This window comes from Myodes glareolus, chromosome 7 (genome assembly GCF_982192425.1).
Source record: "Myodes glareolus chromosome 7, mMyoGla1.1, whole genome shotgun sequence".
In the NCBI taxonomy this organism is placed as follows: Eukaryota; Metazoa; Chordata; class Mammalia; order Rodentia; family Cricetidae; genus Myodes; species Myodes glareolus.
The window spans coordinates 69,890,230-71,043,662 of NC_142032.1; the positions used below are offsets into that span (position 1 = coordinate 69,890,230).

Sequence of the window (1,153,433 nt, forward strand, 5' to 3'; positions counted from 1 at the left end):
TTAAGCTGAGTGCTGACTCAGTGGCGAGAGCCCTTACTGAGCCTGTGAAAACTGGAGAGCAGATCCCAGTACCCATTGTCACAAGCTGGGCATTGTCCCTACAGACCTGCAGCCCCGACACTGAGCGGGTTCGAGACAGGAGGATCTCTGGGGCTTGCTGGCTCCAGTCTAGCTGGAAAATGACAAGATCCAGGTTCAACTAGAGACCCTCCCTTAAAAGAGTAAGGTAGGTGGGCAGGGGAAGTGGTGGCACACACCTTCAATCCCAGTATTCAGGAAGTAGAAGCAGGTGGATCTCTGTGAGCTTGAGGCCAGCCTGGTTTCCAGAAGGAGTTCAAGGAGAGCCAGGGCAGTTACACAAAGAAACCCTCTATCAAAAAACCAAAAAGAAAAAAAAAATAAGGTAGAAAGTTATAGAGAGCCCTCCTTTGACTTCCAGCAACATATATAGGCATGTGTACCAATACACACATGGGCATATGCAAAACACACACACACACACACACACACACAGAGAGAGAGAGAGAGAGAGAGAGAGAGAGAGTTTTACTATAGCATTTTATCGTGATCGTTCATGCTTTATCACTGGTTACTGCTGCCAATCTCATATTCTGACTGATTTTTAAATTGCACTTTGTCCTAGGTCTCCCAGTATAGGGAAGGCATAGTATGTAGATAGCAGATACCATCTGCAATTCTAATATTCCAGCTGTGTCATGGACTACTTCCCTTCCCAGATAACGGGGAATAACTGTGGAAGCCACTTCAAATTGAGTCACCTATAAATCACAAGAAAATATTCTCCGTATCTTAGGGTCAAAGATAGTTTACTTGATTGTATAAAAGCCAACCATAATAGCTATTGCAGTAGATGGAATGTCTGTCATATAGATGAGCTTGAGCTAGAGTAGGGTATAAAAGCTGGAACTAGGGAGATTAAATTGTTTAACATTATGATGTTACCTGACGGTATTTAGTCCTAAGAAACTTTTAAATGGATTTATTTTTACTTTTTAAAATTATGTGTATCTGTGTAAGTCTGTGCACAGTGAACACAAGCCTCCAGAGTCCAGAAGAGGGCGTTAGACACCCTGGAGCTAGAGTTACCAGTGGTTGTGATCCCCCTGCTGTCGGTGCTAAGAACCCCCTCAGGTCATTTGCAAGAGTGGTCCATGCTCTTAACCTCTGAGACATCTCTGTAGCCCTCTTGAGGAACTTTCATAGGGACTTACTGCTTAGTAGTAAGTGACCAACATCATCACAGCAAGTGAAACACAAGAAAGTAGGGACAGCTTGGGAAGAAATCTTCCAACTCCAGGAAGTACTTAGAGTCCCCCCCAACACACACACACTCAGGTCTAACTGTTCCCAGCAGGAAGCTTTTAAACAATTCTCATGAAACTCATTGTACTTGTCAAATGAGTCTCAGATGTTAACCCCAAATTAATACTGGCAAGAAGCGATCTTGAGGTGGCTATTCACCGCCTGGTTGCTAGGTAAACATTCCAATGATTTCATCAGCCAGACCAGGGTGGAAGGTTGGAAACCGGACTCATTCTGAGAGTGGCAACAGGTACACACTGTGGCCATGTTCCTCAATTTGGCAAAGCACGTTTTCATCATTAGATGATCTTTGAAATGAAGTAAGATGGCTTTGAAGCATCAGTGGGACATGATCAAACTGTCTGGGCAAGGTATGTTCTGGTTTCTCCTTCACAGATATCAGAGTATAAGTACTATACTTGTGTGGTGTCTACTTGGTATCTTCACCTGACCAGACATCATTGGTACCAAGTTCCAGGAAGAGAGATGGATGTTAGGAGTCAGGCTGATTGACAGGCACAACAGTATACGCCATCACACTTGTCTGGGACAGGACTGTGAGTTGCCTTGCTCCCATCTACTAAAAGATGCTCCAGGCCTAACCCTTGATGGTTTGAGTATGACCTCATTGGAAAGCAGGGTCTTTGAAGATATGGCTGTGTTAAGGGGAGATCACACGGGAGGAGGGTAGTCCCTAGCCCTAGTATCTTTATGAGGGCTAAAGGATTTGGAGGCATAAGCCCATGAGAAAGACAGCTGTGGGAAGATGGAGGCAAAGTCTGAGCCAGGTGGCCACGAAGTCAAGAAAACGAAGGATTTCCAGCACACCCAACATCTGAGAGTCAGAGGAAAGGACCCTTCCCTGGAGCCTTCAGGGGAAGCACAGTTTGTCCCTATGGACCCAGTTTTCAGCCTTCAGGGCTATAAGAGAATGACCTATTGTTGCTGTGAGCCTCATGGTTTATGGCAATCTATTAACGGCATCTATAGACAACCTGTACAGACTCTAACACAACCTTGGATGTGCAGGTAGGAGCATGTCAGAGAGTTCCTTTGAGAGGAGGTAACTTTGCACTGTGTAGGGCTGAGGGACTAGCAGTTAACCCAAGGAAGGGCTGGGAGGCAATGCACATGATCAAGTTGTGAGACAGTTCAAGGCTGTGAAGAAGTTCAAGGTACCCACAGCCAGGATGTGAAGCAGTCTTGTCTCAAGGATTCCTATCCTGGTTCTCTTAAGCCTCTGGGTGCCCATTCATGGTGTGCCAATGTTAAATTTTCTAAGCCAAGGCGTCTCTACTCAAGGTCACTGCCGGTGGTGCTGAGGGGATTTAGCCAAGCTTGCCAGGAAGAATGGCTAGTAGTCATTGGTCCAGGCGTGACCTTGCCAAGACCGGGAGCACAGGGAAAGTATACTGATGCGATGGAGAGGAACCTTCCCATGAGACCAGCTTTGCCTTCTGGGAGGATGCTGGCGGTGAGAGGAGGCAGGGATGCAAAGGGTAAGGCTTGTATGACTGCTCACCAAGCACGTAGGCAAGAGGGATGGAGTGTTGACCTCTAGGGAAGTTAAATGATCTCCTTTTGGGGAAGGCTGAGTCAGGGATGACCTGGAGCAGTTGGGCTTAAAGGTGGTACTCATCAAGGGGACCCGGACCCTGGGGAGATTGTTCCGTATGGGTGTGTTAAGAGAAAGCAGCGGTGAACAGAAGGCATCAAGGAGAGAACTCAGAAAAATTCACAAAAGACCACATTGTTCTATAAGTCCCGAATGGGAAGAAATCTGTAGAGGCTTAACTGAGGTTAAATCCCACAGGGACAGTGAAATCTAAATCTTAAGCGATTTTTCTCTACGAAATGTGTTTGAAAACGGTGAAAGAAATTATTGTTAAGGAGACAGAGGCAATCAAGAGTACCCTCTGACTCCTGTCAGATTAGAAATGCCTTTCTACAAAAACCCCCAGTAGAAGGAGAGGAGACTGAGTGTACCTTGCCTCTGACACAGTGACTTAGATGCAGAAGGAAGTGCACTCAGGCACACACCCAGAATCCATACACTTCCTGTTTGCATGTGGCATTGATGGATTGATTCATTAGGCAATACACGGTGGCTCTTGTTGCTGTTCTTCGGGACAGCTGAAGCTGTGTTGGCCAATGCGTGGGAATTTATCACTCTGTATGTACATCCTACGAGTCATCAGAGTGTGACTAGCTCTTGTCTCTTTTCATTCTTTACCTTGCTCCATGTGCCCCCTGCTTTGTCATCTGCTTGCTTGTTCAACTTTCTCCCCACCCCTTTCCATTTTTCTGTTTAAAATTCTCCTATGATGATCTTCATAGTCATCTTGACTTGATACATACACCAGCAAGGGTGACTGTGGATCATTGGATCATTTGAATGATTTTAACCAGTTGCATCATATATATCAGTTGGCTAGCATTGCATTAGGTTTATATTAATTAAAGCCTCCTCTGATTCCTTTGCTTAGAGGTGGGACCCAGATCCTTGCAAGTCGCAAGGTATTTTTAAATCAAAACATCATGGCTCCCTTCTTAGTCATCAATTTAACATCTATAAGGGAGGTTATTAGTCTTAGACTATGTGGGACTTGAGCTGCTTCAAGTGTGCTGAAACACTGGTTGAAGCATGGGTGGATATCTAAGCTTCCCAATGGGATCCTCATTAGGTAGATCTGGGGGGTGGTACCACCAGAACAGATGTCTATTATCAATTCATCTAATATTGGCCTTGTTGCTGAAGGAGCGCACTTGGAGAGATTCTGCTATGGGGTAGAAAAGAGGAATGGTTAGCCACCATAGCTTTTCCCTCCAAGAACCAAAGACCTGAGGCAGAGGTTGAGGGCATCAAGAATAGATAGAGTGTTCTTTAAGAGATGATCCATGGGTCAGTGAAGGGTACTCAGTAGAGGGGGACCTGAGTGAAGATGTTGTCCAAAGTTAACTTTGGCCTTTTGTCAATGTTCTGTCATGGCTTTTTATATCATAATCACAGTAGTTATGATCCAATGTGAAGAATTATGCTCAAGAAAGAAAGGGGCTCTGCATTATTGACAGCAAGTTACTAACAGCAAAGGGATGGAGTAGCAATCTAGCAAAGGGATAGTGTAGCAATCCAGCAAAGGGATGGGGTAGCAATCCAGCAAAGGGATAGTGTAGCAATCCAGCAAAGGGATGGGGTAGAAATCCAGCAAAGGGATGGGGTAGCAATCCAGCAAAGGGATGGGATAGCAATCCAGCAAAGGGATGGGGTAGCAATCCAGCAAAGGGTCAATGAGGGCTCAAAAGCATTAGTTTCATGTTCTTACTTTGTAGATGGAGAAAACAGAAATAGTGAGGCAAAAAAAGGTATGTATAGCCACGTGACTATAATTGCTACCTCAACTGTAAATGAGTCTTCAGATACAAATTGTAACTGACCTGAATCCTTCAGTTGGTCAGGCCCTACAACCTAGGGCAGTTCTTTTCACCTAAGGCCATTTTCCCATGAGTCATTTTACAGTTTTTGTAGATTGCCTCATACATGGTATTAATGTCACAGCCACATGCTCCATAGGTTTTTGGTTCCTTTCCATAGTGTGTCATTATGTTTTTCCTATGTTGTTACATAGACTTAATGTTCATATTTGAAGGTTCTTCAGTCTCTCTACCTGAATCTTCTCAATTATTATAGTACAAGAAATATGATGCCCCAAATAAGCCCATGTTCTGATCCATTCTTGAGATGAAGACATTACCTTGGATTGTCCAGGGGGCCTCCCTCTAGTTCAGGAATCCTTGTTCAAGCAAAACAGTAGGGAAGAGTCAAGGAGAAGGGAGAGCAGGAAGAGCAGAGGCTGGAGAGAGGCAGGCACGGGTTAAGAAACATGGACAGTGTCTAACAACAAGAAAAGTCCAGGAAAGCAATTCCCCCCTAGCACCTTCAGAAGGAAGTGCTGGGCTGCTCATTTGACGTTAGCCCAGTGTTGAACTTGACCTCCACAGCTGTAGAGGATGCATTTGTCTTGTGGCCAGTTGTTACAGCAGGCATAGGAAACTCAAATGTACTCAATCACTCATGCTTCCCAATCCCAGCAGCCTTCCCTTTCCCCCACTAGAAGTGAGGCTCTTCCCAATAGCGAGTGCTTATTAGGACATACTATTATTTTCTGCACATTGCACTGAGATCAACTTAGTTGTACCACTCAAATTATCCCAGTAACCCTGTGAAGTAGCCACCTCTGTATTCTCTATAACACAGGGAGGAACCAGCGTATGCCAAGCAGTGTGCTCAAAGTTATCCATGGACCCAGACCTGGAACTCAAGCCCTGGGTCTCTGTGGTTCAATGTTAGTGTCTGTGTGACCACTGGTACTACCACGTTAGCGATACTGGACTTTGGCAGGAGCCACCTGGGCCTGTGCTCTAACAGTAGCACCCCCAACCACTTATGGCATATTTACCTGATACCCCACCCTTACCAAAGTGCTTTGATGAAGATCTCCCAGGGCAGTGAGGGCAAGGCCTGTGGTTCTGTAGGCGGTACCATTGTCTGCATTTATGGATGAAGGCAGAGTCCACAGCTGATACACTGAGGGCCAGCTAGGGCCAAAGCAGAGCAGATGAAAACCCATCGAGTCCCCAAGACTGCTTATTCTAAAGTCCTCACTCCCATGCCATGCTACACAAGCAGGCCAGGGGACTTCTGTCTCCATCAGTCTCACTGTCAGATCATCACGAAGCATCAGCATTGCACAGGAGCCGGCCAAGCCCCTCAGGTCTGATATTAGTGCTTCACAGAAAGTAATCAGTGCACATCACCTTGAATGACCCGTTGTCATTCAGCGAGTCATAGATGGAGCCAGAGCCCAAGTCAGGACATGACAGAAGTTTATTGTCACTCAAAGACAGGATATGAAGGAGGTAGGCTTTGGGTGGGTTAGAGGTGACCCTTGGAAACCCCCAGAGTCAAATCCTGGCCCCTTCACAAATCTGCCAAACTTGACAGTGCTGTAGTATATGATGTTTTTCTCTGAATAATGTTTTAGCCTCTATCTAAAGACGAAGGGAATCTTTTTATGGTGCTGGAGATGGAGTCTTCACCCCCACCCTGATGTCACCATATTCTAGGACTCTGACATAGCATGTTAAATTTAGAGCCTGTTTTTGACAGTTTTAATCTCTAGGATCAGTATCATCCATCGTAGTGTTTTGAAAAATCACATTCTACAGAACGTGGTCTTGGGGAGAGCATGTCTTGCCCCTGGTCTGAAGAGACTAGATCTCTGGCTATTTTTGCACAGACTCCTCCCAGCCAGGTCTTCCTATGTCTAACTCACATTTCTGTAGGAACATCCTGGCAAATATTACTGTGAGAAATCTCAGGGTCACTGTCACTGTGGACACACGGGTAAGCATGTCTCAGGACCCAGGTTGGCTTAAAGATGCTCCTTGCTTTTATCCAAAGATGCTTTTCCTAAAAGCACCTTTGCTTGGAGTTCTAAGAGTCAGACAGGGCAGGTTCCGTCCATCAGGAAGCTTAAGCCAAGAGAGGTCTTGTCCATGTGTCTATCTTTCTCTATATTCAGGCCTGACCAAAGCCATAGTTGTCTTTATAGCAAAATCCCCTTACGTCATCCCCCAAATATCTTCACACTCTCTAAAGCGGCTTGGCCATCAGTACCCGGTCACCCACTGTCCATTCAATAACGGTTGCATCGAGAAGCTGGCCAAAGTCAGTCTTGTATTTATGCCTTGATGCTAGAGATGCCAGGAAATGTAGAAATGTGGTTTTCTCTCTCTGAGTGTGAACTTGGGACAATGGAAACATGATTAGAGCCACATCTGGTCAAGCACTTACTGAATCTAAAGAACAGGAACAACTGTATGGGGAAGGATACTTGTAGCCGAATCAATAATAATGAACTCTGAGAGCAGAAGTGGCTGGAACAGACAAGGGAAAAAAACATGGGTCTTGTCATGGCTCATAATGTACTTGAGCTACAATTGGTTGGTACATTATGTGAGTGGGGGCCATTAAATTTTATAGTAAAATGGAAGTTACACGTTCTTTTTTATCTTTCTGTGCACTAAAAGTAGCCGTGTCGTCTCCTTTTGTCTAGGATTACTGGACACGCGCTATAGTACAAATGATCAAATCGCCTTTAAAATTCTCCAGGCTGATGTTACAGAGAGGAAGCTGGACTTCGCCAAGGTAACATATGCTTGTGGCTTCTAGACTGGTCAGCAAAAGGTGTTGAACTATAAAACACAATTGCTGGCCTGCTCAGGATAGATTTGTGGTTTGTTTTCTTTAGTTGAATGTTGAATTAATGAATCAGGAGAAATCCAGCCACAAGTGATTAAGAATTTTATAGGAAAAGAATAACGCATATATATATATATATGTGTGTGTGTGTGTGTGTGTGTGTGTGTGTGTGTGTGTGTATTAAATAACTCTTCTATAATCTCCATAAGTTTGCAGGGTCAGAGGAGAGTATGATGGTTTAACTCAATTTTAAAGTAGGAGGGGGAGCCAGAATCTCCTGCCATGTAGTGTTCGGAAGGTCAGGAGGAAGTGCTTTGAAACATAACAAGCTGGTACAGGTTGTTTCAGCTGAAAAGGCATCAGTAGTGTGAAACCGAGACAAAAATTAGAAGTCATGTTTATATAAGGAAGGGCTTCAAACCAGAGGGTGGAGAGCTCTGCCCACAGTGGTTAGCATTGCCAGTTTATATGCCAGGTCCTCTGTAATTGACTGACTCATTTGATGCTTCCGATGGCCCCGAGTGGGAGTCCTGATGCTGAACTCTTTGTGCAGAAGCCAAAACAAAGCTTCGATGTAGAGTCACGCATCGCACACACGCAACTCTTGAGGCAGCTAAGCTGCTGGGCCCCAGATCTCTCCTTTCCTCCTTTGCTCTGGAGGTCTGACCAGATTATAACACACCTGCTGGGTCTTATCAATATTTCCTTGTATAAGAGTTAAATAGTAAACATGTCTGCTCTTGGGTTCTTTCTCAGAATTATGTGCCTTTCATATAACTCTGCATTTAGTAAAGATCTACTGCTCATCCGGGGATCTCTGGCCCACATCTCCCAAGAATAAAAGATGCTATTCGAGTTTGGTTTCTGTTGCTATGACGAAACCAGCTTGGGAAGGAAAGTGTTTGTTTGACTTACAGGTTGCCGTCCATTAGCGAGAAGTCCAGGGCAGGAGCTCAAGGCAGGAACCTAGAGACAGAAACTGGCTCAGAGATGGAGGAATGCTGTTTACTGACTTGTTCCTCTGCTTTGCCCACCTGCCCTGGGATGCACTGTTCATAGTGGGCTGGGCTCTCCCACATCAATCAAGAAAATGCCTCACAGCTACACCCATAGACCAATATGATGGGGGTATTTTCTCAATTGAAATTCCCACTTCTCACGTGACTCCAGCTTGTATCATTAGCAAAAACTAAGCAGTGTCGATGCTGTTCTGGCCCTTAAGATGAAAAGAGATGCAGTTGCCAGCATTCAAAGCCTGTTCTAGAGGGGCACATCACGGTCATTGTGACAAGACTCCAACATGCCTTGGTGTACTTGATTTGTTCCCTGGGAGCAGAGCAAGCACCCAGGGTAGAAGGTGGTGGGGTGTAAACAGGAGGAGGTGTGGTCATTGGAAATGGAGGTTAGAGGAGAGGCTGGGGAAAAGAAGAGTTGAGTCCGGGAAGGATGGGAACACTGCTGAGAGGGATTACTACTTTTAGAAGAAAAGATTTAGGGCCAGAGATACAACACAATTCTAGAACTTTTGCATAGCACACACAAGGCCCCAGATTCTATTCTCAGCACAGTGGAAAGGAAGAAAATGTTGTTGTTCGAGCTGACCATATTTCCCTTCTGTTCTCTACATTGACCTGGAACATTCCAGTACTTTCCTATTAATGTCAACACTAATCAGTGTTTGATCACTAATCATGATAAAGATCTTGGGGCCATGTGGCCAAATCCCTGTATTCATGTTCTCTCTCTCTCTCTCTCTCTCTCTCTCTCTCTCTCTCTCTCTCTCCCTCTCTCCCACACCCATACCCCCCCCCACACACAAACATACACATACATGAGGAGAGGGAGGACAGGACGGGGAGAAGAAGAGAGGGAGGACAGGAGAGGAAGGACAGGAGGGGGAGGACAGGAGAGGGAGGAGAGGAGGGGGAGGAGAGGAGGGGGAGGAGAGGAGAAGAAGGAGAGGAGAGGAGAAGAAGGAGAGGAGAGGAGAGGAGAGGAGAGGAGAGGAGAGGAGAGGAGAGGAGAGGAGAGGAGAGCAGAGGAGGGAGGCAGTTGTTCTCTGTAACTGAGTCATCTCCTGGAAATCACACCTTCTCAACCCCTGCTTTGGAATTGCCTGGATCATCTAATAGTGTGACTTTCTAATTTTCCTCCTAACCAAGAGCTTTGAAAGGTTGTCCTGTGTGTGTCATAATGCCACCGCCAAATGATGAAACCCTCTAGCAGATTCCCTGCCTGGGTTAGTGCCCTAGCTCTCAGCCTCTCTCCAGAGCCTGCACAAGACTGATCACTTCCCTTCCAAAACACTCAAGGCTGGAGCAATGATAAGAAGCCATGCTTCTTCTGCCTAGTGGTTGTTTAAGAGTAAAACATGGACCACAATCATCACTTCTTCATATATATATATATATATATATATATATATATATATATATATATATGCAATTGCATATCCTGTGGTTTATTAACTGCCTTCCTCCCACTTAAAAGCAAGTAAAACATGGACCACAATCACTTCTAATATATACATACCTACATACATATATGAATCCAAGTTGTCCTTATACTAAAGTTAATGACAATATCATAAAGAAACTTAGGGAAATAGGGGCTGGGAGATGCCTCAGTCATTAAAGTATATGCCTCACAAACATGGGCTTGAGCTTGGATCTCCAACACCCACACAAAAGTCAGGCATAGTGGTGTGCACCTATAACCCCAGCACAGTAGAGTGGAGCAGGAGGTGCTAGAATTTACTGTGCAGCCAGTTTAGCCAGATTGCTGACCTCCAGGATCAGTAGGAGACCCTGTCCTAGAGAGCACAGAGAAAGACAACCTGGTTCATTCTCGGCACACACACATAAACACACACACACACACACACACACACACACATGTGCTGGTGCATCTTCACACATGCAAATGCACAAACACAAGTAAGAAACTTACAAAAATACAGAAACATATACAAAAGAAAATATCAGTTACATATCCTTTCCTTATTTACCCCGTGTTTGAAAAGGCTGCCTTAAAAGTACGTATCAACCTCCATGGCTTTCTTCAGTCAAGCACTATCCCAACATTCCTGTGTCGTTTAAGGGGTTTCTAATTTTTATTTTTAATTTCTTCAGATTATGAGAAGCAATAGCACATCCTGTGGTGTACTGACTGCCTTCCCCCTACTTAAAAGCATTGATTCTTGTTGGTTTCCAGCGGCCGCAAGGAGGAGGGAGTGGGGACTTTTTATTTAATGGGAACAGAATTTTAGCTTTATGAGATGAGTTCTGGAGATGGATGGTGAGGGCTGCACAGCATTATAGGATGCATTTGACAGCAGGGAAACATGCACTTAGAATGCTTAAGATGGCAACTCTCATATCTACTAACCGTAATGAAAACATGAGAGAGAGGTTGATTCTAGCCAGCTTCTTACTGCTGTGTAACCCACCTGAGTCCTCTGGTTTTTACCGACTGCACAGAAAGACAAAGGCTTCACCATAACGAGAGAGCAGAGCTCCCATTTCCCGTTTGTTTTTGCAGCCCCGAGTCCCCGTTGCTTCTCAGCAGAGTCAATGCAAGACTGAATTGCCCTTGTATCCAGGACACGGTAGCACTGGGTTGATAGATTACTCAGCAAGGATGTTTCCAGGTCTGCTCTATGAGGGTCAGCAGGTTTGCAGCGGGTGAAGGTAACAGTGGCAGCGGGTATCTGTGAGGAGATAGATTCGAAGATCTGGGAAATATAGTCATGGGTTGCAGAGCGATACTGGCAAAGCAAAGAACTGTCTCATCCAGGGGGGAAAATACATATTTCAAAGGTCCAGCGCAGACTGAATGCTTCTCCTTTGGAGATATAAATTGCTGCAGGAAGAAAGTCATTTTCACCTCAGTGACTTGGGGTAGGATTGCTCTGAGTACCTGCCACTTATCTCCCTCTTATTTCAATTTAGCAAACGATGCCCTTCTTAGTCAGATGCCTTAAGGCATAAATAAAAAGCAAACAGAGTCGATAAGAAGCATGCAAAGAGTTACCAGCTCTACAAAATCCGGCTGGAAATGTTTAAAATAAATCATTATCTTAAAACATTGAAAAGAAATCAATCGTAGTATCTATGAGCAAGAGATGGCAGGAATTATCTTGGAAGACACTGGTCAGGAGACGATCTGTCACCAAAGCCAGACTCAAACCCAGCCCGGCTGTCACTCACCTTGAACATGCATCCCTTTCAGTACCAGATGGTTTTCTTCATCCTTTTAAATCTAGTCTTACATCTTTCAACTTTATTTTACATGAAAGCTGTCTCTCTTCAAAGCCACCTTTAGTGGCTTTTTTTAAAAGACAGAGGGAATGTCCTTCCAAAATAGCTTGATTTGAGACAATCTGTGCTTTTATAACTTGTCCCTTGTTCTCAGTGTGTGTGTGTGTGTGTGTGTGTGTGCGTGTGTGTGTGCGTGTGTGTGTGCGTGTGTGTGTGTGTTTGTTTGCTGCATTCACCTGTCCATGCAGAGGTCAGAGGTTGATTTCATATCTTCCTTGATTGGTTCCTACGTCATTTTCTGAGATGGAGTCTTCATCCTCTTTCCTAGACTAGTTGGCCAAGAAGCCCCAGGGATCCTCTTGGTTTTAATTCTAATTTCCTAGCACTGTGGTTACAGGTACATGCAGCCATGTCTTGCTTTTTATGTGAGTGCTTGTTGATAGAGATTTCTGTCCCACCCTGTCCTGCAGCAGTTCAGTCCCAAAGAAACACACAGAGGTCTACATTAATTATAAACGGTATTAGCTCAGGTTCCTTATTAACTAATTCTTACATTTTAAATTAATTCTTGTCTGTGTTAGCCACGTGGCTTGGTACTTTTATCAGTGAGGCATTCTCATCTTGATTCCTGTGTCTGGGTGATGACTGCAGACTCAGCCTTTCCTCTTCCCATAATTCTCCTGTTCTGGTTGCCCCACCTGTACTTCCTGCCTGGCTACTGGCCAATCAGCATTTTGTTAAAGCAATGCAAGCAAAAAATCTTTACAGGATAGAAGACCATTGTTCCACAGCCCTTCCCACATCCCCCATCTTTTTCCAAAACAAAAACTCTGAATCTAATTTCCTTTGCTTAGCTTTTTTCCTGACAATTATCCATAGCAATTTGTAATCAATACTTTAAAGAAAGACAAACATTTATAATTCATTATTTTGGGAATGTGGGTGTTGTTTCCCAGGATACTTCCTGCTGATGGGGGGGTGCTGATAATCTTATAGGGACCTAAAGAAAATTTAGAATTATGATCAAGTCCTCACTGGAATATTCTGTGAGGCTTGATCATCTCAGCCAGCAGTCTTGAAAGTGTTCTGCATGTAGAACTCAGACATCTGGGTCATCTGCTCCTATTGCAGATTTCTCAGGGCGGGGGAGTCTTCCTTGATCAAATGTGATTTTCTTAACCCAGAATGAATCCACAGCCTCTCATTTCCTGTGGAAACAAAAGCAAAACCTCTTCTCCAAAGTAACATAACTTTTGACTTAAATTTGAAGTCAAGGCATTTTCAAAATATGTATGTTGGATTAATCCAGTAACATTTATAATTAAATGTCTTTTAGCAGCTGTTGCTCCTTCCTCAGCATTCAAACAATTCAAAGACAACACAATAACATACAGTGTCCAGACTCTTTGTGTCTTTTCCATCTTTAACATGACTTTACTTTAAACTCTATTTTTTCTTTTCCTTTTTAATTTTTAAGTTTTTGAGACAGGGTTTTTCTGTTTATCTTTGGCTGCCCTGGAAATCACTCTGTAGACCAGGCTGTCTTTGAACTCACAGAGATCCACCTGCCTCTGCCTCCCAAGTGCTGGGATTAATGGTGTGTGCCACCACACCCAACTTCTCTCTCTCTCTCTCTCTCTCTCTCTCTCTCTCTTCTCTTCTCTTTCTCTCACCCCCTTTTTTAAGGACTTCATCCTTTTTCTTTTCTCTCCCAAGCCTTCATATATTTTTAAACAAGTTGTAAACCATTTAGAGGTTTTCTTCATCTTTTAATCTATCTTTACTGTATATCTCTTTTTCTGATCACATGAGTCTTTAATTTGCTAAGCAATATGGCTAGGATTAAAGCCATGGCTTTGATGGCTGATCTACCCCATTCCTTAGCTTTCTGAGAGTCTAGCCTCATGGTGGAGGTACTAGACAGAGCCATGTTTACTGTCAACAGATGCTGGAGATCCAAACTCAAACTCCATGCCTGTGCGGAAACACTTCATTAACCAAGCTGTCTCCCTAGCCCTAGGTTGCATATTCTATTTGATTATCTACTGGTCTCAATGAAAAAATGAGATTTGATAAATAAAACTTGCCTTACAGAAGTATTGTATATGCTAAAGGGTGAATAGCCCCTCATCTCCTTTTTAACCTCTCTACTTGTGTTTTGGGGATCTTTGGTTAATATTCAATCTAATGATGGTCCTGATCATTTGGATATTGCCTCCAGCCTATTAATTCCAGGAGACCACTAAGGTTTTTGTTACTCAACATGCACCTGGCATGTAGTATTAATAGGTGTTCAATAAATATTTGTCATCTGGATCATTAAACAGATGGTTTGCCTATAACTGTAATGTTACAAACAACACCAAAAAGTAGTTATTGGAAAGTGTAAGTTGGATGAGATGCCTCTGTTATTTTGATCATATCAGTTATCTACTAATTTCTGCTGAGTCAAGGAAAAAGTAATTTATACAAATGCCTGTAATAATTAGTGTTAATTGTCAGTTTGACAAAGCCTAGAATCACTCGGGAATGGGACTCTGAGCAAACCTTTAGGGGATTCTCTTAAGTCTATTGATGCGGGAAGGCTCATCTTAATTGTGGATGGCACCATTTCATGGATTGGATTCTGGGCCTTTATACTGCAGCCTTGGTGTGACAAGCTACTTCAAGATGCTACTACTAGTGATGGACTGTACATTGAACTTGGAGCTAAATGTACCCTCCTACCCTTCCTTCCCTTTCTCTCCCTCCTTCCCTCCTTCTTTTCCTCTTTTCCTCCCTTCCTTCCCTCTCTCCCTCTCTCCTGCCCTCCCTTCCTTCCATTACTTTCATCCTGGTATTTTATTACGGTAGCAGAGAAGAAACCAAAGCAAGGCTTACGACTTGAGAGACACTGCCACCCTGTCATATCTTTCTGTTCTTCACACCTTCCCTGTGAAGAAGAGAAGGCAGACAATTGTTCCCGGGCCTGGTGCTGGCCAGCGTGTCTTAGCCCAGGAATGGTGTCACCCTGAATTACACAGGAGCTTGAGGAACAAGTTCAGATTCACACTTCTCATTATCACCCTTTCCTCATTCTTCTGATGGAGTCAAAAAAATCACAGCCATACTTTCCAGGCCTCCGCTGGTGAACCCGGCAGCTGGCTCTTTAGCCAGGCTCTCCAGGGACCCTGGGTCCTTTTGCAATGATACCCAAGGCCTGTGGCCCTAGGGAAGCCCTCAGCAAGTATGTCCTTGAGCTCTGCCGGGGGAACCAGACTGTCATTGCCAATATCAGGGTCTTTTCTGTGGAGCTCCAAGCTGAACTGGCAACTCTTTATTACTAGCAATCCAGCCCTGCTAATTCTAAGGCCCAGACTCTCACAGGAGCCTGAACCCAAGATGGGGGCCCTTTGACATTGGTGATTCCAGTACCAGGAAGGGTACATCTTAACAGACTTCTTTTTGATCTTCTTGATTACAGCTATGCAAATCAAGGCTTCTCTGAGGTCAGGATAGGTCCTGGGTCACCTAAGTCAGCTCAACATCCTTCCTCCATATCCACACACCCCTAAGGGTCACCCAAGAGCTGGTTACAAATACAGATTCTAGACCTCGTACCCACAGGTCCTGATTCAACTTATGCCTGGAGACCAATGTCTTCAGGGATCTCTACCCCAAGCCCATGAGATTTTTGAGGGCAATTTGTCAGTGGTTCAAACTCTGCCCTGCAGAGTAAAAGCAACACCGCAGGTTCCAAGCTGGGTTTTGTTTTGGTTTTTGTTTTCTACAAAAATCAATGTCAAAGGAATTCCCACTGGGTGTGATTACACCCATCGTGGGGTGCACAGGAATAATTATTCTCAGAGCTAAATTTAGCTAGAATGGGGGGGGGGGACTGTGACCTGTCAAATGGGCTCCAGGTGCACTGTCATGTTCTTGCATGCAAATCACAGGCCTGGGAAGGCTGCCAGGAGAGGGGTAGAGTAGGGGGAGTCCCACAGCAGACAGGAAGCCTGCTGGAGACACAGAAGCCCTAAAGGCAGTGACTCCTGCCTCCAGCCCCGCTCTAGCCCGCTAGAGTCTACTGATTTGTCTAAGATGAAGGCATGGGCCTCTGGGGTTTGCAGGCTACGGGTAATTGTTTTGTACCATATTATCAGAGGTGCCAGGGAGGCAGCTCTGCTCACAACTGGAGAGTCCACTAGGTGACCTTGAACTGTTGACCTTGAATTGGAAGGTGATAGTAAGACTGGAAGGGAAGCTTCGAGTGCTATCCTTGTCCAGGAGGCAAAAAGATTTTAATTGTTTATAAACTCCAGAGGAGGTTTAAAATGGACTCCCTATTTATTCCCCCATCTCTGATTAGCTTTTGAAATTTGCAACTTCTTAAATACCTTTAAAAAGTAAAAAGGGACAGTGAAACCGAAGGAGCCAGGTTTGGTAGCATACGCCTTTCATCCCAGGGCCCGGATGGCAAAGGCAGGCTGAGCTCTGAGTTCAAAGCCAGCCTGGTCTATTTAGAGTGCTGCTTACTGACTTGTTCCCCATGGCTTGCTCAGTCTGTTTCCTTACTGCACCCAGGAACACCAGTGCAGGGGTTGCACCTCCCACAGTTGGCTAGGTTCTCCTCCATCAATCATCAATTAAGAAAATGGGCACTACAGACTTGCCTATAGGCCCATCTTTTTTTATTTAAATAGCATTATTTTTTTCATTTATTTACACACTAACCTCAGTTTCCCCTCCCCCTCTCCTTTTCCCTTCCCCCTCTTCCCATCTACACCCCTCCCCATCAACCCCTCCTCCTCCATCTCCATTCAGAAAGGGGCAGACCTTCCACAGGCTTGAAACAAAGCATCGCACATCAAGTTGAGGCAAGACCTAGCTCCTCCCTTACTTCACGGCTGGGTGAGGTAATACAGCATAGGGAACGGGTCCACCCTATGTGCCCACCTTAGGGAGGCATTTTTCCAATGGAGAATCCTTTTCCCAATTGACTCCAGCTTGTATTATCAACATGTTATGTGCAGAGTCCCAGGTCCTGAGGGAGGAGAATGCTCAGTGATTTAAATAAATAAATATTAAACATGCAATAAAGGGGACGCAAATCCTTGTTTTCTAACATCTTGGGAAAGGCAAAGCCCAGGCTTCCATGGACCTAGGCCCGCCCCTTGTGAATGCATCCTTGAGATAACAGCAGGCCAGATGTGACTCTGGTCATGCTCCCTACATGGCCTCCATCAGAACCACTGCAGTGTACAGACTACTGTGGATTTCATCATCAGGATGTTAGACCTGGGGAACCTGTGTTCACAATGTTCTAGGTGGTCCTTAGATATGCTGGGTTTTGAGATCTGATGCCTTGAATGCTGAGCACTCTCGTGAGGCCTTCTGGCTTCCAAGGCTATAGTTTTTACCATTATCTCAGCATCTCTGCGGTTCTGTATACAAGTTCATTTTGGACACATTAAAAAATGAGACATGGCTCTGTGCACACTAATTGCTGGGCTGCCCTCAGTCTTCCGCAGTATTCAACATGTCCATGAAAACAGCAAGAGCAGAGGGGTTCTCCTCCTTGCTCTTAATCTGGTTAGAGCCAGTGCCAAAAAGCACAGTGCCTTATTCTGCACATGGCAGTGATTCCCATAGGAACTGGGGAACTGCTAATTAGGAGGCATGCAGTTCCTTGGTCATTTAAAACGTGGACGAAAGCTCCTCAAAGAGTGGTCTTGAGCTACAGCTATACTCTGTGTGCTGGGATACATCCATTTTGGTGCACCCCATTCTGGGGAGAAAAGCCAACTGGTTGGCTAGTCTGGGAAACTGAACTTGAACATCTGATTCCCCTTGTCATGTTCTCTGAGCTTGGATTTCTGTGAGGCCAAGCAAGCAGAAAGTAACTGAATTAGCCTTAACAGGCCAAGATGGAAGATTGTGAGAGAAGAAACTAGGGAGGCAGCCCCTTGTTACGTTTACTGAGACCATCACCAAAGTGCTGAGCCACGGACTATCACTTCCCCAACTCTAGTTCCTAGCCACCTGGATCATTTTGCCTCCCTTCCCTATCGAGGCTGTGAGATTTTGTTTTGGGGTTCCAGGGTCAGGCAGAAGCAACTCTCACAGTCAGAGGGTCCCCACTGATCGAGCACAAACTAAGACCAACACCCAGCTGAGTGAGTCTGCCCTTCCCCTAAGAACATTACTTCCCCACAAACATACCCAGGTTTCCATCTCTTCAGAATGCTCAGATTTGGTATCAAGGGAGCCTTGAAGGCTTTACTGAGAAATCTCAGTGCTTCTTCCCCAGAATCCCCATGACCCATGAGAGTTTACTAACTGTATTCCTGTGAATTCCTGGAATAATTAAAAATGTCTCTGTCTATTTTCTAGGAGATGTTGGCGTCACAAAACACAAAAATGATATCACCTATCATTTCCCAGCTGATTGATGAGAGGAAATCAATGGAAAACGGAGCCCTGCTGCCTCTGCCACAAGCAATCGCTCAGCCTCAACTGTGTCCCCCCAAGCCAGCTTCGGACAGGCACAGTGGAGTGACCATGTACAGGTCATTTGCTCCAGACAGTTTGGGAATTCTGACTCCATCAGATGAGCAAGGACTAGAGACAGAACCACTGTCCATGGGGGACAACCTGGGCAGAGGCCCCCACAGAGGGTTCTCATCTATCACCATCACTGCACGACGTGTAGGCCCTCCGGCCAACTCCTTAGTATGGGACACTGTTAGGGACTCACTATGTCCCAATTGCAGGGCCAAGGATGCTTTGCTCCAAGAGCCCCCAGCTCTGGCCAGTGGTACCCATCTATGTCAGCACAGCGGATCCTTGACCTGTACAGAGTTCCCCAGCAGTGGCTCCATAGAGGGGATGAAGGTACCCCAGGCTCATACGAGGCTGTGTGCAAGGCAGGAGTACTGGATCACCCACATGGGTGACAAAGAGGACAGTTTTTCTTCAGACAGTTCACCATCAAGAAGAGTGCCACTGGTGTTCAGTTCATGTGTCCACCTCCGGGTGTCTCAGCAGTGTCCCAATGCCATTTACTATTTGGACAAATCGCTCTCTGTCCCCCTTGAGCAACCTCAGATTGCTAGCCCCAAAGTCCACAGGTCTGTCCTGTCTCTCAGCCTCCGCTGTAGTTCCCACAGGTTAACAGCAGATGGCGTAGACAGCACAGCTAATGGCGAGCCAATCAGCAGAGCCCTGCCGCGGGAGCTTCTGGAGGGAAAGCAGGACCTCCTAGGTCCACAGTTGGGCCAGCGGCAGGAAGGTCACTGGAAGGAGAGCCCAGCATTGGTGCCAGTACATTTGGGGAGTGGCACGTGCCCTCGGACTAGCTCCCCTCCCCTGGAAAAAGTCAAATTTGCAGATGTGAGAAGGAACCAGGTCCCAGTGAGAAAGGAGAAAGAGGAGCTTGCCACATGTACCACTAGCAGCCATGCCGACCAACTCTCCATCCATATTCCCGGCTGGAGTTACCGGGCAGGTGAGTAGTTGTCCCTTGCTGGAGGGGGCCCAGTGTCAGTGTTGGGCTAAGAGAGTGCTGTTGATTTTCTTCTGTTCACCCATCCCAGTAGCGTGTTCACAGTGAGCATTTGGTTGTCTCTGCCTCAAGTCAACAACTCACAAGTTGGTGCTGAAGTCTGATTGGAAACCTGTTCTCAGATAAGACGTGTAGAGATAGTGAGAGACCTTCACTCAAGTTCCCTGTCCCAGCAAGATAAGTGTCAGGCCACACAGGCAACCCATAGCAAACAGTGGCTCCCATAGCATAGAGTCGTGCTCACAGCACATGCCAGAGCAGGGTAAGTCAAATAAAATGCCACACCACCCAGATTTTTTTTTTAAAAAAACTCTTCAGGGGTCCAACACCTGAACGTTGAGAGATTGTCTAGAATTCTAAGTTTTTTCACTTTTCAATCACGCCATTGATAAATGTGTTAGCCTCAACATTTCAAAACTGCACCTGGGTTCTATAATGGAATGAAGGGTGCGTGTGTTTGTGTATGTGCATTTGTGTGTGTGCGCGCGCGCGCGCGCGCGCGAGTGCACATGCGCATATGTAATAATTACAGCATGTTTTCTAATGGGAAAGTTGGAATGCTCCTTCCCAAACAGCAGCAAAAGGAATCGTGTCCTGAACTGTGTCTGGAGGATCCTGGCTGGGATTTGTTTCTATTTCTGTGATTTCAGGGCCAGACAGACTCTCCCAGGTGGGCTTCCCTGAGACCCCTTGGCTTTCAGGAGAGGAAGTGAGTCTGTCAGAGGGAGGGAAGAGGCACAGATTTCTCTGTCTCTGAGTAAACTTCTGTTTCTAGTCCTGTACTTTCTGTGAGAGTGACTGCGTTATGAGTCATAGACTTTCCACTTGGGGAAAATATTTCAAAGAAATAATAGTAAAACTGAAAACGCAGCATATGCATAATAATTTTATAGTATGAATTTTTGTCCATTAAGGGTTTATTAATTAATAAAAAATGACCGTGAAACACTTAAAGCTATAATGCGTGTGGAAATGTTAAGTGATGCAATTAATTTTAACAAGGGTAGATATATTGGCTGCTGAGAGATCTGTAAAGTAAGTTCAATATAGCTTTTGAATTGATTAAGTGATTGAGATGCCAGAATCAACAGGCTCATTGCAAGCAGAAAGACACAAACAGCCATTCCGCATTACAAAGATAAACTCCGCTTTAGTATTTAAGGCAAGCACTCAAGCTGGGCACTTCATCTTCCTTATTGATGACGATTCCAGAAATAGAGAAACTGCATTCTGTGGTGAGCACGACTTGACGCTTTGTCTCACGGTATAGAATAATCACTTGGATTTTTAGAAAATTTCACCCAAGGCTCTTTGAAAATAAGCAGAACCGGATCGCAAGACACCCATCTTGGAGCAGAGTGGCGTCCCTCTGACTTCGTAAAGAGGCTGGCTGTTGCCGTAAAGGGCTTGCTTAGGTGGGTTAGGGGAGGTTAGTTCTGCCTCCTGTGGGGCTGACATCCATCAGAACAGTAATGTATTGTAGAGGCTCCCGTTTAGAGCCTGATTCTAAATCACAGGGCCTCGTCCTATCATTTGAAGAAAGCTACAAAGACTCGGGGAGCCCTGAGCACATTCTCTTCTGTTCTGGCTCCATGAATGTGGACAGCGACACCACCGCTCTGAGCTTGTGTAGTTCTCTCAGTAATTAGCGTCCGTGAATGTCTTCAAGCTTAATGCTAATTCCCATTCTCTATCAGCCCCAGATGGGCCTTCCAAAGGGAAGAAGTACCGTGTGAGTGTCAGCAGTTTTTACCTGAATAGCCAACAACCACAGAAAACATCAAGGATTGAGGAGATGTGCAAAGCAATACTTCCTAGCCCTCGGGCCCAAAGGAAAGCAGAGACCCATGTGTCTTTTAGAAAAGTGGTGCTGCAGGAAAAGAGAGGCTGGTTCAGTGTTTGGGCCATGTGTCTCTGTTGAGGATGTGTGCATGCACACATGCATTTACCTACCTGGTTTGCATACACTCTCATTTGTATCTTTCTACACTGATTTTCAGTGAGCGACTTTTCTTGTTGAATAATGAGAAAGCCTGCTGCAGAATTCCTGCCCGCCATTTGCGAGCATGAGTGACAGCCCACTAGTTCTAATGATCCCATTCTGTCCTGGTACAGGGCACACCATCATCCCAGGGTGTACTTGCGAGCTCAGCTGCTACCCTCACAGAGCCTTTTAGCCTAATGCAAGTACTCTCAGACCGTGGCGATGCTCATTAAGACTCAGAGGACCCGTGCATCTTCCTGTCTGTAACTGGAACTGTATCTGAGGCATTCTTGATGGCTTCCTGTGGCTACCCACACTATTAATGGGCATCATCCTTCATAGTGTCCGAAGTCAACTCCTTTCATCCAAACCCCTTTCATGCAGGAGCCCCTCTGAGCTGGCTTTGCTGACATCCAGCTGCCTTTGTAGATGCTGCGTGGGAGAGTCCGTAGACAAAGTCAAGACAGTTTTGGCTGTAGTCATTAGGTCACTGGATAGAAAGTTCTACAGATGTTATTCTTGGGTAAGCCTTGAAGAGATGCATGCACTCCGGAAGACTCCTGAAATGAGGAGAGATGAGTTACATGCAGCCACGTCATGTAAAACAGAAGATAGTCCTGTCTGCTTAGGACAAAACATCCCTGCAGACACATGGGCGCCTGCTTCTCCTCGGGAGTGAGGTGAAGGATCGGTTTTCTTTTTGCATACATCGTTGGTCCTTGGTGCTTTGCCTTCACTGTTAGTGAGCATCCTGCTGGCACCATCGAGGCAAAAACCATACAAATCTCTGCCCCTGTAGCGAGGTAAACTTTCACCACTGCTACCACCCTTGTACTCATTATCAGCATCATGAATAATCATGGTGTGTGCTATAAAAATCCACAGTACTAGACCTTGGTTTATAGCCACTCTTTTAAATCATCTAGACAGTTCTGTAGGGCACGTATCAGTTAAGCTTCTTTTACAGACAAGACAAATAAGGCTTGAAAATTAAACGACTTACCCAAGTCCGTGTGTCCGTTCAGTGCCAAAGCTGTGTCCATGGCTCCTATTGTGTCCTTGCCAGCAACAATCCTCAGCACAGTAGTCCAGCATTGGTGGGGTCCAGTAGTGGGCCCGTCTCTACTGTCACCGTAGAAGGTGGCATTTGAAGACTGCTTAAGAACATATCTTGGGGTGGTGGCCAGTGGGCTACAAATGGGTTTCTGTGTTATTGATTTGGCTAAAGCTCATCAGCTCCGAGATCACTCTCTAACTGAAATTTGGGTCTTGGTACCGCTCTGTAGGGTTTCATATTGATCCAAATGGTTCTGACATCACCGTGTGTATGACTGCTCCTCTATTGATTATGATACACTAAGTATTGCCTAGTTTGTTTGGCCCTGTGGTTCAGCTCTAAAGCCCTCTTCCATCCTGAGACATCCGAGTAGACAGAGAGCAAGATACAATGTTCGATGATATTGAAGAAAAGACTAAGGAATGCTCCGCCCACACCTGCTCGCCTGACTTCCTGCTTTGTGGTGGGCCTTCCGTGTCAGTAGGCCCGTGGTGATTGTAAATGCCCTTAAACAGTGGTTCTCAACCTGTGGGTCGCAACCCCTTAGGGTTACATATTGGACATTTACATTACAATTCATAACTGTGGCAAAGCTACAGTTACAAAGTAGCAATGGAATAATTTTATGGTTGGGGTCATTGCAACGTGAACTGTATCAAAGGGTCACAGCACTAGGAAGGTTAAGAGCCACTGCTCTAAAGGCACCAGTCTGCATAGCTGGAAGGGAGATGCTCCTGCCAGGCCACCACGTGGATATCAAGTCTGCTTGTGTTCTGAAGCGTGAGGTGCCTGTAGTGAGCGAGCTTCATTTTGTTTACACATCAGGCTTACCTGAGAAGAAGATGGCCTCCTGGATCCAGCTCTCTCATCCCAGGGGACTTATTTCTAGAGGGCTCAGAAGGCTTGGGAAGAAACTTTATTTTGAAAATGTTTTTCCTTCCTCTGATGATCTAGACTTACATGAAGCAACCTGTAGATCTTTTTTTTCTCTTGTCCCCCTCCTCTTCTTTCCCCTTCATTCCCCCTCCCTTCTTTTTTCTCCTTTCTTCCCCTGTCTCTTCCCCTCTCCTCCTCTTACCTCCTCTCCCCTCTCTTGTCTGATGTGGGATTCCCCTCTGCATGCTGTGAATACCATTGGTTAATAAAGAAACTGTCTTGGGCCTGCACAGGGCAGAATAGAGGTAGGCAGGGAAAACTAAACTGAATGCTGGGAGAAAGAGGGCAGAGTAAGGAGATGCCATGGAGCCGCCACCATGGACAGACGCGCCAGAACCTTGCCCATAAGCCACAGCCACATGGTGATACACAGATGAATAGAAATGTGTTAAAGATGTAAGAGTTATGCAGAAATATGCACAAGCTAATAGGCCAAGCAGTGATTTTATTACTACAGTTTCTGAGTGATTATTTCAGGAGTCTGGGCTGCTGAGAAATAAACAAGCGGCTTTCTACTACCCTTCTCTTTCTCTCCTTCTCACTATTCCTCTTGCCCTTCTCCTCCTCTTATAAAGGAAAGTGTATCCATCTTCACAAACCCTCTGATTTGAATGGCATTTACTCAGCTTTGCTGTTCTGGTGGGAAAGCACTGTGATGCATTGACTGATTTGGCTGTTGCCAATAAAACTTTATTTATAAAGGCAAATGGTATGCCAGACATAGTCTGCCTGTAATTTACTGATTTCTGATCTAGAACTTCTTGCTAGTATTGTATCCTATGTTTTTAGAACTCAGACTCTGATGGGAAGATCAATGGAAAGTCTATATCCTAGGGAGTGCTTGTGAGAATGACCTGAATTGAAGGAGGAGGGAGAAGACATGAACGGATAAGGAAGGCACTCTCTGGACAGACAAAACAAGTTCATAGCAACCTCAGGGGTGGGAATGGTCCTTCAGTGTTGTTCTGAGCTGGAGCAAGAGGGCTGGGACTTTGGATCCCAGGGAATAGATGTGACCTTGAATGAGGGGCTTCACTTACTGGCTAGTTCTCTAAGGTGGACTGATGAGGGGTGTCTACCCAGAGTGTGCTGTGCAGTGCACGTCAGAGCTGGCCTCTCTGCCATTTTCCACTGAAAGAAGTCAGGAGTCTTCCTAGGTTACATCCAGCACAGGACTGTAGTGGGCTATTGTCATCCTCTCACCATAGAAAGATAGCAGTGAAATATTCCCAGTTGACCTCTGTTCGCTCGGCTGTGAGAATGGACCCACAGCCTTGCTTGTTTGTTTTTTTTAATTTTGTATACATTTTAAGCTAAAACATAATCACTTCACATTTCTCCCTTCCTTTTCCTGTAGCCCCTCCAAAGTCCCCTTCCTCCAGCTACTTCCATTCTCAAACTGATAACCTCTTCTTCCCTGAGTATTCTTGTTACACACAAACACACTAACCCCCCCCCCCTAAAAAAAACAGCACTATTACTAGACATGCTAGCTAGGAAGGGCCAAAGTCTGAAGTCTCATAGGATAGCACCTGTGAGTTACAGGCAAGTACTGATTGCTGATAGAGGAAGAGCTAGCCTCTGCAAGGGAAGCAGAGCTATCCCTTTTTGTTTTGGACTCAGCATGTTTTGTAGGTGAGCCAGCAGGGCTTGCCAATGGACCAGATGGATTGTCAGCTGTAGGGATTGGGCTATCCAGCATCATGTACGTCCCTCTGGATGTCCTGAGGCTGCTCCTGTCTGCAGCACTTCCCAGTGAGATTGCCACTAACACTACAGCCACAGCCTGTCCATCTGATAAGGTGTGTGCATGGTCATGACCAAGTAAACAGTCTTAGGTTGGTATTTTCTTATCTTTTCTGAAGCAAGAATGGGGGGAAATGAGTTTTTGTTTGATTTGTTAGCCACAGCATGAGACAGGGGCCGTTTGAGTGTGTATGTGAAAGCACATAGAAACTGGAACCTCCTGTCACTCAACAGTCTGAAGACAGCAGGTGTCGGCAGTGACGCGGCCCAATCCCACAACCATTGATGTTTGTTTGTACAATGTCCCCCAGCTACTTCTGTACATAGTGACAGAGCTGAGAGTTGGAAAAGAAACTGTGCAACCCACAAAGCCCAAATATCTATCACCTGGGTCTTTTGATAGAATATGCCTCTCCTGTTCAAGCATAATCTTCTTAGAAACTTAGATCATTAGCCTGCAAGGTCCTCCTCATTTCATTGGGAGAGGTCAACCAGATGGTCGCTCAAATTCTTCTTTCCTAGTGAATTAATTCACTGTGGAGGGAACAAGGCTGGGGTTTTCTATCATAGTAGCAGTCAGAGAAATGGCATTTCCAGGGTAATTCTGAGAAGCTGATTAGAGTGATGCCAAGCAAAGGGAGACATGCTTTTGTCTCTGACCCCTACCCACCGTTGACTCTAGAGCTACCTCATAGCTTCTAGCCAAAGCCTGTCTAATTCTCTCTTGCTCTTTTCCTGTTTCCTAAACTGTTCATCACAGCAGCCATCCCAGATGCCCCTTTTATTGACAGCCACAAAGTCTGCCACCATGTGCCGGTCACCATTGTCACTAAGGATTTGGGCATCTGCTCAGTTCTAGCACCTTCTGGTGCCTCCATACCAGAGTTCTGCACACTGCACACCCATTCTCATCCCCCCCCCGACTTACTGTGTCAGCACTGGTTCTAGGCACTGGGCTGCTCCCTGATTCTATGGTGTTGAAACAAAACTCAGGTGTGTAGGTGAGTGTTTTAGTGTGACCCCTTTACCCACCAGAGACCCTTTTCCTTCTAGGCTGCACACTCTGAAAAGGCAGGAACTGTGTGAGCCATTGTTCCCACCTTACAGACCACCATGGGTCTCAGAGTAGATATTTGGGTGCTAAGTGGAGATCAAGCTATTCTGATGAGCCAACAAAGCAGCTCATGTGACATCAGGGCCACTTAAATGCCCTGTGCTGCTTCCCTTGTACCACCTCTCCTCACACCTGAACCTAACAACTGGGGAAGGAAGGAAGCCATGTAAGATTCACCACCAACAGGTAGGTTGTGAAAACTCCAGAATCCCCAGTTGGTTTGCAAACTGGGAAGTGAGGATCTCCTAACTGTTTCCCCTGAGAAGTCAGCCAGAACAGTCAAATATTACCATGGAGCAAGTTTGTCATCTTTCAGATGGTTAAATGAATGTGGAGAAAGAGGAAACACTGAGATGTGTTACATAAAGATGTGGAAGGTTTTAAGTCATGTTTTATTTCATTATTGATAGGTCTTCATAAGGTGGGATCATCAAATACACTTCAGAGGTTACTCCATCTCCAAGGAGCCAAATTTTCCCATTTTCATCACCCTACTCTAGAAGACAAGACCCATTTCTCTCCCACCCCCCGCATGCTTTGTTTTCTAACACCTTCCATTGTGTGAATAGGCTGTCTCTACAATGTCAGGGAGAAAGTCGTTACTTTGCTCCATTTGTTCAAGTTTGCCAGGGGTTCATAAAGAGAAACAGATTCAAGAACAGAAGACTGACCAGATAATGGTTTGGATTTTTCTATTAGGAAACAGTAGAAGCAGCTGTCTAGACAGGGATGAGTCACAACAGGGGTGAGGGCCACCAGCAGAGGTACCATGGGTTCTGGATGCAGGACCCACTGCATTTTAATCCACTCAGTTCCTTATCCACCACCTCCTCTGGACGATTCACATGTATCAAGCTCCCCACCTGAGTGACTTCACAGTGGGATTCAACACTGTGCTGTAGTTGTCATTCATCTTCAGTGTGATCTGAGCTGTTTGCCGGAAGTGAACTTGCACACAGTACTGGGAGGGCAAAGTGTAATAGCGATGAGTTACGTAAGGAAAAGTGTTTTAGGTACAGACACCCTAGAAACTGAAAAATCAAAAAGGTGAGAAATTAATGATACATTTTTGTCCTCTGTCTTGGTGAAGTTGTTCTTTGGCCCCAATAACCTTAGAGCAAATCTGAGACCTTTGGGTGTGATTTGATCTTGTCTGGTGTTGATAGCCAACTTTGAAAAGCAAGAGACAGGTAAAGATGTTGGAACAGAATCAAATTCTTTTTAAACTCTGCTTTCAGAAGAGTTTGCTGTTCAATGTGGAAATGCTTTTCATATTGCTATCAGTACTCCATTTATTGCCCATTAGAACACAGAACATGGAAGCATCCATGTTGGTAAAGGCCCTAGTCCACAAGTAGGGCATGTTCAGTGCACTGTTTGGGGCTGTCTTTAGAGAGTAAGAAAATTGGTCTTACCCAGGAAGGACATCACATATACAACATTGATTGTTGTAGGAGGCCGCTTGTTGGTTGCCGGCTGCCCAGCCACAAAATAATCACACAGAAACTGTATTAAGTCACTGCTTGGACCATTAGCTCTAGCTCCTTAATAGCTAATTCTTACATCTTAATTTAACTCATTTCTATTCATCTATGTATTGCTGTGGCTTACCTGGTAAAGTTCTGGCATCTGTCTCTGGCAGGGCTACATAGCTCTCTGACTCTGCCTCCTTTCTCCCAGCATTCAGTTTAGTTTTCCCTGCCTACCTCTGTTTTGCCCTGCTTTGCTATAGACTCAAAGTAGTTTCTTTATTAACCAATGGTATTCACAGTATACAGAGGGGAATCTCACATCAGCTGATCCTGTGTAAGAACCATTGCCTCCAAACCAGTGTTGTCTTGTTTGAGCCATTTGGGGAGATGAGTTTATCTCTTTTATGTGCCTTGTTTAGGGCTATTACAGACTCTTCAAGGTTGAGTTGTCCTGAAGGGCAGACATGTGTAATAGTGGTATTCTTTCTGAAATTGATATAACTTTTGTCACTACAATTGGGTTTAGACTTTGCCCCCTGAAGTGTCTATCTGCTCTTGCCCACTCTGATTGTTGTGACACATGATCTGTGGGAATGTCCTTGGTCATAACCACTGGAGGAACTTATATATTATCTCCTAGGAGGTTGTCCATCGAATCAGAAATTGAACACAAAAGCTACCAAAATTAGTTTTCCTGTAACCATTTTCTCTATGCATTGTAATATTTGTATGTATGGACTACATCCTTGGATCTCCTGTCAACTTGGATTCAACATTTGGTTGGTTGGTTGGTTGACTGGCTGCTTGGTTTTGGTTTTTCTGAGAGAGAATATCATTGTGTAGCCCTGGTTATCCTGCAACAAATTTCCTGTGACCCTTCTGCCTCTGCCTCTCCAAGTGCTAGGATCATGGATATGTGCCACCAAACCCAGCTTCCCTGTGCTCCCGTGGGTTCTCAGAAGCCTTTGTTAAGTGTGTGGCTATCATTTATTATATGACATTATTCATATGGGCACCACAAGAAAAAGGAGACACTCAGCATTCTCTATTTCTCAGAGCTGTGCATTTTCTGAACAACTTGGGTTTTCTCAGACAGAGCCTTAGACAGTGCAACAACAAAGGTTTCCAAAATTTTAAAGTTGCTTAAAAAAAAAAATCCAGCGCCAACTTTGAGATTCAGCTCTTGCAAAATGTAAAAACTCATGATGATGGCTTTTGTACGAAACATGCTCCCCTGGCTCTGCCCTATCTTTTGCATGTATGAACACATGGGTTGAATAGATAGAGATTGTATCGTTTTATTTAAAATACATTCACTTCTTACTCCAAGGATCAAACTGGCAGTTTAAATAAAGTGGAGTGGTGTTTTCATTGACTCTGGAATGTTGTGGAGTTGAGGAAGATAGAGGCGTATGTATTTTTGCCTGGACAGACTATGCTTGGATGTTTTTGTTCAAATGGCCCATGAAAATGTGAGCATGTGATTTTCTCTGGCACTAGTGGATCGGTATGAATGCTCTTGGGCTTACAGGAGCATGAGAAACACTTGGAATTGTCGAGCAGCAGACCCCACCCATGGAATTTGGAGAGATGTTCCACCAAACACATGAAATGTCACAGGGCAGTGCATTTGGAGGTCACTGAATGTGACCTATTCTTCTGTGTCCAAGCCCACTTTGAGCATCATTAAGACGTGTGTGGCTTGTGGCTCTATTGGTGGCTCTGGTTTCTTCCAGGTTTAGCATTCTGTGAAAATGATGCTTAGAAAAATGTTTAGATATATTAGCTCCTCTGCTTTTTCTCTTTTACCGTTTAATTTCTTATTGAAAAAAGTCAATCATGCATTGTAAAAAATAAAGTTGAAGTAAAAATAGAAAGATGAAAGTTAACTTTGACTCTGCTACTCAGTAAGTCTTCCCACAGGTTATGTGAATTCTCTTGTTATTGCACCAAAATTTTGTTTTCCCTAAATATAATTCTTTTCTTTTCTTCCCTTTTTTTAATCAAAAATGAAACCATATACATAAATTTTCCACTTATGTTGTATGTGATTCCCTGTTAAATACCTAATTATTACAAAGCCTTCTCTTGTATAATTTACTTAACCTTGAAAATCAAAAAAGTTATTATTAAATAGATTATTTTTATTTAAAATATTCTAGAACAATGTGTTGATGAACGTCCTTAGGAAGAAATATGAACATTTCCTGTGGTTTTCTTAGCAAGATTTCTAGGACTTTGGTGAGCAGAGAGGCATCATCATAAGGTTCATGAGTGTGGATTCCCAAAGGACAGCGCTGCTGTCTCCACATGAACTCCAGCTTCACTAAGCATCCTCGAGCACCACACACTGCTGTTACAGCACTCTCCACACATTTTAATGAGTGAAAATGGTATTTATGATGAAAGTTTGTAGCTGTTAAGACGTCTAATTTTTAAATAATTTCAGATGAGCAAAGAGCCACAAGAGAGCAAGGAAAGTTTCCAAGTAGCCTTGACAAGCTTCTAACTCCTCCTGGGCCCATCTTCATCCCTCACCCACAATACACTTGGCAAGCAGCATCTCAACTGTCATGTAGCAGTGTTAGGAGCTTTCCTGGTCTCCATCCATAGTTGCTAGCCGTGTTTCTCCCCGACCCGCTAAGATGTGCGGGCCCCAGATGTCTACAGACATTGTCCGGGGAGTAAAACTGCCTCCTGTGGAGAATCCCAGATCTAAAGTAAGACCTCAAGACTGGTTCCATCAATAGGATTAGCAACGTGCCAAGTGATGCTCGGATTCCAGGAGTCCTCACCAACATCCCTTTTCTGTTTCAGGATTTCTCCCAGGATGCCATCTTGCCATTAGTCATCATGCCTGCTCCTGGTAATTTTCCGCACTCAGATTCTTTGCTGCGTTAACCACCTACCTTTTGTCTTTTCCCCAATAGGCTTAAAGAGGTTTCCCTGGCCCCACTCTTCTCTGTATTTAAATCTATGCTCCTTCCACTCGAATTTCCTGTGTGGTATAAGACAGGAACCTATTTTTCCTAGAGGCCGTATGCCACTTATCCTGTGGGGACCATTGATAAGAAATCTGTTATTTCAGAACTGGCTGGCAGTACCACCCCAGTGTGGGATTCTTGTTTATGCAAGGATTTCCCTGGCTTTACACAGCTGTTTCCTTGCAGGAATTTCATGCAACGTGAATAATGTGTGAGTCACAAAGCTCCCATCCATGTATGGAAAAGATGGGGTAATCCTTTAGCTATTCTTAGTGTGCCCCAGTGGCATGGACAGATCTAGCCATTGTGGGAGTCAGCTAAAGTGTTATCAGAGTTTGTCAAACATTAATTTTATACTTTAAGGAAGCCCGCCCAACCTAATTCTGTACTTTTATACACTGTCCTGAGACATTATTTACTTACAGATATTTTATGTATATGTCTATGTAGGTAGACTGATAAAGAAGAAAGATAAAAGATTACATGATAAACAGTATGTTTAAAGGCATATGGGATGAATAAATAGAAATATGAGTAAGCAACAAGAGAATATAAAAATATCCAGACTGATTTCAGAAGCTAAAAAAAATTTCTAGAAATGAAAAACACATTAATTGAAACATTTTTTTAAAGTCATGGAACTTTGGATACAGTTAAAAGCAGTGACCCAGAGATATTAAATATTTCTGTCATCTCCGAAACATGCAATCTTTGATAGTCAGTGTTCTACCACCCCTCAGTCCTATGAGTCAGGAGTCACTATTCATATTCATATTAATGAAACCAAATCTTTGGTCTTCCATTATGTAGGGTCTGATTTGCAGGCATTTTTTTCTTAATGTCCCTTATCAGTGTTTTATAATTTTTCAATGTAGATGAAATAGATCCTTACTTTATTTATATTCTGAATGCTACTACTAATTAATTGTATTAATTTTTAAACAGTCCATGTCTCAATACATACATAACTGACTTCTATAGAGGGATCTTTAATGCTAAGTTTCTCTTCAAAGCTCTTACAGTGGCGTTATATAATGCCTTAGAATTTTCCACATTCTATTAAATCTACTTGTTCTTTGACAGTTTCTTACATGGGGGCCCTAGCTCTAAACAAGACACCTATTTGTTCTACTGCGCTAAAACTCAGGCAATGCTGCAAAACAGGGAGTGAAAAGAATATAAGTCATGGGGAAGAGGCTACAAAATGCCATTTTCTATGCATGCTTTTGTTTTTCTTGCCTTATTGCACTAGGCACCATTGCCAGTAGCATGTAAAGGAAGATACTGAGAGACAGCATCTTTGTCTTATTCCTTGTTAGGTGTAAGGATTTTTAAAATGTAGATCCCATCTATCTAAAAGACCGTTTATATTTCCCCCTTTACTGTGAGAACTTTTACTAGTTTTTAATTGGATAGTTCCATGGCATTATGCAAATTAATGATGTTTGGCAACTGTTACCACACCCACCTCAAGAATTGTGCCCACATTATAAATAAAGACTCTTGTCTCCATTAAAACTGACACTCCATCCCCTGGTAACCGGAGTCTACCTTCTGTCTCTGAATTAACTACTCTGGGGATCTCCAGTGAGTGGAATCATGCATTATCTGTCCTTTGCAAATGGTTCATTTTACCTTCGCCCAATACCTTTGAGTTTTATCCATAGTGTAACATCTACCAGTCTCCTTCTTTGTTGAGACAGAATAACATCCTCTTATATGAATATGCTCTATCGTGTTCATTCATATTATGATGGATGCTTGGATTATGTTTACCGTTAGTTGATTTCAATTAAAGCTCTCATGAGCGTTAAATGTACAAGTATTACTTGGAGGCCCTGCTTTCACTGCTTGGAGGTATGTACCAAGAAGTGAAATTGCTGAATTATTTGTCAATTCTATTTGTAAGTTTTAAAGAACTGTCATACTGTTTCCATGGCAACCGCACTGCTTGACATTACTGCTGGCAAGCTACAAAGGTCCTTATTTCTGTACACCTTCACCCACTTGTTCTGTGTTTACTCTAAATATTCATTCTAATTAGCCTGAAGTGCTATCTCATTGTGGTTTTGATTTACAATTCCCTAATGGTTCTCTAGTGGTTGGATATTTTGTGTGTGCATGCCTGTTGACCATTTGTAGACCTTTGGAGAAAAGCCTATTCAAGTCCCCTGTCCAATTTTAGTCAGTCTATTTTTTCCATCCCCGTTACTAATTTGATGAGAACTCTTGTTTTGCCTAGACATTTGAGTATTGACAAGTTCTGTTATGCCCTTATTTGTATAACAATAGGACTTTTTTATTTTATGAACCTAGGGAACTGCATTGATTTTCCTGCTAATTTGGGATTACTATTTGGTCATGATATATTAGGTCATAAAAATAATATTGCTAAATTCCATTTGCTAATATTTGGGGATATATTTTGTGAGACACTAGTGTGTTTGCGTATGAGGTACTTCTGGCTTAGGTGTCGTGGAAACACCAGCTTTTAGAAAATGAATTGGATGCTATTCTCTCCTCTGGCTCTGAGTGTTGAATTGGACTCACCAGAGAAGCTTTCTTGGCCTGAACTTCAGTTAGAGGGAAGGTTTTCATTACAAATTCAGGATTTTTTTTCCACTTGCATTGTATCTTAGGTTTCTATGGATGTGATAAAACACCATGACCCAAAGCAACTCGGAGAGGAAAAGGTTTATTTCATCTTACAACTTAAGCCCTTCATCTAAGGAAGTCAGGGCAAAAACTCAAGGCAGGAACTGGAGCAGAATCCATGGAGGAACACTGTGTATTGGCTTGCTCCTTGTGGCTTGCTCCACCTGTCTTCTTATAGCATCCAAGCCCGTCAGCCCAGGGATGGAAGCACCACAGTGAGCTGGGGCCTCCCATATCAAGAAAGTGCACTACAGTCTTGCCTTGCAAATCAGGTGGGGGCGTTTTCTCAATAGCGTTCTTCTCTTCACAAATGATTGTGGCCTCTGTTGGATTGACAGAAAACCTCACCAGTATGCATTGTCATTAGCGAGGGGTTCCACTTCTTAATTCTGTTTTTGGAATTTGTGTCTTGAGAGAATCTGCCCTTCTAGCCAAGTCATTTGTGTAAGTCACATAAAGCTGACAATAGTATTTTCCAGTGTGCTTGATCTCCAGTAATATCTTTGGTTCATCTCATATAATAGTGGTTTACCCTTCCTTTCTGTCAGTCTCTTGAGACAATTTTCACTCTATTATTTTTATTTCCCCAAGATCCATGCTCTTATTCTATTGATATTTTCTATTTGCCAGTTTTCTACTTGGTTGAGCGTCTCTAATCTGAAATCTGAAATGTGCCACAGCCTAAATATATTGAAACATTGATACCACATGAAGAAAATCCTTCACTCTGGAATCTTTGTGTGAAAAAAAAATATTAAAATGTTGTTTAAAATTCCTTTGGATTATGTGTATAACATATATGTGAAACATACATGAATCTCCTGTTTAGACTTGGGTCTTATCTCCCCCAAATGTCTGAATATGCATTTACAAATATTTCAGAATTCCAGCTTCCCAAAATGATATCTCTATGGTGATAGATGTCCTTGAATGTCACTTTATTTTAATTGTGTCTTTATGATAAGATGCAGAGAGAGCAAGATTGTGCCCAGTACTTTTTTTCTCAAAGCGTTATAAGCCATTCTTAGATATTTCAACAAAAAGATGAGAAGATTCAGTTTTCTTATTGATTTGTCCCATTTCTATGTCACATTATTTAAGTTCTCTAGGTTTTTCACCTCTGTCTTTTTTTTAAAAAGTCTCTTTCATGGTTATACATTAAATAATTTTGTTTTTCCTCCTGCTTTTTATCTCTGCTTGTTGAAGACTGTTCTCTTTATCTTTAACCATCTTAGTGACCACAAGGAAATGCTATATGAATGTAACAAAGTCAAAGATTAATGAGCATTTTCACTATCTTCCCAACGATAGGGCTTTGTGGGATAATCTTCCATCTGGAAGATGCAGCACAGCTCCTGCCTGTTAGGTCTATCTCCTTCTGTTTTGATGCTAACAGACTGACCATTCCTTTTATGCAGCATCTGCCTGTGCCCTGTTTGCCATAATCTCTGCTTTCTTTCCAGTGTGTGTGTCAGATCCATTTCCACTTTCCTAAAGCATGCATGGAGGAACTTTGATGCCAAACTATTTCAGACTGGCATGAGACTGAGGGAAGATAAGGGTTCTAAGATGTGTATAATCCATAATATTGAAAGATTTGATGAGGGCTACCACCCTCTGCCGACAGTGATTTCTTCTCAGTCCTTGGAGACTTTATTCTTTGTGTTTTAGGCTTCACCTGTTGCCATGGAAAACGTAACTGTAATGTAAATATCGCCACTTTTGTGCTTTTCCTTTGGGCTACATTGAGGAAGTCTCTGTGTTATATTATACTTCATGGTGGATTTAAATGTCAGTGACTTATTTTTAAATTATGTAATTTTTTACTTAAAAGTAGATTCATTAGAGAGGATTCCTGAACTGGCCTTCCCCTGTAATCAGAATAATGACTACCTTAATTGCCATCATAGAACCTTCATCCAGTAACTGATGGAAGCAGATGCAGAGATCCACAGCTAAGCATTGTGCTGAGTTTCCGGAGTCCAGTTGAAGAGAGGACTGGGCAATAATATGAGAAAAGATAATATGATAAAATATCAAGACCATGATGGGGGAAAACCCACAGAAACAGTTGACTCTAGATAATGGGAGCTCACTGACTTTGAATTGACAGTAGGGAACCTGCATAGGATCAAACTAGGCCCTCTGAATGTGGGTGACAGTTGTGTGGCTTAGGCAGTCTGTGGGGCCACATCCCTAGGTCATGTACTGGCTCTTTGGAACCCATTCCCTGTGGAGAGATAACTGGCTCAGTCTAGATACAGGTGGGAGGGCCTTGGTCCTGCCTTAAGTGATGTGACAGACTTTGTTGACTTCCCATGGGAGGCCTTATCCTCTCTAAGGAGTGGATGGAAGGTGAGGTGGACAGAAAATGGGGGTGGCTGGAGGAGGGGAAGGAAGGAGGAACTTGGATTGGTATATAAAATTAAAAAAGATTGCTTTTAAAAAAGAAGAAACAAAGAAAATAGATTTTTCTCTCAAACAATACACCCCAACCACAGTTTCCCCTCCTTCCACTCCTGCTAGCTCCTCCCCCTTCTCCCTTTTCCCTCAGATTCACTCCCCCTCCACTTCTTCAGAAAAAAACAGGCCTCCAAGAGATGACATCCAAACAGGACAAAACAAGATACAATAAGACAAGACAAAAGTTTTCATATCAAGGCTAAACAGGCAACCCAATAGGAGGAAAAGTCTCAAGAGCTGGCAATGGAGTCAGAAACACATCTCTTCCCACTGTTAGGAGTCCTCCAAAAACACCAAGCTAACAGCCATGAAATATACACAGAGGACCTGGTGCAGAGCCATGCAGACCCCATGCTTGCCATGTCTGTCTCTGTGAGCCCATGTGAGCCCTGCTGCGTTAATTCAGTGGACCATGTTCTGCTGGTATGCTCCAACCCCTCTGACACCTATGGTCTCTCCTCCACATTTTGGTTGATGCCCCTGATTCATTTCATGGACTGATGATTGTTGTAATTGTGAAATCTCAAAAGTCTGTTTCCTTCTTCATTTCCTCTGTTGCCTCTTTTCAGGTCCTAATTAGATGCGTTTCTGTGGACTCCTTCTATGCTATCTTCTCCTAACCTGTCTTTTGCATTGTCTACTTCTGATTCTCTGTGTTCAATAAAATTACAGTTTCATATTTTACTTGACTACGTCACTCTTAGCTGTTTCCAAAGTTGCCTGAGTTTTAAAATTCCACTTACAGATTCTTTGTGTCTAGGACTTTAGGCTCTTTTGAAATCAGCCTGGCTGCTTTTTTAGACTCTTGTTTCTCAGTCTTAACTTTAAAGAGTTCTTTTATGTGCCTTTAAACATATTGTTTATTTTTTATCCTGTATGTTATTAGTGAATCTAAGTCAGCAGTTCATATTATACATACCACATGCACACAAACACATGTACACACACACATAAACATGCATGCACACAGACAACATTATGATTATAACTTTATGTTCATTGGAAATTCCTGGGATGGGGATAATTTCATGACCCCCATTTTCCCTCCATGGTGTTCATCTTCTGTGAACTCTTTAGCTTGTTTATACCAAGCAGGTTGTGTGGTCTCTGCCAGTGCCAACTTTACTCAGTTGTCTACAGTTCTTTGTGTATGGTTGAGGCCTTGTGGGCTTTTCCCCGTCCGGTTTGCCATGCTTGCTGGTATACTCTTCGTTCAGCTCGTGTTTGGGTGAACTCTACCTTTTAATATCGCTGGGTTACAATTAGAATTTCAATGTGTGGATTTGGGAGAACAGACTACTACCCAGGACTGTCCTCTGTCTACACCTAGGACTGTCCTCTGTCTATACCCAGGGCTGTCCTCTGTCTACACCCAGGGCTGTCCTCTGTCTATACCCAGGGCTGTCCTCTGTCTACACCCAGGACTGTCCTCTGTCTCAGAACTCTTCTGCTAAGGTTATAAGGCTTTGATAATTCTGAAGTTTTTGCAAAGCCAGAAATCAGGGTAACATATTTTCTTTCATTGCTTTGGAAAGTTCTCCATAACCATGTAAAATAACTGATGTATTAGTTAGTTTTCTGTTACTCTGATAAAATACCATGACCTAAGCAGCTTATGAAATAAAAAGTTAATTTTGGTTCACAGTCCCAGAGGTATAGACTCCGTCATGGCTGGGGAAGCAGGGCAATAGGCAGCTGTGGCATCTGCCACAGGATCTGAGAGCTGAACATCCTCCACAGCAAGCAAGCATCACAGAGTGAGCAGGAAGTAAGAAGTAGAATGAGATGAAGTCCTCAAAGGCTACCCCCAATCACTTACTTTCTCCAGTGAGGCTTCCATCCCCAAAGATTTCACAACCTCCCAAAGAGCACCACCAAGTGTGGACCAAGGGTTAAACACAAGAGCCTGTAGGGGGCGTTTCTCATTCCAGCTTCCACAGCTATCTAATTTTCACCCTTTATGGCCATATAAACTCCATACCTATATCCCTACTGTTGGCAATTCAGCTTGATTCCTGTTTTCTCAACATTTAAAATAATATTCACATTATATCTGTGGGTGAAACTTTAGCCACATGTCCGCTCATGTTCTTAAGCCACATTCCTGGTTGGAGAATTTTAGGGTAAATTGTTGGAACATTGCTAAGACTTTTGATTTTATCAGTTGCTTTTGTTGAAGTTTAGAAACATACTTCAAAGTATGGTGACTGGACAAATTCAATCAAGGAGCAACCTCAAGGTTAATTTGGTTTAGTTACAAACCCTCAGAGGGCAAGTTTGAACTTCCCCATGCTTGGTAAAACACTGCAGCTATGTACTGACCTTGAACTGGTCTCTCTATAATTTCTCGGAAATTGAATATATATATATATATATATACATACATACAAATATATACATATATTTGTTTTGCTAATTTGATTGAAAAAATAGCCTCTCTTATATAATTTCAATTCATAAATAAGTTTAGTTTTCTGTTTATTGACTATATAAATTTTCTACTTTGGAAATTGTCTCATCTCCCACATCCCTTGCATCTACCTGCTGATACAATTTCCCCCCTTAGAAAATGAGACTTTAGAGTGTCAACTCTGTCATGGCCCCAGAGACCATAGTGGTTAGCCTTTATCAATGGAGCCCTTGCACAGTGACCCCTGAACACCCTTGAACTTCTATTTTACACTTCTCTTAATTTAGTCTAGTTCCTTTGACTTTAAGAGTCAGGGTGGTTTTGATCTTTCAAAATAACGGTGTATTCAGAGGAAACTGACCCAAGCATGTGCGAACCTGGGACACAAGACTAACACATTTTACAGTTCTCTCGAATACAGACTACAAATGAGTACCATACCAGGCGATGCTGTTGAAAATGGGGTGGCTTTCTCCGTTCCACCCTGTGCCCAGAGAGAGGAAGAACACCCCCAACTACCAGCAACCAGTTGCAACAAGAGTCACAGACAACTCAGGGGGTCGAAGCTCCACACATAGTTGAGGAAAACATAGCAAACAGAACAAGTCCTCGGGTCCTGTGGGGCTTGATGACTTTAAAACAGGAGCAAATAGTTTAGGATGGAGCCAGGACAGGGGGTGGGGATGTATTATACAGAGTGGTGACTTCAGGCCTCACTCTGAGGGTCCTGCAGGACAGAGGACAGGTTAAGGTAAATGCATCCACTTGGCATGAAGCCTGTGTTTACAGGATGAATGTTAATGTCTGATCCCCTTGTATTTCTTCCTTTTTAGTCTTCCCGTACCAAAACACATCCCGATGTCAATTCACAACCCCAAATCACCCATGCATTTTTCCAACTGATGCTGGCCAGTGAGCTTTCTGTTTCCCTCCTGAGCATTGATCCTGTCCCCCCCACAGAAGGCCCTGGGTCCTGGATTAGCAGAGAAAGGCTTGAGAAAGGATTTTTTTTTAACATGATGTAATTGGATGCGAATTGTTAATTACATAATGAAATGGCAAAGCTCACAGAGTCTCTGCGGCTGACTTGAGTCAGTCCTTCCACCAAAGAAATGAGGGCGCATGCAAGAGGACTCTCAAGGACTGGAATGACAAGCGCACAGCAGTCTGTAGCCCCTAGCCCCACCTGCCCAGCAGGAAATGCCTTCAGTTTGTAGCTGCATGGATCCCAGCTGTGTGCCCTGGTCAGCACCTGCTAAACATATGCCTAGCTGTGTGGCTTTTTCAAAGGTTTCTTTAGCTTTAGGAGAGCGCTCAGCCAGTCACCTGCTTGCCTCACAGTCAGGAGAGACTACATTTGCTCTCTAGTGCCCACAAGAAAAATAAATCAAGCATGGCGGTGTGTGTTGGTCATCCCAAGCCTAGGGAGGTGGAGCCGGGGAGATTTTCCAGTTTGCCTGCTAGCCAGCCTGGCTGCATCTGCAAGCCCCAGTTCCGGGTCCCAGTGAGGGACAGTGTCAAAAACAAAAATAAAACAAACAAAATCCACCAAAATCCAAAAACAGACAAGAAACCAAAGTGGGGACTAGAGAGGTGACTCAGCAGTTAGAAGTACTTGCTGCTCTTGCCGAAGGCTAGAGTTCAGTTCCCAGCACCCACGTTGGATAGTTCAAAACTTCCTGGAACTCCAGCTCTCGAGGAACTCGATACCCTCTTTGGACCTACGTAAGAACCCGATCACACTTGTGCACATTTAAAAAATAAGATGATCTCTGGCCTCTACTCACATTCACACATGGGTCCATGCGCACTACACGAAGAATGAATGAAGTTTTTTTATTGTTTTTGGTTTTGTTTTTTGAGATAGGGTTTCACTGTGTAACAGCCCTGGCTGGGAAGATATGGGGAGGAGGGGAGGAAGGGGAAATTTTTATAAACAAATAAATAAATAAATTTAAAAAAAAGAAAAAAAGAAAATGGAAAGATCTCCCGTGTTCTTGGATAGGTAGGATCAACATAATAAAAATGACAATCTTACCAAAAACAATTCCTATCAAAATCCCAACACAATTCTTCACAGACTTTGAAAAAACATTACTCAACTTCATGTAGAAAAACAAAAAGCCCAGAATAGCTAAAACAATCCTGTACAATAAAGGAACTCTGGAGCCATCACCAACCCTGACTTCAAGCTCTACTATAGAGCTATAGTAATAAGAACAGCTTGATATTGGCATAAAAACAGATACATGGATCAATGGAATTGAATTGAAGACCCTGATATTAATCTGTGCACATATGAACACATGACTTTTGACAAACCAAAAAGTACATAACAAAAAGGTGGCATAACTGGATGTCAACATGTAGAAGATTGCAAATAGACCCATATCTATTGCCTTGCACAAAACTCAAGTCCAAGTGGATCAAGGACCTCAACATAAAGCCAGTTACACCGAATCTGATAGAAGAAAAAGTGGGAAGTAGCCTTGAACGCATTGGCACAGGAGACCCCTTCTTAAATAGAACACCGATAGCACAGACACTGAGAGTAACAATCAATAAATGGGACCTCCTGAAACTGACTGGCTTCTGTCAGGCAAAGGACATGGTCAACAAGACAAAACTAATGCCTGCAATTAACTTTTTTCTAAAGGGAGTAATGTGGAGGCTGAAAAGCAGATCATCAATACTGTAGGTGTCATAGAGGAAAAAGAGATCCCAAAATCTTTATACCAAGGACAATGTTTTAGACAGAGTCTCTCCCTGTAGCCTGCACTCTTCCTCTTGGTCTCCTGAGTGTTGGGATTGCAGGTGTGAACACAAAATCCATCTTAAGGAGACACACTTCTGAAATCCGTTCTCTGAGAGAAAGAGAAAGCTCAGTGGTGAAGGATGAAAGGATTAGCACATATTAGTCTAAAATCAATCAATACAAGTAAGTCTATGCCTGGGTAGACTTATACATATGTTTTTATTATACATAACATTATATGTTATGTTAAATTAAAAACATATACATATAATGTTTTTCGAGGCAGGATTTCTCTGTAGCTTTGGAGCCAGTCCTGGAACTCTAAAGACCAGGCTGACCTCAAACTCAAAGAGGTCCACCTGCCTCTGCCTCCCGAGGGCTGGGATTAAAGACGTGCACCACTACCATCCAGCACAAAAAGATATTTTACTTTCAACATTAAATTGTTAAATCTTACACAAAGTTAGGTCACATGCAAAGAAGTAAAAAAAAAAAATCAGGTTGGTCTCTGGCTGTGCAACACTGGAAGCCAGAATACAAAATTTCTCTGTGAAAGTCAGAGGAGGGCACAGTGATAACTCACAAATAGTGTTTTCAGACCAGCACCCTTGTGTCAAACAGCATCCTTGTGTGGAATAGCAGCTTGGAGACATTCCTGTTGCAGAGTACCCCAGCGTCTTTTCTGAGCACAATGACATGCCCTAGCAAAGAACAAACTAGTTAACTCCAAGTGCTCTCTTCCTTTCCTCAGTTTGGTACCAGGACTAGACGTGTGTAGTGTGTGTCACATTGCAGGCTCTACAAAGCCCTCACTTGGCTTTGCTGAAGTTCCTGGCCCCTTTTTTCCCCTTTTTATTGAAAATAGAATTTTTCCTCACATATTATATCCTGATTACAGTTTCCCCTCTCCGCCTATTCCCAGTTCCTCCCTGCTCCCCTCCCATCTGGATCCACTCTCTTTCTGTCTCTCACTAGAAAACAAACACACTTCTAAGGGATAATAATAAAAATATAACAATATAAAATAATGATAAAGCAACAACAATCACACCAGAGTTGGATGAGACACACAGAGAGAAAAGAACCCAAGAGAAGACACGAGAATCAGACACCCATCTGTTTGCACACTCATGACTGAAAGCTATTATATATACACAGAGGACCTGGTGCAGGCCCACGCAGGCCTTATACATGCTGTCTCGGTCTCTATGAGTTCATATGAACTCATAGAGGGCTTTGTTCTCCTGGAGTCCTCCATCCCCTCTGGCTCTTATACTCTTTCTGCCTCCTCTTCTGTGGGATTCTGGACGTCCTGGGGGATGGATTTGATAGAGACATTCCATTTAGAGCTGAGTGTTCCAAGATGTCTTACTCTCTACGTAACATCTGAGTGGGTCTCTGTATGTGTTTCCATCTGCTGCTAGAGGAAGCGACTCTGATGACGGCTGAGAAGGACACTGATCTACGAGTAAAGCAGAATGTCATTAGGAGTCTTTTTCCATTTTGCTTCTTTTTCTTTTTAGAACAATAGTATTTGGTTTTACTGTGGGTTCCTGGACCATCTAGCCTCTGGTTCTTGGTCATCCAAACAGTGTTGGATAAGAGTTTCATCTTGTGCAGTAGGACTTAAGTCAAATCAGATATTGCTTGGTTACTCCAAGTTTTTTTGCCACCCTTGTCCTAGCATATCTTGCAAGTAGGACATCATTGTAGATCAAAGCATTTGTGGCTGACTTGATCCTTACCTTTGTCTTTTAGTAGGACATAGAGTACCTTCTTATACCAAAGACACTAGAAGGTAGGGTTGAAGTTTCTATGTAGGCACTTTCTCGCCATCTCCAGGTTCAATGAGTTGTGTAGGTGTTGTCTTCAGCAATGGGGCCTGTCGTCAGATAGCAACCTATAGCCTTGGCAACAGCCTGGGTTGTTTGGGTATTTCCATTGGATCCCTTTGACCAACAACTCAATCAGATGTAACCCAACCCTGGAGCTGAAAGCTTCATTTAGTCACAAGAGATTACTAGTTGGGGCTCTTTCTCTCCTATTATTTGGTGATTTCATTTAGATTGTTTTCATGCATGTATATATGATCGGAAGCTTCTACTGTGTTAGGTTTCCATACTACCCTTCAAATAGCCCTTAATTTTAGCTGTCTCTCTCCATATTTCCTCTTGTCCTCTTCTCCTCTCCCATTTTATCCCTGCTTTCATCCATCGCCATAGATTCTACTTCCATTTCTTGATAAGATCTATTTGTACCCTCAGTCCCTTCCTCCATACCTAACCTCTGTGGTTCTACAGACTGTAGCTTATCATTGACTTAACAGCTAATATCTATGTATAAGTGAATGCATGCTATATTTGTCTTTCTGGGTTATGGTTACCTCACTTGGGATTATTTTTTTTTCTAGTTCCATCCATTGACTAGCAAATTTTGTGATGTCATTTTTAAATGGCTGAGTAATAGTCCAGTATGTAAATGTACCACATTTTCTTTACCCATTTATCTCTTCAGGGACATCTAGGTTATCTCCAGTTTCCAATTTCTATGAATAGAGCAGCGAGGAACATAGATGAGCGAGTGTCTATGTGATAGGATGAAGCATCATTTGGGTATATACCCAAGAGTGGTAGAGCTGGATCTTGAGGTAAATCAATTCCCATCTTCCTGAGGAACTGCCACACTGATTTCCATAGTGGCTGTACAAGTTTGCACTCTGACTAGCAATGAATGAGTGTTCCCCTTACTCCACATTCTAACTAGCATGAGTTGTCATTTGTTTTATTGATCTGAGTCATTCTGATGGGTACAAGATAAAATTGCTCGCTAAGTAGTTTTGATTTGCATTTCCCTGGTGGCTAAATATATTATTGAACATGTCTTTAAGTGTTTGTCAGCCATCTGAGTTTCTTCTTTGAGAATTCTCTGTTTAGATCTGTACCCCACTTTTAAATTGGGCACAGAATTTGTTTTCTTGATAATTAGTTTTTTTTTAGTTCTTTATATATTTTGACATTAGCCCTCTATCAGATGAATAGTTGATAAAAAGAATCTCCCATTCTGTAGGCTGCCATTTTGTCCTATTAATGCTGTCCTTTGTCATGGAGAAGCTTTTCAGTTTCATGAGGTCCCATATGTTAATTGTTGATGCTTAGTTCCTGTGCTTTCGGAGTTCTATTCAGAAAATCTTCTGTACCGGTAGTGGCATTTCAACTGTATTTTAATAAATAAAGACTACCTGAAGATCTGAGAGTAAAACAGTCCCACTGGTCAGCCTTACAGACCAGGTGATGATAACATACACCTTTAATCCCAGTAATTGCAGTGAAATACACCTTAAATCCCAGTAGCCACACCAGTTGCCATAAAAATCAAGAGGTATATGCTTTTAATCATGGTGATACCTGTCCTTAATCCCAGCCCTAGAGAGGATTATAAAACGGGAGGACAAAGCTCTCAAAACACAGTCTCATTCTGAGATTCCAGGAAGCAGGATTGCCATTTCAGACTGAGGTCAAGGTAAGAGCCAGTGGCTGGCTGTTTTGCTTTTCAGTTCTTCGGGTTGAACCCCAATTTCTCTCTCTGAGTTTTTATTAACAGTGCTTCATGTGCCAATGAGTTAAAGGCTTATTCCCCACTTCCTTTTCTTTAAGGTTCGATGTATCTGGTTTTGTGTTGAGGTCTTTGACTTGCTGAGACTTGAGTTTTGTGCAGGCTGATAAGTATGGATCTCTTTAGATTCTTCTACATGTAGACGTCCAGTTTGACCAACACCATTTTTTCCAGTGTTGCTTTGAATTCTTTTTCATATAAAAAGTCAGTTGTTCATAGGTGTGTGGATTTATGTCTGACTCTTCAATTCTACTGATCAAAATGTCTGTTTTTGTTCCAAACCCATGTTGTTCCAAACCCTGTAGCTTTATACAATAACTTCAAATCAGTGGTGGTGGTCTTCAGCAGTTCTTTGATTGATCAGGATGGCTTTAGCTATCCTGGGTTTTTGTGTTTCCATAGGAAGCTGAACATTGTCCTTTTAAGATCTGTGAAGAATTGTGCTGGAATTTCGGATGGGTATCTTATATTATTTGAAGCTATTGTAATAGGTATTGTTTCCTTGACTTCTGTCTACTCAGTTTGCCATTTGTATATAGCAGGACTAGTGATTTTTATGAGTTGATTTTGTCGGATTTTTAGTGTCAATTATGGATACTGTTACAACATCTGGAAATATAGATGTTTGATTTCTTCCTTTCCAATGTTAGCCTCTTGATCTCCTTCAGTAGCCTTAGTGCTCTAGCTAGAGCTTCAAGTCCTGTATTGAGTAGGTATGGAGAGAGCAGAAAACCTTGCCACCTTCCTTATTTTAATGGAATTGCCTTGAGTTTCTATCCACTTAAGTTGATGTTGGCTATGGGCTTACTGTAAACTTCCTTTATTATGTTGAGGAGTGTCCCTTGAATCCCTAGTCTCTCCAGGACTTTATCATGAAGGCGTGTTGGATTTAACCAAAGGGCTTCCCTATAGCTAACGAGATGATCATTCAGTTTCTGTCTGTGAGTTTATTTATATTTATGGATTTTCAAATGGTGAACCATCCATGCATCTCTGGCATGAAGCCTACTTGATAATGGTGGATGATCTTTTTGATGCCTTCATCATTTTCAAACAGATGAGATGCTAAACACACAACTCTGTTTTCCCTAGTCCCTGGGGATAACGTCCATAGGCAAGCAGAGGCAAGGCATGCCTGAGGTTTCCCAAATTGTGCTTGGAAAATTTAAACTGTTTGTAAATTCTGACAACAGGGAAAAGACCCCAAAGAGTGACAGGGAAGGTTAGAGAGTCAGAAACAATAGAATACAGACAAGCTTGCCACAAACAAAGCCTATCATCCTGGAGAAAACTGAGTTGAATAGGAGGTTTTTTATTTTATTTCATGTTATTTTTATTGAACCAGTAACATTTGGGAAAATTAGTCTACCTAGTTGGCATTAAAATTATGGGATAATGTAATTTTTTAGGACCAGATATTTCAACACATGCAACTATATTTCAGAACAAGAGGTTTTCACAAAGTAAATCTCACGAAGAGAAGAAATTCTTAGACCAAGGGATTAGACCAAGTTCACATACTTCTTTACATAGAACATTCTAATTTCTAAGCAGGAAAATGGAAGTGTCATTTTGGAATGAGTCTAGGAAAAATGTAATTTTTTCACATAAATTTGAAAATGTTATAATTCCTATGAATATTCTTAAAATAATAGTTTTTAACCCCTCTCATACATAAGTATTTTTCTTTTTATTATATCTTTATTATTTAAAAATATAAGTTGAAATGTATTTTGGTCATATTTTCCCCTTCTCCAAGTCCTTCCAGATCCTTCCCCTCTCCTTACTCACCCAACTTTAAGTTCTTTCTCAAAAATAACACAACAAAATCCAATATAGCAAAACCTCCGCAAACCAAGAAAACAAAATAAGACACCCAAATAGAAAAAGCAAACAAAACAATTAGACTGTAACCAAATAAAAGCACATGTAATATTTTTTGGTCAAATAAGATCTGTCACAAAGGAGTTGATAGTCCTAGTGTCACTCCACTGGAGAAGCTGACTTCCCTCCCGCAGGACGTATAACTGACAGCTCCACTGTTAGCTTTACCCTAGTAGGCTAGGTTTTCATTCATTCGTTCGTTCATTCATTCATTCATTCATTTTTAAACATATAACAAAATAAAATATAGTAAGATAAAACAAAAGCTATCACATCACAATTGGACAGGACAAATGAACAGAAGAAATGGAGCCCAAGAAAAGGCACAAAGGTCAGAGATGAGGTGGTTCAAGCACGAGGATCCCTAAAAACACTAGCCAAATTATAAACATAGAGGACCTGGTGAAAAACAAATTTAGGTTCTGTGCATGCTATTTCAGTTTCCGGGAGTTCATATGAGCTTGGTTCAGGTTGATTTAGAGGGTTTTGTTTTCTTGGTGTCCTCCATCTCCTTCAGTTCTTACACGCTTTCCATCTGAACTCTGAAGGGAGGGATTTGGTGGAGACATCCTGGTTAGGGCTGAGTGCAGAGGCTCATTTTAAACCTTGCTTTTCAGTGACATTGGGTATGGTGACCAGTGGCATTAGTATTTGATCAGCCCTTAATTAGCTTTTGATGAGCACTTTGTTACAGCTTTTTCCTTAACTGTGTGTCTTGAGAAGCATCTTTGTATTTCAAGTGTGTTTTCCTCAAATCTGACTAACATTTCCCTTTCGTTCTTGCTGTCGCAAGTGAGTAGCCGAGTCATTAAGAAAATACAGTTTGCATTTTTAGACATTTTCTCTGCAGTATACTTTTCTGGAACATAGTTCATCATCTGAGCCAACATGCAGGAATCATTCCTTGCCAACATACTGGGCAGAGCATGCCAGTATCCTAGTCATCCAAGAAAAATGGGGCGTGTTTGTCAGGTGTTGTTGAGTGTGTGAGGACACTTGGTCCCCAGATGGTGGTACTGTGTGGGGAGAGTCTGTAAGGGTTAGAAGGTAAGGATGAACTGAAGGATTGGGGGTGGACTTTGAGGCTCAAAGCCCTGCTTCCCTACTCTGTCCCCGCTTTTTGATGTGCTCAGAATGAGCAAGCAGCCACACCCACTGCTATGCCTTCCAATCCTGATGGTCTCTACCCTCAAACCGAGAGCCAAGTCCTTCCTCCTTTAGGCTGCATCTGAGCAGAAATTCAGGCACAACAATGAGAAAAGCAACTTACAGTATACTGGCACCTGAGCACACCGGACACATTGTCCCGCCTATAAACCTGCACAGACCTGCAATCACGCTGGTGTCACTGCCAAGAGGGGACTAGATCTCCCGAGTTCCTTTCTGTTTGTGATTTTACAACCCCAAATAAAAACAGTGCATATGTTTTCCTTCTCTGCAGTGTATTTTTAGAATATCTGGGAGATGAAGTGGCTTTGGTTCAGCCATATGACTGCCATTAGGGCTAATGGGAGAAAGGCATCTTCATGGACAAAAAGACTAATCTCCAAGTGTATAAATAGCAGCAGGCTGTGACCAGAGGGCAGCCTTGACATGGTGACCATCACATGCTGTGTTCTTGGGGGGGGTGGCCCTGTTCAAGCCAACCTTCCACGTGAGGTGGGTTGGACCAAAGCTTGGCATTTCAGAGGTTCTTTCTCTGGCTGGCACAGCTTTCGGCCCCCACATCTGGACAGGAAGACCCAACCGTGCCTGTTAGGAGTCTGTGCCTTTGATTGAACTTTGCCTCTCTCTTTGTATGTTCTCCCCCAATTCTAAATAAAACTGGGGGATCCTGCACTTACTCTAGTGTCTGAACTTTGCTGAGAAATTCGTGCAATTGATATTCAATCCTGAGAGCGTGTGTCTGAGCCCCAGCTCTGTAGATACCACATCTGGAGGGCCATTCACAAGCACGAGGGTGACACTTCCCCCAGTATTTGCATCCCTATGATCCAAAGGTCCAAATGTCTTCTGCAACCAGACTTTGAATTGCTAAATTCCTCTATCACTCCTGGCTAGGTGTAGAAGGAAGTCGGGCCCCAATCTCACCATACATCCTATAGCCCCTTTTCCCAGCCTAGTGCAACTCTCTGACTAAAGTGTTCAGGGCATCTTAGAGGTGAGGGAGGTTAAAGTGTGTTCACAGGAAAGGAAACTGTTTCCACGGAAGGGAAGAACCAGAGGCTCTTGTTGGTTTCACTTTAGATCTGATTTGCATTTCAAGTTCACTTAAAGGTCTCAGGTCTCCTTTGGTTCCTGCAGGGAGCTCCACCCCTCCCTCACCTGTTTCTGGTGATACAGATGATGTGGTACATCTGTCATGTCCAGAGGACAAGACTGAAGCCAAGGGGCTGTCCAGCTGGACCGCTCCCATGGAGTTGCTTGCAGGCTCTGGAAGACGGTTGGGTTTGCCCTGCTGCCATGCAGGCCCGATTTTAGAAACAAAGACAGACATATTTATGTCCTTGAGCAATGTCAGAATTCATTGAATAGTGAAACTAGTATTAATTAAGGATTTTCCTTGGTAGCTGGCCATTGGCAACTAAAGATTCTTATATTTCAGTCCTAATTATGAATATTAATCTTAACTAATAGTATCTCTCAGGTTACAAATCACACTTCACACAGTAAGGTGTGTGTGTGTGTGTTCATAGGTTATAGAATTATTGCAAAATATTGAAGAACTTGAAACTGGATGGGCAGGTGGTTTGTTCATAGACACACAGTTGATGGGTGGCAGAACCAGGATGGGAGCGGCTAGTAGCTCTCTGGTGCTATATTCTAAGTTCTTCACTGTCCATGTTTGTATATGTTGCAAACTCATCTATCCTCAGAGATTTTGGGTCACAGTATTTGAGATGCGTGAGCAGGCAGAAGTGGTTGGATCCTGGGTAGCTGATGGCTTCTCTCTGCTCACCAGCATATTGACTGAAATACTGAGCTCCATGGAGGCATCCTGGGTGTTTCAGGAACTGCTACTTTACCTGTGTGTTTATGCCATATCTGGTAGCTCACCAAGTACAGAGATAGTCATTTTGTAGTTTCTGGGAAGTGACTTTATGTGAAAAACTGCTCTGTTCAGAACTTTTCTGAATCTTTTACCAATGAGCATTAAAAAACAAAGTGAAACAAAAAAACCCCACTAAATTTTAACCAGAAGAAATGAGATAAAAAGTCCAAAGACATCCTTGTGTCTCAGTTGTTTCCCATATAATAACATGTATATTAGTAATGATCATTTCAGCATGTTTTTCATAAATCAGTGAGTACCAGTATTCCCTGAGGGCCTACTACTTAAAAACTCACTTTTTAACCATCCTTAGCCAGCATCAAGGAGGAAAGGTTTGGTCAATTTTCCCTTCTTCAGGTTTGTATATTAAGCATTGGCTGGGGGTGGGCACTTTTTGGTGATTTTCCTCATTATTTTACACACACACACACACACACACACACACTCACTCACAATTTTCACAAAGAAATTCCTCCCTTTCTGAGGTATATGGGAAATATTTTCACAAGGCAGTGGCTTTTAGGAACCGGTTAAAGACATTTCTAGTTTTCCCCGCCTAAGTGGTCTCCTGAGTGAAGTCATAGACTATTCTGTTTCCTGCAGAACCTCCTTAGTGGAGAGAAATAAATAATAACCCAGGAATTCTCCACAATATGAAAGGGATCAGAAGGCAGAGCTTTGGTGAGCCGCCACCTGCTCATGTCATTGGACGTGATGCTCCTTTGGGGGAAGAGAAGGAAACGTCAGGATGTTAAGTGCCCGAGTCTGAAAGTCTCAGGAGAAGAAGGCCGAGGGATCCAGCCAGCCTTGCTGATTCCGCTTCCTTCTGGGGGCTTGACTTTTCCTGGTTTCTCTTTTCACATGCCATGTGCTTCTCCATGGTGGCTCTTGGGATCTTCTTCAATTCCGACTGTCAAAAATAGCCTTCAAATGGCAGGGTATTCTTCGGAGAGGCTACATGTGGAGAACGTGCTTCCAGCTGGGCTGGGTTGACATGATTGAGGCACGTGAACCACGTGATAGAACTAGAAAGCTGCAGGGACCCTGGGGAAAGTCTCTGACCGCTCCAGAAGCAAGTCTGTTTGCCCCAAGCAGAACCAAGAAGCCCACAGCCTTTCCCGTGGGAATCCTCTAACCTTTGAATCTGCTGCTTCTTCTGACATGGGCTCCTCAGAAGTATTTTTACTCTCAATAGGGGAGATGGGTCTTACTGGTTAGAAGGAAGAATGGGGGAAGGAGTGGGAGGGGAGTAGAAGGTTAGCATGATATGCAAGGTTCTCCTCCTTGTGTCTTTCCTAGTCCCAGCTCTACAGAGTGCCACAAGTAATAAGATCTTAGTGGAGAACTGTCCTAGATGGTGGGGTCTGTCCTTAGAGCCATCAAAGCATGATGAAATCCTTTGTTTTCTATGTCACAGGTTTAGGCCCCATCTTGGCCATGTGTATTTAGCGTTTCTCATCATGTGTTTAGCCATTTCTATTCTCCTCATCGCTCAGCACAAAACTGGGCAGTTTCTGACTAAGCCCCATGATCTTGAGGCAAGACTGAAGGTTCTCTTACTTCAGTTCCTCGAGAGCCGAGTTCTTTTTCCCTCCATACTATCGTTAAGTCCTAGCCATATGCATTCGTTTGCCCATTGGCTTTTTAATTCCATAAAAGTAGGACATGGAGGAAGTGTTCAAATTCTTGACAGAAAACAACTTCCAGACCAGAGCCTTGGTGTTTTTTAATATTTATTTATTTATTATGTATACAATATTCTTTCTGCATGTATGCCTGCAGGCCAGAAGAGGGCACCAGACCTCATTACAGATGGTTGTGAGCCACCATGTGGTTGCCAGGAATTGAACTCAGGACCTTTGGAAGAGCAGGCAATGCTCTTAACCACTGAGCCATCTCTCCAGCTCCCAGAGCCTTGGTTTTGCTAATATAGGTGGCGTCATGATGTGACAGGGGCTTGTATTCATCAGTGACGTGTAGGCTTTGAGAAGTAACATGCTGATAGTGCCATAATGTTGTTCTAAACACAAAGAGATTGACAGTAGCAGTACCCAGACCTTAACCCTAAGCATGACTGTAACTCCATAGTACATCTAGCTTGACAGGGAAAGAAATGAATGGCAGGGTCACATTCAACGCCCAGGAGAAAGGCCCTCCCTTCCTACACAGCCACTAGAGACATTTCATCAGAGAGGCTCTGAAAGTCAGGTTTTACAGCTTTGGAAAGATAGAGGTAGAATCCAGGGCTTCGGGTATGCTAGGCAATAGCTCTGCTTCTGAGCCACACCCGTGGCCCGGTATTTTAATTTTTAAATACTTTTCTAAATTTCAGATTTTGGCAGTCAGCATTTGTGGCATTTTTTTTTTAAGCTGAGGAAAAGCTAGTTTAATGGGAAGAGATTTTAGTGAGACGTAAAGATACCTCTTCAGATGTGACCAAGTTCTGGGAGATGCTGAAAATGTTTGTTTTACATGCTTCTGGATCGGAGGAGTCGTGCTTTGGGATGAGGCCTGCAGAAAGACAGATGCTCTGGAGATGGCAGCTGAGGGGAATCACAGAACCTGATCTGATGAACCTATGTTCCTTGATGGCGCTTGCAATGCAGTACGATGTTCTTGTTGTCGAGAGGGGTGTGCACACACAGGCATAAGTCTGAATTACAGCTTCTGCCTCCTGTATACATTTTGCTTAGACTTTTTATCATTAATCTCACAAACCTCTAGGACTGCGATATGCTGGGAGATGCAGTACTTTTTCTGGTTGCTCTCTGGGGGAAATATGCATTACTGTTTTGCCGCGATTACTAAGTGTAGGTGTCTTATGGTAAGTGAGAATTGCATACACAGTTCTCCACATAGTGTGAAACTTAACCTTCGAATAGTACCAGTGAGCACATCAGGTTTCTTTCTCCCTCTTTATTTCAATGCAGAGGACTTCCTATTCCTGGACTTTCATGTTTGTGTCCAAACACCACAGTGACGTCTCCACAGCATCTCTCACTTCCCTGCCACCCACCCTGACTTCCACAGGAAGCAGGCTCTTTCTGCAATCACCAGTGAACACAAATCCTTTTACAAGTCTGCCTTTTCTGGTCATTGGTCCCTCCTCCCTTCACCTAGTCCTTTAGAAAGAAAAGCTGTGGATATCTGCACGAATAGAAGAAAGCCGTTTTGTGTCTAGGGCAGAGCTGGCATCTCCATAAAGCCTAGTTCCTGCAGGGGAAGTACTCTTTAATGTGCATCACCTCTGCATGCCCCCCAATCCCAGCACCCCTTCTTTCTCATGTGTGTGGCATGTGTATACACATGTGTATGCATGTTTATATATGCAGTGCATTTGTATGTATGTGTGTAGGAGCTAGTAGTTGATGAGGGTGCCTTCGTCAGTTGCTCCCCGTTTTGCTTACGGGGAGGGTGTCTCTTATTGAACCCAGACCTTCTCAATTCAGTGTACCTAGCTATCCAGCTTGCTTCGGGGATCCCCCATCTTTGCCTCCCAAATGTTAGAATCTCAGGCTGGCTGCAGCACCCCACCAGCATTTACGTGGGTTCTGGTGATGCCACTTAACACTCCCCTGCCTCTCAGGCAGGAGGAAGCTGTTACTCCACTTCCTCTCTGCCTCCTTGCTCTTCTCCTTCCCTCCCTCTTCATTGGGATGTTGTACAAGTTCTGTAGAGACTGAGCAGAAATACATGGAAGTGATTATTGTCTGTTTGTAAACAGAAGCCTGCAGCACTGCCACAGGGAGACCCTTCAACCTACAGCCAAAGGCTGGAGCCTGGGGCGGAAGAAAGAAGAGGGAATCCCCACCAGCCATCCTCATGGAAAGAGCTCATTCCATGTTTTATTTCGCCCTTGTTTCTTGGCAGCCACAGACTAGTTCTACTTTCTTTTGCTTCAACCTCCTTGCATTGTAATGGACAGCATAAAGGGAAAGAATAAAGCAAATCTACCTGCTGGGGAAGTTGGACATTTAGTAAACCACCATCCATCTTTCCTTCCTTCCTCCTTGGAGGTGTTAGCATGCCTTGTGCAAAAGCCTGCCCCTCCTGTTACTCTGCATCAGTCTCTTCTCATATCCCAGTGCCAAGAGAGGAGACTGCAAAGTCCCATGAGCAAGCTTGAGTCCTCCCTGCAGGACCTGCGTCTGTATTTCTAATGGCCGTCTATCTGGCTGAGCACCCACTCTTCCCAGGTTCACTTACCTGGTTCCCAGTTAGATGCTGTGGTTATGGGGTTCACTGATTCAGACCACTCCAGCTAATACACACACAGAGGTGTAATGGCAACAGGGAATAGGAGGTCAAGGGTAGTCAGGGACCACTTAGAGTAACAGCAGAGTGTTAGGACCTTCAGGATGCCCTGAGATGACACATCCCTTGCAGTTGAATTTTGAAACTGATGTTTACGCTGATGGTCCAGAGACATCATCGCAAGCTTCAGCTGCTGTATGTCTAAGATGGAGGCAGTTGGACAATGACCTGGATTTTGGGGGAGTTCATGACCACTGGATGCAAATAAGAAGAAAACTCATGGGTTAGACTTAAAAGGGCCTGCTTCCCTCCCTGGAGTCCCTCTGGTAGGTTAAGAACCTATATAGTCTGTTTTAAGGAGGTGGGAAGATGTGCTCTGAGTCCCAAATATGATGTCTCCCAGGATGAGTGTTCTAGAGAGCTGAAAGTTCATCTCCAGTCTCTCAACCTCCTAACAAGATTTAATCTAGTGCATGTATCAAAGACCAAAACACATGAGTTCTGCATGTGAGACCTGACTTGCACTGTGGGCTATTCCTGCAACTGTCCCTTGTGGGCTCTTGAGTCCACTTCTCCTGGATATCACTTTCTGCCTTGGACACCTGGTTGGCAGAGACCTAGTGTTGTGTGGGTCTTTGTAAGTGGTTGCGGTTAGGCACTTTGTCCCTGTCTGCTGTGATCCAGAGCACCTCAGTCATTACAGCTCCAAGATCTATGATCTCCTGAATACTGGAAAGCATGTAAGAGTGGCTTTCTTTATCAAGTCAATGTGCATGGTGGTATGTTATGGCCCCTGGATGTAAAATATCCAGAGAAATGCCCTCCCTGTTCTCCTGCTGTACTGAGAACCTGTGTAAGTCAGTAGTGCCCAAGCCTGGCCACATAAGTCCCTTCTCAGCAGATCTGGATGCTCTATTGCTGAGGTCCTTCCTATCCTATTTCCACTAGGCTCCTCCTATTGAGGGCCCTGGTTTGCTTCAGAGTTCCCTGTTATATCTTAAGGTCTGCTGCTAAACATGGGTGGGTCAGGAGCCAGAATTATGGAGCAGCATACACTACCAACTGCATAGCCACTAGCTGGCAGGCCTGGCCGGCCACACAGCAACCCTGCCTGGTTAGCCCTGTGTGCTTAGGACATGAGTTGCTGCTAACTTGCCTAGAGCTTCTGGCCAAGCCACTCCGCTGAACTCCCTCCTGGAAGCTTTTGCATAACAGACACAGTGAAATGACAGTGGCTTTGTGTGTGGTGTGCAGAATTTGGGTACAGTGAGATTGATAAAGGTATAAGTGGATCCTGCATGACAGTCCAGTACCCTTCCCAGACAAGGATATAACATCAATAGAAGCAGATTTGTTACTGCTGGGCAAAATCTTCTGTTTGTGTCTGTGTGCTTTCCCGTACCCAGCTCAACAGAATTGAGGGCAGGCAGGTTGCCTGGAGAATGGAGCCCCAGCGTACCAAGCAAGACCGTGAAAGGATTCTGGTGGTGCTCTGTTTGAAGGAAATGTGTACTTCCAAAGCCTTTCCATATATAGACTCAGGAAGAATACAAAAATCACAAGACCTGGCATAGATGCTGCCTTCTCAGGTTCCCTTACAACAGTAGAGCTTGCAGTAGTGAGGTACCAACTCGAGAGAGTCATGGCCAAAATGTCCCTGACAGGCTTCTCGGTTAGAGCAGCTGGTCCCCAGGTGGGGGCGCTATTGGGGGAAGACTGCAAAAGCTTTAGGACATAAGGATTCGCTGACATATACAGGGTCATAGAGGTTGGGCACAAGATCTAAATGTTGCTTGGTTTTGGGCTGAAGTTCTCGCTACTCCTAGTCAGGGGAAGTAGGAAGAAGTTGCTTCCCAAACTCCTATGGTCTAACACCAACTGAGCCCCAGCATGATGCTTCCCCACTGTGATGCCCCTCAAACCATAAAACAAACAGAATAAACCCTTGTTTCCATAGGTCTTTAGTCAAAACTACAAGAAAATGAATATCGGGTGTGATTGAAGAACCTGAAACTCCAACCTCCCCAGAGTATGGTACAAAAGACTATATGTACTGCCTGCCTGTGTAGGCCTGTGCTGTGGCTTCAGTCTTTCTTGCACAGTAGATATTTGAGGAAACAGAATGTGAATCACCTAACTTTCTTTGTTCCAGTGGTACCCAGTCTTTTTTTTTTTCCCTGCCCCAACACATAAATACTTCGGGGCCCTTCTCCCTACTTTCAAGGTCATGTTTCAGAATTCACAAAATAGACACTATCAGCAGGGTACCCACAGAAATCACAAAAGATACATGGTTAAGAAGTTACCCAAAATAGAAGTTGTATTCTGCTCTCTGGAGTTGTTTTAACCCTTTCAAGTCACAAATGAAACATTTAACTCACACTAATTACATTAGACCATCTAGACAGACAGACAGACAGACAAAATGGAAAAGAGAGGGACTGGGAAAGGCAGATGCTAGATGGATGGGAATATTGACCCATTACACTCCATAAGTCTGTAAGTAAATGCATTGATTCAGATGTGGATGGTCTTTGTCAGCAGGCAGGCAGAGACTGTATCCCTGATAATTAGTTTGTTTTTGTGTATTTTTCTCAGAGTCTCTAATGAAAGGAAGCCATGTAGGAAGGCTGACTGTTATAGGCTATTTTCTGCCTACGGTATTTTATAATTAAACATAATTGGTGCTTTTTGGAGGAAAGGTTTATAAACATGTTTCCATACCATTTAGCAAAATGCAGCTTTGTTGTATGCGGGGATGTCTGCACTCCAGAAACAAGGTCTAGCAGCTGCCACACATTCAACACTTCGCCCTGAGATCAGTAGGAACAATTTCTGTGTTTTGCACAGAACACAGGTTCACCCTCATAGTGAACAGGAATCGAAAACAGCCAACTCGACTTCTCTGGGCTGGACCCCAAATTCATAAAGGTGATTTTGAGGGACCCTATGCCCTAATGTTGCTGCTTTTCACAATGAGCTCTATGACCCAGCTTTACCTACTATCAGCAGTTCTCAGATACACAGGGGAAAGCATGCTGTAGAAACCGGGACGTTGTTGGCAGGTCACCAGTGACATCCTCAGAGCACTGCCATGGGCCCATTCTTTCTTATATAGGACACACTTGAGAAAGCAGAGTTGTGACTCTCCTAACTTTCATTACTCAGGGGACAGCCACTATTGTCCCCTGCCCTACCACATAATCATCTAAGGACCTGTTTCATTTACCGCAGTTACTCCCACCTCCAGTGGAGCTGTTCCCTGTTGGTACATCCGTGTGGGGTGATGGTAACTCAAGAAGAGTCACGGTTCTATTTAAAGCAGGCATCTTTTTAAAAAAACTTACTGAACATTTAGAAAGTTTATATTTTATATCTAAGCCTATTAAATAGACATCAGAGAGAGAGTGTTTTCTCCATTCCCACTCTTGGCCTTCATTGTGGTTTTTCCTGGTCATTGTATCTCTCCAGAGGTATCCCATGCAAAGAAGCATTTGCTATGAGGAAGCCTCATTTTTCTTTATCTGCTTAACAACGTAGTTTCAAGGCGAGTGCCCATTTACTCAGCAACACCTGTCTCTTTAAGCTGCTGCAAATCACAGATGCATAAAACTTCTTTCCCTGGTCCCTGGTTGGTGGACAAGGGTGTTTGGAGAATTGGATGTCACACTGTAGGAACAGCATGGGCAACAGATCTATAGATCCATCTCTTCCTCAGAGCTTGACAAAGGCATGGTGCCCTGCTTGCCGCATCTGCACTCTCTGTAACACATAGATTGACATCAGTATCTGTAATAAGAGGAATAAAGCTATGCCTAGTGTGTATCAGGTGCTCTATGCATGACTATTTTCTTGTTACCTGTTTTAATATTTGATATTTACATAAATAATGTTATGGGTATAGTAGATATAATTAAATACTTGGATTCTATAGTATATATTCTAATTCTATATCTGATATGTAAGACCCAATGATAGAGTAAATGTATATTATCTAGTAGTCACTCATTCTATTATCATCTCACCCAGATTTTATAGAAGAGGCGGTGAGTTTAAGTGGTAGAGCTGGGATTTGAACTCAGGTACCATGGGTCAAGCCCAAATTTAAGATGCCCCATCCCTTGCTCTGCTGAGAATGATAGGAAGGATAATAGGACTTCCCAAGGGCAGCACTAGGCACAGTCCCTTTGTCACTAATACATAGTAACAGTATATGCAAATGAAGTCAAATTCATGGTAACACTGTATACAAATAGAGCTCCTAAACTACAGTTCAGAGTTAAGGATGCTGACCACACGTTGAAAGTTTGCTAATACCAACCACGTAGCTATACTAACTATTCACTGTTCCCTGAAGCCCTGCTGTAGCCCACTAGCCAGAAGAGCAATGGGGTAGCCATTAGGCACCTGAGAGGCAGCATCATCAGATGTTTTGGGTCAACTCTCATTTTATTTTGAATAGAAACAAAAGAATTTTCTGGAAACAGCAAGGAGCAACAAGAAGAAGCACAAGGAACTCTTCCTCCTTCCCCAGTGGGACAGAAGCCCATTAAACACTTCCCTTTTGATGGAGACAGTTCACCAAGCAATGATGGGCAGTCTAGCATCTTTTCTGAGTCCCAAGAGAGACAACACCCGTACTTCCTGACAACCAGAGTCCCTTTGTCTGTGTTTCTTTGCCCTTTACAAGTCACATGTGCCTCTCCTCAGGAAGATGATACTGCTCAGATAGAGAAAGAGTTCCCCAAAGGTAAGAAGTAATGGTACCCTGGCTTTCTTGGTGCACATAAAGAAAATAGCTCAGTGCCTTTCTGGGATGGTTCACACAGCTGGCATTATAGTAGTGTTGGTGGGCACAGGGAGAAGGAGCAGGACTAACAGTAGACATAGTGCATAAGACCCAGTGCCAGTGCCAGTGCCAGCTTAGGCTCAGAAGACTGCCAGGAACACAGCAGACTCTGTGACTGAGCTTTGGAAGATCTGGGGAGCTGGAGCAGCTGCCATGAATGTAGCATGCCCCCCCCCAGCCGCCCAGACCCCCAGTAACTGTCTGACATGGATAATAACTAAGGGGTACAGTCCCCGACACATAACTACCACTTAACATGACCTCCTTGGGTCCCACAGTGTACACAGGCAAGCAGCCCATCTCCATTTCCCACAGAGGAAATAATCAAGTTGGACACAGGAATTCTATCCCTGTAGGTTAAACTACTGACCACTCCTAAGTGCTGTAGTGAACAGTTCTATGTGAAAAGACAGAAGGACATGACAGAGAATGGACTCTGGTCCCTAGTACCATCAGGAGAGAATCTGGACTTCCGATTGCTCTGAAGATTCTTTTTAAAGAACTTGGAACAAGACAGAAGGACACATATGAAATCATATGGTTTGGAGTGATAAAAGTTAAAGTGATTATGGTTATTGGCCAAAGTAATGTTACTGGGAGTTGATTCTTATGTTTGGAACCATCAATCGGTTGCAGAAGCAATTATTAAACACCTGTCATGTGCTGGGTGCTGAGATCAATGCTCTCCGCAGTGCAGAAGGCACCGTGTATGTTGCATACTGTGGAACCTGAGAATGCCCACACTCAGAGATCGTCAGGGCAGAGGTGCCCTCTAATGTCATTAGAGTCTTAAGATGAGACTGCAGGAAAAGACACACAGAGGGGTGGAGGGGAAAGTGCACATAACCAGAGCTCCAGGGAGGCCTGGGCTGCTTTGGAGAATCGCGAGTGGCCCAGGAGGCCAACACCAGAACCAGGGACGTCTGATTCTTCAAGGACCCTGAGGTTTAAGTTGGAAGAGGCAGCCTCTATACCCACTGCAAGATTCTGGACTGCAGGCAAGGCCAAGACTTTGAAAGAAAAGAATCTCAGTGGGATTTATATTCCAGGTGACTGTCCCATGAGCTGCATGTGGACAGATAAGAGAGGGGCCAGGCTGGGACTGAGAAGCAAGCAGGAAAGAGAAAGGAAGTTTTCTAAGGTAGGAGAGGCCACAGGAGTGGAGACGTTCTGGATCTGGGAACAGATGTCATGAGCTTTGAGGAGACAGCATGCCCAGACCAGCCCCAGAGTCACCATTTTTCACATGAGGATGAAGAAGGAAAACGATGCAAAGACCCTGGCTTCTCTTTGAGCTGGGGAAGAGGTGTTCACAGGGAGACACAGGAACAGTGCGCTAGAGAAGGGGACTCATTTTGGGAGAGAGAGTGCTGGCTAGTCACTAGACTTGAGGTCATCTGGGCTACTGATTAGGCTTAAGGAAAAAGTGGGACAGTGAGGGAATCCTCTAGAAGGAACAAGAGAAAGTGCTTGAAGGCTGGGAGGACAACCTGAACTAAGCAATGTGATATTGGCAGAGAATCACGTGACATGGGTGGAGTGAGAGTCAAGGGAGCCTGGGTCATCTGGGGGCAGGAAGGGGTAGGGAAGCTGAGTAGAGAAGGATCCAGCCAGAGAGAATACATCTATAAGCAATGATAGGAGGGGTGTGGATGAAATGTCTCTGGTGTCCAGGAAAGCCTCCTCCTAGCCGCCTTGCCTCTCCCAGAAGAACCACCCCTTTCCTGGCCCTATCCCTGGTGCTGTGAATACATGTAAATTAAGTATTAGATGGTACAGTGCGGTTAAGACATGATCCCAAACCCCACCTTATGATTAGGCAGCAGAATGTAGGCAGCAGGATTGCATCCTGTCTTAAGAAGGGAAGAAAGGGCCCTGATAGTCAGCACTCAGCCTGGAGATGGGGATTCATGAGGCAGCAGAACCAAAGGCACTTAGTGGAGATCAGAGGCCATTTGGGGCAAGAAGATGCTGGGTTGGGACAAAGAAGGAGTTAGGTGAGGCTGGGACAGAGAAGGTGCGGTGGAGAGGGAGTTAGGTGAGGCTGGGGCGGAGAAGGTGCGGTGGAGAGGGAGTTAGGTGAGGCTGGGGCGGAGAAGGTGCGGTGGAGAGTTCAGGAGTTCAGAGGGGGAGGGCGGACTAAGGTGATAGAAGGACCTATCTTTGCATTTGCCATCAAGGCTTAGTTAGGAAGTAACCTGGGGCAGCTATTAATTCTATTCTACTCACCCTAGAAATGGCCTCGCCTGGGCTGCTAAGGGGTCAACTCATATTCTGACTCTTTCCACAAGAAGAAACTAAAATGGCCCCAGGAAAGGGCCCCACCAACTTTGAGAGAGAAACCCCTGATTACTTATGTGAAGCCAGTGGTCGACTCTAGCAAATTAAGGGGAGGGCTGCATAATTGAGCACCATCCCCTGGTCATTATATCATTAGCGTGGCAAATACAAGACAGATTAATATGCTGTCTTGAAACAAGTGAACTGTAATAATTACACGCTTAACATGAAATCCAGACTAAAATAGTCTCCTCTCATCCTGAGCAAAGGCATTCTGAACACTGCAATCTAAGAAACACCTCCCTGGCCTAACTAGCCAGTCGTGGACTAGGGCTGACTGCCACGGTGACAAGGGCAGCCGTGAAGGTCTGAGATGAGACGGATCCCATGAGCTTAACAAGGTCCATTAATAACTCACTGGCATCTCTGTTTTCCAAACTGTCTTGTGTGTCTTCTTCTTGTGTCTGGGAGCTGGGCGGGAGAGCCGCTGGGTGCCCTCTAAATGGGCTGTAAATCTGCCTTCCTAGATTACACCTGCTGCGACTTGGTTGTAAAACTAAAGAAATGCAAGAAGCAGGAGGACCTCCTTGCCACTCCTGGGCCCTCACCAGCAATGCCCTCTCCAACAGCCGCAGAGGAACCAGGGAGCTCTGACCCGCTGGAAGGTAGTTCTGAGCCTCGGCACCTGCTGGCAAGCTCCATGACCTTGCAGGTAAAAAAGCCATCAGCTCCTCCCCATCCTGCTGGACTCCATCCCAGCGGAGACTTCTCCTGGGAGTGTGGCCTGCGTCTGGCCTCATTTCTGCCTGTGACTGCAAGTCTCTCTGTCTGTGTCACTGGCTCCTCCCTAACCCTTTGTCACCTCTCTTCTGCTGATTGCCTCCTGGTGACAGCAACACAGGTGACCCTGCCAGGTAAGAATGAGGAATTATGGGTACCAGCGATCATGACCATAGCAAGAAAAGACTGCCTGGAGGTCACATGGCTCACTTCATATTTGATTTTCAAAAGATCCCTATCAGATGAGAGTCCCTATATACCCCATAGTCAGGTGAGGGTGCACAGTCTTTAAAAGATTCCCAAATCATGCAGCCATGAGTTGAAAGACATAAAAATTTTTTCTTTTAGTTCCTCCTCTGAGTATAGAAGTAACATATATATATATATATATATATATATATATATATATATATTGATTAAAGGTATGTCATTTAAGAGGGCAGATGGCCTCAGAGAAAATTGCAACCACTAGCATTCTGCATAGCCAGATGTACTTTTGGGGGAAGCCCTGGCTGTGGGGTGCACCTCTCCCTGGATGAGAAGAAAACTCCACTGGCTCACTGCTGCAGCCCTGAACCTCGATGAGCCTGCGATAAACATCTAGGGTAGTCCGCAAATCCTGAACCACTAAGATGTCTGCAGAGGCACGGACAGTGAAGCAGCACTTGGGCCAGCAAACCCTTCTCAGGGTCTTTATCTCCAGCCTTGACCCTTCCCCAAAGCTTCTGCACATTTAGTGACTGGTGAGTCAGACGCTCAGTAGCCGATGGCTCGCATTGCCAAAGAGACTCCTTGATCACTGCAGCTGCCAGGGGCCCATGCATGATGCGGATGGAGCTCAGAGTGTGTTCTTCTCTGAGCCCCCAGTGAGAAGGAAGGGGACTAGGACCAAGGAGCACTTCTACCCTGGCAGCGTACCCAGTGAGCCTGTGCTGAGCCCCTGCTGTAGGCAGACCCAGGACAGTGTCGTCTTCTACAGCCTTGCGTAGAGATAGCCAAGTGGGACTCACTCCTGCACAAGGCAGACTTTGAGGGTACCACGATGCTCTGGTTGGCCTTGAAGACCCAGTAGGACCTACTGGGAGTGGCTGCCATTGGCACGCTTTCTAATAGAACAATTTGAGCAGAGACATTCAAGGGCACGGAAGTTGGTACAACGAACGGCAGCAGGGGATAAGTGTGAGGTGTATACTACTGAGCACCAGCACAGTGTCCACTAAGCTACCCTGAGCCTCATTGCTTATGTCTGTCCAATAGGAACAAAGATGACTGGCTTCCAGAATCCATGTGGGGACTCACAAAGAGAACGGGTACAAGTGACTTCCCCAGCACCTGCCATGGCAGCTTTGTGCAAAGAGCACAGAGGGAGAGACCGCTGTGGAGATGGAGGGGATTCTGATCTCTCCTGGGATGCTCACAGAATCCCTCTGTCTAGCAAAGACTTCTACCTTTTTCTACCCAGGAGAAGCAGTTCCCGCAAGCCACAGATAGGACTTCTGAAAAGCCATTTTCCATGCCAGGAGGACCATGCATGTGCTCCTTACCTTAAGACTCCCCCCTGCTCCCAGCAGAAATGAGTATGCAACTTACTTTCTAGTACCTACATTCCAATCCCACCCATCTCTCTTAGAATGCCAAATTGCAGAACCCTCAGATTTGGGTTCCTCGGCAGTGAGTGGTTTGGCAGCGTGACTTCACAAGTGGGTAGATGTTGGCTATTGGTAGTCAATGACTTCAATGCTAGTCATTGCTTGGTCCTGCTGCAGTGGGGTCTGTGCTGCTGGCTGGAACTGACCTCCAGCAGCTTGTCATCAATGTGCCCATACCATCTTTACACATGGTCATGGTGGAGGGGGGAGGATGACATGGATTTACACTGTGGCTTTTGCCCGTGGAGGGTTGTGTTCTTGATTGGCTTCTGCTGAGTAAATGGGATGGATGTGTCGTTTCCTGGTTTCCCTTCTCTGAAAAAACAAAATCTGTCCTTTGTCCCAATTAGGAAGCGCTGGAAGTCCGTAGACCTCAGTTCATTTCTCGCTCGCAAGAACGGCTGCAAAAACTTAAGCACATGGTACAGCAAAGGAAAGCCCAACAAAAGGAAAACCTGGGGCAGAAGCAGAGCCTACTTCCTGTCCGTGCCCACAAGAAGCAGTTCACCGTTCCCCATCCTCTTAGCGGTAAGCTGCAGGTGGCTCAGGAGGCCTGAATAGAGGGGGGACAAGTATTCTCAGGCCTAGAGCCTGCCCCGAAGGTTCAAACAATGATCTCAATGTTCTCGAATGATGCCACTGGCCTGCGCAGACCTCAGCTTCCTGAAGCCTTCTCGGGGAGCCAGCTCGTTGTGAGAGGTTACATATGGGCATGCAACTCAGCAGAAATAACTTGGGCCGCAGATTTGCCATTTAGCTGGGAAAGGAGCCACATCACTGTAGGAGCCAGGATAGCAAGTTCAAATTCTTGACTCCAAACGGATGTTTGCGAGCGATCTCCTCTGCCCTTTATAGATTGCAAAACAGACCTTGGGGCGAGAAGTTGACTCCAGCTTGTCTGCATCAACATTTGTCATCTTGAGACCTCTTCCTGCTATGAGCTCAGAGGAAGGATGGCCAGCTTGCCCAGCACTGCGAAGGCCAGGGTCGAGTTGACCCTGAGAGGCTGGGCACTCTCCTTAGAGCAGGAGTTAGCAGGGACCTTTACTGGGGCCAGCACTATGTGTGTGTGGGGGGGCGGCTGGGGACATGACTATGAGCAAGGCTGACCTCAGTCTTCTTCATGGACCTCATAAACAGGCCCTTGAGCTAGCAAGAATAACAAGAGATGAAGGCAAAGACTGAAACATCAGAGCACTTACGAAGGGCCTGCCAACCCAAATCTTAAAATCTGGAGGCTTGGAGAAGCCTTTGGTTTATGGCTGTGAATGCAGGAATGAGGTCTCTAGGAAAATGTTTTGGGCCCCGGGAGGTGAAATCATGAGTGTGGTTCTGAGTAAAAGTCCTCTGGGGGAAATAACCATCTTCAATAAAGTGCAGCTTAGCAACTTTACCAAGCTCTCAGGAGGAGGGAGATGCAGGAGACAGAGGAGAGGCCCTCTGTAATAGGTTCCTATTAGACTCGTCTGTGGGTAGACTGGCTTCTTCCCGCCCTCCAGAGCACTTCAGGAGAACTGTCTAGAGGCCCCTTGAATGCATTGTCGTTAGGCAAGGGATTTAGCAGGTTACCTGATGCTTCCATCCCGTGACACATTCCAGGATGATGAGAAACAAAGACAGCCAGAGAGATGTGCAAAGGGCTGGCCCACCGCACCCTGGGTGTCTAGCTAGTGTTCCAAGCTAGGTGCAGGCACAGACTTAGTCTAGATGTGTTCTCTAGGGGACTGTTAAGTCTCAAGCTCAACAAAGAGCAACTGTTTCAGGCACAGCTGTCTCAAGGCGCTGTGAAGACCAAATGGCAGCCACAGTGGGAGTAACTCCTTGGCACATTCACACACACAAAGCACGAAAGATTTTACTCGGTCAAAGTGTTAGGCTACCAACAGCAAGCACCTGATAATCACAGCAAGCACACATACACACACGCACACACACACACACACACAGGATGGCACTGGAGGATCTCCATTTTCAGCCTTCAGTGTGTGCAGGAAGCGGCAGAGACCTGTGGTTGTCGGGAGCTTATTCATTCACTTTACATCACTATAACAAATACCTGAGACAAATCAGCTTACAAGGAGAAAAGGGTTGATTCGGGCTCAGTTTTTGAAGTTTCAGTATCATCAATAGGCACCGTTGCCTTTTGGCTTATGATAAGGCAGGAGCGCATTATGTTGAAGATGTACAAAGTGGAGTAAAGGTGCTCATCTCACAGCAGCCAGGAAGCAAAGGAGAGAAGAGACCAAGATCCCACAGTGTCTTTCAAGGGCTCATCACCAATGACCTGAAAATGCCCACTTTACCCCATCCCTTAAAGTCTGTGCTGCCTTCCTGCAGCTCCAAGCTGGGGGCTGGGCCTTTCACACACAGGAAGATATACTACAGATTCAAACCATAGCAGGTGTGGCTTTGGGTTCCTTCCCTTCCCATATGGGAGGGGACATGGCTTTTATATACCTACCTTACTTTCTTGCCATTCTGTAAGAAATTGTTATATACATCCCTAAAGCCATGAACATATATTCTTTGAGAGTTCTGGGGACCAGAGGTCAAAATAAAGGCACCTGCAGGGCCAGTCCTGTCTGAAGGCTCAGAGCAAAGCACGCCACATCCTCTGTCCTAGCTTTGGTGGCTTCTGGCCATCCCTGGTGCTCCTTGGCTCATGCCTGGTCCCCTGCTGCCTGCCTTTGTCTTCACACGGCCTTCTTCCTATGTCTGTGTGCCTTTGAACCCAATTTCCTCTTCTCATACTGAGCTGAAGTCCACCCATCCAGTGTGACCACATATTAACTTGATTATATCTGCAAGGACCAGATTTCCAGTGACAAGGTCAAAAGAAGGTCACAGTCACAGTTTTAGGAATTTGGACTTGAATGTATCTTTTTGTGTATATGTGTGGGGGGAGGGTACAACTCGGATTGCAACATTAGTCAGTTTTGATGTTTTTCCCAAACAAATCTAAGTTCATGTGACTCTAAATGAACATTTTTAAACTGTATATAATAAAAGGGGCCCAGTCTGGATGCATAGTATTAAATAACCAGTCACCTTTTTATTCCCCAAATTCCAAGACAGTTCTGGCCACTGGAATGCTCTTGGGGGGACTTGACCGGCATGGATTTTACGGCCATTCCAACTGTCCCTGTGGTACGGACGTGTTGAGGAGAGCTTTATTTCTGTGTTTGTTTGTGTTAGGTCAGATCAGACAAGTCCTGAAACCAGAGCCTTGTGTAAGCTCAGGCTAGTGAGAGGGAAGGTTTAAGGCCCCATTAAACAAGTCTACAGTATGCATCTTGTCTTCAGCCTGTCTGCTGGCAAGATGATAAAAGCAAAATGCAGATGTTTCCTTACATGCTAAATTAGTTCATAAATCATGTGTGCGAATGAGCCCTGGCTGCAGCGTTGAGACGTCTGGTGGAAGGAAGGCTCAGGTTTGCTTTTCCATGCCGGGGTAGCTGCCTCTGATCAGAAGCAGTCTTGGCTCAGGGACAGACCCGAGAGCTTCAGGTGGGAGCTCTGGCACTTGACAAGACGGAGAGAGGCAAGACCCTGGGTTTACAGGAGCAATGACAGAAGGGACCAGGAGCCAGCTGTTTCATGTTGCCTGATAAGTTCTAAGCAGTCTCAGAGGCTTGCGGACAGATTGCGGCAAGTGTGTGCGTGCACATGTGCACACATATGTGGGTGTAAGTGCTAATTAGGGCTAAGGGTCTCTGTTGGAAGGGCAGGGGAAGTTTTATGAGCAGTTGGGGGTGACAGAGGGCTCATGAAGTAGCTTTAGAAACTCCTGGCTCCAGTCCCCAGCTCTTGGTGGGGAGCTTCCCATTGCCTGGAGGTGAATGGACACTAAGCAGGTGGGTTCTGGTGCAGGGTGGGTGGGAGGAAAGCACGAGAATGAGAGATAATGGGAGATGCTCATTGTAGCTATGGAGACAGGATTAAGGGAGACGGGAGGGCCAGGAATCAGTTCAAGGAAAAGTGACTGCAAAGAGGCTAAATGGTACAGCCACTAAATTCGGTCTTGTGCAGGGGTCAGAAGATGGAGTAGCTTGCTGTGCGGAGGGGCTGAGGGCCAGAAGCAGTAAAGGCAGGGGTTAGGGAAGGTCCTGGGGTGTAAGGAGGTAGGAAAGGTTCTTAGGTGGAAACGTAACAGGTGGCCATTACTGAGCCGTGTAAGAAAAACTGAGATGATAAATACTCTAGCCTGTGGGCTTCTGTCTTCCTTCCAGGCCAGTGCTGTATCCATTCCCTGGGGTCACCTGGAACTATAAGCAAGGCTTCCCCATCAGCTCTTTGCCATGTGTAGAATTGAGCCATGCGTAGAATCTTAGGTAGACTGAGCCTTGTGCAAAAGCTAGCCGTGACCTGAAGGTTGAGTGTTTTTGGAATTAGCTTTTGCTTTTTCCTTTCAAACAGAACCCCAAGCAGAGTAGCCTGACTGTATATATATGGGAAACATCAAGTATAGACACGCGGACAGCTGTGATTAGCAGGGTTTGTACCTGGAACAGGTGGGTGGTGGTCCTCACCATTTTCTATTGACACATTCGCAGCTTCATCCTGCTCTCACCAAAGCTCCCAATGCTTGGCCTTGACCATCTTCCACTGGAGTCTCGGATTCTCCCTGGGTAGCACCCCATCCTGTTCAGATCCCTCCCACCACATCTCTGCCACCTTCTCCCTAGTTAGTCTCATTGTCTATTCTTCTGCCCTCCTGGAAGATGACAAAACAGTCGCTGGAAGCAGGTCTGCCCCTTCTCTTGGTAGCACAGCACTCCGCCTGAGCTCATATCCAGCTTCTTTATACTCTTACCCCTAAAATCTCCCCCTTGATCCCTAAGCTGGTGTATGAACGGTTTTGCTTCTCTACTAAGCTCTTTTGCAAAGATGAGCTACTATTGCTACCTCAATGCTACAGACTCAGCCTGGCAGAGCACCATACAGCCTGCCTGCATGGCCTGGCTACTACTTTAGCCCCCTTTCCAACCTCTTATCATGGCCTTCTTCCATGACGCTTCCTAATTTGGTTATGTATCTGACCTTTAGGCATGCAGAAAACCCACCAGAAGCATCTGCTTCCGTAAGCCCCTCTTTCCTCTATGCCCCCATTGCTGTTCAGTTCTTAAACACCTCCAAATCTCCTCCCTCCATGCCTTCTCACTTTGGATTATCCTCTGTGGGTGTCCTGTAGGAATGTCCCCAACCAGAAAGAAACATGGGTGGCCCCATGGCACACCAAGACTCCCTGCTGGATCTCATGAATCAGACGGACTTAATCTGAATTTCATTATCCACACTTTCCAAGGTGAGCCAAGCCTTTCAAATCACGGGCCAGCAGAAGGATGGAATTCTCTAGAAGGCACTTGTAAATTTCCTTTCCCAGAAGATTGTTGACAGTTCTTGGCTGCTTTGCATTCTCGGAGCATCCAGGGGGAGATGTGACTCAGTAGATAAGCCATAGAAGCAGATGGGATTGCCACAGCCCTTGCAGCCAGCCTAGCAGGACCACAGCATCCTTTACTTCTGCCCCCATCTGATCCCAGGAATGGTTTCCCATAAAACATTGAAAGAAATATTTGTGGTCAGCTCTCCCAGTGTTAACCTCAGAGGAATTTTAAAATGTGCTTATCAGAGAAAAGTAAATTTCCCTTTATCAGCTCACAGAGGAAAAAAAAAAAAAACAGGAAGCATGAGCTACTTGAAGACTCCTGATTCAGAGCCCTTCATGGGCAGACTTCAGACCCTGTGAAGGGATGCCCTACTGCATTGCTTTGTGCTTTTAAGAAGGGTGGGAATTAGATTTACAGGATGAGGTCATTTCCAATCACAATAATAAAAAGTCAGAGCTTTGGTTTGCCAATGGTAGGAAAAATGGCTTACTAAGTGATTTGCCCAATGGCCTAGGTTTTGTTTTCCAAATGACTTCCTTTGGGCTCCACAAGACCGCTAAGTAATAAACTGTGTGGAAACTCTAAGGAAATAGTGTATGAAGTTTATCAATAGTCTGTAAGTCTCCGTTTCTTATGATTCGCAGAGGAGGGAAAACAAATAGAGAGCCCTAGAATCTGAGCAAATATAAAGTTGATAAAGTTGCTATTTGACTAGCAATGGCTGCAGTGGCTTAAGGGCAAGGGGTGTGACTTGTGTTTGAACTTGTCATTTAAGAGCACAGGTATTGTGTTTTAATTTTACTTTGCTTTGTTGGCAAAAATTATACAAACTTGTGCTGTGCACTATCCCTTCATTAAGAAGTGTACTACAAAATAGAAGATGGCTGTCATGTACACAGCCAGCACTCGCCTACTTATTCTTTTGTGGTGAGAACCATTAAGATGTTTCAATAAAACTTGAGGTTGAATGCTTGCTGATAATCTCTGGTCACCTCGGTGTAAAGCAGGTCTTCAGAACATTCTTCCTTTTAATAACCCAACCTTTATCCCCTTGGCCAGCCTCTCCCAGACCCTCTTCTCCAGCCCCTGCCACCTCCACTCTAGTCTGTGCTTCTGCAAGTGCCTTTGTGAAGCCCCGCTGTGTTTGTCTTTCTCCAGCCTATTTATTTCATTTATCGGAAGGGTTGTCCATTTTGTAATGACTTTTTCTCTTTTTAAAAAACAAAAAAAATAAAAATAAAAATAAAAAAGCTGAAACAATAAATCCTTCCAAAAATAAAAATAAAACTTAGGCCATATCCCCTTCTACCCTGGACTCATTTTCATCAGAGTCCTCTGCTCATTATATATTGCTGTTATAAACAACATTTTATATATATATATATGTGTGTGTGTGTGTAAAATATACATTATACATGATTATATATACATACATTATATATTACGTATCATATGTATTATAGATTATACATTGTGTATAATTGTATATTATGCATGTAACATATGATGTATTATATATATATATATCACTACAAGCAACGCAGCAAGAACACAGGAGTGCAGATGTCTTTTCTATATACCCTTTGGTCTCCTTTGAAATGCAAGGAAATAGACACCCCACAGTGTGAGGGCCACATCTTTAGACAGTTCATTTAGTTTCTAAGGGGTCAGTTCCTACCAGCAGTGTGTAAGGGCCCCTCTTCTTCACCCCTCTCCTGCAGTTCGAGTAGTTCTTCCTTTCTTCCCCACTGCAGCTATCCCAATAGAGATCAGTGGTGTCTTGGTGTGGGCTCAGTTTGTATTGCCATGTACTTGTATATTGTGAGCATTTTTTCCATACATCTAATGACCACTTGAGAAATGGCTTTTGAGATCTTTTATACATTTGAATAGTCAAGTTCTTTTCTTGAATTTGTTTGGAATATTTTCCTCATATATTTTAGAAATTAACTTTTTATCAGATGTATGGTTTACAAATATTTCTTCCTGTCTTACAGGTTATCTCTTCATGTGGTTAATTTTTCTCTAGGATGCACAGAATGTTTTAATTAGAATCTTCTAGCCAAACTTTTGGTTCTTGTGCTTTGGGAGTCATAATTCAAAAACACATTGTCCGGAACAGTGTCATGGAGCCCTTTCCAAATGTTTTCTTAAAGTGGTTTTACTCTTCAAGGTCCTACCCTTAAGTCTTCAGTCCATTTTGAATTGATGGTGGGAGATAAGGGTTCATTTTTTATACTGTGTATCGCAACACCATTGGTTGAAGGGACTGTCCTTTGTTCACTGTGTGTTTTCAGTGATTTTTGTCAGAGATCGGTTGAACATATGCGGAGTCATTTCTGTGTTCTCTGTTCTGTTCTGCAGTCTGTATCCTGGTTCTAGGCTGTAGTCCTGCTGTTTGATTACTATTGCTTTATGGTAGATAGTAAAGTCAGGTAGCATGGTGCCTCTAGTGGGGTCTTTACTTGAGGTGCCTTTGCCTAGTTAGGGATTTTTGTGGATTCATGTGAATTTTTTTTTGTTTTGTGAAAAATGTCATCTTGGGAATCATATAGGCATTGCATTGGATGTGTAGATCATTTTGAGTTGTAAGGATATTTCAACAATATTCTTTAAATTCTTGAGAGAGGGGTTATATTTCCTCTTATTAGCATCATTTCCAATTCCTCAGCATTTTATACTATAAACCTTTGCTAACCTACTTAAATTTATTCTTATTTTCATTTTTGGTGAAGCTATTAATATGGGTTGATTACTTTTCCATCTATTTCATTGATAGCATATGGAAACAATGATTATGTATGTGCTGAATCCGGTTCTTATTCCAGCAGTTTTAGCGACTATCTTTAGGAATTCCTCCATGATAAGGTCATGTCTTCTTCATACAAAGATAATCTCCCTTCTGAATGCCCCTCGTCTAGTTCTACAGACAAATGAAAGTGGCGACAGTGGCCATCCTTGCTTTGTTCTTGATCTTAGTGGGAAAACTACCACGTTTGTGTGGTGTTCATTGTGGTGTTCACTTTGTCATCTGTGCCCCGAAGTATGCTGAAGTATATTCTCTCTTTACTTAATATCTTTTTTTTAAAGATTTATTTAATTATTATGTATACAACATTCTGCCTCCATGTATGCCCGCACGCCAGGAGGGCACCAGATCTTATTGTAGATGGTTGTGAGCCACCATGTGGTTGCTGGGAATTGAACTCAGGACCTCTGGAAGAGCAGCCAGTGCTCTTAACCACTGAGCCATCTCCTCAGCCCCTACTTAATATCTTAATACGTTTAGTTTGGTTTTGTTTTTTATTATTATGGAATGTTGAGAGTTGTCAAGTAATGGTTTTTCTCTTTGGTTCTATTAATAGTGTGCAACACATACAAACACACACACACACACACACACACACACACACACACACACGAGGGAACAATCATCCTTGACAGGTGAACAAGCCTTTAAATCACTGAGTGATACTGAGTTCATCTTACTCATTGTTTATCAAAGATTTTTGCCACCAAGTCCATCACTCAAGTACGTTTGTCTAGATTGGATGCTAAGGTAACACAACCACTTAAAATTAATTTGAAAGAATTCTCTTTTCGGTTGTCTGCAAGTACCCAGGAACCTTTATTGGATTCCACTGAGCTCTTAGGTTGAAGCCAACAATGAAGCCTTCAGGTTTCTCCTTGGTGGGGTTTTTTTTTTTATTTAAGTTTCTATTTGAATGTCTTCACTTGCGATTAGCCTGCCCTGATTGATTTTCTCTTTTTTCTAGACTTATTCTTGGTAGATTTTGTCTTCTCAGGAATTTATACCCTTCTTCAAGGTTATCTGAGTTGCAGATATAATTGTACACAGCTGTCTTTCAGGGTCCTTTTGTATTTCTGTGGTATCAGTTGCAACGTCTCCCCTAATTTCTAATTTTGTTCCTTTGAGTGTTTTCCTTCTTAATGTAAAGGTTTGTCAATTTTCTTTATCTTTTCAAACCCAACTCACATTTTGAAATTAATATTCTGTGTGTGTGTTTGTGTGTGTGCACGCTAGCCTCTGCATGCATGTGGGGGTAAGATGAGAACTCTGGAAATCCATTCACCTTCCTACCTCTGCATGGTTCTAGCAATGGAAATCGGGCTTTCTGGCGAGCACCCTTGCCTGCTGAGCAATCTCATCAGCTCTCAAACCCAGCCCTTCACTATTTCAATCATTTGTGTTTTTCCAATCTTTATTTCACGTGTTTCTGCTTTCATTGCTGTCAATTCCTCCTCCTTCTAACTGTGGCCTTAGTCTGTTCTTAATTTCATTCTTTGGGTAGTATGTTACATCTTGTGAAATTTTCATGAGTGTAGGCATCTGAACTTCCCTCTCAGGGTTGCTTTTGCCAAATCCTGTTGTATTGTCAGCTCTTCCACTCCTTTGCATTCCTCTTCGGCCCATTGGTTTTGCTAACGCATCTTATTTAATCTCCGCATATTTGTGAACTTTTCTACAACTGATTTCACTTTATACTACTATGACTATAGAATTTTAGCCTATCTGTGACTGAACACCTGATATGTCCCAAAGCACGTATTTCATTCTCTTAGAAAAGAATGCATTTTTTTAACCTTTGAGGGTAGAATGTTCTATGTATGTCTGTTAGGTGCATTTGATTTAAAGGGTAGCTAAAGTTGAATGGTTGAATGTTTCTGCATTGATTTTCTGACCTTTGACAGAATCCATTATTGAAAGTGAGATAGTATATAGTCCCCCAGTATTGCGTAACTCTCTTCAGGCCTGTTACTTGGTATATTTAGGTATTCCTATGTTGAGTGCACATGCATGCGTGCGTGTGTGTGTGTGTGTGTGTGTGTGTGTACACGCGTGCGCGCACGCACACTCACATGCATATATATCTGTTTTATACTCTTCATTAATTGCCTCCCATTTTTCGTAGTATTTCCCTTTATTGCATCATTAACTCATCTTTACATAAACCTTTTTGTCTCTCTCCCCATGTTTAGCTTGGCCTATTTGTCCTGATCTAAGAATAGCCTCTCTTGGTTGCTTTGGGTTCCCCTTTACATAGAGCATCTTTCCTATTGCTATCCTTCTAGTCTATGTACCACTAAAACTAGAGCAAGTACTCACAAGCAATATACAGGTCTGTTTTGCTTTGTGTTTATTTATTTATATTTATGTCTATTTTAATGTTTATTCACCTGGGAGAAGGCCTTGCTATACCCCAGGCTGACATTGAACTAGAAATGCTCCAGATTCTGTTCCCCAAGTAGGATCACAGACCTGTGCACTACACCTGACTATTTCATCTGTGCTTTTTACTCTGTGACTCCCCCCCACACACTTATTTTATGCATATGGATGTTTTGCCTGGATGTATGCATGTTATCACATACACATAGTGCCTGCAGAGGTCAGAAGAGGGAGTTGGATCCCCTGGGGCTAGAGTTAGAGATCATCATGAACTTCCGTGTATGTGGGTGTTAAAAGTTGAACCCTGGTCCTCCGGAAACACATTCAGAGCTCTTAAATACTGAGCCATCTCTCCAAACCAGACTCTGACATTTGGTAGAGAATTTAATTCATTTACACTCCAGATAATTGTTGAAAAGTAAGAACTTTGTACTTCCTACTGCCATTTTTTATTTTCTTCTTTAATTTTTTTTTTTTACCTTCTTGGTGGTTTTCCTTTCCTTGATGATATTTTGTAGTGATGGAATAATGTGCTGGGATTAAAGGCCTGCGCCACCACCGCCCGGCTGCCTTTTTTGTTTTTTAAGTAGCGTTTCCATCTATTCTTTGAAAATTTCATAATGATCATTTTCATCACCCTTCCAACTCCTACCCACCTTCCTACCCATCCAAGTTGTGTGCATGTGAGTGTGTGTGTGTGTGTGTGTGTGTTTTAAACCAACCAAGTCTCAGTTTGTATTGGCTGACTCCTACTTGGGGTGAGGCCTGTGTTGGAGTGTAGTTGAAATATCAAATGTCACTCCATTGGAGAAACTGACTTTCCCTCTCCAAGCAGCAAACACCAATAGCTTATTAGCTAGTGGTCGGACCTCATGTCCGCCTCCCCAAGTTTGTGCCTGTACAGTTGCATGCTGTCACAATAACTATGAATTCATGTGTGCATTGCCCTGTTGAGTCTGACAACCACTATTTCCTTAAAGCAGTCCAACGTCTCTGGCTCTGAGCATCTTCCTGTCCCCTTTTGCACAGATGCTGGACTCTGAAGGGGGAGGTGTGCAGTAGTTGTCCCATTTAGAGGTGAGCATGTTTATCCTCTGCCTGTTGTCCAGCTGCGGCTCTCCCTGCTAATTTCCGTCTACTGCAGAAGCAGCTCGTCTGGGGACAGTTGAGTGACACACTGATCAATGGGTACAGCAATAACTGGCTCCTTTCAATGATTTATCGTATCTACCAATTGGCTTACAATATAGTTACCGAGACTTGCATAAAACTGTGTATACTTATAACAAGCTGCTTAAACTAGTAGTAATTCAACCTTACTTGAATATAAAAAATCATTTATTTATAAAGTTTGAGGGTTCATGTACTTGGAATACTGGGATAGGAAAATTTTTATATCTCAAAACTACCCCTCCCCACAAAACACCTCCAACTATATTTTTCTTCCACACTACCAATATTTCACTTTTTGGTGTAATCACTTACACGGTTCAGATTGCATCTCCCTTACCTTACCTATTTTTAAGCATCCCTATCTTTTCACCTGTTAGAGGTATGAATCACTTTTGCGGCAGCATCACAGCATTAGGATCCTCTGATTTGGGCTGCCTATGCACTTTCTCAGTGGTGTTCACACCACAGGTTTTCCTGTTACGAGTTTGCAGCCTTTTGTTTCTGCTTGAAGAATGTTCTTCTCCTTTTGCTGCAAAGCAGGTTGAATAGACTTCTTCAAGAAAAGCCTTTATGCGTTTATTTCTGGAGTGCTTTGTCAACTAAAGTGTATTGGGTCAGCATTTCTGCTGTGGCTTCTCCTTAAGCCTTTAAGGTATGTCTACCCATCACCTCTTGGAAATTGATTTTTCAGCCGAGAGATCCAAATGCTCCGGGTGGTGTAAGGGTCTTTTTTTCTCTGTCTACTTCCAGGACTCCGTGTGTTTGATTTTTGAAAGGTCCATTGTGTGCTGGTGTAGTCTTCTCTGAGAGAAATCTGATTGGAAGCAGTTGAGACCCCTGCACTTAGGCGCTCATAACTTTCCCCAGACTTTCAGCTTTGTTTTCTTTAAATAAACTCTCTGCCCCTTCTCTTTCTCTTCTTGGGATCCTGTAATACAATATTTTAGGTTTCTTAATGATGTCTCCTAAAGCATGGAGACTTTCTCTATTCTTTTACTTTTTTTCTATGACTAGATATTTTCAAATAACCCGTTTTTGAGTTCAGAGTCTTCCTTCTGCTTGATCAATCTGACTATTGATGAACTATTACGTTTCTCATTTCATTTACTGTAGTTTTTAGCTTCAGAATTGCGGAGCCCCCCCTTCCCCAAAAAACTCATATTAATCTGGCAAACTTTTTATTTTGTTCATTTGTCATTTCCCTAATTTCATCGAACTGTTTTGTGTGTGTGTGTGTGTGTGTGTGTGTGTGTGTGTGTGTCCTTTTATAGTATGGTGAGCTTCCGTCAATCATTTTGAATTCTTTTTCAGGGAATTCATGGATCTCGGTCTCTTTGGTGCCAGCTGCTGTACAATGGTTGTATTCTTTGGAAGTGTGTGTTTCCTTGGATTTTCATGTTTTTGCCTCATATTGATATCTAGACATGTAATGGAGAGGTAACTTCTCCCAAGCCTCACAAGCTGGCTCTCCAGGGTTAAGGGTAGTCGTCTCTGTGGATGGGTATAAGTGAACTAGCTGGGTGGCGGTGCCACCTCTGGACCCAGTGACAGCACAGTGAAGTGAGTCTGTGTAGCTGTTATCTGTGGTTGGTTAGTCCTGAGATTACTGGTGTCCATAATGGCAGCAAGGGCTGTTGGGGTCCTCCTGGTCGGTGTTCCTCCTACTGGGAAAACCATAGGCAAGGAGCCTCTCTTGACACTTGGTCTGGCTTACAGTAGTGATGGCAACATTGTTATTCATGGTGCTGTGCAGCTGCCATGGGTTCAGGGTCTGAAACACAAGCACTTTTGAAGGGATCAAGGACTAGAATCTACATATTTTCCAGAACATGTGAAGTATACCAAGCTGGATAATAATAATTATGATTATCATTATATAACAATTAATAATAAATAATAATAACTATTTTTATTACTATCCACAACAGCAGCAAAGCTGGGTTTTGTTATGTAGTTCTGACTGACCTGGTACTCAGTGTGTAGCTTAGGCAATTCTCAAACTCATGGCACTCCTCCTGCTCCAACTTCTTCAGTGCTGGAATCATAGATGTGTGTTACTATGACTAACCAGGTTTTCTTTGATTGATGAAGATGAAATCCCATCCAATGAGCACTGATACTTTTGGAAAATATAAATTAGTTAAATTTAATGTTTAGTGTCCTGGAGTTGGTTTTTCTCTTTTCTCAGTGTCCTCTGGTCCAATACTACCTACAGCTCCAGAGGAGGATCTATGTCTCTTAGAGTTATTTCAAAAAATGTTGGTGCTTTTTATAGTGTTTTCTCTTAGAAGTTCATAATGCCTGGGGTTGTTAAAGACACTTCAAAATCTTGCGCTGAAGTTAAGTTGATTGATAATCACATCAATCTTGAACTGTTTCAAAAGTCCACTTTGGAAACATTGTTCTGAGATTTTTGTTTTCTCTTTGTGTGTTTATATCCATCACACTTACTAAAGAAGCCCCAACTAGAGCTGCAGTTTCCCCCTTTCCTTGGGGATGTAGAACTGTGAGGAAAGGTTCTCACTGTCACCCGTGGTGCTTTGATCCAACAGTGCCTAGAAGAGATGACTGGAGCCCTGGGGCCTGTCTGGCCAGCAGACAATACCGGGCCTATTTCTATCTGTGACTAATTCTTCCTCACTGGAAGGTTGCCTAGCTCTGGTCCTTGCCCAGAACTGTGTCCATGTTGGCTCCCATGTTATCCATGATGGTGCCCAGCGTGAAGTTTCTGGAAAAAGAAGAGTCTGTCACAGACCCTTGGGAAATGCTTTGAAGATGCTAGCAAATAAAATAAGTACAGAAAAGAGCGCCTGCCAGACAGAGCAGAGCCTGCGCTGACAAAATGACCAGAAGATGGAGTGGGTGGTGGAGAACTGACCTGGGCTGCTTCCCTATTCACATGTGGTCCTGGGAATGGGGCCTGACGCTGTGTTGCCATGGCATGCGGAGGTTCTGTGAATACACACAGCCCATCTAGAGTCAGCAAATGGAAACGTCTAATGCTGGTAGGTCAGTTACTTTTCTCATTCTGATGTTCAAATAACTGAGAAAAGAAGCTTCAGGATGGCAGGCTCCTCGGTTTAAGGGTGCAGCCATTATGGTAGGAAATGTATACTGGCAGAGCAGAAGGTAGCTGGTCACACCGCATCTGTAGCCAGGGTCAATATTAACTCCTACCCCAAATCAGAGTGGCATTTCAGATCAACCACGGTTAATTTCTTGTGTAACTAGGTTCCATGTAGCATCTAAGATGTTATCTGTAATTTAAGGGCTTTGTTATTAATCGTAAGTGCAGATTTGGCTGGGTATCCTATGTCTGGCATTCCTATCTCAAGGCTACAAAGTCCATGGGGGCTTGGCTAGCTTCTTACCCTTCACACTACCTTCTGTCATAGTAACATGAGTCCTCACATACAGGTGTCTTGGCTCTTTGTCAACTTGACACAGTTAGACTTAGCTATGATTTGGGTAAGACCAAAGAATCACCCTGTGTACATCATAAAAGCATACTACTTAACTTACGGATGCTTATATTAGCTTTAGGTAGGATCTCCTGTTTTGTTGAATTAGATCACTAAGGATTGGGGGGGGTCACTAAGTTTCAAGGTCAAATGAAGCTGCCCATCTTCCAAGTGGAGTTTCTTCTATTTCCTAGACATTATGGAAGCTCCTGGGCATATGCCTTCCTTTGGAAGTTGCTGGGGCCCCTTTGGTGTTCACTTTGGGGTTTCTGGTCTCAAGGAAGGTAGGGATCTGGTTTAGTTTGGCAGCCTCTGTTGCCGCCAACACTAATGAATGGAATTTCTGTAAGTGTGACTTATGGGCTCATGTGTCCTTTGAAATCTTTAGGAAGTGTTACAGGCTAACCTACAGGCTAACCCTCTTTGGCAATCCCCCTGGCTTTCATAGGGAATGACTGAAGTTGCTTGATCCATTGCTGGGCCAGGCACTAAGTATCAGTGTGGGGCATCTCATGTCTGCTAATTGGAGGGATAGAGTGTGGACAGGGAGAAGAAGGTACTGAACTGGGCAGCGGGAATGGATGGAAAAAGGACTCTCCTTGCCTCTGGGGGTTTATGTGGCACTTTGGGGAAAGGAGGCAGGTAAACAGCTTAATTCAAATCTAGACTCCTATAGGAGAGGGCCTATAGATGGGGTCAGGGGAAAGATGACAGGGTTGGTGATGTAGGTGGGTCTTCTGTATTTCTGTTGCTTTCATTGGTTAGTTAATAAAGAAACTGCTTGGCCTGATAGGTCAGAACATAGGTAGGCAGGGAAGACAAAACAGAATTGTGGGAGAAAGAAAGCAGAGGCAGGCAGACGCCATAGCTCTCCTCTCTGAGATGGACCCCGGTTAGACTCATCCCGGTAAGCCACAGTCAAGTGGCAATACGCATTAATAGAAATGGGTTAATCAAGATGTGAGAGTTAGCCAATGAGAGGTTATAACTCATGGGCCAGGCAGTGTTTAAATGAATACAATTTGTGTCTTGTTATTTCGGGGCATAAGCTAGCCAGGCGGCCCGGAGCCAGGCGGCGGGAACGCAGCCCTCTGTTCTTTCTACATGTTGGTGCTCACGGGTCCCAGAAGAGCAGGATGGCTATGGAGTGCATCAAGAGCCTATTTCCCTGCAAAACTGGTCCCCATTCTTGTTCTCCACGTGTGGCTCGCAGCCCTGTTACTGCCCGCCACAGCAGGGAGGTCCTGGCTGCCACAGTCACTCACCCTTCCCACAGGACACTCTGCAGCTCAGTCCTTCACTCCCTACCACTTTGCCTTCTCACAGGAGCCCTCAGATGGTGGCCCAATCTCAGCTTGAGGGTGACTCTCTGCAGAGAGAACGCTTTCCCCAGTCCGCCTGGAACCCCTACCCCATCTTATGTCTCAATGCCATTTGTTTTCTAGAGACTTTCTTGGGATCTTTCCTTTCTTCCTTTAGTCCAGAAGGGCCATAGAGTTATTCTGATTTTTGAAACTCTCATGTGTGTTTGCGTGATAGTGGGCACACAGCTTCATTTTCATAGCGACACCAGCCTCTCTGGGGCATCCGCTTCTGTCCCGTGCTCCTGGATCAAGTTGTTCACCAAGTGCCGCTGTCAGCAGGGACAGGATTCCACATAAGCAGGACAGGACTTTAGAAAGGTATGGTTAATTTCTGAAGTTCTCTTTAGATCGCCCCACTGTTGTCAACTTCAGATGAATTAGTGGTTCCACGGTGATGAGGTAGACAGACAAGACACATGCAATCGAATGGAACTGAATCTCAGAAACCATGGTGTGATGGCTCCAGCCAGCTGCTTAGTGGAGATCACTCAATGAGCAGCCCTGTGGTCTTAGAATATATGCCCTAGAACATACCGCATACCCACTCTCCCCAGAAGGCCAGTCTTTAAATGCTCTTATAGAAGACTTCAGGAGGTGCAGACCAGACACCTTCTCCCCAAGGCAGCTTATTGGCTCTGCTGTGTTCTAATAGGCAGGACTTGGTTTGAGTGTTTCTCAGGGGAAGTAATCATGTCTATAGCATTCTTTCAAGAGCTCAGGGTGACCAAGGAAAGGCTCCTGGGGATTCCTTGTTGGAACAGATCTTGTAGGGTTGATTGTCACATAAATGACTGAAGAGGGAAGGAGCCGCTTTGCCATCCAGTGGGAGCTGTAAATGTTTGCGGGAGGCAAGAGTCTCAGCCCCCGAGCAAACAGCTGTGCTGGCATCAGGGTGGTCCTGGCTGCTTACTGGTGACTTTGCACTGTCAAGAGACTGCCTGCTGAGGCTGGCTGCCTGTCCCCATATGTGCTCTCACACGTACCTAGTGTAGAGATTGTAATAAATACCTGCCCATGTTTATACAAGTCAATGAGCTTTGGTGACTTGGGTTTTACAGAAACAGCATCCAAAAGGGGACTTGGTACCTAGTTGCCTGTTGACTTTGAAACGAACAGGGGCTTAGGAATACCTGGCCTTGCCAAATGATGTCAGAAAGAGGGCCTGGTAGTGATGATGGTGGTGGTGGTGTGTGTGTGTGTGTGTGGTTGTGTGTATGTGTGTGTGTGTATGTGGTATGTGTGGTATGTGTGTTATGTGTGTGTATATGGTATTATGGTGTGTGCATGTGTGGTGTGTGTATATTAGGGGTGGTGCGTGTGTGTGGTGTGTGTATATGTGCTACATGTATGCATGTGTACATGTGTGGTGTATGTGTGGTGCATGTGTGGTGTGTGTGTTTTCCATAATGTAGCTTACCTTGAAAATTTTAATGGAGAGAAGTCCCCTCTATTTGAGTGATACTAGAGTAAATATAATTGCGGTCTCTTCCCTCCGAAGCAGTCAGAATATACACAGCTCTAAGAAAATCCATAAAAGATCCAGAAGGAAGTTGAAAATGGTTCTCACCAGTGCCTTAGTTTTATAAGAGGAGAATTTCTGTAAGCAGGAATGAGCAGATGGGATTTCACCCGTATCTTTGAGCAAAGCACACATCTCACAAATCAGCGTGAGGGAGGAAGACTTTATGCTGGCTCTCAGTTGGAGGATGCCGGCCTCCGTGGCCAGGGAAGACACATCAGCAGAAGCATCTCACAGCTGTGGCAGTAAGAATATGCAATGATTTGCCTTTACCTGGGTGGATCAGGAAGTAGAGTCCAAGCGGGAAGCCAAGGCAGCCTATAGAAACTTCAAGACCAGCCCCTTAGCATCCCATTTCCTTCTGCAAGGCCTTACCTTCAGACGTGCTACCAAGTATTGCAACTCATGAGTTCCTGGGGAACGTGTACCATAATCTGTCCCATGAAATGAATCCCACATGAGTCATACTGTCTGTGTCCTTGAAGAGCTATAAAAGGAAGAGTGTGTGGGAAAACGAATGTGGGATTGATCTCATGAGAAATGGAAGAACGCTTGTTCATAGTTCTCGAAAACAGATTCTGTAGCCACAAGTGGGTAGCAGTGGGTTGCAGTCAAGAGTGCCCGTGTAAAGCACTAGGCTAATAGAGACTGAAACCCAGACTTAACTCTCACTGATGCACAGTGAACCTGGCAGGTAAAACTTTAGAAACAAATGGACCCTGGTCCTAAAAACACAGAACGTGGCCAACATCACAGGATTGGGAGGAAGAGTGTGATCGTGGGAGGACGCTTCTGCAAGTTCAGGCAGGATCATTGTGATCAATCAGATGCCCAGTGTCCCCACCTCTGCCTGCCCATGTGCCCCCACAAACTACCAGAGACCATTTGAGATACTTTGTCAATTTACTGCAACCAAGAATCACCAACAAAGAGAGTCTCAGTAAGGGATTGATCTAGATTAGTTTGGTGTGTGTGTGTGTGTGTGTGTGTGTGTGTGTGTGTGTCTGTGCACACACACAAGCATATGTGTATGGTGTATGTGTGTATATGTGTGGTGTGTGCATGGTGTGTGTGTAGAGTGTATGTGTGTGTGTGTGTCTGTACACACACACAAGCATATGTGTATAGTATATGTGTGTGTATGTGTGGTGTGTGCATGGTGTGTGTGTATAGTGTATGTATGTGTGGTGTGTGTGTGTGTGTGTGGTGTTTGTGTGATATGTGGTGTATATGTGTGGTGTGTATGTGTGTGCATGTGTGTATGTGTGTGGTGTGCATGTGTATGTGTATGTACATGTGTGTGTGCATGTAGGATTGTCTTGGTCATCTTAATTGGTATGAAAAGACCTAGATTAAAAGTGGGCAATGCCATCCCTGGGTCCAGGGCCCTGGCGTATGTAAGAGTAGAGAAATCTAGTTGAGCGGTAAGCGACCATGCCTTTCCCTTTATTCTTTTTCTGCTTCTAACTATGGACATGACTAGCTGCCTTGTGTTCTTCCCTTGACTTCCCTGAAATGGTGGACTATAACCTGGACCTGGAAGGCAAATAAACCCCTTCTCCTTTAAGTTGTCTGGTTCTGTTCTATCAGGCTATTTTATGACAGCAACAGACACGAAACTCAAGCGCTGTACAAGGCAGATGGAGTCTTCTTCTCAGGTGAAGTTAGAGCCACTCAGAACACATTTGCTGCATGTATTCACTCCCTCCAGGGAGATGCATACTCTGCCTTCAGCCCCTCCCTTCTCTCATGGCTAGGAGGCCCCCATCACTTATCCCACTTACCAGAAGAGCTTGGTGATTTTAAGCAAACTCAAAATCCATAGCAACCACCTCCCCCAGGGTGGGCGTGAGACCACCGGCCTGAGACTTCTTGGATACAGACTTGTTTGTTTTGTACCTATCAAAGACCGCTGGGTCCAGGATTCAACCTCCTGCCCTCACACGGCTGAAAACCGTTCAGAAAACAGCCATGCAAGTGTCTGGTGGCTTGTCTCTCCTTTGGTTTCCTCCTGGAAACAGAACCAGAGCTTACTTGTGGTATTCAAGTGCCCTGAAGAAAAAGATCAGGGGGAAATGAACATCTGATTTACAGAATAGACCCCATACCGTTGATTGGAGATTATAAAACATCTTACAAGTAGAACCCCCCAGGATACAGTGCATCAGTCTACACTGGCTCCACCCTAGCCTCCAGTAGCTCCGAAAGAATGCTTATCCAAAATTGGGTCTGAGACTTTGTGTAATGCTTCCTCTCCCTCTCTGAGGGAAGTCTTCAAATCTGCACACATTTGCTTGCCCACAACCCAGACAGACTTAACTGGTACTTCATACTGCTACTCTATTTACGTTGGGAAATTCCAGAAGCCCCATCTGGGGTGGAGGCCTGGGTGGGGCACCAGGAGGAGCTGTGGCTCATCACATCGGCATCATGTGGCGATGTCTTCTCTCTGCTCACAGTCTCCACCTTTCTGAACAGTGGGGACTTTACCCCTTACTTGGAAATGTTGGTGTCTCTTTCTCTTCTGTTTCTCCCTTGACTCTTTTCCTCGAAGTTCTTAAGGATTCCATCTTCTTTTCTTTAGTAATTGATAGGACAGGATGCAAGCTTGTCTGCAGAGGTGGTTTCCACGCTGTGAACCAGAGGCTGTTTTATTGTCCAGAGGGAGAGACATTGCTTAATAGCCCTGTCTCCCTGTACCTTCATGGAAACCTGTCTGCTTATGCTGAGTGAAGGCAGTCAATTGGCTGCCCAGGCTTTCCAGAAAGCATGACAGCTGCCCAGATAGACTCCCTTGTGACAAGCTCTGTAGGAGAACTAAACAAGACCAGACCCTTGGCTAAACTAAGGCTGAGAGTCTCATGGTTTCCAAAGTCACTGCGAAGGAGCCTTATCAGGTATCATAAACAGTAGAAACTATGTTTTAATATCCCATTTTAAAGAGATTATGCATGAATGTGTGTGTGTGTGTGTGATATAAATGCGTTGTTTTGCTTGCATTCCTGTTGCCACGATAAAATATACTGACAAAAAGCAACATCAGGGAAAAGGGGGTTTATTTTACCTCACAGTTCATCACCATGGGGAAATCAAAGCTCGAACTTCCAACAGCAGTTCATCTCACAGCCACAGCCCCAAGCCCAGAGAAATGACTGCATGTCTGTTGACTTGCGTGCTTGTCTACGCTCAGCGTGATTTATCTACTCCCATACAACCCAGAACCCCCTGCTTAGGAATGGTGTCACCCACAGTGGGCTGGGTATTCCCACATCAGTTAACATAGCTAATACAGCCCACCACAGACCAGCCCAAAGGGCAGCCCAATCAACAGTCCCTCACTGGGGCTCTCTTCCCAGGTGATGCTAGGTTTTGTCAAGTTGCCAATTGAAGCTCACCATTACATGCTGTTAAATTAGAAAAGAAATCCAATCCTCTGATTGTTCCCTACCCTAGTGTACTTTCTTAATCAAAGGGCACTAGTATGTGTGACTTTGATCGTGTCCCATGGCCTTTCCAGGATTAAGTGGGATTAAGAGGGCCTTCATATTGCAGAGGCAGTCTCCTTGCTGAAGGACTGCAGACAGGAGCCAGACCGTCCACTCTCAGAATGCTGTGATGGCTGGGAGGTTCCTTAGAGCCTGCAGAAACCTAGTGTAGGGATTTTCCTTTGAGCAGACAGCCTGACACTTACTGTTTCTCCCACTAAGACATGACATCTTATTTGTTTTTTCTCTAAAAGAAGCATTTGGTGGCACAGTTGTCTATACAATAGTTCAGGTGCTATGACTAAAAAAAAAAATCCTGTCGAAAAGCAAAGTAAGGAAAGCAAGGGCTTATTAGGCTTATAATTCTAAGTTTCAGTCTATTATAGAGTAACTGGTAAAGTCAAGAGCAGACAGAGTCCAGGGACCCTTGCCTGCTTGTATATGTGGTTCTTAGCTAGCTTTTTTCTATTTTTTTTTTAGGATTTACTTTTATTTTATACATAGAGTATTTGTCTGCATGTGTACACTACATGCATGCCTGGTGCCCATGGAGACAGAAGAAAGGGTCAGATCCCTTGAAAACAGGACTTCCAAACTGTTGTGAGCCACCCTGGGGGTTCTGGGAGCTGAATCTGAGACCTCTGCAAGAACAGCCAGTGCTCTTAACATGTTCAGGGCCCAGCCATGAAACGGTACCAGCCACCTTCGGTGTGCGCCTTCCTACTTCAGTCAACAATCAAGACAGCCCCTCACAGACATGTCCACAGGACAGCCTCATCTAGAAACTTCCTCATGAAGACTTTCTTCCCCAGTGATTCTAGGCTGTGTCATGTTGACAACTGTAACAGATGCTGAGGTTTTGCTGCTGCCCGGGTTAGCTTTTGCTAAGATCAGCGGTTGGCTGGCTGGTCAATTGGAAACCCAGAGTCTTTGTCACCGGCCACGGCTCGGAGGAGGGCACAGTCAGGACCCTGTTCTGGATCTACCTCTGGGTCGTTCCTTACATTGTGCTGTTCTGTATCTCCTGAAATTAACGCTCTTTCTGTTTCTTTCAGATAACTTGTTCAAACCCAAAGAAAGGTGCATTTCAGAGAAGGAGATGCATATGAGGTCTAAAAGGTACTTGGCTCTTGCGGGAGGTGTGGAAAGAGCTGGGCGGGGAGGCTTGAAGGGCCCTGATGCTGCCCTTCGGGCCAAGGCTTCCGGGCCCACATCTAAGGGCTGAGGTCTTCTTGCCGGGCTGTGCATCAGAATGTTTATGCTGCTCTTGGCCCAACCTTAGGAAAGCGGTGGGTCTTGAATTCGGGAGCGGGCCCATAATTGGTCCCCAAGAGATCAGCAGGTTCTGCGCTGGAACTCTACCGATGCATTTGCCTCGTGGCGCTGGGCAGAAGCCATGAGCGGCGGCACCTTTGAAAGTCATTTTACGAGGAGCAGAGAACCCGTTTCCATGGAGGGCCTTGACTGGGGCGGTCCTGAGGAAAAGCTTCCAAACTGGAAGCCAGCAGAGCATGGGAGCCAGAGGGGCCTCGGAGGGGCCACAAACCGGCTTTTCTGGCATGTCTGTCTCCGGCAGTCTTGGCAGGGGCCAACAAGGTTCTCCCTGCTCTGCCTGGCTAGTCACTATCTAAGACTTTCACTAACTCTTACCACTCTGGGGCACACAAAGGCTACTGTTCTCTTTAGGACCTGGCCTCTTAACCAGGACACAAAAGCTCAGCAGGGTTGGCCATGTTCACACACATAAAATGTCATTAAGCTGTAAAAAAGTGCCTAGCCCTGGGAGAGATTATAGTAATTAAATCAAATTGATAGTGCGCTCAGAGACACCACCGAAATAGGAAGAATAATTTTCCCCCCATTCCAGACCCTAAATCTCTGCTTTTATCGTGATTATGTTGTTCCATGATAATTAAATAACTTTGGTTACCTACAGGGAACCTCTCTGAAAGTAAGAAAACAAGAATTGGGGGGCATACCATTAATGATATGACTCCCAGCATTCTAGCCGAGGCTTATAAAGGACCCTTCAATTTGAAGACTCGCTGTTTCATAAATGAAAAGTTGTATACACCTTGCAACAAAAGCGTTCTCTTCGATTTAATGGGGGAAAAATAGAAAAGAAAAAAGAAAGAAAAGAAACAATTTCCCTTATTGGTCCCCAAACCTAAAACTGCTATTACAAGCCCTTACCCACCAAACAATTTAATTAATGGGTTTCAAAGCAGCATTGGTAGACAGAGATCTGTCCTGGCATGTCTCTGAAAAAGAAACTGATGTTGAAGGAGGACCAGTAAGTTAGGTGATGCTGGATCTACAGTCTTCCATGGCCCTTAACTGGTGTCCTGGGATGGACTAAGCAATTGGATCTCTTTGCTAGTAGAATGTTCTGGCTGGGCTCTGACCCTGGCTCTCCACAGTCACCTGAAACTGCTTTTTCTTCGTATTTCTTGTCTTGGATTATGTTGCTTATATTTTCATTGAAATCAAGCAGTAGATTAAAGCTGAAGTTCCCTCCAGATCACTGCACCCACTGCCTTTGGCTCAGTCCCAGACCTATCTGCTAGGGTGCTCACAGTCTGTCTCCTCTCTCTTTCCCTTCAGAGCCTCCCATTTGTACCTTTAAGCAGACACGTGGTTTTTAACCACGTGTGGTGTCATACTGTCCTTGCCTTTCCTTCTATAGCTTGCTATTTTCTGGTGTCATCCATGAGCTTTTCCAAGATGCAGATTTCTGTCCTCCTAGGTTTTGTCTGTCTGCACAGTGTATTTTTGGTGGGCATAATATTATATATCGGGCTCTCACTGGAGGAAACAGAGCAGGGCCAGAGCTGGGACATGGAAGCTTTTGTTTCCTCTTCCCAGTTGAGTTGGATGGACAGCTCAAGGAGAGAAGTTTCTGGAGCTGAGAAACTGCCCTCTTGAGGGATTTGGAACCGGCCCCTCCGTGGTCTTCTTTTTTTTCAGGACAACTGGATTTAATATGGTTTATAAATATACTTAAATCTTTTTATTTTTTAATCTTTTATCATTTTTTAACAAAATAAAATACAATAAGGAAAAACAAAAGCCATCACGTTGAAGTTGGACAAGGGAAACCAACAGTAAAAGAGCCCCAAGAGAAGGCACTAGAATCAGAGACCCACTCTTTTGCATAGTCAGGAGTCCCAAAAAATACTGAACTGAAAGCTGTAATATTTATTCAGAGGACCTGGTACAGACCCAAGCAAGCCCTGTGCTTGCTGCTCCAATCTCTGAGTTCATATGAGCTTTGCTTTGTTGGTTTAGAGGGCTTTGTTCTCCTGGGGTCCTCCAACCCCTCTGGTTCTTTCTGCCTCCTCTTCCATGGGGTTCCTATGTGCTCTGAGGGGAAAGGAGTTGTTCTTTGAGATTCTACCTTACCATGTGAAGACCTTACCTGTGTGCTCCTTCCTGCTGACGAGCCAGGTTGCCCACACCCCCACCCCAACACCTGCTGTCTTGTTCCTCATCCTGCCCTCTGTCTGTTTCAGAATCTATAATAACTTGCCGGAAGTTAAAAAGAAAAGAGAAGAGCAAAAGAAGAGAGTGATCTTACAGAGTAACAGACTCCGAGCAGAAGTCTTCAAAAAGGTAGCTCGCCTGGCACATGCAGGCATGGGGGTGGTGGTGCACAGGATAGGGGAACTTGACATCTTTGTTTCCGTTGTTCCTCCAGCAATTACTGGACCAGCTCCTTCAGAGAAATGCCGTCTGATCCCAAGTGGCCCTGCTAGCCACAGCCTAGATCTGGGAAGACGGCCGACGTTGGATGAGCCATTAAACTTAACACTATCTTCACATGTGAAAGATACTTTTATTTTACTTTTTTTTTCTTTCTGAAAGACCCAAACAAACAAAAGCAACAGTCCTGGAGTCAATAGATCAGCAGTCCATTGCTGGGACTTCTGTTACTCAGAACCTGCTAGACACCCCACCCCACCCCCTTTTTAATTATTATTATTGTTATTATTTTGACTTGTGGATTTTACCCATTGCTTCTGAAGTTTCCAGGATACCATTTCCACCCAAGCAGGAAAGCTTTGTATATTCAAGTATGCTTAGATGTTGGTTTTTTTTTGGGGGGGGGGTGCAGTGCTTTTTTTTTAATCAAATTTTTGAGAAGCAAAAATCTATCATATTTTAATTCCTAATCCCAATGGCCTCCAATTCTGAAATCCAAAGTCTGCTTATCATACACACCTTGGAGCACCAGAGACTGACTTTGAAATGGACAGGCGAAGGGGCAGAGCACAGGCAAGCCCCAGAGCCCTCTGCCTCTCTTTCACCCTACCCCACAGAGCCTGCTTTTGTCAGCCAAAGCCCTTGTTTCAGTGGGAGCCCGAGAATGACTGGGTGAGGACATCAGTGGTTTCAGCACACACACACACACACACACGTATGCACGCACACACATGCAAACGCACGCTGGAAGTTATCTGGATCAAATGGCCTAGCAATACCCACCCTCATATTTTCTTTCAAGTATTCTTCATAAATATGCATTTGTGGATTTAAGAACAAATTAGTTTTGCAACAAAAAATGGAAATAAATACAGCTATTTGAAATCCATGCATTTCTCTGCCATGTATTCTGCTCAGTGTGATAATACCTGCTACAACTCTCGGGTGACACCGAGTCTCTTTCTATTCCACCTCTGGTCACCATAAAAGTCCCTGTGTTTCTGAATGCAGGGCAGAAAAGGTTGCCTCTCCGGCTGGTGCAAGAGATGCAGGATTGACTGCCCAGGCAGCTTATAGGAGCCTGGAAACAGCAGGGGCTTGGAGCATGGCACAGGCGCTCTGGTGACACCTCTGTCCCTACTGTAAGGTGGCTCCCTTCCTCCCTCTCCCACTGCTGCACACAGCCTCTCTTTCTAGACCACTGTCTTTTTTTGTATTTGTTGCCAAACTTACAAACTCTACCTGAGGGACCGTCTTGTCACTGTTCTCTCTCTGCTATGCCCTCCGGCAGCCGGCGCCTTCCCTTTCTCCTTCCTTCTGCTTGCTTTTTTCTTCCTTCCTTCCTTTCTTCCTTCCTTCCTTCCTTCCTTCCTTCCTTCCTTCCTTCCTTCCTTCCTTCCTTTTGTTCCCTTCCTTTCTCAACTCTTTGTTTCTTTGTGTGTATCTGTTTCTGTGTGTATTCAAATATGTGTGCTCACATATTCAGGTGCAGGTGTGTGTAGGTTCATATGTGTTTACTTGAGGAGGCCAGAGGACAATCTTAGGTATCAAAGTTCAGGCACTAACCATCAAAACAAAATGAAACAAACAAACAAACAAAAAAAAAAAACCAAAACGCAAGCAAACAAAAAACTCATTTTACATGTAAAAGGAGAAAAAATAAGTTTTTTTAAAAAAAATAAATTAAAAAGAACCCTCACTGACCTGGAGCCTGCCAAATAGACTGGGCTGATGTCCCCTGACCCCCAAGTATCTACCTATCTCAGCCTCTCCAGCACCGGATTATAGAATGGCATTTAAAAACACTAAACAAACAAATAAAAAACAAGCAAATAAGCCAAGCGATGATAATACACTTCTTCAATCCCAGCACTGAAGAGGCAGAGGCAGGCAGATCTCTTGGTTCGAGCCCAGCCTGGTCTACAGCGCAAGTTCCAAGACAGCCAGGTCTATACAAAGAAAGCCTGTCTTAAATAAACCAACCAACCAATCAATCAAAGAACACCAAAGCCATAGGCTATGGGGATCCAGCCCGGTTTGGTGTGTTTTCCCTGCTATGAGCAAGTCATCTCCTCTGCCTAGACTCTTCACCTGTGTTTCATGGTGCCTGCCCCTCTCAGAGGGAGCAACATGACATGATCGTTAGGACCAGAGGCTCTACCGTGGCACTATTGTTCCTGGTCTGTGGCTTTGGGTGGAGGTGCCAGCCAGTCAGGTTCTAACCAGGAGAGAAACCACAGTTATCTGGGAATTTTCAGTGGACTGAATTATTTACTGAGTGGAGAATAGTAAGAACTGCAGCAGATCTGAAGAGTCCAAGTAGCCACAGAAATAAAGGAGCCGCTCTGACAAGGTTCAGGTGTGACTCCATAGATGACGAATTTTTTTCTTTTTTTTCTGAAAATCCGTCCTCTGAGGTTTGCCAGAATGCTGCCCTGGGATGTACAAAGTTGAGCCCCTCTGCTACAGCAGCAGTCAGGCGCTGGGAGGGGAGGTATGTGGGCTTTGCCTGGCCTGGCCCAGGAGCCTGCAGAGCTGTATCTCTCCAGCGCCCCCTACTGACAACGTTTAGCATTTTCCAGCAGCCTAAAAGGAGCCTCTACAAAGGGCTGGAATCCATTTTAACTGAGCAAATAAAAAAGGATTGATTTGGAGGTGAAAAGGAGAATACAATGAAGACCTGGCACAGTTGATTCTTTAGCATTGCCTCAGTTTCCTTAATTGCCAGATGCAAAGTAAGTTTAGTGCCTTCTGCATGCCGTTGCTATGGAAATAAAGAGGATGTGAGTGGAGTGTGTGAAAGGATGCCTGGCCCAAAGCAAATACACCATGAGTGTTTCCTGGCATGCACAGAGGTGGGAGGAGGCACACATGGGCCATGAGATGGTTGAGAGGGCTTGGCAGTGAGATGCTCCAAAAGGCCGTTGAAGGCTCAGCTTTGCGGCGGCTGGTCAGTGCTGTAAGCAGAAAGTCTTGTCAAAAAGTTTGGGTGGGGGCTGAGGAGGTGACTTCCTAGGTAGAGGCTTTCCCTAGGCCTAACAACTCACAGAATAGAAAGGAGAGCCAATTCACACAAGCTGTCCTCTGAACCTCCTCATGGGCACCAGGGCATGTGCTTGGCATACCCAGACGCACATAAAAACAGTGAATTAGTAAGTAAATAAATGCAAAATGTTTGGAAAAAGTAAATCTTGGTTAGTTGGTTTTAGCTTTTTTTGAGATACAGTTTCATGTAGCCCGGGCTAATTCTGAACTCTCTGTGTAGTAGAGTCTGGCCTTGAACTCCCGATTGATCTGTATCCACTTCCCAAGCTTCCGGCTTCTTGTAAGCTTACACAGACTTTCCATGTTCCTGTCACCTTGGGAACCATTTCAAAGCAACTCGGCAAAGAGGTGTTTTTTTTGTTTGTTTGTTTGTTTGTTTTTTTAACAGTTAGGGCCTCTTCCGGTGCTCCAGTGAATTCCTATGTTCAGCTTAATCACTTTTTGAAAAATACACATTTTAAGTCAAATTTCTGATAGTTAAGGACAGTCTTTCTTGGATGAAGATCTCGAGACATCTGTCCTTACTTTTCTTTAGTATCTTCCGAGTATTTCCAAAGCTTTTCCCATGCATTCAAATTCAGGGCCCAGCTATTTCCAGACTTGTTCAGTGATCCTTAAGGAGGTGAATTTGGGTCAGCTAACATTTTAAAGAAAGAATGCTAGATGGAACCGAATTTTGCAAGAGTTCATAAAACACTCACCTTCAAGGCAGATTTGCTGCAGAGACTTCAAATACAAAGAAGGAAACGTCAACTGTAAATTAAATGGTACTGAAGAGTGTTTCCAAGGATGGTTCTTCACTAAGGTCCCAGGGAGGGAAAGTGGGTAGGAATATGGGGTCTGGTGTAGGGAACAGACCATTTCCTCTGGACCAGCTGGCTCAGCGCAAGGCAAACATCAAAACATCAAAATCTGGTTTCCTGTTGTGCTTGCTTTCTTGTTGTAGAATGTCTTCTAATACTGATGAATGAATTTGACACGGTCTGAGTTTCTCTTCTGTCTCAAAGTAGTAACAGAAACATATGATGTTATGATCAATATGGAAATCAAGGCCTGCAGAATTAAAACAACCATCCTTTCCCTTCTCTCGGGCACTGGCCACCATTTGCTGAGTAATTTTATTAAACTAGGGCCTCAAGAAAGACTCTAGAGGAATTGAAACATCTAACTAGACTCTGCAATAGTAACTTCAGTAATCAAATTCTTCTCTGACTGTGGTTTATTTGTATCTGAGGATGGTTTGGGCCCAGGACAGACAAATTTTCGGTGATGCAGCAGGCAGGGGGCTGAGGGGCTTCTAAGGAAAGAGTCCTGAGTCCGGACCAGGTAACATTTGAAATCCTTGGAGATGTCCAGGTGGTAAGAGAACCGGGCTGTCTCCTGGTGGTCCCCAGGCCTTCCTGTGGAAGGAGCAATTCCGATTGGGGTTATGCATCCTGCCTGCCAGCTGGTAATGGAATAATGGGAAAACAATTGTCTTGGCTCTTCAGCCAGCGTCTGTTGCCAACCCAACTTCCTGGAAGTCGTGAGCTCCCCGGGTGAGTCAGCAAATGCTTGCTCAGAAGAATGAGACTCTTTGAAAGAAGTACTTGGGAGGCAGTCAGTCATGGGAGAGTGGGGGAGATTTCTCTGTCTCACAAAGTCCCAACTTTTCAACCCTTACTGGCTCAAAAAAAAAAAAAAACAAACAAAACAGTCAGGCAATGGATCTGGCCTCTGAGTGTATCCGATGACCCACAGTCTGAGTATGAGGCACAGTGGATGCAGGGTGACGAGAGAGGAGGAGGCAGGATGTGTCTGCCCAGGAGGGTGAGCTAATCATTGGTACACGAGAGTTCTGGGTCAAGCAACTGAGAATGCGGTGGAAAAATGACTGCTGCAGGTTGATGGGAACTCGCTTGTGTGCACTCTCGCCGCCGAGGATGTGATCTGCGAAGCGATTGAAATGTGTCCGTCAGCAGATCCTGCCACATGATAGGGGGTTACTTGAATTCCTGCTTTCATCACAGTTGCCCACAAATGTGGAGCTCTGCAGAAACCTTTGAAATCTGCCATGACGGGCAGAAGCCGCTCATTCCTGGAATTGACTTGCTTTGGAAGTTCCTCTAGCTAGCTTTCTTCTCTTGCCCCATACTGCTGGGACAGGGCTGGCTCATGCTGCCAGAGCAGGCTATGCAACAGCTCCTTGTGATTCTGTGGCCTACCCTCTCCCCCCCACACACACACACTCTGTGACTTATTTTAGAGAGACAAGGCCCTCCATCAAGGCAGACGCTTAGTCACATGGACCGCAGCAATGACAACCTTGCAAGTCTCTTCAAAAGTCCAGGACTTTACTTCAAGTTACAGCTGTTGTCTCGGTTGAAGATTTGAGCTTAGGTCCTCATCTGGAGTGTGCACAGAGGAGGGGAGGAGACATGGAAATTGTCCCTGGACACATCCTGAATGGCACCTGCCTGGCCGTGGTGCAGCCAGAAAGGTGACTTCAGCTAGTAGCCTTCCTCCCAGATCTAAGAACCTCAGGACCTGGGAGGGGACCTGGGAAGGGATCTGGGAGGAGGAGACTTGGCTTTCTCAGAGCATCTCCAAAGAATGAAGCATTATTGAAAAAAAAACAAACAAACAAAAACCTTCTAAACTTCTTTAAAAGGGGGGATAAGAAAGTGACTCAGCAAACTGTTTGACATGCAAGTATAGGAACCTGAGTGCTATCCCTAGAACCCATATTTAAAAAAGCTAAGCCCCAGCAGCACACACCTGCAATCCCAGTGCTGGGGAGGAGGAGACAGCCAGCCTAGCCAAGACAGTGAGCTCCAGGCTTAGTGAGAGACCCTGTGGGCCTGCCTCTAAAACTAAGGTGGGGAACAGTTGAAGGGGACATTCATTGTCACCCGTCCTAGCTTCACACATATCACACACATGTACACAGAGACATATACACCTCTCTCTCTCTCTCTCTCTCTCTCTCTCTCACACACACACACACACAGAGAGAGAGAGAGAGAGAGAGAGAGAGAGAGAGAGAGCTGAAAAAAAGAGGGAAAATAGGATGGTTATTCATGGTTGTGAACTTGACTATGTCTGGAATTAACTAAATCCCAAATGACCAGGCACAGCTGTGAGGGATTTTTTTTTAAATTAAATCTTTTACATCTGAAGTGGGAAGACTCACTTCTAATCCAGATTTTTAAAGTGGGAAAATCCACCTTTAACCTAGTCCACATCTTCTCTTGGCAGTCTATATAAAGGACATGGAAGAAAGAAGCTTACGCCCTCTTTATCTGCTTGCTCTCACTATTGCTAGTAAGTCTATTCCTTCGCTGACATCAGGGCCTACTTCTTTGGGATTCTGCTGGGTGCTGAAGAACAGCTGAGACATCCAACCTCATGGACCGAACAGCTACTAGGTTCTAGGCTCTTCCATCGGCAGACATCCATTGTTGGACTCACTGGACCACAACCTGTAAGGCATGCCAATAAATCCCATATATATTATATATAATATATAAAATAGTACTATATAAGGTACTATATATGTTATATATAATATATCATATGTGTTGTATATAATATATATTCTGTAAGTTCTGTTGCTCTCAATAACCGTGACTAATACAGAAAAGATCTGTCTCAATAGACAGGGATGAATTCCTAAGAATCATTTTATTAAGCCTCCCCAAGAGTGAATTACACAGAGATAAGTATACTTCAAAGATTCCCAGAGCATTCCCCTTCCATCTGGCATGCCTGAAGTGATGGGTCAACTGCAAATGACACCAAGGAAACCCTACAGCTGTTACCTGTCCTGAGCATGCAGGACAGGTGATGCCCACTGCTCAGAGGTGGCAGGCTGCAGGCTGACCTGCCCAGTGGGGCAGAATGAACACTTCCGCTGCTGTGGATCCATTCAGAAATCAACCTCCACCTTTGTGCCATAGCCGTGATATGATTATGCGGACACCGACGGGATTAGTGGTGACAGGGTCCACGTGGTCTAGCCTGTGCTTCACACTGTAAACCTCTCAGTAGACATGAGAGTCTTGTTTCTGCTTAAAACTATACCTGACGGCTACTCGGGCCCGATTTAATTATTGTCTGCTGACATAATTACAGCGGTAATACCAGCCTTGCTCTCAGCTAACATGTTTGTTAAAATGACAAAGTAACTTAGAATGCTTTTGAAGAGTTTTTTTTTTTTTTTTTGGATGGGGAAGGGAGAACGGGGGTAAAGGCTGTGACATTTCATTAATAAGGCTGAACCTAACTATGATGTGTAAATATTTTTACATGGATTAAACTAGGGTGTGTAGTTGTCAGGATGTCTAAGATGGTGGGGCGGAGAGAGTAGGGGTGACAAGATTTGGGTAAAGCATTTACCCTGGGCACTCCAAATCTGCCCCTCAATTAGCCCTTGAGAGGATTGTCCTCTCCCGCCACCACCGCTAGCTATGACGTGGCTTTCCACTGGTTGATAGTGAGACTTGCTAAACCAAGCACAGAACCTGTACAGAAACCCACTGTCCCTGCCGTGTGTCCCCGGGGGACCTGCCACACGGCTTTTCAACAAGAGCAGCCTGAGAAAGCATTTTTTTGAAGGCTAACCACACACCACTCTGCTTTCCAGGTTTCTGTTTGGTCACAGCTACCATCCATACTGCAAATAAGAGGCAGCTCTTCTCTTGACTGTTTCAGAAGCTTCCAGACCACCACAGAGTGAAGAGGCCCACAAGTGAGTGCAGCATCTTGTTCCTTTGGAATCCAGGAGCGCTGTTTTGTTTGAGCACTCTGACTGTTTGAGGCGAGCAGCCTGCTGAGGCTCACTATGTTTTGTTTTTTTTAAAAATGCTCTACTTCTGCCCCTTTTCCTTGCCAGGACGGTACCCACTTACAGGATGGGTCCACCGGAGAGGGATGAACAAGTCAGAACTCCAGGTCTGCTTACAGGATTCCTAGAGAGCTGAGGACCTACTGTGGACTGAAAGTTCACGTTCATGTTTGCACTGTGAGGCCGAGTGCCCAGTGTGGCCCTGTGCTGTGATTGGCTTCCTAGGAAGCAAGGTTGGGGGGGGGGGGGAGGCTAGTGGGAGCTCTTTTCCAATAGGAGTAGTGACCTAGAGCGATGAGAGAGAGCGCATGCTACCTTTGAGAGCGAGCAGAGGCTGCATTAGCACACACACACATATGATGGCAGCCCGCAAGCTGGGAGAGAAGACCTCATATTAGAACCTAACGGATTCCAATAGGAGTAGTGACCTAGAGCGATGAGAGAGAGCGCATGCTACCTTTGAGAGCGAGCAGAGGCTGCATAGCACACACACACATGATGGCAGCCCACAAGCTGGGAGAGAAGACCTCATATTAGAACCTAACGGATTGATACCTTGATTTTGGATTTGGCCTTCAGCACTGTGAGACATCTTTGTTGTTTTAGGTGCCCGGGGGATGATATTTTATTATGGCCGCCTGAGAAGACCAGTTAGGAGCCTCACTCGTCCTCTGCAGCCACAGTGCACCTCACCCGTTCTGAGGACATATGCTACCCAGGTCTAGAGCAGGCAAAGTCCCAAAGCTGGAGGCTGCTGGTTCTTCAACATTCACAGGGACCCTGTTCATATCCCCTTGACGGATGGGCTGTCTCCCACAGACACACCCAGCCTTGGAGGTCTACGCCATAGCCCCTGGACTATAGAAAGCCCTTTGTTCCCACTGACAACTGCTAGAGAACCCGATCAAAGCCCCTTCCTGTCTAACCCATTAGAGATGGATTTTACCATAGCTTACAGACTGGATCCCACTCTGCTGGCCATAAAGCCCCATAGCCAAGATCTTTAAACTAAGCTCTTCTCTTGCTTAGGGTTACTTTTGCTGTGCTGAAACATCAGGACCAAAACATGGGCGGAAAGGGTTTATTCCGCATCACGGTTCATCGTCATAGGGAATCAGGAGAAAAACTCAAGCAGGGCAGGAATCTGGAGGCAGGAAATGATGCAGAGGCCATGGAGGTGGCAGGGGGAGGGGCAGGGGTACTGCTTACTGACTTGCCCCTCATGGCTTGTTCAGCCTTGCTTTCTTATAGAACCCAGGACCACCGGCCCAGAGATGGTCCCGCCCACAGTGGGCGGAGCTCCCCTGTAAGTCACTAATTAAGAAAACACTTTATGGGCTTTGTTCAGTTGGATCTCATGGACGCATTTTCTCAAGTGAGGCTCCCTCCTCTCTGATAACTCTAGTTTGTGTCAAGTTGACATAAAACTATCCAGTACAGGTCCTGAAGAGCCGTAGCTTCGAGAGACTTCCTTGCCCCTCTTCTAGAAAGTTCAGCTTTCCAGGCAGTTATCGCAAAGCTATCAAGGGAATGATCTTCGGGCCTGAGCTGCTCAGCGGCCCCTTCTTTGTTTTCTAGGGTTTTCCTAGTCTTTTGATTTTGGTGGCAAAACAAGTCATTGTGGATAGGGGACCCATATTCCCTGCACATTTAAAGACTGCCATTTTCTCATTACCTCAGAAGGCAAGGGGAGGCAGGCTATGGAGAGGCTGCCCGATAGAACAGGGGCTGTAGGAGACGGTGGTAATGGTGATGGTTTCTAAAGTCAGATATGGATAGAATGTTAGAATACATAAAAAAAATCGCTCATAAAGTGCCCCTTGGCATCAGATTGCCATCCCTCAGGACAGGCTGGCATACCCAGCAGCGTTTTCACCAACTCTGAGACCGGAAGTCAAATGAAGAAGTTGGGATGTTTAAGAGGCAGGATGCACACAAAACCTTTTCCTTTGAAATACCAGAATCGCAGCTGGGTCTGGTAGGATTGTCCTGTAATTTCAGCTACCAGGGAGACTGAGACAGGAGGACTGAGTGCAAAGCTAGTCTGAGGCAATGGGTGAGACCCTGCTGCAAGAACTCTTGCCTGGCATGTGCAAGACTCCTGGATCTGATTACCAGTACTGAGAAAATATATATGTTAGCATCTTTTAGTGTGATGGTCCTACTTTGAACACCAAGGGATTGTAGGGTATCTTCTCTCATCCAGACATCCTGCAGGACAGAAGCTGGCGGGAACTGTGGATGTCACCAGATACCCGGTAGATGCTTCTCCATCTTTCTCCCATGAGCTCTGATTTATGCAGTGTGTGTGTGTGTGTGTGTGTGTGCATGTATGTGTATGTGCTCCATCTTTCTCCCATGAGCTCATCTCTGGATTGTGCAGTGTGTGTGTGTGTGTATGTGTGTATGTGTGTGTGTGTGTGTGTGTGTGTGTGTGTGTGGTGTTCACTGAGCTCTTACCATCATACCTGAGTAGATAGAGTTGTACAGAGGACAGGAATGACTGGGACAGTGATTGACTCCATGACTCCCATTGAAGGGCTGTGAGCGCTCTGCAGTACCTTCCCCACTCTGGCCGATGGATGTGTGAGTAGAAACAGAAGATACTGGTGTAGTTGGGACTTTCTCTAAAATCTTAAATAATTTCACTGATACCTCCCAAAAGACTTAAATTATGGAGTAATATATCTCATACCCTCAAGGAAATAAACAGAGAACGTCTTCCATCATGACTTTCCTTCTTACAGTAATGTGTAAGGTTCCCAGAATACGGAAGAATGAAGTAGTCACATCACGACATGGAAAATATGCAATAATACAATGGTTCAACCCAACTAAAGAAGCCAGATGAAGGGTTACACCTTGCTTCTCTCCAGACACTAGCACCTATAGATGCCAGAAGCACACCACTTTGATGTCACCGTCCATCAAGGCTTTCTTCCTTGTGTCTCATTCTATCTAAGAAGGCCAACATTGCTCAAGTTCTCTTGAGCTTTTGACTCAAGAGACTTCTTGACTTTTTGACTCTCAAAGTCAGAGGCAGAGGAACAAACAACACACTTTTCAAATTCTTTGCCTAGTTTGAATCCCATTGCAGGTGGAGGCTTCTTAGGTGTATGCATCAATCAATGTCATCCAAATACCCCAGGTTCACTCTTCACAGAAGATGCACTGGCGTTGGCTATGTGAACAGTCATGAATGGAGTGGACACTGGGAGAAAAAGAGGAGAGGAACTATGATCAATAACTGAGTCCAGAGAGCAGAAAGAAATTTCCAAACCCTGAGCCATCCAGGCTACGTCAGGGAAAGACTTTTCAACACAAGGTTTCATCAGCCATGGGCCACAAGGGCACACTATATTGTGAAGACTCAATGTTCACAGCTTTCTCTTTCTTCCATAGAATACATGCTTTCCTCTAAATACATACATTATTAATAGACCATCAAATATTCACTTCACCTTAAATGAATTATTCATGCCATAATCTATGCAATGCACACATTGGTTTTTCTCCAGGCACTTCATTGAAAAAATCTCATGCTGCCTTTTTCTTGTTGTCCATGGGAAGAGACAATTCTACAGACATTGATCTGTAGTGATAAGGAAAGTTCACAACCACACAGTCAAGAGTCGATGATTCTGTTCAGAAAGCCAGGTTCTAATCAAAGATTGTGCCTGAGAGCTGAGAAAGCATGGAGGCATGGTGCATATTTTAACATACATGAGCGGCTTTGTCTCTCTCCAATGTGATTTCAAGTCTGAAGGCTGCAGTGAGGTATGTTCTTGTGATCAACATTCAAGCACACAAGATGGTCTGTTTGATACCAGTTTCCTGCTGGACCAACTCTTTGCACACAAGCATTGTGTTATCAGTTGCAGGGATTTCAGAAGCTGTCAGCATTTGAAGGGTGCAAACATAGTTTAAATATCGGACTTGGTTCAAGGAAGATGCTGATGCAGTCTTGATCCAGTCTTGTCATAAAATCCCCAAGCTCTGGAAAAAAAGACATCTCTACTGACAGAAGGGACAGCTCCCACATGGGGTTGAACTCAATTAGCTAGCTCCTCCAAGAGACACTAAGGTACTATTTAAAATATCATTTCTGCCTGGTGGTGGTGGCGGTACATGCCTTTAATCCCAGGACTCAGGAGGCAGAGACAGGCAGATCTCTGTGAGTTCTAGGCCAGCCTGGTCTGCAGAGAGAGTTCTGGGAAGGCTTCAAAGTTACAGAGAAACCCTGTCTCGAAAAACGAAACAACATAAAACCAAAAACAACAACAACAAAAAGATATAATTTCTGAAATTCTCACTGTCAGCTTTGCAAATGATTTTCAAGGCATTGAGCCATAAAGCATTCCCATTATCCTTCATATGAATTAATAGCAAGCCTGTGGTTGAATGCTTTCTTGATGCCCTGTGCTAGATATTCTTGGGCACACCTGAGCAGGAAATACAGGGTAAACTAGGAAGTGGTTCACATTACAGCACCTAACTCATAAGAATACAGAAGGAACTGTCCCCACCTCCACCCCAGGTTCAGGGAATACTGAAGACAGAAGGTGGAAAGAATGGGAGATCCAGAAGACAGGGAGGAGAGCTGGGAAATGCTGTCTTCTGGACATGGTACAGCCATTATATTCATGAGCTCACTGGACAAGACCTGTACAAGATCAAGTCGGTGAGGTTGGTCAACACTTCAGCAGGTATTAGAAATTGGACTCAGTGGGCTACAAAAAATGGGGGAAGAGGTAGGACTTGAACACAGGAAGAAAATATTTTGGGGAGCTTAGGGAAGAAGGGGAGGGTTGGGGTTGCATGCATGATGAAACTGTCAAAGACCAAACAAAAGACATCTAGCAGCAAAGAAAATGGAAGACAAAAACCATTCTTACAAAAGCAGTGCTTTTGACCAACAAATCTATACTAGAATGGAGGGAGGGACACTTAGAGGGAGGGAAGAAAGAAAAAAGGGAGGAAGAAAAGGAGGGAGGAAAAGAAGAGGGATATAGGAAGGGAGAGAGGTAGGGAGGGAAGAAATGAGGACAAGTGGATGAACTCTAAGCTGATAACATAAAATGAGCAACAGCTTGCTTTGGTCTGGAGGTGTCCAGCACCCCAAATTCCTAGGATGAATTTTATTGCCAGTGTGATAGTGAACAATTGCTGCAGACTCCTAACCACTGAGATAGCTCTCTAGCCCCCAGGTCCATCTCCCAGCGTGCCAGGTGACTCACAGTCTACAACACTAGCTCCTGAGGATCTGACACCCTCCTCTGCCTTCCGGGAGCACCACACATATGTGGTGTACATAAACTATTTCAGGTACACACATATACATAAATAAAAATAGTAAGGACCTTTAAAAGAGCTGGAGTCTTTAAGAGACAATTAAATCTTGAGGCAGGGGTCTCATGAATAGGATTAATGGCCTGATGAAAGAGGGCAGAGGAATCTGTTAGTTTGTCCTGCCAAGGGATGACAGCAAAGGTGACATCTGTGTACCTCGCCGGACACCCAGTCTTCTGGAGCCTCGAAGAACTTCCCAGCCTCGTGAACTTAAAAAATAAATTAATTTCTTTTTATAAATTACCTCATCTAAATTCATTTTAAGGAGAAGAATGGACTAACAAAGACACTGCTGGATATCAAAGGACATCATGAAGAGAGCTAAATAGTCAAATGGAAGAATGGAACAGATATTTGAAACTATATGACACAAGGTATATTTATTAGTCAGAGTTCTCTAGAGGAATTCAGAACTGATTGAATACAAACACATATGTATATACATACATATATGTATATACACATATGACTTACTAAAGTAGCTTACAGGCTGTGGTCCAGCTAATCTAACAATGCCTCTACCAACAATAAGTCTAATAATCCAGTAGTTGTTCACTCTACAAGGTTTATGTCTCAGCTGGTCTTCAGGATACTGGAATCCAGAAGACGTGGGCTCTAAGACTTGTGAAGAAATGGATTTGCCAGTGAGACCAAGTAGGCAAAAAGCAAAAACTTTTCTCTTCCACGTCCTTGATATGGGTTGCTGGAACATTGTGGCCCAGATCCTCCCACTTCAAAAGATCTAGAGTTATGATTTAATTAAGAATAAAAAGCCTCACAGGTGTACCCAGTGTCCTGAGTTTTAGTTAACTCCAGATATAGCCAAGTTGATACCAAGGATAACCATCATACAGGGATAACTCTTTTTTTAAAAGGTTTGATCCAGCTCTAGTTTTCAAAAAAAAAAATCCCAGTAGAAAAATGGTCAAAGGGACCTGAACAGATCCTTCACAGAAGAAGAAAAAAATGACCTACACACACAAATACTAGATACCACCAATAATGGAAATTAGAACAAGAAAATAAATAAAACTACCAAGACATGCCCTTTTCACTTTGTGCATTGTGAGAGTATATGTGTTGGATGTGTGTGTGCCTCTGGAGACCAGAGGCCAAACTCAGATGTCATTCCTCAGGTGCCATCTGCCTTTTTTTTATTTTTATTTTTTGAGCCAATCTCTGATCATCCCAGAGTTCACTGATTCAGCCAGGCTGGTTGTCCAGTGGGCCCCCAGGACCTGTCTTTCTCTGCCTTCTTGGACTGGTATTATACACACATAACTCATGCACCACCATGCTCAGCTTTTTCCTATGGGTTCTGGGGCTCAAACCCAGGTCCTCAGACTGCAAAGCATGCTGTTTTATAGCATCCACCTTCCTCTTAGTTCTCTATCCTTCACTTCTCTGGCCCACATCAGCCTGGAGGGAAGCTGACCTGAAGTGTTGGACAGGGGTTACACTGCAGTGAATCCCAGGCTGCTGTAAGCTGGCGTTCAGAACTCAGAGTGGCACAGAGAAGCCAATGGCAAAGGGAAGTAGATAGAGGGGATGGTTGCAGAGAGGAGGCATGCAGATGGCAATCCAGAGGCCCTCCGAAACCAGCGGTGTGTCCTGTAGCTGTAAGTCCTGAGGTTGCTCAAGCCTGCAGACGACCCACGGCCTCACCAGGGCTGCTATGAGCTGGGCTCTGTTTCTGACAACTGTGAAGAGCACCATAGGACGCCGGAGGGATGAAGATGAAGCAGGGTGCTCTGTGCCTTTGACACGGGACCGAATGGTAACTCACAGCTCCCAGGAAGGGAATCCATCAAGATGTGGCCGAAGATGTGCGTTCAGGGACATGTAAGGAAATGTTATTTTTATCTGTGAAAAATTAGAAACAACTTAAAAGTTCCTCCGGAAGGGAATTGTTTATATTCATGGGATTGTGGGCAAAGGTCACAGCAATGTATTTATGTTAGGCTGATGTTGCAAAGCCATCTGCTGAGAATGCTAAACAGACTCTGGGTTGGTAGGAAATGATGAATTTTATGCAAAATCATGGAAATCAAGGTTATAGAAATGGCTCAGTGGTTAAGAGCATGGACTTGCTTTTCCAGAGGACCCATGTTTGATTCCCAGCACTCATGTGGTAGCTTGCAATCATCTTGTAACTCCAGTCCCAGACAATCCAATGCCCTTTTTGGTTTTTGTGTGCAGCAGGCACATATGTGGTACAGACAAAATACTCATACATGTAGAATTTTAAAAAGATTTTAAATATGGATGCATTTTTTAAATTCTCATCAAATGTCCCATGTGTGGGCTTATAAGAATAACTTCAGTTGATATTGTCTGTTAGGTCCAGCATCTCTCTATTCAGTGTTTGTCTGGATGGCCTGTCCATTGGTGAGAGTGGGATACTGAAGTCTCCCACTATCAGTGTGTGGGGGTCAATATGTGATTTAAGCTACAGTAGTGCTTCTTTTACAAAGTTAGGAGCTCTTGAATTTGGGGCATAGAAGTTAAGAATTGAAATGTCATCTTGGTGATTTTTTTTTTCCTTTGATGAGCATGTAATGTCGTTCCTTATCTCTTTTGATTTGTTTTTGTTTGAAGTCTATTTAGTTAAATGTTAAAATGACTACATGATCTTGCTTTTTAGGTCCATTTGCTTGCAATATCTTTTTCTTCCAATCCTTTACCCTGATGTTGAGGTGTATTTCTTGGATGCGGCAGAAGAATGAATCCTATTTTCATATCCATTCTGTTAGTCTGTGACTTTTTATAGGGGAGTTGAGACCATGCCATTAGGATTGAGAGATAGCAATGACAAGTGATGGCTGATTCCTCTTATTTTGGTGGTGGTGATGGTGCTACTGGCAGTAGTTGTGTGGTGTGTGTGTGTGTGTGTGTGTGTGTGTGTGTGTGCGCGCGCGCGCATGCACGTACTTCCATTCTTTTGATTCTTGCTGGTTTGATATTTATTCTCTATGTTTTCATGGGTATAGTTAACCTCTTTGGTTTGGAGTTTTCCTTCTAGTACCTTCTGTAAGACTGAATTTGTAGATAGTTATTGTTTAAATTTGGCTTTATCATGAAACATCTTATTTTCTCCGCTATGGTGATTGAACATTTTCCTGGGTATGGTAGTCTGTCCTGGCATCTGTGGTCCTTGTCTCTCCAAGTCTTCAGAACATCTCTCCAGGCCCTTCTGGCCTTTAGAGTCTCCATTGCGATGTCATATGTAATTCTAATAGGTCTGCCTTCATTTGTATTTGGCCTTTTTCTCTTGCATGTTTTAATATTCTTTCTCATTCTGTATGCTTAGTGTTTTATTATGTGGCAAGGGGATTTTCTTTTCTGGTATAATCTATTTGGTGTTCTATAAGCTTCTTGTGCCTTTATAGGTCTCTCTCTCTCTCTCTCTCTCTCTCTCTCTCTCTCTCTCTCTCTCTCTCCCCTCTCTCTTTTTTTTTAGTTTAGGAAAATTTCCTTCTATGATTTTGCTGAAAATATTTTTCTGAACCTTTGAGCTCAGATTCTTCTCCTTCCTTTATTCTTAGATAGGTCTTAGATCTGGTCTTTTTATAATGTCCCAAATTTCCTAGATGCTTTGTCTCAGGAATTTTGTTAAATTTAACATTTTGTTTTGATAGGTGTATCTATTTCTTCTATTGTATCTTCTATGCCTGAATGCTCTCGTCTATCTCTTGTATTATAGTGGTGAAGCTTTGCCTCTTTGATTCCTGTTCAAATTCCTAAATTTTTCATTTCCAGAATTCCCTCAGTTTGTATTTTCTATATTGAATCTATTTCTATTTTCACATTACAAACAGTTTTATTCATTCCCTTCTATTGTTTGTGTTTTCTTGGATTTCTTTAAGAGATTTATTTATTTCCTCCAGTTGTTTATTTGTGTTTTCCTGGATTTCTTTAAAGTGTTCATTCTTTTCCTCTTTAAAGACCTCACTTCTCTTCATATAGTTGATTTTAAGGTCTTTTCCTTGTGGCAGGACAGCTGGGAATGGAGGACACCAGGAGAACAAAGCCCTCAGAGACTAAACAGCAAGCACAGGGCCTCCAAGGGTCAACACCAGGTCATTAAAGCTATTGGTTTAATATTTTAGTTATTTATTTCTTTTGGTTCTCAGGACAGGGTTTCTCTGTAGCTTTGGAGCCTGTCCTAGCTCTTGTAAACCAGGCTGGCCTTAAACTCACAGAGCTCTGCCTGCCTCTGCCTCCCAAGTGTAGCTTAATATTTTTATGGGACTCCTGTCTATGCAAATGAGTGGGCCTCTGACTCTTGTGTCTACTCTTGGGACTCTTTTCTTCCTGTTTGGTTGCCATGTCCTGTTTGAGTATGATAATTTTTGCTTCATCTTATTTTATTTCACTTAGCCGTGTTTGTTTGTTATCTCTTAGAAACCTGTTTTTTTTTTCTAATGAGACAGAAAGAGAGTGGATCCAGATGAGAGGGAAGGCAGGGAGGGACTGGGAGGAGTAGAGGGAGAGGAAACTATAGTCAGGATAAATTGTATGAAAATAGAATCTACTTTCAAGAAAAGAAAAAAAGAATAGAATAATTTCAGCAACTATTAATATTTTGCTACATGTATTTTATCATTCATTGTCTACATACACATAGTTCATCTTATATGACCATGAAAAACAATTATTTACATAATATATGCATAATTATATGAATGCATGAAATAATCAAAGCATATTTAATCATATGTAACATATAGTGCATATTTACATATATTTGAGTTTTATATTATTATATTTAATTCTGCGTTTGCAAGGGACCTTGTAAATGGAAGTGCTCAGGAAGGCCAGAAGAGAGCCTCAAATCACCTGGACCTGGCATCATAGACACTTTTGAGCCCAGGAAGGCCAGAAGAGGGCCTCAAATCACTTGGACCTGGAGTTGTAGACACTTGTGAGCCACCAGAGATGGGTGCTGCAAATGGAACTCAGTCTTCTAGAAGAGTGGTCCATGATCTGAACAGACAGCCATCTCCCAAGCCCCTACATTTACATATGAGAAGCATGATATTTATGCAATATCCTGTGTATTGTGTAAATTATATACATTATCTTCCTTAACTATTTGGGAGTAGTTTACAGAAATCACATCCTCCAGCCCTCAAGACCTTCACAAGGTATTTTTATTTTCTCCACCCCTCCCTTGTATTTTTCCAAGCTGTCTACCATCGTAATTAGGTACAAATAGCGACTTATGTAAGTTGAAGAAGTAATTCCCACTGCTAAGTCTCTCAACGTTTTACAGTAACATTGAAATTGCTAGCTAGATAATAAGATGATACAACCCCTTCGAAACCAATTTAAGAGTACATATGTAACATTTAAATTTCTACACCTGCTTTGTACTCATAACTATATTTCCAGACCTGTAGTCTGAAAAACTATTCTAAAATTTTAAAAGGGCATTATGAGCAAAATGTGCTCACAGGGTTGTTTTAGACAGAAAAGCGTGACTAAGCCAAATGTCTTAAGGAATAGCTGAAAGGTTGTGACAACTGCCACCCTCCTTTAGAGAAACCTTGTCTGTCTGTACTCCTCAAGAGCTCCCCAGAGTCAGATCAGGGGTGAGCTGCAGGGGTGTGCGGAGGGAGCCATCCTAACATGGTTTAGTGGAGCCCTTGAGTTGGACTCCAAGCATGGGACAACCTTTTATTATTATTATTATTAAATGAGGTTCACCTTTCCTGTTGGTAAGCTCTGGGGCCCCCCCAAAACCCTTGGGGCCCAGGGACCTCACTAACAGGGACAGTGAGCACAGAATAAGGTGACCTCAGGAAGGAAGCTAGGAGCTGAGTAAAGACATGGCTTCTCTCTACCCACTGTGGCCAGTAACTGACTTTTCCTCTTAGCAAGCCCTTGTGAAGTCCTGAAGGAACCCTGGATTCTTATTCCTGGAAGCTGTCGCAAAGATCAATTTGCACTGTGACAAACCTATCTGCCACCGAGGTAAGTCTGGGGTTGAGAGCTCCAGGGTAGACTCATGGGCCATCATGCCTAGAGCATGAAGGTCCCTGGGGAGGCCAGTTGACAGCGGAGTGGAGCCACGAGCACTCTGATCATGAGAACCACCCAGGGAGAGCACTTTCCAGCATTTGTGGTGTGGCCACTGACCTTAAAAATCAGGTTCATTTTCACCCATGGAACACTCATGGCTTCACGATCCATCTGCTTGAAACCCACGTCATCTTCAATGTTTGCTTTCAAGCTTCTTTTCAAGGTTGTCTGAATGACGTGCAAGATTAGGCCTCTTTGGGAGTAGAGGTGTAGGGAACAATGGTCACCCTGAGTCACAAGCAGAGGGGCACAGGTGGGTGTTAGGTGGGTTCAGAAGTTCTGTATACAAGAATGTTTCCTGGTACAGCAATGAATGACCTCAAAAGGGTGACAAGCCAGTCAGCTTTCTTCGTGGGGTGCACATGGGGGCCAGGCTGTTGTTCCTGAACAGATGGAACCTATGGCCACAAGGTACAGAATTAACCCGGCCACATCGTTCTGGGGTGGGGGAGCAGTCTAAGATGTGAAGCTGGTTGCCTTTATTCTTCGGGGTGAGGGGGAGGTTCATATAACCATAGCTACTGCATGAAAACATTAAAAATAGAGATATTCTCAAGACCGAGTAGAGAATCACAGCAGTAGAAAGGCCCAGGGATGTCTCCCTCCCTAAAGTCAGATGGGAAAGATTGAGCAAAAGGCAAACCCTGCCAGGATTTGCCAGTCTTCCCTCTGTATTGAGTCATGGTGTCTGCAGAGGTGAGCCCACAGAAGGCAGAGAGACCAGCTCCCCGGGAACAAACCTCCAAATGCACTTATTAACTTTCAAATCCGTTTCACTTGTACCAAATGAGATCTGCCAGGAAGTGACATTTCAGAGAGTCCAGTCGTGCGGGAATAACAAAGACGACCATTATGTTGGAGGGAGCAACTGTGCTTTGATGTCTTAAAGGGCAGCAGACAGAGCGTCCAGGTGGAATTAGGCTTGGATTAGAAGGTGCAGACCAGGCTAGAGGCTGAGACAAAGAAGTCTCCAGTTTCAGGCTAGGGTCTGGAGACGCTGTGGCCCCAGAGAAAGCCAGGCACACAGTCGGCCTCCCAGTTGCTCAACATGGCTCATCCCCCAGACTGGAGTCAAAAGTAGGAATTATCTAATTATTTCTGGATGTGCTGTCCTGGAATAAATGTGATCAGAGAGAGCTCATAGTGTCCCCCCTATCTGCTGCGTGGGAAAGAGCTAACAAGAATGGACTCCAGGGACGGACTGTGGTCATCCTGGACAAGATGGGCTCAGGGGGGACTGCCCAGAGAGCTGGCAGGGGGCATTTATGTTAGCTGGGTCCCAGGGGATGAAAACAAAACCCCCGTCCAACTGTCTGCTGCCCATTGAAGCAGCTGCTGAGAATTTGAGTTTTTAAAGAAAACCCAGAGCACAAAGCCCCCGGTGGCTTGGAGTCCATTGTGTGCAGCTGGCACGTGGACTTCTTTGGCCCGCCTTAGAAGGCTCGCTTACGAGTTGGTGACGAGGAAACGAGCGTCTTCTGTGTCAGACAATTTCCGTACGTGGCAGGTGGTTGTAGATGGTTAGAGGGGTCTCCATATTTCCACGGAGACAGCAAGATACTGACTACAGGAACCATTGTCCTTACCCTGAGCTTTTCTGTTGTTGGAAGCTGCTCACTCTTGCCTGGTGGGATGGTTGGCCACATCCTTCAGAGAAAAGTTCTTAGTCATTTGTCACAATGGAATCCACTGAAGGAAACTATCAGAACTGTGGTGTGGGAGAACTGTGTTCTGTCAATCATGTTTTAAATAAACACTGATTGGCCAGGCAGGAAGTATAGGTGGGTCAACCAGACAGGAAGTAGAGGAGGGGCGATGAGAACAGGAGTATTCTGGGAAAGCAGGAAGCTCCCTCTGCAGTTCTGCCCAGACCACTGGAGAGACAAGATGTAAGCTGCCCCGCTGAGAAAGGTACTGAGCTGTGTGGCTAACATAGATAAAAATAATGGACTAACATAAATTATAAGAACTAGTAAGTAGCCTGAGCTAATGGGCCAATCAGTTTATAACTTATGAAAATCTCTGTGTGATTTTCTTTGGGGCTTGCCGGCTGTGAGGTAAGGGGCGGGACAGAAACTCCCAACAAGCTGGGCCCCTCATGTTACACAGAACAAGACAAGAGGATGTTTTGAAAGCTACTATCCCATTCTGTCTAGAAGGGTGACCCTATCCTGCCTGGGGGGCAGCCATTGAGGGTGGAGGTGCTATAGCTAGTATTGCTCAGCTCCTGTCTCCTCCTGCCAGAACAGCCATGACAGCATCCACAAGGCTAAATAAACACCCACTCGTCTCTTCTAGCTCTCACCTCCTGGCCCTTGCTATTAAGTTCATAGACCCCATGTGACCTTCATGTAAGTATTTCTACCACCTGATTACAATTCTCTCCTTTCAGGGACAGGGGAAAAAATCTATTGGCCTGGGAAGCTGTCCAGGTCTGTTCTATAAAAACAAGAAGAAACCAGTGATTAAAATAAATAAATAAACAAAATCCAAGGCTGGGCATGACAGCTCATGTCTATAATCCGAGCACTTGGGAAGCAGAGGAAGATTATCTCAAACTCAAGGCCAGCCTGGTTCAAGTGAGAGGCAGCCCTCCCTGTCTCTAGACAACAAAATAGAAAACAAATCATTTTAAAATCCCAGTTCCTCTAAGGTATTTGACTAGTGTTTGTTTTCAAATATGAACTCCAGTGTGACTACAGGTGTATAGATGGGAGTTTCTTTATGTCTTCAGGCCATTTTGAAAAGTTTATTCTGAGCTTTGATCTCACTGACTAATGCTGCAGCTGTAGACAGTCACAGTGTGAGAACACACAGACTGACAGTGGTGTAGGGTTGTGACTCAGAAGCCTGGCCTGGCCTCGCTGGGTGAAAATTCTGGTGTCAGGAGAAGCAAGGATGCCTTTCTTTCTGCAGTGTAGGAGCGGCCCCACACTGGCCACGCTTGAGCTGTGGTCCCCTTGATCTCTATCTCCTCATCAATGTCCACGGAAGGATGTTTTTAACCTTTTATTAGTCACTTTCAGCTGTTGGCCCAAGGTCTGTCTCTCTATGGAAGACACATTGTTGGCACCAGGTCCTTCTGATACTGACATTCTACCATGCCTCAGTTTCCCAAATGTACCTGACTCCTCTGCCTTCCTTTTCTATTTTAATGTTAATCTTGTCTGTCAATCTGACAGGATGACAGGACGTAGGGTCACTGTGGAAACAACCCTCTGGGCTGTCCATGGCATGTCATGGAGAGTTTCTAGACGAGGTGAAAGGTGCAGGGGAGACCTACCCTCACTGTGAGTGGCACCATCCACTGTCCTGGGATGATATAAAGAGAAAAAGGAAACTAAATACTAGCGCTCATCTTTCTCTCTGCTTCCTGACTGTGGATGCAGTGTGCCCAAGTGTGTCACACGTGTGCTGCCCATCTTTGTCACACGTGTGCTGCCTATCTGTGTCTCACGCATGCTAGCCTGCTGTGTCACCTGTGTACTGCCCATCTGTGTCACCTGTGTGCTGCCCAGCTGTGTCACACGTGTGTTGCCCATCTTTGTCACATGTGTGCTGCCTATCTGTGTCTCACGTGTGCTAGCCTGCTGTGTCACCTGTGTACTGCCCATCTGTGTCACCTGTGTGCTACCCATCTATCTCACATGTGTGCTGCCCAGCTGTGTCACACACATGCTGCCCAGCTATATCACCCATGTGCTGTCCATCTGTGTCACCCATGTGCTGTCCATCTGTGTCACCCATGTGCTGCCCAGCTGTGTCACCCATGTGCTGCCCAGCTGTGTCACACACATGCTGCCATGCCTTTCCTCATCACGATGGAATACACCCTCAAACTATAAGAAAATAAACCCTCCTGTGGTAGAATCTCATAGGGAGAGGCACTATTAGGAGGTGTGGCTTTGTTGGAATGGGTGTGGCCTTGTTGGAGTGGGTGTGGCCTTGTTGGAGGAAGTGTGTCACTGTGGGGGCAGGCATTGAGGTTTTCTATGTTCATGATACCGCCCAGTGTGATAGTTGGTTTCCTGCCTCCTGTAAGATGTAGTACTCTCAGCTACTATTCCAGCACCATGTCTGCCGGCATGCTGCCACGCTCTCAGTCGTGATGATAATGAACTAAACATCTTAAACTGTATGAGAGCCACCCCAACTAAGTATCTTCCTTTATAAGAATTGCCAAGGTCATGGTGTCTCTTCACAGCACTAGAAACCCTAAGACACCTCCCTTCCACCCTTCCTTAAGACGACTTTGTCATGTATTTGGTTGCAACAACAAAACAAGATTCTAACACAGACCCAGCTCCTAGCTGTGGCAAGCAGTCAAATCTTAATACATTTTAAAATGTCATCAAAAAAATCAGCCAGTTTTAGTAGGGGCAAAAAGTCTCGAAGTGTTAACTACATAGCCAGTCTTGGCATGTCGCATCTCATTTTGGTAGAAACTCTGGCCTCTTGTAGCTCTTTACCACAATTCCAAATCTGCTGGCAAAAATATGTTCTAGTTTTGTTCTTCAAAATGAACCTCCTTTTTCTCATTTCAGAGGCCTTGCATGCTATTTTGTGTAACTACATCTCCCCACCTTTGCCAGCGCTCTGTGGGCAAGTGGTGGCAGCTCCCGCCACGCAGAGGCAGTGTTTCCCTCTCTACCCACCATCCTGGTTTGCCATAGAAGTATCTCTGGGAGGTGAGAAAATGTGATGCACTCACCTCATGGTTCACTCTCTTTTTCTGCCTATTTGGATTCCAGGGGCCACCAAGGGCTGAGACCCGGGCTGGCTCAGAAAGAATATGAGAAATAGAGATACTCATCCCAGATCAAGTCCTTAGACCAATCCACCTGCCACTTAACATAAAGGTGAGTGTGGCCTCTCTCCTGACCCAGCCTGGCTGTCAACTAACCACATGACCCACCAAGTCACCATAGACTCAAAGTGCAACCCCAATGACCCCCTCAATCCTAAAAATGTCTCTCATTGTTTTGTTTTGGTTGGTTGGGTTTTTTGTTTTTGTTTCTGTTTTTTGTTTTGTTTTGTTTTCATTTATTTGTTTTTTGTTTTTAGAGATAGGTTTTCTCCGTGTTACAACCCTGGCTTTCCTGGAATTTGCCTTGTAAATCAGGCTGGCCTGGAACTTTCAGAGATCCACCTGCTTCTTCCTCCCTGGTGCTGGGATCAAAAGCAAGCGCCACCACAACTGGCTGATGTTTTTCATCTTAAGTCACACAGTTTCTGGGTTGCTTAGTACACAGTGAAAGCTAACGAAAATATATTTTTAAAAATACTTTGTCACTGTAGGAAATTTTAATATGAAACAAAAGTTGCCCAAAATTCTGTCAACCCAAAATAACCAGTGTGACTGTTTTGAAGTGTTTTCTATGATTTTTATAGTCAGTTATTTATACAGCTGGAGGGAGAAAAGGAAGAAGGGAGGGAATGAGAGAGAGACAGACAGAGAACGGCAATCCACACAATCTATTGTCCTTGTTGGTTTAAATGTTGCTTCCTTCCTTCTCTGATTAGCGTGGCTTTATGCCACTATTTCAGGAAAGCGTGGCTTTCCTTGACTTGGTTACATCTTTCAAACATTTCCCTAATTTCCCTAATAGTTACTTTATTAAATAATGTCACCTGCACAAACTTCTCCATCCACGTCTGTACTTATGAATTCAGGCACTGTCCATCGCCTTAGGAGAACTTCAAATAAACAAGTGAGCCTTTATTAGCGATCTTGTGTTGCCGCTGCTGAGTAATTGACACGGGCTTCAGCTTTGGATGGTCCGGTTTGGTCTTAGAAACAGGAAGCTGCTTTTGCTAGCCCAGGCTTCCTGAGAATGCAAGCTTTCCTTTGCTTCAGGACAGGAAGTGGCTGCGCAGACAGGAAGGACTGCTCGGCAACACTGCTCCTGAATGGAGAGCAGCCTAGGTCCATGTTTCCTCCTGGTGTGTCTGACCTGCTCCTTTCTCGCCGCCATGCTCATGGTAGGTCGTGGGGGTGGCTGGGCAGGCATGAGGCAGCCTCCTGCACCGATCTTCTCCTATTAGAGAAACAGAGAAATTGATAGGAAGTTTGCTGTTTCCTCACAGTTCTTCAAACTATAGCACTCAGGAACTGTATACCCAGCTCCTCCAAGCACTCCATTTTCAATCCCCTGCACTCCAACTGTCCTTGAGCCCCAAATCAGACACCTGTTACTCCACTCCCCTCCCAGCTGTCTCTCCACTCTGTTTTATATAGACACTGCCTGGTGTCAAGGACTCACTGGAGTTATGGGTGAAACCTCCTTGCTCCCTTGCTGGCCCTCCTCCTGCCCCTCCTCCTGCCCTTCCCAGCCTGTCTCTCCTCTGCAGAAGATGCCCAGGAATCTGCCCAAATGGCACGCACCCTCTCCAGCAGCTGGAAGATACAAAGGCCTGTCCACACAGGAGTTTCTGTCGCTGGTGGTTCCAGGGTATAGGGTATAAACATGAATGTTCAGATTCCCACAGTAATCAGCAGTTCCAGCTGCAGCCCCATAAGGACTATCTTCGCTGAAATTCCAGAGGGCCATCTGGAAACAAGACAGGCTGCCTGGGGTCATGAATCAGTGCACAGCTCGCTATCAGGGTCCTTCCTAGTTGTGTGTGTGTGTGTGTGTGTGTGTGTGTGTGTGTGTGTGTGTGTGTGTGTGCATCTTGGAGGAGATGGAGCAGTTTGGAGGAGATGGAGCAGAGAGCCAATCTGCTTGTCAGGGATATGTTTAGTAGCCTACATATGGTTAACATAGGGACAACTGAAAGGTTGAGGGTCTAGGAGCCTGTATAGGAAAATGCATCAAAAAGCCAGACCAGAGCAGCAAAATGCACCAGTAATGTAACTGTACTCCCCCAGGCTGATATGACTTGGAGATGCCCCAGTGAGTGAATGGGGAGATGGTTCAGTAGATAAAACACTTAACCACGCAAGCACGAGGACCCAAGTTAAGATCCCTAACACCCACACAAAGCTAGATGTATCCATTTGTATCTGTAACCCCAGGATTCCTGTGGGAAAGATGGGAAGCGAAGAAAGAAATCCCTGGAAGTGGGTGGGTGAGCTAGCCTGGTGGCTGCAATAGTGAATAAGATTGTCTCAGACGGAGCAGAAATTGAGGACTGGCACTTAGATTTGTTCTCTAACATCCACACATGTGCTATGACTCATGTGCACACACACACACACACACACAGAGAGAGAGAGAGAGAGAGAGAGAGAGACAGACAGACAGACAGACAGACAGACAGAGACAGACAGAGAGACAGAAAGAGAATTTTTAAATCCTGGTAATATTGAAACTATATTGGTCTTATTTCCCTAGGTATGTTCCTCCAGCATCACTCTTTCAACACTAGATGTCTTTTCAATATTTATTTATTATTTACTCTTTATTTATTTTTGCATTCTGTAACAGCCTCTGCATCAAGAAACACTCATAAATTGCTCACAGCCCAGGCTGCGGATGTTTGTCCACCAGTGTAATCATTTTATAGAAGTTCCATGAAAGCCAAATATTTGCCTGAAAGATGGGCTTTTCAGCTTAATAACTGGCGGTTACAATTATCCATATAGATGCCCTGGTTATTTTAACCTAGCAGTGGATTCTTAATCCCCCATTACTCAGATGTCCATCCTTCTGTACACATCTCTCTTAGAGAAATCCCAAATCGCTTCTCCAGGATGATTCTCTTCTTGGCATGTGCACTTGGACTAGGAGGTCACTGCTAGGAAATCCAGAGGCAGAGGCAAAGCTGGGCAGGCACAGTATGTGCATCCACCAAGTCTTCAGTTGGGGATGCTGTTGGTCTTGGCAAATGTTAAAAAACAAAGTACTATTTGCTGTGATCATGGCAAAATGGTGGCCAGAGGGGAAGAGATGGGTGCTTCAAAGCAGACCAACCTTGGCTCTGTCTGAGCTCTGGTGCCACACAGGGTGCTCCTGGTAGCCAACTTGCTTTTTTGTATGTTTCCTAGTCTCTGGGAGGGTCTCAGAATTTCAGGCAATTCTGCTATGTATAACAGTTATGGAGGTGGGTTTACATCACCAGAGAATTTTGGTACTGGTAAAATGTGTACCAAGTTCTACCAGGTGAGTTGGTGTTAGCTCTTAAAAACATGGATTGTTGACTGACCATCCATCTTATTAAACACTGCTTGAGCCAGGCCCTGTAGCAAACACAGAGATAGAAGGATAGATGGTACTGCCCCTGTCCTGGAGAGATTTAGACTGTCAAAGAACCAACAGGAAGCACATGCTTCTGCTAGGGGCGATAAGAACTGTAGCTTAGCTAGGGAGAAAAGGCCGGGGAAGCTGGAGAATTCAGTAGACCTCAGAGCATCTGCAAGTTTCTGTGACAGAAATATGTTTTGGCTAAAGCAATGCCTAACTGCCCCAGTAGAAAGTTCCTGGGACTTTGCACTGGTGGGGTGACAGCTAGTACAACCAAGCTGGAGATGCTTTGGTGGAGAAGTAATAAAAGCAAAGACCCATCTTCACAACCAATAAGCCTTCTCCCAGGCTTGTGCTCAAGCTGAATGTGGATGCCAATGCTTCGGAGACAATGCTAACTAGCGGATTGTTTAATGTAGTTATCTTTAAGTGAGTCAAGAATAGAAGCAACCCTAGTGTTCATACAACATTGGATGGACCGGTGGACCAATACATTGAGGGTAGACTCATACGATGGAACATTATACGTTAGTGAAAAAAAGGAATAAGCTCAGATTATGCATAACAGCATGTCACTCTTACACAGACTCACAAGAGGTCACCCTGTATGATACCATTTGGTTCTGTGTGACAGAGGTTAGCACAGTGGCTACTGATAGGTAACTTTTCTGTTGTAATAAATGCTGTGGCCAAGGTCACTTCATTGAAGGAAAAGTTCACTCTGGCTTATGGTTCCAGTGGGTTGAGCCTATCATGGCAGGAAGGCATGGCAGCCGGTGGGAGGAATGGTAGCAGGGGCAGGAAACTGAGAGCTCCTACCCCCAGCTTCCAGCTTGAGGCAGAAATGAAAGCTAGAAGTGGCACAAGGATTTTAATCTCAAAAGCCACCCCAGTGTTGTACTCCTCCGTCAAGACTGTACCAGCTAAGCCTCCGCAAACTGCATCACCAACTAGTAACCACATGCTCAGAAGCCTGAGACGATGAAGGATAGCTCTCATTCAAACCACTGCAGAAGGTTTGCGTTCGAAGAGGGATGGAGGCTCAGGAAGGGTTTTTGTCTTGGCATCTTGGTAATTATTTAGGTGGCTATACCTGGATCATATGTCATCCCTGTGGAGCTGTATAGTTACCATGAATATACCTACTGTTTGGATATTATAGATCACTAAAAATGTCTTTTAAAAGCCCACTAGCAACTTAACAGAATGTTATCACTCATTCTTTAAAATGCTTGAAAGAGCTTCAAGCTTGCAGAAATTATAAACAATATGCTAGATTAAAGAGTGTGGGTTTTATTTTCTGTGCAGGGCCTGGAACCTAAGGCCTCACATATGCTAAGCTAGTTTTCTGCCACTGATCAATGCCCTTAAACTACTTTTAAAAATGTTTTATACTTTTTTCAAGAAGATTTATTTTGACTTGTGTGTATGTGTGTAGGTGTGTGTACACATATGTGTACAGGTTCCCTCAGAGGCCAGAAGAGGGTGCCAGACCCGCTGGATATGGAGTTTTAGGTGTTAGGTGTTCCATTTGAGTTCTGGGAGCCCAACTGCATGTGGACTTCTGAAAGAAAACTATGAGTTCTTAATCACTGAGCCATCCTTCCAGTCCCTAAAGTTTTATTTTTAATCCCTAGGAAGACTACAGTAAGGAGAACACAGAACTAGACAGAGACTAAGGTGACAATGGCCCTCTTAGCACTGACCCTGAGACCTGCCTCCCTAGACCTCACTGCCTGCATCTTCATATCAGTAATCATAGCACTAATAACAACCGAAGTCATCCTGTTTGCCCTCCTCGTAGAGAAATGTCACAGCAGCCAAAGCCAACACTCGGTGTTTTCCACAGGAACGCAATCTAAACCCAAGCATCCATTTCACTTTTTATGGAAATTATTTCTTTGTCATCTGTAATTATAGCATAAGTTTCAAGCCTACAGGAAAGTAAAGGAAACATAATATCTGCTCCAATCAGTCCAATCTAGCACTTGTTAACTGTTCGCTATATTACCCTCAATTAGGGCTTTCTTCGCCATGTTATGAAAACACTGAAATGTTAAGAAAAGAGAGAGAGGTGTAATGGACTCCCCTCACACCCACCACCTGCCTCTGTAACGATGAGGTCACACCCACTCTTATTTCAGCTCGAACCTGCCTCTTACCCCTGCACTCCTTAGGAAAAAGTTTTGACTTTGATATCATTTTCGCACAGAAGTGTTTATGCTGCTAAAAGGTCTCTTAAAACCTAACAGGGGTCCAGGAACATGTCTTTAAAAATTAACAATTTCTTAATATCAAATAGCACGTCGGCATTCAGCCTTCTCCATTTCCCTCATGAAAGAATTTTACAAGTCACACACGCCAGGAGCCCAGCAAAGCTTGCATGCTGCAAATTGTTAGTTTAGAAAATTCTTTCTGCTTCTTTAGGTCCCTCTTCTTGTGCATATCACATCTCTCTCGTTTTGGATATTTCAAGAGTCTCATAATAAATAAGATGGTAAGATAGTTCAGAAAAATAATATAGCAACTATAACAAAAAATTAGCAACTCTCACATTGGATAAAGATAAGTACCCAATTTTCACTCTTCTTTTTGGCATGCTTAAAGATGATGCTATAATTAAAAGTCGAAAAAATTGTTTGGAAAAAGTGAAATACTATTAGATTTTTATGCTTTAGAGTATAAGAATCCTTTGTAACTCATTCATTTAGACGGAGCAAGTTTCTTACTGTGCTGGTTGGTACTGTACTCAATTTTCTGTGCAAGGGTATTAAATAGGACTAGGACTGTAGCTTTGAGGCAGAGCCCTGGTCTAGCACACCAAAGACCCAGAGACAACCCTCAGTACTAGGGGTGGGAGGGGAAATGGACTGGAATGTCCTGAAGTGTAGCATGAGGGGGCCTGCTTGTTGGTGTATCTGTCCCGCCCGGTACCCCACAACCGGCATACCCCAAAGAAAATCATACAGAGGACTCCATAAGATTATAAAACTGATTGGGCCATTAGCTCAGGCTTCTTGTTAACTCTTGTAGTTTATATTAACCCATTTTTCTGATCTATGTTAGCCATATGGTTTGGTACATTTTTCAGCTGTCGGCTCACATGTTGCTTCTTCGGTGATCTGGGCAGGAATGCTGGAGGGAGCTTCCTGCTTTCCAGAATTCTCCTGTTCTCATTGCATCACCTCTACTTCCTGTCTGGTTTTCCCACCTATACTTCCTGCCTGGCCAATCAGCATTTATTTAAAATATGATTGACAGATTACAGACAATTCTCCCGCACCACTGGAGCTGCTATATTAGCTCAGATCCTTTAAAAACACCTGCCATGCTCACGTAAACAGCACCCTGGGGCCTGGTTCCAGACTCTGAGTCAATGGGACTGAGATGGCCCAGGAACTTGCATTTCTAATAAGGTTCCATGTTAGATTGGCCTGTAGCCCCACTGTGGGAAACACTGTCCTTCTTTCCCACTGTCCACACTTAAGCAGCATGTCCCTCAAGTTGTCTTTGAACATGGTTCATGTGCAGTACTGTGCGCTGTCATCAAGAGGCATGGCTTCCGGTCAGCTGTGTGTGAGGTCACATCATCCTCACTGTGCTACATGCAGGGAAACTAAGGCAGAGAGTTGATGACCTCTTCTGAGTCACACTGGTCAAGCCAGCTTTGAACCTGGGTAACTTTCCTTGGATGTGTGGCTTCATGAGGGTGGCCCCTCCTTCTGCAGTCCCCTGCTATCTGGCCTACTTCCAGGACAAAGAGTCTACATTAGCGCCAACTATTTGCATACCCCGAGGTAGGGCTCACACAGGAGAGCAAGGATAAGTATTCCCTCTATTGCTTCAACCCCATTTCTTAACCCCATGTTTCCTCTGTCACTTAACCCATTTGAAACTAATGACTTGACTCCCTGGTGTCCTTGTTCAGGCTCTCACTGTCCTTACGGATTCATGAATGTGTATCATTCCCTCGGTGTGTTTCCAAGCCTAAGTCGTCATTGCTCTAATTGTTCCACTCTTGCCTAATGGGAGCTTAGTTATGTTAGCTCCTGGATCTTTTCTGCCCCAACTCTCATGACCTTTGATGGCTTTTTTGCCCCCTGCCTGGCATGACAGAATATTGTAGGGTTTCATAAAGGTTGGTATTTGCTAGTGGAACAGAAATGATAGAATGTGCACACACGTGCACACGCACACACAAAGGGAATCTATTAAGACCGATTTACATGTTGCAGTTTGAGCAGTCCAGCAATAGCTGTCTCGCACTGCAGAGGCCCAGAATCCTATAGTCGTTCATTCCATGAGGCTGAATATCTCTGCAGTCCCAGCCTGGCACTGGTGTCCTGGAGGGTTTTTTTTTTATTATTTTTATTTTTTTTGAGAGTCGTGGATCTTCAGTCTATGTTGAAATCTGGAAGAAGTGAAATCTGCTATCCCCAAGGGAGTGCCACGGCAACAGGAAGGATGAACTTGCCTGCAAGAGTGAAGGCAAGCAGGCTAAAAGCAATGCTTTCCTTCCTCTGCTCCCCTTTATCTGTGTTGTCACCTGAAGATGCACCCCCATTTAGAATAGAGTTGAAAAAGCCCCCACAGGAGTGGCCTCAGTGGCTTGGGTTTTAGCTGATTCCAGACATTGTCAATTTGACAACCAAGATCAGTCATTTCTCTGTATGCTTCTTGGGCCAGCTCTGGAATGGGCAGACTCTTCAAGAACTGTGACTCCTTTCAAGGGGAAATGATGTACTGAGACCACAATGCAGGCTAGAAGCCTTTACTATTGAGTGGTTGTCTGGTGCCTCTAGAACCTTCAGTGCATAGGGCTGAAAACTTGTTTAATTTTTCTAGACTAAGATGTGTTGAGTCGATCTATATGAACGCTCTCAGCAGAAATGGTTTTTTTTCTAGATATATTCCATCTTAAATCTCAGAACTCCCAACTAAACCTATAGACAGCAACATGCCAGAGAAAATGTGCTCGCATATTTTTCTTCCTTCATAGTTCTCTTTTGTTTTTTTGGATACTTTCCTAAAGAGGCATGATCAGATTCATGTTTCAGTGTCTTAGGTATGAGATGGAATAGTCATTCTCTCTTTAAACTTATACAGCAAATCAATCAATAACCAGGTCTATTTATTTTGACTCTCTGGTGCTGATCTTTTCATGGTTTTATTTACTTTGCAATTATATAAAAATACTTTTGTATTGAGGCTGGAGTGATAGATCAGCTGTTAAGAACCCTGACTGTTCCTTTAGGAGAACCTCAGTTTGATTCCCAGCACCCACCTGGTGGCTTGCTGCTGTCTGTAACTCTAATTCCAAGGGCTCGAGGCTCCCTTCTTGTTTCTGTGGCATTCCACACACGTGCTGCACATACATGCATGCAGACACACACTCATACACATAAAATAAAAATAAGTAAGTCTTAAAAGAAAAGAATGGTTTTGTGGTTCAAACACTAGACCTACACATCAAGTGTATTTAGAGAAGCCTGGCCCCTATCCCTTCTTCTCAGTCCCCATATAAAAAATAAGTCTAGCTTATACTTCGTTTGAAAATCAATACGATAATAGTGCAATTCTATGCCCATGCCCATGTACTCAAATCGTGATTTATTAGATAAACAGTAGCATATACCATATACCAAATACTTTTCTCTTTTTGGCTTCTGAGACTGTTTAATAATAAGATTTTATTCTGGGTTGCAATTCCATTCTAGACTTTTCTTGATTAAGAAAATACAAAGGGAGGAAACCCTACCACATATTTAGTGTGTGTGTGTGTGTGTGTGTGTGTGTACATGTGTGTTTGTGGGGGGGGTATGCGTGTTTGTATGCACATGTGTGTGGAAGCCAGAGAGCAACCTCAAGTGTCATTGCTCAGGAACCATCTACCATATTGCTATTTTGTTATTTTGAGACAGAGTGTCTCACTAGCCTAGAATTTGTCAAGTAGTTTAGGCTGGGTAGTCAGTGAACCTCGGGGATCTTTTGTCTCTACTTCCCCAGTGTTGAGATTATAAGCAGATTTCACAGGATGATTAGAATTCAAGTACAAGTTTTAGCAGAACCTGTGGGTGCTAGGGATGGAGTTCAGGTCCTCATTCTTACAAGACCAGCACTTTACAGACTGGGCCAAGTCCTCAGACCCTAACTCTTTGAAATAAGCACGTTCACCCTAAAGTACTGATGGGTAACTGGGAACTGTTGGTCCACTGTCTGCCAGCCTGCAACAGGTCACAGACTATGTGGCTCTTGATGTCAGGTGTCTGGACACTCAGGACTCACAGGGGAACCACGACTTTTTCTTCTCTTCTCCCGTCTGTCCCTTAGAATAACTTCAGAATTAGGAAAAGTCACATGAAGGAACTGACTACGGTGGCTCATGTCTGTAATCCTGGCATTCAGGAAGCTGAGACAGGAGAATTGCTATACATTCACAGCCAGTCTGGAGCATAGAGAAAGAGAGAGCCCATATCAAAAGCAGAAAACCAAGCAAAGCCACCAAGAAGCATGGGAAGCCCCAAATCTCCTTCACCCAGGTCTTTCTGTTGTCCACACCTAAAATAGCATGGCACCGTTGTTAAAAAAGCAAGAAGCCACCACTAATATATTATTATTAACTGAACTTTGGATTTTACTTGTTTCATATTTCCCACCAATGTCTTGTTTTGGGATCTCATCAAGAATATGACATTGCCATCTGTGTTTTTTCATTTTAAGTTGATCGGTGTTAAAAAAAAAAAAAGCACCACTTTTTTTTAAGAAGTAAGAGAACAACAACAAAAAAAAACCAGTGAACTCTCATGGGATGAGCCAGGGTTCGAGTATAATTCTCAGCAGACCATCCTTCTACTGGAGGCCGTACGGCTGGAGGAAAAGAACTTCTGAAGGAAAGTGACTAGAGAAATACTCTGCCAGTAAAGTACCTGCCACGTAAGTGCAAGGACCCAAGTCATGGCTGTGTAATGAGCACCTACATCAAAACCTGGAATCTCAGCACTGGGGAGGCAGAGACAAGAGAATCTTTAGGACTCACAGAGCCCCAGGTCCCAAGGGGAGACCCTATTTCAACAAACCAAACAAGGTAGATAGAGCCCAGGGAAAAACAAGATTTAAGATTGTCCCAAGGTCTCCACAAGCATGTACACATTCATAAATACATACAAATACACACACACACACAGACACACACACACGCACACACAGTCAGGTTGTCAATCACATGTATACACACACACACACACACACACACACACACACACACACACGATACCAGAGTGAGGCCCATCTGGGTTTAAGACCCACTTTCTGTTTTATTTACTGGTTGTAAGTCTGGAATACCTTGGTACTACCGGGTCTTAGTTTTTCATCGTAACATTGGAACAACCTCTCTGCCTCACAGGGCAATAGAGATGTTTATAAATAACATATGTGAAGTGCTTGGGCCATGATAAATACTCATTAAACGGGAAATGCCATTATCATGGCATTATTGTTAGGTGGGTCTTTAGCACTCGGGAACTTGATGTCTGGCCATTTGCTGTCCAGAACATAAATCTCTCTTGTAAAACTGATATGTAATTTTCAGTCCACCGGCTGAGTGTGGGATAACACTTCAGACAGGCAGCCTTTGGATAAGTGTCCCTAAGCAGAGAGCCATTTGCAAATGAATCTAGGAAACACACAGGCGCTGTCTGGCTTCTGTTTGTAAAGGAGGCTCTCTACCAACAGGCATTGACATTGTCCTGCAGGAACATTTTAGAAAATAAACATCTAAGAAGTCTTTCTCTCTGTGTCTCTTTCCCCAACCCCCTCTCCTTCTCCTATGTGTGTGTGTGTGTGTGCTCACATGTATATGTACATAATTTTGAAAGAACCATTAGTATTTTTTAAGTATTCCTGACAAAGTTTTGGTTCTATTTTCTGTGACAAAAACCAAATGACCATTGTGTAACATTAATGCAGCCTTTTTTTCTGGTGTTTGTCCAGGTATGCTGTATGGAGTGTCCTCCTCCTCTTCATCCATTTCTCCCACCCTCCCTCCCTCCCTCCCTCCCTCCCTCCCTCCCTCTCTGTCTCTCTCTCTCTCCCTCCTTTCCTTTCCTTTCTTCCTTCCTTTCTTTCATTTTTTTGCTAAGATACAAGAGAGTTTTGTGTGTGTCATTCTCAAAAATGGTACTTAAAAGTAGGTCAGGAAAAAGGTCATAAAAATAGGTCAACCGCCATAAAATGGAACAGATGGAAGCAGGGTTCAACTACATAGACTTCCTGCTTAGACTCCAGAGGCTCCAGAGGTCTGTCCTGAGAAGGACCCAGGGGCCAACTGGTGGGGCTGGTGACACCAGGTGCTCTGTTGTACCAATCACAGCCACAGGAAAAGAGAGTCTCCAGGTAGGACCACGTAATTGATGCAAACCCAACAGTGAAGATGAAGCCTGACATGCAGCTTCTGCAGGGATGAGTAAGCATCCCCTTCCCCACTCCAGACAGGTGAGTAAGCGAGTGGTTTCAAATAGCAAAACCACACTATTGGATCATGCTGTCGGCATTTCGGTGCAGAGGAACTGATGTGGACTCCGACTTGCACCCAGGCCCCCACCTGGAGTGCCACCACAGCCTCATTCCAGATGATGAAAAAGCACCCAACTGGCTTAGACGTCGGGGATGGCTGTCACCGGACTTTAACAGTCTCTAACTTAATGACACCGCAGCGTCCTGCCCACCGTCGATCCTTTTTCCATAAGGTACACAAGACTGTCTGCATCACATCCCCTAAGAGACATGGGGTTTGCCTGATGCTGAAGGATTCTGATTTCTCAACACTAGATTTTGTAAGGTTTCTTGGCATCCTACCAGGTGGAATGGGCTCTCTAATACATGAGGCTATGACAAAAAAAAAATCAAATTTGATTTTGTCTCTGAGGCTCTGTCATGTGACTTTCTGAGTTATTACCAACACACATTTCTGGTTTCAAATTATTCTGACTCAGGCTCTCATCTAATTTTTCCATTGTTGGCAATATCCTCAAGTAACCACAAGCTTATCCATTGTCTGATTACTAGAACAAAACACGGTTTGAGGTTGTTTGGAGCCTTAGGAGAGTTTCATTTTGTTAAAAAAAAAATAGTACCAGAAGTAATAGAGTTAGTTAAAAATCAGGGGGTTTCGAATATAAAACACGCACAGATTGCAGCTCTGTGGAAATCAGGTCTGACTTGATTTGCGATGGTAATGGGCCTTAACTAGAATAATTAGGAAGGCTATTGGGACAGTGGCTTGGGAGAAATGAAATATTGTCCACTTATCTTTTTGGACCTCATCAGTAGATACACTTCCAGAGAACCACCCCTGTTGAATTTGGATCAGAAAATGATGATTAAAAAAAAAGGAACATTTGTAAAGATCCACAGAGAAACATGGAAGCACAGTGGCTCACATATATGCTCAACCAGCAATTTCTGCCCTTAAAAAAAAGGAACATTTGTAAAGATCCACAGAGAAACATGGAAGCACAGTGGCTCACATATATGCTCAACCAGCAATTTCGGCCCTTCGCTGTGTCAGCTCTGGTCACGGTGTGGTCCTAACAGAGCGTGGTCCAGACAGGGGCTGACACACGCATCCTCGTCCTGTATGGCAGACAGGTGTGCACAGTCATAATGACCATGGTTAGTGGTCAGCCTCAGAGGAGCAGTGCCTCGACAGGAAATGGAAGTCTTCACTCACCCAAGTGTAGGAAGACGTTCCAGAACTGGTGCTGCCTGGGCTGGGGCCTGTGAGGCTGGCCTTGGAAGGTTACACGGGAAACCATCGCACGGTCGGTGTTTTGACGATGTGACTGGGATTAAAGGCTTTGGTGGGATGGGGACACCAGCTTGGGTGTCGGCTAATCCCAGGAAACCTGTGTGCTGCATGAAGGAGAACGGAGCTGATTCTGAAGTCCGCAAGGACCCTGAAAACCTATCAGCTCCTCACTGGCGTTGGAAACGGCGGGACCACAGTAAAGGATCCTGCTGCATCTGGAGTTGGTAGAGATGATCAGTTCAAGATCCTATGCTGCGGGAATACCTTCCGCTGCTTCAGCCAATAGTCGCTGAAGCACGAGCCCACAGTGCGGGAGCGTCTTCCGCTCCGTCAGTCAATAGCCGCTGAAATACCAGCCCCCTGGGGCTTGGTATATTTCTCTTTAAAAGAAGAGCGGCAAGCCTCGGCTCGGCCTCTTGGTTCTGGCGCTTGGTTCCTGCTCCAGCGACCAGGCTCCTTTCCTGACGGTTTGTGTATATGTAAGTTTTACCCCCCCAAAATAAATATCCCCTTTGAAACCTAACTGGTGTGGGATTGATTCACCATTAATCCTAGACTGGAGCGTTAGAGGAAGAACAGCTGGCACAACCCTAAAACCTCTGGATGTCTTGTTCGTCTGAGACAAGGTCTCCCAGTGAGACCCAGGCTGACCTCAAACCCATAGCAATCTCTTATTTCAGCCTCCTGAATTCCAGTATTATGGACAAAAACCCGCATCATGGGGTGTCTGGGTGTCTTTTCTGCCTGTGTCTATGGGAGGGTTAATGGGAGGAAGGGGCCCCAGATAAGCAAGTCCAGCAGGATGCAGAACGGAGGGAAATGTTGCCCATTGCTGAGATCCAGGAAATGGACTGAAATACCTTTTGTGAAGTCCAGTCTCTCTCTGTCTCTCTCTCTCTCTCTCTCTCTCTCTCTCTCTCTCTCTCTCTCTGTGTGTGTGTGTGTGTGTGTGTACCACTAGCAAGCCAGTCAGCAGTCAGGGTACGATTTGAGGCCCACCCAGAGAAGCAGTGTCCCCAGAACTGCCTGTATTTGCCTCCCCCTTCCAAAGTGGCAACTAAGCCAGAATTGCACAGAGGAGTTAGTGGTCTTTGCTGCAGAGATCATAGCACACAAGGCAGCCCTAGGTCTCCATTGGCCTAGTGTAGACCCTTCCGGGAGCTCTGGGACCACATTTGGCTTTCTAACTTGAGAGAAATCAGGATTCTGGAACAGGCCCAGAGGACAGCAAAAATCCTGCCTGTGGAGTATGAGAAGGTCGGTCTAGAGGCGTGTTTGAGAAAATGCCTAAAACAGCAAGGGTGGGGTAGGAACTGAATTCGTATTTCAAGGGCAGGGATTAAGAAGTAATCATTCTAATTTGCCACCAGATAGATCAGGTAAGGAAGGAATTTCCTCACAGGTCTGAGACTTGGCCTTCCCAGCAGTTTCTGTAAAAGAGATCCTGCCTCTTCCCCTAGGAGACAAAACCTGCTGGAGACCAGACATGGAGACCCTGACTTAGTCCCAAAATTCTTTCAAGTTTTCCTTAGCTCCAACAAACTCCAGCTTGCCTGACCTTTGGGAGCCCATGTGACCTTTTGAGGAACACAGGAACTCATATTCAGTGCTCAAGAACGAGGGGATGCCCCTGGAGGAGACAGAAATCCTGGGGCTAGAGGCAAACACAGGCATGGATGTTTGCTTTGGTAAATGTGTGCTCTTTATTGTGGTATAACAGGTTACTTACCTACCCTTCAAAGAATCTGATAATTCAAAACACCAAGTGCATCATCTCATGGGCAATTCTGGGCACCAGGAATCTGAAGATAGCTAAGCTGAGGCATGACTTTGGATCCTTCCTCAGGCTATAGTCCTGAGCCACTGTCACCCAAACACTCGAGACTGGAAGAGTCCCGTACAGAATAGCTCATTCACGCCACACTCAGATCCTGCTTCCTGACTTAAGTAAGGAAAGACTTAGGATTCACACATTCCAACAGTGTCACCAAGACCCAAAGGGGCTGCTCTGCTCATGCTGGTTTAAGGAACGAATATCATTGAACATCTGGATCATTCTTGCAATCCCATCTCTTTTTGTGGATATCCTGTTTGCCTTTCTACTCATTTTTGGGAGAGTGGGAGTCTCAAGGCCGAGAAAGTCCAAGTGGCAGGAGACACCTAAATACAGACGGGGTGCCCTTTCCTTCTGTCGACTTTCCCTCAGCATCTGTGAGTACCCATCCACCATCATCCTACTTACGTACTGAATCTGTGTGGTAATGGACTCTGGGGGTGGAAGGTCAGGGGTTGCATCTGCCTGGAAAAGACTCCCTGGGGGCAGTCTGTTGAGGTGAAGACCTGGGTTCTAAGAAGGAGAAAATGTTCTAAGACAACATGCGTAGAAAAATGGATGGTGTTTGCTACAGGCTGAGAGGAGCAGGGATTTCAGTTTAAGAGATGGAATTAACAAGATTTCCAAGAATCTCAATTGCGGGGCCTTTGTGTTTGTTTACTTTTGCAGCACGCCTTGGGAACTGGGCTGGGAGAGAGAAGCTGTGTTGTGAGCTATCTCAAGTTCCATCAATAGGTCAAGCTGCCCATACTGGAGAGGCTGCCTGTAAAATCTCAGCTCGGGAGAATTTGCCTCCGTGTTTCCTCTCCTTGTACTCAATGGGAATTGAGCTAAATGCAAGCTTGGGTAAGAAATAAGTGCCCCTGCCCCCTGTTCATTGTGAATGCCCAGGCTGTTAGACAAAAATAGCACACAGGAAACAGTATTGCAAAGGTCAATTCTTCTAGAAAGGAAGGGACAACACGCCATCTATCTGAAATTTTAATGAGTGGATTCTGGCCTCTGACCCCACACCATTACCTAACAATCCAGTATTGAATGCCATGTCGGCTTCCATTTCCTGTGAATGAGGAGGCAGAATTCCCATCTGAAGGCAGACCATCTGCCGGAGGCCAGCATAGCTCTCTGCCTAGCTGGCTGCAGTTGATGTACGTGAAGTTTTTATGGATGGAGTGGCAGCCAGGCCCATGCTTCACAGCCACGGTGAATAAGAAGGCTGGGAAGGCAGGACTTGGGGCTAGCGTTTTCTATTTCTCTTTCTGCAATGAGTGTTTGGTTCCGTTCAAACACCAAGGACAGTCTTGGGGCACATTTGGCCTTTTGGAGACGGCTCTGCCAACTTCTGCTTTAAAAGAAGAGAAGTTTATTATTATTATTTCTTACAGTAAAGAGCAACAGCCGAGTACTAAACAGCAAAAAGAAACCAATATTAAGTGAGTGTATAAAGCCCCCCAGCACACATGAACAAACCATTTCTGTGATCAGTGGTTTGGGCTAACCGCTGAGTCCGTCCTAAAGCCATTATGTCCTGGTGACCTCAAAGGAAATAACTTCCAAGCCCTTTGCTTGGTGTTTCTGCTCTACAGAACAGCAGGATTACATAAATCTGCCCTTCTAGATCTTTCTCAGCAGAGCCCAAATGTAAAAGGCCCAAAGGAGGGATGTCTTTCCTGAGTACCCTGGGGAGCAGGTGGGTGGGAAGTCTTTTGTATTAGGTCCTCAGGGCTAATACCTCCCGAGAGGTATGGCTCAGCCTACACTAAGAGGGAAGGTTGGAACCCAGGGCCAAAGGCATAGGCTGCACCAAAGACTGGGTCTTCACTGTGTGGCTGCAGGAAAGCCACCTGGCATGTCTGTACATTGAAGTGATATGTAGGTGACATCTCTTTCACAGATTATAAAGATCATACGTCATGCATAATAGTGTAGTAATCTAATGTGGTTATCATGTACACACTGCCCAGTCACGGTGGTTTGCTGGATTGTACTCGAAGACTGAAAAGCCTGCCAGACATGGCTGTGTACACCTTTAACCCCAGCACTTGCAAGGCAGAGGTAAGCAGATCCTGGTGAGTTCAGTGCCAGTGTGGTCTATATAGTGAGTTCCAGGACAGCCGTGGGGCTGTATAGCGAAACACCATTACAACAGAACGAAGAGCTAGAACAGCCTTTGAAGGTGAGAGCTGTTTCTCTACAGCTTGATTTCCCAAGTCCCTAACGTAACATTGTCAATTCTGAATGAACACAAGGGCGTACATACAAGGCTGATTTTTCAAATGGTGCCTGTTCCCGGGCCTTGTTTCCAACTTGAGCATGAAGTCACTCACTTTGTAAGGTCCTGTGTCACAAGTGAAGTGAGAGACTGCCACGGACCACTGTTGGTGGAAGGCAGCCTTCCAGGAGAGAGGAAGGAACCCAGCCTTCACCAACCCCATTCCGCTCGTGCTGGGTAACTGTTCCAGCACAGGGGAGCTTGTAGGATCAGAACACAATCTCTAGGGTTGGCCTGAACCTCAGCTGTTGTATAGTCTTGTTGGAGCTTGGCAAACTGCCAGGTTCTGAGTTCGCTGGCCTGGATTGGGATGACATCCCTCTAAGTCCTTTATAATTCTAAAAAGTACCCAGGTTAGGAACCATGGTGGCTACCATTCTCCAGACGCCTTTTCCCTCTGCCCTGCTCCTGCTGCTTCTCACATAGCTCTCAGGAGGAAAACTGTCAGGCAGAAGATGGGGGTATGGCTAAGGCTCTGAGGTGAAGTGAGACCCTCCATCCCTTTATTGACACTTGCCTAGCGGTGCTCTCGGGGGAGCAGCTCATTCTGAAGACATAAGGGGATGTCCCTGACCAGCCTTGCCCACCACCTTTTTTTTTTTTTTTTTTTTTTTTTGAAGGGAGCAGAATCCCACTTTATAGCCCAGGGTGACCCAGAACTCACGGTGTAACCCCTTGTGTTAGCCTCAAACTTGCAGTAATCCTCCTGTGTCAGGCCCCCAAATGTTAGGATTCAGGGAACAAATCACTAAACGTGGTTGGAGTCTGGATCTCAAACCAGCTTCTTAAGATCACTGAAGTTGGAAGGTATCTGAACCTTTTCCTGGGTCTAGACCACCAAAAGGAAATTCTGGCCAATCTATCACTGTCAAAAACAGAGCATTACACCAAAAGCACTGTGCCTAAGTGCCTGGTGCTGTAAATTCAAACTTATTCCTCAGGTGTGAGGTGCGGGTTTGGGGCCTTGGAACCCGGCAGCCAGAGTCTGCCTGGCTGTGCACCACATCCCAGACCTGTTCCTCGCGTCCCGCCGTTTCCCTGCTAGCCAGCAGCTAACAGCCCAGTCATCCTTTCCAGCCTCAGTCTGGAAAGCTGGACCCCGCCGCCGCGTGTGCTCTTGGCTGCCCGCGCCCAGGCCCCGCGGCCACATCATCCTGAGGCTGGGAAGTGTGCGTTCCCGCGCCGTCACCGCCACGGAGCCGGGTCTACGCGGGCGGCCCGCGCTCGGTGTCCGGGGACATCCTACATCCAGCCGCCCCCGGGAGTGGGCGGGACTGGGGCGGGCAGGGACCCCGGAGCGGTCTCTAGGACCCGCGGGACGCCGCTGGCGGGCGGGGTGCGGGGGAGACGCTAATTTGTTCCGTGGTAATGAGAACGGCGACTGCTGGCCGCGGATCCATTGCACAGGCCCGCCCTCAGATCGCTGGTCCCCGGCGCCAACTCGGACAGGCTGCTCATTTATTGCAACGGTCAAGGGCGGCTCGTGCCAGAGTAGCGCGCGCGCGCACGCACACACACGGGGAGGGGAGAAAGTTTTTTTTTGAAAAATGAAAGGCTAGACTCTCTGCTCCGCGGCCGGGGCGCTGCGTGAGGGGGTCGCGGCAGACTCAGGGCAGTAGGACGTCCCTAGGCTCTGCGCCCGCGTGGGATGCTGCAGCGCTGGCTGCTGGACCCCCGAAGCAGCTGCACGCCAGCCCGGCGACAATGGCAGAGCGCCCGCCGAGGCGCGCGCCCCCCGCCCGCGCCCTCCTGCTGGCCCTGGCCGGGGCCCTGCTGGCGCCCCATGCAGCCCGAGGTAAGTCACCCGTGCAGGCGGCTGCCCGCGCGTCCTCTTTCCGCCACCTGGACCCCGTCTGGGGTCTCCGCGTGCCACCGCCGTGGGGAGAGGAGACGCACCGGGCGCATCTGCGGAACCCCCGGCTCGCGCTTTCAGCGCCTGGACACCCGGTCCCCTGCCAGGTGCCTACTACGGGGGTTGGGGATGTGTGTGTGGAAAAGACACTTGACTTAGGGGCTTGAAGCTGCTAGTGTCTGGATGAAATGCCACAACCTTCCGTCTTGGAGTGACATTGGTTCCTAAGGCTCTCTCACTGTCTTGACAGTTACACGTGTCGCCTGAGAGGGTGTGCGTGGGGTAGTTTTACTGATCCGGTGGGTTGGCGAGTTCCTCCACCCAGCGTCAGAGTCAACCCCCCACAAGGTTTCCTTTCCCCCCACCGCCTTGACACAGTTGAGGGACGCACGGTGGCCACGCAGATGACCCCCACTCCCTCCCCGCAAACAAACACACACAGGTGTGTACCTGCAGCGGTCTTTACTTTTCTTGTTTTAACTGACTTCCTCCCCCATGCCATCCCTAACGGATCTCCTGCTTCACGCCCTAATTGTCAGTAACGATCAAACTTTAGCAGAACTCTTCCGTCCCTCTTACTCATCCTTGGTGATAAATAATCGCGTACATCAAGACCTCGTGTAGAGCGAGAACCCACTTCCGAGTTAAACGAAAGTGCATACATTAAAGGCGTTTTTACAGACTTGTATTTTCCTGAGTTGGATCTTCTTAAAGCCCGGGCACCTGTGGAGCCTGTTTGCATAATGAGAACTCACAGCAGGTGCCTTTTTAAAATTCGGGAGCTTCCCTGGTCACCATCGCTGCTGGCTCCCTTCTGCCGCTAGGGGCGCTGTTCACCAATGAATAATTTTGCGTTGGCCTCAGACTCAGATTTCTGTGATTCTATGTAACAGGCATTTAGGTTTCAGCAGCTAACCCTCCATCGGCCACTGTTTCCAACACGAAACGTTTGATTTCTCAGTTGTCACTGTTACCCTCCACCCCAGCGGGTCTGCCATAAATGTCACCAAATCCCAGCTCCCACAAATATAAATATAAATAATATAAATATACAGTTATAGAGACCAACATGGCAAACTGGTGATTAAATTAAACGATTGCACAATCAAGGTAGTACCAGTGAGAAAGGCAACAACACTGAAGACTAGAGAACTCTGGGACCTGCAGATGAAAACCGAAGTCAAAGGTGTTTTTGAGAGAGTTTTGTACAAATTCCTTTGAAGGTTTGAAGGTGTTACAGCAACTGTACTTTAAAACATGTAAACTAAGTTTCAAAGTATGCCTGAGGTGGTCCTGAACTTGGCACATGCTTCACACACGTAAACAAAAGTCCGAGCACAGCTGATATTTTTTAGAGGCAAATGTTTATTAAATAAAGCTAATAGTGTGGAATTATTGAGGGGGGGTGTTATTACTTCATGGCTGCAGCTTTGGTAGACAGAGCCCTGCCTTGGGATAGAGACAGCTTCAGCAAGGTTTTAAGGCCAACACACTTTTAGTGGCTTTAAGTATTGTGGTTTAATATTCCAAGTTCACGGCATGTTTATACTTGGAGTCTCAGGATCAAATCTCAATCCATGCCCCAAATCGTGTCACTGAAGATGTTTAAAATGTAAACACATGAAGCATTTATTCATGTTGGCAGAAGAGAGGAATCATTACTTGTTGAGGGCTGAGCATATCCTGAATTTGACTATAGCCTCGTTCATTACCATGAGCTCCAGCACAGCTCAGCCCAAACAAGTCCAAAACAGAGTCCTGGATCCCAAGACCTCTTCTCATAGCAATCTTTCCCACTGCAGTGATATCTGCTGCCTTCTCCCATGCCTCATGCTGACATCGCCCCTGAGCCTCCCTTTCACAACATAAGCCACCAACTACAAGGGCGTATTTCCCTCTCCCCTGCTTCTTCTATTTTATGCACCTTCCCATCCAGGCTGCCACCATCATCCTGTCCATCTGTAGCTTACTTACTTGCATTACAGCAGCCATGGAGTCATAGGCTTGCTGTTCCTCTTTTCCTCACGTGGGGTGTTCTCACTGTCACCAACGTCAGTACAGTCTGTTGTGGAATAACCTTTTTTGTACACTGTGATGATGTGTTTTTGCCAAAGTGCCTCTGATTGGTTTAATAAAGAGCTGAATAGCCAATAACTAGGCAGGAAGAGATTAGGCGGGACTTCCGGGCAGAATAAAAAGGAAAGGAGGAATGGAGGCAAGAAGGGAGAGGCCAGGAGACAAAGAGAAGAAACAGAAGGTGCTTGGTGGAAGAGAGGCAATGCCACATGATAGAATATAGATTAAAATAAATGGGCTACTTTAAGGTGTAAGAGTTAGTTAAAAATAAGCCTAAGCTATAGGCCGAGCTTTCATAATTACTGAGAAGTTCCTATGTCAGTATTTGGGCGCTAGCTGGTGGGACTGAGAAAGACTCATTACGGCAGTCCACCCTGAATCAGATCATGTGAGTTTCCTTTCCTGGGTGATACCTTTCCTTGAACCCTTATGTTACTTTTGTGTTCATCTATGTGTATGAGAGTTGTGAGGGGGAGGGGTACATGTAGGGGACAGAAGGCACGTCTCCAGTGTCAGTCCTCAAGTACCACTCACAGTGTCTCTCACTGGCTGGAATGCATCAAGTAGTCGAACTGGTTGACCAGTAAGCCCTAGGGATCTACCCAAAGCTGCTCTTAGCCATGGCATTACAAGCACACACAATTAAGCTGAACTTTTTGTGTGGATTTTGGGAATTGAACTCAGGGCCTCATGGTTGCACAGCAAGCAATTTTCCGGTTGAGCCTATCTCCCTGGTCCCATGAACTGATTATCCTTTAGAGACATGATTCAGCAATTGCTCCAGGGCTATCCTTACCCAAGAGCCTGGAAAGTTCTGTCATATCCTTCCCATATTACCTCATTTCTTTTCTGAGCACATAGCTTTTTCTTCCTTCCTTTAAAAAAAAATATGTGATGTACATGTTCTAGAAATTTCTGAGAAAGAGTATTTGGATGGTACCCATTTTTAGAAATATTTTATGTATACGGATATTTTGCTTATGAGTATGTTCGCACTATGCGCATGCTTTGTGTCATGTTCTGTAGAGGCAAGAAGAGGGCGCCAGATGCCTTGGAACTGGATTCAACAGCCCTTTGTAAGCTGTGGTGTAGGTGCTGGGAATAGAACCTGACTCCACTGGAAGAGCAGCCAGTGCTCTTAACTGCTGAGCCATCTCTCTAGGCCAAGATGGTTCTTTGATAACTTGTGAATGTATGAAGGCTGCTTTTAGTTGCAAATAGCAGAAACTATTCTTGGAGCGTTTTTTTTTTTCTTGCATGAAAAGTCACTATGAAATGAACAGTGTAAGAGTGGTTTCACAGGTTCTACACGCCAGTGCTATAATCAGGGCTACTGCGCATTCTTTGTACCTGCCATTCTGCATTTACATTTACTGCCTTTTGGTCTCGTGCTGGCTGCTGCAATGCTTATTCTTATATCTGCATTCTAAGCAGCAATTGGGCAAAAGAGGCGAAAGGTACAGACCTACAATTGCCCTCTTCTTTCAAGAAAATAGTATTTTTATAAGTCTTTTAGCAGATTCACAGCTCTCATTGGTGGTTTATGATCCAGGATGTTGTCGTGTGCACAGGACTCTGGAAGAGACAATGTGTGCAGCTGTGCACACAGGCGTGTCTAAAAAAACCAGAGATCTACTAGAACACTTGTGTCTCCTGTACCCTTCACAAACACATGCACACACACGAGTATGTGTTTACATGTATAAAACTATTGCCATACTTGATATACAAATATTTTCTTCCTTCCACTGATATTTGGCTTCTATACCTTCCTTGTGGAAAATTCTATTTTTCGAAAAAGCAATGAGGCTAAATAATCTAAAGAAGCCGAACATCTCTCTTCCCCATAAAGATGATCTTTCTCTCTCCCTCTCTCTCTTTTTCTCTCTCTGTCGCTCTCTCTCTCACACACACACATACATACACACATACATATTCATTTGTGTGTATAAATATGATACAGTATATACTATGTATATGTGTATATACATACATCTATATATACATGCAAGGGTAATGTCAACATTTCAGTCTTTTTTCTTTGTGTCTTTCCATTCCATCCTCGATTACTAGTTTTATAGAGGTCACATGTCCTCGGTATTCAATAAGGAATTTCTTTTTTGTTTCTGTACCCACTACCACTTGAGAACATGAGAAATTACTAGCCATACTCATTGTTCATCTTTTAAATATATTTCTTTTTGCTATCCTCTCTTCTACCTGTGATTTTCACATTTTGTGTGGCATGCTTTAGCGGCGTTCTTTCTGACAGTCATGCTGGGAACTCAGCGTGACTGTCAAATTGGGATGTCAGGTTATGAAGTTCTACTTTGCTTTCTCACGTTATTTCTTCAGTGTTTTGTCTTCTTCCTTATCTACTTCCATTCTACTCTTTATTCTATTGGGGGGTGGTTCTGTAACTACCCCCATTCCGTTGAAAGATGTTTACTACCATCTCATTTCCAAGAGTTCTTCCTGCTACTTAAATTGCCTTCGTTTTATGATAATGGCCATGTCTTCTTGTCATGCATACATGGTTTCTGTTAGCTCTCCGAATACATTATTGGATGTCAGGCACTCTCTGTTCACCTCAGGGTCACTGTGAATTTTGAGATGCTTCTTTCCTGCCTTTGGAAGAATCTCTTACTTTCTTCAAACATCTGACTTTCAGTTCACTGTTGCCATTTAATAATGGGATTCTGAGCTGATTGGAAGTTCTGTGTGCTTTCGCGGATGGATTTATTGATGAGGGAAGGAGGCTACATTTTATTGGGAGACCTCCATACAGCATTTGTGCTGGCATAAGTTGTTTTCCTTCGGGCTGATCAGTGTTTTGTTTTAAACAAACAAATAAATCCCCGTATCTCATGCTGGAGGTTTTAGCCTGGCTACAAGGCCTTGTAGAGCGACAGAACAGTGTTAAAGAGAATATTATATTCTCACTTTTGTTTTTACTTAATGTTTCTGTTTTTATTTCAGTCCCTCATGAACCTTTCTCTCTAGGATCAGGCTGCGATGGGAATGGGAACACTTGTGAGCTTAAAAGTTCTGTGCTGCTCTGTCTCCGGGATGCATTCTTGTGTCCTGGGACTATGGAGGCAGGCAGCCACCATTCCAGCTTTGCAAGAAATTTGAAGTTTCGAATTCTCATTTTCCAGGCCCATGCTTGCCCTGAGACTGCACAGGGCCCCTTCCAGGGCTTTGCATGTCCTTCTTGCCTTTAATGGCTTTCATATTCTCCAGGGAGGCCAGGCTCACCTCCTTTCCCCCTCCCTTACTCCCTTCTTCTCTTCCTTTCCCATTGGAAAGGCGCTAGTGACATGCAATAGTTACTTTTCTCTTGCTATGGTAAAACACCATGACCAAAGCAACTTATAGAAAAAATAATCTATTGGGGCTTACAGTCCCATAGGGTTAGAGTCTATGATGGCAGAGCAAAGGCACAAGGCATGGTGGCTCAATCAGGAAGCTGGGGGCTCACATCTTGAACGGCAAAAGTGAAGCCGAGACAGCAAACTAGAAATGGTGGGAGTCTTTAAACTCGCAAATCCCATCCCCAGGAACATACACCCACCATCAAGGCCACACCTCCCAAGCCTACAGAACAGTTCCACAAACTGGGGGCCAAATGCTTTTCATTCAAACCGCCCCAGGACAGGACCGAGACAATGCGTCTTATTCGGAGCTCAGCCCAGAGCCGCTCATCTCCCAAAATATGGGTGCCTCTTCTGACTTTCAATATTCTTCATTTCTTACGGTTATTGTTGTTGCTAGGATAACCATAGCTTTATGGTGGTTTCCAGAGAGACATGGGGTAGCACCGTGCCTCTGCCTTGCCCAGCTAGAAGCCAGCCACGCCTCTGTTACCACAGTTGCCATTCCCTTCCTCCCACCATCGTTTGGCTCCTTCTCTCCCTTCCTTGTGGAAACAAACATTCAATCCATTTTAAAATGTTTTAAAACTTTCTTTTCAAAAAATCTACGGAAACTCAAAGTCAACGTATACCTAATTAGACAAATGCCGCAGCTGTGGAAATTGCACACAAAAATATTTTCAAGGACGGAAGCGCCGTCATTTAAAGAAGTTAAGTAGATTTCTTCCTGCCCTAGATGGGGCTGTAATGAGCTCATAACAGTTGCAAAAAAAAAAAATTTTTTTTTGTATCAGAGTGTCTTCTAGGAGCCTTTTAAAGCTGTGTTGTTCCCACCATGTTGCTTATTTCCAAAGATAGTTTGAGAAGTGTTTCTGAGTGAGTTTGGAGGCACATGGGTAGCCCCCACAACCCTCAGCCTGCACTGCACATGGCCCGCAACCTTCAGCCTACACTGCACATGGCCCCACAACCCTCAGCCTGCTCTACACACGGCCCCACAACCCTCAGCCTGCACTGCATACAGCAGGGCTAAACAGCTCTGGATATCAGGACTGAGAAGTGAGGTGAACACAGTCTTGGTGGAAGGTTTGCATTTCACATAGTTGTTTCATTCTATATGTTCAGTTAGTACTTATGAAACCCAGAGTTTTTATGGCAGCATGGAGATATCAAAAACCACAGAGGGCACCGGAGCCAGGTACCATGCCAAAATCTCATGCAGCTTGTCCTGTCCCTGCCCTCTTCCCATAGCAGTGGACACTGGGGCTTCAGATGGCGTCCGAAGGCCACAGATGTAAGCCCATCTCTCTGCTATCTCATGAGGAAAAGTAGGCCATACCCCATCCATGGTGAACATCCTGTAATCTGTGTACTCTATCTTTGGCATAATACAATGCTCATGGCAGGGAGATTGGCAATCCATCTGATTTTCAGTAGACTTGGTAATGCAGATCAGAGATGCTGCTTTCCAATTCAAATGTGTGCTCGAGCCCTGTGCTTTCAGACAGACCGCTGTTTCAACCTTCCTACTTCCTGCAAGTCATTTTTCATCCTGTTTCCTTGGACTTTATTTAATGCCCAATATACCTTGCCTTCAATTGACAGATGAGGAGGAGAAGCTAAATAATTCAGCTTCATATTGATATTTTTTATCCTTTAAGCTTTTATGTCATCCCAAGGTTATACATTAAGAGCCCAGCTTCCTGGCAACTGTTTTAAAAATTGGGCAGCCTCCTTGGATACGCTGGCCTTCGGCCTGCTTCCTGCCGATGCTTTGCTTTGACCTCTGTTGCTCTTTAGATGGCCCTCTACAGAGGCTGGTGTCCCTGAGCAGAGTATGCTAAGCATCATTCAACATTTGAACCCAAAACATTCTTATGTCATTTGGCACTCAAGGCCAGAGAGGATTTAAACATATTCATTCTCCCCCCCCCCCCCCCCGTGTGTGTGTGTGTGTGTGTGTGTGTGTGTGTGTGGTAGTGGTGGGGTGACTGTCTAAGCTCACTTGAGCTTGGATGTGATCTGAGAACCTGATTTTACTTGTTTGGTTTGTTTTGAATCCTCAGTATCCAGGTAATATCGGAGCTTGCATTGAGATTTTGAATTGTCTCACGATATATTCTTTTATAAGTAAATGAGTTATAACTTGAATCTGTGTGTTCGTGTAGAGCGTGCAGGGAACATACAGAGGAATGCAGATGCCTTGGGAGGCCAGAAGACGGTGTCAGATCCCATGGAGCTGTAGTTATAGGCCATGTGAGCTGCCCAATGTGTGTGCTGGGAAACAAACTCTGGTCCTCTGCTTTGAACCACTGAACCATCTCTGCAGCCAGTCTGTGGTTTAAAGGGTAATTGAGCAGTCCTACTTCTGAGATATACAGTGCTGGTTCCTTTCCTTGACATTGTGACAAAATGCTCGACAGAAGCAACTTGAAAGGGAGGAACTCGTTCAGCTCATGGCTCAAAGGGACTTGGGGTATAGAAACACCAGATCATAAGCAAAGCGGTGGTGGCACACGCCTTTAATCCATGTCTTGGGAGGCAGAGACAAGTAAATCTCTACGTTTGAGGTTAGCCTGGTCTACAGAGTAAGTTCCATGACAACCAGGGCTATGCAGAGAAACCCTGTCTCTTCTATGTATATAAAAGAAAATCAGAGCTTAGTGAATCGGAAACAAAGAACTAGGTTGATCTTTGACCCTTGAGGCTTGCCCCCCAACCCTGTGTCTGCCGGTTAGGACCCATCTCAGAGGCTCTACATCTCTCCAGACTCCTGGAGCCTAAGTCTTCAAACACATGAACTCTGTCCCTGCCTATAGGTGCAGGAGAGTTTCATATTCAAAAGTAGCACATTTCAAAAGAAAACAATTTTTCGGTCAATTGCAATATAATTTAGTATAGTGAGAAAAAGATGATTGAGAAAGAACTTAACGTGGAGCAGAGGACCCATTGTAAGTAACACATCTGATCCTTACTCAATGGATTTTATCAAAACCTTAGCGGTCTAAAATGTTAAAGACGTATGTGTGCCCCACGCCCGCTTCCCACCCAGCCACCCTTCTTCCTTGCTGAGTAGTTGGTGGGTCTTGAATATGCATTTCTCCACTCAGTCCCTCATGTGGATTTTGTATCTGAATGTTAGACTAATGGTTCCTTACTGCACATGACATTCGCAGCCTTTTGTTTCACTTTTAAGCATCAGTGTATTTTCAAACTTCATCCGTGTTGGCCTTTGTACTTGGCTCACTCTTTCTAATTGAACTGTAAATCCAGGCTGTGAATTCTGCTCTCCTCTGTTGACAAGTACCTGTTTTCTCCAGCTTTTGACATCACAGTGGTGGATCCTCCTCCTGTCTTCTTTCTGTATGAGCCTGAGCTCTAGGGGACTTATTATGAATGAATTGCTGAGTTGTACAGTGCGTTCATTTTCCACTTTAATATACTTTGTTAAATTGCTTTTCAAATTGGCTTCACAAAGGGAAAAAAAATTCCTGCTTGGAGAGTTTTGATTACACAAAATTAGGCATATTTGCGATTTTCTAGCTTTTACATTTTGACAAGCTAGATGTGATATATTTTCATCTTTGAAGTGACATTTTCATGACTATAAGATAGTCTCAGACTAGTTTTGTTTAGACGTTTTCTCGGACTAGTTTATTGTTATTTATCTCTTATTCAGTTTTCCATATTCTTTATTTTTCTTCATTCATGTTACATAGCAAGTAAGGTTACAGAAAATTTAAGAAATGGACTGAAAACAGAATAAAACGAAAAATTATGCACAATTCTTGTACCCCCCAAAAGACAATCACTGTTCCAGCATTTTATGTGTTTTTATTATAGAACTGAGAATTGGAGTCATATTGTAGATATTATTTTGTTGCTTCCTTGCTTCTTTGCTTTCTTGCTTCCTTGCTTCCTTCCTTCCTTCCTTTTTTGCTTCCTTCCTTCCTTCATTCTTCCCTCCCTCCATCCCTCCCTCCTTCCCTCCCTCCCTTCATTTTGGGTGAGGGGGAGGGACGATTAACGAGTGGTTACTCACAGGAGTATGGGTCACTTACAAGAGCAGGAATAACTCAGAACAGCAGCCACATCACTGAAAAAGCCCACCCACCCCACCAGCGGAGAGCCACAGCCCCAGACCTGCAACTTAACAGACCCCCAATCTCTCTTCTCGGAGCTACATTTCCTTACCGGGGTCCAGCTCTCTTGGCCACAGGCACCTCTCCTACTTGTCTACTCCTGCTCCAAAGCTGGGGAGGGGCCTCTGAGAACCTTCTAGTTTCTATTTTCTCAAACCTGTGACCTTTTGTTTACTTCTTGAGTCTCAGGAGCCCAGTCCCTCTTAGCGGGAACGTTTCAATTGGGAGGATGCAACACTCTGCCCCTTCTCCAGCATTTAGCATCCTTTGCTTCCTTTTGCTTTTTGAAATAGTATTGTTATTAATTCTTTGAGAATCTCATATGATGTTTTGATCATAGTCGCTTCCCTCTCCCAGTTCCTCACAGATCCTCCTCTACCTACCCAACTTTGAGCATTCTTCTGCCTCCTCTTCAACTTAGAAAGTCCAATTTGTGTTTCCTATCTACGTAGAGTTGTAGGGCATGCCCTGGTCAACCTACCAGGAATCTTAACATTTTTTTTTTGATGCCCTCTGCATATGTTCCCTGAGCCTTGGAGGGGGCGATATAGATGTCTATCTATGGCTAAGTATTGGACAACCATGCCACAACAACAATCACTTGACCTCAAGAACTTCGCCAGTGGTTCTGAGTATGCTAGACATTGCTAAAAGGAAGTTTCTTTTTAAGACTGGTTGAGGTTGATAATGACAATAACCTGTCTTTTATGGGATCTGGGAAAATCAGTCATTATCTGTGCATGTATATGTGTGCACACACACTTGTGCTTGTAGCATGATTAATAAAAACCCAAAGATAGATATTGGGGTTCAACCTGAAGGCCAGAAAAGCAAAACAGCCAGCCACTGACTCTACCTCTATCTCAATCTGAGTTGGCATTCCTGCCTCTAGGAATCTCAGACTGAGACCGTCTGAGAGCTGTCTCCTCTCATTTTATATTCCTCCCTAGGGCTGGGATTTAAAGGTGTGCACCACTACTGCCTGGTTTCTGTGACAAAGTGGTGTGGCTACTGGGATTAAAGGTGTGTGTCACCACTGCCTGGTCTGTGGGGCTGTTTTACTCTCTGATCTTCAGGCAAGCTTGATTTATTAGAATACAAATGAAATATCACCACACATGCTCATATGCATAGATGTGCATGTGATAGCCTGAGGTCGATGTCAGGTATCTTTCTCAATTGTTCTCTACCAAGTTAAAAGTGTGTGTGTGTGTGTGTGTGTGTGTGTGTGAATGCCTTGCCTACATATGTCTGCACCATTTGCATGCTCGGAGATCAGAAGAAAGCATCAGCTGCCCTGGGTCTGGAGCTACAGATGGTTGTGAACCACACTGTAAGAGCTGGGAATCTAACTGGGTCCTCTAGACTAACAGACATTACTCTGTTCGTGTATGTGTATGTGATGTGTTGAAGGTTCATGTATGCTGTGATACACATATGGAGGTCAAAGGGCAATTTTCCAGAGTCAGTTCTCTCCTTCCACGGTGGGGTCAGAGGGTCAAACTCAGGTTGTCAGGCTTACAGGGCCAAGGTTTACCTGTTGAGCCATCACCCTGGCCCTCTTAGTGATTTTTTTTAAGTTTGATTTTTGAATGTTTCCTTCTTTTCTGAACTCAAAAGGAGATTTTTAAAGATAATTTCTCCTAAATGTTAACTTTTGCTATTGACTTATAACTGAAATATATTTTCTGTTTGCTGTATGAGATCAGCATCTATTTTCGTGCACATCTAAATAAGCCACAATCATAGTAACAGTTAGTGAATCTGCTTCCTATTCTGGTCGACACAGGAGGTCTGAGGTCTTCCTTCCAGTCTCCAGGGAGGTCTTAAGTGCTCAGGTTGGCCATATGGCTTGTTGCTTGGATAAAGTTCCTGAAAGAGGGACTTAAGGAGGAGATGTTCAGAAGTACAGAGATCCCATGTTGAGGTCTGCTAGCTAAGGCTCACCCTGAAAATACCACATCACAGGAAACCCCTCAGGGCAGGGAGAACAGAAATGACTGGAACCCCAAACCGCAAACAAAATAAATTTTTTTCTATGTACTTGAGAATTTCATACATTATACAATAAAATACCACCATAGCCCCCCCCCATTTTCTCCTCCAACTCCCCTCCAGCACATCCTCCACCCAACTTGATGTCTCTTTTTTCTCTTGCTAACCCACTAAGTCCTGTTGGTACTGCCCAGTTTTGCATGGGTGTGGGACCATCCACTGGAGCATGGGAAGCCTACCAGTGGCCACATCCTTGAAAAAGATTGACCCTCAATCTTCCAGAAGCTACCAAGTGCCCGTAGCTCCTCAGTCAGAGGTGGGGCCTGGGGATCTTCTACCCATCTGCTCCGGAACTTTGCCTGACTTTGTTCTTGTACAGGTGACCACGGCTACTGGGAGCCAATGAGTATAATAGCTATGTTGGGTTCAGAGGGCAGCTTTTCCCCCGCCTCCTCCCCATCATCCGGCTCTTCCATTCTTTCTGCTTCCTCTTCCATTCAGACAAATTTAATAATCTCTCTCTTCTTTGGTCACTGCCATAGTGTCGTCTACAAGGATGTCATGAGATGATGTATCCCTGCCCACACTAAACTCTTAGAAGGCTTCATCTCTCCCATTCTTCCTTTCCTTCCAAAGCGTCGTGGTTGTTTATGAAGTTCCAGGGTTTTGTATGACTATGAGGATCTTCCTAGAGGGCTTGCATAATGTCCCATGCAGAGAGCTCAGCTAATTTGGCAGAGAACGAGCATTCTCATGACCCCAAGGCTGCTGTCATAGACACAGGCATTTCTAGTTACTCGTCCTGTATAATGATACTCAGGATGCTTTGGATATCTTTCTCCCCAGAGTGCCTTGCATAGCTCTGCAAGAGCTCTGTCTAGATGCCCCAAGCACTTCAGTTGCTGTGGTTTTAGATCTTTAACTTTTGTTTGGGTTTCTTTAGAGATTTATTTTTAAGGGTTTTTTTTTCTTTTCGTCTGTTTATTTATGTGTCTGTGAAAGTGTCTGCCACACGAGTGCAGGGTGCCCACAGAGGGCAGAAGAGGCCCTTGCATCTGTGGAGCAGGAGTTGTGGTCTGCCTGATGCAGGTGCTGGGAACTGAACTTCCGTCTTCTAGAACCACTCTTACAGTCTGAGCCATCTCTCTAACTTCTAGATCTTTAGGGTGGGGGAAAAAACTACACAGAAGTAAACTTCTAGTAATACCCTTGTGTCTGTTACTCAGCGTCTACAGGTGCCTGCTCAGTCAGGCTATTCTTGTTTTACGTATGGGTACGCTTCTTTTAACTTATTGTTGGGGTATTGATTTTGAACTCAGTGGTCTTGCATGTTTATTAACACTAACAGAATGTGTATTCATTCAGTAGAAATCCCATGAGAATTATCACAATTTGTCATGTCACGCTCCTCCTCAGCACCACCACTGCCGGCTAAGACACTGGCAGCACACATGCGCTGTGTTCTCTCTCTCTCTCTCTCTCTCTCTCTGTCTCTCTCTCTCTGTCTCTGTCTGTCTGTCTGTCTCTCTCTCTCTCTCTCTCTCTCTCTCTCTCTCTGTGTATGTGTGTGTGTGTGTGTGTGTGTGTGTGTGTGTGTGTGTCAGTGAGAATAACTCCAGTTCTTGCCCTTTGATATGTCTTTTTTTCCTTCTTTCTAAAAGACTATTTACAGCTCCTGGATCTGTGAATTTAGAGACTCTGCACTCCATTCCGTTTACACACTTGGACGAGTGCTGTTTGGATTTTCACATTTTGCACTTCACTAACGAAGTCTGGAGAGAAGCTTTGCCTCCTCTCAGCCACACGGGCTAAGCGTGGCTTGATGCTTCCCACTATACTTCTGAGTATTCATTAACATTGGTGTTTGGTAGTTCAGTTCTACATTTTTGAAACGTATTGTTTGTTGCAGTTGATCATCATTGTTAACACAGGATTTGGAATCTTTTAGGACAGAGGTTCTCAGCCTGTGAGTTGCCACCAGGGAGTCACGTATCAGACATCCTGCATATCAGATATTTACATTACGATTCATAACAGTAGCAAAATTGCAGTTACGGGGTAGCAACAAAAATAGTTTTCTGGTTGGGGGTCACCGCAACACGAGGAGCTGTAGTAAAGGGTCACAGCATTAGGAAGGGTGACAACTACTGCCCTAGGAAAACCACCTATGAGAGAGGGTGTTTCCAGAGGGGGTTAACTGGGGAGAAAGGATCCACTGAAGTGAATGAATGGTACCGTTCCACAGGCTGGAGACCATGGTTGAATAGAAGGGAGGAAAGCAGAAAGCCAACTGAGTGCCAGGATTCACCCCTCTGCTTCCTGAGACGTGAGTGGCATTGACTGCATGCCCTCATAGCCTCGGGCTGTCCCCACCAACGTGCCTTCTCTGACATGACAAACTGGGCCCTCAAACTGTGAGGCAAAATAGCCACCCCTCTCCTAAGTCGCCTTTGTCAGGTGTTTGTCATAGTAACAAGAGTAACCAATGCATTCATCAAACATTGTTAGGGGTGGGGGAGCCTTAGAGGTGCCGCAGTCCTTAAGGGCACCTACCCATAACCTATGTCAGGCAACTCACAACCACTGAGGACTCCAATTCTAGGGCATCTAATGTCCTCTCCTGGCCTTCAAAGGTACTTGCATATAGTGTGTGCATATAGTACTTGCATGTGTCCACACACACACACACACACACACACACACACACACACACTAAATAAGTCTTTAACAACAATGCGATGGGACCATACAGGCCTCTGGTCTGGCCTCGTCAGTCCAGCTGTAGCCCGGCTTATCCACTACATTTAAGTCTCCATCCATATCCTACCTGCAGACCTCCCTGCTGCTGGGCTCAGCTCACTCCTTGTTAAAGGTGGCTTCCACTGAAGGATTCTGATTTGCTGTCCACAAAGATGCCTATTTTAGCTCTTTCATGGGTTTGGCTCTGTGTAGAATTCTAGATGGGCAGCCATTTCCCTGGACCAGACAGAGATCCCCTGGTGTAGCCCAGCCTTCCGTGAGATGGCTAAGCTCTCTTTTGGATAATAATTATCTGTCTTTTTCTCTAGATAAAGTGGTTCTTTATTGTTGTCCATGTGTTTATATGTGTGTGTGCACATTTCTATGGTTTTATTGCCATTTAATATGAATTTATTTTTGTGTATGTCTGAAATGGATTAACTTTATTTATCATGTCTGGCCTTATGTCAGTAGTACCCCACCCCACCCCTCTTTTCCTCTTCTTCCTTTTCCTGTTCTCTTCCTCTCTTTCCCTCTGCCTATGTCCCCTCCCACTTTATCTTTCTGTGCTAGTGGGGATTGAACCTAGGGCCTTGAACATACTCACAAATGCCACGCTTAATCACACCCTAAGCCATCTTTGTTTTACTGCAAATTCTGAGACCAAGTCGTATTAAGTGGTTCAACCTGGCCTTGAACTCACTCCATAGCCCTGGCAGGTATTGAACCTGTGACTGTGCCCACCCACCACCCCCACTTCAACTGCCAAGATAAATGGGATTAAGATCTATGCCACCAGGCCTGGCTTTCCTGCAGTTCTGGAATCCAGTCAGTAAAGAAGATGATTAACCTTTGCCCCTTTATGACCTCCTATGAGACTCTTCCTTGCCATTGGGCCTTGTTAGTCAGTGATCTGTTCATAGCTTCTGCTTATGCCTTAATCTTTCCTTGCCTCCTTTTCCAAGACTAAATACCATCTTACCAATTCTCCTTTCAGCTGTGCCTAAGTTGCCATTTAAACGATCCATTGACTCACCTTACATTTCCCGCTTGTCTTTAAATGCTCACTTGTGAAAGCTTAATTTAGTTCTTCAGACTTGCTAGGTACATTTTAAAGCAATCTCCTTTGGTTACCATTCATTGTAGTTGCCTTTTATTTTTTCTTGTCTTTGGGTATACTATATTGTCATCCCTTGTAGATTGTTCCACCATCTCAAGAGCTTAGAGTGAAAAAAATTTATTTTTCTTTATTATAATGGATCATCTCTTCCAGAACCTTCTGCTTCCCCTTTCTCAGCTGCCTCCTCCATGGGAGCTCTGTGCACTTGGGGCCATGGAATCAATTCAAAAACATTCCTATAGAGCATAATTTGTTCATGTTGACAGGTGCTCAGGAGTCCATTTGTCTGTGCCCATCCTTGTAGATCATTCTCCAACTCAGAACATTTACACTGCACATTTATTGTAAGCTTACTCTCTGCATCCGTACGGCAAAGACTTGAAGTTCTGAGTCCCTAGTGTAAGCAAGGGACATGGTGACACCCAGAACCAGACCACTCTGTGGGTAGAGAAAAGGTTTATTGTGGGGATCAAACTGCTATTGCTGTCTCTCCAGGGGCAGAAGGGAGAGTACAAAATGGGGAAATCTTGCCAGTTTTAAGGCAGAGCACGTGAGGCAGAACAGCTTGGGGATCAGAGTAGCGAGAGGCGGGGTGCAGGCCAGAACAGCCCGGGAATTAGCGTGGGGACTTTGAGCTATCACAGGCTTGTTTGTGTTGATCAGAATCTAGACGCTCATGGCTGGAGGTAGCTGGCTACAGGGTGTGGATAAGAGTAGTAACCCTGATCAAACAGACGCCTGCTTTGGAAGGTCTCCAAAGCAATGCTGACTTTAGGTAGCAATCTATCTAGTTACCTGCTCAGAGTGCAGCCTGAGCTGATCCCAGACCGTCACTCAGGACATTGTCAGGAGCAGTGGTATTTTTGGAGCCTGCTTTGGACCTAACATCTAATAACAATCAGATTTGGGGGTGAAAATAAGTGACTTGAGAGATGGAAGGTTCCTTGAGAACCCCACAGTGTTTTTATAGCCCTGATAACTTGGGAAGGGTGGTCCTGAAAGGATCTGTTCAAATGTTTTTTAAATGGGGGAGATTGTGGTGCCTGGGATGGGAACCAGGGCCTCATATGCTAGGCAAACGTGTACCCTGTGATAGACCCCTAGCCCAGGCCCTGATTTTATTCAAGAGACTTAGCTCTCATTCTGCATGTTCAAGTCATACTTCCTGTCAGTAAGACCCTGGAGTTAGGCCAGTGTCCACTGTTCCTCCTGGCTTCTGAGGTGTCGGAGTGTCAGAATGTTTTTGCTGGGAATTCCTTTAATTTCCCCCTAATTGCCTTCCCTTTCTCTTAAGTTCAGTTATACGGGTCCTCCAATGTGGGCGTCACACTTAGCACTTGTATGCGTTGCAGTGGCAAGTTCTCTATGGAGTCATCATGTGTTCAGAGCCAGAAGGTCCCGTGTGCGTCCACACATTTCCTTGCTGCATACTGTGATCCAAGAGTTGGGCTAGAAGCTAGGGGATACGGTGGTGTGCAAACCAGACACAGGCTCTCACCTCGTGGCATGCCGCGTGCACGGATCCTAGGGATGTGCTGAAAAGAAACTGAACCCACTCCAGGGGCACTGGGGCTCAGCTTCCAGGCCTCAGGATCCTCATCCGAGAATCAGGCAGCTGCTCTGCTGCTGGCAGGTCAGGCTTTGCCTTGGCAGCTGCAGGGGTGGATGTGCTAATGAGGGGGCCAAGCGAAGCTTCGGGTGAGGCCATCAGCTGTTCCCATCTTCCTCTGGCAGAGGCAAAATGAGAACAGCTGGGGAACCAGGCAGACACGCACTCCGGAAGTTGCCTCCCAGCCAGCGGAGGTGTCAACAGAATTCCTCTTGCCTGCACCTTCTGGGAGTACACACTAGAATTTTCCATGCTTACTCGTTTTGATAAGGGGGCCGGGGTTGTATGACGGAGCAAGTTGACGGCAGACACTCACCTGAATATCTTTGCAACTTTTGGAATGGATTCTGTGATCCCATAAAAAATGTATTTCTCTACTCGTTTATCTACGGGGGCGGGAGACAGTTGCCCAGATGACACCAAAATCTCATGGCGCATTAACTTGATTCCATAGCCTTTGCCATTTCTTCACAGGCAGTTCCCATTCCTTGAGCACCGCTAACTCACGGGAACTTCACGTCTCTCACACCTCCCTCTGCCGGTTTGAACTCACAAATTCCACAGTCCCCTTGCCTGTTTCTCAGCTCTGCTCGCCTTCAGAATAAACTTTTCATTTTACTTTCTCCTCAGCATAACTGGGGGTAAACCATTGGTTACAGAGGGTCAAATATGACAGCTGTTTGCTAGGAGGGTGGGCGGAGGCCTAGGATAAGAAATAGTTGGCACACCAAGCTAAGACTATTGAATTCAGACATAGACAACCTTTCCCAAAGATACCTGCATCTCCCAGGGATATCAATGGCGTAAAATAAAGACCTGTCTTTCTTTCACCTGTCTCCTCTGGGGTCACACCTGGCTAGATGTAGCAAGTCAAGGGTGCTGGGAATTCTCCCATCATAGTTATGAAAATGACAGGTGGCCCGGATCACAAGCCAAAATCTGAACTTCGAGAAGAGACCTCTTTAGAACTGTGTGACCCCGAGGAACCTAGTAAATCTTTTACCTTAGATTCTTTGCCACTAAGGAATGAAAGTGTGGTCACCTGCCTGGGCTGTGGCAAGCACTGAGTTAGGAAATATAGGCATTTGGTATAGATTGTACTGGGAGGAACAGGTACCACTGGTCACTCAGTAGCATCAGTTACCCTCCAGACTTTAGAAGGTACAAGTTCTAGGTTCTGTGAGCTACCCATTCCTTCCTGATCCTGATGGATGGTTGTCAGAGTTGTTCCCAAAATGCAACATGGAGGTATTAAAGTTTAGGGGTGTTTTCCTTTCCTTCCATTTGTAATTCATGTTCCAGTCTTTGGGTGTAGAATTAGGGGCATCTCTCTGTAACCCAGGAATATAGTGTCAGTTCATCATGGCCTCTCCACATAGCCCTGACTGTCATAGAACTCACGATGTAGACCAGGCTGGCCCCAAACACACAGACATTTGCCTGCCTCTGCTTCCTGAGCGCCAGGATTAAAGGTGCATGCCACCAAGCCCTGCTTTTTTTCATCTTGTTGGCCTACAGCAGGAAATCTAAAGATTCATTTCCTCCTTTGCCACCATGGGAATATAAGGGCTGCACAAAAGGAATACCGAGAAAGGGAGAATCATGGATTTTCCAAGCTTCGAGCTCCCCGTGGACCCTTGGGAAAGCACTCCGAGGGGAGGACTAGGAGAAGAATGGGGAGGTAAACAGAGTTTTAAGGCTCATCAAGGTTTTGCGTAGGTGTTGATGTGTTACTGTTGAGAGAAGAATCTTTCACACTTTTGTGAATGAAGCTTACTTAGCACACAGCCTCCTGGCTCTCCTGCCAACTACCAATCAGAACACATGACACCGCTACTGTAGCCCATTTGAAGCTCTGCAGCTTTGCTGTTCAGAAGGCTACAGATTAAATTTAAAAAAAAATTCTAGAATTGAAAGAAAATATTCATCTCCAATATCAAGCGTTGGTGTTTCTTTCCCAGCCAGAGGAGCAGTAAGTAGAGTATAGTCCCCTGTTGCTGAAGTGCTTTTGGTCTGGACCACCTTCCATCATTAGTTCCAGCCTCCTTTGTCACAAGTGGCTCTTCAAAAGCATCTACACAGTCTTAGTCCAGCACATGTGATCCCACCCCAGGGCTCCTTTTTAGAAACTAAAGATTCTGTACCTATCGGGCAACATTTTCTAGAGCCGATTGCCTTTACTTGTCAGAAGAGAATTAAAGTTTTGCTTGTGTGAGATTTCAATGAGGCAGTCCTGCTCGGAGAGCTTGACGCACGCCATTCTCAGTTCACCACCATTCCACCCCGGGGAGGCAGGAGCTATGATCAACTCTCTTCCCACTGGAAAGCCAAGGCTGCAAGTTTAAGACCCACAGGGTAGGACCTGGTAGGAAATACAGCTACCACTGTGCCCATGAATCCCTGTCCTAAGACCGAAGGACTGACCACAGCAATTGTGGGGCCACTGGCAGTGTCCCTAACATTCAGCAGGCACTGGGCTAGACCCTTGGAAGGACGTGGCTCTTTAAAATGTGACCACAGACCAAGGAAATGTGTGACGATTATCAATGCATCCATCTTACAGATGGAGGAGCTAAGGCACAGAGGACATGGGGTCTGACTCAGCTACTGCAGCTGCGAACTGGCAGCGTCAAGTGCAGTGTGAGGGTTGATTTCAGAGCTCACTGGGACAGGGTGGAGTCATGATCTTCATGCATCCCTTCAGACTCCAGCTTTTTTTCAGTTCTCATGTCTCACGATCCCAGGGTGCCCACGGAGGAGACAGCTGCCCTGCTTTCCAGGAGGACGCCGAGCTACTACAACACTTAAGTTTTTACACTGAGGGTCCTAGGACTTGTCCTGTGGGTCCTGACCTCAAGGATCCATTTTTAGGACCCAGTGCACTTTACCCTTTGTTTCTGTACCAAGGAATCATACAAGCTTATCGGCTCAACTGCGCCTTCTCCACAGGGAAATTTATTGTGTGACAGGTTCAATTGCTGACTCTCCTGTTCTTTCTCACAAATAAAATGCAAGATTCAGTCTGACATCTTCCAGCCACGACAGATAAAATTATAATGTACATAGGTGGAAATACTACTTATTTTACATCAGCACCTGCTTAGAATCTCATGGTGTTCAGGGGACAGAGATCTAGCCATGACTTGTTGGTGCTCTGATGTGTCGTCTCTTGCAGGTATCAGTTAATGTATCGCCAGGACTGGGTCTCATGAGGAGCCTTAACTGGAAAGGACCTATTTCCAAATTTTAAACCACATAAGCAATTCAGCTTTTTAAAGTGCTTGTCTGGGAGGTGACACTTCCCAGAAGGCCCTCTCATTTCCCGAACAGAGGTTATCTATAGCTGTTGGGAAATAGGAGGATAGGGGGTGGAGGGATGCTGCTCACAAGAAACCAGAAGTGATGTAATCTAATCATGATGTGATGACCAGAATCTGTGAGCTAGAAGAGACTGATAAGGTCAGTCTAATCCATCCCTAAGGCAATGGGGGAGCTGTACCCGCAAGCCAGATCTTTTAGGTCTTAGGCTGTCTAGCACAATGAATCAGCTAGATAACGAGAGTTACTATGGAACCTTCTGCCCTAGAGGTAACAGGATGGGAAATAGCATCCTGTCTCTAGAGTAATTTCCTTCCTGCATTTCAGTTCCCCACCTGCCCCCAAGTCCTGTGTTACTGCTGTGTCTCCCTTGCCTCTGTCCCCAATCCATTCTCCCTCACTCCAGCACTATCTTAACCCGAACTCCGTCTCAAATGTATTATATGGGGTCCTCTAGAGCAACAGAACTGATAGAACAGATATATATATATATATATATAGTTATATATAGTTATATATACACATATAAATATAAATATATAAATATATATAATTATATATATAAATATATATAATTATATATATTTATGTATATATAATTTATATATATATAAAGGTGTTTACTAGTCTGGCTTACAAATGATTGAGGCAGGATAGTTCAGCAGTGGCCATCTGTACACCAGAGAGGACGGGAGTCTGATAGCTTCCCAGTCCACAAAGCAATCCCAATCTGGTGCTGGAAGATTCCTGCAGGATTGCTGGCCTTCAGTCTATGTTAGAACCTGAAGAGACAGGAGTCTAGTGTCAGCAAAGGTTAGCAGCAGTAGCCGAGATCGATGTTCTCACCAGCAAGAAGGGAGGGCAGGCACTCAAGTTGACGTTTCCTGGGAACCTTGTTCCCCCTGGGTCTCTGGTGCCTGACACCGAGCGGCTGCCAGATAAACAGCAGCGGGGCAGTGACCGAGCGACCCCGCTCACTGTGCTTTTTTCGTTCCTTTTCAACAAATGTGGGTCAGCTAAAGAGCTACTCTTTCCTAACTTTTCCCCTTTATCTGACCATTCGTGTAAACAGACAAGCACACTTGACAGCTCTTTTGCTTAAAAAACAATCCATGTGTCCTCATGCTTGGTGTGGGAAATATGGCCTTTTTTTTTTTTTACACCAGTGATCCAAAAGAAACAGCTCTAGGAAATATTGTGACGTTCCAACTCTTGGGTAAACAGCAGAACGACAGTAAGTGAGACCATGTCTCTGCTAGCCCAGCCTGTGACTCTCTTTGCCCAGGAAGGAAACAAACTAAAGAAGCAGTGTGAGACATTCTATTCTCTTTCTAACTTGGGTTTGGGTTCCTGTTACTGGAACAGTGAGGACATGAGACAAAGAATCCCAAGTTATATTCTAGTTATATTTCTTTATTACAAGGGGCAAACTCATGGAACAGGATTGAGAAGTCCAGCCTCAAGTGTGTAATGCAGGAGCCAGGGAGAGAGAGAGCAAGCCTTGGGTGGACCGGCAGTTTTTCTCTGGGTACCCAAAAGGTCACACCTTCACCTGGTCCAGCCTCTTTAAGATCATTGGCTGAAGGAGGTTCCCCATCAGGTTCCCTGTAGTTGTTACTTAGCGACCCAGTGATGATAAACTTAACTGTGTGCTCCCCCTTTTTCGTTTTATCCCCTCTCCAGGCAGCTGAGCTTTTGAAGTAAGTAACTTTGGTTCAGATGAGTAAAAATTCAGTCGAGAGGCAAAATACTCTTTCTAAACAAAATGCAGCTTCAGCAACCACAAAATTCAATGGAGAACTCCACTAGGGTAATTTGCAAATCTTGAGTTTTACCTTGCCCCCTCGCATGTCCCGCAGCATCCTTCTCTTTACAGCTACGTTGGACGACTTCGGTGGCTTCGGGGAGCTGTTTTGTATACAAGTTTGGGAACTTAGCATGAAACGTGGTTATTGTTAAACTCTCGGTGATTTTAAAAGAGCATGTCCTAAGGTGGTACGCCATTTATTTGTATAATTCTCGCAGTGTTTACCATCTATCCTTTGTAGAAATAGGAAAATAAGCAGAGATTATGGACTATGGAAGCGGGTTATCAAAGGAAGACTGAACTTCATGTCTTTGCAGAGTTTTAATGTACACAACAATTGGGTGACCTAATTAGTTTTAGGCCTGGGAATGTGATCTTCAAGATCTATTTAGTTTCTGCAAATTAGCACATTCATTTGTTTCCTGTTATTTATATATATGTACATTGGGACACACACATGCACACACACACACACACATATCCACATTTATGCACGTCCAGGGAGATCTACATTAGAATTCCTCATTTTTATTAAGGATTTTATATCTACGTTCATAAGACTTTCATTGCTATATTCTTGCCTGGTTTGGGTAGTAGGGTTATACTGGCCTCTTAACAAGAGTTGTGAAGGTTTTACCTCCTCTTGGATTTTATGAAAGAGTTACAGTAAGATATTATTATTTCTCTCTTAAACATCTGCTGGGATTCATCACTGTAATAATCTAGGGCGTGTGTGTGTGTGTGTGTATGTGAGTGTGTGAAAGAGTGTGTATGTATGAGTGAATGAATGTGTGAGTGTATAAATGAGTGTGTATAAGTGTGTGTATGTGTGTGCATGTGAGGGTATGAAGAGTTGTGTAAATGAGTGTATGTAAGTGTGTATATGTCTGTGAGTGAGTGTGGGGGTGTGAAGAGTGTGTGAGCATGTGTGAGTGCGTGTGTGTGTGTGTGTGAGTGTGTGTGTGTGTCTTCATGTTCAGATCTTAAGGCATCTTTCAGGAGTCTGTTCCCGTCTTCCACCTCGCTGAGCCAGGCTCCATTTTGTGGTTTGTGCCTTGGAGTATACTTCAGGGTAGCTGACTCCCAAACTTCCAGGAGATTGCCCTGTCTCTGCTTTCTACCTCCCAGCAAGAGTCCTGATTTACAGATGTGTGCCGCTGTGTCTAGCTTTTTGTGTGGGTTATGGAGATTGAATTTAGGCCATCGAGATCATTTGACTCCTGTTTTTACCCTCTGAGACATCTCCATGGCTCTTAAAAGGATGTTTAAATTAATCCATGTGTTCGGATTTTGAAAGATGTCTTCTGCTGTTTATTTCTAATGTCATGTGCTTACAGGGGATGCATTTCTATTGTGATCTTTATATCCGTTGGAACTGCTCTTACACTGGAGTTGATAGCACATGTGAGTGAACACTCTTCAGGCATTTGAAAGCATGTGTGTTCTACAGCCGCTGGAAGGACAGTGTCCTGTAACTGGCATGGTCTTGGAAGAGTTTATCTGTCTTTATTTCACGTTCTATCAATTATTAAAAGAAAAATAAAACCCTAGATTGAAGTTGTGGATTTGCTTGTCTTTGAAAAATCTTTATGGTTACACACATCGGTATGAAATTTCTTCTGTGTCTGAAAATGATTCCATCATCATCACCACCATCATCATTGTATTGTATGTGTCTGTGTGGCTATATGCCTGTGAGTACAGTGCCCATGAAGGTCAGAAGAGGGCATTAGATTCCCCATGAAATTATGTGTGTGTGTGGGGGGGTGGTATGTGGACGTGTGCCTGTGTAGGAATATGCACATGTGAGTACAGTAACCATGGAAACTAGTAGAGAGTTTTGGAGCCTCTTGAGTTGGAGTTGCCCAGGCAGTTGTGAGCAATACAGTTGGGGAGAACTGAGCTCAGGTACCGCAGAGGAGCAACGAGTACTCTTAACTACTAAGCCATCTCTCCAGACCTGGAAACGATTCTTGTCTGAGGTCTGCTCTGATACATATGCAGCCACCTGGACTTTGCCATGCCAGCTCTGTGTCTGGGAAGCATGGAAGACTATTGTTCTTTTTACATTTTAAGGATTACTCCCTCCCATCCGGAAAGGCTTACATATATTGTGTGTATCTGTTTATGTGTACATATGTGTGTAGGGAGTAAATTTTTAGAAAACAACATATAACTGGCTTTGTCTTTTAATCCATTTTGAGTGTCTTTGACTTTTAAATGGAAGGTTAATTCAATTATATTTAATCTGATTATTCATAGTGGGGTAGTTTTTTTTTTTTTAGTTGTTTTTCTTTTTCAAGGTCTCATATCCAAGGCTTGCCTCAAACTTGCTATGTAGCTAAGGATGACCTTGAACTTCTGATCTTTCTTTCCTCTACCTCCTTACTGCAGAGTTTCGAGGTGTGTACACCATAACAACACCCAGTTTGTTGTGCTATGGATTGAACCTAGGGCTTGTGTGTGTGCCTAGCAAGCACCCAACCAATTGAGCTATGCCCCAACCCCCTGGGGGACGTTAAGTTCATTACTCTGTTGGTTCTCTTTTACTTGCTGGTTTGTTATTCTTCCTTTTGCTTTTATTCCTGATTTATTTTAGGTTGCGTAGCCTTAGGGTTGGCCCACTATATTCTCTGGTTTCATTGTTGTGTTTTAGTGGCTTCCACTGGGAACAGGCACCTTTGACATCCAGGGCATGGGAAGGAGAATGCCTGCCTCTGCCATGATTTCCAGAAAGGCCCCATGGAGTTGTTTGTGCCTTAGTGATTTCATAAATTTTATTTCTCTTATATTTGAATCTTGTATCCATCCAGCATTTGTTTTGATATTAAAAAATGAAGCTATATATCTAATTTCTACCCAGATGTGCCTATTACTTCTTCTTAGTGATTGAAAATAGTATCTTGGCCATGTACTAGAATTTTCATGCATACTTGGGTGAATGTTCAGGCTTTCATTTGCTGCTATTGATCTGTCCACGTTGCTGCTCAACAATTCTAGTGTCTGGAAGATTTCAATCTCTTGATCTGTTCTTCCAGAACCGTTCTAAACTTCCTTGAGTATGCTCCATAAAAATTTTAGAGTCAAAAATAAATCATGGTGGATGTGAACAGGACTGGGTTAGAATTCCACCTGCGTGTAGAGAGGACTAAGAAACTTGGTGAAATGTGGCCTTGTGCTGCACTCTGCCCCACAAGGCTGTGTCTCCCAGCCTATCCTGCTCAACGCTCTCCATTGCTCATTTTATTGCTTGCAATTATCATATTTTCTTTGCCACTTCCCTAGATCGCATTATTTTCATTTCAAATTGTAAAAAGGCTAGAGCAATGGTTCTTAGCCTTTGTGATACTGTGACCCTTTGATGCAGTTTCTCATGTTGTGAGGACCCCAGCCATAAGATTATTTCTTTGCTACTTTGTAATTTTGTTACTGTTATAAATTGCAATGAAAATATCTGATATGCAGGATATCTGATATGTGACACCCACCCCCTAGAGGGGTTTAACCCACAGATTGAGAACTGCTGGACTGTTTTCAAGAGTGATGGCTCATTGGCTGAAGTCCTTGCTCCATAGGCACCTGCGTTCAGATCCCAGCACCTACGTAAACAGCAGACTTGCTGGCACCTAGCACCCATTTAAGTGTTGGGCTTGTGTCTATAATCTCAGTACTGGGAAAGCCAAGACGGGACCATCTCAAGGTCTTGCTAATCAGTCAGTCTGACTAGGTGGTGAGCTCCAGATACAGTGAGAGTCCCCGTCACAAAAAGATAAGATGGAGGGCCAGAGAGATGGCTTAGTGATGGAGGTGCTTGTATACGGGCCTGATGACTCAAGTCATGTTTGGATCCCACAAAATGGCAGGAGTGGACAGGCTCCTGAGTGTTGCCGCTGACCTACACACCTGGTATAAAAGTGCAGTAGACAGACCCATCAGGGATTCCCTACCTTACCCAGAGCTTTCTTCCACGCTTGTCCTTGATATGCACACCATTGTTTCTTCTTAGGAAGGCTGAGGGGTGGGGGATAAAGGAGTATTTGCCTAATGGGTGTTTGTGCACATAAAATCATGAGGTCAGCAGCTGGAGAAGTTGAGGAGATTTTTCTTTCTGTGCTAGCATAGTTGAACTGTTCTATTTTTAAAAAAATCAATTTGGGATTCTTGAGTTTTGAATTGCCACTTCTTGTTTCTTGGTCACTTTGTTACTGAGAGATTTGCCTTTCTGCAATTGATTTATTACGGGCTATTTACATATTGTGGCACTACCCTTCTATAAGCCATAATTTTATATGAATAGCATGATCATCCATCTCCCACTATGCATTTTAGGTGGCTTTTCACCCTTGGTTGTTTTTCTTTCCTTGTCATTGTAAATGGGATCCAATTTTCAATTTTATTTTAGTAATGGCATTTTCTTGTATTGATTTACACACACACATTTGGGGACTGGTATGTCTATTAAAATCTCATGTTTCTTTTTAGAAGATATTCAGCCGACTTGCCTGGGTTTCCTAGGTAACTAATCGTACCACCTATAAATAATTCCTCTTTTCTAACATTTATTTCTCAGAGTTCTTTTTTTATTGCTTTATTACAGTGATTCAAAGATAAACCAGAGGTTTACAAATGTATGCAAATGGCAGGCATCCTTCTGCTTCAGTCTGAAGTGAAGGCTCCCAACGCCCCACTACAGATCAGAAAACAGACTGCTGACTTGAGGGTCACGTTCATTATTTAAGGAGGCATCTATTTCTAGTTCTCAGGTTGGACTTTTAGAAATAGTCATTATTGAGTTATATGAACTGAGTTTTGGACACCAAGGCTAAATCTCTCTCTCCCCTTCTCCTTCTGGCTTATTGATACAGATATTAATTGATATCCTGATATAATTGTCGTTGATAGATAAATGAGTATGATTCTATCAGAGAGTTCTTACATTTGGGGAGGGGGACATATCAAACTCCTGTCAAGATATAATTTATTTGAGTTTGTCACACACTTGAGTTAAAGGTAAAGGGGTTTTACATTAGAGTGTGTGTTTGTCTCTCTGTCTGCCTGTCTGTCTCCCTCCAAGTCCTTTCACATAACCTTCCTTCTCAAATGCATGGCCTCTTTTTTCTTTAATTACCATTGAGGCGCGCGCGCGTGCGCGCGCACACACACACACACACAAATAAACAAATGAATATGTAAAGACAGCCTACTAAACCATATGCCTATGTGTTTAGGGCTGACCACTTGTGACTGTGGATTCTAGCAGGGCTCTTATTCTTGGAGAAGACCAATAAATTCTCCCTCTTTCAATGGCCACTGGTCGTCTGTAGCTCTTTATTTAGGGGTGAGCCTTTGTGAGATTCCTCCCACCTATGTTGGCCTGTCAACAAGTTTTGTCAATTCTTAAGTTTAGTCAGAAGATCGTATTTTTGAAATTTCATGGCTGCAACTTCTCCCTCGTATATAAAAGACTTGCAGCAGACTGCCTGGGCCTCTGTCCTCTCTCTTTGGTGATGTTGCATGAGCCTTATGTGTATGGGTTGTGGCTGAGGACACATCAACTGAGACTGAGAACCCCACAATCAGTTGGTCCCTACGTTTTAACCTTTTGAGGCTTTTGTCATCATATCTGTCTGCTGCAAACGGAAAACTGATGAGAAGTGAGAGCTACACTTAGCTGTGTGTGGAAGGATAAGTATTTAGAATGCAGCTAGCAATTACCCACTTTTACTTAACGCATTTTGGGAATATTTTTAAATATATTTTAATGTGAAAATTATTTTTTTTCACTTTCTACAAAACTTTTTGATTTATATAGTCTATGTATAAGAGTTCTCTCTGCATGTATGCCTGCATTCCAGAAGAGAGCCCTGGATCCCATGACAGATGTTTGTGAGCCACCCTGTGGTTGCTGGGCATTGAACTCAGAACCTCTGGAAGAGCAGCCAGTTCTCTACTGCTGAGCCATCTCTACAGTCCTTTTTCATTTTTAAGACAAGGTTTCACTACCTAGTCCCGATGGGCCTCACACCCACAGAGGTCTGTCTGCCTCTGCCCCCCAAATGCTAAGATAAAGTTGCATGCCACCACTGCCACCGTGGTAAATAAATTCCGGAGACATACCTCTAAAAGGGTCTCTTACCTAAAGTGCTTTTCTTTTTGCTGTGAGGAATTGTATTTAAAGTTGACACAGGAGCTCCGCGACACAGATTGGGAGCTGCTCTAAACTCTATGACCGCGTGTAATAAATACGTGAAAAACTTGCAGCTGCCTTTTGTGACACTCCTCAAAGATGATGTGAGCATTGATGTAGAACTTCATTGATCGAAACCTGAGTGTTTGTTAAAATATTAACCATGTTTTCACAATGTCTTGTCCTGGACAAGCCTGTGCCGTTCTCTAGAAGATTTCCATTTTCGTCTATATTTTTCCCTTCGGAAGCCTGCTCCTACCGAACTTCAGTTTTGAATAGCCAATATGTAACAAGGCTGACATGGGCTGAAAAGAGGGAGGTGAAGGGGATATGCTCATAGACAATATGTGGTTTATGAAGTGTCCTTATGCAACACAGTATCATGTGCAAAGAGTATTCTTTAAATTAATTCAATCTCAGTTACCGTTCCAAAGTCATTTGCCTTATACCGACCTGTTATGTGTATGGAGTACAAGGAGTGACAAGATTTGAGAAATGTAGCAGGGCTGGAAACCCACCTGTAGCACGAATAATAAAAACCACGAGGCAGAAATTGGGGTTCAACCCAGAAACTAGAAAAGCAAAGCAGCCAAGCCACTAGAGAAGCCTTACCTCTACTAAGGCTGGGCGACCACAAACTAAGCAGACTAAGCCTCTCTTGCCTCCCATTTTATATTCCCTCTAGGACTGGGATTTAAAGGTGTGTGACTCCCTAGGGCTGGGATTAAATTTGTGAGCTACAACCATCTGGATTTCTTTCTGCACTGAGCTTGTGGAGCCCAGAGTGGCCTTGAACTCACAGAGATCTATCTGACTCTGTCTCCCAAATCCTGGGATTAAAGGGGCGTGTCATATTATTACATTACCTGACCTCTAGTGGCTTTAGCTTTGCCTCTGATCTTCAGGCAAGACTTATTTATGAAAATACAAATACTATACCACTACACCCACCCAATCCTGTGATCACCAATGCTCACTCTGTATTTACTAAGTGCCAGATGCCATGTGTCTTCCTGCTGAACCCTGCCTTAATCTTTCTCTACACATAGCAACATTAGTTCTTAGGACGCTGGTGCTTGTGAAGGGCAAAGGCCAATTATCTTAAACTGGCATTATCAAAGGATAAAATCTTGAGCTTTTTTATAATAAAAATTGCTTACCCATGGATCCCCAAGAATCCCAGCGACAATCCACAAACCTATGTCACTTTTAATGTGAGGAAGGATAGGCTACGAAGGTATAATGGCCAGTGTAACTGTCAACTTGGCATACTATGGAATCCCCCAGGAGACATGTCTCCAGGGACTAGTAAGGGATTGTCCAGATGAGGTCCGTAGAGGTGGAAAGATTCCCCATGAAGAAAACTAGCGCTTTCCCTGGGGTCGGGGACTGTATTGAGTAAAAGCAGGTATTAGCTGAGCCAAGAGCATTGCTCAGTAGCTCTTTGCTTCCCGGCTGCTGATGACATGTGCCCAACTGCTTCAAGCTCCTGCTGCCTTAACTTCCCGGTCACGATGGGAGTCAGGGCAGAGGCTCAAGTAGGAACTTGAAACAAGAAAGCATGATGGAACCCTGCATGTTGACTTGCCCCTAGCCCCCTGCTTAGCTAGCTTCCTCATACAGTCGAGGCTCTCCTACCCAGGGGATGATGCAGCCCATAGTGGGCAGACACCTCCCGCATTGACTAACCATCAAGATAATCCCCACAGAGAGCCCGCAGACCAATATGATGTAGGCAACTCTTCAATAGAGACTCTCTTTCCAGGAGACTCTAGATTGTGCCAAGTTAACGGTGGAAGATAACCAGGGCACAGACTTAAACACGGGCTTGCAGGTTTGTGGTCTAGGCCTCACTCTCGGAACAGGAAATCTGCACTTGTTTAGGGCAGAGCACACGATTGGTTACAGAAAAGAGTATTTTTTTTTTTTTAGGGACTCCGGAAGGTTCATTATGAAGCCTCCCAAAATGCACACAGGTGCCAGAAGAGGCTGGGCCTGTATCCCGTTAGCTTGGCTTGTTTGTGGAGAATGATTAGTATCGCTGGAGTTGTGAGTCTCTGTTTCCTTGGGCTTGCACTCCCTGTCCCTGAGGAAGCCGCCCTGATCTCTGCCCTCTCAACCTCTTCCCCGGGTTCCTTTCTCTGGGCTCTAGGGCTGTGATAGCCAGCGTCTCTACGTTTCTTGCCTTCTTTGACGCTGTTGTCTTTCCACTTGGATTCTGAAGTCTTTCGTCACTGACCTTGTGACCTTTGTCTGTCCGTGAGTAGTGAAGACCAAGTTAGTGACCTGCTCATCATCACACACAGGTGGTCACCGTTCTTGACTCTCTGGGCTATTTGATAGGCAGAAGATACGTCAGTCCTACACGTGGTGAGGGAGATGTACTCCGGCATGGTGGACAGAAGCTGCTCCAAACCCACTGGGAAACTCCCACCGCAAGAGCATCCTCTGTACTTCAAGTTTAGGGGAGTGGCCAAAGGCCATTGCTCAAGGGCCAGGTTGTCTGGGCTACAATATGACTTGCACCCAAACCATTTATTAGGAGCACATTGTGAACACAGTGGCTGGATGTCTGTCATGGTGGCGAGAGCTTCTTTTCTAGCTCCTTAAGTAATTAAACATACATCAGCAGGGCTAGCTGTGGACTGAGCAGTCCATGTAGTACCAGAATCCCAGTGGGGCCTGAGAACCACTTTGATGCAGTTCTTGGTGGGCATGCATCACTCGTGCTAGTGTTAGATACTTTTCCTTCTACTGATCTCGCATTTTCCCTTTTGCATAAATTTATTTAAGAAGGAAATGGTTCCTGTGTGTTAGAAACAGAAGGCCAGGATCTTTTGACGTATATGCTAGAAAAATAAATCAGAGGAAAGCTAAACAGTGTTAGTGAATGCTGGCCAGATTATCATGTCTACTGGGATCCTGATCCAGGGCCCTTTGTGAGAGTGGGTGGCCCGTGTCTGGGGAGGTCTTCAGCACTGCATGCCAAATGGTCTCTCTCCTAATTAGAAGGCTGTTGGGGAACTGAAAAGGAAGTAACTTGTTCCCCTCCTTGACCTTAGGGTTTTGGCTCCGTACTGCTGAAGAGCATCTCACAGCCAGCTAGCCAGGTAGGTCTGTCGCTCTCAGGCGAGCTGACAAGGCTGAGTCCCAGGCTTCTTCAGATACGTTCCAAGGCTGACTCACTGAGATCGGAAGTATAGGACAGGAGTCTGCCATTGACTGAGAGCACCATCGTGGTCCCCTGCTTGGGTTGAGTCTAAAAGCTGGAGGGACCGCAGCACTAGACTCCGAAATACGTGGGCATACAGGAAGCTGGCCTAAGCGGGTGGAGGCTTGGTACCCTTGTCAGAGCTGATGATGCTGGGAAAACAGTGCTGATACAAAGACATCATCCTGCTAAGGAACATTTTGTTCCTGGATGCTGGACTGCATGCCCATGTAGAGGTAATTTTCAGACAAGTCACCTAACAGGCTGAGAACACCGCCCTTTGTTTTCACACCCATTTGGACACATTTATTCAGTATGGTGTAGGTCCAAGATGCTGTGTCCAAGAGCTCAGAGGGCAGAACATCATAGTTTCCCTTAGCACCCTATGGCCAGGTCACACTAGTGTGTCAATGCCTTGACCACGTGGTGGGAAAGAGAACTTTAGTGCCTAAAGAACCGGAACAAGGCCATTGTGAGAGCCTCCTATGGGGATCGGTCATGCTATGAGGATGCTTGACAACATCTGCTGAGACAGCACTTGCCTGTCTGGGAAAATGGGGTCAGGGGAGAGTAATTGATTAGCTCCATTGAGGCGGGGAGAAGGCAAAGCTAGCATTTTCCCATCTTGACCAGACTCTATCTGGTGAGACAGAGAAGGAGGAAAGCCAGCACTGTAGTTGAGTCAGACAGGACACAAAGCACAGGGCCAGCGTCCCAGGTTACTGGCCTCCCTTGGGCTGAGCAGGAAGGTTCCGAACCTCTGGCTGACTGTTCTTAGAGCTCTCCGTCAGACCCTGGCTCCTGTGAAATTCTTACCACTGCCCTTCCTCAAAAACCACTAATCTACCCCAGCAGCTGCTATAGAAACAGGAGGGGGTAGGGAGGATGCAGACAGATGGGAAACCTGAGACCTGCTTAGCAGAGGTGTCATTGCAGATGAGGGGGAAAAACTCAAAGGGTGGGACTTGGTGACCACAGAAGCGCTCATCCGAACAGGAGCAAGGAAGATGGAAGCTTAGATTCTTGCCCCCACCCTGTGTGTGTGTGTGTGTGTGTGTGTGTGTGTGCGCGCGCGCGCGTGCACGTGTGTGTGTGCGTGTGTACATATATGCGTGTGTGCCTGCCTGCCTATGTGCCTTTGCACAAGAGCTCACAGCACACATGGAAGCCAGAACTCTGCCTCAGGTGCTATGTCTCAGGAGCCATGAACCTTGTCTTTTGAGACAGGATCTCTCCATGGCCTGGAATTTGTCTAGTAGACTGAAGGGCCAGTGAAGCCCCAGAGATCTGCCTGCTTCCACTCCCCAGCACTAGGATTACAAGTATATGCCTTTATGCCCAACTGTCTTTTCCCCATGTGGGTTCTGGGATTTGAACTCAGGTCCTCATGCTTGTAGGACAAGCACTTTAATGATGGAGTCATCTCCCCAGCCCTGATGGCCTGGGTTTGAGCTGACTGCCAGTGGTATGAGCCCCAGTAAGGGCTGACTGTCTGCGGCTTATTGCTCTGCTCTAATAGAGCAGACAAACAGATCCCACCTATACGGTACCTTTGCCCACCTGTGTGAGGTGACATATGTGGGCATGTCAATACAACAGAGCTTTTTACAACTCCGACAACACACCCAGGCCACCAGAGAAAGTTCCGAGGAGAGGAGTTGAGCCGGACACTGCAGCAAGAACTTCTCCAATCAGCGATGACGATGTCAGATAAACTAAGCCTTCCTGTGAGGAACGTCAGGTGGTGTCCTTTGGGCTAAACTCCCCTCTGCTCACTTTAGAGAGGGCCTTCTAGGCTTGGCCGACTGTAGGAAATGTGTGGGATTCAAGATGAGCATTCTCTCCATGTGGCTCTGATTTATGCTGATACCATCAAGTTGAAGAGTATCGATTGCATGATTTCCACAGAGAATCACTCTGACAGTTTCTTTGCTCCCCGCCCCACGGTCCTCATGAACAGCAATCTCGAGGATGTGGAATTACAGTTTGTGCCAGTGCACGGACCCTGCTTGCTTTTAGCCGGTTCAGTTTTTCCATTTTCTTCTTGGGAACAGGGAGGGGACCAAAATATTTACAAGCGCATCGCTGGCCAGCCAGTGGCAAATATCGCCTGCTGTCTAATGAACTGGGCCTGTGTCTACACGCTATCCCGTAGTAGAAGGAAAAACGAGAAAGCAACAAAGTCTGCAAAGACGTGGCTTTTTGATGCTGAAGAAGAAAAACCTACATTTGGGTAGTTTAGATTTTCATCTAGAAATGCCCTATAGGAAGAATTTCGAGCGGTCAGTCTTACAGGGTATGTTCACCCACAGAGAAACTCACTTGGTACAGCCTATAGATTTGACATATAGTTTGGTGGAGATGGTGGGACACTTAGAGATGTGGGGAATGGAAGGCACTCCTGACGTTTGCTAGCCTGTGAGTGCCACCCTTGATAATAGTGATCTAAATTCATGTTCTTCCAGGAGCGCTTCCCCTTTGAATAAGAAGTTATGCAAATATTTGGCTTATGGTAGATGCGTTTGGATTCATGTCCCGAACTTTATAACAATTGCATACTGAAGCAGGCGACTCTGGCAGGAGCCCCCCTCATAAACCGAGCCTTCTTTAACATATTTTAAAAGCAAATAATTTCGGGATTGCGGTCGGCTGGAGACATCATTTGTGCTTTAGCCAGGATATTATTTGAGAACTGCAAAGCTTGCTAGGTATGACATCCGTATGTAAACCATGTGTTAGAAAGATATAAATTCAGTTTTGAAATATTTGTCAGACGGCTGTTGGCTTTCAGTCTGTGCCAAACACGTGTTCTGGTGACAGATGGAGCCGTGTGAAGCCTGAATGAAACACTCGGGTATGTGTAGACTGTGTCTCCCAGCAGTGGGGTAGGAAAGCCTCTGACTACAGAGTAGTGTTCTTTACTGAGCATAATGCCACCGCCCCACCCCCCTGCTCCATTTGTCACCACGTTATTTGCTCCTAGAGCCCATGTTGTAGAAAAGACGTCTATCTGCACTGTGAATTGATGGAAACCGACTCTGTTTAAGGGCGTCTCATGGAAGCTTTGCATTTTAAAATGAGAACATTTTCCCGAGTGACGTTGTCTGCCCTGGGGGCCTGTGAACTGTTCAAGGAAGCCTGGATCACGGATTGTCGCACAATATGGACGACACTATGGCAACATAAAATGTGTGCACATAGATATCCATACACATGGGGAAATGGGTACATGAAGTATAAGTTACACAGGCTGTGGTAATGCTAACAATTAGTCATTGTTTCTCCGAAGTTCAGGTTTAACTGCCCCCCCCCGTGTTTTTATTCTCTAAATCTGGTGTCTTGACTTGGATCCCATGTCTCCGTTCACTCCCAAGCAGAATGATTGTCATGGCATCCTCCTCGGAGAGGAGGGCTTAGAGAGGTTGCAAACGTTTGTGAGACAGAGGCAAAAGCTATCAGCCCAGCTGTCTGTGGACCGACAAGGAACATTCTATTAGAATAGAGCTCGAAAGCAGATGAAGTACTACTGTTACCCTCTGACTGGTCTCTGCTCTTTGGGTAAGCCCATCTCTGCACTGTCTCTCTTACAGGCAGAGTGGAGACATGAGGAAGCCGAGTAGAGAGGGACCATTTAGGAGGCCTTGCTCCTCCTCCCCAGCCCCCTGATGTCAGCATGCTCCCTGTGGAAGCTTTGGTGCTGTCTCCGCTGTGGTTAGGATGTCCCTCAGCTCAGAGCATGCTTACCCCTCTAGTCTCCTCTAACAGTTGCTCTGCTCCCCACTGGCAGGAGTGGGTGGGATTTGAGGAAGGAACACACAGGAAGAGGGAGGCTCAGAAGAGCTCTCTCCTTCCTTCTTTCTGCGATGTTAACTTGAAAACTTTAAAAATTATTATTATTATTATTATTATTATTATTACTATTATTGTGTTTGGGAGAGAGAAAGGGAGAACGAACAAACACAAAATATGTGTGTGGGCGTTGTGTCATGATGTGCATGTGGGGGTGAGGGGAGTCTGGCAGTCAGTTCTCTTTTTCCATCTTTACTTGGGCCCTGGATCAAACCGAGGTTACTGGGCTTTTCTGGCACATTCCTTTACCTGCTGATCCATCTTTCAGTCCTAGTGCTAACCTTCTAAACATTGATTTTTATTTGATTTGTGTGTGCATGCAGGTATGTTTCTGTGGTCATGTGTGTGCAGGTGCAAGTACACATATTTGGGGTGCTCAGTGAGGATGTGTACACATACATGTGGAGGCCAGAGGCCTTGGACATTCATTCTTCAGAACCCATCCACCTTTTTGAGACAAGGTTCTCACTGCTGTCTGGGGCACAGTGATTAGGCCAGACCCAGCCGAGGAAGCACCTCTAGCCACACACAATGCTTTCAGCTCTGTTCCCGGCGCTACTGAAGGACAGCCATGGAAGATTTTACCTCCGTTGTGGTTCCAATGCTGTACCCTAGTAATAATCAATAAGCACTCTTTGTTTCTATTATCTTTGCTAGTAGAAATAAATGATGTGGTCGAGGCTAAGAGAAGCAAAGAGTGAGTGAGCTTGAAGCACCGACAGCTTGTCCTGAAGCACTGACAGCTTGTCCCAGGCTGGCATATCAGTGCCCATGGATGGAGGATGGAGTATGCATTTGGAGCAGCTAGTGTGTTATTACTGTGGACTTTAAACACAGGCATTAATTCCCAGTTCTTTGCTCTTTGTGCCTTTGTGTTCTGACCAGACTCCTGTAGCTAGCCTAGCATGGGGCTCGCACTGTCTTCTTTGGCAACAGATCATAATAAGACTGGGTATTAAGACGGGGGGGGGGGAACCTTCAAAAGCTTAAAAATTTGAGTGCTTCTAAACTGGGCAATTTGAATTTGAAAAACTAAAGCAAAGCAAGGATTTGGAGACACCAAAGCATGCTGTTTAGTGTTAAATCAGAGAACATGACAATGCCAGTCAACGCTATTAAAGATGCCCCTAGATCAATCCCTATGCCTAACAGATAACTTTGCAATCTGAAGGCACTGGAGGTTTTCTGAACTCAGGACTTGAATCCAATGCTGTGATAGTTTGAGGTGTTCTGTTTGACTATCTAAAATAGGATTTCGAAGTTAACAGTCAGAACCAATGGCTAGAAAGCCAAAATCATTTACACCCATGTCCAGACTGCCTAACCTTTGTCCTTAGCCATCAGGACATAGGCGTGTGTGCCTTAACCCAGTCAGCCTTACTGTTTCAGACTCCACCCCCACCCCACGCGCACCCCACATGGGTTTCCACACCCATTCCCAGGCCTTCCCAAGCAAACCACAGGAGTCTTTAGAAGTAACTGTTCGCAGGTGGGAAGGAAGGGAGGGAGGGAAATGTCTCTTCCACTGCCTTTTCCAATTCAAAAGCTCTTCCTCCGCAGGAACGCATGGGACGCGGCTCTAAAACTGTTAGTTAGGTTGTAACTCAAAGCCCATTTTTCTCCTGAAGAAAAAGAAGTATTCTCAACCGTGTCAAAGGATTCAACCATATCATAAGTTAATAAGCGTTTGAAGGCTGGCCTTCAGGAACCCAAGGAGTCTATAGAGAATGGACTTAAAATGCCTGTAATGAACCCACGCTCTCTGACCCTGGTGTACTCGCTGGGGCTTAGCGCTCCCTTGGTCAGCACAGCAGGTGGACCTTCTTGAACAGAGAAAGCAAGACCTGGCTCCTGCCATGATGGTTTCTATTATGGCCCCTTACTTGCCTGCTCTGATCTTAATTTGGCTCCTCAAGGAAGCCTTCCTGCTGGGTAGATAATGAGCCAAATGTCTCAGATGAGGCCTGGGGTTGACACAGCACTTTTTTCTCATTAAAAATAAGTAAATTGGAATCTTGGCTCATAAATAAGACTCATGCGGATTGTGTGCTGTGCATCATCCTGCAAGGGAGCGAACCCTGCCATCGCTTGTCAGAGTAGTGAAGTCAAGCTCTGGACTCCCACCCCTATCCCCACACCTACGTCAACACCGCCAATCCAGCTGCGAACAGTTTCAATTTGTTCCACATTGCTTTTCTACACAAATACTTGTCTATCCCTGGGAGTATAGCAGGGGACTTGACAGTCAAAGCCTCTCCCCTGGGTATGCCCAATTTTGATTAAATGTGAGGCAATGGAGACCAACTAAAGCTAAAGAGGTAAAATGAATTTGTATTATGATAAGTGAGTGAAGGAATCAACCAAGATGAAGGGCTAAAGAGAGACAGATTGAGAGGAAGGGGGCCTAAGTTGGCTCCCCGACCTGAGGCGTAACGTTTGAGGGGAGACTTGACAAAAAGGTTTGGGGGGGGTCACAGGAAGGTTTGAGAACAGAGACTTCTCTGCAAAGGGAAGGAGAAATGCAAAGTTCCCCCCTGCCAAGGGAAGACATGGCGGACAGCGAAAGGATCTGAGATGGTGGTCCAGGTGGTGACAGCAGAATATCAAGGTGGCACTTGCTGAGGTGACCTCTCCAACTCGCTGCGCACGGGGCAGGGGGGAGTTTCATTTTTATCCAGTGTTTTCCAGCCAGCGTGGTCAGCATAGCCCTTGCTCTATTAGTGCCATCAGGACACTTTTACTGTTTTTATAATCTGGGCTCAGCACTGCATTTGTATCCCAGGAGGAGTTGGCATCTATTTTCCTCCAAGTTTCAGACACTTTGCTGCTAGGTGGAAAATGTTTCTAGTATGAGTCAGCTTTACACTTAGGTCTCCACACTCAAAATTCAAACTCTGCCTTGGAAGGCCTGCCGTGACCTGGACTTTATCTCCTTCCTATGACCACAGCTTACCCCATTTTAACCACACTGGTTGTCTTTCTGTTCCAAGAACACAATTAGCTCCTACTGTCTATTTGCCTGCAAAAAGACCCCGCCAGGCATTTTTTTTTTCTCTTATCCAATGTCTTCCTCTTTTAAGATCAGAGGGAGAACCTGTATGTGCCTAGAGCAAGTTGTAGGCATTGCCAGCCACTCTGTCGCAGTCCTTGGTGCTGGACTCTCATATATCAGGGCTCACATCACAGAGAATGAAAGTCCACTAAGACCAATGAATGTATCTGTCAGTGAATTTTAAACCAGCCAATGGCAGGATTCAGTTAAAAAAATAGTAGAGGTTTTAGAAATCAAAAAGAACAAGAATCAAATACTCAAGTGATGTTGCTGATGCAGTAAAAACAAAGACTATATCAAAGAGGTCAGCCATCATCTAGCTAAGGGAGAAGTGGCGGATGGTGGTGGCATTTCAGTGACTAACAGAGATAAAACCTTTTATTTTTAAGTATGTCTGACAGGGGGCAGGGATAGTGAGAAGACTGAAGTCAGCCTGGTGAAGAGATAGTTCGGGTGAGATGGACAGATGGGAAGAGAACTGATTTGGGATTCGTCAGCTTCAGAAATACAAGCTCTCCGTGGAGCAGTAGGGTGGTCAGGAGAAGGCAGGCTAGGGGAGGTGGCCCGGTTAGTAGTGTGGTTGCCATGTGTGGTGGTTTGAATGAGAATGTCCCTCACGGGCTCATTGTTTGAGGACTTGGTCCCCAGTTGGTGGTGCTGTCTGTGGACCCTTTAGGAGATAGATCCTTGTTGGAAGAAATACATCAGTTGGGGGCATTTACAGCCTCTCCTCGCCTTCTGTTCCCTTTCTATGCTTCCTGTGTGTAGATGGTTGTGCTTAGCCAGCTTACCATTCTTGTTATCATGAACTCTTTTTTTTTTTCTACAGTTAGCCTTGGTCATAGTGTTTGATAACAGTAACTACTACCACACACAAGTATTAAGGACCTGGTTTCAATCCCTAGCACCTCCATCAAAAGGCCAGGGTGACAGGCAGCCTACTTGTAATCCCAGCACTGGAGAGGCTTAGACCTCCAGTCAGATCCCTGTGGCTCTTGAACAGTCAGGCTCACTGATTCACTGAGCCTGGCCTGTAGTAAGGAGCTGCCGGCAGGCCTGCATTTCCTCCTGCCTGGCTCCCGTATGGCTAGCTTAGCCCCGGAAATAACAACACACAAATTGTATTCATTTAAACATTGCCTGGCCCATTATCTCTAGAGAGTTAGTGACTGGCTAACTCTCACATCTTGATTAACCCATTTCTACTAATCTGTGTAGCACCACGAGGTGGTGGCTTACCGGAAAAGATTCAGCATGTCTGACCTGGTGGCTGGCTTCATGGCGTCTGCCTCATAGCCCTCTTTCCAGCATTTTGTTCTGTTTACTCCGCCTACCTAACTTTCTGTCTTATCAGAGGGTCAAGGCAGTCTCTTTATTAACCAATGAAAATAACAATAGATAGAAGACCCTTCCACATCACTGGCCAATAAGAGATCCTGTCTCAAAAAGCAAGATGACACCCTAGGAACAACATCCGCAGTTACTCTAATATCTCCATAAACATATGCATATATGTGTATGCTCATCTTCCTGCACAAGCGTGCACAATTGCACGCACATATACACACATATTTTTAAAGAATAGAAGGAAGAGTTGGTCAGAGAAGAAAGAAAATCTTGGTCACCAAGTTTTCCTGAATCAGTTATGGGTTTGACAAAGGAGCTGTAAGATGCCAGATGATGGAGCAAGGATGTTAAGGTACACCCCTAGATGGCTTGGAATTGTTGGGGAGCACTCTTAGAGGGATGGTGTTCTAGACCACTCTTAGATGGAACAAGAATGCGAGGATGCACTCTTAGTTGAAAGGAGGAGGTTATGGAGCGCTCTTAGGTGAAGCAAGGATGTTCGGGGCACTCTCAGTCGGAGGAAGCATGTTAGAGCACTTTAAGATGAGGCAAGGACATAAGGGAGTAGTCTCTTCGAGAAAGGAATGGAATCCTTGAATGGAATGAGGATGTTAACGAGCACTGTTAGGTGGAGATGGAGCTTCTTGTAGCTTCACAGCTTCTTTCTCATTGCTGCTTAATCTGTTTAATGCAGTAGTCCTCATCCTGTGGCTCTCAACCCTTTTGGCGGAGTGGGGGGGCAAACAACACTTTCACAGGAATCTCCTAAGACCATTGGAAAACACAGAGATTTGCATGATGATTTGTAACATTAGCAAAATTACTCTTGTGAAGTAGCAAATAAAATAATTTTATAGTTGGTGGTCACCACAACATGAGAAACTATCTCAAAGGGTCACAGCACTAGGAAGGTTGAGAAAGTCTAGTTTAAAGCCTTACACCAGAGTACACTAGATCCCATACAAGCCTGCCCATTGCTTTTTGCTCTTATTGCCTAAAAATCATTTCTGAGCTATAAATATTGATGTTTAGTTCCATTTTTCTCTGTGTGTTATTTTTGCAAACTAAGTTTGGAAGAGTTTTGACATCCTCCCTCCCACCCCCCACAAAACTGTTACAAACAAATAGCTTCTCTCAAGGGACAAAGTGATAATGGCATTTGAAATGCAAACAGCTCTGATTTTGCAGTTAACTCTGATATTCATTATTGGGCAACTATGAGGAAAAACCTGTACCACCATCTAGTCCCACAGTTCTTTACGTGGGGCTTGCATAAGTCTCCAGTGTCCAGCCAAAGCCGGACAGTTTGAAGTTGATGTATACTGTCTTCCTTCTCAAGTGTGGGGACCTATGAGGCATGGCAAGTTACATACATGGTTAGTGGAGGCAGTGTGTGTTTGGGGCATGAATCTATTTAATCCTTTATGGGAAGCCATAGCTAGCTTTCTCTGACTTTCATCTTGACATCCAAAGCATCTCCACAGAACTGTAATTGTTGTTCCACAGAGCTTGATTGCTCTTGTATCTAAATGGACTCTGTCTTCTTCAGGCCTGAGGCTGTGCCTGCTGCTGCCAGGAGAGCTGTGGGGCTTGTCATCAGAAGCTCAAATGATAGATGCTTTTCCATTTATTTTTTTCTCCTTAATAAAAATAATATGTGCTGATTATAGAAAAATCAGGACTGTACAAACATTAAAAAAAATGATGCATTTGTAGTTCTCGTGGCTCAGAGAAAGCCAGCATGAGCCCTTGGGTTGGCTTCCATCCAAACACTGATCTGAGAAAGTGATCTGCCGAGCTGAAGGCCATCCAGGCCCCTTCTGTCATGACCTCACTCTACCTTCTTGCCAGTCCTCAGTGGTGGATGATGGTCTTCAGCCTCAAGTGACTCATAACGGGTTTGAGCCTCAAGAATTTCAGATGACTTCCCTGAGATCATATACATGTGGCTGGAATCTCTTCCGGTTTGATCTGTACTAGGGTTTGAACAGAGGGCCTTTCGCATGCTAGACAAGCACTCAATCCTTGAGTTGCATCCCCAGGCCAAAGATCTTTTGACTCCAAATCATACAGATGTTTCGCACTCACCTGTGTCTGGGTTCTGTTTCAGCACCATTTTGTCAGTATACGATATGACAGTCACACCCAGCAGGTCTTAAAACCAAGCGACGATTCTCCCTTTCCTTCTGTGCTCTCTTGAAGGTTTAATAAAAGCCAATGAAAATTTGCCTTCTGTTCAACCTCTTGCTTTTCTGTTCTCTAGAGTGCCATGGAGGACCTGGAAGGGGCTTCTGGTTGCCTTGTCTGGCCTTAATTGCAGTCCCAGCATCTTTTCTTCCATTTGAATACCTATCAGTATTATAGGAGAAATGACCAGTTAACATTACGACTGGTTGGGATCTAGAACCCCAGTGATGTCTACCTGTGTCTAGTACTTCTTATACTGAGCGCCTCCAGAGTGATATAATTATTCTGGCAAGATTCAGATTAAGTTCTAAAAAGTTTTATGAGTGGAGTATATTTTATAACAGTTTTGAGATTCATAGACACATCAAGAAGCTATTACAAATGCCTCCCAGTTAGCCCACATCCCATCCCCCCACCGACATCTTACATTAGCGTAGTATGCATGTTGGCTATAATTCATATACAGGGATAATAATGCCATGATAATGTTAAATTAGGTTCAACCTTATTCGTGTTTCCTTGGTTTTTACTCAGTGTGCCTTTCTTGTCCCTCAGTCCCGTATCAGGAACTCACATTTGCATTTAACTAGCATTTATTTACTTGGGGCTTTTTTTCTGACTGAGGCAGTATCTCGGATTGTCCTGGTGTTTTATGACACTTGACAACTTCAAAGAGTTATGGTCAGAACATTGTAGGATGCATCTTTTGGGAGATGTATCTTATGAGAAGACAGAGTTATGGCGGTTCTGCGTATGTTTGTATGTGTTTGTGGATGTGGGTGGAGGCCAGAAGTCAAACTCAAGTCATTTCTCAAGATTCATCCACCTTGCTTTTCTCTTTTACATATATATATATATACATATATATGTGTGTATATATATATATATTCATTGCTTGTATATGAGTGTTTTACCTGCATGTATGTGTGTCATGTGTTTCTTGTGCCTGTGGCGATCAGAAGTGGGGGGGTCATAGCCCCTGGAACTGGAGTTACAGATGACTAAGCTGGGGTGTAGGTGCTGAGAATAGAACATGTACAAGAGAAGTAAGTGCTCCTAATGGCTGTACCGTCTCTCCAGCTTCCACCTTGACTTTTTGAGGTAGGACCTTTCAGTAGCCTGGTTAAGTTAGACTGCCTGGCCAGTGCACCCCGGGGATTCTCACCCCACTGCTGAGACAAAAACAGGCGACACCACCTTCAGCCTTTTTACACAAGTTCTGGGGACAGAACACACATTCTTGTGCTTGCGTGGCAGGTGGCAGGTACTTTACCTACTAAGCTACCTTCCCAACCCCAAAGTACAGGTTTTAAGGAGGAAGATGGCTCTCCACCCTGCTGCTCCTATCAGGTCATATCAAGGGCATCTTCCGCCTGTGTGGCGCACCCTGCTGATGGCGCACCCTGCTGATGGCACACCCTGCTGATGGCGCACCCTGCTGATGGCGCACCCTGCTGATGGCGACCTTGATCACTGGGTAGAGGCAAAACCGGTCAGTTTTCTCCAGTTAAGCTACTCTTCTTGGCTTCATCTGCCTTTGACTCTTTTTGAGGATCTTTGAGCTGTGTTATTTTTACATTGAGCTGCTAATTTTCAGGTAGAGAAGGTCCAGATGGGATGAAAGGGGGATGCTGGTTTCGGGTTGAGTTTGAAGATGTAAGCCTGAACAAAGAGCATCTTTGCATTAATGGGCACGTCAGCACCCCATGACCCCGAAACTGGGAACCCCTAGATGGCTTCTGCCTTATTTGATGCAGGCCTTTAGTATTCAGGGTTAATCAAATGCTAAATGAGTTTCCAAGCCTTGACCTTGGCTTTGCAACTCAAGGTGGCTTCTTCAACTTTCTCCTCATTAGACTTTGCCGAAGCTCCTTGCAGTTCTCTTACGGCACCTCCACCCGTGTCTTCTTTCTTAAGTCCCTGTGGGTATTGGTGGGAATTCTCCTTGAAGAACTCTGGGGGGTGATGCTTAGCTTTCCCTTGTCTTAGCATTCCCGCCAGTTTGTCATCTCACCGTCCCACCAGGCGGCCTGGTCAGACAGACACCCACTGGCAACTGAACTTTGACATTTTCAAGTTATTGATGTCAGTTTCTGTCGTTTACAGCAGTAGCTACACAAACACGCCACAAAAGCAGAGACGCACAGATTCTTATATCCTAGACTGAGTCCACACATCAGGGTTTGTGAAGACCCTCCCCTGCATGACCTCATTGGTGCTTGCTTAATCCTGGGAGGTCCTGAAAGAAAAGAGAATGATACCATGAGAATCCCATCCATTTGAGGGTGGCAGCAAGGGGAGGTGGCGCATGAAAGAAGATTTGGGATCAGGGCCTGCTCAGTAGCCCCATGATAGTGTGTCCTGCAGCTGTGGTATCAGCCCCTATCTCTGGGGAACTGCAATCTTAGACAGTCACCAGGATGCCTTGGTCTCTGTCTGGCATGCCACAATGTTCCCCTTTGTAATGTAGGCAAAGGAGGGGTGGGGCCAAGCCAGAACAGGCAGGGCTCAAGCAGAAGCCAAGTTCTGAGTTACTTTGGTTGGTGTCAGCTGAGTCATTTTAGGGGATGTCTTCTTTGTCATCTTTTCTGTAACATCTAAAGCCATCATTAAATGGGTTCTTTTCTGAGGAAACGGGCGAGGCTATAATGTCTTTCTTGACTACTCTAATTCAGCTCTGAAAATGGCAGACAATGACTGAGGGAAAAGCAGAGTGTATACACACACACACACACACATATACACACACATGATGAAAGTTCATTCTCAAAGAAGATAATTAGTAATAAAAATCAAAGTATCTACTGTGCCTTGTTTCCACGATGAGACAGGTACAGACTCTTTATCCACAGAGCAAATGGCATGTCAGGTTTACCCAGGAGCAAAGAAGTTGGAAGCTTCTCCCCAGTATGAGTTGCCCACATTTCTTCTTTAGATAACAGTGAGTTTTGTCGATGCCCAAATACAGATTACGAAAAACAAACTGTGTACAAACTGTGCATTTTATAAGGTCATATTTTCTGAACGTATGCATCATTCAAGACCTCCTTTTACGGTTTGTCAACAAGATAGCTGCATAAAATACATCCTGATATCTCACAGCTGTGTGTAATTCATCCTGTCTCCCCATGCTGCACAAATAAAAATTTTATTTGTATCATCTAAAAGAAATACTAGTGCATAAATACATAAGCAAAGCTCATAGAAACAGCCTCCTGACCACAGATCCCGTGGAGGGGATATTGTGCAACCAATTAAAAAACGCAGAGATGGCTCCATGATTCCTGTACACAGATAATAAACACTGTGCTCAGCAAATAGTGCAGTTATGCAACTTCTCCAGAGCCTTGCAAAATGTCTCACAAGCATTGGTCCAGCCTGCCTTCAGATTCTCCTAGGAGTAACTAGAAATAAAGTCTCTTTGTGGAGAACTTTAGAGCCAATAGAGAGTCTTACTTTGGATTCGGAGTCTGGAAAAATGTAGGGGAAAGTTCAGGGGATTGTTTAATGTGTGGCATATTTGACCCACAGGAAATCGAATAGCTGTCATTTTCTGTCACCTAGAATGTGGAGGAACTGGCCCTGAAGACTGGGAAGGTTCTTCATATTGGGTTTCTTGAGCCTCAGTATGATCAAATGCAAGTTCCTCACACTCAGGCCTCCCTTAGGCTCCCAAAGTCAGGGTGTCTCTACAGGGCAAGCAGATGGTAATGGCTTGATTAGTGCACCATCTCCATCCACCTAAGACAGCAACTCCAGTGGGCTGTAGAACATGCAGAGACCTCGCCTCAAGGCTATGCAGAAGTCTAGTAGGCATTTCTCTACTGTAGCTGGAATGTATGCAGAAACATTGTCTTCCTCTCGCTGGCGTTGGGTGGTAAGGAATAAATGATACTGGTGTCAGCCCTCTTCTGCCAAGTGTCAGGTCCTAGCACAACTGGCCTTACTCTCCACCAGTTTAACAAGTTGACTTGTATTGCTAGTTTAACTCAAAGCTGGCAGGGGTAGCCTATAAGTCCATTGGTACATCTATGTGGGAGGAAGGCTAAGATGCCCGTGCCCACCTTCATGACACTAGTACCTGACTGCAAAGAACACCATGGTGGCCAACTCATTCTTTTCACCTGGCATGGTTTTCAGTGGTGCTGGTAATTCACAAGTACTGGTATGTTTAAATGGCCTCTACCCAATTCAAGTACCCTACCAGCTCTCTCATAAGCCCTTTACAGACTGTGGTGTGAATTGGCAGGAGCTGCCTCACTGGATCAGAACCCACTATGATGTGTGAGTCTCCTAAGTCCCAGGTAAAGCACCCAGTGTCTATGAAGTCCCATGAGTAATGCTTTGGGGACGAGCTATGGTTAAGCTGCACTAGGTGTGATCAGCTGGCCACACTCCGCCTGTCACAGATGGAAGATAACTCTCACTCTTCTTGGCCAATGTGATCTGCCTTCCCGGGGCTCCACTGGGACTAAAGAGTTCTAACCTGCAGGTCTCAGCTCAAGTATTCCACAAGGCCAGCAGTATTCTAAAAGTTCTCTCCTGGCTTCTCCCTCAAGGGTCTCATCTCCAGCCATTCCCCATTCACTGATTTCCTTGTTGTTGTACTTTTCTTGCGGCCATGTTGAATTTGCAGAAGAGGTCCAAGAATGATGCAGAGGATGGAGGATGCAGAGCCTCCTCCTCCGGTCTCCTTTCATAGCACATGTGATGCCCTCTGAATCAGTCTTACAGGCTGAGTGCCTCTTCGGGTTGCTTCCTTGGGACTGGAAATTATTTCATAAACTGTCTAGATTTTGGAATATTATATGCATATGTATTACTAGATACTTTGGAGATGTGCCTCATGCATAAACTCAAAAATTCACTTGTATTTCTATAAAAACAATTTTCTACTGTTTATGTGTTTCTATATGCATGGGTGAATGGAGGCCAGAGGTCAATATTGGGTTCTTTTCTGTTTCTTTATACACTATTAATATTATTGTTATTGTTGATGATGATGCTATTGAGACATTATTATTCCCTTGCTGAACCCAAAACTCACGAATTGGCTAGACTGGCTGGCTAGTGAACTCCAGGGGTTCACCTGTGTCTGCCTGCCTCACACAGTCAATGCAGGGGTTATGGATGTGCACCGCCGTATCTTGCTTTCCTATGGATACTGGCAATCTGAATTTCCATCCCCACTCTCACACAGCAGGCAGTTTATGGACTGAACCATCTCCCAGTGCCCCTTTGTCTTCCACATACTATTTAAACACACTTCTGTATATGCTTTATCACACTCAGCATTCAAGTACCTGCATTGTGACCATCACAAGGAGCCAGGAGTAGCATTTCTAGGTCAAGAATGTTTGTATCCGGGGTGGTTTCAGAGTTTGGTTTTCAGACTAAGGATGTGCAGCTCACGTTCATTCTTTGGTCTCTCTGCCAAGTACGACCATCAGAGGGCAGTTCCCTTTGTGTTTGTACGCTAGACCCAGGATTGACACAGCTACATCTCCTGGGATGGAGTAGATTTAAGAGAGCAGGGTTTCCATAATGCAGATAGAAAACACTAACATCAGGGAACAATAGGAGGTGCTGGCCTGAGTGGACAGAATGGGCTTTCTGAATGGAAGCATCACGTCTAGAGCACCCACAAGCAAGCCCAAAGTGGATATTACTCGGCGAGTGAGTAAACAGAGGTAGAGCAACAGTGGACCAGGAAGCCATGGTGACAAGCCCTGGATGCACAACCTGTGCAACAATCGACCAGAAAGCCATGGTGACAAGCCCTGGATGCACAACCTATGAGCCTCTGAAGGCCATCAGACAAAAACACAGGGCTCCAGGCTGTCAGCATGAGCTACTGCAGCGAGGTGACTTCTGACATCTTCCATCCAGACAGTCTGTTCCTTTCTCTCTGGCAAGTACTCCCCTGATGTGGACAGATGTCATCTCTCACAGGCAGATTCATCTCTCAGGATTTGTGTCATCTGACTATGATATTCATTACCTTCCTTGCCGTGACCAAACACTTAAGTCAAGGTGACTTAAGGAAGGAAGTGCTCGTTTGAGTTCACGTTCAAGGGAACCATCCATCCTGGCAAGGCAGGCATTAGTGGCAGGGGTCTGAGGCTGCTGGTCACATGGCATCCACTGTGAGGAAGCAGAAGTGGAGGGTTATTGCTCAGTTCACTGCCTCCTTTTTGCTGACTCTGGAACTCCAGAAATAAGAAGGTGTCACCAACTTTAGGGTCGTCCCACGCCAATGAACCCAATTATAAGCTCTCTCTCAGACATGCCCAGAAGTTTCTCTCATGAGCAATTATACTATCTCTGGCTAGGAGTGAACATTACTCATTGCAAATGCCTTTGCCCTCCTTCCCCGACCTGTGCCCAATATCCTTTTCTCTCTTTCCCAACATGGCTGAGGGACCCAGTTCATTTCTCTGCCTCTCGCCATGCTCATGACTTTTCACCCCCAGTTGTTCAACAACCAGGGGTTTAGAATGCTTGAGACCAGCTTTGAGAATGTTCTGGAAAGGCTACATGAGACGGTTGATGTTCCAGTAGTAATCCCTTTGTAACCTGACTATAACTGCAGACTTCCACATCGAGAATGATAAAACGGTGTGGATTTAGAAGTCTTAAGGGAATTGTAAAATGTCTAGGATTAAAATTTCAATACCGTTTGTGCCCCATAAATATGAAGTCTTTAGTAACTTGAAACTGTGCTATTATGACTCAGGTCTGAAAATCCTGGATTCTGGCTGAAGGAATGGGAATAACACGTGGGGGAATCTGGTCCCATCCTTCACCTCCAGGCCCATGCTGTGGGCCCACCGAATAGCAAGGGTGTGACCTCATAGGCGAACAAGTCCAGAGAAATCACCATGCTGGTTATGAAAACGATACACGCTCCAGAAGAGAAAAATGTTATTCTTTCCATCGGGTGTGCTTATGGAAATGGGGTCGAATTGAACCTGTGGGCTGTCGAGCTCCACAGAGAAGACCCTAAGAAACAAGTGTGTAGGATAGCTTTTTGAATGACTTTAGTTAAAAAAAAATAATAAACCAGTCTAGTTGGTTTGAACTGGCAAATTAATTTTATCTATAGAATCACTTACCAAAGTATATAAAATTAGACTTCCTAAGTGCCCAGAGGAGACTTGGCGTTGTGTCTAACAGATTCACTGAGACTTAAGTAAATGGATTTAGTCTTAATACAGCTAAGGCCTTGGGACTTTTAATACCGAGTTGATCTTAAGCATAGTCCTAATTTATCATTTTTAAAAGTCACCGCATGTGTGCTTCGGTGCTAATTGAAGCACTGAATTATATACTTCGCCTGAACTAATAATCTAACATGGATTATAGGCCTGGTAGGAAAATAATTCAGTTTGTTGTCTTTAAGGTACAGTATTTTCATGTTGAGATTGACAGAATTCATTCGTTTCTAATGCTTACTGTGATTTAATGGATGCTAGCATTTCCCTGGACTCGCTCAACTTCCAAGTATTTTCACTGTGTCATTTTTGTAATAAGCTTCTGATGCCAAATTCTTCCACCAGAATGAAAACCCAGCTGCTTTTCTTTTGATTCAGGGGTGAATTTATGGGACCAGAGAGGAGCTTATGAAGTGGCCAGAGCCTCCCTTCTGAGCAAGGACCCTGGGATCCCAGGACAGAGCTTCCCAGCAAAGGTCAGCTGTTTGTATTCATTTGTTCTTCCTCCTTCTTTTCTCCCTCTCTCCTTTCTTCCTTCCCTCCCTCCTTCTTTTCCTCCCTCCCTCCCTCTCTTGTTTTCTCTTTACCCATTTCCAGTGCAAACTTTGTTCCTTTGAAATGAGAGCCCTGTTCTTGCAGGAGAGAGAACGAGTCCAGTTCTGGTCGTGCAGCCCTAATGAGAGACTCAGCAACGTTAGCCTCTACAAGCATTAATCTGAAGATGGGGTAGGGAGATGGCTCATTAGTTAGGACCCTCTGCTGCTCTTGTAGAGGACTTGGGTTCAGTTCCTAGCACTCGTTTTAGGTGGCGAACAACCATCTGTGACAGCAGTTGTGTGGCTCTGGCATTTTCTTCTGGCCTCTGTGGACACCAGTCATGCAAATGTTATACATACATACGTGCATATCCATATGCATGCAACAGTACATTCATACAATAGTAATAAAGCTTTAAAAATTATCTGGGGGTACTGAGAATGTAGCTTAGTGGTGGAGCATTTATCTAGGTTGCGTGAAGCCCTGGGTTAGATTCCAAACCCTGAAAAATAATTTTCCAATCAAACACCAAAGATTACATTATCAGACACATAAGTTCTGCCTTCAGTTTACTTGAATGGCAACTATTTTTTTGTATTTTTATTGATTTAATAAACACTTTTCTCCAATTGATTATTAGTAGAAATGTTTTCACAAAGCTTTAAAAATCCCACCATGAGTCTTAGTACACTCTAAACCTTGTTTACTTCTGACTTGTTTGATTTTCTCCTTCTGTGATATACCATAGATAATTGGAATTTTGCCAATTAATACTTTGGGGCATTTCATCTGCCAAGCAGACATGACTTTCTTCAAATTTCAGAATGCGTAGTGACAGAAGATGATGAAATCCATAGAAACCTGAGTCCTTTGGAGAGATCGCTGTGATGGCTTTGTCCTGGTGTTCTGTGCAAGTATTTTTAGATCATTTTTTTCATGATAGAAAACAGATTTTTTAAAAGAGCAGTCAAGACTGTAGCAATCCCATGTAGCTTTCCAGAGCGGTCACTGGGCCCCTCTGTGTGGGGACAGATGGGATGATTTATATCCTCCATTTATCTGCTGGAAAGGCTGCACTTGAAACAGTTGTAGGAGAGGTTAGTGTTTTGGCTAGAGGAGCCAAATGCCCAATCTAAGACAGGGGGATATGTATTTTAAAGAGGTGCTCCCAAATTATGTGTATTGGAGGGAATGGAAGCATGGAGGTACTAATGCTGCTTCCTAGGAGAAAAACTTGATAGTGAAGAAACTCCCATCATGCTATTGGTCAGTCATACTAGGGTATGATGGATGCAGAAGAAGGGGAGTATACTAAACAAAGAATATATGTCTACTAAAATAGTTATAGGCTTGGGATTGGCAAAGTGGCTCTGTGGGTAAAGGCACTTGCTGCCAAGCTTGCTGGTCTGAGCTTAATCTGCAGGACCCACATGGTGGAAAGAGAGGACCAATTCCTTCAAGTTGTCTTTTTACCTCTACACACATGCACACACACACACGCATATACACACATACACATGCACACACAGAGGCATATACACACATACACATGCACACACACATGTGCACACATCCAGCAGGTTTCTGGGTGGTGGAAAACAGGAGAATAGGGAGTTTTCCTGGGGGTAGATTTGCCAGAATCAGTCCATAAAGTATAGAATGTCTGTTTAGATTTGAACTTTAGATCAACAGTGAGGGTTGTTTTATTTTTTAAAAAACAGATAAATTCTATGTAATATTTGGGACATACTTGTATTTAAAAGGTCTTCACGTCCCAATATGGCTCAATGGAAGTGCGGGTCTGGCTGGGCGTTTTAAGTGTCATCAGTCCATGGGAAGCTAGTGCAATAAGCTGTCACGTTGATGGCTCACCACTAGTGTCAGCCAATTCTGTTTTGCTCTGGCTTCTGGCCTTGGCTTTAGTTTTCATGTCCACTGGCCATCTGGCAGGTGCCATGAGACACATATGAGGAGAAAGTGGAACATCACTGCCGACCAAGCCTCTGTATTACGAGACGGTCTGTATCCCCGGAACAGTAGTATGCACCATTGCTGTTTGGCACAGTTCCTAACTCCCGTGGGATTCCACTCCACAAGTGGAACCATAAGGGAGATGGGCTAAAGTAGATGGCATTCAAGTGACTCCACAGTGTTGGCAGTCTTTAAGATAACGGGGACAAAGGTGACTTGGTGACTGCCAGCTTTCTTAGTGTTTTATGCCATAGGACTCGTCTCAGCACACAACGGTGACATTAGCCTTATGTGACCATAATTGCAACATATGTTCATGTGGGCAACTGACAAAACCCTCCATGAACATGAATGATGTACATGTAGACGGCCTATTAATGTGGTCTACATGGAATTCTCCATGCAGTGGACACATCTATTAGACCTGGTTAGTGTCTGTAATTGTGTGTCTGCCCCCTTTATCAGGAGCCGTCAAGATCTCACTTCGAAACTACATCAGCACAGTGACTCTCCACACAAAGTCTTCTCCCAGTAAAGTATTTGTAAAGCCTAGATGTGCCCACTGTATTTCAGAAACATGTTTCCACTTTCTATCCCCTGGTTTCTTTGACTTGGCTGGTTTTGAAAAGTCCACCTTATGCCCTGGACATTGGGTATATGGCCAATAAAGGAGGCAGGTAAGCCTTTGCCCCTGCACCTTACATTCCAGTGAGGGCCGCGTAAGTGAAATAAATTCAGATTGTCTTTCATAGATCCATGGGGTAGGTACATTGTGGCAGAAACGCCTGGAAAGACCTTTCTGAGATAAAGAAGATTTCTACCTTTTCCATTGAGTTCCACAGAGCCAGGTTGTGAAGAGTTGATATTCAAGGGAAAGGAAGAAGCTGTGTTTATAACCAGCAACTGTGGCTGATGGGCGTACACGATCTCACTCTTGGCTCACCAGCGGTGAGAAAGCTGGAGCATCATCAAGAAAGAGAGGGTGAGCAGAAGCAGTGAGAACTGTTCAGCCTAGAGAGTATTGTCAGCGTGTCAGGGGTGCCGCCCAGTAAGTTAGCAATGTTAAAAGTATTCCCTGTGTCTGGGCTCTGGCTATATAGGAGGAGGACCTGCCACTATGAACATCCTCAAAGAGGAAGGATCCCTTTCTGATATGGTTTCCCTACATCATTAATGTCCCAACTTCACTGGCTTTCATATGTGCATATTAGAACTACCTGGAAGTGTATTATCAGCCACAGGTCCGAGGCATCTTCCTTTTGACAATTGCCCTTGTATTTCTCAGTGGCGTGGCCACTGGTACATTGCCCCCACTTAAACAAATACCTCCTCCATCCATGCTCATGCAGGCACCTTTTACTAAATGTGGATTACACATAAACGTGGACAGGAAAGTACGAAGACTTGAAAGGAAGAAGAGATTCGGTGTGAGCGAGAAGGAAACAGAATAATGGTTCTCAACTTGTGGGGTGTGACCCCTTTGGGGGGTCAAACAACCATTTCACAGGGTCACATATCAAATATATCACCTATCAGATATTTACATTATGATTTATAATGGTATTGAAATTAGGTGAAGTATTACATATCAGATATTTACATTATGATTTATAATAGTATCAGAATTAGATGAAGTAGCCATGGAATAATTTTGTGATTTGGGGATCACCACAACATGAGGAACTGTATTAAAGAATCACAGCATTAGGAAGGCTGAGAACTACTACAAGAGAAGATAACGAGGTATCTTTGACCAAAGAACCAAACATGTATAAAAAATATAAAGGAATACATTTTAAATGCCTTTGTAGGATTTTAATGAGAATACAAGGTTTCGAAGTTTGGAGAGGGCATTGAGACTATCTGTAGTGCCGGAGTGCCAATTGGAACCAGTGACTTAGACAGGGGTGCAGCTGAAGACTCCCTCCTTGGCCCCCATCTTTCTCTCGTGGCACAAGCCGTCACTGATGCTGATAATTTGAAAAAGTAAAGGGGGAGGAAAATGATAGATGGAGAAGAAAGGGCATGGCCTCACTGGAGCAAAGGAACTTCCAGCCTTCTGTTGGTGAGCCGGTTGGCACTGCCTGTGACACGGCATTTTCTCATCACGTTCGCTCCTCTTGGGGGCATTGTAAGAATGAGATAGAACAAAGGCTTTCAAAACGCTCGGGGGCTGGGCCGTTACTGTACAAATGTAAGGTGATACTTGGGGTTTAAAGTGTCTTTGGGGAGCCATCTCCAGTTTCATGTTTTGGAAGAGTCAAGCTGAGAACCAGGGAAGACATGTCACATTGATTGAGCATGAGATGGCCTCGGTGGAACTCAGCCTTTGAATGCTCCAGGAAATGTCCAATTTCCAGCTCTCTCACATCACAGGGAAATTATGGAAATTGTACGTGAAATGAAAAATAAGAGGCCAAAGGATTAGAAGGGGAGCCCAGAGCTTCCTTAGCAGATGGTAGGTCTCAAATATCAAGCAGCAACTCCTTACAATGGTAGAGGCAGATTCCGCTCCAACAGATGCACTTACCACTTTCCAAGCCCAGAAAACTGAGCCTCAGCTGTAGTGTCAAGTGGCTGCTCCCAACTGTTCCTTCACAACCAGTCTCCTGAGAAGGGTGGCTCACGTTCTCTGGCCCCTCCCTTTCCCATGCCCCCCCCCACCTTGTGGGTAACAGTTCCTATCGGAACCACCTCTCTGAAGTCTTAGGTGGCCTCTGCAAAGCCAGGGCTTGCGTCCCTTCTCCCTGCTTATCTCAACCCTGACTTACTTTCCTGTAAAAGCTTTCTTTTAGACCTCAAAAACCCGTTCTTTGTTGGTTGTTTTCCTGTTTGAAATGTTTTATCACTGCCATTGTTAATATTATCAGTGGAGAGGGTGTGAGTGTAAAGGTCAGAGGACGACCTTGCAAAGTTGGTTCTTTCATTTCACCTAGGAGTCTGAGATACAAGGACAGGTGTGGCCTCTTCTACTCCAGGGCCGCAGAACTTATCAGGGACTGTGATAAGTTGGGACCAGTGTTTGAGTGGGATGTGGGGGATGGGGAGATGAGGAGGTGGGGGTGTTTCAAGGCTAGCTTATTTTAGACCTGTCTGAGACTTACTGAGAAGTTGCAGAGGCAGCACAAAGCGCTCCTGGAAAGCCTTTGCTCAGTTTCCCCTGCCGTTCACATTTATTCCCCCGTCATTCATGTTTACGTTGCTATGGTATGTTTGTAACAATCAGTGAGAATGTGTGTGTGTTCACGTCCTTTTTCAACCTGGAAGCTTGTATCAGGAGAGAGACTGAGGTCATCTAAAAGAACAGACAAATTCTGAAAAGGACTAGGGGTCTAAAATTCTGCTTTCAGTTGAAAAGCTTATTTCCCTGGAAGTGATTCGAGGCACATGAGTGTCGCTTTGGTAATTTCACCTCACATGAAGACGAAGGGTCTGTCACCTTTGTTCTCCAAAGTTACAGCACACAACCAGGGAGGGTGGTTTTTCCACAGTTACGAGGTCAACAGTTGTGAGGGCAACATGGGTGTTTTGTGTAACTAAAATTTTAAGTTCACTTTTTCGAAAGTGCTCTTATTCTTCCTTTTGAAAATGAGACACATTTTCAATTCTACTCAAGAGTATCCACAGGAAAATCTGTCAAATCTTGTTCAAAATAATAGCTAGGTTGGGGCGAGAGCTGATCTAAAATGTCTGAGGCCCTGGGATTTAGTCTCCGGCTCACAGTATATAAGACCATTGAGTGAATGCAACCCGAGTCAGGGTAGAAGACTCATAGATTTGTCACTTTCTGTCACTATGATAAAACAATATCACCAAAAGTGACTGATGGAAGCAAGGATTTATTTTGGATTTGATTCCAGTGGGAGAGTTCATAATGGTGGAAGAGGCAGAACAGTGGGAACAGGATGCTGAGGGATCACATCTTCAACTGCACAGTGAAAAACAATGAAAACTGAACCATCGGTGAGGCTATGCATCCTTAAAACATGCCCCTAAGGATGGTCCTTTTCCAGCAAAACCGCACCCCCTACAGGATCCCTAGCATTCTCCAATACTGCCACCATCTGGAGATGCTTGTAATGGACTAAGTAAAAATTGCTGAGGGAATCCCTGCAGTGGCAGGCAGTGGGCAGGGGGTCCCGAGAACAGCCAGTCCTGGGCAGGGACTGCGCATGAGACCATGCTGCAGGTCTCCGAAGGTGGCTGGTCTCCGGCAGTGAGCCATGTGGAAGTGGCAGGTGAGAGACAGACGGATAGGCACACCATGCAGAGTGAGGTTGGATATTTTTTAGGTCGGTTATGGAGGGGAAGGGAAAAGGGGAGAAGAGCAGAGAGAGAGAAAGAGAAGAGAAGAGAAGAGAAGAGAAGAGAAGAGAAGAGAAGAGAAGAGAAGAGAAGAGAAGAGAAGAGAAGAGAAGGGAGAGACAGAAGCGGGGGGAGGGGAGAAGTGAGGAGAGGCAAAAGTTGTCTCTTCGAGATGGAGATAGAAAAGGAGAGACTAAGGCTGCAAGTTGGAAGGAAGACCTGCCTGCCTCAGCGGATGGGGGAGGGAGTGGGCGTGGCTTGTCTCTTAAAGAGACAGATCATTACAGTGCTCAAGTACTGCACTTGTCGGGGACAGTATTCACTTGCCAAGATTTGCTTTTACCTTGGTTTCATGTGCTGCTGATGCCCTGACTTTTTGTTATGCCCCCATGAACATCTGTCATGAGTTCTTGATCGTATAGCGCCATGTTTTTCTACTGGGGTGTCACGAGAGTCTGAGTAAGAAGAAAATCAAATTATTTAAAATTAAAATGTATTTCTCTCTAACAAAGGAAAATGAACACAAGAAAATTAGAATTTTCTGAGTTATACTGAGGGGTTTTTTTTTAGGCTCACATGTATTGAAATGTCTAAGAGTTTCCATCACTACCTTAAGTTTTACCATTTTGGAGGCAGTCTTCAGGCCCTTTGAGCATGCCCTTTAAACACCACATGTAAAGAGAAATGGATCTTTCCCAAGATGGTATGGATGTGCAGAAACCTGCTCAGTGGAGATTTGGGGAAGGAAGAAGAAAAGTTGATTATGGCACAGTACACCCAAAGATTCCTTTTGATAGATTTTCAAATGTAAGTGTTCCTGTCAGAACAGTTTTAGATTTACCAAAGATGCAGATAAGTCACATAATTTCTGCATGTCTCATGCCTGGTCCCCTATTGTCAGCATCTAGTATTGCGTCATGTAGAACAGCTATTAAACCGCACCAATAGATCTCTGTTGACTGAATCCAACCTTACTCAGACTTCCTTACTTCTTCCCTAACATTCTTACTTCTTCCCAGCAGCCCATTCTGGAGTCCTTTCCATTAGCCTCATTTTCCCCAAGACTTCCCTTGCCTGTGGTCATTTCTGAGGCATTGCTTGTTTGGGATGACCTTGACAGTCTCTAGGATAGGTCAGAGGACTGTGCCTCAGCTGGGATTGTCTGATGCTTTTCTCGGACTGAGCTTGGCAGGGAAGACCATGAAGGGAAAGTCTCACTCTTCCTACATCATATCTGGTCCACACTTAGGAATGACATAATGCTACTGGTACTGACCATTGTCTATTCAGCCTTCCCCATTGCCAACTCCTTTCTTTTTTCTCTTACCCAGTACTGATAAGTCTATACACACCTGCTTCTAAGGAGGGGAAGGGATGCCTGTTCTTGAGGGACAAGTAGGTACTTCGGTGGCCTTAAAGTCTAATGCTTGTTAGATATTTGATTTCCCCTGTTTTCCTGTGTATTTAACTACTTGTTTATGACAATATGGATGTCATAGATATTTATCTTATATTTCAGCTTGTAACATAGTGCTCTGGCTTATTTTGTTGTTCAAATTGATCCTGACTTGACTATTAATCAATTTCTTTTCAGTGGTTCCTGTGTCCTAATGACAGATAGCTCTGTGTGTGTGTGTGTGTGTGTGTTACATGCATGTGTCTGTACACATACATGTTCTTTGTAGATTTTAAAATAGCAAATTCCAAATGCTAGTTTGAGGTTGAGGCATACCACTTGGAGACATGGTGTGGGGGCATCTGGTTTTGTCTTGTTGTACCTGTAGAGGTCTGCTTCTAGCCTTCAAACCAAACATTGTCTTTTCTCCTGAACAAGCTGTTTGTCAAAGTTAACTTCCGGTTCTCAACATCTGACCCGGTTCTGGCACTTGGCATTCCTCGTGCTGACCTGGGCCTCAGCACTGCCCCTCCCACTAATTACTTGAAATTAATTTGACATTTTTCGAAAAGAGGCACACAGGAAGACTTTATTGAGCTGGCATAATCAATTTCTCATCTTTTCCCCTCAGCAGAGCCTCTCAGGGTCTTCCTTTTGCTTGACCCACTAATTTCCCCCAGCACATAACTTAAAGGCTTGGTCATGAACTCAAAACAGAGCCAGTGAGAACATGAGCTAAGGAGGTCAGGGTTGTGGGTCATGGCGGTGAGGATTGCTTGTTTCTATGGGAACAATTCCTGGCTCAGCTCCTTGACCTTGCCTAATAGGTTTTCTCCCCTGAGAACCACTCAGCACCTACTCCCCACCCCCACCCCGACTGCTCCCACTGCTGCCCATAAAGTCCCAAAGATAAACCAAACCAATGATACACCATTTGAGTCTATCAAAGCTCCCGGGAGCCAGTGAGTTTACCGGACTGACTTATACAGCAGGTACTGGCAGGAGCATGGGTGAGGCTAGAGCACCACACTGGTAAGTCTAGCATGCATGATGACTTCCATAAAACCACGTAGATGGAGACCCTCTCTTTAGCCTTCCCCAAACCTCAGCTCCCCACAACCTACCTTCATGGCCTTAACCACAGAATCAGCTGCAGGTCAGAGTCTATGCAGACTTAGCATTCTGACTGATTTCCCGTACGCACACGAATGATAATAGTGAACGGCACTGCGTATCTCCTAACAATGCCTTTGTCTCTCATCAGGCAAATACGTTTGGAGGGTGAGATCTGAAAGAGCGTCTTTATATCTTCTACCTCCTAGATGTCAACGACACCTCCTTAGGCATGTCCATGGACAACCGTGCAAATTGAATGCTGTACGATTCGGGGTGTGGCAGAGGGTGGGAGGCATTTGAGCTCCAGGGTCAAATGGTACAAAACCAGCTCAGCTTCTGGGGCAGTCGGCCCTGCCTAGCAACCAGGTTCCAGTCAGCGGAGTTCTGTTACAAAAACTTTTCAAGGAAAAACCTGCCAATTGAAGATGATCCAGTGGTGGTTTTTTTTTTTCCGAGCTCTTGCAGTGTGTTCATTTAATTGGCATTTCAGAACTTCTGTGCTGCTTGCTCAGGAACCAGGACCTTTGAGACTGCCAGCTCCTCCCACAGTGCACAAAAATATTCAAGAACAAACGGCCACTCTGGGAAGATAATTCTGTCATAACTGCATTTAAGTCCAGCACCTTCCTTTTTGTTCAAAACATGACTGCCGGGGCACATCATTTGTGGTCCTGCAGATTCAACTGATAGGTTGTGTCCGCTTGCCAGCTCCATGGCTGGCTTGAGTGTTCTTTGATACCATCAGAACTGTAAGCAGACTATGTGTGTGAATACGTCAGCTCTCAGGGAACTGCAGTCCCCCAGGCTCCGCCTACCGGTATGTACGTCATCACGCATAGGGGCACCCATAGTGCCTGTCCGTCCTGTTATCTTCACGTCTTAGTTGCATGAGAAGTGATGAACCTTGGTTCTCTACACCCCGAGCCTTACTCATAGTCTTAAAGGGGGAGAGAGAGGCAGCGTTATGAGATCTACCTCCATGGAGTCCTAGAGGCTGCATTTTCAGCCTGCCGTTGGCAGGTGCTGAGCCTAGTCTGGTTCAGTCTGGAAGCTTCGATGGGAAACACCCGGATTGGGAACACACTCTGGATAGCCTGGAGTTTCCAGGACCAAATGCGTAGCATATTCTGATTTTCATGGCACGTTGGTCAGTTGCCCAGATAAGGTTAAGAACAGCTGACGGTTGGGATGGACAGAAAGGAATCTTGCAGACCCAGAGGAAACATCAAATGCTAGCGATAGACGGGAAGCAGAGGCAAGCCTTTGGCCCCAGCAGGCATGATGAGGAAAGGGTTGGCAGACAAAGCTGGCAGGACAGGAAATGAGCTGGAGAAACTTTAAAGATGTCTTTCTATAAAACAAACGTTCAGAAGTGGTTAAAAAAAAAAGTATGCCTTTAGTTAAGTCCACACGCCTTAAGACAACATGTATACATTTTTTTCAGTGAAATCTTACCCATTACAAAGGCCCATATTTTCCAGTTCCCTGCATGTCAGCTCACATGAACTTGGCCTATTATACTCATTAACCTCAGAGGCAGCTCCTATAAGAAATCCCTAGCACTAAGACAACAAATTAATTTAGCTGTTTTATTTGAAGCAGCTAAGACTGGAGCAGGGCCCCGTCATTCCCCTGCTCTCTGTTTCTGGTTTGAATGAGAAGGGCATTCAATTATCCATCCCCATTTCTGTGCAGTCAGAGGCAACCAAAGAGCCCTGCTCTCCCCTCCCCAGCCACTGAGGGTAATAGCAGGCTGGGTGAACTGTGCTCTGAGTGACAAGCTGGAGCCCTCTGCTTGTTTAGTATTTTAATTTTTGTGTTGTCTCTCTGTGTGTTCATGTGTATAAGGGTGTGTGTGTGTGTGTGTGTGTGTGTACAGGTGAGTGTTCAAATGTGTATGTATGCATGTGTGTGTTCATATGGAGATCGGAGAATAAGCACAGGGGTCCTTTCTTAGCCACGAGCAACTTTTTTGTTGTTATTGTAGAGATGGGGTCTCTCACGGGCTTGGAGTTTGCCAGCAGGGGTAGGCTGACTAGCCAGTGAGCCCCAGAGAGTGTCCTGTCTCTGTCTCCCCAGCACTGGGACTGTAAATGTGTGCCACCATACTTGACATTTTTGGCCTGGGTTCTGGGGATCAAACTCAGTCCCCAAAGCTTCCAAGGTAGCGCTCTACACACGGAGCATCTCTCTAGGTCTCTATTTTTATAAGCAATTGTCACTCCTACTATAGATAAGATATTCTCGGCACTTGAGTTCCAAGTGAGTGAGGCATTTCCCAATGAAGCATGGTCTTGGTACCATGCTGTGAAGTTTGAATTCTGTTTAGAAGGCAATTGAAGGTCACTGAAGTGTAAGAGGAGGCACGTGACATTCAGAAACTATATTTTTGAGGCGGTTTGAAAAGAGCATCATGGGAAGCAGAATAAATAGATACATCTTTTTTTCTTGAAAAGGCCCATTATACCTGTCTTGGTTAATTCAGTCACGTCTCATTTATGAGTGGATGATGGTGCCCAAAATTTGTTCCCGATGAGAAATGGTTCTTAAATGCAGGGCCTCGTGAGGTGGCTTTTCAACCAGCAGCTGGGTTTGTTCTGTAGCCTTAAGGCTTAGCCTACTCTACACTTTCTGTTTTAAACCCCTCTTTGGATCCAGCATAAGCTATGTCCTGTCCCCCAAACTCTAGTGCCTGCTGCTTGCCCTCTCCTGAGCAACAGGTCTCTTTTGCAGAAATTGCACTGACTTTTCTCCTCACATTCTTTATATTCTGTCTCCTCACTGTCTCTGGCTCTCCCTCTGCCTTTCCAGCCACAATCCTAAGACACTTCCACATGAAGCCACTCAGGACGAAGTTGGTGGCCTCCTCTTCCAGACCTGATTCGCACTTTGCCTTTGACATAGAAGAGGCCTGGAATCTATCCCCTGAATAAATCCCTTTCTGACCTTGCCTATGAGTCTGTCTATCATTACCTCATCTATCATGTATTGGAAGAGACCCTTCAAATATTGGCCCAAACCCCTCCTTCCATTCCCCACTGTCCCACTGAAGCAAATGTCTAGCCAGTTCCCAGTCCGTGGCTTTGATTGCTCTTTCTCTGATCTCCCACACCATGCCTCACCTTTCTTTATTCTGTCTGTATCCTGGTTAGATGTCTGCTTTCTCAAATGAACTTTCCATCTCAAGAGGAGGGAGACACGTCTCCTTCATTCCCTAGTGGTTCCCAGAGCCTACCTTAAAAGCTGGTGTGATGGATACCCATGATAGTGGATCATGGGAGACCCCTGTTGGTTTTATATCTTGATGCAGGTGTTGCTGGTGTGACATCTGTGTTCTCTGCACCCCTTTTGCATGATTTCCTCATTCCTCTATCTGTATTCCATCCAGCACTACTGAACCAGTGGGTTCCAGGTCAGTGAGAAACACTGTTTCAAAAAAGGGTGATCAACACTTGAGGAACAACATGCACACACACACACGCACACACACACACACACACACACACACACAAACACACATACATGGATGCATGCCTGCTTAATGAACTTAATGAACATTTGTCTCTGTTCAAGTATGTTTTTTTTTCCATCTCAGCCTCAGTTATACTTCTGAACATATTCAGAAAATATAGACAGATTTCATGGAAAATATAAGATGTCTAGAGAAATTTGAATTTCAGACAAACGACATTTTTTTTTCTACAAATGTAGTATGTGTGATGAGGGCTCAGGACCCTTAGAGAGAGTCTTCAAGTGGGCTTGGTATTTAGAGATCACTAAGTACCAAGCTCAGAGGAAGCTTCCTGGGGCTTGTTTCGTCTGATCATTAATGATGACTATTATCCCTAAGGGCACCCTTCAGGGTGCACATTTTCATGTTTTGTCCCAGTCACGTCAGATGTGAGATGATGCTAATAGTTTCCCTAGTGCGTGCTACTCCGCAGTATAGCCTTCCTCCTTTTCTTTCTGAGGAAGACACTTACATCTTCCCACTGGCAATGACAGTGCCACCCTAAGTGGTGGCTTCCAGTGAAAGATGGTGTAAAGGTGGTTGTGCCTTTCGGCATCGATGCCCTGGGCTCTGTACTGTTGCTCCCTTACCTGTCTTTTTCTCTCCCCAACACGAGCATGCACACATAACATAAGAAAAAGGAACAAATCTTTTAATGTAAAGAGGAGAAATAAAAGTATTTAGTGATCAAATAAGGGGACTAAGTTTCCTCTCCAATAGATATTTACTATGAAAAGAATGTTTTCAGGTTGAACAAAAGCAATTCCGGATGGATGCCCAGGACTACAGGAAAAGCATGAGGAAGCAGGTATGCTGGCAAATGCAATCCTATTGGTGCTTTAAAACAACAATAACAAGATGCTTAGGGATCTGCTTTTAAACAATAACAAGATGCTTAGAGGTTTGCACCATATGGAAATGAAATAGATGAACCCTGGGAAGGCAGGAAAAGGGCGGTTAAACTGTTGTAATTGTGTTGCTTGTTGAAGGCAGTGAAGATGCTAGCAGAAGATACACTGTAATGTCTCCCACGCTTATTTTAAGTTCTCATATAAGCACCGAGTGGATAATGTAACCCTATATATGAAACTATTGCAAAAGTATGGTGAATAATATTTTTTTAAAGAAAAGAAAATATCTTGGCTTTAATCCCAGCACTCAAGGAGGAAGCAGGCAGATCTCTGAGCTTTTGGCCAGCCTGCCTATTTAGTGAGATCCTGTCTTTAAAGAAACAAACAAAGAAAGAAAGAATAAAGTCCTAAAATACAGGAAAATAAGCAAAATGTAGACTGAGTCCTAAATCTATCAATAATTTCAGTGAAATTTCATGACCTACTTTAAAACAAGAAATTTGGGGACGAATTTAAGACACCAATTTTCTATGTGTGTTTTATAAGACATATTTTTTATAGTAAAATATAGTTGAAATACATGTGAAATATATCACTAGCTAAATAAATTCCTGTAGAAAACAGTGAAAGGATGAATAGATATGCATATACATATATATGCATGTATATGGGTGTGTATCCATATAGATAAGTGAAAAGATAGATAGATGCTGACTTTGATTAAGATCTGACCACTTCTGTCTTAGTCGGTGTTCTGTTGCTGTGAAGAGACACTAGGAACACAGCAGCTCTTATAAAGGAAAACATTTTGGGAGCTCAGCCCAGTGCTCTATTGTGGGTCTCTTTCCCTGTCTCCATCCATTGCAGGATGAAGGTTGACATTTAAGTTAGTCATCAATCTAACAGGGCAACCCCAATTCAGGCACCCTCTCCACTATTGCTTAGGGTCTGTCTTAGCTGGAATCATCCATCCTTGTGGATTCCTGGGAATTTCTCTAGTGCCAGGTTTCTTGCTTACTACATAATGGCTCCCTCAATCAAGGTATCTCTTTCCTTGCTCTCCACCTCTGTCCTTCTCCCATCTCGACTATCCCGTTCCCTCAAGTTCTCTTCTCCCCTCTCCTTCTTCCCTTCCCCTCCCCTTCTACTCCAACCCCCATGCTCCCAATTTTGTCCGGAGATCTTTTCTATTTCCCCTTCCCAGGGGGAATCTATGTATGTTTCTTTTAGGGTTCTCCTTGTTACTTAGCTTCTCTTGGACAAGAACTATAGGCTCATTATCCTTTGCTTTACAACTAGTATCCACTTATAAGTAGGTCCATACCAAAGTCCAGTTGAAGAGTGGGAGGAATAAGAATATGAGCAAAGAGGTCAAGACCATGATGGAGACACCCACTGAAACAGCTTACCTGAACTAATTGGAGCTCACCAGCTACAGCCAGACAGAGAAGGAACCAGCATAAGACCAAGCTAGACCCTCTGAATTGGGGTGACAGTGGTATGGCTGGGACAGATTGCAGGGCCACTGGCAGTGGCACTAGGATTTGTCTTTGTTGTTTGTACTGGCTTTTTGGAACCCATTCTGTTTGGATGGACACCTTCCTTAGCCTGGATATAGTAGGGAGGAGCTTGGTCCTTCTCGGAGCAATGTGCCTTGTCCTTTCTAGAGAGTGGATGGGGCGTGGAGTGGTGGGAAAGGTGGAGGGGATGGGAGAAGGGGAGAGAGTGGGAACTGGAATTGATAAGTAAAATGAAAAAAGATAGTTTGTTTTCTTTTTAAAAAATACTGAGAATAAATAAATAAAACCATTTAACTAGGGCTGGCTTACAGTTTAGAAGGTTTAGTCCATAGTCTTCATGGCAGGAAGCATGGCAGCATGCAGGCAGACATGACAGCTGAGAGTTTTACATATGAATGTGAATGCAGCAGCGGGAAGAGATAGCCTCTGGCCTGGCTTGAGCTTCTGGAACCTCAAAGCCCAACTCTAGTGACACATTTCTTCCAAGAAGGTCACACCTACACCAACAAAGCTATCCCTCCTAATCCCTCTCAAGTATTGCCACTTCCTAATTACCAGAATTCAAATACATGAATTCCATTCAAATAGGAATGGAAGCCATTCCTATTCAAACCACCACAAGATGTCTAACATTATTAGTTGTAATAGATTTGATATAACAACTTTGATTGGAAAAGAAAATAAGGGTAATCCAGAATGAAAACAGGCCAGTTAACCCGGCCCTAATTCTAATCACAGCAACCTTCAATCTTAAATGTTTCCTTTATAAAAATTTTCATGAAATTTGTAGAAACAAAAGGAGGATAAACTAGACAGGCTTTCAGCGGAGATTTCTGTTAGATAATAGCTCAACATATAATAACAACACTAACAATACTAATACTTTAGATTTGGTGTACTATGTTCATGAGGGTAAATGTAGCTATCATTAGTATATATTCTGAGTGAGAACACCACTTTGGGAAACAATTTGGAAATTTCTTAGAAAGCCCAACATATATTTGCTAGGGGCAGCAGGAGTTCACTCCCGAGTATTTTCCTAGGCAAAATAAACATGTCTAATACATCATGAAAAATGGATGAATGCATCATGGGAGGAGGTTTGACTGAGGAAGGCATCTGAACTCCCCAGAGCCCTTTCACTTACAGATTACTGTCAGTTGTAGTCAGTGGGAGAATTTTAGAGTACTTTCTACCTGGAATCCTTGCCCAGGTCACCATGACAATGGTCTCACAGTCAGGAAATGTAAGCTGTTTGTTATAAATCAAGAAATCAAGTCACCATGGTTGTTCTTAAAGCTGGCTTGACACCAGCCTTCAAACACATCTTTTCTTCTTTACCCTCTGACCTTGCAAAGCAAGCTTGTCCTCAAAGCAGAGGCCCTTCTAATGTAAAGCTTTTTTGATGGCCCAGAACAGCCTTCCTTGAGAAATGGCCCCTTGGACACTGTTAGATCTCTCTGCCCTGTCTTCTTTCTCACTGGATCTCAGCAACTATTCAGCGAGTCCCACTGATCACACAAGACTAACTCCGCAGGAGGGAAAAACAGCTAAGGCTGAAGAGCCGTGCAGGTCTGTCTGTGCTTTTCCTATGAGAGGACAGCAGCAAGGACACCGCTGCTGTTACCTTAGTGACACACACAGCTCAGCAGAGGCAACGATAACACCAAAAGTCTGGTGACCTCTGATGGCAATTGGGGATGTCCTAACCTTCTCACGAAAAGAAATTTCTGCTTGCTGAAGTACATGGGTCACGCTGCATGCAGAGAAACACTACCTTCAGGGACGGGGGATATAGCTGACTTGGGAAGAATATTTACCTATTATCCCTAATATCTGGAAGCCCTGGGTTCAATTCCTAGCACCACATAAACCAGACGTTGAGCTGTGTGCCTGAAATCCCAGCACTCCAGTAGCGGAGTCAAGAGGACTAAAAATTCAAGACCATCCTCAGCTATATGATAAGTTCAAGACCAGCTGGGGATACGTAAGACTCAGTCTCAAAACCAGCAGCACAAATACGAATTCATTTGTTAAAATGATTGACACATCAGGCATTAAAAAGATTGCATTAGTCCTCTGTGTCTTATTTCCCAGGATGGGTGTGCTCATAGGCATCCAGACTCCTGCTTTGTCTCCTTCATGACCAGACCGATCCATACCCTTGCTCCTTTGTCCCCATCTGGGAGTCACCTCTTTGCTGACATCGTTATCTCCGTGCCCACGTTGTAGAAATTAGATGTAAGAAGGAATATTTGCTGTGTTAAGAGCGCAAGTGCACATGGTTGGGCCTCCCTGTGTGAGACGCGATCTGTGACACTCTCGGAGCCTTCTCGGCGTCCTTTCCCAGCAGAGAGCTATAACTCAGGGTGATGAAGTGTCGTCGCTGAGAACAACCAGGTATAAATCATCTTGTCTGATGTTTACGGAGATCACTTCAGGCTCTCAGCTCCCTCCTTCCCTTCCACCCTTCTGTGCCTCAGCCCCCCTCCTTCTCATTATCTAAGCATCCTCACCCTAAGCAAGGGGTGCATTCTTTCCATCTCTCCATGGTCTTACTTCTTATGATCCTTTGTTTTGCTGAAGCCCATTTATCATATTCAAAATAGCATAAAAGACCAATTATTTTATTTCTTTTATGAAATGGCTGATTCTCTACTTTTGGCCCAAACTCCTTGGGCTCACTCACAAAAGGGACAAAGACAGAGAATGCGCCTGTGACTGCAGCAGGGATGAGCTGATGAGAGAGGGAAGGTCTAAAAGCTGAAGGGTTCGCTTGCAGAGTTTGGCACCAAAACATAGTCTCTCCGAATGGACAGCATGGAGTGGTCAAAGCATGGTGGGGGTGAGAGCGTAGTCTAAGCAACAATAAGAAGATGAAGCCAAATGATTATTTGACTTAAGCCTCAGAGTTGGACAGCCCCAGGAATCCCTGTGGAGAACACACTACAGTGTGTTGCTTCTCCAGAAAATGTTGAAACTTTAGATAAAATCAGGATGTTTTCATACACGATTTGGAACTGAGAATTTCTCTTAAGCGCCTCAAGCTGTCCCATGGTCATGATACATGCTACCCATACATGTCCCTTTCATTTGAGAAGGATTAAGTGATTTAGACCCCCGTGATCGAGGACAAACTCTAATTCCAGCATGCAGAGTGTTCATTGTGTCAAGTAAGGGGGAGCACGGGGGAACTTGCAAGCCACGATGTCTGCATCTTGGTGGGAGGAGAGTGAGCAATATGGTGTTCGTCTTCTGTGTATTTCTCAGAGGACTCATAAGGCTCCACGTCTTTCCTTGGCTCAGAACTAAGTACAACCTTGATGACTGCCCTCGAGGCTCTTGCCAACTAGTCACACCCTATGAGCTGTGACCTCATGCAAACATACCCCTTTCTCTAAGAAACCCACCAGCCAACTACAGCACCCATCATTCTGCCATTCACGTTCCTTATTCTACCTCCTGGTTTTTTCATATTTAACTCAAAACCATGCAGATTTTCATTCTGCCCTGCTGACATACCCCACCGTCCTTTTCCATGAGACCTAAAGACGAGCCTCTTTCAGATCAAGGGCATACATGTAATTACTTTAAGGACATTCACCCTGACATGTGTTGAATGTCTTTACGGTTTGGCATGTTCTTCCCCCACTCAAAGGTGGTCTTCAGAAGTACACAACACATCTGTTTGTAGACGTGTAAATAAAATAACAAGAATGGAAGCCGCGAAAGCTGGAGCGCTCTTCTCACTCACAGAGTTATAGACCATCTGGTTGAACACAGCGATTTAGAAAGGAAACTGGAGCTGGGGTTCGCCCAGTATGGAGCTGTTAGCACTTGGGCTGGATCATTCTTTGTGGATGGCAGGTAGGGGCTGTACTGGCGCTGTAGGCTATCCAGCAGTGTGATGGTTAGCTTTAATTATAGACTTGATACAACCTAAAGTCACTGGGGAAGAGAGTCTTAGTGAAGGATTGTTTACATTGGTGATGGCTGCGGGGAGATTGTCTTCATTCAATTAATTGATACAGGAAGATCCAGTCCACCGTGGGCAACACCATTCCATAGGCAGGGAGTCCAGAACTGTGTGAAAGTGGAGAAAGCACCAGGTTTTAAGAACCCTGCCCAGCCTGAGGCAGGTGTGGGGTGTGGGTGGAATGGGCATCATCAGTACCATTTCTTAGCTGCTCACCTATCCAGTTTCTGGTACCTCCTCTAAGCTATACAGATGCCTTCAGCAGAACGCTACTCTCCAAATTCCGGGCTTCACATTAGCTTTTCTTCCCAAGCTGGATCATAGTCCTATAGGGCTTTATTGCTGTGTAAAGTCTCTGTTGCTTTCAAACATCATTTCAAAAGGCCCCTGCCATCTTCTTTAGCTGTTTTCAAGGTAAAAGGAGATGTTCAAATAGCTAATGTTCACCGTTATCCTTCCAACTGTCCGTTTAAAGCTATGAGCATCATACCGAAGTTTCTTGTTTGTTTTTGTCACCAACCCTGGGTGGGAAGATGCTTACAGGTGTGTTCCAACTGTTCACTGTGAAGTAGGCCAGGCATCTTGCAGCTTCTTTCTCTGCGTGCTCCGGGTTATTTCCCCTAGATGAATTCTGAAGAGTGGAATTGTTGACTCAAAGCCGTGTGCATTGCTACGGAATATGATAACAATTTCCAGATTGCCTCGTGGAAGGCTGGGCCAGTTCACACTTCTACCAGCTGTGCATGGAAATTCCTGTTTCTTGGCCCCCCCACCAACACTGGCGTTTCATACTTTAATAAATCTGGCATGGCCCTGGGCAGCTACCAGGTTGGCTAGAGGAGCTACAGCGTTAAAAGCTCTTGATAGTTTGAACCCTCAGGTCACAACTCACAGGATAACTCTGTAGGCAAAGTGACAAGGTCTGTGGTTCAATAAAAAAAAAAAAAGCCCGTGCACAGGTTTAGTGTGGGGAGATCGGAAACAATAGCCATGCTTATGAAACAGTGGATCACAGCAGCTGAGCCCGAGCTCTCTGGGACTGAATTTATAGACCCAGAGGGCACCAGTCAAAGGGGAAAGGGGGCTTCCTGGACTCTAAATGAGGTGGCTGCTATCATAACTAGTCTAAGTGTTGCTACATTGTGAAGAGAACCTTGCATACCTGACCGGCTTCCTGAGCCAGGCTAGACTGACAGTCAGTCACAGACCCCAGTGATAGTTGAAGGAATGAGAGTGAGGCCCCACTGATGGGTTTGGGGAAGGAGGCAATGGCTTTGCATTGCTTTCTTGTTAACTACATGTTAAAAGAGTTTCAGTAAGAAACAGGGCATTGTACACCAAACAGAAAACTATTTTCAAACTTAATTTGGTTCCCAGGGAGAGGGGCGTGTCTGTTCTTCTCCAGGTCCAGTTCTTCAAGACCTCAGCTTCTGGGAATTTTGATGGGTTGCGGAGAGAAAGTGTGTCGGTGCAGAATTTATCTTTGTGGTGTGTGTGTGTGTGTGCACGCATGTGCAGATGTTTGCAAGTATATGTGTGCCTTCATTTATGTGTGTTTACCTGTACACATGAGTGTATATGTGAATATATGTGTGCATACATATGCATGTAAGCAAATGCACATACATGTATGTGCATATGTACATACACCTATGCTCATGCAGGTGTTGCATGAATGCCTATTTGTGTGTATGTATGTATTATATATGTGTGCATATGTGTGTATTGTATAAATCTGTTCATGTGTATAGATGCATATAGATATATGCATATGTGTGTATATACTTGTATATGTGTGTATGCATAGGAATGTGTGCATACACATGTATGTGCACGTATGTGTGCGCATATATGTATATATGTGCACATATACTTATGGATGTGTGTATACACATGTACGCATGTGCATGCATATGTATGTGTCTGCATATATATTTATGTGTATATGCATGCATGTGTATCATATGCTTGCACAAGTGTACATGTGTTTTGTATGTTTAGATATATGTGTGCATGCCTGAGTATGTGTGTACTTGCATGAATCTATGTGTGACTCTGCTGTTCAACACTATCACCACACATCTTTTTCAATCTCCTGTCCACCCTGTGTCCATTGTTTGTTTTCTTTGTTTGGTTCTGGTTTTCTTTATTAACGGCATCTTTCTGGGGTAGGTGAAGAATTTAAAACCTGTGCAGGTGGGATGGTGGCAGGGAGGTGTGGGTTCTTGCTGGGAAGGCCGTGCAGGTCCTGTACACCTTCCACAGTGTTCCCAGTTCCCTTTTCTTTCAGGTAATTTCAGGCGATAGTTCAGGTGTTGTTCTTAGGAGTGACTCCTCTCAATCGTGCCATGAGGAGAGCAATAAGTGCATGGTTTTATGCGTTTTGTGATCAGGTACAATGTCTTGCTGCAAACTGGAAACTGAATTCTATGTGAGAGTAGGAGTGTTATGAGACGAGAGCAACAGAGGCAGGACCAGAACAAACATTCACCGCAAGTCCCAGAGAGTGCTGCTGTGTGCCAGTCTTGACCTAGTAGTGACGCGAATGGTGTCCTTTAATCGCCCGCTGGTGAGCCATGCTCACGATGAGGAAGTGGAGCTGAGATCCCCTGACAATGACCAGGTCTGGCAGAAAGTGGTGGAGCTTGAGTTTGGCCCTGGTTCAGCATGACCCTAATTAATTTGGGGAGAGGAGGAGTTTCTTGTGAAAAGATGAGCTCTGGTTTCCTGCGAAGCTGTTTGTGTGTTTTCTGCACCACTTTACCCTCAAGGAACCGGCAGGAGAATGTTTGGTTTGAACTAGATGGTCAAGTATCAGATTCTACGCACCCTGTTCCATCACAGACCGTAGGTGAGGCCCTTCCCCAGACACCAGGGATGGATGCACATGCACTTTTGCTTATACAGAATGTGTTTGAGTAAGCAATCTGGAAACTTTGATGCTTACAAATAAAGATTTTTTTTTTCAATAGACATTCTAACTCTAGGAAATAATGGAATTTTGGTTTTCATTTGTTACAAACCTTTTTGGGTCGTTATAAATTATGCAGTCACACACTCAGTCCATCTGTCAGCTGAGTCTTGTCCTCTCTTTTTCCTGCCGTCAACTCAACATTGTTTTATTTTATCATCCAGTTAAATTGACTATCATCTAAAATTATGGGGTTTTGTAAGGCCATTCATAGGAATGGAGTCACCCTTCCCTTCTCTGCAGAGGATGCGATGTAAACCTTGAATGTCCTGGCCTTCCTCCCAAAGCAAAGACATGTGATGTCATGGCTGTGACCTGTCTCCCACCCACCTCCACCCAGCTTGTATTTTGGTTCATGTCTGAGAGTCCTCACAGTGACCTCCTCACTGCCTGCTGCCTTACCTCCACTCCCATGATCCAATTTCAAATTGGTCCCTCTAGGAAGGCTCCAAACAGACAAGGTGTCAGTAAGCACCAAGTGTCATCAAGCCTCATCCTCTTCCAGGCTTTGTCTTTCTACTTTGTTCTGAAGATTATTTATGCTAATGGTGAATTTAAATATCTAATTTGTCGATGCAATTTCAGCTACCATGTAGCTAAGAGCCATGTTTCCAGTCTAAAATATTTTAATGATTCTGATCAAGATTGGTATTGGGGTAGACCATGCACTTAGCACGGTGTGTAGATCTATCCTGGGAACGTTTGCTGGTGAATCCATTTCATAATGAATTGATGGCATAAATCCCCCAAGCATTGGTTTTGGACTGTTTTATTTTTCATTGCTGGAGGTGGGACTTTCTCACCTCGATGACTTTCCTCCAGTTTCCTTCCCTCCTTTTCTTCTTTTTTTCCCCTCTCTTTTCCTTCTCCCCTCTTCCCTGCCTACTGTTTTCTGGTATCAAAGACAAAGCCACAGACCTCTGTGAACTGGTCACTGAGTTCCAGCCTTAACTCTGCTTTCACACTTTCTATGCAAGAGAACATGGCCTGAGTCTTGTGGGTGTCTTTTTAAAGTTGGCTGAAATGTCAAAGGGCCTCTTGGCAAGTGAAGAAGGTCCAGCCATAAACTCGAGTGAACTTATGCCAGGCGGAACATGGCAGCACAGTTAAGAGGCAGAGTGAGTGAGAAGCAATGAACCTGATAGGCCCTATCCATGAAGGGTACAATGGGTCAGAAGACATACTTTTTAAAAATGATTTTATTTATATGTCATGTGTATATGTGATATATGTGCATATGCTGTATGTATATGAGCATATATGTTACAGAGTATATATATATGATGTCAGAATAAGTCAATTCTCTCCTCCCACATTTATGTGGGTTCTGGGACTGAACTCAGGTTGTCAAGCTGATGATGCGGCAAGGGCCTTTACTCACGGAACCACCTCTCCGGCACCTAAAGTTTACTTTTAGTTGTCTAATCTTTGTACATTTTTGCTGGCCATGATATAATATTTCAGTAGAGTAAATATAGCCAGTATTTTTTCAGTCTATTTCCATAATATAGCCCACTATGTGATGATCAACCCAAGATATTAGCGCAAGTGCTTCATCATCCCAAGCTTTTGTCATTTCTTTGCTATAGGAACATTCAAAACCTTCTCTTGCTGTCGTTTTGATTACGTGGTACAATATTGTTTGGTTTGGGGCCTAGAACTGCAAAAACAAACACAAATACAGACCCAGCAGTGCTATAAAAATGGTGGAAGGGCCTGGCCTGGGGCATAGACAGCACCAGGATCTGGAACCATATGAAAGCAGCAAGTGAGTTAAGCACAGGCATTGATTGCTCTCTGTTTCTTGTCTGTGTGTGGTGCCTTCAGTTCCTGCTGCTGTGGCGTTCTCTCCCTTATCGAACCCCCCAAATCCGTGAGCCAAATAAGTGAACCAAAATCAGTCCTTGATTCTTGCTGTCGCCTTTCTCTGGGTATTTCATCACAGTAACAAGGAAAGAGTGCAGGTCAGGTGGACTGAGTGGATCTTGACTTACAGTATTCCCAACTGCAAGTTTATAACCGGATATAACCCAGTCACAGGTTGAAGGACAACCATATAGGGCTGACTGGGAGAGGGTAGGATCAGGTGAGAGCAGAGAATTTCAGACAGACCGCAAAAGGAATCACAGGACCCAAGTCAATATAGATCTAAGATGGAGGATGGTGTGGCCCCAAAGGAGGGCGGATGCAAGGGCGAGAAGGGAGCACAAGATGAGGTGTTTGGAGGAGGTGAGAGTTTTAAACTCTGAAACCTTGTGGTTGCTACTGATAGTGCTATGAGACAGGGCTTTCTTGACATGTGTGTGATCCAGGAGAGGAGGGGGACCTAAAACCCTAAGGTAGAGGGCCTTCTGCATAAAAGACTAAGTCCCTGTTTGTGGCAGTGGCTTTGAGGGTCCGTTGATGTTTTAAAAGGAAGGGCTGAATCCCACTTCTCTTTTAGTGACAGATGTTATAGGTTGGGCTTCCTCCAGGACTTCTCTGGGTCAGAGTGGGAACTCTTTGCTGATAAAGAAGACTGGAACATTTCCTAGCCTAGGGAAATGAGAGGCCACAGGGAGATCGCACACCTAGAGGGGCTGAACCCTGGACTCTTCCCGAGTCTGTAGTCCTCATGGCTGAGCCTGGGATTGCATCCATTCCCTACACCTATCCTCTTCTCCCAATTCCAGAGGTTCTACTCTGCCAGCATCAGCCTGCACCCTCTTTTCTTCACCTTCTGCTTCCTTCTACCCCCCAACCCACAAGTTCAAATACTCAACAAATAGCACAACAGCAAGCAAAGGGCAAATCTGGTGACAGTTGTGCTGTGTGTCTGATTATCATGACATGTGAATTCTCTTCACAAGGGCTGCGTGCAGCTTGGGGGGAGTTTTCATGGCGCAGTTAGAATGGGTTTACAAAAGCTTAGCAATTAGCCGTAATCCTGTTTGTAATAGGAGTTGCTTGCACCGAGCTTTGCTGAGTCCACAGCAACGTGGCAGTGCCGCTGTGATCGATGGCGGTTCTCTTTAAAGGGCTTCCTATATTCTGCTAATGTTTATTTGAAGGCAATTGCCGTGATGCTTGGTAAATGGCTCTCGGTCAACACGCGAGAGGTGCATTCTCTCTAGAAGACAGCTCGCGTGCAAACAAACTAGCAACTTAAGCTATTAACTTCCTCTGAGTGACAGGCTTGAAATGGTGTTGCTGAGGGGGAAAACAAAGCAGACTGTAAATGTTTCCAGACATCAAATTAGTTAGATAAATGAACTTTGAATAGGAAACCAAGATTTCTGGTTAATTCACAGAGTGCATGCTGTGTTGTTGGAAGGCCATTCCGGAAGGCAATTCTGTGCTAGACGATAATATTTTTAATGCCATGATTGCATCTGCACACCATAGGAAGTATTACCTTTAAGCTATGTCAAGCCAAGGTGAAGTTTAGAGATGTGTGTTGCACTGTATCCACGCAAGCTTTTATTCATGCCTGTCTGCTACTGTGATGGTGTTCACATACAGATTACTTAAAATCGTCTTCCCATGTGGGAGAAAGGAGAAAGCTAATTTGTTTCCAGCCCGTCCACCCAGGATTGGCCTGAAGCCTGACTCATAAATAGAGCCTCAATTAATAAACATATAACATCGCTTTATGAAAATTTTAAAGAAAAACAATTTACGATGGCCATTTAGATCTAAATACAAAAAGCTTGTAAAAAGAGCTTCATCTGGATAAACTGCAATAAATAATAAGTAAAATGGTGTCTCCCTGCCATCAGGCTAGGAAATCATGGTTCCGTTTGCTGTTGGGTTTCTATAAGGAAGACACATTCCCATTTCATCAAGTAGGAAGGTTTACAAACAGGCATTTTACCGCTCAGAATCCTACCACAATCTTCTTAATGATGTCAGCTTCGAATGCTTCTGTAAAAAATGGCCTTGACTTAGATGGCTTAAACCAGCGTCTGTTTCTCATCTCCCAGGTCACTGGCCTGAAGTCCAGTGAGTGGGGTGTGGCTTGACTCCAAATCCCAACAAGATAAAGAAGACAACTCAGCCAGCCTGCGTCTCAGGAGACACCAAGGCAGGATCCATTTCAGTTCCTTAGAGGTGTGGCAGAATCTGCTCTTTGTGGCTTAGGGCCAAAGTCTGTAATTTTTTTTTCCTTCATCTTCAAAGTGAGCAAGGCAAGGCTGGGAAGACAGCTCAGGCTATAAATTTGCTTATTCTGCAAGCATGCGTTTGTTTCTCAGGTCCTCTGGGAAGTCACAGCAGTGGAGCTGGAGGCAGCTGGAGCTGTTGTAACTGCAGTCAAGAAGCAGAAAGCAATGAATGCTCACTCACTCCCTTGCTACAGTCCTTGATCCTAGCCCAGGGAATAGTGCTACCCGTAATGGGTACTTCCTGTCCCAATTAACCTCATTGGTAACTCCACACAGGCATGTGTAATACTACATATCATTTCAGTGCTGGAGAGGCAAAAACAAGTGGGTCCTTGGGCTCGCTGGCCAGCTAGCCTAGCCTAAACAGTGAGCCCCCGGCCAACAAAGAGACCCTGTCTCTAAAACCAAGGTGGACGGCACCATGGAAATTACACAGTCTTACGTATTGGCGGCCACGTCACTGTAGCACCCCCAGGACATCCTGTCACCACCCAGCCCTGTTCCTATCGTGTCTCTGTGAGGTCCAGAAGACAAAATCATTAGGAGACGGGCCTCTAAGGAGAGGGATTTCATGAAATCCCCCTGCTAGGCTCTCTCCAGCAGCGCCCCATGCGGGTGGACCCAGGGTTTCTCTGTTCTCTGGTGCATTCTCTATTCTTCACCTCGAATTTTACGGGAATATCCACAAGTCGTAAGTCTTTCAGCTTCTTTCCTGTGGCCCTAGGTAGAGCCTCACCCATTTGCTTTGGTGTCTTAATTCTGAAGTGCACAGGAGTGGAGGAGGAGAAATGAATCTCTGGCTGAGAGACTAGAAAGGAACACCATTGTTGATTATCCCGGGCCATAGATAGATTAACCCTTCAGCTCCCTTGGGGCTGTGGGTGTGGCTATGTAGCACAGTTCTGGCCTGTCATTCTGGGGTCTTTCCCAGCATCACAAGGGGTAGGGAGTGGAAAACAGGAAGTACCTTTCTCAACCATAGCAAGCCCTGCTGGCCTCCCACTCTCAGAAGAGCAAACAAGACACACATCCATTCTCAGGCCTCACTGACTGTGTAGGGGTCCTGTGTCATAGCTTCCTGGGACACTCAGGGGTGTCAGACTCTTGGCTGAGGTGGGCAGCCTGTGAGGCTCTAGAGAGGTTCAGTGTGTTTCTCAGCAACAGTGTGTGGCGGGGAGAGTCTGGAGTCCCTCTTATGCCTCCAGAGAGGAAGTTTACAGTCTTGGCATCTCTCTTCTCCCCAAGTAAAGTGTTCCTTCGGGATCTCCCATTGCATCTCCATGCCATCCTTCACCTACGTGTGTCTCTACGTAGCCATGCTTGGTACAGAAAGCATGCACAGATAAGCCTTTACATGCTTGCCTTCACAATGATTCTGCTCACCTGGAAGAAGTAAACCATTAAAATATAAATGAAAAGACGAATGAATCTCCACTGGTAAAATCTGCTAGAAGAGGCAGAACCATGGAGAGAGCATGTGGCTTGCTAGGGTGGTCATGACCAGGCCAATGGTCAACGGTTAGGGCTCACAGAGAAACCAGGGAGGACATGTCAACATTAGACTCTAGAATGCAACCTAAATCTTTAAAAATCTAAATCATTTGCTACAAATGTGAGGGTTGATTAATTCCATAATCAGAAATAGATTAAGAACTGGGCCAGGGTGGTGGCATTGAGGGGAACTAAAGCCCTGCCTGGGCCAGAAGAGGGAAGGAATATACTTTTTCAGATGTGCTTTATACTCTCCAGAGGGAAAAGCAATTGTGTGTCTTAGGCCACAAAATGAAGTTGGAGAGATCACCTGATATAACTAGTGAATCCAGTATTGGAAAGTAAAAATAAAACCTCATTTCATATGTTCATGTGTGTGTGTATGTGTATGCACATGCATATTGGCAGTGCTAGGTATCCAACTCAGGGCCTTATACATGCTAGACAAGTGCTCTACCCCTGAGCAACAGTTCAAGCAGCTTTTAATGTGGAGGGTTTGTGCTCGGCTCACAGCTGGACACATGGTCATGCTAATACCAATTTTCCACTGCAAAAATAAAGATCACCAACTCACCGATAAAAATCACTATCACTTATGTAATAACTAATAGGCCCCAAGCCAAGGACCTCCCGGGATGGCGCTGCCTTAATTCCTCACGGTCCTATCCTGCATTTAGTTCAATCTTGTCTTCTCTGCATTCCATGGTGTGCAGATCTTGCAGGCTGTAGAGCTAACGTGCTAATATTAAAGTGGTAATCAAGATGCCTCTAAATATTCATAGCAATAAATGCCTCCCTTGTGCCCCATGAATGCCAGGGCTGCAGTCTGAAACATTTATTTAGTGCTAGAGAGGGATTTAGTTATTCCCGAGTTCCCTTGAACGCAGTATTTTAATATTGTTGTTATGCCTGAAAAATGAGATCCCCCTGACCTTCCAGCATGGATGGTTCAGATGGATGGCTTTGGCTCTCTATGGGTCCCTTGGAAAGGATGACCTCAGGCTATGATGGGAATAGACATGGCTATTGAGGGTGATTCTCTGCTGCTGCTAAGTCTGGTACCAAGTCACTGCCACATGGCCCCAGCTTCAAGGTCAGGGTCAAATTTTTCTAAGTCGTTGAAAATTGTATATGTGTCTGTATCTGTGTGTATGTCTCTGTGTGTTTGTGTGCCTCTGCGTGTGTATGTGTGTGGTTGTATGGTGTATGCATACTGTGGACGTGGGGAAAGAATGGTAATTTTTATCTGTGAATGACTGACCTTTTGTTTTCCAGTAGAAAATTGATACTAGCAAGCAAGTAGTCTGTCTGAGCATCAGAGCACACACTACATGGTAAAATCTGCCACTGACAGGTATGTCATCAGAGCACCCACGGCAAGGTAAAATTTGCCATTGACAGATTTATGAAGGGCTGGGGATGTGACTCAGGAGTAGGAAACATGAACTGGAATTTCGTGGAAGAGCAGATCACACGTTCCAAAAGCCAAAAATTCTATGCCTAACAATAATGGAGATACAAACTAAAGCCTCAGGCTGAGAATGGTTCATCAGATAATGGTGCTTGCTTCTAAGCCAGAGGACCTGAGTTCAAGGCCTAGAATCCTAGAATCAACGTGAGAACCAATTCTAACAAGCTGATCTCTGACCTCCACATGTGTGTCATGGCACAGACGTCCAACAAGCAAATAAACATACAAATTTTAAAACAAATAAAGCCGAACAAGATGTGCTTCTATATTTAACAAATTTTCTTGCCTGGCTTCTAAAAAATATTTTGGTCAGATATCTATAAAGGCATGGAGTATCAGACACATGTATCCAGTAACTGAGGTAATATGATCCATTAGTAGATTAGAAACAGTGTATAAATCCCCAGTGAAGGCAGATGGACAAATCCTACACCCATAGAACCTATTCAGTTTCAAACGTGACACATATGTGTCTAGTCATGTATAGAGAGGTGACTGAAAAAAAATAACCAATGAGCATTTATTTACATGACTGTGGATATAGAAATTGTTCATACAATAGAATATTGTAAACTCATGAGAATGAACAACACACAGAACAGACAACCCCTACACATATGGATCTACAGGTATAAGATTAAACTAGCTGAGTCATAGAAGAATGGGCTGGGTATGAGGCTAATGCTCAATCAAAACTGGGCAAAGGCAGAGTTTTATTTAGAAATAATATAGTGGGAATAAACTATAAAGGTAACCAAGATGTTAACTAAAATTAATTAATGATGAACTGGTTCAGGATAATGGTTGCCTCTGGGAGGGAGTGAGTGGGATGCAAGAACGAAGAAAGGATGTTGTAGACTGAACCACATCTCTGGCCCTGTCAGATCTTTCTTCTGAAGCCCCAACCCCTAACCATGGCATGTGGAACATCTGGAGGCCTTTAGGAGGCTGCCTGGATAAACTGAGGTTGTAGGGTATGATAATGACCTTCCCATCACCTTGGCCAAAATACCTTACAGGATATATTGAGAAAGAATAGATCAATTTTGGCTCATCATCAATTTCAGTCATTGTGGCAGGGAATGAATGCTGTGGCAGCCCAACTTATGGAGGTGGAAATACATTGGCAGAAGCTACTCATCCCAGCACAGACCAGGAAGCAGAAAGTGAAACCATATCCAAGGACTAGGAGCCTTCAAGAGCCTGTAATTAGTGCCCCCACCTCCACCAGTAGGCCCCATTTCAGAAATATGCCACAACATTATAATAGCATCTCACACTGGGAATCATGCATTCAAAACATGAGCCTGCAAGGGATGTTTCAAATTCAATCTGTAATATATGGGTAGGTCCTAACCTAACAAGGCAGATGCCCTCATAAGAAAAGATTGGGGCACACACTTGCGAAAGACAGCATGGGCCTACTTTAAACAGTACTATCCTTATGCAGTTAGACCTGGGCTTGATATAATAAATGTAACTGAGCAAGCCGGGAGAAATAATCTAGTAAGTAGCATTCCTCCAGGGCCATTGCTTTAGTTCCTGCCTTGGCTTCTCTCAACGATGGACTATAATCTGTAAGAAACATAAGCCCTCTCCTCCCCAGGTTTCTTTTGGTGACAGTGTTTACCACAGAATCAGAAAAGCGAACTAGAAAATAGGCTTTCTACAATTCAGTGAATAGTCCATATTTTCATTTGCATGGTAGGTACCATATTATTTTATTGTTTTTGAAAAGTGCATTGATGTACTTTACATATTTGTTTAGAGGTACTTTCCTCAGTTTAAAAGATAAAATCATAGTTACTGCCTAAATGTCTTTGGCATATTGATTAGAATTTGATTGATTGGTTCAGTGAATAGTGTTCTTTGCACATCCAACAAAGGATGTAGCTCTGTTAGGTGATCAATCAATATATCATCTTCAGAAAAGGAATGTTGGGCTTGATGGTCTTCAATCAATAACAATTAGGAAAATGGATGTAAGCATGCTTTTAAACTAAAATATCCAGTCAGTGAGGCGATCAGAAGGAGTCTCCCTCCCTTCTCTTCCTCTACTGGATTTTTTTTCTATCAACCAGACCGCTCCTAGTATACTATGGTGGTTTGAACTGGTCATCAACTTGGTAAGATCTCGTATCAGCTTGAAGACAAGTATCTGGGCGTATCTGCGAGAGATTGTCTAGACTGTGTTCACTGAGGTAGGAAGCCACACCCTAAACGTGGGCAGCATCATCCCCAGGACTGGGCTGCATCCCCAGATGTGTGGGTAAATGGGTTAGCAGAGAGACGCGGGGAGGGGGGGAGAGGATGAATGAATTCCTTCCTTCACTCCCACCTATTTTTGCCCAGCACTCCCTTAGCCTTTATAAAGAAGCACAAGCCAGCACACTGATCACAAGTCGGTATGAGGCCCCTTCCTTTTAAGGGGAAAAGGACAGAGCAGCAGGACATTGGTCATGCCTCTCCTCTTAGCTGACTTTTAAGCTGATTCCAATAGACAGGAAAAGCATCCCAGGTAGAGAAGCCAGCATGCGCAAATTCTCAGAGCAGCAAGTCAACTCTTGCGTTCCAAGGGTGGGCACCATCAGAAACTAGAGCCAGGTAAGGAGGGAGGAGGACAGCGTAGGCATGTGTTGAAGGAACTGAAGGCCTGTCAAGGAGAGGACATGGGGAACCGTGGGCTGGGTTCAAATGCCAGTATCTTATTAGTTTTGTGGGAAATGAGCTCGTGCAAGACTGAAGTTTTAAGTGTCCTTCCACCGTTGGAGAAGGTGGATGGGAAGAAAAGAAAGGCGGACCCAGGAGGATCTGGGTTAGAAGGGTTGACAGGAGGAAGGTACATGTTGAGTGTTGCCTGTGAGTTGAACAGGAAAGGGGTGAAGGGAAGGATGGGAGGGGGCCTTGGCAGCAGGAGAGGTGCTTTAGTGAACAGCTCTGCAGGACCGGCAGAGGGGTGGATGTGGCCAGAGAGGCTAGGGAAGGACTTCAGGTTTCCCACCATGAGCAGGTAAGGAATAGAGGTGCTCTTTGTGCAGTTGGGGAAGATCAAGGAAAGGAGAGATGGGATGGATGGGGTTGGTGTTCAGAGGAAAGGGTCCAAAGGAGGACTAGACAAAGGGAAAGGTACAAAGGCTGCATCAGGGCCAGGAGTCCCATTTTCCAGTTCTGCCACTCTAATCCGTGGTACTTGGAATCAAAGAAAGTCCCCAAGAAGAAAATCAGTGTCTCCCCCTCCTTTTCCCCTTCCCCTCCCCTCCCTCAAAATCAGTCTTGACAACCCCCCTCCTTCCTCTCTGCTGACTATACTGATGTAGAACATCGGGCTATTGGCAAGGTGAAGCCAAGTGCTTTCCAGCTAACTTCCTGCTTATCTATCTTGCAGGATCATCCAGATGTGCTGACTGTGCAGCTGCAGCTGGAGAGCCGAGAACTGATCCTAAGCCTGGAAAGGAACGAGTAAGTCAACTTCATTCTCGTTCAGAAAGCAACAGGAGAAAGTTAGGACACGTCGCTGAAAACTGTTCTATGATTAGGTCACCGTCAGGATGTATTTGATCTCACAAGCTTGCTCCAGTATTACACACTCATCTTATGTTTTTCTTTAAAAATCTGTCCCTTGAAGGGAGAAATTATAAATTTCCAGAAAACAGGGCACTGATTTTTGTTTTGTTTGCTTTTCTGAGAGCATGGGCATCGTTACGTTTTGTGTATGACTTCTCAGGTGAAGCAGTGTTTACTGAGAACTCTCTTCACCTCTATTTTACGCCCCCTCACACACCGGCCCTCCCACAAGTACCACAGTTACAAAGGGCTTTTCTTATCTGTTTAATTCTTCCTTTAGCTAATGAGGTCTTCCAGCAAGCAGTCTGTGTTTAAAGGGATGACTCTATTTGCCAGGTCCCTGGATTAGAGCAGGGGAGCTTGAAGCTTTCCCCTTGCAGGAGAGCTAGCCTCTCTTCCTCACTCTTCAGTACGATGGGGTGGGGAGTTTGGGAGCTGACACAGAGAAGAGGGAAGACATCCACCGGGGACACACAGTCCCAGAAACCAGAGTGAATCTTCGTGGGGACAAATTAGGATGCTCATCAGATCAGAGCTTGAGTTTGTGGCTAAGAAAGCCAGATGGAAGAGATGTCCTGCCATGCGGCAGCTAAGGCCACACAGTCCTTTCAGTTGGTATATATGAAATGACAAAGCCTGCTCCCTGGGATCTGCAAGCTGCCACTTTGCGTTTCTTGTTACATGTCTACCCTTCACCACCGAGTGGATCAAAGGCTTGCAAAACAGTGAATATATGATATGTATTAGCTTTTCTAATATCCTGATGACTTGAAAATAAGATTCGAGCACATGGATTGAATACTTGGGGCTCTGAACTGAAAATTATATTGCTTTTATGTATTTACCTTCAGAAAGTAAATATTTTAAAGATCTTTCTAGACATTGTAATTGATTAGAGGATGTGTGTTTTGTGTGTGTGTGTGTGTGTGTGTGTGTGTGTGTGTGTGTATGCATGCATGTAGATGTGTATTTATATGTGTAAGCCAGCAGCTGACTTCCTCAATTGCTCTGTGCTTTTTGATACAGGGCCTCTCATTGAGCCTGTAGCTAAATAGCTAAGTTTTCGCTGGGAAAGGCCCCAGGATCCTTTTGTCTTTGTTTTTTAGTGCTAGGATTGTAGATATTGGCTTTTATGTGGGTGCTGGAGATCCAAATTTAAGTCATCATATTTATATAGCAAGAACTATAGCCTCTGAGCAATCTCCTCAGTGCCTCTGTTTTTGTTCATTTAAGAATATTGTGAGAAATTCACTTTTTTTTTCATTGCTGCAAGTATATGGCTTTAAAAATATCTCCATTGAGGTAACTAGGGAATGTAGCTAGAATGTGAACTGTCCTCATGTGTTTGAACACTTGGTTCTCAAATGGTAGCACTGCTTTGGAAGGTTGTGAAAGCTTCAGAAGGTGGGGCTTCTCTGGGGAAGGTAGATCGGCTTTATAGCCTGTCTCACTGCTGTGCTCTCTGCTCCTGACAGTGGGTACAGTATGACCAGCTGCCTCACACCCCTGCCACCGTGCATTCTCTGTCATGATGGACTGGGCTGTCCAACTGTCCATCAGAATAAACCTTCCCTGAAGATGCTTCTTGTCAAATATTTGGTCACAGCTATGAGAAAAAAAAAAGCTTATACTCTAGATGCTACCTGAAAGACACAGGAAAACAAACAAAAATCTCACAAGAACGCCCGTGGTGTCACGTGTTCTCTATGGGTTGTTATGATTGGCAGCAGGGCTTAGAAATGTCTGTGTGGTATGTGCTCCGGGTATCTGACTGTTGAAGGCACATGTTGCCCAGCACAGGGAAGGCTGTGAGCCTGATTTACACATGATCTTAGGGATGCAGGTAGGAGAGTGGAAAAATCTCATGAAATCCTTTCTGTTTTTACTGCAAAAAGTCTGCTCTAGAGCAGGACGAGAGCACTGCCAGGGAGTGACACTGACAGTGACAGCAAAATAAACCAGCATGCGACCCCTGGGTGGCAGGGTGAGCGCAAAGGTGGATCCCTGGCCTAGAAGCGTGGCTTTGCTTTGGTCTCTCTAGCTGACACCACAGTCTTTGTACAATCCTGCATACTCTCATTTCTCGTTATTGACGTGTCCCTCCATGTAAAACGCTGTCTTGGCCCCATCTGGTTCTCTGGGTTGGAAAGTGGCTGAATCGTTCTGCTCGTGGCTCCCTCTGGAAGTGATTCACCCCATTACTGGAGATAGCGCGATGCAGGCTGACAACAAGACAGGATAATTTGTGTGGAAAATCATTCGCAAGGTGCCCCGATTTATTCCTGTCCAACCCTTTAGGCCTTTCCCGAGATAACCTCAGAATTAGAAAACGTCGAAACCCTCTATTCTCAATGTCTTTTTTTCCCCCTAATCTTTTCGTCAGCCCCTATTTTTGAAGTGTGCGGATTATGGGACTGAAGAGATGACTCTGAGGTTACGAGCTCTTGAGGTAGGACCTGGGTTCTGTTCCCAGCACCCACCTGGCAGCTCCCTACTGTCTGTAACTGCAATTTCAGGGGACTCAGTGCTCTCTTCTAGCCTCCCTGGGTGCTACAGTCCACAGTCCACAGACATGCGTGTAGGCAAAGCACCCATACAGATAAACTAAAAGTAAATCTATCTTTTAAAAAAGTATATAGATTACTTGGGCATGGTGGCGTATATAGTAATCTCAGCACGTAGGAGACTGAGGTAGGAAATTCTCCATAAGTTTAAGGCCAGTATGGACTATATAGGGAATTTCCAGGCCAGTCCTGGCTAAAAAGAAAAAAAAGTTAATAAAAAACTATTGTAATAAATTTAAAATGTATGGCAAGGACATAACCTATCCCTCGGGACGCTAGCTTTGATATACTGATTGCTAGATGTACCAGTTTTGTTCTTCACACTGCTGGTAATCAAGCCCAGGGCCTTGTGTGTGCCCCATCCTCAGTCCCCACCTGTGCCAACTTTAACAACCACATTCTGTTCAAAGTAATGCTTTCATAATTAGAACATTCTGCTATTACTCTTTTAATGATGCTTTGCCCAAATATTCAGTGTGACCTTTCTAGAAGAAGGTTACATGTCTATTAAAAACGAAGCAATGAATACCCCAAAATGTGCCATTTTGTGAGCAGGGTAAAAATGTTACGTTTCTCCTCATGCTGTCAGACACAAAAGGTAGTTAATCAAACATCATATAATTAAATTTTAATTTCCATAGCCTTTGGCCCAGGAAATTCAATTTAGAAAGTTTGGTCAAATAAAGCTGTAAGAAATAAGAACAGGTTGCTTAAATATTTAGCACCCAGGACAGTTGAGGGTCTGACCAATCAGATGGCCAGCCTGTTACAGCCTAGGAGTTAGCCCCAGGTTCAAAGTCATTCACTGTCGAGTCTCTTCCTCAAAACTATATTGGTGGGAGATATTAAAACAGTGAAGAACTTTACTATCAAAAGGAAATTCTGTGATGTACCCAATGTAAATATCATGTCAGGAAATGGCACACATGCTGTCCGTTTTTATTTTTAAATGACATGTTGCCACATCGCTGTGGACACAGGAATTATAAAAGCCTTTATCATTTTGCAATAAGAAAATACCACATTATAAGTTAGGAAAGAATTTCGTTTTAAAATGTCAAGACTTCAGAATGTTTAAAAAGAGGAAGGGTGGCATGTGTGCCAGTCATGAAAGGACATACAGTGCGGGGCCATTTTTAAAGACCTTTGAACATCCTCTGGCAACTCCCAGAGAGCGAAGACGCTCTACCTATTGCGCACCAAACCCCTGGATACCCTGAAATCTGTTATAATTAAAAACCTGCTCAGCAATTAAAACTGAACTAAGAGTGGCCTTGGCCCCTTCAGTCATAAGAGCTATCATCTAAAGCTGATTCTGGCAGAGTTCCCTCATTATCCTTTGCAAATTCCTCCACGGTAAGATGGTTCTTCACAGGGCAGAGCTGGATTCTTATTAAATACTCATTTCAGGGAATCTGTTTGATTTGCCTTCTAGCATCCCTAATTTGTCCAGAGATCTGCTGGTGGCTTAAAATATGTGTTTGTGTAGCCATAATTGAGTGTTTAAAGAAACATTGTTTCCCTAAGCAGCATCTATCAGGACATTGCTGTCTGCCGATGGGACAGCTGGGACCAGGTTTTAGCCGCTCTGACTCTCCTACATCCCCATGGGTCCCCTAGTCATTCCTCAGTGTTTCAGAAACCTCATCTTTGATCGACATGCTTTATGGGACATGCTGGCCAGCTTAGACAGCCATTTTATTTTCCAATTTTGTATTTTTCAAATTGAGAGCACTAGACCCATTCAACCCATCTCTCAGCCCCAAGGAGCCTTCTGTTTGCAAACCCTGTTCCCAGACCGATCAAAGGTGGTTGCTTGTGGGAAATCCATGAAAACTAAATTTATACTTGGGAATTCTCTGAGCGCAAAGAATGTCACTATTGATTTTTATTCTGTCTGGAACAGTTCCAGCCATCTCTAAGGAACGAGTTTAATTAGCACTTTGCTCCAGAACTGTAGTAGAGAGGGTGTTTAAACATTGTTCCATGGTGGGCATAAATATGTCTAGGCGGGTGTTTGTTTTAATTTTTGAGATTATAATACAATAACATCGCCCCCTTCCTCTCCCTCCCTCCAGACCTTCCCAAATACTCCTCTCTACTCTCCTTCAAATCATGGCCCCCTTTTCACTGATTGTTATTGTGCACACACTCATGGCCCTAAGTATAACTTGCTCAGTCCATGTAATGTGCTTATGTGTATGTTTTTAGGGCTGACTGTTTGGCACTGGGCAATTATTTGGTGTGCTCTTCCCTAGGGAAGTCCCCCCCCCTCTTCCCGCTCCCTGCTCTCCTCAGTTGTCTGTAGTTTTTTGTATGTAGGATTAAAGCCTTGCAGATCTCATTCATTTTAGCATGTCCATTGGTGGTGCCCTTGTTCAGCTCACTTTTGTCAGTTGTGTTGGTGAGATGTTATGTGTGTAGGATGTTACTCAGAGACTCACTCTCACACCAAGTTCCCTGGTCATTTGACTCTCACAATCTTCCCCCTCCTTTTCCCTCTGAGCCTTGGGTATGGGAGTTGTTTTGAGGATGAATCCATTGGGATTGGACTCCACGACTGCATTTTGGTTGGTTGCGGTTTTCTATAGTGGTCTCCTTCTATCGCAAAGAGATGCTTCCTTGTTGAGCGATGAAGAATTCAGTTGTCTGTGAGCATAAGGACAAATGTTTATAGATTGTCATTAGGTGTTATGCTGGTTTAGCAAAGTAGTAGTTCTAGATTCTTCTCCAATATCCATAACTTCACCAGGACTAAATAGTTGTCTAGGTTTCTATTGCCAGGCATGGTTTCCCTCTTGTTCAGTGGATCGTAAGTCTAATCAGAGAGCTATTGGTTACTACCAACATATGTGTGCCACTATTGCACAGTGGGGCTATCACTACATGCTGGTAGTTTATAGGTGTTGTAGGTTGCTTCATAGGTGCCATAGATGAGTAGGATTGTTAGTTGCCTACCTGCTTTAGGGGATTGTATGGTGCCTTCAATTTTCATGAAAATTAATCCCCAGGGTCGGGACATTCAGGTCAGTTCCAGTGCAGGGATCTCTGGGCCCTGTTTCTGAAGCACATGGTGTCTTTAGCAAAAACTTAGCTTCCACCTCTGAGGGACCACCAAAGGCAAAAATGGGAGACTATCTGCTTTGGGAGTCTCTTGAACAACCATGACCAATAACTCAAGAGGGCTTCTGATGTCTGTTATTGAAGTTTTTGTTAGGTTTTCTTAGGCTCTTGAAAGAAGTGCCACAAGTTCAGATCGAAAGGTTCATTAAAACAATGTATGTGTATTCATATACAAGATTATGCATATTTTTAGGTAAATAGTTAATAGTACAATTCCTTGTGACTTTTTGAGACATTTTTATAAGGGTATTTATACTAGATCATTCCTCAGACAATGCCATACAAAGGAAAGAAATATGGCTAATATGGAGATAGCATCTGATGGATTAAGACTTGGCAACATGCCCCTGTAAGAGGATGTTAGACCATCATTCATACTGACCTGGATCACACTAGATATCTGGAGAAGCTGCTGTTGGTTGCCTTAGGGCAGTGTGCGTTCTGCCTCCCCCTGGCCCAGGGTTTTGACAGCAGCTGCTATAAAGACATAATGGGGTGCCCAAATCACCTCTCCTGGCAGCACAAAGCTGAGTGTTCCTGAACCAGAAGGATCTGGATTACAGAGATTTCTACACTTTGGGTCAATGGGCCAAGACTAACAAGATGAGATTAAGTGGGGATAAATGTGCTTGAGTTAACAGTAAAACAAAAATAAACAAACAAAAAAACAACCCTGCAAGTTCAGGAAAATTGGCCAGTGCACTTGCAAATAAAACTGCTGAGCCAACAGGTGCCTTCAAGGCAACACAAGCAAGAATGGCCTAAGGTTTGAGGGGAGGTCTTGATGCACCACCACCATCTTCCACAGTCTGTTGATCGCAGGCACCAGTGAACCCTTATAAAATTAGTGAATGGATAATGGACCCTGAACAGCCTGCAGTAATAAGACATGAGTCACTAGGAAGTTGACGGCATGTCCTGCAGGGTATAGGGTGTAACATGAGGGGAGCCTGCTTGTTTGGGGGTTTCTTTACTGCCCTGCCCCCCTGCTGTTTAGTCCCAGAGAAAAATCACACAAAGGACTCTATAAGTTATAATGCTGATTGGCCCATTAGGTCAGGCTTCTTACTGGCTGACTCTCACATCTTGATTAACCCATTTTTTCCAATCTATTTTAGCCATGTGGCTCAGTACCTTTTTCAGTGCAGCTTACATCCTGCTGCTTCGATGATATGGGCAGGAGTGGGAGGAATCAACTTCCTCCTCCCCAGAATTCTCCTGCTCTCCTTGCATCATTTCCACTTCCTGTCTGGTTTTCCCACCTACACCTCCTGCCTGGCCAATTAGCGATTATTTAAAACATGATTGACAGAATACAGACAATTCTCCCACACCAACAGGGGACAATTCTAAGAGAGGAGCTTTGAAACCCAACGTTGTTTCTACAGGAAGCTGTTTAATGTCTCCCCCATTTCTTGGTCTTCAGAATGGGGTCACTGTGAACAGTCAGTGTTGAAACATTAGTGCTTGTGTTATCTCTGACGGTCATTTGTAAGTGGCTTCAGTATGGTTTCTCTGCTGTGCCCGTGGTACTTGTTACTTTATAACACTACACTGCTGGATTTATTTTGTGCCCTACTTTACCCATTATGGATGAATGGAAAATGGGTCCTACCCGTTCTCTTCCTTAAGGCTGGGTAATGGCCACACATCTCAGTTCTGACCAGACCTGGATTAGCAGGAGTCATCCTTTAGGTTCTTGTTACAGGCAGGATTTTAATTTCATTGTTGATATTCCCAACAACTTCAGTTGTAAAATCTTTGTGTGTGGATTTTTCTTCCCTTCTCGGAGAAACCCAACCTACCTGTAGAGTCATGAGTTCTGATTTCCTTGTTGAGTCTAAGTACTAGTCAAGTGTAGGAGAACAAAACTCTCAGAATCTCAGCTGCCTAGCTAGATGCACCTCTCTGCACCCCTTTTCCTGTTCACAAGTCCTCGTCAGCATTTTGCTAACGCGTTGTTGACAGATGCTCATTCACTTACACCCCTCATCATTTGCTCACGAATATCTGGTTTACATATGACATGACAGTGAATGCTGGCGATGTCTGAATGCTCTGACCTGGTGGTGGGCACTGGAGAGACAACAATGAATAAGGTGAAAGTCTGACCTCTTACAGACAAGCCAGCATGAGACAGATTGCGGCAAAAGCAGCAGACAAAAATTAATGGCGCTTGTAGCCAAGGAAAAAAGGAAGGTATGGGACACCGCCAGCCTGACCTTGAGAGGAAAGAAGATGTGTAAATCAATGTCATTCAAGGTGGATCTGAGGAGGCATCCTCCAAGTTGCATGTGCATAGTTGTGAAGCAGGGAATGTGGACAGAGGGTAGAGGATTCAGGAGAGAAGGAATGTTGATGGAGGCTGTTTGTTCATCCCTGGCTGCCCCGACTCAAAATAATCACACAGAAACTATATTATTTGCAAAACTGTTTGGCTAATAATTTAAGCATATTTCTGGCTAACTCTTATACCTTAAATTAACCCATTTCTATTCATCTGTGTATCACCATGTGGCTGTGGCATACCAGGTAAGGTTTTACCCAGCATCTGTCTCCGGCAGGGCTACGTGGCTTCTCCCTGACTCTGCCGACTCTTTCTATAATCTTTTCCAGCCTGGCTATGTTCTATTAAGCCATTGGCCGAAAGCAGCTTCTTTGTTCATTAACCAATAAAAGCAACATGTAAATAGGACTTCCCAAGGCTAAGCAAAACTCCAGAGTAAAGAGGAAGGGAAACTGCAGAAAGTGGTATTTTATTGTGCTATTAAGCAAGGTGGGGCAGGAAGAGGTAGCATAGCCAAGCCACGGAGGGTCTTCTGCCCATGTGAGGACCTAGAATTTTTCTCATGATGGTGGGACAGAATGACAGACAAGCCTGTGAGCAAGGCAGTCAGACAATATGGCTCAGGTAATTCTGGCTGTGTGGGAAGATGATACTGGAGGGTATAAATAGTGGGCATGACTGCAGTTGTTAGCTAGGGGAAGGGGATGGATCAAATGAGTGTCCACAGGCAGAAGAAGGTACTTGGAACATTTTTGATGCAGAATGGACTGAGCTTGAGGAACATTTGAACAATTGGGGTGATGGAACTAAAGATTCCAGGGTTGGATGACTCTAACCCAAGAAATGCCAGGAGGGCTGCTTTGGTCAGGGTAAAGAGCCCTGAAAACATACCGAGGAATTACCCTTGCAGCAACGAGCAGAGGCATAAAGATGTGGATTATGGCTGACACAGTCTTGTAACAACATGGAACCTGGTACTGAGGTGACCCATGGAGGGCGATGGTGAGCTGAACCAGGCTTTTCCTTTGGAATTTGTGCATTTATGCAACTGACCTCAGTGCAGAGCGGCATAAACCTAAAGTGGGTAGATTCCAAGTGGGGACAGGGCGGTCAGCCTTCCTAATCAAAGACAATGCCTACTCTATTCAGTTTCTAAGCCAGCGCCTACAACAGGTGGAGCTTCTTGCTCCCTCCAACATCTCTTCATGTTCCTCCTAGTTTGCATCCATGCATGCAGTGGGTACCCCTCTTCTAGAAGCTTAGGCAGTTCCTCCAATGGTGCAGGAAAATTGTCTGTATTCTGTCAATCATGTATTTTAATAAAAGGCTGATTGGCCAAGCAGAAAGTATAGGCGGGAAAACCAGACAGAAAGTAGAGGTGATGCAATGAGAACAGGAGAATTCTGGGAAGCAGGAAGCTTCCTCTGCCATTTTTCTGCCCAGATCACTGAAGAGGCAACATGTGAGCTGTCACACTGAGAAAGGTACTGAGCCATGTGGCTAACATAGATAATGATAATGGATTAATATAAGTTACAAGGGTTAACAAGATGCCTGACCTAATGGGCCGATCAGTTTATAACTTATAGAGATCTCTGTGTGATTGATTTTCCTTGGGACTTGCCGGCTGTGGGGTACCAGGCGGGAACAGATACCCCAACAAGCCGGCCCTTCATGTTACACTCCTCCCCAAATGAAACCCGGAAAATTGCTTCTATGCCAGCAGTGTTGGCACCACTGGGGAGCTTTCTACAAAGGCAGATACCTGCCTCCAGCTCTCTGTAGTGTATGGACATCTATAATTTCAATGCATTTCCTAAAGTCATATATTCATACTTCAGTCAGAGACCAGTAGCCATAGGTGGCTATTTAATGAAGATTAACCTAAATAAAGTTAAAATATCAGCTTTTTTTGTCATTTTAGCCCTAGGACAGGTGCTTGGTGACCAGGAGGATCATGGCCATCCTCATAGATAGTTCTGTTGTTCAGAGCTGGGCCCAGCAGGGAAAAATCCACCTGGAAGTCTGAGGCTCCTGATATCGCAGCTGGTACATTTCCCTGTTGCCTAAGTGCGTGCTTTCTCCTATAAGGTGTGACCACATATGTTTAGCTCACCATAGCTTGTACCTCAGAGAATCAGGAAGCTGTAGAGGGCCACTGGAGTGCATTGGTGGAGATCTAGGGGACAGTTCTGTGAGCCTAAGAATCAGCTGTGAGTTGTCAGCCATCTTCTAACTAGACAAAACTCCCAAGATTTGGTAACAGTCTCTCAGCATTAACATTTAAGAGCATTTTAATTGGGCTAAATTTTATTTCCTAATACGAAACTGAATTCCTTCGAGTATCTCTTCTCATTTGAAGTGGTACAGACACTGGAAAAGGTCAGAACACCATTTTGGAATGTTTTATTCACCCATCTGACTTGACATGTAAGTGTCGACGTGAGTTAAGATCAACGGTGTCTCTTCCTGTGGCAACCTGGGAGTGTAGCATCCTTAATCAGGTTGCAGAAGAGATGAGGGCCTGCAAAGGATGCTTGAAGATGAAGCAGCGAAGCAGATTTCCATATTCGCTTTCCTCACTTCAGCTGCTCAGTCCGTAGACCCCATACAGGATGATGGTTTGCCAATGAGAATCCTGCAGTGCAGAGCTCCCTCTCTCGGAAGCTGCATCCCAAACACATGTCTTTTGTAGGTGATCTCTGGCCACTGAGAGTACCGAGTGCTATCTGTGAATGTCATTGTACTATCCCTATTCCCTGAGCATGGCTGGGGTGTTGGACAGGTGCTGCATGAGCTGGCTTGTGTAGGACAAACATCTTCTTGACTTTTTCCTGGTTTTTGTTTCCTCTGCAGAAAAACCAAAAACTGTGGCACTTGTGTTCATATAGGCCACTAAGATTCATCAGTCACTTAAGTTAGCAAAATTAGTGTGCAGGAGAGCTTGAAGCTTTTGTGCCGCGTTCCTAAGTTTGTGGACCCAGATTCAGCTGGTTCTCAGGCTGCTACAAAAGAGTACAAGAGTAGGGGATTTTGTTCAGATGTATTGACTTCAAAGTCATTGTCCTGAATGGACAGCCCAGAGTGTAATTCACTTATGTGACTGCCCTGGTTTCTTCTCTGTTGACGTGATAAACACCCTGGCCAAAAGAAACTTAGGGAAGAAAGGATTTGCTTTAGTTATGGTTCCATATCATAGTGAATGACTGCCAGGAGGCCAAGGCAGGAATTTCAGGCAGGTCTCATGACGTCCATAACTTATCAGCGTCAGCCACCCCCTCCTTCAACCTTCTTCCTTTTCTTCCTTTCTTCCTGCCTCCCTTCCTCACTCCTTCTCTCCTTTTTTCCCTTCTTTCCTTCCTTCTTTCATTTTTCCTTCCTCCCTCCCTCTCTCCCTCCCTTCCTTCCTTCCTTCCTCCCTCTCTTCCTCCCTCCCTTCCTCTCTTCCTTCCTTTCTTTTTATCAAGACATGGTTTCTCTGTGCAACCCTGGTTGTTCTGTAACTAGCTCTGTAGACCCAGGCTGGCCTCAAACCCAGAGATCTCTCGTCTTCTGCCTCCTGAGTTCTGGGATTAAAGTCTTGTGCCACCACACCCAGCTCCAACCATCCTCTTGCTAGACTACTTCCTTCAGAGTTTGATGGCATTCTCTCAGCTTTGGTGTTTAAGGTCATTTTAATTAGGTTAGATTTTGTTTGAGAGAGAAAGGAATGTACACATTCTGCTTGATTGCTATTCCACACAACATTGTCTCTGACCAAGGAACTCACTTCACAGCCAAAGAAGTGCAGCAGGAACCGTGGAAGGTACCTCTTGCTAGCTAATGTCTCTTGTCTTGTTGGCTAATGTTCTTATACAATTCAGGATCACCAGCATAGGGAATGGTGCTACCCACATCAACTATTAAGACAACCCCCTCATAGACAAACTCACAACCCAATTTTATCTGGACAGTTCCTCAACTGAGATTCTCTTCCCAGCAAACCCTAGTTCAAATCTCGTTTCCAGTTAAAATTAACCAAAACAACAAAGTATGTAAGATATGCAAATTCACGGGGTTGAAATTGGACTAGGACTGATGGGCTATGAGGAAATAAAGCAGGAGTTTAATGGGAACTGAGCTTGGGGTGGGGGCAATTGAGAATGTCCTGGAAATAAGTGGTAGTGATGGTTCCAACACTGTGGATATGTCTCTTGCTACCAGATTACACATTCCCAAATGGTTAAAACAGAATATATGCATACAATATAATAAAATTATAAAATATAAATTGATAAAATATATTATATTATATTTCACCACTATTTAAACACCAAGAATCTGAGCTCCTGATGTGTTTTTTTTATCATCAAACAGGAGGTCTGCTTCCAATGCTCCTTCATGAACATATGTAGTAAAGAATTTATGGAGTCTTTCTCTATTTGATTCTAGGAAGATCATTCATCTTGGTGAAGCCACTTTCCCAACTGGCAAATAAAGATGTAGTTATGCTGTAACTCACAAGAGCTGCTCTGATATCCAGATCAATTTCTTTGGTTTCTGAGAGAAGTCAGTCTTTCTGTATCAGGCAAGCTGGCCTCCAACCTAACTTGTGCTTCTCAGTACAAGTGTGGACACCCAGTTCTTGCTCCCTCTGGAGTGCTTCTAACTCACAGTGCCGGAGAGAACTGCCCTGATGGTGTTTGGATTCGGCTTCACAAGCGTCTTGAGGGAGAAAGGGTTTATTTTTGCTCACAGTTCGAGATCCAGCCCCTCGTGGTGCGGAAGTCAAGGCAGCAGGAGCCGGAAGCAGCTGCTCATGTGCCCTTCACCATCAGAAGCGGAGAGCCAGAATGCATGCACTAGCTCAGCTCACTCGCCCCACTTTAGACAGACAGGGCTCCCCACATCCGTCTAGTGTCATCAAGACCATCTCTCACAGGAATGCCCGCATTTCTAGATTCCGTTAAGTTGAAAAATACCACCAACTATCACACCAGGGTTTAGGGTCAAGCCACAGTTTCCAGGCTGTGGGAAGTCTCATCTGAAGCCTCTGGCTTCCCGAAAGTCCCAGTTTGGGGCTGTGGCCTGTTTCCCTGCCTTCTTGGTTCCGTCCTTTCTTCTCATTACCCCAGTCTGTAGTGAGGGGCTGCGGGCAGGCCTGCTTTTTGCCTCACCCGGCTCCTGCACGGCTAGCTTAGTCCCAGAAATAACAACACACAAATTGTATTCATTTAAGCACTGCCTGGCCCATTATCTCTAGAGAGTTAGTTACTGACTAACTCTCATATCTTGATATTAACCCATTTCTAATAATCTATGTAGCACCACAAGGTGGTGGCTTACCGGAAAAGATTCAGCATGTCTGACCTGGTGGCTGGCTCCATGGCGTGTGCCTCATTGCCCTCTTCCCAGCATTCTATTCTGTTTACTCTGCCTACCTAATTTTCTGTCCTATCAAAGGGCCAAGGCAGTCTCTTTATTGACCAATGAAAGTAACACAATAGAGAGATAACCCTCCTCCATCACCAGTCCACATCAGACAGCTCTGTCCAGGGTTCTGTCTCATTCACCCTACCTTGCTCAACCTCATCTGACCCCAGTTTTCACTTCAAACTTGCATCAGGGAGAGTTACAAATTTCCTTGGGCTGTGGGTGGGAGTGAGTCAGCAGGGTCCAGGCTGCCTATTGGCTGACTTGGGAGCTAATTATGTAAATGAGATTTAAAAGTTAGTGCCCACCAACTGATAATCCTTGTACAATAATGAATGCTTTTCTGTCAGACTCTCCATCCCCACACATCCCATCATCTCATCCAAAGAATCTTATATGTGGAACATTAAAAATAATGGGGTTTTGTTTGTTTATTTCTCTGTGTGTAATGGTTTCAGAACTCAGTCTGTAGACCTGGCTAGCCTTGGACTCACAGAGATCTGCCTGCCTCTGCCTCCCCTGCGCTGGGATTAAAGGCGTGTGCCACCATGCCCTGCAAAATAATGGTTTTTATCAGATTTAAAATCAATAGTGATTCTGTACTATCAACTCTCCAGGCAGAATTAACATTTGCAGATATTACATTCCCTTTCTTCCTCCTTCCCCTGAACATGGATTCAGAACCACCGTGAAATCACGCCTCTGGGCATGCGCATGAAGATAAATGAGTTCAGAAAAGTTGAACTGAGACGGGTAGACCCATCCTGAGTATGAGTACCATCACCCCTAGGCTAGGGTCCTAGAACGAAAGCAGTTTTCTTTCCCTGCTTTCCAAAGCCAAATGCAAGGTGACCAATCGCCCTCCACTCCAACCACCCTGCCGTCACTGCCATGATGGAAGGGCCCCTTTAAACTGTGAGCCAAATTAAACTTCCCCCGCTTACGTTGCTTTTGTTGAGTATTTTGTCACTGCAAACAACAGAAGCAACTAATGTCAGATTATGTATTTGCATCAGTAGGATAGGGAGCATGTTAAGAGCTTGGTTAAAAATATATTTTAAAAATATTAAAATTTCACTATAGGGGCTATTAAAGTGTATTTAAACTTTCTTTACATTTGGATCCAGTTTATTGTCTTACCAAAGAAGGTAATGATCTTGACTTGATCCCATCACCCCTTCTGTACTTTACTTTTCTATTACTGTAAAGAGACACTATGCCCAAGGCAGCTTCTAAGAGAAAACATTTAATTGGGAGCTTGCTTAGTTTCGGAGAGTGAGTCTATGACCAGAAATCAGCAAGCAGTGTAGTCGCACGCAGGCAGGCAGGCAGGCAGGCAGGCAGGCAGGCAGGCAGGCAGGCAGGCAGGCAGTGTTCTGGGGCTAAGTGCTTTCACCCTGGTCTATAAGCAGGAGGCAGAGAGAGAAACCAGGCCTGGCATGGACTTTTTAACTTCAAAGCCCACCCCCAGTGACACACCTCCTTCCACAAGGCCACATCTCTGAATCCTTTCTAAACAGCTTCACCAACTGGAAACTGAACATTCAAATACACGAGCCCATGGGGACCATTCTCATTCAAACCACCACACCTTCCATTCTACGAGCACTTCATTCCAAACCTCTGCGCTTTAACACCAGGCCATAAAGTACATCTTTATATTTGAAAGGTTAGTCATTTCTCCAGAGAGCTGCTTCTCCACAGTCATTTTGCATCGGAGATCTGTAGCCCTAGGATCTTTGAGCGTCAGAATCCATCCTCATCTCTCTGGGAGGAATATGTGGCTTGGCCGCAGAAGCAGACACACGGGTACTGATGACCCAGAGAGAATCAAGGAGAATATACCATGTTTAAGTGTGGAAACTAGTTAACTGATTCCTGTGTGAGTCCATCTTCTCCTTCGGTTGTATTTTTGTAAACCAGGCAGCCCTGGGCTTCAAACTTGTTCCCTGGAGACAGGAGAAGTATGGGATGCATCCTTAGAGTCAGACTAGTCTATTTCCTTGGGTGAGTTAAACACATGAAAATGTTCAGTCTAGGAAAGAACACGTCCTAGGAATGATTCTGACCAGCAGCTATCCAAGTGCAATGCCCATGCTGTATGCTGTGGGGAGGATGCAGGCTAGGAAGTACCCCAAACAAGACAAAACCCTTTAACCTGAGGCATGGGTGCCACTGGGCAAAAACAGGAGGGCCAGCATGGTCTACTCAGTGATGAAGTATTGGCCTCTTCAGAGGCTGTTGACTAAAACAAGGTGATGATGGGCATAGGGCTCGGGTACCTCCAGGTTCTTTTCTTAAAGCAGGTGACTGAGGTGCGGTGTGGACTCCAGGATTGTTTTCTCACACCCTCCCATGTGGAGCCTATGAGTCACAAGAATAAAGCTCCAGTTTGGGGTAGCAAATCCTAAAACAGATTCTGTTCACAAAGGCCAGTTCTATCATCTTTGAGCATGTCCATCTTTCTCTCCCCACTGACCTTCACAAATAGGAATCCAGATGGACACGCAGAGAACATTTCTGTTGGATGGAGTTGAAGTACAATGGATGCTTTCTGCTGCCAAAGACAAGAGTCAGCTGGATATTTTTGATGGGTTGACATCTTTTCTCCTATAATCTTTGGCAAGGAAAGCTTATAAAAGGAAATTATGAAAATAAACACAAATACTATATAAAGAGTGGGAATTCATAGAATATATTTGAAACTTCAATACTTATATGGATATACACAAAACATACTCAGAAATCTCTATGTACCATGTATTATATAATATGGTATTCTATTGTATAATATATATGTTGTTTTACTGTGCATATAAAGTAATGGTTCATTTTAAGGTGATCCAGCAACCAATAATTTATATATAGAAAGATCAAAGTCATTCTATATCTCCAATGACTTTGATGGGGATTGAGATAAGGTCTTACTGTGTGGTCTAGGCTGACTTTGAACTAATGGAGATCTTGTTTCAACCTTCTGGGTGCTGTTTTGGTTGGCACATGAACCTAGGAGAGCAGAACCTGAAAATGAAGTGGACTGAAGTCTCATGCCAACTTTATTCAGCGCATCAGACAATTTATACTCTGAGGGTTAAGAGGAATCGCATGAGTAAGGTGTTCAATCACAAGGACAAGCCACACATGGCGAAAGTATGGTTTTCTCTAGAGGCAAATGACTAACAACAGCTGAAGTCAACTCTCTCCTATCCAGTGCACCTAGGAGGAGCACAAGAGCATATGCCAAGAGCAAGTCTGTGTTTTGAAGAAACTGAGGTCACAAGACCCATGCCTTGTTTTCTTGGAGGAGTCTCATGAGCTCTCAAAATCCCCCTCACATGATTTGATTCTTGGACTGTGTTCTGACACATGACTTTTTCAAAAAGCTTTATATGTGTCAGAGAAATAGCTAAGTCAGCAAAGTGCTTACTGCACAAACATGAGGCTCTGAATTTGAGCCCCAGAGCCCAGCGGGGAAAGGGGGGTACAGTAAGAAGTGCATGCATGCAGTCCCATTGCTCGGGAGATAAAAACAGGCCAGTCTCTGAGGCTCATGGGCTGGCCAGCCTTCCACTTGAGCTCCAGGCAAGTAAGAAAGCTTGTCTCAAAGACAAAAACATGGATAGTGCCTGGGAAATGATACTGGTGGTTCTCCAGTGACCCCCCCCCCCGTATATACTTAGCATGCATGCAAGCACGCACGCGTGCGCGCACACACACACACACACACACACACACACACACACACTTGCAAACATATATACATGCACCAAAATAATAAGTGATGCACACTTTACTTACACTCTAAAAACATGGCAAGGTTTTCCTTAGAAGCAGTTCCTAGAACTTCTAAGAGACTGAGACAACCTGAACATCGATTCCTTCCGACATTTAGATACTGAGTAGTAAAACATTATCAGTCCTTGTTTCTTACTGAAAAAAAAAAACGTTCTTCAATCCCTGGCATCTCCAAACAGCCACTGGCTTGGAACTGGAGACATGACTCAGAAGTGAAGAGCAATTGTGTCTCTTGCACCCACAGGGCAGTTCACAACCGTGTGTAACTCCAGTTCCAGCGCTGATGTCCTGACTTCTCTCCATGAAGGACTGTAACTGTAAGCTGAAATAAATCCTTTCCTCCCGAAATTGCTTTTGGCCATGGTGTTAATCACAGCAATAGAAACCTAACTAAGACATACATGGAACCCAGAATATTAATAAGTGATGCAATGGAATTTCCATCACATGGGTGTACCTATAAATTTAAGTATAGAGACATAAATAGGAGAGAGATTTTTGGCATCTTCTGACCATGACTTCAGAAGATTACCATGGGGCCGTGCCTTGGGTTTGGAGGATACTGCAGACACTGTTCTCCTACTTTGGGGAGGAAGGGGAGTGGGACCATGGAGTTTTCAGGGTGCAGCTGTGGACAAGGGCTCCTGGGTACAAGTGCAGTGGCAGCTGTAAAAGCGGAACCTTGGCACACCACAGAGATCTCTCTTCATGGCCATTATTAGTGCAGAGTTTCCCACCCCAGTGACTCTGTCAGAAGGCCTTCGCCCTGTCAACGTTATCTATCTATTATATTAGCTATCTTTCTTCCCCCACCTCATCTCTCTCTTTTTGAAACTCTCCAGGGTCATTGAGGGAGCCTCCCTCTCTCCCCTGCCACCGCCAAGTTCCTCTGTTTTTTCTCCGGCATAGTCTGCTCTCTGAACTGAGCCATTGCAGATCAAAGAGACGGATCCCCAGAATGGTAGAGGCTGTTCTGGCTCCTTATGTGCCCAGTGTTCAGGACAGATCTGAGCACACTGTGGAGCTGTGTTAGATGTATAAATACAGGAACCTCAACCATCATTGTATCTTGGTGTCCATTGTAGAGATGGGGACTTGAAGGGCAGAGGAAAACCTGCCCAAGTTCACACAATTAGGCCAAGGTGAAAATGAAGCCCGGGGCTCCTGACTTGAAAGCCGGAGTTGCTGCTTGCTAGCCCTCTGAAGCTGAAATTCTGCTGCACAGGCTGAGGTCTCTGCAATGGTCTATCTCCTTTCTTTCACAAGTGATGTCATAAGTGATGGTAGCTCTCTGTTAGCCTGCTCGACCGTGCACTTTCAGCTAGCGAGAGGAGTCAGTTCATCTACTTTTTCTTGGACTTCAGTTTTTTTGTTTTTGTCTGTCTGTTTGTTTGTTTGTTTGTTTTTTTGGAGTGCCCAGATGATCTGAGGGCACAACAGGGTGAGAACCACTGTGAAGGATCCAGGCTGCTGATGAGAAATATGGCCTCCCGCTGGAGGAGGTAGGGGAACGAACTCCTCAGGGCAGGGTAGTCAATGCTCGGACAGAACCTGCCTGCACCGACGCTCACTTCCACGTTCACCCCACCACACTGTCCAGCCAGGGTTCCAGGTAAAGGGATGTCAGCCACCTTGGTTCAGAGGCCCCATAGACCAGTGTCAGCCTGGTTATCTTGGTTTGACATCTTGTTACCAGACCGTGCTATGAGGAGACAGCCACGTGGGACAGGGTGCTTTGTGGGGGAACCCTTCTGCTGAGGGGTTTCCCATGCATTGGAGGCAGAGGTGGTTGGATATTTATAAATGCAAAGTCAGGTACTACAGGCACCCCACTTTCTATTCTGGTTTACTTATAAGTGTTCCTGGGAACCTGTTCCCTTTGCTTTTGAAAACTGAATCCTGTGACCACTGATGTCTGTCAGTGCAGAAAGAACCTCTGTGGGCATCTCCAGGTCTCTCTGGCATAAAGAGGTGGAGTTTTGAAGGTGACTCTGTGTTGTGGGGGTAGAAGGGAGCTGGGACTAACCTCAGAAGACCCTCTGAGGTTATCACAGACCTGCTTCAACTTCTTAGGATAAAAAGTGCTAACATTTTGCATCCCAAGCAAGCCCAAGCCTGCTTCTAGCTACTGATAAGACCTCTCTAACTTCAGCAGGAAGAGGAACTTGTCCCGGCCACCACCCACACTACCAGCCTAACGACCCATCAGTCACTGAAGTAACTTTATGGGTCCTATGAAGTGAAGCACAAGTCAGTACAGGACATCAGAATACTGATGTCCCAGACTGACCAAGGTACTCAGTGTGCGCCTCCTCCCGATGCCACCGGAAGCCATGGATCTGCATCTTAGTGGGAAATGTGTGTCTAATTACACTTTTCTCTTGTTGGCACATTTTTGAGGCTTAAGTTAGAAGTTTCTGAACATGTTAAGAAATCCTTCCAGAAAGGAGGGAACACTCCCCAGATATGGCAGTGTGTCAAGTAGCTTGAAGGGGGCCTGGGAACACGATTGCAGAACAGCTGAGGACCTTTACCCCTAGAGAGTGTGGTTGCTGCAGATGCACCATGGGAATCCCAGGACAGTATGGACTGCAGGCCTGCAGGAAGCCAGGAAAACCTGAGGCCAGTGCTGCATAACAGACCCACTCAGGATGGACTGTTACCTTGTTCACAGAGAGGGCAGGAGGGAGGAGGAGCAGCCTTGGGTCAGGGTTGCATGCCCATCTTGAGAAGTTGCCGGAGCTGAAGCTAATGCTAAGGAACACAGCCACCCAGGATGGAGCCTGGGATGTGCTCAGCAGCATTTTCCTGCTCATCAACTCTGTGCAATGCATATGACCACTGTCTCTGTTCCTCAGGGGACACAGGGCTCTCAGATGACGTAAGAGAAGCTCAGGCATTGATAGGTGATAGCACTGGATCCAAACCCTAACCAAGTGCAGCTGTTGACCCTGGGGTTGGAAACTGAAAAGAAGGCAGGAAGAGGGGCTGGGGGTAAGGAGCACTGCATAGGAGGGACCTGGGCAAAGGCCAAGAGCTGGACTGAACATCTCTGCCAAAGCACAGCGTGGGGCAGACGAGCTGGTGATGACCCAACAGCCCCCACTCCCACCCTCACTCCCATGGGCAGGATGAGCGCTCTCCAGAGAAGGGGAGTGAGGGGCGTTTAGGGCCTTCCTTAGTCCTTCCTGAGGCCTCTCTCCCAGAGCCTGTACAATCTCGGGCCAGACAGGAACCGTGTCTTATCGCTGTTTATCCCAGACCCTCCACTCCTCTTCACAGCGCCCTGCCCCGAGGAAGCCCCCTCAGCAGGAGTGGGATGGTGTCTGAGAAGACATTGTCATCCCCACCCCCAAGGGGTGTTATCAGCCCAAGTGAATCCCAGAGCTGTCCGGGGACCTGTGTTGGGGCAGGCAGGCCTTTCTCCATCCTGCTCCACTCTGCAGAACAAGAAGCAGATGCCCCGTTGTAATCTCCGAGCAGGCTCAGTCCTGGACAGAGCCATTAGCTGCTTTTCGTAACACAAAGAGAAATCTGGTGGTTTCTTCATGGCTGAGTTCGTTCAGTTCCAGCAGCCACCCCCAACACCCCCTCTGCCCCCCGGGAACAAGAGAAACGATAAGCTAGCCTAGATGAAGCTGAAAGGAACGAGTCCCCACCGTGAGTCACGAGGACGGAGGATACACTGGCAAGCAGATGAAAACCCTTTGATAAAGACCAGTTGTCAAAGCATGGCCCAGTGCTGAGGAAACTGCGGTGACTGAAATCATAATATATGTATCACCCCCACACCCTCCTTTTCTCTTCTGTGACAAAAAAAAAATTGCCAAAACAACATTTCCTGTGAGGGAGTTCCCAGGGAATGGGTGAGGGAAGGGGAAGCTTGAAGCAGACCTGTGTTCAGGCAGTGTGTGTGCATGTGTGCACAGTTGTTCTGGGAAGCACTTCTGCGATGCCATCGAAACTGGGGACAGCAGTCCTCAGCAGGGATGTCCTGTCTCCTGAAAGCAACTATGACTGGGATAAACTTGGCCCCCAGAGATGTCCCAGAGAAGGGGCATGGGGTTGCAGGAGGCAGAATGCACTGGGCTGAGGCATCAGGTCAGCACATAGACACCCAGCTCAGTGTACTTACTGCTCTGCTGCCTCATAATCCAGGGCCTCTGATGGATAACTTTAGATGGCACCTTGACTGGGCTAAGGGATACCCATCGAACTGCAAAGCATTGCACCTGAACGTCTCTGGGAGGGGTCTGAATCTGCTGAAGGTGGTCGGAGGTTTAGGGAAGGGCAAAGGTAAACTCCCTTACCCTCATGAACTTGGGACACTCTCCTTCTCCTCTTAGATACCAGATGTCTAGACTCTCTGGCCTTCAACCCAGAACTAAGCACTGTGACCAGCTTCCCTGGTTCCCTGTTGGTAGGTGGCAGACAGAAAGGCTTCTCAGGCTTCATTATTATGTAAGCTGAGACAGGCGGTGATGCGCACCTTTAATACCAGCATTTAGAAGTCAGAGGCAGGCGGGTCTCTGAGTTTGAGGCTAGCCTTGCCTACAGAATGAGTTCCAGGGCATCCAGGGCCGCACAGAGAAACCCTGCCTCAAACACCACAAACAAAAAAGATTATGTGATTCTCATAACCTAGTTCCTCCCATCTCTCCACTGTCCTTCCTTTCTTCCATCCATTTATCCATCCATTTATCCATCCATTTATCCATCCATCCATCCATCCATCCTTCCATCCATCCATCCATCCTTCCTTGCCAATGGACTGATCCAGTGACCTTAATTGTTTTCTGTCTATTTGAAGCCTGCTTCCTCCTGTAAAGAGAAAATAACCATCTCTGGGTTGACCTGGGGATGAGTTTCTTTGCAGAAATAGACTCTTCTGAGGTTACCTACAGAGGTTAAGATTATAGTTAACCTATATAGATTATAGTTAATCTACCGAGGTTATAGTTAACCTACAGGGGTTGTAGGAAGGATCTAGAACTAAAACTCAAAACTAAAGAAAAGCGTGAGGCAACCCCCTCCCTGAAGGGCAGGACCCAGACCACTTGGGCATCTTGGAAGAGCAATCAGCAGACAGGCTTCTCGGGTCTGGTGAGGACCACTCTTGTAATAGTCCAGAGAAATGCATCTGGCCATGTCCTAACTTCTTGAGAAGAGAAAGAGCCACCTTGTCTTTAGTTAGAGGCAGAGGCCACTCATCTTGGGACCAGCAACAGAAAGCAAGAATGGGGACTGATTGTTGCTCTGTGTGTAAAGAACTTAGCACCATAGTGTAGCAAATCCTACAGGCAAAGGACCAGCAGTTATGCATTAACAACTATAAGCTGGCGTGGTTGAGAGCTGATCAGTAATATAAACTGGATAAAAAGTCAGAGAATGATTGTAGCTCAAGTGGGAATCCTAAATAAGATCACAGAATTGGGTTCTTTTAGGGTGACCCTGGCTGTGCTGTTGTGTCTTGGAGGTTTAGAAAATCTTTCCAATGGAGAAAACTAGACCACAGAGTAAGGGGTTTTTTTTAAATGAGATATTTCTTTTTCAATTGCATTATTCATTTGTGTGTGTGTGTGTGTGTGTTGTTGTGTGTGTATGTGTCCATGTATGACATAGCATGTGTGACACAGCATTGTGTGGAGATAGAGAACAACTTTCAGGAATTTTATCTGTCCTTCAACCATGTAAGCGTCTCAGGGGTCGAACCAGCTGCCGGGTGGTGGCAAGCACCTTAACCTTACTGAGCCGTCTCACCTCTCCCCAGCCAGAGTTATCTTTTGACAGCTATGTGCTAATCCACCATTCTGTCAATTAAATTTCAGTTAGTAATAATATATTGATAATGGCTTCATCTAAGCAAGGATTTTCCCTATAGGAGCCAATCACTTTAATCTTACATTCTTAAAAGAAACAAGAAAGGAAAGAGACTTAGAAGAAGGCTAAGTACAAAAGCTTGGAAGAATTGAAATTTCTTTTTAAACATTTTTGAGAAAACCTTGATATAACAAAAAAAAAGAACAAAGCTAGCTAGAACTCCCTCCATAAAGATGTGTATAATTGGACATCTGATTAATTTGAACGCATGTGTGCACACACCTTGCTGGTCTCCAGGAAACATGTGAGCAGAGGTCTAAGTCGACTTCATCCCCAGTGATTTATCCTAGGGGGAGTTGTTTGCTCTCCCTCTTATCTCTTAAATGTTGATTTATTTCGGTTTTAAAGGTGAGCCTCAGTCGGCGGCAGCTCCCAAGGGACATCCCATAGGCCTCTGGAGTCCAGTCTGAGAACCCCTGTTTATACAATCTGGGATTATGCTGCAGGAAACTACAGCCTCAAAAGGCTCTAAAGAGCCTGGTGGAAGGCAGACTTGGGGTCACAGGTTGGATTTTGCTCATTCACTTTCTCTTCTGTTTCGTAAGTGAGGGTAGCCAGCCAGCATGAATACTAAGATGCACTTCTGCTCTAAGACCAGGAGTTCTGTTCCGACAATGACCAGTCCAGTCAGTGGGTCTAGTAAAGAGCTGTGGAGTCAAAACGGCTTGAGAAAATAAAGTCATGAATTCGTAGCTGTACTTTTAGCTCCAGGGGTTTACATTGTATCAAAGGCAAGACTGCTTAACAGCCTGGCTCTCTAGGGCTCTCCAACAAGTGGGTGAGCCCTCTGTTTGCCCTTATAGAACCCAGCGCTCTCTCCATCCATCCAATACTGACTCCCACCAGGACAATCCTATTTCCAGTCTAGAGCAGGGCAGGAAGTGTTTGCCTTTGACCCTCTTGGCTGGTGAGTGTGACTTGATTTTAGAAGGTGAACTAATTACAGAGTAAAAAATGTGTCATTCAAAACTAAGTGGCTCCAAGAGGATAAGAACATTTCAACCCGAGGAGACAAAACTAAGGAGAAACCCAAGCAGTGAAGCCTTGAGAAGATTACTGGATTTCTTGTGCCTCGATGTCTCCAGCTGTAACAGGGATAACTGGGTGTCCCGTGAAGGTTCTACAATTGAAATAGGCAGATTCTTGCAAAACACTTATAGTGAGGACATGGTACTAATGGGTAATATTAAAGGCACGGTCTCTGCCTCAGAAACACTAAATGGGGCTAGAGAGATAACTTAGTCAAATGTTTGCTTTGCAAGCATGAGTATCCCCAAACCCCATGTTAAAAAAAAAAAACAGCAAGGTGGTATTTACTTGTAATCCCAGAGTTGGGCAAGAAGAAGCAGGTTGATCCCTGGGGCTTTCTGACCAGCCTAGGTGCTTTACAAATAGAAGGATCATGAGAGTAACTGTCAAAAAAAAAAAAAAAAGCTAGGTAGGTAGATAGCTATGGCCGTTCTCTGGATTCTATATGCATATGCACACATACAGAAACATGCAAGTGTATGTGCAAATGAGAGGGGTATTTACTAAATGTCTTTGAATGGTAGTGAGTCCGTCCTAGGACAGGGAACGCCTTCTGATTGGTCAGATTTGAGAATAGAAGTAACAGTTGGGGAAACCAGGCAGGAAGCAGCCACCACCATACTCATGCAAGGGTTGAGCTGTCTCTGGAGGGGTGAGGCCTGCACTGGAGAGAACCCATAAAGGAGACCCTGTGTCCCTGGAACATACAAGTGTTACAGCAGATTATGACTCCCTCGGTAGATTAATCCATTAGCAGAGTCAGAATCCTCATGATCCAGTTGCTCTCAGGCCTTTATCACATGACCCTTTGGGCCCATCTTAATCTCCAAAATAGAACATTGACCTTCGTTTTCTCTGACAAACCAATGTTACGGTGTGAATGGGCAATGTCCCCACAGGTGCGCATATTTGAACACCTTGTCCCCAGGTGGCATGCTGTTTGGGAAGCTTGTGGAACCTTTAGGAAGTGGAGCCTCACTGAAGAAGTTAACCCTTGAGAGAGCCTTGGAAATTTCCCCCGCTTCTGCTCACGCTTTGCTCTTGACTGTGCATATAAAGTTACCAGAGGTTCCCCATGTCCCCTCCCCCACCCCGCCACCGTGCCTTCCCCTCCCTGATGGAATAATGACTTTGAACTGTCATCCCGAATTAGTCCTTCCCTCCTTGGGCTTCTTGACATTTATTTGATGACAGCAAGGGGGAAGTAGCCAAGGAGCATGAAGGCTGCATCTGAGCGTCATGCTCTTCCTCACATTCCGGGGAGAATATGGAAGCTTAGTGGGGTGAAGCATGCTCCCCAGATACCCTAGGCCACAAACCCTGCCACCCACAAGTGTAAGGTAGAGAACTCAAAGCTTCCTCTGACGCCCTCTCCTGGAGTTCTCCTCCAGGTCTATTATGGGCTCTCAGCTGGCAGATACACTTCCAAGCTGATCCTCCAGCCCTGAGCTCAGTAAGCATGCCCAGAGTCACCACTCCTGAGTTACAAGATTCCAAGAAACGTAACTTTGTACTCTTGGTAGTTTAGTGCGCGCGCGCGCACACACACACACACACACACACACACACACACACACACACACTGCCGCCGCCCTGCATTGAGGGCATTATCCGCTCAGGGCCACCATTCTGACTGCAGATGTGTTTTTAGAGTCACATGGTCATCTCACGACTGACATTTTCCCTAGTACTGAGCACTAGAAAACAGCAAGGATTTCCTAGTTGGTGACTTACTCTCAAGACTGGCACCCAGCCCTGTCTTGAGTGCTCCGCTTTGTTCCCGGGCTGCTATGGAATGCCAGCAATTCCTCCTCATGACCAGGGGCCAAAAAAGCACAAGGTTCTCAGGACCGAGTCTGGCATTAGGAATACCCACATGTCATCCATGGCAGGCCCTCTCCTAAGCATCTAACAGCGGTAGTGGAGTGGCGGGGGTTTCCACATAATCACCACTTCTTGGGTTTGTGTGTGAATCTGGTCAGTGCTTCATGTTTCCGGGCATCGTCTTTTTCTTCTCTTGATTTGTTGACATTGCGCTCGAGTGGACACAACACTGTTTTGTCTAGGCACGGGGGAGAGAAGAGTTAATATTAAACAGCAGCATTTTACGCAGTAATATACCCAAGCTAATCCAGAAGCAGCCCTGTTTAAGTGAAGCATGCCCTTGATTCATTTTAAGCTCCCTCGCCCGCTGGCTTAGTGTGTTGCTGAAGTTGATTTGCGTTAGGAGCTTTAGGGCTGTCACTGAAAAAAGCCTTTCTTATGAAACATCAGATTTTTTAAAGAAGGATAATTGGAGTTATTTTCCGACAAGAAGTGGTTTTATGCAATTTCTAAACCATTTTCATTTAAATGTCAAGTGACATCTCCTCTCTGCTGTAGAGGAACAGAAGTCTAAGCACGTCACTGAGTGGTGCCGGAGTATTGGCAGTTTCCCCCTCACGGTCCGTGTTGTTATTTTTGAGACTAGAACTATGAAATCAGAGGTGCTTTACAACAGGTTTAAAATAAAGTGGGAAAGCGAGCAATGACCCAGAATGTCACCTCAGTACATGAGCACCTCTGAAGATGCCCCGTCATGGTGAGACCCGTTTCCGAGAAAGATGATCTTTCTGGCTCCAGAGCCGGTTCCTCATGCTCCTTCAGATCACCTTTTCTGTTGCCCTTTCTTTGAGAGCAGCAAGTTTTGTATACCCCATTTCCTTCTTTATCTATACTGTTTCCCCTTCCTTTACTAGGTATTCCTTACTTTCTTTACACTGCTAAATCTACCATCATCTCTCCAGTCTTTTTTTTAATCTCTTTTTTAGGCACCCCAGGACCCAAGCCTAGGGAATGGTGCTGCCATCCTGTCCGATGGGTCTTCCTACCTCAGTTAACCTAATGAAGGCATGCCCAGAGACTCACCTAACCTAAATAACCCCTCATAGGCGTGCTTGAAGGCAAGTCTCCTAGGTGACTCCTAGTCCTGTCTAGTGGACAGTCAAGGCAAACTAGCACTGGAGGGGATGCCCTAGTGTTTCAAGGGTGTCGTCTCCTGGGTCTCTTGGTTACAGTCCCACCTTCATTTTTCTCTTTATGTTCGTTCCTGCTCAGCCGCTCCTCATCACTCCCCATTCTGTACTGCAGGCTTTTACTCCCCCCATTGTGTATTGCTGGCTTCTTCTCCAACCAACCAAATTCCTCATCTTAAGGTAGCCCGAAATGCTGACACCTATGGTTGCTTTGGAACTTATGGTGAGGCAGCTCCACATAGTAGAGGAGTGTGGACAACCCGTTTACCTCATGGCAACCAGAAATAAAAGAGATGTAATGGGAAGGATCCAGGGTCAAGATATATTCTGCAATGGCACATTGCCAGAGAACGCTATGAGGCCTTGTCTTCTGTAGTTCCAATAACTAAGTCCATGGTTCTCAAGCTATGGGCCATGACCCCTTTGGGGGTCACATATTAGATATCCCACATATCAGGTATTTATGATGCCTAACAGTAGCAACATTGCATCTATGAAGTAGCAATGAAATGATTTTCTGGTTGGGGTCACCACAACATGAGGAGCTGTATTAAAGGGTCGCGGCATGAAGAAGGTTGAGAACCTCTGCTCTAAGTCGTCCCTTCAGATCTTGGTTCTAGCAGTGGATGGATTGAAGCATTAATTAGAGCAGAGTCCTCCTGGTCTGAAAGTCAAGATCAAACATCTATCTTTGCCTTCGCTTGCTGAGTTGCTGTCTACTCATTTCCAAAGGTACAACCTGAGATCATCTTCTCCAGAGATTTTCCCGCTGATTTCAAATCCTCTGTCCCATCCCAGTTCAAGTGGAGATTCCCCTTCTCTCAGCTCAGGCAGCTTCACCATAGCCTGTGCCTTTCACTGGCCCTGTTACTAGGTCTGTGTGCACTAATGGTATACAAACTACTTGTTATCTGTTTATGTGGTCCCCAACACCAGGCATACACGTTCACAGACATCAATAAAAGCTGCTTGGGTCAGATTAGATTTTATATCACACGTACCTGCTAGCGCAGCAGAACTAGGGTCAACTGTCGGCTGGCTAACACAGTACAACTTTCCTAGGGCGTTTATCATGATTCCCCAACACACACTTAGCCAAAGATTTCTAGAAACTTCCCAGGCCCATTCTTCCACTTCTCAGAATCATCGTCCCCCTTCCTCACCATATCTTCTCAGCAGGCGGTGCTTGTTGCCGCCAATATAGGCAGTATAACGAAGAGGCGAGGCCTCATGTACACTTCCCAGCTGTCGTTAACTAACGCTCTTATCTCCCAGGATGTTGTTCAAGCCAGATGAAGGTACAGGCTGTGCTATGGACTTCTCATCCCTACTTCCAGTGCTGGACTGGATCATGCACAGCCCTGTGCATCAAAGACTACATGAATTGCTGAGATGTCTTAGCCTCCATTAGCAAGTACTCAAAACAATCTGGCCCACTGTTTTATGACTGAACCTTTCTGTTTGAATCACAAGATGGTCAAACCATGAGTAGGCAGTCCGGAAAAAGACTAGAACTTAAGCAACAGGAGCCTTCTGTCACCAGCCCTCCACTGTATCTGAATAGCACTATGAGCATTTGCTCAACTGGTGGATGTGATGTTTAAGAAACTTGCTGGAGTCAGTCACTAGAGTCAAACTGATCTTCCCACAGCAATATGCTTACCATTCTAGAGCAATCATATGCCCTTTTACCTCCAAATAGCAGAGACTCAGAACAGGAGAGATCAGCAGCATCTGCCGTCCCCAAAACGTGTCTGGAACACAGGGCATGTTTTATCACGGGTATTTTCATATTCAAATAGCCAGCATCAATGATCAAGGATTTCGCACAGTTGGTAAGAGCGCTTGCCTAGCATCACAAAGCCCTGGCTCCAATATCTAGCATTTCCTAAAGCCAGATATGGTGGTACATGCCTGTGATCCCAGGACTGAGGATACAGAGGCAGGAGGATGTGGAGTTCAAGGTCATCACTGACTGCATAAGGACACCTTAGGCTATGTGAGCCATGCCTCAAAGCAGAAGAGAAAATGGGAAAAAAAGCAACACAGAATTTTAAGAATGTCTTGTGTATTCCCCAAATGAAAGCAATCTGAATTTCTCAGTCTGCCCCTGCCCCAGACACACACTAGAAGTTGCTCTCATTGAGTCCACCCTGTGGTTAACATTAGCTTCTACATCCCAGAGTGCTAAGAGAAGTATGTAAGATGTGTGAGCAGAGTTAGCACAGAGTAAAAATCAGTTCTTGCCCAGCCTGCTTTAAACTACATTCTCACTGTTAGTCATTTCATCTGCCTGCTGTGGAATCCTCCAAGAATTAAACAGCAGAGACCTAGCAAGGGTTTGATGGCTGGTTGACAGCAGCCGCTTGAGGTGAGATTCTCGAGACCCCCTACAGCAGGTTCAGCTTAAGCTCTGCTGAGTGACATCTTACTGCTGGCCTGCTCCCTGCAGTGCCCTGTAGTCCTCACAGCTGCTCCAGGCACACAGATGCCATCAGCTTGTCTAGAGGGGAAAGGGAAGGGATGAAGTCATGGAAGTGTACATGGGTGGAAGGGGATCTCCCCCAGGGTTATCTGTGCATCTCTCTACATAGCCTTGGTTGGGTTCCAACCCTGGCGTTGGGGGCTATCACGCGAAGGAGGAAAGAGGAGCATTCCATGAGATCTTGAGAGTCTGCTGAATTTTGAGATGGTAGAAATAGGTATTCACATGGCATCATGGAGTCCTATTCCTTCCTGCGTCGAAGTCCAGTTAAAAAAATTATATGTCCACCTATTTCTGCCCCAGTGTAGATTTGGACCTCCTGAAGAGCTTGGGGTTTGAGCCATGGCTTTGTTTGTTATTTGTGTATAAATTCCATACCCGATCCAACTCAAATAAAGCAAACTCGCTCTTCATTAAGCAGGTTCGCAGAGCTTAGGTCAAAGGCTTTGCTGGGACCCACTGTGGACAGGCAGGGAGGCTTGCCTCCCAAACTGCTGTGTTTGCAGATCTCACGGAGGGGAAGCAAGCCCCCACTCCCCTGCTCCACCAGAACTGCTTACAGTGTGCTTAATTTTGCTTCATTTTGCCTTGATTTTGAAAGTCTTTGGGGAATTTCAATGGAAAGCAAGCAAGAACATTTAGTATTTGCTGCTGACCCAGAAATACAACTCGCTCTCCTGCTTTGTAAGAAAACCTTAGGAGTCAAAGCCAGAGTTTACAAAATAGGTTGGGGGGAGGTCTTAAAAACATCAAGGACATTTTAGAATATGTTTTCACAACTTGACAAAGTCTGTGGAGAAAACAAGGTTTAGAACTAAAGTGTTAGGAACAGCTGCCAATTGAAAATAAGTCACAAATGAAGATAAACCGCCTCTGAGCATATCGTGCAGAACAATGGGAAAATATTATCAGAATTGTAAAAATCTGATTTGCATGCATCTTTTTCCCCAAACATAGCTTTGCAAGTCTAAATTGAAAACAAGCAGAGACCAGCTTGAATAATGGAGTAAAATCATCCCGAGATTCCAAACGTATGTGTCAGGAGACCCTGATTGGATGAGAAAACCAGAAACAAATAAACGTTGATTTTCCCTCACTAACTCTTTCTTTTCCGTGGAGGATTCCAAAGGGTGTTTATGAATCAATTAACTGCAAAGACCCCAGAGAGTGTAGCAACAAGATAGTAATGGTCTCCCTACTAATACCTCCCGCTTCTCTTTATTCCACACACATCTTCTCCAGGATTCTAGCGATGGCCATACAAGCATCCTCCATGCGAGCATCCTCCGGCAAGTGCTCTGCCCCCATCTTACAGATGGGTACACCATGCAGAACACTCACTAGACTTGCCCCCAGGCTGCATGGCTCTCCTGCCACAAAGACACCGTTCAGACTGTGTTCACTCTGGAGTTAAGGTGATGCCTACTTTTGTGTGACCTCTTGACGCCTCTCAAGCTAACCATGTTGAGCATGGGTAATGCCCTGATATGGCATTAGCACGTCTTCCAAATAATTCCCCTGTACACTGGCATTGTGCAGGTGAGGGGAAAGAGTTTGAGCCTAAGACGGAGATTCTACCTGTCTCACGGCAGGTCATGTGGTCTAAGAGACCAAAGGAAACCATTTGCTGAATGTTAGTTGTTTTTTTTTAATAAGAACTCAGTCTGGTTAGGATTTTCCTGACTGAGGCACAATTGATATCACATAAAAAGAGCCATTTTAAAAGTGTACAATCTCAGTAGGTCTTGGTTTATTCACAATGTATTAGAGCTACCATTGCAATACACACAATTCACTAGTATTTCTTTCTACCCCACCTCCTGAAAAAAAGCAAAAAGAAACCCAACCTGTAAATATCACTTTATAGTCCCTATATCCATTCCCCCAAAGCTCTGATAAGCCCTCACGAGTCTGTCACTATGGATTTCCCTACTTTATTTTTGTTTATTTTAGTGTGTGATATTTGCATGTATGTACAAGACATGTGTCTGAAGGGCATAGGTCAGTGTTAGTTGCTAGGATTGCAGGCACACGCTGTCATGTCTGACTTTTTAGTTGTATACCAGTGATCTGAGCTCAGGCCTTATACTTGCACAAGCCCTTTGCATATTGAGCCATCCCCTCCCCGGCCTGGATTTGTCTGTTTATAAGTCCTTTTGTATTTGGTTTGTCTCTCTGAGCATGTCTGTGCCAGGTCATTCATGTTATACCACATGTCAGAATTCCATAGCTAGTGTCATGGTTTTTTTTTTTTAAAAAAAAAAAGATCACTTAATAATATGGATTCTGTTTTGCTTATGTATTTATTAGTAACTGAACAATATTCTGAAGCCACTATCAATGTAATCATAAGGAATTTGGTGAGCCTGAGTGAGCAAAACCCCGAAGGTTTAGTACCTCACATGGTACCCAGTGGTCACGCAGTGGCAAGGACAGCAGTGAATGAAGCTCCTCTAGGGGCTCTGTGTAGCTTTTAGGATAACACAGATGTTCCTGTCATCACCCCCAGGCCAGTGCTCCCTGCTGGCAGTCTGCATCTTCCACCTCTATCAGGTCTTTGTCTCACGGATCTCTGGCTGCTGCACCTTCAGCTCTTAACTATGTAGTTTTTGCTCGTGTGCTCCCCCTTGGAAAGTCTACCGCCCCGTAGCTCTGTGCTCCTTCTGACGCTCTTCAGCCTAAATGCTGAGAGCACAACTGACCGCCTGTCTAAACCAGGTGCAGCCAATCCGCTGCTCTCTCCCAGGATGCCCCTTGTTTCCTAGTAGACACATTTCATAATTTACAATTGCATCTTACGTGTGTCTATGAAGTATTTATTGTTCTCCTCTGGTTCTCCCAAGAGTTACAGCAGGCACCCATTCTGCTGTGGCTGCCCTACCACTCAGACCAAGTGCACCAGCCACTCACCACAGGGCTGCCTTTGTACTCCTGACCAGGCCAGTCTTCCTGGGGAGAAGAAGAAGGGCCACCTAGTGCTGCTTCACATCAATAGTGTTGGTGGCACCTAGTAACTTCTTAGATGGGCCTAAGCTTGGGCCTCATCCAGGAGTTCTCGGGTTGGAGGTCAACAGTTTGATGTCACCAAGCACTCCAGGGGTTTCTGCTAATGTGGAAGAAGAGTGATGTGGAAAATCTCCCTAATCCCACTCTTCCTCTGACCTCTGGCACTAGATCGTCCCTACTGGGCTGAGTCCTTAGATTCAAAACATGATAGAGAGAGGCCAGGAGAGACTCCCAGTCACCTAGCCCTAGAATAGATTGTGAAAGTTTCATCAATTGAGAAAACAGACCGACTGTTGACCAGAAACCCCATATCTGGGTGTACAGCCAAAGGAAATGAAATCAGAATCTCAGAAAGACATCTGCAGCCCATGCTTATTGTTGGAATCAGGGTGGGGTGATAGCAACCCAAGGATCCCCCAAACCATGGCTGGATAGAAAAAAAATGTATCTCTGTATGTGTGTGCATATACATTGTAACATTATTCAGCTTCAAACAAAGAAAATCTTGTTACTTGTAATATAAATCTAACCAGAGGACATGGTCTTAGTATAACAAGCCAGTCAGAGAAAGGGAAATACTGAATGGTCCTGATTTTGTGTGGAACCCAAAAAGTTGGAATTCATTAGACTAGGCATCAGAAAGCACTGTCCTAGATCACGTGACCCCGAGGATAGTGACATTTATGCACATGATACACACATCCTGCCCCCTTTCCTGACCCCTTGCATCCTCCCCTCCTCTTATTCTTTGGTGAGTTCCCTCTACTCCCACATCTGTCGGTCTGGGTCGCAGAATACCCTGCCTCTGTTTCCCACCCAGATTGCCGTGTCTGACTAATATGTCACTGTCATTGTATGCCCACAGGCTTCTCCAGCTGTGAGCTGGGGGTCTAAGCCGCCCACCATTATCTACTTGGCTTGTGCCGGCCACATCCAAACGTTCTGTCAACACATTCTCTCCTCGGAGTTCGTCTGTTCTCCAGGGGAACTGATGGATGATACTCTTCTTGCTTTTCCCTTGGCATTCTCTACACAGTGGGAGGGATGCCGAAATCTGTAACATGGAATTTGAGCATTCAGATGGGCCAACAACATCAGGGACACTTTGTGTCTGCCTTTCCCCAGGCCTAGGCCAGCCATGATTCTTTGCACCCTCCCACATAGGTCTTTATTTTCTCCACTGCACCCAAGTTACCATTTGGCATGGAGGAGGCACTCCATAAGTAATACAGAAGGCATGTTGCTCAAGTACGAACAGAATGGCCAATTTGTCCATGAGTCTGTGTGTGGATGCCAGATTATGTGACTCTCGGCCAAATGTCTGTAACGATGACAGCCATCACCAGGTTTTATCTGATTTTGTATATTTGAGCATAGATTTGTAAGCAGAAAAAAAATCAGTGTACTCCTCTGACTGTGTGTTTATCATGCACGCTATTGGTGTGTAACGTGTAGATGGAACCATGCTGTTCGAACAAGACATGGAAGACATAGAGAAGCATGAAAGAAACGATTCAGAGCCTCATCCCATTTTGGCATACTTCCTTCCTGTCACTCTTCTATGACATAGCAATCTTGTGGCCAGTGGTTTCCTTGGTGTAGGGTCTGGGCACAAGAGCCAGTTCCTGCATTCTGTCTATTCATGACTGTCCCCAGGAAGGAAAACTGTAGCTCCTACTTAAAAGAAAAAAAGATTTATTTTATTGTTATTTATACGCCTCTCTGTCTCTTTTTCTGTTTCTGTATGTCTTTGTCTCTCTCTCTTGCTCCCTTTCTGTAAGGGGGTGCTGGTACTCACATAAGCCAGAGAGAGTACTGGACCTCCTAGAGCTGGAGTTAGAGGCAGTTGTGACCACTTGATGTGGGTGTTGGGAACTGAACCTGGGTCCTCTGCAAGAGCAGTATTGCTCTTAACCACCAAATCAACTCTCCAGCCTCGCTCCAAGTTTCTCCATAGTAACACAGGTGTGCACCTACTTCCCTGGTATACAAATGTGAACGGTGACATAATCACCTCTTGTTTCCTGTATAGAAGCTTCTGAGATACAGAGGTATAGATAGAAGGATTGGAAAATACCCAGTAAGATGTGAAGATAGTTCACTTGTCTTGTCACCTATTACTGTAAATCAAAGGCAGCTTGCTACAATGTAAGAAGCGCATTTCCAACACATGGGACTTGTCAAGATATGCCAGGACAAGGCTCCCCTCATTGAGTTCATAAATATCCGATCAACAATAAGTACTCCTCCCTAATCCTTGAAAGTTGAGGCACGTGGAATAGAGGGGGACGCAGGCTCCATGATTTCACTTCTTCTGTGTCTGTCTTCTATGTCTCCAGGTCCTCCTTCCTTCACAGTTGGCATAAAGCCCATGAAAAGTTCCTTAAAGCCAGCCCCCCAAACACCATCCTCATTTCCAGATAAGTCCTGATGGCCTTGAAGTCTGCAGTCACCCCAGCCCTGCACTTTCTCTCCTCCGCTCCGTCTCGTCCACACCAGCTCTCACCCTATGACAGTCGTGTGGAGCACAGCCCTTTGGTTTTTCCCGCTTACCCCTCCATACATGATTCCATGAATGACTCTTCCAGCCCTCTGACTTATCGTACACTCACAAGGTCAACAGCCATGTTGAAACAGAGAAAAGAGGAAGCGTGGGCATGGTGGCTTGGCTCACTCAGCTTCCTTGTAGATGGTGATTTCCAGGCAAAAGGATGGATGTAAAGTCCTCCTAAGAATCATGAGAAAGGACTCCTTATGTGCAACCATTTCAGTTAGTCGGCAGTGGGGAAACTGCATTCTCAGAGGGTAAAAATACCCAACTGGAAACAGGATCCCCAGTGATCTGTGACCTGGTTTCACTCTAGTAGGCCATAGACGTATGAGTAGGATGTTTTCTATTTAAGTATTTAAAAAAAATATGCTTAAAACATGACTAAATATTTTAGGGTTTCATTAAAATGAAATCCTTCTATTTGATGGATGTTTGAAGTTCCCTCTTGAAAATCTGTTTTGCTTCTGTTTCATTAGCTGTTGGTACTTAGTTTTGAGCAGAATGACTTCTTGAAATTAAGCATTTAATAGTTGAATAGAAAAAATCATCTTAGGGTATGCTTTAGTGAGGCAAAAATCCCTCACATTGCAAGTGTTAAGCTTTGGGTAATACCAGCTATTGGCTGGCATGTAGTAGGCATTCCTAGAAGTTTGTGAACTTTCAAAGAGTATCGGTTGGTTTTTTGTTGGCAGCATTTAGTTTTTATTTGAGAACCTGTGCAGTTCTGGAGGTGCAAGGGACTCCCACCTACTCAGATGCCACACAACCTTCTTTCTGCTTTCCTAGTCAGAGCCCAATGCTTGTGGTAGTTCTCATCCTCCCGTGAGGTCCTTTCCTCAAGCCGCAGACTTGGGATCCCATGGCCATATGCTTAGCCAGTTCTTCCCCAGGGACCCACAACTCCAGAGAAGTGTGAAGGGAACTGTTTTGGAAACAAATGGGGACTGCCAATACCTGCTTACTTCTCATCCCCTCCATGCTGCTAGCTCTTGCAGCTCCCTGGAAGTACTGTGACACTTGGTTTTCATCACTTCATCTTTTTGGTCTTGTGGTGATATTAGGATTGTTCAGCGGGTCCCTGGGAAAGAAGAAGACTGACCAAGGTGATGGGTGCTCTCTCTCTACACCAGCCATGTTTTCCTTGGAGCCTTCCTGAGCCCTTTCTTATTATACAAGCTTCTCAAGCCCAGACCTAAGAGTCACTACGGATGTGACTGACATGCACATTGTGAACCAGTAGTCTGGATGGAGCTGGAGAATCCCTGTTTCTCAGGAGCCTCTGCGTAGGACAGATGCTGCTGGCCTATGCTCTGGACAGTAAAGGGCACTCTGTGTGAAGAGTATGTCACCCAGAGAGACGATCCATGAGGTTGTTGAGCAAAGTGCTTAGTAAAGTTCTCGAAGATGTTGAAGACATTTGTGGTGCTGATGATGAATGCAATGGTGGTAGTGATGGTGATGACAGAGACAAGGAGGGTGCTGACGGAGACAGTGGTGGAGATGGTGATGAAGATGATAGTGATGCTGATGAAAGCAATAGTGATGATAGAGATTATGGTAATGATGATAATGGCATTAGCAGTGGTTGTAACGAGGGTAGTAATGGTGATAATAACAATGATGGTGATAATAGTTATAATGGTGATAATGATAATGGGAGTGATGATGAAGATGATGGAAATTATGGAAACAGTGTTGGTAGGCAATGATGATGGAGATGGTGATGGTAGAATTGGTTGTAATGATGATGGTGGTGATGGTGGCAGTGGTGATAATGGTTTTGGTGACAGTAATTATGATAGTATAGTGTAGTGACACTTGTCAAGGTTACAGAAATTATGATTACGATGGCAATGGTGATGGTGATAGGCGGATGTAATGGCAGCAATTGTGATGGCACTGGTGATGGCGAGTATCTTCTGTGCTAGGGAGGACCATTTATCTTCACAGAAAGGTCATTGTTGACACAGCTGTAAAGAATGATCTGCAGAGAATAAGCAGAAGGGCAGAACAGACAGAGATCCATTTCTGGACAGCGTGCAGTCGCTCCCCACAGGAACTTCACACAGCTCTCCCGTCAGCCCTCTGCCATTAGAAAGAAGCTGAATTAGTCTTTATTGTCTGTCAGTCTGTTCTGGCACCTAACAGAGAGCCTAGACCCTCGCAATCCCTCAGCAAATGTGGGCTTCCCTCCTCTTTTCCTGAGAAGTTACAACACACCAAGCCACTCAGCACTCTTCCCTTTTAACCTTCACAAAGCCTCAGACAGGGGTGCGGTTTCTAGTCTCTGTTCAGAGGAATAGAAAATCATCCTGCCCAAGGTCATTGGGTTTTTAGGGCATAGTCAGGAACTCAGCCACCTTATTCTACATCCAAAAACCTTTATTCCATGCCACCCCAGTCCTGGACTGGTAAAATAGGGGTCTGTGATGGTGCAGCTACCTAGCGGGTAAGCCCTTACCCATGGCTGAATGGTCTGTAGAAAGGACACCCTGCCAGGTAAGGCCTGCATTCATTCATTATGCTCTCCCTGCCCACCTTGTTCTCTTGTTTCTGCTGCTGCCCCTAAACTCTGCGTCCTTTCCCCCACAGTCCTGCCTGCACCCTGGAGAGCTTCCCCAGGCAGACACTGGAAGGGAAATAGCAGCGCTGGCCTGAGAGTAGCCCAGCGCTTCGTTTCCTTGTGGAGCTGTCATCTTTAAGCCACCTGTGACATGTGCAGAGAACATGGTCCCCACTTGCCTGAGCCGTCTGTGCCAGGATTTTCAGCTCCCCAGCTGTCTCCAGCAAGATGTCTCTCTCTGATGTCTTCCAGGAGTGCCTGGGCTGAACCCCAGGTGCCCATTTCGTGTTCCTGGATAAACTCCACTCCACATCCACTGACATTCTGCGAGACTACATCTTTGCTCCATCTGGCCAGTGGGCGGAGATTGCCGTGCAGCTGGCTCCCACGTCCGGTTGGAGCAGAGATGAAATGGTAAGCTGTGCCATCCGGCACAGTTCCAGAGAGGTCAGAGGGCAGTGATGTTCCCAGCCATGTGCTTGAAGTCTTTGACTCACTTAGCGATAATGTGCGCTGAAAGAATTGATGGCGTCCGGCTGACAGGCAGGACCAGGCAACTCTGCATGCTCCTGTTCCCCTCATTGTTCAGCCTCAATCCATGCTTACTAGCGCTCCATGCGTTACCCACTCAATCCATGCTTACTAGCGTTCCATGCGTTACCCACTCAACCATCTACCCCCGGCTATGCAAGCAGGTCTGACCAATATTCTGAAGGTTTAGGCAAGGCTATACAAGGTCACAGATAGTCTTGTCCTGGTCTCACACTACTTTACTGTGTGGCATCGTGAAGCTCTCTTTACCTCTCCCTGATCATTGATTCACCCGTTCAATGAAACTTAACTAGAAAATGCCAACGTTCATTCGGGTTTGAAACTAGGACGGCCAAGTCATAGTCCCCAAGCCATGATCAGTTTCAAATGATTCCCTTTTCATTATTTCTCCGTCACCCCCATGCTCTGCAATGTACAGGATGCGACACATAAGACACACCAGACTATTTAACAAATGAGATCTGATCTTGTTCACCTTTCCCAGGGTGGGAATTGGCAAGTGGGAGCAGGGCATAATGGTCAGCGGTGACCATCACCTCAGGGAAGTGTTCCCAGCACAGCTACTAGGAGACCTCTCTGAGAAGCCCCAGATGGGGAACCCTGGCACCTGTGCCCTCTTCTAGAGCCATTGGCATTTTCAGCAGTGACTGCTCGCTTGAACCTGCCTCATCAGTGTGGAGGGGGCCGCTGACAGTATCACGTGAGGTGGGTGTTTCTGGGTGTAGGGCACCCCATAACTGTTCTTTCCTGCTGTGGCGCCCGCCTGCGGTCCTCCAAGGCAGGGTGGAAGTCTCGGGAGGTGTGTGTCTTCTCACGTTGCTCCTTGCCCAATGTGTGACTTCAGCGAATTAGCTGTGTTAGCCGTGATCATGTGATCATAGATCATTGTGGTGATGGCACTGTGGGTGCTCAGAGCCAGGGTGTGACAGGGAAGCCAGGAAGCTAAGGAGCTCTGGGGGTTACATATAATGATCCAGGTAAGCCAAAAAGCTGCAGGCCGTGGTTTTGTGGGAGGATACAAAGAAGCCTCGTACTTTGGGGTGTGGTGGGGCACTATGTCCCCCAGCCTTCCTGAGAGTAAGGAGGGCTTTCCCACTCTTCTCCCCACTCCTTCTCCCAGTTTGGCACCCACTTGTCCAGAAAGCCCGACTTGGATCAGTCCATAAGCTGTTCCCAGCCCCAGAATTCTGGACAGGGTCTCTGGGAAAGGACATAATTGGTTGTTGGAGACAGACACGTCCAGATGTGGCTTGTCTCCTTCAACAGGCTTTACTCATGGGTACAATCTAGCCTGGGCCTACAGAGCTGTCTGTCCCATGGAGGAGCTGGGCAAGGCATTTCCCTGACTTAGGCCACTGGGAAGAAGAGGAGGAGGAGCATGACCAAGGCCGGCCTCCCTCCAGGATTTTCCTTGTCAGAGTTCTGTATGTTACAGAGACCCTGGAGGGTCTCACCAGAGGCCTACTGAATGATGCCCTTCCTCAGAAGCCCCAAAAGGTCTGGGTGTGTGGAGCCCCATGGCCTGCGATGGAGTGTGGGTCAGCGAGACACTGAGAACATGGTGCTGGTTGGAACTCAGGTCCTCCTCTGTGATTTGCCTGGCCTTGATCCAACACCTGTCTTCCGTGGAGTTGGCATTCTTGTCTATAAAATTGATCCCTATTCCCCAAGGCATGCTGCGCAGGCGCTAGCTGCCAAAGTGTGCGGATGGGAACATCATCATTGCCCTCACACACACGTGTGCCTGGCACCCTGGTGGTCATAGTCACCCCCGACAGCAGCTGTGTCCAACACACACGAGTGTCCATCTCTCCGAAGACGTTAAGATCTTGACACTGAGACCTGCTCAGGTGAACCAGAGTACCTGTGAAGTGCTCTCTAATCCTCCACGTGCTCCTGTCCCTGGCCTGACATCAGTTCTCTCCTGTGCCACCAAGTTCCAGGAAGAATCATGTCACCACGTGGTGGGGGGGGGGCTTTCCCCATGCTCTGTAGTGACTTACCTAAGATGTCCTCCTGATGGACCCGACTCGGTGCTCTTTCTTGAATCTGAGTGGTGACTCTTTAAGAGCGGTGTGTTATGGGACTGGAGAGACAGCCCAGCATTTGAGAGCACTTGCTGTTTGCTCAGAAAATGCCCCAAGTTCAACTCCCAGGACCCGCCTCGAGTGGCTCACAACCACCCGTCACTCTAGTTGAGCGAGATCTGATGTTTTCCTCCGGCATTCATGGGCCTGCAAACACATGTATATGCACATATGCATATATATATATATATATATATATATATATATATATATATATATACTCATTAATGAAAAGTAAAATTTGGTGTGTTGTGTGTACATATCCATGTGTGTGCCCATGTATATATGTGCAGGAACGATTACAGGTAGGTGCACTTGCGTGTGAAGGCCAGTTTGTCATGTTTTTCTTAATCACGCTCCACTTTATCTTCCGAGACAAGGTCCCTCACTGAACCAGAGCTTCCTGAGAGGTCCATCTGGCTGTTCCATGGGCTCCGGGCATCCTCCTGTCGCCATCTCCACAGAGGGGTTGTAAATGTGTGCCACCCTACCCAGCTTTATACACAAGTACTGAAGCTCTAAACTCAGGTTCTCATGTTTTACAGACCCAGCGTTTAACTGACAGAACCATCCCCCATGTCCCCCCATATTTGACATAGATACCCCAGAGGTTCTCAGCTCACCCAGCCAAGGTCATTCCAAGTAGAAAGCTGTTCATTTTACTGCCTGTGATGTGCATAGCAAAGGCTGACACCAAGACAAGCACTGTGGAGAAACAGCATCCAGCCGCAACTCGTTCTTGTTCTCAGCCTTGCCCTCAGCAGATGCGAGGGAGCAGGAGAATGGGGCAGGCAGCAACTGAAGAGGGTGGGATGCCTCTTTAAAATCAAAGTTGAGCCTTTGTCGATGCACCGTTCTTTAGCCTTAGTGAGAGGGCAAGAATTGTGGGATTAAGCTGCACCCAGTTATTCAGAGCTTTGCTTATCCTAAGCACAATGCCCCCCATCGCATCCTATCTGGAAGCATTTGTGAATACGTACAAACCATAAACTGATCAAGAAATGATGGGAGCAAAGGCAGGGTATTTTCTGCTTGAATAAAGCAAAACATTTGTGGTGGTGGAGTCGGCAGAAAGCTTTCTAAAGCTCCGAGGGACAATTAGTCAGGATGATGAGCCAGCCAACAAAGGCGCTTTCCCTCAGCCCTTGTGAAAGGAAGGGAAATCTCCTACGGTAAGTCCATTTCTAAAGGATTGGGGTACGTATTGAATGATGACTGAGGACTCTGTGGAGATACAGAAAGGAATGGGTGATGGGGTGCACACAAGACTTGACTTTCCTGATGCCAGCAGAGTATGAAATTGCAGGGGCACAGCCCCACCCTCTGTCACTAACTTTTCATAAACACCAGTGTTCCTGTCTTTCTTAACACTTAGAAAACCAGCCAGAAATGCAGGAAAACAGTCCCCACACGGAATCTATGTGGACTCCATGGGCTGGCATGGCCATCAGGTCAGGTCCACTAAAGACTACTCAGTGAGTGCTGTCTGCTACCCAGTGTGTCTAGTTACATGGCTTCTGGAAAGCCAAACAAGCTGTTCTTGCTGGTAGAAGAGACAGTCCTGTGGTTGCCACTCAGTGGGATCAGGCTCTGCTCTGTCTTCTTCAAAACGGTCCCCGTGGTGGACATTGGTCTTATCACTGTTCCTCAGTTGAAAACCATCCTCACAGAGGAGCTAAAAGACCTGAGCAGAGAGACAGCTAGGAATAAGAGTCATGCCCCGTAAACCTGCCAACTCACTCCAGGTAAGGCCCCAAAAGCCAATTGTCCCAAGTAGAAATACATTTTTAAGAAAAAGATGTATGTATGCATGCATTTATTTACTTATCAATCAATTGATCGATTGATTGATTATGTATACAGTGTTCTACCTGCCTCTATACCTGCAGACCAGGAAAGGGAGCCAGATCTCAATATAAATGGTTGTGAGCCACTGTGTGATCGCTGGGAATTAAACTCAGGACTTCTGGAAGATCAACCAGTTTTCTTAGCCACTGAGCCATCTCTCCAGTCCCTTACTGTCGGGCAGTGGTGGTACATTCATTTAATCCCAGCACTCAGGAGCCAGAGGCAGGCTAATGTCTGTGAGTTCAAGGTCAGCCTGATCTACAAAGTGTGTTCCAGACAGCCAAGGCTACACAGAGAAACCCTGTTTTGAAAAAAAAACAAATAAACAAGAAAGCAGAAATATTCTTAAGAGGGAGCGTTCAATGCAGAGACACTCAGACCTGGCCACTTTCTAAACACCAGTTCTCTGTAAAAGCCTGAAACATGTCCGTGAGCCCCCAGGAATCAGACCTCCCCCTGTCTCCAGAGGGTACCAACACTCTTGTTCCACCTGACACTGTTCCTGGAATGTGTGAACAGTAGCCCTGCTCAAAGGGCCACACTGCACTGCAATGCCAAGGAACTCAGAAGACAGTCATCTGGAATAGGAACTTCTGGTGGACAGTGGGTGACCCTGGGCGAGATCTGGTCCTAAGGGTCTGTGACAGTCAGTGACTCACATGAATGCCACCTCAAGAAGTTGTAAGATGCTGCTATCTTTGACTAGACAGTTTTGGGTGGAAGGTGGCCTTTTAACACAGTTCCTGCCAAGCTGCCTTGCTCTGTGGAAGAATGAAGATAGTCTGATCTCCTGGGAGAAGCAGGATTCCAGCTCCCTTGAATTCTAGACATGCCCCTCCCTCCTGCCATTTCTATGCTGGATACAAACAGTAGGAAGCAACTACTGGCCAAGTTCCCTTTTCTTCACGGAGAAAGGAAAGACATCGGGAGTTCATTTCAAGCATGTTCACTTTGTCCGTGTGTGAGGACATTACAGAATGAGTAGGTAACTGGTCCATGTAAAAACCATTCCTGATGCTGCCATCCCCCCCCCCGCCATTTTGAGCAGCCTTCTCGTTTATACATCTCCCCAGATCTCTGAGACATGTGGATGTTCCACAATGATGTCATCATGACTCTGTGTTCCTCTCTTTTGACATGGGTCATCTGCAGTCCAAATGTTTCTGCAGGGTACTCTAAATCCTACTTCTTCAATGCCTGGGAAAGAATCCATCAGATAATGCCATCTGCTGGAGCCCTTCCTCCACTGCTTGGGCGTCTGGGTGGGCCTTGTGTTCAGAAGATAAACTATACAGAGATGAACATCTTGGTACCCAGGCCCCATAAGATCGCTCCATGTTTCCTCGAGGGAGCATCACAGGAAGCTTGGAAGTATTTGGGGATATTTATACTCGGCATAAGTTTGGACAAACTGCTTTGCAAGGCGTTGTGTGAGCATCCAAGTGGCCAGCAGCACAGAGAAGTTTCATCTCATTCTGTCAAGGGGAGGGTTTGAAATACGGTTTGCAAGTTGCTAAGTCTATCAGGCCTGCTGGAGATGCACAATCTTCTTCCTCATGGCACTGACCCCAGCCAGACATTGAAACCTTTTCTGAGAAGCAGCAGGTGCCTGAGAAAGGCTTGGGTTTGGATGCTACCACCCTGGGGTCTGGGAGGACCAATTTCCTGGCACAAGACAGCTGTGCTATCTCACGAGCAGGGCAGTGGTGACTCTGAAATAGACAATCATCCCAGAAGTGAAGCTGCTCAGGGTAACCAGATATTACATATTATATAATATTATATTAATATTCGTATATTATATAATATATAATAGTAGAAATTCTTATGAACTGCTCATGTGAATTTAATTTCAAATAGAGACGAATTTTCTAAGTATACCCCAAGTAGTCTAAGAAACATACTAGAGATCATTATGTATTATTTATCTGAAATTCAAGTTTAGCCAAGTACCCTAAGTTTTACCCAGCAACAACTCCCTTCAAGCATAGCAAGCATGTCATGGTGTCCCCATTTAGAATGAGGACTGAGAGACCATCAAGTAGATCCCTCACTCTCTACTATTTTTCCTCAGCTAGCACAAAGCCTTATAACATAGCTGTCCAAGTGTCCACATGATATTGATTCCAAGAACGCCCAAAATACAACTATCAATACTCATGTCCTTGATTCTGAATAATGTAGTGCATGTCTGTAACTTAGACATGTAAGCCATCTGTAGATTCTAATGCCTAATACAAGACAAATGCTTTGTCAATAGTTCCAGAATATATTGTTTAAGGATTTTATTGTTTTTGTTATTAATTATAAATTATATAATATATAATTACAACAATAAAATTATATAAATTGTATATTGCCATAATTTTAAATATACAAACATATATTTATTTATAATATATTATATATTATTATATTCATGTGTGTTTATATATTATATGTGTCACTTTATGTGTATATACATCTATATATTATATATGGATATGTACATATATACATATATAACATACATATATGTCCGTATAGTATCCGTATATATTATATATGTATATATACCCATATATATCATAGATGATTGCATTTAAATCTGTACGTTTTTATTAAAAGTGCAGTGTACCTGACTGACCCATGGGTGTGAACCTTGCAGGCGCAGAGGGCTGTGTCTATGTTTATCTGAGAGAGGGCTGCACGATGCTTGACTCCCAGCAACCACTCAGTAAAGATTTAGTGACACTTCTGCTCTTGTGAAAAGGAGAGCTCGGATCTTGAGATGGTAAACAAAACTTTAGCTACGTTTTCGTTAGCCATTTAGGATCAAGCATAGTCACCCTCCTCCCAGCACTCCTCCCAGACCTCAACCCCCTTCCCGCTCAACTTCATGACCTTTTGGTAATGTCCCAAGTCAAATTTATACTGCCCACATACTCTCAGATGTGTGGCTTTTACTGGACTATGGTCAACGTGCCAGGGGACAAACCCTTAAGAAAAACTGATTCTTCTCTCCCAGGAGCTATCAGTTGTCACTAGTTGCTCAGCTAAGTGGGGTGGACTTCATGGCCACCTCCTTCCTTCTATGCTGGGATTCTGTCTAGCCTGAGTTTGTTCAGGTCTGTGTATTCTGTCACAACTGGTTTGCGTTCATATGTGCACTTTCCCTACTGTGACCAGAAGGCAGTATTTTCTTGTACCAATCTTCTGCCTCTGGCTTTTACACTCCTGCCCTGTCTATAGCAAGGTCCCTGAGCCTTGGGAGGAGGGGATATGATATACCTGTCCCATTTAGGGCTGAGAATTCTGCAGTCTCTTATTCTGTGCACGTTGGCCAATTGTGGGTCTCTGTGTTCATCAATATTTACATCAAATAGAGGGTTCAGTTCTTATCTATATAGATTTTTTACGGGGCTGAATCTGTCTCCATCCAAAGAATGGAAATGCCCTCGCTGTTGGACAGGCATGTGCCATCCATCTTCCAAGAAGATCCTCGTGTCCTCTTGGATGGGCTTAGCCACTGCAGAAGTTTGGAGTCATCCTTATTTGTTTAGTGAAGTGCTGTTTATTACCCTGGAAAATCCCAGAATTGCCCAGCTAGTATCCAGCTTGTTCCTCCTGCTTTCGATTCTAGGGACCTAATTCGGATGAATAAGTTCCAGATCAGTTCTTTTAAGTGATCCAATTCCTATCTTCCTTATGAGCATCGTTCTTTTTCATTTGCTCAGAGTTATCTGATAATAACATCAGGAAAGAGAATCTACTAAAAAGAATTATCCAAGTGACATTAACAACTGTGCCTGTCATGTTGCTGGGGCTAGTGGTACCCCAGGAGAATGGCTGGTTTGTAAGTGACTACAGCCTATCTATTTTTATGTTGCACTGTTGTCTTGGCCTAAAGTTGTTAAGCTATAGGGTTTCCACCAGCCTCCCCGAGTTGTTATAATGTCGTCATAGCACAATTGGATTTATGGGCATTCTTTTCCTCCATAAAATGTGTCTTGTTTTATAGCGCTGCCCATCTTTAAAATGAAGATGAGGTTAAAGGTCACTGGAAGAGATGAACACATGTGCAGATTAGCAAATGTGTCCTGCCTGGCTGTGAAGAGGAAAGATTGAGGGCTGAAGTGACGTGGCTGCTACAGGACAAGTCATTCGGAGCTTAGCCTCCCACACCCGGTCGCCGGGACATTCCTGTAAGACAGGAAAGACAACCATCTCCAGCTCTGGTCCCCAAGGTCACACACAATCAGGTCTAACATCCGGGGTAATCAATCTCTCAGAGGCTTATAGCAACAGGTTAGCGTGCGTTTTTGTTCTTTTTCACTTAAGATCACCCACCAAAAGTACTGGAGCCATGTCAACCGTGTGCCTAGCAGTCTCCGACCTGGCTGAACACCTGCTGTCTCCGCATCTCATCTCCCTTACCTGTAAACTGGGGTAGCCCTACCTCGAGGGAATGGCAGGACCAAGCACACAACTTGGTATAAAGCAGATGAACAGCTGATCAGAGGTATTGATCTTCTTATCTGTTGCAAAGGTCTGACCTGCTGACTTTAATTCTTAGTCCCCCCAAACGTCTGTTTGGATCTCACATCAGAAGTTGTCTGTCCCTAAAAACCCTGCGAGAAATGGCTCAGTGGTGCACTTTGGTTCTGAAGGGCTCCTGTCTGGGGTCACTCCATGTTGATCAACACTGGCTAAGGAGCCAGCCTTTGAACAGGACTGACAAAGAGCAGGCACCAATTCCGTGCTCTGGGGATGGACCATGAGCAAGGCCGCCTCTGTTGCCTTATAGACTTCCTGAAACCCCCTGCAGAGATTCATTTCTTGTTCTTTTTAGTGTTGGAGGGGGCTGCTTGTCCCTCCTGGCTGCTCAGAACCGAAATAATCACACAGAAACTGTATTAATTAAATCACTGCTTGGCTCATTAGCTCTAGCTTCTTATTGGCTAACTCATATATTAATTTAACCCATTTCTATTCATCTGTGTATTGCCATGTGGCTGTGGCTTACAAGCTAAAGTTCCATCTGGCTATGGTGGGGCTACATGGCTTCTCTCTGACTTCACATCCCCCCCGCCCCGCCCCACCTAGCTCTGTTCCCCTATAGCTCTGCTACAGGCCCAAAACAGTTCCTTTTTAACCAATGATATTCACAGCATACAGAGGGGAATTCCACATCATTTCAGAAGAGGAACATTTCTCCCCTAATCTTCCCATCTCACAGGCCAAGAAGGGATGAGGCTCCAAGGTACCCACAGCATATCTCTAATTAACTCAGAATCGACCTCAGAAAGTGAGTGCTTTTCAACCCATTCTGAGCCCTACTCGTTCTCCTATTCCCTAGCTCTGTGACCCTGACCCAAGCCTCTATTTTTCCATCTGTAATGGGGACAAAAATACCTATACTGGTGGGTGACATAGAGGCAGGCAGGTGATCAGGACAACTCTCTTTTTTCACCCAGGCTTGTCTGAGATAGCCCAGCCTACGTATTGCCAGGATGAGCATTATAACAGTATCCCTGTTCACTCTCAAATGTACCCCAGTGTCTGTGGCATCACCCAAAGTATATAGACTATTGATACCAAATAATGATCTAAATGTAAGCTTTTGATCATGATAATTAATGATTATATTGCAATCTCATTGCTATTCCTAGTACAGATTAATGATACTGAACACCAAGACCCATCAAAAGTTCAGTTTTTCCCAGTATAAAGCATTGTAATTTGCATGATTTTTAGGAAGTGTGAACTCCAGGAGCTGCAGAGATGCCCAGTGGTTAAGATAGCATAGTACTCTTGCAGAGAGGGCTTGAGTTTGGTTCCAGTATTTGCACCAGGCAGCTCACAACTGCCAGTAACTCCAGCTCCAGGGGATCTGGCGCCCTCTTCTGGACTCCATGGATGTACATTCTCATGTGCATAGACACACCATACATACATAATTAACAATAAAATAAATCTTTTCTTTTTAAAAGTGTAGACTTTAGAAGCTGCTTCCACTCTCCACCAATAGCTTCATGGATTTAAGGTATTTAAGGTCGTTCATATTTTCTATTAAAAAATTTATCATTTTCTGTAGCTGGAAGCTTTTCTCTATCTCACCCAGTCCCAATGGACTGGTTTCTCTCCTGCCTGCCGGTCCCCACAGCCACTTATAAAATAATCATTCTGAGGCTTAATATTAATTGTAATTGCTTTGCTGGTGATTCAGGCTTCTTAGCAGCCAGCCCTACATATAAATTAACCCATTTCTAGTAATCTGTATATTGCCACATGCCCCATGGCTTACCAGAAATACTCTGGCATCTTACTCCCCTAACAGCTTCTGGCATCTCCCTGACTCTGCCCCCCGCCCCGTCTTTCTGCTTGGATTTCCCGCCTAGTTATATTCTGCCATGCCATAGGCCAATACAGCTTCTTTATTAGCCAAGAGTAATAAAACAAATTCACAACATGCAGACAGAAATTCCATATCAGTTTTCTTCCTATTGCAAAACATGATTTATGCAGATAAGAGCACACAAAACATCCAAGTGTCACATTTCCTGGGTCAGCTTCACAGACATGGGTATTTGTGTTTGTTCTTTGTAAGAGCCCATGAGACTGATGGTTATTTTTCTCGCTTCTGAGTAAAGTTTGGTTCTTCTTTTTTAGAGGTCACATATACTTAGGTTACTCATTTGGGAGTCAAAGCATGACCTTCCTGGTTGTTATAAATTGAACCCATCTTCAATGATGTTCTTGGCTGTAAAACATGCTTACCATAGTCACCCTTGGCAGAACGTTTCCCTGGGTGCCACAGTTTGTTTCCTAGCTGCTTCGACTCTTAGAATACCGAGTATCAGTACAAGGAAAAACAGAAACTCATTTCCACTGAGTGACACTTTTGAGAGAGTCACAAGGAAGAGATAGCGAGGGCTGAACACTGGGCATGTATCAGGGGAGAGGCACCTCACGCCTCTTGAGTATCTCCAGGCCCATCTTTGCAAATCTGGAATTTTCTATTGAGCTCTGAGACGGCATCCTTTGACCTTCTTCTGGGGTCATCCTAGCAGTCTGGCTGAGTTCCACTCAAGAAAGAGGCCACCTCCCCGACCCACCAAGCCCTCTGGCTTTTGATATACGTCCAGCATTCCCAGTGGCCAAAAGCAAGGGTGTCATTAATAAAGGACAGGTCTGTAGTAACACTGGAGGCAGCGTGACACATTTCAGAGCGGCAGGAACAGATTTACAGCCCCAGAGTGCCCTCCTCTTCCTGGAGTTACTCAGGCCCAACAGCTCCGTGAGACCGGAACAAAAGGTCTGTCCTGAGGACGATTTATGGAGCAGGGCACGGATGGAATACATCTTGTTAGAGGCGAAGCTGAGAGCTTTTAAGCTTAAAGCTTCTTAATGGTTGGGAAACAAATAGTGGTGCCCCATCCCCCACACTGCCCCCTCCTAGCTGACCTATGCCTGCCTAGGACTTGCTTTTCCTTAAATCTATGTGAGTTCTTTTAAGTTCAGAGGGGTGTTCGTGATGCAGGGAAGGCTGTGGTTTGTGTTCAATGGGCATTGTCTTCTCCATGCTCATAGAGGAGGCTTCCAAGTCCTGGGGCTGAGCAAGAACAGACCCTTAAGAGGAACAAGGCCAGCAGGCCTGTGCTGGGCATACAGTGCCAATCTGGGAATGTTACCTTCCTTGCGTCTAGAGGCAAGGAAAGTCTTTGGCACAAAAGGTCACAGTGGAGAAATCTCAAACATGGTAAACAGAAACAGACAGAATCAGGAGTTGAAGAAAGATGTTTCTGGGGGTGAGGAGACACACACACACACACATATACACATACACACACACAACGCTGCAGGCACACAGAGAGAAAGACCCTCTGCAAAGCAAAGTGGGACTTGGGAAGCCAGAAAACGTACTCTCTTCTCAAGAGCTGTTGTTTTGTTTTGTTTTGTTTTGTTTGTCTCTGAAGTCTTCCTTCTCAAATTTCGGGTTGGTCAGTTTGGAGAAAGACAGAATGGCTGATTGGCCAACAGCTATTGTGTAGCACATTGTGATTTAGTTTGGGACTTTTTGAGCCAGTCGATTGACAAGGGGCTTAATACCTGGAGAAAAACAAAAACATGTATGGCCTTTTTTTTTTTAGGCTGCCAGGATTTTGTCTCAAGTCAAGAGGGTGAGGAAGAAGCTAACCATCTTGAAAGTTAGCTAGCTTTATTACCTACCATGACTCCTCTGCCTTTTTGTCTGTCCTCCAGGGGGTCTGTCTAATTTTTAGTCCCTCAATTGTAATCCCTTAATGTTAATTTTGTTTTTAGGCATGCATATATGTGTGTATGTGTATTCATATGTGTGGAGGTACGCATGTGTGCAAATACATATGTGGTGTGTGTGTGTGTGTGTGTGTGTGTGTGTGTGTGTGTGTGCAGATATGCTCCTATGTATATAGAGACCAGAGAACAGCCTAGAGTATTATCCTCAGTAATTTCATCTTTCTCCTTTAGATAAGGACTCTGGTTGGCCTGAAGTTCACCAAAGAAAGGGAGCTGACTGGCCAGCAAACCTAGGGATGCTTCTCTCTCTCTCTCTCTCTCTCTCTCTCTCTCTCTCTCTCTCTCTCTCTCTCTCTGCTTTCAGCACTGGGATTACAAGCATAAGCTACCACCGCCATTTCTTGTTTGTTTGTTCCTTTTGTTTTCTCTACAGGCTCTGGCGATCTGTCTCTGATCCTTGTCACTTGCAAAGCAAGCATATTGTTGACTGGGTTGTCCTCCTAGCCCACTCAAGCTATTTTAAAAGCAACAAGCTGGAAGCAAATCACTTTACACTGCATGCAAAGCAAGCTCACAAAGCCACTAGCCAAGGTCCCAAAGCAGCTGACTTGGGGATGTGGTTATGACTATCTTCTTTGGGTGGGGTCACCTCCAAGACAACAACACAGATATTCCCAGAGTGTATAAACATAAGTTAGGGATTTGGCTAGAAGGTGAGGCCAACCTGTGAGCCCTCACATGTCACAATGTTGATATGCTCACAAACACCGTGACACTTGGCCAATGCACCTGGCTTTTGTACTGTTCACGTCTGTAGGTTGTGCTGTCGTGACTCATAAGCCGATCACTACCTGACTGTTGCAGTGACCATGCAGGGCACCAAGCGCAGAATGGGCCCTGATCATGTAGCCAGCTTCCTGTTGGCGAACATGCCAGTTGTTTCCAGTCTTTGCAAAGGAGTGGTTAGGTCACATGATAAAACTGGGCTCTTCTTTCTATTGTGTTATTGTCTTAAGAATCGTGATGAAGCCTTGTTAAGCCCAGGATGCACACTGGTCCAGAAATTTGACTTTTGAAAAAAGAACTCTCTCCCACCTGCCTGTAGCATATCCATGCAGAGTCAAGGCAGCAGGTGGCCCCTGCTGTAAGGGGCACGGGGGGTGAGAGCTCATTGGGGTGTGTCATCTGCAGGGTGCTTTGGGGGCTGCAGCTGAGAAGCCCGCCTCATGCTCTGCTTCAGTCCAAATGCTTTGTGCTTGGCTGAAGGCTCTGCAAAATATGGATTATTAATCACAACAATAATTAGCTTTAGTCACATGGAGATGGAACGATAAGAATAAATATCTAGTTTTAAACTGGTGGGTAATTTAAGCCTGTTCGTATTTTTACACCCAGCAATTATTCCGAAACCGCCCTAGAGAAAATGTTGGCGTGTTTCAGTGGGTGGCTCATTCGTTTCAATGAGTTGGAAAATTCGAACATATCATGCCGCGAAATCGCGTATGACACAAATGCTGAATTGATTATTGGCTTTCTTTTTTCTCCTGCCTGCGCAGACACTTGCTTTAGAATCAGTAATATCTGGGGTGTTTGTTTGTTTTGAGACAGCCTCATTCTGTAGCTCAGGATGGCCTGGAACTCATAGCAATTCCCCAGCCTTAGCATCCCACGTAAAATTTGCAATTTGCAAATGCAAAAAAAATTCCAGGAACATTACCTGGGCGTTACCTCTAAAATACGAAGTATGAAGCTGGGCAAAATGAAATGTGTTCTTTTCAAAGAACAAAGCATGTTCAATACCACACACTCCAAGATTGTATGATCAAGTGAAAACATAAAATCTCTAGTGTTTTATTGTTTATAAAAACACTGCTGGACACAGTGGTTTTTTTTTTACATATGGTCTAACCTTGAACTCACTATGTAGCTGAGGGTGACTTTGAACTTCTGATCCTTCTGTCTCTGCCTCCCAAGTGCTGGAATTATAGTCATGTGCTATATGGCTGATGTGATGTTGGGAGTCAAATCCAGGACTTCATGCATGCTAAGCAAGCACTCTCAGCTGAGCAACACCTTCAACACTATTTCATATTGAGAAGATCTGAGTTTAGTTCCTCCACAAAATAATAGACATTTTTCTCCAAGTGTTGATTGAGAATCTGTTACCTGCTCCACACTGTGCTGGATACTATGTGGGGGAAATTGCTTAGCTGAATATAAATCCTAAAGAGCTTTCAGGGTTTTGAAGAAGGGAGAGAATCTGGCATTGATGCTGAGAAAGATCAGACTGTAGAGATGTCTCAGAGGGTAAGAACACTGGCTGCTCTTACAGAGGTTCAGTTCTTAGCACCCACATAGCAGCTCACAACTGTCTGCAACCTCAGTTTCAGGGGTTCCCATACCCTCTTCTGGCATCCACGGGCACCAAACATTTGCATTATATACAAATGTATATGTAGGCAAAATATCCGTGTATACAAAATGCCTGAAAAAAATTAAAACTTAAAAAAAAAATCCCTCCCAATGCTCCGTGACTAGAGTAAAAAGCACCGAGTTGTAGTTTAGAAGGGGGAATTTTGTGGTGTATGAATTAGATCTCAATAATAATATAAGCTCTCTCTGGCTGTGTATGTGGAATCTATCAAGAGGCTGATGGGGGAGCTAAAGTCGAGGCCCAAACACCCTTGCTAACTGTTTAGTGATAATATGAAGGGAGAATCCTGTGCCTGCGTTTCCAGAAAAATTGAGGAAAATCAATGTGTCTGTCATCAAAGCTGCTCTCAATTAAGCTCTGAAGGACCTGAGTGCTTGGCTGAGGAGGTGCTTCAGTCACTCACTGAAAGCGATGAAATTGGATTAGCAAAGCAAGGCTGACATGACAGACCACGGGAGCCCACAGGAAGCCCCAGGAGCCCAGCCTTCCTGCTGTACACAGGAAGAGCGGGGATTGGTTCAAACCAATTGGAAAACAGTGGGGAGAAGGCTCAGTCGGCAAAGCGCCTGCCGTACCAGCATGAGGGCCTGAGTCTGGATTCCAAGCATTCACAGGACCCCATGTGCAGTTGGGGAACAAAGGAGTCCCGGGGGCTTACTGGACAGTCACCCCAGTCATTTAGTGGGCTCTGGGTTCAGTAAGAGACCCTACTAGGGTAGACTGAGCCCTTAAGAGCCACTTATTCTCAGCATTTTGACCAGTTATAAGCCTCTGCAAGCAAGCTTCTCCAGCCAAGACTGAGACAAACACTAATCTTAGTATAAATCAACTAAATCCGGTAGACTAAATCTTATTATAAACCAGAAGTCAGATTTGACAACGTGCATTTAACAGACTAACAGTAGGAGGTTCCCACCATAGTACCCACGAGCTCCCTACCCGAGAGCTTTTGACCAGGTTTACAGTACCAGGCTTGGATTCTTTGTGTGGAGCAGGTTTTAGATCCAATCAGAAAGCAGTTGGTTATCCCGATAACATTCATGACACTGCGCATATCTTATCTGGAAGGTTGATATTGTAGCTTACAGAGTTCATACTGGGTAAGATTGTTGGTACCTGTATACAGTACCTTCCAGCCCTAGGAAGCTAGTCAGCAGGGAGAAAGCTCCAAGCTCAATTCTACTTGATTCCTCAATGTCCTGCAACCAAAGTGTACGCTATCTTCAGCAGTAGGGGCTTATCATCTAGTTCTGGTGGGAAATCCACTTGTATTATTTGGAGAGTCTCCAAGCCAACACCTTAGAAGGAGGTGTGCTGGTTAGTTTTACATCAACTTGATACAAACTGGAGTTACTGGAAAAGAGAAACCCTTAATTGAGAAAACGCCTCCATAAAATCCAGCTGTAAGGCATTTTAGTTATAGATAGGGGAGTGGAGTGCCCAGTCCATTGTGGGTGGCTCGATCCCTGGGCTGGTGGTCCTGGATTCTATAAGAAAGCAGGCTGAGCAAGATATGAGAAGCAAGGCAGTAAGCAGCACCCCTCCATGGCCTGTGCATCAGCTCCTGCCTCCAGGATCCTCCCCTGTTTGAGTCCCTATACTGACTTCAGTGTTGTGGGAGTGGAAGCCAAATAAATCTTTTCCTCCCCAACTTGCTTTTTGGTCATGGTGTTTCATCACAGCAATAGAAACTCTAACAAAGGCAACAGGTATCCTACACCTAGCACTGGTATTCTTGTTTAACACCCGTGACTTCTGAGAACAACATTATCCACCCTGGTAAGGTAGCTCCCTTCAAACGCTTTTTTAAATTGCATTTCAACATTATCTTATAAAATAGAAGATTTCCATATGTCTTTTTCCCACATCTTTATTTTAGTTAATCCTCTCTTCCAGTCTCAATTTCTACCCTTCCATGCCCACTCAAACTTTTATACCCTAAGTATTTCCCTCTCTACTTTCTTATCACGTGAGCTCCATTATCATCCTTCCCTTAAGTAAGGGACATCGTGAAAGAGGGAGGCAGAAAGAATTAAGAATCAGAGAATGGGGATACTACTGAGAAATGCTAGCTTCTGAACGTGATGTTGAGTGGTGGCACCCATGAATTCACAGCAGCAGTGGCTGCCTGCCTCGGTCTGTACAAGACTGCCTCCATCGACCTTCCATCGTGGATGAGGGAGGAGCTCACAAGGTCCGCCCCTCCCTGAGGAGCTATTAAGGGTTGCTAGGGAAAAGGGCTGTCCTATTCCTCAGTGGGATAGCCTCTAGTAAGTTATCCTTGCTCAGGTAAATAAACCCACACCCATGCTCATGCAGGCAGACCTAATTAAGTGCAGAGGGGCGCACAAGATAACAAGCCATGAAAATATGGAGGTGATACACTGGAAAGAAGGAGTTTGGTGGGGGTGGATATGATGAAAGCATCGTGTGTGTGTGTGTGTGTGTGTGTGTGTGTGTGTGTGTCTGTGTAATTGTGAAAGAATGAATAATATAGAGAATGTGGAAGGGCTGGAAAATGGCTCAATGGATAAGAAAAATAAATTATATTTGAAAATGCTTAATGAAGCATAACACTTTGTATTCTTGTGGGGTGTGTGTGTGTGAGTGTGTGTGTACATATACTTACACATGCACTTGTGTGTTTGCATCTTTCTGGGTGCACATGTGTGTGCAGATGCACATGCATATGTATTATATACACACAAAGGTTAAAGCCGAGTTTCTTGATCATTGAGGCAGGGTCTCTCGCTGAAGCCAAAGCTCACCAATTCAGGCTAGTCTAGATAGCCAGCTCATCCGGGCATGCCTTGTATCTTCATCTCTGTTGGGATTGAAGGTAACTGTCATGCCTCCTGGGCACTGAGTTGGGTCTAGGGATCCACAATATAAAGTGAGACAAACACTTTATCCACTGAGCCATCTCCCTAGGCCCTCCAAAGTGTATTTTGAAATATCTGTTCCTGAAATCTTCTGCGTCTCACAACCTGCATGCAGTGTCGCCAAATGGTTCTTCTGCCACCCTTCCCAAAGACCTCCTAAGGAGCGGTTGGCAGAACACGGTTGCTGTAGGTGGTCAATTGTGGTACTGTGTTCTCAGTACCTCATACTCTATACATTGTCCAATCTGACTGTTGTGTGTATCACAGCTGAGGTGTGGCACAGCCTCAAGTGGATTCTGGCAGAGTTTGCTATGACAACAAGGCACCAGGATTTATTTCCTCACAGTCAGGTGTTTATGAAGTCTGAAGAACAATCCTTAAGGCCAGAAAGAAGTGACACCGTCTAGGTCAAATTTTATACATTTTTATCTATTTGAAACAATTTATATGTCCAGCAGATTTTATAGGCATGTCTTTATTGTAGGTATCTTACAATAAAGATTTCAAAAGCTGTTTCTCACCCATCTTTATCAAGGTATGACCCATCTACACTGTCTGTGAGTATTCTTGAGAAGCAATTAAAGAATGAATAACGTACCTCTTTGTTGATAGAATATTGGTTCTCTGCCCACATTCCTCACCATGACTTGACAGTCCCCTAGAATTCTGCTTGGCATTGTTCTCTCTCCAGTTGCAATTTTGACAGCAGTATAGTAAGTAATAGAAAATTTTGATTAATTTTTGAAAGGAAACGTTCTGTCACTGGCTGCTTCTCCGAGAATTCGCCTGTGACAAGAAGTAGGAGCATAATTGAGAGACAGCTCCGTTTGTGGAGAAGAGGGATGTGGTCACTGGGAAGATGGGAAAGGTGAGAGAAGGAAAAACTGACTTCTTCTCTTTCTCTACTTCCTTCCAACCTACAGATCAGAGTTTCTGTGGAGATAAATCAAGGAAGGATATGTGTGCTGTTGAGCCCTTTTAGCCTTTCCTTGCAATAAATGGACCTTTTAACCAAGTGTCTTAGATGATTCTGGTTTAACTGTCTCTCCATGCTGAGAGTCACTCCTCTCTACTGCCCATTATTTTGCTGTGTCAGCTTGGTCCCCAAGAAGAATATCCCCTTGCCCAGATGGTTAATCATCTAGCATCAAATAGCCAAGAGAAAACTCAATTCCATTTATTTCTGTTTACTTGAACTCTGAAGAACTTCTGATGTGGCATGTCTGTCCTGCACTTTGTACATTTGTTCTTGAATGTCATTGCATCTGAACTTCAAAAACACCCATCCAATGAAGACTGCACACTTGTGATGGTCACACGGATACCTCAGCATCACCAGGTGTACATTTAAACAGGCTAGGCTGTGGGCTGCTTTGCCCACCACAGGATGGTAACAGCATCCCTGGCCTCTGCCCACAGTCTATCATCAAGATTGTGAAAACCAAAAATGTATCTCCAGTCAGTGCCAGTGTTCCCCAGGACACAGAAATCCGCTGCAGTTTAAAGCCACTGATTTAAAATGAGGGATGTGGAGGGCAGCAGTTCCAAATGCCCCCAGGATCTCCTTCTCTTTTCTCAGCTAACTGATGGAAGTGTAGGCTCTTCAGAACATCATGAGTGTCTTATCAAGAAACACCATCTGTAAAATGCAACTCCATGAATAAGAACCAGTTAATATACATTATCAGGGGGAAAAAATGGAATCCGTTCAAATCTGTTCTCTTGGAACACTAGCTGTCTGCCATTTTCTGCTTCTTGTTATTCACATTCAAGCCTGGAAGAGTTTTTTGTGTATTTTTACAATCTTATCACCAATTAATTACGGAATGTAATCTCTGATTCCTCGGGGATGGATAAGGGGATGAGTGAGGCAAGAATCTGGGAGAACGCCACTGTCCGCGGAACCGTTTAAATAAACAGCGGCAGCTATTCTCCTTCCCGGTATCAGTTAGAATCGACAGTGATAGAAACTCCAAACACTTCTCGAAATGTCAGCCCTGAGAGTGGGTGTGCTTGAGGAAGCAGCTGCTGAGTTGAGCTTGTGTAGGTGGTGTGGACAGGGCACCGACATCCCATCAAAACGGGGGACAGAGCTCTAAAGCGCGCAGACACACACTGGGTACTTTGGGGAATTTTCTCTTATGAACGGTTATTTTAACGTAGTCCCGCACGAGCTCTCCGGGCTCGGTTAACACATTCTTCTTCTAGGACTGAAGAGACGGTTCAGTTGTTAAAGCAAAGGCTGTGCTTGCAGAAGATCCAAGCTCTTCCTCAGCGTTCATGCCACGCAGCTCACAGCCACCTCTAACTTTAAGCTACAGAGGATCCCATTTCTGACCTCCACAGCCACGGCACACAAAATTGCACCGCATATAAATATGTGTGTGTGTGTGTGTGCGCGCGCGCGCTCCTAAATGTATAAATGCAATCTGCCCTCAATGGATAGGTATTGAATATGTGCTTGGACCTCGCATTTGGTGTTGGATAAGTGATCGGTGTGCTCTGCCCTGGGGAAGACTATTTTTCCTGCTCCCAGCATCCCTTAATTGTCTGTACTTCTTTGTCTGGGATTGAGGCTTCCTTTGCTTCCATCATGTTTAAGCAACTGTGTTTGTGAGACTCTATGGGTGGAGCTTCTTTGGCAATTCTAGACAACACAATCTCACATCAAATTCTGTTGCCCTGGCTCTTAGACTCACTTCACCCTCGCTTCTGTAATAATCCCCAAGCCTTAGGTAAGAGAGTCGTGTTGTGGATGTATCTATACAGTTGGACCTGTATCTTGTTTAGTTGTGGTTTTCTGTCACGGTACCCTTCTGTTGCAAAGAGAACTTCCCCTGATGAAGGGTGAGAGCTGCCCTGATCTGTAGGCATGAGAACAGATAATTAGAGTGTAGTTAGGGATTATACTGGCTTAGTAAATTGGCGGTTGAAGGTTCTCCTACAAGACCCATAACTTTATTAGCCCTGGGTAGCTGGCTAAGTTTCCGGTGCCAAGCATGATTTCCACCTTGTTAAGTGGAACTAAGTCCAATTAGAGAGCCAAGGTAGTGCGCCATTATTGCATTTAGTTTTCATTGTTTCCTACCCAGTCAAAAGCACATCGACTCTGCTAACATATTTGGAAATGGGGAGCAATGCATTCTGCCAGTGAAGACAATGAAGATCCACAAAGCCCTTTCTTTCTCTTGTGTCCTTTCCCTCCATGTACAGACCACAGAATGTCCGTCTAAGGGATTCCAGCCTGTGTTCTTCACCTTTTATTTCCTGTCTTCAGAGAATTGCAAAGTCAGGAAAAACCAAATCCCCCATCGAAGCACACTTAGAAGTCAGGACCTGGTCTCACGTGCTTTTCTCTTTGAACGTCACTATCTAGCAGATGACCCGATAGATATCTGGTGTTTAGTCTTAGCAGACACACATACATGTTCTGTAATGGAGAAGGATCCCCTGCTGACAGCAGGCAGGCCGTGTGGTGACTCACACTTGATCTGAATGCACGTGTCTTGGAAAAAGGAGACTGTGCGTCTCCTTACGCATGTGATGTTATGATTTACACAATTCCACAGCTGAGTGTGAAGGAGTCAGCTTTTCCTTTAATGCTTATGTTTGAAAATGTTTTCAAAAGTGGATTAATGTGTCTCTAGGCTAGGCAGGGGAGTTAACTTTGCACATAAGTTAATGGGATGCTGCTCTGGGTGGGGGGGGATTAAGATCTTGAGTCTCTGGGGGTCAGCATTTCTGGTCTATTAGCCAACACTTTTTAAAGGGGTAGGAAAAAAGTTCATGTCCTTGTATAAGTTTTATGGGGAAGTGGTTTTTCTCTTGCAGAATGGAGATGATTTCTTATAGTCTATTTCCTCCCAGTAAGGAAAACTTAACAGCCACGGGCAGCGGAGATAGCAACAGTCGGCTTTATTTGAGCTCAGATTCCATTTGTTTAGATGCTGCTGGGGAAAGATAGACATTTCCCCAGACACATGAGATGTTTGTGGGAGAGCCGTAATGCTGTTTTCTCACCAAGATTTTTAGACTATGATGTGTGTATGTTTTAATGTGAGTGAGTATATGTACCAGCATGCATTAGCAGAATTGACTCAAATACCAGTGATGTTTTGTCTAAAACTATAATCATCTGGTATCCAGACCACCTCAAGATTTAGAAGATACTAACCCAAAAACAATACAAAGGAATTCTGCCACTGACGCTGGTCAGCTGTCCTCAAACAACTGCCTAAGGCCTGCACCGGCACTGCTGAAAGGAACCGTGAAGGGGGAAAAGTCACAAGTAGTTTCAAACTCTGAGGTGAGCTGTCTCAGCCTGGGCCGTGGCTTTCCTTCTTCAAAACATGGTGGGAAGTGCCACACCTGTGCAGGGGAAGCCAGTCTGCCATGGAAGAATGTTCTATGAGACGGATAAATCATACGTGCTAGAATCTGATCTCCGAGCTTTAGGCGATAATGGCAGGTCCATGGGTTTGCTGGCTGTCTTTCTCATGAGCTTCCCATCTACCACCAGCACTGGATGAAGTCTTTTGCCCTACTGCTGAGGTGGGTGTTGTGATTAGACAAGTTAAACTTTGGGGAAATGAAGTTAACTAACATCCATCGCTTGCTCTTTTTTCTACACAGTCTTAAGTTCTTACAGCCAGGAGTCTCATAATTATACTAAGCTAATAGCTATAATATATACTCAGAGGACCTGCCTGGTGTAGACCCATGTGGGCCCTGTGCTTGCTGCTTCAGCTTCTGTGAGCTCGTATGCTCCGTACTTAGTTGATGCAGAGGGCCTTTTGCTCCTGGTGTCCTCCATCCCCTCCGGCTCTTATACTCTTTCTGCCTCCTCTTACTTGAGTTTCCCTGAGCTCTGGGGGAGGGATCTGACGGAGACGACTCTCTTTGTCTGCATAATGTCTGTCTGTGGGTCTCTGCGTTCTGTCCCCACCTGCTTCCAGAGGAAATTTCTCTGTTGATAACTGAATACAACACTTATCTATGAGTACAGCAGAATATTATTAGGAATCACTTTAATTAATTTTTTTTTAGACTGGTAGTGTTTGGTTTTACCCTGGGTTTTATGAGCTATCTGTTCTCTGGCTCTTGGTTTCCCCAAGCAGTGTCAGGTGTAGGTTTCTTCTCATAGAGCAGTCCTTAGGACAAATCAACGTTGGTTGGCTACGCCCACCTTTGCCACCATTGCCCTAGCATGTGTGTAACCCGCGAGTGTGCGAATGAGTGGGTCTCTGACTCTTGTGCCTGCTCTTGGGACTCTTTCCCTCCTGTTGGGTTGCCATGCCCAACTTCAATATGATAGTTTGGGCTTCATCTTGTTATATTTTATGTTGTCAGTTTCGGTTGTTATTTCTTGGAAGCCTGTTGTCTTCAAATGAGATACAGAAAGGCAGTGGTTCCAGAGGGCAAAGGATGTGGGAGAAACTGGGAGAAGTAGAGAAAGAGGAGACTATAATCAGGATATATGTTGTAAGAGAAAAGAATCTATTTTCAACAAAAGAAAAAATATAAAAATTAAAGTATATATTAAAGTATATATTATAATATATTATATTATATTAAAGTATATAATGTTTTTAAAAATGTGAATTCTTTTTGGCGCTGAGTGCCAAAAAAATCAATGCAAGCTACTTGAAGAAAAGGCAAAGAAGTCTTGCTTGTAACCAAGAAGCAAGAAAAGTCATGTTTCAGGTATGGCCAGACCAGGGTTTTGGGATACCATTGGAGCCCCTTTACTCTGGTTGCCCATGGTGGTCCACAGCACCTTAAACTTCTCAGACTTACCCGCCATCATTTAGATGCCTGGCTAAATGCTGACCTAGTTGTCATAATTGACAAGGACAGGAAGAAATGGCTTCCAAATGGCTTGCCACTGAGGCAGCTCTATGACTAGCGAACCAGCATCTCGGGGCATAATTTGACTCTCAGGCCTCATTACTGTGGTGAAAGATATGACCAGACCTATCTAATCCACAAGAAGACTATGCTACCAGCAAAGGTGAAAAGAGAAAAGAGAGACGGATACAATCATGGCGTAGGTATGAAAACAGAATCTTGTTAATAGGCCATCTTCAAAGATAGTCAACAAGCATGCCTTTAAAATTTTTTTAAAAGAGGGTTTTTTCCTTAAAGAGTCTGTAAATCATGCTGGGCAGTGATGGCGCTTGCCTTTAATCCCAGTACTTGGGAAGCAGAGGCAAGCAGATCTCTGAGTTTAAGGCCAGCCTAGTCTACAGAGTGAGTTCCAGGACAGGCACCAAGCTACATAGAGAAATCCTGTCTCGAAAAACAAAACAAACAAACAAACAAAAACAAATAAGAGCCTGTAAGTCAAAAGTATTAGAAATAATTTCCATCCTTGGGGGCTTGTGTCCCCAGGCACCATATAGCAAATGTTTATTGAGTCTCTGTGATCAACAGACATTTCTGGGTGTGTACTGAAGCATGCCAAGCACCGTAGTGGGTACTGCGTATCCAGTAGTCAGCAAAACAGGTCCTGTTCTTTCTTAAGTGCTAACTCCTTGAGGAATGGGTTAGTGCTTCTCACAGAGCCTGTGAGCCAGCCCTCCAGCTCTGTCTCATGTTCTTTAGACTTGAAAATGTGCTCCCAAAGTGCAGTCCTGGCCAACAGCACCTGTGTCACCTGGGACAGGTTATCACCAGAGATCAAGCTGTCATACCCCTCCACTACTGACTCCAGTCCCGCATTTCCACAGAGGCCTCAGGAGGTTTGTAGGTATGTCCAGACTTAGGAGGCTTCACTCTAGTTCCATGCTTAGCAAGCAAACTCCTCTGAGCCATGGCCACCTGCGGCTGTGAATAAAGTTTTATTGAAACAAAGCCATGCCCGTGTGTTCACACCTTCTCTATAGCTGCCTGGATTCCACGGTGGCGGTTTGGAAATGGTGACCAAGATTGCGAACCTAGAAAAGCACAAAATATTTGCTCTGTGTCCCTTAATTTAAAAAATAATGATTTCCAATAATCTATGCAATTTCCTGAAAATAGTATGACTTCATTTTTGTTCCCATCTGAATGAAATCCCATGATGTATATATGCCACAGTTGCATTGCATGCTTACTTGTTGACCATCTAGGGGATTTGTGTCTTTATTGTGGCGACCAGTGAAGCAATGGGCGTGGCTGCTTGGGCATCTCTGTGGTAGGACTCACAGTCCTCTGAGAGTGTGCTCATGAGTGGCATAGCTGGGCCATATGGTGGTTCCATTTTTAGTTTTTCAAGACTCCTCTGTACTGATTTCCCTAATGGCTGACCCGTCTAGACTCCCACAGGTGGTAGATACGAGCGCTGTCTTTCCCCACACCCTCTCCAGCATTTGTTATTTGGTTTTTGTTCTTGTTCTTCGGTTTTTGATGATGGCCAATATAACCCAGGTGAGACAAAAATCTAAAGGCAGTTTTAATTTACTTTCATCACCCTGATGGCTTATGCTACTAAACACTTCCTGTGTTTTCTTCTGAGAACCATCTCTTCCATTCATTAGACTATTCACTGTTTTGAAGATTTGTGTGTGGGATTAAGTTTGGCAATTCGACGTATTCTATATGTTATTCCCTACTAAGTTCGCATTCAGTCGAGGGACAAAACTTGCTGCTATAGGATGGTGATGGCGATGGTGGGGGCAGGGGAGGTTACCGTCTCCTCTTCTAGGAGGTAAACAGCACAGACTTCATGAGGACACCAAACGGCCACACACGTCCCACTCCAAAGGACTCCGTAACTGCTTTAGTGCCCCGCCCTCATCTCAGATCCCTAATGCTTTATGAAGAGAGGTGCCATGTTAACATCGGTGCCATGGGTTCTGTGGCTCATCCTGTAGAAAGGGAACCATTGCCTGAGTGTGGTAAGCGCTAAGTTGCAAGATGCACAGGGCACACAGGAGCTAGCCTCCCCCAGAGGGGCCCCAGGGAGGTGCCCCCAAGTTGACTGTTGACTGAGATTTGAGGGAGGGCATCTCGAGAGGAACCCCTACCTACAAAGACAAGACATGAAACAGGCCTGTGTGTTCCAAATGAATAACAGGGTACCCAACCCAAGCAGCCTTGTATGGCCACCCCAAATAGACGGACACGACATTGCTAACCTAGGCTGTTTTAGGAGCTGATACCCCTGGGCTCTGGGGAGGCTCCTCGGTGATTCTGTTTGGCTTTTTTCCCTCAGTCACAGCTACTAGCTGCAGTTCCAAGCAGCACGCTGGTGTGCAGTATCTGAATACTCAGGATCTTCTTTTTTTTTTTTTTAAAGAAACAAATTATGTTTCCTCTCTTGCCTTGCTTAGTTATTTAGGAAAGAAAATCTTTTTTCCAGAAAGTTCTTTGACATATCCATTGACCAGAGTTGGACTGTAAGGATGGAGCCTGCCATGTTCCACTTCTGTAGTGGAAAGTGGCTCCTCTATGTGGAATAAGAGAGAACAGTGGCTAGAGTCGGTGGCCGCACTGTCCTCACTGGCAGCCTTGTGTTGACTACAGTGGAGAATTCGTTACCAGAGTTCCTTAGCTCTTGGGTGGACTTCTGAGGGGGCCGAAGACATCTGAAAGGACTAGAAACGGAACACACATACTCACACACACATACACCTCACTCTCTCTCTCTCTCTCTCTCTCACGCACACACACAAGTTCCTCCAGTTTTCTAAGAATAGACCTACCATAGACAGTAAAGTCCCTCCACAGCAGCGAGACTCCCCAAGAAAAGCTGGGGCAATGGTGTGGTCTCTTTGGGTCACACCCTCTGATTGCCCACAGTTATAAAACATCTTTTAAAAAAAGAATAGCACTGCCCAGAAGTTTCTGAGGAATTTGCGGGAATGGGAAGGAAAGTTTTACCTCAAGATATATTGACTCAGATCCTGTCACATAAGTCAGGGATGCTCAGGATGTGTTTGTAAGTCAAGACCTCTTATCTGAAGAGGAGCGGCTCCCAAGCAAAGTGGTATTGGTTGCTCTGGTACAGTTGACTCCTAAATCATTTTGTTCTCACTGACTTCTGTGTTTCCTGGTGTTTACGTTTCTATATTTGTTCAAAAAAGGACGTCTGAAATCTGTAAAACATAATTTTTCTTGGCCAATGCACCGACATTCCATAGGAATTCCACCCTACTTTGCTTTTATGAAATAAAGTTAAAACGGCTGTTGCAGTATTTACCTTAAATATTATTTTTGTTACAATTGAACTAAGGTATTTTTCTCCCTCAAACTATAATCCTTCTGAATATTAGATTTTGGTAGGGAGGTATATGACATTAATATGCTTATCGAATAAAGAATGTTTTCTAGTTCCTTTTTAGAAATCACCAATATGATGCCCATAGATTTAGTAAAATCCATACTCTTGTTTAGGGTGAAAAAGCTTGAATTTTGGAATGGGAATTCTACACGGACTTTGCTTCAGTAACCCCATCTCTATTCCTATATATCCGTTTCTCTTCACTTGATCAACATGGTCCACTTTTGGACACCTTAGGTTGATGGAAAATGGCTTCTCAAAAGGAAGCCCATGAAAGTTTATACTGTTTCCTCTATAGCCTCCCTTCTCCATCAGCGGCAAACGAAGGAAAGTGTCTCAGAAAGAAGCACACTTTTCTTGGTAGTGGTTTGATTGTCAGCTCTCAACTTGACCCCTAACAGAAGGCAGAATTCTGCAAACCTGGGGTAATTTGGGGACCTTGTACCACCTGAAGCCACTTGAGTCCTGCGACAGCACTGGTGAGACTTGCGTCGTAGCAAAGTGCATTTCATGCCTCTTGGCCCCAAGAAAATTGCACGTTGTGAGTAGCTTGTGTTTTTCCTTGACGGGTTTCGCTTTAGGCTTGAAACTGCAATTTTACTTTCATCATTATCTCAGATCTGTAATTTGGAGGGAAAGGTTTTTTTAAAAATATCTTTTCTCCACCGTGGCAATTATTCTGACTGGAAAGTGGACTTTATTTTGCTTCTAGTTGAGCGGGGAGTGGGAGGGAAGCTTAAAGAACTAGAGCACTCTGGGGTTTCCGGGCCCTCGGATTGCGGGGTGGGACATCTCAGAATGAACAAAGGGTGTCCAGACTCTCTAATGCCATTGGGTAGTCATTAAGCATATGCAAAATTATAGCTCCGTGAACTTCGGGAGGCACTAAAAGAGGTAAAAGTGGCAATGATGGGGAAAGCCCAAATCTGGAATCAATTCGCTGGCAACAAATTAACCAGCAATTATGGTGTGCCTTGTTTGTATTTCTAGAGCTCTTGAGTTGAAGGAAAAGCTTTCCCGCAGGTACTGACAGCTCTAACCCACGCAGAGGGCTCGCAGCACATTCCCTCCACGGGGTTGGGTCGCCAGCCACTGAAAGAATGTTCCAGCCAAAATGTTTGCGAAGTCTTGATTTTCCAATCTCATGTGTCTCCAGAATGCACAGAAGATGAAGTCTGGGGTTCCTGGCCTCTAGTGCCTCGGATCCTGTGTCCTGAAGCTCCACTTTCCCACTGCGGGAATTCGATCGCGACAGATATAGATAGCCACTGATCCTTTGCCAAAATGTCCTCCACCCAGGGTCTCTGAGAGCAGCTGTTCTGAACATCAGAAGGCGCTCTTTAGATACTGCTAGACCTCGCTCTCTTTCCCATCTTCCTTCCCTTTCATTTGAGTCTCGTTCCTTTGCTCGGAGTATGGTTTCTCAACTCTGTCCTCTGTGACTGATGTTTAATCTGGTGTGCTGGTTCAGTTTTAACTGTTACCTTGACACCACCTGCAATCACCAAAGTAGAGGGTCTCAACTGAGGAGTTACTTAGCCCAAGTTGGTCATGTCTGTGAGGGATTACCTTGATTGTCAGATGAGGTGGGAAGACCCACTCTGAATGTGGACGGCACCGTGTTATGGGCTGGACCTTACCTATAGGCATGACGGAATCTAGCGCTAAGCACAACGATGCAAGCAAGCAGCATGTGTGTGTTCCTGTCCCCCCCCCCCCCCCCGCTGCTGACTGTAGATATTATGTGACTAGCTGCTTCCAGGTCTTGCCTCAGCTTCCCCTCATTGATGGACAACAACCTAGAATTGTTCCTGCTCTATGTTGCTTCGTGACAGGGTACTTTGTCATAGCAACAGAAGTACAAGAAGAGCACCTGTTCTGGACAGCCACGCCCTCATGCTGCCCTTCATGTCACGCTTAGTCGTTTCCTGGATCTGGCACATCGGTATACGGAATGCTGGAGAGGTTTCAAACTACAGGACTTGGGGTTGGACGGGTGGCCCAGTAGGTAAAATGATTGTGAGGCCACGTAGAAAAGATAGGCAGATGCTCACAATTCCAGCACTGGTTGCTGCGGGGAGTGGAGAGTGGCAGACAGGTGAATCACCAGGACTCTCCCACTGTCCAGCCTGGCTAGCCTAACCAACCAGTTCCAGATAACAGAGAGACTTTCTCAAAAAACAAAGTTGTAGCATGAAGGCCGGCTTGTTGGGGTTTCTATCCCACCCGGTACCCCATAGCCAGCAAGTCCCAGAGAAAATCAACCACACAGAAATCTCTATAAGTTATAAAGCTGATTGGCCCATTTGGTCAGGCTACTTATTAGCGCTTATAACTTATTTTACCCCATTATCCTTATCTACGTCAGCCACACGGCTCAGTACCTTTCTCAGCTGGGCAGTTTACATCCTGCCTCTTCGGTGGTCTGCGCAGGAGTGGCAGAGGGAGCTTTCTCCTCCCTAGCCTTTTCCTATTCTCATTGCCCAGCCTCTACTTCCTGTCTGGTTGATCCGCCTATACTTCCTGCCTGGTCAATCAGCGTTTTATTAAAATACATGATTGACAGAATACAGACAATTCTCTCGCACCACAAAGTAGAGAGTGACTGAAGAAGTTACCCAAGGTTTGCCTCTGGCCTCCACACACATGCACACACACATACATACACAGGACATGTGTGCATACACGCAGAGTGAGAGACGGAGATAGAGAAAACACAAATGAGCACATACTTAACTCTTTCACAATTCTGAAAGTTAGAAATCCACTGTCCGGAATTTGGGATTTTTAGAAGAGCCGGGTCCCCACTGGAGACACTTAGGTGGAACCCCTCTGTCTTTTTTCAGCTGCAGAGCATAGTAGAAATCAGAGGTCAACTTAACTTGTGGTAGTCAGTTCTTGCCCTGTGGGTCCTGGGGATGAATCTGAGCTCTAGCCTGCCTTCTCTTGGCGCTGCTTTAGGTTATTAAGTTGGGGGACCACCAACCTTGAGTGTACACATTCTAATTATCTATGTTCAATCCCTTTTCCTAACACTCAGAATCTTCCAGATAACAGTCCATACCAAACCTCTGTCTGGGTAGGCTGAGAGGCCTTGACCTGCTAAGGAAGGAACTTTATGAGCAAGTGTGGACACTCTATCACTCCACTTATTCCCATGGCTCAATGAGCATCAAAAGTCAGCTTCCTCTACCTCTGAAGGGAATATATTGCCTGACCTCCTCCTCCTCCAGACTTCATCCTCACACTTTGATATCAGATATGTGGCCATAAAAATGGGCCATATTTTTGATATATTGGGAAAATCATTTCTTTCCCTCTTGGAAAATGTACTCTTCTCTCACCACAGCTGGGAGTTTTGAATATGAATAAATTGCCAGGAATTTGGCAGTAACCGTATATTCATAAATACACATGAAATTTGGTGAGGTTTTAAGAAAAATATAATTGAAAGGGCATATTGTCAGGTTGAAGCCCAGACATACCTTGAGACAGGGCTGAGTTTGTTTCCAATGGGTTGCTCCTTTGCTTTGTGAGGATGGACGCCAGGTAGTGACCCCACAATGAAAGCCAGGCAGACACACAGTACCGACAGCCTGCGGTCGGATGTGAAGAGATCTCTGTCTTCAGGTCCAGAAATAGAAGTGACGGGATTTGCATTCATCCAGGGCCTGTGCTTGCCCTGGCCCCACCATCAGCCTCCACAGAGCAGATGCCAGATCTGTTTGCCTTAAGAAGCAGTGACACACGCCCAGGACATCTGTCCTCTTCTGGTGGCTCCTTTCAGGCTCTGGCATGTGGGAAAGAGAGAGGGAACTGGCTGGGGCACCTCTGCCCTCCCCTGGCATATAAATTCTGTCATCTGACACTTCATTAGTCTGCTCTGCAGAGAGCATGACTTCTCCTCTGCCATAGTTGAAATTAAATCTTTGAGACGTGTCTGCGGATATGGGAGATCACAGGGTACCTGGGAGCAGTGCCTGCCTCTCCACCCTGTGCTTGCAGACCATGAGTGGGACCTACTGGGGGTTGGGGGTGAAGAGCCATCTCAGGAGATCCGCTTGTCAAGGCCATCATCCTGGCTCAGAAAAGTCCATAGGAAGGAGACCTTGCTTGCATCTTTTCACTTCTCATGATGTGGTGAATGCTCACTTTGTTCTTTGTTTTTAGGATTAGAGGTGTGTGTGTGTGTGTGTGTGTGTGTGTGTGTGTGTGTGCACAAATGTATATGTGCACATGCACACACACACATACACACACACACACACACACACACACACACACACACACACACTTGGATACAGGTGCACACACCTTTGCACATGCAGAAGCCAAAAGAGGAGATCAGCTTCCTTGTTACTTGGAGATAGGATCCAGCCTCTGGTCCTCAGGATTGTATAGCAAGCGCTCTTACCAGCTGGGCCATCTCTCCAGTTCCAGTGATGCTCATTCTGAAAAAAAAAAAAAAATTCATGCAAGAGTGATGAAGCCCGTGTCATGTGCTGAAACCCTTCACCCCTCCCTGGTCTGTGCTTTGGAGGTCACCTTACCCGTGCTGTTGACTCGGAGCTTTTAAAGTGTCTACCTGCCCCCGCAGCACTGAGGCCCATGAAGTTGTCCTGCCCCACCCCCATGTTCTTCCTATCTCCCTGGGCACCTACCTGTGCTACCCCCATGGGCTCCCTCCTACTTCACGTCTTTTCACACCAATCCTCAAAGGAGTGGCAAATGTCCTTGTCCTCACTAGTACCGGTGTACCTCTTGGCATCTCCCACCCTGGACACTGTCAGATCCAAAGCCTCTAACCATCCTTTCTGCACCTCAAGAGAACCTCATAGCTCCCCGGAAGACCCCACCACACTTCCTCATTCCACTCTGTGCCCCACCCCCAGACATTATCCTCTTTGCACTAAAGTCTCTTAAAGTCCCTGAGAGTCACAAGTGAGCCTTCCTGCCCTTCATATGCACCCAGCTGTCGCTCCAGTTCATAGCCACGGCCCAGATGGCCTCCAGCCCCTCCCATGCTGCCTTTCTCTCCTGTCATCCTTCCTTCTCACTTCCTTCCAAAACAGCTCTTAGTTGTGCACTGAGGCTAAATCCAAATGTCTAAGCTGGGTCCTGACCTCCCTTGAGGGAGTGTCTCAGAAACACTCACCTGGAGCTTCCTGATTTCCTGATGTCACCCCACCCCCACCCCCATTGATTGTTCTTTAGAATCCCACCCGCTTCCCTTTTCCTTCATGACTCTGGGACTCAGCTTCAATATTTTCTCCCTCCGCAGCTTCATCCTGCCTCCCTCACACCCCTAAATCCGTAAGTTGAAGTGGGGGAAGGAGCTCTCAGACTCCCAGTCCTGTGACCTCTGGCCACTTACATCTCCACAACAGAAAGATATCCCACTCCATCCGTGAATCCCAAGGCTCCTCCTTTACATCTTCAGGACTTGGCCCTGTCCACATCCCCTGGTACCATCCCCTCCCTGATCTCGGGCAACATCATCTCCTTCTGTCCTATGGTACCTCATCCTCCCATCCCCGAGACACCATCATCCCCTTGTCCGGATCATCAAGCATCAGGCATCGCTCACGAGCAACGATGGATGGTACCAGGCAGTCTCTGAGAGGTGTGGATCTGCCCTCACCAGCCTCTGCTCAAACTCTCCAGTGCCTTCATGGCTCAGAGCTCGTTCCTTTGGTCTCTAGTCATCTCTCACGTTGTTGGAGAAGGTTCACGAAGTGGCAGCCCTCCTGCACCACCTGCGCTGCCCATCATCCTTGTTGCTTTCCTTTACTGTCGTCTTTGTCATAATATCCTCCACGATACCATGGCTACTCCATGGTGACGGCAATCTCATTGGCTCACGGGCGTATCGCTACACCTAGACTCATGCGTAAGTGGGTGATGAAATTATACTTGCTTTAAAAACAAAATGCCTGTGTTTGGAGGTGGGGAGCATGTGTTTGGTATGTGGCACAGTGTGCAGTGGCCGGAAGGAGGTGTCCGGTGTCCTCTTTCATTCTCTGCCTTCTTTCTCTGAGACAAGGCCTCCCACTGAACCTGGAGCTGAGGTTTTCAGCTAGACTGGCAGCCAGAGATCCCCAGCGATCCTCTTCTCTCCACCCTGCTCTCTATGGGGGATAGGCCGGGGGTATGGAGGGAGTGGATCGCAGGTGTGCAAAGATCATGCCTACCTCTTGTCAGCGATGGGATCCAGACTCTGTTCTTCAGGCTTGCACAGCCAGGGCTCTAATCCACGCAGCTCTCTCTCCATTCTAAACATGTACTTTTTAAGTGATTGAGCTAATGCCCCAGCACCTTAACTATTTGTTGGGCACTGATGATGTGGAAGAGGCTGGCTCTTCGTGCCACACCCAAAGCCCAGTCCTGGGCTCACCGCTACTCCTAAGATGTTCTTTTAACCCAGCCTCTAAATGTCTGTTCCATTGCTGAGAATATCACCCGTTCCCCTCTGACATCTTAGGTTCTGCCTTAAGCTCCAGGCTCCAATGTGCTTCCTCCTCCCCGTCAGGGGTAAATCACAACTGCTCCCCAAGCACCTCCCCTCTCATGTCCTCTGTACTTCATGTGGCCTAGACTCCTAATTGAATGGAAGGAACCCTCTGCTCCAGTCCCCCTGCTCAGTCTTGTGACCCATTTCCCCATGTATGTTGTGCGTGTTCAATATTTCAGCCGTCTGAATGGAGTTGCTTTCCACATCATTCTGCCAGCCTGAGTTCTTACTCTGAATCTCCCCACACCCATCCACCCTCCCACGATACTGCCACTGAAGGGGCTCCGAGGGCCAGGTTGCTCTCATTGTAAAAGTACATGCACTCGTTGACCCAGTGGAAGTAATTTATATCAAAGCAGTGGATCCAGAAAGTTAAAGACATGACTCTCACATAAATGTGTAGTGTGAGCATCTATCATAGGTTTATATATCACATTAATTAGGAGCTCAGCTAGGCTGAGACTGACTGAAACAAAAAAAAATGATAAGAGTGCTGACTTATACAAAACTGATTAATGTCCTTCTGGCCAATGAAATGAAAACTTCCGGGGTTTATTATGCCTAGTCAACAGAATCGCTTGCATTTTATCTGTCTTCTACAAGTTAGCCTTTAATTGTACTGAGTGGGGTCAGTTATCAAAAGCAAATAGTAAATCAAACCAAATAGCACCCCGAGGATGAGAGTCTGCAAAAGGGCAGGCACTGTATATCTTAGCCTGGCTGTGGCTGTCACAATGACACCATTCTGCCAGTGTAGCCCAAAAGCTGAGCCAGACAACACATGAATGGCTGTGTTCAATTAGCCTCCATTTACACCACTCAGGCCTCCACTGACCCTGCTCCACTCAGCCCAGTGAGCCCTAGGCAAGCTTGTTAGAAGGCAGACTGGCTGGCTTTAAAAGCATGCACGGATCATGACAAGCTTCTCACCCTCCTCTCGAGATTTGCCTAATTTGTGCTTAACAGTTTGGTGGCCTCTTTGAAATATCAGTTCCCAAGAGACAAAAACATAAGTCAAGTGGTAAAAAAAAAAAAAAAAGAAAGAAAAAGAAAAAGCATTCCCTGGCAGTTTGACAATATTTACAACTGATATATAATTAATGCAGATTTTAAAAATGTATTTTCATTGACAAATAAAATTTATACACATATTTATCTTGCACATATTGTTTTCTAGTGCATATGCATTGTGGAGTGGCTAAATAGGCCCCTTAATGCTTATACTCCTTCATACCGTGTGTGTGTGTGTGTGTGTGTGTGTGTGTGTGTGTGTGTGTGTGTTAAAACACTTGGGATCCCTCAAAACATTTGAGAAATCCTATACTTTGTAGTTAACGATCATCATGTTCCACATTAAACATCTTGATCTATTCCTGTATCTAACTGAACTATTGTGCTATTTGGCCAAGACCTTCCCAACCCTTCCCCACCAGCCCTTTGCATCCACTTGTGAATTGCTCTAAGAGTTTGACTGTCTTGGATTCCACTTAAAAGTGAGAGCAATCCTTAGGACTGACACCCAACCGGTGCAGATTTTAATCCTGCCTCGACTTCAAATCCACGTTTGCCAAATCCTTCCTCATTTCCACAGACATGCACAAGACTGAGTCTGTCCACAGTCAGTCATAGACGAGTTTGGAAGCGACTCATGGTTCCCTACCCCTCCCTGCTGAACTACTGGTAACTAGTGGATTCTGGAGGAGCAGACACTGTCTTCAGGAGTGTAGCCATGGGAAAGCCCACCAGGCTCCAATGGACAGCTTGAAACCAGTGTTCATGCACCAGATCCTGTTGGACTCAGTCTCAAAAGATTTAAAAGATGTGAAAGTGGGAAAGGGATGTGTTTGGAGAAGGGTGGTAGTGACAGAGGGAGATTAGAGAGGATGGGATTATAGCATGCAGAATCCTCTTCATACATGTATGACACTGTCAGAGGTCAAAGCTAATAAAAATGTGGCAAAAGAAAAATCAAATCACAATAAAATGAAAGTCATCCAGGTTAATACAGGGTCATGGGCCAGAAGTGCCTCTGAGAACTGGAGGATTTTTCTCCATGTGTGAGACTTCCATCCGTAGGCAGGTGTTGGCCAGTCACGGGCTCAGCTTCCCAGTAGACAGTAAACCAGACCCTCCCTTTCCGTCTTTACCTTCGACTTGACTCCCCAAGCTGAAAGTGTCCCTGTCCAGTCTCTACATAAAGCGGCCAGGAAGCTTCTCTTTTCCTTTTCCCCTAAGCTTTCGCTCTTCTTATTAGGTGTCCATGAGTTCTGGCAAAGTCCCAGAGGGCCAAGGACGTTACATCATTTAAAATTGGGTCACTCAGAGGCTAACTGTAGCATTGCCTCACTTAGCAGACTGCATCCAGAGTCGCTTTGCTTTTATTAGCTTCTCTTGATAAGCACCTGGGGTGCTCATGGACCAATGTTCCTTGCCTTATGAATATAGGTTGCCCAGGAAGAAATATGCTGATTCCTAAGTATTCTGGGGCACCAAACTGCAGCATCCCTCACTCTGTTTCCAAACAAACCCTTCTAACGTGATTTCCCACCTTTGGGCTGCCTTGCCCATGTTAAAAAAAAAAATGTGTCTTGTCTTTGCTCTGTGTGTTGGAAGAATCTTCATGATTCCTGACATTATGACCAAATTGTTTTCAGGCACCCAGTTTTATTTTAAGGGCATGAGAAATGAATCCAGAAGGTTCACTTCTCAAAAGGACCTCACCAGTTTCAGGACTCAAATAGATATTCTCCTCCATTACTGTCAGATTGTAGGCTTTGCATGTGAAAACAAACACAGCTACTATACATGGTTACCTGTGCTGTGTTTCCTGTGATTACATGTTTAGTTGTATTCATGGCACATGTTGAGTATTTATAGCTATTTATACTTGAGTGTTCTGTTTGTATTTTAGTTTAGAGTCTTAGTATATTCCCCAGGCTGGCCTGGAACTTGGGTTCCTCTTACCTCAGCCTCTCAAATGCTGGGATTACATGACATATGTAACATTGTGCATACCCAACTATTCACTTGTTTAAAAAAATAAAAGAATAGCCCATTAAATTATTTCTTTAACCAGTGTGCTACTCTCTCCCCTCGAAGGTTGGAGAATATGGTTCTGCCTTTGTGCAGAATTTCCTGGTTGGACACACAGCTCTAGGCCCATCATGATCCAGCATCTCCCAGAAGAACACCAGTCATATGCTGAGAAGAGCCTTTGGTGTATGTCATAGATGCCACAGACTTCTGTGCTTAAATGGGATCTTTCTATGTACCCCATATCTTAGGGTTTCTATTGCTGTGATGAAACACCATGACCAAAAGGCAAGTTGGGAAGAAAAAGGTTTATTTGGCTTACATTTCCACATCATAGTTCATCATCAAAGGAAGTCAGGACAGGAACTCAAACAGGGCAGGAACCTGGAGACAGGAGCTGACGCAGAGGCCATTATTGCTTATTGACTTGCTCATCATGGCTGGCTCAGCCTGCTTTCTTATAGAACTCAGGTTCACCAGCCCAGAGATGTCACCATCCACAAGGGCTGGGCCCTCCTCCATCAATCACTAATTAAGAAAATGCCTTACAGCTGGATCTTATGGAAGCATCTTCTCCATCAAGGTTCCCTCCTTTCAGATAACTCCAGTTTGTACATCAAGTAGACATGAGACAAGCCAGCACACCAGCACACCCCATAACTGCTTTAGAAGCCTTGTGACCAAGTCATGGCAGAGCATGCTCTCAAAGAGGATCCCATGTGCTGAAATACAAAGTGCAGAATTGGAGATTTTAAAGCAAATGCCTGGATGGAGATAGTTGGGTAGTGTTTTCTCAAAGCCTGTTTCTCCCAGAATCCTCATCCTTTTGCCTGTCAGAATATATCACAGGCTGGAACACAACATATCTTAAGTACATTTCTTTTAAAACAAGACTATATTTGCCCCTTCAATCCTTTAAAGTCAACAAGGGCAGAAAATGCTTGTCAGTGCTGTGAAATCTCTGGCATCCGGTGTCTTGCTGATGCTTGCTTGGATTTTGCTAAATGAATGAATTAGGTGAGATGTAGATGAAGACATACCACAAGTCTCTGCCTCAACTACAGAAGGAGCAAAGAGCACATTGGTGGTGTCTCAGCAGTGGGGAAGGCAAGCCTCCATTCTTGGTACTGTCTGGTGTGGCACCTGCCTCTTAGAGGAGTTAAGGTCACAACTACTGTGGGGTATGGTGATGGCAGGAGATACAAAATAATCTCACAATAGTTCAAAATTACATATAATAGATTGTTATTGATTTAAGGGAGACTCACAGATCACTGTTCTAGATCACAGTCCTCTGCATGAATGAGGAATAGGAACAGAGTCTAGCAGCCAAAAGCAAGAGCTGGAAGTGAGAGAATGCATGCTTGCTTTATAGCTACATTTATAGTACAAGAGAACATGCCCAAGTAGGCTGGTATCTTAAAGGCTGTTGGCCAAAGGAGCTCCCAGATTATGGTGCTGTTAGCAGCATTTTGTGAACAGTGACAAAGACCTGCAAGACTGAGAACAGTGACAGGGCTGCCTCGGGAGTTGGGTCTGCAAAGATATCACTAGGAAGGCTCTGCAGGAAACTGGAGTTTACAAAGCAGAGCAAGATTAGATACTTTTAAGGTCAGACATGGAAAAAGGTATGACCAAACATGGGAAATGCATGTAGGGTTTGAAAGCATGTCCCTACCCACACACAGACCCAGCGCCAATGGGTATAAACTGTAGCCTGGGACGGGGACCCTTTATCAGCTTTAAAGTGGGACTATGGTCCCATCTGCTCACATCTCATTGTGTGGTGTGAATAAAGCAGTGCATACTTAGCACCTACTTAGTGCACTGTCAACACCAAAGCAACAGCCATGACTCCCTACAGTAGGGTAAGGTTACTGTTGCCATGAGGGTGACAGGATGGGTTGCAAGGAAGGCCAGGTCTTGGTGGTTGACATCAGCCTTGGAGGCTTTTGCTGTTGCTCCAACTTGTCCTTCCTGCCTCAGTTGCCACCCTATTGTGTGACAAGTGTCCCATGCTGAGGGAAAACCACAGTCCTTGAAGAGCAAATCCTCTTTCCTTCTTTGGTTCTTTCTATGTTCTGTTCCCATTGTCAACACCTTGCTGTTTGCTTTTCTAGACTTATTGAGGCCCTCTCCCTCATTCTAATCCTTCTCTGGGCCATCTGGGGAGAAAAACTGTTAATTACTTGAGTAGGTCCAGGGCTCCTTCCTCAGTCATCATCACATATGTGTATGTGTGTGTGTGTGTGTGTGTGTGTGTGTGTGTGTTTATATGATATATTGCTATGCAGGTGCATTTATATATTGTGTGAGTGTATGTTTATGTGTATGGCATGAGTGCATCTCTGCACATGCATTCATGTGTTTGTGAGTATGGACATATGCTTGCCGTGACATACATGTGACAACCAGAAGGTAACCTTGGGTATCGGTCCTTGTCTTCCACTTTATTGCAAACAGAATTTATTTGTTGTTCACTGCTGCATAATTCAAGCTAGTTGACCTGCAAGCTTCCAGAGCATCTCCTGTCTCTGCCTTTTCCCTCACCACAGGAGCACTGTATTACAGATGTGTAGCACCCCAAATAGCTTTATATGGGTCCTTGGGATCCCAACTCAGGTCAGTGTGTTCACGGCAAACCCTTCACCCCGGGTCATCTCTCCAGGCTTCTCATCACATTTGCCTGTGTCTCCCTGTTCTAGTCTGAAGGCCTCTTAAGGACATATGTAGGAAACATAGCTCACAGTGCTCACAGTGGCATGTGGAAATGAATGGCTGGTGGGTAGAGGATAGAGAGATGCATCCATGGGTGTGGAGTGAACAATGAATAGATTGAGGAGTGGCTAGTGATGGACAGCTACATGGATAGATAGATGATGAATGTATACATGCATGCATGCATGAATGACAAATGAATAGGTAATGGATGGACCATGGATAGATGGATGATGGATAGGTGATAGAAGAATAAATTATCCCAAAGATAAGAGGAAAATGGTCAAGCTGAAGAAGGTTCTATACATTGAATATTTATCAAACAATGAAGATTCCTGAGACATAAACTAGAAAATCGTGGTTTTAACACTGGATTAGGTAAGGCTATGTCTGTGTGGGCTCCTTTCAGACACCTAACAGAATACCTGATATACCATAGTGACTCTGGGTGACAGGCAGAAACAGCGACCTACAGAAACCTCTCTCAGTGAGTTTGAATGGGGAGTGTCTACATTATGTCTGAGCAATAATGTGAGACTATACAGGTTCCTGAAATCCTCTTCAATTGTGCCTTAGCCAGGAATTGCAGAGTGTGCTGGTACATGCTGGGTGTCATGAAGTTCTGGGGGAACATGGTTCATGGGTATGCTATGGTACATGCTAGGTGTCATGGGGTTCCGGGGGAATGTGGTCCATGGGTATTCTGTGGTGTGGTACATGCTGGGTATCATGGGGTTCTGTGGGAACATGGTCCATGGGTATTCTGTGGTACATGCTGGGTGTCATGGGGTTCCATGGGACCGTGGTCCATGGGTATGCTGTGGTGTGGTATATGCTGGGTGTCATGGGGTTCCGTGGGAACGTGGTCCATGGGTATGCTGGTGGTTTTTAATCAACTTGACACAAGCCAGGGACGAAAAAAAATCTTCTTTAATATTTTTTTCCAATCTGATCACAGTTTCTCCTCCCAGTCTGTCTCCTGACCTCTGCTGTCCACTCTCATCTACTCCTTTTCTTTTCTATTCAGAAAAGAACAGGCCTCCCATGGATATCAGCCTGATAGAACAAGTTGCAGAAAGACTAAGCATCTCCTCTTCTACTAAGGCTGTGTGAGGCAACCCAGTAGGAGGGAAGGCTTCTAGAAGGAGGCAACAGAGTCAGACACAGCCCCTGCTCCCACTGTTAGGGGTCCCACGAGAAGACCAAGCTACACAGCTGTGGCAGATGTGCAGAGGACTTAGGTCGGTCCTATGCAAGCTCTCTGGTTGGCGGCTCAGTCTCCATGAGCTCCTATGAGCCCAGGTTAGTTGATTCCGTGGGGTTTTTGGTGGTATTCTTGACCCCCATTCATCTTCCCTCCTGGAACCACAAACCTGAACAAAAGACTAAATAGAGTTTGTTGCAATGAACCATAAGACTCGAACTTATTCCTCAGTGCAGAGTCACAAGGATACATTTCGTGGGGTGCAAGCTCATCCCTTCTTAAATGACACTGCTGGCCTGGGGTGGAGCTGGCCTGGCTGGAAGGCTTCAAATGGGAGAGCTCCACATGGCTGCTTTGCTGTCAGATTCTCGCCGCCTCTCCCGTACCGTAACTGATCCCCTCTGAGGTGACGCTTGCTAAATGCGTTAATAGGATCTTGCTGTCCTTTGGGAGTGGCAGCATGAAGGACATTGGCCGCTGAGCAGTGTGCAGCATCCAGTTGGAAAAGAGAGCTGCGTCTCTGTGCAGACGTGCCTGGCGCCTGCTCGCCATTGCTCTCGTGGAATCCCAGGAGCGCAGAGCAGAGCAGCCCATCGCTCAACAATTCAGCTCGAGTCACAGTACAGGAAGTGAATCCTTCCAGGTAGAGGTCAGTGGCCCCCAGTGACAAAGCAAGTCTAGGTGGCCCTTTATGTAAAACGTCATTGAACTTCCAGATGACATGGGATGTTGACAGGCACCTTGTTTGTCCTCTGGTTAGTTGTTGAATACCTTTGACACCATTCCCACAGGAGTTCCTTCCTAACTGGGCAGCGAGCCATGCTCTCCATGGAGACAGCTGCTTCAAGAGATAGTGAAGAAGGAAGTAAAGTTATCGCTTCCACCGAGTGACAGTCACCGCCCACTGTGCCTGGCCTGCTCTTTTTCACTCAGATCCCTGTGTTTTCTCTAACCGTCCCCATGAATGACATTCTAGACCCGTTCACAGTCCTTGCTGCTGTCCTATGAAGGGGCTCCTGAATGTCTTGTTCTGTTTGGAGGATCCTCTTGCTATCATTTTCCCATCAAGAGCCCATGAAGCATAAGACAGCCAGAGTGAGCCCAATCTGATTTTAAGGTTAGGGAAACTTGACCTATAGCGATGTTCTTTGTAGAATAGTTCATCTAAAAAGAAAAGAAAATAAGAGAAGAGAAGAGAAGAGAAAAGAAGAAAAGAGAAGAGAAGAGAAAAGGAAAGAAAAGAATTCTAACAAAAATAGAGTCTCAGGGTGCTGCCTAGTCTCAACAATACAGGGTATTGTATGTCTTCATTTTGGAAGACAGAGCCTCAGCTGAGAAAATAACCACCACCCCCCCAGATTGACTTGTAGGCAAACCTATAGTAGGTTTTCTTGATTGATAGTTGATGTAGAAAGGCCCAGTACACTGTGGGTGGTGCCATCCCGGGCAGGTGGTCCTGGGTGCTGTAAGAAAGCAGGTTGAGCAAGCCATGGTGAACAAGCCTGTAAGCAGCTCCCCCCACCATTGTCTCCTGCTCTGACTTCCCTCAGTGACAGGTTGTAACTGTCCGACCAAATAGACCCTTCCCTCTCCAAATTGCTGTTGCTCCCGTGTTTTATCCCAACAGTAGAAGCCTTAACTGAGACACCCAGCAACCTTGTCTAATACAACTGGGAATGTTGTGGCAGTGAAAGAGGAGGTTGTCACGGGCCTCTGAAGGCCACCAAGGCCATTTCTCTGGGATGTTGGGGCACATCCTGGACTTTGAAATTCTGTGACGGCAAGTCTGATAACAAGTTGACACCCTTTCATTGTGTGACATTATTCAAAACCAAAAATGTCCTCAAAACATCAAAACCATGTGCAGAAGCAGAAGTGGCCTAAGTTTATAACTCTTGATCTTGATTTGGGCAGGTATTTGAGAGTGAGACCCAGGTCTAAACACCAAACCTTTTTCCATTTCCTATATACCTCATGAGTTAGCATAAAGCAACTTTATACGGCGCAGTTAGAGCCTGCGCAACTCGACTGGGAGGCCCGGGTGTTTGCATTTCTCCCTGTGTTGTCATTTCAGTAACTCGGAAATTCAGAGTTTTGGATCGATTTGATCTTAAGATTAGGGAAACTTGATCGATAGCAATGTCTATCTTTATAGAACCAAAGACTGTTTTGTGACCTAGAGGAGAGAAGAGCAATATCCCAACAGTGATCCTTACCCATAAGTGTGAGTGGGGACTAGGTTTTGTTTTACAAAATTGTGACCCTTTAGTGAGACAGTCCAGGAAGAGATAAGGCCCAGAAAGAAAAAGTATGTGGGGAATCCAGGTCTGGAAGAGAACTCTATCAGTAAGGCTTGTCTTGCAAACCCAACAACATGAGTCTGATCCCCAGAACTCATATTTTTTTTAAAAAAAAAAAAAGTTTGGTGGCTAGAGAAAGAAATGGCCCAGTGGTTGAAAACACTGGCTACTCTTCCAGAGGACCTGGGTAAAAATCCCATTGCCCACATGGCAGCTCACAACCCTCTGTAATTCCAGTCCCAGAGAATCGGACACCCTCTTCCTGCTTCCATGGGCATTGCACACACATGGTATATGGGCATGCATGCAGACAGAACACCCACACACATAAAATAAAAGTTAAAAAAAAAGTCAGAGTGTGGTAGAACATGCTTGTAACTTCAGTGCTGTGAGAAGGAGACAGGAGAATCTCTGCGACCCCCTGGCCAGTCAGCCCAGTCTGCTTGGCAAATTCTAAGCCAATGAGGGACGAGTCCTCAGAAAAATAGGGTGGAGGCTACCTGAGGAATGACACTGGAAATGGACCTCTGGCCTACACATGCATTGTATACATACACAGATGTGTGGGAGGGGGGGATCCAGCCCATGCTTTCATTATATGAGTGCATTTAATGCAGTAGGAAATCAGGGTAGCCCTGACTCTGGCATTTGTCTCAGCCCTACAGAAGGCTTCCCTGTGGGGTTGATGCCCAACTATCCCCCAAATAGGAGGATGTCATTTGTCGAAGTTTAACTTTTTATCCTCATGTGGCTGTAGATGCAAAGGGGATAGAGAGAGCCTCGAACTCTGGACTCCCCAGAGGCCGTTGTGGTGGCCCTGTTTGCCCTGCAGCACAGCTGTCAATAGATGAGGCTTGGAAACAAGAGGCAGCCCTGGGAAGCGGAGCTCCACAAATGGCCATGGAGCTTTGCAGAGACCCACGCACAAAGCCTTCGATGAAACCATGTACGAGGAGACTGATCTCATTCTGGAACCCCCTACCTCCCGTCTAGAAAGTGTCATTTGTGATTTGTGAAATGGGATCCAGAACTTCCCCCCAGTAAACCACTGGGACACTTAAATCTAAATAAATGAAAGTTAGCAGGCCAACCTAATAATAAGTGTTCAAGTGTGAAACCTGAGTCAGCTTAATAAGCTTCTCGCCATGTTAAAATATGAGGCAACTTTTGTGTAGTATTCAAGAGACTCCCGCCTGTGGCAGTCCGTGTGTTCATTTGGAGGTTGCCAGTGTAAGAACATTAAAGTAGGGTGGGAGTTGTGTATGGGCAGGTATGGGTACGTAGGGAGGCCAGGCATGAGCTTCTGGTGTCATCACGCGGGTGCTTTCCAGTTTGTCTTTTGAGCCAGGGTCTCTGACTGGCCTAAGGCTTATTTGTCAGCCTAGACTCATTGGCCAGCAAGCCCTGGGGATCCATTCATCTCCATGCTGGGATTACAGGCTTATGCTGCCATGCTTGGCTTTTTACATGAGTGGGTTCCGGGGGTGGGAGGAGTCAAGCTCAGATCTTGGAGTTTGTACAGCCGGTAATGTAGCACATCAATCATCTCCCCATTCCAGAAGACCGAGTCTGAGGCCATCACAGTACAGTTTTGCAATTGAATTTTGGTCATTCAATTCCAATGTGCTTTGGAATAAAGCTGAGAAGACTCAAGAGCGAAGAGAAGAGAAGCGGGGCTGGATCTCACAAGGAGCTGAGGTGTGCACCTTCCATGACAGGGCCCTGTTTCTGGTGCAGAGCCGCTAGGAAAAGGTCCAGATTCCTTGGCTCCTGAGTCTTGATGCTAATAGAAATTTCATGCTCTTTTTGAAGAAAACCAAGCAAAATATAAGGACAGTAATGAGGTAAAGAAAGAATATCAAATATACAATCATTTATTAAGTGTGGATTTAGGAAACCTTGTGGTGCCAAGTTTTTGAGTGTTAGTCACAGAACTCAGTAATAGATTCTTCTACAGTTACATGGAAATTGCCATAACATCCTTGTGTTTGGATTTCAAAACATTCTCTCATGTGCTCATTTTTCCAGCAATCCATCCATTCATGACTTATGCTGAGGGCTTGTTGTATGGCTCTGGGAAAAAGCTGTCGTGGGATGCCTGCCACTATGCTGGGGGAGGTAGGGAGAAGAACCCCACCTTTCTCTGTCTCCATCAGACTCCCAGCACTTAGGATAATGTGTGGGAACACGAGAGACATCCAAGAAACGTTTGAGTGAGCCGAGAGAAATAGACATTTGAAAGTAGAAGCATGGGACCTATTTAGCTGGAAGGGGCAAGCCTAACTTACTACAGCTGTCTTATGAAGACTCCTGCTTTCCTGCTCGCTCGCTCCACACATCCCCACTGTTGCAACTCTGCTTCCCTTTGGTCGAGTGAGCATGCAGATGGCAAGGCAGAAGGTAAAGTGTGCCTGGCTAGATTAAGCCATCTCAAGACTGAGGTCTTTGAAGGTAGGAAGCATTGATTAAATACCATAGCTGACAAGACTTGGACGGTGGAAGCATTTTCTGGTAGACTTTCCCTTCCTCAGATTCTGTCCATCTAGGATACCCTGAGATATCAAATTTGGAGTCACCCATTGTCTTAGTTAGGGCTTCTATTGCTGTTTAAAGACACTATTGCCATGGCACCTCATAAGCCAAACATTTAATTGAGGGGAATCACTTATGGTTTCTAAGGTCCAGTCCAGCATTATCATGATGGGGAACATGGTGGTGTGCAGGTGCTGGGGTACTAGCTGAGAGTCCTTCATCTTGCAGGCAACAGGAAGTCAGCTGAGACACTGGACAGTGTCCTGTGCGTAGGAAACCTCAAAGCCCACCCCCATAGTGACACACTTCCTTTAAGAAGGCCATACCCACTCCAACAAGGTGACACCTCCTAATAGTGCAAGTGTCTATGGGGCCAATGACAAACTACCACACCCCAACAGAGGGCATACATACCATCCTTGAGCTCACCTCCGCTGATCTCAGCGGCATTTGTTTCTCTGCTGCCATGGTTAGCATTGACTTTGCATGGTCTTTCTTAGTTTCCCTATGGTGTGTTAAGTCTCCAGTTCAAACTTCCCCAAAGCAGAATCTGCTCGTTTTATTCCTTCTATAATATTCCTACCTATGCAAAAGTGTCTTGAAAGATCAAGAATTTAATAAATTGTTGTTAAGTAAATGAATGTGTTTGGGACGTTCATAGGGAATGCTGTTGAATAAATTGAGGTTCTATGTGAAGAAAATCCAGAAAATCCTTCCTATACCAGAATGTGTTTTTCATCTTGTGAACGTTTTTTAATGTTTGTCTGTTATGCCAATGTTGAAGACACATGAGTGTTCTTTGCTATCATATACCCTCAGTGTCAGACTTATACCCCAACCTTGCACTTCCTACCCATGCCTTTGGTTTTTAAATAGAAACATTCCTGGCGGTAAGGAACTTTCCAGTTACCATGTGCATCCCCAGACCACCACTTCTGTGTATGCCATTCCCCCAGTTGCCACCACATAGACCAGGTTGTATTTCCCACACCTTGAGACGTTTTATTTTAATTTTTAGTAGAACTCCTAATCCTGTACTTTAAATAACTTCATTTAAAATTGTACTTTATTTTGAATCGTGTATATATGCATGGTTTTGTGTGGGAATATGATTGTGAGCTCAGGTGACCATCGAGGCCAGAGGCCTTAGATCTCCCAGAAGTTTGAGTTTAGCCCGTTGTGGGGCACTTGGCATGGGTGTCGGTAGCTAAACTTCGATCCCCTGCTAGAACAGCAAGTGTTCTTAACTGCCGAGCCATCTTTTGAACCCCCCTAAATGACTTCTAAAAGACGACATATACTCTGCCACCATCTGAGAGAGAAAGGTGTTGAGTTGAGCAGACCGAGGGGCACTGACCATGCCATGCAAGAGAAATGGCTGAATCCCCCATTCCATGGGAGCCCCAGCTGCTTCTGCATCAGGAGAGGCTCCTATATTCGCTCATTAGCCCAGAGGAACTGCAGTCGGAGGCCTGTTCTGATTGCCCAACACTGGCTCGCCGTCAGTGGAGCAATGTAATGCCAATTAGGCAAGTCTAATTTCAGTCAAATAAAAATGGGGATGAAAATCCCACCATCTGTCTCCTTCATGGCGCTTCCTTTTAAGTCTGTTTTTCTTTGATTTGCTCATCTCGTTTGTGTTCGTTGTTGTTAAAGATTTACATTATTTTTAAAGCTTCTTATGACTGGTCCGTATGTTCACGCACATAATGTCAGGGGGAAACACAGCCCACAAACGTGGAGGTCAGAGGACCGCTTGCCGGGGTGGATTCTCCCCCTCCATCTTTATCGGGTTTCAGGGTTTGAACTTGGGTTTGCACACTGAGTATCTTCATTAGCTGTTCTACTTCACTGGCCCCATTTGCCTTTGACCACCTGAGTACTTGATATTTAGCACACACATAATTAATGTTTTCTGGAAGGGGCAGCTGTATAGCTATCCAGTTGGCTGACTGGAGAACTAGGGGAAAGGCATGAGTAGGTGGGTGGTTGGTAGATATATGGATGCTTGTGTGCATAGGTGAGTGGGTTGGCAGGTGATTGGATGCATAGAAACATAAATAAGTAGATTGTAGAATGGATGAGAGTGAATGGATGCTGAGAAGAGTGAGTGAGCAGATAAGTTTCCAAATATTACTACACTTATCTATGATACATCAATACCTACATCGGATTGAGTAGGATGTGGGTGCCCTGTCGTATGTCAGGCTCTCTGCTGGAATTATTTTGAGGGATTAAAAGCTGTGGTCAAGATTCTCAACGCAGTGTAGTGTGTATTTTGTAACTACTTTTAATCATCCTTATATTACTAAGCTCATGTACTTCTTCCCGTTTCCAGAATGGTTTGGGTGTATCGTTGAATAATTCAAGAGTATTTAGTCTAATTGCAGCAATGATGACCCACGCTGCAGAAACACAGAGCCACATGGGAAACTGAAACACAGAAAAGTAATGAACTCACTCTTCATTAGCCTGCTTTTTAAGAAATTTCTCTGTGCGTGATAAGGCTGTATAATTGAGTAGGGAGATGAATCAGTAACATCACATGTAAACTTCATAAATATCTGTATGAAGAAAATAAGCTAGTTTGGTTTTTTGGTCTTAAATCCTTTGGGAACAAGGACTGCGCAGGCTCTGGAATTTGTCTTTTTATTGGGGGAGGGGGGTTGATACATGTCATATTATCACGCTTGTGGTTTTCTGCATTTGGATTTTCCATGTTTTTCTCTTTAATACTTCAGTGTTCTACGTTTGCTCTCTCGTGAGGGTGGAGGTTGATGTTCAATGCCACTCATACATGTAAACACATTCACACATAACATATACAACAGACACAAATGCGCGTTCATGTCCACACACATGTCACATACATACATGCACATGCGCCCACATGTCCATAGAGACACCTGTACACACACATGCCTGCACACATACATATACCTGTCACTACTAAACCACTGTACCAGTTCTCTTATACTAAAGCTGTGGCTCCTGGGAAGGATATGCTCACACTTGGGCCCCTCCTTTCAGCCGTCAGACTATTGCTATGTTTTAACTTGTACAAGAAGTGTCCTTAGAGGCACGTGGAAATGAACTAGGAGCAAAAGACTGCCAGGTTCAGTGGATGGCATCTTAGCACCCACAAAACTCCTGAGATACCTTGGGGGATCTTTAAGACATCATTTTCCTTAGCCCAGATTTGAATAAAACTTGTCTCCTTAGCAGTGACCAGGAAGAGGGTGGAAGCAAACTGCCCTTTCCCAACCCAGTGAAAGAGCCATCTGTTAACTTATAGTCAAATTCCCCTCATCCAGCTTTTGTCTTATGACATTGTATTAATTGCAGTGTAGGCATGCATGCACGCGCGCACACACGCACACACACACACACATGCTCTTTGTAATTTGGGGAGATTAAGACAGTGGGTTTATGGACCTAAGAGCCTAGTAACACAGAAATTGGTTCCTGAGGTCAGCTGCAGATCTACACCCTTACTGAACTGCAGGGCCTGCCTGGCTCTCAGGTATAGGACACGATGAACACATTTGGAAAGATTTTTCTAGCTATCAACCTTATGTAGCATAGACCTTAAGCCCCACAGCCACGGGGGTCAGGCTTAAACTTCACTCCAGTCACTTATGAGAAGGACATCCTTAAAGAATTATTCATCTTTCTAAGCCTCAGTCTTCATATAGCAGTTATGGCAGTGCCTGGGGATTGTGGAAGATATTTGAAAATTGTTTAAAGGACCGCCAAAGCCAAGGCAACCATCCCAGACGATGTGCTATTTCTGATCATATCATCTGTATTGTATCAGTATGATTTAGATGTATGTTGCATAGACCTTGAGACCCAATGAATACTTCTCTTTGAAGAGTAACTTTTGTACACATTTCAAAAAAAAATCAAAGCAGAACTTTTCTTTGAGAGATTTATTTGCATTATCTTCAATTATACGTATGCATGTATGTTTCTGTACATGAGGGGAGGTGCCTGTGAAGGCCAGAAAAGGGCATCAGATCCCTGGAACTGGAGTTCTCTGGCTCTCAGCAGAACCTCCTTCCTCAGGCGGAAAGGCAAGCAGGAAGACTTAGGAGAAATACTGCATTGGTTCCTTGTCTGTCCCTGTGAGGTGGTGAAACATCATGTCTGAAAGAGTCTTTCTGATTTAAAGTTCCAGAGAGAAAACTGTCTATCTGGTGGGGTGGCATGGCAGCCAGCAACAAGCATGGTGGAAGGAACAGGAAACAGAGAGAATGAATAGGAAGTGGGGCAAGACTATATATTCTCTAAGCCCATCCCAGTGACATATTTGCCCCAGCAGGACCACACCCTCTAACCTTCCTAATGCCATGAACTGGGAACCGAGTTTTCAAAGGCCTGAAACTATGGGGAACATCTCTTGGTCAAATCCCCACAGATGCTCACACACCATCATCCCATTTGGGAAGTCTTGCTTAGGTAGTCACAGATCTCCAGCCTACCTGTCTAGTACATGCCATGCTTCCTCTACCTGGTCTGGCCTTCCATGCATCAACCACTGTCCACGAACTAGGATACTTTACTTGCCTTTACTTTCTTGTGTGTTTCCCTACAATACTGGAGAACACTGGTGACATGGACCATGTTCGAATTCATCTCTCAGTAGCCAGTGTGGCATGTAGAAGCACCGCGTGTTTTCTGTTCTAATGATCAAGCTGACTCATCCCTGCATGATGTTGAATGTAGTCAACATACAGAAGTAATGTCCCGGACTCCATAGCATCTTTCAACACAATTTTCTACTCATGTCTCTATGCAAAGCCAAAAGATTTTAAATTGCTCCAACTCTTTCTCTAGAATTGCCGTTTTTCTTTTTGCTTCTAAAGTTGGTCATTGCACCCGTGGTAGGAATTAGAAATTCATTTGACGTTAGCCAACTAGGCCTACTCATTTTGAATGCAATGTGTAAAGAACATGCTATGAATTAGCTGTATTTGTGGAATGACTAGTCCACAAAGATGAGGAAGCAGCCAGAATGGAAAGATGGGCACTTTGGGTGCCAAAGTAAAGAGACATCAAGGAAAGGGGGACGACTGGATTCACTGCTTCCTTAGCCACACAGCTCTGGCAGGAATGCCGACCGAGTCTCCTATAGGCCGCTCATGTTTGGGAGGTAAATGACACAGTTATGTTGATCAGGACTGCTCAAGCAGACCATGGCAGCTTCCTGCCACATTTTGCAATATGCATGCAGAGGGAAATGGATCCTCTTGGGTGTCACGGGCCTCCATCTTTGAAAGCTTCCTCTGTTGATCAACTCGTTTTCCTCCTCTGTAAAACCTGTTGCTGTTTTCTATGCCTTTCAATATCACAGTAGATGTGTTTGTTTCCATAAGCACACTGAGACATGCACTGTTTTTATATATTTGTCCTTGTAGGAAAGAGACTCTGGAAAACAATATGTCTTCTGTTGCTGGATACAGAGCATTCTTAAAGATGCTTCTTAATGGTGATCATCATGTTCTAACCTCTCATGAGGCCTGAGAGAAACCAAAGGGAAATACAGGTAGTTTTGTGAGGTTTTTTTTTTTTTAATAGATTTTTCCAGCATGTGTGGTTGATTTGAATTTAGGTGCAAAACTATGTAACTTTATAAAAAAATGTGGATTAAGGGAGTGGAGAGATGACTCAGCAGTTCAGAGTACTTGCTACTCTGGCAGAGGACCCAGGTTTGATTTCCAGCATTTACATGACAGTTCACAATCACCTACAACTCAGTTTATTGGATCCAGTTCTGGGGAATCCAAAGCCCTCTTGTGGCCTCTGTGGGCACCGCATACACGTGTGCACAGACATACAAACAGGCAAACCAAAAAAACCAAAAACCCTCAAAAAAAAAAAACCCTCATAGGACAAAAAAACATACACAAATAAATATGGATTAGTAACAGAACCATGTCATAAACCAAGTTCCTCTGACAAATACATTTCCCTTGATGTTTTGAAAGCATATTTATTCTCTGAACAATAAAACATTTCTGTAGTTAAAAAAAAAACTGAATGGTGTTTTTGAAACAGGTTCTCACTCTGAAGACCAGGCTGGCACTGAATTTGTCATGCTCCCTCTGCTTCTTCCTCCCTTATGCCGGGATCACAGGTGTGCGCCCCACACCTGGCCCTACTGTCATCTTTGAAATGACTTTATCTGATATAGCCAGCAAGTAATACTGCCATTTTCATGTCAATAACAGTCAAAAAAAAAAAAAGCGCAAATGCTTGCTCAGTCCTGATCAAAATTTTCTTTAATATCAATTAGATGAGAGTCTGAACAGTTGTTCTGAGAGAGATTAATGAATTAAGTACAAAAAAAACACACAAAGCAGAGCTTCCCTACATAGGTATGTTGTTCACTTGACTCCAGAGAGCCCCACCCAAGCACAGACTTGGCTTCCTTATTTTGCTAAGGCCATGGCTGTTGGAAGACTTTGGTAGCTGCTGGATTCTCCCTCTTTGTGCAGTACAATCAAACATGGACTCACTCCTGATTTTATCATTGTCTTTAGTTGTTTGCTTATTTGCTGAGTGGATCTCAGCTCTTCCCTGGGCTCCGTTCCCACATTCTTAAACAACAGCAGCAAAAAGAAAAAAAAAATAGTTGTTGACTCTTGTATTCTAAACAACTAGTTCAAAAGAGTGAGAAGCTCTATCCCGAGTGCAGTCTCCAGTCTTCGGTAAGTTCTGGAGGGGCCTTGGTTAGTCCCAGGGCACTCCTGCGTCTTTTTAGGTTTTAGCCATGTGATCTGAAACATATAATCTGCCCGTCTCAGTCATGCCTTCATCTGACCTCTGTAGAATGGTCAGAACCATGGCCCGGAGGAGGGAGCACTTTTGGGTGTTAAGCGAGACCTTGCTTCTAATAGACAAACACACCCTTCATTACATGCAGCAGGGGCTCAGCAAACGGTGGCCACTGTCCTTGTCTCTTAATTATTATTCTCACTGTTGTACCTACCATTGGTATGCCTTCTCTATGCTCTGACCACTATACTTACTTCCTTTCGTATCCACAGTCCGGAGCTGCCTTCTACTCAACTCCTAGGTAAAGTAAATCTCTGGCCTCCCTAGTCTAGGCCCACAACCCAGCCTTGCCTTCGATAACCGCTCTCAGGAGCTTCCATGCGCAATGCATGCAGCCGTGCATGAATGTCAAATGCAGCACAGCAAAGGCGGGCCTCTCCCTCTCTCTGCACTTTAACATGCTCTGTCTCCCCAGCAGGCTTAAACAAAGAGGGAACCAGAGAGGCAGGGTGGGCAACAGTATTTGCTGTGTTCACAGGCAAAGTCGGGCAAGTCACACCAGCACCTGTAGTCCCAGCAGGGTGGAAGATGGAGACAGGAAATGGCTGGAACTTTGATTCCGGTACAACCTCCAGGTGCAGGGTTCAGTAATGCAGAATTCTTCATCTATACGGAAAGACAAATGTCCTTTGTTGACCTCTGTTCTGAAAGGGGTGTGTGTGTGTGTGTGTGTGTGTGTGCGTGTGTGCATGCACACACACACTTTTTGAAAATGGTATACATTTTTAAACAACTCTACTGTGGGTCTCTGCACATGGGATGTCACTTTCCTTAATGAGGGACCCTTTTTCTGCAAGATCAGGAGGCACCTTAAGGATTCTCTTTCTCTGAATCTCCTGGCAGGGCGGCAGTCAACCTTGACAGCAGGAAGTCCCTTCAAATGCTACTGAAATGACACCCAGTCCTTTAACACTGAGAGTTTCTATCCTGTTGGGGACAGTAGGAGATTTTCTTCAAAGCCCGTGTGAATTTAGTTTTTATACTCATTTCTGTTCTAAGGTCATTATTTTTAGACCAGGAGAAGATCATCATATTGTAACTCCTGCTTCCTTTATGACCAAACCAAAAGACTCACATTGCTCTATGGGACACGTAACACAGAATGTCCTTAACTCAGCTAACGGCACATTCTGATGGCAGAGCCTACTGGATGACTCAGAACCCTCTGGAATCGCAGCATCCTGCCGTTACTGGTTTGGTATTCTCTCTCCTCTTCGTATGTCTTAAATTTCATCGGGTGTCTTTATTTAAAATGACAGTGAACTCTATTTTATATCATTTAAATGAATTCCCTAAGAGGCCTGGTGGTAATTAATCCCACCCTGAAGTATAACAGAGCCAGAACTTTGGCTCATAGCTTTGGGCAGAGATCACCATTTGCCTCTCTCACTGGAGGCAAAGGCCAGGAGGGCTGGGGAGGACCTGGCCTGCACGGGAATTCAGGATGCTTCTGCAGTTAGAGTCTTTCCTTTCTTTCTTTTTTTTCTTTCTTGCTGAACTGGGGAGTTGAGCCTGGGACTCCAAGCATGCTCGGCCACCACTGAGATAGATCCTTAAGCTATAAGCTTTATTTTTAAATTTTAGACATGCTTTTCCTAGGTTGCCCAGGCTGGCCTTGAATTTACTCTATAACCAATGGGGGGCTGGCCATGAACTCTTGATTTTACCGTCTCAGATTTCCAAGTAGCTATACTGCTATATCCAGCTGGTTTTGTTAAATTTTATTGAGTGTGTGGGGGGTGTCTATGTAAGTATGTATATTACACACATGTACATGTACCCATGGAGGTCAGGGTTCAACCTCTGTCACACTCTATTTTTAGAGACAAGATCTCTTACAGGACCTGTTCCCTGTTTTAGCTGGCTGACTACAAAACCCTAGGATCTACCCCCATTTTTTCACATTGAGATTACAGACACAGCCCACCACGCTGGGCTTTAACATGGGTGCTGGACTCAGGTCTCCATGAGTGTAACAAGTCTCTCTGGCCCCCGGCTGGTGTTCTTTTCTCTGAAGTAGTCTGCAGCTGTGTGTGTCTGAGGTCTTAACTGAACTAACTCAATACAGGGTCTATTTTTTATGAGCCTCCTAATTCTTTGACCCTAGACCTGGGACCGTGGTGACCTAACCCATTGTGGAAGCCATCTGTGGTTATAGGGCATGGGACAGACATCTAATGATGCCAAGTTGCTGAGGGCTCGCACCCCGAGTGCCAGTTTCTATGTCACAGCTTTGTCTGCCAACCTTGCAGACACAGGAAGCGACTGTCTTGTCCACCTCTTGGGTTTCCATACAAATCAGGCCCTATTGCATGAGCCATGGCCCTGTGAAACTCCAGAAGGAAAGTGTAGAGGGACTCCCTCCCCCTCCATCAATAGCTTCTAGAGTAGGGGGTGGTTGCTGGTTTTGCAAAACACCATGGGATGTGGTGTTTTTCTGTGTGGTTATAGCTAATCACACAGTGACCCCTCCATCCCACCCCCGCAACCCTGCGATCACATCACATGAGAATCCCGTCTCCTCACTCTCCGTTTCAATGAGATAACGAGGTTACGCTCAGAACTCCGTGTCCCACCCTCAAGTATTTGGACAAGAGAAACGTTGGGGGGCACTTGTAGACAGTTTCCAAAGCAAGCCCTGTACACAGAGAGAGGAAAACACGCTCCGTGCTGCACTTCTGGCAGCCCTCTGTGCTCTCTCAGAAAACATATGTTTAAAATAAAACCCCTTCAAAATCTCTTCTCGGCGTTCCAATAGTTGGCCTGTTTTGGTTTTTTTGTTTTGTGAGTCATTATTGTTGTTGCGGCTAAATAATAATAATATTTTGTGGAGTTGCCCCGGGGAGAAGACAGGCCCCAGATTAGGGGAAGCAAAGCGCTCTGCACCTGGCTGTGTGGCCCTTGGGCTTCTGAGTACTGTCAGCCTCTCTAATAAAGCTCTTCTCTCCACTGGGAGTCCACCTCCTATGTGTGCTCTTCTGTTTGCCTTGGCTGGGGATCACTGTGAGGCTATTGTTTTCTTCCATTCTTGCAGGACTACGCCCCTGAGGTGGTCTAGTATCTCCCTGCCTGGGCCTCCTTCCTCCTTGGTCCCCATACTTTTGCAAGCTTTCTTTAAGCAGTCTCAGGGTCAGCCTCACTTCTGCTCAGAGGCAGGGAGTGGTGAGACCCAGGTCTGCTTTAGCCTAAAGGAAAAGATTCCACTGGGCTCCTGTCATTCCCGTTCACAGCCCTCTCTGGGCAGCTGCCTTCCCTACCACCTGTTTCCCGCTATGGCCTCTGCATTTTGCTGTGGAGATTTTAGGAAGGAAGTCAAGGGCCCAAGGCAGAGGAGAAAGCAAAATAGAGAACTTGGGCTGCCCTAGGAAGAAAGTCACTGCCCCGCCACCCAAATGGAGAGACTAGGCGCTTCCACAAAGGTACAAAATGCCCTGGGGTCACTTAGGATGGTCTTTTTCCTTCTGTCAAGTATGGTCCTTCCCCCCATCCCCCTGGGTCCCAGAGATACTTCACAAGATCCATGAAACACAGAGCCATGTTCCATAGCCTCATGGGCAATCATCATTCAGGCTCTCCGTTAACTGTGGGCAGGTAGTAGTCACATAGATGGGAAGAATTACCGGGTCCCTCCAAGGTCAGCTCTGGAAGAGTGTATCTGCCGGGCATGAGCAGCCAGGCAGCAGCACCTAGGTAATAGCTATGTCTCTCTTTCCAAGTAGTAAACAGTCTCGATCCTCTAGAGTACTACCCACTGATGCCACAATACAGGGGTACTCAGCCCCCTGCCTTGCAGAAGTGACCACAGTTCTATTAGTGAGGAACTGGGAGACATATAGTCTCCCCCTGGTGGGATGCCATTGAGGAAGTTATTTAAGGTGAGAACACACAACCTCAGGGGAGGCACAAGGAATGCCAGGCAACATCAAATTATTTTAATTTAAAAAAGTGAGCATATTTTAAAAAAACCTGCTATTTTCAGGGGGGGGGTCAATGCAAAAGGCTCAAGGGGTGAAGGGTGATGGGTATAGAGTGAAGCAGGGAGAGGGACGCATGCTTGGATCATGCCGTGGGGTGATAGACACACGGGACTGCAAACAGATATCCTGAAAACCACTCAGGTATTTGTATCCCATGTGACTCATAGGACAGGTGAGTTGTAGCTAAACAGTGCTTAAGATAAAGCAAAGGGACACAGTAGATAATATGGAAACAGGTCTTCAGGGGACATTACTGAAAGGGCAAGGGAACTGCTCTTGCTAAGGACTAGGGTTTCAACTCCCAGGACCCACACTGGGCAGCTCACAAACCGCCTGCAACTCCAGTTCCCAGGGATCTGGCACCCTCTACTGTCCTTTGAAGTCTCTGCACACACATGGTGCACATACACACACACACACACACTCAAAAAAACAATAAAGAAATCTTTAAAGTTGCTCTGAGTCTGCAATGTGACACTCAGGGCAGAGTGGGTGGTTAAAGGGATGTTCTCAGGTGGCACCGTGATGTGGTTAATAACATACCTGCTCGAAGGAAGTGCCAACCAAGGATCTGGGGGCAAAGGGCCATGATGTGTGTCACTTACTGCTCAGTGGTTTAGAAAAAAAAATGTGTGTGGCACACAGCATTCACCCAAAGCAGAGAAAGAGGACATGGGTGAGGTGGGGGTGACCATATGTGTATGAGCCATCTTGTTTTCTGAGACTAGGTCTCTCTCTAGCTTGGAACCAGACTGACTGGCCAACAAGTCCCACCAGAGTCTGTCTGTTTCTGTCTCTCTAGTGCTGAGATTCTAAGTACAGCCCACCACACTCTGATTTTTTTTTTCTTTTTAGATGAGTTCTAGGGTCAGATCTCAGTTCCTCAGACATACAAGGCCGGGGCTTTATGTGTGGAACCATCTCCAAAGCCTGACGTGATCCTGTGTAGCCACGGCACCCCTGTCACACCCAACAGAACGAGCACAGATTCCACAGGCTCTTCCAATAACTGGCCCAGATTTGGATGTTCAGGGTAAAACAGGGCTCCGTCCTACAGGGGGTTGAAATGTGATTCTTTAGTTTTGGAAACACCCAGGGTTCTGGGAAAAAGAAAGAGCTTCGGTGGTATTTTATCCTCTTTCTGGGTTGACTCGGCTCCCCCGTCTCTGAATGTGGAGAAATGTACTTGGTCATAGCTGTTTTCTGGCCTTGGGAAGTGCTGATTAATTCAGTAAGCTTTCAGGTGACTGGCGTATTCCTCTCAGGGAGTTATGGCGGGTTACTGAGGCAGATCATTATAAATGACATTTTTTAGTCATTAAACCATGCCTCCCTCCCTGCTCAGCATATTTAGCTCTTTTTCCCCTAGACACATGGAAAGAGTTCAGCTTTTAATGAAGAACGTCTTTCTGGAGCGTGCATTTAGCAGTACACATGATGTCATCCCAACTCCCAACGTCGCATGCAAGACTGTTGTGTGAAAATGAAAGCACAGTCTTCTCTGAATATGTGTTCCTGGGTTCTTCAGGGCAAGTTTTCTTCTTTTTTCCTTTATTGAAGAAGAAGAAAAAAGGGAAATTAAAGGAACCACTAAATTTTCCAGCGCTAGGAAAGCCAAAGAGATTGGAAGCGGAAGCGTGGTTTTGTTTGTTTGTTTGTTTGTTTTCTGGCCAACATCCCTCCAGAGAAGCAAACTCTTGCCCTAGGGTGGGTACATTGAGGAGGCATATTTTCCCCCTGTACTCAGGACATCTTGAGGGTGTGGTATTGGGAAAAGATACAACTGAAAGAAAATTCAGAGCTAGGGCGGTAGCTCGGTGGGTCAAGTGCTTGCTGGATAACTGTAAAGACCCAAGTTCAGATCTCCAGGTCCCATGTAAAAATGTGGTGGCATGGCTGTAACTCTAGCACTGGCAGGGTAGACCTAGGGTGTCGTGGTCTAGCTAACTAAGCCAGCTGAATCTGAGCTCCAGGGTCAATGAAAACCCCTGTCTCAAAGCAGTAAATTGGGGAAAAAATTAAAAGAGGCATCTGAATATTGGCCTCTGGTGTCCACATACCTGCCCAGGCACACACACATGTGCACACACGTACACACATGGAAAATTCTGGCTCTGGACCAGGTACCACATGCTTTTGTCATTGCCTCAGTTACCAGCTTTTTATAAAAAGTGCTTCAAGCATTAGAATGCCGGCACAGCACATGACCCCAGAGACTTCATAAATGCAATAGAGTACCGCGTCAACCAAATATGGACCAAGCCATCACCCTTCCTTGACTTTTAACTAACTTTACAGTTTGAGGCCATGTTGCTTGTTACAGATTTCAGTTTCTCAGGACCCAAGGAAACATTCTGTCATAAACTGAGTTGTTGAACTGACTCCACACAGTCATTCATGCTGCCCTTGCCTACGAATAACGAGAGGAATGTAAAATCTTCTGCCATTTTGACCACACTAAAGTTCTTGTAGAAAAGTAGCCATTAGGATTAGCTGAACTCTCGTGTAGGCCACAGGGTTGGGAGTGGAGTAAGGAATGGAAGTACTGGGGAAGTGTCCTCCCTTCTCTAGACACGAAGACAGAGCAACCCTCTCCATGAAGAGAGAATCCAGCGACTAGAACTCAGGTGGGATTTATTGTTTTGTTCTACAATTTTATGTTTTGCAATCATCCATGGTCTCAGAGACACATTCTTCCCTTTTATACGTTCTCAGACACCCTGGCTTTCTTAGGATGTCCCAACTCAGTCCCAGGATCTAAACAGGGAAGCATGTGTGCCCCACTAATGAGGGCTCCATACACTCAGGTTCATAGTCAGGGGCCCCTTTTAGGAAGAGAGGAAACTGTCTTGTTCAAAATGCAGAGGCACGGTGGCCTCTGCCAGAGCTCCTGAGCAGTTCCGTGGGCTGGTTTAGAAATCTCCAGAACGAAGGGGTCTTTTTCTGTCTTGTATCAGTCTCTGGCAGCGATAGCATGGAAATTTTCAGAGCAGAACTCTCTTTGAGCAAGCAGAAAGGAACAAATTTGATCTAACACACATTCTGCGAGCTTGGTTCAATGTAGGTCAGTGTCTAAGAGAGCCCAGCTGGCCAGCCTGCGCGTCTGCCTGGGAGCTGGCTGGCTGGCTGGCTTCCGCCCAGGCCAAGAAACTCCCCCTCAGCCCCGAGCACCAATTAATAAAAGCTCCTCTTCATGTAATGCGGGTGAGGAGAGCGGAGGCCTGAACTGTATCCAGATTGCTGGGGAAATGCTTACCCAATCGGCAGACCTGAGTTCTCTCCAAGGGTAGCTGGTATGTGGAAGGAACATATATAGCAGACGCACTCATTCTGAAGTGCAAGGCTGTGTGTCCAAGGATTAGAAGGTGTTTGAGCTCCATGCCAGCCAGAGTTACATAGTGAGGCTCTACCTCCAAACCAACCAACCAACAAACAATAGAAGTGTTTTGACTTGATGGTTCCTAAATGAGTTTTGTTAATGCTAGCAATTTAGAAACAGTTCACCAAAGATGTATTTTAAATTCTCTGTGTGTGTGTGTGTGCATATATATTTAGTATATATTTGTTCCATTGTATGAACTAAATGCCAAATAGGTTCGAGATGGTAGAATTTTTAAGGCTCAGAGTATCTTATCTCCTTAGGATTTTTGCTGATGTTGGGAGTTATCTACTTAAGAGCAAGGCTAACTTCTATGACCTCCTCCAAGTGGAAAAGTAGTAACAATACTATTAGTATTGATATTATCTGTGACTGTCTTTGATGTATTTTTCTCATTCTTCATTATGTGTCTGTGTGTGTGTGTGCAAGGTATGCGTACATGCTTGTGTATCTGCACATGTAAGCAGGTGTTCCTGTGTGTGTATGCACGTGCATGTGGAGGCCAGATACCAGTGTCTTTCTCTACCAATCTCTACCTCATTTTCAAAGGACAGAGCCTCATTGAACCTAGAGCTCACTGACCGGCTCGGCTCACTGGCGCCGGTTCGGCTCGCTGGCGCTGGCTCGGCTCGCTGGCGATCCACCTGTCTCTGCCTCCCACCCCCAGTGCTGGGGTTCAAGGCATGCTGTGATATCCAATGCTTTTCATGGATGCTGGGGAACCAGGACCGCATGCATGTTTGTGTATCAAGCACTTCCCCACTGACCCACTGAGCCCTCTTCCATCTATCAGACTTTGCCCATGAGATGTCCCCCACAGGCTATGTTAAAGCCCAGCTCCCCAGCTGCTTGTGCAAACTTGAGAGATTTTAAAGGCTTGAGGGGATAAGGCCTAGTTGGAGGAGGAGGATAGATTTATCACCCATTTTGAAGCAAAATTTATCTTCGCTTCTAAGTTGTTATCCCATGGAACTGGTTCTTCCGGAACATCCTTCAGAGGCTCACAGAAGCCGTTTGGGAATTGAAAGCTGGCCTCATAAGTGATCAGAGATGACCAGGGATGTCAGAGTGACCCCGCTCATCTCTGATAGCACCAGGCTGGCCGAGCAGGCACACCCCTCAGCTCTAACTGTCCTGAATGCTAGATGCAGTTATTCAGCTGGATAAATTACTCCTTGAAACAACCACCCAGGCCTTGTGTTGGGTGGAAGGGGAAGGACACATTTTTCTCCACTTACAAGCAGACATGCCCAAGGGCTGGGTGCCAGATGTCCTGGCAACTAACCCCTGCATAGCTGTGTGACTTTGATCAAACATCCCAACATCTCAAAGACCACTCCTGTGTCTGTGAAAACTGTCCAGCGCTGCTTTTGCCGTGTTTCTGCAACAAGCGAAAGAAGCTCAGGGTATAGAATGCTCCATCCCTTCAACTGTGTGGGTGTGCAGGGAACAGAGGCTCCTAAGTGTCACTCACAGAACAGGGTACTAGGCACAGTTAAAAATGAAATAAAAGTTTGTCTGTGGGGCTGGAGAGATGGCTCAGTGCTCAAGAGTGCATGCTGCTGCCTCAGAACTCCGGAGTTTGGTTCCCAGCAGCCACCTTGCATGGTTCACAATGTTTGCAACACCAGCTCCGCTTCTGGGGATTCAAGGCCCTCTTCTGGCTCCATGTGCATTTGCACTCAAAGGATAGGTGCCCCACACACACACGCAAATTCAAATAATTTTTAAAAATTAATTTTTAAAAAACAAGTTGGCTTGTCTTCTGAAGTCAAGCCCAGCTGGTTGTTTTCAGACACTATCTAGGTTGCCCGAAATGCACAGTTTACCGCTTATTATCAATATTAGGCAGACTTGATTCTTCACACGGGTGGCCGAACCTCCTGCGGCTCATTCCATATAGAGTACTGTTGGTTCCATCTGACCCAACACAAATGACCACACCTGAACGGGAGTCCTTCAGATGCCTACTGCTCTTCCTGTATCTCTCAGCGTCAACCCACAGCAAGGAGTGAACCCAAACTAGAAATTCTTCGTCATTGCTTTCCAAAGCAATCCCGCCGCATTAAGCATAAATTGTTCATTTACAGGGAAATGGGCAGAACGGCCATTGGAAGACTAAAGGAAATTGGAAGTATCATTTGCATAGCAATAAAAAAAATGGGCTTTGAAATCAAACTGCCTGCACAGTACCAGCTGTGTGACCCTGGGCAAGTTGCTGGTCATTCTGTGCCTCTGGCTTGTCCTCCCAAAACGAGAGCCTATCTGCCAAGGGTGTTATAAACATGGAATCTGAACATGTGAGGGAGGGGAAAGGCATAGCTCAGAGGGTAGAGCACTTGCCTAGAATATGTGAGGCCTTGGGTTCAGTCCCCTAACCCTACTTAAACCAAGCACGATGTCCTATGCCTGCAGTCAAGAGGTAGAAAGACGGGGATCAGAAGTCCAAGGTCAGCCTTCAGCCTCAACTATAGAGCTAGCCTGAAGCAAGTCTGGGTGGGCTAAGCAAGACCCTATCTTGAGAAATACTTAAATTTGAATATGCCTGATGCTGCTGCTGGTGGTGGTGGTAGTGATGGTGTTTTGTTTTGTCTTGCTTTTTCTTTAAGGAAAATCCTGAGGCCTGAGAAAAGCCACTCTTTGCCCAGGTCAACAGAGCACTAGAAGCATATAGATGGAAGTTTCTGTCCTGTCCAGTCCCGTAATTGTTCAGTCCCAAAGAACACAGAGGTGCCATTTGTAAACAGACTGCGCTTTCATTTCCTGGCTGCCAGACCCGAATAATCACACCGAAACTATATTAATTACAACACTGTCTGGCCGATGGCACAGTTGATAGGGTATCTAGGTTAGGTTCACTGAGCAGCAAAGACCTGAGCTGTGAGTGGTACTGTTCCCTGGCCTGGGGCCCCAGACTGGAGAAGAAGGAGAATCAAACTGAGAATAAGCATCTGCCTCTCTCTGCTTCCTGCCTGTGGCTGCTTCTCTCTCTCTCTCTCTCTCTCTCTCTCTCTCTCTCTCTCCTTCCTACCTATGGCCACCTCTCTCCCTCTCTTCCTGCCTGTGGCTGCCTCTCTCCCTCTCTTCTTCCTGCCTGTGACTGCCCCTCTCTTTCTTGCTTCCTGCCTGTGTACTGTGGATGCTTCTCTCTCTCTCTCTCTCTCTCTCTCTCTCTCTCTCTCTCTCTCTCTCTCTCTCTCTCTCTCTCTCTCCTTCCTGCCTGTGAATACAACTTGCCCCAGCTCCTGCATCACACCATCCCCCCCATGACGAGTAGCCTCAAGCTATGAGCCAAAGCAGAGCCTTTCTCCCTGGAAACTTGGGGACATTGTATCACAGCAGCAGGAAAGATGACTAAACAACTCCTGTGACATGAACGAGATCTCTGCTGAGGTGACACCGACATCAGTGTTCTGAGAGTAGCCGAACTCAAGGGCTCCATCCCAAGAGACGGCAGTGACATCACTGTTCTTTGCAGATGTCCATTCTTTGATCCGGAACCCTGCACATCCGTGACTTACAAATGGAGGCAGTGTATTAAGAAATTATTGGGCAGAAAGCTTAATTGTCGCCTACAGTTTCCAAAATGCTATATCAACAGTTTTATTTATAATAGTTTCTAGAAACTAAATAAGAAAGGTTTGTGCAAAGGAAAATCATTATTATTATTTCAGAAAAGCACAACATGTTTGAATATTTTGAGCCTTTAGTAAATGAAGAATAACAAAAGGAATAAGGTGCCATATTGTTCTTATAAATGTACAGTGCTAAATATTTAGAACCCCAAAATGCTGAAATTACATCCAAAACTAACCTGAATTTCGTGACTAAGTCAAACTGAGTGCAGAAAGGCATCCTAAGCCTCCCTGTTCATATGTTCCCTCCAGCATACCAGATACACTTCTGGGACATGGCTGACAGCTGCTTTTTCTCAGGCCTTCAGAACCATGGGGTGGCATTGCCTCCCAGGACAGCTGTGTGGACCACTGGTTAGGAGGGCATCGTCTTCAGAACGCAACAGTCTCGTCTTGTCTCCCTAAATTCTGTTATATGACTTTGTACACATTAGTTAATCTTTCTGGCTGTTTCCTGCTTCTCATAGGCAGGGCTAAAGAGTCCTTCTCCCCCAGGGTCTCTGTCGAGAAGCAGATGTGACAGCAGACAGGACAGTGACAACACCCGTTACCGTGGACAGTGTAATGCTCTGCTTTCCCCCCAAAGGAAGAACCCAGAACTCCTGTCCACCAGGTGACACTGCCTCCTCCAAGGACAAGGAACAGAAGTATTTACAAAGAGCAAGTTTCAGAAACGCCAGCAGACTTGAGGGAAGAATGGGGCCCTTGCTTTCATTTCCCAACTTGTGTCTGTCTGTCTGTCTGTCTGTCTGTCTGCCTCTCCTCTCTCCCATTCCCTCCGTGTGCATCTGTGTATGATTGCACACATGTGTAGTGTATGTGGTTGTACATGTGCAACGTGTATTATATGCTTTGCACATGGGTGTGCCAGCTCTTGTGTGCACATCTGTATTAAGGCCAGGGGTGGACACTGCATGTCTTTCACTATCACTTTCCATCTTAGCCTTAGAAACAGGGACTCTCACTGAGCCTAGAGCTCCCTGATTGGCTAGACTGACAGCCAGTGAGTTGGGGGTGAGGGGTACCTGCCTACCTCTATCTACCCTCCACCCCCAGTGCTAGGGTTACAGATAGGTACAACCGTATCCAGCTCTTTCGTGAGTGCTGAGAACCCTAAATCAGGCCCTGATGCTTGCCTGGCAGGCCCTCTACCAACCGAGGCAGCTCCTGAGCCCCTCTCTTACCCTGTACCCCCACGCGCTGGTTTTCTAGTACCCTGTCCCCTCCATGGACATCACATTAATAAGTCTGTGATTCTGGACAGTCTAGGGTTTTTGTCACCAACCAGAAAACATCCTTCAAAGTCCATGGGGTTTGGGAGGGTGTGTGCTGGTGTACCTCTCCTTATTTACTCTAAATTTACTTGATTCTAAATTAGGACTAGATAATATTAGAGAAAAGATGGCCATCCTAGTAGGCAAACACTAATCCTGGTTTGGGGTTTGGTTGTTTTTTTTTTAACCCCTTTTTTCTTTTTTTTTTCTTTTTTTTGTTGATTTTTATTGAGCTCTACATTGTTCTCTGCTCCCCTCCCTGCCTCTCCCGTCCCCTTCAACCCTCCCCCAAGGTCCCCATGCTCCCAACTTACTCAGGAGGATCCTGATTTTTAATTATGGTTTTTATTGTGTGTTGTGTTGTTAAAGCTGTGGGCGCGTCTTCGTCTCTCATTTTTGGCATCCTAGCTGTATTCCCGCATTCTAGCCGGAGGAATCCAGGACCCGCATTTCTGTATGAATGACTTTGTAATTCAGGCGATAATAATCTGTCATGAAGTAAATCTGCAGCAGAAAATGGGTTCAGGTCAGAGGCTCTCCCTGAGTATGAAATGGGTCTCCAGAAGGACAAAGTCACTGAAGTCTACACACGTGTGATTCCATTGCAGAGAGCTTCCACGGTGCCTGCTGGTGGTAATTGGCAGGCAAGAGCCGTCTTGTGACACTTCTCTATGACTGTGTCGTACAGGGTAATTAAGCCCACAAGCCCTACGTACACTCTTCAGAGAAATAATAGAAAGGAAAGGTGACATGTCATCTGTGTACCCAAGTAATTGATGCCGCCCTGCCATTTCTCTGCTTCCCTCTTTTAGACAGCTTTGAGATGATGCCAAGGAGTCAGAGTTTATCTAAATGACCTTCAAGCTTTGGGAATTACCATCATCATTTTATTGTTGTTGTTTATATGTGATTACATGTGAATCTGTTTGTAGGTATATGCACATGAGTGCAGGCACCCTTGGAGACTGAAGTTACACGTGGTTATAAAATGCCTAACATGGGTGCTAGGAACTAAACTCAGGTCCTCTGGAAGAAAAGCAATACCCTTAACTATTGGGGCGTCTTTCCATCCCCACGCTTTTAGAATTCTTAAAACAATGACATCCTGCATATGACTGTTGCCATACCATGCCCCCCTCTAGGATCCTTGAAAACCATTTAAGCCCCAATCCATTTATTTGGCTAAGGTTAGGTCAGGTAGTTTTTCTGTAACCATGTTTGTCTTCTGTGTTCCACCATCACCATGTGCCAGGCACTAGGCTTGTCCAGGAGGGAAGTCAGCTCCGTTCTGTCCCAGCTCAGTGTGGGAGAAAAAAGCAAACAAAAAATAACATAGACAAGGTAAAGTTCCGAGGCCAAATCCTGGCAGGCTATAGGAGGGAAAGTTCACTCGAGGGTGGGGTAAGTAAGGAGCTCCCAGCGACCAAAATGAGTGGCACAGCATATGTCCCTCTAATGGAATTCATCTTACTCAAGCTATATAACTAAATTACATAATGGTAAATGCAGGGAAGTGCCATTTCAATATTGATCCAAAAAAATCCATTTGGAGGTCATTTGTGTTTTGATTCACTATCCAAACGTTTTCAGAAGTGCATATTTTATAAGAACTTTACTTACATCATAACGTTTTATTGAAAAGTCTAAATGACCATTTTCAGCCATGTGTGTCCAAAGGTTTCGAAATTAGAAAATACAGTGTTCAGATTGGAAGGGTGGGGTTCTGCTTGTCTCCCATCACACTGCATGATATCTCCACGCTAAGCCACCCCCCCACCAAGCCACATATGCAGTCAGTTGCTAAAGTGGCACAGCCAAGAAAAAGGTCCCGCAGCATCCCACACTCAGTGTGTATGAACCCCGGTCCCATCCCAGGTGGCCTCTTGACATCCCGGGCCAAGGCGATTATCAGCACCTGCTGTTGTCCTGGCCCCTCCTGGGTGTGACTCCTGGACACTATAGTGTTAGCCTGGTCCTTTACACACTCACACTGACCTCCTCTTTAGCCTTTCTCTTTCCCTTCTTCCCCTCAAAATCCTCTCCGTGTCACTGTCAGAGTGGAGGAGCATCCCAAGGCTGCTGTCAGCTAAGGTCACCACCAGGTGTCATGGCTCCTGTTCTAGGGAACAAAGACAGTGACATAAAGCTGACTGTAAGAACCACTCCCAGCTGCCTGTCTCAGCGCACACACATACACTCACACACGCGCGCACAGGTATGTACGTGTGCCTGAGTAGGAACTGCATGTTCCACCACATTCACTAAGCCCAGCCTGTTGTCCTTGCCTTCTGTGCCTTTCAGTATGTGGCCACTCCCATCTGGAATGTCCTCAGTATTTACTTTTCTCCACATTCATTCAAAAGTAACTGGTTCTTTCCCATCACCTCTCCCACTCCTGGCTACCACCTCCAGGGCTAGCTGCAGGCTTGGAAGTAGTGCTCTGGCCCCAGGCAGAGCTTTAGGTGTGTCTCGGACAGCTGTGGCCACTCCAAATCTATTCTCCCCAGATGGGGAAGCTCATGCTCTGCCTTACCCCGTGGGTCCAGCACAATAATTAGCCGCTAAAAGAGAGCGTTATGTAGGTATCTCTAATAACAGCAACGAAAATGGGAGCCAGCAACGTCAGCTTCTGGCACAGTTAAGATGCATTTCGTTGTCTGGTGTCGAGGGGGAGAGAATGGCTTGTTAGGTCAGTTAATCTAATAAGCAGAGGAAAGGAATGTTCTCATGAAATTATGCATCCACCTTCTGCTCCCATTTGCTGATGGAGAGCCATCTAATTTGATTTTCTCTTAGGGTAAAAGTACAAGATCGTTGCTGTCATGTTTCTAATACAACTACTGTCCATCTGCCCCTCTTCATTTTCTCCAGGGACTTTTGACTTCTGGCCACTTTTAAAGCAGATAGACATCTTAGAACACGCCGATCTAGCACCTGCTTGGTTTCATCAAATGTACTGAGGCGGGAGGTGGGATGTGAGTTACCCAGGAGGGAGGGAGAGAGTCCTGGCATGAGGGGTGGAGCTGCTGTGCTGTCCTCAGGTTGACTTTTGCATCTGTGCATTTATTTATCCCTGCAGTACACATTTCTCCACTGTTTCACGTAGCACCTGTCACATGGGCTTAGCAGATAGCACCAGACCAGCCTGGAAGGATGGTGGTACCACAAGGCACAAGAGCACTAACCATGGGGCTCAGTAGTTAGGAGCATTTGTTGTTCTTGCAGAAGACCAGGGTTCTGTTCCCAGCACCCACACGTTACCCTACAACCATTCACTGCTCCGCTTCCAGGGAATCTGATGGCATCCTCCGACAACATCTGCAGGCACGCATGTGGTACACAGGCATACATGTCATGATGTTTTGTTGGTGCTTAATAAATAAAGCTTACCTGAAGACCAGAGTGTGGAACTAGCCACACTAGAGAGCCACGGAGGCCAGTCAGTGGTAGCACACACCTTTAATCCCAGCATTGAGGAGACAGAGGCAGGCGAGTCTCTGTGAGTTCAAGGCCACCCTGGGCTACCCAAGATTGAATCAGTCTAAAATAGAAACAGAGCTTATACCTTTGATTATAGCATTTGGGATAACACGCCTTTAATCCTAGCACTAGGGAAATGAAGACAGTAAGAGATTTGGCTGGGTAGAGAGGACCTCAGAGCTGAGGATTCCTCAGGACAGAATTGCCCCTCTGATCTGAGGATTCTGTAGAGTTAAAAGGTAGTGACTGACTGATTTGTGTCTCCGATCTTTCAGCATTAGCCCCATATCTGACTCTGAGTTTTTAATATTAAGATCGATTAGAATTCATGCTATATCTGGCGCTCCACTTTTGGGGTATGAATTCACAAAAGAGCCGCTTGCTGGTGGCTTTGCAGCCATCCTATTTCTATATCCCTCCTTTTTATGTTCAGAGTAGATTCAATAATCTACCCTTATATCCTATCATATCTATATACACATGCAAGAAAAGCACTTATACACATAAAATAAAAATAACCTTTTTTAAAGTACAAGCTTGGGTGTGACTTTACACAGGCTACCTGAACTCCCCTGAATCTCTGGCTTTGGAGTTGTTTTTTGTTTGTGTTTGTTTTGCTTTTAAATTGAGATTAAAAACAGCGTCTGGAGTTAGAGCTGAGTTTGGTGACACAGTGTCTGTTCTCTTAGAGCCTGTACCAGGATCTGGAGTTCAAAGCTAGGCTGGACCGCTCTCAAGAGACAGAACACAAAGAAATGAACAACAGTAGCAGGCACTCCTACAGCTAGCGGCTATAAAGGTTTAAATGAGATGCCACACAGGCAAAGCAGAAGCCTGGCTCAAAGAAAGCGCTCAACGAACGGACACCACTACGGAAAACCACAACCAACCAAAATGCAGAGCTGTGGAGTCCAGCCCAATGGATACATCTACAAAACACTCCCAGACATAAGGCTTAGGCAACTTTGTGGGAGAGGGGGTGGAAGGACTGCAAGATTCAGAAAGGATCAGGGAGTTTGCTGTGAGATTGTGTCTCCTAGTAATGTCAGATGCTACACCCATGAAGTTGCAGCGACATGACTGCCCAACATGAACTAAATAAGGACGGCACCAATGAACACGCCAAAGTGGAGGGGGGAGAGAAAAAAGAAATGTGGCCTCAACCCTATGCAAGGAACTGTAGGTGACTGAGGAAAGCTGGGAGCAGGAAAGGTGGTCCTCCCCACGGAAGAGCACCCCAAATGGTTGTCCAGGGCCAAACAACCAGCCCTGAAAATATACATGCAAGTAGCATTATATGGAATTAATATGTTATATTTAGGAACATATATATATATACATACACTTACACATATATATGCATGCAATAACTATTAGTGAAAAACAGAGACCATAAATTTGACAAAGTGTGGGGCGGGTGTATAGGTGAGTTGGGGGGAAGGAAAAGGAAATGTTATAATTAAGTTATAATCTCAAAATAATTTTAAAAAGGAAGTGCTGGAGTGCTGACAAATTCTTTACTAGCTCAGGAAGGAGAAGGCCATGTGCTATGTGGGCGGGCTGCACCATTGGAAATGCAATGGTGAATGAACGTCCCCTATGGCTTACATTCTTGAGAGCAAAGAGAGGCAAAGTGTAAACAGATAAAATAAACCGACGAGAAACGCTATACAGGAAACCAAAGGGCTCCCGCGGTGGGTGATGGTAAAGGGGCTGCTTCAGATCCCACATCAGAGGAGAGGCCCTGGGAAGGCAGCATTTACACTAAGAAGGGCGAAAAGAAGTCAGCCGCATGATAAACCAGGCAAAGGCTATGGCAAATGCAAAAGCCCTTGGTGGAATGTTCTAGAGCCATCCAGGGACCAGTGTTGGGCAGAGGAAGTGGGAACCAGAGGAGATATTATTCCATATAGAAAGCAGGGTGGAGTCAGGAGGAGGCCACAGCTGCCTAGGCCACCCACCCCAGGGCCTGCTTAGAGACACAACAGGAAGAAGCAGGAAGGGTCACTTCAGAACACTCTGGAGCTCCAGGTGTGAATGTGGCTGTATTCTCTCAGACCTGAAAGACATTTCAAAGACAGTTAAAACTCCCAGCTTGAAAAGAGAAAAGAACTTTGGGAGTGGACTATTGTGACACCACCACCCCCACCCCACCCCCCACACTCCCCCCCTCCCCTCACCCCACCCCCGTCACCAGGGAATTCCTCTGAAATGTGTTTTTTAATATTCCGGAGATAAACAAAACTCGGAGCTCAGGAAAATCCATGTGTGGTTGTCAACCGTCTGTGACTTATATTTTGGTGTACCCATCTAAAACGCATCACAGCTCAGACCAATGGCCTACTTGACTTAAAACAGGCATGCGTGTTTCTTGAATGTATTGAAGTACACGTAAAATGGGGATATTGCCCTCCATTCTGAGCTTGGCTGGAAGAGCATTAAGACAATGAGTTTGGAAAGCAAGTCCTCTCCTTTATGGCATACCCAGCATTCCCGCCTCCCTAAAATGGGGTACTTATCCGGATGCTAGCTGCAAACTCAGCCGGAACCAGCTCAAACCGAAGAGGGACTTACTGGAGAGCAGAGGTGCTACACCACCCTCGCAGCTGGACATCTCCCCGCTTCCCCTCATCACTGTAGGACAACAGGTTTGTCTACTCCCAGCATCCCCTCCAAGTGGGCACCAGGCTGAAGGCAGCTCTGCACCCACACCCCGACTCTTAAGAATGTGAGGAAAAGCCTCACGTCCAGAAGTTCCACTGCCCCACTTCCTGCAAAGGAGATATGTGATTGGCTGGACTTGAGTCACGTGTTCGCCTCTTGCCCCCACCCACCCACTACCAATCCCCTCCACTGCACCTGCCGCGACTCAGAATTTGAAGCCACTCTGGACTCTATTGCCCCAACAGATGAAATCAGATTCTGTTTCGGGCCCTTTCTTGCGTTGTACAAACTGGCTTCCCGATTCCAGATCTTCGGGTAGTCTGTCGTGGCCACCGCCATCCTGGGAGTGCCTCCGCCCCACACACTCTGATGCCCTTCAGCCTTCTCCTCTCTCTGTTATGACACACTGGTGTCCAGTTCCCACCACAAAGCCTTCTTGATGCTCTGCGTACTGCGCACTGGTTCACCCGAATACAGCTCTCCTACTCTGAGACAGTCCTCTCTCACCCTTCCAGCCTGATGCATCCTCAAGAGCAGAGATTGGTCGAATTATCTCTGTGACCCAGCAACTAAAAACAGCACATAGTCAGTATACAGGAAACCTTTCCTGCATTGCATTGAGCAGGAAATCTCAGGCTGCAAAATAGTTTAAGGCCACCTAGCCTGTGTTCTGGCCTCAGTGAAGATCTGGCGACTGTCGTAGTTTTAGTTGGGACACAAGGAAGGGGCTTTCCTGAATTTAGCTTATCTTGGAAATTCAGGATTTCAGTATGTCAAAAAAATTGTTTTCTAGTTCACACCTACATCACTTTTAACGTTTAATCATCACTTTAACCTCCCCTGTGATATTTCTATATTGATAGCTAGCCTCTCTCACCTGTGAGGAGAACTATGGATCCAAAACAGTTTTCCCAGAAGTGGTTTTGCTACTGATTCCAGTTTGTGGAGCAATGTGATATCTGGGGGTGGCTTTTCTCAACTTGTAAATATGTCTGTACAACCGTTTTAAAGTGTGGCATGTGGGGGGGAGTAATGATGTGGAGAAGGTATGGTATGTGTGATGCATAGGGTGTGTGTCGGGGAGGGGGGTGTCCATCCAGGTACATGGAGAGTGCTAAGTGTGAACCCGAGAGGAATGGGATCAGAGGTGTGAAGGGGACCCTATGGGTCCCACGTGGGCAACTCTTCAAACATGTGTTGCAGACTGTCCCCTACTTGGATCCCCTCCAGTGTCTCCCTGGAAAACTGAAGAGGTGGAGCCCATTGGGACCCAGCCCTGAGATGCTCACAGCGGTGTAGTCGAGCAGTATCACACTCATCTTTCCATGTCCTTTCTGTTTCCACAGGGGACTCATTGCCAATGGCTTCATGGAGACGCATTATCTGCAAGATGGTACTGACGTCTCCTCCACTCGAAACTACACGGTAAGTCCTAAAGTTTGGGCCAGCAGAACTCTGGACATGGAGTCTGTGCTGAAACTTTATAGCTGAGCTAATCACATCCCTAGGTTCTTAATTTAGGCCCCAAGAATCCCTGGAGAAGCCGGGCTTACATCTCATATTCCAGTTTGCTGAGGCAGGAGGACCACTGCGGATAAAGTCTAGCACAGGCTATAGAGTGAATTCCAGGACAGCCTGGGCTACAAAAGTAGACCTCCCCCTCCAAAAACAAAAACAACAACAAAAAAAACAGCTTTTTAAAAAAGATTTTTAGCCAGATGTGGCGGCAATGACTTTCAATTCCAGCACTTTGGTAGGCAGATGCTCACAAATCTCCATGAGTTCAAGCCCAGCCTGATTGACATATCCAGAGCTACACAGTGAGTCTCTGCCTAAATGAGAAATTGGAAGAGAAGGGGAAAGGACAGGAGAGGAGAAGGGGAGGAGGAAGAAGAGAGGAAGAGGAAGATGAAGAGGAGGAGGATGGTGAAGTTGTTTTTATATTAGAAAGCTTGGCCAGGGTTGGAGGTAGATTAGAACACTGTCCAGCAAGGCTGAGCTTTGCTGCCACACAAAGAGATGTAAAGGAAAAGTGTCTTTGTTGAGCCCGCCGTAAAGGAGCACATGTCCCTCTGTTGAGCCACTGTACTGGGACATTTTCCACCTCCTAGTCAGCTTTTCTACTATTTTAACTTTTAAAATATTTAGAGTATGTGTCTGTATGTCTTGTGTGTGTGTGTGTGTGTGTGTGTGTGTGTGTGTGCACGCACATGAGTGTGCACACACACACACACATGCAGTAGTCAAGAAACAACTTGTGGTAATCAGTTCTATTCTGTCATTTGAATCCTGGAGAGTGAGCTCATGTCATCAAGGTGGCAGAAAAAGCACCTTTACCCACTGAGCCATCTCAGGAGACTGATGTTTGGGCTTTTATATATAGCTTTGACTCAAGCTCATTGTACGTCCCTTTGACAGACTCTGTGTATCTGTGTGCATGTGAGTTTGCTTTTTTTTTTTTTAAAAAAAAAAGCGAGCCAGTAGAGTAGCTCTTTCCCTGGGAATCCCTCATTCTTTGTGATAGGCCTCCAGCATTCTGCCTCTACCATCCTTGGGACTTGGCACTTAGGAGTGGACACTTCATGATCTGGGAACATGGTCCTACCACAGCTCTCCAAACCCTGAGAAGACACATAGAAATCCAAAACAAAAGCTAATCACCTCCAAGCTTTTGTGAAAATTCCGAGCTTTATTCAGGAAAATAAGTCCAAGGGACGTTAGCTGGGTGTAGTGACTCACACCTGTGAACCAAGCACTTGGGGCACAAGAAAATGACAGCAAGTCGAAGGTCAGCCTGGGCCATGTGGTGAGTTCCGGGCTATAGTGAGACACTCTGAAATTAACAAAATGATATGTGGGGTGGGGATAGGTAGAGCTTTGGCTACTGAGTTTGGGTCTCGTGGCCTGAAGACTACTCAGGACCCAGAGCGGGGAGTGGGAGAGATAGGATGAATGAATATAGATGAGAATGGGTGTAAGTGTCAGGTGCTAGAGGCAGAGAAGAGAGAGCTGGAGCCTGCGATTAGAATCTCGCAAGAGTCGGCTTCCCTAGAAAGCTGCTTCTTGTGTGGAAGACAACAGAACTCTCCCAGCCCTAAGGAAGCAGGAAAGGACTGTCTGCCATGTGTTATGAATTGAAAGATTTCACACACACACACACACACACACACACACACACACGAAAGAAATGAAAGATTGGAGTCCACACAACCTTTTGCATGTGTTATATGCGCTGGAGATGTACTGGCCCATCTCCAGACTCTGAATATCACCTTAAGGCTGGAGTTTCCATCAGGACCTTAACCTCAAAGCCACTCCCAAGTCAGGGAAGTCTGCTGGAGCCCAGGCTGGAGCCCATGCTGAAATGCCCCATAGGAGAGTTTCTACAGCCCAGATGTATGAGATGACCATGCAAAGTGAAAAGAGGAGAAAAAAATGCTCCCCAAGGCAAAAAAATCACAAGTCAGACAATGAGCAAAGGCACTGTGAAGGAGCACCCCTGGACAGGAGGAGAGAAAGAAATTAGCTCTTCCCAAAACAGAGGTGGAAGAAAAGTCAGAAGAGAAGAATTTCAGAACAGACTAGATCTAATGGGAATTCCAGTGAAATCCATCTCCCAGTATAGGGAAGGAAGCAGTGCTCAGAGTGTAACAGTGGTGCTCCCAAGATGAAGAAAGATGTGAATCTTGACAAACACTCACCAGTCCCAGGAGAAAGAACAGAAATATTCCAGGGTGACTTACAGAGAACCTGCGGGCTGTCAAAGAGGATATCTTCAGGCCCCCTGAGACAAAGGGATTTGTTTGTAGCAAATGAAGACAACTGAACCAACGATAGATTTCTCATCAGCAACAATGGAGTTAAAACTGCAGGGCCTGGGGCAGTAGCTGCCACCCTCACTCCATGCTGCAATGGCTTTACAGAACCAAGAAGGTAGCAGCCAACGATGCGATGCGAGAACTTACTATTCCCACAGCATAGCAAAGACTTCCCGGGCAAGAGCGACCTGCACAGAACTCCGTGAGAAGGAAATTGAACACAAGAGTAGGATGTCAGAGACAAGAGCAAGCAAAACAATTGCACCAAGTAAATCTACTTAAAACAACAGTTTTCACAGGGGTGACTAGGTTTGGTGTTCTCAAACAAGACGGAGGAAGACTTGAAACAGTTTAAGAGTTTGTCTTGCACTAAAAATAATAGGCATGCTGATTAACTTTGATACATAAAGTGTGAGGCACCTTTAAAGAACAGAAAAAGAGAGCACATGCTTTCAAATAACAGGCTATGTGTGGAAATCTTGTTTCAGCCCAGTTCAGGGCAGGATAAAGGGAAAGGATTGAAAAAGAAAGAGGTAAATATAAAACAGAAAGGAACAAAAGATCAAAATAAGATAACACATGAATTTCACTGTATGAAAATAGGTTGAATAAACTTGTCAAGGGCCGTACCCCTATATATAAATTAATAAAGCTCAATCAATACCAATAATTAAAGCTGCTGTTGTTGTGCTGACATCAGACAAGCTAGTGAAGTAGAAAGAGAGGGAGGGAGGAAGGGGGGGCATTAGCAACCTTTATATAAGCGGTCATTATATAATGATAAAAGGAACACGTCAAATGGGTTGTGAGAGCCTGTGAGTTAGCTCAGTTGAGTAAAGGGTTCTGTAGCCAAGATTAATGACTTCATTTTGATCTATAGAAGTCACATGGTAGGAGGAGAGAACTGATTCCTTTGGGCTATCCTCTGGCCTCTACATATATGTAGTGCACGCACACACACATACACACCATACACACATCACATACACATACACCACACAAACATGCATACACATATCACGCACACATGCACACACACACCACAACATGCATCACATACAATACACACAAGCATAAACACATACCACACATACCACATACACACACCATACATGCCACATACACATATGACACACACATGTGTACACACATGCACACATAAAAACACAAGTATTAAAAAGCAAAAGGCTACTGAAAATGCTGTACAAATGCTATACTATCAGAGCATTCTCAACGTATATTTAAAACTTGAAAAAGACTATGACTTTTCCATCTAAGGATTTACCTACATTTAATGCTCTAGCCCAACTCCTAATCACAGGGCTTCTTACAAATCTAAAAGTATCCATCCACAGTCAGGGCTGAGAGGTCTAATACTTCCTTTTACATCTCAGTATGATCATTTATAAACAAGCCCTCTGCAAGCCAACATAACTCTAAACTTCACAATTTCTCCCCAAGAGGAAATTCTCCAGAAATGAAGTTGACATAACTTAATCCATCAAGCAAGACACTGAAAATCTCCTAGACCAGCCACAGCCCACGGGAGGGGATATGTGTATGCTGGAAATGAGGATTTGAAAAATGAGCAGAAACTTATGAAAAGGGACACAAAAAAAATGAGAAAGGGGATCAGTTTACCCAAAATCTGTCCATTTGAAAAAAAAATAAAATAGCATTAACAAAATGAGTGAGAGAAAACTTTGAAGATACACTTTTTCACAGAGAATTGTTCAATCACAGTAAAGATATGAACAATACTGATCATTATCTTAAAAATGCAAATTCTCAGGAGCTCAGTGGCTAAGAGTGGTTGTTGTACTTGCAGAGGAACCAGGTTCTGTTCCCATTACCCATACATGGCTAACAACCATCTGTAACTCCACTTCCAGGAGGCTCTGGTGCCTCCTTCTGGCTTCTGCATGCATTGCATGCATGGTGTGCACAGACATACACACACACACAACACAGACTCACATAAAAACTTTAAAAGAATGAAAATAAAAATTATTAGCATTAGTTAAGGTAAAAGAAAAATTAAAATATATGCAGAAATCAAATAAAGAATGGTTTGTTGTTTTGGTTTTTTTTTTCTTTTTTTTTTGCTGGCCATAGTGGCATATGTTAGTATGGTAACCGGAGGTGAGATTTCTAGGCCAGCCTAGGTTACATAGAATCCAGCCTGGAGTACATGAGACCCTGTCTCAAAACAACCAAACCAAAATTGTAGTGCTTTTTAACTTCTACTAACAAAAGTGGCATCGGGCTCAAATGATTTTGACAAGTGAGTTTGCCATACCTATAAGGGATAAGTGGTCCTGAGAACACTAGACAATTTGGACAAGAAGTGTCACCAAAATATATAAAAAGGCATTTGTGAAGTGGGTCTCATAGGCTAGTGTTGACTAGGAACACCATTGTAAATATCCTGATTAAGTCATCTCTAAATCCTACCTAGCACACAGTTTGCAGCCTCCTTTTGAGGGATGCAAGGACAGCTCGACATTTATAATTCTAACAGTGTAGTTTATTACATTAGTAGCTTCAGGTTAAGAGTACTGTTATTTCTCTGCTTTTATAGTCTCTGTTCTCTCCGTTAAATTTCTCTCGCAGCTTGAATGGGTGTGAATGTTTCTGATAGACCTCTCTGCTTTCATAGAACCTTACGTGGCCTCTTGTGTATAGCCGTTTTCAAGAAATAACTCACCTCATCAATGCAGTGTCTCCATCCACAAATCCTCTCATTCACTGGTTTGGGGTTGAATACTGTTGAATAAAATATGATCATCAGCATGTAAACCCTACCAGTTTCTATGTTAGTCTAACCAGCAGAATTAGACTAAAGCACGTTAGTGACTGCCAGCTTTGCTTCTACAAGTTAGTCTAAAAAGTCTGGGCATTTAAAAACACGTACAAATGAGACTTTGAAGACATTTATTACAATAAAGTACAAATTACTATTTAGCATTAACTTTTGAAGGCTGGTTCTTAGTAATGGAGGGATATTGATACGTTTTTCACAAGTGGCTAAAGACCAGCAGGGATGTCTGAGTCCTTTCTAATAATAAAGAGATGTGGACTCATTTGGACATTGAGAATTTGGGAGTCACAGAAGATGCTCACATGGTCCGGGACTGTGCCTTCCATAGGGAGTTGGAGATGAAATGAGAAATACCGGTAGATAGACAACAAGACCTGCTCGGGGTCGGGGTTGCTGTTGATGGAGGTTTTCCTGGTAGAAACTGGCATATAATGACAAAAGGGACAGATAACGGAGGAGCCAAAGGCTATTTGGTGAAGAACATTTTAGTCAATGGAGTTTAGTCAATGGACCTTTCCACATGGTCACAGACGGACCATGGGGACCTCCCTGCCCCCATTAGAAACAGTTACTGGTTAGAAGGAAGAGGCAGGGAGAACAACAAGCCCTAAGTTTGTTTGCATTGGATCTAAATGGAGCAGGAAGCAAAGGAGTCAGTAGACAGTTGAACATAGGTGTGTATATCAGGACAAAGATCAGAGGCGGGACCTGAGGGCTAGCCTCAGATGGAAGCATGGTGCTGGAGTTGCAGTGAACTGTCTAAGTCTACCATCTGCATGTCCGTCCATCTATCTTATTTAAAATAGGTTTCAAACATACCCCCTGAGCTATTTCCACACTATAAACAGTTATCCCCAAAGAGAAACAGCAAAGGAGGAGCCTAGAAAGGCTGATCCTCCAACTTCACAGTGATGAAGGATGCTCTTCCAATATGTATTGATCCAGAGTATGTAGGGTGCATGTCCAGGTATGGCTCTATGTTCTGTTTCCATTTCCCGTACTAATCCCACCCACACAGAGAGACATGCCTACTAGGAAGGAAGAATAGGTAAGAGGAAAAGAAATGGACAAATTTGGGATCTTGTACTAGTGGGTTCAACAGCTGCCAGTTCCAATATGGACTTTGATCAGAAAGCTAAAGGCTTCGAATCCAGACCTCCTAGACAATATCTGGGGTGGAAGGTTCCAGAACTTTAATAGTCATCACCTCCATGGGGCTCTGTGTTTCTCTGCATTTTTATTGGTGTGTTTGTTCCATCCCTTCTCACTTTCCCAGGAGGCAATGGGGTGGAAAGGTCCTTCCCCAGGATGAGTCCAAAGGCTGGAAAGGGAGGAGGATGATTTTTAAATCACTAGATACCTCACTTCTGCCCAGACCAGTATCCTTCTATAATAAACCAGGCCTTTTTCAAAGGCTGCTGCTGGATGAATTCAGATTGAATCTTCGGCTGGCTGGATGAATCCATCTTTCGTAGGTGAAACAACTAAAATGGGTTACCCACCTCTCTCGGGCCCCCAGGAACAACAACACATTAATTTTCCTAAAAAGAAACGAATATCTCACCTGGTGGGGGTGTACGTCCTTAACCCCAGCACTCGGGAGGCAGAGGCAGGCAGATCTCTGTGAGTTCGAGGCCAGCCTGGTCTACAAGAGCTAGTTCCAAGATAGGCTCCAAAGCTCCAGAAAAACCTTGTCTTGAAAAATCAAAGAAAGAAAGAAAAAGAAGAAAAAGAAAGGATGTCTCCCCTTTCACCCGTCAGTCATCATCCTCCCTGGTTTCTTGATGTACTCATTTTACACTTCTCAATACCATGAACACACACCTGAGAAAAAACAAGGAAGGATGGATTTTTTTTTTGACTCATGGTTTGCAGATACAGTCTGCCATGACCCAAAGACAGCAGCACCAGGAATGTGTTGGGAGCATGTGACTAAAACCCCTCACCTCTCTATAGCTTTGCGGAACTGGAAGCAGAAGGAGAGATCCTGCACAAGTGGGGTCAGCCATGGCCTCTAAGCCCCACCCACCGTGGCTCGCTGCCTCCTAAAGATTCCACAGCCTTCTGGGAAAAACATTACCAGCTGGGGCAGCACCAAGTCTTCAAATGTGTGGGAAGGTTTTCATTCAAAATGCTTGCCCTCGGATCGTGCCAGTCAAGGCACTGGCCATGCTGTGGCAGAGATAAGGAGTTAAAGAGCTGCTTCCCTGTAGAGAGCCCCAGCCTGGCAGCGGGGCCTTATATGGTTATCGGTGAGGACTCAGATGCAGCCTTGGGAGTTTGATTCTTGTTGACTCAGACAGGAAAACAAAGGGAAATTTGCTGACTCGTCTCCTTGCCCTTTATAATCAGCCCTCAATGGGTCAGCCTGAATTTAAGCTTCCATGCGGAGGGAGAACCACTTGGCTGGGGTGCTTTTGTTGTTTTTAATATAACAACAATTAGGGTAAGCGGCTTGACTCGGAGCAGTGGCTGAGTTTAACTCTGGAATCAATCTCCTATGTCTCCTCTCCAAGATGAAGTATTTGACTTGGTTCTTTGCTGGCTACATCTAAGGAAGAATTATCTTTTATACTGTCACTCCTAATAAGGCCTGTGGGTGACCATAGGCATGCCATGTGGGCTGTCCGCATTCCCTCGGAAGCCCTGGGGAGACTGGAGTAGCCGGCCAGCGCTCCCAGTGCCTGCAGCGTTTGTAGAAAAGCATCTGTCTGCTGCACACATGTTGACTGGACAACTATTGGAGCCAAGCACTGTGCCCACCGCCGAGCATACAGCAGGGATGAAATACAGGTGAGGAGACCCCTGGAAAGAAGAGAAGAGATTGGCATGAGTCCAACAACCGTATCTGCTGAGCCTCCTGAAGGAGAGGCCAAGAGGACCCGATCTGCTCTGAAGGGTCAAGGAAGGCTGCCTAGAGGAAAGATCACGTGGACCACAACTGGAAGCTAGAGGAGGCGTGCATTTAGGGTCAGGAGAGGGAGAACGTTCCAGGGTACTGCCACAGCATTTTCTCAGGGATGGGACATGTGCAAGAGGTGACAAAAGTCAGAGTGACTTGGAGGCCAAAGCTGTGATAGGAGAATGATGGAAGTCATTGAAATGTCCCTTTAAGGTGTGTCATGGGTATGTTGGGGCTCTGAGGGTGTGAAAAGAGGATGTGGCTGGACAAAGCAAGTGGTTCTCCCGGATAAGGCAAAAGGCAGGTAGATAGTTCTGCTGTAAAGGCCAGGAATATTGAGATGAAGAGAAGGCAGGACGTCTGGACATTCATATGAGGTCTGCTCTAAACGATGCCATGTGTCAAATATGTTCTCAGTGGGGGAAAAAGCTATAGAAGTCTTTGCTGAGAAACTTCAGGCTGGGCCAGCCAATGTTAGCTTAGGCTGGACCGTCAAGGAAGTGATGGAATGCAGTATCTTGATGAAAAACAGTGTTTGGGAGGCATCCTACCCATTTCCATGGCAACTGTTTCCTATGAAATACAAGTGGAGGCTCAACATTTGGTTTGGATTAGTCTATTGGGCCAATGGGACATAGGGCATCATCTCCTATCCACTGTAGCTCGAGGGCATCTGAGAAGAAAGGATGATACTGCCAGAGAGAGGAACGTCAGAGAGGGTTCACAGGTCATGCGTGCACCCGAGTGAGCAAACACATCATCACATTATAGAGACAATCAGGTGGACATCGTCTTCCACACTCTGTAATCCATACATGGCTCTCTTCCAACAATTCTGGTTGCCCTTATCTCTGGTAGCAGTTCTGTTCTCTCCGCAATGAAAGTCTTTAGCACTAACCCACGCGCCCCCCCAGTCTTGTCAACAAAGTGCAACCCCAGAAATGAAGAGTACTGAGTGTGAAAGCAGAAGCATCTCTAGAGGGACCCGAGTGTGTTCCTGTGGGGTCCATCCTAGCCTGGCTCAGTGAGGTCTCAGCATCCGGGTGATGCTGCAGAATGGAAGAGGACACAGCCCTGTCCTGAGGACACATACAGGCTGGCCACAAGTGACGAAATATGCCTAGGACAAGGACATTGTGACCAATGGAGTTGCCAAGGCCATGTACCGGCTGTGGTGGCCTTCCTCCTCTGAAGGTATCCCCACCTGTGGGAAGTCTTGGAAATGGGCCTTCAGATGCAGTAGCTATAGACCTTAGGAAAGCAGCCACGCTGTCCCTGTGACTTGGTTTAAATCCCAGCTAGGCTGGAAGTGCTCTGCCAGACTTGCCATGTGGAGGTGAAGCAGCAGACATCAAGCCTACACATAGTCAGGCCTTTGGGAAAGTCAGCCAGCCACCATGGTGACAGTCACAACGGTCGTTTGCCATGCTGCGCCCTGGGTCCCTTCTTTCTAGCAGGTCACTTTCTCTTACCCTCCTCCATTCATTTATCCCCTAAAAACATGATGAGCATGGGAAAACCGTTAGTGAGAAAGAAGGTACAGTGTAGTTGACTTAAACACATGCTTATTTTGGTACTCATGAAAATGACTTCCATCTTACAGAATACTTTCCCTTGCTATATTTCTTGGATCTCTAAAACCCTGAGCAATTAAGAGCCATCCCATTTTACAGATTAAACACTAAGTCTCAACCCAAAACTCACAACCACGGTTGATCTCCAAGGCATCATGAGCAGAGTCACACATGGCTTCTGGGCTTGACTTGTCAAGAGGTCACACAGAGCACGAGTGTGATTCCCTCAACCTCCTGTGTAGAATTCAGCATGGCCAAGTAACTGCAGTAGCCCCCAGGGTCCGGCCTGTGCAGTCGGTCACCAGACATAGTTTTCGTTAGAGCTAGGGAGCAGAGATAGCCCTGGGAGGAAGTACCCTCTGTCTTCTCAACAATCCCATCCTGTGGACACACACTCAGAGGCTAAGCATGGGGCAGACAGCACTGCCAGCGCGCAGGCTACAAAGCTACCATTCCCTTTGCTTGAAGAATGTGCTCTTGTTGGAGCTTGATATTCTGTATGAGAGAATAAAAGCCTGGCCTAATGAAATGTAGACTGGTCTCTCTCTCTCTCTCTCTCTCTCTCTCTCTCTCTCTCTCTCTCTCTCTCTCTCTCTCATCTGCAGATTTTTCTCTACCTTTGGAAGTGACCCTTTTATCCTATGATCCCCATAAGTGATGTCATTGTCATGGTGAGCCCCTGCCACAAAGTGTAGAGTGCACATTTCCATTGTAGGGGGAAGCTTTCTTCTCAAAAGTAGAGGCCTGTGAGGGGGCAGGGCATATGTCCAGCAGTGAGGCATAGTGGGAAGCCTGCCTGGAATGGAGAGGCTTGGGTTTGAGGTCCTGCCCTGCCATCCACCACCTCCGTGACCAGTAATGGCAGCTTAACCATCATGACCTCAGTTTCCACATCTTTTGGGCAAGAAATTAGCCAGAAAAGTAAGACTAGCCTTAGATGGCCCCAAGCCTCCTTCCAGCTATAAACATCCTGCCTTCAAGCATTGAATCAGAGGGGGTCACCATGTTGCCTGTGGCAGGGGTGGCCCAGGCCTTTGGAAGCACATTGGAAACACCATCCCCTCAGCATGCCCTCACAGACTCTGTCTACTAGAAGCCCTTTTAAATTGCACGGTCGAGCCACTTTCGTTACCACTTCAGCATATACAACCCCTGTCTTTCTAGTCCACGGGCAGAGGGGCAGCAAGGAAGTTTGATTTGACTTCCCGCAGGGCACCGAGTTGAAGGCTACCAATTTTCAGGTTCAAGAGTCGTTACTCCAGTTCCCTGTTACCCACCATTAGGTTTGATTGATAGTATTAAACAGAAGGAAAACGGTATTTTACTGGAGTGGGGAAAGGCATTCAGTTAAATAATAAGTATATAAAATGCACAGTTAGAGCTTTTGTGAAGAGAGAGATGTAATTTTGTGGTTGTGCATGTCCAGGACTCTCTTCCACACGAGGTTTTGTTGGGAGAAATAGAATGCATTGGGTCAGCAGAACGAATCAAAGGCATGGTCCTGGGAGGGCATGGTTTCGTTCAGAACCATCTTTAGGTTCGGGAGGTTGTGCGGTTTGATGCTTTGAAGGCAATCAAAGAGAAGAAAGGGTTGAGGTCTGAGAAAGACTGTACAGAGACCAGGAGCCACAGATACCCAGCAAGGGCCACTGTGGTAACACAGATTCAGGGTTCCCTGGGTTGGACACAGATCTTCTCTGAACACTGGCTGCTTGTCATGTTCCCTGCTGTGTGGCACATCAGAATCTCTGGACCAAGTGTTCATGAGCCCAGAAGATCTGATTGGTTCCTGCATGTGATCTTCGTTACATAGGGACCAGTGTTCATGATCCCTAAAGATCTGATTGGTTCCTGCATGTGAGCATCATTACATAAGGACCACCTGACCTCAGGTACACACTGGCCTGTAGACACGAGTGAGTTTTGCTGGTCTCTGATCATGGTGTACTACCTGTAAAGATCCCTTTACGTCTGACCCCTGCCTTAGGAGTCAACTTACCAATGGTCAGAATATAATCTCTGCCACTTCCACAATCCAGTTTCTCAACCAATAATATGATACATGAGGGGCCAACTGTGTTTTTGAGTCACGGAATTATCCAGACGGTGACTCATAGCATCATCAAAATGAAATCATGTTCATTTACATGTGGTGAGTCATGTTGAAAAAAACTAGATTTCAGGAAATTGGAATTGTCTGGGAGAATCTGGGAACTGTGGTTTGCAGTCGAAGAGATTAATCCCTGTCGGGAGTGAGCAAGGGGCTTGGGAGCTGTCTAACTCAAGTAAATTGAGAAATAAGTTGTGAACTCTGGTGACAACTAAGATGAGTAGGGCTGTTGACTTCAAGCAATGGTTTATGAACACTAAACCCCGCTTCCCCTGCTTCCTAAAAGCAATATTTCAAGTTATTGAACTGGAAATTAATTTGATACTCATTTGTTCTCAGCTCATGCTTTAATGAGTATGTATTCCTGTATATTTAATTAGAAAGTACACTTGATAAATAACCCATTAACAACAGAGCCTGGGAACAAATGGGCCTCAAATTTCAGAAGTCAGTAATTATTGTCACGGCTTGGCTTTCTCTCTCCTCTCCCGCCATAAGCGGGACTCTAAGGTGGATCTCAAAGGTCAGCGATCACCGGGCATCCTAGACTCCAACAGCAGCTACTGTCCTTTCCTATTGAGAGTCACCTTCAGCTTTGACATGCCTACAGGTGCGCTGTGCTAGAATCCCACACCCCACCCTGTATACCACAGCCTGAGAAGGGGACCGTGATCCCTTGATGCCCTGAGATATTTCAGTCCAGTTACGAGCATCCTCCGTGATGAGGCAATTTTACATGACTTCCCCTGAGAGTTTCACACACACAGCACCATTTAAAATCTTCACCGATGGCAAGGAGGCACACTCACAGCCGTGTGTCCTTCCTCCTTGATACTCTGATGTGGCCGCCTGGGCAGCCCCCCATCCCTTTCAGTCCCCCCAAGTGTCTTGGACTGAGCCACTCCTTGTTGATGAGGACAGCCTCCTAGAAGACAGATCACCAGGCACTCCCCAGGCCTGTGTCTGCATCTCCCCACCCCTCCCGTGAACTGCGTGCTCCCTCCATTACCCACTGCCTTTGCAGTTTCCCACCTGCAGGTAATTCCTTCTCCAGCCCTGGCCTTTGGACACCAGCTGTCCACGCTGCAGTGTGTGTACCGAAATACTCTTCGGCAAGAAAACGCAGAGTTCAGGATGGAACCTGGAAAACATTATGCTGGATGAAAGAAGCCAGGCACGAGGCCATGTATTGCAGGCTTCTCTTTGCATGAGAGGAACAGAGCGAGCAAATCCATAGAGACAGAGAGGAGGCTAGTGGTTGCCAGGGGTGGTGAGGGAGGGACTGCGGGGCTCCAGGTGTCTCTGAGCAGTCGTTAAAATGCTCTGGAATGAGATAGTGGTGGTCATTGTGCATCCTTAGGGATTTCAGTGACAGAGGACTTCAGGTACTCCCTGTACTTGAAACAGAACACCATGAGATGCTGACAGGATGTTCTTGAAAATAGCGAGACGTGTGGTATGGGAGTCAAGTCCTGATTTGAAAAGAAAATCAGCTCGGCGGGGTATCCAATTGTCATGTAAAACAGTTGTAATTAAGAGAGTGGTGCTGGCTTAGGAGTGGACAGTTGAGCATTCCTTGGTGGACTATAAAACAGAGAGGAGCCACGGACATACCCTGAGTATTCCCATATGCTCTGGTTTGGATGTCTCACATGCTTACATATTCAGTCCCCCAACTGATGGCACTTGTTGGTGGGGGGGGAAGGGGGGGCTTGTAGTACCTTTAGACAGGACTCCTTGCTGGAGGGCACTGGAGTTGGGCCACACTCTGCTTCCTTGCTGTCCCATGTGAGCAAGCAGCCTCCCACTGCCAAGAACTCCACTGTGCCTTCTTTGCCGTGATGGACTGTGAACCAGAAGAAATCCTTGCCCCTTGGAAGTTGTTTCTATCAGGTCACAGAAACAAGAAAAGTCACAGACACAGCACATGGCAGAATGTCGGGGAGAAAAACTGATGAGCTGTGGTGGATAATGCCTGCCTTTGGTGGAGGGGAAGTCAGACACGCCCTGCACTTCCAGGATGGAAATAAATCCTGGGTAGAGTAAAGAGCCAGTCTCGAGACTATGTAAACAGAAGAAAAAAAAGGCATGTACCCATGACCTCAAAGAAAGCTGCCTTTAATAATACAGAGAACCATGGGGGCAGGGTACATGGAAGAGACTTGAATTTATAAAGCCAAAAACTCTGGACAATAATGTTCAGGTTAAAAGACTTTTCTTACACAAGTATGAGGTTAAAATATTAATATCCTGAATATATATGTGTGTGTATATATATATATATATATATATATGGCTCTAAAATCAGTAAGAAAGATTCAAACCTGTCTGCCTGCAGCCTTCTCATCTCCATCCTTTGCCTTTCAGAGGACCCAAGGATTTTATCCTCTTATGTGGTTGAGATGACCTTAGCCAATTTCTCATGATGTCATGGCTTTCCCTTTGCCACTCAACCTTACCTGGTCTTTCTCATTTGTTTGTTTTTAACTATTTTTTGATTGCTTGTATGTGTGTTTGCATGTGCACATGAGTTTATGTGCCCCTCATGCGTTCAGGAGCTCTTGGGCATCAGATTAGCTCCCCTAGAACTGAACTGCAGATGGTTGTGAGGCACCAAGTGCTCGGAACCAAATCTGGGTCCTCGACAAGAACAGCCGCTGAGCCATCTTTCCAACCCTGGTCCTTTTTCTTAGCCACATAGAGATAGTGTTTGTGAATGGTTTGTCACCACCAAGAGCTGATGTGGGTATGGTGGAGGCCGGCTGAGACCTGACTGTCACTTAGAAGGTCCCTTTCCTGCAAAGAGTCAGCATGCTGCTGGCATTGTGAACACCTGGGTGAGGACTGTGGCGTGTGAGCAGCCATTCCTTGCCAATCAGCTGCTTACTTGGAGCTGTGACACAGCCTTCTTTTCAACAGCGCAATTACCTTGAATCTGGACAGAGCTCTGTCTTCCCAGGAGGCATCTGAGCTGTGGTTGCTTTGGGGAATGTTAGCGATATCCTGCAAAGATTTCTTTTTTCTTCTGAGACCTCCCTCAGTGACCTTCCTGCCGAGCTGAATGTGGGCGATTCTGGGAATTCTCATCTTTCATTCCTTAGTAGCCCCCATCTGCTCGGCTGTTTTCCTAAGCCATTGATTCAGGCCTGGTTTTATTGCATTTCACAGTGTGCTTAAGTGTCCCATCCACTTCCTCATCTCATTACCAGAGACAATTTACATGAGGGTAAACCAAGGATGTCAAGGTGATCTGTTCTGCTGCTGCATTTTGTCCAACCGTGGGCATCAGGGCTTTCCCAGGGTGGGCGGGGGACAACAGGTGAGAGGAAAGGCCAGTCAGGCCTGTCAGAACCCTGCTGATTCTCTCTAAGGAGGTCTGATGTGCTAACCGTAGACCCTGGCAAGCCACATTGGGCTTAGCAGTAAACATTAAGACTACCTGTGTAATGTGGTATGACATGTAAAGCAATGGCGGGGGGGGGGGGGACGGGGGACTAGTTGAATCTGAGTTATCCTAGGTGGAAGGAAGATGTGTTAACTGATTTCCCATCTCGGCCTTTCAGGATCACTGTTACTACCACGGACACGTGCAAGGAGATGCTGCCTCAATGGTCAGCCTCAGCACTTGCTCAGGTCTCAGGTAAGTGGACATGACCATGGACGTTCTGGTTTAACCATCCCTAGACCACCCGTTTCTCTCAGCACTCACTCGAAGACCCTGGGCAAGTGGGAGGTGGCCTGTGTAGTTACTCTCAATGGCACAGCTAACCCAAGATCTTAGCGTCTCCTTCATTTCCCCTCTTTAAATTCTTTCCTCGGGTTGGGGTATGGGACTGGGGGCCTGAGAACCACGGAACTAACTGAGTTTAGGCTCCCAAGAGTGATCTGAGGCTGGGGCTATGGATCAGTGGTAGAAATGCCTAACAAAGACAGACCCAGTCTCCGAGACTGCCAGAAAATGAAAGAACACAGGCATCGCATGAACGATCCTCTGTGTCCACAGCTCTGATGCTTAAAACTTCCAAGTGCTAAAAGATAGGGCACTGTTTATTAACATCACAGCTGCTGGCTTAATCAAAACAGATTTAAGGCCCCCTTCTTGCTGGGAGAGAAAAGAAAGAATTTAACATTGACCAAGTGGAGTTGACTTCAGGCCTACCTGGGCAGGATTTCACTGTAGGTAAGAGTAAGTAATACTGACCTTTTATCACCCTGGAATTGCCTACTCTCGGCCTTGCCCTTCCAAGACCCAGCCAGTTGCGACCACCGACTTTTACTGGAAAATCTGCTTGTCTGATAAATTCCCATTCTTGCCTTGCTTCCCCCCACTAGATCTGTGTATTGAGTTGTGAGCTGTCAGTTTGTATCCTCACATTCTAAAATGGCTCGGGTCAGGGCACTGGAGAGGAGCTCCAGGGCAGGGAGGGCAGAGAAGAACCCAGAAAATATACCAGCTTCGATGACAGGGTGGGACTGTGCTGTGTATGTCTGCAGTAACTGCCGTCTCTGGAGTTCTGTGAGGGTTTGGGGAGAATGAGACACCACACACACCACAGCGTACAGACACAGAACAATTCAACATGGCTTCACACACAGAAATGGCATAAAGCATACCATAAATATGCAATCAACGGCCTACCACACACACATATACACACCACAAACGGTTTAATAAACACATAGAGGCAATAAACAACACAGCCTCAATATACACAGAGAGAGAGAGGGAGAGGGAGAGGGAGAAGGAGAGGGAGAGAGAGAGAGAGAGAGAGAGAGAGAGAGAGAGAGAGAGAGATCGCACCCACTCTCGCTCTACAGCCCCCTGTCATTCCATGCAGTGTTCTCTTTGGCTCATGTAGGATTGGTCTATTCCTTCACCTGCTACATAAAGTTCCATTTTACATGCACCATGCATCTCATTTTTCCCACTTGTGCACATGGGGGTGTGGGTTTTGCTGGTTTCTGCATTTTCTCAGTTTTAGGCAACAATGTTCTTAGCACAAGCTGGCCTTCACGTGTGGGCTAGAGAGGGCATGGCGTGTGGCAGGGAGGGCACACGCTCTTTCCCTGGGACTAGTCACACTCCTGAGTCTGTCTTTTTCAAAGAGCTGCCTTGATTGTCATGGTGATCCACAGAAAATGGGGGTTCACTGCTTCACAGTCTCCCCAGTGTTCAGCACATCTCCTTTTCTCCTGAGTGTTTGGCACTGGACTCTAGGGCTGTGTCCACAGCTGTTCCTCTCCTTTACCCCCGTCTAGACCTGCTCAGGTAAGAAGAGCGGCATGTAAACATGTGGCCAAGATGTTTTTCTAAAAAGCCACAGTGTTCATGTAACCCCTGTTCTTGTCATCTAATCCTGTCTGTGTCTGGAACTTATCATATCTAGAGCACACACACACGCACTATGCATATGTGTGTGAGCGAGCATGCATGTGTGCACGCACACACACACACGCACTCACGCGCACACACACACAACACACATACACACTGCGTTGTTTTACACATCCTTGACATGGCGTTGATGGAGCTCCATTGAGCCTCAGTGCATCTGGTGGTCTGAGAAAGGAAGGCAGTGTCTTGTGTGTGCTCAGTTCTCTCTGGCTCTTCATTTATTCATGGGATACTAGCGTGACCCCAGTGCTCTTCTAGGTCTTAGGGATTCAGCAGCACATAAATTATATTCCTCGGAGAGCACCACCTAGGAGGGGGCAAGGGACAGAGAGTGAGTGACACGAGTGATTATAGGGAGGGATGGAGCTGAGAAAGGCCAGAAGGTCTGAGATGGGAGATGAAGGCAGGACACAGGCCCTGATGGGAAGTGTTTTAGCTTGAACTACCACACAAAATCATACAGACTGGGTGACTCAGACCTCTCCCAGTTCCAGAGGCTGAGTTTAGGGTCAAGCTGCTGACATGATAAGCTTCCTTCTGCGCGCTCACTCCAGGCTTTTGGTTGGCACCACCTTGATATGTGTTCCCATGACTTCCTCCTGTGTGTACAGAGACGGGGAGCTCCGGTGCTGGTTCCTTCTGTGACCCCTCCCTGTGACTTCGTCCTCGTGGCCTGAACCGAACTTCTCATCTCTCCGGAAGCCCCACATCCTAACACTACCACATTGTAGACTAACACTTAGGTGCATGGATTGTCGGTGCAGGGCAAAGGCACTTAGACCAAAATGGGCAGAGTTTTATTTTGGTTGGGACATATTGAATCGTATTTTGGTGGCAAAGAAGTTGCTGGTCTTGGTAAGCTTACATCCTGAGGGGTTGGGGTTGGGGTGCATGAAGACCTCTCTTCCAAGTTCAGCGAACACCCTCCAAGTGCATCTTAACTTATTTTCTTTTTTCTTTTTTTGGTGGGAGGGGGGAGGCGACAGTCAAGACAAGGTTTCTCTGTGTATCCCTGACTGCTGGCTGTCTTGTAACTATCTCTATAGACTAGGCTGACCTCGAACTCAGAGATCCACCTGCCTCTGCCTCCTCTGCCTCTTCCTCCCAAGTACTGGGATTAAAGAGATGTGCTACCACCACCCGACTGCTATTCGATTTCTTGAGACAAGATCTCACATAGCCCAGGCTGGCCTAGAACTCATAGTCAAGGCTTGCTCAGAATTCTGATTCTCCTGGCACAGTCTCTCCAGCGCTCTGGTTACAAACACATGCCACAAATGGCTTCTGTTGTCTGCCTTCAGGCCTTGTGAGGCCTGTGAACCTTCCCCTTTCTCCAGGAGGGAGTCCTGATGGCCGTCATCATACCCAGCCCAGAAGAAGCAACTATACAGCACATCCTAAGGGGACAAGCTGCCCCAGGAATCCCTGTGTCACTCAGCCACCACATACTTCATCCTTCCTAGGCTGTCCACTGAATGTCTATTCCCATACACTGCCTGGCCTCCACAGACTCCTACAAAATTACAGGTAACCCCCATCTAGCAAAGTCACCCAAACACAGCAGTGTCTACATCGGTACCCACCTCCCACCCCCCGTCCCTGGGAAACATTCCTCTCCCCAGCCACAGACTCCAGAACTGGGAACTGAAGAAGGCTGTGCAGTCACCAGCTGCGCCCCTAAGCCCCACCCCATCTTCTTGCCGCTCTAACACAGGTCACTCATTAACAGAGAAATCACAGACCCAAGCTGTCAACTTTATCTTTCAAGCCGAGAAGCAGAACACCGCATCCAATCTATAGCTCTCTGACAGAAGAATCAATCAGGGCTGGAAATAAAGAAAAACTGTATTTATCCATAGCGGCCAGCATGGTAGACATTAAGAAAGGAAATAGGGATAAACTTTCTGCTAAGTATAGGGTGTTCTGGAAACATAGAGACCCAAGGGCATGGAAATGCCTGTGAGTGTCATCAATTCAGAGAGAAGCAGCTGTGCAAGTGTATATATCACAGTCTGTCCATAATGGCAGGCAAAGTTCACCCTTGTGCCCAACTCTGATCAATTCATAGATTCATAGTTGCTCCTCTTGTACAATTTAGAGCTAGAAGACGTGTGTGTGTGTGCATGTGTACACGTGTACTGTGATGTATGTACATGGGTGTGGGCAGACATATGGAAGTCAGAGGTGGGCATTGGGTCTTCCGTTGCCATCTATCACATTTTCTGAAGCAAGGTCTCTCTCTGAGCCTGGAGGTCTCCAGTTCAGCTAGACCAGCTGGTCAGTGAGGCCTCAGGATCCACCTGTCCCCACCTCCTCAAGGCTGGGGTACAGATGCGAACTGCCACAGCCAGCTTTTCCTCAGTGCTGGGCATCTGGACTCAGGTCTTCATACTTGTATGATAAGCGTTTTACTCACTGAAGACTTCCCTGGCTCTGGACCAGCATTCTTTCTTTTCAGCGCCACGTCCTCTTCCCTGAGGGAGCTGCCTGTCTTGCTGACATCATCCCTGCTTCCCCTCTGCCTGCACTTAGTTGGCCTTTGCAAAGTCCACTCTCCCATCAAGGTCAAATCAAGGGGGCACCTTTCCATGAGACCTCCATCTAGTCTAGCTCTGCCCTGAACCATGAGGCCAGTGTGTGCTCACTTATTTCAGTTCCGACAGCATCACTGGAGCTCTGTAAATACCTGTCCATACCCTGCATGTTCATTCTTTTCTCTGCCTCTTGCTGACCTAAGGTAAGAGCCTTCAGTGTGGGGAACATTCCCGACACATCCTGTCTACCCCTTGGTCATAGACTGGAGCTCTTAGCGGAGGGCTTCAGATGTGAGAGGCAGCACAAGATGGTTATTGAAATCCAACTAAATAAAGTGTTAAGGACTGGAGGTACAGCTCCTAGCATCCATAAGGCTCTGGGTTTGATTCTCAACACCACAAAAACTAATAAAATTAAATTATCAGGATAGGAGGTTTGTTTGTGCCTATTGAATAAGTATATACATTATTATATTCCTGAAAGTTTGTCTTGATTTCAATTGTATGATATGACATATATAACACCAAATTTTATGTATTAAATACGAAAGAGGTTTCTTTCCCCCGTGCAGTTTGAACATAGTCTTCAAGTGCTTCCCACAAAGGAGAGTTGATGCGTGTCCTCCCTAGAATGAGGGTAACCACTGTCATAGTTACTTTTCTCATGGCTATGACAAACTACCTGACCAAAGCAACTTAAGGGAAAGAGGGCCACTCTGGGCTCACAGTTGGGGACTGAAGTCCATCACAGTGGAGAGGCTAAACAACAGTCTTAGCCATGGGAGCAGGGACATGAGCAGCTAGTCACAGCGCAGCCATAATCAGGAAGCAGAGAGAGAGGATGCGTATAGTCATCTTGCTTCCTCTGTTCTTTATATTCAGCCTGGCCCCCAGCCTGTTGAATGGCGCCCCCAGCCTGTGGAATGGCGCCACCAGCCGCCCACATTTAGGGTTGGTTTTCTCAGTTAAAAGTCTCTGGAAATACCTTCAGGGGTGACTCCTCTCCCATGTGAAATTCATTCAGGTTGACAGTGAAGACTCGTCAACCGTCATAACCACCATAATCAAAATAAGAGCCTGCAATTGGGAATCCAGACACACACAACCCTTGTAGGATAACTGCTGTGTGGATGCAATATTATTGTTTGTAATTTGACAAACCAAATTGACATATCTGAAGAAATCGACTGTCTATCTATCTCATGTAGGCCTGTCTTCTTGCTGCCAGTGGCCTGTGTTGATCTCTGGCACCGTTTTTTTTTGGTGCACGTGTCATTCCACAGTGTCTGCCTCCATCTCCACTTCATCTTCTTCATCATCTGTGTGTTACCTTCTGGCTCTTGTAGGGACATGTCCTCAGAGTTAGGTCCCCCTCTCAGAACAAGGTCATTTTAACAGATGACTTCAGTTACACCTAAGTGTGATCCATTGAGAGGTACTAGAGTTTAGCCCTTAAAGCATCTCTCTGTTCAACTTGCCCCCAGAGTGTCCTTGGACTTGCATTATTTGACTGGTGAAACAGGTCTATGCCATCTGCTTTGCAGAATTTCTATAAATGCTAGCGAGGACAATGCACTCAAGAGCCTGGAGATCCAAAGTGCCTGAGGAAAGGGGACTGGAGAGATGGCTCAGTGGTTAAGAGCACTTATTGCTCTTGCTGGCAATGCAGGTTCGGTTCCCAGCACCTACACGGTGGTTGACAACAGTCTGTAACTCCAGTTCCAGGGGATCTGGCTCCCTCTTCTGGTTTTGTGGGCACTGCATGCAGACATATGCACAGGCAAAATATCTAAACACATAAAACAAAAATAAATAAATATATGTTTAAAGACCTGGGACCAACAGTGTTTCTGATCTGCCCACATTTAGGATTTGGGGCTTTCTGACTAAGGATACTCAGCCTGCAAATAACTATTTTTAAATGCTTTGTAATAGTTTTATCTTCAGCATCTTTTGCCATGCACCTCCCACTGGTGGCATAGTACACTTGAAACAGGAGCCGCAGGCTGGCGGTCTTTGTGCCTAACTCAGTACTTGGCACATGGTTGTGGCGGTCATAATAATGAATGCTTGTTTTGCGTGTGCATGAGAAATTCACATGGGAGTTGGTTCTGAAAATAAGCCTATGCTAATTTTGCTAATATTAGCTAATATTGCTGCCATCGCAGCTTATCAAACATACATGAGAGAGGATATTACTTTTACCCATGAGCTCTTCCAGAAAAAGGGATTGAAATGAAATTTCATGCCAGCTGCATTTCTGTCTTATGATTGACAGCATGATACAGAGACTAAAAGTTCTTCCTCAGGAAATGCTGTTAGCAGTGTTGGCACTGAACATGCAGAGGAAAATCTGTATTTCCTCACTGTCGTCTTATTGCAGGGAGTCAAGATCCATGTGCCACATTCCTGCTTGTCCGGGACTAATAAGCAAGTGGTTAAAAAAAATAACAACATTAAGTTGCATTATTACCCGATGCACCCTTGCTTCAGGGACTAAAATCTGAATTTTCAGCACAAAAGCTTTACCTGGAGGGAATATAGATCCGATGTGTTTCCCCAATGAAACCTAACAAAGCCAACTTAGCAGTTTGATAAATTCCTCTTCATGTCCATTCAAGGGGAAAATAACAATACTTTAAATATTTCCGTTGTTATGGGGATTTGTTTGTTTTATTCTGTTTTGTTTCTGACAGGGTCTCATGTAGCCAAATGCTGGCTTCAAATTGCCTCTAGAACTGAGGATTCCCTTAAGCCTAACTTCACCTTCCATCTCCCAAGTGCAAGGACTGTGCAAACTGACATGGTGCTAAGAAGGAAATGAGCCCAGGGTCTCGTGCAGGCTAGACAAGCATGTCACCAGCTGCGTAGCGTCTCCAGCCCCAGACTTGGCGTCTGAAGGGAAGGCCATTGATTTTCACTGCAGCCACTCATCTCTCGGGGCTGTCTTTTCCTCCTGTTGCTTGACTCCTCTAGACCCTGTTCTGAGAGCCTCATTCCTCTCTAAGCTGTGCTGATGGCGATGGGTGGGGGTGTACCAAGAAACACAAGCCTCAGATGCATGGGTCAGGAGTGGATCCCCAGATCTTCCTTGAGCTGCCTGGGACCTCAGCCGCATGAAGGCCACCCCAGTAATAGGTATAATGGGACTGAACCCCCAGTCTCTATCTTTCCCAAGCACTCACACGTCGTCTTGACTTAGCCCTTCCCTCCTTGCATACCGGAGAGGGTAGAACCCTACTTTCAAAATCTGCTAGACTCAAATTCTCTACTCTGAGATTCTTCCAACTTGAAGTTTATAATCAAACATTTATGACATCTACCCTAAAACAAATTCCCTCCCTTATCTAACTTGGGGCCAGAAAGGGCTGTGAGAACATCACATTTTTACATCTCAGAAACCTTGAGTGCTTGGATCTTGGACTGCTCTTTCCAGAGATCTTTACAGCTAAATGATTAATTATGCCCAAGATAGTCCAAAGCAATTATTTAATTATGCTGTATTGTAGGCTGCCAACTGTGTGAAGCAAAGGGGAGGCCTTCACCCCTGTTTCTCAACATCTGGCCTTTGGATGACTTAAAAGATAAAAGGAGATATGAGAACATTTTTATGACCAAGTAACAATTTCTAGAACTTTCCACTAAGTAGAAAAAAAAATACCTTTCAGCGATTGGCTTCTCTCTCATGATTAGAGCATGATGCCATGTTTCATTCTGTGTCCCCAGCTGACTGGGTGGGTAAGGATTGCAGAAAACAGCCAATAACATATGGTGGAGTGGAAAGAAGCTGCAGTTGCCCTTCAGTCACCTTTCTTTCTACTTTGTCTTTCTGGTTTGCTTTGCTTTTAAGGCTTTATTCCCCTTAATTCAGGCTTTCTAAAGTTAAGAGTACTGATCAAAAATTCCAGTCACCCATCACAAACTTAGAAATGTTAGCTTCATTTCAAGAAGCAGTTCAGTGTAAGAGATGCAGGCCGCCCCTCATAGTTGTAGCCCAGAGGTGTGCCCAGGTCATAGATCTAGACATGCTCACAGATACTGTCTTGTGGGGAGGTGGGGGGGGCATCTATTTGCAGCTGTCTTTTCATCTGCGGTGGCATACTGATTCTTCCTGAATCCTCCACAGCTCTCTCTGGTTTCTAACGGCTCCATGCCTGGGTGCTGTCCTTTCTCCTAGAGGGTGAACGTCCTAGCAGTGGTCTGTGCCTCCCACTGCCTGTGACACCTCAGCAAAGTTGGTAAAAGAAGCGCCGATCCGTCTTGAGTGAGTCGCTGTGTATTTAAGGCTCAACCCAAAGAGATACCTAATCCCTCAGCCCTCTTCCCTCCATGGCATTTGAGTATGGAAGACGACCAGCGAGAATAGCTGTGATCTGGAGAGAGCACTCTGTTCCTAAAGGGCTGGCTTTGCAGGTGTGAGGACCCATGTCAAAAACACCTGTAGCTGTGTGAGCCCGTGGTCCCAGTGCTAGGGAACTGGGGACAGAAGGATCCCTGGGACTTTCTACACAGCCAGTCCAACCAAACCAGCAAACGCTGGGCTCATTGAGAGGCCTTATCCCAAAACATTAGGTGGACTTGAAGAAAACAGTTGATGTCATTTAACCCCAGCGCTTCGTCATTAATATTTGCCTGGCTGGTGTGTCTAATGGTGACAGTGAGACAGTGGAGTCACCCACGAGTGAGTTAGAGTTAATCTGGGACTTTAGATCTAGGATTTGTTTTATGAAATGGCATGAGCCTGCATTTGGGACACGCATATTTAGAATTATGTTTTCTTTTGATGAACGGTTCTCTTTGTCAGTATGAAGTGATGTTATCTCCTCTGACGAGAACTGGCCTCAGTCTGTCTTGTCAGATATTAGGATAGCAACGCCGGCTTCTCCTTGCTCCATTTGCTTGGGATACTTTTATTTTAACCCTTTCTCTCTGAGGTGATGTTTATTTTGGGGCAGAAGGTGCATTTCTTGGAGGCAGTAAAATAAGAATTCTGTTCCCTAATCTGGTCCTCTCGTCTGACTCTCTTGATGGGATAACTGAGACAATCCACAGACAGAGTTATCGGTGACACGTGCGTGTGTGCCCCCGTCATTCTTGTTGATTGTACGGCATCTGAGGATTTCTTAGTACTCTTTGGTTTAATTTCTTTTTAGTATCATTTATTTTTTGCTCCTCTGGTCTCTCAGATGTGTTTATCTTTCTTTTCAGTCCCAAGGGTTCCCCACGGTGTTCTCTGTAAGAGTGGTTTGATGGCCATGAGTTCCTTTTGCCTGCCTTTATCACCTTCAGTTACCAGAGATAGTTCTGCAGGTTACAGTCAGCTGGGTTGGCAGTTGTGATCGCTTAGATTTTGAAATACCTCACACTGAGCCTTCTGTGCATGTAAGGTTTTGATTGAAAAGCCAGCAATTGTTCTGATGGTCTTGTCTTTCCCGCCGGCTGGATGAGTCCTTCTCCTTAGTAGCTTTCCGTGTACTTCCCTTGTTATACATTCTTAAAGTGTAATTTGACACAGGAAGCCCCTTCTCCAGTCTTGTCTGTTTGGTGTTCCGTGTCCCTCTTGAATCTGGGTCGGCTTCTCTCTCCCTAGATTTGGAGTTTTTTTTTTCTTCCATAGTTATTTTCTTCTGAGAAATAGCTTCATCTTTGGCTTGAAAGTCTTCTTCTCCTTCCGTGTCCATGATTTGTGATTGTGTGGCCTGTCCCCAAGTTCTTGCATGTTCCATCCATACATTTTTTTAAAATCTGTCCCTGGCTCTGATGGACTGATCCGCTTGCTCTGTTTTGTCTTCCTGCCCCTTGTACTCCACCATGGGCTACTCTGGTGGTGAAGCTTTATGCTGAACTTTCATTGGCTCTATTGTGTTTTCATTTCAGTTGAGTTTCCTTCAGTGTCTTTTTCCTTTCTGTTTCCATATCATGAATTGACTTTTTTATCTAGTCAGTTGTTTGTTTGTGCTCTCTCAGAAAATATCTGTGCCCTTCACAGATTGCTTGAACATCTTTATAATTATTCCTTTGAATTTTGTGACTAGCATTTTGTCTGAGTCCCTTTCACGAGGAGCCATGACTTTAGATTTGCTGATTTGGGAGAAGACACACAGTCCTGATATTTCATGTTCCTTCTGTCTTTGCACTTGGATCTGCCCGTGTGAGGTTAGATGATTAGTTAAGGTTTTTGATTCTTTTCAGGTCACCTCTCTTCTTTCTGGAAGGGCTTTATAGTATACAGTATAGTATGTAGTATAGTATATAGTATAATATATAGTATAGTATGTAGTATAATATATAGTATAGTATAATTCAGGAGCGTCGGGTTGTAGTAGTGTCATGATGGGCAAGTTTCCCCTCCATCAGACTGGTGTTACAGACACCAGGATCTATCTCCAGCCCATTGCTGTGGTCTGATGCTGACTGCAGGAATCATCACTGTTGGCGGGGGGATGGGGGGACACTGAAGCTGTGGGGAGAGGGCTGAGAGCTCGATGGAGATAGAAGAGAACACAGCCAATGGCCTGGATGTTGGGGGTTTGCCTTGCACGGCAGCCCTCCCCCCCCCCCCCGCATTGCCTGCCTTGTTCTGCTCTGAGATATCCTTTGTTCTTCTCCTGTGAGTTCCTAGCTCCACCTCTGTGTGGAGTTTTCTTAATGAGCTGCTTGGCTCTGTTCTATGAACTGGGGCTAGCTGAGGTGACTTCCATCCAACTGCCTTCTTGTTTGATTTGCAGGGCCTCAGCAGGGGTGTCTCTGCAGGGCCTCAGCAGGGGTGTCTCTGCAGGGCCTCAGCAGGGGTGTCTCTGCAGGGCCTCAGCAGGGGTGTCTCTGCAGGGCCTCAGCAGGGGTGTCTCTGCAGGGCCTCAGCAGGGGTGTCTCTGCAGGGCCTCAGCAGGGGTGTCTCTGCAGGGCCTCAGCAGGGGTGTCTCTGCAGGGCCTCAGCAGGGGTGTCTCTGCAGGGCCTCAGCAGGGGTGTCTCTGCAGGGCCTCAGCAGGGGTGTCTCTGCAGGGCCTCAGCAGGGGTGTCTCTGCAGGGCCTCAGCAGGGGTGTCTCTGCAGGGCCTCAGCAGGGGTGTCTCTGCAGGGCCCAAAGCAGTGGTTAGAGCTTATACTTGGCTCCTACCGCCTCACTGTTCCCACTGGGACATTAATGGGGTCCCGGTGGCAATCTCTGGGGACCCAGTCAATAAAATCTCTATTAACACAGCTTTTATAGGTTTTTCTGGAGAAGGCCCTTTCACCTGGTTTGCGGTCAACTGCTGGAGTTTGCTGGAATCTGTATCTGTGGCTGCAGCGAGTTCGGGTTCAATAACATAGGAAGTTTGTTAGAGCTTTGACCAAGCGGATCCTGGGGGCTGTTAGGGGAGTGATGAGGTACCCCCGTTCTCTTTACATCCCTGACTATAATCAATTGTTCGCTCTGGCTTCTAAGCTACACTATCTTACCCAGGGTTGCTCTGCCCACGTATTTTAAAACTCTGTGCCTAACTGTTGGCTCATAGGGTTCTGTTTGGTCATTGTCATTCCCAGAAGGGTGTGTGTCTTACAAAGGCTGCATTGACTCTCAGGGAGCCACCAAAAGCCAGCATTTCTGTGAGCAGGATCCATTCACAGAGTATAGATTCACCTCAAATTATCAGTCTTTGAAATAACCCATGAACAGCAGCCTGATGTGTGGATCTGTCCTCATCCAAGGAAGAGAGATGCAACCATGTAAACAGTAATTTTGCCATCAGTGAAGCAGTCGTGACAGGAAGTTACTCTTATCTACATGGTGCTTGGTGAAGAAACCAAATTCCCGACACTCAGGAGCCTAAACAAGCTTGCATAGCTAGGAAGTGGCAGAGTTGCAGCTTTGAACCTGGAGCTGCAGGGCTCAGATAGCCCTGGCCCAGCCACAGGACAGGGTGGCTCTCACAGGGTTCCTCAAGTCTATAATGGGCTCTTCATTTGATGTGCAAGCAAGGAGATTGGAGTTCAGATCCCCAAACCCCAAGTAAATGCCTAATGGACATAGCAGCTGTAATTCTAGCCTTGCAAAGTGTACAGATGTGATGCCTGGAGCAAGCTATCTAGTCTGACTAGTCATCAGTGATCTCTGAGATTGATTGAGAATAAGGTGCAAAGGGATCCAAGAGGATTCCTAAAATGCATCTCACACACACACACCAATACAGACATAAGTAAAAGTAACAATGAATCTTTTTTTAAAAAAAATCTATCTTCATCATAAATAAGGAACTGTCCTTGAAATGAATATTTGTATTCCCTTTTCAACAGGGGACTTATCGTGTTTGAAAACAAGACCTACATCTTAGAGCCAATGAAGAACACCACCGACAGATACCAACTCGTCCCAGCTGAGAGCCTGAAGAGCATCCCGGGCTTGTGTGGGTCACATCATAACCATTCCAGCCTCACCATGGAAACTGTCTCCCCTGAACCCTCTCAAATGTGGTCAAGAAGGGTAAGAGGGAATCTCAAGTTCATGCTTCTTGAGTGGAAGGCTGAAGGAAAGGGACATGCAGGCCTCGAAGGTCTGGAGCAGCCTTGCTGCTGGATACAGTGTGGATGGAAAGATCCGCATCCCTCTGGAGGCAGGGGATGTCCTGGGAAGAGTATGGTCACAAATGCAAACCCCTGCCTCTCCCCTGCAGGTGCAAGCATCAGATTCGTTAGCATGTGGTGAGCGAAATCTCATCATCAGGGTCAGGAGGTTGCCAAGGTCACCACCACGAGCATAGACAGTAGGGTGACCAGCAAAACGAGCTTGGCTCCTCGCCCCTTCTCGTTCTCCATGTTGAGGTTTCCATGCCCATGGTCTATTCCACAGTTTGGAATCTCAGAACTGGGTATAGAAAATGAACCACCTTTACCCACCTGCTTATGCAGAGAGCCTCTGAGCCTTCTCCAGCGGTTTTCCTAAAGTCTTGTTCATCCTTAGGCCGCGCTGCCAGTGCTTGTCCCTGCCCTCCAGGGCCATGCAGCAGCCTGCCTTTTCTAACCTCCCTCCATGACTCTTTTTGCTGCAGCACCGGAGTTGTTTACAGAGTCTAACTACAAGCTGACTCCCCTCACCAACATTTCCCATCATTCCCTGGAATGACTCTACACTATGGTACTCACTCATGGTCATTCACATGGGCCGTCTAGACCACAGTGGGGCTTTGTTGGCCCAAAGCAAAGGGTCTTTTCCACTGCTAGGTTATAACCAGAGATGAAAGTATTAACCTTTTTCTGGTTCCTTTGTTTTGTTTGGGAGTGGAGGTGTGTATGTGTGTGTTTTCTATTCTTCACTTGAGAATAAATATTTAAAAATCAAATGGATGGTGCCCCCCTTTGCTAACATTTTATTGGCAAGGATAGCAAGAGTGACATGTTCTTCATATCCCTCAACACATTTTGCCTTTCCCAGCTTTAGCTAACAGTCACCTAACTTTGAGCTAACAATATACCTAACTGTCAACATTCCATGAAGATGATTCTTGGTGTATTGGAACCCATCCATCTTTCCTTTCTTCCTTCCTTCCTTCCTTCCTTCCTTCCTTCCTTCCTTCCTTCCTTCCTTCCTTCCTTCCTTCTTTCCTTCCTTCCTTCTTTTTCTTCCTTTGCTTCATTTGCTTTCCATCACTACTAAGGCCTCATGCACACTAGGCCAAGTGTGCTACCACTGACCTACCCTCTACCCCTCTAAATCCTCTAAGTTTAAACAACAAGAGTTCCGTTCCATTCGTTTGCCCCTCCCTAGCATTCTCTTTATACCTGGCCAGAGTGTCTGTTTAAACTGTTCTCAGCCACCCGGTTCTGAACTTTGCCCTATCCAGCCAGATTCTCTGTCATGAGATTCAATCCCCTTTCCCCTTTAATGATTCCCAAAATAGTCCGTGTCAAATGCCCAAAACATTAGTTTTTCTGCCTCCTCATAGAAAGAAGAACTCTCCCCTTTACTTGCTGCTTACTTACTTAAGGAATGAGGATGGAAGTCTATCTGAATTCGAGGTTTTTAAAACTACCCAGAAATACCAGGGGTAGTGGTGCACCCCTGAAATCCTAGCACTGGAGGGTGGAGGTAGGGATGAAGAGGTCAAGGGCATTCTCACTACATAACCAATTCAGGGGATCCTATTTCAAAATGACAAAATGAAGCCAGGAAAAATATCTCAGTCAGCAAAGTGTATGTACGTATACCTGAGTGTGACCCCCAGAACTTATACTAATACATTTTTTAAAAGCCAGACATGCTGATGCTATTTTGTAATCCCAGCTCTGGGAAGGTGGAGACAGGAGGATCTCTGGGGCTCCCTGGCCAGCCAGTCTAGACTTCTTGGCAAGTTCAGTGAACATTTCTGTCCCAATCAAAGCAAAACAAACAAACACAAAACTAACCAACCAATAGCAGCAAACCTATGAATGATATCCTGAGGAAGAATACTTGAAGCTTCCTTCTGTCCTCTACATACCTGCACATATGAGCACATGCACCTACACACACACACACACACACACACACACACACACACACACACACACACACGAGAGGTGGTATTGGGGGTAGACAGACAGAGAGACAGACAGAAGAGGGGGGAGGGAGGGAGGAAAGGAGGGAAAGTAGAGAGGGGAAGGAAGGGAGAGAAAGGGAGGAGAGAGAGAGAAAGAGAGAGAGAGAGAGAGAGAGAGAGAGAGAGAATATCCCCAGCGGCAGCAATAGCATCTCAGCTCTGGAAGGGTCCCTCTTGCATTCCCCCTGCCCTACCTCTCTTGAGTAACAGACTTAAGAGCTGGCATCAGAGACAGCCTCTCTGGTCCCTCTCATGTTTATTCCACTCTTCAAACATCCCTGCTTTTGAGTCCAGACCCCAGCTAGGATGTGACTGAGCCAAGCCTCACCCATCATAAACAAGTGGAACATTTGCATTTTGTTTTCCAGGCTCTTGGCTTTGAGTACCTGGTTGAATGCCTGTTAGCCACATTGCATGATTTATAACTTGACAGTTTAAATGATGCTCACATGTGCTCCCATTCCATTTAGAAGTACAAACTTGCTCTGTACTTGCTGACTGTGGTTTAATTCTCTGAGCATACACAGCTCCCTAGAACCATGATTGGCACCATCATCTCCAGTCCCACCGACATGGAGAAAAATGAGAAAGCCTGCCTAATGACGCTGTTTTGCTAATTTGAGAACGTAAGTGAACCTTTAAATGGAAGGGGGAGGCATGGATGCCAGTGTCTCGTTCACTCCGGCTCCCACTCATGCTCGGACATTTCCTGGGATGGTCTCCCACGAGGGAAAGAACTTACCCTAAACTGAGAGCAGATAATAAAGACAGTACAAAAAGTAATTTTCCAATAGGAAGAATACTTGGGAGTTGCAGGCACCTAGAAGATCATTTTGGAGAGCTCTGTGGTGAACAGGCAGAGCAGAGATTCAAGTTGCATGCCCATCCCTTGCCTCACTATGCTGCCTTTTATTCTATACTTTAAAAAAAAATCAATATAACTGCAGCTAATTAATCTTGTTTATGCAGTGCACCAAGCATTATGCAGTGCTCTTCTCCAGCATTTTCCTGACCTGCCCCCTACCAAATGTATACTATCTCGGTTTCTCTGCAGATGTTTGCATTTTTCTGCAGGGAGCACCAGGAATCCCTCTGATCTAGGCGGTCACACTGACTATCGTATAAAGCTGAGCTGTTTGTCACTTTTACAGGGCTCTGTGTTAGATTATAGAGAGAGCCCCATTTGCTTCTGGAAGGCAGAGGTGTCTTTTCTCTCTGGGAATTTTTAAGTCCAGCCTGACGTATCTTGGTACTCGGCTCACCTGCCTGGACTCCTTCCCTCCCCGTTGCTATGCCTGCAAGAATGGAAACGGGAAGCTTGGGAGGCAGCTCCATTTGCAAGGTGCTTGCCTCCCATACACATGGCTTCAAGGGCTAACGCTGGCATCAGATGAACTGGAGATGATGGTGCGTGCCTGTGATCCCAGCACTCTAGAGATGGAGGCAGGGAGATCAGGAGTTCGAGGTCGGCCTCAGGTTCATAGTAAGTTAGAGGCCAGCCTGGGCTCCACAAGACCACATCTGAAAGCAAGCAAACAAAAAGAATAGAAAGAGATTTTAGTAGCCACATTAGTCAGCTTTGTGAGAGAGACAAAGGCTAAATCTGCTAAGAAGAAAATCAAGCTGTGCATCCCAATAGCAGAGAAACGAATTGCTTCGGGAAGGCAGTGAGTGGCCTTGGTCTTCTCTACCCCTATATCTCCAGTACCTAACCCACCGTGGAACACACAGCGAGCTCCCAGAAGACACTGGGAGATGAACAAGTGTCTGCTGGTGGTCTGGCCATCAGAAGACAGGACTGCTGTGGAAACACATGGGTACCCTGGTCTCTTTGACTGAGTTAAGCTCTCCGTGCCAGACATTACAGCAAACTCTTCAGAGGGTACTTTCAGAGGTCTCAGAACTAGTTCCTCTTGGGTACCTTGTCTCTAACTCTGTTCCCACCATCGAGCTGAAACTCAGAGACTTGGGTTCCTGCCTGGGAACCAGCATTTGCTCACAGTCCTGCAGAAGGAAAATCCAGTCAAACAAGCACTTTCCAATGTTGCGCTGCCCATATCACAAATGTAAAATATATATTTTTAAAACTGGACAGCCCAGATAGGTAGAGATCACATGGAGGTAATTTAAGCCGGCCCCTCCCCTGTGGCTTTTCATTACGATGTGGTTAAACTTCTCTCTGGGCATGCAATTCTCTGAATTCATGAGAAAATGTGGATTCCTCTGAAAAGTGCAGAGACAGGAAAATTGTGTTCGTGTGTTTGTTTTCATTATCTGGGATCGTGTGTTTTCTAAATGATGGTCCAAGGCCAGTTGGAAATGTCCTCTGGTCATAGATTTCACCCTCTGCAGTCTGAAAAGTGCAAAAGCCCAAGCAACCAGCCCTTTTCTGATGGGTTTTTTCATGCGAGATTAATTTATTTCTCTATTTCCACAACCTTGTTTTTGTCTGCATAATTAGCTGAATTTGTTCGTGGCTGAACAGGGTATTGGAGGGGGAAGAGAGAGAGAGAGAGAGAGAGAGAGAGAGAGAGAGAGAGAGAGAGAGATTGATTCCCGGGAGCTGAAGAGATGGCTCAATCAGCGAAGTGCATGAAGTGCATTCTGTTCTGTTCAGCTCCTCCAGCACCCATGTTACAGTTACAGAGCCAGGTGCTGCAAGCAAGCACCTGCCACCCCAGTACTGGCAGAGGAGTGGGGACTGCTGGGTCCCAGGGACTCCCTGGCAGACCAACCTAACTGAAACTCCCAGTTCTCTGGGAGATCATGTCCCAGAAAATCAAGGTAGAGAGAGTTAGAGGAAGACACTTGCCGGCAACCTCCGACCTCCACCTGCATGCGTATACATGGATGTGCACGCACACGCGTACCCCTTCAAGAGCACACATGCAAACACATGCACACACATGCATACGTCACAGGGGTGGGGGAAGAGAAAGGGTAAGGAGATTTCGATTCTTTGGCCCCTCTGTATGGAAAAAGCTTAAGGCGCTCTCATTTCCAGAAGTGTCTCATTTTGAGCCCATGGTGGGGGGGTGGGGAGGCTGGCCTGAGCTCCCAGCTCGGACCGTGAAGCCTGCCTATACATACAGTTTCCAAGCCTGACGGTTTCTCCTTGCAGCGCTGTAAAAGCGTGAGAAATTATACCTTCCATGGTACTTTATTTCCCTTCCTCCATGAGGTTTCCAGATTTCTTCAGGGACACCTAAATCCATGAATCAGCACAGCTGGGCCGCGAGAAGGAACACCACGATAATACAAACATTTTTCTTGTAAAAATCTGTTAGGAAGATTCCGGCCTGGTGGAGATTTGTTTTATGAAAGATGTTTCCCTCCGGATTGTGTGACTGGAAACCTGATTCAAAGCATGCCTTCATCCCTTTTGCTTTTGTCTGGACACGTGGTTGTAACATTGAGTGTTCAGCTCAAGCCCTGTATGAGACTTAAGTCATAAACCAGCAATTTCAGCTGGGAGGACCAGACACGAGATCAACCCTCCTCTTCCTTCAACCGTGTGTTATTGCAGAAGCAGGAGGCTTTGCTTTTTTGTTTTCAATGTTTGATTTTGGAGACCACCCTCCACGAACTGGTTTATTTCCCCTAAAAATGCCTTTGGGATCCTCCCAGTAATTGACAGAAGAGTGTAAATGCTTTCAGAGGAAGCTCGATTAAAATGTAACCTGCCTCAGAGGCCATCTTGTTTGGATGTGTGTATCTCTACCATGGAGTGTCCCTCTCCTGCACCCTGGCAGCTTCCATATTCCTCTCAGCCGCTCCACTTTTGCCAGTCCTAAACCTCACCCGTCACAGTCTTAAAAACCCTGCTTCTTCTTTCTCTCTCTGCCACAAAAACCTTTGCATTTTGTCTCGATTCACCTACCTCTCCTTGGCCTCTCTGCTCCTCAGCTCAGGCTTCCACTGCTTCAGACTCAATGTTTAAATGATTGGCCACAAGCATCTGTTCCCCAGAAAGAACTCAGCATTTTCCCAGGGAGATCACAGATTTCTCTACAAAGTGTATTCTCCACCGCTCTCCTAAGATTGTGGCGCAGATGTACCTGGGTCATAAAAGTACAAGAAACAGTGACAAGCTGGATTCCCGTGTGTCCTCAGCGATCTTCACATCTGTGTGGAGTCTGCAACAACACGCCTTTGGCTGGCGCCAGTTCTATAATGTTCTTTGAAGTTGTTTAGGTGATCGTTTTGTTTAAAAATGACCCTGACTTCTTTTGAGCCCACAATCAATGATTCAGCGAGAATATTAAGCTCCTTTTTTAGGTTTTCCCACATGAAAGAGGAAACCAGATCACCCCAGTTGTGGCTTCCCAAAGAGATCCCTGGGGCTGGGGGTCAGCTTCTAAATGATGGTACACAGCCACAAAGCCCACGGGAGGAAGACTCTCTCCTCCAAATATCGTTGTTGTCTTGTCTGTTTTTATTTTTATTGTCTGAGAGACATGAACGATGTGCTGCAAGCCCCGGGGAAGTATTAAGGCAAACTAAACTCTTGCTTTCTTTTGGCAGCACAAAAGAGAGACCCTTAAAATGACCAAGTACGTGGAGTTGGTTATTGTGGCAGACAACCGAGAGGTAAGGGCCTGTGAAACATCTCCACACAGTTGGTTTCAAAGGGAAGTACAGGGGGCGCTGAACCAGTTAGGACTCGCTTTCCCTCCATGGTCAGTGTGTTCTTAAGAACCTTGGGGACGGGCATTGAAATTGCGCTTTTCCAATCTGAGGAAGCACCAACTATTTAACATGTATCTAGTGTGATAAAATAATTGCAAAGTATAACCCCCCCCCCAAAAAAATGCAGTGTTTCTCTGTAGCTAAGCTCTCTAAGTAAGGGGAAATAACTAGGGGGCGTTATAGGTGGCTTTCAATTACACTCTGACATTTTGGGAAAAGTTAGATGTACCTTAACCTGAATGAATGAATGAATGAACGAATGAATGCTGTACAGACATGGTAGAGAAATCCTTCCTTCTTGTGATATGCTTTGTACCATTGATTTTTTTTCCTTCCATTTCATTTTGAATCAATTTTCCTCAGATTATCTTCCCTACGGTTTCTTACCATCCCATTAACGCAGTATAAATTGGTGACATTTTTCTCCTAAACTCATTCAACATACATCAATGAAACCAGCTTGACAATTTCTCAGAAATCTCATCCCATTCTGGAAGGTCAGCTTAGAGGAGAGAATGGGGAATTTGTTAACTTTTTTTCCATTCTCCGTCTTGGACATGTTGTTATGAGCTTTTCTTGCTTCTCATATTTAATGTTTAAAAACAAATCTAAAGGAAATTTCTCAGGAAGTTAAAATCCAGCTGATGATGTGAAAAGTGGCCTTGGACAGCCTCCCCGTTGTCCATTTTCTCTTCGCCAAAACATGCCCTGCCTCCATCATGTGTGAGGCTGGAGGAGCTGCAAAAGGTAGCGCATGAGTCTTTGGCTTGAGCGCATGTGCACATTGTAGGGAATTACAGGAACTCCCCAGCTAGGAAACTGTCTGGCGTGATGTGATCTCCTACACTGCAAATGTGGAGCCTCCTCTTATCCCCCCAGTCAGAGTACAGGATGTCGCCAAAGCCCAGGACTTCACATCTCAGGATCTGGGAAGAGGAATCCTGAGTGGTGTGTGTGTGTATGTGTGTGTGTGTGTGTGTGTGTGTGTGTGTGTGTGTGTATACACATATACATATACTCTTTTATGATTTATTTTTATTTTATGTGCATTGGTGTTTTTCCTGCATGTATGTGTGAGGATGCCAGATCCCCTGGAACTGGAGCTACAGACAGTTGTGAGCTGCCATATGGGTGCTGGGTTCAATTCCCTGACCCTCTGAAGAGCAGCCAGTGCTCTTTTCTGCTGAGCCATCTCTCTGGCCCCCTGATTGATATTCTTATCGTTATTAATGCTGGCATTTGAAATTGTTAAGTTTCAGAGGCAAGGAAAAGATCTGGAGAAAGTGAAGCAGCGGTTAATAGAAATCGCTAATCACGTTGACAAGGTAAGTCACTTAACAAGTAATTAAATTCCTTGAACTGTGTCAATGTTTGGAAACGAGGTTGGGAGAATTAAGTGATCTTCCTCTGACTGAGCAGAGACCACAGTCTGTCTCTGCATCCTGTGCTGACGTCTGAGTGTCCAGTCCTCTACGCAGGTGTTTTTCAGGACCTGGGCAACTTTTAGGAGACTCCAGCCCTAGCTGGTCTGGGACTGTGGATGCCTTGGGGGACTCAGTTTCCTCTAGGATCTTGTCTTGTCAGAAAAGGTTCTAGCCTATGAGAATTCTGAACAATACATCAGATAGAATCCCACAAGGGTGGATACACTGAGCCTCTGAGAATTTGGTAGCTGGGCCTCTTCTGGGTTCTCCAATGTGAAGGTCACGATGCACCAATGTGGACAGGAGGGTGGATCCTGCAGGCTCCACCATCAGAACACCGAAGCCGATGTCCAGTTCAGTCACCACATTAGATTTTATTCTTTGTCGGTGTGACAGATACCTGCAAGAAAAATAGTGGAGGAGGGAACGTTTATTTTGCCTTGTGGCCTTGGGTGTTTCAAGCTGAGGTCTGCTGACTCTAAGGCTCTGGGCCATCATGGCAGAGAGGGCATGATGGAACAGGGTTGCTCAACTCATGGTGGTCAGGGAGCAGAGAGAGGCAAGGAATGGCCCCCAAGTGTATCTTTTCATGATGCACCCTTATAATCCTTCAACTAGGCCCCACCTCCCAATAACAGTGCCCTAGGATTACTCCAGCCAGGCAGTAATCATTTGATTAGGTCAGAGTCTTCAGGATCCAATCACATCTCAGTGATCAATGGGAATCATTTTAGAGACCACTTCCTCTTGGAACAACTGCTGTCGGAAATCCTTCATTGAGAACGAGGGGGTCTCCGCCACTACTTTCCCAGAACGATTTCTGAGGGCAGAGTCTCTGGGAATCTAGTTTCTTCTAAGCCTGATGGCCAGGAAATGGGAGTTCTGCCTGACTACCGCACCTTTCTTCTGGTGGCACTCCTGCAGGACAGAATCTGGACTGTTGAGGGTTGATGGCTCTCATCTAGAGCAGGGCTTCTCCCAGTGGCTTACACATCATTACTGGGGGTGGGGGCTCCCAAAGATTCTTCTGACTTCTTGTTTGCTGGTAGAGATGAGTGTTTTCTGGTGTCCTCTAGAGAGTTTCACATTCTATGTAGCTGGCAGCTCCCGGGCCCCAATCCAGGGATTTACCTGGTGCAGGGCTATGCTGTAGATGCCACCAGTGGGGAGAAGGCTGAAGTGGAGACACAGCTGAGCTTCTCAGTAGTCACACATCTCCTGCCTATGACAGCCTAGTGGAAAGGCAGGCCTAAATGAAGCTGAGCCTCTCACAGCCAGGCTTCTCCAACATAGCCTCCCTCTGCACACAGCCGTTTAGAAGGGGCTCCTCGCTGCCTCTTTCCTTTCCAGCAGTCCTGTTCTGTTCAGTTTGATTTTTCAACCTTTCCAGAAAGAGGAAGGCAAAAGTCTTTGCATAAATTCTTCTTCCTCCTCCAGCTTCTTGCAGTCACCAGGGTCCTGAGTTCTGTGCATCTGTCAGATGTAATCCCTCTGTTTGCCATCACAGCCAAACCATAGTGGGTAGACATATAAAAGCCCTTCATCCTGCACCCAAGTGACAGCCCTGCCATGATGCTGTGTGTGGAGGTCTCTGGAGTTACAGATGAGAGCTATTCACTTTTGGGGGATAGGAACAAGGGTCAGTCGGGACAGTGATCTTGCAAGGTAGAGAGTGGGTGAGAGGGTACACTCAGTAGGGAAGGGTTTGGTGTATTCCCGACCCTTATAATACAGTGAGTGGCTCCTTGTGGTTACAGAGCATGAGAGCATGCGGATGTATGCATGTGTTTGTGCATGCATACATGCATGGTCATGTATGCTCGTGCCCATGTGTACATACATGATTGTGTTCATGTGTGAACACGGCACACACAGCTAGGGTGGGAACTAACGAGTTGGGATTTAGACAGCCCAAGGCCCCAGTTCTTTCTCCAGACCCCTCTTTATCAGACCCTTGAGGCTGGCTGACCTCTGGAGCAACACGTGGCTTTAGAATGTTTCAGCTGTAACTTCTCACACATCACTGTGTATCCAAAAGAGATGAAGGAGAATCCTGGTTAGGGGACCAGTCCTTTGGGAAAGGAGGGCAAAGCTGAGTTCTCACCGTCCGTGTATGGAGCAAAATTCCATCCCTGGCACCGCATAAACTGGTGTGGTGAAGCTGGCCTGTGATTCTAGTCCTTGGAAGGCAGAAGCAGGAGATCAGGAGTTCAAGGTCACCCTCATCTATACAGCAAGTTGGAGCCTAGCACCAGCTACCTGAGACCTGTCCAAAAAAGAAAAGCAGGATCACAGTCAGGCTGGGGCATTAGAATTTAATTTGTTCATGGGACTACTCTTCCAAATACTGCTTCCTAAATCTCAGCCTTCCTCATCTGGTCTGAGATGGAGCTTGGCACAGATCTGTGCAGAGTTCTCCTTAAACCAGGAGACAGAAAGTGAAAGGTTTGGATAGTTCAGAGGCCCAGCCATCACTCCAACCTCACAAAGACACGCTGTCCTCTGAAAGCCCTCCTGCTCCCCTAAGGAGTAAAAGAGTTCATCCGGGACCTCCGAAGTAAAAGGAAATGATGGCTTCCATTAACAGCTGACTAGAAATGGCTGGAACCCCATTTTAAGTACATCTGGTTCTCTGCCTTTATCTCTCTTTACATATTAGTCTAGATTCTATCGTGCTTCAGTTCACAAAACTGAAAATGAGCAATTGGGGATTTGTTAATGGCCTGTGCTGGTCATTAACAGTACCCGTCTAGAAGTCCTGGTGAGCTCAGTCAAGCGTGCCAGGCTGGACAGAGGAAGAACAGAGCCAATTCACTGAGAACACAGATATGTTTAGCCCTGGTATTCCTGCCCGCCTCTCAATGGTTCCTAGAGACCCTGGGGAGAACACTCAAGCTCCTTGGGCAACTCTGTAGCCGCCACAGCTGTTGGCCAATGGCTCCAGGCAACATCAGACTTTCCAGCTTTAGTTTTGTAACTACGCTCGTGGGAGAGTCTCAGCCCAAAACTCATTGACTGTCCCAGTGGCTACTTCCTCATTTGCTGACATCTTGGCTCTGTTGGGCATTCTAAGTTAATAACTATTTAGCTGTTCTGGCTTAGAGAAAGAGAAAACTCCAGAAGGAGAAGTGACTCAGAGACAAAGGTGAGGTTCTAAAAAGGGGTCAGAAAAACCCAGATGACAGGAACAGAATGTGTGTGTCTGATGGTCATGCTTCTAGAAAAAACAATGAGGTATTGTTCCTGGGTCCTGGTTACTCTGCAGCAGGAGTAGCAAAGAGAGCATCCGGGGACTGAAGGTTTTACATCTTGAAGCCATCAACCATCAGTCCAACCCAACCTCCTTAAGCTGTGACTTCAGCTCCAAGCCTCAGTAGTCATCCTCTGAGGGACTCCAGATTTCTTCAGTCTTCTTCATTCCTGTGACCACCCTCTTCTCCTCCTCCTAAGCCAGTTGCCTGAAGAAGGCAAGCTCTCTTGGTACCCTAGGGAATTCTACCTCCCTCACGTCTTATCCACTCCTTCCAGAAAGCTTTGGCCCATCCAGCAAAGCATGGATGGCCTTCCTGTTGATGCTATTGCTCAGTGGGATACCAGGTAACTGGATTCATGGTAGCGTGTGCAGTGCCGACAGCCTGTGGTGACCTCTGACCAGCTGAGGCAGGGTGAGGCCATCCTCATCTTTGTTTTCTCCGCTTGTGCCATGTTCTTGCCCACAGCAATTACTGATAGCAAACACTTGTAGCTGTTGTGTAAACAGGAGAATCATTCATCAGTGCCTCTGTCTATGTCTACATACGTTCTGGGATCTCTGAGCCAGGCAGGCAGCTGCCAAGCTCTCTTTGTCCTACACAAGCCCATGAACTTTTCTCGAAGTCTGCAGTCAAGGTATTCACATGTGGGCAGCAGTTTTAATGGTCCAGATCCTGACATCAGAGTCAGTCTGTCTGTGTGCCACTCAAACCCCACAGTCATGATCTTGACTAATTTACCTGGCCACTCCAAGCCTCGGTGTCTTAACTCGAAAATGGGAGCAATGACAGTTCCTAACATAGGATCCCTTTGTGGAGTAAGCCTGGGCTTAGGAAGCACCTTGGCATCAAGCCAGGGCTGTACCTACACTCATTACACTTCACTGACAAGAACCAAGATGGCCTGTGGACAAACCAAGGAAGAACATTCCGAGGAGGTAGGGAAGGGACAGTGAATAATGGCTTGCGGTGGGCATAGCACACATGGAATCTAAGCGGCAGTACCAACTTCAGAGAGGAGGTGACATTCCACTAAGCCTGAAATCTGGGCTAGGGTGTGGTTTGGGAGGGTCTCACAGAGAAATGCAACCTCCCCATTGGTATGAAAACCTCCCTGCTTGGTATGCTGCTGACTTAGCGCTGAGAGAGACAGTAGGTTAGGCTGGGTAGACCTTGTTCCTGCTTCTAGTCAGAGCTTCTGGGAGGCATACAGTGTCCATCTCTCAGAGGGTAACCCTGAAGACCATGCAGGACATCTGGCCTAAGGACATCACTTAGAAACTGACACAGACATCAACATTGATGTCTGTGTGTTTTCTGATTACTGTGACTTTTATGTATGTCACAGTTTGGAATGTCATCTTGAGGGGTGCCCCTGGGATGAGCAGACATCATTCAGAATAATCTCGGAACTGTCTTTCCTGGGTAACCTGGGCTGGAAGTTTTCAAACAAGCACAAGTCACGTGTGGCTTGATTAAAAGCATACCATTGGACAACGTTTTGCTTATGTAATTGTCTCATTAATGTACTAATTCCGTATGGTCTTTGTTATCTATGTAACCCCAACTTGGACCGCTGCAATCCGTGTGACTTACTGTGACATCATTTGTGCCCCAGCTGAGTTCTGTGGTTTCTGCTGTTGACCCGGTGCTCACCATGTGACTCTGGGGACCAGTGAGGGAAAGGATGAGGGGCCGGCCTCATGTGGGGTTGAGAATCCGGGGTCAGAGACTCAACATTGGGGCGCTCCTTGCGCTTCGCTCACCACGTTGAAAGGATGCTTAGCTCTCAATAGTAGAGCTGCTGGAATTCCTGTTCCTTGCTGGCCAGATGTTGCTAGACGCTTTGAGGACCTGCTTCCCTCTGGAGTTGGCTTCAAAGCCTTTCTCCTTGTGTATTCGGGGTCTCGGAAGGTGGGGACTTTCTTGTTGCATGTGGACTTGTGTGTCACTGGCATCAGAAGCTTAATAGGCACTAAGGGGACTCGTGTCCTTGCCTCCTTAGCTGTGATCACAGAGTCGCCTCCCTGTCACTGTGCTGTCGCATGGAGAGCAAGGGTGATTTTTACAGAGCTCCTCCCAACCTCATCATCTTGACTATAAATGGGAACAATAACAGCTGTTAACTCTCCAGTTGCTTTGTGTCCTGAACTATGGGCCTAGAAGAACCTTGGCATCAACCCTCGAATGGACTGATGTAGCCACTCACACAGCCGTTCTAGAGGGGACAAGCCATCCTTTGATAAATAGAAGAGTTGCGTCCCCTGCTCTCCTATGGACTAGGAACTTTGGTTGCAGTCATTATTGCTTACACATAGGGACGAAAGAGAAGACTCACTATGAGTCTGCTCGAAGCTTTCTCACACTCCTGTGAGAAGAACTCTGCATGGCAGATCTTCCCATCTTACCAGTGCTGAGATAACTTCTTAGTATGGTGAGAAAGATGTGCTCATAAAGTTACTGAAGAAGGTTCTGTCTATGCTTCTGTTTTTCCAAAAGGCACCAAACTTCCTAACATGGTAGGTGACAGACTGTGAGGGTGTCAGCCAAAGCTGAGTCTTGGCTGAGAAATTCATCCTCAGTACCTCATAGGCCGAACACTGTACTAAAAATGAGAACAATTCTTATCCTTGGCAGAAGTGACCGGAATGATCCTCATCCAGTCCTTGCTTCTTCCTTGCAGTAGATATTAACTGACAGCATATTGAATGCTAACACACACCCACATTTAAATCAGATCAAGTCCTTTGAAAGGCACCCTCCCATACATATATGGGCAGATGGGAGGTGTTGTAGGGAGTGGGGCCCCTTGTTTGTCCTGGCTGCCCCACTAGCTTACACCTGAAATAATCACACAGAAATTGTATTATCCCACCGCCTGCCCAGGCAGGGAGAGTTGAGCCATGGGATCAGGTATGCTAAGCGTGCCGGAGGCATGGCTGATGACTTCAGCATCAAATGGTCAGCATTAGGGAGTCTCATTAATGTTTCACTCTGAATCGGGCACTAAAACTATTGCTGCCATGGTAACAGAGGTGCTCAGAGAGGGGTCCTCCCGACTTACAGAAATGAACTTCAGTGAACCTGGCTGCAGTCTCCTTTTTGAGTTTCTGATGATGTGGTCCTCCAAGGATGCCCGTTTTCCTAGTTTTACAGACCCCTGAACATCAGGATCGTGCTGGTCGGGGTGGAAGTATGGAATGACATCGACAAGTGCTCTATAAGCCAGGACCCATTCACCAGCCTCCACGAATTTCTGGACTGGAGGAAGATAAAGCTTCTACCTCGCAAATCCCATGACAACGCCCAGCTTATCAGGTGAGAGGTACTGTCTTCCTCTACTAAAGGTGCAGTACCAGCTGCATATACTTCCTGTGGGTGCCCAAAGCCACATCTGTCGACACAGTATACTGGCTCCTCCAAGGGCTTCCTAGTCTGCATCAGGGGTCAAGCATATATCCCCACCTATGGGCATCACATTTGGGAAGTCTCCTGTCCCTCTACAGGACTCTCATTTCTGGTTCGGTTTGGTTTTCCATAACTGAACATTATCCTCTGTGCTAATTTTTCTGGCCTTCGTCTTTTTATTATTATTATTATTATTATTATTTATTTTTTGAGGCAGGGTTTCTTTGTGTAGATTTGGAACCTGTCCTGGAACTCGCTCTGTAGACCAGGCTATCCTCAAACTCTGCCTCTCAAGTACTGGGATAAAGGCATGTGCCACCCCCCCCACCCAGCAAAGACTGGTCTTACTCTAAAGAAGATTGCCTCAAACAGTAGTGTGTATCATTAATGAGGGAGAAAAAATCTATGTTTTTACATGATCTGAGAGCAAGGCATATGTGTGAAGATTGTCAGGCACATGGAGAAACACGAGGGCCTTCCTCCTCTGGGGGAGAAGTTCTCTCTGGCTTTCCAGGTCAGGGAGTTGTGTTCTTCCTCCAATCAGTATCCACATGGCACCTGCTAGCACCCAGCTAGGCGATTTGAACACAACAGTGGCCAGTAATAAATGTGTCTCTCTGCTGAGAGAGGACAGAAGAATAGGAAGCACTAGAGTAACAGCTAATAGGAGATGTGAAATGAAGCGGGGTGGGGCGACTGTGCAGCAGTGCATGGTGAGTGACCCCAGACACCTTCGCATTGAAGAGACTGTTTCTATATTAGCCTGAATCCGTAGGTAGCAGACATTTTCAGAAATGGCACATGTTTATTTTAATCTTTAAGCCCTTTAGGCTATTTTTTCTTTTGTTCTTGGGCAACTTAAGTGGAATCTTCACACACAGTGGTTTCTGTTCTTTGGTCAGTCAGATCTAGCTTGCTGACCAGTTGTGAGGAAGGGATGAGGTGGTTCTGCCCTGTGTTCACTTTAGGAAATGCCTCCATCCACTCCCAACCAGTGTCCCCGATTGCTCATCCGGCCATTTCAGCGGCGCCCCTGTGGATGTGTTTGGTTGCTTCCCATTTTATGCACTGACCAATCCTGCTCTGTTAAAAGTCCATCTCATATACTTTGAGTTGGAAAGTTTTCTTTTCATTTTGTTTTGTTTTTCGCTAAAGGAATCTGTCCAAGCTAAACATCTGGAAACAAATTAACATCTTTTTTGACCTGCTTATTTTCTTGGATGTATAGTTATAACCATTCATGTGGTCTGTATATATAAGCAGCTGTAAATACAATGGCTGTGAGTTTGGGTGTGTAGTTGGCCCTTTACATCTGAGGGTTCCACACCTGTGGATCCAGGCAACCTCAAACCAGAAATGTTCCGAGGAAAAATTCGACTTTTATTAAGCATGTACAGACCTTTATCCCGGTCCTCCCTGAATAATTCAGTCTAATGACTAACAGAGCATTTGCATTGCATTAAGGACAAATAATCAAGATATTAAATTATATGGTTGCATAGGTTCTTTAGCAAACACAATGCCGTTTTATGCAAGAAACTGAGTATCTGAGTTATGGTACTCTCAGAGGATTACGAATCTAATTCCCATAGATAACAAGAAATGGCTCTAGTGTGATAGATAGACAGATAATGGATAAAAGAAGAAAATAAAGAAGAAATGAAAGAAAGAGTAAACTAAAGAAGAAAAAAGAAACAGAAACAGAGAAGGAACGATGGTATTTATACACTTGCTACCTCTATCCAATTAGTCACTGTGACAATATCTAACTTTAATTTTTATTTTATTTTATCTCACATATGAGTGTTTGCCTGCATGCATGTCTATGCACCATATGTGCCTGATGCCCACAGAGGCCAAAAGAGGAAGCTGGATCCCCTAGGACTTGAGTTACTGACAGTTGTGAGCTGTTATCTGGGTTCTGGGAATGGAATCCAGGTCCTTTGGAAGAGCAGCCAACTCTTAACCATTGAGTCATCTCTCCAGCCTCATATCTGACTTTTCAAACTCTAACTGCATTGTCTGTGTTGGTATACAGCCAACATAACACGACTAAGACACTTGATTACTTTATAGGAGTCCAACAAATACAGTGTTAAGGTTTCAATGCATGAACCTGGGATTAATACACTTGCCTGAAGCACTCTTTTGGTTTGCGTAGATTCATGATCAGGTTGAGATTCTAGATAGGAGAACACCTACGTTGAAGCCACGAAGTTCCCGTCCAGAAACTTCCTCTCTGGTGCCAAGGCTTTGTGGGTGATTACTTGCTATCCACTGGCTCTAGAGGAGCGATCACTTTCCTGCCGATTCCAGTCTCAAAAGCCTTATTGGCAGAACACTTTGAAGGATTCCGTGTCTAACAATGATGAGTTACACAGGGAAGCAAACTCCGGCTCCACCAGAAAAATCTCCCAAGCTGTCTCCCGTTTCCTTAAGCACACAGTGATCCCCGGTGACTTCTCGGCCTTTCTATCAGCAGGCATTGTTTCAAAGGAACAGCTCCCTGCAGTCCATCAGGAAGCTGGCAGGCTGCAACTTACGAATACAAAGTAATGCCTGACCACTGTCTGAGTCTGGACAGCGGAACTCAACAAGAATTATGGGACCATCTTGCAACTGGAAAAGTAAAGTGTAATGCAAAAAGAAAAAAGTCCCAAGTCAGTAAATACCCCTCCTGGGGCTGTTTGTGTCAGTGGACTTTCTGTGGCAGGCCTGCCCAGCCGCATTTGAAACGTTGGGAAATGCATCCCTAATGCATGAGATTAAAGACAGTCCTTCCTTGTGTTTTTCAGTGGGGTTTATTTCCAAGGAACCACCATCGGCATGGCACCCATCATGAGCATGTGCACCGCAGAGCAGTCCGGGGGAGTTGTCATGGTAAGCCAAAGAGGCCCCGGAAATGTCTTCCCTGTTTAATCCCCCCCCCCGGGAAATTCCTACTCTTGTCGGACCTCTTGAAATTAGTTCCTTTCCAGTGACGCTGTCTAAATTTACCTCTGCTCTTACTCCACCCATATTTATGATTTATTTTCCCACACGTGGGGACACAGATGGCACACAGGGAAGGCAGGCAAAGGACAGTAGCTCCTTCTGTGAGAAATATCTCAAGTGGGACTACTGGTCGAAGTATCTCAATCCAGGAATGTTTCCTGGCATTGGGATGAGTCGGGGCATGGGGGTTGCCCTTCATGCTCAGTTTTTTTGGGGTAGACTGTGGTCTCACCGAATGTTGCCGCTCTAGTGATTTTTTGATGGTTCTGCCTCTGTGCCCAGCAGTCAGAAGTTTGAGGTTTTTCACTACGTACCATTGCAAATGCTTTCCATACCTTCTGGCCAGAGTACAATTTGTCTTTATCATAACTTATTCTTGGAAGACAGAGGCCTAGGTTTATTGCTTTACGGGGATAACTTTGTCATGTATGGGGCTATATGTGTTTGTAAAAGGAAATACAGCGAGAAGCATGTTTGAGATTTCTTATGAGTTTGATGGAAGGAACTTAGACCGTCTGCCCAATGGGAGGCTCCCTCCCACTCTAGCCCCCCTGAAAGTTCTAGAAGGGATTCTCATACCAGATGGTCCCTTGAGAATCTAGTGCCCACTATGGTACAGTCTTGCAGACAGGTCATTTCCTCAGAGCCCTGTCCTTCCATCTCTATTAAATAAATACCCTGTTGCCTCACAAGAAGCTGTGACTGTCTCCCCACCCTTCATATAGAGCTGTCTGTGAGCGCTCAATTGTAGCAAAGGGTGGAAACGGTTACATTCTGCTGAGTGTTATTTTCTCTGCATACTGCCTAATCTAATCTTCCTAGTGACGGTACATAAACATTTTCCTCCCGTCTGGGAGCAGTGGTAGGTCATTTATGCAAGCGTGCACCGCGTGGGTAGCCTATGTGGAGGGCCTGCACCCACTCGCTGGATTGCTGGCTTGAACCAGCACCTCTCAGGTTTCCTTTGAACATGGAAGCCCTGCCGGTGATCTCCACCATGGAAGTCACTGGAAAGTTTGGGTTTTGCTGGTGCCAGGTTAATTTCGAGTCAGATCGCAGCTATGTTTTCATAGAACAGACTGTAAAGTTTTAAGAGGGAGTAATTTTCAGTTTCATGGTTCCATGGTTAGTTGCTACTGACTTTGCCACTTAAAACTGGCACAAATACATTTAGGAGCCAAAATGGAATTCTTCATAAGCAAAGTGGATCCTTCCCTGCATGGGGCTCAAACATCCCATGTCCCACATGACAGAGTAAAGGACCTGCCAGCTCATATTCCTTGCACTATTTCTATGGAAGCAAGTACTAAGATTCCCTCTTTACAATCATACAGAAAAACCATTCATCTTAAATATGTGAAATAAAGATGTGAATAGATGCAGCTTGGGTACCATGCCGTGAGAATCAAGTCATGACCAAAGTTAGATCAAGGGGACTGAAGAAATAACTCGGCAATCCAGAGTTCACCATGCGGCACTTCCAGAGGACCTAGCTTTGGTTTCCGGGACTCGAGTCAGGCAGCTCCTGACTGCCTGTAACTCCATCTCCAAAGGACCCAGTACCCTTTCCTGGGCTCCGAGGCTACTACACTCACATGGACAAACCCCACACAGAGACACCGTCACATACACACATAATTAAAAATAAATAATTTTTTTAAAAAAAATTGGCTGCACCAATTGGATGCAGATAATATCCTTGTTACACACACCCTTTTTATCCCACAGAGAAATAGCAGATCGTGTGTGGATACCGTCGGGCGGTTGCTTTAACTTCTGTAGGCAACAGAATCCACAGCCTGCCCAGACCTAAAACATCTACGCTAGCTTTCCATGACCCCGCATCCTGAAGTTGGATTCATGCGTATTAGCTGTGACCACCCCCATACCCAATGGCCCCCAAATATACAGAAAGGAGTTTACAAAAAGAGATGAACCCTTATAGGCCGAAAACTATGACTTCTAAGACCATTTCTCCATTTTTTCAAGATCCAGTCAACTGTTGCGTTTAGTAATCTAAAGTCACGCCTTTGTATCTAACGAGCATAGACAACAACAGCAAAAAACCCTCTTGATTTGGACATGCTATCAGACACACAAAAAGATGTGTTCTTCCTCATTGTAAGCCCGTCTAAAGGGATTACCAGTGATCCTTAAGATAGAGTCATATAATCACTTAAGCGTGATGTAAAAGAGCTTAAACAATTCGAAACAAAGCTGTGACAATTCCACAGAACAGAAAAACCAGCTGCTGAGTACGCTTGAGGAACAAGTTCCTGAAATTTTGTGCCAACGCGTGTGCTAACTAAGTCCTGCCCTCCACATGTTCCAGCAGCACCGTGCTCTCCACCAGGGCATGCTATGAAGGATTATTGCCTGATACAAGGCTACGACGCTTGCTACAACAGGAAGCTGTGAGATAGAAATGAAGCAATCTATCAGGGATTTCATCTGGTCTAAGAACAGCTTGCTTCCTAGACACATCTTTGTGTCTCAGACGGCAGACCAGTGAGAAAGCCCTGCTCTTGGTAGTGCCACCAGTAAACACATCGGCACTCACAGAGACACACCTTTACCCAGAGTCCACATAAAGACGAGGAATAAGAGTTTTTTCTAAAACACATTATCATATTCTCTTCTGGATATGTTTTGGAAAACCTGTTATCGCTTTTCTGGGTAACGCAAACCAAAATTCAAGCAAGGTACTCATTTATCCAGGGGTCTGAACATCTTTTCAAAACTCCATCCACTGGCAGAATTTTGTAAATCACATCTACGACCTAATAAGTCTTAGATTCAGTTAAGTAACTATATTTTTAGTTGTTTCTAAGTGTCTACTCGAGCCAAGCTATCCAAGGGTTCCAGTAAGCTGGAGGCAGCCAACAATGGTAGCCAAAGGTTAATGCGAACCTCGGCGGCTCCATCAGAGCAGGGGAATTTCTCTATGTTCAAGGTCAACTTAAAGGGCCAGCAAGAGTGAGACATAACTGAAGTATAATCTTAGTTCAGTCAGTCTTCCAATGAATTATGTTACATGGTCAACTATTATTGTGTGTTGTCAAAAACTTTCCCAGAATCTTCCCCTAGCAAGCAGAAAGGACCGAAGAGGGCTGAGCCTAGCTGTTCAGGGATGATTTGAAAGCATCTTCCATTCAGCATCCTCTTGATGAGGTAGCCTTTTCTTTCTATCATTAGGAATAACTTTTTGCTTCTCTCAGTGGTGTTTTTCAGAGGGGAGATCAGCAAAGAATCCTCACATATCCATGAGACAGCTTTCACCAGGAGAACCCCCAAACGGGTTTAATGAAATAGGCCAAATGACTTCCCATGTTCAGAGTTTATAGCAAGGCTCTCTCTACTGGGCCTTATGGGGAATTCAGTTAAACCAAGTGTTAATGATGGGAAAATGCCAAGGAACAAGAAGATGGGGGAGAAAAGGCCAAGCAGATGTGAACTGTAAATCTGTGCTCTTGTGTTTCCTTTGAGGACCATTCAGACAGCCCCCTTGGCGCTGCCGTGACCTTGGCACATGAGCTGGGCCACAATTTCGGAATGAACCATGACACACTGGAGAGGGGCTGTAGCTGCAGAATGGCGGCAGACAAAGGAGGCTGCATCATGAACCCTTCCACCGGGTAAGTGCCAGGCTCCAGTGGCCCAGGACTGCCTGGTGCACAGTTTGAGTTGTGTGCTGAGAAACATCTTAGAAAAAGAGGAAACACACGCACACACCCCCGCCCAGTTTTCTGACTGAAGAATCTATAGAAGTTTCTCAAAAGAAATTCCTGCACAGGGAGCAAGAGTGGACTGTATGTTCTGGCGAGTCATGGCAGCCAGCTTCAATGCCACATAGCACAAGGGCTGGCCTCTTCCCTGGGATGTGGTGGGGATGGATGCTATTATTTAGAAATCACAAATGATCCTACACTCTCAGCACATGTTTCTGATTTGAGCCTTCGGTTTCAGCTGACATTGGCTGGAGGAGCCAGGCTTCTGAGGGCCTTGACAATTCACCCTACAGATTGAAATGGGTCATGTAGCCTAGACAATTACGTCCTGAAACATGCTGGGTAGAAGGTGCCTTTCGCCTTCGGTTGGATGGGGGTAAGGGTTGATTACAGTATCCATGTTCACAGACCACTTAACCAGACCTCAGGGGGTTGAATGAAATGACTTTCCTGCTTCCAAAGATAGGGTGATTCCGTTTCTTTCAATGGCTTTCTGCATCCTGAGACTTGGTTCCTCCAGGAATCATAGAAGCTCGTCCCACTATTGAAGCCCTTAAGTGAGGGTGACACAGATGCTACCAGGTATCCTCTGACAACTCTAAGAGCCTGTCCCAAGCTGGGCTGATCTAGGCAAGCTTAGAAAAGGAGAGCACACGCTGGGCATGGTGCCCTGTCCTTGTCCTAAAACCCAAGACCATGTAGACACTTCTCCCATGAAGCTTCCCCAGCCAAGTCTCCTGTCTAAGTTTGTTGAATTGTGACAGGAAGGGCCAAAGTGTTGACCCAGTGACCCAGTAGCTGGGCTCTGGGAAGCGTTGCTGCCAAGGAAAAATCACACCCTCGGAGAGACTAGCTGCCTGTTAGCTTAAGGCCCAGAAGACGGAAGGATTGAAGAATGTGGTCTCGCCACCTTTGCAAGAAGAGGGAAGGGTTGAAGAATGTGGTCTTGCCCTTGCAAACAGCCCCCAGTGGGGCTCCTACCAATGGCTTTTAGGACACCAGTAAAGGCTGGGCTAAACCACACAGCCCATACCAAAGCGTTGCAGCCTCGCATGAGCCACTGCCCAGGTGCCTGCCCTTCGCAGCAAGTTACTGCTGCTTCAAGTTACCCTCATGGGCTCTCCAAACCTGCAGGACCAACCTCTCATTCCTGGTTCTGCCTTGAACATAATTAAATAGGGTCACATAGGCCTTGTTTAGTGATAACAGAACCTGACTGAAGGCAAAGAGAGTTTAAAGCCACACTGTCAGGGAGCTCTAGGCATGGCCCACCCTTGGCCCACAGGCTACATGCAACCTAAAATAGAGATGGATTTGACTTGACACAAAATCGTATGCCCACTTAAGACAGGATGAGGTATCTCTTTTGCAAATTTATTTTTGCAACTCAGTTGTGCAGTTCTCAAGCATGAACTTCTAGATGACATCACAGCACCATGTCACAAGGCTGAATATGCCTGCTAGGGACTGCCAAGTGGTATTCTCTGAAAGGAAGCTTGCCCCCCCCTGAAACATACCATTTTCTATATACAAACCCTGAAAGAGGAGAAGAACCAGCTGGGCATTTAGGGCCAGGAATCACTGCTGAGGGTGTGAGGTTGGTCTGAGGCCTACATGCACCTTCTGTCTCACTATCCCGGGGGCCTAGATAGGGCCAACCTCCTTGGGGTGCGTGTGGAGTGGCTCAGGTAGGAGCCGACCTGCATGCAGCAAGGTGGTCTTTGTGTCTCCTCATTCTTGAGGAACTCATTCAGAGGACAGAGCAAATGATCCCCATGCCTCATTGCCCTGATTATCCTGCGGACACTAACACATCTACCCACACACCTCCAGAAAGGGTCCCCGCTGACCAACTGCATGGCTGGCTGACAGAGCTCGTGCTTTCTCGTTTTGGATAAAAGAAAATGGAAGAGGGCAGTCTAAGTCGAGACTAGATTGAAGAAACCATGTCATCCCAGTTCTGACCCAATGGCCCACTCAATGGTTCTCGTGCACACAGGCAGAGAAGCAAATCCCTGGGCCTTTGTGAGCCTTGTTGGCAAAATGCATAGGTCTGTCCGGATGTCTTCCCTGCCTCCCAGCCAGTCAGCCACCCACTCATCCTCTCGAATAGGAAGCACTGTTTCGGGAGCGCTCCACTGAGGAAGACCCTACAGCCCGAAAGATCACCGGCATTTGCAGGCGTGCTCTCTGACACTTTTGGGGTTTGGTGTGAGGTCTTTCTCGCTGGCAGGTGTCCATGGCAGTGCTGCGTAGTGCCGGCCAGATTACCCTAGAGATAGCTGAACGCCTCAGGTAGAAGTGATTTTGTTAAGAGCTCAGCAAAGCATTTTGAGGGCTTCCCCCACACACCAGGGGCCTGCTGATGGCCGTTATCTGATTTATTCCTTATTAGCCGTGTCAGAGTTTTCTCCTTTGCTGAGCTTGTGTTTCTGTGTAAATCTTTTTCTATTTGGTTCTCCTTTATGATCCCACATCCCTGTCCGGAGAGTGGTGGTTTTAATTTTCTCAGATGGAAAGCAACTTCCTAAGCAAGTGGGTGAATTAATCACAAAAGCCCAGAGTGAGGGGAGAGCCAAGGAGCCCAGACAATCCCCCATCATCCATCACCTATGGTGGAATTTCCCAGGCTGCTCCAGCATTATCTCAAAGCGGTGGTTCCCTTGCCTCACGGGGTCCCTGGGAGAGGAAGGGAAATGGGTTAAATGAGATCATTTGCCTCTGTAAACTATAAATCACCCGCGAAGACAAAAGAGTATGGGTGTCATTTCGTTCACAGGGACAGCGAGCACAGAACTTGGACCCTTTTCAGAATTCCCACTGAGCTGTAGGAAGGGCTTCTGGGTTTAAACTTGTCCAAACACCACCCTTTCTCTAATTTCTTCCACCCTACGGACTGACCCATAGATGACTAGTATTAGAAATGCTGGTTCACTGAAGTCTGAACCTGAAGGAAACTCAGAAAGAGATAGATTAATGGCAGATTTGATTATAAGAGCCCAGACTGAAAAAGACATAAATACCAGAAATGGACTAACGGGTGTGTCTTGTAGAGTCCCTGGTTTTCCCCGCACACAGTATGCCTGTACCCTAACTCTAAAATCATGGCCCAACCCTCAACCCTGACATGTGGGACTAGGAGTCCTGCAAACACAAGCATAGAACAGGGTCCTGTACAAAACAGGGTGCCTGATTTCCTTGTGCGCGGCAGCACTAGCTGGGGGGAGTTTCCCTGTGGCTTGTCTCGTTAATTACCAGGAGCCTGGAAGTGCCTTGTGTTTGATGTCTTTGGAGACTGAGCATATAAGACCTGCCTTGGAAATTATTCTCTGGCGTATGTGAAGTCTGGGGGTGGGGGCTGTGTAGGAGTTAAACTCGGCAGCATCCATCCATTAAGGCGCTCCTTGCAGCTCTTGGTCTTCCTGGGTTGAGTGTGCTGCATTCACAGGAAAAAGGATATAGGAGTGGCAAGAACACATGTGGAGTTAGCGTGATAGTAAATAGAACTTGCTACAGTGGAATGTTAAGATTTGTGTTCAAAAATAGAGTCACTGATTCCTCTAATTTTTACAAAAAAAAATATTATTGAGAACTAGGCGCTTAGGCTGTCTGGGAGGAATGCATTGGAATCGGCCACACATTGTGCTCGTTGATGGCTGTTGGGTATACACCCATAGCAGGACAGACTCCTATCTGTGTGGTTCCCATTATGATCCCACATCCCTGTCCAGAGAGTGGTGTTTTTAATTTTCTCAGATAGAAAGCAACTTCCTAAGCAAGCAAGTGAATTAATCACCAAAGCCTAGAGTGAGCAGGAGGGAATGCTGAGGGGAATTTGTATTATAGTGGTAGAGAGAGATGAAAAACCAGGCAACAAAACCCCTGTAGGTTGGAGCCTCGCAGCTGGTCAAGTGCTGGGAGCAAGTGACCCATCGATGCTCAACTCTAAGTGAGACCTCGACATCGCCCCTCTGAGGCTCAGGGAACACTGACAAAAAAGAAGCAGAAGGAATTGAAAGAGCAAGAGGAAGCTGGGGGAATGGTCAACAATGCTGCCTTCTGAGCACGGAATGGCTGTTTGACTCTTAAAGGCACTGCAGCTGTGACTGCCTGCATAAAATCTACACACGGTAGGGCCCAACCACACTCCTGTACATGGAGTGAGAAGAGGCTCATAGGGCCCACCCCTCCCTGAGTTTTATCTAAGTAGCTCACGAAGTCAATGATGGAAGGAAAGGCCTTTTCCTTTGTGGTCTATCTACTGATGAGATGTCCTTGGTATAATCAGACCTTCACCCATGCTCCCATAAGCCACCCTGGTGAAATTCCCTGGGTCACTAAACCAGCAGCAAAAAGAAACCATGCAAGTACAAGAGAAGCTAGCCGGGAAGAGGAAGGGATGGTGGGTGCCAAGGGTAAAAGATGAAGGGGGTAATATGATTAAAATATGCACACATACGAATATGTCATAACGAAACCTATTATTTCTAATTAAGCTATGCTGATTATAAACAACCAAGTGGGCTGGAGAGATGGCTCAGTCAGTAATATATTTGCTGCACAAGTATTGGGGACCTGAGTCCCCAACACCCACATACAGAGTTGAGCACAGTGTTGGGCACCTGGAATCCCAGGACCAGTGAAACTCCTGGGACTTTCTAAGCTGCTAGCCGAATCAATTAGCAGGCTCACGCTCAGTGAAAGACATTGTAAAGTAAGTTGGAGAACGTTTGAGGAAAACACCCAGTGTTGACCTCTGGCCTCCCCACATACATTCATACACACTCATCCTTGCATACGCATTTACATTTGCACATGCATGCACGTGATGGCAGGATCCTTGATTTCAGAAAACTGGCATTCTTTGTAGTGGAGAGATGGGCAAGGGATCTGGAGCTGGCAAGTTGAAAGGGGCAGAGTTCTGATTGGAAGATTCTGTCGGTATGGGAGGGTCTCATCCCTGAGCATCTTCTTTACTCTGTCTGAGCTGCCCTGGGTACCATAGCATCCATCTGTAGACACTTGGATGTTCATCTCAGACAGTGGTTCTCAACCTCCATAAAGCTGCAGCCCTTTAATACAGCTCCTCGTGTTGTGGTGACCCCCAACCATAAAATTATTTCTTTGCTACTTCATAACTGTAATTGTGTTACTGTTATGAACTGTAATGTAAATGTCTGATTTCTCCACTTTCTTTATGTAGGCACTTAGTGCTATGAACTTTCCTCTTAGCACTGCTTTCATAGTGTCCCATAGATTTGGGTATGTTGTGCCTTCATTTTCATTGAATTCTAGGTAGTCTTTAATTTCTTTATTTCTTCCTTGACCCAGGTGTGGTTCAATAGTTCACTGTTCAATTTCCATGAGTTTGTAGGCTTTCTGAGAGTAGTGTTGTTGTTAAGTTCTAACTTTAAACCATGGTGATACAATAAGACACAGGGGGTTATTCCAATTTTTTTGTATCTGTTGAGGTTTGCTTTGTTTCTGAGTATGTGGTCAGTTTTAGAGAAGGTTCCATGAGGTGCTGAGAAGAAAGTATATTCTTTTGTGTTTGGGTGGAATGTTCTGTAGATGTCTGTTAAGTCCATTTGAGTCATGACATCTGTTAGTTCCCTTATTTCTCTGTTAATTTTCTGTCTGGTTGACCTGTCCATTGGTGAGAGTGGAGTGTTGAAGTCTCCTACTATTAGTGTGTGGTGTTTGATGTGCAATTTTAGCTTTAGTAATGTTTCTTTTAAATATGTGGGTGCTCTTGTATTTAGGTCATAGATGTTCAGGATTGAGATTTTGTCTTGATGGATTGTTCCTGTTATGAGGATAAAGTGTTCTTCTCCATCTCTTCTGATTGACTTTAGTTTGAAGCCTATTTTGTTAGATATTTGGATAGCTATACACACTTGTTTCTTAGGTCTATTTGATTGGAAAATTTTTTTCCAACCCTTTACTCTGAGGTGATGTCTGTCTTTGAGGTTGAGGTGTGTTTCTTGTATACAGCAGAAGGCTGGATCTTCCTTTTGTATCCATTCTCTTAGCCTGTGTCTTTTTATAGGTGAATTGAGTCCATTGATATTGAGATGTTAATGACCAGTGATTGTTAATTCCTGCTGTTTTTCGGTGGTAGTGTTTGTGTGTGTTTCCTTTCTTTGGGGTTTGCTGGTGTGAGGTTATCTGTTGCCTGTGTTTTTGTGGGTACAGTTAGCTTCCTTGGGTTGGAGCTTTCCTTCTAGTACTTTCTGTAGGGCTGGATTTATGGATAGGTATTGTTTAAATTTGGTTTTGTCATGGAATATCTTGTTTTCTCCACGGATGGTGATTGAAAGCTTTGCTGGGTATAGTAGCCTGGGTTTGCATCCGTGGTCTCTTAGTGTCTGCAGCACATCTGTCCAGGACCTTCTCACTTTCATGGTTTCAATTGAGAAGTTGGGTGTAATTCTGACAAGTCTGCCTTTATATGTTACTTGACCTTTTTCCTTTGCAGCTCTTAATATTCTTTCCTTATTCTGTCTGTTTTGCATTTTGATTATTATATGGTGAGGAGAGTTTTTTATTGGTCCAGTCTATGTAAATATCTGATATGCAGAATATCATGATATGGTTGCAGATAGGCAACCTCTGTGAGGTTCCAGACCCCTGGGCTGAGAACCACCGCTCTAAGAGATAATGAGAAATCTTTAAACTCAACCATGGCACCACACTTCAATCTTCATAAGAATGGCCGATAATTTCATTCCCTATGAGCAGGAAACCAAAGTTGGAAGGTGGTAAGCTGAAAATGCTCTGGGAGCAAAGGCCAGGCTGAGCCTTCAAGGGATTGAGCAGAAGTCAGGCTGTGTTCTCCCTGAGCATCTCCAGCTCGTCTCGTGCTAAAATGGAATTTCTCTTTGAAAGGCTTTGTCTGAAAATGCATGTCAAGGGGGTGGAATGAGTAGTGGTTTCCTGTGAAAGCTCCAAGAGGCTGATAAGATGTACCAGAGCCCAAGAGTCATCAACTCAGAATACACACACCATCCACATCTACCCCCTTCTGAACTCCGAGCAGCTGTGTAAGATCTTGGAACACTCTGGACGTGCAGGGATTTGCAAAGATGGAGTTGAAGGCACTTATTTCTCTGAATCATCTCATTTGAGGAGGGAAGGTTTAGGGGGAGGGGGGTTGTTTTTTATTGGTTTTTTTTTTCGGTGAAAAGTTTAATCAAATCTTCGTTTTTCTCAAAGTAGTGGGATAAAGGATGGAAATCTTTATCCAGGGAAAAAGAGAAAAAAAGAGCCTTAATGGCAAAGGGGGGCTCCAGGAAGATGAAATATTACTGGTCAAAGTCAATTTAATTATCCAGCCAGCCTCCTAGAGTTGGCTACGTTCTGACTGTAGTTTAGGAGATAATGGCCTGGCAGGAATATAAACAGGGCAAGAAGACCTCATGAGCATACAGCACTCTGGCCCTTGCTTACTGCCTGGGTAAGGAGATGCAGCTTACTGGAAAAGAAATGGGTTTGTCTGCAGTTAATTTGGACTTCGAATACTATATGATGGTCCCAGGGCATGGCAGAATTGCCCTCTTCTCTTGGGCTGGACACTTTGAAAGCATTGCTTCTTGAGTATCCAGTCCAGAGCAAGTGACACCGGAAGTGGAGGGCACCTGTGCTGCCCTGGGTCAGTGAGGAAGACACAAGAGTGTCCGTTTTCAAAATAGGAGAACTGGCGCTCAGATGTCCACCAAGTCACAAAGTTTCTGAACCTTCCAAGTAGAAGCCCCAGGATCTAAAGCTGAGTCACCTCCTAGTATGTTTGCCACATGAAAGTAGCCATGGCCATATTTGGACTTTATGTTAGGACAAAGGTCTTCCTAGGACAAAGCAGTGTCCCTGTGCAACTTCTGGGAGGCAGAAGACAGCCCCATTTTAAAAACTGCTCTGCAAAGCTCCTTCAAATTACATCACTACAGCAGAATTATTGTCTGTCATGCCCTCTTTAATCTTCACTTTATTAGTAAAGACATTACAGCTGAAGCTCTCCCTGACCACATTCCCATGCCTGTACCCCACATGGCTTCCTCCTATTTCCAGAAAGTAGTACAACAGCTTTTACATGAAGGCACAAGTTACTTCTGGGCCTCTCCATCATTATGCTATCCAGAAGGAACCATAAGATTCTCATCTGCCACATGAGATCAGATACTTGTTTTATCCATTGCTGAATCCCCAGCACCTAGAACAGCATCCAGCATGTACGAGAACCAATAAGTGTTTCCTGAATGGAAGGATGGGTGGATGTATGGGTGAATGGATTGATGGGTGGGTGGTAAGCATCTCGATGGTTGGGGTAGGTACATGGATGTAGACAGATGGGTAGATAGATGGATGGGTGAGTAGAGAGTTTGCGGAGGTGTGGGGAGAGATGGGTGAGTAGATAGATGAATGGGTGAGTGGATAGGGGGTGAATGGATGGATGGATAGGTGGGTGGATTGATGAGGAAAAGGTGGGTGGGTTGGCAGTTGGTGGATGGTTGGGTGGGTAGGGGGATGGATGGCTGTTTGGATTGATGGGTAGGTTGGTGGAAGGGTGATGGATAATGGATGGATGAGTGGATGAATCGATGTGTGACAATTAAAACACAATCATTGTTTCATATTTTAATGACTAACTCTCTAGAGGAAAAACCTATCTAATCATCATCACTTTGTCAAACCTAGCATTGGCACAACCTCCATTTGCCTTTTGTGTGTGTGTGCATCATGTCTTTATACAGAGGGATTACAATAGCTTACAAGAACAGACTCAATATAATCAATAGAAAAACTTTAAAACAAACTTAAAGAGCCAAGTAAACACACAGGATGAGGGGACCAGGCCTGTTGCCATTCTGCGAGCACTCCATGGAGACTAGGGAGATAAGAGCAGTTTGTTTTGCAGAATGTAGGGTCTTCCCAGTGGGGCTTTTCCTGGAGGCATGTCAGAAAACATGTACAGTGTTATAGTTCTAAAACATATGAAGAGACACCCCCACCTGACCTCTCCCTGACTCTACACTCATCTGGTGTCTTTCTTGTGGTGTTGTCATAGCCCGGAGAACACAGACACACTCAACTCCATCTCACAGATGAGAAGACTGCAGGTCAGGGAGGACACAGACGCTGCCTGGTCAGGCTCCATTTCTAGCTGTCAACCCAGCCCTTCGCCCCTCACCAGGTGCTAGTGAGCTTTGGAGCCTCCAGCTCTTGGGACTTGGGAATGAAAGAAAGACCCTCTCACCGTTCCTGTATTCCCTGGTGGTAACCCCTGCAAGAGCTGCCCAATGGGGCCAGGACAGGTTGTGTGTTGATTCCTAGCCTGCCCTAGCCTAGGCTCAGAGTTCTCTGTTGTGGCGATTTTGCCCAACAGGTCTGATGAGATGCGCCTTCCTCATTATAAGCATGGGCTGTGCAGATGTGTCGAGTACAGCAGCAGAAGAAGACCTCTTACCTGAGATGTATAAATCTTCCCTCATTAAGCACAGCGCTTGTTCATGTCTGTCAGCACCCAGCTTTGGAAAACCCCACAAGCAGCAGCCTTTCCATTTAACCAGACACTAAGCAGCTCACCTGACACAGGCCTCTGCAGAACCAACCGAGAAAAGAGGTTCCTTCAGTCTGAACGTCACCCGTCCCTGCCTGTGGGTTCTCAGCTTTCAGGACTTGCTCCTGGAGGAAACAGCTACTCAGTGCAGAAGTGAGAAACCCCCAGTGGTAGCATCCAGAAGCCTCCCGTGCGCGGCTCACCTCGCCACAGCACAGTTAGTGTGTCTTTACTCAATTGCTGGGGAATTGGATTCGCACTTTAATTAGGTTCCAGAGAGGAGGATCAGAGGTTAAAGCTCACATGTTTAGCCCCTGAACAATAATGTTCTGCAGATGGATCCATTCCGTGTCCCAGGTGCTTTCTGTTAACCACAGCCATGTCTTCCTGAGGTGAGGACATTCTGGGGCCATCACCCCAGCCTGTGTGTTCCTTAGCCTTCTGTAGCCCATCTGCAAGATCCACTGGGCCAGCATCGGCTCAGATGAAGTCACTGCTATACTTGCAAAAACATAAAGATGTAGTTCTGTGTTAGACCCCGCCTTCCAGTGGATACCCACACCCGATTCAGGCGCGCGCCTTCCCGAACTCAGGCCCACGAGAATGGACGACTGTCCCGAGGGTTTAAAACAGACACACACAAAAAAGAGACCTTTGCTCATTTACCAAGAGTAAATGGCAACTTTATTAAACTCAAGTCGGGTATTTATACCAGTGGGCAACCGGGATCAAAAGGGCAAGGCCTCCTCCCAACAAAAGCAGGAAGGAGAATAAAGGCCCCAGTAAAGGAAAACTCCTCCCACCCAGAGGGGGCTGGGGAAACTGGCCTCTGTGGGAGTTTTTCCCCAGGCAGGTGGTCGAGGGTTCAAGGCAATGTCAGACAGGTTAGATGGGCCTTGGCGCCTGAGCTTCTTTGAGGCAGGTTGAGAAATTACCATTTTAAAGTAAAATAGATCCCTCAGGCTAATGTACCAGGCTGTAGCAGAACCAAGGACGGAACTAGCAGGAAGCTTAGCTGGTTAGCGTAAACATTATTTGCATCCAGTATTTTGGTCTCAAGGATCAGGGAGGACAGGGTCCCACAGTTCTGTACTCTTGACTGAGGTCCAGTCCATCCTCTGAGACAGTGTTCTTCATATCCAGTCACACACCCTCGGGTAGCAGAATGGATTCAGCGCATATCTCCCCCTGCCCTAGAGCAAGCTGTCCTAATTTGAGGCCTAGGGAATGAATATGGTGGACTTCTGTTCAGAAACCCTGAATTCAGTCCCAGCTCTGCTTCCCTGTGGTCCTGGTAAGGTGCCTCATATCTCTGAACTCCAGTTTCCTCACTTGAAAAGCCACAGTGATGGAATTTGACTCATGGGGTATAAGCGAGGGGTATACTAAGCCAAGGATGAGTGTTGTCAGCATTTCTAAGCACCTTAAGAATGAGGAAGAAGGAGGACAGGCCCTGAACCTTGGTGGTCCCCATAAGCTGCACAGTAATCCCATCAGACTGCAGAATGAAGGCCAGGCCAATCGCCCAGGGATGCCAACATTGCCAGCCAGTCTGACTCAAGGGCCCACTTGGTTGCACATATGTGCTGTGCCTGGAAGTGAAGGGTTTATACAGATATGCTCAAGCCACACCCAACGTCTCAGTTCACTTCCTGTTACCTGCCGATCAAGGTGTAGGACTTTCAGCTCCAGCACCGTGTCTGCCTGAATGCCACTGTGTCCCACCATGATGATAATGGACTAACCCTCTGAAACTGTAAGCCACTCCATTAAATTTTTTCCTTTATAAGAGTTGCCACAGTCGTGGTACCTCTTCATAGCAATAGAAACCCTAACTAAGTTAGATGATTGGTTGGTTGGTTGATTGGATGATACCACTCCTAGCATATTTTAATTGCCTGTAGTGGGTCCCCTTGAGATTTTTTCCCCTTCTCATGTTAGTATGTTGATTGACTCATCCTCATTCAGGTCTTATTTAGGCAGCCATATTATTGAGTATCATGGGTGGAGCTTCCCTGTCATTTCTCGGAGACATAATCTCACAGATGATTTTCTGTCTTCTTGACTCCTACACTCTTTCTGCCCCCTCTTCTAAAATGTTCCCTGACCTTTGGGTGCAGGAATTGTGATGGAGACATATGAAATGCATCGGGAACCCCACAGTCACTTACTCTCTGCTTTTGGCCAGTTTTGGTTTCTGTAAATGTCCCTGTGTGTTGCAAAGAGAGATGCCTTTGATTAGCAGCAAGAGCTACACCTACCTGTGGGTCCAAGGACAAATATTGAGAATGTGACCAGGAATTACGTGCTGATTTAGTAAAGTGGCAGATGTGGGTTCTCCTCCAAGATCCACAACCTCACCAGCCCCAGATAGATGCCTAGATTTCCAGCACCAGGTCTGCTCTTGTTAAGCAGTCCTTATGTCCACCGAGATGTGAGCACACCATTTTAGCCTTGGGGTCGGCACGCTGATCATCACTGTACTTCGTAGACATCATCACTGAGCAGACCATTGGTCACCTCTCTCCCTTGCAAGGTTCATAGCTTCTTCTGCTACTATGAAAACTTGCCTTTAGGGAGAAGATTTTCAAGTCAGATCCAGCTTGGGTCCTCTAGGTCTTGTGTCCAAAGTGGAATTTCTGAAGTGTACAATGTCTTTAACTACTTATCCTCGACCTCTGGGAGGCAATCGAGGGAAACAGCAAAAGCCCATATTGTTTGAGGAGTCTGTTGAACTCTCCTGACTGACAACTCAAAGGGAGATTATTATGCCTGGTATTGGGGAGTTTTTTAGTCTATGGCTACTGGGAGAAGCTCTGTCAGCCCAAGTAGGATAACATCATTTAAACTGTGTGTGTGTGTGTGTGTGTGTGTGTGTGTGTGTGTGTGTGTGTGTGTACATGGATTTATATGGATGCAATCTTAGGAAAGTAATACCATGATTTCTTTCCTTACCCTCCTCCCTCCTTCTCCTTTTGTATTGGCATCTTTCCTCCCTCAAGTAAAAACACACCGTTTTGTCCATTTCCTTTACCAGTTCTCGTGACCTGCTATGCCCCTCTCTATTGCCGACCCCGCCAGCCCCTTTTATTCTCCTGGTTCTGGCAGTCCTTCGTGTTGTAGCCTCACATCTGAAGCCTCAGAGTTGGGAACCACAGATGAGAAGAAAGCTTATGATGCTCGTCTTTCTGGGTCTGGGTTACTTCACCCAAAATGATCTTTTGTAGTTCTATCTCTTTACCTGCCAAGTTCATGATTCCATTTTTTCCCTTACGGCTGAATAGTCTCCCATAGTGTAGAGGTACCACATTTTCATCCTCCAGTTGCCAACTAAAGGACATTTGGTTTGTTTCCATGTCCTAGCTATTGTGAAAAGAGCAGCAATGAACAAGGCTGAGCAAGTATCCGTGAAGAAGGATGTTGAGTCCTTTGGGAACAAACCAAGGAGTGGTATAGCTGGATCATATGGTAGATTTATTTTTTCAGCTTTTTGAGAATTATCCACACTGCTTTCCGGAGTGGCGAAGCAAGTTTCCCATCCCATCAACAATAAGTGGGGGTTTCCCCTTCCCCCCACATTCTCTTTATCATTTATTGATGGTTGTTTTTTGTTGCTCTTTGCCATTCTGATTAGGGTGAGATGCAGTCTCAAAGTGGTTTGATTTTGATTTGTATTCCCCTAATTCCTAAGGGCAACAAATAATTTTGAGATATTTATTCTTTTGAGACCTCTTTGTTCAGATCTATAGACCACGTTATGAATGGATTGGGGTTGCGGGGGTTGAGTCTTTGTTTTCTGAGTCCTTTATATATATATTCTAGATGTTAATCCTGTGCCAACTGTATTGCTGACAAAGATGCTCTCTCTCTCTCTCATTCAGTAGGCTTCCTCTTTACTTCATTGTTTCTTTACTTGTGCAAAAACTTTTTTAGTTTTTTTGAGGTCCCACTTGTTAATTGCTGACCTTAATTCGTGGGCAAATGGAGTCCTGCTCAGGAAGTCTTTCTGGCACCTATACCATGTAAGATTTACTATGTTTCCTTCTAGTTTTTTTTTTTAGTCAATTTAAAGACATAAATGTGGGTAGCTTTGCACTCCGTTTCCCCGAAGCTGGCTTTCTCCATCACACAGTTGTGTTGTGCCCAAGCTATGCTCATCCAGGGCCTAAGATGGTCCCTTCCTCTTCCTTCCTCACTCCTGCACCTCTGGACTGAAGTAGGGAACTGAGAGACTGAACCAAATGACCAGAGATACAACAGAGCCACGGGACCATGAGAAACCATGAGACCTGCAGCCCCTGAAATCAGCCTCCTCCCAGCAGCTTGGCCGGAAGCCTGATTTTTACTGGAAAAGTGGTTGTTGCCTAGCGGTTCCCAGAGAGCTTTCATGAGGCAGATAACTCCTGACTTCTGTCAGGGTTGATAAATTGGCCGAGTGTGAGTCACCCCAAGAATACAGCCACAAAGCACACAATAGGCTCGAACAAGAAAAGTCTTTTCTGGCTGCAGACTTCTCAGAGCCAAAGTTGTTCCTAATCCTGTTTGACTTGGCAGTTGGGAGGCAGCTGGTTAGTAAGCTGTGCCTGTCTGTACAGTGAGAAGCCCTTAGCGGCTTCCTCTCTCTGGAAAGTCGTGGGGTTTTATTTTCCTACAAGTCACCCACCTTTCCACTTCATTCCCTCTTTATGTCTGACCTTGCAGTCAGTGTGGTAAGCTTGCCGCCAGTGTGCCTGGTAGTTAAGTATTAGAGAAAAAGGTGAATGTGTCTAACAAAAGAGGTCGTTTCTGAGCAGGAACCTCAGCAGGATGGCTGCAGTGGCTGAGATAAATTCTCCGCGCTGATCTGAAAGCAGCTCTCCTTTCTGGGTCTCAGGTATAATTATTTTAAAGTGTTCTTGTGCCCAGGGATAGAAGCGGGTGAAATGGCTTCTTTTCCGAGTAATTTCTCCACTTTTATTGCTTTGCTCAAGTCTGCCATTGCTGTCTGTCAGTTCAATTAGCTGCTGACCTGGCGTATCGGAGGACAATTTATTAAATGTATTAAATGGTACGCGGTGATGAGTTTGCCAAGGGCTATGGAAGAAACAAACTTGTGTGCTTAAATACATAAGACGGACTAAGAAAGATCTTTGGTGTCACAAAAAAAGCTACAAAAAGAGAGCCCCGTTTGGTACTTTCTTCATTGGCGCTCCAGGGAATAAGGCTACTAAGTAAGAAAGCAAAAATACAGCTGAGAGGAAGACAGAATTAGGGTGTTGGCTCTTGGAACAAATGGAAGGGAGCATCTCTCTGGTCACCAACACCACTTTGCACCTAATTTGCATGCAGCGCAAGGACCCAAGTATTACTGAAGTTATATTTTGTTTTATTTTTAAGACAGGATCTTTCTACGTAGTCTTCTTGGCTCTCCTGGAACTTACTACCTAGACCAGGCTGATCTTGTACTCACAGACATCCGAACCTGTCTCTGCCTCCCAAGTGCTAGGGTTAATGAATGTGCTTAACTACGCCGATGTTGCTGTAATTCTTAATATTTTCAGACTCATTCCAGATTTGGGTTTGTCTTGAGCCAGGCAGATACTTGGGGAAGTTTAAGTCCGTGATCAATAAGGTCTTCCAAATGCTGTCCAGTGTTTCTCAGAAAATGGCACCACGGTGCCTACCGGAATGGCATCCAAGCGGAGTACATGAAGGGTGCTCTCTAAGGAACCTACACTGTGCTCCTGTGGCGACACAGGTAGGTGCGGGTTGCTCCACTCAGTATCCTTAGGACATGAACCCCAAACTTGGGCGAGGAGCTTTCAAACATAAACCAGCATCTCTTGGGCCATCTCGTGATAACCAGATATAGTGCTGTCTTACCATGGAACGATCTTTGAGTCCCAGAAAGGGATGTTGGGCAGATGCATGCTACGGCGTGGGTGAGCCTTGAAGCACTGGCTAAGGGAAAGAACCAGGTGCACGAGGGGTCACAGTGTGTGCCGCTTCCTCCAGACAATGATCAGAAGTGACTACAGAACAGCCGTGGGTGTGAGCGGTGGTTCTGCTCTGGTGGCCCGTGGCTCTGACAGAACACTCTTCGACACAAAGCCATTTGGGAGAGGAGAGGATCACAGTCCACATTTGAGATAAGCCAAGGCAGGAACCAGAAAGGAGCACTGATTACTGGCTCATGATCAGCCTGCTTTCTCATAAAGTTCAGGTTCACCTGTCTAGGGCTGATGCTGCCCACAGTGGGCGGAGCCCGCCCACGTGAATCATAATCAAGATAATCTCCCACAAGCATGGTCACAGGCCAGGGTGATCTGGGCAATCCCCTTATTAAAACTCCCTCAGATGACTCGAGGCCATGTCGAGTTGGCCACTGAAGGTAGCTAGGATAGTAATAAAGAGAATGTTTCAGAAGGACAAACTGACTGTGGCTCTACAAGGTTGCATGTGAACTAAGAATCACTGAATGGTAAATTTAAAATGACTTTAAAGTTGGATTTCCCATGTTGTGAATTTTGTATCCAGTAAGTTGCGCCCCTGGGAGGACGCAGGTGCTGGGACCCTCCTTCATCACCCCGCTCTGTGGTTCTGGACAGGACCTGGGAACTGCATTCCTAACACAATGTTAACACTGGGGCTCCTAGACCACACTCTGAGAACCACTGGCCTAGGCACATGTTGGAGTGTAGGCAGGTTAGTCCCTAGCCTCTGAGGCTGGGCATCAAGTGTATGCTGATGGCTTGCTGCCTTTCAGCCGTTCACCACAGGGATCCCGATGCTGACTGCAGGTTAACAGCAGTGTTTAATCACTGAACTTGGAATCAGAAGACTTGCTCAAACCTGTCAGTCCCTAACTAGTAATGCATCCCTTTGCAAATGGGGACAATATTCTCCTGGGATCGCTTTGAGTGGATGGTTAGACAAATACCCAGTCAGTGACTAGTCTCGAGAATTTATCACCTTGTAATGGGAATACTATGACAAGAAAACCATGATCAGTTGACAGAATTAATCCGTGGTCCCCCCCATATGTGTCACAAATATCCGTGTACCCTCATTCTCGGACCCTTTCCTGGGAATCCTACAGAACATAGAGAAATGGTGGGAAAGATGGAGGAGGTGTGAGGAAGTCAGCTAGGAAAGGGACTCAGCAAGACTTAATCCTGAATAGCTCTGGGCAGGACTCGGGCCATGTCTGAATTGTCATCTCCTCAGTTTAGAGTATGATGAACTGTTGTGGACTACGTCCCATAGCACGGTGAATAACAACCCAGAGACAGAAACTGGGGTTCAACCTGAAGGTCAGAAAAGTAAAACAGCCAGCCACTGGCTCTTACCTCTACCTCAGTCCGAAATGGTGATCCTGCCTCCAGGAATCTCAGAATGAGACTGTGTGTGAGAGCTGTCTCCTCCTGTCTTATAGTCCTCTCTAGGGCTGAGCTTAAAGGCGTGTACAGCTACCACCTGGCTTCCATGGCAAACTAGTGTGGTCACTGGGATTAAAGGTGTGTGTCACCCCTGTCTGGTCTGTAAGGTGGGTCGGTGCAACTGTTTTGCTCTTTGAACTTCAGACGAGCTTTATTTATTAAAAATACAAATGAAATATCATTACAGCTTTGAAATGGGTGAGGAAATAACTGAGAGTTGGGTAGCTAGCTTCCAGATCAACCGTCTGCCAACAGAGAAAGGTCCAAGACAGCAGGCCAGGAGGCAGTGACGCACGCGGCCTTGCTGAGCATTCTGAGCATCAGTTCCCTAGTATGGCTAAACCAGAGTGACAGCCTCCATCAGGGGTCACACCACAAGCCCTGCTGTGGACGCTAATGCCACTGAGAGCAGATTCTAAGCCTGTCTCAGAGTTCACTGGCCTGTCGTTCATACTAGTAATAAGGAACTCATGACTGCATGAACCAGTAATCCTTGGTGTTAAGCACTCAATGGCCCTGTGAGGTGGAAAAATCATTCTGATATGTGTAGATCAGAATAGTATTGTAATGGGAACAATCAGTATTCTGGTTCTGTTCAATATCCCCTCTCTTCTGAGACCTGAAAGAAGTCCAGATAATTAAATTTTGTGCAGGGAGTAGAGGTCAGGGTCCATCAACTTTAAGTTTTTTCTTTTTTTCTGAAAATTATGAACAGACAGCTTTAAGTTTTTTTTATTTTACCAATTTCTTTTTTTTCAAAGTTTATTAAATTATGAAAGTTTCCATTTCCGCCCCTCCTCCCAACACCCTCCCACTCCCCCCTCCCCCTCCTCCTCCCTCTCCATCCCTAAGAGCAGTCAGGGCTTCCAACCCTGTGGGAAGTTCAAGTTTCTCCCCCCTCCTTCCAGGTCCCGGAAGGTGAGTATCCGAACAGACTGGATCCCAAAAATCCAGTATATGCAGAGGAAACAAGTCCCAGTGTCATTGTCAGTGGCTTTTCAGAAAGGCTCCCGGCCAGCCACATTCAGAGAATCCGGCCACATTCAGAAAATCTGGTTGGATCACATGCTCGTTCAGTCCCAGTCCAACTGGCCTTGGTGAACTCTCATTAGATCCGTCCCCTTGTATCAGTGGGTGCTCGCACCCTTTAAGTTTTGATGCTTTCTTAGCGCTGAACATCAGTCCACTGGGCACCTTTGTGGCTTAGGGCAAATGTAGTCTGCTGAAAGCTGGGGAAAGAAAGTGTCTCTGTCAAGGCTGTGACATGGTATTGTCATCCTCTAAATGTCTGTGGGGAGGTAACTCCTGGGCATGTGAGACACCAGGCCTGCCTCCTCACGACGTCACAAAACCCTCTGGGTTTCTGGCAGGCTGGCCCATATCATCCTTGTTGCCTGAGGAGATGAGAGAATGTATTTGTAAAACAGACTGGCAAGGCACCGTGGGTAAGGACACTCTGGTGTCTTCTCACCAAAGCAGGACTTTGTCCTTGGCTATGAATGACAAAAACTGGCTGGGGGCTCTTTTCTGGAGAAGGCATTGCTTCTAAATCTGTGCTTTTCACTGACGGATATTCCACCAAGAGTAACTGTCGCCCGTTCCCATGGCGAGCCCTTTCCAGGATGTGTCCACACTCTTTTCATCTTGCCCTTTGGAGAGGCTCATTTTCTCCCTTCACAGTGAGCTCTCCTTGGGGGATCCACCCTCTCGATTAGCGCAGTGTACATCTCTGTTACTTATTTTCTTCCATATCTTCCTTCCTAATGGGCTTACTTTGTTCCCGGATGTCCTTAACTCTCTGCCTGCTGGAACAAACCTTGACATCTGTGTGTGTGTGTGTGTGTGTGTGTGTGTGTGTGTGTGTGTGTGTGTGTGTGATGCACTCCCCTGCCCCAAAGTCTGCAATAAGCCTGATACCTCCTCAGTGTGGAATATTTTCAGAATCACTGCATGATATAAGGTCACATTGCTTTTCTTCCCCTAACTGCCCAAAGAAGGTTCAAGAATAATCCATCAGAATGAAACAGTCAGTGGTCCCTTCCAGGAGAGATCACAACAAGATGAATCAGGAAAAACTGTCTCCAGGCAGAAAATGTCCCTCAGCCCCATCTCTGTCCTCCAAAGAACTTCACCATAGATGGGGATGTTATCAGGGCTATCTGTCAAGAGGCTCAGGGTTAGAGCATTTTCCTGCCATGCCTGGTTACTACCCGGTACAAAAAAAAAAAAAAAAAAAAAGACTTGAGGAAGGGTTATTGGCACTGGAGATGGCCAAAAGACCCAAGGTTGGAGGAGGAACAGGGGGCCATGGCCAGAAGTCCCTGGGAGTTTTATCGAGCTAGACTAGAAAGGCCAGGATGCCAAGGCTTTGGAGTAAAGGTGACCTCTGTGAAGTGTGTGAGTGACCCCTCGGGGTCAGCAACTTTATTAAAATCTTACCTGGTATCTCAGAGGACAGTAAGGTTTTGTGGTTCCAACAGAGGCACCCTAAGGAATTGATGCCTGCAGGTCAGAGGACAACCTTGAGTCTTGGTCCTTACTTGCCTCCTTGTCTGAAACAGGATCACTTGGCTTTCTACTGAGCACAGGCTACCTGGCCCACAGGCTCCTGAGGATTCTCTTATCCCTGCCTCCCTTCTTATCATGGGAGTGCTGGGACTAAAGGCACACACTACTGCTTCATATAGATTCTGGGGATCTGAGGTCCTCCCGCTTGTATTGTGAGCTCTTTACCAACCAAGCCATCTCTGCAACACTCTGTCTCTTCTTCATCACCAAACCCCCTCCTCAACTTTTCCTGGAGTCATTTCTAACTGACTTGGACACTCTGCTCTCTTCTGGAGGGAGCTGGTCACAGTGTGTCACCACAGTACCTATGTATGTCAAAAAATGAACTGTAGGTCCCAGCATCCTCAGGGAGGGGTGCTCTCAAAAGGAAGAAAAGGCCTGCACTGGTCCTTAGCCAAGCTTCTTTGCAAAGGAGAGCGGCCCTCAGCGCCTTGTGTTATGCCCTGGTCTCTTCCACACCAAACCTTTCTAAAATGAAAATGCAATACTCTGTTGTTCATTGGAGCTTTCCTGCATTGTTTTGATACCAGTGATAATCTCTCTGCAAGGAGACTTAATAAGAGTCTCAAGGAAACTCTGTCACAGCCCTGCTCATCAGTCTCAACTTATCTTCCCATCCAGCAGAGCCAGACTCGACTTCATTTGTTTATTTGTGGTTTGCCTTTTACTCACTCCAGTTAACCTAAGAGTGAGCGATGGAGGAGAGGCAGAGGGATGGTGTCATCATCTTGGCTACATGAACCCTCGGGACCCAGAAATGTTACCAAACTAAGTCATGATGTGGCAGTTTCTCTGCCATATTTAGGGAGATGTAGCTGCTTGTGTCAGCCTGGCCAGCTGATTGAGATCCAACAAGAACGTCATCCTGCATCTGTCTCCATGGGGAGGTACGCCTGGGCATGCTGGACAGTAGGCTTGCTTCTTCGCTAAGTCATAAAACCTTCGAGGTTTCTGGCAGGCCTGTCCTCATCTTCAATGCCTCAAGAGATCAGAAAATGCTTGTGTAAGAGAGAAGGGTATGCTCTGTGTTGGCCAACTATATTAGTCTGTGTTCTGTTGCTATCTCAAAATGTTTGAGGGTGCATAGTATATAAAGAAAAGAGATTTATTTGGCGTATAGTTTAGAGCTTGTTCAAAGGCATGGTGCCAACATCGGTGTCACCCCGGTGTAGGCCTCATGGCAAAAAAGTATCACAGTGGCAAAAACCATGCAAGAGGAAGCAGTCACGTGGCAAGACAGGAAGGAAGACTGATTCTGAAGGCAAGCTTATTCTTTTGATGTCTCATTCTAGTGAGAACTAGTCAGGGTCTCTCAGGAGCGCCATTCCTTCTGGTAGTGGCACCCCTCCTTCCAAGAGGCCCCACTTGTGCAAGGCCCCTCACCTCCTAGCAACAGCTCACTGGAACCGCACTTGCAGTATATGACCCCTGGGGACTCACTAACCCGTACCCATAACCCCAGCTGCTGTAGGAAAGGGTTCCCAGTCCTCTGAAGCTCACGTGGTGTCTCCATCCCAGTGGACACTCAGGCGCTCTAGGCTTTTCTGTCTCTGGGAATCAGGCCCGGGTACCACATGCAGCTCCTCCAGCTCTTGGTCATTGGAGAGAAGGAAAGGAAATCATAAGGGAAGAATAGTCAGCTCAACACCAGCGTCGCGTCTGTGTGCAGCTCACTGCCGAGAATTAGTCACAATGTTCACGTGGGTACCAAGTGCCAGAAAGGGACCAGTACTCTGACAGACCACACCACACCCTTTGTAGCCCTGGAATTTATAGGCAAGGCAAGAGCAAGCCCTGTGTTTCTAGACCATCTCCATTTGCTTAGAACAGTGCAAGGGAAAGTCGGTGGCTTGTTCTTCACAGGCATGAATGTCAATACCAACCTGATATATGGCAGGACAGATCACATGTCCCCTGGACCCATGGAGCCAATAAGCACCATCATGTGTTCCATTATCCTCTTTGCATATACCAATAAAGACATGATATATATCTTTGTTATAAATTCTAGACCCTAGGGCTTCATCTCCTACAGCATCACCTCTGGGGTGGTTTGGCTAAGAATGGCCTCAGTAGGTTCATAAGTTTGCATAGTTGGTCCTCAGTTGGTGGAACTGTTTGTGAAGGATTAGAAGGTGTGGCCTTGTTGGAAGAGGTGTGTCACTGGGGGTGGGCTTTGAGGTATAGAGCATGCTTGCCGTTCCCAGTCTGTCTCCGTCTGTCTCTCTGTCCTTGTCTCTCTGTCTCTGCCTTTCTGTCTCTCCCTTCTCTCTCCCTCTCCCTCCTCTCCCTCTCTCCCCTCCTTCTCTCTCCCTTTACCTCTCTCTGCCTCCTGCCTGTGGCTCCAGATGGGCGCTCTCATCACACCTTTACTCCACCATTATGGGCTCTAACCCTCTGAAACCATAAGCCCAATTAAAATGATTTCTTTTATAGGTTGCCTTGGTCACAGTGTTTTATCACAGCAATAGAACGGCATCTAATACAACCTCCCTGGAGAACTATTAATAGCACTGTGATATGACTACGTCCAAAGCTATCGCTTTGAAATGATCACAAGATCCCTTCTTTTTGACAAAGCCCTTCTTCCTCACTGTATGGGAATTAATGCCAGGACTGTCTTGGCAGTGCCTCATCTGACTGCGTTTAAGCAAACTCTGTTCGTTGGCATAGCTGTGCGCAGCTGTACATCACTACCAGGAGGCATCCTGGGCCAAAGCCCCTGAAGGCAGAGAAGGCCACTGGGGCCCGTGACTTACTGAAGCCTTTCCTTCCCAGGTTCCCGTTCCCCATGGTGTTCAGCAGCTGCAGCAGGAAGGACCTGGAGGCTAGCCTGGAGAAGGGGATGGGGATGTGCCTCTTCAACCTGCCCGAGGTCAAGCAGGCCTTTGGGGGCCGGAAGTGTGGAAATGGCTACGTGGAAGAGGGAGAAGAGTGTGACTGTGGGGAACCAGAGGTAAGGGGACCCTCTCCGTGGTGACTACTGCTGCCTCTGCCCAGGAGGAGGGGGAGCTTGGGCGAGCTCAGGCAGCAAAATGAACATGCTGGAAATTGGCAAAAGACTAAAGAGATAGCTCACTTGGTAAAGGACTTGCCATGCAGCCAGGAAAACCTGAGCTCCTAAAAGCCCGCATGGAAAAGCTGGGTGTGGTGGTGTGTACCTGCAGTCCCAGCACTGGAGAGGCAGAGATGTGCAGATCCCAGAAACATACCAGCTAGTCAGCCTCATCCAATGGCAGGGCCCTAGAAATCCCAGTGAGAGACCTTAGCCACCCAAGGGTTTTGCCCCCCAAAACTTGAAAAGTCCCACATGGCTACCTTGGACAAGCTCCCCATAGTGGGTGGCTTTCTGGAGTGTTAGCCATGTACAGAGCTGGCTGTATCACTAGGTTTTAACAGGGGAGTGCCTTCTCCTCTGTTGAAGGGTGCTTCCATTCTTGGGGTGATGAGGATGAGAACAATAAAAAACAGTTAGCTCAGAGTTTCTTGGAAAGCAAAGCCCTGGGAGTCTAGCTTCTGAGGGTTCCTAAGTCCCAGGCCTTCCTCTTTGCAAAGCCTGCTGTGGACGGGAAGTGTGGATAAGCAGTGCTGAGCTGAGCGCTTTCCGTCTAGCCGAGATTGTTCTTCAGCCTCCTCTGTGTGCACGGCTGAGGCTCCAGGGGATCCAGCCGTTCAGCTTGTTAGTTCTCGGAAGCAACAAGGAAAAGCAGCCAGCGTTTGCAACCAGTATTTGCTTACTGAACCCTGCTTTCCCGCCAATCTCTGGGAAGTGTCTCTTTGTATAGGCCCAAGATAAAGCTGGTAACATAAAACATGTCAGTCATTTCCCCTCCCTAAATAGTCTTGAGAAAGGACAACAAAGAGAACACTACTACCTAGTGTGTGAATCTAGCTTCTAAGGGCTCCTAAGTCCCACTAGGCCCTAGACTAACATGAGAAGTGCCCCCACACACAGCTTGGAGGAGATGGCATTCAGAGTAAATCAAAGCCAAGGGTTTGCAGAGCAACTAGGGTGGGGCTCCTTCCATGAGGACATGTGCAAGCCAGAGTGGGAGACAGGTCTGAGGCAGGTCCATAGGTGGCTTCACAATGGCTCAAGAAACCCGCATCTCAGAGGGCTCCTTGGGAAGGCTGTGCCCAGGAAACAAGGAAAGCTGGGGCAGGAAGCCGAAGCAGCTCATGTATTCCTGTGCTCATCACAGGAATAATAGAATCTTTATCATAGCCTGTCTCCAAGTCCCCGAGGAGGCTCCGTGACAGCGGGGTTGCTCTTACTCTCACAGGTTCTGAGAGAAAATGCACAGCACTTGTGGGTAGGGGTAATCAGATGGAGTGAGGAGAGACAGAAATAGTTTTGTGTCCTTGACAAACTCAGAACTTATCCGTGATAATGGCCTTGTCCACAGCGGTGGTTAATTTTGCTCACAGTGAGCAGGGAGCAGTTGCCGGCTAGGAACCAGTCCTAATTATACTCTTACAGAATGGCTTCAGGATTAGCAAAGGGAAAAGTGAAGCCATCGTGGGATAGCATGTACAAAGGAGAAAAGTCCCTTGGAGGCCTTGTTAATTGCTTAAAGAAACAACCCAATTAGTTTAAATTACCCACATTTCTCAGGAGAGGCCATGTTGACTTAAGATGGTTTGTCTTTGATCTGGATGCCTTATAATTATTTATTAATGCAAGTAAATCGGATGGTTCTTCCTGGAATCATGAACGCTGGGATTTGGAATGACTCCACTGGCAGTTATTCACCCCATCCGCCTTCATTAGCATCCACCGCTGTCACTGTGCCCACAAGTGCCATCGCTGCCACGTTCATAACCATCCTCTCCACACCACCATCTTCACGCCGCCATCTGCACCATTAACTGCCATCCCCACAACTGCCATCCCTACCTCCAACATACCTATACCACCACCCCACTCACCACCGCTGCCACACTAGTGTCCCTACCAGCATCATCACCATTGCTTTGCTGTCACTACATCCTGACCATCATCATCCAATATCCTCAGCATCCTCACCACCAGGACCACACCAGCACCAGCATCCTCACCACCAGCACCACACCAGCATCAGCATCCTCACCACTAGTACCACACCAGCATCAGCATCCTCACCACCAGCACCACACCAGCATCAGCATCCTCACCACCAGCACCGCACCAGCATCAGCATCCTCACCACCAGCACCACACCAGCATCAGCATCCTCACCACCAGCACCGCACCAGCATCAGCATCCTCACCACCAGGACCACACCAGCATCAGCATCCTCCCCACTAGCACCACACCAGCACTGCACCAACACCAACATCAGCATCCTCACCACCAGCACCGCATCAGCACCAGCATCAGCATCCTCACCACCAGCACTGACGTATCAGGGGATCCCTGCGTTCCTATTGCCAGCTACTCGTGTCCTGCTCCTCCATCTCCACAGAAGAATCCCACAGCCATGGATAGGTGCTTGATCTCTTTCTAGGGACCTCACTACACTGTGGGGCAATGTTGATTGTGACAAACTCCTCATTAGATAAGGTCAAAATCTGCTTGCATGTAGTCCCCAGCTTGGTATTTCTATGGTTAGGTTTCTCCTTTTTTCATAAAGAGGTTTCTTGATATTTTAAGAAAACTCCCTTCTCCTCATCTGAAGCTCTTCCTCCCTAGAAATTTGCTAACATCGAAGTGAACCTTTTGCCTCACTTGTGAGTGTCATACTAACGTATTTTTTATGTTTTGAGTCTAGGTTCAGATGTCAATTGTACCTAGTCATGTGTCCTAGTTTCTATCTCTTGCTGTGCTAAAACGTTCTGACCAAAAGTAGCTTGGGGAGGAAAGGATTTCCTTGGTTTACATTTCCAGGTCCCAGTTCATCATTGAAGGGAGTCAGGGCAGGAACTCAAGCAAGAAAAACAGAAGCAGAAACCAGGGAGGAGCACCCCTGTAGGCTCACTCTCAGGCCCATGCTCAGACAGCTTCCCTTTCCAGCCTAGAACTACCTGGAATGGGCACTATCCACAGTGAGCTGGGCCATCCTAAGTCAACTCACAGTCAAGACAACCCCTACAGATATGCCAGTCTGATCTTGGAAATCCCTTGACTGAGTCTCCCTTCTCAGATAACCCCAGGCTGTGTCAAGCTTACAAGGACACCAAGCTTCTCTGCCCAAGACTTCCATTCAAACCTATTACCTGGGCTCTTTTTTCTGATCCCTTGTGCCCAGGTCCTACAGACACCCCTTCTGTTGCTAATCACACCAAACGCAGGAAATGGCAGATCACTGTGACATACACCAGCACACAGCTAGAACATGCCTGTATGTGTTCCCTCACTGCCAGCAAGCCCCATCGTGTCTAGGAAAGTGCCTGTAGCTCATAGAGACCAAGAATCTCCATCTGCTTCCAACAGCCCACGAAAGGCTGTTTGGTCCTTATATACTGTCTTTAATAGCTTTGCAATTCTTCTTATTTGGAGACCTGACATTCATTGGTTCTGTGGCTAACTACTAAAATAGTAAATGCACCAATAGGCAAGGAATTTGTCTCTTCTGTGAAATATGGTAATACAGAAATAGATTTTAGGGAGTTAGGAATTGGTCCCTTCTGTGAAATACAGTAGTACAGAAATAGATTTGAGGTAGTTAAAAAAATTGTTTTTACCTTCTGGTAGAAGGTATTAAGGATTCCCTGATAAACTGCTCACCCTTCCAACTAACAAGGCTGGGAACACTGCCCCATATCCCATTGAGAGTCAAGAGGATACCAGTCCCTCACATGTCTTTTAAACGTCATTATCTTTCTCATATGACAGATCCCCTTTGAAGTTGTTCCACTTGGCTACCTTCCCATTGGGGCTGCTACTTACATTTCAAGTGACTTGAGGAGTGGCAGGAGGAGCCCTCACAAGTGTGTTAGACCCAGATATCAGATGACTGCTTTAACTCGGCATTGCAAGGAAGTCTCCGGCTCAGCTCCTATAACATTTGGGAAGTCACTGAGACCACAGCAAGCCGAGTGGGGCTGCTGCACACCCAAGGGCACTGGTCCAGGGTGCAATTAATGGGATCCTTAAGGGGGAAAACATTTCTAAATTTGTATAGAGCCGTAAGCCCATAAGCTGAAAACCCTCCCTGTCATGAAAGCCGCCGCACTGACTTCTGGTTGGCAGCTTTATCTTACTGTGTACATTACATGTCCCGGATGTTTACAAAGTCCTCAAGCGGATTTAAAATTTAACAGCTTTGGAAGTATGCAGGGTAGGAGCAAACGTAAACACTGCGTGAGAGATCAGTCTGTGGGGCTCCGCGGCGGATGCTGAGCAGGTGTCTAGGGGCGCCCTACATCCTCCCAATCACTGGCAGATTTATTAATTACATCTATAAGACCGAGAAGAAATTCATTCATGAGATATTTTTCAGGAGTAACCTTCTATGCTGTTAGACATGGACACGATTTGCTTCATGCTGGCTGGTCAGGTGTAAGCTTTTCAGAATACATCAAAAATGAAAGAATGTTGAGGTCTTGGGCGGCATTAAGCATTCTGTGACATTTTCTTCTAAGTTGCACAAATTTCAAGCTTCCAGGAGACTCTAAAGTTCATGGGCTTCAGGGATTGGCCACACAAATGGGTGCAGACCTTCGGCCAAGACAGGAAAGGGGTGTTGATTCCTGTGCTCATGTGGTGCACTGTCTCTAAAGGAGTTGAATTTCTTCGCTTCTGTTTCAGAGGGAATAATACAGCTCAATTTGTGTATTTAGATCCCCTGAAAATGAGCATGCTCAGGCTGGTGTGATAGCATAAATCTCCAGTACTCACCCTAAGGGAGAAGAGACTGGGGAATCACCCACCAAGGGTTGGGGCCAGCCTGTCTACGAAGGAAGAGCCATGCCAGCCAGGCCCACAGAGAGAGACCTTAGCTCCCGAAACAAGAAAGAAAGCTGAGGATATGGCCCAGTTGGTAGAGTTCTTGCCTTAAATCCATGAGTCCTTGGGCTTGATTAAAAAAAAAAAAAGTATAAGAAGGAAGGAAGAAAAGAAAGAAGGAAGGAAGGAAGGAAGGAAGGAAGGAAGGAAGGAAGGAAGGAAGGAAGGAAGGAAGGAAGGAGACAGAAAGGAGGAAAGAAGGCAGGGGCAGGGAGGGGGAGAGTGGCCAAAAAGGAAATGGAGGGAGGGAAGGAGAGTGGGAGGAAAGAGGGATGGGGGAAGGGAAAAAAGTAAATAAAATGAGAACTCCTACCCCAGCACCCTTCAGCTCATTCTGATGCCCAGTCCTCTCCCCAGAATATCCTAGGTCGAGGACTTACCTTTGCCAAACAAGGGTTCACTCCTCGCCCACCTGGTATACTACAGAGAACTGGCCTGAATTCTTTTTCCTTTCAGTGCATCTGCATACTCCAAATCAGAAGTAGACCAAACAAGTACTGTACCACTGAGCTTCACTCCTATCTCTCAGAAGGGTTCGTTCTCGAAGAGTAAGGGTCACATCCATGCATGGTTTTTTGTTTTGTTTGTTTTTTTATTTTTTTGTTTATTTTGTTTTGTTTTTGAGACAGCATTTCTCTGTGTAGCTGTGGCTATCCTGGAACTCACTCCATAAACCAGGCTAGCCTTTCACTCACAGAGCTCCCTCTGTCTCTCTCTGCCTCCCAAGTGCTGGGATTAAAGGCCCCCACCGCTCTGTCCATGCATGAATTTTTAAATGCGCAATTTCCAAGCCCTTCGATGATTCCGACACAGCTCACTGCACCATGCCCTACAGGAAGAATTCCCAGGGAGCACCAGTGTGCTGCTGGCCTGAAGTGCTCCCGGCTCCCCCGGCCCTCTTCCCATGAAGGACTCTTGAGGGCTCCTGACTTCTCTTAGCAGCCCCAGACTCCATGGTTCATAAGCACTTACCAGACACTTTGAAAAAACAGATCTGGCTCAGGTTTTCAGCTCAGGACCTGGGCACCTTAGCCTTTGCTGTCATTCAGGGTGTGACATTGGCATTCTGAGAGTCACCATTCCACATGGCCCTTCAAACAGATCCCATTCCCCTCCTCAGGAATGTACCAATCGCTGCTGTAACGCCAGCACCTGCACTCTGAAGCCGGATGCTGTGTGCGCACACGGCCAGTGCTGCGAGGACTGCCGGGTGAGTCCAGCTTGGCCGGGGGGTTCTGGCTGGTGTGGGTGGCTCCAGTCTGATGCAAGGGAAGTAGTCTGGTGAGCTGCTTTCCCCGAGACCATCCTGAGAGGGAAGCTGCCCTTTCACCAGTCGGTACCATCTAGTAGTTCTTAGAACTTTCTGGTCTGGTAAAATGCACAGTTTAATTTCTAACTCTTGTGATAAACGGCCCGTGGACTAAAAAACTAACAGGACTGAGAAAGCCAATCTCAACCCTAATATTCCATGTCTGCTTGTGGGCATCCTAACTCCATGAGAAAAGCAATGACAGGAGAGCCTCGCCTTACCCCTGCCACTCAGCCTCATGCCAGGTCCACCTGCCTGATGCCAATGTCTGGCAGCTGGCAGAGAAGCCATTCTGCTGGTTCCTGGGATGTCTGCACCGACAGAAAGTGTGGACCACCCTGAACTGCCAGAGTGGCAACTGCCTGGCTTGCTGTTTGCGCTGCTCTGACTGCTCTTGCCTTGGCATTTCTGCCATTCATCCTGTTTATTTAGAATGCATGTCTATCGGGGGAGGCCTGACCATGAGAGGGTTCCTAGGGTAGGCGTTTATGTCTTGATACTTAAGCAGTTGATCTTGGCACAAGGATTGCAGGAAACTCCATGATCCACCCCACCCAAGCACATCATTTAGAAGTGGGTTATAATGATGTATGTGTGTCTGTGTATGAGTGTGTATATGAATGTGTGCATGTGGAAGTGTGGATGTGCATACGTGTGTGTGCATTCATGTGTGTGTATTCATGTGTGTGGCGTGAATGTGTATGAGTGTGTATGTGTATGCATGTGTGTGTGCATTGTAAGTGTATGAGTGTGTGTGTATGTGTGTGTGTGTGTATCCCCTCCTGATGCTCACTAAGTTCTGGAAAATGTTGTAAGAAGTACCCAGTACCCAGGTACCCAGTTACTAGTGCTGGAGAGTGCCAGGAAGGGGATGAGCCTACACTGAATAAGGCTCAAGGAGGGAGGGATATGTGGGTACAACTTTATCCACTTCTGTAGCTTTCCAGTAATCCCTTCCAAACTTCAGACTTTCCAGGAGTTGGTAGGTGATTCACCTTGTTGCCTTTGGGAGTATGCAGGCCTACCAAACCCCAGACTTGGTGGCCTTGACTGTGAAGCTCAAACAAGCTCCCTTGAACCTTCATTTCTTCAGTCTAAAAGATGAGCTGCTTCTCAGACAGAGGTCTAAGAGCCCTCACTGAGAGCCACTACCACTGCTGCTTCTGCTGCCACCTCCTGGTCCTTCTCCCAATCCTCCTCCTATCCTTCCTGCCACTCCACTTCATAAAGTGATAAAGAGGCCCTGGTTCTTTAACCGGATGACAGGATAGCCCTGTTATTGCGAGTCTGATCTTGCTGATTTTGCTACCTTGCCTAAAAATACCTGAAGATGAGGATAAGGCATGTGATGGTGTTGACAGCCTGAGAAAAGACTCGCCTCTTCACCAAGAGACTGAACAAGAGCCAGACTGTCTACTCCTTGGGGAACCTGGTTATTACCTGCAGTTCCCACATGAGCTCTTCTTGGTTGCCCACCCAGCCTTATAGCGCAAATGTGAACGTACAAAACCAGTTAAGGAGAACTCTCTGCCATCAAAGGGAATGATGCTGAAATCCCCACCTGTTTACACAGCCGTAGTAGGTGGCCTGTTGCAGTCTGCCCCAGGAGAGCTACTGAGGGTCACTTCCTCCTTCTTGGTGTATGTGCCATAAGCCACCTTGTCATTTCAGCTGAAGCCTCCAGGAACTGCATGCAGACCCTCCAGCAATTCCTGTGACCTCCCAGAATTCTGTACAGGGACTGCCCCACACTGCCCAGCCAATGTGTACCTTCATGATGGGCACCCGTGTCAGGGAGTGGATGGTTACTGCTACAACGGCATCTGCCAGACCCACGAGCAACAGTGTGTCACACTCTGGGGACCAGGTACGTGGCCTCTTCAGTTTTGTAAGGGACACTGAAGATGTACGTTCTATGTCCATGAATCTGTATTCCTCCATGTAGGCCCATCCTGCTCTGCAGTGAGGTTCAAACTCTGAGACGGGAAGTCTGCTTCTGCAGGAGGCATGGCTAGGGTTTAAGCCTGGTCACTGTGACCCGTCATCTGGGCATAACTCTCACAGTGTTCAGTCACTCCCATGAGCAGACGCGGCCTTGATCTAAAGTCCCATTAAGGTTCTAAAAATGCAGATTAAATCTTAGGGCCCTACCTGTAAATCTCTTCTGGGCTCCACTCTGAAGTCAGATTCAGGGTCTCATGGGGCAGCCTAGACACTGGGGTCTTACTGCTTAAAAGCCTCACTACCCCAGACCTCACTACAAGGAGTTCTCAGTACCCAGGGATTTCACCCTACCCTGAAGACCTCACTGTCCCAGGGGTTTATCACTCTAACCCTTATTACTAGGGGATCTTGCCACTCCGAGGAGGGCCTCATTACCTAGAAACCATTCTGGATCAACTTCATTTACAGCTCCTGGGATCCTGGCTAGGAATCCCACTGGGGATGTTTTCTGAGTGTGGTATAGTTCTTTTTTTCCATTGAGTTTGGCTGAGTCCTCACTTACAGCTAAGAGATGACCTCAGACCTGGCCAGAGGCCCCAGTACCAGCAAGGCCGCTATGGTCAGCCAGACTCAGACCTCGAGCTAAGCCAGCTCTGGGGGAAACCAGAGACTCTCTATAAGGTTCTGGTTTCCAGAGGGATAAGGGGAGTCAACCAGGGCAGAAAATGATGACCAAACCCTGAAGCCTGGGTTTAACTGCTGTGTGGGTACAACTCCCAACCCTGGAGAGTTCTCAAATGCCCAGCCAAGATGCCCCCTCACTTGGAGCTTTCTGGGGAAGAAGAAAGTGTGGGCTGGTGGCTCCCATAAGCGGATGTACCCTGGACAGGTAGAATAAAGAGTCCTGAAACTCCCAGCCCTTCACACTTCCTCTTTCGAGTCTCAGTGCTGGCTCCCTCACCTGATGCCCATGAGATTCTTAAGACATAGGTAGATATCACCATTACAGCAACACATACCGGAAGACCTTTGTTATACACGTGTCAAATGGCCATAGGACTCTGGATGGATTAGAGAGTTCAGATACCTTTTAGCCAACCAAGGTCACTTTAGGACAGGGGTTTAGTGCAGCAGGCCTCAGACACCTCTGGTGGTCCTTCTACAGGCAGGAAGCTCCCATAAAGTTACAGTGGCTCTTCTGCTGCTCCCTTTATGGGTGCTGGCCTTGGCCCATGGAGCTTTTCAGTGCCCAGCTGTGCTAGGAGACCTGGCCCCAGCTCCGGCATGAGCTCAGATGGTACAGCACAGCATTCCCCAAACCACTGTGCTGTGTAGCTCTGCTGGCTGTCATGGTGACCAAAGCAGGTGGGGAAAATAAGGAGGGGGAGACAGACAAATAGAGATTGAGATCCGTGAGATCTGATGTCAGTAAAATGCTGACCAGGAAAGCATGAGGACAAAGCCCTGATCCATTTTTACATAAGTAAAACGCTGAGCAGGGCAGCACAAGCCTGTAATCCCACCTCCAGGGACAGAGAGACAGCAGACCCCTGGGGCTTGCTCTAGCCAGCCCACCCAGTCACCAAGCCCCTATAGGACAGAGAACCTGTCTCAAAATTGAGATCGAGAAGTGACAGAGGAAGACAGCCAACGCTGACCTCTGCCATGATATGCATATTCAAGGGGCAGGGCCGGGGAATGGGGACAGAGATGTGTGCTCACTAGACATGCAGAAGCCACCTGACTGATAGATGGGCTTCTCAGAAGCAAGAGCATCAGCCTTCTTGAAGGCTCCCCATCTTGGTAGCTGAAACTGAAGTCTGATAGCATTATAATCTGCACACTGTCCTGAAGAGGGGGCATTTTCCCCAAGAGCCCCCCACTTAGTTCTTTTCTCTCCGGCCCACCTCCTCCCTGGTGCCTGGGATGGTTGGAATGGTTCTTTGCACTAGGTGCTAAGAAAATCAGGGTGTCTAGGTCTGGGGAACCACCTCAGGCAGTGACTTCCTGGGTTTCGATGTGCCCCCACCAGACCTTTCTCAACCCAGATTGTAAAAGAACATCCTCAGCAGAGAGGGGACAGACAGGGCCTCCGGGTGACTGAGACCATGACTTCTTTGCCACCCCTCGCATTATGTCATGACCCTTTCCCTCCATATCAGTGAGACTGGCTTTCCAGTTGACACTTTGAGAGTTACCTGTGATCAGGGCCTTAGCAACTCGTGACAGGAAAAGTCACAGCTTCTATTTCTGAAGACCAGAGACCTCAGATCCAGGTGCTGGGAGGATGTAGCGCATCCAGAAATTTGGGGGGAGAATGTTGTCTCGCTGACTTTTCCAGCTTTCCAAGGTTACCAATGTTCTTGACTCCCCGCCCCTCCTCCGTCACGGCCAGCCGTGCAGCTGTCTGGCTGGCTCCTCTGACCTCTGCTTCTGTAGTTTTCTGGCTCTGCCCCTCCTGTTTCCCTTGCAAGTACCCATATGACTGTATTAGGCCCACCCAGGTCTCCATCTTTACCTCTTCCCATCTCAAGTTCTCTAAATGAATGTCTGCAGAGTCCCTTTTGTCCTATAAGGTAACACACTCCGGGGTCCAGGCTGGAGAGAATGGGCTGGTGTTGAACACTGAGGCTGAACCCCTCTCTATTCCTTCAGAAAATTTCTGAACCTTCTTGGAGCGCAGCTGTGAAGTGGAATGAGTGTCCTACCTACCCCTGCACGTCACATCCTCGACTGTAGTCCACGCTCAATTCTGTCTAGTAGAATGAACGTACGAACAGTCCTGGTGCTTGGCACCTGGTAACTCTTAACTTAGTCAATGCAATGTGAGTGTGTTCTCAAGAGATGCTCAAGACTTTGTAGAAAGGCCTCCAGGAGGACAGGACAGTGGGCGAGATGTGACGGAGAGAGGAAAGACCACCGGGGTTGAGGGTGGCGAGCAGCCAGGTTGAAGGAGTCTGAGAGATACTGCCCTGCAGTCATCATCCGTAAGAGGTAGTGTTTCCAGCATCCAGGACTGGGGAGAGGGCACAAAGGGGTGGCAGGGCCAAGGCAGGAAGTGCAGCTAGTTCTGTCTGTGTAGAGCTGTGACTTGGATGGCAGCAGAGACCCTCATCCGTCATTCATTCTCTCATTTGTTAAGTATTTGCTGACGTCCTGCTGGGTAGGAGATGCTGACTCAAGAGCCTGCTTGTGCCAGAGGAATGCACCGCCTGTTCCCTGCATGCTTTTCTCGGGATGTGACTCCCTCTGTCCCATCCTCCCAACAACTACCACTAAGCCCTTACCCTGCCCTGGGTGGATGTAGCCCCAGGGGCAGAGGTGACTTCCTGGGCTGGGGTCCTGGCCAGCCAGATGTGCTGGGCTGAGAGCATTAGAGTGTTGCAGCGGTCGGTTCAAATGAACTTTCCATGATTCAGGAAGGAAGCCCTTGTCCAGGATGCATTTGCGGTGTCTCATCTTCCCACTCAACAGCAAGAGCCCAGAGCTAGACCATGCTGTGTCAGGGTCATAGAAGACGTCCTGGGAATGGGGTCGCTCAGAACTCTAGGGCTCCCTGAGTCATTGCTTAGATGGCTGTGTCATTCGTACCCAGTGACCTGGCCAAGTTGTTGAGTCACCTCGAATTCTCTGGTTACATCCAGGATGTCTGTTATTCATGCCTCGGAGCTAGCTATCCGAAGCTGACCGGATAAAGCCCTTCCTTCCAGCTAGCTTTTCCCTTTTGAGATGGACCTTTCTCAGTCCAGCATTAGATTTCAATAAAATCCTCCTGCTTCCAAGTCTCCCTAGAAATAAAGCCAGAGAAAATTCAAAGCATGTGCCTGCACCTCTGAAGTGGCAGTGGGACAAACTTTCAGAAGACGTCTGTGGGGTTTGTTCATTTACTTGTTTTTTTTTTTAATCTAATTATTATTAGTAGTATTGTTGAAGCTCTCCCTGTTGGCTGGGGAAGTTTTCTTTTCCGACCTGATTGTCTACCACATCTTGCAGTTAGCGTGTGCAAGTTGAGGCCAGGACTTGACATCAAGTGCTGTCCTCAGTCACTCCCCACCTTATTTTCTGAGACAGAGTCGCTCAAGAACCTGAATGCTGGCTTGGCTGGACTGGCAGTCAGGGAGTTCCAGGGACCCTCCTGTCGCCACTTTCCGTTGCTGGGATCACAGGCATGTTCCGCCAGGCCACGTTTTTTCTGTGGGTGCTGGGGATCTGAACTCAGGTCCTCACGCTTGAATAGCCAACACTTTGCCCACTGAGCTGTCTGTCTCCCTAGCTTGCTGTCTCGAGATTTTAGATGTTGGCATCCCAGGCACAACATTATCTGCAGTTCAAACGGGTACTGAGCTTCTTATTCCAGTTCAGTCTTAATATTCAGGAAGCTTTTCTGTTGCCATGGCATGACCTTTATTCCTGCTAAAACACAGCTGGGGTTTTTCCTCAGGCTGAAGATTTCCTTTCAGCAGTGCTGTCTGCCAGCGCCACTAGCCTAGTGATGGAGAACATTAGACGATTAACATCACAGGTATGTTACATGATCACCACAGGCCAAAAGCCACTGATTTTCCCTTGGAGGGAACCCCAGACTTGCTGTTAGTGTCCATCTTATCACTCATCAGATTCTCCTGTCATTGATTTATGTCACACCAGCTGACCAGATAAGTTTTATGGGCTCGTAAATATCCAGTGTTTATCTACAAGGCTGGTTTAAATGAGCCCAATTAACTTGAAATCCACTCAGGGCCCTGTATGTACTGATCGCCTACTGTAACTGACGGTTGCGGAGGGGAAGAAAGGATACTTTGCCAAGAGGCCTATTGTTGGCGACCCAGGAAAGCCTTGTTCCATCGTGTGAGAGGGAAATGATAGCATTTGTTCATTTGAGCTTTATTCCCTGGTAAAGGCAGAGGCTGACTTGAAGAGAATGGAAGGGCAGATGCCACCCGCTTATGTCAGTGCCTTTGTCTGCGGGTTTAAGTGACAGGAATTGACAAAGAGAGAGGAGCGGACTGGCCTGGACCAGAGCAGCATGTTTGCAGATGAAGATCATCTCAAGGAGAGGCTCAGAATGAGTAAACCTGGGGCTCCATTCAAGGTGCTGTCATCTCCATTTCCTTTTCAGAGGACACCATGACATTGAGAACTTCCAGACTCAGTTACAAGTGTGAGCCACTGTGCTCAAAGCCAAAACTGGTGATTAAAATGCAGAGCAGTGTCAAGACTCCCTCGGAAAGGCTCAGCTTTATCTCCTGCTAGTGGCCAAGCACTGAGCGTTCCCTTATTAAGAACTCAAAGGCTTTAATTGATGTAGCACTGGAGCGATAAGAAGACTGTTGCCATTCTGTCCACGAGAGAGATGTGCGGTCTCTCACCTTCGTGAAAACACACAGTGCAGAATTTTTAAGCACAGCAACTTCAAGACTGCATCTCTGCCTTTGCCATGCTTGCATCTCTGCTTTTACCATGCCTGCATCTCTACCTTTGCCATGCCTTACATGCCAAGACTTTGCAAATTCTTCACCATTCTGCCTCAGAGACAAGCACCAGCTGGCAGCTGGCATACAAAAACCGTGCCGAACACTAGCGTGTCACTCTCCTTACGGACTCGGTGAGAGGCTGAGAGTGTCGGCTCAGAAGGCCGTCTGTGATTTGGCTTCCTTTTTATCCCTTTCTCTTGATGATGGATCCTTTGAATGTCAAGATGCATCCCATTTAGAATCCCTCTGCCCCGCTTCTGAGTTTTCAGACTTGAACTTCACCTCTGAGAGAACAGCGATTTATTTTTCCCCAAAGCCAAGCCTCTGTCTTCATGCATGCGGCTTTATGTGGAGCGACATGACAGCATTTCATCTGGTGCCAGGGAGCAGGTGAAAATCCACAGCTGCAGAAGAGAACCCTGGGGAGATGTGTCCACGGCCCTGGGGGCTTCGTTTGCTGAGCACAAATGGCTGCCTCTGGGAGTGTTGGAGATAGGAGGCTGGCCCAAGGGCCTGATGCTCATTTCTTCATGAATATCCTGCTCTTTGCAGTCAGTAGGCAATATATATGGTAAATACAAGGAAGATTCATGAGAGAAAGGGGAAAATGAGCCAGGATTATGCCCAGCGAGCTCCACGAAAAGGGAGAAACAGAAGAAGGCCCTGAGGGACCCAGAAGCCCTTGATCCATTTAGACCAGCATTGACCCTATCATGTGAGATGGATGGCTCTGGCCAGAAAGAAGTCTTAAAGTCCATCCCTCCGGCATTGCGTGCGAAAGTCAGCACTTCCCTGACCATGTAAATGGTACTCCTCTAAGAAAAGCATAATGTTCCTGGAAGTAGGAATATAGTAGATATACGAGGCCCAACCGTCAAACAATCTCATGTCTTCTACACTGCGACTTATTATCAATAAAGCAGATTTCACTTCAGATCATCAGGGGAAACCCCTCCGCACTGGCTCTCCTGTAGAAGGAAGTTACGCCGTGGGAGGGTGTGGTTGGTGAACAGCACTCGAGGGAACAATGCTAAGAAGTGCCCATGAGCTCTAGCTGGGGACATATTGGTTCCAGAAAGCAGCCTGGCAGGTCGGAGGTAGTCAGATGAGGCATGAGAACTGAGCTAAGTCTCAGCTGTTCGCATCTTTATAAGTTTGATTCCACTTGATCTTTAGCCTTGAAATACCTGTTTCTGGCAAGGGGTATCCCTCACACCCCAAAGACTCTGTCGTGGGAAACATTAGACAATCGGATGAGGGCCGGCATTTCACATGGAGCTCTGTTCATTGCTTCCTGTCTTCCCGCCCCACCCCCATCATTCAGAGCAGCTTCGGGGTGTTGATGGGAACTGCCAGTCTGGGGCTGCTGGAGGGTGGAGAAGGGAAACCATCGTTCTGTGCTCTCCACAGACAGGAACACAGAAAAGGTACCGGGTGTGCTAGAGACAGCGTCTGGGCCATGGTCAGGAGTCTCTGTCTTGTTTCCCAGTTTACAGTAGCAGAGGAAGGCATGGCCCTGCTCCCTTCCACGTGTCCATTTCCTTTGTCTCATCACAAGTCATGGCTAAGGTCATTGACAGAGATACATTCTGCTTACGCACGTGTCAGCAGCAACCTGTGATACAGAGTCCCCTGCTCCTTCAGCGCTTCCTGGTTAATCTCAGGCTGCTGGGGAGAAAACTGTATTGGCCAAATTTCTTGAAACTTGTTATGTTAGAAACTGACGTCTCTTTACAAGTCATTTGGGAGGGGGTGGCATGTTTGTGTGTTCATATGCATGTTTTTGTGCACCTGGGCAAGGTATCCCATGTCATCCCCAGTCTTTATTTTCTGAGATAAACTCTTGCTAAACCTGGAATTCAGCAGCTCAGTTAGACTTACTGGCCAGCAGGTTGTAGGCATCCTCCTGTCTCTACCGCCTCAGCAGTGAAATCATAGGTGCGTGCCTGGCTTTGTACAGGGATGCTGGGGATCTGAACATAGCTCCTGAAAAGCACTTTACCAATCCAGCCACCTATCCAGTCCCTCTCTAAACGTCACCTTTGGGGATTTGTTTTCTTTCTTAGGAAGAGACGGGTCAACAAAAAGGCGTAAAACTACCTAGTGCCTCTCTGTAGCGTCTTCCAGTGGAGGAAAATCCCTCTAGGCACACACAGACTCTAGGCGGGTGTTGCCCAGATGGTCAGTATCTAAGAGGGAAGCAGGGAACAGCCAGTGTCATAGGCAATCAAGCTATTCTTCAGAAAAGGGCTGGTGGGCACAGAGTGAGGGAGATGAGACTCTATGGGAGAAAAGGAAGGTGATGCTGCAGAGACCAAGTGGTCTTTTCCTGCAACCCAGCATTAGTTCTGGTTGGGGCTGGTGTACCTTAGCCAGGAGCTCCAGGAGACCTGTCTAAAATGCTTACTGAGAATAAAGAAAGGAACATGCCAGGTATGGTGGCACACACCTTTAATCCCAGCACTTGGGAGGCAAGGGCAGGTGGATCTGTCTCTATGAGTTCAAAGGTAACCCAGTCTACATGATGAGTTCTAGGATGACCTACATAGTGAGACCCTGTTTCAAAACAAACAAGCGAGCAAAGAGGAAACAGACAGTCTGGAATGGGACGACTAGTCCAGAGGTCTAGAGCAGGCACAGGCCCAACTCACATGGAAAGAGGGTGACAATGGTGAGCTGTGTGCTTTTGCCATGGAACAAGGCAGCCATTTCTGCTAGTAGCTGATAAGGGACCAGCCCAGGTTAAAAAACAATGAGTGTCCTTGCAGAGGAGGGAGGAAGCCCTGGCCTAGAGCCAAATCTGATTGGAATCTAGATTGCACTGTCACCTTAGAATGCCAACAGAGACTCCCTGGAGCTGGGAGCAGAGAATAGGGCAGGTCGGGACTTTGGGAAGTCACATCCTAGTCATTGAAAGGGCTGTGAAGGAAAATGTCCAAACCAGATGCTGGAAGGGGAAGCAGGCCAAGAGCGCATGGCCAGGCTCCGTTTGACCTGCCCCATTCCTGACACCCTCACCGACACCAACAGATACCTTTGTGGCCGCCGAATAAGAGCCCTCCAAAGCTTTCTCCTGTAGCCCTCAATTCCTTGATCATTTCCCTGGCAGGAAGAGGTGGTCTTAAGAGGGGTCACTCCTGGGCTCTCTATGACCCACATCCACCAGCACCATCAGGGCATATCCCGTGACTATTGGCTCTGAGAACAGAGAACAATCTCTGCAGAAATAACCTTTCCCTGAAAACGGTGCTTACTCTTGGAGCTCTCTAGGACTGAAAGCAAAAGATTTCTGCATCCCTCTTACTCTCCCTCCTCTCATCCCCTCCCACACACACACAAGCCATCACTACTCCTTGAAGCCTGCCTAGCTTGTCTTTTCTCACCGGAATTGTGTGGGATGTTGTTACGGAGAGTAGCTTCCCCTTGTCTGCAGCCAGCCAGCCAGCCAACTCCCTCCTGCTCCTGACCAGATCCGATTACACAGTCCAGCCTAATCTCTTGAGAGTCTGCGCATGCCTTGGGTTCCAAATTGTAGTCTACAGCACAACACAGAAAAATGAGTGGGCTGGGCCAGGAGAGGATGCCAGCTGTGGGTCCTCCAGGTTGGCAGCAGCCCACTCCTGAGCCATCTGGGTACCATGTGCCACTTCTCCAAACATGGAATACCCCTCCCCTTAACCCCAAAGCCCAGTGCTGCTCAGAGGAAATCAGAAGCAGTGACGAGGAAGGGGCCATTGTTCTTCTGTTCCAGGTGCTAAACCAGCCCCTGGCATCTGCTTTGAGAGAGTCAACTCCGCAGGGGATCCTTATGGCAACTGTGGCAAAGACTCCAAGAGCGCCTTCGTCAAATGCGAGATGAGGTATGAGGCCACATTCCCTGCCTCCGTGGCGCTGAGCCCGTACACATGGCAGAGGCCACTCCACACCGCCCCTTTTCTGAGCTTGTGTATTCTTACCCTTCCAGAGATGCTAAGTGTGGAAAAATCCAGTGTCAAGGTGGCGCCAGTCGACCAGTCATTGGTACCAATGCCGTTTCCATAGAAACAAATATCCCACAGCAGGAAGGAGGTCGGATTCTGTGCCGGGGGACCCATGTGTACTTGGGCGATGACATGCCAGACCCAGGGCTTGTGCTTTCAGGAACAAAGTGTGCAGAAGGAAAAGTAAGAACCCAGTTCTCACTTGCTTCCTAATGTAAGTCTGGAACATAGCCACAGAAGAGCCTGCTTAGAAACTGGGGGAGGGGACCAGTTGATCTTCCTAAAGCTCCTCAGAGTATGGTCTCTGGAATCCAACTCTTTGTACCTAAAAGAAAAAGTCAGCCACGCTGAGGTCCCAATCTGAACTTTGAGACACGAATTAGGGGACGTGGGGTTTGCTTTCTCCCTTTAGCAGGAAGTATTTCTTCCCCTGGGCTTCAGGGGGGGACTCCTGCCAGGAAGTGACTTCAGAAAGAAACACTGCAGTGGAGTATCTTGCTTTGGAGAAATGGCAGAGCTTTGGGGGGCCTGTTCTCGCCTGGGCAAAGTGGGAAGTCAGCTGCATCTTCAGAGACTCTAGAGAAAGGAGGGGCACAGAGAGGGGGTCAGCTGAGAGATGGAAGGGGGTCCTTCAGGAGAACAAGGAGGAAAAACACTGAGATGCTTTTGGAGTTAAAAACTAAACCAAAAATTTTGAAGGAAGAAAGCAGGGGTTTTGAGTTCTGCCTCACTGGTTTATATATGGGCGTGTGTGCAGACATGAGTGTGGGTGGCTGGGCACTGCTGACAGAGGCAACCACTTCCACCTAGCCAAGGCCATGCAGCAAATAGGAGCCTCTACCGTGACTAGATAAACAGGGCCCTGGGGAGCATCCCTGCGGATGCTTTGTGTCACTAGTGACCCCCAAAGCCCTACACAAAACTCATAAGAAAATCAGTTGTACGTTCTCACTTCCACTGAAACCACCTTAAATGTCATTCGATATAAAAGAGCTTAATCAATGCTGTTCACATTGGACAAGTGTTGAATCATACCCCAATAGCCATGTCTGGGGTAAACAATACAAGTTATAATGTTCCATCCATGCTCACTAAAATGAGAGCCTTCTCCAGGTTTTCTATGCTTTATCTTTCATGTTAAGTGTGGAGGGTGTGTCCATGTTTGTCTGTGACCTGGGGAAGCCAGAGGTCAACCTCTGGTCTCTTGTCTAGTGACGTCCACTTGTTTTTTATAACAGTCTCTCACTGGAACTCAGGGCCGCTAGTTAGGATGTCCAGCGAGCTCCAGAGGTCCACCTTTCTCCACCAGCATACACTCCCATGCTCGGTTTTCTGTTTTTGTTTTTGTTTTTACATGGGCATTGGGGATTGAACTCGGGTCCTTAGGTTTGCACAGCAAATATGTTACCAACAGCGCCATCTCTCAAGACCCCTGCTTTCTCTGTTTCGTGTGCCTATGAAAGGGAGGGGAGCAGAGGTACTGAGGCATGTGCTGTGTCTCCCACAGATCTGCCTCAATCGTCGATGTCAGAATGTCAGTGTCTTTGGGGTCCACAAGTGTGCAATGCAGTGTCATGGCCGAGGGGTAAGTAGGATTTGTCACCTCCACTCAGACAGCCCACAGCCAACTAATAGTTTTTCAGCTTTTCTGATGGATTTGTTTTATGTGCATGAATGTTTTGCCTCTGTGTATGTGTATGTGTGTGTGTGTGTGTGTGTGTGTGTGCCCGTGCACACACTGGTGCCTACAGAGGCCAAAGAGAGGGTCAGATTCCCCGGAACTAGAGTTACAGATGATTGTGAGCCACCATGTGAAGCTAGGACCAAACCCAGGTCCTGGTCCTCTGCAAGAGCATCAAATGCTCTTAACCACTGAGCCATCTCTCCAGCCCCTCCTACCTCTCTCCTGTAGCTTTTTAAAAGTTATAGTAGACAGTGAGCACCTCCTCAACATTTTCTTCCAGAGGCGTTAACTGTCTCTGACCTTTACATAGCAGGAGAAATGTCACTTTCATTTAACAAAGAAAATCAGATTGAGAGGTAATTATCTTTTGAATTAACATTCTGTGATATAAAGAAAGAATTTTGTCATCTTCAAAGTAATTTCGAAGCTAACCTTGCTTCATGAAGGGCTCGCATTAGCATTTCAAGCAGGGCTGTCCCTCTTGCTCCCAACAGCCCAAATATGTCTCAACCAAGATACTTGCTAAAGGGATTAAAATGAGGACATCAGATCTACCGAGCACATGTTCTTGAATGCCCTTGCCATGGGTTTTGACTACCACATGCCGCTGAGTTCTGAGAAGCTTTAGGGAAGAAAAGGACTCTAATTGTTTAAAACGCAATTTAGTTTTCCTGATGCAGTTCATTTTTTTCCAATGGGATTATATTAATCTTGATTAGCTGCACCAGTGGCTCATTTGTTCTCCTGGAGCTTTTCTACAGAAACCAGGCTCTCTCCTGTATTTTTAGACTATCTAGACACTTGGGATTATGGAGGTCTTTGCAAAATCACCAGCATGCTGTAACCATGACAGATTGCCGGGCCCGCCTCAGACAGGCGCATTGATGTTCTGTTCAGCTGACTCGGTATCAAACAGAATCTCTTCATGTCTTCATTGGATTATAGATTCCTCTCTAATGGCGGTAGACGAACAAGCCTGGCCCTTTTGTTTTAGCAACGATGCCAAGGCCAGTGTAATGGTGAGGATGTGCCCATAGTTACCTTGCTGGCTCAGAGAAAGTAGGGCAGAGGCCTCTCTTTGTGATACCTGTGGGGACATGTTGATTTGGAATAGCCAACTACGACTCTGTGTGGTAGTTAATCTCAACTGTGAACTTTGTGAGATCTAGAGTCACCTGGAAGACGGACCGATGGGCGTGCCTGTGGAAGAATTATCTTCCTGGGTTAACTGAGGTGGAAAACCACGCCCAGTATGGGTAGCATCATTCCCTGGGCTGGGATTCTAGACCATATAAAAAGGAGAAAGCTGAGCACAGAACTCATGGCTCTCAAATTCTTGACTGTGCACGTGATGTGAGCCCCTGTTTCAAGCTCCTGTCTCCATGACTCCCATCTATGAAGCACTTGGGACTGGGAACCAAAATTAACTCTTTCTTCTTTAAGTTTATTATTGCAGGGTATTTTATTACAGCATCCAAAAGAAACTAAGGCATTTTGTTACAGGTAGCTGACCCAATCCCTCTATGATGAGACCAGGCTCACCCCTAGTACCTCCAAGTAGGGACTCCGGACTGCAAACTCCTGCCTCAAGCTAAGATCACCCACACTAGGCAGGGTGTGAGTCTCAGGGGTGGTTTGCCAGCTGCAGCACCTTTGCCAGGTATCGAGGACGTCCCACAGACACTAGAGAGCTGTCTGTCCCGCTCGCTCTCGACCAGCCCAGGTTGTGGTGGATGTGCAACCCTGCCATGTGAGCCTTGCCTCGTCACTAAAACAAAAGAACTACGTTAACCCATCCCTTACAACCATTAGAAAGAACTCTGCAACTCGGTGACCACAGGTGCTCTGCGAAAGAAAGAACCCTGATTAGCAGGAGTGCCCTAGAAAACATCCCTGCTTCCCACGGGCTCCGCTGACTGTTTGTCTCCACAGAGGAAGCAACTGGACAAGTGATTGGATCCTTCACAGAAGCCAGTTAGAGCAGGGAACCACTACAAGCAAGACACGGGCTGCAAATGTTTTGTTTGCCTGCAAATACTCAGGCATATTTGACCCCGGTGTTTTTATGCAGGCCCTAGAGTTGTTTACCAGTTCCACTGACTTCCATACAGCGAGGGAGCCACCCAGAAATTCGTCGCCTATAATTTACAGTGTTTAGATGGAAGGAAGTACAGATACCAGTCATCTGGGCTCGCAGTCCTTGACCTGGGCAGCTCTTCCCCAGTCATCCTACTGCTGTCCTGCCCCTCCCTCATCTGTCAGGTGGACTTTTGTTCAGTGCCCCCAACGCTTAGCCTGCTTTTCAGAAAACAAGCCAGGCAGACTCCTGCACCTGAGACTGGAGCTCAGTGGTGGAGTGCTTACCTAGCACGTACAAAGCTCTGAGTTTGATCTCCAGGCCCTCATAAAGTGGGGATGGTGAGACACACCTAGAATCTCTCAGCACTCAGAAGGTGGAGGCAGGAGACTCGGAGAGAAATTTGAAGGCACTCTTACTCATATAGCTAGTTCAAAGCTAGCCTGGAATGCATGGGACCCTGTCACAAAAAAAAAAAATTAAAAAGAAAATCTTCTGGTTTTCACACACTCAAAATCAATTGGTTTATATCCAGTTTGGTGAGCTATGAAAACATCAACCGTGGATCCAGGCAGAGGAACCACTGTGGGTGACCCTTGGCAAGTAGATGAACAGACTTCTGGGTCCTTCCCCTGGAGCTCTGGTCTCCCATCAGAGTGCATTGTGCGGGACCAACAAGGGCAAAAGCACCCTTCCTGCCATCTTCTTTGCAAGGAACAGTTCCACTGTCTTTGCCTATTATATATTGTGACAGGGAGCCAGGTAATGGCCACAAGGGGCTGAGAGAAAGAACGGGTATTTGGGGACAGCAGTAGGCTCCCAGGAATGCTACCAGGCCCCTGCACACTTCCAGGGGCATCAGAAATAAGAGGTCCAGCTGTAGACCTACTTCCCCACCCCAGACTGCTGGATCCTCCCTGAGCCTCCCAGAGAAGACAGATTTATGCCATGGTCGTCTGATTCTGTGTCCCTAAGTGGGTTCCCCTAACCACCAAGAAGGGCAACTCCATAGCTTTCCTGGGGAGACCAGGAAAGGGGAGTGGCTCTCAACAGCTCTTGAGCACAGGCAGGCTGTGCTGTTCTCTTCTGGGGATCCAGTTCACTGGTGCGGTGTTGTCCAGGGCTGAGTCTCTCGGTCTCACATTTACTGAGTCTACATGTGTTGCTGAGGGGATCTGGCAGAGTTCCCTGGCCTTGTGTGTCCTGACCCCTCTGGATGTTTTTCTCCACTTCTGCCCCAAAGGTATGTAACAACAGGAAGAATTGCCACTGTGAGGCCCACTGGGCCCCTCCCTTCTGTGACAAGTTTGGCTTTGGAGGAAGCACAGATAGTGGGCCCATCCGGCAAGCAGGTGAGTGGAGCCGCGGCATCCCTGGGAGAGGATGCTGAGCTGCTTGAGGCCGTGGGTACTGGGCAGGTGTCCCCACAATAGGGACTCTGAGTGCCTCTGTCCCAGCCTGAACCTTTCAGGTTCTAAATGCTCTGGCTCTTCCGTGGCCTTTCCTTTTCTTTTCCCCCTCAATGAAACTAAGGCATTATGTTGGCCATTTTCTCTCCCTGTGGCACTTTTCCCAGCTAAGACAATGTCCACAGTGCACTACCAGATGCGTATGAATGTCTCTGTCATATCAAAGGACTCTGTAAAGGGCTGCTTTTGTGTGCTGCCACCCAGTACATTTTAAAACTCTGAACAGAGGAGTGATAGCACACACACACACACACACACACACACAGAGAGAGAGAGAGAGAGAGAGAGAGAGAGAGAGAGAGAGAGAGAGAGAGAGAACAAACAAGAACAGCAAAAGTACGACAGCTACCTCTTAATAAAGAGAATGTCACCACCAGAGAGGGCTCAGCTGCTAAAGTGCTGGCCACTTGTACTTGAGTGTGGATCCACGGAACCCACAGGAGAAGTTGAGCGTGATAGTGCATGTTTGTAATCCCAGCATTGGGGAAGCAGAGATAAGAAAATCACTGGGAGGGCTAAGGTTGGAACTTAATCAACTGGGTGTTTGTCTAGGGTGCATGAGGCCCTAGCTCAGTGATTCTCAACCTGTGGGTCACGACCCTTTGGGTTTGAATGACCTTCTCATGGAGATCACAGAAGAACATCTGCAATCCCTAGTGCTTGAACTGGCTCTTTGGAGCCCATTCCCTATGGAGGGATACCTTGCTCAGCCTAGATACAGTGGGGAGGGCCTTGGTCCTGCCTCAATTGATGTGACAGACTTTGTTGACTCCCCATGGGATGCCTCACACTCTCTAAGGAATAGATGGGAGTGGGGGGAGCAGGAGGAAGGGAGGGAGAAGGAACTGGAATTGGTATGTAAAATAAGATTGCTTTAAAAATATAAAAGAATATCTGCAGATCAGATATTTACATTATGATTCAGAAAAATAGCAAATTACAGTTATGAAGCAATGAAAATAATTATATGGCTGGGGGTCACCACAATATGAGAAACTGTAGTAAGGAGGTATAACATTGGGAGGGTAGAGAACCACTGCTCTAAATTTAATCCCCAGTATGACATACCTGTCATCCTATCTGTGGGAAGGTAGAACCAGGAGGATCAGAGTTCAAGGCTGACCTAAGCTACATAGCAAATTCCAGGCCATCCTGGACTCTATGAGACCCCCATCTCAGAAAAGAGTTATCTATAGAGTAGAGAGATTGCAAATACAGAGAACAGGTAGTGCCAAGGCCTGGGGGCAGGGTGGGGCAGGACAGGATAACAGTCACTGCGGGGCTGCTCCCAGGATACAGATTAGACAGTAGAGTCATGATACTTCCTGGGACACTGGCTTGGACAGCTCAGCAGATGGCACTGCTGTTCATGGCAACAGGCAATCCTGAGGTGCCCGGGTGCCACTTAGGGCCAGGCAAGACTTTGATTGGATCACTTTAAGATGTAAGGTTAATGCAAGGGACTGAAAATTCCCTTTTGAGACCCTTGCTGGTCATTTTTTACTTAGATTTGCTGTGAGGCAACAGAGCTTAGCTGAAGCTCAGGGCTGCTACTAAGCCTAGGAAGGATGCCATTTGACAAGAGCCCAGCAAGGGTGCCCTTCCAGTCATGCAGCTGGCTGGAGGAAGACTGTACTGGTAGCCCCCATAGGACTCATCGGTTAAGGACAAAGTACAGCAACAGGGTTGGTGCCAAGACATTGTGCCCAGAGCTGGGGCAGCTGCTACTTGGATTAGCAGTAGCTGAGCACTGAAGGGAGACAGGAAGAGGGTAAGTCTGGCTCCCCAGCAGTCTACAGGGACTGTTGGACACCTAGGGTATGCAACTCAACCTGAACATCCCTGGTTGACATACAGACTAGTTAAGGGGTCCCTGTTCCCCAGGACGTCACCATTCTGATGAGCTTCCAAAGAAGCCTCCTGTGATTCCTAGCACCTCCTGGATTACCTCTGGCTATCACTGCAGTCAGGAGGTACCCTGATGGGTTATGTGTTCTCCTACCCACATGTGCTAAATAAAAAGGCATCAACTTACAAAAGAAAAATAATACTATTTTTTTTTAAATCTCAAACTAGCTTGAAATTTGCTATGTAGCCAAGGGTAGCCTGGAGCTTCTAATCCTCCTGCCTCTACCTCTCAAGTGCTAGGGTCACAGGTGTGTGCACCATCAGATATGGTTTGTAGGGTCCTGGGGATTGAACTTAAAGAGCTTCCTAAATGTTAGCCATACACTTTACGAACTGAGCTACAGGCCTAGCCTCAGCCCCACAGGTAAAATTTCATAAAGAATGCATGGGTATTCCCAACAATAAGGAGCTTGCCCCCGAAGGCAGTATTAAGTCCCAAACAGACTGGAACCAAATCCAGGGTAACTTCATTTAGGGTACTCTTTTCTTTTCTCGTTCTCTAATTTGAGATGCCCCACGATGAAATCTCAATCAAAAGTAGATAAATGAATGAAAGATAAAAATAAACTCAAACTGAAAGGAGCCTAGAATCCAGGATACGTGGGGAGGGGTCAAAGATGACCTTTTGGGAGGCCCCAATCCTGATAAGATGGTCCCCTGGCACTTTGTGTTAACTCCGGGGGCCACTCTGCCTAGGGAAATCTGTGTGGCCCAGCCAGGGTCCCACCTACCAGACCATGTCCCTGCATTAGCAAGCTCCACAGGTGTCACAGATGAATGATGGTGGCCTAGACCAGAACTCCAGCGCGGCCTTTGAAGAGAGACTAATTTATTAGGACGTCATTCAGGGAGTTACGTGCTCTGGTTCTGTTTGTTCCTTTAAAGCTTGCTCTGCCATAAATGTCACAGTGCGATGTCTTCTGTGTTTTATTGGAACGGCCTCCTCCCCTGAGCCAAATGTGCTTTGTTTCAGATAACCAGGGCTTGACGGTAGGAATCCTGGTGAGCATCCTGTGTCTGCTGGCCGCTGGGTTTGTGGTGTATCTCAAAAGGAAGACCTTGGTGCGGCTGCTGTTCACACACAAGAAAACCACCATAGAAAAGCTGAGGTATGGCCTCTCAAATGACGGCTTCTCGCTGCGGCACCCTCAGCCAGGGAGGGAGGCAGATTTTCTGGAGAGTAACACTGGGTCTTTGGATTGATTTGGTTTGTTTGGCTTTTGTAAATGTCTGCCAGGCCAGCTGTCTCTTTGACTCTCCCTTCAAACTATGTGCCACCCATTACATAAATAAGCGGGGTACTGGTGAATTCCACGGATGAGTCTGCTCTCATCTTTGCGCTAGCATTTTTTTACGAGGCATGCGGACCCTGGAATGTGTTTCTCAGATGGCTGAGCTTCGGGCCCCAATGTGCTGGGAGACACTATTGCTGCAAGGCCAGCTTCATGAGAAACAGCCCCTGTGTGCCCAAAGCTAAGTCTCTATGATCTTAGGCTAGCTAGTTTGATAGGCCAGTGGCCAGAGAGCACAGGTTAGCATTCATGTTCAACTCATAGGCATGTTAGAGCTTTTTTTCCCCTGCATGATTGGCCATGGAGATATATAGATATAGATATACAGACAGACAGACAGACAGACAGACAGACACACACACACATCAACAGGAACAGGATACGAGGATTATAGCAAGAAGGACAAGCCCTTGCTTAGCAAATGTTGGGTTGCCTTGCAGGTGTGTGCATCCTTCTCGGACACCCGGTGGTTCTCATCTTGGCCAGGCTCACCCCACCCTCGGAAAAGGCCTGCTAATGAGCCGGCCACCACATTCCAACACCTCCAAGGTAGGTCACACAAGGATATGATATGCTGTAAAGGCATGGAGTTTTACAGAATACGGTCGCCTGGGAAAATAGGGCTCCATCATGCCTGTGAAATGCTTCGTCAGCACACTTGGTTCAGCCATACCTCACTGCCCCTGCAATGGTCAGGGCCCAGAGGCGGGCCCCAGAGTAATCGCCTGAGGTCCCTAAAAGGTTCTCACAAGGCAATCAATGTCCCCAGGTTGTGTTGTATTTGGATACAAACCAAGTCAATCTCTACAGTGACCTAGACCTGTCAGGCTCACAGCACCCACACTGGGAATGCAGCCAGAGCAGACTCCTGTTTCCAGGGGTCACCAGCTGTGCCTAGGTGAGTTTTCTGGCCTGGGTCTAAGTTCTACTGACCTAAGTGTTGCCCAAAACTGTGGAATCCATGCCTACTCCATTCTTTTATCCTTGTCCTTGGGTTGGGTTGTCCAGTGGTTCCCCAATGCCTCAATGTTTTGCTTAGCCACAAGAATTCTTAAATATTGAACTCCATTATGGTTTGGATATGAGTTCAACACTGGCCCATGTGTTGCATACTTGACCTCTGGGCGGTGATACCATTTGGTAATGTGGGGGAAACTTCAGGAAGTCAACCCTCCTGGAAGGAGATCAATCCCAAGGCAGGAAGAGGGGATTTGAAGGCTGTACTGGTCCTCTGTCGCTTCCTCCCTTCCTGTTTACCTGTCTGTCCGATGGTTCTGCATACATTTCTATCCTGCTGTTCTGCCTAAGGGAATGGGGCCAGGCAACTGTGGACTGAACCTCTGAAGCCATTAATTAGCCTTACTAAACCTTCCTTCCAAGCCGCTCACACCAGGCACTCTGTTGTAGCAATGCAATGTCTGACTGAGGCAAACTCGGACAAATTGAAACAGGGAACAAGACAGGTGCCATGAAATGAGAAATAACTGAAAAGAACATTACCATCAATGCAGCAGGCAATATATTATTTTACTTCTCTTGGTCTAAAAAGTAGAGGTTGGGCTTCTAAAAGGGACGCCATCGCTCCCAGCAAATGTGCTGCCTCCCTTCGCCTCCAAACCTGGACCCGCCAGCTACAAAAGTGTGTTTTATGGGGGCTAAAAGCAAGATCTAAACACTGGAAGTGCCCCAGAGGTCTGTCAACAGGTGAAGAGATACACAGTGGCATGTCACACAGTGGTTGCTACTCAGCAAGAAGACAGAGTCAGCCACCGACTCGCATGACCTTGTGGGTAAAGCTCAACGTAGCCATCCCAAGCCAGAGAACCCAGGCAGAAAAGGAGCGCATACTCTGAAGTGCCATTTCTGTGCAGCTTTAAAACATAAAAACTCATCTGGAATGATACAAAGAGGATGCCAAGATCTGGGGGAAAGAAAGGGGTGGGGGCAAAAGTGGCAAGGAAGCTCTTCTGGGTGATAGTGACCTTGTCATGGTTGCTATAATAGCCCCATGGGTCTGAACATCAGTCAAGCCAGGCATAGTGGCCCATGCCTGTAATCCCAGTACAGGAAAAGCATCATTGGTTCAAATCACATAAACACGAATGGGCAAAGAAAAAAGTAGAGTAAAGAAAAAAAATACTTAATTCAATTAACTGGGAATCAATCATACCTCAATAAAGTTATTTATAAAAAGAAAGACTATGGAGTGACAGGTCATGCTGCGTCTGCTCTGGTCCTCCTTCTGAACACGAGGGAAGCTTGCCCAGAGATGAGCACCTCGCCTCCAGGGCAGGTAGTTCTCGCATTACCCTTAGCTGTGTGCACACTGAGCCCATGCCTTCTTTATAATGTTCTCGTGATCCAGTCTGTGTCTTCATACTTGGTACTTCATGTTATTTCATCTATTTGCTACTTAGACCAGCTTGAAGATCAATTGATTGATTGATCGATCGATTGATTGACTGAGGTAGAATCTTCTATATAGCAAACACAGGCTTCAAATTCTCAGTCCTCCTACCTCAGCCTTCCGAGTGCTACTGTCACAAGTTTGATTCTTAATGTTTGTTTGTTTTAATCTATATAAAAATCATCTCTCCATTTCAGATGTAGGGGATGCTTCCTTTATAATTTTGAGGTGCAAGTAAATAAATACAGTCCTTCATATGGACACTCTGGACTTCCCCTCCCCACTGGTCGTAGACTAGTTAATGCTGTTCTTTCCTCAAGGAGTGAACTCCATCAGAACTGACTCTCTGCTTTGACCATGCAGGACAGGCCGTCACTGCAAAGCCAAAAGATTGACATCAGCAGGCCCCTCAACACTCGAGCCGTCCCTCATCCCCAGTCACCTCGGCGAGTGCTCCCACCTCTCCACCAGGCCCCACGTGCACCTAGCGGCCCTGCCAGGCCCCTGCCTGCCAATCCTGCACTCAGGCAGGCCCAGGTATGCCTCCCGTGCTGACGGGGTGGGATGCAGTTCAAATCCAGGCTCTGCTAGTTGCTAACATGTAAACTTGGACAAATTGTTTAACACACTGATTAATAAGATGGTTAACAGAAATAACCCATATACAATGCCTATAGTAATTTTTAAAATATTCAGAATTGTTTCCATGCTTATGTACTTTATCATCTAAGCCAGGATTTAAACTTTTTCTACCGTGAAGGCTTTTTACCTGGAGGAATTTTCATAGGACTCTGGGTATATAGGTAAGAAATGATAGGTAAATATTAAAAATCTGTGTTTCCTGTAATTAAGTCTTTGTTTCTGAGAGAGCAGAAAACCTTCAGTGTACAATGGAAACATGGCAGTTCCTAGCAGTCTTGAATCTGAGTCGGTGGTAGATGGTGTGATCGTTTGCACTGCATGTCCAAAACTGAGGCGACAGTGAAGTCACGGGCTGCGACACGGGCCAGCGCTGCCAGACCACCGCAGGTTCAGCACATTTGGCTTTGAAAGAGCTTCCGGTTGCTACATGTTGAGTTAATGACACACAGCTGAAGAAGCTGGGATTTCAAGTATAATATTTTTGAGACTAGTAATGGGTACTGTTGGCAACTCAAATAATGAAACAGAATCATTTTTAAATGCTATTGTTATAGTTTCCTGCGGGATTATTTTTATATATGTATACTTACGCCTTTAGCATAATTGAGGTTATTCTCTGTGCACATGGCTTTACAGCCTGTGATTCTGCTGTAAAGTTGTTTCTACAGACCTTGGCATTGCAGAGCCTATAAAATGTTCTTTAAGCAGCAGCGTGCCGCTTGGATACAGAGTAGCTTTTGAAGGACCAGTGAGTTAGTGGATGTGTTTGATTGCTGTGACGTTTGTTTTATAAACAGCTCTCATTTAGAAGATATAGACAGATGCATTTGGAGTTCCTTTAGGGAAGATTCAAGTGAAATATTAGATTGAAAATACAAGTCTTCAAGTGGTCAGACAAAGTTAAATGTTTGGTTAGAATACTGCATGCATTTAGGTTCTCGTATTGATACCAGCGAGGTCATGATGAGAAAGACAAAGATTGGTGTTTCAAAGCTTTGCTTATTTGATAGGTAAACTGCAACATCTATATTTTCTGTCTGTCCCACAGTTTAATCAGTTCCTGAGAGGGTGCTGAGGCGACCATGGATAAGTGTGCCTGAGTCTTCAGTTTCTGTTTCGACTTAAACATGTCTTAGTATTTGAGGCTCATTTATCCACAGTGTTGTCTCCTCTGCATTTTGAAATTTGGGGCTGGGTGTTGTGTGGGATTTCCTTGGGCTTTTGTGGGAGGCTCAGCAGTACTGACCTCTCTCTCAATCGACAATTACACTTGTAATCATGTTTTCATTATTGCTGTCTCCTGAGGGTCAAAATTGGCCTTGATGGGAAAAAACAGCTCTCTGAAAATGAATCCATCTTTATCCCAGTATTTGATTGCTTCAGGAGAAATGTAGAATTCCAAGCCTTTAGGTCTCACTGACCTCATTTTTAAATAATGGATGACTTAAGATCATGCCTTTGAAGCTAGAAAAATGCCTCAGAGGTTAAGAACATGTACTGCTTTTGTGGAGGACCTGGGTTCAATTTCCAGAACCCACATGACTTCTGCAGGCTTGCACGTGGTGCACATACATACACTTGGACACATGTATACATATGAAATATTTTAGGTGGCCTTTATGGACATCAAGAGTCACTTCAGATGGAATTTTTGCTTTCAGTTAAACAGACGTTTGTAAACCAATGAGAAGCTGATTATATGTGCTCATATATTGATCCTTTCAGCTCTTCCTCCTTCCTCATGTTCTACATCCCATCATTTTTTTTCTGCCTGAAAGAGTTCTGTTCACTATGTATCTTTTAAGAAAGCCTATTGTTGGCATATTACTAGCACCCCTTTGTCTAAGGATATCTTTTTCATCCATGAAGGGTAATTTTGCTGGGTATAGAATTTTAGGTTGACTTTGATAGGGAATGGGGGTCCTTTCATTTCATCTGGACTATACAGTGGTAAGAAATCCACCAAGAGTGCTGTCACACAGTCTCTTCTCTGGGAAAGAAATGCCACCAATCATTTGCAGTGGGGGTGGAGGTGGGGTTCCTTCAGATTGAACAGGAATAAAATCATATATAGTCAAAATAATTGTTTTTCTAGACATCCTTCTTCCCAGGCTTATCCCTACAGAGGGGAGACTTTCTTGTGTTGTTTTTATGTCTTTGGTGCCATTTAGTTATTTCCAGATTGTATATACTTATTTTATTTCTTTTGCTCCTGGCTGGGGCTCTAGCATGCACCTACGTGCACACAGAAGGACCCACCACTGGGTAGTTCCTTGCGTCTAGAGTTCACCAGGTAGTCTTTTTTTTTCTAATTTTCAATTTATATCAACTGCTTGATAATCTTTTTATGCAAGTACTAAAAGGAATAAGGTAAGCTATGCTTATTCCATTTTGCCACAACCTCATTTCCCTTTTCTTTTATTTCTGATAACAAACTAGTTTATATCTAGCAGCTCTTTATAGGGAAAAAGCTTTGGATCTCAGTTAATTTCTCTGTTCTAAAAACTTGTATCCTTGTCAGTTTTGAGCTAAACACGTTACTACCCAGGAAGTCTAGAGCTGGCCATTGGGAGCGCATTTCAGTGAGCTCCAAGGCATGGCTTTAGCGCTGTGCTCTGACTTATCTGCTGCTGTCCCTGGTTCTTTTTAATTTTTTAACTTCACTGTTGAGTCTTCTTTGCTAATGTAAATAGAAATTTCTTTTTAATAAAATTTCTGTACTTTATTGTAGCTGTAGCTTGACTTCTGGCATAGCAGGAACTCTGGTTTTGAATACTGAGTCAATGTAGCTTTCCTTTTGTGAACCTCTCATTCCTTGCATGCTCACAATGCCCTCTCCCACGCACCACTAGTTAGCATCCTGGTCTGGTGTCTTCAGTTGGTTTTGTGGACGGCGGACGGTTTTCTCTTCCATCTGTTTTTCTGGTCTATCTCAGTTTATCCTGCTGGAAGGCAACAGGCACGTCCCAAACATTATCTGGGCTGTGGCCTTACTTAAGAATCTGATGGGAGCCGTGAAGCCCAGGAATGCAGCGGTGCTCAGTGCCTTGCATACATCCCTCGGATACCCCCAGGGCCTGGAAACATCCACCCGGCGGATTCCCTCACACTGAGGCTTCTTATTCCTCTCTCAGCAGTGCCACCGCTGTACAGTGCCAAATGGGGATCAATAGGCCACGTGATCCGAAGAGCTGTGCACAGTGATTTTCTCCCACAGCTATCGGTGCCCACAGAAGTGGCTCCTCCAGAGCAGCCACCCTAAGAGCCTTCTCTGTACAAAGCTAAGGAAATCTTCCCCTTAGGCCACAAATCACTGGGAACTCCACGGTCTCACTCTGAGCTGCGTCTGTCTGGAGTCTTTCAGAGACACATCTCACAGGCTCCCCTCTCCTCACACACAGGGATCTGGAAGCCATTCCAGGCAGGTGTGGGCAGTATCTAGAGGTGACTCTTGCTTGGCCGCAAGAATGGAATCCACTGGCACATTGCAGTTCTGTGGGTGCCATCCCCCACGATAGGATCCAGATGTGCCTGCATGGCTAACTAGGCTATGCTTGTCCAAATTTATCACAGAAACACTCCAGGGATGGACAACATCATGAGAGCTGCATTGGTTAGCTTTGCATTTGACAAGTAAGCATCTTTCTAGAAAACCTGCCATCCTCCACAAACTCAACTCATTGTCTTGTCCACAAATGTGCCTCTTGGAATGTGGGCTTCTCATTCCAAAGGCCTTGTGTTGGACCTTCTTGTACATGCTGTGTGCACATGTGTGGCACTCAGAGGACAACCTTCAGGGGCCAGCGCTCTTTCCACCTTGCGTGAGGCATGCAGTTTTGACAGTAGAGTGAGTCTCTACCTCCATCTTTTTGTAGGCATGCTGTGCCTATGATGTACACCACCTCATCAGGATTTTGTATGTGAGTCCTAGGGATTCGAACTCAGGTCCTTACATTTGAGTGGCAAGCACGTCACCTACTGAGTCATCTCTCTAGCCTTACAGGGTGCCTGGTGTTACTTCTGGAAGAAGGAGAACAGAGAGAAAAAAGGCCCACGGCGGGGAGAATCCCTGGTCTCCCAAGACACCCCAGCTGAAACCCATTGCTCGGCCAGGTCTCATTTATTGGGTTAATTGGGTCACTTACAGCTTAAACAAAAACATACTCAATGTCCCAGGAAATAAATACATTTCTCAGCTTGTGGAAAACAGTGTCTCACGGAGACAGGGCTAAGTCATGGCAGATCTAGCTTTCCACTGTTAGACTTGATGGCATCAGATCCTAAAAAGGTCTGAGTGTTGCCTTCAGTTCATCAGTGACCATTCTCCTAATAAACAGAATCTCGCCTGGGTGCCACCGGCCCAGCACTTACTGAAATTTTCTTTGCTAAATACCTGTCCCTTAGAATGGCATTTGAATGAGGCCTGCTGATGTATGGGCACACTTGATCTAAGACTCCATTTCTCATTACTTCCTAGCATGTTCCAGGAAACTAGGTTATTTAAAGTCTTCTGAGCAAATTACAGACATGAACTCAGGCCTGAGATTATACTCCCAAGTACGTTAGAGAAACAGGGATTCTTAAAAACTCAACCCATTGTTTGGGGATGACTGATGTTTACTGCACCATGCTTCTTTCTTGAAAATGCTGCCAGGTCCAAGAGAATTTTCAGTCCTGGTTTGTGCACCAAGTACCTACACTGCGGAAACTTCAGCCAAACAGCAATGATGGGATTCACTTTCATAGTTATATTTACCACCAAATTGTGCGTGTGTGTGTGTGTGTGTGTGTGTGTGTGTGTGTAATCAAGTGTGCATGTTGTTTTGGTACAAGGAACTTGTGCTTTTAATGGTTATAAAATCATCCAAACACACACTTACTGAGCACTGAGTACATGGCAGGTTCCATCCCCGGGGAGCTGAGAGAAGTTGCCATCATAAGCTCCAGTTTATGGAGGTAACAGGGCACAGAAAGGCTGCTAATTCCATGAGCAAGGAGATAGTGGAAGTGTCTTACTTCAGGTTTCTGTTGCTGAGAAAGACACCATGACCATGGCATCCCTTATAAAAGAAAAACATTTAATTGAGGTGACTTCCATTTTCAGAGATCTAGTTCATTATCATGGTATGACATGGTGCTGTACAGGCAGACGTGGTGCTGGAGAAGGAGCTGAAGTCCTGTATCTTGACTCGCAAGCCACAGGAAGTGGTCTGAGTGTCACACTGAGTGAAGCTTGAGCAAAGAAGACCTCAAAGCCCACACCCACCATGACACACTTCCTCCGACAAGACTACACCTACTCCAACAAAGCCACACTTCCTAATAATGCCACTCCCCATACGCTTATAGGGGCCATTTACATCCAAACTACCACAGACAGGAAAGTCAAGGGCTCAAACCCACCCACTCCACCGGCAGCATTAAGATGCCATCCACTGTTGGTAGATAACAGTGCGCATTTTTGTCCAGACAGTTCCTAACCTTATGCCTCTTTCTGCAGAGCACCAAAGCTTTGCTGCACAGAGGCTGGGAAAAGAATGTCATCCCACTAAACCATGGTCACCCCATGAAGGCAGGGCATCTGGTTTCCACCCAAAGGTGCTGGCTTGATTTCTGGGTTACTCACTGTAGACAGGAATCAAAGCAGTACTTGGGTTTCCATAACAAGACTTGCATTTTCTTAAGGGGCCAGATGACTCCAGTTTTAGTCTTCTCCTTGCACTGTATTTTGATTCACTAATATCTTACTCTTTTAGCTATCTGATTCCTTTAGGGAGAGCGGAAAGTATTCTTTTTATCTAATCAGTGGAGAAAGGGATGTCACAGTGGCCCTGCTTGCCTTGGTTCTGGCTATGGAAGATCCACTGGTATGTCAGCTTTGGTCAGTTCCATGATGCCTACATTACTGTGGTGGGCTACAATCTTATTTATGGTCATAATGTCCACAACATTTTTAGTCAGAGACAGACTCACTTGTTACAGTGAGATGTCTTAATGACTTTCTGTGGTGATGGGCTCCAGTCTCCCTGCACAGAACTCTCAGATAGCAGGACATATTTACTATTGTAGACTATGTGCAAGTTGATAATAGGATGACGGTCAAGGCAACAGGGTCACATTTTGATTTTGTCATATTTGTTTTCAAAGTTGAGAGAGGGAGGAGGGGAGGGAGGGAAAGAATGGTATCGTTCTGCAATGCATTGCTATTGCTAGAATACAGGTGGGAAGCAGAGGCCCAGGACCCCATGGACAGGCAGAGTGGGACTTTTCTCTGCAACCTGAGGGAAAAAGAATAATGTTTGAATTTTGTTGAAAATACAGACTAAAGAAAAATGTACTAGTAAGACTAGCCTGGAGTTCTAGTTCCTGCAGAGGTGGCTGCATTATACAGAGGACTGACACCTCATAAGCAACCATCTAGACTAGACCCTCTCCTGACCATGCTGTCCTTGGGGCTCACGAACTTTCCATGAGCGTCTTGACTGTTTGGAGTTTTATCACAGGGGTGAACATACCCTTTGTCCTCAAAGCTGAGCATCATCTGAGAGGACATGATGGCTCACAAGACTATGAACATAAATTGAGACTATCGTGAGAAAGCCATAATTATCTCCTAAGTTTCCATGATAAATCCAAATGCGTTAAAGCAGACTATAACATACACCTTACCTTCTCTCCCACACACCAATAAAACCCTGGTGTTATCTTTACTGCAGAGGCTAGATACTTCGTCATACTTAGCAGAAAAATTAGTGTTGCTTCGTAAGGAATGATTTTTATAACCTGAGTCTCCGCAGGATGAGTGTGTGCTTTCGTTTTTACATTACACACGGACATTGTGCTCAGTTTTCTGTTCTGTGATGAGAACTGGAGCTTGATTTGTGTGCGGCCTTCATTACCCAGGGCTTGTTGCTAGGGTGAAATTCCTGTCAATCACAGCTGTCAAACGGCAGCCGCTCTTACTCGTGGGTGAACACATGCCAGGCCCTGCGCTAAGAGCTTTGTTCTGTCAGTCCACATTCCAGCCCCGACGGAGGGCTGTTATCATCGCTGCACTTGTCCAAAAGCCAGGGCACACTGGCGTGTACACAGCCAGTGTGGTCCTTACACCTATCTAGGGGGGTTGTCTATATTCTAGCGCCTTCTCCGGTTTCCTCTGATGAGATCTGATAAAAGACATGTCACCTGTATGTCTGGCCCCTGTTCCATGCTCTCTCCGAGCCCAATCTGTCTGTTGTTCGTTCTTGGCACATCTCCCACACAGCTGTGGTTTGCTGACTTCTGTAGGAGCCCCGTCATGTTGCAGGGAGCTGTTGAATCTGGTGTTGTAGCCTCTGAGCTGCTGTCTGTAGCTCGGGAGATGTGATTTTAGTTCAAGCACTGTGAAAACATCATACACATTTGAAGTAACTTTTTTGATATTTTTTAATTTTTTTATTGAGTTATACATTTTTCTCCACTTCCCTCCCATCATCCCTTCTCCTCTTCTCCCCTCTCCCGTGACCCCCCACACTCCCAATTTACTCAGGAGATCTTGTCGTTTTCTATACCCATGTAGTTTAGATCCATGTATCTCTTTCTCCTCTTTGTTGTCTAGTTTCTCTGGGGTTGTAGCCTGTAGACTGGTTTTTCTTGGCTTTATGTTTAAAAGTCACTTATGAGTGAATACATATTAGTCTTTCTGTGTCTGGGTTACCTCTCTCAATATGGTTTTTTTCCAGATCTATCCATTTGCCTGCAAATTTCAAGATGCCATTATTTTTTAACACTCTGTGGTACTCCATTGTGTAAATCTACCACATTTTTTTTTATCCATTACTTGGTTGAGGGGCATCTAGGTTGCGTCCAGATTCTGACTATTGTGAATAATACTTCTATGCACATAGTTAAGCACATATCCTTGAGGAATGATTGAGCTTCCTTTGGGTATATACCTAACAGCAATACTGCTGAGTTTGGGGTAGATTGTTTCCTAATTTTCTGAGAAATTGCCATACTGGTTTTCAAAGCAGTTATACATGTTTGCACTCCCACCAGCAATGGAGGAGCATTCCCCTTACCCCACATCCTCTTCAGCATAAGCTGTCATCAGTGGTTTTGATCTTGGCCATTCTGACAGTGTAAGATGGAATCTCAGAGTTGTTTTGATTTGCATTTCTCTGATGGCTAAGGATGTTGAGCTTTTCCATGTCTTTTAGTCCTTTGAGATTCATCTGTTGAGAGTTCCCTGTTTAGGTCTGTACCCCATTTTTTTCATTGGATTATTCTTTTGATGTCAAGTTTGAGTTCTTTGTATATTCTGGATAACAGTCCTCTGTCTGATGTGGGGTTGGTTAAAAATCTTTTCCCATTCTGTAGGCTGCCACTTTGTCTTGTTGACCATGCTCTTTGCTTTACAGAAGCTTCTCAGTTTCAGGAGGTCACATTTATTAAATTTTTCTCTAAGTGCCTATGCTCCTAGGGTTCTATTTAGGAAGTGGTCTCCTGTTCCAGTGCATTCAAATGTACTTCCCACTTTCTCTTCTATGAAGTTCAGTGGGGTTGGTTTTATGCTGAGGTCTTTGATCCATTTGAACTTGAGTTTTGTGCATGGAGACATATAAATCTATTTTCATTCTTCTACATGTTGATATCTAGTTATTCCAGCACCACTTGTTGAATATGCTTGCTTCTTTCCATTTTATATTTTTAGCTTCTTTGTCAAAAATCAAGTGTTTGTGGGTGTGTGGATTGATATCCAGGTCTTTGATTTGATTACATTGATCCTCCTGTCTGTTTTTATGCCAATACCAGGCTGTTTCACTACTGTAGTTCTGTAGTAGAGATTGAAGTCAGGGATTGTGATGCCTCCAGAAGTTCTTTTATTGTACAGAATTGTTTTGGCTATCCTGAATTTTTTGTTTTTTCATATGAAGTTGATTATTGTTCTTTCAAGGTCTTTGAAGAATTTTGCTGGGCATTGCATTGAATCTGTAGAGTGCTTTTGATATGATTGCCATTTTTACTATGTTAATTCTACCTACCCAAGAGCATGGGAGATCTTTCCATTTTCTGGTGCTGATGTTTGGGTCCTGATGGACACATGATCTACCAAGTCCCGAGGTAGTGCAGGTTTTGTGTGACTTTTAAGGTGTGTTTTGCTGTGTAGCCTCAATGCCTGGGACCACACGTGTGTCCCACCATGCCTCATCATGCAAGTGCATCCGCTCATTTAATGACCAGGACATCCTATAAGGGATTCTAACTCTGATCCTCAGGGTCCTTTTTCCCTGCAATGATGGGGCCAAGAATGGAAAGTGTCATGCTGACCAGACCTATCCTGGACCCAGGAGGGTTTGTACAGTATTTGCTGACTGACTTTCGCCAGGGGCAGAGAGGAAGGTACCCCAGGAGATACCTCAAGGGGTCTTAGATTTCCATGAAGCATTTAAAGTTGCCACACGAATAACTGCTGGTATATTAATTATCGATGTGCTGGGAGCATCTTACATGGTCTTTTATTTAAGCCTTGTACCAGGGCTACAGGATAGATTACTCTATTTTCCAGAGAGGTAGACTTGTGTGAGTCCCTTTGGATATAACTCAATGTAGCATAGCTCTCAGTTCTCACTCTGACCCCTTGGCCAGGAGCCCATCACTCCATAGTGTCCTCACAGACCTTCACTTGTCCCACAAGTCACTGCTTGGCTCCTTTCTACAGATAATGCAACAAGTTGGACAAATTACAAAGCAGTCTGACTATCTTTTTCAGATCCTGACCCCAGGAGGATGGCTGTCTTCTAAATCCTGTGCATCCCCAGTTTAGCTAGTCCTTTATAAACTGGAGAGTGTCTGAAAGCATGGGTCGATTTATAACAATCCCCTGGGGGCACTGACAGAGAACCCTACCATCCACTATACCCCTAAGACTTGTGAGGTCAGATGACCCACATAGGAGTGTACCTACATGATTCTTTTAAATGTTACAGAAAATTCCACATAAAGGCTAAATACAGGCCCTACTTAGTATTGTAGAAAGGTTATGAATCAGAGATGAAGCCAGCACTGGGTAGCAATGTGCGGTGCCTTCCAGGAGACTACTGGGTCCCGGGGTCCAGTTCTGACCACAGAGTTGAGTCACATGTGATCTGTTGTCTGTTGCAGGGCACCCACAAACCCAGCCCTCCTCAGAAGCCTCTGCCTGCTGATCCATTGAGCAGGGCATCTCGGCTCACTAGTGCCTTGGTGAGGACCCCAGGGCAGCAAGAGCCTGGGTTCTGCCCAGCCCCAAACAGGTAGGTGTCCTCTAATGGTGGAGGGTAGCTGAAGTAACCACACTGGAGGTGTGGCAGGTTTCAGGTGTTAAATCGTGTTTCCTGCTTGGCCCCAGCATGGTGAGGATGGGAGAGATGTGTAAAAGTAACCAGAAAGCAACCAATGCAAACTACATCTATGCACACCTAAATATCACCCCAGGGCTCTCAGCAATGGCTCACTTACTTGAGAGATCAGAGCAGGACGAAGATGACCCAGGAAAGATGTGCTGCTGACATGGGTCCAGCCTGGTCTCCTACAGGCACTAAGGAAAACAGTTTATCTGTATAAAGGCAGGACCTCCACCACCCTCACCAAGACTTGTTCTGCCTACTCCAGGGGCTGAGACACTAGTTCAGGTTGAGAGTTTATGGAGAGGGGAGGCCTAAACAGCTGCTCAATAGGGTCGCCCTGGGGGCTTCTCTACAGCTGAGTGACCTGTGTTGGCTCTCTCTGGCTGTGGTCCTCTTCACCCCTCTCCCATAGGGGATGAGGCAGATGTAGCCCAGATTCTATTTACATGGGGAGAGGGAACCCACAGCTGTACTGAAGCTGGCTCGTGCCTTTGAAACCTAGCCAATATTAAAGTATATCAAGTTGCATTTAAAACAAGGGTAATGAATACTCAAAACATTGCTCCCAGATCCTTGCTGCTGAGGTTACTCACATCAGGGGTCTCTACGGGGGAATCCATGGCATGCTGGGTGCTCTCCCATCTTCCAGGTTTGCTGGTGCCACAGTGTAGCCGGGGGCATTAACAACATGGAAATCAGCAAATGCCGCAGCTCAGCCTCTTCCTCAGTGAAATTATTCCCTTGTGGGTCTTTTGTTGTTTTGTTTTTCCTTGGTTCCTGGGCTAAAACGTGCTAGGCAAGCACTCCATAGCCCAGCATTCGTCTCCCTAGTAGCCAGGTTGACATGAGTCACTCGATCCTTCACCCTCCTTTGGGATGGGACTAGAGGAGTGAGCTACCATGCCTGGCTAGCAGATCATTAAACTCACGGCCCACTCATCTGACTCATGTGCCCTCTAGCAGGCCATGAGCTCTCTGAGCACCAGAGAACCAAAGATACTGTTAGCCAAGCTGCACGCTTAGTAACTCCCATCTCCGCAGGGGAGACGCACGTCATTGATTCATTACAGCTCTTGGGAAGAATGTGTTGGCCTAGGAAAGAAAGGGATGCCTCATAAATCTCAGAGATAATGCCGGCCAAAGGGTCAGGAGAACAGTCTAGCTCACCACAGTGGAAATGCAGAAAAAGTTGCATAGCTTTTGAGTTACTTTTTATATTTCACTAGATAAAACTACTGCACAGACATGATAAGGGTGACCGAGGGGCACTCCTTTTCAGAACGTCTACTGATGGCAGCCTGGCTCCCCATCTCTTGAGCTGTGCCCACTAAGCATGTTGGAGCTGGTTCAAAACTGAAATAAAAGTGTAAACGTGTGCCAGATTTCGAACACTTAATTCTGCCCCTGTTGATTCTCCCAGTTATGTGTGCTGATTGTATACTAAGATGATGATACAGCGGTAAAATTGAGCTCACCTGTGCCACTTGGTTGTTAGAAACATAGAATTTGAGGCCGGAGAGAACAGCTCAGTGGTTAAGAGCACTTGCTGTTCTTCCAGAGGGCTGGAGTTCCGTTGCCAGCGCTCCCATTGGGTGACTCACAAAGATCTGTAACTGCTCCAGAGGGATCAGAAGTGCCCTCTTCTGGCCTCCACATGCACCTGCACTCACATGCAGAGACATTACAGATATATAAATCTAAAAAGAAAAACTAGGGATTGTCTGAGCGATTCGTGTCCCTTTTTCTGCAAATGGCGCTAGTCTAGAATCAACTCATGGATGGGAGGCACAGCTCCAGAGAGGGGAGGTGGCCTGTCACAAATCAGTAGGACTTCTGCAGTGAGGTCCTTGGTGTGCTCTGCACTGTCTCCCAAAAGCTAGCCTGGCCTCCAGTCTCAGGTGGAGATCGGTGGCTTCTAGCCTGGGAGACCCACCAGTCTACAGGAACAGCCTCCCGCCCAGCTTTTGTGTCTATAGAACGGCTTCGGAGAGTCTAACTGCAGTTTTGTTTTCTCCTCTCTGGCTTGCTCCTGATTCAGACCTGCTCCTAAGCACCAAGTGCCCAGATCTTCCCACAAGGCCTACATCAAGTGATGAGCGAGCCCAGACTGGTCCTAACAGTGAGGACAGAAGTTTGCACTATCTTCAACTCCCTCGGAGTGACTTCTTTCTAGACCAACTTTCAGAATCTTCAAAGTGTTTAAAATGCCATTGTTTCCGGAACTTAGAGCTACTGCCGTCGGTGCTGTGCTGTGGTGCTTTGTGTCCTTGCTCAGGTACTTGTAAGTTATTAATTTATGCAAAGTGTCTATTACCGCGCAGGGCGCCGTAGCAGGCATTTGTGCCATCACGGGGTTTTCTACAGGAGGCTCCTTGTGCTTTCGTTCTTCTGGCGGACTTGAATTATCCTGCTTGATGGGATCCAAGACGAGATGTTTACTTTCTGTTTGAGGCCTTATTGGAAAACAGCTCCCCAGCTCCCCAAGGCTGTGTTACAGTACCAGACGCACAGCTCAGGATACCCCAAGCAGAACCTGGAATGAGGTTTTTTTATTATTATTATTTTCTTGGAATCCCTCTCTTGGACTGCAGCCAGGGCCTTAAGAAAGGTCTTGGGCCCTACACACTGACAGGGATTCAGGCTCTGTAGGTCTGCACCCTGAAGCTCTCAGACAGCTGGTAGGATCTGGTTCTGGCCAGCAGCTTTGGAGAAAACCTAGAGTACTTAGCAAGAAGGCTGAGGTGTGGCCACACCAGGATAGAGACTGGAACCCTAGTTCAGGCAGACAGCTGACTTTGAGCTGAGAGGCCATGAACACCTTTGGAGGAAAAAGAAGTCTGTGATGCCCCCCAAGGCTTTGCTCCCAGAGCCAGCAGGAGCTTCTCTCTGGCTGCCCTTGTGCACAGTGCTGGCATGCATGGGCATGTTGTTTACATTGGGAACAGTGGTGTTTCTGCGAGAAAGCCACTGCCCAGGCACTGCAGTCCTCTGTCTCCTGCCCTGCTCCGAGCTAAGCAAATTGCCACATTGTCTTCTTGACTGTAATACAATGACCCTGTGTTCTGACAGATAGAGGCGGCTTTTCTATGGGACCATAAACATTTTCAGATGTGAGCCGGTAACCAGATCTAGTCGATCAACCCTGGAGATAAAAATCTCCTTTTTTACTGCAAGGCTCGACTTATTAAAAATTAGGCAGAATCCATATGCTTGCAAAAGTTATAACCACATGGAATGTAATTCTCATCGTACAGCCGTGTCTGCTGTCCTTAGTAGTCACGGGACAAAGAACCCAAAGTCACCCATCTGCTCTCTTCAGGGCATCCTGTCTTCTGCCACATAGCATCGCAGTCTTGCCCACACTAGGAACATACCTGTTAACTCCTCATAGGATGACAGAGACATCAGTTCCCCAATGCTGAAGGCTCACGAAAGGCAGACTTAGCCAGGAAACCCTTCCATCTTTCACTCTTTCAATGCCTGGCTGGAAAGCCACCTTCAGGAACAGATCTTTAAGATGCCTCAAGCTAATGTTGTGAAAGATATTTTTAAAAATGCAAGGCAAGTTCCAGAGGCCATCACTGTGTCCTGGCGAGGTGTGGGGTGACCAACTTTCCCATTAGAAGGTAACTGACATTGGTTCTGTAGCATCTGAGTATTTTAGGATCAGGCTTCTTCTGGAAGGGTAATATCGATGCTTGCCCTACGTCTAGAAGCCGAAGAGGAAATACAGACTTAGAATTTGTTTTGCTCTCCAGAATTAAAAACTGTATTCAGCCTTGGGAAACACACGGCCTTTGAAGACAGTGGATAAATAGATCCACATCACAGATGCGCAAGCGAACACTCATAGGCTGCCTCTTTTCACGGCACAGTGACAGTTTCTCGCCTGCCAGGACACGTGCAGAGTTTTTGCAACTGATGTGAGGTTGGGCAGTTGTATTAAGTCCAAACTTACACAACTGGAAAAGTTCCAGAGCTATGTGAGCATGGTCACACTCAAAGGTTTAGTTGGAACAGGTGATGAGCCCACCCTTTGGGTGGAGTGAGAGGGAAGCTACAAACCCACATTTCTTCTGTCATTTCTGTACTTTGGCTTTGGAGTACCAGGGAGAGTTTGATTTAAGTGAAGTTGGAACCACGCTCTTCTGTCATCTCCCCAGTGGCTACCAAGGGTGCCAACGGTGCCATCACAGCTGAGCGGTGCTGTCTGCTTGTTTTCCAGAGCTATGCATCCGTTTCTGGATAAGAACATTGTTAATCCTGATATTCCCTTATAGGACAGACAGTATTATTAAAAAAAATACCTCTAAGATACAGTAGTTATCAAATAAAGCATATTTAGCAATAACCTCAATTTTAACAACACTTAGGAACCAATAAGCAACATCGGGGTTTATTGAGAGAGCATAGTTTGTCTCTCCCTTTCCACAGCCTTTAAATGACAGAGACCAAAATGAATACTCGCAGTTCAATTGCAGTCTATCTTATGCTTAAACACACTGTACACATGATTAGTCTGTTGAGTTTTCTGAGACCATCCCTGAGAAAGTCCGGTAGAGTGGTCCAGTACCCAGACATGAGGCATGGCCGGATGTCCTCATGTCCTTCCTGCACCAAGGTGATGTGACCCCCACTTTAGGGAGGAGTTGAACCTTGCTGGCATTCCACTTAAGAGCTGGTCTCCTACAGTATTCCCAAGTCTGCTTTTCCAGTACGTGGGATCAGATGAAGAGCAACAATGCATTTTTCCATTTCAAAATATGCATGCCGAGTTTGCGCTCTCTGTGTGAGCGTTTCCAGCTCACACATGTGGGATGACATCACAGAAACCACACAAGCAACAAATTAAACTCGACGGGAAGAAATACTCCTGACTGGTCTCTGAGGAGACGTTTTTATGCCTTCTTAACTTTATTAGGAATTCTCAGACTGAAGCTCTGGGTCATTGTTCTCCAACAAATCAATACAACCCATCAATGCATTCCCTAGGAACTGCCAAAGCCTCGGCTGTGTCTGAACGTTCTTAGGAGCCTGTGATCCCCATGGTGCTACAAAGAGGCTGGAGCTGGGCCAATGAGAAGGCCTGAGCATCCTCCTGCCTCTCCGCAGATGTTTACTGAGCACTCTGAGCCAGCGCCACCCTGACAACCGGGAGGACCATGGCTGGGCAGCAGGGCGCCTGGCCACTAGCAGCTCTTTCCTCTGAGGCTTGCTTCATGTTTTAATTCTCTTAGATCAGGCCCTAGCCCAGGGACACTTAGTCTACAGATCCTCCCCCACTGTTCTCAGATGCCCTCGGTCATACACAAATGACCGAGACTAAGAGACACCAACAGGCCCAGAAGCCCCCCAGAACCAAGAGCTGGGTGTTTTGAGCAGTATGGCAAGTGGGCAAGGATACTGGGAGGTCGTTTATTCTCTCGTCCACTCCTACTTCCGCCACACAACTCAGCAGTGGCTCCATCACACAAAGTACACAGGAAAACACAGGCACCAATTTGTCTTCCTCTCTTGCCAATCACAAGTGCCTTACTCTGGGCAGACCCCATGCCAAAGCCTCCCTCATCCAAGACAGCCAAGTCTCTACCTTTGTCACCACTTCAAGCCAAAGTGGCAGTGTGTGGCTACCCTTCAAGGTTCACCTACCAGACAGTCCAGTCCAGCTTTCTCCAGAGTCATAGCATAGAGCTGCCCCCCCCAGCACACACCAGGCTTGAACCTATCCCACAGCATATCAACCACAGTGACCTCTCTCCTAGTGCCTTGCTCTAATTAGAAGGTAGAGTTGGCCATAGAAAATCAAGTTAGCACTGACTACAAAATGCTGTTGCTGCAACTTGAATTTCCCACTGGCATCTCTTGCTTTTAAACTCTAATGAAGTAAGTAAATCTCCCAGATCTGTGAGCCCCATACTCAGGACCACTGGGCAGTGTCAACCCTTGCAGGGGACATTAGTGCAGACATGAACGGACCATTTCTGTGCCTTTTGTGTAGAACAACATACAAGCATACATTCTCTCTCTCTCACTCATACACATACACATACATACACACACACACACACACACACACTTACATACTTACATTAGGGAAATAGAAGTTTATTGTCAAGCCATTGCAAGCTTTTCTCATATGAGAGAAACTAGGAAAAGAAACAGCATTAGGAAATTGTTGGGATGCTCGATAATGGGTAGAGATTGGCGGGAGGCCTAACACTCATCAACTGGAAAGTGATTTGGCCCCTGCCACCCACCTGCCTTCTATACCTTCAAAGATTATGTTCTGTGTTATCTGTAATTCTCCAAGAAAGTAACATTTTAGTTCCTAATTTAGCACATTTAAATCGAGACAGATTCAGTATCATGTGACTTCCTTGCAAACAAGTCAAATGCTGGGTTATCTTACCTGGCCTGTACATTGGTACTTCATAAGGCAGTGACTGGAAAACACACACACACAAATTTCGTGAGACTCCAAGGCAGAATTCTTGGAACTAACAGTCCTCCTATCAGGGCAATTTGGTAATGGTTGGAAAGTCAGCCATCTGTATGCGGCAACAACCAATGTAACTCTTACCACAAGCTGCTTAGCTCCTTTCTGATTAATCATACATCTCGGGTAACCCACACAGTTGTTCTGCAGGGCTTCATCCATTGATAGCGCTTTGATAAACTCATTTTTCACCTTTGTATGTTACATGTGGTTATTTTTGTACGCATTTCTCATATGGGGGATCTACAAGTAAATACAGCCTACTAGTTCAGTAGAAAATGTCATTGTTAAGAATATTATACCCAATAAACAGTAAACAGATAAGTATTGCGTGTCTCATTTGCTATCGAGAAGCTTGTATAGAAAAATAGAGCTCTGTTTTCATTCGTTTACAAATGAAAGGGCATCTTGGAGCACTGTGCAAGCAACTGAGGAGAAGTGTTGAAAGGCCAAGGTGCACATGCTGCCAATCCTGGGAAGAAAGAAGAGAACACCTGTCAAAACATAGCACTGGTGAGATAGTGGGGGAACCCAATGCCATTTTGAATAGTGTGAGTTCATAACCTAACAAAATAATTTTAAAAATTTATGTTACTTACTGAAAAGTTCAAAAAGTAAGCAATCATCTAAGTATCAGCTTGTCAGCAAAAAACATCTAAATATGAGGGATGTATGCTTACATATTTTTAAAATAGCATCCAACTTCTTAAACAAAACTGCAGAAAACAAAAAAGTATTTATCCTCTCCATATAGATATACACATATATTCAAAATTATAGCAAAAATAAAGGAATCTCTGTTCTTACCACTTAATCCAAGACAAAGCAAGTGAGTCTTAGGATGTCGCCAGGTGACTGACAAATCAAATTCACATACAGCAAACAGGCATTTTAAATGCACAGAATCTGACCTCTGCCCTAGTACCGCTCAGGAGCAAAGAATACATCAACAAACAAGCCAAAAACAAAACAACTGTGTGTCCTAGGAATTCTGCAGCCAATATAACACTGGGAATGGTGGGATGTATATTATGGAATGGTTCTCAGACTCCCAGAATTAGAAGCATTTACCTGTTGTCCTCGTTAAACTACTCCTGTGCCCTGTCTCTGATAATTCAGAGGGTCTGAAAGGAACCCACAGAGGTGGATGGGTGATGCCCCTGTGTCTTAGGATCCAGAAGGCTCAGTGAAAGAAACCCATATGACACTGGAACAAAAGCAGCCCCTCAGGGGAAAACTCAAAGGCACAAATACATAAATTGCTAAACAAAAGAGTTGAGAATAAGTGGGCTTGATGTCTATAAAAGGAACAACAAAAAGCCTTGCATAAAAATAAATAATAACTTTGTAAAAATAAAGCATGTAATTTAATGAGTTAGAAAAACAGAACCATGAGTTACTTGGGGGGAAAAAATAAGCAGGCTGTAAACCACCTCCTAATCATCAGGCCAAATGAACGGCAAAAACTGTAGCCTTTGAGCACGCAGACCCAGCTGTCCACCAGAACCCAGTGCGGCCATCTCAGGAATGTAAACCTGGTTCAGTAGTAAGGCCAGACAGTTGACAATGTCACCAAGCTGGATGCTGGCCAGGAAGGATGTGATGTGTCCTCCTTTCATAGAGAGGCTGGTGAATGCCGTTTGCATCAGACCCAGAGAGGACGGGAAGCTGGGTGGCAATGCTAATCACGAACAAAGCAGAAGATAAGCCCTTATACGAAAGGCAAAATGCCAATGCAGCGTCTACAGCCAGGCTTATACACAGCCCACAGGTCAATCCTCAGACGAATGCTCTATGGCTCTGCAGAGAAGTCCCCTGACAGCTGCCCACATCTGTATCAATGTATAGGTGTTCTCTCTGTGGCTTCCCGAGGATGGAGCCTTGGTTACCTTTTCATTGGTCTTCCCTACTATAAAAAAAAAAAATGCACCCTTGTGAGGGCTTTAATAACTACCTTACGAAAAGGCCAAGTGAACCAGCTCGTCCCCAGAGACCCAAAATGTATGCGGTGCTGCTCGCTTTGCTGGTGTTTAAGCTTGGCCCAGCTAAAGCTTCCCACATTTCTCTCTTTGGGCTCCTAACCAATGGTCTTGGTGGTGGTGGTTAACCCCTCTTTGTCTACAAACTATACGAGGTGCCTCGAAAATCTTGTCTGCTCTCCAAACTAAATGTAATACACTACTCATTGGTGAAGCTGTTCGGTCCTCTGGGGGCTGGGCCTTTTGACCAAAGAGGTGAGTACGTACAAACCCATGAACTGATGGACCTGTCCTCCCAGCACTGCCCTTTGGCTAAACACTGCTAACAGAATGGCACCATCTTCAGATATGTGTTTGTGAGCTTTGACGTGAGGCCAAGGGTCTAAGAGAAAATGCCTGGGTGCTTAGGAGGCACCCCACTGCGGGAGGCCACAGCAGCCTGGACTGCAGTGGGGCAGAAGAGATAATAAGAAACACATGAGAAGAAGGCCAGCAGGTCTGGAGCATCTTGAGGACAGCGTGGGCGGGGGTAGGGAGGAGCACAGGAGTGAGGACCTGTGCTCACATTTGTGTAGCACCAGAGCATAAATATTTGGTTTCATGTCTAACTGCAAAGACACAGGGTAAGAAAACATCCCTGTTCTATGAACGTCCAGTGACGAGACCACATATGCATGTGCTTAGGTAAAAAGATGTATTTCAATGTGGGAAGAGTTGCCTGTTACATAAAAGTCATTGTGAATCTTCAACTAAATAAATAAACGTCTCGGCCTTGGATACTCCACACATCGCATGGCCGGCCCAGCAGTCAGGGTTTGCTCTTTCGCTCCTGTCGGTCTCGCAGACAGGTGACGCTCCTTCCCATCAGTGGACGGTGGACTTCCTTGGCAGCTTTTTTTTCCTTTCTTCTAGTAAGGAGAGTACATTCTAGAAAAACCACATAAAACAGGTTTATGTCCTTCGAGGTTTGGGCGGGTTCTGTGAGTCTGAAAGAACTACAAAAGTCAGCTTGGTTAGGCAGGAGGGAGGTCCTCACCTGTCTGTCAAAAACTCTGGCCATTTCTAGGACACCTTTGCCAAACTGGAAAGAAGTAGAACTTAGTTAATTGGATTACAGATCAGAGTATGCGGTTCTCATGCATGTCTTTCTTCTCGAGGACATTCTCCCAGTAAACATTACCTCGTTTTTCACACTGGCATCTGCCCCTTTGTCAAGAAGCAACTGAACTAGCTGTTCGTGGTTATTTAAGACAGCGACCTGGAAGCAGAGAAGTGTGGTGAGGAGGCTCCTCCCCACCAGAGCAAGTGCAGGTGGGGGGATGGGGGGACGGTTCACCTCCCAAGGCAGCCTGGGCTAGGCCACTGCCCACAGAAGCTCTTCTCTGGCCTGCATCCTGCTGACTGCTAAGCTGCAAACGGGAAATGTTTCTTACCTCTGTCCACACTGAAATGATACAGGACAGGACAGCCCAGGGCAGAAAAGCAGCAAGTTCATTGTTTAAAACAGGTCTACTTTGATCTCACAATGGCCCTGGGAATTGGGGTTGATAGTCCTTAGCAATATTTGGGGGGGATAGTATAGTGTGGGGCACGGGAACAGTGCCTACTCAGAGGCTCAAGTAGACCCCAGGATCCAGGAGTTTGAGGCCGACATGGGCAACATGGTAAGTCCCACTTCAAATATGTAGAGGCTACAGTGACCTTCCACTGCTTGTTAACCGTTAGGTAATACTATGCAACCAAACCCAGGGCTCAGTTATAAACAGCTCAACTCTTAAGCCATGTCTGGTGATAACAAAAACTGAGACCCCAGGTAGAAGGGCATACCATGAGAGGCGTCTTTCCATCTTTGTCCTTCACGTTCACGTCAGCCCCAGCCTCAATGAGGAGCGAAGCTACCTTCTGGCTTCCCGTCATAGCAGAGACTCTCATGAGTGGCGTCCATCCTGAACCAGTGTCCACAACATCTACCTGTGTTGCCAAAGGGACACCTGCCTCAGTCCGACCACTTCCCTGTGGCACTGTTGGGCAGACACACAGAGGGTGTGCACTTTCCCAGGCTCCCTGGTTTCCTGGACCTGGGGTGAGCCAGCTCAATTCATGCCTGTGTTCAGGGAGGGAATGTGCTGAGTCTCATAGGGGGTCCCCCTGTGCTGAGACAGCTCAAGAACTCCCTACTGGCATACTGTTCACTGTTAAAATGGAAACAAGACAGGGGAGGAAGGCACCCAACTGTACCTCACACTGGGCCCCTATGCTTTCCTTTGCTGTAGTTAATTATTTTAAAAACTTAGTTTTATTTTCTATGTTTGAGCATTTTGCCTGCACGCCTGTGCATCATGTGCCTACAGTGACCATGGAGGCCAGGTGAGGGGATCTTAACCCCTGGAGCTGAGTTACAGTTGTGAGCTACCATGTGGGTGCTGGGAATTGAACTCAGGTCCTCTGGAAGAGCAGCCAAGTGCTCTTAACCACTGAGCCATCTCTCCAGCCCCGACTATAATTTTACTAGTGTTCATTTTCTTTTTTCTTTTTTTTTGCTTTCTTAAATTGAGACAGGGTCTCACTGTGTAGACCAGGCAGAAATTCATCTGCCTCTGCCTTTGCCTCTCCACTGCTGGGATTAAAGCTGCGTGCCACCACACCTGGCTCAATAGTATTTTGTCATTTGCTCTATGTGTCATAGTGCTTTAAATCTTGCCTAGAACAAGACAGGGATGACAAGAGTGTACGACTTTGTACTTCACACAAGCTTACAACTTGGGCAGAGAGACCAGATCCACCACACAAACTGACTTAATGCATTCATGCCCAATGCTATCTCCAAAACACTATGTGCCCAGAAGTAAGAGGGTCAGTGTTCATAACCCAATTTATAATCGACTCTTTCAATTTAGTCTTCAAGAAAAAATCATGTGGAATAAAAAGACATAGATCTCACCTTTCCAAATTCTAGGCTATCCCCAATCAAACCATGAAGAGTAAAGAGGGAAATGAGAGATCATGGTGGTATGCACATGTATACGCATGCGGGGGCGGGGGGAGAACGAGAGAGGGAGAGAGAGAACACTACAGAACCATTCCTCAAAGACGCAAAGGTGACCCACAGTTGAAGTGACCCATCAAAGCCAAATAACCAACAAGAGGCCAGCAGGAGACTCTGGGAACATCCAGTTGTTCAGATACATGAACCTAATGGATCCTCTCTGTCCCATCACCTCCCCTCTTCATATAAATAGCCAACTTATGGGCTACAAGCTCTGCTGTGTTTGAATAGCAATACAATAAGAACCACCTTGACAAGAGGTTTTAGAGTCTCCAAAGCACCTCACACGGCCTGGCTGGCCTGGGGGCGGGGTATGGCTATGTGGTTTTATTCCCAGTTTAGAAATGCTCAAACCTGCCTCGGGAGTCCAGTACCTTTCCCCAGGTCTCACAGCACATCAAATAAACCAATGTTTCCCATTAAGGGAAACATGTCACCCTCAGCGTGAAATCTTTACACCTGGGAAGGGGGTGGTAACGCTGCCTGAATCTCAGTCTTGCCCATGGTCTTCAGAAATTCCAGGTAAGCGATCTGCCAACAGCATGGAGGCTGGGCTGCCTTCAACCCATCCCCACTAGCCAGCTGTAGAGAGATGTCTCCAGGGGACCCATTCGTGCTGGCCTGTCTTCCTGGGCTACCGAAGGTGGAATTTGACCCAGATGACTGGGTTGTATACTTGAAGCCCAGAACATCCACACTTCAAAATTCCAGAATTTAAATGTTTATATCAGAGAGCCCAACTGCCTGAGAACCCTTTTCCTTTCCCAGAAGACATCAGCTTTTCATCATTACAGACTCACAGTAAACCACACGGTCATGGTGGCCACCACTGCCTCATAGACCTCTCTCACTGAGACCAGCCTTCTAAGACTTCTGACATCTTGCGAATGTCCCTCAAGCATAAATAAATGGGGTATGTGGTAAAATGGAATTATTTTCATGACTGGGATTTTTTTCCTTCAAAGTAAATCATTTCCTTGAGAGCAATGGCAAGGACCCAGTGAGACCCGAGGCAGAAGCCCTGCTTTCCCTTACTTACCCCAGAGATGAACTAGATACATCTACCAACATCTTCTGGAAAAAGAGACTTTCCCAGACGTGAGGTTCCAGGTCATAGACTCAACTTCCCAGGACCACCACCTGCCAATCACACCCAACACCAACCTCTGACCTCCACATGTACACATATGTACACAGCCATACAAACATGTATATACATCATACATCACACATATGCAGATAGAGATCCCAAGAATAAAAACAACCTCACTTTGAAAGCCACTAGAAGCAGCTAGACCTGTGTACATCTCTACATCTCCAGCATGTAGCAGGTGCTCAGCAAGGCTTCTGTGACCAACAGATACCAGAAATTAGTGAAGGGGCAGAGCTACAGCACAGACACATCTGGCCAGCTGTGAGCTCCACCCACTTCTCCTGGCCTCCATGATGAGATGGAGTCTGGTTGTAGTCTCAGATCCCCAGGGATCCTCCAGGACCTTTCAAGCTCTTGAGCCAGAGACTCCTCTCAGACTTTTCTCAGTACAAGTGACTGAGGCCTGCCTGCCTCTTCAAGACCCCAGAGGATACTTTCAAGTTCTTACTAGTATGGTGTATATGGTATGGTAGTGTGCATGCAATTGGCCCCCTTAATTTCCTAGGGAGTGGCATTGTTAAAAGGTCTGGCTTTGTTGGTGTGAGTATGGCCTTGTTGGAGGAAATGTGTCACTGTGGAGGCCATGCTTTGAGATTTCCTATGGTCAGGATACTACACAGTAGGCAGTCAACTCCCTGTTCCCTGCATGATGGTAGGACTTTCAGCTACACCAGTATTATATCTGCCTGCAGGCCGCCTTGTCTCCCAACATGATGATAATGGAATGAACCTCTGAAACTGTAAGCAAGCACACTCAATTAAATGTTTTCTTTGTAAGAGCTGCCATAGTCACGGTGTCTCTTCACAGCAACAGAACCCTAAGACAGCATGGTTAACAAGGAAGCAGGGAAGGCCATACCTCACAGCCGTCCTTTATCATCCAGTCAATCACGGGGCAGTGGCCTCCGTCTGCAGCCCAGTGCAGAGCCGTGCAGCCTCCAAGGTCTCTGGCATCCCAAGACGCTCCGTGTCTTCGGAGGTATTTCACAACATCTAGGTGGCCCGCGTAGCAAGCAAGCATGAGACTGCAGTGTGCAGAGAAGGAGAATCTGCTATAGGTGCCACCACTGACCTTGGGTTCACATTTTGTTCATCCAGAGTAAATTTTAAAAAAACATCAATTGAGTTAAAAAAAAAATCCTGTGTGTTTTATCTACACAAAATGTGCACGTGTCCTGATAGATAAAATGTAGTAAATCCATACAATTTTTTGTAAAAATCAAAAAAATCCATTTTACCGTAGAAAAATGTGATTAAATCCATGGAGTGTTGAGTCAGTCACAAAGGGGAAATTTAAGTCTGCAATATGAAAAAGCTTTCAACAATTTGAACAATAAAAGATGTCAGGCATCAAAAGTCATAGCATATGATCCATTTACACAAAACATCCAGGAGAGCCTAAGGAGGAAGCCTACAACAGGCTGGTAGCTGTTTGGGCTAAGGAGGGAAAATGTACTTGCTATACTTCATGAAACTGACCCCCAGGGCGGCCATGATGGGTGAACAACCACATGAATGTCGTTTAAAGCTCTACATTCTATGGAATTTGGATTGCATCTTTAAAAGAAAAAAGTACTGGAGCAAGATAATCCAGAGGGTAAAGCACAGTGAGCTGAGTTCAGCCCCAGAGCCCACACTGTGAAAAGAGAGAACAGACGCCTGCACGCTGTCCTCTGGCCCCTACATGAGCACTAATACACACGTGCATGCACATACACACATGCAAACACATAAAACAAAAGTGTTTTGAAAATGAATAGTAGTTATGATTTAGTATAAATTATTAGCTTTTAAAATATCCAAAGAAAACCCAGTTTATATTTAAACAGAATAAAGAAGGATCACGGGTCATGCTCTCAGCGATCATTATTAAGCCAATTTCTCAGTCTAAAACAGGAAGTTCACTCACTGTCGTTCCCCTCCACCTGCTGGGGCGTCCTCCTTGTAAGAGTCTGACAACTAAAATGGAATTCTTTTGTGCACCTCCTAATCAGATAGCTGTATGGGCAGAGACCACTCCTGGATGCTGGATGTTAGTGGAGACTGATGCAGCCACATCATACAAATGTATTATCCTATAGATTAGTTTTCTAGTTGCCATGAGGAAATGTAACTTTGCAGAGAGGTAGCTATCACCACTGCCACCAGAATCAAGCCTGGAATCGCCACCTCTGGGATATTCCACAGTATGGGCCTCCACAGCTGTGACCTAAACAACACAAGCTCTCAACATTCCTGCTGAAGATGGCACCCTGTGTTCAGTCAAACCTTTATAACCTTAGCATGAAAATACCTTTGCCGGAAATATAGAGTTAGGTGAGCAAGCTAGATGCTGCCCTTCCACTGGGAGGTGACAGAGGCAAGCCCAGAACGCAGGCAGTCAGCTTCAGATGTCAGTTAGGCGGAGAGACATAGAAGGGAGGGGAATGGAAGAGAGAATGGAGGGGAGAGAATAGAGAGGGAGATAGAATGGAGGAAGAGAGGGGAAGAGGAGAGAGAAAATGAGAAGGGGCGTCAAGATGGAGGGGAGAGACGATGGAGGGAGAGGACTTGATAGAGAACAGGTTCTCAATAAGGAAAATGAAACCACAGAGGCAGGGCCAGCAGGCACAATGTGGGAGCAAGGCTGAATCATGATCTCACCCCAGCACCCACCACAAAGAGTGACATCTGGAGGACAAGCAGGAGCCTGGGTGTCGGTGATGCCGGGGGACTGCAGAGGACCCCAAGTGTGCTGTGATGGCAGGTGTGCCTCCAGGAGCACACAGCTGAAGGTTGACTGTGAAGCACACACGTGGGAGGGGGTTTCTACAAATATGGGCACATGTCAGCCCTGCCAAGCTGCTGTGGAACAACCTTTGTACACTGTAAATACGTACTACTCCCAATGGTTAATGAAGAGCTGACTGGCCTATAGCTGGGCAGGAGAGCCAGACTGGGAGGACACTGGGAAGAAGGACAGAGTCAGAGGAGACACCATGAGACAGGCAAGCAGGATGGGATGTACCTACATGAGGTAAATGAGCCTCAGGATAGCACATAGATTAATAGAAATGGGTTAAGTTATAAGAGCTAGCTAAAAACGAGCCTCAGCTATCAGCTGCGCATTTATAATATTAAGTCCCTGTGTGGTTACTTGAGGTGCAGCTGGTGGGACAGAGCCAGGCAGAAAAGTGCGCCTACACCAAGACTCAGTGGAGCATGGGCAGGGTTTTCTGTGTTATTCTTCCACATTTTCTGAATGTTTGAAAATGATCTAAATAAACAGTTGAAAAATAAAATGGAAGATCATCTCAGTAGAAAAAGGTTGACCCTAGATGACCACATAAGGACACTGGGACTATTCAAATCCTTGATCGTCCTAAGAAAGATGCCCTGACTGTAAAACCTTAATTGGACTTCTGAGCTTTCTCTGGGTGTAGAAGTCCGAGATCAGTCCTAAATCAGTGTGTGAGTGACCATGGCCTTTCTGAGCTTTGTATTAGCACATATTCATTGCCCTTTCCTTCCCTTCCACCTCCTGCCAGCCACCTCCTCTCCAGTCTCCTTTCTACTTTTACATTATGTGTGTGTGCATGTGTGAATCATTTGTGTGTGTGTGTGTGCGTGTGTGTGTGTGTATATCAGATTGCATGTGTCTAAATCATTGTGTATATGTGGATCTCAGATTGTGAGTGTATGTGTTTTCTCACATAAAATGGAAGGAAGTGGATGTTCAAATTTTCACCTATACCCAATACGCAGCAAACATTCCACCACTGAGCTAGACCCCAGCCCTTAGGACCTGGCCCATGTATATTCCCAAATTGTATGCATCATGACATGCTTTTAGCAACTCCATCTGGAAATGTCTAATTTACTCCACCTTTATTAATTGTTATTAGCAAACGCATATGTTCTAACTGCAGTCTGTGTGAGTTGCTGGGCAGAGGGAGCTGTCCCTGGCTGTGGATGTTCATGGACAGACTCTGTTCCCTGCACGCTGCTCAGTGTTCACTCACACAGCTCTAGCTATGCAACTTCTCCTGCCCATTTTTGGCCTTGCACATTACAAAGATGACTAAATCCCTACTTCCTCGTGGTATTTTATGACTTTTTACATTTAATTTTCTATTCAGTTGACATGTGCTTTGATGCTTGCTGGAAGGCCAAGATCTTACTTATTTTCTTTCTCGAATAGCCCTTTTCTGGTACCTTCTCCACCCATCTGTAGCACCTCGACCATCATACACGAAGTTCTGCCTATCCTGTTTATCTTCTTCCAATCTTTTACACAGTGCCCACCTCTCTTGTTAGTTTAATTCTTAAGACATTTTAATAGCTGTCCTCATAGTCTCTGAAAAAGTTTTAGTATCTATTACCATCCATTTGTTCACTCAGATAAATTACAATCATTTTAACAGGTTCCCAAGAATAATTCCATTTGAGGCTATATTCAATCTATATGCTAATTTGAGAAAAATAGAAAATGGTGCCATATTCTTGCTATCCTGAAGTGTGGTGTATATCCCGATTGTTCGCCTCTGGATCTCTCAGCATAGTTCTGTAGCTGTACATTTTTATCACGCTTCTTGCCTTTGGGGACTTATTCTACTCTGCTGGTTTAGATATAAATAAGTTAGTACCTTTTTTAAACAGAGTCTCATCATCTAGCCCTGGATGGCCTGAAACTCACAGAGGTCCCCCTGCCTCTGTCCCCTAAGTGCTGAGATTAAAGGTATGTGCCAGTACACCTAGTATGTTTCTAGTCATCTTATGACTGCCATGTCAGGAAACCTTCTTATTAAGTTTCAGGTCTTTGCTAGTTGTTTCTTTTGGGTTATGCAGGCCAGGAGAAATTACACCTCTTACCCCTGTATCTTCCAAAATACTGTCTAATCATGAAACAGAATATAAGGTGCATTCGCTGAGAGCCTGCTTCACACATACCCATATATTAACATTCATTGCCTGCAATAACCCATGGGTTGTAAGGAAGGTTGCTATTCAGGGTGACATACTGTGTCCTTGAAGGACTGGGTTTGATACCACACTGTCTGTTCTATTCACTGCGCTCCCACTCCAACTCTCGGCAAACTCAGAAGGAATTTACCATCGCTAAGAAATGACCATTTTGTATGGTGATAGGCAGGACTGTATACACCTGTCATCCCAACTCCTCCAGAGACTGAGGCAGACATAGGAGTACCAGACCAGCACGGACAACACAGTCGTACCATGGTGGTTTGAAAGAAAATGCCCCCCAAAGGGAGTGGTGCTATCAGAGGGTGTGGCCTTGTTGGAGGAAGTATGTCACTGTGCGGGCCGGCTTTGAGGTCTCTTGCTCAAGCTTCCCTCAGTGTGAGTTTGTCTACTTCCTGTTGTCTGAGTCAAGATGTAGCACTCTCAGCTCCAGCACCATGTCTGTCTGCATGCCACCATGCTCCCTGTCATGATGATAATGGACTGGACCTCTGAAACTGTAAGTGAGCTGCCCCAATTAAATGCTTTCTTCATGCCACCCCAACTAAATATTTTCTTTACAAGAGTTGACTTGGTCGTGGTGTCTCTTCACAGCAATAAAAACCCAAACTAAGAGACTAACTCATCCTCCATCGCAAAAAAAAAAAATAACAAATAATAAATGTTGACACTTGTTGCTACTTCTGTGCCAGGCACCCTCCAAAGGCTGAGGGTCTGCTGTGGTTATATACACACGGGATTTCTGTGCTAGCACTCTCTGCTTTATTCCCTTGGGTCTTTCACTGACCCTGGAGCTAGGCTAGCAGCCAATAATCCCCAGTAGTCTTCCTGCCTCCACACGCCCCAGTCACAGTACTGCGGTTATAGATAGATGCACACAGCCATCCTGGCATTTTACATGGATGCTAGGAATTCACTGAGCCATCTGTCTGGCCATCAAATACATTTTTAAATGATGCATTGTCTTAGTTCGGGTTTCTGCTGTTGGTGAGGAAACACTATGACCAAAAAGTAAATAGGGGAGGAAAGGGTTTATTTGGCTTGCACTTCTACATTGTTGTACAGTAGGAAGCCAGAACAGGAACCCAAATGGGACAGGAGTCTAGAGGCAGGATCTGATGCAGAGGTCATAGAGTGGTGCTGCTTACTGGCTTGCTCCATCTGGCCTAGTCAGCCCCCTTTCTTATAGAACCCAGGACCACCAGTCCAGGGACAGCACCACTCACAAAGGGCTAGGCCCTTCCACATCAACTACTAATTAAGAAAATGGCCTATAGGCTTGCCTGCAGACCTATCTTGTGGAGACATTTTCTTAATTGAGGTTCCCTCCTCTCAGAGGACTTTAGCTTGGGTCAAGTTGACATAAAGCTATCTAGCAGATGTATATTCATTGTACATAGTGTTGGGTTTCATAAGGACAATTTCTCTCAAGTAGACCACATACTCCAACTCATACCATCCACCCTCCTCACTTCACTCCCATCTGCCCCTGCCTGGTCCTGCTTCTGTTTTCATGTAATTTATACTTAAATGGCCATGCATCTATATAAACTCTAGAATCCACAAATAAGAAAAAAAAACATCAAAATCTGGCTTATTTCACATAATCTGATGATGCCTGGCTGTATCATTTCCCAGAGGATGTCACCACATTGTGCTTTAGGGTGGAATAAAACTCTACTGTGGGTGCACACCTTTCCTCCCACACCCTTCTGCTGACAGACACCTAGGCCAATTCTAACAAGGCACTGAGTTGCACAAAAGGTCTCCCTTCACTTTGAATCTCTAAGGAAGGATGTTAGGTTAGAAACCTTCTATAGGAATTCCCTTACCTTCCCAAATACTTTTCTGACTGGGAGGAAGTGTGTTATAAATATAAATACCTACAAACATGCAAAGGACCTGCTGCCGTTTTTTTCCAGGAGTGGGGTTGAACCCAGGGATTTGCACATCTAGGCAAACACTGAGCTGCACCCCAGCCCTGCTCATATGCTCTCAATAATGCTCTCTGCAGCTTCCAGCTTGTCTTTGCCGCGGAAACTCCGAGCTTAGGACCGACACACGCAAACCTGAAGCAAGAGCCTCTATGGAGCAAACACTTGAACACATTTTTTCATGTTTTACATAGATGCTATTCATTTTCAATTTTCCACTTCTTGGATGGATTCTGGTGGCTTTGAGTTTCTCTAAAAAGCATACATTTCAACACAATTACCAAATCTATTATGAGACACAAAGCATTACCCTCTTTTCATTTTCAAACACCCTCTCTCAAACCATTATTTCTCTTCCCAGTGTCCAATTTTATTTCTCTTTTCTTTGATGTACAAGACATCAGTTTATCATGAAGATTTTTGTTAAGAGGTATCCCATGCATTTTTACAACATGAAAATATTACCATTAATCCCTTTGTAGCTCTTTCAATTCCTGCCTGTTTCCTACTTTCCTTAAAATGTTTCCTTAAAAAAAAAAAAAGTGTTTCCTTTGTAAACTGGAAATGTTTTTTTCAATACTCTTCAGCCAATTGATGGCTTAGTTCCAGACTGGTTTAAGAGTCACTCAGAAAATAATTTATAAATTATATCTCAATGTTATCTTTCACTGAACCGGAATGGAACAGATGGCCTCTCTGGCTTTAGAAAACCACATTTGAGTTTGTGGAGATGGCTCGGTGGGTAAAATGTTTGCACTCAGGTGAAAAGCCAGGTATGCCAGCATGCATCTCTAACTCATCACTGGTGGTAGAAGTGGAGACAGGAAGCTGCCTGGAACTTGCAGACTGGCCAGCCAGCCCAGCTGAGTCTGCCAGCTAGCTGCCAGTGGGAGACCTTGTCTCAGAAAGCAAGGTAGTTGTCTCCTGATTATAATACCTTCAGTTAACTCAGACCTCCACGAGCTTTTACAATCACACCCATAGAAATGTGCACCCACACACGTGTACACTGACACATGCATGTACATACACACAGACATAGACACACACACACAAAAGTACGGCATATGATCAGAGTGTATGCAGGCAGTGCCTATGCCTTCGGCCTGTGAACATCATGTGCCCTGCGGGCATCCTGAGGACACCATGTACCCTGTGGGCACCCTGAGGACACCATGTACCCTGTGGGCATCCTGAGGAAAGGTGGTGTCGTTTGTCTCCTTGTTTGGCCCATGTACTAAAGCATGGTGCCTAGCGTGTAGTCGTCATCAAATAAACATTGGATGTGCTAAAATAGTTCAATCTAATCGCTACAACCGCTAGTATTGAAGTATTTCAAAGTGTTCCTTCATCTGTCCATGAATACCAAGCTCTCCCTCAGCCGCTTCCTAAAAGACTAGTGGTTCTCAACCTGTGGGTCGTGATCCCTTTTGGCGTTGAATGACCATTTCAGTGGGGTCACATATCAGACATCCTGCATATCAGATATTTACATTATGATTCACAACAGTAGCAAAATTACAGTTATGAGGTAGCAATGAAATAATTCTATGGTTGAGGTCACCACAGCATGAGGTATGAAAGGGTCACAGCATCAGGAAGGTTGAGACCCACCACTGTAACACCCCCAGCTGGTGTGACGGAAACCACAGCCACATTTTGCAATGGTATCTCTGATGCCGACTTTGGCTGCTGCTTTACAAACACCTGGGCTTCTTGGGCAGCAGAGGAAGCTGGAATGTAACAAGAGCCCCCAAGAAAGGAGCCATGTGCCTGGCCAGAGCTGGGGGTACTGTTTTTACAGATATGCATTACTGACCTGGAGGAGGTTGGGCAGGTCATATCTGATGGACGAGACCACAGATGAACAAGCCAGCTTTTGTTATCCCATCTTCCCAGTAGGACCCAACCACCTCTCAGGACTTTCACAGTAAACTGGACAAAACGTGTAAGGCAAAAAACAAACAAACAAACAAACCAAGAACAGTCTAATAACACATCAGCAACTATGCCAGCTCTCGGAGTTACCCCACCTCCTACCTGTCCTTGCCACTTCCGTTCTTCAGATTCACATCTGTGCCATTGGAAACTAGGATCTTCACAAGCCTGGGCGGAACCAAGTTGAAAGTAGTGAGATAAATAGCTTCGGGGCCTTGGCGCCCGTGGCGGCCCCAATGAAACTTCGTAATTTGACATTCAAGGCATCCTTTACCACACTGTCCTCTCTACCCATTCTGAAGACAGGAAGTTCTGTTAAACGGGAAGCCCACTGATCCCCACTAAAAATCGGGTCCCAGCCTTCAGTCATTCATCATACCCAACCCTGCCCACACGGCACAAATAGTTCGTGTCATTTTAATGGCCATTTTTAATATAGGATCAAACAGAAACACTTAATGAGAACACATTTCTACTGTTGGCATTGTTGCAATCAAAAGAGAAATATGATTGAAAGATAAGATGTTAGTACTTAGAGCCATCCCTGCGGGACAGCTAATGGCAACCTCAAGGGCAAGTCCATTCCCAAATGCCCTCATCCACTTTGTTTAAAGAAATTCAAATTCCAATCTTGATTGTTCCCAAGACGTATACAATATATGGTGTGAGATTAAATACAAACGAGTCTGTGTGCTGCCGTACCCAACACAAGCACCTCGATGGAAGCCATTCCAGGGGAGCATACGGGGAGGGAAAAGAAGCTACCATCCCATGTTGGCTACAACCTCCAGGGACAGGGAGAAGCCGTACCTGGTATAGCCTTTCTGAGCAGCAACCATGAGGGCAGTAAAGCCAAACTTGTTGGGCACGTCCACCTTTACATGGCTTAAGGAAAAGAGAGAGGAAGTTTGTCGTTCACAACAGAGATCCCTGAAGTTAACAGCATCCGCAGGGGCTGAAATGCTTCATTTTACCAAAACCACCAGTTGTTCTTGGCGTTTAAGTTTTTGTTGTGTTACAATGCCCTAATGGCTTTAAAGGTTCGATTTTTAATGAAAAACATTGTCATTTTACTTGGAACGGGAACTTCCTCCAACTCAAAACCATTGTGCCTTTCCATGGACTCGTCTGTGAGCAGCAAAGCCTCCTGGCATGAGCTGGGAACAGCATGGCACCTATGCTCCCTTCCACCATAGAAGCAGGTGTGGCCAGGGCCTGGGCTTTTCCCTCGGCTCCTCACTCTCCTAAGGGCTATGTATTGATGCTGCCCAGGGAATAATGCCCATCTCGTGTTGCCAGTAAAGGATCTTGGCATTCTGTGGAACCTTCTCATCAACTTACCAAGTCCCAGTTCAGAAACCACTGCCTTCTCAGGTGCATAAAACCATGCTGCAGAAGAATCTAAATTGCATCTACATAGGGGAGGGGAGGCACCCAGGCCCCTCCCCCTTTTTCTAGAGTCCTTCCAACCTTCTGGTCTCCAAGACAGCTGGCTGGCTGATTCCCAGCATCACCTGGTATCACATGTGGGCATTTCAGACTGACCTGTACTCAATGCTGGGCTGAGAGCCAAAGGATAATAATTGTGGCTGGGGCCAAAGCATGATGCCCGGACCTGTCATTTCCTTTGATAGTTTTCATTTTAAAAAAAAAAACAAAACAAAACTAAACAAAACAAAACAAAAAACACCCACTGCATCACTCACAGGGGTCTTATGACTCTGTTAGCTAGGTTTCCCTACCTCATACCAGCCACCTGAGGTCAATGTGAGAGGTGCTTTCGAAGGCGCTAGAGAATCTCTCTAAGAAAGCAAAATAGAGCCGTGCCGTGTGTGCCTGTGCCCGGGCGTCGGAAGAAAGAACAGAACACCCGGCTGTGCTCTCTCACCCTCCTTCCAGGATCCGAAGCAGGAGATCTTCATCATTCACGCTGACAGCACGGTGGAAGTGCTCGCTACTTATGGGCTCCCCTAGAGAAAGCAGACGGGCAGCCTTCACCCAGAATGCAGGGGTGGGAAGTTGGACCCCACTCTATCTCCCGTGGCCTTGGGTGGACGTTCACCTTTGCTTCCAAGAAGGCATGGAGTTGTCCCTGTCGGCAGAGCTCACATTTCCCACTGAACTGCACTTTTACTGACAAAGACCCGTTTTTTACGTGTTAAGAGAAACTTCACAGACTGACCCAAAGAACTGGGACATTTTCAAATCGTAAGGTGCTCCTTCGTGAGTGCTCCCATGGGAATAATCCTTCCTAACGTCTCCCGTGACCAAGGAAACCCCAGCAACTGTCACAATGTGCTGCTTTCTTTTACCAAAATGGCTAAACTATTTCAACAAGGACAATTGCTTTAGCTCCCTATGTTGGGAGAGCAGTTGGGCTTCATACCCGCAGGGAAGTTGGGAGCATTGAGAAACCCCTTAAAGGAGATGGTAATCTGCCAAGTGGGAAATAGTGGGGATGAGCCTAAGAAGACAAAAAGATCAGTGGGAAACTGAGAGGGGCAGCGGCTGGCACGGAGACATGGACGTCAACTCTGGGGGGGGGGGGGGGGGGGGGCAAGGAGGCAGCAAATCAACAGGCTCAATCTCAATACCACTGGCTACTGGAAGAAATTCTCTTCCAATCACTAGTTCTGCATCCCATGCCTCCCAAATCAGCATGGCAGAGCTCAAAGGTGCATAAGCAATGCAGTGGTAACCATGTCTAGTACAGCTCCCCCGTCCCCTCACAGCCTACCAGATCCCGCACCACCTCCCATGCATGCGATGCCTGCATGGCTTCAGTCTGTAGCTCCTGATCTAAGTTATACCACTGGATGGTTGATCAATAGTGCCATAGGGGTCTCTGAGAAAATAGGATAAACGGGATCCCACACACTTTTCTCATTAGTATTACAACCAATTTCATAGTTATTATTCTAAGCTATAAAGGAAGATAGCAAGTCCTTCCCCATCACACACAGCTCTGAGTCCAGACTCCCTCCCGAGGGGCCTGCCCCAGCCCTCGCACTCCCTCTCAGAGCCCACCACCTGCAGAATCAGATAGCAGCCTTTTCCTGTTCCAGTCTCTCTAGGACATCAGATCCCAGGCAATGGAGACCTCACTAAGTGATAGACATTCAAAGTGACCAAGTGACCGGGGTGGGGGGGGTGATGAAAACTGGAAACAGTGGGTCAGATTGGCCACAGCTGGCTCCTTCTCTCTTTTTAGGTAAAAATCAATTGATATCAACTTAAATTGCTTTAAAGCCGCTGTCTTCTAAAGTTTACCAATCTCTGAAAGATTTATTCAGTCATGTTAGACATCTTTTTCATCATTTCACACATCTTTAAACCAAAGGCTTCATTCAAATCCAGGTATTGTGTAAAGCTTTCAAAGCCAAGGGCCTGGCCATCCTTGTTCTTCTAAGGAAGGTCCTGCCAGTCCAGGGATCTCACTAAAGGGACTTTATACTCCCAAGGACATTTGACACATCTGTTGTCACGACTTGGGAGATGCTACTGGCATCTAGCAGGGCAGGGTCAGGGATGCCCACAGGACAGCTTGCCACCACTCGTGGCCTAGCCATATTCAGAAAGTCAGCAGTGTCATGGATGAGGATCTCAGGTGCATTGAAGTGGACATTCCACAGACCACTGTGTGACCTCTACACTTCAGGGGATTAACTTAACAGTGCCTTGCCCTCCCTCCTTTCTTTCCTACATAAAGGGAGAGGCAGTTTGCCTAGAAGAAGCCGATTATCTACAAAAGAACCCTTTTGTGTGTTTCAAGATCCAGCTGCCACAAAAGCAAGTTACCGAGTCATGCGTGGGAGTGTCGGAAGTTCATCTGGTCTTTACTGAACTTTTCAATGTGAAGAGCATTCTAAATCTACTCTTACTAGTAAGGACTCCACATTCTTCCTAAATTCTCCTCCTAGTTACAAAATCAGGGCTGAGTAATGCAAAGCTGTCCAGATCATTGGTTGGGAGAAGACAGCATCAGAGCTTATGGTCAAGTCTCACCTGGGGCCATAATTTAATAGGCATTGAGGTATCTGACTGATTCATAATTATGTTTCTATTCTTACTATGTTTTAAAATACAGAATCTAAAATAAATGTAAACTCCCTGCCCTTCCCAACAAGTGTCAAATAAACATGGATGCCTAAAAGCTTCAGGGAATGTGGACTTGTGATAGTCAGAGCAAGGTCTGGAAGCATCTGTAGCAGTCCCCATCTGTGCACTGGCTACTTGTACTCACTACGCTCCAGCCTCACTGTGCTCCAGCCTCACTGTGCTCCAGCCTCACTGTGCTCCCCCGTCACTGCGCTCCCCCGTCACTGCGCTCCCCCGTCACTGCGCTCCCCCCTCACTGCGCTCCCCCCCTCACTGCGCTCCCCCCCTCACTGCGCTCCCCCCTCACTGCGCTCCCCCCTCACTGCGCTCCCCCCTCACTGCGCTCCCCCCTCACTGCACTCAGCCTCACTGCACTCAGCCTCACTGCACTCAGCCTCACTGCACTCCCCTCACCTCACCTCACTATACAGCACAGGGAGGTGTTCTGATCGAGGTCTTCTGATGGAGGCACTTCCTACCACATCCAGGAAGTGCTGCTGTACGAAAATATTAGAAAACAAAACAAGCTCATTTCATGCTTATGAGCTTGAGAGCTATGTGCAGCAAAGATGTCTAGGCTTTGTGATACAGCTAAAATAAATGTGCTGTCTATACCCACTTCTACTAGGGATCCTCAGTGCTTCCCATAGGATTCTATGACCAAAGGGACCACCTCACAGAGACAGAGGAAGCAGCATCCTTGCTCATACATCTCACTTGCTGAGTCTTGGAAAAAACAAAAAAACACTGGTCAGTTATGAGAGTCCCTCTCAATGATAGCTAGTACTCCCCAGTTACCAAGATGCTGTCCCAAGGAAGACAAAGAAAAACCGAGAATCCCACTAGAACCAGGTGGATCAGTCCAGGAAACCCTATTAACATGGACTGGTGTCATGCCTAGGTGGGTAAAGACACTTGCTACACACAAGCCTGGTAATCTGAATGCCATGCCAGATCCCACGAGAAGGTGGACAGAGAGAATCAACTTCACAAAACTGTCCTCTGACCTACACAAACACACACACACACGTGCACACACACTTGTGCACATACACACAATATTAAAGAATATTTTCAAAGAAAACCTGTGGGCAAGAACTTCACAAGACACAATGAGAAGAGCCTGACGGCCACTCTCACTTCCACTGCAGGCAGGGGGCACGGAGAACAGAGAGGAAATTCCAGGGCGAGCAACATGTCCCACCCTTCCAAGCATGAGCTCTTCAAGACTCTGCAGGTCTGGCCCAGGAGAATGGCCTCAGTGTGTGCAACTGAATAGAGAACAGGCCGGCCTTGGGGGGTCCAACCCCACAGCGCTTGCTCTGGGTGCCGTGACTGCACACATCACGTCGAGGGTGCTCCGGGGTACCCATCTGGGCTGGACTGGATACGGTGCACTCAGTGGACACCCCTGGGAGGGGATGGGCAGGGTGGACTTTGAGAAGCCATCTCACTCTCGATGGGGGTCATCTAGCTGCAGAAGTGACCACAAGTAGGACATGGCGATAACACCTTCCTCAGTGGAACTCGGGTCTTTATTAAAAACTGTGAATAAATCATGAACTCATTGGAGAAGATATTTGCCAATTAACAAGTAGCAGCTGTTTTTCTTTCTTTTTAAGGGTCTGACTGATTAAAATTGCATGCTTCATTTAAGCAAGAGCCTCGTGTACTTTACCTGGGAAGGAAAAAAAGAGGCTGAGCATCCTTTATTCGAACAAAGTGCAGGCTTTTGTGATTCATTAAAATGCTCTCAAACTAAATGCAAATTATAAGCTCACAGAAGCATTTTTGCTTGCTCTGTATAATATGAGCATTCTCGATTCTCTGTTGAGCATCTTCAGGCTCCTTAAGAGAGCCCCGCACTGAATATTAGCATAAAATGAGGGAAGAGCCGTCAATCAGCAGAGCCAGAGGCTTGCCTCCACCAAAGACGCCAGTCCCTCCACGGAGCATAGCGCCATGAGGCTAGCAGAGAAACAGTTGACTGCACTGTTTGAGAGTGCTATCGTGTGAGCGTGGGTATGTGAGTATACACACATGCGCGTATACGCACACACTTACGCACATGTATGCACATACACACTCACTACCGGTGTGTCCCTGTCCCTTGAGAGGTCTTATCTAATTTCCTATAGAAGTCATATAAGGGCAAAATCATAGGCCAGATATCTGCAGTTGCCTCTCTGAAGTCAGCTGGACAAGAAGCACACTTAGCCAGAAGCAGATCCCTCATCAGTTGATCTGCAGGGTCAGGCCCCAATCTCTCTACCTTCTTTTTAAAAAAAAAAAAAGTCAGAAGCCCTTCCCTGGCTTAGATGTGTTGTTCGGGACAGCAGGTCACCTGCAGCCCACCACAGCAAGATGCCAAGTCAGCTGTGTGCACCTCTCCAGCTAGGGTCAGGTGGACTGGCCCAGTTGATGAGAAAGGATCTGTTCCCAAGACATGAGAGGAAGCAAACAAAGAAAACAGACAAAAGCCAGTGCACTTCTCTGTGCATCTACCTCTGCCACTGCATCTTAATTAATCATCCACCCACCCAGCCCCACATATGAGAGATGCCTGGCCCTTCACCCTCCATCCAGGAGCCTATGATAGTAGTGGGAGGATAAGGGCAGGTGAATATGTTAAACAGGACAGAAGAAATGCTGAACCTGCCTCAAGGTGGGGCCAGCAGAAGTGTGTGCAGGAAAGAAGCCTGCACACGAAATCAGCCCTGACCCAATTCTGCCCACAGAGTATGTGCAGTGGGCAGACCAGGGGACTAGGTACTCTGTGAGAACTGAGAGGGCAGTGGTGGCTGTGGGAGGTGGGGACCGCAGGAGAAAGTCAGAAGGAAGTGCAGAGGCTGCCTGGGAGAGCATCCTGCCTGTGGCCCTGAGAGTTCTTTCAAAGGCAGGCTCTATGTTTGTATTTCCCATGCCTACTGCTCCCTGACCTTGCCTTTCTGTGTTCCAAGTGTGCTCTCTCTCCCTCCCTCCCTCCCTTTCTCTCTCTCTCTCTCTCTCCCTCTCCCTCTCCCTCTCTCTCTCCCTCTCCCTCTCTCCCTTTCTCCCTCTCTCCCCTTCTCTTCCCCCCTCTCTGTTCTGTCTTCTTTTCTTCTTCCTGGGCTCCAGTTACAAATATTACTTTCAGCATCACCAGATGAAGGAGCAGGACCTCTTACCTGACCTTCATAATTGACTACTGCATGCCTCCTATGAAGTTACCCTGTTTCATGACTAAGCATCACTTAGGACCACAGGTGAAGACCCCACCTCTCAGCTTTAACTAACTCTGTTCCATATCTGTTCATCCAGAGTGAGACCCCTCTTGCCATCCTTGGAACCAAAGGCACAGTAAGGTAGTTCAAGATCTAAACCACCTTCATTCATGAGGGCATAATGGCAAACCACAGAACATATGCAGACAAGGCAAGAGTCACACTAGATACAACTGAAAGCTAGAATTACATGGGAAAAGATTTTCTTTGTACAACCCTCTTCCAAAACAAAATCTCACCTGCACTTTCAGGGTGTGAATATATACGAAACTTTCCATCCTCGAACATATTTTTAAATGTTTTATAATATCAGTCTCAGGAAATGACAGAAAACCAGGACAAGGCCAGGGTCGTCACAGGAAGTCTGGCTAGTGTGGAAGAAGCGATGCTCCGTCCTTCCCCTGCCAGCCCATTCCTAAGAAAGTTTAACTTCCACCCTGTGCCCAATGCCCATGAACAGGACAATCCTGGTACCAAGTCAGCTCTGTCAGTTTTGAAAACCATAGCTGGCCTTCCTCATGGCAGGCTGTAAGGTGGCCCAGGCAACCAACGAAGCCATCATAGAGCTTACCAATGGAGTTCTCTCTGCTTCCAGTGAGGCCTGGAAGAACACGAACTCTTTTTCTCTCTATTGCTTATGGGTTTCCTATCTATAAGAAGGGAGCGTGGAGCATGAGTGTACTCACTGGTTGTAGCCACCGAGACGACTGGGCTGTACTCATATTCTCCAGAGGGGCTGGTGACCTTCAGTCGGAATCTGTACAGTGTCCTTGGTTCTAGACCTTCAACCACATGCTTTGTCGAATAGCCCCTGGACAGGAGGAGACAAACATGGATGCCTCTGACCACCTCGGCCTTGTCCTGGCTTTACGTCATTTCCTGAGACTAATATCTAAAAATGCTTAAAGATCTGTGCATCTGACGCCATGTTTGAGGGTAGAATGTCTTATATTTACACTCTTTCACTGCCCGTGCAGGTGAGATTTTGTTTGGGGGGGGGGGGTTACACAAAGAAAATCTTTTCACACGTAAAGCTAGCTTCCAACTATATGTAGAGCAGCCTTTGCCTTGTCCACATGCCAGGCCACCTAAGCAGCATTTTCCAATAGCAGGTAACAACAGGAGGAAGCAACTTTTGAATGCTGTCGATTTCCAGTATAGATATGATCCTGCTTTATTGAATTCATTGACAGAAGCATACATGTCACAGGTGGTGCCCTCTGTGCCTTTGTGTCATGTACGCTCTTAGCCCCACAGGGTCTAGCCAGGTGTTGTGCAGCAGTTTCCCTCCCAATTGAAACATTCCATCCAGGAAGAGATGGGGAAAGCTCATGAAACTCTGGAAGCAATCAACTCACAAGTCTTAGTAAGTTCCTGAAACTAATAAGATTCAGAAGGCCAGGGGAAGGATTCTCACACCAGCCCAGATTTAAGAGAAAAGGAATTTTTGCACTACCTGAGCTGCCTGAGTAGAGATTCTCTGACCTGTGGAACTGCCTTAAAGTTTCTCAGAGCTTCAGAATTTCAGCTTTTGTCAGTCAGCACCTTTCACACAGCTGCCCTTGAGTCCTCCATGTTTCTGTAGCTAACCTCTCATCCATCCTCCCAGAAAAAAAAACAAAAAAACAATAATTCCCCCAGGTTCACCAAGTAAACTTTGATAAAATTGTTTCCTTAGTGTCACCAGTTTGCTGTCTAGAATAAATAAACATTTGCTTATATTCCCCCCACTAAAAAACATTTCACACAGTGCGTGGGGCACAATGGCATGAACATGTGTTCTTCATAGAAATAGTCTACTAGCAGAGGTCTTTATTGGGTTTTGAGTGGATTCCGAGTATCCCACTCTCAATTCTGTCTCTAAGTGTGTCTTTCCTTGTGGTGCAAAGGCTTGACCTTGGATGAGGCCCCCCATTACTTCCAGCTCTGCTCTCTCTTCCCTTCCGTGCACGTCCCCAGAACTCCACGCCCGCCAAGCTCACCATCATTTCCTCTCATTGCTCTCTCATCCTCAATGCGGCTTCTGCAGAGGCCAAAGCCATACATTACTATTCTCAAACGAACTGTTCGAGGATGTTTGTGCTCAATCTAAATATTTACATACAAGTTCTGTTCCATGAACTCAAACTTGTCCCATGCCCATTTCTTGCAAAGTGTTGGGCCAGACAGCCATGGATGATCTCAAGACAGACATGAATCAGCCAGTGTGCTGCAAGCCCTCTCTCCTATAGTCAACATCATGCCTGACAGAAGCTCACCTGAAAACATGGCTCCAGAGAAGGGGTGGCAGCATGACGAGATGCACCTGTCACTCACAAGGTCTCACTTGGTCAGCCCCAGGGCCCACTGGGAAATCAGTCTCTTCTCCAATGTGTGGCATGAAAGGGGTAGCTACAGAGCAGAACCACTTCTGTCCCTGAATAACGGAGTAACCTCCACTCTTCCATCTCCTTCCTACCCAGAGTCTGAAGCCTTCTGGCTTCCCCATGAATGTATTCCCCTGCATGAGCAATAGTGGGTGGAAGAAAAGAGAAGCTGTATGACAGGTCTCTCTGACTTCCACAACAAGGCATGTCAGAATGAAATGTACGTTCCAAAGGGCACCAGCCCTAAGATGAAGGCCTTGTGTGCCTGAGTAGGGTGAGGCTAGGATGCATCAGGTCTAGGCCACGTAGGGAAAGATGTCTCAGTGAGATCTAGCAACAGCACCCAGCTCCAAGTTTACCCTTTTCCTTTGGGGTTTATCCAAAACTGAGATTCCAGGAGAAGTCAGAAACTTGTAGCACGACGTCACTTCCGGTGACAAAATCCAACAGAGGCAAGAAAATAAGCTGTGCATTGCATCTGACGTCAGGCCCTGCTCTCTGTGCATTGCATCTGACATCAGGCCCTGTTCTCCGATCTTTGCTGGCAAATTAAGCCCTGTTTTGGTGTCTTTTTATTTGTGCACACCAGGGAGGCCACCTTTCTTCACTCAGAAGAAAGTTTATATTTAGGAAGGCCAGCCCATCCATTAATACAGAAACACAGGCAAAGGTCTAGTCCTGCACCCTGTGATAGGAGGGCAGGTGGCGGGAGGGGAGCTGGGAGTGCTGAGGTTGGGTATTGTGAAGCCTGTAGCTTCTGTACTAATGCCATAGGGAGCTGGCCATGTAAAAAGCTCTAATTCTCTGCTGTAAAGGGGCCACATGGCAAGATGGAACTTACCACTGGACAGTGGTAGGCAGTGATAGAAAAAAGTCTAGGCAGCATCCTCCATGCCAACTTCTGGCCTACAGAAGCATTATACATGGAGCAGAAGCTAGTGCCGTCACAGGCCAGCAGGAAGACAGACAGACAGACAGACAGACTCACAGTTGGTTATACAGCAATATAATAAAGAAATGGTTCTGATGGCATTAAGAAAAACATTTGAATAAGAAAGCAGGCATGTAAGAAATATAAATATACTTATCACAATGTGAGATCTCTAAACCCAGCAGAATAAATGCCCTGAAATACTACATGGGCTGAAAATTATAGTATAGAAAATAAAAACTAGACTGGAACAGATTATTCTTATGAGGAAGTGGACTGCATTGCTAAGTGAGCATCTACACTACAGTTTGGGTTGGGTTGGTCCTCTAAGGTACAGGGGTGTGTGTGTGTGTGTGTATGTGAGAGAGAGAGAGAAAGAGAGAGAGAGAGAGAGAGAGAGAGAGCGCACATGTGTGTGTACAGTTTGCTAACCCCTGCCTTATTAGCTTTCATTTCTGAGCACAAACTTTCTCCGGTATAGGGAGTTAGCACCCTATCATGCTTTTTATCCATTCCCTTGTCCTATATTAATGAGTGCCAAGACATACTGAACAGTGTTCTAGTGGCACTGGGGTCAGAAAGAAATTCCCCATGTTGCAAAAACCACATGGTAAATGAGACATATAAGTAAGCATGTACAATGTGTCAGGGGTAGTAAGTCCTGAGGAGGAAAACATAGGACAAGCTCGGGGTCTGGGACAGGAGGAAGATCCTTCACTGAGGAGACAGCTTAGGCAGGACCTGGAACAAGTGGGGGATACTGAAGGCGACTTTCGGAGCAGTGTCCGATAGGAAAGCGCATGGAGGAGCGTGGAGGAGAGGGGTGGACAGGTGGGAGTATTGGAGAGTCTGACAAGGCAGTAAGAGGCAACCATGTGGCTGTGGCTCATCCAAAGAACACTGGTTTTTACTGGAAAGACGTTGGGGGAAGCGAAGGAGGTTGTTAAGCCAGGACAGGGGGGATCTGTATGGTTCATGAGGGTTGCTGTGGCTGCCTGTGATGAGGCTGTGGGAAGGCGAGGCCGTAGGCAGTAGACAGGGCCAACTAGGAAGCTCGTGCAATAACTGAGGTGGGAGGTAGCAGAACAGTGTATGGACTGGTTGGATATAAGATGCTTTCAGTGCTAGATTTAAGCCATTTGCTAGTAGAGCCAGGTTGCTTGGGAGGCTGAGACACAAAGATCGCTTGAGCCCAGGATCCTGGGATCAGTCTAGAGAGAATTGCAAGGTTTCATCTCAAAAAACCAAAACAGAACACCTTAAAAATTGCCGGGGGCTGGGCAGCAGTGGCACACACCTTTAATCTCAGCACTCAGGGAGACAGAGACAGGTGAATCTCTGTGAGTTCAAAGCCAGCCTGGTCTGCAGAGTAAATTCCAGGACAGCCACAGCTACTCAGAGAAATCCTGTCTCAAACAAACAAGCAAACAAACAAAACAGAACAAAAGAAAAATTTGTCAGGACACTAGACTTACCACCCAAGGGGTATGAGTGTACGTGTGTAGACTTGCATGTGTGCACATGCTTCACACACACAATTTCAAAAGGACACTACCTTCACAGTGGACCAGGTGTCATGATTAAATGACACTCAGGGAGTCAGCATCCAAGGATCATGCCGAGCTTGGTCCTCCATGCAAAGAAGACCCACTTGAGACATGAAAATGAGAGTAAAAGGAACATCAGTCTTCAGGGTAGAAGAGAAGGCAGCAAGGGGGCTCGTCTCACTGGCAGATGTCTTAGCAGTGCAGGTCCTGGGGCACATCTGCAAACCAGACAGAAAATGGAGTGGAATGCCCTGGCCTCGAGAAGGGGAATAGGGAGAACCCACAAAGCTGGGTAACTGAACTTCCGAGAACTATAAGGAAAGCCCAAGCCAAAGACCGCGCCAGTGATGCAAGACAACCTGGCGATGGACCAGAGCCAAACTGCCCAGGCAAGAGGAAATGGCCAAGTCCACCAGCCCAATGCGCACTACATAACCATTCTCGTAAGCAAGGCATTCGCTAGTCTGCATAACTGGAGACAGAGCCATGAGTTGGCAAATGAGGTTGGGACTACTGCAGTCCAAGCCTGCCACCTAGTGCTCAGGCACACATGCACAATTTTCTGAGGGATAAAACTTTCACCAAGGCCCTTGGAACCAGGGTCTACAGGAGATGCCACCAGCTCAGGAAGGCAGGCCATCATCAAAGATTGTTCTCTGACCTGAAAGGAGCCATGTTTCCAGGGCCAAGGTGAATTGTACAGACACCGCATGGGGTTAGAGGCTGGTGTATGTGGCTGCTGTCTCTAAACAAAGCCTGGGCACTTGGCAAAAGAAAGAGAGGGAGGGAGGGAGAGAGGAAGGGAGGGAAGGATAAAAGGGGGGAGGGAGGGAGGGAGGGACCAGCAGTCAACAGGTAGCAGAGGAACATAACCAGAACAGCTCTGGCCAAGCACAAATTGAACAAATAGAGGGTTCTATCTTTCTCTTCCTCCATAAAAATACTTAAAATATAATTGAGACTGAGAAGGATGGCTCAATAGGTTTTAAAAAAAAGCACTTGTCATAAAAGCATTAGAACCCAAATTCTGATCCTAGTACCTACATTTAAAAGCTGGCAAGCCAGGCAGTGTTGACACACTCCCTTAATCCCAGCACTTGGAATGCAGAGACAAGTGGAACTCAATAAGTTCGAGACCAGCCTGGTCTATAAAGTGAGTTCCAGTACAGCCAGGACTGTTACATGGAGATACTCTGTCTCAAAACAAACAAATAAACAAAAAAGGCCTGGAATCCCAGCACTGGGGTGGGAAGAGACAGGAGGATGAGGATTATTAGAGTTTGCTGGCCAGCCAGTCTAGCAGGAGGCCATGGCAGCAGGGGAGGGCAAGCTAGGTTCCATAAGAGAACTTGTCTCAGTGGAATAGGGGAGAGAATTAAAGAGCAGGACATGCAGCATATTCATCTGACCTCCATGGGTACATAAAACTGCATATGCATGCATGCACCACATACATACCCACACGTATGTGCACACACACAATACATTTTATATTACATATGAAGGAAATCGTTTTCATAGTACAAAGTATGACATGATTAGGGAACAGCTTGGGGATTGTGATAGATTTTTTTGGTCAATATGACATAAGCTAAAGTCATTTAGAAAGAGGGTACCTAGGTTGAGAAAATGTCCCCACCAGCTTGGCCGATGGACAAAACCATGGATTCTTTTCTTGATCAATGATTGATAGAGAGAGCACAGTCTCTTGTGCTGGTGCTGGGAAGGTGGTCCTGGGGGTTAAGAAAACAAACTAGGCAAATCCTGGGGAGGAAGCCAGTCAGCAGCATCCTCCATGACCTCTGCATCCGCTCCTGCCTCCAAGTTCTGCTCTGACTTCCCTCAATGTATGGGAATAAATAAATAAATAAGCTGCAATAAACCCTTTCCTCATCAAGTTGCTTCTGGTCACAGTGTTTATTGCCGTAGAAACCTAACTGAACAAGGATTCAGGCTCCAAAATGATTTTCACATGGCGACTATATTTCAGATAATACTATATTTTGCTTGGACACAGAAAAAAAACTTCTCAACCATCAGGCTACTACCACTTAGGTAATAACTAGAGTGGGGTGGAGGGACAGTGACACTAGAAGGGGAGGGCAGGGGTGTGGCATGAGATCAGAAAAGTTACCAAGGGCATCATCACCAGTTCCCACCCCCCACATCAGCACTGGGGCACAATGCCCCTGGAGGAAAGGGCAGACAAGCAGCTGACTGAACATGTTGGATCCTGACTGCATCATTGCCAGCCTGCTGCCTGCGACTCACTGCAGCACTGTGTGTCCCAGGGCACCAGGGGAAGGTGGGAGGGGGCCACAGGCTCTTCTGTGTTAAACCACATATCTACTGTAAAGGCTGCATAAGACTCACACTTGCATCTCTTTCTGGTATTCCTAAGTTGCAGAAAGAAGTGATTTTATTTTGCAACGGGCTAAGCAGCCAGAGGAAGTTAAGGAAGAGGTGGTGGGAAGGCAACTCTAGGACTCGCTCCCATGGCACTTGTTTGCGGGAAAGCCAGAGCTCTGCCAGGGCCTGTGCCAGCCAGCAGTGGTCTAGGAGCTGTAACAGAGCACTGGGCAAGGAGGAATCTCACCCGTCTCCCATTGTGCCTAAATGGGCGTGGGAGGCAGAAAAGAACAAGCCGCCAGTGGGAAATCCCCAGCGCAGTGCTGGCTTCCAAGATGCCTGAAAGAGGATTCTAGGTAGCGGGGCAGGTGGGCTGGCGAGGTCTGCGGCCTTTAGAGAGAGGAGGAAGTATGGAGGAGGAGCTTCATCTCAGATTCATATTCTGGGAAGGATCCAGCCAGATAAGTCAGAAGAAAATGCCAGGGAAACTATAATGAGAAAGGTCCCGATATGGGGACAAGCCTCGCTTCCTCGAGGCCGAAATGGAGGCTATTTTAGGTGGAGAGAGTTGGAAAGGGAACAACAGTGTCACGAGAGATTAGAACACTCGGCTGACACGGACCAGAAGTGCTTCATCTTGCATCCATTAACAGAACCCGACGGGAACCACGGCTACGACATCCAAGTATTTTTTTTTTCTGTCTCTACATTTTAGACATAGGTGATTTACACTAGCATACTCCAGGAGTCAAAGAAGCTCTCAGAGTTCATTCCCAAGTTCCCCACTAATGCTCATTCTTTGACTTCAGAGGAGCCGGTGGCTTCTTAGCCACTGGGTAACTGTTTTACCGGAAGGAAAGCAAGCCGCAATATGAGCAGTCGTGTCTGCACCTACGTGTAAATGACACCATAATTGTGCATCTTGGGGTCTTCCTCTTCGATGGAGAACCTAAGCCACTGCTCCTGAGGTCCTTGCCGTTTCTCTTTCTTTTCCAGATCCCAGTAGAGTTCGATGCTGTGATGAGTCACTTTGCCCACAACGGGAGGGTGCGGCTTTAAGGATGGCACGATTTCTGAAAAGATAAATATGGGATTTCAGGGCTGCGTTTCCAGAAGGTCACAGATGCCTGCTGGCCTAAAAGTTTCTCGCGCACTGAACACTCAAATAAAGGTGACACCTGAGAAGCCAAAGGGTTACAGAATTCAGCAGGCAACGGGTTCCCTGACACTCCTGAAGAGGCCCACACTGGTCACTGATACTGGACTTGACCATGACCCTGCTGGAAAGCAGGTTACTCTGGCACAGCCATTAGCTGACTCTTCAAGAATGAATGAAACTCAGTATGGTACTATCATGTTTCAGGAAACTGGTTCACAGATAAAGCCAAGAGGTGCCATATCTGCTTTGAACATTTATTTATAACAGACAACGAAGGCTTGACATCTATTCTGTATGATTATCTCTATTTAAAACAAGAACAGGCTAGTCATAACCCAGGTAAGAGATGAGCTGTGTGCCAGACAGAGGAAACAAATAACCAGCAAGACGTGGAACAAATGTTCCCACAACCCCGTGTTCACAGAGGTCAGCAGGAACGAGCTCTCACTCCGTGTCTGAACAGACACTGAAGAGACACAAGCGATCCTACTGGGAGAAGACATTTGGTCAATGGTTGAGGTAAAGTAGAAACAAAAACCTTACCAGAAGGCACTATGAAAGTGCATGGTAAAACTAAAAATTGGCCACTAGAGATGTAGTTTTGCCAGGCAGTAGTGGCACGTGCCTTTAACCTCAGCACTCGGAAGGCAGAGGCAGGTGGATCTCAGTGAGTTCGAGGCCAACTTGGTCTACAAAGTAAGTTCCAGGACAGCCAGGGCTACAGAGAGAAACCCTGTCTCAGAAAGTAAAAAAAGCGTAAAAGAAATATTGAGTTTTAAAAAGATAATGAGTCCAACAGGCCATATCCCAGCATGCAATTGTTATTTTGATGCATCCTGTTGTCTATTGCTTCTTTTATCTGCCTTCTATACTTTTAGTCTCTTTAGCTTTCACATTTCTGGGTCCAGTCTTAAGCCTTGTGCCTTGTAAATATTGAGCACATCCCTGCTCAGTTACTCAAAAAGACATGGTTTTGTATTTTCCTTAGTCAGCACTCTACACAGCTGGCCAGCTGCTCTCTCAACACCCCACACCTCCTGCAGTATGGCCCCGCCAAAGAAGACAGACCTTCTGTAGCTTTGCCCACCCTAGGACAGCAGGTGGCATGGCCAACAATGTCCTCTGCACTGGTACAATATGAAGAGGGGTCATATCTGAAAGACAGGGACAAGGGCAGCCTGCAGGCTCCTACTTCCTACCTTATTTTCCAAATATTTAGAGACGGCATGACAAACTGACTCAATATGAACTAAGTATGTATTCTGAAACCATCAACGTGTTTTGGAACAATTAAGTAACAAGTAAAAGTATAAGTTATGATGTCCCAGGCCAGTCAGTGGTGGCACATGCCTTTGATCCCAGCACTCGGGAGGCTGAGGCAGTAGATCTCTGTGAGTTTGAGGTCAGCCTGGTCTATAGAGTGAGTCCCAGGACAGGCTCCAAAGCTACACAGATAAAACCCTGTATGGGAAAAAAAAGAAAAAGAAAATTCTGATATCCCTCAAGCAATGGCATGGTTCACAGCATGAAAGGGAACTAGTTCTACATGTCGACACAGATGAATCTCAGAATAGATGACAAGGAAACTGATTCCCAGGGGATGTTATTAGATAATAATGATGCTATTAGACCATCATTCGAAATTCGCAACAAGCAGCAGCAGCAGTGGGCACAAAGCTATGTAGTCCAAGTTAGACCAACCAAGAAAGGGGCTGGAGAGATAGTTCAGCATTGAGAGCACTGGCTGCTCTTCCAGAGGACCTGGGTTTGAATCCTAGCCCCACAGGATGACTTAACCTTCTGTAACTCCAGTTCCTGGAGGATCTGATGCCATCTTCTGGCCTCTTTGTATACTGCACAAACATGGTTCAGAGATACACGCAAGCAAAACACGCCCCACCCACAAAATACTAATATTTTTTAACTGAAAGAAGTGGGTCCACCATCTCAGGTATACTAGAAGGGACAGAGGCAAGGGACAGAGGAAGTGGTCTCCCTGAACTACTTCTGACATTTGTTAATGAAAAGAACTTAGAATGTATAGAGTAAGATAGTGACATATCAAATCAATTATATGGTGTTTGGGGGGGCATTACTGTCTGATAATACTTTGGATGGACTTAAAATACTAGTTTTAGGGGAAAGACAAGCTAGAAGCATGGTTCTCACTGCCCTTGTGGGCCTCTTGCATTCTGCAGAGAACACAGATCCAAATCATAATACAATGAGTCTACCTGGGAGGAGCCGAGGGGCCACATTGGCCTGCCAGTTGAGGCCACTGCCCTCAGTTCTGGTCCTGTGCATGTGACTGGTGACAGTAGTGACTCCAGTAGTCACAGTGTGGTGCCTCTGCTGAGCATTTCACTTGCCTTTCAAAACCTGTGAGGCCAGGGTGCAGCAGTGGCCAGACATACCAGAATCCCCCCAACATAACTAAAGGTCAACTCCGATTTCCAGTCCAAAGACATCTGACCTATAACCCACTAGAATAAAAACAGATAAATAATTCTAACTTAATCTTGCATCTCAAAAGGAAAAAGGAGATGGTGGGTGGTGGGTGATGAATCCGTAGAAGGGAAGTTGCTGTTTCCATATCCTCTGTCGATTCTCGAAGCCCATGCTCTGGGCAATGGTAGACACAAATGATGAGAAACCTCCCTCTCCCTGACCATCAAGACTTAGCAAGCATTCACCCAGAAGAGAGGACAGTGCTCTATAGACACTGCAAATTCCAGACAGGAGCTGAGTAGTTGGGAAATAGGAGTCTCGGGGCAGGGGAGAACTGAGGATTTTACAAGACAAATAGTGGGTGATATAAAACCATGGTTTCACCCAGGCTATCCAGAGGAAGGTGACAGGTTGTCTAGTCCTCGCAATGTTATGCCAAGGCAGGACGTGTTTTCCCCATGGTGACAGCAGTGGTGTTAAACATGCATGGTGGCACACGCCTGTGACCTCAGCACTGAAGTGGAGAATCATTAGTTTCAACTCAGCCTGGAATTCATAGCCAGAACCTGTTCCGCAAACCTCCATGGAAAAAAAAAAATAGGGCTGGAAAGATGGCTCAGTGGTTAAGAGTGCTGACTGCTCTCCAGAGGAGCCAGTTCTGCTCTCAGCACTCACGACAGGCAATTCACAAAGGCCTGCAATAGCAGCTCCAGGAGACCTGACACCCTCTTCTGGTCCTGAATGGCGCTTGCACTTATGTGCACAAACCTACATACACACATCCCCACCAGGAGTTCCATCATCATATACTGATATACATTTATTCTCCCTCTCTTTCTCTGTCTCTCCCTCTTCCTCTCTTTCTCATACACACGCACATATATACACACACATGCCCATACACAAACACATACACATGCATTTTAGATGCTTGATTTTGGATTGTAAAACATTACCTTGGTCAGAGTGCAGTATCGGAGCAACAGAGAGAGCCATGACTCAAGCCTTGGGAAGCACTGACAGAAGCCACCGGCACAGCAATAGCAGCAAGCTTCTTTGGTTTGGTTTTCTAGAAACTACTGCAAGTGGTTCATGCCTGCAATTCACTTAACCTTTGTCAAATGTATTCATATGGTTTAAAGATATTTTATTGTCTCCATCATAAGCAGTCTGCCTCTGTGGCACCGCACACAAGCGGCACATACCCACACGGATACACACATACACATAACTAAACATAAAAACAAAAAATAATTTAACAACTACAACCATAGGCCACAAAGCCCTATTTTTATAGAGAAAACGTGGTGTCAGATCTTTGCAGGGCTGCTTTTGCTTGTTTCGCAGTTGATAACTAGACTTCGTCCCAAAATCTTATCTCACAAATTTAGGCTTAAAGTTTAACTTTTCTAAAGTTTCCAAACAAAGAGAAAAACAGACACACTCAATTCTTCATGGTTCCTTTATGTAATTGGTAGGATTATCCAACTTTACTTAAAAGTCTTCCAAAAGTGAAAAGATGGCAAAACAAACTGCAAGTCCCTCCACAGGACAATCATAACTGATGTATTCTGTGCGCCATAAAAGCTTTCTGGAATAAAATCCCCCTGAAAACACGACAACTTTATACCTCTGGTGCCATCTGCCAAGTGATAAAGAGTGGGTATGAAATTGTGACGGTTCCGCTCACTGTCACCACCCAGGCCCTGGGATCACTGAGAGAAGCCCACAAGACCTCACTCTGAGGTCACCAGAAGCCAGCGATAGAAGCGTTACTTCCAAGCCACAGGCCCCGGTGCAGGAAAGGACGGCTTCAGCAAACTCACTCCACAGCTAGGCCTTCACTTCCTGCTGTTTTAAAAGGATCGCTAGAGTGTCGTGACCAGAAACATGCCATCCAGAAGAGAAGATAAACACGCGAGTTTATCAGGCCCCACAGCGTCCTCGTGACCACCTGCTGGCCACAGTTCAAAGCTACAGTCAGAGTTGGGTGTCTGAACTTTGAAATGAATATTTATGATTAGGACCACCAAAAGATGGGATATTATAAATATAAAAAACAAGTGAGCCATTTGTCACATGAATATATACACCATAATGCAACTTTGTCACTTAATTCCTCCCCAGAAAACACACGTGACTATACACTAGAGCCAGGTTTCACCAGCAGAGGGCATCTGTGACTTGACCTCTGGGGGCAAATGGTCCATCAGGATGACAGTACACTGAGGGACGCTTACATGGACAGGAAGACAATTCCCCCACGGCTTTAGGAAATGTTCCCCATGTATCTATAGCAACTGTCAATCAGAAACATATTCAAAATCAGCATGCCACTAGGGGGCAGGGTGGGGAGGCACCAGAATTCCCACAGGTTGGATTTTTTTTTTTGAAACTTTTTATTGGATTTATTCATTTTAATTTTTGTATGAGCATTTTGCCTGTATGTATGGATATGTACCATGTGTGTGCTGGGTAACTGTGGAAGCTGGAAAAGGGCATCGGATCCCCTAGGACTAGAGTTACAGATGCTTATCAATCACCATGTAGATGACTGATAATTTTTTTATTAATTAATTTATTTATTTGTTTATAAAAATTTCCACTTCCTCCCCTCCTCCCCATACCCTCCCATTCTCCCCACTCCCTCTCCTCCTCCCCCCCACTCCCTCTCCTCCTTCCTTTCCAGTCCTAAGAGCAGTCAGGGTTTCCTGACCTGTGGGAAGTTCAAGTTCCTCCCCTCTCCCTCCAGGTCTAGGAAGGTGAGCATCCAAACAGACTAGGATCCCAGAAAGCTAGTACATGCAGACAAAACAAGACCCAGTGCCATTGACAGTGGCTTCTCAGTCAGCCCCCATGTCAGTCACATTTAGAGACTCCGGTTTGATCACATGTTCGTTCAGTCCCAGTCCAGCTGGCCTTGGTGAGCTCTCATTCGATTAGTCCCCTTGTATCCGAGGGTGAACGCACCCTACACGGTTCTGATTTCCTTTTTCATGATCTCTCTCCTTCTGCTCCTCATAAACCCAGGTCCTCTGCGAGTACAAAAAATGCTCTTAACCACCGAGTCATAGCTCCGGTCCTAAGATTAGGTCTTATAAAAATCAAAAATGGTTGGATGGCAGAGCCGCACGCCTTTAATCCCTGCACTTGGGAGGCAAAGGCAGGCAGATCTCAGTGAGTTTAAGGTCAGCCTGGTCTACAAAGTGAGTTCCAGGACAGCCAGGGCTACACAGAGAAATCCTGCCTGGAAAAAAACAACTATGTGTGTATATGTATGTAGGTATGTGTATGTATGTGTGTATGTATATGTGTGTGTGTATCAAAAATGTTTGCAGGAGTACTTATTGGAGGATGAAAATGTAACTCAGGTATCAAAATAGTCACGTGGTGATAATGATTTCTCCTTTCTGTTAAAAATAAGACAGTTAAAGAGTTAAAGTAAGATTGATTCCACCAAGCCTCCCACTGGGCTTTACGAAGTGGCGTTCTGAAAGGAACAATACGCTGGTAGACAGTGGAGAAGCTTTTCTGCTAGCACAGCAGCGTCTGCAGGCAGCATGCACACACCATTTACCCGATGCTTTCCAACATGTCTAATCCGCACTGATTTTCATCTCCAGGTACCCTTGGCTTTTTTTTTTTAAAGACAAAGACTTTCTACATACCCCTTGCTGTCCTGGAACTCACTACGTAGACCAGGCTAGCCTTGAATTCACAGCGCTCCATCTGCCTCTGCCTCCCAAGTGTTGGAATTAGAAGTGTGCACCACCAGGTGCCCTTGGCTTTTAACGTTGAGAAACATTGCTTCCTCTGCTGAGCCCACACAGGTTCCTCACCAGGAGTGTGGACATGAATAAGGATGCCACCTCTGTCTTTGTCACTGTTCCGCTGCTGTGATAGACACCATGACCAGGCAACTTACAGCGGACTTGACTTATTTGAGCTTAAGGCTCCAGAGAGATACAAAGTCCATCATGGAAGAGAAACTCGGCAGCCAGAACAAGAAGCACAGAGCTAACGTCCTCAACCACAAACATAAAGCAGAAAGAGAAAACACAAAACGGTGTAAGGCTTTCATCTCAAAGCCTTCCTCCAGTGACACACTTCCTCCAGCAAGGCCAGCCTCCTAAAGTCCCCCAAACAGTGCCACCAAATGTGGACCAGTGCTCAAATGCCTGAGACAATGGGGGATATTTTCATTCAATGTATCATAGCTTCCCTTTCAGACTTAATGTAAAGAAAAAATAAGTAACAAAAATGTTTTTAAAAATTACTGAAGTTGCCGGGCAGTGGTGGCGCACGCCTTTAATCCCAGCACTTGGGAGGCAGAGGCAGGTGGATCTCTGTGAGTCGAGGCCAGCCTGGTCTACAAGAGCTAGCTCCAGGACAGGCTCCAAAGCTACAGAGAAACTCTGTCTCAAAAAGCCAAAAAATAAAAATAAAAATAAATTACTGAAGTTTGCATTGAAAAAGTAAATAATAAAAACACTGACAAGTTCCTGACGTTTACAAAGGCTTCCCAGAACTACGTGGCTAATGTTTTGGCTACACAGAAACTCTACTTGGAATTCTACACGAGGACCAGGTCATTGGCAAAGTCAGAAACTGAGCTCCCAGAGCATTCATTTTCCTTACTGATGCTCAGGCTGACTACAAGCATAAGGCCAGGCAGGACCCTCCATCACAGTGTCTGACCTGCTGGGGACTTGACCATCTTGATTCACTTGGAGCTAGAGTACCAGGATCAAAGAGGGAGCACAGCTCATTCAAGGCTACACACCTGGCATGTGGGGAGCCGAGCTTTCAAGTCAGGTCCCTAATCCCGAAGTCCGTGTTCCCTCCCAGGCCTAAGATTCGCCACTTTCCTGTGAGATGAACAGGGAATGGCTCTAGTAAAGCCATCTCTGAAATCAGAGGACACAGTGTGTCACTGAAGTTCAATTCAGACTGAGAAGCGGAAACTGTCTCAGTGCGAATGACTGGTTTGCATAAATCCTTAGGGAAGGGGTAACTGAGGACCTTGCCAAGAGCTCCACACAACAGGGGTGACAGCAAGATGTGACTGACCTTCCTGATGGTCAGCACAGTTGCACAGCGCGATCCAGTGTGTTTCACACTGGAGGACTTACTAAAAGTGGAACTTCCCAGCGGCGAGGAGGAGGAAGGCCAGGGCTAGACCACTGCCAACAGTGTGAACTGGAAAATCTCTTGGGAAAATGACTGGAAGCTGCACAGGGCTCCTGTTCTCCTCAGCCCACAATCTCACCCCTGGTGAGAGCCCCAACATGTGCAAAGGGGGCCATAGCAGCTCTGCTTTGAGGGAGGGGACCGAAAACTACCTAAGTGGCCAGCATGAGTTATGAAAGGTCTGTACCCTCGAATACTATGTAGCCATTAACATAAAGTTACAATTCATTTATTCTAAAAATAACTGGGAGGTTGAGTTGCCTAGAGCTATAAAACAATATTTACAGAATGATACAACGTACATAAAGTTAGGTTTTCACATCTGCAAGGGGTGTGGAGATGGTTCAGTAGGTGAAGGAGCTTGCTGCCAAGTCTGACTGCCAGGGTTTAAGTCCCAAGACGCAAGTGCTGGGAGGAGGGACTGACTCCCAAAATTTGTCCTCTGATCTTCACACGTGCCATGGCTTGTGTGTATGTACACATACTTGCATGCACACACACACACACACACACAAAATAAATGTAATTTTAAAAATTAAAATAGAATCTCTATTAGGGAAAGAAAACAAAAGGAACAGAAGACCAGAAAAAGTGATTTAATTAGCAACCCTTAAATCTTTTTAAGCCACATGCCACTCCTGCGGCAGCATGTGAACACTTTATGTACTGGTGTGATTTACTTACAGAAAAATAGGGTACTGGTTGCATTGAGGAGTCAATACCTTCACTCTGCCTTATGCACATGCCCTAGATGGGTAAATGGGCAAACCATACTCCCAGAGTCTTCAAGTGCTCTTGTCGAGATCAGACTCAGAAACTCAGGACGGCTGCCTGTCTCGGGCTTCCCGGTATTTCAGCAACACTCTCCCCCAGATGAAGGCCAGGCCCCCAGGACAGTGCGCAGGGAGCCCTTGCTCTCCTGCACTGCTCAGTGCCTGCTTGCTTTCAGCTCATCTGATAGGAGCTTCTGCTTCACATGTGCTTGCCCTTAATCGAACCATGACAGACAAGCAGAGTTCAAACCCGCAGTAAGAAACACCATTTTATCAGGCACTATCAGACTTCATCACCTGTGGATCGTGTGTTTATAATGCCTCAGTAGTTAGGAAAATTACACGGAAGCTAATTTCCAGTGTGCCCAGCATGATGGCACAGGAGGCAGGGGCATTGCTTTGAATGTGATGCTAGCCTTAACTGTATGTTGAATGCCAGGACAGTCATGTTCCCTTTAAAAAAAAAAAATACAGACACTCCCAATTTCTCTATCGTGAGAATTCAAAGAATCAGGTGAACGTATCATGCAGTTCATGTGAGTCATCCCAAGACATGACAGTGGTCTCCTTGGCTGGGGCTAGTCAGCTGTCTTCAAAAGAACCTGTTACAAACACTCAATCCACTGAGTAACGGAAATCAGTCACACAATGGGAACCTCTATAATCCACACAAATAAAATGGAGTAGTGTATACTGACCCAAAAATCTTCTGAACTGTACAGCTTAACAGCACATTAACTGTGATTGTGTCAGTACCACTGTCAGCTGGTTTCCTTCTGCGCCCTCCATCACAAGTTCTCTGTCTTTCTGCTTCTTTAAAAAAAAAAAAAAATTAAGCCAGGCAGTGCATCCCACACTTGAGAGGTAGAGATCGGTGGATCTCTGAGTTCGAGACTGGCCTGGTCTACAGAGCAAGTTCCAGAGCAGCCAGGGCTACACAGAAAGAAACCCTGTCTTGAAAAACAAAATTAGGTGTGGGGGGGAGGGGCGGCATCCATGTGCTGTAGCTCATGTGTAGAGGCGAGAAAAACTTCTACCTAGTTGAAGCCATCTCTCCTGTTTCTGGGGCTTCCCTCCAGGCTGACCTTCGGGCTTTGGACAAAATCTCCTGTCCAGGCCTCCCATCTGGACAAAGTCATGCTGGGACTACAGGCGCATGCCACTGCTTCTGGCTTTTTACACAGGTTGTGGGGATTGAACTCAGGTTGTGGCGAGCACTTTTGCCAGCTGAGCCATCTCGCCAGTCCTCAGTTTCTTTTTCAATGTCATTATGTGGTGGGCCTCTGCTAAGTACAGTCAGCTCCAGCATTCATGGAGTCTGTGGTCCTCGGGAGACACAAACCTTAAGCAGACTCCTCCCTGTCAAAAATTATCACTGAAGTGTGAGGAAAAAGTCTAAGGTGCCGGCGGATATGTGAGTTCACCCTCAAGAACAAAACCAACAGAGAGCACTGGAAAACACAAGAACCATTCTTTCGTTTCTGCTGCCAGTGATGTGCTCTGAAAACTTGCCCAAAGAAGATTAAACCTAAAAACAAATCCCATTGTTGTACCAGCAACAGAATGATCCAGACAGTAGAGAGTGCTCTGAAGAATATTCAGTCATCATCAGCATCACCATCATCACCATCACCAGGTTGGATTAACATCAACCTCCAAAGTCACTAGAGACTCTAGAGCAGAGATTCTCAACCTTCCTAATGCTGTGACCCTTTGATACAGCTGCTCATGTTGTGGTGACCCCCAACCATAAAATTATTTTCATTGCTGCTTCATAACTCTAATTTTGCTCCTGTTGTGAACCGTAGTGTAAATATCTGCTATGTAGGGTATCTGAGACCCACAGGTTGAGAAGTGCTGCTCTAGAGGAATAAGAACTGCATTTGTAACGGCCTGTATCGTTTCCCTGCCTCTCCCAAATGGGCAAAGTACAACCACCCCTGCTTCTGACAGCTCGCTACAACCATTTACAAATAAAAACTAAAAAAACAGAGGGTTGGATGACGCTACCACATGAGAACAAATTCAATAGCTGTATGAGGATCTCCCCAAGCACACTCATTCTAAGCAGGTCACGGGATATATGCAGAAAAATAAACAACTGTTCACAGCCAGTATAGAAAGAACTGAGACCACAAATCAGGCATCAGTTATCAACAGTGCCCGCTGTTCTTTGTGTCTATCAGAACAGTGTCCTGTATAAGACATCCCCCACCCCTGCTGGGCCAGTGTTGCCATATTTATCTGATGCCTGACTCCAGGCATGTCTTCCACAGTCAAGATTCATGTCCACACCCTTTGTGGCAGGCAGTAACCAAACCTGCTCTGCAAACAGAACTCAAAGGCAGCCACTAGATCATTCCAGAAAGCACCCCCACCTGTGTAGAGTGCCGTTGGAAGACAGATTTACTCTCCTTCTCCGCACGGGTTACAAGTGTACAGCTTTGATCTCAGCTTGGGCATGAATAAATCTTTTTTAATCTTCCCAGCAGGTATTGCTTCCCTTTCCCACCCACTCCAACCCCCATCCTCAACCCCTCGCCCTGCTTCTCTCATGTTACATCCTCCCCTCTCCATCTAAAGGTTCTTAAAATGTGCAGGGCACTTCTACTTGGGATCCTCTTGGAATCGGTAATTTTGTCTGCACTGCGCGCTCTCTGCAGCACGGAATCACACGCCCCTTTCCAAGCTCAGATGGCAGAGTAATCTTCCGAATGTAAGCTGGCATGTGAGGCGGTGAGGTACAACCTCGCTCAACGAGGACGGTCACTGCTGCCAGGCAGTGAGTACAGCCCTAGAAAGCAGGCTTTGCTGTGTTCCTTTTTAAAAACAAAAACAGATATTCAGAATTAGGAACTTTAAAAAATAGTTCCTTCTTATTCAGCACTTTTTTTTCACCCAAAATGGTAATACTTTTATCTTCCATCCTGTTATAAAAATATTCCCTACTTTAAAAAAAAAAAAGATGCTGGGGCAGTGGTGGCACATGCCTTTAATCCCAGTGTTTGGAAGGTAGAGACAGGTGGATCTCTGTAATTTGGAGGCCAGCCTGGTCTACAGAGTGAGTTCCAGGACAGGCTCCAAAGCTACAGAGAGACCCTGTCTTGAAAAAAACAAAACAAAACAAACACAGAACACAAAACAACAACAAAAAAAAAACAAGCAATTCAGTTTGTGTCATCTTTTTTTTGAGACAGAGTCTAGCTATGTAGCACAGGTTGGTCTTGAACCTGTAACCCTCCTGCTTCTGGCTCCTGAGTATTAGGATGACAGGCATGAAATTATGATGAGAAATAAGAGTTTGATCATACCTGCTCACATGCCCTCCCAGGAATGACCACCAGCAATAATTTGGGGGACATCCACTCAAGACTTAGTATGGGCAACCTTTCACAATGAGGCACTACTTTGGAGCTTGTCTTTTTAATTTAGTGAACTATGAATGTATACTTTATATAATGAGCCATGCGTCTTCAACTCGATCTTTAAAGATAAACTCTCCATGCAGTCATTTGTTATAGACAAAACTTCAGCCAAAGTCGTGCACTTCACTCTGCAGAGCCATACAACTATGGTGCCGAATATTTTATGGCAAAGACCTGGAAGCACAGCTAAGCTTTGGTGCAGAGTTTTCATCTGGGCACATATTGCCAGCTGTATGCAAAAGACCTCTATGTTTGAAAGCAAACAGGAACAGGACTGGTCTTCGGCTGCCAGGTACAAGAGCTAGCGATGCACCCACATATGAGCATACGAACAGGTAGTCGAGAATGACCAGTGTGTTCTCAGTGGTGTAACCAATGGTAAGGTGTTCGCTCATCCTTCTGTAAATAACCACTTATCCATGCTCCTGTAAGCAACCCTGCTGAGCCTCACTGGGTGTTGTGAGTGGCTGTGCTCTGAGCCAATTAACAACTATCTTGGGGGCATTTGCCTGCATCCCTTGCAAAAGGATCACAGGATCATCACAGCTGGGCTTGTTGACCACTCACACCCCATATTGCACGGGTAGAGAGGGTCATGTGACATTCACCTGAGTGTGCAGCTGCCCCCACCCCCTCCTGTATTCAGTTCTGCCTTAATTGCACATGGCCTCGAGGGGCGGGGGCAGGGGCTAGAGTAAATAGATGGGGATGGATCTGAAAGGGAGGCTCTATCTAGACAGCTACAGGAAAGACCTCATCCCCACTGAGTAAAGGCTTTTCAGGTTTGGCTTTTGGGGTGAGGAACACTCACATCATCCCTGTAAGTAACACTTCACCTATGTTCTTTAAAGAAACTTAACAAACTTTTGCTTATTGATTACTTTAATTAATTTTTAATTCATTAAATTAGTTTGCTTAATTGGTTTTAATTAACTAATTAAGTTTATCATTCCTCCAGAGTAACCTTTGGAAAAAATATGCCTCTCTTGGTTTTTGAGACCTTAGAAGAAGAGGTAGAAGTCACTTATATCTTCCCTGGGGAAGGAATTTCAGCAACCCTGGGTCACAAAAAAATAAAAATAAAGACATGGAAGTAGAATGGAGGCAAGTTTAGATGAGGATCAGTAATATATGAGAACAAGAGGGGATAATGAAAGGTTAGATCAAAATATAACATCAGCAGGTATGTGCTGTTGTAATAAGCCTGTTATTATATATCTAATTAATACATACTAATAAAAACAAAGAACTGGGGCTGGAGAGATGTCTCAGTGGATCCAGAGGTCCTGAGTTCAATTCCAGCAACCACATGGTGGCTCACAACCATCTGTAATGAAATCTGGTGCCCTCTTCTGGGGTGCAGGTACACATGCAGGCAAATAAATATATCTTAAAAAAAAAAAAAAAGGAACTGGCTGATCGGCGCAGTATTGTTAATAATATAGAGATAGGGTAGAAATTCCTCCAAGAGAAGAACGGTAGCATCAAGTGCACTCACATCATAGCGTACTGCATGGTCTGGACACAGCATCATGCTTGGGGGAAAACACTCCCTTCGAGCCATTGCTGATTACACAAAATGTACAAGAACCACCCGGGAACAGCCCACCCTGTTTTTCTCCTTACATCCTCCTCTGCCAAATATAAATATATCGTAACTCAAGAGACCAGCTCTCAAGGTTACATCCAGGATTTGAGGAGAAAGTCCACAGCGTAGCAAAACTGAACTTATAGTTTTTCTATCCGAGGGGTAAGGAATAAATTCACACACGTGCTGTCCAAGTCATGGTCTTTATTCTTCTGTCCAGTCTTCTGTGATAGCTCTAATTCTGCCTCTACAGCTTCAATTCTAAGTTATAATTCCTATTAGCTTCTAAATCCTTCTAAGTTCTAATTCTTTTTTCTCCTTCTCCTCTGTTTTACACACCTGTATATATGTAAAATATATTTTTTTACATGACGCTTTTTGCAATAATAAAAGGTTACATACAAGTTACCTCTGAAGCCATAGCAGAGTCCTTGAGTAAATGACAAGGGGCCAAGCCATTTACCATGGCAATGCAAGGTTTCAAGGTTCCTGGTGTAAGACTGTGCCCAGAGGCCAGGACACAGTGCCCAGTGAGACAAGCTGCAGAGAAATCTGCACAGCCAGTCAGGTCTTTATCAGCCAGACTTTAGCACGTGAAGAACAGGCATGGTCTATTTGGGGGATATTATTTTAAGGTGTGTGACTTTTGTTTATGCTGCGTTTGTATAACTCTGTAAAGCTGGGATTCTTTGCCTGTCTAAGACACCTGATGGTCCTAAAAAAGAACTGAACGGCCAACAGCGAGGCAGGAGCAAGGATGGGTGAGGCTGGCAGACAGAGAGAATAAATAAAAGGAGAAACAAGGAATGAAGGGAGGAGCAACGAGAGCAAGGGGGAGGAAGATGTCAGGCGCCAAGCACCCAGCCAAGGAGAACGAAGGAAAGTAAGGTACACAGCTAAGAAAGATAAACCCCGCAGGGAAAAGGTAGACAAGATAATATAAGTTAAGAAAAGCTGGCAAGAAACAAGCTAAGGCCGGACATTTATTACTAAAAATAAACCTCCATGTGTGATTTATATGGGAGCTGGGTGGTGGGCCCCCCGAAATGTTAAAAGAGAAAAACATCATACAAGTGTCTTAGGTTGCTTTGTGTTAATGACCTTGGCTAGACACCTGTGGCTTTGTCCTTGTGCATCTCTGTGAAGTTGTTAACTTATGATCCATTTACAGATACACTCAATCTAGTCTGAGCTTACTCTGAGGTGAATGAGCTAATTGTGTGGGGAGAAATTGCTCTTTTCTATGTTAGTTCCAGTTAAAGGAACAAAGCAGGCTTTTAAGTGTCTTACAGTCCTTGTGGGACAATAGAATATGATATACTAGGATATGAAGTATATCCTAGTATTTTTTCTATATATCAAAATTATACAGCTTAACAAGAAGTCATATTCCTGACCATCCGTGAATATATGTGCCCATAAGACTGAGATGCAATTATGAGATATAATATATCTATATAATAGAGAGAGAGAGAGAGAGAGAGAGAGAGAGAGAGAGATCACCTGAGATTATACCCTACAGTGCAGGTATTGGAGAGATACCTTAGCTGTTTTTGCACATGTGCAATTACAGACAGGAGCAACAGTTTCCAGAGTCAGAGGTCCTGTTAGCTTTGCCTGAATGGGATTCTCCTCCATCAGAGAATCATTCCTCTCCTGGGTTGACATCTAAACACTAGTTGCCACCTGCTGTATACTCCCACAGACTCTGACATAAATAACATGAGCAGAGCTCAGAGCTGAGGCTGGAAAGCACAGGAACTGATGTCTCCGCATACAGAGGCCATCATAGGAACACTAACAAGATGGGAATTGTAGAACATGTAGAGACAGAGATAGCCCAGCCTATGAGGGTAAGGTGGGGTACCACTTCCATGAGATGGTAGCCATGCTGCGAGGATACCAGGCGTGGCAAGCAGCAAGAACCAGCTTGTTCCCAACAGAAGTGTCTGGGAATGTAAAGCGGCCTTGGCTCATGGATCCTCCTGTCTGTAGAGGAGGAAGTGCATGTTGACTAAAGGAGACACGGTGTCAGCCATGTAGATCGTGAGCAAGAGACTAACACGGCAGATAAAGCAAGCAACCATGCAGCCAGGATACAGACCAAGAAATGGGGAGGGAGATAATTATGTATCTGAAGAGTTTACTCAGGGTACAAAATAACACCTGAAAATGGAAAACAGAGAAAATGAACAGCAGGAGAAGAGCGATCCAGACACACAGCCAGACAGGGAGAAAGATGAAGAGAATGCAAGAAAGACAGGGTTTTAAAGGAAAGTGCATCACAACTAATTAAGAACAATGTCTTGTTCTTGCAGGCTTCCAGGAATGGACCTGACTGGGGGTATCGACAGAATGAAGAAAAGACACACACACAGAAGAGGAAAAATCCCACCAGACTGGGTTCTCTGCTGGAGAAGCCACAACATCCTGGAAGTCAGCATGTTCATTACATAGAGTTGAGCAGAGAGGCAGGGTTGTTGCATACAGCAGGACAAGAAGGTGTGATTATTACATACAGATCAATAAGGAGGAGGGGGTTTGATATACAACGGGATCAAGGACACAGGTTTGGCTAATCTCAATAAGAGCAGTCAGCACAAACATCTGAGGAGAGAAAGCTAAGGTGGTGGACATGCTCTGCGCACGCACCAGCAACATCCACTCGGAGATCAGCAGGGAAGCTTTCTTTTGCCATGCCTCTGAGATTTCAGGTGGGCATGAGCTTTACCATCTTCCCATGGGTTTTAGACTGTGAGGTCCGTGACATGGCTCTGCCCACTGTCAACCACACACCTTCACTTGGGGTCTCCCCTGCTCCCACAGAATATTAATACATAACCTAGGAAGTAAAGCCTGCCCAGACATGTCAAAATGAGACAGAAGATTATCAGAGGCAAGGATAGGATCCCTAAGCAACTAGAGAGGACATAGACAACACCAGCAGAAGAATGTCAGGATGACACCAAGATTCCCAATGATAGCAATGGAAACCTGAGCACAGTGCAGCAACACCTTCAAAGAAAAGGAAATAGCTGTCAGCCTACAAGTGTAAACTCTGCAAAAATCCCCTTCAGAAACAAGAATGAAATGAAGTAATTAAAAAGTGCAAAACATATTTGCTGGAAGACATATCCCAAATCTACAAAGAATTCTTTAAAATTCAGCAGTAACACAATGGCCTAACTAAGAAGTTAATACCTAAATAGACAGCTCAGCAGAGAGAGAAGGGTGGCAAATTAAAGGGCACCAGAGCACAGCATCCGGAGACTGCAAATAGCACAGATGTGACACCACAGTGCAGTTTCAATGGCTAAAAGGGATAAAATTCAAAGGTCTGACCGCCAAATGCTAAGAAACACTCAGCAGTGGCAACGTTCACCCAGCGCTGAAGGGAAGGCCAAGGTCGTTAGAGGACAGTCTGGTGACTCTTACAGACCTAAACACTGTCTCACCTCAGGATCCAGCCACCGCGGGCTAGGGACCTGCCTGCTGGTGTAAGAATTCATATCCTCACTTGTCATGGGTGGGTGGGGAGGTTATAGTACCAGGTATGAAGTCCCTCCCATTATAAAGCCTTCTTTACTGAATTCAGTTTCAGTTCCTGAATTTGCGAGGCAGGAACAAGACCAGCACAAGGACACTGCCCGCCGACACGCCAGTGAGGACGGAGGACCACATGGTCCCACCTCTACAGGACCAGCTACAGAGGCTCAGGGGCTGCTGAGAGAGGGGGAAGGAGTTTCCTCCAGGGAAGAAGTCCCACATAGGTTGTCCAATCCCAAGTGGTCAGTCCAGGAGATATGCACATCCAAGCAATACCAAACAGATTTAATAGATTCTATAAACGCGCGCGCGCGTGTGTGTGTGTGTGTGTGTGTGTGTGTGTGTGTAACAATAATAAAGAGTACGAGTTGGGATGGAGAAGAGGTATGGGAGGAGCTGACAAGAAGGAGGGGTGACGGAGATGGGGTACTCCTGTATGAAGTCCAAAGAAATAAAATATTTTTAAAAAATAAAGGCTTTCTCGGGTAAAAGAATGCTGAAGGACTCACGACCAGGACTCAACCACAACCATCGCGGGAAGAAGCAACAGAGAAGAAACAACATTTGCACTCAAAAAACAAAGACTGGATAGGAAGAGGGCCAGACTATAAAGCCTCAAGGCCAAACCCCAGAGACCCCTTCCTTCAGCAAGGCTCCACATCTGAAAGGAGCCACAAGTTAGGAACTAAAAGTCCAAACATGCCAGCCCAGGAGGACATTTCATATTCAAACCACAGCACTCCCCGTGGAAGCATACTATCAGCATGTTGTGAGGTCAATAGGATAAGAAGAAACAAGATGCAAAACAGCCATACAGGACAAGGCAGAGGAGGGTCTAACTGTTAAAAGTCCCTCTGCATAATGCTGAAATCGTAAGTTAACCTATCAACCTATCCATTTTCAACCCTGGAGCAACCGCTAGTGGGGAGAGTCACTGCAGGCTTCAAGTGTGTCTCCTCAGGACCCACGGCCTCAGCGAGTCCACATGTTCCGTTAATTAAAACCATCTTCCCTCCAGTTTGGGCAGTTTCCTAAAGAGCCTTGGTAAGTTCCCTGGCGAATAAGCACACTTAGATCATCAGCTATTTCACTTTTATCATTAGGAAGCCTCGACGTTAAATCTGCGTAAACTTGCCTGGCCATAACTTTACGATGAACTCCTTTATCTATCTGTAAACACATACAATAAATACATTGCCCTTCATGCATCTCTGCCATATTTTCTGCAAACCTTTGGTCCAAAGTTGAAAAAAAAATCCAACTTGATCTGAGTGGGGAAAGTGCTAAAGTCAGAATTATTCATGCTCACAGAGGACTGTAAATCTGCCTCCCTGGCCCACCTTCTGGAATGGTGAAACCTGCATTATATATGGACCCTGGCAGGCAAGGGATATCACCAGTAAATCATATTTTCTTTACAGTCTTCAGGAAAATCTCCGGTTCTTGCTTTTCTAAAGTGAAATGCTCAATAAACTTCACTTTGAATCCACTTTCAAATACATTCAGGCCTCGTCTTGGCTGTTCCCCGCTTTGCTCCCAAAAAGGCAGCGTAAAGCTCCTGGGTAGACCTTGGAGAGCTGACAGTCTGTGTAAAATGTTTGTCCTTGCTCCATAAAGCACACACCTCTGAGACTCGAGACAGCAACAGTTATCTTAAACCGTTTCCTTTCTTCCCCTTTCAACCGTAATTGGACGGGAATTGGGGCTCCTGCCACTCCTTCCTCCCCCGCAGGATCCCAAGCCTTTTTCCCCACAGAGGAAGCTTGTGGTCCCCTTCACACCTCCTTCATCTCATCCCTGGACCCGAGACTACCTCTCATGCTGGCTTTAGAGCATACAGATTTTTTTATAATATAACTGGGCAGAACTTGATTTGTTTTTTGAGATAAATATCAGAGGACATGAAGACAACTGAGTTTATGTTAAAACATCATTAAAAACCAAGATGCAAATTTGAGTATTTCAAGTATTTTCACAATGATAGACACAAAGAAAACAACGTAATTTGTGAGTGCTGTGGGGTTTGAGGCTCTAAGTAAATGTTCTTGTATTTGTTTTAGTTTTTTGTTTGGGGTTTTTTTTGCCTTGTATTTATTTATTTTACATACTGGCCACAGTTCCCCTTCCCTTTTCTCCCATCCCCTCCCTCACCCTCAATCCACTCCTCCTCTGTTTCTGTTCAGAAAGAGGCAGGCCTATCATGGGTATCGACAAGGAATGGCATATCAAGTTGTGGTTAAGACTGAGCACCACCCCTGTATTAAGTCTGAGCAAGGCAACACAGTATGGGGAATAGGTTCCCAAGAGCCACCAAAGCATCAGGGACAGTCCCTGCTATCTTTGTTAGGAGTCCCACAAGCAGACCACGCTACACAACTGTCACATATATGTAGAGGACTTAGGTCAGTCCCATGCATGCTCCCTGGTTGTTGGTTCAGACTCTTGTGAGTTCCTTTGAGCCAGATTAGTTGTTTCTTTTGGTTTTCCTATGGTGTCCTTGACCCCTCTGGCTCCTACAATTCTTCCTCCCTCTCTTCAGCGGGATTCCCCATAAGCTTGGCCCAGTGTATGGCTGTGAGTCTCTGCATCTGTTTCCATCAGTTACTGAATGAAGGCTCTCTGATGACAACTGGGGTGGTCACCAGTCTGATCACAGGAGATGACCAGTTCAGGCTATGGATTCACTATTGCTAGGAGTCTTAGCTAGGGCCATCCTTGTAGATTCATGGGAATTTCCCTCACTTACATCAGGTTTCTACCTGACCCTAAAATACACCCCCCCTTTCCAGTCATCTCTTTCTGTACTCTCCTCCTCCTTCCCCACCCGCAACCTGATCCCTCAAATTCCCAACCCTACCCATCCCCAGTCCACCCAGGAAATTTCTTCTATTTCACCTTCTCAAGAAGATCCACACCCACTTGGGCCCTCCTTCTTACCTAGCCTCTCTGGGTCTATGGATTGTAGCATGGTTATCCTTTTTATAGCTAATACCCACTTAGGAGTACATACCATGTTTGCCTTTCTGGGTATGGGTTACCTCACTCCGGAGTTTTCTCAGCTCCATCCATTTGCCTACAAATTTCATGAAGTCATTGCTTTTAACAGCTGAGTAGTACTCCATTGTGTAAATGTACCACATTTTCTTTATTCATTCTTTGGTTGAGAGGCACCTAGATTGTTTCCAGGTTCTGGCTATTATGAATAATGCTGCTATGAACATAGTTGAGCAAATGTCCTTGTGGTATGAGTGTGCCTCCTTTGGGTATATGCCCAAGAGTGGAATAGCTACATCTTGAGATAAATTGATTCCCAGTTTTCTGAGAAACTGTCATATTAGTTTCCAAAATGGCTGTACAAGTTTGCACTCCCACCAACAATGGAGGAGGGTTCTCTTTACCCCATATCTTCTCCAGTAGAAGCTGTCATTTGTGTTTTTGATCTTAATCATTCTGACAGGTGAAGGTGGACTCTCAGATTCATTTTGATTTGCATTTCCCTGATGGCTAAGGGTGTTTAATATTTAAGTGTTTCTCTGCCATTTGAGATTCTTCTGTGGGGAATTCTCTGTTTAAGTTTATAACCCACTTTTTAATTGGATTATTTGGGTTTTTTGATGTCTAGTTTCTTAAATTCTTTATATATTTTGGAGATCAGCACTCTGTCAGATATTTTTCCATTCTGTAGGCTGTCATTTTATCCTTTTGACTGTGTTCTTTGCCTTACAGAAATTTTCAGTTTCATGAGGTCCCATTTATTACTTGTCGATCTTAGTGTCTGTGCTGCTGGTGTTCTATTCAGGAGGTTGTTTCCTGTACCAATGCATTGAAGGCTATTTCCCACTTTCTCTTCTATCAGGTTCAGTTTAACTGGATTTATGTTGAGGTCTTCAATCCACTTGAACTTGAATTTTGTGCAGGGCTATAGATATGGATCTATTTGCATTCTTCTACGCGCCAAAATCCAGTTAGACCAGCACCACTTGTTGAAGATGCTTTTTCTGTATAATTTTGGATTCTTTGTCAAAAATCAGGTATCTGCAGGTATATGGATTTATATCTGGGTCTTCAACTCTATTGCACTGATTCACCTGTCTGTTTTTATGCCAATACTGTGCAGTTTTTATTACTATAACTCTGTAGTAGAGCTTGGGGTCAGGGATGGTTATGTCTCTGGAAGTTCCTTTATTGTTTTAGCTATCCTGGGTTTTTTGTTTTTCCATATGAAGTTGAGTATTGTTCTTTCAAGATCTGTGAAGAATTGTGTTGGGATTGTGATGGGGATTGCACTGAATCTGTAGATTGCCTCTGGTCGAATTACCATTTTTACTATGTTCATCCTACCAATCCATGAGCATAGGAGATCTTTCCACCTTCTGATATCTTCTTCAATTTCTTTCTTCAAAAACTTGAAGTTCTTATCATACAGGTCTTTGACTTGCTCAGAGTTACCCCAAGATACTTTATGTTGTTTGTGGCTATGTGGAGGGTGCTGTTTCCCTGATTTCTTCTCAGCCCTTTTGTCATTTGTATATTAGAGGGCTACTGATTTCTTTTTTTAGTTAATCTTGTACTCAACTGCTTCGCTAAAGGTATTTATCAGTTATAGGAGTTCAATGATAGAGTTTTGGAGGACACTTATGTATACTATCATTACCTGCAAATAGAGATACTTTGACTTCTTTTCCAAGTTGTATCCCTTGATCTCCTCTTGTCTTGCTGCTCTAGCCAGAACTTCGAGTGCTGTATTGAATAGATGTGGAGAGAGGGAACAGCCTTGTTTTGTTCCTGATTTTAGTGGAACTACTTTGTGTTTCTCTCCATTTAATTTGATGTTTACTGTCAGCTTGCTACTTTTGAGACAGAGTCTCACTATCTGGCCCTGGCTGTCCTAGATATGACTATGTAGACCAGAGTGACCTTGAACTCATGGAGATCCAACCTGCCTGTACCTCCCAAGTGTTGGGATTAAAGGTTGTGTACCACCACAACTGGCTTAATGTTCTTTTAATTTACTGTCCTTTCTAATTTTTAAATTAAGATTTTGTTTTGCACAAGAAAAAAAACATGAATTACTGGAATTTTCTCAAATTTCAGACAAACTCACAAATTCATTTTTAACCTGATTCTGTGTGAATAATTCTCTGATTTTACCACAGTTGCAAAGCCTGCCATGACAAGGCTACTTAAGCCATCACTGACAATAAGCAGGCCCCATGTGGAATGTTTTAACCTACTATCTCATTCTGGGTTCTTTGCAACCCTGCTACAGGTACAGTGCCTCCCACACAGGAGGCTGACCACACAGTGAGTGGTGGCAGAGCCGGGGTGAGGGCCTCTGATTCCAGAGTTCTGACCCACAAAGCCAGGCTGGATCTGGAGGTGGCACCCACGATGGAAAAAGATCCAAGTTAGCACCACAGCATCTGGACTTTGAGGAGACCCCAGTCTGAAAGCAAGCTGTTCTATTTTCTAGAACTCGTGGTTCAGGTTGTTCGAATGAAAAGGCCTTATGGTTGTATCTTCGCGGCTCTGTAACTCACCCTGTAGACAGAACCCCAGGGTAGGGCTGATGAGAAAGTGTGTCTGTGCCTTGCACACACGAGGTCACCCCCAAGGAGCCCGAACCCACTGCACTGGGGTCTGAGTAAAGAATCTGGAAAGCAAAATGTGAACATCCATAAATAGTCCCTCAGACTCCAACAGTGCCTGGTCTCAGGACATCACCAGGGCATCACCAGGGCCAGAATGGCAAGCCCCTCCCAGAGCACCAGATTAAATGCTAAATACTCTCTCTGTCTCTCTGACTCTCTCTGCCTCTTTGACTCTCTGTGTCTCTGTATGTGTCTCTGTCTCTCTGTGTGTGTGTGTGTGTGTGTGTGTGTGTGTGTGTGTGTGTGTGCGCGCGCGCGCGCGCACGCGTGTAGGCTGGGGCAGAGTCAGACATGCAGTCTGTAGATCCCGAATCCAGGCCCTCTGTTGTCAAAGGAAGGCTTGATTCGGGGAGTCAGTAATAAACAGTCTTTCCAGTGACTCTGATGTGTGTTCCATTGGAGGAAACACATGCCTCATGCTTAGTGCTTCATAGACCTGGTCAGAAGCCTGCAGCTGGGAAGCCACTCCCCTCCCAAACACACATAACATTCCAGGGTCTCCTACAAGCTTCTTGACTTTTGGGGTACTACAATTTCAACACACATATCTAAATTTTCAAATCTATCATCCACATACAAGAAAGAAAATACAAGAGTTGTCTTTCCGAGTTTGGATTGCCTCACTTGGAATGATTCTTTCCAGCCCTATCCATTTGCCTGAGAATTTCATTTTTCTTTACAGCTGAATTGCATGTTATGTGTCACATTTTCATTATCCCTTCATTGTTTCATGGACATCTAGGTTGTTTCCATTTTCTGGCTATTGTGAATAGAGCAGCAATGAACATGGATGTGATCCTCCATAGCAGGATCCTCTGTAGTAGGAGAAATTGGGGCTATGTCCAGGACTTGTACAGCTGGCTCATGTGGTAGATCTATTGCCACAAAGGTGATAGAACACAGATGATATGAAGGATGCAGGGGACTGGTGAGATAGGAAGAGTGTGGTGGGTAGGGGTGGAAGGGCAGTATAGAGAGAGAAACCAAGAGGGATACTAACACTAAAGACCTTTTAAAATGTCATGTAAAAAAAACCCACTGCTATAGAAGTTTCTTAAAATATATGACTATATACATATCTGTGATGTGGGAGGTCCTTCTGGATATGTGTTGCTTTTATTGGTTGATGAATAAAGTTGTTTTGGCCAATGGCTTAGCAGAGTGAGGCCACGCAGGAAATCTGAACAGAGATAGAGAGAGGGTGGCGGAGTCAAGGAGATGCCAGGTAGCCACCGAAGAGGATACCAGATTATTACCAGTAGGCCACAGCCTCATGAAGATACATAAATTAATAGAAATGGGTTAATTTAAGATGTAAGAGCTAGCTAGGAATACGCCTAAGCTATTGGTCAAACCATGTTATAATTAACGCAGTTTTTGTGTGATTATTCAGGTCTGGACAGCTGGGAAAGGAAAACACAGTCTCCATTTACATATATGTGTATGTATATATACATATAAAAGAAGTATAGCTAACCTATAATGGGGGGGGGGCTGAGCAATGCATATACTATCCCAGACACCATAGGCTACCAAATACAAAACACAGGGCCAGTTATGGGTTACCTCTTTTCAAATTATTGATCTCTATGGTCCCACATCCTCTTCCCCAAAATTAGAAGTTATGGCCATTGCTCCTTACTACTCTCCAGAACTTGATATTAAGACCCAGTTACTGAAGATACCCATAAACATGACTCATAGGACATAGATAAAACAAGCTTTCTCCCTGCTGGCTAGCTTTCCTGTGCTGGAAGGTATTATGCATACTACTAGAGGGGAAAATTAATCAAACATCTGATCAAATTGTGATGCTGTAATCTACAATAACAACTGGCCTGACAAAATAAGATACACTGGTACAATAGTGGCACAGATGTCATGGGCATAACCAACTACTTTCTTATTGGATTTGAAGGAACACATACTTTGTACTGATAACTGGGACAAAAACTCCATGGCTCACTAGATCAAGGGCCCTAGGAGAGAAGCTAACACTGCTATTCTGTTACAATGACAAAGTAATAAACTAACCCTTAAGTTCTTATCTTTATGCCCATATATCAGTGAATCTCTCAACCCTCATCAGAGAAGCTTCTCTTTCAGTAGATGGTGATTAATACTGGTCAACATGCAGAGAATAAAAGAATGTGGGGTACTCATTTCTAAATGGAACATCTTTATCATTCATACCCTCTCCCTCCAGTGTTCAGGGATCAGAGAGAAAGAGGAAGCAGAAATACCATAAGGGCCAGAAGCAGTGGGTGTCTGCCCAGAAATAATATCTGCTGGACATGACAGGGCCACTGAAAACATGAACTCACAGCAGCTGTGACTGCAGGCTGAAGACCTACACAAAGTCAATCAAACCAAAATACCGGCAAACTGGAGAGGGACGCACCCATAGCTTAAGTCCCAACCCATAGCTGAGAAGCTATTGACAACTGATGGCCACTGGGAAAGGAAAGTAAGTTTTCTTCAGGGATGTGACCCCTGAAAGCTTCACTGTACACATGCAGGCTGCACTAGGTGCACTTGGAGGATTCTCAAAAGAGAAAAAAAGCACATGCAGTTGGGAGAGAATTGGGGAGGGATTTGGGAAAGCATCGGAGGGGAAAGAACAGTGATCGATTTGAAAAAATACATTGCTTACATGTATGAAATTTTCAATTAAACAAAAGGATATGGCTGGGGAGGGTCACAAGTCTTGGGGAAATTGTACTACTGATGCTATGCTGAATGAACATGTCAAAATGTCTCAATATTTACATCTATACACTAGTGCTGCTCTCAGAGAAGCTTCTATTTACAAAGGCTGACAGTTAAAGCAGAAACTCATAAACAAGTGCTGAGAAAAAGTTACTGCCAAGCACTAAATGAGGCATTAATATCATCCCTCCAAACCCCAGGAAGCATCACAGAAGAGAGATCATAATGGCTGTAAGAGCCAGAGGGTGGAGACACAATACACAGAAAGAGGGCAGAGATACAACACGCAGGAAGAGGGGGAGAGTAGGTATGGATGTCTGCTCATCATACAAAACAAAGACCTACACTGACAAAGGCCCTCCACTAGACAGCATCTCAGCTCCACCTCAGACGCTGAGGGACTCCCCACTGGATGGGTAGAACTCTATAGGACAAAGGGAATGCCAATGGTGTTGAACCTGCTGCAAATGGATGATACTGGTTTGGGTCAGAGCTCAGAGAACATCTCTAAGCTTTTTAAAGAATAGTTTTGAAATATCATCTGCACACTATAAACCAGCTCATGGGAGCTAGCACGGTGGTGATTGGTTCAGGGTCTTCACAGCAACTAAGTAACCACTTTAAAACTCTCTAGGACTGGAGAGAGATCTCAGCAGTTAAGAGTACTGGTTGCTCTTCTAGAGGACTGAGGATTGAGTCCCAGCACCTACTTGGCAGCTAACAATTGTCTCTGTTCTAATCTCAGGGGATCTGATACCCTCTTCTGGCCTCCACGTGTCGATGCATACATGCAGATAAAACACTCATACGTAAAAAGTAAAAAAATAAAATCTAATATATATGTATATAATATATCTAATATATACATATATATCTATATAGATCTATAGATCTATGTTATAATATATATCTACATATAGATATATATCTATCTATATATGTATATATCTAACATATACATACATTGTGTGTGTGTGTGTATATATATACACACATATATATAAACATTCTTACAGGCATTATTGGAATTGTCATTGGGCCCTTAAGCAATCCAGAGCACCTCCCAAACAATTACTGGCCAAGGGGGATCATTTACCGATAGATAAACAAGAATTTTTTTTTAAAGTTTTCAACTATGAAAGGCCCTGTAAATGCATAATTATCATCATTTTAGCGCCAAGGACAAAAGTATGGCTAGTCTAAATGCCTGGTACTTCTGCTGTGCACCTTTGTCCTCATTTTGACCAAGTCTGGCGGAGGGGGAGGGAGGGGGCAGGCACAGCTACACCAGGTACAGGAATCTCATCTGGCTCACAAAGGAGCTTTGCCTATTATCAAAAAACAAACAAAACAAAACAAAACAAAACCACAGTTCTGTGTGTCTTTCAACACAGACCCATGGTACCATGTACTCCCATCTACAGTAAGTGATCAGACCCGAGCACAGTTCTGCCATTAGGTGGTGTGATGGCTATTATTGGTTGACAACTTGACTGTGTCTGGAATTAAGTAAAACTCAAAAGTGGAGCACACACGAGTGAGGGACTTTTTGCTTAAATTGAAGTTAAGATTCACTTCTAGGGGGCTGGAGAGATGGCTTAGTGGTTAAGAGCATTGCCTGCTCTTCCAAAGGTCCTGAGTTCAATTCCCAGCAACCATATGGTGGCTCACAACCATCTGTAGTGAGATCTGGTGCCCTCTCTGGCCTGCAGGCACACATGTAGGCAGATATTGTATGCATAATAAATGAATAAATATTTTAAAAAAAAAGATTCACTTCTAATTCGAATCGTGAGGCAAGAAAACACGTGCCTTTAACCCAGATCTTTAGCTGGGAAGACTAGAACCTCTACTTTAGTCGGAGTCACGCCTCCTGTTGGAAGTCTACCTAAGAACATGGAAGGAAGAAGCTTTTGCCTTTGCTCACTCGCTCTCAACTTGCTAGCAAGTCCATTCCTTCACTGGCTTTAGAGTCTACTTCTTCAGAATTCCAGTGTATACTGTAGACCAGCTGAGACATCCAACCTCATGAATTGAGCACTTTCTGGATTCTTGAACTTTCTGTTAAGCCCTGCTATTGTTAGATTAGTTGGACATTAGCCTGTAAGTCAATCTAGTAAATCACATGCACGTGCACACACACACATGTGTACTGATATGGTTAGGTATAATGTCACAGAGACGGAGCACACAAGGGCACACCTTTTTCAAACAGTGTGGCTCATATAAACAAAGGTTGGTGCCCCAAACCCATCTTTATTAACACATAGGTTAATAAATACAGAGACATTAATGAAGTCTCAGTTTCTCCGGTCTCTCATCAGCCTGGACCCCTCTTTCCAAGGCTACAAGGGGTCCCAACAATGTATTCATGTGGTCCAATATTTTTGTAAATTTTCCAAACAATGTTCATGCTTCTGGCATTAGGAAAGTGCTCAGCTCCCATTCCAAATCCCTATCCATTCTGTGTCCCCTAACAGCAAAGGTGTGGGATTCCCAGGAGCTGACAAAAGGGACGCCAAGTGGGCAAGATATGTGGTTTCCATGCATTTTGCAGTTGCTTCTCTGTGTGAGTGAGTGCTGGAACTCCCTCTGGAAATGTCATTTCCAGGGATACTTCTTCAACAATGGCACCCATTTCCCACCATAGGAGACAGACAGGCCACACTGCCCAGTGGGTCCTTCAGTGGAGCAGAGGCAGAGTGTCCAGGAGATGCTGGAAGCTGGTCTGGGATGTCTTGCTAACTGCTGAAGTTTTCAGTTGTGAGCAGAGGATTTTGGTGCCCATCGGTGCCCACTGAAACAAACTTTTATGTGTCAGAAAAACACTCAAATAAACAGGATTGCACTTCTGAAAACATCACACCTTTTTGCAGGAAATCGCACATGATAAAATTTGTCAAATTCCCTGGGTTTGTAGGACACAGACACAGAGAATAACTCCAAACAGATCAGTCTGCGGTGGTGGTTTGATGATTTGTGCACACCGTATCCGAGGCATCTTGTCCCCACAAAGGCTGACAGTTCCAGATAAAAGAGCATGCAAAATTGCCACCAGCACCGCAAAGCAGCCTGGAAAAAGACTGCTGTGACAGACTCCTCCACAGACCCCACCAATGGCGCAGCGCTCAGATTCAAAGGACAGCTGGATTGCAGACCTGCCGGGCTCTGTAGAAGCAGCAGCACTTTCTACAAGTGCTGGCGTTGCTCTCGAGACGGCCTTCACTTCAGATAAATGGTCTGTATTTTCCTACAGCTACTGATCACTACAAAATTCAAGACCAATAGAAACTAAATATCATTTAAATTAAGAAAGGCAATTGAAGGAATAAAGATGGGCGGGTGCCACAAAATATCAAAAATTCTGTGAAATGATAGAGTCCAAAAGCTGGTGGTTGAAAGGCAGGCAGAACTGTTTCAGAAGTAGGGACAGCCAGCAGGACATATGATATGGTTATGACAACAGAGGAGATGAGCAAGACAGGCTCTGAATATTCCCCCAACAGGAAACGGAGCTGTCCAAAGGAAAAATACAGTTTTTATGGGAATGACCATATTTTAATGACCGTGTTGACTTAGTGTCCCCTGGCTGGTCACCATGAGGAACTCAAAGATACCACAAATACAAATATTTCACTCTCAAATCAGGACTTCAGTTTATAAATCTGTCAAACAGAATACACAAATGGTTTGTTTAAAATGCTTCAAAAAAGGTATAAGACAAACTTAAATATTCTGTCTGTAAAAATTGAGCATGTTTTTATTATTTAAAACAATGTATGTATAGCTTATCATACTAGATCCTATGTAGAGAGAGCAGGGACATGGCTCAGCAGTTAAGACAGCCAACTGCCCACACATACAAGGACTGAAGTTCAGATCCTAGCACCCACACAAGTTGAGTGTGGTCCCACACATGCCTCTAATCCTAGCACTGAAGAGGTAAAAACAACAGGATTACTGAGGTTTGTTTGCTGCTAGGCTAACAGAAAAAAAAATGTCAGCTCCAGGTTCAGCAAGAGACCCTACCTCAAAGGAGTAAGGTAGTGCTCATATACACACATAGTGCCTGCACATGTGCATGAACACAAACATGCATACATGCACATACATATGTACACATATTCACACACATACACACATGAACATATTAAAAGCTCTCAAAAATCAAAAAAAGAATTGCAATGATGCTTGGCGATTAAGAGCATTCACTGCTCTTCCAGAGAACCCGGGTTCATTTCCCGGCACCCACGTGGCAGCTTACAGCCATTCATAACCCTAATTCTGGGGAATCTGATGCTTTCTTCTGGCCTCTGCAGGCACTAAGCATGCACATGGTACACATACATGCATGCAAGCAAAAACATCCATAAATATAAATTATAAAATTAAATTAAATTTTTTAATTTCATGTGTATGAGTGTTTTGCCTGTGTACCACATACATGCAGTACCTGTGGAGGACATAAGCAGGCACCAGATCCCCTGGAACTGAAGTTACAGAGGGCTGTGAGCCATCAAATGAGAGCTAGGAATCCAACCCAAGTTCTCTGGAAGAGTATCCAGTGTGCATAACTCCCGAGTCATCTCTCCAGCCCCAAAATACACTTTTAAAAATCATAGGACATCACATGATGTTATGTTCACTTGAATTGCACATAAGTAAATTAAAATTTACCTTAACATTGGCTTGAGTGACAGACAAGAATGAGCAAAGAGTACTATTCCTTGGGTAGTTTGTGTGTGTGTGTGTGTTTCTTTTTTTTATTTTTTATTTTTTTTACTTTCTTTTTTATTAATTAATTTATTTGTTTATAAAAATTTCCACTTCCTCCCCTCCTCCCCCTACCCTCCCATTCTCCCCACTCCCTCTCCTCGCCCCCCCCCACTCCTTGGGTAGTTTGAAACGTCTTTAGGTAGCAGGAGGTCTTTAGTTGTGAAATAGAAAGGGTTTACCCCTTAAAGGTCACAATGGGAAAGTGTTACTACATCTGGCATATACAGAACTTGGATTCTATCCCCACCACCACAAAAATAATACTAGGTAATTCAGGCAACAAAAATCTCAGGGATTCAGGCTGAATACTTGTTGGCTCAATTTTTACACGGTGCCTGGAAGACTATCAAGACAGAAAGACAAACATGGGGGCTGGGGAGGTGGCCCAGCAGTTATGACCACATACTGCTCTTGGAGAAGACCCGGGTTCAGTTCCCAGCACCCACATCAGAGACCTCACAATCGTTGTGACTCTAGATCCAGGGCATCTGATGCCCTCTTCTGGTCTCCATAGGCACTGCACTCAGTTGTACAGGCAGACTTCTATATTTTAAAATCTTTTTTTTTCAGACAAATGTGATTTATTTATACAAGTCAGCTCTTGGAGATTAACTAAAATAAGTAAAAACTGTACACAATTAAGTGAGAAATCAAGTGAGTAAATTAACTAAAAAGCAGATAATACTACTGCTGCAAATTCTACACTAGCAAATTACTTCACAGATGTTGTCTGCTGCCCTGAGGTAGGAAGTCGATTTGCTACAGGAAGAACAAAGCTCTCATTTTCATCAAAGTTCATCTGAAGTTAAAGCACACAGGACAACAATCCAAATGTGACCTAGTGTTGTTCACAGGAGTAATTTCCAGATAGCCATGGCTGTCTTGCACGTTCTCCATGGCTCATGACACAGCATAAAACATTAGCAAGTCCTTAACACATGTCATGATGCTGCTTAGCCAATCATGGGCCATCTATCTCATGGAGCGCTCCCTTCTTGGTCCTCAATGCTGTCAACTAGTCAGGATCTGCAAGAGTTACACACTGCTCTTGGCTCTCTGTTTACATTAGATACAGAACTGGATTTCTTGTTAAGAGTAAGGACAGCAAGACAATTCCCACCATAAAGTGCAAGATAACGGAAAGTCTTCACATTGCTCTCTCTCTGACCCTGGTCCATTATTGTCACTGTATGGTTTCAGTGTGGCTTCACCACCAAAAGTTATTCAATGTCCATTAGCAGCTTTCCTCATTCTTTACCCCCTCACCGACCCCTTGTAGCCAAAACTCTACTTTTTGTCTCTTATCAATTTGCCTATTTGAATATTTCCTATAAACAGTATCATACAGCATACATCAAACATTTATCACAATTTAAACATTATTTAAACCATGTGTGTTTGTTTGTGTGTGTGTGTGTGTGTGTGTACATGTGTATGCGCAGTGCCCTCAGAAGTCAGAGAGGGCACTGGATCTGCTGGAGCTGGAGCTACAGGTGGTTGTAAACTGCCCGATGTGGTTGCTAGGAACTGAACTCAGGTCTTGCCAAAGAGCAATACATACTCTTAACTACTGAGCCATCTCTCAAACCCTGATATTTAAAAATTTTTTAAAGTCAAAAAGGTTAAATGTTTTAAACTTTTTAATTTGAATTAAATTTTAATTGCAACCTAATTTCAGGCTAGTGCATATTTTTTGATTTCAGATTCCTGCATTAGGTAGACAAGAAAGATTTCTATGTACTCATTTAGTAAAACATAGACAATGATTGGACTATTAAATGAAAGTGACTTAAATGAACAATAAAGCTAACAGAAATTATTTTAGCACCACAGGGCAAACCATAAGATAATTTCCAGAGCTAAAAACAGTAATTACAGAGATAAATGAGCAGGTCCTTAGATCATTTGGTAATTTAATTAATGAAAAGTATGTGTCATATGACAACATGGGGAAGATACTAAGCTTGGTTGAATTTCCATAAAACACTCAAAGGCAAAATGAAGTTCCTGCCACTGTTATGGAGACACTGATAACCTTGTGGGGAATAAGTGTCCTTGATGAAGTGAGAGATGTACTTCAACTGGAAAAGAACACCAAGATGACCTGGAGTCCTTCTGTTGAAGAAGGAAGCAATGGAAATTCCACTCAATGTCAGGGGAATCCTAAAAACGTGCATGACTGATGTAGGAGGGTCGTCTGTCCATGTGTTGCTTTCATTGGTTAATTAAAAAAGAAACTGCTTGGCCTGATAGGTCAGAACATAGGTAGGCAGAGTAGACAGAACAGAATGCTGGGGAAAAAAGGCCATGACTCTCCTCTCCAAGACAGACACAGGTTAGGATCTTTCCCAGTAAGCCACCACCTCGTGGTGCTACACAGACTACTAAATATGGGTTAAAGCAAGATGTGAGAATTAGCCAATAAGAGGCTGAAACTAATGGACCAGGTAGTGTTTAAATGAATACAGTTTGTGTGTTGTTATTTCTGGGTGTAAAGCTAGCCATGCGGGAACCAGGCAGGAACGCAGCCCGCCGCTCCTTCTACATATGACATCACATATAAGAGTTGCAAAGTTGTACATTTTTTAAAGCAAGGGCCAGAGCAGGGGCCCATGCAGGGGTCAGGGAATTAGAATATTTGCTTTGCGAGTGTGAAGATCTGGGTTCAGATTCCAACTCTCTGTCAAAAGTCAAGCACGGCCACATGTGTGCCTGTACCCAAGCACTGTAGGGGACAGAGATGGGAGACTTGAGGGGCACTTGCTGGTGAGAAGCCTCACTCCGGGTTCAATGAGAGGACCCTGTCTCAAGAAACATGACAGAGGGATAGAAGACCCTAACTACTCCTCTGCCCTGCACCTGCATACAAATCGGAGCACACACCTGCACACCACCACCGCCACCACCACCCACCCCCGATCCAGTCTGCTCTCTGCTTGAAGATGGAATCTCTCAACTCCTGCCCTAGCTTCCTGCTGCCATGCCTCTCCTGCCATCACGAAATTTAATGCTGGATCCAAAATAAACTCTTCCTTCTATAAGCTGATTTTAGGTTTGGTGGCTTTTTTTTTTTAATCATAGTATGAAAAGTAACATGGGGGGAATGGCAACTTCCTACTGTCAAATGAAATCAGATCTGAGAGAAACAACAAAGACAGATCTAAGATGAATGTTAGTGGCCATGAGTGCCTGCATTTAAAAAATCAGAAAGACCTCAACACGATCTAACAATGCATACTAGAAGGGCTGGGGAAAATAAAAGCAAATCAAATCCCATATTAGTAGAATGAAAGAAAAAAGATCAGAGTTAAAAGGTAAAGAAGTAAAAAACAAAAGAATATGAAAGATCAATAAAAACAAATGATTCTTTGACCAAATAAATAAGATCAGTAAACCCTTAGGACTAGCAAATAAAAATAGAAAATTCAAATTAACAAAATTTTAGATGAGAGGGTAATATTAAAATAACATTAATATTAAAATATTATATTAAAATAATAAATAGCACTGAAATTCACAGGATCATTAGGGGATATTTTGTAAGACTATATTTCAATAAATTGGTAAACCTAAAAATGGATATATTTCTAGACCCATGATCAAAGCTGAACCAAAATTGTATTTAAAAACAAAAACCTAACATATCTGTAATAAACAATGAGACTGAAGTAAAAATAAAGTCTCCCAAAAATTTTTTGAAGCCCAGCATTAGAAGAATTCAGTGTTGAATTTTATCAGATCTTTATTAAAAATGAATTCTAATGTTCCTCAAATTATTTTGTAAAATAGAAAGAGAAGAGATGCTACCAAACTCTCTTTATGGATCCGGTACTACCCTAATACCAAAACCCAATAGGGTCACAACAAAAAAGAAAACTATAAACCAATTACCCTGATGGACATGGATATTAAAAATCCATCATAGGACCTTGGGGGCTCAGTCAGCCCCCGTGTCAACCACATTCAGAGAGTCCGGTTTGATCACATGCTCTTTCAGTCCCAGTCCAGCTGGCCTTGGTGAGCTCTCATTCGATCAGTCCCCTTGTATCAGTGGGTGAACGCACCCCTCGCGGTCCTGGCTTCCAGTGCTCCAATGTGGGTCTCCGTCTCTATCTCCATCCATCATCAGATGAAGGCCCCCTCTGATTTTGCTTTCCTTGCTCACGATCTCCCTCCCTCTGCTTCTCATTTGGACCTAGGGAGTTAAGTCCAGTGTTCCAATATGTGTCTCCAAATGAAGACTGAGAAGCCATTGACAATGGCACTGGGTCTTGTTTCGTCTGCATGGACTGGCTTTTTGGGATCCTGACCTGTTTGGATGCTCACCGTCCTGGACCTGGAGGGAGGGGAAAGGAACTTGGATTTCCCACAGGGCCGGAAACCCTGACTGCTCTTGGGAATGGTGAGGGAGGAGGAGAGGGAGTGGGGGTAGTGGGGGGAGGGGGAGGGTATTGGGAGGAGGGGAGGAAGTGGAAGGAGTGTTTTCGAATACTTAAATAAACAAGTCTAACGGGGGGAAAAAAAATCCATCATAGGTCCCAGGGCTAGGGTGGCACATGCCTTTAATCCCAGCACTTGGGAGGCAGAGGCAGGCAGATCTCTGTGAGTTTGAGGCCAGCCTGATCTACAGAGCAAGTTCCAGAACAGCCAGGGCTGTTACACAGAGAAACTCTGTCTCAAAAAAAAAAAAAAAATCCAGTCGGGAGGTGGTGGTGCATGCCTTTAATCCCAGAACTCAGGAAGCAGAGGCAGGCACATCTCTGTGAGTTCGAGGCCAGCCTGGTCTACAAAGCTAGTTCCAGGACAGGCTCCAAAGCCACAGAGAAACCCAGTCTCTAAAAAAACAAAACAACAACAACAAAAAAAAAAATCCATCATAGGTTCATATACTGTGATAAGGTTATTTTCACACTAGGAAGGCAAGGACGGCTTGCACATGCAAATCAATGAATGCTGCATACCACACAAACAGAACCAAAGACAAAAATCACATGATCGTATTCACAGGGTTTATAAAGCCTTTGACAAAAACAGCATCCCTCCAGGACAAGAGCATTGGAGCAACTAGGAACAGAAGATCACCCTCAACGTAATAAAGATCGTATGAGGCAAGCTAACCCAGCACTACCTGAATGGTGAACATTGAAATCATTTCCTGTCAGTCAGGACTAGGACAAGAGTGTCCAGTCTCATCTCTTAGTCAGCGCAATGCATGAAATCTTAGGTAGAGCAGTGAGGCAGGAGAAAACAATAAAAGAAATGAAAATGAGGATGGAGAAATGGAGCCATTCCTCTCTGCAGCTGGTGTTACACCATCTAAGACCTGAGACTCTTCGATCCAATAAACACTTTCAGTAAAGAAGCAGGGTATAAAACAGACACATAAAAATCAGTAGAAAAAAAAAAGTGAGGAAAATTATCCTGTTCACAATAATCTCAAAGAGCCAGGCAGGGGTGGTGCATACCTTTAATCCCAGTACTCCAGAGACAGAGTAGGGTGGATCTCTGAGTTTGAGGCCAGCCTGATTGTACAGAGTGAGTTCCAAGAAGGTCAGAGCTGCACAGAGGAAAAGCCCTGTCTCAGAAAACAAAAATACCACCACCAAAAACAAACAAACAAACAAATTGAAACTACAATAACCTCAAAGGAAAAACAATACCGAGGCACAAACTTAATTACAGATTCTAATGACCTCCACAGTGAAGGCCACACAGCATTGAGGAAACTATGAAAGACCCTTGAAGTTGGAAAGATTTCCCATAGTCACAGATAAACAAACATAAATGCTACTGTGGAAAGAGCTGTGCTACCTATGAAAAGTGAGCTACAAACTCAGTGAAGGCTTTCAAAATTCCAGTGACAGTGTCCACAAAAAACCAAAACAATCCTGAACTTCACATGAAAACACAAAAGACCCCAAAGCGCCAGAGAAATCCTGTGCAGGAAAGAGGGAATTCTGAAGTGTTGTGTGGCCATTTCCCCTGTATGTGACAGTCTCTCCTGGAGGTAGGAGGAAGGAGGGCAACTCGCAAAGCTAATAGGCCTACAGGATTCACAAGGATCTTTCCTGAGGTTGCAGAAGCAACAGCCGCCAGGGGAAACAAGGTTCCTCAGTGGCATATCCGCCTACAAACGACACAGAGACCCAGCATGCGGTGCCCATGTGTGAGTGGGGCTCTTTAGTGATGCAGCTGCCTGAGTCACCCATCCTCTTGTGGGCAACCGACCTCACCCAGTCGGTGAGTGACCAGTAAGTGACCCCCGTGACCTCAGTGGCTCACTAATCTGAACTTAGATGGAAATATTTTTTTTGGTTTTTTGTTGCCCTCTGTTCACACAACACAGCAGAATCATAATTTACTCAAACTGCACTATAGGATTAAACAACATACAGTGACAACACACAAACACACACACACACACACACACACCACACACAAAGGCTATAATATCCTTACTTAATGTGTAAACTAAGAATAAAACAGAACTGTAATAATGAAAGCTCCATAGTGCCGCCATAAAAACAGACCAGTAGACTATCGTGGCTTGAATCTGAAATGTCCCCCCACAGAATCGTGTTTTGGGCATTTGCCCCCATTTTGATGGCAGTTTGAGGAGTTGTAGAACCTTTAAGAGATGAGGCCTGGCCTGGCGGTGGTGGTACATGCCTTTAATCCCAGCACTCAGGAGGCAGAGGCAGCAGGATCTCTCTGAGTTTGAGACCAGCCTGGTCTATAGCATGAGTTCCAGGACAGCCAGGACTGTTTCAAGACAGAGAAACCCTGTCCTGAAAAAACAAAAGAGAGAGAGAAGAGGCCTGGATGACAGAAGGTCACTTAGGGGAAGGCCTTTGAAAGTTGTGGTCCAGCCCCTGCTTGTGACTTCACTGTTTGCTTCCTGGTCCACTGCGACCTGAAGAGCCTCCACACAGGCTCCTGCCATTGGGAATACCATACCACACCTTCCCGCCATGATGGATGGTACTCTGAAACCATGAACCAAGATAAATTGTTTCTCCCTAGGATACCCAGCCACTGCAACTGCAAACAGAAAAGCATCTAATATGCAGGACATATAAGATATGGGATCCAGAAATAGGCCCACATAGTTATATCTAGTTTCTTGGCAAAGGCGTCAAATACATAAAATAAAAGAGCTTCTTCAACAAGTGGAGCTAAGGAAATTGATATCCATACACAAACAAAAGAACAAAATCCCTATCTCTTACCTGTCCAAAAGAATCAAGTCAAAATGAATGAAAGACTTTCATAAAATACCCAAAACCATGAAACCACAAGAGAAAAAGAAAAGAGGAGGAAACACTTCCAGATCTAGGCATAGGGAGGGAATTTCTGAATAAGACTCAGGAAATCTCAAATGTTCACAAAGTGGATGGCATGAGTTACAAGGATTCTGCACAACAGAAGAAACGGCAGAGGGGAGAGGGAGACTGGAGAAGGGGAGGGGAGCAGAGAGACAGCCTGCAGGAGGGGAGGGCAGGCAGCCTGCAGGAGGGGAGGGCAGGCAGCCTGCAGGAGGGGAGGGCAGGCAGCCTGCAGGAGGGGAGGGCAGGCAGCCTGCAGGAGGGGGAGGGTAACAGGCAGCCTGCAGGAGGGGGAGGGTAACAGGCAGCCTGCAGGAGGGGGAGGGTAACAGGCAGCCTGCAGGAGGGGGAGGGTAACAGGCAGCCTGCAGGAGGGGGAGGGTAACAGGCAGCCTGCAGAAATGGAGGACATATTTACCAGCAATTTATCTCACAGGAACTTAATATGTAAAATAAATAATTAAGAAATTAAACACTAAAAGAATATAAACCCAATCAATAATCAGACAAACGAACTGAATAAACACTTTTCAAATGAAGTGCGAATGCCTAATTAATAGCACAAAAAAAAGATTTCAACATCCTCAGTCCTCAGGAAAATGAAAATCAAAACTGCTTTGAGATTCCATCTCACCTCAGTCAGAATGGCTGTCATACAAAACAGCAGTGACGGAAGGATGGGCAGGGCACAGAAGAGCATCTTTACATTGTCCAGACGAGGTGAGCTAATCCAGCCACAGTGGAAACCAGGATGGGGGCTCCTCAAAAACTTAAAAATGGAACTCTCGATAATCCTGGTTGGACACAGAGAGCAACTCTAGGGCAGTGGTTCTCAACCCGTGGGTCAAGACCCCTTTCCTCAAACAACCCTTTCACAGGGGTCACATATCAGATACTTACATTACGATTCATGACAGTAGCAAAATCACAGTTATGAAGCAGCAGGGAAAATAATTTTAAGGCTGGAGGTCACCACAACATGAGGGACTATATTAAAGGGTTGCAGCATCAGGAAGGTTGAGAACCACTGGTCTGGAGAGACGGCACCTCTGCATCTGCGGCTGCCCTCCTCACATCAGCTAAGCTACAGAGTCAGCCTGGGTGTCCCTCAAGGAATAAAATGGTAAAGAACATGCGGTGTACATATAAAATAGAGCCTTAATCAGCTACCAAGAAGGATGAAGGTCTCCATTTGTGGGGAAATGTAACTGGAGATTATAGTGCTAAATAAATAAGCAAGACTCAGAAAGATAAATATGTTTTCTCTTACACGTGGACGAAGTGGGAGCTATGAGGGTGCAGAAGGGGAAATAGAGAAGGAGGCAAGAGAGTCTAACAAAGGGAGACACTAGCAACTTAGATGCCGTGTGGGACTGTCACAATGGATATCACAGCCCCCCCCAAGATAATATGCACTGAAAAATCAAAAACTAAACTACTTATTAACTTCCACATCCAGCTTCATCATATTTTATATTCTTTTCTTTAAAGACTGCTTCCCTCTCCAAGCTTAGACTAGTTGAGATTTTTCAGCTTATCTACATTAAAAATGATTTTAGTTTTGATTAAATATTTATAAATTCAGGGAGAGCTGGCCTTTCTGAGGAGAGATTGTTCTAGAAGCAACCATGGTTTTTCATTTGTCCAAATTGCTTTTCGAGACTGCCAGTATGTTTCAAAGTTGTTTTCATACTTATCTTGCCCATTTTCCCTAAGATTTGTCTCTAATTCTCTGTCTGGGGCAGGGGACAGGGTCCTTTATGACCTTGGTTTTCGGGAGATTACACGAAAGTTACTTCTTATTTATTAGTAATTTTACTGTTTCTTCACCATTGTCGTGCTGTGTTGGTATCACAAGCACCTGCGGCACAGATACGTGATAAAGCTACTGCGGGCATGCATGTACTGTAAACTAGTCTCCAGGACACTGCCAATACACCAACGGGTAGGGCTGATCCCCTTCACCTACAGCTAACACTGTCATGTTATTTCTTGAGTGTGTGTAAACACGTGTGTCTATGTGTGGAGGCTGAGAGAACACAGTGTGTTCTGCTGTCTTCTCCACCTCATCCTTGTGAGACAGAGCCTCTTACTAAACCTGGGCCTTGTTATTTTAGGCTATGCTGCCTAGGTGGTGAGAGAGGGGACGATCTACAACAATTCTCCTGTCTCTGAGCCTCCCTCTGTCCTCAAAGCTGGAGGTAAAAGCTCATGACCACATACATTTTATATGGACACTGAATCCAGTGCACAGCAAACATGTGACCCATTGAGTATCTCTGCAACCCCTGTGCTGTTCATTTCTATGGGTGATTGTATATAAAACCTACACATTTGGTTTTTCTGGAGAACAATAACTTGCAGTAGACGACTTGTTATTTCATTACACATCATGCTACTGATGTGTATCAAGTTGTAAATAAGCAGCTGTGGTTGTTTTTCATTGTATGAAAGACAATCTGACCTGTGATTTTTTTCCAACTTATAGTATGGCAAATATCATATACTCTCACTGGGGACAATACCCTAGATTTTACATCTTGATATTTCAGGTTAAACATATGCTACATGATACACCCTCTGTGCAGGGCAACAGACACACAGCTGTCAACCAACCATTCAATCACCAGGGAATCACCCCAAACTCCATTCTATGCCATGCTACTAAGCCCTGTGGTCAACAGATTAGGAGCAAGAAACACTGAATAGCCTGGGCTGCTACCAAGCCAAGGAGTAGCCATCACACATTCCATCATGTGACTACCCCATTACTCAGTCACTCTCCTGATAATCGACAGACAGCTGTTGCTAGGTCCTTAGTTATAGAAGGGGCAGCAGTGAACATCCTCGGCCTTCTAATATCCAGACACAGCAGCTTTACTTAGATCTATACTGATGGCTAAAAGGACACAAATGTTCAACTTTCTGTGCTAATGTTGAATTCCTTCTCAAAGGAATTACACTAATTTACAGTTTCCCTAGAAGTAAACAGTAACCCCTAATTCACTGTGACCAGCCTTTTTAATTACTGCCAATCGTGAAAAAGGAAAAAGCTATTCAACTGTGTGTTCAATATGCAATTCCCTGTTTATTAAACAGTTTATGTGCCTTCCTGTGATTTTTATTTGGCAGCAAGTTGTCCTCCAAACAATATTTATTATCTCATATTGTAACTTTTCCAGTTGAGTTTGGGTTTTGTTATTTTTTTTTATGGGTGTGATTGTTTTGCCTTCATATATGTGCACCGTGTGCATGCAGTGCCTGTGGAAACCGTAAGTGGGTGGAAATGAAGTTAGAGATGGCAGTGAGCTACCTACCATGTGAGTACTAGGACCCAAACTAAGGTCCTCTACCAAGAGTAGTCAGTGGTGTTCTTACTGCCAATCCACGTGTCCGGGACTCTTCACCATTGACCCATGTGTCCAGCCATTTGTTTGTTTTGAAATTTGAATTCTGGAAGTCCTTTAATTGTTTTGAATCCAACCTTTTGTCAGCTGTGTAACAAAGGTGGAACTTCTACAGGATTGGTGATTACTTCCTTATCTGCTGTTTACCTTTGTGAAAAAAGTGTCCAAGTATTTGTGGAGGCCCAAAAATGTGAGCCTATTCCACCTTGTCTGAAGGTCAGAGAGTTTGAGGTTGCTCAAAGTTGTTAACAATAACTGTGACTACACACCCTGACCTAGGGTGTGGTTACTTGGTGTTTTGAACATCAAGATGGCCCATACAGGTAGATCCACTCCACCCTGACCAAAGGTCAAAGAATTCAACCATATACTGCTCCTTCTTTTGAAATAGGAGGTTTGACCTAGGGAGTGGGTACCTTCAGGATACTTGGTCTAGAGTTCACTGCCTAAACAACAGAATGTTTTTCTCATGAATTAATGGCTTGATGTTTCAAAGTATTGAAGCAAATAACTGTTCTGGTTGTCCTTTGTATCATGTTAAAGCATCTTTTGCCTTTTCCTCCCTTTCGTATTGGGGTGTAAAAGTGTATAGAAAATTAAAGACAGGTGAACTCAGAACTCAGTATGCAGGAGGCACTGAGTGGCCCTCCTGAGACTATCCTGTCTTTGTGATTCTTTCATCTCTGTTCCTCCTACCTAATACTTCTACTCACACCCCTATCCTGGAATGTTTGAACCCACCATGGCATGGAGCCTGGCAGAGTCACCCCAAAAAGGTGGTTCATTATGCCTATTCCAATGTTAGAGATAAATTTTCCTACATCCTTCTGAAAAAAAAAAAAAAGAGTTTTTCTGTTCATGTTCATAATCCACTTGGAATTGACTGTTACATTTGGAATAAGAGAGATCCAGTTTCCGAAGTGTTTTCGTGCCCATTGACACCATTGGCCACTATTCACACTGGAGTCATTTCACACGTGTATCTTAGCTGGGGAGAACCAGTCTGACTACCTAGGAACGAACTTTCAAGACTTTTGCAATGTCTTTAAATGAAGTCATTTATTCGTGATACAGGATTTATATGCATTTTGTTATAATTTTCCTATGTTCCTTCTGGTTTTATATAAACATTTAAAATTTAAAATTGTTGAATAAAAAAGTATTGTTTTCCTAATAGCATGTTATAAGTATAAAATGCATTATTTAATGTTTGCCTGCTAACTTCTGGCAGGACTATTGTTGTAATAGTAAATCTGCTGACCTTCCCGTCACCTGGGTACCCATCCCTTTAAAAGACAAGCCCCACCCATTCCCAATCCCTCTCCTTCCGGTGCCTCCTCTCCATCTCTTTCTCTCTCTGTCCTGAAGAGACAGTCTGTGCCTCTCCCTTCCCCTCTTTCTCTTTCCTCTCTTTCTCTGTCCTCCCTCCTCTCTCTTTCTCCTCCCTATAACCTTTTACCCTTATACCCTTCCCAAAACCCACTAAATAAACTCTATACCCAAACTCTTATACCCAAACTCTTTCTGCATGGCAGATCTGTCTGTCTCCCACCCACCAGGGGACCTGCCAAGGTTGCACCACCACATAAATCAAAACAACTATGACAATATCTTCCTAGTCATTTGTTCTCAGTTTCTGTAGGACATGATCATCCTCTCCACGTTTCCTGTAAACAGTTGTTAAGAGCTGAGAAACAGGCAATAGGGTCACCCTTTCCAGCCTTCAGCCTGTATTCATCTAACCCTAGGATGCTCCCACACTATGGCCACTGAGGGGACTTTATTTTTTAACTGGGGCATACTATTTTATAATAGGTCAAGGAGCCTACTTGCGGTTATCTAAAAATTTCTAATCACATTTCAGTGCTAATTCTCAGCACATCATTTCTGTTTCTACTGAAACAATCAAACAGTGTTTCTCTTTGTAATCCTTGCATGCACGTATGCATGGGCGTATGTAAAGGACGAGCTGACATCAGGCATCTTTCTCTATTGCTCTCCGCTTGGTCTTTGAGGCAGGGTCTCTCCCTGAGCCTAGAGCCTATCAACTGTCAAGACTGAGCAGACAGCAGGGCCCTGCAATCTTCATATCTCTGCCTCACAGTACTGGGGTCACAGGCACATTCTGTCATGACCAGCTGTTTCTACGGGTGCTGGGGTCCCAACTCAGGCGCTCAGGCTTGCGCAGCAAACGCTTTGCCCTTGAGCTGTCTCCCAGGCCTATTTTCATTCTTTTTGTTGTTGTTTTTGAAATGTTCTCATTATGTATCTCTGTCTGTTCTGGAACTCACTATGTAGACCAGGCTGGCCTCAGACTCACAGAGATCACCTACCTCTCCCTCCCAAGTGCCGGGATGGAAGGTGTGGGCCACCACCTCCTGTTCTCTACGTTCATCTAATGTGGTAACATTTATACATTTTTCTAGTATTTGTCTCTTTATGTCTCTTCAATAGTAAAAGCCTAAAATGTTTAAAACATTTTTAAGTCTATCTGTAGGCTTGAAATATTTGAGGGAACCTTTCAAGGCATTTCAGGTATTAGAATGGCAGCTAGTTTCCATATTTGTTTATGCTAAGGATACTAACTGATTTTCGTGCTTTTGAAATGGTCTCATTATGTACCTCTGCCTGTTCTGGAACTCACTATGTAGTTCCAAAAGGGGTATTATGTCAAATACCTTGGTTTTAGGATCAGAAGGGTGTTAATTTTTACTGGAAATAGAATGCTATCAGTTAGCTAAATATTTACATCATCACCAAACAATGAAAAACACAACTTCTACTAGTAAATTTTATTTCAACTTTTCTTCTCATCTATTTTGGCTACTACCATTCAACTATTAAAAGTAAATGGCAGTAAAAATAATTTTCTGAGGCTGACTTTACTGAAAATACTTCAAGACAAGGCTCTGCCCATCAAGATGCTGACATTCAGAACTAAATCTGCAGTTGCCATGTGTGAGAAGCAGCTGTGCACTCCTCATTTAAAAAGTGTGTTAAACTGGGAAGGATTTTGACTTTTATCAAATGCCATCTCGCTATTCTTGTTTCGATTTGATGCTGAGGATTGTATCTCCAGCTTTTCTCTTAGGGAACCATCAATGACAACAGTAAATTAGTATCCTAGCATTAAGTCATACGGGGATTAGATGCCACATAGACAGCTAATGTGACTGGAATGCCCTGAAAGGTGCCCCATGGCAGTATCTCAAAGATTTCAAGCCCACATATGATCTTTCTAACATATGATCTTTTTAAATTTTGTACGGATGGTACATTTGCTTTATCTTCTCGATATGTATGTGTACAGTTTGCTTATCATCAAACCGTTTCCATGAAAAGCAAGGTCGGAGCTTCTCTGCATTCATCAGCGTCTACTCCAGAGGACAGGCTTCCTACAAGCCAATCCCATCGCAGCAGCAAAGTTGCCCCAACTTGATGCTACTTCATGTTCATCTTTCCCCCGTTGTCCTGCTTATGTTCTGGTTGGCTAAGGTTTTGTTTTATTTTGGTTTTTTCATTTTTTTTAATTCATCACAAATTCAGTGAAGAATCCCAAATCAGTTATTAGCTTCCTTGTCTCTTCGGACCATGTATTCAGAACAGCCCCCATTTTTCTTGACTTTTGCGACCTTCACATTCTAGGAATTTAGGTAAGTTGTTTCAGACTGGGTCACAATTTAAGCTTATCTGCCTGCATATTCAAGTTTTGTTCACGTTTTAGCAAGGAGAAAATACAGATTATACTACACATTGCCTTACATCAGGTGCATAAATGCCAACATGATCATCAGCAATGATGACTTTAATTGCTTGGTTACAGCAGAATTAACTAGGTTTCTGTATTATGGCAGCTCCTGGGACCCTGCAAAGTGGGCACCCATGTCTTCTTGGAGCCACAGAGATTTCAAACAGGTTCTTAATTTCTGCTGGACTTTGATAATTCTAAACTCTATGTATTCTCCGGGCCCAATAGTAAATCATGCAGCTCACCAATCCTACTTTTCTTTTGCTGGAAAACACAGTTAGACACTAAGGTCTCCCAATGGGCTTGTTCATTCCTGCTGGGGAGTCCTTATTATCCAGACTTTTCCATCATCCATCGGGCTTGTTCATCCTCTGCTGCAGAATGATCACTGTTATTTGAATCCAGCATAGAGACGCTGGCTTCTTTCCTCATTTCGATACTCTTTCTTCTAACCTGGCAGTCATTTCCAGCAGCCCTGACATTTTCTCAAATGCCCAGTCTCAGAATACACACAAACTAGTATCCAAGTCACTGGCGGCTGAGAAATTTTCAATATGCCTTTGCACTCTGTCTTCAGCCCTCTTCCCAGTGGTGATTAGTGTGTTGGGCCTCACAGCAGGCAGGGAGTTGTTTGATTTTGCTCTCTTGAGAAAATATACCTAATATAGATAACAGGGATCCCTTTCTATGCTCTTCCAGTTTGGTCCATTCATATAAGGTATCATGGAAAAACCATTCTTTATTTCATGGGTTTATTGAGATTAGTTTCTTATTTTCCTATAGTTGTGTGCTATAGACTGTGAAAATATCCTTTAGTTTATTCAACAAGAATCCTATGTATGCGAAAGACCCTGAGATCTTGAAGTTCATGTGTGAAGGGCCTATAAGAAGTGGTGAGGATGACTCAGAGGTTAAGAGGACTTTTGATTTTTCAGAGGACCCAGGTTAAATCCCCAGTACCCACATGGTAGTCTCAAAATTGTCTGTAGCTCCATTTCCAGTAAATTGATGCCCCTCTTCTAGTCTCCATGGGTACTAGGCACATATGTGGTACACAGACATACATGCAGGGAAAACACCCACACACATAAAATAAATCAATGAGGTTGAAGGAGAGAACCACGTCCACACAAAGTTGTTCTCTAACTTCCATATGCATGACCCCCTGCACATCCTAGGCACACACACACAATAAATTAATTTAAAAGCAATACAAATTAAAACACGATGAGGTATGACTAAACAGGTACTGGAAAGTCTAAATTAAAAGGACAGAAATACCAACAATGGTGGCACACATCAATAAGCCAAGCTCTTGGGAAGTACAGGCGGGAGATGAGGGGTTCAAGGTCGGTCTCTGGTACACAGTAAGTCTGAAACCAGCTTGGACTACATAAGACCCCGCCTCAAAAAACAAATAGCAATGGATCAAAACATCAAGTACCCACTATGATGGAGAAAGACTCAGAACTCACACACTTCTAATGAAGGCGGGCAGTGCAATTGTAAACGATTCTTCTGAACTCCCTAGCCATGCACACTGCAGACATCAACAACTGCACTTTTAGGAACTTATTTGGTGGGAGTGCACACATATGGCCAGCAAGAGACATTTTTACTGGAAGAAGGCAGCAGCCATCAGAGGCCCACCCTGGACACTACCCAGATGTACACGGAGGGTGGAATCCTGGTCTGTTCCCACAGTGGAACTGGCGGTGAGAGAGAAGACTCTTCAACTGTGTACAACAGTGGAAACGGGTTGCACCAACACGGTGCTGGGGAGAAGCCGTGTCTGTACAAGAACCTGTCACGTGGATCTGCTTACATAACAGTCAGAGGCGGGCGACTAAAGCGCGCTGTTGGAGATGAGCTCTGGCTGTTCTTGCCAGGTGGAGGTGGACTCTGGCGGGGACATGCGGAGGTTTCTGAGGTTGATATTTACAAAACTCCAGCAAGCCGCCCACAAAGTATGCACTTTTTTCTGTTATATAGTTTACTTCTACAAAAAGCGTGCTCTAAATTTCAGTTGTGGGAAAGAAGCACAGAACCACAATTCAAGTGAACACCTAAAGACAAGTGGAAGAACATGCGTGGAAGCCAAAATGACTGGTTTAGATCTTAAAATGGTGATCTATTCACGCAAAATTACAGACTTCTGGATCTGGTGCTTGGGATTCATCATGAACGTGTGTGTCCCATTCTGACATCTCTGCTGACCTTAACACGGCAGGGTTTCTATCTGTTAGGAAGGGTGAAAGCAGTGAGCCAGGAAAATGGTGCCTGTGCCCAGGGTGTGAGAACATCTCAAGCATGCTCCTGACAAGACTTGCAAACCTCCTGCCCTCTGGTGGCCTACCCTAACGAGAGGGAGGCAGGTCTTACATAATACCACTAGAAAATTATGTAAGAAGTCGAACAATTGTGAGCTGAAGAAAAAAAGTTTACTAACTAGACTACTGGGAAAACAAAATTACCTTTTCATCCTAATCCTAAAATGTTATTACAAAGTGTTATGTAAAATACCATGACGGGCAGCCAAATGTGTGTTCAAAAAAAGTTAAAATGTATCGGGCGATCAGAAGATGTTATTTTATTTTGTGACATTTGTGGTATTTTGCTGGTTTTATATTTTTAATTAGTTGTGCTTCTCATCCTCCTAAATAAACAATTGCCCTCATAATCAATTTTGTGGCTGCCGTTCACACTTTTTTTTAAAAAAAAAGAATTGCTTCATAATCAAAAACCTCATTCTACTCCTGAAGGAGATTTAAAGTTCATTTACATCTTTGATTTTTCTTTTTCTTTCTTTTTTTTTTTAAGCATGTTAAATACAATCTGACAGGGCACATTCCATGCAGGTCGGTGTATGATCTCTACACCACCTGGCAACTCAGAAGGAACTAAGAAGCAAAATTAACTTAAGAAGTCTCAAAAAAAAAAAAAAGATAAAGAAGAGGCTCAGTTGGCTATTAGCCCTTCTTCTGGTAGGCATCAAGAGATGTTGGGCTTAGTGCTAAGCAGTAGGATACCATGGTGACCAGACACAGCCCCCAACCTTTCCTGAAGCTCCACAAGATAGAGTTAGGGATTCAATAAGCACCCAGTAACAGACCACAGTAAAGGCTGAAGAAAGCAGGGTCACTCTCAGCAAAGGAATGGGTCCTGGAGGAGAAAGGCTCCATGGCGGGTGTCTCTGCCAGTAAAGGAGTCTTCAGCCAAACAAGGAAAGAAGCCCTGTCACATCCCCTGGCAGACAGGACCAGGGATGCAGACAGCTGTGTCTGAATCCAGCCAGGCTCCAACTCTTGAGCAGATCTGGAGGCAGAGCCAACATCATGCCAACTCAGCCAGGCCTAGGCAACACATCTACAGAAGAGGAGCCAAGCTTTCCAAGCTGCAATAACTGGCAATCCCAAGAACAACTGTTGTCTCTGGTGACTGAGAGGGAGAACTGTGAAGACAGACGGAGATGGAGCCCTGGTTGAGTCGCATCCCAGCTACCTTTGCGATTTCCTTTCTGTATTTAAAGGAAGGCTATAGGTACCTAGAAGAGGAAGGAAGGAGGCAGGGGACAGAACAATAAACTGTGAAGTGCCTTATCAGAGCTGAGGACCCAGGTCAACATAAACAAATAGAGCCATTCTCCTGGCCCTCTTTCATCTCCCCGAGTCTGTTCTGCTCCTTCCTCATGGTCCTGACACCATCCTTTATTCATTCAGAACAGGAATTCTGCTCTGACTCAGTCCCGAGGAATAGCCAGACAGCTGAAGCCGCTACTTGCTTCACTTGCTAGACCAACACTGCCACCTACTGGCCAAAATGGACTCCCTTTTAGCGCCTGGCTCTTCTTGGCCCTCATAGGGCTGGCTGGTAGATGCTCCCCAAAACAGGTAGAATTATAACAATATCTGTCTAGGAATAGATTTATGTGTGTTAAAGAGCAAGTAAAAGCCACATAGTCAAACAAAGTACTTTTCAATTATGAAACCAGTTTTCCTACTGCAGAAAAGATGTCCTTTAGTGAAGAGATTAACAAACTGAAACCTTAAACTCAGGCAGGACCTGAACTTTTCAAGTGCACCTCATCCTATCAACATCATCCAACTCCTTCTTTGAAATATAGTCAGGCTCAGAGCAAAAGCTGTGTTTTATCGTAATTGTTTCTAGAACCAAAATCCAAACAAATCAACTGCTGGATCAGTGTAGAGAGCCAGAACCACACACTGCACATATGATGTGGTATTTCAAATAACAAACAGTGGACACCAGTAAAGGAGGTCACTTTACTCATTGGCAAGTTAACTCAACGATGCTACCTCTAAATTTTACTTTATATCTTAGACAAATTCCAGATAAACAGTAAAATGTCTTAGAGTAGGCAAAAAATACAAACAAAACTTTACTTATAAAACAAAACACTGATAAACAACTATACTGTGTAAAATTAAAACTCTGTAGAGACAAGATTTTATGTTGTAGCCCCGGCCAGCCTAGAACTCACTGTACAGACCAGGTTGGCCTTGAACTCACAGAGATCCAACTCCTTCTCCCTACCAACAAAGAAACCAAAAGAAACCTTAAGAATGAAAATAGACTGGCAAGATGTCTCAGAGGTTAAGAACACTGGTTGCTTTTCTAGAAGACCTGGGTTCAGTTCCCAGCACCCACATGGTGGCTCACAACCAACTATAGCTACAATCCCGGGGGACCTGATACCATCTATTGGCCTCCGTGGACACTGCACAGACATGCTGTACAGACATACATGCAGGCAAAACATTCATACACAAAAAATTAAATGTTAATTTAAGGCGACTGAAACACTGGGTGACATCTCGAGCATAGGAAACCTCAGAGCCCACCCCCACAGTGACACACTTCCTTCAACAAGGTCATACCCACTCCAACAAAGCCACACTTCCGAAAAGTGCTACTCCCTGTGAGATTATGGGGGCCAGTTACATTCAAACTACCACATTCCACTCCCAGACCCCATAAGCTTATAACAATATCATAATGCAAAATTGATTTAGTCCAACTTCAAAAGTCCCCATAGTCTATCACAGTCTCAGCGAGGTTTTAAAATCCAAAGGTCAAAGTCTCTTCTGAGATTCATGCAATCTCTTAACTGTAATCACATATAAAAATCAAAATCAAAAAGCAGATCACAGCCGGGCGCTGGTGGCACACACCTTTAATCCCAGTACTCAGGAGGCAGAAGCAAGCAGATCTCTATGAGTTTGAGACCAGCCTGGTCTACAAGAGCTAGTTCCAGGACAGGTTCCAAAGCTACAGAGAAACCCTGTAAACAAACAAAAACAAAAAAAGAGCTAGTAAATACTGGGCCAAAGCAAAAACCAGCTAGGCAAACTCCTAACTCTGCATCTCCATGTCTGATATCAAATGTTTTTCAGATCTCCAGCTCTTTTCAGCTTTGTTGACTGCAGCACACCTCTCTCTCTCTCTCTCTCTCTCTCTCTCTCTCTCTCTCTCTCTCTCTCTCTCGGGCTGGTCCCACTCCCTGTTAACAGCTCTCCTCAGTAGGTGTCCCACAGCTCTGGCATCTCTAACACCTTGAGTTCTCCAAGGCAACTCAGGCTTCAACTTCACAGCTTCACAAAATGGCCTCTCTGGGCCTCCCTCCATTCAGGGACACCCCTGGACACGTGCCTGACCTCAGCGGCTTTAAGCACAGAGGTAAATTCCATAATTCATTTCTTCCATCCTTAAACCTAAAGCCAGACCGTGTGGCCAAGGCTGCCAAATCCTGCTGCTTGCTGGGCCTGGAACATGGCCCCCTCATTCAATTACATCTTCACCGCTGTTTGTCCTTCACTGTCTAAGCTTGGCTGTCCCGAAACTGGAGCTCTAGACCAGGCTGGCCTCGAACTCAGAGCTCCTCCGGCCTCTGCCTTCCTAGTGCTGGGATTAAAGGTGTGCCCCACCACATCTGGCTCTAAGCTTTTATTTAATTTCTTTCCACAAATTTAAAAATTTAGCTGGGTGAGATCTTACCCTGCGATCTCCACTCCCTTTATTCCAATTCTCAATCCATTTTTCTCCTTGAATGCGGGCTTTAGTTTCATTTCACTCCCCTTTTCTCCTCAGAATTTACATTTGTAATTTATCCTGTTCAGCTTCTTCCTTTTCATTATAAATCTTCATTAGAGTTACCACCAATATCCACAAGACAGATTCTATACTAGGCTGTTTTGAGGTTTCTGCCAATTGAATTAATCCAAAACCTCTTCACTTTAGCCTTAAGCAGACTCTTCAGACAAGGGCAAAAATCAACCACTTTCTTCACAAGACCAGTCTCTAGGTCACATACTAACATTCTCCTCCGAACCTCTTGATCTCCACAGTTCATCAAATCACATTCAACACCATCGCCTCTAGTATGGCCCACATTAAGCAGCACTTAAAGCATTTCACTGCTTTCTTAACCCAAAATATCAAAGTTGAAATTCCTCCAAACATGGTCAGGCCTGTCACAGCAATACTCCAGTCCCTGATGTCAGCTTGTCTTAGGGTTTTTAGTTGCTGTGAAGAGATACCAAAAATTAATTGGGAATTGGGTTGGTTCCCTTATAGTTTCAGGGGTTCGGTCCATTATCACCATGATGGGAAGCATGGTGGTGTGCAGGCAGACGTGGAGTTGCCTACATCTTGGTTTGCAGGGAACAGGAAGTTGATTAACACACTGGGCAGTATCCTGAGCATAGGAAACCTCAAAACCCACCCCCATAGTGACACACTTCCTCCAACAGGGTCATACTCACTCCAAGAAAGCCACACCTCCTAATAATGCTACTTCCTATGAGATTCTGGGGGCCAATTACATTCAAACTACCACAAGAACTTTAACAACCCTAAGGGAAATCCTTCAATCTGTAAAAACTGATAACTCTAAAATTCATTAAAAGACCAAGAAAGGCCAAGATCAAGAGAGAGAGAGCAAGGATATTCGATAGAAAGTTTGATTAGTGAATGAAATAGGTAAAAGGCCAACAGAATTATTATATACTCCTCAAAAACCCTAAAGCACCACAAAGAATAGCTGTATGCATATGCAAAGCATTCCCCAGAGGTATTTTTGTATATTTACACAATTTTTTTAATATACTAGAAGTTGACTTTTAAATAGTGTAAACTCAGATGAAGGAAGAAAAAGAGAGAGGGAAGAAAGGAGGGAGGGAGAATTCTATCCCTCTAAGCACAAGCCTACCTATTTCCACAGTGCTGGGCAGGCTAACAGATTAGAGTTCTGGGTCCTGGCAACAATGTCTGCATATGATGTACCTGCCCAGGGAACAGATCTCAGAGCCCTCTGCATTTGGACTGTTGTTAAAGACTGAGCCTAGCCCTGACACATTCTCTATTTATGGTCATTGTTTTTAACAATGTGTCAACTCTACCCATATATCACAGAGATGCAGGGATGTTTACATGGCCTCCTGCCAAAAGCAATCACCCTAGCTGCCTGCACACTGCTAGACGACTCCTGGAGAAGGCTTACAAGGTTATGTTTTGGTTTGGTTTTGAGAACGAGAGCAGCTATGTCTCCCAGGCTGGCCTTGAACTTATACTCCCACTGCCTCCATCTCCTGAATACTGGCATTATAGGTGTGTGTTACCACAGTTGGCTTGAGATTTTAAACAAGAAAAATATTTTCAGCAAAAAAAGAAGAAAGAAACCTCCCTACCTAATAAAGTCAGTGAAGTGTGCCAAGCTGCATAAATTTACTTGGACATCTTGTAAAAATGGCTGGAAGGGAACATTTAGTCCAACATCACATCAAACTCGTCAGGTGGAACTAACATGTTGTCACAGTTCTGGACTCAAAGGCCAGTAAACCACCGAGTTTGCTCTCTAGCAAAGTTCAGGGGAAAAAAGGCAAGGCCAGAAATGGTTTCCCCTTAACCCCATCACCCTCCTCACTAGAGCTCAAGGCTGTGTATTATGTTTGACAATGCTCCTCAGCAAAGGGACCAAACTAACATGAGTTAAAACTGTTAACCAAAGGCACAAGCAGAGTCGGGCAAGAGGCAGGAATTCTTTCCTGAGCCAAATCTTCCCCGTTATTACACAGATATCAACACTTTGTGCCAGTATTGATTATAGCAATAGGAAACTGTACTCTTATTGTAACATTGTAGTAATGTAATAATAAGTATGTTGTGGCTCACACACCTGAAATCTTAGCACTCAGAACTGGAGGCAGAAGGATCAAAAGTTCAAGGTCATCCATGGCTACATAGTGAGTACAAGGCCAGCCTGAGCTATGTGAAACCCTGTCTCAATGAATAAATAAATTTTAAAAATAGTATGTTTAGCTGGGCGGTGGTGTTGTATGCCTTTAATCCCAGTACTTGGGAGGCAGAGGCAGACAGATCTCTGTGAGTTCGAGGCCAACCTGGTCTAAAAGAGCTAGTACCAGGACAGGCTCCAAAGCTACAGAGAAACCTTGTCTCTAAAAACCAAAAGAAAAAAGAAAAAAAAAATAGTAAGTTTAGTCAATCTTTTAAATTCCAGAATTTCTGATTATTATGATCACAAATAGGGTTCTGGGGATGAGCGCTCCCAAAAGAACTGATAGTATGTTCTAATCACCTGTGATGGTCCCCAAGCCTCAGTTTCCCACGAGCTAGGCACGCTTTCTTCGCAAGAATGCACAGAAAGGACTGGTCGGTGCTTCATGAGTCTAAGGGTTCAACTGACATTAAAATGTTCACCATGAGTGCTGAGGAGATGGCTCAGACATAGTGCTTACAGTTCAAATGTTGAAGAACAGAGGTCAAATTCCCAGAACTGACTTGCCAGACAACACTCCTGGGACAGGATGGGAGGAGACTGGAGAGTGTGCCCAGAAGCTCAACAAGCTCACCTGGCATTTCAGTGGCAAACAAGAGAGCCTGCCTCCAACAGGGGGAAGTGAAGATCAACACAAATGTGGTCCTCTGATGGTCACACACACTGTGGTACCTGCTGCCCACACTCAGACACACAGACACACCCACACATTATACATGCATGCACAAAATTTTTTGTAAATTTTACCGTGGACACATAAGATTAACTTTACTGCCATCAAGGGCAAGCGCAGCCACCACCACTCTCTACAGCTTTGTCACACCCAACTAAAACTCTATGCTAACGACAGTCCTAATGGGAGCAATGAATAGGAGCATTTGTTGCCTTCACTTGGGGGCCTGAGTTCACATCAACAACCTGTAAGAAGTCAAGCATGGTGGGTGTGCATGTATTGTGGACAGGGAGGAGACAGGAGGATGGCTGGGGCTTCCTAGTTGCCAGCATAAGCTCCAGGTTCAATGAAAAGCCCTAGCTTAAAGAAATAAGATAAAACCTGAGACAGAGAGAGATGGCTCAGAGGTTAAGAGCACTGACTACTCTTCCAGAGGTCCTGAGTTCAATTCCCAGTAACCACATGGTGGCTCTCAACCATCTGTAATGAGATCTGGTGCCCTCTTCTGGCCTGCAGCATACATGCAGTGAAAACACTGTATACATGATTAATAAATAAATCTTTAAAAAAAAAAACTGAGACAGAACACTGGATATTCTCCTCCGACCTCCCTGCACGTGCATGCGCACATGCAGGTGTGCACAGACACACACACAACTTAAAAGTCAAACTGGCTACAGAATGTCCAAAAGGGGACCAAGAATCCTTTCCTAGGCCTGAGAGATTCAATGACAAGAGAAAGTTTACTACACATATACCATGTAGGGAACTATTAGCAGAGGGACATTTTCCAGAATCTAGCAACACCCTACAAGATTTGAAAAATACTAGCCAAACAGTTTTTCCTCTTGACCTGGACACACTTAGCGTTCACCTTTGAGTCACTCCACACTTGCCGCCATCTTGCTCATTGCCCCTCAAGAAGCAGCAAACTGCCTGCCTCCAGTACCTCACAAGCCTCACTGAAAAGCTGGTTCACTCTGCCTGAGCCTGCATTTCCTGGTCTGCAATTCTCTTCTACAACCAAATGAAAAGTCTGTTGCTTATATCCAAGCTCACTGATATTTCCTGGATACCAGGACCTACTAACTACTTTAGTGTTACTAAGTGAGACTAGACAGAAAGATGGGGGCAAACAAGGCGGGCAAGGAAAGGGAAAAGAAGCCCTTTGGGGAATCTGGCCAAAATCTAGAAACCTCAACAAAGCAAGTAAAATCAAACTGCCTACATGTAAAACTCTAGGATAACTCTGAGGCTATTTCTGAGGCCTCTCAGCAGCAGTGCTCCCCCCTCCCCTGGGAACCAAGGACCTAACAACTTCACATACACATACTGGAAAGTTGGGGATTTTCCATCTCCCTGTGTCCTTGTGAATGTTCTCCTGATAGAACTCAGTTATTGGAATTGGGGCAAGATAACCCTTAGGTGTTGACTCAGTTCCTCGGCCTTGGTCAGGGGATATTGACTCAGTTCCTTGGATACAGATAGGATGACTCACAGATGTTCTCCTTACCCCACCTGATCTAGCAACCACTCTCTTGCCATGGCTCAGACCAATCATTGCTAGTAGCCCTTTGAATCAGCCAATCCTAATAGTTGAAAAACAGCTCCCAGACTCCCCCCTTGTTTCTGTGGCTTTTTGCTTTAAAAGTAGCCTGTACCAGCTATTTGGGGTCTTTTGACTTCCTGAATGCTGAAAGACCCTGTCGTGACAGAATTAAATCCTCATGCTTTTACATCAACTGTGGTGTGAGAGTGTTTTCTTGGGGTGATTCCTCCTCAGTAATTGGACTCTAGGGTCCAACACACAGAGCTAGTGCTTACTTTCCTAAAGACTTCCTGACTAAGATGTTAATACACATCTGTGACTAGTGTCTGACCTTGGCCTAACCCCATTAGCCTCTTTCTCATCCACAAGCCCAAACAATGTACCTGAGAAAACCACCTTAGTTTCATTTTACTTTTATAGGCATGGGTGTTTTGTCTGCATGAATGACTATGCACCATACACATGCCTGGTGCCCATGGAGCCAGAAGAGGGTATCAGATCCTCTGGAACTGGGGTTATAACCAATTTTGGGCCACAGTGTGAGTGGTGGGAATTGATCATGGATCCACTGAATCGTCTCCCCAGCCCCTAGTTTCTTTTGTTTTTGCTTTTTGAGACAGGGTTTCTCCGTGTAGTTCTGGCTTACCTGGAACTCACTCTGTGGACCAGGCTGACCTCACAGAGTTTCACCAGCCTCTTCCTCGTGAGTGCTGGGATTAAAGGCGCATGCCACCACCGCCCATCCCCTAGTTTCATTTTTAAAAGGAAATTTCTTTAAGAACAAGTAAACTACCCAGTGTTGTAGCCACACCTTTAATCATCTATGACTTTGAGACCAGTCTGGTCAATGTAGTGTGTCTAGGCCACCCTGTCTCAAAACAAATGACAAAAGAGCAAAACCAGGTGAACCAGTTCACATTTAATGACACTTGGTGAGCTTTCATTTTTAAACTCTACTTAATCTTCATTGTAGACAAGGTTGTGAAAAATTAAACTCTGCTTAATCGTTTAATCTCATTGTAAATCACCTCCTTTGAACAGTGTGACCTTAAAAACCACCAGGTCATGTATGCTGCCATTGCAAAGATGCCCAGGTGCAAATCTCTTGAGAAGCCCATATCCATGTCTCTGGTGTGTGCTGTTTCCAAATGGCCTCTACATGCCTCCACTTCTATTTGAGTATTTCCTAACTCTCGTGTCTATGTAATGAAGTAAGCTTGCCTCACTGAGTCTTGTTCTGAAATTCCCTATCAAAGGATTTGAACCACAACTGAGTTCAGATCCCTAAGGAGGAAGCAGGGAGCATCTCACAACAGCTGGTGGTTGTTCTGGGATGCAGCTCCCCACACCAGTATTGGTACCTCATCTCCTACACTGAATCGTATACACAGTAAGAGAAACATCTCCTTCCTCTACCCTTCCAAAAGCCCCAGACTCCTCAGACAAAGTGTGGAACAAGGGAACCGTGCAAAGGTGTTTGATGCAAGTTTCACACATCAGTCTTTGTAACGTAATAAAGGCCTACATCAGTAAAGCCAGGTTTATGTTGTTGAAACAGGGGCTTGCTTAGCTCAGGATGGCCTTAAACTCACCATAGAAATGAGGTTGAATTTGGATCCTATGCCCCACCTCAGCTTTCTGAGTTTTGAGGTTGTGGAAGCAGAGTGTTTTTATACTAGGCTTGATGTAGAGTGGAGAGTTATAGAAAATATGATAGGACAAAGGGGTTCATGCAGTGTACTGCACATAGTGTGGTTCTTGCAGTATGATAAGCTTGGAGCTGCAAGACCTACTCCAGAGCCTTGAAGGAGGGAACCTCTCATAGGGAAGAGGTGGCGGGAAGCTAAGATTGTCTTCTAACATTTCTTAAGTCTCTTCTGTGCAAGGTACACCATATACCATGGGGGGCACATTTGGAGGTGGCACATTTGGAGGGAGGAATTTTGGAAGGGGAACTTTTGGGAGGGTAACATTTGGAGGTAGCACATCTTAGCCCCCATTATCACAAAGTGTGTGTACTTAAATAATTGGCTTACTTCACTTTGTATCTTTAAAGGTTCATCCTACTACTTGGGAGGTAGAGCTCTGTGTTTGAGGTCAATATGGTATACAGAGCGAGTTCTAGGCAGCCAAGGTTATATAGTGAGACCCTGTCTCAAAACAAATGTGTGTGTATGTATGTATAAAAAAAAGGTTCATCCACTTTACAGCATGTATCAGAATTGTCTTCCTTTTCAAAGCTGTAGGATGCTCCACTGTATATATCACATTTTGTCTATAATTTGTGAATGGTCAGTTGGGTCACTTCCACTTTGGGACTGTCAGGAGTGACACATGCTTTTACAACATATCTTTACACCACTATACATAAACAATCAAAAGAGCATGGCCCAGGCCCTCACAGAAGGCTCTGTCCCTGAGCCATGACAAATGTTTCTTTGTAAAATGACTTCCTCCTTCACCTGAGTGATGGGGCAGGATCAGGACCTGCTCTGCACAGATGGAAGTCCTGTTGGAGAATTCCCGTTCGCTTTTTTTATCACCCAGAAGAGTAGACTAGGGCAGCGAAGCAGATTGTGGTTTAAGAAACAATTGGAGTTCATAGCAATCACCACATGTTAACACAGAGAGTGATCTAGAAACGCCCATGAATTACACAGCACAGGGTAGACCTACACATCCCTTCACTATGGGCCACTCCGTGTCTTTTGGCTCACACTGACTTTCAACCACGCCTCTCATGTGCTCCACTTGTTAGGGTTTAGGACCACTGGCAACACGTGTGTGGTTCAAGCACAGACTTTAACTGGCTCCACTCACAGCCCTTCTCGCCTGCATTAGTCTCAAGTTTATCTCCACATTCCGATTCACAGCTGGACCTGTTCTCTGGATTTCCCTTCGGAGGGTTAAGAACACCTTCCTGACTGGTTCATTAATAACTTGAATATTATTTTACATCTGTATGACAGCCATCATCTTATCAGTGTTCAACAAACTTTCCTTTAACAAAGGCTAATAGCATCCATACATGAGCTGATCCTTGTTTCTGCAGGAGGCTGTGGAGCAGCAGCCTGGCCAGCCCTGGGATGCTCTTCAGAAAACAGGACTGCTCGCCAGACACTGAAGTTAAATAAAGCCGGTTAGTACAGGGTAGTGCAGGATAGTACACATCCTGCTGACCTCCGGTGTGGGGAAACCAGATCTACCCGTCTACCCAGGCTTCCCGGCCTTCACTAGCTGCTTTCTCCTCCATGACTAACCACACAGCTCACTGCCAGCTGCTCCATCTCTGGAAGCCAGCCCTGAACTCACAGACCTCACTTTGGGGAGGAAAAGGACACTTTCCTCTAGCCCACCGCTTCCCCCTGGGGCCACAGCAGGGAGAATCGCTGCTTCCCAAGGCTGGAAAGGGCAAAGAGAAAGGCAGAAACGGCATCCTTCGCAGTTCTTCAAAGCTCGGGTGAAAAAAATCTTCCTCACATTTAATTTTTCTTATTAGGATAAACCTGTATATCAGTATATCAACTGTTTGAGAAACATCAGTTTGGGGTCTGGGGCTTAGCTCAGTAGTATAGACCCTTGCCTGGCAAGAATTGGACCTGAGAGAAGAACAAGAAAAACAGGGAGCAAAGCACCCCTGCTTTGGTCAGTCTCACCTTCGGTGTCATGTGATGCTCTCTATCCAGTTTTCTGTCCTGCCTCCCGTCACCTAAATCAACTGATAACATGAGCTCCTGTGAGCGCCCGCCTGTGAGCGCCCGCCTGTGAGCGCCCGCCTGTGAGCGCCCGCCTGTGAGCGCCCGCCTGTGAGCGCGGGAGCAAGCCTGGCTTCTCGCCCAATGGCACTTACAGTGGGGGTCAGGCACTGAGCTGACGACCCAAGATGACTGAAACCAAAAAGAACAAAAGAGAAGAAAAGAAGGCTGATAGGGAACTTGGGCGAATGAAGGAAAAAGTAACACAAATCTATAAGGTCAACGCGGCTGCTCGGAATGATACTGGAAACCACGCCCTCCACATGGTGGGCAGGGAAGGGGTACATCCATGTTCTACAGTGTCACAGGTATTAGGGAGTTGAAAAGCAACAGTTCTAAGGCCACAGTCAGTGATTTAGTGACGCCTACGATAGCTACCACCCTGTGAAAGGGGACAACTCACTGCCCCATACCACCCGATTGAACCTGCACTGTCAAGATAGCTGCTGTCCTGTGAGAGAGGACAGGTGTCCCACACGTCACACACACCACCTGTGCTGTCATGATGGCCACCACGCTGTGAAAGACGACAGGTCTGTCTCATACACCCCCACACAATTGTGCTGTCTGGCATCCTGGCATTCAGCTGACTGGCTCAGATCTGCATCCTCATTGTTCGCTTCTGGATCCGGTTTGTACTAAGCGTTTTGCTGAAGCATGAACAGTCGTCACAGGCCAGGCCCAGTGGCAGGCACCATTCACACAGCTAGGGTCATCACAGGGACCCCACAGTGTAGGTCTCTCAGAAGCCACCAATTTGAGCAAAGCAGGAACCGACAGGCAGAAAGTCAGGCTTCCCAACTTCTGTGCCTTTCCGTGACTTATCAACTTTGCTGTTGGCATCATTGTGATGCAATGGTGAATCTGTTTTTATCGAAAATTCACTCAGAGTAATCAGATGCCGGCTGAAGGTGGCAGGGGCAGAGTGTCATCAGTAGAGACCCATTTATAGAAAAGAGCTGGGCAAGCCAGCCTGACTCACGCTGACACTATCTGGAATCAAATGGCCATCTGACGGGGACCTGTAAGGAAAGCTCACAGGGCACCAAGCCTTTGGACATGCCCGGATCTTGGCAGACCACTAGAGGACTGAGTTTAGGTGTCAGACAGAATGAGCAACCTTTGAAACAGAAGTTCGTAATCAGGAAGAAGTAGCAAGTCATTGAGGCAGCTCTGGAATCGTGTTGGTCAGCACCAACCCAACCGTTGGGCCTGCTATGTGGGTCTTCTTTCTTTTCTAAGAATCAAACAAACCTTAACTGGGCTTGTTGTCAAGGGGTCACTGTCTTCTATTCCTAAAACACACTTCATTACATCTGGACCTTTGGCCGTTTGAGGGGACAGAGTTGACGGTAGATAGCTGACCTCCGGAGTTTTGTAACTACAGACATGTACCATTTCACTTAAAGCTCTTAGAAGCTTTTGAGGGTGTGGTAGGTTGAATGTAATTGACCCCCATAATCTCACTGGGAGTGGCACTATTAGGAGGTGTGGCTTTGTTGGAGTGGGTGTGGCCTTGTTGGAGGAAGTGTGTCACTGTGGGGCGGGCTTTGAGGTTCCCTATGCTTGAGACACGGCCCAGTGTCTCAGCCGAGCTCCTGTTTTCCTGCTATTTAATAAGATTCTCAGCTGCTACTCCAGCACCACGACTGCCTGTACACCACCATGCTCCCCACTATGATGATAGTGGGCTGAACCCCTGAAACTGTAAGTGAGCCACCCCAATTAAATGCTTTCTTTATTAGAGTTGCAATACTCATGGTGTCTCTTCACAGCAATAAAAAAGCCCGAACACAGCGGGGGCCAAGTAGCCGGCTAATACTGGTCCACACTGAAGTCAGCAGCTGTTACATAGATGGAACATCAACCAAGAGCACAAGTAGTATGGAGAGAGGCAGTTAATACAGAAACAAAATAGACAGACAGACAGACAGACAGGCAGACAGATAAGCAAATGAATAAGCAGTGCCAGTTGCGGTGGCACAGGCCTTTAATCTCAACACCAACATAGTGAGATCCATCTTTAAAAAGAACAAACAAGACTATGTTAGCGAGTTGGTCTCCAAACTAAAGGAAGGAGTGGAAGTCTGGAGTCATTGCTCCTTTTCCCCTGGAAGCAGGTGTTAGTTCTTTAAAATGACAGAGCAAACAAGTGTTTTCCTAGTGTGCAAATAATTTTCACTGATGGCATCCAAAAGCCTAGGTTCCACTGACCTCCATGAGAAAGATTTCTGATACCTGAGATTGGGGGAAGGGGGATGCTGTGTGATTGTTGATTCTAAGTCAGCGCCCACCATGACCAGGACACCGACAGCAGCCATGTCTTCAGTCTCTGACTGATGTAGATTTGGGTCCAAAACAAAGGAAACATTTTCATAAACGGAACTTGATAGAGTATGTTTGTCCTCTAGAACAGACGCCCTTGGGGACAGTGTCTCCTCCTCTCATCACAGAGGTCCTGCTGTGAGGCGTGGGAGGGGAGCAAAGACAAATGCTTTGGGCAAAGGCGGAGACAAGGACCCACTCCTACTCGGAAAGGAAGTTCAAGCAAGTTACAGATGAGAGAGTTAATAATAACTTAAGAATTTTTTTCACTATCAAAAATGACAAAAATCCAAATAACCCACTGTGTTCGACTGGCTGTGGGGACAGGGGAGCTCACACTGGTCACTGCTGAGGATGACAGTGTTTGTAACCCCTGGGAGCCACTGCAAGAGTTTGGATGCCCATGTCCTCCGAAGGCCCGGGTGTTCCCCAGGAAGGGAACAGTTTAGGAGGTGGGGCCTGTGAAGAAATTGTGGGACCCCAAGACCCTCCCTCTTCCTCTGTAAAAAGTTAGCTCCACCCAGCACTCACTGCTGTTGCCATCTGGGGCCCCATAAGGACCCAAAGCAATGGCTCTACTCCGTCCTAAATGGAGTTTCCAGAACAGAAACAGGTAACCCTCTTCTTCCGAGTTAATCCAGGGTGTTTTACAGGACCGAACGCTGAGTTAAGAAGAGCGATTTGGGGACTGGAGAGATGGCTCAGTGCTTTAGAGAAGCTGGTGAGGACCCAGATTCAGTTCACAGCACCCGCACAGTGATCACAACCATCACTAACGCCAGTTCCAAGGGGATCTGATGCTCTCTTCTGACCTCTGTGCGCACCACCCACACATGGGCCGCACAGAAGGATAAACATGCAGACAAAATTTTCTGCATGTTTGTTTTAGGACAGACCTAAAAACAAGTTTTTGAAAAAGAACAACTTATCAAATACAAAACTAGCCTTAACCACTTCATACTTAGACTCTTGCACCTTAGACACAGCTGCTGCCCAGACACAAACGTCAGACTCTAGAGGCTGCCACTACAGTTTTGAAGTAAAATGGCCACGCCGGTCTCCCACTGCCACTGTAACCACAAACAACAACAGAGACACTTCATCTTACAGTTCGGAGGTCACAAATCCAAAACGCATCGCAGAGGTTCACGTCGAAGGGTGGCTCCTCCTGCAGGCCCTCTTCTGTACCTCTTTGGGGTGCCCCAGGCTCCCTGACTCAGATCCTTACATCACGCCAACCTCTGTTCCCATTCTTGATGAGTGCTCTGGCTAGGCCTGGCCTTCTGCTCCCCGCTAATAAGGACACGTGATGGATTACACGAGGCCTACCTGGACAGCAAACGCTCCATGTGCCCATCCTTAGCCACGAAACCCCCTTCAGCTGCAGGCTGACATACATTGAGATTTCAGGGCCTTAGGCTGGGGATGTCTTTGGCTCAGTAGCAAATAACTAGAAGTGGGTCCCCATCAGTAGTGGACCAGTTAAATAAATTAAGATTAAGCAGAATACATTCATCATTCTTCCAACCATGAGAAAACTCATTATGAGCTAAAAGAAAGTGCTCCAAAATGCAGTTGTCCCTGGAAAGAGCCAGGCAAAGGCCAGAGAAAGAGATGCAACACAATCTGCTTCTACTCCTGATGTATTAAAGTGTATCGGGCTAGAAAGGAATGGGTGGGAAGGAAGTGGGGGCATTGCCAGATGACTTTTCATTAAATGCTCTATAACTCTTTTGTTTCTGAAATTTATAACTGTAGCTCTTATCCAAAAAGTGAGACAAGATCTAAAAGGGGAAAAAGAAGTCAACGAGGAAAGACCAGGACAGATGGAGATTCGAGGGCAGGTGGAGCCAAGCTAACGGGTGGGGGCTCTCAAGGCAAAAGACACAGAAAGCGACTAGGGCTACAGCATAATGCTGGACACTCGACAACGTGCCAGAGGCTGCACCCCAAACCAAAAACCATATTCGGTCATACGGGATTCCAGAGGTACGTAACCAATTACCATAAAACAGCAGTGTCCCCCGCCCCCAAACAGTCACCATCAAATGAGCACTGTGGGACAGATACCCAAAAGGAAATATGGTGAGAGACTTGAGTGGGCACTTCGTGTAGATACATTTAAGTAGCCTATAAAAATACATTTAAAAACTTAATAGCGTTAGTTAATGTGGAAAGTATAATGAGGCACATCTGCTTTGAGGAGGAGAAGGGGCGGAGCAGACATCAGCAAGCATGGAGAACATCTGGGCTCCGAGGTCCTGCTGGTCCAGTGCTTAGCTGCACATGTGGTAGCTATCAGAGGGGCATGCACCTGGACGAACTCTGCCACTTGGCCGGGCATTCTGCTCCTGGGCATGCGCCAACAGAAATGCACATGTGTAGGGAAAAGGGAACCTTCATTCAAGGTTGGTGGGATTGCAAACTGGTCCAGGCACTCCAGAAATCAGTGGGGAGAATTCTCAAAATGCTCAAAATAAATCTACCAAGTGACCAAGCTATACCACTCCTTGGCATCTGCCCAGAGAACTCACCATCCTATTCCACAGATACTTGCTCAGTCACGCTCACTGCTGCTCCGTTCACAATAGTCAGGAAATGGAAACAAGAAGTGTCCTTCACCCAATGAATGGGTGGTGAAAATGTGGCACATATACACTGTGGAATATTATTCAGCTGTAGAGAAAAGTGAAATCATGAAATCTGCAGGTAAATGGATGGAACTAGAAAAGGTCATACCGAGTGAGGTATCCCAAACCTAGAAAGTCAAAGGTGACATGTTCTCTTTCACTGGAGGCTCCTAGCTCCGAATCATCAGGTGTGAGTACATAGCTTGTAATAAGTACAGAAATCAGGAAATAAAGAGGACCGTTGCGGGGGTGGGGGTGAGGGAGAAATAGAGCGGGAAATAACAGGGTACAAATGATCTGATTAGGAAGTGGGAAAGGGGGTGGAGAAGGGAGGTGAATATGGAATAAGGACAAGAATGGAGGAGGGTAAAATAAGAGTAAGGATACCTGAAAAAGTCATAAGAAACCGTACTATCAACTGTCTACCTAAAAAAACTATAATACACATAAGTGTGTATATATGTATATATATATATATATATATATATATATATATATATATATATAGCTTAAATGTAATTTCCCCATCTGGGCCAACCATGCTCTCTCCAAGAGTCAAAGATCACCTAACAAAATCCCAGTACCAGACATGAGAAGTCCACTTTTGAGTTGGTCTCGTTTGTTCAAGAGACTCCCATAGCAGCACAGGCTACTGCTAATGTTCTTGGTTGATGATCCCCACCCTAGCCCCAGCCCTGAGCTGGAAACTACGTCCCTAATGCTGAAGATACCATGCACATCAGACACTGGGCCCAGAGGCTCCTGAGTTGGAACTGATTGGAAAGCTTCCTCCCTGAGGACTAGCTCTTGTGGTACCAGAAGGCACCATGCAAGCCTCCAAAAGAGGGAGGTAGCCAGTTGTCCTGCCCAGCTATGGCACCTATGAACCACCATGGCAAGAAGGGGACCATAACTCTAAAGGTACAGTTGAGCTGACCTTTGTAAGCTTAGAGATCACACGGCGTATTAGCTTTCTGTTGCTCTGATAAACAGGACAACCAAAGCAGCTTGGTGGAGAGAGAATTTATTTGGTATACACTTGCACATCACAGTCCATCACACTGAAGGGAGTCAGGGCAGGACCCTGGAGGCAGGAGCTGAAGTAGAAGCCATGGAGGAGCCTGCTTATTGCCTTGCTCAGCCTGCTTTCTTATACCATCCAGGGCCACCTTCCCCAGGTGGCACTACCCACAGTGGGTTGGGTCATTAACCAAAAACATGCCCTGTAGACTTCCCACGGGCCAATCTGATAGAGGAAATTCTTCAAGTACTGGTCCCTCTTCCCACAGGGCTCTAACTTGGGTTAGGCTGACAAAAAAACTAGCCAGCACACGGATGTGATCAGTTTTCAGTCTTTCACCAAACAGGGTTTGTAGGATTTTGTATTCTATTGTATACACATACTTCAGTTAGAAAGAAACAGTTCGCATGGTAGTTAATCCCAGCACTTGGGAGGCAGAGACTCAGAGAAGGCAGATCGCTGAGTTTGAGGCCAGGATGGTCTACAGAGCAAGGCTGGGACAGCCAGAGCTACAAAGAGAAACCCTGCCTCAAAAAACAAACCAGTAGATAGATAGATTAGATAGATGGATGGATGGATGGATGGATGGATGGATGGATGGATAGATGGATAGATAGATAGATAGATAGATAGATAGATAGATAGATAGATAGATAGATAGATAGATAAAAATAAACACTGACTCCTAGGGAGGAACAATACACTCGGAGAGCAACACTCTTTTCTGTAATATTAAGTAGAGGGCCTCATCCCAACCCCCCCCATCCATCTTTGGAAGTGCCCTCCCCTGGGAGTTGCCTTGGTCTGGACCCCACCTCCGGGAAAGCCCGCCAAGCACTGACCCCTCCCCAGGGAGGGTCAGGACCACTCCCACAGGCCACTTAGGCTGCTGCCCAGAAAAGAAACACGTGGCACATGGTCTCCCCTGCTCTCTTTCTCCCCGGCCATCCCGGAGCGCTGCATTAAACGTGGGCATCTTTTATTCGATCTAATTTGGCCTGATTGGAATTACTTGTGTCGGCAGAGGGGCTCCTCGTAAGGACATTTGTAACACTTCCAACGAGGGCTGAGTCCGTTCACCAGAGAGCTTGTGTAATCCCAAAGAAGCGAACCAACCAGGTCACCTCTCGCGCTGACCGCGTCTGTGGAGCCATCTCATTGTTTTGTCTAACTCTCACAGTTCTGGCATGAAATCAAGTCTTCTACCCCTTTAGCTTTATCACCAGTCTGTAAGGGCATTTTAAAAAGCTTTTTACAGCCGGGCAGGGTGGTGCATGCCTTTAATCCCAGCACTCAGGAGGCAGAGGCCGGTGGATCTCTGTGAGTTCAAAGCTAACCTGGTCTACAAGAGCTAGTTTCAGGACAGGCTCCTTAGATACAGAGAAACCTGTTTCAAAAAAAAAGTTTTATATATTTATATTATCTGTGTGGGGAGGAGTGCTACACACATGTCACAACATACACACGGAGACCAAAGAACAACTTTGGAGAGGAGGTTCTCTCCTTCTACACATGGGTTCCGGAAATTGAACTCAGGTTGTCAGGCTTGGTGACAAGCACCTTTACCTGCTAAGCCATCTTGCCAGCCCCTATAAGCTCACTTCATCTTATTGACAGTTGTTTTTAGTTCAAGGGATGAAATCTGGGGCTTCCTTTATGCAAAGCAAGTCTTCTACCTCTGAGCAACATTGGCCAATCAATACAGTCATTTCTGAGACTGTGGTTCTGAGGCTGATTTTTCCCTATACTTTCATTTACTTCTAAACACTAACGTGATTAGAAGAATTCAAGAGTCAGGTAAGTGATGGTGTTGGGCTGGGGATGTAGTTCAGCTAACAGTGTGCTTGCACAAACCCATAAACTGGACATGGTGGCATAGACCTGCAATCTTAGCACTGGAGAAATAGAAACAGGAGGATCAGAAGTTCAAGGTCATCCTCGGCTGTGTACAGATTTCAAGGCCAGTCAGACGTCCGTGAGGCCTTGCCTCAAAGAAGACAGTGTCCCTGTCTCAAGGAGGTTTCTCATGGATGAAACAAATTGACCGATTGATCACACCATGGTAGAGAAAACAAAGCATGCAGACTCAGTACCAAGGAGACAGATCAAGGTCAGGGGTTAAGGGAGAATAAGCTGCTGTACAAAGTTTCTAAGAAATGGCGGCGTGCAGGAGGAGGATTTTTTTTTTAACATTTATATCTTTTTATTTTTTTGTGTATGTTTTGCTTGCATTTATGAACATACACTATGTGTATGCAGGAGTCTGTAGAGGCCAGAAGAGGGCGCTGTCGGATCCCCTGCAATTAGACTTAACAGGCAGTTGTGAGTCACCTGTGTGCTTGGTACCCAACTAGGTCCTCTGCGAGAGCCATCTCTGCAGCCCCAGGAGAGTTTGTAAAGGACCAATAGGTATGTGTGTGGATGGAGAGAAGCCAGGAAGATGAGAAGAGGGAGGAGGATTTCTGGATGACCTATAAGGGGTCAAGAACACAGATAAAAGAATGGGCGCCTAAATCTTGTTAATGGCTTGCCTCTTGGCTTCCAAGAAAAGTCCCCAAGATGGCCCGCAGGGTCCCAGAGATCCTGACTTCTCAGCCACACATACACCCAACCTCGGCTGGGCCTTGTTTACTGAGTGAGTTCTTGCACCTGAATTCACTGAGTCATACAGGGCTTCCTTGGACGCCTCTGGAAAGCACTGGGCCCCTCCTTGAATCTGGTTGGCTGCTTAGAGGGAGACAAGTTGTAACAGTGTTTCCCTGGCCTAGCAAGGCCAAGGCCAAGCAAATTAGCAGGAAGCAGAAGCTGTCTGGGGACAAACTGGGTGCACCCAAGTTCCTGGGGACACAGCTTCAACCCTGGAGCCTTTCTGTGGCTGACAGGACATCATCACAGGTCGGGATGGCTGACAGGACATCATCGCAGGTCAGGATTGCCTTCGTTTTCTGTATTCTGGTTGGGACTTCAAAAGAGAACTGTTTACATGTGTTTCTTTAAAACTGCTTTTTAAAAAGTTCTTAATTTGATTACTATAAGCATTTACTTCTTAATAAGGTTTGAATTGTAACCTAATTGAAATAATTGATATTCTTTAGGGACTAAGATTACTTAAGAAAAAAATCGTCACACAGATTTGTGAAACAATTCCTGTAGTCAAGTAAGAAATGACTTTTAAATCCCCACCAACTGACCTCCCCGACGATAAATGATTGCAAGTAGTCCATGCATTAGCTAGGGTTTTGTTAGGGTCTTCTGACCTAGAGGTCAGCGAAGATGACTTTTTTCCTTGATACCATACCAGATAAAATGAGACTCTCAAAACAGCCATTTAGGTTAGGAAGGGAAGTGGAATTCTCCAGGTATTTGTAACCAACCTGACATTTAAAAGCACCTGACTTAAATGAACTTTGCCCAAGAGGGACTTGAAGTTTACAGGAGCACAGCCCCTCCTGCTGGAGATAAAAATAGTTCTCTTGTAAGTGTAGCACCCTCGGGGAAATAAAACAAGGCAATATCATCCATTCCAGGAATGTTTGTTTAAGGCCCTGGGACAGAGCGATAAAGAACAGACAGGATCCTGCCCTCTTTAGCCTATTCGACAGGCTCGGAGAAGATTTTCTAATTAACAAAACAATTAAATTGTGATTATTGTTATGAAAAGTTCAGAGACAGGAATAGCATTGGGGAGATGGCACCTATACATCAGGCAGTTGGAGGAGTGGATGGGGGGGTACGTAAGCAAAGACTGGAAGGATATGAGGGCTGCTCCCCACTGGAGCAGGAGTAGGAGGGAGCAGTGCTCTTGGTGGCTCAAAGGGCATCTAGTGTATTGGGAAGAACGGAACAGACATAATAGATCAGAGATCTGGATCCAGAGTAAGAACTTTAGGAGGCTGTGGTGGGGGGGGGGGGGAGGCACTGCAGAAATCAGTAGAGCATACAATCACGGTTATTCAAGGTACTGATGGCAGCAGGAGGGGAAGCGGGGACACATCCTGGATACACTTGGAGGAGGAATAAACTTACATGCTGGTGACAAGGGCATGTATGAGGGTTGGTGTGGGACCAAGACTCTAAGATGACTCCAACTTCAGGCTGGAGTGAGTAGGAGTTGGTAGAGACAGTGGACAAACAGGTTTGGAGAGAGGAGTCACCACCCTAGTGGAAGATGTCATTTATATCTCTGTCTGGAGTTGGTTCTTTGTGGCTTTGAGACAGGGTCTCCTCTATCCTTTGTGGGCCTTGAACTCACCAGACAACCCTGAGCATCTGATCCTCCTGCCTCTACCACCTGAGTGTCGGGATTACAGGCCTATGTTACTCCCTTAGCTTTTGTAGCCTGGCCTGCTTCAGGATGCGTTATATATATTTATGTATATGTACAAGAAAAGAAACTATATATGTAGATATAATTATGTAAATTATGTAGAAATACATGAAAAGGAAAGGAATTGGCCTGTGTGTAGCCCGCCTGACACACATAATCACACAGTATTTGTAATTGGCCCAGGGTATGTAGGGAGTGAAATCAGGAGGGAGGGGCTTATCTTCATTTGATAAACAAATTCAGTTTTTGCATCTGATACTTATGCACAGATTATATTTAGATTGTGGGTTTCTTCAGGTTTGTCTGCTTGTTCTTATGCCATAGACACCCAAATCCATCCTGGTGTTAGACATGAGGGAAGGGGTGGGACCGCTGAAATTAATGGTTTGTTTGTTTGTTTGTTTGATTGTGGCTTTATTTATTTATTTATTGTCCCTATTGTTTAGGGACAAGGTCTCACTATCTAGCCTTGCCTCACCTGGATCATCCACTTGCCTCAGTGCCACCCCACCCCCCACCCAGTGCTGGGATCAAAAGCACATACCACAACACTCAGTTAAACGATTTTTTTTAAGGAAAAAAAAAAGATGTACATTCCCTGTGTGATTTTTAACGCAGGTTATCTTCCTAATCGTGAAGTTAGTTTACAAATAAATAATTAGAGGTAAATATGCAGGCCAAGCCTCCAAGCTGCCCTGAGCAGCCCAAGGTCATGAGCTGATTTCATTGTCCTTTCCCTGGGGAATCATTTCTTGGCTCATTGCCTTGCTGTTGCTCTGTAGCACAGCAGAAGGCCCCACCATCCCTTGCTTAGCGCCTGAGTTTAAGCCAGCTGGGGGGTCTGAGATGTTTGTGCTGATTGGATTTTAATGACGCGGCTAACAGGGATCATTACTAAAAGTAATAGGAAGCTAAGACTGTGGAAAAGGCATGATTGGACTGACAGGTTATTTCTAGCAGTTCCTTCGCGCTGCCCTTAGATAGATAACTAGTTCTTTGAAGTAATTAAGAAGGGTCCTCCCTCGTAATCAATTTACTAATTCTACTCCTGTGCTATTGCAGCCCTCAGTAGTGGAAGGAATAGCGCATACACAGGGCTTCCAACGTGCTCCATAATCCCAGCCTAACACCTCGATGTTGCTGTAACTCCATTGATGGTATGATTGAAATTATTTATAGTTAGTACTGGTTAGTATCATATCTATCAGGTTTCTGTTACCTCTGAAAGATCTGAAAGAATCAGCTATTTCCCATCTTGGATGAGATCTGGTTGGATACAAATATGGACAGTAAAAGAGACCATAGAGATTAGACCAGTCCTTTTAAATGTAACCTGACCATGGTTCACACTTATCCAAAATGGTGTTTATTAGATTGTGAAAGATTTCCTAAGGTGGTGATTTCTGAATTATTTAAAATTAGTACAAATTCATTTTAGTATGTGTGAAAAGAGATAAATCTTATCATTATTTGTACATAAGTGATTTGGTATATATTTTCTACTTTAAATCTAATGGGATGAAGAACATACATTTAAGTCATGGATGTATTAACTGTTTTAGCCAGTGTAGTGGCACGTCTTTGGTCCCAGCATTTGGGAGGTGGAAGCAGGTAAATCTTGGTGAGCTCAAGGCCAGCCAGGACTACATAGTGAGAACCTGTCTCATATTTGAAAAGTACTCTTTCATGTGTCTATGTGTATGGTGCATATGTGAGTGTGTGTATTTGTATGTGTGGATGCATGCATGTGCCCATGGATGCCCAGGGTTGATGTTGGAAATCTTCAATTATTTTTCATCCTTATTCATTGAGGTAGGGATTCTCAGTCAAACCCAGAGCTTGCCCAAACAGCTAGTCACCTTGCTGTGACTGCCCTCTCAGGCTGGGATTACAGGTTGCCCTCTCAGGCTGGGATTACAGGTCAGGTGCCACGCCCACCCAGCATTTATGTGGGTTCTGAGGATTGGAACTCAGATACTCAGACTTGTCAGGCGAGCATTTTAACTGCCAAGGTACCACCCTAACTCCAGAAGTAATAAAACATCTTATTCAGTTTTCAAAGCCTCCCTGAGCTTGTTCCTGTTGTGTTTTTTAGGTTCTGTTATCTCACTGCCCAGATAACTTTGTCTCTTCTTGTTGACTATATTTTAATTAATGTTTTTGCTCTGCTCCTAGACCTTTCTTCCCCAAGTTTAGGGCCTATGTACTAGGGAAATCTCAATGGGAACCACCTCTCCTTTTTTTTCTTTTTCTTGACAGGTTCTCTCTGTTTAACAGTCTTAGCTGTCCTGGAACTTGCCACCTCTCCTTATTATTATTATTTTTTTTTTTAGTAAATTTTATTAAATTATAAAAGTTTCCATTTCCGCCCCCCCTCCCAACACCCTCCCACTCCCCCCACTCCCCCGCTCCTTCCCCTCCGTCCCCCAGGGCAGTCAGGGTTTCCTGCCCTGTGGGAAGCTGCAGCTCCCTCCCCCTCCCTCCAGGTCCAGGAAGGCGAGCGTCCAAACAGACTGGATCCCCAAAATCCAGCATATGCAGAGGAAACAGGTCCCAGTGTCATAGTCAATGGCTTTTCAGAAAGACCCCGGGCCGGCCACAGTCAGAGAATCCGGCCAAATTCCGAGAATCTGGCTAGATCACGTCCTCGTTCAGTCCCAGTCCGACTGGCCCTGGTAAATTCTCATCAGATCCGTTCCCTTGTATCAGTGGGTGATAGCATCCCTCGCAGTACTGATTTCGTCTTTCATGTTCCTCCTCCTTCCGCTCCCCCTCCGGACCTCGGGGGGCTCAATCCGTTGCTCCAATGAGGGCCTCCGACTGCATAGCCGTCCTTCGCCAGCCGAAGGATCACTCCGAAGGCCCTCTGGATCACCTCTCCTTATTATTGTGCAAGCCAGCGACCTCATACTTTCTCCTGAAAGCCTCTATCTTTCCTTCCCCCGTTTCAGACTCTGGGAGGTTTCAGGAGCCCCTGAGGGGGGTCTCTGGAATAATGCAACCCAGGTGCCCCAAACAGACCCTGTGCTGTGTGTTTAATCCCCAGCTCCCACACAGGGCTTGACACAGTAAGAACCAGGAAAGAGAACAGCTAAAAGCGTAGAGCACTGGAGATTCTGAAGCCTGTAGCGGGTACCTCTAAACAGTAATGCACGCTTACAGAAATAGAGCTGCTGCCTCTAGGAGATACTTCACAGCTAAGGGTGTAGCTAAGTTGGTAGAGGACTTGTCTATAAACCACCAAATCGATATTCCATCAGAGCACCACATGGGGTGGCCAAGGCCTATAACCTCAGCATTCTGAAGGATCAGAAATTCAAGGTTATCTTTGGTTCCATAGTGAATATGAGGCCAGCCTTGTATACATGAGACTGCCCACACAGACAGACACGTACATCACCTAGATCATTTCTCTCTGAAAAGATCACACAGTCTGATCGATATCAGAGACCCTGGTTCAATTTGATATTTGATATGAGACTAAAACTCCTAGCATTGCTATATGCTCATAATTTTTTTCCAGCAGGTTTAATAGAATGCACATTCCAGTGAGTTTTAAACACAAATGATACTGTATAAAATCCTATCAATCCAAGCAACGATGACTCCTAACTTGGAGACTTTCTGTTTGGCAAGAAAGTTAAAAGAAAGGGGAGAAAGTCTTTAAATTTTTCTTGTTATTAAGAAATGATTTTTTTTTAGCTGGATGCTGATGGCACGTGCCTTTAATCCCAGCACTCAAGAAGCAGAGGCAGGCAGATCTCTGTGAGTTCGAGACCAACCTGGTCTACAGGGTAAGCTCCAGCACAGGCTCCAAAGTTGCACAGAGAAACTCTGTCCAAAAAAAAAAAAAAAAAAAAAAAAAGATCTTTTTTAAATGCCATAATTTCCCCCTAGGAACATGGATTTGGTTTAAGTATTTTATTTTATTTTGAAATTATGCAAAAAGACAACTTGATATATTTTTGATATCGAACAAAATCCTATAAAGGTTTAAGTTCTTTCAAGTCTCCCTGTCAAATAGTGTGCTTGTTTTAAGAACAAAGGAGGCAATAAAATAGTTTGGGTGGGAAGGAGGAAAGGAGCACCTAGGACAAAGTCCCTGGGAAGGTTGGGAAAAAAACAAGCAAAGACAGGTGAGTTCCAGCACCTCTCAGTTCTAGCAACCATATATCACACAGCCTTGGCCATATATCAAGCACACACAACATTATAGTCCATCATGGTAGCTCACGCCTTTGATCCTAGCACTCCGTAAATAGAGGCAGGTGGCCCTGTGAGTCTGAGGCCAGGCTGGTATACACAGTGGGTTCCAAGCTAGCCAGAGAGATATGGCGAGACCCTGTTTCAAACAAAACAAAATGGAAGAAAAAAGTCGTAACCCCAGCGCTTTCAGAATGTCACCAGTTCAGGAGACTGGGTGGGTCAAGAAGCCTGCCACAATTTCAGGGTCAGCCTGGGCTGCCTGTGCAAGACAAGCAAGACATGGAATATTAAAAAGTGGGGGGGGGGATGGGGAGATGTCTACAATGCATACAGTGCTTGCAGAAAGTATGAGAGTCGAGTTTGGTGCCCAGAACCTATATAAAAAGTCAACTGTGGTGGTGCGCTTTGTAATTCCAACCATACAAGAGCTGGAGACAGGAGCACCTCTGGGGCTCTAGCGAGCCAGTTTGCCTAGCCTAATTGACTAGAGCTCTAGACCAGTGAGACACCCTGCCTCATAAACCAAAGTGGAAACCTAAAGAGATAGTTCAGCTGTCATGAACACTGACTGCTCTTCCAGGGGACCCACATTCAATTCCCAGCACCCACATGGCTGCTCAGAACCGGCTGTAACTCCAGTTCAAGAAGATCTGGTTCCCTCTTCTGGCCTCATTAGGCAAAAGGCTTGCAAATGGTGCACTGACTTCCATGTAGGTATAACATCTGAACACACTAGAATAAAATTTAAAAACCAAGGCGGATGACATTTAAGAAATGACACCTGAGCTTGGCCTCCACACAAACGTGCACTTACTTGTGTGTGCACCTGCACACATCCCGTGCACAAGCACAAAGATAAACAACCAAGAACAGGGAGATTTAAAAAAAAAAAAAACAGAAATGATGAACGTTTGTTATGTGTCTTACGCTGGGAGGAAACACATGATTTATATATACCCCAGACTTTGGAGGTAAAGTCGAGGGGAGGCAAGATCGCATAAATCCAAGGCCCAGCCTCCTTGCAGGTTCATTAAGACTCAGAAAGCACTGTTGACCATTAGTGAGCCCACTACTCGTGAGGACGTCAGCAGTGCACTATGGAATCTGCGGATCGTCTGACTCCAGGTTCGAGACCTGGCCCGGCGGGCTCAGCCTTTGCCTGCACCCCAAGCCCCAGCCCGCCGCTTACTGTGGGGCTCCATGGTCAGCTGCTCCGGGGCCCCTCGGGCCGAGCCCTGGCGGCGCCGCCCTCCTAACGCCTGTCCTCCGTGGCAGGCGTCGCTAGGGTTGCCCTGACAACCGCGGACGGGGCCGGGCGGGGCCCGGCGGACGGCGAGAGGGAGGGACCAAAAAGTGACGTGGAAACGCGGAGCCGCGCTCGGGCGGGAGCGGCGTAGGGGGTCGGCTCTGGGGACTTCGGCTGCTCCGAAGGAGCCGTGTCCCGAGCTCGGGAAGCCGCCGTCAGCTTCTTTCGGGACCACGCGAGCGTCGGCCGAGCTTGGGAAGCTCCCGCCCTGTCTCCGTTCGGCCTCGGTGGCCGCCGCTGCAGGTAACGGCAGGGCAGGCGGCGGGGGATCTGGGAGGCCGCGCACCTGTTGCAGCCCCGCCCGACCCCGCACAGCTGAGGGTGAGGGCGCCCCTGCTCGGGAGGGAGGACCGCAGCTCTAGGCTGAGCTCCTCTGGACCCGGGAGGGTCTGGGACCGGATGCTCCCGAGACTCCCGAATGGGAGTCAGAGTAGATCCTGCTCCAGCTGGAGGACCCAGCCATTGCATCGCAGTAACCCCAACTAGAATCGGGGCTTCCCTGCACCTGGCGTCGGCCCAGATTAGGATCTGGGTGACCCCGGAACGCCCGGGTGAGAATCAGGATAGAACCTTCTCCCGGCTGGAGGTCCCGGCCTTTGCAAGGCTGTACCCTCTCCTCAGGGTGAGGGTCCGTTGCGCCAGGATGTTACCCAGGTCATGGCCCCGAGGTACACCCAGTGAGGACGTCCGCCTGCTTGGGGAGACAGAACCAGGCCTTTGCTTGGCAGCTCCCTTCCAGGATGGGTTCTCCAGCACCAGGATGTCGCCCCAGGTCAAGGCCAGGACGACCCTAAGACTTCTGGGTTTAGGTGCCCTCTACTCCGCCTGAAGGATTCGTCCTTTGCATCGCATGTTCCAATGGGGTGTCCGACCGCATTGGCCTAGATGAGGGTGGGACTGTTGTGAGTGTGAAAGCAGCTCCTGCCTCGGTAGTAGGCCAAGCCTGTCTCCTGAAACCGTGGGCTGTTCCTCCCCCACTCCTGCACCGTCATCCCTACTGTCACCTATCACATTTCAGGCCGTGGGCCCCCGCGTGGGATTTTGCTGACTGGTTTAGGTGTAGGGGTGTGTATGTGTGTTACAATCCTCCCTTTTTTTGGAGGGGGTGGGGAATCATCGAATCAGCCAAACTGTGTAGGGCACTGGTTTCAAAGACGCTGATCTAGGTTTTGCTTTAAGAAAGGTGTGAAAATCACGAAGGAGTTTCATCCTGTATGCTGTAAAATTTTCAGACCACCCCAGAGAGTGTCGTTGGTTAAGGAAGGGGGAAAAAATCCGGAAGGAAGGAAGAAAAATGGAGAAGAGATAAGGAAGAGAATGAGAAAGTGCAGAGGGGCAGAGGGAAATTGTAGGATTGATTTAGCATTCAGGTCTGGAGATTAAAGCCCCTCCATCAATTCCTACCGCTACCGTAGATGATACTAGAGGAAAATGGAAGGCCCCGCCACATTGGGGTCATATAAGTGATTACTCATCTTTGCCAGAGGAGAGATTTCTACTCTGTGGGTGTCAAGGACACAGGGGAGAATTACTTTCCCCTAAGAGAACCATTCAAAGCCTCGTTGAACCTGAGGAGCATCTATTCTGTGATGGAAATGGACGTTTATGATAGTCTACCAGATTAGGCTCCCCTCTCTGGCTCTATGAGGGTGATCGTCAAAGCAAGGAGGCTTATGTGTGGGTGTTGACAAGCAGTGTGATGCATGCAGAACTGGTACTACCTAAGCTAAAGTACCAAACTGAGACGTTTAGCTTGCAAGTAAATGTATCATGGAGACATTTCCCATAATGTTCCTGCAACTTAGAGAAGGAGGAGCCAGGGTGTTGCAAGAGTTCGAATTTTTCTTAATGATAAAACCCTGGAGCCAGATAGCAGGGTAAATGCTGAAAGATCAGAGAGACGAAGGAGCAAGCCACAGCCAACTCTTACCTAGCTAACTTCTCAGCCAAAAAAAGGGTTGAACTCCTGTCTCCTCCCACCTTATAGGCATCTCTCCATCACTACCTGTCTATCTGTCCAGACCTCCAGACCTCTGTGGTTAACCGGTGGCTAGCCATGCTCCCTGATCTTCACACAAGCTTTATTTGTTAGAGCACAAACAAATTATCACCACACCGGGGCAAGATTCTGTATTTCCCAAACTCTGGTTCTCCTACACAAAATCAGAATGAGGCTTTCTCATCCAAGACACGGTTATGCCTGTCAGTAATACAGTAGCAAATGTCACAAACAAACCTGGCTACTGACACACACAAGAGGTGTAAAGTTAAATTGTCCAAAACAGTAGGCTAGATATTAGGGAAGAAGCGCCTTTTTTTTTTTTAAAAGAAGAGTGACAGATCTCCATGCTAAGGTAATGAATACTAAGTGTAGTGACTGCATGTGGATTTTAAGAATGGAAAGGTGAAAATAGGAATTGATGGAATACCTTGTCGTGGTTTGGAAGAGACCTAATCCTTGAAGTGGGCATTGAGGAAGTCTCACTCTATACATAAAGGCAGCTAACTGCGAAAGCAAGATTTTAGGGGATGTCATGCCTATGAAAGAAACAACTGGCTAGGGAGGGGGTAAGAGTGGGAAGGGACATACCTGTCATTCCCCTTGTTGCACCCAGCACAGTGCGTTTGCCTGGTGGATGAGAAGAACTTCTGTGTAGGAATGTGTTTTACCCTCAGAGAAGATGCTCATGGTCAGAAACTGTTAATGGGTTAGGACTTGGAAATGATTGATTAAGTTTTTATTGTCACTTTGTTTTTTTCCAACTAAGATGTCTATTTCCTTTGGCTGCTGTGTTCAGTGTATTATTGGTGACCAAAGGAAAAACAAAAAGGCATGGTATGGGGGGGGTTGCTTTGTTTTTAAGTTTCCAAGTTTCTTTGTGCACAGAGCGGTGATATCACTACTTAGCTGATGTGTAACTCAAAGTAGCAAAGCAAAGCAAACCTTAGCCTAGGAAAACAAGGTAGCCAGGAAGACATAAAAAGTGAAGCCGTTTCTTTTTCTCAGATCTCTTGGCCAGCCTCAGAATGAAAAGTAAAGACAACTCAGTCAGAGGTTAGCTTAATTTAGCACAAATAGGGCAGCCAAAATTGTATCACTTGAGCGTGTGCGTTCTGTCCTCTTCCCCCACTGTCATAACTGGGAGAAGGGTTTTATTTTTGCTTTGAAGAGTTCTTGTTTTTTATTTTTGTTAGCATGGTTTGGGTCTTCTTCCCTCTCTGTGACTTTCTGAATTCATTCAGGAGCTCAGTCAAAGGTAGACTACAACCTGATGTCCATGTCTGGTTTGTGTTGTCCCCAAGCCTGTTAGCAACTGCACTCAAACTATCGCACTCCCCTGAATCCTGCCGCTCTGCTCTTTTCCTCATCCATGGTGTGATTGCACTCCAGGATCTGGCTGTTTCTCGCTTTCCAGCACTTCTTCCAGGAGGAGGTCCATGCCCACTAAATGAACTTCTCTCCCGCTGGAGGAACTCGCCAATGGAGCTCTTGGCTCCACAACTACGCTTTCTTCTAATAGTTATCTCTCTTTTGTTTTTTGGATCTTGACCCTCCGATTAAGCTTTGTTTTCTTTTATATAACCCACAGCATGCTGCTTCTGGAGTCCCTTTAGGACAGAGTGGACTTTGGTGGTGTCCTGAATGGGACGGCAACAGAGAGGACAGCTTCCAGTCCTTTTACTAGTCTTTGTTTCTAAGTACACCTCTTTAGGAACACTGGGAGCTGCTGGTTGCTCATTATGATGGCAGTTTGTCTAATAGTTTAGTGAACATCAGAATAAATGATGTGTAATTGTAGGGACAGGGAATTTGACTCTGTTGATAGGATTCTTCATGTGAACTAAGCCTTGGGTTCAGTTCCCACCCAGTATAAACTAAATGTGGTGTCCCACAACTGTTGTCTCAGCACTGGTGAGGTAAAGTAAGAGGATCAGAAGTTCAAAGCCATTCTTGGTGACGTGATGAGTTCAAGGCTAGCCTAGGCCACGTGAGACCCTGTTTCAAATAATAATAGTGAAGTGTTAATAGATAACGAATATTGATTTCTTCCATATTGTAAAAGAATCCCCCTCCCCAGACAGGGTTTCTCTGTGTAACAGCCTTGGCTGTCCTGAAACTCATTTTGTAGACCAGGCTGGCCTCCAACTCCCAAGTGCTGGGTTTAAAGGTGTGTGCCACCGTGCCCAGTGTAAAAGAAAATTTTAACTGTGGAAATTTTAAATGGAAAAGGCAATGTTGGCATGTGACAAACATTTATTGAACAGTTATAGCGTGCCACCCTAACATAATTTCCCATAAATGGAGACAAGGGAATGCCCAGGTGCGTGGGTGTGAGGGCAAGAGGGCTCCCCCATCAGAGGATAATGTGGGCAACAGACAGAAGGCAGCAGTAAGCAAGTGGGGCAGTAGTTGTTGCTGACTGAATATGTACAACCACATACATAGAAGAGAGGGAAGTGAAGCCAGAGAGGTGCCAGGGAGAGGTTACAGAGAGCCCTTACTTCAGGACTGGATTTTTCTTTAAAGGTAATAAAAATCTGGGTGATTGACATGATCCATTTTGCATATGGAAAGGACCAAAGATTAGCGAGAGTCAAAATTTGAGACAGAAAAGCAATGGGAGGGCCATTTTTTTTGTTTGCGGTATGGAGAGAAGATGATGAAGAGTGGGTGTTGGTTACTGTGGTGCCAGCGTCGTGGGGAGGGGGCAGCCACTGGAAGGAGCAGGCTTGGGGGTCCTGGTGACACCCACGAGGCTACTTCCTGTGTCTGATGTCAGGAGTAGGGTGGGCTCTCCAGCTACTTGTTGAAATCTAGAGCACAAAAGAAGGAAGCAAGCTTTGTAAAGAGTATGATGGGGCTGGAGAGGTGACTCAGAGGTTAAGAGCACTGGTTGTTCAACCAGAGGACCTGAGTTCAATTCCCAGCAACCACATGGTGGCTCACAACCATCTGTAATGAGATCTGGTGCCTCCTTCTGGCCTGAAGGCAAACATTCAGACAGAACACGGTATAAATAAATAAATAGAACAGAACAGAATATAGAATATGATGAACGGGCCTGCCAGTGGTGGCACTTGGGAGGCAGAAGCAGAGGGATCCGAGTTCGAGTTCCACAGAGCAAATTCAAGACAACCAGGGCTACTCAGAGAAACCCCAAGGGCGGGGGAGGATGTGACTAATGGACTGTGTGCTGAGTTCAGGTTGAAACATGAGCACATGCTTGTGCTGCCCGGAAGCAATAGTTGGATGTGTGTATCTGTAACTCAAAAAGCCTGCAAAGACGCCAGGAAGCTGCCCAAGCATTCAGAACCATTTTCTCATAGTGTCTTTAGTAAGAGAGGGGGATCCAGGACCTGAGGCACATGGGTTTTTCAGTGGAGGAGGGCAGCAGTGAGAGAGACCCTCACAGACTAAGAAAAGGGTGGCCAGAAAGGTAAGCTGACCTGTAAGAAAAGCCCTGAGGAGTGCAGGTCTGGCCGTTCCCTGAAATCCTTGCGCCTTTCACCCCACCCTGCCCCGGTCGTTACTGAAATGAGTGCAGAGTGCTGCAGTTTGTCAACCAGAAAAGCAAGCTGCTTGGCATTTATAGGGCTCTTATCATTCATGAAAACTGTAACTTCTCAAGTTGGCACAAATGATGCCCCATGTAGGTGGTAGGGTGCCGTACTTGGATGTTTGCTCTATTTCTTCATTACTTGAATTAAAGAAAAAAAAAGTATAGTAGAACATGGTGGCAAATAACCAATTATAACACTCATGTGCTTGAGGCAGGAGGTAGAGGACAGCCTGGGCTACATAGTGAATCCCTTTATTCTAAATAAGTAAATGAATGAATTTTAAAAAAATTAATAAGATGGCTAAAAGTTCACTTTATAAATTTCAGAGGTAAGATAAATGTCATATTTCTCTGGTAGACTGACGGTGGTACATTCCTTAGAGCTTAACTGTACCAGGTCCTACCCATTCACTCAGAAGTAAGCTAGATTAGTATTTTTTTAGTGTGTTATATTGATTCTGGTTTAAGGAGGAGCCCTTAAACTATTATACAATCAAAAATGATTTAAAAATATGAATATTAGAAACCTAATAGTCTGGTTGTGAAAATTTCTAGCAAGACACTTCACTGTGGGGAGTTTGATATAAGAACATTAAGAAGTCTTTCTGCCCATGCGCCGTGGTGCACACCTTTAATGCCCGCATAGGGGAAGCAGAGTTAGGGGATCTCTGTGAGTTTGAGGCCAGCCTAGTCTATGTAGTGAGTTCCAGGACAGCCAGGGATATGTAGAGAGACTCTATCTCAAAAAAAAAAAAAAAAAAAAGCTAACAAAAAAAGGCTAAATCTAAAACTATTTAAATTATAATGTATGGTTCTTTAAATTTCACTGTAGAGCAGTAAGGTGGCTAAATTTTTTAATTAATTGTGCAATTGATTATTCAAGCTGCATTTGATATGGAGCAATGTTGAATAAAGATTAATGGTTTTCTAGGTGCTTTTCCAAAAGCTGATGGATTTTTTTACATAATTTTATTAATTTTATGTTTATGGGTGTTTGCCTGCATGTATGTCTCGGTGCCTCATGTGCCAAATGCCAAAAGATAGCATTAGATCCCTCTGGAACAAGGGTTTAAAATGGTTGTGAGCATCCATGTGGGTGTTGGGAATTGAACCTAAGTCCTCTGGAAGAACAGCAGTGTCCTTAACCCACTGAACCATCAGTCTCAAAGATGATCAATTTTATTTGTTTGCTTAAACTCGATGTCAATGCTTTTGAAGTCTAGAAGTAGGACTTTACAAATAAATTTTGAAATTTGACTATATCTTTCCCCGAGAGATTTTTAAGTGGTTCCTAGAAACCAAATATAACATCTTAGAGAAGGCTGGCCCTATGAAAGCATGGACAGAGAAAGACAGAGCCTTGTGTGCAGCCCAGACCAGCTTGAACTTCTAGTTTTGCCTCAGCTTTGGGCACGCTAAGACTATAGGCCTGTGCCGCCTCTCCCAGCGTCTGAAAACCTCACAAACTTGACCTCATTGTGTCATTAGAAATGTTCTGTCGCTGAGAAAGTACTTGTGCTAAGTATTTGATTTGTAGCCCCGTGAGGGCAACAAAAACCATGTCTTTAAATACATAAACAGGATTTACAAACAGGTCTGTACCTGTTTACTTCAAAAATATCATTCTATTTGCACCTCCTATGCATGTATATTTGTGTGTGTATGCATGCATGCAATGCAGTATACCGCAGCATACACTTGTGGAAGTCTGAGGCCAACTTTCAGGATTCTGTTCCCTAGTCTCAGATCATCAGGCTTGGAAAAGGAATATCTTTCCTCACCCATTTTAAAAGCACTCTCTGCTATCTCCCGCAGAGTGAAGCATTTCTTCACCCTGCACTGATACAATACAAACTCATTTTCTTTTCTTTCTTTGAGACAGTCTTACTGTGTAGTTCTGTCTCTCCTGGAACTTACTGTATAGATCAGGTTGACCTCAAACTCACAAAGATCTGCCTGCTTCTGCCACCTGAGTGCCGGAAGTAAAAGGATGGGCTACTTCACCCAGCCAAGCCCCAGTTCTTTAAGGAAGTTGGGAAGTAGAGTGGTTACATAGCTCAGCAGGCACCATATACTAATCCAGGATCACCTGGGGCCAGATTGCCTTACTTCCCACACCTGCTGTATCACAGCCAAGATGCTAAAAGCAAGATAAATTAGCCAAGCCTCTCTGAAGGCTTAAACTTCCTCATTTGAAAAATATGGGACTGATAAAGTAAACCCTCATGGGTTCTTAGGGGTTTAAATGAAATAATCCATAGAAAGTGCTTAAGTGCTTAACAGCATCTGGCATCCAGCAAACACGCTGTGACTGCTAATCAGCAGACTTATCATCATCATCCTCATCCTCCTGAGTCCAACTCCAGGAGGGTGTGACACCATATTCTCCAGTTGCGGTCTGCAGACAGGTGTTGGCCCCCAGCCTTCCGGTCATATGAGAAGAGGGGTAGGTATCTGGACTTCTTCAGTAGCAAGGCCACAGTGGGAGAGGCAGTGAGTTCTTTACACTCTGATCCCAGCTTCTTGGCTTGCCACAGGGCAGGACTTTGCATAAAAGTGCCACGGTCTCATTCTCCAAAGGATCAGATGGCCTTTTATCCCTCACCTGCAGTCCTCATTCCTTCTCTTTTCTGAACATTAGCTTTGTGGGTTGTAAATACATTGGTTGTTGCTTCAGCAGATGCTTACTGATCACGCTGCCCATGCACAACCCTGGGTCTGTTTTCTAGGGGTTGCAAAGGTAACGCTGAAAGCTCCTCTAAGCTCCAGCAAGAGGGAGATGGGTAAGTGTAGAGTTGGTGTTTCGGCACACAGTCAGTGTTTGCAGTGATCCCTTGGCATGCCTCAGATTACTGTGCCTTTGTCCTGTTGAGTCTTTGATGTTAAAAACTGGTGTTTGACTTGCTGAAAAGAATTTCACAGGAAAAAATCAAACAGATTTTGGCTTGTAATGACAATATTTCCTAATTTTGAACTCCCCTTCTGCCACTTATACTATGTATTTGTGCAAAGTGACACACTCAGCACTTAATAACTTAAAATCAGGGCCTGGAGAGATGGCTCAGAGGTTAAGAACACTGACTGCTCTTCCAGAGGTCCTGAGTTCAATTCCCAGCAACCACATAGGTGGCTCACAACCATTCATAGTGAGATCTGGTGCCGCCTTCTGGCGTGCAGGCAGAGCAGTGTATATCTAGTAAATAAATAAATGAATAAGTAAATGAATAAATAAAAATAATTCTAAAATCAAAATGTCAGTTAACCTTAAAAAGCACCGAAGAGGCCTCATGTCCTGCAGGGTTTCCAGCCGAGATTCATTCTTTGTATAAAAATAAACAAGTATGATAGTCTCATTAGTATGCAGATTTTCCTTTGACTTTAACAAACGGTGATACTGTGTGTATGCCAAAGAATTGTTTCAAAAGTGAATTTATGATTTATGATCAGTGAATGTTTGATTTATGTATTGCTTTTACGTGCGCATATAACAAGGATCACATCAGTCTGAGGTTATAAAGGATGTTGAGCAGAAAATACCAAGAAGCCCGGTGGAAGACCTGTCTAATCATTTGCTGTTATGTGCAAACACATGAATCATGAGTGATTTACTGCTGTATAGATCGAGGGAATGTCGGAGAGATTAATATCCTGGAGGGCTTTTGCATTGGCTACATACAAAGCTGGGCATCAGTTAGAAAAGTAACTTAAAGAGGCGAGATATTTTATTCTGTAAACCCAGTCTTGAAACCAATCAATCCTTCAGACCTATTAAAAAGTAATATTAAAGTTTTTTGTCAAGAAATTTTCCTTAGCGGGGGCTGGAGAGGTGGCTCAGTGATTAAGAGCATTTGCTCTTCCGGAGGACTCAGGTTCAACTCCCAGCATCCACATGTTGCTTCACAGCCATTCATAACTTCAGTTGTATGGAATCCAGCTCCCTCCAAGGCACAAGGCACACACATGGTGGATAGACATACCTTAAACAAAACACCCATACACGTAACATAAATATAGAAAAAGAGAAAAATTTCTTAGTTTGTAGTAATTCTTAGGGTTTTGTCGTTGCATGAATTGCGTTTACTGGTTTCTCCCGCTGAGTGCCCCTGCTTATAGCCACTCCCACTGTACCCTGTGCCTTAGCTTAGCCTCTTACTGCCTTCCCAGAGCTGGATCTCATGGGTCGCTTTAACAAAACCAAAGGCAGGTGATGAAAAGGTAGACAGGGTTAAAGAAAATAGTGTACTATCAAACTTAAGATGAAAATTGCAAGGAAAAGCAGAGAACTTTTAAAAAGTTGGTCAAGAAGCATCCGAGTTACCCTGCATGTGAGCAGCCTCTGCACCAGTGTGCAGGCCAACTTGTGTTGGGGCTCCCCTCGTTGTTGAAATCACCCGCCCGGGTTTGCCTCTCTCCTGCATGGACCAGCCTTGCTTTCCTTCTTTTAGTTGCTTGGCAATAAGATGAAGGGTATTCATATGTCATGAACAAAGAATTTCTATTTCGACACCCCCCTCAGCTTTGGCTGGGCTGGAGCCCCGGGACTGAAGCCAGCCTGTGTGTTTGCACCATCCCAGCATGGCCACCATGCATCAGGCCAAGGGCTGGCCTGATGAGTGAGGAAACCTGAAAATGTAGACACTGAGAATGAGACCGATTGGATTGTTAGAGGTGCATCAAATGCTTCAAAGGCATAAAATTCCTACAGACCACAACACGGATCCTTGTTTATCCAGGAGCAGTTTGTAACTGAGGTTCCAGATCATAGGGGTTAGCAGTGAAGGGCTGAGGCAAAGCTCTGGCAAAAGTCCCAGTGAATTCATGGGTGGCTGGGTAACTCCCTGGTCTGTGAGACTGTTGCCTGCTCACCGCCAGCCACAGAGGTCTGTGATGTGCTGCAGCAAGGGTAATGCCTGCTGGCTTTTGAATCTCAGGGCAGCCTTGTCATTTCCAACAGTAACTCCTGAAGAGACCAAGGCAAACCCAACTCTGAATGCTGGACTGGTTAAATCTAAGCACAGGTACATGCTCTTAAGTTTATGAACTTGCCCACTTGCCCACTCCTCCCTTCTAGGGGTAGCAAGGGTGTATAGCATGCCATTGATGAAGGGAACCAAAGTATCACCATAGTGACTTCTTAATTGGGGGATTAGACATTATTCAGCAATGCTAAGGGGTCTGGAACTCTGAACAGGATATAGCCAAAAGCAGCTACAGGACGTAGACCAGGGTTGGGTTTCAAGGGTGCAGTGGTCACAGATCCCGGGCATGATGGCCTAAGGAAAAGAAAGGAATAGTATTCTGAGAAATAGTTAAGGAGTTGTTGACTGACTTTGTACGGGGGAGCTTGGTAAAAATGTCTCTGAAGTGTTAGCATCATCCATCCAGTCAGCAGATAGTTATTGAGTGTCTCTTATGTGCCAGGCCCCGTAACAGACGCAGTGAACAAATCTGACCCAGAGTTCTGCTTCATGGAGCGCGCCTTCTGGTGGACAGCTCCAGCGCCAGAGGTACATATGGTGAAAGTCTGTGATCTTATAGAAAGGAGGTCCAGGGAACCCTCTACTGAGCTGGCACTTGGCAAACCTTTGTAAAATAAAGGAGTGAGGCGTTGGTTATCTGAGGAACATTTCAGACCCAGAAGAACAAGGACAGGGCCTGAGACACAGGAAAGGCGCCTGTCCAGGGCTCAGGAAGACTGAGACTGCTGAGGGAGATGGGGCAGAGGGGCCCAGGCCTCTATGGAACACAGCTTCCGGAGGTCACCGATCCTGTTTCTGGATTTAGGAGGCACTTCGTCTTCAGTAGTCTTGGATCTCTGTGGTTTTGTTTTTCTCCCTCTGACTACAGCAGAGAAAGGTTTAGGCTGAACCCCCCCCCCCCCCACACACACACACACAGCCTGGGATAGCTGAGCTCTCAAGGTCCATGGTTACAGCTGCAGGGTCATGATGCTCATGAATTTCGGGGATCAGGCACCTGATACTGGCCTTGAGACCTGGAAAGTTGTCTTGTAGGCTGCTCCACTCCCTATCTCTGCTGGTATCTGGTGTCCCTTTATGAGTTAAGGTAAAACTGTTATACAGGGTCTGTTGAGCTCAGTGGGAAAAGCATGGTTGCTCACCTCCCACGTCTGTTGAAGGATCAAATAGAGGGTCTGAGATTAAAAAACAAAACAAAACAAAAAAACCCAAGGGGGCCTGGCAGTGTGGCCCAGTGGTTGAGTACTTGCCTGGTATTCATGAAGCTCCTGGCTTTAATCCCTAGCCCTGGGAGACAGATCCAAGGAAAACTTCAAATACTTTGAGCACCTGAAGGAGTTAACCGAGGTGCAGCTGTGCAACATGGCTCTGAGGCCGTGCTGGGAGCTCAGTTCCAGACATGCAAAGTCTGAAGGGCTTCTTCAGTGTCCACGTAGGAAACGACAAGAAGATGTTTGAATACACAAGACTGGAGTCTAGGGAGGTGGGACGTGAGGGTATAAAAATGGAGGCTAGAGAGGGTATAAAAATGGAGGCTAGAGAAGAACACTACTTATCAAGGGAAGAGGGCCAGGGACTGTGTGGAGAAAGATGCAGACACAGAAGACTGCAGCTAAGGAACACGGATCGTTGAAACAAGCTAACCTAGGAGAGAGCAAACCTGCATGCTCTCGCCTCGACCCTGTTCTGTAGTTCTAGAATTATCTGACTAGACCTCATACATATAAATGACTAAGTCATGGCCTTTTCTCATCTCAGCTTCTGATTCTCGCTCACTAAGGCTGTTACATGCATACGTATTTCTGTGTGTGTGTGTGTGTGTGTGTGTGTGTGTGTGTGTGTATACCCGCTTCAAAGGGCAGCCCTGAGAAGCTATGGCCTACAGTGTGTATGTAGGATAAGTCTGAAAAGGGCACTTTCACATTCCAATCTTATAGTAAAATGTTTAGTCTGATAACAGTTTTAGTTGAATTTTATTTGAGTGACATATAACCTACCATATTTACCTGCCTGTTCTCCATTCTTCCCCCCTCCCTCCATCTCTGTTTCCCTCCGTCCCTCCCTCCCTCCCTTTCTTCCTTCTGAGTACCTTATATCCCAGACTGATGTAAAATTCACCAAGTAGCCAAGGATGACCTTGAGCTTGTGATCTCTTCCTCCACCTCTCCAGTGCTAGGATTATAGGTGCCCACTTTATGCAGTGCCTGGGCATGACCTGGGGACTTTGCATGCTAGGTAAGCATTCTATCAACTGAGCTGTAACCGTAGCCTCCATCCTCCTTTTCTTCCCCATGTGAATTTGCTAATGCAGGCCATGGATCACCTATCTTTTTAATTACTACTAGGGAAAAAATAGATTCGCATAGCCTAGCACAGACACAGGCCGAATGAAGGCAGGTATCTGAACATCACTGAGCATTAAATTCAGCCACTCCTCTGTCCGGGACAAGCCATACAGTCACATGAAGTCACTCTGACTTCTCCAGAGTCTGAGAATTTAATGGCTTGGTTCCTCAAACTTACCAGTTTACACTGAAGCCCTTTGTGGGCCCAAGCTTTCCAAATGTTTTTCAAACAAGCCTGTCTGGTTTCTAAGGGCCGGGGAGGATCGCCTCCCTGGGTGAGTGTGTGGGTGACGGGGTCATGGGTACTGAATCACTGAGACAAGTGGGGCTCCAGGGCAACAGTCTGGTTTTGAGTTTTCTCTACTCAAGGGAACATGAGGATAATGCTCTGCTGTGGTAGCTTACAATAACAATGACCCTGAGTTTCGGGGGGAAGGTGTTAAACTGTGGGTACATGTTATCTCAAGGCTGTGAGGCATAGCTCAGGTATAGCATCACCTTCTAAAATTCCTTAGGTTGAGCAGGCTACTGAGGGGCTTGCTCAGGGATCAGGGCTCAGGCAGGCTTGGTAGCCTTGGGGCACCCTCTCCGGCTCTCTCAGGTGGGAGGATTTCCTGCTGTGGCCTGAGCATCCAGGAAGATAGCCAGCTCCACAGCGGAAAGTTCCCAGCGTGGGAACCCTGAGAGGGACTCAGCATCACTTTGCTGCATTCCTTTCTCACAGCGTGGCCTCCTTTCCATGGGCACAGTGGTCATCTCTTGTTCCACCATAACTGCGAAGTGCTGTGAACACATATTGTATAGCAGAGTGTCTAGGTGAGCCTTAGGTCTCTAAAAGAGCATGCTCAGATGTGTCTATTCCCTGATTGGCCATGTTCAAACACCAGTTTTTAAGGGGTTAATAATACTTTATCCAAAACCAAGTGTGAGTAGCAAACCAGGAACAACAGACTTAGGTTGCCCTGAATGATGTGTTCCTCAGAACAAAAGAGTCAGGTAAGTGCTTTTACCAAAAACATGGGTGATGACATCAGGTGGACCCGAGCAGAGCCAGGGACTCTGCTACAGGCTCCAGATGCCAACTGGTAACATCCCTTAGCTCTGGGTTCCACGGAAGCCAGTGGTCTGTTCAGTAGTGTTGACAGTGTGTTAGGCTTTCTTGTTTCTCTTAAGCAGATATGGGCAGATGTGGTCGGTGGCCAGTAACAAATGTTTATTCGGAGGACTAAAGGCAGAACAGATGAGTTTGACTATCCAAACCATTCCATCCCTCCAAATCATGAAGTTCTAATTATCAGCCTTCAGGATCTTCAACATGCATGTGGCCCATACTTTGTGAGCTACTGATTACACTCAAGGGTGTACCATAAATTAACAGGAATGTATTCAGTAAAGATCATAGCTGTGTTATGCTTATTCATTTTATTTTAAACAAAAAAATTTTACATAAGTGTTTGTCTCCATGTATGTTTACGTATGCAGTATCCAAGGAGGTCAGAAGAGGGTATCAGAACCCCTGGAACTGAAGTTAGAGATGGTTGTTAGCTACCATGTGGGTGCTAGAAATCAATCCCAGGTCCTCTGAAAGATAGCCAGTGCTTTTAACTGCTGAGCTGTCTCTCCAGTCGCTTATGCTTCCTTAAAAAGTAAACTTGGTAAGAAATAGTCCCTAAGACAATCAGGGATGTGGTGTAATAGCAGCGTAACTTAAAATATTACAAGGGTGAAAGAGAACTCTGGCTTGTAATTCTAATTAGAGCAAAAGAAAATGTGAGCCTGAGACTGAACCTTAGCTTCTTGAGCAGGGTCTGCTTCCTAGACCTGCTGATGTCAGAGTCTGCCTGCCAGGAGGCTCAAGCTGCCATGTTTCCTGCAGCTGTCTGGGGTGTCATCTCGCCCTGTAGGCGCCGTGAAGGGTCCTGAAGAGAGTCCACACTGAACTTTTCTGTTTGTGTTATGCAATATTGTGATTCTGTTTTAGTTGGGAAGCAGGATACAGTTTTCAGAACCATATTGAGATAGAGGCAGGAAGTCCAGCGCACCCCCACCCAATTATCCTCTGCCCAATGTGTGTGCTGAGTGCCTGGTGCCCAGCAGATCCTTCTTGAGTGGCTGCTCCCAGGCACCTGCTGGCGCAGAGCTTTTCCTCTTCCTCATGAAGGAGGGGCCCTGGGAGCAGCTGCAGGCTCACTCGGGAGGCGGGAGGCTGTAGTTTTTTAACTTGAGTTTTCCATGCTTGCTTGTTTGTTTTGTTTTAAATTTCCACCTGGCTGATATGGGAAGGGACTTCCCCTAACATCACCAAGTATTTATTTCCCCCATTAATGCCTAGTAATTGGAGAAGGAAGAGAAACGATGTCTCTCTTGACGTGTAATGTTCTTGGTGTAAATCTTACCTTTCCATAGGCAAACTCTCTTTGTTTAGATTAAAAGTTTATTTTTTTATTATTTTGGCTTTGGCCTGTTAGGCTTCACATCCAGCAATCTCCAGAAATATTCTGGAGCCTTCTAATTTAATTAAACAAAGGCCTTCTTAGCAAAAGATGGAAAAAAAGGAATAAATTCTCTTTCCTCACTGGCATTTCTAAACTGGCATGAGCAGGCCTTTGCTCCTAAGGTATGCTGGGTAGTAGACTTTCTGGTAGTCAGTGTTTGGGGACCTCTCTCCAGACCCACAGAACTCTCCCCTTTATAAAGTCTGTGCCTCTTTGTCGGGGGATTAGGTGACCACGTGACTGATTAGCTTCACAATTCCGACCAGCCTCCCTGTTGCTTTCCATTCACAGCCACAGCGAGGCAGAGGCCTGAACAGAGGTCAGGGAGAGAGCACCGGGCTGGGGAGACTGATTTTCCAAAGCTGCACGGCGCTACTGTGAGAGCGAGCCTGAATTCTTCCCGGTGGGAAGCAGGCAGCAGCCGGACCGACAGTAACCGCTCCACAGAAAAGGCTGACTGTTTGCTTTGAGTGTGTCTGTGTTTTCTGTTTTTAGCTTCTTATTTGTTACCAGATTTTACACTCATCTCCCATGTGTTTGTTTTTCAGCATGGTTTATTGAAAGCCATGTAACAGACCAAGAGCCTTGAAGTGAGCCTGCGCAGAGAGTAACCCAGCAACGAGGGACACGGGTTTGAGGAATTAACTTGCTGAAATCCCGAGCTGGGTCCGGAAGCCTGGCCGAGTGTGTGAGCGGGCCTCACGTCCTGGCTGCAATGGGCTGCTGACAGGGGAACTGGGCTGTGGAATGTGACCGGCCTGAGCGTGCTGCTGGAAGAAATGGATGAAGACGAACTGGAGCATCCCAACTCCTCCCTAGAAAAACGCTATTTTCCCGAGTCCCTAGACTCCAGTGATGGGGACGAGGAAGGGGTCCTGGCCTGCGAGGATCTGGAGCTGAACCCTTTTGACGGCTTGCCGTATTCATCGCGGTATTATAAACTGTTGAAAGAGAGAGAAGAACTTCCAATATGGAAAGAAAAGTACTCCTTCATGGAGTGTCTGCTGCAAAACCAGGTTGTGGTCGTGTCAGGAGACACCAAGTGTGGCAAGAGCTCTCAGGTGAGGAGCCACCAGCAGGGCCTGTGGCCTTGAGGTTTCGCATGTGTACTGTGTTGTAACCAGACGAAAAGAGCATTAGCGGCCTGGGTGCTGTAAACCAGCCTTGGTTATTAGACAACGGAAACCGTGTGGAGTGTGCCTAGATTATCCCAGAATAATTCAGATGATCTCATTTATAGATGCGGTCTTAGAAGATGAAGTAGGTGTTAACGCCCTCCAGGTTTCAGAGGATTACCCTTAATGTTTGTTTGCGTGCCAGTGGATATAATCAGACGCCTGACTTTTCTTGCTTTTTTCCTCTTTTAAAGGTTTTTCGATTATTTTAATTTTATGTTTATGAGTGTTTGGCCTACGTGTAAGTGTGTGCACCATGTGTGTGCCAGGTACCCAAGGACACCAGAAGAGGGTGTCAGAGCCCCTAGAACTAGAATTAAAGACAATTGTAAGCCATCATATGAGTGCTTCAAACTAAATCCAGGCTCTCAGAAGAACAGCCAGTACTCTTAACTGCAGAGCCGTCTCTCAGCCTGTGTGACTTTTCTTTTGTATGACGCTGGCTGGGCTCAGAAACCAAATGCGCAGTCAATTATTTTCCTCTTATATTTTGGAAAAAAGTTCTCGCGTAACCCAGGCTGGCCTTGAGGACCTGACTCTCCTGCTGCTCCTGACAGTGCTGGGATCCTGAGTCTGTGCAGCAGCAGAGACCCTCATTTGCTTTGCAGGTAGAAATACCGGAAGGCCCAGATAGTACCGCGGTCTGGGCCTATCGAGCCAGCAAAGAGTTGGGGCTGTTAGAGGATGAATGTAGTAGCTAGGAGTGTGGCTTGGTTGCACAGCGCTTGCCAAAAATGCCTGAACCCCAGATTTGATTTCTAGCGTGCTTAAATGATAAACTTAAGAATGCAGATGTTTCTGGTGTCGGTGTGAGCCAAGGAGGATTTCTGAATTGGGCAGAAGGTAGTACTTTGTTGTGAGTATAACTGTGTTGGGGGCTGGCCCCGAGCTCCAAAGAGATAGTTACTGAATACTTCCTGTCCACTTTGTTGTGTTTGAACTTCAACTTCTGACTCAAGAGAGGTCAGTGTTTTACAGTGTAGATTCTGATAATGAAACCCTTAGACTAGACCACAGAGATTATCTGTAGAAGGCACAGTGGGTTTTCAGACGGCAGACCTGTGGCCTGGAAGCCTTTGGCAGTGTGCTGGCTCAGGTTGCAGAGTCTCCTAGGCTGGTTGAAGAGAACATTCAGACGGCGGCTGCCTCTTCCAAGTCGCCTTAACTGTACTGCAGAGAGAGGAGGGCTGGGCAGTGATGGTTCAGATCTGGCTTATCGCTTCCAGTAGCAAGAGCTTCTTTTAAATGGCTTTTTATTCACTCTGGTGAGTTATTCTTACTTCAGTTTACTTTATTACAGAACTAAATGAAATCTTTTCTGGGTTTTGTGGACACATGGAATTTTTTATTTTAAAATTTATCTTTTTCAAATCTTGTTATTATGTTTATTATGTTTACTTCAGATTGATAAAAAAAAGTTTCAGAAATAGTACAGATGTTTTCCACAGCTGTCTCCAGAGTCTCCAGAGATATTGTCTTACCATGTTTGAATCAGCATCCCCGTACTTCCACACATGAACACACACATTTTTGTTCCAAAATTTTTAAAGTTTGTGTGTGTGTGTGTGTGTCTGAGTGAAGATGTGCTATGTGTGTGCCCTCGGAGGCCAAAAGAGAGCTGGTGTTATAGGTGGTTGTAAGTTGCCCCATGTGAGTGTGGGAACCTCTGATTCTGTGAAAGCAGCAAGCTGTCTTTACCCCTGAGCCATCTCTCTGGCCCCTATTTTGTGCCTTTTAAGAATAAATTGAGGCATGATGCCACACATCTTTAATCCCAGCACTTAGGAGGCAGAGGCAGGTGGATTTCTCAGTTTGAGGCAAGCCTGGTTTACATAGTGAGATCCAAGACAGCCAAGACTGTATAGAGAGACCATGTCTAAAAGAAAACATAAAAGTTAGCAATGCCAGGCAGGATGCATGCCTATAATCCAAGTACTAGAAAGGCTCAGGGAGGAGGATGAGCAGCTACAGGCCAGCATGGGCTACAGAACAAGACTGTCGAAGGAAGGGAGGTGGCATGAGGTCCTCTTCTCACGGTTACTACAGAAGCGTCAGAAGGAGAGTACAACGCTGACATCTTGCTCTTTCCTGATTGCTGGGTATTTATATTTACGAGCTGGGATGTCATAAAAACATTAAATCATCCTCCAACCAAATGGAATCCAGAATTATGCCGTATCTCATTGTCATTTAAAACTACTTTAATCTAAAACAGCTTCTCCTCGGTCCTTCACGACTTTGGCATTTTCAGGGCACAGTGAGTTCTGTCGACTTCGATGGTATCTGAGGCATCCTCAGGTTGATTCAAGCTCTGCCTGTGGCAGGTGGCTCCCTGGGAATGTTACACTGGTGCTTCCTCAGCATGCTGACTGGAGGCAGGCTACTGGTGTGATCTCTTGGAGAGGTGGCACCTGCTGGTTCTGAGCTGTCAAGTTGTTCCTCTGTATGGTTTCATAGGCCGTATGGAGTATGCACTTGTCACATATTAGCCCACAGGGGCAACCTGCTTTACTTCGGGATAGTCACCTTGCACTGATGGCAGCCTAGCAGTGGTCCCCCTGGAATTCTGAGATGCCTGGTGACAGCTAGCAATGGTCCTAATTCTGCCTTTGCATTGCCTGCATGACAATCTTGAAGAGTCAACTCTTGATTTCTTACTTTATTGTTTTGTTTTTGAGACAGAGTCTCTCTATGAAGTCCTGGCTGCCCTGGAACTTGATACGTAGATCAGGCTGGCCTCAGACTCACAGAGATCTTCCTGCTTCCCAGTGGCTGGGATTAAAGATAAGTTTACTAGTTAAAAATGTTTATATTACTTTTGTTTGTTTGTTTTTTCTTTGAGACTAGGTCTTGTTCTGTAGCCCATGCTAGCCTTAAACTTTCCCAATAATCCTTCTGCCTCAGCCTCCAAAGTATTGGTTGTAGCCACCACACCTGACTTAGCTTTCTATTCTTAGTAATTCATGTATTCCATTCTTTGTGTTAGCATAGACCCATTTCTCCTCTGTGGGATGTCATTCACTAATAAACCTGTTGTGTTGTCCAGTGTGCCCCTGTGTGGCCAGTTAGAGCACCTCAGAGCGACGACTGTCCTTGTCACTCACCTGCCTCGTTCTGGAGTGCCTCACTGCTCGCACAGTGAGCTGCCCCGGGCTCCTGGAGCACCTGCCCCGGGCTCCTGGAGCACTCGCTATGCCGGCCTATGAAACAGCCATTTGAGGGCCCCTGGTTTCTTTAGCAGACAACTGCGTTTAGAAACTGAGAGCTGGGCAGCAGATGTGCCTGTTGCCGTTGGCTTCTTGTGTTTCTGCCTCTTCCCCCTGGGAAGGAAGTATGATTTCCCTGTGTCCCACCAGTTCTTCTGCCTGCATGGCTCCATGTTTCGTCCCGCCTCTGTCTTCCTGTTTGTTTCTCCCTCTGTGTACTTCTGTTTGTTCAACTTTTACATTTATCTGCCTATGTCAGGGTGCCTTTATACCGTTGGCTCTAAAAGCTCAGCTCTGGTCTCCTTGCAGCCTTCCCACCTTCCGTAGCACCCTTTTCTCGGCAGCACAGCCCTCATGACCTCCGTCTCCTTGTTCGGTCTCACCAGACTTGTCAGTTCAGACTTGCTGCCCCACATTATTTCTTTAGAATTTGTGATTAAGAGCAAGAATCGCTATATATACTGTAAATGTTGTCACAGTTGTTATATATATAACTGGGCATGTGGTTTCTTTTGCCGCTTTGAAGATTAGTTTCTTTGAGATAGCGCCTCAAAGTATCCCTGTGTAGCCAGCCAAGAATGACCTTGAGCTTCTCCTCCACCTCCTGAGGGTTGGGACAGCACCAGTTTTAACTTCTTAATCATTTTAGTTAGCTGTGTTTTTTTCTGTTGAGGACGAAGGCAATGCCTTTCTGGTTTAGAGAAGCCAAATTGTATACAAATAGAAATGGGTCTATTTGTTTGTTTGTTTGTTTAATTCTGAAAATAGCTTCTTTTGTTTCCAAGACTCTTTTCTTATTTCCCCACAGTTTTAAGTCTTTCAAAGAAAAGCCTATATGTAGGGCAAAAGACCCTCAAATACCTTCTCTTTCTGGTACAGACGTCACCAGGGCTGTGTAGCAACTGCCCTAGGGAAGAGAAAGACAATTCGCATTCGTTCCTTGGAGGAGACTTTTCTGTCACTGTTCGGGACAGGCTTAGGGAAGCCAGAAGGGAAGAGAAGCATTTCTAGAGCTACTGACTGTGTCTCCTCCTCCAGCTTTTGCCTTAATCTCCCAAGAGTCAGGTAGGTCAGAGACATTAAGCACAAAACAGCTAAGATTTTGTTTAAGACACTGGTGGCGTTGGATGTCTCTTGTCGTGGCTGGGCGTCTTTGTCCACAGTCCTCTGTGGATAGGTTTGACCTATGCTCACCCACAGCCAAACATGGAGGGATGCAGGACTTGAAACTCAACCAGCACCCTGGTAAAGTACTCTGACTTAGTGGTTGACTAGGGCAGAGCTGCTTTGGGAGTCAGCTCCTGGCCCCTCTGCAGGGGTCTGTGGGAGAGATTCCTGTCTTCAGGTGGATTACTACTGCCCTTAGGATCCTTTCTCCCTGGGAGGTCTGCATTTATCTTGGTACTAAAGGGACTTTGAGACTCTATGTAATTGGTGTCCTTGGGATTCTAGAAGATGTGAAAGAGGAGTCTCCTGCACAGGCTAACAATATCAGCAAGGGCTTGGGAACCTGGGGGCCAGGAACTGTTCCACGGAACAGCAGCCTTGTTCCGTCTCACAAAGGTCTTCTTCCTTCTTTTCCCATGTTGATGAGCAGGAGCTGCACGGAGCTGTGGACGGAAAGGGCAGCCAGCCCCGCACCAGCACCCCTCTGTGGATGTTGTCTCGCCAGCCTGGCGGTGATGAGGCCGTGCCCAGTGCTGCTGCTCTAGGTTCTGATCTGTATTTGGCTGATGGAGTCTCGTAGGAAATCTGTGTGGCTGACCTTAAGTCTCCCAGAATCCCACAGCCTGAGCTCTTTTGTGTGTGCTATGCTGTCAAGCATGGGGACGGGAACATTTTTGCTTCACCTCTTGAATTCGCACCCGTAACAGAAGTCCACAAAACCCATGGGAATTGGGGTTAGCCACCACCTCGTCGCCCTCGTGGCAGGAGATAGACATATTGCTGCCTGCCCTGACCCTGCTTCTGCCCCAGGAGTCCCTGAAGCAGGGGAGGCTATGGGCAGAGTAGAAGCGTACCGCATTGTGAGTACTTTTACCCAGTCTAGGAAATGGATTGAGAAAATATGGTGATTTGATAGCTGGTGATTTCTGAGTGACTGATACCCAGCTGGTGAGAATTTCTAGAATGAGTACCTGAACATGGGTGTTGTCCACTCCCAAGCTCCAGACGAGCTTTTTTGTACACAGGGTCTTGTCTTTCATGTGCTAAAGGAGCAGTTTCCTATTTATTTTTGTCACTGTACTGCACAGCTTTTGCCGAGCGCTTGCTGTCATTGTTGTCACACAGTGTCTCAGAATTCACTTTCCAGCAGGCTGTGGAAAGAGGTAGCTCTCTGCGTGCCTGTGACTCCCACAGATCCAGCTTGGCTCCTACCCTACCCACAGTAGGCTGATGGGGAAATATCTTCCAAAGAGAAACCATAGCAAAGACCGAGACCTTTCTGTCCAGCAGGTCAGGACAGGATGACCGGAGTAAGGGTCCTCTCGGGACTATGGAAAGCCCCTGCCCGGGAGGTGAGCATTGCCACGAGGAATGGCCGATTCAAGCAAGGAGCCTTAACTACAGAAGTCGGCAGTGTTCCCCACAGCGCACACAGCGCCCCAAAGCTTTCTCGGGGAGAGCGCCTTCTGCCCCTTCAAGTTACTGAGAGCCCAGATTTGTGGCTCTTTCTGACTCCTTCCCTTTCTGCAGTACTTGACATTTGCCAACGGCTTAGACTTCAGAATTCTCCAGGTTCGCCTAGAGCAGTGGTTCTCAACCTTCCTAACGCTGCAACCCTTTAATACAGTTCCTCATGTTGTGGTGACCCCCAACTGTAAAATTATTTTCATTGCTACTTCATAATTATAATTTTGCTCCTGTTATGAATCGTAATATAGAGATCTGTGTTTTCCAATGGTCTTAGGAAAGCCCTGTGAGAGGGTCTTTCCACCCCCAAGGGAGTCAGGGCCCACTAGTTGAGGACCACTGGCGTCGAGCATTGGGGCGAGGGTGGGGATTCTAACACCAGGCCCCTCCCTTTTCTGTTCAGAGAGAGAGGGTTACTATTATCATGTGCATATATAATGGACACGTCTTCCAGGCTCTGTAATTAGTTGTGGTTTCTGCTCCTCTGTGAAACTTGGTTACTAAGTAAACATCTCTCTTCTGAGCCGAGCAAGGGTGTCCTTCCTGCACTGGGTGTTCTATCTGACCTGCGGAAGGCTCCTTGCCAGTTCCAAGACTGTGGCCTCCTGAGGGTCCATCAGCTCTGAAACTCCAGGACCACCCTCCCTGCCTCGGGATCCTAGCTTGTTTTTCAGTGGCCATTGGGAGCCACATCTCATGTCTTCTGGACATCAATCACCATGACGGTGACCATCTTCCTGACTTTCCCAGAGGTTTCTTCCTTCCCTGCTTCATGCCCGGCTCCCACGGTGCTCTGAAGCTTCGTTCATGCATCTTACTTTCCTTGCTCAGTTGCTGTTCGTGTTAATTACGCATTACCCCAGGGTATTAATGAGGAATCATGGACTGTCTGTTTCTTTCCTGAGTATCCTAAGTTTATTAGAGGTTCTGCCGTTGTCCTTTGTGATAAGTGTCCTCTGTTTAGTCCCTTGGTGCTTACTCTCCAGCCCGGGCTCCTTCACTTTCTCCATTATTGTGATGTTCTTTTACATCCCAGCACCATCTCCCTGCCCCCGCATCCCCACTGCCTCTGAGCACTGGGAGAGCAGAGACCCATCTTCTTGAGACCAGAGTCTCACAGTGTTCAAATGTACATGTGTTAGCCCCACTGTGTGTCGGGTCCTTTCTTGAATATTAAGCCACAAGTGTGGATTTTTCAGTCTGTTGGTAGACAAAAGATTCAAAATGTTATTTTATTCAGTTTGCATAAGAGTCCTGTTGGAGGTCTTGGCTGGGGACCCACGGTAGAAGACGCTGGCAAGGGAAGTCAAATCTCAAGGGAAGGCTTTGACAAGGATGGGAATGGTCTGTTAGGTGTATTAGTTACCTTCCTGTGCTGTGACAGAATACTTGATCAGTGCAGCTTAAGGAGGGAAGGGTGAGCCCAGGGTGGTGGCACACACCTTTGATCCCCAGGCCAAAGTTCAAGGCCAGCCTGGTCTACCAAGCCAGTTCAGGAATAGCCAGGGCTGTTACAGGGAGAAATTCTGTCTCAAAAAAACAAAAACAAAAAGGAGAGAAAGGATTATTTCAACTCACAGTTTAAGGCAGGAAGACGTGGCAGGAGTTTGAGGCAGCGGCTCATATTGTATCCGTCATCGGGAAGTAGAGAGATACAGATTTCAATGTCAGTTCCTATCCCTTTTTCTATATCTCCCTCAATTACTCTACACCTTAATTTTTAAGAAGGGTCTCCCAGTGAGCCTGGAGCTTGCTGGTTCACCTAGACCAGCAGGTGAGCCCTAGGGATCTGCCTGTCTCTGCCTCTGCAGCTGGGATTACAGAGGAGAGCTTTTTCACATCAGGGCTGGGCGTGAACTCAGGGCTCACACATACACAGTAAGTGTGTTATCCATGTAATCCAAAGTGCACTATGCTCCCCTTTCCTTTTCATTCAGCCCAGGACCCCAGTCTATAGGATGATAGTCTACACACAGTTAGCTCTTCCCTCCAGCTAAACCTGACAGACGTGCCTCTGGGTGGCTTTAATCCTATCAAGATGACCATGAAGGTTTTAACCATTACACCAAGGAATGAAGGAAACAGATTTTTATGTGAATTTCTATTTAGGCCAGTGATTTTGAAACCGCTCAAGATAGGCTATTTAGGATCTTAGAGGTTTTTAATATTTTTGGAAAATACAAGAAATTGGTTTGCTCCGTTAACGAATGTTGGCTGATAACTGGGATGACCTGCTGACAGTGAGGACTGAGGCGGGTATCTGGTCCCACAGCTCATGGTCTGTGGTGGGGGCGAGGAGCCTGTGGCTCAGTGACCATAGTACCCCTACCCACCCCTACCCCTCACCACCACCACCACCCACCTCCCCATCCTGGTCAGCACAGCAGGGTCTAATTTACTTAGGCAGGGACAGCAGTGCCCAGGAGAAGATGAAAGAGCTGTTCCCAATGGTCAGTCTCCTCCGTTGAACTCATTGTTTCACAGATAAAGAAACCAATGCTGCCATCTGTGAACTGGCACTAAACACCAACCTGGGACTGCCTGGATGCCCGGTTGTGTCCTGAGGGACCAGGGACGCCTTGACTTTTGTTTCCTCGGTGCAACATTTTAAACTTTCTTTCACAGAATGAAACAGCAGTGACTAAATAATGGCTGACGGTTTTCAGCCTGTTGGCAAGGCCTGTCCCTTAATGTGGAAGGACTGCGTTGTGCATCTGGTCGTGGCAGATAGGTGCTCATTTTAGAATTACTAACACTTCCAAGTTAAGTGAGAAATAAAGTCTAAGAATCCCACAGTGAGTCTCTGGAGCAGTCTCTAGATAATTTAAAATGTCAATAGACTTTTACTACCCAGGTCAGTTTACTACCTTAGACTGGTTTTTAAGGCATGTACCAAAGCATAATTTATCAATAGTGCCTTAAGATTATAGTGTACAGAATGAATTTGATACCTTCTACTACAGTTCTTGCACAAATGAACTTGATTAAAACTCAGTTGATTCATAACACATTTTATTTTATAATTTTAAAAATTTATTTATTTTTATTTTATGTGTGTGTGTTGCCTACATGCATGTGTGATGTCCATGAAGGCCAGAAGAGGGCACCAGATCCCCTGGAACTGGAGCTACAGACATCTGTGAGCCACTGTATAGGTGCTGGGAATCGAACCCAGGTCCTCCGGACGAGCAGCCAATGCTTCTAACTACCAAACCATCTCTCCAGCTATGTAACACATTTTAGATAAAAAGGATTTTAGAAATAAAATGGCTGAAGAGCAGCTTTGCTTGAAATGGACTCTAGACAAGCTAGGTTGATTATTAATTACATTCAGATAATAAATTAGCAGAATAACCAGGCGGTGATGGTGCACGTCTTTAATCCTAGCATTTGGGAGGCAGAGACAGGCGGATCTCTGTGAGTTCAAGGCCAGCCTGGTCTACAAGAGCTAGTTCCAAGATATGCTCTAAAGCTACAGAGAAACCTTGTCTTGAAAAACCAAAAAAAAAAAAAAAAAAGTTTAGCTTTCATTAGTAGAACCATGTTAAGCAGGCTCATTTGGATATTGTTATGGTTGTTTAAATTTAATGTAAATGCTTTAACTTGGGGTTGCTCTTTCTCATCTAAATGCTATTTAATATTATATTCTTTAAAACATAATAGCTAACACCAGAAGTTGTATTTTTAATGGAATCCTCTAACTACCTGAAAAAATAATTTGCGTCTGCATGAGTCACAATTGGTGTAAACTGGGGCTGGAGAGCCTGCTCACCAGGGAAGAATGCTTGCCACACTTGCAGAGGACCTGGGTTCTGTTCCCAGCAACATCTGTAACTCCAGTTCTCAAAGATCCAGCGCCCTCTTCTGGCCTCTGTGGGCACTGCATTTTTTTTCTTGTCCTAAACTGACTTCTAAAATTAGGGAGTCAAAACTTCCTGGTTTCCAATTTCCTGGAAACACCTGCATACTCTTCATTTACTAGTGATTAGAGTGCAGGGTGATTGATCGCTCAGCGCTCCTCTAAGTAAGGTTTAATACAGTCTGCTGGTAATTAAGCGCTGAAAGAAAATGTCTTAGAGACCATGAAGCCAACTGTGAGAAAGAGCGGCTCCTCTGTTTTGAGTTTGTCTTTCCTAGCATGGGCTGACCCAGTGTCGTTTCTCCCTTCCCCCCATCAAAGGTTCCTCAATGGTGCGCTGAATACTGCCTTTCCATCCACTACCAGCACGGGGGCGTGATATGCACACAGGTCCACAAGCAGATGGCGGTGCAGCTGGCCCTGCGGGTCGCCGACGAAATGGATGTTAATATCGGTCACGAAGTTGGCTATGTGATTCCTTTTGAAAACTGCTGCACCACTGAAACGATCCTGAGGTTTGTATGTCGCGTCGTCTCCACCTAGGCGCCTCTTCGAGGGTTTGGGTTCTGCGCTCCTCACGGAACATTGCCCTTGCCATCCACACGCCAAGCACCCACCGTGTAATAACTGCCCTCTCCAGCCTGACACACACCTGTTGTTTACCTTCCCCGCTCTCCTCAGTTGTCATTGTCTAAACTTCCGTGATTACAGTCCTCAGGGAAAAATTACAGCTTGTTAGTTTCACCCAAGACCTTCCATCTTGTACTTAGAGATGTATCTCCTAGTGGGTCCATCACCATTGGCCGTGTGTCAGCCACGTGGGCCCCTGTGGCCTGCATGATACCTATGTTTCCACACCTCTGTCTCTTATCCTGGCTCCTCATTCCTATACTTAGCCGTCTGTGTCTCTTCTGGGATTGGTCAGTCCTTCCTAGTCCTCAGGACTCCGTGCCTGACCTTGTAGAGGTAGGCATTAGAGGCTCTTGTGGGCTTCTGTGACACCAACCCTCGGCCTCCACGTGGCCTTAGGGATCTGTTTTTCTAGCTATACTTTGAAGTCTTAGGGGCTGCAGTTAGATCAGATGTTTGTGCTTAGCTTTTTTTTTTTTTTTTTTTTTTTTAAACAGAGTCTTCCAAGGGCTTGGTGAAGTAGAAAAGAGAAATGCAAAAGGGAAAATATGAAGTGGGAGAATTGGAACCATAACTGCTTAGGGCCAAGGGCTCCCTGCTAGTTGTATCGCACCCGCATGGACAATGACAGTCAGTGCCAGTGTCTGCCCCGTACTTGAAGGGAGTGGCCAGAGGTGAAAGCGCAGCGGACTTCCGGTGCTCTGGACGCTGTCTTCCCCTGTAGGAGCTCAAGAGATCAGAATCCACTGGTCTCAGGCCCAGAATGTCCCCATTCGTGTGGCATGCCAGTGTGTGGTATGCCAGTGGGTGGCACTCCTTTGGAATAGTTCCGCTGCAGAATTACAGGGCAGGGGTGGCTTTCTGCACACTGCTATCCAGTGTCTGATATGCTTGCCCCATAGAGGATGCCCACTAACTTGGTGGTCGGAGGAGGGAGTGAGTACTGCCCTGGCCCAAACTTAGAGGCCATCCAGAAGGCACCAAGTGTCAAACCATGGGGATGTTTAGGCCAGTAATGCCTTGACTTAAATAAAATTCTTGAAGCTATTACCTTTGTAAAAGTTAACAATAAACAACGCCATTGGATGTGTTCATTTTCATTCATTTATGCCCCAGCAATGCTTAAACACGCATGGACAGCCTGTTTATGGCGGTTCTCCAGTTGTTCCTATCCTGGGCAGTCCTAGATACTTGTGCTATTGCCATACCCAGGGTTCCACAGTCTTCCTTTATGCTGTCTAGCCAGTGTTTTTTGGGCCTTCTTCGCCTTATCCCAAACATTGGATGTATATGGGTTTATAAATTACTAGATATAGGGCACATACAGAAGAAAGATACCCCTTCCCTGTCTCTTAGGAACTTACAAACTAGTTGAAGATTGGTTAAACAGGGTGAAAGAAACAGCAGAGTGCTTGAGTTTAGCATTTTCTTCACTATTTTTGGCTTAGGAAGGGTGTTGAGAAAATCTCACTATGTAGCCAAGGCTGGCCCTAAGCTCTTAGTTCCCCAAGTCTAGGAACTAGATGTGTGCACCACCAGACTGATGTGTGCACCACCAGACTGATGTGTGCACCACCAGGCTGATGTGTGCACCACCAGGCTGATGTGTGCACCACCAGGCTGATGTGTGCACCACCAGACTGATGTGTGCACCACCATACTGCTTATAAATTATCTGTTTTAATTGAATAATGGCTGCAACTAAATTCTGCAGTCATGGTTTGTGTTTTTATATCTTTAATATCATCTAGACTTAGAAAGCCTTTAGAAAAAACTCTTAGATGTAAGTTTTTATGTTAATGAATGTGGAATTGCAGTTTTAATTATTATTTTTATTGAGAACGTCACAAAGGTACATATCTGTGAACATTGTAAGAGTGTAGCAGAGAATCCCTTTAGACATCTGCTATGTCTGGGCTTGGTTCCCATGGGATTGTTTTAAGCACTGGATCCTGTCTGACAGAGGAAGGAGTGAGTTTCTGTGTTCACGTGTTTCCTTTCTGAGTGGGAGCCCTGGGGTTGGGGTTGGCTCATGTGGATGGAATGTTCTGGCTACTGCAGGCTTTGCTCTGCTGCCACCGGGCCGCCTGTCCTTTCCTTACTGCATCCTCACTGTAAGGCCTTACAGGACAGGACAGGACACAGGGCTTCCCTGCCATGATGCTCCTCCTAAACCAGCTGGGTCTGAACCTCAGGGCGGCCCAAGGATCAAGAAGCCCCTATAGGCTAGGAGGCTGCATGGCTTTAGTCTCCCGCTTTCTGTGGGGGACTCTGTGTAAGTTCCCTCCCAGAGCTGTCTGTATTCAGGTCTCCTTATCCATAACACCGATGGCTGTTCAGGGGGTGTTGTAAATGGCCTAATAGATAGGACTGGAGCATAGTGTAGGTGGTGGCTATTTTATGATTATAATCAAATTTGTAATTATATCTTAAGAATCATTGCCAGAACCAGTTCATTCATTTTCCTAGCAAGGTATGATAACTATGATTCTGAGTGCCCTCAGATTAAATGGTGATCGAAACCCCGGATTTTTTTTTCTTTTAATTTGGTTTTTCGAGACAGGGTTTTTCTCTGTGTAACAGTCCTAGCTGTCCTGGAACTAGCTCTTGTAGATCTGGCTGTCCTTGAACTCACAGAGATCTACCTGCCTCTGCCTCTGCCTCCCGGGTGCTGGGATTAAAGGCGTGTGCTACCACACAGATGTTTCTTAATGATGTTGAGCCAGGGCCTTGCACATGGTGGGCAAGTGCTCTACCTCCAGGCTACTGGACCAGCCCTTCAATCGGGAGCTTTAAAGTTACTTATTAATTAGAGAAGCTAGTGATCTGTATTCAGTCTTATCTTTTTTGTTTTCTTTGTAACCTTACTGGTCATATCATAGATACCTGGTAAAGATCACTTCCTTCCTGTTCTTTTTTTAATACTATAAAAAATTAGTTCTTTAAACTTTCTTCTGGACTTTCCAGACAGTAGACACCTGAATACCATATACCTGAAATTGCTTTCTTTGCTGTGAACAAAAGTCTCCTGTGTAGTGGATCTCCTGTGCAGCAGGTGTCCTGTGCAGCAGGTGTCCTGTGCAGCAGGTGTCCTGTGCAGCAGGTGTCCTGTGCAGCGGGTCTCAGGTCTCCTGTGTGTGGGTTTCCCGTGCAGCAGCTGCAGGTCTTAAACCTGTGCTGTTTTCAGAACTGAAAAGCTTCTAATTTTCATTAGGGACAAACTCAGTATAAAACATTCCATTAGGTACAAATATGAATACAACTTCTTAATATGTTATTCTTCATATGTTAGTCTTGGGAATTTAAGGTGCAGGCTGTTATATTACCTAAAACACTGATAGCATATCTATGTAGTTATTATGACAATATTTTTAAAGCATTGTTCACATGGACTCATAGTAATGTGAAAACGAGAAATGAGGGAGGGAGGGAGAGAAAAAGAGAAAGAGAGAGAGACCTTTGTGTTGTGGGGAAAAGGCTGAAGCTTTGTGATTCCTAAGTTTTGAGTCATCATGCTGAGTCTAGCAGAGTTTTAAATAGGTCTCCATCTTCTCCCTTTTTAATCAAGCCTGGGTTTAGTTACATAGCTCATATATGTCTTCCCTTTGTGGGAAGCATAGCTCTGAGGAAACTGAATTCTGGCTAGGTGGTTGCTCAGCTGAGTTTTGCTGAAAAGGAACAAGGTTGTATTTGTGACCTGAAAGGAGCATACATAAACACAATCTGCTTGAAAACGGGCAAATGTAGCTTATGTTACCGTGTCCTAATTCACCACTGCCGAAGGTGACTGGGAAGCTAGAGTCTGGATGCATTTGTCTGCATCTTGCATAGACTACAATAATACTGTACTCAGGAAAACCCCAGTCTTAGGCTAGCTCATTGCTTGTTAGGCACGATCCACAGTTTGTTACTGCTTGTCTAGAGACACTCAGGCTGAGTCTGCATGAACAGAAAGGCGGACGGTAAACCCTGGATCTCACAAAGCGAGAGCAAGAACCAAATGTAAAACCTTAGCACCCTGACCCTGGAGGCCGGAGAAGCAGCCTGTGGCATCAGGTGTGCTAGGTCACCTGTTTCGAACCTTCACCCTGAGGTGGATATGGTGGTGCACGCCTTTAATTCCTGTGTATGGTAGGAGGTTGGAGGTCAGCCTGGCCTACATAGTGAGTGCCAGGCAAACCATGGCTACACCACGAGACCCTTCTCAAAAAACAAATGAAACATAAAATCAAACCTTGGTCCTGACTCTAGCTTTGTGACCCTTACTAGAGTACTTAAATTGTTGACCTATTTCCTTATTTATGAATGTGAGGGCCATGTCTACCCTCAGGACTTATTCTGAAGGTTAGATGAGAAATGTGCGTTTTGGTCGGGGGTCCAAACACACTAGGAACTAACAGGAGATGCTCTTGGTTCTCTCTAGAAAGGATATTGAGCACTGTAGCGGGCATGGTTTGTCAGAGACTTCCACTGCATCTCCTCACAACCGAAGTTATCACAGTGAAAGCAGACAGCTGAGCCAGCTGAGTGAAGTGGAGGATGGGGGGTCTCAGAGGAATTCAGGTGTAAGCTTTCAAGTCCTGCATCAGTCCCCAACCCCCTTCCCCAGCAGTGACCTGGGGCGTGTCTGAAGTTCCCTGAAACTCAGCCCAGGGTTATTACTAGGGGCTGGCCAGTGAGCACCCTTTGCCCAGACTGCCCCAAGCTTGCAGACTCCCCAAGGAAAGCATGTTCACATGCACCCTGCACTGGTGCAGCTACTCCTGACAGTTTTGGGTGGGGTGGAAACTCCCCAGATTTGATTATCTATCTAAATGCCAGCCAGTGGCCTCAGTTTTAAGCGTAACCAGTAGGTGGAGAATTCTTGAAACTGCCTTCTTCAAGCAGAAATCTGTGTGTATGTATAAATCGTGTCAGAAGGAAATCTATATGGTAGTGGCTCACTACCGGGTAGCTTTTAAATTTCTTTCTTAATTTTAAAAACATCTTAAAGTGTGGGGAAGGGCGTAAAAATCCATTGCATCACTAATGAAGGAGGCTGAAGCTGGAAGATTTTGAGTTTGAGGCCAGTATCTCAAATACATAAATAAAATCATTAATATTGCCCCCAACCCATCAGTCATGTGGACCAATTTGCACAGGTGCCCCAAACTGATGATTTCCGTGTAGTTACTTCTGCTTGCTGTTATTTAAACATTTCAAACTTACTTAGTACCCTGTTGACCCAGCCTTCCACCAGCCACCCCCCAGTGGTCACCTTCATGTGGGCAGGTGGATCATGAGCCTGAGCTTTCTCCTTGGAAAGTGTGTGCCAGTACCCAGAGCCCCGCTAACGACAGGAAGGGTGGTAGCTGTCCAGTAAGGATGCTTAGGGATAATACTGTTCGCTCAACAAAGCTGAAGACAAACGTTACGTGCACCAGTGAGTTTGCATAAGTGTGTGATAACAACAGGATGCTCATTTCTAATGAACAGTCACACAGACCTCTGTGTAAGTAGAGGCCTCTGACCAGGAGTGCTGTGATGATCCTTGAGTCATCAAGCATGTACAGAGAACGCCTAAAACGTGTTTGTGTGGGACCTGTGCTGTGGCCCTACAGATTCTGTCACCTCAAAGGGATCTTAGCTCCAAGGAAAATCTTTTTTTGTTTTTTGTTTTTTTGAGATAGGGTTTCTCTGTAGCTTTGGAGCCTGTCCTGGAGCTAGCTCTTGTAGAGCAGGCTGGCCTCGAACTCACAGAGATCTACCTGCACCAGTGCCACAAAGCAGGGCGGGGTGGGGCAGGGCGGGGGTGTGTGTTTTAGGGAGTCTCTTACATGGTCTTCATGAGAATTCTCCGACATGTCTTCCTTGTAGGTACTGTACTGACGACATGCTGCAGAGAGAAATGATGTCTAACCCTTTCCTGGGTAGCTACGGGGTCATCATCTTGGACGACATCCAGGAGAGAAGCATGGCGACCGATGTGCTGCTTGGACTTCTTAAGAATGTGCTGCTTGCCAGACCCGAACTGAAGCTCATAATTAACTGCTCGCCTCTCCTCCTCAGCAAACTCAGTTCCTACTACGGAAACGTGCCTCTCGTAGAAGTGAAAAGTAAGCACCCCGTGGAGGTTGTGTACCTCAGTGGGGCTGAGAAAGATTCCTTCGAGTCAATTTTGCGCCTTATCTTTGAAATCCACCGCTCGGGCGAGAAGGGTGACGTCGTAGTCTTCCTGGCCTGTGAACAAGTAAGTTAAGCAGTGTTCCGCCCTAGCCGAGTGCTGTTGTACGGTATTTCCTTTGGGAAGCTTTTAATCTCCAACTGCTTGCTCCCATTGCATGACCACCGTGTAAACATTCCCTCCACATCTCATTCTACACACAAACTGCAGCACTCGGGAGGCAGAGGCAGGTGGATCTCTGTGAGTTCAAGGGCAGCCTGGTCTACAGAATGAGTTCCAGGACAGGCTCCTAAGCTATACAGAGAGACCCTGTCTCAAAACACCAAAAAAAAAAAAAAAAGCTTGGCCAATAGCTTAGCTTTCTACTAGAGCTGACCAGCCCTTATAACTTAATTTAACTCTTTCCTGTTCATCTTCATGCTGCCACGTGGCTCATGGCTGTTCCCTCAGCTCCTGCATGTCCTGCTTCCTCTGTGTCTGACTAGCCACTCCACCCTCTTCCCAGCATCCTTGCTACCCCCAAAATCCCACCTAGCTATTGGCCCCTCAGCTTTTTATTAAACCAATCCGAGTGACATGTCTTCACAGTATCCAAAAAGATTATTCCAGCAATGGCATATCGAGGGGTTCTGAGAAATGATCCTCCTAGCCAACTCCCTCCACTGGACCCAGCTTGATGGAAGCTTCTCAGCGTATAGCGGCTCCACTCTGGCCTTCTCTCATGGAGACATAGTGGACACAAGAGGGCTGCATCCTCCTCAGCATCACCTGAAGTAGACCATTCTTCTTAAAGCCTAGCATCCTGTTCTACCCTCCATCCTCACAGTAGGGGGCAGGCATGCAGTGTTTCTAGTGATTAATGGGGACCAGGTTGAGCTACCAAGGGGTGAGCCACTGCTTTGGTGTGGATCTTTCCTGGGTAACTTGGAGGTGTTGACTTCAACTCGGGCTCCGAACTAAGGAGCCTGGGGCCGTTCTTGAGACTTAAACTTTACCTGTTTCCTTAGAGAGAGTAATTGGAGTCTCTGCATAAGGACATTTATCAGATGTTTGTGTCTAGGACACACATTCTCTTGAATACTAACCTTCTATGACAATGATTTATTCTATCCTCATGCCCCAATTATATGATTTAGAATGTTTAAGAATGTTTTATTACTTTGCTCTTGGCAAAGCAATAAAATAATTAAGGGCAGAGGGAGCCTGAGGAAGGGAACAACAGTAAAAGTCAGGAATCTAAACACGGTAGAATTGAACTGCCAGATGGAGACCAGCAGGATAAACAGTCATCTTTGAGGCTAAAGGCAGAAATTTCCCTGGGTGGTGATGGGATGATTTAATCCCAGCACTTGGGAGGCAGAGGCATTTGGAGCTCTGTGAGTTCAAGACCAGCCTGGTCTACAAGACTCTATTTCAAAAAACAAAAAAGAAAAAAAAATTCAGAAATTTCAAAAGAGAGCTAAGTGCAGGCCTGCAGCCACAGGCACTCTCTAGGCTGAGGATGGGGTCAGAGAGCGAGAAGGTGGGAGCCAGCCTTGGCTTAAAACCGTGTCTCCAAAAAGAGAAGATATATATATATCTTATATCATATATATATAATATGGATATAATTAGTTAATTTAAAAAAAGGAGAGAGAAAGAGAGAGAGAGAGAGAGAGAGAGAGAGAGAGAGAGAGAGAGAGAGAGAGAGAGCGCGCCCAAATGAACGTGAATGTTTTGGAAACTAAAGGTCAAAATGAATTTGGGGTAGAGGTTGTCTTAGAGTATTTGATTCTTGAAAATGTAGTGATTCTTGAAAATGTCTGTCAGTGACCTTTAAACTGGTGAGCTGTAGCAGTCCATGGAACTTAGAGAGTGCCCTTCCTGTAAGAAACACCAGCCGTGCAGGCATGATGCTTTCTGCCATGGAAGGGATGGCCATGAAAACCGCAGGGAGCTTTCACCCTCCTGGGCCCAGAGGGGAGGAGCTGCTGCAGCGGCCTGGCCAGGGCAGCTGCTCTGCCCTTGCCGCCGACTCCTGCTGGCTACTGCAGACTGGCCAGGAAGCCAGTTTTTTCTCCAGTTCCATCGTGAGCTCTCCAGGTGTACGTGTCGTTCCCTTCTACTGCCTTCCACGCTGTACCCTGGATTGCTGCTGGGCCTTTCTCTTCAGTGCTCTTGTCTTAAAAATCCTTGCCCCGAGCTGTCGATTAAATCCTGCTCTGGGGGCTGAAGCGATGGCTCGGTGGTTAAGAGCACTGCCTGCTCTTCCAAAGGTCCTGAGTTCAATTCTCAGCAACCACATGTTGGCTCACATCCATCTGTAATGAGGTCTGGTGCTCTCTTCAGGCCTGCGGGTATACATACAGGCAGAACACTGTATACTAAATAAATAAGTAAATCTTAAAAAAACAAAAAACTGTGGTCCTTCTGTACCATATAAAATAAACATAGGTGACCATGAGCCATGTTCTAAGAAATTGAATTCAAATTGCAGACGTGTCCACTGACCGTTTAGCTTTAGGAGTCAGCTGTGTGTTCTTGCTAGGTGCGTTGCATATGCTCCAACTGCTGACTTGGCCCCACACCTGCTGTGAACTGGTCCCCATAATACTCAGGCCTCCCTATGACTCAGTACCTGCCAGACTGAGACCCCTGGCTGCTTCCGGCCAGGCCATTGAGTTCACAGTATGTGGTCACTGTAAAGACCGGCAGGCAGGTGTGCGAGGGTTGGAGTTTCCTGGGAATGGTCTGTATGGCTACAGACTTCTTTAGTCTCAAAGCCTAGGTAGATGTTCATACTCCCTTTCAGTGGGTGGCGTGGTCTCCGCAGTGTTGCAAACCGTCAGTCACAGCAAAGTTCTGCAAACTCTACCAAGAGAATAAGCTGAGCATGGTAGAGCACAGCTTTAATCCCAGCACTAGAGAGGCAGGGGCAGCGTCCCTGTGCCGGCCACATAGTGAGCTCCAGGATAGCCAGGACTGTATAGAGAGACCCTGTCTAAAAAGGGGAAAAGGAACTGAGGAAATGAATGTATGAAGCACCAGATGCATATTCCAGCATTGCCTTTTGTAATTTTTGAAGATGATGGCCTTGTATGTCATATGTCAGCTGTGCTCGGGTGGGAGCTGCACATAGAACCCATTTATATCACCTCTGCCTTTTCCTGCTGACCATTCCCTTCCTTTCCCCTTCAGCAACAGTGTGTGCCTCTGTCTGTGTGCACACTCACAGATGTGTGTCCAAAATTTAACACAAGAAAGTTTTACCAACCAGAAGCAGGCAGATTTCTGAGAGCTCCCGGTCAGCTGGAGTTAGATGATGAGACCCCGTCTCAAAAAGCAAAACAAAACAAAAATCGGCTTAGTTACCAAATGGCAAAAAATTGCTCTTAAGTGGGCTTCCAGAGCTGAATCTTCTTTTCTATGTTCTTTGTTGAGAGTTAGTGACGTCTGCCTGAAGCTGAGGGGAATGTGAGCGTCCCCACTGAGGTTGTTCTAAGAAAATGTGTGTGGTAAATGAAGTGAGCGACCTGGATTGTTCATTTCTTGTTTTAGACAGGAAGCCAACAACCTCTCAATCGTCCTGCCCCCATCTCCCAAGCATCAACAAGAAATAGTTTGCTTCTATTATTCAAATTAACATGTTCTTCATTATTTAGAATGTAGAGAGTTGTGCAGTTTGTCTAGTTTAAAAATAAAAGATTTTGTCCAGGTAAGCTGTGTATGTGCTGGAGAGGGCAGCGTGAGACCGGGCCTCCTGGGAGCAGCTCACCCCAGCTCCCAGAGGCCTCTGATGCCCTCTTCAAGGCAGATCTATACTCCAAAGCCTTGGAAGTGATGAGAGCCACTCTACAAATGATGTAGAAAGGGGGGCATCATGGGTTAGAGACAGGGAGAAGGAAATAGAGCCTTAAAAACTTCAGAGGTCACAGGAAAACAACTTTAAACTCTGTGACTCTGATAAGCTAGGTGAGCTTCTCATTCGGTGGCTTGCTTTACACTTTCAAGTACAGAAATTTGGCCAGCATGGCGGTGCATGCCTTTAATCCCAGCACCAGGGAGGCAGAGGCAAGAGGATCTCTATGAGTTCAAGGCCAGCCTGGTCCACAGAGTGAGTTCCAGGACAGCCAGGGCTACACAGAAAAACCCTGTCTTAAAAACAAAACAACAAACACACACACACAGAAAGAAGACAGAAATTCTGAAACTATAAAAAGACTCAGACTAAGTTACATCTATTTTCAAAAACTAGTTGGGATTTGAGAAATATGCAAACTAAAATGCTTTGCCTTCAGGCACTGCTATTTGCTTGTCAGTAATTCCATGGCAGGTGTTTTCTATTCCTCCCCAGTGTGTTTGATGTATATTTGAGCAGACTATTCTAGACGCCTGAAAATGCAAGGCTGCTTCCTGCCCGTCTTTAGGGCTTTCCTGCCACCACTTTGAAGAACACGTGGGTCAATAAGATGACCCAGGTGAGGATCCCAGTCATGCATTTGTATGTACGTTTATGTTCTATTTTAGTTTTTTGAGGTGAAGTTTCACACTGTAGTCCATGCAGCAGTCCTCCTGCCTCAGCCCTACTGAGGCTTGGGAATACAGGCATGAGCTAGCACACCTGGCTGATACACTTTCCTTTATAGAAAATCTAGATGATGTTAAGCAATGTTTAGCTCCACTGGCTCAAGGAACAGTGAACCACCCCCACTAATGTGAGGGGGAGTTTGATTTTTCCGCTCACGGTAATGTATCTGAGAAATGGCAGCAAGCTGGAAAAGTATAGAATGAAGGCCGAGAGGCAGGTAGGACATTTCCTGAAAGGAAAGCCATTCTGAACTAAAAGCAATGCTATTGTGTACAAATCACATTTAACTTGCCCGAAGAAAGATTATGTCTCCTTTCTTCATTTAAGGCAACAGCATAAATGTTTCTTTCCCTGTGTGCATTATTACCTAAAACATTATTGAATTCTGGGATATTTCTGTACTGAAGTATTATTCTTTATTCTCATGGATGTTTATTTTTTTCACTTTAGGATATTGAAAAAACCTATGAAATTGTGTGTCAGGAAGGTTCCAACTTAAACCCAGACCTGGGCGAGCTGGTGGTCATTCCTTTGTATCCCAAAGAGAAATGCAACCTGTTCAGGCCGGTGGATGAAACTGAGAAAAGATGCCAAGTAGACCAGAGAAGGGTGGTGCTGACCACCAGCTGTGGGGAATCTCTGATCTGGAGCCACACGGTCAAATTTGTTATCGACGTTGGTGTGGAGAGAAGACAGGTAATTACCCTCCTAGGGGCTAGAGTTGGCCAGCCATCACCAGCACCCACTTGGGTTCTTGCTACACACCAGTGGCCAGAAAATGAGGGTGCATGGTGACCCAAGGTTTTCTTTATTTGATCAGACATGCACAGAGTGGTTGCAGCCATCAGTTAAAGTCTTGGTTGTGTCTCATTAGCATATTGGTATTCTTGAAGAAATTAATTGCAGTACAGAGGTTTGAGGAAAGGCCAAATGTTAGCATAAAGGTGTTGGTTCCTGTCTACCTGCCTGCTCATCTCTTTTCTCCCACCCTTCCTTTCCTTCTTCCTTTTAACTGGGGGTTAATCCCAGGGCCTCCCACATGCTAGCCCAGTGCCCAGCCCTTTTGTCTTTAGGTGGCATAGTACATTATTCGGCTTCTGCAGCTTCTCTGGTGCATCATGTGTGATTATCTGTTTATCAGCATAATTAGCATATTACTTCAGGGAAATTAGCTTCAAGTGAATTGACTAACTTTTGCAAATAGTGACTAATTGGACAAAATTTTTTAAATCTAAATATTTTAGAAAATAAATTATTGCCAGTCATGATGGTAATGGTGAACGCCTTTAGTTCCAGCACATGGGAGGCAAGAGCAGGCAGAGCTCTGTGAGTGCAGGACAGCCAGGCTGTTAAACAGAGAAACCCTGTCTCAAGGAAGAAAGAAAGAGCAAAAGAGAGAAAATAAATTATTAAAACTGGGAGGGGGGGCTGGAGAGACGGCTCCACTGGCTGCTCTTCCACAGGTCCTGAGTTCAATTCCCAGCAACCACATAATGGCTCACAACCATCCAAAATGAGATCTGGTGCCCTCTTCTGGCCTGCAAGCACACAGAATGCTGTACACAGAACAAATGTTTAAAAAAGAAAAAACTGGGAGGTGATGGTGCGCACCTTTAATCCCACCCAGCACTTGGGATGCAGAGACTGGCAGGTCTCTGCGAGTTTGAGACAAGCCTGGTCTACAGAGTGAGTTCCAGAAAAGCCAGAGCTACACAGAGAAACTCTGTCTCAAAAAACAAAAACAAAAACCAAACAAACAAACAAACAAAAAAACAAAATAATTTAAAGATAAATAAATTATAAATGAAATAGCTTCATACAAAGTATGTTTATCATTATCTTTAGATTTAAAAAATAAAGATATTGTTTCTTAAGCTCTAAAGACACTAGAACTAAAAAAAGAAAACAACAACAACAACAAAAATCTTTTGAGACAGAAAGGAAACTACCAGATTTTATCCCTTGAGAAAGCTGTACTTCCTGAATGTCCTTGTTTACTGTGACACCTGGTGTCCCAGCTGATATGAAGACTTCCTTGAAGGAGTCAGTCTCTTTTGAGCCAGGGTCTTGCCAGCCACATAGCCTTAGCTGGCCTTGAACTTAAAATTTTGGCTCAACCTCTGGGTGCTGGGATCCTGACTCATTAGTTCCTTCATCATTCCTAGAGCACAGGCTGTCACTTGCCCTTTCAAAGCACACGCACGGGTAGCTATTACGTCTGTGTGGCATTTGTAGTAGGTACACTCCCCAGAAAATCCCAGGGTGTATCAGAAAAGTGGGCCCACTGAGGTAACACTCCATCTGAACAAAACATCAAAGCATTACAGCCCCGTTGATTGGAAACCCTCCTTCGTGTGGCATTGGTGGGGAAGGTATGCCCACACATCAGCATTCAGTACTGTGGCAGGTGACACTGAGGTCCCGTAGTCCCAGAGGTGCAGTGGACACAGGCAGCTTATAGATCCATCTGCCAAGGCCCTCGCAGTTCCCATCTCCTGGTGATTGGCAGGCACGGAAGGAAAAGAGCCCGACGGCATCTCTGTGGCGGCTACTGTGGGGCAGTCACCTTGGAAAGAGGCGGGTGGCTGTTCCTGCGTTTCCAGGAGCTAACATGCTGTGTTTCTATTAAAGGTTTACAACCCCCGAATCAGAGCCAACTCCCTCGTCCTGCAGCCCATCAGCCAAAGCCAAGCGGAGACCCGCAAGCAGCTTCTTGGGTCTTCTCCCTCAGGTAGTGTGGTAGGCACAGGAGCAAGCAGTGTGAAGTCCTTCCAAGATGTATGGCGCAGCAACACTGAGGCCATTTCCCTTGACTTCTTTTAGGAAAACTTTTCTGTCTGTACACTGAAGAATTTGCCTCCAAAGACATGAGGCCGCTTAAGCCAGCAGAAATGCAGGAAGCCAACCTGACCAGCATGGTGCTCTTCATGAAGAGGGTAGACATCGCGGGCTTGGGCCGCTGTGACTTCATGAGCAGGCCAGGTAACTTTACACTCAGGTTTTCTTCTTATTCCTGCTACTTCTTCCTTCTGTGGTACCCGAGAGCATATGATTCCTGTCAGTGTAAGCCACATGGGGTGTGGTCACTGCTGATACCTTCTCACCATCACAGGCAGAAACTCTGTAAAGATGTGGGGGGGGTATGGCAAGGGCTGTCTTGGTTAGGGTTACTTTTGCTGGGCTGAAACACCATGACCAAAAGCAAGATGGGGAGGAAAGGCTTTATTTATGTGGCTTATACTTCCAGATTGCTATTCATCATTGGAGGAAGCCAGGACAGGAACTCAACCAGCATAGAAATCTGGAGGCAGGAGCTGGTGCAGAGGCCATGGGGTGCTGCTTACTGACTTGCTCAGCCTGCTTGCTGGCTTGCTTGCTTCCTTCCTTCCTTTCTTTTGTTCGTGTTTTTTTGAGACAAGGCCTCTCTGTAGCAACCCTGGCTGCCCTGGAACTAGCTTTATAGACCAGGCTGGCCTCAAACTCACGGAGATCCACCTGCTTCTGCCTCCTGAGTGCTGGGATTAAAGGTGTACACAACTGCTCCCCGGCCAGCATGCATTCTTATAGACCCCAGGACCACCAGCCCAGGGACGGCCCCACAATGGACTAGACCTCCCCACATCAATCATTAATTAATAAAATGCCTTACAGGCCAACCTAAAAGCCGATCTTATATAAGCATTTTCTTAATTCATGTTCCCTCCTCTCAGATAACTCTGGCTTGTGCCAGATTGACATAAGACTAGCCAGCACAAGGGCCAAAGCTTAGCGTCTGGTATTTTCCTGTGTCACTCTTTAAGTTCATGTTTGAGACAGGGTCTGTCATTGAGCCTGAGGCTCACTGAGTGGCGTGACTAGCTGGCCAGTGAGCACGTGACTGGGACTCTTCTACCTCTACCCCTGCTCCCAGCTCCTGAGACTGTAGATGTGCGCCACAAGCCTGGCTGTTCACGTGGGTGCTGGGGATCTGAAGTCAGGCCCTTGATCTTGTGCACTTTACCCACCTAGCCTTTTCCCCAGCCCAGAGAACGGCTTATCTTCTGGACAGTGGAGTCAGAAGGACTGGCAAGAGCGGCAGATACAGAGAGGGATGGGAGGGCAAGCTGAACAGAAGGTAAAAGATACGTCCCTGGAGTGGCCTGGTGTCCTCCTCGTAAACTACAGGAGCACTCAGATGTCACTCGTTTGCAATTTAGGTCAGGCATCCAAGAGAGGTAAGGTTCCTGAAGCAAGACTGGTCCTAGTCGGAGCAGTTTCCTCCAGGGGTCGACTGAGCCTACTGGCCCTGGCTTTCTTCCTGTCCCCAGAGCTACTGAAGTGCTGAGGGAAAGGCTAGTGAAGCACAGGCCAAGCACCTGAGTGACAGCCACTGTGCCCAAAGCAGAGCGATGTTACATGCTCAAAAGAAAGCCAGCTTGTGGTTTTCTCTGACCCTGAGTTGACTTATCCTCCATGTGGCAGGATGAGGCTAAATCCTTCTAGTGTCTGGGAGGTGGCGGCAGCTGTACCTATCTTTTTTTCTTTTTCTCTCTCTTTTTTTTTTTCTGGTGTTTTAAGACAGGGTTTCTCTGTAGCTTTTGGAGTTCTCTGCAGAACAGGCTGGCCTCGAACACAAAGATCTGCCTGTCCCTGCCTCCCAAGTGCTGGGATTAAAGGCTTATGCCACCACTGCCCAACTAGCTGTACATGTCTTAACCTTTCTTTTTGGTTTTTCAAGGCAGTGTTTCTCTGTATAACCCTAACTGTCATGGATCTCAGTCAGTAGACGAGGTGGGCCTCAAGCTCAGAAACTAACCTGCTTCTGCCTCCAGAGCTCTGGGATTAAGGCGAGCACCACCACTACTTGGCTAAGCCCAGCTAAGCTATCCATGTCAACCACCAGCTGGTGAGGAAGATCCGCCAGCATCCGCTATCTGCATATCATATCTGTTGGACCCCCACCTGTTCTCCGAAAGCTCAGTCGCTTGTATGTGTTTACTGGTGTGTTAAATCACTATGACAATAGCCCAGTGGCTGGACACTGTTATTCGCTCCACTTTATAGATGAGAAGCCGAGTCACTAGACACAAAGCGACACACAGAAACGGGCAGGTGGCATCTGCCCTGACAGTGGCCAGTGCCTGACTCTGATGCTGTTTCCTACTGAAGTCCGGGGCTTTCCCCTTGTCCTAGGTGTTCTTGGTCCAAGGCTCTTTGCCGAGCATGGGCAGCAGGTGCCTGTAAATGAGCCGAGCACAGTGAGGGGCTTTCCCATCCCCCCACCCATCATGCTCCTGAAAGTGATGGGGACCTAGCCCCGTGGCCAGGGAGACACTGGCTGTCAGAGCAGGGTCCTGCTCCTGTAACCTGCTTTGTTCTGTGACTTGAAGTGTAGTTTCCACAAAGCAGGCAAATCATCATATAAAGGGCTCTAACTTAAAAAATATGGTTGCTCTTAGTTTTTGCTTGTATCTTTGTGAAAATAGCTTTCCCCCCACACACTTTTGGCCAGTAGTTAAAATTTTTTGTCATGCTTATCTAAGAAGTAAATGGCAGTCTGCCTATGATGTCTGTGCCCTTTGTCACATTTTGTAAGACAGAGAAGTCAGCAAGAGGCCATCAAGGTAGGAGTATTTAAAGTGGGAGCTATGTGACCCCGGCTTGTCTGTGTGCTATCCTTCACTCTGTCCTGGCCGTAAGGATGGCATCTAAGGGTGAGAGTGTCCCCGCTTACTTCTTTCTACCTGATGGCCTCTGAACTTAAGATGGGTCGACTCTGGCCACAGATGGGTCGGCTACAGGAACCCTTCCCGAAGTGCCTTCCGCAGAAGCTGTTTTCACCGTTTTATTGTTCTGAAGTTTTGGTGTTGCTAGAGATTGAAGCCAGAGTCCGAGCATGCTCTGAGAGTGTCGTACCGCTGAGCCCAGTCCAGACCAGACTTTCCTTTTTCACGATGGTAGGGGTGGGCCTAGAGACTGAGTGATGGGCCTGTACCCTACCACTGACTGCAGCCCAGCGTGCATTTCACCCGTGAGCATTGCCCGTCCAGCTCTACTGCTCATGTCTCGGCGCCCTCAGCATCTTCCTGCTTAAGAGAGGCGGTGTTTGGTGAACTAGATAGGAGGGGAGAAGAGAAATCAGGCTTGTTCAAGGTTCTGAAGAAATCAGACATCAGAGATACCTAAAAGTAGGCTGGACTGGACTGCTGTGTGATGGGATCCCTGCGCGCGCTCTGCTGGGGCCCTGCTCTCTGTGTGGCTTCTGAGTGCTGCTTACTTCATAAGGCTTCAGACTGATAACTGGGACCAAAGTGGTCAGAGTCACCATTTATTTTTGGCTCCTGATAATACACACACAACTCTTTTTTTTGCTGTGCTTGGGGAAATGTGGCTGTGTATCAACTCTGGTTCATCATTTTGGAAAAAAAATAGAAGATGCTTGTAGGCAGTGCATTTAATTCAACCTATAATTGAAATGTTTGCACACTGCAAACTCTGCCCTTTTCAGGATCTGTGAACCGTGTGGAAATGGACTTGGCATGACTAGGTTACCGGCAGCTAAGTGAGTTCCCTCAGCATGGACCTCTCTTTTGAAAAACTAAATCAAGGATTTTTTTCTCTTCCTCGGCTGCCTGAGGATAGACCTCCATGAGAGTGTCACAGCCACTGTTGACCTGGGTCAGGAAGCTCAGGACCAGCCGAGTGCCTCAGCAGAAACAGATGGCTGAAACTTACTGTCCCTGGAAGGCAGAGGTGTCTAGGCAGGGATTTGCCAAATGTCATCTCTATGGTCATAATCAAAACTTGTTTTACTAGTAGCAGATAAAACTAGTTTGGGGTTGACCAAGATTTCTGGGATTTAGGCAGAAAAAAAAAACAACTGAGAGCCAGGCATGGTGGTATATACCTGTAATCACAGCATTTGTGAAGTGGAAATGGAGGCAAGAGAGTTGTATGTTTGAGGCCATCCTGTATGGGGATTTCCAGGTCAGCCTGGGCTACGTGAAACCCTGTCTCAAACAAATAAAAAAACAGAACAAAAGAAAAAAAGCGAGAGAAATAACCATATCCAACTTGGACTCCTAGCTTGGCATATAGAACAAGATAAGGGAGAGCCTGGAGAAAACACAAAGTGAAGGCAGGAGCTGGACTCGGAAGAGGGAACCAGCTCTGCTGTGGCCCCATCAGGGCTCGGGGGCAGAGGCTGGGTTTGGAAGAGGGATCCAGCTCTGGCCCCACCAGGGCTCGGGTACACATTTTTCACTAGACATTCTTATATCCAAGTCAGTGAACCCAGATCTTCTGACATCACAGTCACACACCCAGAGATGTTAGTGAGGAAGCCCACAAGTCTGTAAAGCACAGTAAACTGGAGAGTCTCCTTTGAAACACAGATTGGTTTTAGCACAGTCTGTACCCGGGAGAGTGAGAGAGAGCCACCTGCTAGCTTGTCTCAGTGATCACCCCGGCTGCACCTGGAACTCTGGCTAGGGAAGGGCTCCTTTCTGCAGGCAGGATGCCTGCTGCATGTTGCCTCCAGAACAGTCCAGAGCTAAGAAACCGTGCAACCGCTGTACCCGCAAAGGCCACAGCTAGGACGCCACTGTCCATTTGTGGCCGCCGGAGAACAACTGTGCCAGTTCTCTTTCCACCAAGTGGGTTCCGGGGTGGAGTCCGGGCTGTCAGGTTTGTGCTGAGAGTGTTTTCCCCACTGAGCCGCCCGGCCTGACTGCTAAGTACCACACAGACACGACTGTCTGTGCAAAGGCCACACAGAATTTATTACCATCTGCAGAGAAGGGGGTGTAGGGGGTGTACTGAGAGGAATATGTCAAGAACAGTTCCCAAGATGAAACCCACTGCAACACCTTGGAAACATGAAAGTCATTTTACAGATAGTGAAAATGGAGTGGGTGGGATGTTAAAGTCACAGAATGGAAATAGGTTTTTTGTTGTTGTTGGTTTTTGGTTTTTTTTTTTTGTTTTGGTTTTTGTTTTTCAAGACAGGGTTTCTCTGTAGCCTTGGACCCTGTCCTGGAACTAGCTCTTGTAGACCAGGCTGGCCTCAAATTCACAGAGATTCGCCCACCTCTGCCTCCCGAGTGCTGGAATTAAAGGCAGTCAAAGTAACTGCTTCAAGGGTAAGGTCAGTTCATATATTTTTATCCCTTAGAAAAGTGACCGGGGTTCAGCAAATGCTTGGTATTGCAGGTGTGAGGCACTCCTTGCTGAGCTCAGAACCCCGGGGCCACCTGCCCTGGCCTGCAGAAGGCAGCTTCCATGTGTGCAAACAGATAATGAGTCCCAGCGATGAGGTGGTGGCACCACAGTGCCCTGAGTTGGGCTCCTCCATCCAGGGAAGACTACTGGCCTTGGCCTTTTAGAGTTGCATCAGCTCTGCTGACAAGAGCATGCCGACTCCCTCACAGAACCCATACTGTTGCTCAGTCAGCCCCTCCCACAGAGGGACTTGACCCTTTAGCTGCCTAGTCAAGACCTGCCCCACTGATTGGTGGAAGGAAAGGACAGGCACATGCAGGAGTTTGGGATTCCTTCTGGATAGAATGAATGCATGGAACAGCAAGGAAATGTGATTGTAGTCCCTCAGATAACTATGAGTGACCGCGGGAAGGGAAGCCTGTGAGCTTGCAGTGACGTTCCACAGAAAGCAGAGCTGTCATTGACAAGAATGTCTAATAAAGCTGTCTTGCTCCTCTTGAAGCTACCTTTAGAATAAAGCAGTCTTGTTCTACAATGAGGTGGCCTTGCTCTGACCATTCATTTACTGTCTACCGTGATTTGCATTCAGGGGACACTGCCGTTGAAAAACCCTCATCTAGGCCTTTCTACTCTTAAAAGTACTTTTATGGGCAACACTGGGGAGATGTCTTAGAATGCAGTATAGCAGGTGCTGTTGGGTTAGGTGTTAGAGCCCCTCACATGTGCCATCCATGAGCATTAACCCGTTCCTCCTTTATGATAAACGCATGAGAAAAGCTTTGCACGAGGCCCAGGAGCACAGTCCTGAAGTCATTTCTGTCCTTCTGTAACTCTGAGCAGCCAACTCGACTTCAGGACATTAAATGAGTAGTCAGTGCTCTTTGGGAACAGAGCCTGTCTGCTGAGCCTTATGCTCATGTGGAGTCGTCATGGGGCCTGTAGCCCATCACACAGCTTAGCTGTCTCCAAGGTGCTCCCTAGTGAGGCCAGCGTTCCCAGCTCCTCCCTTCAGCTGCTGCCAGCCCCTCTGTACTCACACATCAGCTGTCCCTTTGGGACCCACAGCTCTGACGGAACTCTTCTTGGACTACTATTCTAAGTTGCCTGTTTCCTTCCTGGCACTGCAAACTCTCAGGGTTCTGTGTTCACCAGTGTGGTCAGGCCCAGAGTCCCCGGGGATAAAGAGAAGGCCATTCTGCTTCATATTAAATTTTGGTGGTGAAAAAAAAAATCAGAAACAAAAGGTGACTTCACTTCTCCCTGTAGTAGGGGGTGTCCTTTCCACAGAGCTCCCTGTGACAGCCCCTCATCACCTGTCTATTCCTGGTCTCTTGCCTCAGTCGCTGTTCTCTCTCCCCCAGCAAGGCTGCAAGGCAGCATTGGTGTATCCCAGACCACACCAGTGGTTTCTTAAAGCTTTCCTGGCCTCTTGACCTTAGTGGGAATCTGATCAAATCCGAGCTTGTGAGCAGGCTGTAGAGTTTCTCAGTGTGCCTTAAATTTTGAGTTACCTTCAGTGGTCAAAGTGTAAATAGCAAATAAGTGATAAGTGATTTTTTTTTTTCCCTGTTAGTCGCCTAAAAACTCCCTGGCATAGACAGGTTCAGTTGCTTCTTGGGTGCCTATGGTTGGGCCTGTGGGTGCTGTCTCCCACACACCACATGCATGCCAGTGCTAAGGCCAACAGAAGGCACAGCAGGAGTTGGCTTCCCTGTGTAGCCTTTATTTGAATACCAGGTAGCAGAGAGGTGGAAAAGCATATTTAATACGACTTGATTCCACAAAGTCAGATACTAAATGGACTTCTTTGTGGAAACTGAGCGGACATAACACACACAGTACTGGTGCCAATGTGATCTAAGTCAGAAAGAAATGAGGGACAGGGAAAGTCAGTTTGTTTGCAGTAACCTCGTGTGTCTGTGTCTGGTGTTTTCTGTGGCTTCTCGGCTGCTCTGTCTTTTTTCTGCTGTTCTCCTTGTCATACCTGCTTACTGGATTCTAGACCACGTGTTTTTGCCTTCTTGAGCAATGAATATTTTTGTCTTCCCTTAAGCGTGCTCAGGGCTGTCTTCGTAGACTAGTGCCGGGGCTGCTTACAGTCAGTATTCTGAGCCTGCAGAAGGCTCTCCAGCTGGTTGGCTGGTGGGAGCAGGCTCTGCTCTGGATGCTGTGTGAGCACCAGCTATGTTCCCTCCAGTCACACCGATTGGAGCATTGCTGTCTGGTCCAGAGAGGTCTCAGATCCCCAGGGTCATCTTTGACCTATCGGGACTGCATCAAAATCCAAGGAGTCCCTGGCTGTCCTCTGCACAGCAGCCTGCCACTCTGTCGGGGCCCTGTCAGCCCTCAGAATCTACTGACTTAGTGTCTGGCCAGTTCTTGCTTCACAGGTTTTGTTGCTTGGCTGCTTGTTTTATACAAGAATGGAAAATCCCTACCTGCTGTTCCAACTCAGTTGTGCAAAATATATTCCTTTCTTTTTTTTTTTTTTCTCTTTCCTAGCCCCAGAAAGCCTGATGCAAGCACTGGAAGATTTAGATTACCTGGCAGCCCTGGACAATGATGGGAACCTTTCCGAGTTTGGAATCATCATGTCCGAGTTTCCTCTGGATCCACAGCTCTCCAAGTCTATCTTAGCATCCTGTGAATTTGACTGTGTAGATGAAATGTTAACCATTGCCGCCATGGTAACAGGTATTCCTTAATGACCCTTCTTTTGTACCACGAATCCACAGCAAGTATAGATTTAAACGGAGTATGCAGCAGGGACAGTGGTTGGTCCATCTAACTTTACAGATGACAGTAAAGTGGGTTTTGTTTGTTTCTTTTTATTTTCGAGACAGGGTTTATTTTCGAGACATGTCCTGGAACTCACTCTGTAGACCAAGCTGGCCTTGAACACAAAGATCCACCTGCCTGTCTCCTAAGTGCTGGGATTAAAGGCATATGCCACCACGGCCCTGCAGTAAAGTGTTTTAACAGACTATAAAGGGGAGATTTTTTTTTTAAATTACCTAAATGTAAAAATTCAAAAGGTTATGCCTGGCTTCTTGCCAAAAGGCCTAGTGTAGTGCAGACAACAAACAGCCATGAGGCAGCGCTTCCCAAATAACCATGTGGTTTTGTTTCCTGCCAGCTTCATTGATACTGGCTCCTGTATTTTCACATAGTCCTTGACACCAGCATGGACTAAATGCTGCGCCGCATCAGAACGTAGTCCTAATCCTGTGTCTGACTCACGGGGCCTCCACTGTATGAGCAGGGTGCTAACTGCTGTTGGCAGAGCAACATGCACAAAAGGGAAAAAGAATTAAGACAACTCGCTCTCAATTTCTTTGGCTTCCAAATAAACAAGAATATTGAGAACAACATACTGATTCAGAGAACCGAGACAGGAGTGGGTTCATAGACAGGGGTCCTGCTTTGGGCACGCTGGGCCAGGATGAAGTGTCCTCTGCATTGCTGACTGTGACCTCTTGCATCTTAAAGCTCCCAGTTGCTTCTTGCACGTGCCTCAAGGTGCTGAGGAGGCTGCTGAGACTTGCTGGAAAACGTTCTTGCACCCCGAAGGTGATCACTTTACGCTCATCAATGTCTACAGGGCCTACCAAGACACAGCTTTGAACTCTACCAATGAGCGTACGTGAACATGATCCCCAAAAACCACTTTCCCGTTCCTTCCCCCTTCCCCAGTTGAGGCTCAGATATTTGAATTGTTACTTGATAACCTTCCTTCTGATAGTCCCACCAGCCGCTCGGACACCTAGCATGTCACAGCACAGGACTAGATTTGGGGAGCTTTAGTACTCTGGGCAGCCAGCTCAGAAGCAGCATGCCTGCAGCACAGTAACAGAGACAGAGAGTATGGGGCAAGGGGGGAGGGCGGGGCAGACAGCCCTGGTACCCTCCTTGTCCCTGAACTGCAGTGGCTCTCATGGTGTCACAGGAGAGGGCCCACTGCTGGGGGAGCTGGCAGCACCTCTTCCAGGACGAGGGACAGAGAACTCCCCACAGGAGGCTCTTCTGCTTCCCACAGACCAGCCTCGACTTCCTTTGCTCCAGAAGATAGTATAAAAAATATTTGAAATGTGGATAGGCAGTAGGATCCTATCAGGAGCAGCGGTCAGTGTTTCTAAAGTGGACTAGAGGGACAGTGATCAGCTTTTGAGAACCAGGCTGGGTGATGGTGTCTGGCCAGGTATGTACTCTTGCTACTTTGAGTGGGACAAGTGGACAGGGCAGGGTAGATGCAGGTCTGCTGTTCATTGGACCAAGGCCATCTGCATTCTTCAGTCAAGATGCAGTTGCAGGTGCTAAGAAAGTACCTTGAAACACAATCAGACTAGTACATTTGGATTAAAAGAAAGTTGCATCCAGGGTAGACAAGGAACTAACGTGACATAATGAACTCCCAGGTCAGCCTGGTAGGGCCTTACCGAATGAAGTATGGGTCTAGCTCTGGGTCTCCAGCAGTACACATCTGTACAGAGAAGGAAGTGCAGATGCTAATACAATCTCCTGCACCCCTCTCCCTATAACCAGCCATGGACTGGGAAACGTGCTTCTGACACTCCAGTACACTGGGTTCACAGCAGCTCAGAAGCTGCTACAGGTGTGGCCGATCCCACAGCCACTGGAGAGCCCTATCCTAGCTGTCTTCCTACCACTCCCGCTCCTGACCTTCGATAGTGCTTAAAGACTAACACATCACTTCTGAGTGGCCTTCTGTTCTCCCTTAGACTGTGTGGAGACGTGGTGTCATGATTACTTCCTCAACTGTTCTGCTCTCAGGACGGCAGATGTTATCCGAGCAGAACTCTTAGAAATTATTAAGCGGATCGAGCTTCCCTATACAGAGCCTGCCTTTGGCTCCAAGGAAAACAGTCTGAACATCAAGAAATCGCTGCTCTCTGGATACTTTATGCAGGTAAGCAGGAGTGGAGCTGCCTTGGTACGTGTGGCACGAATTATGCCACATACATAGGAGAGTCAGCCAGCAATCTTGCTTACAGTGATAGTTTTATTGACCTTAACTTTTTAAATAACACTAAAAAGATGTCAATTTAAGATTTGGTATTTAAGCATACTTCTTAAGCCAGAGCACTGTATGTTAATTTTGTCTAAGGAGACCGTTCTTCCCTAGATGTCTGAATGCCCAGCAGTTAAAGTACTGCCTCAGTTGTTTCTTTCATGTCCATTGAGAGGCTAAGTAATGTCCATGACAGAGGTGTAGGTATGTTCTTCACATCAGACGGGGCCACAGTGCACCCCAATGAGCAGTTTTAATGGAGAGATAGATGGCATTTCAGTATAGCTCTCTTCATCTGTGAGGAAACGTAGGCTGTCTACGTAAGAGGTGTGGTAGACGAGCTGAGCTAAACACTAGGCATAAAGCCCTGGTAGCACGGACAGTTGACAGCAGCGCTAGTGGCATGCTACATAACAGTCACTTTCAGCGGCTGCCCTAAAGTGCTGAAGCTAACTGTCGTCACCATTTCAAGTTTTAAGACAAAAGTCATTGTGACTTATTTTCTATGATCTGAAAACAGAAAACACGGGTGACAAAATTTTAATTTTATTCTGTATAAAATTTTTCAACTAACGTGTTTGTGTTTCGATTCCCTTTTTCTTTGACCCTGCCTTTTAGATTGCTCGGGATGTTGATGGGTCAGGTAACTACTTAATGCTCACACACAAGCAGGTTGCGCAGCTGCATCCACTGTCAAGCTACTCCATCACCAAGAAGATGCCCGAGTGGGTCCTCTTCCATCAGTTCAGCATAGCCGAGAACAACTACATCAGTGTCGCCTCAGCAGTCTCTCCGGGGCTGTAAGTCTGACTGAGGAGGGAGGGCTTGCGTTGAGCACTGGCTGGATCTGGGGGTCGGGGGTGACTCAGAGGAGGAGGAGGAACGGTGAGGTTGAAGAGACAGGCAGTTCCCAGAGGGTTTGTAGGCCACAGAAGGGTTTAGATGTTAACCCAAGCACAATGCACAGCAACTGGTGTTTGAAACAAGAGGAAGGCCTCTATATGCTCTAAAGGTCTCTGTATAACTGGTAAGTGGAGAAACACTGAGGACAGTCTCAGAGATGACTCCAGACTTAAAGGCACCTCGTAATATTCAAGGTCACAGCTTACAGAGCTGGATTCAGAGGAGAACTATGAGGTTAAGAAACAAAGGCACTCTCCCTGGTGCCTACCCAAAGCTCTCTCCAAGCATATGCTCTGATCCCTCTCATGATAATGGCCTCGTACTAGAGAAGGAACATTCAGAAGTGCAGTGAGACTGACTGCACGAAAACCAGAGTGCATATGATATATGTACAGAGGCAGAACAGGGTACCAGATCTTCAAATACCAGGTCCATGTATTCTCTGGGGTTGGGGCAGACTCACACACACCTGACATCTGCCTGCCAGTCCCCAGCTCTCATTATTGTTTGTTTTAAATGAACAGGTTTATGCAGCTGGTCCCACAGTACTATTTCAGTAACCTGCCTCCTAGTGAAAGCAAGGACATCCTGCAGCAAGCCTCAAGCCACCTACCCACCACAGCTGTGAAAAAGGACCAGGATGGGTGTGACAAGTGCCCTGATGCTGCAGAGCAGAGATGCTCAATCCAGTGACCTCTCCAAGACAGAGTGCAATAAGGACACCAAGGGGAGGCTGGTGGTGGGCTGCTGGAGCCAGGACAGTCCTGGACAGTACCACTTCAAATGATTTTAAAATAAAAAAATAGTTTTTATTAAGTTCTTAAAATTACTATTCCATCTTTTTCTTATTGGAAATTTTTAACCAATCATTCATAATTTGACCAGAACTTAAAAAAAAAAAGTGTAAATGTGTCACAGACACATGAAACAGAAGCCTACTTTTTGTAGCGGACTTGACTGAATAAAATAATGAGTTTTTCAGTACCTCCCCAATGGTTTCTTGGTAATTATACATAAACAAGTCTTTCACTGTCCGGGGGAAATGGACTAGACAGATAGATGGTCTTTCAGCTTTTCCATGATCTCACTCATCTTGTCATCTGGGATTACCATCACAGTTCGCAAGGGCTTCATTGGCACGTCATCAAAGGACCATCTGCCTCCCAGACAAGTGTCGCTCTCCCCCTGCACCGAGTAGCTGAACTTCAGGATTGCTTTCTGTAGCAAAAGAGCAGACAAGGAAAATGTAGACAACTCAAAGGCAAAGCTCATCTAACCCAAAATAAAGAATACTGTCTGGTATATGTGCTACAAAAGAAACCAGTAGAGCTGGGCGGTGGTGGTGCGAGTCTTTAATCCCAGCATTCAGGAGGCAGGGGCAGGTGGATCTCTGTTGAGTTGCTGAATTCAAGGCCTGCCTGGTGTAAGCAGTGAGTTCCAGGACAGGCTCCAAAGCTACACAGAAAAACCCTATCTCAAAACAAACAAACAAACAAACAAACAAACAAAAAAAAGCAAGGAAGTAGTTCTGAATAAAGTAAGTTCAAATGGACACTTTGGGGAGAAACTAGGACACCAAACAAATTTCACCTCACAGGAGCCCATGGATTAAGGTGTGCCATTTCCAAGGCAGCCAGTGATAGAGGTGACACTGTTTCTAATTCCAGAGTCACTTTTCTTGACCACTTGAGTGTTAATATTATGACAGGTAAGTGAAATTGAGAGTTCCTCAAATGCTGACCTTCATATGCCTGGCAGCTTCCTGCCCTTGGGGACACTGTGTCAGTATGGTGCTTGCATAGCCAGACCACGTTGAAATCCCACACAGAACTCTTGAAATTGTATTCATTTGTAAAAAGCATATTTTTGCTTGTTTTTCTCCTGTACATGGTACTTGCATGTATGCATGTGGATACGCGTGTGAGTAAAGGCCAAACGATATCAGGTGTCCTCATCAGTCAACCCTACTGTCTTGAGACAGAGCGCACCCCTGAGCAGGAAGCTGACCAGCAAGCGCTCAGGATTCTCCCATCTCTGTGCATGTCCCGTTTTTTCACATGGGTATTAGGGATTCTAACCCAGGTCTTCACGCTACAACTGACTCTCCCTAGCCCATTTTTCATATTTACTTCTTGTAAAAAAAAAAAAGGCAGAGCCGAATTTCTACTGCTTCTGTCAGTGGGGCGAGCTCAAAGACTGAGTATTCTAGCTTTGCAAGTCTGGCCCTGGAACCCACCTGCACAACTGGATTCAGAGGTGTCACCCCAAAACCCCTGGGAGGCAAAGGCCTGTCAGCACAGCAGCAGCAATGAGACCTACCTCAGTGAGGTGGAAGATGACCTCCACAAACACGCCATGGCACACATGCATCTGCACTTACACAGTTACTACACACACACAAAGATATAAATTGTGTTAACATCCAATTAAGGAAAATGTTACCCCTAAGAGATTAAATTTCAAGATTTCTGAAGAGAGCGGTGTAAGAAAGAATATATGAGCACTGTCTGGGATTTGGTTGCCCACCAAGGTATGAGCCACCAATATAGAAAGTGCTAGAGATTCCCAGTGGGATGCTATCCAGATCTAAGGGCACAGAACAGCTGTGATCACCTTCACTCATCGACATCTGCAAATGAGTAACTTGGAACTGAAACATGCCAATGTGGCTTGAACATCACACTGAACATGCTCTAAGTGCCTAATTGGTCCCAGTCAGTAACCACCCGACCCCCCACCACCTACACACTATATAATGGGATGCCTTTGTGTGCGCAAGATGTACCATACAGTGGGTTAGCCACACAGAAAAGTGGGGTGGAAAGACTTTGGCATAAATCTTATGGATAAATCTTATTTTCAAGGAAATTCTACTGATAGCTAACATAAATGAAGCAGGCCATTCTTACCTCATAGAAAAACTCTTCCTCTGCATTTGCGAACATCAAGGTTTCCTGCTGAAGACCTTCCTGCTTCTTTTTGGAACCAGATTTTCCTGCTTCCACAAATGTCTTACTAATCAGCAAATAGAAGTAGCACTTCCCGCACGGCTTATTGGTTCTTTGCGCATCTGCTAACTCTTTCCTATGAGACATCCACACACATTGGTTACTGCTGGGTTAAATCTGTCTAGAGCCCAGAGGAAACCAACACAGCACCTTCTCTGGACTCTGCTGAGCACAGGCTAGACATTTTCACTTAGACTATTGGCTATTCTTAAGAAGGTGCTAACCCTGGTTTTTGCAGTAAACAGTGAATTTGAGTTCAGAAAGACACATACCCACTAACTCACAATCTCAGTGTCCCTCAAAATCACTGTTTTGTGCAGATTTAAAAATAATCTTCATTCTTTAAACAATCAGTATTTAACTGCAAAATTCAAATGCACACAGGCACAGCGGATGGCACTGTGCACGTGACTACATGGGCTCCAACACAAGCCTAGGACTAGCTTCGACACACTGCAGAAGCTGCAGATACGGAGAGCCTGAATTCTAGGATAATCTGTGAAGTGGCAGTGAAGTTTTCTCTCCTAAGATTGACTGGCCACCTTTTTAAAAAAAACTAATAAATCCAAAACAATCCACTTCAGCTCCAACACAGTCAGCAGAAAGCAGATAAAACCTATGAGAGCAGGTAAGCAGGAGCCTCAGCTGCTTACAGAAACCAAAGATACAGGAAAACCATTTAGGGCACAGGAGCATCCGAGCTGCAGCTTAGGGGGCAGTGGGGAGAGCTGGGGCATATGGACAAAGGGAGAAGGTGCTATGTGGGAGACCATCCCTGGGCTAGGATACTCTGTCTACATTTTAACCCTGTGGGTGGTACAATCCTTAGTTCACTTAATTGTCTAAATGTTGTTTAAATGTTCTCAACTTGAAACTCCTGCATTGAAACAACAGAAGAGCAAGAAGCAGACTAAGTATTCATTAAGGTTGTGGATTCACTACTCAAAACAGAAGTTAGGAATTTGACTCTGATTTTGTTAGTATTTGTTCAATGTTTTGTTCAAATTACAGGAGTCTGTGAAAGTAGAAACTGTCAGTCAAATGTAAAAAGTCTTCAACTTTTCTACCATTGGAATATTTGAAAATATTAAAATTACTGTAATCAGTCATCAAAACTGTTGGAGGGGCTGGATACTAGAAATGAGTGCCCTTGGGCACTATTCCACTCCCCTCTCTCGCCTCACAACCCAGGCTGGACTCTGTGCCAGCCGACACATGCTCCATACAGGGGCCACGACTGAACCCACTGGGGTGAAAACTGACTGAGGCACCGCCCAGTCTCTTACTGGAGCTGCTGGTGCATTGGCAGCGCGATCTGGGGAGGGACGTTAATGAATCTCTCACTGAGCAGAAAGCCCACAGGCTTGCTGGTGTCGTTCAAAAGCTTGTCCAGCTGTTCAACCATGCTCTTCTCACAGTTCTTCTCACAGAAGCTCAGAACCAACTCTTTAATTTGTTCAGCACACTGAGTGCCCTAGAAAGTAAAGAGAAGGCCTTGATTTTTACCTCACAAGTAGAGGGTTTCCTCCCACTGCCTTTAAACACCGGCGTTTCTTCAGTATTGACTGCCAAAGAACTCCCCAAAAGTAACTACACCTAATTACCATCTCATGACTGGTGGCAGACCATGCTTGTAATTAACACTCACACACCGGAATAGCAGTCCTACTCCATCTCAGAAACAGTTGGAAATTAACTGGAAAGTTCTTTTGAAAACAGGCTGACTGTGGGCTGCACCTTACCTAGAGAATAAACAGCTGGCATGGGTTTTATTAGAACTCCTTATTGAGTCAATCGAGAGAGATGATGAACACAAGCGCATGTTAAGGGCCCACGCTCAACTCTGGAAGCTGCTGACCAAAGTCTCCGTATCCACTACACTAGGAGCAAAGAGAGCAGCTGCAGAGACCCTGCCAACAGAGCCTGTATCAGCACCAGCGCCCCCACACCAGGGACTAGAATGTGTGACGACTGCCAGCAGGAGCAATCAGCTTTAAGCTGGGGACAAATCACTCCAAACAAAACAATGCCACACCGAAAAAGGAACAGAGCAAGAGCACATACCCAGCTATATTCTGCCACAGAAGACTCCATCTTGACCAGAGATTCAAAACTTCAAGTGCCACCCAGTAAAACTAACCTTTCTTTCGGTTAAATTTAAAAGGCTTATGAAGCCGAAGATCTCATCTTCATCCACTTCATCACTGCTGTCTTCTGAAACATCCGTTTGCTGTTTTAGAAGGAAAGAGTTCTTGAATTTTACATTATTTGAATGGGGAAGGAGTATAACACTAACTTTTCATTTTTCAAAACCAAAGCTTGTTTTTTCTGCTGTCAGCTCCCAAAGCACCATGTCCTGAATGCTGTGTGGCGGTGTTCACACCACTTCACCTCAGCCCGATCTGCTCTTCCTTTCCATTCTAGGTGACCTCATCCTGCTCTCTGCATTTTTTTTTTTAACAAAAAATTTTTTTTTGGGGGGGGGGTCTCTTTTCTTTTTTCGGTTTGTTTCTTCAAGGCAAGGTTTCTCTGTGTAACCCTAGCTGTCCTGGAACTCACTCTGTAGGTCAAGCTGGCCTTGAACTCATAGAGATTTGCCTGCCTCTGCTTCCTGAGTGCTGGGATTAAAGGCGTGGGCCACCTCCGCCCAGCTGGCAAGATGTCTCAAGTTCAACAAAACTAGAAGACACAAATGGCATGGTCATTCATGCACCAGTCCTAATCCGCCAGGTTCTCTATCAGACAATTTTCCTGTACTTCAGTGGTCCCAGCAACTGTGTCAGGACCCATGCAATAATGCCCTACTCCAGAGACTCCTCCGCACACAGAACAGGACCCATGCAATAATGCCCTACTCCAGAGCCTCCTCTGCATACTGAACAGGACCCAGGCAGTAATGCCCCTACTCTAGAGCCTCCTCCGCACACAGAACACAAAGCAGGAAGGAACTGAGATGAATCTGACTTCTGTCCAAATGGCAGGTCCACAGGCCAAACAGATGTCTGCTGCAATTCTAAGCTGCAGGGGAGTTACTGTAACACAGCAACAGGAAACCAGTAGGACTCCTGCTGACAAAGAGCAGAGTCAAGTCCATGCTGAACTGGCACCTCATTTTCTCAGGCTCTATCTCTCTACTGGACTATTCCTTCCTTAAACACCCCCCTCGCTTCTATGAAATCATATACTGCTTTCCCCCTTCCCGCAGCAAACACTCCTAACAGTTCTCTAATGTTTCTGTCACTTTTTTTGCTGAGACGAGCACAGCTGGCATCACCAGGCACCTGGCCTCTGCCTTCCCTTGGCAATCCCAATCGCATCTGATTTCAATGGCTGACATATGCTGAAAACTCAAGGCTCTAGCTGCTGCTGCTCAGGATCTCACACACACACTCAAGCACCCCAGACTCAAAGTACACAAACTCCATGATGCGGTCATCCCCTTAACCTTTCTTCTACGTTTGCTAACCTCACTGCTCTAGCAGGAACTTGTGCGTCATCCTTGACTATCTGTCACTCAGAACCGAGTACACTAAACCATATCATATTTCACCTCCCAGGTATCTTCTAAGTCAGTCCTCTTTTCCCCTTCCCATCGCTGATGCCTGGAGTCCTGCATGTATGGAGTCCAGGACCATGGAGTCCTGGACCACTGCAGTGGCCTCTGGGCAGTCCTTGCTATTACTTCTTTCTGCTGGAGCCAAAGAGGACGAAGTTCCCGTAGTATCAATCGCCCCACTTACCTTAATCACACTCCCAATGTGGTTCTGTTGAATCAAGAGATCTGTTAGCTCTGCAGTATTCACGGGAGCTTTTAGGAAAAGCTTAAAGGAGGAAAAAAAAAACTTTCAAATTAAGATCAAAGCACAATTTCTAGTAACATGTTGATTCTGTTATCTAAACAAAAGCAATGTAATGACCTGATCAAGATGGCTGAGAAAAGTAACCCCAGCAAGAAAACAAAAATCCAGAGTGGAAGAAATTTCAGAAAAGACACAGCCAATAGTGATCAGCAAACAGGCATGGAAGGAAGATAAACACAGGCCATGTTATCGGAGGTAAAGGCAGAGTAAGGCAGCAGTGTGGACTCTGGGCACCAGCAGGTGCAGTTATGTGGCTATCATATAAGGACTGATGCCCTGCTTCTGAGCTACTGATGCTATGTAAGGCTTGCCTCCGGCCCTTATTACCCTTTCCCTGCCATGGTGGACAGCATCCCCTCTGAAGTGTAAACCAAACTCTTTTTTGCCCTAGTTTGAATGTGAACTACAGGAGAGAGACTAGCGGTATCTCAGGCAGTGAGCACATGGAAAGGAAAGCATTCTAGGACATGGCAAACTTAAACACAGTAACCAGGGGCGAGGCAGAGCGAAGGGGCATAAAGAGCCATTCACCCTAGAAAAGGAGAGAGCAGAAGACAGGCGTGGAGATTCTGGAAAGACCATACCTGTTGCAGTAATTTCTTAATGCCGCCATAATCGTTATCTGAGATGGAGTAAGCTTCAAATTCAATATTCACTTCCTGTAAATAGATCATCACAGGTTTAGAAATGATACAGGCAGCATTTCCATTTTGTAAATTTTTCTTTTCCCTCAGTTTCCATTCTTTTAGGGCTCCTCTCTACCTGCAGAAAACGCCTCAGGGAGGTGGGGTGGAGAAAACATGAAATGTTAGTCTAATGTGGCAGTGCAAACCAGCAACTTGGGAGATAGAGGAAGGACGATCAAGACTCTGAGACCAGCCCAGGCTACATAGCAAGATGTTGTTTCAAACCAGGGAAGGGAGGGAGGGAAAGTTACCTAAATAATTATCAATGTCAGGCTTCGAAACAAGCAAGCCTAAAACCAGGAGGGTGCTACAAGTCTGCAATGCCAACCAGCAGGTTCGGGGGAGGGGTGGAAGAACATCTTAATTTTGAGGTCATCCTGGTCTTCACAGGGAGACTCATTCTCAAAGAAAAGTTTTTAAAAAAAAAAAGGTAAACACTTCCAGGCTTGCCACCTGGACAGGTTACAGAGGCCATTCATGCCATTTCCTCATGTGACGCAAAGTCTGAGGGAACAAAACACTGGTGACAAATGTGTCCTCTAGATACAGCTGTCAGGCAGCCACAAAGAAGGAATCAAAGGATTCTTCACCCGGCTTCCAAAAGCACCTGTAAAGACAAGCTCACTTCAAGTCTACAGAATTACCTAAGTTTAATTTGCCCATAGATGTGAAGCTGTACTTTGTTCACTTAGCAAATGTTTACTAAGTAACAGCAGGTACCAAACACTTGAGAAAAAATGGTAAAGCCGTGCCTTGTGGCACAGGCCTGTGATCCAGCATAGGAGGGTGAAGCAGGGAGAATGGGAGTTCAAGGTAAAGTTGGATTACATGTGAATTCAAGGCCAAACAAGTGACTGTAGCAAGACCACGCCTCTAAGCAAATAAATATGTAAGCGATGGACTGGTGAGCAAAGCAGATGTGAATAATTCTGCTGCTATGGAGCAGACACAGAAGACAGAAAATGAGTCTAAAGTTTGCAACTGTATGTGCCATTCACAAGGCGGGGGCAGGCTGGAGAGAGTGCAGCAGGTAAAGGCACTTACTGCCAAGCCCGACTGCATGAGTCCCTGGACTGAGATGGTGGGAAGACAGAACTGGGTGCTGCAAATTGTCTTCTGACTTCCACACCTGTACTGTGGCATATGAGTGTGTGTATGTGCACACACACGGGGTGGGGGGTTGTCATAAATGAATTTGTAAAAGAAGATAGGGATGATGGTAAGATAGCTCAGGAGTAAAGGCACTGCCACCGAGCCTCGTGACCCCCGTGGTAGAGTAAACTCCTATAGCACCCTCTGACATTTACACATGTGGCTATGGCACATACATATACATAAATACATATATACATATATACATGTTTTTTTAAAAAAGATATACTGTTCTGTTATAGCTTAAAACTAGGAAATCAGAAAGTCAAGAAAAGCTTGCTTTAAAAAGTGACATGAACTGAGAATAGGGGAGGAGGTTTCCTGGCATGGGGAACAGCAATACAAGCCCCTAAGGCAGGAGAAATGGTGAATCGAAGAGGCTAGAAGAAGGCACATGTCCCCAGCCCCCTAACTTCTTTAGTAAGCAGCACGCAACAGAATCCAACAGAAAAAGCCAGCTACCTCCATCTGTCCTTTAAGTTAGGCTCTATAGGACTTGAACTATGCGCGTTCCTTTATTCCTGATATACCATTGTTTTTTTTGTTTTGTTTTAAAATGATTTGAGCTGGGTGGTGGCGGCGGCACATGTCTTTAATCCCAGCATTTGGGAGGCAGAAGTTCGTGGATCTCTGTTCGAGGTCAGCCTGGTCTACAGAGTGAGTGCCAGGACAAGTTCCAAAAAGCTACACAGAGAAACCCTGTCTCAAAAAACAAAAACAAACAAACAAAAAAAAGATTTAAGATTGATTCTGATCTTCCAAGATAATTTTTAATAGTCTTTTACATCAGAGACATTAATTGTGGGTGAATAAATGTATCAGAAAATGAAAGCCTTCTTCAATTAAATAAGGAAATACCCACTAAGGATTTCAAAATGGAGACCTGCCCTAAAAGCTCTCTAATAATTTCTTCTGTTGGGCTGGCTCTGCTCTTCCAGAGGACCCAGGTTCAAATCTCAGCATCTACATGGAGGCTCACAAACATCTGTAACTCCAACCCCAAGGGGTTGTATGCCTTGTATGACCTTTGTGGGCACAGCATGCATGTGGTACATGTATATGCCGGCAAAACACACACACATAAAAAAATCTAAAGACATACGTGAGGGGCAAAAGCTACTCTAGCCGGGCGGTGGTGGTGCACGCCTTTAATCCCAGCATTAGGGAGGCAGAGGCAGGCAGATCCCTGTGAGTTCGAGGCCAGCCTGGTCTACAAGAGCTAGGTTCCAGGACAGGCTCCAAAACTACAGAGAAATCCTGTCTCGAAAACCAAAAACAAAACAAAAGCTACTCTGACCGCTAAGGTCTGAGTGAGAAAGCCTTTCCTAGCCTTAGCATCATACTCCTGCTCTCACAAAGCACACACACAAGCTGATGGATCCCTGCCCCCCCCCACCGCCGTTGTTTCTTTTTTCCTCCACATAACTATATATACATATTTCCCCTTAACTTGCTCTGTGGTCTCACTTGTAAAACAGTGATAATTCCTAAGTTCAAGGCGCTAATGTGAGAACTAAATGAATTAATACAAAATGCAGACCCGGGGGGTAGTATATTTAATACTGTTATTATTATCACTGTCAATTTCTAGAGGGTAAATTATTGAGCCAGGAGTTAGAGGCACTTTAAATTTTGATAAATCCTGTCAGATTACCCTCCAAAGAGATTGCACAGATTTGTACTCCCACCAACAGAGTGTGCAAGTGCTTCTATTGATACATTATTATTCTTTCTGTTGGCATTCTTTCTGTTTCTATGATAAACAGCTCGACCAAAAGCAACCTGGGAAGGAAAGGGTTTCTTTTATCTTACACTTCCAGGTAATTGTTCCTCATGGCGGGAAGTTAGGACAGGAGCTCAAGGCCTGAACTGAAGAAGAGACCACTGTTTACCACCCAAGACCACCCAAGACCATCTCACAGTGGGACGGCCTCTCACACGTCAATCATTAATTAAGCAAATACCCACAGACAGGTAAATGTGATGGAGGCAATCCCTCATCTGAGGTTCCCTTCTCCCAGTTTAAGATTGCGGTACACACGTTTTTAGTCATTGGCAGTCAAGGTTAGATTTTCCATGTTAATGAAAGAAGCACAAATACGGAAGAGGGGGTGGAGGCTGGCGGGCTCAAGGAGGGTAGTGGATAACTCAGCCGGGAAGGATTTAAGGGAATGTGTAGGGAAGCGTGAAGAACGTGCCACGTCCGGTTCAGCTCCTGAACCACAGCGACGGGAAATCACAACTCCCCACAACCACTGTCACTTTCCCACAGCTTGGGAAAAGTTGCCTGAAGGTTTTCCCCCACTCAGATCTACGCCAAAAATATGGCCACGTGTGCCTCACCTCGTCCACTATCTCGTCTTCATCCTCTTCTTCGTCACTGTCTTCATCGTCTTCTTCCTCGTCTTCCATCTCATCCTCTTCTTCCTCCTCGTGGTGGCCCTGAGCTCCCAGCGGCCGCTGGACCCCGTTTCCCACCGCTCGCTTCTTAGCTCTGGAAGCCATGATGCCGGCCACACTGCGCCTGCGCAGGCCGCTTCCCTTCCCTTCCGGATTAGAGGTAGACCGGACCAAGAAGTTCGCCGTGAAGTCGGCGCGACATAGAGAGCTACGTTGATGAGTCCCACAGGACTAATCTGCCCGTTTGTCCTCCCCACTGGGGTCATGGTCAGACCTCCTCTTCTTCCCTGCATCCTCCCGCCCTCCTAATTCTCTCCGGGTCTCCCCCTCTGTGCGCAGTAGTTTGGACCATCCCCTGCGTCCCTTCCGCCGGCGCGTGGAGGCCGGTGTGGTGCCCAGCCAGATGTGGGCGGGTGCTCCACGAGCCTGAGGTACGAGGGCGGGGACAGCTGACTGTGGGGTGAGGGTCGGCTCCTGGTTGTCTGTGCTTAGCAGCCTCGGCTGGGACCGCTAGGTTCCTGCCCCGCGGCGTGCAGTTCGGTCCTGCTTCTTAGCCCGTGAGGTGAGTGTCGGGCTCAGGACCCGGCTAGGACTCAGGCCCGTGGACGTGCACGCAGGCCCTAGCGATCCGTGACATCGCGGGGCAGAGACCCGGTGCAGCTGCCAACTAAGGGACTGGCGCTGGTGAAGTCCGCGCCATAAGGTCCGCTGATCCTGGCAGGGGCCGATCCCGCTCCATCGCCATAAAAAAGTTCTAAGAAGACTAGAGGTCTTTTGCAGCCACAGGCCGACGGTGTCTTTAAAAGACTTGTTTGGTAAGAATAGAACAGAAAGAAAGTGATTGCGGCAAGTTAGCAAGTGTACTCCTCCTCTGCCACTGCTTGTGGCTAAATGAATTACTGACTGGTTCAACGTTTCAGAGTTCAACAGAAACCAGATTTTTGCAAGGAATATCCTGACGGTTAAAACTTGTATCAGATAAATCAGGTCTACGGTCAGGGTTGTCACACAGTCGACCGACTTGCAGCTCCTTGTAAAGGTTATCGAGAAAGATCATTAACTAGGGAAAACATTAGCTTCCTGGCAAGAAGCTCTGCGGTTCTCCCTTTTCTCTGTAAAATAACGGCAGCATATGAGATACCTTTGACTCCCAAACCAGAGTGAGCTGCCCCTAGAAGTAAGGAAGCCTTTGCCAGAGAAATTTAGGAACTATGAATAACCCCAATGAACCTTCATCAGGTGGAGATATCAAGATACCAAGGCCCCCATTAACCCTGAGTCCCCATGATGGTACTATGTGAGACTCAGGTGTCCCGGGCATTTTGTGTCTACCGGGCTATATCATGGACAGTAATAACACCAGGACTCCACCTCTGATAAAGTTGACTTAAAATGGCTGCCTTGGGTTTTGTAACTGTCCAAAACCATGTTCCTTTAATGAATACCTATTGCAAGGCTAATAATAGAAAAAAGATTAAAGCATGCCCATAGAATTGCACAGAAACTCAAGAACAATTTCCCCTAAGTCTTATTGGTTTTTTCGTTATGGTAAAATATGCAAAACAAAGTTTAATACTTAAGCACATAGTTGTTGACCTAAGTTGATCCATACCGTTTCACAGCCATCACCACTATTAACAGTTCCCCAGGTTCAGGGTGTGAGATGACTTAGTGGGCAAAATGCTTGATGTGCCTGCATTTCCCAGCACCCACCTACTGTAGCCGTAACCCCAACACTGGGATGATGGGTCGGATGGAGACAGGTGGATCCAGGACTCACTGGCCAACTAATCAGCGAGCTTCTGGCTCAAGAGAGACCTGTTCTCAAAAAATGAGCTTCCGGAGCAGAAGAGTGAGAGCAGTTATCATCATCAGGTACACATGCACGTGCAGAAAAGCAAGCAAACAAACAAAACAACAGCTCCCCAGTATCACTTTCTGCAGCCCCCTGGATTGCTTCACAAGGTGGAAAAAGGGAAAGACTCTCCTTGTGCCCTCAGATCGATCAGCCCCAAATCTGGAGCCTGTGGTCAGGGCATGCATTAGAGTAGCGCCTGTGACTAGGTGGCCTCCCTGCGCATTGACAACATCTGGCTCCCTTGTTCCTTCTTAGCACAGGCTTTGTCTTAAAGGTCAGCTGGGAGCCAGTGGTTAGGTGGATGAGCCCTGGGCTTCAGATCCAGCTTCTGGTTCTATTTCTACCATTTATTCTGCTGACCTTGGGCAGATTAAGAGCCATGGTTTCCCTTCCTGTAAAATGAGGATAATAGCGACTTTACAGGCTTCAGTGAGGATTGTAAATGCTTAGTCCACTCTGACAATTTGATCTGTCAGTTTGACCGGACCGTGAGATGCCCAAATAGCTGCTCTTCTGCGTGTCTAGTACTCAGCAAGTTTTGTGAGCAGGCATTCTCTGAGATAAAGGGTTTGCTGAGCCTATGTGTGGTAGCCAGAAAGGACCAGGGCCCAGGATACATTCTGTAATTACCAGCAGCAAGACAGCCAAGAGCATGTTCATGACAAAAAAGTGAGAAAGGAAAGAAAATCGTGTACATGGAACTAGCAGTGGTTATGAGCATTAGGGATAGCACAGTGGAGTCAGACATGGGAACATTTGTGTGTGGAGGGCAGTCTGTAATAAGCGCTTGCCACTCCTGGAATCCAGGTTGGGGTTAGTCCAGAGAGTTTATGGGTAAATTGGAGCTGGTGGCCTTTCAGACATTGGCTTTTTTGAAGTTTTGCTCCTTAGCGTTGCTTGTTCATGCTGTAGAAAAACACCTTAAATTTACTCAGCATCTTTGGAACTGGGGAAATGACTGCATTTCATTAAAGAGATAGAAAACTCACTCCTAGGATTAAGGCCATTCACTGGCTTAAAAGAAATCCAAAGCTTTCCTTGACCTTTATTCTTGAGCCAAACCTGTTCTTTCATGGAGCCGCCCTGGATTCCCTGTGACACCTGACATTTCTTACTACTGTCATCCAGGTCTAATCCAGGACCAGGTGCTTGCTCGGCAGAGCGCTGGCTGTTCCTCTGGCCTCTGCTGTTGTCATTCAGATTTCAATTCAGATGTCACCTCCCCAGAACAGTGTTCCTGGTACATGGAAAGGTAACCCTTACAACTGTCAGAACCCTAGTTATTACTGTATCACCACACAGCACGTGCTAGTACCTGGAATTATACACTCAACCTCAGGTAAATCCTGGAGACCTGACTCATGAGGCTTCCAGGCCCAGGGGATTAGGCCGCACTGCTGAACAATGAGCTAGAAAGACAGGTGTGAGGCTGACTTTATGGTTTTTTCTTTTTGGTTTTTTTTTTTTTTAGCATTACCAAAATGTTCTCTGTAGAATGTGGACCTGTATGCTAGAACCTGGGATCATGGGACTGTGGCCGGGACATAGCAGGTTGAAGAACACTGCAAGGCCACAGGATTACCTGTTATCCACAGCCTCGTGTTTTGGCTTTCTTATTTATTTGTTTGTTTGTTTGTTTGTTTTTGTTTTTCAAGATAGGATTTCTTTGTGAAACAGTCCTAGCTTGTTTTGACTTTTTTTTTTTTAAAAAAAAAGATTTATTATTAAGTATACAGTGTTCTGCCTGCACGTATGCCTGCAGGCCAGAAGAGGGCACCAGATTTCATTACAGAAGATTGTGAGCCACCATGTGGTTGTTGTGAATTGAACTGAGGATCTTTAGCAAAGGAGGCAGTGCTCTTAATCACTGAACCATCTCTCTAGCCCCCTGTTTTGGCTTTTTTAATCCCCACTTTTGTTGCTTTCATTGTGGACCCCAGAAGAATTCATCCTTTAGCAGAAAATGCTAGATTTTACTTGTCATTAATTTCATACTAGATTCCTACAGCTGCCATTGGAAGGTACATTAGGCCTGAGCCAAGAAACAGAGCTAAGGAGATATATATATATTAGGAAATATACTAGAAAAAATTGCCTTGCATAATTGTGGGGTTGGCAAGGCAAGTTGAAACGCACTGTACAAACCAACAAGAAGGGCAGGCCAATGGAACACGCAGGCTGGGGCTCTGTTCAAGTCAAAGCTGGTCTAGACATAGAATTTTCCTATTTTGGGAAAATTCTTGCTCTTGTTAATTCATGCTGCTCTTGGTAATGCCTGTGGACTGATTGAGTGAGGCTCCCCAAAGTTATCTGAGGTGATCTTCCTTCCTAAAAGTCCATCAGAAAAAGGAAAAAAATACTGTTAAGCCAGGTGGTGGTGGCGCACACCTTTAATTCCAGCACCCAGAAGACAGAGGCAGGTGGATCTCTGAGTTCAAGGCAAACCTGGTCTACAGAGTGAGTTCCAAGACAGTCAGGGCTACACAGGAAAACACTGTCTTGAAAAATAAGAACAAAAGTCCATCAGTAGTGGACTAGGTCAATCTGTAAGTACCTACTTAGCAGCACTTGGGTCACCATTTGTTAATAAGTGGAAACTAGCTGTTGATTGGTTTTCCATAGTTGTGGCTTAAGGACACAGAGGACAATTTAGAGAAAGTAGCCATTCATTTTGGCTCGTGGTTTCAGAAGTTAGACTATTATGGGGCTAAGATTTGTACTGTAGAGCAGGAAGTATGGGTGCTTTCCTTTGCCATCCAGACCTTTCTTTTATAGGATGAAGCCACCTGCATTCAGAGGTAGGTCTGAAGCACAATTAATAAAAACTCAGGAATAGAAATTGGGGTTCAACCTGAAGACCAGAAAAAGCGAAACAGCTCTTTTCTTTAACTCAGTCCAAAATGGCGATCTTGCCTCCAGGAATCTTAGAATGAGACTGAGACAGAGCTGTCTCCTCCTGTTTTATAATCCTCTGTATTTAGGGATTAAAGGCGTGCACCACTACCTCCTGGTTTCTATGGCAAACTAGTGTGGCTACTGGGATTAAACGTGCACGTCATTGTTGCCTGGTCTGTAAGGCTGGCCAGTGTGGCTGTTTTACTTTTCTGATTCTTTTTTTTTTTTAAAGATTTATTTATTTATTTATTTTGTATACAGTATTCTCAGTACTCTACCTGCAGGCCAGAAGAGGGCACTAGATCTCGTACAGATGGTTATGAGCCACCATGTGGTTGCTGGGAATTGAACTCAGGACCTTTGGGAAGAGCAGGCGGTGCTCTTAACCACTGAGCCATCTCTCCAGCCCCCTACTTTTCTGATTCTTAAGCAAACTTTAGTAGAATACAAATGAAATGGCACTTCATAGGTCTTTTTCCCTTTAGTTCTCTCTGGAAACACCCTCAGAGATACACCCTGGGGGTATCTCTTGAGCTCTTTTCACTCAAAGTCAAGTAGTAACATACCTATAATCCTAGCATTTCTGAGGCTTAAATTCAAGGCCAACCTGGGCCATATAGTTCTAGACAGTCTGAGCTGTCTACAGTGTTGTATTTTATCTCCAAAAAACAAATTGAGGGTTGGAGAGATGGCTCAGAGGTTAAGAGCATTGCCTGCCCTTCCAAAGGTCCTGAGTTCAATTCCCAGCAACCACATGGTGGCTCACAACCATCTATAATGGGGTCTGGTGCCCTCTTCTGGCCTACAGGCACACACACAGACAGAATATTGTATACATAATAAATAAATAAATATTTTTAAAAAACAAATCAAGACAGTAAAATAAAAGTAAGAATTATTATTATAAAGCTTGGAAAACTGAAATGACACAAGATGTGACCACCATAGAGGGGAAGGGTCCTAACTTCTGGGTGAGACACTTTGAGAACTCCAGGAAGTGATAGAAACCATACCATCTGTCCGTTGTCCCCCCCTGCTCCATTTCTCTGACACCTGGATAACAACAATAACTAGAATGGTTTTTCATAATTCTTATCAATTTAGCTGGATTTGGTTACTTAGATGTAGAGCAACTCATTTTGAGCCAGATATTCCAGCCGTCAGTGTAATCAGTAGTACTTGAAAATCATTGATTCCCCAAACTTCACTCATTTCCATCCCAAATGTATTCTCTGGTCTAACATTGTCTACAGTATGATGGTCTTTCTCTCAGTCAGATTTACTCTGCTAGTCTTGCCTGGCATTTATTGTGAGATCATTGTATGATTTTTTTTTAATGTCTCAATATAACCAGGAAGATAATGCTTATAACACTTTTGGATAATAAGGAAAAGGAAAAGAAGAAAAATCATACTAATACCTGTTCAGAAATAAGTGCTATTAGTATTTGGATATGTTCTCTCATGCATTTATACATAAAACCCTACTACTTATGTAACTACTCTTGCATATTTTACTTAACATGTTTGATTAGGTAACCCATGCAGTTAGGTTATTTGTCAATATTTAATGATTTTTCTAAAACCTGCATAATAGTCTACTTAACCAACCTCTCATTAGATGCTTATATTGTTTCCAATTATTGGAAATTATAGAGATGACCAATAAGTTTTTGGTGGTGGTGTGTAGTAGGAGGACGCGGGCCTGCTTTTTGTCCCGGCTGCCTGGCTAGCTTAGCCCCCGAAATAATCCCACAGAAATTGTATTAATTAAATTACTGCCTGGCCCATTATATCTAACCTTTTCTTGGCCAACTCTCACATCTTGATTTAACCAATTTCTAGTAAATCTGTGTATCACCACGTGACTGTGGCTTACCAGCAAGATTCTAACCTATGTCCGTCTCAGGCCAGAGATTCATGGTATCTGCCTCACTGCCCTTCTTCCCAGCATTCTGTTCTGTCTACTCTGCCCACCTATAGACTGCCCTATCAAAAGGCCAAGGCAGTTTCTTTATTCAACCAATGAGACAGAAGAATCTCCTATATCAGTGGTGATGATAGCGGGTTTTTGTGTTTTTGTTTTGTTTTTTTTTTGTTTTTGTTTTTGTTTTTGAGACAGAATCTCATTGTGTAGCCCTTGCCGGCATGAAAATGGCTATGTAGACATCAGCTCACCTGCCTGTGCCTCCCATGGGCTTGGATTAAAAGCGTATGCCACTATATCCCACCTAGAATGAAATTGTTTATGCTGATCTTTGTGCATGGTTTTGATTCTTGTATTTATTCTCAGAAGTAAAATTACAGGAAGAAAGGGTATGAATTATGTAAGATGGTACATGTTGCTCAATTGTTTCCAGGTTGATAGATTACCTTGGGAAACTTGGTAATATTTAATAAATATGCCTTGAGATGTGGAAAAGTCATTATAGCTGAAGGACTTATTAGTTTATTTATTTTGAAAAGGAAATCATTTCTTAATTATTTACCTCCTCAAAATTAAGGCACTCATTTCTCTATTGGCTGCCACAGTCTGCTGTCACTTGGCTTCACTAGTGGCTCTCACTTGCCTTTCTTTCCAGGCACTATCAGCTGCTAACACGCTCTCCTTTGACTTTATCAGCAACAGGGGTCTTGTGAAAGACCACACCCAGTTAGCTATACACAGACGATTCTTGTCCTCTGTCCCCTTACCGCATTGCCTAGGAACAGTCTTTGAGATCTAACTAAGATCGGTTTCCTTGCTCTGTCCCAGTGTCTCTCATAAGGACTGCCAACGACAATGAAGGTTCTCTTATTGAAAGATGCCAAGGATGATGACAGTGGCCAGGATCCGTATATCCAGGTAAGGGACTGAGCCTTATTCCTTGGTCTCTAAACTAGGACTTCCTTGCTAATGGAGATGGGGTTGGGATGCTAAAACTCAGTGAGCTTGATGCATAATAGTTAACGTGATGCCATGTTCCCTTATTTTCAGATACAGTTAATGTGGTTTCATGACCTTTCCTTATTTTTCAAGACAGCCCTGGCCAACCAAAAATGATATTCTTTCATTTATAGGAACTGGGATTGTACGGACTGGAAGCTACGCTAATTCCCGTTCTGTCATTTGAGTTTCTGTCTCTTCCCATTTTGTCAGAAAAGGTAAGAACCCCATGCTAGGGCTTGTCCTCTGTAGAAACCTTGTCAGCCCAAGCCACAAGAGTGTTAGCCTCATTTTACCACTAGACATGAACGCAAGGGCAGGACATACTCACCTGGGTGCTGGAGACTCCCCATAAGCTTCTCCCCCCATGCCTCTATCTGCTTTGTCAGGAAGCTGTGGGCCCTGGAGATAGGGCCCCACCAGCATGTCTTTCAGAGTTAAGGCCCTTTGAGTCCATCACTGGCCTGTGCACAGAAGACTCAGCAGATGTTTCCAATTTCAGAGCGAGCTCTTGTGTAGCAACCAAGTCAGACACCTAGCCAGTAAGGAGGACCAAATCCAAGCCCAAGGCTTCTGCCCACCACTTTGCTGTACTCAGTACTTGAGAGATACTGCAGGCGCCAGGCAGTGAAGCCTCCAGATGTTTCAGATTGGTGGTGGTCTGAGGGTGTGCTGAGTGTGGGTAGAGCATGTTCAGTACCCAGTAATGCAAAAAACTAAGATGTGATGCAGACACCTTGAGTAAAGTCAGGTGTATGCAGCAGCTCACCGCCTGGCTCAGAAGAAGTGTTCGGCAAAGTATTGTCTTTGAAGCCCAGGCTTCGGCTGGGTTTTACCTCCTTGGAAGTCTAGCTGTGTTATGGATCCAGATCAAGTTTGCCCTCCTGCCTGCATCTTACTCCACTCACCCATCCCATGCTGGGTCAGATTGCCCCTCTGTTCTGCTCATCTCCTGGGTTGCAGCTGTGTGTCTCTGCCCAAGGAGGAGTTGAAGGGAAGGGCCGTGACAGTGAAGTGGCTTACCAGAAGCCCAGAGTGGCTCCAGGCCCAGAGTCAGCACTAGACAAGTGTCAGGTGGGTGGAGGGGTATCAGGATAGGACTAGATAGTTGCCCACTCCTTTGCGTACACACTTGGGCTCGGGCTCATAGTTCTTCAAGCAGCTGAGACTAAGGCAGCATCTGTTGGTCTTGGTGCAGCTGTCTCATCCTGAAGGCTTTGGAGGACTCATTTTCACCAGTCCCAGGGCAGTGGAAGCAGTGAAGCTGTGTCTGGAGAAGGACAATAAGACTGAAGGTGAGGGCGGGTCTGCTCTGGATTCCACCAGACTCTTACTCTCGTTTCTGTTCTGAGACGCTGCAGTCCAGAGGTAGCTACATGCCCAACAGAAAACCGAGGGTCTGGGCATGCTGGCATACAGGTGCCGCTAGTCCCCACACAGACATGACTGAGAGGGTACTCTCACTTGCCATTTATTTATTTGTTTTATTTTATCATTTTTACTATTATTTACTTCTTTATTGTGTACATGCTGTGATTATGTGTGTAGAAATCAGAGGACAGTCCCCAGGAGCTGCTTCTCTCCTCCACCCTATGGGCCCCAGGGATCAGACTCAGATCGTCAGGCTTGATGGCAATTGTCTGTACCTGCTGAACTGTGTCTCATGAGCCCCTCAATTGCCTTTTAAATGTTCACTTGTATGTCGTGCCAATTTCTTCCTCTGAAAGAGTAAAGTGATACTTTACTCAAGTGGGGAAATGCTTCATGGCCCTGCTATAACCTTCTCGACATGGCCGTTCCTTGTTCTGCATTACAGCAGTATGTAGTGACTCAACCCATTTCCTGACACCCAGGCTCCAGACGGAGTGCTAAATGTAGTCTGGAGGCGTGCACAGTCCTGTAACCTACCTCACATACAGTCAAAACATAGGCCTGGGGAGTTCTTCCAGTGGGAGCAGCACCTGAGAGATGGTGAGTGCTGAGGCTTTGGAATTCTGTAGTCATGCAGCCAGCCTGGCCGCTGTGAGCTCCTTGACCTCTCTTCCCCTTGGTGACCTGGCCTTGGAGTAAACTCCATAATACCCAAACCATGGGGTTATTCTCCTCACTAGCTGGAACATGTCATATGTCTGCTCTCTGCAAGGTGTCTTGATCCACAGGTGTTTGATGAACACTGCATAGTCTGGGTCCCATAGAGGAGCGTCCAGGACGTTTTCAGGGACAGAGTGTTCGGTGAGGGATGGGGCTGGTGGTGCTGTTACTGTTGTCTCCTTGCACAAGTAGCTGGCTTGCTTTGGAGACTGAGTGCTCAGTCTCCTGCTAAAGTGAAGGCTGGGGCCTTAGAATAAAGAAGAAAGCCATCTTAACAATATCCAGATGGCCACTTTGTATGTGTAGCTCATACATAATTCCATGTTTTGCAGACTGGGAAAAGTCTCTGAAAAACAGATGGAATGCCAAGTCTGTGTATGTGGTTGGAAGTGCCACCGCTTCTCTAGGTAAGGAGTCGTGGGAAGATGAAGGTTCAAATCCTCGATGGGGTGGGTGAGATTTAATACTCAGCCCATGTACAGCCTGGAACCTATGAACTGCTTATTTCTGGAATTTTCCATTTAGTATTTTCAGGCCATAGTTGGCCAACAGTAGCTGAAGTGAAGGGAAATGAAATGGCAAAGCAGGGATAAGGGACCACACATGCCTCCTGTATTAAGGACCAGCCTTATTAAGTCCTCCTGTCTCAGTTCAGTTCCTGGGGACTTCAGGTTTCTTGGTTCACTTGTCCCTGGTAGCATGGGTCAGCAGTGCAGTGCAGGGACAGCTTTGGTCCTGAAGAGAGTTTACACCTGCAGGAGGTTTTTCCCTCAGTCATAGTACATGTCTAATGCTCCAGGAATGAAAAGCTGATGGTGTTGCCATTGAAACTGTCATTGGTGAGAGCGTAGGTACCAGTTGTATGGCTCCTAAACGCAATATCCACCATATACCTTTCCTCTGGAAGTCACGTGTTACTCTGTGCAGGTAGCAATGCTGAGTGGGGCCCTTCCTTTGTCCACATCCTCTGTCTGGAAAAGGCAAGGAGCCTTCACTGTCTGCTTCTTGTTCTCTCCAAGGAGAGCTTTGTTGGATATGGTGGCAAATGCCTTTAATCCCACCCACCACCCTAGAGGAAGAAGCAGGAGGATCTCTGAGTTGGAGGCCAGACTAGCCTATATAGAGAGCTCCAGGACTACATTGAGAGAGCTGGGATAGCATCCTCCCTAAGTTACCTGTGTCCATAGCGATATGGGTCCTTGTTGGTTGTTGTGAAACATTTTCTCTGCCCCCTCCATTCTGGTCTGGCCATGTCAGCCCATTATCCTTTTCTAGAAGGGAGCTGCTCACATTTCCCTAATGAAATGAGGGCCCTTTAAAGAGATGCTTACAAAACTTAGTGGTCCCAAATGCTCACCACCTCCTGACTGATAATCAGATGCCAACAGTTGACCTCTGTTATGATTATCACATAAGCCTAAGACAGTCCTACAGGGCCCTTGTTTTTGGCTCATGTACATAAATGAAATGGGGCTCAAAGAAGCTAGTTAAGACAAAGACCCTGTCTAGAGAAGGTGTGCCCAGGACACCGTCATCTCGGAAGGGTTAGCTGTGGTCTTTCTACTTGGCTTCCAGAGGACACTTCTCTGTGAGTGGGAAAACAGTGCCTGTCCATTTGTACTTTAAAAGGGTTTCATTGACTGTCAAATAATTCACCTCTTCATCATTTTCCAGTGAACAAAATCGGCCTGGATGCAGAAGGAGCACACAGTGGAAATGCAGAAAAGCTTGCTGAATATATTTGCTCCAGTAAGTGAAGACCACCTCACTTGAAATCCACTCTCCCCCACAAAACATGCTCCCAAGCAGAGAACTGGCTCCCATAAAGTTGTCTTTGGTCAGCACGTGGACCAGCCCTAGGGCTGTGTGGATTTAGGTAGTGATTTGCCTTAAGCAAAGTGTGGGGTTTTAGGCATCTGAAGAATACAGAGGAGGATTTGGAGTGAGGACAGGGGATTGAGAATGCCCTCCTATGCTGTCTCCTCTCTTCGCTGTGTCTAATCCAGCTGTAGACACAGCTGTGTCCTTGCAGCTGTGTCAGCCACGTGGACTGGAGTAGGGTCCTCTTGCTCTGTCAGCAGAGGGAATGTGGACCTGCTCTCAAGGTCAGCCAGCTGGGTGTTTACAGTTTGGCAGGCAGGTCTCTGTCAGAGCTATCAGACTCTGCAGTTGGAACAGGGGCACATCTGGGGAAAAGGTAAACACTGGGTCTTGGCTCTAACTGTGTCTGTAATGTGCTGGCCACTCTGAGGAATTGCTTTGGGTCTGCTGGACTAGGAGAAGGGCAGGATGGAGTGCTAACATAACTTTGGTTTTCCTCAAAGGTTTTAGGAGCTGGGCATCTTTTCCCCTTAGTATATTATCAGGGTGAAGAGAGGACTGTAAATCTTTTTATGACTTCTCAAAGTGTTACTGACTTTTGTGATCTGTAAACATATATCTTAAAGTCCTTCTGAGGTTTTCATGCCATAAACTATTCCCATTGCTGGAAGGTCTCTAGATTTTACATTTTAGTGTTCCTCTGGAAGCTGCTCCTAAAATCTTGAACTTTGGACTAGGGCTTCCTAGATTCAAACAGACCCTGGCAGAGCCCCCTGCAGAGTTCAGCAGCAGTCAGGGAGAGGTAGAGGCCCTCTCCACGCTTCTTTTCAGTGTGGAAACAGACATCTGTCTTGGTAGTTTGGACTGTCGACTTGACGTAGTGTAGGGTGATCTGAGGAATCTAATTGAGGAATTACCCAGATCAGACTGGACTGTAGACATGTCTTTGGAATATTGTCTTGATTGATAATTGACGTATATATAGGAGGATCCGGCCCACTGTGGGCAGCACCATTCCCTGGGCAGGTCGCCCTGAGTTGCACAAGAAAGCTACTAAACCTAACTACACCTGTGTGCAAGTCGGCAAGGAGCTTTCCTCTACAGTCAGTTTCTTGGTTCAAGTTCCTGCTCTTCCTTTCCTTAGTGATGGACTATAAAGCTGTCAGCAGAAATAAACCCCTTCTTTCCTAAGTTTTGGCCAGTGTTTATCATAGCCATGGAAATTAATTTAGAGCATCTTTCTATTTAAATTGTTTAACTGATACAAAAAATTATACATATTAATGGCATATCAGTTTCTTTTAAAAACAATTTCAAAGTTGGGGGTATAGTTAACTGTCAGAGTACTTTCCCAATATGCATGAGGTCCTGGGTTCATTCCCAGTACCAAAAATATAAATTAGTATCATTTTCTTCTGCTTCATCTATATTTGGGTGTTCAAGTCTTGTTGGTGTCGTATTGCTCTTTGTGGTGTTGAGTGTGTTCTTACCTTGTCTACCCATCTTTTCCTCTAATTGGTGTAGTTGGGGCTGTGTCTCTAGTGATCAATCTTCCAGGTGCCCATTCCATAGGAACATTTCCGTCTTTTGTGCCCACAGGGTAGTCCCTTCCTGGGAAGGCAGCCGAGTTGACTGACTATTCATATGTGAGCCCCACACGCCTGTGTGGCAGGTCTTGGCCAGATAAGCCCGTGTCCTCAGGAAGCCCGGCACCACTGTAGCCCAGCTTTAGGGATAAATGATGAAACTTGAGTCCTGTGCTTCCAACCCAGCTAGGAATAACAGTATGAAGAGATAAATGGCAAGGGAGATTCAAGAATCATCTAGAAGCTCCTTCCATGCCTTTGGAGCAAGGCTTGCTGGAAAGTTGAATTGTTTTGGTTTCCCATAGGTGCTCTACAAGGAGCTTTACTCCCCAGCTTCCTGCACCTTCAGGCCACAACCCTCACATAAAAAGACACAAGAGAGCCGCCTGGGCTCAGGTGGCGAGCACTACACCTGAGGGTGTCTTTAAAACTGTGTGCTCTGGAGGTCCCTGCAGCACTTCACTGGAGAGAGAACTCAGCAGGCAGCTGTGATCTATATTAGTCATTTCCCAAACCATGTGCTCATCTATGTTGGTACCAATATTTACAGAGTGGTTTAAATAAAACATCCACCAGCCTCTCACTGTTGCTTGTACTTCAAACACAGTGGCCTACAGCTATTCTTGTCACTTAACTACTGCTTCTCAGAGCCAGTGCTAGCCGGGGAGAGTTCGTTTCATTCTTCCTTTGATCTCAGTCATCAGTGCGTTCAGAGTGATTGTCATGGCATAGGGAATGTGTGATGTTTGTGCATGACCAACACTCATTACACTTCTTGATCTGATATGGAAGAAATGATTGGTTTTAGTAAAACATGTTGTGTTCACAGTTGAGGAAGGTTCTTGCATCTGACAGTTCCTCAGTTTGGTTGGATGGTTTTGTTGCAACTTACAAAGTGCTCAGGGCTGAACATTGCCTTGGGTCTCCACAGGTGGAGGTAGGTGGTGGGGCAGAGTGAGATTCAGGGCCATTGGAGCAGTCTCCTGTCTTCTGTGCCTTTTAGGCACTTGGTTAAGAGGCTGTTGGCATGACTGGCAGGGAATTTGCTTTGTTGGAGGTGGTTACAGAACCACTCCAAAGTGCCAGTTCCTTACTGTCTCCTGCACATGTGCCTGGCTCATCCAGAACTGCCCCCCCCCCGCCATAGCTAGGAAATATGCCCATTGCCAGTACCAGTCCATACTTATTTTCTTACTTACATACATACTTATTTACTTATAAGGCTACAAGGCCTGCATTCCAGATAAGGACCATGTACCAGGGAGCTACCTCCTGACAGAGAGTTCAGGCAGCAAATGGGACAGTGGTGCTTTGTTTCTGTGGCTGAGTTTTCTAGGCTCTTTGCTCGATTCCCTCTGTGGTTCTTCATGGAACCCTTCAAGGCTAACACAGTACAGTGGTTGCCCATCCTAGTGACAGGTGCTGAAACTGAGATCTTACAGCAAAGCTGAGCCTGGGGTGGCCGGCTTTGCCCTCCTGGGAGTTGCTTTGTGCAGCGTCCCCCTTGGGGATTTTACAAGTTTTCCAGTGTGTGGTGGTATATTCACAGGGTTGTCTTCAGCACTGCCTCTCCCTTTGAGATTTTACCGGCTCTTACAATGTCTTGTTGTGTCTTTACAGGGCCATCTTCAGCACTGCCTCTTCTCTTTCCCTGTGGAACTATCAAAGGAGATACTCTTCCAAAAATGCTCAAGGACAAAGGTGACTAGGATGAGCTCATGGCATCCCCGAAGATGAATGTTCTGAGGCCCAGGAAGAACACATGGCCATGTATAGACAGAGCTGGGATGCAGTTGGGTCTCCTGGCATGACTGTAGGATTCATGAAGGATCAGAGCTGTGTGGACAAAATCACACAAACATGAGAGCCAAAGGCATCTGTGGGTAATGATGAAGGCTGTGATTTCTGGGCCTTTCTCTGCTAACTCAGCCTTCCCGACTGTGGATTGATTCCACAGTGTTCTGCAGGCCACAGAGGGCTGGGTCTTTTGCCCCATTTCTGAGGAGTTGGTGCTCAGAGGTGGTTGACAGTCCCTATCAGCTACACTAGGGTGCAGAAGCCCCATCCCATTCTCAGTATGATGAAGCCTGTCTCCTGGTTTTGATTGTGCACAGGGGTCCCCATGGAAAGCATGCATGTCTATCAGACAATTCCACACCCTGGGATCCAGGGGAACCTGGAGAGCTACTATGAAAATCAGGTATGTAGAGTTTTGAGGGAGAGCAAGTCCTGGAAGGGCAGGCCCCAGGGGAGGAGCGTGAGTTGGGGGTATGAGTTTGCAGTGTTGATTCTCCTTGGGGTGCTATCATTCCCAGATACATGACTGAGCAAGTGGCTTTTCTGCAGCTCCGTTTATGTGTCTGTGATATGGGAATAGACCCATGCAGTGAAAGTTTTATAAAGATTAAAGAAGATAATTCATACAAAGCTGCTTGTGTAACATCTACCATATACAAAGGCCTGGAATACACAGTGGTCTTGTTATTTTCTCTGTTCTCCATTCCTTGGGGCAGAGGCTGGGCCCACACTGGGAAGAACTCACTGTGGAGTCTGAATTGGGATTGGAGACCTGGGGCAGGAGAGTGGAGTGCGCTTCTTACATTGATGGCTAGCTCTATCCTTTCCATTCAGAAGTCTCATCCCTTTGCCCTCCTGGAACAGCTCCTGCAGACCATGCCTGTTCTAGGGGTTCTAATGGGCAATCCAGCGCAGAGAAACCATGCAGGCTGGCTAGTGGTCTACTCTGTCCCTAGTGGGTAGTTGACAGAAGCCAACAAGAAGACTGTTAATTCCATCAGGGCTGTTTAACCCCAGGGGCTGGAGGTGCCTCCATTGCTGATGCTGAGATCCACAGAGTCAGTGTCTTCTGGCCAGCAGAGCACTCGGTCAGTGAGAATTGCAGCCTCTCTCACCTCAGCCTGCTTTACAAACAAATCCTTCCAACTCTGCTGCGGTGGGCTGAGAATGGCACAGAGCCAGAGTGTACCCATACAGAGCCCCTGGCACAAAGTCAGAGAGTGTACCGAAGCAGAGCCCCTGGCACAGAGCCAGAGAGTATACCGATGCAGAGCCCCTGTGGGGTCTGGGGCTGGAAGGGTTGAGTTGAGCTGAGGAATGCTGTCTGGGGCAAAGCTAGCTCTCATCTTCTCATTTCCCCTAGGGTGTCCCAGCCAGCATCACATTTTTCAGTCCCTCCGGCCTTAAGTACAGCCTGGAGTATATTCAGGCATTATCTGGTGGCAGCTTTGATCAGATTAAGGTATGGTACTCTATGGACTTCAACCTTTTGCTCTTTATCCTGGAATTTGCATGTTGAGTCAGACACCTGTGAAGTGCCTGGAGCGTCGGGAGGGTCCCAGCGACTTATTCACTGGTGCTCTGCGTACACTGCTGGTCTTACTCTAATGTGGGGATATTAGCCCCCAATTTTTTGTCCTATTTTTTGGCCAACTATCTGGCCTTCCCTGCATGGCACTGTCCTTGATAAATCGAGGACTCAAGTGAGGCTCTTCTGGCAGGATTTGGTGTGGATGTTGGTGCCTTCCCCACCTTGATTCTATGTTGAAATGGTTTTCTAGTCTAGAAACATCTGTCTTTGTTGTTACTTAAAGGATTCCCATTCACACTCTCTGGGACTGTATTTGTTACGAGTCTTTAACATAACTCTTGTGGCACCTGCAACAGAAGTGCCTTTGACTCTACAGGGACCGAGGAGAAGGTACAAAATGTGGCCTAGAAACCAGGGACAGTAGGTTTCCTCCCCCCCCCCCCCCCCGCTCACTTCAGTCAGGTGACTCCAACACTTGGGCTTACCACAGCTGCATCTTCTCACAGGTGTGTCCCACCCGACCTCAGACTGCCCAGTTTCAAGGTGGAACGTTAGGTGCAGAGCAGCTGAGCCCTGCCCTAGTTCACACAGCTGAAAAGGACAACGCCTTGGTTAGAGCCCAGGAAGATACGTGTCAGGCTGCGGTGATACATAGCCATGATCCTAGCAGTTGCCGGGCATTGGTCAAAGTTCTTCAAGTCATAGCTTGTGCTAGTCTGGTTGTGGGGATCCAGCAGGATGGCGGTGACTGTCCTCCTTACCGGGAAACCTTCCTTACAGGCTTCAACACCTTGCCAGCATCATAGAGCACACTACTAGAAGGCCAACTTCTATGAGGGGTTACTAGGGGAGGAAGGTGACACCTGAGTCCTGTAGCAGAATTGAAGAGAAAGGTCCGTGGGTGCTCAGCATGGTCACTGGCTAAGGGAGCTCTTGGGCACCGGGAAGGGTTAGCAACAGTGCTGTTGCTGCTCACATGCGTCTCTGTGGACGTGGTGGATGAGTCACCAGGTAACCGTGAAGTGCCTGAGTAGCTTACTGATGGGAACATGCCTCCGAACTCACCTGGGCTGACCATGCTGGTCTACCTTAATAAGAACTCATACCACGAAAACCTTACTCTGTCCCCATCCTAAGCAAACCCAAGTTAGAGCAAAATGGACACTTGGGCTTTGCCGCCAGTACTGTCTAGACTCATAGAGCAGCTGGGGCATAGCGAAGGTGCCCATCTTAAATCTGTCCCATTCCTTTCTGCAACCATGGGTTCCTGGCATCCCCCAGTCACCATACTGCCACTGTTCAGTGCACCACACCAGGACTTAAAGATGCTGCTGGGGCCTTGGGCTCTGTAGCTGCCAGAAGAGAAAGGGTTTCCGGGGTAACACTGATAACAACTCTGAGTTATTCCAGAGCCAGAAAGCCTATTAATGGGAGTCTTCCTTCATCATTGGGACTTTGTGCCAGCCCACTTGGGTGCTGTTGAGGTTGACAGAGGGCAGAATCCTGAGATCCATGCATTGGGTGGTTTGGCATTCTTGTTTCAGCTCTGCCTCAGATTTGCACAGTGGCCTTCCTTCCTCTGTAGGAGTGTGTAGAAGACCCAGTGTTTATACAGTGCTATTGAAAGTGCAGGGGTTCACAGAAAGTTAAGGGGTAACCTATGACCTGTGCTTACCTGTGCTTATGGCTGACTCACATAGACTACCACAAAGGAGCCATGCCAGAGCACTGAGAACTTTATGGCACCTGCCAACAAATGAAAGCCACTGCATTTTCTTTTTTTGTTCCTGTCTTCTCAGTGACTACATGGTCTGTGAGGTGGCCATTTGTGCATCTAGAAGTCACACATCTGTCAGTGAGCATATGCCTGTGCCCAGCACTGAACAAGTAGTTCACCCTGGCCACCTCATGTAACCCCCAACAGCCCAGTGGACAGCCTGGTTGGAGATAAGGTGGGGGCAGAGGGAGTGGATGCCGGGATCTGAACCCTGACCTTCCAGCTTATGACTGTGTTCTGTGTTCCTGGGGATCCAGACCCACCTTGGCACCCCATACTCCCCAGCTGTTCCCACCTAGAGCCCCTGAAATTGAAGCAGAACCGTCTGCAGTTGGAGCCCCTGAGGAAGATGGTGTCTACCCCAGGCTTCGTCCCCACACACCCAGTCCCAAGGACATGTGCACTTGCAGCAGGAGGTGATAGTGAGATTCTGACTAAAGGGATTGTGCAGACCCTGAAGCCAGCTTCAGATTAGGTGGCACTGTTGTTTATATGAAACATCACACAGGAATGGCATCTTAACAGAAAGTCTGTCCAGATGCCGCCTGCACACGGCCCTTGCTGTGGTACTGAAGCTGTGTCTCTTGTGTCTTGCCTCCTTGCAGTTTGTAGCCATTGGCCCCAGTACAACTCGTGCTATGGCTGCCCAGGGCCTGCCTGTGAGCTGCACAGCGGAGAGTCCCACCCCACAAGCCCTGGCTGCAGGCATCAGGAAAGTGCTGCAGCCGGACAGCTGCTGCTGAGGCCGTGCTGGGCCAGCTCCTTCCTCTCGTGCACAGTGCAGCTTGTGCAGCCTCTAGGACAGAGCCCGGAATCAGGGCTCTGGAGAAGCTGCTGTCAGCATACACTGTCTTCATGGAGTCCAGCTTGGAACCCAGGCCAGGTGTACACTGGCCATTGGACCCTGGGGGAGCTTCCCGAGCCTAGAAAAAAGGAAATGAAATCATCCACATGGTGCAGCCCACTTTCTTTTTTAATTGTCTTTTTTATGCATATGGGGGGTCTTGTCTGTATCTATATTTCTGTGCCATGTGCATGCCTGATGCCTGCAGAAGCAAGGGTAGGATGTCAGATCCCCGAGAACTGGAGTTAGAGACAGCTGTGCATCCCCATGGGGGTACTGGGAATTGAACCCAGATCCTCTTAGAAAATAAGTACTTTCAATCACTGATCCATCACTCCAGCCCAATATTATCATGTGTGGTCTTGGTGCAAAGCTGTGTTCGGGGGCAACATACATGGTCTTTCTCTGATGCTGACCTGGTTAAGAATGATAAATTGCTATTTGTGAAATGTTTATTTATTATACAAAAAAAAAGACTGAGCCAAGCATGGTAACACATTCATCATCTCAGCATTCAAGGGAATGGAGATGGAGACAACACAGCTATGCACTTAAGGCCAGCCAGGCCTTTATAGTGAGATGCCATCTCAAAAATCCAAATAAAAATAAACAAGACCTAAAGTTCTGACTTTTGCTGTGGATAATTATGCTTCAAATATGAAGATTTTATCTCCTGAAATACAACTGCAGAATATCCATCAGGCTAACTGCTTTTGGAGAGGTAGAGGAAAGAAGAGGAAGAGAAGATAGAAATGTAGCACTCCGCAGAAAGAGGTTCTGAAAAGTCTGTCCCCAAACTTTATTTCTTCTAGGCCAGTAGTTTTCAACATGTGAGTCATGGCCCTTCAGAGGGGACATATATCAGACATCCTGCATATCAGATATTTACATGATTCATAACAGTAGCAGAATTACAGTTATAAAGTAGTAATGAGAATGATTTTATGGTTGGTGGGTCTCCTCTACATGAGTAACTGTATAAAAGGGTCGCAGCATTAGGAAGGTTGAGAACCACTGACTTAGGCAGTCTTGGCCTAGATTTGAGCTGCATTAAGAATGTGGCTGTGGGCTGGTGGTAGGGAAGATGGCTTGCACAGGCAGAGCTGTCTTCATGGAAGGCCAGGTTAGAAGGCATCTTCCCTGAGGGCACACCCTGCCCAGCCTGATGCCATTTGTTTTACATATAGGGTCTGGACCGGTCCTCAGAGCACCCTGAAATCCTCATATCATTGCCACAGTAGAGGAGGAAGGGTGTGGGAATGCTTTACAATGTATCCCTCAAAGTTTGATGTGGTAGGATCTTGGTCCTCAGAACCTCATGGAATCTTTAAAAGGTTGGGCATAGGCCTGGCAAGTTGGTTCAGAGACTGGGTTAAAGGCCTTGGGGCCAACCCTCATAACTGAGCTCAGTCTCTGGAAGGAGAGAACTGGCTCCCACAGGTTGTCCTCTGACCCCAACACATGCCGTGGTTCTCTATACATAATTAAACAAATGTTAAATTTTTTAAAAAGGTCTCATGCCAGAGAGGTGCCTCAGTGGCTATGAGCATGTACTTACTGCTCTTCCGTTCATTTCCCAGCACCCATGTTAAGTGGCTCACAACCTATGTAACTGCAGGGAATCCAGCTTCCTCTTCTGGCTTTCACAGGCATCAGCACTCACACAGACACACACTCTCTCCACACACACATACATGTAACCTCTAGAAGAAAATAAATCTTAAAAGAGACGGGGCCTTTTAGGAAACCAAGTCACTGGCGTGTGCTCTGGGAAGGGAATTGGGGAACTGTGGTCTCTGACTTCTGACTTCAGTGTGACCCTTATTCTTAAACATGCTCCTCCTGTTGTTGCACAACTAACGTGGAGGGGAAAGCTTACAAGGGTATGAGGGCTGCTTGGACTTTCAGGCCACACTGAGCTAAGCAGGAACTGCGAAGAGCTTCATACACGGACAGGGAACAGAGGTGCCGTAACAAAGGTGCAGTGGTGAGCCCTGGCTGTTTTGCATGGGATCAAACCTAGCACAGACTTTCTGACTTGAGAGTCACATTTCACTGTTGACTTTCTCAAGGAGCCCTTTTCTGGGAGGATGCCTCTTGGGGGAAGAACAGGCACCACAGTCAGTGCTAAGGGCGCTGGCAGCACCTTCGCGTGCAGCCTTAGGTGTCCTGAAAGCATTGTGTCATACGTGCAGGAGCCCCAGGGCCAGGAATGTACTGACTGACTGCCCCTTTCTAGCAGGAACTATCAGATTACAGTGCCATCCGGCCATGCAAGGGACAGGGAACTTAGGCCACGGCAGACTGGCCCTGTGGAGCTAAGGTACAGCTGCCATGTCAGCAGTGCCAGCAGGTCTTGATAGTCTGTTTCTAGACCCTTGCCATGCAAGCCTGGCAACCTGAGTTCAGTTCTTGAAACACGTAACGGTGACAGAAGTGACCCCCAGAGTTGTCCTCTGACCTTCACATGCACACCCACACACCAAGCACATATTAGGAAAGTTCGCTTCATTTCTGTACTTTTGGCTAAGGCAAAGCGGTGAGGAACAGGACTCTAAAATTACATTTAGTTAAAATCTCCATAGGAAGCCCTTGTTTGATGGGATACTATACCACGGGATCATGTTTCCTCTCAGGATGCTCATTGAACAGATCTCTGTTTCATTAAAAAAAAAAAAAAAGATTTTTTATTTTGTGTTCCTTGGTGTTTTGCCTGCATGTGTGAGGATGTCAGATCCCCTGGAACTGGAGTTACAGACAGCTGTGAACTGCCATGTGAGTTCTGGGAACTGAACCCAGGTCTTCTAGAAGAGCAGCCAGTACTCTTGACCACTGAGCCATCTTTCCAGCGTTTTCAAGGCTGGAGGCTTTGATCTGATGGTCACAGATGCACTGTGAACCTTCTCTGACAGTGGTCACCTTAAAGCGGAATGTAGTGGAAGGACAAGTACATCCTCTCCAAAGGAAAACAGGCTAGAGGATGCGGGACCTTCAGAAGTGAGCCTCTCGGGGCTCTGGAATAGGCCGAACACCTGACAAAGAGAAGCTGGACTCCCATGGCAGGCACAGAGGTGTTGGAGGAGGGAGAGAAAGCCACCAAGGCAGAGTTTAAAAAGAAAGTGGAAGAGATGGAGTAGGGGGTTCCACTGCTCCCAGGGAATCTGAAGGAGAGACAAACACTGACGGCAGCAGAACAGGAGGGTCCTCACCATCTTGGGGGAGGCATTTACTGAACGTTGTCTCCAAACTATAAATGCCTCATGTATGGTCTTCCATCCCTGGTGCCAAATGGCTCTGGTCACAGCAAGGCTTCAAGATGGGCAAGGCAGGCTTGGGTGCAGGTGGGAACCTGTGCGTGGTCTTTGACATGAGCTTCCAGGCTCAGTTCTAGATTCCAGGGACTGAAGGGTTGCCTCTTCTTCCCTCAGGTTGCGTATGCTATGTTGTAGGCCTCAGTGGTCCTAGTTTCTCCCCACAGACTCACCACGGACTGGGACTCCTCAGTAAGTACCTGTGTTCAGGAACACTCAGGTACCCAGAGCTTCCATGGAGTTGTGACACACATACATACACTTTTCATAAATATATGTGTCTGCAAAAATAGTCACCATGGCCCTGCCCCACCACAGGAGCTCAGTCCCCTTTTCTTGCACTGGTTTTAAGTTTTACTTTTCTATATGCTGATTAGACATTCTATTTTTAATTATATTATTTATTTACTATTTATTTGGGCAGCAAACAGTGAGTATGCTCAGGGAGGCCAGAGAGCAACTCTCAGCAATTGGCTCTCTCCTACCATGTGGGGCCAGGGATTGAATTTAGGACACCAGGGATTGAATTTAGGACATCAGATTTGGCTGCAATTGCCTTTACCTGCTGAGCCATCTTGCCACCCTAGACATACTTTCTTCTCCATAAAGAAAAACAACCAGTAAGAAGAAAAATGGCAACAAAGTCTAAAAACAAATTAACATGCCCTAAGCCCTAGACCGCCCAGAAAAAAGCGACCTGAATAGGAGCAAACTGAGGGTTATGGTTTGAAAGCTGCAGCCCGAATCCTAAAAGGCACGTTGTAGGGCTCAGGCAGGGCCTTCACAGCCCCACAGGTGCATGCATCCCGCATGTTCTCCCTCAGTTCGCTTAGGAGCAAACTCGACCAGGAAAGTCAATACAGGAGAGCAATCCACAGGCTCACCTCTCAAAGTACCATACCCCAAGAACAGAGGAAGCGGAGTTCTCACGCTCATGAGAAAAGGAGCCCTGGGGTCTTCAAAGGCAGCTCACCAGGGCCACAGAAGCAGCTTCCTAGCAGGCACACTTCAGAGCTGGGTGAAGAATGCCTGCTTGCTTATAAAAGGGTCCCACCATGTTCTGCTCCTTCAGAGGAGAGACGGGGACGCAGCAAGGTAGGATCAAGAGTGTCCCAGTGGGGCCATGCTTGCTGCCTCTGCCTTGCGTCTGACACTGCTGCTCTGCTGGCTGGTTGCGCCCCAACCCACCCAGCATGAGAGACTCTTCCACAGCCGGGACCGTTCGGACCTGGAGCCATCTCCTCTGAGTCAGGCCAAGCCCATTGCTGACCTCCATGCTGCTCAGGTAAGAGGAGACCACAGAGCAGCAGCATCTGTGTGCACAGGCAGTATATAACACACATGCGCACGCGCGCGCACACACACACACACACTCACGCATGCACGCACATGTAGACACCAGAGCATAACATGGAAGGATGGCTGTGCAGAGGCAGAGAGCCTGCTTAACCTGGTGTCGTCTTTGTGGAGTTGGGAATGACACCTGGGGCCTTGCACAAGCCAGGCAAGCACCTCTACCTCTGTCAGAGCTGCACCTGGCTCCCTCTGGTGTTAATCCTAGCAGCTTCAGCATCTAGGCAAGATCAGCCCTGTGCTCTAAATGTCGGGTGGGACATTTGAATGCGAGTGTGCAGTGCTTCCAGGCACTCTGCTGATGGCATCCCTTGGTTGACACCTGCCAGCCTGGGCATAGAAAGAACAGTTCCAGCAAAGATTGCCTGCACTGTGCTATTGAGTGGCATCCACTGATACAAGAAGACCAGGGCTCCCTTTCACAGGAGTCATGGGTTGGAGAGGCCTTGAGCAGATCTCCTGCTCCTTGACCACCCTTGCAGTCTGGTGGTTACCAAGCTCCACAAGCAGACAGATGATCAAATTTCCCCCTAAACTCCTGGCTCCAGGGTGCCCCCAGGGTGGAGGGCAGTGAGAAGCGATGATGGGCCAAGCTTCCTTCAGATGCCAAGACACACCCTTCCTGCCCCTGCCTTCCCTGTCCTTGTGGGTTAGAAGCCCGCCAGACTCTCAGAATGATTCTTGCCTAATCCCTGGAGTTGGGGAGTTTCTTCTTCCTGGGGAGGCCTCCCTCTCAGCTCCTCAGCTCACAGTGTGCACCCACCTCCAGCCCTGACCTCTTACCTTTGACCTCTTACCTCCCAGTCCTATTACCTGGCCTGCTTCAACCCTGCTTCTCCATAGGCCATGCGGCATCCATTACTTTACTCTGGTAGGCCCTGGATGATGTCCTCTGTCTCTAACTCCACTCTCTATATCCCCATGCCCCTCCCTATCCCCTATAGCTCAGGAAAAATGTTGGCAACCCTATGAATTTAGGGCTTTTCTTTCCCACAGAGATTCCTATTGAAATATGGCTGGTCAGAGGTGCTTAGTTCAAAGGAGTCACCAGGGGTCCCTTTGGGCTCCACCTTGGCTCAAGCTGTGCGGAGATTCCAGAAGGCAAACAGACTGCCAGCCAGCGGGGAACTAGATTCACCTACACTGGCAGCTATGAACAGGCCACGCTGTGGCATCCCTGACACAAGGCTGCCACCTCAGGCTGCTCTGCCAACCCCATCAGTCCTGGCAACCCCTTTGGGTCTCCGGCCCAGGGCCCGTCAAAAGCGCTTCCTCCAAATGCTGCTGCCCAAGCCAGGTGGGCAACATGAGGGCACTTTAGACACTGGGCCTAGGAGGGCCTTCTCCAGGAAGACGCTGACCTGGAGGCTGGTCGGGGATGCCTACAGCAGCCAACTCTCTGTGGAAGAGCAGAGATATATCTTTCGACTGGCCTTCAGGATGTGGAGTGAGGTGACACCACTGAACTTCCGGGAGGACCTCACTGCCCCTGGCACTATGGTGGACATAAAGCTGGGTTTTGGGAGAGGTAAGGGGTACAAAGGTGGCATCTCTTCCTATCTATTCTGCAGGCAGTCTTTGATTCTTCCACCAAAGCCCCATGCCCAGTATCAGGCCCATGGCAACCTGGGTCAATCACAACTTGATTGCTTTGTCACCCAGACTGGTGTGATCCCAAGTCCTACCTGCTGGGCTTCTTCAGAGATGACACCTAAGAGGGTGGAACCTACTCTCGGTAGATTCTCAAGTCTTCTTAGCTGTTGGGGTTCACTTGCCTGGAGCACATCCCAGCCCATCACCCACCCCCATTCTCCTGGTCACATGGAACAGCAGCGGGTACAGCCTACTTGACTGTGTGAAGACACATGAAAGCTCTACTTTCTTGCTGGCAGATTGGACAAATACCCGACTTCCACAGTCCATCTGTGAACTAGAGGTGTTCTCATACACCTTGCTGCTCGCTCTCTCTCTGGGTTAATTTTTTAATTCTAGAATACACAAGACACAAGTATAGATTTAAGAGATGTTGACCTTGAGGTCCCCACCTCCAATGTTGTCTCCTCCATCAGCACTACCATCACTCACACACACACACACACACACACACACCGAGCAGATAGTATCAAGATGTTTCAAGATGGTTCTAGTCTTTTTTGCTATTTTTTTTTTTTTTCAAGACAGGGTTTCTCTGTGTTGCCCTGGCTGTCCTGGAACTTGCTTGTAGACCACACTAGCTTCAGAAACCAGAAATCCACCTGCTTCTGCCTCCTGAGTGCTGGGATTAAAGGTGTGCACGTGCACACCCAGCTTGTTTCTAAGTCTTTATAGCCACCCTGTTCACACTCAGCAGCTTGGTTTCTTCCATGGACCTCACTAGCTCCTGGAGACTGGCACTGTCAAAAAGGGACTTAAGATGGGCACTTCCATTCACTGCTATCCACCCTTCTCCCCACACCAGGCCGGCACCTGGGCTGTCCAAGGGTATTTGATGGGAGTGGACAGGAGTTTGCACACGCCTGGCACCTGGGTGAGATCCACTTTGACGACGATGAGCACTTCACCCCTCTCTCCAGCGACACGGGCATCAGCCTTCTCAAAGTAAGAGGCTCCAACTGCTCTGCCTTTGAAGGCAAAGCACCTAGCACAAGTTCAGAAACCCAGCTTTTCTTTGGTGTGTACATAACCTTCTAGAAGTCTCCGATGGTGGTTCCCCAGTCCTCACCTCGTTTCTCTCCTAAGAAGGCACAACTCTGAAAGGGCATAGGTCAGGCCTCTGTAATTTAGTGACTGAACCCTGCATCCTCAAAGACTCAGGTTTGGTCCCACACCTGCGGTTTGTGTTCCCTTCCTAGGTAGCTGTCCATGAAATTGGCCATGTCCTTGGATTGCCTCACACCTACAGAGTAGGATCCATAATGCAACCAAACTACACTCCCCAGGAGCCTGCGTTTGAGCTGGACTGGTCAGACAGGAAAGCAATTCAAAGACTATATGGTAAGCTGGGCCTAGGGCTGATCCATCTGAGGGCACTGAGGAGGCTAAAGCCAGCAGGCTCCACTTGGTTCACTTGGAGGCGGGTCCCCAAACTGCACCGGTTGCATGAAGAGCTGCCCTCAAACCCCATCTGCAGGCTCTTAAAGTGAACGCACTAGACCACAGACAGCCACAGGTGAAGAGCAACAATCTCTTTTGTGCCTTCTTCTCTCCCAGTTTTTCACACACTAGTGAGGACAGAGGACATCACGGCTTTTATACAGGTAGAGCCCCCATGCCTCAGCATCACAGAGCTGTGTGACTGCAGAGCCACTGTAAGAAGCTGTGATTCCAGACAGCAGCTTCATCACAAACCAGGCACCCACGGCTATTTGATACAAACACGGTGGGGCAGAGAGGTGGCTCAGCAGTTAAGAGTGCCTTCCAGCCTTCCAGAGGTTTAATTCTCACCACCTGCATCTGGAGGCTCACAACTACCTGCAATTTCAGCTCTAGGGATCTAACACCTCTGTCCCCCATGGGCACCCATACACATGCATATAATTAAAAATTTAAAGTCTTAAAGAAAAAGAAAAGAAACTGGTTGGTTACAGCAGATGCCCAAGACAGGGAGAGCTTTTCCATTCCTAGGCCCTCACAGAGCCCATCTCAGGTCAGTTCTCACATGCTTCCATTCTTGACACCCAAAGCCTGTTGCAGTCATGTCAGTTTCCGCCAGTGGAAGCATGGCAGTTTGTGTGTCCTGAACTAAATCTCTTTCCTCTCAAGAAATCAGAAGGACCAACAAGAGGCATGGGCCAGCTGCGCTAGGGTAGCTATAGAACTGCATCCAGACTGAGTCTGAGTCTGGGAACCCTGTGAGTGGCTTTCTAAAACCCAGCTACTCAAAGCTCAATCTCTATGGTGCCTCTTTAGATATTCCAACAGGAAGTGCTAACCATGTAGTCATTTCCATCCCAATTATGAATGCTGGTGTTTGCAGTGACAAGTGGCTGGAATTTTTTTTTTTCCTCTTCAGGTTCATGTGAGGGATCATTTGATACAGTGTTTGACTGGATTCGCAAGGAGAGGAACCAATATGGTGAGGTGAGGGTGAGGTTCAACACCTACTTCTTCCGCAATAGCTGGTACTGGCTCTACGAAAACCGCAACAACAGGACTCGCTATGGGGACCCTCTCCAAATCCTCACTGGCTGGCGTGGAATCCCCGTGCAAAGCATAGATGCCTTTGTCCATGTCTGGTCATGGGGAAAAGATGAGCGATATTTTTTTAAAGGTAACAATGCTTCAGGTCTGGCTCTATTTCTCTCACTCAACTTGCATTCAGGATGTTTCCAGCATTTACCAAGGTTTCATTGTAATGTCTCCTGTTTGCAATTAGACAGACTGCAGGGCTTGTATCTTCTCATCTTAGGAAGGTCCCTAAATCATCAAATGAGCAAACTTGGCTAGGTTCCTCTAACATGGAAAAGAATGTTGTCTTATGGTTTCTACTGCCGTGAAAAGACACCATGACACTATTACCAAAGAAAATATTTAATTGGGTGGCTTACAGTTTCAGACGGTTAGTCTATTATCATCATGATGGGACATGATGGCATGCAGGCATACACAGTGCTGGAGAAGGAGCCAAGAGCACTACATCTTGATCCACAGGCAATAGGAAGTGAACTCTCTACCACACTGATCATAGATTGAGCAAGACCTCACAGCCCACCCCTAAAGTGACACACTTCCTCCAACAAGTGTCATGCCCATCCCAACAAAGCCATACCTCCTAATAGTGCCACTCCTTTGGGAGTCATTTTCTTTCAGACCACCACAAATGGTCTGTAGATTAAGACTAGAGATATCCCATGATGTTTGTGGGCTTTCACTGTGAGAGGCAACTAGCATCCTAACACAGCAGTGATGGGCAGGACAAACATTACTGAGGTCAAACTAAGAAGTCATGTGAGGCCTAAGGAGATGGTTGAGTGAGAAAGCCTTCTTTTTCTGGAATTATGGCAGAGTACCACACAGGGCTGACTTGGGACCTATTGGCAGCTGCCCTTTGGGATGACACGAAGTAATATGCCCATCTGTCCTAGGATGGTGGGTGAAGTCGTACTTGGGTGGAGTTCAGGAGTCCCGGCTTATATTTCTGGCCCATGCCATGATCTGGTATTAATATACCACATTGACAGTTTTGGGTTGGCTCCCAGGAAACCAATATTGGAGATATGACAGCGAGAATGACCAGGCACACACAGAAGATGAAGAAGGAAAGAGCTACCCCAAACTTATTTCAGAAGGCTTCCCCGGCATCCCTAGCCCCTTGGACACCGCCTTTTATGAACGGAGGCAGCAGTTAATTTACTTCTTCAAGGAGTCTCTAGTAAGTATCACTGCATCTCCGAGTCCTTAGTTAAAAGATGTTCTTATCACTTCAGACCTACACAACAATGGCAGATCACCAGGTGGGAAAATATTTAGAACTAATTTCTACAGAATTCAGTGCAAAGTCAAACTATCAAGATCCTTCTGTAAGTTAAGTTCAATGTCAACTATCCTCAGAAAAGTGTCTGTGTGCTTTACTTTGCAGGTATTTGCATTTGATGTCAACAAAAACCAAGTACTTAATTCTTATCCAAAGAAGATGAGCCAGGTGTTTCCAGCAGTAATGCCACAAAACCATCCATTCAGAAACATTGACTCAGCTTACTACTCCTATGCTCACGGCTCTGTCTTCTTTCTCAAGGGCAACTCATACTGGAAAGTAGTGAGTGACAAGGACAAACAACACAACTCTCAGCTTCCTCTGAATGGCCTATTTCCAAAAAAACCTATTTCAGAGAAGTGGTTTGATGTTTGTGATGTTCATACCTCTACACTGAACATGTAACAAGAACAGGAAAATCAAGACAGTGATGGGACTCAGAACAGCTCTAAGAGAAAAAGTCAGACTTCTTTGCAAAGAAAACAAACCAGATTCTTAGTAGCTAAAGCAAATATGGCTTCCCAGGCTAAAACTGAACAGGAAAGCATTACTTGAACCTTAAAAATAGATTTAAGGATCAGCTACTTGGGGAAAAAATATCTTTTAGACACATCAAATAATTTACCCTAGAGAATCCACATCTTTTCTTTCAACTCCGCATGACCTCTGCATCCCAATAGTGTCACTAGTGGTCATGGCATTTTGCAGTGCAGAAATGACTTTTACAGCACTTAAACTGAAGACTGGTCTAGGCTAGGGCACAGAACTGAAATTAACTATACTCCAAAACATGTCACAATGATATGTTTAACATTTGACACGAACCAAAGGGCCCCAGTATGTTTCGTCTTATCCGGCTGGCACAACAGATAGTCCTACATGTCTGCACCCTGCAGTGGTCTCCTGCTGCCAAATGAATCATGTCTGTGCACATGGCCTGACCCCAACTGCTTGTGGCTCTGCAGAGCATGGCCCTTCTGGCGCACCCTAATTAGTTTAGTGGTCTTCTCTTCCCACAAAGCAGTAAACAGTTAACTGTTTATGTCCTGTAGGCCAGGCCAGAACAAGGCTCTGAAAGCTAGCTGGGTAACTGTAATTTTCCTAATCTAGGATAGGCATTATCTTTTAACTTCCACAAAATAGGGATTATGAACACCTTTAGTCTCCACCATCAGCACTGGCATCACACACACGCACACATACACACACACAATTAGTATTGAGATGCTTCTAGTTTTTTTGTTTTTTGTTTTCCCTCTAAGACAGGGTTTCTCTGTGCCCTGGTTGTCCTGGAACTCATTCTAGAGACCAGGCTGCCCTGCTGGCCTCAAACTCAGAATCACCTGCCTCTGCCTCCCAAGTGTGAGTGCTGGGATTAAAGGTGTGCACCACTACCTGGCCGGCTTATGATTTAACACACAAAGCTACTGTCATATAATGATGGTATCTGAACAATGAAATTAACTGAACAAGGTTCAGAGACCTGAGTGGTCAGGCCACAGAGTCTTTTAAAGGAACAGCTAAAACACATGCACTTCAGGAAACTTTAATTAAACCAATGTAAGTAATTACAACACATTTGAGAAGGATCTTCTATTTCTTCTGCAGAATTTTCATGTTATTGCTATGACAAAGGGAAAGAGCCAAAATTTCTATTTCCTTGATTAAAAATCATTTTCCGTCTACCTGAAGGCTTTCAGCTAAGGAGAGGGGCTAGGAGACGAGCAGTCCTAACACCCTAGCTCATCTCTAGGGAAGCAGGGAGAGATCCTATTGAGTTCATCTGCTACAGAGGTGCTATGCTGAATGGAAGCAGCCAGGTCTCTCCTGTAGAGGAAGGGTTGTGTGTTACTGTGTGCACTCTCTCTGCAGGGGCAAAGAACACAGGAGTCCTGAAATGGGGCTGGTGAGTTGGTTCAAAAGCTTTACAATTTCACCAAAACTTTAAGGGTTCTGGTGATTAATTATCATAAACAGATGAAAATTTGCTTCCAAGAACAATGCAAACCAAACAAGGAACTAGGCAAATGCGAGAGAATCTGCCTTGCTGCAATGGAGGCCAGCTCAAGTGAGAGAAACCCACAGATGCAAGTGTGCCTGGTATGGGAGGGGCCGCACAGTGGCTGGACACCCGAGTACACCCAAGCAAAAGTCTGCTTGATTTACATGCTGCACACTCCCTTCAAACTATTAGCCACAGCCTGTATGCGGTTGGCTTTGGGAACAGGAGAGTATAAACGCAAGTGGCTGAGATCCCCAGAGCACAAGCAGGATGCTTCAGGAGCAGGAATGGGTGGCAGACCTTTGCCTCAACCATCATCATCTATGATGTACCTCATAAAGTTTTGCTAATCACATTCAAATCAAATCACAGCAGTGTGAAGAATGCAAGTGGAAAATACCAAGATATGTTAAATAAATAGCTTATTTATTGAAAATAGTTCTCTTACCTTATTCACAGTTTCAAGTTTAGAATGAAAAAGTGATAGTACCTATTCTTTACCAATGTCACAGAAAGTCAAAGAGGTGAGTCCTTTCAGAACATGCACTGACTGGAGACCTGCACAATTATCAAGTTTTGAAAAATCCTGTACCACAGCTTAGAAAGTGTACTTTCTGTGCAGTTTACAAGGAAATGCTGATGTGCTGAGTTTCTACTAGCCATTTGAACCTGTAAAGTCACATGGATAAAAGTTTTCTTGGCCAAAGTTAACATTTTATCCAAAATAATCTTATCTTCCACCCAGTGGTTTAACAGACTTCAAGACACCTGCAAGTGTAATTGTGTCCTAGGACGTCTGCTATACTGAGGAATCCTATACTTTTCTAGGAAACACACTGGGAAGGTTTTGGTTCTATTTTGGCTTTTCACCTTCAAAGAAGAAGCCAAAAACCACCCCACATCCTCTGCCTGCTGTGGGAAACGAGTCTCCACTGTTTAAAGGGCATTTCCTCATATTTAATAGACTCAGCACCGAGTGGACAGAACAGCTCCGGGGTGGGAAGGCACTGACAGAGTCCTCAGGTACAACTCTGGGTCAGGGGGCAGCACTGCTGTTTGACACACTGCTCCCAGATGCAAGCTGCTCCAGCAAACAGATGACGACTTCAATTCTTTCCAGCAGAGTTGAGTTTCTGTTGGCAGTTGCTCTCAAAAGCTGGGAGTAAATCTGCTTGTTGGTTTGGAGGACTGTATCTTCTTCGGTGTTACTGCTACAGTGAAAAACAGACAGGTGATGGGGATGGAGGAGGGGTCCAGAAAGAGCAGAAACTTTCTAGAGCAGCTGCTTACCCATGGCTGCACAGTGACTCAAACACAGACAGTGCCTCAGCAGCAGGGACCCTGAGAAAAGGCACAATAGGCGACCACAGAAACATGGTCAAAGAATACATGCCATCAAGAGAGTAGAGCAGGAGCTGAGGCTGGTGAGAGCACGGAGAGGCTAGGTGGCCATTCCTCTACTCACCAACTCACATCCCAACTAGCAGCTGCGCTCTGGCCTCAGATTCCTAATTCAGCTTCTTCCAATTTGTACAGATCATGTTTTTTCTTAACCTCCTGCCACCCACTGAACTAAAGTCACTTTTCACAGGCTCCACCATGTCAAACAAATCTTCTTCCTCTTAAGAGAATTAGCTGATTTATCTTATCTACCATTTTACTCAACTACTTAATGTATGTATTTGTCTAAGGACCGTCCATGATGTTATTAATTTGTTCTCTGTACAACAAAAGAGGGTCCATGATTCTCAGAGACTATTTTACCTTTTATAGCTCTTCACCTCAAATCCAAAGCCTCCAAAATGTCAAGAGGCCCCCTCTGCTACAGTAGTGAATACTAAAGTACATTATAAGAACAGCTCAATTCTTAACCCAAAGTAGAAAAAATTCTCTACAACTTAATAAACAAAATTTGTACTCTGCCCAGCAGCACCTGCATGGCTGCCATACCATGAAGCACACTCAATAGGCTGAAAATGAAATTTTTCAGTAAGAAAATTAATCTTAAATTTTTTCTTGGATCTCACTGTAATTATTGAGAACCAAAGTTAAACTTTGCAATTATTAAGCCAATTTTCTTATGTTTGCCTCAGGCTAAGGGGAAGAAACAGCAGTCAAAATAAAAATAACTATCTATCATCATCTATCACGGTCACATTCTGACCTCCTTTACTCTCAAAGGAGATAACCAGATCTGCTTTTTTCAAATTTCAATAAAATTATTAGCTGTTTTTCCCTGCATATGAGTGAAACACAACCAAGTCACTGACTTAGTAACCATGTGTTCTGCTTCAAACCTGCTACAATATGTTTTTTTTTTGCTTAATAAACCTGAAAATACAAATTGGCTCAAAGGACATGAAGCCTGCATGAAAACTTTAGATTAAAATTTTTTTCAACTAGCTGGGTGTGATGGTGCACGCCTTTAACCCTAGCATTTAAGAAGTAGGGGCTGGTGTATCTCTGGGTTTGAAGTCAGTCTGGTCTACAGAGTTAAGTTTTGGACAGTTAGGGCTACACAGAGAAACCGTTTTGAAAAACCAAAATAAATTAATGAACAAACAAAATAAATTTTCTTCAACATTAATAACCTGATCAGAAATGAAACTTACTTAGGTCTTACATAGGGCTACTGTGATAGAAAACATAATAAAAGACTCAAATTATTAACTGTCAGCTACTCAAGCCACTGATTTGTAAAATCATTGAGTTAACTCACATGACTTAATGTAATATATAGATTCGATTGCAATGATCAGATTATATATATATATATTGCCACCTTGTGGACACAACAGCAAATCTTAAAAACCTACCTGTAGTTAGTTTTTAGGCAAAAAAAGTCAAGAGTCCCTTCTCCATATGTGTTATTTACTCTACTTTCTGGTTCTTCAAAAATATGGACACATGCTAAACTGTAGTGAACATAGCAAACACCCTGCTGCGTACTTGAGACTTCCTCCAATAAAAGCTCCTCTTAGGTGAGAGGGCGTTACTCAGAAGTGATGAATCTAAGACTGCGGTATGTCCAAACAACTAAATCTTGGCTCCTCTAGTCTGCCCTTCCCACACAGAATGAAAGCATGGGAGGAGATCAGTGTGGCTGGCAGTACCCAGTGTGTGTGTGATGTCAGTCTCTCTGAGGTATGATGTCAAAGACAGGACAAATCTACCTCGCCCTTAGTACACCCTCATCCCTAGTCAGGGAGGGACCCTCTAATACTCTTGGTGAATCCTAAAACCCAAACCCAGGTACCCCGAACCCCATATATAGTATATTTCCCTCCACATGATAAACTGAAATTATATTAGACACAATAAAGGATTAGCAGTATTACCATAAGATCTTAGCAACCCATGGCACATAGTAGTATTTATTTATTTATTTATGTTTTTTTAAAAAAATAAAATAAAAAAGTTTTCTCTGTTCCTGAGTGCTGGGATTAAAGGCATGCACCACCACCACCCAGCTGTTTCTTTTCTTCACTGAGAACTTTTAGCCCCTTTCTCTTAAAGCTGGCACGTTCACACTGTCAGTATCATCAAGTACTATAGCACAAATGACTAACAGGTAGACTAATAGTGTGTATGGTATGGAAATGCTGGACAAAGGAATGATTTACAGCCTGAGACAGCATGCACTTTACCAGGCTATGCAGAAAGGCACATGACACTTACAAATTGTTTACTTCTACAATTTTTTGAACTAGTGCTGACTGCAGCTAACTAAAACCTCAGATGTGAACTTTATATGGGCATCTACTACTGTTAGAACTTGGATCCTGAGGGCTACAGAAGATTGCTGTGGCAAGAGGAAATTCTCAACTGTAGCTCTGTTCAAGATATAAAAATGGAACTCAACTGAACATCCATCAGGTAAAACTTTTCAGACAGACCAAACAAGTCTTCGCCATCCTAACAGATCAGCAGTTTTCAAAACTTCTGCACAAATAACAGCACAAGGCAATAAACAGACACCAGAAAGCAGGGCAGAGATGACAGTGAGGGGCTACCTCATGGGGGCTTGACATGACTACTGTGAATGAGAGGCACTGAGAAAAAACTCAGACACTGCCAAGATCAGCTTGCTTAATGTCAGCAAGAAGCATCTATGAAGTGATAGGTGGTTTTGTGTCATAGTTGTGAAACTTTTGGAATGCTGAATGCTCTCAAAGTTCACAACACTGAGTCACACTGTGTATAAATTAAAACCTAAGACAAACATTACCTGTATCCCAAGATAAACTAGTAAGACAGACTTAACTAGTAACAATGATGTATGTGGGTGCATTTTCTTTATTTTGATCTATTTTTCATATTTTGTAATATAGGCTAGACTACACTGTGTCTGAATATCATGCTCCTGATGTAGTGCTTGATACTCAATTTCAAGTTAATGACGCTAAAAGAACAGCTCTCTAGTGGAGCAGCAGAGGAACCTGGGAATACTCTGGCTGTGCCCATCACTCATCTTCACTACTCCCTAATATCACAGCCTCAGAGGCTAAGATTCTACCACACACTTTACCAGGCTTGAAAGGTGCAACTGCCCTCAGTATCCATATCATAGCCCTGAATTCACATCAAAGACATGTTTATAAGTGTTATTATAAACAATTTAGGGTCTTCATTCCAGGGCTATTTGTCTCTCCAATGTTGTATTTACCCTATGAATACATGGTAGGCACCTAACAACAAATAATTCTTAAAATTTTGCATTTTCCATACACAATGTAAAAAATACAACCTACCTATTTCTTTACATCAGTAGAGGGAACTCATGTTCTTTTCATAGGTGAGGTGTTAGCAAAGAAGGTTCAATACCCATGTAATTTACCTCATTTTTCTTTTAGATGATGACAGCAGTTTGATGGACTGAAGGAGAAGGAATGACAGACGAGACTCAAATATACTGAGGAGTTTGATCACTTCTTCTCGATTAAGATTAGGTGAAGAGTCAGCAGCTGGTGTAGCTTCATCATTCTTAGGCTAAAGACAACACAGTTATTTCACCTAAGCTGCCCTTCTCCCGTTTTATATACTATGATGGCAAAATTGTCCCTTCAATCTAGCAGACAATGGAATCACGAACAGGAAGCAGACTCAAGAGCACTCTGACAAAGATACAATAAACTCCCCACACCTAAGAAGTGCTAACAAAAGAAATGAATCCTGCATGGAAATTTTATGACCTCCCAATACTGACTGGTTGCTACAGAAGCAACATGAAAATGGATACCATCTAATCAGGACTCACTAGGGTTGGAAAAGTAAGAGGCGGGAGGAGCAGAGGGGCACACTCTGCAGAAATGCTGAACTATGCTGTGGAGCCTGGGGAGCAAATGCCCCTGGGCAGTCCACTAGGACTGAGAGCACAAGTTTTCCTGCTCTTGGAAAGCAAAGGCAGACACATCCAAACCACAAAAATAACCTTAAGAGGCTTTGTAATTTGCTAATAGATCCCTTGGTAACTATGGCTCATTAATAATCATTCTTAAAAAACTTTCAAAATATAAAAAAAATGCATTAAAGTAGGTCAGTAATACTATCATGAGGCTCCTGTGCAGTGTGTGGCTGTGAGCTGATGGACTTAATACATGGGCACAGGAGAAAGTAATTGGACTTACTGGGCCCTACCATGTCAATGATGCCTCTGGAGAGCACATCAAACTAACTAGTGTACACTAAAGTTCCCAGGGACTGAGTAAGTGGGTGGGGGAGCTGCATGTGTGTTAAATATTCTACAAGGCTGGCTGACTGATTAGAACTTCCACGACTGTGAAGAGCTGGAAAATTGCAGGTCAAATTTTCTTGAGCTATTTTTAAAGGCATCTTGTGCCTTTAAAAGTCATTCATTACCTACTTCTGTGTCTGGCCTAACATCCATCCTTGTGACAGTGAGGTAAATCCCTTTGTAATGTACCAAGAGAAGACCCCTAACTCTGCCAACCCAAAAGCTGAGCTGCCAATAGACAGCCTCTGAGATCTATCTATAGCAGAAATGTCCCCAATTTCCTGCAACTCATCTGTATGACAGTTCCACCAATGCATTTGTAAAATATGACTTTCTTGTTTCTATTACTATATCTCAGGAACTGTGACCACACTGTATGGTAGGATACGGGTGACACTCATCTGCGTTCCCAGGTCATGTTCAGCCATGTGGCTGCAGAATAAACTATCTCATTTTCTCTTGGTGGTGAGAGCTGTATTTCTGCATTAACACTGGGCTAGTTCTCCCAAGTGTAAATTGTTACAAAGAGGCAACTTCATATTCTGCCCATTCTGCATGTGTCCTGTTCCCTTTCCATTTCACTGTGCTCAACATGGTTTGAGAATGTTTACCAGGACAATGGTGCCATACTACTTAGATCCACTAATATGGATCACAGTCATGGGTCAATAAACTTCTTTATAACAACTAACCCAGCCTCTGGTATTTTGTTATAGCAAACAAATAGACTGAGACTTTTTACCAACTAGTAATGTACTTTTATGCAGTCATATGTGTGTATACACACACACACACACACATTCATAAGTATGTGCTATATGCCTCTTACATATATTTACCATAAACATAAAAGTTTTCTCCAGTTACCTGATCACATTCCTCCACAAGCTCCTTCTGGATGAGCTGGAATGCATGCTCAGTTCTCACCATGATATCAAGCGCTCCAGATAATGTTTTTAACTTTCCAACATTGCTATTCTGACCTAAAATAAACATAAATAATCATTCCTAGACTACAAACCTATGAAGCCATCTAGTGTTACTGACTTTCAAGTACTACAAAGGCAGCTTATGACAATCCCAACAAATCAAAAGCTAGTTTACTAATTTTTCTTTTGGAGAAAAAAAGTACTAAGCCTAACCAAAGTACTACACTACAGTAATACCTTTAGCTTTTGAATGTAGTTGTAGTAAGGTTCCCTTGCCTCAGCATTTGACTCTATATGATGAGCACACCAATCTCTCTGGAATAGTGGCCAGTATCTAAAGTATTATGTTATGTTATAGGGACCAACAGACAAGAGCCTGTGGTTCAGAAATCATTCCATTATTCAGTTGTATGAAGTTGGTTGAGTCAACCTAATATTGGTTGTCCTACTATAAAGTACTACACTATTCAAAGGTAGGTCCAGTGAGTATTACACTCTTCCAGTCACTGCAAGGCACTTCTACTCCTGACCTCTGTTCACATTCAGTGTGTGTATAGTACAGTGCTGTAAGCAAAGGATTAACCTCCACAGAAAAGGTCTGGCCATTCTCTGTGGCTCCCTTGGCCATCTATAAATCCTCAGTATGGTGTATATGACATAAGTGTCTCTATCTACTTGAGGGCTTGTGCTATACTGGGCAGTCTAACAGTGTGGTTTCTATGGAGTCTCTGGGCTGCAGGGTGACTGCTTATCTTCCAGAGAGGCTGGAGGCTTAGTTCAACCATGCACCCAAATCCAAGTATGTACTCTGGACTCCACTGTTACATATCATTGCTGGGATGAGGTGGGGTCAGCACTACCTGTAAGTGCATCAAGAGGACAACGAGGAGCTTTATTTCTGGGGCATTCCTGACCACTTCTTTGGTTGATTTGATAGCTTTTCAGTGAGTTCTTTGAGTTCTTTTATAAACTGCCAAACCCTACAGTTGGTAAGCAGCTAGTATCAGAGAATTCCCCACCTGCTAATGGCCACCTTCTTCTATTAAAGTGTAATCTAAAACTACTAAAATAGTCTGTTACCTGAAGTCAATGAATAAGATGTCAGTGTAGATATGGCACCTTCAGGACAGGAAGCAGACAAAGAGACATAAAAAGGTATAAAAGCCCCAAACACTAGAGTAAACTAAGATGAAGTGTCATTAATGATAATACTTACTAAGGTGCCTTACAAAACTTACAAATTGGGCTAACCACTCTCTGGCCCCACCTTATACTTCCAACTATATTTTTAGGATATTTATAGTACTAGAGTGGTTTGAAACTTTTTATTGCATCTATTTATTGTATATGTGTGTTGGCGTGGGGGGGGATGCGGACACATACATCATGACACATGTTTGGAGGTCAGATGATTAGACAACTTGTACAGGGATGGAATGGTAGCAAGTACCTTTACCTGCTGAGCTATCTCACTTTCTCTAAAATGTTTTCTAAAGGCAATTAACTACAATAACCATCTTAGATTGCATCTCCAGTATCTATTCTGTTATAAAAATGCATGGGAATCCTGAAGAATTTAAACATGTCAGAATACTGCAAGATGCAGTGAAAAGTTACCCAGAGGCCACCCTGGAGTAGACTGCTCAATCCCAGAGCCCATTCCATACATCTGCCATGCATATGCACTTGCAGAAAATAAGAATCAAATATAATATTTTTAGAAATAGTAATGAATTCATTTCTAAATAGAACCACAGGAAAATAGTTTGCCTATCCTCCAAAGGTTTATTGCCTATTCGCACAGGTAGTAAACCTGTAGTTTCTTAAGCCCTTCTCAAGAGCTTTATCTCACATAAACTAAGTCACACAATTTAAAGTACCACTGACATCTCTAACCAGACAGTATTGGGCTAGAACAGTTCAGATCTTGCCTCCCTATTTTAGAGTATATGTATAGATTTTTATAGGCTGAGCTTCCTTAATTCCAAAATCAGATATCTGGAATGCTCCAAAATCAAAAACTTAAAAGTCTAAATTTATAACATTTAAAAAATCAAGATGAAATAAGATGAGTTGCTGTACCTCAAACAATAGTTTTCTTACCATATAAGAGGTATTTCTCAAAAGCTACCACTATGGGTAACGGAAGCCCTAGGCAAGAACTCCAGGGAGGGAACCCTGGGAGCATTAAGAAGTTACAATGTTCACTTAATCTCTGCTGTGATGATTCAATGAAGGCCTCACCTTTTACCATTTTCTATACAGCAGCATCCATTCCAGCCACAATCAAAGCTGCCAATGTCTAAAGGGAGCAAGTGAGAACTACGGTTCATTCACATGCAGCTACTTCTCCACCCAAGATCTTCATACTGTTTCAATCCTAAAGCCTCTATTCACTTCTCTACGTTTTAAAAAGCATTTCAGAAAGTGTGGAGACTTCTCTCATGGCTACAAAGGGTCTAACACCAGGCAAATTAACAAGAAAACGGTCTTGCTTATACCCAAGAGCCACACACAGCTTAGCTTCCCTCTAAGACAATCCAGAAAACAGCCACCATACAACATATTTGAGAAGTCACACTTACTGGTCATCTGAAATTCTGCAAACGCCACCCTTTCTAGCTGCACTCTAAGCAGTTCACAGGGAGCATCTTTGAGAAGTTGAAAGAGCTTTGCAGCTTTGCCGTAATGGAGATCTGCCAGCACTCGATGTTGCTTCCTAAGGTGCTCATCACCAACCTACAAACAAAAATATACCAAAAAGTAAAATAAAAATCCTAAGCCTTCTGCCCGTATCACTAACTGTTCTCATCTTTTATTTCTTACAATTTTATACATTTTAAGCTCACTAAATTAGAATAACCATTTACGTCTGCTATGGAGATAATGAAATGAGGCAGGAGACTAAGAGGAGAAAAATAAGTTCTCAGTAAGTCAGCTACATTGTGAGCTCTAGGCCAGTCTGAACAGCACAGTGAATTCCTGTCTCAACTTGGGGAAAAAAATGAACTCATTTTTTAGTAAGAGGCTCCACATGTCAGTGTGGATGAGTCTCAGAGACGAGACAGTCAGTGACATGACTCATGGGAGAGAAAAGGCAGTACAACTCCTTCCCTCAAGCTCATAACACAGCAAAAACAAAAACAAGGCTCAGAGCACTCTCCCATTCCCTGATCTCCAGGCACAAGCGAGATTCCTTCTTGTTCTTTAAACTGTGTCTATGTTCCACTGATATTTTCCAGATGCTGTCATATGCACACTCCATTTCACAAAGATGGGAGAACTATATTTTAACGTTTATTTTTATTTTTTATTTGTTTTTTAATTTATTTTTATTATGTATATGGCGTTCTGCCTGCATGTATCCCTGCAGGCCAGAAGAGAGCACCAAATCTCATTACAGATGGTTGTGAGCCACCATATGGTTGCTGGGAATTGAACTCAGGACTTTTGGAAGAACAAGCAAAGCTCTTAGCCACTGAGCCATCTCTCCATCCCTTAAAGTTTATTTTTAAACGTTAACTTTTGAGTATATATGGAAGAGGAGTATGTGCACACGAATACAGATGCCTGCAGAGGCCAGAGGCATTGGATTTTTCTGGATCTGGAGTTACAAGTGGTTATAAGTTGCCTGATGTGGGTTTTAAGAATCAAACTTAGGTTCTCCGAAAGGGCAGCAAACACTCTTAATTGCTGACTCTCTCTCTCTCCAGCCTTGAGAACAGTATTTTAAAATGTACACAGAACTATTCTTACACATAGTCTAACTACATTTAAATAAATACTAAGTAACATACTCAGGAAATGATTTCCACACTAAGACCCATCAATTATAGTAAAGTACATGGTTCAGATGCAAAGGGAAAGACATTGACCCTCTACGTTTTTAAAAAGTAGCTACATTAGCTGACAGGAAAAAGTGAATTTTAAAATATTTTTATACACAAAGCATGAAAAGGGAAGGGGAATACTTTCAAATACACAGCATGGACTGTAATGTGGGATGACCACACCTGGTTTCTCAGACAGCTGTGGTACATGGAAGCCAGCCTGTGATGGATGGTCGCAGCTCGGTACTGACAGAGGGGCTGCCGGGCAGTCGCAGAGTCAACATCGCAGTGTTTCAGGGACTTCATCATAGCTTCGCTTACTTCTTTCTCAATCTGTTCAGATATTTCAATGGGGACAAGAGAGAAGGAAAGTTTATAATCATGTAAGAACTTTCATATTAAAAACTGCTTGCTGCCAGGGGTGATGGCACACACCTTTAATTCTAGCACTTGGGAGGAGGCGGCAGAGGTAGGCTGATCTCTGTGAGTTCCAGGCCAGTCTGGTCTACAAAGCGAGTTCTAAGACAGCCAGAGCTGTTACACAGAGAAACCCTGTCTTGAAAAACTAATAAATAATAAATATTGCCTGCTAAAGAAAAGATGATTGATGTACAATATTAAATAAAGGAGTAAGAAATGCTGACACGAATTTAAAAATCCAGGAAATCTTATCACCTGCTCCTGAGCTTTTCTGGACAATGGAGCATAATCTTGCTGTAAGGTTGCCATGGTGAAGTATGTAGTGGACAATTCCCAGTTCACAGAATCCCAAACAACTGGATGCATGTCTCTCGTACCCAATGACCTCAGAGCTTTCAAATAGTAATCAACAGCCTATGAGGAGGGAAAGGGAGAAATTAGGACTCTGTTAAACATGTGCAAAGAACACAGTGAAATGAAACACACTTCAGACCACTTGGACATCAATTTAACCTAGGAGAATTAACAAAAGGATGGTATCATTAAGAAAGGAGAAGAGAAGCAATCCAAATCTTTTAGCAAAGAGTTGTCTCTGAAACAGACAGAATGCCACTACAGGACCTGTCCTTGGTGCTGCCTTCTGACACAGGCTGTTGCAGGAGGATGTACTTTCTTATATTTTTTCACTCCGAAGGAAAGTTTGTATAACTAGTAAACTACAAAAACCATTTTACTGTAAAAATTAATTTGCGCACCCTCATCTTCAAATACCTGGCCATAGTATTCTTACAACAGTCACACTAAGCCTTTTCACCCAGTGATACTTGCTACATTTCAGGTAAGTGTTTGTTAACTGTTGTATATCCACAATTTTTTTTTAAGTCATTTCCATTTTAAAATGTACTAAGTGTTTAAAGTTTCTAAACAACTAATAATTTAAGTGCTCATGCTTTTTTATAATGTTTGTTTTTATTTATTTACTGTGCGGACACAAGCATATATTAAACTCAAAGATAACCTGAGGAAGATGGTTCTCTCCTTTGACCACGAGAGTTCTGGGGTCTGAACTCAGGTCATCAGGCTTGGTGTCAAGTGCCCTTACCTCCAGAGCCACACAGGCTCCTTTCTTGAGTCTTTCTAACATTGTAGGAAAATGTAAATAAACTCAAACCCTCCTCCTGCTAGGTAGCCTACAATCCTCCTGCCTCAGTAAACTAGGTGTTGGGGTTACACGAGTGCAGCAAGTGGCTCAGAGTTACTCCTTAGACTGATTTTTTACTTGTTTATATGTCTGCTGCATGTATGTGGGTACACGGAAGGCCAGGAGAGAGCACTGGATCCTCTGAAGTTGGAGTGGGGCAGCTCACAACTGCCCAACATGGGACTTGAACTCTGGTCCTCTGGGAGAATATCAAACATTTTCAATTGCTGAGCCAACTCTTCAGTGCCAGGTTCAATTTGTTTTGTTTGTTGTTCGAGACAAGGTTTCTCTGTAGCTTTGGAGCCTGTCCTGGCACTAGCTCTTGTAGCCCAGGCTGGCCTCGATCTCACAGAGATCCGCCTGTCTCTGCCCCGAGTGCTGGGATTAAAGGCATGCACCACTACCGCCCAGCAACAGGTTCAATTTTTAAATGTAATATCAACTAAAATTTTTAGATTTTAAAAAACATTTAAAATATTTTTAAAAATCATTTATTTTAAAAGGTTACTTGCCCATTTTCATATTCAAGTTTCTTTATTTTTCTTCACACCTTAAAGGGTGTACTCACCTATGACCTGTGATATGTGTCTGATCATTACTGTGGGACTTGCTTCCACTTCTATTCTCTGATGCACATTTCTATCTCCCATACTGGACAGGACACACAGTCCTGTATCTTCTGGTACCTTCCCAGTTTCACTCTCTCCATGCCAATCTTCAGTACACTCAACATTTACTCTAGTTGCATCAACACCACTTACTGAAGCATCTTTCCTAGTAATTCCATGTGCCATCCTCAGTACCTTACTGTTCCTATGAGCTGCCCACTCCTTTGCCATGAAAAATATACAAAAGTACAATGCTGTACTTTCATTTAGTTTTACTCAGTGAAGAAAAAGTCAAGTTTAGAAGGATGACAGTAGGTGAGGCCCAACGTAAAGGCAACCACCTTACCTTGCTGTAATACAAGCCCTCTTCTGGAGAGAACTCCCGTTTGAACTCATCCTCTGCACCACAGTGCGCCTGTGCACAGACCCGCATGAGTCTTCCTGTGTTGCACAGCAGAAGGGCAGCATTTGTAGCATCGTCAATCGACTCAAAGTTGTGAATCCCCTTTTCAAAACAAGAAAAGCTTTTTTTCCACAATTGTTGCTCTGCAGCAGACACAGATTTGCTCACTTCACAAAGAAAGAAAGAAAACAATTGCATAAGCAGACATCAGTGTGACCAATGGGGTCAGCTGCAGCACTCTCTCTGATGCCTGTCACATGAGTCATTCGGGTGAAGCACTGACTCCCACTAGCTTACAATGTGACTATACTTAGAATCAGGTCTTTAAAGAAGTGATTAAGGCTAAGTGAAGTCATTAAAGAGTGAGGTATTGATCCAATATGACTGATCCCCGCAAGAAGGGAAAAAGACAGCAAAGCAATACACAGAGAAAGGGCCTCGTGAGAACACAGTCGGAAGGTGGCTGTCTGAAAGCCAAGAGAAGAACTTTGACCTTGACCTTGCGTCTTCAGTCACCGCCCCAGGTACTTAAAAGTTGGCGCAGCAGCCGACTACTCATTTATTCACAGTCATTCTCAATACTGGCTGAGATTAAAACCAACCAAGACACCCGAGCAAAGCACGTTATTAGAAAGTGTTAAACACAATCACAGTTCTATGGAGTTTTAAGAGATTATAGTCTATGCTTTATCTAATTCTCCTAGATTCTGACTATACCCTACTCATGCTCTCCTACTGACAGATTCCAGATGTCACTTAAGCACTCAGGTCTCTGCCCTGGCTGGTTCTGTGTGTCAACTTGACACAAGCTAGAGTCATCAGAAGGGAAAGGGTCTCGGTTGAGGGAATGCCTCCATGAGATGCAGCAGTAAAGCATTTCCTCATTTAGTGATCAATGTGGGTGGGGCCATCCCTGGGCTGCTGGTCCTGGGTTCTCTAAGAAAGCAGTCTGAGCAAGTCATGAGGAACAAGTCAGTAAGCAGCTTTACTCCATGGCCTCTGTATCAACTCCTGCCTCCAAGTTCTAGCCCTGTTTGAGTTCCTGTCCTGACTTCCTTCAGTGAGTAACAGCAATGTTGAAGTGTAACAACCCTTTCCTACCAACTTGCTTTTTGATAATGGTGTTGGTGTTGGTGTTAAGTTAATAGAAACCCTAAGACAGCCTCCCACTAACAATAACCTCTTTAGAACACTGTTTTGTTTTTTTTAAAAAATAATTTATTCATTTTTTTTTAAGTTTTATGTGTATTGATGTGAAGGTATCAGATACCCTGGGACTAAAGTTACAGACAGTTATAAGTTGCCATGTAAGGATGCTGGGAATTGAACCCAGGTCCTCTAGAAGAACAACCAGTACTCTTAAATGCTGAGTCATCTCTCCAGCCCCTGGAGCACTATTTGTAACCCCTAGGCCAAGCATAGTTCACAACTGAGCAGGCAAAGTGATGTGTTCAGTTTATCTGTGGCCCTCAGTTACAGCTTGGCCCTTCCTAACCCTTTTCTCACAGCACCTAGCCTTTCCACAAACAGCCCCTCTAGTGGCTACAATTAACACCCTATGGAGATTCTTCTCAATCTGGGTAGCACCAAGCCATTACAGCTCTCAGCACATTTATAATCAACTACTTCCATTAGATCTTTCTACATTCACTGATGTCACCAACCGATCCAGTGCAGCCTGAACCTCTACCAACTGCTTCCTTAATTCACATGTGGCCTCCTGCTGCTACTGTGGACTTTTAGCCCCAGGCTCCTGTGCCCTGCACAGTCTCCAGAGCCTTCCCTTCCTCATACTTGCACCAGAGGTTCTCCTAAGGGACTACCTACCCAACTGTATCATCTTTCCCAAAGTCTTCAAAAACCCTACAACTGGGACAGTTTCCACTTCCACTGCACTGCAAGTGACCTTTACCACATTTCCCAGCTATCTGCATCATCGCAGATTCCCAAGTGAAAGAGGGACCAGATGCACATCCAGTACAGAACCTGGAACATAGCTGGCTGTTCAAGCTGTTTCTGAATTGATCAGTCTCAACTATAAAAGTTAGAATGAAGATACTGGGAAGAATGAACCTCAAAGGGGAAGTGTTTTCTCTAATTTTATTTCTTAAGATTCTCAGCAGAGAACCTTGTAGTCACACCCTCTCAGGTGCCAGTTCTTTGCTCCACCCACAAACAGTACAACAGGGATCAAAGAGAACATAGACACTTACCTACTCGCTCACCCTGCAGTGCAGCAGCCTGATTCATGTAAAACACACCGATTTCATTTCTAATGTTGCCCATTCTCTTCAACACTTGTACATAGTGTTCAGGATTCTGACTTTTTAAGTCACTAAATTGCAAGATTTCATTAGCAGCCTCATAACATTTACAACTAACTGAAAGTTGACTTTCTAAGTCTGTAGAGAGATCTGTTGCCCATGCAAATCCTTAAAAGAAAAAGAAAAAGCAGGTCATGTTATGAGCCCTTCCTCCTTAATACCTATGGTATCTGACATTTTAAGTCAAAAAGAAAGAAGTGCAATATAGTATACATTCCATTAATACAACAAAAACCTTAAATGTCATAGTAAAAATGTCTATTAATAAAATGGTATTTTCCCAGAACACTCATGTTTGATTAAAAACTATTTTTCTGTCTATAAATACCAAATATTTCTTACCACTCAGATTTTCCCATGATACATTTCTGTCATCTAGTATTGTGTGCTAGCTGTAATTCAGACCCAAGACTGACACACCACAGTGCAGTGTGCTCACATGGATGCTGTGAGCTGAGCTGTTCCTGTGTTAAATCACTATCTCCCTTTAGAGCAGATGATATAAGCATATGGCTATGAGGTAACTTACTCTTACCTACTGGGCTCACCTAGAGTGTACTTAACCCACTTCCACCAACCATTTCTTCTTTCTGACAAGTACCCAGATGTATATCCATAAAATCCGTACCCAGAGTGCATAAAGGAAACACAGCTATACTCAGACCTTAGTTAGCTTTAATTAATAATTGTAAAATATTTGAAAATTATTTAATACAAACACATGGGACCATGCTCAATTTATTTTTGTTTTTTTGGAGACAGTTTCACTATGTATTCCTGGCTGGCCTGGAATTCACTATGTAAACCAGGCTGACCTCAAACTCACAAAGATCTGCCTGCCTATCTCCCCATGCTAGGATTAAACAGATTAAAGACGTATTATCACCAGACCCAGTCATGCTCAATTTTAAAACTTGAAAATGATATAAAATAGTTAACCAAAAAGCACTTTTGGAGCATACTTAAATAAGCATGAGGGAGCAGATAATTCCACTGTGACCAAGGGAGGTGTCTGCATACCCTGGCAGCTGGACTCTCTGTGAAGACTATGGAGGATCTCCTGGTCTTCTTTTGTTTGGTAATTAAACTCCTCAAGGTGTGCTGCTCTGTTATTTGCGTTCTGGGCCAGCATGAGTTGGATGTCACCGCAGAGTGTCAGATATTGAGAAAGAAACAGTAGTACTTCAGAAAGCATGTTGGTGCAGAGGCAGCAGTAAGTATCTATTTGAACAATGGTGAGAAGGAGAACCACAAGAACGTTAGAACTGATACTCATGGCAGACACGAAGAGACTGTCATCAGTCAAAGCTCTGTGCCTGACTGTCACTGTCCACCTCAGGGGACACAGGGCTTTGAACACTTTACACCAAAGAGATGTTACAACACTGTGCAAAAAAAAAAAAAAAATGACATGCTAGAAGGTGTTGTTTTAAAATTAAATTTTTAAGAAGAGAAGTGAAGGTTCACTATCAATCAGATGTCTCCCTCCCTCCAAGGCTTTCTGGACATACTCAGGGTATCTTACCATGGCTCTGCAGAGCTAGCTTAATGTATCGCAATGCTCTTCCGTACTTCTGAAGACTCATGGCAGCATCGGACAAAATATAGTAGGCCTTCGATGACTTGAGAATCAGCTGAAGTTTCATTTTATGTTGCCAAGAACCAGGGGTCATTCCAGACTGCCCGGAGCAATTGCCCTTCTGAAGGGAGCCCACTACAATAGGGAGAAACATCATATTCTGTTTGAAACTAAGTTTCAATGAAAAAAAAAAATAACCTGCCAGTTGAAATCCTCCCGAGCACTACTGGCAGGCCGAGACGGTGACACTAGGCTTTCCTACTTATGGCAGTAGAGAAGGCAGCAGGGCCACAGCACTCGTGTGCTTCCACTTTCAATTCCCAAGTGACACCTGTCAGCTGTTGCCAATTTCTGCATCAAACTACCAAACAGCATACGTTGTAAAACAGTCTTAACCTCAGACATCAGACCAGTTTCTCTATGCCTCTGAGCTCACATGATGTTTTACAGTATTCTTCCCGGTCAACACCCATCAGCCAAAGCCATTTCCTACCCATTACCTGCAAAGATGCTTGCTTTCCCCTACTCCTCACCGCACTTTACATTTCCTCTATCAAGAACACTGAGGTTGCTAGATATAATGACTCATATCTAATTCTAGCACTCAGGAGCCTAAGTTTTAGGCCAGCTTGGGATAGAGAATGGTGACCCCAACACTAACAAAACCACAACACAAAATAAAACCCACAGCAGTCCAGCCAGTCCTATTAACTTCTATACATGATCATTTTACTCAAACACTTATATTTTATATACATGATCATTTATACATTCTATACATGATCATTTTTATACCAACCATATTACCAGACACAGAAATAGTGACAAAAAGTTAAAGGACTACATTGTTAACACACAGTGCACCAGAATACTCAAGTCTAACTATACTGATAAGATAAAAATATGGTGGAACAAAGAACACCCCCAGCCCATAGCTTAACCTCTCTTTTTTGGTGTTTGAGATAATTTTTTTATTAATGCCACACATATTTTTTCAAGATATTTGTTGCTATGTACTATGATGGCCTGGAATGTGCCCTATATCTTTTCCCTCTGCTGCCATAGCATTCTTTGCATACAAGGTACTGTGAGGAGATCAGAGAACAATGAAGGTCTTGCTCACACTGTGTATGTTCAGAGCTGTTTAACACAGGAGAAGAGGAATAAACCTGGGTTTAGGGCACACTCACAAGACACAGTGATGACAAGGACAGCAGACAGGACAATGGAAGTGTGAGGAAGACTGATACCCTTTTCTTCCTTATTCCCTTTTCTTGAGAGTCTCACTCTGTAGCCTAAGCTGGCACTGAACTTGCAGCAATCTTGCCTCAGCCTCCCAAATGACAGGACTACAATGGGGCCATCAAACCTGCACTGGAGCAGGGTTTCTCAATAGAAGAGAGGGACAAGAAGAGCTATTTTACACAGCAACAGTAAAGTCCCGGTGTAGTTCTCCGTGAATGCAGGATGAGCCTGGCATACAAGAAGCACCACATAAGTAGAGAGAGAAATCTGTCCCCTCTACCCTTGCCATTTCTACATTTTTTTTTTTACTTCAAATAAACAGACCTTCAAATTATTAAAAAAAATACCAAAACTTGGAACTAGGGGGATGGAGGTATGATGGCTCAGCAGTTAAGACCACTGGCTGCTCTTTCAAAAGACCTGCGCTCTATTCCCCACACCCACAAGGGTGACTCACACTATCTGTAACTCCAGTTACAGAGAATCCAGTGCCCTCTTCTGGCCTCTGTGGGCACTACATGCATGTGATGCACTGACACACATACTCGTAAAACACCCATACAACTCAAGAAACTAAACAAAAAACCCAAACTGGAACTACTTAACAGTGTAAGTAGAAAGGGAAATACAACTTATATTAAAAAACAAGATTTTTATTTCAAGTCCATATGGTCTTTGTGAGGGGTGAGAGACTTTCTAGACATTTTAAAGGCTACTTCTAGCCATCAACAACGGCACAATAGCAGCCATCTCTTGTAGGTGCTCATCATGTATCCAGCTCTAAGCACATTATCTTTTTTCTTTTGAGACAGGGTTTCTCAGTATAACAGCCCTGGCTGTCCTGGAACTCAGTTTGGAGACCAGGCTTGTCTTGAACTCAGAGTTCTGCCTGCTTCTGTCTCTCCTGGCATGTGCCACCAATATCAGTAACTTACATCTTCTAGAGCCTCTAAAGAAGCAGCTGTCAATGTTTGCAGTTCAAGAAAGAAGAGACAGCTCAACTGAGTACACAACTTTGTATCCTTCGGAGACAAAGTTTTAAGCAAATGGTCTGGTTTTTAATTCGTTGCTCTTGAACTACCCCACACATTTACCAAGGCAGCAACTCCCTAAAAACCTGCTGAGAAGGCTTCCCAAGGCTAACAGGGAGAGGCGGGTTCCTTAGAAAACTAGAAAAGTCCATAGACTCTCAAGATTATCTTTCAAGAAAAGGCTACCCCGACTGTCCATTTCCCTGGCTTCCTTCTTCTCAAGTCATTCCAGTAAGTGCCTTGACAGGAGCCTTCTTAGTCACAGGACAGCAGTTAACACTGCTGACGATACTATCTGCAAAGCAGTCAACTCACTTTTGTCCAGGAATAAGGCCATCTGCTTCTCCAGCCCCTCTGGACCACCCCGTGTGGATTCATCTTCATATTTTAAGGGGATAGGAGTGCTGGGGTCAGCTGCTGGAAGGTCACTTTCTTTTTTGATGCTGCTATCTACAGATTTTAAACCCTTTAAAAAATAAAAACATACAAACACACACTTTTATTCCCTTCTTAAAAAGAAAACCATTTGTAATATATATTCCATTTACCAATAGTAAAAGAAAACCTAAATATGCAACGGAATTTCTATCTCAGAGACTTAGAACTACATGCAACCTGACAGGAGCAAACTGATGAAATTTTCACTTAGGTGAAGGAAATAAAACCAGAGCAGGGCATCATTCAGAACATTTAAACACCAACAAACATATAGACTGCTGATCAATGAGGAGCAAACCTAGACTTACCTCCAGCACATAGCTAAGGACAAGTCGACAGCGCTCTTCCGTGTCGTGGCAAACAGGAAATGCACAACTGGGCTTCAGAGACAAACATTGACAAGTTACCAGCATGTTACTATTACAGCAAACCAGTTGACTCTTATTTCCCCAAAATTATTCAAACTCTGCAGAGCAGGAACTTAGAAACATGCTTTGTATTCAGGTTGGTGACGTAGGTATCTGATGTGAATGTTATTGGTACTGTTTCAAATCATGTTCAACAAAAGACCTTCCAGCGTCCATGAGGACCAACACTTAAAATTCTAAAAAGACTTCTATTTGATAAAGTTCAAGAGTAGTAATGCTTTAGATAAACACACTCTAAAGTATTAGGTCAGCTTACTCCCATCAGCACAGAGAGCAGCACTGTCAGTAATGCCATCATCTGGTAGTAGGTTAACAGGTACCACCCATCAGCCAAGCCCTTTCTTTAACTGATCCGCTTAATTAAAGAACAGAATCAAGAAACAGCTTCCAACTACACTAAGTGACATTAAACACAAGGGCATTTCATCTGGCTAACTCCTGGGAGGCTTCAATCACCAGCGTTCACAGGAAACCCTACTCAGAAGACTGAGGGTTTTGTCAGAGGACAAGTGGGTAAATGGAGAATTAGGAACCCAGGAGCCCACACTCTGCTAGGTCATTCATCACAGGCCAGGAAAAGCTAAGCGCCATGTACCCATGAAGATGACTGAACTCTTTGTGTGCCTCACACATTGGTATAGAACATTTTCTGTAAAATCAGAGGATGTTATTACCTCATGCCACCCTTAAATCATCCAACTGTCCCGGCAGTCCATGACTCTGTGATAGTGCAGTTTCCCCAACACACAGAAGTGCACTTAACTACTGACTTAACTAGAGAGATATGGGGCTCAAGCTGAATGTGAACTGAGATTTAGACAGACAGGTAATGACTCATTTGTAAGCACAGATTACATGTCCTAGATGGAAGCTTACACTCTCGTGAAGAGAGGAAACACAGCAAAAGGATATCAGATATAGACAGGAAGTGAGAGTGATAATACACCATGATTTGGCTCGAGCAGTCAGGGAAGGTCTCCTGAAGGAGATAACATTATTTAGCCAAGACATAAGCCTAGAAAAAGGCAGCCATGGAAAAAAAAAAAAAAACACCAGAAAAAACATGTTCTAAGTAGAAGTGACAACATAGGATCTTGGGTGACTCTGATGCTTTTTATAGAAAAGAAAAGGGGGAGTGAAGAAAGCAGGTCAGAAATAATCAGGCAATGATTTAGGGTAAAAGAAAGCTATGTTTTCAAAAGTTTACTTGGATATACAGTTCCCATCTCAACGCTAAATTCAAAGCTTAAATAAAAAGATTACCTATAAACACGAGTATATTTCAGTTCAGTGAACATCCAGAGGTCTTATGGGCTGACCTGTACCTAAACATAGGGAGGTAGTATAGGCAAGTCCACTGTTGCCAACAGATGGACCGTAGGACAGTCAGTATTACTCACGCCAAGAGACAGACTTAAAGAGGATGGGTTGTTAAGGTCCACTTGGCCAACCACAGCAAAGACCACAGGAACAAGCACTTTCTTCTGTAACACATGGGTAATTCACCAGTCTTCTCTACATGGGGACCACAGTATGCCATTCCCTTCTCAATTCTATGCTCACTCAACAAGCTGTACTCACCAGCAACTCAAATGCTACACAGAAATGCCCTGGTAAAGAGAGGACAATGCTATGCACTGATCACAGGAAAGGAAAACCCCTACATAAAAAGTGAAATACAGTTGTGTGGTTAGCACATTTGCTCACCATGGCTTTACATAACGTGGGTCAGTTATCCTAGGTAATTTTATTCTCGTGCAGTTCCTAAAGTCAAGTTATAAAGTTATAATGCCATGTTTTGCAAGGCTAGCAACATAAATACAAATAAAGCATGCTTACTCTGATTTGATGAATTGACTTGTATTTTTCTGGTACTGACAGTTCTCCAACAGACTTAATTATAGCCACTGCCTTGTTATCATCTGCCGGGTCAGAACTGGTGCTGTAGGTGCCGTTTTCATCACTATCGGGCATCTCTTCTTCCTCTTCACTGTAGCTTTCATCAGAATTCTCATTTAAAGGGGAGTCTGAACTTTCTTCTTTTTTAGGCTCATCCAACTGGAAAAGCTCTGAAAGCATGTAGTTGGCTGAAGCAATAATCTTACAAATAAAGAAAGAAAGAAAGAAATAGATGTGAAGATTTAAGCTGCCTCACCACACTAAAAGTCTTAGGGGGAAGCCTAAAGATAAGTCGCATTCACCACAGGTACCACACAAAGGATAGTTCCCAATTCAAAGCTACAATATCCTAGTTGTGCTCTGTGAAACCCAGACGGACTGTTTCCTTCAAGAAATTTGTGTGCTCTGAGCTCTCCTACTCAACTGGAGACAAGCTTTCATCTGTAAAGCATCTTAAGTAGAACGCTAGCAAATTCCATCTCAACCCAAGTGAGAAACCAGAGTGTCTTTATAAGCTGTGACTGTTTAATCTTTGCTGGACAACTAACTGTTACCATATAATCTATGGCTATAAGGGAGAAACTCAAGATATGCAAAAGGGAAAATCTGAGTATGGAACGTGAGCCTCCCTTACTCTTAACAAATGATGACATCTCGTTTCTGTAGTAAATCCTTTTAAAGACCTAATTGTGAGAAAGCAGAGGAAAAATGCATACTCTACTAGGATTACGAGTGCTTATCACTGAACAGAGCTGTCCAAAAGGAATGTTAACAGGAGCCACACATGGAATTTTAAATCTTCCAGTAGTCAGTCGTATTGAAGATGTGAAATCTAATAAACAATTTAACACATTTAATTACATATCTACCAAATGTTCAAGACACAACTTTCTCTCTTAAACTTCAGTGTGCATTTTACACTGACAGATGCCTCAATTCAGATTAAGCACATCCATATTGTTCAGCTCCATGCAGTTAGAAGTACACAGTATAGAGAAGCAAGGTGACTAGGTTCCACCCCAACAATGCTCTATCAGAATGCCAATAATGGCTTACTCATCAGGCATGACAATCTTACTTGAGGATGTCTGCTTTTGTCCAACAACTTAACACAGTTGAGAAGCAATGTTCTAATAGTCCCATAGTGTTTTTTGTTTTGGTTTTTCTTCATCATCATGTTACAAGCAACCCTGAAAGAAAAGCATGTCAGCTTCACTATCCACTTAGCTTCTCCTGCAGGACTGAATGGAGGTTCATCCTGTTGAAGGATAACAGAATGACTGATACAAAGACACACCCAATGCTACATCTTGACCACCTGCCATAACTGAGCTTTCACAGCAAAGATGAGCATTATTTGGTATAATGTGCCTGTATGTATTTCTTTGCCCCATACGCGCCAAACCCCAAGCCGGCCCCATGCTAAGATGTATTTTTTTTTCCTACTAAGCAAACCTTTAAAAGTACTTAGAAGCCATGGCTTGGATAGTGAGACTACTCCTTATCTTAAACTTTAGTTTTCAGACAGGGTCTTGCTATGTAGCCCAGGTGGGCCTTGAACTGGTGATGCTTCTCCCTCAGCCTCCCCAGTGCCACAAGCTGTGCTGATGTGTCAGTTCTACAAGCACTCACTTGTATAAGAGGATGGCCACTGGCATTGTGAACGGGTTCTGGTACTTGTCTTCAGTTTCTTCACACAGAGTTGTGAGGTCATAGAGCTTCACAATATCACTGCCGCTAGCTGAAAAGGAAAACAATCCACCTCAAGTTACAGCCCTCACCCAAATCACTACCGTCCATTCAAGCACTAACTTACCTTTAAAGAGCCAGTAGGTATGGCCTTCTTTAGTACAATTAGATTTTAGAAATGACAAAATATTTTGTGCAATGTCTTTTATGACTTTAGTGGAAAAATTAGAGTTTTCCAAATTGGGGATTTCTTCTGTCTTTATCATTTCATATTTCTGTAAAGCACAAATCAAAGGCAGTTTAGAAAATCCTGAGGGAGTAGCTACTTACTATTAAAGACAAATATGTAAGTCTCAAGTAGAAACCTATGTAGCATATAATTTAAATCAGTGTTTTTCAATCTTTTCCTGTTTCAAATGGCAAAGAGAGCTGAGGACCTTTCTTTGCCCATAGGGAGAATTACTAGTGTCATTCTCTAAGAATGACTTCTGATCTATAGACTCAGGCAAGACACTGTCTCATTTCTTTTCTACCACAGCACAGACAGAACACTTCTCCACCTGATGTTTGCAGTAGCAAGATAAATGAAGGTGGACTTTATCTAGTAAACCTGAAAAAACAAAAAGAAACACATATTTCTGGCCCCTTTCTTTCTTCAGACACAAGCGTCTCCAGATGTTTCCCTGGGTCTGCAGATTTTTCCTGTGCAGAGATGAAGCACAGGGGGCAGAAGTGGCAAGAGGAGCAAAGGTTGTATGGATACTACTACTGCTATTTCTTGCACTGCTGGGAATAATGCTAAGGAACCTCACATCTTAGGCAAGTACTCCGCTATTCTGAACTAAAACCCAGTCAACTACTACTACCTTTAAAGTACCCCCATGTTTTTCCAGTTTGTGTTCTGTGCAGAGTGCCCTAACTATCTCTTAGCACATCTTCTGATATATATATACGTATATATATGTACGTATATATACATATACATATAAATATATATATGTATGTATTCCTAACGTCTGCGCCTCATTCTCTTACACTCATCTATAGTCCTCAATATGGTTATCTCCCCCTCCAGCACTTCACACTGAGCTATCCCCCTCAATTTCATGTGTATGGAGGAACTCCAATGTGTGGCTTTAATAGAGTTCTTGGTAAGAAAACTGATCAGCACCTATCCAGATCAAGTGTCAAATTTTCTCCAGTCCCAGCATCCCTAGCGAGTGCACCTTGAAAATATTGATTAGACATTCTATGATTTCCTCATTCTGAAACATCAATATCCCATGTCAGTGAACTGTACCGTTGTCCTAGACCTGAGAGTCCCTCTACTCTATCCCCATCACTAACACTTTCGCCCTTTCTCCCCTATGCCTGCTGTGAACACCTCACTACAGTTGTCACTGTCATTTTTGGTTTATGGCCTAGGCTACAAATTAGAATTGTGCACAAAGATTTTTTTGGGGGGGGGTGAGGGGTTTGGAGACAGGGTTTCACTGTAGCTTTGGTGCTTGTCCTGGAACTAGCTCTTGTAGACCAGGCTGGCCTTGAACTCAGAGATCTATCTGCCTCTGCCTCCCAAGTGCTGGGATTAAAGGCATGCGCCACCACCACCTGGCTTACAAAGCTTATTGAAAAGAAAGTTGGTCCTAGTCCTAGAGACACTTGTATCCAAACACATACAGCTGTTTAAAAATCCTTAGGAGACTTTGACATATAGCCCTGGTTGGACTACGATGATGGAAGGCACAGTATCCGCCAGATGCAATTATTACTGTGGCAATTCCTAAAATTTTGTATAAACCAAGCAGATGCTTACATAACAAAGAAATGTGTCCATTGTACACTCTTGAGTAAATCACTGTAGAGCGGTATTTATGATCTTCCCAAAAATTCCTTGTAATAACACTCCTGAAACATCTAAAATTCTGCTCTTACAACTTAACCATGAAAACACTGAAATTTCAGTTTATTCATACACAGGTATCTTCCTTGCCAAAGACACCTTAATATTCAGGGCCCTAAAAACTGTGGTGAAGTTCTTTCTGCACCAACCTCCATCTGAGAGATAGCAGAGTCACTCTGTGTCTTACCTGTACAATCCCATTTACGTGGAAGCACATCACAAGCTCTGGTACATTGCAGATCAAGTTGTCCAACCAATAGTCAATTCCAGTTAACACATTAATTGGTTTGTTGTTATCCCTGAAAACAGACATTTCTAATGTTATCTGGCTTAATTAAAACACCCCATAATCAATCATCATAGATGTGTTTTCCCATTTAAAAACCTTACTCTATCCTCCCTAGATGGAAACTGTCATACATATTCTTTCTGATCAGAAAACCCAGACACACATAGTTCAATAGGCACATTATGCCTAAAATCTTTCCAAAACCTTTGATTTTCTAACACACATGGCTGGGCTCTCAGTACAAATAGAAAGCAGTATGATGACATGGCTGTAAGCTCCTTGTGTGCCTCACACATCCCAAAGAAACTGACACATGGTAACACACAAGTCAGAACTGACACTGGCAAATGTGCATGGAGCATTAAGAAAATGTTCACAACTACTTAAGAGGAAGCTGGCTAACCACCTCAAGCAATTAAATCAACTCTTGTATTTTGACTGGTTGTAGACTCAAATGTAAGACTAGGCCAGTTCCTCAGATGTCTGGCCTGGACTTTCAATCAGAATCAGAATGAACAGTTGTTTAAGGGGCAGTCAGCATCTGCTGGCAGTGCTTCCAATTCCTATTCCAATTCCAATATAATTTCCATTGACAGGAGGAAAAAAATGAGAAAGAGGAGGCCAAGAGTCAGAGGAGAGCTTATCTAGAAAAAAGCAAAAGGGGCATAAGGTGGTTTACCTGAGACGTAAGCTAACTGCTGGATATCTGCCACCACCAAATATAGGCATGTTAGAACCAACCAGCATATGGATATCTTCAAAAGTCCACAGGATATTCCGGACGAAATCATTTTTAAGACCCTTTAATTTAAAATAGGAAAGATTATAATAACAAGAGATTCACAGTTTTCCCCCCATGATCCAAAGAAACACTAGGAAAGGAGAAGAGGCAAAGGAGACAAAGTCAGTTCCCAAGAGCTGTAAGACAGAGAGATGTTTACAAAGCAATTCTGAGGACCAAGTGGAGTTATTCCTTATCAGTTCCAACTGAGACTAGTTTCAAGTGATGGAGTGGACTGGGGACTAGTCATCTCAGTGGACACATGGAATGCATACCTGACTGTTCTCCCCGTCATTGAACAAAGTAGTAAGGTTTTGCTCTTTGGGTGCTGAGGCCACATGGCCCACTATGCATGAGGGCTCAAGAGGCTCCCTGCCCTGTGGAAAGTGCAAGATTAGGAGTGACTGTGCTGCCAACACTTCTTAAAGTTGACCTATGCTTAGAGTATCACCCACCAACCAGAACACAAACCCCAATCTACCTGTGTGAGTTAGCCAGTGCAATGAATGCACGGTGCTCATCACGCATGGGGTGTGGCTCTCTTTAGCTCTGATTTCCCACAGATGCTGCAAGCTAATCATATTCGTATCTTAAATGAGATGGATTAAAGATCTTTCAAGAACTCAGTTTTAATTTTTTGGTTTTTGCAAGTCTGATGTCTGATTACCACTTTCTGGCAGCCTAGCACATCTCTACTGAACTGAAACACCTAGCACCCCAGTCAGAGTTTAAAATGCTCTTCATACCAACAGTCTCCAGTTGAGCATGTCCTATGTAAGCTTCACAGAATCCTAAACCCTGAAGACCAAGAGAAAACTATCCCATTAGCGCGAAAAACCAGTTGCCTGCCATATACTTGCTGTTAAAAATTCATGTCTATTGAACATCATTCCTACCACTGTTCTAAAAAACAAATAAAAACAACAAAAAAACAGAACAAAATAAAAATATCAACCAAAGTTCAAATGTTCTAAATGGTATTACAACCTCCCTCTATATATAATCCGATGTTTTCCCATTTATTTAATTTATTGAAACTTTCTCTTTCTTTTTTTGAGACAGGACTCTCTGTAGCTCTGTCTGTCCTGAGGTCTGCGCCACTATAGCCAGCACTCTGCTCCCCAGAGTCTGGGAACACCTAGATATTGGGTAAACACAGCACATTATCCATTCTGCAGTCATTAGGCAGCTGTCACCAGGAAACACTACTTTAAACCTTTAATAGTGATGCTGTCTTCATCTGCTCAACTCACAAAACCGTCTTATTCTACTGAATTATGTGTAAGTCTACAGGGGTACGTATATGTGAGTGCAAGTCCCCTAGAGGACAGAGGAGGACAATGGCTCCCCTAGAGTTAGAGTTAAAATAGTTATGAGATGCCCAATTTGGGTGCTGGGAATGGAACTCAGATCCTCCATGAGAGCAGTGTGTATTTAATCTACCAAGCCATTATTTTAGCCACTGTAAAATAGTCTTAAAAAATCTTTTAGTTGCATATAGCCACATGTAATAAAACATGCAAAGTAATGAATACAGAATGATATGCCCCTCCTTCTTGATGCAACCACTAAGTACCTCCTTCCTTTTATATTTTCTCTTTGGGGGAAAAAAAACCCTTAAATTTATTTAGGTACTTTTATGGAAAGTCATCTCTACTTTAAAATCCCCACAACTAAGATCAAATTAGTTAGTTTTTTATAAAAATCAAGTTAAGTGTGTTAATTTTTTATAACTCTATAATGTGTAAAGACTGAATCAATCTGGTTGAATTATGCTCAGTGCATGAAAATGCACAGAAAGACAAAAAAACATTATTTACCAAGTTAAAAGCTCTACTTTTACTTCTTTGGGCTTTTTAGTGTATTTCCCTAAAAATAGAATGCCACAATTTAACATCTAGATAGTGTTATTTCATTCTATGGTACACTCAGTAAGTTAAAAATAAATAACTAGGGAGAGATGGCTCAGTGGTTTAGATTACTGACTGCTCTTCCAGATGACCCTAGTTCAATTCCCAGGATGAACATGGCAGTTCATAACTGCCAGTAACTCCAATTCCAGGGTATCCAACACCCTTTTATGGCCTCTATAGGTATCAGGCACACACATGGTGCTCAGATATAGAGGCAGGCAAACACTCATGCACATAAAAAACCTCAAAAAACGAGTAAGAAAATAAATAAGGAAGCACCAGCTCCCGTGGTGTAATGGTTAACATCCTGGACTCTGAAACCAGTGATCCAAGTTCGTATCTCGGTGGAACCTCAAGGAAGAGGCTCAAAATATAAACAGGCTGCCCATGCATGCTTCAGCATTGCCAGGGGATATGTTTCACATAAATAAATAAGAAAGCAAGGACATGAAAGGAGAACAACAGTCTATTCTTTCTTCCTTTCCAAAATCTTCACATAACATTAATGTGGGGCCAATGTCAGGAACCTCATTTTAGATAAAACAATTTAAATTATAGGCATACCTATTATTTAAACATGGCAGGTACTTATACATTTAGAGTTAAAAATACATTCAATAGTGCTCAATTTTTAAGATAAAATAATCAGCAGGCTACTTTAAAATATTACGGGTTACTTAATAACAATTATCGAACCATTCATGTTAACTCTCATAAATTCTATTGTGGGAAACTAAAAGTGTTTTTTTATGACATGAAATTGATATACTACTCCTCACCCTATTCACCACCTGTTATTTTATAAGGTTGTTTTCCTAAGTGACTTCAAAGAATCATCATTCAAGGACTAACAAACAAACCTGACTGGAAGCACTGGGATCTTCAGACACTGAAGAAGGCATTTCAAAGGGAGCAGGCCAGGAAGCCCCTTCAGACTCATGTGATTGATCAGAACTTGATGATTCTTGCTGTTCTGCAGGAGATGGGACAGGCTGAGCGGCTCCATCACCATTGATGCTGGTCAAATCAGAAACAGAGCAAAAAAAAAAGTCACCACATTTATGTTAACAGTCTACCCATTTGTATGAACTAGATTCTATAACCAAGTATACATCCTGCCTATAAGAAATACAATAAAATAAATGTTAACAAAACCACAGAAGCAAAACTTGAACTGCTAATTTTACCCTCTTCATACTTAGTAAATTTTAGGCCAGAATCTCATCTCCTTAAAATAAAAATAAACAGAGGTCAAGTACCTGTAGTATAAGAACTTGGAAAGAATAGCCTTCTGATACCAGTGCTCTTTGCTTTTCTTCTTCCTTTGCCACTTCTGATCGATTAGTCTTTGATAAAACTCTTTCAACCATGTCCAATCACCAGTCTGAATAACACGAGACAGTACTGAATAAATATGCACATATGTAATAGATGTGGAAGAGTGTTGAAGGCTCAGCACACAGTCAGTGGTGCTCCTAGGACCTCTAAGAAGGAGAGCTTAGTAGAAGGAAGTTAGATCACTGGAGGTGTGGCCTTGAAGAGGATACTGGGACCCTGGTCCCTTCTTTCTTTCTTTGCTTCTTAAGGGAAGCAGACTCTCACCCCAGACTCAAAACAATGGTGCTATGGTAGGGTGGAACCTCTGAACCCACAGGCAGGATAACCCTCATCTCTTCATGTTGATTGTCACCGTGACAAAACATGGACTAAAACTCAGCCACCACTCTTGTTTACAAGGAGATTGTCTTTAGTTACTAATTTCTGAATACTGTTGCATGAACATGTACCTATAAAACACTTCCATTTTCCTGCACCCAATTCACATCTCTCCTAAGCTCACATCTTTCTCCTCCAAGCCAAGTAGGGAAGAAATCCTTTCCTGTAGTACCTTCTTAGCTGCTTGAAGTAGCATCTACTTTTACACTTTATTCAAAATATCTATGTATTACTCAACAATTAAACTAAGGAACAATAGCACGCTCTCTCTCCTTTCTCTCTCTCTCTCTCTCTCTCTCTCTCTCTCTCTCTCTCTCTCTCTCACACACACACACACACACACACACACACACACACACACACACAAAACACTAGGTTCTTTTCTAAGGGAAAACTACCTCTACTGTCAATCTTATTAACTGTAACTTACTTTTCTTTATCAAAGCACTGAAGAAGCTAGGACGGGGGGGGGGGGCAGGGCTGTCACCCCAGCTACTAGGGAGGCTGAAGTAGGTGATTTGCAAGTTTAAGACTTGTGTGAACTACAAAATGAGTTGGAGCCAGCCTTGCTAATTAGCAAGACCCTGTCTGGGGAGAGGGGTGCTTGTGGCAAACACTATTCTAGCATGCATGAAACCCAAGGTTCAAAAAAAAAAACACCACCGTGTTTTATTCTTTTAAAAGCAGTATAAATTGGTAGAAACATCAACTACTTGTAACCAGTTCATGAAAAATTAAGTGTAAATATGGAAGCAGGCCCTGAGAAGCAAAAACTTTTTTCAACACCTAGGAGAAATCTGTTACCAATAGTCTGAGAAGCTGGAAATTGGTTAATATAACCAGTTATATTCATAGGAATAGCGCTCTTTAACATTGTTTGCATTTTTGACAGCCATGTTTCCTTCCAGAGTATGCCTACAACACACTTTAAAAGATTCCTCAAAATTTTAATTAGTTCCTTTAATTTCACAGATTTAACAACTACTTTTTTTTTTTTTTAATTGATGCCATCCTTTTTCTCGTCTTTTTTCCTGGTTTTAAAAATGAATAAAAGAGGGGGCTGGTGAGATAGCTCAATGGTTAAGAGCACAGACTAATCTTCCAGAAGACCTAGAAAGGATTACCAGCACCCACACGATGGCTCACAAACATCTGTCCTCTAGTTACAGAGGATCAGACACCTTCTGGCCTCCCTGAGTACCAAGCATGCATGTGAATCACAGATGTGCACATGCACCTTAAAAAAATAAAAAATTAAAAAAAAATTCTTCTCTGTTCTTTTCTTTCCCTCCCTCCTTTCTTTTTGAAAGACAGGATCTCCCTAGCCCCAGCTGTCTTGGAATTCTACACAGGCCAGGCTGGCCTTGAACTCAGAGATCCCTACCTGCCTCTGCATCCTCAGCCCTAGGGTTAAAGGCATGTGCCATCATCACCCGGTACTGTTTTTAAATCTTTAATGAAACCTTTTATTTTTATATTGCTGAATTTATAGTTATAATTACAATTTAGCAATTTTTTAAAAAAATGTGTATGTATGAGTATGTACATGAGTGTTTGATATGCATGCATGCAGTTCTGTTACAGAGACCAAATGAGGTTATCAGGTGTCCTGCTTTATCATTATCTGCCTTATTCTTCACTGTACCCCAAGCTTGTTTTTTGTCATTCTCCACCCCATCACTGCCCAGCGAGCAAGCCCCAGCAATTCCATCTCCAATTTCCCACAGATTAATGGGGGGTTACAGAACTGCATTACTATGTTCATCATTTTATACAAATTCTGGGACTTTGACTCAGCAAGTGCTTGTAGCCCTACTCTGGCATCTCTTTAAAACAGAGTCATACTTTCAGTGCTCCTGAGCTATAAAGAGAAATGATTCTCTAAATGATTTTTGCATAAATTAATTACCTGAGATGACCTCATGAAGAGTTCTTGAATATCCAGCTCATCTAATAAGAGGGTCCTTCCTATGCGATGGACAGCCATGCTTACATGGGACTTGCTGTAGGGAATCTTCAAGAGCTTTTTTATGTTCTTAAAAAAAAGTTTAGAAAGGCTCTTTTAGTATGACCCAGAATCTTTTGGATTGTTAAATTCATTTAACTCGAAGCTTAGTAAGTCTTATTTCTTCAAGGTTACATAAACTAGACTTGACAAAAGAACTACGATATGGAAGACAGATCTTTATAAACTCTTGAGTTACACTATCAATGTAAGTGACAGCCCAACACTTTACTTTTACAACAGAATTCCTTTTAATAAGAGTAAGTGGAGGCATGTGGTCACACTGTTGTACCGACCAACAGAAAAAGAGTTACTAATCAAAGATCAATGGCTACTAGAATATCATTTTTTAATTCTTAACTGGTAGGATATGAAGAATAACTCCAAACATAGTATGTTTCAATTATTACTATTAAAATTACAACCAACAGTACTGATATTTTTATCACTGTCACTGTTTTTGGAATTCTGTCTTCTTAAAAAGGAGATAAAAAGTTAGTATTTTAAAAACAAACATAGGTATTAATAACCAGTTAACTTTGCTTATTGAATTGTAGATAGCAAGTCTGTAAAACAAAACATGGTATAATGCCCCCACCCCATGCCACCTAACATCGCATATCCCCAAAGTTACACTTGATAACAACACTCACTTCTGAGTCAGAGACCACATCCACATCATTTCCCACTGAGTCAATGAAGTCATAGGCCATCCCGAAACTATGGAAGGAAGGGTCACAGGTTGAAAGCCGAACAGAGTATCAAGTTGCACTGCTTCTGGAACACACACAGCTACATGGAAATCAAGATGCCTAGTACTTCCTTCTCAGATGTACATAAAATAAGGCACACCTTAAAAATACACTCACTTCATAAAACAGTAAGAACTATGAAAAGCAATTAATATTATCATAAACCCCAAAACTCCAATGTAAAATAGTTCAAGATTTTATTCTTTTTTACATGTGGAGAAGAAAAACAAAGAAATATATATTATGATTTTGTGCTTCTAGGAGTATATAATACCAATAAAAGGAAAAACTGTACCTAATATCAATTCAATCATAAAGAGAAAATGAAAAACTGGTGAGCACCCAACTCATTCCAAGTCACCACACGAGGGTCATGTATGTTATTTACAAGCTTGAAAAGCAGCTGATGTCACCATCCCCCATTAGTAAGTGACAGAGTCAGGACATTTAGTGCACATGTTTATATGATCTTCCATCTAGTCTAGGTAAGTAAGTTAACCATGATTCCTCATGTGCAAATAGTGTCTATCTTAAAAGATGGTTGTAAAAGATACAAGTGAAAAACAATCCAGCATAGTATTTAAATAGTCAACATAACTAAATCAGCTCACCACATTTAATATAATTAAGTAATTTTCAAAATAACAGAAATATATGGTTTTTTTCAGACTTTTTATCGGATCAAAAAGGCTACAAATAAATAACTTGTGAACACAGCTTTTACCCTATGAGGCATCAGGATAATTTCTAAACTACTAGCTCATAGGGTATTAATATTTGTGGTTCTTGCTATGTAAATTCTATGAAATATTTTTAAGTCAAATAATTCAGGGGAAGAATAGAACACACATCAAATGGCCTATAAGAATGTGGACACTAGCTAAGGCCAAAGGATACTTTCAGCTTTAAATACATCAGTAGAATTTCCTGAGTGGGTCAAGGGTGTAGGGTACCTAGCATGTGGAGTTTTTAACCTCAGGCTTTCTCAAATGCTGTATCACCATTTAATAAAAACTCCAAACGGCAAGCTAAGCAGTGGCTGAGTTCTTGCTCCTCACCTACCACCCTATTTGCATATGTTCAAGGCATATACAAATGGCTAAGACAGCTTATCAGTAATCAACATGCACCTTTGTTAAACCCTGCAGACTTGAAGAAAGCATATAACTGCTATCTTCCTATTGTAACATGGATTTGAATGACAGCTATAACTTTTTATTAAAAATATATGAGCGAAGGGAGGTGAGCTGAGAAAAATGTATAGCTCAATAAAATCAATAAAAAAAATTTTAAAAATATAAAAAAATCTGAGCAAGTTAATGTGCATCTCCAATTGAACTGGAAAGCAGCTTTAAGTAGGGGTTGAAAGGAAGGGAAAGAAACGACAACAATTAAAATTTACCTCGAAAATGGCTTGCTTTTCTTACTGTTGCCAAGAATGGTAGTTCCTGCTGGCCCGAGTTTGGCACTCTCTCGTAACCAGTTGGCAGGTGGGAGTTTCAAGTCTGTTTTTTCTTCGAGGCGTGCAAATGCTGTTCGAGGAGGGGCAGAAGAATATTTCACCACAGCTCGGCTTTTCACTTCATTGCCTCCAAGAAATAAAGCTGATCCCTAATTAACATATGGAACGGAGCTTTAATGAATACTGCTAGGAATGACAATCGCACCTTCATAAAAATAGAGCAAGAACCCACCAAAGCAGGCTTCACGAGGAGCCTATGCTGCCTGTCAGCTGCGGCACTTAATAAACTCAAGCTTAAACTACGCTTACCTAGCTGTTTTCCATCAAACTTAAAAAGGATCCATTAAGAAGGCCAACCAGACGGCTTTTGAAAATACTGGGCATAGCAGCTGCACCGCACTGTGGAGGCAGACACAGAAGGGTCACTATGAGGTCTAAAGCCAGCCCCACCGGTCTGTACAAGCAGTTCGACACCAGCCATGACTACCCAGTACGTTGAGTCACATAAAATGTAGCATCAGAAACCAAGTGCGCTCAGCTGGGTCCTGCTGACTGCCCGCAAAATGAGCAAGACCTTCGTTCGGCTTTAATAGAATAGTTTAATTTAGCATACATCAATTACAAAGTCATCTGTGGGAAGATACTGGGTCGTGTCTGTTTTATTAAACATGCGGCGACTGCTTCGTAAGCTCGCCCTGACATTAATTTCAAAGCAACTCCACAGTCTTCGCTGCATGCCCACGTCTGGATTCACTAATCGAGAGCCGCCCCTTTAGGCTTGACAAATACTTTATGCCTTTTAAGAATCAGTTAAGATATCGGGGAGGCCCTCCCTGGCACTGTCCCTCTTCCCCCGTTCGGAGGGAACCAGTCCTAGCCATCAATGACCCCCGAGTGGGGGACCAGGTGTGTTTTGCATTGGATGCCTTGCAAGCAAACACCTGCACACCCGACGACAGGCACACCCGGTGACTCCTTCCGTACTAGAGGTGTCAAGGAGGCGTGGAAGAAAGCTCCAGAAGCTCCACGATTTCCCTTCCAGGCCCGGCGTGTCCTGGCAGGTCGTGCCCCGCCGAAGACTCACCTGTGCAGAAGGTTCCTCGGACTCCGCCTGGGACAGGAGGCTAAGCCCTCCTCGGGTAGCCGCCCCGGGAGGCGAAGCCTCGGCTCCTGCTTCCTTGGGGTCCCCCATCATTTCCGTCCCGGGGGAGACAACCAGACGCGCGAGCCCCGGAGTCGGCTACAGGAACGCGGGCCCAGAGACGCAGGAGAAGCGCAGAGCGAGAGACTCAGACGTTCAGCAGTTCGCACTTCCGGCGACTGACAGGAAAGGCTCGAGGTGACGCGATTAAATCTCGCGAGATTTACCCCAAAGGTCCAGCCAAGCCCCCCGGCTCTAGCTCCTCCTCCGCGGCGGGTCCGGAGCCGCAATGCGCCGGCGCCTGTCACCACACTCGGGCGGCCTCTTCTCGCGATATCCGACGCCCAGGCTCCTCCCCCCTCGCTTGCACTGGCCTTTGTTGGCAAACAGTTACTAGGATTTGAGTCAAAGTCGCGGTGGTTGGGGAGCGATGTTCTGCTCAGGGGTTCGCGTGATCAAAGCCAAATCGTCAGGTCTCAGCCGATCCGCGCTCTCAGGGCTTCTCCGAGTTCCACACGCTCAGGGACCACCTGTGGGTCTCAGCACCTTCAGATCGGAGGGTCTGGAGGTCCAAGACCCCGCGTTTCTCCCTGAGGCCGTTCCAGTGCTCTGAACAGCAAGGAGAGGAAAGTCATCAGCCTGTTTCATAGTTTTCTAGGCAGCGTCCCTTGCAGCCCCGGCTGGTCTCGAACTCGCTGTGTAGCCACGAGTGACCTTGAACTTCGTGTAGGCTAGGCAAGCACTCTGAGCTACATTTCCAACTCTGCACCTAATATCAGACAAACTCTGCCACATTCCCCATAAAATATAGTTTTGAGGTTAAAAAGGTTTAGTTTGTAAAAGTTATTAAGTTTTTGAAAATTTTTTTTTTGTTTTAAATGCATGAGTTTTTTGTTGTTGTTGTTTTGCCTGGACATTTGGGTATTGTGTGCATGCAGTGACCACAGAAGCCAGAAGAGGGCATCAGATCTTAAGGAAATGAACATACAGGCAGTTGGGAATTGCCCGATGTAGGTGCTAAGTACTGGACAGGGGGTCCTGTGCCAGAGCAAAAAGTGCTCCTAATTACTGAGCCATCTCTCCTCCAGGCCTGAGGTATTGTGGATGTTTTTGTATGTTTGTTTGGTTTTGGTTTGAATGTTTTGGCCTTTGCAGTTCATTGGTCCTGCCAGGTTATAACTTTACATTAGGCTCTGAGAATCCAGTAACCGCTTCTTTAGGAGTCCTTGTAGCTAGCTAGCAGATGCAGACTGCAAAGTGTTTTCAAGTTAACCAAGACATTTTTATGAATTAACGTTTCGATAAATGTTTTGTAGACATTTACTTAAAAGCATGACTTAGGGTTTCTAAAAAAAAAATACTTTGTATTTTACAGCCAGTTACTTTTGTGGTTGCAAGTATTTCTTGTTTCTTACATTACAAGGGCTAGCAAGCTCAGCAGGTGAAAGGCCTTGCCTGCCACCCAAGCCTGATGCCCTGAGTTCCATCTCATCCCTGGAAGCTATGGTAGAGACAAAAGTTGACTCCGGAAAGTTCCCTTCTGCCCATCACATGTCCTGTGGCATGAACACACAGGCACATACACGATAATAGTATAAGGTTTGAATAAAACTTAATAAACATGTTGGGTGCATGATAAACCCTGTACATCCATTAACTCATTTTCCAAGAATATTTAAAAAATATCTAAATTACACACCATAATGTTAAATGATAATCAAATATTTTGAAAGTAATATGATTCCAATTTTAAAAAATACATGTTTCTGTGTCTCTAAGTGAACAGATCTATGTAAGAAGAAACAATTCCACATTTATTCTTTGAAGTTTTCTTTATTTTCCTATCTTTTTTCTTTCTGGCTGTTTTATAATTTATTTTATTAACCCTTTTTACAAATATAAGTTAGCTTCGGATAATCTTACAGTTTTGCCATTTACAGTATACTGTTGTATCAGTAAGAAAGGATATACTGAGGTGGTGGTAATTTTTTCCTTGGGACTCAAATATTGCACTCAAATATTTCTCTAGAGAAGTAAGCATTTGGACCCTTTTTGATGCTTAGTAGAAAAATGCTAGTAATATCCTGCAAAAAAAAAAGGTCAGAAATGAATGAAGCAGAACTGAGAACTGGATATACAGAAGAAGAAGCTGACAAAAATAAGGGGATCATGGGAGCTCAGGACTCAGCCAAGGCAATCAGGCTTCCCAGGCCTTATGGAGAGAGGCCTGGCCTGGGGCTGGGTCTCTTGAAGCCACACACAGGCAGGGACTAATTTAGTTGGGAGAGGAGAGTGGTCCCCGAGGCCTGGAGAAACCAGGCACATCTGGGTTACATAAAGTTTATACATTCCTCTAGCTCCAAGAGCTTTTTTCCCCATAATCAAACACATGCTGTAGGCTTTTAAAAGTTATTATCATTGCCTCTAATGTAACTGATTGAAATCCAATGTTAGGAGAAAACAGATGACTCCTCACATAACTTACATGTTAAGACATGAATTTATGCTCTTATTTGTGCTGTGCCAGGCTTAACCTGATTTATGTCCCCTCAGAATGGTCTTTATCAGCCATGCCCCCGTGGAAAGTCGTGTCGGCTTAGGACTCTCATGTTTCCTATCTTAGGGCCTGATGCCCTCTCTGCTTAGGACACACATGTTGAATGGATGGATAAAGAACTTACACTGTGCCACCCAACAGCTTGCTCCAAAGTTGTTGGTGCTTTTCTTCTGCTTAGAATACCTTTCCCAGAGTTAGTTGCCTAGTTTATTCCTGTTCAACTTCTAGATTAATTTCAGGCATCGCTGTAAGTCCTCCCTAACACTTTCCACTCTCTCTTCACACACACACACATACACACACACACACACACACACACACACACACTTTGGTCCCTTAAGCTCGTATAGCTTTATCCTGCACTTGTCACGTTACAAGAAAATGATGTTTCTGTCTGCCTCCCTTGCTGCCTGTGAGCTCAAAGGCGGGGGGCCTTGTCTGATCACCTCTGTTTCACAGCTCTACCTGCTGACAGAGCTGTTTCAGCCCGTAGGCAATGTAGAGAAAATTGACTCATGCTGTCAGACTTTTAAAATGCTTTTCAAAATGTTGGGAACATAAAAACAATGTTGTTCACTCAAAAATATTTTAATACTCAAAATCCAGGCTAAAAATATTTAATGAAGTAGCTCCTACGTAGTGTAGTGCCAGTATCATCAAGGATTGAAGTTAGTGCTGTCGCACAGTTTGTACCCCAAGAATTGAAGTTAGTACCGATGCACAGTTTGTACCCCAAGAATTGAAGTTAGTACCGATGCACAGTTTGTACCCCAAGGATTGAAGTTAGTACTGATGCACAGTTTGCCTTTCTGAAATGGTTTGTAAGTCAGACCGTCTTAGACTGCAAAATTTCCCTCAACATTCAGGGAAATCCTAGTCAGTCATAAATTGATCTAGTTAATGGGCATAGTGGCATATGCTTTTAATTTCAGCACTCTGGAGGCAGAGGCAGGCAGACCTCTGAGTTTGAGGTCAGTCTCAGATATGTAGTGATTTCTGGGTTAGACCCAGCCTCAAAACATATAAAAATGTTTGTATGTAGTTACTTGCACACTCAGTATTTTTATCTTGTTTTGAAAAAATAAATTCACATCCCCCCAAATGTATCCCATTAAACACTAGGTTTTCTTTCTTTTTTTTAGATTTATTTTTACATGTTCAAGTGTTTTATCCACATGTATGCGTGCCATGTGCATGTCTTGTGCCCTTAGAGGACAGAAGTAGGTGTTGGTTCCCCTGGAACTGGAGGTGCAGATGACTGTGAGCAGCCGTGAGGGCACTGAGAACCGAACGTCAGTTCACTGTAAGAGCAACAAGTGCTCTTAACCAGCGAGCCATCGCTCCAGACTCCTGTTGAACACGAGACACTATTCAAATGTTATGATAAATTTGCTACTGCAGACTGGAACCCTCTTTTAGACAGTCACAGCGTTCCTTCACTACTAAAGGTCCAGAGAAGTCCTGCAACGAAGACAATACTAAATTATTTTAGAAGTAAGCTTTTTGGACCTCTCTCTCTCTCTCTTTCTCTCTCTCTTGCATTTTTCGTTTCTCTCTCTCCGCCCCCCTTGAACACTGATGGTTTGTTTATTTATTTATTTTGGAAGTTAACCATTTATCCTGATACCTGCTACTGTTTCAAGACCACATCTCAGGATAGTGACCTTCAGTTCTCATTGTTGTTATGCTCCAACCCCAGGCTGGCCTAGGGTGGCTTCTCAGGACTGCTCTCCCTTTGCCCTCTCCCTTCAGTCTGAGGCTATGGGCTCTTAAGTTTCTCTGTGACTCTTTCGGTGTTCCCCATCATCAAAACAGGCCTTGCTCTGTAGTAATTCTGTGGTTCCTAGATTCTTTCCAGTCAAAGGTCCATTGTCTTGATGCTCCCAATGCCTGCAGGATGCTCTCATAGACAGAAGTTCTATCTTTATGAACTGCTTATCCAGTGGTTTCTTTTTTTTTTGACACAAAACTATTTATTTATTAGAAATTTCCACCTCCTCCCATTTCCCTCCCACTCCCCTTCCCTCTCAAGTCCTAAGAGCAGTCAGGGTTCCCTGCCCTGTGGGAAGTCCAAGGTCTTTCCCACTCCATCTCAGTCTAGGAAGGTGAGCATCCAAACAGACTACAAAGCTCCCACAAAGTCAGTCCAGGCAGTAGAATCAAAACCCAGTGCCATTGCCCTTGGCTTCTCAGTCAGCCCTCATTGTCAGCCACATTCAGAGAGTCCGGTTTGATCACATGCTCCTTCAGTCCCAGTCCAGCTGGCCTTGGTGAGCTCCCATTAGATCAGTCCCACCGTCTCAGTGGGTGGACGCACCCGTGGTCCTGACTTCTTTGCTCATGTTCTCAACACAAAACTTTTATAGTAAGAACCGTGTGAAATATGGGTATGATTGGGAAAGCTGCCGAGTTTAATGGAGAATTCAATGCACTCAGAGTCTCCCTGCAGCTGCTCTAGTGGAGGATGCTGATCTCTGAGAAGTTTATACTTGGGCAGTGTTTGGGAATGTGGTCCTCAGCTTAGTACCCTGTCCCCACTGACCTAGGGTCTTACATGTACCCACCCCACTAATTTCCTTGGTGAACATAGGAGCACCATGATCTTTCTGACTCCTGGCTGTGGTCAGAGCTAGAAGTGGGATTTGAGGTGATCTGAAGCCATCTCTTCCTTTGTGTGTGTCGGGGGGGATAGGGCAGACTCATTTATTTAGCAGCAGGGAAAAACTTACATACCCTCCCAGCACCCAGGTGTTCCAATCCATTGATATTGCATGGTTGCCCCTCATTGGCTAGGCACAATCAGGACCTCTGACAGCGCCTGTTGCTAGGCCCTAATACACCTTAAAGTAATATTCTACAACAACAGACAGGAGGGACATATCTCAACATAGTGGAGGTCGTTCATACCCATTCAGCTGTTACCAGAACATGAGATGCGAAAGCTTGAAACTTCTTCCCTATGACCTAGAAAAACACAAGGACGGCCACCGTCACGACTTTCAGTCAACAGGCTTTTGGAGTCTTAGCTAGGGCAACAAGGCAAAAACAAGCAACAAAGGGGATCAGAGTTAGAAAAGAAAACAAGTTGTCATTGTTGCCAGATGACATGCTTTTAGACATATAACCCCCTGAAAACTCCATCAAAATATATTATGACAGTGTCAATCGGATTTTAGTGTCTAGGACAAATATTAGAGCCAGTCACCTGAAGAGGGAGCTGTGGCGTTGACTCCTGGCTTCAGAGGTTTCTCTTTGGGCTACTGTGGGTCTGAATATGGAAGGGGGCAGATGGGGACAAAGCTTCTCGTGTTATGATGATGGGAACACAAAGTTCAACAAAAGGTCAGGGTCCCAATAACCCCTCCTCAGGTCATCTCCAAAGGCCCCACTCCCTCGCACCAGGCTGTGCCCTAAGGCTTCCAACATCTCCACCAAAGCACCACAGTCTGTTGTCCAAACCTTTCACACCAAGGGGACACTTACGATCCAAACCATAACAAGAATTAATAAATGAATCTCACAAAGTTGCAGTTTGCAAAGTCAACTCACCGATATCTGTAGTGTTTCTGTATGCCAAGGGTAAATTAGTCGAAATAGAAACCAAAAGATTAATATAATTTATAACAATTCCCCCAATTATCTGGGACTGAATTTAGCTAAAGCGGTGAAAATTTATACAATGAAAAGTATAAAATATCGATGAAAAAAATTTAAGAGGACAGAAAAAAGTGGAAAAACTTCTATGTGTAGGATTACCGTGATACTGTTAAAATATCTGTACAACCTAGAGTGATTTGCAGGAAATACAATTTTCATTAAGGCACAATGGCATTATTAAAATGTATAGAAAAATGCTAAAGTTTATATGAAACTACAAAGGAACTAGTCAAAAAGAACAAAGGAGAGTGCTGATTTGTCCTAACTGATTTCAGGACATACTGTAAAGATGCCACAATCAAGCAGCGTGCGACTGGCATAAAAAGAAGCACAGAGACCCATAGAATAAAACCAACAGCCTAGGCATAAAGCTATGCATATACAACTGACTAATTCGGGGAGAATGCTAAGAACATAACATGTCCTGGAGAAAGGACAGCCTTTCAAGTCTGTGTTTCTGGGAAATCTTGATATCTACATGCAGAAGAATGGAGTTTGACTCCCATCTTTCACTAGATTAAAAAGAAAATCAACTCAAAATGGATTACAGACTTAAATATAAGGCATGAAACTAACCAATTTCTGGAAGAAAAGAGGAGAAATGATTCACAGTATTAATGAGTAACCGTTTCTTTAAAATATTTTTAAAATTTATGTTTTGTCTGCATATATGTCTGTGTGATGATATTAGGTTTCTGGAACTAATTTTAGATCCCCTGGAATAGTTGTGAGCTGTGGGTGCTGAGAATTGAACCTGGGTCCTCTGGAAGAGCATCCAGGGCTCTTAACCGCTGCATCTCTTCCTTTTTAAAGAGAGTGGCATGGTCCAGAAAGGCAAACAGAATTGATTCACTGAAAGGCATACAATATTCACTAAAAGCAAAGCTGGGCAAGTGCTCAGGTCTACTACTCAGGTAGCCTTTTAAAAAGTCATACTGCCAATGGAGGGCAGTAGAATGGTAGAATGTCTTTTTTTTTTAAAAAAATGTTTCTTAGGATCTTATACAGCCTAAGCTGGCCTAGAACTCATGATCCTCTTGCCTCAGTTAGAACTTCAATTTTTCCATAATCACTGACTAAGCAGCAGACTTTCAGATCACCAGTTTTGAATTCGGTATATCCACGTTAGTCCAAGAACGCTACATGTTTTATGGAATTGCTAGTTCCAGAACACATTGGCCTATAGACCATACCTTAGGATAGTGACCTTCAGAGGCTGTTCCCAGTTGCATGAAAAATCAGAGCACTTTTTTAAAAATAAATGCATGCCCTTCCTTGGGAGACTCCATATGCAATGAAAGCAAATGACTCCCAAGTAACAGTGTTTATGAGGGCTGTTTGCTAGGCAAAATATAGGACACTAGGTCAAAATGAATTTCAGATGAACACTGAAGAAGTTTGTAGAGACTATTTCAAATACTTATTGTAAATATACCTTATACATACATTTGAGTTCTACTAATCCCTGTCGTCTTTATCCAGGACCTAAGATGCTGGTTCCTTAAAGCCTTTGCTCAGTGACAAACACATCTGCAATTTACTTCATTTTAACAACACCATCAGCAACAAAAATCCCGCGTGATCAACTGTGGTATTAGTGAGGTAGGGAAGAACAAGGCTTCCCCAAGGAAGGACATGGGTTATCAGTGACCACTACACAGTATACCACAAGTAAACGCCATCTGATGCCACTAATGAGATTAAACGGTGACAAAACCAGCCTTTTAGAGATCTTTTTTGAAGTTGTATAATGGGGGAAGGGATGACCTTGAGGTGGCTCACATTACACACAGAGGTCACAGGTCCTCAGTGACAACACACTAATGAGACTTGTCAAGCTTGAAAATGAGTTACTCTTTTTTTTTTTTTTTCCAGAGTGTTCCACATTTTCTCATCTAGCCTGTGATGACAAGGAGCTGTCATTAGGATGCTACTTGGAGAAAGTTTCACAAAAACAAGAGATTTTTTTCTGTCCCTTCAAGATAAAGGTGATGTTTGAGTTATGAGTGAGAGCCCATTTTGTTTTCAGAAGATTTCAACCCACTGAGGGAGCACTTCTGAAGATATACATCTGAAAATCTTTGCAACATTCTGTGTCTATGTTGCTCAAACTGATGCCTGCAGCTTATGAAAGCTCGTGTCTGGCTCGGGGAGGGGATTTCTGAACGACTAAAGTGCTTGCTGTGAAGGGTAAGGACCCGAATTCAGAGACCCAGAGCCTACATAAAAGCCTTTAACCCCAGCACTCAGGAGGCAGAGGCAGGCAGATCTCTATGAGTTCGAGGCCAACCTGGTCTACAAAGTGAGTTTCAGGACAGGCAGAGTTGTTACACAGGGAAACCCTGTCTCCAAAAACAAACTAATTAACCAAAAAGGAATGAACACTTAAATCAGGTGGTGCACTTTTAATCCCCGCACTCTGGGAGGCAGAGGCAGGTGGATGTCTGAGTTTGAGGCCAGCCTGGTCTGCACAGAGAACCCCGTCTGGGGACAGACAGAGATGCTGGGACACACTGCCTGTAATCCCATGCATAAGAAGAAGAGATGGAATCCTTGATGCAGGCTGGAGCGAGATTAGGCAAAATGCCTAACTCCAGGAGCAGCCAGAAACCCTGCCCCAATGCGTAAGGTAAAGCAATCAAGGAATGCACATAATGTCAACCTTGGACACCCACATGTATGCTCACACATGCTCACACACATGTACATGTACATGCATGCATGCAGAAGCAAAAAAGAAAAGGAAAAGATGAAGAAAAGCAAACTGTATACTTAGTGACAGTGGATGTTCTCAGCCCAGAGCAGCTCTGACTTAGGTAGGCCAGATGCTAAGGTAAAAGGGTCTACATGATCACAGAGGCAGCCAGCCCATATACCCCTCTGTCACACTGGTGACATTTTGGGGGATACACACACACACACACACACACACACACACACACACACACACACTTAATGTGTGATTTTAAAAGTTTAAGCTACTGCTTTTGTATTATCTTGATTTGTACTGTTTATTTATTTGATTGATTTGAGATTTTTAAAACATGGTCTCATGTAGGCCAGACTGACCTCAAAGTCTGTAGATAGCCAAGGATTTCTTTGAATCTCTGATCCTCCTGCATCTGCCTGCCACATACTGGGGTTACAGACATGCACCATCATGCCTGGCTTTTAGAAAGACTATTTTAGATGCAATCAAATGCTATCTTTAAGTCAAGAACAATTAGCAAGTTAATGAGGTATACTTTGCTTCACACTTTAATTTGACAAGAGGAGACAATTTTGAAGCGTAAGACAATATAAGCCTGGATGTACAGTTCACTGGTGTAATGGCAAGATAGTTTTAGTCCCAACTGCCTCACGCCTTATTCATGAAGTAATAATAATTTAATTTCACTTATGAAATTAATAACATCTAAGCAGAGCATTTGGAAACCTTTTTTTTTTTTTTTTTGCATTGAAAGGAGTTTGTTTCCTAGACACCCATGAACTTGGATTCTTTTGCGAGTTCTCAGCACTTATTTTCAGAATATAGACAAGTGTTGGTAAGGGCAAACTGTCTCTACTACCTCTCTCTGTCTCTCTACTCTGTCTGTCTCTAACTCTCTACTTTCTGTTTCTGTTTCTCTTGGTCTGTCTCTCTGTCTCTGTCTGTCTCTCTGGTTTCTGTCTCTGACTCTCCGGGGGATTGTTGGAGGAATGACTTGCACACATGTGGAACCCAGAGGAGAACACTGGGTGGCTTTCGCTATCACATCCTCCATCATATTCTCTTGAGACAGGGTCTCCTACTTAATCTGGAGCTAGACTGGCAGCCAGCAAACCAGGGATCCCCTTTCTTCTGCCCACCACATTCCTAGGATTACAAATGCTGGTGCAGCCACACCTAATTAGCTCTGCATTGCTTGAGGTTTTATGCTTGCACAGCAAGTGCCCCTACCCATTTAGCCACCTCCCTGCCCCTAGATACTGCTTCCTAGAGAAGGAGTGTTCTTCGAGTATTGCGTTTATCCTCCAAGCCTGATCAATACCAGAATCCTGGGACTAGTTTCAAAGTCGCTAACATCTGCTCTCTAAGCAGTGTGAGCTTAGTTAGCTCAGTGGCTGGAGCCCAAATTCCGTTATTTACACAGCACATGGATGAATAAGAAAAAAAAAATTGCCCAGTGTGAACCATTCAATGAGTGTTCCAGTCAATGATGTGTGACCTTCCCACTCCCTCCCTAACCCTCTCCCCTTCCCAGTTAAGGGTGTGGCCTCTGCAGACCCAGATGAATCCTTCAGCTATTAGACATTTACAAGGAGGCATCCAGTGAGGGCAACAAAATGGCCACTGACTGAGCCTCCTCTCTAACCATCTCATAACATCATCTAATCTTCTTCCCCCGGGCACTGAAGAGATGTGGTTTCTATTCTCAGAGTCACACAGTCACGAGGAGCCCAGTGACAAGACCCATTGCTTGTGAACGCCATGCAGGATGGCAGCCGCTGCCTGAACTGTGGGTGTTATCCACATATGACAGTTTTTTACATATTTATTTACATTTTTTTCTCTCCAGGAAACGGAGCCAGAATCCACAGATGTCATTATCCATCTGCACACGTCTGTTTACTACCCAGAAGGCAAGATTGCATTTTAAAAGTCTTGGGTGGTTATTCTTTCTTATCACAAGTGACTTTAGAAGCTCTGACCATTCACACTGACCCTGGCTGAAAGTGTCTGTCAAAGCCTTGCGTCCTGGAGTGCTTTGAGATTCTTCTACAAAAGGCATTTTCCCACAGAGTGGAAAAGCATCATTTATATTCATCCTTCGCTGTGGCATTTCTCCCTAGAATCTTCCTCTTGTCTGTCAACATTGGGGGAGAGGCACTGACCTCATCTACATTACAAATGGCCTTCTTTTAACCAGAGGTAGGTTAGATACAAGCTATTCACATGCACACACACATGCACACACACACGTACACTCATACACGGAGGAGAGAGAAGGAGAGAGATGAGAGAGAGAAGGAGAGAGAGAGAAGGAGAGAGAAAGAAGGAGAGAGAGAGAGAGAGAGAGAGAGAGAGAGAGAGAGAGAGAGAGAGAGACTTTTGTTCTTCTCTGGGAGAGTCTCAGGCTTGGCTCTCCATTAACTGGTAGAGCCAAATAGGTACAGTTACAAATGTTCTGGGAAGACTTGAGTACTTGAGGACTTAATCAATACAGTGTTTTGTAGATTTTTGTTCCTGGGGAGGTGGGGCGCATCCATGCTGAAGATTGCTCAAGGTTGATTGGCTAGAACTTCCTTGATTATGAATAGTTGAAATGTTGTAGATCCAGAGCCAAATTAACTTGAGCTATTTTTAGTCCCCTCAGGATCCATCCATTGCCCAGCTCTGTGTCTGACTCAACATCCTTTGGACAGTCAGGTAAAGCGTTTGGAATTTATTAACAGACCACTAGCTTCTACTATAACTAAAAAATTAAGAATGCAGCTGGTTGGTGACGGTGCACGCCTTTAATCCCAGTGCTTGGGAGGTAGAGGCAGGCAGATCCCTGTGAGTTCGAGACTAGCCTGTTCTACAAAGTGAGTTCCAGGACAACCAGGGTTGTTACACAGAGAAACCCTGTCTTGAAAAACTACACACACACACACACACACACACACACTAAGAATACCATGCAATAACATCAAAACCCTATGGCAGAGTTTTCTCTCCTTTGTTATAACCTGCTCATTTGATCTCCCCACATTAAAGTTTACAAATGCCTTGATTTATGAATGTCTTTTTTTCTATGATAGTAAGTTCAGGTAACAGTTTCCATACTCGACACATGTTGTTAGGTAGTCTGTTACTACGACATGATCACTCATATTGGACACAGAGTAATCTGCCTTTTTTTCCCTTTCAGGTGAGAACTGTTTTGTATTGGCACCTGGATATGCATAAAGTGTTTATTATTTTATATCTCTCACTATGACTTATAGGAGTATCACCAGAAAGAGGGGCGTGCTCCCCAAAGAGTCATTTAGAATTTAATGTAAACCAGGTCTACACTTTCCCAGGACTGTGTCTAGAGTAGAGAAATTTCTTTCTTGCTTGCTTTAAAAAGAAAAAAAGATTTATTTATTTATTTATTATGTATACAGTGTTCTGCTTGCACATCAGAAGGGGCACCAGATCTCATTACAGATGGTTGTGAGCCACCATGTGGTTGCTGGGAATTGAACTCAGGACCTTTGGAAGAAATTTCTACCAAAGTGGCTCCATGACCTGAAAGTAGACTCACACAAAGAGGGTGAGGTCCTAGTCAGTGTGACTTAGGCGACACCAAAGAGCTCTTCTTTGCCTTATTGTAGTGGGTGGTTAATGGCTGGATTAACTGAGGGAGAGCTCCATCCCATGGGCTCTCATTCCCATTTGGTAAAGTTCTAGGAAGTAGGGCACAGCCTGAGGCCGGGCCTGAGGTGGCATCTGCATCTGTCACTGAGGTCAGGAGTGCTCCCCAGGGGGGCAGGGGACCAAGGGAAAGGGTACCTATCCTGGAGCTCTTCTCCCACACCTCGGCCTGACAGCCTCTTGGTCTGCAAATCAGCTTCTGCTTGGTTCTCTTTCAACTTCAAAACATTTCAAATGCAAACTTCTGTAGGGATCCCAATACTCTGCACCCAGTCACCATCATCCTATTGACAAGTGGGCCATTGAGGTCCACCTTCCCACCTTCCTCCCTCCTCCAGAAGACTACTGAAATTGGTTCATCCTTAATTGTGTTTAATTCAGTCCTCCCAGACATATTTCTTCTGGCCACACTTTTCTGCTCTGTCAATCACTGTCAACAATCAGTCTTGGGTTGCCTAAGAAAAGCCATGCCTCCAGAGAGCCCTGAGCAGCTTTCAGAGAAGTGTTGGGATTGACCAGCACCATGAGGTATGATGGTTTTAATTCATTTCCATGATCTTTTGCGTCCCAGTGGCAGCTCTGAGCAGAAGATTGTTATTCAGACATGACTTCTGACTTCTGAGGGTCTATGCTCTGGGTCAAGATCACGGACAAGGGCAGCAGCAAGTATTGAGGCATGAAAGGCAGAAGGTGCTCACTGTCAAAGGGAAGGGACGAGGCCTGCTGAGCACAGAAGGTTGGGTATGAAGGCTGATGGAGGAGGGGATTAGGGCACACTGCAGAGTCTAGGTCCCCTGGAGAGACTGAGAGGCTGGGGCGAGGTGTGAACGTGAAATATGGAGGTAGGAATGGCCGCAAGGAACTGGGCAACCATAGGTGACTAGCACACACTGTGCAAGGGGCCTGACAGGAGACAGGCCTTTGCTTCTCAACCTCAGAGTTCTTTTCAGCTTGATAATGAAATAATTCTTACTCTTTTACAATGAGATAATTCTTACTCTTTTACAGTTCTCTTTCTTTTTGAAGATTTATTTATGTTTATTTTGTGTGTATGGATGTTTTGTCTGCACGTATGAATGTGTGCCACAAAGTTTCATACACAGAAACTGGAAAAGGGTGTTGGATCCCCGGGATTAGAGTTACAGACAGTTGTGAGCTGCCATGCAGGCCCTGGGAATCGAACCGAAGTCCTCTGGAGGATCAGCCACTTTCCTTAACCCCTGAGCCATCTCTCCAGCTTTCTCTCTGTAAATTGTGAAGTCTGGGCAGAACAATCTCTCTTTGTAAACAAAACAGAAGTCTGACAATTTTTCCGAGGAACAAGGTTTCATCAGAGATGTGGGTGTACTTATTGAAGTTCTCTCAACAGCTGCAGCAGAATGTGAGGGGACAGGAAAATCCACTGTCCTAAAAACACACTCCTTAGTCTTCTGAGCCGAGTCCGATGGTCCGGGGTCGCGTTTTCAGGACGGGATGACTCCGGTGCGATGTTTCTCCGCTGATCCCCATTCATCATGCTTATCAACGAGTTTAGACAACACAGCTATTTTTAAAAGATTTTGTTTGTTTGTTGTTATTGTGTGTGTGATCAGGCTGAAAAAAGATTCTTCAAGCTGGAGTTCTAAGTGGTTGTGAGCCACCCACTGTGAATTCTGGGAGCCAGTAGCAAGTTCTCTTAACTGATGAGCCTCGAGCCTTTGCTATAGCCCCCAAACAATCATAGTCTTGTCCCTGATGATGCTAATTGTCAACCCTCCTTTGAACTTTGATTTCAGAGAGGCCCAGGGAATGCTCTTGGAAGGCAGCGATGTGCCCAGTCTGTCTTACCACACCCCCAGGAGATCCTCTTTATAGAAAAAGAAAGCATAAAGTGTATTTTCAGATCCGCGGGAAACAAACACCAGGCTTGAGGATGCTTACCGACAGAGGCTCACATGGCGTGTGTCTACTATGAAAGCTTCCTTAGAGTGTGCTAATTGTTTTTCATCACGGCTACCTTTTAGAAACTACTAACTGGAATATCTCATTTATTCTCTTACCTCTATAGCAGCTGTCCCTTGGCTGCTCCCTCAGTAGGGGGCTGGATTAGTCAGGGTTCCCTGGAGAAGCAGAACTGATAGAATGAACTTATATATACTAAAAGGGGATTTATCAGAGTGGCGTACAGGCTGTGGTAGTTCAGCTAGTCTCAAAATGACTGTCTCCCCACAGAAAGGCTGAGAGTCCAGGGGTTGTTCAGGTCACAAGGCTGGATGTCTCAGGAGTCTTCAGTCTATGTTGGAACCTGGAAGATTCAGGCTCTAAGGAACACCTCAGCATCAGGATAAATGGACTTGTCCGCGAGACTAAGGGCGAGCAGGCAAAAAAGCAAAAGCTTTTTCCTTCACATCCTTTTATATAAGCTGCCATCAGAAAGCGTGACCCAGATTTAGGGTGGATCTTCTCACCTTAGAAGATTCAGTCAAGAAAATCCTCTGCAAGTAGTTTGAGGTGGTTGGGTTTCAGTTGATTCCAGATGCAGTCATGTTGACAAGCAAGATTAGCCACCACAGGGATATATATGCCAAACCCTCTGAGGACAGGGCCTGGAAGCAGATTTGAAATCTTAGTTAAGGGTTTCTGAGGTTCCGGGTGGGATGATCCACCTTTACCCCTAGGCCACAAGTGAGCCAAAGTAGGGCCCAAGGCAGGTGCTCTTTGGGGCTCCGGTCTGAGGTAATCATTCTATATTTCCTATATGCAAATAGATTGGGTGCCGGGACACTGTTTTTTGAACATCAAAGTGCAGTCAGAATATCTAGGAACTTTTTAAGTAAGGATCTCCAACCCTAAGACCCAACTAGAAGGAGGTTGCTATGCAACCGGGGGTGGGAAGAAGGACACAATGAGAATTACTGTCAGAGAGAGCTTCAGCAAGGTCCTAGCAGTTAAGGGAGCATTCCTGGGTGAAGACCACAAGTGAAGCTGAGAGGGACTTGATTGAAAGGCACGGGGATGGGGGTGGGGTAGTATTAAGAAACCTCTGCCTGTCAGGTGCTGGGATTAAAGGTGTGCACCACCACCTGGTCTAAAGTATTTATTTCAAAGGTACAAGGACCTGAATTTGATCTCCAGAACTCATGTGGGAGCAACAAAAACAAAAAACCCAGGCACAGTGGTGATCTTGTAATCCCAGCACTAGGGAGACGGGTGAATTCCTGGGGCTCATTGGCCAGCCAGCTTAGATTACCTGCTGCATTAAAAGCCAGTGGGAAGGCATGCTTCAAAAACAAAGCAACAGGTGGAATAATACCTGAAGTTGTCTTCTGGCACACACACACACACACACACACACACACACACACACACACACACTCATACATATATACACATACATACCACACATATACACACATACACCATATACACACACTTATATCCATACACACTCATACCCATACACACATACACACACAATACACACATATCACATAACATGTACACACACCACACACATACTACACATATACACCAGATACACATACCACACACACCACACACACACACACACACACACTCATACACATATACACATACATACCATACATACACACACATACATCATATACACACACTCATATCCACACACACACATACCCATACACACATACACACACACACCACACACAATACACACATATCACATAGCATGTACACACACCACACACATACTACATATATACACCAGATACACATACCACACATACTACACAATCACATAACATGTATACACATCACATACACCATATACACATATCACACACACATACCACACATATATACACACACTATACACACACATACCATACAACAAATACACACATCACACACAACACACATGCACACACACCTCAAACACACATTCACAACATATACACACACTGCACATACCACACCCACACAAGACACACACATCACACACAGATGCATAAACACCACACACACATACACACACATAGCAATCCCCCCAAACTCCCCATACATACACACACATGTACACCCTGCACATGAACACATGTATGCATACACAAATGATAATGAAAGACCTTTGAGTCACATTGTGTCATTGTAACCATGCTCTTCAAACAAATCATCTGCAACAACAAAGAAGTTTGTGAATGGATTTGATCACTGTTGTCTGAGATCGTTCAGGTCTGTGAGTTGAAGTCAGAGTCTTGCTATTTGAGCACCATTTTGCTGTGTATGTTTGTAAATATATCTCCCTAGCATATTTTATGCTTCAGTTAATTTAGTTGACATCTAATTTAGTTGACATATAAAAATAAAATCAATTTTCAGACAAAATACCCATAAAATAAGTGAAATGGTATAATAGGTTTCAAGAAATTAAAATGTAATATATTTAGGCTTCTATTCTAAAGCAATTTCATCCAGAATAGTAGATACTGTAGCTGTAATTGAAAAGAAAAATCCCTGTCAGTTGTACAATAACAAATGTTGCTACATATTCAAAAATTTATTGCGTGGAGTACTTTGCTGTAAAAAATGAAAATTTTTGTTCAAGTGTCCTTTAAAATGTCAAAAAGCCTAAACAGGAACGCTTGCTGCCTTGATGCTCAGGCTGTAATTAAGCTGTGACAATGATTATTACTTTGGATATAAACACTATCACATTTCACTGGGTGAGTTCTTTAATTAATGTCGGGTTCTGTTCTGTTTATTACCCTGTGTGCTTATGCTTCCTGTCATTTTCCAGTTGTCTGCTTGAATCCCGTTTTTAAATAGTGATTTAGCAACTGATAATGTGTATTGATTTCCGTGTTCCCTCTCATTTACATTTTTATCACTTTGCTTGGCATATTCGGGTTTAATCATTTTATTTTTATAAACAGTCATACAGTGTGCTAATTTAGCTGCATGATTAAGTTTAGTTTCCAAAGAGAGTTTGTCTTAGAAACCGGTCCCCAAGGCGACTCGGAACTGGGCCTTTTGCAGGAGTGAAAGGGCCTGCTCTCCTGCTGATCACTGGGAACATAATTCTCGATTTTCAAAAGTGCTTCTGTCCTCCGAGGCTTACAGCACCGTGTGTTCCAGCAGGGGGTGCAGTGTGATTTAAAGCCAGGGACAGGATTCCAATGTGTCTTCTCAGCTGCAGACGGAGGTCTCTCTAAGGAAAGCTAGTCCGAAGGTCCCATCCTGCTGATGACCGCCCAGGGGAAGTGAGAGGAGAAACCAGAGAGGGCTAGAGAAGGTCATGTGCTAGGAGAACATTTGCTCAAGCGTTTCAAGTCCATGATGCATTAAAGTATTCACTTTCATGCTCGCAGGACGACGTGGCTGAGGTGCTCAGTGCAGCATATTTTGAAGAATCAATTGTTTACTATCTTACTTTCTTTTTTGAGTTTTTGGTTTTTCGAGACAGGGTGTCTCTATGTAGCCCTGGCTGGCCTGGAACTCGCTCTGTAAACCAGGCTAACCTTGAACTCAGATGTCCACCTGCCTCTTAGAGGCCATTACCCCCAGTGCTGGGATTAAAGGCCTGTACCACCACTGCCGGACTTCAGTTGTTCACCTTCATTGTAGGCATTTGCTTGTGTAATCTCTGGCAATACAGGATGCCTGAGCACAGGGACAGTTCTGGAATAGTCTGCCTGAGAAGGAGCTTGCTACAGCTCTAGGTAGCTGCTTCCTTTCCAGTATCCAAACCTCCCACGTAATGAGCACATAGGCAATGCATTTGGAGTATTACGAGCACATAGTAGCAAGTGCTGCACACATGTTGGTGCTACTGTGTTTTTCTTGTGTGTGTGTGTGTGTGTGTGTGTGTGTGTGTGTGTGTGTGTGTATGTGTGCAGAGGCCAGAAGAGGAAGTCAGGAGTTCTATTCTCTCATTCTCCACTTTATTTGAGGCAGGGTCTCTGATTGAACTCAGAACTAGGCAGGCAGCTGGCAAGATGCAACCGTTCTTTTAACTTCGCTTCCAAGGGTTCCTTCCTGTGCTGCAGACATGCGCCACTATTTCTGACCTTTTATGTATGTACTGGGATCTGAACTCAGGTCCCATGCTGGTGTAACAAGTACTCTTATCCACCGAGCCGTCTCTCCAGCCCCAACACAATCTTTCAAAAGGTAAAGACAAATGTGGAGGTCAGAGCTATGCAGAGAGGCCCTGTCTCAAAAAAGCCAATCAATAAAATGAAAAGTAAAAGAGGGCTGGAAATGGCTCAGTGAGTGAAGTGCTTGCCCTGCAACTATGCGGACCAGAGTTTGAGGCCGGAGCACCCACAGAAATGCCAGGCAGCTTGGTGGCTCACCTGTAATCCCAGATCTTTGGAGCAAGCTGGCTAACTCAATGAGCCTAAGTGGGGAGCTCTGGCCTGAACCGAGAGACCTGTCAATATATAAGGTGGGACTCTGTAGAAACACAGATCCTGTGTCTCTCCTGCCATTTGCTATCACAGCTTTTAAATGTCATCCTGGTTTATAAAACCATTCAAGCCACTTTAGTCACCTTTAGTGGGTAATTTAGTAGCATTAAGTACATCCACAGTTTCATGAAATTATCTGCTGTTAGCCACTTCTAGAAGTTCCTCACCGTCCCAAAGAAAATTCTGCCCACGAAACACAAGTTCCCTGGCTCCCATATCCCATCCCCAGTTCTATTTTCTGTCTCCATGAATTTGGCTGTACTAACGGCCTGAGGGAAGTGGAACTAGACAATATCTGTTCCCTTGTGACTGGTTTATTTAGGGCGTGTCTGAGGGCATTCCTCTTTGTAGTGGGTGTGTGTGTCAAAAATCTCATTCTGTGTGTGTGTGTGTGTGTGTGTGTGTATGTGTGTGTGTGTGTGTGTGTGTGTGTGTGTGTGAATCTCCAGAGTCTAACATAGGGTGCCTTCCTCAATTATTCCTGATCTTTTTTTTTTTTTGATAGGAATTCTAACTGAACCTGAAACTGGCTGTTCCAGCTAGCCCAATGAGCTCCCAGGGTGCACCTGTCTCCACCACCAAGCAATGAGGTTATTGGTGTGTGCTGCTGTGCTGAGCTTTTCATGTGGATGCTCATGTTTGCCCAGAGGCCCTTTACTGACTGGCCTCTCTCTTTCCCCCTTGCTTCTTTATAAGACTGAATAAAATTCCATCAGTGGCCAGGTCATACTTTTTTTGTCCATTTCCTTGCCAATTGACATTTAGGTTTCTTCTGTCTATGGCTATTGTGAAGATGTTATATGCCCCTGCTTTCAATTCTTTCAGGCAGGTATTTCTTGATTTATCTGTTGTTTTTGTTTGGTTGGTTTTAAATCTTCCAGACATGGCATGTTAGTCAAGAAAGAATGTGACCTGGAGTCAACCTCTTTCCTTTCATCCACAGAGCCCCAGCTCCCACCCAAAACTGGTACCAAGTCCATTTTATTAGGACTAAAAATATGGGTTCCACCTGAGGTTTGTGTTTTGAACCTTTTTTTTTTTGGACCATTCACTGCTTTTTGCTAGAGTTTTCCAGCATCAGTTATCACATGCTAGGTCTGTGTGTCACCAGATCTCATGTGCTGGCTCTGTGTGTCACCAGATCTCACGTGGGGGCTCTGTGTGTCACCAGATCTCATGTGCTGGCTCCGTGTGTCACCAGATCTCATGTGGGGGCTCCGTGTGTCACCAGGTATCATGTGGGGGCTCCGTGTGTCACCAGATCTCACGTGGGGGCTCTGTGTGTCACCAGATCTCATGTGAGGGCTCCGTGTGTCACCAGGTATCATGTGGGGGCTCCGTGTGTCACCAGATCTCATGTGGGGGCTCTGTGTGTCACCAGATCTCACGTGGGGGCTCTGTGTGTCACAGGTATCATGTGCCAACTCTGCATATCGTAAGTACTTTCCCTCAACACTGTGCTCCATGTTTATGAACAACAAGTTCAGGTCAATAAGACAAGGTAGTTTGTAGTGGCATTTCAACTGTATTTTAATAAATAAAGACCGCCTGATGATCTAAGGGTAAAACAGCCCCACTGGTCAGCCTTACAGACCACATTATGGTAACACACACCTTTAATCTCAGTAGCCACAATGACACACACCTTTAATCTCAGTAGCCACACTAGTTGCCATAGAAACTGGGCAATGCATGCTTTTAATACCTTTAATTAAAGGTGGTGCCCACCTTTAATTCCAGCTGTAGAGAGGAATATAAGACAGGGGCAGAAGGGAGATAGCGCTCAATCATGCAGTCTCACAGGATCGCCATTTTGGACTGAGGTTGAGGTAAGAGCCAGGGGCTTGCTGTTTTGCGTTTTGGATCTTCAGGCTGAGCTCCAATTCCTGAGTTTTTGTTAATCATGCTTCAGTAGTTCTTTTCCTGCTTCTCATGTTGTCTTGTTTTCTTCTCCATACCGCCTCCAACCCAGAATTCTGACATGTGCCCTCACCATGTCAGTGGGTATTCCTTTGTATGGCTGAAATTCTGTCCTCTTCTCCATTGTCCCAAGATGTCCTCTTTTATTTTTTTAGATTTATTTCTTTATATATATATATATGTGTGTGTGTGTGTGTGTGTGTGTTTGCCTGTATGTATGTATGTATGTATGTAGGTAGGTAGGTATATATGTGTACAACATGTCTGCCTGGTGACCTTGAATATCAGAAAATGGTATCAAATCCTCTAGGACTAGAGTTACAGATGTTGTCAATCACCATCTGGTGCTGGGAACTGAACTTGAGTCCTCTGCAAGAATAACAGGTGCTCTTAACCTCTGAGCCATCTCTGCAGCCCAAAACGTCCCTTCTTTTTGATGTTCACCACATCACATCTTTGTTATATCAAATGTACCTTTCAATGACTTTCTAAGAGAAAAAAATGTTTACTGGAGATCAATATTTTGATGTCTCTTTATATTAAATGTATTTAGTCACTATTTTAGAAGGTTTTACAACTGAGAATAGAACACTAAATGGACAGATCACTTTATTTAGGATACTGTGAGGAAATAATTTCTTTCCCCCGTTGGGCAGTACTAGAGATTGAACTTGGTAGTCAGCACACTCCAAGCTCATGTTCTGCCTCCAAACCATATCCCCAGCCCCTCTTGCTCTTAGTTCTCAACGTTGCTGCTGAGAAATCTCACGGAACTCTTGGTTTCTGTTTTATTTCATGTTATTACAAACCTACAAAAACCAAACAAACAAACAAAGGAGAGAACAAAGGGCACCTGAAAACCACACATGTGACCCATTACTGTCGCCATCTTGTTAGGCACACCCTCTCTGTTTTCTTCTCCCTTTTCGTCTTGTTTGTTTTCATCTGTTATGTGATTACTGTCTGTTCTAGTTTGCCTTCTGCTACTGATTAAAAAAAAACTGACCCAAAGCAGTTAAGGGGAAGAAAGGGTTTGCTTCATCTTACAGCTTATGGTCCACCATCAAGAGAAATCAAGGCAGGAACTGAAGAAGAGACAGCACAGAGGAATGCTGCTTACTGGCTTGCTCCTCATGTCTTGCTTAGTCTTCTTCCTTATACACCCATGTACAGGGCCATCTGCCCAAGGGTCCAACTGCCCACAATGGGCTGTGCCCTCCCACATCAACCATTAATTACAAAAATGCCCAACAGGTTTGCACACCAGCCAATCTGTTGGAGGCATTTTCTCAATTAAGATTCCCTCTTCCCAGATGACCTGAGCTTGTGTCCAGTTGACCAAAAAACTAACCAACACACTGTCTATGAGCAAGCTCTTTGCTCATCTGTTGAGCATTTGAAAGGAGCACCCATTGTCACACTCATCCTGAATACTTCTGTATGGCTTCTTGAAGGAAAAGGACATTCTCTCAGGTTTACACAATACTATCACCACAGTGAGACACTGAAAGAGACACATAGAGCCAGCATAAAGTCTGTAAATCATATTCTCCCCATCCCCCGTGAGCTCAGATCACCTTCATTCAGTGCCTTTATTCTTTTCCTGACCCCGGATTGAGGGTAGCTCTCAAGTCACATATGGTGGCTGAAAAGGATGCTGCGTCCTGCCCAGAGCTTGGTTCTCCTAAGTGTGCATGCCAATATACAGTCGTCAGCATTGACAGGCCAGTGTCCCAGGCCTCATTTCCTCTTGTATGGAAGCAGTTTGCCTGTCCACAGTTAGCTTTGAGAACTCTACTGCCTTTGGCTCTACTGCAGGGGAATTGAAGCTATGCCTTAGCCACGCTGTAGTAGATTGTCAAGCAGCCCTCTGCTTCACTCTGCTGCGCCCCACACTCCTCCCTTGGTTTTTGTGCCCCCAGGTCTCAGTTCATGTCACCTGGCTGATGTCCTCTCGACATCTGGGATGTAGGTACTGCTCTTTGCCATACAGCTGCTGTTTCTCTTGGTTCTCTTCGTTCTTGTGGGTCCACATCAGCAGTTCTCAACCTGTGAGTTGTGACCCCTTTGGGGGGTAGTAAACATATCAGATATTCCCAACAGTAGCACAGTTACAGTTATGAGGCAGCATCAAAATAATTTTATGGTTGGGGTCACCGCAAATGAGGAACTGTGTTAGAGGTCTGTAAGATTAGGTTGTAACATTGAGAACCACTGCTCTTCATCTTTCAAGGCTCCCCTTTTGGAGGACGACTTTCAGAAGCATCTAGAAGAAACACAGCCATTCTTGCCAAGAATTAAACCCAGGGCCTTGCACAAGCTAGTTAAGTGCTTTACCACTGAGTCACAGCCCTGCCCCCACTCTTTCTTTTCTAACCCTGAGAGAAGGTCTTGCTAAGTTACTCAAGATGAACTTAAACTCACTGTGTCGCCCAGCCTGAACTTGTGGTCCTTTTTTGATTTTTCCTCTTTCAGCTTCCAGAGTAATTGCGTAGCAGGCCTGCCCCACCAGTCCCCGCATCTGTGGCTTATTTTGAATGGACAAAGCATTACTCACTCAGGACTACTGAGAAGCTGCCATACATCAGGCCACTGAGATGTGATGGTGGGCACTAATCTAAGGATGGCCTTTCTTTTTATGGAGATCACTGTCTGTCTGGGGTATGTGTGTGTGTGCGCGCATGTGTGCATGTGCGCGCACATGTGTGTGTCTGTGTCTGTATGTGCATGCGTGCATGTGTGTGTCTGTATGTTTAGGCATGTCTCATTGCAAACTGTGGTAGATGTTCTGCAGGATGGTACGAGTTTCTCTACTTAACTGGGAGAGCGGAACTAGTCCAGCAGAGTAGAACTGATTAGTGGGATCTGAAAGATGATGGGGGTGGAGCAGGCGAAAGAGCGCTATGGGCTTTGAGGATCAGTAGAACTATGCAGAGCCTGTGTGATGGCAGAGGGTGTGGTGCATGGAGAAAGCACAGGGTAGGAGGGTTGATGGTGTGAGGAGACATGGGCCATGTTCCACATTAAGGGTTGCGTCTTAGTACTCAGGGTTACCCAGGCCACTGAAGAGATCTGAAAGCATCAGCAGACTCTTCTTCATGTTCTTCAACAACTATGGGGTAAAGAGTGGCTTGAATGGGAGAGCAGTGTGGACCCAGGGACCCAAGGAGGAGGCAGGCATTGATTTGATAAATAGGGGTGACTTCCAAGATATGGCAGGACCTGGGGAGTGGGAGAAGCAGGCATCATGAGGTTGAGGCCTATGCCTTTGGTATATGGAACTGGACAGATAATGAGTGAAGGAATAGAAAATTCTGGACAATAACTAGGTTCAAGAACTACCAGAAATGACATTGGTCCAGCTGGTGCATGCCTGTAATCCCAGCATTTAGGAGGTGGGGGCAGGAGGAGCAGACCATCCTCAGCAACTAAGTAAGTTTAAGGCCGGTCTGGAATGTTTGAAACCCTGCATCAAAACAAAACAACATTTAAAAAAGACCAGATTTCTCCGTTAACAGAAGAAATAATGTCGGGTAGACTATGATGGAAGCAAAGGCTGTTAGGAGTCACACAGACCAGGAAGAACTTGACCATGAGTCTGGAAGATAGGCTAGGGGTCAAAAACCACAGAGCTTCTGATCAGCCAAAGGTGCAGCTGTTAAAAACCCAATTCCAGTCCTGAGAGAACAGCGCAGAGGAGGCAGCCCTTGTGGGTGTTTCTCCTTTGCAAACTGGAAACTACTGTTTCCAAGAGAAGCTAGCTGTCTGCATAGCTGCACCATCCAGGATGACCACACGGGGGTGCTGAGTTGGTGTCCAATACTGGCTTGAGAACGAGGTGGATACAATTACTCCACCTGTATGGATATGCAGGGCTGGCTGGCTGCGAAACAAAGGTAAGCCATTGACTTTCGTAAGATCCGGCTAGTCAGGGGCTGTGCTGTAAGCAGGGCCCCTAGGTACCTGTCAAGAGCCCCACATCTCCAGCCTGTATTGCAGCCTTACCCTCTGTCTGTGGGGCTGCAGATGGGAAATAGAGAGCTTGATCAGATGGCTTCATGAAAGCGTTTTCATGGAGCAATGATTCAGGGCGATATGGGCAGGTTATGAGACCACGTGCATGGTAAGGCTCTGCCACTATTCCTGGGACTACAGGACAGGGAGGGATCAGTGGCCCCTGGAGCTCAGTGGAAACCAGAACCAGAGAAGAAGTAAAAGAAAACAGAACCATCTACAGAGATGGTACCATATGAAAGAGGAAGCAGAAAAAAAATATCCTAGCCTTTTTCCCAATTTGTTTCATCTTGCCTAGGTTCCAAGTCTCCTTAGGAGCCAGAAGGCAAAGGTGCCAAAAGGCAGGATCTGCAGGGTTCCATCTTATATCCAGGAGCAAGGAGGATGAGATAGACTAAGAAAGGGGTGGGTGGGAAATGGAGAACCACCCATGTACTGATTACTTTCCTAGTTGCTGTAGCAAAAGTGCCAACAGAAGGGAGGGATTACTTTGAGTCACAGTTCGAGGACACATTTCATTACATGAGAAGGGAATAGCGGAAGGGGCTTAAGGCGGCTGGCCATACTGCATCCACTGTCGGAAAACGGTGAGATGAGCACCAGTGCCTCGCTCACCTTCTCCTTTTTATTCAGACCAGGACCTCAGCCTGCAGAGTGGTGCTACCCACATTTAGGGTGTTTCTTTCCACCTCGGTTAACCCAGCCTAGATCCTGTCATCTTGCCCATCAGTGTTAACCATTACAACGTCTAAACTGCCCTTTTCATCTTCCGCTGCTCTTGCTGCTGCCTGGGAAAGCTCTTCCTTGAGTCCAGCCTGCGTCTGGGGCTCTGCTCAGCCCTCTCCCAGCATACGCACACGGATCTCTCATGCTCAGAACAAGCACAGAAACTTCTCCTAAGGCCAAATACAAATGGCTTTTGGATTCCCCACCATTTGGCTGGATTATCTGCACCATTGCTTCCGTCCATCACGGAGGAGAGCCAGGAGGTGACTGGACTGTCCTTGGTTTTCTAGGATGACCTTGTGTAGAGCTGATTACAGTGTGTGTGTGCTCACGAAGATGTGTGACTGACATTTCTTTGTTCCCTCTGGTTCCGCAAAGCTTAATCGTTGCCTTATGACTGGACCCCTGAACTGAAGGGGCTGCTATTGCTCGTGGGTTTTCACACTCCAAAGGGAGTAAGTGGACCCTGACAGTAAAAGACTGAGCACATGCTATGAACTCCAGGGAGATCTCTGTCTGGACAAGGAGGAGGGAACAGCTGAGGCTCACTGTACCAGCTGGAGGAAAAGCCCAAAGAATGGGACAGAGGGGATGTCATGGAGGCCCGGGATGTTTTGAATGAAGTTCAAGTCAGAGTAGGCTGCTTGGGGTTAGAGTCACGTATGTTGAGGGTCCCACCAGGACCAGGGAGCTGGAATCCTAGCCTTTTGCTCATTCCCACAGGAGCGTAGGTTTCCACAAGCACCAACCCTGTGGAGAGTAAGGGCTGAGACCCACCTCTCAGCCTTGGAGAGGCAACTGCAAAGGTGGCCAAGGGCTGATTTGTGCTCAACCATGGTGGACAGACAGGCCTGGAAAAGCCACATTGGAGGAGAGAGAAGTGTCCCTGGCTTTGAAGGCTTCAGTCAGGTCTCTATTAGGGCTTTGTGATGCTTGAGGACCCCTCTCCCCCCAGGACTCTCTCTACTCGTCATCAATGTGGTCTTTCTTTCGCAGCTTCCCTTGAGATCCTCCTTCTTTTTATTCCTTCTTTCTTTCTTTCCTTCCTTCTTTCTTTCTTTTTCTTTTTTTGACAAGGAAATAATGGGAAGGCAGTAGAACCAGCCTGTATGGTTCAGCTTCAAATCTGTCAGTGAGGACTGAGGTTCTCACTCTGCTTGGGTAAGAATTCCAGAGCTGGGTTTGATTCGTGTGTTCATGCTAGACCCCATCATCCTTCCCAGAACAATGTGATGCTCTGATGAGTTGGTGTTGGAGCAGGGAGTACAGCTACCCCCACTTAGACAATACAGAGTGATGGTGGGGAGATTGCTGGAAGATCAAGGAAGGTGATGATCTCAGAACTCCAAGGCCCAGGTGTCCCTCTCTATAGCCTCAAGTCCGTCTGCCTCTAACCTTCACAATTACTTCGTTATATTAAGATCTGGTCGCTGGCACCTCCCCTTTAAGGAGGAATCATTCAGGATGCTTATTTACATAAATTTTACTCCTGGGCACTCAAAGAGTAAGGCCGATAGGCTTTTCAGAGCTCAAGAAGGGAGATATAGACATACAATCTTCAGTGGACACCATCTATCTATCTTTTGGGGAGTCTGATTCTTGAGAATGAAAATTCAGAAAGTTTCACAGTTGTCTTCAGAGAAACACACAAAGACAACCTAGAAGGTCTCGGCTTCCTGCTTACAGATCTTATCGGGGGCTTCCTGGAACTCAGCTCTGTTACTCTTCAGTGTTGGACTCCAAAGCTTCCCTCTTCCAAGTCTGGCAAAGGGCCAAGTTGCAAGCCTCGGCAGACCGGACACTATGCAATTTCACTTTCAATAATGCAAGACTTAATTAAAGCGGCCCCCTAGGAGCCGATGGGAGAACTGCTCTGCCTGCCAGAAGGGTGGATGGCAATGGTTCCATGAAAACGTGGGTCCATCCCTCAGGCTGTGAGCCCTTGAGAATAGGAGCTCTTTAGCACCTAATGCAATCTGGTGTATCATCTGTAAGTAGCCCTACCACTGATCTGGCATTCACTGTAGCTTCGTCCCATTCTGGCCTGACTCCTAAGTGACTGAAAGACATTAATAATACCTTACAGGGTTTGCTATGCTTTCTTAAAAAAAAAATCCTTAGATTTTGCTTCCAGCCACAAATAACAATATATGTTCATTATAGAAATTTGAAAAAAACTCAATGCAGTTAAAAAGAAACAATTATAAAATATTTATGTAATTTCCACTAACCTATGCACATGACCTTTTTAAAGAGATCATTGTGTAGAAATATCTATCTTTCTCTTTAATTGTATTTTTCTGTACCTTTCTTTCATATTTTTCAGGACTTACTATCCTCCTTTCAGTTGCATTTAAATTATGACACATTTTTCTCCCATAATGAATACTATAATGAGTATTGTATACTTAGGGAGAAATCTGTGGGTGTGCACGGCTGTTTTCTTGGGATACCTTCTCAGAGGTAGAACTGCTGGACCACAAAATCTGGATATTCGTCCAGCCTCGGAGGGCTGTTGCTACCACTTACTCTTTGATGCCAACAGTAGTTTCTTAACTCTTGGTTCTGGTCCAAAGACTGGCGGCACCACTTGACAACGAGTGGCGCTGGGGAAGGCCCATACCAGCACCAGCCCTGACAGAGGCGACTCCCAGCCACAGTAATCTTTGTTCCTTACAAACAAACCTGCCTTCTGGGGCTCAGTTCCTCCCACTTCTTGTCCAACTATCTTGTGTGGGCATGGTTGTGTGTGTGCACACGCGTGTACCTGCCCAGGTGTCCATGTGTGGAGGCCAGAGGAAGACACCTTGTGTCTGCTTATACCCTTCTCTTCCTTGTTCTTCTGAGATGGTCTATCACTGACTAGCTCGTGGTTTCAGCGAGGCTTGCCCTAGGGATACATTTGTTACAACCCCATATGCTGGGGTTACAGGCATATATAACTAGCATGTTATGTGGTGCTGGGGATTCAAACTCAGGTTCTCATACATGCACCCCAAGCAAGCAGTCTTTTCTATTGAACCATCTGTTCAGTCCCTAAACGTCTTTATTAACATTGAGGTGAATATGGTCTCCACCATTTTTGTATGTGTGTATGCTTGTGTGTGTGAGGGTACACCTTTGCATGTGTGTGTGCGTGTGTGTGCGTGTGTGTGTGTGTGTGTGTGTGCGTGTGGAGGACAACCTCTGATGCCTTCTTTCCTGAAGCACCATTTATCATTTTTTTCTCCTTTTGGAGATAGGATCTCTTGCTGGCCTAGAACTCACTGAGTAGGCTAGGCTAGTTGGTCAGTGAGCCCCATTCTGGGATTCTAAGCATGTACCATTATGCCTGGGATTTTTTTTTTTTTACAAGTGTTCCAGAGACTGAACACAGGTTCTAGTTTTCCTGACTAAGCTATGTCCCCAGTCCCCTAGTCCCCCACCTTGAGACCCTGATGTCTGAAACTGGTGATGTTGTGTGTCTTTGTTTCATGGCTCAGCTTTTGTTCTGAGTCTGTTAGGGAGGGGCTGCAGGTCAGAACAGCCGCTCTTGAGAGCAAGTCTATCTCTCTAGGCTTTGCCATTTGGATCTATTCCAACCAGGAGGGTTATTTCACCTTGACAACAGCCTGGTCTCTGGGACGGCCATAGGGATTTTCCTGGAAAGTGATCTGAGGTGCTTGAGCAGGACATTTTTATTTTTTAAAAACGAGAGCTGACTATTCTTTGTGTCCTTTTCAGATGCCAGTGATAACTGGCCAAAGAAGGAGATACTTGCTGGAACATTCCCTGGGCTAGCCAGGCGAAAGTCACAGCTGCTCTGGCCAATGGGAACAAGAGCTAATTTGCTCCGAGGTCCTAATTGGCTGATGGTGTAATTACGTGCCTACTATTTTAAGGCTGTGTTTCTAGCCCCAGCTTGGCAGGCTGTCTTGAGGCATCTGGCGGCAATGATCAACGCCTCCTTTTTCAGGGAGGCTCACAATTGATTCATCTACGGACCCACAAGGACAGACTCATTTAGTAGGGCCAACATGTTTCAAAGAAAAGTATATTTTCATCAACTAGCCTCAAAGCGGTAATTATATGTTCAGAGAACACAGTAAAATTTTATTTCTAAATATTTGGCAGAGAAAGGTTGAAGGCAGTGTGCATGTGTGTGTCCAACATGCTGCATGTGTTTTAAATAAGCCCAGCATCTTCCCCTCCAAAAGGAAGCAGGATATACAATCACATAGACATCTGAAATTTAATTTTTAGCAACAGGATGTGTTTCTAAATACCAGTAACATATCAAAAAGGGAGTGTGTAAAGGCTGTGAAATTGTTATCAAAGCAATTGCAAAGCAAATGAGGCTCCTTTCATTCTTTTCCTCTCCTGTCTTTTTTCCCCCCTCTTTTCTCCTAAGCATAGTGGTGTCTGAACACAAAACCAATCTCCACTGAGAATCAAAAGCAACATTGGTGTCTTTGCCCGAGATCCTGCTGAACTTGGACGCTCCCCCTGATCGGATTCACAGTTTATAATCACAGTTATCACAGAACCATTAAAAGCCTATTAACTTGAATTCCCACAATTCCTTGAGGGCAAGGGCAAAGAGAGAGACAGAGAAAGAGAGAGAGGGAGGAAAGAGAGCGAGTGTGTGAGCAAAATAACTTGAATGTAAATGTAACACAACACTCGAAAGGAGAGAAGCTCTTAATTACGCCAGCCAAGGAAGAAGTCTCATGGATGTCTCAATACAAGCAGATGGCTGAATTGAAAAAAAAAAAAAGCCACACGAAGGCTTAGGCACAGGGGTTGTCACAAAAATGCTTTTTCTGGGAAGAGACTGGTGTAGTGTTGTGGTGGGGGCGGGGCGTGCAATGTCCAGACTTCTCAGGAGCAGGATGCAGGGATCTGTAAGAACGCGTAGCTACTGGTGAGCTTGGCTGAACAAACATATTTTGGTGGCTGATGGGATCAGCCAGAAAAGAATGTTCACCATATTTGGTGGGAGCAAAAACCCAGAAGAAATTCGAGCTATTGTCATGTAAGAAATTTGATTTCTTGTTTCTCCACCCTCCAGTGCCTTCGCTGACATTCCCCCTAACAATGCTATTATGGGCCACTCCGTAAGACAGTGCAGTCAATAAGGTGTCTTGTGACTCGAGATGAAACAGAGTCCTTATCTCACCAGGAACAATTAGACACATCAAATTACTTTCTAAAAATCATACCGCAGTGAGCCTCGTGCATACCAATGGCAGAGCCTGATCCCCAATATCCCAGCTGCTCATGTGAGGCAAAGATGCTCACCCTGCTGAGTCCCCCCCACCCAGGAATTTGGCCTCAGCCCTCATCTTGTATTTGTAAAGGAATATTGGCGTCATTTGAGGAGGGGCTGCGCATTCTCGCTGCTGTTTGAAATGCTGAAGGCCTATCAATCCGCCCTCACCTTAAACGAGTCCTTCCTGCATGGGTTACCCACACTCACTGCCCAGCTTGATCTCATTTCTGCAGCGGATGAAGCAAATGACTCAGCCCAGAGGGAGGGAGTTATTGACTAAGTGCTTAATTAGGCACACAACCCTGATGCGGTCATTCTTGTACACTCAGAACGACTAGACCACGGTGTGGCAAAATCATGTCTCTGGCTAACTCACATTTGCTTGAGCCATCGTGGAATCACTGGGGCAGCAATCTAAATTAAGCATTAACACAGCAACACTGCAGCCTGTTTACGTAGCTGCAACGAAGCAGCATGTATCATAGGACCCTCTGGGAAAGCATGGTACCAACGTTCTGATGTCCCTATCACCCTGGAGCGCGGCTATGGTGCAATCCAGAAACGTTTTTGTTTGTTTGTTTGTTCAGGAATTGTGTTTGACACAAGCTCTGATTGAGATACAGAGCATGCCCAAGAACCTGGGCTCTGTGCTTCTGACGAACTCTGGATAATTTCAATGTTCCTGGGCCAATCTCCATCATTGGCACCAGAGGCCTGAGTGGAGAGTCCCCTCCCACAGCCCCCTCAAAACATCAGAAGCAAGGAGAGTAACCCTCACAGCTGACAGTTTCGTGACAGGACATGGTGGGAACCAGCAGGAGATGCCATGTCTGGGTCTGCTTCGTTGTTTCCTGAACTGAGTAGCAGGCGGCTCAAGTGTAGAAACCTGTGCAATAGGACTTAGCACCCTGTCTACGTCCTGTCAGCCTTGGAAGGCTCACTCTCCAGGCAAAAAAAAAAAAAAAAAAAAAAAAAAGATCTTGGAATGTGAAGAAAGAGCAAAGACAAGAAAGGACAAATTTGTGGTCATCCACACGATTAACTCAGTTGATGAACCCTGAGTCCCCATAGAGCTGCAGAGCAAGGCTGAGAGCCAGGACTCTCAGCCCAAGTCTGTCTTTTATGACTTTGTCTTATTGTCTTTGTAACAAGGCTCTTTTATTAGCTCACGATTTCTTGCCAACTTGATGAAATCTCCATTATGCTTTATAGTTCGAAATAAGAGGGTCAGGTGGTTTTTTTTTAAGTCTTCTGTTTAGGACCCTGCCTCCCCTGCTTCTCTCTCTGTGTCTCTGCAGGGGTGGGACTGAACTGCTTGCCACGTTCCAAGCCACTGTTTATTTTCTCTTTAGCTGAAAATAGATATTTATTTTGCTGGTTTGTTTCAAAATTCTAGGGCTGCTGTTTTCCATCTTAGAGCGTCGTTTTGAGTCACACGTGTAATTACTGCTGTCATTTATTCTGGGTTTTTGGACAGCTATCCCGTTCGATCTATGAAGACAAAAACAGCGGTCGTAGCGGCACGCGCCTGTAATCCCAGCACTTAGAAGGAAGAGACAGGCCGTCTTAGAAGTTCAAAGTCAGCCCTAGCTGTAGAGAAAGTGTGAGGCCAGCCTGGGATACACGAGTCCGTATCTAAACAAAATCAACCAACCAACCAATCAAACAATTAATCCAACTAATCCAACAGACGAGCATCTGTCTTTCTAGAGGTGAAGCAAGCTGGAGCAGGATGCTCCATTCAAACTCATCTAACACTGAACCAGAGAAGCGAGGGGGGGGGGGGGAGATGACAATGGACTAGACAGTCTCACCTGCTGCATTTTAGGGTAAGGATTCTTTCTCTCTGTAGGAGATGCTTTTCATCTTGGGCCTGGCCCAATGGGTAAAGGGTAAATGGGTAAAGGGTTCAAGGACATAAAAGCCAGGAGTGGTGACCCATATGCATAGCCCCAGTGCTGGAGGAAGGGGTGGAAACAGGACTATACTTGGTACTCCCAGCAAGCCAGTCTAGCTGAAATGGTAAGCTCCAAGTTCAGTGAGAGACCCTGATTCAGAAAACAAGGTGGGGAGGGACAGAAGATACTAGAAGTAGACTCTACTTCTCCAGCCCATACAATGAATACATACATGTACCCCAATATGTTCATATACATGCACACACACTTCCCCACACATATGCATCATATGCATACCGACACACATGTGTTCACACCAAACACACATGCACACCCCACGTGTGCATATACATACATACACACAGATGCAAGCACATAGATGCAAAAATATTCTCTCGAGAAACTAAAGCTTGGTTTGTTGCTGCCTATTCTTTTCTGTTTGTGTGTGTACGTTTTCATGGGAGGGTACACATGTGTGTGGATATGCAAGTATATGTGTGCTCATGTATGTGGAGCCTGGAGGGCAAGCTTGGGAGCCACTCTTGAGTCATGATTTGCCTTATTTGGAGTCAGAGTCTCTCCCTGACCTGAAGCTTATTTACTGGGTATAGCTGACTAGTCATTGAGAGCCAGGGATGTTTTCTCTACTTCCTAGGTATTGGGATCGTAAGCATGCCAAAGCTCACAGCTTTTGAAAATGTGGGTTCTGGAAATGATTTCTGATTTTCCTACTTGTAAGGCAATTGCTTTACAGACTGAGTCATCTTTCCAGTCCAAGTCACTGATTCTGGAGCTTCTGCCTCCCATTGATCAGCGGATCATGGTCACAGAGGTCTAGGTGCCTCTGGTGCCTCTTTGTTGCTATCAGGACTGCCTGGATGACCTACCTCTTTGCTCTCCCATCCAACCTCCGCTCCAACCCATTCATGCCTTCTTCAAAGTGACCAAGCCACCCTGTCCTTTTTAAGAAAAGTTCCTTTTTAAGAATAGTTCTTCTGCTCTTTAGTGAGAAAAGTCCTCTGGATATCAGGCCTCCAGCAGGCTGTCCATCTGCCTGGACTGTTTTCTCCCTCTTTCCTGAGCTCACTGGAGCCATTCTTCATTCTTTTTAATTACCCTCCAGATTCAGGCTTCTCTGCCAGATAGTCTCCAGGAGCCTGTACCTCTCATGGTTATAACCATGTACCTGTGTAGCAAAGCCTGTCTCTCTATCGGCCAGCCAGCTCAATGAGAACCGAGACCGCATCTACAGTATTTATCACGGCATTTGGCATACAACAGCTCCCAGCTAAACCTTCTCTGGAAAGCTCTTAAAAAAGTGTAGAGTGACAGGCATGGTCCACATGTTTGTGATTCCAGAATTGGGAGGTGGAGAGGACCAAGTCATCCTCTAAAACAAGGAGCAGCCTCCGTCACTAGAAACACATGGCAGAGACGGGCATGCGGGCCTTCTAGAGACCCCTGGGTGCTCTGGGCAGAGACTGCCTAAACTTCAAAGTCATCTGTGACAACGGACACTGTTCCTTGGATGTGCTGCTGAAGCCACGATTGCTGTTTAATGAGGGCTGGTGTTGGTGACTGCAATGGTGCCGGCCCACAGTGGGTTTGCGGTAATATTTGTGGAAGTATCATTTTTTTTTTTTAAAGACATACTCTTGTGGACGCACCATCTTTCTGTCTACTAGTGGAGGACTGCGACTGAGCGGTCCTGCTTGATGCTTCCATGCAAAGTGGCTTTAGCACATCTGGTCCAGTGGGATTCTATTACACATAGCAGCTGTGTGCCCACGCCGACTCATTCCCCTCCCTTGCCAATGAAGATAGTTACTAGTACCTGCTTCGGTTTCCATTAATGTCTCACTGAGGAGACTGATGGTACATTCCAGAACAGAGGAGGCAGGGATGTGGAGATGGCTCAGTGAGTAGTGCTCGCGGAGCAAGCATGAGGACCCAAGTTCAGATGCAGAGCAGCCGGGTACAAATCTGGCGCTATGCTGTGCATCTGTAACTCCAGCTCTGGGGAGGCGGAGACAGGCAAATCCTAGAGACTTGCTGGCCAGCTAGTACAGCCAAAAACATAGGGAGCTTCAGGTTCAGTGAGAGACCTTATCTCAAAAACAAAAACAAGCAAACAAAAAACAGGGTAGCAAGTGATAGAAGAAGACATCCAACATTGGCCGCCAACCTTCATATGTGCACATACATGTGTATATACACACATGTGCACACAGAGAGAGACAAAGAGGAGCAAGGGGATGAGGGATGGAAAACAGACACAGCTTGCTGAAGTCTCTTCTAAGAGCTGTGGACAGCATCACAGGAACTGACAAGGAAAATACAGCTCCCGGGAGCAGCAGTTGCAGGAGGTTTGGTGCACTCTGAAACCAAAGGGTGGCTTTAACAGGGAGAGCTGTGGTTGAGGGGACAGAGCCATAGATGCAGGTAGAGATGCTTAGCTGCTTCCAAACCATGGCTTTTTAGGGAAGGAGCCTGGAAGCTCAGCAATTTGACTCAGAAGTATATTAGAGACTGTCATATATAGCTCTTTCCTATCCTGTGCTCAGTGATATTAGTGGCTTGAAACCCACCAGCAGAAGCCCTCACACCGTAGAAATGAGCAAATTCCACCACAAATCAGACTGATAACCTCCCAGAGAGCTGAGTGCCACCTACCAGAGGAGCACAACCCTCCAGCACCTTCTGCCTCTGGCCTTGCCAGTCCCCATCAGTGCTTCCTTTCTGAATGAATTAAGCCCGAGACAAACACTAGGGAATAGATTACGCAGTTTTTACACATCAAACCCCTGGGTGCACAGCAGGATGGGATGGAAAATGAATTGGTAGTGGGTTAGCACACGTAAGTGGAAAATAACCAGCATAGCTCTTAGGGGTGATGTGGAAGTCATTTAAGTAACAGCTAACATGGAAACACTTAGCACACATTGAAGTACGTTCATTGTGTCCGTTCTTAATTTTCCTGTGTGCTTTTGAGTTACTAATGCTTCCTGGGGTCCTCTGGCTGTAATGACCCCAGGAAGAGATGGCCAACTTTTTCCTTTTTTTTCACACCTGTTCTATAAAGAATGAGTCTGCTGGGTAGTGGTGGCACATGCCTTTAATCCCTACACTAGAGGCAGAGACAGGTATAACTCTGTGAGTTCAAGTCCAGCCTGGTCTACAGAGCGAGCTCCAGGACAGTCAAGGCTACACACAGAGAAATCCTGTCTTAAAAAACCAATAAATGGATGAATGGATGAACAAACACAAAGAACGACAGCACACTTCTCTCCATTAGAATTTAGAGAACCTGGAAATTCAAGATCAGGGTGGCATAGCTGACTGACCTTGGGTCTTAGCTCTGTCTCTTCCATTCTGATAGAACTTTGAGCTAAACAATGTTACAGCACCACTCTGCCCGACTCATGGTCCCCTGTGTAAAAAAGTGTGGTCACATCTTTCATCTTTGGGCCTTAAGGGAAAGCGTTGTAAAGGTGGCTTCCAGGGACTTTTCTTAGACCACTGAGACCATGACAGATGTGAGCTAGGACTGGTCCAGTATAACACATGGGTCCCCCAGTTCCCTCTTCTCGTCCTGCATTGTGATGCTAGAGTCAGATGCTAAATACAGGGACCAGGAGATGACAGATGCTTTCTGAGTCTGGTCTGTTGGTGACAGGTAGGAGGGAGCCCCAGTATCCCAGTACCCAAATTCAGCACAGCTATCACGCTGGGCCAGTATTCAGCTTTGGATGTGAAAATCCTATGTTTGTGTCACAGCTGCAACAGAACTGTGGAACCTCAGGCATCACACCCAGGAACTCATGTTGAGAAACCTTCAATAATGGCAGAGGGTAAGGAGGCTTGTCACTACCATGGCAACTGTTGTTAGAACCAGAGATGAGATGATTTGAGAAGGTGGGAGATGAAGACACAATTCTTAACACAAAGGATAGCTGGAGTCATCCTCCTGTGGATGTTCACTTTCATGGTCACGTGGCATAGTCAAGAGAATTGAATGGGTGGGATCCAACAAAGGAGATAGACACGCAAGAAGCACATCACAGAGAGGGAGAGAGGCAGTTCTGTATCCTGGCCCCGGGACAGATTTCAGAAGCAGCCTTGGCAGCTGAAGGGTGGTAGGCAGCCCTTGGGGGTGCTCATGATTTCTACAGGGGACCCATGACCTCGCTTGGCTTTCTATTGCCCTAGCATTGATAACATGAACTTTATGGAAAATTAATAAAGTTTATTTCAGAATAGCATCTGGTACATAGTTGCGTACAAATGTTATCTCCCTGTGGCTTCTATGCTGTGCCAGGCAGGTGAGTGAGCCTAGCAGTGTGTGTACCATCATTAGGTCTGGGTTGGGAAACAGAGAACACCATGGCGGGAGATACTGGCTGCTTTGGTTTGGTACAGCAACATTGCTGATGTGAACAAGGCCAACTCCAGCCCAGGCAGGTCTCCATTTTCTGAAAACTAAGGGATTGAAACAGATGTTTGCTGTGAAGACATTCATGACAGTATTGGTTCCAGGAAGGTGCACAATGCTTGCCATGTTCCCAGCATTGTCTTGTCCTCGCCTCTCTGACTGCTTTCTGGGAATTTTTTCAGCTGGGCTTGGGCTCGGGATGTTGGAACTCTGGATGTGCTTAGGGAACCCGATGCAAGGAACAAGTGGCAAGAACCCTCCCTCAGGGCTTAGAAGGCTCTGCCCATTGTGACATGAGCTCCCCCTCTATGACAGCAGTGGGCATTCTCCTCCTCCTTTCCGACTGGGCAGCAACTGAGAAGATCAGGGCCAGGGGGTGGAGGGCTTTCCAGATGTGTCAAGCTTGTGAGGCCATGGAGAGGTGAGGAAGCCAACCTCAGTACATTCAGCTCTTTGGAGAGAATGACCAAAGGGAGGCGGTTCAACCCGCCTTTGGACAAGGTTGGAAGATGGGTAAGGAAGATGGCCTCCCTGGAAGCTTCCTCATGGAATGTGGCTGTCATTGAGGGCACAGAACTGATCAGATTCCCTTCTACTACCTATGGGAGCATGGCCTTTGAAGAGTACCTTCCTTTGGCCTTGGTTTCTTTACCCGTCAAATGGGAAGCTCAGCATTCTTTTGAGGACTGAATGAATGCACGTGAATCTGGGGGAGGCTGCCCAAATCCGTAATCCTAATACTTGGGAAGCTGAAGCAGGAGGATTGGGAGCTTCTAAGACATCCTAGGTTGCTTAATGAGACAGAGCTTCAGAAAATAAAACTAAAAGAGACAGAGGAAGGACACGGAGAGAGAAGAGAGGCATGGGGAAACAGAAGGGAGGGAAGGATGTGGGAATGAAGAAAGAAGGAAGGAAGGAGAATGAAGAATGGGAAGGGGGAAAGAAAAGGAGAGAAGGAAAGAAGAAAAGCAAAAAGGTGGAAGGAAAAAAGGGGAAGGAAAGAGGAAGAAGGGGAAAGAAAGGAAATGCTTGGCACAGTGTGGGCTCTTGAGAGTGCTCGCTGGGCAGCAACCGCCACCTGCGCAGGCGTTCCTGTTTCTGAACACCTGTCTTCTAGTACTACATCCCGCTCTATGTGAGCTGTTTCTTTCTTCTAGAGCATAAACTCCATGGGGCCTTTGGCACTTTTCCTCAATGGCGTTCCATCAGAACCTAGAGTAGGATCCGGTGCAGAAGGCACACTCAGTATTTGTTGAATGAAGAATTCTTAAACTCCCAAGTCCTGTCCGATTTCCATCACCAGATGATGAAATGGACAGAGCCTAGGAGTGTGTCCTTGATCACACCTGGACTCTCCAGACTCGAGCTATCCTGGCAAGACCCCTGTCTATTGACATTGCAAACAGCCCAGTTTGGGCATGCTGTTGCTCTAGGGTCTTCTAGAAACATTTTTTTATTTATTATGTATACAATATTCTATCTGCGTGTATGCCTGCAGTCCAGAAGGGGGCATCAGATCTCATTACAGATGGTTGTGAGCCACCATGTGGTTGCTGGGAATTGAACTCAGGACCTTTGGAAGAGCAGGCAATGCTCTTAACCGCTGAGCCATCTCTCCAGCCCCTACAAGCATTTTTTTTTTTAACTGTCTCCAGTGTGAGGTCTTTTCTTTTTGGCCCAAGGACTTTTCACTCGCTCTTTAATATGTCCATTCATGCCCTGTCAGTTTCCCAGGTCCAACTTCTTCAGCTTGTTCAGAAAAGGGGAATCCCCGTGTCCTCTTCCACTTTCACAACCAGAGGCAGAATCTGAGAAATAATGGGTGTTCAAAGCACTTACTCAATAACATGGAGGACATTTGTGAAGTTCTTTTTTTTTCACGCATATGTGAGTAGTGTATGAATGTGTTCACATGCGTGGGCATGTGTCTGTGCACACGTGTTTGTGGGGGGCCCAAGGCTGATGTCAAGCATCCTCCTAAACAGCTCTTCCCCCTTGTACACTGAGGCAGAGTCTCTCACTTGAATGTGTGGCTGGTGTACTGGGTTAGTCTGAACAGTCACCTTGCTCTGGAGATTCCGTGTCTGCCTCTTGAGTGCTGGGTGACAGGTGAGCTCCCGCTCCAGTCTGGCTTCTATGTGGGTGTTAGGGATCTGGTCCTCAAGTCTTCCCAGCACGAGCCAGCTCTTTAATCAGTCATCTCTAGCGCCCAAATGGAAGTCTTTGTTTGTTTAAAAGAAAAAGATAAAGGGAAAAGCTGTTGGCAAATTTGTGTCTTTAGAATTTACAACACGGATCACACTCTCTTCAGCACCACCTTCGACTAAGGCAAACAAGTTTTGTCTCATCTTGGCTTTTTAAAATGTAAAATGAAATATACCAAAATTAGAGCGCTGCCGTGAGACTAATTCATTTTGAAGGGCAGAGGTAGGCAGAATAGCCAATCACCACTTCCTAACTGTAGTGTATCTGTATCTCATATTCATGTATTCACACATACACACACACGCACATGCATTCATGCATGCACACATACACATGCTCGCACACACGCCCACACATGCGTGCACACACACACATTGTAAAATTTGCTTTATTCCATTAAGATCGAAAGTAATATGTGGGGTATATAAAATAAAACAGAAAAGTCTAACTAAAATAAAATTTAATGCCAGTATAAATAAATATATGTTAGCATAAGAGGCTGAGACTGAGAAAAAAATTTAATCTGGGTTCCCTGGGAGCCAAAGTCAAATGGGAAATAGTATCAGCCACATCTTAATTTTGTTCTATTTTAGTTTAGTTATTTATTTTTTGAGATAGGGTTTTACTAGGTAGCCCTGACTGGCCTGGAACTCACTACGGAGTCCAGGCTGCTTCAAACTCACAGAAACTTGCCCACTTCTGCCTATGTCAGCCCCATCATCATAATGGCTCATGGTGAGAAAAACGTTTCTCGGATTGGCTACCTTTTTCTGTCATCTAAATATCAGTTGGGATTGTGTTTGACTGACAACAAGAATGGAGATGTAGCTCATCTATATATAATATATAGCCTGTGTCATATATCAGCATGCGCAAGGCTCTAGATTTGGGCTCTGGTCACCAGCGTGGTGGAGGTGAGACTAATAGTATCTTATTCAGACACAGATTTGTGTTCCTTGTTAAATAACAGCAAAGTTGGGTACATGTCATTGTGGCATGGCTGAGCATCTTTTGGGTATATACCCAAAAGTGGTGTTACTGGGTCTTGAGGTAGACTGTGTCCTAATTTTCTGAGAAACTGCCAAACTGAAATACAAAGTGGCCGTACCAGCTTGCACTCCTACTAGCAAGGGAGAAGTGTCCCCTTATCCCACAAGCTCTTTCAGCATAAGCTGTCGTCAGTGTTTTTGATCTTGGCCATTCTTACAGGTGTAAAATGTAATCTGAGTTGTTTTGATTTGCATTTCTCTGATGACTAAGGATGCTGTGCATTTCCTTAAGTGTCTTTCAGCCATTTTAGGTTCATCTGTTGTGAGAGTTCTCTGTTTAGGTCTGTACCCCATTTTTTAAATTGGATTGGGGTTTTTTTATGTCAAGTTTCTTGAGTTCTTTGTGTATTTTAGATATCAGTCCTCTGTCTGATGTGGGGTTGATGAAGCTCTTTTCCCATTCTGTAGGCTGCCATTTTGTCTTGTTGGCCATGTCTTTGCTTTACAGAAGCTTTTCAGTTTCAGGAGGTCCCATTTGTTAATTGTTGCTCTCAGTGCCTGTGCTGCTGGGGTTATATTTAGGAAGTGGTCTCCTGTGCCAATGTGTTCAAGTGTACTTCCCACTTTTTCTTTTATGAGGTTCAGTGTGATTGGTTTTGTGTTGAGGTCTTTGATCCATTTAGGCTTGTGTTTTGTGCATGGTGATATGGATTTATTTTACATGTTGATATCCAGTTATGCTAGCACCATTTGTTGAATATTCTTTCAATATATTCAAACATATGTTGAATATGTTTTTCTATTTTCTATTTTTAGCCTCTTTGTCAAAAATCAGGTGTTCATAGGTGTGTGGATTAATACCAGGGTCTTTGATTTGATTCCATTGGTTCTCCTATCTGTTTTTATGTCAATACCAGGCTATTTTCATTATTGTAGCTATATAGTAGAGTTTGAAGTCAGAGATTGCGATACCTCCAGAAGTTCCTTTATTGTACAGGATTGTTTTTGCTATGTCCATAGCAGCATTATTTGTAATAGTCAGAACCTTGAAACAACTTAGATGCCCCTCAACCGAAGAATGGATAAAGAAAATGTGGTACATTTACACGCTGGAGTACTATACAGTGGTAAAAAAAATAATGACATCTTTAAATTTGTAGGCAAGTGGATGGACCTAGAAAAACCATATTGAGTGAGGTAACCCAGACCCAGAAAGACAAATATAGTCAGTACTCATTCATAAGTTGCTTTTAGGCATAAAGCAAAACCAAAACAAAATGAAAAGAAACCTACTGTTCAAAACCCCAAAAAATCTAGACAACAAAGAGGACCCTAACCTAAAAGAGACATATATGGTTCTACATAGGAAGAAGAAAAAGACAAGATCTCCTGAGTAAATTGGGAGTGTGCAGGTCATGGAAGTTAGAGGGGAAGAGTAAAGGGAGGGAGAGAAGCGGAGAAAAATGTCTAACTCAATAAAACCAATAAAAAATAAATCACTTCTTAAAAAATAGCAGCAAAGTGCAGAAGCAGGCAGGTGAGAGATGGGATTCTGCTCTGGGGGGTTTTCAGAGCCCCAGGTTCTTTCCAGTTTCTGTTCAGACATCTTCGCCACCCAGCTAGTCCTCTCCATTTAGTAGGGAGTCTACAGTCTACAATCCAGGCAGGAAAACAAGATCAAGGGACAACAGTAAATAAGGTATCTGTTTCTCAGGAAAACAATATTTTACCCAGGCACCTTACAGGCTCATGGGTTCACATAGCCAATACAGCCTCAAGGGAGTAATGGGAAGTTTGTTTACATCAAGTACATTGACATTCCAAGTGAAGTCAGGTTCTGTTACAAGAGATAAAGTGAGAATCCGCACATGGTAGGACAACATTTCATGTCCTCTTCCAGCCCCAAGTGCAGTAGGGCAGCCTGGTAAGTAGGCGTTAGAAGGAGAGGCGCTGTCCGTCCACATCTTCAGCTTAACTCGAGCCTTTGGCAAAAGTCCTCCCTGCTGTCAGCACCTAAGAGCGTGAAAGGAATAGTGCTGATCATGAAGTTTCCGGAAGGAACTTTAGATGAGTTGGGAAAATTAAAGAAACCGTTGGCTGTGAGTCAGCTGAAGCCCATTTGCGAGGACAGTAATTGTCCCATTAGAGGTGACAGTCATTTTGCAGTTGACCTTGCTGCCTGTACTCTGGCTGTTGCTGGGCAGGAAAGGCTTCTTTTCCCTCCTACTGACTTTCATTTTCCTATTTAATATTTCAGTCATTGACTGATGGAAGGCCGAGAAAATTTCACCACCAACTAGTTAAAAAAAGCTGTATTTCACAGTTACACTATCCAACAGAAGGGTTTATTCCACAGCTATCGTGTTATAACCATTAAATATATATTTTAAAAGAGTGAAATTAAAATGCCAGAGCCATATTTTAACAGTGATTTAGTCCATAGACTTGTAGAATATAAATGTGCTCAAGCCAGTTGTCAGCTGATGGGAACCATTATCCCTGCTGTCAAAGCAGCCTCCCCGCCAGCCTGGGGCTCACGGCTTTTCCGAGAGGGTGGCAACTTAGCTGGATGGAGGGAAAACAGAGAGAGGCTCCACTTGGAGCCCTCTGCACTACTTATATTGATCTTTAAAAGTGATTGTTGGGGGGGGGTTACTGGGGATGAGATGGAGGGTGGGAACATGAGGGAATGGATGGTCAAGTGGGGGGAATAGAGAGGGAGAGCAACAAAAGGGATATCTTGATAGAGGGGGCCATGATGGGTTAGAGAGAAACCTGATGCTAGGGAAACTCCCAGGAATACACAAGGATGACCCCAGATAAGACTCCCAGTAATAGTGGAGAGGGTGCCTGAACTGGCCTTCCCCTGTAATCAGATTGATAACCTCCCTAATTGTCATCATAGAGCCTTCGTTCAGTAACTGATGGAAGCAGATGCAGAGATCCGCAGCTAAGCACTGGGCCAAGCTCAGTTGAAGAGAGGGAGGAAGGATTATATAAGTCAAGTGTGTGTGTGTGTGTGTGTGTGTGTGTGTGTGTGTGTGTGTGTGTCAAAATAATGATCGAGAAATCTACAGAAGTTGACCCAAGCTCATGGGATCTCACGGACTCTAGACCGACCACTGGGGAGCCTGTATGGGACTGACCTAGACCCTCTGCCTGTGGGTAACAGTTGTGTAGCTTGTTCTGTTTGTGGTGCTCCTAGCAGTGAGACCAGGATCTTCTCTGGTACATGAGCTGACTTTTTGGAACCTTTTCCCTATTGTGGGATGCCTCGCCCAGTCTTGATGCAGGGTGGAGGAGCTTGGTCCTGCCTCAATTTGATATGTCATGCTTTGTTAACTCCCGTGGGAAACATTACCCTTTCTGAGGAGTGGATGAGGCTGGTGTAGAAAGGAGGGAGGGGAAGCTGTGGTTGATATGTAAAATAAAATGAAAAACTTTAATAAAATAATCGACACTCTAGAGATCAGCAAGTAAAGGCACTTACCATGCAAGCTGACAACCTGGGTTCAATCCCTGGAGTCCTGTCAAGGTAGAAGAGAATCAACGTCACAAGAGCTGTTCTCTGACCTCTACATATGTGCACTTTACATGCACACACCATGCACGCACATGCATGCAGTAAGAATAAGTAAACAATTAACATTGTTTAGGACCTTGGAGATTGCTCAGTCAGCAAGGTGTTTTCTTTGTAAGCATGAGGGTCCAAGTTTATTTCTCTGGCCCCATAGAAACAAGTGGGTACGGTAGCGCCTATGTGTAGCCAAGCGCTGGGGAGGTGGAGATGGGCAGATTTCTGAGGCTTACTGTGCACGTAGCCTCTCCTTGCTTGGTATGTGAGAGATTCTGACTCAAAAAACAATGTGGACAGTTCCTGAGGAACAGCTGAGGTCAAACTCTAGCCACAACTTGAACATGCACACACATGAATAATAATTATTTGAAAATGCTTTTAAGGTTTAATACAGACCCTAGTTAGAAATATGTGTAAACTGTTGAGAACTTTCCAATGTATGTGATTAATGAGGAAAGTAAGGCGCATGCCATGGACAGCGTGGCCTCTTTCTGTAAAGCAGTATTGGTCCCCTTCACGTGTGACACATGAGGGCTCAGTCAATGTTGTTATCTGGGGTGATGGTGCAGGCAACAAGGGGAAAAGGGGAGGGCAACAAAAAGTTTGTGAGAAATAAAAAGGCATTGAAAAGCTGGGTTGTGGCAGCACACACCTATAGTTCCAGTACTTGGGAGGTAGAGGCAGGTGGATCTCTGTGAGTTCAAGGCCAGACCGAGTACCAGGATCACCAGGACTACACAGAGAAACTCTGTCTTCTGTCTTGAAATACCAAAAAAAAAAAAAATAAGCATTTATTGTTGTTTAGGAAGAGCATCAGTCATACCACATGGCCACATGTGATTTCTAGAATTATGAAACATTCTAATTTTGTATATCCGTATGATACAATGCCTGCGTGCAGTTTACTCATATGTAGAACTGTACAAAGCGCTAAGGGGAAGGGGTGGTGGTGAAGATTTGGGGAGAATGTTTTCTCCTCTACTTGTTTTGTGATTCTGAGAATGGAACCTACACTAGGCAAAGTACTCTACCACTGAGGTATATCCCTGTCTTTTTTGTTTTGATGCAGACTCTCACCAAGTTACCCAGGGTGGCCTTGAACTTGCAATCTTCCTGTCTCAACCTCTTATGTAGTGGGTTACAGTCTTGCACCCCCAGGCCTGGTTGTTTCCCTATGCTTTTCCTCTTCTGAGTTTTTTTTTTAAGTCAAGCATATGTACTACAAGTCTCTTCAGGAACAAATTTATTGGCGCCCCATAGTCAGTTTCTTATGTCACAGGGAGGGGGGCAGGGTCTGCATACGTACAGCCAGTGGGCTTGCTGGTGGTTTTGTTGTCATTGGTCTCGTTCTTTTAAGCCCACAGGCAACCACTGAGACATATTTTGGTGGTAGTTCTCTTGTTATACTGTGTTCTAAGTTACCCATTATTTTGGGTGCGCAGGTTATATATTCTCATCGGTGGTGCTGGGTTATACATCTGTGAAGTTCAAACTCCATTGCCAAGAAAGGGGGAGGGTCACAGGAACTGGGAGGTGGGAGAAAATTGGGAAACTGTAGACTGATTCGACATACTTACTTCATATACTAGGTAGGGGGTCCCTGACAGGCACACACACACATTGATACCCACTAGTCACATACAGGCAGGTGATACATGGGCCTACAGACAAAAATACACGGGCAGCTTGGAAAAGGCAAAGACTCGAGCCTTTGACATCAAGGCCACATTTGCACAGAATCCACACAAAAATGGCACTCTGCCAGGCATGGTTATGACATATGATGTAACTGTTTACTTTTGGGGTTCCCAGGACATTGATTATCACTCATCTTATGCAGACTCACAGCCTCTATTATCCAGTGTCGTCATATTGTAGCTGACTCACACCAGACAGACATATCAGCGCCATGTTATCTAAACACAAAACTGACCCTTACAGCCCTCTTTTCTCAACAATAGCTCCGCCTGTTTCTTTTTTCTGTCCACGCTTCCAAGTCCTATGTGTCTTCTAGCTGCTTCACAGCTGGAAAGAATACTTACAATATCGACAGTATTTATAACACAATCTCCCAGTCTATCCACTCAGCACACATTTGCATAGATATCAATCAAAAGCCCCCTGAACATACAGTTGTATTCTAACATGGAGGAATGGAGAGGGAATTCCGGTTAGCCAATGTCTTTATACTTCAAAAGGGAAGAAAGTAGTTGGAGAGATGGCTTGGTTGGTAAAAACACTCGTCTTGAAAGTGTAAGACCATGAGTTTGCTCCCCAGAACCCACATGCAGAGCTGGGAATAGTGGCAATAGTGCAGTCCCAGTGACAGAGAGATGGAAACAGACAGAAGATCTGCATGTTGATCAGCTAGCAAGTCTATCATGCTTGGCAACCTCTAGGGCTTAGAGCAGACCCAGTCCTGAGAACATGGGCTGGACATGAGGCTCCAAGGACGACCTCAGGCCACACAGTTCTGTCATCGCTCGGTACCTTCACTCATGCTACTTTTTGCCACTCTTTGCCAGAATGTGGAACATTTCCAGGTTCCCTGAGACCTTGAATAGGAAGAGGCCCTGGTGGCTTGAAATGTTTGCCTGGAAGGAATACTTCAAAGTTACACGGGTTCTTACCATTCCCTCGGCATGCCAAAGTACCCAAACCATGTTTTAATCACTTTGCAGAGGAAGCCTGTCCTTGGCACATAGATTTAGCTGTGTCCATTTCTAATCAAGCCACGTTGTGTTTCCAGTTCCCTCACATTGGACTGGTACAGAAGACACCAGAATCCATCACAAGTGCTACCCTGAAGGAGATCCACTGTCCGTACTTGTCTCAGCAGGTGGAGAGGAAGTTGCCGCCAATATACAAAATCCGAGAGAAGGTAAGATAAACGTGGGCCCCACTTCCGGGATCCCAGGGCTTTTCTGAGAAGGCGGCATTTTGGTCAGATGATGAACTCATTTGCCCATGCCATACCCAGGTTCCCTGTGATACTCCCAAGTGCTCTACAGCTAGAGCTGCCTTCTGCTCTAGCCTAATGAGCTGGGATTCTCCACAGGAACCTTTAGTCATTGACAGCCATGGTTCGCCTCCCTGGTCAGTTCATGAGCAACCGCCCCACCTCAGTAGTGTGAAGGAGGAAGCAGAAGGGTTATATAGCAACATCAGTGGCACTCACTGTGAGCCTCAACTCAAGCTCCAAGTTTCTGGGAACCCAGCCTCAGGGCTTCTAGGATCTGGTCAGGTTTCCAGGATTTGGTTTCTGTCATCCTTATCAGTCAGATAAGAGGTTGGCTCCCGTGCTGTCAAAACTCCTTGCCAGCATTGGGTTCTGTGCATCTGTGCACTCATGCATCTCTATCTCCAAAGACGTTTTGGAAGAGAATTTTTCCAGTGTCAAGGATTTGGTAATAGGGTTGAGTTTGGAAGCCCCCATGCCTGCGCCCACATCCCTCCTCCTGCGCTGTTCGCTCCATGCTGGTGATGGATCCTTTGCCCCATCCCCTTTTCCTTCCCCACCACTGTGCCCCAGTCTGAGGGCATCCCGCAGTTCTGACATGTACCTTTTCATCTCTCTCCTCGCTTTTCTCCAGCAAGCAGCAAACAAAAGTTTCCCCTTCTCTGTGCACGACAATCGCTACAGTTTTGAGAACTCTGGATACTATTTTGACTATGTGAGTACTTCTCTGCAAACTGGTAGGGCCTCCACGATAGCTCAGTGGCGGCGCTCTTGCCTAGCATAAGGGAGGCCCAGGGGCCCATCACTAGCACAGCCAACAGGCAACCGGTAGAATGGGGAGCAATGATGGGTCTCTTAATTTCTAAGGTGCACAGGTTACGGAAAGACGTGTGTTTCTTAACACTGGAACTACGTAAAAACAGCCAGGGGTCTTCAAGAAGACTCACAAAAGGTCACAAAACAAAAGCCCCTCTCTTGAAGCTCTCGGAGTTGGGTGGAATTTTTCAAGCCTGCACAAGCCTTCTGCCTCCATGCACGCACGGGTCAAGCTTACAAAGTGTCTGCCTTTGGAACTGTCTCTTTTGCGATTCCTCCAGTTATCCCAGGGGTGGCAAGTCCCCCGCCCCTGGAGAGCTTAAGGTCTGACAGTACTTGTTAGCAGCTTAACATAGCACTGGGTATAGAGATGTAATACCAGCTGCAGGCGTAATTTTCAAATTCCTCGTAGTGACAGGAACATTTAAAAACCAAGGGGAAATTGATAAAACAGATGTTCTACTTAAAAAGTTTCAATTTTATGTTACTATGAAGGTAACAGATTTGATAAAACTTCAAACTTAGAATTTCCCTTTTCTTGGGCGCTTGCCAGGCATCAAGTATTTTGTATCTTTTGTTTTTTTCGAGGCACTGTCATAGGCATTAGGTCACAGCTCCCAACTAGCCACCCAAGACCCCACTAGACAAATTTAGTTCTCTACAGTGTAATGCATGGCCAAGCTAGGTCACATGGTCAGATGCATCTTGTTTCTCTATAAAAATAATGACTTTTTATTGTTTGGGAATTCCACACACGTATATAATGTGATTTGATCTAACCTACCCCAATCTCTTCCCTCCAGTTCCTCTCCCATCCCCGGGCCCACTTTTTTTCTCTCAACTTCGTGTGCTCTGTTTTAAAACCACAAAGGCCACTCCAGATGCATTTTTGAACTTAGAATATTTTCAGCTTCCATTGGGTTTATTGGGTCCTAAATCTAAGGGCATTTGCATGTTTTATACAACCCAATATTTCCTATGGATTATCAATTCAACGTGTAGAGAAGTTCATATAAAACTACATATTAAAATTACTCTTAAATTCGTTTTAACAAATTCTTAAGCTTTAAAACATTTTTTACATATTCTCTCTCTCTCTCTCTCTCTCTCTCTCTCTCTCTCTCTGTGTGTGTGTGTGTGTGTGTGTGTGAGCATGAGCACGTGTGGGTGTGGGTGAAGGTCAGAAGACAACTTGTAGTTGGTTCTCTCCTTCCACCATGTAGGTTCAATGGAAAGAACCCTTCCCTGCAGAGGAATCTCGTTGGCCCCAGAAAAATTATTAACCAGTTATTTTACATTTCTCTTTTCAAACTGAATCCTTAAAAATTTGATTTACATGTTACTAATCTCAATTTAAACTTCTCACATTTAAATACTCAATAGCTAGTGGCCAGCGGCTGCTACACAGGATGCCACAGGTCAGTATGAATCAGGCAGAAGAATGTGTCAGGCAAGCTTCGGGAACACTTCCCAAACTTGAAAATCCACTTGACAAAGATGCTGTTAGCAACGCCCTTTATTTATCAAGCCTTTACTACACACTAGTGTTTCCTACTATCTTGTAGCACTCCTATGGGCTAATTGTTCATATCCTTGATACAGCAATGAGCAAACTGAGAACCATTGAGATGAAACATCATGCCCTGAGAAACCTTTCCCTCCACACAACTGTGTTCCAAGTAAACAGAGTAGCTTAACCTGAAACCCACTTTCCTTTGACAGAGTACTGAATACAGAGTCAGAATTTCCACACTGTCCTCTCCAATGGCATCTTAATGTTTTCTTCATAATAAAAGTTTATTTTTGTTTTACTGTTTGTGTATGAGTGTTTTGCCTGCATGAATGTCTGGGCACCATATCACCATGTGCATACCTGGTGCCCATGAAGGTCAGAAGAAGTAGTCAGATCCCCTGGAACTGGAGTTATAGATGGTTGTGAGCCACCATGTGGATGCTGGGAATCCAACCTTGGCCCTCTGCAAGAGCAACAAGTGTTCTTAACTATTGAGCCGTCTCTCCAACCCCACTTAATACACTTTCCAAATTGTCACAATAGCATATGCTCATCAAAAAAGTCAAATAAATGATGGCGAGATGACTCAGTGGGTGCTTTTTGCCTACCCGGAGACCCGAATTTGATCCATGGGACCCACACGGTGGAAAAGAACAAACTTTCACAAGTTGTCCCCTGCCCTACACACACACACACACACACACACACACACACACACACACACATATTTTTTAAAAGTCAACCCAGATTTATGTAAAATTACAAATAAAATTTGCATCCTTGTTTCCCTTTTCAACACCTTACCCTGATGACTAACTGCTGATCAGGGTCTAATGGGCAGATCCACCGAAGTGTTCCTCTTGTCAATGGCACAAGCAGGCTTCGTCACACACATCTTAGGAGGATAATGAGAGCCTCCAGGAAGGTTCTGGAGGTTTCCCAGCTTTCTCTGTGTTCCAGAAGATTTTCCATCACCTTAACATTTGGGTCTTCAGTTTACGGTGATTTGGTAGAACAGGACCTAGGACAGCGCCAGTAGTTCAGTAGCGTGGTTTGCCTACAGCACGGGTAGTCTTGACTAGAAAATTTGGTTCACAAAACTGCTTAGGTTTGATGCACTTTTTTAGAATGAGGTTTTCGAATTTTTATCTTGACTACTAGTCTGTCTATTTAAGCCTCGTGATTCCTATTGCATAGAGTTTAATGATGTGTTTGCCTAAAATTTATCTCGTCCATTTCAAATTTAATGGTATAATGTCAATCAAAGTACCAGTACTTTTATTGCCTTCAAAATGTTCTTCAGTTGACAGTTGAATTCAAGTACCTGTCATTTTTGTTAATGATATTATTAAAACTATGAATATTCTCTAGTTCTGGCTATACCAAGAAGATATTATTATTCAGACTTAACTGATAATTCTAATATTGTTCCAGTATCTGAACAGAGCTAAAGCTCTCTGCAGGGGTTGCTTTTTTCTTGGAGAAATCTGCGGGTGATCATTTTTATATCCAGAAGGTAGTGCCTTGTTAATACCCTTCTTAAACATTTACACTTGAAGGTAACTACTAGGAAAATATCAGAAGCCAGAATGAGCAAAATAATGAACAAATAACATTTAGGCAAACACATCATTAAAATCTGTGTTAATCAGACCTAATGTGTCTGATTAGTATTTGCCTCCAAATACTCTTTATTTAATTTTTAAATTCTCCTTTAACAGAGCTATTTGAAAGATTCCTTGCATTTCTGACGTGGCTAGAATTCATTAGGTTACATAGTTGCTGCTGATACCTGATTTTGGTGTTACATTAAGTTTGATGGGGGACACTCTGTGACTTTGACTTCTTAAGTAGCAGAGCTTATTTTTGTATGTGATTAATTTTAAAGTGTCTCATTAGTGATTAAAAATAGTATATAGTCCCTCATTCAATTGCAAAATTATTGACTGAGGACTGTTGATTATGTTATAAAATATTTCTTACTCTTTGTCTTGGCCTGTCAATTTCTGCTTCTAAGAGTTCCTCCTAAAATTCAACACTTTTAGGGTTTTCTTTAAGTAGTTTAGTATCATGTCTTGTTGCATAAAAATTCACGGTTGCTTTATTTCTATCTTGATGGCTTCGCCATTTACCACTATGAGTTTCTGTTGTGGGATTCTGCACTCTGTGTAAAGATGTATGGCTGTGATGTGTGTAATAAAAAGCTGGACAGCCAATAGCTAGGCAGGACGTATAGGCAGGATCCCAGAAGAGAGGAGGAGGAGGAGGAGGAGGAGGAGGAGGAGGAGGAGGAATCAAGATTTGCAGGAGACACAGTGAGGAAACAGGAGGTGCAAGTTGGAAGAGAGGTAACAACACATGATAGAACGTAGATTAGTATAAATTGATGAAGTTAAGTTATAAGGACTAGTTAGGAACAAGCCTAAGCTATAGGCCAAACTTTTATGATTAATAAGAAGTCTCCATGCCATTATTTGGGAGCTGGCTGGAGGGACAGAAAACGACTTGTTACAAATATCCATCAGCCTATGTGTCTCTTTTAGCCATGACTCTTGCCTTGCGTGTGCTGTACTACAGAGTGTAGTTCCTTTGTCTTTATGAATTAAAATTTTATTTTTACTAATTCTTTGAGCATTTCATACACACATGTCGCGCATTTTGATCATATTTGCCCCATTCTCTCCCCCGATAACTCCTTCCAGATCCACCTCCCAGCTCCCCACCCCTTCCCAACTTCATGTCCTGGATTCTTATGGCTATGAGAGTATCCCCTGGAGCCTCTCACCTACCATGGCCATACCCTTAAAAATCAGACCCTCTCTCTCCCAGGAGCCATCAACTCTTTATCCCTGAGTGAGGGGTGGGGGCTACTGAGTCCCTCCTTACTCCATGCTGGACTGTTGACTAGTTTGATCTTGTCCAGGTCTTATGCTGACAACCGCGACAGCTGCGGAATCGTAAGTGCAGTAGTGCTGCCAGGTTCAGGGTAGGCTTCACCTCTGCGAGTCAGGGTAGGCTTCACTTCGGTCTCCACCCCCCCCCACCCCGACCTCTGACTCTTCTACAACTGTCCTGGAGTCTTGGTGGGAGGGGGAGTGATACAGATATCCCACTTGTGTCTTCATGAACAGTGGCCTTTGGGTATTGCTTTTCTTTCTAATTGGCTGCACCCATACCCAAAGGCCACTGTTTCTCTGTGTAAGAATTTAAGCCATTCACATCATTAGGACAGTTACGAGTTTTGGTCTTACACCTGTCACTCACTTTCTAGCGCTTCTCTATCATAGTCTTGCTGTCTCTCTTTTTTCCTCTCTTCCCACAGTGCTCTAGCAATTGGACTTATTTGCTTATTCTCACTTCTGATGACTTTTGACTAAGAGCTACCTTCAAATACAAATGCTTAAAACGTGCACTAGCAAAGCACTATTCTGTGTAGACAAATTGAACACCCGCAGACTTCCCCTAGAATAAAGAGCCCCTTCCGAGGGCCTTACCTCTGTTCTTTCCTCCCAGGGACTGGCAGGGTGGTGGCCTTGATTGGCTTCTCTCAGTCTTTGGATGAACCCCATTTCCATCTGCTGTTCAGCCACTGGTCCTGATTGTTCCAGTCTGACTAAAACCCTACAATTTCCTTCCAGTCTCCCCTCGCCCCCCTCTTCCTTTTTCCTCCCCTCCCTTTCCCTTTCCATGTCCAAGCACTTCCTGCTCGCCCCCTCTTGTTCCTTCTTCTGTGTTTTCCAATATATTTCATGGCCACATGTGCAGCAAGTATTTCGACTTATATTGCCGCCCACTTTCCTTGCAGCTCCTCCCTATATTGCTTTTTCCTTTTTATTTCTTTTTTCGTTTTGTTAGAATATCCTCAGATAACATCTCCAACAGGTGCCACGTGCCCAGCACTTCTCTTTGTCCCCCCAGAGCCTCTCTCAGCCTTTTTTCCCTGCCCTGACTCACAGGCTGGTCTGTCCAGACTGTTCAGCAGGAGCCATTGCACTGCCCCTGGGTGTTTTCCCACACTCTACCTACAGTATGTAAATGCAGTCATTCTGGGTATCGGTGGGGATTGGTTCTGGGATCTCCTGTTGATACCCCAATCAGCGGATGCTTGTCTCTTCTAGACAACGGCATAACACTCACATATTACCCAAGTTCCCCTTGCATATCCTCTAGACTACTTACGATGCATTGTAAATGCTGCACAAGTAGTTTTAATATTGTTTAGGGAATTATGATAAAGAAAAAGCCTATCCACGTTCAGTTCAGTTGTGATTAAAGTATTTGGGTACACACACACACACACACACATTTTCCACCCCCAGTTAGTTGGACCTGAGGTTGGTTGAAGTAGTGAGGCTCTACATAGACTCTCTTACATTCTGATTCAAGCATCCTACCAGGCTCTGTTGCCTCCTGACTGATGGGCCCTTGTGGAACAGTCAGCCTCGTTTTATTGGAGCAGACTGTGGAACCTTTGGTTTTACCTTTCTTGTCTATAAAGTCCAGTCCCCTTCATGGCAAAGGAACACTGAGAACAAAGATAAGGCACTGCCAGGATGTTGTTGACTTCTGATGCTCAGCAAGCTGGCTTTTTATAACGATTGTCTTACATATGCCTTTAATTATATGCATGTTGCTAGCTGATTTCATTGAAATCCTCAGAACCATGTGGCCTTGTGCATCTCTCCCCTAATCTTGTCCCTCCTTCCTAGGGCTTGGGACGGAAGAAGATCTCACCAGAGAAAAGGCAACATATTTCTAGAAATTTCAATCTCTGGGCCTGCGACTTCATCCCATCCCATTTTGATGGCCTTTCAAATAACAGAACATCATATGTCCATAAGGAAACCATGGTCATCTCAACTTTCCGACGCTTCCCGAGATGCTACGATGAAAAATGGAGTGCCTTCAAGTTTGTTCCCAACCAAAGCTACACAGAGTTTTTGAAAGACCAGCCAAATGAGGAGTTTTCCAGTGACACAAAGGATGTCTCTCCACAGGAGCCCTAATCCTCCCAGAAGATTCTTGATGAAGTTTGTGATGTCATCTCATCAGGCATTCATAAAGTATATTTATGTCTCTGATCCAACACTTTTGTGATTTTCATAAGGTTGAAGATATTTAAATTCTTACCAAGCTGTGCAAAGTTATACACACGTGTAAATAAACTGCTAAGATTGTTACGTTTACTTTTGGGGGAGTTAAAAAATTGTGTACTTCATATATGATTAAATTTTCATTCTGAAATTCTGAACAATGCAGAGGAGACAAAAATCCCCTGATTCTCTTTGAACTCCAACCCTTGTCCTGTCATTAAAAGTCATTTGACTATTTGCTTGAATTCTATGCATGTGCATCCAGACATATGCATATAGATGCATAAAAGCTTGGGCGGATGCTCCGTCTCACCATATATAATGTTTTATAGCTCAGTTTTGCTATCTGGCCATGTACCTTGGTTTTCTTTCAACATCATATATAGCTTGATTTCTTTTAAGAACTTGGTGATGGGCTAGAGAGATGGCTTAGTGGTTAAGAGTGTATACTCTTCTTGCAAAGGAAACTCGTTTGAGTCTCAGCACTCACAGTGGACCACTCAGATTGCCTGGACCTCTAACTCCAGGGGAATCTCATGAACTCTGACCTTCACAGGCATCTACACTCACAGGCACCACCACCCCTACACACATAAAAATAATAAAGTGAATCTTTAAAAAGTTTTTAGAAAGCACTAGCCATGCGTCATCTCCAAGTGTGGGTGCCCACTATGTTTTTAGAAATGATTTTCTTTTCAGTAAGCAGTTGGACTGCTAATATCTTTTGGAGTCCTTCTGTAGCAACTGTAGTCTCCTAGGAAGGATGCTCTGTGGATACGTTAGATCAGCCTCTTTGGGTGCATGCTTGTGTGTACCTCAGAAGCAGATAACCAAAATTTAACTCATGGGTGTGGAATTGGATAGAATACACAATCCAACATCATGACCAAACTGCTGTGGAGAGACTGGAACAAATTCATTCCCTGCCAATTGTATCTGTGAGTTTGCATTTTTCTTTCCTCCCATCATCTTTTGGGTGTTTATACATGAAAAGACAATAATTTTGCTTCTATTTTCTCTTTTCTTCTTTGCACATATATGTGTGTGTTCATGTTTATTCAAATGTGTGTGAGTAGTTGTGTGTGTTTGGATGTGTGTGCACATGCACATGTGTGTGTGCACACACGTGCAGACCAATGGTTGACCCTTTCACTTTGTTCATTGAGGGAGGATCTCTAAATCAAACTCAGTTTCCCCCTATATGGCCAGTCTTTCTAGCCTGTTTCACCTACCTCCACCATTGGAGACTGGGATTATAGGTGAGCTGCAACCTCCCACCCCCGCTCCCATCCCCCAGCATCCACACAGGCCTCCTCATACTGGCATGGCAAGAGTCTTAACCAATAAGTGCCCCCCTAACCTTAGTTTCTTAATTTATACCATAATGTTATTGTTTATGATGGAATATTTTTCTTACTTGTAACTTCAGAACAAGATTGTCACATAAAAAAAAATGAAATCTATTGTCAACTTGAAAGGAATTTCCTCAAATGTAGATGCTAATTTTTGGGAAAATTGTCAACTTTGATACTGTGGTGTATCTCCCCCTTTATTCTAATCTTTAAAAAAAATTCTGAAGTCCCCTATCCATGCTGGACTGTTCTTGTGCAGGTCTTAGGCACACGGTCATAGCCATTGGGAACTGATGCGTGCCATCACTCTGTCACGTCCTGAAAATACAGTTTCACAGCAGTCATTCACTACCTTTGGCTCTTACAATCTTTCCACATCTTTTTCAATGGTGATCTCTGTGGTACGTGCACACGTGTGTGTGTGTGTGTGTGTGTGTGTGTGTGTGTGTGTGATATAGACATTCCATTTAGAGATCAGTATCCCATAGTATTTTATTATCTGAACATTGACCAGTATTAGGTCTCTGTATTGATTGTCATCTTTTGCAAAACAGTTTCCCCAATGAGAGTTGAGAGATACATTAATCTATGCAGATAAGAACTTAGGGGAGAGTTTATTCCTATGTCCATTTAGTAGACTAGTAGTAGAAGGTTCTCCTATAGGACCTATGTCCTAGTGAGTCATGGGTTTTGTCTCAGTTAACAGTACCAGCATGAATTCCATCTTATGGAGTGGACTTTAAATCCAAGAAGTATGTCGCTGGTGACTCCCATAACATAAGCCACTATTGCACCATCAAACATGTCTTGCCAGGCTACTCACTGCTGTGACTTGGAGCTGGATAAGACTGATGATAATTTCCCTCTTTCAGTAGTGTCCATAGCATCTTCATCACTATAAAAGTTATCCAGTAGGGATAAAGCTTCCAAGTGGTTTTCTGTCCTATAACTCCACTAAGAGGCATCTTTAGCAATGAGGGCTGGCTTTCAAGTTATGGAGGATAACCAAGAGCAATGGCAATATACCATAATGTTTGTGTGGGGGTCTATTGATGTAGGTGGGCTTTCTGTCTATGCGTTATTTTCATTGGTTAATAAAGAGACTGCCTTGGCCCTTTGATAGGACAGAAAATTAGGTAGGCGGAGTAAACAGAACAGAATGCTGGGAAGAAGGCAATGAGGCAGATGCCATGGAGCCAGTCACCAGGTCAGACATGCTGAATCTTTCCTGGTAAGCCACCAACTCGTGGTGCTACACAGATTATTAGAAATGGGTTAATCAAGATGTGAGAGTTAGCCAGTAACTAACTCTCTAGAAATAATGGGCCAGGCAGTGTTTAAATAAATACAATTTATGTGTTTTTATTTCCGAGGCTAAGCTAGTCATGCGGGAGCCATATGGGACAAAAAGCAGGCCTGCCCGCAGTTTCTCACTACAGTCTATGATACTCCACTGATCAGTATTTCAAAAAGCCCACCTGATACTGAGCTTTTTATTTGATACCATATGGTGTCTAGGAGGATTGTTCCCTGTTATAGGGTAATTCCATTTAAACTCCACAAGCATATACACGCGTATGCATGCACATGCATGTGTATATGTGTGTGTTTTAAGAAATTTTAATTGTAAGTGGCTTCCACATGGAATTTTCAAAGGTCTTTAGTGTTATCTCTCCACACACTCTGTCCTGTGTCCTATCTTTCCATCCCCCACCCCAGCAAGTCCTTTGTGCTACACTGTACCCTAAGCCCCCTCCACACCACCTGTGATGATCCCATCTCCCTTGAAATTCCCCCATGACACCCTAGCATCCGCATGAGAGACAACATGCCATGTTTGTCTTTCTCAATCTGGGTTTTGGTGGTAATTTTTAATATTTTTTAAAGTTTCACTTTTAGATTAGCTACGATTAGGAAGTTAATGGTTTCCATATGTAAATCTTTCATTTGTCCCTATAGCTGTACTTCTAATAAAATGATCTAAAGGAATAAAAATTAAGTTCTAGTAATTTTCCATTCGCTTCTCCCTTCTTTTCTATGTAAACAGTTCCGTCTTTGGCTAAGTAGTAACTTGGTATCATTTTTGACATGTTCTTTGGGTAGGTCCAGATATACTTTTAACATTAGCATTAATAATACTTTAATTTTATTTCTAAGTTTATAGTGGAACCCAGAATCCCAACTTCTATTGTACGTTTTATAGAGTTAAATTATATATTATCTAATTGAACCTAATCTCTAACAGTATTATTTAATTTTTTTCCTCTAAAGCATTTTTTGAGTACATGCATGTTGAATTTTTTTCTCAGAAAATAAGACTAAATAGTGGCAACAGTAACCATGTTCCTCGGGTTCCGACTGTAGTTCTTGTTTTTCTCCCAGGGCTGGCCCTAGGCTGACTCTGTGTTCCTTCCCCAGGCAGTGTATGTATGAATTCTCTCATACCTCCTTTCTTTATCAGCGATACCATGATAGACACCATCCACTCTTCTTCCTTGCCTAGAAAACACACTTATAATTTGAAGTCATTTCTTAATATTTACAATTTACTCTTTATCTGTGTGTGCATATGTGTGTAGCACCAGAAGTCGATGCCAGGAGTCTTCCTTGACCATGCTCCACATTTTTTTTATTATTATGTATACAATATTCTGTCTGTCTGTATGCTGCAGGCCAGAAGAGGGCACCAGAACTCATTACAGATGGTTGTGAGTCACCATGTGGTTGCTGGGAATTGAACTCAGGACCTTTGGAAGAGCAGGCAATGCTCTTAACCTCTGAGCCATCTCTCCAGTCCCCACGCTCCACTTTTTATTTATTAAGACAGTTTCTCTTTCTGATTTTTATTTATGGATCAATGCTGCTGGATAGTAATTTGAATGGCTAATGTTCTGTCATTCCCCTCCCCTCACTGCCCTTCTCAGGTACAGCACACACATTTTGGTTCTTGTTTTTATGTTCATGGCTTTTGAGGGTCCTCGTGTGCTGTGTGCATGTTCTCATACTGACTGTGGCGGGGCTATGGTGAGAGACAGGGCAGACAAGTAGCTCTGGGTGTGACTACTAACTACAGCAAAGAAAGAGCTTCCAGTTTATCTACCTATACCTTCTTGGGACACTGCTTTGACCCCAAATCCAAGTACCTACTTCTCAGTTCATCCACCTCAACAATGCCTTTGATTCATTTTAGTGCTTAGCAGAGAGAATGGTGGGGACCAGACAAGGCAGAAGATCTCTGTAAGTAACCCCACCAAATGCCCTTGCTCCAATCTCTCCCCAAATCCATGCCAGGACCAGTGGAACCCAAGTTCCCACATTTGCAGAAGACTTGACCTAGGCTCTGTCTGTCTTCTTTGCCTTAGGAAACCCAACACTCTGGAAGTAATCTAAATGTAAACACGACGGGAGACAAACACAAACAGCGAGATAAAGTTCTGCTGTGTATTGCCTCCCAGCCATGTCTTGTCTGAGGTCGGCCCTCTGTCTGTTGGAACTGGATGGAGATGAGTATGTGTCAGAGGGGTGTTAGCCATGTCATCATCACATCCCAGAGATGTTCTCCTTGAAGTCAGCAGGCTTGAGAAGAAGAGAAAAATAAAGAACTTTCTTAATGTGTGGGTCAATGTAATTGAATGCTGTCTCCTACACTGTAGGAAAGGCAGGCTGAGGAAATTTCATGTTCACAAGACAGAATCTTACAAATGGGCTCAAAGAAACAAGAGGAATAACAGACCCTGTTTTATGCATAATGATCAGGTAACGTGGTAGTATCCTCCCACTTCTTTGCTGAGGGTACTTTGCAGGCACACTCTCTAGTTCCTGGTTTCAAGAGGACTGTCTGGTTTGGTTGCGGTTCATTGAAGAGGACATGGTGGTGACACCAGAGCTTCTTTTAAAGTCTAGTCCTACTTTGTGTGCCACTCACCTGATGCAGATACAGTCACTGGATGCTTGAAAAGCTTGGTCCTTGCATTATAGTTAATTCCCAAATTCATGTCCAATACCTACATCCATACGTGTGCAAGTTGCACACACACATGCACGCACGTTACTAAAAAATGTTCAGAACCAAATCTGCAATTACTTGGCGATTAACGAATGGAGGAGGCACGGTTATCGTCATGGAAACACTCCTGAAAAGTAGTCTTTCTTTACTTAATTGTCTCCTGTGTAAAACAAATAACATCATCTAATTACCCACAGTTCTTAATGCAGTGAACCAAGGACAAGGGGATACTTGACTTTAATGGAGGGTGGAACTGAGGATTCCAAACTCAGTTCACTTTATGCAAATAAGTCTTCCAAAGATTGACACCATGCTAGTGAGTTGCTGTAGCTGATTCTTGGCTTTAGTGGGTCGTTTTTTGAACGGAGGAGTAAACAAGAAGTCGGTTGCAGAAACCCCGACTCACTAATCAATTCCATGCAGGTGTTTATAGATTTCTTTCACCTTAATGGATTAGCTTTGGACTTGTGCCATGCGAGAAATCACTTAGTCCCTAAGAGAGCAACTGATGGCCCAGCGGTCCCATTCTGGAGAGATGCTACCTGATTCTTGTTCTAGAATAATACCAGGAAGCTCCTGTTACTTCCTGTGCATGTAACAGTCATATGCATAACTAATGAGTCTCATTTCTGCCAAAATGGGGCCTGGAGGTCCATGCACAGCACAGATAAAGGGACAGAGTGGCGGTTTGCTGTGTGGCATGCACTCTTCAGTGCTGTCTACGTTTGAACAGAGACACATAATCCTCTGTGGTTCATTTGGACATTTATGATTATGTTGTAAAGATTATTTTTGTTACTTCCTTTTTTAGTATGCATGTGTCTGTGTGTGGCGTATGTACATGTTACAGAAAGGTATGTGCACATGCATGTGTCTGTATGTGGTGCATGTACATGTTCAGATAGGTATGTGCACACGCATGTGCCTGTATGTGGTGCAGGTACATGTTCAGATAGGTATGAGCCCATGGGTTCGCATGCATGTGGAGGCCAGAATCAACAAGGTCAAGGGTTCACTTTAGGTATCTTTCTCTATGGCTCTCCACCTATGTTTTAAGGCAGAGTGCTGCAAGGAAGAAGCAGGCAACTTACTGTTTTGGCTAGGCTGCTTGGTCAATGAGCGCTAGGGATCCATTGTGCTTGTCTGACTGCCCCCCCACCCCCGGCCCAATACTGGTGTTCCAGATGAGCCCTGCCACACATAGTTTTGTGTTTTTGTTTTTTTTTAATAAAGGTTTTGGGGATTTAAACTCAGGTTCTCATGTTTCTGCTCAAGGCTGCCCCAGCTCCTGCTCAGTGACTTACTCAGAGCATCTTGGGACTGCCTTTGGCCAAAAGCGTTCTTCTGTGTGGACTTGTTTTCTGTCTCCTACTAAGGCTGATCAGACAGTGTTCTAGGAGCAAGCTTTACATAGAGACTCACCCTAATCACAGCTCCAGAGTCTAAGACACGTCACCACTGCCTCAAGGGTCAGAAAGAATAGCCATTCACCCAATTCAGCTTTTCCCCCACCTACATAATGGGTCCATATTGAGGACTCTCAGGGAGAGAGAGGGGGAGTGATGGTGAGCTAAAAATAGGATTCCCATATGTTCTGCTGAGTTCAGGGAAGGAACTGTGCTGTTATGGTAACACCCTAAGAACATCATATAACAGGCAAGAATAATCAATTTATTCCTTCGGGTTCTTGGGGGCTGCCCATCATTGGATTATGACAGTGGGAGCCAAGGGTCTGGGAAGACCCCTTTCAGCTCTGCTGTGAGCTTTGAGGCTTGGGGATCCTCCCCAGCTCTGCCTTTCTCTGGATGAAGCAGCCCTACATTTCCCAAGCACACGGGGTAGTGGCTGCGCTCATCCTGGTGCCGGTGGAGGATGGAAAGTGCTGGGTAAGTGTGAAATGCGGAGTAGTGCCTTCAGAAGAACCCATCAAAACAAATGAAAACATCTTGTTTAACACCCAGAATTTCAGCAAACATGTTCCCGACACACCAAAAGGATCCCCCCCAAATATTAAACAACAAATCAGCCCCCTGCCAGAACCTGACTCACCAAATAAACGTAACAGGGAGAACTAACTCGCTTGCTTCACCATGCCGGTCTGATAGCGTTGAATTAACTGCGGTGTGTGGTTTCTGCAGAGGAACAGGAATTACCTCGTTGTTCTGTCTCCTAATCAAAGTCAATCATCCACAAGTTTCCAAGCCAGGTAATACAGGCACAAAGGTGCCGACAGATCCTGTCCTTGTCCCTTCTCCTCTTCAAGATCAAAGAAGTGTCAGAGAAAGAAAGGACCACCACCTCTGCTTCCCACAAACACCCACCTAACTACACCAGCGTCATCCACCAGGGACAGTCCTGCTTCTGGGGAGAAGGACAGCTCTGTTCATCACTCACGTGGATGACGACTATGTCAGAAACAGGGAACAAAAAGAGACCATCATTGTGCAATATTACAGAGTCTTCTGTGGCTAGAATTTCTGCTCAGGATTCCATGACTGGCCTCAGCCGGAAGTGGAGAACCCACTCCTCCTCCAGCAAAGATTGATGAGATTCCAAAAGAGCATCAGGAAGTCCCCTGTTTCATCGCACAGGAGACACACATTCTTGTTCCTCGAAGCACTAGCTGGCCATGGTGGTATAGGGCCTGTGATTATAACACTTGGAGGTTAGAAATTCAAAGTCATCCTTGGGGCCATAGTAAGTTTGAGGCTAGCCTGGGCTACAAGAGGCCCACTCTGTCTTAAAATAAACAAAACTCCAAACAGGACGGTTTACAGCATCAAATATCTGGAAGCTTCTCAATCTTTTAAGGAAGAATTTGGCTTTGCTAGAGCATATGGATCAAGCGTTGGTTATCCTTGATCAATTAGAGTGGTTCAGGTAAAAGCAGATGCTGAACCAGCCGAACGTGAGTTGACTTAAACTTTATTTTCTAACATAGTGTCGTCCCTTCTTGCTCACAACCCGCACCGTGCACTAAGCTCTCTCCCAAATGCCCTGCTCCCTTCGAGATCCACTATATATAGCTACGCCACATGTACACATGCTCAGGTGTTTAACCATTTGGTGACTGCTTAGAATTATTTTTCTTTAAAAAAGTTTTCCGTATAATATATTTTGATCAGATTTCCCCTCGCCCAACTCCAGATCTGTCCCACCTCCCTACCTAACTTCATGTTCTCTCTCCAAACAAAATAGAAAAAAAAATCAAAAAAGGAAACCAAAGCAGACAAATTAAAAAAATAAAAATCAGTAAGACCAAAAGCTAAAAGCCTAAACAAAACAAAAGGCAAGCGTGTGCCGTACACACACACACACACACACACACACACATTAAAAAAATAAACAGAAAAACATGGAGTCCTTTTCTGTTGACCTGGGGCAGGGGCTCTGCTCTGGAGTGTGGTTGATATGCCTGGAGACATTCCATAGGAGAAAACTGATTTTCCCCTTCCCAACAAGTATCAATTGCAAATAGGTTCTCTGTTAGGGATGGGATTGGTGACTACTTTTGGAGCCCTTCCTTGGATTTAGCACTGCTCTGGCCTCTGCATTACAAAGGCGGGCAATAACAGACCCCATCCTTGCTTTGCATCCAGACCTGATGACCTGTCAAGGAACTGCACCTGCCCCTGGAAAGAACCAAGATTTGACGCTAAGGATGCCACGTCAGTGTGGATCGGGTGAGGATGCTTTGAAAGGTCATAATTACAATTTTATTAAGCTGTGATCAGGGAGAGAAGATAAATGTCATAGCAATGAGATTAATACTGGATACATATTATATTACAGGATGATTATGAATTTGTGTTTCTTGTGTACATCCAAATTTGGATATGTATGAGGGAGAAAGCCGACTTTAATTTTTTATCTGCTGGGTAAGGAATTGATTTTGTTTCTTTCTCTGCTAATTAAAGGAAAATTAGAAAAACAAGCTACTTACTAAAGCACTAAATACATTTTGATTACTTATGGATATAAGCAGTTGTGTTGGCTTCATTTATTTATTTACTGAAAGCCTAATGATAGGTAAAATGAAAAATTAATAGTGTAATAGAGAGGGATAATGGAATTTTTCAGCAGACAGAATGAGGTCTACTGTTTTCCCACCTTCCAGCCAGGAACACAATGCATTTGGTCTTGGCCGATCCTAGTTAGCGCACAGCCCCTGTTTGAATGGAACCAACTGTAGGGAAACTGAGGAGGGACGGGGCAGGGGGCAGCAGGTGATGGCTCAGGTGAGTTCAGTTTAATGTACCTTAAGGAGGCTGAGGGAATGTCTGGCATTCATCTGGGTGTGGTGGTTGTGATAGTTAACCTTCATGGTCTCCTGTATGGTTTAGAATCACCATGGAGACATGTTTCTGGTTGTGTATTTGAGGGGGTATTCAGACCACTCTGAATGTGGATGGCACCATCTCATGGCCTTTGGGACCTCCAGACTGAAGAAAAAGGAGAAAGAGAGCCGACCATCATCTCTTTTCTTCTTACCAAGGATGCTGTGTGACCAAGTGTTCCCATTCAAGTCCTAATGGCATGGGAGGCTGGGACAAGATGAGAAAGATGTTAAGAGAGGGGAGGGAGAGAGCAGAGGCCCTCTGAGATGATGTTTTGTTGTAAGGGGGTGGACCCAGCATGAGACCGGAGGAAGCCCAGCAGCAGCGGGTCTGGAGATCCTCTGGGATCTTATGTGGAGCTTGGCAGATCAATAAAGGGGCAGCAGAAAATGACTAAAGGGAGCAAAAACTGTTTGGAGGCCTGGGGAGGACATCAGAACCCTTGAAGATGGACTTATAAGCAGTTGTGAGCTGCCTGATATGGTTACTAGGAAGTAAACATACATTTTAAGCAGTAAGTGCTCTTAACCACTGAGCAATCTCTCCAGTCCCAAGTGTGTGTGCTCAGTAGAGGGGCAAAGACCTATGAGGCTGACTGTTCTTCAAGTTCCCTGAGGAGTCCAACTGGCATCCATTAGTGCCGAGGTCCCACTAGGCCAGCCTAGGTAAGATTCTGGAGGTGAGGATGCCTCAGCCTCCATATAAAACTCTCTAGGTGATTCCAAGGCCACCCAGGACTGGTAGGAAAGCAAGATCCGAAAGAATTGAAATCAGGATCTCAAAAATCTGCAGCATTAGTAGTTAGGGGTACAGGGGCCACCTGCACAGTGACTGAATAGGTAGATGTGACAACCCACAGAGATATACCACACTGTGCAGCCTCAGAGAGGAAGGCACTGTGGTGACATGCAGCAGCCTGGGGAGACTCTGAGGACACGTGCTAGGTGAAATAAGGCATACACAGGAAGAGAGACGCTTCCAAGTATTTAAAACAGTCAACTTCATAAAGCCAAAGGCTAGATTAGTGGTTACCATGGACCGGGGAGTTAGTCATCAACAAGCCAGAAATTTGTGTTAAGTGAGAAGAATAAACTCTAGAGATGTTCTGTGCAACATGGTGTCTGGAGGCAATGATGCTGCACACTGTACACTTAAGATTTAAGAGGAAAGATCCATGCTAAGTACCAGAGCTTCTGCAGATGCTAGAAGTAGCTGAGAAGGATATGCCGGGAGGGAGGTGGTGAGGGGAGAGGGGCAGATAGGATGGGTCACAATGTGCACAGCACTTACAGAACCAGAAGACAGAGTTCAGAAAAGTCCTGTGTGTCAGCTGGTTGGGAAATTTCGTGTAGAACAAAACTGAATACAGACTGGTCATTCCATTAGTGAATACAATATAATCAACAACCCACAGAAGAGTCTCAGGAGTGCAGGCTGCAGGTAGACTCTCCTAGCCTGCAAACAACCTGTGCATGACATGGATGCTGGCCAGGATGCCCAGAAAACAGGATGAAAGGAAACAGCAGGCAGGTCCGGGAGATGTGGGAACACCAAGGCAGCCACATTCTCAGGCCTGGAGACTCTGTTCTCCCCTTTCTGCTGTCCTGATGTCACCAGCGTACAACACTTGCATTGCCACAGAGGATGACCGAAAGAACATTCTAGAATGTATGTGCATGGGACTGTGATGAAGGCTGCTTTTAGATCATTGGTTGAGGAGTGAAGCTTTGATGTCCAGCCCGCCCATCATCTTTGTGATGGTAAACAAGCTCCTTCCAAGTCCTACTTGTTCACAGTGGAGCACACACATCGGTGAGGCTCAGGCTGCTCTCTCAACGGCTCTTCACTTGATAGACGGAACACTGGAATGGTGCTGGTGTTCCTATGTGCCAACATTATTTTCTGATTGTTTGTAGAGAACCAGGGGATGTTAATGAGGCAGGTGGTGGGACTGGGCCCATTGTGACTGTAGCTCCTCTTCTTGCCTTGTTTAGAGAAAACCCAGTCATTCCATTCACAGATAATGTGAACTCTCCCTCACAGAGAGCCCTGAGCATGGCACTTGGGGCATTAGGTCTGTATGTAGGATCTGTTTTCCTCAAAGACTACAGGCATGGGGTGGGTAGGTTCCTTTCAAGCCTTTTGTCTTCAGCTGGCCATGGGCTTAGTGTTCTGTGTCCCTCTGGCCCCAGGAACAACTCACTGTGCTAACGAATGAGTGTTATCAGAACAGCTGAGCACTAAACCAAAACCTGAAGACCTGAACATTTTGAGCCTTCTGGGGTTTCTGTTGTTGTTTTGTCTTGTTTTGAACGAAATGGGTGTTATCGAACCCAGCCAGCAGCCACTATCACTTTACTAGCCAAAGTAACAGCAGTGAGTAAAGACGTATCTGTAAAGATGACAGCTTCCCGCTCGGGCTGTGTTTCTCTGACGATTCCTGTCATTTGTTTATTTAATAGCTGTGATCACAGGTAGAGGAGAGAACACATTAGCTATAAACTAAGCATTCAGAGAAACAGATTTCACAAGGCATGATGTCCAGAGCTCACTCACCACCTCCTCAGGATCATGGGTAAGACCAATGTCTTCACAGAGAGCGCGGAGGCACACAAGGTCAGAGTCCCTGCATTGACCCAACCCATGCGGAAGAAAGACCCCGAGAGACCCTGCAAAGCTGGAAATGGGCTCTGCCTGGCTCTCCAACAGCTCCTCCTTCACACTAGAAGCTGCAAGCCCGTGGGTGCTGCACAAGACACTCAGACCCAGAGAACCACGGCTTTTTAAAATCACTTAGTGGCAAACTTTCTTTACCCCTTTTTTTAAGTGACTGTGAGAAGATCAGTTGCTTGTTTTTAAACATCTCGACAATACTGAATGAAAACCAGGTAGGGCAATTGACATCCCCCAGGAGCAAACGAATCTGGAAGGTGAATTCTCTCTCTCTCTCTCTCTCTCTCTCTCTCTCTCTCCCCCCCCCCCCTGAGGGATGGACTGGCCAACTACCACCACCCCCTAATAAACTTCTACCCTGCCTCCACCTAGTTCCTAATTACTCCATGGCATGTCTTTGTTCCCTGACTTGTGTCCACTTTTATAGCACACTCAAACAAGGTAGAACTGTGTCCACTTACTAGCAAGTTAAAGATCAGTACATAAAAAGTTTAATTTCCTGATTCCCCAAAGACGGCAAGGTTTAGAGAGGTAGGACTCACCAAACTTTTTGGCCGTAGTCTTCTTTCAAAACAGCGGTGACTAGCATCTCAGATCAAATTTCATTGCTCATTAAAAAGAAGAAAAAGGAAAGAAACACATAATGCTAAGCGGAAAGAAGCAAGCGACAAGACACACTGTGTTTACAACTAAAAGGCCGCCTGTCTGTGGGGAAGACAGTGAGGGTTCCCAGAAGACCTGGAGACCTACTGTCCTGTTTTCCACATTTTGACTTTTACACTGATTTCATCACACACACACACACACACACACACACACACACACACACACACACATACACACACACACACACGCATCCCTCATGAAGTCATTCCATCTATTGGCTTCTTTCAGGTAATAACGTGTAAGAAATTGTCCACCTGCAGAGATCAAGCAGAAAAAGAGACAGCTGTGCATGGAATTTTCTCTAGAAAGAAAACGGCTTGAGAGATGCCGCAGTCAGATCGCTCTCCATCCTCGAGGGAAGTCAGCGAAACCTATTTTGTCCCAGTCCATATACACCAAGAAGGCTTCAGGCGTAGCAAAACCCTGGCTCTGGGCCTTTGAAGTCTTCTGAGACCCCAAATGACCCCTCCCCTGTTTGACTTTGTCACTCAGAGAATGGTTATTTGGTAGCACTAAGTTTCCAGGTAACTAGTTACAAGTCCCTAGTACACAGAGGAAAGTGATGGTGACATATCAACGGAGGAGTTTTGCCAAATGTGAGCACCTTGAGGGCTCTCACACCCAGCAGAGCAGATATAGAGCAAATGTTGGATGTTTGGGAACGAGAGTCTGTGGTTAGAAGCGTGGTGATCCACTTGGATTATTGCTTAGGAAAAACCATGTCTTGGCTTTACAAACAGTGACTGTACAGATGCATACCACAAGAGGGCAGGTGTACATGCTGAATGGTTCCGGAAACTTAACCTCCGTCTCGCCGAAAAACATTCGCCAGTGGGTTTTATGTCCTGTCACTGCCCGCAGACAGGCTTTGGTTACAAAGAAGCAAAACCACATTGCCAAAGAAACCCAAAAACCCAAGCGTAGAGGAAAGCCTCCAGAAGAGCATTCCCCAGCACCGAATTTAACTCTGCTGTGTTTGTGTGTATTATGAAATATATTTTCACAGTGAAAACACCTCCAATTTCATTACCACAAAAGATGGAGCTGCTATTTTTACACATCGGTGGGGTAAACATTTCCCGACTCCGTGTCACCACACGAATGCAGATGTACCGTTTCCTCAATCTCATTTACAGAATAATGGGATCAAATAATGCTTCGTTATTTTATAATGAACAAAGCAATTCGGGAGTCTGAAAAAAGAAGCAATTACACTTATTTTTCTTTCACCCCAGACCCTCTCTCCCAATTGCATTCTGATATTACAATGAACTTAACACGTTGGGTAATTCCAAGTCCTTGCTTCTAGTTCTCCGAAGATGAGGGTTCAGGCTTCTCAGAACTTGAGGTTTTCTGGTTACAAAAATGTTTTTTCTAAATGTTTCTTAGAGCCCTTAGACAGCCTGGCCAAGGGGCAAGGCATGAAGGGGGGGCACTTCCTGCATACTGAGCATTCTGTACTGATGGGGGTGGGTTGGGAACGGACTGGTCAGTGTTAGCTCTGGAGCAGGGTTTGCCTTACTATGACACAGACAGCAATGAGGCTCAAAGTTTGGCTGCTCTTTGCAATTTGTTTTGAACCAGTTTGGAGCTACAGAGCCGAGATCCCAGCTTGTCCACTTACTGGGATCTAGACGTACCTAGGAGACAAATCTCTGAGTATGTCTATGAGGGGGTTTCTAGGTTTAGGGTAACTGAGGTGGAAAGATCCACCCTACACGTGTCAGCGCCATTTCTGAGGCTGAGATCCCAGACTTGATAAAAAGACGGAAATGAGCTGAGCATCAGCGTTCACCTCTCTGTGCTTTCAGACGGTGAACACCATGGGACCTCAAGCTCCAGCTGCCATGCCTTCCCCAGCATGGTGACTGGCACCATCAACTGCGAGGCAAAATAAATTTCCTCTTCCAAAATTGCTTTGGCCTTGTGCTTTTTCAGAACTCTGCCAAAAGTAACTAACAGGCTGGGCGCGCGTCACGTGACTTCAGGCCCTTTGCTATTTCTTTCTTAACCATGGTTTTTCCATCTAGAAAATATATACCACATTTTATTTTTCCAAGAGGATGGAATGAAATAACGAAGGTTAAGCACCAAACCCCACGCCTGGTGTAAAATTATCATTCTGAAACAGGTCCGTCCTTTCCCAAAGCGTTTACGTCCCCTACGCTCATGTCTTCTGTGGACCGTCCCCTGGGCATGGGCACGGCAGACCCAGTAGGCTGTTATCTACTGTTACTTTTATCGCCCCACTTTCTGCTCTGTAAACATAGTTTTGAAGACAACAACTGATAAATGCTAAGTCTCCTTTAGCAACTGCCGACAAAAGCACAGCTTCTCCGACGTTTTCTGGAAGAGTGTCCTCATACCATGCTTCTCACCCAGTTCCTTATTGTACCTAGCAGCGGTAATCTATTCCGTCTGGCACGTTATCACTAGGAAAAACCACAAAGTGAACGAAGCCGTCTCACCCCACTCTCTGGGTTGACATTGAGACCCACAGACTTAGGAACTCCAGGAAGAAGCAACTGGCGAAGCAGTCGCTGTGTTCTCCAAAGCAGGTGCCCGCCAGTCCACACCAGTGCTGCAGTAACAAGGAGGATAGAGGGCCAACATTAACTGTGTTTCCGGGTCTGAGGGACCAGAGTGGCAATCATTTCTGACAGGACATGCATGACTGTGCTGCTTGTATGGAGCAGGCCCCTATGCAGTGGCTTCAGATGGGGCTCTTGCAGGCCTTGCTTCCTCCCAAGACCAGCACGCAATGTCAGATGTTTTTATAAGGGCCAGTTCCTCCGCTCCCGACCGTAAAACCCAGCACTTGCAGTTTTGTTCTCTCTCAGCACAACAAATGTTTCTTATCATTGCATGGTTTCGGACACATTTTATTACTACTAACCCCCCCCCCCCCCCGCCTCCCTTCATTTAAAGGTACCAATAACTTGAATAACATTTAACTCAGGAATGCACACACACTGCATTTGTACAGACAGTAAATTACAACAAGAAAGTCATTTGGATTGCCTGGACAGTCTCTTCCGTGTGTGTGTGATGAGGTGAATGCCAGAGTCAGCTTGGGTATTGCTCCTCAGATGACCATTTGTTTCTCTCTCTTTTTTTAATTACATTATTTACGTGTGATATGTACATGTTCAAGTACATCCATGCCCAGCACGGTGTGAGTGTAGAGGTCCTAGGACAACCAACAGGAGCCAGTTCTCTCCCTTCACCATGTGGGTCTTAGGGACCTAACTCAGGCTGTTAGGTATGGTGACAGGAATATTTAATCTCTGCGCCATCTCACCAGCCCAAAATACTGCAGAATGTTTGTGCATGTGTTGGGGGTGGGCAGTACTTTACCACTGAGCTCCAGCCCCATCTTGGTTATTTTTTTGAGACAGGATCTCTCTAGGTCAGGAGCTTACCACGGAGGTTGGGCTGACTGGACACTGAGCCCTAGGGATTTACCTGAAGCTAACTCCATCATTGTGATTAAAAGCATGTGCTATCATGTGTGACATTCTTCCAAAACGTAGGTTCTGGGGCTCACAATTTAGATGATCACAAAGCAAGCTTCCTACTGACTGAGCCATCTTCCTAGGCATGGACATGACTCTTAATTTTTCATTTGAATAAGCTTTGAAGAGTCTCTTGTGGCTTTAATATTTGCAACGAACACTTCTCAATCTGTGGGTCATGATCCCTGGTTTTGGGGGAGGGTGTGAATAACCCTTTCCCAGGTGCTATTTAAGACCATGAGAAAACACAGATATTTACATTAGGACTCATAACAATAGCAAAATTGCAATTATGGAGCAACAATGAGAATAATTTGATGATGGGGGTCACAACATGAGAAACTGTTTTAAAGGGTCACAGCGTTAGAAAGGTTGAGAGCCACTGCTCCCGAGGGAGGTTGGTTGCCTTCTCAGAGCAATCAGGGGGCCCTGAGCTCGCATTCGTAGCTTCAAGGGCTCTGTTTCACCCCATCGCCAAAGCTTCACCACACCTGGACCACTTCTTGAGAACACAGCATGAATGGTGTCTTCTGTCCTTCTACATGTAACATGGGCACCCAAATATTTGTTGGATAAAAGACAATGAATTGTATTATTTCAGACACAAAATATTCATTTTAATCATTCTGAATAAAATTAAGATCAGGGTTGTTGTAGAATAAGGCAAAATGCAATGCTTAAATAGAAAATGGCATTTTAAATTAAAGGCACACTTTCAAAGAACTTAAGTTAATAGTTTTTTTTTTCTTGAATGACTTTAAGAATGACTTAAATATTCTAACAGGCCAATGGTTTATTGATCAGAAAAAACTTGGGTATTAAATTACCAGCTGACTATCGCCCTAGGGATCCCATTTGTCTTGCGATTATAGGGTGATTAATTTGATAAATAGCCAAAATCTATTTTCATCTTTGTGGCATCTTGAAATGCATCCGATGTCCATTGTTCTTCTCACCAGACATGTTCTGAAAAGGAACATCTGACCACGCCCCTATGCCTTTGCACTCTGCCCTTTCTATTCCCAGGCATCAGTGCCCCCAATATAGTCAAAGGCTAACATCACACTCACATCTGTTTTATTTTCATCTATTTCTCTAATTTCTTCCATCAGAGATACAAACTTTAGAAAATCATGCTGACTTTGGAAAGTGGCAAAAGAGGATTTAGCTAGGCCAGTGCATGAAGTGGGATCTTGGGCAGTTTGCCAAGATCAAGCATTCCTTAGCTGGAATCCTACCTCCTATCACTTGGGACCTTCTTCCGTCCCTTCCACTCCTCTGTCTGTCTGCCCAGCTCAGCTTCCTGGATCCCAACCAGTGATGGCAGAGGGTGAAGGAGGTACTAAAGGCGGGTTCCTCCCACCCTTGCCACCCGGCCCAGATCAATAGAATCTCCTGGGTGTAGTGATGCTCTGTCGAGTGGGATAGTAAGGATCAGGCCTAGGTCTGTGTTGGTTGCTCTCCACTTGCTAATTCCATGTTCCACACAGCCGCCTCACTCCCTACGCACTCCCCTCAACTGTCATATGCTTTGTTCCACTTCGTGGCTTCTGTGACCTCTGCATCATGGCCCTTAGTACCTGGGAGACTTCAGTGGGTGGGTATCAGCCTGCTATGCTGGACTGAAAGTTCTCAGAGGAAGGGAAAGGTGTTTTCTGCCTTATCTCTTCACTCCTGCGTAGAGCTGGCACTTCGTCATGTCATTAGGGTAAAGACGTGAGGGAGCAGATGAGACTTGAAACCCAGAAGAGTTTGTAAGTACCATTCCTGGAAAGGGACAGACAGTAATGGCTGCTCTGTTTATACCTAGGAGCACCCGGAGCCTCACTTGCACCTAGAGGGCTCAGAACCATCTATCTAGGGGAAAGGAAAATGACAGAAATGAAAAGAGTCAATCCAACCATGGGTCACATCCCCGGGAAAGCCTGAGGTGGAGCCCCATGTTGCAGGATATTTACTAGGGAGGCAATGGGACCGGCTTGTGGGAAGAATGGGGAGAGGAGGGTAAGGAAGAGGTAGAAGTTGCCCTTGATGTTGGTCAGGGACAGCTTGGCTCTGGACTCCAGTGACCCTTCAGAGTTGATCTCTCTGAGTTGGACCCAAAACACCTAACCTTCATATCTGACACTGACTATCCTTGGCCAGGAAGCTCCCTGGAAAGGGTGAGGACCTAGGTGAGGTGTCTCTAAAGGTGCAGCCCTTGGAGCTGTGTCTGATATTTCACTGGCTAGTGCTTGCTTCCAGAAGAGGATCTGGGCAACACATAGCATTCCAGCACAGCATGACCATAGGGAGCTAAGAAGGCTGGGCCCTGTGCACCACACACTAGAAATGGCTGCAGCTGGGAAAATAGCCTTGGGAGGGACATGGAGTGTCTGTGGCCAAAGGGCTTCTGAATCTGGGTCAGGTGCTGGAGTCTAAGTCCAGAATCTCTGGCATGATGCAGTGTTCTGAGCCTTGCTCTGAGCATGGGGTTATATTAAGTCGTACACAGGCGTTATGTTTATATTGCATATATATGTCCATTGTGAAAATTATATCTCAATAAAGATGTTCAAATTAGTTTTATGCTTTAAGTTCAAATTAAGTTTCTATTTAATTCATTTTTACAGGTCTGGGTGTTTTGCCTGCATGTAGTCTGTGTACCGTTTGCTTGCCTGTAACCTGCAGAGGCCAGAAGAGGACATCAGATCCTCCTGAACTAGAGTTACAGACAGCTGTGAGCTGCCTTGTGGGTGATGGCAGTAGAACCCAAGTCTTCTAAAAGAGGAGTCAGGGCTCTTAATCACTGATCATTCGGCCCCTAGTTTAGCATTTTGCAGTAACTATGCCGTGTCAAACCTTCCAGCTGGTGCTGCCCCATTCTCTCTTATCTATCCCAGGCTGATCTCAAGTTTACTATATAGCTAAGGAACACCTTCAGATCCTCTTCATCCTCACCACCTAAAAGCTGAGATTACAGCCGTGAGCCACAGCCTCCAGCTTAGGTGACCCTGGGGGCTGAACCCAGAGCCCTGTACAAACAGTCCACCAGCTAAGCCAGACCCCCAGCCTTCAGGAGTTTTTTTTAAAGAGAAAATATGGCAGGAGTTTGACTGTACAGTTCTTCAACCCCGAAGTGGAAATGGGTATCTTAGCGTGAAATCAAGCTGAGCAAGGGCATCACGATTATCTGAACTTGAATCTGACAATAAACTTGGGCAACTGTCTGTCCTTTACCCTAACCCTTCGGCAGCCCCTTGACTTCACTGAAGGTAAAGAGTCAAACAGTCAGGGAAGAGTGAAGCTATTTCCCATGTCTTTTGCTTTTACCTGAGTTTAGCTGAGCATTGCCTTGGTGTTAGCACCATGGCAGCTCTGAAAGAGGGCTGAGCAGGGTACATCTGACCACATAAGGTCCCTTCTGCTGGGAGACTTAGATACTCACGGATGGTCCACACCCGAAGAGTTCAGTGGGCACTGAGCTGGCATCCTTCAAAGGAGGACCAAGATCAGCATGGCCTCCATGGAAGAGGTGGGACCCTTACCACACTGTAAGATATTGTCATCTAAAATGCTTGGCACACACCCTAGAAGCAGTGTGTGTGTTCTCCTCTAAGCATCAAGGTCACTGTTGCCTCCTTGGCCAGTGGGCACCAAGAGTTTCTGCTCCTGCCTTCGAACCTATCCCTTATCTCCCTGTGCACAAAGATGGCTTGTTCTTAGATCCCAGAGTCTGTTTCCTGGAGGAGATCCTCTGCCATTGGCCTCTTTTCCCAAATGCTCTGTGCCACCCATTTCCCTGAGTCTGGTGGACACTGTTCTCACAAAATCCATGATTTCTTCTATGTTTTCATATCTTTAAAAAACAACTATCGATCTAGTCTATGCCTTTCTAATATTTGGGGAGTGGTCATTTTTCTTGTTCCACCCACAGAAACAAGGTGCAAGGGAAATAGAGGAGCCCCTAGGACCAGATGGACTCCCTAACTGACTGCTACCCAGACTGACTAGTACTGTCCCACCCCATCTCGCCTGGCACCCCTGATCTCTCACAGGACAGTAGCGAGGACCAAATTCTTCCATCTTTCCAGACCCTAAGCAGCTTGCCTAGGTGTTCACCCAGGGTGGAGTCACACATGCCTTGTCTCACAGGTGGGAACATCCCGTTCATGTTCGCAGAGACATCCTTGGCCTTTGCTTCCACTGACTCCTTAGTGACCGCAAGGAGATCTTTGGAGAAGATCGTGATACTCAACGACTTGGGTGTGTTTTGCTTCCATAAACATTGAGATGAGTTTGCCTCTTTGAGCCTGTAACAATGTACGAAAAGGGAAGGGAGTTGGGCATGCAAAGTTTGCTGAGAATTTAAAATCTGGGAAGAAAATTCTGAAAGCAGCAATGTGTAAGAGTTGTCAGCAAGAAGGAAAAGAAAAAAAAATGTCTGAGAAAGCCTCTCACAGAGCCAGGCATGCTGTCTCACATTCCTAATCCCAGCACTTCTGAGACTGAAGCAGGAAGATCGGGAGGTCAAGGTTAGCCTTAGCTAAATAGTGAGTTCAAGAGTAGACTCATAGCCTGGTCTACATGAGAACCTGATCCAAAATACAAAACAAAGCAAAACAAAAAAAGGAAGAAAGCTTCTGACTCCCATGGGTCTGAATTTCGCAGACTCTCACATATGCACCTACTCTGGGGTGAGAATAAGCTGGTCCCAGTGAATACATCCCCAGACTTCCAGACCCAAAGCACAGAGGTGATTGTAGATTCACACTGCTTAGACAACCATTCCAAACAATTTACACCCAATCCTTTCTTAATGCGTTGTTAAATCTCTGGGTACATATTTGCTGATACAACATTCACAGCAAGGCTCCGAGAGATGGGAGGGGCAGGAAGGGCTTTTCTTTCCAGACTCACTTCAGCCTTGCTTGTCAGAGCCCATCAGGGTCCCACACCTCAGTATCTCAGCACGGGTGCAGAACAGGGTGGATCAGGGACCCGCGCAGCCTTCCCATCCATCATAAATTTGGTCAGTCCCATTGATGGGTTAATACCACAGGTATTTACTTCACTGATTGAGTGACTGATTGGTTTAGTGTGAGTCTGTATGTGCGTGTTCATTTGTGTGCATGCACACCTGTGTGTAAGGCTGAAGGTTTACGTGTGTGTGCATGCATTTGTGCATGCCCTGGCACTCAAGAGCACGCACATGATACATATATGGAGGTCAGAGAACAACTTCTTGGAGTTAGCGCTCTTCTTCCACCCCAAGTAGGTCTTGGGGATTGAACTCAGGTTCTCAGGCTTGGCAGCAAGCACCTTTACTTCCTAAACCATCTTGCTGACCCCATTGCACACAATTTATGGGACTAGAAACTGGTGCAGCTGACACAAAAATAGTGTGATGCTTCTCCTAAAAGTTAAAAATAAAACTGTCACATGATTCCACAAGTTTGCCTATTCCAAGATAGCCTTCTGGATATGTACCCAGAAGACGCTTGCAAAACCATTGGCTTGGCAGATTTCTCTACAATAACCAGAAGGTAAGAAAAAGTCACAAAGTTTTGACAGATGAACAAAACATGGCCTGCAATATAAAGGAATATTACTCGGCCTTAACAAGGAAGGGCATTCTGCTCCCTCTTTTAACGGGACAGAATTTTGAGGGCACCAGGTTAAGTGACATAAACTACACAGAGAGAAGTTCCCTGTGTGATTCCCACGTAGCAGGTCCCAGAGCAGAGAAATCCACAGGGATGGACAGCAGAAGGCTGGTCAGCAGCATCTGAGGAAAAATGACACCGAAAGCTTTGTTGCCATGGGGACAGAAGTTGGATTTTACAAGATGAAACCATTCTGGGCACAGGTTACACAGCAATGTGGATAAAACTGCTGGTGTAGACCTTTAGAAACGGCGAAGGTGGGGGCTGCAGCTCAGCAGTAGCACTTGCCCGGCATGCACAAGGCCACGGAGTCCATCTCGAACACCACACATACACAAAATGGGTAAGATGGCAACTTTGATCACTCTGGAAAGAAACAGTGCATACTTGCTTCCTACTGTAGCAACGGTCACTGGCTGCCAGGTAATGTTTGGGCTCCAGGTGTGTCACGTGTTCCCCTCTATCTCTTCCCAATCCACATTCCCCACACTCAGGGTCAGACAAATGGAGGCTCAGCACATCTTCATTGGGTGTCAGAGGGAAACAGGGAGTGGTCAGTGGAGGAAGGGAAGAAAGAAGGAACAGAAAATCAAGAGAGGAATTATAATGGGCAGTAACCTAATGAAGAGACCTTCAGCTTCTTTGAGGCTCCAGGGAGAACACACTGAAGCAAAGGGTCCATGGCTCACCATAAAATGAGAGAACAGTTTAGTATCACAATTTAAATACCTAATGGTGGAGAGGATTTGTTGAGTTGGATAACCTCAGAGTCGGTATTTCTTTCCGTATGTCTGTGGTCATGTATGTATATGTTCATGGATGTGTAGCTTCACGTGAGTATGCAGGTACATGTACAAGTATGTGTTTGTGCATGGTGAGGTCAGAGGGCAACCTTGGATGTAATTTCTCAGGTGGCATTCACTTTTTTTTTCACTTTTTAAACCACTATCTTAATTCTTTGAAAATGCCACGCAGTGAATTTCTATCATACCCACACCCAACTCCTTCCATATCTACCCTCACTTCCACACACACCCAACTTTGAGTTTTCTTCTTTCTTTTTCACATAGACTCCAGTTTGTATTGTCCAATTACACTGAAGCATGGGTCCTGTCCTAGCATGCAGTTGACCAGGATTTTGAGGCAGGGCCTCTCACTGGCCTAGAACTAACCAACTAGGCAAGGCTGGTTGGCCAGTGATCCCCAGGAATCTGCTTTTAAATACTGTGTTTGGTGGCTGATAAGCCCAGGAGGATTGCTTAGAAACCTACCGCAGCTCAGTGAACAAGACGGTCAGTGACCGTAGCAGAGTCCTGCCTGGATGCCAGCTCACAGAGGGGTCTCTAGGTTGCCACTGTACATACACACTCATATGCTTACTGCTATATGCCTGTAGTGTATTGACTCAAGCATATGCCTGCATACGTTTGTGTCTACACACACACTATATGTTAGCTCTCACATGTGTGTGTACATACACTTATGTCTCTGTGGTTCCTAGCTGAGCTAAACAGCTGCAGCCAGGGCTGCTGGAAACAGAAGTCCTCAGGTGTCTGCGTGGGAGCGCAGGTGCAGAGGCAGGTGCAGAGGCAGGTGCCTCGGATGCATGCTGGAAGGCAATTGTGGGACCAGATAGAGCACTTGCCTCCATGGGGCTTCACCGTGTAATAGGACCCTGATCTTTACGAAGATTTGCATAGCTGGAAAACTTGGCCGGTGTAGAAAGTGCCAAGTAGAGAGGTAAATGGTGCTCTGTAAGAGCCACACGAGGGTCCCCAGCCAGGAGAGGTAGGGAAAAGCACAGCACACCCACTGAGAGCTGAGTGAAACTAAGAAATGAATTAAAGGAAATGTTTTTAAAAAGTGAAGAAATAGAAAACATAGAGGGATAATTGTGGGGGGGGAGGGGAATAGGGCTTACTTATTTTTCTTTTCTCTTCTTTTTTGCCGTGATACTAAAGACAGCATTCCTGGGAGTTGCAAGATGGCTCAGCAGGTGAAGGTATGCCTTTGTCACCGGGCCTGAAACCTGAGTTCTACACCAAGGACCCACACGGGGGAGGAGAAACCCAGCTCCTGTAGCTGCCTTCCGGCCTTCACACACACGCCATGGTATGGACAACATGAACACACAGTAGCCCTAAATAAAATTTAAAATGTAATAGAACTTTTTAAAAGAAAGCTCTGACCCTATTACTACTGAAGCTTCTGCGCTGAGAAAATGCTACCAGCAAAAGCAAAAAGCAGAGTGCAAACTGCAAAGAGAAACAAACAAAACCACAAAATACCCTGCAACAAACACAAGCAAGGGTTACAAATCTCATATACAAAGAGCTTTGTCCATCAATAAATAACTCCCCCTTCTCAACAAATGGATCGAAGACAGGAAGTCTCACACGCATGCCCAAATAAGTCAATACAGAAGGCCAACAATCAGGAAAAAAAAAAAAAAAGAGTTGCCTTCAGTGGTAATCAAAGACACATGAATTAAAACAGTCATGTGCCTTTATTTCTTTGTTTATTTTTGCTGATGAACTCAGCAGGGATTTAGTGCTGAGGCATTAGGATTTGAAGGAAGCGGCCAGAAGCAGGTGGGAATATAAATTGGTCAAACTTTCCTGGGAGGTCATTTGGTAGCGTCCCTCAAACACTTCAGAAGTATGCTTACTTCGTCATTTTACCTAAAGAATTTATCTTCAGGAAACCAATGCGCAGAGATTAGGTGACGGATATCAACTTTAGCATCGCTCACAACAGAGCAAAACTGAAAACACTGTAGCTGTCTAACAGAATCAAAGAGGACAGGATGATAGGCAGCCATTAAAATTTATGTCACCGAGGGCACCTAAGGATGTGGGAGAGTGGTCACAATATATGGTAAACAGGAAGGGAAAAGAGTTTACACAACTGGAACATTCAAATTGAGAGGCCAGAGCCGTAAACCAGTCAGGTGTGGAAACCTGAGAGACTGCCTGGGACGGGGCTCACATTACATGTCAGAGGAGAGTGGGAGAAGAAGCCAATGGGCGGCTCAGGGTCACTGATTAGCCATATGAGAAACTAAATGAGAGCATCATCGTTTACCACTGACAATCACAGGTTCCAGGTGCGGGAGCAACAGGTGAAAAGGAAAACTAAATAGTTTAGAAGGAAAAATGGCATGAAAGTCATATGACCTCAGACAGAACAACGTCTCAAGTGACAAGATATACTCAGCCCAGAGTTTAGAAAAAAACAGTAAGTTTTGTGAATTCAGTCCCAGCTGCTGTGAGTTTATGCCTAACAAATACCATCAGGAGCTGGAGGGGAGAGAACGGGATGATTTGAATTCAAACGTATTATATCCATATCCATACATGAATATTAAAGAAGTATTTTATTTTCAAAACCTGGAAAATAGTACAATTAATGAATTCAAGGCATTTAGGACAAGGAAAATTCATCTTAGAACATGCGAGGCAGCGCCCACTCCACTTCAGTGTGTCTGGGAATCACAGGTGAATATGTGAATTGACGCTGCTGGTCCATGAAACACATTTTCAGTCACAAGATATGAAGGAGTATTACAGGTAAATAAAAAATAGAATCAACACCTTAGGTTAAGCCTGGTGAAGGGTCTGAGTAGGCAGTCCTTAGAGAAGAGAAACTAAATGGCCAATAGACATGTTACTGTGCTTAGGACAATGGGATGGTTGATCTACATGGCTGATTAGATGGATTTAGAATAACCTAGGAGATACTCTTCTGAGTGGGCACTTCCAGAGAGGTTTGATTAAGAGGGAAAGACAGAAGACCCTGAATGGGAGGCAGGAACACTCAATGAGTTGAGATGCCAGACTGAATAAAAAGGGAGATGGTCAGGAGGATGCTGGATGTCTCCCTGCTTTGCTCAGAGTCCAGGGCCAGGACCAAGCTACTCCTGTCACCTCACCTCCCCAACATGACTGCATTCCTCCAGACGATGGGTGAAAATCCATACTTCTTGCCTTAAGATGCTTTTCGTTAGCGATTTTGTCACAGCCACAAGGAAAGGGAATGGAGAGAAGCAGGTTTTATTTGCTATGTAGTTTGTTGGCCTTCGGAACCCGCGATGGGAGGAATGCAGGAAAGTTGGAAGCTGCCTGTGAGGTATAGCTCTAGGGTGCTGTAAGAAGGACTTCACCTCCAGTGGGAATTTGGAAGACCAGAATGCAGGTGGAAATGACGTCAGAGGCCACCAAGATTCATAAGGCAACAAAGATTCTACTGAGAATTGGACCAGAGGGTGTTGATTTGTATTATGGGGGAGGAGGGGGACATCCTTATGCTTGGAGGGCACACCTCTTCTCTAAGGTCCTTAAGCTGTTTTCTGTCAGGTCCTTGGCACAGATAAGGTTGCTGCTGCAACTTACAGACTTGATTACAAGTTCATCGTTTAACTAAACAGGCCCAGTGTTCTAGGCCGTTGGAGGGAGTGCATGGTTCTGCTCTTCACAGTCTTTGGGGTCTCAGGCTGGAGTCTCAGAGGCATATTTCTAAGCTGCCTTAGGAAACTTGGTAATTGTAAAAGGAAAAGAGGACTGTCTTGGGGGAGGTTTCCCCAGGTTAGACCAAAAACCGGTGTAGAGCTTCTGTTAATATCCATTGGCTGGAGGCCAAGGCCACAGATAACTGCAGGAGAGGCTGAGAGATGGAGTCAAACTGTGCCTGAGAAAGGGGAGAGCAGTTGGGAACCAGATAGCAATCTTGGCCACACATCTTAAGAGACACTCAGCTCCCGCTAGCAATCAGGGAAACGTAATTAAAGCCATTTCCATCACCAGACTGGCAAAACAGATTATCAAGACTATCCCCAGCCAGCAAACAGCTTCACAGAGAATATCCCCCAACCCCCCCTCATCCTGTTTAAAATTTCTATTCTATGCATGTGCTGTCGCTAACATACCATTCATTTCCTTGTTAGTAGTGTTTACTGTTTACACACTGTCTTCCCACTTTGCAATGCTAACAGGGTAGGGCTGTGTGAGCAGTACCTTAATGCATGCCCAGCATTCACAACAGAGGTGGCACTGTTTGGCACAGAAAAGGATCTGCGGAACAGAGAGGCATCATAGGAGGTGGTCCAGGTAGGCCCTTCCTCATGGATCCCCAGTACCCAAGAGTAAAGAAAGATTCAACTCCTCAATCATATGGTCACTTCTAGGCCATTGGCTCAACCCAGCTCCAGTTCCATTGAGCTTGCTCCTCCATACATTAATGAGCGCAAACAGTTCTTGTCTTCAGCCTCTATGTTTGGTTATTTTATACGTGTGTGTGTGTGTGTGTGTGTGTGTGTGTGTGTGTGTAATATAAATAAGATGCTATTTGATGTACAATTTGATGAGTTCTAACAAATGTACAGCCTCAGTTGAAGGGACTGGGTATTACTCTGCACTGTTGTGGTAGAATACCTGATACAAGACTTTGAAAGAAGGAAGGGAAGGATTTGGCTCAGGGTTTTGGAAGCTTCAGTTCATGGTCACTTGGCTTCACTGCTCCTGGGGCTGTGTGGTGAGTCAGAGAACCCTGAATGGAGCATGTGCTAGAGTGGAGAAGGAGGGAGGGAGGGAGGGAGAGAGAGAGAGAGAGAAAGAGAGAGAGAGAGAGAGAGAGGAAGAGAGAAAGAGAGAGAGAGAGAGAGAGAGAGAGAGAGAGAATGTCCTTCAGTTCAGTGTCCTGCCTATGAAGTGAGCTGATTCCTCCCACCAGGACTCACTGCCTAGTTTCCACACTTCAAAATGTCCTCGAATTTTGTCTCTGCACAGAGGTTAGTCTTGTACTGGTGAGATCAGAGCCCTTATGATCCAGTAATTTCCTAAAAGCCCATCAGAAGGCAGCTAAGCCTTGGGAAGGGGCTTTGTATCCTAACCATCACTCATCACCATGAAGAGATATTGACAGTTGAACCCCACAGAAGGCCTCTTAAGGGAGCAAGCTTTGAATGACTGATTACACAGCAATGGGAACAGGAGGGGCACACACCCCTCTCCCTTCACTGTGAACATGTTTCTAGTCTGTTTTTTTTTCTCCCATCCCCAGATCTCTTCAGTGATCTCCTAAGGGTCTGCAATAAAAGGCTCTTTTCCCTATCCGACGATGAGATCTTCAAGGGTCCCCATCTATATGACTTGTTCCTCATGGTGGCTCCTGTGTCTGGCACAGTTCCCTGCACCTGGTAGATGCTGAATAGAACATGATTTCATGGATAACGGAGTGTGATGATACCTGATGATGAGTCTAGAGATTTGGTTTCTCCTTCTGACTTCAATCTTATATGGGGAATGCATGTGGCTTAGCTTTAGTCACGTCAGGGCTCCCTCAGTCACATATGGTGGCTCCGTTTCTTTTCCTGTCACGGTGGTAAAATACCCAGACAAAGGCAACTTAAGGAAGAAAGAGCTTATTTGGCTCCCAGTTCCCGGTTACAGTCCATCATCGTGGGGAAGCCGAGGAGCAGGTGCTTGAAGCAGCTACTGATGTTACAGTCAGTCAACGGCAGAAAGTAACAAATGAAGGCATTCTTGTGATCAGCTTACTGTCTCCATTTTTGCACAGTTCTGTCTCTCAGTCAGGGACTAACCCCACCTTGGGTCTTCCTGCCTTGACTGTACAATCCCCAGAGGCCCATCTCCTTGATGAGGCCAGATCGGCAAGCTGACCAGTAACACTGTCCGTTACATTTGTTCAGTAAGGACTTCAGAGCACCTACCCCATGCCAGTCACTGCACGGGGTAGGTGTCGAGGAGATGAGGGTGACCTGAGCAGACACCATCCACATTCCCTAGGTGCTTACTCCTTAAGTGAAAGGTAGGTTGCTAGTCCAGTGACCTGCGCCATCAAGGGGTCCGACAAAGCACCGCCAGGGCACTACAAACCTCCAGGCTACGGGCTTGAGCATTCTGTTGTGTTCTCTTCCACACAAACAGTCCTGTTATCTTAGAAGAATGGCTCAGGAAACAGAATCCTTTTTATTTGCTATCAAGGTTAGAGTTGTTCTGAGAACCGCTGTGTCTGTAATAATAGCAAGCTCTTCTGAAATAAACACGGGATGGCAGAAATGAGCAAAACCACCAGGCTGTTCCTTTTCATAATCTCTGACTTCAAAACCGCAAAATAGACCTTTCAGATAAACCAACCAGCCTTGGAATTACCCAGAACTCAACCAGGGACACTTTCTTGAGAACACTAGAAACGACAAACTCTGCCTCCCACGTCTCTTTCCACGAATTTATCGCACAGAGGGAAGCGCCTTGCCTTATAAATATTTCCCATTATGGAACTTTTTTGGTAAGCTCCTCGAGTCATTTCAGATCTCAGCCAGGTTTGTTCTCCCTGCTGCCCAATACAATATCTTCCAGGGCCGAGGCGCTGAAGGGATGGGGAGAAAAGAGACATTAAGACAACTTCGCAGCATTCTATAAGCATTTGCATGCGAATCGCGCTGTCCTGCTGTGTCATAAATTTGATATGGAAGGGAACCATGAGTACCAAAGTTCACATCCAGTCAGGCACTTTAGCCATACGTCATGGAGGCTGCTACAAAAGAAACGCAATAATATCCTTGCAAATATAGGACTAAGGAGAATCCACATAGCACATCTGAGAGCGCTCAGATGTGTAATTATTGTGAGGATTTCACAGACACATAAATATAATGATCTTCAGCTAAGTAAATTGCTAGCTACCAATGAAATAAATAGGGTCCCTTCAGAATTTGAAATAATTTGGGGTAGGAGGGGGTGGGAAATGATTCACCTTAGCTGTTATCTTAGGAACAGTAATAGAGGAATCTAGCTGCCAACTCCGGGGCATTTGCATTGTTCTTCGTACCCTGTAGAGTGTGTCAGAAGCGCTGGATCCCCGCTGACTTCCAACCCCCTATTTTGATAAGCCATAGCACAGTGAGGCTCAGCACCGGGTAGAGCAGCTAATACTGTTTACGGCAGTAGGAACCCCAGCCATAATATTTCCCCCAGAAATACTGATGTGTTTAAAGGTCAGGTTGATGCTGATTTGACAGGATAACATAAATTCATCTCTCTAGGAGGAAAATGGTATACATGACTTGGTTTAAAGGTTAAACTGCCTCCCCCACCACTGGATAGGTCAAAGGTACAGGACTTTAATACACAGAGTATAATTACTTGCTTGGACAGACAGGCGGAAGGAAGTGGTCCAGGCTTCAGGTTTTAGTAGGGATGTTTGAAAATTTAAGAATCTATTGATATGTCATTTTGGAATATAGTTCATTGTAGGGGGGAAAACCCTACCATGTTGTTCGGTTAAGATGTCCTGTCTCTGCCTTTCCTAACTATGAATCTATTTCAGAACGAAGACAGTTGGAGGCTATTTCCAGCTAGCAGTGTTCACAGGGCTAGTAAACCCTTCAGTGCCAGAGGTATTTAGGAGGCAGTAAGTGAGGGCTTTGTAGATGAATGAAAGGAAATGCTGATTATTTTTTAAGCTACATTTGTTTGGTGTGTGTGTGTGTGTGTGAGTGAGTGTGTACCCCATGGTTTGTGTATGGGGATCAGAAGCCAACTTATAGGAGTCAATTCTCTCTTTCCACTAGGCAGGTCCTGGGGATCAAACTCAGGTTACCAGGCTTGTTAGCAGGCACCTTTATCCACTGAGCTATCTTGTTGGCCTAGAATGTACTTTTTAAGTACATCCACAAAGGTTGTCAGGTTTTTTTTTATTAATTAAGAGAAAGATATATAGAAACTCTCCCACTAGAAAATAAAACCAGACAAATCGGATTCAGAGAATTTCTTTTATGCATGCCTGCCTTCATCTAGCCATACTATATGTATGTATGTATTTTAAAAGTATTGAAGCCTATACCATTTGCTAGATTGAGGGTAACTGGAAAGGCTTCGCCTTAACCTTATAAACTTCATAGCCAATCTGGGAAGGAAAATTAAGTGATCTCAGGATTAAGAAGGACAACTGAAGTAGAGAATGGGCACCGGTGCCTGCCCAGAAGAGCTAGGACTCGGCTGTACTCCTGTGTGGGGAGGGAGAGGAATTCCCTGTATTCCCTTTGACCCCAATCACGGCAGGCAGCAGTCTCAGGTTCACAGCAGGACACAAATAGAGCAAGCAAGCAGTCCAGGTTTATTTTAGCAGATGCAACCACAAAAATGGAAAATGAGCCGGGCTTCTTGGGAACGGAGGGGGGCACAGGCAGAGCTGAGAGGCCCTTTCCTCTCTCCTGGCTCACCTCCAAGGAGAGCTGGCCTCTTTTCCTAGAAGTTATTCTTGCTCCCTTCAGTCTGCGCTAACTACACTCACAAATATAAGTGTATGTGTTGGTTAGTTTCGTGTCAACTCAACACAAGCTGGAGTCATCTGGGAAGAGGGAAACTCAAGTGGGCAAATGCTCCCACTAGATTAGACTGTGGGAAAGCCTGCAGGGCGTTTTCTCGGATGATGATTGATGTGGAAGGGCTCAGCTCGCTGTGGGTGATGCCATCCTCGGTCCTGGGTGCTATAAGGAAGCAGGATGAGCAAGCCGTGAGGAGCAGGCCAGCAAGCAGCACTCCTCCATGGTCTCTGCATCAGCCTTTATCTCTGGGTTCCCCTTGCGTGCCTGCCCTGACTTCCCTCAGAGACACAGTGTGACCTGAGATTTGAAAGCGAAATAAAACCTTTTCTCTCCAAGTTGCTTTTGGTCATGCTGGTTTGTTGTTGCTGTGGCTGTGGCTGCTGTTTTTATCACAGTAGTAGAAACGCCTAAAACAGAATAAAAGCAAACTACTCATAAAGTTGAAGAGTTTACTAGGGGAAAGGGAGACAATGCCTTCTCTATGATCCTGGAGAATTAGGGTGGGTCATGGGAGTCACCGGAATCTGCCCCAGACAGGTTTTGTGGTTTTTCCCAGAACCCTGTCCTTGCTTTTGCCTGTTCAGCTCAGTTGTCTCATACCCAGCTGCAAGCCATACCGTTCTCAGCATTTTTCTTACCTTGCTGATTTATCCCGACTCTTCTCTCAACCCTAACATCTGTTTTCACCGTGGAGTTACCAGCATCTCCCTGTCTCCCCTCATATCACTCTGAGCATTACAGAACACAGTTTTTGTTTTGTTTTGTAACACTAGCCTTCCTTCCTCATTTACCAACTCTCTCACACAGATCTTGGTCTTATGGGCATCAGCAGGTGCTTTTTAGGGGCCTGGGACTAAAGCAAAGCTGGGCCAAGGGTAGGCCCATTCTCCAGTGTTCAAGGACTCGTCAATCATGTAAATATTCACATACGCAGTAAGGGAAATCTCATCTGCATCTCTCCCGAGGCACCTTGCAGTGAGACAGCGGCTTTCCTGAACCTACCCAAGAAATAGGACAGTGAGTGACAAGGTGGGGTGGAGACACAACCCCACCCTGTGGTTGAGAGCCCTGGCTGTGCTGTTGTCCTCTCCTGCCTGGTTTAATCAACCACGTTTATTGCCAGAATAGTGGAAGAATGGTCTCTAGCCCAGTTGCGAATGTTCTTCCCCTGGAACCTTTTGATTTGGGTCTAGATAACCCCCACATTGCTCTCAGCCCTACTGTCTTTCAAACTCCCATAGGATGGGCCAGTAAGCCCTGCTTACAGCCTTCAACCGCGTTCCTAATCCAAAGTCCCAGAGTCTTCCACACCCCTCCAACCCCCAGCCCGGCCAGGCTTGCCACAGCCGTAGCCCCACTCCCCACCCCGACTTCTGTCTTAGCCACTTTTCTATTGTTTTGACAAAACGCTATGACCAAGGCAGTTTATAAAAGAATGCATTTAATTGGGGCTCAGCCTTCTAGAGGCTTAGAGTCTATGCATTCAAAAACATGAGTCTATGGGGGCCATTCTCATTCAAACCGCCACAGATGTGTTAATCTTACGTTTCCAAAGGAATGAGAATTCTATATAGCAAGGTGACCAAGCGTTTCAGAACCTGAAGGAACAGTTGAGACTACCTAGACTCACCCCAGCCTTCACTTTCCCTCTCTCTTTTCTTTTCCTCTCTTTCCCATCTAGTGACATCAGCAAGGCAGAGCTGGCACTCAGAGGTGGTTACAGAATGATTCAAGCACTAAGCACAAGTCAGTCACATCATGCGCTGGTGTAGGGTACACCAGGAGGTCGTGAGACATGGGAAGAAGGAGTCAGGAGTGGCTTCCCCAGCTCCTCCTGAAGGCGTGAAAGTGAGGAAGGAAGGGGTGTTAGGAAGTGTTGGGGATCCCTCCTGGAGCCAAGTGAGGTGATCCTGGTACTTGTAGTCCTAGATACATCAAGATTTGAGGTAGGGGTCAGAGTTTGAGTCCAGCCTGTAACACAGGGAGACTTCATCTTTGAACAACAAACCCTCCTTCCCCAGCTTGGCCACAGAGGTGGGGAGGAAAATTCCTATCATTCCTAGGGCAGGGCCCTTTCCCGAGGGAGACCTAAAAGGTGACCTTAGTTTCCTTTTGTTCTCTTTCTGCCTCACCGGAGCCTTTCCTGTCCTTTGGGGCACTGCCAAGAGAGGATGATTTGCACTTGAAAGAAATTGCCAGTGGAGAGCACAAGCCCGTTCTAGACACACCAGGTCGGGGCATGTGCTGGGCTAACCCGTGACTCCAGAGTGAAGCTGTCACCAGTCTCAGGGAGACCTCTCCACTGAAAACCACTTTGCCTTCTCTTTGACGGCTAAAGAAGCTGAGCCACAGTGAGGGGCAAGGGGAGTGGTCGCTATAAAGACCTTCCTGTTGCCAGCCCCACCCTGGTCTTGCAGAAATCTGGCCACCTCCCACTGGGGGCCCCAGGCAAGGCTCCAGGTTGTGAGCCCCAAGTCTCTTGCTGAAGGACAAGAGCAGGAACAAGGACAGATCCCAGAGTCCCAGAGTTCAGCTGCTTCTCTTGGACACTGCCCAGAGAGGACCCTCCGGAAACGTCCCACCCAGGCTTGCTCAGCCTCTGTGTGCACTGTGTGCCCTGTCTTCCAACACGTCAGTTGTTGGGAGTTCCCAAACATCACGTGAGGGCCGTATGACTGTACTGCACTGACATGCTCCAAATGCCCCAGGGCTATGGCTCACCTTCCAGTGATTGCCATCTTCTTTCAGAATTTTCCAAACCAAACTGGCAAGCTGGTGAGTACCATTGTACACAGGTAATAATTCAACCGGAAACGAGTGTCATGATTCTCATTATAGCTAATTTCTGGACAATATCCTCCACAAGGACAAACACAAAGTACCACATTGTCTTCTGTATCTGCACCTCAGACAAACAAGCAGTCGTCTTCCTTAGCTAACCCTCATATTGGGTGCATATGGCTTAAAGACTGGGAGAGAGTGGAACTTTGACATGAGCACCAGGTGTCACCTCTTCTAGTCATGCATCTCTAGCAAGCCACAGAAAGTCCTTCCTGTTATCACCACCACAGTTTCTGTATTAATAAACTTCTCTAGTTAGAAGTTCCTTACATAGAACACATATAGTTGCTTTAGCTGTTGGTCTTGACAGAAAGTTAAAATCCAAAGTGTAAAGGATTTGGGATGAGCAGATAGCAACATGCTTTGATACCGCAGGGAGTTCAGCATCTCCCAGCCTTCTGCTTCATCGACAGAACTCTGGATAAAGAGTTATTTATTTCTGCAATGGGATTCCTGAGAAAAACAACTTGAGGGAGCATTTGCTGTGGTTCGCTGTTTCAGAGGTGTCCGTCCAGGGTCCCCTGACTCTGTTGTTCCTGGGCTGCGGTGAGAAAACATCATGGAAGGAACAAGTGAGGCAGAGGGATGACAGAGAGAGATAAAGTGAATCTACCTTTATAGACATGTCTCCAGCAACTGGTCCCCTGCTCCCCAATAACAATCAAAATCCGTAAATGGATCAGTTCATCGTTAGGGTCAAAATTCCAATGCCTGAGTCACTGACTGGACTAGTCACTAGCTGGAGACCGAGGCTTCAGTACACAAGGCTTTTCAGGGTAACTCACATCCAAACCATAAAGAACACATATGCCAGCTCATCTGGCCAGACAGGAAAGCTGAAGCGTAATTGCTTTTGGATTCCATGAATATACGGTGTTCCTAAGCAACTGCTCTTGCTTGCAGAGGCCACTGAGCCAGGCTTCTGCTGGTGCAGTTCTAGGGAAGCTCCAGCTAGAAACAGACCGTGGATGCGGACACTCACATCTACAGCACCAAGTCTATGACTTCTTATGTACAGGGCTGCTTGCACACTTCCTAAACTAATGAAACGTCACATATTGTATTAGAAAGAATGGTTTACAGTTAGCTTAAACATCGGGATGTAACCATACTGAGCTTTGTAACTCAAAGGCCATGATGGAGAGGGCTGTGACTGGGACGCAGTTTACCAACAGGACCCAAAAGAGCATTGCTGTTCTCCAACAATGACAGAATTTTCAAGCCAGTTTGGTGTTGGATTATGTCCTAGCAAAGATTCAATTGAATTCAAGTAAAGTGGGTTTTTATTGGAACAGTTCTGAGCATGCCCCGATGATGAAGCAGTGCCCAGCTACTCGTTTCTGGGTGGATTTGATTTTCTATAATGAATTTATTGGGTTTGCTAAAAACCTCCAAGCAAAAACGGCCAAAAAAATCCACTGATCGGCAAGACACAGAGTGGAAAGAGGTTGCCAAGGAGCACAGACATGCAGTTTTTTGGATTTATTTTCTCAGAACAAAAGTTAAGCCAGTTGAGTGACAGATGATCACTTCCGAGCTCTGTTAGTTTGGGGATAGGTAGGTTTGTCATGATCCCTAAGGACAGATCTTCCCAAGACCTTCACTCTCTTAGAGAGAACTGTGAATTTGTGGCTGAACTGTGTGCAAACCCAGAGAAGCCAGGGGGCAAAGACAGAAAGAACACTGGCCTCGGTGTCACCCACAGAAGGTGATGGAGTGCTCTAAGTGGGCAACCAGCCTTTGTCACCTCGATGCCTCTGGTGTGGCTGCCATACAGGATTGCACGAGCTGGCCAGTCACAAAAAGGCAGGTCCCAACCTGGTTTGTGACCTCAACAAATGTACATCATTATTGTCCCTGTCAACTTTCCATTGCTCTTCTCCAGTCACCACTGACTTAGGAAAAGTGCAGGGGTTGTTGAGACAGAGTTTTTCTGTCTCGCCCCGGCTATCCTGGAACTTACTCTTTAGGCCAGCCTATCCTCAAACCCAGAGATCCACCTGCCTCTGCCTTCTGAGTGCTGGGATTAAAGGCGTGCACCTCCACCCATCTAACTTAGCGACTCTTTGTTTTCCAGTATTTCCGGAGGTAAGTAGTTTTAAAAATGAAGGGTTAACCCTACCACATCCCCTTTGGAGATTCTGCCTTTGTGTACCGCACCAACACGGTCTGGAACCACGAGTCTCGGCGGAGGGTGTCCAGGTTGAATGAAATCCACAGAGCACGAGGTTGAGGTGAAACAGCAGCTCGTTTATTGTTCTGCTGGGGCTAGCTTTTATACCATGGCACCAAATGGGGAGGGGGCTGCGAAGGGACTGTCACCTGACCCAAGGAGGAACTCTCACCTGACCCCAGTAGGGGTCAAGGACTTATCACAGGCACTCCACCTTCACCTGTTCCCAGTAGGGACTGTCACCTGACCCCAGCAGGGATCAAGGAATAATCACGTGCACTCAAACTTCCTCATCCAACTCCAGGAGCCGAGGGAAGTTATGATTCTTTGCAGATAAGCACCTCAAATGGGGGCAGGGAAACATAACTCAGGGTAGCAATTTCCACATTCGTGTCTTTTCCAGCTTCTGCACTTGCCAATACTTACTCCTCGGTTCGTGGTCACTTTCTCCATCTTCAAAGCCAACAGTAGTTCAGCACCATCAAAGTTCAATTTTCCTTTTCTCTCCTTTTTTCCCCTTCCCCTCCCTGCCCAGCCCTGCATACGGGTTCTCCTTTTATCTCTCTTCCGTCAATCTTGCCGGTGTTTATGTTTCTTTACTTTTAAAATGCGTTAGTTTGTGGCATCTAGGGAGATGTTCTCTCATCCTGTTTTTTTTCTTACTCACTTTGTAATTTCCTTTCTCCTGTTTCCTTGACAGATGTTTGTCGATTGTGATCTCCCCTCCCCCGCCCCAAATAACTCAAACTTTTTCTCTGTGGCAGTCTTGTTAACTTGACAGGATCTAGAATTGCCTGGGAGCTGGCCCTCTGAGAATGGTTATGGAGCATTACCCTGATTGAGGTAGGGTGGCCAGACCCACCCACTGTAGGCAGCACCACTCCCTAGGCAGGGGTCCTGGACTATATAAGTGGAGAAATGGAGCTGAGTGGTGTAGGCGTTCATTCATCTTGCTCTGCTCCTTGATACATAGATGTGACGGGACCAGCTGCTTCAAGCCTCAGCCACCTTGACTTCTCATCATGATGGACTGCACCCTTAACGACAAGCTGTAATAAATTCCTCCTTCAAAGCTTCTTCAAAGCTTTCTGTCACAGGAACGGGAGGAGAATCCAAGAGCTGGTGATTTTGGCCTCATTCTTCAGCCTGGGAAGACAGGAGGGATGGAAAATTGAGCGGATCAGCCAGTGACGCTCTCTATCAAGCAGACTTACAAGAACTTTCAAGAAACCCTGAGAAGGACATGGATCTGAGGGCTCCTGGACTGCTGGGATGTCCCCGAAGGAATGTGTGCTTAAAAGACAGGGAAGCTTCACAGCTTCCAACCCAGCCTTGCTCTATGCCTCTCTTCCATTTAGCTGCACATCTACAGTACAGGAGCAGCCTGTGTCAAGAATGGTAAAACTAAGTCAAGGGTTTCCCCAGATCCTGCTTCATCCAAGCCAAATGAGTGGGATGTGGAATCCCCCATTTATAGCAACAGTTAAAAGCAGTTCAGGGGTACGGAGCCTCGACCTGTGGGGTCAGATGGCATCTGCAGGAACTGTATTAGGGGACAGCTGGCCTGAGGATTGCAGTGTGAGGGGACGATGTGTGTATATCTGTCACGTGGCTTGCAAGCGTGGGAAACCACTGCTTAATCTTTTTTTCCCCCTGCATTTCCACAGGAGAAACACTGAAGCATACAATTTACATAGCTATATTTGTCTGTGCAGGGAAAGAAACATGGGGCTTGTGAGTTTGTAGTTCGGGGAGAATCATTATCAAGGCGTCAATCCGCACCTTCAGAGACTGTGGGGCAGGTAGGGACAACCTGAGGCCCGTCTGGCTTCATGCCGACGGTCTCTACCTGCCGCCTCCACCATTGCTTCCTTCCTGCTAGCTCTCTACCAGAGATTGTTTTCCATGAGGGACTAGGATGCTCCAGATAGGAGCTTCCGGAGCCAGAAGAACCAACCAGTGTTCAGGCAGGTTGGAGGACCACTGTTTTCTGAGCTCTGCGATCATCCACTCTTCACGGTGTATATGTTTGTAGACAAAAGGAACAGCAACGCATTCAATGTGGAGGGCTTATTCACAGCTCTATTGTGTGGGACAGTCGTTCGTTAGGACTTAATTATGACTGTCAGTTTGTGAGAATGCTGGTGAGCCCTGGCCCTGCTCAGGAACGGAATCTAGGAAATCTTGCTGACTTGTGAATGCAAAAATCTGTCTTCTCTGTTAGGCATTAATGATTCTCATGGTGGCAAAGCGAGCGCCGGTTTGAGCAAAGAGAAGTTGATGTGGATGGAGTAAACAAGATCCACGGGAATGCATTTGCTAGCTGATGCTCTGAATAGGAGACGTATTTCGCTATAATGTGGCAACCTCATGCGCATACGTGTGAATCATAGGTACACGGTCAAGGTTAAGGCTGAGATTTGCTCTGCTACAGAGACATGAATTTCCTAGTGACTTAAGTAAATTAGACCATCTGCAGGACAGTGCAGACACCTCAGTGGGGCCCTACAATGCGTCTACTTAGATAGCAAAGGCATCCCTCAACCAGGGATCTCTGGGTGGGTGATATTTCCCAGCATGCACTCACAGAGTATGAGGGGTCCAGGTAATTGCTGATCACCCTTGGTGGGAGAGATCTTTAAGATAAATCCATGAAACCTGGGGCCCCTTCCCTTCCCACACTTGCTGCTTCCTCTTTATGAAATCTAGAACTAAATGGCAAAGATTTGGAGTGGTTTGGGAGCTGGGGAGTCTGATGCTAAGTCTGGTTCTGGTAGCATGTCTGTAATCCCAGCTACCTGGGAGGCCGAGATGGATTAGTGGGAAGTTTAAGGCCTGCCTGGTTTACAGAGTGAGTTTAAAGCCAGTTTAGGCACCCTGAGGAGATCCTACCTCAAAATGAAAGATCGAAAAGAATGCTCAGGGGATGATCTCTTGCCTAGCATGTTCAAGGTCTGAGTTCAATACTAACTGAAGAAAAGGAGGGAGAGAGGGAGCGAAGGAGAGAGGGAGCCATGTGCAGTTAGCCATATGCAGTATTTCAAACCACAAATCTCCCTCCTTTTCTAATCAGAAGTAGAGGGCAGCAAGGCCCATAGGAACGTGTGGCTGCCATTCAGCATTTATGGAGGGCTTCAGGCAGCGCTTGTTGTAAGGGCTTCAGCTTTGCTAACATAGGTCCTGATCCTCACAAACCATCAGGAACAAAGCAAGTTTCCACCAACATCATTCAAAGAGGCAGAGGAGATAAATGTCTGTGGGCAGCCTCAGTGTCAAGCAGAGAGGACGGGGCACAGATGCAGACCCGCCTCCACCCAGCTCTGGTAACTTCTCTCCCTCCCACCATGGTGTGCCCTCTCTCCCTCCACGCCACAGCAGGGGCGACATTTAGCTCCTTAAAATGACTCATGTGAACGGAACTGGAGAGAAACATTTTATCTGTGAAGTAGGGCAACTTTTGGGACAGTTCAGTAACTCATAATTTGAGTGTGCGCGTGTGTGAACAGTGTTGGGAGTGAACTATCAGCAGATTAATGCTAGCTAAATATGGAGATGTGATTGCAGGTAACAGGGACTTTCTTTCTTTCTTCCTTTCTTTCTTTACTGGCTATGTTTTCATTTTGAAATTGTTTCAGTTTCAGAAAAAACACATATTTATATCAATATCTCACACAAACCAACGCCAAGAGGATTGAAAATACCCGTTTTCTTTGTTGACAGCTCTCTGGTCAGCAACCTGGTCTGGCTCAGCCGGAAACCCTTCTGCTGGTCTAACTGGACTGTCTGTGGGTCCTGTTAGAGTAGTTTTGTGTCTGGTCTGGAGCTCTACCGGGGCTGACCAGCAGTGCTGAGCATCTGCCAACTCCCCTCCCAAGGTGTCTTTTGTGTCAAGGGTCCTGGTTGGATTTTGTTATGTGGCACCACATTTCAAGGGGGCTGGAATAGAAGCTACTTGACCTCTTGAGGCCTGGGCACTCAGCTCACGGGTGGTCATTTCTGCCATATCTACTATACTGAGTCACAGGCCGGGGCAGATCTCAAACTCCACTGGGACCTGAGGCTGTGAGCCTCTGAGGCCCACTCAGAGGCAAAGAGGCTGGCAGACGGGGCTTTGAAGAATGATGGACTCAGCGAACTATCATCTAAAGCATCTGTTCTGCGAGTCTGTGGACCTGTGCTGGAGCAATAACAATGACTCACATGTTTACGTTGGTTATTTATTTATTTATTTTGTCAGGCACCAGATTCTATTATATTTGGAACTTGAATGGGGAAAAAAATTACAGCCGATTTTTAAAGGCAAAAACAAACTAACATCTCTGGAGGTTCTGAGCGTGTCTCCTAAAATTTCACTGAAATTCAACAGCAAATGCAGTAGGACCAGGACGAGGCCTCTATGTATGTGTCTGAGCTTCTGCCTGCCCAGACAAAGCGGGGTGACGTGTTTCTCAGATGCAAGCTGGGAGCATCCCCAGATCTGGGCCTCTGGGACAGAATGGGACCCTGGTAGCCGCCAGGAGAGGCAAATGTGAGTGACTGCTGACAACGGGTCTTCTGAGATGAGAATCAGAGATGCTCCTGCAAGGCAGGGGTGGGATGAAGTAATACCGTGTGGGGTGCCGCCAACCCTGCAACTCAGGGCTTACCTGCTGTGTCTGCTCTAAGAAGAATGGTAGTCCTTTGCCTCAGTGCGTTTAATTGCCTTACTTCTTTTTCCTTGAAAATTCAAGTACTTAGGAAACTGGCTTTCTTTGAAAAATTCATGCATTTATTTACTGTTATCTGGAGGGTGTGGATGCCAAGGCCAACCATGGAGAGCTGATTTTTCTCCTCCCACCATGTAGCTCCTAGGGATACAGCACAGGTTGTCAAGCTTAGCTGAAAGCCATCCACCCTCCCGCACACTTATTCTTCCCAGCGTGGGATTCTAGAGTCCTGGTTTTGCTCCCGTTGTCTGTGGTTGGGGGTTGAGATCCCAGGAGCTGTGGTTCCTGCCAGTCCTTCAGGCTGAGGTCCTAGGAAGAGAGGGCGACTTTTCCCACACAACAGGGGGTGAGCATGTATTTCAAAGAGACACGGTTTGATTCTTCTGTTCCGCTGAGTGCCTGCTTGCAGGTCCAAATCGGTAGTTAAAGGCACCAGCTTCCTCTCTTGAGCTGAGTGAATTTGACTACTTCATGGACCTCTTAGCGAATCAGTTTAGGACTGAGAAGGTGGCGCCATAGATAAAACAATAACCACACAAGTGTGAAGGTGGGCCTTCGGGCTCCCGGGGAACTCACGGAAAAGCAGGCAGATGTGGAGGGGGGGGGGTCAACTGTAATCTCAGCACAAGTTGACAGAGTCAGGGGATACCCAGAGCAAGCTGACCAGCTAGATTCGCTGAAGTCAGCAAGCTCGAGCTCAGAAAGAGACCTCAGTCCAAGGTATAGCGTGAAGTACGATGGACGGAGACATCTGACATCCACTTTGGGCCTCTACATGCACGCACACATATATGTGAATCCCAGTGCATACACACATATCAAAAACAAACTCAGTTGAGCGAGCGAGCCAGGGGCATAATCCATAGGCCCAGATCCATTTGTTCTTTCCAACAATCAACAAATAAACCCTAGGAATTAGTAAGATTAAGAACCCGAAGGTTTCTTACGATGCCATTTCTCAATGCTGATTTCACTTTGGGTTGCTAGGAGATAAATTATTTTTTTTAAAGGGCAATTTGCATAAAGACCAGGACAGCATTTTAATAATGTCAATATATAGCCAAATGGACTGAAAGTGCCAAAGTGACAATTTCTCCGTGGATAATTAAGCTTCTAAATTTAAATGTTATAAAAAGAGATGGGCTTGTATTCCACGGGGCTCCAGTCCACTTTGGGAGCTAATTATTTCTCAAGAACAACGCTGGGTCATGTTAGCCATCATCTTGCTAATCTAACAATATTGAGCCACTGGGAGGTGGTGCCCATCCTACCACACCATCAGGAATGGTGTTTTAATCGTAGAATCCCGGGAAGCTCATTCTTCTTATCACTAGCGCAAATGTGACGATTTGTCTAGCAGCCAGGGCTCAATCTACTCTGCGTGCTGCCGCATGAGAGGGGCTTCATCACCTGGCTCCCCTCTGCTTGGAGTCTCCCCTGGGCTCTCTACTGGGGTTGTGCCTGGCTTGGTAAAAGAAGCCCAAAGGGATCTGGGGAAAGACCTCAGACAGGGAAGAAGACAGAATGGGAACATGGGAGGTTGTTCTGGAGAGGTTGCAGCACAGCCCAGGTAGCTCCGAGCAACAGCTGCCTGGACACAGACATCCTTGAGACACTACCTCATTTGTCTATCCCTGTTGGGTTGTTCTTCACCTCTCTGGTCAGTGATCTTCTTCCCAGGAAATGTAATCCAAACCTTCCTGGAGTTCTCCATGAAGGGTTATGAAAGTCCTAGATGCTCATGTCTGGTGGTAGAGTTGATTACCAGAGGTGGAAGAGCTGTCCTCCCAGGACCCCACCCAACCACTGACTGAACAGGCTTCGGTGATGCTGACCCTTGCAGAAGAAGCTGTGGAATTTTAGTTGCATTGCCTTCCGAAACCCTCTGGGCTCTGAAATTAAAATGTCCCTTTTCCCTTCCAACCCTCTTAGCTCTGCACATCCATGACCTTCCCCTTCCTCTTCCCACCTACCAGGCTGGGTACCATTAGGAAGGTCCTTAGAACCCATCAGCCTCATATAGCTTGGTGAGCTTTATGGTGTTCTAGGAAAACGCTCATCTCCCTTTATCAAACATAAATAAAAACTGGAGAAAAGGTTTTGACCCAAAAAATCTCCTTCAAAAGAGCAAGTGAGGGAGCAGTAGATCTTTTCACACCTTAAGACAACAATCACATTCATGACTCCTCTTCCAATACCCCCCCATACCTTTTCCTCATGGATGTTAGAGGGGTCCTTCAGTAGCTCAAAGTCAACCCTATATTCCATAGGTGAGTTGTAAAAGCTCAGGGACCATTGACTCTAGTAAAACTGATCTGAACTGCTATCTCCCAGGGCTCAGAAGGCAGAACACATCTGTTCACGACTGGATGCTCATCCACTCATGTGTGCTTAATAAATCATGTTGAAGGAGAGCAATAGCAGCCTTGCTTTAAGAAGCTCACTTTGAGTTGGGGCCATAGTGGATAGGAATGCACTAATGAGGGGGAAAAGAAGGTAAGCATCAGGGAAGCCCAGAATGGGCTCTCTCTAGGCATGGTGGTTCATGCCTGTAACCTTTAGAACTCAGGCATCTGAGGCAGGAAGGTGGCTGTGAATTTGAGGCCAGCCTGGGTTACCTAGTGAGCTTGAAGTCAACTGAGGCTATGGAGCAAGACGCTGTCCAAAGAAAACTTAAAATGATGGGCATTCCATTGCTGGGCGAGTGGACCATGGTAGAACATAGATTCTGATCTTTGTATAAAGCAGGAAGATGTTGGAAGGTCTTGGTCAGAGGACCGGCACATGACACTTTGGTTTTCAAAGGTTGCTTTCATCTAGTGGTCCAGGTGAGAGATGAGCGTGATTTGTAGAAACTGAGGGTCAAAGAAGTTCTGGAGGTAACGCTGACGGTGCCTGTGGCCTGGTGGGACAGGGTGAGTAGTCAGAAGTGGGGGGCAGAGCAGCATCTGCTTTCCTTTGGCTCCATTCTCAGGGAAAACTGGTCCACTGGAAGCTGAGGAAGCCCACAGTCAAAGTTGGCTTCAGGTGGAAATGGCTTCCCGTGCCACTGAGAACATGCCAGTTTCTGTCCTTGCTATCTTGGGAGAAAGGAAAACCCACACCTGAGAACGGCAGAGAATTTAGCTCTGTTAGCCGGAGACAGTTTAACTCCAGCTGGTGTACCATTTCTGTGTCAGCGAACAAGCTCCATTCACTCCTCGTCCTTGTAGGTCCAGGATTTATCTTTGTTGTCTGCAGCAGTCACACTGAGCTAAACCAGAATTCCAACTGGACGTGAATTTTAATTAGGTCTCTCTGAGCCTGTGGGTTTGTTTGGGTCTGTGCATCGCCCTGTGCATCATCCCCCCCCCCCCACCTCACTCTCCGTGCAGCATTCTCTCTGCGTTTGAGGCTGGGGGTGTTTCTGGAGAGCCCTGGTTCTACCACAGCTCACAGTAACCCCGCAGATTCTCTGAGACTGTGTTTCTTTCCCTTCTGTGGCCTGCGACAGGAGACCTAGACCCTCACCAGGCAACAGGGTGTCCAGGGGGTTTTGTTATTTAAAAGAGCAGTGTAGGACTTGGCACATGCACTCGGGAGGCCGTCTGTATCTGTTACTTTTCTCCCTGTTGTGATCAAATGTGGAACAGATATGACTTCAGGAAGGAGTCGTCAATCTTGGCTCCTGGTTTAAGGGTAAAGTTAGCCCATCAGGGCAGTTGAGCCTGAGCGTGGGGTATGATGTGTTCACATTCCAGCCAGTGTGGAAGCCGAGACCTTAGGTGGGAACTGGACATGGAAGCCACCTTCAAGTCCCTCTCCAGTACCCCCTGCCTGCCAGCCAGACCTCATGCCCAAAAAGCTTCACAGCCTGCCAAAACAGCACCAGCAGTTGAGGACCAAGTGAGCCTATGGGAGTCATTTATTTTTTTACTCAAACCCATAATGCTGAGGCAGGAGGATTGCAAGTTTTGAGACCAACCAGGATTAGACAGCAATACCCTACCTCAAAACATTTTTTTTTTAAAACTAAGCACATGTAATGATGACTGACCATAATTTTGAAAAATATTCCCAAGACCTCACAGAGAACGCCCTTCCTCATCTCAACACCCCTGTGAAGGTCATAGATACCTTGCCTTGAATTCTTTTCTCTCCCTAAGTTTCCCAAACCAAAAAGAGCCAGTATTTCTTCCAGTGACTTGTGCAGTGTGCAACACTGTCTGCCAAGGAGCCAAGTAGGATGTGCGAGAAACAGAGTCCACAGAGGTGGCACGAGAGTAGTCTTTCTGCTTTAGCTTAGAGTAGACGCGGCAGAGTAAAAATTTATCTATACAACATGCTGGGACCACATTAAATATAAACATGCGTGTATGCCCAGGAAAAAGAACTGGAGGCTGTGCTCGTGGTCTTGATGATGCTGTTTGGAGATGAATGGTTACAAGTGGTGAGTTTTCCAACATTTGAAATTTTTCTTGTGATTTAAATGTTAATGTTTGTAGAAGATATTTATTGTCCTGAGAACATTTTTAAAATTAAATTTTTTTTTATAAAGAATTGTCATGGTTAGGGTTTTATTGCTGTGAGGAGAAACCATGACCACAGCAACTCTTATAAAGACATTCAACTGGAGCTGGCTTTCCATTCAGGGGTTTAGTCCATTATCACCATGGTGGGTGGCACGCAGGCTGACATGGTGCTGGAGAGTAGCTGAGAGTTCTACCTCTGGATCTGCAGGCAGCAGGAAGAGGTAATGAGCCTCTAGGCCTAGCTTCAGCTTTGGAAACCTCAAAATCCACCCCTAGTGCCACACTTTCCCCGAGAAGACCACACCCACTCCAACAAAACCACACCTCCTAATAGTGCCACTCCCTATGAGCCTATGGGGGCTATTTTCATTCAAACTGCCACAAGAATTTGCAAATTAAAAACTATCACACAGTAAAATTAACTGGACCCAAAGTCTCAAGGAGTTTCTATATATTGATGAGAACTTTTTTTTTAAATTTTATTTTATTATTATTATTTTATGTTCATTGGTATGAGGGTCAGATACCCTAGAACTGGAGTTACAGACAGTTGTGAGCTGCCATGTGGGTGCTGGGAATTGAACTCAGGACCTCTGTAAGAGTAGTCTGTGTTCTTAACCACTGAGCCATCTCTCCAGCCCTTCAATAAGAACTTTTTGAAGTTGAACTAGTTAATCTTCCATTGTGGAGACAGAATATTCGAGAGAAATAATGTTACTGTGGGACAATGCTCTTATACACTGTAAAGATTTGTCCCTCATATTAGTTTAATAAAATGCTGATTGTTCAGTAGCCAGGCAGGAAGTGCAGGCGGGGCAACCAGACTAGGAGAATTCTGAAAAGAGGAAAGGCAAAGAGTCAGTCAGCAACCAGACATAGAGGAAGCAAGATGAGAATGTCTTACTGGCTAAACATAGACAAGAATTATGGGTTAATTTAATTGTAAGAGCTAATTAATAATATACCTGAGCTAATAGGCAAAACAGTTTATAACTAATATAAGCCTTTGTGTGTTTCTATGGTACTGAATGGCTGTGGAACCAGGTGAGACAGAAACTTCTGTCTACATAATGTAAAATGGAGAAAGGTTGATTTGGGCTCATTGCTGCATGTTTGTTTAGTTGCCTTGGGGACCATGATAAGACAGAGCATCATGGTGTGAGAGCAGGTAGCAGATAAAGCTCCTCATCACACTGCAGCCAGAAAGGGAGTGGACAAGAAGATGTCAAGTCAGGAGAACCGAGGCCTAGGACAAAAGATTTCCTCAAAGGATTTCCCCAGAAACACATCTCCTTTAATTATGTACCCCTTCCATCTTTGTATCAGCTCCCAAAAACAGTTCAATGAACTTTGAACCATCTGTGTTTAACTCACTGATGAGGTCAGAGCTATTGTGATCCAAACAATTCACCTAAACACCCAGCTCTGAACACTGGTGACCAGGCTTTCCACACACTGACCCTTGAGACATAGTCCCTCTCTGACTATAAAAGGAGCCTCCTGCTATGCTTTGAACTGGGATTTTTGCTGCTGGTTGCTTTTTTCTGTTTCCTCCTTCTAGTGACAGGGATGAATTTCTATATGACCAAAAATGAGCCCATAATGGTATCACAGTCTCTGGTCTTCCTTCGGAGGAGAGCACAGGACATAGTCCAATCATAGCAAACCTTTTCTTTGGATTTGGGGTTTTTGGTTTAGTCAGAGAGAGCAGGTCTCCTGGTTCCTGTGATTGTTAAGCTGCAAGGATTTGAATTCGAAGCTATGAATGGGGATGTGTACGTCTCCTCTTCCTTAATGGAAACAGACACACAAGGAGGATCAGACAGGACATGCGGGTTTCTGAGGTCTTTGACTACCCTAGGCATCTCCTTCAGGCTGGAGAACTGTCTTCTTGAGCTCCTCAGAGGCAGGATTCCGTTTCAAAGTTTTAATGTATAGGATATATGTTAATTAAGAAAAACCATGCCATTTAGTGTTGGCCAATGTTCGCAGTGGTGGGCACCTGGAACTGTGGCTAGCGTGAATGCCATTCAGTTGCTTTTGTCATGCCTGTGATTAAATGCTTGACAAAAAGCAACTGGAGGAAGCAAGAGTTCATTTTTGGCCCACAGGTTGAGGGGCATAGTCCATCCCGGTGGGGAAGACACGGTGGCAGGAGTTGGAGGTAGCTGCTCACAGTGTGTCTGTGGTCAGGAAGTAGAGAGATGGTTGCTGGTGCTCAGCTTGCTGGGTTCCTTCTACTCAGTCCAGGGCCCCAGCGCAGGGACCAGTGCCACCCATACCTGGATGAGTCTTTTCTCTCCAACTAAACTTCTCTGGAAATGTCACCATAGATGCCTCTTAGGCCAGCCTAAGTATTGTCAAGTGGGCAGTCATAATTAACCACCACAGAACCCAATATGTATCAAATAGACTGTGGTTGACCCTAGGCACAGGTCCATGATAAACTACAATAGATAAATTAGACACAGGGCAATTATGCAGCATACTATAAAGTGACATGCATGTGAGTTCTCTCTTTCCTATTAAATATCTTTTTTAAATGTTTATTTTTTTATTTTTATGTCTGAGAGTATTTTGCCTGCCTGTAAGTACCCATGCAGTGACTTTAGAGGTCCTCCCTCACACACACACACACAAAAGCAGATTTCCCCTTGGAACTGGAGTTACAGGTAGTGATAGCTCCCTGATTGTTTGATATGGTTGCCAGAAACCAAACTTGGGTCCTCTGCAAGAACAGCAAGGGTTCTTCACCACTGAGCCCTCCCTCTGACCCCCTCCCTGTTAAATATTGCACTTTAACCATTTTACTTAAAGGAAGTGTCCCAAGGCCTCTTTCTTTGGCAGGTCTGAAGTGCCAGTCTCACTGCTCTTGGGCATTGTGGGCTTGCTGAACAGAGCAAGGGTTACCCCCTCACAGGCACAGTGAAGCTGTGACAGTCAGCCTAACAGCCAGTACAGTCACCCAGTGACTCACAGGCAGGTCGCCTATGCAGAGTGGATTCTCTAGATAATAGGTGAATCACATCCCAGGCAGGACTGAGCCAGACAAGAACCCATCACTTTATTCAGAATCCTGAGCAATTTAAAGCTCATGAGCTCCAGAAAGTTACTACACACACACACACACACACACACACACACACACACATGATTATGATTATTGGGAATTGAAACCTCAGCAAGAAAATAAAGGGGACTTCTGTATTTATATAGCTTCCTTTTTGAACTCAGTTTAAGCTGTCTGGGGAAAATGTCTTTATTCTATCTGTCTTCAAAGGTGCTGGTGTTGTGAGACAGTCTCTTAAGCAGGGAGATTGGTCTATCTAGTGGCCTGTCCTTTCTGTTTATCTCTCAAGGAGGCAGGATGTGTTTGCCTTGCTGTTTCATTCTCTGTGTGAATACGTAAATCCCAGGAGTCAGATGGGGCCGCTCAATCTCGCAGAAGCATCTTCTGTAGTGATTGAATCATCTAAATGGGTGTCACTTGATCAGAAACTCCAAAGGGCAACAACACCCAACAGGCAGGAACATGCAAGAAGAAAAGGCCACATGAAGACACCACAGTTGTCTACAGAATAAAATGCAGTGACCACATGTGTGAGTCACTAGAACGTCTCCTAACTTTGCACAATTTGAATCTACCATGGACAGGACCTAGGTGTTGAAGAAGCAGAAGTGATCTGGAGGGAATTAGGAACTAAGGCATTAGCCCAGGATGGGAAAAGGCCAAAGACCTGGGGAATTCAGCTGGACTGAGTGATGTATAAATATCTGCTGAGTTATCTGAGACATGGGGTCAATTTCTTGGATTGTGGCTTGATGTAGGGTGGGCTCGGATCCAGCAGGAATGAATGAATCAAGACTTGAAAACAGAAGCATCAATCTGCCTATCTATGGTGGTTTGAATGAAAATGGTCCCATAAGGGTCACAAGAGAGGGTAGAAGGGGAGGGAGAGGAATGGAGGGGAGCAGAGAAAAATGTATAACTCAATAAAAACAATTTAAAAACAAAGAAGAAAATGGCCCTATAAGCTCATATGTTTGTATACTTGGTGTCCTGTTGGTGGAACTATCTGGAAAGGATTTGGAAGTGTGTCTTTGTTGGAGGAGGTGTGTCACTGGGGAAAGTTTTTAGATTCATGTCATTTTCTGTGTGCTCTCTGCCGCCAGCTTGCATTTTGGTATGTGAGTTCTCAGCTGTTCCTTCCACCATACATTCACTCCGTCATCATGAATTCTGACCCTCTGGAATGATAAACCCAATTAAATGCTTCCTCTCATAAGTTGCCTTGCTCATGGTGTCTTATCACAGTGAAAGAAAAGAAAGATGCCATACATTTATCTAAGCATCATCTATCTATGCATGTATGTATTCATCCATCCACTATCTATCCACCATCCATCTACTATCCATTCATCCATCATCCATCCACCCACCCACCCATCCACCCATCCATCCATCCTCCCACAAACATATTCCAAACTTGTGGCACAAACTAGTTCCTTGCCTGGCACACTAGAAATGTAACACTGAACATGCTACTTCTACCTCCAGGAACATTGATGGCACTGGGGACAAAGACCAGGAGCTACAAGTGGCAGGAAAAGAGATCCAATGGTGAGGTGGGAGCCCTCTGAGAACACCAAGAGAAGATGAGGTCTGAACTGCATTGTGAAAGCGAAATGGAAGAGAAGGAAGGAAGAAAGGGAGGGAGGGAGGGAGGGGGGAGGGAGGGAGGAAGGAAGGAAGGAAGAAAGGAAGGAAGGAAGAAAGGAAGGAAGGAGGAAGACTTGGTCTGCAGGAGCAAGGGGAATGGCGTACTTGGCAGAAGAAATAATGCATTCAAAGCCCTGCGTGCAGGACACAGGGATGGCAACCTCTAGACAGCTGGAGAAAGTAGAAGCCATGAGAGGCTGCAGAGGAGTTAGGATCCCAAATCTAAGGATTTAGATTTGTAACCTGGGTGGCAGTATGGTCTTTACCCTGGAGAAATGGGTTCCAAACAGAAGGTTCTTGAGAAGAAGTGAGCCATGGTTAGGTCTGGTTTAGGAATAGCCTTGTGTGCTAAGTGTAACACAGAGTGGAAAAGCAGAATGGCTTTATTCCATCCTTTTCTCTAGTCACTATTGTTCTCAATCCCATCGACTTCTGCAGGCAGGGGATTCCTCATGCAGAGAAAGCAGCACCCAGGGCTCATCCCTGCTGTGTCCCCAGCTAGACTCTATAACTGGCACGAAGCACTTCTAGCACAAAGTACCTTCTGCGGGGAAGGTCTAAACTAGGTGTCCTCTGCCTTCCCCATTTCTACCTCCTGGCAGCTAAACTGAAACCAACAGAAGCAAGAAGAAAAAAAGTACTTGGAACCTCAGGTACAATATCATGAGATAATTATAAAAAAAAGAAAGCACAACACTGCCCCCTAAATTGGAGTCATTGATCAAGGGCCATCCATATAACCCTTAAAACTACAATGGGACTTTGATGACTCATTATCAATGGCCCCTTCATGGGGAAGAATTAAAATAGGCCCAACTTTGCAAGTAGGATTTATAGAACTTTCAGTTAGTCCTTGGAACTTCCTTATTTTTGTAATTTATAAAAGGGCAAAGAATAAATTTCAACTGTTACATTATCTCAGGGGCACAAATGCCTACTAAAAAAACCAATGGTGTCCCTTCAGTCAAGGATCCCCACTCCTACCATGGTTCCTCAAGGACATTGTGTTATTACACTTGACTTAAAAGTCTTCTTTTTTCTCTATTCCTTTATATCCTGATGATGAGGAACATTCTACATTCTGTGTTCCTCCTTTAAACAACCAACCCTCAATGACCTGATATCAGTAGAAAATTTTACTGCAAGGGATGAAAAACAGCCCCGTATTAGGTACCAGTTGCGGTGGTCTCTGTGACCACCACGGCCAACAGAGTAGTGATCAGCAGGTGGCAAGAAGGCAGTTTGGTTAAACATGACTAAGTAGCCAGTGTAGGTTCAAACTTTGGAAGCCTGAACTTCAGTAGTTTATTTTAGGCATATTTAAGCAGAGCACAATTTGGTGAAAACTTTTCCGGTGATAATTAACTCAATCCTGTGTGCACTATAAAGCATACATTAATATCCTTGGGGAACAAGGCAAACTAAAGATCAGACCGACTGCATCACAACTCTTTGTAAAGTACACGTGACACCTTCCATAAAGATGGGTTCTATAGACTGACTGAGGAAAACAAGCTCGTGATAAGAGTCTGGGGGTCTGCTGTGGTCTCCCACCAGACAGATAGTGCAAAGATCACCAGGCTATTAACCACATCTGCTCCCAGCCTTCTGGGTGGATAACAAGTTATGCATTCCTTTTCTTGAAGGAGCAACACTGTGCGTTTATAACATTCCACATTTCCCTAGTGTTTATTTGTATTCAAAGACCTTCCTGCCTCCTACACTACCCAATGATTCAGTGGCTGTTGCTGGGCCCAAGGACAGCTACTCCTTAGAGGGTCCTGGATAAGATGTAGGTTCCAGAGGCCTTTGTACTGTATACCCAACTTTTCAATGTTTACTACACTAAGAAGTTATTACATTAAATGTCCAGTCTTTCTATCCCAAGAGCTGTGCCTTCATAGGAACAGTTTTAAATGTTTAAATGACGTGTTAGGAAATAGAAAATGAGTCAGGTGTGGTGGTGTATGCCTATGCTTTTAGCACTTGGGAAGTGGAGGCAGGAGAATCAGTTCTAGGCCAGCTTGGATAGTCAAGACCCTGTCTCAGAAAACAACTATTAAAAACTCACATTAAATGAATGTGTTGCCTGGATATGGTGATATATGCTTTTGATCCAAGCACTGGGAAGGCAGAGAGGCAGGTAGATTTTATGAGTTCTGGAAAGCCAGAGCTCCATAGTAAGACTCTGTTCCAAAAAATAGAATATGTTCAAATATTATTTAATGATAGTTTTACAGGAGAGGATGTTGGAAAAGGTCAAATATGACCAAATTTAATTATTATTGAACACTTCCCTGGTGGCTCCATGATAGATTGGTGAGTAATAAACAGACATATGTAATTAATAGATGATGAACTTATGCTATAGAATCTGTATTTCTTGTTTTTAACTTCAAAAATTTTCAAGCCTGAGACATTGTAAAGGAAATGGAAATATCAGTCAATTGCTAAAATTTTCCATGTCTCTACCTAACTAAATCTCTGGTCCATTGGCCAGAAAATATTCCCTATTGAGACTAACTTGGAAGTCATTTTTTTTATGATAACCTTCTTCATGCTTACTAATTCTTTTTGTTTCCTTGTCTGATTTATTCACCGTTCTTCACGTGCTATGCATTCTACACATATTTCTCTTTACACTTGCCTTTCTAATATTTCAAAACATACTTTTGGATGTTTAAAAAAGTAAAGTACAGTGGTAGAGAGATAGTCCAGTGGTTAAAAGTACTTTCTGCTCTTCTAGAGGACATGAGCTGGATTCCCAGCACCCATGTCAGGAAGCTCAGAACTATCTGCAATGCTGTCTCCAGGGGATGGAACACCCTCCTCTGGCCTCTTTGGCACCTATACTTACATGTACAAACACACAGACACAGACACACACACACACACAACACTTGCTTAGAAGTAACAAATCTTTAAAAAATCAAATACCCACACATATCATTTTTTTTCCTTTTGGAAGCTTTTGATAATATTAATGCATGACTAAGAATAGAAACCAATGAACTATGAATAGGATAATTCAAATTCAAAATTAATTACACATCTTGCCCACTTATCTTTTCATGGGGTCTTCTGTTGATTTGGTTGATATGTGTAAATGGATACTATGCATTCATTTCCCAGCTGCCCAGACCCAAATATTCACAAAGAAACTATATTAATTACAAGACTGTTTGGCTAATGGCTCAGGCTTCTAGCTAGCTCTTACATCTTAAATTAACCCTTTTCTATTAATTTGTGTATCATCATGAGGCTGTGGCTTACTGGTAAGATTCCAGTGTCTTTCTCCTACATGTCATCTGCCTGACTTTGCCTTCTTTCCCCCTGCATTCAGTTTTCCCACCTAGCTCTATTCTGCCCTCCATAGGCCAAAGTAGCTTCTTTATTAGCCAATGGTAAAACAAAACCAAAAACATATTCACAGCATATAGAGGGGAATCCCACATCAGTTTTTCTAACTCCTGTTGAATCTTAATCATTCAGATCATTTGAACTTAGTTACCATTCTCATTATATGCTAAAAGGGGTTCTCAGGTCAAGTCTGTTACATGTTTCATTAAGATGTTCTCTCTTTTGTTTGATCCGGAAGATATCCTTTATGCTTGCATGCCTCCGCTTGTGTCAAGTTGGTACCACGTGTTCTAAGAATCCAGACCAGCTATGCCTGCGGTGTCCTGAGTGTGAAAACCTGCTTTAGAGCTCTTTTCTCCACCAGGAGGTTGACGGTATAAAGTGAAACAGTCAGTTTACTGCCTGGTATCCGGTGAGAAATTGCCTTTGCTAATTCGAATCAGATTGTGTGTGTGACAGAAGATGCCACTGTCTAGGTGGTGTACGCAGAACCATCTGGGGGCTGGAGAGCAAAGTTGAGCAAAGTTCCTGGGATCTCCCCTTTCCCGTTGGCACAGTTCCGAGTCCCACTTGCTGCTGAACACACATCTCTTTCAAGCTCTTTGCTTTGATCACTCATTGAATCTTCGCATAGTGAGCACTGTGGGGGTTTCAGCTGACCCCTTCTCATTGCAGATTTCGTGAGAATAATGCTCTTCATTTTGATTGTTTTAACCAGTAATTAAGACCTAAATGGAGAGTCTGTACTGTCTTGCTTGCATGTTCCATGTGGATCTTGCCTTCTGTAAGACTGCTTTGTTTCTAGCTTTAAAAATTCCACACAAACCACTTATTTAAGGGGTTCTCTTCTCTCCCCACCCATTTTCCTTACTATACCTCACTTAAAACAAATTTCCACCATAATTGTGACATATATTTACTCTGGTATGAGTGGTTTAAAGATTAAAAATGGGATGTATTTAAAGTAAACAAGTTTAAATTACAAAGTTGAAAGCACATATGTCTCTAAATCAATATGACTTTTAATGTTTGAAAAGTTGCTCTTTGCTTGGTCTAATGAGGTGGATACTGAACCCAGGACCTCATGCATGTTTGGAAACTGCTCTGCCACTAAGCTACATGTCCAGCTCCCCAAAACACTTTAAAATGCTAAGTAGAATGTTAAAATTAAATCAAACTAAAATTAGAAAGCCAAACACTCTTTAAAAAATGAAAATTTAATTTTTGGATATTAACTATATTTTATTAAGTAGGTGGGGAAAAGAGGATTGAACTTCCAGTTCTACCATTTGATGACCACATAGTGCTGCTGTGGCTTGAGTGTGACATGTCCCCTGCCCCATAGGCTCACGTGTTTGAACCCTTGGTCCTCAGGGATTGCAGCCTCGCTGGAGGAGGGGTGGTCCCTGGGGTGTGCCTTGAAGTTTTAAATGACACTTATTTCCTTATTATTTATTGTGTGTGAAGGCCAAAGGACAACTAGCATGAGTGAGTTCTCCCTCCACCGTGTGGGCCCCAGGATGGAACTCTAGTTGTCAGGCCTGGTGTCAAGTGCTCTACCTACTGAGCTGTCTCACAGACCCGACTGGAGATTTCATGGTTCATCTCCACTTCCTGTTCGCTTTCTATTTCTTTCTGTGACTGGAGTGTGATTGGCAGCCTCGTCACGATGGACTGCACCCCTCAAACTATAAGCCAAAAGAAGTCCTTCCTCAAGGGGCGTGTGGTCAATTGTTTTCTTGTCACAACAATGAGAAGCATAACTTACACAGAAACAGACACAGGCATCGGCAAAGGCTTCAGCCACCTAATCTCTAGATGCATGCACAAATTAAGGGTAATGTGAACTGTTCCGCTGCTGCAGAGTGCTCACGTGCAGGATGCAGCCACGACAAATAATGCAGCCACTCTTTTCTGTTTCTCTGAGCCGGAGACAATAAAGACAACGAAGAAAATGGAGTTTTAGAGCTACAAAGAAGAGATGCTTTGGGATGCAAGAATGCACCCTGTTTGTCTTCTCCAGAAGGATGGCCATTAACCACTTCTGTGTCACAACCCGCCTGGCTGGGTCCCACATGTGCAGCAGGCACAGCACGCTGGTTTTCTTTGGCTCACTTATTTTTTATTTGGAGGGGCAGAACAGGAGAGACTGACAGGAGTTCCCTTGGGTCTGAGTTGCGTTTTCCCCCTGAGGGAACATTTAGGGTCACAGGTGGCATGTCAGGTCCCTGGTCATAGAGGTACCTCGCACTTTTTGAAACGTGTGCATTGATGCCACACAAGGTGCTGGAGAATTCAGGACCCAGGACAGAGCTCCTCTTGCCTAGGGCCACTGTGACTACCAACCCCACAATACATTTAAATCGGGTGGTGGTTAAAGACTTGGGAAAGGAGGTTTTGAATTTATCAGCTCATTATTCAGACCAACATTTGAAGCAAAGTGCTGGGTGAAGCTATCGACTGGGTGAATTGAAGCGTTTTCAGGAGAAAAGAGGGTCAGCCGCTTGGAGTTGGTCTTGAAGGATGAAAGGTACCCAGAGAAGGAGAAAGGTCTGCTGCTGAGATTTGTGAAGAGGCTTCAAGCAGGACTATAGAGTATGGTTTTCGGGTACCAGGGACACAGTGAGTCTGTCCTAGGCAACAGTAAGGACCTTAGACCATGTCCTGCCGGCATCAGTGGGCTGTGGCCATATGCATCTGCACCAGGGGTTTGTCAAGCTCCCAGATGATTAAAACACAGTTGTATCAAATGGCAGGGCCTCAGAGCAAGGACCTCAGAATTAACCCCTCCAGGAAGTACCCCACTCTCACCCCTAGCATCTCCCCTTTGACTCTCCAAAGACACAGACGGTTTCCAGCAGAGCATACTCCGCGGCTTCTGGAAAGCCCAATGCTAAGCAAAAGAAATGTCAAACAGGCATGGGCAGAGAGGCGGGCTGTTTGCCTCCCATCCTCTGCTGCCTTTGCTTTTGCTGTCATAGTTGGAAGCAGGTCTTTGATTTCCTAAAGTCAGAAAGCAAGAGCAAGAATCTGCTACTGTTTACTACAATCGGATAAATATCCTTGAACCCCCAGCGCCCACCGCTCGCCAGAGAAGTTGGTGCTCAGCAAAAGGCAAGAATGAAAACACAAACTGTTTTCCTTTGTTTTCAAAAAAGAGTGTCAGTTGCTTTTCCTAATTGCAAAAATTATACAGGCTTATTGAAAAATAAATCAGACATGATGGACAGATAAAAACTAGAAAGGGCCGGTCTCTGAGTATCTAGTTGTTTTGTTTGAATTTCCGCTTAGAAGAAGAAGAAGAAGGAAAAAAAAAAAAAGAGCTCAACTCATAAGCAAGGCGGCGATGAAGCTGGCAAACAATTGGAGCTCCAAACAGCATTCTTGTCAAGTTTCCTTTGCACCAGCTTTTTGACTTCCGAACTTTCAGGAATGTTCTCATCTCACCTGGTGCGATCAGTACTTAATGGTAGTGATTAACTCTCCAGCTTGGAAGGCAACTAGTTATTAAATAACAGCCCCCTGCCTCGCTACCCTTCTCCCAAACAATGTGCTCAAAAGCCCCAGTGTTCTCCCAGCTCAAGCCATGTCAGGGCTTTGGGGCAGGTGTTGGCACAAATGAAGTCATCTAGAGGCTCACACGGAAACCTCAGCAGGCTCTCTCTCTCTCTCTCTCTCTCTCTCTCTCTCTCTCTCTGTCTCTCTCTCTCTCCAGTTTCAAGAGTCATGTTGCACCAGAGACTTCCCAGCGATTCGGTTCACTTTCTCCCTGGCTAAATCCCTTGCAAGGTTTGCTCTTGAGGAACTGTTCAGTCGTAAATCTGTTTTATGGGATTAGGAAATGAAACAGGGTGGTTTTCAAATACTGAGTTGGCACAATTGTGGGACATCTGGGGAAGATATTAAAATTCTGCAGATTCTTGAGGCTGCCAGGGGGGAAGAATGGAAGAAATACACAGAGAGACAGAAAAAGATAGTGGACCCTGCCCATTGTGGATGAAAGTGAAACTGTCTAACGGTGTTGATTAGGTTGGTTCTCTCTGCTAATTAAAGAATTGGAAGGCAGGAAAAAATCTAGATATTGTCTCAAGGAAACAAACACAAACAAGCAGTGCTGTATCTAACTCAGTTGATGAAGTGTTGCCACAAGGTACTGAGTTCAGATTCCCAGCTCCCACATAAAAATGCAGTCAACTGTATCAGCCCAATCCTAACGCTGTGGAAGTGGAGGCAGCAGGATGGATCCCTTGGGGCTTGCTGGCCAGCCCATCTAGGGGAGCTCCCCTGGCTTGGTAGCTCCTTCAAAACTAAAGCAGAGAATGATGGGGGAAAGCATACAGCATGACTTCTGGTCCACAATCATTTTCATCATCCGTACACACATGCACTCATACACCAACACAGAACAAACCCCGCCTGCCTTCGCCATGCATCCCGAGCACTGCCCAGGTGACAGTCATGCTCTGCTTATAAAGGGCTCAGCTATGGCCTTGAGGGGAGTTTTCAAGTTCAGTTGTGTTTCCTGAACCACCTGTCACCCTCGAAAAGGTACTTCATTGACTTTTGATTAACGATGCCACCTTGCATGGAGGAGCTGATCCACGGATGACTCTGGAGAATTACCATCTTGCATTTGTGAGTGGGTTCCATGTTTCAGATGCCCTTTATTTACTCATTAGGATGCTCTAGCATGTTCTAGAATACAAATGGCCCCCATTGAGCCATTTCTCATCTTCTTCCGCCTCAGTCACTGCCTTGCATTTGGAATGTGGATGAATCAATCGGAGCCATGACACAGCTATGGAGAGTTTGAAAGTAAGTTGGGATCAGAGTGTGTCCCTGATGGGAAGTGAGAAAGGGCCAGGTATTTTTAGATCTACTCCAATTAAGTGCAATTGCCTGGATAATTCAGGTCGAAACAGGGTCTCTTCCTACCTAAATGATCCCAGTGATTCAGGCTGTGAACCGTGGTACACTCTGCAGATGCTGATTGTAAATGACTCATATACCAGTCATCAAGCAATAGCTAAATGCTCTGCAAAAATTACTCCCATCAGGGCCTTGATTTCTTATTATTTGTGGTGATCAAAACCCCATCGCAAAACTCTCCCGACATATTAAGTGAAAAATACACGACATAGAACAATGCATAAGGATGTGTTGCCACTGTGATCAAAGCAGCAGGAGGCGAACAGACATCCCCATTGATTCATAAGTGCTTTGTTATGTCTGAGGAAAAAGAGGTGAACAAGGGTTTGGAGAGATGGATTGTTGGCTGCTAAGAGCTTTTCTGTTCTTGCAGAGGATAGTAGTTCTCAGCACCAATGTCCGGCAACTCAAAATCTCTTGTAATGTTATCTCAGGGTAGGTGGGGGAATTTAGCACCCTCTTCTGGCCTCTAAGAGTACTGCACTCAAAGGCACACACACACACACACACACACATACTCATACATACACATACATATACACACACATATAAAAATAAAATAAATCTTTTAGAGAAAGAAGACATCATTTAAAGAATTAAGAACATAAATGTTACTAACCTTGGTTTCCTGCTGAGAAGAATGGGCAGCTCTCAGATGGAGTAGAAAGGGAAAGAATGTTTTCTTTTGACGTTTGAACCACAGGAATGAATCAATTAATACAACTAAAATACTTACCTAATTGAAAACTTATAATGCTGTCTAACTGGCGATTAGCTTTTGAAGAAGGGACACATTTGGAGACCACATTAGCTTCTTAAAAGCAACTCCGGAAGAGCACCTGACCATCTACCTTGGGCTGGCAGGAGCACCCCAACCACTAGGAAGCCAGCTGGTAGTTCTGTAAGATCAAGTTGCTCAGTTGCTCCCTCTAACTGTGATGGTGTGTATGGCAGGTCCAGAGTACAGGACTCTGACAGAGTTTGCCCCTATCATTCAACCAGCAGAGGAGGCTCTCTTCAGAAGACTGTACAAAGAAGTAGGCTGACAGGCATCCTAAATGATCCTTGATTTAAAAAAATCAAACAGGCAGCACTTTAGTGCAGATTAAAAGGCAAATTTCATACTACTTACATCCTACCACACTTTGAGAAATCAAGAATGTAATGTATTGGACTTACTTAAAGGGAAGAACTAGTATCGCATGTGAAGTCTATCTTAATAAACTGTTTTTAAAAATCAGATCCCAGAACCCTTCTTTCCTCACAAAGTATTGGAAGCTCCTCAGATATGGAGCCTGTGCTGGTTTTGTTGCTGTGACAGATGCCTGAGAGAAAGGTATAAGCAGCAAAATTTATCCTGGCTTCTGTTCACAGGGGTTTCGGCTCACGGCTGGCTGGTTCCATCGCTGTGCACCTATGGTGAAGTCGGACATCACAGAGGCAGGAAGACATCAAACACTAAAGTCACTCACCTCACAAAACGTAGGAAGCAGAGGAAGAGAGAGACAGGAGAGACTGGGGGCAAGCCATGTCCTTCAAAGGGTCAACTCATTGATGTTGTCTGTGCCCTCTAATCCAACCCCTTCTCGGGTAGGGCTCTAGTGAAGTTCTGACTGGATGTCTAGTGGGGAAATGATACATCATGGCAAGGGCTCCAATGCCTCAGTGGCAAAACCTCCTCCTACTGAGGCTCACAGGGTGGTAAAACCTTCCTGGAGTCTAAGGGGAAATGTTGACAATGTGTACAAGAAATGTATGTCCACTGTAGCTTTCTCCACCATTCCCAAATGTTTATACACTAAAAACTGTTCTGCTACAGAGCCTGTTACTACCAAGATAAGCCAAGCCTGTCTCCTTGTTCAGTTGTGTATAACACCCCTGCCTCCTTATTTATCAGTATATGGTATTGCTGCCTCCTTGCTTATCTGTGTGCAATGCCATCTCTACCTCCCTGTTCAGCTATATGCAACACCCCTACCTTCCTGTTTAGATAATGAATATGTTGAGCTTTCAACTGCTTCAGCTTCCTCATCAGAGAGATCAGACCACCTGACCCCAGCTTTTCTGTGTACATGTGTCCATCATTTCTTCATTCCCTCGCTGCCCCTAGTCAAGGCTCTGGGGTCCAAGTTGTGCAAAACACAGCAGCAGCTCAGTGTTCACCGGCTGTAGAGTGAGCCTCAAACACACGAGTCTTTGGGAGGACACTCAATATCCAGACACACAGAGACCGCAGTATCTCAAATAGCAGTCCCTTTGGGGGACTGGCTGAGAAGGGTGTCAAAATACCCCCTGATATTCCCATAGGGATAGTTTGAATTTGCCTACTAAGCATACCTGGCTCACACTGGAAGCCATATCTGAGAGAATTTCTGGTCTCCATCTCAGTGATTGAGTCATTTGTTTCTGTTATTTTTTTTTCTTTTAACCATTATGGGTAACAAACAAATGAACTAGAAATCTTATGTTTTAGTTAGGGTTTCTATTGCTATGAAGAGACATGACCATGACAATTCTTACAAAGAAAACATTTAATTGGGGTGACTTATCTACAGTTTCAGAGGTTCAGTTCATTATCATCATGATGGAGCTCATGGTGGTGTTGTATGAAGGCTGCTTGTTCATTTCCTGGCTGCCCAGACTCCCAAAATAATCACACAGAAACTATATTAACTAAATCAGTTCTTAGCCTATTAGCTCTAGCTTCTTATTGGATAGCTCATACATCTTAATTTAACCCATTTATATTAATCTATATATTGTCACATGGCTGTGGCTTACCGGCAAAGTTCCATCTGGCATCTGTCTCTAATGGGCCTATATGGCTTCTCCTGACTCTGCCTTCTTTCTCCCAGCATTCAGTTTAGTTTTCCCTGCCTAGTTCTACTCTACCCTACCACAGGCCAAGACAGTTCTTTATTAACCAATGTTATTCACAGTATACAGAAAGGAATCCCACATCATAGTGGCATGAAGGTAGATGTGGTTCTGCAGGAGTAGCTGAGAGTCCTACATCTTGCAGGCAACAGAAAGTCGGCTGGTACATTGGGCAATATCTTGAGCATAGGAAACCCCAAAGCTTGCCTTCACAATGACACATGTCCTCCAATAAAGTCATACCCACTGCAGGAAGGCCATACCTCCTAATAGTGTCACTCCCTATGAGATTATGGGGGCCAATTACATTCAAACTACCATATCTTCCTTATGTCTCTACTGAAGAACCCACAGCTCAGCCAAATGACAATAATAATCAAATGACCTAGTGCAAAAGCATGCATCTTAAATAGGTAATTCTCTTTTTAAGAATATCTTTTATTTAGCTTTTTCTTTGATAATTTTGTACATGTGTGTGATATACCTGATCCTTTCCACAAATCTCCCCCCCCACTCTTCCCAGACTCTCCCTCCACACCCTGCCCCCACATACAAACACATTCCCATATCTCTCTTTGAACCCACTAGGTCCAGTTATGTTGGCTGTTGGAATGTTGACTAATCTTTTTGGCTTGATCTTACGCAGGTGAGTTCAAGAGTTGGGTGGTCATGCCCTGTCCAGAAGACGGTATTTCACTGAACTCCTTTTTGTTCCCTCTTCTGAGATGTTCCCAGGGTGTCAGGGGAATGGTTGATACAAATGTCTGATTTAAGGCTGATCACTCAACAATCACTTTTAAATAGATAATTTCTTAAAGATGTTATAGAACTGATGAGCAGGCTAAGATGCCCCGCTACTAAGCATCAGGAAAAGAGGCAAGCTCAAGTCTTACACCCACTGAGTGAAATAGCGAGTGTCAGCAAGGACATGAATGAGCGTGCACTGTTGCTGGGGTTGAGAAGTAAGGCAGCTGCTGCAGAAAATGGTGGTGTCTCTCGAGAGCTAAGAGGAGGAGCTGATGAGATGACCTAGCGGGTAAGAGTGCTTGCTGCAAAGCCTGATGCTTCCAGAGCCCACAGAATGGAAGGAAAGAACCAAGCCCAGCAAGCTGTCTTCTAACCTCCACACACACACCCTGTCACACGTATACCTGACCCTACTATGGGCTCACACAAATAAATACATACGTGGAATAAAAAATTAAGGGGCTGAAGAAATGGTTCAGTGGTGCCGAGGATCAGAGTATGGTCCCCATCTGTCTCAGCCACTTTTCCATTGCTATGAAGAGACACCACGACCAAAGCGACACCATGACCGGAGAGTCTATGACCATCATCGCGGGAAGCCTAGCAGCAGGCAGGCAGGTGTCGCACTGGAGCAGCAGCTGGGTGCTTATATCCTGGTCAGAAAGTAAGAGGCAGAGAGAACTAACTGAGAGTGGTGTGGGCACTTGAAACCTCAAAGCCCGCCCCCAGTGACACGCTTCCTCCAACAAGGCCACACCTTCTAATCTTTCCCAAACAGCTCCTTCAACTGGGAACTTAGCATTCAAGCATAAGAGCCTATGGGATTCATTCTCATTCAAATCACCACACCGTGCCCCGTATCAGTGACTCACAACTATCTTATACACCCACACAGAGACATACAACATATAAATATTTAAAAATAAAATCAGTCTTTAAATTATTTAAACAATTAAAAGTAGGGTCATCATAGAATCTAACAACCTCCCTTCTGAGCATCTTTGTTCAAAAGAGTTGAAAGCAGAGGTATGTGTGTACCTACGTCTATAGCAACAGCTGAGCAGTGCAAGACACAGCTGCCAATCTAGAGATGCATGGAAACATAGCACATGCTGGAATAGTCTTCAGATTTAAGGAAAGGAGAAATTCCGTCTTACTCTGCAGCATGGTTGAGCCTTGGGAACACTGGACTAAGAGAAACAAACAGTCGGGAGAAAAAAGAATGCCATTGGCTTCATCCATGTGAGATTAGTAAAGCCAAGTTCACTGAGAAAGGACAGTGGTGGTTGCAGGAAGGGCAGAGGGATTGTTTGACAGCGGTAGTTTCCAATTTTCAGGTGAGGCTCCACAGATCGGTTTAAGAATACATGACTATACCCAATGCTACCGAAGTGTGCCCTTTAAAATGGCTACCACGATAAACGAGATGCAGTGCATTTTTTTCAATACAATAAAAGCAGAAAAAGGAATCGGCTTTAAAACTTGCCAAGTGCCAATAACTGTTGAAGCTGAGAGATGACCCCGTGGAAGTTCATTATGTCCCCTTCTCTTGCAAAAAGTCATTTAGAGGAAGTGTCGGGAAGGCATTTAGGGTTGAGTAAACTGCAGTAGAATGTGCACTGGAGAATGCTTATCATAAAGAGCAGGAGCCCCACAGAACTTAGGGAGGGAGAACTTAGCGGGTGAGGCTCACGATGCCCTGGTGCCACTTCCAGGATTACAGCCAGAGGGGAGCCAGGGATGCTCATAAGCCTCTAGACCACACCCAACAGGAGCACAGTCAACACCAGTAAGTGACACTCTTTTGTTTGCTGGACACCTTACAAGAGACTGTGCATTATTCTCCGTTGAAGCTGTGGACTGCTGGGAAATAAATATTCTGATTACAGGAACTCTATTTCTGATCTATTTCACTTAATTTCCAGCCACTTGATACCTGATTAAACTTCTCTATTCGCCTTTCTGGAATAAACAATATAAACAATTTCAGTGTTTATTAAGCTTTTCAAACATACCATCAATTCCCCAGCCAGAATACCTTGCTTCGTTACCATGGATTTGATCCCAAGGCAGCTTCCCACGGAAATCTGCCAAAACATTCTTGGATTCATTCGTAATCCATTTACTAACTTCCATTTGAAGGATAACTGTTTGTGTAAAACATTAACTATATTATTATGTCTCTTGATGGCTACCTAGATGAACTGGTAAATGATACAAAAATAACAATAAGTGATACAATGATAACCAAAAGTGAGAAATGGAAAAGTAGCTTAGCTTGCATGAATGATGTCGATCACTAAATTATGCCAAATTCCAGAAGGATACAAAGACGCTCCTTTCGATAGCTTGTTTATCGATGGCCATCAAATGTCTAAACATTTGGGTAGATCAAGACAGGTATCTGGTTTTCAGTATCTAGTTGGTATGTATATAGTTGCTTTATATGATATATATATATATATATATACACTGCTGAATGACTTTATTAAATATTTAAGGCAAAAGTAAAGAATAAATAACAAGTAGCTGACAGAGAGAAGCAACAGATAGGGTACCTACAAATCACCAAGACATGAGTTTGTAACATCCAGCCGAGCTGACTGGAGAAGCCCAAGTGAGAGAGCACGTGAAGGTTATAGCATCAAACTGGGGACTTAGAACACACAACAGAAACCAACCAGAGGCATTGAAGCAGTCATCTGGAGTTCCTGGTGGAGTGTTCTCTCCAGGGATGAACTTTCAGCCTTCCATTGCCCAGGCATTTCCAGATTGTGGGATAAGCAATAGTAATGCCTTTTAGGAAGATTCCACCTTTCTGGCTTTATTCAGGGAAAAACTACCTTCACTACACTTTAGCTGTTTGCTCTTTCCCCTCTTCCTGCTGCAGAACCAGGGTGCCAGTCTGACCCAAGACAGGAGTGTTTGGAGGGCACTTTAAGACAAATAGATTTGAGTCTGAAATAGGGGCATCTACCCTGCTTCCAGAGATGTCTTTGCAGCAAGCTTAAACAACACACAACAATTTACCAAGGCAATGCACACTGCAATAATTTACACACATGCATGCACGCACACAGACTGCAGGTGCAGGTACAATTCAAAGAGAGGATGTTCCTGGAAAGGGGTAGAACTGGGGCACACTGCTGCATAGTACCACACCAGTGTAAACAGCACTGCTTCTGGCGTGGGAGAGTCTGAGGGGCTATGTCACAAGCACCGTGAGCCTTAGAGTATAGTCAGCTGGCCAGCCTCGCTCGACGCTCCCACATAAACCTCCATGATACTTGATACAGGGGCTGAAGTACAAATTGCCTCTCCTGAAATAATAATGAAAACAAAGAACACGCCATCCCGGGTGGCATTTTGTTGCCAAGGCTAGCCTTTGATCTCTACAACATCTTGGGGCAGTCTGCAGGCATATGGAGAAATCAAATTACCCACTGTGTTTTTCTTTCTTTCTTTTTTCCCCCACTTCAGCCATTTGTTAGAAAATGTTATAAAAATCCAAGTTGTCTCTCTTGATCTTTATCAGAGACTGCAGACGCCTTTGATCTCCTCTGCGTGTGACATTTGTGCATGGCTTCCCCATTTAATTGTCTGACTTTCGCTTGTTGTTAGAGTTGAAAAGTTAACCGTAGCTTTGCTCTTTAAAGAACTCCTATTATCTTCCAGCCAGTCTTTCATATTAAATATGTCATTTCCCCACCACACCTCGTCACTCAGGTCGCCACGGCGGGCACAGACAACTTCTGCATGTGTGTTGACTCTATGAAACGAGCAGGAAAAAAAAAAGAAAGAAAAACTGGTATGAAACTCCATAAGGTTGACATAAGCATCCCAGAGTCTCATTGAAAGGTCCCAAAGAAACCTAGCTACTCATAGTGCTCTCTCTAGTCCAGCCTGACTTCCTCAGTTTACCTCCAAGCACCTCCTTTCACCATGACAACTGACCAGAAGAAGTGGGCAGGCACACTTCCTCTTCTTTTCTTCTTGGCCTGTTCGAAGGAGAGAATCTTTCCAGCTCCATTAATGCAGAGATTCTCAGCACTGTGTCCTGTGGATCAGTGGGAGGCATCACCTTCTCAATGGGGAATTTCAAACCATCAAGATCTATGAAAAACAGCTGACACTTGTACACACATAGCTTCAGAGGGTGTTTTCTGTACATCTCTCCCCTTTGACCCATGAGAAACTTTGCTTGGCAAAGCTGGTAAACTGAGCCTGGTGGAGCTCGTAAAGGCCACTGCATCTATGCTGTGATTTCCCTTTCTCTGCTCTGAGTTTGAGCAGGTACCTTTGGGCTCGGCGCTCAAATCTGTGTTTTAAAATGGACTGCCACAGCTGATGAACAGTCCCTGGTGGGCAGCCTACCTGGGAGAGAGGCTAGAAAATGCACTCACACTTCATTTAGAGCCAAACACTTGAGAACACGCCTGAGACTAAACAAAACACTTCAGATGAGGCTGCAAACAGACCTGGACTCTCTGGTCCTGGGGGAGGCACGCCACACAGTGAGTCTTCCGTGCCACTACCTTGAAACCATAGTGTTATCAAAAGAGAAGTCTGCAGACCCTGGGGCAGGGGGACAAGAGCGTGCATCACCAGGAGTGGCTTTAATGATCGTTGGTACTGGGAGGTACCCCTTGAGAAGTCAGGCACACAGAGGCGTATGTTGATTGCCATACCTCTGCGACACACATCACAACCAGGGGTAAATAAGTGTTGCCAGGTATTTGTTGTCTTTTTCCTCTTAAACTTCTCACCTCTTGTTAGTGGGTATGTGACTGTCTCATTAATCATAAGGCCTCTCCAGGCCTGGAACACATGCGTATCTGCAGACATTGGTCAAATAAGCAGGATATGGACACGGGGTGAAACTTTTATGGGGTGAACAAGGAAACAATGCTCAGGGGTGATAGCAATGGAAGCAAAGGTGCCTAGTGGAGAGGGGATGGGGGTTCCAGGGACACACAAAGCCCTATCAGAGACACGAACCCCTCCGAAGCGAACAGCTCTGCCAGGGCAGGAGAGGCTGTGCTCAGGGTTCAGACTGGCAGACGAGCAAGACCGTGTACAAAGGGGCCTCTGGCAAGTAGGCAGCCACAGAAAGGCAATGGGCAAGGCTGACCCCTCTGAATCCGCATGGGGAGATATCAGGGAAAGGAAGAGGGATGAAAGAAAAGGAAGGGGCGGAGAAAGGAAACAGGAGGAGAATGTGAGTGGAGGAGGGAAAGGAGAAAGATGTGCTAGAAAGGGGATGGTAATGAGGGAAGAAAGGAAAGGAAGAAGGGAGAGAGAAGGGTGGGGTGGAAGGAAGGAAGGAAGGAAGGAAAAGAGGGAGGGAGGGAGAAAGAAAGGGAGAAAAGGAAGAAGGGAGAGAGAAGGGTGGGATGGAGGGAAGGAAGGAAGGAAGAAAGGAAAGGAGAGAGGGAGGAAGGGAAGAAGAGAGGGAGGGAAGAAAGGAAAAAGAGAGGGAGGGAAGAAGGGAAACGGTGGGAAAGGAAACATAAGTTTTTCTTTCATTAGTAAAAAAAGCCCTGAGGCCAGAGGACTTGGTTGTTTCATAAAACATCACTAAAGGTAAGGAGTGGGCATGGCTAAGCCCCCATCTAACCCCAACAGAGCCTCCTTCCTGTACCATGAAGGAGAGAGAAAGATTGACAGGTGAAAGACGGGCCAGGCAGGAAGTATAAATAGTAGCTCTGGGTTATTTGTAACCTTCATTTTAAGGTAAGGATGATTGGCACATGGATGGCTTGGATTAAGGAAGCTCCTGATCTTTAACTTGCAGGTCACATGGAGAAAACTTTGAGAAAATGCTCCGACATGGAGATGTCAAGTTGAGTGACAGCCCTGCGCACGGAGCCACGCGCTGGCTGATGCCTTTGCATGCACCACTTCACAGAAGTGATGACTGCCATTTGAACAGAGAGACATCCTTCCCGCCCGGGGTCAAGAAACTGACAGAGCCCACCCATTAATAGAAATAACTGTCATTTAAAATAAAATGCTCGGTGGAAATCTTCAGCCATCTATTAGAGAGCATGGGGCCTGTGAAGGGGGCACCCATGAATCACGGTGCAGGACACTGGCACCCAGAGATGGCACAACTGAGTGGGAGACAATTACATCCTGAGCGGGGCCTTCAGCTGGCTACATGGCTCCCCCCTGTGTAACGTGATGGCTTCTCTCTTAATTTACAGCCCTCCTCGATGCTAATTAGGAGCTTTTCCTATGTGACAACACAGGAGGGGATCTGAGGGAGAAAATGAACGATGGTATGGCTTCTGACTTGAGAGCCTCTTCTGGCAAAAAGTCTTTGGGTGGTAAAGGTTCTCTGGAGAAGGTTTCTTTCGGAACAGTAACAGAGCCTGGGACCTCTGCTGAACTTCCATGATATCACAAATGCTCCAGCAAAGAAAGGGCGTGCGGAGATACTTCTTACACAGAAGCTTAGCCTGGCGTTAGGTAGTTTCTCATGAAAGCTTAGCATACGTTTTAAGGAGGGGGTGTTAAGCCACATGCAGATGAAGACCCTTGAATGTGCTTGTGGGAAGTGGCCTTTGATAATGGTTCTTGGCAGTGTGACACCTGTGGCTGTGTAAAGCAGGTACTATATATAAAAAATGGTTTTTGTCAAATGCCGTATTTCTCAATGGCATTTGACTTTGATACGGTAATTAGAACGACGATAAAGTGAGTTTGGTGGCGTGTGCCTATAATGCTGATACTCTGGAGGTGAAGGCTGGGGATCAAGAAGTCAAGTTCATCCTCTCTTGGATAATGATTGTGAATTCATGGTCAACCTATGTGAGACCCTGTCTCCCCCAACAAAAAAAAATAAGTTAAAAATTAGTGATAAAGGCTGGGGAGACAGTTCAGTGACCCCTTCAAAGAACAGAATGAAGAGTGATTGAAGAAGATTTCTGGCATCACAGATGGGCATGCATGTGTAACACACACAACACACACACGCACACACACACACACATACAGGCACACAGAGACACACACAGTAAAATGGATAGAAGCATGATATGATCTACATGCTTTATATTTGCATATCTCATAGAGTGATGGGGTACAGACTAGTTAAGCACCTCCCCCAGGGGCATCCATCTGGTGAAGAACGGAATCCTCAGATCCAAGTCCTCAGACTCCAGTAACTGGGACGTCCCAGCAAGGTAGGGTTCAGACTCCAGTAACTGGGACGTCCCAGCAAGGTAGGGCTTTAAAACCAGTTCCGCGATGGCGATTAAGCAGTTACTCCAAGGGTGTGCAGTCCATAGGAAGTAGAATTAGAATTAGCCCTTGTGTGTTCCACCCTGCAAAGAGCTTTTAAATCCTTCTGCTCCTGGGTAAGAGATTTCCGCAAACTTATTGGCTTTAAACAACACTCAGGTCATATCTGATAGCGCTTTAGGTCACAAGTCCCCTTAGGTGCTTAAGAATTCTGAGGACTGTAAGGGAATCAAGGTGCCAGCTGACTGGGCTCTTATCCACGGACCCTAAGGAAGGAGCCAGCTCACTCAGACCTCAGGAATGAACTTGGTCCCTTGCAGTTGTAGGATTGGAGCTCACATACCTCCAAGGAGCTTGCGCTCCATCTCTACAGGACTTGGAACCCTTTCCAGACTCTACTCTCTCTACTGTAGAGAGAGACTCTACAGCTCTCCTCTCTTCTAAAGCAACAACAGCACACAGAATCCTGATCATAACTCAGGACCTCTGTTTCTCTTTCTACAACCAGCTGGAGCAAAGCTCTCTGCCGGTCACAGTCACCTGGAAAATATCTCGCCTTAAGGGCGACTGATAAGCAACTGTAATCACAGCTGTAAGTCCCTGGGGACAAGTCAAGATCACTGGAGGGCTGGTTCAAGTCTGTGAGGAAGGGGTTGTGCTACAGTGAGGGGGCTCTTAGAGTTCTGCCCACCACAGTGCCCATGGGCTGGCCATTGCTGCTCAGCATCTTTGGCTCATGGAAACTCACTCAGTTTGCCCCACCAGGTGACTATAAGCTCAGTAGAGGACCTGTAACTCCTTAGCAGCAAGGGGTGGCCAACTGGGAAGAGCCTGGCCATGGAGTCTGAAGATCTGAGACCTTTGCCACTCACTCAGGAACACAGTACGATCTCTCTCTCTCTCTCTCCTTTCTCTCTCTCTCTCTCTCTCTCTCTCTCTCTCTCTCTCTCTCTCTCTCTCTCTCCCTCTCTCTCTTTCTCCTCTCTGAGGCATCCCCATGCTCAGGTTCCATGACGTGACTGCTAGTCACGCAACGAGTTAGGGTCCCCGAGCTTAGAAGCTCACTGACTCCATAATAAAATAGCCCTGGCACAGAGTCAACAGATCCGAGTTCTCTGAGAAACCCTCCCTTAAATGCAGTGTTAGAGTCTAAGACTACCTCAGGGTCAGGACGTGTCCTACATCACTCTGGTTCTTAGACTGCTAGATTTTAACTGTGAACTCAGCACCCATTCCCTAGTCCTACAAAGATTCGTCGAGACTAAGCTATGGCCATAGCCATACAGCATGGAGGAGACGTCAGGGGCATGGTATAGATGAGGGAACTGTATAGGTTCTACTTGAAACCTCCATGTAGAGTCTGCTGGCCATGAAATTCACAGGGGTCCTTCTGACTCTCTCTTCAAGTATCTACTAAGGGTTGTCACTCTGAAAGGGCCAGCTGCCTCATCATGGGAAGGACTGAAAGCTGTCCTCATATTCCTGTAACCCAGACTGAGTCTGCTCATAGGAGCCCCTCACTCTAGCATAGTCCCTCCTAAGCGGGCTTGAGTCATCACCCCAGTGACCTCGATGTGGCACTGGGTATTTGCCACAGTAATTACAGATGTAATTGCAGATGTTTCCAATAGCATCCTTGCAGTCTTGTCTGAGATGGAACACCTTACCCAGTGTAGTCAGGCTTCTCAAGAGTAACAGAGTCTATAGAGTCTCTCTGTCTCTCTGTCTCTCTCTCCCTCCCTCCTTCCCTCTCTCTCTTCCTCCCTCCGTGTGCCTATCTATCTATCTATCTATCTACCTATCTATCTGGAATTTATTAGAATGACCTACAGGCTGTGGTCCAGCAAAGGTTGGTTATGGATGGAAAAATCCAAGAATGCAATAGTTCTCAGCCCGTGAGGTTTCTCAGACGGTCTTCAGTATACCCTGGAATCCTGAAGAAGTAGGCTCTAGTGCCCATGAAGAATGGACTTGCTAGCAAGTCAAGAGCAAGCAGGCGAAGAGCCAAAGCTTCCTTAGGCTTTCAGCAAGCGATCTGGCCCAGATTAGAGGTGGGTTTTCCCACCTCTCAAAAAAAATCTGGATTAAATCATGTGTCTGCCTGCCTCAAGATCCAGATTAGAAATTGATTTTCTGCTGGGCAGTGGTGGCACACACCTTTAATCTTAGCACTCAGTAGGCAGTCAGGAAGATCTTTGTGAGTTCGAGGCCAGCCTGGTCTATAAGACCTAGTTCCAGACAGCCAGGACTGTTACACAGAGAAACCCTGTCTCGAAAACAAATGAACAAACAACCCCCCCAAATGATCTTCCTACTTCAAATTAAGTAAAAATCTCTCACTGGTGTACCTTCCATTTTGGGGTTTTAGTTCATTCCAGATGAAGTCAAGTTGACAACCAAGAGCAGACTAGCAATGACATCCTTGGCCATCAACAAACCGTGGTCAAGCAAATGCAGCCTCAATTTCTCCATCCTAAGCAGGCTGGAGACTCTACTTTTAGGACGACCAGGATATTTAAATGCTATTCCCATACTCAGACAGACATGCGGTCTGTCTCTGGGAACGTGGTTGACTTCCTCCTGTACCAAACATAAAACTGAGAAAAAATCTCAAAGATAATTTTCTTTCTTTTTAGTCGTCTAGACTTTAGAAACTGTACCCAGTAAACTCATCCTCAGAGCACCCAGATTACAGACATAAACACCCTGGAAGATGTGAAGGGTGCCCCAGGAAGCCCCTCAGGAGATAAGTGATATTTAGATGAAAGCAAAACTTTCTGGGATTCTTCCTGGAAGAGAGCCTCGTGGAAGTAAGGATTTCGCAGAAGGGTAGAGAAGGGGTGTCGATTCCCACGGGGTTCTTCTGCACTGTCCCCACATTCTGGGAGACAGCATGAACTTGACCTTCCTGTATCAGCTAGTTCCTGGCTGTCAGCTGTCCTGGAGGGAGAGGGAAAGAACAGAAAACCATGGAAAAATCTGTTCCCCGTGGCTGGTGGCGGTCACCAATGAGCGCAGAAGCTGTGAGAAGCTCACTAAAAAGGATGATTGCTTTGGTTCTAAGAAGGGGAGGAAGACAGAATGGGCAGATGGCTGAGCAGGTAATAGCACCTGCCACCAGGCCTGGTGACCTGAGTTTGATCCCTGGCATTCACGTAGTGTGAGAAGAGAACTGATTCCCGCAAGTTGTCCTCTGAACTCCACATAGAGGGACACAGATACACACACACACACACACACGCACGCACGCACGCACACACGCATGCATACATGCATGCATATGCACACATACATTAACATGCACACATTCACTCACACACGCATACACGAATTTCATTAAAAAACGTTTAAAGTGGAGATCTGGGAGGAATAACTTAAATCTACTAGAGGTACTTGAAAGGCTACACATTAACACAGAGGGAAATCCATCTAGGAAGGCTTCATGGAGGAGGATGTGAACAGCTTTGGAAGCTGATATAACATAAAGGAGAGACCATCTTAATAAGAGCAATGGGACCCTAAGTCACATGAACCCCCCCACCCCCTCCTCTGTGTAATACCCTGTGCACATGATTGAGTGTCCAGCATCCTTTTGTGTCTGGAAAGCAGGAGGCTCATGCTCTGTGGATGTAGGGATGCCTTCAGCTCGAACAGGGCTTGACTTTGTGATCTTATGTCTGCCAGGAAAAGGCAGTAGGAAATAGAAATAATGGAGAGGATAATTAATGGAGCCCACAGGTTTCTTTGTAACCTCCACCACTTTACTGTGTCAATAACTGGAGAGCAGACTTTCCCCAGGATATTCTGGAGCGTGACTGATTGCAATAACAAAGAACACATTTCCCCCATTCCCCACCCTCTCTGACTTGGAAAATGCATTTTTGCCCTTTTCCAGGTGTGTGACGCAAGATGGGTGAGCCGATCCTACCATGTAGACATGACAAAACGCTCATTTGCTGAAAGCTGGGCACCCCAAAGGGCTCCTTGCTGTTTTTTGGGACGCTAAACCAAGCGACACCCTGCAAATTGTTGCAAGACTTTGCCAGGAGGACAGAGGTCTACCAACTGTGACTTCATCATACAGCAATGCTGGCATAGGATCATTCAGGAACCACACACGTGTGAATTTTTTTTTTGTAAGTCAATTTGGTGTCTAAGACATTTACATTGTTTCTCAAAGGTTGAACAAACACATTTACACATTTATTTCTATCTCGCTGCGGAGACGGAAGGCTCCTGGGACCAGAGGAACTCAGGGATCTGATGAGGACCAGGCGGTTTCCAAGGCCGTGCAGGGAGGGATCTGTGTGTCTGGAACACATTAGGGGCATGTAAGGCGATGCTTGCCCCAGGCCTGTCAGCCCCCAGGACTGCAGAGGGTCTGTCATGCATTGACTGTGTGCCTTGAGCAAGGTGCTTGCTGTGGCGGGGTACAATAACAGCCATAATTAGTCTGACCCCCTCTATCTACCCCCTCTGATAGCTTCCTGCCAGGCTGACCTCAGGCTTCCTTTTGAGAACTGAGACATTAGCAAACCCACAAGTGAGGGTTTGAGAAGGACTTACACATGGCAGCTGCCTATCTTGCTGCCCCTGCAACCAAGTCACCCACCCACATGTAAAGGAACCCATGTCAGTCTACCGGGAGATGGCTAGCTATCCTGGTCATTCAGCCAGTGGCCACTCAACTACCAGACAGGTATGTGACCCTTCAGACAGCCTGCCAGGTGACCTTGAACACAGTGTCCTAGCTAGGACCAACAGAACTGAGTCCATCTGAGACCAGCCCACACCCCTACACTGCAGCACTGGGAGCTGAGACGAGGGTAGCATGAAGACTCTGAGTTGGGGAGATCTTAAAGCTTATTGACCCCATGCTTACCTCCCCTCCCCTCTGTGACTGGGCACTCACCCTCAGTCTCTCCACCTATGGGAAAAACAGAAGTTGCCAGTGCACAAGGACTGCTGGGGTGTCTATGAGTATTTCCGAAATGGGTGCTTCACGTTTGATTGGAGTGCTTCTTTTTTCCGGAAAAAAAATTAAGTATCGTGGCAACTGAATTGTGACTGTCACATCCTTGCCATGATCTTCTGGGGCATTGCTTTCACCCTTGAGTTTAGGGATAAGCCACGTCACGTGTCCAGCCCAACTCTTAACCTGCTGTAGCAGCCATTTCAATGCTGCCTCAAGGCATGACACTTTGTCGAAGGGCGTCTATTGCTGTGAAGGGACATCATGACCGCGGCAACTCTTATAAAGGAAAACATTTAATGGGGGTGGCTGCCTTATAGTTCAGAGGTTTAGTCTGTATCATCATGGTGGGAAGCAAAGCAGCATGTAGGCAGGCGTAGTACTGGAGCTTGAGACTCCTTGATCCAAAGCAACTGGAAGTGAACTGAGACACTAAGGGGTATTTGATTATATATGAGACCTTAATGCTCACCTCTGCAGTGACACACTTCCTCCAACAAGACCACACCCACTCCAACAAGGCCACACCCACTCCAACAAGACCACACCCACTCCAACAAGGCCACACCTCCTAGTAGTGCCACCCGCTTTGAGGGGCATTTCCTTTCACCACCATACACTGCCTTCCTGTGTGGGGGTGGGGTGGGGCACAGAATCTCCTCACATGCCCAGGTTCTGCACTCATGGAAGCGCACCACAAGCTGCTTTTTCTCTTCCTCTCTGAGAAACTACATCGTGACTAAGCCACACTACTCACTCCTGCGCATGCGCACGAGCTTTACAAAGTTAACTGCAGCGTTGGAGAGAGCTAGCGCCGTGAAGCAGAGAAACTTCTAGGCGTAGCTAGTAAAAGACAGAAACTGACCTCACCTGGACAAGGCATCCATCAGGCCTCCCGTGGCCTACTCACACCTTTGTCTTCTGCAGATGACCCTGCCTGCAGGAGGCCGCATAACTTATTGGCCAGGCTGGGGCACCTGGAGGAATGAAGAGGGGCTAGGAGGGTGGGCGCACCTGGTCTGGGCTGGGCAAAGTAAGAAGTGCGCCCATCCCAACTTTGTCCTGGAACTTGAAGAAGAAGAAGAAGAAAAAGAAGAAGAAGAAGAAGAAGAAGAAAAAGAAGAAGAAGAAGAAGAAGAAGAAGAAGAAGAAGAAGAAGAAGAAGAAGAAGAAGAAGAAGAAGAAGAAGAAGAAGAAGAAGAAGAAGAAGAAGAAAAAGGCAGTTGACCTTTGAAAGGATTTCAGCACGGACGCAAATGCTGCCAAGTGGAGCAGATCGCATCTGAGAAGAGAAAACAGAGACCCAGGAGTCAGCATTTTCATGGCACCTTATAAAACTTGTTCTTATCAAATTGGCGACTCCTGCCTAAGGAATCCTGATTCCAGGTCTTGGATTCCTAGGTTGGATCATGAGGGCTCTGACCTAACCAACAAATGTGTTCATAGTACAGTGGTGGACTAGGAAGTAGGGCTTGGTTGGAGGAAGTAGGCATGCACCCTTGAAGGTTGTAGGAAGTAGGTACATAAAAGGAAGAGGAAGCTTATTCCTGCTTTCTCTCCTCCCCCTCTTCCCCCTTCCCCTCCTTTTATAACGTGAACAGATTTCCCCACCATGCTCTTCCATGATGATATTTCTGCCTGACCCCAGGCCTGGATGCCATGGAACCAGTTGACCACGGACTGAAACCACCAGCCCCATAACCATTTCTCCTCTTTGGTAACCTCAAGTATTCTACTACAACAGTGAAAAACAAACACACAGATTCACTCTTCTTCAGGATTCGTGAACCCGCTTTGCCCGGCCGCCTCCGGAAGTGACCTGGTAAATAGGGGATGAACGAGCGAATGTGGGAAAGAGATGGGAACCAGCGTGTTTCTGTCCTCCAGCTCCATCGGGGCTCAGAGGCCCGTTAACTGGGGAGGAATACTGTGTGCTGTGGAAACTTCTCTGAAACCTCCTAATAACTGACTTGCTCTTTAGTATGAAGAAGTTCTGCAAACATCCCCTTCTCACGTTCTTCAGTGGCTGAAAAATGAGAGCTTTGTTCTTCCCCGCGTGGGAGGACTGGCTTGGCTTCTACAATGTGCGGTTGTGGGAATAATATCTTCTTATGTGTTCCCTGTCTCTCTTCCCCCTTCCCTGCTATCCTTTCTTCCTTTTTGATTTTTTGGATATCTTTTATGCCCCTCAGAACCCATGCTCCATGTCAGAGGCCTCTCTGCCCTTCAGAGTTCCACTGAGGCTGTGTTTGCTGTGAACATTTATGAAATCAGTCAGTGGTCTCATTGTGGAGACCGCCTTTTCTACCATTAGCCCTTTCCCCTGCCCTGGAGAAAAAAATGTTTTCGTTTCTACGCAGTGGGGACAGTAGGGAATGAGGTGGTAACAGCATGTCCTTCTTAGATATTTTGATCACAGCTTCTCTAAGTATATTGCTAAATACTTTTCTAAAACATAATCATTCCTGGAAATCAGCACGTTGGAAAGGAGGGCAGCTTGCTCTGGCTGCTGTGATCCGACTGCCCAGCTGCCTGAGACTTGCTTCTTAGGAGGACCCCTGTCCATCTTCTCAATGAGGTAAAAAAGGCAACTGAATGTTCCTTCCCTGTTTGGTGTGAGGATGTTTTTTTGAGCAAGGGCTGATGGGTACCACCAGCAGAAGCTCTCTCAGCACAGGACACGGGAGCCCTCTGTCTCAGTGACGGTGTGGCCACTATATTGACTTCCACTCTCTAAGACAGGGAGGAAAGCAGGAGCCAGGCCCTTGCTGACCGCAGCAGCCGGCGTTTGCTAGTGAGTGACATGGTGGCACAGTCCTAGCACTCAGGAGACAGACAGACAGACTGACCAGATAGAAAGAAGTGAGAGGAAGAGGGGAAGGAAGAGAAGGGGATGGGGCAGAGCCTGGAGAAACAGGGGAGTGCCTCCTGGACACCCGGCTTCTTGGTTCCATGACTCCCGCCCGCTCCTGCACCACACACAGCACTTCAGAGCTGTGTCTGAAGACCTTAGACCCTGGGGCCCAAAGGGCTGAGAGACCATCACATTTCTCAGGGGAGAGCTGTGTTGGGGCTTAGGAGAAGGAACCCCACTGCTACCTTCATGCTGTCCAGATGCCGCCTCACCACCTGCCCTGGGGAAGACACTGAAGTTGGAATTTCACTCTGCTTTGGCTTCCTCCCTTTTGCTGTCCCTACTCCCCCTCAGGTCTCCTTTATAAGTCATCCATAAGTCACCTGTGCCAGCATCACTTAGCTTGGAAGAACTAAGTCAGGAAAACCTGACTTAAGGCTCAGGTTTGTGAGACCAGTGTGTTAACGGGAATCTATTAGGTGTTTTACCAGGGATCTATTTAAGAGGGAGACTCCTTCCTGTCTCTGAGAGCAACACATGCAGAATGCCAGGCTTGTTACTTCTGCATGATTTAGGAAGAGTTTGCAAGACCATTCACCACAGTAGGTGTCTTGTGCAGGTGTCTTTGGCCATGGGGAGCCATAGAGACTCATGGGGGAGCTGCACCACCTCAGGACACGTACCCACTCACGCACGCTACAGTCCTACGAACCTGGGGCTGTAGATGCTAGAACCCAGGCTCCATAACCCACTGAAGGTTAAGCCCTTACCACAGACTCCAGGAGTACAGTGGTTGGATGAAGGGCTGGACGTAGTCTTCTGTTAATGGGGAAAAGATATGTCTTGGCGATGTGACTGAAGGCCCGGTTTGCCAGGCATGCAAGCAGTATGGTGCTTCTGCATTAGTGCCCGTGAGAAACAGCTTCTCTAGCCGGGCTCATTTTACCATCAAGTTAAATAAAGGGTCTTCCTAAGCCCATTCCTATGTAACTCTTCTCAGTGACGTAAAGAACAGGGATACCGGCAGCGTAAACCAGCCAAAGGCAACAACGTGGAAAGGCCTTGATGCTACTAAGCACCTGGCACCAACCCATGTGCACCTGCCAGTCCCCTGGGATCTGCACCTGGCTTGGTGAAGCCAGAAGGATAAGAAGCTTCCATCCAGCTTCATTCTGTGCAGAGAGACATAAAAATGGTTTTGGTTGTGGCTTCAAACCAGCATCGAAGTCTTAGGAGAAATTTACAGGGCTGATTCCTACTTACTAAGGTTCTTCAAAAATCTCCCCAGTACTTCAAGGCAAAAGGATAAAAGTCTCAGGGGTTGGGGATAGGACTTGATGAGTAAAAATGCTTGTTTAAGCATGAGGACCGGATTGGGGGACCCTCCTGGAACCCACATAAAAATGGAATGTGAGTGAATGTGCCTGTAGCACCAGAGCTTGGGTTGGGGGTAAGTGTTGGGGGCAGAGCAGACACAAGAAGATGGCTGGCTGTCACAGGCTGCTAACCTATCAAGAAGCCAAGTTCCAAGTTCAGTGAGGGATCTTGCCTCAAGAGGATAAGGTGGGGAGCGATGGACAAGAAAGCCCAGTGTCCTCTCTCATCTCTCTGTGTGTACCTGCACACATGTAAACCACAGACAGACAGACAGACACACACACACAACTGAGGTCTATCTACACCTTGCTGAGTCCTCCCAGATACTCTACATACACAGGACCCTTGCATGCTATTTGACATGAGCCACATTAGAAAAACCCCAAGGCCGGCTTCTGCAGCAACAAGATATTGCTCATGTGGTTTCCCATTCTCCCTTTCCCTTGGGGTAAGCAAGGCTTGCATAGTATTACCTGTGGCCGGGGTAGAAATGAATACTTTCAAAACCTAGGTTACACTGTTTGGGGGTGTTGAAGGGGTCCTGGCCCCCGAGTTCCTGTCACATGCTCTCTGCTTCTCCGCCATACTTGCATGTGTCCGTCATCCATCCTAGCCCATCGTCTGCCTGGAACATGTTGGGGTGCCTGCCCAGGACTGAAGAGGCTGTGGCTTTGTCTTCCTGTAGTCCAAGGTGTAAGCTATTGGCCTGGGAAATCCTCTAGGCCTTGAGAGGCTGGAATCAGTAGGAAGACACGTGGCTAGCTGGACATAACCTTCCTCCACTCAAAGGGAGAAAGAGTCACTCATGCTGATGGGGACAGGAAAGAGTGTCACCTTTAAACAAGGGAGGAAGCTAGCTCTCAGCACCTGCACTTACTCTTCTAGTCACCATGTATGACTCCCATTCCAAGGAAAAACATTTATTTCTGTACAAGGAATGAACCATACATCAATGTCAGCGCCTTCCCTTCCTCTGTATTTCGGGTGGTGGTAGACTGTGCCTTTAAAAACCCAGTGGTCAGAAAGGTGATGCTTCTCAAAGATGGATGAATGACTGCAGGTCTCCTGTTACCCCAGGCTTGTAAGAGCAGGACTGGCAGCTGTTTCCATGCTGGGGAAGGTTTGTTTAACAAATACAGCAGGACACACACGAGCCCCTGGCTGCCTGTTCTCATTCCCACATAGCGTGGCATGCTGCCCGTTCACGTGCAGCATCCTTTTGCCCTTGAGCGACGGTGCCAGGGACTCATGGCTTTAAACGGGCACTGAATGGTGCACAGAAGATGCCTGGCTTTTTGCTTGGTTGAAGTTGCCTCATGACCCCAGCATCCTAGAGCCCAGCCTTTCCGTAATAGGTGCTCCCTGGGCTTACGGAAGACAAGCATGACGAGGAATGGTGTGTGCGGAGAGTTACAGTTCAGGCCTGATGCTACATAAGCACTTTAGATTCTGCCCCTCACCAGGACATCTGAGAAGCCCTCGCAGGCTTGCAGAATAGAATGGCTGTGACCCCAAAGAGGAAGAAGGGCTCCGATTCCAATACCCTCAGCACCTCAATTCAATTCCAGCACCTCAGGTAAGGAGCAGATCTAACTACTAGAAAAGATCAGGACTCAAGAGTCGGGGTGGGGGGGTGTTTTCAAATGACTAAAAGATTATGTGAAAGGTTAAGTCTGGAATCAACACACTGATTTACCATATCTCAGCTTCAAATTAGTTAGGGAATAAATATTTTTGTAATATTCATTGACAGCTTGGTAAATAAGAAGTGGCCACAAACTGTTTTGACACTCTTTCCATCAAGATAAAGTCTCAGCCCCTTCGCCTTGAACATGGGTGGACTATGTGTCTGCACAGAGTGTGGAAGAAGATGAAGATATATTTGCCCTCATGAGACTGGAAGTTTCCACCCTGCCTTTGCAGCTCATGGCTCACTTGTGGTATCAGGAACTGCTCTGTAAGGAGTCTGATCATCCTGGGACAGAGACCCAGGCAAGAACTCCAGAAAGCACACGGGAAAGTCAGAGTGTCTGCTGGGTTTAGCCTTTCAGGCAGCTCTGTGTTGAGCATATGGGACATACATTTGGGCTCTCTTATCAACTGCTGTCTTAACACGTCCACAAAACCTTACTCTGTAACGTCTCAGGGCAGAAGAACTGGGCAGCTAAACCCTGACTCACAGAACTGTCAGGGACAGCAAGCTGGCTATTACCTCCAGTCTCTTAGTTCGGGGGAGCAGTGGATGTAGCTAGAAGGACAACCTAGAGAGCCACTTCTTCATGCAGATCTAGGACTTTTGACGCCACTCTCACTAGTCACATGACTCCCTTCTGAGGAATCTATGCTAACACAACCCAACCCGCGGTCAGCATTCTCCAGTCCTTCTTTCAACTTGAATTAGCTTTGCCTAGGAAGTGAACACTCCAAGTGTCAAACACGATGGAAAGCTGAGCTACCATACAATCCAGCGGTGCCATTTTAGGCTTACTTTTGTCTTGATTTTTGCTTTGTTCTCCTTTTTCTTATTCAAGAGGCAGGGCCTCTTGCAGGCTAAGCAAGTACTCCATCACTGAGCCAAACAAACACACACACAAGCAAAAAACCTTTTTTATTCCTCTTTGAATGTTTTACTGATAGTGGGAAAGGGATCCAAACCGTGTATTAATATTTGCTTATTGATGTTAAAAATAAACAGATATGCAAAGTCTATAAGGAAATGTGCCCAACTAGCCATTGTGGTTACCAGCAGATAATGGAGCTATGGTTGATTATCTTCAATGATTTTACCTTCCACATTTTTATTTATCTATTTAATTTTTTGTTATATTTATTACACGTGTGTGTGTGTGTGTGTGTGTGTGTGTGTGTGTATACAATTATGCACCTGCCATGGCATGTGTAGAGGTCAGAGGACAACTTTTATGAGTTGGTCCTCCCTGTCCATCCTAGGTTCAAGGATAAAGCCAGGTTGTTAGACTTGCCTGGCAATAGCTTTCTCCCATTAAGTCACCTTATCAGCCTACAAATTATTTATAATGAGATTGTATAGCTTTATTTCAATCAAATGTGTAAGCAGTCTGTCACTGTAATGCAATACTTTTGACTATTACCTTACAAAGAGGAAAGGCTATTTAGCTCACAGTTTTAGAACCTCTAGCCCAGGTTGAGTCAGTCCATTGCTTTGGGTCTCTGATAAGGTGCCACCTATTGAGTGGTGTCATCAACAAATGGAAGAGAGAAAGATGATGGGCCAGATACGACAGTCATCTCAAATGGCATATCCTCTGTGACTTACAGACTTTCAGTAGGCAGTACCTCTCAAACATTCTACCTTCGCTCTGTACTGCCATCCTTGGGAACAAGACTTCAACAGAAGGGTCTTTGTGGGGACATTCAGCATCCAAACTACAGTACAAAACAGGCCAAGGAAAACTAAACAAGGAGACGCAGCCTTGAAGTTAATATGGAATGAGACGGAGCCTTAGAGGTAAAGAAAGCCTTTTGTCAAGAGTAGTGTGTGTAGATTGACATTCTCATGATGTCACTGAACTCTCTAAGGATGCCAAGGATTTACACTTGACTCAACATGCTTTTCTAAGAGATCATATGAAGTCCTACCGGCAAATGAGATCTGGTCCAAATGCACCACCTTCAAGGGACCCTGGTGGTCTGGAATAGCTCGATATAATCTTCCAATCCCTAATTCTGCTCTCAATTTCCAATTGCACTTGTGTGACCTTGCTGTCTAATGTCTCGTGTCCCTGGAATCCTGTCAGTTCTTCCTCTTGGCACACAGGCTACAGATGATGATTGTGCTTCTTGGCTTCCAGGGCCTTGTGAGCGCATGTCACATTACTTGGTGCTGTGTAGCTTGTTCCATCGGTTTATCTCCTCTAGAAGCCCAGGAGGGACCCCAGAGTGGCAGCATCCTTGCCAAAACTCTCTTCTGGTTCCCATGGCACCCAGCCTGGCACTGGGCTCCTATGAGGTACCCGTGGAAGGAGTGATGCATTGAATATCCTGCCCACTTCTGTCATGTTGTTCAAGTCAAATGTGCTAAAGAACATGCAGGGCTGTGTAAATGCCACACTGGCGCATAAACAGAAAGAGCTGGAGTTATTAATTACCCGGAATGTGAAACACTGAGCATTTTCACAGAAGGGGGGAAGCACGCACTCATCCACATTTCTTGGAGAAGCAGTTCTGCCTGCTAAATAAGGTTTCCTTGTTCCAAAAAGCAGGAGTGGAGGAAGCAGATCATCCCTCTCCGAGATGTCAGCAGAAGCTCATCAGAGCACGCATCTGTGGCTTCCGCCTCCGTGGCTCCTGCTTTTGTTCTGTTTGGTGACTTTAACAACAGCCTGGATGAAAAGGGGAATTATCGCACAGCCAGCGAAGACAGGTGAAGGCCTGAGCGCCGTCTCATGCCAGAGATAACAGTTACTTTTCCTTTGTCTCCGTGGATGTTTTCAAAGACGCAAACCCTAGGTTTAGTTTGAAGGCTAATAGCTTGTAAGAAGATCACTTATCTAGTGTCCTCCAGCCACAATGTGCCCATCACCAGACACCGAGAAACAACCAGTTTGGAGCTGTGGAGTAGTGGGGCATGAGACCCCAGCACAGGTCTCAGGACTTGGACAGAGCAGGATGTGACCGCGTGAGGTCTTGCAAGCTCTCTGACAGAGGCAAGCAGTCCGGTGGTGGGAAATTAGATTTTCCTATAAGACTGTGTATACTTGCTTATTTCCATATCTCTTTGTTTACTTGGCACAAGCATCTATGTAAGGCCCATGGCATACAAAGATAACGTCTGAATCTGCCTAGTGGAGATCATGCTGTTGGACGAGGGGCAAAAGGGTGACAGCTGTGGGCTGAGTGGGGACAAGGAGAGGAGGCAGGGCCTCAGTGACCATCACAGCAGGAATATGAAACAAGAGGGGAAAAGAGTAGAAAGAGAAAAGAGAGGGGGAGCCAGGATTTTCCAAACATGAGTAGATGGCTGTGGCCTTAGCGGATGGGAAGGAAGTGGCCAAGAGGGAGGCTGCTAGTGGAAGAGAGAGACAAGAATCCTTGAAATGAGACCCAGAAGTTGGAAATGTGAAACGGACCAAATCCAGAGCAGTGTGGGAAGGGGCAAGCCTGAGCTAAAGCCTCAGGATTAACTAGATCTTAGCCCAGTGACTAAACTGGTTTCATCCTTTCTCTGCCAGGTACTACATTCACAGCCCTGAGCCACTGTCTTGGCCTTTTGGTACCTCAGTTTCTTTCTCTGTGAAAGGGGTCATACTAGGCCCCATGACCTAGGTTTGCCATAGAATAAGGGCAAGTGGCACCTGGAGATGGCTTCCATACACACTCTCTATGGTAGATTTCCTTGGCACTGGGGAAATGAGGAGGAGCGGAGACATCTCCAGGCTGTTTGTCGGACTGGCCAAATTTCTTCCAGCCTGGGGCCTTCATTTTTCTCTGTGGCTGGGCTGGGACGGGTGGTGGGGGTGTTCTCATTTGCTTCTTATTACTGTAATCAACACTATGATCAAAGCAACTCGGGATGGACCGAGTTTATTTGGCGTTCACTTCCAGATCACAGTCCGTCACTGAAGGAAGTCAGGGTAGGAACTCAAGCAGAGGCCGGGGAGGAGCGCCGCTTACTGGTCTGTCCCCTGAAGCAAACTCAGATAGCTTTCTTAGACATCCCAGGGCCACTACCTAGGGATGGCACCACCCACGGTTGACTGAGCTCCTCTGCATCAATTAGCACATACGGAAATGCCCCCACCAAAGTCCCACAAGCCAATCTGATGGAGGCAATTCCTCAACTGAAGTTTCCCTTCCCCCAGTGACTATTTTGTGTCACATTAACAAAAACTAACTAGCACAGGGATGTCAAGGTCACCTGCTGAGAGAAGAGGATCCCATGATGCACTGGGCAAACATATACAAAAAGAGCCAAGATTCAAACTCAGTGCCACCGAGAGACAGAAACGGGACACTAAGGACAGTCCACCGGCTTCTCAGACATCATCCGTCAACAGGCTCCCATTTCAGTGTGCGATGTCCCCAGGGCCCATCAGGGGATGGCACAAAGCCAGCGTAGGTTTTGCTTGTGTTCTCCAAACACATGGCATAGCAAGGCAGTATGGGATGGTGGTGAAAGTGTGGTTGAGACAATTAGTAAGATCTTAGCTGGGAGGCGAGCAGGAGAGACAAGAACTAAGTGGAAGGTGGCCTGCTTAACAGAGGGGTCTAAAGCTGGCATTCAGGAGGGAGGATGCCCACAGGGGAAGCCACACAGAGGAGAATTCCTTAGGAGCCAGACTGTGTCCGTCCCGGCCTCCACTGCCCGATCCCGAACATTTTCCCGAGGTACTCAGAATGTATCTGGGGAAGTCCACTTCCTTTGTGAATGAAATGATGGGGAGAGCGAGCAAGGCAAATAGACCACAGCCAGAGGGACGTCTGCATGGAGCCGAGAGCCAGGGCTGTCAAATGAGCTTTGCCTATGTCAGTGGGTGGTGGCCTGGGACTATGTGCACCGGGGAGACCCAGCCTCTGTTTCCACCCCTCAAGCCATCTCTCCGTCTCCTCTAGCCTCTCCAGCCTGTGCTTAGCCTTCTAGCAGGCAGTTAAGGAACTTCAGGGACCTGGCCCACCAGGACTGTGTGCAGCTGAGAGACGGGCTTGGTGGTTATACACCCAGGTTCTTGTCTACTCCTGACCAGTTCTAGGCAGGTTCCACGAAGATCCTAGAGGGCCTTGGCAGCATGCAGCCTCCATTGGCTTTCCTGTTCCGTTTCTTTGTCTCTGTAACTCCATGAGTGTGCATTTAGGAGAGACAGACAGACAGGGAGAGAGAGAGAGAGAGAGAGAGAGAGAGAGAGAGAGAGAGAGAGAGAACATCTGTCCCTCAGTTCTTATGTGGCTCTTTGGCTAGATCCCAGAACCTAGGTAATAGAAGATTAACAAGAGGAAAATGTAAAAGTTCTGCAAATTTTATATACATGGGGGGATATTCAGTGGGTGAAGGCAAAGAGCTGTTGAAAGCGTAATGTCAATATAGTTTAAACAAAGGACAGAAAGCTTATTGTAATCCCAGTACTTGGGAGGCAGAAGCAGGAGTATCTTAAATTCATGGCCAACCTGGGTGTTGTAAAGACACAACCACTACATCCAACCTCCTCCACAGGAATAAATGAATGGGATAAAAGATGGCTTCCTCCCTCCTTCCCTTCCTCCCTCCCTCCCTTTCTTCCTCCTTCCTTCCTTTCTTATTCTTTCTTTCATTCGTTTCTTCTTCTTCTTCTTCTTCTTCTTCTTCTTCTTCTTCTTCTTCTTCTTCTTCTTCTTCTTCTTCTTCTTTTAAGAAAAAGGAAGGGAATAGGAGGTAAGGCAAAAGAAGAGCAGTAGCTTCAGTCTGGACTGGCAGGATGAACGGCTCTCTTGACAGGAGCAGTAAATTCTGGGGACGACACTTAGACTGCTGGGTGTGTAGCCCAGAGGACAAGCGGTAGATAAGGGTGACTTCAAAGTGTTTGTTTGTTCAGGTGCTTCGCAGGCCCAGCCACCACCCTCTGGTGACCAAGGCTATTTGTCAACCTCGGCCTCTGAAGTGTGCCCCTCCCAGAGAATCTTTATGGCTTGCTGTGCCCGAAAATGAAGGCCACTTCCTTCTTGTAGGTATAGTTCCTGAGTGACTTCAGTTTGACCCCAGTCAGAGTGACCATGGGACATGCTCAGGAATGACAAGTCTTTCTTTATCTCCCCCATTACCTTACTTGGGCCTCTCTGCATACACTGTGCCCCAGGCCCTGTGTCACACCACACTTTGCTTTGAGAGCCCAAACCAGAAGGACACTCCAGCAGGAAAAAAAAAATAAAAGACCTCTCTTATTGAGTCTGAGAGTGATACACAGCTTGACCTGAGGCTAGGCGGCTCACACTGCAGCAGGGAAAGAGTGGGGAGTGGGAGAGGGAGAAGAGGGAGTGCTATGGAGGGAGCCCCCCCAAAGGAATGGAACCATTTTTGGAGGGGAGGTCTTCAGCCCTGACAGGTGGAAGCGTTCATAGTGACAAAGAAAGACTGGGTGGTGGTTGGATGGCTCCCAATCACGTGCAGTCTGGTATCAGACTCCAGTAGGCTCTGTAGCCCAGGGTAGGGCACTTGCCTAGCACACCTGAGGTCCTGGGTTTTATTCCCTAAGATGGGACAGGGAAAAATGTGAGCATCATGGCTCATAATTGTAACCCTGCCATTTGGGAGTCTGAGATAGGAGGATTGCTGTGACTTTAAGGCTAGAGTGGGCTATAAATTGAAAATGTGTCTCAAAACCAAGCCACCACAAAAATCCCCCAAAGGAACAAACAAAAATCCCATGGATGCCAGAATCCCCCTCCTGATGACTAAGAAAACCATGGGCTGCTTTATAAAGTGACATTGTTATTTACAAACTGAGTTGCAATATGTTCATTTACATATTGTCTGCTGTTACTTCCTCCCCACAAGCAGGCAGACTTGGGAGGGAGGATGGGACAGAGACTTCAGGACTCCAGAGCTTAAAAAAAAAATACATTGAAATGCATATGGCAGAGGGCCTTGCCAGGCCCAAGCTGGACTAGACCAGCACTCGGGCCCAACCGGATGTGGCTGGGTCTCTAGCCTAGGGATGGTGTACTGAGCTGAGGATCTCCTCAGCGGAGCATGCGCAGTGCTCACAGCCACACTTTCACAGCAGACTCTCCACCTTCATGGTCATCTGTCAAGTTTCCAGGCACATGGAAGGCAGGACATCAGCACAATGACACGGCAGAGATGGAGCCATTTGGCCATTGTCTTCTGTTTCTGATGGCTAGGGTGGCCTTTGTGACTTCCTGATTGCATTGCTGTCTGCCCTGCAGTCAGAGGTTCTGTAGGCAGCATTCTGGGGGTAGGCAGTGCTCTGGGGAGCAGGCAGAGCTCTGAGGGTACACAACAATCTCGACCAACAGAACCCACAGAAGTGGGGAGACTGAGTAGCAAGGCTTGAGCATTCATCTCAGGGAAGCCCCCCTGCCCCCAGTGATTCATCTGCAGCCTGGATTTATGAATAACCATCACAAGAACCAAGACCCAAAGGCCAGCTAGACTCTGGGATCCCTTCCAGAAATAACCGTATATTCCCATCAATCCACAACTTCTGGGTCCTCTACAGTCTTGTCACCGCTTTCCCTTCGGCAGGTCCTCTGAACCCAGGGTCTGCCCTCAGACTCTGCTCTGCCCTGCAGCCTAGGCTGCACATACCACCCTACACAGCAATGCTGGCACTGCGGTCCCTTAAACAAGGCTGCAGGCAACTCACTTTCAATTATGGACCCTTCCTGGCAAGCGGTTGGGATGCTCAAATCACGTGGGCGCAGAAGGCTGTTCTGTGCTACAAGCACGACCCGAGATCCGAGAGAATGTTCACAAAGTGAATCAACAGCCACATTGGAGTAGGAAGACACCGCTCACGCTCTATTACAGGAGGCAGGTCTAACGGCAGCACCGTGTCTTTTAAGCATTTCATTTAATTTCTTATTATGCCCTGACTTTGGCTGTCCATGCAGGTTGCACAACAGTGCTTGCCACAAAATGCCGGCTGTAACTCCAGCCGCCAGCCTCCTGCCTTGCGTTTACAATGCAGGACACTGGCACCAAGTGACTTGACACAGGCTGACAGCCACAGAGTCGCATGACAAGCGTCACTTTGTGCACACTGTTCCTCGGTTTAGGGTTTCTGAGCGCTCCTCCAGCATGGAACCTGTACCATCAGCTTGTCAAGAATGCCTGATTGGACGACTCCTATGCACAAAGCCAAGTACATCGAATGACTCCTCCGCAGACTTCAAAACAATCTTTCTATCCTTCACTTAATGTCTAAAGATATTCAGCGTGCCTGCAGGTCTGTCATGTTTCCAAACTGCATCTGATGTTTAATTAAGCGGTAAATATCTTTTTTTTTTCAGAAAAGAGCTTAAAATGAAGTCCATCAGAACCCGACTCTAATTTGACCACCTGCCTTTTGAAGTCAAACCTCTTCCACTTGAACTAAGTGTTGAGGTAAGGCAATTATCTGAATTGTTCAGAAAGCAGAATTTTTTTTTTTGGCCTAAATCATCATACTCTAGAGAACAAAGAGTATGTGTCAGTTCAACCGAAAAGCAGAAGAACTGAACGCTTTGCTCTTTTTCAACGTGAAATAGCATATGTGTGGCCTTATTTCCTCCAAGTTAATTGGTGAATGCGTGCTCTCTGGCCCTCCACACAGACAGTGTTGATCCAGAGCTACAGACCCATCCTAATGAACAAGTGAGGTTTTTCATTTAGGTTTGGGTTTTGGGGCTCTTGGGTTTTATTGTTTTTGTTTGTTTTAGTTTTTGGTTTGTTTGGTATTTTTTTTAATTGTTTGTGTATGTGTGTGTGTCTCTGTGTGTATGTGATATGCATATAGTTGGTGTTAGTGTGTGTGTCTCTGTGTGTGTGTGATATATGCATATAGTTGGTGTTAGTGTGTGTGTGTGTCTGTGTACGTGTATTTGTGTGCAAGTGCCACGCCATATGTATAGAGGTCAGAGGACTAGCTTGGGTGTGGCTTTCCACCTTCCACCTTGCTTGAGGCAGATGTCTCTCGAGGTTTACGACAGGCTAGCTGGCTCTTGGGCTTCTAGGGACTCCTTTGTTTGTCTCCAGTCTCTCTGGTTACACATTCACGGAACCACATCTGGGTGCTGCCAACTTGAACTCAGGTTGTTATGCTTGCCCAATGAATGTTTTATCCACTGAGCCATTTCCCCGACTCCAAACTAAAAGTTTTGCAGACCGATGTTCATGCCTCCGTTCCCCAGTAAGAGCTCCGTTTAGTGCCCTCATTACTCCACCCTTACCATACCGCTTGCAAGCAATTCCATGAATGTAGAATGAGCTGGGGCAAGCTTCAATTTTATATTAAAGCTTTCTTTATTCTTCCCAAGAGATGTGGAACCTGAGACCTCACTCAAAGCACTAACTAGACTAACATTTACAAATTGTGTTGTTTCATGTAGATAGCATGACTTAGGAGGAAAGTCAGCTTTGCCACTATAAAAGGTAGATTTTGCCAGAAGCACCAGGTCCTCTATTCTGCGCTTTAAAATTTTCCTCTTAAGAAGTTTAAATAAAATCAAATACAGCCAGTAGTATGGTCTAAAGGGGAAATGCCCCCCACAGGCTCATGTGTGTGAACACTGGGACCCCAGCAGGTGGCACTGTGACTAGATATAGTGGAGCCATTAGGAGGTAGGAAGTGGGCTTTTGGGTGAGACTTTAACAACTATAGCCCCTTCTGGTCCCAGATTGTGTTCTGTGCTTCCCATTAGCCTTCATGAGAACAAGCAGTTGCACCTTGCTCCTGCCATTTCAGGCAGCACTGCTCCCACAGCCTAACTTTTGCCACAGAGATGAATTGAAATGTCTTTGAAACTAGGAGACAAAATAAAAACTTCCACCCTCAAATCCTCCTGTGAGATACTTTGTTGCAACGTGAAGTAGAGTAACTAGCTCCCCAGATTGGAGGGAGGTGGTGCAGGGTTGATGGTATATTGTTTCTTTCTTTTTATACAAAACAACAGATCGCCAATTAATTGGGATCTGAAAGAACAGAAGCGCTTCAAACTTCTAATTTTGAAATCCTCAAATGTAAATCCTCTAGGCTGACAAAGTTTATATGGCAACACAATATGTTCAGAATAAATTCTGGAAAGTGTTGGGTCTGTTCGTGAGGAGCAGCGAATATCCAGTACTGCAGCCACCAGGGCGTGGTCCACGCCTCCCCAGATGACGAACCATCAGCTGATTCCTCTTGATTTTGATGCTGCTGACACCTGCTCTGAGCACCTCTGTTTCCATGGTAACCAAGGGACAGCATCCTCATCCCCATGCTTTCAGAACCTCATTAAATCAGGCAGCAGGACAGCAGCTGTGTTCTCCATGCGCTACGCTGACAGCCATGGACTAATTTTATGATGCTCAGGTGATTTTGGGAGAGCTTTCTGGGCCAGGCTGTTGAGAATGTGTAGCTAGTGAGACAGATGGCAGAATAAATAAATATTGCCAAAGTGTTTAACTCACACAAATTTTCTGAAAGGTGAGAACCAACAATGGTAATTTTATTGACTGCAGTAATTTGAAGCCAACTAATAAATACCACAGGGCTGGAAGCTCTTGGAGAGTGTGGGTGTGAGCTTCCATTCTGGGGTCAGAAGAAGCTTCTTAGGACAACGGGACTTCATCAACGACACTACTGGGTTCTAGGGTAGCTGTGATCCCAGCTGAAACACGCATCACAGAGCTAGCTTCTTTTCTTTCCCTTCCCATTTCATTGTTTTCATTTTTTTTTTTTGAGACAGGCCACCAGGAGGCCTAGGCTGGCCTCAAACTCACTATCTAGCCAAGGGTGACCTTGAACCTGATCCAGCCAGGCCTGGCACAGTGCCAGAGAGAACTTGCTAATTCTCACTCCTGGATCACTTGCTGGCTTCAGGAAGAACGACAGGAAATACCATCCAACCTCCATGATAGAGATGTTTGATTAAACCAAAAAGCCAGTTTAAAGTCAAAAAGGATGGGGGGAGGAAATAAAAGCCAAGAGTCAAATTTTTGTCAGTTTTCACCAAATGATGCTTGACGATACATTCAGCGGCAAGGCGTCTGGGTAGTTTGACTGATGCAGGGTGCACAGGTAATGCCAAGTCTTCTTGGTACTGAGGAAAGCAGAGAGAGCACTGGACTAAAGGAGACAAGAAACAGATGAAATGAGCCATGACAGCCACTGCTCTCAAGAGGGTGGGCCTAGGGGCTGTGAGTTCCAAGCCCTGACCTGCTGCAGATGGGGCTGAAGTAGCTTTGGGCTGCAGTCGAGTGGTGGTCATGAGAGTCCCCACTTTTAACCTTCATGCAATGCCCTGATCTTTAGTAAGAGGGCAGGAAAATCCTACCTATGCCAAGTCCAGCTTTGGGATTAGCCAATGGGAGTGTCCTTTCCTTGTCATTCTGAGTAAGGACTATGTATTTCATACACTAATTTCAAGTTTTCCCATGCAGCTGGTACAAGTGGTTTGGCTTTGGAGGAAGTTGGCTTCTGCCCCAAATTCCTGGTCTCCCGTAGACTTACTGCTTGTATGTCCCATGCTTGAAGTTACCCTCCTTGATTCTCACTTGCTCATCAGATTCAACAGAAATCATCACGTGGGGTGGGACAGAACTACAAGAATGACGTAGGATGACACACACACATGGCCTAGAGCTAGTGTCTGACGTGCCGTGAAAACTTCGCCCTTGTCACCTTGCTCTCACGATCAAGTTATTACTTATCAAAACTGATATCTCAGGACAACTCAGCTTTGTCTCGTTTGACAGAGAAAATAAAGATAAACCATTATGATGTAGTGACCAAGTGCGTTCTGGATTACTTCATCGATGCTGAAGGCAGAAGCAGCCCCCACCCCACCATTTTGGTATAGATACAAGCCCTGAGTAATGTTTAAACCCTTCAGTCTTTAAATTGGATCACAAAGTCTTCTTTATGTTGGAAGAGATCAGGAATTCTATAATCCCTCATGTGATTGTATTGATAAATATGCTGAGCTGAAGCTGTCACTTACCAGCCCACTAATGGTCTCCAGGGCTTATTCTTGGAACTGTCATGGTGCGGTCACATACTCTGTGCTTGATCCTGGGTGGGGAAGGATGACTCGAGCAAGCACCTAAAAAGGGAAATACTACTTCAGCTACTTTAGGATTTAGGCCGGCATTTGTTGGCACAGGTCATGCGTGAAGCCCGTGGTGATTGCCAGGGAGACATGGAGGCTCATCAGACATTGCCTCCATCTTCGTAGGAGCCTATGGCCAGATGGGAGGGAATTCAAGGATGAGTGAGGACGGGAATGGAGTAGACAGTGAGTGTGCATCGTAGCCGCCTGCTGTGCAGAGTTGGAAGTTTGTGCTGAACTGTGCTGGAGGCTGCTTACACTCAAAACCACACTGGGGGCATCACTAGCCCAGGCATGAGGACAAAAAAGAATTTAAACAGAGGCTGGTGCTCCCACATGCCCCTGACAGATCTCCATCTGCCAAACTCCCACCTTGGCACTCCCTTTGGGTGGAAGTAGGTTTCCGTGGTTTCGACATTGCCTTTTCTCTCAAAATACAAAAGATAATTCATGCTTTTAAAATGGGAAAGGGGGAAATAAATTTTAAACACTGTCCAGGATAACAGTTTGGTATCTTGGTAAATTGATCTATAGCTACTGTTTTCTGTTTTCTATCATTGGTTTAGTTTTAATGTTGCTGTGATCACGTAGTATATTTTTTATCTTACTTTCCAGTTAATATGAACGCGTTTCACGGCATTAAGGAAATCTTTGCGCACATCAGGCTGACTGCAGAAAGTTTCATTCCATTATAATTTACAGAGACATGTCCTATTGTTTCTTAATCTTTGCCACTGTAAATAATTTGCAGGAAGTGTTTCTGTGCTCAAAACAGCATTTTCAATGCTGATATTTCTTTAAAAATAGTCCTTGGGAACACTTAAAGAGTTCATTGTCTCCCTTCCTTCTTAAGATTGTGCCCAGTGCCCAAGGTGGTTTAAGAAAGAAGCATGAAGATGCTTCTTTAAGATGAAGAAGTGGGCTTCATCCCTGCAGCAGTTTTCAGAGCCTTTAAACACGGAATATTGTGACTCTCCGACAGAGTTGTGCTTCCCAGACCTGCTGGATCACAAAGCATTTCTTCTCTGGGAACATTTATTAGCTTATCTGATACCTTTTAACGCAACCAAGATGTATTTCATATTTATTTTTTTAAAAAACACCACATTTGGGGTGTCTTTTATACACATTTGAAATGATGAGCATATCTCAAAACCAGATAGGTGCAGTTCAAGATAGGGAAACCATAGGTCATTCTCAATATAATGTATCGAGACGGCAAGATGTCCTAATGAAAGAAAATAACTGTGGGGGGGGGGAGCTACAAAATAAAGCTTTGTCAAAATCATATGGGATATATATATATATTCAAATGCAACAATTTATTAATAGAATTAATAGCACTAAAGGTGTTTGACTTGAAGTTAAGAATAAGGTAAGAATCCTCCAAGCACAATTATTCTTGTTTCCTTTTTGTTTTCTTGTTTTTTAAGACAGGGTTTCTTTGTAGCTTTGGTCCTTGTCCTAGAACTAGCTCTTGTAGACTAGGCTGGCCTTGAACTCACAGAGGCCTGTCTGCCTCTGCCTCCTGAGTGCTGGGATTAAAGGCGTGCGCCACCACCACCGGGCTAAAGCATAATTATTCGGTACCATGCTGCAGGTCTAATCATTGTAATGAGACAAGAAAAAGAACACTACAGATTTAATGTTGGTCATCATCATGGCTGGCACAGTACATGATTGTCTATCTAAAAATCCCAAGAGACAGTGGGAGAGTAATTACAAGCAAGGTTATGATTTATACGATGTGTGATGATTATGTAACGCTCTGCCGTTTTCCTTTATAACTATCGTAATCCAGTATCGTGGAAGCAGAGGCCCCACTTAAAACAGCAACTATGAGTGCAAATATGAGAACTAGAACGGGTAAGTGTATGACTTTAACATGAAAAAGCTTTGCTAGGGATGCTACATCGTACCTGAGCAGACGGAGATGAACAGGTGTCACATCATACCTAAGCAGGTGGAGATGGACAGATGTTCCAGACTAGGAAAACAATGTTGCAAACCTGATTTCTCCTGAAGAACTACTCAAGGCAGGTTTCATCACGTTTCCAACCCAATTTCCCTCTTCATTTTGTGTTGTTTATACTTAATGAATAAACTCTAAACCCAACCAAAATAAAAATTAGAAAGTAACCAAAAACATCCTGGAAATGGTTTCACCTTACTAAATGAGAGCAGAAACAGTACACTTCAGTGAGAGAAAGGTCTTGATATTTTCATTCCAAACAGTAGTTTATAAATACATCCCCCATTAAGAGTTCTGGGGGAAAGTCAATAGCCATTATTTGGTTAGAAATATTTAGTTGAAGTTCTGTGTTACCATGGAAAAAATAAAGCCGATTATAATTTAACTTAAAAAGAAATAAACACAGGAGAGACTGTTAAGATGTTAAAAAAAACATTTGATGTTCTTGCAGAAGTACCCACACGCCACAGTCACCAATAGATCCAATGCCCTCCTCTGGCCTCCACAGGTGCACATACAGACAAGCAGGCACACACAATACACAACAAAAATAAATAAGATTTAAGATAAATACTAATACAGGAGGACCAGAATCAAGAATACCAGTTATGATATGATTAGCAATACCAAGAAACCATAAGAAGAGACCAAGAATCAGGTTGAGCATCAAAACTCAGTTCAATGTTCCTTGCAAGAAAGAGTGAGAAGCAAAGTAAAGTAGAAACACTGGACATATTAATGATCAAAAAGAGAAATGAAACATACTTCAAAATGTTGGTATGATAATATTAATATCACAAGCTGGTGTTCTAGATGGAAAATTCCAAATCGTGCAAGGAGATGTGTGTGATGATGGTGACAGAGCTCAGAAAGAAGAGGCGCACTCACAACTGTATGTCCCAGCAATGAAACAGTAACTTTCTAACCTGCAAGGGTGACAACAACAGGAAAAGCTGGTTTCAAAAGCATCACTAAAGACAGACAAAGTACACAAAGAAACCAACCAGATAATCAGTAAACTTGACTCCAATTAAGCCATATATATCTCACACAGAGAATATACGCTTTTCCCCTCTAATACTTGAATCACTTATAGAAAAAAACTATTTTGTGTCCTATTTAGTCACATTTAAAAAAAAATCTTAAAATCAAAAAGTATCTATCAAGGCTAGAGAGATGTCTCCATGGTAAAGAACACTGGCTGTTTTCAAGAGGACCCAGCTTTGATTCCCAGCTCTTATGTTGCGCCTCACAACTGTCTGTAACTCCAATACCTTCTTCTGGCTTCTGAAGGCACTGCACGTGTGTGATACACTTGCATACATGCAGGCAAAACCACATAAAATAAAAACAAACAAATCTTTTTAAAAGCATTATTTACAGACAAAATTATTATTATTATATTCAGACCTATGAATAGTTCAGTGTTAATTTAAAATCTTGTAAATGAATAATCACAATCTCAGATAATCATTAGGTCAAACAGAAAATTAAAGGGAACAGAAGATCTTTTTGTTGACAGAAGGTTCTCTCCCTTCTGCCTGATCCCAAATAACTGACATAGAGGCTTAATATTAATTACAAATGCTCAGACAATATCTCAGGCTTATTACTAGCTAACTCTTACATTTAAATTAACCCATATTTCTTATCTACCCTCTACCACACAGCTCATGGCTTGTTGCCTCATTTTCTACACATCCTGCTTTCTCTGCATCTGTTGGAATCTCCCCTGACTCCATCCTTCTTCTTCCCATCATTCTCAGTTTGGCTTCTCCCACCTAACGTTATCATGTTCAGTTATTGGCCAATCGGAATCTTTATTAAACCAACCACAGAGACAAATCTTCACAGTAAACAAAGGGATTATTCCACAGCATAAATACCAGACCAAAAATATCTACACTACAGAATAGAAGGTCAGAAATGATCCTGTACATATGCGTACAGCCACATGGCTTCAGCAGACTGAAAAAATGGTTGACTGTGTCTGTGAACAGGCTGGGTTCTGGAATCTCCACAAGAGGCAGTGAAGGACTGAAGAAAGGACAGACACCGAAGAAACAATGGACACGTGGACACAGCTAGGTTTGGGGGGTCTGTGTTCTCTTACAGAGAAGTTGAAGCACCCTGAAAGCTCATAGTTCATTATATACAACTGAATAAAGAGACAGACTTAGCTCATCTCATTAGGAGAGGCTCTGCAGGGGATCAGTCTTCAGGTTGTAAACACTGTGGGGAGAAAGCCATGCTGGGCAGTTTTTGCAAACACTGTCTGCTTTGCTCTTGGACCCAAGGAGAGTCTCCCATCCCTTTGGGACTCATCTGCTTGCATGGGCTGAGGCACTGGGGTCCTTCACACGGCCATGCCAATATCAACAATACGCGTTCACTCATGGCTTCACTCTGTCCCTACAATGCTCTCCACAGTGCATAGTGTTGGTAGAAGAGAGTCTCAAAGAAGAACTAAACCACACTGCTATACCACACACAAAAATAAACAAAGCAAACTAAAGATTAACGTGCAACCCTGAAAGCACAGAACTGCTAGTAGAAACACAAGTAAAACACTCCTTGACATGGGGCTCAGCAACTACTGTTGCTGTTGTTACGACACAGAAAACTAGCGCATAGGCAACAAAAATAAACAAATAGGGGTAGCAGGATTGCTCAGTGGGTAAAGGTGCTTGTTGCCAAGTCTGGTGACCTGAAGGAAAATCCCAGGACCTACACGCTGGGAGAAGAAAATGGACTCCTTCAAAGTTACCCTTTGGCATCTACATACACGTATATTTTAAATAAAAATCTATTTAAATAAAAAGCATGTCAGACTGGAAAAGTTTATTCTGCAAGGCAAATAAACTATGAACAAAACAAAGAGGCAGGCCTTTTTCAATCTGATATTGTTCCTCACCAGGGGGGATGCTATCAGCGAGATGTTGCCTCGTGTTTGTTGAGATGACGATTAATTAGAGGCACAGATACTGATTAGCAAGGGTGTGGAGTAAGGGGAACACCGTGCGCAACTGATGGGAACATAAACCGAGGAGGCCATTGTAGACAGCAGTGTGGAGGAGCAGTGTGGAAGTTCCTTAAAAGCTTCAACTTTTATGGAGAGCGAGTGGGATGGCTTCGCTGGTAAAAGAGCTTTCTGGAGAAGCCTGATGAGGTGGGTTTGATCCCCAGACCCGGGCGAAGGGAGAGAAAAGATTCCTGAAAGCTGTTCTCTGACCTCCACTCGTGTGCTGTGGCATGCATACTTGTGTACACACACAGGAGAGGGAGGAGGAGGGAGAAGGAGGGAGGAGGAGGGAAGAAGAGGGAGGAGGAGGGAGAGAACCTTGTGAATAAGAAGGTTGGAGGGCTGCTTCTACAAGCCAAGAAACACCAAAGACTGCTGGCAAAACCCCAGAGCAGGGGAGGCACTGAAGCAAATGCCTCCCAGCCTCACAAGATGCCAAATAGGATCTTCTGCAACTAGCCTATTTCCATATAAGGTGACATTCACAGGTACTCGGCAGTTGGACCAGAACTTCTATCAGTGAAAACCAAGTTATTGCTGCTGGGCGTATTTATCTAATCTTTAAGAGCCGGGGGAAGACACAGCTGTGCACAGCTGCCCTGTGGACAGATGCCCTGGTCTTGGATTTCGAACCGCAGAACTGGAGGTCGATAAGTTTCTGCTGTTTCAGCCACTTCGTTTGGATCCTTTGTTAGAGCAACTACAGGAAAGTGACGTGGCAGGAAAATGAAGTCACTGTTATAAACTCGGGAAGAGACAGAATCACCTGCGTTTACAGTGGCACAGTCGTACGCCTGGAAAACCCAAGGGATCTGGTCTTTTTTTTAAAAAGTTACTGGAATAGCTATGGCAATATCTAAGGTGGGCTCACACAAAGGTTCCAGCTGGCTAATGCCAGGGGAACCCATGGCAGGAGGGTGGAGGGCAAGGTGGGGAGTGTAGCCTTTCTGCAACACCATGGGTGAGGGGCTTCCCACACGTAGACTCAGTCTCCCCTGTGGTCCTCTCCTGCAGCCAGAGTCTCAGCATCAGCCTTCTCTTGAAACCTAAAAACCAGTCCTCCAGCTTGTGAACAGAACAAACTGGTCCTACGATGTCAAGCCCTGCTTAATCATCCCACACCTCTATAAGTACTTTTTCCTTAAACACTTTAAAGTATTTAAGCCCCTTGGTGCAATTCACATGCAAGAGGAAAGCAGACGCCCATGTTTCTTTTTTCCCCATCATCATATTTTTATTAATTATTATTTTTCATTTTTTATTAATTATTTGGGAATTTCATACAGTGCACCCTGTTCAAAACCTCACCAGTCCAGTCTGTGTTGCCCATCTACTCATTGGAGCAAGAAGGTCAAACTTCCAGTGGCCAGCCGCTCCCCAACAGTTCACTCCCCCACTCCCCTCACATCAGTGAAGGCATCAACGGTGAAGAGCTGTATTTCAGCATCTTTATCACAGTTTTTAAGAACTCTCTTCAATAGCTTCCTGCCTTGGCTGTTTCCTTCTTAGGGGGAGGGGGTGCCACAGAAGCCTCCAATATCTCTTTCACAGTTATCGATGAGTCTGCAATCATCAATACGACTGTGAGAGAAGCTTCCATTCACTGTAATAAAAGGTCCAAGAATGGATGGATGGGTGAATTTAGTACTAGAATGAGGGATATAAAGAAGAAAAGCATAAAGAAGAAAAGCAAACACTCTGAGTACTGAGTGTTACAAACAAGACCTGAGCAGATATTCTTCGAGGATTAGAACTTAATTCCGCAAAATGTCAATTCCCCAAACTGAGATAGAAAGTAATGGGGGGTAGAGATAGAACTCGGTGATCAAGAGTGATCCAGTCTTCCTGCAGAGAACCTGAGTTTAATCCCCAGCACCCACATTAGGCAGATTGCAACTGTCTGGGACTCTGGCTCCAGGGGTCCAACCCCCCTGATATCCACAGACACCTGCGCTCATGTGCACATACTACACACTGATACAAATGCACACAACATAAAAAAAATCTAAATATTCTTAAAGGTATAGAATAAATCTAGGTTCTTTTTTCAAAACATGTGTTTAGTGTGCTGGTGCGGGAGAATTATCTGTATTCTGTCAATCATATTTTAATAAAACACTGATTGGCCAGGCAGGCAGTATAGACAGGAAATCCAGACAGGAAGTAGAGGTGGAGCAAAGAGACTGGAAGTTTTCTAGGAAGCTCCCTCTGTCACTCCTGCGCAGACCACCGAAGAGGCAGCATGTAACTTGCCCAGCTGAGAAAGGTACGGAGCTATGTGGCTAATGTAGATAAGGATAAAGGTTAAAGTCATTAAAAATAAAAAAGAAAGAGAGAAGTAGGGTGTGGTGATACACACCTTTAATCCCAATGCCTGGGAGGCAGAGACATATTGACCTCTGTGACTTCAAGGGACAGAGGTAGAGATTGACCTCTGTGACTTCAAGCTGTGGTAGCACACGCCTTTAAATCCCAATGCCTGGGAGACAGAGACAGACAGATCTCTGTGAGTTCAAGGTGTGGTAGCATACACCTTTGAGTCCAGCACTGGGGATGCAGAGACAGAGGGATCTCCGTGAGTTCAAGGACAGCCTGGTCTACAGAGTTATTCCAGGACAAAGATATACAGAGAACCTGTCTCAAAAAGTAAAAGTAAAAATAAAAGAAATAGAGGTTAAAATAAAGCCGCATAAAGATGGAAAATACACAGAGAATCTTGATTCTGTATGCTATTATGCTCTCTTTGAATTGTTTGAATGCTGAGAAAGGAGCAACAGCTGCTAAAAGATATTTGTTTATAAATGCTGCTGAACTAACCCAAGATAGGCATTTTGAAAATACCTTGGCTTCAAAACTGAAGTCAAAAGGTATATTACTTTGGAGAAGAGATTTTGCTTTTGTTTCCACAGAAAATGAGAGGCTATGGATTCATTCTGAGTTAAGAAAAATCAGCTTTGATCAAGGGAGGCCACCTGAGAAATCTCCGACAGGAACAGATGGCCCAGATGCCTGAGTTCTTCATCCAGAACAGGTTCAAGACTGCTGCCTGAGATGATCAAGACTCACAGGATACTCCAATCAGAACTTGATTATAACTCTAAATTTTCTTTAGGTCCCCATAAGATCATCAGCGCCCCCAACCAGCAGGAAGTAGCCTGAAATACTACGCCCACATTCCCAACAAATGGATTATGGGTATTTTCCTTTGTTTAAAAAAAAAAAGAGGGAAATGGTGCGGGAGAATTATCTGTATTCTGTCAATCATATTTTAATAAAACGCTGATTGGCCAGGCAGGCAGTATAGGCAGGAAATCCAGACAGGAAGTAGAGGTGGAGCAAAGAGACTGGGAGTTTTCTAGGAAGCTCCCTCTGTTACTCCTGTGCAGACCACCGAAGAGGCAGCATGTAACTTGCCCAGTTGAGAAAGGTACGGAGCCATGTGGCTAATGTAGATAAGGATAATGGGGTAACATAAGTTATAAGAGTTAACAAGAAGCCTGACCTAATGGGCCAATCAGTTTATAATCTTATGGAGTCTTGTGGCTTCTTTGTGGCTTGCTGGCTGTGGGGTACTGGGCGGGACAGATACCCTCAACAAGCCGGCCCTCGTGTTACAGTGTGCATGTTTGGGTGCACACACGTGCACATGTGGATGTATGAATGTGAAGGTACATGTAGAGATCAAAGAACAACTCACAGAAATCAGTTCTCTCCTCCCACCCCATGTGACCCAGGGTTGTAACTCAGGTCAACAAACTTGGCAGCAAGCATCTTTACCTGCTGAGCCATCTTGCCTGCCTGGAAATCTAATTTTAATGAAAACTTCAATGAGGGTCTTTCTTCAGTTTAATGGAATGATACCCAAGTCTGTATGGAAGAGTAAATATTTCCAGAGTAGCTAAGAAGGTTATGGAAAAGAACAGTGCGTATACTTGCTTCACAAAACGCCAGGTTAGGACACAAAGTCCAGCAATCCGCTCTTGGGCACCAGCTAGGGATAGATAAATGGGCAGGAGGATTGAACAGAGAACCAAAAGCAGATGGCAGCAAATGAAAGCATACAACACAGAGCAAAGACTCACGTATTAGCACAGAGGCCATCTGGAAGAAAGTACAGTTGGAGCCCCATCTTACAGTGCACTGCAAATAGATAGACCAAAGGCTTGAATGCAAAAGTAAGACCCAGACTGGCCCCAGAGCCTGCGTCTGTACTTACTGTCCAAAGCTGAGGAGGCCTTTCCAGCCTTGGAAAGATGCCTGGAAGTGAGAGATCAGAAAAGCAATGATAAAATTGAGACAAGACAGGTCTTTGAAAACTTCGAGAAGACAAATTTGGCCTCAACAGACAAAAGGTGAATTGGGAAATTGGTATTTTTAATACATAAAGGATGTAGGGTTGGGTGCCAGTTCTCACACTGGGAGGAGACAGGGGCAGAAAGGGACTTTCTTTCGGCTCCATGTGTCCTTAGTTAGCTGCTGCCACGGACAGCATCCTGGGTGCTGAGCAAGCCCAGGCCAGGGAGTTCCTGGATTGGTGTCTTTGTAGGTGGCTTGCCAGGACTGCTGAGGTGCACAATAGTGGCAGCCCTCTGTGATCACAACTGTCCTCCCCAACCCTCCTCACAACAATGCGTTCCAGCCTCTGAGACTTCACCCACCCTTCTCCCCTTGAGCCAATCCCATGCTTGCTTGTCTCTGGTAGGACTGTCGCTGCCTTTGAGGTGTCTATGCAGTAGCAGGTTCCTTACCCACATCTGTTCCTGCTGTCTTTTCAGCAGATCTCCTCTGACTTCCCATGTAGCGACCAGCTTGGCTACTGTTTGCGTCCCTGGTGCCAACCACAGTACGTAGTCTGTAGGAGTTCACTGGGTACTTGCTGACTGAGCAAGCGAATGCCTTTACAGTCAGAAGTCTAGGGAAAAAAACCTTAAGCTGTCTAACATCTCGAGTAGTGCTAAGGATGAGCATAAAAAGCTATGTGTACATAACAAATTGCTATAGCCTTACATGCTACTGGTATGTCAAACTTTTAAATGTACATTACCTCCTCAACTATCTGCAGGAACTGGCTCCAGGAAGGTCAGCACATACCAAACCATTCAGATTATCAAGATTTGGGTTCTCTTCAATATGGGAACCTAGTATTTGCAGATGATCTGTAGGCACCCTTCGACATATTTCAAATCATTTCTAGAACTTATTATACATAATAACAACATAAAATCTGTGCAAACACTTTTGCTTCATATTTTTAGAGAATAACAACAAGAAAAATAGGACTGGACTGACACTATTTTATGTCAATACTTTCAATCTGAAAATATCATCTCGTCTGCTGAAATAGTTATTATTGAGTCTGTGTATGTGGAGTTGCATATTGCAGTTGCTCCCAGGAACCCAATCTATAAAAAGAAATGCAGAGGATGGAGAGCTGGCTCCGTGGTCCACAACACTGACTGTTCTTCCAAGGGACTGGGGTTTGGTTCCTAGCGCAGCGTGGTAGCTCACAACTGTCTGTAACTCCTGTTCCAGGGGATTCAGATGCCCTCTTCTGGCCTCTGAGGATACTGCATGCATAAGGTACACAGAAGTACATGCACACATAGCACCCATGCACATAAAGTAAAAATAAATAAATCATTAAAAAGAAAAAAAAGCAGGATATGAGTGAATATGTGAGAGAAGTTTATTCATGCATGGTTTAACAAAATATATAAATAAGGAAATTAAATATTCCCTGGGATGGGCTGGAAAATGTATGACATACGCACATTAAAGAATACTATGCCCCACTTTAAAAGTTGTAAAAAGGGCCAGGAGTTGGTAGCACATGCCTTTAATTCCAGCATTCAGGGAGGCAGAGTCAGGCAGATCTCTGTGAGTTTGAGGCCAACCTGGTCTACAAAACAAGTTCCAAGCTTCCCCTGAAAATATGCCACAGCACAGCTTTGAGAGAAATGATGGTTTTCTTTCTTTATACACAAGATTTATTTCATTTTCTTTAATGTGTGTGAGTGTTTGCCTGCACATATGTATATGCACCACAAGTGTGCTGTGCCTGTAGAGGCCAGAAGAGGGCATCAAATCCTCTGGAACTGTAGCATTAGATGGTTGTGAGTGACCAAGTGGGTGCTGGGAATTAGACCTGGGTCCTTTGTCAAAGCAGCAAGTTCTCTTAACTGTTGATCCATCTCTCCAGCACCCAGAAATGATGGTTTTTGTGTAAACAAAGAAAATGAGAGGACAATTTTTCTGCCAAATATTTATTTGCTTCTATTCATGCATGTTTCAGGAGGACTTACAAGCAGAAGTTTGCTAAATCAAGGCGATGTCTCATTCATAATGCCACAGTGAAATAATATGTACCACTGGTGCATTTTTCAAAAATAAAAACCACATTGAAGAAGTGTCTTCAGTGTGATGAGATGTGTCCATTTGGAGTTCAGAGCTAACTGGAAACTTTTCTCATGCACCAACCCTGATAGACAGGGAGAAAATATGATTAACAAAGAAAATTGAGTGTGTGTAGTAATGAACACAATCAGAAACTGTGACTTAAATGGTGAATTATTATCAGTGTTCCCAAAGTCCATCTCCTCTTCGGTGTGTAGAGTTCAGAACTGAACGCAGTTAATTTCATCATGAAAAATCAATGTACATTGGAGAAAGAAGTAATTGATCAACTACTTAAACACACACACCAGAGGGGGGGGGAAGGAGGGAGGAAGGGAGGGGGAGGGAGGGAGAGACAGGGAGAGAGAAAGAGAGAGAACGCAAAACCTCCCAAACTTACAGAAAATTGCAAGGGCTTGACATAAAGACATCTTTCTAGGAATCTTCAGAAAAAGCTGTCCCATGTGAGTACTTAGAAGTCACGGCGCATTCCTAGCCACACAATCGGGAAATTAACGTTGACACACCACTGTTGACCGGCAGACCGCATCCACGTTTTTAATCGTCCCAGGACTGCCCTTAGCAAAAGGCCCGGTTCACAGGCACAGGTGGTAGCCCTCGCATCTCTCTAATCTCGCAGCCGTCCCTCTGACTCCCGCGACCTTGGCACTGTAAGGATCACAGGCTAGTTATTTGGGTTAATATTCCCTGGTGAGAAGATTCACAATTCGTTATCAGATCTGTGAACCTCAAAGCTTGGGCTGTGCCCTTCCGCTCTACAGGGGCCCCGCAGTCTCAATCTGACAGCTCCACAACCGCAGCTCTGCTTCGATTTATAACTCGTAAGTGTTTTAAGGTGATAACAACCCATTCCCCATCTCACTTTGTTGCCCCTTGCTTATGTATGTTGCTTGGACTCTTAGATTCCTGTCTTACTCTATGAATTATAATCCACTACAAAGGTTATTTAATTTGGTCTGCCTTTGTACTGGATTTAGCCAGTAAGATCCGGCTTCTGGTTCTTAGGCCTGTTGTCACCATTCTTTAGACGTTTTCTTTTCCTTTTTCTTTTATAGAATTAGATTTTTTTAAAAATTCTCTCTCTCTCCCCCTTTCTCCCTCCCCCCTGTGTGTGTGTGTGTGTGTGTGTGTGTGTGTGTGTGTGTGCCTGTCAGGGGGAGGTATGTGTACATTCATTTAAATGTCTCCCAAGGCCAGAGGCCTGGGATCCCTTAGAAACGAAATTACAGGTGATTGTGAACCACCTGATGAGGATGCCAGGCACTGAAATTCACATCCTCTAGAAGAGCAGTAAGAGCTCTTAGCCTCTGAATCATCTTTCCAGCCCCTTTAGACATTTTCTTACTTTGGGGCCCAAATGGTATTTCTAAGCACAACTGGTTTTCTATATGTACAGGCACTGAATTAACCGTAGTTTCTTTTAGCAAAGAAGAATGTTCAAAAAAAGAAAAAGCCATCTGGGTATTTGTGAGATCCCCCTGTTTCTAGGCATCCCTGGGGGGCAGAACAGGGGAATATATATGCTCAAATACATATGCAAAGTGATAGGTTTATTTATCAATATATGTATATAAATTTGATACTCACTGGGTGTCTTAGTTATGGTTTCTATGGCTGTGATGAAATACTATGCCCCAAAAGAAAGTTAGGGAAGAAAGGGTTTACTCAGCTTACTCTTCCTCATTGCTGCTCATCATCAAAGGAAATCAGGGCAGAAACTCAAGCAGGGCAGAAACCTGGAGGCAGAGCTGATGCCGAGGCCATGGAGTGTGCTGCTTACTAGTTTGCTGCCCCTGGCTTGCTCAGTCTGCTTTCTTATAGGGCTCAGGACCACCAGTGCAGGGATGGCACTGCCCGCAATGAGCTGGTCCCTCCCTCATCAATTATTAATTAAGAAAATGCCCTACAGAAGATCTTATAGAGGCATTTTTGTAATTGAGGTTTCCTCCTCTTAGATAACCCTAGTTGGTGTCAAATTGACATAAAACTAGCCAGCACACAGGGTCAGGGTTACCAGTGCCTCTTGGTGGGCAGAATTAAGAAATGTATGTACAACACATACACACACACACACACACCACACACACACAGAGAGAGAGAGAGAGAGAGAGAGAGAGAGAGAGAGAGAGAGAGAGACAGGCAGACAGACAGACAGACAGACAGACAGACAGACAGAGGGGTCAAGTGATGGTTTTCTATACATAAACTTGGTAAATTATAGTATATACATATATGCATATATATGTAAACAATCATGGGCTTCCACTACCATACACAAAGTATCTCTTTAGTCATAGCCCCGTGTGGATGCTCTCCTCACTCATATAGGGTCAAGTTTGCTTCTTTAGCCACCCCCACCCACCCTTGTCCACTCACAGAGATGTCTTTCTCACTCCTGCAGCATCCTTCACAGGGCAGCTACCTTCCTCAGTGTAGCCGTCTCCCTTAGTGCCGGTCCCCTATTCTAGGCCACTGTGACACTGCCTCCCTCCATCCCCTGAGCTCTGCTCACCTCCCAGCTGGCCATGTGGTGTCTGCCAGCCTCTTTACAACCCATAGTGCTTAGGAAGATGCAGCATAGGTGGCCTTTCTTGTCTCAGCAAGTGTAAGAGAGTGGCTTCCTGCCATGGCTGGAGGGGGACAGCCAGCTCTCCTGTTCTGCCTGACTGGCCTGGTTGAAACCTTCCAAGCCATACATAGTACCATGAAGACCCAGCTGCTCCCATAAGCCGGGAAGGCCAGAAGCGGCAGGGTGACTTTGTCATGTTTCCAATATGCATGGCAAACGCAGCCTCTTCCCTGTGAACCACCCTTTCTCAAGTCCAGCTCACAATAGAACTTTCTGGCATAGCTGCCACATGGGACAGAATGGAGCATAGCCCCCGGGTACTTCCCACCATCTTCTATGTGCCACAGAGAGAGGAGGGGACGGAGAAGAAAAGTCCCTCTGGGACTGTTCCCCTGACCGCAAAGCTAGTGTTTCCAGTGTGACAGAGTTGCCATTGACTCTTACCATGGAATGCCTGGAGGTGAAACAGCAAATACAATGTATCAGGAAAAATAATCAGGAGATCACTGAGGTGGCTAGATCGCCCCATTTATTGGAAATTGTTAAAAAGCATTGTCTGTGCTTATGAACACTTAATAGCTTATACTAATTATTATTTTATGTGGAGAGTAATGATTTATATGCTTTATCTTGTGTTTAAAAGGCCTGAACTGTCAGGGCCTTTGACTCCATGGTGTTTTGGAAGGTTGTCTTTCCTCGGCTCACTCTCTTCCTGTTTCATCCCGGCCACAATGATGCGGTCAGGAGGAGAAGCACTGCTCTGGCCATGTGAAGAACTGTGAGTATATTCTGGCCACAGGTTCAGATCAGATCAAGGTGTCCCCAAGTTTTCAGGCTTCAGGTGTTCACAGATCATCTTTTGTTTAGATAACCCTCACGTTAACACTTCTCCAGAGGATAGCAGGGCTGGTTGGTGCTGAGACTCTCCCACGCGACCAGACATTCTAATAATTCCAAGATGAGCGCCCCCACCCCCCAGAGCATTTAAACACAGCTACAAATCCCAGAAAAACACTCACTGATAATAAAGAGCATGCCCCTCCCTTTAAGTACTTTTTTTAAAAAAAAGATCTTTCAAATCCACACTCCCTAAAGCCTTTGTTTTTATTTAGTCCTGTCAGCTTCAAAAGCGCATTTAACCTGTATGCCAGCGGGGAAACAAAGCCTGCAGCAAAGCCACCAGCAGCAACAAGACATTCTCCCTATTCCTCCGGGACCCACCTGACTGAAAGGAAGGAGAGAGAAGCAGATTCTACATGTTTGGGCAATTCAAACTGGAGCACACATGCCCAGCTTCTGCAGATCTTAACCCAAGCCATGCCTCCTGCTGGTGCTTTTGTTCATCACAGTGGAGGCCCCGCTTCCCTCCTCAGAGGACCCTCTCTTTCTGGAGCCTTCCAAGAGGCCCTCATGGCTTCAGACAAAGGACGACACTGTTCCTGGCCATGCGCCCCTGCCTTAGATCTTTCTGAGCAAGTCCCAGTTCTTTGAAGCCGGTACTGAACTGAATGCAGTCTGAGTAGGAGCTAAATAGAGTGGGGGGAAGTCAAACAGATGCCAGTGCTTGGGAGCTCAGGGCAAGGTGACCGTGGAAGGTAAGTGGTTACAAGAATATCGTTCCTCAACTTCAGGCTGGCATCGAGGTTACTGGGCTAGTGGGAAGGAACCATCTAGGCAAATACAGTAGATGTCACTCTCAAATACCCACGTGTCTCTTGGCTTAAGTATTTTTAGGTTCTTCTAAAAATTTCTGTAGCTTGGAGATTCCTACAAAGTACTGGAAACATATTTCAGATACAAAACTGGCCTGGGTGATGAGAAAGATGTAAAAACATTAAGATTGTATCTCTTGTCTCTTTGGTTGGTTTGTTTGTTTTTGAGACATGGTTTCATGTAGCTCAGACTGACCTCAAACTTGCTATGTAGTCAAGGATAGCCTTAAATGTTTTGATTCTCCTGCCTCCACCTCCAGGTGGAGGTGAGATCACATGGCATGTGCCATCATGCCCAGTTTATGTGGCGCTAAGGATCCACCCCAGGGCTTTGTGCATGCTAGGCAAACACCCTGCTAACTGGGCTCCATCCCTAGCCCCAAAGCTCGGATCTTTAAGAGATAAAAGCTAACGTTCTTGAGGACAGAAGCAGAAAGGAACCAGCATAAGAGAGACGGAAAGCCCTGGGTAGCATCTACACACACACAGGCAGCCAGGCACTCTGAGATGCTCATAGCCCATGCACACAAGTCTTCCACCAGTTAAACTGTGCCCGCCATCCAAGGCCTACAGTCTGATTCATTGTGATGGCGGGGCGCCTTCTCCTTGCCCCTCAGTTGTAGAGTGGGTCTTGGCCTCCATCTCCTTTTCATAGCGCTTGCCTTGGAGGCTCTCCAGTCCGTCCCCTCCCAGCTTTCAAAAGAACTGGGCTGAGAGGGCAAATCGGGACCAGCAAAAATCTTTCTGGAACTTCTTTGGCGAGAAGCCTAAAAGGCCATTAAAGCTAAAAGCCATGTAATTTTTTTTCTGCTGGGTAAAGAATGGAGTGGGGCCTGGTTCCACTTAGGAAGTAAGGTTTCTGTTCTTGTGGGAAGTTTGTGGTTGAAACAAGCCATTTTGTGTTTTTACTTTAAAACAATTTCCTCAGCAGTGCTAGGTGAATAAATAACGGGACTTCATTATGACAGAAACAGGCGTTTTTGGTTTTTTTTTTTTTTTTTTGTGCACACAAGAAAGCCTCAGGCAGCTTGGAAACAGCAGGCAAGAAGCATCCATGGCAGGTATTGTAAGCACCAACTTCTCTAACGAACGCTAGAGAATAAAAACATCTGGCAAAGGTCACGTTCATGTTCTTAGCTAAGGACACTGTTCATCTGGCTTTTCGGCTGGGGAAGGACAGTTTTTCCGCGACTTAGACAGGAAGCAAAAGTTGTCTCGTGGCAGCTGTATACACTGCTCTTAAACAATGGCCCTGATATGAATTCCTCCTCTGTTCTGAGCCCCTGGGGACAGAGGAGAGGGGATGTTCCTCTGTGCCAGATGAAGGAAGGCAGACAGAGACAGAGAAAAGGTGCTCCCCTAGGCCTGACAAGCAGGGAAACTCTTCGAAATTGCAACAGGGTTTTATTTTTGTTTGTTTATTTGTTTTTGACAGATGTCTCATTTGGCTTTAACCCACACACCCTGAAAAATGGCTTCTGGAGGAAAAAGAAAAGAAAATATTGACAACATGCTACAGATCTGAAATTGTGAGCAAACCTGAGAGGAATGGAAGGCTTGGAAAGACATTCCAGAGAGTTTGGAGGGGTGAGCTTCACTGAGACTGCTACAGCAGGTGGGAGTCATACGGGAGTGTGAGCACCTTAGCCTCTGAGCACTTTCAGCCAGGTGCCCACAAGTCCTTCTCTGGCCCCTTACCCTCTGCCTGAGACCTGCCAGCATTCCCGGAGCCTGGATGACTATACCGTCACCCAGAAACTGCTCACACTGCCCACCAGTGTTCCCTGGCCTCTGGGCACACACCAGCATCACTTTACCCATCCACAACGCAGACATCATCTATCCATCATAATCCTCCCGGTTTCAAGAGAGCCAGCTTCTTCAAGGGCTGATTTGCCTTCCTCCTGCAGAAGCATGACCTCTTTTGTGTCAAAGAGATGATCACCTGGCGTGGCTACCACCACCTCTAGCCAAGTCTGCCTGCCCATTGTCCCCAGCTGCGGCTGGTGTATGGCTGTAAGCAAACAAACGGATCCCTGTCTACCTGGCCTTGATCTGACATAGTCCGTCCAGCTGAGATCTCCCGTTACGCTCTAAGCCCTCACCGTAGACCTCCACTGTACATTGGATACAGACAGATTACATTTTCCAGTTGCCAGGATCACTCCTTTATATAAGGTCCCTGTCATCTCACTCTTTAAAAAAATACCTCAAAAACTTTATTTTAGAATGTGTACCAGGAAGGCCAGCTGATGGCTTAGTAGGTAGGACAGAGACCTGCTGGTAAGATGACTCAGTGGAAGAAGCACTCACCCTTCAAATCCATCGACCTGAGTTTGAAAGAAGAAGGTTGATTCCACGGAGCTGTCATCTGACCTCTGCATGCCTGCCATGGCACATGGGTGCCCTCCCATGCACAATAATAGTGAATGAATTAATTTAAAAATAAAATTTGTGAAGAAGTACATAGGAAATAATGATAGCGAAGTGATGGCATTGAATGTGCTCATTTGTTTTTTAATTAAGTTTTATCAGCACTCTACATGAGTAGGCCTTGCATGCATTGTGGGCATGTGTGCAAGTCATGGGGGGAGGGGCTGGAAGAAAAGCAAGTGTCAGAATGATGTTTTAGCTGAGCCTGAGCCTAGGAGACGTGATCTTGGAGGGAAAGCAGGGGACAGGGAATGGAAATAGCTTACCCTGGCTTGCGGAAAAGGAGAGCAAGCTCTTCCAGGACTAGCATAAAGGGTCCCTGTATTCCTTGTCCCCGTGGAAAATGCTCCTCCTCACCCGATAGTTCCGGGCTCTCACACAAGGAAACGTTGTCAAAGGCTCTCCATGGTGTGTCTTTATTACTATTTGGGAAAGCTAAGCATTTTGTTGAACTCTGGATACATTTTTTCCCCTAATTTTCGCTTGAAACCATGGATCCAAAAGCACAGTATGGTCATTTTGAAAAGGTCAGTGTGGATGTGATGTTATCATTGGGCAAGACCAGTATGAATTGCCATGTCATTCTTTTTAACTTGGTGAGTGTTTATGGAGCATGTAGTATGTGCGCACACTGTGGAGGGCACTGGAACTTCTCAGTGAGCAATACCTACTCACTCATTCCCTCCCTAGAGTTTAGGGCACGGTGGAGAATAAAACAAGCAATCACATCCCGATAAGAGAACTAACATAGGTAGGCAAGGATATAAGGCAGGCTGGGTTAGCCCAACCCTGGGGACCAAGGAAAGCTTCCAGACAGAGCAACAGCTGAAGGCTAAGATGAATGAGCCAGACATGAACAGCGACGGAAGTGAGTGGGGAAAGTTCAGGCCAAGGGTGACAACATGCGCCCAAAGTGCCACATTACAGACAACAACAGAAGCACCAAGTGAAAGTACTTCAAGTTGACCACCACAACAGAAACAGCAAAAGGAAAAGGGGAAAGAGGCTAAAGCCTGCCAGCTTTCACTATCAGAGAGTCGTGGGCTGGAGACACGAGGTTGTTCTATAGGAGCTGGCTAGTTCGCAAGGACAGGCTCTGCCTGCAGGTTAAATGGCATTGACAGCTCCCTGCGATTTAGTCTCAGGCCACACCAGATGCAGTGTCTGGGGTTCTACCACCACTACCCCTTAGGATCTTCCACACAGCCCTGTGAGGCAAAACGTTCAGGTAAAGCCGATACAGACCAGATAAAACGAATTGACTCAAGACCATCGTACCAAAAGCGCCACACTGTTAGCTCCGACCTCAACTGGCTTCGTTGTGGGAACTGTGTCACATAGAACACATGGGGCCATCCCTGCGAGAATTTAACCTTTTCCCTGGGATATTGTAGGGCAGTGGTCCTCAACCTTCCTAATGCTGCGACCCTTTCATACAGTTCCTCATGTGTGGTGACCCCAACCATACAATTATTTTCATTGCTATTTCAGAACTTTAAGTTTGCTACTTTATGAATCATAATGTAAACATCTGTGTTTTCCAATGGTCTTAGGAGTCCCCTGTGAAAGAGTCATTTGACCCCCTACAACATGGGGTCATTTCCCACAGGTCAAGAGAAGCTAAGGTAGAGGGATCCACATATTGTCAGGAACCAGTAACCCTCTGAAGGTTTTCAAGGAGATTTGGGCATCCGATAATCTTTCAACAGTAGAATTTGTAAAACCGCCCTCAAAGGAAACCACCGTGTCCATCTCAGACGGCCTCATGTGCACTTCGTGCACAGGGAACAGGTAGAGTCCCTTTAAGAAATTCATTGTTTGCATCCGCCCTTGTAGAAACCTGGGGTGGGCTGAGTGCGGAGAGAGGGGCCTGGTGCAACGGACAGAATTAGGGCAGTGTAACCCTCCAATAGAAACAGGCATTCCCAACATCTGCTTTAGCTAATGCTGCCTTGGGCAGTATTAAATTATGTATTCAGCTCTTAAACTATCACAGATTCGTGTTTTGAGAGCACAACCGTGAGAAAATCCTGCACCACTGGCAGAAACAAATGGTTCTGTTCGTCTTTGGCATGAAATTCTTTTGGTGGCCGTTCTTTATCGTCTTTCAAAGGCAAGGACACCATGGGGGACCACATAGGTTAGAATGTGTAGGAACTTATCCCTTCCAGTACTGACTGACCGAAAACGAGAATTAAAAGGTACCTCATTCGCTCACCATTCAGCAAAGGAAATCCAAACAAATAGCAATAAATACCCCAATGAGTCAGGGGCAGCGAGACCTAGCAGGACTTTTCCCTACAGCCTGATAATCGCCTTTCATTTATAGTAAAGTGTTCCTCTCAAGATCTCAAATCATTATCCTGTTGATGTGTCCATGGAGCGGGCGTGGGGTGGGGGGATGCTCCCGCCCTGCTACAGCATTGTTGAAAAACAGGAAGACTCACACATTTTTCAGTATAATGTCACTGGTGAATTTTACAAAGGACATTGGTTGAAGAAAGTGGGGGGTTTTCTCTGGTCTCGTCAATCCTGACCTCCATTGGCCTGAACTTTCCCCTGCTCTGCACTTTCCCTGTGTGAAGGCGAGGCTGGACCGCAGTCACCTGTTAAAATCTAGACCAGTCTACTGTAGGCTATTTCTCCTGTGAAGGGAGTACGGACGCCATCTGGGACCTCTTTCAGAGTGCAGTGGGACACAGGAAAACAGACTGCTAATGACGTCGAATGGATACCAAGTCTACCCACATTCTGCTTCACCAGAGTTTTTGCACTGGTCTCCATACTACACTGACTTCTGAGAAAGTACAGTCTGTGGCCACCACCCCTCCTTTGCAGCTGAGCATGCCTGCTGTAGTGGTTTGAAAGGAAATTGCCCCATAGGCTCATAGGGAGTGGTGCTATTAGGAGGTATGGCCTTGTTGGAGTCGGAATGGCCTTGCTGGAGGAAGTGTGTCACTGGTGGTAGGCTCTGAGGCTTCAGATGCTCAAGCCAAGCCCAGTGTGGCATTTTGCTCCTGCTGCCTGCTGACCCTGATGGAGAATTCTCCCCTACCTCCCCAGCACCATGTTTGCCTGCCTGCCCCCACGATTCCCACCACGACGATAATGGACTGAATCTCTGAGCTGTAAGCCAGCCCCAAGTAAATGTTTCCTTTCTAAGAGTTGCCATGGTCATGGTGTGTCTTCACAGCAATAGAACTCTGATGAGGACACCTGCTAACCTTGGCTGTGCCCTCCTGATAGTCAGCACCAGGTGTCATGCAGCAACTCTTGGCGAGCAACCTGAAGCAGGACCTCGTGGTTGCAGGGATACCTCCTGGTTTCTACCAAGGAGACCGCCTTCTAAGGCCTGCCCCAGACTTAGACACGGACTTGCCTCTCCGTCTTCTGCACAGATGAGGCTGGAACTTATCTGAACGTTGTCCAGGAATACTCACTACTTGTTACCCAGATTGGAGAAGCAGCTGTCTTCTTGTGTTTGTTCTCCCATCTCTGCTCGCTGCCTTGGAGGTATATGGCTAAGCTAGAGACAACCTTTGTGGTCAACTAAAGCCCACAGCTGTGCTCCTACGTGGCTTAGATGTGACTGAAACAGCAACCTTGAAGCTGATCCCGAAGGTTTTGCAGATAGCGTAAAGAGACTGTCACCAAGTAGGAAAGCAAGATGGGGGAGACAGACTCAGCTGCCAAGCAGCCTACAGAAGGTACGATGGCTCCAAAAGGCAGTGAAAGCAGCAAGAAGCCCACTGTTTACCCACTCCTGGAGCAGCTGGCCAGAGCGTGGCAAAGTGAAAAGGTGGGAGGGGAGCCAGCCTCGTTGAAGGTCAGGGACCCCAAGATGAGGCCTGAGCTCACAACAGGCATGCCAGGTATGTCTATCCCAGGACAATTAAAGCCACCTGGTAGAGGAGACCAAATCTGCCTCTGAAACAGGAAAGGCAGGAGAAGAAAACCTAGGGTTTGGGGAGTGCCCAGGGGGTGGCGGTCACCAGTACTGTAGTACTGTGCCCCTCTGGACCCCGTAGTGGTCCCGTGGATTTGTTATGCATGAGTCTTCACCAGCTGGCTCTGGGGATCTTGCCTGAGCGTTCCACACAAACTCACAGTCTCCCCTTTACTTCCCGAGTTGGACCACACATCAGAACGGGTCAGATGGGAGCTTTGGTGTTTAGTCATTTGTCAAGATCACGTGTACATCGTCATGAGACTATGTGCAAAATTGCATGGCTATTGGACTATAACAAATGCAAAAGCACTGAAGGATGGACTGATAGCATGCTGTAGCTCGATTATGTAAAATTAAAAATAAGCAACAGCTTCTTGGGGCCCTAAATACAGTTCCCAGCAACACACACACACACACACACACACACACACACACACACACTTATTTGCATGTAGAAGTAATTGTTTAAGTTTTTATGACTTTAAACTTGAACCCACTATCTCACACAAGCCACACACACTCTACTGCAGAGCTGTACCCCAGCCCCATGTTAATAGTTCAACCCAGAGATTCTGGTGTGGCTTGAGTAATTCTCTCTCCATTTTAAGCCCTCTCTTCAGGCCCCTTGTTGATCTGTGGGTGAGGCCATAAGCTAACATGAACCAACTGCAGGAATATTATCTTGGCCTAAACTAAACAAAGAAAGCTCCCGACCCAACTGAGTTTCAGAAAAATAGGCTTTATTGTTTACAAAGTGCTGAGCTATTAGATGCCTCCATTAGACTGGAATAGTTTGAGGGGCATAGCAAGAGGTCCGCACACACAGAAGGAGCCATCTCCAAAGAGCAGCCGGAATTACAGAGCTTAGCGTGGAAGCCGCCTCATTCTCCCAGCTTCTGTTTCTGGGAAATCACTCCACATTATGACTGTTTGCGACTACAATGTATTTCCAATGCACAGTGTTATCATCAGAGCTGGCTTCCTCTGTGTCCAGGCCTCGGAATTACATCCTCAATATGCCTTCGGGCACATTATGTACAATTAGGAAGTCTTCTTGAGTGGCTCATTTTTTCCAAATATGTAATTTTGGCCAAATGATATTAAGGGATTTAAAAAAAGATATCATTCCATTAGCTGAAATTATTACTATTTTAATTTGCCCGCAAAGCCTTTATTTCAAGTCTCGTTTCTTATAGCCTGCAACTCAGTGGGTATCATAATCCTGATAGAATCTGAGCTACTTGATAGCTTGTGACATTTCAGAGGCTTCATTCCCAACAGAAAGTCAGTTTAATGAGCACTTCTGGTGTTAACTGTGAACAGTTATTTCCCACACTCTTAAAGTACACGGCTAAGCCAGGGACTGGTGCCACCTTTGCTAATGCAACACCTGGTGTTCTGTTCCTCCCAACGCCTGACCCCAACAATCATCCTCCCGTCATGCCTAGCCAATTTGTGGAATAGATGGGACTGCAGAAAAAAAAAAAAAAAAAACCAGGAGCTGAGCCAAGCCTCCTGAAATAGCAAGATTCAAGACGAGCTTCTGGATAATCCCTCTCCGATTGCAAGACAATGAAACTTTCTTGTAGATGGTTCAGCCAGCTGAGCCTCCGTCAGGGAGGTGTTATTTGTGGAGAAATGGGACTGCCTCGGAATTCGGGAAGCAAATAGCAGGCAGTGGAGGAACCAACCGCTCACTGGATTGTCCCTTTAGCTATACCACCATCAACTTAGGACCCAGACTGTGTGACGTGTTCCATGTGCATCCTCCACCCTCCATATATGTCGTCTCCCATCCACTCGAGACCCCCCACACGCTTAACTTCCATAGTCCACGCACATCCCTTGTCCCTTGTGTGGCAATTCTGTGGTCCAGGTAGACCCTACTATTCTTTCTCACCTCTGCTGTGCTAAAGACGCGTGGCTCCATGGTGGGATGGTCAAGGCCAATCGGATGCTGAACAGCACCATCTCTAAGCCCTGAGCAGCACAATGCTGAGGACCTTCGGGGGACATTTAAAAGGTAAGAGCTCTCTGCGTGCTGTATTTGATTATCATTGAAAGTGTAGGGGGATGGGTTTTCTCACAGTTTGGCAGGGACTGTCAAAGTGGCTTAGTGGGTAAAAGCATCTGCGATGCAAACCTGATGACCTCAGTTCAGTCTCCAGAACCCATGCAAAAAACCAGACACAGTGGTGTGCATTTGGCGGGGGGGGGGTGGGGTGTGGACAGATAAGAGACTTGTCAGGAAGCTCATGGGCCAGCGAGCTTAAGTACATAGTGCGCTAGACACCTTGCCTCAAAAAAAAAAAAAAAAAAAAGGTAGAAGAGAATCAACTACCAAAGTTTGCCCTCTGACCTCCATACTGGTGCCATGGCTTATATACATATACACACATGCACTCTCTCTCTGTCTCTCTGTCTCTGTCTCTGTCTCTGTCTCTGTCTCTCTCTGTCTCTGTCTCTCTCTCTCTCTCTCTCTCTCTCTCATACACACACACACACACACACACACACACACACCTGAATAAAGTAAAAGGCATAACAGGAGGTAGGATGCATTTAGCTCTCTAGCACCCACGTAAAAATTCTGGCACAGCAACACGTGTGTGCGGTTTGAGTTCTGGGGAGGCAGAGACAGGGATCCCTGAGCTTTCTAGCCTGCAAGCGTGGCTCAAAGGGGTGATTTCCAAGTTAGGGGAGAGACTGTGTCTCAAAGAGAGGTGAAGAACAACTGGGGAAGACACCTGTAGTCAACCATGGCCCTCCACACATACATGTACAACATACACACATTTGAACATAACCATGCCCGTGCATATCACACACACACACACACACACACACACACCCTTTTTAAAGCAAAATAAAATTTATTTTATACCTCAAATTAGGGTAAATACTCTTATGACATAAATATACACAAATCCTCATCTAGAGCAAATCCTGCTGGAGAGAGTTAGAGGGTAAGGATGTAGCAAGTATAAAAATTCAAAATATAGACAAGCGCCTAATTGGTCTAGTACCTTCTATGCCCCCAACACTTGAGTCGTCCTGCCTGCTTGCACAGTGTTGTTAAAGTAAAATAAATCATTTGATATGACTAGGTTTTAGGAAAATATGTGCGAACCGTTCAGGCAAAAAATCAGTTTGAAATGGATGAAATTTTCCATCTGAGTGCCTCAACCGGGAGAGAGTGCTTCTGGGAGTGCAATGTTTTTAATCTTGTTTTAAAATAAATACTTTAATGTATAAATCACTCAATTGTGAAGGCATTTCAATTTTATTTTCCTTTGGTTTTGAGGCTTTGCTCTCTACAGTCCCAAGTAAAAGCTCTCAGATAAAACCTGCTGAAAGCCGCCGTCACGAATACGGAAGCACAACTGTAAATTCATACACCACTCAAGCCGTTTGGACTCTGCAAAATTCTCTAATAAAGTGCAGAAGTGGGGTTTCGACTGAGCGTGCTCCCTGGCATGTGCCTGTTGGATGCGCAAGGAGGATGGAAAACTCCATGCATTTATGCGGCTGTCTCATGGATGTGACAGTTTGCTAATATCTTAATGAGGGAATTATGGTAATTATGAAAAATCTTAGCTTTACATTATTTGCTCTGTGTGTGTATGTGTGTGTGGCTTCCTAAGCCAACGCAACATTCTGATTCAGCAGCATTCAAGGGGGAAAATTTCTGAGCTAATAACACAAAATGGATCTTAAGCTGCTGCATATTAATCAAATTCATTTAAGTACATCCATTAATTTGTGTGTATAACAGCCAGGCCGGGAATGTGGAGGGCGCTGATTTTGCACAAAATACATATATTAACGAAGGCTAGAACTTCAACATGACTAATAGCTTTAAAAATATTTTCATAAAGCAAATTCTAAGGGGGTAATGCTGAATAATTGTTTTCTTTTTAGTGGCTCCACTTTGATTTCATTTTGTCTTGTTTGACTTTACATAGAAAAAAATTTAAAAATACTTAGAGATGATTACTAAGAAATGGGGAACCTAAAGAATGGTAGGGAAAAAAAGAGGCTGTAATATTGGACAGCAATGATATTAAAATTCCAACCTTGCCTATAAGTTACTTTACCTAAAAATAGGTTTAAGGTCACATATCTGTGTAGAAAGATATGAGTCTGAAGCTAATTGGGAAAGAACCTTTCATTTCTTGTTGGAGGGGGTGTTGCAAGCTAGCAAAAGGTGTGGCAAAGAAAAGTGAGCAGAAGAGGGCGTGGCTGTCTATCTATGTGTCTAGAACCAATAGAAATCTTTTCTTTTTCCATCTCAAGTTAGAGTGTTTCCCGACTTGTGTGGCTAATCTATCAAAGACCTTTGCAAGGTGTTTCTTTAGCCCTGGATGCTGATGCAAAGGCTGGAATCCCACTCAGGCTCATCTCACTCAGCACAGGGCCGGGCAGATCCTGGTCTCAATAAGCTTTTGAAAGAGACACTGCACAAAACAAATGCAGTAAGAATTAGCAAGCCAAGGTCAGTAATCTGAGGGGGCAACCTCAGGGAAGAATCGGGGAGTGATTTGCTGGGTGAGCTGGACAGCGTTGTCCTCCTGACCCTCTTCTTCGGTCTCGCTTGCCTCTATGCTGAGGGTGTCTAGGAGGGTCAGGGTGGGACAAGGTAACTGAGGAAAACAAGCAGAAGAAGGGAGGTGACAAGGGTCAGGGGGTATGCAGGGTATGCAATCCAGTTATAGTAAGGCAACCTGTTCCCAGGGACTGTGTCCCGTAGGACTCACATCCTGTGTGATTCAGTGGTGAACAGAGAAGGCCTGTAGTAAGGCTACTACGGGGACAGCCATATTACTCAGGACACTGGCATCATTTTTAACTTTGCTTAGGACCACTGCGTTCAGCACTTCCCAGGCTGTGATCCATGAGGAGAAAAGAACTGGGATTTGTTTTTCTTCCTTCCTTCCTTCCTTCCCTCCTTCCTTCCTTCCTTCCTTCCTCCCTCCCTCCCTCCCTTCCTTCCTTCCTTCTTTCCTTCCTCTTTTCTTGCTTTCTTTTCTTCCTCCCTCCTTCCCTCTTTCTTTTCCACTTCTTTTCCTTCCTTCCTTTCTTTTCCTTCTTTAGATAAGATCTTACTATGTATCTCAGGATGGCTTTGAGCTCACGTCTTCCCACCTCATTCCTCCATGTGCTAGGATTTCAGATGTGCACCACCACCCCATCTATAGGAACTTTCTTTACTAGATGTGCAGGACGTTGCTGGTTCTTTCTCCTGCTTTACAGTACAGTTCACACATCTGGAACTCAGAGATGTCTGGCCTCACGACACCCACAGTGCTGTTTTGGTTGGTGGTTGACTGGGTTTTGTTGAGGGTTTCGTGTACACTGCCCTTGAACTCTCGATCTTCCTGACTCCACCTACCAAACGCTAGGATGACAGGGGCATACCACTGTGTCCTGCTGATACCAGTGTTACTCTCTCTTTCTTTTACTTTTTTATTTGTTTGAGACTGAAGCTCTGCATAGCCTTGGATGTCCTGCCCAGAATTTTCTATACTGGCCTTGAACTCACAGAGATTCACCTGTCCCTGCCTCCAGAGTGCTGGGACAAAAGGTGTCTGCCACCACACCTGGCATACAGACCTTTTATAAGTCTTCTACTTCCCAGAAGGATTCAAACACAGAGCAAGCATTTACTTACACTTCAGCTGATGTAGGTCAGGTTTCTTTGCTAAAAAAATTGTTGGACCCAAGGAGTCTTAGAACTTTAAATGAGAGATGTAAAGATCATGTATCACGGGCTCTGCCCTTCCCTTCAAGAATAAGCTTTGCTGAGTGAGAATTTCTTCCTCCCAGCTTCATATCCCAGTCTGCTTGCACCACTGTTGCCAGAAAGTTTTCTTATGTCTCTCATAAATGCCTTGTTCTGTCTTCCAGAGATAGAGACAAGACGGCTTTGCGCTCATTCTTGTGGGTTCTGTCCTCAGCAGTTCAGAATCCCCTGCATCTTCCTCCCCATGGGGCATGCCTTCTCTGTTGTCTTCCTCCTCTACTCTGGAGGCTAGAAGAGGGAGAGCCAAGCTAGGGAGTGTCTGGTCGGTCAGCACTGAACACATTCACCATCTATAAAATTAAGTACCACACCACACGACACACTGTGGAACATTGATTCTTAGTGTTGCATTAAACACCTCCCATCTAACATGCATTTTCCTTCTTACTTTCAGTCCTGGGTCTGGAACTCAGGGCCTCATAGACACTTTACAAATGCTCTACCACTAAGCTACCTCCCTAGCCCTAATTTTCCTTTTGTTCTGAGAGTCTCACTGTCTTAGTTAAAATTCTATTGCTGTGAAGAGACACCATGACCACGGCAACACCTTTAAAAGAAAACATTTAGTTGGGGCTGGCTTACAGTTCAGAGGTTTAGTCCCTTATTGCCATGGTGGGAAGCATGGTAACATGCAGACAGGTGTGGTGTTGGAGGGGTAACCGAGAGTTCTACATCTGGATCAGCACACAGCAGGAAGAAAGAGTGAACAACTAGGTCTGGGCCTGGATTGAGATTCTGGAACCTCCAAGTACATCCCCTGGTGACACATTTCCTCCAACAAGGCCACATCAGCTCCAACAAGGCCACATCTCCTAATAGTGTCACTCCCTGTGAGCCTATGGAGCCATTTTCATTAAGACCACCATGCTGTGGGACAATGGTCTGTACCCTGTCACTTGTATTTTAAATAAACTTTGATTGGCCAGTAGTGAGGCAGGAAGTATAGGCGGAACAACCAGGCAGGAAGTAGACATGGCAACGAGAATTCTGGGACTAGGGAAGTTTCAGTCTGCAGTCGTCACCCAGACAGAGAGGAAGCCAGACACAGAGCAAGCAAGATGTGAATGCCTTGCCAGAAAAGGTACCAAAAAGATGTGACCTGCCCCACTGAGAAAGGTACTGAGCCATTGTAGGGGTAATACAGTACTGTCTGTTTCCTTCAGAAAGCAGGGTCAAGGATTGCCGCCACGGAGCCATGCATAATGCTGCTATTTTGTTCTAGAATTACTTCCCAAGCTGTCTCAGGCTTTATGTGGATGCAGTTATCCACGTGGGCACCATTCTGTAGCAGGAGGAGTCGGGCTCATTGGAGTTTCTGTCCCACCCAGTCCCCCAGCCATTTAGTCCCAGAGAAAATCACGCGGAGAGTCTATAGAGGTTATAAACTGATTGGCCCATTAGCTCAGGCTTCTTATTAGCTCTTATTACTTATGTTAACCCATTATTCTTATCTATGTTAGCCACATAGCTCAGTACCTTTTTCAGTGGGGCAGGAATGCTGGGGAAGCTTCCTGCTTCCCAGAATTCTCCTGTTTTCATCGCCCTGCCTCAAACTTCCTGTCTGGTTGACCCACCTATACTTCCTTGCCTGGCCAATCAGCGTATATTTAAAACATGATTGACAGAATACAGACAATTCTCCCACACCAAATATAAGTTATAAGAGTTAATAAGAAGCCTGAGATACTAGGCCAATCAGTTTATAATTAATGTAGACCTCTGTGTGTTCATTTGGGACTAAACAGCTGTGGGACCGGGCAGGACAGAAATCTCAGTCAATACCACCACACTCACTTACATTGTTCAAGCTAGCCTTGAGCTCTCTCTTTTGGCCAGGCAAGCATTCGGTTTGTGATCCTCCTGTCTCAGCCTCTTGAACAGATGAGATGACAGGCCTATGCCTCTAGATTTTTTTCTTTGTCTTTCTTCATTTTTTTTCCCATTGGCTCCTACTTTTCCTGCTCACCAAGGCAACTTTTGTTTCTCACGTTATTTCTTTATTAAAGGTTTATTTTTAATCATGTTAATGATGTATATCTGTGGAAGTGGGTATGTGCTTGTGAGTACAGGTACTCATTGAGATCACAGATGTCCACTGCTCCTGGAGCTTGACTCACAAGCAGATGTGAGCCAGTCTGACTTGGGTGCTAGGATCAAACCTGGGCTCTCTGCAAGCGCATTACATAATCTTAACCACCAACACATCTTTCTTACCTCTGATATTATTTCTTAAGATGCTAAGCACTACGTATACTCATATATATGGGTATATGCATATAGAATACACATATATCTTGAAATGTAAAATATTCTCACAATGATGATGAAAACCAAAAAATGACTAAAGAGTTAAAATTTGTGAACTATTTGTTTTGTTCAACAGTACAAATAGATCCAGATCATCACATCACCCTGTACTCCAGTAGCCCTTTCTTTAAAAAAATATTTATTTATTTATTATGTATACAATATTCTGTCTGTGTGTATGCACCAGACCCCATTACAGATGATTGTGAATCACCATGTGGTTGCTGGGAATTGAACTCAGGACTTTTGGAAGAGCAGGCAATGCTCTTAACCTCTGAGCCATCTCTCCAGCCCCTCCAGTAGGCCTTCTTGAGGATTCAGGTGCCCAGTTGGAAGACCAGAGGGTCTTCACAGTTCACAGATCTCTGGTTGATCATAACCTGGATCAACCATGGAAACATGAGCCACAGGGCTCATCATCAGACACACTTGCTAAAGGGGGAAGCATGAAGAAACTCTCAGGGTCCAGAGAGAGGGATCTGTGAGTAAAAGTCACTTTTCACACACACCCAGTGATCTGAGTTTGATTCCCTGAACCCAAGTAAAAGGCTGGATATGGTGGCTTGTATCTATAATGTCACCACCCCTAGGACAAGTTGGTTGAGGAATAGCCCAGGATAGCCCAAAAGGCTTGAGTGTCGGCTAGCCTATAGTAAACAGAGGGAAAAAGATAAGAGAAACCCTTCTCAATGAGGTGGAAGGAGAAAATTGACCCTGGCAAGTTGTCCTCTGACTTCCACGTGTGCACCTTGGCAGGCATGGGCTCTGTGAGTGGCCAGAAAGGCTGCCTCCAAGTGCTCTACCTCCATCCCCTCCACACACACCCCATGACAGCCTCTACACACTAATCAGTGAGGACCTACCTGGCCTGATTTCAAATTGGCTTCCAAGGAAGATTTCCAAACAACATTTTTTTTTAAGGAGAAGGGGATTGAAAAGTGATAAACTATGAGAGATTGGGGAGGAGGTTCAACTGGCCAAGTTCCTGCGGCACAAGCAAGAGGACTTGAGTTCCATGACCCAGCACCCACGTTAAAGCCAGGCATGGACGACTGTAGTCCCAACACTGGACGGTGGGGTCAGGGGTAAAAACAGGAAGGTGTAATCTATAGATTTGTATAACGCTAAAAGTGACTAAATACTAAACGTGACTAAAAGTCGCATTCCCTATCTTTAACTGCTCACAATATTCCACAGAAACCTGTGTTTTGACTGTGAAAAGATGATGGCTATGGGCTCCCCCCTCTTCAGAAATAAACATATCAAGGGATGCTACTCGTTAAATTGTATGGTATGAAACAGTACCGTACATGACACATACACATGACCAACACAACCAAACATTAAGCTCCACAACATGGGCTCTCTTAATTATTAGCTGTCATATTGAGATTAAATTGGGCATTAAATTAAGTTTAAAGAGGGATTAAATTGTGACAAGAGGTGCAGCAAAGACACAATAGGCCTGGAAAATAAAAGGCAATTACTCAGAATAAAATCACAGTATTAAAGCTCTGAATACTTGCCTGCTTTCAAATTTAAGCTCACGTTTATTTTGGTTGAACAATGGGGATGAAAAGGTGACTTTTTTTTATCTTAGACCCTGCGTTTTGAAATCTTGGGCAGTCCAGACCTTCGTTTGTCACCTGTGTTTGAAGCCTCTAGATGCAACGCTGGTGGCTTTTCCATGTGGGCACTGGGACAAGTTCCCTTATTAGCATTGTCTTTGAGCAGCTTACCTCACTCCTCTTAAGCTCTTTTGCATATTTCCTACTAGCCGAGGAGAGTTTGCCAAGTTTTAACATCTATAATTTTTAAAGATTTATTTTATGTTTTATTTATGCGCGTGCGTGTGAGTAGGCTCACAGGCATGCAGGTACCCCAGAAGGCCAGGAGAAGGCATCTGATCCTCCTGGAACTAGAGTTACAGACAGCTGTGAACTGCCTGACTTGGATGCTGGGACAAATACTCAGGCCCTCTGCAAAAGCAGTAGGTGGCAAAAAACCCAGGATAGACAAAACCATCATGTACAATAAAGGAGCCTCTGGAGGCACCACAATTCCTGACTTCAAACGCTACTACAGAGCTACAGTACTGAAAACAGCCTGGTATTGGCATAAAACAAACAGGAAAACCAATGGAACTGAATAGCAGATCTGGATATCAATCCACACATCTTCGAACACCTGATTTTTGACAAAGAAGCAAAAAAATATATCAAACGGAAAAAAGGAAGCATATATAACAACTGGTGCTGGCATGACTGGATATCAACATGTAGAAGAATGAAAATAGATCCATATCTATCACCATGCACAAAACTCAAGTCCAGATGGATCAAAGACCTGAACATAAAGCCAGCCACACTGAGCCTCATAGAAGAGAAAGTGGGAAGTGCACTTGAATGCATTGGCACAGGAGACCACTTCCTAAATATAACCCCAGTAGCAAAGACACTGAGAGAAACAATTTATAAATGGGACCTCCTGAAACTGAAAAGCTTCTGTAAAGCAAAGAACATGGTTAACAAGACAAAACAGCAACCTACAGAATGGGAAAAGATCTTCACCAACCCCACATTAGAGAGCTGATCTCCAAAATATACAAAGAACTCAAGAAATTGGTCATCAAAAGAACAAATAATCTAATAAAAACAATGGAGTACAGACCTAAACAGAGAACTCTCAACAGAAGAATCTAAAATGTCTGAAAGACACTTAAGGAAATGCTCAACATCCTTAGTTATCAGAGAAATGCAAACAAAAAAACTCTTGAGATTCTTACACCTGTAAGAATGGCCAAGATCAAAAATGACAACTTATGCTGGAGAGGTTGTGGGGTAAAGGGAACACTTCTGTTTTGCTAGTGGGAGTGCAAGCTGGTACAGCCCCTTTGGATATCAGTGTGGTGATTTCTCAGAAAATTAGGAAACACCCTTCCTCAAGATCCAGCAATACCACCTTTGGGTATATATCCAAAGGATGCTCAATCATACCACAAAGACATGTGCTCAGCTATGTTCATAGCAGCATTGTTTGTCATAGCCAGAACTTGGAAACAACCTAAATGCCCCTCGACTGAAGAATGGATAAGGAAAATGTGGTATATTTATACGATGGAATACTACACAGCAGAAAAAAATAATGACATCTTGAAATTTGCAGGCAAATGGATGGAGCTAGAAAACATCATATTGAGTGAGACAACCCAAACTCAGAAAGACAAATATCATACGTACTCACTCCTAAGTCATTTTAAAACATAAAGCAAAGAAAACTAGCCTACAAATCACAGAGAATCTAAACAACAATGAGGACCCTAAGAGAGACATACATGGATCTAATCTACATGGGAAGTAGAAAAAGGCAAGATCTCCTGAGTGAATTGGGAGCATGGGGACCTTGGGAGAGGGTTGAAGGGGAAGGGAGAATCAGGGAGGGGAGCAGAGAAAAATGTAGAGATCAATAAAATCAATTAAAAAAAAATCTGTTCAGTTTTTTTTAAAAAAAAAAGAAAGAAAACTCAAGGTCGATAAAGCATTATGTTATCTAAAAAAGAAAAAGAAAAGAATTGTGTTGGATTTTTAAGGGGATTGCACTGAATCTGTAGATTACTTTTTGTATAATGACTGTTTCTGCTATGTTAATCCTACTGATTTATGGCTATGGGCGGCCTTTCCTTCTTCTGATATCTTCTTCAGTTTCTTTCCCCATAGCTTGAAATTCTCGCCCTACAGGTCATCCAGCAACTGATAGAAACAGATGCAGACCCACAGCCAGAAATTAGGTGGAATTCAGGGAATCCTGCAGAAGAGGAGGAGGAAGGATTGCAGGAGTCAGAGAGGCCAAGGACACCGTAAGAAAACTCACAGGATCAACTAACCTGGGCTCATCTGGGCGCACAGAGACTGAACCCACAACCAGGGAGCCTTCACGGGACTGACCTAGGCACTCTACATAATGTTATAGTTGTGTAGCTTGGTCCTCTTGTGGGACTCCTAACAGTGGGAACAGTGACTGTCTCCGACTCTTTTTATCAGTTTTTGGAACCCTACTCCTCATACAGAGTCACTTTGCCCAGCCTTAAAAACGGGAGCGGGGGAAGGCATGCTTAGTCTAACTGTAACTTGATATGCCATGCTTTGCTGATATTCATCAGAGACACTGCCTTTTCCTAAACAGAAATAGAGGAATGGATTGGGGGGGGGCCGGGAACAGTGGGGGAGGGGTAAGGAGGACTGGAGGGGACTTGAGAAGAGGCGGAAGTGGAAACTGCGACCAGGATGTAAAATTAATTAATTAATTAATATTTAAAAAAAGAAAGAAGGGGAGCATCTACAGACAGCTTACCTGTAGGTAGCGTGGGGCAGCTGCATGGAGGATGCTGGGAACTCATGCTCAGTGACTGCTGAGGACTAGAGAAACAGACTTCCTGGCGATGGCACTCAGCAAGGGCATATCATGTGAAAAGAGAAAACACAGGCCTTCTGTCAGCATAGACTAGGACATTTGTGTGTATGCCACGCACGTGTGCACACGCGTGTGTGCCCATGCACATGTGTGCACCTGTGTGTGGAGCTGAGAGGTCAACTTTGAGTGCGATTCCTTTGGGTGCTATACCTTTCTCCTTACTTTTGAGACAGGACCTCTCATTGGCCGGTCACCCCTCTTAGGCTAGACTGGCTGGCAGGCATGCTCAACTTTTTTTTTCCGATGGGTGCTAGAAATCAAACACAGGTCCTCAAGCTTGTCAGAAAGTGATTTTCCTGCATAGAGCCATCTGCCCCACCCTGTTGTGGTCATCTTGTATTCTCGGTAGTGGGAACTGAACCCAGAACCTTGTTCATGTTGAACAAGCACTCAGCTCTTGAACTGCAGCCCCAGTCTGTGGTGATATTTCGTTGGTGCTGTAACAAATAAAGCTTGCCTGAAAATCAGAGTGCAAAACTAGCCACACTAGTTAGCCATAGAGGCCAGGCAGTGGTGGCGCACACCTTTAATCCCAGCACTCGGGAGGCAGAGGCCACTGAATCTCTGTGAGTTCAAGGCCACCCTGGGCTACACAAGATTGATTCCGTCTCAAAGGGAAACAGAGCCAGGTGGTGGTGGCTCCCACCTTTAATCCCAGCACTTGGGAGTCACAAGCCTTTAATCCCAGCACTAGGAAGCTAGAGACAGAAAGGGATATGACTGGGCAGAGAGAGGAATAAAAGGCGGGAGGAGACCAGAGTTCATGTCTTTTAGTCTGAGGACTTGCAGAAGTAGGATGTCCTGTTTGGTCTTAGGATTTCATACAGGTAAGAACTAGTGGCTGGCTGCTCTGCTTCTCTGACCTTTCAGCTTTCTCCCCTTAATATCTGACACTGGCCTTTTAAGATATTTAAGATATTATTAAGACCAAATAAAATTTGCACTACACCAATTCCAACCGTGAAGATTCCTTTGTGAATTTTCTCTTTATTCCATCTTCGTCTTTGAGACAGGGTCTCAGTATGTAGCCCAGGCTAACTTCATATTGCTGTTTCTCAGGTTAGCATTGAACTCGTGATCCTCCTCTCTCAGGTTCCTGTGCTTTGGATATAGGCATGCCCGGCCATGTTGGTTTATTTTTTGTCATGTATGTGTTTGTGATTTAGTGTGGATGCATATAGAAGCCAGAGAAGGACACTGGTGTCCTCTCCTGCTGTTTTTCATCCTAGTGCCCTGAGACAGGGCCTGTGGCTGTATCTGCTGGTCTCGTTGGCTGGTAAGCTTTCCAGATCTACTACTCTCTGGCCCCCAATTGCTGGGGTCACACAGTTACAGCTATGCCCGTGTTTTCTGTGGGTGAGGGGATTCAAACTCAGGTCCTTGACTTAAATAGCAAGCACTCTTAGCTACTGAGCCGTCTCCCCAGATTCTGTTCTGTTTTGTTTTAAAGAGAACAGCGACACTGAACTCCTTTTTCAGTGTTTTAGAAAATTATTGCTAAACATGATTTCTAGGGCAAAGAGAATGCATACGATTTAGAAATAGCTACCCAGAGTTTAAACTTTCTCTGAGGGTGGCACCCGCTGTCTCATAAGCCACCTCCTGTCACGTCAGACTTCTGCACTTACGGAAGTCTCAGTTGTCCTAAGCAAAAAAAGTTTTAAAAAAAAGCACAGAGAAAAAAATGCAAGCACCAACTTTCTGAGGAAGCTACAAAGCTGTGCCTTGATGAAGGTGGGGAAACTAGATCAGAACGGGCGGCCCTGTGCAAGCAGTGGACTCCTTCTCCTCTCGTCCCAGGCTGGGGACAGCTGCAGCGGTCGGCGCCTTCCACACCTTGGCCCCTCCGACAATAATTCGCTGGGTTCATCTGCCTTTGTTCCTCAAGTTTTCCCCACTCCTCTTTGTTACGCGCACCGGGTCCTGTGTCTGGCCTTGCCCTTGAGTCCTCTGATGGACACAGGCTGTTTCCCGGTTGCGCTCCAGAAATGTCCTGCTCTCGGGCGGCTGTCCACGGTTTCCAGGCCACATGTCTCCTTCTGGATGCAAAGTCTGATTTATTCGTGATTCCTGCCACGATTCTTGTTACTAAAAAAAAAAAAAAAAAAAAAAAAAAAAAGCCAAGATGATCTCCTCAGCCATGCGCAGGAAAACTGAGTGTTCTATTTTATAACGACGGAGTCAGGATGCTTGGTTGACACGGCCCCGTCTCGTTGTTTCTCTCAGGAACAGGGAGCCTGGCTTCCTTCCTCCCCCTCCCTAAACTGTTACTTGTCGGTGGGAGCTGGAAAGTGGTGCTGTTTAGCATGTAAATAAAGCAACACTTTTTCCAGTAAATGGCTCTGTCTAGCATTATACGCCAGCAACTCTTTTCTGCACAATGAGGAATTCAATTCCTGCACTATTTCTTTCCCCCCGTCCTTTCACGGAAGGAAAGGTGAATCACGTAATTATGGAAGTCCTTTTTGCTTTACATTTTTTTCCCCCAATTGTGCCCCAGTTTTGCTAGTCTCCTTACAGACAGCATTTTCATTGTTACGTCGCCGTCGTATGGCATCTTATGAATTAATCCACTTCCTGGAGTCCAGTGTTTAATAAGTGATGTAAATGAAGGCTGTGACTCTGAGGTCTATTTAAAGAGCCGTGCTTACACTCCGCGGTCCTGCCTAGATGAAGGGGGCACATGCTTCTGCATTTTTATTTGAGCCCCAACTGAAGCCGGTCATTATATTGTGAATGGCCCGGCGCAGCTCTACGGTTCTTTAAAGGCCCTTGTGCATCCGCCCATGCGATGATTGACGTTGGCTAGGACTCGATGCAATGTTACACTATTTTAATTCCTTCCCAGGTAGCGTTATCTTTGATCACTTCCCATTCACCGGGAGAAACTCCTACAATTTCTATCCCACATTATGTAGTGGGGATGGTGCCAAGCTCCCCAGAATGTGACTGTGCAAGGCAATTTCCCCACCCTTGGGCTGCTCGTTAAAGGGACTCGGCTTCGAACTTTAATGAATAAGGTAGACGGAAAATTCCACTTTTCTTTCAGAGAGACTCGGTTTTCTTTCTTCTTAAGACTGTTTCTCTGTGGCTGATTTCTTTGTTTAACTGGAATTGATCCTCTCGCCGTCACAGCCGTGGCTGCAGTTCAGCATGCAAAGGGCTTTCTTGTCGCATTCCCTTTGTGATCTGAGTGTATAATTTTATCAAAGAATGCCATCAAAATATGTGGATTTTCACGCAAAGAAAGTACACCATTGCTGATGGGTGCTATAGCTACCATCATGTCTGAGGTGGAGCGATTCTTCTTCAGATGTCTGTGCTGTTTTAGCAAACTCTGTATTAATGTTGCTTTTACCCTGGGGATAGTGTGCCCTTAAATCTCACTAAAAAGTTGAGCAAGAAAGAGTCAAGTGGGAAAAATGACAGGCAGCGACCAGTGTTTAGGAAGAGCCTCGTTTTCAAAAGCCAGCGGTGGTGGTGGTGGGGGCTCAGTCAGATTTGAGTTCATTTGCCTCTTTAAAGGCGGGCATTAGCTGAAAAGATGTCTCAGCTGGTGAAGCGCCGGCTGTACTACAGTCAGGGGGCCTGATCAGCTCCTCAGCACCATGTGAAGAGCCAGGCCCCTCTGAACATCTACAGTTTCAGCACCAAGGAAGCGGAGACAGGATTTCTGGATAGCCAGTCTAGTCATGAAGAGCTCCAGAGTCAGTGAGTGAGCTGGTTAGGTTTTGGAGTTTTTTGTTTTGTTTTGATCAACTTGACACAAACTAGGATTGTCTGGGAAGGAAAAAAAAAACTCATTTGAAAAAAAATGATTCCATTGGATTGGCATGTAGGCAAGTTTGTTGGGGCATTTACTCAATGTGGGCGGTGCCATCCGTGGGCAGGTAGTCCCGAAATAGATAAGAAAGCAGACGGCTGAGGTTGGAGAGATGGCTCAGCAGCTCAGAACACTGGCTACTCTTCCAGAGGACCGGGATTCGGTTCCTAGCACCCACATGGTAGCCCTAATCACTTACAACTCCAGTCCCAGAGGATCAGGTGCCTTCTTCTGGCCTCCTCAGGCATAGTATGCGTATGGTACACAGACTTATATGTAGGCAGAATATCCATATACATTGAGAAAATGAAAACAAAACAAAAACTAGCCGGCTGAGTCAGCCAGGGAGAACAAGGTAATATCAACATCCTGCCTCGACCTCTGCTTCAGTGCCTGCTTCCAGGTTTCTGCTTGAGCTCCTGCCCCGACTTCCCTCCGTGATGGACTGTACGCTGTAAGCTGAGATAAATTCTTTCTTCCCCAAGCTGCTTTTGGTCATGGGGTTTATCACAGCAAGAGGAAGCAAACGAAGACAATGGAAAAATCTTGTCTTAAAAAAAAAATAGGATGGAGAGTCATTGAGAAATATATTCCGCACTGACTTCTGACCTCCAAAGGCGTGCACACATTTGTGTCCACACACCTGAATACCAGGCCACACACAGTACACATAAATACCTTACTACAGTAGAAAGAAAGAGAGAAAGGGAAGGAGGGAGGGAGAGAGGGAAGAAAGGAAGAAAAGAAGGAAGGTAGAAAGGAAGGAAAGAAGGAAGGAAGGAAGGAAGGAAGGAAGGAAGGAAAGAAAAAAGGCAGATAGGCAAGCAGGCTTAAATTATTTTTGTTGTTTTTTCAATACTTCAAATAAATCTAAAATTTTATTTCTGTCGCCCAGTGAATCAGGGGCAGAAAACAGCACACAGAGGATTGGTGCGGGACGGGGTGGGGGTGAGGGCTGTTAAATAGTATTCTGGAAGTCTGAGTCACACCTAGCATGGTGTGTCACCAGCATGGGAGGAAAGAATCTGTTTCATATTGAGCCTTGGGGATCTTTGCTAATTCACACACTGGAGGCCACTGGCCCCCGCCCTGAGCTCTAGGGGCTTCACAGCTTCCTAACAACCAGAGGAGAGCTGTGTCCGGGACTGTAGAGAGATATCAATTTATTTGAAAGAGGAATAAACAATAGGAAAATAATGATAAAAGAAAAAAAAAGGTAGTAGTAACTTGTACTTGCTCTGCACAAGGCATGCTTCTAATAAAATCAGTTATTTACTGTTATTTGAAACTCAAATAAACTCAAATCCCGGGCAGCCTGCATTTTATCTGTCAAGTCTGGGGTCTTTTTGTCTTCAGAAGCAGAGTTCCAGTCCCCCCGACAGCCTTCTGTTAGCCGACACACTCCACAAGTGAGAGAAAGACTATGTGCTCGTGTGTGCTGTCTGTGTCTGAGCTATTACTCATCCATATTTAAACTTAACCTTCGTCACAGTACCAGGGAGATGGGCAGCATCTCTCTCACTTCCAAAAGCCATCTGAAGCACCAGAGAGATACCCAACCCCCAAATTCCCGGTCCCAAACCCTGTGTTTTTCACCCCACCAGAGTGACCCACTCTGTTCCACAGCCGCTGGGCTCTCCTGTACACAAAGCTTCTATTCCTGCACTTTCTCTGCCATGTTTCCTACCCAAGTGGCCACTTCCTGTCCGAAGCTATTTATTCCCTATTCCTTGTCCCTGGCTAATGCCACCATTGGCCCTGGGAGATGATACAAAGGGAAGCGATTGTGACTGATTTCCTTCCCCTCCGGCCTTTCTCCTAATCCTGCCTTTGAAAGTTCCCTCTGAATGAATTGACACTCAAGTGGAGAGCGTTCCTGTGACCCTGAACTTGCGTGGTTTATGAATCCAGTTAGTGGATTTTTCTTTCTTTTGGTTCTTGGCGTAGACATTTTGATTTTGCGGTCTTACAGAATTTGGAATTGAGGAAAGAACGTGAAGAATTTTAAATTTATTTCTGAATTGTCATCCCGATATGTAGAAACGTAGAATTAGAACAGAGGGCCGGGAAGACAGCTCAAATGGCAGAAGTGATGGCCTCACAAGCATGAGGGCATGAATGGATCACCCTCAAGGCACCTAGAAAAGGGTCAGGCCGGGTGGTACACATGTAATCCCAGCACAGCACGGGGAGATGGAGACCAGCCAATTCCTGGGGTCAACTCATCAAGCCTGTAGAAACTTCTAGGCCAATTAAAGACCCTGTCTTAAAAAAAAATGAGTGACACATGAGGAATGGAGGCTGAAGTAGTCCTCTGGGCTTCATGCATACACATACATACCTGCACACATACATGAGTGGGGGGGACACACATGCATACCTGCACACACATGGGGGCAGGGGAATACACATGCATACCTGCACACACGAGGTGAGGGGAGATATGGGGAAGGCAGGAAACAAATGTGTACCTGCACACACATGAGGGGTGATTGTCAGCCTGCGGGGGGAGGGGGTAGATTTTGCTTTCTTTTAACAAATTGATACATGTTCTTTCAAGATCCTTTTTCGTGTATCTTTATCAGTACACATATTTTAACTACTTTATAAAACTATGAGCACATTTTCACCCAATTATTGTGCCCGCAGTGTATGTGAGTGGCCCCCACCCGTAACGATTTTGCCTTTCCCTTCCCACCGTTTCTTTTTAACTTTATCTTGGGGGTTTCCAGTTTTTCTTATGTCTTCCAGAAGACATGAATGCTTTGCCCCTTGGGTGCAGTAAGGATCCTCCACCCAATTATCCTTTATCTTGTCCATGTCCATTATGACATTTTTATTGTGCAAAATTGTTAACTTGTTAGGGAGCCTGATAATCCAGTTATGCATTCTTTCCTTGCCCTTCTAGAAATGCCTTCCGTGTGCCAAGATTATATGTCACTCGCATCTTCTCTGGTGCCCTCACGGTTTTAGACGTTTATATCTCAATCTCTGAGATGTCTATCACCCATTTCAGCGTGAACAGTTCAGCAGAGTGCTAACTTTGTGTTTCCCAAATGGCTAGCCATCTGAGCTCTCCACCACTTCTCTATTGACTGGAAATGACGCTTTCATCACGTGTTCAATGTCTATGTATACTCAGGTCTATTTCTAGACAGCGAGCTATGATTGCTTTGCGTTTTTCCCTGGTCCTGAGTCAGGAAGATATTTTTTATACCACTGAGATTCTTGATCCATTCCACCAAGATAGGAATCATGTGTGGAAGGGGAGAAGCTCCTCCCATTGTTGGCAACCCTGAGCTACTAAGCCTTAGAGGCTGGACCCGGAGTTTTATAGTTCCAACCGAGCATTCTACGTTCGTGCCTGTTTCTGGGATAAAACACTGGACAGAAAGCAACCCTGAGACAAAGGAGCTGCCTTAACTCTGGTTCAGGTTCTCCCTAGCATTACAGCAAAGTCACTGTGACAGGAACTTAAGGCACATAGTCCCATTATATCCACAGCCACAAGCAGAGAGAAATCAGTGTGGACATGCTTTGCTTGCCTATTGGTGCCCAGCTGGAAATCCTCACTCTTGCAAAGTTCAGGCCCTCCTGCCTAGGGAATGGTGCTGCCCACCTTGGTCTGGGTCTTCCTACATCAATTGACTTAATTAAGAGAGCCCCTCTCCTCCCCCCAGGCCAATCCGGTATGAGACTTTCTTCCCAGTAATTCCAAAATTATGTCAAGTTGACAAATAGCTAAGGACTCTACTCTGAGACCATAGAACCTATTTCTTCGGACTTTAAAAGCCAACGACTTACCCTGTGGGCAATCAAGGTGGAAGGATGTTGCTCTGGGCTTTAACCATCAAGGGCCCCCGCTTTTGTAATTCTTGGTTTCAGGCAACATTCATAATTAATAATTAATTAACATTAATAATGCATTCCGATAACAGCAAGCAGCAGCAGACAGTGCCTTTAGTGTTTCAATTCTTGTTCAGACTTCAAGTGTCAGGACACTCAGCCATAGACAGTAACTGATGTTACAGCTGACTGGAACAGGGGCTGAGACCCTTGGGCCTTGTCATTTCCTCAGAACTATTCCAGTGACCACAGCGTTTCCTCTTCAGCTCATCCCAGCCCTCACTGTCTGTGCTGCCCCGGCTCCTCTCTGGAACTCCTCAACTCCTCTCTCATCGTGATCCCCAATGTTACTGTTGGGCCCACTCTACTGACGGTCACCTACTCTCTGTGTTGCCAGTTTAGTCTATTTTACTACTGATAAATGTTGAAAGTAGGCAAGAAAAGGTCACTTCAGACAAAACTTTTAGTGGACTTAATGCTTGCAGCATTGCAGCACAGGAGGGTGTCTCCTGGTTGGTTTCCAAAGTGTGTCAAACAGCCTACTTATATTGATAGAAAGAAGAGGGTATCACAAGGGTGTCTGCAACAATCATCTCAGTCTCTCATGAAAATAAAGAACTGTGTTTACAGCCATCATGGGACAGTCCTGTAGACAGAGCATCTCTGTGTCCCGGCAGCCACTCCCAAATAACCACACTGAGACTTACTATTAACTATAAATTCTCGGCAAACAACTTAAGCTTGTTTTAAACTAGCTCTTAAAGTTAAATCAACCCGTATCTATTAACCTCTGTGCTGCCTCAAGGTTCATTTAACTCATGTAAATACTTTGCATCCTGCTTGCTCTGCTCTGCATCTCACGGTGTCTCCTGAGAGTCCACCCCTCTGCTTCCCAGGGTCCTCCTAGTCTGGCCTTCCTGCCCGGTCTCTTTCTGCCCAGCTATAGGCCAGTCATCTTTTTATTAACCAATGAAAGTAACACATATTCACAGTATACAGATTGTTCCACAGCATTTCCCCGTTTTTTTAAATCTAGTATCCTTTTTAATTGATTTTGTTGAGCTATAAATTTTTCTCTGCTTCCCTCCCTTCCTTTTCTCCCCCCTTCCTTCCCCTTTCAACCCTCTCCCATGGTTCCCATGTTCCCAATTTACTCAGGAGATCTTGTCTTTTTCTACTTCCCACGTAGATTAGATCCATGTATCTCTCTCTTAAGGTCTTCATTGTTGTCTAGGTTCTCAAGGATTGTGATTTGTAGGCTGATTTTCTTTGCTTTGTATTTTAAAATGACTTAGGAGTGAGTACATATGATATTTGTCTTTCTGGGTCTGGATTACCTCACAAATATGATGTTTTCTAGCTCCATCCATTTGCCTGCAAATTTCAAGATGTCGTTATTTTTTCTGCTGTGTAGTACTCCATTGTGTAAATGTACCACATTTTCCTTATCCATTCTTTGGTTGAGGGGCAGTTAGGTTGTTTCTATGTACTGACTATGACAAAAATGCTGCATGGACATAGTTGAACACATGTCCTTGTGGTATGATTGAGCATCCTTTGGGTATATACCCCAAAGTGGTATTGCTGGGTCTTAATTTTCTGAGAAATTGCCATACTGATATCCAAAATGGTTATACCAGCTTACACTCCCACCAGCAATGTAGGAGTGTTCCCTTTTCTCCACAACCTCTCCAGCGTAAGTTATCATTAGTGTTTTAGATCTTAGCCATTCTTACAGGTGTAAGATGGAATCTCAGAGTTGTTTGGATTTGCATTTCTCTGATGACTAAGGATGTTGAACATTTTCTTAAGTGTCTTTCAGTCATTTTAGATTCCTCTGTTGAGAGTTCTCTGTTTAGGTCTGTATTCCATTGTTTTTATTAGATTATTTGTTCTTTTGATGACCAATTTCTTGAGTTCTTTGTATATTTTGGAGATTAAACTTCTGTCTGATGTGGGGTTAGTGAAGATCTTTTCCCATTCTGTAGCCTGTCATTTTGTCTTGTTGACTGTGTCCTTTGCTTTACAGAAGCTTTTCAGTTTCAGGAGGTCCCATTTATTAATTGTTTCCCTCAGTGTCTGCTACTGGGATCATATTTAGGAAGTGGTCTCCTGTGCCAATGCATTCAAGTGCACTTCCCACTTTCTCTTCTATGAGGTTCAGTGTGGCTGGTTTTATGTTAAGGTCTTTGATCCATCTGGACTTGAGTTTTGTGCCCGGTGATAGATATGGATCTATTTTCATTCTTCTACATGTTGATATCCAGTTATGCCAGCACCAGTTGTTAAATATGCTTTCTTTTTTTCCATTTGATATTTTTTGCTTCTTTGTAAAAAATGAGGTGTTCAAAGGTGTGTGGATTAATATCCATGTCTTCAATTCGGTTCCATTGGTCCTCCTGTCTGTTTTTATTCCAATACCAGGCTGATTTCAGTACTGTAGCTCTGTAGTAGAGTTTGAAGTCAGGGATTGTGATGCCTCCAGAAGCTCCTTTATTGTACAAGATTGTTTTGTTTATTCTAATTTTTTTTCTTTTTCATATGAAGTTGAATAGTATTCTTTCTAGGTCTGTGAAGAATTTTGCTGGGATTTTGATAGGCATTGCATTAAATCTGTAGATTGCTTTTGGTAAGATTGCCATTTTTACTATGTTAAGTCTACCTACCCAAGAGCATGGGAGATCTTTCTACTTTTCCGGTGTCTTCTTCAATTTCTTTCTTCAAAGATTTAAAGTTTTTGTCATACAAGTCTTCCACTTGTTTGGCTAGAGTTACTCTGAGATATTTTATGCTTTTTGTGGTTATTGTGAAGAATGATGTTTCTCTGATTTCTTTCTTGGCCCATTTATCTTCTGTGTAAAGGAGGGCTACTGATTTTTTTTTTTAAGTTAATCTTGTATCCGGCTACATGACTGAAAGTCTTTATGAGTTGTAGAAATTCCTTAATAGAATTTTTGGGGTCACTTATGTAAACTAACATATCATCAGCAATTAGTGAGAGTTTGTGTTGTGGAAGTTCCTTCAGCCAATAGCTGTTGAGATACCAGCCCACTGGGGTGCGGTCTCTTCCTCTTTAAAAGCAGCTGCAACCCTCCGCTCACTCTCTTGCTCCAGTGACTAGACTCCTTTTCTGGCTGTCATGTAGGACAGAGTTCTGTAAGTTTTTCCTCTCAAATAGATAACCCTTTGAATCCAAACTGGTGTGGAATTGTTTTGTGCATTATCTGGCACCCAGCATTTGTATGTATATATGTATGCTTCTACCTCTGTCTAAAACATTTTTTATGTATTGATATATATATATATATATTGTATTGATATATATTTACCATATTGCAGTGTACATTTCTAACTCTGATTAAGATACTTATATATTGTTTATATATTGATATACATTGTTTACATTTGGAGGTCATTGTCTTCATTTATTGCACAGTTGTTTATTCTCTTAGTCTTTAAGTTAGATACATGTTAAAAATTGTAGATCAATAGTCATCTATGTCTGTCATATTTATAGTTAGACTAATCAGGTTCTTTAGATACATAAAGATTATATTCTGTATAAATAATCTTCAACCTCTCCAAAGAGCTGTAGAAAATAGCATTTAAGCTAATTTAGAGTTCTGTGGTAGTGAGACACAATCACTCCTGGCAACTTCGATCTATTCCCAAGAGATTGTTGCGAACCAAAGACATTCCACTTGGAGCTTGTCCTCTTCTTGGCAAAACCGGCCTCTGGGCAAGAAACTGCCCATACCTCATCTACTGACAAAATACATAGTATCCGAAAATAGATAAGCAGAACTGTCATATCTTGCCAAGACAGGGTAAGACAGTTTTTAAAAAATTCTTGCCTTTAAAAATAATCTGTTAGTTATTTTAGACCTTAGCCAAAGTTGGTTGCTTCAACGCTGCAAACGTGACTTTGGGTGATTGCCCAGGTAGCCTGTTGTCTCTGTAATTTGTCGCATATTTTGGAAGTTGTTTGATTGCACTTCCTAATTACTCAGGTAACATTATTTCCCTTCCCAGATCTTCGATGGGATTGAAGACTATATAAATGTAGTTACTTTCCTCTCATGACTTGGCCGAGTTATTTATTATACAAGACTTAAGCTAGTTAGAATAGGATATTTGTTATTATTGTATATAATTTTGTAGTAGGTTTAGAACTCTCTTACTTAAACAAAACCGGGAGGTGCTGCGGTAGCTCCTTCAGCCAATAGCCGCTGAGATACCAGCCCACTGAGGCGTGGTCTCTTTCTCTTTAAAAAGCAGCTGCAGCCCTCCGCTTGCTCTCTTGCTCCAGCAACTGGACTCCTTTCCTGGATGTCGTGTAGGATGGTGTTCTGTATGTTTTTCCCCCTCAAATAGATAACCCTTTGAATCCAAACTGGTGTGGGATTGTTTCGCGCATTAAGTTTTTCTTTTCTGATTTTTATCCCCTTGGCCTCCTTTTGGTGTCTTATTGCTCTAGATAGGACCTCAAGAACTACACTGAATAGATATGAAGAGTGGACAGCCTTGTCTTGTTCCTTATTTCAGTGGGATCACCGTGATTTTCTCTCCATTTAGTTTGATATTGGTTGTTGGCTTGCTGTATGTTGCCTTTATTATACTTAGATATGTTCCTTGTATCCCTGCTCTCTCCAAGACCTTTATCATAAAGGGATGTTGTATTTTGTCAAAAGCTTTTTCAGCACCCAGTGAGATGATCAAGCGGTTTTTATTTTTCAGTTTGTTTATATGGTAGATTATGTTGACAGATTTTTGTATGTCAAACCATCCCTGCATCTCTGGGATGAAACCGACTTGATCATGGTGGATGATGGTTCTGATGTGCTCTTGGATTCTATTTGTCAGTATTTTATTGAGTATCTTTACATCAATGTTTATGAGTGAGACTGGTCATAATTCTCTTTCTTAGTAATGTGTGTATGTGATTTGGGTATCAGGGTAATTGTAGCCTCGTAAAAGAATTTGGCAATGTTTGTTCTGTTTCTATTGTGTGGAACAATTTGAGGAATATCAGTATTAGTTATTCTTTGAAAATCTGGTAGAATTCTAAGCAGAAACCATCTGGCCCTGGGCTTTTATTTTGGTTGGAAGACTTTTGATGTCAGTTTCTATTTCTTCAGCATTATAGGTCTATTTAACTTGCTTATCTGGTCTTGATTTAATTTTGGTAAGTGATATTTGTCCAGAAAGTTTTCCATTTCCTTTAAGTTTTCCAATTTTGTGAAATACAGGTTTTGAAATATGACCTGATGATCCTTTGTATTTCTTCCGTGTCTGTTGTTATGTCCCTCTTTTCATTTCTGATTTTGTTAATTTGGATATTCTCTTTCTGCCTTTGGGTTAGTTCAGATAAAGGTTTGTCTATTTTGCTGATTTTCTCGAAGAACCAACTCTGTCTCATTGATTTTTTTTGTATTTTTTTTGTTTCTATTTTGTTGATTTCAAGTTCTCCCTTTGATTATTTCCTGATGTCTAGTTCTACTGTATGAGTTTGCTTCTTTTTGTTCTAAAGTTTTCAAATGTTCTGTTAATTCGTTAGTGTGGGATTTTCCCAGCCTCTTTATCTAGGTATTTAGTGTTATGAACTTTCCTCTTAACACTGCATTCATTGTGTCCTATAAATTTGAGTATGTTGTGTGGTCATTTTCATTGAATTTTAGGAAGTCTTTAATTTCTCCCTTTTTCTTCCTTGGCCCATTGATGCTTCAGGTTAGCATTGTTTAATTTCCATGTGTTTGTGGGCTTTTTTTTTTTGTATCTGTTGAGGTTTGTTTTGTTACTTAGTATGTGGTCAATTTTTAAGAAGGTTCCATGAAGTGTGGAGAAGAAGATACATTTTTTATGTTTGAATGGAATGTTTTATAGATGTCTGGTAAGTCCATTTGAATAATAACATGCTAGTTTCCTTATTTCTCTGTTAATTTTTTGTCAGACTAACCTGTGCAGTGATGAGAGTGGAATGTTGAAGTCGCCCACTATTAGCGTATGGGGTTTAATATGTGATTTAAGTTTTAGAAGTTTCTTTTACATATGAGGGTACCCTTTTATTTGGGGCATAGATGTTCAGTATTGAGATTTCCTCTTGATTAATTTTTCTTGTGAGTAATGTGAAATGTTCTTCTTTGTCTCTTTTGATTGATTTTAGTCTGAAGTCTATTTTATTAGATATTAGAATAGCTACACCAGCTTGTTTGTTAGATCCATTTGATTGGGAATTTTTTCCCAATCCTTTACTCTGAGGCACTGTCTGTCTTTGAGGTTGATGTGTGTTTCTTATATGCCGCAGAAGGATGGATTCTGTTTTCATATCCAATCTGTTAGCCTGTGTCTTTTCATAGATGAGTTGAGTCCATTTATACTAAGGGGTATTAACGACCAGTGATTGCTATCTTCTGCTAATTTAGTTTTCATTGTTGGTGTTGTTATTTTGTGTGCTTTTATCTTCTTAGGAGTTTGTTGCAGTGAGATCATCAATTGTCAATTGTCTGTGTTTTTGTTGATATAGCCAACATCCTTGGATTGGAGTTTTCGTTCCAGTATTTTGTGTAGTGCTGGGTTTGTGGCCAGGTATTGGTTCAATCTGGTTCTGTTGTGGAATATCTTGTTTTGTTCTTTTATGGTGGTTGAAAGTTTTGCTGCACATAATAGTTTGGGCTGGCATCTGTGGTTTCTTAATGTCTATGTAATGCTTGACCACGACCTTCTGGCTTTTATTGTCTCCAATGTGAAGTTAGGTATAATTCTGATAGGTCTGCCTTTATGTGTTACTTGGCCTTTTTCCTTTGCAACTCTTAATATTCTTTTTTTATTCTGCATGTTTTTTGTTTTGATTATTATGTGGCAAGGGGCCAACTTTCAAAACTCAAAGAAACAACAGAAACAGCTGGCTACCTGGACAGTAACTCAAGGTTTCTCTGTAACATTGGGGCATCCATCTTCAGCTTACAGAACTAGAATCTGACATACTTTTCTATAAAGCAGGAATTATGAAAGACTGCCCTACCTTGGCTTGGTAAAGTTCAGCAGTTGCCTTTTTTGTGTCCTGTTTGTCCGGTTTGGACAACATACTGTCAGCAGACAAGGCAAGGACAGCCTCTTGCCCGATGGTCAGTTTTATTACATTGAAAGCAAACTCTATATGGAGTTTCTTTCTGTCCATTATCTTCTCTGAAGTAAGTTGGGTTGTAATAGGAGACTATTAACTTGCATTTCTTTACTATCCTGAATAGTTTCAAGGACTATAAATTTACATTATGTTGTTAAATGAGCTGCATAGGTACAGTACCTTAAGCCAAGAGTAGAAACATATGTACAAAATGTCCTAACAAAGATAACTAATGTCCCCTCCCATCTTCCCAGATGACTGTATTCACTGACAAAAATGAACCAGCACACCTTTCCTGCTGACCTGGGTGAGAATAGCTACAGGGTCTTCAGGAATTCACCATGGGAAAAAGCCCAGCACAGGCATTGAAACTGTTGTAGTTGAGGCAATAACTTGCAGAACCAGAGTTGTGCTTTGGTATCAAGCAGCTGCAGTTGCAGTGCAGCTTCCTCGAGGTATCAATGTTTCAGTATAAACTTCCCTTGCAGTGTCTGTGGAGCATCAGAACAGCTGGTGCTGGCATGAGGGAATTCAGCTGGTTGTTCCCTCATAATTCTTCCCTCAAAGAAGCTGGGGGATCAGAGGAGGATTTAGCAGCTATGATTCAAGAAACCAAGTCACCGCAGCCCCTAACAATTTGTCTATAAAGAAGTAAATGTTTTAAAGGGGTGCTTGCAAAAGGAAAAAGAAAAAACCTTATTGTTAATGTTAGTGGTATTTAGTGGTGTGTTAGTAATGGTTGGCTCCTGACTCAGTGCTCCAGAGAGATGTGGGTCTTTCTGATCCATCTCATTAAAGCAAGTTTTATTCCACTGCTCTTGATTCTCCACTAGCATATGCTGCTGTCACTTTATTATATCATCTTAGGTTTTCATACATAATACATTTTCCTTTTCTTTAGTGATGGTGATTGTACTGGAATAGGACCTAGGATCTTACCTGTGCATGCTAGACAAACAGTATACATTATATACTATATACACACACACACACACACACACACACACACACACACACACACACACACACATTATATATTCCCCAGCCAAATATTTTTTGATTGTTTTTATTGGGCTTTAATGAATATGTGTATTGTATTTTGACCATAAAATAAAATAGCAGAAGATAATTGAATACAAAAAAACCCCACAAGTTCTATTTACCATTCGTGGTCATAGTTCCTGCTATGTAATTTGAAGTGTTCCCTTCCAAACCTCCATGGATATGTTTATAAACTAAAAACAGGGAAATGCACATATAAGCAAAATAAATGGGCTTATTCCAATGTTGGGCAGACAGTCAACCAGAGCATACCAGGAGAGCTGTTAAATGGTAAACCAGTTCCACACTGTATGGAAAGTTGCTGCTGACTCCGGCTGTTCCTACTGTCCCCCCAGGGCTGCCCTGGCACCTCTGGAATGCCATTTCTCCTTGTATCAGGAAATGCAAATGACATTTGTGTGTGTGTGCCTTTCTCTGTCCTTTTTATGTTGGGATTATACTAGTTTCATAGAAAGATCTGAAAACACTACGATATTTTCTTTATTTTTATTCCTGAAACAATCTAAATGTCACAAGAGTCTTAAGTTCTTTTGGAAAAACGTATTTATCCAGAAGCCAGCCTTTGGGGGGAGAAAGAACAGTGGTGTGTGTGATTTGTGCTGTTGTGTTTATCCTATTCCATTAGTTGAGAGAACTATGGCAGTGTCCACTTTCTTGGGAGCTTACTCATATGTTCTCAGTGTGAGCCACAAAAGCCTTCATTAAACCCCACCTCCACTAGCATCTTTTTCTTTAGCAGACTTCTTCTTCTTCTTCTTCTTCTTCTTCTTCTTCTTCTTCTTCTTCTTCTTCTTCTTCTTCTTCTTCTTCTTCTTCTTGTTATGCTTTAGATTTGGAAAATTTAAGAGTCCCTATGTACCCTGCATCCACTGCTCCCCAGGATTATCGTCTTATGTATGATTCAAACAGATAGTGAAATGTTATTATTAGCTAAAGACCATAGCTTAGATTCCTTCCATTTCTACCAAATGTCTCCTTTTTTTCTCCCAGGGTCCCACCAAGAAGGCCTCATTGCATTTAGTGGTCATTATTGCATTTAGTGGTCATGTCTCCTTAAGTGCTCTTTTAAAAAAAATCAAGACAGAGTTTCTCTGTGTAAAAATCCTGGTTGTCCTGGAACTCACTTTTGTAGACCAGGCTGGCCTCTCACAAAGATCTGCCTACCTCTGCCTCCCAAGTGCTCCTTAAGTGTTCTTAACTGTGACAGCTTCCCAGATTGTCCTGTTTGTGATAAGATTGACAGTTTTTATTTTTTATTTGTTTGTTTTTGTTTTGTTGTTATTTTTGTTTTTTGTTTCTCTGTAGCTTTGGAGCCTGTTCTGGAACTCACTCTCTTTCTCTCTCCCCCCCCCTCCTCCCTCTTCTCTCTCTCTCTCTCTCTCTCTCTCTCTCTCTCTCTCTTTCTCTCTCTCTCTCAACCAGGCTGTCCTTGAACTCACAGAGATTCACCTGTCTCTGCCTCCCAAGAGCTGGGATTAAAGGCTGACAGTTTTTATTTTAATCAGTTTGGTTGGTTGGTCAGTAGGTTTTATGAAACACACTTTCAATCTTCAATCTTGAACTTACAACGCAGCACCAACTGGCCTTGAATGCACAGCTCCTGCCTCTACTTCCTGGGTGCTGGGATCACCGAAGTGAGTCACTCAACCAGGGCTGGCTGGTTTGATGGTCCTGGGGATTAAGCCCCACCCCCTGCCTCCATGCTAGTCAAGAGCTCTACAGTCCAGCTTCATCTCTAGCCCCTGACTTTGGCAATTCTGAGAAGTGCTTCTCAGATGCTTCAGGTAGTCCCATAGTGAAGTTTATCTGCCCTTCTCCATCCCAGAAGCAGGGTTGTTACTGGTTGTAGTCACACAGGGAAAGTTCAGTTTATTGCATCATATCTGGGGCATGTGCCAGACACCTGCTGAAGCCTCCTCGCTGTCTCTGGGCCTCAGAAGGAGGCTCCCAAATGCACCAATACCCAGAAGCACTAAGCTACCCTTCTCCTCTTGAACACAGAGAATCTACCTAAACTATCCGATTCTTCGGCAAGGGGACCTGTCCAGTCACAGCTGACCTACTGTGCATTCATGCGCAGCTACACCAGGGTGGGTTTGTGGATATCCATTGCATTGTCGGGTTAAAATGCAATACTGTGTTATTTTGCTGTTCAAGTTTCTCCACCTTCAGCCTTGAATGTTCCTTTCACTTGGCTTCTGTGACCTTCACTGAGAGGCCCCCAGGCTTGGGTATGAGTCCAGTCTTGTCTTCTGGTCCTAACAGATGGATTCTTTTGTGCTATTTCCTGCCTCTGCTCTGTGTCACCGTTAGTCCAAGGAGTCCTGGCTGCTTTTACTGGGGAATGAGATTAGAAAGCAAGGTCTGGGGTTTCAGGGAGCTCAGTGCTTCTGGATTCTTCTTTTCTTGTTTATTAAATACAATTATATGTCTCTCGTTGTATAGACCATGTTGTTTTCATAGCTGGAATTTTCTAACAATGCTTGGAAAAACAGCCAAAGCCAGGAGGGTCCTTGATTCCCTACAGTGTGTGTAGCCAGGTGGAGGCCTCGAAACTCTCCCTATGTTTTTACATTTTATTGGAGTTTAACATAAGCAACTCCATTTTTATTCTACCAACATTCATAGTACGAACGGCAACAAACAAAATGGAAGCAGAATATCTAAACCAGGGGTTGTGGTGCCTGCCTGTAATCCAGTCCTCATGGAACCCAAGTTGGAGTACTGATGAATGTCTGTGACCAGCCTAGGCTCTGTAGTGAGACCCTGATTCCGAACAACAAGAATCAGGAGAGGAGGGAGAAATCTTAAGGGAGGGGGAAAGAGAGAGCAATGGAATACATATGATAAGAAGTCAGAAATGGGGACTGTAGAGGTTTTAATAGAAATGTCCCCTCCCATAGGCTCACAGGTTTGACTGCTCAGTCACTAGGGAGTGGCTCCACTTGAGAGGTATGAGGAGGTGTGGCCTTGTTGAAGAAAACCTGTCACTGGGTGTGGACTTTGAGGTTTCAAAAGCTCTAACCAGACCCTGTGCCTCTCTTCCTTCTGCTCTTGGATCTGGCTGTAGAACTCTCAACTTCTCCAGTTGCCTGTGTGCTGCTGTGCTCTGACAATGAACTAAACCTCTGAAACTGTAAGCCAACCCTAATTAAATGCCGTCCTTTGTAAGAATCTCATAGTCATGGTGTCTCTTCACAGCAGGAGAACACTAAAACAGGGTCTACTGGGGACCAACCAGATGCAGCCGGAGGAAGGGAAATGGGGGAGGGAAACATTGGGAACAAAGTATAACAGCACGTGTGTATGGAAACATGGTAACGAAATCTATTGCTTTGTGTGCTAGCCTAAAGTTAGCTGACAAAAGAGAGGATGGAGGGAAGACTGAACAAAACAAGGAAAGAAGAAAAAAGAAAGAAGGAAGAAAAGAAGAGAGAGAGGAAGAAGGAAGGAAGGAAGGAAGGAGGAAGGAAGGAAGGAGGGAGGGAGGGAGGGAGGAAGGAAGGAAGGAAGGAAGGAAGGAAGGAAGGAAGGAAGGAAGGAAGGAAGGAAGGAAGGAAGGAAGGATTTGCCGTCAATATTAGACAAACAGACTTCTGAATTAGACCTGAACACAGCTTGACTCCCGCCAATGTTTTATTGTGGCATGGTCAGTTTTGAAGGCATTGGGTGCGTTTGACATGACTCTAAGGGATCTAAATTTGTTAAAAACCTGACTGGTTTCTTCACCGCCAGTGCACTTAACTTCACAGAGGTGCAGCTGAAGGAGACGGAGCTCCTAAGCAAAGCCATGTTCACGTGTGAGCAGGCTGGACAACTATCCCAATATTTTTCTGCTCGGCAGTGATGACATTCCCTTTAACATAATTTGTGAGGTTTATTAAAACTCAGAAAAGATGAAGAATGTGGCTATTCTTTTGGGTTTTTTCATGATTTTCTATTCACATTTCTTTTCTAATATTTTAAGTGTGCCCCTCACTCTGTCCCTCCTCCCTTTGATTAGACCGTGATAGAGACTGGTTCATTTGACCAACAGTTTTAAAGACACAACAATTTGTTATATGTATCAAGTTTGTCTTCACACCTCCCACTTCAGTAATTTCCAACTTTATACTTGAGTTGAGAGTAAATTAGCTCTTATTTTGTTATCCCTCCTTTTTCTGATTTCTTGAACTGAATGCTTAGCCTTCAATTTAGTTCCTTTTCTATTAGTGTGACTAACATTATATGAACGGTAACAATATACTAACACCATGACTAAGGCATTACAGGAGAAAACAATATTTAGACTTGAAATGCTGGGAGTCTTTTGCAGTGTGAAGGCCATCCCCAACAACACACTTTCTTCAACAAGGCCACACCTCCTAAGCTTCCCAAAACAGCCACCAAGGGGAGACATAGTATTCAAATGCCCAGACAATGGGGGACATGTCACTACCATCTAATTTTTGTTTCAAATGTGTTTCAGAGAGTAAGTGTTCTCTCTCAAAATTATTTTGGCTCCATCACAAGAATTTGACTGTACTTTGGTTTGTGTCCATTTCTATAGGTTCTCTAATTTATTTTATATTTTCTTTTTAAGCTTCATTATCTAGAGCAAAGTTGTTAAATATCCAAAGTATTAATTTCCAGTTTAACTGAAGCATAGACAGAGACAATAACAGCCATGATTTCTATCTATAATCTATCTTCCGAGATTTCTCTGTGAAATAATGTATGAACATATGTTTTCAAATATTGCATAATTTTGAGTAGAACTGCTAATTTCTGTTTGTTGAACCTATTTCCCCACTCTCTTGATATATATCGTAATTATACATTATATTATTTAAATCTCTGTGTCTTCATCTGTCCATCACAATTTTTGTTAATTATTTTTTCTAGCAGTTTTTGTATTGCAATCTTTAATTATAAACATTTATAACTATTTTATTTACTTAGTGGATTATTTTTCTGGGCAGTACAAACACCCTCATTCCATCTAATATTTTTCCTCCGGATCTAATTGTGGCTTGGCTCCATGTTTCCACTGACTTTTTTCATGTTAACATTGGATTGTTTTTATGATTTGATTTGTAGCAAGAACTTGAATTACGCTATTTCTCATTGCCCTTGGAAACCAGGAAAAACGCTGTAGGTTTAAGTCTCATTTTCACAAACATGTTCTTAGTTACTTTCAATTTGTGGCTATTGTGAGTGGAATATTTTCTTCTATTATGTTTTCTAATTAGTTATTATGCTTACAGTAAATTCATTTTGAGTACCCTTTCCTGTGTTTTGCACACACTTTTGTAGCCAGCCACATTATCACAGTATACTTTTAGTAACATTTTTCACTTTATAAATTTACTGTAGTGGCTAGTCTGTGTCAACTTGGCACAAACCTAGACACATCTGGAGGAGAGAACCTCAGTTAAGGAGCTGCTTCAGTTCCTGGCTTTAAGCTTCTGCCTTGAGTTCTTGCCTTGGCTTCCCTTGATGACAGTTAAAAGCTGCATGGTGAAATAAACCCTTTCCTCCCCAAGTTGCTTTTGTTCATGGTGTTTATCACTGAGACTAAAAGCCTAGGACACATACTGTGTCAGTCATGATCACTTGACTTCTCTTTACCTTTAATTTTCACATTTGGTTTTCTTGTCATGTTGCATTGGCTAGCACTTTAATAAGCAGTTGAAACTACCCACAGGGGCTTCTTTACCTTGCTGTTTTAAAACTGAGTGCACTGATTTGTCATGGAAATAAAGTTTCCCATGGGAAATGTGTTTATTGAGACTAACCTAGAACAAAGGCAGCAGAGATTCACACAAAAGCCCACTTTTCCCAGTATCAAGAAAGCTATCATATGTTCATGCCATGCACAGCTTAACAACGTCTCGTGTTTGTGAATCTCTTGACTCTCATGGTTATGCGGAAACCGGTCAAACATCTGTGTCTATCCCTTTGCCAAGGATGCCAACCACCCCCTCACCCCTATACAATTGTCCCCTTGGCAAGGGAGATTGGGAATGGGGACTGTTGCTTTTCATCCATGGTTTGGCTTGAGTTGTGCAAAAAGTTTTTAACTCTCTTAACTCCTTTTGGTTATTTTTCTACTTTTAGTTTTGTGTTTTGTGCTTTCTCACATGTCTTGATCAGTCTAACAAGAACTGACTGAGGGTTTCTTTATGTCCTCTTTAAAAAATAAGACAGCCCTTGATTTGCTCTGTTTTGTTCGCTCCTCCATCCATTGCTGCTTTTATTGTTGTTGACTCGTTAGTTCCTTTGTTTGTTGTTATTTGTGTTAGTTATTTTCTGCAGACGTGAATTCTTTAATGATTAGTATGAGAGACTTAAAGACTGCACTTTTCTCGGAGAACTTCAGGATGCAGTCTGGGTTGCTTTTGTTATTTATTTTTAGTCACCGTGCATTTTGGGGCTTGATGCCTCTTCTGCTCCCTGCCTGCTCCTCTGCCTTTAGAATAGATGAGGAAGTGTGGGCTCCTACACCATGGATGACGCTGATTTTTCCTTCCTTTGCTGTGACTTTTAACTTTATTCCATTGTGGGGGTTAAAAACAAAACTAACCTCTAATGGTTTGGTTTTGTTTGGTTTGGTTTTTTAGAGTTTGCTGAGGTTTTGTTTGTTACTCAATTTTTATAAATAAATGGACACTTGAAGAGAAATGGACAGGTCCAACTGGCTTTTGTTTGTTTTGTTTTTGCCTACTTCTTTATTTATGCTTAGCTTATGGAAGTCATTAGTGACGAAGAAAAGTGTGTTGCCTCCCTTTATTATTTTGTTTTTAACCATTTATCCCTTTTCCTACAATTTCAACTTTATTTTAATGTTAAATTGTTCGACATATAAAATACATAAAATGTACCATTTTTCTGTGGCTTTTCTAGCTCAACGGTCTCCTGGAATTTGTTCACCTAATACTGATATCACAAATATGGCTTTCTTTCTGTCTGCTGCCTGGTGTAATGGGAAAGTGCCTAACCCTAAAGTCAGATAGATTTGGAAGGCATGGGGGACAGCACAGTGGCAGGAGCCATAACAAGGACTCTTTGAAGACCACAGCATTACACAAAAGTCACCTTATGCCACCTTATGCAAGATATATGTCTAGGAGGACATTTGCCCAGACACCACCTTGTGGTGGATGCCTAGAGCTCAGGGTTGCTGTTTCAAAGCAATGTAAAGACCTTCCAAGTGTTGTCTGAGAGACCCTTGTCTTCTTTGGTCTACCAGATTTGCTGCCCATCCATCAGCACATCCATTTCCCAGGTTTTCAATCTCCCTGCTCATCCATCAACAAGATAGCTCTCTCTGGAGCCTCTAATTGAGGAAGCTGACAGTGTCTTTAGCTGTCCTAATTTCTAAGTCTGTGCCTTAAGGCATGCAGCTGGATTCAGCTTCTAATCCCGCATAGAAGTTCTTTCTATTTTTTTAAAAAATAGAATTTAACATTCATGACCTTTACATGTATGTTGTACGATACCTATGTTTCATTTCAATTTTGTAATCTTATCTCATATTTTCTAGGTTAGTTTTTTTCTTCCTAGAATTTTTCTTGTTTATTTTTCCTTTCAATATATCTTTTGAGTATTCTCCTTCCTGATTTTCCTTAGGAGTAGATGGAAAGTACTTGTCTATTTTAGTTCTAACTAATGGTTATCTTTGCAGCCTTAAATACTGGACTGAATTCTCTACTTGCCAGTCAGAAGGAGAGCCACCTGAGGACACTAACTAGCTTTACATTGTTTTTACTTAGATTATATTTATTTTTCCTAATTTTAATTTATATATTCTAGTTTATTTAACTAGTGTGTATTTTCTATACCAGATGAGTATTACTTTTCAAATAGCTTTTTATTGTTGATATTATAATATAATGACATCATTTCCCCCTTCCTTTATCTCCCTACAAACCCTCTCTTTGTCTTTCAAGTTCTTGGCCTCTTTTTTCATTAATTGTATATATATTATATATTACACTATTATGTAATTGTTAAAGGATGATAATAATTTTATTATTATATAACTATATTATCTATATCCTATACATATACATAAATACACCCTGCTCAACCTGTATAGTGTTACTTGTATAATATCTTCAGGGTTAATTGTTTAATATCTATTGGTCAACCAGTTGATACACTCTTCCTTGAGAAAGCTGTTTCTCCACTCCAAGCATTCCTTAGCTGCCTGTAGTTATTTGTGTAGGACTGAGGCCTTGTGAACCGCTTTCCTTTGTCCACCTAGCACACTCATTCATGTCACCCTTGTTCAACAGATGTTTAGGCCGACATGTTGTTGAGACTTTACGGGTGTGGCTTCTGACATTCCTAGAAGCCAGAGTCTCACAGCAAATCCTCTGCTCCTCTAACTCTCTCAACCCTTCCGTCCTCCTGCAAGGATTCCTGAGCCTTAGGTAGAAGAGCTATATTAACATATTTTCATTTTTCTATCAGGCATTTACAACTTTGTGATAACAAGTTTGTCTTTCTTCCTTTGTAATTGACTTTAAAAAAGAAATCCAGGCCGGGCGATGGTGGCGCATACCTTTAATCCCAGCACTTGGGAGGCAGAGGCGGGTGGATCTCTGTGAGTTCGAGGCCAGCCTGGTCTACAAGAGCTAGTTCCAGGACAGGCTCCAAAGCTACAGAGAAACCCTGTCTCAAAAAACAAAACAAAACAAAAAAACCAAAACAAATAAAAACAAAAAAAAGAAACTCATTCATCAATTCTTGGCTTTTGCTTGAAGAATTTATATTGAAAGTAGCTATTGGTAGGTGTGGTGGTGTGAAAGAAAATGACCTCCAAGGGAGTGATACTATTAGGAGGTGTGTCTTTGTTAAGAGTGGGTATGGTCTTGTTGGAGGAAATGTGTCACTGTGGAGGTGAGCTTTGAGATCCAATACATGCTCAGGTGTCACCCAGTATCTCAGTTCACCTCCTGTTGCCTTCAAGATGTAGAACTCTCAGCTCCTTCTCAAGCACCATGTCTGCCTGCATGCCACCAGGTCCCATCAAGAAAAACCTCTGAACCTGTAAACCAGCCACCCAATTAAATGATTTTATTTATAGGACTTGCCATGGTCATGGTGCCTCTTCACAGCAATAGAAACCCTAACTAAAGCAGTAGGAAAAGACTTGTTGCTTTTTACTAAGATTGATTTTATTTTTAATTATGTATATCTGGTGAGAGGTATGGGCAATTCAATGTAGGTGCCAAAAGAGGCCAGAGGAGCCAGATCCCCCAGAATTGGAGTCATAGGTGGTTGTGGCCCACTTGATGTGGGTGCTGGGACCCAAATTTAGATCTCTACAAAAGCAGCAAATGCTTTCAGCAGCTGGGCCATCTGTCCAGCTCACAATTTCTATTTTTTAAATTTCTTAACTTTTTAATGAAAATTTTCTAGATTTTTGCACATACATTTATACTGTGTCTTTAATAATGCAGCTGCCAGTAGTGTAGCTTTACTTGTACGGATTATATTCCACCCTTAATTCTTTCGGTGGTTTTGCCACTTATGTTGCCTTTTCTGTCCCACGCACAAGCGTCTCTTTAGTCCTTGCACATTCGTAACTGTCTCTGTGCTGTCATTATATAAAAGTGGCCATTTGGCTGCAAGTAAGAAGCCTTGTATTAAGTATTTCCCCCTCCCAGTTTATGAAGGTATATTGACATCAAATGTCTCTCAGATGAATTCTGAGGCCAGTTTAATTTTTCTCAGAGACTTATTCCTTCTTTCATTTTTTTAAAAAAAGGTTTCAAGAATGTATGAGTAAGTGTGTATGTGTGTGTGTGTGTGTGTGTTTGTGTGTGTGTGCATGGATGTATGCGTGTCTGTGTACCCACAGAAGCCAGAAGAGGGTATCCAGTCCCCCCCTGAAGTTGGAGTTATAGGCAATTGTGAGCTGCTTGATGTAGATGCTGAGAACCAAACTTTGGTTATTTACAAGAGGAGCCAATGCTTTTAACCACTGAACCACCTCTCTAGCCCCTTCTGTATTTCTAAAGTTTGGTAGATTTCCCCAAAATGGAGAAGAGTTACAGGAACATAGGTAGACAAAGGAAGTGAACGTGGGCTCCTGGAGAAAGTGGCTTCGTGTTCTAGGGAGGCAGGAAGTAGGGAGTAGGAAGGTTGGAAAACAGGGCTGGGTATCTAAACAGACCAATATTAGAAAGGGAAGGACCCAAGAGCCCTAAAAATACTAGAGCCACCATCATTTTAGCAAATTTCTTGTCTACAGACCAGTCACATGCCAAACGGATGAAATTGTTACTTCCTTTTTCTTTATGGACTGGTCTTCTGTCTTTCCAGGTTATTCTTTGTCCATCCTTCTCAGCAAATGAGCTCTGAAATCCCCAAGAGGAACACTTTTTTGTTACAGCATAACTCCCTGATGTCACTAAGTATTAGTTACTTTTCTATTGCTGTGATAAAAAGCCACGGTCAAGACAACTTATGAAAGAAAGCATTTCGTTGGGCTACTGGCTCCAGGGTGTTAAGAGTCCACAATGGCAGGGCAAAGGCATGGTGGCAGACATACTTGAACCCTCATTTCTTAACTGTAAGCAGGAGGCAGAGAGTGTACTGGAGGTGGTGCCAGGTTTGAAACCTCAAAGCATGTCTAACCCCCTATATTCTTTCTCCAGCAAGGCCACACCACCTAATCTTTCCCAAACAGTTCCACCAACTGGGAGCCAAGTATTTAAACAGATGAGCCTATGGGTCCATTCTCATTCAAACCACAATATGATCTTTGTTTCACTGAGCTAATAAAGGAAACTTATTGTTTTCACAGTGGTGAGAATATTCCTGTGGGTCGTACTTTTCTTCTTCCTTGTCAGTAAGCTCTTTGTTTGGGACCTTGGTATTTCAAAAGCTGTCATCTAACATCTTTATCCATTGTCATACTTCTCATCTTACCTTTATTTCCTTCTGTATTTTGTTTAACTCTCCCTAATTTTTCCTGTGTCTCTTGACTTACTTTTCTGCCAAGTCAATGCTTCTTGTTTGTTGGGGATTGATACATTCTGCCATGGTTTACTTTGTCATTCATTTCTTTCCTTAATTCTTCATATCCCTGATCATATTATTTGCATTTTGTTGCCCCTCTGTTGCTCTTAAGCTTCATGGGAATTTTAATCACTTGTTTTCCTGGAGAATGTGACTATCTATCACTAAGTGGATACCTAAAGAACCAGAAAGTATCTATCACTAAGTGGATATCTAAAGGACCAGAAAGCATCTTCTGGGTGGGGCCTGGGGACAGAGATGTTCCATTAAATGCTTATATTCCACAGGAGCTTTCTGCATTCTCTAGGATCTCTCTTCTCCTAGTCCTTTCTACTTAGCATAAAAAGGGAAATTAACCTCATTTTCAGTACTTCACTAAAGAAAAATAGATTTTAGGTTTAATGTACCCAACTTACACACATGATAGTGGGTGAATGGCCAGTCCACTACTCAAATCCCTCAAGAATAAATTATCACGCCTTCTATGTCTGTTCAGGTGAGAAGTTCATTTCATTAATCTCCATTGTTGTGCTAAGTTCAAGACTCAGGATGAACCACATAGAGGACAATCATTAAATCATGATGACATCCACAAAAATGAATCATGGAGTCTAGCCTTAGCTTTGATCAAAGCAAACAACTTTCCACGAGTTAGAGTGAATAGCTGACTGGAATTCAAATCCCAGTCTCCATTCTCAAAGGACAAAGAAGCCAGAAGCAAGTTCTCTGTCCTCACTAACTTACTGTGTACTGTTCCATTCTGGGGAGTGTCACAAGAAGTGGGCAGTGAAGCAGTTGGGTATGGACTTTTCTGTCCGGTATGGATACTGTGCAGCCATATTCTCCTAACAGAAATATTTTCATCCTGGAGGGAGGTTCTTTGAGACTCTGGAAATAAGTAACTTAGAAGTCTCAGGAAGTCACTGAAAATTACAAGATTCACACCCCTACCCCAAGGTTGTAAAGGCAGTGAGGGGCTGCAGAGGAGATTCTCTGACCTGCCAAGCTACCTGTAAGTCATGCAGAGAAGAGAACGTCAATCATGCATCTTTCCTGAGTCATCACTCATGCTGTGTGGACTTTGGGGGTTTACAAAAAGTTGTCCCTTGCTGTAGAATACTCCTTTTGTACACTGTAAAGATTTGTCACCTGAATTGGTTTAACAAAACATTGATTGGCCAATAGCTCAGGCTTGTTGCTAGCTAACTCTTACACTTAAATTAACCCATATTTCTTACCTATGCTTTGCCATGTGGCTTGATACATTTTCTCAGTATGGCATACCAATCTTGCTTCTCTGTGTTTCCTGGCAACTCCTCTGACTCCACCTTTCTTCCTCCCAGCATTCTCAGTTTGACGGCCTCGTCTATACCTTTTGTCTGGCTACCGGACAATCAGCTTTTTATTAAACTAATTCTAGTGACAAATCTTTACAGTGCACAAAAGGAGTGTTCCACAGCATTTCCCCTTTTTGTCTAATTGAAAAGGAAGTTTTAACCATGACATAGTAAAATTATATATAACAAAAACAGTTATTAAGTAAAATTATAATTACAATATCTAGCCTATTTGTATTTGGCAAAATTAAAGAAAATACTCATTATTAAGGAAAACTATAACTATCTAGTCTTCAACTCTATCAAAGACTCCAGAAGGGGGAAATGTTACCTAATGAGAAGGACATCTGCTCGGACAATCAACCCAAGTTCCTCTGTAATGCTGAGGCATCCATTTTTGGCCTGCCTGTCTAGTGTAACTGACAGACTTTTTTGAGAAGTGGGAACTTTTTTTATTATTTTTTTGTTATTGTTTTTCAAGATGGGATTTCTCTGTGTAATAGCTCTAACTGTCCTGGAACTCACTCTGTATATCAGGCTGGCCTTGAACTCACAGAGATCTGCCTGTCTCTACCTCCTGAGTGCTGGGATTAAAGAGGTTGCCACCACCACCCAGGTAAAGGTACCTTTAAAATATTTAAGTTGGTTGAATTTAGCAGTTTTTATAATCCAGTGTCTCACAGCAGCCAAAAAATTCAAAGACAACACAATAACATACAGGATCCAGACTCTCTGTGTATTTCCCATCTTTACGTACCTTATTATATTTTTAATTACTCTATTCCTTTTCTGAGGACTTCCTCTACCTTTTGTTTTTCTGTCCCAAGACTACATATATTTTAAAACACACTGTAACTCATTTAGAGGGTTTTTTCTTATCTGAATCTGTCTTTACTGTGAATCTGTAACCTTTTTTGTATGCATGAGCAAAAACCCTAAACCATCATGTAGCATGCTGGTGGAGTTCTCAAGTCCACAGGCAGTAGTTGGAAGAAGCCTTTCTGTACTGTGGTGAGTATGAGAAACTGCAGGAACCCACCATGCTGCTTAGCTCAAGGCAGTTGGTGGCCAGCTCTATCTCACAGGCAGCTATAAGGAAATGCGTTTCAGTATTGCATCAGGCATGAGACTGTGAGGCATGAGCAGCTATGTCTGGCTCCACTTTTATGTGTTTAGAACATTTTTTAAGCTTTTTTTTAGTCTTACATGGATCTACGCCTCACATTGGGTGCCATTTGTAGGTGGTATTTTCTTTTCCTTACTGCCTCTCCCAAATAACTGACTTGGAGACTTAAACCTATAAATGCTCAGTTGATAGCTCAGGCTTATTACTAGCTAACTCTTACACTTAAGTTAATCCATATTTCTTATCTAGGCTTTGCTGTATGGGTTGGTACCTTTTCTCGGCATGGCATACCCATCTTGTTTCTTTGTGTCTGCTGGCAACTCCTCTGACTCTGCCCTTCTTCCTCCCAGCATTCTCAGCTTGAGTGTCCCATTTATGCTTTCGACTGCAGCAAACCTTCCTTTTTAGTCAGACAAGAGGACAGAAATGCTCTGGAATTCTCCCTTTGTACACTGTAACAATTTATCACTCAAACTGGTTTAATAAAACGCTGATCAGATGTAGTCAGGCAAAAAGCATAGGTGGGACAGCCAAACTGATACTGCCAGGAGGAAGAGAGGCAGAGTCAGAAGATATGTCAGCCAACCTCTAAGGAATTAGGATGTGTAAATATGAAGCAACAAGCTGTGAGCCCTGAAGCCAAACATAGTTAAGAAATATGGGCTAATTTAAATGTAAGAGTTAGGTAGTAAGGAGCCTGAGCTATCAGCTGAGCATTTATAATTTATATTAAGTTTCTGAGTTGGTTATTTGTGAAGTGGTTGCCAGCACAGTGCCTGGTCCTGTAACTTCTTACCCATATTTCTGTAAGTATCCCAAATACACTCATTCGTTTAATTGGACTTTTTAAATTAATTAATTAATTTTTTAAAAAAAAATTGACTTTTCTCACTTTACATACCAATCCCAGTTCCCACTCCCCTCCTCCTGCTCCCTTCACCTCTTCCCCCATCCCACCCCCAATCCACTTCTCAGAGAGAATAAAGTTTTCCATGGGAAGTCAAGAAAGTCTAACACATAGCTTTGAGGCAAGACCAAGGCCCTCCTCACTATAGCTATGATGGGGAACCTCCTTTAGCCAATGGCCTTTGAGAGGCTGAACCAGGTTGGGTATCGCCCACACACTCTCTCTCACTCCCTGCTCTCACACCTGGATGCTGGATTCCGTTCCTGTTCCCCGTTGTGATCTGTGAGTTCCCCCCTTAAAATGAAAAAGACTGAGCAAGATATCCCTCCAAAGACAGTGGGTTCCAAAGGGCCAGTACAAACAGTAGGGATAAATCCTGGTCTCACTGCCATTGGCCCCACAGTCTGCCCCAGCCAAACAACTATCACCTGTTAGACCCTGCCTTCCAGTGGATACCCACACCCGATTCAGGCGCGCCTTCCCGAACTCGGGCCCACGAGAATGGACGATTGTCCTGAGGGTTAAAAAGAGACACACACAAAAAAGAGACCTTTGCTCATTTACCAAGAGTAAATGGCAACTTTATTAAACTCAAGTCGGGTATTTATACCAGTGGGCAACCGGGATCAAAAGGCAAGGCCTCCTCCCAGCAAAAGCAGGAAGGAGAATAAAGGCCCCAGTAAAGGAAAACTCCTCCCACCCAGAGGGGGCTGGGAAAACTGGCCTCTGTGGGAGTTTCTCCCCAGGCAGGTGGTCGAGGGTTCAAGGCAATGTCAGACAGGTTAGATGGGCCTTGGCGTCTGAGCTTCTTTGAGGCAGGTTGAGAAATTACCATTTTAAAGTAAAATAGATCCCTCAGGCTAATGTACCAGGCTGTAGCAGAACCAAGGACGGAACTAGCAGGAAGCTTAGCTGGTTAGTGTAAACATTATTTGCATCCAGTATTTTGGTCTCAAGGATCAGGGAAGACAGGGTCCCACAGTCACCCACTTTCAGAGGACCTAGTTTAGTCTTATACTGTCTCCTTTGCTGTCAGGCCAGAGTTGGTGAGCTCCCATTAGCTCAGGTAAACTGTTTCAGTGGGTGTCCCCACCATGATCTTGGCTGCTTTGCTCATATTCTCCCTCCTCCCACTGTTTGACTGGACTTGGGGGAAGGACAGAGACAGAGCAAGGAAAAAGATATCTTGATTGAGGGAACCGTTATGGGGCTAGCAAGAAACCTGGCACTAGAGAAAATCCCAGGAATCTCTAAGTGTGACCTCAGCTAAAACCCTAAGCAATAGTGGAGAGGGTGCCCGAACTGGCCTTGCCCTGTAGTCAGATTGATGACTACCTTAAATGTCACCATAGAACCTTCATCCAGCAACTGATGGAAGCAGAGGCAGAGACCCGCAGTGGAGCACAAGTTGGTCTTTCACAGACCCCCTTTCTTTGCTCTGTAACTGGTGCTTTGTCTGGAGTAAGCAGGCATCTATTCAGAAGAAGTTTCATGGCAATGAAGGACTGGAGAATACTTGGAAAGCATCTGAAACATCATAACTTTCAGGCCATGGCAATGTGGTCACAGCCTGGGGGTGATACACTGCATACAAAACTGGCAGTAGTGAGGTGGGGTGAGGTACAGATTGACCCAGAGGGTGGCCCTCATACTCCATCAAGGAGAGCAAATAGTGCCATTTTGACTAGATACAAACCTTATCAAGGTGGGTACACAGAAAGACAGCCATGACAATGTAATCATGTTCCTTTATTGTGGCATAACCATCTTAATCAGACAAGCTGTGATTACCCACAAGAGATGTTTTATGCATATGGATTGTTGACATTCCCTTATTGGAGAAGGTGGGAACGTCATCAGACTCTCACCTGAGGTTCCTGCACATCCCCCAGGTGTGAACTTCTGCCCCAGCAACATGTGGTACCAGAGGTGCTAGATCACACACAGGAGGTAGGAGGTTAACTGCAAGGGAGAAACTCCATCTATGGAACTGGGGAAATGTCATCATCCATGCTGGCATGAGACTTGTCAATAATGTAGCTGTTTGAGGATTGCCCCCAAGCTCCCGAGAAAACCCTCTCTCATGCTCTTGCAAGTGACTCCAATAAACTTATTTGCACCCCAGACTAGACCTGAGTGCAATCGCTCTTTTGTCATTGTGGGTGCCTTACCTGAGGTGAGAAGGATTTTGTTCACATCTTCAGCACCTTCCTCCAGGAGCCTTCTATAATCAAAGGACGTTGCCGATAAAAACCCTAAAATCTTGTGTTTATGTGTCAGTGTCTTTGCTGCAAAGCAGAAATTTAATCTTCATATTTTCTAGCAAATTCTGAATTTGAAAAACCATGTGCTTTCCTGATCAGATGAGGACTTCAGAGATCATCTCATCTTAACCAAAAATAAACGTCCCTGAAACCTCTCCACAAAAACATTTAGTTTCAAAAAGACTCTGTCTTAGGGTTTCTATTGCCATGAGGAGACACCATGATCACAGCAACTCTTATAAAGGAAAACATTTAATTGGGGCTGACTTACAGTTTCAGAGATTTAGTCCATTATTATGGGGGTAAGCATGGCAGCAGGCAGGCAGACATGGTGCTGGAGATGGATCTGCAGGCGGCAGGACGAGAATGCCACACTGGGTGTGGCTTGAGCATCTGTGGCCTCTAGGCCCACAGCCAGTGACACACTTCCTGTAATGAAGCCACACCTCCTAATAGTGTTGCTCCCTATGAGCCTGTGGGGGCCATTTTTATTCAAACCACCACAGACTCTCACTCAGGTCCGTTTCAAGCTATATCAGGAACCTAGATTAAAGGCTTCATTCTGGGAAAAATGGAGATAAATATTGAAACATAAATTATGGTGGTACTAATAATTGCATATTTCTGCTAAGTAACTAGAAAATTATTTGAGCATTAATTCCATTTACATGTGTTCGTTCAGATCTGTCCCCCTGAAGCGTGTAAGTCTTTGGGCTTTGAAACGTTTAATCACTTAGTAAGCAGTCCTCGATGGGATTGCCTCTCATTTATCGTCTTCATTGATTTTTCTACACCAGAGAATGCTCGCGGAATAGAAGCTGACTGCCGAGTGAAAGAACTCTATCTTACTGGCAGAACAAAAGCTCCTGCTTTCTTCCTTTTTTTTTTAAGGGCAACCTATTTTCTCCAGATCACCAGCAGGCCCAGAAAGCCCACATTCCATCTATCAGCGGGCTGTTCCTGCTACATGGAACAGAGTGTGTGTGTGTCATTCAATCAAATATACAAGCTTAGTTGTTGGCTTTCAAGCTTAGTTCTTGTCTAGAGCAGGGCTGACACCCAGGCTCCCTAGGGGTGGTTACTTGGTTGACTTGACAGTGTCTAGAGTCACCTAGGAGAAAAATCTCTCTGGGCACGTCATGAGGGTTTCTCTGTGTAGCCCTGGCTATTCTGGAGCTCATTCTGTAGACCAGGCTGGCCTCGAGCTCAGAGATCCACCTGCCTCTGCCTCCCAAGTGCTGGGATTAAAGGTGTGCACCACCACTGTCCGGCATGGAAGACCTGTCTTCAATGTGGGTGGCACGACTCCCTGCGTTGGGTCAGGGATTTAATGATGTAGGAGGTTCTTCTGTATTTGTGTTGCTTTTATTGGTTGAATAAAGAAATGCCTTGGCCTTTTGATAGGGCAGAACTGAGGTAGGCTGGGAGGACAGAACTGAATTTTGGGAGGAAGAAAGTAGAGTTAGAGAGAGCTGCCATGAAACTGCCAGGTCAGACATGCTGAATCTTTCCTGGTAAGTCACGACCTCGTGGTGATATACAGATTACTAGAAATGGGTTGAATCAAGATGTGAGAGTCAACCAATATGAGACTAGAGATAATGGGCCAGGCAGTAATTTAATTAATACAATTTCTGTGTGATTATTTCCGGGGTTAAGCTAGCTGGGTGGCGGGATGCAGCCCGCTCCTTCTCACTACAATTTAATAAAAAGGAGCAAGCTCAACACCAGCATCCTTTGATCTCTGCTTCCTGACTGTGGATGTAACATTAGTAGCTGCCTCAAGCTCCTGCTGCCATGCCTTCCCCACCATGATGGAATGTTTCCTCAAACTGAGAGCCACAATGAACCCTTCCTTCCTTAAGCTGCCTTTGCCACAAGAACAAGAAAGGGAACTCACACACTCCAGAGACACACTGGATCCGGGATGACACATGGACCCCTGCTCCAATAGGTTCTTGATCAGTATAGAAGACCCCCTTCCTGAAGACAGTGCTTGGAAAACCCTAGGATCCAATTGATTAGAACACACATGTTATCTTCCTGAGTCTGTTCTTAAGGCAATATCCAAATGACTTCACAATAAAGCTGTCATTTACAGTCCATGCCCCCAGTCCCTCTGCTACACCTTCCTAACAGCTGATCCACCAGGTGGGGACTCTGGGTCAGTGCAGGAAACTATTGTCCTTGTCGCCTGATGGTCAAAGAGGGAATTTTATGTGCTTTATCCTAACATTATCCCCACTCTGCAGGAAAAGTCGCTAGACACTGGGAGGTCAGGTGATCTCACAGTCACATGATCATGATTATCACTGATGAAGCCAGGTCAGTAAGTCTTTCTCGGGAAGTCTCCAGACACATGTGTCACTGTGAGGCCACCTGCTTTCCAACAATTTCAACTTCTGTCCATCAGGCTTGGAGACAACGCCCGCTACCTCTGCCCCAGTGTGCTGTCTAGATTTATGTCAATTTGACACAAACTATAGTCATCTGAGAGGAGGAAACCTTGCTTGAGAAAAGAAGATTGGGCTGTGTCATTTTCTTAATTAGTGATTAAAGTGGGGAGGGCCCAGCCCATTGTGGGTAATGCCACCCCTAGGCGGTTGGTCCTGGGTGCTTTAAGAAATGAGGTTGAGCAAACCATGGGGAGAAAGCCAGTAAGCAGTGTTCCTCCATGGCCTCTGCATCAGCTCCTGCATCTGCCTTGTTTGGGTTCCTGCCCTGGTAGAAGTATAAGTCCAATAAACCCTTTCTTCTCATACTTGCTTTTTGGTCACAGTGTGTCGTCACAGCAGCAGTGACCCTAACTAAGACAAGTTGGTACCAGGAGTGGGGTAATGCTGTGACAGACCTGACCATGTTGTTTTGGGCAGAATTGTGGAAGGACTTTAGAACTTTGTACAATAAAAGCCATTGAGTGTTCCGTGCTTGGGGAACAGTGCTGTGGGAGCTTGGAAGATAAGAGTGTTGAGGGCAAAGCAGATGACAATGGCCCGGTTTATAAAGTTTCAGAAGGAAATTTAAAGGCTCCATCAGAGGCATTTGTTATTTTGAATCAAGATCCTGTGGTTCTGGTTCCCTGGGGCTGAAGAATCAGCTGTGATTGACAAGACACAAGGACTGCTGAAGTGAAGCCTTTGCTCTGCTGGGACACCCACTGCTGGTCAGCCAGTGCTGAGATATTAGAGATGACTGACAACAGCATCTCTGAGGTGAAACCTTCTGGGACGTGCTTCCTGACAGTCAAAACACAGAAGCTGTGCTTCAGAGGTGATCAAGGTTTTGTTTGTCATGTTGGCAGCTGAATTCGGTAGTGGAAGAGTTGCCCAGGCACTAGTTTTGAAGGCATGAAGGGGTCATACAAAGAAGTTGGTACTTGACACCATGAAAAGAGCCTATGAGAAGCTACTGGTGAAAAGTGTTGCAGTGGAAGACCCAGCGTTTTGGAGATACCAGTACCATGGGATGACCACCATGACCATCATCAGTAGTGGAGTGGAGCCTGTAGGTTCCTTCCCGACTTGTTTTTTGGTTATGGTGTTTCATCACAGCAATAGCAGCCCTGACTAAGACACCTAGGGCAGCCTTCTATATCTCTTCTTGTGTCCTGAAACTCAAGAGGAAGAGGAGAAATGACAGTGGGATTATGGCCCAATTAAGAAAGAGGACAAGATGGGGAACCAATACTGGCTGAGAAGGTAACAATTATCTTGTGGGGTTCTGAATTGAATTCTCATTTTATGAAAAGGAAGTGAGAGCAATGCCTCCTGGAGTCCCACTGAGGCAGGATAGAAAGACAGAAACTATATGGTCATGGAAAAGGAAGAGAGCCTCCCCATTCCACACACACATACACAAACATAATGCCCCAAGAGTCTTGTTAAAGCATGTGCTGGCAGAGTCTCAAGAATTCCAGCACAAGTACCAAGTGTTGAAGGCCTTCATGCCTTCCTAGCTGGAAACCTGCGATTTTCTAGGTATCTCAGAAACCAGAAACCTCATTTACTGGGAAAGGGAGAGTACTGGCCCTTGTGCAGCCCTGTAGCTCTTGGTTCTGATCAGATTTAATCCTACCTATGGCACCTCTAGAGCCTATAATATAATATTACCTGTCAAAAATGAAGAAAAGAGAGAAAAAGTCTCTTAGCAACCCTTAGAAATGTTACCAGAGAGCAATCTGAATAGCATCTATGTCTGCCGCAAAAATACTTACGTTGTAGTTTTCTCTGAGAAAGACACACACACACACACACACACACACACACACTTGAACACGTACACACACACATGCTCTTGAGTGCACCCTCCTTTCTGCATATCTCTCTTAATAAACTTTAACTCTGCTTTGCACTGGCTCGTTCTGAAATTCTTTCCCAGGCTTGCTGCTGGAGCAAGGAGCAAAGCGAGGAGGCCAGACAGCCAGAGGCCAAGGACACTGCAGCTGACCACATTCCAAAGTTTGGGGCTTTCCCAAGCTGGACTCACCACCAAGTGACCTGAGAAATACTTAGAGTGAGCGTGAATGCCGCAAGGAAGCGCAGTGTGCTGTGCCAGCTGCCTGACGTATGACTGCTTCCGAGAGCGGCATGAAGGGTCTGCCCGGTGGCACGGGTGCTCAGCGTCACTGAAAGGGGAGGTGGCCTTGACACTCCAAGGCTTGAGATGTCCTGGTCCTGATGCCTAGCCCAGCTTGTTTTCTAAATAGGCACGGACAGTTTCGTAGCAAGCCAAACTCAACATTGTCCTGAAACTGTGACAAATTGAGGCTAAGCACTCCCTAATTTCACCTGATCATGTTACAAAACATGTTATGGTCACGGCCCAGGCCCTGGTTAATCTAGTAAGCAAGCCGTCCCTCCTCGACAAGCCACTGAAGCCACAGGGAATAGTGGAAAGTGGAGAAAGGAGATTTATTCCATGTGGCCGCTGCCTTGGGAGAAGAACAAACAACAGAGCCAGAGACAATGTCCATTCCCCAGTCTGTGTATGGGGTTCTGATACAAGGTGGAAGTTTAAGTAGTGATTTAGAAGCTGATATGGCTGAGAAAGGCTGGCCGAGGTGTGGTTCTGCCCACTACTGACCTATCATTGTCCTGGGTCCAGCCCTTCCTCCAAAGTAGTCTAACAAGTTGTCAGAACCCAGGGACACCTCTTCTGGACACAAGTTTCGCCTCTGGCTAACACAGGCTTCAACCTTTTCCCTCTCCAAGGGTAAGATTGCTGGGAAAACCCCAGTTCCTTGGGGCTGTTGCTTTAATAATCTGATAGCCAAAGTGTTGGGCGGGGGGTGGGGGGGTCCTGGTGTCTGCAAATCTTTATTCCTGCCAGGATGGCTACAGTGAGAGACAAAACGAAGTCACCATGATGCTCACACCAAACACCCCTCTCACTGGTCACGATGATTACCGTTGCCTCTTCATCAATGGCAGCTTTTTCTCTCCCTGTGGGTAAAGTTCTGAGAGCTGTAGGCATCTATAAGTAGGTAGGCTGATAGAGAAAAGGATTGGTATGCCTTTGGCTAGAGATTTGCTATATTTATTCTTAGAGGAGGAAAAAAACATAAAAATGAGAATATCTTGTTCAAAATGTAAGTTCTTACTATGTAAAAGTGGAATATCCAAGTTGTCACAGATTTTCTTGCATTCCAGCCACTCTCAGACAGTCGTTCTCCATTTAGGTTGTTGGGCTAGATTCTGATAGCAAACAGGAAGGAAAATCAGACTACAGAAGTGTGTGTGTGTGTGTGTGTGTGTACACGTGCGCACATGTGTGTATGTGATTTGTGTGTGTATGTGATTTGTGTGTGTGCACATGTGTGTGTGCATGTGTGTATGTGACTTGTGTGTGTATGTGATTTGTGTGGTGTGTGTGTGTGTGTGATTTGTGCACACATTCACTTACAAGGAAGCAATACTAACCATCCTACCACTCCCTGACTCTGTGCATGCTGCAGAATGACTCAGTGATTCAGAAATCTAACAGGATACATAATAAGGTGATGATTTTGTAAGATATGTGACTAGTGTGGTTAGGATGTGGCTCATGCTGAGACCTTTAAAAAGTACAGTCTAGGGGGGATGATTGGGCCATTGGCAGAACTGCTATTAGAGGCATCAAGGTCTTTTGGGAGGCCAGTTATATAACAGAAACATCTTTAAAAGGAGCAGCCAGCCCCTTCCCTATCCATGGCTTCCTGACACCCCAGGTGATTGCTCCCTTTCACACTCACTCCCGTCATGACAGGTCCACCATAGCTAATACAGCCAGAGCCTGTACCACATTCTTCCAGAGTTGAGCTGAGCAAACCCATTATCTTCACAAAGTACTTCACGGGGCTCTGGCGGTGTGTTGGAGTCATGGGAAATAGATCACTAACAGTGCTTTCCTCTTCGGGTGCTCATTTTTCAGTAACACTTTTATTTTAGTGAGATTTGTACTAGTCTCTCAACCCTACAGATGAGATTTACTGAGCTACCCAATCAGAGACTTGTCCTGCTCTCTAACAGCTTTATGTTGCCATAGAAACCTCTGCTTCTCTAGACCTACTCCAAATAGCCCCACAAAAGCCTGTCCCATCTGGGATTCTTTCTAGCATCTTCCTGCCGAGGCACCTCACAGTTCCCCAAGGTATGTGCCCTCTTTCGTCAAAAGTACATGCCCCTGGGGGTCTTGGACGGGAGGACATTCAGTGACAGTGACTGGCTGTGTAGCTGTGATACAAAGTGAGATAAGAAGATCATTCAGTATCCAGGCTTCCTCCCACAAACCTGTACTTCTCATCTGACTGTGAGAAAGGGATCCATCAAGACAAAACTGTAGGATGCTCTACAAAATGCCTGACCAGAAATCTCATAACTGTCCAAATCAACACCAAAAGGGACGCTATGAGAAACTGTCACCATCTGGGGAAGTCAAAGGATCCTCAGGAATAAATCATAATGGGTTATCATCTTAGATGGGATCATGGAACATGACAGGGACATTGGAAAGACTAACAGAACTGGAATGGTGTTGAGAATTTAGTTGATGGAAACAATTGCTTTTCAGAGACCAAGTTGGCTTTGGGGTAGTTAAGATGCTCTGGGAGGCAGTGCCTCCCTCCAGCTCACCCATCATCCATTCATTCCTTTCTCAGACAAGCTCACCTCACATTAAGTAACACAATCCCTCCTTCTGGTTCTTGAGAAGCCAGAACAAGAGATTCTTGGTTTAACTCTGTGCTGTAGGAGACTAGCCAGATCCAGGTCTCTAGACTCTGAAGTCAGCTCCTCTAGAACCCCAAGGTCTAACAAGTTTCTTAGGAATGAGTAGGGAGATGATTGAAATGGGTGACCTGCATCACCTCAGCCAACCCCGGCGGCTGGTCAGACAGCTACCTCGTTGGCACGGAATCCTCCCTTCTCATTGGTGAGATAAAGAACAAGCCTCTCCTTGAAGAAGCCACACCCTCACCACCTTGCTTTCCCCTCTGGTGTGGAACGAGAGGTTGTCACCCACACAGGACCACCAGGAAAATAGAGTGAGGGGTCACATTGTGGAGCTCAGTGAAAGTCTGAGTCTTTCCTGCTCACAGCTCAAGAACGAGCATGTGTAATTCCACCTCTTCATGAGGAGTTCAGCAATTATTAAAAGAAGGCCACGCGAGTTTATTTATAGAACCACATCTCTGCCGTAACTGTACGGAATTTTTAATGCAATTAACCTGTGTGAATTTTAGACATTTTTTTTTTAAAAGTAACTTCCATAGGTCATTTAGGGTACCTCCGACTAACTGCAACCTCAGCTATTAAATTATCGTTGTTGCCTAATTTATCATCAAAGACCCGTGAATGCCATTAAAGGTAATTACTGCCTATATGAGTCAGGAATCTTCTACAACTGAAAACATTGAATGCAATTATTTCAAGAGGTCTGCCACGTAAGTTGCAGAAGCAAGCTTAACGGAATCGCACAACGTATGTTGTGTTTTATGAGGGCATCTTGGAATTCTCACAGGGCACCTGGGTTCTCCCAGTAAGAACACTTGGGGTGGTGGGAAGGGAACAGAGAGGGTCCACATCAGGTTTTCTCCTAGTAAAAGTTTCATTCATTTCCCCCTTAATTTGGGGCTGGAACCCCTGAACCATCTCTGCAATGCATTTGTACCACTGAACGATATAAACACACCTTGCTTCTATTTGATTTTGATTGCTTTCTTGGCCTCATTTCCCTGCAGCATTTGGTATGATTGAATAATTTTCAGTTGGGTTTTCTCGCCCTGCCTGTGCTAATCCACTAGCGGTTGGTTTTTACAGCATTGCTACAATCTACTGCCTTGATCTTTTGCTGGAGTTTTAAAGGGGTATTTTATTGCCTGTCATTACCATTCATAGTAGCTTCTGGGCACTGTCATTTCACCAGCCTAATGTGTCATAACACATGCCACTTGCTGGGCCCTCATCTTTGAGAGAGCTTCTGTTTTTTCCCCAGGAGCCACGCTCCCTTCCTTCCTCCAGCCACCCTGCTTTTTGGTCCAAACTTGATTTTTCATTGGCGATGAGATGTTAAAAGTCTCCAAATGACAGATAATGCCATTTAAGACTGGTATAAACTCTTCAATGGCTCCTATGATTACATTCGCACAGGCTTTGCCCAAACTACAGCATGACAGTAAGGTCACGTTCTGTATGTGGGTGGCTATTTTAGAAATTCCCTATTAGTGGGACTGGAATGATGAAGACCCAAACCTGCATGTACCATCTTTCATTGAGCCCTGAGTGACGTTATCCTTCCTATCCTTCCATAAAGTACACGTGGAAGTCTTCCCACACGCTCTGTCTTCATCGGGGTCGTGGTGGAGGAATGCGGTCCTTCTGATGCACAGACACTTCCGAGCAGGCAAACCGGACCGTCGCACCAGGCTCCGTCACATCGTGTTCTGCAGTCTGGACAAAGGACTCAGGCAGTGTGCTTGCCTGAGCAGGAGCTAGACGGCTTTTGTTGCCTGAGCAACGCAGGCAGAGTCCTCACACGCAGGGTTCCACGTTCATTGACCAGGGACTACGGGCCAACCATGGAGCTGCCTGCAGCACAGAGATAAGAGGAGAACTTGTTAAGACGTTGACGCTGACACCCGTGGGCTTGAAAGTGAGCGTCTCTGTCCTCATTCGTTCATTCCTAGAGCATTAGCTGACTGATTGCTACAGAGCCCACGCCAGGCTGGGCGGCACAGATACAAAGATGACCGTCACTGGGCCATCATCCCTGCCCTCCATTTCTCTCCAGGAAAAGAGCACCCAGGTCACAGCGGCGGCCACGCAGTTAGCGTGCAGACTTGAAGAGTTGCTTACCAGGAAAGAATCTCTCTATGCCTGTGATGTCCTGATGACCATGGGACTGGCTCTGAGTCATTTGTCCTATCCGCCGGCCCTCACTTGCCTCTCTGCTTCCCTGTCATTATGAAGTAAGCCACTTTTCTTTTTACATGTCACCAAATGAAGGATGCAATTAAATTATTTTTGTCGCTGTGTTCTAGGCGAGTGCCAGCGTGTGGCTTTAATCTATGACAGAACACTGCTTGTCATGTGAATGGACAGGAGGCCAAACACTTTCCCAGGTGTTTTAAGATAGTCTGGGCACAGAAATTAGCAAAGAGATTTTTCTAGTATGTATATATATTTTGATTAAAGTGTGATTGGCTTACCTTCTAGATTAATTTGGGTTTGTTTTTTGTTTTGCCAAAGATAGCATTATATTGATCAGTCTTCCTTAAATGATAAAGTGGGGGATGGAAAAGTGGCATAACAGTTAGGAGAACATGCTGCTCCTGCCGAGGACCTGTGTTCAGTTCCCAACCCCCATATGTAAGCTCAGAGCCACCTATAACTCCAGGGCCAGAGAAAGTGACACCTTCTTCTGACCTCCACAGGCACCCTCACAACAAGACACACGCCAACAAACATACATGCACCTAAAATTTAAAAAAATAAATCTTTAAAAAGGGGTGTGCGTATGATTACAAGGTGAAATAGTTCCCTGGAGTTGTTGACCCACTGCTTCCCTTTAAGCAAAGGAGACAGCGTTGCCTTCCATGGGGGTAGCTGTTAGCTTTTAGCTCGATAGCATCAGAGGCATTTTTAGTTGTTGTGATTGTGGGTGTGGGTGCTGTTGGGATTCAGGAGGCTCGGGCCTGGGGTGCTGTTAAATATCCCACGATGCACCAACAACCCCCACCGCCACCACTAGCCACAAAGAACAATCTGGCCCCAAATGTCAGTCTTGCAGAGGTTGCCAAACCCTACTTTCAAACTAACCCACCTCGAGACCAGCTGAAACATGCATCATGCAGGTGAGGTTTCCAAGACCAGAGGAATCTGAGAAAGCAAGTCCAGCATCCTCCTTCTGCTCTTGCATTTCCTTCTTTGTTTACCCATCATTTAGTTCCCTTGTGCGGCACGGCTTTTTGTGGCTTTTTATGGATCCAATCCTTAACTATATGAGCTTTTCATTACCCATTCTGAAATCGTGACTGGTTGTAATGTAAATTACATAACACATCTTTCTGCAGCTTTGGATTCTTCAAGTTAACCCTCCCAGGCTGCTTATCTGTCTTCCACCACCTACCTACGTTTTATGCACTGCGCTTGGCATTCTGGATTGTTCCTTTCATATTAATTTCAATGGTGCCTGGAGGGTCCCTCTCACCATATAATAGGTTGCTTTGTGAGCAATTCCAGTAAGAGAACAATTCCTTGCAAACAGTGAGATATTCTGGAATGTGAAAAAGATACCCTCCATGTGTCATTCACAATTGGAGCGTGCCTCTCTGTTCGCAATTGTAGTGAAATTAAAATGGAAGATGAATGATTTGTTCCCTCTCTCTCTCTCTCTCTCTGAAAGTATCCCCACTGTTCCAGGTAATACTCTCAGCCATTGAAAACAACCAGAACTTGAAAGTTACCAGTTGGATGTAGATGAATATCTATTTTGTACCTAAATTTGCAAGCCATTAAGTATCCCTTGTCCTGAGATCATTATTCTCCACATAATGGACCTCTGATGATTTTAGGTTGTTCCAGTTTGTGATTGACCATTTGAAACACGCAGTTGTTTGTCACATCTGGTGAGTTGTCCTTTCCCTTAGTCCCTCTGCAGTTGTCCCTCCAGCATAGCCTCCTCTCTCCATGACGTCTGAAGAAGCTGGCCTTTCCCTTTCCGCAGATCCTTGGCCTGATGGGAAAATTAACGTGACTTTCGGGAGTACGATGGTTTTCAGAACACGCTGCCTATTTGGCAGGATGCGTGGAGTGTTGCAGACCTTTCAAAGATGCTGCGTTTGAAATGTTGGCTTGGAAATCAAGTCTGTTCTTTCTTGAGAGCTGGCTGGTGTCGTTGTCCTCTGTCAGAGGATTGTGAAAAAGGCACAGCAAGAGTGTAGTTTTGAATCAACAGTCGGGTGCTTTTAAGATGGATCTTCCTTTGTGAGAAAGCTTAATTTCCATCTTCATGTACAGTTCCGGAGTTTCAATATTTACAACTAACTTGTACCATGGTGACCCAATTAAATTATTAATTATAGAATTGGGGTGGAGTTCCAACACTCCTCTGAGCATCTACATGCTGATGCTACATCCTCTGATTGGAGCTCCTGGAACCACCCTCGTAGAGATGAGGACATTTTGAAGGCACAGATGCCACTCCCTTCAGCTGTTAGACTATTGAAACAGTGGTCCCAAGAAATTAGACTTTCTCCAAAACTTTCATGCTCAGAGAAGGAGAGAGCTGTGCCACCAATGCTGGCCAAGAAAGGGTTTTCACACCGCTCTGACAACTTGTCAGACTTTCTTATAGGAGAGACTAGGAGCCAAAGCAATGATGGGTTAATAACGGTAGATGGGACCATACCTTGATTAGAACCAGGAAATGATGCAAATGTCTTGCCTTCTATTTAAACTTAAACATCTTATCAAGACATGAAGACGAAGACAGAAGAGGTGTCGTTGAACCTCTTTTTTCCTCGTCCCAGTGTAGACACATTGAATAAATTTCTCCCAGCTTCCCACCGTTACTTGTTCCTTTTATTGACTTGTAGACGACAGGTAGTCAAATCTAACTTGTTGTCAGGACCCAGACTCTGATGCTAAGGGCTCCAGAAGCATTTCCACCTTCCTGATGTGAGCGCTCACATGGCTGCTGCTGGACAGCTTCATTCATCTCACCCCCACCACGGCTCCATCCTTCTCACTTATCCTCCATCCAGAGACTCGAATGGTCTTCTCAAAACTCTGATCCTGCAAACATCCAGAACAGTAGAGTCTCCATCCTCCAGCCTGTCCACTGGGGTATTCTGTGGCGTCACCCTAAGCTGCCTTCTTCCTCATCCACCTCTTTGGCTCACCAGAATATCCTATTCCAGGCTGGGCTTAGCTCCCTAGCCAACAAAATGCCTTTCTCTTCATTACCACTGTTCTTCCCCTAATAGACGTAAACTCCAAATGGAAATGCCGAGGTCACCTTTCTTGTAGCCTTCTTTGTAGCCTCTTGGGCTGGAATTCTCAGGTCATCTGTTCTCACTGTTCTTCATGAAACTTAGGCCTCCCTCCCCTGGGGCTCACTGGCCAGCGGAGCACCAGGCCTGTGAGAAACCTTTTATCAAGAAACAAGATGAAAGAGTCCTGGGGAATGATTCCTCAGTTGTCCTCTGGCCTCACCAGGGCTTCTTTTTTAAAACAGCGCCAAGGAACTGGGAGGAAGAAGTCCAAGGTCATCCCTGTCTATATTTTGAATCTGACACCAGCCTAGACTACAGGAGACCCTATCTCCACACTATCTCAGGCAAATATATGTTCTCTTCTTTGTGATTCTTGGGTTTTATACAGCTGCATAAAATCAGGTATGGGTCTATGATCTGAAGATAAAGGTCCCCTAACTGTGGGGACTGAGGAGATGGAAGGAAGGAAGACAACAGCAGAGATGTGAGGGGGGATATGCTCAGCACGCGATGCCTACGGTTGCTTTTCTTGTTGCCGTGTTAGCATGCTCTGACAAATGCAGCTCAAGGGAGGACTGGTTCATTCTATCCTATAGTTCTTGACGGCAGGAAGTCGGAGCAAGGAGCTTGAGGCAGCGACTACATTGCCTCCATGGTCAAGAAGCAGAGCAGAGTGAGCCCAGCTCACTTTTCCCTTCTTATACTGTCCAAATTTCTGGCCCAGGGAATAGCTCCACCCCACAGTGGACAAGTTTTTCCACCTCAGTTTTCTTCGTCGTGGTAATCCCTCACAAACATGACCAGAAGCCCATCTCCTTGGTGACTCTCAATTCTGTCGAGTTGATAAAACTACCACAATACATATATGTGTGGAAACTTTTAAAAATAACCATAAAGAGTTGAAAAAATGGAGACTATAGTTAAAAAAACCAGTAAGATAGTACTTAAAAATTCTCAACAAATCATCTCTCTTCAACAACGGCACAGAACTAGACAAAATGGTCAAAAACAACCCAATTAGAACACTGGAAAATAAGCAAGCATAGCAGAGTAAGCAGTGGCTGGAATTGTTCTAGATTCTTCAGTCTAGAACAAGTCTAGATTGTTTGGTGGGATCCTGGGCAGCTGAACCTGGGACTACCGCCCCTCTGTCTCCAGACTCCACATCAGTTTGCATATCTACCAAGGTGCCTCAAAATTGTCTTTCCTTGGGGTAGAGTGCAGATATATCAGCATCTAAGATATGCTACAAGAAATTCTTCAGTTTGCAAGTAAACGGACTCTACCCCAAGTCCATATGGAGAAATCCAAAGCACCAGTAAAGGTAATTAGATAAGTAATTATGAAAGACGGTATAAATTACAAAAGAATAGAAACAGATCTGTTCTTGTTGCCTTCTGTTAATTGATTTAAAAGACAATTGCATAAACAGCAATTATAAAGCTATATTATTGCGCTTACAATGTGATGTGTGACAAAATGATAAATGCACACAGGCGTGATAGATGCACAAGCAGAAATAAAACATTCCACATGTAATTATGAAGCTGTACAGTAGGATCTACAGCATATACAAATGAAATGTATGTGCTAATGGCACAAGGAAAGGAGGAGGGCGGAATGCCAGGAAATACCTATTCGGTACAAAAGAAGGCAATAGGGGTTGGAAGCTGGCTCAGTGGGAAATGAGATGGGGAGATGGAATATAGTAGCCCTCCGGTAGTCCCAGCACAACATTAGACTAATCTAGAATGATAAGAAAAGCCTGGACCTCAGGAGGGGGAGAGGAGCAGGAGAGTAAGATTGTGAAAAAGCGGGAGGAATCCTGGTGACGGCAACATTCAACACGTTAATAGTGAATTCATAAGTGGGTCCATATAATCAGGATAATATACGTATTATCTTTGTCCAACTTTGTGTGTGTATGTATGTGTGTGTGTGCATGTACATGAGGATGCATGCCTACACTTGTAGGTGGGCACAGGTGTATGTAGACTCATGTGTATGCACAGGTGTGTGGAGGTTGGCATTGGGTGTCTTCCTCGATTGCTTTCTAGTTGATTTATTGATGAAGAGTTTCTTGTGGAATCCATAACTCTCTGATTGGGCTAGTTTAGCCATCTAGCTTGCTCTGGGAAGTGGGAAGATCCCCAGTTTGCCAAATTGCCATCTGGCCAGTGATCCCCCGGAATCTTCCTGTCTCTCTGTCTCCACAAATGATGGGGTAACAAACTCACATCATCACACCTGGCTTTTTTCATAGGTTCTAGGAATCAAATTCAGGTCTTCACGTCTGTATGACATGGCAGATACTTTACTGAATAAGTTATCTCCCCAGCCCTTAAGTAAGGCTTTTAAGGAATGCCCATGAATAAGTTTTACTATGTCCTGTTGCCTACATTCTACCTTCTGCCCCAAACAATAACCGGAAGGCACCTAGAAGCTCCTATCTACGTCCCTTGACATTGTAAGTAAGCGAAGGAAGTGACTGCAAGAGCTAGGTGACCATCCTACTGTGCACCCTAACACAGAGTCTCGGTAGTTTTATTTCTCTCTGAAAACTGGGTGTGTGGCATTTATATTCTCTGTGTTCCTATGTGGGTGGAAACTGATCTCAAGTTTGGTACACTTAAAATACAAAAGACGACAGAGGTTTTTAATTATTTATAGCTGTAAAATCTGTAACAAAAGCAGAAATTGGTAGCATGGTCAGATATTGAATATACTCATTTGTCTGTATGGCGGTACCTATGGACTGCTTCTATCACCAGACCTACATGTTCAATCGATAAATTGATCTCCTACAGACTAAGGCCCACCACAAGTTAGTCTTGCATGTAGCATGACTGTGGTTGGCTGTTAAGACACACTCTTGCCTAGATTTTCTCTAAAGCTAACTGATTATGATGTTTATTTAAAAAAAATAGAACCATGGAGCTAAGACCTACTGAGCCCATGATGTATTTCTAGACGCCTGTACTGTGGGTCTCTCCTGCGGCCTTCTACTCTGTCCTGCCACCAGTTGTTTGGCTTCTGTTCTTTAGACCCACAAACGATCTATGTCCTAGGGTGATTTACACAGCAGCTACTAAGCAATCAATAGCATTTTTCTTTCTTAAATAGTTCCATAGCTTAGCTAATCTCATAACTATCACTTTAAAATTACAAAGGCAGAGTTCTTCTAGAGGACACCCCCAGGGGCCAACAAAGTACAGTATGTTTCTACCTGTCTGTCTGACTCTGAAGGTTAAGTTGAAGGTTAGGTCAGGAGAGGGCCAGTGGAAAAAGAGTCTGGACCTCTGGCCTGGGTTCAAATGCTGGCAGCGCTCCTTGTTGACCACGTGACTTTGAACAAATTACCAGCTGGCTTTCTTTTTGGTACAGAAGATTGATGGAGATTGCAAACACCCTTGGGAAGTTCCCACGGGGGTCTAATAAGGTCATAGCTACAAAATATGAAGCCACCTGGTGGACTTTCAATAGATGGGGACTGCTTCACTTATTTTCATGGACCCTTCTATGTCCTTTAGAGCCTGGGAAAGCAAACCTTACCCTGCTGTGATCTTGGATAAATCAGACTTTGGTTCCAATACTTAAAAATTAGGAATGCCAATCACAGCTGAAGGATCAAAACCAAGCAACATCGAAAAGTTCCATCAGCTGCAGAGCATAGGTGAGCGGAAGGCGGCTGCTCCTCTTCTGGAGCTGGGCGAGGCATGCGTGGAGACAGGACTGCAGGTAAGGGTCAATGACCTCAATGGAAGGGTCAAATGCTGTTTGGACTTTTTACCACAAATCACTTCGCTTTAAGGTGGGTCTTTGGAAGGTCCTAGGAAGCGTCTTAAGGAAACCAGGGCCAGACTCTAGGCAAGAAGAGCCGCAGTTTCAGTCTGTCAGTTCCATCCCACCGTTGCTGTGTTGCTAAGCACAGCGCTTCTCGCACACTTCTGATGCAATCGCAGATACACTCGCCTCGGTAAAAGCGATGCATTCTTACCTGATCTTAGCCTGCTTTGTGCTGCTGTCCAAGAATAGCACAGACTGGGTAATTCTTAAAGAAAACCATGCATTTCTTCTGACTCCAGAGGCTGCTAAGGACAAGGTCAAAGGACCACAGCAGAGCCTTCACCGCGTCATCCTGCCTCAGAAAGCCAGAACCAACAAGAGGAGTCACACTCATTTTTGTAACAATTAGACTCTTGGAGAAAACACAGGTCCTTCTGAAATAGCAACAATGGACCTGTTCGTGGGGAGGAACTTCCACAATAGAAACGTCACTCGGGCCCCACCTCCCAGTATTGCTGCCCTGCATTGAGATTCTAGCGCACACACTCTGGGAGACATATTCAAACCATAGCCACCCATTTCCACAGATCCTCTCCACCCAAATCTCTCCCTTCTCCACAAACACAGGCTGACCTCAGATTGTAGCTAAGGACGACTTTGAACTTCTGATTCTTTTGCCTTCACCTCCCAAGTGTTGGGATCTACAGTCATGCGGCGCTATGCCCAGTTTCTGCAGTACTATGGATTGAACCCCTGGCTTCATGCAAGCTAATCCAGCCCCCTCCCCACTGCGCCACGCCCCCAGCCCTGCCCTCTATGGTTCGTTTCTATTTTCAATGCTGCACAGGTGACCACTAAAAGGCTGTCCCCTCTGGAATTTGTTGGCATTTTTATGCTTGGCTGAGTACTGTTCTGTTCTTGAGGTTGTTTTGTGGATGTTTTAAGAGTGTTTATTTTCTGTTGATAATCAGTGTTTTGTTTAAAATGTTTATATTGAACATTAGATCAGGCTTATAAAACTATATCATTCCAGAATCTCATGGCCTCATTCACATTGGTGTCAAGTAGACACCAACAGATGTCTCAGCAGTGTGTACCACTTCCAGGACTCTCTCCAAAACTGTTGCTCCATCGACCCCATCCTGTCTTCTTTCTCTTATCTAGGAACCACATTAATTTTCTTTTTAATACTATGGAGTTGTTTCTACTTAATGTTTTCTTCCTACATCAAGGGTTTGGGGTCAGAGTGAAGACCGGCTCTATAACTGCCTCACATAGTAAGCGTGGAATGAGTGTGCTGTGTGTAAGGAGAGAGGTCACCTGCACGAGGATACTGGGTGTGCCACAGTCGTAAAAGATCTCCTGTGCACACAGCGTGGTCTCCTGTGCACACAGCGTGGTCTCCTGTGCACACAGCGTGGTCTCCTGTGCACACAGTGTGGTCTCCTGTGCACACAGTGTGGTCTCCTGTGCACACAAAGTGGCCTCCTGTGCACACAGTGTGGTCTTCAGCAGGCACTTTGGAGCGTGGAATACTTTGTGTGTGTATGTGTGTGTGTCTTTTTAATTTGTCCTGTGGGGATTTGATTCATGTTTATAATGCATTTCGATTACTCTCTCTCTTTCCTCTTCTTCTCTTACCTCCCACCCCCGCTGATCCCTCCTTCTCCCTACAAGTCCCTTTCCCACTGTATTAGCAAGGTTTTGTTTTTAATGAAAACACACCACAACCAAAATAACTTAAGAAAGAGTTTACCTTAGCTTACAGTGCCCGGGATCAGAGTCCATAACAGTGGGAGAGGCGTGGCAGCAGGTGACCAGACAAGAAGCTGAGAGGTCACATTTTCAGCCTCAATCTCAAACTCAAGAGAGAGTAAACTGCAAGGGGGGTAAGGCCATAAACTCTCAAAGCCCACTCCTTCATCAGAGTTTCAGCATCTTCATCCTCCCTAAAAAGCACCACCAGCTAGGGACCAAGTATTCATAGACCTGACCCTATGGGAGATAATCTCATCCAAACCACCACACCCACTTTTGTGTCTTTTCGTTTTGTTTTGGTGACCCACTGAGTTTCACCAGGGCCATCCATATGGCCATAAGTTTAGAATTAACCATTGGAGTCTAGGGGTGCTCAACTGTGGAAACACAGAAGACCATGACTGCTTCTCCTCCAGAATCCGTCAGTAGCTAAGAGTTCCACAGGGAAAGGTAGGGTCCCCGTCAGCCACTCCTTGGCCCATGATCAACTTTCTGCAGCACAAGTGCAGGCAGCCAGGGTTGCTGCAGAGTCCAGGTCTCACCCCAAGGCTGCAAGTTGCACCTGAGTCACGTTGGCAAAGCCCTCAACACTGTCTCTCTGCTGGGTTCTCATCTGCAAAGAAGAAGTAAATGATTAAAATGGCCTCACAGGGCTTCTGTGGGAGTCTGAAATAATAGGAAACACTTCACACACTCCTGAGGTGTGACAGACAGCCCTGGAGACGGCACTCTCAGAGAGCAAGCTCTGAGCCATCGAAGAGAGGCGCAAAGGTGTTCTGGAAGCTCTTTCCTGCTCCTCTGGCTCGGCACTGGGTATGACCAGTCACTTCCCACAGGGCAGGAAACCCTGACTGCTCTAGGGGATGGAGAGGGAGGAGGAGAGGGAGTGGGGGGAGTGGGAGGGTGTTGGGAGGAGGGGCTGAAATGGAAACTTTTATAATTTAATAAAAAAAAGAGATATGTTTGATTATTAGACTGATCAGAAAAAGGTTCTTACAGCGGAGAAATTTTACTCTGGTGGAGAAAAGAGAACGAGGGAAAACCCCAATTCCCAAGGACACAGGTTGGAGCTGCACAAACAGACACAACACAAACGCAGCTGAATGATCCCAGGCTGGGAATTGTTAAAATAATGAGCACGGTGGAAGTAAAAAGAAACTGGCTCTATTAGCTCACGTCCACCTAGAATTGGTTTTAGAACAGAAAGATGAAAAGAAAGCTCACACATGGAATACAATTTAGCGTGTGTATTTCCTAAAGCTTTCTTTCACAAGCGTGAGCAGAAGCTGGTGTTGGCTTCTATGGGCGCGTATCCTCCTCCCACCGCCTGATGGGACAGCTCAGTCTGCGACCCTTCAGAAAATCTTTCTTTTATTACTTACAAAACCATTCTGGGACTGGGCGTGTGGCTCAGTGAGTAGGGTCCCCACCTCGCAGGCATGCAGCACCAGGTTTTGAACCCAACACTGCATAAACTGGGTGCACATGCTTATATACTTATATACTTATAATTCCAGCAGTCAGGAGTAGGAGGACCTGAGTTCAAGGTCATCCTCAGTTATGCAGTAAGTCTGAAGCCAACCTGGACTACCTGAGACCCAGGCAAGAAAGAAATAATACAGAAAGAATGAAAGAACAAGAGAGGGAGGGAGGGAGGGAGGGAGGGAGGGAGGGAGGGAGGGAGGGAGGAAGAGACAGACACAGAAAGAGATCCTGTCAAATATATTCAGCTTATCTCACTTTAAGGATATATTGAATATATATATCCTTATATTATATATATCCATATATATATATATCCTTTCTTAAACATTTTTAAAATAAACATTCTTTCAAAAAGTAGATCTTTTGGGACCTGGAGAGATAGTTCAGGGGTTAAGAGCATTTGTTGTTCTTGCAGAGAACGCAGGTTCTGTTGCAAGTCCCCACAATGGGTAGCTCACAAACTCACAGCCACTATGACTGTATGTATGTGTGTATGTATGTATGTATGTATGTATGTATGTATGCATGCATCCAAAGGATTTTACACCCTCTCACCATCTTCTGGCCACTGAGGGCACCCACATACACACACACATACAGACAGACAGACAGATGGACAGACACACACACACACACTTTTTAAAAATAAGGCTTTCAAGCCAATGATGACAAATGCTGAAAGCGTGATTATAACGACACTGCTAGAGGAGCGGTTTAGAAGGGGTTGGCCCTGCTGCTGTGTGCTACTACGTCATCCATGCCTCATCTCTCTGGCTGTTAACCTAATCCTTTCAAAAAGATATAAATTAAGTGACTGCAGCACTGGGGTGGAGACAGAACAGCGTGGCCAGACCACAGCAATCCAACAGGGCTCCCGTGTGACTTTGACGGTGCTGTGACCCAAAGAACAGTTGCCCCAGGTTGTTGTCTCAGACAGGTCGGTGGAGACCAGATACAGAGATTTGTATTGACAACTGCATCATCACCTCATGTCCACACTGTTGGGTTCCTCTCTCTTTCCTATGGTAGTTTCCTTTGGAAAAGTCATTCAGCATCCCTCCCAGTTTCCTCTTACACACAAAGTAAGAGGCAACCAGCTTCTGCCCGCTCTCTGTTTGGACCTGAAAAGCGCTATGTGGAGACGTGGTGCTCATTAATTATACATCACCCTTTATTGCATACTTTATGCCCCTCTGGAGACTCTGCCCTGACTCCATCTACTGATGTTGTTGTAACAAACACAGTGGAATTAGTTTTCTTTGATCATTGCCTGTAGTGATCAGATAAAGTTCTTTGCTGAACTACCTCTCTAGGGACACTCTTCTGAGCTGGGGACAGCATACCAGAGTGGCTAGCGACTGTCTTGATCCTAGGATGACGTGGGAGACAAGTCAAAGGGATTCAGTCATCACTGGTGGCAAAGAGGGGCCACTTAAACCAACAGATCTCAACACAGATCCTGGGGGCTTGGGGAGTCCAGCTAAGAAGGTGGAACAGAAGAGAGATAAATCTCATCCCAGCAGAGACCATTCCAAAAGATCTGTCCATGACTGCCAGAGGAAGATTCCAGCAAAGTGTAGATGCTGTACAAGCAACTGAAAAGGATCTGTGGGGACACATGGGTGAGCTTCCATGAAGACAGAATCCAGGGCTGGACAGGTAACGGTCATGGAACTGAGAAATAAAGACACAAGTTCCCAACCCCAGAGTGGCCAAGGAGGGAGAACTGTGGCTGAGAGGTTTCATAAATGCAGACTCCACCTCAAGCACAAAGGGTTCTAGGGCAGAACACTACAAAGGTCCCATCACAGCAAGGGACCAATGGGGCAAGAGCTGAAGGCCAGGACTGGAGGACAGCTAGACAGAGTTAGAGACTCCCCTGCCTCCGAGAGGCTTAGACGGTACCACCAATTTACACAAACTCAGGTCCCGTCTCACACTGAAGTCTGTGAGCACCGTCCGCCCTCTTCTCCTGCTCCCACCATCCTGCAGAGCCCTGCCTGTGAGGCCTTCTGCATCCTTGCTAGGTCTTGGTTCCTGTCAGTGGGAAGCCATGTGCAGACCTAACTGTCGTGGCCTTGGGGCCTGCAAGGAGCCAGGATTGTGCCATCATTGGCGCCAGATGTTACATTCCTAATACTTCCCTTTGTCTAACTGTGATGGAAAGGAGGACAAAGACTATTTGGGACACAGAGAGGAAGTGCAAGCAGGCATCATGTCTTACAGACAGTCCCTCTACAGAGTGAACTACCTGCCAGGTTGGGATGCCTGCTTCCGGTTGACAGGCTGATTTTTGACCTAGATACACCACTGTCTTGTGCAGCCATATAACAAGAACGGAGGTATAACAGATATTTGTTATCACAGCTGCATTTCTTCTGTGGTTTGGATTCCATTTTGTTTTAAAAGAAATCCCTGAACGTGGATGGCCATGGGAAAAAAAGTGCTATTGGATAATTGCATGTAATCCCCCAAACTTCATCCAAAAACAATTGGTGATTCTCAGAGAACTGTCATATTCTATTGTGTTTCTTTGTAGCAACAAGAACCGGGGGGAGAAAAGCAATTTCACTGGCTTCATTTTCATGCAGGCAAGAATCACTATTGTGATTTTGTAATTAAGTCTTTTCACATCAAGAAAAGAGTGTATCTGTGAAATGTGCACAGACCCAAATGGAAAAGTTAATTCAATAAAACGCCATGATTATCTTGTGTTTATTAATGAGATAAATATTTAATAAAAAAATTCTTGTTGTTTCATCTCTCTATGAGAAACACAGCAACCTAAAAATGTTCATTTTTGGACAAGATAGCACATCAAGACTCTTTGGACATGATAGTGTATTGAGCAATGGCTGAAGCCGCTGATTGGGTAATGGCCCCCCAACTCCTTATCAAGTGCCTCTCCTGGCTGTAGCCACGGGAGTCCTTCCTGGCCAGTTCCAGATCAGGCCTGGTGAAAAGATGATGGTCTATAGGTTGTGCTTCCAAGGGCTGGACTGCAAAAGCTCCGGGCACTTTTGTGTCAGAGCCCACAGCTTGGAATTTGAAATTTTAAAATATCCAAGGCTTGGGTAGGATTTTGTTTTATCCCACTTGGAATCCTGCTGTAGGTCACACCTCTCTGGAGACTGTCAATCCTATTTCCACTCTGAACTTGGATGCAGGTTCTAGAAGAAACAGAGCAGAAAGACAGACAAGAGTGCTGTAAATCCAAACATTTAATGAAAGAGTTACATTACCATGTAAGCTTCTGTATTATATGTGTCAGGTTTTGAATTTTGGATTCTGATCTTCTCCTGCCCAGAAACATTCCAGAGGTTTCTCTCTCCACACTGGGTGCCTGGCAGCAAGAATGTACCTCACAGTCGGGCCCTCAAGTGAGTTAGAACAAGTGATGCCCGGGAGACACTGTGTTGTGGGGCTAGGATACTTGGGCAATGTGATGATTGGAACAAGAACAGTCCTATGGGCTCATGTATTTGAATGCTTGATCCCCTGTTAGTGGAACTGTTTGGGAAGGATTAGGAAGTGTGACTTTGTTGGAGGAGATGTGTCACTGGGAGGGAGTGGGCTTTGAAGATTCAAAAGTCCATGCCAGACCCAGTATCTCTCTCTCTCTCCTTCCCCACCCTCTCTCCCTCTCTCCCCTCTCTCTTCCCTCTCTCCTCCCTTTCTCCCCCTGCCTGTTGACTGTGGATCAGGATATGAAGCTCTCAGCTACGTCCAGCACCATACCTGTCTGCTTCCCACAATGGTGATCACCTAAAACTGTTAGCAAGTCCCCAGTTAAATGCTCTCCTTTAAAGAGTTACCTTGGACATGAGGTTTCTCCATAGCCGGAACAGTGACTAAGACAGTTAAACCATGAGATGTACTTTTGATTTGTGGATTTGTCAGGACACAAACTGTAGCTCAAAGGTAAACTAACATTACTGAGAGCCATTTCTTTCTTTTATATCAGACTTAAAACATACATTTTCCCTGGTTATGGTTGTTGAACTGACTTGTTATCCTGTTGAGCTGACTTGTTAGGAAGTAACTAGTTTTACACAGTAGGCGCTATTCAAAGCTGGAGACACGGGTTTGAGTACAACAAGCCCAATTCCGTGTGTTGCGGCACTAACCAGAGTCATTAAGGACTGCCATCTTTAGTTTCATGCTTGTGTCTCGTGGTAAATGTTAGTGCCCCGTGAAGACAAAATGCTCCAGTCTGTGGATCTCTGTGCCCTGGAAGATATTGGCGCAAGCTCTTTGGAACTGGAAATGCACCTACATTTCAGGAGCTGTCCAGCCTGCCTGCTGTAAAGGAGTGGTCTTCCCTGCTGACTGCCTGTGACTCTCTCCTGAGGCTGTGCTCTGAGATGAAGGACTCTCTTCACATCGAGATGTGAGTTCAGGACTCATTGCATAGCTACTCACTAAATATTTCCCATAAAATGACTGAATGCATTAACATCTTCACCTTCGGTCACGTACGTGGCAAGCCATGTTAAATCACAAAAGGAGAAGAAAAGAATCTTGTGGTTTTTAGCCAAATAGAAAAGATATAATCCCCTCAGATTGGACGGGCTTTTGAGTCTCAGCACGGGAAAGAATCAGGCACTATCCACTTGTTTCCTTTGCAGATTACATCCTGTGCATTGTGTTGAGGAGAGGTTGTCCTTGGTCAGCATGTGGCCTCGGGCTCTCTGACGCAAAACAGCAGTTCTTAGTAAATGTCCTTTAACTGCACATCTGTGGGGAGCTGTTGCTCTCCTCTCTGAAGGAAATCTTTCCAAAGAGGCACTGAAATTATCGACGTGGCAAATCAACCAAGCTCCCGGAGCCTTGCCTCCACCCCAGCACACACCACGCACGTGTACCCTCTTGTCTAGGGAACTTCCCGGGCTTTAACTGCTCTCCCAGCTGGGAGCATTCTGCACCTTCAGCTTCTCCAGCTGCAAAGCTGTGTTTTCTGCCTGGTCCTCGACCTCAAATCCACCCACGAAGACGGCACAACCAAGTAGATCACGGGCCCTTCAGTGTGTTCTTTAACTGCCGCTTGCTTAAGAGTAGCTGGCCGCCTCAAAGTGGTGCACTTTCCAAGGGACAGCGAGAGGCACCCAGCAAGTCCGTAGCTGCGGATCTGAGTGTCCCTGTGCCTATACGAAACACAAAAGCACACACCAAAACAGCCGGCCACACAGGTGCCTCAGAACTCACACACACCGGAAGAAATCCCCACAGGATGAGGAAGGTACTCTTCTGCAGGGTTTTCTGTAATTTTGTAGAAACCTGGCTTTCTACTATCTGTGTTAGTGTCCTCTGTGGTCAGAAGTGGTGACATGTGTCTTGGTTACCTGTCTCCACTCCAGGGAGGTGGTGGTGGTAGCAGCAGGACAGAGCCTGCCTATATCAGCCTATAGCACCAGTACTGGGGTCACATTGTATCTGCCTGTGACACCAGTGCTGGGGTCACATTGTATCTGCCTGTAACACCAGTGCTGAGGTCATGTTGTATCTGCCTGTAACACCAGTGCTGGGGCAGGGGTGAGGGAGGGGTGGAGATAAGTTAAACCCATGGACTCACTGCACCAGCCAGCCAGCTTTAACAGCAAGGCAAGCTTTAAATTCAGTAAGAGACCCTGTCTCAAAAACTGAGATGGAGAAGCATCTAAGGAAGATAATCTGACGTCAGCCTCTAGTTTCCTTCTACATGTGCCTATACAAGTAAATGCGCATGCACACACACACAGACACACATAACACTTAAACAACTAAATGAGGAGCCATAGAGATGGCTCACTGCTTAGAAGCACTTGTTGCTCTTGCAGAAGGCATAGTTTTAGTTCCAAGCACTCACAGTGTGACTTATACCAGCCATAATTCCAGTTCCAGGGGACCTGATGTCCTTTTTTGACCACCACAGGCACCAGGCACGCATATGGTGCACTTATACACATGCAAGCAACACACACACACACACACACACACACACACACACACACACACACACACAAATAAAATAAAATAAAATAAAATAAAATAAAATAAAATAAAGAAACTTTAGAAAAATGAAATAAAGGTGAAGAATTGCAACATATTAAAGGTGGCCTATTATAAGAATATTAAAATCCATTGCTTAGTAGCAGAAGGGTCAAAAAGCCATTTGGCTTCTTATATTGGTTAGTGTTATGAGTCTGTAAGGACAAACAAGTCCAGGAGTATTAAGAGGCAATATTAAGTGAAATGTTATGAGTCTGTAAGGACAAACAAGTCCAGAAGTATTAAGAGGCAATATTAAGTGAAATGTTATGAGTTTGTAAGGACAAATAAGTCCAGGAGTATTAAGAGGCAATATTAAGTGACACACAAAATGAAACTAAAAAGTATGAAGCAATGTGTGCAGTGGTGATAAGAGTTTGAGCTGGTGAACAAGTGTGACGTAACTATATGATAAGCAGACATGTGCGTTAATCTAGAAGTAAGAAAGTAAAGCAGCCATAAACAGTATAAAAACTTGAGGCTCACGGCCAGAAGACATTCTCAAAATGACTTGCTAGACATGCTGTCAGAGCGGTCATAGAGAATCCAACGCACCAGCGACTTGACAGCTGAGACCTTCCAAGAGCCAGAGAACTAGCCCTTGCCTGCAGATCAAGATTTGCTGATCCAGAGGTCTACGTCGAGAGCCACGAACCATTATCAGGTTCGTATACACCAATGCCTCAGTAAGATAGGGTAGAAGACCTTGCCTAGGGCATATAATTCTTGCTGAATGTGTGATGTGATTGGATGTGTGATGTGATTGATTGACTAAGGATTGTTATAGTTTTGATGTTTGCTTATATCTGCCATAGGAATAATTAGAGATTTAAATGATTGTTATAGTTTTGATGTTTGCTTATACCTGCTATAGTAACAATTGGAGATTTGACTATTGGCATAATAAACTTGTTCCTACAACAAACACTGTGGTCATCCTGAGTATTTGCTTGCAGACCTCAAAGTAAGGGCAGAATGCCCGCTCAGGAATAGGGCTCGCGACAGTTAGGTTTTTATTGCTGTGATAGCATGCCACAACCAAGGTGACTGATAGGAAAAAGAGGTCTTTGCAGTTACGGTTTCCAGGGGAGTCTACCATGACAGGGTGAGAACATGACAGACAGCGCTGCCCCTGGGTGCTCACATCTTGAGCCACAAGCAGAAAGCCAGGAGACCAAATTCAAAATAGCCCAAACTTTTAAACCTCAAAACCCACCCCTAGTGACATACTTCTTCCAACAAGGTCACACCTCCTAAGCTTCCCAAACAGGGACCAAGTATTCCAATGTCCAAGACTAAAGGGACCAGTTCTCATTCAAACTGCCACACTTCTGAAGTTCTCAGCGTTACATATGATTACAGCGCCTCTTTTCTCTCCACCTATTTCCGGCTTCCCATCTTTTCCCAAGCAGTTCTGACTTATTCAACTGATCAAACAAGCTGCACAAGATCATTATTCATGCATGGATGCTTTGGAGTAAAAGACATCTTAGGAGTAGTTCAACTTTCTAATTTTTCAAAAAACAAAAGGTGCCAGAGAAGGGGAAAGGAGCAGCCGTGCTTGCTACACAGCTAATGAGATGCTAATGTACACAAATGAATTTTGAAAGAACACAAATATTGCCTGGAAATTAATTATACCTCTCCCATTGTCTTCAAAAAATGGAAGATTGAAACCTGCATCTCGATGTTTACTCTGTTTAATTCTCAATTGTTTCTTTGATGTTTCAGATAGAAAGGTTTTGCACCTGCAAAGAAAAAGGGCGCTGAACAGATTGTGCACCCTCTGCAAACACTTCATCAGAAATGTTCCCTGTCAGCCTCCCCCTCGCACAAGGGAGCCTTGATGATATCTTTGTGTGTCTTTGACTCCTTTTGATTAATAAATGCAAACAATTTTTCTCAGTAACCTTGCTGCAAACTATGCATGACAATTAGGGACAACCTCCAGTGAAGGAATGCACCAAAGCCCGCGCGTGCTTCCTCTGCTGCGGAATAAATGGGTGATGTTTAATGCTTCTTGACAATTAGAGAATGAAATCTCCGCAGCTATGCAATTTCAGTAACTGTTTATTATTCCTGTCCCCTGCAATGAAGGATCAATGTTTATGACAATTTTAGCTCCACTCTGGATAGACAATTTGATTATCTCTTTCCCTGAGTTTTATGTCCCATTATTGAATTCTTGGGTGCAAATATCATTGGCTTTGCACAAAATGGATTTGTGATGTTGCCATCCAAACAATCTGTTGAACAGGCATTCTAAGGAAGCCAAGTGTGACTCTCATAGAATATTCCACTGCGACTTTCCAGGGCAGAGACAGCTTATGACAAGTTAAGCTTGGTCCTTCTCAAAGCTTGGTGGTCATCTACTGGGGACTGGCGAGCTATGCCCTAGAAGGATATGTCTTTGGTGGTGCCACCAGGGCAAGAAAACATAGCCAGCGCCCTCATAGAAAAAGCCCAGGTGACCAGAGGAGAGCAGCAGTGGGGATCTACATGTCTCCAGGAGGCACCATCTGGATGGAATCGAGGTTGGAAAGCAGCTTAGGCTATGTAGCACACTCAGAGCCCAGCCTTTTTTGTACACAACCTGGTAGAGGTGTGAGGCTTTGGGTGTCTAGCCTGCCCCTGGCTGCTACCAGTTACTCATCAATTACCCTACTGATGTGACCCTGGGTGATGTTGATTATCATCCAGTCACTCAACACTCAGTGCTCACTGTGTCAGTGCCGTGAACACGTCACTCTTGGGAGCAGTGGGAAAGAGCTGGTGGTCTTGAGAAAAGGAGGGATGGTTGCCCGTTGATAGATGGATCAACCAAGGACCACGTGGGGTGATAAAAGTCAACAGGCGGTGATCATGTGCTATTCAGACTTGTCCTGTCACCAAAGGAGGGCGTATTTCTGGGGCCAGCTAGGCCAGGAAGTGTAACAGGAAGGAAGATGACCAGGCCAAAGGGATGGGAAGAAGAGAAGCAAAGGGTCCTGCAGGGTAGATTAACCTCAGTAACTAGGAAGAGGGAAGAGCACATGGACCAGAGGCCAGGCCTGGAAGAAGCTTCCTGAGGTGGGGCGCCATGCAGTGGAGTTTGGTGCAGCTCTGTGACTAAATCCTGAGGGCGGTGTTTCTCACGACCTGCAGAGGCTGAGGCATCTGGCAAATTCTCACAGGCACCAAGTTGTTATCCCATCTCAAACCTAAGAATTGACAGCCGTGAGGCTTTGATGAAATAGTTCATGTGTCCCTTAATAATGGGGATAGGTTCTGATAGGCATAGTGTCAGGAGATGTCACTAGGCTGTGGACACTAACTGGGCATACTGGCACAGGCCTACATGGCATAGTCCACCACATGCCTAACAGCATGGTGTAACCTGTTGTTCCTAGGCAGCAAACCTGCACAGAGTGCTATGTACTGAGCATGGTATTCACCCTAAACCAGACACACCTGTGTCTTCAAACGTCCAAACACCTTCACTGGTTACTTGTCTCATCTCTGTAATAATTCCCAAAAGAACTGTGGGGAAGGAATGGTTTGTTCTGGATTAGAGAAGTACAATTCATCATACTATCATAATTAGTTCTTGCGATTTGACACAAGCCTATACCTACCTGGGAAGAGGGAATCTCAGTTGAGGAATTGCCTCCACTAGACTGACCTGTGGACATGTCTGTAGGGGCATTTATTTTATTACTGATTGATATAGCAAACCGGCCTACTGTGGGTAGTGCCATCCCCAGATAGGTGGGCATCTACATAGCCATTGCTGTGCATTGCCTCAGATAACAGTTAGAAGTGGATGGGCATGTTGTCAATGTGCGGGTATCTGGGCTAACAGATTTCAAGTCCTATGGATGAGTTATCTGCTCATTGTCATCTCAAGGTCCTTTCCATTCAAAAGGGAGGAAATCTTAAAGAACAATACCGTGGAAAAGTGATGGACCTCAACTTTATTACTTTTTGTTGCATAAATTCAGATAGAACAATTCCAAAATTGTATGTAAAATAAGACTGATGTGCTATGGAAAGGCCACTGTCATGAGAGAGCTGGTGACTAGCAGAGCAGGAGCTCAGGGAGAAGATGGTTCCAGAAGACACATTCTTCATCCTCCTTTCATGGAGTTGGTACTCTGCTTCCTCCATTGTCACATCCTGCCTCCAACTAAGGCATCAGGATCCCAGGCGGCTGTGGGAAGTGAGAGGCCAGATGGTCCCAGTCCACAGGGAACCAGGGGAGGCCAGCGATGCATCTGTGTGCAGGGGAGGGTATTGGGAGGTTTGCAACTGGCATGCCAACCACCACTCAATTTGTAGCTGCCTGATTTTTAAAGGTTTTCAGGCTTTTGGAGCCTCAGTTTCTTTATCTGTAAAATTTATGAAAACATCACCCATGGTTCAGGATTTAAGTTGAGAATGCTCGTTGAGTGCCTCTGGCTTCGCTTGCATACAGTAACTTATATGTGTTTTACACAGAAAAAAAGAAAGTTATAATATTACTCTTGACTGTGGCCTAGTGCATTTTAAAATCTGGCCCGTGGTTATGGAAGTCATCTGTATGTTCTTGGAAAATAAACTTAAAAGCAAAATTGGGCCTGGGAAGATGTTCAGACCTGAGTCCTCCTCAGAACCTGTGTAAAAGCCAGGTAAGAGTATCCACCTATCATTCTAGCGATGGCAAGGTTAGAGGTGGGGACAGCTGGCTTCCTGCAGGTTTGTGGGCTTGCTAGGCTAGCCTATGAAGCTTCTAGGCCAATAAGAGGCCTGCCTCAAGCAAAAAGGTGGAAGGTCCAAGAACTGATAATACACACACACACACACACACACACCACAAAAGAAGAAGAAAAAAATAAAAAAGTCAAACTTGTTTGAGAAATTGGGTTGTTACTGAGTCAACACAATCTTAAAACTTGCTTTGATACTGAACTGGAAAGTTTGGGAACAACACTCACTTCCAAAGCAGAGATCACCAGCTCAGGGCCAACTTCACTGAACTTTCATGGTTTAATTCTTAGAGCAGGCAGTGCCAAAGAGCAGTTGAACCATTCTTCCTTGTGATAAGGAGAAGCTGACAGGAAGAAGCAAGGGCTGAGCTGTAATCCAGGGGCAGAATGCTCAGAAGGCGGAGGATGCAAACTGCAACGTCCAAGCCTTTGCGAGTCAGGTGCTCCCACGGCCTTCTCACGCCATCCTCAGGAGAGCCCCAAGGAAGGAGGAAGACCTGTCTTTAGTCCATACCACAAAGAAAACTAAGGCCCAGAGAGGTCAATGTTACTGTCTGTGACCCACACAGACTGGACTGCGAGCCAGCATCACTGCTCACCTGGGCACCAAGCCTTCAGGTGTGCCCTGAAGACACAGCAGAACGTGACATGTTAACGAAGGTATCCCACAGAGACCAACTTTATTTCATATTTATGAGAGTTAATGTAGACAGAAATAATATTAAATGCCTAGTAATAGATTAAACTACCTTTAGAGAAAAGCGGTAATTAAGAAGCTTGATTATTTAAAGGAAAACTCACAGGCATGAGAGGAGCTGGTCTCTAAGCAGTGAACTAGAAGAGCAAGGAGGAGCCCTTCCCAGAAAGGACCAGAATGTGTCACAGTTCTGAGGGCTTGGGTTTGGGGCCCCGCTGGTGACAGACAAGTCCGTGCTCATTACTGACGGAGGCCGCCGCGGACTCTCGGTGGGAGCTTGTTATCAGAGTATTTTACAGTTCACCTGACTGCGGGGAACAACTGGACTGTGGAATGACAGAGCAAATAAAAAGGCAGTAAAGAGCCCGAGCGAGAGTAATGGGGGATTCTAAGTACCTGAGCTCCGAGTGCGGCAAGTACGCGAAATAAAGCCTGAAGCGCTCGCTCGAGCAGAGGAGGCGTGGGACTGGGACGGCAGGATGGGTGCGGAGGAAGGAGCGCACGCGGAGGGTCCTAACCCTAGTAGCCTGTACATTATGCCACGGCTGTGATGAGGATGTGCATGGATATTCACCACTTGTTCCAGGGGCGTGGTTCGCCTGGCTCCTCTCAACTTCTGTGTCCAGGGGCTACCTCAACTCCAGTTCACTGTCACCTTGGAAAGTTCTCACACCAGCCAGGGTTTCTGGAATGGGACCTGAAACGCCATGGCAAGTGTCAGCATCAACTCCTGGGTTGTACTGAATTAGTCTTGGGGTAGCGGAGATTGAACTCAGGGCTTCACTCTTGCTAGGCAAGCACACCATCATCCCAGGCCTCCGCTCTCAAATGTAACCATTGCAGTGTTCAACATGCCCCCCACAAAAGCCAATGGATTTATTTAAAAATTTTTATTATTGCTTTTTTACTTTGTGTGTGTGTGTTGAAAGGTGCACATGGGCACATATAAGCATGCGTGGAAGAAAGAGGAGGGTGTCAGGTGTCCTGATTTGTCCTTCTCTGTCTATTCCCTTGAGACAGAGGCTTCATTAGCAGCTAGAAAGCTCAGTGAGCGTCTTGTCTCTCCCCCACCCTGCCACAGTGCTGAGGTTACAGTGCATTAGCAGTCATGCCTCGCTGGGATTTGAACTCGGATCTTTATACTTGCACAACAAGCACTTCCGTCTGCTTAGCCATCATTCGAGCCCCTTTATTTAAATTTTGAATTGCATTTCTAGCCTATAATCTTAATGCATATTTTGGAATAGGACTCCATGCTACAGCCTCCTGTACCAATAAATTATTACTGATATTTTAGAGAGCACTTTCTTATGATCACTTATGAAACAATACTGAACGGTACTCAAATGGGATGCTGTAACCGATCACTTGAAGACACCTGCCCAGCCAGGACTGAGTCAGGTCAGTGACAGGACAAGTGTCCTGGAAGTGCTGAGTCACCGTGGCTGCAGGATAACTCCCAAAGCACTCAGTTTGAGGGTGACATATGGGCACAGCAAGCCCCAGCACAAAGTCACACATCTGTGCCATGGCTTACAATGCACTACCCTGATGAAGACAGCCCAGGAACCGAGGAAAGGGGACAGCCGCTCTTCCCTTTTCTACTTCCCAGTTGAGGTGAACTAGGCTCCCCGGGGCTCTGGGATAAAGTAGATGCAGACCCTCAGCACTGAGACTGGAAAATGGGTCCAAAACCGTTCCGTGGCCAGGAACTTCAGCAAGCGGAATGATCTGATGATATAATACCCATCGCAGTTTTGACCTAGGGCATAGCATCTTGAGAGAGCTTGTAGTTTGACAGAGTAGCTAAGATAAGTCACTAAGCCCGAGCTTACATGTGAAAGGCAGTATTTATGTACACCATGTAGGAACCACCCTGACTCCGAGAGCAAGGTGCCTCTGTCAAGGGCATGGCCGGTGAACATCAAGGCTGTGGTTTGTCTCCTTTATTCCTGGAGCATTTTAGTTGAACATACCAAACCCTAAAAGGAATAAAAGAGAGATAGACAACGACTGCCTAGCTTCCTCCTTCTCGATGCAAAAACATAAAATCCTGGCAAAATATTATTTTAGCTATTTGTCCTGAGATTACGCTTTCCATTTTCAGGATGTTAATAATGGGCTCTAGAGGGTTTTTTTTTTCCTGGGCCCAGTACAATGTTATAAAATTAAACATCCCTGTGAAGGAGGGGAATTGAAGTAATTATCTTGCAGAGTAGAGGAAAACCTCTTCTGTCCCAGAGTACCTCAGACAAAGAGCTCGGCGTAACTCCTAATAACCGTTACTCCACAATCGGAGCTCTGCTGAAAAGCAGGGCGCTCACCAGCACTTTGAAGCCCCATCTCTCCAAATTATGGCCCAAGAAGCACGATGCCTTCCCAGTGGCTCTTCTGGGTCTTGCACAGCAGGAACTGGCCCACCAGAACACATCGCTGGCATGTCACTCTGCTGTGTCCCCTGTTGACGCTGAGGGAACACTTCTCCTGCCATTTGGAGGCACCTGGAATGAAAATGGAGACCGTGCTGCAATTTAGAGACAGGGAGTCTCTTGTTTTCCTTCGGAAAAAGACATAAAGCATAGCGCTCGGAGCCATTCAGTCTCCAAGGACTGCGGAGATGGCTCCGTCAATACCGTGTGTGCTGTGCAAGCACAAGGACCCCAGAGCTGGGATCTGCAGAATCAAAGTAAAGGGCTGGACACAACAGCACGCACCTGTCACCCAGCACCAGAGAGGCAGAGGTAGGAGGATGCTTGGGTCTTGCTGTACAGCCAGTCTAGCTGAGTCAGTGGGCTCCGAGTTCAGTGAGGGATCTTGTCTCAAAAAATAAGATAGGGAGTGATTGAGGAAGACATCTGATATTGGCCTCTGGCCTCCGTTCACACACCTATCTGCACACACACACGAGCACAGGCACATATACACAGAGAGATACAAGAAATACCGAGACTCTAGATCTAACCAAACAAAAACCTACAAGTCATGTGAAATGGATGGTCACAATGCCTATCACACAATGGTCCCTCAACCAGAGAGTCCACTGACCCTTTCAGAAATGCCACAATGTTGCTGCTCAGTAGAAGTAAAGCATAGGCAACTTTTTCAGATCTTCCTTTTTCTCTCAATTCCCTTTATAATTGGAGGGTAATTATTGTGCCCAGCTCATAGGGCTGGGAGATTTGGAGAGATTTGGAGGGGTTCACGGAAGACACTCGCCACATTTTGATGCAGGAGAGGCAGTGAGTAAACGCTGGCCCAGTGATGTTAAGCATGGTGATTACATCAGCAGGGGTCCAGTCAGGAAGGAGAAACTACAGCCTCTATTTTAACAGGAAGAATCTAACAAAAGACACTGGCTGAGCAAACACTAGGAAAGAGGCAAGGAGAGAGGATAGGGAAGTGACAGAGGTGTGGCTGTAGCAGCCACACCCCACCCGAGGAGGAAGAATCTGAACTGTGGGATGATTGTGACTTGCGCTGCTGATCCTTGGAGCAGATGCCCGGCAGAACTCAGGTTCTGAGTCTGTGCAGCGGTGGTCGCGACCTCTTGGTTTGAGGTTTATTTTATTAGTTTTTCAATTTTATGTGTATATGTGTGTCTACATGTCTGTAGGTGCATGTGCTTGTGGGTACCCTAGAAGGTCAGAAAAGGGTGTCTGGTCTCCGGGAGCTAGAGCTACAGGCTATTGTGAGCTGCCAGATAAGGGTGCTGGGCCTCGAACTCCAGTACACTCCAAGAACAGCAAGTGCTCCTAACCATGGAGCCATTCATCCCGCAGCAATGGTGACTTCTTAAACTGCTTAAAGTGTGGAAAGGGAAATGAAAGAGAAAAGTCTATAACCTGCTAGTGAAAGAACTAAGCAAGACAGGTACCACCGGGGAAATCCTGGCAGGAAAAGCCAGCACAAAAGAGCTAACCTTAATCTCTTCCCCCCTCCCACTTCCCACCTGCTCCCCCACATACCCCCTCCCAACTTGGGACTGGCTAGCAAAGGAACCTTAGAGTTGACAGAAGCTGGGGTTGGGACTTCAAGAGAGGACTTTATATACAGTGTGGTCAGGGCTGATGACAATGACCTGGGTCATGTCAGAAAAGAGAGAAAAGGTCCGTGCCCTTTGTAGTAGAGCTACCGGGATGGACAGACACCGAAAGATACACAATGACAAACACGTGCTCATGAGTGTAAGTAAATGATGAGAAGGGCAGAAATCCTTTGACGAGCTTGGGTGGGGTGGCCTGTGGCGGCCTCTCTGAAAAGTTAGTTCCAGGTTGAGAGATGAGGTGCGAAGTGGAAGTCCCGTTTACAGAGTATGAGGATGGAGTCGGGTGGGGATGAGGATTGTCCAAGCAGAGGGAACCACGCAAACAAGAGGCTAGAGACAGAAGAATCGGGTATCGTGGCGCGAGTGGGTCTCTCGCTAGGTTCCAGCAGAACTGAGTGTGAGTTCCTGTCCGGTTCACCCTGAGCCCTACCTCCTCCAGGGTGGTCATGGAGCTCCTCGCAGCTTTCGCCATCTAGTTTACCAACAGAGGACATGCCCATCCGTCCCTTCTTGTCCTGTCGGTAATGTGCATGCCAAGTAATATACAGAAGTCCCTTGGCAAAGGACAGAATGCCGAAGCAGAGCCGTGTGTTGTCTAGACTGCAGGTTTTCCTGGTGATTCAGCATGACTCGGACACCGGCTGGGTACAGCAGTTTAGTCTTCCAGATTGAAAGATTTCTGGCTGGAGTTTGGCTCGACCCTGACAATCCAAAGATATCCCCTATCACGTATTGAACAACCCGTCTGCTGACTTAAGGGACTTTCCATGGATGTTTCTCAGTCTCTACCATCACCAGGCTTCTTGAGTTAAGCAAGTATTTGAGGCAGCTCTGCTCCCGGAGACCTGTGTTTGTTTGCTTTTGTTCTGTTTCCGTGAAGTTGGTCAGCTTAAAGACCCAGACAGTAGTAGCTTTACGGGCTTGCTGGTTCTCGGGGTCGGGATTCCTGCGTTCATTTCATCAATGAACACCTGTGTTTCCATTCCATGCCAGGGAGATTCTGAATGATGCTTCTTCCTTAATAAATTCGATGTGCATGTTTTAGAGTGTTTCCTTAGCTTCATACTTATAAAACTAGCAATTTCACTACTTGTGAAGACACGGCAGGAGGCTGACGGATGGATGGTACTTCATGCGGCAACAATAACTGGACCTGCTGGCAAATTCCCAAGTCATCGGAGCTGGCCTCTCTGCTCATCGACTGCCTCAACCAGGTTTTGATTCTCATCATCGTGTGAGGGCTGGGTGCTCTGGGGATGGAATGATCCCTGTGAATCATAGCTTTAAGGAGGAATTAGTTTTGAGTCAGGGGGAAAGGCCGAGGGCTAACGTGGGCTAACATGGCAAAGCCAATCGCTAGCTGCTGCCAAGGACTGCCGTGAGAAAGCACAGGTATGAAACCATATCCTCAGAGAGAGCCAGGACCGAAAATGACCTGAGTTCTCTTGTGGCCCATTATCCTGGGGTGGGATTCAAGAGAAGATTTTCACCCAGGCGTGCCTGTACATCTGTGATCCCAGATGAGTAAGGCAGAGGAAAGACAATTCAAGGTCAGGATGGACTACATTGTTCGAACTTGTTTCAGAAAAAGAAAATCAGAGGGAAAAGGAAGACGGTGGAAGAGAAGAAGAGGAAGGGAGAAGAAAGAACATTAGACCAAATACACCAGCACAGGACCACCATCAAGTCAATAAACAGCCTGTTTGGCTCCTCCAAACACACTCTACCATGCTAGTGGTCCCAGCCTGTGCAGCTCCTGACGCTGCACGCATCCCAGTGACATCTTTCCCAGCGTCCACTAGCTGCTGGATTGCCCACTCCGTCACCTGTGAAATCTGGGCAGAAACCCAGGAGCGGCTTCAGCTCCCGACCTGGGCTCGGTGTGGACCACGCAGCCCTGCTCTGACTGCTCTTTGTTTTCCCTGAATCTGTGTTTGGGGCATCTGCAGATTAGCTAATGGATGGTGCTCCATCTTGCCAAATGTTAATGGTATAAAATGTGATCATTTTGCTGACAAATGTAAACAGGTTTCATTCTGAATCTCGGTAGAAAGAATCCCTCAATTTTGCACTCTGGGAACAATAGATTTTGTTGACGTTGATTACTCCATTTTCAGCTTCTTCCAGTGATACAGGGAGGCTGTCGATTGCAGCTTTCAGGTGATAGGTGTGTGATGTTTTCTCATTAGCACCCTAATGATACATCCGATGAGTCCCCTGTCTGCGGTGCACCATCTCGAACCGAAAATGAATTTGTTGCGGCAGAGTTGCTGCAAATGCGTTTGCTGTCTCGCCTGCTTGGAGAAGATTCTTCCCCTCTCCTCGAGTCTTAAAAGGCATGGGGTGTGAGGTCCAGCGCCACACCTCATGTCTGTCTTTACAGATCACCGGGGAGGTGATGTCTGTTATATACCTTGACCTAATACTGATAGTCTGGGAATGTCCCCAGAGGGTGTCATTTTGCATACACCTCAGTTTCTGCAAAACATGCAAACTGAACCCGTATGCGGCTCTCATTATGACATGACTCCCCAAGTTTTAGCAACTAACCATTTTAAGTTTCCCAGAATTTTGCATAAAATCCCATTCTGAAGGATCAGTGAGCTGGGCTCTCCTTGGCTGCCTCTAAATTAATAATGAGCAATTTACTGGTTTATTTGCATTTCTGCTACTGTCCTAGGCCCTGGGAAAACAAGAATGAACAAAAAACAGTCTACAGGGAGCCAGCGATGAAAGAGAGTGGCTGCACCAATTCCAGAAACTAATGAGGGAGGGGCAAAATCTCAGTGTGGACTAGAAGCGACCGTCCCTAGTGTGCCATGCATCTGTCATCCAAAGATTCGGCAGTTTGCCCATTGCAAGCTTGAGAGAGACCTCAGCAGTCAAACTTCTGGTACCCAAGGCTGGAAAAGCCAAAAGAATTTCCAGCGTGGAGACAGCCTGCTGGGGGATGAGCTCTGTGGTCCCCACAAACAGAGAGAAGAGGACACAGAGAGTGATGGGAATATCACCCCCCTCCTCCCCTCTAAAATCTCCAATACACAGTTGGATCTGGCTAAGATGGAGAATGGAGGAGAGCAGTGAAGAAGGGTTTTCCAAGTCCCTTCTAGAGCCTTGGCTGCTTGGGTCAGGCTCACAGTAGATGTCTAAGAAGTGTTTGCCACACAGCCAGAGGTGGCCACTCCTGGAAGCGCAAAAACCTGAGCTGCTTCTGGTGGCACCCTCTCACTTTCCACTGGTGCCCAAGAAAACAACACTATTCTCGTGGCCAGCAACTCCAGCGTCTATGAGACCAGGAGAGCAAAGCCAGTGGGAGGAGGAAATGAGGTCGACTAAACAATTTCCCTTGTGACTTCTAAGAGGCCTGAGTGAACAAGGAACAGAAAGGAAGAAGCAATGTTGAAGAGGTGGCTCAGTAAGTCAAGTGCTTGTGTTGTAAGCATGAGGACCAGAGTTCAATCCCCACAACCCCCACAGACATGGATGAATGGATGGATGGATGGATGGATGGATGGATGGTGGATGGATGGATAGATGGAGGATGGATGGAGAGAGGGGGGACCAAGGGAGGGAGGAAGGAAGGAGGGTGAGAGAGAGGGAGGGAAGGAAGGGAGGGAAAGGAAGGAGGGAAGGAAGCTGGGAATGGTACCACACATTTAAAATTTAGCACTAAGATGGAGACAGACAGATCCCTGGGCCTCTCCAGCCAGCCCAGCCCACTTGGTGAGCTCCAGGCCAGTGAGAGATTCTGTATCAAAAAATAAAATGGATATCTCTATAGGGACAAAACAAGATTGACCTCTGGCTTCCACATGCACACAAGCACACAGACAAACGAACACACATGTTCACACATATTCTTATAAACAGAGACTGTACTTTGTTTCCTGGCCACCCAGACCTGAATAATCACACAAAAATTATATTATATTATAATTTTATTAATTACAACACTGGCCAGCAGCTCAGGTGTATACTTAGCTTTTTCTTACATCTTCAATTAACCCAATTAACCCATTTCTATTATTTTATATTTTACCATGAGGTTTGTGGTTTGTTACCTCTTGCTTCTTGGGCGGCTACATGGTGTCGCCCTGAGTCCGCCTTCTCTCTCCCTGCATTCAGTTTAGTTTTCCTGCCTAGCTATATTCTGCCCTGCCATAGGCCAAAGCAGTTTCTTTATTAACCAATGGTGATAAAACATATTCACAGCATACAGAGGGGAATCTCACATCATATACTCACATACACACAAAAGAAAACATGGAGAAACTGGTTAACCATAACAGAATTATAATAAAAATATTTACTGGAGACAATAGGGCATTGTTGTGGGGTATCCACCAGTGAGGATTACTCGAACTCGGGGTTAAGCCAATAGAAAGTATTTGTCTGTTCGTGACCACACTGGGAGTTTGGGACCTCAGTGCAGTCCCAAGCCTTTGTCAGGGGTGAGCTTTTAAGTACAAAAAAAAATTCGTGCGTTGACATATTTCAGTTAACAAGAACAGTTAGCCAGAAGTGGAACTACAGAAGCCCAAAAGCAAGGTTAGTAGCTTTAGGGACTTTCCCAGAACTGTGGGCTTTGATGAACTAGGTCTTTGTTCTCGTTTGAGCGGGTGTTGCTGCCTTTGTGCTGGCTTCCAAGGCCTGAATGGTGTCTCCATCATGGTGTCAGTTGTGCTAAGGTCTACGGAGGTCTGGGGGCCTGTGGCATTGTAAACAAAAAGCTTTGCACAGATAACCCATTTAAGCATCGCAGTAACTGTGAGATGTAGAAGCTTTTAATGGTCACATTGCGTAGAAGTAGCACACAGGAGTTGAGTAACTTGTCCGTGGCTGCACAGCTAGAAAATAGGAGGGTTGGATTCAAACCCAGGCTGTTGGGCACGTACACCTACATGGACGACAGTGGCTGAGGCATGTCTTGAAATGGGCACAGCTTCTCTCTGAGACTGGGAACCCCAGTGTTATTAAATCAGATTACAGCATGCCTGGGATTTGCGTCAGAAAGGCTGATGTGTGAGTCTAAAAACGCCAGCAGAAACAGACGTCATAGAGCCTTCTCCCTGGGCACAGACAGGGTGAAGCAAGAGTGAAACCACTTGGTGAGCCGTACGGGTGTGGGGCGTGGACAGAACATGGTGTGCTTTCTCACCAAGAAACTTCAGGAAAGAATAAAGATATGAAGACGGTCTGGATAGGGTGGGGATGAAAAGGGGAGGATGCAGAAGCAGGAAACTAGCAAATCCCAGAGACCAGCACTTAGTGAGATGACCCAGGGATTGGCAGGGTAGCTCCCGGAGTGCACAAGCTCCACAAAGCTCCATCCTCCTGTTTCCATTTGTTAGCCGGTCTCCATGCTCACCCGACTCCACAAGCCACAGTGTGGGGCTGGAGACATTGTAGAGAACAAGATGGGAGAGGGAAATGCAGCTCCTGGCACAGTCATCCAGGCCCCAACCATCGATAATTTGCACGCAGTGCGGAGAGCTTCCTGTGTGTCAGCTAATCATGTGGAGATGAGAAAGAGCCCACGTGTCCAGACAAGGAAACAGACTCGAAGAGCTGAGTTCCCTGACCATGTTCACAGAGATAACATAGTCCGGCAAGAGGTGGGCATGGTGTCCAAAGGATCACACTCTGAGCTGCTACACTGGGGCCCCCTGCCTAGACAGCAATAAACCCTACATTCACACCCACCACCCCACACAGACTACTAAAGCCCACAACTGGCAAAAGCTGGGACTTGAACCTAAGGAAGTATCCCACGGAGCCACAGTTATGAGATGGAAGGCCAGGATTCTGGGATGATGTGAGCTTTGCTCATGAAGAAGAATCACCAGGGTCTAAAGGTTTACTTTAGAGTCACAAGTCTTTCCCTTTGTTGTCATTTCTCTCTCTCTCTCTCTCTCTCTCTCTCTTTCTTTTATTGAAAATAGATTCTTAAATTGGGAGCATGGGGACCTTGGGAGAGGGTTGCAGGGAGGGGAGCAGAGAAAAATGTAGAGCTCAACAAAAATCAATTTTAAAAAAAGAAAATAGATTCTTTTCTCATTCAACATATCCTGGTTACAGTTTCTGCTCCTTCCACTCCTCCCAGCCTCCCAGTTCCCCCTGACCTCCCCTCCCCTTTGAGTCCACTCCCCTTCTGTCTCTCATTAGAAAAGAACAGGCTTCTAAGAGATAACAACCAAATGTGACCAAGTAAAATATAATTCTACGAAGTAAAAACTATCACCTCAAAGCTGGACACAGCAACCCAGCAGGAGGAAAAGAGTCCCAAGAGCAGGCACGAGAGTCGGAAACCCACTCGTTCTCACACACAGGACTCCCCTAAAAATACTGAGCTAAAAGCTATGGCATACACGCAGAGGACCCGGTGCAGACCCATGTAGGTCCTGTGCTTGCCGCTTCAATCTCTGTGGCTCGTATGCGCCTTGCTTAGTTGATTCAGATGGCCTTGTTCTCCTGGAGTCCTCCATCCCCTCTGATTCTTACGCTTTTCCATCTCCTCTTCCATGGGGTTCCCTGAAGTCAAGTGCCTTTCATGTGATAACATCATTGGAAAAGAAGCACACAGAAAATGTTCTAAATGTCCAATGGTTCCTTTAGAAGGATTATGTAAAGGGTTAACATCAGTGTCAGCACCAGCAAAGAAGCTTGGACGTGAACTGGAGAAAGACAGATGTGCGGTAGAGGAGTATCATGGCCAGCCAAGGAGCGGGGAGGAACTGAGGCTGTATTCATGCTCAGGTTCACACATACATGCATGCAAGCATGCACACACACACATGAGTACACAGATGCACTCACACCCATGTACACATGTACTGTGTATATGTACACACATATGCCCACATAAGCACACACATACACATATACACACACACATTCATGAATATACACACATAAGTGCACATGCACACATAGACGCACCACACACACACACACACACACACACATTCTGGTGCATTTGGCCCAAGCAAACAGTGCTGGAACAGTGTTTAGTTCCAAGGCAGAAGCGTAAATGCAAGAAAATGTACTGAGAAATGAGAAGTTTCTCTTCCAGGACAAATACAGATCTGTGGTGAATAGGATCTCAGTGAAGGTAAAAGGGAAATTCTGAGGGATGGAAGAGGTAAGAGGAAAATGGGGGAGAAGAGAAGAACAGGGAGAGGCAGGGGAAGAGGAGAGATGAGAGAAAGACTATGCTATTTCATGTCTTCATGAAAAACATGTTTCATATTTTCACCTTTGAACTACCATAAACAATGGCATCATGAACACTGGCTCACAAATATCTGTTTTCAAGCTCTTGCGTTGAACATCCCTGGTCTTGTATCTAAAGGTGGACTTGGCTGATGATATAGCAATTTATGTTTCATTGTTGTGCGGCCCTCCATATTGTCTTCCACTGTAGCTGCAGCATTTGACATCCACCGGCAATGTTCGAAGGTTTTAGCTGTCCCTCGGCCCTGACAGCACTTGACCTCCTCCGAATTCTTTGGTAATATCCATCCAAATGGGGGTAAAGTAGTGATTGCAGAAGAGGTGGAATTTATGTTCTTCCAAAATTTCTGTTTGTGTAGTAGCTAATCCATAGTCCTGTGTGAGACTCTGGATACCTACGTTCGCAGAGACATCTAGAAACTGGAACCAGATTGAGGCAGAATTAAACTATGAACAAAGCCCTTCCAAGCATGTGATACGTGTGCCTGGAGACCACAACTAGATGTGAGGTTACAGGGAGAGGTGGGATTACATCACAGAAGAGGAAACTGAGGCAGTTGGAGCACATGCTGATTTGTTGGCGGGATTCCAGCCAGCTTCACCCACTGAGTTTTTTACCCAACGTCAAATCCCTCCCCTTATACCGTGCTATAGTTAAATCCCAACATCTAAAGAAATTCTAGAAATATGGCTTGCACATATGGTACTATATAAATATTTACATATGGTTTATGTTTACCCAAGAGTGCACACACACACACACACACACACACACACACACACACACACACACACAGCCTATTCTGAGCCCATGGTAGACTTGTAGCAAAATAGCCAATTCCTTTTATCCTGCATTGGTTGAGCTTGGCCAATCATTTTAGAACCAGACATAAATCGGTTCTGAAACAACAGGAAGTGGTGGTGAGTGGCTGGGGCCGTGTGAAGGCATGTTTATGCTTGATCATGTCAATCAAAGTATGTGCAGACACCAGAATACAGTACCACCCTGAACTCAAAGCAGGGAGAGGGTCAAGGGCACTGCTCAGTGCATATCAACCTAACGGACAGAGCTAAAGCTGTGCTCGGGCCAGAACCTTCCTTCACTAGCTCTCACCCCATCCCATCCCATCCTATTCCTTCCTTCTCTCCCTCCTCCCTAAAGAATGCTCAGGGACTGCAGGCAACGGTCAGGTCAGGTAGCCAGCAATGAGACTCAGCAAGGGAAGCGAGTGCTCTTTACCTTGCAGATTCTCAATGGCTGCACATTCCATAGGGCTCCAGGTCCTAGGCGAATCCTTGGCTCTTAGGTCCTGCCAACATTTCTCCCAAAAGGTCCCTGATGGCTCCGGCAGTCTTGTCTGACAGCTGAGGGTTAATTTTGCTGCAAGTCAACAGCCTCGGTGGCACCGACTCCTACAGATTCATGGAGAATTGTCTTCAGTTCCCTCTGCCTGATTTATGAAGGTACTACTTAGCTTCCAGGAGCATAATAAATATTAATTAATTTGCAGTAATCTTACTTAACACTTTTATAGTAGCTTCATAAAGCATAATTAAGATAACAGACCAAAGACTATATCAATACCAGGTATTATTATCTTACTACATTAATTTTTAAAATGCATTGTCTAAGCAATACCTTAATCAGCCAGTAAGTAGAGTTAGCTCACAGAGCTCTCGAGGGATGCTTCCCAAAGGACAAGGGAGTCAGCATGTTTTTATATTGGGGAACAAAGGTGGAGGTGGATGAAGTGTCTCACATCGATATCGTGACACCCAATAACCGGACGGAGAGGTCACACACCTCAGGTGAGTGGGTAGCAGAAACTAAAAGTTGGATACATTTCCCTCCCACTTCCTGGAACAATAGGCCCTGGAGCCCTGGTAGACATTGTCTTTTCCCACAGTGGCCTCCCAACCACAGACACTGGGAGCTCCAAAGGAGTAGGACCTGGGCAAACACAGTGAGTGTTTATGTCAGGGTGCAAGGCGGGCTGAGATTTGAGAGCTGTCCTCAGTGGTGTGACAGGTTCTTTTTACAGAATATGTTTGCTTGTGGAGAGCGAAGCGCGAGGAATTTGGACTCAGCCTAGAAGAACTTACCTACTATCACAAAGCCAAGCTGTCACAAGGTCACATGATCCAGGTGATTGGTCCTGACTCACACAAGGAAAAGTAAGGCATAGGGAGATGGAGCAGCATCTGGAGGTTCCATACAGAGCAGCACGCGAGGGAAGGTGGGGTGAGAAGGAAGGGAACGTGAGAGTTGGAGGATGAGCAACAACATGCATAGATCTGCTCTGGGGGAGTGGCCACAGTGTGGCTGCAGTCCGAAGGAGTAGTGTGTCAGGAAGCCTGGCCAGAGATCAAGTGGTGTGCCCAATTCTATACGTTCTTCTCCCTCTTGCTCTGGAGAACAGCAGCAATGAAGACCAGAGAGGGAAAGAGGAGTGGGAGAGAAAGTTCTCACAATACATATGGCTTCATCCTCACCTAGAGTGTGGAAGCTTCTAGAAGGAAGGCAGAGTGGCCCTTAAAGCAGCTCTTTCCTCTCACAGGCTATAATAGCAGAGGTACGCACATGTGTTGGTGTGTGTGTATGAGAGAGAGAGAGAGTGTGTGTGTGTGTGTTATAGCCAGAATGTTAGCTCACAGAGTTACTGGCTTTGGCTCTCTTCCTAAGACATCAGGTCTCTACCTCCTGGCTCCAGGCCCTACCATCTATGAACAAATGTTCTTCCTTTTATCTGCCACCCCCAACAAAGCATGACTTAGAGATATGGCCAGGTTTCTCACCCCCTGGGAATAAAAGCAAGATGCCCTGGTTTTCTCTCTCTTTCTGCTTTTTTGGTCCCCTACACACACCCCACATTGGCCACGATGACTCTTTCTTACATTTTAAACTGTCTCTTAATGAAACACCTCTCTAGGTTTTCAAGAGAAGCCTCCCCTCCCTTCCAGTACCCATGCTGCTGCCTCACGATGCCCTCCCACTTAAGGACCCAGTCGTGGCCCCCATGGTCATGTTTTGGTAAAGCTCATTTCTGAAGAACAGTTTTATGTTAGCTCCTTTGGGGTCAGGGGATATCCTCAGATGTCATTCCTGATGGTGTCACCTTCTTTGTGAGACAGCCTCTCCCTGGCCTGGGCTGCATCAAGTAGGCTGGGTAGCTGCTTGCCTCAATCAACAAGCGGATCAGAAGTGCAAGTCACCATGCCCAGCTTTTGTGTATGTCACCATGCCCAGCTTTTGTGTATGTCACCATGCCCAGTTTTTTGTGTATGTCACCATGCCCAGCTTTTTGTGTATGTCACTGTGCCCCGCTTTTTGCTTTTTACTTTTTTGTTGTATGTTTGTTTTGTTTTTCAAAACAGGGTTTCTCTGTAGCTTTGGAGCCTGTCCTGGAACTAGCTCTTGTAGTCCAGGCTGGCCTCGAACTCACAGAGTTTCACCTGCCTCTGCCTCCTGAGTGCTGGGATTAAAGGGGTGCCCTGCCACCGCCTGGCTCTTTTTATTTTTTAAATATAACTTTTGAGCATCAAACTCAGGCCCTTGTACTTTCAAGACTAGCATTTTACTGGCTGTACCATCTCCCCAGCCCTAGTAAATGGTATTTAAACATTCCAGTTTCTATCTGATGTCAGTACATAAAACTGTCACTGACTCTAGAATACTGCCCTTGTCTGAGAGGGTATTACTACGGTCACTGACTAGTGTCTAGAGTCTTGTTGGAGATTCCTCAGGATCTGCCATGTTCCCAACCATATCTTCCAAGAATAAAGACAATCCATTTCACGCCTTTCTTCCCAGTCTATAAGCCTTTCCTTGGGCTCACTCACAATGTTTAGGAGTTCAGAGATAATGCGAACAGAAGTGACTGTGGACATCCTTGATCTGCTGCTCCCAGGAAGAGCTACTGCCACTGCTTCAGCACCAAGGCAACATCACCTCTGGGTTTTACATAAATGTTCTCTCAGTCGGAGGAAACTTCATCATTTCCTGGCTTCTGAAAGTTTTCCAAAGCTCGTGTTTAATTTTGTTCAGTATTTTTTTTTCCTGCTTCTATGGAGATGATCACTCGGGTTAATTCTGTTAATGTAAATTTCAGTGATTAATATTCTAACACTAAAACAACTTGGATTTCAAGACCATGTATATTTCTTTATGCTGATTTGATTCTATAAAATTATATCAAGGAGTTTTATCTTTATATTCGTGCATGGATGCAGGCATACACCTTGCCATGGCTTATGTGTGGAGGTCAGAGGACAACCCGAGTGCTGGTCCTCCTCTGTCACCTTGTTTGAGACAGGGTGTCTCTTGTTCACCCCTGCATTTGCCAGGCTAGCTGACCTGAAAGCTTCCAGGGATTTTCCCGTCTCTACCTCCCATTTTTGATGGGAGTGCTGGCATTACAGATGTGTGCATTGCCATGCCTCGATTTGTGGGGGTCTTAGGGTCTCTAACTCATATTCTCACATTGCACACCACGCCCTTTGGCCCTCTGAGCCCTCTCTCCAGCCCTGAGCCTGCCTCTTTTCTGACAGGAAACTGTACTGCACAAATTTGGCAAGTTACATTTCAATTTTTGTTTAATTCAAAGTATTTTTTAATTTCTCTTAAAATTTCTTCCTTAATCTATGGGTTATATTCATCTAACAAAAGAATAATGGATAAAGAAGTTGTGGAATGTATACACAATGGCATTTTTAAGCCACTAAAGAAGATATGCCATTTGCAGGAAAATGGATGCCAGATCATCATATAAATAAATTAAACAAGTCTCAGAAAGACAGATATCATTTGATTTCTCTCATAAAAAATTCTTAGGTTTCATAGAGGTACAGGTAATCCTTCATTTTTATAGCACATGGCAGTAGCATCAGAGATGTCTAAGGGGATGATGGGAGCAGGAAGATGCAGAAGGAGAACAACACACGGAAAACACGCTCAACGTATAATGTGTACTGATATGAAAACTCCATGTGCAATGCTACGGGACAATACTCTTGTACACTGCAAGGATTTGTCACTCATATTAGTTTAATAAAACACTGATTGGCCAGTAGCCAGGCAAGAAGGATAGGTGGGGCGACCAGACTAGGAGAATTTTAGAAAGAGGTAAGGCAGAAACGCAGTCGCCAGCCAGATGCAGAGGAAGCAAGATGAAAACACCTTACTGAAAAAAGGTACCAATCCATGTGGCCAAACATAGACAAGAATTATGGATTAATTTAACTTTCAAAAGTTAGTTAATAATAAGCCTGAGCTAATAGGCCAAACAGTTTATAATTAATATAAACCTCTGTGTGCTTCTTTGAGATTAAATGGCTATGGGACCAGGAGGGACAGAAACTTCTATCTACAATGCAATACAGTAACAATGAAGAGGTCAATTTAAAAAAAAAACAAAAACATTTGCTTAGTTCCCAACAGTCTGGAGCCATCCCAGACATCACTCTGTAAGTGATTGACAGTTTAATTTTGTCCTAGTCAGTGAACGTACTACAGATTATTTCAATCTTCCCAAATGCTTTACAATTTGTTCTATGTCTTTGCATATATGGTCTATCTTTCTTAATGATCAGTGAGTCCTTGAAATGAATGTGTTCTCTGCTCTTATTGAGAATAAATGTCAGTTAAGCCTAATTGCTTGACTATACCGATCAAGTTTTCTCTATGAAGGGCCAGATGAGAGTACTGAAGCCTCCAACTGTACTGAAAGGTTCCCCTGCACCCCCTTTAGTTCTGTCTGGATTCATGTATGTAGTAACTCTATCACTGCACAGAACTCCATATACAACTCACATCTTCCTGCCATGACACCCCTGCCATCACTATGCATTGTCCACCTTGGTTCCTAGCAGTTCTCTTCGGCTTGAAAATGATTTCATGTAACATGAATCCAGACACTCCAGCTTCCTTTTGTGTGCTGTCTGTATAGCATATTGATCAGAATCCTGTTGAAAAATAACAGCAATAGCAAGAGCCACTACAAAGCACAGGGAGCATGCAATTCATGATAGATATTTGACTATGTGTGTATGGGAAGTGGATACACAATATAGGCTCTACTGCTTCTGTGTCCGGTGATGGGCTTGCTCTAGAGGTCTGAGAAGATGAGAGCAAGCTGGAGGGAACTAATTGAAGAAGCTGTAGAAGGCTGCTACCCATCTGCTCCACAGTGTGAGCCATCGATCAGCACCAACATGCATGAATGACTATAGCAGCCAATACCTTTCCATACACTATCCACCTGCAGAGAGAGAGAGAGAGAGAGAGAGAGAGAGAGAGAGAGAGAGAGAGAGAGAGAGCATGCTTGCCTGTTCAGTAATCTGTTAGAAAGAACAGTAGCACTGGGCCTCTCACATTTAGAGACTTCTCTGTTGGCCACTGCACATCCAGAAGCCCCATTGTGTTTAAGTTCTCTTTTCTGAAGCTTCTAACCAGGAGAACTTCTGTACACTGTTGCCCTTGCTCTCTATGGGTTTGGGAACTCATTAAGACAGTGGCAAACTTTATCAAACCAATCTTTTTTTTTTTGAAAAATGTCCTTGCCTCCTGGTTTCAGTCACATATGTATATGTGTGTGTGTCTGTCTGTCTGTCTGTCTGTCTGTAAGTCACTCTTTTTACTTCATTCCCCAAGACTGCTGCCCAGGCTTTCACCACTGTCTGAAGAAAATCACTCTCTCTCCCCTTTCCATGCACCTGGAAAATTACACACCCCAGACCGTCCCAGTTCTTGAATCCAGTCAATAGCTATCCAACTTGGAAGAACTGGGACAAGATCTCGGAACCTTAAATCATGCCGTGGATTCTAACAAGGTCTAAAGTCAAAGGTCCTTGTCCCTATAGGTCACCATAGCCTCTTTGTTGCGTAGCTTCCAGGTGCTTCATCTGGGAACGCACAGCACTCTTCCAGATACACACACACACACACACACACACACACACACACACACACACATACACACACACACACTATCGTTGTCACACATATGCCTGTCTTCCCCACATGCACACGAACACACGCGACCTCCCAGCTTTACATATATGTCACATCCATATGCACGTATGTACACGCACAACCACACAGGCATTATTCTAGTTTGCTTCACTGTGGCTGCAACAAAGCACTCGGACCAAAACCAGCCTGGGGGAAGAAAGGAGTTCTGCAACTTACAGGTCACCGTCCATCAATGAGAGAACTCAAGGAGAAAGCATGAAAGAATGGTTCATTGGCAGGCTCCCTCTGGTTGATGGTCAGCTAGCTTACACAACCCAGGGCCATTTGCCCAGGGGTGGCACCACCCAAAGTAGACTGGCTCCTCCCTTAACAATCGACAGTCCATTCAATTCCCCCCAGACATACCCACAGACCAACCTAACCTGGGAAATCCTTCAATTAAGACACTCTTTTCCTAAGGGACCCTTGGTCGTGTCAAACTGAAATAAAAATTTATTTATTTGTTAAAATAAACCAAGACAGGTAACCACATGTTAACCCCAGACATTCAGGAAGTTGATCTTTTCCTCCACAAACTCCATCAGTAAGAGTTTGTGACTTCCGGGTGCTTATCTGAGCCCCCAACCCAGACTTTGTTCTCATCATTGCTTGCTTCTGTTTGAGAGCCATGCTATAAACTACTGCGAATCGCAGCTCAAACTGGGGTCACATCTTTGCCCCAGACAGGAACTAATTGCTGCTGTTGTATTGTTTCATTTAATTTCTCTCAAATAAAGAAAACTACCCTCTGACATAGTACTACTGTCATGGTTCCTGATGGATCTTGAGGGGTGGGGACGCTAGACAGCTTGCTAGAGGTCATTCAGGGAGAAAAGTAGGCGTTTGCCACCTCAGTCATGGGGTTTTTTCTTCTGTGCTGCTTAGGTTTTCCTGTCAACATGACACATGCTATGATCATCTAGAAAGAGGGAACCCCAGTGGAGAAAATGCCTTTATCATATTGGCCTACTATAGATCAGCCTGTGGGGCATCTTCCTGAGTAATGATGGATGTGGGAGGGCACAGACCACTGTAGGTGGTGCCACCTCTGGACAAATGGGCCTCAGAGATGTGTGAAAGGTGGCTGAACCTACGCAAGCCACTAAGCAGCATTCCTCCGTGGTCTCTGTTTCAGTTCCTGGCTCTAGGTTCCCGCCCTGTTGGGGTTCCCGCCCTGAACAATGCATGGCAGGGTAAGAAACAGTAGACCCTCTCCTTCCGTAGCTGCCTTTGGCTTGTGGTATTTATCATGGCCACAGAAGGGTAACTAGGACGCCTCCCGAACATTGGTGTGTTTCCCTGCAACATTCTTTTCCTGTTTATAAGTCACCAAGCTCGTTTTCCTACTGGGAGTGGGGCTTTCCACCTCTGCCACCCCCAGTCCATGCTCTGCTGGTAACCCCATCGGCAGCCTCTGGCTCTAGGTAAATACCCAACTCACCAAGCCAACAAGCTCAGCTCACCTCTTTCTCTAGGTCCAAGGATGTCTTAGAGGTCTAGCCGGAGCTAACAGGTTTTCTCTAGGCTGCCACGCCTCTGTTGGACCTGAGTGGAGAAGTTCAACACCCTGGGACGGGCTGGTAGCCATTGTGGGACCCCGAGCAAGAGCTGACTTTGAGTCACGGGGAAGAGTGAGAAGGGACGATCCAGGTCCTGGTTGTGTGACTGGAACCCAGATCCCAACCAACCTACTTAGTCTCCTGCCACACTCTGTTTTATTATGGGTGCCAGTGAATGACTTCAGTTCCACGCCAGTTTGAATTGTTTCTCTACACCCGGTAGCTTTGGGTCCTGGCTAGATGAGGGGTGTTGGTTCCTCTCTCTGTGAGATCCGACGTGGGGTCTCTTGCCCCACTCTAGAACTAGGTGACACCACACGCTTCTCTTTTCTGCTGGCAGCTAGCAAGACTGGAGTCCAGAGGCAAGAGGGCGGAGGGTGTTTTGTTCTGTGTTTTTTTTTTTCCACAACTAGCCTAGCACACTCCCTTGACATGATGAGCTGAATTCCTTTCATTATTCTCAAATACGGGCAAGCTATAAATTAGACACAACCTCCTTCTGCTTGTCGCTCTTATACCTCTATAAAAACCAAAACAAAATTAAAGATTAAATACAAACAAAACCATAAAACCTATAAAAGCCCAATTAAAAGCACAGATTTAATGTGACGGGGATGCTGTGCTTAAACTTAAACAGCATCTCGAGAGGAGGCTTCCCGGGCTGCTGCGCCCAGGACATTTAGCCCTGGCAACCCTGCTCCACCGTGCCCTGTGGAAGCCTCTCCTCTCTCTTCAGCTCCCAGGACCCTGAGAGTGTCTGCCTCCCAGGACAGGCTGTGGCCCATCTTGGAGGGACAAGTGTTTTTATACATACAGTCCCCTATTCTTGGCTTGCAATCTGCCCTGACCCCAGCACTCTCTATAAAGTACTCTCTATAAAAGAATAAAATTGTAAAATTACTAGTGAGAGTGAGAGGAGTCCCAAGAATACATGCTTAAAACCAGCGTGAGAAGCCTTTAAGAATGAAGAAGAGTGTGGAGTCTAGGAAGCCATGGTTTTAGCATGGCCTCATGAATCTTTTGGGGGGGGGGTGTTGACACAGGTTTGCCTTTCTGATCCTTGGTTTTTCTGTCTAAGAAACCAAAATTAGTAAAAAAAAAAAATATTTGCACCTGAGATTTATGGGTGGGTGGTATTAAGTAAACTATTACATTGGAGTTCATTGTAAGTTGAATAGTGTACGCCACAAATCCATGTTCTCCAAGAAGCTTATTTGGAAACTGGTTCTGAGCAGATGTAGTCAAGTTCGTGCTGGGTCTTATCTTAGGGTCACACACATAGAAGACCGCCATGGGAGGAGAAGCACAGAGGAGAAGAAGTTGCCCACAGAGAATACCAAGGACTGCTGGGTAGAAGCCAGAGGAACTGAGTGAGGTAAAGAACAGAGTCTCTGAGCTCTTCCAAAGGAGGCCACTCGCACCTTAACTTCGTGTGGGTTTCTAAGTCCATGAACCAGTGACACCTGCTGCCATCCTGCAGCCCTCGAGCATACGCAGTCGAGGAAAACCATGAATGAACCATCAGCAGCAAAATCCTCACTCACTTAAAACAGTAAGAAATATTTTTGTTGTTTTTTTTTTATAACTTAATTAAGTGTGAACTTTGTGTATTGGTAATGTCATAAGATTGGGTGTGGGCTGGTGGGATTGCTCAGTGGGTAAAGGCTCTTGCCACCAAACCTGATGCCCTAAACTTGAGTCTCCAAGCTCACACGGTAGAGAGGAGAACTGATCTGCCCAAGTTGTCCTCTGACCTCCACACATGCTATGGCACACACTGAAACACACACACACACACACACACAATTGATAAACAAATGTTTAAAAATTAAAGTTGTATGCACCTACAAGCTACCTAACTTGTTTCACTTTATTCCTGAAGCCAGGAAAACCAATACACCCACATAACCAGTCTTGACCAAATACTTGGTGACCAGAGTAACCAGAGCCGCTTATTAGTCAATGAGGGTCTGAGCATCAAAGGACAAGATGACACTCACACAGAAATTTCTATGGCCTTCTCTGCAACTCCACCCAGCAGGCTAGCCCCGCTGACCTGTGTAATCACTGCTATCATAATGTGCCCAAAATGGCATAGCACTTTCCAGTGTAGTCCTGCTGATCACCTCAGTCCCTCTCAACTGGACCCTACAGGAGAGATAAGAAAAACAATTGTTGCATATTGACCAAGAAATCCTCCGGAGTTAATTGGCTAAATTCAGGGTTGGTATATCAGATTGGATTTCAAAAGAAAACAGACAAACGAACAAACAAAAATGCCATCAGTGGGGAAACTGGTAAAGTCCATGTGAGTTCTGTGACTTGGCTCACAGTGACGTGCCAAGGGTCGTTTCTTGTTTTCCACCAGTGTGACATGCTGCCGGAGAAACGGGTGAACAGGGTGTGTAAACTCACCACTGTGTAGACACAATCTTTCATTGCATTCCAGTCATCCAAAAAAAAAAAGTTTTTCGTTTCATTTTGCTTGTTTTTAGCTATAGGAAGGACTCTGCAGTTGATACAAATGTTGCACTGGAATGTCACCAAGAAACGATCTCAAACTAAAATGCCTTCCAGAGAGAGAGAGAGAGAGAGAGAGAGAGAGAGAGAGAGAGCATCTTTTTCTTCCCCTCCCTGTTTTCTTTCTTCTAAAAAGCTGTAATTAACGTTTTCCCATGTGTTTACAGGGAATAGGAATTTAGACTATGTGTACAATTTAAAGGAGAGAACAATGTCTCACCTATTGGCACTCTTGACATGCATGCTGGGGTATCATAGGCATATATCTTGATATGCATGTGGTGTGTCCCAGCCTTCCCCTTCCCGTGCCTGAGCATCTGACCATCACTGAACATCGTTCTGCATTCATGATGCTGGGGGCAGCTGCAGGCCCCCAGCTGCAGATCTCATGGGTACCAACTCTTCCCCGTTCCATAGTGTCTTCTCCCTACAAAGGTCACCTTCAGTATCTGTGCCCACATACCTGTGTAAATACACATGACCACACATGTGCACACAAACACATGTGGGAGCTCTCTTCACCTAGCGTTCGTCCTTACTAGGAAAAGAGACTCAGCCCAGGAGCATTCTCACTCTCCTGTGGCCAAGGGGACCATCTCAGCTGCCTCTGGGTTCTACACACACATGCCCTCATGAGTCCTGAAGAGACTGAACCCAGTTCCTGGGGAAGCGCCTTCTCAGTGGTCCACGCTGTTGCCCTTCATCTCCTCCTGAATCTCCACATTCCCTCTTCAATCACAACAGCATATAAAAGGCATCCTGGCTCTGACCTGGGGGTACCAAAGGCTTCCCTGAGCTCTTCATCACCTCCAGCTGTCAACCTCTGACTCGGCTCAGCGGAACATCTTGTAAGAATTGACCCCAGTCACTGTCCCTGTTTCCACACCGTCTTCTCTGGGTAGCTTAATCACTCTCGGACATTTCTCACATTAATTTGTTTCTCTGGAGCCAGTGTTTATCCACTCTCCACCCCAACCCCCCATGTCCACTGATTGATGTGTTCCTCGAGGCACAGAGCAGGCATGCCTTGTCCTGAGCCAGCAAGGATACCTGGCTCGAGGTAGATTCGAGAAAGATATGTTGAATGAGTCAGAAATGTGCATTCTGGAGGACTTCCCTCATGAAAGGTAACACTGTAAACCTTGGATCTTTCAAACAGTCCTGAATGAGCGTATGAGTGTTTGCCTGCAGGGGTGTATGTGCACCATGTATTTGCAGTGTCCAAGAAGGCCAGAAGGAGGCATCAGATCCCTGAGAGCTGGAATTACAAGCAGTTGTAAGCCTCCAGGTAGGTGCTGGGAGCTGAATCCAAGTCTTCTGCAAAAGTAGCAAATGCTCTTAACTGCTGAGTCATCACTCCAGCCCCTCAAATGTCTTTTCCTACCACTAGATTACATATGCTATGTGTGAAGGCTGATGTCCCCCAAAACTCATTTGCTGAAACCCTCAGCTCCGGCAGAATGGTACCAGGAGGTAGGTGAGACCTTTAGGAGATGACTGGGCCATGATGACTGAGGCCTTGTGAACGAGACTAGTGGCTTAATTAAAGGAATCTTTGTGCCTTGGGAGGACACAACAAGAAGTCAACTGTGTGCAGCCCTCAGTACAACCCAGCCCTGCATGCACCTTGATCTCAGACTCCCGGCTTCTAGAGCTGTGGGGCACAGCCTAAGGCAGCTGATCCTCAGGAAGACAGCTCTTGCTCTGGCCTCACACGCATCACACCCGGACGAGGCTTTGGAGAAAAGCAGAGAAGTCATAAAATATCAGCGCGGGAAGCTCCTCCCTCCTCTTGCCCGATACACACAGCAGACAGAGAAGAAAGCCACACCTGGAGAAGGGAATTTCCCAGACTCCGTAGCAAGTTAGCAAAGGAAGGTCAGATGGTGTAATTCTCCATGATAGAGCAGTACCTGTCCTCCAGAAATTTCATTAAGGAAATGTGGTTTAATGATCCTCAAGTGCTTATAGCTACACTGCAAAGAAAAGAAGAAAGAAAACCTCACGCCCTCAGCTCCTCAGCGAAAGAGCTTTAACAAATAGATAATGCAGTTTATAGACAAATAGATATTTTCCCCTCAAGGGCACTTGAAAGCAATCTATGTATTTTCTCCAATGTCCCTCTTTCCTGCGGATTTTCTTAGCACACGGACCCTAGAAACAATTAGTGGGAAGCTGTCACTGTTTACAAGGTCACAATAAACCCAGATGATAGGGCCTGGTGTGGGTAGATCTGGTTTGCTCCTAAGCACTGGGAAACTTGACCTGGGCAAAAGCGGGTCGACCCCAGGAGGGAGAGGAGGCTGGGGTGGTTTCAAAATGAATTCGCGATATTGACAAGATGACTTAGACAGTAAACGCCTTTGCTTTACAAGTCTGATGACCAGAGTTCCATCTCAGGAGGCCATTCATAAGACCAAATGTGGTAGCTCCCATCTATAATACCAGCACTCCTATGATGGCCAGACGGGTAATAGAGGCAGGAGAATTGCTGGAAGGTTCTCTGGCTAAGGATACTGGAGTAGGCAGCTCAGTAAGAGAGACCTCCACATCAACAAGGTGGAAGGCTTGAACCAACTCTTCAAATCTGTCCTCTGACCTCTGACCTCTGAATACAAGTAGACACGCGCGCACGCGCACACACACACACAAATTAACAAAAAACTAAATTGTGCTCTGTAAGGATCAGACTACTGCTGAGATTATTTCTTTTTTGTTTAAATTCTGCCCTCACAATCTAGCAAGGGCATGCATGAGGTGAGGGATCAGGTGTGAACTCCAGCCATGGCCCTCATCCACAGGGAATGTTCCAGAAGGTATGGTGGTGATTTGGGTAAGGTTATTGTTAGCATCCAGGCAAACGTCCAGGCAAATGCAAACCCAGCCCCGCCCCATGGGGACCTGGCAGAGGCAGAGTGGCCATCCCTGCACACACTCAGGCAGTACACTGGCCAGTCCCAGGAGTTCTATGGCTGCTAAGCAGGTGTAAAGGTCCCTTTAAGAGACAAGCTACACCAATTCCCTCTCTCTCTTTCTGCCATCTCTCTGAGGAGGCAGGTCACTGTCTCTCCCCTTCTTCCTTCCTCAGTAAACTTCCTTTTTGTGTAAACTCTGTCTGATGGTGTGTTTGTCCGCCGCCCATGAGATCCGTGGTCCCACCTTGCACCACATAACAGCCGGGTATCCTGGCCCCTTCTTCTTTTTCTGGGCCCTAGCTCCTGGTGGCGCTTTAGAGCTCTGCACATATTTTAACCAGGCTGTCAGGAGGGAGATGTCATAGCTCCATGTTAATGATTCTTGTAACAGTCATTTTTAAGGGACTTCCATCGACGTGGAATTGATTTCTCTTGGTGATTCGATGCCGTGATCAGTCAAGCTTTTATGAGCGCAAAAGCAATCCCTTCTACAGCAAACCCAATTCGTATCTGTCATGCTGGGCGTGATAAGGAAGTCCTGCAGAAGACAGCCATTGTGGGCAGGCCTTCTCATGTATGATGCAGATCAAGCAATACATAATGTCCAAGACAAGTGATACTGTGTAAATCCCCCTCTCCGTTCCCGAGCCTGAGTGGTGCTTTTTCCGAGTAGGGAATTATTTTGAACTGGAGTTATTAAAATCACAAAAAGCCCAAAAGACAATGCCTCAGTCGCCATCATGGTGGGCATGATCTGGTGGGCCACGTGCTTTCTGCTTCCCCCTGACTCATTCAGTCCAAAATGACAGTCTGAGCACGCCTCTGCAATGTTCCCCATGCTCTGAAATGTGACAAGGACCATAATTCAAATTTATAGCCGTGTGTGTGTGTGCGTGTGTGTGCATGTGTGTGTGTACGTGCTTGTGTGTGTGTGCGCGCGCACGTGTGCCTGCGCGCATACACTTTCTGTTTTCTTAGACCAGTAATGAAGTTGTAACTGCAGCATTTCTTTCATTACCTATTCATTAAAGATACAGACATGAAAACAGTTTCCATGGCAATGGCTTTGTGGATTCTGAGTACATAATAAGAATTTTATTGTTTACACTAAAGCACAGATAACTGACGGGTGCTATTGTCCCCAGAAAAGTCTTAGTTAGCTTCCCGAATGCACGACAGGGCGAAGAGCAGTGTGGCCGGTGCTCAGCGGGGGCCAGTGGGGGCAGTGGGGGGGGGGAGCGTGCAGGGTAGAACCTTTGCAACTGTCGTGGCATCCTCCCTTCAGGATGGAAAGGACATGTCGGTTATACCTTTTCAGTACGCTCGGACTTAAATATTGAAAGAGTCTAAGAAAAACTAAAACAGCGCCTCTTCTGAAGGTCCTGAAATGTTTCCATCAATGTTTAACATGAGAGCATTTGACGCTCTTCGCTGTCTGGCTGTGAGCTGAGGCTGCTCGGGGTCAGAGCTGTGCTCTTCAGCTTGCCGGCTCAGCTTCTCACCTGCAAGGGACCCGGCTGTTCTCCGAGTCTCCGTTTTCTTGCCTGTGAAATGGGGGGGGGGCATCTGCACACATGACAAACATATGCAATATACACACAAGTAAAGTATGCATGAGGTGCACACCTGCAGGAGGGCACACCCACAGTGGCACGTCTGCCCATATGCAAGCCCACGCCTACAAAATAAATAAAATGTATTTACTTTCTTTCCTTTTCTTTTTTTTTAAGATTTGGGGTTTTGGATTGGAGGACCAGCTTAAAGGCCCCCACCTCCTCAGGACCACCTGGGACACAGGGCGGGTCTCCTACTCTTCTCACAGGCTAGCTTGCAGAACCTTTTGCCTCATGGACCGCAGGTTAATCCCTACCCCTCACAAAGGTCCTGTTCTCCTCTGGAGAGCTGGAGCCTGACACAGGGGAAGGACATTTCTTTGAAAGACAGCTCTGGTTGATGAAAAATTAAATTAATTAAACTGCTACATGAGCTGTATTCAGGGAATCCAGCTCTTTATTGTGAGTACTGGAGTTGTGTGAGGTTGATCTGGGGTGGGGTAGCCTAGGGAAACCAAGACTTTAAGTTGATGTTAAACAATTGAGCGAGGGAGTGATGCTGGCTGAAAACCAGAGAGGGGAGGATTGAGGACACAGCGGTTCAAATCACACAAAGTCTACCCCCCCCCCGACATTTCAGAGGGAAAAGGAAAGAATACGAGCCAGGCTGTTTCACAGCATGGCAGATGGGGAGGTGACCAGAGGACACACTGCAGACTAAGAGGCGCTATGTGGGTCTTACTTACAAACTAGTTTTTAGTCGCTTATGGTTGGCTGGGGTGCAATTCACTCCCATGGTGTGGAGCAGGCTTCTAGCTCACCAAACTCCACGTGCTCCCTGAGTCACAGCGTGTCAGTGAGGGGTATACAACTGGGAAGACCCACTACCGAAGACTGTGACCAAACACAAACGTGCTCATGACCAGAAGTCTTCCCCTAGGTCAGTGGTTCTCAACCTTCCAAATGCTGCAACCCTTTAACACAGTTCTTCATGTGGTGGCGACCCCCCAACCATACAATTATTTTCCTTGCTACTTCTTAACTGTAAGTTTGCTACTGCTATGAATTGTAATGTAAATATCTGATATTTCTGATGGTCACTCAACACCCCCTTTTCTGAGGGGTTGTGACCCACAGGTTGAGAACCACTGCTCTAGGAATTGTGGGTGGTAGAGGTTGAGGGTGCAGGAAGCAAGAGAACAGAGACACTGAACAGAACATCTATCCTACCCACTGTTTACCCGCTCACCATCCTTCTGGGGTGGGTAACAAAGAAACCCAAACTGACAGGAGCCATCCTCCCACGGGAAGGCAGGCAGGGGCTGGGGAACTGATTGTGAATTCTATGGAGGAAAACAAGGTCCAGAGCAACCTTGATGGACGAGCTTGGAAGACACACGCGAGCTGATTGCAAGATTTTAAAAGCCTTAGTAACCAGGACAGCTTGACACGGCCATGAAGAAGGAAACACAGACCAACAGGACAAAGCAGAGGCCAGAATACAACCCATACGTAGATGGAGTTTGGATTGGGGTTTTGTTGGGGGGAAAGGGTTGTTTCTTAAGTGGAAAGGTCCAAGGCAAAGTAATCAGGAAAGATGCTGGAATAATTTGATTTCCGTATGAAGCCAAAGGCAGGCCACAGACTGGGAGGAAACACATAACTGTGTCAATTTATCTGAGGAAAGACAAGCATCAAGAATACACAGAACGTTTTTAACAAGACAATGAATACACACGACTCAGATTTAAAAACAAAAACAAAAAAACAGAAAGACATTTAAGTAGACACTCGACTGAAAAAGTCCTAGACTGGAAGGGTACTGAGCCTGTGATGACACAAGGGAGATGCAATGTCATCACACACCCACTAGAGATGAAGACACTGAGCGATGTCACCACACACTTGCTAGAACAGATGAAGACCCACTATGCAATGTCACCACGCACCCGCGAGAGCAGATGAAGACACTGTGCAATGTCACCATACACCCGCTAGAGATGAAGACCCACTGTGCAATGTCACCACACACCCACTAGAGCAGATGAAGACACTGTGCAATGTCACCACACACTTGCTAGAGCAGATGAAGACCCACTATGCAATGTCACCACGCACCCGCGAGAGCAGTGGCCACGAAAAGGGCTGACCACACCAAATGGCCGCCAGGATTTCAAGGACCTGAAATACACTCTCATATGCTGTCAGTTGGAATATAAAATGATGTTCCCTTTTGAAAACATGTTGGCAGCTCCTTAGAAAGTTAAACATAGGCCCACCATATGACTTAGCCATTCCACCCTAGTATTTACCCAACACAAATGAAAACATATGCTCGCACAAAGGCTGTACACAAGTGCTGGTAGCGGCTTCATTTGTAATAACCAAAATCTGAGGTTGGGGAGGAATGAAACCGCGAGCCACGTTAGGCCGTTGGATGAGCGAGATATGACACGTTCACATCAGACAACTATTCACCACTGTGATGGGTGAACCTATTGATAGGGCATTAATGAATCTCAAAATAGCCATACTGTGGGAAAGGAGCAAAATAGCACTGAGGATACTGTGTGAATCTGTCTATGTACGGCCCTATGAAACCTGCCATCATCCACAATTGCAGAAAGTAGATCTGTTCAAGGGTGGGGAGGGTTGGGAAGGCTGGAGAAAGGAACTATGAAGAGACGACAGAAAAGGTTGGAAGGAGTTGGCTGTGTCTACGGGCTCATGGGTATAGACACATGCCCAAAGTCACTAGTAATAAATATACTTCAAACACGTGCAGTTTGTTATATGTTAATCACACTTCGCTAAAGCTGGGGGAGGGAGGTTAACAAACAAAACAAAATAGAGGGTAAATGTTAGTTCTCTGCCGCTGTAACAAAATAAATGGGGAAGTCAACTTACAGGGGAAAGATTTGCTTCTGCTCGGGGTTTTGGAGGTGTCAGCCTGTGGTTGGCTCAGCTGCTCTAGAGGCTGTAGTGAGATAGAATATCATGGTGATGAGGGTATGTGACGGAGGAGGCCACTCATCTCCTAGTATGAAGGACATAAGAGAAGGCAAGTCAGGTGAAAATATGCCTTTAAAGGCTGTTACGCATGTTACATATCGCCTTTGTGTGAGAGTATGTTTTCATTTATTTAGGCTAAATGCTAGCATGGAATGGCTAAGTTGTATGGTAGGCCTGTATTTAACTTCTTAGGAAAGTGTCAAGATGGTTTCCAAAGGGAGAATCATTTTATAACCTCACTAACAGCACAAGAGAATGTATCCGGTTCCTTGGAAACCCTCGCCAGCATTTGGTGTGGTCAGACTTCTTCATTCCAGCTAAACGTATTTCTTAGAACCCAAAGAGCTGTTCTTTGTCTACAACCCAGAAAGCAAGGTGTGTATACAGCCATTCCTCACACACAATAGGACTTCCCTTTGGGATCCCATGGACTCCCTTCCAACCCTGGAACCTTTGAACTTACTGGTCCTTCTGCCCATGACACTCTGCTCTCTTGAGCTTCTCACCTCCCACCTACTGACTAATCCACTCTGCCAGCCACTGTGTACACAGTTCATTACAGTTAGGGCTCCGTCCTCACAGGGTCTAACAGTCCTCCAGAGAGTCCCAGATCCCAGCAGCCTACCCACCACTCGCTCCTTCCAGCCCTTGTTCTGATCGTTTGCATGCCTACACAGGCTTCCCCATTCACCAGCTAGCCCAAGGTCCAGACCATATAGATTATATACAGGCTCAAAATTGTGGACAAGCACTTCCATGGGCAGAAAATGAAAAGACACCACTACCACCATCACCACTACCACCATGACTACCACCATCACAACTACCACAATCTCTACCTAGAAACTTGAGAGGAAAAATCTTTCCAGTCCCAGAAGAAAAATCTTTGCTTCTTCTACCCGTGAGCTCCTCTCCCTCCTCCTCAGTGAATCTTTTCTAACTATTTGCTATATTGCACGTGTCTGCCCCACAGGTGCATGAACACACACACACACACAAACACACACACACACACACACACACACACACACACACACCTTCCTGAGCATTTGTCCTCCACATTAAAGGAGAAGCTACTCAAGAGCCAGGATCTCAATTCTGTTTACTGTTTTGCCTTTAGTACTAATTACAGTGCCTGTGCACAGAAAATACTATAAAAGAGCAAACCTAAGGAGAGGCTTTGAGTGCTGACCCTGGGGACAGGGTCTTCTTACTTCCCTTCTTCACATTATACCCATCCTCAGACGATGCATGTCTCTGAGCATCAGACTACTGAGACAAAGGATCCCAAGTAATTGGAACTTTCCAAGGAAGCCACGCTGGGAAAGGGAAAGAGAGCGGCTAGAGCCCTAGTGCCAGCCAGAAGGAAGCAAGTCTCCCAGGGAGAAATTTCACACAGTTCTGACAACTTGTCAGACTTGCCTTGCAGAAGAGGCTGGAGCAGAGACAAGGGTAAGTCAGCCGTAGACAGACAACACCTTGCATGCCTCTTGCCCTTCAGTCAAACCTCAACCTTGTGTCAGGGCTTGGAGGATGGATTAGGGCATCTCGGGTCCTCTGTGTTTGGTCCTCTTTCCAGTATGACCACACTGGAAAAATCCCCTTCCCTAGTTTCACTCTTCCTTGTGTCTTTAACTGGTGCACTGAGGACTGGTAGCCAAGTCTGGCTCCTTAGGGCTCCCAGGGCCCAGGCTCTGACACTAGCAACCTGTTGTTATGAATGCTGTCTGGGGTCCGAGGTTTAAACATTCAAGTTAAAGGTGACTGTGGAACACATTGCTTTTCGTCTACGGCACCACAAGGGCCACTTGACATTGTTGATAGAGTCAGGCTTGGGGTCCCCACTCCACCCCCAGCCCACAGCCATTATGAGTACATCTAACCTTCTTGCCGTCAGTCATGTTCTGCAGAAATAGCCTGTCTGTGGGGAAGAAGATCCAAATCTGGAGATGCCCTCAAGAAGTGCTCCCCATCACAGCACATGGTGAACGGAAGTGACTCTAACATCTGAGAAGTGCTTGCTCTGGGAGAGCCTGTCACCTCCTCTTGCTACCCGACCCGAAGGCTGCATCTCCATCCCGACTCCTTCTCAGAATGGCCCTTCTGGGTCAGGCATCAGGCATGCATCCCCTTTGCCCATCCATCGTGGTCATAGTAACAAGGATAGCAACCAGCATGGAGGAGACATGTGCACCTTAATATCTCTGTTCAGCAGCAGCAACAATAAGCAATCACTGACTATTATCTAACAGTTCGAGGAGAACTCCCACGCCTCCTAGCTCATGTAATTAGCAATAATTAAGTGGCCTGCATAAGCTATGTGATTAGGAAATGGCAGAGTTAGGGGATCAAGTTCAAGTCTGCACCGTCAATCTTACCAGTATTTTGCAAACCTTAGTGAGTTTTCTATACCTCTGGCCTTTTGCTTAATTAATATTTTTCCCGTGATTGATTACATTTTGTAAAATGCACTGATTTTTAAAGTTCCATGTCGTTCACAAATAGAAAATTAGTGTCACTAGACCCAAATAGGAGAGGATAACTGCACAAACAAATTCGGTGAACGTAAAACAATGGGATTAGTGCTCATTCGTTGCCATTTTCTGCTGAAGGTTCCACGTCTGAGATGGTACGAGGAAGCTTTCAGGGACTAAAACCTGCAAAGGGACTGAATGAGAACAGCCCTGCCACCCAAGAAGCCAATGGTGGCTACTGTCAATCCCCACAGCCACCTGCCCAGCGGTTGTTAGCCTTCCCGATGTACGGGCTCCACAAGGAATGGGAAGTGCAGCTAGCATGACTATTGGAAGTCCAACGGCTTTGTTGCAGGCAGGCCAGGACAGAGCCCTGCCCCCAGACTGGCTCCTGGAGCTGGAACTCAGATGCCAACTGTACAGGGCTGCCATGTGCATTGGCATGATTGGAAGAAGGCACAGGCCCCTTGAAGCTACTTGCCAGCAGTGAGTAGGACATAACTTCTGATCTGCAACACTCTCCAGCAAGGCCTGCCGAAGGATACATGCGAGGAAACTACACTCAGCTGGCACCAGGTCCTGGATGCAGTCGGCATGATTCCAAAGGGGCGAGAGAAGAAACTGACATCATGGCCTTCCAGGTCTCTAGCCAATTCATGTCGTTTCTTTGGTCACAGCCACAACAAAAGTAGCGTGGCCGGTTTTTCATTCATTCTCTCCATATGCTCAGAGCAGTCTGTTGACTCATCTCGAGATTCTTATTTGTTCTGATCTCTTTGGTAGGCTGATCTCGGCAACGTAGGTGTCCTGTATTGTACCCAATGCCTCTGAGCAGGGCTGGGAGTCTTCCAACCATCCTGTAACAGTTTCTGCTTCACTGATCCACTGCTGTGGTCTCTGATCAGAGCCTGGAGCGGGGTCTTGAGCTGTTTGGAGACCCAGGCAGCACTAGCTAGCATCTTCACTGGCCTCTAAGAGAGGGCAGTCACCTGCCTCAGACACGAAGGGGGTCTGCTGTGGCAGGGAGACTTCGGCACAAGTCCGGGTAGCCAGCTCCCTCCTTGCCATAACTAAACTTCACTGCAGAGGCTCTAAGTGATGGAGCAGACCAGAACAGTCTTCCAGCCATGTCCAGGGCAGAGGCAAAGGTAAGACGCGTGGATATGGAGGAGGTTTTGCTTCTGAGTTCCATGAAGTGGGTGGCAAGCCTGGTGTACCCCTGTTACAGTTTTCTCGGGCTGGTTGGTGCCACCTCACAGTTCTCAAGTAGGGCCTGGAGCGACGTTGGGTTTCTGGGAAATCTACCATCTGGTGGATGCTGTCCAGACCCCAGCCTCAGGTCTCAAATCTCCCAGTCTGAAGTTTTCATCCTTACATTCTGAACAAAAGCTCTGAGAAGGAAACTAGTCCAACCAATGTTGTGTCAGGCAAACTACTTTCCAGAGGGCACAGGGTCACTTCCCCTCACAGAGCAACTCCTTCTGCTGGCCACCTCTGCAATCGACAGCAAAGATCTGAGCCACACTCTTGGTATATAGGCAGAACCCGGTGCAATGGAGCCGAACCAGGCCAGCGGTGTTGATGCTTTCCTGGTTTCCTGAGTTGAATGAATGCTCGGTTCCCTGGGTTTGCAGGTGGAAGCAGGAGCGTGGCCTAGAGAGTTGTGCACCGCCTCAGTTAACATCCCTTCTAAGCCTTTCAGTTAAGAGCATGTCTGTCTCCTCAGTCTTGCTTCCCCATCTGTGCAATGGGAGTGAAATCGCTCCCCTGCTGGCTCTTAGGAGGCAGGAATTCTTAAGTTTAATGTGCTGTATTAATGCGGAGCAGGACAACTCTAAAGGACCATGATCCCATCATAGCTCAGGGGGATCAGAGACAGGAGGGTAGCCACTGGCTTTGGGTCTCCTGCCAAGCTAATGTAACCCTGCCTCTGCTGGCTAGGAAAACGAGATGCTCGAAGATCAACTGCTTCAAAATAAAACCCACGCCATCTTAGCAGTCTCCAGCTAAGCAGAAGCTGTTACATTTTGCTTTTCAAACAAAACACCCTGGGTCCGTCGCTTGGTAGAAAAAAATCAAAGCAGAAACAAATGCCCTGTTCCTTACTTTGATTTTTGCACACTCATGTGAGCCAGCAGCCTCTGAGACACCCAAGGGAACCTGAGTGAGCACTGCCACAAGATGCCACGAGATGCCGCGAGATGCCACGAGATGCTGCGAGATGCTGCGAGTTGCCGCAAGATGCTGGAATTCTTGAACTACCGCTCTATGGTCCTGAGCTTGAGGGTCCAGTCCACTTTTAATACCAGAGACATATGTGCACTTTTTTTTTTAAAGCTGGTTCTTCACTGACGACTGATTTCCCAAGCAGCAATGATCCCCAAAGACAGAAAGTTGTTTTTGTTCACTGTGCAGTCCTTCCTGGGGAAGAACATAAAACAGCCTTCAGCCAGGAATAGGGACTTCCAGACGTCTCAGGAGTATGAATCAACATAAGGCAGGATTCTGGCCAGGGTGACTGTACAGGACACGTCATGAGAAGAGAGCCATACATAAGGTTCCAGAGATATCTAAAAAAAAAAGCGGTTTGTCCAAGAGGGTATATAAGGAGACTCTGCCTGGGGACAATGAGATGCAGAATTCAGTGTGTCTTCCTGCTCTAACATGTGAAGAAAACAAAATTAAAAGACAAAGAAAAGAGTTTTGAATATTTGCCTAAGCCCCAGCTATTTAGGCTGCATTTATTACTGGGAAGGAAACTCTGACACAGTGTTTCTTCAAAGTCTAATGTGATGGTTAACACTGATTGCCAATCACCTAGGCGATAAATCTGCCAACAGACCTGAGGAAAATTAGATTAGGATTAGCCTAATAGGCATGCCTGGGAGATTGGTGTTGACTGCATTAATTGGGGTAGGAAGCCCCAAATTAACTGTGGGCAGCTCTGTACTAGGGCTAGAATCCCAGACAATAAAAAGAGAAAGGGAGCTGGCCTGCAACATCCATCTCTCTCTGCTTCCTGACTGCACATACAATGTAAGCCGCCGCCTTGTGCTCCTGCTGCCCCAACTTCCTCTCTGTGATGGACTGTATCCTCTCTGAGATGGATTGTATCCTCTCTGAGATGGACTGTATCCTCTCTGAGATGGACTGTATCTGTGGAGGGCCGGACCACATTCTCCATTGCTTCTAGGAACAAAGGTAGAGATTGACCTCGGTGACCCCAAGGTGTGGTGGTACACGCCTTTAGTCCTGATGCCCGGGCGGCAGAGGCAGATTGACCTCTGTGACCTCAAGGCGTGGTAGTATACGCCTTTGGTCCCAATGCCTGGGAGGCAGAGACAAGCAGATCTCTGTGAGTTCAAGGTGATGTAGCACACGCCTTTAATCCCAGCGCACGTGCTTGGTAACTCTCTACCGCTGCGTCCCTGCCTACTCCCGAGGCATCATCTGGGATAATGGGCAGTGAACCAATCAAAGAGTGACACGTCCAAAGCAGGGTCTGTTTCCTATATAGGGGATGGGTTCCATCTTATCTGGGTCTCCGCCATGTTGGCTGATGCCCGCTCTCCCAAGGGGCATTAAAGCTTTACTGCAGAAGTATCCTATGTGTACCGCGTGGTTCTTGCTGGCGAGACGGTAGCGCGGGACATGTATCCTCTCTGGGATGGACTGTATCCTCTCTGAGATGGATTGTATCCTCTCTGAGATGGACTGTATCCTCTCTGGGATGGACTGTATCCTCTCTGGGATGGACTGTATCCTCTCTGGGATGGACTGTATCCTCTCTGGGATGTTCTGTATCCTCTCTGAGATGGACTGTATCCTCTCTGGGATGTTCTGTATCCTCTCTGAGATGGACTGTATCCTCTCTGGGATGGACTGTATCCTCTCTGGGATGGACTGTATCCTCTCTGTGATGTTCTGTATCCTCTCCAACTAATTGAAGCTAAAATCAGTCTTTCCTCCTTGAAGTTGCTTTCGTCAGGTCATTTTTATCAGAGCAACTGGAAAAGTAACTAAGACAAAAGGCTTGTTTGTCTTTATTCATTTTTTTCCTCTGCAATTCTATTTTTCAGGAGATTCCCCCACCCCAATCTGATCTCTCTGATAATTCTTCTATACAAGTCACAAAAACAAGCAGTGCAAGACCATTGCCTAAACGTGACTGAGTGACGGGTACTGTGTGTTCTCATGGTGTTTCCATTTGTGTCTGGGAATCCGGCTTCATTCCTGGAGGTGAGCCCTGTATAAAGAAAGGAGCTTAAAGTCACATTATCTGTTTGGTATTGGTTGGGGATTTTATTTTAATCTGTTGGTCACTCTCCTATAGCCCATTGATAACCACATAAAAAACAATGGCTTTCATGAATAACACCCCTCCTGTTTCCCAGAGAACCATAAAGGACAATTATTTAGCATTACGCATAATCGTTTTCAGAGATGACGAGTTTCAAAATTGTATGTCACTCACTCCGATGTCGTTTCAAAGTGCTTGAATGTTGGAAGGCAGGTATTCTGTGAGATAAATGAGGAAATGATCCTCAGCCCAATTTTCAGCTCTGACCTCTGATTTGCACCCATAGTAGCAAAAAGTGAGCTTGACAAGGGCTGGAGACATGGCTCAGTGGGTTGAGAGCATACCAATTGCAGTAATCCCGCAGAGGACCTGAGTTCAATTCCCAGCACCCACAGAAGGGGGAGGTAAGTTTTACAGCCAGTAACTCCAGTCCCAGGAAACATAAAGGCCTCTTCTTGCCTCCCCAGACACACATACACTGATGTTTACCAGACATCATTTCAATGTTTTGTTTTTATTTGTGATTCTATGTGGATCTATGTGTGGATTTGCGCATGTAAGTGTAGCACCCACAGAAGCCATAAGACGGCAATGTAGTCTCTGGAGCTGGAGTTACAAGTGCTTGGTTGTGAGCAGCCTCATGTAGGTATTGGGCACTGGGCTGAGTTCTCTGCAAAAGTAGTAGTTAGACTTAACTACTGAGCCATTGCTACAGTCCTCTTTTTCAAAAAGAAAAAGAGGTGATCTCTTATTCACCCAACTCCCACCCCGTTCCCCCCAACTCCCACTCCACCACTACCCTCCTTCTACCTCTAACACTGCTCTGTCTAGGCATTACTAACTACTGGGATTTTTCCTTTGTGAAGTTGAAGTGATACTTCTCTACCTTTCATTCTTACAGACGTTAAGAACAGGTCCTGGGCAGTGTGGTCTGAAAGCCTTCTTTTCAGAGAAGGTCTATAGTGATTCAGAGTCTGCAGAGAACTGGTCTACCACTCTGCTTTGATAAAGTCAAGTGACAGCTCTCTTGGCCTAAGGAGGTCTTACATATGTCTCCATCAAAACTCATGATCTACTTTTTTAGCTACCAAAAGGGACTTCAATCGTTGTTCTAGTCCAAAAGCTGTCCTCTGACCTCACTTGAGTGTTGTGATATGCAAACATGAGCGCACACACACACACACACACACACCAAATAAATACATACCTAAGATTTACAGAGCATCAAGAATGAGGGGAGAGTTAAGAGCCAGAAAGCCAGAACATTGCTCTGAGAAGTGTCTTCTGTACATGGTAGAGAAAATGAACTCATGAAATTTCAAAGATGTGGTTGCTGAAACAAGACCCGCACAATGACGACTTGCCAGTGTAGAAGGAGAGAATCTACAGGCAATGAATGGCTGCCAAGGGAGGAAGAGTCAGTCATATCCAGGCGTGATCTCCATAACAGGTTACCGAATCCAAAGTAGTCAACTCTAAACAAATACACATACAAGCAACACTGATGGATTCAGTAGTCTGCATGTATCTATTTATATGTATGTATATATGTCCATATATGTATGATAACATTGATTAAAGAAGTCATGAATGTGATAGGGTGTGTGAAGGGGACACAGAAAGAGATGGAGGGGTGTGGGGAGGGGTAGAAGTGTGTAAATATAGTACTAATGCACGAAATTCCCAAATAAAGAGAACCACACCTCCAATGTGTACACATAAGCAGTTAGCATCATTTCAGAATCTGCATCTTGAGATGCTGCTTTTCACATAAGTGAGAGCAGATACATACCTGTTGGGTTGCCGGGCCTCAGAAGTAATCTGCAAGTCAATGTCGGAGCTTAACACTCAGTGGAAACTGACTGCCTGAACCACCATCAGAAAGTCACAATTCCATGGCTGACGTGATATTTGAAAATGGTTTGTTGGAGCCCAGTGTGGTGTTATATAGGTCTTTAATCCCAGCACTCGGGAGGCAGAGGCATGTGAGTCTCTGTGAATTTGAGGCTAGCCGGATCTACATAGTGAGTTCCAGGACAGCCAGAGCTACATAGAGAGGTCTCAAAAAACAAAGCTGGGGGGCGGTTGTTGTGAAAGTGATTGTTTTGTTGGTTCAGACAGGAATTTCATTTTAACGAAGTACTGGGTCACTCTATTTGTGTGAAACCATGGCCTCTTCTAAAGCACTGGGAGTTTCACAAAATGAACCTGCACTGTTCTCGCCACGATAAAAGTATTGATCTTAGGAGCGCCACAGCCTGAAGACTACAGGTTATTAGAAAATAATGCAATCTTGCCTCTCTGTTTCACCATCTTCGCCCCTAATGATGGCCAGAGTACTTAATTAGCCAGGAAGAGCATCTCCATAAAGGGCAGAGGTCTATACAGAGGCAGCCAGAAATCCCTGATCAAATTCTTTTGTTGTTATTGTTAGGTTTGCCCCAAAGAGATGGAAAATAAGTTCTTTTCTCTCTCAGTGCCTGGAAAGCATTCTTGAATCAGGACTGTCAAGCAAGCATGAGGCTGGAGGAGAAAAACTAGGCTAGTGAATTCAGGTCATGAGGACAGTGGAACAGAAGAGGCTCTTCATTACAAATGCTAGCTTCTCGATGTGTTTTAGATGACACATTTTTTATTCTGGGTTGACTTTTATTGACATGATTACACTGGACTCAAAACCCAGGGACACCAAACTATTTGTTCGGTAGAAGAATTTCACTTTACATACAAAGGCTACAAAGTCACTGGTGGGTTAAAAGTAAGAGGTCAGAAAAAGATGTCTACCAACTTAATCACATAGTATACGTTATAGGAAAACTAATTAAAGACAAGGACTATTACAACGGAGAAAGATTTCTCATGATAAAAAGGTCCATTAATCAGAAAGACATAGCCATCCTAAATGTATTTGTACCCAATCACCAGAGAACATAAGAACACATTAGCAAATAAAATCACCATACAGAACAGTAGGGGGTGGAGAGTACAGTTATAGAAAATCGTTTAAATACTCCACTCTTAGAAACTAGTGGACCAGGAGACCAGAAAAATGGACAAAAGAGAGCAACACAGCCAGTAAATAGAAGTTAGTGGGTACTTTAACAAGCTACATCGCAAAACTGAAAAACACAAATTTGCTACAGGTAAACAGAAGGCCTTCTATCCACCAAAGTAAGTCTTACTAAATTTGAAATTATGCATAATATGTTTTCTGCTATAGAATCATCTTAGAAATCAATATACACTCTATGTTTATAATACCCAAACATTATGAAACTAAATGGTGGACTTCTAAATAATCCATGGGGTGAAAAAGTAGTCACAGGAGAAACCAGAAGCTGTTTCAAACTAAGTGATGCTAAAAATGGGATGCAGGGCTAGAGAGATGGCTCGGCAGCTAAGAGAACACACTGCTCCTGTAGGCGACCTGAGTTTGATTCCCAGCACCCACGGTGGGTGGTTCACAACACCCTTGACTCCAGTACCCATCCTTCACAGGCACCTGCACACACAGGCACACCTCCAGACACAGATTCACACACACACACACACACACACACACACACACACACACACACACACACACATAATTAAAAACTAAATATAGATATTTTAAATAAAATATGCTATTTAAGGAGGGTGAAGTTAAAGCCTTAAATGGTTGCTTTAGAGAAAAAAGTTGGTCTCATCTTTTTGGTATAAGCGTCCCCTTTTAAAATCTAGGGGGAAAAAAGGATATTACTAAGGTAAATAGAAGAAATAAAATAGTAAAGACATAAACTGAAATTGGCAAAGAGAGAATAATAAAGCAGTAGAAATAAATGAATGAGACGCAAAGCTGGCTCTTTGGAAATATTGATAAAATGGCCAGCCAAACTTTGATAGCTCGATCAAACAAAACAAGAACTAGCATGTGATTCATATCAGGGGTGCAAGAGGGGATTTCACTCTAGGTACCAGAGATACTAAAGCCTCAAAAAATAAATTCAAACAGCTCTACCCCAGTAACTCTGGGGAATTATAAGGAGCAGAGAAACCCTCAGAAGACAAGGGTTATCATGATTCAGTCCTAGAGAGATAGCTCAGTCACTGAAGAGACTGCTGTGCAGAGCAAGAAACTGAGTTTGGATGACGGCACCAAGCTTAAAAAATAATAATAATCCAAGGTAGAGGAGGATGGAGACAGAAGAATCCTAGAGTTTGGTGACTAGTTGGTCCAGCTAACCAGGGTTAGTGCCAGGTTCAATGGGAGGCCCGCTCCAAAGATAAGGCAGACAGCAACCAGGGAAGAAATCTGGCCATCATACACGTGAGCATGCTCACACACACACACACACACACACACACACACACACACACGTGCATGCATACACATGCATGTGTACATCAACATGTACACACTACACACAGAGAAAAGTTCCAAGATCACAAGAAACAATAGAAAATTTGTTCAGTTCCATATCATTTTTTTAAAAAATATTGAACTTGTAATTTAAAGAAAACCAGTTCCTCCTACAAAAATACTATGTATGTAGGAGTTCCAAGATCACAAGAAACAATAGAAAATTTGTTCAGTTCCATATCATTTTTTTTAAAAAATATTGAACTTGTAATTTAAAGAAAACCAGTTCCTCCTACAAAAATACTATGTATGTAGGGATTTTGACCAACTTTTAAGGGTAGAATTATATAATACAGTGAAAGAAAAGCGCCTGATGCACAATAACATTTTGAAAGTTTGAGGAAGGCGCCATTCTGAATTAGGGAATCAAGTGTCAAGTGTAAGCATTTATGGGGAGAATACAGACAGCCCTTACAGTCATGTGACCTCACACCGTATTTGGTCTGTCCCTATAGAAGTACCTAGTTGTAAAACTTTCAACTGATAGGCTGTTTCCGGCGGGTTGAGCTTGAGTTCTGTTTTTCTTTACTGTAGGTATTTACAAGATAGTTCATGTTGAATTAGGCTTATGCTTGTAAAACAAGCAGATTTAGTTCCCTTTGGAGGCCTTGGTGCCTGCTCTTCACTTTAATTTACCATAACAATAGCAATTTTATTAAGGAAGCCGAGGAGGAAGAAATGTTTCCCAGTACACCACAGGAAGTTAAAATAATGCTATATTGCTTCCTTCTCTGTTGCTGTGATAAAATGCTATCACCGAAACCAGCTTAAGGAAGGGAGAGTTTATCTGACTTACTGTTCCAGAGGCCTAGAATCTGTAAGAGTGGGGAAGGCTTGAAAGGAAGCTGGCTGGTCACACTTTTTCAGCACACAGAAAACAGAGAAAGAGCAGGAAGTGAGGCAAGGCTATGCACTGTCAAAGCCCACCCCCATGACACACTTCCTTCAGCAAGACTGCACTTCCTAAAGGAATTACAACTGCCCTACACAGCACCACCAACTGGTGATTAGGTGTTTAAATAGACAAGCTTATGACCATCACAGACCCTAAAATCAAAACCAAGCAAAATGTAAAAAAAGAAAATGTCCATCACCCACACAGACACAAATAAAAATGAATGTTAGCAAACTGAATCCCTTATTACAAGAAGAGGACATTTTATCCAGAATGACTTCATATTGTACAAAAAGATAATAGAGACTTCCAAATAACCTTGACCATGCTTGGTCACCAAATAGAAGCAAAAACTCAACTGTCTTTGGTTTTATTGACTTATTTCTCTATTGGTTTTCAATTTTATTGAATTCCATTTATAGCCCAGGAACACAAGGTTAATATAACATCTTAAAAAATCAATCAATATGTTCATCGCATCATACTAAATGAAGAAGAAAACCATTCGGTCACATAAATAGATTTAGAAAATGCATTTAAGGAAATTGAACACCCATTCATGAGGAAAGATTTCATCCAACATTAACTGAAGGGACCATTCTCAACTTGATAAAAGACATCTGCGAAAAGACCTGCCATCAATATCGCACCGCAGGAAAAAGTACGAAACGCTGTCCTCATCAATTTTAGTCTGCTTACCATCGTCATGAGTACCTTAGCCACGGCACTAGAGTAATGACAGCAGCTACAGTCGCGACACAGATCACAAAGAAACGAGGCCATCTTTATACTTAAGCTGCAGGATACAGGATTATCTATAAAGACTACAAGAAGCTAATATTAAACAAGTTCAGCCAATTCGTAAACTATACTATTAAGAGTTTAAAAATCCCCATTGTAACAGTGAGAGACCATAAAATAAAACATTTGACATGTTATCTACAATAGGATCAAAAATCATGAATTAATGATAAATGTAAGAAAAGATAAGCAAGCTGTGTAAAAACAGTGGCAGGAGGAAGCAGGGACCTACTTTAAGGGACGAATAAATGCTGCTTGGGGATTGAGAGAAGAGATGGTTAAAACTCCTGAAACCCGTCACATTCAGGAGCCTAGCCAGCTGTGTGTGCATGCATGTGAACTCCCATATGCATATGTGTGTGCGCTTCTAAGTTGTTAAGCTGATCCAAAATTAGTATCTAAATTCATAAGATCTAGAAGAGGGTTGGAAAACACATTCCTTACTTTAAAACATTATGAAGTCACAGTTATCAAAGCAGGCTGACTTTAACAAAAAGGCACATGCAGTGGTTTGAAAGAAAATAGCCTCCAAAGGAGGTGTGTGTGTGGCCTTTTTGGAGTGGGTGTGGCCTTGTTAGAGGATGTGCATCCCTGTGGAGGTGGTTTCTAGGTTTTCTATGCTCAGGGTACCACCCAGTGTCTTCGTAGACTTCCTGCTGCCTGCAAGATATAGGACTCTCAGCTACTCCTCCAGCACCATGTCTGCCTGCATGCCTCCATGATTTTGATAATGGACCTCTGAAACTGTAAGACACCCCAATTAAATGGTTTTTTTCACAAGACTTGCAGTGGTCATGGAGTCTCTTCAAAGCAACAGAAACCTAACTAAGACGGAAGTCAAATAGATCAATGAAATTGAAATGCAAGCACATAGACACATGACTCTTTTAACTTGTCCGAGGTACCCAATCAATTCAGTGAGAGAATGAACAGCTCCAACAGATGGTTCTCACACCCCCATCACTCACTACACACAACAGTTCGTTTTGGAGGGCTGGATAGATGGCTTGGTGGTTAAGAGCACTGCGCTTACTGCCTTTGCAGAGGACCTGAATTGTTTTCAAATGACTCACAACCACCCATAACTTGAGTTCCAAGGGATCCTATGCCCTCTGCTGGCCTCCATAGGCACCTGCACAGATGTGGTACACATAAACATAGGCAGCACACATATATAGAAATAAATAAATCTTTCTTAAAAACAAATTTTGAGAATATCTTCACAACATTTATTAGCAGGGACTGCCCCCAAGAAAAAGACCTGGCAGAAAAAGATCAATAAATAGCACTTCATTAAAACCTAAAACTACATCAAAGGATACTACTAAGAAAGAAGAAAAGCAAGCCACAAAGTAAACAGAGTAGGAAAAAATGGTCTTTGCCCGGATGTCACTAGGTGATGTACTCTTACGAAGCCACCTTTGGATGTGTGAGCTCTCATTGACTGACACAGCACTGCATCCTACATTACTGTATTTAAAAGATCCAACCTTGGAAATGAGCCACGTGGGCAAGAGGCATGTCCCAGTGGATGAAGCGATCGTCATACAGCATGGGGACTGAAATCCAGATCCAGTAAAGCTGGGTGAGAAGGATTGTATTCGTGGCCCCATTGGTTCGATAGCAAGATGGGAGACAGAGACAGGGGAATCCCAGGCCAGCTTTCTGGTGGCAGACAGCAGGAGACTCTGTCCCAAACAAAACTGAAGGCAAAACCTGACACCTGGAGTTGTCCTCTGACACCAGAAGTGGGCTGTTGTGTGACCCACAATTACACTCAAATAGTCTCACATAACTATGCATAGAACAATACACATATAATAAAAAGTGAGCAAAGGGCCATACACAGATACTTTATAAAATAAGACGTATAAAGGGCACAGAAAAAGATGTTTAACGTCATTAATGCTGAGAGAAATACAAATTAAAAGCTCAGTAAGAAACCACATCACAGCTTCCAGTTTATCTGAAGTTAGAGAGACTGACAATAGCAAACGGTAACAAGAATCTGGAACTTCTACAGCTCCCCCGCTTTGGGGAGATGAGACATAAAATGGCATAAACACTATAGAAAATGTGTTGGTGGTTTCTTACAAATGAGACGTGTGTCTGCTCTAAGACTCAAGCATTTTACTTCTAGGGACTTAATCAAGAAAAAAATGAATATATGTCCATCAAAATGTTCCTGGAAGATTTGTTAATAAAAATGTGGGGAGAAGGGTAGCTGCTTGTAGGCAAGTGACTCAATAAGCAACTCCTGTTGGCCTCTGGACACAGCGGGTTGCTTCCCGGAAACAGGAAAGAACTGACTGCCAATCTGTGGAATAAAACAGGTGAATTTCACAGCACTTTGAACCAAAGACACCAGAAATCTTTGACTTGAAACACAGGAGTTTCCACTATGCGATTCCACTTCCATGACACTGAAGAAGAGAGAGAAGTAGGAGGTACAGATGGAGCCCCACGGTGGTTGTTTCCAACCACCATCATCAGGGGCAGCCATGACTGATGGAGAGAGGCAGGAGGTGCCTATGGGAATGTGGAAGTGCTGAGTGGTTTATTTGATTCAGGGTGACATAAGAATCTATAGTTGTCAATATTCATCAAACAATACACCGAGCGTCCTGCATTTCACAGTATGTAAACTATACCTCATTTTAAAAACGTTTACAATAAAACAGAAGCAAAGCTAAGCCAAGACACTGGGAAGTGAGCCGACTGAGTATCCAAATCAAATAACAGGGCAATAAATAATAAACAGGGGTGTATTTTCCTCCTCAACCCAGCCCCCCAAATGTCATATGTTTTTACAAGTACGTTGTAGCAGTCTTTCAAAACACAATCTGTTCTTTTAAATAAACTGTTCCCAATGTTAGAAAAGACTGCTTAAAGAGAAAGGCAAAATAGGAAAAGGAGGGAAGGGAGCAAGGGAGAATGTCCAGTTCATTTTATGAGGTTAGTGTAGTCTTGATCCCAAAACAAAGGAAAACACGTGACTAGAGAATGCCATGCTTATTGCACTTATGAATATCAGTGAACCAAGCAGAAGACAACTGAACCAAACCAAATAAGTGCAGCAAGGCCTAGGAGTGAGGAGTTACGCCAGGACGGCAAGGATGGTTCAACCTCAGAATGTCTGTCAGTGTGATTCATCATACTGATGCATTAAAAGAAAACACACACACACAGACGCACACACACACAGACACACACACACACAGACACACACACACACACAGTAAAAATTGATTCCTAAAATACATATGATAAAAAAATGACCTTGTGTCTTCTTTACTTTATAGGTTTTTAAAATAGTTTTTTTTACCATAAGAAGACATTTCCCTAACAGTATAGATTACATATCAAAATTTATTATGCTTAATGAGGAAACTTTCCGTTCATTTCCTCTAAGAACAGGAGCAAAGTGAGAATGTCCATCCTTCCAGAAAGTCTTCACATGGTGCCAGAGACATGGGATTCTTTGTAGTTAATATAATTACCCACTTAGGACAAGAAGAAAATATTAGAAGCATAAGACAAAATTACTACTATACTACTACATTAGATATTTTAATGTAATATAAAATATCTGAACAACTGTGCAACTTATATTTTTATTAAATAAATATTAAAATATCAAAAATATATTCATTTTAAATAACAAATAAATGGCAGGACACTTGTCTAGGGTGCATAAAATTGTAGTTTCATTCCCCAACTATGAAAAAAATCAACAAATAATAAAATAACTAGATGAATTTTCAGCAGAGTTGCTATTTCTATTTCAGAGAGATAGTAAGCAGTAGGAAAAAAATATTTCTAGAAAATGTTACTTACAGCCAGTTGTGGAGCACAGTGTTGGTCTCAGCACTCAGGAGGCAGAGGCAGGGGCAGAATGTATCCAACTCTGTAAGTTTGAAGTCAGTCTGATCTACATAATTAGTTCCAGGGCAGCCAGAACTACATAGTGAGACCCTGTTTCAAAAAAAAAGTACAAAAGATATTACTTACAATATTAAAACAATGATAATGCATCTAAGAATTAATGAGAATAAATGAGAACTTTATGAAGAAATCTTCAAATCTCCAGTAAGTCGCCTAAATCAGAAATTATATAAATATAGGATTACAATGTTATGAACATCTCAATTGTCCCCAAGTTGTTGTATAAAATTTGAGTATTCACACTTTCTGAAATGGTTTAAGAAATTCGACTAGTAATAGCTTAAGTTAACTCTGAAAGATCAAGGCTAACATTCAAATAGATCCATACAGAGCTGGAGAAACAAAAGCATAACCATGTCATCAACACAACAGACTAGCAAAACAGAGAAAGATGTGAAAGTAGATGCGAGCCTGCAGCAGGGCGAAAGAGCTGCTGTGAATCCTGAATGGGACACGAGGTCAAAAGGAGAGACTTTGGTACACATGCTCACAGAGTGGAGAAGAAGAAAATCAGGTCAGTACAATAAAATCAGAAGCTTTGGGAGCTGTGAAAAGTGAACAATTATCTAATAGAGCTTAATCACATTGAAAGCAAGAGTTTCCAGCCCATAAAATATAATAGGACAGAAGTTAAAGAAAGATCACAGAATAAGAGAAAATATTTGTGGTGCCTTGAGTCAGAAAGAGATGCCTGGAATAATCAAGGAAGTCTTGACAATTGGAAGTAAAAGGCAGCCTCATAGAGAAATAGGAGAAAATGCAAATAGAAGACACAGCCCCAAAGGCCAAGAAACACAAAGACGCCCGCACTTTTCATAAGCAGAGTGGCAGTTACAACCGTGATGTCATGCGACTCTGTGTTCAGAAAGCTGCTGATCTGGGTACGAGCACTGCAAGGAATGTGGATCCGGGACATTTTCATGCATGTACGCTAGTCAGAGTGAATTAAACAGCATCCAGTGTAGCAGCCTTCTGGCTCTTCTTCATCATAGCAACTGTGTATGCACCCTGTGAGCCTACAGTGTCACTCTAGATACACAACCCCAGTCTCAGATGCAGAGATTGACATGTCCAGGTTGTTACCACAGGGGCAGCTGCCAGATGTGGGTTCTTAGGAGCAGTGGAAAGGGGAAGCCAGTTTGGAGTCCCAGCACCAGAAAAGTGGATAGCTAATTTGGCAGCTCATAGAATGTTCTGGAATTAAAAGCAATGACCTTTAGCAGTGTGGGTGGTCTTAACGTTACTGCTCAGGGAAGAAGGTAAGGGACAGAAGAAGTGATGTGGCCCAGTACCATCTACAGCGAATAAAATTCACACACACACACTAAATAGGAACATGCTCTTTTGCAAGAATGAGTACAAAGAATGACAAGCAAGATGGAAAAATTGCAGAAGTATTTAATAATGTGTTAGAAAGCTGACTAGTGGCGGGGCTGATAATTAACCAAAGCAGGCAGGAGGAAGAAAAAGAGGGAAGGCAGTATGCATGGAAACATTCTACACACACACGCACATGCACACAAAATCTCACATGCTAGTACACACTCACATGTGTACACACATTCACAAACACACATGGACTCATATGTACATGCACACATGCACTCACAAACATACTGCCAAGCATTCACATATTACATGTACACAAAAAAATCACACGCTTACATGCACAAACTCACACAGGCACACATGCACTCACACATACACGCATACAAATATTTACTTTCACAATGCACTCACACATGTGTGCACACAAACACACACATACACACACTTTTACTTACAAATACAGTCATGCTCAAGAACATTCAGAAGCAGCTTGTAGTCATAACCGCAAGAGAACAATCCACTGTGGGATGGACACTAAGTAGATGAAGACGGTGTGGAGGCTTGCCATATGGTGTTAGATTTTTTTAAAAAATGAAAGTTATACCATAGTTACCAACATGAGTGTTTTTAAAAACTATGTCCACACACACACATGGGAAATGAAGGATCAGGAGGGGAAATTACAAAGTTGGAGCCCATGCTGTGAAGAGGGTGAGCCCAAGAAAGACTTCTTGCGCACACTCGTGCTCACACCCAAGAGTATTTTCATGTTCATTGTCTCATGCTTTGTGGTCTGCATGTTACTTCTTTCCCCCTTTAAAATGTTGTACAGATCATTTACAAAGAAATAAAAAGAAGGTTCTTTCTTTAAATATTGTATTTATTCTTGGGCAAGTGCATTCATATATGTAGTGTAATGTAATCATCCCCCCATGTTACCCTCTCTTAGCCCCTCCCACTCACATTTAACCCTTTCTTCCTCCCAACAAACCCTCTACTCCCCTGGCTTTTGTGTATGACAGTGGTGGTTTGAATGAGAATGGCTCTCAGAGACTCAAACGTTTGAATACATAGTCCCCATTGGGTAGAACTGTTTAGGAAAGATTAGAAGGTGTGGCCTTGTTGGAGGTGTATCACTGTGGGTGAGCTTTAAGGTTTTTCAAAATCCCACACCATCCCCGGTTAGCTCTTCATGCTTCATGCTTATGGACAGATATACGAGCTCTCAACTACTGCCCTGGCACCATGCCTGCCTGCCTTCTGCCATGATCCCCACTATGATGTTCATGGGTTCTAACTCCCTGGAGCCATGAGCTCCAAATTAAATACTTGCTTTCATTAGTTACCTTGGTCAAGGTATTTTGTTATGGTGATTGAAAAGTAACCAAGATTGAAAGGTAAAGTGACTCACTATATTTAATTAGGGTTGTTTGCATGTGCACATTTGGGTGTGGAGTTATGCACTAGAGTGGGGTGCTTCCTCAGTAGCTACATTACTGAAGAAAGACGATCCCCTCCTCCATCCATAAGTTTATGTTGATGGGCAAAGAATGCACACTTTACCTGAGCCTTACGTGAATCTGGTCAAGACTAACTAACAGGCAAGTTGCCCCATTCTTCAACAGGAAGGCTGATTTTGATATTTCCAAGTAGCCGAGCTCTGAGTTGGTGGTGGCCTGGGTGGTGAAGGTGACGACCTTAGCTCCTCTGCTAACAGCTTGGAGGCCTGGGTGGTGAAGGTGACCTTAGCTCTCCTGCTGACAGATGAGGACAAAGGGAGTGCTTTGAAGTTTGCAGTCCTGTTTATGGAAATCTTAATGGTAGACGACCAATGAGTCCATTAAAAATTTGAATCTGGGGGCGGGGAGATGGCTCAGCTGGCAAAGTGTCTGCAAGCATAAGAAACTGAGTTTGATTCCCTACTGCACAAGTTAAAAAGCCAGGCATGGTGGCAAGCAGCTATGACTCTGGCCCCAGGAAAGTGGAGACAGGAAGATCCCTGGGGCTTGTTGACCAGCCTGTCAAGTTAATCATTAAGCTACAGTGTGGTATTAGGCTGCTTGTTATCCATAACCAAAATAATCACACAGAAACTATATTATTTAAAAGATTGCTTGGTCCATTACCTCTAACTTCTTATTGGCTAACTCTTAAATTACATCTTAATTTAATCCATTTCTATTAATCTGTGTATTGCCACGTGATGGTGGCTTACTGGCTAAAGTTCCGTTCTCCTCCAGCAGTGGCACTACATGGCTTCTCCCTGACTCTGACTCCTTTCTCCCAGCATTCAGTTTAGTTTTCCCTTCCTAGCTCTACTCTTTTGCCCTATCACAGGCCAAGACAGTTCTTTATTAACAGCATACAGAGGGGGATCCCACATCACTGCAGGTTCAGTGAGAGATCTGGCCTGAAAAAATAAAGTGGAGAGGAGTTGTAGGGATGGCCCAGTGGTTAAAAACACTCACTAAGGAGGCCTGCAGCAACTGGGAACTTTGGAGAGGCGAGCTGAGAGGTGAGTGGTTGCTGGAAGCGTGGGACAGGCTAGGGGCCAAGTGACCGCTAGGTGCAGTGAGCAGAGCGGCAGCTGGGAGTGACAGCAGCGACTTCCAGAAGTTCCTCTGGGAAAGAGCACCTGAGTCCCAGCCAGCATCCACTGCCATTCTCTCTACGAGATACCCTGACACTGCAGTGACCACCAGACTTCAGCCCCTGCCTGAACCTAAAGGAGCGATCACCAGAACAGTGGCACCACCTGCACTTGGAGCAGTGACCACTGGAGCTGTGGCACCCCAGAGAACGACCGTCTGAGCTTTGGACTCACTTGGACAAGGAGAAGCAATGACCGGAGGCTCTGCTCTGCCTGCACCTGAAGGAGCATCCAATGGAGTCACAATCCTCAACTGTACCAATTGGAGGAAGAGGGACCCCCTGAGCACAGGCTCCAGCTATACTGATTGGAGGCAGAAAAGGGCAGACAACAAGGTAATAACACACTCAACAACATAAAGAGCCATATGGCACCACCTGACACTAGTCGTTCTACAACAAGACCTGAGTATTCCAACACAGATCAAGCAGAAGAAAATGACCTTAATAACTTTATGAAGATGATGGAGGTCCTTAAAGAGAAAATGAAAAATTTCCTTAAAGAAGTGGAGGAAAAGACAAACAAAAAAATTGGAAGAAATCAACAAATCCCTTAAAGAAAAAGCAATCAAACAGGTGAAGGAAACAGTTTAAGACTTGGGAACTGAACTAGAGGCAATAAAGAGCACAAACCGAGGGAAATGTGGAAATGGAAAAGTTTGGGTAAACAATCAGGAAACACAAATGCAAGCATAAACAACAGAATACAAGAGATGGAAGAGAGAATTTCAGGTGTTGAAGATACAATAGAGGAAATAGATTCATCGGTCAAAGAAAATGCTAAATAGAACAAATTCTTCACACAAAACATCCAGGAAAACTGGGATACCATGAAAAGACCAAACCTAAGAATAGCATGGATAGAAGAAGGAGATGTCCAACTCAAAGGCCCAGAAAATATATTCAACAAAATCATAGAAGAAAACTTTTCCAACCTAAAGAAGGATATGACTATGAAGGTACAAGAAGCTTACAGAACACTAAATAGACTGGAGAAAAAAAATCCCCTAACCATGTAATAATTAAAACACTAAACATACAGAATAAAGAAAGAAATTAAAAGTTGCAAAGGAAAAAAAGGCTAAGTAACATATAAAGGCAGACCCATCAGAATTACATTCAACTTCCCAATGGAAACAATGAAGTTAGAAGATCCTGGACAGACATTATGCAGACACTAAGAGACCTCAGATGCCAGCCCAGACTACTGTACCCAGCAAAGTTTTCAATCACCATAGATGGAGAAAACAAGATATTCCATGACAAAACCATATTTAAACAATACCTATTCACAATCCAGCTCTGCAGAAAGTACTAGAAAAAAACTCCAACCCAAGGAAGTCAACTACATCCACAAAAACACAAGCAATAAATGATTTCACAGCAGCAAATCACAAAGAAGCGAAACACATACACAATGCCAACAACAACAAAAACAAAAGACACTACCAATTAATATCATTAATATCCCTTAATATAAATTGACTCAATTCACCTATAAAAAGACACAGGCTAACAGATTGGGTACGAAAACAGAATCTGTACTTCTGCTGCATACAAGAAACACACCTCAACCTAAAAGACAGACATTACCTCAGAGTAAAAGGGTTGGAAAAAGATTTTCTAACCAAATGAACCTAAGAAACAAGCTGGTGTAGTTATCCTACTATATAACAAAATAGACTTCAAACTAAAATCAATCAAAAGCGATGAAGAAGAACATTTCATATTTATCACAGGAAAAAAATCTATCAAGATAAATTCTCAGTTGGGAACATCAAATACAAGTGCACACACATTTGTAAAAGAAATATTACTAAAACTTAAATCACTTATTAAGTCCCACACACTAATAGTGGGAGAGTCCAACACCCATCTCTCACCACTGGACAGGGCTAGACACTAGACAGAAACTTAGCAGAGGAAAAAAAAAAGGGACTACAGACATTCTGACTCAAATGGACTAAACAGACATCTATAAAACATTCCACCCAAACACAAAAGAATATACCTTCTTCTCTGTACCTCATGGAACCTTCTCTAAAATTGAGCACATACTCAGTAACAAAACCAACAGATCCAAAAAAAATTGGAATATCCCCCTGTGTCTTATCAGATCACCATGGTTTAAAGTTAGAAATCAACAACACTAATTGCAAAAAGTCCACAAACTCATTGAAACTGAATAATGCTCAGCTGAATCACCACTGGGCCAAGGAAGAAATAAAGAAATTAAAGACTTCCTAAAATTCAATGAAAATGACTGCACAACATACCCAAACCTATGGGACACAATGAAAGCTGTGCTAAGAGGAGAGTTCATAGCACAAAATGCCTACATAAAGAAGCTGGAGAAATCCCACACTAGCAAGTCAACAGAACACCTGAAAACTCTAGAACAAAGAGAAGCAAACTCACCCAGGAGGAATAGATGGTAGAAAATAATCAAATTGAAGACTGAAATCAATTTAAAAGAAACAAAGAAAACAATACAAAGAGTCAATGAGACAGGAGTTGGTTCTTCAAGAAAATAAACAAGATTGACAAACCTTTATACAAACTAACCAAAAGGCAGAGAGAGAATATCCAAATTAACAAAATCAGAACTGAAAAGGGGGGCATGGCAACAGACACAGAGAAAATTCAGAGAATTTCAAAAACCTGTACTCCACAAAATTGGAAAACTTAAAGGAAATGGACAATTTTCTGGATAAGTACGACATATCAAAATTAAATCAAGACCAGATAAACAAATTAGATAGACTATAACCCATTAGGAAATAGAAACAGCCATCAAAACCCTCCCAAACAAACAAACAAAAAAATGCCCAAGGCCAGATGGTTTCAGTGCAGAATTCTACCAGAATTTCAAAGAAGAGCTAATACCGATACCCCTCAACTAATTTCACACAATAGAAGCAGAAGGAACACTGTTAAACTCTTTTTATGAGATTATAGTTACCTTGATATCCAAACCTCACAAAGACATAACTAAGAAAGGGAATTAACAGACCAATATCCCTCATAAATATTGACGCAAAAATACTCAGTAAAAATAATGGCAAACCAATTCCAAGAACACATAAGAAACATTACCTATCATGATTAAGTAGGCTTCATCCCAGAGACACAGGGACGGTTCAACTATGAAAATCTATCAGTGTAATCCACCATATAAACAAACTGAAAGAAAAAAAAAAGCACATGATCATCGCATTAGATGCTGGAAAAGCCTTTGACAAAATCCAACACCCCTTCTTGATAAAAGTGTTAAAGAGATCAGGGATACAAGGAACATACCTAAACACAATAAAGGCAATATACAGCAAGCCAACAACCAACAATAAACTAAATAGAGAGAGATTCAGAGTGATCCCTCTGAAATCAGGACAAGACAGGGCTGTCCACTTTCACCATATCTATTTTATATAATACTCGACATTTTAGCTACAGCGGTAAAACAACAAAAGGACATCGAGGGGAAACAAATTGGAAAGGAAGAAGTCAAAATTTCTATTTGCTGATGATATGAGAGTATATATAAGTGACCCAAAAAGTTCTACCAGGGAACTTCTACAGCTGATAAACACCTCCAATAATGTGGCAGAATACAAGATCAATTTTAAAAAATCAGTAACCCTCCTATATACAGATGATAAACAGGCTGAGAAAGAAATCAGAGAAACATCACTCTTTACAATAGCCATGAACAACATAAAATATCTTAGGTAACTCTAACCAAACAAGTGAAGACCCGTATGACAAGAACTTTAAGTCTTGAAGAAGAAAATTGAAGAAGATATCAGGAAATGGAAAGATCTCCCAAGCTCTTGGATAGGTAGGCTCAACATAATAAAAATGGCAATCCTACCAAAAGCTATCTACAGATTCAGTGCAATCCCCATCAAAATCCCAGCACAATTCTTCACAGACCTTGAACAAACAATACTAAATTTCATATGGAAAACAAAAAACCCAGGATACACAAAACAACGTGTACAATAAAGGAACATCTGACGGCATCATCATTCCTCACTTCAAACACTATTATAGAGTTACAGTAAAGAAAATAGCTTGATATTGGTATAAACAATGGTGAGACAATGGAATTGAATCAAAGACCCTGATATTAACCCACACACCTTTGAACACCTGATTTTGACAAAGAAACCAAGAATATAAAATGGAAAAAGAAAGCATCTTCAGCAAATGGTGCTGGCATAACTGATATTGACATGTAGAAGAATGCAAATCAATCCATATCTATCTCCATGCACAAAACTCAAGTCCAAACATATCAAAAAACCTCAACATCCAACCACACTGAACCTCACAGGACAGAAAGTGGGAAGTACCCTTGAACACATGGGCACATGAGACCACTTCCTAAATATAACCCCAGTATCACAGACACTGAAAGCAACAATTAATAAATGGGACCTCCTGAAACTGAGAAGCTTCTGTAAAGCAAAAGACATGGTCAACAAGACAAAACAGCAGCCTACAGAATGGGAAAAGATCTTCACCAACCCCACTTCTGACATAGGGCTGATCTCCAAAATATACAAAGGAGTCAAGAAACTAGACACGAAATGACCAAATAAACCAATTAAAAAATGAGTTACAGATCTAAACAGAGAATTCTCAACAGAAGAATCTCAAATGGCCAAAAGACACTTAAGGAAATGCTCAACATCTTTAGCCATCTGAGAAATGCAAATCAAAACAACTCTGAGATTCCATCTTACACTGATCAGAATGGCTAAGATCAAAAACCACTGACGCCAGCTTATACTGGAGATGTGGAACGCTCCTCCATTGCTGGTGGGAGTGCAAATTTGTAGCACTGCTATGGAAATCAGTATAGCGATTTCTCAGAAAATTAGGAAACAATCTACTCCAAGGTTCAGCAATACCACTCTTGGGCATATATCCAAAGGAGACACATTCATACGACAAGTACATTTGCTTTACTATGTTCACAGCAGCACTATTCGTAACAGTCAGAACGTGGAAACAACCTAAATGCCCCTCAACCGAAGGATGGATAAAGAAAATGTGGTACATTTACACAAAGGAGTACTACCAAATGTAAAAAGTAATGACATCTTGAAATTTGCAGGCAAACGGACGGAACTAGAAAAAACATCCTGAGTGAGGTAACCCAGACCCAGAAAGACAAATATAGTATGTACTCACTCATAAGTGGATATCAAACATAAAACAAAGAATAACAGCCTACAGTCCACAACCCCAGAGAAACAAGAACCCTCACAGAGACAGATGGAAGCAGATGCACAGAGCCACAGCTAAGCACTGGGCTGAGCTCCTGGAGTACAATCTAAGAGAGAGAGGAGCGATAATGTGAACAAAGGGGTCAAAGACAATGCTGGAGAAACCACAGAAGCAGCTGAATCTAGCTAGTAGGAGCTCACTGACTCTGGAATGACAACTACATAGGACCAAACTAGGTCCCCTGAATGCAGATGACAAGGGTGTGGCTTGAGCAGTATGTGGAGTCACTGAAAGTGGGACCAGGATCTAACCCTAATGCATAAACTGACTTTGTGAAGCCCACTTTTTTTTATTTTTCCATTCAAAAATTTACACTTCTTCCCCTCCTCCCATTCTCCTCCCACTCCCCCAGTCACCCTCCTCCCTCCCCCTCCCTACTTGAGAGAGGTCAGGGAACCCTGCCCTGTGGGAAGTCCAAGGCCCTTCCCTTCCCCCCCCCCCCGCTACATCCAGGCCTAGGGAGCTGTGCATCCAAATAGACTAGGGTCTCAAAAAGCCAGTACATGCAGTAGAAACAGGTCCCAGTGCCTTTATCAATGGCGTGAAGCCCACTTTCTATGAAGAGATGCTTTGCTCAAGGTAGACTCAGGGGAGAAGGCCTTGGTCCAGCCACAGCGAGGTGATGAGAAAGACTTAGCTGGCTTCCCAAGGGAGGCCTTACCCTCTCTGAGGAGCAGATGGGAGTCGGGTGGGAGGAGTGGGAGGTGAAAGGAGGGAGGGGGAACTGGGATTGGTATGTAGATAGATAGATAGATAGATAGATGGATGGATGGATGGATGGATGGATGGATGGATGGATGGATGGATGGATGGATGGATAGATAGATAGATAGATAGATAGATAGATAGATAGATAGATAGATAGATAGATAGATAGATAGATGATGGATGGATGGATGATGGATGGATGAAGACTCATTACTTTTACAGAGGACCTGGTTCATTTCTCAGGTGACTCAAGATCAACCTCAGCTCCAATTTCAAGGAACCCAGTGCCCTCTTCTAACCTCCACAGGCACCAGCACACACATGGTGCTCGTATTACATGCAGGCAAAACACTCACCAAAAAATTAATAAATAAATAAATTTAAAAATGAAAATAAAGCGGGGAGCCATGGAAGAAGACACCTGACGTTGAGCATGTCTGAGCAGACACATGAACACACACAAAAAAAAAATCAAAAAACAAGTTGAGTCTGTCTCCCGATGATGACTGTGGACACACACCAGGGATGGTCACCATATCCTCAAGGCATGGCCAGTGTGGGGAGCAGGGACTTAGGTGGAGTTTTGCCTTTTCCTTGTTTAAATTTCTGCCATGACAGTCGTTCCTCTAGAGTCCACAGGGACTGTGCTCTCCGAGAGTCATCCGGGGAGACTACGCTTCAGTGTCTCTGCCTTCTCTGCTCTCTGGTGACAACCCCCAATGTGAATGAGAGCCATTTCTACGGGAAGACATGAGTCTAAAGTGAAGGAGGTAGTGATCAGGGACGGCTTCTGAATGATCAAACACCCCAGTGCGGTTCAGAGTCACAGCTGGGACTATTTTGTCACTTTCTCGTTTAAATTTGAGCAGTTATTTACAGAGATGTATAAGGCATGCATTATGAATGAAGACAAACCCGTGGAATTTAATTTGCCAAGGAGCTTTCGCAGGCGCTGTATACACTCCAGGCACCCGCTTTCCCCAACAAGGAATCCCCAGAGAAAGAAAAATTTCAACCGTCATCCACAGAGGCAAGTCAAGTAGCAGGGGAGAGAGCTCTATTTCTTCCTCAGCTCCCTGGTTTTCCTGCCTCTTCCTACTCCCCTGTCCCTCGTTCCTATCTCTGAAGTCATATACTGAGAAGATGTCTCCCGGTCTTATCAGACATCTGTGGCTTTCCTTTGCCTCTGTAACTGTCAGGGAAAAAGAAAGTGCACCGCAGTTATCTGCCTGGGATCCTGTATTTCGTCTTTACTATCAGTGTGCTACACTATCCAAGATCTAACCCTTGACGGCAATAAAGAGAAAATCTTTTTAAGAAATTGATTGGTCATCACTGTCTATTCTTTATGGGAGGACAAAATCTTTCCATTTATTACAGAATTATCGCTCTCGGGGCAAAGTATGTGAGGTGATACACAAAAGAATGTTCTTCGTGATTTAGCAGAAGTAATAGCAGTGAGTGCATACAGGAGCTTTGGATGCTTCCCAGTGAGGAGGGAAGGACCAGCCCCACAGAGAAACCTAAAAGCATATTAAAGACAGCCATAGTGGTGCATGCCTTTAATCCCAGTACTCCAGAGGCAGAGGCATGAAGAGGGAAAGATTTCCAGACGCAAGGAAAGAATGGGAAGCTCTAGAGCTTTGGATCTGGGGAGGCTTGAGTTTGAATTCTACCCAGAAAGCTACCACTGCACAGCAACATCTAACCTTAAGGAAGCGGCTCAGTCTCTCCATCTGCTCACCTGCCCTAAAATGTTGAGAGTGGGAACAAATGTATGGGAAAGATAGAGCAGGGGTGACCAGTTCTACCAGAGAGGGCTGTTCTAATAATGTCAAAGAGCCTGGTGCAAATGCGCACAGAGGATTGCAATAACAAATCTCGGTTGTGACTTTGACATTCCTGGGAAGAGGGCCTCTCCGCTGAGGAATTGCTCCCATTAGATTGGCCTGTGAAACGTTTTCTTGATAGCTAAACGATATGGGAGGTTCCAGACCACCTTTGGCAGCGCCATCCCTGGGCAGGTGGAGCTGGGCCAGATGAGAAAGGAAGCTGAGCAAGCGATCATCAACATCCCTCCATCGTCTCCGCTTCAGTTTCTGTCTCCAGGTTCCTACCCTGGGCTCCTGCCTCAGGAGTTCTTCACAACGGACTGTACCCTGGAAGCTAAACAAGGCTTTCCTTCTTGAGTTGTTTTTGATTATGGTGTTTATCACAGCAAACAGAAGCCAAAGTAGGACAGTCAGCATTCAAGAAACAAGCACAGACTTCATTGTTTTAACTGTTTGGGTGAGTGACATTGATTCAAGGGTTTGGATCAGTGGTTCTGAAAGTGCGTTTTGAGGGACCTTTAGAAGTCCCCAAGAGTGTTAGAGAAATTTTATGATGATAATAAAGTCATTTGACATTTTCATTGTTATGCGGGTTAGTTTTGTCACTTTGATACAAGCTACAATCATCTGAGAAGAAAACACAATAGAGAATATGGGAAAACAGACTGACCTATGGGACATTTTCTTTATTAATGATTGATGTGGAAGAGCCCATCCCACTGTGGGTGGCACCTCTAGTGTGGTGGTCTTGAGTACTTTAAGAAGTAAGGTTAAGCAAGCCATGAGGAGCAAGCCAGTAAGTCGCACCCCTCCATGGCCTCTGCATCAGCTCCTACCTCCAGGTCCCTGCTGTTTAAGAACCTGCCGTGATTGCCCTCAGCTGATGGATTATGATATGAACTATAAGCTGAAATAAGCCCTTTTCTTCCCAAATTGCTTCTGGCTATGGTATTTTATCATGGCTATGGACATTACTGAACTCTCAGACAGGATCTGCCTTAGCAGAAAAAGAATGTGTCTCGGGGAATTCACCGTGGTATTAAGGAAATAAGCTACACAGAACTGCCCTGGAGAAGTAGAAAACCAAATATGGGTAAGATTAATGGATCAGTAATTCAACTCAGCACGCTTCAAAGACTTGCAGAAGAGTGAGCTTTCTGCACATTGTAGCAATAGTTCAAAGCTTACCTACATGATAACCAATCACACAAAACCGGACATCAAGAGAGCAAGCAGTCAAAAGAAACAGAACCTCCGACAATGGAGAAATGTTGGACTTAGAAAAGAGACCCTTAAAGTAGCTATGGCAGCGAGATGCAAGGTCACACACCTGTGTGCCAGCTCTCTGAAGAAGGGGAAATGAGAGTAGCAGAGTCTCCCAGGCAAGCGGGCAAGACTCACAGTAGAGTGGATGTGATGAAAGAAAGAGTTAGTGAGTCCAACGACACACACTGGAAATCACACAAGTCAAAGTGCAGGCAGAAAAAAAGTAAAAAGTAGTTTCAGCGGCCCGTGGGCTAGTATGCAGAGTTCCAGTCCACCTGTGCGCTGAATCCCAGAAGACAGTACGCGAGGCAAAATATATCTGAAGAAATATTAACTAAGTTGTCTTCAAATCTTATGGTAAAAACAGAAATAGCAACTCATAAACCTAGGAAATACAATGAATTCCAACGGGAATTAGTAGAAAAACAATGACATCTAGACTTAGACTTATTATAAATAAACAAATAAAGGCAAAATATTAAGATAGACGACTACGGAAGTGTTAACACATACTCTGGAAGGATGGGACCTGTGAGCTCAGACTCTGGCTCTACCATTCCTACCTGAGGGTAAACAAAATGATACTTCATTTCTCTATCTATTATGCTCCTTATCTAAGAAATGGGGGTGATAATTGCATTAGTCGGGGTTCCCTAGAGGAACAGAACCCATTAAATGAATTCATTAGATCAGCGTACATTGAAATAGCAACAGCAGCCGTCTCTCACCTGAGAAACTGAGAACCCAGGCATTGTTCAGTCCTTGAGGCTGGATGCCTCAAGATCATCCTATGGCTCCTCAGATCTAGAGAGTTCACAGAAAGCTGCTGTCTTAATCAACACTGGAAACACTGCATCAACCAGATGAATCAACTCGGTGGCAAGAGGGAGGAGCATGTGAGAAAAATGCAAACAAGCTTCCTTCTGCCATGGCCTTTTTTCCTGGGCTTCTACTCGAATGTGCCACCTACATTTTTGGTGGGTCAGTTAAGGCAATCGGGACAATTCCTCAGCTGAGCCTTATTTTTCAGGTGATTCTAATTTGTGGCAAACTGACATCAAACCAACAGTTAAAATAGTCTAAGTAGACTAGGTTATTCTGAGAATCCAAGTAAACTCACGTGCATAGAGTGTGCCATGGTGTGTGGCTGGCATACAGCTCCTGTTAGGTGAGCATAGTCTACCCATTATTTAATATTCTTCTGAAATTATCTGCTGTTGCTATTAGAAAATAAAAAATAAAATATATACCTATTTAAAAAGAAGAAAACAGAATTATTTTAGATATGACTGTAAATCTAACATGAACTCAAAAATAAATAAAAGCTTGGGATGGTGTAGTGGTGTAAGTCAGTTTTATAACTTATGGAGACCTCTGTGTGATTTTCTTTGGGATTTGCCAGTCGTGGGGTACTGGGTGGGACGGAAACCCCAACAAACAAGCCAGCCCTCATGTTACAAATGGCGCCCAGACATGGATAACTGAATCCACAGAAAGCCTGAGAAAGCTTGGGAAAGAGTAGAGTAAAGCATATTTTCTTGGTAGCAGCAATTTCTCGGGTCTGCTCTGCTTGCTAGAGGCAAGCAAGCACTCTCATCTAAGAGAGGCTTCCTGACTCAGCTTTAGCTGCAAAACCTTGCAGCTCTTTTAAAAGGGCCTGCCACGTGTAATTATTTCGGGGGTAAGCTAGCCGGGATCTGGGCGGGAACACAGCCTGCTTCTTCCTTTTACAGGATGGCTCAGTGCCAAAGCACTTGCTTAGCTTGTACGGGGGCCCTGGTTTTGATGAGCAGTGGTACTCATCACTTCCTGATACTGCGACCCTTTAATACAGTTCCTCATGTTATGGTGACCCCAACTGTAAAATTAATGCGTTGCTATTTGTAATTTTGCTCCTGTTGTGAATTGTAATGTAAATATTTGATAGGGACCACCCCCAGGGAGGTCGTGACCCACAGGTTGAGAACCACTGGCTTAGAGGCATGCATGGGGAATCACAATAGAACCAGAAAACATAACCCTCAAGATAAGAACTAGCTGTGGTGGCTCATGCCTATAATCCCACACTCAGAGGATGAGGCAGGAGGATCATCCTGAATTTGAGATCTGCCTGAGCTACAGAGTGAAACCCTGCCTCAAACAACCAAAGAACCCTGTTTCCTTTTTCCAATGTCCACAGAAGTTCGTTTCTGACATTTGAAATACAATTTTAAAAATGATTCAGAGAAGGAACTTCAGAGTATAACAAGAAAAGAGATGGCGTTAGGAAACTAATGGTGAATCTCTTTGTCTTGGCAAACATGAGAACAGGATGCTGGCACAGCCAGGGCCAGACAAAGGAAACAAAGTAGGATATTTAAACACACACACACACACACACACACACACACACACACACACACCTGAGTCCACAAAAGAAAACAGTGCCCAAATACGGCCCCTGAAATCAGTCACCTGGGACTAGATCCCTCAGTTACAATGCAACCTGGGAAAATTGGCAAGCACCTGTCCACTGCCTTGGTCTTGCCAGCTGTATGCACTGTGGGTGTATCAAAGCAGTCGATGTAAAATTGTAACCAGAATAAAATGGTGAGGAAAAGGTTCATGGGCTTGGACACAGCTCTTCTCTGTAAAAACACCAAGAGGAAAGCTATTAATATACAAGACTGAAGATTTCATTACACAGACTTATTTAAGTTCTTTCATGTCAAAAGACACTATAAACAAGATTAAAGACAAACTATAAACTGATCAAGAGATTTGTGAGGTGTGTGACAAGAGCTGTTAATTTGCAAATCCAACAATGTCAAACTAATGAAAGAATGGGCAAAGGGCTGGAATATGTTCTTGACAACAGCACACATAGCTTGGAAACAAAACCCAACTCGGAAACGTTCAAAGAAATTATCATAAGTGGTCTGAAGAGATAACCCAGCAGGTAAGAGCACTGGCTGCTCCACAGAAGACCCAAGTTCAGTTCCCAGGACCCGTTTGCAGGCATCTCAAATGCAATTCCAGGGTATTCAATGCCCTCTACTGGCCTTCATAGGCATCTGCACTCACACATGTACATACATACATACACACACACACACACACACACACAGAGAGAGAGAGAGAGAGAGAGAGAGAGAGAGAGAATTATAAAATAAAAATTAAGCATTTTTAAAGAACTTGTTATTAAAGCCACCACAAGACAGCCTTCTGTACCAGTTGACAAAAGGATAATAAAATATCATGTAATTACAAGTAGAGGTTCCAGGCATTTCCATCTTGAGCTGCTGAGAGTTAAGTAACTAAAACCTTGTCTCGGGAGAATCTAATTGCAACCACACTAATGACAATGTGTGTTGTCTACTGACTGCAGTGGGCATTGCCAATACTGGTACTGTTCCCTCATTAAGCAGGATACTGGACCAGACGTGCTGGTGAACACCATCATTCTCGCACTCAGGAGGCAGAGGAAGGCAGATCATTGTGAGTTTGGGTTATTGTCCTATATGATACAAATTTTTATAACTAGGAAGTATTCATTGATCTCACCGTGGGCCTTTTAACGATTGCAGACACACAACATTGCTCCCAGCTTTACATGGATTCTAGGAAGGTGTGCAGCAGACGCTTTTCCCACTGAGCCATCTCCCCAGCCCTCTGAAGGCTCCTTACCAAAGGGCTTCAGACCTTTTATCATTGTTAGAGTATCTGAACTTTCTGGTGATCTTTTCTGTAGCAAACTTTCTTGTCAGACTATCTTTGGATCACTGATCCCCAAATAATGACTCGAAGACTTATCATTAACTATGAAAGCTTGACCTTAGCTTAGACTTGTTTTCAACTAGTCCTTATAGCTTAGATTAACCCATTTATATCAATCTACATCCCCTTTGGTGTTACATCATCTCTGTACTGCCCATCCTGCTTCCTCCAAGTCTAGCTGGCAACTCCACCTTTCTTCCTCCCAGTACCTTCTCTCCCCGGAAGTCCCACTGTTCTCCCCTGCCTAGCTGCTGCTCCTTCAGGTCTTTATTACACCACTCACAGCAGTACATCTTCACACACTGTACAAATACCCCACAACATTCCCCTCTTTTCGTCTAAATAGAAAGGAAAGGTTTTAACTCTAACACAGTAAAACTGTATACAATAAAAGCAATTATCAGGCATTGGCTGAATAAAACGGAAGGTGTTTGACTTACCAAAGTAAAACTATGACAATAAGAACAATTACCAAGTAAAAATTACATTTACAATGTCCAGTCCATTTGCATTTGGCAAGTTCAGAGAAAACACTCCATTATCTGTCCTATCCTGATGAGTCCAAAGTTTTATACCTAAACTATTTTTATCATAACTGGTATTATCATCCTAAAAATATCTTTTTAGACCTTAAAACATCTTTTTGGACAAACAACTTAAGATTTTATGCTTTTAACCCTATAAACTTTACATCTCAAGCTGGGCAGAGGTGGCACACACCTTTAATTCCAGCACTAAGAAGGCAGAGGCAGGCAGATCTCTGTGAGTTCAAGGCCAGGATGGTCTACAAGAGCAAGTTTTAGAACAGGCTCCAAAACTACAGAGAAACCCTGTCTTGAAAATAAATAAATAAACAAACAAACAAAACAAACTCTTTCCATCTATCCTGTAAGTGTCTTTTCTGAATTTGGCAGCAAGAGAAACTGTGACTATAACCATATGGTCTTCAACTCCAACAAAGGCCTGAGGAGGATAAACTATTACCTAAGTAAACAGAAAGTGCAGAGCAAACAACTTGCATAAGGACAGAAACAACAGAGCCACCTGGCTGCCTGGACAGTCACCCAAGGCTCCTCTGCAACACTGGGACATCCATCTTTGGTCTACAGGCCTAGACTATCTGACAGACTTTTCGTCAAAAGGGAATTTTGAAGGACTGTCCTACCTTATCTTGTCACCTTCTTTTGTGTCCTGCTTGTCTAATTTGGACAGCACACTGTCAGCAATAGAGCTAGGGGCAGTCTCTTGCTCAAATGTCTAGTTTTGCCACATTGAAAGCATACTCCATATGTAGGTTCTTCTATGCCCATCATCCCTTTTTAAAATAAATTGGTGCTGCCAGGAGCAGACATGTCTCACTGTCATGAAAAGCCTTATGTTATACAAACATCTTAAATGCCATATTCTGCAGGTCTCTGAAGAGTTTGAATACATCTATCTATCTACTTAAAGTAGAAACCTTCCCTTTTTATTTAGACAATACCTGATAATTGATCTTATTGTATACTGATTTACTGTGCTCGAGTTTAAACTTTTCCTTTTTATTTAGGCAAAAAGAGAGAAATGCTGGAGGTTATTTATGCACTGTTTGAAGGTGTGTTGCTGTGATTGGTGTACTAAAGAAAGGTGGAGTTGCCAGTCAGATGCATCAAATGTAGCAAGCTTTCTTGTCAAACTATCTTTGAATTACCAGCCCCAAAATAACAACCTGAAGACTTATTATTAATTATGAACACTTGACCTTGCCTTAGACTTCTTTTCAACTAATTTTTAAAGCATTTTATCTATTTATTTATTTATTTATTATGTATACAGTGTTCTGTCTGTCTGTATGCTTGCTGGTCAGAAGAGGGCACCAGATCTCATTACAAATGGCTGTGAGCCACCATGTGGTTGCTGGGAATTGAACTCAGGACCTCTGGAAGAGCAGTCAGTGCTCTTAACCTCTGAGCCATCTCTCCAGTCCTCAACTAGTTTCTATAACATAAATTAAATTAACCCATTTATTAATCTACACTTTGCCATGTGGTGTTACTTCATCTCTGTACTGCCCATCCTCCTTCCTCCAAGTCTGGCTGGTGACCTCCACCTTTCTTCTTCCCAGCTTCCTCTCTTTCCCCATAAGTCCTACCCATTCTCTCCTGCCTGGCTATTGGACATTCAGCTCTTCATTACACCAATCACAGTAGTAAATCCTTGCACGGCTTACAAATATTCCACAACACTTTTCACTGAGTGGTCGTGTATATTTTCCTTGGAAATCATTCATTTCATTCTTGTAACCAAATTGATTACCATAAAATGAAGCTGAGGCTCCTTGGGGTGGTGTCAGTCTTGGCTTCATGGCCTGTCCCCACACTGGTTTTTGTGTGGTTTTTCTTCCTTACCTCTGGCCTAAGCTAGCAGGTCGATTGCTACACTGAGCTGGCAGCTTCCCCAGAGCTATCTCCCATGCTCACTCATTAATTACCTCATTTCCTAATTTATTCGTTTTTCAGTAATCTGTTTTTATGCTTTTTACTTTCCCAAGATGTATGAATTCCTTCTTAAAAACAGCCTTTGTTTTTAGTGTAGTTTTAGGCTCAGAGTAAAACCGACTGCAAAGTGCAGCATCTTTGTATTGGATCCTTGGGTCTTTTTATCTAATTGAGCACTTAGCACAAAACAGAGAGTCCAGGTTTTGCTATAGCTATGATTTTAAAGTCATATTTTATTGCATTTATTTTGTAGATATTAAGTCTTGAGTTAAACATTTTGTTTCCTGTTCTGTTCACATAAGTGGCCTACAGGCGAGTTTGGGGGTTTGGTTTGGAGGAGTTTAGGAATTTGTTCCTTTCATACTTGTGTTATTAGCTCTGAGATAGGTTGGCAAAGACCGTGGTATTTTTCTTCTTTGAGGAACAAGGAGAGCTTTGTGGTGGGTTGATTGTCAAGTGAGAGCATTCTGTGTCACTCACTGGAATGTGTGCATCCTTTAGATCTGACCCCAGGAGTCAAGCCGCTCCCTGCTCCTCACTCCCACTCTTTGTTCCCTACTTGGTCCCTATAGACGAGTTTCAAAGTCTTCCATTTCAATCCTATTTCCATTTGTTTTTCGTGAATGCCTAGAGATTCCACTTTATATCGTCCAATGATAACGTATCAGCTAGTAAAGATGACAGCAATTTTATCTTAATTATGTGCTATGTCCTTTGTGTTAATAAAATCTCTGGCACTGCAAGTAACAATGTCTTTTAAAAAAAATAGAAGCATCGCAAAAGTCTTTCAAAAATAAACATTGTCTACACTCTTAGGGGGAAAAAATAGCAGTAAACCTGGCCTGATAATGTATGCCTGTAATCCTAACTACCTAGAAAGACTGAGGCAACAACATTTCAAACTCAAGGTCGTTCTGGACAATTTAGTGAGACCCTAACTTAAAATAAAAAGTAAAAGGAGGGTTAAGGATGTGGTTCAGTGGCAGGGGACTTGCCCAGAGCTTATAAGGCCCTAGGTCTAATCCTTAGTATTTCAAAAAATATATAAGCAGATAAGCAGAAGTTCAGGAATGTAGCCCAGTTGGGAGAGCATGCGTGAGACCTTTGGTTCATCTCCCAGCACCAATCATGTCCGTCATCACCAGCATCGTTTTCATCATCGTCATAAATGGGATCTACTGGCTGCTGTAACACATTTCAGCTCATGCTGTGGTTGCTGTTAGCATTAAAAGAAATGGATTTTATCGGACCTTAAAAAAAAATATGGTTGGGTGAGAATGTTTGTGTACCTTCTGTGTGCTTATTGTGGAACATATATGTGCCCAGCAGATAGCTCTCAGGAGTTGGTTCTCTCTTTCCACCTTCCAATGGATTCCAGGGACCAAACCCAGATTATCAGGATTGCGCACCAAGACTTTGCATGCTGGGCCATCTTGCCTGTGGCATTTTCTTTTTTCGAGACAGTTCTCACTGTATAGCTCTGGCTGGCCTGGAATTCACTATGTTATGGAGACCAGGCTGATCTCAAACTCAGAGATCTGCCTGCCTCTGCCTCCTCCCAAGTGCTGGACTAAAGGAGCCTGCCACCTCACCTGTCCCACTGTGACATTTTTCTATTCATCTATCATCACTTTTGCTGCTACCCTCACCTCTTGCTTGCTGGTTTCACCTCCCCAAACAGCTTTTCCTTCATTTAAGTGAAACTTGAACCAGCAACCCCAATGACATCACCTAGAGCCTCCTTTCTCCCCTCCTACCTTTTTTTTTTTTCTAGATGTCTTTATTCTTTTCAGGGCCCACCTCAAGATACACAGCTAGATGTGGGAAAATGACAAACTGTTTCAAGGAGAAAATTAAGTTCTATTGGGGGAGCAGGTTCAGAAAACCAACCTAGGAACCCCCATTCACCGCCTTCTACTGCCTCATTCACATCTTTTCCTTAGTAGTCTTTAAGATTCATATTTCAGCCTGTTTCCTTTTAGCTTTGATTTTCATTCTGCTGGCCATGTCTGCCCTTCCCATCCCTCAGACTTCACTGTACTCTTCTGAATACATTATGAAGCTGAGTTCTCCACCCCCATCTACCCTGAAGGATGATTGGCCCATAGTCACCCTCTCATACTGTCCAGCAGCAAGCACGGTTGACTACATTAAAATATAAATAACATTTCTGTGATCACGTGCCCAGCCCTGTGTGTTTCTGTGACCTTCCAGCTCTGCCTTCCACCTTCTGCCAAGAAATCACCATATATGCATTTATTGTTATTTTATTTTTATTTGTACTTTATTTTCATCTCTTTTTTTATTTTTGGTTTTTTGAGACTTTATTTTTTTATAATTTATTTAACTTTATTTTATGTACATTGGTGTGAAAGTGTCAAATCCCCTGGAACTGGATCTTCAGACAGTTGTGAGCTGCCATGTGGGTGCTGGGAATTGAACCTGGGTCCTCAGGAAGAGCAGTCAGTGCTCTTAACCACTGAGCCATCTCTCCAGCCCCTTGAGACTTTATTTTTATCACCCTTTTCTCCCTTTGTTTTGAAACGGGGGTCTCACTCTTAGCCCAGGCTGGACTGAAATTACGTAGCCCGTGATAGCCAACAATTCACCAAACCAAAAAAAAAAAAAAAAAAAAAAACTTCCTGCCTCAACTTCCCAAGCACTGGTGGGGCAGAGAGTGGACACCAGCCTGGGGTCTCTTTAAATTAGCCTAAGTGAGATAAATCAGCCTCAGCGAATGGTACCTTTGTGTCTGTATGGGGCAGATGAGCACACTTTGTGTTAGGGGTCAGCCTGTGCCATGGGAGGTGGGAGCAGCATCCTTGATCTCTGTATCCTCATGGCAACAATGCTTCCCCAGCATTGACCACATCCCATGGATGGCAAGATTACCCCAGTTCAGGAACAGCTATGGAAGTACATAGGCAGGAAATGTCAGGATGTGCGCTTGCTCCTAATTGGACCTGATGGGAAATATGGTAATATGGTGGCCTTGTAGTTTTTGTCTTTTTAAATCTCTGAAAAACGTGACCTGTGGCCATTTACTGGGAAGCCAGAGAGGGACCTGGCCAGAGTCCATCAACCTGACCAGCATTTAATTAAAACTTGTTTCAAATTGACCCTCCCCCCCCAAAAAAAATTGCTTCTTTTCTTGTAATTTTCAGGATTAAGAACAGTTTGAGCAACATTTTCCGAATCTTCCCCACATTGTCACGCCTTCTGGGGATCACTTTCAGGTAACACATCTGTATGGAGAGCATTGACTCTTTGTCTTTATTTCCTTGTCTTTTACTGGGGACGCCGACATTCCGGCACCAGCTCCCACTCGCTCAGGAGCTGACTGTGCTCACGTCTGTTCAGCTCTGCCTCCATTGAGATCAGGCTGGAAGGTTGGGGCATCGACACCAGTGGAGTCATCAAGGGGTACATAACAGGCCGTGCTTCTCAGAGGGCTGGTTGGCCAACATTAACTTGGGGACTGGAGAGATGGCTCAGAGGTCAAGAACGTTAACCAGCAATAGTGGTGACCAAAAATGGGCAAGACACAGGCTGCAAAAAGGATGGGACTTGCTTGCTTAGCTCCTTCTTTATTTTGTTTTATTTTATACTTTATTTTATTTTTACTTGATGGTGTATGCTTGCCTCAGCTTCTCCCCCCTATTATAGACAGAACTACGCCCTCCAGAAATTCCTCCTGTACACTTCAGAACAGACCTGCCCTGGTTGGAGTCTCTAAAAGCAGAGATAAGGAGTGGAGAGATGGCTCAGTGGTTAAGAGTACTGGCTGCTGTTCTAGAGGATCCAGGTTCAGTTCTTGGCACTCACATACTGACACACAACCTTCTGTAACACCAGTTTCTGGAATCTGGCGCCCGTGGGCATTGCATACGTGACACAGGCAAAACACCCAGACATATAAAATAAAAATAAAATAAATCTTTTTCTTTAAAAGCAAGGCACCAAGTTAAAATGAGATCCTTAGGATGGACCATAATCTAAAGCGACTGGTGTCCTTATAAGGAAAGGAGACCAAGACACAGGCACACACAGACGGACAGCCATGTGGAGACACAAGGAGAGGGTGGCCATCTAGAAAACATGACTCGGAACCAGCTCTGTCAGAAATGTCAGACAAGAAATTCTCTAGGCCACTCAGCCTAGAATAATTTACTAAGTTGTATCTCTTCACTTTAGTTTCTGGGTTAATTTTCTGCCCTACACAGTACACAAATTAGGGCCACTCAACTCCTTTGCTTAGAATGCATTCCCAATCAGGTCAAATCATAAACACAGTGACTGAACAGAAAGAGAGGGAAAAAAAGCCTCCATCCCTGAAAAAAAAAAAAATGCCCCTGAGTCTAGTAGCCAACCATCAGGGAAAACTGTTCACCTAACCACAAAGTCCATCTAAGAGACAATCTGGTAGCTACCAAGGCTCCCTAAACAGTACCTTATAGTTTGGGTCCTGCTGCTAGAGATATCATCCCCCAGAGTCCCGTCCACCATCCTGATGCTTGGGGGCAGAATTCAACAGTTTTCCCCTTCACAATTATGGCAACTTTCCTGTCCACACCAGCCCCCTGGGCCTTGAAGACAAGATTCCCATCTGTCTCCATGATAGGGAAGAGAATTTCTCCAAATCCTTCTTTTCCATAACAACCTTTGAAACCCTTAATGCTTAGGCACCTTTCAAATGTGTTTAGAGGCTAAGGAGACAGCCCTGTCTTTAAATTGCCTTCCGTACAAGCCTGAGTTTGATCCCCAGCACCCATGTAAAAAGCTGGGCATGGAGGGACAGGCCTGTAATCCCCTGGATAGCAGAGGCAGAGGCAGAGGCAGGAGGATCCCTGGGGCTTACTAGCCTTTGAGACTAGAGTAGCTGGGGATCTTCAAGCCAATGAGAGAGCCGATCTCAGAAGATGAGGTGGATGCCCTGGAGAGAGCTCCGAGGCTAAGAGGGCTTGCTGCTCGTGCAGAGGACTTGGATTCAGTTGTCGGCCCTCACAACTGTCTGTAATTCCAGGGAATTCAACACCCTTTCCTGGTCTCCACAGTCTCACACACACACACACACACACACACACACACACACACACACTCAGGCACATACCTATCCATAAAATAAATTCAATACACAGGTGAAAAGCAATTAAGGAAAATATTGGCATCAACTCATGGGCTAACACATACATACACACACACACACGTACCCACACACACATGTGCACATGCACATGAGCACATACACACACAAGAATAAATAAAAGCAAAATGTATCGAAATGCGTTTTCCCCATGACTCAGCAAGCCAATGGCAAACAGGGACGTGGCGTTCCCCTGCAGGGAGGCTCCTTCACACCAGTTTCCGCATAACTCACAGTTCTGCGGAGGTGTTTTCTTTCTCCGGTCTTACCTTCCCTTCTTTTCCAGTCAATAACTCGCAGAGCACAAAGAGGGATTCGTACCGGCTCGCTGGCTTGCTATGAATCACCCAGAGTGCCGCATTTTAGAACCCAATTTTTAAAACTCACTTACACTTCAGAGGAGAAAAATAGCAGCATTACTGGAAGGCTCAATTAAATTATCCCAGGTTAACGTCCCCATGAATAACTGCAAACACACGGCCACTAGATACACTGGGAAGCTGTTGCCTTTGCAGATCTATGACCTGTTTTGTTAGCACATTAAAATATATATAATTCTAATAGAAAAAAAAATGTTTACTCCTTTTTAGAACAAGTAAATGCCTATCATTCCCAGGACAATGACTTCCTTAAAACCACAATAGCTTTTATCTCTTTAAGCCCCAAAGGACACTGGGTAAATCTCTCACTTGGGTTAACTTTGCTGAATATATTTAACCAGTAAATTATTTGCCTTCCCAACTGGAAGAGCCAATATACATTTATGTTCTAGGAATGGTTTGTTTTACTAACTTTATGAGTGAAGACCTCAATAGTAGCAAAGCCAAGGGACATTTAATTAAGTTATATTTGCTTTTTCATGATCTTAGGCTCAAGCTTATAAATCAAGAATCAATGAGTACTTAATTTCCTCTTATAGCATTAAAAGTAATTGCTTCATAAATTCTCTTTAGTAATCCAAATATTTGCACACAGTGCAGCACAAAGAGAAGTTGTCTCACTGATGAGAGCCCAACTTTTATTTTATTAGAATAAAATGGAGCTGGCTCATTTTATAGCTTGTGATTTTCCTGGCTGCCTCAAATTCCTTTTTGAAGCAGACAGGATATAAATTTAAAACAAATACAATTATGACTTTGCTTGAGGAGGAAAAAAAAAGTCAGTCTACTTATTTAAAATGTAAAAAAAAAAATCACAGTTGTAGATCTATTTCGACCTAGTAGAATATTAACATAATAGCTACATTTTCCTCCCCACCAGAAAATAAACTATTTTGAAGACTGATTTTGCCTTTATTTCACCTGTATATTTTAGGTGGGGGTAAGGAGGACCAAAAAAAGTCTTAATAGTCCTAGTGAGATGGTTCAGCCAGTGAGTTCAGATCCCTTGAATCCACACTGAGAAGCCAGCTACAGTGGTATGTGCCTTTAATCCCAACACTAGGAAGTGGAGACAAGAAAATTCCTGGGGTGCAGTGACCTGTCAGTCTAGACAAATTGGCCAGCTCCGGGACTGTCTCAAAAAATAAGGTAGAGAAGGACTGGAGAGATGGCTTAGTGGTTTAAGAGCATTACCTGCTCTTCCAAAGGTCCTGAGTTCAATTCCCAGCAACCACATGGTGGCTCACAATCATCTGTAATGAGGTCTTGGGCCCTCTTTTGGCCTGCAGACATACACACAGACAGAATATTGTATCCGTAATGAATAAAGAAATAAATATTTTAAAAAATAAATAAGGTAGAGAGCAGTTGAGGAAGACTCTTAATGCTGTCCTCTGGTTTTTACACCCATGTGTACAAATGCGCGCGCGCACACACACACACACACACACACACACACACACACACACACACTAAACAAAAAAACAAAAAAATTGTCTTCTGTTACATCTCCACAAAGGATTGCCAAGTTGGACCTACCACTTTAACCTTCTGTTCATATTTCCCCACACTCAAACACCATGCTGAGGTTTACAAAACTCGTTTATAGTCTCCGAGTTTGTGTGAACCAAAGACCGCTTTTCTCACGGCAAACAAAAACTAAGGTGAGGAAGCGTCAGAGCTCAGGGTCACATGATACCTGGAGCTGAGTGGGAAGAGCCCAAGCATTCGGGTATCCAGTCCAGAGCCAGGGTTACTTCACAACTGCCGTCTGCACCTGTAGGGTAGCACACACCGTATGCCAGGAATTCAATCAGCTCTGTAAAACAGAACGTGGAAGAAAGCCAGTGTTCCTGCAGGCGGGTATTACAGGCTGGAGGCAGCATGGGTAACCCTGAACCACACTGCGCCAAATGGAAGAGGCCAGTCACAGACGACCCTGTGGTGAGGACGGGCGCGGTGGTGTACCACTTTTAATACCGGGACTTGGGGAAGGCAGAGGCAAGAGGATGGTGAGTTCAAGACCAGCCTGGGCCACATGAGACAGTATCTCAAAAGAGCATGTTATATGATTCCATCTATATGAAATGACCACAGAGGAACCCAGAGGAACAGAGAGAAGACTGGGGATGCCAGGACTGTGGCACAGAGTGGGGAGGACCGTTAAGGGTGTGCAGAGTCTTTGGAAAGTAACGAAACTATTCTAAAATTAATTGCGGTGGTACATGAACATGTTTCTGAAAAAGAAAAAAAAATGCCGTGTTGAAGTTATTTAACATTTAAATAGGAATTTATTGTATGGTGTGTGAATTTCATTTCAGCAAAGCTGTTTTTAAGGACATACTTTACTTGCAACCCCAGCCCAAAACCAATGGCTGAGGGTCTCTAGGTAAGAATTTACTATTCTTGCATTGTCACGGTTCCAAACTGCTTCCCAATATCTGTTTATAGTCACAGACAAACGCTACTCTCGACCTTCATCATAGGCGTCTCCCTTTGCAGTGGACTGTGGTGGATGTGGAGACACATGGCTGCTCCGGGGCTAAGAATAAGGAGCAAATTGATCTGAGCCCTAAACAGGACATTTATACCATCCTCCGTAAGGCTTGGGGAATATCATGAAGGGAGGGATGAAAAGAATATCAGAGCCAAAGGATAGAGTGAGACACTACAAAATGCCAAGTCCTGGCTGACCTGGACCAGCAGGTGGCTCTTTGATGACAACTTCCTGAAAGGAAGGAGCAGAGGATTGAAAATAATAAAGAGGCATTTGGGGGATGTTGTGTGGAGGTTGCTTGCTGTTTTCCAACTGCTCAGCCCTGAAATAATCACACAGAAACCATGTTATTTGCAATACTATTTGACTAATAGCTTAAACATATTTCTGGCTAGCTCATATTCTAAACTAATCCATCTCTATTAATCTGTGTATTGCCGCATGTCTGTGGCTTACTGGGTAAAGTTCTGTCCAGTATCTGTCTCCAGCGGGAGCTTCTCTCTACTCCGCCTTCCTTCTCCCAGCATTCAGTTTAGTTTTCCCTGCCTAGCTCTGTTCTACCCTATCAGGTCAAGCTAGTTTCTTTATTAACCAATGGTATTCACAGCAAACAGAGGGAAATCCTACATGAGGGAGGCTGGGAGGGGTAGAAGGGGAAAGGGGAGGAAGGAAGGGGAGAAAAATGTATCGCTCAATTAAAAAATTAAAAATAAAGTTTAAAAAAAGAAAGAAAAAGAAGACAGGAAATTTGGAGCCAGGGGTCTTACACAAGTTACATCTTACACCAAACAAGTCTACTTACAGCATCTTATAAATGGTGTGCAGGCAGAAAATGAAACAGTCAACAGAAACCCATCATACAACGGAACAAAGTCAGCAGGAAGTTAATCAAGCAATGCTGCATAAAAGGAACACAGTGATGTGGGATTCCTCTCTGTATGATCTTAATATGATTTATTACTATTGGCTAATAAAGAAGCTGCTTTGGCCTATGGTAGGGCAGAATATGTACAGGCAGGGAAACTGAACTGAATGCAGAGAGAAAGAAGGCAGAGTCAGGCAGATGCCATGTAGCTGCCCAAGAAGCAAGATGTGAAATAACAAATCTATGAGCTTGTGGTATAATATAAAATAACAGAAATGGGTTAATTTAAGATGAAAGAGTTAGCTAGGAAGATGCCTGAGCCATTGACCAGTGTTGTAATTAAAATAGTTTCTGTGTGATTATTTGGTTCTTCGTGGCTGGGGAATTAAAGTACAGTCTTTGTATACATAATGGCACCCAACGCTCAGCAACGTACACCCACATAATGCCTAAGAAAACTTTTTAAAAGGGCTTCTAGAGCCACAAAAATGGAAGCCAACTGGAGCTTCTTAGTAGCCGCATTTTTTTCAGATAGGCTCTGTTTGCTGGCAGTGAGCAGAGGCACGGCTTCTTTAAGAGACAGGTTCTTAGTTCACGCTGGTGGCATGAATAGCTCTGGCTCTTTCGGGAGGTCCTGCTACAGAGGACATAAATTGGATTCGTGACCAGAGTGCTACAAGTTGCTTAATGGTGACACAGACCTGTTGTATCCTTGGAGCTGGGGCAATGAGCAAAGCTCGCAGAGGCAGTGAACAAACCTCTACCATGTCCGGCAGGGTGGAGCCAACAGGAAAAGCCACGGTGTTAGTCCTAGCTATGCCTGCTTAGCATTAAAAAAACTCTCCCTGCCAAAAATGATTATAGATAAATAATACAAATTCAGACAAAAAAAAAGACCTCTGAATGGGTCACAGTGTTAGATAAATGTACATGTGCTTAGGAGAGAAAGAAGAAATAGTACAGACAGACATAGAAAAAAGTAGTAAAGATAATTCAATATTAAAAAGTAATAGAACAAAAATAATAAGCCAGGTAAAGATTGAAATTACACAAAGAGTGTGGATTATGTATATTGTATTTTCTTTGAATTTTTTTGACTGTGAATGAGCTAAATACAGAGAAATATCTCATTGAAACCAACATATGTATTTTTAAAGGTATCTTGAATTTAAAATTTTAGTCTAAGAATATGTTATGTTAAAAAAAAAAAGGTTCTACTTTTGTTTCCACAGAAGATGAGAACCTGTGAATTGCTTCCAGGCTAATGTGGTTTGATGGAACCAGACCCCCTGAAAGGTCTCAATGAGCCCTAAAAATACTTTGTACAACAAACAACGGGAAGCAGTTTGGAGAAAACTGCATCCAAATTCCAAAAACTATTATTTCTAAATTTTATTTTTATTTATAAATGGTTAATGGTCACAGTCAATTTCTAAAAAAAAAAAAATAGTAAAGGGGATATGATATAGATAAGATGAATACTTTACATTAGTATGGATCTTGGTCTTTTGATACAAATTTAAGGTCAATTTTGTTATATGTATATTTCTACACTTATTTAAGGTATTGTGTTTATATGGCTCATTTTTAAATGTAATATATAGTTAAAATTACAGATTAATAGTCATTTATAATAGTCAAACTTGTATTTTGTTAGGCTTTCTAGATATACAAAGATATATTTTAGTTAGATAGATAATCTTCAACACCTCAAAGACCTACTGAATATAGCATTTTTTAAAAGATTTATTTATTTATTTATTTATTTATTTATTATGTACACAACATTCCTTCCATGTATGCTTGCATGCCAGAAGAGGGCACCAGATCTCACCATAGATGGCCGCAAGCCACCATGTAATTGCTGGGAATTGAACTCAGGACCTCTAGAAGAGCAGTCAGTGCTCTTAACCTCTGAGCTATCTCTCCAGCCCCAAATATGGCATTTAAAGGGTTTTATGAACTTAAAATTTTCTAACAATGAGACATGTCTGTTTCTGGCAGCACCAATCTACTTCAAGAGGATGATGGGCATCGAAAAGACTCCTTATGGAGTTTGTTAGCCATTTGGGCAAGAAATTGTTCTTGCCTGGACTGCTTGATGATATACTATATGAACTGGACATGCAGGACCCACAGAAAAGTGACTGCTAAACTTTTCAAAAGAAGGGATGATCCTTCAAGGTTCCTGCTTCATGAAAGAGTCTGCCAGACATTCTGCAAGACACAGAAGAAAATTATTGACAAACTGCCAAAATAGATAAAACAGTCTTTCAAATCTCCTGCTTCATGGAAAAGTCTGCCAGAATCTATGGACCTATAGGCTGAAGGTGGATGCCCCAACATTACAGAAGAACTTTGGGTGACTGTCCAGGCAGCAAGATGTCTCTGTCAATTCTACAGTTTTGGGAGTTGCTTATAACTGCTTACTTAGGTAATATTATATCCTTCTAGGGTCTTTGATGGAGTTGAAGACAGATAAATACTGTTATAGTTTTCATTAATTAGGATAAAAGATAAACCAGATATGAAACTTTAGACTAAAAAGATAAAATAGATGATAGAATATTTTCTTTAATTTTGCCAGATACTAATAGACTAGATATTGTAACTGTAATTCTTGCTTGATTCCTGTTTTGTTATATGTAATTTTACTATGTTAAAGTTAAAACTTACTTTCTTTTTGTTTAGACAGAAAAGGGAAGATGATGTGGGATTCCTTTCTGTATGCTATGATTTATTACCATTGGTTAATAAAGACGCTGCTTTGGTCTATGGCAAGGCAGATTATACTTAGGTAGGAAAACTAAGCATCTTTTCAAGAGTTAAGTATAACTGTATTTCAAAAGAAAACAGATACAACACTTTATAAGCCTTTCTCTTGAGGAGGTAGATACTGAGGGCTTTGTCCAGGTGTCCCAGCACCATTGGTGCCTCTGTCAATGTCACCCAAAGGCAAGACTTGCCTTCACCCTGAGGATAGTTCAGTGGGGTACTGGTATCCAAAAAGGGTCCCAGCCTCCTTCCCTGCCACTCCTCAGAATTGCCTTTTTCTTAATAAGAATGAGGATCCACATATGTGGACCAAGATATGTGTCCGTCAATTAAGCAGGACTAGACAGTTCTCATCCCTTCATTCGGATGCCGACCTCTTTTGAACCAGCATGGTTACCTGGGGGGGGAGGGGGGGAGCTGTGATCACAGGTTCTCAGAATGGCATTCTCACATTCTCACTAGGATGGATACCCTCCAGTCCTCTGGGACCCTGTTACCGTCTGTGCTGGCTGTATTGACACAACCTAGAGTCAACTGAGAAAGGGAAACGTAAGTTGAGAAATTGCCTCCGTCACATCGCCCGTGGGCATGTCTGTAGAGCGTTTCCTCGATTGATGGTTGATGTGAGAGAGCCTAGCCCACCATGGGCTGTGCCATCCCTGAGCAGGTAATAAATATAAAGCAGACTGAGAGACCAGAGAAAGCAAGGAGTACACAGTGCCACCATGGTCTCTGCTTCAGTTCCTGCCTTCGGGGTCCTGCCTTAGCTTTCCTAGGTGATGGGCTGTACAGGAAGCCAAATAAACCCTTTCCTCCGAGAGCTGCTTTCGGTTGTGGTGTTCATCTCAGCCACAAAAACCAAACTAGGACACTCTCTGACTCCGTCTCTGGAAGAGCTGACTGACCCCACCTTCGAGAACTCCCTGGAGCTGTCCTTCAAGGTTCGCTAGCTCAGTGGAACCACGGTTGAAATGACCTCATTCCAGAGACACATCAGCAGAAAAACCACCCATGTGACTCGTCCTGCAGTGGTGACGACGGGCTCTTCATGGCTCCCAGCTGGTGCTCAGGCACTGCTCTGGCTCGTGCCTCACTGTGACAGTACCCACCACTGCAGATCTAATTCGGGGTCACCTTTACCACAAACTGACGAGTAATTCTCACTGGGTTCTCTTACAAACTGAAGCTGTGAGCACGGCTTTGAGACAGAGCCAGACTTTTCCAAGACGGGTGCTCCAGCTGGGCCAAGTCCAGGATGGCTGCTGCATCTTCCTGTTGTTCCCAGCTCTGGGCCCTGAGCCCACGAACTTGCCACCCTGCTGAAATTCCTAAGACTTGAATTGAGTTCAGTCATTTAACAAGCAGAGGCTTGGATGGGCGCAAGCAGGCAGAGGAATTGGGGGGACTCTTCCAAAGGCCTGAAAGAAAAAGCAAGCATGTTCTTTAGTGATATCAAATGAGAGAAAGGAAGGAAGGAACCGCCTGGGGTCACAGGCAACTAACAGAGTGCAAGATTGCCATTGGAGCGTGATGGAATAATCAAGATTTATTTTTTTAAAAATACTGTTATTAAATAAACATTACAGAAACTTTTGCATTGCCAACTTATTTTTATAGCTTAAGGCATGAAACCCCACATCAGTATGTTAAATTACAAAGATTCACTGTAGCCTGCTAGCTGACAGCACATCAAATTATTTGCAAATATTTTCCGAAACAGTAACCTTGAAAGATGCCAGCCCCATTCAGCGCAACCTTTTCCGGAGATGAGGAGGGGCTGCTGATGCGATTTCATTCCAGCAAGGTCTACAGTCCTTACAGCGTCTACAGGTTTAGCAAGGAGTGCAGTGCACACACACACACACACACACTGCCCCGCCCCCCACAAAGCCCCATACCATCTCTTGGGCACTGGCATCTCTCTTCCTCACTTACAGAAGATACGTGAGAAGTCCCCCGAGGATTGTACTCTGGGTAGGAATTTGTCCATGGCTTGGTCACATGTAAGAGCCTTACCACCCTCCCAGTCCGCAACGACATAGTTCTGAGAAAATCATATTGCTTTAAGCAGAGTGTCTGTAATTGATGGGGGAAAGCAAAGTCAAAGGAAGATGGAGTTTCAAGGGAAGCGATACGAACTCCCCACGTGACAGTCACAAACATCTGTGTTGTCCATGAGAGTAACAGGCTTAGCACCACTAGAATTGGGGGCCTCGTACAAACGAGAAGAGCAGATTCCTCAAGCGAGCAGCTTTTGTTTTATATCCAACATATCTGCTTTCAAATGTTTCAATTGTTCCTTTCCCTCTAGTATTTGACATTGCCTTCAAATCTTATACACCTTTCTTTTCATCAAAAACTATCTTTCTTTGATGAACCGCTCTCCGGGCCCATTTAAACAACTGTGACGTCTTTGGGTGGCTTAAAGATCACGTTTAGATCATTTAGCAAGGTTGGCACAATAGCTAACTTCTAAAACCAGCATTTGCCAAGTATTTTTGCCCTACCGAATCTGCTACACTACTGAGAAAGCCCTAATTGCTTGGCATAGATGGGGCCATGTTGAAATTAAGCAAAATTGATTGCCTTCAAAATAACCTTTTGTTTTTGCCTCCAAAGACCTGTTTTGCACATTTGGTTCAGGTAAGAACACATTGCTCATGTTGACATGAGCATCTTTCATGTCTTAAAAAGGCTCTGTGTTTTCCCGTTTCTCCCATCAATAACAACAAGCCCATATTTTGCCACTCCTCAGTGAACTCGGAGATTGCTTCTTAAGTGTCTACCCTGAGCCCAGTGCTATGCTATTAAATGCATCTCTGCCCCCCTGCAGTGGCTAAGTACCACCGCGGTGGCAAACTGCACTAATAGGGAGACAGAAAGAGTGTCCTTGGAGACCTCAGCACAGTACTCTTAGGTGACAAACGTCTTCAAATGACTTCACAAAGCAGAAGGAAATCAAAATTGTCTCGTTGAAATTATCAGTTCTGATATGTCCTCAGCAGTACATTTTCAAAAGTAAATCTAGGTAGCTGTGATGAAGATAGCCGCAGAAAGAGATGAGAGGTGTAGGTAAGGTCCCTCCAAAGGAGTTTGTGGGTCCAGAAGACAAAGTCTACAGTTTCTAATGAGATGGATAATGATGAGCTGCCTTCAAATCATTCCAGAGGAAATTTATCAAGAGAAGAGAGAGGATTCCCATAGAATCCCAGACCTTAAGAGGGAGATGGCTCCAGGCCCCAGGCCAGTCAGGTGCATATAGTAAGACCTGTCAAAAAGAACGGTAACAGGAAAAGAGAAAATGAACTAACATACAGTAAACACCTACTATTTGCTGGATGTTTCACTCATCTTGAAGTCTCAGCTAAGACACGATGGCTTCCACTGGCATCCTATGCCATAGCTATCTCAACTGGACAAGTGAGAAAGCACATTTGCCCCAGAAGGAGTTGTAAAGGCCTTGCCCCTGGGTATCTCTCACCACACATTTCTTTGGAATTTTTCAAGATTACCGCACATATTTTCTTCTCAGATGGAGTTTTTAAATTAAATGCGCATAAGTATGCTTCTGCCCACTCCCAACATAATACACCAAAATCTTTCATAGTCTACAAGAAAAAAAAATAGCATTCACATGGATCAGTTGTACTGGTCATTCTAACCATGACCCTTTATCCTTGGGGAATCTAAGGTTCGGGGTGTCAAGTCATTTGTGCAAGACAACAAAACTGGTGAGTTAGAGAGATAGGATATGGAAGTGGGGCCTTGGTGTCTATTGGGGTGATTGGATGGGTTTTGTTTTTATTCTTGTGAGTGTGACACTTAGCATCACACATCAGGCCAATCTTGCATTCTTGGGCAGGTCCCACTTGGTTTTGGCGTAAAATCCTTTTCCCGGGTTTCTTGATTGGATTCTCTAGTGCTCTGTCAGGACTTTCACGTCAGCACTAACAAGAGATTTGGGGCGCTTGTGATATCTTTGTCTGGTTTGTCATCTGGGTGATACTGGCCTCTAGAGTGATTTGGGGATTCCTCCCCTTTAGTGCCTACAAGACCTAGTGGAGGGTTCTTGGGAAACATTCTTTAGAGTTCGTAGAACTTATCAGTGAGTTGTTCTACTTGGGAAGTTTGAAATTAAAAATTCCATCCTTTCATTTCTGACAGATTCTGTTTTCCTGAACGCGGTTTTGGTAATTAACACAGCTCCAGGAATGTGCCTACCTCCTCGAGAGCATCCACTGTTAGCACAGTAGACGTCAGCTGACGCAGTCCTCCTATCTCATTCTTTTTTATTAGTCACTGATGTCCCTTTTTTTATTATATTTTATTTTAATAGTCTGAATCTTCTCTCTCTTTTTAGGTTCATCAATCATTTCACCTGTTAATTTTAACTTATTTTTCTAGTCTTTATTTTTTTCCATTTCTGTCTATTGACATCTGCGAGCTTTAGATTTTATCGCTCCTCTTCTTTCTAGTAATATTCTTCCTGCATTCATGAGTTTGTGTGTGGTGTGAGGTTTTTTTTTTCATTGATTCCAAGGACTTTTTCATTTCTCTTGTGATTTCTGCTTTGGCTCATTGATTATTTAGGAATGTATTGATTCCCTGTTGAATTCCATTTTAGTTGATGGCTCTATTTTGCTTGATATCAACCCTCACAAGCTTACAAGGCCATTTTTATGTTTGAATCTGTTGTCTATCAAGAAAACGGTCTATTGGCCCTTGAGAAGAATATGCGCTCTGCTGTTATGTCAACGTCTTTAAGGTCAAGTTAGTTTACAGACTGATCCAATCTACATCCGTGTGTATTTTCTGTAACTACCTATTACTGAGAATGAGGTATTGCTGCCTCCAGCTTTAGTATTGCTGAATTGGTCTATTTCTCCTTTTGATTGCTTCAGTCTTTGCAGCATACGTTTTGGAAGTCTGTTGTGGAAAGCATCCATGTTCACTGTTGTGAAATTTTCTTGCTATCTTGACCCTTTATTTGTCACTAGCAAAACGTTTTCTTAAAGTCTAGTTTACCTTACCATTTTTTTAAATTTTATGATGGTGTGAAAGTAATACCCATTCAGTAGAATATGGACATTGATTCCAGAATTAGAGGCCAGAAGAGGGCATTAGATGCCCTGGTACTAGAGTTACAGACAGTTGTCAACAGTCACGTGGGTGCTGGGAATCCAACCCCTGTGTTCTGAAAGAATAGCCAGTGTGCTTCACCATGGAGCCATCTCTTCAGCCCCTACTTGTGTTTTTTAATCTAAAATATTTCTCCCATAGATAGCATATAGGCGACTAATTCTTACGCATTCTGCCAAATTTAGCCATTTAGTTGGAGTGCCAATTCCGTTCCGTTTACTATAATTACTAACAGGCTAAGGCTCGTGTCTGCCGTTTTTCAGTTTGCTTTACCTGTGTCGCATCTTGATCCTCTGAGGTGCTGAATATTCCCACATAACCTTCTTGTTTTCTTTTGACACACTCCCTTTTCTGGGTGTTATTTTCCTAGTGCTTGCCCTGAGAGTTGTAATTAATGCCTCAATTTACAATACTCTAATTCATACTAATAGCAATTTAATATGACTACTATATAAACATTCTATTCCTATATAGTTCCCTTCTCTTCTTTATAATTTATGATATTATTTATGCTCAGTTACGCTTTAATGCATTGTAGGTCAATTAGCACAAATTTATGAGCACTGCTTTGTGAAGTTTTCTTTAAAACTGCACATAAAAAAATAGAGTGAAAGAGCCCTTTCATTTTGTCTGGTTTGGCTGTGAATTCAAGCTGCTGCTAGGGCCCTCTGTCCTAACTGTCAAGGTTCACTTTAGTACTTCTTCGCAGACAGGCCCTCTCCGTTTGTTTACCTGTATTGCCTTTGGGGTTAATTTACTCCTTCCCTTCATCTGAAGGATAACTTTGCTGGATAGAATTCCCACTTAGTCTTTTCTCCCGATACGTGGACTTGGCCCCTGTTGTCCTCTGATCTCCACAGTCTCTGGGTAATGCAGGTACTCCTCTGATATAAAAGCTTCTGTGGACACTGAGTTTCATGATGTTCTTACAATTTCCTTGTCAAAAAAATAAATAAATAAAAATTTCTTTGTCAGGCTGAGAAAATGCCTGGGGGATTAAGAACACTTGTTCTTGCAGAGGACCAGGTTTTGGTTCCCAGCACCCATAGGGCAACTAATAACCAACTGCAACTCCAGTTCTAGGGGATCTAACACGTCTTCCAACATCCTCGGACTCCTGAACTCATGTGGTACACAGATGTGTTCTCTCTCTCTCTCTCTCTCTCTCTCTCTCTGTGTGTGTGTGTGTGTGTGTGTGTCTATGTCTGTGTCTGTGTGAGTGTGTGCACGCGTTTGACATGCACAAACTAAATATCTAAATATTTTCTAATATTTTCTCATCCATGACTCTAAACACTTTGATCAGGAACCATTTGAAAACAAACCCCTTTGAGTTTATCTAAATGTTCATGGAGCTTCTTGGATGTGTAATTTTCCATCAAATTTGAATTTAAGAAATTTTTCTGACCCTTCCTCTCTCTTTGTGCCTCTGGATGCAGGCCTTTCAGGGAATCTTGGATGAATCATTAGATGACCGCTGAACTAACTGAGCAAAGACATTAATGTTCGCATACAGGAAACTAAAGGACCTTTCAAGATTGTTTCAGGAAGGTAATAAACACAGAAACACTGGGAAGTAGAGGCAAGAGGATCTCTTTGAGACGATATAGTGAGTTTCAGGCCAGACATGGCTATACAGCCAGGCCTTGCCTCAAACCAAACAAAACACCCAACTGCAACACACAACAGTAATAGCAAGTTTTGGAGAAGAGAAAAGATCTGATTTCCAGGGTTTGAGTTATAAAGTTTTATTACTGTCTTTCTCTTTCCTTTTTTTTAAGGGTCTCCCTACATAAACCTGACTGTCCTGAAACCCAATATGTAGACCAAGTTGGCCTTGAACTCACAGAACTCAGGTCATCTGGAAAAAGAGCAAGAACTCTTAACTCTCAAGCTGTCCCTCCAGTAACACATTTTGTTTGCATGTTGGGCATTCCTTCCACTCGCAACCAGGCAGTTTACAAACCTATCTGCTTGCTCAGAGCCTCAGTGCTAAGGCTGCACATCCAGGGACTTCCTTGGCTGTTGCCTGGGTACGTGTTTGTCTCTACACCCTGCATGACCTCTTGGAGTCTGAAGAATTTCCCAGGGCTTTTCAAAGCTCCCTCTGAACTTCTCAGTTCCTAGATGTCTCTTTTAAGTTTTTCTGGTTTACACATAGTTTGCCCCAACTGGGCTCTGCTTCCTCTTGAGAAGCTACACTCAACAATGGCCTGACTGTTGGTGACAACTGTCCTAGAGGAAAGAGCGGTTCACACTGGGAAGATCATCAAGCAGATAAATAAAGACCTGTTTGTGAGTGAGGTCTTCCAGGAACCCTTTGGGCCAGTCCCACAGCAGCGGGTCCCTGGGGATGTGACTCTGAAGGAATCCAACGTTCTTGCCTTGCCGATGGCTGCCAGGCCGCTGGTGCTCACTGTGGTTAAAGGCTGTTGGCTTTCCATATGACTACTGCAGAACTGGGGGCAGGGATACTAACAGGACAGGCTTTTCATCCAAGATCCAGCCATTTTTCTCTCAATAAGTTCTCCCCAGATTACAGACGCTGTTGTTTAGTTTTCTTGAGCTTGGATGATGTTAGTTCTGACCATTTTCCCTGGTGTTCTCATTGTTTTTTAGGAGGAACTGATTTGGTGAAGCCCTTACTCCTTATTTACTGGCATCCCCTCCACCCAGGGACATTTTAATGTTTCTGTCCTATGATGGACTCAGTAGGAAAGTATGATTGCGTATGGTGGACCAAAAAGCACCAATGAGATCTCCGTTCCAAAGCCAGCGGTCTTCTGAGCCTATCCTGGACACGATACTTCGTTTTACTAGGACAAAATGCTTAAGACTGGGTAAGTTATACAGAAGCGTGATTTGTTCTGGCTAATGATTCAAGCCCGTAATCAAGGCCCCGCATCCGATAATAGTCATCCTTGTTGGCAGAGTCCCAGGGTTGTTCAGCACATCACTTGGAAAATCTATTAATCTGTCTTCCAGTCTCTTTCAATCTTCTTATAAATATTCTAGTAATTTAAATCATAGAGTCCACGATAATGATCCTCTCCAATGCCAATCACCTCCCAGAGGCCCCATCTCTAAACACTATAGTCAGACTAAATGCCTACGCTCTTAATAACTCACAATAGGGATCACATTTCAACACATGAAACTTGGGGACTCATGCTAACCATATCCAAACCCTAACAACCCCATACTGAGGAGAGTTTCTCGTTCAATCTGTCTGTTGTCACTTGGACATACCGTTAGGTACTGCACTGGCAAGTACAAAGAGAACCTTCCAGAAAGCACTTTACAGAAGCACATCAGATCTTTTGCTACATAACTCCAAGACCGCTGGTAACCAGCTCCAACCAGTTCAGATGGCAGCTGGTTTAAAAATACTTCTTCCCCTATTTGATGGCTGCCTATTCCTTGAGCATCCTTTTTATATGCGGTACCATATAGGGGCTCCTTTCCTAGATAAGGATATGACATCACGAGCTGGTTTCAGGAGCCACCAGAGATAACACCAGGGCACCGAGATAACCCAAAAGATGGATATTGGAGAAGAGGCAATGAGTCTGCACGAGCCTTCGAAGGACATTAGTCTTGATAAAAAGCTGATAGAGGGAGAACAAACGTGTTTGTTTTCTAGAGCAGTCAAAGGCTAAAGGCTGAGTGGTCTGGACAACAGCATTTCTCAGTTCTGAAGACCCAAGGTCAAGGTCTCAGTGAGTTAGGTTTTTGCTAAAACCTCTCTCCTTGAATGACAGGCAGCCTTCCTTCTCCACCCGCAAATGACTTTTCTTCTGGGCACATGTTCCTGTTCTGTTCCTCTTTATTTAAAACTTGCAGTGAAAGCAGTTTCAGGTTAAGGAAATGCTGGCATGTGTAGAAGAAAATAAAGCCTGAGACTGCAGCATCTTCACAAACGAGAAGGGAAATTTTGCTCCTATCAAGTCCAGAGCAGATATTCAAGGACCCAAATGCCTTCCAGATCATGACCACCCTTCATTGGAGTGTATGTTTGTATCTGTGTGACTCTCGGCTTGTGGTAGGAGCCTGTGTGAAGAAGTCATAGATTTCCGCCCCCCATGACCTCTCAGGAGTTTGGCTCCTGAGTGCAGAGGGGTACCACATGGAGACTTCATGACAGCAGCTGACAGGTACCCAGGTGGCCCCCAGGACATAAAATCTGCTCAGTAAATGTCTGTTTAGTGTGAACTTATAGCTAGAGAAGGAGGATGAAGGTAGAGAGAAACCCAGGAAAACACTCATGTGTTTTGATGCTCTTTGCCAACCTTTCTACCTTTGCAGCATGCTTGATTGTTAAAAGTCACCCTCACTCAACATATACACAGCTCAATAAACATGAAGAAGTTGAGCTAGGTCCCACTATCACACTGATGATTATCTCGAATAGCACCACAGAATCTTCGTCTGGGGACGGATGGAGATAGAGACAGAGATCCTCATCAGAGCAGCGGACTGAGCTCCCAAGGTCCAGTTGAAAAGCAGAAGGAGGGAGAAGATGAGCAAGGAAGTCAGGACCGGGGGGAGGGGAGTGGTGGTGTTGGTTCACCAACTGAGGCAGTGTGTTTGTTCTAATGGGAGATCACCAAATCCAGCTGGACCAGGTCTGAATGAGCATGTGATCAAACCAGACTCTCTGATTGTGGCTGACAATGGGGGCTGACTGAGAAGCCATTGATAAAGACACTGGGACTTGTTTTTATGGCATGTTCTGGCTTTTTGGAACCCTAGTCTATATGGATGCACAGCTTCCAAGGCCTGGATATAGGGGGTAGGGCCTTGGACTTTTCACAGGGCAGGATTTCCTGCCCTCTCTCAAGCAGGCTGGGAGAGGGAGGAGGGTGTGTGGGGGACCGGGAGGGAATTGGGAAGAGGGAAGGAAGCATAAATAATTGAATGGAAAAATAATAAAAAAATAAATAAGAAAGTTGAGCTAGTACCTACCTAGAGCCTTCATCCCTATGGACTCTTGGTACTAAAGATACTCTGAATGCTACCAAAGGAAAAAATTAATACAAATCTAGCTACAAACTTGTCAATCTACAAAAATGACTTGCCTGCAAGATACGTTTGTTGGTGCAATAGCGGCACGAGGCTTGTGGGAGTGACCAACCAATATCTGATTTGACCCACTCCGTGAGATGGAATCCACATGCAACCCTTCTTGGATGGTCAAGAACATGAGACTAGATAGGCCAAGAACATCGGGGGAAACTGAATACTATTGTTCTACTAAGGAGCATAGCAATAAAATGACTCCTAAGGACAATCTGTTGTACTCATAGATCCATGCCTTGCTCAGTGTCATCAGAGAAGCTTCCTCCTCCTGCAGAGAAGAGCAAATACTGAGATCCAAAGCCAGACGTGACGTGAGAGTGAGAGACCTTAGAACACTCAGCCCTAAAAGGAATGTCTCCACTAACCCCTCCCCTCACGACTCAGGGAACTCTGCAGAAAAGGAGGCAGAAGGGATGCAAGAGCTGGAGGGGATGGAGGACGTCAAAGAATCAAGGCCTTCTAGACACAACAGAATTGATACACATATGAACTCACAGAGACCGTGGCAGCATGCACAGGGCCTACATAGGTCTGCACCAGATGGGGTCCTAGAGCTGACAGAAGTGGACACACACCCCATCCCTAACAAAGACCTATCTCAATTGATAGTCATTTGCAAATGAGAAATTAGTTTTCTCCAAGGAAGTCTCACTTGGGAAACAAACCACACTTAAGGGTAAGCCCCTAGTCTAGCAGTAAATGGCCAACACAAAATTAACTCAACAGCATCTTTGGAAGTTCTTTGTCTTATAATGTTAAATCAGGGCTTTTCTTTTGACCTTGCAGATTCTTTGGATGTGTGTGTGTGTGTGTGTGTGTGTGTGTGTGTGTGTGTGTGTGTTTATATTATGGCTTCCACTTTTGAGTTTTTATGGGATTCCTGTGTGTAAGAATGTGTGTGTGTGTGTGTGTGTGTGTGTGTGTGTGTGTGTGTGTATGTATGTGTTTCTTTGGGCTTTTCTTCATTTGTTGGTTGCTTTGTCATATTCCATTTTTTTGTTTTTATTTATCTTATTGTATTTTATTTTATTATTCCTTAGATATCTACTTTGTGTTCTAACAAGAGACAGAAAGGATGTTGATCTGGATGGGAGTGTGGATAGGGACAAATGGGAGAAGTAAGGGTAGGGGGAAATATGATCAGGATATATTTCATGAAAAACATATCTTTTAACAGAGGAAGAAAAGAGTCACATTCATCTGGCACTCTTCCAAAGCTTAGATAGATGATAGCTCCTATTAGAGAACCTAATTTGGGCACCTTGCTAATGTGTGAAACACACAACTGCCAGAAAACCATGACTATCAAACAACAGAAACAGAGTAAGACTGTCCTGGCGACTTACGGGAGCTTTGAAGCCAGGCTTTCACCAAAAGATGGTCTGGGAAGAAGCACGAATATTGAGATTAGTCAACGAAATTTGTTCAACAGAAGAAGTAGAAGCATTTAACAAGATGCACATGCTTACAATCCCCTGTCTACATGGACAGATCATTCATTACCCTAATGACTGACAATCTCTATGAAGAACTGGTGACTGGAGATTCTACTTTGAAGCCCAAAGGTGTTAGGAACCAGATGCATACCCAGCCCGTCTTCAGTTGCTCAGCACCATCAGCCTTGTCATTGCCAGCTGCCAACACGCGCCCCCCTTTTAAAGGTCCCAGCCACCACGGCCTGCTCTCTTGCCCTCTGTCTCTTGCTGTCTCTCTCTCTCTCTCTCTCTCTCTCTTTCTCTCATCCCCAGTCCATGGCAGCCTTTCACTCCCCACCCCTCAATAAATCTTTTGCGTGAGACTTTTTGCATGGTGTGATCTCTGTGGCTTTCCTTGGTTCCCATCTGCCAAGACACTCTTCCTTCTGCTGCTAACCCTAACAAAAGGAGCCTTATAATTTTATTTGTTTATAGGATGCTTCATTGTTAAGAGAGAAATTTACTGGTTTATAGTTGTTAAAGGCCAGTCTGGTCTACACAGTAAGACCCTGTCTAAAAAGGGGAGGGGGAGGAGATCTTTATCTCTTGAAAGTATTATATGACCATTTGTCTGAAATAGGGCAAAGAAATACAAAGATCCACCAAGATACAGTTCCAAGACATGCCCCAACAGACAGAAAAGAATCTCAGATATCAAACTAATGGAAGAAACAGGAGCAAAAGGAAACAATTCCTACAGCACAGAATCTCATGGCATCTGCATTTTGGAACAAGGAATCAATCCATCCACACTTTTGAGTCTGTTGATTCACTAGGACTCAGTAAAATAATAAAATCCAAACTAACTGGTGTGACAAATCACCATACGTTCACCATAGAGCCCAGAGAGAGTCCTAATCATAGACAAGGAGGAAAGGGGGAAGGGAGAAAAGAGAGAAAGAAGGAAAGGGAAGAAATGAAAAAGAGAAAGGAAGGCAAAGGAGATAAAAGGGAGGAAGGAAGGAAGAAAGAAAAAGCAGTAAGTTTTAGAACCGGAAGACAGGTGTTTCAATGTGGAAGCTCCCTTCCTGCCTCTTGTGACCTTGACTCCCTGTATTGTCTTTAAATAGACTCACACAGGTCAAATGCTCTCCTGTAGATAAAATAAGTCGGTGAACTATGAGTCAACAGTGAATTTGTATTCAGAAAATATTTTTGAATTATTGTACTATGATGTATATATTTATGTCTGTGTGTGTGTGCTTGCATGCCTGTGCGCACATGCATAGATTCATGTGTGCATACACACACATGTAAAAGCCAAAAGATAGTGTTAGTTTGTCTTTCTTGGCTGTTCTCCACCTTATTTTTTGAGGCAAGGTCTCTCATTGAACCCAAAGTTCACCAATTCATCGAGGCTGGATGGCCAATGAGCCCCAGGAATCTGCTTGTCTGCTGGAGTTATAGGTATGAGTTACCACAGCCAGCTTTTCAACCTGGGCGCTGGGGACCTGAACTCAGGTTCTTATGCTTGTGCGGCGAGGTTCTCCCCAGGCTCCACCATCTGAATACTATTCAATGTATTTCCCTTTCTCAGTGGTTCCTGGTTTTTGTTTTGAATTTCAAAACAGACTTTCTTAAAACAAACAAAAACACATCCCAGCTGTCGTGTGCGGGTCAGTCTTACAGTATCAAGAGCCTGGTAGAAAGAGCTACAGGGGTCTCAGAGTTTATTCGACCAGCATAGCTGAAACTGAGGGCTGGGAGGGGCTTGCAAGAGTGCAGAGAAGAAGAAGAGGAAGAAGGAGGGTAAGGATGGAGAAACAGGGATAGGCAAGGTGAAGGTCCTCTCCTGTACCTGACACCAGCATGGCATCTGGAGACCTAAAACTAGAGAGTTCAAAATGGCTTCCTAGTAAAGCTTTGAAAGAAAAGGGCCTTTGAAGAGAATCAGAGGAAAATGGTAGTTAGGAGACAACCACAGGTAGGGAAAAGAAATGATTTCTCCAGTCATGTGGACGTTAAAATCCATCCCTGTTTGTCCTGTGTGGTTTACAAAGGCTAGATGAGGAGTCAAGACCTGTGTGGCACTCACACATTGAGACTACAAGGTAAGCCTGTGAACGGTTGACAAGCCTAGTATTAACAAAAGGACAGGGATCCTCCTACAAGAGTCTGGGTAGACTGGGATCCATTCTTCACCCCAGCAGCAGCAGAGGGTGAGGTTGACCAGTTGGACGATGAAACACAACCGAAGATTAACACCCTGGAAATGACCTGGAGACAAGGGACTTATGAAATATTTAATGTCTTTGCATTGGCAAAGTAAAATGTTCTGGTCTTGAGTAGAATTAAGGATTTGAAAATTAGTCAACTACAGTATCTATAAAGTGACCGTCTTTGCATGTTCAAGTTCCTGACTGGCAAATGTACCTGCAGCACACGAGCACTGCTGGGTTTGTATTCCAACTGCTTTGCAACCTGTCATGTGAATAATTATTGTTGGTATTGTTGATTTCCAATCTAGAGCTATCATCATGATGTGTTTAGTAGATGCATCTTAACTACCATGCAGGTGCTTAGAGAGGTAGTGGGGACACAGCAGGGATCAAAGCAGAGAACTTTGCCCTTGAGAGCTTCCAGTGTGGTCTGGACAGATATAAGGAACACCCATAGAGACACCCAAGAGCAACAGGTGCTAGTAAGTGCTTTAGAAGAAATCCTGCAGAGGGCACCAGGGTCTGGGAAGCCCCTCACTCCCATTCCACAAGACCACATTAGGAGAGAGTATCAGAAGATTCTAGAACACCCATGCAGCCTTATGAAACAGCAAACTCCAAGTGTCGAAGGTGCTACCCAGCTGTGCACAAGGGCAGCCAGCTTGGCTATAGCAGAGAAGGAGGTTGGGTGAGAAGCATGGACCAGGATTAGCCTGGGCCATTCCAAAGACCTTCCTTGACTCCCAGTGACAACATGTGGTGCATTAGTGGGGCTGAGCGGAGGATGAACTTGGGATTCAGAGGGAGAGAGTGTCCAGAAGGTTTTATTTTCTCAGACATGACCTTTATTGATGAGGAATAAGGCAGGGGTTCCAAACTTTTGGCATCTCAATACAACATTGTCACCGACAAAGTCCATGCTCGAGGATGGCATGGTAGAATCCTAACATAAAGCTTCGTATTTAGAGTAAGCTTATGATTTTGTACTAAGCCTCCTTTGTGGCTGTCCTCACCTTGAGAGCTCTGGGCTTGACACACCTAGCAGACCACACTCCCTTAAAAACTCATTGTGTTTCACTGTTGGTGTTTGTACGTGGCCCTCTCAAATTTATTACAATAAGGGAAAACAACTTCTGACCTGATAATCCTGTGAGGAAAAGGAGAGTCGCTATAATTTGTCCCTTTTAGGGCACCAGAACACACAAAGAAATTAAAAGATCTGCCCAGAATCATAGAGTAGAGGAGTAGGGGAGAGTAGCCAGATGCTAGGCCCTGGGTTCCCAGGCCTGCAGCACTCACCTGGTGGGGGTGGGAGGAATGGGGCGGGGACAGCAGACTTGGGGACAGAAAGCGCTCCTCCCCACTTCTCAGACAAGGCATGCAAGGACAAGCATCCCCAGGAGAGTGAGAAATAAAAACCAAACAGCCGAGAGGTGCTGCGTGGATGACAGCAGTATGCTAAATGGCAGTAATGTCACCATGATGGAAAGTATTCTGTCACCATGACTCAGCTTTTACAAGGCCAGTTGGGCACTCAGGGCCATCACCCTCCCTGACCACCTCCTGATGATGGAGCTCCTCAGTTCAGCACATCATGTTGGGAGCTAGGCAAGGCTGCTTTTCAGAGACGTTGAGCATCCTTAGCTAGATCTGCAGTGGAAGCCCGCGTACAGGACAACCTATGGCAATGACTCTCTGATGGATGTCCTCTCTCTACCCTGGCGGAGACAATAACAGGGGAAAATAGATAGCCACTGGTCTGTGACAGGTGCCCTCCTCTTCCATCCTCCCTGTCTCTCCCAAGGCTAACAAGCTAGTTTATACATCACAGGAAAATGGCAGCTTTGCATTTTTTTTTAACCTTTGTAAATGCTGATCCCACCCCCACCCCCCTCATACACACCCGCTACCCTACACTGACTCTTCGCTGCCTTTCTGTTCTCAACTAGGACCTGGCTGCCTCTTTTTCCCTTCCAGCTCGTCTCTGCCCTCAGCCAACTAATTTATTGATTGGTCCTCACCGAAAGCCAAATGAAGTTCTCTTTTATTGAGACAATTTCTCAAAGTCTGGAACTTGCAGGCGATGGTGACTTCACCTCGTGTTCTCTTTAATTAATGGAGAGCCACTCGTGGCACAGCTCCGCCAGCCCCCAGCCTGTGCACCTTGCATTTTAATTCCCTGGCTGTGTGCTTTGAGGCTTGGCCGGATGGTAGAGCCACCCGGAATTGCTTCAATCAGAGCTTCACTCGAGAAGTACAGGTTGAGCGAAAACACCCTGTCCCTGACCTTGAGCAAGAGTCTATAGAATGGGGACACAGGCACTAGCTTAGCATGTGCAAGGCCCTGGGTTCTATATTTACCATACAAAGGGAGCATGGGATGGGCCATGGACTCGTGATCTCTTGGAGTACCAGGCAGTTGTGAGCTGCTGACATGGGTGCTGGGAGCTGAACTCGGGTCCTCTGCAAGAGCAGTATGTGTTCTTAACCACTAAAGCATCTCTCCAAGCCCAGGGTCTGTTTTTGGTGCAGCCTCTCTGCCTCTTCCCCCTAGGAACTGTTCCCCCTCCCCGACTGGCAGTGTTTCCTCATTGGTTTATTACGGCTGTGCTCCCAGCATCCAGCCATTTCGTTTGCCTCTTCCGCTTCCTCTAAGCTGTGGTGAGAGCACATGGTTCATGAGTGGCTTCACCAAGTTGGACAAAAAGAACTTGTGCAGATGACTCAACCCCAAGTTGGAAGTCTAGGGCATTAGTATCCTGGACCCTACTTCCCCCTGTCTCTGCCCCCACTCCTGGTTCCCCGCAGCACAGAGGAGAGTGTCTATAATTAAAGTTGGTCTCATTCGAATAAGCCATATACATCCTCTAGTCCTGACTTCTTCCCCTCATGTTGCGCTCATGAGATTCACTCATATTTTATTCATTGCTATATAATATTCTATTATAGAAATAAAGTATGGTGGGTGCACCTATCCTAGTAATGGCAGTTTGGTGTAGTCTAGGTTGGGACTGTTCCAAGCACCGATACTGTCAACACCCCGATCATGTCTCTAATGAAGCTGTGTCCCTATCGGCAGAACACCTGGGAGAGGAGCTGCTGCTGCACCTTAAAGCCAAGTCTGTGGATGGCTGCAGTGTGTGCCGCTTTATTTAGCTTCCACTTTTCATATTCAGTCTAACAAAACCTTAGTTACAACCACTCATCTCTGTGGACCCCTGCTGTGTTCAGACCCTTGTCATAAGCTGTGTCACCGATCACCGTGGCCCTGAAATGTCAGTTCTATTACAGCTCCTATTTTACTGCCGTGGAAACTGAGGCACACCGCAACCTCTCAGCTGAGGATTTTCACGGGCCAATATATGCATAAGTTATACATAGCAAATCTGGCTATCTAGTCAACAGATCGAGCTTCCCTGTTATTTAAAACAGTGGGATTTACTGTGAATATAAGGTAAGATTGCTGAGCATTAAGAAAATGACATGAACGCTTCCACATATATTTAAGTTGTTATATATACTTGGATTATGATGGTGGGTTTTATGTCTACAAAATGCAAAGTTACAGTATGAAATAAAAGAGATCATCCATCCACTCATTTATGTTTCAACAGCTGTTATTGAGCCCCATTCAGGACAAGACTCTTGAGACTGGAACAAGGCTCAGAAACACAGTGCAAATCAAATGGGGAAAAGATTACAAATGAATGTAGGCTGAGACCACTTGTTCGTTCCTGGCTACCCAGTTCCAAAATAATCACACAGAAACTGCAGTAATTAAAACTTACAAGAGCTAGTTCCAAGATAGGCCCCAAAGCTACAGAGAGACCCTGTCTCAAAAGAAAAAAAAAATACTGCTCAGCCTATTAGTTCGGGCTTCCTATTAACTAACTCTTACATCTTGAATTAACCCATTTCTATTATTTTGTATTTTACCACGAGGCTTGTGGTTTACCAGCAAGGTTCCAGCTGGTTGCTCAAGTCTTTCTCCTTGGCGGCTACATGGAGTCTCTTTGACTCCGCCTACTCTCTCTCTCTACATCTCTGTTCAGATTTTCTGCCTGGTTTTCTTCTTTATTAACCAATGGCAATAAAACATATTCACAGCACACAGAGGGGAATCCCACATCAAATGGAGTTTGAAAGCTTAGATTCTTCAGTTTTCTCTAAAACCAACACAAAAACTGCAAAGCAGACTAACAGTTCCTATCCTAGGACCACACATGGAGAGCTACCGGAACAAAGGGATAGGCTGGGAAAGGCGCCCCAGACGTGAGGCAGCCCATATTTTTCAAGGAAAGAGATAAGTTCTCTAGATGGATGAAAAGAGGACAGAATTCACAAACACAGCACATAAAAGAAAAGACCACAGTGAGAACATGATCATTCACGTCATAAGAAGGAGGAGTTAGTGGGGACAAGACGCAAGTGTCAGTCCATTCAGAAAAAAAAAACCCTCAATGCTGAGGATTCATGTTTCATTCTGTGAGTACAAGAGATGGATGATGATAGTTGGAGTCAGGAAAAATGGACTGAGAAGAAAGACTGTGAAAAGATGTTGATGCTTAAAATGCAATCTTATAAAGCAGACACTTTGTGAAAATCCATAGTTGGAGAGAAAAGAGAGGAATCCAAGTCCCCAGGAGGAGAGGAAGCCATGTCCCTGGGAGGAGAGGAAATTAAGTTCTTGAAGGAAAGAAAGTCATGTACCAGAAGGAGAGGAAACCATGTCCCAGGAAGAGAGGAAGTCATGTTCCTAGGAGGAGAGGAAGCCATCATGTCCTGTGGAGAAGTGGAAGTCATCATGTCTACAACAGGAGAGGAAGTCAAGTACTTGGAGGAAAGGAAGTCAAGTCCCCAGGAAGAGAGGAAGCCATGTCCCCAGGAGGAGAGGAAGCCATCTTCCTAGGAGGAGAGGAAACCATGTCCCTGGGAGGAGAGGAAGCAATGTCCCCAGGAGGGGAGGAAGCCATGTGCCTGGAGGAGAGGAAGTCAGGTCCCTGAAGGCAAAAGAACAGAACTGTCAACTGGGGTGGGGAGAAGATTTTAGGGTCCCTGAGGCCTATGCAGCAAAAAATGAAGGAAGAAGAAGGTTTCTTTCTGGCTTCTCAAATAGAAATGGGGATGACAGGGGCCAAGAGAATGAAAGAAATGCAAATAAACCAAGACATTGCCTACCATCAGTAGCTCCATAAGCTCATTCTAACAGCTCCCTAGGGTGGGATTTTCATCCCCCGTAGAGTCATGGGCACCTAGAGTTAAGTCCATGCCCTTGGCAGAAACCATACTCATTCCGCTGGGCCTTGTGTCCACTGGCTCGACCTGGGGAGCCTCCATGAAAAGGCTTCCTATCTGCCAGAGCCACGTGCAGAACTGGTCTGTAGAAGCTCATTCACTGTTTTCTCAATGAAAGGAAGAATGGAGGCATTTTGTTTATCTTATTTGTGGGTGCAAGCTTGTGTGTGCATGTATAGATGTGAGTGCAGGCACGCACGTGCCACAGTTCCTACGTGGAGGTCAGAGGTTAATCTCCATGTCAGTACCTGACATGAACTTAGGTCCTGACTCTTAGGCAGTAAATGCTTTGCCCAGTGAATCATCTCCCCAAACCACGTGAAGACATCTCAAGTAGAAGCTCTCAGGAGCTTGTGGTCACGACCAGGGAATGATGTGTCTTTCTCTAGAGCACATTAGCCTATCTGTGAACTTTGAGCAACAAACCTTCTGTCTCAAAACCTAGCTAATGAATGCACGTATCTCAGCATGTAAGGAGCAAACCGTTAGTGCCAAATGGTTTTTGTGTTTGTCTTACTTATTTTAAATAAGTGCCATGGGACTTCAGAGCAGAGTGAAGTTTCCCTTATTTGAATGTCAGTATCCTGCTCTCTATTATTTCCTCCAATTATGGTGTATAATACTGTGGCATCTGCATTGGCTAATGTTCGCGAGATGACCTAAGGATGAACGACTTCAGCAACCACACTGTTATTTCCTAAAAGAAATTGAGAAACATGATATATGGAGCAAGAATCACACAGAGAACTGTGGGTCATTTTGTTGGTTTTGTTTCAGTGCTTCGTGTGTGTGTGTGTGTGTGTGTGTGTGTGTGTGTGTGTGTGTGTGTGAAGGCCAGAGATTAACCTTGAGTGTTAGTCCACAAAAGCCATCCACCTTGCTTTTTGAGTTAGGGTCTCTCGCTGGGACCTGGAGCTTGCTGCTTAGACTAGGTTGGCTCAGGTAGATCTAGGGAATCTTCCTGTCTCCTCTGCCCAGCTCTGATATAACAGGTGTCTGGGATTAACTGTGCCTGACTTTTTACATGGGTTCTGGGGAATCAATTTGGGTCTTATGACTTAAGCAATAAGCACTTTACTGACTGGGTCATCTCCCAAGCTTCCTTTTCACCCTTTGTGCAAAAAAAATCTATTTTCCAACAAGAGGGGGAAGGTAGCAATAATGAGTGGAGAGGAATGCATGGTTCCTCTGACAGCCCAAAGTATGACAGAGTTCCACAGAAAACTGACAGGCCAGAGAGCAATTGGGACGGAGCTGTAAAGCTTGTCTCCAAAAGCCCACACATATTCCTGCCGAGGCCTACCATTTAGAAACCACGAGATCCAAGGCATATATCTATAGTCTCATAATCAACCGTCACTAAACAGTGTAATAGTAATGGTTCAGAAGGAATAATATCAATAATCCACAAATGTCTACCTAATTCCCCTCTGTAGAAAATAACAAGGAACGCATCCTGCAATGTTACTGCTTAAACTATATCCACCAGTCTATCTCATCTCAGCAGGAAAAGCTTCAGACCGACTTCTTCACTTGTGAAATCTGCAGTTCAGCCTGGCTTGTCCATTAAGAATAACTGAATTAAATTTACCAGATTAAAGATAATCACTTTGCAACCCTATCTGCACAATTGACCCATCATAGAGTCGACACAAGCACAGCTTTTCAAAGTTGTTCAGGCTTGTGGAATTACTCAAGGATACCCCTTAACCTCCCCGCAGCTCAGCCTTCATGCACCTTCATGCACAAACAGTGCTATCTACTATTTATACTGTGTAGATTGCAACAATTGACCCAAACAGTTGTACGCCAAGTAAAACTCTATGCGTTGGGGTATTGCACAGAAGACAGTCTGGTGGTGGTGGTGATGATGATGGTTGTCATCATGGTGGTAATGAGGCATAGACCCACACGTTGAAAAGAGCTTTGTCAGTGAGAGGAAAGAAGGCATATATGAGCAGAGAGAAGAGAACCAATCAGAAGCTCTGAGCAAACAAAGCTGCACAGGGAAAGTCCTGATACAACTAGAAGCCAAGGAAGCATCCTCATTGAAAAGCCTTGGGGTCGTGACAGTGGAAACTCAATTCCAAAGCACCACAACACGTATCCTCGTTAGGTTTCTACATGTGATAAACAGCATGACTGAAACCGGCCTGGGGAAGAAAGGGTTTATTTCCTGAAGGGAAGTCAAGGTAGGAAGTCAGAGCAGGAACCTGGAGGCAGGAACTGAAACAGAAGCCATGTAAGAGTGCTTCTTATTGCTTCTCCCCCCATGGCTTGTTAAGACTGCTTTCTTGTCAGGTGATGGTGTATGCCTTTAATCCCAGCACTTTGGAGGCAGAGACAGGTGGATCTCTGTGAGTTCAAAGTCAGCCTGGTCTACAGCATGATTTCCAGGGCATCCGGGACTACACACACACACACACACACACACACACACACACACAAAGACTGCCTTCTTTTTTATTTTATATTTTTTTTTATTTTGGGGGTTTTAGAGACAGGGTTTCTCTGTGTAGCTTTGGAGCCTGGCCTTGAACTAGCTCTTGTAGACTAGGCTGACCTCGAACTCACAGAGATCAGCCTGCCTCTGCCTCCTGAGTGCTGGGATTTAAGGTGTGCACCACCACCTCCTGGAAAGACTGCTTTCTTATGCGCACCACAGGACCACCTGCCCGGGGTGATTCCACCCACACTGAGCAGGGCTCTCTCACTTTAACAATCAGTTAAGAAAATGCCCTAGGCACTTGTCCACAAATCAACCTGATGGAGGCATTTTCTCAACTGAAGTTTCTCTTCCCAGATGACCCTTGTTTGTGTCAAGTTAACAAAAAAAAATCCAGGACAACACCAAATATTAGATAAGAGACATGCTAGTGTGAAAGGGTTCTAATGGTTGAAATTGGTTTTATGAATCTGTTGTCAAAGAATTAAGACTTTCATGTTAAGTGCATATCTGTATAGCTTGACTTTGGAGGTGGCACCATTTAAAGGTTCCTAAGTGGGAAGGATGTGTTGAGTAAGAGTCCATGAGTGACTGAGATAGAGCTTTGAAGGCAGAGGGTATCAGGAGAGCACCCCCTGGGTTAACACCTATAGGAGTAAGGGGCAACTTTGAGCAACAAAAAGTGATATAGTGACATCTAAGGATTCTGAAGATCCTTAGCGTACCTGTGGGGTACTCTAGAGGTGAGACAGTCCCTCAAAGTTATTTCATTTGAGATCAGGGGCCAGATAGTTGACCTTCCACAGTGATTAGTCACTGGGTATGACAGACCACCTCTAAGACAGAGAAATATCGGGATCAAGACCATGGACCTCTGACCAAGACTAATCCTGAGTGGAGAAAAGCTTAGCCACAAGTAGCCGACTCTCCCTGTAGCTGGGGCAAAATGCCTTGACTTTGAAGAAAATCTGGATATCGTATCTCATGTCTGCTGTATACTGTCACTTGAACTGCTTAGTTGCATTTCCCTCATGGAATATCTGGAATTGTGTCTGCTACCTAGTGTTAGTAACCACCTTGTGTGGGTGGGTGGGTGAGTGGACAGGTGGGTGGGTGGACTAACATGGCAAAATAGAAAAGTTGACATCACTCCCATGTGACTGTCTATCCCCAAGAGTCTTCAGGTCAATGAGAATAGGAAGGCTGGAAGATATATCTCCGTTGGTTTTCTTGGCATCAAGAAAACCACACAGATTTAAGGAGTGGAGAAGAGTCCTTATGTATAATGAACTGGGTATTTCTCAATCTAGAAAAACAAGAGCGTATCTGTTGACTTAGTTAGGGGATTTTATTCCTGTGAAGAGGCACCATGACCACAACAACTCATATAAAGAAAACATGATTGGGGTGACTTGTTTACAATTTCAGAAGTCCAGTCCATTATCATCATGAGGGGAGCATGGCGGCATGTAGGCAGATGTGGTCCTGGAGCTGAGAGTGCTATATCTTGCAGGCAACAGGAAGTTGACTGTAACCTTGGGCAGTATCCTGAGCATAGAAAACCTCAAAGCCCACCCCCACAGGGACACATTTCCTCTAACAAGGCCATTCTCACTCCAACAAAGCCATACCTCCTAATAGTACCACTCCCTATAAAATTATGGAGGCCAATCACACTTACACTATCACACCTGCCCATGCTTTTTATTGGCTGGACTCAACAAGAGGATGATGGAGGCAAGAAAGTCTACCACGGAAGTAAGGAAAGAGGAGGGAGGGTGGACGGCAGATGGTAATAAAATTATCATCACTTTGGTGCGGTGTGTCTCCCAGCTGAACTGTAAGTCAGAAGAGTACAAAGGCATAGGGACCTTTGCCTGTGTTCATTGATTTAAGACCAAGAGCTATGTGCAATACAGGGCAATCTCAGTGAAACATCCATCAAATAAGCAAATGGCTTTTGGCCTGAACCAACTGATGCACAAACATTGTCTAAAGCCAGTAAATGTCATCAGGTAGCAAAGCCTCCTCTGTTCACTTGGTCCCCTGTCCTCTGCTGCTGCTTTCACACAGTAACAGCTGTTGCATAAGTGCCTAGGAGAATGCACAACACCCAAAGCTGCCAATATTTACTCTTTGGTCCTTTCCCAAATAAGCTAGCCATGCACTGCTGTAGAGAGAGAGACAGCTGAAGTTTACATCACTCAGATGGTTAGCCAGGGAACCTGAGAGACATAAGGAGCCAGCCAATCACAAGAGGTAAGTGGACTCCAGTGAGAGACAGTCTCTGAACTCAGGATTCTGTTAAGTGAATGACCTCTACAAACAACCCAAATGAACCTGAAAGGACATCTTTCGATGTCCGAGGGAAACTCCGCACCCATGTACTGCATCCATAGCTACAAACAGTGGTACCAAACCTTGAAGCTTCACCCAAGTTGTTTCCAGAGATCATAGTTAATTAATCATGGAGACTTTACAAGGTAAAAAATATAGTGAGATCCCCGGCACAGTTCTGTCAAAAAGAAGTCTCCATTTTCCAGACTTTCTGAACACAGAGAATAAAGAGGGGCAGCCATGTTCTGGATGCCCCTTGCTCACCAGGACCTTCACATTACAGAATCCTTCATTTGGGGATCTTGAGGTTTGGAATTTTCTGCAGTACTGAGAGTGGGACATGGGACCTTATGCATGCTAAGAAAGCAGTCTAATGCCCTCTGTCCAGCATCCTAAGTAGCTGGGATTGAAGGTTTGTGCCACCAAGTCCTGCTCCATCTTGGTTTGAATTCTAACCTGAACCCCTCTTCCCTTCATGTTGCACTTGGAACCACAGACTCATGCTAAGCACCGAATGTTTGGGGGACATGAAAGGTATGTGGTTTGTTTGCCCAGTGTCCTCACTGTAGCAGGGAGAGATGGGATCCTGCCCACAGTTCAAGTCACTGAAGCCCCTTGGGCTATGTCTGCTCCTGGAGTTCTCAATTCCCTGTTAGCCCCTGATGACTCTCCCTGTTGGCTTCCCTTCTGGTTTCTCTCTTCCAGGGGTCCCCTCCTGCTCTAACCTCCAACCTCATGGGGCAGTCCACTCCACAGAACCTACCAGAACAACCACAGACACGTGACAGCCTAAAACTATATGCTCCTGGGAACACGGTTTTGCACCCATTAAGCTGACCTCACGGACACCTACAAGAAGCCAGTTGCAAATGGGAGTCTTGCAACCAGAGTGCGGAACTGAGTCCTGACTCCAGAGCAAGGCTTTGCGCTGGCTGCACACTTTATTCGCCCCTCCTGGTAACTCTTCATTAGGGTGAATGAATATTCCCTAATGCCCTGCTCAATTCATAGACCGGGGAATCACACACACTGTACTGTGTACATTGTATTACTGCTAACCTGCGGTGGATGAGAACATTTTGTACGCTCAGCTTATTATTGGATGTTTCCTCACATTGCCAAATGTAGCAGAAGTAACATTATTAATATTTCATTCGGAGGAGGCAGAATCGGGAGTGTAGAGGACTCATTCTCCGCACAGAGGTGAAGCAGATGAACTGGCTCAAAGATGCACGTGGGCAAACTCCAGCGGCTTTACCATGACCCCAGCAGGTCCTGCTTGCAGCCCAGTTTTGATTGCCTTCGAAGGATAAATTGCATGAAGGGTATCTCCAGCACTGCGGGGTTGTCTGCTGTCGAGAGGGCTAGGAGACGGCTGTAATGACGCTAAAAGTCTCACATAATAAAAAGATCTTCTCATGTCTGTAGGTAAAATAAGCAGATAACGCGGTGCTTAAATTAGATCCGATCCCCCCACCTTGGATTGGCAGCATGCAGATGAGGCTGGCACCACACAACCGCCGAGTAAAATTGGAGCAACTGCAACGGCAGCCTCCTTCCAGGCACCCTGGTCATTTGTCCATCCTTAAAAAAGCAAGAGCTGAGATGGTGGGACTGTGACTGGAGAAACGCCAGGCCTTCCGAGCTCAGCCGACACCCAAGCTTATGAGAAGGCCACGGAATTGCTAGTCAGTATTAATTCCCACCTGATCGCCAGCTCCACCCAGCATCTTCTGCCGGTGCAAGTAGATTGCCTTACCCAAATGTGTCTCTCACAGGAGGACATGGTCAGTTGGTCCAGATTCCGTTTCAGCAGTCACTGAGGAAATTGATATGCTAATTCTGGTGCCATCCTGGAAAAAAAATTTTTAGCTAAGGAAAGCTTTGTTGGAACATAAGCAAAAATGCCTTTTAGAAGCTAAGACAGCAGTGTGGGATTTGGGAAATAAAAGGCATAAGAAAAAAAGCGTGGAAATCATAATTACCAGCCCAGGTCATCCTTATCAGCCTGGGAGGCTTAGGTTTGAGCCCTTTCTAAAGTGTATTTTTCAATGCTGAGGTGCTGGCCTTGGAGACAAGGGTTTGCTCACAAAGTTAGGATAAGAAATGAGTGTCTCTAGTTCAGAAACACATGTAGTGGCGTCTTTCTACTTTGGAGTTATTGGTTTTCAGTTCTGAAGGTATGACCTACCAACAGGACCTCAAGGGAGGTCTGGCTTAAAACCAAGCTCTTGCAAGGTCAGCTCGGTGGAGTGCGTGTGTATGTATGTGTGTCTGCATGCACGTGCGCATGTGTACTAGCACAAGGGTACATGCACACACCTGCACATACATATGAAAACTAGAGGACTACCTTGGACGCGGTTCTTTTCAGAATCGATCTACTTTGGTTTTGTTCTGTTTTTCTGAAACAGGGTCTTTCACTGGCCTACAGTTGGCCAAGTTGGCTAAGTTGGCTAAGCCAGCTGGCCAGAGTTGCATGGATCCACCTGTGTCTGCCTCTCCAGTGAGTGCTGGAGATGTGGAGTGCATTCTTCCACTCCCAGCTTTGTTATGTGGATTCCAGGCATCAGATTCAGGTTCCAATGCTTGCAAAGCAAGCTCTTTACTGAGATGCTTCCCCGGACCTTGATGCCCTTTTTGTGTTCACAAAGAAAAACAAGAGACTTGAAAAGAAGTGAGCCTGTTTCCATTTCATGGAGCACAGGAAACAAAGCCTGGCTTCCTCTCCAGTGTTCTAGTTTATAGATAGTTTGCTGCCATAGTGCTGCTCAGATTTAAGCCCCTCACAGTAGGAGGCCCATTTCAATGGCTCAGAGGAAGTGTCTAGGAGCAGTGACATTAGTGGGAAGTCAGACCTCGGGCTTGGGAAGTTGTGACGTGGAACCCTGAAAGTTCACTGAACACATCATTTTCTGGCTAAACTTCTCTCCAACAACACAGTAGAATTGCTTTCCGCAGTGGTTCCTGGGGGAAGCCCCCTTACTGACCACTGAGGGTCTTTTGAAGACCTTCATTAGGTGATATGCCCACTTGCCCAAAGAAGTGCGCATGTGAAGCCCAGGTTTGATTCTGAAGCAAGACTCAAAGGGAACCAAGAGCGACTCTCTGGAAAGCACCTTCCCAGCCAAAGCAGTCCTGTGGCAGCCCCCTGGCACTTCAGATACCTGTGTCCAGATGGACACTTTGACCTTGGCCATAGATGCCCAGGATCTCTTTTGTCCATGCTGAGCCTGGCCTTATCTAGAATGCCTCAGAATAGCGGGAGGGGGCAGCCATCTGCTATGGGAGGGGTTGGCTGTGGGTCCTCTCAGGAGACAGGTGGTCAGCAGCAGGGAGACCCACTAGGTTGAACTAATCTGAGGCCAGGCTGACTGAAGCTCCCAGCAAGGCTACGACAGGTGCAGAGGGTGGAGAGGCGGCAGCACAGAACTGGGTCACTCTCAGTGTGGTCCTCAGTGAAGTTTTTCAACCACAGACTTGATAGCACCAGAAAAGTCAGCACCCCAGGAGGCAGAGAGAGGACCAGGGACTTCATGTAGAAAGGGGTGAGGGAGTACTGTGGAGAGAATACTTGTACCGGGATCGCTGTGCTCAACTTAAGGTCTAAGAAATGGGTGTGTATCCCAGAGGTTTCTTCTGGGAAGTAGCTGTAGTTTTGTATAATGTGAAGTGACCCCTGGGGCTGAGGACGTTAGGAACAGGGAGTATGGCTATATTTTCCATCTCTGGTCTTTAGGGTGACCTGAGACACTGAGGAGGACTCCAGGATAGCTTGACATGGAAAGCCATGGGTAGGCAGCCCCAGCTGTCGGACCCATTCTCTCTCGACCTCAGTGAAGCCACTGATCCCTGCAAGCCACATCTGCTTGTCTATAAAGTGAAGGGGATAAACCAGTAAACATCTGTCTCTTGGCTTCCAGGGGGAAGAGCAAAGACATGGAGCCTGGCCTGGCGCCACAGCTGACACACACAGTGACCACACAGAGGACATGCCAGCTTCCCGCCACCCTGGATGGCAGGGACTGGTTATTTCATCCCCTAGATTCTGACCCAACTTTACTGCCTCCCACCTTCTCCCACCTCCACCACGAAATCCAGTCCTAGCCAAAGCCTCAGAGCTTGCACTGCCTGCATTAGAAGTTCAGACATGAACTTCCCTCCACACTCTACACGGAGAAAGGAAATGCACTCAGCAAAACTGACCACGCTAGCAGAGAGGAAGGCGAATGTTTAACCTGAGGTCGAAGGCCAGTCCTTCTGAAAACGCCCAGTTATCTTTTCCAGAGACAACCATGTGTTAAATGTAGAGAATCAGATTGAAACAGGTCCAGCCCGAGTGTCCACCTGGTCCCCTTCCTGAGACCTGGAGCACTTGGCAGCAAGGTCATGCAAGGAGCTTTGGACACAAGTGTGTCAACAGCTCTGCTGAGCTGACCCCATATTGACCTTGACCGAGTCCAGTTCTATAGCCGTCCGCAGAAGGGGGTGATGGAGCACCACTCTTCGGCATAGTCTATTTAAGGGCAATGGAGCTGCATTTGCAGGTTCCAGGGGCCTTCATTAACTAGCCATTAATGAGGAAAACATCACTGCCCTGCCTATGGACCAAATCTGAAAGGCTTTTGAGGTAGGAGGTAGAGAGGCTTTTATGAACAACCTTCATGTTTGATTCTTCCAAAACGGATGAGAAAAGGGTAACAGAGCAAGTCTCAGAAGCAAAATGTCGAAATGAGCATGCTGTGACTATTCTTTCTCCCCCGATCCTGTCTCTGTTCATTCCTCCATGCTCTGTGCTAACGCGTTGTGCTAGCATGTTCCTTCTCTGGACTGCTCAGCCCACACTTAATGAATGCCTGACAGGAGCCGAGTACTGTGGAAATCCGACGGTGAGGGAGGACAGACAGTACTGGTCTGAGTAAAGTGTATTCTATGAGAGACACGTCGTCTACAGGGGAACATTTTAACTGTGGATTGTGCATGAAGAAGAGTTTTCTAAAGGGAAAGAGGGTGTGGACGGAGAGAACAGTGTGGGAATGGAAGGACAGCCTGGAAGGTTAGGAAAAGTTCGTCTCAGAGCCCCGTTAAGCCAAGCCCTGTATTCTGAGGCAGGCTGAGGAGTGTTGAGGAGTGTTAGACACTGCAAGAGACCAAGTCCAAAAGAGGCAGGACCAGAGGGAGTCAGGCTTTGTGCCTTGGAAAACGTCGTGTGGAGAAAACACACTTGCTCTTAGGTTTACCACTTACCCTGAGGAGTTAAGTGAAACCAAACCTTATTCCATCTGTTTGGAAGCACAGTGTGAGCACAGAATACCAGGCAGTAACAGCTCTGGGGCTGGCAGGTATTCAGTATTGACTAATTTATTGAACAGAAATTCTTCCCTTGGTGTCTTAGAGAGTAATAACGCTGTGGCTTTGCTCTCTCCCAGAACCCTGATGTCTTGGAAAAATGTCAGCTCCCCAGGAGTAAACAGCCAAGATAAAGACAGGAGGGTGACATCTCAATAGCACCCCTCCTTACCTCCTGTGACCCACTCCTCGGACTCTTACCAGATGTCTGCATCCACATCCATCCAGATGTGACAGTCGGTCCCGTCGCTCACCCTCTTTTCCACTACAGACATCACCCATGGCTGGGTGCCTTCACCACCTACATGCTCCATCTGGTTTCCTCCTCACCACCCCTCTCCTGTCTCAGACCCACAGGTCTTCAGCTGTCTTGACCGTCCACTGGCATGGCTGACTCTAGACACAGATCTTTTTAATGTCCTTCCGGTTTCTGCATATGAGTTGGACTTAAGGAAGAGAACGAGAGTGGACAGTAGAGAGATCAGACAGTGTCGGAGAGCCAAACAAAGACAACGACGGTGTCAAACACAGCAGTCGGGACGCAAGATGTGATCTGGATTTTGGATGGATGTATGTATTCCAGGAATAGGAATTACTAATTTACTGCATGACATACGTGAGCGGAAGAAAGGAGAGTCAGCAAATTCTCCATGGTCATATTATCACATGGGTAGTGCTGCCGTTCCACGCTCAAGACTTGACAGGCTTGACCAGCCAACCTGCCAGTGCTTGTAGGGTGCCATCCTCAAGGCTTTCCAGATTCTAATATATGGGCTTTCTAAATCATCAGTTCTCTCTGTAGGAAGCATGCTGTGTAAAACTGGCTATGTCAGAATCCAGTCATCCAGAAAGGAAGGCTGTGGTTCAAGGCCCTGCAAGAGGATACTAGCAAAGGGTCTAAATAGGCACAAATCAAGTCCAGTAATAGATACAAAGGAGAAAACACCATTATGAAGCAGCTTATTCTAAGAGTGCAAAGTTGGTTTAGTGTTCTAAATTCAGTCAGGATAATGTGCCGCATTATCAAATTATACCATCATCTCAACAGAGGCAGAAAACGCATTTAATAAAATTCAATACCCATCCACAAAAATAGGCATAACAGAACTTCTTTAATAAGTATCAACCAAAACAAAGTCTGTGGCTGCCAATTTTGTTTTTATTTTCTTTACTAAGCTTTTTCCCTTGCTTTATTGCCCTGGTGTCAGACCTCTGTTTCAACGCTGAATAATAGGAGGAGGAGGCCATCTTGCCTCATTTCCACCCGAGCAGGAAAGAAGCACAGCCTCCTCCCCACCTAAGCTACACTGGTTCTGTTTCAGTCAACAGTGGACCTCACAGGAGACTTTGCAGCCATAAGATGACGTCACCTAGTGAGTGGCATCTTTGTCATCTCAGTTTGGGTCAGTGCGCTCCAGGAAGTTCACACGTGATCACAATGTGTGAGAATGCATTCTCATAGCATGTCCCTGTGTGAAGGGACACATGACTGCACGTCATGACTAGATGACCAAAATTAGGACTGATATGAACAAGGGCCACTGAAGACAGAGAGCAAGTGGCACCCCATCCCCATCTACTGCTGGAAGGGAGGAAACGGAGACCGCTTTCATTTCCCGGTCACCCAGGCCTGAATAATCACCCAGAAACTATATTAATTACTACAGTGTTTGGCTGATGACTCAGGCATACTTCTATCTAGCTCTCACATTTTAAATTAACTCATTTCTTTTATTTTATATTTTACCACAAGCTTGTAGTTTTTTACTTCTTGTTTCTTGGGCAGTTATATGGTGTCTCCCTGACTCCGCCTTCTTTCCTCCTCTATCTCTGCTTGGATTTCCCACCTTGCTATATTCTGCCCTGCCATGGACTGAAGCAGCTTCTTTATTAGCCAATGGTAATAAAGCATTCATAGGATACAGAGGGGAATCCCACATCAGAAGGGCCTTGCAAATACCGTCTGTATCTGAACCTATCCACACTCTAGGTCCCCATAGCCTCCTCTCCTTTAGTCGGAAGACACACAGTATCTTCCTTAAAGTATATGCAAATGTTGATGGCAGTGATATTTTAGTAGCCCAAACTGGAAACAACTTGGTAGTAAGATTATCAAACTAACTATGCAAATTTCCATAATGTAATGGGACTCAGAAATATAGACATTAAAAGATTGCTGTCCATACAGCAAACACAAAATAAATACATAACCGATAATATTAATCCCATAACACATTAGCTGGTTTATCAGATAAAGAAAAAATTCAAGGACAAATAATCTTAGAAAGTAAAAGCAATGTTATTGAAAACAAGCTGGTGAGTTGCCTGACCAATGAGTGGCTGTGGCTGACACTGGTGGTCTAGAACCCAGGACCAGGAAAATCAACAGCTTCATCATAAGTCCTTCAGTCTGTTCTAGACACTGTTGATTGCAACATAAAGCAGCTGACAGCAGTATGTACTTGGATAGACATTGTGGAGTTTCAGAAAAAACTTTGTTTATAAAAGCCTCACCAACATGGCTGCCTAAACATGACAGAAACAAGAATAACTCCAATAGACATGCTAACACATAAGACAGAGAGCCCACAAAGGCCTAGACCAAGAACTACAGGCAATAAAAATGCTGAGACTGAAGAAATAGTCTTCCCCATAGAAGAGTACAGCAGCCAGTTATCCGACACCAAATGATGGGCCCTGAAAACATACGCGTATAAGTACCATTATATGGACAAAGCAGGCTATACTTATGTATTTAGGAGTGTGTGTATATGTAACAACAATTAAAGAGAACGGGGTCATGAATTCAAAAGAGTGTTGGGTACATAAGAGGGGTTGGGAAGAGAAAGGGAAAGTAGGAGATGTGATTTTAATCTCAAAAAATAAAAATAAATGATAATTTAAAATTTATTTCTGAACACTAAAATCTGTTTATGACATGTTCACCTGCCATGAACAATTGTTTGCTTTATCTTTCTTCAATTGGGGGGAAAGCGTAAAGCCTAATCCTTGGCTCAAGGGCTATTAAAAAAAAAAACAACATACTGCTCTGCGACCTGTGGCTCATCTGCCCGAGCCTAGAAGACCTAGCACAGGAGACCTGCATCATTTGCAGCAGAGACAAGCAGAAGGACAATCAGTGGAGATGAAGGATCAGATGCAACAGGGGCAGATCCTGGGATAGAGCAGATGAGCAGAGTCAGCGGAGGGGCTTGCCAAGACATGAGGATTCACACTCACTCCAGGGATGACTGGACACAATTCAGATTCACCCCAGGGGTGACTGGACACAAGCCCACACCTAGATATCTCTGCTGACAGAGTAAAACTCCAGAGATAAAGGGCAAGCTCCTAATTGCTCTCCTGAGAACAAAGCGCTTTCTGTGGCTAGACTTGAGAGTCAAATTTGACTCAGACTTCTCCTTGGACACCCAAGTACAAGAAGTCCCAGAGAGCACCTCAGGTTCTCCAGAGATGTACCATGATCAAACAAATCTCGACACAGATAAAGCCCTGGAGAGATGAATAAGAACACAGGAGACACCTTTGGGTATGCCAGGAGGAGCCTGAGAAAGCTCGCCAGGACCAAGATGAGCTGTTTCCAACATGCACCATGGTGATGAAGGTGATAAGACAGGGCTCAGGTCAACCCTAACATCACCTCACCACACACACCTTACCGTCAAATCAGTTTTCTCCACACAAGATGACAGTGTGCTTCAGAAAGGCAATGAAGACTGCTAAATATTAATTCATCCAAACCATTCACCCATCATCTTTGCCAGCAGAGAGTGGGCATGTGATAAAACTCGGCTGACGAAGTATTGGGTAAAACTTCTAGAAGGTGTCTGGACAAGGTTTTCCTTGGTGATAAAAGAAATCCCTAAGAGAAGAGGGTTCTTTCCTCTTTACAATCACGTCATCCCTGAATCCCAAGAAGCCAGGAACCGGGGGTCCCACCTACAGCCTTGGGGAAGAGCTGAGGGACAGCTGCCAGTGTGCAAATGGTGGAAAACCAGAGCACCTGGGGCTGTGATCGCATCTGAGCGTCCTCATTAACCCGCCTCTGAACCAGCCTGCCTCCAGAATTCCTGGTACATGAGAAAATAACCCTTCCCTCTGTTTAAGTCTCTTCTCATTAGGTTTTCCGTTGTTTCCAACCAAGAGCACCCAACCAACATAAGGCATAAAGTGAGACTGAACAGGGGTGGAAAGATGGTTCAATAAGATGGCTCCTTGCTCTTGTAGAGGACCCAAGTTTGGTTCCACATCTGGCAGCTCACAGCCACCCTATAACTACAGCATCAGGGACTCCAGCTCCCTCTTCTGGCCTCTGTGGATACCTGCATGCAACATATAGGAAAACACACACACACACACACACACACACACACACACACACACAAAGGGATGAAGAGACTCTAGTGCTTTGAAGGGAGGTGAACATAAACTTTGGGCCTCTTTGGGCTAGAAAGTCCAGATATTCAAGTAAACATAGTTAAAACTCAGTTAAGGAGAAAGAATCATGAGTGAGTTGAAGGCAGACTTTCCTGCGGCCGCTGAACTCTGGAGGAACACAACAGTTGTATAGAACAGGTGTCTGCTGTGCATGTGGGCTGTGCACAAAGTCCGATCCACTGAAGTTAGGGAAACGGTTCTTGGTAAAAAACACCAAGACCTCTCAGGACCTCTCTCCACTCTGTTCACCCACAGCTCCCAAGAGCAACCAGAAGATTCCCTACACTCTGCACCATAGGCACCAATGACATTCTTACCACATTCTGACCTCACAAGAGCAACTCCTAAGGATCGGGAATGAGATGGGAAGGTGCCAGACCACCGCCATTGAACCAGACCCCTGAGTATTCCCCTCCAGTGCATCTGTCAGCAGGCAGATAATCTCAACGCCACTCCGCTGAGGATATTCTGTCAGAGCCACACGTTGGGGCAACATCTGTCAGGGTCCAGCCTCTCTACAGGTTTGTACATTCCAGGGTAGGGAATGTAGAAGTATTAGACAGAATAAACAGAGATACAAAAGAAATACAGAGACACAGGACAGTACCGGGAGGGCAATCCAGTGAATACTGAATTCACCCGAGTTCATTTCTTACCATCTTTAAATACCCCAATCCAAAAAAGGGGAAGAAAGCAAAAAACATTTTTATCATGATACAAGGAACAAACAAAGTGATTACCATCTTCTTAATACCCAAGACACCAAGTATCCACACCCTAGGTCAAGATATCCTCCTAGTAGCCACACCTTAAGTTAAATCTCCTGCCCAAAGCCTTGAAGGAGCAAGATTAGACCTGAACTCTCTGATCTTTAGTCAAGGTGGAGTAGATCCACTTCTGTGGCCCTCACAGTGTTCCAGTCACAGCTCACACCATCAGAACTTTTATTAGACAGGGAACTGGAATTTTCCTCCCAGGGAAGTCCCTTGTGGAGGTACCAAAATCCTTAGGACAGCATGGTGTCACGGATAGCACATGAGCCCAAGTGAACACAATTGGTGCTTAGAAACCAATAAGTAGAACAATTTCTCAACATCAGGGGCACATTTGAGCTTTTTTTAAATTAGTGTGGACTGGAACCTAGCAGGTGCCATTACTGACCACTCACGGACGGTGTCTGTGTATCTAAGTGATGAAGACACGTTTGCTAGGAAACGGTAGACGTGGCTCACATGTGCAGACAAGGGAACACTAAGAAGCCTGAATTCCTCAGTATAATAGTTCTTTTTAAGTTCCTGTAGTGACCTCAGCCAGTGTGCAGGTCAGATCCTGGGTCTGTCTGACTGTCTGTCTGTCTGTCTGGTTTCAAGTCCCAGGTCTCAACAAGTGTGATCTTTTTTTGTGTCCTCTCCAACCGGCCTCTAGTTTATTACCACAACTGCCATTGATGTTTCATTGAGATCTGGAAGTAACTCTCTAAAAAGCTAGGCATGGCTGAGAAACACAGCAACACGCCCTGACTCCAGGAACAAGATTTGAACAATAAATCCACTACTGTGTGTTAAGGGCCATCTGCTCTTTTGATCTGGTCTTGACTATGTGTGTCTGCCTTGCTTACTCTTTCTGTACTCCCAGCTTGGCTGTACGGTTAGGCCTCCTGCACTTTCTTAGCCTCTTCTTTATTTCTGTTCACATGAGTCAGTTGGCTCAGCACACAGAAACACTTCTTCGTGTCTCCTCCTACATGTGCAGTAAATGCCATAACATCGGCCATGGTAAAAGTACTGACAAACCCAGGAACCTGAAGATCCCGGAGTTTCCACAGGAGGAGCGGCAGGGACAGGACACTCCCCAGAAGAGGGGAGATAGCTTGTGGGCCAGATATACACATACAGCAGCAAACAACAAAGTGAGCCCATCTCCAGCAAAATGAAAATGGAAGACTAACATCCAAAGTTCTCCTCTGACTTAGACAGAGGTATCATGGAATGTGTGCACCCTCACTCACACACACACACACACACACACACACACACACACACACACACACATGCACACACATGTACACACGCACATACATGTGCACATGATATGGAAAGCTTGACTAGATCCAAGCTCCAAAGATCAACTTTGTCATTGGAATAGCTGACAGTAACTGAGTATGTGCAGTGGGCGGCATTATGCATTGTTGATGGGTGGAGCTGATATAGCACCTGCCTAGCATGCACGCAGCCCTGCATTAGATCCCCAGGGCTGCATCACACCAGGTGAGAGAATGCATTCTTGTAACCGTAGCATGGGGAGGTGGGGACATGAGGACCAGAAGTTCAAAGTCATCCTCAGCTGTATACTGAGTTCAATACTTGCCTGGGATACATAAGGAGAGGGAAAGGGATCTGTGTTAGTTTTCTTAAATGTAATAATAGTGTTGTAGCTATATTAGAGAAATGTATTTTCAGGAAATACATATTGCAGTATTCATGGATAAAGTGTCATTTTGCCAGCAACTTACTTTCAAGCAGTTTAGGTAAGAAATCACCAGTGTAACGAGAGAAACCTACATTATGCATAGGCAGACAGCACACATCCCTGTAAGTAGAGCAAATGAATCAAGCTGTCAACAGTTTGAAGGTGGGTAAAGGAGATCCGTGGGATATTACACTACTGTTTCAATTTTCCTAAGCTTTTAAGTAAACTTGCATAGGAGAGGATAGAATAGTGACTTTAAGAATCTGAGGGAGGAGCTGGAGAGAAGGCTCAGTGGTTAACAGATCATTGAAACTTTAGGAATATCACCTAATATTTCTGTTCTCTTGTATTCTGTTTTCTTGTATTCCTTTTCCTTCCCTTTTCTATCGGCCCAACCAGTAATCTAATGAAACCTTAATTGTCCACACTCATGAAGTCATGCACCCACACCCCATCCCAGCTGCTTGGTGTTTGTCACTTGCAGACCACACATACAATGTGAGCTCTTGTGCTTCCAACGGAGCTGAAAGTCCCACCCCTTCTTAGTGCCATCGCCATTTATTTCAGATGCTCCCCTGATGGCTGTGACAGAACCTGACAGAAGCAGTGTGAGGAAGACGATTATTTTGACATGCAGTCTCCAGGGGCACAGTCCATTGTGGAAAGGAAGACATGGTGTCCAGGGAAGCTTAATCCAGGGTGGTGAGATCTCCATGGCATAGAGAATCAGGAAGCAGAGAGCTCAGGCCAGAAGCAGGGGAGTCAACAACCCTCAAAGACGGCCCTTAGTGGTACACACCAGTCAGGCAGGTCTTGATATCTTTAATCATATATATGAAGTCGTATATGTAAATAGATACATCTACTGACACCTTTACATAGCAGACAATTTCCTCAGATTCCTTTGGAAAGACGTATATATTTTTTGTGTACATGTTTGTGCCCAGGGTTGCATCACGTGCATGCAGGAACCAACAGAGACCAGAAGAGGACATAAAATTCTCTGGAACTGGAATTGTAGATGGTTGTGAGCTGTCATGTGAGTGCTGGGAACTGAACCCTGGTCCTCTGTCAGAGTAGCAAGCTCTGCTCACCGCCGAACCATCTCTTCAGTCCCTCCCTCAGATTCTTACACTCAGCCCAAAGACTCCACAGCCTCCCAAGCCATCACCACCAGCTGAGAACCAAGCATTCAAATACGTGAGCCAATGGGAAACATGTCACATTTGAGCCACATCATCATCATGATATGATAGCTCAACACATTATCCATATGTATGATGATTTTGATAAAAACTGTCTACCATGCTGCCAGGCATGTAGAAGAATGGTACACATAATCGCACATTGTTCATAACATTTGATAATGATAACTAACAATGGCGACTCATTTATGCATGTACTATACTTTTATTGTTATTTTACAGTCCTACTTATTTTTTAAGACTTACTATAAAATGGTATGTCATGTTATACCAGCTAGAAGTACACATTTCTTCCACAAGCTATGTCTGCGTGCAAGAGGCCATGTGACATTCACAAACCACCAAACCACCTCATAAACGCCTTTCTCGGGATGCCTCTCCACCATGAAGCAATGCATGCCTGCATGAGAACACATGTGCGGATGCACACATTTGCATATATGCTCACTTGCATCCACACACATACGTTTCCAAAGACAGACTACTTCAGCACCTACCATGCTTTTAAAACAAGCACAGAATTGTTTTAAACATTCCAGTGGGTGTTACGTGATTTCACTTTGTTACTTTGTGCACATTCCAAAAGGACCTCTCTGATAGTCACAAGGATGCTACATCACACCCAGAGGTGGGCAATGGGTAGTTATTTAGATAGCCCAGGGGAATGTGGTCCTGGCCCTGCAATATTTCAGCTCTTTACACTCACTGGAGTTCTAATCTGTCGATCATCCTGAAGGCTGTTTTCTGTAGGTGTGGCTGTTTTCTGGGAGCTTCAGTTTGTGCTGCTTATGAGCAAGGTTCAGGGTGGGACCCTAACACACAGCATAAAGGAAATCGGGACAATTAGCGTCCCCACTCCTCGCCATTCCTTCATATGTGACACAGAGCACAAGAACCCATTCCCTCTATCTAACTGATCCTGGGCTCTTGTTGCCCCAACTTCACAATCCACCACCTCCCGCCCCTGTCACCGGCCACCCACCCACTCGCTCCATCTCCGCTCTTCCCAACCCCAGTAACTTTCATTCTGTGACCAGATCCATTTTATTCTGGAATGCTCTTTTTTTCCATTGTTGTTTAGATAGTAGGTAATTTTTCTTTGACCACACCGCTCCAACATTTAATTACGAATAGATCACATAATTTCTTTACGAGTTAAAAGTCTTCTATTGCCTCTTTGTTATTTCATCATTTCTGATTTTTCTTCTATTGGAGTTTATGGTTTCATTACAGGTAACTTAGGTATTGCCAATGCCTGTGAGTATTCTGTAGAAATGGGGGGGTTCACCCCTCAGAAGGCATGGATATGTTTACTGCCTCAGTTTTCTTTTCTCTGCCCTCTATTTCTCTATACTAGGTGGATCCAGTTCTGAGATAAGCATGCTAAACTTCCTGCTACAACTGTAACTTAAACAGACTCTCCTTTCTTTTAACAACACTTTAGTTTGCGTGTAAGTTACAAAGTAATGTTATATGTCTACATTCTATATTAATAACTTACTCACTAGTTGTACTTCTTGCAGAAGATCCAAGTTCAGGTCCCAGCAGCCCCACACACACACACATGCAAACATGAGTACACATGAGTATATGCACACAACACACACACAGAAGAAAAATTTAAAAAGAAAGTGCCAAGTAGTGGGTCATTGTGTGTGTGTGTGTGTGTGTGTGTGTGTGTGAGAGAGAGAGAGAGAGAGAGAGAGAGAGAGAGAGAGAGAGAGAGAGAGAAAACAAGCGCACGTGTGCGTGTGAGTACAGATGTTCAGAGGCCAGAAGAGGGCATGAGATCCCCTAGAGCTGGAGTCACAGCTGGCTGTGAGTCACCCAATGTGGGTGGGGAAACCAAACTTCAGTCCTCTGCAAAAGCAAGCGCACTGAGCCATAAACGGAACCTCATCTGGTATATTTTTAAAGACATAGATTCTTTAAAAATGGCCACAAAAAGAACAAAAAATAGTAATTAGTGATTATTCTATGAGAGGAGGGGCAGAAGCATGAAGCTCTGCTGGTTAAAGTGATCGCCCTTACAGAGCGGACCGGGGAGGGGGGCCAAAGCCGACAGCCAACCCTTTATCACTTGATTTCACTGTTGATCTGCAGACGAATACATGTGATGGCAAACTTGATCTGGAACATCCAGTCTCTAGGGGGAAGCTCTGGGCAGCACAGGAGGCAGAGGACACTCCGGGCTGCTCACAGTGAAGAGGAGGGCAAATACAAGTGGTTGTCAGGACTCTCTGAATATCTGGGCCTGTGTCACTGCATGGTGTGGCCTTTATGTGAGAAGCCCACACCACTGAGGTGACTGCTCATGGGCCGTGAGCCACATTACTACCGAAGGCTCTGTGCCCCTCCTCCCCAGCGTCCTGTGTCCATGAAAATTCTCTGGCATGGCATCACATGGAATGACAGAATTTCCAGATGGAATGACAGAATTTCCAGAAACCTCCTTTAAAAAGCAAAACTCTGTGCTGTTCATGTATCCTCTGCCAAGCAAGGCAAATGCAGCTAAACATGGCTCAAACGTGAGACTTGATCTTCTCACAAACCCAGTGGTGCAGGGGAAGCTGTTTCCAGTAGGTTCTGGCTGATTCCACCATGGTTCTGTAGTTCCGTAGTGTTTGGCCCCCCACTTCTCTGGGCCTTATTCCAGGCTTCACCTCCTCATATGTAAAGTAGCCAAAAGCAAGAAGGAAATTGAGGGGCTCACCACAGAGGTGTCTTCTCTTTCCTTCCTATCCAGAAGGCCCAGGAGCCTTCACTTTGTCTCATGGACTGAGACTGAATCACATACCTGAGCTGAAAGGGAAGCAAGTGTTGTGCCGTTAACCTAGCCCATCTTTCTTGCTCTTCTTTTAAGGCAACAGGACCCTGCTGTTATAGCTGAGGTTACCTCCTGAGAGCCCAATTCCAAATCCTATCACCTTGAGGTTAGGACTTCAGTACAAGGCTTTGGGGAAGTGCTCCATCCATTCTGTGACCCAAGGTCATCAGAATCAAGTTCCCTAAGCATCCCGTAGTAAGATGGTGTGGGCCTCTCGCCCTGCCAGGCTTCGCATTGACAGACACTCCTTTATGGTGCATATCCGTTTCCACTGAGCTAAAATGTTCCTTCCAGGAAAGGGGTGGGGATGACTGGTGATTCTCAAGAGGCAGATAACCTTCCTGTGTCTGGGAAAGCTAAAATTTGCAAGATTCAAGGCCTTTCTCTATGCTTAGAGAAGCAGTAACGATACTGGAAAAGGAGACTGGCCAGCCCAGTTGCTTAGAGGAGACTCTTGGATCAGGAGAGCTTCCGATCAGCTGTGCAGAGAGCTCCAGAGATGAAGCTTTCTTGTGCTGTCACCTGTGTGGGGGTGGGCTCTCAGTGATGAAGCAGCTTTTGAGTCATCTCTGTAAGTCACCCCTCACCCTTACTCCTATTTGCCACCATAATAAAAACTCAGTGGTTCACCAAGCTGGACCGATCCAGTCATTGCTTTGGTCTGTTGTTGGTTTTCACTCTGGAGTGAGTAGAGGTAGGTGTGTGTGTGTGTGTGTGTGTGTGTGTGTGTGTGTGTGTGTGTTGTCTTCTCAGGAAAAGTCTCTCAACACAACAGTTTATAACACTAGAGATCCTGGTGCCTCGATTTGCAAAGTGACAGCTGACAGGGCTGCCAGTTCCCACTATCCAAGCTGTGACTCTTCCCACTGCCCTCTCCGTCCCAGAAAATGTCCCCAAAGAGCCTAGCACTTAGTATTGTTTACAAAGGTCTTGACTTTGGAGCAATGTGACATTCTGGGTACATCTAAATGCCGTCCATTACCATCAAACGGTGGCATTTGCTTCATTTGTAATTCAGAAAAGAAAACACGAATCCAGCACAACAAAGAGACACTCACGTTGTAGATAATGGACCCAAGCAATTGCCATCCCTTGTACTTCAAGCCGGGAGAATGGAGCTAATGAAAGATTAAAAAGAAAGTCCAGGAGCTGTAGGAACAAGTTTGAGCAATCACTTGTCACTTGAGGTTAGCACAGAAGTTATTTTAACAAGATATTACTTGCAGAATTTCCCCCATAAATCTTTTATTAAGTCCAAGACTCTCAGTCAAGACACTTCCCATGCCGTATGGTCAGAAATGGTGCTGCTTCGTCGCTTCCTTTAAAGCCGGAGCGCGAGAGATGCTAAGTGCTGCGCCCACTGACCTTCACATAAACCTGATACTATTATTGATTTTCCTTTACTCCAAGAGGTGAAATATATACGGGGAAACAACCATTAACGTGCCTGTTTAGATAAGTCCAGACAAAGCCAACGAGTATTTATCTTTCAGTCCTCTTTGCTTGGAGCGGAAGCCCCGTTGCCCGTAATAAGCCTCGACACATTCTGATTGCTCTGCATCACCCCTGGGTACCATAAAGAAAGGGCAGTAGGCAAAGTCTCATCACAGGCAGAAAAGACTGGAAAGCCAGCCTTTCGGGAACCTTCCAAGACTGGACTGACCTTTCTGATGCAGGCGAGCGTTCTTATGCATAGATTTCAGGGAGTTGGTCCTCGTGTTCCTTCGTCCCAGCTTTTCTGGCTTTGCAGCCAGCATCCAGACTAAGGAGCCGCTTGTGTTCGCCACAGCGCTGCAGTCTCTTGCCTTCACTTTCCATCCTCCAGCTGCCCTCCGTGGAGAAGATTCTCTCTGCCATTGTATTGCCTTTGCCCCTTTGTCAACGATCAGTTGCCAGCGCACTCTCGTTTCTATGTGGAGGATATCTACTCTGCTCTCTGGTCTTGTCTCTTCTTTGACCACCACCAACCTTCTTGCTGGCTCTAACTCTCCAGAGTTTTGAAGCCTGGAAGAGTCAGTTCCCCAGCTTCCTTCTCCTTCACTGATCAGTTAAATGTTCTGGACCTCTTGTCTCTTCATGAAGACTTTACCAACATATCTTACTGGAATTTTAACGTCCACATCTAACTTAAGTTTGTTTGGTTTTTGGTTTTGCTTTTTTTCTTTTCCTTGTATCTTTTCACATTGGGAGGAGGAAAAAGAAGCAAGAAGTGAAGAAGGGGGAAGGGATGGGGAGGAAGAAAGAGGAGAAGGAAGGAAGGGGAGGGTGGGGAGCTGAAGTTTTTGTTGTTGTTGTCTGTCTGTCTGTCTGTCTGTCCCAGCGATTAGTTCCACTGCTGGTGTGGTAGCAGAATGGGTCCAGGCTGAGTGGTTGGAGGCCGTGTGTGACTGTCATCTGCACTCTGAGAAGAGCTGAGCTCATTGTTCGCTATTGGTTGACTGCCAAGGCCATCTTATACATTACAGTCACACCCTGGAATCACAATCAGTTAAAATTAAAATCCGTGCACTTAAACAAGGGCAGAGCTTGAAACGCAGCAGAGACACTTTTAGGAAATCATGTATTGGATGTACACTACGGCTTTATCCTCTAAGCCTTGCATGTACAGGGAATGTTGCTAAACGGGTTGTTTAGTTTTGTTTGAGACAGGGTCTCTACATAGTCCGGGCTGGCCTGCAGCTCCCTGTGTAGGATCACACTGGCCTCAAAGTCACAGAGATGTGCCTGTCTCTGCTTCCTGAGTGCTTCAATTTATGGCATGTGCTCCCATGCCTGGGAGAAGGAAGTTTCTTTAAAATAGACAGTAAAGTTATAAGATACCCATACTGTGCCACAGAAGGCAAAATATAAACACTGAAAATGTTAATGATGGGATACTTCTTGAAGATTGAAGCCACTGAAAACTGAAACTTACCCATAATATTTCCTGAACAATGAATGTCATATTCTGCCCATCAGAGGTAGCCAGTTTTAAAAACAGGCACACATCTTTCCAACATAGCTGTCTGCAGTACCTGAGACTCAAAACCAATGTCAAATTTGATGCCCTTTACTTTTCAAAATGCAAAGCCCATGTGTTCATATTGATCATGATGTCTCTCAGAGCACCCCTTGCTCTGAAAACTGAAAGATTGACTGGACAATTCAGGAAATAACTAGTTTACAACTTTTAGATAAACCTCAACGGATTTCCCTACTGTATCATTGGTTATTATCATTCATTTCTTACTGTGGCTAAGTTAAGCTTCATCACATCTATAGGAGAAAACAGGATATATAGGATTTAGTGTCTACTAGCCGCTGAGAGTCTTGGAGCACCTGTGGATAATGAGAGACCGCTTTATGTTGGAGGAGGCTGCTAGTTTGTTTCCCAGCCACTCAGACCCAAAATAATCACACAGAAATTATATTATTTAAATCACTGCTTGGCCTATTAGCTTTAACTTCTTATTGGCTAGCTTTTACATCTTAATTTAACACATTTCCATTCATGTGGAAGGTTCATGGCAAGGTTCGGCATGTATCTTTTGCTGGGCTACATGGCTTTTCTCTGACTCTGCCTTTCTTTCTCCCAGCATTCAGTTTAGTTTTCCCCACCTTGCTCTTTCTGCCTTGCTCTGCTATGGACTCAAAGCAGTCCTTTATTAACCAATGGTATTCACAGCATACAGAGGGGAACCTCACATCAGCTCTATGTGGATGACAGAGTATAGACTGATGGTTATAGTGCTTGAAAACTAACTGAGTATGGCCCTTGACTTATTCTCTGTCTGTATGGACTGGCCCTACAGATTTACCCATACGCATGCCGAAAGATGTACAGGTGTGGAATTTTACTAAGGCAGTGGCTTTTCACTGAATACTTGGAAACGCCCTACTGGCTCCCACATTGTCACTACTGCACTACAACAATGACCTGATGATTTCAAGGGTTCTTCCAATAGATTTTTGCTTATTATATATATGCACATATATATTATGTATATCCTAATCAGTAGAATCAAGAAATAAGATGTGCATACCCATGTGGTCAGCACTACTTGGATTCATGGCTATTAATCATAGCAACAATATTATAAAGAGGACATGAAGCTCTGAGGTAGATAGGTTGGAGATGGAGGGAAGTAGTGGGGGTGGATAAGATCAAAATATATTGAATACATGCATGAAATTTTCAAATGATAGTTTTTTTAATATTATTTTTAAAGGAAAATCAAAGAAACAGGGTGAGTAAGGACCCCTTAAACATTTCCATGTGCTTCTATCCAGCTAGCCGCAGTTCACACACAAAGATACATGAGCATAGTCACACTCTGACAGTCTTTCATCCTGGTTTTGTGTGTTCTTGCGTATCTTCACACGGTGTAGTCATTTTCTGGGTCTAGCTTCTTCATTCTTCATTATGTCTGTGAGATTCACTCATGTTGCTGACTTTAGTTTATTCTCTCCTTACTTCTGTGGGGTGTTACCTTGTATGGAAATACCATGATGAAGTTTCCCATTCTACTCCTCATGAACATTTGGAATATTTCCAGTTTCTTAAAAATAATTTTTACATTAATTTGTAGGAGAAGGGGCACACGTGACACAGGAAAGATTTGGAGGTCAGAGGGCAACTTTGGGGAATTGTTGGATTTCCTCTCCCACGTAGGTCCCAGGGATTGAACTCGGATCAATTGGCAACAAGCATCTTTACCCTCTGAATCATCTCACCAGCCCTATTTCTAGCTTCTGTGTGAAGCTGATAATATTTTTATATACTCCTGAATCTAATTTTAGTAGATACTAACCATTTTCCAAAGAAATCCTACAAGTTCCTTGACCACCACCGCCCCCACCCCAGGGATGTGTGAAAGTTCTAGATGCTACACAGTTCATGACCACTGTCTTTTCCTTCCATTGTTCTGGGAGTGTGTGTGGTATCTTATGGTAACGATTACTTTGATCATCATTCTCTGGTGTGTAATGGCAGTGTGTGTCTCTCCACGTGCTTCTCTTCCACTTGATAATTCCTGTCTTGACAACACATCTGCTCAAATCCTTTGCTTGCTTTCTTTTGCCTGTGATTTCCTGCTTGGCCTGCATAAACTCTTTATATATTAAGATACATGCCTTTGCTAGGTGAGTGTTGAACATATCCTCCCCCACCCCTGGTTTGCCTCTTTAGCTTTAGCAGATGGTTAACAGAGGTTCTTATTTGTAGTGAACTGAAATCTGGTGACTTTCTGTGGGTACTATTCAGCAGAGTACATCGCCTATTCAGCTTGCCTTTTGCCTAAGCCTTATGCTAATGACACAGTGCACTGCCTTCTCAGCTGCTTCCATACTCAGCGAATGTATCAGACAATAAGCACATGGACTCCACATGTGGTAAAACCGTCCTAGCACAGAGACATCACTGGAGTGGGCCAGAGTGGGCCAAAGGCGGACCCTCTTGAACCTGGACACGAAGGTCTGTGACAGGGCAGACACACCCACATCCAGAAAGAGACCAGGATAAAGTCGCACTCTTTCCCCCCAGCACTACGTCCACGGGAAGCTCACCCCTACATGTTGGTTGGCTATTACTCCAGGCCTAGGCCAAGTGACTGAGCCAGTAGCTTGGAGTGGTTCAAGTGAACCGTAACACACTTGAATGAACATGAAGCACGCTTTAAAAAAAGACCAATAGGGGCTGGAGAAATGGTTCAGCGGTTAAGAACATTGACTGTCCTTCCAGAGGACCTGAGTTCAATTCCCAGCAACCACATGGTGGATCACAACCATCTGTAATGAGATCTGGTGCCCTCTTCTGGCCTGCAGGCATACATGGAGGCAGAATGTTGTATACATAATAAATAAAAAAAAAATCTTTAAAAAAAAAAAAGACCAATAATGAGGTTCTGTGCTTTCTTCAGTGGTGTAGCTGCTGGTAAGTTGCTCACACTTCTGTAACTAATCCTTCATCCGTGCTCATGAAATTAACTCTCATGACACTCATTGGGTCACACACAAAAAGAGACAAGAAAGTAGAAAGGGGAGGGGCTACTTAGGAAACGGAAGAACACTAACAGGAGAGGGATGGGGAACAAGGGAGGGAAACAGGATGAATATGATCAAAACGTACTAGTACAACACATGATGTCATAATGAAACCCCTTACTATGTGTTAATACATGATCATTTAAAAACAGAGAAACTCGGCAGGAGGGATATATAGGTCTGGAACACTTTTCACAGATAGGGTCTAATGAGAAAGTATAAGGCAAACATTTGGTGCACCAGTGCTGTTTCCAGCATGAACACTGCTCCCTTGATATTTAAATAATATTAGACAAGATTGAAGAACTTTCCTGATGTTGTCTATCCTAGGACACTCACGCTAAGCCTCTTTTCCATCATGGAAGCCCTTGTGCAGGGGAAGCAGATGACAGCCTATGAAGGACACACCTACCTTCAAAGCCGTCCCTCTTCATTCTGATGATCAATGGAAATTCAGAGAACTCTGGAAAACCAGTAGCAATCGTCAATAGGCATCTTCAGCTATATCCTCAATGAGTCTTTAAATATTTAAGTCACTCTGGGAGTCATATTGTTCACGATGCCTCTGCTGTCAACAAAGCGTTAATTAGATATCCACCGCTCTGCAGTGAGAAATTACATTTTTTTTTGAGTCAGCAAACAGGCAATAACCAAAGCAATAGGGAAAGACAGGAGGAGCCAGTACCTCATGGCTCAGCACCCACACAGAAGCTGGGGAGTACAGGGTGGTGCCAGGAAAAGGAGTGGAAACAAGAATTGTAGACTTACTGTGTGCCCTGGATTGGGGAAAGTCTGAATAACTTGTGTTAGCTTCTCTCCCTTTGCTGTGAAGAAATGTACACCAGAAGTGGCTAAAGAGGATTTGCCGCGGCTCACAAAGAGACGTTTCCGAGGGTTGCAGTCTGGTTGCTGAGCCTAGCATACCTGGACAGAGGATCACAGCAGTGAAGGACAGGCAGGAGCTGTCCTGCACGTCCTGGTGGACAGAACAACAGAACAGGACTAGGGACATTCCCCCAAGGACACCCCTCCCTGGTGACTCACTTCTTTCAGCTAAACTCCACCTTCTAACGTTTCCACTGCTTCCCAACCAGCTATAGACTAAGCACTCAAAATTCAAGCCTGCTTCATATTCAAACCACAATACTGTGCAGGGCCATATAACTGTGAGTACAGAACTGAAGAGCAGGATTCACCCCCAAATCCCCCACCACCATCACCCCCTCCTCTCTTCCCCCCCTTTCACACCACTTTCTCTTTTTCCCTCCCTCCCCTTCTCACTCTTCCTCTCCTTTCCTCTCTCCCATCCTCTCCCTCCCCCTCATTCCCCTTTTCTCCCACCTACTCCCCCCCCATTTCCTTTGTGGATCTTTATGGTAGCTGTGTGCTTCAAGAAGGGAGCAAAGTCCCAGCTACTTAAGAAAGCTGATTTTTTTTTTGTCAGATGTTTTGAAGGGTGTCTCAGTATAAATAAGTAAACCTGGGCCTTTTCATCTGCCAGGGCCCACAGACTTGCTGAATTTTATGGTATAGTGAGTCTCAGGTCTTTGCTGATGAACTCATGTGGACAGAATTTTCTGTTCCCTCTTCATTCCTAGAGATATTATTTAGTGCATTTCTTTCATGGCTAGAGATGTACAAATCAGATTTAATATCAATAATGCGCCATTTGGAAAACATTCAACTGCTGGCCCCACCAAGAAAACATCCCTCCGTGTCAGGATTTATTGAATCCGAAGCGAGGAGGCTACTGGAGAGCAGGTTCCTTCAGCAGCAGCGTAAACAGATGGTCTTTGGAAAGCCCTCGCGTTCTTAAGTACTGAATTAGTTCGGGACAGAATGGAGCCGCAGATGCCAGTACTTGCTGGCCAGCAGGGTGGTCACGGGAAGATGTCAAAACTGTTGTGACATTCTCCAAACCTTTGGGCTTAGTCTGAGCTTGGAATAAACTAAGATCCCTGATTACAAGATGCCAGGCTTTAGGGAAGGAAGGCATGACTGGCAGACAGACTGGATCTATCGGAAAGGAGCTTGGAGCAGGTGAAAACTCCTCAAGGCTCCCCTCCGTGTACCTCCTCCCAGGGCCAGCAACCAATTAAGTTATGACTGCCAGCAACTGACCTCATCCAAGATGGCCACCCCCTCTGCTCCCCTGGCTCTGGAAAGCCACAAGCAAACCCCAGGCTGGGTTTGATCAGCTCCTGAAGGCACCCCTCTCTAAATCAACCCTCCCTTGCCGGCTCTCCCACTCACGCCCTCCTGGGGCCTTGGCCCTCTGAACCTACCATTTTAACTTTACTCTCCGTACCCTGCCCAGTGTCTTCCCACTCCCCATCCCTCTGCTGGTAAAACCCATGGCACAGCTTCCTCCCTAACCCATGGCCCAGATAACTCCCCCTCACTGCCCAGACCATGGCCCAGTCCCTCATCACCACTATCCCCCATAGCCCTGGGCCAATCAATATCTTACTTCAAATCACTCAGACCCTGGTGACCAGTGTAGAGCCTAGCCCATCCAGATACTCAGCAAGGGCGGTCTCCTAGTCTTTCTCCAAATGTTCTTGTGCCTCCTATTCTGGCTCCCCTGCCATCTGCATGTCCCTGGCCATCTTTCTACTCTGATGCTGTCTTTAAAAAAAAAAAAATGGATGTATTTATTATGTATACAGTAGTCTGCCTGCAAGTACCCGTGCAGGCCAGAAGAGGGCGCCAGATCCCATTATAGATGGTTGTGAGCCACCATGTGGTTGCTAGGAATTAAACTCAGGACCTCTGGAAGAGCAGCCAGTGCTCTCAACCTCTGAGCCATCTCTCCAGCCCCTCTGATGCTGTCTTTAAGAAACCATATTATCCTCCAGCCTGGGGATCCCCAAATCTAGTACCACATTTAAATTTATTTTTATTGAGGTTAAATTTACATAACATAAAAGGGCTTTCATACAGTGTAAACCCAGTGATGTTCAGAACATCCCCAATTCTGTGACACCACCACCCCTACCAAGTTTCACAACATTCTATTTGACCCCAGAAGAGACCCCCCCCCCACCCACTAAACAGTCACTCATTCTATTTATTCCTTTGTCCCTGGCATCCATAAATCTCGACAATGTTCTGTGTGTTTGCCATTCTGAGCATTTCCCATGATCCTCCTTTCTGGTTTCTTTCATTCAACATGGCATCTTCAAGGTCCACCCTTCAGTTACAGGCATCAACGCTTTGTTTCCCCCTAAGGCTGCATAGTACTCCATCAGACGAACGTAACACAATCCTTTTGTCTTTGTGCCTGCCTTTGGCCTATGGCGAGTGGTGTTGCTGTGTATCTTATGTGACGACATGCTGAACACCTCTTTGAAACTCTTTGAGGTTTACAACAAGAAAGAGAATTGAAAAGTCAAGGGAAATTCTATGCTAAATTTTTTTAAGATTTCCCCCTCCCCAAGTCTCCTCTGGCAACTTCTGGATTTATATCAGGTTAATATTTAGGTACTCAGTGCGTGCTTTGTTTCTGTGAGCTCTGCCATTCATAGAGAAGGGACTCTGTGTCCTACAGCTCAGCTTTTCTGGAAAATGGTTAAGGGACAGATGAGTGAGTGGCTACAACACGCCTGCTTCGGGGTGGTGCTGAGGAGTAGGATTGTCGAGTCAGGGAGGTAGACCTAGACTTGGAATGACAACCTCAGTGTTTAGAGTGGAACTGACCCTGATACAGGTCTCAGGAAAGCTGACAGTTGAAGAGAAGTCCATACTGTAGGAAACAGAGGCAGGTAGATCTCTGTGAGGTAGGGACCAGCCTAGTAAACATAGCTAGCAAGTTCAAGTTCCAACCCAGCCAGTGATACATAGTGAGACTGTATTTGGGGTGGGTGGGGTGGGGGAGGAGAGAGAATTTAGTATGGCTGATCAGATTTCTACAGAGATTAGGCCCCTGATAAGCTGAGCAAGCTCCTATGGATGATCCCCCTATCAGGGGTCAGAGCCTAACAGGAAGTAGGTGGTCCTCCATCATGTACATTCCAAGGCACTAATCAGATTCGGGGTTTAAAAAGGAGTCTGTGAAGTCAGGAAGGAAAATTAGTGAAGTGGATACAAGAGGAGTTGGAGGGAGGGAGTGGGAGAATAGATTTGATCAAAACACACACACAGAGAGAGAAATAGATGTGTGTGTGTGTGTGTGTGTGTGTGTGTGTGTGTGTGTGTTAAATTCTCAAACAATAAACTGTAAATGCATCCAGGTGAGTTAGCTCAGCAAAGGTCGTGAAGCAGGAAGCATTCAAGCAATGCCTTTGATAATGGCTGGTCTTCATCCAGAGGTAAAAGAGAAGAGCCAGGATGAGAAAGGAGTGCAGAAGGATCTGTGTACTCTGGACAGCAGCATGTTCTTTCTGTGAAAAGGTCCTGTGCAGTCACATGTTGCAGCCAGAAAATGAGAGCCCTGGGATTGGAAGAAACACGGGGACTCATGAGCAAGCCATGGGAGCTGAGGAAGAAGTAGAGAAGAAAGCCATGGTAACGCTTGACATGCCAATGACTGACAGCAGTGTGCAGCAGGAATGGGGGCCCCTTCTGATGAGACCTCTTGGAAGGCCAGCATGGCTCAGCGCTGGCTCTTTACCACCCCACTACGTGTTGCTGGGGAAAAGAGTGGATTTCTGAGAACCATGACCAAATGTTAAACTTGAGTATAACACTCATGGGAACCAGCTTACTCCACATGCATAAAATATATTGTAGCAGCAGCTTCTTCATGCAACTCGGGAGAAACGCTGCTGTGAGGTTTGAGACACACTGACGTGAGCAGAGTCACACCCAGTCAGTGGCAGCAGGCCATCTCGGAGCACCCAGGATTCAAACACATGCTAAGGATTCCAGAACACAAAGGTCACAGGCAATTCTCCCATGGACTTGACCGCAGACGGCTTCACCCGGATGGCGACACTGCTTGAACATGTTCTGTGGGAGCAGACTGGGGTGACAGATCCTGCTGACGAGAATAGACAGGGTTCGCTTCACCTCTCCTCAGGGAAACTTGTGGGTAAAGGAGAGCCATAGTGAGAAGACACTATGAAGAAAGTCTTCCTGGGGCTTTATACAAAGACCCCAATATTTGGGGCCCCATATTGCTGATGTCAAGGAACTTAGAATCCACTTTGTGTGTGTGGAGGAGGAAAGGTCATTAACAAATAAGAACGTTCAGTGTCCAGACAATCCAGCAAAGACTGACTCACCCGGGTGTAGGATCATTGACTATCAGCCCTCTCCCCTTCAAAGAGGATGTTTTACATATCTGCCTGGCTAGAGAGGTGGAATAAGTCAGTTCTTAACTTTCATTAATAAAAATAACATATGGTTTTATAATGCAAATAGGCATGGTTTTAATTTTAACGACAGCACTATGCAAATGGGCCACAAAAAGTTTGCAAGAAATGCTTTGTTGCTACTAATCAATTTGAATGTACAGTTCATACAACAGCCCTTTGCGTTTCATGTTAGCAATGCTGAGCTGTCTTGGAAGTTAGTACACTTTTGTTGGTTGGTTGATTTGAGGCAGGATTTTACCATATGGCCCAGGTTGTCCTTGAATCTGAAATCTCAGACATGCGTCACCATGCCTGGCTTGAACTGTTGCAGTGACATGTTTTAAAGTGAAGTCAGTCTTTCCGAAATAAATGAAATAGGTTTGTCAAGTTGGATGCAAATATTAAAGGGAAAAAAAATGTTGGCGCTTCAGTTGTTGCAAAATTTAAGAATGCAAGTCTACTTTTTCATCTTTTAGTTTGAGGCTTGGACTGAGGCTTAGCCTATGAGCATTTGCCCAGCACACATAAGGCCCTGAGTTAATACCCCAGCACTTTACTAAGTCAGTGCCCTGAACCCAGCACTCAGAAGGCAGAGAAAGAAAAGTCTTAGGTTCATTGTCAGATACATAGTGAGCTTAAGGTCGGCTTGAGACACCTGAGACCGCATCTCAGGAGAAAATAAGGTGGTGTTGTAGAATGCTGTCTGCGGCACGCCGTAGCCACCTCACTCTTGAATTCACAGCAGCCATGTTTACCTGAATAGGACATGCGAAAGACTGGACCTACTGACATCCCCTCATGCAGGGAAAAGGGGTTCATGAGGCCTCGACCTTTAACGGGTTGCGGGGGACAAGGGAGGAGATACAGTTTCTTCAGTGGGTTAGCCATGGGTAATCTGTCCTTGCTCCTTTAACAAATCTCCTACCTATGACCCAGTAAGCAACTCTAATTAAACTCATTGGGCCACAAAGAAAGTAAATTTTTGAATTTTATAAAATCTAAATCTTAGGGGGCTGGAGATATGGCTCAGAGGTTAAGAGCACTGACTGCTCTTCCAGAGGTCCTGAGTTCAATTCCCAGCAACCACATGGTGGCTCACAGTTATCTATAATGAGATCTGGTGCCCTATTCTGGCCTGCAGGCATACATGGAAGGAATGTGGTATACTTAATAAATAAATAAATCTTTAAAAAAAATCTAAATCTTAATAAATACTGTTGACAAAAATTAACATCTAAATTAACAGATGGTATAAAGGTAAAATTGCACTAGGTTTTGAAGATTAGTGCATAAAAGAATGCAATATATCGTATCGCATTAGTAATTTTTATGTTGACTACATGTTGAAATGATAACATTATGAATGTATTGATGTGGCACTATCCTTAAATGCAAATATATGCACATTAGAAATATTGCCCATTATTAAAGAACACATTAAAATAAAAATACATATTAAAAATGATAACATATGGATTCAAAACTTTTCTTGCTGCTGGGAAAGCATACCTAACGGAAGTGACTGGGGGTGGGGGGAGGCTTTGCTTTAGCTGATAGTTTCACGGAGGAAAAGCACGTCTGTGTTCATAAAGCAAGAAGTGGCAACTGTCCCCAGCAGCAGGAGTGTGAGCCGGCTTGCCCTCATCAGCAACAGACCAGAGACAGAAACAGACTAGGTCTACATAGCGAGTTCTATGGCCAGGGCTACATAGTGAGACCCTGTCTTGAAAGAAAGAAAAAAAAGAAAGAAAGGCAGGAAGGCAGTCAGGAAGGAAAGGAAGGAAAGTAGGAAGGAAGAAAAAAAGGAAGGGAGAAAAACCTCAGGCAAAAATGAGATCAGGATATAACCCCTAAGACACCCTTCCAGTGACCCACTTCCCTCAGCCAACTCCTCGCTCTTAAAGGTTCTACAACCTTTCCAAAGAGCACCACCACCTTGGGACTGAGTGTTGAAACGGGAGTCTAAGGGGGACATTTCATGCTAAACCATAACTGCTGAAAATAAGCAGTGTATTGCTTGTGCTGAGCAGAATAACAACTTCATTGTCTTTCTCCACGACCTTTTGACAGCCAGACTGGAGAGTATCAGTCCCTTGCCTACACTGAGAACAGGTATTCTGCATAGATTTAGCACCTAAGTCTCATTCAAAACACAACCGAAGGCAGGTGAGAAGACCACCAAGCCCAACAACCTGTGCCTAATCCCCAGTGCATGCATGGTGAAAGGAGGGGACCAGGTCCCCAGAAAGCTACCCTCTGACCTCCACACATGCACCATCGCACAGGTGCACATGAATGCACAGGCACACGCAAACACGCACACACTAAAAAAATATTTGGCTGGACGGTGATGGTACACACCTTTAATCCCAGCACTCAGAAGGCAGAGGCAGGTGAGTCTCTGTGAGTTCAAGGCCAACCTGGTCTACAAAGTGAGTTCCAGGACAGCCAGGACTGTTTCACAGAGAAACCCTGTCTTGGTGGGAGAGGAAGCAAGCAAGGAAGAAAGGAAGGAAGAAAAAAGGAAAATACGTAGTTTTAAAAATTGAAATACACCTGAATTCTTACACTCCATAGTGTTTCTTTTAGATATTTTTCTGGTTTTTATTGTTGTTGTTGCTGTTGTTATTTTTAATTCTTATGTATTTTTATATACACTGATATTATGCCTGCATGTATGTCTGTGTAAGGGTGTCAGAATCCCTGGAACTGGAGTTGCAGACAGTCTTGAGCTGCCATGTGTGTGCTGGGAAGTGAACCAGGGTCCTCTGGAAGAGCAGCCAGTGATCTTAACCACTGAGCCATCTCTTCAGCCCCTATTATTTTGTTTTGTGGATTACCAAACTGGTCAAGTATTGTTTATGGTGGCATTAAAAGTCAACTATAGAAATACAAACAATGAAAGAAAAAAATATTCATAGGAAACAGAACTATATCATACACTATTTTGATTTCAGTATTTGGTATCCTGAGATACGAGTTCCAGGTAGCCACTGCTAGTGAACCTTGGGCAAGTGTGTACGGCCAGAGACTGCTTTGACCCTTGCCAGTGTCTAGTGCAGTTTCTCACTAGCTTGGCAACAGCATGGAATTTTCCCACTCACTGGCTTTCTCCGGCAGTGGGAAGAATAACATATGGAGTCGCCATTGTTCCTGCTGCTAGGACAACTAATGAACTAAAAGCTGAACTAAGTTCCATGTTACCTGACGGATGAGCAGACACATGCAGGAAGCTGCCTCAGCCAGCACCTGTCTATGGCTGGTGCCAAAACAGAAAAGAGATACAATCCCACATACCGCCCCTTCTCCTTCATGGTAATCTACCTTAGCTAGACCCCTAGGGCTGGATCTAAAGACTACAGCTCCCAGACTCCTTTGCCAATAACAGGCTAGATCAGCTTATGGGGGGGTGGGAGGGGAGTCCTCCCCTTGAAGGGAGAGGCAGGTGCTGCCTTTGCCTTTGTTCCCTCCAGCTGGCTAGGACAGGGCGTGGTAGTAGCAATCCTATGATGTGCCTAAGGGCAACATTACAAGGGACCGTGGAGATACCAGAAAGAAAGGATTTGGATCATGGTGACTTATGGCACAGAGCCACATGTCACACAAATGGGAAACGTGCCTTCCTTGGTTAAGGCATGGCATTCAGTCTTTCACACACAAGTGAAACCGCATCCTAAGAGTGAGCCCATAGAAGCCGCCTGGCTGCCCCACCCCACCAGCTTCATCAGGGCACTGTGGAGGCAGAATGAGGGTGTGAGCCAGGCCCTTCAGAGAAGGTGAGACAAGGAGTGGAGTTGGGATGATGCAGATCTCAAGCAAAAACAAGTTAGAGAGACTTTTTGCACACGCAGAGACACACACAAAGACCCCAGCAGGGTGTGAGGAAGGTGGAGGAATTCTGAGAAACAGCAAGATGCTCAATGAGGGAGGAGAGAAGAGTGTGGTACCAAGCTCAGCGGTTCTGCTTACAAAAAACAGACCCAGCATTTGCTTGATGAATCAAGCAAAGGAAAGACCTGACTCCTGGAACTTCTGCAGGTAGGCAGGTCATCCTGGATAGCTGACCTGAAAGCCTCATTATGGTGCCAAATTCTGGTCCCATCCCTTCCCTCATTTTCTACCAAGAGAAGTATATTTTCTTCAGACTTGAGCTTCACTCCTGGTTGTAAGACAACTAAGGGTAGCAGGCATCCTCCTTCGCTTCCAGAGGAAGGGACAGATCTTGGCTATCTGAAAAATGAGGAGGAATTTTCAGAAATGTCTAGGAAACCTCAGGTGTCTTCTGCCACAACTGGACAGTCTTGGACAAGGGAAAACTGAGCCTTAGCACACTGGGGTCTTGATCAAAACATTTGCTCCTCTGGCTTCTGTTGCACAGTAAGAGGATGCTCCCATCTTACATGGGTAAGGTGAAGTCAACCTCAACACACCCCAGCAATCACTGACAGGGACTTGGTCCAAAATTTTTAACTGATTCCAGCCAGGTGGCAGCTCCCTCTGGAACCATGGAGAGTTTTGGGGGTGGGGGGCAGTGGGTTTTTTTTTTCCTGAGCATCTAAATTCTTTACCTACTTTTTCCCCCCTGCATTCCATTTCAGCTGAAAATGTCAGCTCTGGCAGGGAGAAGGGGAGGGGACAGAAAATGCAATGGGTAAGCACAGTAGCCCCTCCTGAGGCTCCAGGGAGGCTAGGCACCCTCCTAGAGGTAATGTCGAAGGTTAAATACAGGCCAAAATAACATAGCTCACAATTACAGTTGTTCATTCGTCTGCTTAAAATGGGGAGTAAAGGTCATGAATCAAATCAAATCAGCGCATTAAGTCCAAACTCACCTGCCTCCGGTCACCCCATCCCTTTGTTAGTACGATAAAAACCATCCCTGTTCCATTAATTAGAAGACCAGGACTCAGCAGACAGTGACAATGGAGACACCAGGTGAGGGTCAGGCAGCCCTCAGGTTAATTGCTCTGTGGAAGCCACCGGCTCTGAAGCTCTGAGTAGAGGTGGCCCTGCCGCCCAGGTCTCTGCCACATCAGAGGAAGCTCGCCTCAGTTTGATGCAAAGAGAAAAAAGTAATAAAGCAGACTTCCACCAAGCCAAGCCAGTTCAGTGTGGAGCACTGTGCTCCCCCCGAACCAGAGAACAGCTCTCATGGAGGAGAAAGAGGCCTTGTATTTCCAAAGGAGAGGCTGGCGGAGGTAAGGTTATGTTCTAACATCCTTTGTTTGGACAAATAAAAGTTAGCAACAATGCCAGTATCCTGTATTGTGTGTTCTGATCCCACACCCCCAGAGCCACTAACTAGTTGGTCCAGAGATATAGGGGAGACCTCATCTGTCCCTTGCTTCTGTTTCCTAGAGGACATGGACCCTGAACATTTATGTAGTCCTCTGTAACCAAAATAAGCTTGACCTACAGGCCAATTCCACCTCAGCCCTTCTCCAGATCAGATGCATCTGCGTCCGGGACCCAAGTTCTTCCTTTCCATCCCTTCATCCACGCTAATTCTCTGCTCCTCACCTCCGCAAGTCTCAGCATCTGCTTGAGACCTGAGGCCCTGCTGTATCCACCACGTGAGCCTGGGACAGATACCCATGTTGAGGGTATCTTCATTCCCCTCCCTGGCCAGTTTCTCTGCCCCGGGGAAATGCTCCTTGCCCATTCTATTGCTCTAACTTTATCCCAGGACCTATGTCCAGCTCTGATTTGGTTCCCAAGACAAATCCCACTCCTGCCCCTTGTTTCCACCATTCCTTCAAGCCTGATGTGCCCGGTCATCCTAACCCCGTGGCGAATCAACTTCAGTCTTCTGCTCCCAGTGCAGCTGAGAGCGCTGGTGTAGACACAGCACCTCTTCCGTTTTAAAAACAACCCTAGTGGAGGCTCAGGAGATGGTTTGGCTGAATGCTCGTTGCGTGAATATGAGGACCCAACTTTCGATCAACCCACTGCGGTGCTGGGCGTGGTAGCACATCCCTGTAATCCTGGCTCTAAGGGTACAGGGATAAGAGGATCCCTGAAGCTTTCAGATCCACCCATCAAGACAACTGGTGAGCTCTAGGCTCAGTGAGACTTCATCTCAACAAATAAGACGGGGAGTATTAGGTCTCAAAGAAACCTGGGACAGATGACTGAGGAGCCTATTTAATGTATCAAAGCGAACCTCTGGCCACCAGTCTCCCCCTACTCATAAGGACCTGTTACAGAGCCTTTCCAGCTGGCATACCCAGTCCTCTGCCCTCAACCTCTCCAGCCCCTGAGCTTCGTTTCCCTTCCCCCAGCTTCTCGTCCCTATATAACCCAGCCATTTTGACGAGACACTCTCTTGGCCTCTTGGTGCTTTTCTCCTCAGCCATACCCAGGAATAGTCAAGCCCTCGTTTTCTCGTTCATGGAATGATAAGCTAGACACCCAACATCAACCACCAGCCTCCGCACCTGCTCACAAGTGCATACACACATTAACACACGCACGTTAACACACACACACATTGACACACGCACGTACATGCGCCTCACGGATCATGCACACGTTAACATACACACATCCAAATGCAATCAGTGCCTGTAATTCAAGAGTCCTGCAGCGAATGTACTCAGTGATCCCCACCAGTGTCACGGTAACACACACATAGATTCTGGACTTCCTGTTTCCTGTGAGACCTGTCACCTATCAGGGACCCATCACTTCTACGACCTGGGACCTACGAGTTTTTCCTTAACTCTAGCTCCACAGCTGAGCAACAAAGGCTTTTCTCTGCAGTACCTCTGTAAACCTGGAGGCAAAGGGAAGAGGGATCGCCAGCTGTGTGGTGAGCGTCCACACCCACCATGAGTCGCTGAAACTACGACCAGTAAACCTGAGAGTTGGGGCAGTGTCGAGCCAGTCAGAGTTCCCAGAAAATGGCCGCCTGCACCTTTCTGAGCAGCAGCAGCACCTTTGTGATCGGATGTGCTTTGAGCTGAGAGAGTATAGGGTGATGGCAGAGATGGTAAGATACCAAGTGCAACCCACACGCTCCTCACCTACAGAACTACAGTGGATGCAGAGATGCTACAGATCCCTGGCAATCCCTGGCTTGTGTGCGGTAGCAGACGCCAACTCTGTCCTTCAGCTTGAACTGTTCCGGAAAAGACCTTCGTTTCAACAGAAACTCAGCAACATCCATCTTCTTACAAGACAAGAAATGAGGTTTTGCTTTGAGAAATCTCAATCTATCTTTTAAAAAGTGTGATAAATATTAATAGACCTTTCATCTATATTCCTCAATTATTAACACTTAGCCCCACCCTCTTCTTTATTATATTGTTTATTTTTTGTGTGTGCGTGTGTACGCACGCACACGTGTGATTCTCTTTTTCCACCATATGAGAGTCCAGATATTGAAAACAGGTTGTCAGGCTTAGCAGGGGGCACCTCAACCTGGCAAGCTACCTCACTGCTTAACCCAGACTCACTTTTTTTGAGAATAAGTTGCAGAATCATGACCCATCACCCCTAAATGCCTCAGTATTGATATGTATAAGAACAAAGACGTTCTTCTGTGTAACCACAGTGTAGCCAGCGAACTCAGAAACTTTCCCTTTGACATAATACCATTATCACGGCGCCTAGTCACAGATTCCCTGTTGTCCCAAGAAAGTCCTTCAGAGCAACATTTTTCAGTCTCAGGATCCAGCCTGCAAGAACAAATCATATTAGCTGCCAGAACTCCAATTTCCGTCTGTCTGGACCAGATCGTCTGCCTGTCTATCATCATCACCCACCCCACCCTACCGCCAGTACCGCCAGCTCTGAGGAGCACAGGCTAGCTGTTTCCCAGCATGTCCCCTGTCCCCCAGCTCTGAGGAGCACAGGCTAGCTGTTTCCCAGCATGTCCCCTGTCCCGCAGCGAGAATTCGTTGTGTTAGTCATTTGACTGAGGGCCCTGCATTTCGGGCAGAGGCAGCGGCACAAACAACACTTGCCCCCCACGGCTCCCCTACACACGTTGACTCATCCCCTGTGGGGACTGCATCTCTACCACCAGGCTAAGCTGCACTATAGAGGTCCGTTTTTGCAAAAGCTCATAAGGTTAATTAACAAGACAGAAACACCTGAAGACCTCAATTCAAAGTAGAAGGAATTAGCACCAAGTCTGATGAGTCCCAACCTCTGGCCTCATGGAGTTGCCGAAGAGAGGATGCAGCCCAGCACGTGTGTAACGCAGCTGCCTCTCATCCTTTGTGGACAGGAGCAGGGAGTGGGTGAAGTCAGAAGCTTGTCATGACACACAGCAAATTTAAGGCTCCTAAAGGCTCCTAGCTGAGCCAGCAAGGGACCACACATCTTCCTCCAAAGACAACAGTTTGAAAAGCGTGCAAAGATTGCCAGAATCAAACGGGGTCCGTGGTGCCAACCCCAAAGGCTTTGAGGAGGCTTAAAGGGCGGATATGTGTAAGGGAGCATGTGTAACTGACAAGAACTATCACAAAGGCTGCTGCCAGAACCACCAAGACAACCATAACCTTCCACAGAAATATTTCCACAGGGGAATCTGCCTGACGTTGGCTTGACACCAGCTTTGTCACTGATGCTTGTAGTCTAGGGTGGCGGAGTAAAAATAACTCTGACTGTTAAGTTGGGAGCTTAGACCCCAGCTCCTTCCATCTATCCTAGTCCCCTGACCCTGAGAGTTAGCACTCTGGACTCCAAATCCCAGCACTCCCCCCCCCCCGGGTATTTAAATAAGCTCCCAAAAGAGGAACACGTGGTCTTCTTTTCTTCCTCCCTGGTGGTCACCTGAGGTTCTCCCTCAGGGCCACCCGAGAGCGCAGAACTCCCATTAAACCTGAATATTTCTTAATTTGGCTTGTTTTGATTTGGCTTGATTGGAAATTTTGCATCAGCAGGGAGCTTGCGCTAGAAAATACTCCTAACATCTTGATGGAGGATGTGAGCACTGACTTCCTCATTTAGCCCTTAAGAACCCTATAACCTCAGCCTCCTTGAACATACACGTAGGCCATGGTGCTACATTCCTTGGCAATGCCCTTCTGAATAAACTCACTGTTGTCTTTTAGATTTTTTGACAAAGGCACATAAGGCACATGACCTAAAACCAATTGAGCCAAGGTGGAAAGGGGGCAAATGAGCAATAAACCAAGCAAAGAAAGAAATAAAAAACAAAAAGACTCTCAACCTCTTCAAGCATCCAGAACAAACACTTTAAAATAACAAATGTTTGACTAACGACAGAGCCGACTTTTTGGAATAGTCAAGTAGAGCAATGTGTTGAGAACATGAATTCCTACAGCCCTGGAAAGGAATCCTGCTGGATATGGCAACTTAAGTCTGTCATCTCAGCACTTGGGACGCCATGAGTTGAAGGCTTTTATAAGGATTCTCAGGTCCTTCTGGTCTACAGAGGGAGACTTTGTTGAAGAAGAAGAGGAGGAGAAGGAAGAGAGGGGAAGAGGAGGAGGAAGAACAGTGGGGGGGACCCTAGAAGAAACTTGAAATGTTTTTAAAAGCTTAAGAATCAACGCAACATTTGAATCACATCGTAAGAGCAGGAAAGATGCCTAAAGGATTGCGAGGTGCCTCAGTGGAGAAAGACGCTTGCCACAAAGCCTGACAATCTGAGTTTGACTCCAGGAATCCATGTGGTAGAAGGAGAGAACCAACTCCCACAAGTTGTCTTCTGACTTACACATCAGCACACGGATCCCTCCACGCACACACAGAATAAGCCAATCAGTGCAAAGGAAAATTCAAAGCAAGGGCAGCAGGTAGAATCTTTCACCCCTGACAAAAGCTAAAGATTTGTTTTCCCTATCCAGGTGACATGTAAACTTGTCAGAGACACCCTTGTGAGTAACTGGTCTCAGGCATCTGGGAAATCTCGCTTTTGCTCTAGCATCAACAAAGGCCTTCCAACTTTAGCATTATCCAGAACATTCCTAGAAAAGCCATTTAGTCTCCAAGGCATGTTGGCCTCCACACAGCAACTCACAGATTCAGAGAGCTCCCACTGTGTGGCTGTGCTTGGCAGGGGCGTTGACCCTGACCACACCACACCCCTCTGTATCCTGAGGCTCTGCACCCTCCCCAGGGGTCTCGTAGAATCAGGTTAAGGCCCAGTGTGAAGCCTTTTCCTTACCCTAAAATTCAAAGGACGCTTCCAACTGCCTTTATCTGTTAAGATGCTTATCCCCTGACTGGGTTTGGTAGAGAGCTTGTCTAGCATACATGAAGTCCTAGGTTTGTTCCCAGAACTGCACAAACAAGGCATAATGGCTCAAACCTGTAATCCCAGCACTGAAGGGTGGAGGCAGGAGAATCAGAAGATCAAGATCATTCCCAGCTACACATCAAATTCAAGGTCACCCAAAGCTACGTGAGACCCTGTTTTAAAAGATGAAGGAGAAGAAGAAGAAGAAGAAGAAGAAGAAGGAGGAGGAGGAGGAGGAGGAGGAGGAGGAGGAGGAGGAGGAGGAGGAGAAGGAGAAGAAGAAGAAGAAGAAGAAGAAGAAGAAGAAGAAGAAGAAGAAGAAGAAGAAGAAGAAGAAGAAGAAGAAGAAGAGGAAGAAGAAGAACTTTGCTTCCCCACCAGCCCACCTACCTGCCTTTCTCCACTAAAGTCCAGATGTGGGGTCCCAGGTTATCACTATTTTCCAGGCAACACCACTACTCACTACTTCCAATAATACTTCTCTTTTTGCGTGATGGAAGCCACCTAGGTTGACTTAAGAGTAGAGAATGAGTTCTTTATTTTGGTACCACCCAATACAAACTTTCAACCTTCCAAGGTGTGGCAATTATAGGTCCTCAGTCGCTGTTTGAAGAATGAATAAAGAGACAAAAGGATGGACGGACAGATGGACTGGTGAATGAGTAGATCGATTTGAAGGTGGATGGATAGAAGGTTGATAGGTATACAGAGAGACAAATGTGCAAATGGGTGAATAGATGGTGTGGGTGTGGGGAAGTGGGGGTGTATACACCTACGTGGATTAATAATGAATGAATGGGTGAGAGAATGAATGGATGAGCAATTATATAAGCAGATAAATGGATGGTTTGGTGCATGAATGGATAGATGTGTAGGTGAATGAAGGGATGAATGGATAAGAGCATGGCTGGAGGAATAGACAGCATTTTGCTAGCTGAATGGATGAGGAGTGGGGAGGTGGAGAGGAACATGTGTGGGTGAGTAAGTAAATGAATTAGTGGATGGGTCAATGAGTGGATGGGTAGATGAATAAACAGATTGAAGGATGGACGGATGGGCAGACAACTCACTGAAGATGTGGGTGAAAGTCTCTAATCACACAACACTCAAGAAGGCCAGAACAAGGCTTTCCTCCTTTCCCATGTCCCACTAGAATAAACAGTGAGCCGTCTCAAAGCCCTCCGAGGGCATGGCCACCCTATTGTGTTACTTCTTTTCCCAAGGTCTGGGCTGCTGTCTTGGGTCTGTGGTGTACCCAGGGCCAGTCCCCTGCTCTAAGTATCCCAGGCTGGCCTAACACATCTCTAGCCATTACAGGAGCAAGACAGCTAAGACCCACCTGTTGGGTAAATGAAAAGATTGAACAATGCACAAAAAATAAATCACTCCAATTCTACCATCCAGAAACAGAGGAAGAGTTACCGATTTTGCGTGTAATTTCCCATTATTTTTAATTAGCAAGTAGGTATTTTGAATACAAAATAGATCACACTATATATGTATCTATTCATACATATATACATATATATCTATCACTTTATATTAGTTTTTTTCCTCACGACAGCATAATAATTTCTTTACTTAGCATTCCTCAGAAACACAGCATCCCATTACGGAAGTGCACCATGACTCATTTCACTCGCTCCTTTGTGTTATTTCCGATGCTTATTGTTCAAAGCTCTGCTGTGGTGGACTTTACAGCTCTATTTTTAGCCACGCGGGGTCATTTCCTCAGAAGAAATCCCTGTTGCAGCACAGCTCCATTAAAAGGCTGTGCAGAAGCGCGAGGCTATTCTTGAGATTCGCCAGATTGTCCCCGGGAAAGGCTGGACTAATTCACACTCCTGTGCGGAGTGAGAGCCTGCGCAGCTGGCGCACTAACCTGCGCTGGTTTTACAGCAAACAGGGAAGCAGGTCCTGCGGGGAGATAGTTCTTTTTCAAGCCCTGCCCAGTTTCCACCGCCCCATTTGTTGCTGCACGGCTTGGAGGGGGGAGGGGTCATTTTTAGAAAGTACCAGAATCACATGCTAAAAGGACCTGTTTGCTGCCTCATTCAGAACAGCAATGTCCTCCGCGACGCCCCCGCCCCCACCCCGAATCCCTGGCTCAGCAGTTAGGAGCACTTTTTGCTCTTCCGGAAGAACCGATTTGGTTCTCAGCGCCCACATCAGACAGCTCACAACAGCCTGAAACTCCGGTTCCAGGAATTCAACCCTCTCTCCTGGTCTCTGTGGCACTGCACACATATGATGCACATACAGACATAAAGACACATACATACACACAAATAAAAATAGAAATTGTTGAAAAGGACGGCATTGGGTGCTGGGACATCAGTTGCTCTGGCAGTGGAGGGCTTGTCGGGCAAGCATGAGCACAGGTTCACATCTCCAGCACCCACTTCCAAAGCATGGCATGGCGGGGTGTGCCTATGGTCCCAGAGGTGGGGTGAAACGGGGGAATGGGTAGATTATTGGGACTTTGCTGGCCAGCTAGTGTTGCCATATTGGTGAATTCCAGGTTCAATGAGAGATCCTTTCAAAACAAAAACAAAAAGAAGCCGGAGAGTCGGCTCAGGGGGCAGAGCGCCCGACCGCTCCGCCCCAGGACCCTAGTTTGATTCCCGGCCCGGCACCGCATGTAGTTCCGTATACCGTCAGTCAGCGCCACCCGGTGGCCTGCAGAACGACCCTCACACAACCTCCCACTATATCCACCGTAGATCCGCGTAGAGTAGTAGGCAAAAAAAAAAAAAAAGAAAAGAAAAGAAAAGAAAAGTAAAGAAAAGAAGAAAACAAAACAACTGTGGGCTGCAGAGACAGTTCAGCAATTAAAAGCACTCGCTGCTTTCGCAGAGGACTGCAGTTTAGATCCCAGACCCACATCAGACAGCTCACCAGGTGTAGCTCCAGCTCCTGAGGTCAGACTCAGTCTTCTGGCCTCTGTGGGAAGGCGCCTGTGCATGCTCCTGTGTACACAGGGAGAGGAGGGGGAAGGGCTAAAACTAAAATGAAACCTTGAAAGAACTGCATCCCTGTACCCCTCAACCGTCCTCTTTGCATCCCTCTCTCCCTTCCTCCCTCCCACCTTCCCTTCCTCCCTCCCTCCCCAAGATCCCTCTCAGTGTCTGGTAACCACCATTGTGCTCTTGCCTTTGAAATCAGCTCTTGAAAGATTCCACAGCTAGGGAAGAGTCTTTTTCCTTCTGTGCCTCACCGATTGCACTCCATACAATGTCCTCCAATTCCATCCATGTCCCCGCCAAAGCCAGGCTTCCATTTTTCACAGCTGAACGGTTTTCCACTGCGTGTGCAGGCTGTGTTTCATGTAAGCATTCATCTGAGCCTGGGCACCCAGGTTTACTCCACACGCTGGCTGATGCATGTGCCTTTGCTCTAGTAAATGACATTTATCATGGTAGCAGGTGTTTCCTCAATGGAGAAAATCTAGACAGTAGAAAGAATGGGAAAGCAGGGTGCCCACATAGGACACTGTTTTCTGGAAACAGTCAATTATGCCTCCGTGGGCTTTCCTCTTGGGTACCGATTCCTTTTCTGCGGCTGTCACAGTGATACAGCAGTGGGTCCTGCTTGTTTCCTTACGTATAAGCACGTTCTTAAGTCTTGTTACAAGCTCCTGGAAAACTTAATTATAGCAAGGGTTTCCCCTTCTTTCAAGTGGGTGAAACATGGCCGACCACATCCCTGAGAGAGCAGTAAGCTACGTTCACAGTGATTGATAAAATCGAGGCATCGGGCATGGTGGCTCATGCCTGCAATCCCAGTACAAGAGAGGCCGAGGCAAGAGAACCTCTGTGAGATGAAGGCACGTGTAGTGGCTGCAGGATGAGACCCTGTCTCAAAAACACAAAAGCCAGCAACAAAATAAAAACCCCGAAAACCAGGCTTGGGAGCATAGTTCAGCATTAGAGTACACAATGCGTTGGGGTCAATACCCAGCACTGAAAAATAAATGATTTTTAAAATAATATGACAATAAGCAACATTGAGCTAGAATGTCAGTACATGCCCATTAGTTCTTTGCCTTGACACGCGTGGCCATCATGATGAGAACATTTAGAAGACAATTAAGGATGTGTAGAAACAATGATATCCACCCACCTCCCACCGTAAGCCATGCGGGGACAGCTAGACTCTTCTGGCCAAAGCGGTGGCTTGGCATCTGGGTATTATCAGCAAGATAATGTGTTCCATGGCAGGGAGGAGGGGGTCCCACTAGCGCTCCAAGCACAGTCACCAGCAGGATGGGCTGCGGCTTCCACAAGACCTTGGACAGAGGCAGTCAGAAGGAAGCACAGCGCTCTGTCTTTGGTCGACACCACCATTTCTGCTTATCAATGTCTGGCGATTTTGGCTTTGCAATTACCAGCCCCTCACTCATGAGAAGCCTTTGTGGCCAAGGGCAGAGCTTTCAGTCTGCAGTCTGTGCCTCTAGCAGTGTACCCAACCTACAAGGCAGAGCTCATAGTGAAAGGGTAGGGCTTGCACCTCTGAAAGGCCCTTTCCTAATCACCTTGGTCTCAGAGAGCCCAGGTCTGATCACCTTGGCCTCGATGTCTCAGGGAACCCAGGATGGCCTCAGACTCACTATGTAATCAAAGATGACCTTGAACTTGTGATTCTCCTTCCTCCACTTCCCAGGCGCTGGAACTATGGGTGTGTACTCCCAAACCCAGTTTCTGCAGCTTATGGGGATTGAACCCAGGGCTTCATGCTTGCACAGACAGGTAAAACCACAGCCACTACCCACAGCTTTTCATTAGGAAAAAGTGCAAATTATGTGTGTTGAGGTGCTGGAAGAGTTGACTTAGCCAAGTAGTTGCTGTAAAACCTTGAACCTGGATCCCCACACCCACGTGAAAACCGTGCATGTCTGTAACCCAGCTCTGAGAAGACAAGTGGATCCCTGGAGCTTGCTGGCCAGCCAGTCTAACCAAAGGTGAGATCTGGGTTCAGTGAGGGAGGCTATCTCAAAAACTAAGGTGGAAAACAGCTGAAGGAGGCCTAAACATCGGCCTCTGGCTTCCACATGTGCACACACATATATGCACACACCTACACAACACACCCAAAGTGCAAAGGTGGATATACTTGCAATGACTAATTGTCATAAGAAAAAAAAATCGCCAAACTCATTAATAATCCAAACAAAAATACTAAGACAGTAATGCATTGCTTTTTTACATCAACGTGGGCAATACTAACTAGTAAGTCTCTCAGTAGAGTATTTTTGATATTTTAGCAACAACTTTCTTTTATATAAATAGATTAAGGAGTGATCCATATGGACACCAGGAAGCAAGACCTGAAGATCTATAGATTGTTATATCTTCACTGTGAGGAGCAGGCCCCAAGAGATGAGAAGATGAATGGGTCCCTGGTCATAGTCTGCCTTCAGCTCCCCTGAAGAGAACTGAGTCCATGTGCGGAAAGGAACAAGGAAGGCTTTAGGAGTTGGCCACTCTGGAAGGCAGCATGGGCAAGGTGCAGGGTGGGCATGTCTGGGCACACTGCAGCAAAGGTCTGAGAGATGGGGCCACTCCTGGTTTTCTCCCTGAGCCCACTATGCCTTGTCCTAGCCGTCAGGGACCTGTCACAGTACAACACCTCTGTGAGGTGAAATAAGAGCCCTGAGCCGGCACAGGGACAGCAGAGGTGTCTCACGCGTGTACCAATCATGGAAACCAAACGCAGGAAAAGCTGACCTACGTACTCTTGGGCTCACAGATGGGGTGCTAAACAAATAGATGGACTTGTACAATGTGGTATGCCCATAGGGTAGAACATAAAGCAGCCAATAAAAGAACGAAGCTCTGACACATGCTCCAACATGAATGAAACTTAAAGATGGTGTGCTAACTGAAATAAGCCAGTCATAATGAACAAATATTGTATAATTCCATTTATGTGAGGTTCCTAAAATCAGCAAATCTTACAGAAAAGGAGGAAGAGAAGGAAAAAGTGAGGGGTGTGTATATCTGGAACCCCAGCCTTTGGGACACTGAGGCAGGGTGGCAAAGTCAAGGCTAGCCTGTGTTCCAACTCTGTCCTTCAGAATTGTTATCGGCACTACAATGGATGTTAGTAAACCTTTATTTCATATACTGATGCAAAGATAAGTTAAAAGAAGCAAAAGAAGTTAGTTCAGTGACTGGGGATTTGGACCAGTTTAAAGTGTTTGTCAGGCACACACGAAGCCCTAAGCTCCATCCACAGCAACATGTAAGCAGGGCATGGTAGTGCACACCTATCTTCCCAGTACCCAGAAAGCAGAGGCAGGAGGCCCAGGAGTTCACAATCATCCTCAACTACATGGAATTCTGGACCAGCCTGGGATACATGAGACCATATCTCAAGGAAAATAAAAATAGAGGTTTGGAATTCAGCTCAGTGGTAGAGCAATTGTCTAGCAAGCACAGGGCCCTAGGTTCGGTTGTCAGCTCCAACAAGAAGAAAAAGAAAGCAAAAATAAAAATAAACGAAGCTAATTCGAACATACTCGCCAACCAGTTATTATATCTACCATTTACATTGTGTACTGGATAAAAGTGATCTGAGAGGAAAGAGTCTCCATTAAGAAAACGTCTCCATAGCTGGGAAGTGGTGGTACATTCCTTTACTCCTAGCACTCAGAGGCAGAAGCGGCAGATCTCTGTGAGTTCGAGGCCAGACTGGTCTACAGCGCTAGTTCCAGGACAGCCAAGGCCAAAAAAGAAAATATCTCCGTAAGATCAGACTGTAGGTAAGCCTTAGGGCATTTTCTTTATCAATGATTGATGTGTAATGGGCTCATGCCAGATGGTGCCATCACTGGGCTGGTGGTCCTGAGTTCTAAAAGTAGGTGGGCTGAGCAAGCCATGAGAAGCAAGCCAGTAAGCAGCTCCCCTCCAAGGCCTCTGCATTAGTTCCTGCCTCCAGGTACCTGACCTGTTTGAGTTCCTGTCCTGACTTCCTTCAAGGATGAACACTGATGTTGAAGTGTAAGCCAAACAAACCCTTTCCTCCTAAAGTTGCTTTTGATCATAGTGTTTTATCCCAGCAATAATATAATAATATTCATCACAGCAGTAATGAACAAGACACATCGATATCAATTTGTTGGAACAAAGGAAGCTAAAAGTGAGTAAGACACAATTTATGAAGATGCTTTACCAATACAATATTAATGCAAAGGCACTTCTTTTGTTTTACAGTCCTTTTCAACCTGAAATTCCTCTTTATGGTATTCATCACCCGTTGTAACAATGTATTTATTTTTATGACTGCGGAGCTTGACCCTGTCGCTTCCCTCTGGGTGACAGTCGGCAGGAAGGGCAGCTGGTTCACCTCTGTTCTCTTCATTTCATCCGTAATAAGCCTTGACCCCTGAGCAGGCTCTCCAAGAAATAGGCTGTAAATGAGTTGAAATCGCTTTTATAAACACGCAGAGTATAATGCTGAACTCCTACCGCCGGCGTCGCTTTTTACAACTCTCTCTCTCTGCTGTGCAGTTCATATTTCATTGCTGAGCATCTCGTCGATACGAGGGATATGAATTGTGTAAAGGCTTCTGGAGAGTTCTAAATTCATTTTATGCATGTTTTGCAAATTGGACTCCAAGGAAATGCATTATCGCCTCCACAGACTTTGACTTTGTGGGGCAAGTATTGTGCGCGTGCATAAAAGCTGTTCCACTCCTCAATGAATAAAGGCACATCCTTCTGTACATCCGCATTTGTGAAAGAGAAAAATCTTAAGGTCTCAGCTCTTTGGGCACCTACGTGTGCAATGCTGACACGTGGTGGGTTTTGTGGCATCTCTTCAAAAGACTTAGGTTTCAGACAATGGCAGTTATAAAGCTGGGTATACCTAGTACCACTAACAATGATGTGCATTTAGACCTTTGGCTTTTGACCTTTGTCCTCATGAATACAGTTCATCGGCTCAGACCTGGTGCACCCATGCAAGTGTTAGTATACCATAGGTACTCATTGCTGCAAAAATAAATGTCATTTTATTTACCTATTTCATTGTGTTAAGTGTCTCATAAATTTTTTATATACTGCTCAAATCTCCTTTTTAAAATGTGAATAAAAGTCTTTTTCAAAAAATTAAATTATTTCTTCCAGAATTTATTGTCAAGATCTTAAATTTTCAAGATTTTGACATTCGAGATTATGGTGTCTGAAACTGTATATTCTAGGGTTATGGCCCAAACCAAGGTAGGTAGATATGTAAACAGATAGGTGATAGATGATAGATAGATGATAGATAGATAGATAGATAGATAGATAGATAGATAGATAGATAATTGATAAATAGATGGCTGATATATAAGATAAGATTGGTTGATGGGTTAGAGAGATGATAGATTGGAAAGAAGAGAGATGATAGGTTGATCTATAGGAAGAGCGAGAACAACATTTTAAGGCACTGAAAAAATGGTTCAGTTGCTCTTCCAGAGGGCCCAAATTTGGTTCCCAGCACCCACATGGCAGCTCACAACTGTGACTCCAACTACAAGGGATCCAATGCCCTCTTACACACACACAAATTCAATATACATATATATTTATCTATATTTTTAATCTTTTTTTTTGGTTTTTTGAGACAGAGTTTCTCTGTAGCTTTGGAGCCTGTCCTAGAACTAGCTCTTGTAGACCAGGCTGGCCTCGAACTCACAGAGATCCACCTGCCTCTGCCTCCCGAGTGCGGGGATTAAAGGCGTGCACCGCCACCACCCGGCCTATTTTTTTAATCTTTAATATAAATAAAAACTTAAATAATTTGTTATTTTTATTGTGTAGTATTTCATAGCTCAGAGGTAGAGTGCTTGCCCAGCATGCGCAGAGCAAACCCTGAGTTTGATCTCCAGCAGGGAAAACAATCTTTTTAGTGCAAAGATAGCTAAACTATAGCAGAGCAAGGGAGATCTTGGTGGACATCCTGGCTCCCTGCTGGACTCCTGCTGCTATGATGTGGCACCTTCCTATCTGGTGCCCACAAGGAACCATCCTAGAAGATGTTCTTTCTCTCTTCTCATTTAGTCTCTGTTTACTTTATCACTTGGTTAAATAAAAACTCATTGCTGCATACTGGAAAAAATGGATGCACGAGATGTACAATTCCTGAATTCTGTCCTGGCGCATCATAAACCCCTGAGCTCTTCTGGACTTAAATCTGGTCCTTTTGTCTGAGCCATTTCCTTGAACTACCAGTATTGTCTCCTGCCCAGCTCCTGCCCATCTCCTGCCCATCTCCTGCCCTACTCCTGACCTCCTCCACCTTCTGAGATGATCTATCGGTTTTATAAGCTTTATTTTTCAGCGCTTGGTCTTCTTGTATAGTTTCTGTGAGATTCTCTAACTTTCTTTTCTGAACCTTATTCTGGACTTTACATTTCTAAAAGACTTTCAGACTGGGCATGGTGATGCAGATGTTCTTAATCCCAGCACTTAGGAGGCAGAGGCAGGCAGATCTCTGAGCTTGACTTCTGGTCTACAGAGTAAGTTCAGGACAGTTAGAACTATTACATAGAGAAACCCTATCTTGAAAAACCAAAAACAAAGAGAGAGAGAGAGAGAGAGAGAGAGAGAGAGAGAGAGAGAGAAACCCTGTCTCCAGAAAATAAAAAATAAATAAAAAGTTCTCTAAAAGACTTTCAAGCTCTCCGTGATCTTTGGGGTTGGGATGGGGGGCAGTTTGCAACCACTGACGTAAACTGGTTCCCTGAATGATTTGGATAGCAGCATTTGCCTAGGGCATAAACTGAAAACATCGAGTCCCACTCTGTGACTTAGATTTTTTAATTCTCCAAATGACATCTTTCAAAGGAACAGAAATGCTAGATTTTAATGAGCTACAAATAATTAATCTTTTATGCTATAATTAGTGCTTTTTGTGTCTTATTTAGGAAATCTCTGGGGGCCAAAGAAGATGGCTCAGCAGTTTAGAGCTGGTGCTGTTCTTGCAGAGGACCTGACTTTGGATCCCAACACCTGTGCTGGGTGACTTCAGACCACCTGCTCCCACTTGCTCCCCGGGGATCCAACGCCTCTGGCCCCTGAAGGCCCCTGAAGGCCCCTGCGCTCACTTGCACATATCCACACACACATAATTAATACTAAGATAATCTTTTTGTTAAAAAAAAGAAATATTTGCCCACCGGAGGCCATGATAACACACTCGAGTTTTTGCTAGATTTATTTTACCCTCACAGTTAGCGTTATACTCCATCTCAAACTGGTTTTTGCGTATGGCATGAGGGATCCATGTTCTCTGGAAGTGTGCCTTGTTCTTTCTTTTAGGCTGCATAGCTGACAGTCCTTAATGCCCGCATGCTCAATGATGGGGCAGTCACGAGGAGGCTAGAGAGATGCCCAGCAGTTAAGAACATTTACTTGCTCTTGCAGAGGACCCAAGTTTGGTTTCCAGAACCCTCATAGGCAGCTTACAACCTTCTGTAAGTTCCAGGGGAACCCAATGACTTCTTGACTCCACAGACACCTGTTTGCCCGTGGTGCACATAAACTCACGCAGGCACACACACAAACACATACATATCAATTTTTTTAAAAAATGGGAAACTAAACTATCTGCTTAGAAATCACAAGAGTGGGACTGGAGAAAAGGCTCGGTGGGTAAGAGCAAGCAAGAGAACCCAAGCTCAGATACTGTGGAAGCAGAGACAGGAGGATTGATGGAGCTTACTGTATGCAAGCCTGTAGGGCATTTTCCTAATTATCATTGATATGAGAGGGCGCCATTGTGGGTGATACCACCCTGGGCTGGTGGTCCTGGGTTCTAAAAGAAAGCCAACTGAATAAGCCATGAGGAACTAGTCAGTAAACAGCACCTCTCCAGGGCCTCTGCATCAGCTCCAGCCTCCAGATCCCCACCCTGTTTGAGTTCCTGCCTTGGCTTCCCTCAGTGGACTGTGATTCCAGATATGTAAACGGAATAAAGCCTTTCCTCCCCAGGTTGTTTTGCGTCAGAGATTTTTTCCACACAGTAGCAGAATGAAAATGGAACACATAGAAAATGACAGAGCACAAAACTCAGTGTCTTCCTCTGGTTTCTGCACATGCGCAGGCACACGCGCGTGTGCGCACGCGCGCGCGCGCACACACACACACACACACACACACACACATATACACACACAGATGCGCACCGCATGCACACACACAAAGAAGCCACACGTGGGTGGGTGTGAGAAGTCAGCTATGAAGGTCCCTGTACGTCCATCTGGAAAACAGTCTGTCCTCTCTAAAACAGACTTCTTCAGTCTCCAGTCTAGAGTTAACGTTCCAGAGTTGGAAAGGAGAGAATGTGCGAGCCCGGCAACCACCTGCTGAGGCTCACAGTCCTCAGTTTCCCCTTCTCTGGGGAAACAAGGTGAGGCATTCCCACCCTGAAAATGAACACCAGAGGAAAGGGATCTCGGGTCTGACTGCTTCCAAAACATTCCTCCCCTTGGTGGAGACTCACCTGCCACCACCCACTCCTGCGTGTTTTGAGAACTCGTCTGTGTACATTTGGTGAATTTTCCATTTTCTCAGCCACCGGCTGGGGATTCATCCCTCTCAAATCTGCTGAAGCAGTCGCCGCTCACCCATCTGTTCCCAGACTTCACACGGCACTGCTGTTCTCAAATGTTCTTGAAAGTTTGTATCTTTTTAAACCCAGCTTGTTGTAGTAGAGGGGGAGGGGGGGCAAAGGAACAAAATTAGAATCTTCAATCTGCCATTGGTACCTGGAAGTTACAGGGACAGGCTTCTTTCTCAATAAGTATAAATTTTAAAAACAGGGCAATTAACGTTCTTTCAAGAAACATAGGCATTTCGATCTCATCCCTAACCTTCTAAGAATTTATCCCAAGGAAATGGACAAGTTTTATCCCCACATCCACCGTCATGTTATTTATAAAGCAAAAAAACTTAAAACACACTTAAATGCTCAACAATATAGAGATAATTTAGAAAACAATGGTATAGACATCTGGCAAAATCCTGAGCCAATGAAAAGAATAGATGCAATGGTATTTTATGACGGGGAGATGATCCGGTTGTGACCAGACAGTGCCATACCAGGAAACGGAACTGTAGGCTGAGGTTCATCCCAGCTCAGGAGGAAACCACCACCCAAGGAAGAGTAAGAGGAGGAGGAAAGAAGATGTGGGATGCCGGATCCCAAGGAAAAGCAAAATTGTCCACACCGTTGCCTTCACTTGCCCGTTTGTTTTCTCTGAGAGTCTCAGTCTGTAACTGGGAGCTGCAGAGATGCCTCAGTGGCTGAGGGCAGCTGCTGCAGCAGAGGGCTTGAGTTCGTTCTCCCACCCCCACATCGGGCCGCTCACGACTGCCTGTATCTCCAGACCCAGGGGATCCAACACCCTCTCTTGACCCCTACGGCAAATGCCCATACATACACAAACACACACCTATAGACACATATACTAAAATAAATCTTTTTAAAAAATGCAGTCGGGAGTTGAGAAAGTATCCCAGTTAAAGTAGTGTTTGCCTGGCAGGCGTGAAGCCCTAGGCTTGACTCCCCAGCTCTGCATAAAACCAGGCATGGTTAACCCCAGAACTCAGACAATGGGGCATGCACACCTGTTTCCGAATTTAAAAGTCAGCCCTGCCATTCCATCATCGTCATCACCCCCCAAAAGCTGCAACCTGCTTTAACGCCTCTGTGTGACACACACGGTCCCCTGCCTGGAAGTCTAGGAGGCTATGAAACGCCTAAATTGTTGGACCCCCCAGCGCCAAGCTCAAGACACCCGCGTTCATCTGGTGACACTGACCCAAATTACAGTTACAAAGGGCAAGAGGAAGCGATCAGCAAACATCTGTAGACCAGCCTTCCCGACCCATCTCCAGAGAAATGGCAGAGCCCTCAGGCCGCAGCTGCAGATGGCAAGACTGGCTCAGAGCACGGGCTCTGTGATAATTATCATTACTTAACATCATCCCACAAGGAGCCATTAGTGGAACAAGGCTGGAAATTAGAATCAAACAATCCCCTTCTCTACAATCCACGCGTGCAAGACCCCAGCAGCACAGTGAGGGGTGGGGAAGCTGAGCCCAGTAGTCCTGTAATTAACTAACTCCAACTCCAACCCCGAAATACCACCTCGTCACATGGCTTGTCGTCTTGGTAGAGCTCGGTCTATCATAACTTGTCATCTTCCCTCAGCTTTGCCCCCGTCCCCACGCAGCGTGTGCAGTGGTGGGTAAAGGTCTGTGCTGGAGGATTCTTTCTTACCCCTTCGTGGCTCCTTCCTCATCCGGCAGGGGAGAATGCTCTATCCTATTGGACTTGTCTCTGCAGCTGCCGTGTATGACTGGAACTTTCTGTAGAATATGAGGAACTCTGGGACAACCCTGCCCAACAGCCTGCTCCCATCTGCCCAGGGTCAGGCAGGGTCGCGCTGAGAGTCAGCCTCAAGGGCAAAGGAAAATATGTCCCTGAGGAAAAATGACAAAATATGTCATTGTCAACCTGACAGAATCTACAACAGTGGTTCCCAGTCTATGGGTTGCAACTCCTTATGGTCAGAGCTATCTTTTCTTTCCACAAGGGTCGTCTAAGGACACCGGAAATATCAGATATTTACATTAAGATTCATAACAATAGCAAAATTACAGTGATGAAGTAGCAATGGAAACAACTTTCTGGTTGGGGGTCGCCACAACACGAGGAACTGTGTTAAAGGGCCGCAGCTTTAGGGAGGGTGAGAACCACTGCTCTAGAGTCCCTAAGGAGATGAGCCTCTGAGGGTGTCTGTGGGGTCGGTTCCAGACTGGGAAGACACGCCGTAAAGGTGTGTGGCACCATTCCAAGGACTAGAATTCTGTTGTGGTGACGAAACCTTTCTCACAACACACACATCTACCCATCCCAGAAAGGGAGCCCACGGCAGACCAAAGTATGGACTACCCCAAAGTCTAACATGGTGAACCTTGAGCTTTATTGGGGTGATTTACAGGAGTATGGGAGAGGGGTTACTTATAGGAGCAGAAATGACTGGAAGGCAGCTGCAGCACCAAAGCTCCCCCACCCCCAGCATGGGTGGCAGCTCACAAAAGCCGGGAACCTGGAGCCCACTGCACAGCCTGCAGGCAGCTCAGCTCCTTGGAGAGTGTCCTTTCCGTGTGCCTCAGTTGATCGACCTAAACCTCTTGCAGGCAACTGGGCTGGTTTCTGCTTCTGCCAGGCAGCTCAGCTGATCTAGAAGTCTTCTTTGGAGCTTGGCTCGGCTCTTCTGAGAGGACTTTCACCTTTTATTGCGACTCTGGCAGGGAGGGCCCTAAGGAATCTGGAAAGTTTCAGCTACTTTGAGTTGTTGACTTTTCTGCTTAAGGAGATTCCCTGCAGGATAGGTTTCAGTCTCAGAGGAGGCTGCAACCCAACAGGTCCCAGAATGAACAAAAAAGAGCAGGCGAGTCGAGCATTAGCATCCCATCTCTCTCCCTGAGCTGAGCATTAACATCCTATCTCTAGCCCTGTTTGCTCACCACGGAGGTAATGTGATCAGTGGCCTCACTCCTCTGTCAGCGAGACTGCCTCGCCATGACGGACCCTTGAACTGCGAGGTAAAATAAACCTCTAGGTATTTTGTCACACAACTGGGCAGGTCATTAGCTTAGCATTACACTCTTTTTTTTGTATAGAATTACTTTCCCTGAGGGATCACAGGCAGGGCCCTGCCTTCCTCCAAGCCAAAGGCTCTTAGGCTGAGCCTCACAAGCAGGAAACCGGAATACCAAGGAATAATGGCAGTCCCAGCATCCTCTACTCTGGTATTTCTGCCCCTGTCTGACTCCCCTGTCAACAAGTTCCCTGGATCCTGCTCACTCAGGAGCCAGCTCCTCAGGACTGGCACAAAGCTAAGGGAGGATGACAAGTTATGATAGACCAAGCTCTACCAAGACGACAAGCCATGTGACGAGGTGGTATTTTAGGGTTGGAGTTGCATGTTGCTGCCGTCTCTGTGAAGACACATACACACCAGTCCTGTTGCGTTGGAAGACAGTGTCTCTGGAGTCATCCACCTAGTCTTGCTCTTATAACCTTTCTTGCCTCCTCTTCTGCATAGCTCCCTGAGGCCATCTACAACAAACTCCCTTGTGCTGAAGTTCAGAGAGCACTTCCATTGCCTCAGCCTAGGCACCTGGTCCAGCCCTGCTCCTTCCTCAGCCCAGGGTCCTCAGAGGCATCTGGAAAGCCCTGCATCATGGCCATCGCTCATGGCCACGTGACTCCTCACAGCACACAGATCTCCGTTTGTGACCAATTCCTCCTCCTCCATTAAACTTGTCCCATCACAGCTCCCTTACCATGCAGCCGGCAAGGGCAAGATGCTTCAAGAGCTAGAATGACCATCCCACCTTGTGGCCAGCTCTGTGACTGCCTGCCCCTCTGCACACACACCCCGACCCTCAGCCCGCAGCCAGCTGTAGCCCAACAGGACCCACAGCTCCTCCTAAACATCCTGCCTTCCAGCCTCTCCCCTGCTTAAGCTCTGTCTGAAGTTCTCCCTTCCCGTCTCCACCCAGCAGTTCACTCTCAGCCCTTCAAAGCCCAATGAAAACCCAACACCACCTTCGCACCCATCCCTAGCCCAAGTGAATCCTACCTCCCTCCCTCGCTCAGGGCCTTTTGTGTTATAGAACTTACTATACCCTCAGCCCTGCTGTTTACTAAGACCGGTACGAGGGTCTGTACTTGCAGCAGGAACAAGGCATGTCTCGCTAAGACATCCCACTTAGGACCGAGTATCTCAAAATTCTCTCAGGTTCCGCACATTGCCCAATTGCAAAGCTCCGCATCAGTTCCCATCTGCGGCAAAGGGTGACGGCTGAGTGAAGCAATGATGTATGGGTGGAGCAGAATGTCATTGGGAGTCTTTTTACTGCTATGTTCCTTTAGCAGAACAATAGCATTTGGGTTTTCCCTAGGCCCCTGGCCTATCCAGACTCTAAGCAGCATCAGGCATGGCTTCCATCTATGCAATGGACCTTACATCCAATCAGAGAGTAACTGGTTACTCCCATAACACTTGTGCTACTATGGCACCCACATATCTCACAGGCAGGTCACCCTTGTAGATGGCCTCAGGGAGCTATGCAGAAGAGGAGGCAAGAAAAGCTATAAGAGCAAGACGTGGTGGATGACTCCAGACACACTGTCTTCCAACACAACAGGATTGGCGCGTATGTGTCTTCACAGAGACAGCGGCAACATGCAGAGTCCACACAGGTTCAAGCCAGACAGGGTGCCAGTGCTGAGAGGAGGAGGGGACATAGGCTCCCACCCCTAACCAGGAAGCTATCCACAATGGACACCCACTTGCATAGAAATAATTACTTTTCTCCAAAGGAGTCTCACCAACACAAAATGAGCTCAATGGTGTTTTTGTCTCATATTACTTTGTTCGAACATTTTTTTTGTCTTACTGATCTTTTGCTTATATATTATAGTTTCTTTTGTGTTTTTATGGTGTGTTTCTTATGATTTTTTTTTTAATTCTGATTTTCTGTTTGCTTCCTTTCTGAAGAGAAAAAGACAGGAAAAGGAATTGGGAGCACAGAGATGTGGGAAGGATCTGGGAGCAGTCAGAGGAGGAAAAACCATTATCAGAATACAGTGCACGAAAAACATAATTTTTTCATTTAAAAGGTATGAAAAACAAATAGTAAAATAAAAAGTAAAAGGAGCTTCTCTTTTGGGTGCCTCATCCACAGAACAGCAATCACCCAGCCCTACTGAGCCCCCACGGTCAAAGTCCGCAAGACAGCACCTGGCTCAAGGGATGTGCTTAACCGTGTCAGCTCTTTAACCAGCCACACACCTCCCCTGCATATTCTCCTCCCATTCTCTCACTGACCGGCAAATCACCACCAATCCCACCAGTGACCTTCACGGGTGGGAAACGGAGGCGTACTGAGATCAAGTGCCTGCCCTAAAGTCATCATCAAGTCTCTGAATAGAGTCAGTTGACAAACACCCAAGTCCTGCTGTGAAGTCCCAATTCTTCCCACCCCATTTCCTACCTGGAGAAAACTGGTCTTGGACCCAGCCAGAGCCCGGTCTGAGAATTCCACCTTAAACTGACTCTGAGCAGGTTTCGGTGCCAGACAACAGGGAGGAGCAGACAGGGAGAAAATATTTGTTTGGTTCATTGAAGATGTTTTCTTGGTCCAGACTTAGAGACTTTCTCTGCATTGGGGGCCCTTTCTCTGTAGCTGGGAGGCCTTCCTCAGGGGCAGTATTCGTGAAGCAAGGGTCTACTTCCCCACAATGCCCCTCGAGGTCCCCTAAGTCCAGGAGGTAGGCACTGTTAACACCCACCACCAGGGATTCCCAGTTCACACAAGGTCTAAAACCCACAAGATCTGTTATTAGGCTGGCCTTTTTATTCCTCGTCCTGGAGACAACATGCCAGGCACTGGTGTGGGAGAATTGTTTGTATTCTCTCAATCATGTTTTAAATAAACGCTGACTGGAAGTATAGATCAACCAAACAGGTCAACCAAACAGGAAGTAGAGATGGGGCGATGAGAATAGGAGTATTCTGGGAAGCAGGAAGCTCCCTCCGCAGTTCTGCCCAGACCACCAAAGAAGCAAGATGTGAGCTGCCCCCACTGAGAAAGGTACTGAGCCATGTGGCTAACATAGGTAAGAATAATGGGTTAATATAAGCTACAAGAGTTAATAAGTAGCCTAAGCTAATGGGCCAATCAGTTTATAATTAATGCAGACTCTTCTGTGTGATTTTCTCTGGGACTAAATGGCTGGGGTCCCAGGTGGGACAGAAACCCCAACAAGCCTGGCCCTCATGTTACAAGGCACCTTTCTTCAAAGCCTTGAGAAACTATCTCCCTGTATAACGTACATGGACCCATTCTGGGGGCACATTAAGATACTCTCGGTCATCTCTGGTGAACACATTAACATCCTGACATCCCAGAGGGATCCTGCTTCCTTTCAGGACAAATGACAGACACCTTGACACTGAAGACCCTGCATGAGCTCCTATACAGCTGCAGGATCCTTGCATTCAAAGATGCTTCTGTTCACGGGTACTGGACAAATAACAGGGAGGGGACATCAGACATTTGTTCCCCTTGGGAGTCCTCCTGCTTGTAAATGTGGGCACAGGTATGTTTTGAGAGCACATGGGACTCAACCCTGACATGTGATTCACACTGATCATGGGAAGGATGGTGTAGGAGGCCCTTATGTTTATGTATTGCTTTCATTGGTTGAATAAAGAAACTGCTTTGGCCTTTCGATAGGGCAGCAATTAGGTAGGCAAAGTAGACAGAACTGAATTCTGGGAGGAAGAAAGCTGGGTCAGGGATTGCCACCATGAAGCCAATCACCAGGTCAGACATGCTGAATCTTTCCCAGTAAGCCACGACCTCATGGTGAAATACAGATTATTAGAAATGGGTTAAATCAAGATGTGAGAGTTAGCCAAGAAGAGGCTAGATATAATGGGCCAAGCAGTAATTTAATTAATACAATATCTGTGTGGCTATTTGGGGGGTAAAGGTAACTGGGCAGCAGGATGTAGCCTGTTCCTCCATACTACAAAGGAGAGAGCCTGGCAGACACACTGTCCAACAAGCAGTCTACCCCCTGCCTGTCAAGCCACCATGGACAAAGTGGTTCAGTTCATTCTGACAAGACAGCTTGAAACTTGGATCACTCTAAGTGGCTTGCTTATTTGTTTCTATCTTTAAAAACTGATATCCAAGCCTTCTGGCTCTGCCATCCACATAGGCATGCCCACAAGGAACCATGGTTTCTCAGGACATGCTGGCAGCTTTTTCATATAGGCTGCTACTAGAATCAAATAACAGTATAAAACCTCATTAAATACAAATTTCAGGCAAACAGCAAATAACAGTCTGAGTATGTTCCATGCTGTGTACAGAACATACGTTCACTTTTAAATTCCACTCATTTTGTCACTGTTGCTGTTTTCCTGAAATTTAAAAAGTTAACCAGGAATCCTGCCCTGGTACTCCGAACCTAGCAACCCGACCAAAGCAGCTGTTTATTTTAGGCACAAAGATAGTGGCCTACAAGGATGCTGCACACCAAGGCATGCATGTCCCCACCCACTCAGAGGCCTTCTGAAAAGTGCATGCCTCCCATTCCTTTGCTGCCTGTCCATCCTGGGAACAACTGAGTCAATGGTGTCACTGATGAGTAGCCTGTTGCTAAGCGCCCATCCATAGATGTCTTTCTCTCTCCTCCTCTCCCCCTCATCCCTGCCATGACCTCCTCACTTTCTCTCCCTGCTTCCCCAACCACGTCACTTTGCTCTTCTTGCCTCAGATGCCCCTACCCTGTTGCATCCTCATTGGGGTCTTCCAACCTCCAGTCCACTGCTTCTCTGAGCAGTGACCTGCCCTGGTTCCCTGCTTCCCAAGGACATATGCTTGCTCCTTAGCTCACGTCCAATCTGCCTCCTTCCCTGTTTCCCTTCCTAGTCTTCTCTCCAGCTCCCACCCCTCAACAACTTCAGAACCTGTGACCTCTTTACACTCTGGAACGCCCACTCTCTTCCTCTGCACGGACCGAGTTTTACACACCCATCCGTTGCTGTGCTTATTCCCCTCTACAAAGGGTCCCCTCTGTGTACTCTGCCCTGGTTTGCTGTCTGCCCCTGTACCTTACCCCCGCTTCTGTATAACAGCAGGACAAGTGGAGACCTCATAGTTCAAGGCCTGGGGCAAGTAGAGAGCTGCCAGACCTGCGATCCAGAAATGCTGTCAAGTGAACCCAAGCCAAGCCTTCTTAGGAAGCCGTCGCAGATGTCCCCCTCAGCGGTTAGGATCCATGTTCAGAACCTACATAGCACAGCTAGTTACTCACTGTGCTGGTCACTTCTGGGGAATCACAGAGTGGATCTTATTTCTTCCACTAGACTGCAGAACCTCATTTAGAGTCTTCTGTGCAAATCAAGTGAACTCTGTATTTTGCCATGCTGGGGCTCAAACCTCAGGCCTCAGTTGGGTACACCAGGATCCAGTGTTTTGAACAAAGGCATCTGTGAACACCTGAACAGGTGCAGAGCACTCGGTTGTGACCCTGGGCCGACAGGAAACTATGAGGACCTCAAGGGGCAGCACTTTCAGCGTGAGGTTTAGAATAAGTCCCTGCCTCTCCTTCCAGGCTAGGCTGCAGTCCCGGCTTCATCCCCTAGGGCTGCTATAGCTTCCCTGGATCCCAGCTATTAACAGCAACCCTGCTGCTAGGAACAGACAACACCAACTCTAGCAGGATCCATCCAGAGCGGTAAAAGGGACTTTGCTGCCCAATGCATGACTAGATTCCCTGTGTCCCACATGGGGCTTGGTGGAGCACGAAGGCGATGTGGGTATTGAACAAGTTGGGCAGCGTTTCTGGCGGAAAGTTACTAGAAAGATGACCAGGCTTTCTCTAGTCCTCTGCTGGAGCATCAAGGAAACCCATGCCCACTCTTCAGGCCAGCCTAGTCTACACGGCAAGTTTCAGGCCAGCCAGAATCACAGAAAGAGACTCAAAATTTTAAAATGTGTGTGCCTGCTGGGGAGTGGTGGTGCACGCCTTTAATCCCAGCACTTGGGAAGCAGAGGCAGGAAAATCTCTGAGTTCAAGGCCAGCCTGGTCTACAGAGTAAGTTCAAGGCCAGCCTGGTCTACAGAGTGACTGCAAAGACTACATAGAGAGACCTGACTCAGGAGTAAAGAAAGAATACTCTTGGGCTGGAGAGATGGCTCAGTGGTTAAGAGCATTGTCTGCTCTTCCAAAGGTCCCAAGTTCAATTCCCGGCAACCACATGGTGGCTCATAACCATCTGTAATGAGGTCTGGTGCCCTCTTCTGGCCTGCAGACATACACACAGACAGAATATTGTGTACATAATAAATAAATAGATAAATATAAAAAAGAAAGAAAGAAAGAATACTTTTTGTGATGGTTGGTGTTGCCAACCTGACAGAATCTAGACTCACCCAGGAGGTGGGCTTCTGGGCATGTTTGAGATTGATTATCCTAATTACATTAATTAATGTGAGAAGACTCACCTTAATTGCAGGCATAAGCATTCCCTGGGCAGGGATCCTGTCCTGTATAAAAAGGAGACAGTGGGCTGAGGACTGTCATGTATCCCTCGCTCTCTGCTTCTTGACGGTGGATGCAAAGGGTCCACCTGCTTCAAGTTCTTTTTGTCTTGACTTTGCCGCCATGACAAACTGTGCCTTGAACTGTGAGCAAGAAGAAGCCCTTTCCCCTGTAAGTGGCTTCTGTCAGGTATTTTATCACAGCCGCAGAAAAGCCAATAAGACATCTCCAAGTGTGTGACTTTAAGGAGTGGGTGAGAGAACCTTTGCTTTTGGTCGTGTGTTCATCCGGCAGCTCCTGAACACCCATCAGTTATACCCCAGTTCCTAAGAGTCACCTTCTAGGCTGCCTCCAACAATGTGGTAGACCCATCACAGACTGCTGGGGAACAATCACGAAGGCCAACAAGCAATCTAGAAGTGACAGTGCCCAAGGCTAGCCCTTACAATCTGAAGTGATGGTGCCCAAGGCTATCCCTTAAGCCACCAGGGAAGTTCCTGGACTTTTCTACTTACCTCTGTGCAAGCTGGGATAGAAATAAATGAGTTGAGTTGTCATGAGAGCCATCACACACACACACACACACACACACACACACACACACAGAGAGAGAGAGAGAGAGAGAGAGAGAGAGAGAGAGAGAGAGAGGAGAGAGAGGAACTGCTGGTGACTAATACAATGGATAAGGTTGTTTTCATGCCTCTGTTTGGTTTCTGCATGTCATAGGCCATATTTCCCCTATTGTCTCTCTGTTCACCTCCCTGCCTTCCTAAGTCTCCCTGATGTGACCGTTCACAAGAGAAAGCTGTGAAGGAGTCGAACAGGATGATACTTATCATTAGAAGAGCATCGGTACCACTGAAGACAGGGCTCATTAAAACAAGTAATAAAGATCCAGATGATAGCGGGGAAGGGAGGTTGTCTGGGTGCCACCGCACAAAATACTTCGTTAGTGCTCCTAATTAATACTAACAACTGCCACGAAATAAAAATATCACACCCCTTAAGATCCGCCTGCCTCTCGGGCGCAGTTCTCATTGAAAGCCTCCTGTCTGTTTCACCATGATCCCTTTCTGAAATAATTGGTGTGGTCTGATTGATAATGTAGATTCCTCTTTAAAAGAAAACACACTATTTTTCATAATCAGAGCCGGCATGCATAATGAGGAGGCTGGTGGTGCCTTCAGCATCAGGTCTGTCAGAGCGCACGGTTATTTCCATATTGATGCAAACTAAGATATTACACTCCCTCATTACGTTGACACGGCGCATCTTTCAACAGTTGCTCCGTGCTGTACATCCCTTGCCAACAAAATTACCTTCATTTTCTCCTTTGGCTCGGCGGAGCTAGCAGTTAAAATGTGCCCTAACAAGCTAATCAACTAATTTTTAGAATATGTTGGAACCGTTTAATATTCTAAGAGAAAACAAGAAAAAAAAGTTGCTAATGGGACTGCAGGCGTAAACAGAAATAAATAGACAACTGGTTCAGCGAGCATTTGAATACTTAAGTTTGAGCCAGTCATGGGAAAATTCATTTTTGCAAGTCAAAAAAGCAGTATCTATTTGTATCCATAAGCCAAACAACCTCATTTACTCGTACATACTTGAGGAGATAACCTTGGGGTAAAGGCAGCAAGGAGAAAGGACGGATCTTTCCAAGAGCTGGGTGCTCACTGGGAGGAGCTGAGCTCAGCAGCCTGGCTTTGGCCTCTAAGCCCTGCCTGAAACAATACTTGGCTGTAGCCAATGGTGCTCCAAGAGGGATCCCAAAGCCGAATGCCTCCCCCAGAGATGATAAATGAGGTTGCCTATGAACAAGTTCCCAGTGAAGGAGTTTGTGGTCAGCTGTTGGCACCCCATCTGGGGCAGCCTTAGATGGGTTGGGAGGACTACAAGGGTCTAGACACATCTGGATTCTAGTTCAGAGCCATTAGCATCTCTCCTGCTGGTTCACCCCATTGTGCCATATCCTCAACATTCTGGGGGAAAGGAGAGAGGTGGCCCTTCTAGGGCTGGAGAGCAAAGTGAAGGGTGGTGAGTGGGAAAGACTGGATATGGGGCCTATTTTAGTCAGGGTTCTCTAAAGGAACAGAAATGATAGAAGAGAATCCATAGAGGGGGCCAGATTTATTAAAGTAGCTATAAGGCTGTGGTCCAGCTAGGCCAAGAATCCAGCAGCTGCTCAGTCCACAAGGCAGGATGTCTCAGTTGGTCTTCAGTACACAGCAGAATCCCAAAGAAGTCGGCTGTAATGCGGGTGGAGGAAGGCACCAGCCAGTGAGCGGGAGCATAAGCAAGTAAGGAGCAAGGGTTTCCTCCTCCCACGCCCTCGATGTCAGCTGCCACCAGAAGGTGTGGCCCAGATTTAAAGTGGATCTTCCCAACTCTGAAGATCCAGATGTAGGGTGGGTCTTCCCACTTCAAATGATTTGGGGGAGAAAACTCCTTCACAAGTGTACCCAGGTACTTGGAGTCGAAATAATTTCAAACGTAGTCAAATTGACAACCAAGAATGGCATCACAGGGGCTGTGTGGTTCCTTCCTCCCGGAGAAAGAAGGGCAGGAAAAAATAGGAAACTTACAAGGCTCAGGAGGCTCATGAAACCTACAAGAACTGGAGACATTTGCTGGAAAGAGGAGACTCTGCTGTAGAGTTGCCTGTGAGTTGGTTAGGCAGAAAGTTCTATGACTGCAGCTTCTGTGAGCTGTCACCACACGGAGGTGGTTTTTTTGTGATATGTCTGCCTTTGAGTCACCTATACTTCAAGAAGTGCCCCCTCACTCATACCCCCATAAGCAACTCCTGCAAACTTGTTGGTTCACCAATACAGACTTGGAGTCACATCTTTGGTCTTTAGTGCTTCAGGCAGGGTGTATAAAGACATCTCCCCCAGAAAGTCACTAACAGCATGCAAAGCCTGCACATACACAGTTCTCCTCCAGTGGCACCCCAACAGTCTGCTCCCCGGGAAAACCCTGTTCTCCTGCAGTCTCCAAACAAGTCCGTGAAATCCTACCTCCTACCCTTGCTCACATGTTCTCTTCCCTCACCATCTGATCCCTTCCTAAATTCTTCTCTTCTAGGTCCTTATCAATGAGATCCCCTAAAGCCTCCCTGATCCCTACTTCATTGCCAAAGGCGCAGCCTCCCCAGGCTCTGAGGTCTATGGAGCATTTTCATTAAGATCACAGCGGCAGCAGTGTGTGTTGAGCCTCAAGGGTGAAGGAGTCTTGTTCACTAGATGCAGTGGGACGCATGAGGCTTGGCACACGGCAGACCCTCAGCTAATGTTTGCTGGCTGCACAGATAAATTGATAAATGAATGTACAGATGAATGAATAAAGTGATAGTGTTTTATCAGCATGCTTTTGAGACAGGATCTGATTATATAGCTCTGGCTTGGCTAGAACTTACTATGTAGATCAGGCTAATCTTGAACCCTGTCTTCTAAGAGATACATCTATCTCTGCCTTCTAAGTGCTGGGATTAGAGCCGTGCATGACCATGCCTAGCATTTGATTGACGTTTTATTATGCCTTCCCTCATATGCACTGACTGGCAGTCATTATGTGTTTTTCTCTCACTGTGCTGCTTTTGAAGGTGCACACCTTTAATCCCAGCACCTGGGAGGCAAAGGCAGACAGATCACTGTGAGTTTGAGGGCAACCTGGTGTACAGAATGAGTTCCAGAACAGCCAGGGCTATTACAAGAGAAACTCTGTCAAAAGAAGAAGAAGAAGAAGAAGAAGAAGAAGAAGAAGAAGAAGAAGAAGAAGAAGGAGAAGGAGAAGGAGAAGGAGAAGGAGAAGGAGAAGGAGAAGGAGAAGGAGAAGGAGAAGGAGAAGGAGAAGGAGAAGGAGAAGAAGAAGAAGAAGAAGAGAAGGCCTTGCACCATTCTGGGTATACATTCTGTTCCAAGAGCCTAATATACTCCCCTTTTCCACTGAGTCCTAAACACTACTAGAACACAAGTCATGCTGAGATGGCATTGCCTGCCTAAGGGCAGAGCTCCACTGGACCAGTAACCCACACCACACCAGTCAGAGCAACAGGCCAGGCCGTGTCAGACACACCCAGTGGCAATACTCAGATGCCCACTTCCCAAACTGGGAATCAGATGCTCCTTGAGCCTTAACAAGTCTCAGAAGCCATAGGCTAGAGCAGATGGGACCTAGGAGGGTCTTAGAACCCTAAGTATATCTGCTTGTCTGTGCACCATGGCACATCTCTCTAAAATCTGCAAGCAGTTCCTGAATATAGCTATTCCATGTCATGCACTGATGGTGGGAGGAAGAGCCTCAGAGGCAGAAGTGAGCCTGATGCACTCAGAGAGAGTTGGATTGAAGCAAGATCTTGGGGAGATAGAAGATGAGGAATGGGGAGGAATTCTAGCTGCCTTTGGAATCAGAGGACGTTCCAGAGATTTACATAATTGATTTCCTCTTGAAAGCCATCTTCCACATTTATAAATACAGTCATGAATTTTCCTCTTCTGAAGAAAACCAATGGGCAGAAATTGCTAACCTCAAACACACAGCCAAGGAGGGCTGAGAACATCATATATCAAAAGAGCAATGTCCTGAGTTAATCACAGTCACCATGGCTATGGCCATGGACACTGCTAAAGCCATGCAGCTCATTGCTGCCAACATTCATATGGACAGAGATGAAAAAGAGAGAGGTGGGAAGCCAGCTCAGAGTGGGAGCAGGGTGGTAGAAGGAAAAGAGGAAACTGAGTCTTCTTCCCATAGTGGTGGAGTCCTATCTCATCCCAGCCCTACATGGTCACAGGTGGTTGCAGTGAAAGTTCCAGGATGTGACTGAGAACATAGAACCCCATCCCATCCCTCACTTTCTATTACACAGAAGCATCAAACTATTTTTGCTCTTTCTAATTCCTTAACAACATTTTTTTAAAGTGTTTTCAGGGCCAAGCGTCAGTTTTCTGGAAAGGAAAATGCAAGAAGCTGTTACAAATAGACTACAATTGCATCAAGAAAGAGGTCAGCAAGCCACAGAAGCTGCATTAGGTACAGCCCAGCAAACAGACTTTCAAATGTTATGGAATCGTACCTGTAATGTTACAGATGCAGAAAACATGTATGTCATCATGGCCGACTTGTTCTTTCCTTTGTGTACACATGACCTCAGATATCCACATGTGGGTGGTTGTCATGGAAACAATAGCTCATCCTCTGGACCTGGAAGACAAAATGGTCCCAGGCATCTGAGTCACCAGATGGGTGGATGAGAGCCAAGGTAGGGACAGCACAGTTCATGATGCCCACCAGGACACACCTTTCCTGGGCCAGCCTAAACCCTCGGAGGGAGGGGGGTTCACAGTCCAGAAAGAAGACATAGACTTCCAGCTGCATGTGGAGGGAATAATCCAATAGCTCAGGGCAGTAGGGCTCAATTTCAGAATTTTGTTTGGCTGCAGTAGTGAATGTAAGAGGATAGAGAGGGAGGAGGGGAAGATTACTAAATAACCTCAACATAAAAACTGCACTGATATTTCTGTAGCTGATGAGATTATTTTCACTATCAAAACTTCTTTGAGATTTCATCTTACACCCACTACCACAGCTAAGATCAATAAAAACAAGTGACAGCTCATGCTGGTGAGGGTGTGGAGTAAGGGAAACACTCTTCCATTGCTGGTGGGAGTGAAAACTCACACCATGGTGGCTCCCATGGAAATCGGTATGACAGATCTTCAGGAAGATGTGAATTGACCTACCTCATGATCTGGCTCTGCTACTCTTGGACATCTACCCAAAGGATGCTTCATCCTACCATAGAGACACTTGCTCAGCCTTGTTCATTGCTGCTCTGTTTATGAGAGTCAGAAATTGGAAACAACCTAGATGCCTCTCAACAGAAGAGTGAATAAAGAAACTGTGGTACATTTGCACAATGGAGTATTATTCAGTCATTTTAAAAAATAAAATCATGAAATTCTCAGGTAAATGGAGGAAACTAGAAAAAAAATCATCCTGAGTGAGGTAACCCAGACTCAGCAGGACAAATATGATATGTATTCACTTATAAGTGTATATTAGCTGTTAAGTCAATGATAACCAAGCTACAGTCTGTAGAACCACAAAGGTTAGGTGGAGAGTAAGTACAGGATGAGGGGCACAGACAGATCTTCCCAGGAAAGCAAAATAGAATAGTTATAGATGGGGGGACTTGACAGTAGAGAGGGTGGGGGGAGAAGGGGATGAGGGAGGTAATATGGGGAGAGACAGCTAAAATTAAGAGCCATTTGAGGGATAGTATGAAAATCCAGTATAGTAGAAGTTTCCATAGATAGATAGATAGATAGATAGATAGATAGATAGATAGATAGATAGATAGATAGATAGATAGATATAGGCATTCAAAATGAAATTACCAAATACTGGGAGAGACAGAGCCCCAACTGGTCATTTATTATCACCAAATGAAGCTTCCAGAGCCAGGCTTGTGTCACATCAAACTGAGTTGCTGGCCAAAGGGGTCCCATTGGAAATCACCAAATAACCCAGGCTGTTGCCAAGACAATAGGTTGCTCTCCACAAACTGACAGCAAGGCCCCATTGCTGAAGACAACACCTACACAACTCATTAATCATGAGAAGGTCAAGTTTGTACCTACACAGAGCCTTCACCCTTATGTTCTAGTGTCTTCAGTATGGAAACTACACTGTATGCTACCAAAGGAGAAATGTAAACATGAACCCAACTACAATCTTTTGATCTACAGTGGTGTCCTGCCTGCAGGGTATGCTAGCACAACAGTGGCACAAAGCCTGTGGGAGTAACCAAGCAATAACTAATTTGACTTAAGGCACACTCCACAAGATGGAACCCATGCTTGGGTGACCAACAACCTGAGATTAAATAGCTGAGGGACCTAGGGTAAAACCAAATACTACTATTCAAAAAAATATAGTTTTTGTTAGTTATGATTAAAGATAAATTAAATATAAAATTTTAGACTCACAAAGATAGAATAGATGATAAAATGTTTTCTTTTATTTTGTCAATGATGTGGGATGTCCTGTATATGTATTGCTTTTATTGGTTGATGAATAAAGCTGTTTCAGCCACTGGCTTAGCAGAATAAAGCCAAGTGTGAAATCGAATAAAGATATATAAAGAGAGTAGGCAGAGTTGAGAAGATACCATGTAGCTGTCGAAGGAGAAAGACACCATAACATTACTGGTAAGCCACAGCCTCATGCCAATACATAGATTAATAGAAATGTGTTAATTTAAGATGTAAGAGCTAGCTAGAAATATTCCTGAGCCAATGGCCAAATCGTATTATAATTAATATAGTTTCTGTGTGATTATTCAGGTCTGGGCCACTGGGAAACTAAAGTACATGCTCTGTCTACATGACAAAAATCAAATAGACTGGATATTGTAACTCATTCTTACTTGTCAACTGCTTTTTATTATATGTAATTTTACTATGTTAAATTTAAAACCATCCTTTTTAATTAGACAGAAAAGGGAAGATGATGTGAGATTCCTTCAGTATATTTGTTGCTTTTATTGGTTGATGAATAAAGTTGTCTCAGCCAATGTTAGCAGAGAAAAACTAGGTGGGAAGTACAAACAAAGATACAGAGAGAAAGTAGGCAGAGTCAGGGAGATGCAAAGTGCCTGCCCAAGAAGCAAGATGTGAGGTAACAAGCTATGAATCTCATGGTAAAATATAAACTAATGGAAATGGGTTAATTTATAGAGAGAGCTAGCCAGAAATAGCATAAACCATTGGCCAGACAATTGTAGCTGATATTAAGCCTCTACATGACTATTTCATTATCAGCTGCAGGGACCTAGTGGACAGAGATAAACAGGTCCAGTGGGCCCAGGGGAGACAGAGAAAAGCCTCCATCTACGCAATGACATTCTGCTATATGTAGATCAGTTCCCTGCTGAGCAATCGTCAGAGCTTCCTCCTTCAGCAGATAGGAGCAAATACAGAGACCCACAGCTGGACAGTATACAGAGTGAGGCACCTTGAAACACTCAGTCCTAAAGGAGATGTCTCCATCAAATCCCTCCACTCAGGACTCAGGGAACCCTGTAAAACGAGAAGGTAGAGAGAATGTAAGGACCAGAGAGGATGGAGGACACCAAGGAAATGAGGCCTTTTAAACCAACATGATCAAAGCTCATAAGAAGCCCAGAGACTGAGGGAGCATGTGCAGGATCCACACGGGTGTGCACCAAACGGGTCCCTAGAGCTGAAAGAAGTGGACTCTTGCCACCATTCCTAATCCAGAAGCAATCTCCAATTGATAACTGCTTGCAAAGGAAAATTTGGCTTTTTCAAAGGGAGGCTCACTGGAGTAAAGTAATTCTTAAGGGTAGGCTGCACGCCCTTACCACTAAGCGCTAGACGGCCAACAGAAAATGAATTCAACAGCATCTTTTGAAGCTCTTTGTCTTGTCTCACAGTGTCATGTCAGGGCTCTTCATCTTTTTTTAACCTTACTATTTTTTTATTTTTATTTTACTTATATTTTTTCTTCTCTCTTTTTACCCTACAGGTTCTTTGCATATATATATATATATATATATTATGGCTTCCTATTTAGTGTTTGTATGGGATTCCTGAGTCTATTTCCTGTGCCTTTTATTGGGCTCTATTCCTTCTATTTCTTTGTTTTGTATAATTCCAATATTTTTGTTTTTGTTTTATATTTATATATTATATTATTATCCCTTAAAAGACTGCTTGATGTCTTTTTTGGGTTTGTTTGTTTGTTTTTATTTTTTGAGATAAAATTTCTCTGTGTAACCCTGGCTGTCCTGGCACTAGCTCTGTAGACCAGGCTGACCTCGAACTCACAGATATCTGCCTGCCTCTGTTTCCTGAGTGCTGGAATTAAAGGTATGTGCCCACAAGGCCTTCCCAAATGTTCTAATGAAAGACAGAAAGAAGGTGGATCCAGATGAGAGGGAAGTGTGAGGAACTGGGAGGAGTGGAGGGAGGGGAAGTTATATCAGGATATCATATGTGAGAAAAATAATCTATTTTTGATAAAAGGAACAAAAGATTCCTCGCAGAGCTTTAAAATACTTATGTGAATTATTTTATCGTATTTTATGTATATAGGGGCTTTGCCTGCACATTTAAGCCTCAAAGTATTTGAAGTAATTATCGGACCAAGCCCATAGAGCAGCATCAGCAAAATCGCCAAAGATTCCCACCCTGAAGCATTGCGGCTGCTTTGCTCAAAACCCATGTGTTGACTCTGGCACTCTGTCTTGTTTATTAATTAGCTAATATTTTCAAAATACTCTGAGGATGAAAATGGCTCTTTAGGAAGAAAGTGTCTACAGCTATTCCTGTAGCTGTAATTACTAAGGGTAGGCTTAAGAATTTATACAATGCCACCTAGACAGTACTCCACAGCCTTGCAGACAACGGTGAGCTCTATACAGAGAATAAAGTCCTGCCCCAGAGGAATTGGGAGAGTCTAACAAAAAGAATATAGAACACCAGTAATGTGGCACACAGGTGAAGTAGATCCTAGTGAGTATCCTGACCAAAAAATCAGCAGGCAACTGGGCATGGCAGTTTCGGGGGGGGGGGGGGTCAAGGAGCAAGAGCAGAAAGCTTCAGTTTCCTGGACACCAAGGCAAGAAAAGAGGAGGGGCCATGCCCACTTGACTGATTGTGAGGTACTCCATACCCCAAGGTGCTCGTCCTGTGCTGATCTCATTCTGTAGCTGGGAAAATTGAAGGGCTCCGGTCCAGTCTCAGCCTGGGAGAGGGATCTGGATATCAGTCCAGTGTAACAAGATGAACATAGTGTTCTCCTGCAGAGGCGTTTCTTTCAGGGAGATACTCACCGCTACTAAGAAAAGTTGAATTGATTGGCAGACTCACTTGCAACAGAAGCAAAGACCCCAGAGGATCTGAGCACCGTGAAGCTGAGCAGTAAGGGAGAAGCAAGATGAGGAGACAAGAAACCCAGGAGCTCTGCAAGCCACAAGACAATGACATTATCATCCTTGAAAACTGCTTGGCATCTCATATGGTATCAGCAGACAGGTAAAACTCTGTGGTAGGGGAAAACATGAAGCCCTATATGCAGATTTGGACAGAGTACAAAGTTGAAGGCTTAGGATTGAGGTACTCCACACTCTCATGGACCATGGTCTTATGGATTTCTTCCAGGTTTATCTACACCCTTGCCTAGCAGGGGTCCAGACCTCATCTGTGATACGAGCTCTCATCTATGAGCCCCAAGAGATGAGGCCACACCCACAAAGGAGGATTTATTTGCCAACAAAGCTTGCATTTTAGGGCTCTTCACTTGCTGGGCCCATTCTGAGACAATGGGAAAGCCTATCAATTTGTAAATGTGACTTTGCTGTTTGAAAGAGAGCCCACCAAATTGCACTAGCTTTAAGTCACAAAATATCCAAGTTGGCCTTATTCGCCACTCCATTCTCAGAACGCACCAAACCTGTGCCTGGATGTTGAGGGTTAACCTTGTGTACTAGACGGGTGTATAGATGGACAGAAGGAAAAGGCATGGGTGGATAGATAGCTGCATAGAAGGGAGAAGTTGATTGTACAGAAGGAACTAAATAAGTGGATAGAGGGAGATGTGGACTGACGGATAAGGAGGTTAAGGGAGCTGGAGAGATGACCCAACACTTGTGCCTGCAGAGGAGCAGGACTCAGTTCCCAGCACCAATGTGGTGGCTCACAAACATTCATAACTCCAGTTCCAGGGTATCTGATGCCCCCCCTCTGAATTCCATGAGCACCAGCCATGTATGTGATACACATACGGACATTCAGGCAAAACTCTCATACATGTAAAACAAAATAAATAAATATTTTAAAAGAGGGGAATGAATGAAAGAAGAAAGGAAAATGAAGAGTGAATGGATTGAAGATGGATTGAAGATGGATTGATGGATAGATAATGGGTGGAGCATGAATAAATAGATGGATGGATGATGGGTATATAAATGAGTAGATGAGCAATATAGTGGTCTAAATTATAAATGTCCCCCCAAATCTAGGGCACTTGAACACTTGGTTTCCAGTCTGTGGTACTGTTTGGATAGGTTTAGAAGGTGTGACCTTGCTAATGTAAGCATGCCATCTGGGGAGGGCCTTGAGAGTTTAAAGACTTGCACAATTTTTAGCTTGCAATTCAAGATGTCAGTCCTCTGCTTTCTGCTCCTGCTACCGTGCTTTCAATCTAAGATTGTGGGCTCTAACCCCCTGGAACCATATACCCAAATTGCTGTGAGATAATGCTCTTGTACACTGTAAAGATTTGTCACTCATATTGGTTTAACAAAACACTGATTAGCCAATAGCCAGGCAGGAAATATAGGCAGGGTGACCAGACTAAGAGAATTCTGGGAAGACGAAAGGCAGAGACACAGTCACTAGCCAGACACAGAGGCAGCAAGGTGAGAATGCCTTACTGAGAAAAGACACTAAGCCATGTGGCTAAACATAGGTAAGAATTATGGGTTAATTTACATTGTAAGAGCTAGTTAGTGATAAGCCTGAACAATCGATCAAACAGTTTCTAATTAATATAAGCTTCTGTGTGTTTCTTTGGGACTGAATGGCTGCAAGACAGGGTGAGACAGAAACTTCCATATACACCAAATAAACTCTTTCTTCTGTATGCTGCCTTGTTCACAGTATTTCATTACAGCAATAGAAAACTAATTAATATGGAAGTTAACATCAAAGAGTAAACTATTGCTGTGGCAAACCTGACCCTGCTGGGTTTTGAAGGAATATGGAAGACTTTGGAACTTTGGACTTGAAAAGTGATTGAATCCTGTAAGCAGAATTTAATAGGCCATTCTAGTAGAAGTTTGGAAACTATGGACACTGTGGAGGCCCAGTTCAAGATGCTTCAAAGGGGAACAATATTAGCAACTGGGCTAGAGGCTATTCTTGTGATACTTTGGTCAAAAAAAAAGTGGCTGCTTTCTGTCCATGTGTTAAGAACTTGCCTAAAACTATTTAAAAACAAAAGCTAATATCTTTGGCAGAGAAGATTTCAAGACAGTTTCATATTGACCCTGTCCTATGGTTATTAGTAACCATAGTAACCACTCTTGTACAGGTTTACAATGAAAAAGATCAAGTGTGGTCAGAAAGAAATGCAAAGAGCACAATTTAAAGAGAAAGAGGACACTGACAAGTTCAAGGTTACAGCGAAGGTTTGTGTTGGAGGGAGGGCTGCCATTGTGAAGGTGATTAGCAGTTAAGGGAGGCCTGACTTGTCCCGTGGTGTAGGAGGGTCTTCTTTCTATGTGTTGCTTTCATTGATCAAATAAAAAAAACCGCCTTGGCTTTTTGATAGGGCAGAATTTAGATAGGTGGAGTAGACTGAACAGAATGCTGGGAGAAAGAAACAGAGTCAGGCAGACGCCATGGCTCTTCTCTCCGAGATGGACACTGGTTAGACTCATGTTGGTAAGCCACAGTCAAGTGGCAATACAGATTAGAAATGGGTTGAATCAATATGTGAGAATTAGCCAAGAAGAGGCTAGAACTAATGGGCCAAGCAGTTTTTAAATGAATACAGTTTCCATGTAAGTATTTTGGGTGTAAACTAGCCGGGAGTGGCCTGCCACTCCTCTTTACAACAGCCCCGGAATAAAGGGGAGTTTGTCCTCAGCAAGACCCTTTCAGCTAAGCTCCCAGCTCCTGAGAGAGAACACAAGGCATTTGCTGCTCCTTAGAGGCAGCTGCAATCAAAAGCCGCTGACACTCTGGGTCCAGGGACTCAGGGTCCATCCCAAGCTGTGAGCCAAACTTGGCATTGTCCTCCAAAGTCAAAAAATTTGGGGCTGTGGAATCTTCCCCTGCTGTCCTGAGAGCTGCTGAGGTGAAGGGGCATGTGTCAGGGGACTCCCTGTGTGAAGGTTCTGAGCGGGCAAGAGGCTCTGAGAGCCCATTGCACAGAGCTGTAGAAGTAAAAAATGGGTTGCACTGGAGACCCCAAGAGTTTGGTGATGGCAGAGCCATAAGAGATCTACCCAGAAGAGCCACAAACAGGGAGTGGAGTCAGGCTAAAAGAAAGATACTTGCTGCAGGTAGGAAAGCCAGAGGGCAAAACTATCTAAGCCCTTTGACATCAGACATGGAGACAAGGAGTTAGAGAATTTGGTGTTTGTACTGCTGAATTCCAGTCTTGCTTTGGTCCACTATTTCCTCAGTATGCTTCCTTTCCTCCCTTGAGGAATGGTAATATAGACTCTGTGCCGGTGTGGGCTAGTATGTAGTTCGCTTTTTGATTTTACAGGGAATTGTAGTTACAAGATTGCCTTGCCAGGCATGGTAGCACACTCCTTTAATCCCAGCCCTTGAAAGACAGAGGCAGGTGGACCGCTCTGAATTCAAAGCCAGCATGGTCTTCTCCATAGTGAGTTCCAGGACAGCCAGGGCTATTTATAGAGACCCTGTTGATACTAAATATATTAATAATAATAATAATAATAATAATAATAATAATAATAAATGACTGCCTTGCATCTCAGAAGAGACTTTGGATTTAGGAATCTTAAACAGTGTTAAGATGGTGAAAGACTAGGGACTTTTGATGCTGGGCTAAATGCACTTTACAATACGATGTGATCACAAGGCTGTAGAAACCAAAGAGTGGAATGCGGTGATGAATGAGATGTTCCCTATTTGAATACTTGGTTCCCAGTGGGTGGCACTATTTCAATAGGTTTAGGATGTGTGGCATTCATAGAGTGAGTATGTCACTTGGGGTAGGCTTTGAGAGTTTAAAGACTCGGGCCATTTCTAGTTCACTCTCTGCTTCCTGATTGCTGCTCAAAATGTGCACCCCTCAGCTTCTCCTCCGGCTGCTATGTCTGTTGCTTGCTGCCATACTCCCCACCATGATGCACCGCTTTCCCTCTGGAATCCTAAGCCAAATAAACCCTTCCTTCTCTGAGTCACCTGGTCATGGTGTTTTATTACAGCAATAGAAACATAACTAATCCATAGAGGCTAAATTATCTGAAGCATGCAATTGTAGTACAGTATCTAGTGAAACATACATCTACGGGATCATCATACACAACATGTTGCCCTTTATATGTTTGTGGGAACCCACAGTGGTGAGCCTGCTCCACCTTGTCTGAGGTCAGAGAGTTTGAGCTTATTTTTGCTCTCTCAAAGTTGTTGACAATAGGCGTGATTACAAAAGAAAGACTCTGACCTAGGGTGTGGGTAATTAGTATTTTGAGTGTAGAGATGGATCCACTCCAGGTCAGAGAATTCAAGTCTATTCCTTATAACATGTTAATGAAGTCTTTTGCACCTCCCCTCCCCTTTCGGAGTGAAATATATGTTTGTGGAAAATAAACCAGGCAGATTCAGCATTCACTGAATCTTCCTCCTGATGCTGCTGTTCTGTACTTCTGTCTCTTATTTCTCTTCTATCTCTGTTCTTTTTGCCTAATAATTCTAACTCTCGCGCTCCTGCCCTGGAACATACAAGTTATGTCAAAGCTGGTCTTCGACATATGTTAATGGTTTAGTGATTCTCAGTTATACTAGGTATGGCTCATGATACTCACCTCTGAAATGGTACCTGCTCCATTATTTTCATCACCAGAAAATATAGAATAAAAGCCAGGAGTAGTGGCATACACCTTTAATCCAGTCCTTGGGAGGCAGAGACAGGCAGATCTCTAAATTTGAGGGCAACCTGGTCTAAAGAGTGAATTTCAGGACAGATAGGGCTACACGGAGAAGCACTGTCTCAGAAAAAATGAATAAACAAGAAAAATTACAGTCACGGTTGATGGGCTGTGAACTCAGCAAAGTTCAAGGACAGATGGCCTAATGCATAAGTGAGGCTCAATCAAGGGTGATTTATTGTTGTTGTCTTTGTTCCCAGCGAATAGTTGACAATGGGTAAAGAACTTTTTGGCTGTCACAACTGGGCAAGGGGAGTGGGGTTGCTGGTGGGTGGAGATCTGGGGTGTCCTTTAAACATTCGAGAATGAACAAAGCAAGCTCCACTACAAAGAGCTATCCAGACCAGGATATCAGCATTTCAAAAGGGAGCAACCCCAGTGTGGGTGTACTTAATCTACAGCACAAACTCCCAAAAATGTCTACTATGGGACATTCACACACACAGCCTATAGGTAAGGAGACTAAATCCAGAAATAAAGAAGACTATGTGTGTCTTTCCATGACTAATTTGCAAAGCCTTTGACTCTTCTATGGGAATAAAAACAAAACAGCAATCACCAGCCAAAATAGGAACTAAAGAGAAGATTCAAGAAAGCAACAATTTGGAGCTAGGATGGTAGTTCAGTAGATAGAGTGCTGGTCTATCACACATGAAGCCCTGGGTTCAATTTCCCGTATTGCTTAAATCTGGTATAGTGGAGCAGGCCTCTTCTCCCTGCATTCGGGAGGTGTGGCCAGGAGCAGAAGTTCAGAAGTTCAAAGTCATCCTACAACGGATAGTGAATTGGAGGCCAGCCTGGATTACATGCGACAATATCTCAAAAAAACAAAAATCAGGAATTCAGCAATATTGTTGGCCCTCAACTCAACAGTCAGTAGGAGTGCTGTGGTACCCCTGTGGCCGAGTGTTTTGGATGTTGACCATGAGCTAGCTCATCATGATATCAAGGTGATCTTGTTCCTTGCACAACCTGCTGACCCAACTCTGCCTCTCCTCAGAATTTTCTCTTGGCTTTATCATCCATAATTGGATAGCTTCGCTCCAATTTTCTCCTCGCAGCCGCGAAGATAAGGTCTCTGTTTAATCATCCCCCTCTAAGCACTTGCAATCAGCCAGGATATTGCTGCTTTTAAAATAAGACAATGACATTTAACGACTTTCATTTCTTCCTATACAAAAGATTAATTTATATGCTGGAGTCATCAGTTCATTGGAAAACTCAGCCTATTCTTTTTGAAACACTGAGATATGATTAACAACTCAGTCCCTCCTTTATATTTTAATCTTGTGACTGTCTCTGTGTATTTACCTACACAATCTAATTTAGTCTTTTCTTTACCATGATGCTAAAATTAGCAAACGGGACAGAAGAGTAACACAAGACCTCCCAGAGATACCCCGAATAACCTGTCCCATCTCCAGGCGTCAAGAAAGCAGGGCCACAATGAATGGAGCCCTAGGGACTTTTTGGAATGCCTGCATAGCCCGTGAATCAGGTCCCTTAGGGTCTCACTCACTTCCAGCAATGTTTCATTCCTCCATTGACCCTCAGCTTCGGTCAGACCAGGTGACTGCTTAGTCCCCAGGTCTTCAGGGGTACTCTCATAGCCACTCTCTTAGGACATTTCCTTCCGCCAACTGTACATTCACTGCCTCTTCCGTCAATGTTTCCTTTGTCCTTCAGTGTCCACCTAGAACATCCCTCCCTGAGAGTCTTCATAGTGTCCTCTGTAGAAATGGCTCCCTCCTTCCCGATTCACATGGTCCTTGTTCTGGAGACCTTTAATCCATCCTGCCTTTGATAATGTGAACGGCCATCACACGCCGCGGGTTTCTCTGGGTCACTGTTCATCATGGAGTCTCCATGAGCTTCGCAAACAGCCCTGTGCTGCCCTGTCACCGTATAGACGAGGAAATCGAGGTCCAGAGAATTCGAGTTCACCGTTGTTGGAGGGCGTAATGAGATTAGGCTCAAATATTATGAAACCTTTGTCTCCCTTCAAAAACAGTGACTAGCCCCTCGTTGTTCAAGACTGTCTAACAGTTTTGACAGGTTCTCCAGCCAAAAGGAGTCATTGAGGCTACAGTGGAACGGGCGTCATGAGCGACAAGGATCATCACTCCCAATTGCTATAAATGGTAGCCACACCCCAAGACTCACCCATCCCCATGGACCTGTTTTCATTTAGAAAACACCACACCAAACATTCATATAGTGAACCTTCTAAATTTCCTAAGATGGTGCCATGAATTGATATTAATAACATATGTTTATCCATCACATACAACAAGATAATTTTTAAAAGACAGGGTTCCATTTAACCCAGGGTGGCCTCAAATTCAACTATGTAGATGACCTTGAACTTGTGATCCTCTTGTCTTCATATTACATATGCCAGGATTACAACAAGCATATGCTGTCACATCTGGTTTACACTGTGTTGGGAATTGAACCTGGGACTTTGGTTTTGTACCTGCTAGGCAAGCAATCTACCAACTGGGCTACATCTCCAGCCCTCACCACAGATTTTTACCATCAAAAAAATTCTACCAAGAACTGGAAAGATGGCTCTGAGGCTAATGTTTTTCCAGAGGACCAAGTTAGGCTCCAAACTCCCTTTTCCAGGTAGTTTACAACCTCCTGTAACTCTAGGACCAGGAGATCCAATGCTCTCTTGTGTCCTCCATGGGTACCTGCACTCATGTGCACATACCTACAAAGACAGACAGACAGACAGACAGACAGACAGACAGAGACGCACACACCCACACATAGATGTAATTGTTTTAATTCATGTGGTACACAGTAGGAAAGGTCTCTGACAATCCTCAGGCCAAGATCTGACCTTCACAACTTGCTGCTAATTCTTCCTGATGCTGACAAGCGGTGTGTACTGTTCCCTAAGAGGAACAGTAAAAAGAGGCCCTTTGGGATGGAATCTAGTTGCCCCTGCTCTCTCCGTTGCACTTAGGTGATTTGATCCATTCCGACAAGGGTCCTGTTGCTCTCAAAACTGTGCATTAGAGAAACCCAAAATTCCTACGGCCGAGGATGAGTGAGAGCATGGGTCAGAAGCAGGCCCACGTCTTAACCATTTCTACAGAGCAGAGCCCCGCTCTTCTCCACGAACGCTTCTGTGTGTGCCTGTGTGATACCCCCATAACCCACCCTGTGACAGAAGAGTGGTCCCATCTTTCCTTCCAATGTCCTCCCCACTGTCTGCCACAGTCTCTGATGGCCCCACCTTGCACTTCCTGCAGACCAAGGACGGTCAAAAGAACTGTGGCAGCCAGAACTGGAGGAACCCTAGGTAGAAACATCTTTCCGGGTTCCAGACCCTTTAACCCAGAGGTTCTCAACCCTCCTAATGCCACAACCCTTCAATACTCGTGTTGTGGTGACCCCAACCATAAAATTACTTTCGTTGCTACTTCATAACCATAATTTTGCTACTGAGCAGGTATGTGTTTTCCGATGGCTGCGACCCACAGGTTGAGGAAAGCCACTTTAAAGAGGAAGCTCTGCCCCGACAACACCAAACGCTACCGAGGGTGTAGAGTTCCTAGAGGTGTCATCCGCGAGCGGACGAGACCACCTGAAAAGCGTTTGTAGGCCCTCTCACAAAACTACCCAACTGAGACTCCAGTGCGATCAGGAGTGGAGGCAGGAGCATGACGGCAACTTTTTCCTTTGTTTTCACTGTGTGATTTTCCACAAGCTACAATTAAATGCTTTGTTTCTTAAGCAAGTGGTGGGGCCTGGCAGTGGTGGCACGTGGCTTTAATTTCAGCACTGGGGAGGCAGGAATTACAGGAGGTAATGATGAGCAGGCATTGTGGGTGCCGGGAGCTCAACCAAGGTCCTCTGCAGGAGGATTACACACTCTGATTCCCAAAGCCATCCCTCGAGCTCTCTTGCATGTACTCTCATAAAACATCTATTCAAGGTTTTCTCTGCCCTGCCCCCACTTTTCTGTCGAGTTGTGTTTTATCTTCCCCTGATTGGCTTTGAGAGCTCTTTACACGCTCTGGTGCTGAGTCCTTAGTCAGATCTATGTATTTCAAAGGCAGGGGCATAGCTTAGCCGGCAGAGTGCTTGCCTATTGTGTGCAATACCTTGGATTTAATCCCCATCTCTGGGGGAAAAAAAAGTCATGGTGGTGCATGCCTAACCTCAGTACCCTGGGGATGGTGGCAAGAGGGTGAGAAGTTCAAAGTAGTCATCCTTGGCTACAGAGCAGTTTCAGGCAGCCTGGGCTACAAGACAACAAGGCTACAAGAGATCCTCTCTGGAAAACAAGTGTGTGTGTGTGTGTGTGTGTGTGTGTATTTCAAATATCTTATGTAAGATTTGTCTTCCTATGCCTGTTTGCAAACAAAAAAAAAATCCTTAATTTTAAAGTAGTTAAGTTATATGTTTTCCTTTTATAAGTGCTTTTTGCATCTCACTTTATAATTTATATCTAAATCATGAAACTTAACAATTTCTTTTCTGCATTTCTGTCTATGACCCTCCTGGAAGGCGTCTTTGCATAGGACTTCGGATTTCCATTTCTTTCTCATCTGAATTCGGTGCCACTTATTAAAGGACATCTTTGGAAGGGTGCTCTCTGGTAGAACAGAGACTCTCCCTGATCAGAAGGGCTCGGTTATCCACTACAGCCGTCAGGGAGATAACATACTCACAGTGTGGCTCAGATGAGCGGGGCCAACCCTACTCAAACCCACCGACCCCGAGGAATGGGAAGATTAGTGTTCTCCCGAGGAAAGTGAAGGAATTATTATCAGAAGACAGTGACGGCTGCCCGCAGAGAAGGCGGAAGCCTCGTTGCCTGACTGAGAAGACAGCCCAGCAGGAAGGCTGTTATCTCTAACCCAGCTAGCAAATTGCCCCTGGGGACCCAGCTGTCTCTAAAGAAAACACAAGGGCTCTCCGCCAAAGCTACCACAGCTACCAAGGACTCGTTCTCTAGTGGCTGGTTATCCCACGGAACTCTACCCAGTGAAAATCGGGCTCTCTGACCTACCTGACTGCTAAAGTGCCTGGAAACTTCTGTGGCTGGGATCCTACCCACAATGCAACAGCTGCTTCTCGAGGCGCTTCAGTTCGCATTGCTCTATCTTCATCTGACGAAGACCCCGTGGCTTTCCGCTCTCCACAAGAAGGATCACCCTGTGGTTTGGGGACGCATTAGCAGTTTCCTCCCCAGAGAGCTGCGGCTCCACTGTTCCCTCTGTCATATTGGTGCCAGCACTCCCAGGGGTAAGGAGGCTTTCCCAGCTACTGGTGACTCTCCTGCAGGTGACAGGCTCTTTCTAGAGTGACAGTCACCGGTCAGCGTCCAGAAGCCTGTACCTTGAGCCTTTCTTGTCCAGCTAATGCATCCTGAGCAGGAAGCCCAGCGGCCCTGCCTGAAAGCAATTTGCTTCTTTTACCCTAGAAAGTGTTCTGTTCTGTTTTTTTCTTTTCTTTTCTTTAAGGATGAATGGCCATGTCAGTGTACATAACCTTTGATACAGTGTTCCCATCTCTAAGTATTTATCTTAAGGAAATTATCACAGACATGCGCAGAAATACATGCTGAATGATTTCACCGAGGCACTATCCTCAACAGTGGAAAAGGACAACCCCCCTCGGGGCGGAAATACTGCCAAGGGAATGGCATCCACAACATTTAAAAGTCACATTGGCTAACCTGGGTAGGTGTCCACCCAAGAAAGCAGGGGAGAGGGCTCTAAAGGGATGTCACCAGTTTGCTTTCCTAAAGCGTGCCTCTAGGTATGTAAACACATGCAGAAACAGATTCACGGGAAAATTCTAACTATGATTGCTGCTAGGTAGCGTGACACTCCCTAGCTTTTAGTTCTTACGGATGAAAAGCCGCCGTCTCCATCCCTAGTGAGATGGGAAACCCCTATACTGAGCCCCACAGCAAAAGCGTCATCCAAATCAGACCCAAAACACAACATCTGTTTTGAAGAAATATGCTTCTATTAACTGGGCTCCAGTGGACAATTGAATTTTTTAAAGCATGAATATTAGCCCTGAACATGGTTTTATTGGTGGCAAAAAAAAAATAATAATGCTATAATGTTGGGAAAAGGACCAAGTCTCAAAACCAGAAGCAGGTTTGTGAAGCCAAGAGTCCCAGTTTGGACATAAAAGTCAGAGGCAGGCCTCCCACAGAACTGGGTAGGCAGTTCCTCTTCTACTGCCAGGCTCTTGCTGCCTATTGTCTCTATGACAATGAGGTTCCCAAGGACAAAATGTGGGGTGCACATGAGGCTCCAGAGCCCTGCCAAGCCTAGGGTTCACTCAGATTTGACCAGAAACAAACGAGGGAAACGCTGTTGCGACTTCAGACAGCTTTGTGCATATTTGTCAGGGGGAAAGGTGCCAGGTAGAGATTTGAACCTCTTCTAAATGTGTGTTTCTTTGCTCTCAGTGGACAGCATTTTGTTTCTCTTTTTTTCCCCTGCTTTTAATTATCTCTTAAATTTCAGCATTATCTTAAACTTGTAGTTGATGCATGAAACTCGAGAGATAGAGGGATCAGGAGTTCATTGTCAAAACAAAGCATTATTTTATGCTCTTTTAAGCATGATTTTAAACAATGTTATTTTGTGTTAACTTACTTTACCGAACACACAGTATTGTCTGCGGGGGAAGTGGGGAGAGACTGACATGATAGATGGTAACTCAGCTAGCTACTGGCCCCAAAGGCAGTAATTTGTGTTTTGAAATTCCTTAATTGTATATGTACACAGCAACTTTAATGGCTCCAGCAGAGGCATGGGGCTTGGCCAGGGTCCCTCAATGCTATCACAAAAACAGGAATGAAAACTTCTGAAGAAGGAGTTATAAATCAGTGATGGGGACAGATCGTATTTGTTTAAACGTGCAGTACAGAACACAAGACATTCTAGCCACTGCATCTATAATGACGGGGCAGAGTAAATCACTAACAAAAATGAATTGTCTTCGGTATGATAAAGAATAATTAACTTTTCATTCAAAGCCGCCATCTCCATATTGGATGATTCAGGCTAGCCCTAGGGATTAGCAAGGAGGAGGGGGGAGACCAACTTCTGAAGGTGACCCCAATGGGGGCCACCCCCAATGAACCACAGTGGGAAATATATCTTACGGGTTTCCACAGCGAGGCAGATAAATGAGCAGCTAAAATGACCAGGAATAACAGCTCCTCTGTGAAATCACTCACACTTTACAGAGAGAGTAGCCATCTGCTCCACAGCGGACACTCTCGGCCAGGCGGAAGCCTGTGTTTCGGAACCGGCACAGTAATGTCACCTGCCCAGCTGCTACTGCGAGCTTGAGATAGCCTGCTGGCCCAGCTGGATTCAGGAAAGCTTGGGAGGATGGGGTGAGGTCAGAAGTGACAGAAGCAGGGCCAGAAGTCACCTCCGAGCCACAGATCCATGGCTACCAAGACATGCACAGGAGAGGTTGAGCAAGTCACACACCCACTCCCGCACACACACACACACACACACACACACACACAGAGAGAGAGAGAGAGAGAGAGAGAGGTGCTCCCAGCCTCTCCAGGATGCTGCTCCACGGGGCTGGAACCCAGAAACACAGACCAGGAGGCCAGGACACAGGATGGGGAAGCAAGGAGATTATGATGAGCCTGAAAGCAGAAGGAGCCACTGGCATCATGGGAAAAGACAAGGAGGGTCATGGAGAGGGAACTGAGAGCCTCACGAATGGTCCATGGGCACTCCACCACGAAGCACCAGTCTTCCCAGGCTCCTAAAAGAGGCTCTTGTTGAAAACAGAAAAATGTTCCGCGTCTCTCCGGAAGCCGGTCCACACGCAGCAGCAGGCAAACAGCATATTGGCTGGTGTGAAGGTTAACTGTCTGGTGGTATTTACTTTACTCATTTCTGTGACTAAGTAGCTGAGAAGCAGAAGCTTACGGGAGGCTTTATTTTGGCTCCCGGTTCAAGGGGTCACCGCCCCTCACAGTGTATTTGGTGCAGGACTGTCCTCTGAGCCAAACTGCCATCTTCAGCTTCAGGGAGGGGGACTTACAAATGATGTCCAGGGCCGGGCTTGACCACTGATGTTCCCTCATAGGAGGAGCAACAGAGAGAGAGGGTAATGAACCCCTCACTGGAGTATCCAGCTGCTCCTCCAAACCAGGTGTGTGCAGGTCTGTCCTAATTGCTCATGACCTCAGGGAGGGACTAGAAGTATATAGGTAGGGAAGGACTGGGCCGGGGACTCCATCTGTGTAGCCACAGGGGAGTCATCATCCATACTGGATGCAGACCTTCCAGTGCAGCTGTTTTAAGGCCACCCATGCTCCTGCCTATAGCCCCCATTGGTCTACAAAAAAAAAAAAAAAAAACACCTCAGTTTGTCCTTGGGACCTTTGGAGGAGAGCTACATATTGTTTACATCTCCCTATGGAGGGGAATTTGAATGGCAGGCTCAGTAGCAAGAGTGAACACATCTGGTCTCACAACAATTGGAAAGCAAAGTGAACAGGAAGTGGGGTATGACTATAAAACCTCGAGACCTGGGCCAGCGAGACTGCTCAGTAGCAAAGGTGCTTGCGTGCAATTCTAGTGACCTGACTTCAGTCCTGGATCCCATAATCCCACCTCAAGGTGGAAGGAAAGACTGACTTCCAAAATGCATTGTAGGGGCTGAAGAGATGACTCAGCGGGGAAGAGCCCTGGCTGCTCTTCTAGAAGACCTGGGTTCAATTCCCAGAACCCACAGGGCAGCTCGCAACTGTCTGTAACTCCAGTTCCAGGGGATCTGACAGCTTCACACCAAAGCATGTAAAATAAGTAAGTTAAATATGAAAAATGCATTGTAGCACAGCATGTTTTCCCTGCTCTATGCACACCATACATATGCAATAATAATAAATGAAGTTTCAAAAAAAAATAATGACCTGCTTCTTCCAGTAAGGCTCCAACCTCCTAAAGGTCCCACCATCTTCCCAAAAAGTATCACCAGCTGGGGACTGAGGTGCTCAAATTCATGAGTCTATGGAAGACATTTCAAATTCAAATCCCAACAGAATCCTAGGAGTTAGGAAAATTCAAGTTCAGACCCAGCTCTCCCTAATGTCTTCATAAATGTGAACAAGAACGCCTGCCTTTCGAAGCCTCCAAAAACTTTTGACACTCTCCGTGACCTCCTCCACCATTTTCTAGATCATACCAGGTGTGGGGCCATCCTGTTGGTTTGCTTATTAGCAGTGCAGATTCCCGGGCCAAGTCCACAGAGATGCAAATTCTCCCCCATACCCCCAAGACAGGATTTGTCTGTGTAGCCCTGGCTGTCCTGGAACTCTGTAGACCAGGTTGGCCTTGAACTCAGATCCACTTGCTGCTGCCTCCCGAGTGTTGTGATTAAAGGCGAGCACCACCATCACCCAGAAACCAGAGATACTAATTCTATAGAAGGCCAAAAGTTTGCTTGTACCACAAGCTGGTCAGTGGATGCCTATTACACAAGGATCAGGAAGTGACAATACCTCCAAGAGACAGAGACCGCCCCTCTGGAGAGCCATGAACCACCAGCATTGTCCCTCACCAGTCAGACTCCCATATGGCCCTCTGACAGCTTTGGAAAGCCCTAGATGCCATGGTACACTCCAAGATCGCCTCTCTGGGTTCAGCCTCAGCTCTGAACTTCCTGGCTTCTTCCTGTCCTTGCCCCAAACTGACATCTCCAGGAGCACTGGCTGCACTGCCCCCTCCCCTGTCACAGTGATGAGGGCTCCTGGGCCAGGCCCATCCCACCCTCTCTTGACCCCAGTTGCTGTGGTCCCAGGATAACCAGAAGCGACCACACACAGCATTCAAGAGCAACGTCTAGATTCACTCCAAATCTAGGTCCTTGTCACACCTTCTGCTTCTCTGATTGGGGCATGTGGACCCAGCTGGCTTTCCGCTAGATCCAAGTTCCCAGGACCCTGGGGTGACATGGACCCCAGTAGCCAGTTAGGTCAGCCCTTCCCATTACCTACCAGCTCTATAACCTTGTCCAAGGACTCAGTGGTTTTATCTGGAGAGGGGGAATAATAAAACAGCCACCTGAAGGGACTGGTTAGGGATCGATGGTACAATTACAGTCCCACTGGCCAGCAGGCACAGATGGCTATTGCCTTCAACTGAACCAGGAAGAAACTGGTCTCGATGTTCCACATAGGTCCTGCAAGGCAGGTTTGCCACATTCACACCCACAGATTTGAAGGAAATGGGACATGAACAAAGGGGGCAAGTGGAAGCTTGGCTGATCACACCCAGGATGACTGAGGTCACGAGTCCTAGAAGAATACCTAAAGTGTGAGTCTGAGGGAGGCGGGGCCAGGGAAAATACCTAGCAAGGCCCACTCTCTCCCAAAACTTTACCCAGCCTCTGGAGGTTATCCTTCAGACCTGCCGTCCCCATACTCATCAGGCCTTCCTTTACCCATCCAAACTGCACACACGACAAAGCCAGCTCTAGTTAGCTGAGAGAAAGATGGGGGAATGGCTTCCAGAGGCCTGAAGCGAAGAGAGGTCAAAGCCAAGGTCATACTTGAGCAAGCGTCTGAACCAGCTGGAGACTGGGCCATTCTCGCCAGCTGGTATGTGCCGACCGGCCACACTTTGAGGCTCAAACCTGCACACTGTTGTTTGGGAGCCATATCCAACCTGAAGTTCTCTCAGTCACCAGCAAAGACCTAGCTCCCAACTGACCCAAACCCCAGAACAGGCAGAAGGTGCCAATCCAAAGGGCCCCTGCGATCCCATTTCCTTTTGCTGTGCCCCTTTACAGAGGAGAAAGCGGCCATGAGCTGTAAATCATTATGGCAAGTAGAGGGTAAGTTCCCTTGAAAATTTAAGGGACGGCTGTTGACAAGCTGGACCATCAGAACCGTCAGAACGCCAGCTGCCTAATGAAGCAATAAAGACCCTTGGTCCCCCCACTTCTCGCTGCCCTGCTCTTACATGTACAATTACTACGAAAATCAAAGGCGAGAAATGTTGCCTTGAGATATGACTTCCATATTGGTATGGATTTTATTATACAAGCCGTACAATACGCTCCATTATCATTTTGATTATATGTGCCTTTCATTTGCACGGTTGGACCATTATCTGCAGTACATTCATTACATTTAGAAGAAACTGGAACTCTATCCTAAAGATGAATTGTAAAAAAAGGAGTTTCTATTTTTTCGCAGATTGATATTTGAGAAGAGAACATTAAACAGCAAACATTATTTGTAAAGTTTGTTGGGTTCTTTTTTTTTTTAACGTAAACTCTTAAAAGGAGGAAATAACCCTGATATTTCTAACAGACAGAAAAGCCCCAGGCTAGATACAATGAATGATTGCAATTTAGAATGTGTGTACTATTAGGCGCTCCTGATTAAATTGTAAGTTCCTTGAGAGAAAGGAAGTCAGACAGATGAGGCTACAGAATCAGCCTGGGATGCGGAGAGGGCAGAGCTCGGTGCACAGAAGGCTTCAGCTTGAGCCGAGGCCTCCACAATGGGAGGTCAGGTTCGCAAGGTTTCTGGGAAGAGCGGTGGTCATTTATGAGGCTGAGTGGGAGGCCCAAGGATACCAAGTTCAGTCTTTCCTCTGGAGAGGGGCAGAAAGGACTGACCTGGCTGTGGCTCTGAGGCCCATTAGCCAGTGCAGCCATCTGAGCGGGAGAAGACAGACAGGAGTTGAGTTGTAGAGGTCAAAGTGATTGATTCCTCTGGACCCCAGCTCTCACCACCAGACCCCAATCAGAGATTCAGCACCCAGCTTCCCACTGCTTGGGTGATTCAGAGGCTGCAATCAGCAAGCCGGAGCTCCTGCCTGGCTCTGTCAAAGCCAGCCAGCTGTGGATCTTAGGGCAAGATCCTTTCTTGCTCCATGTAATGATTACCATTAATTGTCAACTTGACAGGATCATCTCTTAGGAGACAAACCCCTGGGTGTGTCTGTGAGGAAGTTTCTAGATTGGGTTAAGGGTGGACACCCACCCTAAATATAGTCTGTACAACCTATGGCCTAAATGAAAATGAGAACACAAGCCCAATGCCGGAATTCTTCCCTGCTTCCTTACAGCAGGCAGTGTCACCAGCTGCCTTCCTTAGACTTCTGCCACCATGCCTTCCCCACCGTGATGGACTCTAACTTCAAACTGAGTCCGTGGCAAAGGTCAAAAAGCTGCTAAGTAATGGGAAAGGGACAGCCTAACTGGCTACTGAGGTCCACGTCACCCCAAGATTCTGGAAACCTGGATCTAGCAGAAAGTCAGCTGGGTCCGCATGCCCCCATCGGAGAAACAGGAACTGTGACAAGGACCTAGAACTGGAGCGAACCTAGACCTTGCTCTTGAATGCTGTTTGTGTTCGCTTCAGGTTCATTGAGTCCTGGGACCACAGCAACTGGGGTCAAGAGAGGGTGGGATGGGCCTGGCCCAGGAGCCCTCATCACTGTGACAGGGGAGGGGGCAGTGCAGCCAGTGCTCTTGGAGATGTCAGTTTAGGGCAAGGACAGGAAGAAGCCAGGAAGTTCAGAGCCGAGGCTGAACCCAGGGAGGGGATCTTGGAGTGTACCATGGCGTCTAGGGCTTTCCAAAGCTGTCAGAGGATAATATGGGAGTCTCAGTGGTGGGAACAATGCTGGGTGGTTCATGGCTCTCCAGAGGGGTGGTCTCTGTCTCCTGGAGGTGTCGTCACTTCCTGACCACAGCAAAACAAACCCTTCCATCCTTCAGTTGCTTTGTCAGGTGTTTTGTGGCAGTTAATGCACGAAGTCTTTGTGTTCCCTTTTGATGAAATGTGGTCAGTACTCCAGTTAGTTCACAGGTGCCTAAAGACAGGCCAGCAGAACTACAAGTGAGGACGTCCCTTGAAAAGGAGAGTATCATTTCACTCTCCTTTCATATTAATAAAATGATCTGAACTAGGCTGGGGATAATAGTCCACACCTGTAATTCCGGCACTGGGAAAACTACAGCAGAAGAGTCACAAGTTCAAGACCAGCTTTGGCTCTACAGTGAACCCCTTTGTTTCTGCCACTATAAAGAGGCACCCTGACCAGAAGCAACGGAAGGGAGGAAAGGGTTTGTTTCAACTTGCAGTTCCAGGGTACACTCACTGCGGGGGAATTGAAGGCAGAAACTTCACACATCGCATCCACAGTCACAGGGAGGACCAAGGCGTGGGTCCTTGCCTGCCTCTGCGCTTGCTCAGCTCGCTCCAGGTCTTTCACAGGTCAGAATCCAGCCCATGAAATGGTGCCACCCAGATGCAGGGTGGATCTTCTCACCTTAATTAACAATCCAGACGGGCTTCCACACTCATGGCCACAGGCCAACCTGATCTAGATAATTCTTCATTCAGACTCTCTTCCCCAGTGACTCTAGGTTCTGTGCCGTTGATAGTTAAAACTAGGGGCTGGAGAGATGGCGCAGTAATTGAGAGTACTTGCTATTCTTGCAGAGGACCCAGGTTCAGTTCCCGGCATCCACATGATGACTTACAACCATCTGTAATTCCAGCTCCAGGGGATAAAATAAGGGGAAGCATCTGCATCCAAGTGGTGTGCATATATCCATATAGGTGCACATACATATACATAAAATAAAAATACAAAAATACAAAAAAACCACTAACCCGTGCAATCCTAACTCAAAGAACAAAGAAGCCGAAACGTAATAACCAGTGTTATCACAAACATTATAACTCTTTTATTACTCAGACCAGCTACTGAACAGCATCCCTCTGTCATCAGGACCACCTTAAATGTCACTTCCTTTGTGGCATCCTCCATGACACTCCAGCCAGAAGGCCCCAGCCTCCCTCCACTCTGTCAAGCACGCTTTCCACTTGTGCTGTCCAATTAGAGAGGAATTTTTCAAACTTTGGGTCACTATATAGTTGTTATATATTATAGGACTAATTTGCTATATATTACATATAATTATGTGTATATATATGTATATTATATATTTAATATGTATAATACACACATTATTACTAGAGGGCCATGAGATCAACTATTCAGATGGCAAACAGCATTTTGGGTTTTTTTTTTTCAACACAATAGACTACAATAGAAATGCCAACACGTTGTGCAGTGCAAAAGTGAACAATGGAGCATAGTTCTTATTGAGAAGCATAGGAATGTACACAAGATGAAATTTTGGCCAATGGAGCAAGGCTGAAAAGTTGAAATACCAGGGATGGAACCATAGCTCAGGGTCAAGCACTTTCCTAACATGCATGAAATCATAGATTCAATCCCCAGTACAGCCAGGAAAAAAAAACAACAAACATTGACTGGAGTTCTGGAGTTTGCCCTGGCAATACTTTACAGGCTGGGAGGATGGCTCAGTGGGTAAAGGACTTGCTGAGCAAGCATGAAGATGGGAGTCTGAATCCCTAGAGCCTGCATGAAGCCGGGCCCAGTAGTGTATCTACATCCCAGTACACTTACAATAGTATGGGAGACAGAGACAGAAGGGTCCCCAGAAGCCTGTGAGTCAGCTAGGTCATGGTTATATACAGCTTCAAAACAAAGACCCCTCTTGTTTTAGTTAAGGTTTCTATTGCTGTGAAGAGACACCCTGAACATGGCAATAAGGAAAACATTTAATTGGGGCTGACTTTCAGTTCAGAGGTTCAGTCCATTACCATCATGGCAGGGAGCAAGCCAGCATGCAGGCAGACATGGTGCTAGAGAAGGAACTGAGAGTTCTACATCTTGACTCACAGGCAACAGGAAGTGGTCTGAGATACTGAGTGTGGCTTGAGAATATATGAGACCTCAAAGCCTGCCTCCACAGCGACACACTTCCTCCAACAAAGCCACACCCACTCCAATAAAGTCACACTTCCTAATAGTGCCACTCTCTTTGGGGCCATTTTTTCAAACCACCACACCTCTCACCAAGATGGAAAGTAGCAACTGACACCTAAAATGGCCAGCTGACCTCTGCATGTTTGCTGTGGCATGCATGCCTACATACATGACTGTATGTACATACACACACAATACCAAAAAAATATTTTTTTTTTATTTTAAGTTGAAGGCCTGCCTTGAACTAAATTCCCTAGGAACAAAGCTTTGATGACAAGCTTTATGTCCATCCCTTTAGAACACAGAAGCCAGCCCCGTCTTACAGCAGAAACTGAGAGTATGCTGAATGAATCATGGTTATTACCATCGTTGTTAAATGACTACATAACCTTCAACTTTCACTTGAGAACAATAAGGAAAAATATAACTATTGTCTCTGGCTAAAAACAGAACTGATGGGAAGGGTCAGACCTACGCTACTTCCTCCTACAGAAACCATTAGTATACTATTTTGTTTGGGTTTTAGCTATCTTCTGTTCAAGACGGTCTCATAAAGACCAGCTGGTCTTGAACTCACCACGTCGCCCAGGATGACCTCCTGTTCCTCTTGCCTTCACTGTCCAGGTGCTAGGGCTCCAGTTAGGCTCTACCGCACCCAGCATGCGATTCGTGCCCTTTAGAAAGCTTCTCCACCTGCGTGAAGAACCATGCAGCTACCTGTATTCTGCCGGCTGCAAGCCTCTGAGAACCAAGGTCCGCCTCTTCCATCAGTCACTGCGGTCCACTTGGCTGCGGACGGGGCTGACACACTCTTTAGAAGACCCTTTATATACTGTGATATTGATTTTTAAAACACTTTTAGTCGACACAATGAAAAGCTCACCCAGGGGTCTTCCTTCAAATCGAGAGTTAAAAATCCATATCTTAACCCCTTACTGTCTGGATCCTCCCTGGGCCACGGAGGCTCTGAGGGTTGAACTGGGGGGAAATGCTACTCGTGTGGTTTTTTTAATCCCTCTTAGGATACAGTCATTGATTTTTGAATAAACATTTTCATCGTCCCATTTCCTAATTGCTTGACATAAAGACTGCTGGGGGTGAGTTCCATGTTGATCTTTGCTTCATACAAGGAAGAAAAGAAGAAGAAGTAGAAAGAAAAGGCCTGGAGTGTTATTGTTAAGGCTCATAGCTCTCTGTTTACGTGAACCCACATCTCCTAGACAAGTTCATCCATTACTTTAATGCTTACTCAATGCGACACTGAATGGGATTGCTGCTAGAAGGTTCGTGCACCCTTTTAGTTCTTGGTGTAAATCTTTTAAATATTTTTTAATGTGTGTGTGTGTGTGTGTGTGTGTGTGCACGTGCACCACATGTGTGTGGAGGTCAGAGAACAATTGGTTCTCTCCTTCTACTGTCTGGGTTCAGGGATCCCACTTAGATTGGTAACCTTGGCAGCCAGTGCCTTTGCCTGAAGCGCCATCTCACCAGATCCTCGGGACATAAATCTTGATGAGAGCTGGAAGTAAAGCTTCCCAACCTCTTAGGCTAAGGTCAATGCTAGGAAGTAATCTCCACGGTCCCTGGGAAAGGCAGGGCTGGATGGGGGCCGGGGCTCGTGGAGAAGTGGGATGGCTCTAGCCTTTTTCTGTGAAGGGACTGATAGTAGGGCTGGGGATGTAGTTCGGTTCATGCAGCATTTCCCCGTGTGCATGAAGCCTCTGTTTCCCCTCTAGCACTGTGTAAAGAGAGTGTGGCAGTGCACACTCACAATCCCAGTACTTAGGAAATGAACTTGCTACATAGTGAGTGCAAAGGAACCTACTAGGAAATAGTTTAGACTTCTTGCAAATTTGAGTTGATCAGTGGAATTTCTAATGTGTTTCTGTAATACTGGTATAAGACTCAGAAGAACAGGATTCTTTGTGGAGAAGATGGGGTTTTGGCTTCAATGAGGGTTTTTATTAATGATCCCTACCATCACACAAATTGACAGTGTTCATCTACAAAAACAATTTTGGTTTTTTGTTTGCTTGTTTGTTTGTTTGTTTGTTTGGTTGGTTGGTTGGTTGAGTTAAGGTTTCTCTGTAACAGTCCTGGAACTTGCTTTGTAGACCTGGCTGGTCTTGAACTCACAGAGATCCTCCTCCCTCTGCTTCCCAAGCCCTGGGGTTGAAGGCACGTACTACCATTGCCCCTCTACAAAAGCCATTTTTATCTTGACGCCTGCTCCAAAACTGATGGTCCCGGCCTGCACATGCACAGTTTAAAGGAGGGGCTCAGAACTCCCCAGAAGAAGAGCTTGCCACCTGTCACAGGCCTGAAAAAGGATGAGAGAACAGGCATTTGAAAGATCTTTTCCGGGGCTGGAGAGATGGCTCAGCGGTTAAGAGCATTGCCTGCTCTTCCAAAGGTCCTGAGTTCAATTCCCAGCAACCACATGGTGGCTCACAACCATCTGTAATAGGGTCTGGTGCCCTCTTTTGGCCTGCGGGCATACACACAGACAGAATATTGTACACATAAGAAATAAATTTTAAAAAAAAAGATCTTTTCTGGCTCCAGGGCAGAGAAGGAACCAAGAAGTTTGGGCTGGAGTGGAAAAGACTGCTGCTGAGCTTCCAGTAGCAAAGAGGCCTCCTGAAGGTAGGAGTGGTGGGGCTACAGAGGGAGCCAGTGGGAGAGAGATGAGGGTACCTGGGATGGGAGGAGATAGGAGTCTGTCTCGCCCTTACTGGAACTGTGGAACTGGGGGTGATAATCAAGGATATAAACAGGACTCTAATTCAGCATCAGTAACTGAGCACAAGAGACCCAACAGGGGACTCCAACAAAGAGTTGATCCCTGAGGGACTATGAGAGAGAAAACAGCATGGAATGGAAGATTGATGGCAAGAAAGAGGGAGGCGCTAAAAAGGGGGAGCTGGCAATCAAGAACACCCTGAGAGTATGAGAAAACCAGGAGAGAGCCTAAGAGAGAATTCCACCCAGAGAGAAGGCCCCTACCACTAAGACAGGAGGTGGTGGGAAGGAGTAGTCAGAACTATCATTAGGTATTGGTGTGGGACAATTGTGTATAGTCTGTCTATCATCTTTTAAATAAATGCTGATTGGTCAGTTGCCAGGCAGGATGTATAGGCAGGACAACCAGACAGGAAGTAGAGGCAGGTCAAGGAGAACAGGAGAATTCTGGGAAGGAGAAAGCCCATTTCTCTGCAGTCCTGTCCAGACACCAAAGAAGCAGGATGTGACCTGACCCGCTGAAAAAGGTACTAAGCCATGTGGCTAACATAGATAAGAATAATGGGTTATAAGTGCTAATACAAAGCCTGAGCTAATAGGCCAATCAGTTTATAACTTATGGAGACCTCTGTGTGATTTTCTTTGGGACTAATGACTGTGGGAACCAGGCAGGACAGAAACCCCAACAAGCAGGCCATCATGTCACAAGGTATGGTGGAGACAAGAGCAGGGGGTACAACCGGAGGACCAGAGTGGGGAGAAGACACAATCCAGAACAGGGGGACCGACACCCTGCCGAGAAGCTTGTCTGTTAGTGAAAGAAAGACTGGGGCAGAGTAGAGGAGCGATGTGAACTCTGATTAGAAACCAGGAGAGAATAGAGAACGAAAGTAGAATCACACCACATGTTTTTAATGCTAAAAATCCTACATAGGGGCCCATGAGATGGTCCAGCACCTGCTGCCAATCCTGATCACCTGAGCTCGGATCCCTGAGATCCACTCGGTGAAAGGAGAGAAGCAATTCCCCAAGTTATCCTCTGACTTTCACGAGGTGTGTCATAAGCACCATGACACCCAAGCTCTGCACACACATGCGGGTACACGAGCACATACACGCACTGCACACACACACGCAAAATAAATAAAAATGTTTTTTTTTAAAAAGACAGCACAACTCTATGTAAGATCTGATCTGTACAGATTAGGACACACTTGGAAAGCTGCTAGGGTCAAGTCTTATTTATTTGTCTTTCAACAGAAGTGGAAGGCAGGGGCTGGAGAGATGGCTCAGAGGTTAAGAGCATTGCCTGCTCTTCCAAAGGTTCTGAGTTCAGTTCCCAGCAACCACATGGTGGCTCACAACCATCTGTAATGGGGTCTGGTGCCCTCTTCTGGCCTGCAGACATACACACAGACAGAATATTGTATACATAATAAATAAATAAATAAATATTAAAAAAAAAAAGAAGTGGAAGGCAGAATTAGTTTTCTTCTTAGTCCTCTGTGGTGGTTTGAATGAAAATGGTCCCCATAGGGACACTATTACGAGATGTGGCCTTGTTGGAGGAAGTGTGTCACTGGGGTGGGCTTTGAAGTTTCAGATGCTCAAGCCAGGCCCAGTGTCACTCTCTCTTCCTGCTGCCTGTCAATTCAGATATAGAACTCTCAGCTACATCTCCAGCAATATGTCTGCCTGTGTGTCACTATGTTTCCCATCATGATGACAATGGTCTAAACCTCTGAACTGCAAGCCAGCCCCAAACAGATGTTTTCCTTTATAAGAGTTTGCCATGGTCATGGTGTCTCTTCACAGCAATAGAAACCCTAAGACATCTTTTCCCATCTTTCCTTTGTTTATAGTTTCCTGAGTCTCTACCTAAGTCATTTGTATGTGTTATGTGTGTATGTGTGTTGTGTGTGTTTTTCGTGTTTTTTGTGTATGTGTGATGTGTGTGGTGTGTAAAGTGTGTGGTGTGGTGTGTGTATGGTGTATGGTATATATGGGTGTGTATGTGTGTGGTGTATGTATGTGTGTGTGGTGTGTATATATGTGTGCTGTGGTGTGTGTGTGGTATATATGTGTTTATGTGTGTGGTATGTGGTGTGTATGTGTATATGTTTGTGTGTGGTGTGTGTATATGTGTGGTGTGGTGTGTGTGGTGTGGTGTGTGTGTGGTGTGTATGTATGCGTGTGTGGTATGTATGTATATGTGTAGTGCTGTGTGTGTGGTATATATGTGTCTATGTGTGTGGTATGTGGTGTGTATGTGTATATGTATGTGTGTGGTGTGTATGTGTGTGTGTGGGTGTGGGTGTGTATGTGTGTGGTGTATGTATATGTGTGGTATGGTGTATATGAATCTGTGTGTGTATGTGTGTGGTGTATGTATATGTGTGGTATGGTGTATATGAATCTCTGTGTGTGTGTGTGTGTATGTGTGTTGTGTGTTTGTGTGTATAGGCAGATGTGGACAAAGGTATCATCTTCTACCACTCACTACCTTATTCTTAGAGGCAGAGTCTGGAACTGAAGCTGGAGCTCGTCAATCCAGCGGGGGTGGCTGGTCAAAGAGTTCTAAGGAATCCTTTTGTTTCTGCCTTCCCAGTGCTGAGGTTTACAGATTTATGCCACAAGCCAGGTTTTTGCATGGGGGCTGGAAATCTGAACTCAGGTCACCAGGTTTGGTGACAGGTACCGCTTCCCAGTGAATTGTATTGCAGGCCCATTTATGAAATCTTTAACACCATTTGTGAAACCTTTAGCACCCAAACGTCAACACAGGCACTTTTTCTACTGAGTCATCTCCCCAGGGTCTTTGGGTACCAATCCTATTTTTCACCTTTTTTGTGTTTGTATTTCACTGTTTTCTCCCAGCGGCTCATCTGAAACACTCTGTGGGATGAAGCAATGCCTCTACCAAGCACTTTGTTTCCAACAGAACCGGCCCCAGACCTGGTCACCCTGGGGCATAACCAGGTGCCAAAGCTCTGCAACGCATGCAAGTTGCATCAAGACACCAGGTCCCAGCTGGGTGATAGTGGCGCATGCCTGTAATCCCAGCACTCGGGAGGCAGAGGCAGGCAGATGTCTGTGAGTTCAAATCCAGCCTAGACTACAAGAGCTAGTTCCAGGACAGGCTCCACAGTTACAGAGAAACCCTGTCTTGGAAAACCAAAAAAAATAAAAAAAATAAAAAAAATAAAAAATAAAAAAAGACCTGCGACCCTCCTGGTTCTAGAAACAGAGGCACACTGTCATTCCATTACTGCTTACACATTTGGTGAAGGAAAGAAGGGGAAAGCCAGCGCAATTTCTAGCTAATCTGAATAAGTCAGATATAGGGTTTTCCTCCCCACCTCTGGGAAGATTGTCAAGTGAAACAATGTGGGTTTGAGCTTCTGACAGATGCTAATGAATTGTTGTTTACATTTTTGATTTACTGCCTAAACAAAGATAAGACATGCTCTTGAAAACACATTGAATGCACAATCCAAACACATCCATTAAATCTGTCACAATAAACATGACAGCTTTCTTCTAACCTAACAACTGGCATGCCTCATTTGCATATTAATGAGAAAACCAGGATCAGCCTGCACAAATTACTTATATCTCATGAAGGGGCTGCTCCTGATGACAGCGAGGCGCTCTGGGTGTAAAAACACCGCGTTAATACCTTTGCTGGCCTGCCGGCTTCTCCTTCAGTTCGCTTCTGCAGCCCTGGAGCTCTGAGCTGTTTCCCTCTGGTGATGATGTTGGGTACAAATGTCCCTGGCAAGTGGGGTCAGCATGACTCAGAACAAATGGATTTTGTTGTCAGTACTTCAGGGATACTTGCTGGGCACCCGTGATGACTGACTCTGGGTTTTCTGAGGCATCTACCTGGTCATGAATTGAATTGTAGTGAACGGAAAGAAAAACACAAGGATTTATTGATAGCAACCAGATATGACGAAGCTTCACATGCATTGCCAGAAAGTCACCAGAAGCCCTCAGACAAGAAAGACAGAAAAGCAAAAATGTGTACATCTCTGCTACCCTTCCTCACCCACAGCAGACATGACTAATCAATGCCAGAACTCACAGTTGCCAACACAAGACTTCATACAAACCATGAAACCCAGGAGACGGCCATCACAACTGCCTCTATCAGAAAAACACAAAAAGACCTGCTCAGAAAGACTGGGTCACCTTGCAGGGAAGAGAAGTTGAGAGTCGAGTCTGGATCCTTCAGCCACCAGCCAGTCTTCTCCATTTCTGAAGCTTCTAGAGAACTTCCCACCAGCCCCTCCTTGCGCATCAGCACCTGCGTCTATGTAGATGTACCTAGGTAAATGTTGAGTAATTAGAGAGAGTGTTTATGGAGGATAACTTACTTCAAGGACCCAGATGCTTCTTCAGGTAGTTCAACTCCAACACAGCGTGGTGTTTCTTCAGCATCCCCAGCACTTTTCCCTCTCATTCATTTCAAATAGACCTGAGTTTAAAGGTTCACTCCAGGGAACCATTGTTAATGTCCTTGGCCCTCTGAGTCTCCTCTTTGCTGGGAAAACAGCAGTTCTCACATCCTCCAACTGGGGTAGGAACTCAGAAGAGATCTTGTCCTAGAGAAGTTAGTGTGACATCTGAGCAACAAATGGCTTAGAAATGCAACCCACTAGCCAGATGGTAGTGGTGCATGTCCTTACTCCCAGAACTCAAGAGGCAGAGACAGGCAGATCTCTGTGAGTTAGAGGCCAGCCTGGTCTACAGAGTGAGTTCCAGGATAGGTTCCAAAGCTACACAGAGAGACCCTGCCTTGAAAAAAGCAAATAAAGGAAGGAAGGAAGGAAGGAAGGAAGGAAGGAAGGAAGGAAGGAAGGAAGGAAGGAAGGAAGGAATGAAGGAAGAAAAAAAGAAAGAAAGAAAGAAAGAAAAGGCAACCTACCAGCTCCAGTGTCTTTCTAGCCCATGAGCCCCATGGCTCTCCCCTAGACACTTTTTGCTTTGACCAGCCAAGGGAGCAGCAGACGCACCATCCCGTCCTCATTGCCCTCCACCACAGGACCTGTCTCTGAAACCTGGGCCCTGCCCATATTCCAATATGCCAAGTTCAAGCAAGTGAGCACTGGCTTTCCCCTTTCAAACTCTCCATGCGTGTTTGCAGTTGACACTGCCCCACCTCCAGGGCTTTGGCCCTGGCTTTAAAAGGCTCGCAGGCTTTAAAGTGTCCCCTGATGATGCAGCTGTTATCCTAGAGGCCAGGTGCTCAAAATAAACTGGCAGGAAGATCATAGGCACACAAGGTACAGTAGGTCAAAGGTACTCCGTAAGGAAGGCATGCTAGAACCGCCGTCACTGGGAGGTTTTATTCTAGGTATTCCATCCACATCATTTCATGGGAGGAAAAAAGAATTCTATTCCAATTAGGATGCAAACAGAGAGGACCGAGAGATGGAGATGAACGCAGAAATGCCCATCGGGGCAGTTTGTCCTGGGTAGGGGAAGAAGCCATGGGCATACTGTGAGCAAACATACGGAGAGGTATGGCTGGGAAAAAGAGGCAGAGACATTCACGTCCTGTAGAGAGAGGTGAATGTAAAGAGGCGAAGGCCACGAGGAAGGGACTGTGGGAGACCTGCTTGCCACCAGAGGCCATAGTGGCATCTGGTCCTGGGCTACCGCCAAGGGCCATGTCTGGGTCTGTGGTCGATGTTGATGTCCATGGCTTCTGTTTCCACCAAAGGCCATGAGGATGTCTAGGGTCTGGGCCACCATATGTAGGCACGTTGGGGTCCAAGGGACGTGCAGCTGCCTGCTCCCTGAAGACCTGAGTAGCTTACTCTGCCACCCATGGCCATGGAGTCATCTGGGCCCGAGCTGCTCCCAAGGGCCATGTCTAAGTCCTCAACACCACCACAGTAGAGCCTGTGTTGATGTCCGTGGCTTTAGTTACCACCAAAGGTAGTGTAGATGGCCGTGGTCTGGTCTGGGCCACCACCTGAGGCCATGCTGGCCTTGCTGCCGCTGGGGCCAGGCAGATCAGGGCAGACTGTGCCACGTTGCCAACCGGGCCCAGGCTGTGGCTGGGGACCCATGTCTGGATGCATGACCCTGCTGCAGTTAGGGTCTTTGTTGAGGTCCGTGGCAAAAGCTCCTGTTGCCACTGGGGGCTGTGTGACTGCTCAGGGTCTGGACCACACTGTTGCTGGGCCTCTGCCAATCTGAGAGGACTGCACTGACATCCAGAGCCGTGGTTACATCTGGGCCCAAGCTGCTGCTGAGGGGCCTGTCTGGGTCCTATGGTCCTGCTGCAGCTGGGGTCTGTGTTGATGTCCATGACCCATGTTACCACAGAAGCCCACGTAAACCATGTGTTGAACTTGGTGTTGAACCGTCTGTTGAAGTACAAAGGCTTTACTGAGCTGGTCCTGCCCCTCACTGGCTCTAGGAGAGCTTCCCCACTCCACACCAGAGAGCTGACTCCTCCCCCTCACTGGCTCCGGGATAAAGAACCAGGATGACCCCAAGACAAGAAAGCCGGCTCTGCCTCTAATAGGAGAGTTGGTACCCACACTTGGGAAAACTGGCCTCACCCCTAACCACAGGCATGGGGGAGCTGGCTCTGCCCCTCACCAGAGAGGGGTGGTCCCGGTGGCCCAGACTGACCAGCTCAGCTGCCGCCCAGGTATACATCCAGGGCTTTGAGCTGGCACGCCCCACCATTTACGCGGTCTATGACCCGCTGGAGTCTGTGAAGGGACTGGTCCTACAGAACCATGGCTGCTGAAGCTCCGAGACTCAGGGCAGCAGTAGGATGTCTGAGGGGAGTTCCAGTGAGGATCCAGTATTGATGGTGAGCTGGAGGCCAGAGGCCTTGAGCCTGACCAACAACACATGACACATTGAACACGTGCAAGTAGAGCTGTTTGGTCCCAAGAGTCTACTGTATGACACACCGCAGCTCCCAACGCCACTAGGAGGAACGAAGAGATGAAGAGATGATGGAGAGGCAGCAAAGGCGGAGGAGCGAAGTGTTTGCTTTTTGTTTGTTTGTTTGCTTACTTGTTTGTTTGTTTGTTTGTTAATTGATATTGATATTCTTATTTGTCCTTCTTATTTTTATTTTATTTTATCTTGCTTTTATTGTTTCTGTTTTGGTTTTCCTTTTGGGGGGAGCACTACAAGGCAGAGGGGCAGATACAGAGGGGTTGGGAGATGGGTGGGACTAGGGTGTATGGTGTGAAATTCCCAAAGAATCCATTTTCTTCTTTAAAATGTGCTAAGAAAAATACAAATGGACAAATGGAACCATCTCTGAGTGTCACATGCAGCAGGAAGCTGCTGAGATGACGCCAGTGATCTTGCCTCACGGTTTGACACCTTTCCTTGGAGTTGGGGGCAGGGGTGATAAAATGTCACTCCCCAGATTAAACTCCAAAAAGACTTTGACTTTGGGCTGACAGCAGTGTTCTGTGGGTAAAGTGTGTGTGGTGTGTGTGTCTGTCTGTCTGTCTGTCTGTCTGTCTGTGTGTCTGCACTTTCATATCAAGGGCCGTCTGTGGAAAGGTCTATGTGACAGGAAACCAATGTCACCCTCCACTAATGGCCAACAAGGAATGTAAGTGCCCTTCCCTCAGTTTACCGGCATATAGCAAGCACACAGTGTCAAACAGAGGCTCTCCCCAACTGGGCTTTCGGATGAAGCTGGACTGCAGCCCCACAGAAGCCGAGAGGCGGTGTCTCCAGTTCAGCCCCACCAGAGTTCCCCAAGAGCAGAAAGGGTAAGAAGTGCCTGTTTCATATTTAAAGGGAATTCACTACGCAGCAGTAAATAATACATATTAGGTGAAGCCCTGTGATATTTCTGTTCATTAACAGAAGTTAAATATCAGCAATTTCTTAGGAGCTAATCTAAACTCTACAACCTAGTCACTCTCTCCACCTCCTGCAAGCCGTGTGTGATTGTGCTAATGGTGCAGGGGGTCGAACTTGGGGCCTGGGACATCCTGAGCTAGCACTCTATCGTTGAGCTATATCCCCACCCCTAAGCTCTGTACTGTGTAGCCTCACTCCAGGTGTTTGAAAATGGACTCTCAGAGGTTACATGACCCTCCCTAGTCACCACGGGCAATGTCAGAGACCTGAACCCATGATGCCAACTCTTAGCTGCTTATTCACAGCTCTGTGGGCAAACACAGTGCAGTACCCAATGCCAGGAGTCACACCAGGTCCAGGGAACATGGGAATGGGCTACACCATAAACATTCAGGAAATGTAGTCTCTCCAGGCTTCAAGGAGATAGCCCAAATGCCCTGGAGGTGAAGTCAAATTTGGGATCACTTGGGGGTCCCTCTAATATTCCAGCCAACCCCAAGGGCAGACTATGAAACACACAGCCATCAGACAGTAATTATCTCTCAAAGACAAGAGGGGTGACATTTGTACAAGGAAGCCGGTTCTACCACAATTCCTTCCACCTATTAGTCACCATCTCACAATTATTTTTGCCTTTCCTAATCAGCACACAAGCCCTTAAAGCCCTTGCTTGAACACATTCATCATCTCCACTTCTTCATGGAGAGGATCGATGTTATTTACCGTGGCTGAGCACACAAGACCTCATTTGTAATCAGAGAGTGCGTGTGAAGGGAAAGGGTTGTTGTTGGCTAAAACGGGGCAAATGTTCCCATCCTTGGAGGGTCTGCTGTGTCCACGACATATCCTGGGCAGCTGTTGAGAGGCAGCTCAAGACACTCAACAACTTCCTTCCTTTAAACCAGTGGTCAAATCTTGCCCTCTACGTGGTTTCAGGAACTGTCACTGCTGTCTCGTGCCTGTCTAAGGGAACTGTCCTAGAGAGATGTTCCTAGCTCTGTGCAGCTAAACTGATCTTGCCCACCTCCAGCAAGATCTTCAGATGAGGACCAAGTTGGGTCTCAGAAGATCAAGGGAGACGCCTCTTCCAAAGACAGGAAGCATCCAGAAGGATGTAAGATCTGATTCTCCATCTGGGTCTCATCCTCAAGAACCTTCAAGGTGTTGCTGACCCGCTGTGGAGTCTCTTGGGAAGCAAGGAGAAACTTCCATGGCTGTTCAAAACCTTGAGCTTTACCGGGATAAATTGTTCCAACGTCAACAGAGCTCGGCCTTCTTCACGGCAGATCTGGCAATGTGTCCAGGGCAGGACTGCCCCACGCTACAGCTCCCCTCTGTCATTCCCACACAAAGACAGCCTTGTCTTTACCTGGGGACAACAACAAAAAGGGGGCGGCTGTGAGATGAGCAATATCCTAAGGCGAGGGACCCGGCAGCCTCTTCGTTTCCTTCTTTTTCACATTACAGTTCTACCTGCCAGCCTTCCCCGAGGAGAAGCCTCACAGGAATTAAGATATTCCAGATATTCTTAGAAAAATGAAGTGTTGAAGAATGGCTTCCCGAGCTGATAATGGTGGTACATTTGAAAAATAGACCCGAATGCCACGTTTAAAAGCCTGAAGTCATAAAAGGCATTATGAATGGATAGAGTGGGAACCTCTACAAGCAGACTTCATTGATGTCACTGTAAACGATGAACGCTGTCACTCTTTTTTATATATAACAGGAAGATAGGCTGCTGCATCCAGATCTCAGTGCAGGAACTGTCAGGCTCACTGGAATGGCATTGCAGAGCTATTTATGACAATACGAAAGGAAATACAAGGTTAAAAGATCTTTATCGGCTGTCTACAGAGACGTGCTTCCACACTGATGCGCTCAGGAAATAGCCCGTGACAGTGAGGGAGCTGGAAAGCAAGATTAGCCAGTGCAGAGGGGGCTGTGTCCAGACAGCATCGGGGCTCACACTGGTCTCTGTGCCTCCTGAACAGGCAAGCATTTCCCCCAGCATCCTCCATGAAAAATCCCATTTAGAGAGATTGACGGTGCAACATTCACAAGTGATCCAACCAGGAATGCCTGTTCCACCTTCCGGAAGGTAATGGGGCTACTAGGAACAGCTCTGCTGGGGACTCCATCTCCCAGACACCCTTCCAAGCAGCATGGCCCCCGGACAGGTTTACACCACTGCCATGAGCCGGGGTGAGACCGGCACATTCAGACCAGGGACTTTGGAGCAGCAAGCAGGCTTCTCCTGTACTTTCTCAACCTTCCTGATGCCTAAAAGTAGAGGAGTCCCACTCAGGTCCTAGGGGATGTTGGGAGCTGAGCGTGAAAGAACCTGGGTCTTCTGAATTACCCCACAGAGAAATAGCTCCCCCACTCGGGACCAATCTGCAGCAGCACTCTATGCTAATGTGCTTCACCCCTGAGCCAATCAAACGGCAGGCTAGATTTCAGCAGCTATTCTTGGCTTTGCTGGTACAATTCAGCGCCTGCAGCATTCATTCATTCATTCATCCATCTGCCTTAGCACGCGAGGATGTGAGGCAGGAACCTTCAACAGGCCTGGATTACTTACTCCTGCCGGGCGGTGGTGGCGCTTGCGCCTTTAATCCCAGCACTCGGGAAGCAAAGGCAGGCGGATCTCCGTGAGTTCGAGGAAGCAGAACTATGTGAATCTGAAACCGGCGGGATCCGTATAGTGAGTTCCAAGAGAACTAGAGCTATGTACTGAGATCTTCTCTAAAAATTAAAATAATTAAAAAAAAATAAAAAAAACGAACTGTGGGATATACATATGATGATAACCTTGGAAAGGAGAAACTGCGTGATGTGGATGAGAATAAGCCGTCGTGAAGGACAGATTCTGTAAGATTCCTCCTTTGGAGGGGTCACACAGTTCTCAAAGCATAGAGACAGAATGTGAGATGGTAGGTGGCTGGTGCAGAGGGTAGAGGAAGACGATGAGAGCTTCAGAGATGGAGAGAGTTCTAGAGATGGATGATGGTGACAGACACAAAATGTGTGAATGGACTTAATGTCCCTGACTTGCACTTTCAAAAAAAAATATCTAAAAACCCTGCCAGGCAAGATGCACCCAATAGTGCAATTGCAACATGGCTGTTGTGGGTAATCAACTGCCCTCTGCTTCAAATTGGGGTTCATTCCGCAAGAAGGAACTCATATATGCCTGGTACTGTAAATGTAGTCAAAAGCCCATGGCTGGGGAGGTCATGGGCCCTGGGGAAATGTGGGAGCCCACAGAAGTGGGTCCCTTTGCACCTTGACTAGAGGCTGGAGAGTTTAGGCCTATTCTTGCTCCTTCGAAGGCTATTGACAAGAAGTTTGACTTAAGGTGTGGCTACTAACAAGATAACCTAGGGTGAGGTTAGTTGGTGTTTTAGGTATTAAGATGGCCCATTGAGGTGGATCTGTTCTACCTTGGCCAAAGGTCAGAGAGTTCAGGCATATCCCTGTTCCTTCAAGATGACTGGAGGTTTGACCCAGACAGTGGCTGCCTACAGGATATTTGGCCTAAGGTGTGGTTGCTGCAGGTCCTGCCTAAACAAACGGAATACTTAACTCAGTGTATAGTTGCTTCATGCTTCAGGTATGGAAGAGGTAATTGCCCTGTTTGTTCTCTGTATCATGTTAAAGTTTGCCCCCCCTTTTTTGATTGGGGTATAAAAGCATATGGAAAATAAATGTGGGCGAGTTCAGTATTCACTGGATTGCCCCCTTGGTTCTATTCTGTGTTTCTGTACCTCTGTTCCTTCTGTCTACTGTTTCTCATCCACACACTCCTACCCTGTCAAGGCTGGACTCCGACAGGGAAGGAGAGGGAATCTGCTACTATTGCTTTGCTAAATGACCACGTTGTGAAACTGCCTTCAAAATATTTCTGCTCATACCCATGGATCAGTGCGGCTCTCATCCTTTATAGGGAAGCTTCTTCTTGCAGTGAGCAGGAGTCAATGCAGAGACTCATCACTGGTCCAAGTGTAGAGAACATGAGACTGTTGAATGTGCAGCCCTAAAAGGGCATCTCTATCAAACTGATCACCCCTCCCCCCCCCAGACTCAGGGAATACTGCAGAAGAGGAATCAGAAAGGATATCCCAGAGGATGGGAAGGAGGGCTGTGAAATGCTGTCTTCTACCCAGGACGTGGCTATGCACTCATCAACTTGCTCACAGCAATTATGGCTGCCTCCGCAAGACTTGCGTAAGATCGAGCCAGTCGGGAATGCCAGCAAGGATGGAGAAGGGGCCTGTATAGCCCCCTTCAAGCTGAGGAACTGCTGATGGTGATGGCTGTTGAGGGAGAGGGGATCATTTTTCTGCAGGGCGGGGCTGTTGATGGTTTGTCTGTGCCCTGGTGAATGCCCCACACACACACACACATTCAAGCAGCGCTAATCAGATCCAGTGGGTTATTAAAAAAAATGATAGCTGAGTGGTGGTGGTAGTGCACGCCTTTAATCCTAGCACGCAGGAAGCAGAAGCAAGTGGATATAAGTGAGTTCAAGGCCAGCCTGGTCTACAAAGCGAGTTCTAGGACAGCCAAGACTGTTACACAGAGAAACTCTGTCTGGGGTGGGGTGGGGAGGGAAATGATGAAGAAGAAAGCATGAAATGGGAGAGAACATTTTGGAAGGAGTCCAGGCAGAGTTAGAAAGCGGAGTTGAGGGAGTGGCTAGGGTCAGGACACACCATACACATATGTAATTAAATTAAAATGTGATGCCTCAAGAGCGGCGGTAGAGTCCAGCCCATTCTGATGGCGAAGGAAGGGCCAGGGAAAGCAAGGCCTGACAGATAGCCAGGCCCTCTGCTGTCTGTTCTTATCCAACATCTCAGAGAATCTTGGTACGCCTCCTCTAGACTTGAGTCTACTGGAGCTGACTGCCCTCCAGCAACCTGGGTGTCATTCCACAGGGGGCGCTGTCTGCACAGGAATGTAACAACCCCTCAGCCATACTGCAAGAATCTAGAGGCCTCTCTGCTTTGGACTACCTGACTCAGTAAACTCTGCCGGCCTAAGGCAGTTTGGACAATTCCCTAAACTGGATTCGATCTCTCTCTCTCTCTCATCCTGAAGGCGTCCTGCTCAGCTCTCAGGTACCCAGCTCCAAGTCTGGAGAAGGATGCTAAACAAACAACAGGTTTTTTTGTTTATTTGGTTGGTTGGTTTGGAGCCTGTCCCGGAACTGGCACATGCACCACCATGACCAACCCTCGCAGTCTTCTGAGGACTGAGGTGTCTCAGTGTTAAAAGGGGTAGTCAGGCACAGCAGGAATATTGACCCACCACGTTTGCTCCCTCTCCCCCTCTTTCTTTTTCTCATCCAGTTGTGGACATATCTAGGAGAAAGCAGTGGGAAATAGAAAAGGACTCCAGGAAAGGGCTGGATGGAGCCCCCAGCCAGGGTTAGGCCCATTTCATCCTGGAGCCCATAACTCAGGACTCTGTGCAGCCAAAGCTTCAAAGTCTGTCTTAGGCAGAGTCATCAAGGTGAACACCGTGCCAGAAACACCCCTCCACAGCTACTGGGCTCCAAAATAGCCTCTTTTCAGATGCTCTGAGGGCTGCTTACTATCGACATAAGCATCCAGTAGTTTTTTCCTCTGGAAATGAATTATTTGCAATCCAATTTAAAAAAAAAAAAAAAAAAAGCTAGGCGGTGGTGGCACAAGCCTTTAATCCCAGCACCCAGAGGCAGAGCAGGTGGATCTCTGTGAGTTCAAGGCCAGCTTGGTTTACAGAGTGAGTTCCAGGACAGCCAAGGCTGTTAGATAGTGAAATTCTGTCTCAGAATCCACCCCACAAAAGAAAATGTGCAGGGGCAAAAGTGAAGTAGAGAGAGAGAGAGAGAGAGAAGGCTAGAGCACATCAAAAAGTCCTGCTTTATCACTCTGACAGCCTCTTTAATTTGGAGCTTAGAGTGAGGCTGGCAGCCAGCAACCCCTAAGATCCTCCTGTCTGTCACCCTGACTAGACTGTGTTTTCAGGCACGTGTGCATTTTTTTATGTGTGGACTGGAGATCCGAACTCAGTCTTCATGTTTGCAGAGCAAATGCTTTTACCCACTGAGCCATCTCTCCAGTCCCCAGAAAGCTAGATGATTTTTGGCTGCTGCTTCTTCTTCTTCTTCTTCTTCTTCTTCTTCTTCTTCTTCTTCTTCTTCTTCTTCTTCTTCTTCTTCTTCTTCTTCTTCTTTCTTCTTCCACCATCCTCAACTAAGTCCTGGTGACTGATGAGAAAGGTTAGTTCCACATACTTTCCAAACTCTCAAGAACTCTTTCCAAACTACAGCTCCCAGACGTGGTGGCCCTGGCACCCCTATAGGACGCGGGCGTCAGCCCTGAGGGTTGTGGGGACAATGTGTTTGAGGGGAGAGAGGCAGGTGAGCTCCTAAGCAAGCCACCAGGAAATGAGTTGTGGGTTCCCTGCAGAATCCCTGCTGGGAACTAGAACTAAGTCCTCCCCACTCCCAGCAACACTCTCCCCCTTTCTCTTTCTGTCAATACGCTATTATCTCCGGTGACTCCTGGCCTCCCAAGAAAAACGAGGCAGGAAACAGACAGCGTAATAGGAAACGCGGAGAATACACATTTCCTGTCAACAACATGCCTTGCTAATAGGTCGTCAGATGAGTATTTTATTAGAACAACGATTATGACAGCGACGATAATTCCAGAGACAAACTAGGGTGGGTCTGAGTCAGAGCAGGACAAGAAGAGCCCTGCCAAGAAACAGCATGGGCTGGGAGCTCAAGTGGAGGTCTGAGAGCCACAAACCTACCCGTTCTAATCTTAGATCTGGCTCCAGTTCACGTTGGCCACGTGCCTGGTTGGGGACTCTCTGTCTCCCCTCCATTTTCCCTCTCTGGTCTCGGGTGGGTGTCCCTCCCTAGCCCCTACACCTCCCTACACTCCCTTCTGGTGGCCACTGAAGGGAGAGCTCTAAGCAGATGACCCCCCCAGGGTGCTGAGGGCTCCCAAGTCTGCTATGAGAAGCAGCCTCCTGCATCTGCTGCGACTCCTCCCGACTCCTAGCCTTCATCAAAAGGAGGCTGATCTAACTGGAACCAGACACTTTTCCTGCCACACTCCCACAGAGCCGGGGCTCAGAGCCCAGGTCCATCACTGCTTGCCTGGCAACCCAGGCAATGGATGCTGTCCAGGGACGCAGATGCCCTCGGAGTACGGGAGAGCAGGCAGCAGAAAAATCAGAGACTACAGAATGCTGCTGTTTATGGAGGTGTCATGATTGAAAGTATCCTCTGCCATGCAACAGCATTGGGGTAGGGCCAAAAAGACACACAGGCAGGCAAACCATTCATACACACACATACATACATACACACACACACACACACACGCACGCACGCACGCATGCACACACACCCTAAACACTGGGCTAAGAGATGGCTTAGTCAGTAAAGTGCTTGTCACAAAGTCCTGAGGACCAGAGTTCACGTGAGACTCGGGTCCTGTAACGAACATCTATAACTCCTGTGCTGTAAAGGTGAAGACAAGAAAATCCTTGAAGCTCCAATTGGTGAGTTCCCTGTTCACTGAGAGACCTTCTCTCAAATGGGACACTCAACATTGACTTCTAGCTTCTGGACACACCTACATGCACAGGTACACATACGCAATGCACACATACACACACACACACACACACACACACACACACACACACACACACAAGTATGCCTCCTCTTGAATGACTGCTCTCACACTCAGATGCCCACCTGCCTTCTACCATGGGATAGCGCAGCATGAAAGCCCCATCAGATGCCAGGACCGTGGGTTTGGCATTGGGCACCAAGTTTATCATTCTCTAGCATTTTGTTGCAATCCTCCAAAACAGATGATGAAAGACTGCTTCCTTTTCTGCCTTTAGACTATCCCACAGACGTCAGGAAGCAGAACCACAGTCTGCCTTTAGACTATCCCACAGACGTCAGGAAGCGGAACCACAGTGGGAGAGGCCCTCTTGTGAGCTGAATTCAGACCCCAGACCCCTGACTCTGGATCCGCAGAGAGTTGTGGACGTCTGGCCTTGCTGAATTTCCACCTCTCCTGAAGGACTGTGCACCCCCCAGGGCAAGGCTCAGTTTAGCTTCACTTACATCTTTTCTTGAAGCGCATAGCAGCTCTGGCACTTGATGATCGCCTGATAAGTACGTGTTGGCGGGTACAGGGGTCTGTGTGACACACATGCGTGTGTGTAACATGTGTGTGGAAACCAGAGGACAACATCAACAGGCATTATCCACGTTAGGTTTTTTTACTGGTGTGTGTGTGTGTGGTGTGTGCGCATGTGTGTATGTATGTATGTAGTGTGTGTGTGTGTATGTAGTGTGTATATGTGTGTGTGTATGTGTGTGGTGTATGTATGTGTATGTATGTATGTAATGTGTATATGGGTGGGTGTGTGTGTAGTGTGTGTATGTATGTAGTGTGTGTATGGGTGTGTGTGCATGTGAGTGTGTTTGCATGCTGAAGATTAAACCTGAGCCCACCTGCTTACAAGCAAGCACTTTATTGGCTAAGCCATCTCCCCAGACACTATTAAACGTTTATTAAATGAGTGAACTTGTGAAGCTTTTGGTTTTAAGAAACTGTCTTAACATGCTTGCTACTGTCTTGACATCTCATTCACATTCAGAACTGAGGCCCATTGAGTATCAGACCTCCAGTATTCCTCACCCTCCCCGAGACACATGGTCTTCCTTCTCCTGCGTAAGGGGACACGGTACCCAGAAACCAGTGCATCTCTGCTTTCAGAGCCACTGTGAATCTAGCTGGTGAACGGTTCTTTTGCTGATGGGAGCTGGGAGGCAGGGGCATGGAAGGGTAGCTTTCTTGTGTCAGGATTTAGAAGAATAAGCAGAAGGAATCACGCTCCATTGTCCCTGGGACATAAGGATTGCACAAAGATGAAGAGTTCCTTTATCTTGGGAATGATGAACCAAGAAGACAGCACAAGAGGGCTAGGCAGGCCCAAGGGGATCTTGGCTTTCTTCATAGTAAGTCTCCTCCCACGGTGTGTCTTCATCAAGGAAGGATTGCTAGTACAGTGCCAGTTCCAGACTGTAGGTGATTCTGACACATTGGCCCCCACCCCATCAGGTTAGTAAGAAAAGAAATGTGAGCTAGGCTGGTGGTACACACCCTTAACTCAGCACTCGAGAGACTGAGGCTGCAGGACGGAGAGTTGAAGGCCAGCTTGAACAAATCGAAAGTCTCAGCCTCAAAAAGAGACAAGAGGCAGAGAGCGTGCATCAGTCACCTCCCAAAACCTAGAGGTCTAATCTCCAGAATAGAGTCTATAAACAGACCTCAGAACTGGGTGAGAATGGAAAATCAATGGTCAAGCAAAAGCAAGAGCAAGCTCTTGAGGAACAAAAGGAATCTGCACGGCAGTCAGCAACTCAACTGATAGAGCAGGCTACGGATGAGTCGGAGATGGCCAGAATGTCACTCCAACCAAGTCTTCCGGTCCCTTCCAGCCTCATTCATCTCCTAGAACAGTCCTGGAAAGCCCTGAGACCTGTCTAGACTGTTCTTCCAGAGGACCCAAGTTTGGTTCCCAGCACGCATGAGGTGACTCACAATCACTTGTAACTCCAGCTCTAGGGAGATCTGTCCTGGAACTAGCCCTGTATACCAGGTTGGCCTCGAACTCACAGAGACCCGCTTACCTCTCAAGTGCTGGGATTAAAGGCGAGCACCACCACTGCCCAGCTAAAATAAACAATTTTAAATACTCCATAAACTACCAGCTAGAGGTCATTGTCCAGTAAACACATGCACACAGTAAGTCGCCTATGACATTCATAAATTATATCTGTGCTAGCTAGTTTTGTGCCAACTTGACAAATACCTCCACCAGGCTGGACTGTGGGCAAGCCTGTGGGGAATTCTGATTGATGGTTGATGTAGTGAAGGCCAGCTCACTGTAGGCAGCGCCAACCATGGGTAGACATTCCTGAGTAACGTAAGAAAGCAAACTGAGCAAGCTAGGAGGAGCAAGCTAGGAGGAGCAAGCTAGGAGGCTGCACTCCTCTCTGGTTTCCGTTTCAGTTCCTGCCTGTATCTTCTTGCCTTGAATCCCTGCCCTAACTTGCTTTGATGATGGGCTGTGATGTGGAACCTGTAAAATGCAATAAACTTTTCCTTGCTCTCCAAGTTGCTTTTGGTCAGTGTTTTACGGCAGCAATAGGAACCCTAAGACAGTACCACAAGCAGTTTCACGTGTCAGTGAACACTCCGAAAGTACACTGCATGAGCGGCAAGACATTTCATCAATATGCATCATGCGGCTTTTCTTGGCCCTACTGAGGGACATCTTGAGTCTAGATCCCAGACTGTCTCCCCTCAGGAGACACATAGATACCACTATAGAAAATCTTTTCAAGTGGAAGTCTCTGAGAGCAGTTCAAATCATTTTCATGGAAGTGGATGTATGGGCTTAAGGAAAGGATTATGAAATGCCCAGATCTGTTGCTGGGTCCTGACGGTTTCCTCAGGGGAAGGGGTGAGAAGGTGTGGCACTAAGACATAGACACCAGATGTCAGGTAAAAAGGAAACGACAGACCCATTTACTTAACAACAGTGAGAACCTTATACACCCTCCCAGCACCCAGTGGTCCAATCCGTTAACATCTCTTGGTAACCCCTCAGTGGCTAGGCATGACCAGGACCTCTGACAGCACCTGTTGCTAGGCCTTCAGGTAGCATTGCCTGGTCACCCCTCATTGGCTAGGCAGATCAGGACCTTTGACAGTACCAGGCAGACTCTGGGTTGGCTATCCTCTCTGCCTGGTAGGCCTTAACTTTCTACCCAGATCCATGTGTCACACTGGGTTTTGGAATGATTACATCAGGTGATAGGAGTGCTTGTCTGCTCGCTGCCTGCTGGCCCACAGTGAGTGCTGCCACTTACAACAATGTTTGTACTATGGAATATTTAAAGTAGACGAGACCTATCCAATGTTTACTTAGGAGTTTTCCTGAAGGAAGTCGGATTTGCTATAGGGCCTAAAGGGAGCAGAGTTCTGTCATGGAATGAATGGAGCCTGAAGTGGTGGAAAAACCCTCTAAGTAAGGGGGTAGAAACAGTTGTACAAGCTACAGGGACACTTGGTATCTCACCTGCTTTGTGCTGTTTTTAATCTGCAATGTCCCCCACAGGCTCATATTTGATCCCTCATTCACCTATTGGCAGTGCTATCTGGGGAGGAAAGACATGAGTGGGATCAGGTCCTTAGGGTTCTGTTACCCCTGCCCATTTCCTGTCTCACTGCTTCCTGTCTACTGTGATGTGAATAGCGGTCCTCCACCACATACTCCCACCGCCATGAACAAACTCCTCTGCCATAACTTTACCACCATGAAGGGTTGAAACTCTCTAAAACCATGAGCCAGGCCAGGCATGGCAGCACACACCCATAATCCTCATATTCAGGAAGCTGAGGCAAGAGGCTCATTGGAAGTTACAGAGCCTGGTCTACGTGTTGAGTACAGGCTAGCCAGGACTACATAAGAAAAATTCTCTATGCAGAGAATAATAAGGAGGTTGGGCATGAGGGCATGAGTCTTTAATCCTAGCACTCAGGAGGCAGAGGGCAGGCAGATCTCTGTGGGTTCAAATTTGAGGCCAGCCTGATCTACAGGCTGAATCCAGATCAACCATGTCTACATAGTAAGACCTTGCGATAGATAGATAGATAGATAGATAGATAGATAGATAGATAGATAGATAATAGACAGATGATAGACAGGTAGATAGGTAGATATATAAATAAATAGATGATAGACATATAGATGATAGATAGATAGATAGATAGATAGATAGACAGACAGACATATAGGTGATAGATAGATGATAGACATGTAGATAATAGATAGATAGATGATAGATAGATAGGTGATAGATAGATAGATAGATAGATAGATAGATAGATAGATAGATGATAGATAGATAGATAGATAGATAGATAGATAGATAGATAGATAGATAGATAGATGATAGGGAGAGATAGAATGATGAGTCAACACCTCTTCCTCTGGTGTGGGAAAATTATCTGTATTCTGTCAATCATGTATTTTAATAAAACGCTGATTGGCCAGGCAGGAAGTATAGTGGGTCAACCAGACAGGAAGTAAAGGCGGGGCAATGAGAACGGGGAAAAGGCTAGGAAGGAGTAAGCCCATTCCTCCATTCCTGCCCAGATCACCGAAGAAGCAATATGTGAGCTGACAGCTGAAAAAGGTACCAAGCCATATGGCTAACATAGATGAGAATAATGGGTTAATATAAGCTATAAGAGTTAACAAGAAGCCTGAGCTAATGGGCCAATCAGTTTATAATCTTATGGAGTCCCGTGTATGATTTTTTGGGGGGCTTGCTGGTTGTAGGGTACCTGGCGGGACAGATACCCCAACAAGCAGGCCCTTCATGTTACATTCCTCCATTAAGCTGATTCTGTCAGGTGTAAATGGAGACTACTCATTCATTTTCTGGCCGCCCAGACCAGAATAATCTCACAAAACTATATTAATTACAACACTGCTTGGCCCACTAGCTCAGGCTTCTTATTAACTAACTTTTACATTTTAAATTAACCCATTTCTATTAATCTGTGTATCAGTATGAGACTGTGGCTCACTGGTAAGGGTCCAAAAGGCATCCTTCTCCTTCATCAGCTACACAACTCTCTCTGAATCCGCCTACTCTCTCTATATATCACTTCTGGCCTGGCTATATTCTGCCCTACTATAGGCCAAAGCAGCTTCTTTATTAGCCAGTGAAAGCATACAGAGAGGAATCCCACATCAGCCGGGTATTATTGCAGCAACCCAAAAGTAAGAAATACACTGCGTAAGGAAAGCAGTGGCATGAGTGACTGGAGGGATGATTCAGGAACAGTGGCCCCAATGCCAGCAGAGTGGGACAACTTGTTGATTACATGCAAAAACTGAGAAACACTGAAGCTCAGGAGGTTCATGCTATGGCCTTCTAGAACATTCATTGCCTGAATACAGAGAGAAGATGGAGAGGGGAGGAGGCAACTGCACAAAGTATATCTCTTCTCCAAAGTCCCTGGCACATTAGAGCAGGCAGGCACCAGGCCTTCCTCTCCTCTCTCCAAAGTTTCCAGCGTAGTCCATGAGGATTGCAGTTAGCCAATCCTGAAGGCTCCATCTGATTTCACTCATTCAAAAAATGTGTGAGAAACACCCACCATGCTGATTCAGCTACCGGTGTCCTGAAGATACAGTTGTGGGCTTTGCCTGAGCAGCCCACAGGGGAGACAGCTACCCAAGGGCTGGAGCTCAGCCTTTCTGCAAAGAGTTGACTGAACCCTTGTCATGGTGACTGTGGTCGTTGACCATTGACATTTTTTCTCTGGAAAAATCTGTGGAAGCTCCGACTCAAACAGTCTAAGAGAAGTGGGGTCTTGATTAGTGTTTTGTTGGCCTAGGAAGGCTACAAACTATCCTTGGTGCCAGGGGTCAGGAGAAGGGCCCGACACAACTGGGGTGGTAGCAGTGAGTGAGCAGACCTGGGTGTAGGAAGGGAGTAAGTGAAGGTGGCTACAACCCACCCAGTATGTGGTAGTTTGTCAGCAACAGCAACAACAAAAAATGACCTGGACATCATTGGTTGCTCTCATCGGTCACGTTGCAGGAGGCGGGTGGGGGACAGGTCAAAAAAGGCTGGTGAAAGAGTCTTCCCCAAGGCCACAGCTCCCAGCCCTGCTGACTGGCCCTCACATTCTTGCTGTGGGGATAAGGAGCTCCTCCAGCCTCGGCAAGTCTAGCTGTAGCATCGAGCAATACGACAGTGTCTGCCCAAATGTAGCATTAAGCCATACGTTAGTGTCTAACTGTGGCACTTGATAAATTTTCCATTTACCTCATTAGTTTTTACAGCCTGCAATATTGGTGAGAACACTTCCAATTAACCATATGGGAAGCTTCAGTATGGAATCACAACAATTTTTAAAAATGTGTTATTTAACCAAGTAAGACGCCCAGCCCCCAGAAACGCAGTGCCTGAAAAGCAGGCGCGCATCCAGGAAGGGGCTTCCATGAGGCCTGGCAGCCTGGGCTTTGAACGTCCTCACCTGGACGCTTCCTTCCCATTCCCAAAGGGAGCTATGAAATGAACCTGAAAGAAGTCAGGGCCTGGTGCCAAGGCTGGAGTAGGCACTAAAAGTCACTAGGTCCATTCTGAACTCTAACCAATAGCTGTGGGTGCGTCACCTTAATGTCGCTGTTCAATTCTTGTCCTGCTCGGTCAAGAAGCCTGTGACAGCTGGGTGTGGTGACACACACCTTTAATCCCAGCGCTTGGCAGGCAGAGGCAGGCAGATGTCTATGAGTTCAAGACTAGCCTGCTCTATATAGTGAGTTCCAGGACAACTAGGGCTATATAGAGACCCTGTTTCCAAAACAAAAACAAAAAAAGCCTGTGACACAGGAAGGGATTCCTGCCTGATAGCTAATCTAAGCATGGAAACAACTGAAGCAGCAGAGGCTGCAGGCCTGCCCAGAGCGAAGTCCAAACCACAGCCTTGCTGGAGATTGGGGCCTCTATCTACAGCTGGTTCTACTCACTGCATTATGGGACTTGGAACAGAGACAGGCTGAGACTGTCTCACTCAGTCCTTTCCCAGGGCCCCTGATCATGCTGCCTCCCTGGACCACCCCCCCCCACCACGTCAATCCCAAGTCCCCAAGCTGAGTTTATTACAGAAGATGGCCCTCAGCTGTCATCAAACCATGACTTGGACCAAACCGTGACTTGGACCCACATGTGTTCCCAGAAGTCTCCATCCTGAAATGAAGAAGGGGCATTCAGAAGGCCATCCCTGACCGGAGCAGAAGTTTATCTAAGAATACAGGTAGCCATGTGGTGTGGGAGAATTGTCTGTATTCTGTCAATCATGTATTTTAATAAAACGCTGATTGGCCAGGCAGGAAGTATAGGTGGGTCAACCAGACAGGACGTAGAGGCAGGGCAATGAGAATAGGAGAAGGCTAGGGAGGAGGAAACTTCCTCAGCCACTGCTGCGCAGACCACCGAAGAGGCAGCATGTAACTTGCCCAGCTGAGAAAGGTACGGAGCCATGTGGTTAATGTAGATAAGGATAATGGGGTAACATAAGTTATAAGAGTTAACAAGAAGCCTGACCTAATGGGCCAATCAGTTTATAACCTTATGGAGTCCTGTGTGTGATTTTCTTTGGGGCCTGCCTGCTGTGGGGTACTGGGCGGGACAGATACCCCAACAAGCTGGCCCTCATGTTACAGCCATGACCTTGACACCAGAGTTGACAAAGTCAGCATCCAGAAGCCAACTGATGAGGGGCAGGAGATGTGGTGAAAGAGAATTACACATGTGTCCTAACACTAGGAACACAGGGGTGGGAGGATCCTGACTTCCAGGCCAGCCTGAGGAAAAGGAAGGGCAGGAAGAAAAGGGGTGGAGAAAGAAGGGATGGTGAGGGGAGGATGGGCAAAGTGCAAGGAAGAAGAGGGAAAAAAAGGATGGAGACGAGAGAGGGAAGAAGGAGAGGACAGAGCAGAGCAGGGTAGGGCAGGGCAGGGTAAGGAAGGGTAGCTGACCCACTGGTGGACCCAGATCCCAGCATCCTGGAGGCCAGCTCCATTTTTTCCCAATCACCAAGTTCTCCACCACTGTCACAGCTAATGGCAGTCTTTGCCTCAGTTTCCTCATTTATAAACTGCCTTAGGAACTACACCTTCTGTTTTCAGCTTTTTCTAGAGTACCAGGAAATCCCCAGGGCCCCTGTACAGAGGGAGGGGCCCCAGGTATTCTGGCCTCACTTTGGTTTCCAGGCAAACTTTTCATTGTTAGTCTCAACAAAATGCATAGACTCCCCTCTCAGATAAGCCAGAAGCTGACATCCTGGTTTTCACACAGAGGACTCAGGGACCACCTGGGGGTGGGCAACTAGTATCCATGATTTCACTTGGGGATCCAACTCCCTGCCCTTCTTTCTGTTCTGTACTTGGTAGAGATCCTACAGGTAGGAAGTGCTTGGTCTTCCTAGGACTCTCTCCCTATTCAAAGCACACAGGGCTTGGATTTCGGACCCCACTGTGGGGTGCCCAGGCCTAGATAGGACCTGGAAGACCTGGGTCCAACCCAGATTAGCTATAATGCTAAGGCTGTCTCTACTGCAAGTCCAAGAGGCCTGTGACTCCGGAACTTAATTACTACAGAAGGAAGTGCCCCGCAGCAGGTTAAGTGCAACAAATTCACACTCATCATCAAAGACTAAGGGGCTTCCCCTCCTTCTGCCCTAGCATCTAAGCTAGCCATGAGAGTCAGCTCCAGAGACTCAGGACCATGCCTTTCTCTGCCCACACTTCAACAAGTTTGTCTTGCCATGATTGGGAGTGGGGAGAGACTGGCTAATAGGAAGCAAGGAGGAGAGTTGGAGAGTAGACATGGGGTGAGGCTAGGCTATTGCCCTCACTCTCGGATTTCTGTGCTCTTCCAAACAGTGTTGGAGCCTGTGCATACTGTGGGTTCTCTTCTTACAAGACAACTTCCCCCACTCCCACCCTTGTCCTTCCAGCTCCTTCTGAGAGGCTCTTGGACGTGAATTTGGATTCCAGGTATGACTTCTGGGATCTCTCTCCTTCCCGCTCTGTCTCTCCAGCCCAAGGAGAGTTAACAGGGTTCTCCAGGGACTAAACTCTTCGGGGGAATGGGTACCTCAGTTTGTCAACTCTTCCATCATCTATGCAAGCAATCATTCATTTTCTCTAGAATAGGTTGCTTCTTGCCTGTATCCCACCTAATATAATGTGAATTCTCAAGCTTTAGATAGATGATAGATGATAGATAGATAGCTAGATAGATAGATAGATAATAGATAGATAGATAGATAGATAGATAGATAGATAGATAGATAGATAGATGAGAGAGAGAGAGCCATCGATCTTTGGGCTACCAGCTCACAAATATGACACAAAGACATTATTAATTTTGAAAGCTCAGGGTTGGAGAGATGGCTCAACGGTTTAGAGCACTGGCTGCCTTTCCAGAGGACCCGGATTCAAACACTCCCAGCACCCACATGGCAGTTCACAACTGTCTGTAACTCAGTTTGGATCAGGAATCTAACACCATCACACCAATGTGCTTAAAATTAAATAAATTATTTTAAAAAAATTTTTTGAAAGCTCAACCTATAGCTTAGGCTTCTCCCACTAGTTTTTATAACTTAAATTAACCCATTTATATTAATCTACGTTTTGCCTCTCTTCCACCTTGCATCTCCTGCTTCCTCTTCATGTCCTCTGGCGTCTCTCCCCCAACCAGATTCATCTCTTTTTCTTTTCTCTCTGTCGGGAAGTCACGCCTGACCTCTTCCTGCCTATCTATTGGCCATTCATCTCTTTATTAAACCAATCAAAAGACAAAGACACATCTCTACAGTGTACAAAAAGATTATTGCACAACATATCTTTATTTTTTGTGTGAATGTTTTGCCTGCACATGTGTCTGTTCACCATATGTGTGCTGGGTCCCTGTGGAGCTCAGAGAGGGCATCAGATTCTCTGGACAGGCGTTACAAATGGTTATCAGTCACTGTATGGTGTAAACAGAGACTGTTCGTTCACTTCCTGGCAGCCCAGACCCAAATAATCACACAGAAACTATATTAATTGCAACATTGCTTGGCCAACAACTTAGACATAGCCCTACCTAGTTCTTACATCTTAAATTAACCCATTTCTATCCATCTGTGTATGGTCATGAGGCTGTGGCTTACTGGGCAAGGTTCTGACATCTTTCTCCTTCGGCAGCTACATAGCGTCTCTTTGACTCCACCTACTCTCTCTCTATATCTCTGTTCGAATTTCCTGCCTGGATTTACTCTGCTAAGCTATTGGCTGAAACAGCTTTATTCACCAACCAATAAAAGCAACGCATATCCAGAAGGACATCCCACATCAGTATGGGTGATGGGACTCAAACCTAGGCCCTCTGCAAGAGCAGTCGGTGATCCTAACCACTGAGCCATCTCTCCAGCCCCTCAAACTTTGTTCTTGAGGCTACAGTGTAGAATAGTTGCCACAGCTCCAGCCATCACATGTTTATCACAACCACATTTGAAAGTCAGGAACAAAGATAGTTTCATCTTGCTTGCCGCTTTTCACCAGCAAAATAAACCCTTCCCATAACTACACCAATGCTTATATTCTAGTCAGAAGAGGAGTGTCCAAGATTTTTAGCAACTCTTATGTGAGATAGGCTACCTAGAAGTCCCTATCTTGTGGTTCCCTGAAATACAGGCAGAGCAGGGAACAGTCCCCAAGCCAATAGCCGGCTGACTTTCATAGTCACTGAAGGTTCCAAAACAGGAGGGAATGGGGAAGTAACATCTGAGTGAGCAACCAATCATGGCTGATTCATTCATCTTGAGTATGACCTTGGTTAAGTCACCCCCTTCTGTTCCTCAGCTTCCTCAACTGCAAAATGTGGGAGCTTGGCGAAATTTGGGGCTTCAAGCTATTTGTCAGATACCTTTGGTTTCAAAGATGTACCTTAGCAGGTGCTGTCGGGGCCACTGCTAGAAACAGGAGACAGGATCTTGATCTGTATTGATCTGTATATGTATATACAATATATACACACAATATAGATTTCTTTAACTATATTGTATCATCAGGGGAATCTCATTTGATTGCTTTAGAAATAAAACATACTGCTTGCTTGCCAGGTAGTAGTGGCACACACCTTTAATCCCAGCACTCAGGAGTCAGAGGCAGGTGGATCTCTGTGAATTCAAAGCCAACCTGGTCTACAGAGTGAGTTTCAGGACATCCAGGGATAGACACACACAGTGAAACCCTGTCTCGAAAAACCAAATTGTAATTGGCCATGTGTGCTGACCGGGTTGTTTTGTTTTGAGATAAGGTCTCATGTAGACCAAGACGGCCTCAGACTAAATAGACTGAAGGATATATTTATCTATATTGAAGGATGTATTCATGTATTCCCTACCTTCACTTCCTAAGAGCTAGGATTACATGTGTAAACCACTTTGCTCAGTTTATTGACTGCTGTGACATCATGTTTGTTAGGCAAGCTCTTTACCAACTAAACAACATCTCTAGTCCGGGGACACACTGGTTTTTAACGCCTCTTGCAGCTTTCTCAAGGACCCAAATTGAAAGTCAGAGATCAATTTACAAAAATAGTGAAACATGATGACACAAACCTTTAATTCCACTGTTCAGGAAACAGAGGCAGGCAGATCTCTGTGAATCCGAGGCCAGCCTAGTCTTTATAGTGAGTTCCAGGCTAGCCAGGACTATGTAGTGATACCCTGTCAGGAGAAAAAGAGAGTGGAGGGGGTGGGGGAAGGGACAGAGAGAGAGTGATGTGGGATTCCCTTCTGTATGTTGTGAATACCATTGGTTAATAAAGAAATTGGTTTGGCCTGATAGGGTAGATAGGCAGGGAAAACTAAACTGAATGCTGGGGAAAAGGAGGTGGAGTCAAAGAGAAGCCATGCAGACACAGACTTCTGAACTTTACCTAGTAAGTCACAGCCTCATGGCGATACACAGATTACTATAAATTAAGATATAAGTGTTAGCCAATAAGAAGCTAGAGCTAATGAGCCAAGCAGTGTTTTAAACAATATAGCTTCTGTGTGATTATTTTGGGTCTGAGCTGCGGGGCAGCAGAAACAAACTAATAGTCTCCCCTTACAACAAGAGAGAATGAACTAAGATGATGTTCATACAAAGAATGATTCATTCGCTTTGGGATTGTTCATAATTAAGTTTATAGATTGATTAGGGTTTTTGGCTCTATGCCAGCTCCTTGTTCATTGGTAGGATCTCACAGACTCTCTGGCTTGGGGTACAAGACATTTGCCTGGAAGTATTCAACACTCGGTGTTTTCTTCAAACAGGAGAAAGCAAACCCTTTACATATATACAATTATTTTAAATGACTTATCTTGCACAGGCACATTGATCTCTGCGGGTCTTTCTCCATGGCCTCGACACTGATGGATCTCCCGGGAGATGCTCTCAGAGAGGGCAGATGCAGCCCCTAATGGATGGCTCTCCTCAGTTTCCGTTTCCCCTCGAGGGTCTTCTCCATCTGGAGCTTCCTCTTTCCTTTGTGGATTTAACTCTATAAGTGCCATTTGGGAAACCAGATCCCTTCACCTGTGTCATCCAAGGTCCCAAGGCACGAGCCAAGAAATATCAAGAACCTGCAGGACTTTGCCAAGCCTCGACCCTCTGCTGAGCATTTCAATACCTTTCATAACTATCGATTTGAATGCCAATTTGCCACAAATTAGAATTACTTCAGTAGGGAGCTTCAACCAAAGAATACTCCTAATTAATTGCCTTAGCACCTGCTAGTAGCATCCCAGATTTCAAAGGGGAGGGGAGACACAGCAAAAAAAGTATTCTTTTTCTGGCCTTCCCACTTTCCTCGGAGTTGATTTATCCTCCTCCTCCTCCTCCTCCTCCTCCTCCTCCTCCTCCTCCTCCTCCTCCTCCTCCTCCTCCTCCTGCTGCTGCTGCTGCTGCTGCTGCTGCTGCTGGTGGTACCCTCACTGGTCTCAGAACCAAAGTTACAATATATTCTTAGTTGACTGAGGACCAGGTGCTCTCCAGGAATCCTCCAGGATTTTGTAGCCAGACTGGGACTGCAGAGGCGCCCAGACTTGAGATCTGAGCAATGATGGGGTTCTCAGCCTCTCAGGTGTGAGACAGCAGTTGTTATTATTTCAATGTAAGCTGATTTAATAAATTATTTACACACACACACACACATTGTATTGGTTCTGTTCCTTTAGAGAACCCTGATTAATACAACTTCCATCAGCTGTCTCCCAGAAAAATAACTTCATCTTCTCTCCTGTGACCCAGGTACTCATGGAACAATACCAGCCCGGTCTCTGGTTTGTGTGTGGTGGTGGGTGGGGTTGCTGGAAAGTGAACCCAAGGCCTCACGATGCTGCATGATTACTCTACCCTTGAGTTACCTCTCCAGTATCTTTTAACTTCTCACCTAAGACAGGCCCTGCTCTCTACCTTCAGACTGGCTTTGAACTCACTTCGGAGCCCAGGCAGGCTTTGAAATGATAATCTTTCCACGTCAGCCTTCTGAGTCACTGGAACTAGAAGTCCGTACTGCCAGGTCAAGCCATCCCACCAGACCCAGGACTTGGGTAGCCCCTTTGCAGTTTGTAACGGAGGCCAATGAGACCCTGGAGACTGTGCTGTTCAGTTAATACCTCACATTTTTCCTGGGCACAAACAAGTCACCGCACCCCCATTTTACAGATGACAAAGAAAGACACAAAGGTGCTGAATGGGGAGAGGTCTTCTATAATGTCATAGAGGTAATTCAACAAGGTCAACGCCTAGACTTAGCGTCGATGACTCTGAGCTGAATGTCCCCACAGGGACTGACTGTAGTGATGGATTCCATGCCCTAACTCCATAAATGCCTACTTCCTCTTATCCCACCCCCCTCACTCTCTCCCCCTTATTCTCCTCCTTCCTGGTTGCCTCATGATCCAGCACAGATCAAACGAGAGAGCCAAGGGCTAAGCCTCCTAGCTGATGTCACAGGATTTGTCAGGGACCCTGTTCAGTGTCAGTGTTCTATGTCAATCAGCCACGTCACTCACGTGAAATAAGAAGGCAGCTGTACACTGAAACATTGCCGTTTATTTTTGGTTTTGGTTTTGATTTGGTTCTTGGTTGTTTTTGTTGTTGTTTGGTTGTTTTGTTTTGTGATTTTGTGGTTCTGGTTGTTTTGTTTTGTGTTTTTGGTTTTTCAAGACAGGGTTTCTCTGTGTAGCCCTGGCTATCCGGGAACTCACTTTGTAGACCAGGCTGGCCTCGAACTCATGGAGATCCACTTGCCTCTGCCTCCTGAGTGCTGAGAATAAAGGAGTGCACCACCTCGGCCCAGTTTCGGGGCAATTTCTACCTGGCATTTCCCTTACATATCAATGTTCTGTTCCTACACTGTTTGTTTACAGTGTAAATGACATGAGAATGTCATCAGGCCCAGGAGGGGGGGATGTGGATAGTAGGAACTGTGTAATTGATTGCACAGGCATGGGGTGACCTGGGCTCCCTCCAGCAGTCAAGCAACAATGTCTGCACTGGGCTCCTGGCCTTAGGCCTTTCATTAGCTGGCCCTGTTCCCAGGGGCCATTGATTCTCTCTGAAATGGTAGGACCTTTAGTGGGAAGACCAGATGGCTCTGAAGAGACCACACATGAAGCTCATTTGGGGAGCTCCCCGTGCAACTTGAGAATCTCCGTCCTATGTCACAACACTCAGGTGACTCACTAAGGCCAGAACATCCAGACACGTGTCCTATTCAACCCTCTCCAAGAGGGGAATCCTTCACCCTCCCCCACCCAAGGAATGCCCTGTGGTCCCTGGACCCAACCTGGTGACAGCATCCCCAGCCGGCCAAACCCTGCACAGTGCCTGACTTAACACTGTGACTGGCTCGGAGGGCTGGGTCGTCAGCACTCAGTTCTACATCCCGTACCTTCTACATCACAGTACAGACCACACCACAGTGTCACCAGGCACATGCTTCAGCCAGGGGCAGCAACAGCTGCTTTAAAGCTGGTTTATGAACTAACTGGCAGTCGTTCTGTGACCAAGGCTGGAGAACAGAGATGACAGCCATCCTTGCTTCCCGTAACTGCAACGGGCCTTTCCGAAAGGGCGGGCAAAGGTAAAAATCCATGAAAGTCATAAAGCCAGTTTATGTAGAAGTAATGGCCGCCTAGAAAGGCAAACATAAATAAACAGCTCAGAACTACTGGGCAGCTAGCAGGCTGTATGGCGTTCTCTAACTCAGGGAACACTGGAGTCATGTTCGGAGGGCAGAAGGGGCCCTAGGAAACCCCTCCCTATTCTTTCAGGAACCAGGCCTAACTCGGAGATGCCTCAGCCCATCTAGGCAGATCCTGTGATTGCATCGGCCAGACATAAAACCTGGGGCCCATAGCAGATTCTCTGTGAAAAACACCCAGATCTGCAATATCCCTGCAAATATTTCCTATTTTTAATAACATAGTATCAATTTGCAAACAGAGTAATGATCTCTGTTACTTTTCAGGAAATTATGTTTAATATCATTTACTAGAGCTAAGGAAGAACAATTTAATTGAAAGAGCCGCTCTGAACCATATTTAACCTCACATGTACTAAATGGAGTGTCTCAGAGATAAGTTATGGTTTTTAATTTACTGTAAACTAGTCTGCGCATAAGTACTATGCTGTTGCCACGCTAATAATGACCGGTTTGGGCTTAGGAAGTTCTTTTTTTTTTTTTTTTTTTTTTTGGTTTTTTGGTTTTTTTCTGATTGACTCTTCTTTCTGATGAGGGGAAAACAATGTTCCTTGTGAAGACTAAGCATGATCTGAGAGTTTTCCATACAGATTCTCAGCAAGGAGCCCACAGCCCGCCAGACTCACAGCCTCGAGACTTCAGCACCCCTAACGTGAGCTATTTAACGCTAGGTTAGAGCCCCAGCTTCTGAGAAGTGCTCATATTTCACTGGTCGGCCTGATCCTTCGCCAGGCTGGCTCCTTCACCCCTGATTAATGGGTGCCAACCACTGTACCGGCACTTTCAATGAACTTTCGTGCTCACCAAGATTAATAGCTGGATAAGAAACATTGAAACTTTATTATTCATATAATTCATTGGAAGGGATAATCCCAGGAAAATGTAGTGTGTGGCCCAAGTTAGTCGCTTGACAGTAATCGATGGGAATCCCGCTGAAGGAAACAGGTGCAGCATCTCCCGGCCTGGCTACCCACGATGAGGGCCCAGGTAAACCAGATGATCATGTTAGAACAGCTGCTTGCTCACCCATTGGTGGTCCAGAAAAGTTTGCTTCCAGGCTTTACTTTTCCCACCCCCTACTCTGCAGGCCCTTGGGTGGCTCGCCTGTCGCTGCCCTGTTTGACTTCGTTCATCTTTTCTTTTGCTTATTTTCTGGCCAACAGAGCATCATCGGTTTCCCCCATCTCCCTTTTGAGATTCTGTCTTTCCCCCAGATGTTGGCTCTATATTCCAAGCAGTACTCTCTAGGGAAGAGCATCAGTGAGCTGACTGCATGCCTCTGGCTTAGCTCAGAAACAAACACACAGGAACTAGAGAGACACCTCCGCATTTAAAAGCACTTGCTGCTCCTCCAGAGGACCTAAGTAAAGCTCCCAGCACCCATATCAGACAGCTCACAATCTCCTGTAACTCAAGCTCCCAATGGTCCAGTACCCTCTTCTGACTTCAGCAGGCAACTGCACACATGTGTGCATATACATATAGATGCACAGACATACTCACAAGTAAAAATTAAAAAGTAAGAAATGGACACATGACCTAATCAGGGCCAATGAGAGATGGCAAGAGCACCACTGAGACAGCCGATGGACAGGGAGTTTGACAGCTCAGGAGCCACCAAGCCAACACAAGGGATTAAGGGTGACGCCATATAGGTCTTTGGTCTAGCTGTACCTGAAGTAGTCCTAATTCTGAGCACTGAACACTTTTTAATATGTGAGTCATGTTTGACCCTTGAATTCACAACACTTTGAATGAAGTGTTCTCCTTGGAGATCTTGAGTGAAGTAATGAAAAGGCAAGAAGCCCTGGCTAGTGGCATCATGCCAAGACTGTGGTCCCTCCCCTGCTCTTGAGACTCCTGAGATGGTCTGTTAATGTGTGTCTTTAAGCTAGACCCCATCTAGGGTCAGTGAAATGGCTTATGGGTAAAGGCACTTGCTGTCAAACTTGACAGCTTGAGCTCCGTCCCCAGGTCCCATGTGGTTAGGCCTGCAAGTTTCCCTCTGACCTCTACATGTGTACCATGGCATACATGTGACCCCCTGCCCCAATAAGTAAATAAATGTAATTTGAAAATAATTTGAGTACTGCAGAGTTCTATCAGTAGTTAAAAACACTTGTTCTTACAAAGGATCACAGTTTAGTTCTCAGCACCGTATGTTGGCTCACAATCATCTGTAACTCCAGTTCCAGGGAATCCGGCACCGTCTTCTGACTTTGGCAGGCATCAAGCACATGCGTGGTACATACATACATGCAGGCAATCAATTCATATACCTAAAGTAAATTTATCTAATTTTTTGAGACAAGGTTTTGATGTGGAATTCCCCTCTGTATGCTGTGATTATCATTGACTAATAAAGAAACTGTTTTGGGCCTATAGCAGGGCAGAACAGAGCTAGGTGGGGAAAATTAAACTGAATGTTGGGAGAAAGAAGGCAGAGTTAGAGAAAAGCCATGTAGCTGAGTTCAGAACCTTGCCAGTAAGCCACACCCTTGTGGCGATACACAGATTAATAGAAATGGGTTAAATGTAAGAGCTAGCCAATAAGAAGCTAGAGCTAATAGGCCAAGCAGTGATTTAAACAATATAGTTTCTGTGTGATCATTTCTGGAGTCTGAGCTGCCAGGAATGAACAAGCAGCCTCCTCCTACAACAGGGTTTTTCTATGTAAATCAGTCCTGGCTGTCCTGGAACTCACTTTGTAAATCAGACTGGTCTTGAACGCATAGACATCCGATTGCCTCTGCTTTCCAGGCTCTGAAATTAAAGAAGTATGCCACCACACATTACTAAGAAAAATTTTTAAAGATTTGTTTATTTCAGGTGCATTGGTGTTATACCTGCATGTCTCTGCAACGGTGTTGGATCTCCTGGAACTAGAGTTACAGATAGCTGTGAGCTACCATGCGGGTGCTGGGAATTGCCAGAAGAACAGCCAGTGCTCCTAACCCCTGAGTCAACTCTCCAGTCCCTGCTAAGAACTTTTTAATGATTATTTGAGCCATCTACTAGCCTGCCAATGGACTCATTTTCAACTAAAGTTATTGGGATATCAGCCCCCCTTGCCCACAGCTCAGGCTCCACAACACAATGCAGAGCAATCGATGGATACATTCCTGGGCTTCTAGGCTCTGACATTGTGGTCTTGGGCAACACAGACCCATCACCTCGTCCATCTATAGACCTGAATCTGCACACATCACCAAGATCAGAGTTGATGGACAGACAGCTGAAGGACAAGTCTCACTGCAGAAGGACATCACCTACAGACAGTTCACACGCAAACACAAAAATGTTCAGAGAGGCACACAGGTGGGCAAGATGTCAACACTGCAGAGGAAAGCTACATGCCAGGTTCCTGTCAGCAGTACCCTCTGGGCAGAGCTGGAGGAAAAAGGTGCTGACCAGGGTCGTGAAGGAGGTCTCTGCAGGATCTGCTGTCTTTTCTTTCCAAGACAGACCTAAAGTCTAGGGGTGCAGTGTATTTCAGTTGGCAGCATGGCTTCCTGGCATGCGTGAGACCCTGGGTACAGTTTCTAGTGCCATCTAAAACTAAGCAGGGTAATTATGCCTGTATCCAAGCATTTGGAAGGTAGAGACGGGAGGATCAGAAGACAACGCTTATATTTAGCTACATAGTGAGTTTAAGACTAGCCTGGACTGCTGCATGAGATTCTGTTCCTACCCCCATCTCAAAAAAATAAAGTAAAACAGACCTGACATGATGAAGGTTTCTGGTGTGCTGGGCAGAGGTGATGGGGTGAATCATGCTCTCAGGTACTAGGATTTTTCTCAAGCTTTACCTTTTTGTAATTTCATGGTATGAATGTTTATGTACCATGTGTATGACTGGTGCCCCTGCAGAGGCCAGAAGAATCCCCTGAACTGTTCTTGCAGGCAATGATGAGCTGCTGTTAATGCCACCGATGGGAATAAGACCACTACCACAATTTAAAGCCAAATTGGAAGCAAGCTTTAGTTAAATACTGGCAGGTGGATGGGCTCTGGCCAGGTCTAGGTTTCCAGAAGATAGCCCTGAATCAAACTTTGCAATGGCTTAAGTATTTCCCATCAGGTCCAATCCAGGGCTAAGCACACATCCTGACATACCTCCAGCCTACATCCAATCAGGGGCAAGCATACATCCTGACATACCTCCAGCCTACATCTAATCAGGAGCAAGTGTGCATCCTGACGTATTTCCTGCTGGTGAACCTCCCACCCACATGTGATCTAGCACATCCCATGAAGATGGGGCAAACAAACTTGTTTAGGGGAGTGAAAACACGTGGTTTGTTATCTCCCATAAGCAGTAGCCTCCAACATTTTAGGAACTCTCTGCCCTTGGCAAGGGGCTTGCAGATCAGAGGTATTTTTATTTCATGAATCTCTTAGGCCCAGTAATTAAAACTTAAAACGTAACTTTGGCTATCACACTGCCAACCAAACCTAGTTTTGGTTGCAAACCTAGTACTAGGTTTGGTACTGGGAACCAAACCTAGGTCCCCTAGAAGAACATCCAGTGCTCTTAACTTCTGAACCATCTTTCTAGCCTCTGATTTTTATTAAATAGGGTCTCGTGTAACTCAGAATAGCCTCAAATTCAACAGGTAGCCAAGAATGGATTTTGAATTCCTGATCCTCCTGCCTCTGCCCCCCCAAATGTATAATGGGATTATAGGCACATACCACCATTTGACTGTGAGTTTTTGTTTTAAAATCAAGCATAACCCCCCCCCCACAACCAGTTTTCAAATGTGAAGAGTTACCAGCTGAGACGATAGTTGGACCCTGGGAGTGGAAGTTGCTGCGGAGGGAGAGCCATGATGTACTATGATTTCTAGAAGTCAACTTGAAACTGGGTGGTAATGGCGCGCGCCTTTAATCCCAGCACTCTGGAGGCAGAGGCAGGCCAGTTCAAAAAACAAACAAAAATAAATCAAAAATTAAAAAAAAAAAAGAAGCCAACTTGTCGGGAATGATAATCAGGCCAGGGTAAACCCTGAAGCAGAGAATGCACACATATACCATCCAAGGAACAAAACATCATGAGGGACAGAAAGTGGCTCTTCATGAGGAGCTGGGGGAGATAAGAAAAAGGAGGGTAGGGCTGGAGAGATGGCTCAGTGGTTAAGAGCATTGCCTGCTCTTCCAAAGGTCCCGAGTTCAATTCCCAGCAACCACATGGTGGCTCACAACCATCTGTAATGAGGTCATGTGCCCTCTTCTGGCTTTCAGGCATACACGCAGAAAGAATATTGTATACACAACAAATAAATAAATAAATATTTTTAAAAAAAAAAAGAAAAAGGAGGGTAGAATATATGAGATTGTTCTCCGGCCTCTGCATATATACATACATACCTACACACATGAGCACACACAGGAAAAAAAAACTTGTCATCAGCACAAGACTTCAGAAACCAGTCACCTTCACCATAACCCACACAAAACCATGCACACACACAAAAATAAATGAATAAATAAATAAATAGGGGCTGGAGAGATGGCTCAATGGTTAAGAGCACTGGCTGTTCTTCCAGAGGTCCTGAGTTCAGTTCCCAGCAACCACATGGTGGCTCACAACCATCTATAACGAGATCTGGTGCCCTCTTCTGGCCTGCAGATGCACATGCAGGCAGAACACTGTCTGCATAATAAATAAATAAATCTTTAATAAATAAATAAAATTAAATAATTAAAAATAAATAAAAATTAAAACCTAAAAGATGGGTTGGTGAAATGTCTTGGTGGATAAAGGCACTTGCTGTCAAGCCTGTCAGACAACCTGACTTCCATTCCCAGGACCCCCACGGTGGAAAGAAAGAACAGATTCCCACACGTTGTTCTCTGACTGCTACATGCCTGCTATGGCGTGCCATTTCCACATGCAAAATAAATAAATGTTACAAAAGAAAATCAAGCCTTGGCCAGGTGGTGGTGGCACATGCCTTTAATCCCAGCCTTGAGAGGTGGAGGCCAGTGGGTCTCTAGGAGTGGGAGGCTAGTCTGATCTACACAGTAAGTTCCACACAAGCCAGGGCTATCATAAAGAGACCCTGACTACTAAACAATGTTTTAAAAAATTTTTTGAAAAGTTAAAAATTCCTTAATTTTTATTCCTGGTACCACTACCACAGTTTACAGGGACACTGTGTCTGGTGTGATAAAAGGAAAAAGACAAAAGCCAGAGCATACAAAAGACCTCAGGAATGTACATCTAATTGACACTACATTGCATCAGCCAATAGCTGCATTCTGTGCAAACCGTGCCTGTGACAGTCCGAACGAGAAGGGTTTGCTGTGGAAGCTGCAGTAACCTTTCTGACTATGGCTCCCCATTCCTTCTGTGGCAGAATTTTACTGTCCCTCTGGTGCACTTGGGATGACTGCCTCAAAGAAACCTGTAGCTTTCCTAACAATTCCTTTCTCCCTCGCTCTCTGATGTGGGAGATCCTTCTGTATATGTGTTGCCTTTATTAGTTAACGAATAAAGCTGTTTTGGCCAATAGCCTAGCAGAGTAAAGCCAGGTGGGAAATCCAAACAGAGATATAGAGAGAGTAGGCAGAGTTAGAGAGACGCCATGTAGCTGCCGAAGGAGAAGGACATACAGGAGACTTCCTGGTAGGTCACAGCCTCGTGGTGATACATAGATTAATAGAAATGGGTTCATTGAAGATGTAAGAGCTAGGGGCTGGAGAGATGGCTCAGTGGTTAAGAGAACAGGCTACTCTTCCAAGGTCCTAAGTTCAATTCCCAGCACTCACATGGTGGCTCACAGCCATCTCATAACTCTCATGAGATCTAATGCCCTCTTTCTGGGTGTGCAGATGTACATGTAGACAAGAACACATATACATAAAATAAATAAGTAATTCTTTAAAAAAAAATAGGAGCTGTGATTTTTTTAAAAAAAAAAAAAGCTGTAAGAGTTAGCTACAATTATGTCTGAGTCATTGACCAAGCAGTATTGTAATTAATATAGTTTTTGTGTGATTATTTTGGTCTGGGTGGCCGGAAAACAATTGAGCTCACTCTCTCTCACTTTCTCTCTCTCTCTCTCTCTCTCTCTCTCTCTCTCTCTCTCTCTCTCTTTCTCTCTCTCCTGGTAAAACCGTAGCCCTTTTCTGCTGTTCTTTTAAAACCTTCTGCTACCACGTCCACCACTTCGACCACCGAATCCGTAACCATCACCATCAGGACTACCTGAGCT

General features: G+C 45.2%; 9 protein-coding genes, 1 long non-coding RNA gene and 1 pseudogene across 24 annotated transcripts; 6 read left to right on the top strand and 5 right to left on the bottom strand.

Moving 5' to 3' along the window:
- The first annotated feature begins 1,528 nt into the window (after window positions 1-1,528).
- On the top strand, window positions 1,529-89,497 carry LOC125413646 ((E2-independent) E3 ubiquitin-conjugating enzyme FATS). 5 transcript variants are annotated; one of them, XM_087908322.1, is made up of 10 exons: window positions 1,529-1,694; window positions 7,440-7,531; window positions 18,217-19,330; window positions 58,228-58,515; window positions 61,422-61,606; window positions 63,674-63,851; window positions 85,387-85,506; window positions 85,962-86,025; window positions 88,419-88,518; window positions 88,604-89,497. In XM_087908322.1, the coding sequence occupies exons 1-10, from the start codon at window positions 1,649-1,651 to the stop codon at window positions 88,640-88,642; spliced, it is 2,226 nt and encodes a 741-aa protein (XP_087764448.1). In that variant the 5' UTR covers window positions 1,529-1,648; the 3' UTR covers window positions 88,643-89,497. The 5 variants fall into 5 exon arrangements, with proteins under 5 accessions (XP_087764448.1, XP_048311203.3, XP_087764450.1 ...); XM_087908323.1 differs by lacking the exon at window positions 1,529-1,694 and adding an exon at window positions 4,665-4,686; XM_048455246.3 differs by lacking the exon at window positions 85,387-85,506.
- A 41,887-nt stretch (window positions 89,498-131,384) lies between these two features.
- Window positions 131,385-442,530, top strand: Adam12 (ADAM metallopeptidase domain 12). Its single transcript, XM_048455333.3, has 23 exons — window positions 131,385-131,803; window positions 181,466-181,563; window positions 213,731-213,804; window positions 323,836-323,914; window positions 339,278-339,354; window positions 351,918-352,104; window positions 358,721-358,786; window positions 360,139-360,210; window positions 366,709-366,878; window positions 369,764-369,848; window positions 373,449-373,597; window positions 396,008-396,185; window positions 402,278-402,367; window positions 404,138-404,333; window positions 413,636-413,744; window positions 413,849-414,047; window positions 415,372-415,449; window positions 418,869-418,977; window positions 421,976-422,111; window positions 422,735-422,843; window positions 425,065-425,238; window positions 435,487-435,617; window positions 437,749-442,530. Exons 1-23 carry the CDS (start codon window positions 131,713-131,715, stop codon window positions 437,801-437,803), a joined length of 2,712 nt encoding a protein of 903 aa, XP_048311290.3. The 5' UTR covers window positions 131,385-131,712; the 3' UTR covers window positions 437,804-442,530.
- LOC125413645 (uncharacterized) lies at window positions 318,327-322,543 on the bottom strand. Its single transcript, XR_007235993.3, has 3 exons — window positions 322,400-322,543; window positions 321,787-321,884; window positions 318,327-318,459 (listed from the first exon to the last, which is right to left on the bottom strand). It is a non-coding gene; the product is annotated as an uncharacterized LOC125413645 (long non-coding RNA).
- A 2,335-nt stretch (window positions 442,531-444,865) lies between the features above and the next one.
- Window positions 444,866-547,612, bottom strand: Fank1 (fibronectin type III and ankyrin repeat domains 1). 2 transcript variants are annotated; one of them, XM_087908328.1, is made up of 11 exons: window positions 547,507-547,612; window positions 472,668-472,845; window positions 465,266-465,390; window positions 459,107-459,188; window positions 458,029-458,103; window positions 457,321-457,386; window positions 449,244-449,409; window positions 446,013-446,156; window positions 445,366-445,443; window positions 445,222-445,266; window positions 444,866-445,112 (listed from the first exon to the last, which is right to left on the bottom strand). In XM_087908328.1, the coding sequence occupies exons 1-11, from the start codon at window positions 547,517-547,519 to the stop codon at window positions 445,050-445,052; spliced, it is 1,035 nt and encodes a 344-aa protein (XP_087764454.1). In that variant the 5' UTR covers window positions 547,520-547,612; the 3' UTR covers window positions 444,866-445,049. The 2 variants fall into 2 exon arrangements, with proteins under 2 accessions (XP_087764454.1, XP_087764455.1); XM_087908329.1 differs by lacking the exon at window positions 445,366-445,443.
- Dhx32 (DEAH-box helicase 32 (putative)) lies at window positions 540,551-600,352 on the top strand. Of its 4 annotated transcripts, XM_085693237.2 has the most exons (13): window positions 540,555-540,679; window positions 543,174-543,268; window positions 563,552-564,064; window positions 574,199-574,392; window positions 580,364-580,736; window positions 585,688-585,933; window positions 587,869-587,968; window positions 588,061-588,219; window positions 595,939-596,130; window positions 596,926-597,075; window positions 598,176-598,363; window positions 599,084-599,265; window positions 599,893-600,352. In XM_085693237.2, the coding sequence occupies exons 3-13, from the start codon at window positions 563,783-563,785 to the stop codon at window positions 600,059-600,061; spliced, it is 2,235 nt and encodes a 744-aa protein (XP_085549363.1). In that variant the 5' UTR covers window positions 540,555-540,679; window positions 543,174-543,268; window positions 563,552-563,782; the 3' UTR covers window positions 600,062-600,352. The 4 variants fall into 4 exon arrangements, with proteins under 4 accessions (XP_085549362.1, XP_085549363.1, XP_087764453.1 ...); XM_085693236.2 differs by lacking the exon at window positions 543,174-543,268 and having other exon boundaries at window positions 540,551-540,679; XM_087908327.1 differs by lacking the exon at window positions 543,174-543,268 and having other exon boundaries at window positions 540,573-540,709.
- On the bottom strand, window positions 600,153-610,612 carry Bccip (BRCA2 and CDKN1A interacting protein). Its single transcript, XM_048455239.3, has 7 exons — window positions 610,418-610,612; window positions 606,821-606,895; window positions 606,117-606,197; window positions 604,517-604,606; window positions 603,663-603,850; window positions 602,278-602,452; window positions 600,153-600,586 (listed from the first exon to the last, which is right to left on the bottom strand). The coding sequence occupies exons 1-7, from the start codon at window positions 610,577-610,579 to the stop codon at window positions 600,416-600,418; spliced, it is 942 nt and encodes a 313-aa protein (XP_048311196.3). The 5' UTR covers window positions 610,580-610,612; the 3' UTR covers window positions 600,153-600,415.
- Window positions 610,613-610,633: 21 nt separating this feature from the next.
- On the top strand, window positions 610,634-630,220 carry Uros (uroporphyrinogen III synthase). Of its 5 annotated transcripts, none has more exons than XM_048455236.3 (10): window positions 610,634-610,905; window positions 617,982-618,071; window positions 618,287-618,370; window positions 619,351-619,447; window positions 620,576-620,650; window positions 621,918-621,992; window positions 625,271-625,351; window positions 625,765-625,850; window positions 626,811-626,909; window positions 629,361-630,220. In XM_048455236.3, exons 2-10 carry the CDS (start codon window positions 618,009-618,011, stop codon window positions 629,496-629,498), a joined length of 798 nt encoding a protein of 265 aa, XP_048311193.1. In that variant the 5' UTR covers window positions 610,634-610,905; window positions 617,982-618,008; the 3' UTR covers window positions 629,499-630,220. The 5 variants fall into 5 exon arrangements, with proteins under 5 accessions (XP_048311193.1, XP_087764456.1, XP_087764458.1 ...); XM_087908330.1 differs by having other exon boundaries at window positions 610,899-611,036; XM_087908332.1 differs by lacking the exon at window positions 610,634-610,905 and adding an exon at window positions 611,155-611,289.
- A 3,421-nt stretch (window positions 630,221-633,641) lies between these two features.
- Window positions 633,642-642,307, top strand: Mmp21 (matrix metallopeptidase 21). Its single transcript, XM_048455230.3, has 7 exons — window positions 633,642-634,195; window positions 635,260-635,791; window positions 636,722-636,861; window positions 637,116-637,257; window positions 638,276-638,533; window positions 639,462-639,634; window positions 639,842-642,307. Exons 1-7 carry the CDS (start codon window positions 634,034-634,036, stop codon window positions 640,139-640,141), a joined length of 1,707 nt encoding a protein of 568 aa, XP_048311187.1. The 5' UTR covers window positions 633,642-634,033; the 3' UTR covers window positions 640,142-642,307.
- Window positions 642,144-677,647, bottom strand: Edrf1 (erythroid differentiation regulatory factor 1). 2 transcript variants are annotated; one of them, XM_048455225.3, is made up of 25 exons: window positions 677,402-677,647; window positions 676,258-676,466; window positions 674,757-674,823; window positions 674,008-674,133; window positions 671,642-671,766; window positions 671,243-671,399; window positions 668,745-668,846; window positions 668,368-668,489; window positions 667,587-667,698; window positions 665,624-665,771; window positions 665,440-665,548; window positions 664,886-664,997; window positions 663,748-664,008; window positions 661,789-661,860; window positions 661,358-661,508; window positions 658,713-658,901; window positions 658,208-658,408; window positions 657,077-657,295; window positions 654,807-655,030; window positions 652,907-653,065; window positions 652,415-652,564; window positions 650,987-651,140; window positions 648,340-648,455; window positions 646,576-646,727; window positions 642,144-642,949 (listed from the first exon to the last, which is right to left on the bottom strand). In XM_048455225.3, the coding sequence occupies exons 1-25, from the start codon at window positions 677,510-677,512 to the stop codon at window positions 642,775-642,777; spliced, it is 3,723 nt and encodes a 1,240-aa protein (XP_048311182.1). In that variant the 5' UTR covers window positions 677,513-677,647; the 3' UTR covers window positions 642,144-642,774. The 2 variants fall into 2 exon arrangements, with proteins under 2 accessions (XP_048311182.1, XP_048311183.1); XM_048455226.3 differs by lacking the exon at window positions 668,745-668,846.
- Window positions 677,648-715,041: 37,394 nt separating this feature from the next.
- Tex36 (testis expressed 36) lies at window positions 715,042-731,968 on the top strand. Of its 2 annotated transcripts, XM_048455343.2 has the most exons (4): window positions 715,042-715,236; window positions 724,244-724,375; window positions 725,088-725,168; window positions 731,492-731,968. In XM_048455343.2, the coding sequence occupies exons 1-4, from the start codon at window positions 715,186-715,188 to the stop codon at window positions 731,786-731,788; spliced, it is 561 nt and encodes a 186-aa protein (XP_048311300.1). In that variant the 5' UTR covers window positions 715,042-715,185; the 3' UTR covers window positions 731,789-731,968. The 2 variants fall into 2 exon arrangements, with proteins under 2 accessions (XP_048311300.1, XP_048311301.1); XM_048455344.2 differs by lacking the exon at window positions 725,088-725,168.
- A 421,390-nt stretch (window positions 731,969-1,153,358) lies between these two features.
- The window catches only part of LOC125413715 (heterogeneous nuclear ribonucleoprotein A3 pseudogene), a 1,077-nt pseudogene continuing 1,002 nt past the window's right edge, over window positions 1,153,359-1,153,433 (bottom strand).

Coding starts and splice junctions, on each gene's coding strand:
- Bccip (XM_048455239.3), bottom strand. CDS start 610,579: ATGGCTTCCAGAGCTAAGAAGCGAGCGGTGGGAAACGGGGTCCAGCGG. Junction 606,896..610,417: donor AAGACGAGATAGTGGACGAG/GTGAGGCACACG, acceptor ATCTATTTACAG/GAAGTGAATATTGAATTTGA. Junction 606,198..606,820: donor TTAAGAAATTACTGCAACAG/GTATGGTCTTTC, acceptor TCCTCCTTTAAG/CTTTTCCTAAAAGCTCCCGT.
- Edrf1 (XM_048455225.3), bottom strand. CDS start 677,512: ATGATGGGGGACCCCAAGGAAGCAGGAGCCGAGGCTTCGCCTCCCGGG. Junction 671,767..674,007: donor TCTTCATGAGGTCATCTCAG/GTAATTAATTTA, acceptor CGTGTTATTCAG/ACTGGTGATTGGACATGGTT. Junction 661,861..663,747: donor AGTCAATTCATCAAATCAGA/GTAAGCATGCTT, acceptor TTGTCTCTGAAG/CCCAGTTGTGCATTTCCTGT.
- LOC125413646 (XM_087908322.1), top strand. CDS start 1,649: ATGGCTTTGAAGCATCAGTGGGACATGATCAAACTGTCTGGGCAAG. Junction 85,507..85,961: donor AACAGGACTTCCAAACTGTT/GTGAGCCACCCT, acceptor TGTTTCTTTCAG/ATAACTTGTTCAAACCCAAA. Junction 86,026..88,418: donor ATGCATATGAGGTCTAAAAG/GTACTTGGCTCT, acceptor TGTCTGTTTCAG/AATCTATAATAACTTGCCGG.
- Adam12 (XM_048455333.3), top strand. CDS start 131,713: ATGGCAGAGCGCCCGCCGAGGCGCGCGCCCCCCGCCCGCGCCCTCCTG. Junction 396,186..402,277: donor GTGACTGTGGGGAACCAGAG/GTAAGGGGACCC, acceptor TCCCCTCCTCAG/GAATGTACCAATCGCTGCTG. Junction 404,334..413,635: donor TGTCACACTCTGGGGACCAG/GTACGTGGCCTC, acceptor CTTCTGTTCCAG/GTGCTAAACCAGCCCCTGGC.
- Mmp21 (XM_048455230.3), top strand. CDS start 634,034: ATGCTTGCTGCCTCTGCCTTGCGTCTGACACTGCTGCTCTGCTGGCTG. Junction 634,196..635,259: donor CTGACCTCCATGCTGCTCAG/GTAAGAGGAGAC, acceptor TCTTTCCCACAG/AGATTCCTATTGAAATATGG. Junction 639,635..639,841: donor ACTTCTTCAAGGAGTCTCTA/GTAAGTATCACT, acceptor TTTACTTTGCAG/GTATTTGCATTTGATGTCAA.
- Dhx32 (XM_085693236.2), top strand. CDS start 563,783: ATGGATGAAGACGAACTGGAGCATCCCAACTCCTCCCTAGAAAAACGC. Junction 564,065..574,198: donor AGTGTGGCAAGAGCTCTCAG/GTGAGGAGCCAC, acceptor CCCCCATCAAAG/GTTCCTCAATGGTGCGCTGA. Junction 574,393..580,363: donor ACCACTGAAACGATCCTGAG/GTTTGTATGTCG, acceptor TCTTCCTTGTAG/GTACTGTACTGACGACATGC.
- Tex36 (XM_048455343.2), top strand. CDS start 715,186: ATGACCAAAGGGAGGCGGTTCAACCCGCCTTTGGACAAGGTTGGAAGA. Junction 715,237..724,243: donor TGGACAAGGTTGGAAGATGG/GTAAGGAAGATG, acceptor TTGTGTTTCCAG/TTCCCTCACATTGGACTGGT. Junction 724,376..725,087: donor TATACAAAATCCGAGAGAAG/GTAAGATAAACG, acceptor GCTTTTCTCCAG/CAAGCAGCAAACAAAAGTTT.
- Uros (XM_048455236.3), top strand. CDS start 618,009: ATGAAGGTTCTCTTATTGAAAGATGCCAAGGATGATGACAGTGGCCAG. Junction 620,651..621,917: donor AAGTGCCACCGCTTCTCTAG/GTAAGGAGTCGT, acceptor ATCATTTTCCAG/TGAACAAAATCGGCCTGGAT. Junction 625,352..625,764: donor AAAAATGCTCAAGGACAAAG/GTGACTAGGATG, acceptor GATTGTGCACAG/GGGTCCCCATGGAAAGCATG.
- Fank1 (XM_087908328.1), bottom strand. Junction 457,387..458,028: donor GCTCAGAAAGGCTATACCAG/GTACGGCTTCTC, acceptor GGTTCCGCCCAG/GCTTGTGAAGATCCTAGTTT. Junction 445,113..445,221: donor CCAGAGTTTTTGACAGACAG/GTGAGGACCTCC, acceptor TGGTTTTTCTAG/AATGTACTCTCCTTACTAGA.